Consider the following 949,141-nt stretch of genomic DNA (forward strand, 5'->3'; position numbering starts at 1 on the left):
CCCAGATAAAGTTCTGACTCGGGACAATGCAACATACGCCATTCACTCTTTAAAGACGGTATTTCCAATGTTTACCAAAGCACTGTCTACACTTAAACCTTGAGATTTATGAATGGTCACCGCATATGCTAAAAAAAGAGAAAACTGTTTTCTACAAATATACAAAACTTCAACAAGCAAAAAAAACAGACAACATGTCCAATCTGTTTTACTTCTTCAATCTGATCAAATGTAATCTTTAAAAATTCAATTCCATCTCTATTTTGATAATTAACAAAATCAACAACTTTTCTCATTGCTCTATTTTCTAAATCTTTTTCCAAATCCAAATTACACCGTAAAATTACCTGACATTTTCACATGCATATAAATTCTTTTCTAAACCAGCAGTCTTAGATATAGATTTTTCCAATTAATTCATTTTTGTTTTTAATTTTTCTGTCAAAATAATAGTAATATCGTCATGCTCTATTTTATAAATGGCTTCCATTTTTATTATTTGTTGTTTTCCCAGCTTTAAAAGTTCTTCATTGAATGTTGAACACTCTTGAGGCAGATTATAGATTTATTTTCTCTGATTTGTTTGAATATTAATTCCGGAGCAACATCTTCATTTGGAAACAAGTTTGTAAGTAGCTGACTTTGCAAAGCTTCTTTACCATGTTCTGTCAATTCATCAATTCTTACATCTTGAAGAATACTTCCATAGTCTTCATCGCTTGCATGTTGCATATTTTTAATGCGTACTTTGTATTAAAAATATGACCGAATGTTCACATTTCCAATACTTCCCAAACACTTTCTGGTGTCTTCATGCACAAGTGTTTTAAATACTGGTGGCCCTTTTACGGGAGTAAGTTGCAGTAGATCGCCAAAAACTATCACATGTTTTCCTCCAAATAAGACATTGTATTCTGTTTTTAAAATTGGCTGCATTCTTAAATGCACAAAGGCAAGCATTAAGTTTGAGGCCATGATCACCTCATCAATAATCAGACGTTTCATTTTCTTTAGTACTCTTGAAACTTCATAACAAGCTTCTCTAGATAGCTTGTGATTTTCCAAATTGTTTTCATGTTCAACAGGTAGCATTAGTAATCAATGTAATGTAATTCCTTTAATGTTGTGTGCTTCTAACCCAGTTGGGGCGGTTACAACACAAGATAAATGTGATTCAGTGGTTTTCTGTAGATAACTGCTCATAACTTTAATTAGGAATTTTTTCTTGTACCAGCTAGATCACTGATATACATTTGGATAGGTTGAAATGATGTGCATGTGCATTCTTTTTTTCATGAAGAAAACTATGGTTAATCTGTGGTCTCACTTGCTGATTTATTTATTTCTGTTCAATACTTAGTCGTTCTTCCAAGTTTCCTAAGTCCATAATATCATGTTGAGCTTGATGCATTGCTGTTTCCACTTCACTCATGGCGATTGCTGCTTCATTTTCAAGAATTTTTTGTCCTAGTGGATCTTGACTCAGCGGAGCAAAACGTTGACTGTCTTGAGAACTGTCTCTAGCAATCTCAGCTGCAATAGTAGATTCTTGTTCAATTTCTTCATTCAACATTTAGAGATAATTTGGAAAAACTGCATTCAATGCTATCTTTACATGCATTAAAAGAATCTTCATAGCACTGAAAATATCCAAGTAATTTCAGTTCCGTACGCCAAGACTTGAAGAGTTGCAGAAGTGATAAATAGTAAAATTCTCTTTAACAGGAGTATTGCAACTCAGTTTCCTATGATTTTTCAGATTTCCTTTACTATGTTTCACCAAACATCCTTCTGAACCAATCGCCGCATATTGTTCTTCATTTATGTTCTCTGTAATATTTCTCTTAAAACTGTAATATTGCAGCACTTCATAGAGACATGAATTTCCAAGATGAGGACTTCTATGTGGATAGTACGCATCCAACATGTTTGTTTTAACAATATCTGTGCTTTCCGGTTTATTTAATGCTAAATATTCGATTTCTTATATAGATTTAAGCACTCAATTTCGTGTTGCAGCAAGACCTAGACTAACCCAAATGATTCCTCAGGACTTTGAATATAAACTGGCAGAGGACAACCAATCTGAACATTCGTAGGATCCAATCTCTTGATGGGACAGCATCTTCAAACTAAAGCTTTACAATTTCTTACTAAGACTCTTCTCGTGGGAAATTTCTTCCCACATTTCTTCCAACTCCATCTTTTCTGATTTTGTTATGTATGATGTTACATACTGAGCAACAGCAATGGAATGATCCGCAACCAACTGGATATCCATATTAGCATTCCACTTGGTTACTAGAAAGTGTAATGCTAATATGGATATCCAGTATGGACCAGGAACACCCAGCCAGGCGCTCAGCCCTTCTCAAACTGTGAGTTCCCACTCCCAACATTCCATCTTACATCACCCAGGCAGGGTTCCACAGGTACAGCATAAATTATAGCAATCCAGGATACTACACACTACAACAAAATAACTGGATTATAATCATTAATATACTTTGATTGTTTACTTATTTTTAAATTGTAAGTATTTTTAGGAGATTTTCCAGTGATAGGATGTCTCACTGCTGATATGAAACTGTTCACTCTTCCTTTGGAAATTACTGGACGTAGAAATCCAAAATGACATTTGGTATAAAACTTTTCCTTTGACTTGTATTTCTGTTGACAGTATTTGCCACATCAATGAGTTTGAAACCGTGAAACGTTTTGCCTTTAAGTGTTTTCTTCTCTTGTTTTTGATATAGCAAATGTAACATAGTCTTCAATAAAAGATAAAACAGTCTCATCCGAATCAGTTCCAAATTTGGGTGCATCCTTGATCCATAAAAGCATATGTATAAGAAGCGCACCTCTAGCTTGATACTCCTTTCTCCAAAATAAATCAATAACGTCTCCAAGAGGAGGATTATTTTCATTGCAGATAAAGCTATGATTAAAATGTCTGCACACATTTACAGGATCCAAGGAACACAGTTCTCCAGGTGTCTTTAATTCAATGTTTTTAATATTTTAATTTGCTACTTAAAGAAATTCAAGCAAATCGCCCATGCGTATTCAGCACAACTTAGCATAACAAAACACGTAGGAGTTCCTAAGTTCTCCATGATGACAATACCAATACTCATTAGTACCACGCTGACATGCCATTAAATTAATCAATTGAGATTCTAAATGATCATCTCTCTCATATACTTTCTCCATGAGTTCCTTTGCAGAAACATTTTGAAGATGAACTCCTGTTTTTAAAACGTGGTTGACTGCATCTGAAAGTCCAGACAAGTTACTTTCAAACAAAAGATGAAATATATATAGGATACATTGTCGAAATCTTGGATCTTCTGAGTACAATCTTGATGTCCGATATTCTGATGCGGGAATCTGTATTGGTCGTTCGTCATATCGTCCACCTTTTCCAGTGGGGTAGAGCTGTGGAAACCAACGAGCTTCAAAACTTTTTTCCCAAACACTCATGGGAGTCCCCTTCGCTTTCTTCATTTGGAATAATTCATCAGTATTTCCCATCTTTTCTTTGGAAAGTAAAGGATGTACACTATAATGTTCATACATTTCTTCACTTTTAGACATGTCCACTTTTTCAATTTGGTCCCTTGACATTTCGCTATCATCTCCTAAAACTATTTCTTCTTCCACATATACATTTTTGTAGTAATCATTGTTTTTTATGAGATATAATGTTGCCTTTTGCACTTTGCTGACATCTTCTAATTCATGCCATATATCTGTCTCTTCGTAGGAACACGATTAACTAGAATAACTACCGGTTCAGTTTCCTCTTCCTTTACACCAATAGTTTCAATATTTTTCTTTAAATCTAAAGGTAAATATACAACTCTTCCTATTAATCCTCTCTGTAAATCTGTGGGAGCCAACTTACCTATTTTAGGCTCCATACGAACAGTAGCTTGAAACGGGGGCACAGATTAAATCAGAATAGACTCATACGTGTTTAAATCTACCAGTTCTGGAGGAATGGCCACCAACTCAAAATTATTATGTACAGCTCGAGCTGGCATTTTGTTGTCCTCTAAGTTGTTATAACAATATTTACATATACGTTGATCAGAACCCAATTAAAAGCTATCTCCTATCAACCAATAAGTAGCAAATTCCTTCAACTTATCATTGTTTTCTTTTTCATTTTTTAAATATAGATCAACATTCCTAGTCTGATTTTTATAGTGAGTTCGTCAACAACAAATACAAACATAATTTGATCTTTCACAACAAATTACCTTAAACTTCGTAATTTCTTCTTCAAACTTCTCAGTACTAATATGTTCCACGTCTTCTTCAACACCTACGTCTATCAATGTCTCACTTTGTCTACACTCTTCTTCAGAACCAAGGTAAGAAAACTATATTTCATCACAAATTGTTGTTACATCTGATACTGACCGATGCAAAAGAACACTTTTTAAGTCACTTAAAATTATTGCTGGACTTTTTGCGTAATACAATCTTCTGACTAACTTCCGCATTTGAGAGTGATGTACTGCTAACATTCTGAAAAGATGAAAAACACTTTGACACACTTTTCTAGAAAGGCAAGCCAGAGAATGACCTTGAAAACCAGTATTTTTTCTCGCTTTGCGAGGATCTAGTCCTTGCAGCATCTTAATCTTTTGTTTAACACTTTTGTTACCGTATGCGCATAAGAAAGTTCATAAAATATCAATAGACTCCTGGTGTATACAAAAAATAATACTACAGTCCCAAGTATACACTGGGGCTTTACTACGTCTCCCTAGAACTTCTTCAACTATCACTTCTTAGACATTTCTAGGAACCATATTTACTTTTAGCAATATACTGCCTACATTTTTTATCTATTTTTTAAATTGTATGATGGTAGTAATTTAGGTAATTTGTATTTGAGTAGACGTACTATATCAAACAACACTGCTTTACCCCAGTTCATATAACAAACTCTTTTGCAACACTCTACTGTACCAGTAGGTCAAATGTTCAGAGCACTTGTTATCAGCATATTAGCTTCAAGTTGTAATATAGCAGGTTTGGCTGGCTATTTGAGAAGCAAGCATATCCACAATAGAATAACTACTTTAACATATATCAACAGCCAATCACAGATCTACTTCACCTATCTAAACACTAACTAAAATTTAAAACCATCCTAATAAAATATTTCAGTTTTTTTAAACCAGGTTCTCTCTTCCATTTTCACTACCTTTCATTTTATCAAAAGTTTCATTCAGTTCCAGAATTCTCTTGGGTGCCATTGCTCCTTGACTTGAAAATGGTTAGAGTGTGGATTCTGGGTCACTGCTATTTTGTTTGGGCCAGAGTGTGTGCTGTAAAGAGTAGCATTGCCAGAGTCTTGGATTTCTCTAACGTGGACATTGCTTGGATTGGCCAAAAAGGGTTAAAGAGGTAGCAATTGCTGCCTTTGGTTGAGAGCATTGCAAATTGCCAACTTCCAGACTTCTTAATTGTACAATGTGTTGACAGTGAGCAAGGCACTCTTATTGGGGTAGGCTTGGAAATCTCAATGAAGGCTAACTTTGGCCAATAATGGCACTTTTCTCTTGCACTGCCTTGGTCTACGCTAGCATTTTCCAAAGACAGAAAGGGAAATGGTCAGGCAAATTCTGTACACATATAGACAAAGCAAGGAAACATGTTAATGTAACTGTTTTTGCATTTCTTAGAGACCACAACATGGGCTCCACCTACAACAACAACTGCCACTTTGATATGGAGCATATATATAGCAGTGATGGAGTACATTTCTCTGAGAAAGGCAACAGGATATAGCTCAACAACATGAAAGACTGCATCACGTTTTATGTGTAGTTGTGTAGTTATCAACTACACACAATAAGCACAAAGGTTCTTCTAAGAGCTACAATTTTATCAAACACTAGCTAATTTTAAATTAAAATCTGTTTTTCTTTTGGGAGTCGTGGATCCGTCTCACATCCACAAACCAAAAGTACAATGCACAACACCAACTTTAGCATTTATAAGTCTTTATTGCACTCTATTAATTTAGCAATCACTCTGTAAACTCCTGTTTGAGGGTGGGTGACTTTGAGTGTGTGAATGGATCTGTGAGTGGGTGTGTAAGACTCTCAGTGGGTCTCTGAGTAGCTGAGTAGCTGAGTGAAAGAGCTGAGTGAATGTCTGAGTGCGTTAGTCAGTGGGTGTGTGAGTCTCAGAGGGTCAGAGAGTAGGTATATGAATGTCTCACTAGGTCTGTGAATTGTAATATGAGTTTCTGAGAAAATCTGTGAGTGGATGCATGAGTGTCTGGGTGGACCTATGACTGCATGCATAGGTGTCTAATTGGGTCTGTGAGTGGGTGCATGTGTTTCTCACTGGATCTGTGAGTGGGAAAATTTGTTTCTGAGTGAGTCTTTCAGTGGGTGCACGAGTGTCTGAGTGGATATGTTATTCGGTGCATGTTGATGCAGTTTTTGAGTGGGTCTGTGAGTGGGTACATGAGTCTCAGAGGGTCTGTGAGTGGGTGCATGAGCATCTCATGAGTCTGTGAGTGGGTCTTTAAGTGGATGCACAAGTGTCTGAGTAGATCTGTGGTTGGGTGCATCAGTGTCTGGGTGGGTCTTTGAGTGGGTGCATAAGTGTCTGAGTGAGTCTGTGAGTGCGTACATGAGTATGAGTAAGTCTGTGAGTGGGTATGTGAGTGTCTCAGTGGCTGTGTGAGCCTCTCAGTCAGTGAGCGCATGAGGGTCTGATTCAGACTCTGAGTGGGTGCAGCAGTCTCTTAGTGGGTCTGTCACTGTGTGTGTGAGTGTCTGTGTGGGTCTGTACGTGGGTGCCTGCGTAGCTGAGTAGTTCTGTGAGTTGGGGAAAGAGTGTCTGAGTATAGAAATGCGGTGTGGGCCTCCATGATAAGGGCCAATGTCAAAGAGCCTGGAGCGATAGTTCAAGCATCACGGCTCTTCTGGAAACGTGATGCTTGAACTATTGCTCCAGGCTCTTTCAAATTGGCCCATATCATGGAGGCCCATGCCACATTTCTGTGACCGTTTACGATCTGGGAGGATGTCGGACCCCATTACTACCACGAATGTTACATTTCACCAAATACTTTGCCCTGAAGAAGTTCATTCCCTGAACGAAACGCGTTGGCTGATGTTCTGTTTTTATTCCTTTGGATACATTTAAATAAAGAATGATACCAACGAAGGAACTGATTTTGCTTCATCATTGAATGTTACTATACTCTGGTTGTGCACCGCTCCATTGCTTTTCGAGTTTTGCTTCCCGAGCAGGCCGATTGCATCCCTCAACGGCGGATGCAGGAGTAGTCTGTGCACACCATTCATTCAATCATTACTTTGACTACAATTTGGGTTAATATATTGAGGCTTGCGCGGCACCTGGAGTCCACCATTGGATTTTGTACTTCTAGTGTCTGAGTATGTCTATGAGTGGCTGTGTAAGCCTCTCAGTGGGTGAGTGAATGGGTTAATGACTCTCTGAATGCTCTGTGACTAGATGTGAGTCTCTGAGTGGGTCTGTGAGTGTATGCATGAGTGTCTGAGTGGGTCTGTGAGCCTTCAATGGATGAGTGAGTGGGTGTGTGAGTATCTGAGTGGGTCTATAAGTGGGTGCAAAAGTATGAGTGGATGAGTCATCTGAGTAGATCTGGGAGTGGGTGTGTGAGTCTGAGTGACTCTGCAAGTGGGTGCATGAGAGTCTCTTAATGGGTGCATGAGTGTCTGAGTGGATCTGTGACAGGGTGCATGAGCCTCTCCCTCTCAGTGAGTGGGTGCATCAGTGTCTGATTAGGTCTGTAAGTATATGTGTAAGTCTCTGAGTGGATCTGTCAGTGGGTGCATGAGTGTCGTAGTGGGTCTTTGAGTGGGTACATGAGCTTGTCAATGGGTGAGTGGGAGCATGAATGTTTGAGTGTGTTTGTAAGTGGGTGTATGAGTACTTGAGTGGGTGAGTGAGTGGGTGCATGAGTCTCTGAGTGGGGCTGTGAGTACTTGAGCATCTCAATGAGTAATGGAGTGGGTGTTTGACTATTTGAATGGGTCTGTAAGTGAGTGTATACATCTCTGAGTGGATGAGTGGGTGCATGAGTGTCTGAGTGTGTCTGTGAGTGGGCGCTTGATTCTCTGACTTAGACTTTGAGTGGGTACAAGAGTCTCCTTTTTAAAAAAATAAATTTTTATTAGATTTATTTATCCCTATTTATGCAAGAAAGGAAGAGTAGAAAACAACAGATATTACATAAAGAAAAAACTAATTAGACTGCAAGGACAACAAAAAGAGATAAAGCAAATACACAGAAAAACATACAGTTTCCCTCATATCCAGTCCGTGACTGGGGCCCAAAAAACCAGTGGACCTCTTTTGTGACCCTTGGTCCTTTATAAAGCCAATTCAAGATTATACATTGCTAGAAGACGAGCACGCCATGAGGCAAAATAGGGGGAACAGGACTAATCCAATGTGTGTGATACATGCGCGCATTAGAGCCATACAGATGAATACAAAACTTTTTCTATACTCAGAAAATGTCTTAAGTCATACATCTGAAGTTACACCTAACAAAACCAATTCCCCAGTTATGATTACCGGTGTACCCAATAATAATATCAAAAATTGTTCAATCGAAAAAAATAAATCAGCTAGTTTTGGACTAGCAAAAAACACATAAGCACAGCATCAGCAGCAACTTCACCACCTCTGCTAAACGTAGTCCAAACCGTTGTTCCCCATTTAGATATCTTGCCAGGCATATAATGCAGATCATATAGTATGTAATGTTGAGTGTGCATCCTTCCTGATATCAGAACCCTGTTTGCTAGACTTCTTGATTCCTCCATATTGACTATGTTGATACCCAACTTTGTTGCCCATTTATTTTGATAGTGCCCTAGATCATCAGGAAGTGATCAAATAAGATATTCATAGAATTGGCCTATCAGTGTTTTTCTAGACATACTCTCAATAGGAGGGATTCTCCTCAGTTGGAATTCCCCTTGTGGGCCTAAAGTATTAAGAAAGCTACGGATCTGAAAAAACATTAAAAAAATCGCATTTTGGCAACCCAAATTTATTTTGCAGCTCAGCAAAAGAAGCAAAGTGCCCGTCTTCAAATAAATCACCCAGACACTGAATTCCATGAAAGTGCCACCTATTAGTAATGGAATCTCGAAATATTAAAGGGAGGATATCTGGTGCTTCAAAAAGTGTATAAGCAACGATCTTTGAGAGGCCAAGCTGGCGTTTAACATATCTCTATACCACATAGGCTGATTTCAGGATCTTAAATTTAGTTTTTTTTAAAATGACTGGGTTCTATCATTTAGACTAAACAACCCCTACACCCCTTCCCAAGTCCCAATTAATAAATTGAAGGAGAATGACACGGCAAGATTCGGGCCCTATCACCAATCACCAATGGATTGATAAACTACAAGACGCCCGCAGAAAGCGATCCGCCAAAGCTAGCCCATCACAAAATCAGGAGCATTCAGTATGCGGACGACATTGTACTGTGCAGTCAGACCCCGTTGGACTTACAAGGTTCCATCATGAAGCTCCATGAGTACATCAGTGCGCAGGGCCTGCAAATTAATTATAAAAAGACGAAGATCGTCTGTTTTGCTTCTCGCCCAGGGAGAAAATCTTTTAAATGGCACATCGCAGGCAACAAAATAGAGCAGACCTGCTCGTACAAATATCTGGGAGTAGTTGTCGATGCCAGGTGGACTCTGAAAGATCACCAACTGTATAGAAAGGCACAGGCAAATAAACTTCGTTTTGCCATAAACATATTAAAAACTAAATTGAACTGTCCATCCAACTCGCACCTGTTGAAGGTGATAGCCGCCAAGTTTTTACCCTCGCTCACTTATGGTTCGGAATTGTATAGGGGTAAAGATGCAAATTTTCTGAACACACAGCAATCAGAGCTGTTCAAATATATCTTTAAGATTCCGAGGTTTGTATCTTAATCATTGATTCGCCTGGAATTTGGTCTATCAAACCAGCATCAAGTCAGACAAGCGGCCATTCTAAAAACATGTTGGAAACTAAGAGCAGCCCAAGAGGACACACTAATGGGCCTCTGTTGGATTGAGACAAAGAACCTGACCAAGTGGAAACCAAGTGGAAACCAGTATGGGAGAACGCCCTTGCAAGTCTTAAGTTGGAGAAGGCATGGAATACAAATCTAACCTTTGCGGCTTTTAAAAAAGTAACCAATGGAGCAGCAAAGCAAAGATCTTGGCTAACAGACAAAGCCGCAACAGCACATAAAAAACACAGTTGGACGGTCCTGGCCACGAACGTGAAAATGGAACCTCCACCGTATTTAGTTAATCACATATCCAATGCCGCCCAAAAAACACTATTACAATTACGGCTGGGCACCACCATTTTAAAAGACCATACACCTCCATGGAAGCAAACACGGCTGACCCCTGTCTGCAGACTATGTGGGCAAATGGAAGAATCAATGTTGCACATATTGTGCATCTGCCCATCTTTGAAAATTTTGAGACGTTATTATCTACTGCATGTATTCCGTCTTTTTCAGATTAGGTCATGCCGCCCAGCTGTCATGCTAGCACTGAATAGTTACCATCTGCAGACAGCTTGTAGGGCCGCCAGATTCTGTCATAAGGCATTGCTGCTAGTAGTGAAGACTGAGAAAAAAGATTACTGAGCGCTCGAACATGGATGCCTGAGGTGTTATGAACAGACTCTGAATCCCCTCTCATAAATATATCAAATATATATAGTCATTTTAGAAAGTTATTCTTTTTGTGTTTTTTTAACGATCCTCTAAAGTCGTATATTTTATTCTTAAAACATGTGTTTTAATGTAATCATATTGTAAAGGTTTTGATTAACTATATACAATAAAAAAATTTACTTACTTTACTTACAAGACGCCAGCCAAATAATAGAATATAAAATGCAGTATACCCCATCCACTCCGATCTTTCGGTAGTATCATCTTTTTATATGCTTGTCTCTGACGCTTATAGCCCCACAAAAGTCTTGCTGACATCCTTTCTAACTGCTTAAAGCAGCTAGGTGGAAACTCAAGAGGTATAGATCAACATATAAAGAAGCTTAGGTAATACAGTCATTTTTAAAACATTGGCGCGCCCATAGAGAGATAAATGAAGATGGTCTATTCTCTCCAACATTGAGTTGACTTTTTTCAGAACCGTATTTTTATTTAGATTGGGATATTAGAAAGAGGCAGTGAGATTTTAATACCTAAGTAGGTGACTTCTGTAACAGTTCTAATATGCGCCGGCGGGTCCTGACCAACATGAAAGATTTGAGTCTCAGAGATTTTCAGTTTATACTCCGAAAAAGATCCGAACTGGGCTGCTAGATCCTCTATCGCTGGCACCGCCCTGTTGATATCCGTAGTTAGCACGACAATATCATCCGTGTAACCGAGAGCTCTATAATCCGTATGGGAAACTTGATCCGGTTTAATATTTTCGGCATGATTTAACTTATTCAAAAACAAATCAATATATAAAGCAAATAAAAGCGGGGAACATGGACACCCTTGCTGTGTTCCACGAAGAATAGAGAAGGGGGCAGATTCTTGGCCATTCAACCTACTAGAGGCTGTTGGAGAGAAGTAAAGAGCATTCAGAGCAGAAATAATTTTTGGACCAACACCCTTCTGATAAAGGAGATCCCACAAATATGGCCAGGCAACCCTGTCGAATGCCTTTTCGGCGTTCAACAGGGTAACTCCCATTGTAGTCTCAGTTGCCAGAGCCCAGTCAACAAGAGCAATAAGACGACGAACATGATCAGTGGTATCACGGTTCGGAATAAATCTGTGTTGGAATGGGGTCACAATAGATGGAATTATGCCAGATATCCATGAGGCTGGAATTTTTGAGTAAATCTTGCTATCGGCATTAACTAATGATATGGGCCAATAAGAGGCAGGCAGCAAGGGTGGTTTATCTTTTTTCAGAAAAGCTATAATCGTCGAGTGCCGCCAGGAAGCCGGGGCATTACCCTTCTGTGCTTCCAAAAGGACTAGCATCAGATCTTCCTTCAGAAGGTGCCGAAACATCCTGAAGGACTCCAAAGGAGTGCCATCTGGGCCCACCACCTTACCTAGAGCAAGTGAGAGAATAGCAGCCTCCGTTTCTTCCATTGTTAAATCTCTCTCTAGACCTGCGGGCTGATCTAACGTTAATATGGACATTCCAGTACTAGCACTAAAATCCAGAAAATAATCAGAGGTATAATCTATTATTTCATCCTTATATAGTTTGCTATAGAGTTTATGAAAGACTTCCAAGACTTCTTCTGCTTTTTCATGAGTTTGCCCTGCCTCGTGCTGAATACTATCAATACAATTAGCAGCCTCTTTTTGTCGTATCTTTTTGGCTAATATACGGCCAGTGTTTTCTCCCACTTCAAAGACTTGCGAGCGATGAACTGCTATTTGTGCCGCTAATTTCCTGGCAAAGTTCCCATAGAGTTTCGACTTTTGAATGGCCCACTCCATCAGTATTTGCTCTGTATTTTGGCCAGAATTAACGTCTGTCATAAGTTTGGATTCAAGTTCTTGCAATTTTTTGAGCTCAGCTGCCAAAAGCTCACGGGTTTTACGTTGATTAATAATTGAATAACTAATCAACGTATAGGGAGGAGGAATTGCTGTCCATTCAGTTCCCCGTATCAAATCAAAATTAATCAAGTGAGGGAATGGACACTTGTACCGTTCAGAACCTTTGGTTCAAGAATGGACACCCTCATAAACGCCGTGTTGTTGTAGTATGCGGTATATATTGATTATCTGCCTACACAAGCGTTATGGCATAGTCATTGGGCATCCATTTGTTTGTGATCTATGCCAGCCTCACCCAGAGGCAACCTCAGGGTCTGAATGCAGTGTCCAGGTAATGAGGGGCAACCCCTAGAGGTAAAGCAAGTGAAAAATAAAAAGTGAAGGAAATTTTATAAACCAAATCTTCTCCTGTGAACACCAATTTTAATATGAAGAGGGGATAGACTTGGTATTAAAAGTTTGTTGGTATCAACTTCGGATCGAGATACTGGGTCCAGTTGTACCTATATATAAGTTTGGTCTTTTAATTGAATAAGACAACGTCTCCCCCTTTACCCCTGACTTAAAAGCATCCCAAACCACGCATGGAGAGGCAGATCCACGGTTAAAGTCAAAGAATTCAGCGATCCATTTCCCAATATGTTCAATATACAGTGGGTCGGCTAGTAGTTTCCACGCAAATGTCCAAGTCCGACCAGGAGAACTAAAGTTTATATCTAATTCTAATAAGATAGGGTTATGGTCCGAAATTATTTTAGGGAGAATATCATACCTGGAATTCTTGACATATCCAGAGGTAATAAAAAAATAGTCTAATCGAACAAATTTCTGATGCGGGGCAGAGAAAGAAGTACAACTAGGAGCACCCAAACCTTTCGTGTAGCCTACATCCGCTAAACCAAGTTCTTTAATCAGCCCTCTTATAGCTTTGTAAACTTTCTTTTTTTTACCTAAATACATAAGATCACTAGTTATATCAAACTGGCCATCCAGGTGAAGATTAAAGTCTCCATATAACATTAGAGGGGAGGGCCATCCAGCAAGTTCAATGCTAAAGTGGTTTAACATCTCTGGGTCATTTAAATTAGGACCATAAACAGCACAAATAGTCCAGGAAAAGCCTTCAAAAGAAATTTCACAGATCACCAAGCGACCATAACAGTCAGATTTTAGCTGTTTACAGGTCCCTCTACCCCGTCTTTTCAAGATTGCAACACCTCTCGTGGTTATTCCTTGTCGTGTACATCTCACAATTTCCATACCTAAATCATTAAGCCAATGCCTATTATTCCAGGATAGGTGTGTTTCTTGTAAGCACAATAGATCCAACTTCATAGAATGAAGAATTTGGGCCGCTATCCCTCTTTTCTTTTTATCATTCAACCCACGGATATTCGATGAGCTAACCCTTAATTTAGCCATTATTGTCCACCAGGTAACTTCCTAAGACTAATATATGATACCTGAAAACTTCTCTTGACACAATTATTATTAAGACAAGTATATCAACATATGCAATAAGAAAACATTTAATAGACAAATTACAACCTTTCCTTGCATTTGGGAAAACTACTCTACTCTTTCTTGCCCGTATCCCACCACCCCGACCCCCTCCCAACCCACCCTCACCCACCCAGACACCCACCCAAAAGAGGCAGACGGACTGTATAGTCCCTTTAGGTGATGGATAGAGAGGCAGGATATGTCCCGCCGGTCGCACCTGGCCCTTTGGTTGCAAAAAAGCAGAGAGAACACAAAGTGAAAATGCACAAAACAAAAACATCCAAAAAAAGAGATCTATAACTATATTACCGCTACCCTACATAGAGGCCAAGAACTCCTTGGCACTAATCTCTGACATCAAAAAATGTGTTTTCTCTTTGTGTATAATCTTGAGTTTTGAGGGATTAAGAAGGTATGCCTGTGCGCCTTTGGCATGAAACAAAGGTATAAGTTGACGAAGTTGCCATCTCTGCTGCACTGTAGCCTAACAATATTCAGGGCGAACAAAAAATTCAACCCCCTTCCCCTTTCTCTTGCGATCAGGCCTAGCTAGGTCACACAAAGCTTCACGTGACAGAAAGTTATTTAGACAGATTAGTATTGCTCTAGGCTTGACAATTGTAGTCCCTCTGACATTCTTCTGACGAAAAGAGAATCGGTGATCCCTCTTCAGTTCTGTTTCCCACTGCCACTGGGTCAGCTCGGGGAAGGCTTCTGTAAACAGTCCAATGATGAATTGACGGATATTACTGCCTTCACTTCCTTCCGGAACGCCTAGGACGCGGAGGTTATTCCTCCTAGATCTATTCTCTAAATCGATCAGTTTCCAAATAAAATCTTCACGCAATGCAGCCAGGGAAGAGATGTCAGTTTTATGCTGCACCATTTCATCTTCAATCGCAGAGATTCTTCCTTCTGCCTCCCCTACTCTGGAAGCCACTTCATTACAAGCCTAAGCGACACGACAGACCGTATTTTGGTGCTTGCGAACGCCCCTTGTGTTCGCAAGTTCTCCGCCTTCGTCTCCTCCCGATGCTGTAACATTGCTCAATAAATAGTAATTAACGTGACTTCGGGCTCTTTGTATCCTTCCGCCAAATCCCTGGTCCTAATAGATTCTTCAAAAGGTACACCAGAGTGGCACAGTATAGGGGATCCTTCATTCTCTACTCCGTTACTGGAAGGTGAATTAGGCCGATCTCTAGACTCAGTCATTTTTCAAACAGTATTCTCCTCTTTTCCCCACTCTTCCCTCCTTAACGGGGTGATATCATCATCCTCTGGTAGAGCTTAACTCGTCAGACTGGTCAAGCTTCTATCATCCGGCCAATCCCCCTCCAGGCTCTAGGTCTCCAGAGTATTAGAGAGATCTGACATAGAATAAAAGTTGCAGGCAGAGTCAATGGAATCCACATCATCAACTAATTCAGTTAATTCATTTGGTCCTGCTATTACACCTCCCTTAGTTGCTATAGTTGGACCCCCAGCGCCTTCAGCCGGTTTGTCTGGTTTGCCCAATTTTGTCGACAAAGCAGTACTTGATTTTGAATTAGCAGACTGATAGGCTATAGTTCCCCCCGGTATGGCGCTTATGCTGGTATCTACTGCGATAGAATTTATATTGGTTACGGCAGGGGTGCGGCAGGGTCTCTGGTTCTTTTGTCGGGCCATGGCTATGGGTATCTCAGCTTCAGACCGTAAAGGGGGTGCAGAATAGTCTGTTTGCTTTGCAATTCCCAAACCAGCAATCAGGGCAACAGTAGAACACACACTAGCGCTCTGCAAAGTATTTGTATTTGTATCAGCCGGAGGTTGATTCCTACCTTTGAGTTGGGTCCTTTTTTTAAAGATTCCCGGAATTTTTACCATTCCTCCTGCTTCATCCAATTTTCCGGTGGAGGACACAGAAATGGATGGCGACCCTTGTAGATATGTTGTAGGCTGGCTAGTGCTACCAGATCCATTAGCGCTATCAGCAGCGCCAGCGCCAGCACCAGGACCCCTGCCAAGCATCTCCGGCACACCAGGCACACCTCCTGTGGCGGCAGCCACTGCCCGCGTCTTTGGTCCTACCGCCGAGCTATTGGCGTTCTTGGGTGCCATCCTATCAAAATGTGTTTGGTCCCCAGGCCAGTCCAGAGTTTTGGAATAGCCCGCTGGGGCTGCTGCCGCCGTATCTGTAAAGTTAAAGCCAGCAACAAGCCACCGCCTTTTGCCGCCCACAGCTGAGAAACGCTCAGGGACAAAGTGTAAAGAACACCAGCCACATCAATGCAACCGGCGATGTAACCAGACCCAGTCAAACAGCATCGCCAAGCATCGCTGTGAGTGAAAAGAGAATGCCGGTAATCCCTCAGTTCCTGAAGCAAGCCGCCAGGTAAGGCAGACGCGGTGGTCGGCGAGAGGCATTCAGTGCCTACTCACTCGGACACGCCAGCATCTGCCGTCTTGCCTCGGGTACAAGAGTCTCCAAGTAGGTCTGTGAGTGCGTGTATGAGAGTCTGAATGGGAGCATGCAAGTCTAAGTGGGTCTTTCAGAGGGTGTATGGCTGTCTGAGTGGGCCTGTGAATGGGTGGGTGAGTCTTTGAGTGGGTCTGTGAGTGGGTGCATGAGTATCTGAGTGGGTCTGTGACTGGGTGTGTGAGTCACTGAGTGGGAAAATAGATGTCTAAGTGGGTATGCGAGTAGGCGAGTGTGTCTCACACTGGATCTGTGAGTGGGTGCATAAGTGTCTCAGTGGGTTTGTGAGTGGGTGCATTGCTCTCTGAAGGGATCTGTGAGTGAGTGAGTGAGTGAATGAGTGTCTGAGTGGATCTGTCATTGGGTATGTCAGTGCGTGAGTGGGTCTGTGTGTGGGTGCATGAGTCTATCAATGGGTGAATGAGTGGATTCCTGACTATCTGAGTAGGTGTGAGTGGCTGTATGACTGTCTGAGTGGCTCCTTGACTAGTTATGTGAGTCCCTGAGTATGCCTGTGAGTGCATGCATGAGTGCCTGAGTAGGTTGGCGAATGGGTGCGTGATCCTCTCAATGGGTGAGTGAGTGGGTGCAAGTGTCTAAATGGGTCTGTGAGTGGCTGCATGAAACTCTTGGTCGGTGAGTGAGTTTTTCTGTCCCTCTTTAGGCTTATCCTTTTTCTGTTATTTTTATTTGCGCTCAAATCAAACTGAAAAGACAAAACACTTCTAAAAACAGACTTACCAAACAACAACCAACCATAGCACACTCTGTCAAAGGCCAAACCTATCACTGCATGGCAATACAGCCCAACAAACATCAGAGGACAGCTAGTGGTGACATCTCGCCTATCCCATTGTGGCACCCTGGCTGAACAGCTAATCACAATGTGGTTTCTCCTGAAGATGAAACAAAAATACAGAACCACAACAAACCTTTAGAAATGTATAAACTCCTTATCTGTTAACCCCAGAAAGGGAAATATAACAGTACTTTACAAGGTAGAATACACTCAACCCAAAAAACTACATTTCAAAGAAACAATAGAAAACAGTGCCAGAAAACAGGATTGAAATCTAAACACCCTACAGAGTTCTTGCTAGACAAACTTCTGTCCAACAGAGTTCTACATCCTGAGTTAATGTACTACACCCCATGCTCTCAGGGTAAGCAGTAAGCCACATTCATGTTGCAATAAAAAAAGGAAATTTGGTTGATACAGGTCCCTATCAATGCTTAGGTGGTTGGTTGATACAGGTCCCTACCAATGCTTAAGTGTTGCCTAGATCTCAACACCGCAATACAGACAAAGTAAAAATATCTCTAGATCTTAGATTTTTGACGAAATTCAATAACCAACTTAATTCTCCTATCAATAAACAATATCAAATGGTTTCACTAATATTAATAATATCAACACAGTAATCAACGCACCAGTTGAAGTCACAATCATCATCACATAACTAAACAATTCACTACAGAAACAGATATCTATCATTGTAAAACACACAAACTCATGCATTTAAGTTTTCCCTATTCATAATTACATAGGTTCATTCAGGACCGTACAGGACCGTACAGCAATACAGCTGTCACCCTGTAGGAAGATCCAGCACTGGGAATTTGGCAAATTTCCAATGAAAGGCCAAAAAGTCCTCCAAAACGTTTTGGTAACCCCTTAAAGAGGAGATGCTCTGATACTAACCATCCTCTTCTACCAGCTTCTACCAGCAGTTAGAGTCTAAGGGCCAGATGTAGGTGGCCATTTACCGACCGGTAACGGCCGATTTCGTCCGTTACCGACCGGTAAATGGTCATTTGTGATGTAGGAGCCCTATTTTACCGATTCGGTCAATTTACCGAATCAGTAAATTTACCGAATCGGTAAAATACCGAATCAGTATTTTTACCGATTTGGTAACTTGCAAATGTAGGTGGGACTCTTCTGAGTCCCAATGGCCTTACAGATTCGATATTTTACCACCCAATCCAATTGGGTGGTAAAATACCGAATCCAGGTGTGCATGCACATGTGTGCATACGCACCTATGTCATGTGACAGACAGATATGCCCTTAGGGCATGTCTGTGTGCCACATGGCACACATGGCAGTATTTGGGGTGCGAGAGGGTGCCAAAGTGACACCCCCTGCACTCTTGCTGGAATCGGTATTTACCGATTCGGTAATGCCCATTGATTCCTATGGGCTTCAATGCCCATAGGAATCAATGGGCATTACCGAATCGGTATTTACCGATTCGGTAAATACCGATTGTTACAGAATTGGTAATTCAATTACAGATTACACCTACATCTCCCCCCTTCTATTTTACCGATTCATAAATACGGAATCGGTAAAATTCGGTATTTATGAATCGGTAAAATAGAATTACCTACATCTGGCCCTAAATTCCTCATCACAAACAACAATGTAGCAGAGTTAAACAGAGTAACATATATTAGACATAGAGGACTGGGGTTCTAGATTAAAAATGGAGCAAAAAGAGTATTTATTACAAAATACTAAAAACGCAGGACAGAAAGAAATGCATGAATCACCATGAAGGAAAAATGTAAAATCATAAAACTTTAGTAAGGCATTTTCTAAGCAAAAATGTGTCAGACTCATGAAGAGCACCCAAGGCATAAAAATGCACCTACAAATAAAATGGCAAAAGAATGCCATTTAAATAAGAAACCCAGGAGTTTTATAGAGACGTCACACAAGCTACTAATAGATTCTGAAAATTCAGCATGGTATAATCATAGTTAGGGTTGAATTTAGCAAATCAGAAACAACAACGTAATAATTAAAAACCTTGCAATTAGTTAGCACTAACCCAATCAATCAATCAATCAAAATAAGCTTTATTCGATTTAAAAGATTAAATCTAAAAGCACATTACAGCATATAGTATAAAAACAATCATAAAATCATAGGAACACATTATAGCATCAGTTATGTAAACAATCATATGCTTAATAATAATAATAGTTAAAAAGTCACAAATACAGAACTTTAAAAAGCCCGGTCCCTAGTCAACAATGTTTTACGGCATCTAATTACAGCTTTCAGATTCATAGCTAATCGGCTAATAAACAGATCATGTTCTAAAAGTTGTAAAATAAGAATGGTTGGGTGACATTGTCTCAAACCTAAGACTCTTAATATAGGTACAATCCATCCTTTCCATAATACAGAGTCAAATTTACAAAGTAATAAAGTGTGTGTTGAAAAGCAATCACGGAGCAGTTGTAGTTCTAAAGTAAGGTTTATTATAACAGTCCCACACCGGTGGAGATGCGTGGGTCAGCAGAACATCAGTTATGACAGATGATGTCACAGAAGGTGAACTCGGGAGGAATGGAATGTTAGGGGAACCAATGGGGAAGGGAAGAACTCGGAGGGAGCTCATGCGTAGGGGAGGAGAAGGTACCACGCGCTGGGGCACTGGGGGTGACATAAGTGAGATACAAGAGTATGAGAAAAACAAGGCCCCCCTGGGTATCAATGCAGACTCCTAGGGCAGGGTAAGCACCTATGTAGAGAAACAAACCTAGGACGTCAACTGAGTAAATGACCAATTATACCTTAATCAGTAGTGTAAAGAAATGACAAAAAATAAACTGTATACATATATATATTTAATTAGTATAAATAAAAGTCATATAGTAACATAGACTATATGATGAGCTAAAAATATAGATCATAAAAATGCAAATACACAGACTTCAAATTCATGTGGTTCCTATAAATCATACAAATATATCACAAGGCACAACCTAATCACAATATTAGATTACACAAGGAATTTGAAATCAGTAATCATAAAACACTCGACGCGCGTTTTGGCAGAAAACCGCCTTCTTCAGGAGTCTCTGCTGATATTCTAAAAGAAAATATACAAAAAAGAGAATACATATAAAGATGGAGTTTTGTTAGTTTAGTTTAACATACATCATTTTCAAATAGCACCTATGAGTTCTCAAATGGCATATGTATCAATATAAACAAAAAATTCATCTTATATCTAAAAACAGTGTCATTCTCTACAGACTACCAACAAAGGACATTAAATTTGGTCATTTCTTGTCATATGATTGACAGATATTCATAAATCCATTGTACAGTACTTAATCATACAAACAACTTTTCTGTATAGAGGTAATACTCCCTTTGGATATGGGTTACAGAACCTATAGAACATTAAAAGTAGAGACACATGGTCTAATTTCTACGTGGACCATAAAAAACCCCTTTGATATCGATAGACACTTACATTGATACAATTCATGGAAGCTGAAACAACGTCTTCATACATGTGGGTAGTCAGAGCCACTTGATAGAGGCTAATGCCTGGTAAAAAATAATGATATAAAAATAACTTAAGGGGAGAGAGGAATAGATAGCTGAGGTAATTAAAAAGAACATAAATGGTTCATATTGAACACTCAGCGCCATATAGATGCAGCAGCTGACCCGTTATTTGCTATCCTTCTATCTAGGTGGTGATGTCTAACACGAGAGAGAAAACCATTTAATTATAGGGAACGTAGAGGAATGCTACCCTTCTTCGTGTCATCCCCTGTTGGGAGGATCCGTTCCTTCAGATAACACATTGTCAATACTATAGTCAGACAGGGAACAATTGGAATCAGTAAATGATCTTATAAGTTCCTAGATAGAAGGATAGCAAATAACGGGTCAGCTGCTGCATCTATATGGCGCTGAGTGTTCAATATGAACCATTTATGTTCTTTTTAATTACCTCAGCTATCTATTCCTCTCTCCCCTTAAGTTATTTTTATATCATTATTTTTTACCAGGCATTAGCCTCTATCAGGTGGCTCTGACTACCCACATGTATGAAGACGTTGTTTCAGCTTCCATGAATTGTATCAATGTAAGTGTCTATCGATATCAAAGGGGTTTTTTATGGTCCACGTAGAAATTAGACCATGTGTCTCTACTTTTAATGTTCTATAGGTTCTGTAACCCATATCCAAAGGGAGTATTACCTCTATACAGAAAAGTTGTTTGTATGATTAAGTACTGTACAATGGATTTATGAATATCTGTCAATCATATGACAAGAAATGACCAAATTTAATGTCCTTTGTTGGTAGTCTGTAAAGAATGACACTGTTTTTAGATATAAGATGAATTTTTTGTTTATATTGATACATATGCCATTTGAGAACTCATAGGTGCTATTTGAAAATGATGTATGTTAAACTAAACTAACAAAACTCCATCTTTATATGTATTCTCTTTTTTGTATATTTTCTTTTAGAATATCAGCAGAGACTCCTGAAGAAGGCGGTTTTCTGCCGAAACGCGCGTCGAGTGTTTTATGATTACTGATTTCAAATTCCTTGTGTAATCTAATATTGTGATTAGGTTGTGCCTTGTGATATATTTGTATGATTTATAGGAACCACATGAATTTGAAGTCTGTGTATTTGCATTTTTATGATCTATATTTTTAGCTCATCATATAGTCTATGTTACTATATGATTTTTATTTATACTAATTAAATATATATATGTATACAGTTTATTTTTTGTCATTTCTTTACACTACTGATTAAGGTATAATTGGTCATTTACTCAGTTGACGTCCTAGGTTTGTTTCTCTACATAAGTGAGATACAACACTGTGCATAGTAGATTGAGTAGATGAGTCATCTCAGGGACATGGGCATAGGGTTCTTGACCAGTTGTTCTTAACTGGGAAAGTTGTTAGTCTATGAAAATTCCCTACACGATAACGAGTCAATAACATTCTATCATACCCCCCTGCAACAGTAACAAGGTATGTTTGCATGCCCAGGTGCAGCAATAGAGTTTGATTATCCATGACTATAGGTTTTAGATTTTTGGATGAAAATCTGATTGTCTCCAGGAGCTCTAGACATTCAGTTGTTAGTGTTTTTCTTGAAACTGTGGTAATGTTTCCTGGGTCATCAAAGTATTCGGGATGTCTGAGGTCGGACATAAAGATCTTGATGTATTTTATCTAGGGAATATTGTCGCATTTGCCCTTTGCAATAAGACGCGGGAGTCTGAGCTCATGTGCATGCACCTTTATTCAATGGCTAACAGCCTTCGACTAACTAACTGATTTCCCTTGTTCCGGTTCCCCGTTTCCTGCCCCTCCCCTTCCTGCTCGCCTGCCCTGTCCCTGGACAGAGGTCAGGCATGACGATATGACATCTCTCCCTTTTGTACAAAAGTCTCACCGTCTCTCACATTTCTTCAACCAGTCGCCTTGGCTTTCTTATCTGGCGTTTCGGGCGGCTCTCTTGTTCTGGTGTTCGGACGTGATGGCTCGCGTCGTTGTTGAGTCTCAGAGGGCTGCGATGATTTTGGTCACTGCTGTCGCTGTGGCTTGTTGAGTCACTTGAAGTTTGACTCGATGAGGCTCCACGGCGATTACTGGGATTGCATTTCTTGAAGTGTGATATGTTTCTTGTTATTTGCTTGTGGTCGGCCTTCGCCGTGATCATGGTTCATTTTCGTTTGCTTACTCGGAGAGGGTGGTCAAGATATCGGCTGTCCGATTTGGCTCGCTGGTCACCCCGGACTATCACCCAGTCTCCTTCCTGAATGTCAATGTCCCTGGCGCGCCTGCGCCGATCAGCGTATGTTTTCATCTTGAGTTTTTTTTCGTGATCAATCTCAACTAGGGTGTCATGATCAATGTTTACGGTCCGTGGTTGAGGCGTGTTGCTCATCATGGGTAGTCGAGTGTGGGGCACTCTCCCTAGCATCACAGTGGCCGGGCACTGATTGGTGGTGTTATGCGGTGTGGTACGGTACGCCCTCAATACTTGGTTTAGGGTTTGCTGAATGTCTCGGTGTGTTAGCTCAGCTTGCTGAATTGCCTATTTTAGTGTCCCCATAAAACGTTTCACCATGCCGTTGGCCTGTGCCCATAGTGGTGTGATTTTCTGGTGTTTGAAATTGAGGTGTTCCGCAAAGTCTGTGAATTCACGGCCGTTGAATGGGGGTCCATTGTCAGATTTGACTCGTAGGGGGATGCCCCAGGCTGCGACGATCTCGTCCAGTATTGGAATGACCGCCGTTGCTCTAGTGGATGACACCATGTGTGCAAACAGGAACCGCGAATACTCGTCCATGACGACTATGATATATTGTCCTGATTTCAGTGGTCCGAAGAAGTCAACTGCGACCTGCTGCCACACCCCGTCTGGCAGTTCTGACATTTGAAGCGGGGCAGGTGGTTCCTCACGACTTACCAGCTGGCATGTCATGCAGTCCTTTAAGGTTGATTCCACCATCTGGTCTAGCGTGGGGAACCAGACGCGTTCTCGTAGGGTCTTCTTCGTGGCGCTTATGCCTCTATGGCCTTCATGGGCCAGGTTGATTACCCCTTGGCGTAGCTTGTGCGGAATTACAATCCTCCCCCTCTCAGAAGTAGTCCATTGTTACTGATGGAGAGTTCATCTTGTACATGTTGGAAGGCTATAAGTTCGCTGAGGGATTGTTCGGAGTCCTGAGGTGTGTCTTTCACATGGCGCCAGGAGTTGGTGCGGATGCGGGCCATGACATTTTGCACGAGTGGGTCATGTGCTGACGCCTCCTGGATGGCTTCCAGTGGGACTGTAGGAGGGCAGGCCACGTCAATGACAAAGTGGATGTAGTCGTCGGCCAGGAAGTGGGCGACATTAGTGATGAGCTGAGGGTGTTGAGACATATAGTCGGCTGGATTCTCAGCTTTCCCAGGCTTGTGGACGATGGTGTAGATGTAGTCCTGGAGACGCAATCCCCACCGTTCAATGCACGGCGGCATCTTGGCATTGGGATTGCCGAAGATAGTGATGAGTGCCTGGTGGTCCGTGACAATTGTAAAATGTTTACCATATACGAACAGGTGGAAATGCTCGCACGCCCACACCACAGCCAGGCTTTCCTTCTCCGGCTGGGAGTATGCTTATTCGGTGTCTGTGAGGCTGCGGCTCGCATACGCAATGACATGGCGCTGGTCAGAGTCCTCGCGATATTGGGCCAGGATAGCGCCCAGGCCCACCGGGCTGGCGTCAACTGTGATTTCTGTTCTTTTTTTCGTGTCGAAGTAAGCGAGATTGATGGCCGAGCCAACAGCCTGTTTGATCTCAGCGAATGCCTGTTCACACGCGTTGGACCATTCAAAGGGTTGGCCCTGACGTGTGAGTTCTCGTAGCGGGTAGCTGATTGTAGCGTAGTCGTGGATGTAGCGCGCACAGTAGCTCGCCATTCCAAGGAACGAGCGGAGATCACTCACATCCCGGGGTGTCGGCAAGTGCTGATACCTTTTCCGGGTCAGGCTTCATTCCCTCCCTGGAGAAAATGTGTCCATAGAATTTCAGGGTGTCGTTGTGAAACTCGCATTTGTTGGCATTAAGTGTCAAGTTGGCATTCAGTAAGGCGTGACATACTCTGTCCAGAGCAGTGTTGTGTTCCGTCTGGTCTTTCCCGAAGACTAGTAGATCGTCACTGTAATTGAAGGGGTTGGGAATTTCTTGTATGACTCGCCGGATGGCCTCTTGGATAATTTCGGCAGCTGATGAAATGCCGAAGTTCAAGCGCTTGTAGCGGAAGAGGCCTTGATGCGTGGTGAATGTCGTGATATATCTTGACTTGTCATGAAGCTCTAGCTGGTGATAACCTTTGTTAAGGTCGAGCTTGGAGAATACAGTAGCACCATTGAGTCGCGTGATCATGTCACTTATATGGGGGCCCGGATGGCATTCTCGCTCGATGGCAGTGTTGGGTGCGGGCATGTCCACGCACAGCCTGACCTTGTTGTCTTGCCCCTTTTTGGGGACTACCATGACTGGTGATACCCACGGTGTGGGTCCTGACGTGCGCTCAATGATGTCCGTTTGTAAAAGATCTTGGAGCTCATCGTTGACGGCTTGCTGCAGGTGGAAGGGCACCTTCCTGTGGTGTTGAGCGATGGGTGTCACACATTCGTCAATGTGCAGTTTCACCTTGACGTGGTTCAGTTTCCCCAAGCCCTTGAAGAGGTTTGGAAATTTTGCCACGATGTCAGGGGCGTCTTCGGTCATGTAAAGGAGTTCCACTAGTTTTAGTCTCTCAGCTGTCGGCAGGCTGAGCAGACAATCAGCCACATCCGGTCCTTCTACCATGTGGATGTAGGCCGGGATCTTTCTGTCTTTAAATTATAGTGTTGTGTGGAAACGACCCAGGCATGGCAAAGGCTTTTGTGACATCCACGTAAATATGCGAACCGCTGCTGGCTCTAGTTTGGGTCGCTGTTTCATGTTGTAATATTCAAGTGCGCAGATATAGTTCAGTGACGCTCCTGAGTCAAGGACACACTTTGGTGGGTGGTCTCCAATCTTGATGTCTAGTTTAGGGTATCGTTTCAAACGGTCAGGGTCCGACACCATGCAGATGTACTCATCACTGTCTTGTGACACAGGCGTGTGTGATGATGATTTGCTGGATGTTGGTCTGCGTGACCGATAAGAGTCCGTCATTTGGTGTCGAGAGCGGTGGGCACTCGTAGATCGACCTTGTGATTGATGTGGGCTTGTTGATTGAGTGCTGGATATCGACGAACTGGATGAGCGTCCTTCTCTCCCCTTTATAGCACATGCATGGTGTTGTGTGCCGTGCCGAGAGTTTGATGGCCTGTGCTTTGACTGTTTAGCCTGACACGCTATCTCGAAATGATTGTCCCTCCCACAGCGGTGACATCACTGACCAATCGCTGGACATGAGTGGGGGTAGTCTTGTCCACACCTGCAGCATGCAGGTGCTGATCTGCCGGACCTGTTGCGTCGCGATTCTTGCCTGGAGGATGTTCTTCGGGAGGTGTGAGGTGGCTTGCTCGATCTGCGGGAGCTTGTCTCGTGTCTGGTGACTTTGTGTGCTTGCATCCGGAGGGCTTGTTCTTTCCGATCGGCCTTGTGAGTCTCCATCCGTTTCGCGTGTTCCTCTGCCTGGTCATTGATTCTTGTGAGTTCCTCGATCTCTTCAAGGGTGTATTGTTTCTTCAGGAGTCGCCGGCGTTGGGACTCGGATTGGCATCCATCAATGATGCGGAGTCGCAGCACGCCCTCCGTCTTGAAGTTGTCAAATTCGCAGTGACGTGCCATCCTTTTGATGCGCATGATGAAATCACTCATGCACTCTACCTTTTCTTGGGTGGCTAGATTGAACGTGTACCGTTCATAGTCCACGTTGCGCTTGTGGAGGAATCGTCTATTGAGGGCTTCCTTTATCTCCTCATATTGAGCAGTCGCGGCATTTGGCAGTTCTTTGATGATTTGTGCTATTTCTTTGCCTATTAGGTTTCTTAGGGCTATGAGTTTTTGCTTGGGGTCTTGTACCAGGGACCCAGCCATGTAGTCCTCGAAGTCTTCACTCCAGATTTTCCACGCGGGCCCCATGCTGTTGCCTGGCGCCAGTGTCAGAGGTTCTGGCGGTCGCAAGTAAGGCACCCCCATGTGCGCGTGAGGCATCCTGACTGTATTGGCTTGTGCGGCCGGGCCTGCCATAGTAGTTCCTCCAGAAGTGCTGGTGGGTTCAGTATCAGACATTCGTGGCTTGTGCATGCCCTTCGTGGGTTTCAGTGGCTTGGCTTTGGCAGTTAGGAGCTTCCCGCTCTTTTTAATGCTGCAGTTCGTGGGTTGTAGTGAATGGCGCCTGACTTCAAAATGGCCGCCGTGTTCAGGTCGTGGGTTATCCTATGGCCATCGCCTGACCTCAAAATGGCCGCCTTGTGGGACGCTGTACTGTCGGGTCTTGGTTGCTCCAGAATCTTGTTTGCTTATTTGTCTCTCTCTGCCCGACTGCCACAAACACGCTCTCTCTCTGTTGCAAAATGGGACTCACCCCTGCGTTTATCGGCTCCTTCGCGCCTTCGCGGACTGATGTGTCTCTCACGTCCGCTGCGCACTGCTCGGAGTCTGGGGCTCCCTCGTGGTCACGTTCGAGGCGGGGCACGAACTTCTTGTCTGCGCGGCTGTTCCTGGGTAAGCGGCGCTGTCTCTCCTGGTGTGCTCGCTCTTGGCAGCTCCCGACGCCGGTCTCTGTTTCCCGCGTTCTTTGCGCTGCCGGGGGGGATGGACTGCAGACTCGCTGGTCGGGCCGTGTGCAGACGGCTGGGCTGTGTTCCTTTGTCAGTGGGTGTGTGTACATCCCGCCCTCGTCGCCATTGTCGCATTTGCCCATTGCAATAAGACGGGGGAGTCGGAGCTCATCTGCATGCACCTTTATTCAATGGCTAACAGCCTTCGACTAACTAACTGATTTCCCTTGTTCCGGTTCCCCGTTTCCTGTCCCTTCCCTTCCTGTTCGCCTGCCCTGTTCCTGGACAGAGGTCAGGCATGACGATATGACAAATATGAAGCACCTTTTGTAAATTAAAACAATCACTTAACACATCCTGATAAAAACTAGTAAAAGTTGTAGAGCATATCATGTGCCATAACAGGATAGGTTGAATATTAATTAGGTCTGTTATGTGTGGCATCCCAAGATCTGTGTGACAAATGTAAGTAGCATTGCTATTCCGGACCGAAGTACTTCAGGAATGCATGCTCTATTAGTTGAAGGGGCTGTGAATCAACGTAGCCCCAAATACCAGCACCGTTCATAGCTATTGAAATACACTTCTCTTCATAGATCTCCAGTAATTCCAATACCGGCCTTCGTCCAAATTTTCTAGCAAAGTTGGCTAGTGCTGCCGTAGCTCTTGATAACAGCATTTGTCTGCCGATATGGCATGTGACCATGATCCCTCATGATCAAAGAGGATCCCCAGGTACAAAAACCTGTTGGTACACTCAACTTTATTGTTGTTAATAAAAATATCTCAGCATTTCGTACTATTGGATCCACATTTCATTATGTAAGTTTTAGTTGTGTTTACTTGAAGGCCCAGATTAGACATGTAGGTGGAGAAGCTAGAGTCGACTCTTTGCAGCCCACGTAGTGTAAATGACATTAAAACTGCGTCATCTGCATACAATAATTTTTTAATTGGACGCATGTCAATATAAGGCAAGTGCTGGCACTCACTAGTTAAAACGGAACCTAAGTCGTTAATATACAAAGTAAAAAGGATGGGGTGAGAACACACCCTTGCCTCACCCCCTTGCTCACTGGAAAGTTGACAGTGCACTCTCCTAAACTTCCATTTCGAACCCTTGCTTGGGTGTCATGATACAGCTGGTAGACAGTCAAAATATCGAGTTGGAAATATCGACCTACCATAATATCGAGTCTGAAATATCGAAGGAGCATAATATCGAAGGCAAGAATATCGTAGGACAGAATATCGACCCAAGGTAAGTAATATCGAAATACTTAATATCGATGTAAGTAATATCGAAGTTAGTAATATCGCATATATATTATATAGCATATATATCGATGTTAATAATTTCGATGACACTAATATCGATATTTGTATTATTTTATAGTTTTTTATTATGTATGTGTTATATGTTTAATTTAAGTATTTAAAATAATTACTATTATATGTGTATACATTTTCTATAATAATATAGAAATTTATAAGGAAATTTGATGTTTTAGTACCGGAGCGGGTTGTGGGTTTATAGGGGAATAGGGTGGGAAGTAATTTAATTATGGTAAGTTGATTAATAATTAGTAGGATTAATTAATTAATTATAATTATTTGCTCATTAATATTGATTAATTGGGAAATAATTAATTGATTAATTGATATATATTTTCTGTAGCGGGATGTGGGTTTATAGGGGAATAGGGTGGGGAGTAATTTAATAATAATTAATTAATTAATATATGTTTTTAAATATTTATAACTAATTAATTGGCAAATAATTAACATTAATTAGTTAATTAATTAATATAATTTTGTACATATTTTAAATTAGTAATTAATTGGTAATTAAATAATATTAGTTAGTTAATTACATTATTAGAGTAATTTATTTATATATATAATTTTTAGTTAATGTTAATTAATTAATTGGGGAAAAATGATATTAATTATTAAATTATATTAATTACAGCTTATGTGCTAATATATTTACTTTATTGTTAATTAATTATTAATTGCTAATTAAATAATATTATTTAACTTTGGGTTAAGGAGTATTTTTAGGGTTCAGGGTCATTTTTGGGTTTTTGGGTAAAGTGGTATTTTGAGTGTTTAGGGTCAGTTTTCAGTTTTTGGGTAAAGGGGTATTTTTAGGGTTCAGGGTCAGTTTTCAGTTTTTGGGTAAAGGGGTATTTTTAGGGTTCAGGGTCAGTTTTCAGTTCATGGGTAAAGGGGTATTTTTAGGGTTCAGGGTCAGTTTTCAGTTCATGGGTAAAGGGGTATTTTTAGGGTTCAGGGTCAGTTTTCAGTTTTTGGGTAAAGGGGTATTTTTAGGGTTCAGGGTCAGTTTTCAGTTCTTGGGTAAAGGGGTATTTTTAGGGTTCAGGTTCAGTTTTCAGTTTTTGGGTAAAGGGGTATTTTTAGGGTTCAGGGTCAGTTTTCAGTTTTTGGGTAAAGGGGTATTTTTAGGGTTCAGGGTCAGTTTTCAGTTCTTGGGTAAAGGGGTATTTTTAGGGTTCAGGGTCAGTTTTCAGTTTTTGGGTAAAGGGGTATTTTTAGGGTTCAGGGTCAGTTTTCAGTTCTTGGGTAAAGGGGTATTTTTAGGGTTCAGGGTCAGTTTTCAGTTTTTGGGTAAAGGGGTATTTTTAGGGTTCAGGGTCAGTTTTCAGTTTTTGGGTAAAGGGGTATTTTTAGGGTTCAGGGTCAGTTTTCAGTTTTTGGGTAAAGGGGTATTTTTAGGGTTCAGGGTCAGTTTTCAGTTTTTGGGTAAAGGGGTATTTTTAGGGTTCAGGGTCAGTTTTCAGTTTTTAGGTAAAGGGGTATTTTTAGGGTTCAGGGTCAGTTTTCAGTTCGTGGGTAAAGGGGTGGTTTTTGGGTTCAGGGTCAGTTTTCTTGACTGTTGCACTCTCTGGAGTGGGAATAGTAATTTTATCCCTACGCTATCAAACGCTTTCCCTACTGTTCCACTCTCTGGAGTAGGAATAGTAATTTTTACCCTTACGCTATCCAACGTTTTATATAATTAATTGTTAAAATATCACATGTTTATTTTATTTTTTATATTACTTACATTTTATGTATGTTATTGTTTTATGTTTGTACATGTATTAGTAAATTAGAATATATTTCATTAATTTATAAATTAGTAAATTAATTATTAATACTTATTGTTCAGTACATATATATTATATCTTTACTGTATATATTTAATTAATGTATTATTAATATATATGTTTTATTTATTAATTTTAAACATTATTAGATACTTTTAAATATGTATATTTTATTTATTAGTGTTATATACTTACTTTTACATTTATATATATTAAAAAAAAATCGATATTTTGAACATCGATATTTTTTACAACGATATTATTTTTTCGATATTTTTGTACTTACCATGTTGTAGATAGGATGTCGATATTTTTGCCCTCGATATTGTTGACTCGATATTCTTGTAGGTCGATATTTTTGTAGTCGAAATTCTGTCATAGATCCGATACAGCTGCCTCAGGAAGTTAATAAGTTGCATTTCCATTAACTAATTTCTTAACGAAATATTCCACTTCCTCAGCAACTGTCCCACGAGGATGTCCTTGAAAATGATACTTTGGGTACATCATTGAATCCTCATTCGCAATACACACTTTTTAACAAATGATGTACTTTCCTATTCGATTTACTTCATTCATTTGATTCTCTGCAGAAACAAGGGAAGAGATGGCTTTGCCACAGGACACTGTTCGGGATGGGGAATGAGCAGGAGAAGTTGACTGTATACTAGAAACTGCATCTATTTTCATTTTATACTAATGGTGTTCCACACGAAAATTAGGTATAACTATTCATAACATTATTAGTACTTTTAAATTACCTAGGTAATCCATTTCAGGTGCAATCTCATCAGTTTATTGGTTGTGACTATATGCTTCATTAAAGCTCTTAATACTGCCCCACAATGTTTTCACACAATATTTGCACATTTTGCATATTTAAAAAAATGCTTTTTCAAGACTGTCCTGTTGAAGGATGGAAAGTGACTACAGCCAAACAATGGGGCTTGGAAGCTAAGATGGCCAGGCCACTCCAGTCAGGAACTAGGCAGTGCTTAATTTGTAACAGAATGATTGTGGGTGCGCAAAGCTCTGCCCAGAAACCAGTTGCCACCAGTTTAAATGTCAGTAGACCCAATAACAAGGTTGCATGGCCTGGAATCCACCTTAATCATCTACCAGGTATCCCCTTCTATTTTATCTTACACTTGCTGATTCCTGCGTTCTCCCTTTGTGACAGTTTGTCCTTCTTTCTCTTCCTCCACCTTTACCTTTTGTGCCTCTTGGTTTTGAGAAATGTCTGATGAGTAAAGTGTTGGTTCCCAAAAATGAGGGACCGTAGCTCCCGCCACCAACCAGAGTCTGAAATTAAATAGTTAAAATAGGGAAGATGTGACAGGTTTAGCACTTTGTCTAGAAATATCAGGATTCCATATTTACAACAAACCCTTAACCCATGTCCAGGGACATTCCCAGACTCCGACTCTCAAATGTTATGTTATGTTAGCTGTTTTTGTACCGCGCACAGCTGCCCCAGCAAAGGGGCGTCCTGCCGCCAAGAAAGGTATACACAACATCGCAAAAAGCCGCAGAATCAGAGACTTTTATTAAAAAGAAAGGTTTTAATGGCACGTCTGAACTGGAGTAAGTCTTCCAGAGCTCGAATTTCAGTAGGAAGAGAGTTCCACAATTTTGCGGCTACTACTCGGAAGGAGCGGCCGCCAATCCTACTCAGCAAGAAACGTGGAACAACAGACAGGTTCTGACCCATCGATCTCAGGGATCGAGAAGGGACATAAGGGGTCAGTAGATTCATCAGTATAGGAGGGGCCGTGCCTTTTAAAATTTTAAAAGCCAGGCAAAGCACCTTGAACTCGATCCTCCGAGCAACAGGCAACCAATGGAGCGCCTGCAGTGCTCTTGAGACTGAACATCGCCTAGGCAGTCCTAATACCGCTCTTGCTGCGGCGTTCTGCACTCGCTGCAGCCGCATGAGTTCCGCCTGGTTCGTACCTGCTAGCAGAACACTGGCATAGTCTATCCTAGATAGTACTGAGGCCTGGACCACAAGCTGTCTAGTGGGGGTATCGAAGAATTTAAGCACATGTCTGATGCCCCTAATAATGCCAAAACAGGAGGCAGCCACCCTCTTAGTATGGCAGGTGAAATGGAGGGTGGGGTCCAGCCAGACCCCGAGATTTTTTATCTCCATTACAGGAGAAGGGATCATTCCTAACTCGGGAGGCCACCAGTTGTCATTCCACCATCCAGGTTGCTTTCCGACCACCATGACCTCTGTCTTCTTAGTGTTCAATTGGAGACAGTTCTGATTCATCCAATTGGCCACCGCACGGAGCCCCTCGCAAAACTTGAGGGCCTCCACAGCTGAGTCCCCACTTAATGTGACCGCCAGCTGCGTGTCATCCGCATAGGAAATCTTTGCTGTGGAACATATATAAGCTCTCTTAGACAGCATTATTAATAAAGCGCTTTAAAAACAGGAAAAGAATCTCTGCTCCCTGGTACAATGATGAATTAAAACAGATACGGGTAGCATGCAAAAAGGCCGAGAGAAAATGGAGGAGGGGCTATCTGGATCTAGACAGGAAAGCTTTGAAAATGGTACAGACCCACTACAAGGAATTTATTGTCAGCGCTGGAGCAGATTTTCATGCTAAATCCATTCTGCAAGCCCCAATAGTACAAAAGCGCTTTTTAATATTGTTAGGGATCTATCTAGTCCTGCTTGTATGAGTAACAAGGTAGGAGCATCACAGAAACTCTGTGATGAGATCGCCTTCTTCTTTGAGGACAAAATAACTAAAATTGTCGGGAAATTTCAATCTGATGACCCGGCTGGTTCAGCCAGGAAGTCTGTTGTTGGACCCCAGTTAGCTACTTTGCTGGACATCTTCCATGCCCCTTCAGAGGACTATTTCAACCAGCTGGCTCAAAGTGTGTCCTCAGGCTCCCCATTGGACCCTTTTCCTCATAAAATCTGGAAAATCCTGGGTGAAGAACCTTTTCCATGGCTATGGAAGATCTGTTGACAGTCATTGGAGGGAGGTGTGGTACCAGAGGCTTGGAAGCAAGCTATTGTAACTCCACTACTTAAAAATCCACCCCTGGACCCTACATACACAGCAAGTTTCAGACCAATATCCTTACTGCCTTTCCCCAGGTAAAATCCTTGAGAGGGTAGCAAAAGTCCATTGTGCTATCTTGAGAATAATCGATTGCTGGATAGGGATCAGTAGGGTTTTCACCCGGGACATGGAACTGAGACCGCACTGGTAACGGTAATGGATAATCTGCGAATGCATGCTGACAATGGGAATTCATCTGTCCTGGTACTATTGGACATGTAAGCTGCATTTGACACGGTAAGCCATGCTGTGCTGGTCGAGAGATTGGAAGGTATTGGGGTCAAAGGATGGGCCCTAAGGTGGTTACGATCTTACCTGTCAGGAAGACAAAAGGCTGTGTCTCTATCGCCGTTCACCTCTGAAATGTCCCCAGTATTTCACCGTGGTACCACAGGGCTCGGCAATAGTCCGATCCTCTTCTATATCTATCTACGTCCTCTATTCCCCATTATTAAATCCTATGGGGTAGACCTAGTGAACTATGCAGACGACACTCAACTGGTGTTCTCCTTGGAGGGGAAAAGAGTGGTATCAATGGATACCTTCCAGGAGTGCATGTGTCAAACTGCAGGCTGGCTTAGGAAAAACGCCCTATACTGCCAATAGAGTTCAAGCTCACTCCTGAGGAGGACTCTTTGGCTCTGGCTAAAGTGGTGCGCAATCTGGGAGTTATGGTAGATGAAAATCTTCAAATGGACATGCAAGCTAATATAACTTTCAGTGTCTGCCTCTCTTTGTTACGAATACTACGAAAGATTCTTTCCCTTTTCCCTGAAGACACTCAGCCTTTTGTAGTGAGGAGTGTAATATTGAGTAGGCTGGACTATTGCAACTCCCTGTACCTGGGAGCACCACAATATATTGTGCAGGGGTTGCAGAGAGTACAGTCGATGGCAGCAAAGCTGGTGTTAAACAGACAACGTAGGTCCTCTACGACACTGGCTTTAAGAGACCTTCATTTGCTGCCCATTGGGGAGAGAATTTGTTTCAAATCTCTCTGCATAGTATATAGGGCAGTACATTGCCAGGGCCCAATTCCATTACAAGAAACATTTACTTGGTATAATCCAAGGAGGCAGCTCCACTCTTCAAATACTAGTCTGATTACTACCACCATATTTAAGAGATCCCGGAGGGTGGTAGAGTATTTGGAGTGATAGCCTTCCACATCTGGAATGAACTGCCCCTGACTTTAAGACAGGCCAGTTCGCTGATTGGTTTTAGGAAGAGTTTGAAAACTTGGCTCTTCCCAAGGAATGCGTCTTAGTCCGTCTTCATGGATAATTGATCACGCTTTCTAGGGTCTTTTCTCTGATCCAAGCGCCAGGATACCATAGGGTGGCAGTTTTGCGCTATATAAATATCTATTCCATTCCATTCCATTATGTAATAATCCTCTCTTGTACATGGATCCTGAAAATGAATCCTGCACATTGCACATTTATGCATTTCTAAATCCTTAAAATGCACTTTGATTAACTGAAATCGACAGCTGCATAAGCACTTAATTTATAAGCAATCATCGTGAAGTTTAACTTCTCAACCACAAAGTAGACTGCCAATAGCACATATCGAAATCAGAAAAGTGCAACATTTCTTGTAAGTTACACAGAAAAAGCTACCACAGGGAAATCAGAGGAGTCAAGGCCTACGGTCAGGAAGTGCAGGACATGATCCTTTCTCAAGGTGATTTTGGTTCTATTGTTTTTGATGATTATTTATCCAAAAATGTGATAGTTACCTATTTGTAGACTTGATAAATCTGGGCCCTCGTGCCTGATGAACTGCTCAGTCTGTCTTCCAAAATAAAAATGCCCAGCTCACAGAATATGCTCACCTGCATGATTTACGCAACACTCCCTGCTCTTTCAATATAATAAAAGCCTTCATCTGAGCAGGACTCAGGCATGAGCCTCTAAAAATTTCATTATCATGCCTTCCTGAAAAAACAAAGATGCAAGTAAATTCTAGTACCATTTTCAACCTTCCATCTTTTGGCATGTTTCCCCAGTCTTTTTGCTATCTCATCTCCCGGTTTTCACTCTTTTTTTTGCGGGTTTGGTGTCTCTGCGCACTTTCTCACAGCTGTTCAGTGTTAAAGTGCAAGTGCTTCTGTTGTAAAGTTTGTTATGGATTGGTATTTCCATGATTGGCATATTTGATTTACTGGTAAGCCCATAGTAAAGTACACTGAGAGTGCCAGGGCCTGTAAATCAAATGCTACCAATGGGCTTGCAGCACTGATTGTGCCACCCACAGAAGTAGCCCTGTAAAGGTAACTCAGACCTACCACTGCAGAGTCTGCCCACAGTTTGTCACTGCCATGTCGACCTGGTAAGTGCACCCACTTGCCAGGCCCTAACCGTCCCTTTTCTTACATGTTAGTCACCCCTAATGTAGGCCCAAGGTACCCCTGCGGGCAGGGTGCAATGTATGTGAAAGGTAGGACATGCCCTGGTGTGTGTGGCATGTCCTGATAGTGAAATTCTGCCAAGTGTGTTTTTCACTATTGCAAGGCTACCTGTTCACATAGGATACAATGGGGAGTTTGCTTATAACATATTATAAACATAACTACCCTTGTGAACTAGGTAGTGAAATACATTTTAGTATGCTTGAATCAAAATGTTAAAATGCATCTTTTAGTGAAGGTAGTTATTACATTCTATGTTTGAAAATCCCACTTTTAGAAAGTAGGAATTTTCTTGCCATCCAGTATGCTCTGTTAGGATGTGGATTGCCTGTCTGGTTTTCGGGGTGACAGGGGCTGGGGATGTGCAGTGGCTCTAGAGAGTCTGATGAGTCAGGGGTGGGCTGAATATACCTGGGCTGCATTTAGAGTAGTGGGAGGAGATTTCCTTGCATTGGAATGGGCCTGATCTGCCTTGTACAATGCTCTCTCCACCTCCTGCCAGGAAGTGGGGCTGAGGCATTCCACCAAGTAGTTGTTGTGGACAAATCAGAGCCCCCGTGTATGGTGGTGCAGGTTCCCTTTGAGTGGGGGGTGGTTATGAGCCCTACCATACCTGTAGATTGTCTGCTGGGTAACAACCAGGAGCAGTCCTTGAGGAAGAATGTTGAGCTCAGGTCTCACTTGGAGATGCTTGGGTTGCCAGAGTGGACATGCATGACCACTCGGTCAATGGCAGCCAGAAAGGGTGATCAGAAGGACCTGGAGCCTGAAACAGTGGCCCAGGTTCCAGCCCAGAGAAAGGACAAGGGGCAAGGGAAACCATCCAAGAGGTTCCAACAGTACGGGAGGACGCTGACCTTGAGGGGGACGCCCCGGTACCTACACGGGAACAGGTAGCTGAGCTGCGGGACTTATCTGAGCTGACTCATTGGTAGCAAGAAGGTGGTCCCACCAAGGAGGAATTCTGCTAGGAGCATACAGAGAGCCCTTCTCTGGAGCGTTTGCAGCAGCAGGCTGCAAACCAGCCAGCTGGTGATCAGTCTGGATCACATTGGATCTACTGGGAGAATGGTCTCCTGTACAGCGAGCCTAAGGTCGCTGAACCTGGGTCAGCCCATGTGCTTGTGGTACCCCAGCGCTTCAGTACCTTCCTATTTGGTCTGGCTCATGACGTGCCTTTGGCAGGACATTTGGGGTGGCACAAGAACTTTGACAGGCTTGTCACCCACTTCTTTTGGCCCCAAATGCATAGGCTGTCAGATGGACATTGCAGGTCTTGCCAAACTTGCCAGGCAAGTGGTAAGAGTAGGAGGAAGCGTAAGGCTCTTCTCCAACTTTTTCCAGTTGTTGGAACCCCTTTTGAAAGGGTTGAGATGGACATTGTGGGGCCACTGGATCCTAAGACAGCCACGTGCAACAGGTATATCCTGGTCTTGGTGGACCATGCCACCCAGTACCCGGAGGCAATCCCCCTTAGGACAACGATGGCACCATTGGTGGGCCAGGCCTTAATGGGGATCTTTTCCCACATGGGTTTCCCCAGAGGTTGGCTTATGACCATGGGACCGATTTCATATTGAAGTATATGACATCCCTGTGGAAGGAGTGTGGTGTAACCTACAAGTTCACAACTTCTGATCACCCACAAGGTAAGGGTTTGGTGTAGAGATTCAACCAGACCTTGAAGGGCATGATCAAGGGACTAACAGAACCCATTAAGCGTAAGCGGGACGTCCTCTTGCCAGGCCTTCTCTTTGCATACTTGGAGGTACCGCAGAAGTCACAAGGGTACCGCCCTTTGAGCTTTTGTATGGACACCCTGTGAGAGGACGTCTTAGTTTGGTCAAGGAAGGCTGGGCAGCAGCTCTGAGGAAAACTCCACAGGATGTATTTAGCTACATGCTGGCTTTTAGGAACCAAACTGCCCACTTCGGGAAACTCCCTCAGGCGAACCTGGAAGCAAGCCAGGAGGAGATGAAACACTGGTACGACCAGAATGCTACTCTGGTAGAGTTTAAGCCTGGCCAGAAAGTGCGGGTCATGGCCCCAGTGAAACCTTGTGCCTTGCAGGACAAGTGGACTACGCCTTTTGAGGTGGTGGAGCGCAAAAGTGATGTCACCTACCTGGTGAAATTGCAGACACCCAGGAACCTTTGAGGGTCCTCCATATGAACCCCCTCAAGCCTCACTTTGAGAGGTCTGAAGTGAGCATGCACTTGGCAACAGATGATGGGGTGGAAGAGGAAAGTGAACCTCTCCCTGACCTCCTGTCAACCGAGGAGCACATTGGGTCAGTGGAAGATGAGATCCTCGCCCCTACACTGACCCCAGAGCAGCAGAATTACTGTCGCCAGTTGTTAGGGAAGTTCATCACACTGTTGTCTCTGACCCCCGGTGTTACTCACTGGTGTATCCATGACGTGGACACTGGTGTAAGCTCTCCTGTAAAGAACAAGATTTACAGGTTGACTGATCGGGTCAGGGCCAACATCAAAGAGGAGATCTCTAAGATGTTGGCATTAGGGGTGATATAGTCCACAAGCAGTCCTTGGGCCAGCCCAGTGGTTTTGGTCCCAAAGGCTGCTGCACCCGGTGTCACTTCATAACTGCAGTTTTGTGTGGCATACCGTGGGCTCAATGCCATCACCAGGACTGACGCACACCCCATCCCTAGTGCTGATGAGCTCATTAATCCGTGGTGAGCTGCCAAGATCCTCAGCACACTTGATTTGGCATCTGGGTACTGGCAGATTGCCTTAACCGATGGGGCCAAGGAGACGTCAGCATTCTCAACCCCAGAGGTACATTATCAACTCCGGGTGATGCCCTTTGGATTGAAGAATGCCCCTGTCACCTTTCAGAGGTTGGGCAATCAGGTGTTGGCTGGACTGGAAGATTTCAGTGCCGCCTACTTGGATGACATTTCAGTGTTCAGTAGCAGCTGGGAAGAATACTTGCAGCATCTCTGGGAAATGTTGAAGGCTCTGCAGAGGGCAGACCTCTCAATCAAGGCCAGTAAGTGCCAAATCGGTGTACTTAGGACACCAGGTAGGAAGCGACCAGGTGGCGCCCCTACAGGCCAAGCTTGACACCATTCTGGCTTGGGAGCCCCGCACGACCCAGACAGAGGTGGGAGTCTTTATAGGTCTCACTGATTACTAAAGGAGATTTGATAAGGGCTATGACACCATTGTTGCCCCCTCTACAGAGCTGACTTCCAGGAAGCAGCCCAAGAAGGTGATCTGGAGTGAGTCCTACCAGAAAGCTTTTGATGCCCTGAAAGCTGCCATGTGCACAGAGCCCATGCTCAAGGCACCCAACTTCTCCAAGGAATTTTTTGTGCAGACTGACGCTTCAGAGCATGGTGTGGGAGCGGTGCTCTCACAACTGAACGAAGAGGGCCTAGACCAGCCTGTACTCTTCCTTAGCAGGAGACTACTCCCCAGGGAACAGAGGTAGAGTGCAATTGAAAGAGAAGCTTTTGCTGTGGTCAGTGTGCTGAAGAAGCTATGACCCTACCTGTTTGTTACTCACTTCAGAGTTCAGACAGACCACAGGCCCCTCAGATGGTTGATGCAAATGAGGGGTGAGAACCCAAAACTGTTGAGGTGGCCCATCTCCCTACACGGAATGGACTTTACAGTGGAACACCGCACTGGCACTGAACACTGAACACGCCAATGCAGATGGTCTGTCCAGTTTCGTCTGCCTTTGTAAAGAGAACTGGGTAGTTCTCCCTACTTTCAGCAGGAGGGGACATGTGTTAGACTTGTTATCTTTTGACGTGTTTCCCCTGTCTTTTTGCTTTCTAACCTCTGGGTTTTGACTCTGTTTTTGCTGGTTTAGTGTCTCTGCGCACTTTCTAACTGCTGTTCAGTGTTAAAGTGCAAGTCCTCCTGTTGTAAAGTGTGTTATGGATTGGCATTCCCATGATTGGCATATTTGATTTACTCGTAACCCCCTAGTAAAGTGCACGGAGAGTGCCAGAGCCTATACATCAAATGCTACAAATGGCTTGCAGCACTGATTGTGCCACCCACAGAAGTAGCCCTGTAAAGGTAACTCAGACCTGTCACTGCGGAGTCTGCGCACAGTTTGTCACTGCCATGTCGATCTGGCAAGTGCACCCACTTGCCAGGCCTAACCCTTCCCTTTTGTTTCATGTTAGTCACCCCTAAAGTAGGCCCAAGGTACCTCTGTGGGCAGGGTGCAGTGTACGTGAAAGGTAGGCTATGGGCCGGTGTGTATGGCATGTCCTGATAGTGAAATACTGCCAAGTTCGTTTTTCACTATTGCAAGACTACCTGTTCCCATAGGATAGAATGGAGAGTTTGCTTATAACATCTTCTAAACATAACTATCCCTGGGAACCAGGTAGGAAAACACAGTGTAGTATGCCTGAACTCAGAATGTTAAAATTCATATTTTAGTGAAGGTGGTTATTACATTCTGTGATTGAAAATACCACTTTTAAAAAAGTAGATATTTTCTTGCGTAGCCATCTGGTGTGCCTCTGCCAGGATGTGGATTGCCTGTCTGACTTTGGGGGTGACAGGGGCTGGGGAAGTGCAGTAGCTCCAGATAGGCTGATGAGTCAGGGCTGGGCTGAATAGACATGGGCTGCATTTAAAGTAGTGGGAGGAGATTTCCTTGCACCTGAATGGGCCTGGTCTGCCTTCCACAATGCTCTCTCCACCTCCTCCCAGGAAGCTGAGCCAGAGAGGACAGAACTGGTTTGGACTACGCACAGACACTCTCTGCCTGAGAGAACAAAGGATTTAGTGGTATAAGTACTGGGGCCCAGACACCAGATATTTAGAACTTACTGGAATCAAGGAACCTGTCAAGAGGAAGAGGTGGAGGAGCTGCTAGGAGGAGTACTGTCCCTTTGCTGTGCTGAGTATCTCCAAGGGCTTGAATCAGAGCTTGCCTCCTGTTCTGAAGTCTCAGGGACTGGAAAGACTTCTCCAACCTCTGGGTTCCGCTTTTGGGACTGCTTTTTGAGTTGCCACAGAAAAGGGAAACGCAACTGATTTGCAGGCTCTGTGTCGTGACGGCACCGCAGAAGGCACCATCCACATCTTGCACCGCAACTCTTGGCTCACCGATGATGACCAACGCTGCCACCACTGAGCTGCTGTGACTTGTGAGCACTGCACTCCGCACCGCCTCGCTTCACCTTGCCATCCTGGTCTCACTGACACCATCGCTGCTGCTGACTTCAACACCTGTGACCATATCGTGGCTGGGGGCACCACTTGTATGTTTTACGATGCACCGCCTTGTCCTACACAGCCGTCTGGGCCGACCGATACGAGCTCCCTCTAACCAACTCTCTCGCTTGCACCACAACTTGCCAGGACCGCATCGAGCATCGCCTCGCCCAGCACCGTAAGCCTTTGTCTACCCAATGCCATCTGGACGATCATCATGGAGCTGCTCTCTACACCGCATAGAGAGGGCACCACACCCTGCACCACTTCCATTTTGCTATGCAATCGCGACAGCTGCCACCAATGTGCCTGCCGCAATGAGAAAGGTGCTATTACTGAGTCTATCCCAGCTTTCGCTGACCAGTGCCGACGCGATCGGCTGGAACTGTTAGACTCTGTTGTTTTCAGCATCGCGGTAGCCCTGGATAGAGCTACAGACTCATACAAAATGTGGTTTTCAAGTATTCTTGCAAAGTATGCATTTTTAAGTACTTTAATGTGGATTTTTATCATTTTGTTCTTGGTCTAATTATATAAATATTGGATATATTTCACAACAATTGTGGTGTCCTTTTGCAGTACTTTCACTGTATTACTGTTGATTATGTACAAATGCTTTACACACTGCCTCTGATATACGCCTGACTGCTCATGCCAAGCTACCAAGGAGGTGAGCAGGGGTTATTTCAGTAGTGTATCCCCCTTAACCCGACTAGAAGGAAGGGTTACTACTTGGACAAAGGTGCAATTCACTGCCACCTAGAGACCCCCATTTCTAACACTTCCTTTCTTCCGCAAGATGCTGTAAAGGGACAGATTGAAAAGTATGCTGAATTAAATTGACTCCACAGTGACTGTGAGTCCGGGCTCAGAAAACTGAGAGGCACAGAACAATACACTTTGAAGATAGCGGGGAGCGCTTCCTGTTAATGGAGGAGGGGAGGAAAACAGTTCTCCTACGCCTCGATCTGTTAGTGACATACCATACTATTGACCATGAAATCTTGCTGACAGCCCCGAAAAATAGGCAGAGATAATGAACATGGTGCTTGCCTTAGTATAATTGCTTCTCTGGATTTGAACAGCTCAATAATCCACCTGCTTAGTGCCCTGCAGTTTTCGCAATCTACCTCTTCCCTTGCACTGCTTCTCAACTTGTCCTATAAAGATGACACATAGATGACTACCAAACCATTTTTTTGCTAAACATTAACCCAAACAATAGAACCAAATCACCTTGAGAATGGAACATATTCTCCACTTCATGACACAGAGATTCCACTGCATGAATAGAAACAAGATTGAGGTTATCATAAATGAAGACAGTGAGCCTATCTTGCTAACCTTGTTGTGGCCTCAGGTATCAGGACAACCCCTTCCACCACACCTCATTTCAGGAACCCATGAATACTCTTTGACTCAGAAATGTCATTCATCCAATGCCAATTCAGTGGTCAAAGGGGTCAATAACCAACTCTCCATGCTCTGATAAATAGTCCCACTCTTCAAAGAAATCACTAGTTGGAGCAGATCAGCCCTCGCCATGTCCAAACTGGACTTTCTAATCATAATTGTGATGGGCCTTCCCAAAATGGTCGTCAGTCTACAGAGCTTTCAATAATTTGCTTAGCCCACGAAAGCGAGACAACATCAAGTCTGCCCGTAAACATCTCCAATGGCTACAAGTCGAGACCAGGATAAAACTAGAGGTACTCTGCACAGAACTTATTGAAAAAAGGCCCAAAGTATATCCACAATACAACCCAGTGACCAAACTGATCCAGCAGCATCCATTCAAGTGGTCGTAAAATAGATACAAATCGCTGAGAGTTCCAGGTCCAACAGTGTAGAAGTCTGTTGCCCATTGCTGAGATGCAAACCACATGAGATTTAGAAAACTCCTGAAAACTGAACTATGGAGGCTCACCTTTAAATAAAACTTCAAGGCTATCAGGGGCCACAATCACAGAAAGTCATCCAGGACCGCCCACTCTATCTGAGTGAAACCGTTCATTCCTTAAATCTCTTTTTGAGATTGAACAGTGCTGATTTTACTAGTAATTTAAGAACTACCTTGGCTAGATACGATGATGAGTAGAATGCTCTACATGTACACATGCATAAACCAGCATTCATTATTTTGGCATTTAAGTAAATAAAGTAAGAAAATCTATTATCAAGTACATTCTCAAAGTGTGAAATATTCAAGTTTTAGACGGTATCATTTGACACCAATTGTTTCTGTCCTGCAGGAAAAGTACATATATATCCCTTTAATCAATAAAGTAAATAATGCTAACATATTACATTTTAATGATAGGAATTTTATGTCCTTACATTTCTATGGGTACATATATACATATATGGTTACATATATACATACGGAATCATACAGTAACACCTCAGCATTAACTCTACTTTTCCAATTCTCTTTTTTCGACCTACTTCTACTCACTCCTCTCCTGTCCGACTCTTATAATTTCATTTTGTATCCCACCATTTTCCTCTTTCTAGCCTCACACTGAAACATTTAACTGCTCTAGGCGGACAACATGTTATTCTTGCAATGCTTGCAGTATACTTTCTTCTTTACTAAGTTGAAGCTCAATACGTGAACATTCACATCTCTTGATTAGCGGATCAATATATAAATACATTTTTCTCTCTGTATTTCTTCCACTTTGTACTTATCCATGTTATACTGAAGATCCATTGAATCCACACATATTTAAGAGCACTCTAAACACAATACATATGATTTTGTACGAAGAATATTTAGATTTATTTAAAATTGTAAAACATAATACAGTACAATACGGATGCTGTACATAACTCCATATAATTAACAGAGCAATTATTATTTTATTGACACTGCAATAACAAGTTCATTCATAAACTTTGAAAATGTCAGTATGAAAGAAACATATATTCAGACATATTGTTTTCAAAGCTTGCTTCTGATATTGAGCCAAAACGTTGCTTTTCAAAAGGAAACTGCTGTTTTCTTCACTCAGATTTCTTTTTATCTGAGGCAAATCCTTTAATGCTTTGTATGCCCCAGAATATAGTGCAGGCTGTAAACCAAATCTGAAAAAACAAGGATGAGGAGATATATTACAATTTGTAACATATACACAAATATATTTATTTGACTCTAAAAAAGCTTTATTCAATTACACTTTGTAAATCAAAAAAGCATACAAAAGATAAGATTAGTTCATAGTTTGTGTTTAAAAGTTCTCTATAAAAAGTATGATAAAACATATACAATACAGTTAAAAAAACGGATACAAGCATGATTACTTTATAAAGGCAATGAAGTTACCTTTAAAAACTTTCTGCGAGTAATAACAGCCAACATGACATAACAACACAGATATAGACTGGGAAGGGATTTTAAAAACATGAAAGCTTATTGAAAATGCAGAGTGCTTAACAATGGCTATATTATTCATTTTCTCTAGTCTGAATAATATTTACAAAATATAACAATGGGCATGATGCTCTGGGCCGATACATTGTCACAAGTTATGTTATGTTATGTTATGTTAAGGGGTGCTTATAAAGCGCACTGTCACCATGAGTTTCCTGGCGCTGGCAAGTGCATTTTACTAACTCTTGTGACCAGTTGTTTACAGTAGGACAACTAGTTAGGTGGTGAAAAATATCCATTCTGAGCCATATTAATACAAATCTATGATGAGTGATATGTACATTTATTAAATAAGGTTGCATATCATGTGTAGTCAGAATCAGTTGGTACCTGAGAAGGTTAGATTTCAGTAGTTCTGTAGATAACCTTAAATCCTCAAGCAGAGAAAAACATTCAGATTTTAGCTCTTTCCTAGAAATACTAGTCAAAGACTCTGGATGATCGAAATAGTCAGAAATTTGCAGATCTGCTAATTTTATTTACCATACTTGAGCCATGAGACTTTAAGGGGCGTAGAAGATTTGAAACAGTGCTTTATAATGTCATGGTTTAATCCCATAGACTCAGATGTACAGGTCAAGTGCCAGAGCAAGACTGTCAGAATCTTAATCAGATCTGTTATAAAGGGCACCACCAATTCTGAGTGAGATGCAAAAGTGGAGCAACTTTTGGGAAGAGCAAGGATATTCCTTAAAAAAGCATTTAAAACCAGTTACAGTAATCGACCAATGACATATCGCTACAACTGCGCCCTAAACATAGCGGTAGTCAAACATTAAGCCTTATATATGATCATCATCTTTCTTGTGGACTTTTTACTCAATTTCCTAGGGAAATTAAGCAGGGCAAAGATGCTTTTAACAAATTAGAACCTCCTGGAGTTGATAGCACATGTCCAGGTCCCCTCTAAATCAAATAAAATGCTTAGGTATCTAAAGTTTGATGTGAAACTGATCTTAGTGCTCTCAATCAGTATATCACAGCATTCCAAGGATTTTTTCCCAAGTTTCATAATACAATTTTTACTTATATTGACTTGCAACCCCAAGTCCTGCATAAACATAACTATTAATATTGCCTATATTAACTTTACACATATTATCAAAAAGTCAATTTTTAAGACAAAAACACTGTGTTATATAACAGAGGGTATCCACTTGGCCTCCTGGATATTACAATAGAATCAAATTCTGACCAGCAGTATTTATTTTCTATCTATAAAGTGTTTTTATACATAGACCTTGAACATAATGTAAACAGTTTATTTAGTACCCATACAATAAAACTAAGCTAAGGCAGTAAGTACAATTGAATTGGAAATAAAAGGGGAAGTGAAAATTCTTTCAAATATTCTTTAAAGAAGCTCAAAGATGGAGACAGAATTATTGCAACAGGAAGAGAGTTCCATAATTAAAGGGTCATGAGTGCGCATCATTAAACCTCGAAGTAGTACAATTTGGCAATGGCCATAAAGGTAGAAGAAAGATTGCGGCTGGTCAGAAGTCAAGGTCAATAAAAAAGTGCAAAAAGTATAGACAAAATATGGAAAATGAAATTGGAACTGCAAAACAAATGCAGGCAATGCTGTTAATAAGAAATATGGGGAAAGTGGTCATGACCATTGAATGTATGGAGAGAAAAATTATGAATATATTGAAGTGAAAATTGCAAATACTGAGTCAAGATCAATAATACAATTGAGATACAAATAATGTTTTAGAAAGAATGCAACGGCGGGGGGTAGAAAACTCCTTCTCAGTTTAATATTAAAGAACAGAAATGACCAATACATGAAACTGAAGCAATAGGATCATGAAAAAAGAATCAACAACAAACCATGATAATGGGCAGATAAGATAGACATGTCGTTAGAAAGGACTGATAAACAGAATGGAAAGTAAGGAAGAAAAGTGTCTCTTTTTCATGGACTAAAATAAAGGAAATATGTAGCTCCCAGTACACATGGTGAAAAAATAAAGGACCAAGAAAAAAGAGCTAAGGAACACCATATGGTAATCAAGCTACAGAAAGATGTAAAAGTGCCATAATAGAAAAGAGCTTAAGTGAAGATCTTCATTGATGAGCATGATGGATAAAGATTCAATACAGATAACAGGCTGCTTTATTTCAGTGCTTTGGCCAGAATCCAGATTAATTTGGAGAAAGCAAATTGTGAGAGTGAATGTAATAACTTTATTGCATGATTTAATAAAACCTTTGCAAGTTACAAAAGATAAAAGTTCACGCATAAAAAGAAAAATAGAACCCCAGTTCTTTATAATAAAAGACCCCTTGGCCCCCCTATTGACAGAGGTCTCTTGTGGATACACTAACACCGTTACGTTGGTAATGGTCCTTTAGGGGCATTTATGATCGTGTCTAAGATTAAAAAGTGTGTCCCAGAGTGAGCCAGCCTGTGCGCTAAGCCCCTTTAGACAGTTAATTTGGTGGCTCTGACAATTTTTCCTTTGTATGGATGCCTGCGAGGAGGATCTACCAGTGATTTTTTAGATCCAGGAAGCTGCACCTCTGTAGGGGTTACTGTTGATAGATCCCTCCCCTAATTGTTTTTTGCAGCGCAATCCATAAACCTTACTAATGCACAGTTTAAATTGGTGTACCATGGGTCAAAACATGCCATTACTGAGGCTCTGCACGATCTGACCTTGTTGGTGTTCCAGCCTCTCCGTAAAAGGCACCTTCTTTCCTTCAGCAGGCTTGGATACAGGCATAGGATGTGTAAAATGTCTTCCGTATGGTTGCCACAAAGCCGACAATGTTCCTGGGCATGGTCTCTTTTCCATTTCCGAAGATGGCACGACAAGTTGATCACTCCCATTCTTAATTTTACTAAACGAAGTTTAGTGCATGCAGTAAATGGCAGGTTAGGTTCCTGTGAGGCGTTAGCTGGTCGTAAGATATGAGGGTCATCCAGCCGTGACTTCTTCTTGCGAGACATGCCTTATCTTCTATTGAGGAGAGTTTTTTGTATTTACTTTTTGCTAGCCTTTTGAATTCGAGAATTGAGAGTGAATGTGTGATGAAAGTTGCCATTAATCAATAACATTTCTTTAAACAAATAGATGCAATATATGGTGCAAATTAGACAGGAAGTGGCTCAATCAAATATAAATGATTTGGTAAAGGTATCCTATTAAATCAGAGGGTAAAGTGAGCTATTGTACGGTATGATACATGTAAAAGAATAAAGAGATTTAATATTTAATGCATGATAAAAGTATCAGATCAGACCGGGTAGCTCTTGGGTTGACTCAGTTTTAGAAAATGCCCTTTTTGGTGTGGCCCTCTCATGTTTTGCTGACTGGTATGGATAGTGTTTTAACTCTGCACACTGGGATACTGCTGTCGAGTCCCCAGTGTATGTGGCCTGATCAATAAAACGTGGTATCATTGGTTAATCCCCAAATGGCATAATTTAACTTTTTAGCAAATCCATAGTATATGGTGTAGGAAATGCACCAATGGCATGAAAAGTTAATATCATCTGCGGACTGTAGCACCAGACTGGCAAAGAAAACATGGCTTCAGGTCTACATGTGAGGCCAATAACTTTAAACCCTTTTTGACAGGTAAGACATCTCTTATTAGGCCTTGCAGCCCAGAAGTTAAGGTGTCTAGTATTTGAAAGTGGAACAACTAAAACGTTAAGGTTGGCGTGTTGGTGCAGTGCTAGCCCCAAAAGTTCTTTCCACTACATAGGTTCTGTGGTTTTGCTGTAAGAAAAACTAAATTTAAATGATAATCCTAAGTGTTCTGTTTAGAATAAGTCACAAAATCCATTTAAACCACTATATTTAATATTTATTAATATCCAGTTCTATGGTGATGTGGAACTTGTGATGGACATTCAGACAACTGAACTTTTAACAACTTACATTTTTCTTGCCTGAAGCTGTAGTGTCTAACTAGCACTAACCTCCCTGAAGCTGTCCTGTCAGTGCTTCCTTTTAAGAGCCATCAAATACTGTTCTCAGAGCAGAGACAATGGCTTGCGCCTGGCAGGATGTATTGGGTGAGGAGTGTGTCAACGTTTAATCCATGAATGACAGTTAAGGTCAGTCCAGGTTTTTAGTACCTTGAACAGGACCAGAGGTATATATGTACTTTTAGAGGAGCTTAGTGATCAGGGCTACCTGGAGAAAAGGGATATTTTGGTCACCGAATAAACTATTAACCCTTCTGGCTTCAGTGTCAGTGTAGGAGGGAGCTGGCCCCAGAACCAGTTAGGAGTGTTTGAGATGGAAAGGGTTACTCACTACATTAGATACACCCCTTTGTGTACAACAAGAACCCTTCAAGGCAGAATGGTTCTGTCATCTTCGATTTTAATGAGAATTGTGCACTGTGGGTTAATTTTCAGCGAGGTATAGAGGATAGTCTGTAAAAATGGGAAGGTTTTGCCTTGGAAACCTTTTACCCATTGGTCAAGGAGTGACCAGTAGTCACCCACCTCCACCCACTGGCTAGTAAACTGAACAAGAGTAACACTTCAGCCTTGGCTCCTTAGAGCACTTTCTGAACCTGCAGCAAAATATTAGAGGACTGAACCTGTTGTCTGTGACCTTTGTGGAGACCCGAAGAACTTTACATGATCCAACATTGGCCCAGGACTAAGAAGTAGACTCCAAGGATCTATTGGTTTACCTTCTCCGTGGCTACAGGGAAATCAAAAGCTGAAAAAGATGTATTTCCTATAGGGGTCATTTACATCTGGACCTACAATAGACCTTGCTGGTCAGCTGTACTGGGGTCTGCCCTGGCTCCTAAGTGTGTCCATTAAGCCATGGGAGCCTTAGAGTTGGCTAAGAGGAACTGCTCCAGGGACACTGAAAGGTTAGGACTGAAGTTTTGACTAACAGAGTACTTCATTATGTTTTTGTGATGGAGTATCATGTCTGCCACACTCTGGGGCCGATTCACAGAACTAACTTAATACAAAATCCTAAACTTACTACTTTTGGTATTCACAGAAGGCATTTAGTAGTAGTAAAGTTAGGATTTTGTCTTAAGTTGGACTTAAGACAAATTTAAGACAAACTTAAGACAGACTTAAGACAGACTTAAGACAAACTTAAGACAACATCCTAACTTAAGTCTGTCTTACGTCTTTCCTAAATTTGTCTTAAGTCTGTCTTAAGTCTGTCTTAAGTCTGTCTTAAGTTTGTCTTAAGTCGGTCTTAAGTTTGTCTTAGGTCAAACTTAAGACAAAATCCTAACTTTACTACTACTAAATGCCTTCGGTGAATACCAAAAGTAGTAAGTTTAGGATTTTGTCTTAAGTTAGTTCTGTGAATCGGGCCCTCTAAATCTTGCCCTAAGCCCAAAGGTAGAAATCTTGACAAGGCAAAGGCTTACAAACTGACAAGAGGACTTAAGCAGCCACAAATATGTATTTTCTTGCTTGATGTTTTTTTCACCAAAACCACTGGTTTCAACCGGACCTTGCCAATGACTATTTGACATGGAAAGGACTTCATTGGAAATAGCCTTTAACTTTGCCCCAGTGCACAATATTGACTTCCATAAAACAGACTAATGACGAAAGAGTCTTGTAGATGTGCTACTTCATCACAAATGTATGTATATACTGTCCACCATATTACAAGTGCCATAGAATACGATGCACTTGTAACACCTCAGACAGGACATCCAGCAGAAAATCAGGCCTAGCTCAGAAGGTAATGACTTTGACAGGGACAACCCCCTTGGTATACAATCTGTTGCATCGCAGGCTCCGTGAATTCATGCTTGGATCCCATTCAAATGCAAACAATGATTTATGATTGGAACTCTACTTTTTCTTGGTAGTTTTTGCCTTGAAACCTTCAAACATCATATCGCTGGTCCTACTTTTTGGATATTAGTTGTTTCAGTGAAATCTTTCTTATTACGTTTTCCCTAATTTTTAGAAATTGGTTGTGGAATTTTATTGAGTTATGCTTTTTAACTTTTTGACTGTATTTTTGTTGCTAAATACTCTACACACTTTTCCCTATGTTAAACCTGTCTCCCCTGTGCCAAAGCTACCAAGATTTGAGCTCAGGATTAAATTATCCAATCAGAATATTGGCCGGACAGGTTTGTGGCGATTTATTACTTGGGCGGAACTCACTATTACCCCAACTATTATGCCATTTTCTTACACTCAGGCAATAGTATTATTTTGTGAATTCCTCCTATGCACCATGAGCTGAAATTTTGAAAAGGATGAAAAATTCATAAAATTTTACATATTTTCCACCACTTCATTTATTATTAGGAAGGAATATTAGTTTTAATCAAATTGATCAGATCAGCTTAAATGCATTTCCTTTCTTTAGAATTTCTTCTACATAACAACACTCTGTAGATTTTTATATCCACCGGTCATATAAGCAATCAATGACAAAGCAGACACTAAATCAACAATAGGCTCAAATGACTTGCAGACAAAAAAGAAACATAGAAGAAGAGAGAAAGAGACAGCAAATAGGAGAGTCTCAAATGAGAGAAAGAAAAAGGTAGGAAGAAAGAAGGAAAGAAGGAAAGAAAAAATGAAAGAATGTAGGAAAGGATACAGGAAAAGTGAAGATAAAGGAAATAATAGAGAAATTAAAAACAAAGGCAAAAAGAAAGAACGGAAGTTAAAATGAGGAAAGAAAGAGAAAGAAACAAACAAAGCTCCTATAGCCCCATGCCCACACCACATCTTCAACCTCGGAAACCAAAGGATCGGCCAGGAACTTGCCACCCTATTCGACAACACTATTGCCACCCACCATTTTCTGACACATAAAAATACACCAAAGTCAGACAACTACTAAAAAAAACTCTGCCGATCCCAGAAAAGTCAAAAACTATTGGCCAATTTCCCTGCTCCCATTCCCAGTGAAGGTATTGGAAAAGATCATCAACAATCAACTCATGACACACCTGGAACATAACCAGCTACTCGAAGCTTCTCAATCCAGCTTCTACAGCAATCACAGCACCATAACAGCCCTGATCACAGCCACTGACGACATCTGAACCCTCCTCGAAGAGGAGAAACAGCTGATTTGATACTCCTATACCTCTCTACAGCCTTCGACACCGTATCCCACCATGCACTGAACGAAAGACTCTATCACATCAGCATCCAAGGAGATGCGCTCAGATGGATCACCTGCTTCCTCACCACAAGAACCCAGAAGATCCAGCTCCCACCTTTCACCTCTTAACCCAAGGAGATCACCTGCTGTGTGACCCAGGGCTCATCCCTCAGCCAGATGCTCTCCAACACATTTATGACCCAGCTAGCCAACATCGTCAGATCCCAATGTCGCAACATAATTTCCTACGCACATGACACCCAACTCATCGTCTCCCTCTCCCACGACCCCACCAGATCCAACTTCCAAAGATGCCTGACAAATGTCACAGACTGCCTGCAGCTGCAGACTAGACAGAAGTACTGCTCTTTGGCAAAAGTAGCAATACATGGAATGACTCCTGGTGACCATCAGACCTAGGACCCGCACCCACTTCCTCTGACCACACCAGAAAGATCGGAACCATGATTGACAACAAGCTCACTGTAATAAAGATGAGTATTTCAAAAATGAAGGTAGAATAAAGGTAGTTTATTTGTAGGTTTATCCACTCAGCACCAACAGTCCTGTCCTCTCCAGCCCCAAGCTTGCAATGCCTCTTCTAGCCTAACATTCTATAAGACATAGTAAGAATTCTTATCTATGTAAATTACAACACATCTCCCTTACATACATAAGAAAACATAATAACAAAAACATTAACAATTACAATAAAACAATAAATGAACAGATGCCAAAATATCTACAGAAAAGTTACCTCATAAAGATATAAGGATTAACATGGAAATTACTTCATGAGATATTAAAAATAACGTGAAACATAATCTTTAAACTTCAAAGAAACATCACGTTTCCTCTGAGGAAGAATTATTTGCTTCTCCATAACAAGATTTCTCCCAGAACAACTCTGAGGATCCTGTGTATCCACAGATTTCCTCAAACGCTTAACCAATCTTGACAAACTCCACACACATCCTGTGTTCATCTTCACTACGTTTTTCTTAATGGAGACAATTGTGAAAGGTCCCATGAAAGTGCTTTTCCCTTTCAAAGTATGTCTGGGATTCTTGACCAAAACTCTGCCCCCAACATTCCATTTTTATACTTCACACACTTCTTTTCATCGTAATCTGATTTATACTTCTGTTGATAATAAAATATTCTTGAGCGTCTGTCTATATTAGAAAACTTTGAACCAGTACACACTGGTAACCATACAGGATTCAATTTGGATACCGCCTTTCTCCCTCTCAAAGCCTCAAAAGAAGAAATCTTGGTGACAGCATTCGGTGTGGTGTGATGTGCCCACCACGTATCCCTCAAAACACTAGCAAAAGGAAGTCTACTCTCAAGAGCATGTTGGACACAATCTTTGACAATACGATTCATTCTCTCAGTCAATCCATTTGCCTGAGGTGTATACCACGCAGTTTTCTGATGAACTACATTGTGTTCACAGAGAAATTCCCTCATCTCTTGAGATGCAAATTGCACCACATTATCAGTAATCAAAAACGTAGATACGCCTTCAGAAGAAAATACATCTCTAAGAAACTCAATGACAATCCGGGTATTCACTGAAGAAGTACATTTCGTTACTACCCACTTTGATGTATAATCAACTAACAAAATGACATAGCGTTCACTGTATGGTAAAAGTTCAAAAGGTCCCATTATGTCCAGGCCTAAGTTAGTCCAAACTTGCTCAGGAACCTCAACAGGAGAAAGTGGTACACAACTAACAACATGTGATTTATCACTGGACGCACACAGCACACACTCTTTAACTACGCCTTCAACCATGTGATCCATACCCGGCCACCAGTACCTCTCTCTTACTCTAGCTTTTGTAAGACTTCGGCCAAGATGTCCCTCATGAGCTGTATTTACAATCCTCTCTCTAAACTCAACAGGTAGAACCATCCTGTCTCCTCTCATGAGGTTCCCACCAATGAATGACAATTCATCCTTCACAGTCCAGTACACTTTGAACTCATGACTTAAAGAACTATAGTCGGGCCAACCTTGAGAAGTCCATGATCTGTGTGACGATAAAACACTATCCTTATTCACACCTTCAGTCCACTCCTTATCAGACAACGTGGATTCAGCCACCCAACACACATTCTCAACACACTCAACTTCATTCCATTCTTTCACCTCTCCCAAGGGCAATCTTGAGAGACAATCAGCTGACTTATTAACAGAACCAGAAATAAATTGCACACAGAAATTAAACTCCTGTAAACCCTCACTCCAATGTTTAATCTTCGGTGTAACATGTGCGCTCTGTCGACAAGAGAAATTTTTTACCAAAAGGCGATGATCCGTCCTCACAATAAAGGGAATACCCCAAAGATAGAATTTAAAATGTTGTGCAGCCCAATAAACGCCTAAAGCCTCCCTTTCAATGCAAGAATAATTAGACTCAGCCACCATGAGAGCCCTAGACGCAAAGGTAACAGTCCTTTGTTCACCATTCACTTCCTGGGAAAGCACAGCTCCCAAACCCTTGAGACTGGCGTCAGTAGTTAGTACAGTCTTTTTGTTGACATCAAAATGTCCTAACATAGGCATACTTCCAATCTCAATCTTAACGACATCAAAAGCCTTTTGACCACACAAAATGAGAACCCTTTTTTAAACAACTCTCCCATAGGCTCCACCCAAGAAAATCCCTTAACAAATTTAGAATAAAACTCATCGAGTCCCAAAAATGACCTCACTTCTTCCTTAACCTTAGGTATAGGAGCATTCCTCACACTCTGCGCCAACTCCAACTTTGGCTGAATCCCTGCCCCAGAAATTACATGGCCAAGGTACGACACAGTCTCAACACCAATCTTACATTTTTCTTTCTTGACAGTTAGTCCCTTCTCAGCTAATCTCTCCAAAACTTTAATCAAAGTTTTACTATGTTCAATCCCATTTTCACCATAAATCAAAATATTATCTTGAAAAAACATGATGTTAATTATATCACCCAATACCTTCTTCATGACTCTCTGAAAACACGCTGCCGCCGAGGCCAATTCAAAAGGCATCCTCAAAAATCAATATGCTCCCAATGGTGTTACAAACGAGGTCAGATGTCTTGAGTCCTTATGCAAAGGAATCTGATGATAGGCTGATGACAAATCCAACACACTAAAAATTCTAGCACCTTTCAAAACACTCAAAGACTCTGAAATATTCGGCAGGGGCTGTCTGTCGACCCAAATCCATTCATTCAGGCCTCTCAAATCCACACACATCCTAACAGCCGTACTCCCATCCTTCGGAGCCAAAACAATGGGGGCCAACCATTCAGACATTCTTCATTCACTTCAAGCTTCAACAACCTTTCAAGTTCACTTCTGAGTGGTTCCATCATCATATGAGGTACTTTCCTTACCTTATACACACAAGTTACCGCTCTTTCTTTGAGAGTAATACAGTGTTCAAATCCCTTTAGACAACCAAGTGTGTCAGAAAAGACTTGAGGAAATCTTTCAAAATATTCACTACTTCTATCCCTGTACACCTTTTCCTCATCTTTGCATTCTACTAACATCACCTGATCTTTGGGATCTTTGGCATTAGGGTTGAGCATTATACCAAGATCTCACTGATGCATCCAGCCTAATAATTTGTCTCCCCTTACAGCCACATACACTTTTCCCATAGGGTTTCTGTCCTTAAATTGAATACAAGCTTCAAGATAACCAAGAACATCGATCTTTGCTCCTCCATAATTGACAGGATTTATATCTGGAGGAGAAAGCATTACATTGTTCAGATCCACAACTTCATCCCATTGTTTGTTCCCAATCATTGTATACGGGGAACCAGAATCAACAAATTCAAAATCATTTACAAGTATATTAAATTCAGGCATAGATAATTTGTCCCCATCCACTTTCCCATCACACTCATTGAAATTTAAAATAATAGTGCGGACCACTTCCGTCTTCTTTTCAGAAACTTTTGTTCATTTACACACTTGAGCATAGTGTCCTTTAATTCCACACTTCATACAAATTGATTCCCTGGCATGGCACTGTGGATAATTAGGGTAATGTGAAAAACTCCCACATCTGAAACACTTAGGTTTTAAGGAATCTTTAAAAGACTTATCATTGGAACTTGTGTTTGACGAAGAAGAAGTGGAGTTATCAGTTCTAACTGGTAATCCCTTCACAGGATTACGTGTCCGCGAATTGTTGTCAGTAGTTTTACATTTTTGTACAGGTGAAACTTTGCCTCCACTTTCAATATTCCCAGAACTGACATCCTCACTCAACATGTGAATTTCATTAGGTCTGTCCTTTTTATCATCGTGATTTTTCCTCATCTCCTTCAACCATTGAAGATGTGTTCTCCATCCCTTCCACAATTGCAACAGCTTCAACTAGCGTGGGATTTTTAGACAAAAGCTTTTCTTGCACACGAGTACTATTAGTGCACTTTACTAATTGATCTCTCACCAAAGAATCAGGGAGAACGCCAAAATCACACATGCGTGCTAGGGTTTTGAGAGAAGCCACATAACTCTTCACACGTTCATTTGAACCTTGAATTCTTGTGAAAAATGTATGTCTCTCCAAAACCACATTGATGCGGGGTCCAAAATATTTTTCTAACATAACCAAAGACATTTCATACACATCATTGGGTTCCCCACCACCAGCAACCACGGAAATGAGATTCATGCTATCATAAATATTGCGGCTTTCTACACCCAAATTATGCAACAAAATAGCTTGCTTTCTGAATGTCGAAAATGTCTCCCCACCTATGACCACAATATATGAATCAAATAAATGTTTACACCTTTTCCATGGCAGGATAGGTTCTCCCTTTTCTGAGAGGAAAGCTGGGGGTTGGGACATACTAGTGGAAGATGCCATTGTATATTGTACGGAAAGTGTAAAATAAGATAAACTGGACAACAAGAAAACTCCTAATGATAACCCAAAAGTGATTAATAACACTAGAAAAAGTCTTGTGAAGTTAACATGAGTACTGGAGTTAAAGCATCAATTTAAAATAAATAAAGTAATCACCCCAGTCCTTAGTCACTTAATAACTGTAAATTAAAAACTGCATGTAAATTCTTTAGTTGGTAAATCACTGTAAATTCAAAGCTGCCAAGCTACAATAACATTTTAAAATAAATAAGGTAGTCACTGCAGTCTTTAGTCAGTAAATCTATGTAAGTTGAAAGCTGCCTAGCTAAAATAACAATTTAAAATAAATAAAGTAGTCACCGCAGTCCTCAGTCGATCACCGCAGTCCTCAGTCGATAAATAACTGGCTGACAGTTTCATCAAGTTTGGTAATAAAAGCAAACCTCACCATAACGCTGTTCACCTCATAAAGAAAAAAAAAAAGAAAAAAATGCAGGCAGTGTAAGATCAGTAAGCAGCAGTGTTGTGCCGAGCTTCAATGCTGAGATGCCAAATTCCAATGCCGAGATTACCAAGATGATACAAAAGGGGATGATGGACGGAGCATTTAAGCAAATCAAAAACTCACCCCCAGTCAACTGATCTGGGTTTAATCCATCACCATTCTTTAGCTCACTCAGCCACCCCAGTTCAGACATGGCCATATGCAAATCAGCCTGACCCTGTGCCTCATGGGAACAGTCCAGCCCGAACGGCCAATCCATGCCTTCCCTGGACTGGAAACAAGCTTCCAAACCCCGGTTTCTGGCATTTCAGCCGTCTTCAGCCCAGCTTGCTTGAATCCAATGGCAAAGTGAGCAAGGGACTCACGTCTGAGCCTACCCTGCCAATTTATGGCGAACAAAGAGGTACAAAAGGGGGTGGTGATGGACGGAGAATCTGAACCAATCAAACACTCACACCCAGTCAAGAGATCTGGGTTTGATCCATCACCGTTCTTTAGCCCACTCTGCCACCCCAGTTCAGACATGGCCATATGCAAATCAGCCTGACCCTGTGCCTCATGGGAACAGTCCAGCCCGAACTGCCAAGCCATGCCTTCCAGGGACTGGAAACAAGCTTCCGAGGACCGGTTTCTGGCATTTCACCCGTCTTCAGCCCGGCTTGCTTGAATCCAGTGGCAAAGTGAGCAAGGGACTCACGTCTGAGCATACCCTGCCAACTTGTGGCGAACAAAGCGGTACAAAAGGGGGTGGTGATGGATGGAGCATCTGAACCAATCAAACACTCACACCCAGTCAAGAGATCTGGGTTTGAGACTTCAGACCATACAGAATGCAGCAGCCAGAATCACCCTTGACCTTCCATGACAAACCCACATCACTCCCCACCTCAGGCAACTCTGCTGTCTCCCCGTACAGAAGAGATGCCAGTTCAAGCTGCTGACCCAAGCAAACAAGGGTCTACACATCCAAGAACTCATCTACATTAACCACCGCCTGAACTTACAACATCCATCGAGAAGACTTCGCTCTGCCTCCCTTTCACTTGCCCATACTGCCCACATCCCCCGAAGCCGAAGTGAAAACACTCCTTCTCCCACAGCAAAGACCTGGAACAGCCTCCCCACTCACTTCTGGATCATCCCCCCACTTCTGGAATTTCGAATAGCCTTCAAGACCTGGCTGTTCAAATAAGTCTCTGAGACCTGCAAGCGCCTGGTCCCCCTATTGGGTGATTAGCTGTGCCTTATGAATCCTGATTGATTGAGAAGGAAGAAGGAGAGGAGAGAAAGAGAAAGATGAGAGAAGGAAAGATGAAAGAAGAAAAAGGATAAAAGAAAGAAAGACAGAAAGGAACAAAAATTTGTTTTTGGATGTAATCTAATAACCTACAACATGTTTTACATTGTGCTTAATAAAACAGTAGTTCATGGTGGTAATATATTTTTAAACATGTCCTGTTATCTGAGACATTTATTTATAGTAAGTCTTCTTCCCAGGCAGCAGCATTTCATTGTTTATTTAAGAAGAGGGGGGATGTGTGCAGCTCCTGTCACCTCTCTCTTGTTCACAAGGCGGGTGTGCAGAATTTTAAAATGCAGCATCAGCAGGAAGGCATCTGAATACTCCCACACTCAGTTGAGAGACTAGCGAGCTACTCCAAAACAGGCAGTGAGCTACTGGTAGCTCATGATCAACCTGTTGGAAATGACCGCCCTAGACAGTTTAGAGAAGGAAAAGAACTGACCCCAACTATTTTTTGGGGTAGGTCAGGGGATTCCCCACACAAGAACTAGCCCCTCTCATTAGAACATTTCTGGACCTGCAGATGATTCAGAAGAAGGACAACCCAGCACTCTGAAGAAGGAAGATTATACCAGCTTGTCTTGAACCTATGCTCTCCAGAAGGACTCCTATGATCAGTTAGCCAACTTCCTGTTTGAGCTATGGGGTTACAAAAACCTTCCAGCAGCCTGCCCTGCAACTGCACAGCTGACCAGCACCAACTGACTGGCTCAAGCCCTGCTGTTGGCCTCTGCTGGTGTGAGTCCTGATCTGCAAAAGATGCCACCAAAGTCCCCGACCCTGAGCTGGCATCTGCGAGAACTCCTTCCTGCATAAGTGAAAGCTTTTTCCGAATTAATGGCAATCAAAAAATAGCCCCATAAAGCTTTGCTGCACATCTGAAAACTTTATCTGAACTGGCTGTGAGTGATGCGCAGTCCAGCAAAATCTCGCTTCACAACTGAACCCATCATCAGAACCAATGCTGAGCAATGGGAAACCTCACAGCACAGCTGAAATCTTCATCGCAACGGATGCTGAGCGACTTGAAGCCCCAAAAAACCTCGCCTCCCTATTGAAAGCTTCATTGGAACCAATGCACAATGCCATGAATGTACCATGAAGCCTTACAAAGCCATGCCACGCAGACCTCACAAAAAAGACATAAGGTACAACTTCCATTGGGCGAAACTCGGCCCTAGGCCCGGCCTGTGCTACATTGCGTTGAGTCTGAACTAGTGACTTAGTTCCGGTCTAGCGCAACCAGATACCCCCAGTCGGGCGCTTTCTGATTCTTTGTGCTATTTTTACTGAACACTTTAAAATTCTATATCTCAGATTCCACTAATTGGATTCTTGTTATTCTGGTATCATTGTATTTATTACAATTTACTCCATTGTACTATATTGCTTTTTCTTGTGCTGTGTTCTCCCTTAATTGTCTGTTTGTGTGCTGCATAAATACTTTACACATTGCCTATCATGACTAACGGATTTTGTGCCACGCAACCGGATACTTACGCAGAGTTTAATTTAGTGACTTTTTCGGTTCACCCTGAGTAGGATTGAGGTTATTGCCTGAGTGGGACTTCCACCCCTCTCAGCTAAGAATCTAGGGGCAGATGTAGGTAATTTCTACTTACCGATTCCTAAATATCGAATTTTACTGATTCAGTATTTAAGAATCAGTAAATAGTATGTAGGTAAAAAATCGGTAATTTTTACAGATTCAGTAATATTCGTTATAACCGATTCGGTATTTACCGAATTGGTAATAAGGAATACCTTCCCATTCATTCCTAAGGGCCTGGAGGTCCATTGGAATGAATGGGAAGCCATTCACTATTACTGATTCGGTAAATACTGAATCGGTAATAGGGAGAGCATATTCAAGGGTGGCAGGGTGTCACATTGACACCCTGTTGCACCCCTGAATCGTGCATGTGTGCACATTTGGCGCACATAGTATGTCTGCCACATGGCACTTTTAAAAAAGCGCAAAATTGCTATTTTAAAGGTATTCGATATTTACCACCAACTTGTATTACTTAAATTAAACTTAAATTAAAAATGCAATCACTTGCGTGCTCCCTACATGGGATTTAAGGATTCGGTAATTTACCGATTCTGTATTTTAAGGATTCGGTAATTTACCGATTCCTTAAACTACCGAATCAGTAAATTACCGAATCCTTAAATCCAGCCACCTACATTAGAAAATGCTAAATAACGGTCGATAACGGGAAATTTACTGATTTTCGTCCGTTTCCGACCGGTATTAAGCTATCTACATATTTCCCCTAATTTCCTACACTGACCTGCTCTAATCGGGAGGAAAGATGATGGTCAATTAATGTTTCATGGGATGCAATATATGTTCCAGGCTTCTTGTAGTATGTTGATTCATCTCAGAGTTTTGTTAATAAAGAAGAAATATAATAAATTTAGTCTTTCTAAAAAATGTTGAGCTAACCAATGCATAATCCTTGGTTCCATAGTTATATGAACCACTTGCCTTGTTGGTAGTCAGATATGCAGTTATATAAAAATCCAGCCGATCACAGAAAAGGGTGACAGGAAAGAACACTAGTGAGAAATACATGCGCGGATGGATGAAAGGATATGTAGATGGATGGAATGTCAGAAAAAGAGCACCTCAAATAGACCAAGGAGTAGCTAAACGGCTGCATAGTGGAATGATTTGGTGGGTGGGTGGTGGATGCAAACTCAGAGAAAGAAAACTATAAAGGGAGAGAGGAGATGGAAGGGAGGACAGATGGACAGAATGGCAGATGGGCAGACATAGGTCAGGTGGGCAGACCCACGGATAGACAATGATGGCATACATATCAAGCAATACATTGAAAGGTTAAATGTCGTTGTTAGGGCACCTTGCTGTTTTCTAAAGCATTAAATTGCTGATATGCATTGTTTTTTGATCACACAGATGACTTATCTGAAATAGTGAACATCTCTCGCAGTGCATGACTTATAGGTCAGCTACACACATGTGGTATGCAACTTGGGATTTGCTCTCAAAAGTTCGGCCAAGGATGAGACCGCCCAAATGTTTGTCTCATTGGTTCAAAGCCATAAACTGCATCCTACTTGGCGAGCGCTGCCAACAAGGGTACCCAAGAGAATGCAGAATCTTGGCTAATTGGAAAAATGAGTGTTTTCCGTGGAAGCTCCAGCTGTGTTCCTGTGAGAGAATACAGATGCTTGAATTGTTTTCCTACCCTTCATTTTTGACTACCTGTTCTGGCAGAAGTTCCAACAGAAGAAAAGGAAGAGAGCAGATGTTTGAAACAGGTACAAAAATGCATTTATAGATTATATAAACCCTGTAATAACTAATAAAACATCTATCCTAAAAGGAAGGTGTAAGTCCACGATACTACCTTGCAACCCACGAACTTTAGCAAAAAAGGGAAGGCCAGCAAGAAAACCATAAATATCAAGTCAAACATTTTACCTTGACAATTTGTACTATAAACTAGGTTTGGAAACTTTCCACACCTGGGAACATCAAACTTACAAAAGGTAATATGAGGAAAGCTTGAAATTAGTCAAAACCTCTGGCGATTGCACTGTGTAACGTTTCACCCGTCGTTCCCAACTAATGAGCAACTTTAAACAGAGGTCCGCCTTATGCAAATCAATTTTTGCCCCATCCTTATGGTAACACTGCATCCCAACCTGATGCCTACTCCAGAAGGGAGCACAAGCAACCTCAGGACATGTTCAGCCTAATTAGGCATCATCAGTAAGGTACAGCTGGGATTCTCTTGATCGACGACCCCACTCATGGAAACAGCATTTTCCCTCTATTTTGTAAGAGGATTTTTTGTCTCTATTCATGATGAGAAGGGCCACTAGGGTGTAGCAGACACTATAATTCTGATAGTTGGGGACTATGGAAGAGGCAGCCATGGGGAGAGCCAAATCAGGGTCCACATTGCCTCTAAGTGACAAAGCAGGCAACATATTTCATGAAATAATCCATAAAGATGTGGATGTATTTTTCAACATATCTCAGTGTCTTAAATAAGTACATACAATTGTATCACTTAAGTGAATGACATTTATTGAAAGTAATACTTTTTTAAAACATGAAAGATTCAAGAACACCCTCATGCCCTGACGACATTGAAGCATGTTACCTAAAATGTGTCAGGTTGTCATGTTCACTATTTAAATAGGCTATATTGTTATTAAATGTGAAGTACGACTATTTTATATTAATCTTACGTAAGTGAGATTTTTGTAGAGTGCTGAATTACTTAATCGTGCATTCAAATTGCGTAGTTAATGACTATGAAATATACAGCCAGATTCATCAAAGTAAATTCGGCTCGCAAAGGGTCAGATTCTGAGAATCTGGCCCTTTGCGAGCGCTATTTTTGCATTTGAGATTCATCATCCCAAATGCAAAAATCGCAATTATAGAAATCTATAAATTGCGATGAATTGCATTTAAGGAATCTCAATTTGAGATTCCTTAAATGCAATTCATGAACCATTTAAAAATTGCGAATTCACGATCTGGGGCCGCTATTTACAGCGAAGTTAAACTACGTGGTAAATAGCAAAAACTTTGAAAAATGCACTAAAGTGCATTTTTCAAAGTTTCATGTTGTGCACACACATGCCCTAAGGGCATGTGTGTGCGCAAAATATGTGCACACATCAATTTCAGGGCTGCATGTGTCCTTTGGACACCCCTGCACCCTTGAAATCGCAATCTCAATTTGCGAATCGCTAATTGCGATTAGCAAATTGAGATGGTCTTCCCATTCATTCCTATGGGCCTTTAGGCCCATAGGAATGAATGGGGAGATATTCCTTAATTGCGACTCGCAATTTGCGAGTCGTAATTAAGGAATTATTACAAATCGCTATTTTTGAACGGATTTCTTGATGAATAGCATTTTGCTATTCCTTAATAGCGAAACGGTATTTTTCGCTATTAAGGAATCGCAAAATGTGTTTTTCCTGAATCTGGGGGTAAGTGAAGTAAAGGGATGAGCCATGGATCACACAGTTTGTGGGGAAGCCAGGATTTGAGTCCAGGATTGAATACTGTGCAGTTCTATGTTCAATAAATACATCATCAAAAACGTCATTTCGGTCATCGACCATAACATTGAAAAGTGCAATACAGCTCATATAAATACAATAAAGAAGGTAAAAATAAACACGAACTGCATAATAAGAACAAAATCAGGTATTAATCTGCGTTGCAATGGATGTATAAAATAACCACTTATTACACAATGGAGACCAAGACAACAAAAACCTCTGCCTACTCTTTAGTGAACAACATGGCCCACTATGCTGCAGAGTTCTCAGGGTGTGCTACAAATAAAAGCTTTTATATGCTTTCGCCAAAATATGAGCACGCTATTGGATTAAAACAATTTAAAACAATTAAGAGGAGGACAACCTTCTTCACAGCTTCAGCAGTTTCCTCCTGATTGCCTACATATATCCGAAGAATGTTGATACTGAACAAGCAACCACTGGCCTTGTGTCCGATCTGAGGATACGAAGAGCTTCGCCATGGATACGTGTACCCAGCTGCTTGCATATTGGTTTGAGCCATTAGGTTCTCGGGAGTGAGAATGGGGGATAAGAAAAGCATTTATGGCCAGATGTCTCCATCATTGAGATGCAGCTGGAACAGAACTGGGAAATGGTAGAATGATGCCAGGTGCCTGTAAATGAGTTCAAGGGGAGAGTACCAAACCTGAACTGCATGTGCAGTTTCAATCAATCAATCAATCAATCAATCAAAGACATTTATAGAGCGCACTACTTACCCGTAGGGTCTCAAGGCGCTTGGGGGGGGGGTGCCGTTACTGCTCGAACAGCCAGGTCTTGAGCTTCTTCCTGAAGGAGAGGTGGTCTTGGGTCAGGCGCAGGTCGGTCGGGAGGGAGTTCCAGGTCTTGGCGGCCAGGTAGGAGAAGGACCTTCCTCCTGTTGTCGCTCTTCGGATGCGGGGGACGGCGGCGAGGGCGTTGCTGGCTGATCGGAGGTGGCATTTGGGAGCGTAGAAGTTGATTCGGTTGTTGAGGTAGCTCGGGCCTTGATTGTGTAGGGCTTTGTGTGCGTGGGTGAGGAGACGGAAGGTGATTCTTTTGTTGACGGGGAGCCAATGCAGGTCTCTCAGATGTCCGGAGATGTGGCTGTTTCGTGGGATGTCAAGGATGAGTCTGGCTGAGGCGTTCTGGATCCGCTGGAGTCTCTTCTGGAGCTTGGCGGTGGTTCCGGCGTAGAGGGCGTTGCCGTAGTCCAGTCGGCTGGTGACAAGGGCCTGGGTGACAGTCTTCCTGGTCTCTGTGGGGATCCACCAGAAGATCTTCCGTAGCATGCGCAGCATGTTGAAGCACGACGAGGAGACGGCGTTGACTTGTCTGGTCATGGAGAGGGAGGAGTCCAGGATGAAGCCCAGGTTGCGTGCGTGGTCCGTCGGTTTGGGTGCGGTGCCCATGGCGGGGGGCCACCAGGAGTCGTCCCAGGCGGAGGGCGAGGAGCCCAGGATGAGGACCTCCGTCTTGTCTGAGTTCAGTTTCAGGCGGCTGGTCGTCATCCACTCGGCTACATCTTTCATCCCTTCGTGCAGGTTGGCTCTGGCGGCGGCGGGGTCGTTGGTCAGGGAGAGGATCAGCTGGGTGTCGTCGGCGTAGGAGATTATGTTGAGGTTGTGTTGGCGTGCAATGGCCGCGAGGGGGCTCATGTAGACGTTGAAGAAGGTGGGGCTCAGCGAGGATCCTTGAGGGACGCCGCAGATGACTTCGGTGGCCTCTGACTTGTACGGTGGTAGGCGGACTCTCTGTGTTCTTCCGTCGAGGAAGGAGATGATCCATTCCAGTGCCTTCTCCTGGATTCCGACGTTGCTGAGGCGCTGCACTAGGGTGCGGTGGCAGACAGTGTCGAATGCCGCGGAGAGGTCTAGGAGGATGAGGGCCGCTGTTTCTCCGTTGTCCATCAGGGCTCGGATGTCGTCGGTGGCAGCGATGAGGGCGGTCTCGGTGCTGTGGTTGGCTCGGAAGCCAGACTGTGAGGGGTCGAGGGATCCATTCGTCTCGAGAAAGGCGGCCAGCTGTTTGTTGACGGTCTTCTCGATGACTTTGGCTGGAAACGGGAGGAGCGAGATGGGGCGGTAATTCTTGAGTTCGGTGGGGTCCGCTGTAGGTTTCTTGAGTAGAGCGCTGAGTTCGGCGTGCTTCCAGCTCTCCGGGAAGGTGGCGGTGTCGAAGGAGGTGTTGATAATGTCCCGCAAGTGGGGTGCGATGACAGCGTCGGCCTTCCTATCTAAGGGTGACTGGATAATATCTAAATAGCATTCTAGAGAGGTAGTGGGTTTAAAGTCCATGAACTCTGCTGTAAGATGTGCCACAATGAATTGATAACTGTAGCCGGTGCTACCCAGTCCTGCAGTTTAACATAATCTTCTAGGAATCAGTGCTGGGTCCCTGACATCCCAGTAGCCTCTAGCCCAATAGCAGCCAGTAGGCGTGTCAAGTTTTGTCATTTAGCCTAAGTAGGCTTACCACATCTTAAATCAAATTGAATGTACATGCGCATGCACGCACACACCCACACACACGCACCCACACCTACCCACACACTCACACACACACACAGGCATTGCTTAGTCAGAATATTTAAATGTGTGCTTTACTGTTACGTATGAATTCACAGACGGTTAAGATCAAACTCAATGATGGGACATACCTTTCTGAAACCATGCAGCAAATCACATATCCTTGGAGAGCTGGATTGACAAACAAGAATTGTAGGAGAGACTCAATACCTCAATCATCACAAATCAATAATTAATCAAACAAAGTGGTCATAGAACACCCACCGAGTTTGCTCCTCTGGCTTCAATGAGTCTGAGGCAAAGCACAGCATGATTTCAGAGAAACAGATTCTGTCTGCCACTGTTCAATCCTCAGTTTCACTTCAAAACTTGTGGGGGAATTGTCCATTGCGTTACCCCCACTCCAAAATCTGAGAGAGGGGAAGCATCCCCCCTGTCTGCCACAGTTCCTACCTTGATGAATGTGTCAGTGCCCACAAATCCTGATGTCTCTAAACATCAGTTTACACCTATGCTTGTAAAAACTATTACGCGTCGAGACCTGTTTGATTAATACTGCGCATGATCTAATTGTGCTCTTATCTCAGTTCCCTATCACAGTATGAGCAGCAATCCATATGATTTCGTTTAGTTCTTTCGTATGCTTGATCATTGCTTTCATAATTTTTACATTCGCATCCAGCACTTTTTTGAGTACCTAGTTTAATAAATTGACACAATTCTGATTTATGTGTATTAATGAATTAATTCTCCATTCAAATCCAATTCATCATTCACGCTGTTACAACACCTATTAAATTGAAAATGTCAATTTCTATTGCAGGCAATAATGTAGACCCAAGGCAGCATTTTTAAATAGTAGATATATGTATCATTTTTATCTGTAGCATTTGTTTTTTGCAAACAAGCCACCAAGAGATAGCTTAAGGTTACTCGGATAAGACAAGATGGAAGAAAACAAGAATTAATATAATTGAGAACAGGTAGGTTTTCAAAACTTTGGGGAGCCTTCGACCATGAGCCAATTCAGCTGAACTGAAATCCAGCATCCACACCATAAACTTGTTCTGAGCTCGTGCACTGGTTTAGATTGGAACTATGCACCAATTTCTGAAGACATTTAGGTGTCTACAGTGCACTAATTAACTCATAAACGTCGCGAGTTAGCACACCAACTGCACAAAGCACAGTGCAGAACAGAGAGCAATAGTTGCCATTCTAAGTTGAGTGCAATGTGCGGCGCTCATGCACTAATGTCAGTCAATATAATGAAGTCTATTACTATTTTTGGTCAATTCTGGTGTTTTTGTTTCAGTTTTTTCAATACCTTAAAAAAACAGTGGTTATCAGTGGTTACACATTTTCGCGCCATTTAAAGCAACAGAAACAGTGTTTTCTGATGTTTATGGTATTTTAATTTAATTTTAATTATTGCTTGCCTTCTGCACTGATAATGCATGTGTATAGGCAGCATGTGCATGGGGTATATGAGGACCAAATACATTTTGATTGCACCATAATGAACTACAAAATCAATAGCATTCTTCATTAGCTCTGAAGATTGTAAAGATGCTTTCAGCATACCATCTAGCGAGTGACAAGCATCTCTTACAGGGAAGCACTTCAGCTAAGGTATCGATTTTGAGAGGCCAACATACAACTTTTTCATATACGTAGCTGAATAGCATTCCAAGTGACACTGTGTTCCATATTTACCAAACGCCTGGTGTCGAGCTTTCACCACTAGCTCGGATGCTTGGTGACAACATTCTTTACACATATACCTGTAACTACATCTTCCATTGAATGTTTAATGACTGGGGTGTTTGGCAATTAACTTACAATCAATACTGACTCACTAGAAAAGAGGGCTGATGTATAAAAGGATTTCACCCATTCTCTGTCTGTGGGTAAATGTGATGCTACATATTAGGAAAGATTCTTATGAAACCAGTGTTGCATCCAAGAAAGACAGTAGAGAGGAGTAAACTTATAAATAAGTTTAATCTTGAAGATAAGTACAGCACCAGATCTGACAGGGTGTTCCTTCATCAAGTTACAGTCTTCAACTGAAGATTACAGGCTTAACATTCTATGATTACCTAGCAACCTAAGCACTAGGACTAAACAGTCTAATGAAGAACACATAGGAAAGCTAATAAAACATGTGATAAAGAAACACAAGAAACACAGGATATAACACACCTCCCTTCCTACCAAAGAAAAGAAAAGAAAAGAAACTTTCTAAGCAACAAAAAAATATTAAACAATATGTAAAACATACTTTGAAAAAGTAGAGAAAAGTCAAGTGGCATAATCTTCTAAATATTTAGGTTTAGACTTAATTCTAGAACTGGATCTAGAACAAGAAACAGATGCATCAGGAGATGGGAAAGCAATCACGTCACACCCCATGCTCTTCCCAGGAGACTCAACAGAAACCCCAAAAAAGTCATCTTCTTGTAAACTCTGGAAATCAGACATGTATGGAGACAAAACATCCAATTCTGCCTCCAGATCAACAAGATCCAAACTAGAATGTTTAACCTTAGCAACCCTTCTTTTGCTCCACCACTTTCCTCCAAGTACCTTAGCAGCATGTTTGCTGACTTGAACAACAGTTGTTTCAGGATAAAACTTAGAACCCTTCACTTTACATGGTCTTCTAATTTTAACCTTGTCAACAATATTTAAACAGATTACTTTCACATGTTTCTCTTGATCATATCTGATTTTAGACTTCATTTGAGAAGATTCAGCATTTTTTTAAATTTGATCTAAACCAGATGCACCTCCATCATGGTAAGTTTTACTGACCACCCAACCAGGTGATAACTCATTAAAAGATTCTCTCCCTCTTAACAAAAAGAACGGAGTAACTCCAGTGGTCGAATGCGGGGTGTTGTTGTAAGACCAAATACGGTCACTCACCACTTCTTGAACATTAAGCCCAGAAGAAATAGCTAACTGAACAGCATCCTTCAAGACACGGTTCACACGTTCTACTAAACCATTACCTTGAGGGCTATACAAAGCAGTGGTAAGGTGCTTAACAGCTAAATTCTTCAAAACATTTTTCATGTCATGCGACACGAACTGTACACCGCTATCTGACACCAGATAAGCAGGTATACCCTCAGATTGAAAAAGTTGTTTCAGACATTTAATTACATTCGCTGTGAAGTAAACCCATTTAGAGTGATAATCAACAATAGTGAGAATAAATCTAAAACCTAGATTTAAGCCTCCAATCGGTCCTAAAAAATCCATGCCTAATTTCTCCCATGGACTGTCAGGAAAAACAACAGGACACAAAGGTTTATTCACAGTGCGTAAAGATTTTTCAGCATGTGAGCATTCAACACAATCATTCAAAAAGGAATCCACACAAAGATCCATCCCTGGCCACCAATAATGAAGTCTTAATCTCTTCTTGGTACTAGAAATCCCACTGTGGCCTTTGTGAGCAATATTGATGATCTTGCTTCTGATGGACACAGGAGGAATAAGAGAATAACCTCTCAAAAGAAAACCACCCTCCAAACTCAATTCCTCTCTAACTTTGGAAAATGGAAGAATATTCTTGTCAACTTGATTTTCTCTTGGCCAACCTTCAGCAATATATCTTTTCAAAATGCACAGAGTATTGTCCTGTAAAGAAACCTTAATCCAATCAGACTCAGACACAACATCCTTAGCTAACTCCAGACCACCCAACAAATTAACTGCCACCTCCTTGTCATCAAGAATAGGTACAAAGTCTGAACAGCTTGAAGGGCATCTGGACAAAAAATCAGCGGTACAAATTTTTCCACCAGGAATGTGTCTCATCACAAAATTTAAATCATAAAGTTTCGAGAAAAGTCGAACCAATCTTGGACTTGCATTCCTTAGACCTTTGTCATTACAAATATAGATCAATGGTTTATGGTCTGAAATCAAGACAAATTCACGACCCCAGACATAAGTAGAGAAATGCTTAACTCCCCACACACAAGCTAGAGCTTCCTTTTCAATTGTACTATAGTGTCTTTCAGAAACTGTAAGTTGACGGGAAGCAAAAGCTACTATGTTTTCATCATCAGCATTAACTTGGCTCAGGACAGCTCCTAAGCCAGCATTACTGGCATCTACAGTAATGTATGATACAGAATTCTCATCAAAAGGTTTGAGAGCAGGAGCTCCTATAATCAAATCTTTTAAAGATTGAAATGCCAATTTGTGTTCCTCACCCCACATACATTTTACGTTGTTTCTGGTGAGTATCCTTAATGGCTCACTTAAATGTGCAAAGTTCTGGACAAATCTTGAGTAAAACTCGCTTAACTCTAAAAATGACCTTAACTGGTCCTTATTGCTGGGTTGAGCACAATCTCTAATTCCTTGCAATAGGTCACGTTAGGGAGCAATGCCTTTATGAGAAATAGTATGACCAAGATACTCAACCTCATCTAGCAGAAACTTACATTTTTGTTTTTTAACAGTCATACCATGACCATTCAATATACCTAACACCTGGTCCAACTTGATAAGATGTTCCTCAACAGTATTTGTAGATATCAATATATCATCTTGATAAGCTAGAACATCACGAACCTCACCAAAAAGTTGAAACATCAGTTTCTGAAAAACAGAGGCCGCCGAAGCTAGGCCAAAAGGTAACCTCAAGTATTGGTAAGGACCAAAAGGAGTATTGAAGGCCGTAAGGTCCCTAGATTCTTCACATAACTCGATCTGATTATATGCTGCCCTCAAATCTATGGTAGAAAAAACTTTAGTATCTCTTAATTGAGCTAACATGTCTTGGATGTGTGGCAGGGGAAAACAATCCACTTGTATGTTCTTATTCAAAGCTCTAAGGTCTACACATAGCCTAAGCTCATCACAGTTCTTTTTAAGTGCGACCACAATTGGCGAAACCCATAATGAAGAGTTCATGTGCTCAATAACACCATCCTTACACAGTTGATGTACTTGAATTTTGAGCTTCTCCCTAATACTAAGAGGTACATGTCTGACCTTGTGGATCACTGGCCCAGCATCAGGTTTCAAAATGATTCTGTGTTCAAAACCCTTAACTGAACCAAGAGTGTCAGAAAACACAGCTTTGTGCTTTTCCATAATTATCTCTAGTGACAATTCTTCAGTAACCAGAGCGCTAACTGCACTAGAGCGATCTAAAGAAATAGGATTGTTGGTACCTGGTCTCAAAACTAAAGGAAATTTCCCTTGGTCTCTCCATCCAAGAACAGTATAGCCATTCTTAGCTACATACATTTTAGCTTGCACAGTGCGATCTTTAAAAGTGAGATTATCAACAAAATAACCCATTAAATTAATAACCTTCCCATTAAACGCAACAGTGCGTATATCAGGAGGTAAAAGATGAATTTCTTTCCACTTTTCTAAGAAAAGCAAATCAGTAATAATGGTAATGGGAGACCCTGAATCCACTGTAACTTTTACAACAACCTCACCAATTTTTAGATCACAGACAGGATCAGAAGAATCATCTTGGTCATCTACCAAATCTACAGACAATAGAATCTTCCTAAAAATCTGTTCTTCATTTACATTAGGCACCACCTCAGAATTCGTGACTTCTAAAAACATTGTTTTAGATTTAAATTTGGATACAGCAGCAAAGTGTCCAATTTTTTTACAATTAGTACATTGTTTTTTTAAAGCAGGACATGATGTGGGATTAGCCAGATGTGACTTTGAACCACATCTAAAGCAAGCAGGAGATTTATCCTTTTTTTTACATTCAATTTTAGAAGGTTTATCACGTTGGTTTGTACTTTGAGATGAAACCTTATTTACTAAATCAATATGAGTAGATTTATTATTACTCAATTCTTTAGAAGCAGTAACTGACCTTTCAATGCCTCTTCAAAGTTCTAAAGTTTCTAACAGAGAGGGATTCCGACAACATAAAATTCTCTCTTGAGCTTTGTTATTAAAACAATTTACCACAATTTGATCCCTAAGATATTGGTCAATGGGACCCTCAAATTCACAAGTTGCGGCTAAAACTCTCAATTCAGCTAAAAATGTATCAATTTTTTCATATTCTCTCTGCTACGAGTATAAAAATTGTGTCTCTCAACAATTATACTCGGTTTATCTTTAAAGTACTTTTCCAAACGTGCAATAGCTTCAGTATAATCATTCCAGTCATCTGAAGGTGGTCTAACTACAGGAGGTTGATGATCAAAAATTCTCTGACCTTCAGCACCCAAAGCACTATATAACATTCCATTTTTTCTAACAGGAGAACATTTTACAGCATCAATGGCAATAATGTAACTATTAAATGATTTAAACCACTGAGTCCACTTAATTTTTGGAGCGCCTGGTTCTGGAAGAAACGGAGATGGAAGAACTGCAGTTTGTTGAGCCATAGTAAATTCTAACAGAAACTTGAATATGGAAATGAAAGGTTATCTTTTACAAATTAAATGAAATTGTAATTTCAGGACAAAAGTAGTTGAGTATATCAGGGTAGTTGAAGCAGAAAATAGCTGTGTGTATCAGCGTAGGCAACACACCAATTAATATAATGTCAAAAAGACTGTAAAGCTGTGTGTGTCAGCGTGAATGATGCACACAAGTCTGAAAGTTTTGTAGAAAGCTGTGTGTATCAGCGTGAATGACATACAAAACTTTGAAATTCTGTAGAATGCTGTGTGTATCATCGTGAGAAATACAGATAAAGAACACAATTCAATAGTTAAAATAAATACTTTCCTTAAAGCAGCGAAATCCAAGGTGTGATTGTGCGTGGAATTCGTGTTTATGAAAAAAAGACACAATGTTAAACACACTAGCTGTAGAAAGATATTCAAATGCGTGTTGAAAATGAAAATCGGAGATCGTTTCCAAGGTGTGCTGACGATGTTAAACACACACGCTGTAGAAAGGTATTCAAATGCGTGTTGAAAATGAAAATCGGAGATCGTTTCAAAGGCGCTCTGCCAGTGTTGCTGCGCGCTGCTTGTGTTGCTAGGATACAAAGAGCAATGATATTGCGTGATGACTTGTACGACTTGTGACGTATTGAAGATTTCCTGCACTTGAAGATCGAGTGAAGATGGCCGGAGATTCCAGGAAGCGTTACTGGAGCGCACAGAAGAATTCTTGAGGTTCAGGCCCAGGAGGTAACTGTCATTTCTTGGATTTGAAAAGCGCAAAACGTGAATTTTAAAACTTCGACGATTAAAAGTATAAGAGGTGAAAATTGAAGAAAGTTCACATTTCAATGAGACTAGAGGTAGTCAAAATGCTATGAAGAAGTAAAATACACAACAAATGATGCCGTGACAGTTACATTGTTTTAAAAGGAAGTAGTTTCAAAGTCAAATTTTAGTTTCAAATGTAGGTCTATGAGCCTGCATCGAGGTATATCAGCACAATAAGGTACATGCAGCGAAAAGCTCCCAATAGAATTAGTAAGTCATAAGAAATAAAAAATGGAAATTATCTTGAAGGTAGATGTGGTAGTTGATATTCAAAGTTGACAGTAGATCAGTAGAAATTGTAGAGTTGAAGGTTGATGTTCAAAGTTCAAGGTAGATCAGTAGAAATTGTAGAGTTGAAGGTCTAAAAGATCATTCAGGATCATGAACACTGGAGTCTGATAAGATCTTTTTTTTTTTTTAAAGAGATTTCAACGTAGGTTCAGGGAAGTGCTGACTTGACCACCTCGTCGCCAAATTATGTTGCGTCCAAGAAAGACAGTAGAGAGGAGTAAACTTATAAATAAGTTTAATCTTGAAGATAAGTACAGCACCAGATCTGACAGAGTGTTCCTTCATGAAGTTACAGTCTTCAACTGAAGATTACAGGCTTAACATTCTATGATTACCTAGCAACCTAAGCACTAGGACTAAACAGTCTAATGAAGAACACATAGGAAAGCTAATAAAACATGTGATAAAGAAACACAAGAAACACAGGATATAACAACCAGCCATTTTACCTATCAGTGAAATCAAAAGAAGCCAAAATTCCAAATATGATTTTAATATTTCTCGATTCCCTACAGTTTATAAAATAAGTAAATAGGACCTAAAACATGCTTCTAAACACTGAATCTTTAGACCAAAGACCACAAAACTAAAACAAATCATAACGAAGAGACAATGTTTTTGTGACATCCCTAAACAACAAAACTCAAGCAGAATAATGTTAGCACAGTATTTCTTGATACTACCTTGTATAACAAAGCTACATTGAATTGGCCCCTTCAGGAAGAAATGAGAATGACTTTTTCACTCATCTTTTCCTTTCTTTGAATTGGCACTTAGTTTGTGGTTGCAAAGGTGTTTTTTCAGTGTTTATATGTTTACACCGGTGTTTACTATTTACCTTTCGGTGGGGTTTCATCAGTTATTATAGGTTTAAACCTAAAACCAGATAGCCTAAGTGTAATGTACCTCTATGTAATTTACCTAAAATCTGATTCTCAGTAAAAAAAAAAAATGTTCCCCCTTCAAGGGGACTATAACATTTGAGTTATTGTGAACTAGGTTTGAAAGGGAAGGGAATCATTTATTTATTTATTTATTTATTTGCTGGTTTTTATAGCGCTCGAATCAACTCCAGATGGAGTATCTCTGCGCTTTTGGTGCCGACTAAACAGAAGATGTAGATTGGAGCAGATGCTAGATCTCATTTTTAAATAGGACAGTTTTCAATTGCCTTCTGAATTTTAAGTGCTCAGTACACTGTCTTAGGGACAGAGGGAGTTTGTTCCATAATGTAGGTCCTGCAATTGACAACGCTTTATTCCCATGCCTCGCTTTCTTAGCGCGGGGCACCACTAGGAGCAGATTGTTGCTTGATCTTAGTGTTCGAGATGGAATGTAGGGAATAAATTTGTTTTCCAGATATGCAGGCCCTTGTCCATGGAGACATTTGTGTATCAGGCAGGCTATTTTAAATTTTGTTCTTTGCCGGATCGAGAGCCAATGTAATTGCTCAAGAAGGGGTTTAGATGGAGTTCTTGGCGGAGCATTCAGAACCAAGCGGGCCGCTGTGTTTTGAATGACCTGGAGCTTAGCCAACACGCCTTCATTGGCAGAAAGCAGCAGGCCATTACAGTAATCGATCCGACTTAGCACGAGTGCCTGTACTAGCGTCCTCCTAAAGGAATCTGGCAGTAAAGGAAAGACTTTACGCAGCAGGCTGATGGTATGGAAACAAGAACCCGAGATGAAATTGGCATGCTGTTTTAGTGATAATTCTTGGTCCAGACGGACCCCCAGGTTTTTCACTATCTGCTTGGGTTCTGGGGCTGCTCCCAAGTCCTGTGGCCACCAATCCGGGGCCCATAGCATCCTGGCTTCTCCAAATAGCATGACTTCCGTCTTGCTGACGTTGCACTGAAGGCAGTTTGAGGACATCCAGTGCGCCACTGCTTTCATGCCTAATGAGAAGGAGTTTCTTACTTCAGCGGAGAGGGTTTTGAAGGGGAAGAGGAGCTGGGTGTCATCAGCGTAGGATACTGGAATAAACCCGTACCTACGCATCACTCTTGCCAGGGGTGCCACATAAATGTTGAAGAGGGTCGGGCTTAGACACGAACCCTGGGGCACCCCTTTTGATATCTCCATCTCCGCTGAACGATATGCACCCATGGTGACAGTCTGGGTGCGATCGGATAGAAAACTCCTTAGCCAGGCAAGGGCTTTGTTCTTAATGCCAGCGTTCGACAACCGCTCAGTCAAGATGGAATGTGACACGGTGTCGAACGCTGCAGACAGATCTAAAAGAACCAAGATTACTGAGATGCCCTTGTCCTGGTACATGTGCAAGTCATCAGTGACTGACAGAAGGGTGGATTCAGTGCTATGTTTCGGTCTGAAACCTGACTGAGAGTAGTCCAGAGCTCCAGCAAGTTCGATGTAGCTGGAGAGATGGTGGTTGACATGCTTCTCAGTCAGTTTCCCTAGGAAAGGTAGTAAGGAGATGGGCCTCAGATTGGCCAATTCAGTCCACGGAGTCGCAGTGTTTTTCCTGATTGGTCTAACAATGGCTCGTTTCCATTCTCTAGGGACATTGCCTGTGCTTAGCGAGAGGTTTACCAAATCTCCAATCATGGGGCGGAGTTGGTCAGCTAGAGCAGGCATTATCCTCGCTGGAATAGTATCGTCTGGGCTACCACTTTTGATCTGTGAGATCAAAGAGAGGATGTTATCAGACGAAATGGGAGGAAAGGTATCTAGAGAATGAGTATTCTGCTTCAGGTCGGCATCTATTTGGAGAGGCGCTGTATCAGTAGTGATAGTCTTGTTGGTGCAAAGTATTTTTTCATAGATTTTATCTATTTTTTCTGTAAAAAATTGAGATATTTCATTGCACAACTGCTGTGACGCTACCTCAGATGTTTCACATGCTGTAGGTTTAACAAATGTTTGAAGAATTTGATAGAGGACCCTAGGTGAGTTCCCTGCAGCTGTAATTTGTGCCGTAATATGGGTTTTTCGTGCTACCCGGATAGCTTTATGGTAGGTGGATAGTGAATCCCAATATTTGTTCTTATCCTCTACCAAATGAGAAGTTCTCCACTTCTTCTCAAGCTTCCTCAAGAATCATTGCTAGTTTGATGACCATTGCACCTCAGCCGTCTAAGATAGTAACAGATCTTACCCAGTCTTGAGGAACAACATAGACACATAGGGCTCTCCCAGTAATTTCCTGATCCACATTGAGCAATTTTATTAAATCTTTTTTATGTATTGTCCATATTTGAGCAACCCTAATGTTGTCCTGTTGCTGGGCTTGACAGTTCTGTATTGGTATTAGGAGCCATCATGATTTTCCTAGGCACAGTTCCTGTTTTCCCTCCCAGTAAAACATTTATCTAGTTTATTTTGTAATGATGTACTTTTAGGAGTTAGGATGGTTCCTGGACTAGCTCGAAAAAGGTAAAGCAATTGAGGTGGTGCACTTATTTTCAATGTAATAAGCCATCCTAGTCATGATACGAACAAGGGAATAAATGATTTGTTCTAGACAAGTTTTGTGCTATATCCTATGTGAGTTCATGCAAAATAATTCTTAGTACCATTGACAGAGAATTAGACAGTTTCATGTACACCTTTTTAATACAGCCATTGTCCATACAAATTGTAAGGTACCTTATATGTATTGTACTCTATCAAAAGGAGCTTCAAATTAAGAATCTCTAATTTATTGTTATTTATGCTGAAGATAAACACCTCTTCAAAATGTTCCAATTGCAGAATGAGGCCTGATATTTGGTTTTGCATAGAAGTGCGTCATTTGCAAAGGGAGTGATCTTGTGTTGGGTACCTCGAAGCGAAATGTATCTAAGGTCTTCACTTCCTCTAAGTATGGCTTCCACAGCCTCTAATATTAGAGGAAAAAAGGAGCAAGGACAGGTGGCATCCCTGTCAAATCCCCTACTCAAATGTATTTTTTCCAAGCACATTTTTTCAAGAACCGCTCGAAGGAAGCACCAGATCACTCAGTCAAGTGCTTTTTCAACATCAAGTATCACTATGAACACTGGTAAGTAAATGTTTCCTCATCACTGTTTCAGCAGATTGGCCTTGTTATGATGATGATAGAAAGAACAAATACAACCTAGATGCCAACACTTTCATAAACATTTCGACAGTCACAATTTAAAAGCCTGTATGACTGCAGTCCCCAGGGCCTTTCCCTGGTTTCCATATCAGTGACACATCCAACTCCACCATAGTGTGTATTAACCCCGTACTTCAATACATGAATTACATAACGCTGCTAAAGGGCATGCCCGTTCTTTAGCAAAGAGCTTATAAAACTTTAAAAAACACATCAGTTTCCCGGTCCTTAGTAGTCCTAAGTTCATATGTGGCTGCTTATACTTCTGTTTCTAATTCGATCAGTCAAGGAGACCTCTTTCTTTCTCTCAAGCAAGGTAGTAACCAGGAGATCAGATCACATATGACCTCCTTTCACTGGGTTTCATCTATCCTGGCATGTGGACACTGAATGCTTTTAGATTGTGATGCAAGTCAATCTTCAAATCTCCATTCCCTGAATAGAACTTTGCTATATCTCATATATGTGCTCAATGTGTAATTGCAGAGTTAGCTGCCTATGAGATGCATTCCCCTTCTCCTAACATTTCTGTTGGATCCTCATTAATGTGCATTCCACCTTGTTGGTATGGAAGAGGTTTAATTTACCGTTAAGCTAATTGGTTTATCTAAACAGCCCCTGTGGCATATGCCTTATTTCCTTCCTCTAACTTCTCCAATTGCATGAATATTTTATGTTGAACTAGCCTGCATGTGCAACCAGTGTGCTGCTAGTACGCGATCGACCGGGGCGCGGGGCAGGACTCCATGGCCTCGCCCTTCCAATAGATGCCCTAAGCAGCAGCAGCCCCCGAATATATTATTCCAAAGCTGATCTCCTCACAATCGGTAAGAAGCCGACTCAAAGCTGCTTACATACCCTAGAACCTGAGTATATGCCCCCCCATTGTAAAATATGCAACCAAGTACTTCCCACGATAAATAAAATACCAAGAAAGGTAGCTAACCTTAAGATGATATTGTTAAACTGTAGGTCTTTGACTAAACATAAAATGGAGATCCACGACCTATTGATAAATAAAGATCTGGATGCCATGTTTCTCACCGAGACATGGCTAGAAGAGTCGTCCTCCCCTGACATTCTGGACGCAATACCCCCCAGTTATAGCCTACTGAGAATTGACCGACAAAAACAACGTGGAGGAGGGCTAGCATTAATCTATAAATCAGAGCTAGAATGCACTCTAATGAAATATTCCATAACTAACAGTTAATGTGGCATATTTACAATAAAAATAGAACCGACAAATGCGATTACTGGTTTACTGATATATCGACCCCCGGGAGCCGCGGCACCTTTCTGCAGCCAACTCATTGAGTCCGCAACCCAGCTAGCAGTTAGATATAAAAAACTAATTATTTTAGGTGACCTTAATCTTCATTTTGAAGATATTAACTCAAGCGAGGCACAACTTGTAGCTGCCGCATTAAACTCTGTAGATAAAAAGCTTCTCTCTACAACCCCCACACACCAGCAGGGCCATCTTCTAGACCCCATTTTTGCGAATTGGGAAGGTATTAAGATCTTACCCCCGATCCCATTGATCTGGTCTGACCACAGCATTGTGCCATTTGAGATACTAATAGAACCTATAGGAACTATATCCATAAAGCATCCCCCTCAGAAACGCCGTCATTGGAAGAAATTCACTCCTGAACTTTTTAATAGCATTTTATCAGAACATCCCCCAACAATAGGTAACACCTTACAGGAGGTTTGGAACAACTATGAATTATGGATGTCGAAAGCATTAGATAAAATTGCTCCTTGGACAGCCAAACCTCCAGCAAGACAATCCAGAACTGCTTCATGGTTTTCGGAGAAACTTAGAACAGCAAAGGCTCAATGTAAATCCACGGAGCGAAGATGGAGAAAAAGCTATGCACCTGAACTTAAAGCGAGTTACAAAATTGAACTAAAAAAGTATCAGAAACTGGTCAGAGAGGAGAAAAGTATCCATTATAAAAATAGAATTGAGCAAGCAAACAATCCCACGAGAGAATTGTTTAGTATCTATAAAGAACTCACAATTCCCTCACGACTAGATGCTCAAGACACATACTCTGCTGAGATATGTGAGCAAATTACTGACTTCTTTGTAGAGAAGGTGGATAGAATTCATGCCACCTTTGTAAGCAATATAACTCCCATAAACACCAACGCGGACACCAGATACACTCTAACATACAAATCCCCACTTACCAGTTTTAAAACCCCTGACAAACAGGATTTGTTGGAAATCATTAACGGCATACAGTTCGGCTCCCCCACCGACGCCTGTCCACCGGATCAGTGTAAGGGAGTTATGGAAAGCACATTAATTGATCATATTAGTCACATGATCACTTTATCATTCCAGGATTGCAATGTTCCAGAAGTATGGAAAACTGCCCAAGTCATGCCATTAAAGAAAAAGCCCAATTTTCATATTTCACAGTTCCAAAATCTCCGCCCAATCTCCCTTCTCCCTTTCTGTGCTAAAATTATAGAAAAAGTAGCTAATAAACAACTCATGGAGTTTTTGGAGAAAGAAGCTCGCCTTCATCCCTCCCAGTCAGGATTTAGATCTGGCTACTCAACTAAATCGGCAGTTCTATATTCGACTGAATGCATTCGGCAGATGGTGGACGAGGGCGAGACAGCGGCGTTGGTCCTATTGGACCTCAGTGCAGCATTTGACACCGTGCTGCACTCAACACTGCTGTCTCGTCTCTCGGACATGGGAGTAATGGGCCCAGCACTTGCTTGGCTATGCTCCTTTCTGACCAACAGAAGTTTCCAGCTACACTGCCCACCCTTCAGATCATCTACTCGGAAGGTGAGCCACGGGGTTCCACAGGGCTCTAGCCTTAGCCCTACGTTATTTAACATCTACAGGGAACCCCTGGCACACATTGTAGAGGACTTTGGGGTGGGCATTGTTAGCTACGCTGACGACACCCAGTTGGTGTTTAAGCTAACCCCTGACCGAAGAGAATATGCCACCAATTTCTCGTACTGTATGTCGGCAGTAGCGGCCTGGATGAACAACAACTGTCTCCGTCTCAATGGCGATAAGACCGAACTACTGGTGGTCGGGAGAGCCACTTCTGTGTGGTCTCATGCATGGTGGCCTAGCGAACTGGGTAATTTGCCTACCCCTGTAGAGGCGGTTAGAAACTTAGGCGTTATGCTGGACTCCGACCTCTCTGGCAAGACCCAAGTCAACAAGGTAACGGGAAGGTGCTTTGGCATATTAAAAGTTCTTCGAAAGGTGTCCCCACTGAAGCCAGAAAAACCATAGTCCATGCACTGGTAACACCCCATTTGGACTATGGGCATGCCCTCCTGATTGGGCTCAGCCAGAAGGGCCTACACCAATTACAATGCGTGCAGAACCCTGCCGCACGACTGGTGCTCGGACTCCCAAGAAGAACCTCTGCTAAAGCTGCCCTGTCCAGACTCCATTGGCTCCCAGTTAAGGAGAGGATTAAGTTTAAGACCCTTTGCTATGCCCACCGCATCGCTCAGGACAAAGGTCCCGAATACTTAAAAAATCTCCTTACTATACATCGCCCGACCCGGAATTTAAGATCATCTGGCATGATGCTATTCAAACTTCCCCGAATCACCAGAGCCAAAATGGGAGGGAAATCTTTTAGATATTTAGCCTCCAAACACTGGAATGCGCTCCCGCTCCACTTGCGGATGGAGCCATCCGAACTGAGATTTAGGACAAAACTAAAAACGTATCTGTTCCCTAACCTCTAATCCCATTTTGAGCTCCATTACCACAGCTCCTCTGGATTTCTGTATTATATTAACAGTCAGCGTGGGGACACACAGTTTGTGCAGCCAGGCGCTTTATAAATGTTTTATTTATTTATTTATTTATTTTAGCATTTGAAACAGTGTCAGGCGGTGCTATGGAAATGGTGCTAAAAAAGTGGAGGAGTTTGGGTAGAATGACCATTTCTACCAGCGCTATCCGGTCTGCTAATGATAATGGCAGGCGTATCCATCTGTCCACCTGCTGTTCGAGCTTTGTGCAAGCGGTTCCATAATTTTCGCAGATTAAAACTTCTGGGTCTCGGTGCACCCACATCCCCAGGTATTTTACTGATTCTGTCGACCACAGCAGAGGAAACTCCAACATGTGGGGAGAGGTGCTCGCAGTGAGCGAGACAACCACTGATTTAGACCAGTTAATGGTAAGTCCAGAGAATCGTCCAAAGTGAATGTATTCCCTAAGAACTGGAGATAAAAAGGTCTGTGGCTCTCTTACAAATAGCAACATGTCGTCTGCATATAGGGAAATGCTCATGGGGCGATGGACAAACTGCAGCGCCGACGCCCTGTGACGTTGCCTGACAAAACAAGTGAGAGGCTCCAGTGCGAACCCACGCTGAGGGGGCAACATAGAGTAACCCAGTTGGTAAATAGTGGTTGAAAGCCCATGCAATTGAGGATGCGAAACAGATAACTCCATTCAACAGTGCCAAATGCTTTGGCCACATCGAGCATTACAGCCACCGCCTGCAACTCCGGTTCAAGAATATTGTACATCGCAAACAGTGTACGGAGGTTATGAGATGTAAATCTCTCAGGTACAAATCCGGACTGATCCGGCAATACCAGAAGAGGCATCAACAGTGTGAGTCTGGCCGCCAATATTTTAGCCAGCAACTTCATATCTGTATTTGTAAGTGAGAGTGGGCGATAGGAATCACATCGGTTGGGTGGTTTATCTTTTTTGAGCAAAGCGATGAGGGCCTCCCAAAGGGTAGCAGGGAGGGAGCCGACCTCGTAAGCCTCCGCGTACATTTCAAGGAGATAGGGTGTCAACTCCTCTGCGAACTCCTTGTAGAATTCGCAGGTAAAGCCATCTGGGCCAGGAGATTTTTTATTTGGCAGGGATTTTATCGCCATTTTGATATCTTCCTCTGAAATAGGTTGGCATAGGTATTCCCTGTGGGCATCCGAGAGCCATGTCAGGGCAATGTTCAATAAATAATCGTCAAGTTCTGCGGTCGGTGGGTTAGTCTTTGATGCATACATATCTGCGTATGCTGCCTGGAACTGACCCACTATATCTCTGGTTGAGTAGTGATTCACCCCGTTGTCATCTGTTATGTTAACAATGGTGTGTACGTCCTCTCTAGCCTTGATCTTCATAGCTAAAGTATGGCCCTGGCCTGCCCCCCTCACCATATGCGCAGGCAACATGACGTTTGGAGAGATAGCGGACTTCATCTTCTGCAAATGAATTGTAGTTGGTGATGTGTTCCTTTATTTGGGCGAGGAGTGTTAGATCAGGGGAATGGTCCTATTCCCTCTCAAGTTCCTGCAGGGTGCGTTCAGTTTGGGACAGCTGTCCATGAATATCTTTTAGTATGCCTGCAGTCGTGCCAATGCACACCCCTCGAATTGTTGCTCAAATTGTTACAGGTTTTAAAAAGGGTAGCCACACTATTCACTGTGCCCTTGTTTAACTCAAAATATTGCGTTATCGCCTCTCGTATGGTTTGTGTAAAGAGAGGGTCAAGTAATGCCTCGCTGAGAAAATGCCATGTGAATTGCCAGGAAAGGATTTGTGGGATGTGGAGTTCAAGCCTAACAGGGTTATGCAATACCATACCACGCTATTTATAGAGCGCTCGACTACCACCAACGGCAGTGTCCCGGCGCTGAGTGGTCAGAAAGGGAGGGAAAGGACACACTAGGGCAATTCAAATGTTCTGGGGAGCACCTCTATGTTCGATACCCAGGTGGTACTGGTGTCGCTCATTAACCAGTAGTCCAGACGGGACCAACTAGCATGAGCAGTGGAGACATGTGTGAGCAGGATACGCAGGCGCCATACATCTGATAGTGTGAGCTCCAACATTTCTGCATTTATTACTCCCGGAGATTTTGGAGAGTGGCCCGCTACTCCGCTCGACTTGTCCTACCGTGGCTCTAGATGGGTATTCAGGTCTCCCCCCCACAGTATAGTAGCGTCTGGCCATTCCCGCTGTATAGAGAATATGTGCTCATAAAACTCATCTACATTGGGACCATAAACATTTACCAGCGTGATGAGAGACCCCGCAAGTTTGCCATGTGTGATGGCGTATCTTCCAACATCGTCTGTGCAACTTTTGATCATAGTGAAGAGTAGGTTCCTCTTGATGAGGGTGAGAACTCTAGCATATGATGAATATGAAGAGGCCTGCCTGTAGCCCACCCATCTAGCTCCAAAGTTTTCTGCTGTGTAGCGCCTTAGGTGTGTTTCCTGAATAAATGCAATGTTAACATTATGGCGATCCAGGTAAGCCAGCGTCTGACTTATCTTTTTTGGGGTATTGAGGCTCACACATTCCACGTAAAACAAACAATGTTTTCATGAGCCATCTAGCCCCTGTGAATGCAACATATGACAGGCACTACAAACCAGTCCCTTTTTATCTCCATATGCCTAGTACAAATTTGCCACAACACCCCAGTCCTGTTATCCCCCCTCCCACTCAAACCTCCCACCCACTTCAGCAACCCCAACCTGCCAAAGCCATCCAAACCACCCCAAACAGTATTTAAGAAAAACAGGCAGTAGTGAAAATCTGTGTGGAGAAGTTTTTAAAGTAACTTGAGTAAATATCCTATCTTGTACTGAGGCTCAAGGGTCACCATACAACGTGGGCGTGCTCTGCACGCCATAGTTCTACACAAGGATTTGTCGCCGTACCGGCAGGATGCTATTTACAGGATTTGTGGCTGATTGTGACCACTTTTAAAAATTGTAATATTGGTTTTCGAAATACGCGCATCTCACAGATGAGTGGAAACGCTTAGGATTTTAGGAACTTAAGAAGGTAATGTTTTAATATTACTGGGATATATGTGATGCTCTTTAATTGTTTTCATCTGCCCTGCTAAAATCCGTGGCTTATAGCCGGATGGACGAAACATGTGTTGCCATGGTCTGTGGCTTAAACTAACTCTGTTAAAGAAGATGGAAATCATGGAAAGATACCTTGTACACTAGAATAAAAACAAGAAGAATATTTTTAGTACTGAACTTTGGACTTTGTTTTATTGCTTCGATTTGTGTGCTGCTTGCTTGGGTAGCCAACTGTATAACTGTATAACTTGCATCCCAAACAGTAACCTCCCAAAACAGAGAGATCTCATAACTCCAGTGGAGAACACCCTGGGGGGGTGCAGAAGCACAACGTCCTTCCCAGATAAAAAGGGAGGTGATTGGAGTAAAGTATTGTTAGTTCTCACCCTATCCAATGCATGCAGCATTATATATCATGGCCAACAGTATGAACGACTAAAAACAATTGTAAAAACACTGGGGTCTTATCTGCTAACTCCAAGTAGGGATCTCCCCGCTGATGTATGTTGTGCACCAAACACCTGCTATCATGTCCAACGCTAGTCTCCATGGGCGAAACTGCTCTCAGCAGAAAGAGTTCTTGTTTTCATTCGTAGTCGTTAACGTCACTCCGCCGTACTCCTTGAGCCTGTATGACTGTCCCTGTCTTCCAGTGTGGGAGAAGTCTTGGCCTTGCATTTTAATGATTTTTCGCACAGTCCATTGCATCTTTAGCCATGGTTAAGATTCTTGATCTGCCATTCAGTTCCACGCGCATTTGGGCAGGATACAACATTGAATAAGGAACCTTCTCGGACATCAATATTTTCTTTTCCTGGGTGAAACTCTTTTCACGCCGCCTGTACTGCTGCAGTGAAATCTGGATAGAAGGCCAGATTGTTGCCCTCGTGGACAATCGTTCCTCTGTCTCTGGCCATGCTGAGTACAGCATCCGAGTCTCTATAATTGAGAAGACATGTAGGCATGGAGGCGACCCAGGTGGCGATCTAGCCGAAAGGGAGCGATGGGCACGTTCCACGATCACTACGGCTGACAAATTTTCTACCCCAGGGATAGTTTTTAAGAGAGATTCTATAGACATTTCGAGGTGGCCCGTGTTCGTAGATACTGAGATTCAGGCAGTCCCGTAAGGCTCAAATGATTGCGTCTCGAGCGTGCCTCGAGGTCTTCATTCCTGGCCTATATCACCTCAAGCACTCTCTCCATGGTCGACGCCTTTGCGGTCACCTGTTGTAGTCCATCCTCGACGTCCGAAATACGCGTTTCTGCCTCTCCAAGTTGTAGAGCATGTTTGTCCAATTTAGTTGACATATGGTCCATTCTCAAGTTAAGGTTATGTATCTTGCCATCAATGCTCTGGAGGCTTCTTTGAACCGCAGCAAGTGTTTTTTCAATCTCAGCAAAACTATCTGTGAGCCCGAAGTGGCATGTTGCTGTCTCTTGCTTGATTTTCTAGGCTCAAACGTGAGCCCGGGTTGCCCTCGATCGGTTTTGCTCATCATGTGACCTGGGCCTGTATGATATAGTTGTTTTTTTCCCAAATTGCCGGGATCAGGGGACACGGTGCACGACAAGGAAACCTGCAGCATTATGGAGTAGGCAATACTAGTCTCAGCAATGCCCAGCTTGGTTTCCAGCCACAGAAGTGGAGCAGGCAGCTCTGCGAAGAGCGTCACCCTGGGTACTCAGATAGGGCGGTCACATGCTTTCTCAGTTGATCACACCCTCTGATTTCCCAGTGTTGCAATTTTGAGTGGGTACCGGCACATCCTGCACCAGTGTATTTAGTTTTAGTTGATTATGGCCCCCTGACACAACAGAACAACCTCCGGATGTTGCTCTTAATATGGTTCAGCCAATTATCAGCTTAATTTGAGCTGCACCTCCACGCACCGTGTGGGATTTGGCACGCAGTGGTGTGGGAGCGGGGCAGCACAGGATACAGGTGTTGTTGGCCGTGTCTACAGTCCGCTGCCCAGTGCGAGTGCAAGCTTCTCCGCAGTGCCGGGAGTCAAAGAAGTGAGTTACAGCGCTGTGTCCTTCACTCCAGGTGCAGGAGGTCTGGGGAGCAGCCGGCCTCGGCACGGGCCTCTTCGACACACCACCAGTTGTGCAGACTCCTTCAGACGCGACCATGTGTGCCGCTGCGAACGTCGCAGCAGAGATGCTGAGCTCACTCACACAGGGCCTGGGTGCCGCAGGAGCGCCGGGCTAGGCCACACACCTCACGGTCAGCGGGTGCTTGGTGCCAGTGAGAGCCGGGCACACGTATCTGATGGGCGGCTCAGCAGCGTATTCGACGCTCGCCTCCACAGCACACACTCATCAGCAGTCCACAGATCCCAAAGTTCGCCAGTCGGCGGCCCAAGCCTCAGCGGCGCCACGGGCCTGGAGACTCTCCCCAGGGATCAAAGCTTTACTTAGGCCACCATTTTGTGAGTCCAGGTCAGCAGGGAGAGTAACCTCATAAAGCCTCCACGCCGCCTTTGATGTCAGTTTTTGCTCGTTGGTTAGTCGGCGAAGGTGAAACACCGTCAGAAGCCTGCTAGCGGTGTGTGATTTACGGGCTGGAACTGCAGGATAGTTACAGGATAATCACTCCGGTTGGCAGAGCTACACTAAAGCACTGCCATCTTGCCTGGCACCCTGTAGCTCCCCCCGATTTAGCAACATATGTTCAGAAAGCCTTTTACCCAGGACATCTGTCATAAGTTCTGGCCTTCGGCACGTCATGATCTTTGTGTGTTTTCTAACATTTAAATTGCCTTTAAAGACCTCCCCCTCGCACTTACGTCACTTTGACACTACCTCTCATATAATTTTTGATTGCATGTCTGTGTGGCTATAAGGCTTATAAGGTCCCAAAGGCGAGACCTATTGGCTATGCCAATGCTTGTTTATTTAGCAATCGAAACAATTGTACTTTGTGTGGCTGCATAACTGGAATGGATGTGAACAATATATTAAAAAATGTAAAGTAATGCAGATTATTTTGCTCCAGTAATGGGAAAAGATGTTTACTAACTAATTGAAATTAATGTGCACTGTTTGGATAAATAATAAAAAAGAATATGCACTCATTTATTAAGAGATGAAAGGCGTCATGCACTGCTTTATTAAGAAATGCAGATGAATGTACAATGGTTTGCTCCAGTAATGAGAAGGGATGTGAAAAGCACCTAGTAACTGAAGTGAATCTGCATTCTTTTAGTTCTGCAAAAGAAAGGCATGCGCAATTAATTATTGAGTAATGGAAATGAACAGGTAAAGAAGCGCTAGTGAGTGGCACTCTCTCACAGATGGGATAGACTAAAAAAGGATAATATTACATTTATCATTTAAAATGTGTATGGATGGGGTCATACCCCACTTTTAAACTCAGGTCTTGCAACAATATGCTGAGCATTCCTGTCCTTTCCTTGCGCTGGCGCACAATGCGCTGCCTAGCACCAATGCAGGCAGCTTTGCACTGTAGAACAAGGCATTCCTGCACAAAACCAATGCGCTGAGGCATTTTGCTCTTTTTATGAGTGCTGCATAATGCAGCACACATAGAAAGAGGGAAACAAGAGCAGAAATAGATTTTTCTCCTCGCTGCATACCACCTGGCGAGGCGTAGCACTTTGATGCATTCCCAGGTCTACCACTTATGGTAAATCTGGGATTACTTCAAAATCCATGGGTGGATGTGTGGGAGCACCCACGCTCCACCGAGGTAACGCCCCCCTGGGGCAGAGTAACGCGATGCAGCGGTTTGCACTGTGTACCACTACTCTAGATGTATCAAGCCCGCAGGGCCACGCAATGTGGCCTTCCGGGGCTTGATATAGCTGACTTGATAGTTGCTGCGCCCTTGCGCCTCCTTGCGGGGTGGAAGGCCGACGCAAATCAATGTAAAATTTGCCCCAAGGTCCTTAAGACTTCAGAAAACTCCTTTAAAAATGAAAAAAACGGGTTAGTCTCCGTGACTCCATCGTAAATAAACAAGGTTTTAATTCCCTGATAAGCCAGATCATCAAAGCAACTTTGTGACAGTGGAAAGAGGCAACATATTTTAGGGGTGTTTGTTGGAATACAGTTGCGCACGTGAAAACCACTACTATAGAGCTCTCTTCCTGACTCACTTGGCTCTCCGAGTGAGGTGGGCTCCCCAACCGAGCGGCTGCATTCACGATTTAAATGCAACAAGCTGGGCTCTTTGCTGTCAAGCTGGTGATGTATGACCTGCAGAGGAGGATTCCATCCCTTCCTTTCTGCATGCCAGGTAATGACCACTGCCCACGGACCGACAGGCTCTCCAGAACACATCTGGGCCCCACTCCACTGTGAGCTCAGAACAGCCTCCCACAGACAGCCCTGATTCCCCCACCGCAGCCCTCCGCTTCAGCATCACACGAGGAAGTTCCAGGCATAATTTCATCGCGTGCCGGGGAAGAAGTTATGGAAAGTGGAACAATCGAAAAACAAATCACACAACCACTTTGTGGTTGTCCATCTGCGGCTGATAAAGCCGGGGTTTTACAGATGACTTTGGATTAAAAGATAAACCCGTTTTTTTTTTTTAAATGTATTTATACATTTTTATATAGCGCGGACTTCACCCGAAGGTGTCAGGGCATTTCACAATAGGAACAGAACTGATACAAGAGAACATTACAAGTGAACAAAATACAAAAGCAAGCGTTACATTACATGAGGCAAAAGTGACAATCGTGAGCCAACAAAATACAAGAGGTAGCAAACGGTGCATTACAGTGTACGGTGTATTTCTTTCCCATCTGTATGGATCTGTCTAATGCCTCTATCAACGCAGCATAAAACAAACTGGAAAATGGTCTTAAAAGTGTCAGCTCCCATGGGGTGCTCCGATGGGAGAATATCTCGATACTTCCATATTTCTTCTTAGTGCTTTTGCAATGCGCTACCTTCATTACACCAGGCACTTTATGTGAGACAAACCTTTCCCCCACTCCCTAGTCGTTCTAACATTGTTGTACGACTTAGGCGGCAGAGAGCTAGTTTGATACCGTCTGATGATGTAATATAGCTCCATTTCAATTCACTTTATGTACATTTTTCTTATAATGCTATCCTCAAAATCTGGCATGTGTTTACGCCTCCTGGACCAAAACTGGACACACTCATGTACAGTGATGTTCCAGTGTACTTTTTAAAACATCATGAGGAAGAGGTTTCAAACTCGCAACACTTGTAATCAAGTATGAAGACGCCAATTTTCCCTGGCCTACCGCTTCGTGTGGGCATCTAGCCCCACCAAGTACTTTGGTGTTTGGCTGAGCAGGTACCTGGACGATCTCTGGAGATCTAACTTCGGCCGTGCGCTGGACTGGCTGGAGACCAAGATTCATGCGTGGCAAACGCTCCCACTCTCACTGACAGGGCACATCACCAATGGAAAGATGGTGGCGCTTCCAAAATTCCTTTACATCTCTTTGAACATTCCCGTCCCTTTCACATCTCATTTTTTTCGTAACTTGTGCTTGCATATTATCATATTGATAGCCAAGAATACCGTACAATATTCTCACTCTCCCCCTGTCCCAGGCGGTATGGGCACCCCGGATTTAAAGTTATATGCACTTTGTGCCCAGGCCAACTTCCTCCACTTCTGACTCCACCCCACACCCTTTCAACCTCATGTCGCGGTTGAGGCTGATCTCATCAACCCGTGTGGCGAGATCGACACAGTTGAGTGCTTGCGGTGTGCTTGGGACTTGCTTCGAAGGTATGTTGGAGCTGACACACTGTATGCTCCCTCCATAACCCTAGCCAACAATCCTGGGTTGGGTTCCCCCGACTGCAGACGGCGGGCATTGCATGTCACGCAGCTCTCCTTGGACTCACCGCCATGGCCGACATCTAGCCAGACAACATGTTCCTTGCCCTTCTTGAAAATGCTGACCCTTTCAGAACGGCTGTTATATTATCAAATTAGAGCGACTTGTAGGGAGACATATCCCTCTTTCCCTCAGGCCCCTCAGTACACCCTGCACTCAAACTGATCCACGCCTCCGGCTCCCCAGGTAAGCTGGTCACCAAACTCTATGCCCTAACACTGACTGCCTCCCCCATTGACACAGACCGAGCCCACACTGGCTGGGCAGGGGAGTTGGGTAGGGACCCTCCCATGGCTGTGTGGTTATACTGCTGCAACCAAACCACACGTTTATTTCCTAATTATTCTTTGCGGCTCATACACTTCAAGTACTTGCATAGGTTTTATCTCTCTCCTGCTACACTACAGAAGATGAGGCTTATGGCAAGCGACAGGTGTGTGCAGTGTTCAGTCGATTGCGCAGACTTTATCCATTTAGCCTGGTTGTGTCCCAAAGTTTCAGCTTTCTGGATGGAGGTGTGTGCCGTTATCAGTGACATCAGGCTTGACCACATCACGCCTGACCCCCTGGTATACCTCTTACGGTATGTAAAGAACACACCGGATGGGAGCTGCAAACTCACTGCCATGCTTCTGGCTATCGCTAAGCGCAGGGTGTCCATACACTGGGGTCGAAAACAGGCGCCTACTGTTAAGGACTGGCTGGCTGATTTGGCTCACTGTCACAGACACTCCTAGGTGAGTTTTGGGTAAGCATGGGCGAATTTTGCGAATCTCGCGTTCGCGAATTTTGCGGATTTGCGAACTCGCAATCCGCAAAATCCGCGAATTCCCGCGAATTTGCAGATTTTTTTTTTTTGTGTTCGCCCGTGTTTCTGCCAGTTCGCGGGAGTTTTTACAATTTCGCAATTTGCGAACTTACCTGTCGGGTCGCAAGTTTTGCGAACTTGTTGTTTCTACGTGTCCAGCCTGTTTGGGACACTCTTCTTCATCACTGCCACTCTCTGTCACCACTGCCACTCTCTGACTACTCATGCCACCCTCTGGCCCACCCATGCCACCCTCTGTTTCATCACCACACCCTCTGGTTGTCCAGTGTACATTATTTTCGGCAAAGCAAAGCACACCTTCCCTGCCTCAAGTGACCTGAATTAATTTGGGGCTGATTAATGTGTCACAGAATATTTTTTTAGCTGGCACCTGCTTCCTTAGTGCGCCCTGATTAGTGATCTTTTGCACTTGCTAAGTGCTTTCATTGTTGCAAAATTAGTTACAACACCTGCCCTGCCCCAACTGACAATAATGAATTAGGGGCTGATTAATGGATTTTAACTTCCAGCCTGGCTCCTGCTTGTCTCCCTTAGCTGTAATTCATGACCTTTGTGGCATATGTGTAACTATTCTGAGGTTCAGAGCAGGGTCACATAATAGTTGCAACTGGCAACTGAACTCTGGAGGGGCCCCTCAGGAAGCACTACAGGAAATGGCTACTAATGATGAGCCTGAACTTTTGAACCTGGTAAGTAGTTTCAGTTTTGCTAAGATCGTATTTCTGCAATTTAGCACTTATTCGCGGGGCGCGAAGTTGTACTGGGAAGCCGCGAACTCACGCGAACAGTGCGAGCAGTGCGAGCAAAATCCGCTGCTCGCGGATTTGCGGATTTTGCGGGAGATTCGCGAATCTCGCGGATTGCGAATTTCCCGAAAATCCGCAAAATCCGCGAGCGAAACGGATTTTCCGCCCATGCTTATTTTGGGATTTAATGCCTGCTGCCAGTAGGCCTCCCAATATCTGGGCCCCTCTCATTTCCTACTTACAGCGTCTAGCCACCCCAGACAGCTCACCACAGCGGTCTCCAGCCCTGGACATGCTGCGGGTTGGGGGTAATGCCTCTGTCAAACTCCTGACGCCGCCCCCGTCCTCACATACACCCCACATTCCGTCCCCAAGTCCTCCCATATGATCTAAAATACCTTCATACCTCCCTGGCCCAGCATTTCTCTGATATTTCGCAATAACTTGTGGTGTGTTTCTGTAAAACTTACTGTATTTGTATTGCACTAATGTTCTGTACTTTGTCGTGACTTCTATCTTGATCAATAAAGGTTTTTGATAAACCTAAAAAAAAAGCATGAAGATACCTCATCATATAAATTTCCAGCATTCAGAAAAGCTGAATCTTCATCTAAAGAAAATAATGTGTTACATTTTTGCTTGAATGGATTCAGATTCAATTTTTCGGTGTTAGGTACGTTCTAACTGTCTAGACTGACTTTGGAAGAAGGCACTTAGGTGACCAATAGGCAGATAAAAATATTTGCCTACTTCAAAATTCAAACCATCTGCAAGGAAGAAACCAATTCTCACAGATGCTCAAGTACATATAAAATGTTAACAGATCATATGTATGACCTGCATGCAAAAGGAGGGCTGAGTTGGTAGATGCTTATAGCCCAGATGTCATAAATGTAGTTATTAATTTGGGAAATTGGCACTGCTACTAACATAGTAAACACATTCTGGTCAGTTCCCCAGAGATATTTTAGTACAAGCAGATCCAGGCAGCCTTAAAGATGAGAACAAAACAAATAAAATTCACCAATCAATTGAAAAAACAATACAAATGTAATCAGGGAAATTGATTGAGGAAAACCAGAGCTAAGGATTTTCAACGTTTTATGGCAGCAAGTGGCAAGAAACCATAAAGTAGCAATTAAAAGCCAATGTTAAACATATATGGGCATCTAGGTACAATTTCAGGCCTATCAGCAAGGAGCTGGCATGGGAGGGAGTGCAAACCTACTGTTAACTACAGTCAAAATTTACCCAAGTCATAAAATGGCTGCTACAACATTTTTGATGATGCTGTGGCATCCAATCAGATCTAATCTTTGGATCTGTCAGGTCCGAGGACCCTCTGCCACCGGACATATACAAATATTTTTTAATTTATTTCTGATTAACTATTGAAGGAATTTACACAAAATCACAAAATAAGGCTTTCTGGGTAAAGATCTAGCTTTCTGCCAAATTTGGTATAATTCCATTAAACCAGAGTCCACTCTTCCTATGAAAAGCTGTATGGGGGAAAAGCATTTTGGGGACCCACTTTTTCTTGCCCCTCGCCTGAAGTATCCTGTAGAAACTTTCCAAAAAGGATCTGAGATGGATGAGACTTTTGTTTGAAAGTTTTGTGAAGATTTGTCAAAAGGCACAAAAGTTATTAGCATGACAAAATATCCATTGTCTGTGGAAAGATGGTCCTAGCTGTAACTACCCGGAGTCAAACACCACTATATAAGGCAAGCATGTAGGCATTTCCTGGGTGTCACCACATTAACAGCAGCAACCACATGTTATTCCTGAGGAAAATACCATCATTGTATTACCATGAAAACGAATTAAAGCTATAACCACATTCAAATGCATTTGTTCTAAGCATAGGCAATATGTTGTTCATCACAAACATTGTCAATAGAGTGTTTACATTCAACATCAGGATCAAAGTCTTCCTGTACTTGCTACAGGCTACGTAATGTAGCCATAGGATCAACGACTCGGATCCCAGCACTCCAGAGCTTTTGGCAAAAGCAGTCAATGGAAACCTCACCTGGGGTCATTGATATAATGCCTCAAGTGACTTAGGTGTAATGTTTTAAATTACTTCAGGGGTTGCTGCCCCCCACAACACTCATAAACTACATTAATGGTGCCGCTGCCAAATTGGGGCATGACAGCGCAAGACAAATATAAAAATAAGCCATACAGGGCATTATTGAGCGCTCCTCTCATGAGCTGTGCACACTAGATGTGCATCTCAACCACTCTTTATTTTTCAAGTGGCCTTGCACTATGGCAGGGGGTTTCCTTCTTTATTATTTGGGTGCCCTGGTCCCATCTCAGGCCCCCTGAACCTTATCCATCCATTGTGGGCAGCAGGGAAGCCCCAAGGTCCCTCGCCACCCCAGCCGGCTCACTGAATGCCTTCCAAAACAGGCATGGGATACTCCAGCAGTCTCCTTTGCTCCTACAGGGCTGAAGCAGCTCTTTTCTCGGCTCCCACCCATGGTGGGAGCAGTCTTACTTCCCCATGTCCGTGAGGAGTGCAGGCAGGGCAGCAGAAGGCTAGAGCAACACAACCACTCCAGACACAGGCACCTGGGACAGGCAACGTGCCCGGCTCCAGGTTCTTCTATGCCCTAGGAGATGGGGTCCTTGGGGCCAAAAGTTGCCTTGGGAGGATGCCCCACACATGTCCCCACCCCACCCCAAAGTGAAATATAAACTAGAGAAACATGAAATAAAAACCAACAGACCCATGGGCCCTGGACCACGTTGGAAGTATTCTTTGGAAATGCTGCATAGCACCACACATTTGGTTATCTTGATTTCCTTTAAAATTAGCAAATCTTCAAAGAAGCATAACTCTGGCCTCATTGGGCCGATTTCCACCATGCTTGGCTCAGTTTGCTACTGGAGAGCTGTTTTTTCTGGCTCCCTGCACCAGCCTTTTCCTCAGACTGGCTCCTAGTATTCTTTGCCTTCTGGTGAAGGCACCTTGCACAACCCCTCCTCTAACAGCCTGCAGACCAATCTCCTGCCATTATTCCCAAGAGAATCCTGGATATCTTGCAGAACACCTGTGCAGTTGGCAGTGGAGGCCAGGTTTCTCCCCAACTTGTCCTCAGGGGGCTCCAGGGTCCAGCTCCACTGGCCCTGGAGGGACCCCTTCTAGTTATAGGGGTCAAGTGATGACAAAGTCCTCAGTCCATCTTTGCAAGGCATCAAGTGGCTTCTCTTTCCAACCCAGGTGGGCATCTTATCTGCCATCAAAGCCTCCCAGGGTCTTCTCAAATGTGTCTTCCTTATGCAGGAGCTTTAAAGCGTGGGTGGAAAGGTCAAGATGCCAGGAACCTCTGGCCACATCATCTTTCCATTACATCTCAACCCTACTGCACTGCACTGGGACAATCCAACATGGTGACTTCAAGTTTTCTTTGAGAAGAGCTCCTCTGAGGACATCCGTTCCGTCCCTATCTCATATCACTGCTAAAACCCTTCCAACAAAAACTTCAAGTTGAAGCCCCTATTGCAGTGGCTGCAGAGGTCCGTCTCTCTCCCTTTGTTCTAGTAGTCCTGGGCAGTGCTGTCCAAGATGCGGTGTGACATGTTAATTATCAGATGCAGATGTTTTTGTACCCCTTGCTTCTCTCAGGAACCGAGTCAATCACATATAGTGTTAATTTTGGGTGGGGAGGCCTTTATTCCTTTAACTGGGTAGCAGAGTAATTAAGTTAGCCTAGGGCAGGGGACAAAGGCCTGGCTTCAAATTATGAGCTGAATTTCTGAAGCCTCATAAGATGTGGAATTTGTATGAAGGGACTGCACATTCAAACTCGCACCGCATGTTTTACTTTAGTTTAATACCTTGTGCACTAGGTTCCAACATTGGACTCATAAATGTGGGTGGGGTAAATATTCATTGTAACTCATAAATAGAATTTAAATTTCACATATTGATGTATTTTATGCACCAATTTACCATGGCCTTACTAGAAAGCTAAAAAGCCAATTGTGTTTTAGTGAAAAAACAGAAGAACAGTTTAGCAGCAAAACGAAATGGGGAAAAAAACGGAATAAGTGTGGGGCACCACTATTACATCAGCCCTAGTGAATTCTAACAAAGGGACTACCCTTTTCTTTTACTGCATTATTATTTAGCTTATATGAACAATTTTGTGGGAAGGACAAAAGTGGGACTTGATCATTTCGAGGATCAGTCTTTAAGGACGTGTTCAAGGAAAAAGTAAAGCGTTTCACACTGAATCATAAATAATATAGAGTTAGGAATCCGATTCTTCATCCAATTATGAGGCTTTGTCCCTCAGAACGTCATAATGAAATACATGGTTTATCTTGTTTTTTGTTGTCCACTTCTTCTTTTCCAATGGGTGAGCTGGGTCCTTATTGTAGCTTCTCCTCAAACTTGAATAAAGCACACTACCTAATAAAATGGTCTCCCGAAGAGTCTGGAGTATCTACCTCAAATACACAATGCCAATGTTTATCTAATATTCACAACAAGACATGTCTTGGTGTTACCACTGCAAAATGTGACAGGTTTCACAAAGAAATTTACAGAATGTATTGTGTGGGTATATCTATGCAAATATTTGTTGGTTTCAAGACAAATACAGAGTCCCCAGAATGGCCTCTTGCTCTCAGGCCATAAGAATAGAAATAAAAGAACCATAGACCGATGCTTCTATACTATGTACACTTCTTTTTTCTGCATTTACACCGGCTATGAAATACTGACACAGGTTCAATCAGTCATATTGCTTTGAATAGAGGCATTACTGTTGTATCAGAACTCTATCACTCCCATGAACTGCAGGCATAAAGCAGAGGGAAAATGTATCTGTTAGTGTGTGTGTTAGGTGGGACTTTGCATGCTGATCCTAGAATCCTTATTGCCCATTGGGCCATTAAAGGTTATTGATTCCGGTCCTATCAGTATGGCGTTACATTGAAACTGGACTCATATTTTGCAATAAATTAGGGGCATATATACTATGTGAGTGGCCTGTGAATGTGTTAATGTGCCTTTTAAAAGATTGATTTAGGTCAGAAAAATGCCTCTTCTTCGGATGGGACTTAGGGGCATATTATCAAGGGGTTTATCTCCGCTTTTTTGGCTTTAAAAGCCAAGAAAGCGGAGATAAAATTATCTCCCTATTACCTAGCTGTTGCTAACACCAGTTAGCGACAGCTAGAAGGAGATAGCGACCATCTTGGGCCCCGCTTTGCATGTCAGTGAAATGTATCACTAATGACATGCAAAGTGGGCGTGCCAAGATGTTAGCGACTTGAAACAGTCGCTAACATAGCTATCTCCTATTACCAACTTTTGGAGATATTCGCTCTAAGCGCGAATATCTCCAAAAGCTAACACCTACCCCTGAGCAGTTCTTAGCCATGTTATCCAATGGTAGGTGGATAACATGGCTAAGAGCATTAGCTCGGTAATGCATGAATATCGCTGACTTTTCAGCGATATTCATGCATTTCGGCCGAATTTTATCGCTTAGGAGATAAACCTTGATAATAGCAAGGTTCCTAAGCGATAAAAATCGCCGCAGCTCGGCGATAAAAATATTGCCGCTAAGCCAACATAGCGATAATTATCGCTAGTTGTTGGTAATATGCCCCTAAGAGTCTACGATGATCAAAAAGCCTTCCTCATACAATCATGCTAAGGATCTGCGGCATCTAAATAGTGATTGCATTCTCAAAATATAACAAAATGGCTCCTTCTTTTAAATCACAAATCTGAAATGTTAGTTAGCATGCAGTCAAATTTAATTTTTAAACATTTGAATTCAGTGTCCAGATTTTAAAAGCGTGTTTCTTCAGATCAATAATTTCACAGTGGGTCCTTCGAAAACCTAATGAGCTTTCTATGTTATGGCATTTGATTATCTTGCCTCATGTAAGCTATTGATGATCAGAGAAAACAGGATAAAGGTACAAGAGGACTAAGGATATTACAAAACAAGCGTATTTTAGGTACTTGTTATAAGAGTGAGGAAGGAGAAATGATAATCTTTAACACACCTTCCAAATACACAGATCACCTGAAATTATTCATTGTTTCCTTTAAGAGGGTGGCTTTGAATGGCTTCACAAATATGGAGCGATATGAAGCAGTGCAATGCTGCATTGACAATCTGTGCAAGGGAGGCATTCCGTGGGAGTTGCAGTGGGTGTTCCCACGCAAATCCCATGGTTTTTGATGCATTTTCAGATTTACAAGGACTTGTACACCCAAGAATGCGCCAAAATCCTATGCCACCCCAGGGAAGGCGCAACATGTAGAGATATCTTTATTTCTGCTTATTTATTTGTCTTTTAATGTGTGCTGCATTCTGCAGCATACATAGGAAGAGGAATCGCTTCTATGAATTGTTTTTTCCTGCACAAAAACAATCGAGTCGACAACACAGGCACCCTTGCACCATGGTTTAAGGTTGCCTGTGTTGGTGCTAGGCTGCCAAAATGGCACCAGAGCAGGGGGAAAGGACAGGAATGCATCATAGTTAATAAATACAGTGCATTCCTGCTCTTCACTGTGGCGCAGGGCAGCACAGCAAGGTAACTTGGTTTGCTGTTTGCACCACTATTTCCATAAATATGACCCTGATTTTCTTGTTCAGTTTATTGTAATACTGAAAAAGTTGTAAGAATGCATGGAACTGCATTTAACCCCTTCACTGCGGTGGCTATTCCGCCGCAGTGCTAAGGGGGAGGGTGGCCGAGCGGCGGGCGCATGCTGGTGACGGAACCGCTCTGTCACCAGCGTTGGTTGCGCTGTGCTCATGACGGAGCGGGTCCGTCACGGCACCGCACGCTCAATAGAACGCTCCTCCTCGGAACAGCTCCGCCATCAGCACAGCGCGACCGCGGCCGATGACAGAGCGGTTCCGTCATCAGCATGGGAGGAGTTAAAATTTGATGTCAAGCCACCATCAACAAATGGAGTTACCTCATCATATGCCAGGATTGGATTGTCCAAATTAAAAAGGTTCATTATGTTTCGATAGAGGCTCCCTCGTATATAGAAAATAAGTTATATTGTACTGAACAAGAAAATTATGTATTTTGGGGTTTTTATTATTAACAAGGACAACATTTATCATGAACATATCAAAATAATGAATACGATTTGTCTAATTCAATTGCAAACATAAAAATAAAAAAAGTAATATTTGTCATTACTGAGTAGGCAACGTAGTTACAGCAATCTGGGTCTTCCCATATTGTAAGTATCTTCACACATATATTATGACTGGAGAGAATAAATGACATATTGTCATAAGTTGCTGCATTTTTCCCACAGACATGTCTGCTGTTGTCACAAAGGAAGTCTTACCCCCACCCCCAGGCTTCGTGTTTTTTACTTTAACGGGAGTAATAACTCACCCCGATATGACAATGACAACTGCAATCTGTTCCTCTCGCATTTCACGAATTTCTCAAACCTCAAATGTTTTCATGTGGGCTGGAGGAGTCCATGCCAGCGTCAGACTACAAGAACATGTTTCCCCGATGAATTCTAGGGACTTTTTTTTCTAAAAGAAGCACAACGGAAACAGGATCTGGGAAAAACGTGAAGCCAAAAAGTTGTTTGTCCTCTTACAGTTCCTAGTATAGTCAGTTGTGAGGAAAGAGGGATTTTCCCAATAAGCTGTGACAGTAAGGTATGGTTGCACTATTGCCATGGTCTCTGAATACCTTGAAGTATGTCCATGGTGCTGTTTTTCAGCACACTAAACAATACATTGAAATAGTTTCGAATGATTCGAGCAGCATCTCAATAATGCATAACAAGCCTGATAATATTCGATCACATCAGGGGCCGTATTATACAATGCGATCCACCTTTCAAAAGGAGGACTTGGGCGCTAACAAGGTGAGTGCACCGTATTAGATTGAATGAGCGGGCCCAAGGGCAGCTGCAAACGCATGCTGCTCTGGGGGCAGCACCTTCAAGTGAAATACGGAGCAGCTGTGAAGCAGCGGCTTCGTGCTTCACTATGCAGGCGGCAACCCGCCTGCACTTTTATCAGGGGTGAGAGATCCCCTTCCAGTGGAACCCAACTGCAAGGGGATGTCTAGGTAGTGGCGTAACGAAACTTGAGGGGGCCCCCCTGCAAAACACATGGAGGGGGCCCCCGCCCCACGGCGCGGCCCACCATGCCTCCCCGGCGGCGCGGCCCACCATGTACCACTTTGCCCTACCACCCAGAAATCTAGCATATTTTGCTCTGAAACCTCCAACATTTAAATGAAATGCCTCTGTATTGTCTTTCTGTAAGTTCTAGTGAGAAAGTGAGAAACACTCTCAACATACACGCTATGGCATTTGCAACAATCCTGTCAAAAGCAGATTATGTAACTGAGGCAGCAATCAGAACAATGCCAAGGAGTGATCCTATTTTCCCATGAACTGCCTATGGCTGAAGAACAAAGAACAACTATGAAGGGTCTGATATAGAATTGACAATACCTTGAAACTTTGAAAGAGAAACCCAAACCTGCAATTCCATAAAAACTCGTCTGACAATATACATGAGAAGTACACAAGCTATAACTCAGTATCCTGCGAAAGTCAAGAGAAATTGACATGTTGAATTATATGCATGCTACACAGTAGCACACCGTATGCACCACTGCCTCCTACTGTGTGTCCTCACTGCCAAGAAAAACCAAAGGTGATGATGGACGGCGCGTTGACAATACAAACACTCACCCCCAGTCAACTGATCTGGGTTTAATCCATCACCGTTCTTTAGCTCACTCCGCCACCCCAGGTGAGACATGGCCATATGCAAATCAGTCTGACCCTGTGCCTCATGGGAACAGTCCAGCCCGAACTGCCAAGCCATGTCTTCCCTGCACCGGAATCAAGCTTCCCAGGACCCGTTTCTGGCATTACAGCCGTCTCCATCCGGGATTGCTTGACTCCAGTGGCAAAGTGAGCAAGGGACTCACTGCCAGCCAGCATCACTGCTTATCACATGGTGTCCTCACTGCATGCTCCACCGGCTGGGATACTGTATGCACCACTAACTACTGTCTAAGAAGCCCCAGAAAAGAGAAGCACCACCCTGTGAAGAACAATTTAAGAAGACAGAAGTGAAGATGCCTTTTACAGGTGCCATGAACAAGGCCATGTCAGTAACTCCCACAACAGACTGCTCCATATCCAATCAATGCACAACACTGATGTTTTTTAGGGGTTTCTGAGCTTTGAGCTCGACTTTTGGAAATAGTTAGAAATTACATTTTCAATGAATACATGCAGAAGAGGGGAAGGGACGGAGAGTCTAGAATCCCCCTGTCAGTGATTCTACCATTACTTTATTCTCTCCTTCCTCACTGTCCTGCTGCTCCTAGCTCTACTTCACCCGCACACCGCCCTAGCAGGCCTCCTTGCCTAGACTCACGGAGGTGCACTGCATTCATGAGGCCATGAACATGAGGGACAAGAACTTGCTTAAGATGTAACCAGAGAATGCAAAATTACCACCTTTGAGAAAGTGTTTGAGCTGGCAGTAAGTGACAACGGTGAGGAAACAGGCTCTGACTGTGTAAAAATAACAGGCAATTATCGAACGAAAATAGAAAGAAAACAGAAACCTCACTATTCAGTCTGTAGATTATATGGCGTTTACTTGACTGTAACGCTCTTCTTAGAATTGCAATTAAAAGGTGATGTGGGGGATATGAAATGTAAGACCGTTTTAGAATATATACAGGTAATGCCCATTTACTTTCTTCCCTCCATGAAGCATGCACGGTCCCGGACAGACAGTCAACAGACTACAATCCTGGCACTGGTGGGAGAGAGGAGCAGGAGAAGTCAGGACTCCCTTACACAATTGATCTGCATGGAGTGCACACAGAGTCCACCTATTGAAAGAAGCATGGTCCAATTGAGTTAATTGCTCATTAAGTGATGCACATTGCTTTAAATATAACCAGTCTGGCAATCAGTAGCCAGTGCAGGCACATAGAGCCAGGTGTTCTTCGAGTTTGCATTTGTAGGTTGTGAATCAGACTGGCAGTTGCCTTCTGGGAGCTCCTCCATTTCAGTAGTACTACTACTAATATAGGTATTTGACGAGATAGTTCATTGGCATAAACAACACAGGAAACAACGAAGGCAGCAGGAAGTGGAAACCTTTTGATTGAAGCACCAGCCGAGGTATGGACCTAGTTGCTAAAGGCATCTCATCAGTGTGCACAACCTACTAAATGTTTAGTGATGTATGTTATAATTCAGTCAAATCAGTGAAAATAAAGGTCAAAGTCCTCTCAGTGGCAGCGTTTTCTCGAGCTGCAGTACAGACTCCAGGAGATTACCCAAGTGACTACTACAGCAAGGGCGATTGGTCGAAATGTGTCATTTCTATATCATTGTTGACTTGTGGGCAAAAATCAGAGCAACAACAAACGATCGTGACGTCACGTGTCCTAGTTCCGAACCTCCCGCTCCCCCACTTCCCGCCTGGCGGCCTTCCTACTACTGTAAAGGTTGTTGTTGACTGCACTCTCACACTGTGGGCCAAGGGCAAAATAAATATGGAAATAGTACATGATCATGATGTTTGGAATTGGTGGAAGAAGAGAGAGCGAGTGGTCCCCTGCAGGCCCCACCGGTGACCGTCCGTATTCCGTAACCGTGACAGACTTACTTCGGAGTTCTGTTCTGTCAGTCACAAGGCTTTTTGTCTTCGTCCACTTCAATTCGAATTGATCAACGACGAAGACGTGTTGTTGTTGTTCCTCCTTCTTCTTCACTGCTCACTATGGCCCATGTGAGCGCGCTCCCTGCCCACACGCACACGTGACGTGACGCCAGTCACACCTCACACCTGACCTTTCCTGACCCTGCGTCCTACTGCTTATTGGGCCGCCGACTGTGTTATACCCCTGGGCCCGGGGACGCATTGGTCACCACTGAATAGCAGCCCGCCCCCCCACGGTGACACGACACGCGCATACGCGGCGGCGGAACGAAAGACTAAAAGTGAAAGAATTTCTTTCAAAGAAAGTCTACTCTGTCCTGCGGCCACAATTTCATGAGATTCGAGTGGCTCTGTGGCTGGCGGCTCAGAGAGTGTAATAAATATTATGTTAATGCACCAGCACCATTTCGGACTACCCGGACTTGCTCTCGGGGGCCCCCGCACCATTTCGAAGACTGTCTCGGGCGGGCTCTGGGCTGCCCGCCCCATTTTGAAGACTGCCCTTCTCTCTCTCCTGGTCCCAGGGGGGCCCCGCCGGTGGCGGCCGGGGCCCCGCACCGCCACCACCATTTTCAAACAGACAAATGCCCGGGCTGCCCACACCATTTTGAAGACTGCCCCTCTCTCTCTCCTGGTCCCAGGGGGGCCCCGCTGGTGGCGGCCGGGGTCCCGGCGCACCACCATTTTCAAACAGACAAATGTTATGTCACCACTAGTAGTCTCGCCCCACGGCCCGCACCATTTCAGTCGCAGGGGCCCCGGCCCGGGGCCTGCGCTGCGCAACATTTTAGACCCACTACCACAATTGTTTTGTTTATGACGTGAGGACTGAGGAGGGGGCCGGGGGACCCCCAGGCAGCCCGAGCCCCCCCCGCAATGCGGGGCCTGCAGGGGCTTGTGTTACGCCCCTGTGTCTAGGGGGTCTATTGGCACTTTGTATAATGCAGCCCCAGGTATCCCGAATTTGAAATACACTGCTCTACTTAAGTTTTTGTCAGCACAAACTAAAATGAAAAATGTTACGAGAGGTTCTTTAATGTTGTTGTTAATTTCATATAGAATATAACCTGAAGCATTGCTTTTTTTCTATTATATTGTCTATTTCACCATGTTTCGAACAAGAAGAAAACAATGAAGCTGCATCACAAAACATTTTTAACTGGTGCTTATTCATGTCCCTGGTGGTGAGCAAGGTGTGCTTGCTCCATACACCTCATACGAACACATTATGAAAACAGGACTTTGGCAGTGGTAAAGTGTGATTAGAATGTCTTTGCTTATATGTTTGTTGTGGCGTTGATATGTACTGTTGTTTTTATGCTGCAGTGTTTTTGTGGTGCGTTATTACAATGTGGTGGTGTTGTATTCTACTGCAGTAGCTGTGTTGCATTTAGGGGCATATTTATGGGGATTTGACATAGGGCAGGGTAGCAAGTAACTTTGCTGCGGTGCACTACATCAAAGTGAAAGGGCAGGAATGCACTGTATTTATCCAACACAGTGCAATACTGTCCTTTCAACCTGTGCTGGCGCCATTTTAGCAGCCTAGCGCCAACACAGGCATCCTTTCAACCATGGTGCAAGGGTAAATGTAAAATGTAAATTGATACTTGTATAGCGCACTACTCACCCGCAAAGGTCTCAAAGCGCTTGTACGAATACCGCTGTGGAACCCATCCTAGCTTTCCCTGTGAGGCGTCCACTCCTGGGCACCCACAAGGTGGAGGCCAGGAATCCTTAGCGTTGTGGGGGCCGTTGTGGAGATTAAGCAAGCTATTGCCCAGAGTTGCAGAGTGGGACTCCATGATTGGAAAAGGCACAGAGGCGAGAATAATCAGGTCCTTGGAATTTTCTGAGCCCAAGACCCGCCGAGGCAGGGAATTGAACCCTGGTCCCAGGCTAAACCTCTGCATCAGGGTCTGCCGCTCTAACCATTGAGCCACACTTCTCCGCCTGTGTTGTTAGCACGGTTGTTTAAGTACAGGAAGGGGCACTTTCCTGCACAGAAATAATCCATTGAGTCAGGTTCCTTTTTCTATGTGTGCAGCAGAACGTAGCACAAGTAGAAAGAGGAATAAACGAGGAGAAATAAAGTAATTTCTCCTTGTTATGCCTCATTTCAGGAGGTGAAAGGTTTTGGAGCATCCCTGGAGCATCCCCAGGTTTACATGGTCTTGTAAATCAGGGGAAATGTCACATCCATGGGAGTTCTGTGGGAACCCATGAATCGCCTCCCTAGCACACAGTAAGGCAACGCAGCGATTTGCACTGCCTCCCCTTATTCCTTATCTATGAGGATATTCAAAGCCACGCTAAGTGGCTTTGCATATCCTCATAAATATGGTTTGGTGTTTTGCCCCGCCACAGTGTCAGGAATAAATGATTCTAGGGCGGCGCAAGGTGCTCATAAATATGACCCTTAGTTTTTAGGTCTGGCAATAGCCAAGAGCCTTTGATTGTATTAAAATGATATCTATAACATACTCACTTCAAGGAGCTCTAAGCCACCACTCTTCATCCATTGGGATGTTGTTGTGCCATTCACATTTTGCTTCTGCCCTGTACAGCATGAAGCATGTGGCCGTGGGACAGCCTGCATCAGCGACTAGTTTGCTGCACTTTGAGTGACTCCATTTTGCTCTTTCACAATCAGCTCCTCCGAACATAAGATAGTTCCCTTCAGTGTCACAGTTTTTTTGTTTCTACTTTGTAATTACGTTAGTGTTGCCCTTGGATTTAGAGCTGAGGCGATACAGAATGCTTTCTACAAGATGAGAGCACAGGCTCCGTTCCAACTTTATCAGTTCATGTCTCCTGCCAATGCTGTTGTAAATTGCTTTTTTTCTTTGCAGTTTTACATAGCGTGAACTCGACCTAATGGTACTGGAGCCAGTGGTGTAACACAGCTCCCCAAAGACCCAGCAGTGTGGGGGGCCCCCAAGCACCAGGGGCCTCCTCAGCACAAAGCTCTGGCTGGTGAGCTCCTGATTAGTCCAGAGGGGGCCCATCCAAATACCTTGCAATGGTGCCCCCTCAAGTTTCATTGCACAGTGACTTTTTTTTACAGATTTTTATATAGAGCAAACTTGACCCGGTATCGGGTATCAGAGCTCTTTACATAGCCCCAGTTGCATTACATGAGGACACACATTAATTTTTGTTAGGCACTAGGAGATTAAGTGATTTTCCCAGAATCACAGGGTGTTCAGCATCATTGTTGAGACACAAACCTGGTTCCCCAGATTCGAGATCGACGCCCTACTCGTTATGTCAGAACCAGTTACATTACAGAAGGACACACTCCTTTTTGTTTGCATGGGGAAATTAAGTAATTTGACCAGAATAAGAGGAGACTTGAACCTAGTTCACAAATAACAAAGTCGAAAGCACTGTCCATATTGGTACATCACTTTGTTTAATTGAGTGCTGATATTTCACAGCATAACAGATTGTATCCATTTGAAACTGTTCAGTAGTTATTCTCTTTTTACTATGCATGCAGTAAACAAGCAAAAGCTTCAATATTATACATGTGCAGTCTTAAGCGGACAATTTGTCGGAACATATTCATTCTGGACTCAATTTCACCAATGGTTCTTTAATAAACTTTGCTCAGGAAGAAAATCCGCTTTTATTGAGTTTAATTTGCAGCACTAGGAACACTATTTTTTAATGTAGTTCCTTCTTACTTGTTTGTTTCCTTCTTTCTTGCGTTCTCTTTTGCCTTATTTCCTTACTTCTATTCACGTTCTTTCTATCTTTCCTTCTCTTTCCAACTTTTCTTTCTTTCTTTCTTTCTTTCTTTCTTTCTTTCTTTCTTTCTTTCTTTCTTTCTTTCTTTCTTTCTTACCTTCTTATTTTCCTTCCTTTTCTCTTTCCTTCCTCATTGTTTCTTTCCATCTTTCCTTCTTTATTTTCTTTCTATCTTAATTAACTTCTTTCCTTTCCTTCCTTCCTTCCTTCCTGCCTACCTTCCTTATTTTCCTCTTTCTATCCATTCTTTCATTCATTCCTACTCTCCTTATTTTATTCTTTCTTGCTTTCTTTTCTTCTTGCTAGTGTTCTTTCCTCTTTCATTCCTTCATTCATTCATCCATTCTTTCTTTACTTTTTCCATCCTTTCATTATTTTCTTACTTTACATGTTTCTTGCATTCTTTCTTGCTTACTATTCTGTTTTCACCCCTTCTTGCCTTCTTTCTTTCATTCTTACATTCTTACCTTCTTCTCTTCTTTCTTCGTTCCCTTCTTTCTCAAAGACCGGAGGATTCTGCCAACGGCAGAAAAATTAGCTTTTTAGGTCTGTGTTAGCCAAGATGTATAGAATTTTACCAAAGATATGTGTTTCTCATGGAAACTTATAGGGGTGGGGGACGGCAATATTATGTATGGATTAGTTAATATTATTTTGTCATCCGCAATGGGGTTCTTGCTCTTCCCACGGTATGTATCTTAATATGAACCTTTTTAGAAATATGTGTGTACAGGCCTGCAAACCTCAATAAAATGTGTTTAATTATTTTTTTTTTAATGGATACTTATAGGGTTTTCAGCTAAATTTTATCAATTTTTCTGTGGTTGTGTCATTCACATTTTTCCACAACTTGCTCAAGTATGCATCAAGTAGCAATGGGTCAGCCCACTTCAGCCACTGGCTGACTTCGGTATTAGTTATGGCACACTGCCCATCACAATGAGACAAACACACACAAAGTAGTCACCCCCCCAAACAAAATTCCTTACTAATTTTTTTTTCTCAGATTGACAAACACCCAGCAGCTTACCAAACAAAGTTTTGTAAAAAAGCATACAAGAACAGGAATTGCTAATAGGCTACCGGACAATGCCAGACCTATATATAGGCTTTGCCACTGATTGATATTATTGTCCCCTGTTAAGCTATATTTGTGTTGTTATGTTGCTTTTTGTAAGTCATTGTGTTATGTTCTGTTGCTTACTTTAGTCATGTAAGGATTCTTTATTGTATATGGTTAATAAAACCTTTACAAAATGCGCAAGACCGTCCACATTAAAAAACAAACATTTGGGATAAAAGCAAGTTTTAAATAAATACATAACATTCAGGTGATTTTCTAGTGTCTTCAAGTGCTAGCAGCATTGTTATTGCAGTAAATAAATGTTAAAAGGTAAATGATTATCACAAGTGGTCTGCCAAGAAGAATGTCTGTGTTATAACTTGACTAGATATCATAAAAAAACAGATTATAAGTGCTCTGATGGATGACACCAATGGGTTAAATGTTTAAAGGAATGCCACTCACTCAGTCTGAGCACCATAAATCTTTGTTTTAAATACAAAGAAAATGTACAAGCAATATATGATGGTGGGGACGCCGGCTGATATGAGTTAATTACTACTGACTGCCCATGCATGCTTACGTTTGGCTGGGATTGCTATGTCTGCGGAATGAAAATAAAGATGGATATGTTTATTTATACTTAATTTAAAAGCCTTTTTTCTTTAATTTAAGTCCCGCAATTCATTAGAAGATAATTGTACCATTCAGGTGTTTAAAAACTGACAATGTGATCCGTCTGGTATGCTGGAGCTAATGTCGGTCCATAGCGGGGACTCCAAATAGCCTACACTAGCCCATTTTAGCGTCTAGCATAGGCTAAGAAAGGCGCCAGCACCCATCGCTTGGTGGTTGAGAAGGCCAAGCTCCAAGCGGATCTGGGCTGCAGATGAAGTTTTTGGCAGCCGCAGCACAGATATGTAAATGTTTGTTACTTGTTGGTTCAGCATGGTGCTAGGCTTACCCAAGAATTTTTCAGAAAGGACCTGACAGCTTTCTGGAGAGTTTGGATACCTGCCTTGAAGGGTCCTAACTTTTGTGGTGATTTCTCTCCCATGCTTGACAAAGGCACACTTCATATCAATATGGATCCCTAAGTACTTATATGTTTATTCTACTTTGACCTTAAGATCACTGAATGACCAGCCACCTCCTCTGATCCCTTTTTTTGCCAAATGTGGCCACTTGAGTCTTCTTTAAATTAACCTCTAAGTTATTTTTGTTTGTATATCTGTGCACTTTAGCCATGTCAACAACTGCTGCTACATTTCCAGCCACATGCGTCACATTACTTTGCATTTCCCATTACAAGCAACTATTTCCCACAGTCTAACGTGGTACAACTGTGCTGCTTAAGCTCTTTAACTATTTAAGACAACGGTATATCCAAAATGGTGGCAGAGACGGAGTCTAAACTTGCTCACAGTGCTCGCTTTAACTGATATGGCCCTGTAACTGTAAATAAAAAAATGGATAAGTTTGGCACGCAATATATAACTTAGAGAGCTGAGATTTAAGAAATGGATCATACACAGTAAAGCATTTGAATGGATACTTGAAAAAATTGGGTGAGATTTGTAATTTTTTATGCAGTCATATTTTGTATATAATTTTTCACATTACAGTTGCAAGTGGATAACTGGCAAAGTAACTTACCACAGGAAAGAAAACATATACAGTTAATCTAGTGTACATTGACTAAACTGGAGAAAGCACCTATAAAAGCATGATGTGTACCATCTCCCAATAATTAGTTATGATCAATTTAAGGTTATTTGGTAAGCAGTGAGATTACGTTGTTAGACCAAATCTAAGTTGACCAGTTTATGCGTAGATGACCAAGGAGAATATGTATCAACCGAATTTTGATTCGCAATCACTGCAAATCGCAAAAAAGCAGCGTTTGCGACTCAAAATTCGGAAAACGGTTTGTATGTGGATAATCGCATTGCAAATTTAAGGAATTGCTAAATTTGCGATTCCTTAACTTTGCAAATTGCGATTCCTTAAATGCTATGTATGAAGCACCCAAGTTGTGCAAATTTCTCATTTAGAAATCCCAAATTACCACCAACTTCAAGTTGGTGGTAATTTGCGATTTCTTTCCCAAATGGACTTTTGCAAAGGTGATATGTGGTGCACATACATGCCCTTAGGGCATGTATGTGCGCCATATGCGCACACATGTTAATTTCAAGGGTGCATCAGGGTGTTCTTATGACACCTTTGCACCCTTCAAATTATTCTCAATTTGCGATTCTCAAATTGCGAATTGAAAATTGAGAATGATTTCCCCTCCTGGCCCACAGATATGATTTGGAAGGTATTCCCTAATTGCGATTTCGCAATTTGCTAATCGCAATTAAGGAATATTAAGAATTCGCAAAAAAATAGCGAATTTTTAAATACATCCCATTTTGCAATTCTCAAATAGCGATTTCAAAAAAATTGCTATTTGAGAATCGCAAACACGGAGGTTGATACATATGCGCCCAAAACCTGAAAGTCCTTGAACACTCTTAGCATGCAATGCTCGTTCACCACATAGGGCATAATATAGAATATAACTGTAGGAAGGGGGAGGCTCTAGTTAGCGCAGTGCAACACTAGCGACAAGCAGGGACTCTCTCTTCCTCGTCAGGGCTGAGGGTTACCTTCTAGACAACCTCTGCTTACCCTCTAGGTAGTGTGGCTTAAGCAGTCGTAGGCTAATCTTTGGGTCACATAGGGTTAAACACTTGCAATAGTACACCTTTACAACCAACCCACCACACAACGAGACCAGACTGTATTCTGTAAAAATATATATCTTTATATAGATTTTAAGCAGGCTTGTGAATACAGTCAATGTACTTTATGAAAACGGTTGCAGATTACTTAATTCGGGTTACCACAGTTCTTATGCAGTTCTCTTGAGGCCCGTAGGCCGGTGTTAACCAAAGTTCTTTGTGGAGCCGGCGGCTTCCAGGGGATCTGTCCCACGTCGCGTTGCCTTCCCGGGGTCGCTGATCGTTGCGGCTCTTCAGCCGAGCAGCGTTACAAAAAGAGGGGTTAACCCATGCAGTCTAGGGGACCTGGGCGCTATAAGATACATGTAGGAAGGGGGTCCCCATAGGAAGGAGGTGTGTATTGTATATAACAAACACAGCAAATTACACAAAATATCACACAAAAATTGTATAGACACAATTCAAAATGGCAAAGTGTGCCGGAAAGACAAATTATAGAAGGAACTGTCGACGTTTCGACCCCTATAAAAAAAAAAAAAAAAAATAAGTGAGTAAGGCAGTCACAAATTGCCTAAAGAGAGCACTTACTTGCTAAACTACGGCGAAGTATCTGCCTGCTGCTGAACACGAGCGCCGGCTCCGCAGTCTGAGCTACGCGGAGTTTGGGGCGGAGCTAGGGTTCGTGCCTGACTCGGGAAATGGAAGAGTTACTTCACTTAGTGTTTATTGTGAAGTTGGATACGATAATCGTATAAAACTCCGGATTTTTAGAGGAAGAATGAACACTTAAATGGACACATAACAATACATTTGAAAAATGCAGTGAAATAGTGCAGCTCTCATGCAAGAGGCTGAAGACTATTTCCTTGAATGCTGCAGCAAAGTAGGGGTCGAAACGTCGACAGTTCCTTCTATAATTTGTCTTTCCGGCACACTTTTGAATCCACTAATAATTAGTTGTGACCGCGAAAAGCTATGTTCATATTTGTTCTTGAATTTGTAGTCCTGATTTGGGACGTGTGTATTCAGATTATCTTTGGATAACCTTTGCTAATTTGTATTGTTACTTTCTTATACTATGCTATGACCTCTCGACACTTCCTTGAGCACTACCCCTCCCTTTCTCCCCTCTCCCCTCTTTGGGGCCGTTAATCCAACTTGATATTTTGATTGTAGATACTAATCATAAAACAGTGGTCATTAAATAATATATGCCATTTTGAATTGTGTCTATACAATTTTTGTGTGATATTTTGTGTAATTTGCTGTGTTTGTTATATACAATACACACCTCCTTCCTATGGGGACCCCCTTCCTACATGTATCTTCAGCCGAGCAGGTCACGGGTCATCCGGGGCAGCGGTGTTCTGTGGCGGCAGGGTCCTCTCCTTGTCGTCCGCTCCGACCTTGGAGGCGGCGATTGTGCGGCGGTGACAAGTGGCAGTACGGTCCCCAAGTGCAGGATGTACCCAGCCAAATGTCGGTGCAGCTGTGGGCTCACAGCTGGGCTGTCGGGCAGGCTACCGACCTTGCGGATTCTCGTAGGGCAACTGCCCGTCTTTGCAGGTGAGTGACTGCTCGCTATGCAGTCACCTCGAGAGCTCGGACCGGACGGGTCCTCCTTCACTTTGCTCTCGGGCTCCCGGTGCAGTTGCGGTCACGGTGTTCGGGCCAGCGGCGGCTGGTCCTTACTTTGCTCTCGCTGTTGCTTTGGGCCCCGGTCACGGTGGTCGGGAGGACGTTGATGCCTTAGAGGAGATTCCTCTGTCGATACTGCGGCGATGGTCAGCACCCGCAGTCGCTTTCTTCCAAGGGGGGTTAGCGTCCACTGGTCCTGGGACGCTGGTCAGGGGGCAAGTTCAGTTGCAAGCCCTTGGAGATCTCTTCAGCAGAGTTTGGCACAAAGTAAAGCAAAAGTCTTCTCGTAGTCTTTTCTCCTGTCTCTCCTTCAGCAGCAAGGCACCAGACACAGGCAAGAGTCAGCACCCTTCCTTGTCTCTCACGGTCCTTCTCGTCGGGCAGAGTCCTTCTGTGGCCCAAACCGGATCTAATTCTCAAGGAGCCGGGCTCCTTCTTTTATAGGCCAATTCTTTTGTTCTCGCAGGCCAGGGGGGCCTTCGCATAGCCACTCTCAGTTCTGGAGTACCCCGGCGGGTGTACTCCGGCTTCTGCTTTCAGTGTGAGGGGCAGGTGCATCAGACGCCCCACAGGGGGTGGAGCCAGCATTGTCCGGACAGGGGTGGCCAGAGTACCTTGTTGATGGGGGCTTCGCCCTTCCTGGGCCAGGCGTCGGCAGAGTCATCCGCCGCTCCCCAGGAGGGTGGAGCCAGCATTGTGGGGGTCGAGCACAGCTACAGTTCGAGTCAAGAGGCACTCCTACCTCCCACTAAGGTGTAATCTGCGCATTCACCACCTGTCATCCCTCCAGCCCTGTCACTCACACATCCCAGACAGTCAGATACACATACCAGCAGAGGCGGACTGAAATGGTTAGGCAAGCAAATGCTAACTTTCTAAAAGTAGCATTTGCAAACCCAGGATACTAAAATAAACTTGACTACAAGAAATATCTCATCATCCTGAGTTCAGGCATACTAAACATGACTCGCTACCATGCTCCTTGAGCCTGCGGGGATTATAGGGTGTAATAATCCTCGCAGCTCAGTCTGGCCTAATGGAGCAGGTAGCCTTCAATAGTGAAATACGGTCTTGGTTGTAAGTCACTACTAGGACAGGCCACGCATCTCAGGGCTTGTCCTACCTTGCACCTACAACGCACCCTGCCCGCAGGCCTACCATAGGGGTGACTAATATGTAGTCAAGGGAAGGGTCGGTGCTGGCAAGTGGGGACACTTGCCCAGCTAGCGTGACAGTACGAGACCGCACGCGGGTTCTGCGGTCGCAGTTCCCAGACACATCTTTACGGCTGCTTCGGTGGGTGGCGCAACCAGCGCTGCAGGCCCACCAGCAGTATTGGCATCTACAAGCCCCGGCACTCTCTCGTGCACTTTACTAGGGACTAACAGTAAATCCAAAGAACCAATCATGGATACCAATCGCATGTACAATTTTACAGTAGGGAGCACTTGCACTGCGGCACGGATCAGCCGTGGCGCAGTGCCCTGAGTATCAGAAAACCAGCAAAACATCAGAGGCACATCAGCAAAAAGTGGAAGGGAGACTCACGCCAAGGTGCCAGGTCTAACATGTGTCCCCTCCAGCTGAAATGTGGGGGGAACTACCCTTCCCCAGGGAGTTCCACATCACTAAGGCGGAAAAATCTGGACAGACCGTCAGCGTTGGCGTGATCGGTGCCAGGGCGGTGTTCCACCGTAAAGTCCATACTCTGTAGAGAAATGGACCACCTCAACAGTTTCGGGTTCTCACCCCTCATTTGCATCAACCATCTGAGGGGCCTGTGGTCCGTCTGAACTCGGAAGTGAGACCCAAACAGGTAGGGTCTTAGCTTCTTCAGTGCCCAGACCACAGCAAATGCTTCACGCTCTATTGCACTCCACCTACTTTCCCGTGGAAGTAACCTCCGACTTATGAAGGCTACGGGTTGGTCAAAGCCCTCCTCAGTCATCTGTGAAAGAACAGCCCCTACACCATGCTCTGAAGCGTCTGTTTGCACTATGAATTCCTTGGAGAAATCAGGAGCCAGGAGCACGGGCGCCGTGCACATGGCCGTCTTCAGGGTGTCAAAAGCCTTCTGACAGGTGTCAGTCCAAATCACATTCCTGGGCTGCTTCTTCGAAGTCAGCTCTGTCAAGGGGGTCACGATCGTGCCATAGCCCTTGACAAACCTCCTGTAATACCCAGTGAGCCCCAGGAAGGCTCTCACTGCAGTCTGGGTCTTGGGGGGTTCCCAAGCCAGGATGGTCTCGATTTTGGGCTGCAAGGGGGCTACCTTGCCACTCCCAACCTGGTGTCCCAAGTACACCACGGAACCCTGCCCAATCTGGCACTTGCTTGCCTTGATTGTGAGGCCTGCTCTGCGCAGGGCCATCAACACTTCCCAGAGGTGTCGCAGGTGTTCGGGCCAGGTACCGCTGAACACTGCGATGTCATCCAGGTAGGCGGCACTGAACTCGTCCAGTCCAGCCAACACCTGGTTGACCAATCTCTGAAAGGTGGCAGGGGCATTCTTCATCCCAAATGGCATAACCCGGAACTGGAAATGCCCATCTGGTGTTGAGAATGCCGACCTCTCTTTTGCCCCATCGGTCAAGGCGATCTGCCAGTACCCAGACGTCAAATCAAACGTGCTGAGAGGCAGCCCCTAGCCGATCAATGAGCTCGTCAGCTCTGGGGATGGGGTGCGCGTCAGTCTTCGTGACTGAATTGAGTCCTCTGTAGTCCACACAGAACCGGAGTTCGGGTGTGGCTCCCGGCGCAGCAGCCTTCGGCACCAAGACCACGGGGCTGGACCAAGGACTGCTGGAAGACTCAACCACCCCGAGGGCAAGCATCTTGGAGACCTCCTCCTTAATGCAGGCCCGTACCCTGTCAGTTACCCTGTAAGCCTTATGCTTCACAGGTAAGCTGTCTCCAGTGTCCACATCATGGACGCACCAATCTGTGACACTCGGAACCAGGGAGAACAGGTCTGGAAACTGCCCCAGCAACTGGCGGCAGTCCTCCTGTTGTTCGGCGGTCAGGGTGGGTGAGAGGTTAACTCCATCCACTGACCCATCCTTCTCACAGGCCACCAAGAGGTCAGGAAGAGGCTCCGACTCCTCCTCCATTCCGTCATCGGTTGCCAACAGCATGCCCACTTCGGACCTTCGCAAGTGGGGCTTGAGGCGGTTGACATGTAGGACCCGCAAAGGGTTCCTGGGCGTCTTCATGTCCACCAAGTATGTCACAGGGCTCTTGCGCTCCACAACCTCAAATGGTCCTGTCCACTTATCCTGAAGGGCACAGGGCTCCACTGGGGCCAAGACATACACCTCCTGTCCAGGCTGAAGCTCGACCAGAGTGGCATTCTGATCGTACCACCGCTTCATTTCCTCCTGGCTCGCTTCCAGATTTGCCTCGGCAAGTTGTCTGAAGCGTCTGGTTTGGTTTCTGAAGGCCAGCATGTAGCTATATACATTCTGGGGGGGTTTCCTGGGAGATTGCTCCCAGCCTTCCTTTACCAAACTCAGTGGTCCTCTCACGGGGTGGCCGTACAGCAGTTCAAAGGGGCTGAACCCTAGGGACTTCTGTGGTACCTCGCGATATGCAAAAAGCAGGCATGGTAAGAGGACGTCCCACTTACGCCTCATCGGACCTTCCAGGCCCATGATCATGCCTTTGAGGGTTCGGTTGAATCTTTCAACCAACCCGTTACCTTGGGGATGGTAGGGTGTGGTGAACTTGTACGTTACGCCACACTCCTGCCAAAGGGACTTCATATATTTCGATATGAAATTGGTCCCCCTGTCGCTCACCACCTCTAGAGGGAATCCCACTCGTGAGAAAATTCCCATCAGTGCACGCCCCACCACGGGAGCCGTCACTGTCCTCAGAGGGATGGCTTCAGGGTACCGGGTGGCATGGTCCACCAAGACCAGGATGAACCTGTTGCCATGGCTGTCTTGGGGTCCAGAGGCCCAACAATGTCAATACCCACTCGCTGGAATGGCGTACCGACCACAGGGAAGGGTTGGAGGGGAGCCTTGTTCTTCCCTCCCGTCTTCCCACTTGCCTGGCAAGTTGGACAGGTTCTGCAATAAGCATCTGAACTCTTATGCATTTGGGGCCAGTAAAAGTGGGTGACAAGCCTGTCATAGGTCTTGTCCATCCCCAAATGTCCTGCTAAAGGCACATCATGAGCCAGACCCAGTAGGAAGGCTCTGAACTTCTGGGGTACCACCAGCACACGGGCTGACCCAGGTTCAGCAGCCTTAGGCTCCGAATACAGGAGGTCGTTCTCCCAGTACACGTAATGTGTTTTGGCCTGAACACCATTGGCCTGGTCTGCAGCCTGCTGCCGCATACCCACGAGAGAAGGGCATTCTTTCTGCTCCCTGCAGAATTCCTCCCTGGAGGGTCCTCCTTCTTGCTGCCAATGGGTCAGCTCAGGCAGGTCCCCCAGTTCGGCGATCTGTTCCCCTGTAGGCTCCAGGGCATCCCCCTCAAGGTCTGCCTCCTCCTGGACCGTAGGAACTTCAGGGGCCGGTTTCCCGCGCCCCCTGCGCCTTCTCCCTAAGGCCGGTTCCTGGGCCTCTCCATCAGGCCCCAGGACCTCTCGATCACCCCTACTGGCTGCCATCGACCGGGTGGTCACGCACGCCCAGTCAGGCAGACCCACCATCCGCAGGTGAGTCGTCTTCTCCACCTTTTCCCAAGGGGAGTGCTCCAAGTCGTTCCCTAGCAAACAGTCAACAGGCATGGTTTTTCTCACACAGACCTGCAGAGTACCAGAGACCCCCCCCACTCGAAGGGAACTTGAGCCATCGGACACTGACTCTCAGAATTATCAGCGTTGATAACCCTACAGTAGGCATGGGGTACAACCTGCTCCTGAGACACCAGGTGCTGCCTCACTGCAGTCACACTGGCTCCTGTGTCTCTAAGAGCCTCGGCTTCCTTACCATTGATGATCACCACCTGCCCATATTTTTTAGTGTTAGAGGGCAGGTAGTTCGTAGGGATCATCTCGCTGTCTCCTAACGAGACCAGGGTCATGTGAACGGGATCTCCACCCCCCGGGATCATCATTTCTTCTCCCAGGTGAACGCTAGTCACCTGTCGGGGCGGAGCACCAGTGGGTGCGGGTTTTCCAAATAGGCGACACTTGGGGTCACTGGATATGTGCCCAGGCTCGCCACATTTGAAACAATTGAAGGGCCCCTTTGGAACAGGTTTACCTGTCGGGGCCCCATTCTGCTTCGGGGGAGGGGGAGGCTGAGAACCCTGCTGCGGATTCCCTTGGGAACTACTTTGGGGGCCTTTTTGGAACCCTTTCTGTTTTCCCCCCTTCTCCCCCCCACTCTTCTGCTGGGGACCCTTCCCACTCTTGGCGGAATCTCCCCCGGGACCCTTGTGGACCCTGGTGCTGAGCCAGCGGTCCGCCTCCTCAGCAAGCTTCCTCGGGTTGGACAGCTTGCTATCGATCAGGTGTTGGCGTAACTCAGGAAAACAGTGATCAGACAAGTGCTCCCATGCAATTAAATCAAAGAGACCTTGAAAATCATTAACTTTGTTACCTTTCACCCAACCATCCAGCGCTCTGCAAAAGTAAGTCACATACTCCACATACGTATTCCCAGGCCGCTTAGTACATCCCCTAAACCTTTGTCTATACATTTCAGGGGTAAGCCCGTACCTGTTCATTAAAGCTTCTTTCATGTGGGCATAGGATCTCTGATTCTCAACGGGCAAATCTAGCAAGGTATCTCTCCCTTCGCTAAGGAACCTTCCCCACAACCCCGCTCCCCAATCAGGGACCCGGTGGGAGGACATGGCTACCTCGTATGCCCTAAACCACTGTCCTATGTCATCCCCCTTAAAGAACTCCTTAACTACGTCCTTCGGGATGTGCACTCTTGACTCTACCTGCACTGGCGATGTGCTGCCACCAGAGGGAGGACGATCCAAGTCTCTCTCCTTGAGACTTATCTCCCTCATTTTCACTTCATAATCCATCTGGTGCTTTCGCTCTTCCAGCGCCATTCTTTTGGTTTCAAGCTCCAGCTGGATTTTCAATTCTGCCAACTTTCTTTCGTGATTCCGGGTTTCCTTCCTGTCCGCCAGCTCCTCTGGCGACAGGCCTTTACCAAAGCTGTGCTCGCTGTCTTGCCTCTCGAGATCGATCAGATCCCCAAGTGCATTCTGCTCCGTCGTTGCATTCTGCTCGGCGAGGACGTCTTGCTCTTCCGGGGTCTTTCTGGACTCCACCCAGGCTTTCAGGGCCTTGTAGAGCTCCGGCTTGTTTTTGCAGCCAGCGTGCGGAACCTTGAGTTTCCTACAGAAAAACTTCAGCTCCGTCTTTGAGTATTTGTCCAGCTTTGCGGCGTCCCACTCTACCTCCAACACCTCGGAGGTCGTGGACTCCGCTCCATCCAGGCTCTTTGTGCCCGGCATGGCTTCTGCACTCGGAATCTTCTTTCGGCAAAATTCAAAAAGCAAAGTCTGTGGCTAAGTAACTGGACCGTAATCCTTGTGTAGTGGTCAGAAGCTCAGGTATAGATATCGCAAGTGTAAATTCGAAATCCTCACCGCTGCGTCCAATGTAGGAAGGGGGAGGCTCTAGTTGGCGCAGTGCAACACTAGCGACAAGCAGGGACTCTCTCTTCCTCGTCAGGGCTGAGGGTTACCTTCTAGACAACCTCTGCTTACCCTCTAGGTAGTGTGGCTTAAGCAGTCGTAGGCTAATCTTTGGGGCACATAGGGTTAAACACTTGCAATAGTACACCTTTACAACCAACCCACCACACAACGAGACCAGACTGTATTCTGTAAAAATATATATCTTTATATAGATTTTAAGCAGGCTTGTGAATACAGTCAATGTACTTTATGAAAACGGTTGCAGATTACTTAATTCGGGTTACCACAGTTCTTATGCAGTTCTCTTGAGGCCCGTAGGCCGGTGTTAACCAAAGTTCTTTGTGGAGCCGGCGGCTTCCAGGGGATCTGTCCCACGTTGCGTTGCCTTCCCGGGGTCGCTGATCGTTGCGGCTCTTCAGCCGAGCAGGTCACGGGTCATCCGGGGCAGCGGTGTTCTGTGGCGGCAGGGTCCTCTCCTTGTCGTCCGCTCCGACCCTGGAGGCGGCGATTGTGCGGCTGTGACAAGTGGCAGTACGGTCCCCAAGTGCAGGACGTACCCAGCCAAATGTCGGTGCAGCTGTGGGCTCACAGCTGGGCTGTCGGGCAGGCTACCGACCTTGCGGATTCTCGTAGGGCAACTGCCCGTCTTTGCAGGTGAGTGACTGCTCGCTATGCAGTCACCTCGAGAGCTAGGACCGGACGGGTCCTCCTTCACTTTGCTCTCGGGCTCCCGGTGCAGTTGCGGTCACGGTGTTCGGGCCAGCGGCGGCTGGTCCTTACTTTGCTCTCGCTGTTGCTTTGGGCCCCAGTCACGGTGGTCGGGAGGACGTTGATGCCTTAGAGGAGATTCCTCTGTCGATACTGCGGCGATGGTCAGCACCCGCAGTCACTTTCTTCCAAGGGGGGTTAGCATCCACTGGTCCTGGGACGCTGGTCAGGGGGCAAGTTCAGTTGCAAGCCCTTGGAGATCTCTTCAGCAGAGTTTGGCACAAAGTAAAGCAAAAGTCTTCTCGTAGTCTTTTCTCCTGTCTCTCCTTCAGCAGCAAGGCACCAGACACAGGCAAGAGTCAGCACCCTTCCTTGTCTCTCACGGTCCTTCTCGTCGGGCAGAGTCCTTCTGTGGCCCAAACCGGATCTAATTCTCAAGGAGCCGGGCTCCTTCTTTTATAGGCCAATTCTTTTGTTCTCGCAGGCCAGGGGGGCCTTCGCATAGCCACTCTCAGTTCTGGAGTACCCCGGCGGGTGTACTCCGGCTTCTGCTTTCAGTGTGAGGGGCAGGCGCATCAGACGCCCCACAGGGGGTGGAGCCAGCATTGTCCGGACAGGGGTGGCCAGAGTACCTTGTTGATGGGGGCTTCGCCCTTCCTGGGCCAGGCGTCGGCAGAGTCATCCGCCGCTCCCCAGGAGGGTGGAGCCAGCATTGTGGGGGTCGAGCACAGCTACAGTTCGAGTCAAGAGGCACTCCTACCTCCCTGTCACTCACACATCCCAGACAGTCAGATACACATACCAGCAGAGGCGGACTGAAATGGTTAGGCAAGCAAATGCTAACTTTCTAAAAGTAGCATTTGCAAACCCAGGATACTAAAATAAACTTGACTACAAGAAATATCTCATCATCCTGAGTTCAGGCATACTAAACATGACTCGCTACCATGCTCCTTGAGCCTGCGGGGATTATAGGGTGTAATAATCCTTGCAGCTCAGTCTGGCCTAATGGAGCAGGTAGCCTTCAATAGTGAAATACGGTCTTGGTTGTAAGTCACTACTAGGACAGGCCACGCATCTCAGGGCTTGTCCTACCTTGCACCTACAACGCACCCTGCCCGCAGGCCTACCATAGGGGTGACTAATATGTAGTCAAGGGAAGGGTCGGTGCTGGCAAGTGGGGACACTTGCCCAGCTAGCGTGACAGTACGAGACCGCACGCGGGTTCTGCGGTCGCAGTTCCCAGACACATCTTTACGGCTGCTTCGGTGGGTGGCGCAACCAGCGCTGCAGGCCCACCAGCAGTATTGGCATCTACAAGCCCCGGCACTCTCTCGTGCACTTTACTAGGGACTAACAGTAAATCCAAAGAACCAATCATGGATACCAATCGCATGTACAATTTTACAGTAGGGAGCACTTGCACTGCGGCACGGATCAGCCGTGGCGCAGTGCCCTGAGTATCGGAAAACCAGCAAAACATCGGAGGCACATCAGCAAAAAGTGGAAGGGAGACTCACGCCAAGGTGCCAGGTCTAACAATAACCAATGTGACATGTTATGTGATAGGACAAGCATTCACACTGTGCTCATAATGTTTACTATTTGCCTTTGAGTGCATATGACATATCCCACACATGTACCTAATTGGCATAGCATGTTTGGAATCACGAAAAAATATTTCCAAAATAGTTTTCTTAGTCATATTCATAATATTTTCCCTAACTTTTTATTCCCTCCATAACCAGTATCTTCAATGTGTAATGTTTCCAATTACTAAGATGAACCTCAGTGAAAGATCAAACTTTAGAAGGAGCATGCAATGGCATTGTCCATAAGATCTGAATGTCACAGTCAACATCTGTAGATTCTAGTGTGGGCACATGTATCATGGCCAATTTATGTTCATTCCAATGGTACAAACCATATCAAAATTTTAGCCCAAAAACATTGTTCCTCTTCTTCTCACCACATACTTCACAAGTGTCTGTGCAAACATGGTTGGATTCAATGAATATGCTAGGAATAGGTTGCTACATCCTTCTTACTGACAATGTTTTACTTTGGACAGCAGGCTGAATTGCCACAATGATATCCATATGATGGTAAGAAACTCAAATTTCTAACTTAAACTCACCCAGAGGATAAAACCCCTCTCCCGTTAACATTACTTGGAAGTAGCGTCCCCAGTCAGTGATGGACCACTCTAGGATTGACTAAAGGAACACTATCCTTCCTGGTATTCCCAATGACATTTAGGTCAGATTCAATCTTTCTTGCAGGCTAGAGTACTTCTGGTGTTAACAACGCTCTTTCCACATGACCCCTATCCGGACTTCCTTAAGATGGCTATCGACTGAAGGGAGATCCATGTTCAAAGTTGCTTGCCTGGTTCATATACACTCTTATCAATCACACTAACTGGCCAATCTCTGGGGATCTCATCAGCGTTAAAGTACAGACTCTCCTCTATTTAAAGTCGCAGACCTCAAGAAACAAAGTAGGTTAAAACTGTACTTTTTTGGCTGCACTCCCAGAATATGAGACTGTATCCCAACAAATTCAGAAAGCAGCTCAGAGAGGTTCTCTTCAACAAATTCTTCCCCAATTCCATACCCGCTTAGTGTTGTGAACCCTAGGTGCCTGTAGAACACTTATGTTGACAAACTTATATCCTCCTTTTCCTTTCGGATTAGAATAAGAGTCTAAGTCAGATTTCCTATGGACTAGAACCTTTGTAATGCCTTATGATAGTTAGTTTCCTGGGAAAATGTGACCATTCTCCTTAGTCTTGCTCTCATTACTAGTTCTGATGTCATATTAAATAAGTCTCAGAGGTGAACACCGCTCCACTAGCGTTAAACAAAGCTTGTTGAGTTCCCAAAAACTCTGCTTCGCGTAGCGGAGCAGAGTTTTTTCCCCGCTCTCGTTCGTCAATGTCAAGTTGGCGAGCGCGGGCGAGGAAAATCCACCTCCCGGTGAGATTTTTACTCGTTTCCGATCGCCCACATCAAGTTGGCGTGCGCGTATGCATGCAACCACTCACATTGAGAAACTGTCCGTACGCGTTGATAAAGCTGCCTCTTGAGTAAAAATCGACGTGACCGGCAAAAAGTAAGCAGCATCTGCATGCACTGTGCATGTTGCCATTCATGATGTTTGCACAGTACAGACAAGCACCTGGCACTGAAAATCACAGCAAACAGCATTTATCTAATGCACGCCGCTGCTCAAGGAGTTCCGCGTAGCGCAGCTACGTTTTTTGTGCACTTCACAGAGTTCCGCATAGCAGAATTCCGCAAACTCCACCCAGGCTTAACATTAAACACCATATATTTAACTGTTCTCCAATGACTTCCATAGTTTACTGCCACTGGACGTTATGTTTCTCTTTGTCAACAAAAGCAGGCCTCTCCTATGGACATTTAGTACTTATACCTGCTTGTTACTTTCAGCCCTTGAACCTTTGATTGTTCCATCACCGTCCTATCCACAGGAGTACTCTCTCCTCCAACTTTTTACTGAAGGTTGTATATTGTGTACAGATATATATTTAAACCACTAGGATGCTCTATGCTCTATGGTCTAGTTTGTAATAAGGCAAAATCTAAAAATAATAATATTGAACACCAAGCCATGCCTTGTACTCTAGACCCGCTTAAGTGATGATTTCGATGATGTTAATGGTTATATCTAATTTCAAGAATGAAGTCATTAATGATATGATTTGCTACATTATCTATGATGTCATGAGCAGTCTTTGCATAAGAGTGGGAGTTAAGGTTGAATAAGCAGAAAAAACAGAAGTTCAACTTTTTTGTATCTTAGTGTTATGCTGTCCAGCTGCTCACTGTGTAGCCTTAACTAATCACTAATTGATGTCTTTACAGTGATTTTCGATTATTTTACATGATATACCCATCTCTGTGCCCTCAAAACCAACTACTCATACCATTCATCCATAAGCAGTGGGACCAGGATGCAAGATGTAAGCTTGGACAGCATACTGTGAACATTCCTGGGCTTAAAAACATATTGTACATATCCAGTGTATTGCAGCTGGTAATAAAAGGGGGACATTTGTTCTTCTAACATCCTGCTCCCACCATTCTCATTCCTATTGCACACTGTATGTCTTCAAAACCTTAGAGTGGGCATTGCATGCTCCTCCGTTCATCAGCTACATCATGTGACACTTCAAGGTGGCCCGACTCTATTGCACACTGTCTTCGGGTGTGTGCGGCGGCTGATGGGCACAGGATGTGGTTCTCTGCCATGGCCTGTATGTTTTAACCACATACTCATTCCACATGTGCTCAAACACAATTTGCACATTGTTGAACAGGTACAGTGACTACTTACAAATGCTTGATCCCCATATTTCAAATTTGGCAGAAATGTAAATTGTTTCGAAGTTTACAACATACCCAGATTTATATATTTAAAAAATAAAATTGAATGTTTATTATAAATATTATAAAATATTCAAAAACACAAAATATCAAAATATTAACATAATTTAGCTTTATTAAACCCACTATATCTCTACCTTTCATCCACACAAATGCTCTAACATTCGTAAAACAGGTGTATAGCATAAAATAAATCCATTACAGTTAGCATTCAGTGAATTGAAGACTCAGGTACACTGTGGTTCCATACACAAACTCCACGCTAAAAACGTTGACATATTTTGGTGGATAATAGTCAATTTAAACTACCTTCTTTAGAACATAAACTTACATGCAACATTTTGGTACACGACAGTCACCTCAATTTTTGCAGGGGCTTTGCTTCAATCTCAGGGAGCTTCGCATTTGCCTTCTATTTTCAACGCACTACCATGGAATCGTGGTACTATGTCACGATGTATAAATGGTACTTGCCTTTATAGAAAATTATCGGCTGTTGCCAAAATTCGGAGCAAAGGACATGTAAACTCAAATAACTACTTTAAATGAGAAAATGAAGGTTGTAATAGCATCCATAGTATTCAGTATTGCAATACCTAAAAAAAACAACAACATTTTTTTATCAGGAAAGAGGAACCACTTGTAGAGATGCCTACACAATGCACAACTGGGAACTCAACCAGCACGCACGTGTCATATCCCTGACACCAAACTGTACACTTTGGAGATATGCACTTACCATGAAAGCAGCGTGTGGCCTTTGGGAATGCCCTATCGCCAGTTTTCATGCACCTAAACACACTACAAGTAGTTTTACGCCCTTGAAATGGAGTCCCAATACATAACAAGAACTTCAAGTATAAACCTCTCCCTTGTGCCCCTGAACGCTCTTTGAATAGCCTTTGAAAAGATCTTTGCACTTTTAGCCTCTTGTTGAGTGTAGTGTTTCATAATATCTCTTACAGCGCGGGCTTGTTATTTTTCCCAGTGGGCCATGCATCCAGGGCCTGCTGGTATGTACCCCTCCATTGGGTCAATCTAATCACAGGCACATATTTTCTACTTATTGTCAATGAGAAACACTAAGCCAGTCTTTACATAGTGCAGCATAACAAATGATCGGTTCCAACAAGACGAAAAAGGTGCAATCAGTCCTGCTCATCCAGGTCAAATCACAAGTCATCTGTCACACATACACAGACAAAAGAGAGTATTGACACTACTGAGAAGTGGCACATAAAGAAAAATGGGAGACACATAAATAACTCAGGATTTGTAGATAACTCATGCTGTAAGACAACTTCCTATGACAGTAAAAGCTCTAACATTAAGGAACAGCTCCTAGCCCTGATAATGACCTCAAAGAATGAAGACAAAGGGGTCAAAAGACAATGACCTCCCTGGGTTGGAGCTGAATCACCAAGAAATACGACTTGAGTTTGAGAACACTAAAGGTTAATATTGAAAAGACTTGTATTTTGTATTTAATCACACCTTTCCTTCTCATCTCTAAGAATCAGAGGCCAGTTCAAGGTTTAATTCAGGAACCAAAAGAAATCACTGATAAGAGGTATTTTCGACCTTTCTGTGCCAGGTTTAGGGACCACTGTCCTTTTTCTTTGCTATCCAATTTTAACGGTGTGTGTATATACATTTAGTGAACACATTTTGCACAAACTGATGGTGGGCATATGTTAAATATTTATTGCTCTCATGTTCAAAGATTAGTACAAATAATGCGTATGTATGAGACATTGCTCCTAGAAAAAACCTATTTCAGGTATGTCACTTCTCTCCATTTAATGTAAAGCGCCCTGCGGCACTGCCATAAAAAAGTTGGAACCACATTCACTGTGCAACAATAAATAAGGTTTTAAGCTACATTCTGGTATACTCTAGTAAATGTTCAATTTTAGACTTGTGTTCTCGGTCATTTGCCTGAATTTCATCAGCCCTAAAACGAGTCAGTTAGTCTATCTTTTAAATTTGATATATTTTGTGTTAATACATTTGCCTCTATTTTTCTTCTCATTCCACGTCTTTAATTTATTGTAACCACACATCCTCAAATTTTGAAAAGGTATTAGCGTATAAGGCAGAACCACAGCTGTTACTTGATAGCTAAGAGGAAGTGAAGCTGAACATCAGAAAACCATATGGTATAATTGGGGGATCTTTATTCTTTTCTCTAGTGAGTGGGAGTTCAGTTTTACTAAGTTGTAATTTATGGAAAAACTCTGATCACTGTTTATTTGGTCCGTAATCCATACCAGAGTTCATATTCTTCTCTTTCAGTCTCTGTAGAAACAAGATTGTGTGTGGGGTTCTACTTTACACATTTATTTTTCATTTACAGCGAATCTTATGTCTGATTCAGTGTCTAGGGCTGTTTTACCCTTTACATGCTAACTACGATAACTACTATTTTAATGAATACGTTTCCTTTCTTTCTTTCACTAGTTCTCTCTTTCCAAATCTTTCATGTGCATCCAGCTTAATTGATGTGTGCAAGCTTTGAATGTGAGGAAAAATAAATGTATTCCCACGAAATATATTTGACCCATATAACTTCTTAGAACAGCTACAGCATCCAGTGGGCAAAAGAAAAATATTCTTTTTGCTCAGAGGCATGGACAAAGCTCACCCTAAACACCTGTATTGAGAAGAAAGGACACACCATTTTTGTTTGAATCACATTCTCTCCCTTCTCTGCTCAAAGGATCTACCTAAACCAGTTATGCTCATTAAATTAGCCAGGACACATTAAAGCTGCATACTAAAAAGTGCAAAAAAGGCAAAAAACACAAGACTAGTATATACTTTCGTATATACTTATATGTGTATGTACTTTGTGGGCTCTGGAGATCAGCCCTAGGACTTGTCTCCTTCCGCTTAGGGACTTTTTTCTGTTCAAGTGCCTCTATTTAACTGTCTTGATAGAAAACGACCAGTAGAGGTCAGTAAGATATCAGAATTGCTTGCTGCTTGTTCAACTGCCTCTATTTAACTGTCTTGATAGAAAATGACCAATAGAGGTCAGTTATATACCAGAATTGCTTTCTGCTGAGAGACTTTCTTTTTTTATCTTTCTGGCAACTGCCTCTATTTAACTGTCTTGATAGAAAATGGCCAACAGAGGTCAGTAAAATACCACAATCACTTTAGCATTCTCTAGATTCCAGCCCATAGAAAGTGTTTTCCACGATCACCCCTAGATATTAATACTTTTTAAAAATCTTGTATTTTCAGTGATATGACCATCGAAGGCCCTGATTTTATATTAAAAACAGAGCTTCGAACTATACCATTTCCTGCTGAAAGGCAATATTTCTCTCCATGTGTTCCCATTCCTAGTGTGTCACTCAGTTTGGTGCATACTTTCCCTCCATCTTAGAGAACAGTAGATGTTTCAGCACCGAGACTAATAAGCTGCATATAAGGTATAAGGTTCCAAAGGTGAGACCAATAGCATTGCAACTGCTTGTTCATCTATGCACCCAGGATCTGAACAAACATACCCATATCCATCAGGAAAACCCCAATACTTCTCCACTTTAGGAGAGAACTGAAGAATCACCACTATAAATAACACTTACACCATAATGCATTAACTGTCCACAACCTGGCCTTCCTCATTTCTCATGTACTTTAGGCTTGTCTTTAACCATGTACAGTGCTCCAGTGCCTTTTGGCTAGGCACAATAAAAATACAATATGCATGCATTCATACATAAGAGAATAGGAATGATATAACATTTTTACGTTGGGAGAATAAGAAGCATGCATTACGTGTGTTTAACATTAAGCTCTTTTGGATAGATAGTCAAAACATAGTACTGTTTGAAGATGCAGAACAAAAAGACACCAGACAATGTATTTAAACAGGAGTAAAATAACTGCTCCAATCCAGACTGGATTTCTTTCTGAAAGTATTAAATGGAGATAACCACACATGGTGGGGCAAAGCGTTTATACATAATAACACCCTTTTATATATCTTCTATTGCCATGATTTTGCAGAAAATATAAGAGAAGATTTTGTCACTGACCATGCTATAGGTGCTCATGGGCTCCCCGAGCCAAAAGTATGTCTTATGTCACCAGTATGAGTGTCGGCAGGATTGAGGAATGTGTGGCAATGATCTGAAACATTATGTTGGTTTCAGTTAACATAAAGTAGATCCACAAGTAAAGACAGGAAATTCAACCAAAAATGTACATTTTTATCCAATATAGAAGTACCCCCGAAATTGAATGTACATTGGAAAGATAGGTTGAGGGCAATAACATCTATCAGGATACCTCTATCAAATTGTTAATAAATTATGTCCTTGTAGCAAACACCAATATCCTTCTATGTCACCTCCAGACCCATTTCCTTTCTCTGGCCCTATTTTTGTTGATATTAGGACTGTGTGCACTGTGAAACTGTTACTGAGTGCCACACTGCATGTGCTGGGTAGACAGAATATTGTGTCAAAAATATTGAGGACCAAACTATTGAGAAGGTAAGTGCAAATAGGTAAGTATAGATTTACCATTCTTTACTACACATCTACGTACCTTGAAGATTTATATTGTCATGGTACATATATGTCGGGTTAAGTATAATAAAACTTTGCTTAACCACAGAAACTTACCTTAAGGATATGTTTGTCCTCAATATTCTTGATATAATATTTTTTCCACATATTTTTATTTTAATATTTTGTTCAAACGTCTTCTGGCCCTAAAAATGTATTGCTAAATTTGGCTTCTTAAAACTGGTATATCATAGTTTCCTGTAAGGTCATCGTAAATTGTGCTAAAAATGCACCAATGGAAGGGGAGGTAAATGTCATATGTGGGCTGTAGGCTGCTTTTACACCACACAAATATATAATAAGAAATATATGACTGTCAACATCACTATTGTGCTCTGACTAGGCTGCAGTTTAAAAGTACTGTAGTAACACATGCCAATGAAAGGTGCCTTTGCTGTTTATTAATATGCTACCCCTAAAGTGTAACTTACAAAACCACAATGATGTTTGCCTAATATATAAAACAGTGGTAGACACTATATTTAAAAAAGTGTTCCCTTACAAAGTGGAGGCCTAAAAGCTATTTCAGTGTATAGGTCTAGCTACAGTTTCCATCAGACAGGAGTAGGTATGATTAAAATATTTAATTGTATATCTCCACCTGGGAGATTGCTGGCAAAGTCCTTCAAAGTTATTTCCTACCAAATTTTCAAAATGTAATTTAATGTTGAAATCAGATGTTTGATAACTAGAGTAACAAAGTAACTTTCTGAAAATGTACTTTAGGCTTACTGCACCAGAAAGTACTTAAAAAGTGTCCTGCCTCTCAACCCACCTCCAGAGCTATAATACACACCATTGGCCAGGAGAGTTCATGACACTGGTTCAGAAGACAGAGGCATGCCTGTAAGCCCAGGGGGATGTCAAATGCTGACCACTCAGCTGGGATTAGCTAACAGACAGTGGGTAAGAATAGTAAACAGGATGAAGGACACCCTTAGCCCTACCTCTTTTGAGTTGTTGATGGCAGGGAGGGCTTATCCTGTTTATTCTCTAGGCCCATCTAAACAGCCAGTCTTCAGTGATAGTGGAAAAGAGAACTACTTTAGATCCTGTTGGGCTCATCTAAATATGGCTCTTACGAACGAGTAGCAGACAGGCCTGCCACAAGGCAGAAGGACATGGGTTCCTGAGTAATTGTACAATAAAGTACTGTAAAAGGGGGTGGAAGACTGTGAGAAATTAGTTAGTATTGAATGGTGGAATCTTTCAAATCACTGGGTCGTGTATGGAATCAATCTGTCACATTGATCACCACCTCTTATGACATTCCTGCACCATAGATGACTCCACCTGAAGACAAAGACTCTTCGGGAAGAAAATGACCCACTCAAGTACTGCAGTCCTGGCACTCAGTGACTGGAACTGCTCTCCAAGAGTCATGGCAAACTACAACGTCATTCAACGTAGCCCCTTTATAGGATTTTCACTTAAAAGAAATTGAAATTCTGACGGTAAAACCTTAAAAAGTGGGGTGAGACAGTAAATCCATCCAACTGACAAAGCACCCTTAGTAGATACTGTTAGACCGGACCTGACAACCTTTCAGTGGTAGTCCACCAAATGTTTTGTTTTCATTCTTACTGTTTTGTTGGTTTTTAGGACTCTGTGAACTTTGCCACTGCTAATATTTGCTAAAGTGGTAGTGCAATCTCTTTTAAACATGGCAAAATTGGTTTAAACCCAAATGGAACATTGAGTTTACTTATAAGTCCCTAGTAAAGTGGAACTGTCTCTACACAGGGCCTGTAAATTAAATGCTACCAGTGGCCCTATAGCACTGACTGTGCCACCAACTGAAGTAGCCCTTACAGCCTGTGTGCAGTTTTAAACTGCTATTTCAACCTGGCAAAACAAAGCTTTTGCAGTGCCTAAACATTCCACTTTAATGCAACAAGTCACCTCTATGGTAGGCTCTAAACAGCTGATAGGGTAGGGTGTAGTGTGTATAAAACGTTGGACATGTGCTTTTACGTTTTACATGTCCTGGTAGTGAAAAATTCTTACGTTTGTTTTTTCACTGTTGCAAGACTTACCTCTACCATTGTAATGAGCCCCAATGTACCCCAATATAGGCCTAGGTAGCTGCATGACCTTTTACCTACATTTGTCCTACCTTGCTCTACAAAATGGCTCTGGCACTAGCCTTTTACCTAGTTATGTGCCGAATAAATGTTGCGTGGTTTTCTTTGAAAACTACTCTCATTTATTATGCACGATCGTTCTTAGTATCACACAGCAGGATTGCCATCTTCTGTATAAGATCTCTGTACAAAAGTCACTTGTATCGTCATCCTTGGACGCCAGGCCATATTATAATTGCACATCTAAGGGTTCCTTTTGGGTATAAAAGCAACACTTTTTCACCGGGCAACTAAAGGAGAAGCTTCCATGCTGGCACGAGATGCTAAAGTCCCTGAACGCAGAAACTCCAGCACGCAGTGGTCTGAAATCCCCTTGGGGTGTCCAACTCGAGACCAAGACTGGGTCCTTCGTTCATTCTCATCAGGTAATGGGGTTGACTCTTTCCTAGGGGATTTGTGGCTTTACACCTACATACATGCTAGGTACACTTAGGTACACTTAGATAGGGTTTGCATATTAGGAGTAGGCTTGATTAGTGCCATGTATCTAAATGCCTCAATGTATTCACGATGTTAGCACCATGGTAGAATTCTACCTTTTATTTACTCTGTTGGTTCTTGTAATTGTATATATCTGTTTTTGTCTAATGGTTGTTGCAGCACACATATTTTATACTAGAATGACGCTGGTTTAATAAATGATGATTGGAAAAGTCCCCATTGTTTATTTTGTTTATCTCTCTGAGAAGATGTGAGCACGAGTGACTGAGCGAAAAGTACTTGACTGTTTCCATGATCCCTGAGGGATCGAGGGTTGTCATGTTCGATAGTTGTCATAATCTATTTGCTCATTGGTAAGGTTAGGGAGCTTATAGTGGCACTGTGAACTAGCTGGTCTAAAGGCTAACATATCCTTTGGGGGAGTCTGGAATCCGCCTGGACACCAATCCCTTAGTTTATGTTGTCTAAATGTCCAAATCCTATATAGATCAGGAACTACCCAACACCATAGGAAAACAAAGGGTTACCTTATTACATTTCATAAGTGTTCAAATTTGATTGGTAACAGGTAACAGGTAGGCAGGCATTTTCTTGTCCTAACCATTTGGTGACTGCAGCCTGTGCCCTGTATCATGCCTGGGTGTTGTTGGCAGCTGGCCTTTGTGTATTTCTCCCAGATAATGAGACAAAGCAAAGCTAGATTATAGTATACCAGTTACAATTATCTCAAGTAACTATAACTGGTGCCCTAAAGTAACTATAACTCAGCCCCTCACCATGCACTGCTAATTACCTCACATATTACATCAATCATTACATGTTCTATGACAACATTAATAACATGATTGCAACGTCTGAAATTGTCATTAATGACAGCACTGTTTGTGTGTGTGTGTCTTCATCAGTTATAGTTTACTGAGCTAACTATACCCTGTTTCCCAACCAAACACTGCATATGACCTCACAGATTACATCTCTGACTGATGACATCTTTGATAACTTCATGCAATGAATGGGACAATTAGCTATAAGCTTTTCAAACTGGACACAATCTCCTCTGTAGTGCTAAGTGGTGCAATCCTTCACAACATTTAGAACATGAAGGATATCTGTGAAATCACCCATGTTTAGTAAATATTATGATCTGTTTTAGTGGGGTTCATATACGTAGGAAACTTAAAGGCTCTATAGACATTAATGAGATCCTCAACGTATTAACTCTTGAATACTGTTCAGAAAACTGTTTGGACATTGCTTATCTCAATGAGATGTGCCTGCTAAATATCTCATCTGTAATAGAATGCCAATTCAAACTGACAAGTGCCTAGAAAGTCCTCCATGACAAAGGACCAGCATACATGAACCACCGCCTGAACATCCACCAACAATCCCAAAAACGTTGCTCCATCACCCTGGCACAGACACCGCAAATCTGCCAAATCCTCAGTGGAGGTCACTCCTCCTTTCTCCTCGCAACCAACTCCTGGAATGCCCTCCTCTTCCGAATATCACCCTTGCTGAAAAACTTCTGGAAGAGACTCAAGGCATGGATGTTTGACTAAGTCTAGCATCCCAGAGGTTGGATCCCCTCTCAGGTGATAAGCCAAGTACTGATTGATTGATAGAAGTTTAAGTCAATGGCTTCGCATCTGTACAATTATTAGGCATGCAGAAGCAGGCCTTATGGACAACGCTCAATAGTCCTACACATATTCCTGAAATGAGCAGAATGGCATACACCATTTTAACAATGTTCACAATAATAATGTGACTTGAGTGGTGTGTTAATACATTCTAAAACAATGAATAATGTTTCAAAATGTTCTTGAACTTATGATGATAAATATCTGCATTTTACAAATATCCAGTATATATATACAAATGGTCAATAGCTGTACATGAAAACTTCTTCATTTCAGTATGTGTGCAGAACTACACAAGTGAATAATGTATTGTAAGGAGAAGCTTTAGTGTTTCACACATGTTTTGCCAACAGTCTTTGATTTTGACCACAAACTATTTGATAATGAACTAATTCCCTTGAGAGAAATACAGAAAAAGCTAAAACATAGCCTTAAGGTAAACTATAGAGTCAAAACTAGTGCAATCTCAAAGATAAGATACAGCAAAATGTATTAAAGAAGTAAATAATAAAAACAATTCATATTATACCTATACATAACATAATTATCTAGACAAAATAGTTAAAAACTAGAACATACAATTAATAACACAATCTATTGTGGCCTGCACAATGAAAAAGACAGACAGAAGGTGTAAAACATAAAATTTGTTGAATACAAATGGTACATTCAAAGCTGTTTTATAGTCACACCCATGTATCATCACAAACAATTTCTATATAAACATGGGAGGGGGAGGCTTGAATTGTACAGAAGATTAGCGTCGACGCGTTTCGGTGGTTCTAGGCGAAAATGGAGTCCACCTTTGTCAAGACATATGTTGGTTGTCTGTCGTGTTTAGGGGTCTGAACAGATACCCTATGCCAGTTGTTCATGGAAAGTAATCGATAAACGAAGTAACAAGATCTCAGCCGCATCAGAAGAGTCTCTTAAAATGTTGTACTGGCGGTATGCCGTTTGTTTAAAAATATTATTCAATGCGTCTGATATTCAATGAATATATTGAATGTCACACTGGTGGATATTGTAGGCAAATGCGATGCCCTTTAAATCCTTGTACGTTCGAGTCTTGTTCAGTCTCCGGAAGCAGGAGCTCACTCTCACCGAATGTGGGTAGAGAGGAACTTGCAAACAGGTTTTCTTTCTTTAAAACCTGGGAGCTGTAGGGGCTTGCGCAACCTGTGAATACAATGATCCGTGGTACCCTCAGGCAGAGCACTAATGTTGTGGTGGATTCAGCCGCCACGATAAAGAGGGGAACGAAAGCCTCCTCGTATAGATCAATCACGCTGCTTCTGGGGGTTCTGAGATGAATGCATTCAGCTCCCAGGTTTTAAAGAAAGAAAACCTGTTTGCAACTATAATGTCTCTTCAATCTTTGTTTTAGAGTAACATTCATATTTGTAATCACACCCCTAATATGATCAGTGTTCTTATCAAAGAAGTTGTTTCAGATGCTACTGTGATGTTATCAGTGATGTCATGGAACATTTCATGAGTAAAGTAATATAGGAGGTACTATTTTCATCAAACTATATTGTCCCTTTAATGATTGTTTTTTTCAGTGAATTTCCAGTGCATTTCTATGGTTTTCTGTTGTTTTGTAATGTAAAGTAAAATTTCCATTGCCTTGTGTGACCAGGCCTTGCACCCAACCCCACAGGTACCCAACTTCCTGCAGCGCATGGCCTTTATCAGTGTGCAGTGTGGGGTTGGGTGCAGGGCTTACTATGTCATGTAACAATATACCAAATGTCAAATTAAATGAGCAGACCTACTGATTTCGTCGAAAGATCAGAACACCAAACTATAAAAAGTTGGCCTAATGGCTTCATGAAGGGGTAAGCATAATAACATAAATAGCACACCTTAACTTTGTCAAAAAGTTACCAATAGCAAAGCATATGTACATTATATAAATTCAAAAAGAACAATTGATGGCCAGAATGCAGAACAATGTCATCCATCGTTTTTTTGCTCACCATGCCATTCCAGTTTGGACCCAGCCATATGCAAATCAGTCTTGATCCTGTGCCCAATGGGAACAGTCCAGCCCAAACTGCCAGGCCAGATAGTTCCCTGGACTGGAAACAAGCATCCTAGGACCGGTTTTGGGCTTTCAACCCTTATCAGCCAGGATAGCTTGACTCCAGTGGCATGGAGAGCACAGGACTCATGTCTGAGCATACCAGTCCCACTCGGGGTGACAAATGCTAAAAGAACAATTGATGTACAGAATGCAGAACAATGCCATACATTCACCCCAGTGCAGAGATCTGGGCTTAAATCCATCATTTATTTGCTCACCATGCCATTTCAGTTTGGATCCAGCCATATGCAAATTAGTCTTGACATTGTGCCTAATGGGAACAGTCCAGCCCGAACTGCCAGGCCAGGTCCTCCCTGGACTGGAAACAAGCATGCTCGGACCAGTTTTGGACTTTCAGCCCTCATCAGCCAGGATAGCTTGACTCCAGTGGCATGGAGAGCACCGGACTCACGTCTTAGCATACCCCTCCCACTCGGAGTGACAAATGCAAAAAGAACAACTGATGGACAGAATGCAGAGCAATGTCATACATTCACCCCAGTACAGAGATCTGTGTCTGAATACATAGTTTTTTTGCTCACCATGCCATTCCAGGTTGGACCAAGCCATATGCAAATCAATCTTGACCCTGTGCCCAATGGGTACAGTCCAGTCCGAACTGCCAGGCCAGTTCCTCCCTGGACTGGAAACAAGCATCCTAGGACCAGTTTCGGGCTTTCAGCCCCTTATCAGCCAGGATAGCCTGACTCCAGTGGCATGGAGAGCAAACATTACAATGTTTAATAAAAGTGATAGTCACTATTTTTTTTAATCAACATGTTTTTGAGTCTGTCTTTTAACATTTTTTCAGGCCACCGAGTACAGCCACAGAACTCACCACAATACGGCACTGCACTCCAGCTGAGGAGCATACAGCTTCAACTAGGAGTGCTCTAGAAAATGTATGGTATGACCCAGGAGACTTGCTGTGCTTTTTTAATGTTGCTGGAGGGGGGATGTAGCACTCCTTCCAGGGCATTATGAGGTGTTCTTTGTATGGAGCAGTGAATAATTAATGAGTGGCTTATGTATTACTTATTATTGGGTGCCCTGGAGCCCGCCAAGGAAACTCACATCTTTTTAGAATGTTGGGGGCCACAGGGGATGTTGCATGGCCTCTTGTGGCCTCACCAGCCATCAATTTGGCAGGAGCCAGACAATTGTTTAGTTGATTTTTTAATATTAGGTCCCCAAATCTCCACCTGGGGAACCCACATGTACTGAAAATAATGGGGGTTGGGGGTCCAGAGTCCTCAAAACCCTGATTGCCTCCCCAGCCACTACTGTGTTGGGATACGGACACTTTCTTTATTAGTGGGTGCCCCAATGTTCACCCTGAGCACCCACGTTGCCTGCTTTATAGGGGTCACAGGGGAAGCCCTGCCCTCACCTGCTCTCCAGCCAGCTGATTTCACTGCTAAAGTCTGAGAGAGCTCTAAGATGTATGTTCTGCATGGGAGAGTGTGAGCAGCGAATGCCTGCACACTTCCAGGCAGAAAACAGGAGTGTCCCAGGGATAGGGTTCCCGAGATAGTGCGTGGATATATAACCAGGAGATGGGGTCCCAATGGCCGATCTAGGTGAACTTGGTAGGTGCAATTTCCTCAGCGCAAAAACCACTTACACTTTGCTATACTTTGCATCACTTTGTTTCAAAGGGGAGTTACTGGGAGGCTATCTGGGTTGATCAGTCCAAACACCCACAGGTTTTGATGCAAAGCCTTATCTACTAAGCCAGCCAAGTACAGCTTTGCGTCAAAAACGAATGCCTCCTTGAAGCAGGCATTAACAAATAGAAAAAAAATAATTTCTCAAAATGCCTAAGCATTCATGTGTTCTGAAGTGCACAGCACACATCCAGCGCTTCGGATCCTTTTATGTTTTTCTAGACTGAAAGAATGTGTACAGGAACCTGCTGCTTACACTACGTAGCCTATGCTATTCAGCACACAAACCCCTCTGTGAGGTTGTTCATCACTCAGGGCTGCCTTTTAGAGTGCCAGCACAGAGGGTGTTAAAAGATGTTGTTTTCTAGGAGTGGGTGAATATTTTGCCCCGCCGGAGGAATTGACAGTGTTTTGTCCATTCTGTGGTGAGCTTGGAACCAAGGGGCATATTATCAACGGCCAGCGAAAATTATCGCTGACCGTATTTAGCGTGCAGAAAATTAACGGTGCCTATCGCCGGATTCTATCGCTTGATGAGCGCACTATCAGCAACGTGCATCGCCGAGGCGATAGAAATCCAGCCAATATCAGCAATAAGGGGCAATTACCTGCGATACAAAAAAGAGTTAGAAGATGACATTGCTGATAGGGAGATGTGGACGCAGGATAATATTCCACCTCCCATTACAAACATAGCCAAGTCAGAAAATTAGGAGGCATAAGAAACCTGCGATATAGCCGGTTAGCGCTAATTTAAATGTCGCTAGGCCGGTTAGCGATTTGATTGATGATAGGGAGAATGCCTGTTAGCGATTAATATTGCTGTAGTTCACACGGAAACGCCTACCTCGCATCACATTAGCGAGGCGAGGCGATAAGATTATGGGCGCTAAGGCATGGATTCACGCGTTAGCGTGTCCATGCTGATAGGGCGTTAACATTATCGCCGCTTTTTCCCCGAAAAGGGACGCAAAAGCGGCGATAATGTTAACGCCAGGCCCTTGATGATATGCCCCAAGGAGTTCTGGCAAAAGTACACCAACCACCACGTGGCGGAGTTTTTCCCACACACTGCCAGGCAGCATTAAGTTGGTGAGCGCATGCAAGAACTTCCATACCCTAGCACAATTTTCTGGGTCTAGAACGTCTTTGGGCAAGATTTCTCAATGCAGATGGTCACGGCAGTTCGTGGCCGTTCAGGTTTAGAAAGCGGCTGCTAGAGTAAATCTACTCGAGAGGCAGAAAAAAGCAGCTCCCTCTGGCATGACTCGTGGTGCCGCCTGCTGTGATTTTGCAATGCGAAACAAGCTCCCAGCACTAAAGCTCAGCGCGAGCAGTATGACATGCCAAATTTTTACCACTCACGGAACTCCTCGGACCGCGAGTTCTACCCAGTCCTAATCTTCTCCCCATTTTGCAATGCAGCATAGTTGGTTCCAGAGCGGTTTTGTGTTAAACAAAATGTTGAATGTGGGCCTCTATCTCCAATATTTTCATATGAACTTTCACAAACTGTGACTGAAATAGTTTATGCTGATTTTGTCAAGTGCCGCATTCTCAACCACAGCCAAAGTATTGCTTCACTCACAATATATGGATGTTCCTATGAATTAACAGCCCGCACCAGTGGTGGAAGTGGGCCACTCTAGTAGTAGAAGTGGGAGGCAGTATTATAATTACATTTTTGGCATGGGCAGTTATTTTCTTTAGAAGTTAGGCACTTGGACCACATCCGAGGTCCATAAACCTCCTTGAATGGATCAAAAGCCCTGAAAGTCTGAGTGATAGCTACAACTTCTAAATATGTGCAGCAGTTATCATTACACAATGTGCAAAGTCTCTCCAACCACAAGATATTGACGTGTAACAGAAATAAATCAGTGTGGGGCAATAAAAGCATGCCACAGACCCAGAGTGACAATGCAGACTGAAAGTCATATTGTATGTTGTGGCCAAAGATTACACTCTGTGCCCAGAGCCCAAACACAAAAGCCACACACCCAGAATTCAGTGGGAAGGCAGTCTTAATGCGGCTGAAGGCTGCACCATACAACCTGCACCCCTGTGCATGTCACAAGGCTGCAAGCAGTAGATTTACTTTGGCAACGGGCACACAGAGATGGCAATGCCTAATGGATACTTTGGACAAAGGCTTTGGAAAGGGGAGCTATGAATCTTTACTCCGAAAACAAAATTGTATTAGTATTGTAGATATAATTTCAAACCTAGGATTGCCTGAAATTCACCAGTATCTGCACATCTGTAATTCTCCTCTTGCCTTGTTCATGAGCGGACTATGCTGATCATCAGCAAACGTCATACATAGTGGATCTTTGAGAACTGATGCTGATGCTAAAAGGGCATGCTTTGCACCAAGGGCTTTCTTAGCTTGGCCAAAAGTCTTGTAAAACACAATATTGTGTTTGTGTTGCTCAATACAATGCATGCGTTCTCAGTACTCACTAATTTAAATGCACTTGATTATTTAGTCCTTAAAGTTATATTTTAGTCTAGGAGTAAGACTTCATACTGTGGAAATTATAGAAAGATATTTCTTCTAGCTCTCATTTCCCTGTCACCAGCTATTTAGCTTCTGGGTATGACAGTGTCCTAAAAACATGGGATCATCGCCCTTTGTGGAATTAGCATTCTCATCATGCACACCACAAAAAACCATCCTGTTGTGCATTCAGCCCTTCATGTGAGCTGCACATTTCAAAGTAAGCTGCGGACTGCCTCAAATCTGCATACATTTTGATTTTAAAACTGAAAAAAAAATCGTTATTAAATAACACATGGTGGCAATCAATTCCTGATCTTTTGACTAGAGATTACAAAATACTTTCTCTCAGTGATCAAAGTTTTTCTAGTCGCAATACAAATTTAATGCCACCTAAACCGACCTAAAGATAAAACGGGTTTAATGTATGCTTGCCAAAGGGAGGGGTGGGGGGTGAAAATGAAGCTGGGCAATTTTTTTTACTGGAAACAATTGTACTAATGAACCCACGTTTAAACACTTATTACCGCTGTCAGAAGGTCAAATTTACCATATTACCGCCACAGATCTAATTCACTTTCAAACTTACTGACTGCACGTTTAATGTCGAGAACAAAAGGGCAGAATTAGGGGAGAGGATGTGGCCTAACGGCTAGAGCGGTCTACCTGGAAGCTAGGGAACCGGTTTCGAGTTTTGGCAGGGGTGCTCAACATCCTGTGATTCTGGGCAAATCAATTAATCGCCCCGTGCCTAATACAAATGAATATGTCAGTCTCTAAAGTCATTGGTGCTCAAATAAAGCGCTGTGATACCTTAAGGTAGAGTTCGCACATCACTTCCCTCCCCCCAAAAAAGACATATTTAAGTGAGATTTTACTTCATGACTTGAATATTTCACTGGTGTGAGTGCTTTATGGTAGTGAAATGAGAAACTGAGCACAGCTAAGAGAATCTGGGGGATTATTATAGTTTTTGATAAACTGAATAGTGATGCTGTGGAAGTGGCGTCCGGACATCATTTCCTGTGTTGATGTCATGCATTCAAGGCTGTCTAGTGGGTTATATACATGACATATTTTAAAATCGTTGTACACGTGGAATGGATCTTCTACCAAATGTAGGAATGTGTGAATTTTTTTATGATAATCTGAAATTACACAAGAATTATGAAAATTGTGTGAAATGTGGTTCGGCTGTGTCTTGAGTGAGTGGTACAGCAAAACACATAAGATGATGGACAGAATGTTGCACAAGGGCAAAACATTCACCCCCAGTCACAGATCTGGGTTAAATCCATCATTATTTTGCTCACCACGCCACCCCAGTTCAGACATGGCCATATGCAAATTAGTCTTGACCCTGTGCCTCATAGGAATCGTCCATCCCGAACTGCCAAGCCATGTCTTCCCTGGACCGGAATCAAGCATCCTAGGACCGGTTTCTGGCTATCAGCGGTCATCAGCCAGGATAGCTTGACTCCAGTGGCGTAGTGAGCACGGGACCCACGTCTGGGCATACCCTTCCCACATAGCGTGAACAGAAAAATACAAGATGATGGACGGAATGTTGCACAAGGTCAAAACATTCACCCCCAGTCACAGATCTGGATTAAATCCATTATTATTTTGCTCACCAAGCCACCCCAGTTCAGACATGGTCATATGCGAATCAGTCTTGACCCTGTGCCTCATGGGAACAGTCCAGCCCAAACTGCCAAGTCATGTCCTCCCTGGACCGGAATCACGGATCCTAGGACCGGTTTCTGGCTATCAGCCGCCATCAGCCAGGATAGCTTGACTCCAGTGGCGTAGTGACCACAGCACCCACGTCTGGGCATACCCTTCCCACATAGGGTGAACAGCAAACAAACATGATGATGGACGGAATGTTGCACAAGGGCAAAATATTCACCCCCAGTCACAGATATAGGTTAAATCCATCGTTATTTTGCTCTTCAAGCCACCCCAGTTCAGTTGCCAATTGTGCAACATTCCATCCATCATCTTGTTTGTTTGCTGTTCACCCTATGTGGGAAGGGTATGCCCAGACGTGGGTCCCGTGCTCACTGCGCCACTGGAGTTAAACTATCCTGGCTGAAGACGGCTGATAGCCAGAAAACGGTCCTAGGATGCTTGATTCCAGTCCAGGGAAGAGATGGCTTGGCAGTTCGGGCTGGACTGTTCCCATGAGGCACACGGTCAAGACTGATTTGCATATGGCCATGTCTGAACTGGGGTGGCTTGGTGAGCAAAATAACGATGGATTAAACCCAGATCAGTGACTGGGGGTGATTGTTTGCCATTTTGCAACATTCCGTCCATCATCTTGTTTGTTTTGAGTAAGTGGTACACCTCGTGTAAAAAGTCACAAGTAGGCTTTCCAGCAGATAATACCTCTGACCAGTCTCTAGCAGGCAAAAGATGAATCCAAATGCATATTCCTAAATTTTGATATTTTTAGGAAAAGCAAAGCGTGTGGATTTTCAGGAGAAACAACATTTGGGATTTTGTGAATTTCACATGCATAATTCAAAATTTTAACAGTCTTAAAAACGATGCCAACTGCATAAAAGACATACAATCAACAACTTAAAATGCGTTTTAAGTTAACTAATCATTGTGCAGATAAAAGATCACATTCTGCAGGGAATCGTTTAACATTTGGAATTGATCATCTGGAATTCTTTAGAAATGCCAACGAAAGCATCACATGCCTAGTGCAAGGCAGACAACGTCATTACTTTCCAATAGGTTTCAGAGGAGAAACGCTGAGATTGGGGACCGCGTGCAAAGCAGACCACCAAAAATAAAATAAAGGGCAACTCAACAGGCCTGGCTTTCAGCAAAGGTAGAATTTAAAGTGTGCCTCGAAATGTTCAAAGTGTGCCAAAAGCGGCAGGTAATGAAGCGCACATGTGCACTTGTCTGAAAATAGTTGGAGTGCGCCCGAGTGTAATTATGAAGTTGGACGAGGAGAAGGTGGCCTTGCCAGCACTGATGAAAGCTCGAACGTTCTTTCTTTCATGAGACTTCTCGAGGAATGGAATTCCGAGTATGCGCTAAATTGAAGTTTGAATCAGCACACAGCAATTTTTCTCTCAGTAAAGAGGTGATGACTGAATAGGTGTTTTTATTTTGCACAAGAAGTAATTTGAATGCCAATAAGAACAATTTAAATGCCAATAAGCCACTGGTATGTTGCTAGTGAAAACGAAAGAGATGAAGGCCAGTGTTCTTGTCAAGTACGACGATTTAATTGTTTCTGCTGTGGGAGGCAGTGATAACGCTTTGCAGGCCACTCTGCATTGATCCCAGCACTTGTGCTCTCACCTCATTTTAATGCCTGTGCGGGGCGATCGAATCTTCTATTGAAAACGAGAGAACCTAGAATGAGTTCTGTTAGATCTTGGGGTCTCTAGTTGGCAGAGGAGGGTACCACTGTCCAAGTAGGGAACCTTGCTTCTAGTCAGGGTAAGGAGGATACACTCTTTAGATAACCCCTGCTCACCCCCTGTTCCCATAGGGATGAAATGCGCAGCTTTAAAATGCACTGCATGCAACCCTTGATGAGGAAGGAGAAAGTAAGCAATGCTCTTATTCCTTATTTTTTAATTGAAGATATGAAAACATTTTGAATACATTTTGACAATACTAATGCTACATCAGCTCTGGTTGGGACCGTATGTTTATGTTATATAAAATAACATCTCAAACACTGTGAGCCATACTACAAGTGGACTCTTTATAATTTGCTCCCACATTAGCATTTTGCATTATCACATGCAGCATTATCCCAAGTAATTAAGCAGTCTGAATTACCCCTTGGAAATGTAATAAGGGCCTGTGTATGAGACTTTTTATACAATACCAGGTTGTTTTTCAGCAGTGTAAAGCAGCAGGGCTTGCATAGAAGTTCAAAGGTGCGGTTGCTTGTGCTCCCTAATGACAGGATCCTGAGGACTTGATTTGGGTCACAAAGGTGACCCACAGAGTCCCTGTGGCAGCTTGAGAGACCTGCTAAGACATTGCTTGCAGGGAGGTGTAGCAAAGTGGGCTCTATCCTGTGAAACATCTAATGATTTTTTCACTTTCAGACTTAGTTCTCGAATCTGATGTGGTGGGAGACTCCAAAATGGAGCCTCAAGAACTTCATTTTGAATGGAAAGAGACTAAGAGCTGCAACTTCTAGCGCTCACCTTTCTACATATGGTCAGCTGCTGTGTGCATCTGGAGTGAGGGGCTTGGCACTGACTGCTTGTAACAGTGCATAAGTAAAGGAATAAGGCACTTGATTCACTCATCCTATCATCTGTTTATAAGTAGTTCTGTGGTAGATGAGGTCCAGGGGTGGGACCTACACTATGGCAGAGGAGCTTTGCCCCACTGCTGAAATGCAGCAGACAAAACTATTTTATTGTCATTTTATTTTTCTCTTCCAGTGCGTGAGTCTAGGGCGGGGCCATGTTCATAGCGTCGCCCAAACCGGCATGCGCACTTGGATATGCCTGGAACGCCCTTCCGCTTGCGCTTCGCAACACTGAAGATCCTGTGTTTTTAAAAAAATTTTAAAAACTCATCTCTTTGTCTAGTATGGTGAGCTCCTCAGTCCCTCCGTGCTCGCACCGGGAAATTCCTTGGAGTATCTGTATGCGTTAGAAAAGTATATAACATATCTCCAGTCTGTTCCTTGGAGATAACTACAGTGCTCAGAGGCACGTAATCGGCACGCTCTGCCCAATCCCAGTGCTTCTCTCATGTTGGGAGTAATAGTATGAGAGAGCCTGGGCTCAGGGGAGTTCCAGTGCTGGGTCAGGAGCAGGGGAGCAGTGGAGCAGTGTGGTGCGGGAGAAGAAGATTGCGGCGACTGGCTGAAAAGGTAAGTCTACATTTTTATTTTTTTGTTTTTCCCACGTTGCCCCTCCGCATCGGACTGGCAGCAGCCGCCGCTGATGAGGTCAAGCCTAATAGTTACTGAAAGGGAGTGCACAATTCCTTTTTGGTAAAGTTTATGATCTGTGATGTTTTTCTCAATTGAGCACTTTATGTTTAACACTGTATTACTACACAATTTCAAATGGTATGTTTTACAAAGTCTAATGTAGAAGGTGTGTACATATTTTTTTGGGTTCAGAATCCAGACATATGGTTATTTTTAGCATAAATATATTTTTATATATAAATGTGTAAAACACATATTTCTCGGAGTTAGTCACTAATGAAATTCACCCTTTGTTACCTTGCTGAGTGGTATTAATGCAGTGGCCACTAGTTGGCATGTCAAAGACGCCATTGAAATATTGGCCACTTTTCAGGTAGATTAAGATTCTGCTCCTGGTGAAAGAGGTGAGGTTGTGAGTTTTATGTGCATGATATCCTGCTAACATAATACTCCGTCATGTGTGGCTTGCCACTTTGAACTCTAAAATTAAACTAATTTGAAAGAAAGTAAACTCTGCACAGCCACATTAAAGACAGAAGTTTATGAATGGAACAGCATAGATTATAAAAATTGTTCCTGTTCAATGTTTATGGAGTCACCTATAGTTTATGGAGTCACCTATAGAAGAGCCCTCCTGATAATATTTTCTATGTTTAGGTACGGCCAGTCTTTGATGTGCTTTTTACAAGAGCATTGTTAGACCTGACATATCTTGGCGTGATTGCCATTGACTTTTTGCCTCTACCACCTTTGCTTTTAGGTGCTTTGGGTACTTTTCCACTGCTGATCAGCGTCAAAGTACAGGAGTTCGCTATGTAAAATGTAATGGGGATAGGTTGGCCATAATTAGTATGTTGCCTTACTAGTAAAAGTCCCTAGTGATGTGCACTGTGTGTGCAAGGGCTAGTAATGCAAGGGCACACAGATAAGGGATAGCAGGCCTTCAGAGTAGGGCCTGCATGCAGAATGTTAAGTTAGCAAGTAGTCCTGACAAGTGCAATCACTTGTCAGGCCTGACTTTCCCTTTTACAAACACATGGGGCACCCCTGTGGTATGTACCAGGTAACCCCTGGGCAAGGTACCATGTAGGTAAAAGGCAGAACATAAACTGAGGTTTGTGTTATGTTCTGATAGTGAAAAACTCTCCATTTCGTTTTTCACTGCTCAAAGGCCATTCTGCCCATAGGACAGAATGGGGGAGGCTAGGTGGTGTGTTTGTTAGCCTAGTTTCCTGTCAGTTTATAATGGAGAGGGGAACATTAGTATGTATGGACTCACAGTGTCATAATACATCTTTCTCTGAAGGTGGTTTTGTCACTGTGTGTTTATAAACCACTCTTTTAGAAAGTGGCTGAGTTCTGTCGAGGATCAGGCATGCAGAGGCATTTCTGTGTGTCTCTGAAATGTGGATTGTCTGTCTGGAACTGAAAGGTGAGAGGAGCTGGGATGGTCTTAACCCAGGGAGGTGTTGAGATGGCACCGGGAGAAGCCCAGGGGGTGAAAAGGCCTGGGAATGTGCTATAAACCAATTGACCCATCTCCTGCTGAGTGATTAGGGATCCAGACCCCCGGTTTCAAAGGGAGAGAGGTGACACTGGGAGGGATACACCCAGAACTGATTTAGGGGGGGTCAGGGACCCCTGAGCACATACAAACTTCAAAGACATTAAGGGGTATAACTGTGAGAGCTGAAACCCCTAAACGCTGGAATGAAACAGACATGATTGAGACTGAAAAGGCTTGGACCCCTTCTCTGGTCAACAGGAACCTCTGCTAAAGAAGGATCAACTGAAGAGACTGCAGTGGGCTGGTCTGCAGTTTGCTGTTCTAACTAACAAAGAGGCTGTTGGGACTGTGCTTGGAGATGCTGGGTCCCCCGGCTTGAAGAAGACTGCTTTGTGCTGTGTCTTGTAACCCCTAGGGCTTGACGTGAGCTGGCTGCCTGTTTGGGATCCTGTTTACAGGATCATAAAAGTTTCCGGAGAAGTCCCAAGCAACGCGGTATGCGCATGCTTTTTGCCACTTGAGACCCTAAGAAGTTGTACCATGTAATCATGGGCACGCAAGAGTAAGCTAAGTCTCCGACTCGCAGACTGCATGTCATGGTGTAGGCCAAAGCATTGGTGAGGAGCGTCTGGTTGTGGTGTGTACAGGGAGACAAGGCGTGGCTCGGACGCGCAGGGGTGTATGTCGTGGTGCAGCCTGGGTGTTGGTGAAGAGCACCTGGGCCTTGTGAGCACCAAAGGAAGAAGCGAGACTCGGACGTGCAGTGTGCATGTCTTGCTGCAGCCAGGGTGTTAGTGAGGAGTGCCTGGACATTGTGTTCACCAACAGAGGAAGTGAGTCTAAAACGCCCTGGGTGCGTGTCGTGGTGCAGCCCGGGAGTTAGTGAAGAGCGCCGATGCCTCGTAGGCACCAAAAGAAGAAGTGAGTCTTTGACGTGCAAGAGTGCGTGTCATGGTACAGCCAGGGCGTTAGGGAAGATCGCCTGGACATTGTGTGTACCGTGAAAAGAGGTGAGACTCAGACGTGCAAGAGTGCATGTCGTGGTGCAGCCAAAGCATTGGTGAAGAGCGCCTGGACATCGTGTGCATCAGAGACGAGTCGAGTCTCGGACACGCTGTGTGCGTGTAGAAGTGCAACCTGATGTGCTGGTGAGGAGTGCTTAGTTAGGGTGTGCACCAAAGTGAAGTAAATTCTCCACAGTGCTGAGGGAAGGTCTTGGTATAGACTAAGACCGTCAGAGTGAGGGCCAAGTCATTGGGGCCCTCAGAGTCAATCAGCAGCGGCCGAGACCGGCAGCCACGGAAGAACTGAGCCGCTGGCCCAAGTCCAGCACAGCCTGTGACAGAGTTCTGGATCAAGGCCCAAGTCGCTGATGTCGGGGAGGAGAGTGGGATTGCGCCCCTACAGGTAACGTGGATCAACACCTGGGGTGGGGTGAGGGCCAGGAGGGACACTCTCTCAGCTTTCTGCTTCAGTCAGCAGCGCTTCCCGTTGCTTCGGCTCGGATCCCGGCCCGTGCTGACCCAAGATGAGGAACTGTTAACAGAGCACTTAAAACTCTTGTCTTACACTTTGCATTATTGCTGCTAACAAACTATCTAACTGTCGGATGACGCCTGACCTCATTTGTGCCTGCCGAACTTTATGCTTGATGCATTACACACTGCATTATTTCTCCCTTGCATATTACCTGATTGTAACATGGCGCAGTGTATTATTTCTACATTGCACCGTACAGGTTTGTAACGCATTGCTTTGTTTCTTCCTGGTACAGTGCATGCTGGTGGTGATATGCATTCCATTATTCCTTCAATTGCAAAGTACATGACTGTGGTGCTACGTATAGCATTGTTTGTCTGTTGCACAGTATAAAAGAATATAGTTACACATTGCAGATATGGATTGAGACTGCAATGTGTTTGATTCTAGTAATACAACTTGCCTAATCTTTTGGGAAATGGTTAGAAGTGAGCTTAACTGTTGGTTAGATGTGGTGGTTGGGATTAGAACCTACCAACTCACCAGAAAGAATACTACCCATTCTTACCATGTTGATTTTGTACCAATTGGTTGTATCGTATAATTGCTTATATAAAGATTATACTCATTTTGTCAATACACGTGTGGAGTCTATTTGTGATGACATCATGGGGTTACTGTGAGCATGGTTGCACATACTGAACACTCGTGCCTTGGAGATAAACCTGGCTGCTCGTGCCAAGCTACTAAGGGGCTATCTCAGAATGTGTCCTTACTTAGCTTAACATTGAAGCGAGGTGTCAGGGATGCATACCCCAGCATTTAGTGGTGGTGGTAAGCGACAGGGAACTCCACTTCCAACATTTGCTTTATGTAAACATTTTCTGTTTTAGAGCTACCTGGAATCTGTATGGTTTCTGCATGTAAAGATATACGGCACCAAGAAAGCATTTAAGACTCTCAAAACACCATCATATACATCTCTCCAGGAAAATGTGTCCATATGTTGGTGTTTTCCCTAAAATATATAAATTAATACATGTATAATTAGATATTTGGTACACAAATATGTTATTGTCATTCCCTTTGGTTAGAAATAGAAGTATGATGAACTAGAGCCAAAACAGAAATAAAACCAAGAGTACTTTCTACCAGGAAATACATTATATTGATATCTTCAACTTACTGCTCTGAAGCAACAGTGGATTGTAATTGTAACAGTGTATAACACTTTTGGAGACCTCAACTATAAAAATGGAGCGGAAATGATCTATGAATATTGAAATAGGCCAGATGCTATTCACATTCCATTGCCTAATTCTAGAGCCTTCTCCTTATTCTCAAATGTTAAATTTTGCAAGATAGTTGCAGAGCCAGTGCTCAATACAAAGAAGAGGTGACTCCCTCCTCATACAACTCGAGGTGTGCATAAATACAAGCTGATTGAGCCCTGCATACTGATATGTGCTCCTAGCACCATTCACTGATCACAGGAGCCAAAAGAGAAGGCAGGAGCAAGATGCAAGGAGACATTTTGTTTTTTTTTCAGTTAAGTCATACTGACAATAGTATGGATTAATCTGATAGCATTACAGCCTTCCACAGTTTGTTACAGTCAATCAATCAATCATAGCATTTGTAAAGCGCACTACTAACCCATGAGGGTCTCAAGGCGCAGGGGGGCAGGGCTACTACTGCTCAAAAAGTCAGGTCTTGAGGAATCTTCTGAAGGGCAGTCGGTCTTGGGTCTGCCGTAGGTGGACGGGGAGGGTGTTCCAGGTCTTGGCGGCGAGGTGGGAGAACGATCTGCCACCGGCGGTCGCTCTTCAGATGAGGGAGACTGTGGCGAGGGCGAGGTCAGCGGAGCCGAGTTGGCATGTGGGGGTGGAGAAGCTGTGTTGTCGGTTGAGGTTGCAGGTCCGGTGTTGTGGAGTGCCTTGTGAGCATGGGTGAGGAGCTTGAAGGTTTTCTCAGGTGGGGTGGGATGTGGCCGCGGTGAGGGATGTCGAGGATCAGGCATGCAGAGGCATTTTGAATGTATTGAAGTCGTTTGAGGAGCTTGGCCGAGGCTCCTGCAAAGAGAGCGTTTCCGTAGTCCAACCTGCTAAAGACGAGGGCCTGGGTGACCGTTCCTCTTGTTTCGGTGGGGATCCACTCGTAGATCCTGTGGAGCATGCGGAGTGTGTTTAAGCAGGAGGAGCAGACGGCTAGGACATGATTTGTCATGGAGAGAGTGGAGTTGAGGATGACCCCAAGGTTACGTGCGTGGTCGGTGGGTGTTGGAGCGGTGCCCAGTGAGGTCGGCAAGCAGGAGTCGTCCCAGGCCCAGACTGTGGAGCCGAGGATGAGGACCTCCTTCTTGTCTGAGTTCAGCTTCAGACGGCTGTTCTTCATCCACCGCTGACTGCTTTCGTTCCTTCACGGAGGTTGGTTTTGGAGGTGTGGGGGTCTTTGGTGAGGGAGAGGATCAGCTGGGTGTCATCGGCGTAGGAGATGTTGAGGTTGTGCAGTCGGGGGACATGGGCGAGCAGTGCCTTGCAGATGTTAAACAGCGTAGGGCTGAGGGATGAGCCCGGGGGTACACCTCAGATGATTTCGGTGGCTTTGGAGCGGAAGGGGGGAGGCGGACGCTCGGGGTTCTGCCGGAGAGGAAGGAGGCGGTCCAGTCCAGTGCTTTCTCTTGGATCCCAGCGTCGTGGAGGCGTTTGCGTAGTGTGCGTTGGCAGACTATATCGAAGGTGGCTGACAGGTCCAGGAGGATGAGGGCAGCGGTTTCTCTGTTGTCTAGCAGGGCCTGATGTCATCGGTGGCGGCAATGAGGGCAGTTTTGGTGCAGTGACCTTAAGAGTCCAACATTTTGTCATTAGCCAATAGGACTAGAGTGGCCCTTTAATGACTAGGATAGTCCACAGTGGTGGGCTACAAGGCTGTATTTTTCATCCCTTCGTGTGTCATGAATTCAAGTAGCATTAGATATTTTGGGTAGTTTTATGGAAGCAAATCTAGATTAGTAAGGTGTTTCGATCGATTTGTAAATCACTGCTCTGCAAAAAGAGACATAAAAGCATTAACCACCCTGCCATTATAAAATTGAGATACTTTATAGGAAAATAGCAGTGATTCTAACAGTTTTTAACACTGGGCCTGGGGCAACTAAATTGCACAGATGCTAAAACGAGTGGAATTTATACTTTAGAAAACTCTACAGGCGTGCAGTAAAAAACATGAGTCATTTAAATAACCTAAATTTTTTAAGCACAAACTCGCGAAAGCATTTTCCAATAACGAAGGAGAGAGTAGGAATTTTCACTGCAAGAATCAGACTGTAAGGGATTTCGTGGTGAGAAATCATCCAACACTGGCCTTTTGCAGGCGAAAAATGAAGGGAATAGTTTCTGCGTTTTTTAACACAGTGGGACCTACAACTGGGTGTGAGATATACTTAAAACACAAATCAGTTCCGTTGTATTTGTTTTGGGTATTGAAAAATGCTGGTATTTTTATCAGAATTTCCACTGGGTAGTCAGTAATGTAGGAAATGGCACTTTTCTTTTATTGAATAAAAAAATAACACCTCACATTTGTCACAGGTCTAGCCACGGCAAAGATGAAGGTACCAACTGAACTTTCACTATATAGGAACGACATGCTCCAGGCACTGGCTAGTGCTTGGGGTAGACACAGCAACAGAAGAACTTAAAAAAATTGCAGAAATTATCAAAGAAATTGAGAAACAGATTCATGATAACAATACTGTACCTGAGGCAAAAAAAACTATTAGAGAAGGTAGACAAAACTGTTGAGGAGTTTCACCGCATAGAACAGAATAAAAAAGTTAACAAAGTAAAAAAGACATTAAATCTTTCACTCAAGAACGTGCATACCCTTACTTGAATAAAGATTTCTATACGAATTGCAACTATAGTAACACCTCACAAAACCCAAGACCTTGGGGCCGATTCAATAGGCGTAATGCCCTTGTTGGCAAACTGGTGGTGTAATATATTTTTTTAATGTCTTATTTGTTTCGTGTATTGTCTATGTGATTTGTTCATTGTTGTAAATATTGTATTGTAAATGTGAAAAATCGGGAAATAGATTTTGATAAAATGCTTGTTCTAAATTGATGAACAATATATTTCTAGAGAAAAAAGTAAATATGAATGAATATTGATATGGTCATGACACTAGAGGTGTGTGATCATGAGGTTTGAATGAAATTAAGAAGTGATGTCAGTATTGGCATTTGAGGTGTTGTTTGATAGCTTTCTAAAAGTGGCATTTTCAAAATTGCAACTCAAAACTGGATTTCACCAGATATTAGGATTTTAAATTGTGATTCCAGAGACACCAAACATGAGATGGCTATCCCTTCTGATTTGGATATGACACCTATAACATGTAATAAGGCAACTCCAATCTTATCCTAAGGAAAAGATAGGCCTTGCAGTAGTGAAAAATGTGTTTATAGGTTTTTCACTACCAGGTCATTTAAAACTTAAAAGTACATGTCCTACTTTTTAAATACATTGTATCCTGCCCTCTAGGCTGTCCAGTGCCTACCCAGTGAAGACATCTGCATTAAACAGAAAGATTTGGGCCTGGCAAATGGTTTATTTTGAAAAGGTAATATGGCTCTTTAATCTTCACACACACAGGCTGCAACTGCAGATCCTGGCATGGGTGGCACAATAAGTGCTGCAGGCCCACTAGTTCATTAAAGTAACAGTGGTCCCTTACAAGCGTGGGGATATAGGCAATAAATATAGACGAAATCATATCTATGTTGAAGTGAAATGCCCAGCCGGGCAGAGGTCAAATATTTACTTTTCAAAAAATGTGAGGCAGCTTATACATACAATATACAAGGCGGGGCACAAGCCTGTACCCAGCTTAACACACAATAAGTAGAAAGGGAAAAACCAAGAAACAAACAAAGGGCTGATGTTCCGGTTCTTCATTAGAAATAAGTATGGAAGACGGTCATTTTGGAGTAATTAATATTTTTGCATAGGTGGCACTTTCAATTAAGGCTAAAATGTATTATATGTCTGCACAAAAATATATACTATTATATATCAATGCAAACAAATGTGTGCCCACAGGATTCTGGAAAATGTTGTCTCAGTTGTTTTTTGGTAGCAAAATGAGACTGCATATTTTTAATATTGACAACTTAGTGGGATTATGGTCTATTCCAATGTCCTCGCACAGGCTCTAACGGCCAAACCACAAGTATGAAGCCATGGAGAATGTAGGATTAGTCATGACCAAATCTTAATCAATAAAAAATGTGTTCAATAAAAAATGCCCCCACTATTTTGGTATAGTAACTGGACCAACTCCAAGATTTTTAGGGCGATTTCAGATACACATCAAGTAATGGCCTTAGGACTGTTATAAGTTGTGGAGTTCTGGTATTTCATTGAGACCATCGAAAGCTGTGTTAAATTACACTATTAAGAAAGCCCCTCTCTGAATTAGATGCCTTTCCAGGTTTCTGCCGTGATTCTCAAATTCCTCTAATAATAAAACAGTCCACCACAAATCACGTTCTACGTGTTGGTGGTTTCTTCAATGATTAAGCAATGGTGCAGTGAGTACATTTTTACGAATTCTGGAATTGTGCTGAGTTATCCGTTGGCGTACTTCCTGGTTTGTTTTAGCAATGCATAACATATTACATGGGCAGGGTACTCCCTGTACTACATTTTTTGTCTTACAGTTGGAAAATGCGCTGTGCTACCAAAAGATGTTTTTGTGTGCAAACACACTCCCTTCAATGGTTTGATTACAGCTAGTACATGTACCACACTTATGATGTCCCTAAATTTGCGGTAGATAAAAAAAAATTGCAGACTATTTTTGCAGATGATGTTGGGAGCGCTGCACGAACCACTTGGTTGGGAGAACTTCTTTCTTTATTGAGTGGGAACAGTAGTTTAGTAAAGGAGTGGTTCAGATTTGCAATGAAATGGCAATTTTGATCAATGATCTTTTTCAACTGATTAGTCTTTGTGCAATGTGTTTATATACAAACAAGAAGGCCCGACTCTGGACTGTCTCTTTTTTTTAAAAGTTCCTCCCTTGGTGTCCACCACGCTCTTTTCATGGAATGTTTTTATCAATCTTTTGGGATAACCTTGTTTTTTTAGTTTATTCATCAAATTTGGTGCATGAAAATGGTAATCACTTTTGTGGGAGCAATTTCTTTGTATCCTTGAAAACTGACTGAAAGGCAAATTGTCCCGAAGACTGAGAGGGTGGTGACTGAAATATTGTAAAGCTTTATTTCTATCACCTTAGTAAGTAACATTGTCATCAATAGACCTTCTGATGCATATACTTCAACATCAAAGAATGTAATTCTTGAGGAATGGACACAAATCTTAATGTCTGGGGTCCACTCATTTCACCAGCAATGCAATTGTTCCAGTGTGTCTTCTGATCCTGTCCATATGAAAAATATGTTGTCGATATATCTTACCCACTTGATAATTTGATGCTGAAATGGGTTGTTATTAAAAATATTTTTCTTCAAATTTTGCCATGTACAATACTGCTAACTCCGGTGCGAATGGGCAGTCCCCTTTACTTGAAAGTAAAAGTTGTCATCAAGTCTGAAGTAGTTTTTTTTTTAAGGGCAACCTTGCCAGGTCCATGATGAGCTTTGTGGGTACTTGTTCTGGCTTAGGTCTAGTCTTTTGGAACAAATCAATTGCTGCTAGTCCATCCACTATTGGCATTTGTGTATATAATGAATCCACATCAAAATATAATGGTCTTTGATTAGTCTCAGAGAACTCTATAGTTTCCATTATATTAATAAAGGCCACAGTATCTCTTAAATAAGAGGGGACATCTTCCAAAAATGATTTAAAAAACAATTCTACATATTTTGATATTGGTTGCAAGACAGACTTAAATCCAGAGACATTTGGCCAACCGGGGGATGCTGCCTCACTCATATGCACTTTGGGCAACATATATATCACTGGTGTTCTTGGATGTTTCTTTATAAAAAAAACATACTCCTTCGGTCCAATAAAGCATTGGTCAAAACCTTGTTTCAGTATTTCAGATAGTTCAACTTGGATTTCTCGTGTAGGATCAGTTTGAACTTTCTTATGGAATTCTTCATTACCTATCTGTCTCAGTGCTTCTTTTTGATAAGTTGTGGTGGACCAGACCACCATGACACCACCTTTATCACCTGGTTTGATAACATTTGAATAATCGTTCATAAGAAATGTTAAAGCCTCTCTTTGTATTTTTGAAATATTGTGATTGAAAAAGTTCTTTCTCTTCTCCATATCATTAATAGCTGATAGCACTGTATGTTTAAATGTCAAAATCTCATTAGGAATTGTATTTGATGGAGGGCAAAACATTTATTTATTCCTAAGTCCTGAAGTCTCAATGTTAGCTGTAAAATCATTGTTTAAGAAAAATGGCTTCAGTCGTATCTTGCGACAAAACTCTATTACCTCAGTTTTCGTTTTTCAAGGAGAAGGTCCAGCTTAAGACTTGGTCTTTAGAGCGGCACATGAACTAGGTCCCATTCCTCTTCAGAAAAGGTTCACACGGTATCACCCGACAAGACAGCTTCGCTCCTCTAGTGCATGCCTTCTGACGATTCCCCGGTTTAAACGCTCGAGGTTAGGAGGTAGGACATTCAGCGTGGCTGGCGCACGGCTATGGAATGAACTCCCTCTGAGCCGGGTGGATGTGACAATTGTATGCAATAGGGGTTTACATGATAGGACTAGCCTAAAGGACATGACACTTGATTCATACTCTGTTGGTTCCTACCTTGTTGGTTATAATTGAAACTGCCTTCTCCAGTATCAGACTCCCTGGCTGAGGAGGACGAAATGTCCAAAAAAGGAAATAAATGTATGTCTTGACCGAGCCTGATAGTCCGGTAGAAATGTAGAAATCTTTTTGAATGTGCTCGAGAATAAAATCCGTCTGAAGATAAGGATATGTCATCTCCAAATTGAAATTCTTTTTGTCCTTCTCGAATTTAGAACTTTTTTTTCTGGTTTAACTCCGCTATTTCTTTCTCAATCTTTGCCAAAAGAGATTTGGCATCCGTTATTGATCGGTTCTCTTTAATCTTGTGTTCTAAAGAAGCAATTTCTAATAGCTCCTGTTGTGATAATCATTGGGCTGGTTCAATAGTGAACACCATTAAATCTCAGCTGCATTTTGTGCATATACAGCTGTAACCTTTTTTATATACTGGATCCTCTGTAAACATCGCCAGAATATTCTGTATCGGTAATCCGAATGGTATAGTGCCTGCTCTTAAATGTTCCAGTAAGAAATGACCATGCAATTTAGTCCCGATTTGCTTCTTTTGTAATCTAAGTAGTTTCTCAGATTTATTTTATTGTTTAGCAGTGGAACTTAAAGAAATTGAAGAAAATAGTGATGGTGAATTTAATAATCTTTGAATATGGTCCTCTGTGTACGATAAACTGTATTGTTCCGTCATGTTTTAGAATCCACGTCAAAAAATGTAGGAACGATCTCAGCTGCCTTACATTGGGCGAAATGTTAAACAACTTACTTTTAGAAAGTTGCAATTTTCTTGCCTTAGCCATTTAGTGCCTGTAGTCTGTCTCTGGTCACATGACTGGGTGTATCTGACAGTGTACATTCCTCCAAGATAGCCACGGACAAAAGGAAGGATAGGTGTGCCTTGATGGGCCATCAGTGGCAGGATGGGAGGGAGGAGCTGGGTATAGCCCCACCAATGCCTGCCTCTACATAAAGGGAAACATATCCCCTGCAATTAGTCTGGAGTCAGGACAAGGAAGGAAGGATGCCTAGGGACTTTGAAGGGAAACCTCTAGAGCTTCTTCCCACTTCAAAGGTTGGTTGACCTCAGACAACAACTCTTCATTGCACTCTGGAACAGTGGATACTCTTCCAGGAAGAAAGCCTGCTGTGCTGCTACAAGGACTGCCACTCTGCTGGACTGCTGCTCTAAAGGAACTGCTTGCTGTGCTGGCCTGCTGCCCTTTTGTCAGGGGAAGAAGAGGTGAACCTGCAACTTCATGTTGAACCCAGAACCCCAGAGTAACTCAAACGACTAGTCTACTGGCCTCTGGCCAGTTGGTGTCCCACAGGTCCTGGGCCCCTGGTGTGGCTTAGTGCTCCTAAAATCAAGCTTTTGGGCTGTTTGCATCCGTAAAATGGCCTGTTGCTCTGAGACCTCACTGCTCACACAAAAATTCAGCACTAACCACAGCAAGCTCATCTGTTTGCACATCAAGCATTGATCGCCTCTGTAGACCTGCCAACATGAAGCTCCAGCCCACCAGTCTGCAATGCCTAGGATGCACCGAGAATCGCTGGCAACACTCTCACTTTTCCCTGAGACCCTCTACAATTTGAACAATACACAAAACATGACAAGGTAAAACTACAGAGGGGCTGTCCTAAGACCGTATCCGACCCTTGTGCCATTTCGGTCGGCCTTAACTTTTGACTTTGACCAGGTCCAGTGCAACCAGGTTGCCGCAGCTGTCAATTTATGCTTTTAGGTGCTATTTTTTCGTTTATTCTTTAAAAATTCTTAACTTTAGTTCTACTGATTGCATTTGTGTTGTTTAAGTCTTGTTTTATTTAATACATGTAGCTTTTTCTCTAACCTGTTTTGAGATTGCTTTTGTGTGGTGGTCTGATGTTTCTTGCAGCCCACCATCTTTGTGGTTGTAGACAAATATTCACAAATATTGCCCTGCTTAATTTCCATTAGGGAGGTCATTTCGTAACCCACTGACTGGAAAGTTTTGTGATGCGACCTATTAGTACATAGGTCACATCTGAAAATCAGAGTCAGATCACAAAAAGTTAGTGCTGTGGTTCAGTGCATCGACCCCTGCCTGCATGTAATGACAGTTTTCTTTGTTGTATGAATGTAACAGAAACTTTTAGAACTTTCTTTAAAAAGTTCTTTTTTCCAAACAGAACAGTCCTAAGCAGAAATATATATGTTTTTAGCAGCATGTTTCATTTCTCTGTTGCACTATAAAACTTTCACGCCCTTTCATTTCAATAAAAAATGCGGCAAGAGGACAATTTCCAAGTAGCAGAACTCTCAAATGCAATGCAATATTTACATACATTCCAATATGGACAGGTCATCACTACAAGATATTGCAACGCAGGCATTTCCCAGACTGTAATAGTCTCACTGGGGCTTTTTGTGGCTCTCTGCCTCTGCGCTTTATATTTCAGCGTCAACCTGCAGTAGTAGAATGAAGACCGTTCTCCCTTTTCCTGCTGGCAGCTATTATCCGTTTTCCAAGACAGACACATTTCTGCTTCTAATTCTAATAAATAATGCAGATTGCTGAATGTCATGGTTTGGATTGCCTAAACTCAATTCATTATATGAAACCTATTGAAATATGGGTTACTGGCTGAATCGAGATGGGGGCTTTTTGACTCCTACATTATTTACTCAACCTCTCCCCACATTTTCCAGAGTTAACATGATAAAACAGTGGCTCCCAGAAAAGAAAAGTTTTATTGCCCATTGGTGGTATTCACCTGGCAGATGACAACTTGGATTTGACCTCACAGTTGTAGCCAACATGGACTGAGAAGCCTCAAACACCCTGGGATGGATGGTCTTCAACATCCTAGTCCGGATGTCCCTCAAGCAGCTTCGGCTGGATGTCTCTCCAGAAGACTTGATGGGATGCCCCTTGAGCTGCAAAGAGGTGCCTGAAGCTGCAGCCCAAGCTCATGCACAGCTAAACACAGCTTTAGAAACACCTTCTCACCTTTGGAGTTACTCACAAGGAGGAATGTGAAGACCAAATCAAGCAGCCCTCACCACTGCAATCCCAGAGACTTTATTGGAGCCCAGCCTGTTGCATTGGCAGTCGCCCTTTGAATAAATAGCAAGACTGCCATTCGTTCTAGTAGGGAATGCTACTCCCTTGGCTGGACATGGGTTAAGACCTATACTTAATTTGAGCCATTGGTTGCAAGTGGGGGCCACTGGCACACATTTTTAGGGACTGGCACGCATTTCCGATCAGACATTTCCTGAGAACAGAAGGTAGAAAAACACACAGATTGGGTAAAAAAGGAGGAAGAGAAAGAGGGATAAACCATCACAAACGGAGAACGTAAAACCTGCAGGAGTGAAATAAAGGGTCAGGGATTGTCTGGCCGAGGATTAAGGGGGCCGATAATGGATTCGGACTAGGCAGCTTTGGTATTCGGTGCAATGACATTTCATAGCACCAGCCACGGCCTCTGAGCAGCACTTTGGGCACAGGCACTTACGATTTAGCAAATTAAGCACAGGCTAAGACACTGATACGAATGCGGCCCTTCTGACCTTCACATGCAGCCCCCTGTTCAACAGCAGCTCCGGACTGCTGTTTACTGGTCTCAGCTCTAACAATAAAAAGATGCTAAATAAACAGGGAGGGATTTATTTAAATGTTAATTTGTGTTAAAGAAAGGATGCAACTAGGGAGTCCTGCACTGCTCAACTTTAAGTACTTCTTCATTTTTAAAGATATCTTGCAGCAAAAGAGTATGAAAATAATAGTCTCTTCAAAATTCAAAAGTGTATTCAATTAAAATACAGAAAACATTTACACCTTAGTTATTCAGATCATATCAGTGCATTGAGAAGTATTCTTTTAAAAGTTATAGTTTTCACACACATGACTTTATAAACATTAGTTCTTCCCTCCACCCTGACAATAATGCCAATGGTGAAATAAAGAGGCAGATCAGGTGTTATGTGCACTCTTGGGTGACATGGGTTCATATTATAAACATACATTATAGTTTATTAAATCAAACACAGGAGTAGGTTTTGTACAGTGTACATCCTTAAGTCATTTACTTTGATGCCCTCCTATACGTGATAATGGATACGTAGGAGGAATAGTGAAATAAAAACAAATGCCTAGGATCACACAATTTGATAAAGTGGGAAGCCGGGATTAATCCCAGGTTTTCTGGTTTCACATTGCGCAATTATGCTTTGCTTCTCTTATTCCCACCTTACAGTCAAACCCCCCGCCCAACCGCCACCCGGATGACATCAATACGGCCCTCAACCACATTACAGACCAAACTTATTAGTCCTTTGGAAGTTGTTTGCGAGTACCCTTAGGTTACGAAATCTCCCACTCAGGAGCACATCCACAAAAGGAAAAGGAAACACCAAGAAACTCAGTGAGTTGTCCAGCATATAGTTTGTACTATTTGTTAGTGATTTATAAGGTGCTGAATGAAGCTAAACGGCTGCTAGAGGGTATCACAAGCAAATAGAAATGATACAGGATCTTTAGGGGGGGCGGAATGGCAGAGGCATTTGCTAAGTGAAAGTGTTTAAACATTTAGATAGAACATTCATACCCTCCCTTAGGCAATGGCTAGTGAACGAAGAGGCAAGTTCTTTGTCAAGTGGCCCCTTTGCGCAGCCTACATTCTTCTCATGCAAGGATGAACATTACGGTCTATTAAATCGAAAGCTAAGAGATATTGTTGAACAGCTCACATCCTGAACACATATATTTCATAGCTTTTTCTTTTTTTTATTAACAAAAAGAAGTACAAACAGTTAATGCTTTTTTGTTCCATCAGCATTGCTGGGGATCCATTTTCTTGTATTAGCTCGGGGTGACCTAATACATCAAAATCTACAGGTCAGAGAGACGGCATGATTTTTAAACAGAATACATTATAAATATATCCAGGAGATTTCACCATTTTACAACCTGGAAAACCAATGCTTTCATCGAAGCAGTGTTAAGCAAAAGGAGCCATCTACTGCAAGGTAAAACTCCAAGAACATTAATTTGAAATATTCACCCCGCCAATGATGCCAGCTGCCCCCACGGGAATGCTCTGACACTCATCAGCTTCCGGGGCAGGGCAGGCCGGGCTGTGCGCCTGGTATGGGGCTCCGCGCACTCCGGCCTCCACTCTGTTCGCTGCCCCGAGGCCTCCGCTGCCAATCCCTCTCCTCCCCTTTGAGCAGAGAATGATATGCAGCTCACCCACCTCCTCCTCCTCATGGACGGGCCTCAGAGCAGGGTTCTCTGTAACCCTTTACAGGGTCGGAGACACTGATAGAGGATTCGAGGGGGGCCAGAGGTCTCCACTGCCAACATAGACAAAAGGCACAGTGCACAGGGTTTGACCTGTATCTTCTGTGCACACGTGAGGCCTTGGTCGCTCTGAGATCTCACACTCCCTGCTTGTCTACACCCTAATCCTTAGGCTATCGAACAGCCCTGTTTTAAACCATTTCAGAGAGTGCTGATTTAATTTAATTCCACCAGCAGAATGAATGAGCATTTCCGCATTACATGAGTAACACAGAATTACTAAATTACTCCAATGGCGCCAAAGGAATTAAAAATTCCGTCCACCCCTACTTTTCACAGCATGCAACATCCAGGAGGAAGGGCCCAGCATCCTGGAGGAAGGGCCCAGCATCCTGGAGGAAGGGCCCAGCATCCTGGAGGAGGGGCCCAGCATCCTGGAGGAGGGGCCCAGCATCCTGGAGGAGGGGCCCAGCATCCTGGAGGAGGGGCCCAGCATCCAGGAGGAAGGGCCCAGCATCCTGGAGGAAGGGCCCAGCATCCTGGAGGAAGGGCCCAGCATCCTGGAGGAAGGGCCCAGCATCCTGGAGGAGGGGCCCAGCATCCTGGAGGAGGGGCCCAGCATCCAGGAGGAAGGGCCCAGCATCCTGGAGGAGGGGCCCAGCATCCTGGAGGAAGGGCCCAGCATCCTGGAGGAAGGGCCCAGCATCCTGGAGGAAGGGCCCAGCATCCTGGAGGAGGGGCCCAGCATCCTGGAGGAGGGGCCCAGCATCCAGGAGGAAGGGCCCAGCATCCTGGAGGAAGGGCCCAGCATCCAGGAGGAAGGGCCCAGCATCCTGGAGGAAGGGCCCAGCATCCTGGAGGAAGGGCCCAGCATCCTGGAGGAAGGGCCCAGCATCCAGAAGGAAGGGCCCAGCATCCTGGAGGAAGGGCCCAGCATCCAGAAGGAAGGGCCCAGCATCCTGGAGGAAGGGCCCAGCATCCTGGAGGAAGGGCCCAGCATCCTGGAGGAAGGGCCCAGCATCCTGGAGGAAGGGCCCAGCATCCTGGAGGAAGGGCCCAGCATCCTGGAGGAAGGGCCCAGCATCCTGGAGGAAGGGCCCAGCATCCTGGAGGAGGGGCCCAGCATCCTGGAGGAAGGGCCCAGCATCCTGGAGGAAGGGCCCAGCATCCTGGAGGAAGGGCCCAGCATCCTGGAGGAAGGGCCCAGCATCCTGGAGGAAGGGCCCAGCATCCTGGAGGAAGAGCCCAGCATCCAGGAGGAAGGGCCCAGCATCCAGGAGGAAGGGCCCAGCATCCAGGAGGAAGAGCCCAGCATCCAGGAAGAAGGGCCCAGCATCCTGGAGGAAGAGCCCAGCATCCAGGAGGAAGGGCCCAGCATCCTGGAGGAAGGGCCCAGCATCCAGGAAGAAGGGCCCAGCATCCTGGAGGAAGAGCCCAGCATCCAGGAGGAAGGGCCCAGCATCCAGGAGGAAGAGCTCTAAAGTGGGAAGTATCGTTTGAGAGTGAATATTCTCTAGGTCAGACTGACTAGACATCTGGACATAATATTTGGTGATGTAAAGCACCTGTCAAACACTAAATATCCCCCTAGTCCTGCCAGTAGCAGGAGACCTTGCCACTTCAGGATGAAGTCAACGAGACTAGAATGAAGAGTATAAGAATGACCTTTACAAACACCTCCCACAATAATGGGCTCCGATAATACCGATGTCAATAGAAGTGGAATAGTAGGGCCCTATATTAAGACCTGGCAGGAAGCCATTATCATCAGATTTTCAAAAAGGGGATAAGAGTCAGCCACACAATGCTTTCGTCCCATCTCCCTTCTTGACAGTACAGTGAAAATACTAGGCTGGGTGATTCAGCCAAAACTACAATTTTGAGTTACAGAGACCCAAGTACTGTCAGATTTCCAATGGGGGTTTCTCCCGTGGCGAGGTACAGTAGAACAGACCCTTATCTTCTCTTTAATAATTCATTAGTAAACAAAAGCACAAAACGACTTTGTCCATCTAGCCTTTATGGAATTAACATGTGCCTTTGATACAGTGGATCACTCTAAATTATGGGCACTCATGTCAAAGATGGGGGTTGAAGGAGCCATTGGGAGGGAAGAAGGGGGGCAAGCACACCGACTACCATTTTGTGTGTGTAAAAGGCCGCTTTATTGAAACAGGTGCACATCACATTTATTAAACTGGCAAACTGCCTTACAAAACTGAAACCTCTCTAAACATTGAGTTACCTGACCCCTTTTTGTTTTACTCCCCCCACCCCTACGATCCCCACATGATAAAATCCCCCACCCTGCAATATACAAACATATAACTCAATTACATCATAATACTATCCAGTTTTATCCCCTACCTCCTAACTCCAAAACCTCCCAAGACCTACAGTCCTATTTGCCTTCTTGCAACTGTAACTAACTACCCTCTAATGTCAACTCCCAAACTGGTTACGCTTTCCCCGCTCCCGTTTCCCAACTCCCCAAACTTCACGAGAAAGTACCGAAATCCAGCCCAACTTGGCCAACATCAAAAACAACTCCGCCAGCACCTGTTCCAAGCGACAGCTTATATATAACCACCCCCTGTGCACCTGTCCCAACCCAGTCACCTGACACAAAAACCCTTCCTGTCCTAAAACCTTCCCAGGACAACCAAAAGCCCAAGCCAAAACCTAGGGAGGGTGGGCGGGGACAAAATGCTCCTGACTAACACGTTCCCAGCCACCAGGTCTCAGTATCTAAAATGGTGGCTGGGACCCCTCGGGAACACTATTTATACTTTGTGCTGCAGGGCTCCTTTTGGGCTGGTTTTGGGCTATCCCCAGCCAGCCCAATGCGGCAAAATGGCCGCTCGCTTGTTCTCCCCCTTCCCCCTCCCAAATCTGCCCGGGGGGCAGACCTCGCGGCTCGGCTGCCCCCCAAACCCCCCTTATCACACTACTCACCAGGCTTCAGGACCAAACATCAGTAAGAGTCTGCTATGAAGGATCAGTGACCTAACTGAAGCATTTCACTCCACTGTTGGGGTCAGACAGGGGTATCTCTTGGCATTATTCCTCTTCTTACTTTTTATTAATGGGCTCGGTGAATATTTGCGTAAGAAGGGGTAGGATACCCTGAGGGTAAATGCAAGCCAAATACCGGTTCTCTTATATGCGGAAGATGCTGTTCTGATAGTGAGAACAGCAAATAGACTCCAATCCCTCCTAGATACTTTTAATGTAATTATGATTGACTTGAGGCAAAAAAAAATGATCGCACTAAATCATTTGTTATGAAGTGGGGCGTCAAAAAAGCTAAAACAAGGAAGTTTATGTTGGGAGAGACAGAAATCAGAAAAAAACACGTTTCTTACTTGGGAGTGCCTTTTGATACGGATCTTAATTGGAAGTTTTTAATGAGTTTTAGGGCAATGCAATTTCAATTGTCCATAGAAACATTTTTTAGATTCTTTAAAAGAATCGGGCACTAGCAAATTAAGGAATTGCTTTATGTGTTTAAAAGTAAATATTTGTCTGTTGTTTCTTTTGGTGCCGGCGTCTGGAGATGTAAATTTGCCCTTTCTGCAGGGTGACTCCAATATCTTTGCCTTTTGCTGGACCATATATTTGTGCTGGCTGTAGAACTCCCATAACCAGTGATAACGTGCCTGTGCTCCTCTTTTCAACATGGTGAGATTGGCTCACCCCTAATTTGCATATTTAACTTACCTATAAGTTTCTAGCATATGGTACAGAGTGTGCTCAGGGCGGCTTGTAAGTAAAATGTCACTAGTCAACTTTTACCCCATTAGTGAGCCAGAACTTTGGAGTCATTCCCATCCACTAGCTCATGCCAGCAATGAATCTGGTACTTCCAGGCACCCACGTCAGAACACTCCTGGATCTAACCTGCTGTGTGTGACTGGATAGGAGCCCTGGAGGACAGGACTATTGTCCCTCTTGTACCCAGGACAAAGAAATCGACTCTAACGCTCAAAAGACTGACCTGTGAAAACTACAGGGACAAACCAAGCTACAAGAGACCGTTTTGTGGAATTGCCCAACTGCCCAGCGGCAAATGGACCTGCACTTGGTCCTTCTGTTTGGCCTCTGTCTGACACCCTGTGAGATTCTGGGGGACTTTAGAATCCTATGGTTGATTGGGACTTGAAGGACTAAATTTAGAAAGTAAAATCTTTCACCAGGAGAAACATGGTTGGTGTATCCGAACCGCACCCCATTGCTGTCAGTATTAAATTGCCACTACATCCTGGTGTATCATTGGCACTTTATGCTTGTTGGTGCTATTCAAATTTTCAAACCCCATATCTTATTTTCCGCTTATTGCATTTTTGCTATTTATTAATTAACTTTATTAAATTGTACTTTATTTTTCTGATTCTGGATTTTTATTAGTTTGCATTTTGCCATTATTACTGTTTTGGTACTGCATAAATCCTTTACACATTGCCATAAGAACATTCTGTCTGTTCAATAATACAGGTTTCAGGGGTGAAGCTCAGGTTAATTTAGTGACTTTGAGGTTCAACCTGACAAGGGTTCTGCTTTTTCTTTTTAGGTGGATAGTCACCTTCCCCAAATAATAATCCAATTTCTTACACACTTCAGAGTGCCACTCTCTGCCTAAGTGCAAGCTATTAAAACTGATCTCCTATTGTGCAGAGCCTGAGTGCCCAAACCAGAGGTGTGGCCAGGTAAATGAGCAACCCCTCTCTTTGGACACTTCAAACTAGTTCTGGCGGCAGCTCAATCCCCACTGGGATAGGAGCCTGCCTGACTGGGGGAACGGAGAAAGGGACCTGTTCTGGTATCATCTGGCTGTGACATGAAAGACTCCTTTGAAGTTAATTAAGTTCTTCAGCAGCGACCTAATGGTCATCCTGCCACATGAACAGAAACACATTCCCAAACCCAGGTCTTTGTCTCTGCTCTGGGACCAGCTTTCATAACTAATTTCGGGCTTATCTGGAGACTAATGCAATTTAGACTCTAGATGTTTCAGGCAGGGAAAAATCTTACTTTCTACAAGTAACTTTTGTGCAGTATTTATTCAAAATCAAACTTTACCAGTGAATTAGGCGTTTAATAATTATTTCAAAGATTCCAAGAATAACATTTTGCAGGTGTTTCTTAGCCGAAGATAGCGTAATTCAATTTAATAGTGTGTTTCTCTGTGGAACAGCCAGGCTTGCTACAGAGAAAATCGTTTTCCCATTCAAATTCACTGAAGGACATATCTAATATTAACTATCTACAATTTCTGCTTTGAAATAGAATATACCTTGCATTATGGGCAGCAAGGACCTTTTAGGGGTGAACAACCAATGTCTAAAAGGATAGTGTACACCTGTCTTGCTACACTTTTAAACTGCAGCTGCCAGGCTGCAGTGGAAGGCCTGGACTCACACTTGCCTGGTCACAGCAGTGGATGGCACATTAGTGCTGTGTTTGATGGGTGACATTTATATTTCCATTACATTTGTAATCTTTCACCAATATATACTATAGACTTATGGGGAAGTTAAATATGCCAATTGGTTATTAGCCATTGCAACATGTTTTAGGGTTCCCAGCACATGCACTGGGACCAGTTTAGCAGTGTCCCAGTGCACAGGTGTGCTAAGAATGGTGTGCTCTTTACTGCCCACAGGATAAACAGCTCACAGGAAAAATTCATTTTACAGCATTGAGATGGGCTGATTGCACATAACCTCACTGGAAAACTTATCAGTTCATATGATTCACTTTGCTTGAGACTTCCCTGCTTTCTGTCCTTGCTATTTATACTTCAGCTGCCAACTCCTCAAACAACGGAACCATGATTCAGAACTTATCGAATTACTTCTTTCCATTTGAGGCTTTAGTTTCAACAACCAAGGCAAGGGCTTGGTCAGGACCCAATGTTCCAACTTCTCTGTATTCATGACCTACCACCAGAATGACTTACAATGGTGGAAGGCTAGGGAACTGTGAGCTCTCACCCTCTAGAGGCCCTCTAATCTGTGATTTGATTTGAAAAGCCCTCCAGAGCACACACTCCATTCAATCATTTTGAGAACACCTTTCCTCTGTATTTCGTCTTTCTCCTTATTACATTTTTCCATCGCCAATATTTCATACCTCCCTTCTCCAACCCCTGTTTGAGATGGGAATTAAGTTTCGATAGATGGCTTTAGACAAGATGAGGGAAGATCGATGTTGAGAAAAGGAGTATCCACAAAAGGCCCAAGAGCTATAAGTATTAATGTGAGAAGTTGGCCTGATATGTAGTGTTTCCAATTCTGGAACCACTTGGTATCAGTCCAAACAAACCCCAAAGATGTCTGGTTGTAAGTCAACCTTGTTAGACAAGCTATCCTAGTGGTAGCATGGACTAAGCAGCCTTAAAGCTTAACTTAAGAGGTCGTGTTAAGCGAGCTGTTTTACCACATACAATCCTGTAATCAAATGAAAGGACACCACACAAGTATATATTATAAAAATATATGTATTTATTTCTAAATTACTCCCCAGTACTCTTTATGAGGAAAGGGGCACAAGCGTTAAATCAAAAGCACAGTATAACATATAAAGTTGCACAGTTTTGGATAAGGGCCGGTGGCCACTTAAACCATATACTAAAAAAGTGGTATAAGAGATACCAATCGAACAGTGGTTAGGCCTAGGGCCTAGAGATTCTCTGGGAGCAGTCAGGACTAGCAATGCTGAAGTCGGGAGTAGCCCACGGAACTCGGGTGCAGCACGGAAAGTGCGGCTTGCACCAATGCAATGTCAATGGTGCGTAAAAGTTGCACAAAGTGAATTAAAAGATACTTCTGCTGAACCTAGAGGAACAAAACTTTAGACACAGACCCTAGAGGTGTGTGCCAGTGTGGGAACACCGGCGTTGCAATGTTACCTCACCCACAGGCCTTGGGTGCACAGGGTCGAAGTGGCGTCGGGTTTTGACACGCAAGCTCTTGGTGCTTGAAGCTGTTGCAGCTGCAGGCGATGTGAAGCAGAAGTGTCCGGTGCGATCCAAAGGTGGATCGAAGTAGAAAAGTACCTGAAAGCAGAGGGGACAGAGTCTGGGTCACTCAGCAGTGACCAGGGTGGAACCAGGACAGAACCAGGCAATGTAGGGCGCAATCAGGTGGTTGTCAATAGGCTTCTCTCCGCTGTCACGTGGGCTCTGGGGCATCTGCGACATCCAGGAGCAGATCACGATCTGTCCCACGTAGGCTCTCGTCGTCAGCACTGTCGGCTTCAAGATTGCAGCAAACAGCACTTGGCAAAAGCAATCCACGCGGAACCGGGAGATTGCTTATCACTCAAACCAGGAGGGTCAGAGTGGGGGCTCCTTTTCACAGGAGCTGGTGCAGATCTGGAGCAACCAGAAAAGCAAGTTGTATTCAAGTTTCTGTCGGCACAGGGGCCACAAGCCAGCTGGCAAGTGACCGGGCCAACGCGTCGAGCCGCCACAAGCAGAAGGGCCCCACGCAGCACTCGTCGAGTGTGGAGGGGGTAGCTTTGGTGCAAGTGTAGCTCGGGGTGGGGGCTTCTCAAACCCTGGTGCACAGCTTCGAGGATCACTCGTGGGCTGCACGGTCAGCGTCTCGTGGCCTTTTCAAGATGGCGTGCCCCACGCTTCCGGTCGCCTCCACTGGTCTCAGCTCTGCAGGGACTGTGGATCGGGCTGGGAGAAGGCAGGCAAGCTTGATCTCGTCGGTCTCTGTCGCTCGAGTTCCGGCGGGAACTGCAACAAAGCAAGGGTCGAGGGCTGGATGGTGCCTGTTTGCACAGGGTGGTCACTCCTTGACCACAAGGGAGATTCTTCAGGCTTCTATGTCGAATAGAATGTCGAAGGGTCCAGAATTCGTTTCTTATGTTTCTTCAGGATGATCTGAGTTGCATTGGCACTGCTCCCACTCTTATCCGAATCTGGTGGGCTGGACATCCTGCTAGGTCCCCTCCTATGGGTGGGACCCAGGAAGGGGGTGGTTACACCCCTTTCCTTTGATCCAGGCCGCGCTGGGACTGGGGCTGGAAGGCCCCAGAACCGGTTTGGCCGGATTATGCAAGGGGCAGCCTTGTGCTCCCCAGGCAGTGTCTGGTTTCTTTGAAACCTCCCTGCTGCAATCCACTATCTCCTGTCTGGGGTGGTTTAACACCGCCCTGCAACAGGAAACCCTTTGTCCAGGCCACCATTTGCTGAGTTTCGGTCAGCAGCAGGAGGCCAGACCCGTGTCTGTGGCAGGGCATCCATTTTGTGGATCTGAGGCTCATTTTAAATCAACCGCGTTTCAGTAAAGCAACATGTCTTATCCCTCTAGAAGGGTGAAATGCTACCCCCGTCGCCAGAACTGGCGAGGGGGTAGTATTCCAATTCGTATGACACCTTACACGACATGTTTTGATAAAGCCAAACCAAAGTTGCTATATAACCGCGAGGATTATAAGGCGCTTAAGAGTATATGGTATGGCATTATCCCGGATCAGCTTAGGGAGTTGTTCCCGACAGCTGCAGACAGGCTCAGCTCATGCCAGAGCTCCATCTCACATAAAACCACGCACTCTGCCTCCAGGATTGATGAGGCCTTCCATAGGAGTGGCTTACAGGCTATATATGTGTCCAGATATAGGTTTAGATATAGGTATACTATATCTAAGCAAGGGGTGATTACACCCACTTGCCCCAGCTGAGTGATCAGCCAGTTGTGTCAATTTAAGAACCAGCCAGGGGTGGCAAAAGCTATGCTTCAGCCCCTGGTAGGCCTTGGTGGCACCTATGCCCTGAGCACCTATAGTGCATGGTACAGGGGCTGACAAGGAGTCCATTTCCAATTGTGGTATGTGCCTATAGCACATGTATTATAAATTTAGAGAGAGAACAGCAGGCTGGGGGTCTGATTAGCAGGCCCACAGCCTCAGTAAGTCGAAAACCAGTGAAGCAAAAAGCAAAAATTGGGGTGACCATAGGATATCAGACCCTACTCTCCTACACCCCCCCCCCAAACGCAGGACAATTAAACTTAACCGTGACCAGATAAGTCTTCATGTTCTAAGTGGAAGTACCTGGAGAGACCATCTGCATTACCATGGTCAGTCCCTGGGCGGTGCTCCACTGTAAAGTCCATCCCCTGTAGAGAAATGGACCACCTGAGCAGTTTGGGATTTTCACCCTTCATCTGATTTAGCCACAAGAGGGGCTTATGGTCTGTCTGAATTAGGAAGTGAGTACCAAACAAGTATGGCCTCAACTTCTTCAGTGCCCAAACCACAGCAAAGGCCTCCCTCTCAATAGCTGACCAACGTTTCTCCCTGGGGGTCAGCCTTCTGCTAATAAAAGCAATGGGCTGGTCTTGACCATCTTGATTAAGTTGTGAAAGCACAGCTCCCACCCCCAACTCAGAAGCATCTGTCTGTACAATGAACTGTTTGGAGTAGTCAGGACTCTTCAGGATAGGTGCAGAGCACATGGCCTTCTTCAGGTCATCAAATGCCTTTTGACAGCTAACTGTCCACTGAACCTTTTTGGGCATCTTCTTGGATGTCAAGTCATTCAATGGTGTCACAATGGACCCATAGTTCTTTACACATTTTCTGTAATACCCAGTCAGGCCCAAGAAGGCTCTGACTTGTGTCTGGGTAGTTGGAGGAGCCCAGTCCTGTATGGTCTGGATCTTGCTCTCCAGTGGTTGAACTTGACCCCCACCTACTAGGTGGCCCAAGTACACAACCTTGCTCTGCCCTATCTGGCACTTAGTAGCCTTGATAGTCAGGCCTGCCTTTTGCAGGGCCTCCAGAACCTTCTTCAGGTGGATCAGGTGATCCTCCCAGGTGGAGCTAAATACAGCAATATCATCTAGATATGCTGCACAAAAGTCATCCAACCCAGCAAGGACTTGATTCACCAACCTTTGGAAGGTGGCAGGTGCATTCTTCAAACCAAAGGGCATTACCACAAACTGATAATGCCCACTAGGGGTAGAGAATGCTGTTTTGGCTTTTGACTCTTCAGCTAGTCTGATTTGCCAGTAGCCAGCTGTCAAATCAAATGTGCTCAGAAACTTGGCAGAAGCCAATTTATCAATGAGCTTATCTGCTCTTGAAATGGGATGTGCATCTGTCCTAGTGACAGCATTGAGACCTCTGTAGTCCACACAAAACCTCATTTCTCTCTTCCCATCTTTGGTATGAGGTTTTGGCACAAGGACCACTGGGCTAGCCCATGGGCTCTCTGATGGCTCAATCACTCCAAGCTCCAACATCTTTTGCACCTCAGCCTTTATACAATCCCTGACATGGTCAGGTTGCCTGTAGATCTTATTCTTCACAGGCAGACTGTCACCAGTGTCCACCTCATGGGTGCACCAGTTAGTCTGGCTGGGTGTGAGTGAAAACATATGTCTGTGGGCCTGCAACACCTGTCTGCAGTCCACCTGTTGCTGCTCAGTGAGGCTGCCTGCCAAGGCTACTCCCTCAACTGAACCATCATCAGGGTTCTGGGAAAGCAGGTCTGGGAGAGGGTCACTCTCTTCCTCCTGTTCCCCATCTGTGGCCATGAGGAGACTCATGTCCTCCCTGTCAACAAATGCTTTCAAACGGTTTACATGGAGCACCCTGTGGGGGCTCCTAGGGGTACCAAAGTCAACCACATAGGTGACTTCTCCCTTTCTCTCAATGATAGGGTAGGGTCCAGTCCATTGGTCCTGGAGAGCTGCTGGGCCCACTGGGTCCAACACCCACACCTTCTGCCCTGGCTGTAACTCAACCAGAACAGCCTTTTGGTCATGCCAAGCTTTCTGTAATTCTTGACTGGCCTCAAGGTTTTTGGATGCTCTCTCCATGTATTCAGCCATCCTGGAGCGGAGACCAAGTACATAGTCCACAATGTCTAGTTTAGGCTTTTTGAGAGGTAACTCCCATCCTTCCTTCACCAAACTCAATGGACCCCTTACAGGGTGGCCAAACAAAAGTTCAAAAGGGCTGTAGCCAACCCCCTTCTGTGGGACCTCTCTGTAAGCAAAGAGCAAGCAGGGTAAAAGGATGTCCCATTTCCGCCTAAGCTTCTCTGGTAAACCTTTTATCATTCCCTTTAGGGTCTTGTTGAACCTTTCAACAAGCCCATTGCACTGTGGATGGTAGGGTGTGGTAAACTTATAGTTTACTCCACACTCTTTCCACATTGCTTTCAAGTATCCAGACATAAAGTTGGTACCTCTGTCTGAAAGAACCTCCTTTGGAAAGCCCACTCTTGAGAAAACTGCAATGAGGGCTTTTACCACCACAGGAGCTGTGGTGGTCCTCAGGGGAATTGCCTCTGGGTACCTGGTGGCATGATCCACTACCACCAGTATAAATCTGTGCCCAGATGCTGTTGGAGGATCCATGGGACCCACAATGTCTATTCCAACTCTTTCAAAGGGTACCCCCACCACAGGTAGTGGTATCAGGGGGGCCTTTGTTGTGCCACCTGACTTACCACTGGCTTGGCAAGTGACACAGGAGCGACAAAACTCCTTGACATTTTCTGACATGTGAGGCCAGTGAAAGTGTGGAACAAGCCTGTCCCAAGTCTTATTCTGGCCTAGGTGTCTTTCAAGGGGAATATCATGGGCCAAGGTAAGAAGGAAACCCCTAAACTTCAAAGGTATAACCAACCTCCTGGTGGTGCCAGGCTTGGGGTCTCTAGCCTCTGAATAAAGGAGTCCTTCATCCCAATACACTCTATGGGTACCTTGAGCATTCCCTGCAGCCTCAGCAGCAGCTTGCTGTCTGAGGGGTTCAAGTGAAGGGCAATCTAATTGGGCCTGCCCCAGGTCTGCCCTTGAGGGTCCCCCTGTCCCCAGAAACTCAACCTGGTCAGGTTCAAGCTCCTCTGAGACAGTCTCCTCTTGGACTGCAGAACCAGTTTCCTGTGAAACTTGATCCTCAACCTGGGGCAAGTGGGAAGGCACAGCCTTAACCCTTTTGCTCCTTCTCTTGGGTTGTGGTTGGTCTATTGTTTCAAGATCCACCACTGGTTCAGGAAGGCACTTCTTAGCCTGAGACCTTGTCACTGCAAGGACATGAGCTGAAATCCCTAGCATTTCTGCATGAGTCCTGTACTCCACTTCTGACCAAACTGAGCTTTCAAGATCATTGCCTAACAGACAGTCTACTGGGAGGTCTGCACTCACAACAACGTTCTTTAGGCCATCTACCCCTCCCCAGGAGAAGTTCACAACAGCCACACTATGGGAAGTAGTGGAGTTGCTTGCATTGGTCACTAGGTAACTTTCACCTAGTACAATCTGACCAGGGTCCACAAAGTCAGGTGTCACCATAGTGACACTGGCACAAGTGTCCCTGTAGACCTGAGCCAGTTTCCTGCGGTGAGAACCGACGTGGGCGGGGTAGGTGTCTACATGCCTGAGACAACAGCAAGTCAGGTGCTAGGTTATCAGCACTGACCCCACCAGGTCTGCCGGGAGGATCACCGCCCAGGGACTGTGGTCCCAGGGAGGGCTTCATTGAAGGGGTGATCCTGCGACACAAGCCAGGTCGTATACCCAGTTCCTTAATTCTTAAGGAATACTATAGCAATTTATGAGCACTTAAGGTCCTGATGAATTGCCCTGTTGGGCATGAAACATGTCGACCGCACTTGGACTGAGGGTTGAATGAGGCTTGACTACCCTAACTATCACGCCTCAGTACCCCTCACCTCTTCACGTATTTTAATGAGGCAGTGAGCCATGCAATTAAAGGTTTCCCTATTGGACTCCACTGACCTGTTTTAACCTCACCCACGCTCACTTTTGCACTTTCTAGGCCCCTCACACACATGCACCCACTGGCATAAGGAATAAAAGATCTCCGTAAAAGAGCGGCACTTTTGTGCTGCCCGACGGGCATTGCACCGCCAGCCTGCTGTTGGAGCAGGGTGCCAATGATGATACTGAACATTCATCGGGTGGGATGACATTAGCCATTCAACCTTTGGTATGTGTGAGGCACCCTAGATTCCGAAAAGGGATTATTTTACTCCCTGCTATGTCACACCCTGGAAGAGAAAGACCATTGTGAGTTTCTCTAGTTAATCCCGTTGGGGAACTGTGTACTTACTTTGTTGATTCTCAAGTCATAGGACATGTACACTGGACCCCGATAAAAATTGTCCACCCCTTGTTCCCTCTCTTTGATACAACTTCTTAGCCTGAGACCTTGTCACTGCAAGGACATGAGCTGAAATCCCTAGCATTTCTGCATGAGTCCTTTACTCCACTTCTGACCAAACTGAGCTTTCAAGATCATTGCCTAACAGACAGTCTACTGGGAGGTCTGCACTCACAACAACGTTCTTTAGGCCATCTACCCCTCCCCAGGAGAAGTTCACAACAGCCACACTATGGGAAGTAGTGGAGTTGCTTGCATTGGTCACTAGGTAACTTTCACCTAGTACAATCTGACCAGGGTCCACAAAGTCAGGTGTCACCATAGTGACACTGGCACAAGTGTCCCTGTAGACCTGAGCCAGTTTCTCATTGATTAAGGGAGTCTGCCTATATTTGCCCAGGTTACTGGGGCTTACTGCAGTGGTCAAAGATAAGTCCACATCATATAGGAGAACTGCCTGTGTGGGGATTCTGACTAAGCCAGATTCCACCTCAGTACCCAAGGTTAACCCTACTAACCCCCTAGGTTGTGTACCACCACTGCTGACTGTACTAGGGGGTGCAGTTGCTTTAGGAGCTGCAGTGGTAGGAACTGGATTTTTCTTAGTGCATTCACTGCCCCAGTGTGAAACTGATTTGCAGGTATTACACCAAGGTTTCTTTGGGCCATCATTCTTCTTTTTCTTGTTTCCATTTTGGGAACCCTCCTCCTTATTGCTAGTTTGGGGGCCTGAAGACTTCTGGTCTTTTTCTTTATCTTTCTGATTCCCACCCTTCTGGTCTGTTTTCTTCTGGTCACCTTGGTTCTGGTTTTTCTGCTAAATCCTTGTTCTGACCGATTTGTCTGCCTTCTTTCCCAATTCTTGGGGAGAGGTCGAATCAGAGTCAACAAGGTATTGATGCAACAGCTGGTTCTGACAGTTATTAAGGATCTGTTCTCTCATGATAAGATTGTACAATCCTGTATTGTCTGAAACTTTACTTCCCTGCAGCCAACCCTCCAGAGCCTTAGTGGCACAATCAACGAAATCAGTCCAGTCCTGAGTCTGTGCTTTTTGGGTGTCTCTGAACAACAACCTGTATTGCTCAGTGGTTAGGCAAAACCCTTCAATAAGAGCACTCTTCAGGACAGAGTAGTTTTTGGCATCCTCAGGTCTAACAGTGAGGAGCCTATCTCTCCCTTTCTCAGAAAAGGAGTACCATAAAATTGCTGCCCACTGATCCTCAGGGACCTGCTGTACCATGCAGGCCCTCTCAAGAGCAGTCATCCATTTGTGGATGTCATCCCCTTCCTTGCAGGGGGGCACAATTTTTGTCAGGTTTCTATTGTCATAGGCCCTGTCTTTTTCTTTAGGAACTTTGCTGCCACCAGTGGCATCTAAGCCACACAATTTTCTTTCTCTTGCTAAAGCAAGTTTAGCTCGAGCCAAGGCTACCTCTTCCCTTTCTATTTGGAGTTGGACAGCCCTCATTCTGGCCCTATGCTCTTTTCTCTGGGAGGGAGTCATCCCTCTTTGAGATTCTCTTGAGGCACTAGAAAGATGAGAGTCCCCAGATTGAGATCTCACCCTCCTGTTACCTGGGAGAATTTGGTTATGAGATCTGGAGTGGTGCTGGCCCTCTCCATTCCCATGTAGGTCTAGGTTGGCCTGGTTAAGCCTGGGAACCTGTACCTGGGTCACCCTCTGATCCTGATCTTCAGGCTCATCTAAATATGAGCCTTCCTCTTCCTCTTCCTCCTCCTCCTCCTCTACTTCATCTTCAGGAAGATCCTCATTCTCAGAGGAGTTTACCCCTTCTCCTGCACCTAAGGGAGCCTGACTCACCTTATCTAAGTCATCCTTTTCCAGGATAGCTATCAGGGAAGGAATAGTAGGGCCTCTGCCCTTTTTAGCCCCCTGGCTGTGCACAAGGCACTCAGGTCTTTGTGGCTAAGGTTGTCATATCTGGGAGTTGCCCTTATAGGGTCAACTGTTACAGGAGCAGACCCTGAGGCTCCACCTGTATCAGACATGACTGCTAGTGAGGTGTAAGTGGTGCACTTACCTACACTAAGTGTTTTCCTACTGTACCTTGCTAGTGAGTTGTAGTCAGGGTGTGCTAATCCCTTTAATCTACAACTACTAAGTTCAGTAGAACTTAATATGCTAAGCTTTTGATTTATATGTACCTAAGGTACTTGATGTGATCTTTCAATTTGATGTAAAGATTGCAATGGTAAAACAAACAGCAAGCTCAAATCCGCACCGCTGCACACCAATGTGAGAAGTTGGCCTGATATGTACTGTTTCCAATTCTGGAACCACTTGGTATCAGTCCAAACAAACCCCAAAGATGTCTGGTTGTAAGTCAACCTTGTTAGACAAGCTATCCTAGTGGTAGCATGGACTAAGCAGCCTTAAAGGATTAACTTAAGAGGTCGTGTTAAGCGAGCTGTTTTACCACATACAATCCTGTAATCAAATGAAAGGACACCACACAAGTATATATTATAAAAATATATGTATTTATTTCTAAATTACTCCCCAGTACTCTTTATGAGGAAAGGGGCACAAGCGTTAAATCAAAAGCACAGTATAACATATAAAGTTGCACAATTTTGGATAAGGGCCGGTGGCCACTTAAACCATATACTAAAAAAGTGGTATAAGAGATACCAATCGAACAGTGGTTAGGCCTAGGGCCTAGTGATTCGCTGGGAGCAGTCAGGACTAGCAATGCCGAAGTCGGGAGTAGCCCACGGAACTCGGGTGAAGCACGGAAAGTGCGGCTTGCACCAATGCAATGTCAATGGTGCGTAAAAGTTGCACAAAGTGAATTAAAAGATACTTCCGCTGAACCTAGAGGAACAAAACTTTAGACACAGACCCTAGAGGTGTGTACCAGTGTGGGAACAGCGACGTTGCAATGTTACCTCACCCACAGGCCGTGGGTGCACAGGGTCGAAGTGGCGTCGGGTTTTGACACGCAGGCTCTTGGTGCTTGAAGCTGTTGCAGCTGCAGGCGATGTGAAGCAGAAGTGTCCGGTGCGATCCAAGGGTGGATCGAAGTAGAAAAGTACCTGAAAGCAGAGGCGACAGAGTCTGGGTCACTCAGCCGTGACCAGGGTGGAACCAGGACGGAACCAGGCAATGTCGGGCGCAATCAGGTGGTTGTTGATAGGCTTCTCTCCGCTGTCACGTGGGCTCTGGGGCATCTGCGACGTCCAGGAGCAGGTCACGATCTGTCCCACGTAGGCTCTCGCCGTCAGCACCGTCGGCTTCAAGATTGCAGCAAACAGCACTTGGCAAAAGCAATCCACGCGAAACCGGGAGATTGCTTATCACTCGAACCAGGAGGGTCAGAGTGGGAGCTCCTTTTCACAGGAGCTGGTGCAGATCTGGAGCAACCAGAAAAGCAAGTTGTATTCAAGTTTCCGTCGGCACAGGGGCCACAAGCCAGCTGGCAAGTGACCGGGCCAACGCGTCGAGCCGCCACAAGCAGAAGGGCCCCACGCAGCACTCGTCAAGTGTGGAGGGGGTAGCTTTGGTGCAAGTGTAGCTCGGGGTGGGGGCTTCTCAAACCCCGGTGCACAGCTTCGAGGATAACTCGTGGGCTGCACGGTCAGCGTCTCGTGGCCTTTTCAAGATGGCGTGCCCCACGCTTCCGGTCGCCTCCACTGGTCTCAGCTCTGCAGGGACTGTGGATCGGGCTGGGAGAAGGCAGGCAAGCTTGATCTCGTCGGTCTCTGTCGCTCGAGTTCCGGCGGGAACTGCAACAAAGCAAGGGTCGAGGGCTGGATGGTGCCTGTTTGCACAGGGTGGTCACTCCTTGACCACAAGGGAGATTCTTCAGGCTTCTATGTTGAATAGAATGTCGAAGGGTCCAGAATTTGTTTCTTATGTTTCTTCAGGATGATCTGAGTTGCATTGGCACTGCTCCCACTCTTATTCGAATCTGGTGGGCTGGACATCCTGCTAGGTCCCCTCCTATGGGTGGGACCCAGGAAGGGGGTGGTTACACCCCTTTCCTTTGATCCAGGCCGCGCTGGGACTGGGGCTGGAAGGCCCCAGAACCGGTTTGGCCGGATTATGCAAGGGGCAGCCTTGTGCTCCCCAGGCAGTGTCTGGTTTCTTTGAAACCTCCCTGCTGCAATCCACTATCTCCTGTCTGGGGTGGTTTAACACCGCCCTGCGACAGGAAACCCTTTGTCCAGGCCACCATTTGCTGAGTTTCCGTCAGCAGCAGGAGGCCAGACCCGTGTCTGTGGCAGGGGCATCCATTTTGTGGATCTGAGGCTCATTTTAAATCAACCGCGTTTCAGTAAAGCAACATGTCTTATCCCTCTAGAAGGGTGGAATGCTACCCCCGTCGCCAGAACTGGCGAGGGGGTAGTATTCCAATTCGTATGACACCTTACACGACATGTTTTGATAAAGCCAAACCAAAGTTGCTATATAACCGCGAGGATTATAAGGCGCTTAAGAGTATATGGTATGGCATTATCCCGGATCAGCTTAGGGAGTTGTTCCCGACAGCTGCAGACAGGCTCAGCTCATGCCAGAGCTCCATCTCACATAAAACCACGCACTCTGCCTCCAGGATTGATGAGGCCTTCCATAGGAGTGGCTTACAGGCTATATATGTGTCCAGATATAGGTTTAGATATAGGTATACTATATCTAAGCAAGGGGTGATTACACCCACTTGCCCCAGCTGAGTGATCAGCCAGTTGTGTCAATTTAAGAACCAGCCAGGGGTGGCAAAAGCTATGCTTCAGCCCCTGGTAGGCCTTGGTGGCACCTATGCCCTGAGCACCTATGGTGCATGGTACAGGGGCTGACAAGGAGTCCATTTCCAATTGTGGTATGTGCCTATAGCACATGTATTATAAATTTAGAGAGAGAACAGCAGGCTGGGGGTCTGATTAGCAGGCCCACAGCCTCAGTAAGTCGAAAACCAGTGAAGCAAAAAGCAAAAATTGGGGTGACCATAGGATAGCAGACCCTACTCTCCTACAATTACTAATAGTGCTTCTATTTTATCCAGCTGTGGCTCCAAAGGGAACTCACCATTTATTCAGTATCTTGCTTGAATATGGTATGGAAGTCATGAAACCAAGCATTTCACCTAACTGTGTCTGGTCCCCTTTTCTGAATTCCTTATTCCTGTAGAATATTTCAGTCTGTAATGTGATGAGGTGTGATCCTTTGTTGGGAACTCTTTTTGCTTTTAGCACCGTTCCTACTCAAGAAGCATTGCCACAGCATTGACATCAGGTGTTTTTGAATTTCATTTTAGCGCATCTCTTCGAACAGGGCGTCAGCATCACTATGGGCCATGTTAAACTGCTTTTTAGCCTTATCTGGGTGGACTGCTGGTTCTTTTGCCTTTGGATATAATGATTTTGACCGGTGTCTTAACTGTTTGTACTCTGACCAAAAGCATTATAGATGATTTACCTTTTGTAAGATGATTTATGCTGATGAGCGCATGATTTAAAAAATACACAAAAACTTCACAATTTATGAACTGGTGCAAACCCCGTATATACAACAATAATTTTGTTCGCTAACATTTACCTAAGCTTGATTTCTGTGTAAAATTACAATGGACTAAAAAAGAGAAAAAATTCTCAGTCAGAAAGGATCTCGTGGAAGGCTGGGTGGGCGTAATCCATACAAGCACAGATTGGAATGTGTTTCACGTTTGTAAGGGAGCTATGTATGTATGTATGTCTATGTATATAAACAAATGTCTGCGACCTTGCCGTGAAGCAGCCAGAACACAGCAGGTGCATGGTACATGGGTATGCCCCTTGTGTGTTTAAAAAGTTCCTTACATATGTACATTTCACATCGTGGAACAGAAGCCGACACTCCATGGATTAAAACATAGTTCTTTTATTTACTAATTTTTGAGTCAGTGCTTTCAACCAGAAGATGATGCATTTTGCCTGTGTTACTAGCTGTGTTCACGTGAACAAACAGGGTTGTTGTATCCACGCTGATTTCCATTGTTTCAATGTCAAACTGCTTCTAGATCCAGATCAATCTTTGGCACTTTATCCTTCTTGGAGCTAATCATACTTAAAAATAGAGGACTCCATATCTCCTTTTCCCCTTCTTGGATTTTTGTCATTTTGGTGTCATTTTCTTCCTTAGATGTTTCTCTATCTTTCTGACTTGGGATTGGGATTGGGGCTTTTATTGTTTTACAATTCCACTTTATTACTGTTTTGTAAATGCAAAAATACTTAGCAGATTAATTTAGTGACTTTAGTAATTGACCCTGACAAGGATTGCGTCTGTTATTCAATGTGGGTCCCCTCCCACTGGCCCTTTACAAGACAAAGGCGTACTGAGATACCGAAGCTCTGCATCGCTCTTAAGGGACCGCTGACGGTAGAGTAGACCTTGACATAAATATGATGTTTATTTTCAGCATTTAGTGGACCCTACAAGATGTTGGCGCCTCGAGAACACCCAATACTGTGACTGTATGGTTTGTTGGTTATTTTATATAGTGGAGTGACTTATATACTTGGTCCTGAGGAATGCCATGAACTTTAAGTCTTACGCAGAAACATGTTGACCACACAATAGGGAAATATCCATATCCGTATTCTATACAGCTCTCTTTTTTTTAGCTTATCCACAGGGTGCGCCAGAATAAAGATTTTTTGCCTACCAAGAGATAGTTTTATTCACTTCACCCTTTGGTAGTTCTGCACTCTGCCCCTCCCTCTCCACATAAGAAGTAGTACTTTGAGTGCTTGTGATACCTCCCGCTCCTCTCCTGCGGAAGAGACGTAGCCCACACTGGAAACCTTGGGGTCCCAGAGTGAAGAGGGATTGTAGAAAAAGGGTAGGGCTGTCGGCCTGTTTCACGATTGCCCGGCGTTAACCGCCTCTATACCATTCTGGTTACCAAACAAAGAGACAGGCGCTGATGACTGGAAGGCAGGAAACAGAGGTTTTTATTCCGACGGAGCAGAACACATCAGATCAGACAACAAGGTATCGTCTCGAGGTGCTCTAACAGCCTCTCTGAGGCCTGGCCTCTTATACAATGGTTTATGGCATGTGACCTTTCTCTGCTACAATCAAGACATTGTGAAACAAGGAAAAAGACATCCCCGTAATCCTCGTGTCAATCCCACCCCCACATGCATCCACAATGGAGGTCCTCAACCTGCTGATAAGAGGAGGGGGTTATCACGCAGCTGAGTGTTCCGCCGATTCTTAGGATGTGTGCGCCTGATCGTATCCCAGGGGGTGGGGAGGCCATGATCAATAGTGGGTCCTTTGAAGAGGAGTGACTTCATACAATAGAGGGCAATAAACTGCGTCTTCCGACTAGGTGAAGGCCCGTGACCTCGCGCGGCCGGTCGGATTCAGGGGAAAGGGTCATCAAAGGAGAAGTATTCATGAGGGGAATGGTCTGAGTGAACAAACAAACACGGGGCTTATCAACAGAGGGGTATTCATGAAAGGAGAGGAGGTGTTGGTCAGGCGCGGGTGCGACTCCCAAGGACAGGGTCATGCGGGCTTGTGCATGTGAGGGAGGGGGCAGCCAGGGTGCGCGGAGGATGCTCGCAGGGTCAGGGGAGCGCGCTGGCGATCAATCGTGAACAGGGAGACCATGGTTCCCAAAATGGCTGCCGTACAGGTTATACGTGGGTGACAAGCTGGCGCAGATGATGTTCAGTTCATAAACTTAAATTTCCACAGTCCTCCCTTTTAACATGTCTCGCCAACTTGTCAGTTCGGATTTATCCCCATAAGGCCACGTATTTCTACCTCATAGAGGGGACTCATGCGCTCATTTCTGAAGTCCAAAGTCTTTGGGCGCACACAGTTAGAAACAAGTGCGCACAAGGATGGCAGGCATTGAATACTTAAGCAACACACACATAGTATCACAATCGGTATCAATCAAAAGGTAAACAACCTCCAACCCCAGTCCTTCAAAGTGCCCCAGAACCAGCTCCCAAGCGACCATCCTTCTTGTTCTTGGTGAACCTCCGAGGAAAGTCTGTGGAGGTGTTCAATTGCTTTGTAGACTGAGGGTGAGTTATCTGGCACGTAGGTGCAACAGCTAGATCCGATGATGCGGCATGCTCCTGAGGAAAATTAAATTTTGGCCATGTTGTGTTCCCTAACGCGTACCCCACCGACTCCATGTACCAGCTTAAAGTGCATGTAACTTCCCTCCTGTGCCAGCTATGAAGACGCAAATACATTTGCGTCCAACGTTAACATGTCCTCTTTCAGATCCACCATGAATGGATTATATAGTCCGTTCCTAAGTATGCTATGCCACCGTCTTTTTGTAGTACACTTTTCGTATTTTTCCTGCTCTAGCAAGAGTAGGCCCTGAATTCCTGCCATCTGAACCTCTTTTGTGGCTCCTGACTCTGCCCAGGCTACCTCTGTACTCGTGAACTCTGTCCTACTTTCAGCGCGGCCCCTCGCGCTCAGCTCAAGCCTGCTTTCTGCCAAGACTGACTATAACCTTCGAGTTATCTGTTCCGCTCCTCGAGAATACATTCCTGCCTACTAGATCCTGTAAACATCCTCTCCAGCTGCAGAGCCAAAGGGCCGACCTGTCTTAATTCAAGTAATTCATAGTCTCTGTTGCCATGCTTCCATGGAAGGCCCCGTGCCCCACGCTTCACATGTAGACACTCAGGCGCTTATACACGCATCCACAGTTAGCGTAGAATAGCTTCTGCCCTAGAGACCTTTCCGCCCAGATAGTATAGTTTCTAAACACCAGATATCAGATATGATAGAAATACAAGTTGATCTGACATGCCAGACTTCTGTCTCTTTCCGTCAGTGTAAATGTCAAGTCCCCCGCACCCCGTCAATCACACGTCATGCAGCTGCGCGCGCATCCAAGCTTCCGATTTTCTGCTGACATTGCAACATTCTGTTAGCACCACCCCTTGGTGCCACCCACTTGCGTCACCTATCAGTGACGTTTCTAGCACACACCTCTAGTTCACGCCTAGTTTACGCCTCTTGATGATGTACTAGTACCACGTGTATACTGTTATCTTGTCTTCTCTCAGCTGTTACGCCTCTTACATTGATTCTTATGGTGTAAATCAAGTATATAAGCTATGTATTATCAATAAAATTCAGCGCTCTATCCCTTCTGACACCCCTGTGGTGGTCAGAACATGATATCCTGATTCCTTTATGAGGAATAAAACCCTTAGAAACTCTAGCACCACGGACTCTGTTTTCTTTCATTCTGATTGAGTTATCATTGATTAAGTACTTACCTGCATAGAAATTAAGAGAGTAAATTAATTATTTACGTCATTTTGGCGCCCGAATAGGGACCCCTCCCCCACCTCACGCGCCGGTTGGTGCGTTGCAAACTCTGTCCCCTGCCATCAGTTAGACGGAACACACGTGTACTGGCAGGATTTCCTGCATCTCCCTCTGACCCACGGAGGTGACGAAGACTGCGATCAGTGCCCAGACGAGGCGGTGAGGAGTGCGGAGGATCCCGACCAGAGTCCAGCCGAAAGAAGCAAGGTCCGAGGTGTGAAGAGGCCCACCAGTTTTCCGAAGTTTTCCGAAGTTTTCCGAAGTCTTCCGAAGTTCCGAGTCGAGTCCAGTCGAGTTTTCCGAGGCCTTCTGTTTTCCGTGCTTCCCGGTGAGTACCATTGCTGGGTCGTATCTAGACGGGTTTGGGTACGCAAGTCCGGTCTGCACTGTTTTTAGGCAGTGTATCTGTACTGTTTAGCAGTATATCAAGTATTCCGAATTTCTGCACTGTTACACCAGTGTATCCGTACTGTTGAGCAGTTCATCCAGTATAGGGGGGTAGTCATTTATGTCTTCAATGTTTTTATGTGATTAATGTTGTGGTATGAATGCGACTGTTTAATTGTGTATTATTGTGTTTCTTGTATCAACTAGCTGTAAACTCGTATTAAGGAATAAAGATCTAGCGTTCAGTAATAAGTAAGCAAGATGCCGTTCTTCAACAAGTTAAAACAGATAGGAACTAGGAAAGGGTTACTGGAGGAAGAAATTCCTATCCCCCCTAGGGACACTCCAGGCAATTTTATGTATCAGAAACATGGCATAGATGCCATATTATATCTAGATTTATGGGCCGATTATACCAAGCACCTAGACGAAAGACACAGATGGCCTGTTACCGGAACGTGGGATGCCGAGTGCATCATGAGGGTAGAAGAAGCATTATGGAAAAAGAAAGCTAGACAATCTCAGAAGGACCCCATAGAATTTTGGCGTAAGGAATCACGTAAGCGTGCTGATAAAGCACTCCGTAGAGAAGATAGACTTAAAGAATCAGATAAAGAACAAGAAAATGAATTAGTTACTGAAGGGATCCGAGTAAAAACAGAACAAATAGACCGTGCCCGAAATAATCTTGTAAACGGTATGTATCTTGCAGCAGATGGCACATCTGAAACTGAATCAGAGATACCGAAAAACTTACCGACACCATTAGTTCCAACTAAAGTAATGCATAAAACTACTAAAGACATATTCCTAAATTCATATCTAGAGGATGTAGCACCAGCTTATACCAATCTGCCTGTTCGTGCCCTGCCTACTGACAGGGATGGGGGTGGCACTGCGCCCCCAGATAATGTCCCGCCGGTACCACGACAGACCTCCTCTGTTCCGCCAGCTCCGCCACTTCCCGTACTTAAGACAGACCTACCGAAACCAGTCCTACCTGATCTCACTAAACGACAAATTTAGACTCAGATCCAGACTCCGCGGAGAGATAATGCTCAAGCATCCGCCTCAGGAGGTGCGACAGCGGGTCTACAGACCCCGCCACCGACACACAGATTGCATTTAAGGGACACGCAGAATCCTTTCCAGTCCCCCTACTCATCCCGGCTTGACGCATTCAAAGAGAAGATGTCAGTTTGCAGATATGATCCAGTACCCGGAAAAGACGATTTAATGATATTAGCATCACTTCGATTAAGATCGGCCACCGATAACTTGCTATGCTATGTAGGAATGCAGGAAATTCTCGACAGACTATATAAGTTCATACAGACAGGGAAAGACCCCGACAGTGTCAAAGCTGCCATGCATAAACAGAAAGTTGACATTCAAGCACAGATATTACGATTTTTCATAAATTGTGTAATAAGAGAACGAGACAGGCCCGGGACAGATCAAAGTGAATTAGACGCACTAAACAAGTGGGGTCAAAATATAGCCGACGGAAAGCATGATAAGGGGGCTTGCATAGCCAGTATGTCCCAGAAAATTAGAAAGGCAGTATTGACTGCACACCAGGAAGAGAATGATAAAACTTCCTCCGAGGAGGAAGATGAACATGAAGCACCAGGAAGGTCTACAGATATTATAGCATATGTAGGTAGGGGAGCCTACCTTAGGAAAGGTGTCCGTCCAGAAAGCAAGAGAGTCTTTCTCTCTGAGTTAACAAATCCGAATTCTTCTGAACATCAGTTCCAGGAAACTGATAAAAGGCTTCGAGACCGAATGGGGTACCATGTACTCAATTCTATGGATGAACAGGAATTAGCCCGGTCAGCTGTATTATGGGCCGAGAACCCAGACATGTATAATGATGACACGTTAGTGCAGACATTCTTGAACCTTTCCCCGGAAGAGCAGAAAATAGCAGGTGAATATATGATTCAGCACCTCCTCATCAAGTTCAGAAACCATCATTCTGATCCAGGTCCCTTACACGAAACATTAGAAGCACTACTCATGGATAGATGGAGAGGCTTCAGTACCAAATTAATACAAATAATTCTAGAACAACGACGTAAGTATCACAACTTCCTAAACTCTGAATATGCTCCCGCCCCGCCTCCAGAAAGAAAAACGTACCACATGCAATGCGGTGGTGGCATTGAAAGCCAGAATCCCTTACGAGAAGTACATCCCGTTATGGGTACGGACCAACGCTTGAAGCGTGTGTATGTTCACACACCACTGACTAAGTTAGAACTGTTGGAAATGAAGAAATTAGTTCCGTGCCATGATAAAGACCCTGCAGGTTTTCACAGAGAGCTTAAAGACATGTTACTGATGGGAGATTACACGTATGATGATATTATGAAAATGTTAAAAGTACTGTTGCCCACGGGCATTTACGAGAAATTAAAGGAGAAGGATTGGGAGGTGGGAGAGTCAAAGATAGCATGGGCAGAAATAGAAGACGAAGAAAGAAAACGAGTCCCAGGGGTAGGCCTTGGGGACCAGACTAAAGCATTACCAGGTTTAATAGTACAGGTTTTGCCAAGATTATTGACAACAAGAAAGGAAGATTGGGACGCAATCTCGTCCTGTAAACAGAAACAAGATGAAGATACTAGCGACTTTTATTCAAGATTCGAGAAATGTTTCATTATCAATAGTGGTCTAAAAACTAGTAGCGAGTCATATCCACACCTTTTTGTAACAAAATTAGTCGAGAACGCCCTACCATTAGTTAAAAATAGAGTGTACAAAGTTGAAAGTACTTGGCAGGCAAATACGCCATCACAGATGTTACAAATGTTACAATATCACCAGAATAGAATTAGGGAAGAACAAGATCAGGAACAGAAACGTATGAAAGACACGAAAATGAAAATGTTAGTAGCTCAGACAATTCCAGCCGACGGTCATAGAAAAGGTGGGGCCCAGACAAATCATTCTGCAGCTCCCGTTAAAGGGACATGTAATTATTGCAAGCAGCCAGGTCACTACGTACATGAATGTCCAGTCCTGAAACATAACATCGAGACAGGTAAAACTAAAGAAAGACCGCGTCCGCCTAGACATGAACAGGGTCATCAACAGACCTCACAGAACGAACAGCCAATGCAGAATACACAGCCTATGCATGATCAGTCCCATACAGTACAGACAGTAGCAGTACCGCAGCCACAGCATGCTCAGACACAGCCCGCTGCCGCAAATCGGCAAGTCTCACAACAGATGTACCAGTATGCCCAGTCGGCATATCCAGATTATCAGCGTTATACATGAAACAGCCTAGGGAGGGAAGGTGATTTGCCTCTTATTGAAATTCCTGTAGATCAAGAAGGTCCTTATGTACACAGTCACGTATTAGGAAAAGACAGAAAGTTTTTAATTGACACAGGGGCAAGTCGCACTACTATCAGTCACAATGAAGTCCCAGGGGCACCCCTCTCAGGCTCACAGAATGTTTCCCTTGGTTTTTCAGGACAGCCTATTGTAAATGAAGTATCGGAACCAGTACCACTAGCTGTGGGTCCATTATCTCGAGTTACAGATTTGTTACTTACGAAATCATGTCCCGAAAATCTGTTAGGAATTAAAACACTGAAGGCTTTAGGAGCTATATTATGCTGTTCCCCAGAGGGAGTCAGACTCTTTCTACGGGATTTCAAGGGTCATTATGTTCTACGTGACTTTGATGTAAGATTGAAAAATGTACCAGATCATTTATGGGCAAAAGGCCCAGCTGATGTAGGTTGTATGCATATCACTCCATACCGTGTTACACTCAAGACAGGAGTTGTTTTACCCAGAATCAGACAATACAAGTTACCACCCGATGCTGTAGTGGCTTTACTGAAAATCATTGAAGAGCTTATTGCCCAGGGAGTGGTCGTAGAGACCGACTCCAATATCTGTAATTCACCCATCATTCCAATTCTTAAACGTACAGACCGCAATGCACCGCCAGTATATCGGCTGGTGATTGACCTTCGAGAACTGAACAAATGTATTGTACCACAGTATCCTGTGGTCCCCGATATCTCCTCCCTGTTAACTGCTATTGATTCAGAAGCAACGTTCTTTACTGTAATCGATCTCAAGAACGCTTTCTTCAGTGTACCTATTGACCCGGAGAGCCAATATCTCTTCGGATTCAGTTTAAATGGACGAAGTTTCAAATTTTCCCGCGCACCTCAAGGATTTACAGAAAGCCCCAGCATCTATAGTCAAGCACTGAAAAGACAACTAGATTGTATTCAAATGCCAGTTAACACCGCTTTACTGCAATACGTCGATGATCTACTGATCACCGCACGAAGTGAGCCCGAATGTGAACAAGCATCTCTGACAGTTTTGCATTTCCTGGCCGACAAGGGACACAAGGTGTCTCCTTCGAAGCTACAATTCTGTGTTCAGCAAGTTGTGTACTTGGGTCACTTGCTGTCCAAAGTGGGGAGACAGCTCACTCCCGATCGCATTCAGTTAATTGTAAACATGCCACAACCCCAGACACAAAAGGAAGTGCGGGCCTTCATAGGCCTCACCTCGTACTGCAGACAATGGATTCCTCAATATGCATTTCTAGCTAAACCACTCATCCAGTTAACGACCCAGGAGGCAGCGACTTCGACTGTCCTCCCTTGGACTCAGGAACATACACAAGCCTTTGAGGAATTAAAGAAAGCTTTATGCCAAGCACCAGTTTTAGCAACACCATGTTACAGCAAACCGTTTACACTTTTTGTTACAGAACGTGACGGTACAGCGTTGTCTGTCCTCACTCAAGATCAAGCAGGTTCACATAAGCCTTGCGCTTATTTTTCAAGCACATTGGATTCAGTAGCACAGGCACTCCCTGCATGTTTAAAGTCCGTAGCAGCAACAGCGTTAGCAATCAGACAAAGCGACTCAATTGTTTTAGGTCATCAGTTAACAGTACAAGTCCCACATTCTGTAGAGGTTCTGTTAAACAGAACCCAGACTCAACACTTGACTATAGCACGACTGACAGGTTACGAATTGACATTATTCCAGCCACACATAGAAATCAGACGCTGCAGTATCTTGAACCCAGCGACATTGTTACCTACAGTTATGACAGATCCAGCTCCACATGATTGTATAGAGATCATTAATGCAGTAACAAAGCCCCGACGAGATTTAACAGATGTTCCATTGACAAATCCAGACCTGACACTTTATGTGGATGGTTCATGCATGAGAACAAGTACAGGAGAGTTAGTGGCCGCGTATGCAGTGACCACTGAAACTGAAGTTAAAGAGACACATCGTATTGATACACTGTCTGCTCAAGCGGCAGAGCTCATCGCTCTGACCCGAGCCTGTATTCTAGCCAAGAACAGAAATGTTAACATATACACTGATTCCCGTTATGCGTTCGGAGTCGTACACGACTTCGGCATGCTCTGGCAGGAACGAGGTTTCCTGACCTCTCATGGCACAAAGATACAACATGGTCCTCTCATTCAAGCACTGTTAGAAGCAATACATCTGCCTTCAGCCATATCCGCCATGAAGTGTAAAGCACATACTAAAGCCACAGATTCTGTTTCCCAGGGTAACGACCTGGCAGATGAGACAGCAAAACATACAGCACTAACTCACACTCAGACAACTGACACGACAAAGACAACAGATCCGACAAACTGTATGACAGTCAGAGATCCCACACTAGATGTTATTGACATTCAGACACATGCTACTGCAGACGAAATAAAGAAATGGATCGAACTAGGAGGGATCCAGACAGATCAAGGTTGGATGACGAAGGGAAAATCTACATGGTTTCTCCCTGACTCTATGGTTCAAGTCATGATAAATACAGCACATAGTCCTGCCCACCTAGGAGAGAAAGCAATGCTAGACAGTTTGCAAAATCTCTGGAACAATAAACACTTACGAGCAGCAGCAAAACAGAAAGTGCGTACTTGCATGATCTGTTGTCAGTTCAATCCAGGTAAAAGCGTCCCTGTAGAGCAAGGTGGATTTCATCCTCCCGATCACTCTTTTGAAGTCCTCCAGATGGATTATATCCAGATGGACCGTTGTCGAGGATTTAAATATGTTCTCGTAGTTGTCTGTGCTCTGTCCCGCTGGACCGAAGCAGACCCAGTCCCAGATTACACTGCTCCGACCACTGCCAAACAGTTGGTTTGTGAATTCTTCCCACGATACGGCCTGCCTCGTGTCGTGTACTCAGATAACGGTCAGCCATTCTCATCCGAATTAATGAAACAAGTTTCCTTGCTACTGGGATACCAGTGGAAGTTCCATTGTGTCCGACATCCAGAAGCAGCAGGCCTTGTAGAAAGGCATAATCAGACATTAAAGATCCGCCTTGCCAAAATATGTCAGGAAAAAGGGGTCGACTGGATAGTCGCCCTGCCAGTGGCACTATTCTATATGAGAATGGTCGCCCATTCGAGATCAGGGCTATCCCCGTACGAGGTGGTCTTTGGCAGACCACCGAATATGTGGGGGACGCCCATTTCTAAAAAGATTACTGATGTTGATTCTAATATGTTGACAGATTACCTTGCCTCCTTGATGTCTGCACTCCAATCATGTCGTTCACAGGTTGCCGCAGCCTTCCCTGACAACACTGATGTGAAGCCGCATGACGTCCGTCCCGGGGATGTTGTCCTAGTTCGCAACTTCGACAGGAAAAGTCCGTTGGAGCCCCGCTGGAAGTCTCCGAAGACCGTTCTTCTTACCACAAGGACCGCAGTCAAATTGGAAGGCAGAAAGGGGTGGGTCCACCTAAGCCATATCAAAACATTCCCAGGACTGAAACCGGAACAAGACACACCCACCCCCACCAAAGACTGTGTTACCAAAGACTTTACCGAAACCAAACGAGAAAAAACTCCTCAAGAACAATACCGCATGAAATTACGATCTAGCAAGTCAGACAGTTTAATTGTTTAAGTCCTCCCCTAGGTGAATCGGTTAAATAGTTTCTGACATGTACCCCCTAGATCGAGTTAGAGAGAGAGAAGCAAAGAAAAGTACATATTGCAAATCACTCCGTAGTCACTGCATAGTGACACTAATAATTATGTTTATTCTCAGTGTTTTAATTATTATTGCTAGCATCTTATTACCTATCTACTATCCTATTTTCAAGCGTGAACAATCTGCTTACAATGTCTCTGCTGAACACACTTTTAGTGAGTTACCTCCTCATGAGCTTTCCTACAGACTCGCGCTGCGCAACAATACATTCATTAGTATGTTACATCATTCTCATCAAACTAACAATGCTACAAATTGCTGGATATGTGGCCGACTCCCTCCCTACCAGAATTACACGGGAGCCCTGCCTCTCTTTCCTTATCCGTTCTCTCACAATGGCTCCTGTGGAGCATGGTTTAAGATAATTAATTCTTTAGATCCCGATATTGCTGTTTTCGATGGGGGTTGGGTTTGGGGAAACCTGAACTTGGTCCTACTAGACGTCTGTTACCCAGATAAGGAGGGACTCCCCACTAGAATAGGAACTGATCTAGAAAATGAAGTGTATGGATTAGGTAATTATACAATTAGCCTTATGATTCTTACTGTCGAATCCGAAGCCACACCCGTTCTACCTATTATGTCAGTACTGCCAGTCACTGGTGAATTATGTATCAAGAAGAAAGGTTCAATACACTTAGGTCATAGTAAATGCACTACTGTGGTCGAATTCAGTGATGATGGTAAATCATCTTTCAAAGCTATTAGTCATTCTTACTTTGTTTGTGGTCATACCGCATACATTCGTCTACCTCCAGATTGGGATGGTACCTGTTACATTGCATTCCTTCTGCCACCTGTTTTTCTAGCTCCTCCTGATTACCATAGAAATAGCAATCTAGTAAAGAATAGACCCAAAAGAGATGTCCCACTTGTCGACTACACAGAAACGGCATGGGAACAGTACACTGACTTTAATAAAGGATTCTTTTTCTTTTTAGGACCTGTTCAGAATAGTAAATTAATACGCAGATTAACTAGAACACTTGAAGCCGTAGTAAATGAAACTACCTCCGCCTTAGGTAACTTAACCGAAGAGCAGTCCGCTATGCGGGTTGTTGTCCTTCAGAATCGTCTTGTAATTGACGTCATCTTGGCAGATAGAGGTGGAGCCTGTAAGGTCATCGGGTCAAGCTGCTGTGTTTTCATTCCACAAAATGCACCATCTGTATATCAAGCTATCACCCGTCTTCATAAAATTGCAAATCAGATACATCAGACTCCAGGCACCTGGACTTGGTCCGGTTGGTTCTGGACAACGTTAACAGCTTGGGGATGGAAGATCCTATCCTTCCTAGGCATTGGCCTAGTCCTAGTATTCAGTTGCTGCCTGTGCCTGCAGTGTGGGCCAGCGATTTGTGGACTATGTGCCACCTCTTGTATTGAACATTCTAGTTTTCACTCAAAACGTAACCGAAAGAAAGAAGAACAAATGATGTTGCAAGAACAGACTGATCGATTCATGAGGATCGATATTTCATGAAGGGTCCGTAGGGAACAAGGAGGGAATGAGGAAAATTAAATTTTGGCCATGTTGTGTTCCCTAACGCGTACCCCACCGACTCCATGTACCAGCTTAAAGTGCATGTAACTTCCCTCCTGTGCCAGCTATGAAGACGCAAATACATTTGCGTCCAACGTTAACATGTCCTCTTTCAGATCCACCATGAATGGATTATATAGTCCGTTCCTAAGTATGCTATGCCACCGTCTTTTTGTAGTACACTTTTCGTATTTTTCCTGCTCTAGCAAGAGTAGGCCCTGAATTCCTGCCATCTGAACCTCTTTTGTGGCTCCTGACTCTGCCCAGGCTACCTCTGTACTCGTGAACTCTGTCCTACTTTCAGCGCGGCCCCTCGCGCTCAGCTCAAGCCTGCTTTCTGCCAAGACTGACTATAACCTTCGAGTTATCTGTTCCGCTCCTCGAGAATACATTCCTGCCTACTAGATCCTGTAAACATCCTCTCCAGCTGCAGAGCCAAAGGGCCGACCTGTCTTAATTCAAGTAATTCATAGTCTCTGTTGCCATGCTTCCATGGAAGGCCCCGTGCCCCACGCTTCACATGTAGACACTCAGGCGCTTATACACGCATCCACAGTTAGCGTAGAATAGCTTCTGCCCTAGAGACCTTTCCGCCCAGATAGTATAGTTCCTAAACACCAGATATCAGATATGATAGAAATACAAGTTGATCTGACATGCCAGACTTCTGTCTCTTTCCGTCAGTGTAAATGTCAAGTCCCCCGCACCCCGTCAATCACACGTCATGCAGCTGCGCGCGCATCCAAGCTTCCGATTTTCTGCTGACATTGCAACATTCTGTTAGCACCACCCCTTGGTGCCACCCACTTGCGTCACCTATCAGTGACGTTTCTAGCACACACCTCTAGTTCACGCCTAGTTTACGCCTCTTGATGATGTACTAGTACCACGTGTATACTGTTATCTTGTCTTCTCTCAGCTGTTACGCCTCTTACATTGATTCTTATGGTGTAAATCAAGTATATAAGCTATGTATTATCAATAAAATTCAGCGCTCTATCCCTTCTGACACCCCTGTGGTGGTCAGAACATGATATCCTGATTCCTTTATGAGGAATAAAACCCTTAGAAACTCTAGCACCACGGACTCAGTTTTCTTTCATTCTGATTGAGTTATCATTGATTAAGTACTTACCTGCATAGAAATTAAGAGAGTAAATTAATTATTTACGTCACTCCTCCTCGATCGGCTAGAACCACATCTAGAACAAGGCGGTTTTGAAGGGCCACAAGGCGGACCGCCTGAAGCTCCGCCGTGTTGTTAGCGAGGATGCCAGCCGTGATGTTGATCGTTGTTTCTACTGCCTGGGTCAGGTGTCGGATAGCGCAGCTGTTTGCCATTGGGCCCCACAGAGGAACAAGTCCCTTTGCTGCATCCAGGAGCTGTGCTCCAGTGGAATAGGCTTGTTCAATGTCATTTGCGCGCCTCTGCCGGTGATGGTTAGCAGGGGCGACATATGTGGGAGGGAGAACGAAGGCGATGTAGCAGGTGCCCTTCCAGCCTTTCGGGAGCCAGGTGTAAGCTTTGGTGCCACAAACAAAGTACATATTTGGAGAAGCAACAAAGGAAGGGGGATCAACTGAGTCCAATGTTCTGGTGATGCGGCAGGAACTGTGACCCACCAGCCGTGTTCCCTGGCCTTCGAGGCACACAAGACCTGTGACGTTGACAACAGTCAGAGCCACAGTTAGGGTGGCGGCAGTTTGTTTTTTCCAGATGAGAGAAGGTGGGTCTAGCCGGATTGTGGAGCACTTGCACTTCAACACGTTCTTTGGCTGGGATGTTCTTAAGGAAGGTGGCGCCCGAGGGCACAGGACACAGGGGAGCAGAGGTCCTTTCGGTTCTGTTCAGCCAAAACCCAGAGTAGAAGTGCGACACTGTCTGGCTGGAAGTGGCATTATCCTTGTGGCTCTCTTGCATGAGGATCAACCAGGCGAGGCAGGAGCCGTGAACTGAGAAAGGAGAAGGGATGAAAGGGATGGAGTGTCCCGTGGCGTGCGGGAGCAACCCGTAGATCCAACAGTTTGTGGCATTTGCAGCAAGGTTGTGTTGGTGCAACAGTTGCACGAAGGAATTGTTCCAGAATTCCCTACGCCTTTCTCGGAGCTGAGGCGACAGGGAGATCAGGTGATGCTCTTTCATGGGGGTCGGTTGCGCAGTGGGCAGCAATGCCTGATGAGCGGGTGTGCTTTCCTCCAGAATCCAGAAGGAGGCCATGAGGAGGAGGCAAAAGAGGAAGACAACGAAGAAGGCGATTGTCTTTGATTTGTGCAGATTGTCAGTCTTTGGGTTCCTGTAGCGGGTATTTCCTGTTGCTTCCATCATTTTCTTATCTGGCGCTTCCATCATCTTCTTATCTGGCGCTTCCATCATCTTCAAGGTGCTCGGTAGTGGGCAGAACCACAGACTTCGTTTAGCTTCTCTCCCGGTAACCCTTGGTTGTGTTTAGGTCACCGTTCTGAGATTTAACTTAGTCCGTGGCCTACTTAGCCGAAGCTCCCTCCTTTCGACGCAGGAAATACCCTTCTCTGGATGGCACAGTGGGATCAGAGAATTTTGCAAGTTCAAGTGCCTCAGTATCAGGATAGCAGTCCAGTGCTGGCCGGTCTTTGTTCAGGAGTTCTTCTTGGGTGGTGACGTTGCCTGTCGTGGCCAGGGTCGAGGGGACCTTCCTGCAGTGGTGTGCGTGCAGCCAGTGCCGCTTCCCCTCCACTCGAAGCGCTGTCCGGGTGGTGATCAGCACTTGCCAGGGGCCCGTCCACCGGGGTTCCAGACTCTTGGCCCGTTGAAAATTTCGGATCAGCACGTATTCCCCCGGTTGGATGTCGTGACCTGGGCCCCTGGAAGCATCGGGGATGGCCTGCCGCACCTGTTGATGAATTACAGACAACGTTTTAGTCAACTTGCACAAATAATGAGACAGTAGGACGTCCGGGACGTCATGAATGGAGGTCGGCTTGGGGGCAGTCCAGAGGTTCATCGGTCGCCCGAATACAACCACGTAGGGGGTCAAATGGTGTTTGGTGGGAGTGGAGCGCATCGACAGCAAAGCCAGTGGGAGGGCATCTGGCCACTTAAGTCCTGTGGTGGCCACTATTTTTGACAATTTCAGCTTCAATGTGGCATTATGTCGCTCCACCAGACCGGCGGATTGGGGGTGGAAGACAGCATGAAACCTTTGCTTCACCCCCAACCCTTTTAGGATTAGTTGGATAACCTCAGCTATGAAGTGGGGGCCATTGTCGCTCCATAAAATTCGACAAAGGCCATAGCGAGGAAAAAATTCTTTCAGTAGTACTTTGGCAGTAGTCATGGCAGTGTTGTCACGGGTTGGATAGGCCTCTACCCATTTGCTGAAGGCACATACAATGACTAGTACATACTTCAAGCCTTGACATCTCTCCAGCTGAATGTAATCCATCTGGAGGACCTCAAAGGGGTGATTGGGGGTCCCAAACCCTCCCCGGGGTACCACAGTTCCTTTCCCGGGGTTGTGTTGCAGACAGATAAGGCACTGCTGGACCAGGCGTTTGGCTGAGTCGGGGATTTTGTCATTGTACCAGACTTTGGAAATGAGTTCGATCATGGGTGCAGATCCTATGTGTGCGGGGGAATGTGCCATAGTCAGTATCGGGATCAGGTATGAGTCAGGCAGCAGCCATCTGCTTGCGTCTTTTGTCCGCCAGCAGCCCTCATCGTCCTTAAAACCCACCCGTGCCCACTCGGTCAGTTCGTGAGGGGTGCTGGCCGACTGGATGTCTCTAATCATTTCCCTAGCATCAGTCCATTTCTCTGCTTGTGACCTGGTCACATATATGCGTGTCACCGTCCTATTCTCAGCTGTGGTTCGTGCAGTGATGTCGGCCAGTGCGTTCCCTTGTCCGACTAAGTCTGTCACCTTCTTGTGTGCCTGGCATTTGATCACTGCTAGTCGTTTGGGGAGGAGAACTGCTTCAATCAGGGCCGAAACCAGATCTCCGTGAAGGATGGGGGTGCCGTGGGACGTCAAGAATCCCCTTTCCCTCCACAGGAGCCCAAAATGGTGAACCACCCCGAAGGCATACTGGCTGTCTGTATATACGTTCGCGGTGGTTCCTGTGGCTATGATGCATGCTCGTGTGAGGGCTATCAGCTCTGCTGCCTGGGCAGATCGTTGTGTGATGCAGGCTGTCTCAACTACTGTTCGGGCTGTCGTTACTGCATAGGCAGCTGAAGTGGTGCCATCTGGGAGTTTGATGCATGAGCCGTCTACCCATAGCTCTCCATCGGGGTCTGTGAAAGCAGTGTCTCGGAGGTCAACTCTACTCCTAGTTTGTTCGTCCGTGAGGGTCACACAGTCGTGTATGGGAGGCACGTCGGGGTCATTTTCAGGCAGGGGCAACAATGTGGCAGGATTCAAAGTCGTGCATCTCTTTAGTGTGATGTGGGGTGCAAGTAGCGTCAATTCGTACCCTGTCAGTCGTGCGCTAGTCAGGTGTTGAGTCTTGGTTTGGTTCAAAAGGGTGTCGACTGCATGGGGTACTAACACGGTGAGGGGGTTTGAAAGTACGATTCCCTCACTCTGACGGATAGAGACAGCAGCGGCAGCTACTGCTCGAAGGCAGGCAGGCAAAGTTCTGGCTACAGGATCAAGAGTGGCGGAGAAGTAGGCACAAGGGCGCTGCTTAGGACCAATAGATTGAGTTAGGACAGACAATGCACACCCCTCCCTTTCGTGGGTGAAGAGGGAGAAGGGTTTGGAGTAATCCGGGGTTCCCAGGACGGGTGCTGAACAGAGGGCATCCCGTAATTCCTTAAAGGATGCTTGATACTCAGGGGTCCAAAGAGCGGGAAGGGGGCATCTTTGGTCAACAAGGCAAGTAGGGGTTTTACAATGAGGCTGAAATTAGGTAACCACTGTCTGCAAAAAGAGGTAAGGCCAACCAAAGAGCGGACTTGCTTTTGTGTTTTTGGGATGGGGGTGTCTAGGATGGTTTGGATTCGGTCGGGCGTAAGTTTCCTCCCTTCTTTGGACAGGAGATGGCCTAGGTATGTCACTTGTGGCTGGCAGAACTGCAATTTCTTTTTAGAGACTTTATGGCCATTTTCTGCGAGAAAGTGTAGGAGTTGGACAGTGGCTGTGATTGCAAGTGGGGTGGTGTCAGCCGCCAAAAGGATATCATCGACATATTGGATCAACACCACTCCATCCGGTAGCTGGACGGCGTCCAGCTGTCTTTTGAGGGCCTGGCTTTAAATACTGGGACTTTCAGTGTACCCCTGGGGAGCTCTACAAAATCGGTACGAGCAGGATTTTAGGGTGAAGCCGAAGAGATAACGGCTGTCTGGATGGATGGGGATAGAGAAAAACGCATTCTTGAGGTCGATAACAGTGAAGGTGGTGGCAGTGGACGGGATGAGGGTCAGAATGGTGGTGATATCTGAGACTACGGGGTATTGGGGTACAACCACTTTGTTAATCTCTCGCAGGTCGATGATGAAGCGGTACGCTTTCTCATCTCCTTCGCCTTGCTTCTTAACAATAGGTAGGATTGGGCTGTTGCAGACATTGCTAACCACCTCTTCAACCACTCCTGCATCTACCAGAGACTGAATGATCGCTACCAGTGCCTTCTCGCCCTCGGGCGATATCCGATATTGTGGGAGTTTCGGGAGCATAGTGTCCTGTCTTACAGTTATATGAATAGGGTCAATCATCATTCATCCCACATCAGAGTCATTTTTGGCCCATAGGTACGGAGGCAGGGTGTCAAGCAAGGACAGGTCAGCGTCAGTTATGGAGCACATGTGTCGTGCAGGGCAGGATTTGGGCATGCCTGGGTTGTCATACAGGAGGACTCGGATTCCATCTGGGGAACACCTAATGGTAGCTCGAAAATGTTTCAGTAAGTCAATGCCCATAATGGCGTCAGGGGAGTTGGAGGAGAGCAGAAATGTTGTGTCAGTGGTGTTGCTTTCTAGGTCAAAGGTGATAGGCACAGACAGGGGGTTAGTGGAGGGCGTCCCATCGAAACCTATCAATGTAATGTGTGAGCCAGACAAGGGTGCCCTTGGAATCAGTCGTTTCGATAACACACTACGTGTCGCCCCAGTGTCTACAAAAAATGGAGACTCTGTACCCAGGACCTTAGCAGTGACATAAGGACCTTGCTGGTCAACACAGAGCTCGACTGGATCCCTCCCTTGCCCCTGGCAGTCCTATGCAAAGTCGGGGGCATTCTCACCGTCGGATAATTGATACTGGTTCTGTCGGGGGCGGTCAAATGTGTTCGATCTCCCTGATCTGTCATTGTTGGTGTCGTTTGTGTGCCCTCGTCCTTGTCCCATGTTTCTCGGCCCATCCGCTACGTCCTTGGGGTCCCTATTTCTGTTCATCTCTAACAGGACCGGACACTGGGATTTCCAATGGCCGAATCCTTTGCAGAAGGCACATTGGTCCTCGCTAATGTCTCTACGTCCAGTGTGGGGTGTTGGGGTGTGATCTTTGGGAGGTGGATTTCTAGGGGTGGTCGATTGATAGTTCCCCCTGTGGGGTTCCCGCCCGACCGTTATACCTTGTATCTGAGCTATCATCACCCTTTCTTTCAAATCTTTCTTCTTTTTCTCGGATGCCCTATCACTCTCATTCTTCTGGTGCTCGTAATACTGAGCCATCTGAAGGATAGCTGCAGGTTTGGAGGCCCCCCCAACTACTCTCACTCGTCTGCAGTTTTTGGGAGACCTCTTGTGATAGGCCCTTTACATAATTTTGTACAAACAGGTGTTGTCCGGTTGCGGAGGTCATGTCTTGGCCACTGTAGTCGGAGAACACTGTCTCGAATCGGGAGAAGTATTCTGATACATCTTCCTGGGGTTTCTGACGACAGGCAGTGACTATCGACCAATCTACCTTTTTCTCTGTGATGAGTGTCTTTAACTTCTGAACTAATTTGTCTGGGAGTTCTAATATGTCCTTTACTGGTTTCCTTCCAGGCTCTCGCTGTCTATCTAGTTCACTGAGTTGGTTCCAGGTATGTCCAAACAGATCCGTGTGGTCAGCCTTCTGGATTTGCTTAAACACGTCAGCTGGCAGGCATAACCCGAAAAACAAGTCAATGTCCGCTAAAGTCATTATCGTCGAACCCAAGGCTGTGCCCAATTCGGTATAGAATGCTGTCGGGTTCTTTCTTAAATCGGGCAGAGTTTGTCTAAAAGTTAGGATATCTTGTCGGTCCCATGGTTGGTAAACCCAATTGTACACAACCCTCCCCTTTGCATCTGCGTGATTAATATCATCGTTTGTTCCCAGACCACGTGGCGGGATCCAGTAAGGGGCCGCCTCTCTGATGGGCATCATAGTGTTGGCTACTTCTACTGAGGTTGTTTCAGGGACTGTAACCTTGGCTTCTGGTTTTTGTTCCGTAAGGTGGCGGAAGACCTCAAGCATCTGCATGAAGAGCTCCGTCGCCTCACGTTCAGTCCCATCTCCAACATCAATCTTCCTATACAGCGTTGCCAGTTTAGCGGGGCCCTTACTTTGATACCTATCCTCATATGCGTTCAGGGTGTGGTAGCTGAATCGCAAAATGAAATGCCGTTTGTGGCTGTCGGCATGCAAATTATACATGTTCATTGTGTATTCTTCGCTCTCCCTTCGTTCTACTAATGTCTTTGCTATTTTGTCAATCCCATCCCGCTCATCTTTGCTCAACCTATTTGGTCTGGCTGGTGGTTGCTTGCTAGCCTCGGGGTCATCTGGTGGTGCTGCTAAAGTGGCTGGTGCGGAGGCCGTGAAGGCTGGTGTACTAGCGCTAAGGTCGCTCTCGCTCGCACTCAGGGCTTGCAGGTGTTGTTGGCAGGGGGCATATGGAGGGGGCATGTAGATGATTGGGGGACCTAGCAGTAACTCATCGTTCGCCCGCTGTTTGGAGGGCAATTCAGGGTAAAGCGCAGAGGGGGTCCTAACGGGACATTGACCTGTCGACCCTGATTCTTGGTTTTGTGTAGCTTCCTTTCTTTCTTTTATTTCTTCTTCTAGTTGCTTAGCGGCTAGGTGGGCTGCCTTTCGTAATTCTTTCCCTATTTTTGCTTCCTCTCTTTTTCTTCGTTGTTCCGTTTCTTTGCGCCACATGCCGATACTATCGAGCATAGTGGGCGTAGTCTTATTTTTCTGGAGCGCTATTTCTAATGTTTTTATTTTATGATCATCAAAGGAACCTATCAGTGGCCACTGACTTTCGGGGTTCTTCTTTGTGTATTTATGCCATAACTTAGTATAAGCTATAGCGACTAGTCCATGCTTAGTGAACATGTCCTTATTAGGGGTGCCCTCCAGCGGAGCTGGATGGTTCATCTCTAATAAGCGGTCCGGGCTGAACAGGCTACCAATCAGTGGGGAGAAGATAGTCATGACGGGTTACAACGGGGACAAAGGTCTGCACTACCTATCTTATCACTGCGGGCAAAGACTAGACAGAATATTTCTATTCTCCGTTGTTTGCAGGCCGTGAATACCTCAAAAGAACCAATACCGAACACTTAATGTACGGTCAATCAAACAATCAGTGGGGAGAATAAGTGGGTACGACGTGTTAAAGGTTTGCGTTACCCACTCTTTCTCTACCTGCAAAGAGAGACCTTGTTCTTCCCTGTTTGCAGACAGAGAATCTCCAAACAACAATCCACGAACGAGAGTTCGGGAAAACAGTGGGGGAGGAAGATAGGCACGACGGATTACAACGGGGACAAAAGTCTGCGTTACCTATCCTTCACTGTTTGCAAAGAGAGAGCCTGTTGTTTCTCCGTTTGCAGACGGTGAATCTCCAGAAGACTCAACAAAGCGTAATACTAGTATTATTCAAATCAAACAATCATTTCGTAATTTTGTCGCGTTTACACGACCTTACCCGGACCGCATGGACAGTTTCCTGTCTTCCGAATCCAGCGCCCGATCGTCCTCTATTCTTCGTGATGTTCGCGGCACTCCTGATGGTTCCCAGTCAGGACCGTGGATCACTCGAGAGAGGTCTGTTCAGAACTAGTGAAGTTCGGATGATCGGCTGTCAGACGAGGGTCTATCGGACAGGAGCTCTCCCGATCGTTGCAGTCGTTCACTCTGTCGTCGGGACCTCTCCCACTGGATCCACGTGTCGCTGATGGGCCCCACGCTTTGGGACGCCAATTGTAGAAAAAGGGTAGGGCTGTCGGCCTGTTTCACGATTGCCCGGCGTTAACCGCCTCTATACCATTCTGGTTACCAAACAAAGAGACAGGCGCTGATGACTGGAAGGCAGGAAACAGAGGTTTTTATTCCGACGGAGCAGAACACATCAGATCAGACAACAAGGTATCGTCTCAAGGTGCTCTAACAGCCTCTCTGAGGCCTGGCCTCTTATACACTGGTTTATGGCATGTGACCTTTCTCTGCTACAATCAAGACATTGTGAAACAAGGAAAAAGACATCCCCGTAATCCTCGTGTCAATCCCACCCCCACATGCATCCACAATGGAGGTCCTCAACCTGCTGATAAGAGGAGGGGGTTATCACGCAGCTGAGTGTTCCGCCGATTCTTAGGATGTGTGCGCCTGATCGTATCCCAGGGGGTGGGGAGGCCATGATCAATAGTGGGTCCTTTGAAGAGGAGTGACTTCATACAATAGAGGGCAATAAACTGCGTCTTCTGACTAGGTGAAGGCCTGGGACCTCGTGCTGCCGGTCGGATTCAGAGGAAAGGGTCATCAAAGGAGAAGTATTCATGAGGGGAATGGTCTGAGTGGACAAACAAACACGGGGCTTATCAACAGAGGGGTATTCATGAAAGGAGAGGAGGTGTTGGTCAGGTGCGGGTGCGACTCCCAAGGACAGGGTCATGTGGGCTTGTGCATGTGAGGGAGGGGGCAGCCAGGGTGCGCGGAGGATGCTCGCAGGGTCAGGGGAGCGCGCTGGTGATCAATCGTGAACAGGGAGACCATGGTTCCCAAAATGGCTGCCATACAGGTTATACGTGGGTGACAAGCTGGCGCAGATGATGTTCAGTTCGTAAACTTAAATTTCCACAGGGACCCTATGATGAAGCATGTCACCCTTCAGGGAGTGAGGGTTCTCGTCTTAACATAGTACTGCTTTTACAGTTCCATATTCCCCACCCCGTACATAGTGTGAGTTTAATTTAAGGTGGGTAGCCACTTCCCCTTAACTGATAACCCAATTTCTCACAATAGATTTATGGTATTTTTAATTGTTTTGAATGGTTTTACCAAGATCAAATCAACCTTCTCTACATGGAAAGAGGTGGAAAAATGGAGAACAACTGTTGATTGTGGTATTCCCATTGTGCAAATGTCAGATCATTTTCTTAAGTCTTATGAAAATATAATTTGTTTACTTCATATTAACGTTATTTCAATGTTTTATTCCAAGTGTCAATTTCATTGAATCTGAAATTCGGATGAGAACTTTTCAAATATGTACACAACAGAACCAATGCCTCCGACAGGCTCAATTAGCCCGTCGGGACGTCGATCGGATCATAATCCCTACAATGGGAGTGGTGCTGTGGCAGGCCCTGCCATAGGGATTAGGAGGGCCCTTTCCAACAGTATTTTCATGGTGGTCTGACTGCCATGAAAAGGCGGAGGGAAAAGGACTTTGGAGGCCCCTAACAGGGACCCAGCCCCCGATTGACCTCCGTTATTGGGCTTGGGGTGCACATGTGGTGCACCCCAAACATCCGTGCATGTGTGCCCGGCATCACATGGTGCCTGGCACACAGTGCATGGATGTTTGAAAACATCCCTTTTTCTATTTCGGCTTGTGCTGCGGCCTTTCCGGGCCGCAGCACAAGCCCCAATAGAAACAGACACAGTTACAATCGCCGGCACAGCAGTCGTATCTGAATTGGGCTGTCGGACTGCCAACTTCTTTTAAGACATTCCCATCGCCGAAACGATGGCGGTCAGGCGCTCGTCTGGTCACCATCATAATGAGGCCCACTGTTAGGTCAATATCTTGCTGTGGTTTTCCTAATTTGAGAGGGGAAGTGTTAAAATAAGTGCCTGTTCATTATATCAGTAGGTTATTAGTAGGATGCACGGGTAGATCTTAAAATTCATAAAAGGTTTGTTTTGATGTATAACAGCCAGGAAACACGGTTAAACATTAAGCATGATAAAAATCTTCCTTCTGCTAAAAACGCATACGTCAAATCAAAGGCTTTTGTAACTACTACCATCAGTGTGTGTGGTTTGAAGTACTTTTAAATCGTAATGCGCTTGGGATTTGATGGGATAGTTGCTTCCAGAAATGTATATTTCTGACATCCATGTAGAGTTCAAATGTTAACAATTTTCATATTCACTCATTGCATTCAAGGTTCTGCTACAGTATCTTAAGAAAGAAAAAATAAGAATGCTCAGAAAAAAATGAGTGTATTTCTAAAATGAACCTTACTTGTTTTGCGCGTATATATATATATATGAAATATCAAATTTATTTTGATGCCTCTCACGCAGATTACAAAGTGCTTCTCAGAACTTTATGAAATAAATAAATACATGGAGGAAAGACAGAAAAAAGCAAAAGAAAAATATTTGCAAAAGAAAAACCTATTTAAAGAGCACACATGAAATTATGTAATTCTGCAGCTGCACCGTTTTTTGTACAATTATCGATTTGCCACAATTGTCTCATAATTCATAATCTTCAGCATAAACTGCAGATTTTAACAAAAATGGTATTTCTAGGTTAAACGTAACACAAATTTCAGAAATGTGCAACCACACGTGTTGCCTCACAATGGAAGTGCTTTTGTTGAACAGAAAGGTCACCTTTGCTATTGCCGGATTTAGGTGTTACATCGATATAAATGATGTGAAGCCTTTACTGGTGCAGTGTTAACATGTGTAACAAAGACAAAACAGTAAAGAAATAATGCTTCTAAATATGCCACATTGCGCCGCAAAATGTGCCTTTTCTTGCATTTATCCACGCCACATAGTGGGGTCCTTAACATCTGTGGCCTTCATAACAAATATTTTGGCGAGCAGAGGTCCGTTTTAAGAGTAAGGTAATACCAAGAAGCCATTAGAGCTCCAAAGGCAGGGGGCCTACATTTTTACTAGATGCAAAATATTACTTCACCTACGGAGGCAAAAAATGCTGGTTAGGGCCATAATGTGTCTCGAAACTCAACTACAAAATATTATAATATGCTAGTTTAAAGAAAGGTGGTGGCTGATAAAGCAGAGATGCCCAAAACATTTCTTATGCAAAATACTATCATTGTCTCATTAACGTATTAATTGAGCACATCATGGCCACGATTGGAAGTTGGGAAGAGTGCTAGCCCTTGTGGAATAGTATTCCACCCAACTGCGATAGTCCTGGTGATCCCATCCCACACCCAGATTTCCTGGGTGTGGGAATACTGACCCAACTTTACCAGCTGTAAAATGCAGCTGCTAAAATCGCTGTAAGCCGGGGCTGCAACAACAGCCTGGAATCATCCCCTGGTTCTTGCCCAACATCCCTCCAAAGGCATGGGGGCATGCATTGTTCTCCCCTAGCACCCAACTTCCTCCTGTGTCCCCTCGAACCTTTCCATAACCTTTCACCCACACCATTCCTTGCACCCCCACTCCCAAAACACTCATTTATGAACTCCCAGGGGTAGATAGTAAGTGGGAGCATTAATACCTAAGAAATTGTGAATTCAATGCAGACTTTGCCATTGAAAAAAAACAGGTGGACTAAGTTATTCCCCATTCCGTTGGAGTTACCCTGAAATAGTCGAATTTATATATGGAAAAAAGGGCCAGAAACATGTTTTCACCACACAGTATCCCCATGCAAAACTCTGCCCCACCTACAATTGGGCCGTATAACAATGTCCAAATAACTCGATCGGGGGTACCAGTGTTCTAGTGCTGCACATCATTTCTGAAGAGACCATTGAAGCCAAATTGGATTCGGTGTAGAAATCGTGCACAGTTTGGGAGTGGATGGCAGTGTTGGGTGTAAAATATGAACGGAATTAGAAGCCATAAAATGAGGCGGGTTAGTCCCCTGCAAGCATTAATAATAATCTGATCTTTTCGCACAGGGGCTTGTCTAACTGTTAACAACCTTCCTTGTGTTAAATGAGCATAGCACGGTTTACTAGATTACTGCTACAGTGCTACACGCTATTCGTGTGTTGGCATAGATGTGAACAAGCCTGACAGGAAACAAGCAAAGACAAATAAAATATCAGGGACGATAAATCATGACAAAGAAGACATCTGTTCTGCAAAATTAAGTTCTTTTCCGCTTTGAGGAAACTATGAGGATTGCAAGAGCCATGTGACCTTTGTCTTATTGGGCTCCCAAGTTCTTTGGGATTCCATGGAATATGAAGAGATTTATTAATCCTCGGAGGCTTGTAAATCGACTGTTTTGTCCTGTCCAACTTCTTGTTTTGGCCGGGATCTCCAGGTTCAAATATTCTCCAAAGAGCAGAGATTTCAGAATTCTTAGAGCACTTTAGTCAAACAAGTTTCCCTCAAACTTCCCACATCGATATAAAAACTCCAGTAATACAAATGAAACAATGAATATGAAACCTCCGCAGGAGACCCTCACAGTTGCATAGTTGTCCTTCACTAACCCTGAATGATTGAGTGTGCTTGGTTTCACAATTAAATCTATGTAGGCTTCAGCGGTCTTAGAAGATGTACCAAGTACTGTAGAGGTACTAGTGAGAAGTAGTCTGCAGGGTTTTGATCTTTCCCTGGAGCGTGCATGATTGTGTAGCTGTATTCTTGTAATCATAGACCCCAACGTTCAATGTGAGGAGGTCGCTTTGCCTTCGGATTGGCAAAGATAGTCAACAATGCTTAATGATCTGTCACAAGCGTGAAAGGCTTGCCAAATAAAAATACATAGAAATGTTCACAGGCCCACACCACAGCTAAACTTTCTTTCTCAGATTGTGAATAAGCATGTTCAGTTTGGGACAAACATCTGCTTGCATATGCCTTAATATGTCTATTAGCATTTGAGTGTCCTCCGAGCTGTGTAAGGATTGCACCTGAGGCGACGGGCCTAGCATCAACAACAACCACGATATGAGGCTTTGGATCAAAGTATGGCATTTCAGTAGCATTCTCAATAGCTTGTTTGATTTTCTAAAAACTTTGCTTGCATGGAATGCAGTAGACAATGAATAACAATACATGAATGATCCAGGGTCATCACCAGTACCATAATCCGGCAATAATCTGTAAAACCATTGGAGCCTGGCACACCAGGCTCCTGGGAGTTGGTTTGCTCCTAGCTGGCGGGAGCTTCCCCCCATCTGGGGCCAGTTCTCATCAAGTGGCTCAAATACAGCTGCTCTGAATGCGTGGTGCAGCTGCAAAACATCCAATGACTCTGGTCCACACTAGGTTGAGTCTGAAGCCCTCTGAGGCGACTCCAACCTAAGCCAGGTCAACCGCCGAGCCGCCTGTGGAGGAATGCGCAACGGCTTCGCTCTCGAAGGGTGGTCTCCTCTCCCGTCCATGAAGGGGGTCACTCTGGGGGGAGCTTCTAAGGTTTGGCAAAAGCCAATAAACATGTGGGAGTGCCGCGGGGTGGCAATTCTCTCCTCCACAACGGCACATCAACAGCCCTCTAGTCCTGGGAGGCACATACGAGTGTTCCTTGGCAATGTTGAAACACTGCTCCTGTTCGTCAGAGGCCTAGCAGGGCTGCGCTTGTGGGGGCATTGCGCTCAACACATGCTGTGCGGGACAAGTCAGCACACCACACATTGCCTGAGGATTTAAAAGGCCTTCTCTCCCTTGGGACCTCAGGAAACGGGATGGTGTGGAAGAGCCTCTTGTAGTTTATTTAAAAAACAAGTGCTCAGGGATGGATCCCCCATGTTAAACACACGGGATTCTAGGCAATAACGCGCTCACAATGTGTTTGCTGTAGTTGTTTTTTTCTTAGCACTTCCTCAGTATGAAATGGAAATCAAAGTGCTTCACACGCACTTTGAGAGGAAGGAAAAAATAGAGTGCTCTTGCAGGTTTTTGTTTTAAAACATTGTAGAATTGTTCAGTACTCCAGGCAGGAGTAGCCACTGCAGGCCATCCTACCTCACACACATCATGGGCAGCACTCCTGGCACTGCTACTTCAGCTCTCCTCCCAGGCAGGTTATCTTTAAATCCAGCAAGGATCTTAGATAAACTCTTTTATTTCCCTGGGACAGGAGGCAAACATACAAACGCCCATGGAGATTATTCACAAGAAGGCTACCACAGCAGGGCAAAAAGAGTCAGTCTTTTCCTCCACTCCAGACAGAAGCAGCAACTGCAGGCTAACTAACCCCTCACACAGAAAGGATAGCACTCCTCACACTGCTCTTCAGCTACTCTTCTTGGCAGGGTCCTCTTGTTTCCCGAATTAATCTAAATTCATGAGGTTTACGATCTCATTCTTATACCCAGTGTTCTCATTGTTCTCTTTAATGCATAGTCTCTGAGCTCTATCCAAACCAGTTCTGGCCTCCTTGGACCAGAATGACCTCAGGGAGAGGCAACAGCATTACACAAAGGAGACAGAGCCTAGTCATGTGCTAGCAAAACTCCTCCCACTATTCTAAATGCAGACCAGGTCTATTCAGCCTAGTGATGAGTCACCCAGGCAAGGTAGGACACACCTCAACCCCCCTTGTGACTGTCTAGAGTGAAGGCACATCCCCAGCTCCTGTCACTTCAAAACCAGAAGAGAAATACACAACCAGTCAGAGGTACACAGAATAGTAAAGCAAGAAAATGCTTACTTTCTAAAAGTGTTATTTTCAAACACACAATTTAAAAACCACCTTAACTAAAAGGTGTGTTATTAAATCCTGAGTTCAGAGAGCTTAAACTCAATTTTTAAATCTTGTCCCAATTGAAAGTTACACATGTAAAATGTTACAGCACTGCTCCAATGATAGCCTATGGGACAGATAGCCTTTCAATAGGGAAAAACAATGTCATTGTACTTGCATAGTCTTGAATTCTCCCACCCGATGAAACAACAAAGAGAACTGACTATTTTGGTATGAGCATTTATATTATAGTTCACTGATATCAGTCCCATATCAGCAGCGTTGCACAACCATTTTTTTCATTTTACTTGAAATTGATACTGAAGAACTGTTTGACTCTGACTTAGATGACAATCAACTTTTTGTTGGCTTTCAACATGCCTCAACTGGTGTGATCACTTGAGCCTTGTAGGCATACGTTGAATGTCACTTCTGGAACGACTTGACAGCCATTTTTTCTTCTCACTATGACACATTTGCTTTTTGTTTTGCTTTGAAAACCATTACAAAATGGTTCTCCTTCACACAGCCTTTGCAAACCTGTCAATGGCAGGACATTTACCTTCGCGTGGAAATGAAAATCCACACTTGAAACACAACTTCTTTTTCCGTGGAGACATCCTATGTGTCCCTCTGCCTTGTGCTTTGACTTAGTTTTCATGTTCATGACTGACCCACTCACTCTGGGCACCTCCGACCACCATATCAGTAGTTCATCGATCAGCACACTCTTCAGCTCTGGCAGCCAAGAGAACTCAGCATTCATCATCTGAATGAATCTGACAGGCATCTGTCAATAACTCTAAGACACCTAGCTTCCTCATCATTACATTCATTGAACTTACAGTGTTAGATGAATGTTTCCAGTCTCTTAACAAATATGTTGATGGATTGACCAACTTTCTGCTTGACAGAAAATGTATCTTTCGCAATCTAGATTTGGAATTGGATTGATCTTGAAATTCAAAGCTGCTTTTGATTTGACAGTATGTAATTTCATCAGCTTGACGCATTTTCTTTATGACTTCTTGTACACCTTCACCATCAAGATTCTTAAGATAGTTGATAATCTTCTTGTTATCTGCTTCTACTGTCACATCAATGAAATCATCAACTTTCTCTATCCAAGCAGTACATCTGTCACCAATATTTTGCTTTTTGAAGGTATTGAATGGAAGTTAAAAGAATGCAGCAGAATTGTAAACATTTATAAGACTGCCTGACACTGAGGGTGCAGTTCTGTCCACTAGGACCTACTTCAGCCATACCATCTCTAAGACCCTGTGCTGTGCTGGCCTTTGGGCATCTGGGATAATCTGTGGAATCTTAGTCTCCATTAGAGCCTTTCAATTTTAGGGAGACCTTTGTTTTGAGCCGCCACCAACAGCTTTGGTGGTGTACTGCTTCATATATGGACAGCCCCGTAAGCACACCCTGAGTGATTCTACTTGGGTCACTCCCCTCAGAATTGCGGTATGATGAATCTCTTTACTCAGGCCTGGCAAGTAGAGGATCGTTCTTGTATTTGACTTGCTGTGCTTTTAGGCGGCTCTTTGTACTGTCTGATACATGGTTGATCTCTGCCTTGCAGCGCTTCTTATTGCAGTGTTACCTTGCAATTTGCTGGCGCTATTTGCTTCTCTTTCAAAACCTCGTTGTATCTGCCTTTTTTGTTCTCACTCCATGTGTGTATAGCTTTAAGTGGCATAGTAGTGCAGATTTCTCAGTGAAGCTTTTATTATCGTCAATTGCTTCACACTGGCTGGAGTTGAGCTTTGACTCCATATACACCAAACGTCGATTTTGCACTTCGACTGAGGCACACGTGGCACGCACAAGCAGTTTGCTGGACCATCGCAAACTCTCTGGGATAGCACTGTCCATCTTCTGGCTACTTATCCCCTATTTCTTCACGAGTTGTAGCATCCTCCCCAGCATGAGTACTTGTCAATGACAATGCCACACACAGAGCTTAATATAACATGTCTTTATTTGTCTGTTTAGAACTGCGAACTCAACATTCTATACCAGCATTTACTTCACTACACTATAACACATCACAGTTCTACGGAGTCCATCAGGAGCCAAAAGGGTTCATTGCTATCTTGCACAATCCTACACAGAGTATAGTTTATTTCAAACATGAATACATCCTTATAGGTAATCAAAATCTGGTCATTCCACTTGCAGGTTCATACAAGATAATCTATACACAGCTTTTGATAGCTGTAAGAAATTTCCGTTTCTGCAGGGTCGCCCCCAAATCTTTTGCCTTACTCTTCCCTTTTTTGTTGCCTTTACTACTCTGGGAATTTTACCACTGCTAACCAGAGCTAAAGTGCATGTGCTCTCTACTTAAAATATGGTAACATTGGCTTGTCCAAAATTGGCATATTTGATTTACTTATAAGTTCCCAGTAAAGTGCACCAAATGTGTCCAGGGCCTGTAATCTAAATGCCATTAGTGGGCCTGCAGCACTGATTGAGTCACCTACTTCAGTAGCCTTTTAAACATGTCTCAGGCCTGCGATTGAAGAGCCTGTGTGTGCAGTTTTAAACTGCCATGCCAACCTGGCAAGTTAACCCTTTTCCAGGCCCAAACGAACAGGTTACTTACCTTTGGTAACAATGTATCTGTAGGAGACTTTAGTAGATAGAGATGAACAAGTTAATTACCTTCTGTAATGATGTATCTGTGAGAGACATTAGTAGCAATACATTTCTAACCTTAGAACTACCCCCAGGCGTCAGACTGGATCCGGAGAAATTGTTTCTTAGCAGAACCCCTGCGCATTGGTAGGTGGCATTACTTGACTCTGCGTTCGTCATCGGCATCGTGGTCACCGGGATGATGTTATGGTGTCTACTTAGATACAACTCCTGTGCGCTGACGTAAGTTATGACACAACATTCCACACCAGAAGCGCAGAGCCATGCAAGACACTGACCACTTGTGCACATAACTAGGACCCTGTATGGGAGTCCCTATCCCTAGAAGTCAGTTCGCAGAACGGGGAGAATGGGTGGGGTGGTAAGGGATCTATAACTACTAATGTCTCCTACAGATACATCGTTACCGTAGGTAAGTAACTTGCTCAACTGAAAGAGACTGTAGGTATAGGTTCCTTACCTTAGAATAGATACCCCTGCATTGCCAACCCTACAGGTGGGTCTGCAAACTAAGTTCACACAAAGAAGTCCTGGAGAATAGAACGGCCGAAAAAGTGATCTCTGTCCAGGCAGTAATGTTTCGTGAACATGTGCAGGGATGCCCATGTGGCTGCCTGCCAGATTTCAAGCATTGGAGAACCACCTCCCAAAGCAGTAGTGGCTGCAATCGCCCTGGTAGAGTGGGTGCGCAGTCCTACTGGAGGTTACTTTTTCACCCAAGAATAACAGATCTTAATGCATAAGACAATCCATTGAGAGATGGTACATTTGTGCACTGCCTAACCTTTCTTGGCGCCACAAAACCCTCAAATAGTTGATCGTCCACCCAGAAGTCTTTAGTGCGGTCAAGGTAGAAGGACAGCGCACGTTTTGGGTCCAGATGTTGGAATCTCTCCTCTACCTTGGAAGGGTGCGGAGGCAGGAAGAAGGTGGGCAATGTGATGGTCTGGCCTATGTGGAAAGAGGTAACCACTTTGGGCAGAAAAGAAGGCCTAGTATGAAGGATCACTCTTTCTGGATGGACAGCAAGACCACTTTGTCCGGATGGACAGGAAGAAAGGGAGGTTTGGAAGAAAGAGCCTGAAGCTCACTAACCCTGCGAGCAGAGTGATGGCGAGCAGGAAATCAGTTTTCAAAGTAAGAAGATGAAGAGGACAATTATGTTGTGGCTCAAAGGGAGCACACATAAGATAAGTAAGGACAAGATTAGTCCCACTGGAGCATTACGAAAGGGAAGGGAGGGAGGGAGGAAAGAGACGAGTAATACCCTTCAGAAATCTGTTGACAATAGGGGACTTGAAAACTGTAGGCTGATTAGGAAGGTGAAGAAAGGCAAAAATGGCTGAAAGATAGCCTCTAAGGGTGCCCAGAGCAGAGCTCTGCTGGGTCAAAGAAAGAATGAAGAGGGGAATAAAGCGGTTCCACAGCCTTTGCTGTGCACCATGCCACAAATTTGTTTCAGCTACAGGTGTATACCATTTTAGTGGAGGGATCAATGGCTGCCAAGATGACATTACAGACTTCAGGAGGAAGGTCAAAAGCTGTCAACTGTCACTGCTCAATCTCCGCGCAAGGAGGAGGAGGCTGGACAGGTTCGGGTGGAGAACCACCCCCTACTGCTGCAACAGAAGATCCTCCAGAAGAGGGAGTCTGATCGGAGTGTTGGTGGCATGGAAGAAGGAGTCGTCTCGAAGGGGAGGGAAAGGCCCCTTCAGACTATCTGTAAAACCCACCTGTCAGACATAATGTGGTGCAAGTGAGGGAGGTGATGGAGAATCTGGTGGCCCCAAAAAGTCACACTAGGAAGGTTTAGAAACTGCTGCAGGGGGGTCATTGGTGAACTGGCCCGCCTGCTGGCCTCCAGACCCGAGACGCTTGGTCCCATATCCCCGGCCACACATAGGCTGGTTAGTTTGAGCAGCCCTATGGGTCTGGATGGAACGTGGTGGGGCACCCCTTACATAGCCACGAAAGGCAGACTGCATGGGATGGGAAGTTGCTGCGATGCCCAAGGATCTGGCTATGGCCCTAGAGTACTTGACATGCTCAAACACGCTGTCCGCCTTATCACCAATTAGGTGACATCCATCAAAGGGCATGTCAAAAAGTGTGGATTGGACAACCCCAGAGAAGCCAGACGTCCTCAGCCAGCCTCAGGACTACTGACATGGAAATCGTCCTGCCCGGCAGTATCCAGCTCACACAGGATGGTGAACTTATCTGTGCCTCGACCCTCAGCAACAGTACAGGTGAGCATGGCCCGGGCCAACTACGGACACTGTGGCAGCGCTTCAGCGACCATATCCCACACAGTGTGTGTATGAAGGCCCATACAGCCACCTTTTCATCATTATTGGGTTATATGTCTGTTGTCATCTATTTATATCACATTAAAATAGTTGTTACATGTCAATTGGATCATTTTAGTGATGTTTTGTTATGTATAAGTTTTGTCTTTTTTGTCATTTATGTGTGTATGTATATAGAATGCTTCAATTTATATTTTCAAATAAATCATGTGTGGGCTTTTATCATATTTGAATTAAAGAAATTAACTTTTTAAAATATCTATTCTGTTTACACTGAGGTGATTGTTTCAATGTTGCATGTTACGTGCTAATATGGTCTGTATGGTCTAATATGGTCTGTTGATTTTCACAGACTACTCATTGCCTACGGGTTCTCTACTGCATATCTGCCCTGCCCTAGGAATCTTTTTGCAGGAGGTCCTTGTTATTTGTATTGTGTAACGGCCCAGGAGACATGGGGTTGTCTCTGAACACAGTCCTAATCGGGCAGAAGAAAACATCTTCTTCCCAAGATGGTCCAGCTTCGTGGATTCCCTATCTGGGGAGCAGTAGGGAATGTGCCTTTTGAGGATGAGGCTTGGACCACCAAGCTGTCAAGGGTAGGGTGTAGGGAGAAGAAAAGTGGGTCACCCGGTGGTGACGGACAATTATCCTATCCACAAGAGCCCCTGTGCTGGGCTTAGACCAAGTGCTCAGAAGGATGTCATTGAGAGCCTCATTAAAAGGCAGCAGGGGTTCTGAAGAGGCTGCTGCCAGCTGAAGCACCTCAGTCAGGAGGTTAGTCCTCCCAGCCACAGTAGGAAGTTCGAGGCCCAAGGCCTCAGCCAGCCTATGTAACACTACTTTGTAAGAAGCACCCTCCTCCGTTGCCACAGAAGGGGAAGAAAGCATACCAAGGTCTGGGGGAGTTATCCAGACCGCTGGCATCACGCAACTCTTCTCGCCAGTCCGGCTCCTCAAGTTGGTCTGCTAGAGGGTCAGCAGACCCATCCAAGTCCTCCTCACCCTCCTCTGGCTGCACCTCTGGGCGGTAGAAAATGCCAGGGATGAACATCGGTAGAAAAATACCCTTCGGCGCTGGTACCGATGTCGTTTGACATCAGTCCGTAGTGGTGTCTGAATTGGGGGTGAGGCTGGGGTCGATGCCGGTTGTGGGGTGCTACCGACATTGGGGGCAGCACGAAGGCCGGAGCCGCCGGCATCAAAGGCCCAGGGCCCGCAGCTGAGTCCAGGGGGCCCGAAGGTGTACCTGCGGGAGTATGACTGCCCAAAGATGCTGTGCAGCGCTTCGTAAAATGCACGAAGCTGGGCAGGTGCTGCTCTGGCCCCGGAAAAAGGAGGGAAGCGCAGAGCCGTACTAGCTGGGTCCGACGAAGGAGCTGGAGAGCAACGATGCTCCGGGTCCTGCGTTGCGTCGGGTGACTGATGGGGAGAAGGCGAAGAGCGATGATGCTTCTTTGCCTTCTACTTGTGCTTTGACTTACCTGAGGAGTGTGAAGACTCCAAGGACAAATGGTGATGGCTCCCCGACTGGTCCCCACAATCTTCCCCTCGAACGGGACCTCGAATGGCACAGAGTGGAGTGCCGGGCCTCCAAAAGCTTTTGGGATCACTCCCGCAAAGACTTCGGGTTCAGGGCCTGGCAGTCGAACCACAACTTCAGGTAATGGTCATTGTCACGCTCCAGGCACCAGAGACACACGAGGTGCTGATCGGTAACCAACATCAACTTTTGACAGTAGTCACAGGGCTTGAAACCGGGCCAACAGCTGGACATCCCTTGTGCACCAAGAGTTGAAGACTCAAAAAGATGTTGACAAAAGTCGAAAAAGAGTTAGTCATACGGTGACTAAGGGCACTCTCGCTCTGGAGCTCCGCTGGCTGGCGCAGAAAAAAAAGAACTAACGTCAGCACGCAGGGGCAGTGTCTAAGTAGATACTGCAACGTCAACCCAGCAACCACAACGACGAACGCGTAGTCATCCGACGCGCAGGGGTACTGCTCCCAAAAAAATTCTCCGGATCCAGTCTGACACCTGGGGGTAATTCTAAGGTAAGGAATCTATAGCTACGCTCTCTTTCAGATACTTCTTTTAATGCATATGTCACCACTAAGGTAGGCCGTAGGCAGCCCTAAGGGCAGGTTGCAGTGTATTTAAAAATGTGGACATGCACTTTTATGTTTTACATGTCCAGATAGTGAAAAACCCTAATTTTTCACTACTGCAAGACCTATCTCTACTGTAGTTTAACATCGGGATTACCTTATTACATTTTATTAGTTTAATTTCCAATTGAGAAAAGATAAATATTTTGAGTCCAGTGTCTCTGGACTCACAATATAAAATCACAACTTATGGTAAAGTTAGATTTCAAGTTGCACGTCTAAAAATGCAGCTTTAAGAAAGTTGACTTTTTCTTGCTGTGCCTTCTGCCTGTCTCTGAAAGATATCTGGGTGGGTGGCAGCTGGGCCTTGCGCATTTCCTCTAGACAGCCACACACAATACGCTTTGCCCTGTCTCCACACAATAAGCCGAACAACCCTGTATTGTCACTCCAACCAGCTTGGAGCCATGGCAGGGGAGGAAGGTTATTCCTTGTACTTCAAAGTCACTGTCAAGAAGATTCTCCTCTTGCTGTGCTGCTGAAAGGAGTGCCATTCTGCTGGATTGCTACTTTCCTGGGCTCCTTCTTTGCTGTGCTGACCTGTACTTGCTGCACTCTTGCCTGGGAGTAAGAAGGACTGGACCTGCATCTCTACAACCCAGAACCCATAGAGACTTCAAGGGCCAGTTGACTGGCCTTCTGTTTTCTGAAGGCTCTTGGACACAAAAGACTTGCAACCAACCTGCTCCTGCATCAGGGCTCTGCTATATGTGAGTCTGCCCTACCAAGTGGCACCTACCCAGTACTTGGCCTTTGGAAGTGGGCCTAAGGTGCTCTCCCCTCTGCTGTCCTCATAGGAATGCTGCAAAGTCTTGCAAAGCAATGCAGCGCAAACGCTCCTACTAGGATTTATTGTACTGTGTTCAGCAGGCCCAAGTGGTTCCCTGTATCTGGTCCGCGCTCCATCGCAGTTAGCATGAGCTCTTTACTTTGTCCTGGTCCAGCGCTTCTATGTGCTATTTTCACCTAAATCTTTAAAACTGTATATCTCAGGATCTACTTATTGGATTTTTGTTGGTTTGGTCTTTGTTTAATTCATAAAATTATTCTCTATATTTCAATTCTGCTGTAAAGTATTTTTATGGTGTTTTCACTGGTTACTGTTTGATGTGTTACACAAATATTTTACATGTTGCCTCTTGAATTAAGCCTGACTGCTCTGCGCCAGGCTACCAGAGGGTGAGCACAGGTTAATTTAGGGTGTGTATCCGACTTACTCTGACTAGGATTGCGGCCCCTTACTTGGCCAGGGTGCATTCCTCTGCCACCTAGAGACCTAATTTCTAACAATAGCATTTTCCTGTCAAACATATGTGAGAATAATGTTTTAAACAATGTTTTACATTTGAAACAAGTTTTGTAGGTACACTGCAGGCAACATGCAAGTATTTACATGTATTGATGCAAGTAGGCAAAGTTTTGCAAACACTACTTCATTGCGCTTTGTAGATCTTTTCAAACCTCTGGCAGAGATATGCAGTAAATGTAACAAAGTGAAAGGTACAGCAACTTTAGAAAGAAAACTATGTGCGCCTGTGAGACACATGAACACTGCTCTTCTGAGGATCATGACCCAGTGACTCATCAGACTCCTCTGATGTACTATTCTAGTGATCCCTGATAGAGCAGAGATGTTATCATTCATTTATTTACATTCAATTTTACACAAAAATGGATTAAGACGTTATTTTACATGATAATGACAAAGGGTGTGTTAGGTTTCCATCTATCAAGAAACACACCAATGAAGTTCTAATTTAGCTACTGCATCATTAAAGCATGTAGAATGTTAGAGGTAGATTTCTGACAACACCTAAAAGTCAATAAGCTGATGTGAAATTTAAAATGAGATAAAATTGGTAAATAAATGATGATACTGAAAATTTCTATGTAAGAATAAAATTGCTTCTTGTGTTAGAAAATGGTTAATAACCCTAGAAAGTGCAACGTTAACGCTGACATTGACAAGGAAATGAGGTGTTACACAAGGTTCGGTTATGACTTGCACTTCGTAAAAGTTCATTTCTGATGTGCCTTAGAATTCTGTATGATGTATTAACATATAACAGGCAAATGAGACTTACAAAAGTATACGTGAGATAATAGTGAATATTAAAAAGATATAGCCATCGGAGGACCTTATAAGTTTGGTATGGTAGCTGAGGCTTAAATAGAGATTGGAGAAAAATAAATCAGCAGATTAGTTCATGAGGCCCAAAACATTACCGCTAAAACACCCCCTTTTTCAAGTCCCCTTGTTTCCCCTTGAAGTGCAACACCCTTTAATTGTTGTTAATCACCCTGAGTCCCCGTATCACATCACACTGAGCCCGCTACGGCATGTGATCACTCTAGCCTTCTGATGTACAGGGTCATGTTTCACTATTAGTTGGCGCTTATAAATGCCAGAGTGTGCTTTGTGCATGAGTGGCTGTATAATGTTAGACTTAATTAAAATGTCCATCTGCAGGTGTGAGGGTTTGTGCGCATATGCTTTGTTATTTTTTATACCTCTGTCTGCTTGGTCTATTCAAATCCCCAAAACTATTGACTTTGATTGTACTTCTGGCTGGTGCCTATGCAGATATACACCAACTTTAAAAAGAAGGGCAGGCTAAGAATCAATTAATTGGTTAAATATGTAATGGATTGTAGATTAGGCCTGGGTGAAATCTCAATTATTGCACAAAATGAATCCTTGTGTCAAAAGTTCACATTAGGGGACATTTCAAGGTAGAATATATATCACTAATAGCAGATTTGCATTTAATCTATTTACATTTAATTACGCATAGTTTTTGCAATTTTATTTGAATTTCATGTGATTACACAAAAATAAATTACACGAATTTGGCACAGCTCTATTGTGTATGCCACCTCCACTTAGTGTCCAAAAAGCTAGTGACGTATATTCTGAGGCACCAAAGGAGAAACACTGCTTAAACCTCAGAAGAAACAACTACTATTGCCAATGTAATTACAAAAACAGCAACAGCTCTAAATTCAAACCAAAAACATTAGATCAATAATGCACAACACGTCAACATGAGTTCTATGCGACAAAGCACCACTGTTTCTTTGCACCTCGCATGCATTTCCTGTAAGTGATTCAGTGTGTTGTCCTTCATTCTATTTCTAGCTTGTAAGCTTTGTATTCATGATTTCTAGTCTCAAAGCTTCTACCAATTCTTCCTTTATTATTACTTCATCATGTGCATTTTCCCATATGGCTCTAAAGGTGGGTCTTAAAAATCTGTGACTCCAATGGCCTACACTAAGCCACGTCCTCCCATGGGAAAAGGGATTAGAACATCACACACAATGTGTTTGTTAATGCACAGGGCCCCACCTAACTTCAAAGCACATGTATTAGAGGTTTGTTTTCCAATACGTGGCAGGTGGATTTTTATGAGCTCTGGTTTCTAAAATTGCCATGACTTCATTCCTGACTATCCCGCCAACAGTCCTTATTGAAAGCCGGAATCTAATTGTTACAGAGCGTGCACAGTCGAAAGTGCTAAAGTAATGTGGCTGCAACTTTCCAAAAGCTGCCTGGAACCAAGTGTGAGATCATTAAAACCGAATTACGGCCCATCCTTGGTGTGCTTTCCATATGTGCTACTTTAAACAACAGGAATGACAGACTTGACTATAAAATGGCAGACTCCCCAATGTGTGCGAATGGTCAAGTGAAAGCTGACTCCCAGCTGAAGCAGGATATCTTGAAGCGGAAATGTCACACACCATAATGAAATGTCTGTTTATTTTATAATTGGTTCTGTTAAGGGAGCTTCAACTTATGTTTTCCAGGCATTGATCAGCTTCAATAACATTTCTTTGCTCTGGTGATGACTCATATTAAACCACCGCCCTGTGGCCCTCAGATATAGTCTGCCAACTTTGAGGGATATTTACAAGGAGATTGAGCCACTGGAACGTTACTTTTACCAATTTTCTGGTGGCGCAGTGCCCTACACCATTTTTATTACAAAATGCCATCCCTTGCACCTTCGCAATATGGCACAAGGGTGTCTGTGTTGGCTATGTTTCGCGCGAGTGCTAGGGAAAACACAAGGGTGCACCGTATTGTTGTAAATACGGCACATCCCTGCATTTTGGAAATGGTGGAGCGCGGCACTGCGAAATTTGCAGCAGTGCCTTGCTACGCCATTTCCTTGTAAATGTCCTTCGTGTCTGTTTATCATTTATTGTCTGCACATGTGGACTTAACAATTGTGTATGAGCAGATAATGGTTGGGAGAAAATTTGTAAGCAAACTGTATTTGTATCTAAAAATGAGTTTTTCTGACGGTGAAGTGGTCTCCAACTACATGCAGTGAGTTGGCAGATATTTAGCGCAACTGGTGCAGAAACATGATGCATGTGAGTATGCACAATTCCTGGTTCAGATTTTTTTGGGGGGTGGCATGTGGACGCACTATGGTAAACCCTGTTTACTGTTGCACGCACCTTCTGAAAAGTAAGCATTGGTTGAGGTGTGAGGTATTTGAGCACCCAAGGAAAGAACTCCCTCCACTGCTCAGCAGTCACAACTCCACAGTGGGAGCCAAGCTTAGCTCTCTGTCCTGCTGCCCTTGGGTACTAATTGGTATATAGAGAGGAAAGATGGGCCAGTGGAAGTTCCCTAAGCAGTATCCAGGCATGAGGGCCCGAGAAAAGAGCTGGGATATGCTTTTTCAGCGCCACTACCTGTTTATTTTCCGAAACTGCCACTGCAGTACAAGCGGGGCTATAACGATTTTCCCCTCCATCAATGTTAAACTTACATCAACCATAAATCAGTGGTTTGAGGAAAATGTGTATTAAAACAGTGTTTAAAACATCCGCCACCTTAACACATATTTTCTCAACTTCAACGCACAATGGTCACATTTTTTTCTGTCCTGCTTTGCTGCCCTTTCTCTGTCGGTGCAGTTAGGGTTAAAATACGAGGAAAAAGCACAAATACTAACTGCACTGTTTCCTTATGTTGTACCCTATAAAACAACATTTTAACCAACTATAAATGTAGTATTATGTGTTTGTGTCGAGTATTCTTTTGTTTCTTTTATATGCTCAGATAAGTCAGTACATATATGGCAGTGTCATACTACAACATTCACCCCCACCCCACTAAATAGCATTTGTATGTTTAAGAACGTGGGGTGATTTTAAGAAACTGCACAAATCAAAGTCTGATTCATTCACATTGACTGAATCCAGGAAATGTTGCAAAAACTCAAAGAAGAGTTACATGAGATATAAAGGTGGCCCAATGTTAAAAAGTTTAATACCTATCACTAATGTTTGTTTAGATATAAAGTTGCAGACATAACTGGTCATGAACAATACAATCACAGATGTTGAAACTCCACAAAACTCCTGTGCCCTAACTTGCCTATCCGTCAAAAATAGCAAATCCATACCATACCATACAGGCTACCAAACATGTTAGGCTAAGAATCAGACATCTTTCCAAATGTAGCTCAAAATACAAGACAGATTAGGCGTGGATAAAGCAACCACTATCTAGCAAGTTAAACTGTCAAAACTATCAAATAATTCTACAGGACACTGTTGGAAAGGGCCCTTTTTTCAGGGGTATCCCCAAAACTGTTGTTCTTCCTACTATTGTTCCTGACCTTTTTTTGTTGGCTAAAGGACTCTTGGCACTTTACATGTAAGTACATAGTAAAGTGCACTGAGTGTGCCAGGACCTGTTAATCAAATGCTATTCGTGGGCTTTCAGCACTGGTTATGCCACCCACATGAGTAGCCATGTAAATGGGTCTCAATCCTAACACTGTAGTGTCTGCGCACACAGTTTTAAACTGCTATGTCGACCTGGCAAGTGCAGCCACTTGCCAGGCCGTACACTTCCCTTTTCTTACATATAAGGCATCCCTCAGGTAGGCCCAAGGTACCCCCATGGGCAGGGTGAAGTGTATGTGAAAGGTAGGACATGTACTGGTGTGTGTGACATGTCCTGATAGTGAAATAATGCCAATTTCATTTTTCACCACTGAAAGACTATCTGTCTCATAGGATACCTTTTAACATCTTACAAGTATAACTTCCCAATGGGACAAGGTAGAAGAATACAATTTAGGCTCTCTGAACTTAGAAAAGATGGTTTATAGATTGTGTGTTGGAAAATTTGAACCATTCTGTGATTCTCTGCCTGTTTGTGGATTGATATCTGGTTTTGAAGTGATAAAGGTTGGGGATGTACATTCACTGTAGACAGCCACTAAGGAAGTTGAAGTGTGCCTGGCCCTTCCTGGTTGATTCAGATCTCAGCTGAATAGACCTTGACTGCATTTAGAGTAGTAGGAGGAGATTTCCTTGCACCTGAACAGGGCCTATCTCCCTTGCACAATGCTGTCTCCACCCCCTGTGATCATACTGCACCAGTGAGGACAGAACTGGTTTGGACTGGGCTCAGAGACCCTTGCACAAAGAAGAACGTAGACAAAATGGAGTATAAGTAGTAGACCTTAAACCTCAAAACTTTAGATCACTTCTGGACTCAAGAGAAACCTTTGCCAAAGAGAAAAGCTGGAGAGCTGTGAGGAGGAGTACTGCCCTTTTGCAGTGTGCTCTGTGGGGTTGACCTGTAGTTGTTGCTTCCGCAAAGGAAAGGACAACAACAGGAACTTTGCTGGCAAACCTGCTTGAATAATCTACAAGTGCTTGTGTGTGCTGGCCACCTGTTCTGAAGTCTCTGAGAAACAAAGACTTCACCCCAGCTCCCCTGAACTCTATTGCTGAGAGTTTTGACCTGACAGGAGGTGCCCCTTCCAGTTTCTGGCCTCTGGAGGTTGTTTCTGCTGTGAGGAGCTGGAAGAAACCTAAAAGAAGCAAGAAGAGCAATCTCCAACTCCGTCAGTGAAGCCACTGTGGCACCTCGGCCTGCACCGAAGCCAGAGGCACCGCTCGTGAAGTACACAATGCACAGTCTGGCCAGCACCACAGCTCCGATGCCCTTTGACATCTGCCCACGTCGGCAGTTATCAGCTTTCCCAACCCAGACGCTTGGACTGACTTCTTCATCGCCAGCGTCTGCATCCTGTTATAATGGCACCGACAACCACAGAGGGTGACTCCACGAACTTGACAACTTTGCATCGCCTCACGAGAACCGACGCCTCACCACCGACGCAACCGATTTCTATTGTCCTGGATTCAACACGCCGTCTTCTCATGGACACTAGACCTCAGCTCCCCCATGGCAGCCAGGGATCTGGCCTCAACTTAGGCACCGACACCTCACCTCCACGGCGCTGTGCACCGCTATAGACTTCATTTTCCAAGGTACTGTTTGTTTGGGGGTCTGTGTGATTCTGTGCCCGATGCCGCGCACCTTGGGGTCAGCGCCGTACTTTGGATTTATTGCTGTCACAACGTAGTAATAGCCTCAGGTGGAGCTATTTGTAATCTACAAACTTTAATTTCTAAATAACTGTTTTGAAGTGCTATTTTACTACATATATGCTGGATTTTTGTCATTTTGGTCTTTTTAAGTTTAGATGAAGATACGTTATTTTTCAAAACTGGTGTCATGTCCATTTGTGGTGCTATCAATGTGTTACTGTATGTTTTGAGTACAAATACTTTACACATTGCCTTTGGGATAAGCTTATCTGCTGGTGCCAAGCTACCAAGTGGGTGTGCAAGGGTTATCTAAAATGTGTATCTTCCTTACCCTGACTAGAAGTAAGGGTTCATACTTGGACAAAGGTACCTACCTCTGCCAATTAGAGACCCTCAAGTCTAACAGCCACATATCATGATGGGGTCTAAAACCACACACATACTATTGTTCGCTAACATCCAACAAAACACATCAGCAAGCTCTGCAAAGCCTTCACATTGGTGGCCCCATTTAACAACTCGAAATTATGCCCGTTTCAACATGAAACATAATATAATGTTTGCAAACAGCATACAAAACACATCAGCAAAGTAAATATGGGAATGTAAGGACACAGTTTAGATCTAGAATATCAAAGTCAGAAAATCCTCTTAGATAAATCAGTTTCAAATACAGTTTTTTTTAAAATATTGCCCCATTTTACTTACAAATAGAAATGCTATACAAAATGGAAGGACATTTTTGTAAATGGTATGTGCGGCACAATAGTTATGCTAGGCTGTGAGAAATTCGGTTGTTGTTTGACTGGGGTGTGAGCAAAAAGCAAAAAAGTCCTGCCTGGTCAATTTTATTTAGTGGAGTATCTCATCATACCTTGAAGAAGTTGAACAGTCATCTGGGAGTCACAATTTATATACTACTATTGGTAATTTAAAAACACATCAGGGACATTAATTTCAGTATCATAGTTTTGATCCACCAATATTATTTATTATAGTGACTGGGGTGTGAGCCCTGGACAAAGAGCGGCCACAATCCTAATCAGGGTAAGGCACAAGCAAACGACAAATTAACCTGTGCTCATCCTTCTGGTAGCTTGACACAGAACAGTCAGGCTTAGCTTAAATGGAACGTGTTAAGTATTTGTACAACTGAAAAGCATGTGTAGTAGATCCGCCTGAGGAGTTGAGTTCTCTTTCATAATATTCACAAAATTGCTATGTTGTTTACTATTATATTTCAAAGTAATGTATTACTCTTTATCTTCTAGCTGATATTTTCCTTTTTTTTTTCTTTTTGTATTTATCTGATATGAACTGTTTTTTCTTATCTATTTTAGATTTTTGATTCTCGTTCTCATGTGTTTCATTTATTCTTTCTGTATCAATTTCATGCATTCGTGTATTTAAATTGTTTATGACTTTTTCAAAATTTTCAATAAAGCTTATTTTGAACTTAAAAAAGTATTTGTACAACACTTCAAACAGTAAAACGGTGAAAACACAACACAAAAAGATCCCACATGAGGTTAGAAAAATAGAGCAAAATGTAAAACATACAACAACACCAAAACAACAAAAAACCAGTTAGATGAACTGGAGGTATGAATTTTTGAAGAATAAGCTGTATAATAGAGCATAAAAGTATAAAGCACCAACCACGGCTATCTGGTGGCGTGGGACAAGGTCAAAGTCAAATGTTCAGGCAGACTGATATGAAGGTTGGTCAGATACTGTCCCAGATTAGTCCTGCTGATATTTTACCTTCTCAAGATTTTTGTCAAGAGTCCAGTTCATGCTAGAGTGGGTTGTGAGGAGAGAGCTGCGTGTGGTAGTGGGGCAAAGAGCATGCCAGGCGTCGTGGACAGGCTGGCAGGAGTTTAGTGTTTGTGGTCCACAGTGGGCTGTTGATGTTGCTGTGTGATGAGACAGGCTTCCGGCGGCTCATGCTGAATTTCGGCGCAAGTGGCACAGTCTTCATGCAGGCAGGCCCGTTCGCAGCAGGGAGGTGCCCAAGAGTTTTTGTAAGAGCCCACTGATCCTCACCAAGGGTCCATGGCCAGAGGGGCACCACTTGGGGGTCAGGAATTTACTAAAGCAGTTCCAGGAGTAGACTAGCCATTTGAGTTCCTATGGGGTCCTGGGTTCAAGATGAGTTAAAGGACCACTTCTTTCTCCCCTTGCAGGAGGGCAGCAGGCAGCAAGTTAGTACAGCAAAGCAGCAGCTATCTTCGGAGTAGTAGTCCAGCAAAATGGCAGTCGTTTCAAGGTTGGAGTTATCATTACCAATCTTTTCAGTCCTTGAAATATTATTTTAGCTCACTCCTGTAAGTAGTAATACCTCATTATTCCCATGGGGAGATAAAATGTTACAATGGGGAAAAAGAAATTGGTAGTCTTTCCCTCCCTAGGGCATATAAAACATATTTTAAAATGTCCCTGCTTGTTTTTACATTTCACCCACCCTATGGGCAACTCGGGTATTAGACCTTAGTGATGACATATTTAAAAATAAGGTTGTTTAATTCTATGGAAATACCTTTAAATCCAAAGTTGTATTTGCCTATCATTTCAATTTAAAAGCAGCTTGCAAAGCAGGGCTGACATTTAAAATGACAACAGGCAACATAGCAGTGCACACTTAAGTGCCTTAAAGCTGTTGGGCCTCTAAAACTACATGCCCTACCATATTCCAGAGACTTACAGGTAGGTTTGTCAGTACTAATTGTAATTACACCTAATTACCATTTACCTTTTAATGAGAGCGCTGGTCCCGGGCCTGGTTAGCAGAGCCCAGGGTGAAGTCAGAGTCAGTTACCAGCAGTATCTGCCATAAAATGAGAGTGATCAGGGCATAAAGGATGACTTTCCCACACTATGTGAGTAGCGGTATTGGTGAGTGAGTGGGTTTGCCCGTGGCTGTATGGGTGAGTGAGTGAGTGAGTGAGTGGGTGAGTGAGTGAGTGAGTGAGTGAGTGAGTGAGTGAGTGAGTGAGTGAGTGAGTGAGTGAGTGAGTGAGTGAGTGGCTGTGTGAGTGGCGGTAAGAGTGTGTGATTGACTGTATGGGTGAATGAGGAGTCTGCATGACTAGATGAGTGGGTGTGTAACTGGCTGTATGGGTGAGTGAGGGGCGCTTTGAATGGGTGGTTGATTGGTGTGTGAGTGGCTGTAATGGAGAGTGAGTGTGTGAATGGCTGTATGGGTGAGCGAGAGGATGTGTGAGTGCTTGTATGGATGTGTGAATGGGTATGTATGTGGTTGTTTGAGTATGAGAGTGAACGTGTTAGTGTTTGTATGGGTGAGTGGCTGTGTTGATAGGCTGTATGTGTGAGTGATTGGGTCTGTGAGTGGATGTATAGGTAAATAGGTGGGTGTGTGAGTAGCTGAATGGGTGAATGTGTGGCTGTGTGAGGGGCTGTACGGGTGAGTGAATGGTTATACGAGAAGCTGTATGGGTAAGTGAGTGGTTGTGTGAGTCGCTGTATGAGTGCATGAGCGGATGTATGTGTAAGTGAGTAGGCATGTGAGTGGCTGCATAGATGATTGAGTGGCTGTGTGTGTACTTATATGGGTCTGTGAATGGGTATGTGAGTGGTTGAGTGGGTGTATGAGAGGTTGTATAGGGGTGTGAGTGGTTCGGTGGATGATGTCATCAATTATGTTATTTGAATCCTTCCTGAGTACGTGTTTCCGGAGGAGGAGCTAGTTCGAGCAGCAGCTGTGTGGTGCGCGGTGTGTGGCGTCCTCACCACGGGACCGTGTTTCGTATCCCGTGGCCCGTTGACCTGTATCCTGTATCCCGTCTATTCTGACTTGGCCCGGGGGGACGGAGGACGGAGGACGGAGGACGGAGGTCGGAGGTCAGAGGCCGGTGTCCAGCGCGTGTGTGATTGGCGCACCCACAACCCCGCGAACACACACGTTTGCGAGCCCGTCAGAGCCCACCAGTGAGGCCAGGAGGTGAGGAGGATAGGAGACAAGGAGGAGACAAGGAGCTGAGGGTCGGGGCCAAAGTCCGGTGCCCGTGTTTGAATTGGGGCACATGTCAAGTCAAGCAGCAGAAAAAAATAAGAGGCGGTGGAGGAGGAGGCAAGCAGGCAGCCACGGCAACGACAGTGGGGCGGCAGCGTCTGGAGAGCGAGGTGAGCAAGGCGAGCGAGCAAGGCGGTTGGGGAGCTGTTGGCGCGTACTCCTTGCCTGCCGCCGTTCATCTGTGCTGTGTGACTCGCTTGGACCTCAGGGACCCCAGAACATCTTTTGTAGCATCCCGTGGTCTTTAGAAGTCTGCAGTGGTGGGTCCCCTATCAGCTTGGAGTCCTGGCCTGGGCCGGGGGGTTTGTGTGAATTCATGCTGTGCCCTGCCGCTCTTCAAATAATCCTCGAATAAGTTAGATAAGTTGGATAAATCTGGATAAATCATGAATAAATCTTGACATAGATGCTGAACAGTCCCTTGGTCAGTGTGAGCGGCGTGTACAGTGCGAACAATATGAACTGGTAATAGTATCGAGGCAAGCACTCAATCATAGTACTTACCCGAGTATCCCATTCTGCCACAAACTTTGCCATAAACTTTTACCATCAATCCGCAGAGTCTACTACGGTTACTACGCCACCACATCCCGATTGCCAGACGGGGGTCGGCGTGTGGCTTTGATTGGACTCTGATTGGGCCACTGCTGAATTGCCCAGGCCTCGGGCAAGGTGGTACGTGAATAGTAGTGGGGTATCTGCGAGGCAACTGAGGAGTGTTTGAGGCAGTGTTAATTCTGCCAACTCCTTCAGGGTAGTTTTGAAATGTTATCAGTGATGTTACTGACCATATCATGAGAGATGCAATATGTGAGGTTATTAGAAGTGCATTGTGAGGCCATATGTTATAGTTAGCTCAAGTAACTATAACTGCTGAATTTTACTCATTTTGTGTGAAATCTGAAATATAACATCTCTGTAACCTTTGGTTTTGTCATGGAATTTCTAAGGTTTTTCTGATTTTATTTTCTAACTATAACGTACCTGTAACTTTTGATTTTTGTAGTTAATTTCCACGGTTCTTTAATGGTATTTCTTAACTGTAACCATTAACCTTTGAGAGTGAGCGTGTGACTGAGGGCATGAGTGTCTCAGTGGGTGTGTCTCATTGGGTGTGTGAGCATCTAAGTGGGTTTCGGGTGGCTGCATAAGTGTCTAACTGGGTGTGTGAGTGGGTGTGTGAGTGTCTCAGTGGGTCTGTTAGAAAGTGCGTGAGTGAGTGTCTCATTGGGTTTGTGAGTGCCTCTATGAATTTAGAGTCAGTCTGTGAGTGAGTGCATGAGTGCCTGAGTAGGTCTGAAAGTGGGTGCATGACCCTGTGAGTGGTTGCATGAGACTGTGAGTGGGTGTGGCAGAGTATGAGTGGTTCTACAAGTTGGTACAAGAGTGTCTGAGTAGATCTGTGAGTGGGTGGATGTTTCTGAATAGGTCTGTGAGCGCATGCATGAGTATCTGAATGGGTCAAAGTGGCTGTGAGAGTGTCAGGGTGGTTCTGTGAGTGGATGCAGGAGTTCCTGAGTGAGTTTGTGAGTGGGTGTCATAGTGTCTGAGTGCATCTGTGAAAGGGTGCATGAATATCTGAGTGGATGTTTGTGTGTGTGTGAGAGTATCTGAGTAGGTCTGAGAGTTGGTGCGTGAGTGGGTCTGTGAGTGAGAGTGTGTCTGAGTGGATCTGTGAGTAGGTGTATCAGTGTCTGAGTGGATCTGTGAGTGGGTGTGTGAGTGCCTGAGTGTGTGATTGGGTGGCTAAGAGTATGTTTGGGTGTGTTAGTAGCTGTGTCAGTGACTGAGCCACAACAGAACTACAACTGCCTCTTTATCCAAAAAGAGCCCACAGTTTTGCACAAAATATCTACCTAAGTGGAATACTTTCTACTGGTTAATTATTAAGTGGTACCTCCTTGGGTAAATGTTTAGTGTGTATTCTGCACTACAGATGTGCAATGGAGCATGAGGAAATGTCACCAGTGACTTTGTGTGATTTTTCCTCATGCGTATTTATCTAGAAATGTATGATAACATAAATCTTCTTATAGAGAAGAAGACAAGAGTACAAAGAGGTAAATCTCCACCAAACAAGGGTCCTACTTCTTGACTATATGAAGTATGAGCTTTTTTTTTGTTGGAGATGTCCTCATATTCCTCGCCATCATCAAGTCATCACTAAATCGGTGAGAGACAGACTAGGGGGCCACTTCATAAGCTGTCCATCAACCTGGCAAAAGGTGGGTAGATCTTTGCATACAACTAAGGTGGGTGGGGTTAAACCAGTGAAGCTTCCAAGTGATTTTTCATATTTGAATACTCAAAGTAATTTAAAGGGAGAAACATGGACTCTGCTCTCACAGTCACTATGGATTGTGCTCCAATAGCTCAATGATGCATTGACCTCCACAAAGCATTTCAGATCATCTTTCAATGTGGAATCACTAAGAAAAAAAACCTTGCTTTGCCATCATCAAGCCCAGGAGGTCAGGATCATTTGTCCTTTACAGAAGTGGATCTTTAATTGGGGCATCTGCTATGTTTATATTTGTAAGTGCTTCCCGTTGAGGTTTAATGTCTGTGAAATGAGCATCAGGGCCAGACCAGTCCGCCAAATGTTAATTGGGGATTTTCGGCCCCAACGACCCCAACCGCTGAGGCCCATCAAGAATAAATGGGAGAGGGGGACCGGGCAGCCCCCCTTCCCAGGCTGATTGCAGCCCTAGGGAACCAAAATTATTGGGGGAGGAGGGCGGTCTGGCCCGCCTTCTCTGGGCCGTTTTTGGACCAGGGACCCCATCCCCCGGAATCTGGCCCCTTGTTCCACGGTGCCCTGAAGCCCACACAGGGCACGCATCCTCAATGCCCATGCAGTCTCTGCTGGCTCCCTGCCTCCAGCGGGAGCCAGCATTGCTCCCACATGTAGGGAGAAGCCAAAATTCTGCTCCCTGTGAGTAGGAGCACTTCTTTTATCAGTTTCTCTGCCCGCATGGTAGCGGGCAGAGAAAAAGATGGAAGCTGCGCTCCCAAGTGGAGGTTCCTGAGGTTCAAGATTTGCCATGAGGGTGAGGTTCCTTGTGCGCCTCCTCCTTTTTAATATATAATTAAGACCCTAGGACCTGGCCCACCTGGGGGAAAATCTTTAAAAATGTGCAGGAGAATTCACAAAATTTGCCGTGTTGGAAAATAAAAAATGAATCAAGGCCTTCATCACCTAATCACATTTCATTATAATCCCCTCAAATTGATTATTGCAAGGAAACTTTGTCTTTTTGTTGCTCACCAAGCACATTTTGCACAGGCTAATGTTTCAAAAAGTACTGAAAGTATTTACACCACGGTAAGGAACAATATTCTCATGTTCTTCTTTTTATTTTAGGAATCAGGAGAGTGGGGGGAAATAGTAACTATTTACTGAAAATCGGGTACGGTTAAAAGAAGCTTAAGGAGAAAGTTGAGAGGAATATGGTAGTAGAAAACATACAACTGCAAAAGAGTACCAACATCACAATTCACAAAATAATTTTTCAAATTTACTATAGCCCTACTAGCATCAAACCAGGCTTAAATGTACTTCCACTCTGGGTGTATAGTATGGCAACACTCTTCTCCAGACATAAATCACGGCCAAGACTTAAACTAATACCCCATAGGAATAGATTTTAAATTAAATAAATCATTTATGCACTGGATTTATTGTTTTTTTTTATTATTATGTATATTTGTAAATTAAATTAATATAATAAATTATTTCACTGTTGATTTTCACATTTCCTTACAGGAGTTTATGTTCCATAACTTTTTACATTTAATTTGATCAAGTTTAATACACTTTTTAAAAAAAATTATTTTACATTTACATTTTACTTAAAAGAAAATGTGAATATTTTTTAAAACATAACTTTCTTATATTTTCTTATACTTTCCCATAGAGAGAGATCTCTACCCAAGAGAATGAACTTCACACAAACAGATGAAAAGTTAGTAACCATTGTAAATTGCAGTCTTAGGAGTCTTTAGCCCCTTCATTGGAGTGGCTGGGGGCACATAAGCTTACACTAAAGTGTAAATCTGTACTCAGGAAATGGTGAATAGCAAAAAAGCGGAGAGTTACATCTGGATGTAGAAGTAGTTTTACATGTGAGTAGATCTACACATGCAAAATTGTCTCAGTGAATTTGGCTAATGGTAATCCCACTGACAAACGATTTCAATGTATGCAATTCGATCCCCCCAGATTTATTGTTGCCTACAAACATTCACTACTTTATAAACATGAGTGATTTACCATTGAGGTACAGTATGTTATAGGATATTTAACATTAGTTTTAACCATATTCAGGTTCATTTTATGTAGCTGTATATTACAGTTTAAAAACATGAGAACATATAAAGTAATACACATTAATAAAATTATAAAATTGTTTTAATGTTACAGGAAAGTGGAAATATTAGGGCCAACTTACAAAGACATCTTGGAGATTGCAAAATATTTCATGCAGTAGTCTTTTATATACACATGCCTTTGTAAATTAGTCCCAAAACTAGTAAAATGCAATACACAGGAATATTCAGATACTATTTACTTACAACTAGTACAAACAGAAAGGACCTTCTTTATACTTTACGAATAAGGAGCTGGACATTTCACTTCTGATTCACAATTGCACCTAAATGTATGTAACAGAGTACTTCTGTACTATTTTCCATAATCATAAAAAACGTTTGCAAATTTTGATTTAGATATTCCTCAGATAAAAGTAAATCATAAACATCTAAGGCCATGCAGTATTACTTTGAAATGTGTGCAACATGTATGCATATTTCATTGGCAAACTTTGACCAAAACAGAGGAAACACTCAGTTATAAAAGATTAATGACTGAGTACAATATATAGATAGGTCCAGGAACTGTGCACCTCAACACTCAACTACACTCAACTAAATACCACTTCATTAAATAGCAACAACCCCCTTTCCAAACCTTACCCCTCACTTGCCTGCAGGCATACCCCCTACCCCCTACCGCTCTACTCTTCTCTTCTTTCCAGCTACTGACCCCTGCCCTCACCCGTCCTTGCTCATAGTTACCACCATGTTTATCCATTGGACTTCCTTATGTGAACTCTCCCTCGTCAGTTGAGACCTATCTATTTGACTGATGACCGATGGAGCTACCTTGTTTAGCTATAGGGGTGATGGGCTGGCGACTCAGATGTCACCTACCCAGTTGGTCTTTGGGCAAACTTCCCTTTGTCTCTCCAGCCGTCTTTTCCCTCCCGCCTCCTGTCACACTCCCCCTTCACCTCCTCCTTCCTATTCCTCTCACCTTTCCTTTCTCTTTCATTGTGTTCCTTTTTTTAACGTAATTTGTCATTATTATCATTGTCTGTAACATTGTTTAACCGAATGTAAAGCGCTCTGATACCTACGGGTCTACCTAGCGCTATATAAAACTCATTAAAATAAAATAAAAAATAAAAAATATATATAGTTAATTCATAAGTTGAAAACCAACCCTGCTATCCTTATGTCATACTCCCCAAACCGTTCATCTAAGAGACACTCCTTCACAAGGATTTAGATTAAAACCATGAGTCTAAAATTTGTAGAGGGATATGACACAGTACAACTACAGCTGATCAGAAACTCTTTGTGGAGTGCAGCCAAGTTGAAATCTTTCCAATATCTCGCATCACTCACATCCTACGGTACCATCTTATCCAGGAGGGCCGCTCTGTTTGTTTCTAGGCTGCTGCTATCAATTATTTCCCCCTCATTAACATTGATTCCACCAGAATTTCAAAAGCTCCATATATGGATGTAGTTCAAGGTTTTCTGAATTCAAATAGAATTGTGTTCAGGTATTTCCTTAAAGAATAATTTTGCCTAATCTTGCTCACATCTTCCTCACAACATCCCTCCACTCTTCGAGATAAGATATATATAATTGTACTGTGCCTCCTCAAACTGTCATCATCGAACTAACATTTGAGGGTATATATATATATATATATATCATGCAATTCTAGGGGGGGATTAATGGCACATCATCCTATAGAACTGTTCTTTATATTAAAGACTTTTATACACTTGTAATCTATCTGCCCATAGCTCTTCCAACCAGCCACCAAATCTCTCCCCAAAATCGTGTCTCTTAAAATTCCTTTAAACCAATCATTTGTCCAAGGTCCTGATTTATTATGCATCACATGCAATAAGAGGCACACATTAATAAGCAGACTATTTGTATGGTGTCTCTTTGGTGACTGGCTCTTTATGTATATCCTTTCCAAAGCAATCTCGGAGTTTACAAACACCAACCACAAATTTACGAGACCCACAATGAGACAGCCAACACAGAGACACAATTCAAATTGTATATGGTCATGTGTGCACAAACCTGGGTTTTTGTGAGTTAACATGTAGAAGCCTGGCCTTAGGACTTTGTCATCTAATTGCTATAATATTAACCTTTACCCTGTATCTCAGAAAGCAAGTTTTCTTTGTGAAGGCTACAGGCAAATACAAGCACATTGCCACACATAAACACAGAGTTTATTGTACTTGTTAAACTCATTCTAAAAAGGACATTGTTAGAATCAGCCTTGAGTTAGACGTGGCTTTATTGCCAGGCTCATGTAGTAAATGTAATTAATGAATCATAAAAAAGGACTTAGTACTCAGAAGGTAAGTGAAAAAGATAGAAAGGAAGGTAGTGGAAAGAGAAGGTGCTTCAGGCAAAGAAAATGAGCAAACAGGGCACTGTTTAGAATCAGTACAATGGTCAACGTATGTCTACTTAAAAGACTCTTTTGAGTAGACATTTGTTGACCATTGTACATTAATGTGTGTATGTGCTACTCCAGGAAACACTAATAACATTGATTCTAAACAGTGCCCTGTTTGCTCATTTTCGTTGCCTGAAGCACCTTTTCTTTCCACTACCTTCCTTTCTATCTTTTTCACTTACCTTCTGAGTACGGTACAGGATTGTGCCTTACTGCAATTAATTGTTTTGTTGCTAAATATATCTGAAACTTTCAATACTTGATCTGATTAATAAATTCCCTGTCCGGCTGGACAAGGAAAGAATATATAGCAGCCTATTGTGGTCTATATAATAGGTTTGTATGATTTTGCTTAAGCTTAGGACCTTTTGTTTTCCTAAAATTAACTGATACCCATGGTCCATAGCTACCTACTGGGTCCCCCCTTGCTTACTTAACCAGTAACAAAAGCAGCAGAGCTGGGGGCCGATTTTATTAAGAACCATTGCATCATGCTTGTCACACCGGTCCCTTATCCCCCCTCCACCCCTAGGTGTAGGGGCTGGTCTGACAAAATTGCTAGGGCTGATTTGGGTTCTCAGACCGGCTCTTGTGGCTAGACAAAACATTTTATTTCAAGAATATGGACACCAGATTTAGGCTGTGGCAGCTTTCTTTTTTTTTTCTTTCTATTTTTGTTTCATACACTTGCCATAAAAAATAACTACACCACCAGCTTATGAAAGGCAGAAATCAATCAAGTTGCTGAGCTGGCTCCTCCACAGAGATGCCTACTTTAAAACTTCTCAATGAAATCTATTGTATAAAAGGCAAAGAGAGGCTGTACCTACTATAATGAACAACTTACCCGCAGCAATTGACACTGCTAATCACAAATTGTTGAATCTGCTTATATACAGATTGGCTCCCACTGGTTCTCCAAATACCTCTTGCAATGCTATCAGTAGGAGAAATACTCCATCTGTCACCAAAGGCTTCCCCCTAGCATCAATATAATTAAATCTCTATCTATAACTATTTGTTGGTGACATGCGATTATTTGTAAAGAAATCCTGCATCAATAACGAGACACTCAAATAAAATGCAAACTCAGCAATGGATGTGTCAAACGTTTACCCCCATTTAATTCTCAAACACACAGACACATTTGAGGATTTCCAGCCGTCTCTCTCATTGTCTTTGATTTCGCTAGGGCTCACAGTCAACAATACTTTCCCTTTCTCTTGGCAAACCAGCAATTTTGCCAAATCACAAAGAGCTTAAAACTTCTTTCTGCATTTACTAAGACAATGAAGCACCATCTTAGACCAAATTAATTGAAAATTGACAACAATATGCCCTGTCTTATATCGTCTTGAAGTAAATGCAAACACATTACACCAGTGCTGCAGGAACTACACAAAGGCTTCCGGACCAAGTAAGATAAAATTCAAAAACTGCCATCAGAGGCCCTGAATCTGGACGCACAACTATAACTGGTGAGACAAACATACCTGGAGTATTAAAGGGACTACCTAGCAAGGAAACTCCTTGATTGGAAGCAAGGTGCTGCAGTGCTCCATCCATCTCACTTCCCCATCTGCGACTTAACCCAATCTCCTCTCCTTTCGGAAACTGTTGAAAACACCTGTATTCTGATCTTACCCAATAAAATGTGTATCTATTTTTATTTTATGTTACCATCTTCGGCCTCTCAATTATGCACCATCACCAAATGCTACAAACATTTCCAGTTCTTTGCTGTTATTTGAAAAGTACATACATTTTCTGAAATTATGAAATTAAATAAATGGTAAGGAGCATACCATAATAGTTTACACCTGGGCATGCACCACTGAACCAGGGCATATGATAGAAATGAATGGTCTTACTAGGGAATGTGAGGCAGTATCCATTGGGGGGGGGATTAATGAACTAGAGTGGCTAATGAACATGACAAGCTGAAAGGTTTACATTTCAATGTGGATTTCAGGGCAAAATATCTGCATTTTCAGAAACTGAAGAGGCAAGTTAGGTAAATAAATTGAGTGTTTGCTAGAATGAAAACCGGATATTTTGAAGCTATACTCAAGGAACAGATGCAAACAGATAAACTCTAAAATCACATAGGAATGGTAGTAAATGCAAAGGTATACTACATATACTAGTGGTTAGAGTTATATATATATATATATATATATATATATATATATATATATATATATATATATATATATATATATATATATATATATATATATATATATATATATATACATATATATATATATATACAAATTGCAAATTCACTCAGGATTACATTTCAACAGTGATTAGGCTTGGACAATTATATATTACATATTTACAGAGCAGGAAATTCTTTCCATCGTTCAGCCAGATGTTCAGATTGAGTTGCACTCATGGTTGGCGGTCTTGGGTCTGGAGGGATCCCTGACTTGAAGATGTCCATAGGGGTAGAAGGTCGGATGGTGGTGGTGGGGAAGCAGCATGCTGGATCCCCGGGCTGATCTTGAGGTCATGCTGGGCTCCATCTTGTGGATAGAGGAGGGCGCTCAAGGGCAGGCGGAGCTGTGCCACGAAGTCAGGTCTCCCACGTGGTTCAAGAACCTGCAGTGAAGCCCTGGCAGACCCAGCGCGCCAAAACCGCGCATAGGCATTGTAAGTGGCGGGCGTCATGTTTACGTCAGGCTGATTGTGTCTGGGCGCCTCCGCTGAACATTTGAGCCCCCCCAGGCTCCTAAACCTCAATTATGGGTGTTTTACCCTTAGGCTGTCCTCTTCACTAAAAAGGGGGGTCACTTGCGCTGGCAATCTGCAAGCTCCTACCAGCAGAGGTCATGAGGCATCAGGCGGCACGAGCACCAACACAGTCATTCTGCCGCCCGCACCTCCGGATTTCTTGATTCTTCGATTCATTGTATTAGAAGCTCAGTAAGCTCAGAAAAATTTGTCTCCAACCTATTCAGAAGGGTGATTGCTGGGTAAACGTAGCTCAGCAGGGTGTATTTCCAGGTTCAGGATTCCCAGAGTCCCCTGCTGAGGCCCCGGTCTCCCAGGAGTTCTCGGCAGAGGAGAGGCCGCAGACCCAGTATGCCAGGCCCCTCACCAACTGGCTGAGTCTGCCTCATCGCGATGTTGCAGGCAGGCTGGTCCTCTGCGAGGGCAGACTTCACCTGCAGGGCAAAAATCATCAGCGCTGTACCTTGGAATGGAGACAGGGGCCCCCACATGTGGTCAGACAGCACCACTGTCGAGGCTGAAACCAGCAATATCACGGCTTCGATTCTACGATCTCCGGGTGTAGGCTCAATATACTCCAGGTGCCATCTTAGCTCTTGGTTGCTCAGTAGTGTTTCGGTTTGTGTCTCGGCTTGCCAATGATTTGAAAAGTCGATGTTGAGTGCTGCAAGCACCTCAGACCTTCCGATTGCGGGATTTGTACTTTTGGTGGGTTTTTAGTGCGGCGACACGCTGCACCGGATTGTCGTGCGCAGGTCAACAATGGAGATTTGGCTTCAAAGTAGCCATCATAGCCACTGGCCACGACCCTGCTATAATAAGCAGCTGTACTTTGAAGGTTTTGTTTGAGGTAGCAGTTGTTTTATCTTGTATATGGGAAAAGATTGTATTTAAGGGAAAAGGGAATTACCTTCAGAAGGAGAAATGTTTTTGCTACAATTAGTGCAGTCCCGTAAATATATTTGGACTTGATATTGGATGCAAAATCTTGTTGATTTGGGGCTGTCACTGCTGATGTTATGCTAACATTTAAAAAGAGTAACATTTCAAACCTTAAGCAGGAGCATATTTTGGGTCATATTTATTGACTTATATGTGTAGATGTGTGTGACATTAGAAGCATTACATATAGCTTTTGTTGCTCATAAGGTAATGGATATGCCTGAACCTGCGAAGCCTCTGTTGGCAGCATAGTCTGTCTGCAGACGAGCCTATATAAAGTAAACTAAACATGTCTAGCATCTTTAGACAGATTGAAGGACATTACTGTAAATACTGTTAGATTTCTGTAAAGTTGTGCTGGTTAACCTTTTAATGTAAATGCAATGGGGCACTATCTAAAATAGATAAGGCACTATGAAGAAACACATTCCCATTTCACATTGTTCTTCACCTCCTGAGGACAGATAGACTCACTTCTCCAAATTGTGATTGCAGAAAATAGGGATTATTCTAAGTATGGCTGGGGTTTGTTCCTTTCTTAAGTTTCTCTTACCGTTGTAACACCACACTAAGTAAGGGGTAGTGATTTGTGCACTTCTGAGTGAGTGGGCAAACGAAGATGACCTTTTGGATTGCAATGTTTAAAACATATGCCTGCACTCAATGATTTATTAGTAACAATGATGGCAGTGTTTAGAACCCACTTCATGAGTTGATAGTTGGCCTTTTCTGCCCCAAAGCAACACACAGGACCAGCCCGGAAACATTAACTTAAAAAACATACACGAATAGCTCAGCAATCAATCTATAAATGTCGGATTTCAATCGGAAACACAGTTCTTCCATTTTCTGAAGTATATACAAGTGGGGAAGGATTTTAGTGTGTATTTTCCTAACCTTCTTAGTTACAAATGATGTATTTAGGTTTGTACTGTTCATCATTTCAACTTTCCCGGTTTGGCCATTCAGGCCCAGAATCAATGTCCCAATTCGGTTTTGCATGTTAAAATATTTGGTGACTATTATGGCAGCATATCGTTTTCCTTAATTCTTCTGAACACCAGTGTGCAAGGAACTATTATATTTTTAGTATAGCAACTAATTTAAGAAACGCATCTTGAACCATTACAGGGGATACCGAGCAAAATAAAAACACATATAAATATAAGTATAACAAGAATGCACATTAGTGAAAACAAAGCATATTCAGCCTCACCAAATCAACCTCGGCGACATAAAACAGACTGTCTAGAATTAAATAAGCAAGTAGGGTTTAGCGTTTCTCTTTTTACAATCTCTGCCGTTGTTGTTTAATTGTGCCCCCAGGACTTGTACTCTGAATTTTCATGAGACGATTAAAGAAAGAACTCGCAACTGTAAGGCTTGCTTTCGATAGAAATTCGATATTTGAGTATATTCTGCATATTTCACAAAATAAAACAGGCGTGCAATGGATGCAGCTAGGTGTAAGAATGTAAAGCCAATAAGTTTCTCAGGCCAAACCTGAGACAATCATGTGTTTTTATAAGTATTTTCCAAAAGAAAGATCCACATTAGTCATGCGCAAGAGGCATTTGTATACATGACACAATTGTGTGCATTACACTCGAATAATTCATTAAACAATGCAGGTTTGACAACAAAAACATTTAATTGTTCAAAGAGATACAGCTTCCAAGTATTTAGAGTATAGATAGCAAAAGGTAGCTATCCTTTATTGGGACACAGAAGCAACAATACCTTTCAGTTTCAACAAACGAGGCTAGCAGGTTTTCTAGTATGGTTTTATGGAAGACCGGCTACTCCGCCGCAAGTCTTTTTTCTACTTAGAGTCAGGAGGAATGTCATGTTTCCACTGAAGGTAGCCCCACTGGCTCTGCCGGAGAATACCATAGATCAATGAAGTTCATGCTTTCAGTCTAAAAACCTCGGTGCAACCACCCTATTTAGAGCAGATAGCCGAATATACTTTTTTTTTTCTTGTTCAGGACCACCAGGTAAAAAACTGGTGGGCCAGACCAGAAAAAAACCAAAATGACCCCCATACTAAGTGAGAACATTTCCAAAGTTTGAGAGCCAATAGTTATGTTTTCCATTTGCAAAAAGGAAAATTCCTGCTTTGGAAATTTGTTTTTGTAAAGCAAAAAAAGGCTTCTCTCAACAGCTGCATGAAACATGGCAGATGCGCAGCAAACTTACAGGGCCTTCAGAGGAACTCTCGTGGAGGCTCCCCGAAGATGGATCCTCTGATAGCAAAGACTTACCTATTCACTGAAAAACCCAAGGTTAGAATGATGTTATAGTTAGGTGATGATGTCAGTAAAAGAAGATACCGTTTTAAATGTACAAAACAACAAATATTAACCTGTTATAGTTGTCCCACCATGTGCCCTAAGGTAACTATAACATATGCCCTCATCATGCACAGCTTTCTCATCCCTAATTTCATTGCAAATGTTGCAGTGATATAATCAATGGTGACATAGAAGAAGTCATAAGTGATGTAGTTTGAGGTGTAATTAGCAGTGCATGGAAAGGGTGTGAGTTATAAGTACAGAGGAACTGGTAAAATTCAGTGATTTGTATGAGCATACTTTTATTGACATCTTCGCCTTACTATAACACCACTTTCATCTTTGCTTTTTTCAGTGAATTTCTAGGGGGTTTGTAATGGACAGTATTATTTCATACCCATACACAAGGCCAATCCACACCATGTATGGCCTTTGGCTGTGCAAGGCAAGGGGTTGGCCTCAGGGCCTAGCCTGCAGCCAGACTCTGCATCCAAACCCTAGGGGCAGCCTACCCCCACCACACACAGCGTTTGTCATGCTATGTGACCAAACGCTCCCACTCCCAACCCCCTAAATATAAAGCAGATCTCTCATCTTTCTCCAAAAAATACCAGTAATTTTAATCAAAAGTATATTTTTATAATGCATCCAATGCAGTGTTTAATAATTAATATTGGTTACTTAAAAACATATTAATTAAAAGTTTAATTAAAAGTTTTATTAAAAAACAAGCTTATGACTCTGAAAATAAATAGTTAGAGACATTGGTTTTTTGTCTCCAAGTCTTTCTTTTAACCTTTTTCAGGCCAGAAAACTGGAAGTCATAAAACATCCACAAGAGATGTATACATCATCAGGCCACATAAAATGCAGACATAGAACCAGCCCCTGGGAGGCGCTGCACTCTCAGCTGCAGAGCAAACGCTCCAGCCTGGGAAGTGGTTTAAAAAAATAGGTGAGTTCTCCAGGGGGCATGATTTTAATGACACAAGAGACTTTCTATTTTATTTTTCCTAATGTTGATGGGGGGCTTCGGAACTGAGATGAGGAACCAGGACAAAATACCTGAGCCAGCACTGAGGTATGGGGTAACCAGGGCCATCCAATGTCCCCCCTCCTCATCTAGTGATTTGCGGCCCCACGGCATTGGGTCCCCGGGGCTGCCATCTCCCCCACTTGAATAAAATATTTGCCCTAGGGAATGGGGCCCCTGGGTTCTTTAGGAGGCTCGAAGAGGGGGGTCACATGCCCCTAACCCTTAATTATCATGTACTACCTCCAGGTCCTGAGTCACATTGGGGGGGATGATTTTTGAAATCAAGTGGGAGACTGCATTTTTTTTATTTTAAATATTTTACTGCAGATTTACAGATCCTCCACGGATTTGTGGCAAAACATTTTTGGTCCCAGAAGGGATGCCTCTGAGAACCAACTAGCAGGCCTAGGGGTAAGGGTATTCTTACACTGCCCCATTATTTATTTTCTTTGCATTTTTTATAGGACTAGGGCCTGATTCCCATGTCCTAAGATGGCTGTCGCCACATCCTTGTTGATATAGGTGTAACCAATCAGAAATCTGCATGAGATCTTTTGGCTCTTTGTATTCTCTGTGGTGTGATATATACAAGGGGTTTTGACCATTAATTGCTCAAAAACTACTGAACAGATTTACACCAAATGACAAAAAGCACTCTTTCTGGTCCAAGAGTTAGCTTTCTGTCAAACTTGGTGTAAATCTGTTCAGCAGTTTGGGCTATAGCTGTGTCTAAAGTTCCTACGGAAAAATAAATTGGGAAAACATGTCTTGGAACCCCTCTTTTTTCACAGTTCCTGCTTGATGGATTCGCCCAAACTTTTCATTTAGAATCTGAGGTGAAAACATGTTTTTAGGGGACGTTTTTTGAAGGTTCGTCAAACTGTGTAATTGATATAAGAAACAAAAAAGATGCATTTCCATTGGAAACACAATCCTAAGTATAACAATCCAGTGGTGATAGCCACTGAAAAATATATATATATATATATTGCACTTGCTACAGTACGCGAAATATTGGCAGATATATAAAATGTTTGAATAGACAGTCAGTACTGTCATGCACTAGCAATTTATTGCAGAATTTTGCACTAATTTGACCAGGAAGTAATATGTATCAGAGTGTATATATAGGTCTAAGGCACCACTTGTTATCTAAATTGTTAAACATTTTTATACATTTTTATCAATTTTTATGGGTTTTTATAAAAAATAAAATACACATTTCTCTCTTTAGATCATGGCATATGACATCCAATAAGAAAATTGAAAAAATGTCCTCAAGAAAATGTTGAGAAACTGTATATATGGAGATAAGATTGAAATCCCAAACTTCCTGAAGTATGAGGCTTCGACAACTGGAGTCGTCACAAACATAACATTGTCCCTCCTCGCATTGCAGCATGAAGCAGTTATATGTTGAGTTTTAGATGCTTTTGTTTAATGAAACAAAAATTGTCAATATTATTGAATATTATATTACATGGCAATTCATGAATTCTAATGATAATGCAATGTTTTTTGCACAACTAATTGTAGAGAGAGTAATGCACACAATCTAACTTTACAAATGCCCCTAATGTGAGGTTTTAACATTGTTCTTCGGGCACTCGCCTGTTATTGAACTTTCTAATGTGTCCACGGAATTTTGAAAGAAACTCATGAAGTAATGAGGAAAATTTAATGAACTCTTGCACTTGTCCTTTTCCTGCAATCCAATGTTGTAAACAGCCAAGCAATGAATATTTTAATTTTTAACTGCTTTTATGAATTTGTATAGAATTTCAATGTATAGAATCAATCACTAATATCTTTGCCTAAAATTATCGAGTACACCACTGTAAATGATCGAACTAAAACGAAAAGAAAGTCTGTCTTCACGTTTCATTGAAAAGCTTCCGATCATGTGATCGGGTCGCTCTGCTACCTTTTAATTTAAATGCACGCTTAACAGGAAGTGATCACTGTGTGATCGAGGCAGTAAATGCCGAAACACGTCACAGCGTAATTTTGGAATAAATACTTTATTGCTAGAAACCCCCCTGTGTCAGTGTCCGGTTTGTTGTCTGAGGAATCAGATGTGGTGTTCTTATATATATTCTTCTTTTTTGCATATATATATATATATACATATATATATATATTCACTGGAAAAACCATAGGTTATAGACCATATATAGTTAGGAATTCGCATTTACAAAACCTTATTTTACTCACACAAAACCATTGAAATTCCATATATAGTTAGTTGCACTAACTATATATCGCGCACCCGCAATCCACTGCTGATGATGTCACATATTACATCATTCATGACATGGTCAGTGACATCACTGATGACATCACTGATGACATCTCAAATGACATCACTGATGACATCACTGATGACAACATCCAGTGACTGTATGTTTCTGTAAAGTTAAAATATGTCTTACATATTGAAGAATGAGTGGATGTATAAGTGTCTGGATGAAGGATTTAGTAGGTGCATGACTGACTGTATGAGTGAGTGATTAAATGTGTCTGGGTTAGTGACTAAACTGTCTTAATTTGTGCATCATTATGTCTGTTGTTCTGTAAACTGTTGCATGTGTTGATAAGTAGCTATATAAGTAACTATATGGGTTATTGATTGGTTGCCCAAGTATTTGTATGGGAGACTGAGTGTGTGTGTGGGTGGCTGGGAGGTGTATGACTCTGTGCATAGATGTGTGAGCAGTTGATTCACTAGTTGTATGGTTTCAAAAGTGCATGTGGAAACAGCTGTATGGGTGGTTGACTGTGTGCATGAGTGTATTGGTGAGTGAATGGATATCTCAGTGCTACATGTCAAAGTAAGTACATATGTAAAACACAGTACATGTGAGAGTTGACATATATAAATAACTGTGCATAAGAGCCAGTGAATGTGTGAGTGGCTGTATGGATCATTGTGAACTTGTATCAAGGATTGTATAAGAGAGTAAATATGTGTTAGTATATGTTTGAATAAGTAAAGTTTGTATAACTGTATAGTTGAGGAAATGGAGGTGTGATTGATTCTTTGCATGACTGACTAGGTGTGTGAGTAACTCCATGGATGAGTGACAGTCTGTGAGTATCTGTGTACACTGATTGTATCTAAGGTTATATTAGAGTCTGAAGAGGTTCATCGTATTATCACATGAATGATATCATCAGTGATGTGATCAGTAATGTCAAATGAGATGTCATCAGTGATGTCATTTGAGATGTCATCTGTGATGTCATTTGAGATGTCACCAGTGATGTCATCAGTGATGTCACTGACCATGTCATGAATGATGTAATATGTGACATCATCAGCAGTGGATTGCGGGTGCGCGATATATAGTTAGTGCAACTAACTATATATGGAATTTCAATGGTTTTGTGTGAGTAAAATAAGGTTTTGTAAATGCGAATTCCTAACTATATATGGTCTATAACCTATGGTTTTTCCAGTGAATTTTCAAGGTTTTGTAAATGCTAATTCCTAACTATATATGGTCTATAACCTATGGTTTTTTCAGTGAATTTTCAAGGTTTTGTAAATGCTAATTCCTAACTATATATGGTCTATAGCCTATGGTTTTTTCAGTGAATATATATATATACATACATACATATATAAACATATATCATCTGTATATCTATATAAATACAAACATAAATGCATGCATACATATACTTATATGCATACAGATGCATGTTATTTACATGAAAGTTGAAAAAACACTAATAAAAGCAAAGCTAAAAAGCCACCTCATTACAAACAGAATGGCTTTAACTTAAACGAGGGCGAGATCTATTGCATTTTCAATGCTTGTTTACTTTGGTTCCATCAAGAAGGCATTCAGATGTCTCACACATTTGCCATAAATTCTGAATGTTAGCACTCTAGTTGCACATTAGATCACTGTAGTAAAGCTACTGCTCAACAGGGACGTCTGCTGCTGGTATTCAAAGTGCATATTTCAGTCTGCATGTCAGAATTTTTTTAATGAAATAGAAGAGGATTTGAGAAGTCACTCAAAATGATCCCTAATTTTTCTTTCTGAAGCACTAATCATACTTTCTACGGCAAAATTAACCCCCTCATGTTGTTCCTTTTTAAATTGAGTGTTTTCAGACTTACCACTTCATTCCAATCAAGATGGCTTCTGGTGTGCCATACTTTTGTCATAAGTAAGACTGTTAGCGCTCTAGTTGTTCTTTAGAACACTCTGGGACATTCTGTCATTGGGCTATACTTGGGGTACATCTGGGTGATATTTGGGCTACATTTAGGCTCTTTTGTCTCTGGTGGCCATCTTGGGAGACTGTATGTCAGAATTTTTTAATGAAATTGAAGAGGGTTTGAGAAGTCACTCAAAATGTGCCCTAATTTTTCTTTCTGCAGCACTAATCATAATTCATATGGCAAAATATACCCCCTCATTTTGTTCCTTTTTAAATTAAATGTTTTAAGAGTTACGACTTTATTCCAATCAAGATGGCTTCAGGTGTGCCATACCTTTGTAATAAGTAGGACTGTTAGCACTCTAGTTGTTCTTTAGAACACTCTGGGACATTCTGTCATTGGGCTATACTTGGGCTACATCTGGGTGATATTTGGGCTACATTTGGGCTCTTTTGTCTCTGGTGGCCATTTTGGGAGACTGCATGTCAGAATTTTTTAATGAAATAGAAGAGGATTTGAAAAGTCACTCAAAATGTGCCCTAATTTTTCTTTCTGCAGCACTAATAATACCTTCTATTGCATAATATACCCCCTCATTTTGTTCCTTTTTAAATTAAATGTTTTAAGAGTTACCACTTTATTCCCATCACGATGGCTCCAGGTGTGCTATACCTTTGTAATAAGTAGGACTGTTAGCGCTCTAGTTGTTCTTTAGAACACTCTGGGACATTCTGTCATTGGGCTATACTTGGGCTACATCTGGGTGATATTTGGGCTACATTTGGGCTCTTTTGTCTCTGGTGGCCATTTTGGGAGACTGCATGTCAGAATGTTTTAATGAAATAGAAAATGATTTGAGAAGTCACTCAAAATGTGCCCTAATTTTTCATTCTGCAGCACTAATCATACTTTCTATGGCAAAATATACCCCCTCATGTTGTTTCTTTTTAAATTAAATGTTTTAAGAGTTACCACTTTATTCCAATCAAGATGGCTTCAGGTGTGCCATACCTTTGTAATAAGTAGGACTGTTAGCGCTCTAGTTGTTCTTTAGAACACTCTGGGACATTCTGTCATTGGGCTATACTTGGGCTACATCTGGGTGATATTTGGGCTACATTTGGGCTCTTTTGCCTCTGGTGGCCATTTTGGGAGACTGCATGTCAGAATGTTTTAATGAAATAGAGAAGGATTTGAGAAGTCACTCAAAATGTGCCCTAATTTTTCATTCTGCAGCACTAATCATACTTTCTATGGCAAAATATACCCCCTCATGTTGTTTCTTTTTAAATTAAATGTTTTAAGAGTTACCACTTTATTCCAATCAAGATGGCTTCAGGTGTGCCATACCTTTGTAATAAGTAGGACTGTTAGCGCTCTAGTTGTTCTTTAGAACACTCTAGGAGGCTGCAGTAGAACACAAAGGAATCAACTGACAGTCTCTGTCCTTGTTGGATGTACATGTTTTACTGAGAATGTCAGACTTCATTTTCACTTGACTGAGAAAGTTAATGTGAATTTACAGAAAATATGCTTTCAGTTTAGCTTATAGATCCCCTTCCAAACCACTGTGGGAAAATCATGAGATATTAGTTTTCTTTCAAACAATATTCATGATATCACAGCAGAAGGTTTTTTCACATGGTAAAATCACCTTAGAACCCACCACAATTCCTAAAACGAGTATGGTACCCTCAACAAATGATTTATTATGTAACTAAAGTCCTAAAACCCTCTATTAACTACAATGCTTTTTAATGAGGTGCTATCATGTATATTGGTCCCAAGATGGCTGCCAACACTTCTTGGATGAAGTGCTGACAGCCAATCAGATCAGATGTGTGGTTGGGCTCCGCCCAGATATATATCTTTTTTTGAACCTAAATTTCTCAAAATCCACTGGAGCACATATATTGAGACCTAGCAAAGGCACATCGGGCTAACAGTCCCTACAATTTTGCCAAGTTTCGTGCAAATCCATTCAGCCGTTCGAGCTAAAAGTGAGGCCAACCGCCCTATAAAAATTAACATGGGAAAAACGCGTTTTGGGACCCCCCTTTTTTCTCGGCCCCCCCTTGATGAAACCCCCCCAAATTGTCAGAGGCTGCTCAGAAACAAAATGTTCCATTTTCCTGAAAATTTCAGCCAATTCCGTCCACAAACGCCAAAGTTATTAGACATAGAATTTTCAAAAATCCCATAGAGAAAAAATCCTAACTATATATACCTACTGGCGACCGCCAGTAGGTAATACATATATATATATATATATAGATATATAGATAGATAGATAGATAGATAGATAGATAGATAGATAGATAGATAGATAGATAGATAGATAGATAGATAGATATAGTTATGTATATATATATATACACATGAGTAGCTCCTATATATAACAAAATAGTTGAAATTTGTCAAGTGAAGGATATTGCCATATACATAGATTGCTCTGTTTTCTGTTTAATATATGTCTTTCTTTTATTCAATGATGACACTTTGAGAATGGGAATTTGTATTGGGATCAAATGATACATGAAATTCCCTCTATTGTAAATGTGTCTTTTAAGATATGGTAGACTAATTGTGATTAATGTTACTTTAGTATATCTGTATTTTTTGGAGGAAGGTCATTGGGAAGTAGGAATATTCAACCTGATTAACAGAAACTGAAATGTTATGGCTTATAGAGGTGATTGTTGGATGACTACTCTACAGAGACTACTTGTTGTGTCTAGAATTGTAGATGATCTATTATATCTGAATGATATGTATGACCTGCCGTCATATAAGCAAGCATTTAGCCGTATGAACCCTACAGTTTTATTTATAAATAACTTCACAATGACTGTTATCGAATTTGAAGTATTATAATATGATGGACTGTATCGATTTACTGATAAGGGACATTAGCCGATTCACGGCTTTATTATTTTCCATTATATGGAATATAAATATCAAATGTACCACAATCTAGACGAGGCCACTGCCCATCTGTGTAAGAATGATTCGCATTAAGAACACAGTTATCACTGTAAGATGGCCGCCCTTATTTCACTTGTGGTGTAAGTCCCCTTATCTATGTTGATGTCCAAAATGATGTGGGTTTGGCGTTTAAAAAACATGTCGACACTAAACGCAGTGTAACACACACTGACGAAGGCAGCACGCCAAAACGAGTCTGTGTGTGCCCCTCCGCTTAATAAAATCTAGCGTGTTTGAAACAATTTGCACTCCGAGTGCTGTCTTATCCTCTGGTTAGAGTTTTTGGAGGATTTGGAGCATTATATATATATATATATATATATATATATATTCACTGAAAAAACCATAGGTTATAGACCATATATAGTTAGTAATTAGCATTTACAAAACCTTGAAAATTCACTGAAAAAAACATAGGTTATAGACCATATATAGTTAGGAATTAGCATTTACAAAACCTTATTTTACTCACACAAAACCATTGAAATTCGCATATATAGTTAGTTGCACTAACTATATATCGCGCACCCGCAATCCACTGCTGATCATGTCACATATTACATCATTCATGACATGGTCAGTGACATCACTGATGACATCACTGATGACATCTCAAATGACATAGCGAAAACTTAGAAAAATGCATATTAGTGCATTTTTCTACGTGGTATGTAACACACACACATGTCCTTTGGTCATGTGTGTGCGCAACATCAGTCTACATTGACATTTCAGGGGTGCTACAGGGTGTCCTTTGGACACCCCTGGCACCCTTGAAATCGCATCCTTATTTGCGATTAGCAAATTGCTAATCGCAAATAAGGATTGACTCCCCATTCATTCCTACGGGCCTTTGGCCCATAGGAATGAATGGGGAGTTAATCCTTATTTGCGATTAGCAATTTGCTAATCGCGAATAAGGAGGCTGTAGGAATCACAATTTATTTTGCGATTTCTACATGAATCCCGATTTGCAAGTCCTTAATAGCGATTCCTTAATACTCGCTATTAAGGACTCGCAAATCGGGACATTGATGAATCTGGGTGATTATTCTGTAACATTTTTTCATAAAATGCATTCTGATTGTCCACAGATCCACTGTTTTTAAGAAATGCTGGTAGCACTAAACATACCTAGATATTGATTCTCCTGGTCATCCTGATAGAGTGCAATAGTGCAAAAGTATAATAAAGATAAAGTTCATATCAATTATTGTAATAAAGTGCATTGTAGATAAAGTACATACCAGATATTATACAGTACGGCATCTCATAGCCTAGGTGAATCTAAGATTCATTTTGATTGACTTCCTAGCCATTACTGTAAAGTCCATCAATGACAATAAACATACATTCTAAAATCAAGTCTAAAGTTGATCCACCTTAATTTGCACTTGAGATACTGAGGGGGTCCAGCACATTTTTCCTTAACTCTGTAAAACAAAAATCCAGGGGCATATTATCAATGTCCGGTGTTAAAATTATTGCTGTTTTATCGGCAGGAAACTGCAGATAAAACGGCAATAATGGGCTTGATAATACACTCTTGTTAATTTCCATAGAAGCCCATGTTCTTGTGTTAACATGGGCTTCTATGGGAATTAACAAGGGCGTATTATCAAGCCCATTATCGCTGTTTTATCGACAGTTTCCTGCTGATAAAACGGCGATAATTTTAACACCGGTCCTTGAAAATATGCCCCCTAGTCCTTCAATGTCCTGCTCTTAATCCCACCATCGTTTTCACCAGTGATGACATATTGTTCTCTATGTGTAGAGATTTAGCTTGTAATTTTCTTAACATTATCATAAGCAGGGCCTGCCCGTTCGTAAGAGGCAGTCCCTGGTTTTGAGGAAATAAGTCTGCTTCTGGAACTTTCTCTGGCTCACAGATCTTTTGGAGAGAAAAAGATCTCTGACTTTCGATTAGAAGTTTATGTTCTTTTATAGAAGCGAGGAAACCCCTCTATAGATGCATATTTCACTTCTATCAGGAAGCCAAACTCCATGTTACAGAAGGCAAGGGTCCAACACTCCACTGGTCTAACATCTTTGGTTAGCCCCATCAGCAATTCCTCCATCATTTCCTGCACCCTACGAGCGGATGACCTCTTGTAAAACTTCCAGGCTCACTGTTTCTACTCCAGTCTCATAGCCCCCAGTGATCCATCCATTGTGCGAGCCAGGTTATTTGTCCGGGGAGTCACAGGGGTCATTTCTCACCCAGTATCTGGTTTGCTTGAAAGTCGGCTGACTTCCCCTGCTGGAGTGTTGTCACACCACTGAATTCTGTTTCCAGCCACACAGTCTGCTCCATGGAAGGAGTTCTACCAAAACCTCCTCAATAGATGATATAGTGGCATAGCCAGCTCCACCCTCCATTTAAACCGAGAAAAACTGATATTGAAGACCAACGTACCACAACATGGTTGCAGTGTCATTCTGCCACTTTCTCCACAGAGAGAATACGATTGGTGTTTGTTATGACATTTAAGTAACAACTCAGATCTCTGAGGTGAGGTGCCTTCCATTTTATGCAGCTACATCACATTATTCCTTGTTTGAGTTTTGCCTACAAAGAGCAATGACCACTATTGCATTAAGTGCTACCATAACTGTATTATTATTATTATTATTATTATTAGTATTATTATTATTATTATTATGGTACTGATATTATTATTATTATTGTTATTAAGTTATTATTATCATAGTTACTATTGTTAGCATTACTATTATTATTATTACTGTATTATTGTTTTTATTATTACTGTTATTATTATTATTGTTATAGTTATTATTACTACTAGTATTATTATTGTAGTTGTTGAAGTCATAATTATTATTGATATTATTGTAATGCATGCACTCGGTTCTTATCAATCTTTTCACCTGCATGGAGGTGGGCTTGTCAAATATTGGAATGGGTAAGACTACAGATTGTATAGTGTTTCAAATGTAGTAAACATTGAAGTGAATATAGACACATTTTAAATTCTGGGCTCCTATTCGGACATTAAGTGCTGCAATTTTGAATATTTAAGTGATGAGTAAAATAGGAATAATGTTGTGTATATCAACATATCATTTTTCTAAACTAGAAACAGAATTTTATAACTGTGTATTTTTCAGAATCAGCAGCTTAAGCACTGTTTTCAACATCAGGATACAACACTGCTCTCTGGACAGATGTGATTACTCACAAACTCCGCTGAGGCTAAATAGCCATTTTCTTTAAGACATATGTGATTAATTTTGCAAACAACTACTGCTTTGTGTATTATTTTTAAATCTAACACCTATTTTGAAATTTAAACATACAATGTGTTTACTGCATTCTGGGCACAGAGAACTGGCCCACAGAACAAACTTTGTTAATCTTTTCTTGTGAAGCAATTTCTTTTTGGCTAGCGAGAAAAAACACAGCATGCCAAGCACGCACACTCTAATTCAAACATCATACAGAAAAGAACAAGAGCAGAGATCTGCCAGCATTTGTGCGATTCTGCTAGACTAAAAACAAGTGCCATAATCATGACAGAGAAGTTATTGTATCCTTGTCCGGTTTCATTGTGAAAGTGGTTCCCTGGATCCAAAAGTAGGGCAAAACATTACATTGAAGGAATATCAAAATTCTCGGTAGTGCCCCAATAAAAATAGTCATGGAAATTAACCTAAATGTGCCCGAATAAACACCCTTCTACTGTAATCAAGGAGCATGTCATGGAATGTAATTCATACTGATTAGAAGTAAACAGGATCATTCCTGCATGGGTTCCCTTCAATTCAGTGAATCAGAAAAAGGTTGATGCAAAGGGTAATGCATTCAATTCAAAATGATTTAAATACCAGCACCTTTTGTTAAGCCACATGTAAATGTCCATTGTAGGAAATCCGACTTTTATGCGTGGTCACCCCGAATTGTCTGCCTTTTACGGAACATTATACTTTTGCTTACTTTAGAAGTATGTGTACTTTAACCCTGCTAGCCAGTGCTAAAGTTCATGTGCTTCTTCTTTAAACATGGGCGGGTTGGCACACCTCTAATTGCCTTACCTTAGTATAGTATATTAGTAAATGCTAAAAAGTGTACACATGATCTGTAATTCAAAGTCACTAGTAGACTGCAGCACCTATTGTGCCATCCACTACAGTGACAATGTAAAACATGGATTCAAGCTTACCAGTGGTGCCTGGTTGTAGCAGTGTAAATGCAATGTGATCTGTCAAAATAAACCCTTGTGACAGGTTAAGACCTCCCTTTTAAATATCAATAGTCAACAGCAGGGTGCCCATTCAGGTCAACCTATTGTTTGCTTTTTCACACTATTACTATGCTAATTAATTGGTTGGCAGAAATAGGAGAGCAAATGCAATTTTATCCTCTTGGAATAGCTAATTTTGAATTAAATATCTTAAATTAAATTAAAATACATTTTAGTACCTTTAAAGTAAATAATACATCCTCTCCTGAATAAAAAAAAATATGTTTTAATGGGCATTAATCTTTATTAAAAGTGATTTATAGAATTAATTAAAAATAATGTATTTCTTAATATAAATGAATGTTACATTTTTTTTAATTCAAAAAAGGTTAATAAAACATTTTAGAACTGCATAATAAATGTGTATAATTTGTATATACCTTTTTTACATTCATTTATATTTATACATGTTTTAAATATTTTAATTTAATACAACATTATTTCCTATGGTTGGCCATGTGTTGTGCTGGACCACTACTATTTTTTCTTTAGGTTTTTTTTTTTGTAACTTACACTCAGATTTTGTAAAGAACCAAATGTAGTAAGCATACTCAAAAGCGTAAATTTACTAAAAAATGTAAGGGCATCATTACAAGTTTGGCAGTGCGGGAGCGGGGTGGTTCACCACCACCCTGCTCGGGCACCGCCAAACCCAAATGCTGCCCGCTCACCACATTACAATACAAATCATTGTAGGGTCACCTTTGTGTCTCCACTGCTAGCTTTTACATGGCGGTGCTGACCACCATGTAAGACTGGTGGTCGGGAACCTCCAAATATGCACAGTGGTGCTGCAGCAACAACACCAGAATATTCTGAGCCCCTGACTACCTCGCCAGTGGATGTTGCAGTGGTCAAATGGTGGTCCGACTGCCAAAATTATAATACAGCAGTCAGGATGCTGGTGCAGAGGTGGCTGAGCCGCCACGACTGTGTCCCCGTGAGTCTGTCGGTCCATGGACCACCAGATTGATAATAAGGCCCTTAGTTAGCTTTGTGAATCAGGGCCCTCATTCTAAACGTTAAAAAATCCAACCGGTAAAAACCTGGGGGCATATTATCATGAAAGGCGATAAAATTATCGCCGCTTTAGCAGCAGGAAACTGCCGCTAAAGCGGCGATAATGGCTTTGATAATATGTCCTGGTGAATTCCCATAGCAGCCCAGGTTCTGGTGTTAACCTCGGCTGCTATGGGAATTCACAAGGGCATAGTATCAAGGCAATTATCGCCGCTTTAGCGGCAATTTCCTGCAGCTAAGGCGGCGAATTATCGCCTTTCTTGATAATATGCCCCTAGTTCTGTAACCGACCCGCGCTCCATAACAGTCAGTCTTAACTTCTGCCTAGTTGCCAGTCAAGTACAACAAAATGATTACAGTTGTCGCTCAACACTTTTTGGGATTATTTCTATATTTAAAGTTACATTAAATTCATAACTCCTATTCCGATTGGACTTTTGCTATTTTGGTATATTTTTATTTATTAAAATATTCTCTATTTTTTAAAAGTTCCTAATTGGATTGGGATTGTTATTGTATTGTGTTTTGACTTTACGCATTGCCTTTTAGTTAAGCCTCTCTGTGCCATAGTTACCAAGGAGTTTAGCTCAGGTTAATTTAGTGACTTAACAGGTTCACTTTGATAAGGGTTGAGCTACCTGAGGTGGGTGCTCACCCCATCAACTAATACCCCAGATTTCTATACCCAGATAATTCTGAGATTACAACAGTACACAGAAAAATCGTCTACCAGATTCAGAGAAAGTGAAATGAGCCACCCCCAAGTTCCCTTACTGATTAAAAAGAGGTGAACAAGTTTAAATACTTGGCGAGAGGAGTAAGAAAATGTTCACATCTACTTACGAAGTACATAGAGTAACAAATCTAACAAATGACATTGCTTGTTTCCAGTCCAGGGAGGACCTGGCCTGGCCGTTCGGGCTGGACTGTTCCCATTGGGCACAGGGTCAAGACTGATTTGCATATGGCTGGGTCCAAACTGGAATGGCAAGGTGAGCAAAAAACTGATGGATTTAGGCCCAGATCTCTGTACTGGGTTGAATGTACGACATTGTTCTGCATTCTGTCCATCAATTGTTCTATTTGCATTTGTCACCCCGAGTAGAACGGGTATGCCCAGACGTGGGTCCAGTGCTCTCCATGCCACTGGAGTCAAGGTATCCTTGCTGATGAGGGCTGAAAGCCCAAAACCGGTCCCAGGATGCTTGTTTCCAGTCCAGGGGGGACCTGGCCTGGCAGTTCGGGCTGGACTGTTTCCATTGGGTGCTGGGGCCAAACTGGAATGGCATAGTGAGCAAAAAAACAATGGATTTGTGCCCAGATCTCTGTAATGGGTTGAACGTATGAAATTGTTCTGCATTCTGTCTATCGATTATTATTTTTGTAAATGCGAATTGTGCCTGGGGGAGAAGGATAATCCTGTGTCACTGTAGTCCACTACCACTTTTCCCCACAAATCAAACAAATGGCCCACATATGTCAAATAGAAATTAGTTCCTTGAAGAGTTTTTCCATCTGGACTCTTCTACACTGGTGACAGAGGGCCTCATTACGATGGCCATCAGTCGGACCGCTGCTCGCCATTGTATTGGACAGGAGACGTCCTACAATGAGTCAGGGTTCCACCCACCCTATTTTAATATGACCACCATGGTGGGGGTTGGAGAGTCCTTTCTTCTAGTGAGGCTTGAGCTGCGGTCTAGGAAAAGAGACGCAGCACAGGCCGCACTAGCAAAAAGCACTTTGTGCACATCCATGCACCATGTTCCAGGCACCATAAGGTGCCTCGCACATGATGCACGGTTGTGTGGGGGCACTATATGTGCCCCACAGGCCACATAGCAGTGTCCCATGGGGACATTGTTTGGTGCCACCAAAGTCCATTTCCGTCTGTCTCTTTATGGCGGTCGGACCACCCTGAAATGCCGTCAGAAAGGGACTACTAATCCCTAAAGCCATGCCCGTGCAGACACTGACTCTATATGATTCCGACCGCCACCCTGACGGCATCTTGTCGGAGGTGGCGGTCTTCCCCAGAACAAATTGTCCGACCACCGGTATCATAACCAGTGGTCAGACTGAAGGGCTGTCAGCCAGTCAAACCACGACAAGATGTCACAGGCAGTCAGATCAGCATCCAAATGAGACCCAGTAATTGTTAAATACCCTAAAGGCGTACCCTTCTCAAAAGTAGTCTATGCCTTCCACTGTCTTTCCAGATGCACCTCTGTTACCATTGATTCTGTAAACTAGTAAATAGCCTGATTCGGTTTTGAATCTTTGCCAACTTCTTGGACTTTATGATCTCTTGAGGAGTATCTGTCCCCAGTATGGGTGGGCAAAATTGCAGAAGATCAAATCGGAAAACTGTGTCTAGTGATACTTTTATTCAGGGTTGGTCCTCAAGTGCCAATGGGACAGGAAGAGGTATTTAAAATAACAGTGATGCCATTGGTGGGTTAGCCTAACCAGATAACTAAAAGGTTGCCACACTGCTCACTCCCAACATTGTTACATCATGATGTGATTCCTACATGGGAAATATGACTACTCCTACTAACTTTTTCAAACATAGCTGAGGGAATATGCGTGGCTAGGAATCTAAATTACCCACTCTAGGTTCATAACGCCTCCTTTCCATCCTGAGTTTTGTCTGTGTTCCTTTTGAAGTTCTAGGCCTAATTCTTCAGTCACAATGGTGAGCCTTATCAATTCGCTCACACTGCTTCTGGGACATTATATTACATATGGCAAAACACAAACAATAAATTAGGTGCTGAAATTTGATTTCAGATTTAGGGCTTGATTACAAGTTTGAAAGTGTGGGAGTGGGCTGCCACAGCACTGCCCCGCTCCCACTCCGCCAAACAGGGCCGTGCCTGCCCGCCCACCAAATTACGAGTATTAATGTGGCCTGGCAGGGGAGTTGTGTGGCGGTCCGGCAGCAGTGGTGTAAAAAGACTCAAATGTGAGCCTTAATACTGCACCACTGTGGGACTGCCACAGCATGTTCCAGCATGGCATGGACTGTGAAGTCCATGCCATGCTGGAACTGGAGTTGCATGCACCCAGAGGGACACAGCATGTGGCCCCTGCATTCACCAACATGCATGGGGCAAGGGGGGCCCTGTAGGGCCCCCTTTGTTTCATCACCACCCTCAGTTTCATGGAGTAAGAACCTCCATGAGACATCTGACGGTCAGGAAACTCGTAATATGCATGGTGATGCCGCAGAGGAACTGCCAGCATATTGTGAGCTCCTGACCGGTGCGCCATCACAAGGGAACATGGTTCCCTGGTGATTGTGGTGGTCCAATGTTGGTTCAACCGTCATAGTTGTAAAATGGCGTTCGGACCACTGTTGCGGCAGTGGGTGGACCGCCACAGCTGAGACACCATGAGTTTGGCAGTCCAACTCATAATCCGACACATAATCTTTTTAGGCCAAATTGAATCTAGGATTTGATTCTCCACAAAACAACATAAATAATAAGAATGGTACAGAAAAAGGTTCCAATGTGTGTCATACAATGGAGATATTGACATGTTTCTACGTTTTTATCATTATGTAGCAGCCTTTCTCTGGGTCCATGGCAATTAATATATCAATCTATGGTCCAAAAATGGTACTAATCTGGGTGGTTTTAAAGAACCAGACTTCTTAAGTAGTTCTATGCTTAAGTAAGCTCGGAACCTATATGAGTTAATGAGCTGAAGAAATGTAATGGCAGACATATGTAACAGGTATGATATTTTTACATTATTCTTGTTCTGGTAGAGCATTGATTATAGTGCCACTCACTGACATTTAGCATTGCATCCATTGGCCGACTTGTCTGAGCAGGGAAAAGAGACTGGATTACTGACATCTATGGATAAGTATGTCCAGAGTTACAGATATGGGAGACAGCCATTATGGTCATCTGGTTGACTAGCACAAGGGTTTTCAAAGTGTATCTCTACTAATTGTTGCTGAAAGCAAGAATTAAAAAACATGAAAGGAAGAAAAGAGCATTGTGCACATTGAAGTAGCACCATTAGTTTAAGAATGGGTGCAATACATGTGTAAGAAACACAATTACAGAAAGAAAATTCCAGACTGAATGTCTCATGCCATCCTTTCATCTTAAGTTATCAAAGGTCAAATTGGCTTATTTTTTAGATTTCAAGCCATAATGAACGGTTACATCTTCGCAAGGACGCAATATGCGCTAAAATATAGTGCCACATACTAGTTTTGCTTTTCATGTAATTATGTGCAATTCTGAATAATTGATCCTGAATTTAGCATAATTACTCTAATGTAAATTATGGAATTTCCACACACCATAGTTATAAATACGTTTCTATTGTGTTATGATTAAGCAATAATAAGGTTTTTATATTTGATCACAAAAATGAAATAAGAACTATTTAGAATGCATCAATGTTGAGCTAAATGAAATTTTCATTCAACAAGAATGTTTTGTTAAATTTAGCCTTAATTTTAAAATTACAGTGCAGTGAAATAATGAACATTTATGTATACACATATGCTAGAGGGATGATATTTCCATGAAAGAACACAAACTTGTAAGCCAAAGTTATGTTCATTGTATTTCTCAGTGTTCTTACAATGAAGAATTCAAAAGTATTATTAGGTTCCACTATTCAGTTCAGCATTGACTGTAATTTCAGTTCTCAGATTCACTTCAAGCTCCAACATTGATCTGTTTCTCACTAAATAATGGGGCGGAGGAGAAAAGAGAATGCACAAGTTCCAAAGTTCCTTCCTGTCAGACGACATATTGTGCAAATGAAAAAAGGGACAGGGGAGGGATAGAGAGGGAAAGGAAATGACAGGAAAGGCACCCTGAAGGGAAGTGTAAGAGTGCTGATGGTACGCCACAAGCTCAAGTGCTGAGAGCGCAATTTGCTTACTGACTTCATCATTGAACCATTCCTCAGCAGCTGGGAAGCTTTCCTCTGAATGCCGGCTTCTTTCACAGACAGCGAATGTAGAACGTCACCCTGGGTTCCAACAAGGGACACAGCTCCACTTACAAGGAGTCAATGAAGATGGACCAAAAGGCAGGGATCTGAGGATGCACAGATCAGAAACATTGCATCCTCACAATGGCTAATGAATGGGAATGAAATGCTCATCCTCCCCCGAAACAGGAACTCTCAATGAAGAGAGAGGAAGAGCCGCTAGTCACTTCAGGAGACAAAACTGAGGGTGTGCCAAGCGGACTTCGCACAACGGGGAGCATGAGGAAATTCTCGTGAGCGTTCTATCAAAAGGTGCTTTGAACAGTCGATCTAAAACATCGTGGCCATCTTGGACTGCTCTATTCCATCACTGAACTCGATATAATTTCCCAGTGATTGATCACTGGACGTCTTAAAAACACCTTGCCTTTCTGGTCAGAACTAGTCCTTCTCATACCTTGGCTTATGGAAGCAATGTTAGACTGAGTATCAACAAGGAGCATATGAGAGAGATAAATTGGACAGCAGAGTGGCAAAACAGGAACAGAGACATCAAGCCCTAATAGTCAAAGTTGACAGTGAGGAAAACCGAACAACATAAGTAATTATGGAAGAACTCTCAGATGCAGAATGAGAATTCCACGGCTGCCTCTTATGATCTATTTTATAAAGCTTGAGAAAAATGGCCATCAAACCAGATCAAGCAAATAGAGTATGTAGCAGCCACCAATCTGGGAATAATTTGACTCTAGACTTTCTAACTCAAGTCTATTTCTTAACTCCTTGGACGCTCATGACGAGCTCAGCTCGTCATGGTGTACACCTCCATACACTCATGACGAGCTGAGCTCGTCATGAACAATGGGAAAACCAAGAGGTCAGCACAGGAGGAAAATAACACTAGCATTGATGTGATCATTTTCGAAGCAGATCAAAAAGGGAAGCTATGCATTCCATGAAGACATGAAAGCTTTGACATTGGCAAAAGGAAAATCACTTAAAATAGCAAGTGGCCATTTGAGAACCAAACCGAGCCCATCTATGTGGGGTTTCCACTTTAAACTTCTTTTCTGCGTCCATGGCAAGCTGATCTCAATTTCCTCAAGAGAAGAAGAAGTCACACTGTTAAACTTAGAACCTGAACAAGAAATAACAGAAGAAATGCTAAAGGATGACAGTGACATAGACCTAGAAAGAAGAAGGGGCAACTCAATAAACAGTAAGAGACCTGCTGGACAATAGAGAAGAATCCAATACATCGTAGGTACATATGTCATGTGAGATGAAACGCTAAGGCTTCATTGAAAATTCCAAGGACTTACTATCAGGGAAAAGCCTTCATTGAAAAATCCAAGGACTTGACAGCAGAGAAACAGTCTTTTGCAATGGAGCAGACACCCTGCACTATAAAAACCAGGAACCAAACACATAAATTCAGAGGGAGAGTTTAAGTCCTTACCTAAACGTCAGTTAGCCACAAGGGACCTCTTTTTGTGTGAGCCACTAGCTGTGCTGAGCTCAGAGACTTTCAATCAATCATTGCCCCTTCCTGCTTGGTCCTCTGGAGGTAATCTGCTCTTCCCCACTTCCTTGCCTCCTCAAAATGACTGCTGCTCCTCCTGGGCAGGCTGGGGTGTCTGCAGCAGCACTCAATCTCAGGGTACTAGGGGGAGGCATGCTATTTGTTCTGCTTCTGTTGTCCACGCCCCAGAGGAAACCATGAAAGGGCTGACCATCCCGGAATGGTGACTTCAGATGCAAGCCACACAGGAGAAGGCCAAGGCTGCAGGCCCGAATTTGTGCAGGTGCGCCAGTCTACACTACATTGGTCCTGACGTTGCAAGGGAAAAGAGGATGCACCAAAGATGTCACTGCCATAAATGTCATCTCAGCTTCCAAGAATTAAGACCCCCAATGATGCATACATTGCCCCCACTCCTTCATCATTCCATCCACCGGTCTCGCCTTGCGTTGTGCGAAGGGCAGATGGAGGATAGCGGAAACTCATCACTACCTCCATGTGTGGCTCTCTCCTGTCCCCTACTCTAGGCTAAAGAGTCCAGAGAGAAGGGGAGGTGTTGGGATCCAAAGGAAGCTTCATGTCTACCGTTATGGCCCTCCAAACGAGGGGCGGTGCTGTGTTCAGAAGGGAAATATGAAAAAGGACCATCTGCTAAGACGATGAGCATAAACAAATGCCAATTTTCTTGATATTTAATGCACAAGGCCTACATTTCTCTATAAAATGTGCTTACTAAGATAGAGAACGTGCGTGATGCTAGATGCCTTGACATTTATTATCTTGAGAAAAATATGAAAAACTTAAGCAGAGCCTTTTTTTCGTCTCCTTTCCTCTTTTATGTTTCTTCTTTGTTTCATCTTTTCTGAATAAGACTATAAGAAATATAAAATATATAACGCTTTCACCTACTGCGATTAGAAAATAATTACAGTGCTGATCTTGATACAAAAACAGCAAAACCTAAATAAGGTTTTTAAAATAATAATAATTGTTATAACTGCAAGTTAATGCTAGTAGGTAAGCCTAAAATGTATAAACTAAAGGTACTACAGAGCTCAACATCTAATTCAAATGTATCTAGAAGGGTGCAGACTATATCAGCCAAAAAAAAAAAGGAAGGCATTGGATCTTGCTTCAAGGAATAGTTGCTCAGACACGTAGGTTAGAGACAAACAGCAGACTACAGATCTACCACCCTCTCAGATACGCAAAGTGTAGCATAAACAGTTTTCAAGTCCTGTTTAAATTAAAAATAGTATGGGACGATAGTTGAGCCATTCCCACATAGCCCTGTGCCAGGGTGGAAAATGATTATGCCTATCTGGAACATATATACTCTGCTCTGGGTCACTTCTATCTTTAGGGAAACTCTTAAGGGTTTACATATACTGAAAGATGACAGTCTGTCTCATACTGCACACAAATGCCAGATTGGCTGATTCAAAGCTTTCTGTAGCAGACACTACTCTTTAATCTGTTGGACACTCTACAAATGCACTGTTGATGCTGATGATGGGCTAAACACATACCTAAAGACAAGTAAGGGTGGAATCACTGTTTTGTGTACAGGGCAATAGTTTGATTTTTGATCACATTTGGGTCATACAATTAATGAAGTCAAAAGGAAGGGTTGGATTATTTCAGGAGATATTAGATACACCCATTGAACCATTCTGGTTAGTATTTGATGACAGAGTGTGGGGCATTGCTACAAAGAAGGGTGCATTTACGCTAGGGCAAAGTCCAGAAAGGGTTTGGTCAGTAGATATGACGTATATCTCAGGGAGTGACCTGGCCACATGTATTGTGTAATGTGTAACTTTTGACTTTAATAGACAATGTCATCTCTTTCTACTGGTACTCTGTTCCTCTGTTCCTCATCGATCTCTACTAAGAAGGTCTAATTTCAAAAGTGTAGTCAGACACAGGCTGATGCAATGCCCTAGACTTACCTCATAGTCAGATGGAATTGCAAAACAAAGAGCCTCACATGTGGTCAGCAGCTTACAACTCTGTATCAAACTCCTTGAAGATTATTTAGGTAAAACATTTGTTAATGTTATATGACCTGGTCCTTAGATGAAGGTGTCATACAACATTATCCCAAGGAAAAGAAGTGGTTTTTTGCCATTTAGAAGGGAAGTATTAAGTCTACAGAAAGATATATTAGTGAGAATATTGGTGCTCTAATTTGCCACAATACTACATACAATAAAAGTGTTATCCATACAATGCAACTCTAAAACTAAAAGGGGAAACATACATTACAACTGACCTTATGTAACTGCATCAGGTGGCAGGTGACTTTATGTTCTTATATTTTTAGTTTGAACCTTCTAGTTGCAAAAGACCGAATGTCAGCTTACATAGAGTGTAGTGGGCTTTAAGCCCGCCAATTGCTTATCATTGGTTGGCTTTATTTTCACTATCATTTGCTTGCTTCTTATACGATGGTTTGCCTTGTCCATCTTGTATTTTCCCACTCCTGGAACCTAGCTTGTGTACTTTAGTCCTTCCACTATTCACGTTTAGGGAACTATTGTTTTCCCTTTTCCTTAAGCACTCCAAAAGAGTGCATGTGTTTTCCATCAGTCTCCCTCTTCATGTTGTCCTCTCTCGTTCATGTGCTTATCTCCTCCTGCTGTTCTCTCTTTTCTTCTTGATGAAGCACTCCACAAGTGCATGTTTTACAGCCGCCGTCTCCTTTGTGTGCTTCGCTCACCCCTCCCACTGTGTTGCGCTCTCTCTTCCGTGTGCTTCTCTCCGCCTGCGCTGCTCTGTCCTAGCAATGTGTCTCTTCACCCAGTGACGTGTAGCTCTCTCTCCTCCATATGCTTTTGTGGTATTCTCTTTCTCTTGTGCTACCCCTATCGTTCTCCGTTAGCTACTTTTCTCCTCCCCTTCCAGAGGTGCTAAATTCCTCATACTAGAACCACACAGATTAAAAAAAAGGAAAACTCACCGCCGCACTTTCGCCGGCTTTGCCCAAAAAATATGGAACTCTGCCACCCTCAACGAGATTAATTATGTCGCTCTGGCTTTTCAAGAAAAAAGTTAAAGCCTTACTACTAGAAAAACATGCATTATAACAGAACTATTTTGAAACGGTCATTCACCGTATTATACTGTACCCTATTGTTTTATACTTTGTACTGTGAACTTCAAGACGAAGAGGAAGATCCTTTATCTACCTCGCCGCAAAGACCTGGAACTCCCTGCCTCTGCATCTCAGCCAATCACTGTCACTGTCTCACTTCAGGAAGGACCTCAAGACCTGGCTCTTCGAATCTACTGCAGAACTCCCCCCCCCCCCCCCCCCACCCCCCTTCCCTCCCAGCACCTTGAGACCATAATGGGTGATTAGTCGCGTTTACAAAAACCCTCAACGATTGATTGGTTGAACTCCATAGACAGCGCTCCTCATTTTATAGAGTATCCTATTGTTTTATAACTTGCTCCTCGAATTCTTTGTACATAGTATCTTAAGTGCCAGGTGTTTTTAATGTACTGCAACGATCTACAGCTCCCTCTCTGTACAGCCCTCTGAACACCATGATGATCATGTTCGCACATTATCAAACACAATACATAAATAGAAACCCTCTCCTCCGTTCTTGCTCACTTTCCAACACCTATGGTCTTTTTTTTTCTTTTAATTAGTGCATTCACGAAAAAAAATTAAAATTTGTATTTACAGATCCAAGTGGCCTCTGTTCCCATCTGCAGCCTATCAGTTTATCTTCTTCATTCCTCCCAAGTTTTTGCCTCCTTCTGACTTCATTTGGGCAGAACTGTGAGCAGCAGAAAGCGTTTCCCCTTCCGCAGCTGAGGCTGTGCGGTGATGCAAGTGCCTCCGTGAATAAACCTGCTGGATCCTCCCTGGACTGCCTGTTCATCATTATTAGAGGCTGATCACTTCATGCATCTTTTACAACTTCTGTAATGTATTTTAGTACAAGTTTCCCATCTAACTTGTCGCATCACGAAGGTGATAAAAACAATAGCAGGTGCATCCTTCTGTCACAATACTGCTTCCTAATGTATCACAACTATAAAACATGACGGATACAGGGGTGTTGACATTGCATCTGTTATGCAGTGTTGCATTATCTTTCAGACACAACTTGCAACAAAAAAAGGCATTTTAAATTGAAAATTAATGAGAATTGTAAAGCAGAACAATGCCTGTGTCTTATTTTTATGTGCAATATATCTTATGTTTGGTAGGCCCTGTAAAACGCGCTCTGTCGCCTGCAGTTGCAGCTGTGGCCGCACCATCAAAGGCTCACAAACCACGGCTCACGTGCAAATCGCATCAAGGGGAAGCCTTCTTAATTGAACACAGAGATTTCCTTCCCTTTCTCCTTTTCTCTGAGATCAGGGGAGCAGGAAAAGAGTAATGAGCAGCTTCAACAGGAGAACAGCACATGCCTGGGAAGGAGGGAGAAGGCATGGAACAGCAGAGTGAACTGCTCGCCCTGCCAGAAATGGCCAGCAATTTTACGGTCAATTGGCTGCAGCATCTGGACACATACATCACACAGGTTGAACCGCATGGTGGCGAGGCCTGCTTACACGCTGGCGCTGCCCAGAGTCAGCTATGAATCATCTGTCACATCTAAAGGGCCGCTGATTTATACCAATCACAGGTTTTACTTCGACTTTTTTTTAATGAGACATTAGTCCCCACAGGGTAGCTGTCGAAAACATTAAATCCGGGGTTCACAAGATGGCCTGTGCTCAACAAGGCGGTCCCCAGCAGCAAAACTAACATGGAAAGTAAGGATTACAACTTTTATTTGTTTAATTCTAAATGTGCTGACACGGCCTCAAGCAGGGGGCTGTGCTTGTCTTCGGTGTAAAATGTGTCTGTTCAAAGCAACTGATGTAATGTTCTGCAAGGTATATAAATGCCCGGAGACTGCGCTTTTACAAGCCAGCGAGGCACACATCAGCAGGCTGTGTTTGTAATATGTACAAAGAGTGAAGGAATTATTAATTATTAAACAAGTACATACGGATAATGACACCTTTTTTTCTCGGATAGTGTTTGGAAAGAGCGTGAATCAAGAGTAGCATATATTAGAGATCATTAGGATCCATTGGCAAACTTATTCTTTTTAGCTATATTTTGCTTCCCGATTGAAACACAGATAGCTACTCTCTGCACATCAGTGCAGTGCCCACTGTGCCACTGAGGTGAAGCTGGGCCAATGAGGACCAAATAGGCCGAAATTGGTCTTTGGCTTTAGTTCACATCAAGCCGGGATGTGGCATGGGAGGTTGGGCCAGTTTGTTTCTATAGGAAGATGACCGACTTACCACCAAAAACACGATGCACTTGAATGCCATCTGATTCATTAGCTGTGCATGAGATTAATTAGCCCACTCGAGGTATCACTTTTTAATTCTTCTATGTAAGAATCCCTAATAGCTACACGTATGCCTAGACTTGGGACTTGTGCTCACTGTGCCATTGGACTCAACCTTGATGAGGTCCAAAGTGGATGAAACTATATTCAGGGTTGCTTGTGTTCCCCTCTGCAGAGGAACTAGTCTTGCCACTCAAGCTTGATTGCTCTCAAGCGAATGTAGGAAAAACCCCTTCACATCGCAAAGGCACAAACCATGCACTCACACAGTGGTATTACAGGTGGTATCTGCAAAAGGGTGTGCAAGCAATTCTATAATCCCTCGGTGCTGTGGGAGTGAAACAGTAGGATGCAAATGCTGACTGTGCTCCCAGTAGCCTTCTATCATCCAGATCAAGGTGAAATGCAAGAGCAGTGTAGCTCCTATATTCCCAATAGGCTCTGCGCATTGGAATAATATATCTTATAGATGTGACGTAGGACATGGGTCGACTAGGTCTCTATCGAACATATTAGACTTAATTGTGAGTGCCAGCTAGCTCAGAGGTCACTAGAAACTTTCTCAAATTCACAAGAAGGGATTAGTTTCTGACAACCGCATAAACATGAACATTCAATAGGAGTTACAGGGTAATTAGGTGAGGACGCCCCCCACTCAAGCAAATTACAGCAATATAAGGACTCACCTTAATTGCACCTATCTTAACCAACACAATCACAGGATTTTGTAATAATTCTTCTCTTAGTCCTCCTAGTGTGTTAACTAACACTACTATGATTGGTCACGGTGCACATTCCCTAATTATTAGCGTCATAACAGGTCTACTCTCACTAGTGAAAAATATAGTGAACAGAGAGAGAGTACCTCATGGTAGCTGCACCCGAGGGGGTTGCTGGCTGGTGATTGCCAGTTTACCCACTTCTCATCATTGGCCACTCTCTCTTTGTTGTGTGTAGAAAGGAAAAGAATGTGCTCCCTTTACAAACGGCAAAATTATTATGGTATATTTGTAACCATTTTTAATTGGGAATGCTTGAAGCCTGGAATAAAAATGGATGGCCAGCAAGCATCACCAGGTTTTAATGAGTGAGAACTATATAATTTTTGGTTTTCACTGGGGTTCTCTGAGCACACACATATTTTGAATAGTGGGCACATTGATTGTGTTTACTATTTCTTCACTACACAATTTTTGTTTGTTTTCCCTTTCCCTTCTCCCCTTCATTCTTCTTCGCCCCCTCTTTCTTCTTCTCTCCTTTATCTCCGTCGTCCTTTCCCAGTCCTTAGTCTAAGTTTCAAGTTAAACATATTTTGTGGGAAAGGGCCCCGTTTCTTAAAGAGCTGTCGGGAGACAAACCACCCCGCTGTTGGAGCCGTCGAGACGCAGGGCCCACGCCAGGGAGTGGTGGGGGCTGGATGGGTTCAAAGGTTCAAAGGTTCAAAATAAGCTTTATTCGATATTCAAAAGAAATATCATATAAGCATACATAGGAATAAATTAAAAAATATCAATAATTTTAAGGAACATACCAGTACAATCTAAAACCCTCAGTTTGTCAACTAAAAAATACAATAAGCAAAATAAGGAGCATTTAAAAATGTCATCAGTATATACAGCATTTCAAGCAACCAAATACAGTAAGGCAGGATCCCAAACAAGAATGGTTCTTTTCCGCCCCAGGGTTGAGATGGTAACATAGGGGTTAAAGTTAGTTATTACTAGTCCAAGTATTTTCCAGGAAGGTCCTGTAAGGTGTGATTTCTGAAACAGGGGAAAACAAGGGATTGAGGGATAAAAGTCATATAAGTCCCATATAGATATTGGGCCGTCTCTCTCTTGAGGCGGCCAGGTTTTCAGGTAAGGGACAATGTTTCTGGCTCTAAATCTCACGAGTACCAGGTCCCCTGGAATATCCTTAGGGAGGGAACCCAACCAGTCCACCCTCCTAACGCTCCTTATTGTTCCATATAAGTGACGAGGCAGTGGCCTATTTTTAGACAGCCAAAATTTGGTTTTATTAACTAAGTCATGTTGACTCTCAGTTTTTCCAGGTGGAAGAGTAGGGACCCCCGCAAGAATGCACACGTATGGGGCCGCTTCCGGTGGTAAATGGATAGAGTTAGCCTTGTTATGAACTACTCTAGGTGCGGTCAACTGGGGAGAGGAGACTTTGGGAGAGTGTTTAGTTACTTTTTGCCCTACTGTACTAGGGCCAGTTGCTTGTATTTGTCAGCTTCTATCCCGCAGAGATGGTTTAGAGCCTTGATGAGTGGGAGGTGACTTTGGGCGGTTGTGTGTGTCACTGCATTTGTCAGCCACCAGGTTTGACTTGATGGCTGACTCTATTCCAACTAGCCTCTCCCCTAACAAGTTAATTTTTTCCAACAACGGGGCTATCAGAGAACTAAGCAGTTGTTCAATGAGCGGAAGTATATGCAGGTGTGGAGGGGGGGTTAAGGCATATGGGAGCTCAACAGTCGGTGAAATCATTGGGGAGTTAACAGTGAGTGAGCTTGGGCACGGTGTATGAATCCCTGGATTGTTCAGACTGCCAGTTTTGTTGAATGAAGTGGGGTACTCTGTGAGTGTGGGCTTATCTGATTGTATATTATCGCTTTTAGGCGGAAGGGGAGTTTCTGATATAGCGTAGGTGGTTTGACATAAGGTGTTTAACTCGTCTAACCAAGAGAACTTTTGATCTGTACCTGTTACGCTGGCTAAGTAATCCACTTTAGAAGTCATGATGATAAAGGGATGTAGGGCAGCGATATGTCAGCAAGACCATTAATATAGACACAGATGGATGAGTAAAGGTATTTACTTTCTTCTTAATGGCCTACAATGTAGCAGCCAAGGGGGGTGGCCCGTCCCGTCCTTATCCGGCCGTAGAGGGCCCGCCCTTGTCCCGGGCTTCTCCCGGCGCGTCCCGCGCGCGATCCCGCGGGACAGGAGGCGTTTCGGTGTTTGTAGGCGCCTCCAGGCGCAGCCTGCAACGTCCCAGGTGCGCCTCTGCCACCGGGGCACCTGGGAAATGGAGTCCTGTGAGCTGGGAGCTGTGGTTGCCTGCCCGGCCGTTCCCCTCACGGCGCTCGGTGGGCTGAAGGATGGCGGTAAGGCTGGAAGTGTGGGGCTGTGCAGCTCTCCTCACGAGCTGCCAAGCAAAGTTTTGTCCCCCCAGGGGGCTGGATGGGGGTAGTGGAGAGAAAGATGTCATGTAAACACCGCCTGCCCCTCTGCTGTACCTCAGGGCGCGTCCCCCTCACAGTGGGCAGCAAGCTGTCGAGGGCCCAGTCTGCCAGGCTGTCGCAGTGGTTTAACGCAAGATGACGGCTCCCCCATGCAGACTGAAATGTTTGCCCCAGAGTCTCTCACACTGAATAGATATTAATTTGTCTTGGGCTCAATAGCCCCCACCCCCTCCGAAGGAGTGAGGTCCCCTCTAAAGGGTTGGAGGTCTCCATGCGCCCTGCCCGTGTTACCCCCCCTTCCAGGCACTTTCGCCGGGCCTCTGTCTGCCCGCAATATTTACTTACCAGATTTGTAATTCTGTTTGTTATTGCTCGGGAAAGCAGAGTGGCTTTCCTGACCTCTAAACTGTTTCATATTGCTTGCCATTGTACGCGTTCTGCTGGCATGCAATGGCAAGGAAGGGCTGCCCTCTCCAAAACAAGGTACACTAGGCCCCCTCCCCTCGCACCTCGGGGGCTGCAGAGGGGTCTCCTTTATGCCCCTGTGCTGTCGGTTCCGAAGCCCTGTCAGCGCTTGTGAAAACAATGTAGGCCACTTTCGTTTGACCACAGGCCTTTAATCCTGGTATTTTCTTCTTAGGGTGCACCTCGAAATGATTGCCCAAACTTTCTAGCTAGTAGCACGTTTTTTCGAAGTCTGGCTTTGAAACTGAGACAGATACAGACTTTTGATCACCCCCAACCCTCCAAAAAACATATAGAGGAGTTTTTGATCAGCAGACCTCATCCATTGGTCTGATTTTTTAATTTTTTTTTTATTGTTGTTATAATGTCATTAAGTGACATTAAAACATCGTAGACGCCCGTGATTTGAATCCTTGTCTTGGTGGGGGCGGTTTATTCTTGCCTTCTTCTCAAATAATGATAATAATACAATGCATGGCGCAACTGAAAGGCTTTGTATTAAAAACATCATCACCAGTTAAACAGCCACGCTACTGGTTTTTAAAAACAGTACTATTTTATTGCAATCCTATAGCTGCCACATTTACCAGCAGTATGTTTTTTTTATTTTTGAAGCCATTGCTTGTAATGAAAAATAAAAATATGTAAGCATTGCCTCAGTATGACAAGGCCACACCTATTGGCTTTGCCAGTGATTGTTTTCCTAAGTAGCTAGTGGGTTTTGGATTACACAAAGGGCTTGGGTTACACCAGTGTTGTGTAAATTCCGGAGAAGCCTGAGAAAATATTGACTGAAAAAAAAAAAAGATTGGCAAAATATAGACTCCAAAAGGCTGACTACCAAAGTCCTGAATTTACATAAATATGCTACAACATTTTTTACTTGCTCTCAAGCTCTTGACCGCAATATGCTGTGCTCGTGCCCCCCCAAACCTCCCCACCCCTCCCCGACCCTACAGGCTACCCAGGAAGGTAGCGTGGGGACACAAGATCACAACTCAACTGTTGACCAACATTAACTTTAAATCCCAGCCTACCTTTTTTGTTTTTGGAAAAAACTACTGTTGGTTGAAAGATTCGATATATCCTCAGTTGAATGTAGCATTTTATAAACACATAAATATATTAATTAATTTAAAAAAGGTATTATATTTTAAAGTTGATTTTAAATTTTGGTGCTAGAACTACAGACTTAGGTGACATTCACACAATAATGAATTAATGAAGCTACACACAAAGAAGTACATAGGACAAGGCAGCAGTGGGTAGAACCCCAGTGTTTAAAGTACTGAGAGCAAGAACTTAGTTAATGCAATTAGATATCAGCAGCCTCTTGCTAAATGCAGGTGGCTTTACTATTTGAAAAGCGGTAGAGCAGGGAGAAAGACAAAATTTAGGCGAAATGCCTGAGTTGGGTTTGGGGCGTTTATGTTTTTAAACAAAGACATTGACGATCCTAAAGTTTCTTCAACTGACACAATTAAAGGTAACAGTTCATAAAACAAAAAAAAATGAAAATGCAACATGCATGAATAGATCTGGAACAAGAGACCAGTCATGCGTGGAATTATTTGAACAATGTATATAGGGGAAAGAAAAGAGAAAGTGAAATTACCACCTACTGCTCATTCTGAGTTAATTTAGAAACAGTATTAATGAAGGACTGCAGACTGCAAGCCAGAAAGATGTTCCCTCTTCCAAACATAACCAAAACTTTTAGAGGACAAAGCACTGATGGCACATTGTGTGCAGTCTGTACACGTTCTGGGGCAGGGTTTTCAGGACATCAGAAATGTGCCGCAAATATTTTTTAGAGGCCAGTTAGGAGCCCGCTTGCCGATGACTATCACTGTAACTGAGACATCAAGCTTGTACAACAACATTGATGGGCCTCATGCAGCGAGTGCCAATGGTAAGTTTGAGAATAGTGACACCGTTCCAGAGAGAGAGACTCGGCAATTACAACTTGAACAGATGTAATATGCACAGTATTCTGTAAAAGTGTGCCATTACTTGATGTATGTGCTACGACTAAATATTAAACATACAAATATGGGCAAATTAATTGATTTAACCACGTGTACAAAAAGTAACAAAAAGTGGCGATAAACAGAAAATAGAACACAGTTAAAGAGGTTTTAAGACCAATGCATCGAACGGTGTTCAGTGTTTGTGCACAATCCTATAAATGTAATTATTTTACGTTTTAAACGTATAAGAGTATCTAATATATTCAGGAATCCTTATAGGGTTATCCAGCCAGTCCTAGGAAGAAACATTTTTGAATTACCCATTATATAAAGTAAACGATGGCAAAAGTAAAGGGTTTGATAAATTGACTGATAAAATAGTAATTGCATTTTTTAAAACAGCTACAACCTGCTTGAAAAGTGGGATTGCAATGACTGTAACACTTTATGTTGTATGCCTTCAATTCCGTTTCCATTGTACGTTTCTGGCCAGAAGAAATGCTACCTGCAAGACCTGATATCTTGTTTCTCAAACAGAAAAAACACAGCATTAGCTCAAACTTATCTTTCAATAGCAAGTTGTGCCTCCGGCGTTTAAGATCTTGGCTACTATCTTTAGTATATAAAACACCACTATTGAATCTTGTATCATTATCAACAATGTCAAAACTAAATTGGGCCCTCTGCACATCAAAAGAGAATTAGATCAACTACAGCACTCTCCAAAGTAATCAATGCTACCATGGGGAAAAAGCCATTTTTGTGAGCAAAAAGCACGCTTTAATCCTCCTCCATACATGGTGCATTCAATGCCCCATGTCTGTGACATCATTGTGTGATATTAGACAAAGATTAACCCCATCGATGCTGATGACGAGCTGAGCTCGTCATCAGCCACGGGGGGGCGTGTGCGGATGACGAGCTGAGCTCGTCATCTAACGCGGCTTTTTTTTAAAAAAAGCCGCAAAGCGCAAAAATTACCGCCGCAGCGATGCGGTTAAAAACATATGCAACGTGAACGCCCCCGTCTCAAGTTGTCGCCAAAATCTATCATTTTTTGATGTGTTATTTATTAAGCAAAAAAAACAGACCAGCTTAAACGGACGTGTCTTTATTTACTATCCTCCGTGTGATAAAGGGCATCATCTTAAGGTTTCTGATTACAAGTACTAGTGATGTATCGTTTTCCTTACTATATCCATGGGTTTAATAACACAGATACACCACGTGCCATGTATATAGCATATGCATAGCATGTGCAAAGTGTGTGCAAAGCGTGTGTGGGGCTCACAATCACTAGTTTAGCTGACATGCACACATCTTGTAGGGTAGACAAGTGTTATAAAATTATTGAATATATAATACACAACCAAGCTACAATGAGCAGGCATGAATTGTTTATCACTTGCAATATATGCCTACTGCTCAACATATGATTAGCACAAACAGCAAGGCCATGAAATTCAGTTTTGCAAAATTATTTTCCCGAGTATTGCTAGGGCACAGGTCATAGGTCACACGGTCAGGTCCATCGAGGCAAGAAGACAAGCATGGACCGTGGAAGGCTCTCACTCAAGTGCCCGATGGCTCAAGGCAAAGACCCAGGAAGGAGCATCTGACCCAGACTCAAGGGTCATTCCTAAACCACTTGCATCTTCAGTTTGTATAGCTCTAACCAATTACCTCTGGACACTCAAGCTACCCTCTTTTACCAAGAACCCATGGTACAAGCCAACTGTATCACTTCTTCATAGTCAAAACAGTCACAACCTTATCTATTTTCCTTTTCAGTCATAGCTGAGGTACAAAACAACAAATGATGTAAATAAATTCAATCACTCTACCCCATTACCTCTCATTGAAAAGCAAAGATTGTTTGTGGCAACACAAAACTCTAAATTAAAAAAATAATGCATGGATCTATAACCATTCAATAAAACCTGTCATGCAATAATATATACACACTGAGGACTGGAAAGTTGTCTTTAAGAATCTATGTACTGCTTTTATTCTTTATATTTGGCAACCAACAGATAAAATGAAGTATGCCAAATGTATTTTCTTTTTATACAGTTTAGAAAGTGAGTTTTGGATCATGTGTGAGTTTCATATGTGGGGAGATCACAGGATTGTTATATTTCATTTGTGTTCTAACTTTATGGGTGCGACAAAAAACATACTATTATCACAAATGGAAAAAAAAAATAACATTCAAGGTTTGTTTTACTTATAGTAAACCACATACATAATAGCAGTTAGAAGGCTTTATAAATTAATCAGAACTACGACACTATAAAACAAGGGCTAGGCAATCTTTTTTTTAACATTTAACAAGGACTGTCAAAATTAGTAGCTCTCCTACGTGAAACATGCTGGATTAGACAATAATATATTTTTTTACAAGAGATGGTTACGCAAATGTGCACCTATGAACTGAAGTAATTTCGATTGTGGTGTCTTCAAAAACTAGAAACTGTATTCGAAGGTGGCCATTGCGGATAAATATGCATTCATCGTGGACATCTTTCAATAGATTGGGAAGAGGGTGGACCCTGTATTGCAAAGGGGTGTACACTCCTGCCCTGTGTGCCTGACTGTGTTTAAAACTGGTATCCTGACTTTCATTGTGGACTTGACTGAGTTTATGCTCTTGAGGGTAGCGTTTTTCATTTAGTCCATAGACAAATGTAGCCACCGTTCAGAGATTTCCTTCCACATAATCTTATATTAAGTAGCCCTCACAGCCTCTACTTCATGTTATCCTCTAACCATTATCCTCTCAATCCCATTTTATTTTTAACTCCAACGTCGGGTTGGGCATTCTGCCTCCCTGGCATTTTCCCGTTAGACTGCCATCTAGAGGACTGTGTTCATGCTGCCATGACCTAGGCCCATTGACCACAGGTCCCTGCAGAATGGGCCTAGTTTGAACAATTTTGTCAGGGCGGATTCTGCGTTCCGGTAGAGCCTTGAGTAATGCCCCAAATTTCTAAGTGTGTAAACACTTTTAAAGGGAAAACTCACAAAAGTAGTATTGAGTTTATAAGATGTGGACTTAGCACATAATGTTGATAATGTCAATACTTTTCCCCAAAAAACACTCTGTGCATACACATCTAAACTGACAAAAAAAATCTTAGATGGTTGTGCTACGCCTGTCTCCAAAGTGATGGTTCATGCACTTGTAAATTGGACATTTTACTGAGCTAGATAAGGTGTAAATGCCCCAGACATTTATTTTGCTTTTTCCATCCACACTATTTTTGTTCCCAGAAATGAAACTCATACCCTTCAAGCATGGAAATATAGTGCTTGGGTTTTTTCCGTGCCTAACATTCATGCTTCCTTTTTCCTTTTTACAGACGCAAGTTAGGAGTACATAATGTATGTGGAAAGTGTTGGGAATTTCACAGATTTTTCTTGGTCACCCACAGATCATATGTTAGGCACCTATACGAAAAATAGGTAGAAAAGATATGTTGTGAATCCGCCTCTAAAGGACGATTTATGGGTCATTTGATGGTGGACACACATAGTCAGGCACTTCTACAAACATAGAAGCACTTACCTTAAGTGCAGACACAAACATATGCATGCTTGAAGACTTGCATACCCAAATAGACAAACAGGTAAACACAAGCACACAAATACTTCATTTGGCTGTCAAATTTGGATTATTATTATTTTTTAGTATTTCCTATTTCCTTATTAATCTCTGAAATCAGTTAGTTTAGTCTGCTAGATAATTAACATGCAAAACATATGTAAAACATAAGTAAAGCAGCTCAGTTCCAGAACCTAAAATGTGATTGTTAAAGGACCTTAGAGTGATTTTCAGGAAACATAAGGCTGGATTTAGAGTTTGCCAGACGGGTACTCCATCACAAATATGACAACTATTTTGCGTCTTATAACAGGTGCATGCTTGTAATAAGGTGGACAGGATATCCATCACAATTGTGACACTGTATTCATTCTTTAAGTCATGAACCGTTTGTGACAGAATACAAGTGCATACTAGTAATAAGGCGAACAGGATATCTGTTGCATTTGTGATCTGTCCTCCTAACTCTAAATTAAGAACCATTTGTGACGAAACACATATGCATACTTGTAATTAGGTGGACAGGATATTTGTCACCTTTGTGGTGGAGTACCCAGCCTGCAAACTCTACCTCATGAACCGTTTGTGAAGGAATATATGTGCCTACTTGTAATAAGGCAGACAGGATATCTGAGTGCCCATCGGCCAAACTCTAAACCTGGCCCTTAGCGACAGTCAATTCACCTGTCACATCCTACATCCTCACTAAATGTTCCCCAATGCTCCAATGTAGATTATGCACACACAAACAACACCACATAGGGAAACATCTGGAGGACTTGAAAGACAACTTATTGAAAAATTAAACCAATTTTTTTCAATAATGACACGTTCTACATTAAGCGGCAACTTAACATTTCAAAACAATTCTTCTGACACTTGCTAACAAGCCCAACATTAATTTCAAAGTATTGTTTCCTGCTTTATGGGAAAAGAGAAACAATAACAAGCTGTTTTTTCGTTAATTGGCGCTCCGGCATTCTGTTAGAAAAAGCAACATAATTTGCACTATTTACATAGGGGGCATTTTCAAAGTCTTTCTCGTACAGTTCACTTTTTAATGTTTTCCTGCTCGCAGCAAAAATGTGCTAGGGCTTCCTGTTTTTTCGAGGAAGTCCCTTTTTTCTTAAAAAAAATGCTTGAAAGCATTCTTCCCCGAAAGCAGCAGTATCTCATTCTTAGCACAGTTTATTCTTGCCAGGGCTGAAAACAATTGGTTTCCACTTTATGGCCTTCTCTGCAATCCCGTGGCACTTCATAAACTACTCATACCTCCATCTTGAAAAACACTATCCCCCATACCTGCTAAGGACTGAAAGAACACCTTGGAAAGCCCCTATGGAGCTTGCAATAGTTTATGATGTGCTGTGTGATTCTGCAGCGGAACTGAACAGAGTAAAGAAACTAAGTGCAGACTACAGCACAAGGTCTGTGAACATAAATATGCCAAAACCAGGGAGATGAAAATTGGTCATAGCTTGCCAAACATTGCACTAACAACCCAAAATGTACAGTGTCCAGGGACTAGTCACACGTTTTGAGTTATCTAAGTAAGGCAATCTATTTAGAAGTCAAGGAGATTACAATCTAAGTGCGGGCAGTCCTTTAGCTTTTTGAAACTTCAGGGGACATTCAGTGCCCTCAGGTCAAATATGCTGTTTATGGCCCTTGCTTCATTCTTTTTCACTCCCTGTCATTGCTGTGTACCTTCTTTTGCAGCAGAACCAGGGGCATTTATTACAGGGTCCTGCCTAGGACCAGAGGCATTTATTACACGGTTCTGCCAAGGACCAGGAGCATTTATTACAGGGTCCTGCCAAGGACCAGCGGCATTCATTACAGGGTCCAGCCAAGGACACATTTTTATCAGCTCAGTGATTTTCATTCTGAATCGAAACTGCACCTGCCTCTATCGGTGAGCATCACCTCCACTGCTGTGCATGTTGCTTCCTGTTGGCCTTGACACTGAGCGTGCTCAGAACTGGTGGTAGGCAATGGTCAGGCTACCCCCAATCTAGCACATTTTGGCATAATGGATTGGTCCAAACTAAAGTGATGAAGACATTTTTTTAATACACTATGACAAGTGACACCTGCTCAAGGGCCCAGTTAGCAATTGACAACAGAACACGTATTCAGCAGTCAGCTGTTCCATCTGTGACTGCACCACATGTGGAACATGGAGGCTCGGCACAGGTAATATCAGCCCTACTACTGTGGCCAGTGGTGAAGGAGGAGGTTCAGTGTCCCACTTACCCTTGGGCAAGGTGGGAGACTATAAATACCACCTTCCACTAGGGCACAGCAGACGAGAGCTACTTATAATTGCAGACCCTTGGGCAAGGCCTGAGGGGTACAACTATACTAGCAGGTAGATAGGCCTACTAGAAAATTTCCCACTGTTCCCCAGCAAAGCAGATCTGGGGACAAGAAAACGACACTACCGATGTATCACACACTATTGAGAAAAGCTGGAGAGAACACAACACAAATCCCTATTCAACAAGGCAGTGCAGTGTACAAAATGCACCCCTTTCCCATGATCAAGGTAAGACCTCTGAGCCTTGCGCAAGATGCAGGGAGAACAAAATCTGCCCACCCATGGTCAAGAAGACATGCATTACATTCCTCCATCGCCTTGGAAGAACGGATTACAAAGTTCACACCTGCTTTAGGGAAAAAAATGAGTGAAAAATAATCCATCAACATTAGGAAGTATGGGGTGGTGCCAACAAACCCACCACCTTGGGGCACTTAGAAAAGGCTAGCAAATAGACCCCACCATTGGACAAGGTATGGATGAAACAACATCATTCTCTAGCATTGGACAAGGTGTGGGCTACCAAATATCAGCCCGCTGCGGAGGAGCCATTCATTCTCACAGCAAGGGCCCATTATTGGCCCTTAGAGCCTGGGGGTGTCAACATTCAATGATACAAAAAATGGTGCAAATTTAACACTCGGTGCAGTGACAGAGTATCTGACAGTTTAAGGTAAGTCTCACTGCATATATTAGTCAAACATATATACATTTACAAATTTACCTTGCACTTTCTTTCTTGACGTTCCCTTTGACTACCATAATTGCTGGTTCGGTGGGTTTTGTGGGTGAGTGTACCACAATTGTTTGGTCTTTGAATGCAGTGGGTGAGTGTCGTGACGTTCAAATGATTGTTTTTGAAGTTTCCACCACTCTCAGAATCCGAAAAAACCTCAGAAGCAGTTAAAATGAATATCTTACCTCAAAAGCAAATTCCAGAGACCGGAAGTCGGTTGTTAGGTAGCCGAATGTGTGCAGCAGAAGAAAGGCACCACAGTGGAGGGTTTCCAAGATGGCTGCGCTTTGTCTGTGGCAGAGAGGGAATGGGATGACATGAATGCACGCGTATTTAACCCCTTGTCAGCTGATCACCTCGTATCAATAATACTTTGAAAGTTACTGTACACGGCAGACTGAGGATGCATTGAGAGCTGTCACATACAGTGCTGTGAAAACTACTGGCTTCAGCTCTATGTGTAATTATTAACGACATTCACCGAGAAAACGCCAATGACTGAATAACAACATATTTTTGCACCATAGAATGCGTGTGTTCTCTTCTCCAACAGACTATCTGTCTTTTAGCTTCCAATGATACCTCATCATATTTTTATTGTAATCTCTGCTCACCTGCCCATGCTCCAACTTCTGTGTCACGTGTCTGTACCACACGTGACCGTAGAAAGTAGAAGCAGACTGGTGGTTACATGGGTACGGGCATGCGAAAGACACAGGCAGGGGGAGCCCCGAGCACAACGAGGGACTGATGGTGGGATATGGAGCCTATTGCTTGCCACTGGGAAAATGAGGTATATAGGAGGCAAGTGTACGAAGTAAAGAAAAATAAGAGGAAACACGGGGAGAAAAGAGCCAAGAGCATAGAGAAACAGACTAACACAGTGGATACAAGTTGGAGAAACATGGACAAGGGGGAATACGGGGAGAAGGAGTGAGATATCCCACAGAGACAGTGGGAGGCATGGGAAAGGTGCATGGCCCTTTGACATTGGAATAACCCTTTGGAAAATAAACTCCAGTCTGTACCAAACGCCAAACTCAAGAAAAAAGAACATCCCACAAGAGACCAGACCACTACAAAGTCACAGCAATGGCATAAGTGTTTTAGAAATACAAAGTGGCACACATAGCTGCATGTTCCCATGCCTGCTTTCTCTCTTCTCCACAACTGTTGTCCTTCAAGCTTCATAGTCTATTTTCCATGCTTCACTCCTTCTCTTCCATTACCTGCTTTTCCCTACTTCATTATCCACTTTTGATTTTGAATCTCAAATGCTGCCTCCTACAACCTCCTTCCATTATGCTACATTAATCCTGCGAAGTCGTCTATATTCTCAGATTTCCTGTGCCATTTTACTTCCCTGCTTCTCAAAAGAACTCTCATTCCTCCAGCATGTATCATATCCTTTCCCACATGCTGTGCAAAATGCTGCTCTCCATTCTCTAATCACGTTCTTCTCTCTGCTTCACATTCTTCCGCTATTTTGCACATAGCTACCAATTCTCCATATACGCTCGTTCTTCCTCCTTGGATCATCCATAAATATCCATGTTGTGTCCATTCTCCACCAGGCACTATCCGACATTCTATATGCTCCATCATCTTGGACACATTTTTTTCCACCATTCTCTTTCCTTCCTCCGTCATAATCTAGCATCCAGTGTCAATTATTTAGCCCACTTCCTTTTTAAGGTCTTGCGCCTAGAGTTGCAGTGCGCAGCACTGCTTGCGCAGAGCGAGACCTCTTGAAGGGCCTTCAGAAAGCTAACCACACGCTTGTGCATGTGGTTTTGCTTTCTCCAGCTGTTATTGGCTTACGCATGCTTTAAAAAAAAAACGGCACACGATTGGGCAAAGTGAAACGGCCATTTCCGATGGTGGCAAGCACGCGCAGCAGCGCCAGTTTGCCTCGCTGCCGCACTCTCTCCCCCCGCGCCTCTGTGGTGCGCGCGCACCACTGGTTGCAAAGAGTCGATGGGGTGCAGGACAAGGAGGCTTGGACTCAGTGTGGCGCAGTGGACTGTTGATTCATTCTCACCAGCGGCCGTGTCCACTTGTTCCAAAATGCCTGTGGAGAGAACTTCAGCCAAGCCACGCCTTCCAAGAGTCTTTAAATGGTTGGACGCGCTGACTCGGTCCAATATGGAGCTGGTAAACACATTTTCAGTGCTGCGTTGGCTTGTACTGCGGTCCTTTCTGCGTGGCTCTGAGATGACAAAACTCATTCAGTGCACTTAATTCAAATGACAGGCTTACAATAATGTGGGATCAAAGAGACTATTTCGGAGGTGCACTGGTGTGTCTTCTCATATTACAATAATGTGGAACGGGTTCAAAAGCATCCGAGCAACATACGCAATCCAAACTGACAAATGTACAAAGTACAACTTACCCCATCACCCTATCTCATTAAGTGTATCCACACTTGACTCGCACTCGCATTTCATGCCACACTGTCCCCCCAAAACTTTACCCCACTCACATTCTCACCTGGCATACTCCTGGTGCACCCCCTTCCCTCCCTCCCCCGCCCAGCCTGGCTTTCTAGTACTACCCACCTCCCAACCCCGTTAGTCTGTTAATTCACCTTCTGTTGGTTATAGGGACACTGCCCAGGGTCACAGGTGACGCTGCGCCTTTTGACTGCAAGCCAGGACCGCGAAGCCTCTTTGACTCTCAGGTGGTAGCAGGGCCAAGCAGGCCTGTGTAGCTCATGGGTGGCAGGTGAAGGTTGGCATCTCCCAGATGTATCCCAGCTTATGAAAGGCCATGCCCGGCAGGTGGTAGCGGGGGCGCACAGGCCTGTGTAGCTCATGGGTGGTGGGTTAAGCGTGGCACCTCCCACTATCTAACACAGATGATCAAAGGCCATGCCTGTCAGGTGGAATTGTTTTTAAAACAATTGGGCCAGTGGCAGTGATGACCTGGGGTAAGAACCAGGGCTCGCTGCTCATGAGTTTTAAATGTCAGGAGCCCGAGCTGGTCTACTGAGCCGCGGTTCTTGAGAGTGAAGGAGGGGACCCCTGAAAATGGCATGGGGCCCCGTTGATGCCACAGCGTAGACCATGGCTCGGTCAGTACAGAACAACCATGGACCTGTCCTTACCAGACAAACCACAGGAATTCATGATTTGCAGGTGAAAGGCTCTGTAACGGAGTGTGTTTCGTGTTGGCGTGAACTACGGCGGTCTCTTTATGGGGCAGTTGGTGCCTGCAGCTTTCTTTTTATTGCGGGGGTGCTGTGGGGTCCAGAACCCCCCAGAGCAAGTCTCATGAAATGACTCGTGCAGGGAGAGGAAATCGTGGCATGCAGGGCCCCCCTCCTGCTGAGCACATGGCCCTTTCACTGCTGGTGCGCTCCCTCCGGCTCGGCCAGTCCGGCTCCCTGCACGGGGCCACTGTCGGTGGAAGACAGGGCGTAGGAGGTGTCTCCCCTTCTCACCCCATTTCTACCAGGGCCCCCCCCCTTTGTCCAACCTGTGGCTTTCATCCGGTGTATCCCTTCCACTTCCACCACCCCCTCGCCTCTCTCCTCTGCTCTCCCTCCCCCGCACCCATCCTTCCTTATGCTCCAATTTCACCCCCTCTCCTCTCGTGAGCTCCCCGCCCCTCCTCGTTTAACCTGTCTTGTTTCCACAGCCCCGCTGCCTCCTTAATGCGATTCCCCCCAAAACCCCACAAGCATCTATTTCCCCTTTGCTCTCTCGGCCTCCCCGCCCTTTTATCCGCCAGCTTCCCACGCACAGGAGCATATGTGGGAGGTGCGGGTGGAAAGTCATTGAAGCAACATCCTCTGCTCTCCACGCTCCGGGCTCTACCTGGACAGGTCACTGCATGCAGAGGCCCTGCCTGGTCCCTAAAATCACGATTCGAGGGGGATGGGGGGGGGGGGTGCGGTTACCATGACACCATTAAGAGGGAAGACTTGCACATGAATCTCTGAATGTCAGGCAGAGTCCATGACAGGGCAGAGTCCATGCTGGTGCCTTGGTGTGCCCGGGTGGCTCCTGGCTGGCTTTGCTGTGCGGCGAGGATCCCTGTAGCTCCTTTGCCATGTAACGCTGCGTTCCGGATGGCGAGAAGCATTTAATGAGGGCGGGCATGCGCCCTGTCACCAAACTACCCACGCCCTGCTGGGTGGCACCCATTGGCCATTTGTGGCTGGAAAGGGACTTCTTTCTGCTGGCCTCTTGTAGGGGCACCTTTCATTAGACGGTTCCTTCCTTGACCCCAAGTGTTCAGAGGTAGAGGGTAAGCCAGCGAGTTTGATGTGCCCCTTGGCGGCTGTGTGTGTTATTACCTGTGTAGATGTATGAACACAGCAAGGAGGCACTGAGGACAAGAGTGACTTCAGGCGGTCCCTTACCTTCCCAGGAGGTGTGTTACACATTGTGACACCACACAGCTCCCTTCAGATGCACAAGTTCACTCCTGGTGACCCTCATCTGTTGTGGGCGCCAGGCTAACTACTTCTTTAATCTTCTGTGGCACCTGTAATGTCGACACTGCCTAGACACGCCTTCCCTAATCCTACTGATTCGAGAACTAGCAAAATCTCTTCCTAGTTATGGCCATTTGTAGTGTCTAGAAACACCTAAAAAGCAACCACCAAATCATAAAGACCTGAGAACGAAGACAGCTCTGATGTCTAATACATAATGTAAAAAAAAATGCTGCAACTCTATATGCTTTAACTACCTATAGAGAAACATATTTCAAAATCCGTCGCCATGTTGGGAATTCTGAGCAAATTCAGTGTAGCACACAGCATTAAAGGCACCTGTTAATTCCGCAGTCTTTGTAGCCTATCTATCTCATTGTTTGGGCCTTTTCTCAGACTAATGAAGTAGATAGGCTTGAAGTCCATCTTCGGGTTTTTACCTCTTCTGCTATGTTAGGGAATTCTCAACCCCTGCTCTACTACGTTGAACATTACTATATATTTAAAAAGAAGGGCTTGATAAAATATGTATTTGCTGTGTTTTGTGAGGGCTGGTGGGAACGGGGCTTTGCTTTGGCCTTTCTTGCACAGGGGATGCAGTTTCTGCGAGAGTGAAAACTAGGCACACTTTGTATGTAATTCATGAAACAACCCTCAGAGACCCCACCAAAGCATGTCTAGTTAGGCACCTGAATGGAGCTTGGAGCGGGAGGCTCTGTGAATGCTGCCAAAGGGCCACTAAACAAACATGCGTTTGCAATTCAATAGGTCTCGCATAATTAAAGTTTGAGCTATTGGCATTGCTAAATAATGCAACACCAATAGCTCAAACTTTAATAATGCATTGCAAATGCTTGTTCTTTCTGTGCCCAATTTTGGAGTGTCCTGTTGGCAGTCCGGCACTGTCAGAAGAGCCAGCTTGAAAGGGTCAGTGTGTAGTCTGTTTTTTGGTCCTGTGAGCCTGTGTTAGCGAAGACCTTTTAGTTATCTAAAAAATATATGTGCAATATACTTATTTTATGGGCCTTACTTGTGCTTTCTTTATCCTTTGGATTATTCGAGTGTCATTCACATTTTGCTTCTGCCCATTACAGCATAGAGCATAGGACAGGGAATCAGTGCACTGACAGAAGATGCCAGATCTATTGGCTTTGCCAATGCTTGTTCCATTTAATTCTACTCTCACATGTGGTGCTTTCTCACTGATGGCTGGTCAATCAATCAATCAATTAGCATTTGTAGAGAGCAGCACTATCACCCCATGGCGTATCTGGGAACTGAGGTGCAAGGTCTCAGTTGAAAAGCCAGGTCTTGAGGAAACAATTGGAAGAGGTAAGAAATGAGCAGGAAAGGCAAAACAGAGGGCAGAAAACAGAGAGAGCAGAAAATACAAAACAGAGGGCAGAAAAACGAGCAGGAAAGGCAAAACAGAGGGCTGAAAAACAAGCGAAAATGCAAAACAGAGCTGAAGAGGGCAAACTAGAGGGCAGAAAAACGACCAGAAAAGGCCAAATGAAGGGCAGAAAAATGAGCTGAAAAGTCAAACTGTTGCAAGAAATATGTAGAGGAGGCACAAATAGACAAGGTAGACAGGCAGCAGAGGGCAGTGGACTGTGGGCAACCTGGACAGGAGAACTGTTGCAGGGGGAGCTGGCACGTGGATCTGCACGTCAATGCTCATACGTCAATCTTATTCTCCTTCTTCCCTCATCCTTTTACTCTTTGGCACACTCTTGTTCGAATTCCTGCAACTTGATTTCCTAGCGCATTTTACATGCAAAACTCTTCATATATACTTATTTCTCCCATGCAGCCTACATAACATAGGTACTCTACACTCCTACTAAACAACAATTTTGACTTTTTTCCACGTACTTCAAAAGGTCTCTCCTCAATGTATCTATAAGTGCTCAATAGGCTTATAATGGCACCATCTGCTGAGGTGAGTATTGGGGTCTAAACTGTACCCAAAGCATACGATACGAGCTACTTCCAATTTGGAGCTGGCCACATGATTACAAGATATTTACATTTTGGGAAACGCATGTCTGGCTATGTTAAACAAGACTGCAGGAGAGATCCAGAAAGCCATGGTAGATTAATGAGGGGTACATAACATATTCAAATTCAACCATCTGGAAAGTATTACAATGTAGGAATCATAATCGCGCCGAACTGGAAAAAATCGCACATATGTGCTTGTTAAATGGTAAAACACGTGAAAAGGAATGCCTTGGATGTTTAACATACTTTTAATCAAATGTTGGCACAACACTTGAATTTTAATCAGTCGGCTGCAAAGTAAATAATAGGAGAACATTGCATGTGTATAGTATAGCTGCAAGACGCTAAAAGTTGTACACCGGAAGAAATTGGTACTGCTGATTTTTTAAATTTTTTTTATTGAACCCATGTTCAAAGAATTTTCTTTAGGAATGGCTTTCATCAGGTTGACAAAATAAATCTGGTGAAAAACTTTCTTGCAGAAAAATGTATTTCTTCTTGAGTGTTTTGGGTTTATTAGTTTCAAAGGGGGCTTCCCCCACAAACCCCTGAACACTCTGCTTGGTTTTTTTTTGCCTAATATGTTTTTGTGGGAGAGGTTCACTAATATTCTGCCATTGTGGCAATTTTCCATTTCTCCAAAACGAAGTTTCATCTCCCTGATTTCATCAGGCTGGTCTTCTTCATTTTGGAAAATCGTCTTAATGACGGAATACAAATGGTAATATATCAGAATGCCATATTGATGAGCATCGCATTAAGCTCTCAGAAAGAAGAAATGCATGCAGTTTAGGCACACTTAACCCCAGTTTATAAATGAGGGCCGGACTGGCAGTAGTGGGGATCAGGCATTTCTCCTGGTGGCTGGAAGGGTGGGGGCCTGTTTTGTTAGTGGGTGCTGGTTTTGCAGCAGTGAAATATCGCCCCCCAGTAAGAAAAGCAACAGTGCTGTAAACTTGCTGGCCCCTCCCCGCCCCCTACCCTGAGGGCTGGTCCGGCACAATTTCCAGGGCTGCTTTAGCTTCCCAATCTGGCCATGGAATATGGATCACCCACACCCACTCTTTATTTATCGTTTTTGTAGCTAATGAATGAAGCATCAGAAAAGCGTAACAGGGCTCACTTTAAATAGGCGAATGCTGACCTACTGGCTTTGCCAATACTTTTTTGTGTTGGTGCTTGCATATTTGTATTTTAGTTCTTTTCTTGCACAAAAAGCAGTGGTATAAAAAACATATTTCACAAGGACCTGTGAAATATGGGAAACATGTCATGGGTACTGTGAAACATGGATTTCATTATCATAATGGCAGTCCTTAAACCACAGTGCAGGATTTTAACTTTGTCAGCGCTACTCCTTTCTGCTGATGTCAGTTTCTTATATCTTTCTCCTTTCACCACCTCAGAAGCAGTACATAGGTAGAATCATTTGCGGCAGTGTCCTCGTTCTTAACTTGAGAACCCTTTAGATGACAAAGAAGCCAGTATATAGATCTGGGCGGTAGGAGGGCTGTGATGAATCTACAACCAGATAGAGTATCAATGAGAAAGAGGGTAGTAGAAGGCAAGTAACTTGTTTTTTTGATGAATACTGCTACCTACAGATTCCTCACTTTTAGAATCAATATCATAGCAGTACCTCTCGAGGTGGAAGATCCGAGGAGTGAACTCAGATCAGGAAGCTTTGCAGGAGCAAGGGTGAAAAGCTCTCTACAGACCCGTTGTTAGTACCGGCTGTCTCTAGTTGGCAGAGGTATGCACTTCTGACAAATAGGGACACTCCTTTTCTAGTCAGGGCAAGGGGATCACACCCTTCGATAACCCCTGCTCACCCCCTTGGTAGCTTGGCAGAGCAGAACAGGCTTATCTCAGAGGCTGTGTGTTAAGCAATTATGACCACGTACAGTAATAAAGTGAATACACTACAAATGGACACGACACAGTAGTATTATAAAAATAAGTATTTTTATATAAGGCTTAGCACAAGACCAAATAACGAAAAACTGTACAAAATCGTAATAAATACGTGGGGAAGGAAAAAGGATAGTTCAAAGGTAGTTTCTTCTTTAGCACAAAAAGTCTTTAGTATCAAAGCAAATCTTCTTCTTGGCTATACAGTTCTTAGCAACAGGGCAACTCACACGGGAGCTACACGACGTCGAGGCAAAGTTAATCCAAAGGTTCGGCATCGACCGCGAGGAGCGCTACGCCGAGCCTGGAGTCACACGGACCCCCAACAACACAGTACCTTTAGAAAAATGAAGCACACGATGATCAGCGGCGTCGAGCAATCCGGCGTCGCGTCTTCGGTGTCGATCAGGCCTCAGCAGGCGTCGTCGATGATGCGGTTGCACAGAGTGAGCAGCGCTCACGGCGTCGAAGGGCCCACAGGTGATGCGATCAGCAGCGGTGCAGACACGAGGTCCTCTGGAGCTAGAGCCGTACTCCCACTCACTGGCGTTGATGCTGGCGTCGGTCGGGCCCGGCGGCCGGTCGTCGAGGAAGCGGGACACTGGGGCCGTTACCCACTGCGTCGAGCTGGATTCGGCGACGTCCGTCGGCGTCGAGATTGCTGGTTCTTTCAGAGGTGCCGGATTCACGATTCCAGCAAATAGCACTTTAGCAGATGAAGTCTTTTAGCCCTGTGACTTCAGCAGGAGACTGGCACTCTTCCAGTCCTTGGAGATTTTCTTAGCAAGAGTGAGAGTACACACACAGTTCCTCTCTCCTGGTTCCTTGGCAAAAATAAAGAAGCACTGCAGGATTCCTCCAACAACAGCACACTGGCAGAAGGGGTAGGCAAGTCCTCAGATCAGCAGGCCTCTTGTCCTTGGTTACAGGGTTCCTTGTCAGAAGTGATCTAAATTCTTGGTTCAGGGGTCCTTCTCTTATACCCCTTTTCGTCTTTGATCCCTTTGTCTATGCCGGGGTGTTCCCAACATCCTGGGTCTGTTGTGGGTGGAGCCAGGCAGTAGCACCTGGCCTATTCATTGAGCAGGGCTGGGTCCTCAGACGCCCAGCAGGAGGTGGAGCCAGCATTGACACTGGCAGGAGCAGAGCTATCGGCCTCCTGGCAGGAGGTGGGGCTAGGATCGTCCATGGCAGGCACAGAGCCATCAGCCGCTTGGCAGGAGGTGGAGCCAGCATTGTATCAGGCAAGGCAGGCTATCAACAACTACTCTCCCCCTATTCTCAACGTAAATGTCCCACTCATCCCACACTGACTCATCCAGATCTGCGGAGCCACCCAGCTCCTGTCACACACACGCAAGGCCAGCAGAAACCAGATATGGTTAGACAAGAAAATAGACACCTTCTAAAAGTGCTATTTTCGAACCCAGTGTCCAAAAACCATCCACACCAACGGATGCGTAATTAAACCCCGAGTTCAGGGATACCAAACTCGACATTGCACCATGCTCCCTGAGCCAGCTAGGATCATAGCATTAATAATCCCGGCGGCCCATTCTACCCAACGGAGAGCAGGCTACCTCGCAATAGTGAAGAACGAAGATGGCGGTAATTCACTATTAGGACATGCCAACTTGGTCAGGCGTGTCCTACCTTATACTTACAATGCACCCTGCCCGTGGGCCTACCATAGGGGTGACTAACATGAAGTCAAGGGAAGGTTTGAGGGGCTGGCAAGTAGGTATACTTGCGCAGCCGGCGTGACAGTACAAGACTGCACGTGGGTCTCGCAATGACCGACCCGTAGACATTCTTTTACGAGGCCGCTCCTGTGGGTGGCACAACACGTGCTGCAAGCCCACGAGCGGCATTTGTATTTACAAGCCCCGGCACTCCTGGTGCACTAGACTAGGGACTGACAGTAAACCAAATAAGCCAAACATGGATACAATAGATACATCAATTTAACATCGGGAGCACTTGCGCTGTGGCACTGATCAGCAGTGACACCGCGCCCAAAGCACATACCAGCAAAACATCGAAAAACAGTAGAGGCAAACAGAAAAAATGGAGGAGAGACTCAAGCCAATGATGTCAGGTCTAACACCCGTTGTCAAGGCAATAGTGTTTTGTGAACATACACACCAACAGCAACTTCCCAGCCTGGCAGATGTCTAGAACAGGAACCCCTCATGTCAAAGCCATGGTAGCGGTTTATGCCCTGGTGGAATGAGGCTGCATGCCCTCAGGGGGCCACTTCTTGGCCAGTGCGCAGCAGATTTTAATACAGAGGTCTCTCCACCCTTATCGGGTCCTCTTTTGCTCCACCTTCCCTCTCTTTGCCCCAGACAAACCCACAGAGATGATCTTCCGTGCAATGATCTTTTGTCTGGTATAAAAGCTCAGGGTCCTCTTGTGCCCAAACCATGGAGCCTCTCTTCCTCATTTGAGTGTTGAGGTAATGACTAAATTGGTCAATGGTAAGAAGGCTATCCTGGCCCTCAGTACCGGTTTGTCTGGAATGGAGGTGGTCTAGGGCAGTTGGATCGAAAGTGCTTGCAATTCACTCACGAGGCAGCTGTGTTATGGCAGTGAGGAAGTCAATGTTTAGAATAAAGAGATAAAAAAACAGCTGTCGATAGGCTCAAAAGGCGTGCACAAGAAAAATATCACGACCAAGTTAAGACACCATTGGAGCATCACAAGTCATTTGGGGAAATCAAACCTTTGATAAAATGCTTCACAACTAAGGATGTAAGCAAAGACGGTTGGTCATTAAATCACAGAAATGCAGAAGGGGCTGGTATATAACCTGGTATATAACCTTTCAATGCGCTCACTACAGGGCTTCGCTGAATTAATGAAAGAACAAAACAGCATCCAAAAATCTGGCTTATAAAAGGTTGCTCTTTTTGACAACAAATCAAGCAACACATTTGTCCCAGCATAGATCCGCTTCATGGAAAGGAATCTGGGAGAGAGTTTGATATTCACCACCTCTGGAGATGTAGGTTGAGGATCCTCAGATGCAGGATTCTTCCCTTTTGCTGGGACAGGAGGTCAGCCTGAAGCCGAGACCTGATCAGAAGACAAACCCTCAAGAGCTCTGAATACCACAGTTTTCTGAACAAGTTATGAAGGTAAGAATGACTTAGGCCTTTTCATCATTAAGTGCCGAGTCCCTTAAGAACAGGTTTTCAATGGTATACCCCCACGAGACAGCTTAGATTATCTTCTCTAAGGAAGGGGGCCATATCTAGTTTCTGCAAAGCCAGTTGAGGTGTTTGTTCTTCTTTGGTAGAAGCAGTCAAATTATGGAACACCTTGCCCACAGTCATATAAAGTTTAAATCCCTATGTAGTTTTCTGCAAGCAGCTGAAAATCTGGCTTGTCTCCCTTCCGTGATTGAGCGCTCCGGATTCTATTGTGGGTGTTTCTATAGAGATGTTAGTGCTTTGTTGCCTGTGGGCATAATTCTCTTTATACATTTATTTAATTTAATTTAATTTCATATCCTGGATATCACAGGCTTGCTACTGCAGAGGAAAGGCCTTAAAGGCCACTGTGACCATAACTGCTCTAATGAATGGATGTTTTTCCATTCGGTTTAGTTTGAATGTTTTTTGCATGCTCATTGATTATGAAATCCGATACTGTCAGGAGTGTGGCTGTTGTCCAGAAGTAGTATGAAACTGAGAGGTGTGGGAATACGTGTACACTCGACTACAGAAGATGGACTGTGACCACCACAATCACTTTTATGAACATCAGATGGCATGAGATAAAGCAGAAGGGGAGCCCAGTAAATTAAAAATGCCTCAGACCCATCTTGAACTGCAGGTAATGCCAGTGGGAATGCAGGATGGATATATTGAAATATGTGTGGTGCAAGTCCAAGGACGCCAGTCACTCTCCTTGGTCAACAGCTGACAGGTTTTGGGCCAGTGTGAGAGATTTGAACCTGCCCTTCGGCAGACAGCTGTTCGGCTGGCAGTGATCCAAAGTGGGTCTAAGGTGTCTGTGCTTCTTTGGAATGAAGAGTTCAAGTGAGTAGTATGCTCCTCCAAACTCTGAGTCCAGCAACCATTTGACGGTACCTTTTGAGAACAAAAGGTCAACTTAGTGCATTTGAATTTGGGGTGCTTATCCGAAAGTCACTCCCGTGTGGGAGGAATGGTGACCCAGACATGCCTCCTGTAGAAGTGGCAATTAATCTCACTTTGTTAATGTAATCTGTAGAGTGCACTGCAGCTCATATGATATAATTTGCTGCAAACTAAACATCCTGTATGGTTTGGGTAAGTGACATACTGAGGTCCTCCAGGATGGATAGCAAGATATCTCTGGGCATGTCCCACAGTGCGTGATTGCACCTCAGCAAAAAGCAGACTCCATAAATAGATTTGAGTGTCAGACTTGCCGAAGAAAACCTTATTTTTCCAAATGAATGAATCCTTTTTGATGCCCAATCTGGCTAGCTGTTCAGAAAGGACTTTGGTTTAACCTTACTTGTCAAGACGTGGACAATCAGGCTCTATGCTTTTTTAGAAAGTCTGAGTCACTGGTGGCTGGTCTAAGTTGTTTAGGCCCAGGCTGCACAAATGTCAGGCATGTCAGTATTTGCTTCATTAATGTCCTTAACAGTTCAGATGAAGCTGGCTCAAGTTAAAGAGTCTCAGTAAACACGTGTTATGGCTCTTTAGTGGGCATAAACAAATCTGGAACTTCAGTTGCCCTCTGAAACATCACTGCAAATGAGGAACTTTTTTTCCTGTGGTGGCCCAGGTTGCGAGCCTAGCTCAATTTTAAGAGATGTATCTAGCACACTAACGTATTGCAAGTCAGCATATAATGAATCCTTGGTATAATGAGGGGGTGAACAACCTGTCCTCTTCTTCATCATTGTCATTGTCTAGAGGGACAATTGCACGTCTTCTGGACAGGGTCTGAATCAAAAGCAAAAATGGAATGTATACGCTGCTGGTACTGGTGTTGGGGAAAAGGAACAGGATTAAAATCTGGCAGCATAACCATCAGTTGTGCTTTTGTGATTTCATAGCATGACATATGACTGGATCAGTCAGATATTTGCATTATTATTGGATCATCCAGAGGGTCCTAGTAGGGGGTCTATCAGCACTGGTACAGAAAGAACAAGTATGGAATTTGATGATGGAGTAGAAATCAGTGCCAAACCGAGTAGCAGACTGTGCGGTGGAAGATGGAATCGGGCGCAGACGCACCAGCAGAGGTCTAACTGGAGAACCTTGTGTCCCGTGAGGCAAGACAGTGCACCAGAGGGATCTATATTTACGAAACAGATTTGTGGTAAGGCCTCTTTGAACGCCCCTATTTACTGTCAGGTCGAGGATATCTTAGGGTGTTTGGGGTGAGCTGTGACCAATTCCAACTGCACAATCAGTGCAGACTCAGGAGATATCAAGGAATGTGATCCTTATTATGACACCCTTGTGCCTTCTCACTAGACACTGAGTGGCTCGATGAGGATGAGTTCTGCTTAGCCTTTTTGCGCTTGGATCTAGCCTTTAATTTAAACTTACTGGAAGACTTCAACATAGAAATGGATTTCTCATGGGAGCAGCATTGATTGGACCAGTGATTTCGAGAGATAATGGAACCAATGCTTCTAACACTACCTATTCTTGTGCTTGGGGACTTAGTTTCATTTTTTGCATGACTTGGAATCATGCCCAGAACAGAAGAACCAGCAATGCACCTCATGCAGGGCTGTGGCCAACATCTATTTCTGAAGTCTCAGTCCAATTTGAATCCTTTCCTTTTCAGTAGAGCCATTGTTCCTGGGCACAATATGAAACGCTCTGGAGGTGTTGGAAAAACCCATGAAGGTGAGAGTGGAGCTCTGGATATGTGTTGAATGGAACATAAAGAAAAGAACTATGTCCGTGCACAGGGGAGCTTATATGTGGCTCCACTCTGACACTTTTGGGGCAGTTCAGAGTCACTGCTGAACAACAAATCACCACCTACAAGCAGGCAGGAACATTGCTGAAGAATTCACCTGATCACATCTGGGGCTAGATTAAGTAGGAGAAACGTACGGATAGAAGAATCTATCAGAACAGCTTTTCATGCTAACGTCCCCAAAATGTATGTGACATAAAATATGCATAATTGATACTAGCATGGTCCTAAATTGCCATATTAGGGTTTTGGTGATATTTGCAAACCACTCTGCCTTCGCCCCTCATGGTCACCAACCCTTGATGGCAATTTAATTGCCGGTTTCTAACGCGCTAGAATGGACTCCCGAAGGAGTATCTCTGTGCAATAGACCGCTGGGGAACCCGTCCTGGCTTTCCCTGTGAGATGGTCCCTACTGGGTATCTCCAAGGTGAAACCAGGCATCCCCGACGTATGTGGGGGCCGTTGTGGAGATGAGGCAAGCTAATGCCCAGAGTTGCCGAGTGTGATCCCTGGTTAGAGTAGGCACCGAGGTGAGAATTATCGAGTCCGCTGACCCTGGTCCACGACCCTGTCGCTTCGGGAATTGAACCCTGGTCCCGGGCCGTCCTCTGCTCCTGGGTCTGCCGCCTCTAACCAGTGAGCCACACCACTCCACAATACTGGACCATACAGTATAATTACCCGCGCCCTCACCATACACTGCTAATTACCTCTTATAATACATCATGCATTACACGTTCTATGACATTAAAGATAACATCACTGCAACATCTGAAATTACATCACAGATGACAACACTAAATTACGATACCTATCACTGGTCAATTTCAGTGGTGCTGTTTGATTAAAACAGTATGTTTTAACTGAACTGCAATTTACTCCTAACTATAATGTTCTTTAACCTTTGTTAAAAAAAAAAAATATATATATATATATATATATATGTCCAGAAAATCGTTGTATTCACCATCTGCCTTCCACGCAGAACAACGAAAGGAGCGAGACCACAAAGTAGGTGCAGTTTCCTTCAGTGCATTTTATTTCGTGCAAAAAGTTACAGCCTGCAATCCACCATGACGCGTTTCACCTCGAGAGAGAGAGGCTTGATCACATAACGTGTCATGGACACAAACGAGGGATTTTAAAGTGCTAGTGCCTATTCCAAACAGCTGTGCAGTTCACATTTTTTTCACACATTTTTTTCATTTCATCAACAGTGAAAACATGCTTTGTTGAGTCAACATGGAATAAAGGGCTTAGTGCCCAACGGGTTCCGGTGTATATAAATATATTCATGAAGTATACAATTCTCCTTAAAAATTTATATAGATAAATAAATTTCATATATATACACACATGGTTAAAATTGGTCCATATCTAATACATATAATATACTTCATATATATACACAATTAGGTCAGTGTGCGCAACCATTATTCATATGTAAATGCCTACGATGTCACGAACCCTAATTTATCACTTCTAGTCACAAAGATAAAGTTTTCACATATGAAGGAGATGGAAAGATAGAATTCCGCCCTAGTGGGCTTTTCCAGAGGAACTGCACAGTTCGATAAACACAATAAGGGCATGCACTATTAAATCAACCTCTTATAGTCACTGCAGATCAAAATTTGTTATGAGTGAAAGGTGCTTATACTAAATATTAAAAAACATGCTACAGTTAACAGCAGGTAGCAGAGTCAGATAAAAACAGATCGAGAGCCAATGGAGGGGGAAATTATTCAGATACCCCTAAATAAATCCAAATATAAGATCGTAAATCATTCAGAAATGAGGGACAGCAGAATTAAATTAACTAGAGACAGGTGTAAAGATCCTCGCTATTGTTTAAACCTGCTGGGCTCTTTGTGTTGAACTCAAGGATGAATCTGGTTTTCAAGAGACGTAACTTTGCGTCTCGGTTACCTCCTCTCCTGAGAGGCAAAACTGAGTCAACTAAAAAATACTGAAGGCTGCTGGGGTCACTATTATGAACGGTTTCGAAGTGTCTGGCCACGGGGTATGTCTGATCCTTTCCGGATATTGCCCTGAGATGTTGTAAAATCCGCTTGTGGGCAGGTGGGCGTGTACTTCCCACATATTGTAGTCCACAAGGGCATTGCAGGACATAGACAACATATTCTGTCTTGCATGTCAACCTTTTATTGATAACAAAGGGTTTATCTGAAAAGGGGCGTGAAACCTGAGTTTTGTTGACCCCGTGGCGGCAGGCTTTACATGTAAGGCACTTCTTGAGACCGGTAATGTGATCCATCCAGGATTTTGTGGGTTCTAATGTATTGCTGACTAAGGAACTGGCAAGGCTGGGGGATTTGCGGAAAGTTAGGCTAGGCTTATCTGGTACCAGGTTACCTATAACTGGGTCACCCTTGACCAGGTTCCAGTTTTTGTTTAGAATTTTCCTGATCTGGGAATGTTGGTTACTATAGGTCACAATGGCTCTGGATTGAATTAGCTCATTGTTGCTACACTCTGCATCAGATCTGGTTCTAGGCACTAGGGCTTCCTCCCTCTTGATTTTCTTAGTACGTCTATTTGCTCCATCAATTAGAGTACTACTGTAACCCCTTTGTAGGAACCTAGCTTTGCTGGCTTGTTGTGCCAGGTCACACTCCAGATCAGAGCTACAGATTCTCCGCAATCTTAGCATCTCCCCATAGGGGATGCTGCGGATAAGGTGTTGAGGATGCTGGCTGCTGGCGTGTAAAACTGTGTTACCAGCAGTTGATTTCCTGTGCAGCTTAGTTTGCAGAGTGTCATCCCTAATATAAACCTCCACATCTAAGAAAGTAAGCTTTTCCTTATCGATGTGTGATGTAAACTGAAGGTTTAAGCTATTCATGTTGAGTTGTTTTACAAATTCCGTAGCCTCTTCCTGCGACCCCCTCCAAATCATAAAAAGATCATCAATATACCTTAGGTAAAGCATATATATTAACCAATAGAAAGGTCCTTTGCTTAAAGATGCAACTCGAAAACAAAGCAGGACCCCATCATTTATAACAGAGTCCTTTATTTCAGTAAAAGTGGCATTCCTTCCAGTATTCAAATTTAAAAGCCCTACGCGTTTCAGAGACACGTTCTCCTTGTTCATGGGCTGTCTCTCTTAGTTGCGGCAGATTACAGGAGGAAGTTAAAGTTCCGATCTTTAAATGTTTGTTCACGCCCCCTAGTGGGCTTTACATATATATATAAAGGTGCAGCAACAGCAGCAAAACGCGCAAGGAACAACAGAAGACAGGGCCAGCGCCGGAAAAAACACAAAAGCACCCAAAAAACCAAAGCGGCAATATTGGCGCAAAAACAAGTAAGTGATAACACGTTAGTCAATTTGTCTTCCATTGACCTAACCTTGGCTGAAAAACAACTTTTAAGTCTTGGACTTTCATATTGTCCAGCAACTGACTTTAACTATGCCAAGACTCGTATAGATGTATACATGTATATCAGAAAACTTAAGCTCAAAAAATTCTTTGATATTAAGGAGGGTCTTAGCAACAAGACACCACAAGGAATTGGAGCTACTATAAACATTCTTCCCAATGTGCCCACACTTCCGGCCAGTGACACCAGAACGGTATTAACAGTTCTGAATCTTTTGGCGAATGATGCACCAACTAATGACCTTGCATCCACACAGGATGAATTAAGAGCAGCAGCCATTCCCCAAATAGGAGCTAATATCAGTCCTTTTAAACAAGCGTCCAAATTCAATCCTACCATGCCTAGAGACTCTATAGATGTCTTCCAGGACGTGGTAGTGGAAGACCTAAAGCACTTGCATCATCGGATTAAACACAAAAAGCGATACAGGAGCAAACAGGAAATTGATTACCATTCATTGGTCAAAAAACTGGGTAATGACCACAATATTATTGTAACAACGGCTGACAAGGGGGGCAATGTGGTCATCTGGCCCCAGGATGACTACATTAAGGAAGCCAAGAGACAGTTAAGTGATAATACATGCTACTCCATTACCAACATGAGACATTTTGAAACCTCCAAGGATGTGCTTAAGAAATTACTATTCAAGTACAAAAGGGAGGGCATGATTTCCTTACAAGAATTTGAGTTCCTCCATGTTGAATTTCCTGTCTTGCCTAAACTTTATTTACTCCCTAAAATTCACAAGTTGACTAGACCGGTACCTGGCCGACCGATCATTTCGGCTATTGCAGGTGTGGCAGAGCATGTCACAGAGTACATAGATTATTTCCTGCAAGACCTTGTCCAGGACCTGCCAACATATGTGAGAGACACGGGCGATTTTCTTGCCAAAATACAGAACACCCAGTGGAATGATGGAATGATCATGATTACTTTAGACATTGAATCGCTCTACACGAGCATAGAGCATATGTCGGGCTTGAAAGCATTGGATTTCTTTCTTGGTAAAAGCCCTATGAACTGTTACCATCATAACAAAGTACTAATTGAGCAAACATCATGGTGTCTTAACAATAATTTCTTTATTTTTGGGAGTGATTTGTATCTGCAAAAGCGTGGGGTCGCAATGGGGTCCTCAGGCGGCAACACGCCCACGTTTTTTCTGTTCATGTTTTGCTTTGGCTTCGTTATATTGATGACGTTTTTTTGTTATGGCAGGGGGATAGGAACAGTGCACAAATGTTCATTGACTCTATCAATAACAACAATGAAAACCTTAAATTCACAAGTTCCATCAGTGATTGTGAGGCTGACTTTTTAGATGTAAAAATCTTTATCCGCAATGGCCAGCTAGCAACAAAGCTACATCGGAAAAGCACTGCTGGCATCAGCATTCTTCACGCCAGTAGTGCACATCCGCGTCATGTAGTTGATAATATCCCTCTGGGTGAACTCTTAAGAATTAAGAGAATTTGCAGTACTGATTCTGATCTCGAATCATGCACCAACGAAGCCTTGGTCAGGTTTCGGGCAAGAGGTTATCGGGAATCGGTGTTAAAAACAGCAGTGGAAAAAACCAAGAGTAGATCCCGTGCCTCTCTATTAGAGACCAAAAACACTGCTGAAACATCAACCACGACCGATGATAACACCACTAATCCTAGGTTCATAACCTCTTACAGTAGACAGGCCAGACAAATAAGATCGATTATGTCCAAAAGATGGCCGGTCCTTATAACGGATCCAGTACTGAAACCCCAACTCGCTGAAGCTCCCATTGTTACCTTTAGAAAAGGTCCCTCACTCAGGTCCCATATTTGCCATGACTTTCCTGAACTCAGAAAAAAGCAGGAATGGATGAAAACTAGGTCAGGTTTTATACGCTGCACCTCTTGCAGGGCCTGCAAATTTGGCAAAAGTACCCGGCAGTACCACACGCCTTTCAGTCCTGACCCAATTCAGATCAAGGGTCAATACAATTGTAAAACTGAATTTGCCATTTATGTTTTAACTTGCACATGTGCATTAAGGTATGTCGGCAGCACACGACAGCCTGTGCATGTTAGGATCCTCCAGCATTTACGAGCCATCGTCAACAATGACCCAGCCTATCCGGTGGCCAGGCACTTCAAGGCGGTACATAACAACAACTTGGAGTGCCTGTCCTATTTTGTTATCTCTGCAATTGACAAACCTAGAAGGGGCGGAGATAGGGTCAAGATGCTCAGAAGAATGGAATCCCATTTTATTCTTGAGCTGGACAGTAGATCCCCCAATGGCCTTAACAACACGGAGGACCTACATGTGTTTCTGTAATTTAGTTTTGCACAGGCCCCCCTTTCTGTATTGCTTTGGTTATGCGAGTCCTGGTAGGCTGCCACCCTCCCCCATGTTGATTAATCTTATATCTCCTTGTTGGGTTTATGCACGTAAATTTTTCATTTTAATTTATTCTTACAAATGTTTCACGGTGATTCACAATTTATGTTTAGGTATTATTCTTTGGTTAACACCAACCTTTCGAGGACATAGACAATAGGCATTCTCTGTTCTTTCCTGAAAAGTACGCTTTTTTACAATCGGATATGTGGCAATGATATTCCTGTGGTACCTATATCAAATAGTCTTTGCCCTACAAACATGCTGCTGCAGTCGTATGTTTACATATTGCGTTGATTTGCACAGAAATATGTATAGATGCAACATTACAATGTTTACAATATGGCTTACTTTGCACAAATAATTAGTATTACTAATTTTTATTGCATCTATTCTGACATTCATTTTTAATGATGCACTCTGCACTTTACTACGCATTTTTGCACTATTAATATGTTGTGTATGTGAGGGCTTTGATTACAAATATTTGGTATTACATTTATAGGCATTTTATGCATTTTATGTTTTTTGTACCATTTTTCTACATATCACATGTTTTAATATTGTCACAGCAATGTGTGGATTTTAACCAGAAATTCAATTCTATTTCCGATTGTTTTGAAATTGAAATGTTTGGAAAACAGACTACTCCATGCAGTACTAGTAGTTTGTCCTCTCTTTCTATTACCACGTGGTGTATAGCAAAAAAACGAAAAAAATGCACTTTTCACTGTCAAGCATTTGGTATTTAAACGTGATCATTTCCAACTCTGACTGTCTGTGAGCAAGGGCGGATGCCCGAAACGCGTCAGATTGCTTGGTTCAGCTCTTAATAAAATCTGTGCTTGAAGTAAGTTACTGGATCTGCGTGATTTCCTGGGTCGCTGCGGTCGGAGCCTGGGAGGTTACACTTGCGTGATATATATATATATATATATATATATATATATATATATATATATATATATATATATATATATATATATATATATATATATATATATATATATATATATCCTAAAGGTGATCCAATAAGACATGCATGCTATTTAGAGCAACTTCATTACTTCATAAATATCATTCAATTAAAATGTCCTACTTTGCCTATATCATAAAACGCTGTAAGGTGCCCTAATGTACAAACAGGCGGAATCCTCTCTAGAGAAAAACCCAATAAACAATTAAATAAATGTGTACATGGCACCCATTATCTTAGGCATCCTACCTCAAAATGCATTGTTTCTCCCTTTATGCTTTCCATTTAAATAAATTAATTGCAATCAGTCAAATAAGATGTTGTTTTTAAAGACGACAGGTAAAGTATATGTAACAAAATATGTTGTTTTAAGTCTTACCTTTTTTCCATGAGGAGTCCAATGGACGTCAATGTGAGGAGTATGTAGCATATCCTTAGAAGAATAGCTGTATTTGATAATGCCTATGAAGCAATCAAAAAAGACATTTCTAAAATTAGAAGAGTACAAGTCACCCAATTGCAGTGTCACACAGAAGCAAGCCGAACTGTCTTTAATAGAGTACTTTCGGCTGAAATAGGTCTCAATTGATTCATTGGTTAGACATTAACTACACGATTTCTTTCTTAAAAATATCTGCTATACGCTAAAGGTACGTATTTATAAAATGTAAAATGCACTGTAGTTCAATTTCCTTTTAGATTTTTCGGACACCAGCAAATGTCAAAAGCCACCTATCAACTTCACATTCCTGTGTCTTTACCTGCAAGTGTGCCTTGAACTTGGACCATGGATGGCTCCTCTTTTACGGCACCCTATACCGTGTCACCTTTCCGAATACCAACAGGTAAATTCAGAATCTACTACCCGTCTTTTAATCAATATGGGAAAATGTGCCTTAATATATGACCGAGCAGTTCTGTCATCTTATTTAGATCCTATAAAGATTTTTTCTTGCCCCTTCTAGGACTTCTACAGGTTTTAGATCCTTTACCTTCTGAATTTACACAGAATATGATCATGAATAGTAGAGATCTACTCACCCACATTCTGATCTAAGGGTAAGCCAAATAGTGCAGATATCAAAGGATCTTTGTGTAGTAGTAAGAAATGTAAGTGTAATTACAGAATCAATCCCGAATATGCCACAGACACCCTAGTCTTGTCCACGTAAACAGCTACTGGGGGTTTTAGAGATATAGGACCATACAGCGATAGGTTGTTCTCTCTGAGTGTTAGACTGTGGAGTTATGCCTTACGTGTGTATTAACAGATAACATTAAGAAACTGGTTAGATGTTGACAGCAGGGCACGCCCTAGGCCTAGTATTTAATATGATGTAGTAACATAAGGCGTTAGGTTGTTTTTGTAATTATGAAAACGATAGATCATATGCAATGTAGTAATGACATGTATGTTTATCGTAGGGTGTTGTATCAGACCCCCTGCCACGACAGACAACTAAGAAAAGTCTTGAAAAAAGTGGAATTAATCAGTTCGTACCACTGAAACGCGTCGACGCACTTCCAGTACAATTCAAGTCTCCATCACTTATGTTTATATACGAATGTTGTAACGATAAAACATAGGCGATAGTACCTGGGAGCCACGAATGTACAAATTGTATTTTACAATTTTTATGTTTTACAGTTGATGTCTGTCTTCTCAATTATGCAGGTCATAGTTGATTGTGTAAATTGCTTAGTCTTCTTTTAGGAACCAAAATATGTTCAACAGTATTATGAACTGTTTTTAACTATTTATGTTTAATAAATAATTTGTACTATATACATTTGTGTTTGTAATAGACTTAATGTTACTGTGATTTTCTAGGCTATGTGTTAGTTAATTCCTAGGATACTCTCAAGGGGATTCACTTTTTCTCAGGTTAGATAACCTCATTTCCCTTGAGTCTTTAAGGGGTACCTCTCACCTACATTTGCTATATTCACCAGGCCTGGTAAAGTGAAATCCAACCATAGGCTGGGTTGGTTTGATCATACCTGTACCACACTCTTGACTAAATTAAAACATGCACTGACGATAAGGCCTAGGCATCAGAAATTGATCATTCAGTTGAGATTAGATTACAAATTTGCCCTAAAGCGTAGAAAGGGAGAGCTGCAACAGCAGGCCTGGGAAACATTAACAGGGGCTGCGGAACTGTCCAATTGTGCCCTTTTTTGGGCTACGGTCAACTCTCCCTTCCTTAAGGATGATTCTATCCCTGAGTTTACTTCCAATGTCTCTAGTGAGGCGTGGGTATCCCATTTTTCAACTATATTTAAATCTGATTATTTTTACGAAACCAACCGTAGCACCTGGCCGATTGTGCCTTTGGATGTTACTGTAGCGGAGGTTGAACTAGGCATCTGTGCTAGTAAGGGGGGAAAGGCTCAGGGGCCGGACGGGGTCCCTATAGACATCTATAAAGCCGTTCCGGCGCTGTGGAGCCCTATATTAACAATTATATTCAACGCAGCGGTTTGTAGCGGGCCCCCACGACATGGGGAGAATCTATCATATTCCCAATTCATACGAAGGGTGATAGGTCGGATGTTAAAAACTACCGTCCTATCTCTCTGTTAGACTCCTCAGTTAAAATCATGAGTAGAGTTTTGCTGGTAAGGTTGGAATAATGGGCGGAGGCTAATTGGATCTTGGCCAGTACCCAATATGGCTTTCGGAAAGGCCGGGGCACACTCGATCAATGTATAAATTTAGATCTGTTGATCAGGAAATACACCCAGGTCAAACAGGGTTCTCTTTACCTCTGCTTTGCAGATTTAAGTAGTGCTTTCGACTTGGTGGACCATTCCATCTTATGGTCAACCCTGTTACAGCTTGGGGCCCGGAGGGTATAATTTTCTTTTTGGCCCTGCTCTACCAAAAACTACAAACTAGCAAGCGCTATGGCGTTAAAGGAGAGTGTACCCCCAAATTTAGTGTTAAAATGGGTATTAGACAAGGCTGTGTCCTTGCCCCCTGCTTTTTACTTTGTTTATTAATGAAATTGATGTAGTTTCAAAAACTATAAATGCTGATGCTCCTCAGGTTAATGGGGTTGAAGTGCCGGTATTGTTATATGTGGATGATGCAGTGCTACTATCTAGGACCCCTATTGGTCTACTGCGACTGACTGATAGATTTTCAGTTTTTATCAAAGACAGGAAATTGCTTATCAATAAAGGTAAAACTCATATTATGACCTGCGGGGCAAGTAGAAAGCGGTCAAATGCATTTTTTATAGACGGTCAGAGAGTGCTACATGTAGATAAATTCTTCTATTTGGGAATAACTTTCACTAAAGATAGATCATGGTCTAACGAATTTACTAACGTCGGTAATAAGATGGCTAAAAGTGCTCACGGGGTTTTTAGATTTGCGGCTAAGATCGGCGATAGACGTATCAGGGATATGTTGCAGATTTACCAATCCAGATGTGTGTCAATCGCATTATACGGGTCCGGAGTATGGGGATAACATCTTGACAGCTGTCTGCAAATGGAGGAAATGTGTTTCCTCAAAAAGCTATTATGTTTGCCTGCCTCTGCTCCAACTGAGTTAATCCATAGAGAACTGGGGATTAACTGCTTGTCTGATTTGATATCCCTAAGGCCCCTTATGATCTGGCGATCCATCTGGCTAAAGGAGTAGACAGCCTTTAATAGATCTGTTATAGAGGACTGTCTTGCACTAGATAACTATCTAAAAATTCCCTGGTTAAAATACATTGTTCATAGTTTCCTGGAAATTTTTGACATAAACATATCGGCTGATCTGCGTGCTGCTGCCGCAATTCCCAAAAGTGAGCTGAAGTCAATATTTCTATTGTACAGAACTAAGAGCAGGGCAATTAGCAATGGGTTATTGTCTTCCACTCTGTTTTATAACAATTATATTGGTAATGAAGGCTATCAATCATATCTATCCCAGGTGACTCGACCCTCACATAGATTTGTACTTATTAGGCTTAGGTTCGGGCTGGCACATCATCTGGTGGATTTTTCTCACCCTAAAAAACATCCGGCCGGACCCTGCCCATTTGATGGTCTATCTAAGCAGAGCACATTGCACTTTCTTATGATATGCAAGCTTTGCATGAATTTTCGTATTGCTTATTTAAAACCTTTGTTTATTAAATACGGACTCCGTTCTATAAATGACGCAATAAAGTTAAATTTTAATATGCAATTTTCTGATGTTTGCTTTTTTACTTCTACATTTTTATATAAATCTATTAATGCCAGGAAAAGCATGATGTTTTAACCCATATATATGTATATTTTGTATAATTCTGCAATTTTTGTTTCCTTGTGTCTATCTTATGTGCTTTTATGGCCATTTTTATGTGCATCGAATAAAGCTTTATGAATTGAATTGAATTGAATGAGAACAGAGTCCGGATTGTGTGGGGAGTCTGTGAGCCTGTGCAGTGTGCGCGATCCTGGAAGAAGCTGGACACCGACTCCGGCAGGTAAGTCGTTTTCTTCATATTTTATTCCACCCCCCCTGCTCTGCCCCACAACCTAGTTTTGGTAGCAGACACCTGGACTCTATGTTAGTTCTAAGAAGGTCGACCATTATATGAAGAAGGGAAAGGAATGTTCGGGATCCAGCCATAAAGTTATCAATGGCGACCCACCAGGCTGATGGCTCATTTGAAATTGGAGATGTAACTTAGTTATGAGGGTCTTCTAATACAGTGGCAAAATTAAACTAATCTACCAATCTTGCAGAGAGGTCGCATTTATCCACAGTGCGGTGCCTGCTTCCTTCACTTTGTTAATGAATAAATCGAGGAGTTGCGTTCAAATTCATTAAAGACTAACCTTTAGTACTTTAAACTTGCAGAGGATGCATTGGATAGAAATAACAAAAGAGAAATGTGACATTTGTGTATAAATATGTCCCGAAAAGCCTATTAGTGCAGGCCATTATAAGATGATATTTTTGAAAGTTCCAACATTGTAGGGAATCAGGGATTTGCCATTTCAAAACTCATACAGCAGGAGAAAATATGTATCATGGATAATCGTCTCAGGAACATAGCTACAATTAAGTGCATCTTCACTTCGGACAAAAACTGGAGGGAGGTAGAGAAGGTTGCGCTAAATCTGACCCTCTGCATCCTTCAAATGCATGGTCCTTAAACAGTTTATAAGCCTTTGCATATTTTATTCATTTCTGTTTTCTGGGAATCTAGACTAACATCAGCATAGAGCAATGCTGAATAAACACCAAGTGTGGCACTCACAGCCTCCAAATACGTTTAGAAAGTTACAAGCCCTGATGGGATTTCTTAACTTCGTGATGACTTACTTGTCACTTTATGCTGAGAGTGAAGCTCACTTTATATCCTGAAAGTGTACCAAAGTCACTGAAGACAGTCATCAGAAAGTGTAGCTTCTCAACTAATTCTGACGAGGTGGGCAGCAGGTCATCAGCAGAAAGTAATATCTTCATCTCTGCATTACCAATAACCATCCATATGGAAGAGCTTCATAGCCAAACTTATGAACTCTGGATATAGCATGCACCTTGGTTGGTGGTTCTACTGCCTACCCAAAAGCAATTTGATGCATTTAAGAGCTACCACAATTGGAGGAAGGTTATAAATTCACCACGTCATAAATAACATTTATTACAGGAGGAAGAAATTGATGTGCTGGTGCTGTTTGGCAATAGATCAGACACCATTAGGATTTGGCTTCCGGCTAAGGGCCTACCAAAAATAATGGTTTTGTAACACGTTCAAGATCAAAATAGGCAATCAAGTACTGTACATGGCAGCTGCCAAACAAAAAGCTGGATAGGGCTATCTTGTGCTCAATCGAAATATGGTTTTTGACATGTTGTGTGGAAAGGCAGTGTAAGGTATATGGTAACTTAAATAAATGATTCTAACACTTGGTGCAAAACATACGAACTGTGTTTTGTTAGTCCACTCTGTAAACAGTTATCAATATGTTAAATTAGAGTTATGCAGGTATATCTAGGCCACTTTGTTGGTGTATTCACACAGTTGTGGGTCGTGCATAATGCTAAAAAAGCAATGTGTGCCACTGGCTCTGTGTGGTTCAAGTATGTCCTAGTGGTCAGGACTCAGCAACACTATCTTGCAGTGCTTGAAAAGAAGGGCAAGGGCACTTGTCAGTGATGACTGATAAATAATTGTCAGGACTGTGCTTGGATCTCTGTACTGAAAGAGCAGGGGGTCAATGAACTGGCAGGTAAGGGTTACTGTAGGTGAGTTCTGTGGAGCACTGCTACAGCTGTGTGTTACAGTATTTGAATATCAGGAGTGCTCAATGATAACACTGATGTGCACTGGCATAGTAGTTCTGTCTACATCTCTGTGGGACAAAATAGAATGGTGCCCGTTTAGGCAGGGATGTATTTTAAGAGCTGTGTTTTGCTTCAAGTCATGGGCTACCAGGGATTTTTGAAGATTACATCTGACATTCTTTGACAGAGCAGTCTGTGGGTCCTAGGTTTGAGACAGAAAGGCTACTACTGAGGGGGATCCCCCTTTATTTGAAAAGTAGCAACAAAATGCATATCTATATTTATGTAGTTCTGTCTCATTACATTATCACTCTTAGATTAAGGTCTGATTAAGAGTTTGGGGGTCCTCCTGTCGGCTCGGCACCGCAGCACCGACTGGAGGACTGACAAGTCTGTAGTGTGCCCACCCGGTGGATTACAACTCAAATCCAGGGAGGGTAGGCGGTGCTGCAACGGTCTCACATGCAGACGTTCCTGCACGGTGTGGCAGGCATTCCATGCCATTCCGTGGAGGAACACGAGTGCAATTCTAGTGGGCCACAACATGTGTCCCCCCTGCATGATTCCCGAGCTGCAGAAGTGACAGGGGGTCCTGTTAGGACCCCCTTTGTTGCGCATAAGCAGTTTTCCCAAGATAATTGACCAAGTAGAAGAGAGAGGGCGAGGAAGAGGAGGAGGGCAGCCCGGGGACGCAAGCAGTACAGGTAACTGTTTATTTTTTTTGTTTTAATGAACTAATATTCATTTTTAATAGGCAGGGAGGAGGCGGGTGGCGGAGGGGAATTCCGCAGAGTTTGCTCCCAACTCCGTGGACCTCCGCATAGTCCCGTGTCGCCAGTTCCGCCCAGGGTTACTATTTTTACTATCTGTGCTTCTGTGGCTTTTTCTTTCGAGAAGGCCAACGTGTAAAATAAAGGCACTTTCCCAAAAGTAAGGATACGAAAATACTGCAAAGTAAATGTAATGTTTTCTAAAATATTTATCAAAGTTCTAGTTTGGGGTGAAGGGAGAATTTCATTAAATATAGAGTGAAGTTGAGATTATGAACGCCTACTTTGTGCTGACTGTAGGCTTAAGGAGTATTTAATTCAGTGCTACTGGGCAGTGGGTCTCCCTCAGATAAGGTGAGAGTACTAGAGGCAACATAGCTGGCTCAGAGAACAAGATGATTGGTGAGATTTATCGCTGGTTATTTTTCTGGAATGAAAAAGCTGGGTGTCAACAGGAACACAGATGGCATCACAATGGACAAAGCTGGACCACTCTCACGAATGTACATTAAACAGGGCAGGTCCACGGTGAGGAAGGCTTTAAAAAAACTGGGATCCATCCCAGGCATCCTATCTCTACTTTCAGCAGGGAGAAACCTGTTTTAAAACCAAAACCAATCATTGAAGATTTAGCATGGGCATTGTTGGACTTGGCCTTTTTTGCAGGATCATCCCTGAACTTTTTGCCTTCCTCCTAGCCTTTTTCTAACATGGTGTTCGTGGTTTTAGGACTCTGGGTGCTTTAGCATTGCTGTCCTGTGTAAAGTGTGCGTGCTCTCTGTGGTAAACATTGGTCTGCACCTACTTGGCATATTTAATTTACCTTTCAGTCCCTTGTAAAGTGGTATCTCAGATACCCGGGGCTGGTAAATTAAATGCTACTAGTGAGCTTGCAGCACTGATTGCGCCACCCACCAAAGTAGCCTTTCACACCTCTCTCAGGTCTCTGCCATTGCAGGGCCTGTGCGCGCAGAGTTACTGTCGCTGTGGCGGGGCACCTAAAGTTTGTGGCATGTCTGTGACCCCCCTTTTAGTGTATGTCAGTCACCCCTAAGGTAGGCCCTAGCTAGCCCTATGGGCATGGTGCATTGTAGGTAAAAGGTAGGACATGCACCTTAAGTGTGCGCCATGTCCTGGTAGTGACAAACATCCATATTGGGTTCTCACTGCTCTGAGGCTGTCCTCTCATAGGAATACATCGGGGATTCCCTGATAAGTGTGTTAGAGGTAATTCCTGATATGAGAGGAGCAGCGTGGTCAAGTTTAGTATGGTTGGAATAGTAATAATAACTGCTGCGCTACAGTTTGTGCAGATTTATTATTACTATTTTAGAAATGCCACTTTTAAAGTTGGCATTTCTTTGTGCTATGTGTCTGCCTGCCTGATGTGTATTGCATGTCTGGCTCTGGAGTGACAGGGGCTGGTGAGGTGTGAGTGGCTCCAGGGAGGGCAGGGTGAGTCAGCGCTAGGCTGAATAGGGGATCTGCATTTGGAGTAGTGGGAGGATTAGTCCCCTAGCCCTGAATAGGTCTGTGCCTGCCTAGGTGAATGCTGGCTCAGCCCCCCTGGGGAGTGTCTGATGACCGAGCCCCCACCTGACAAAGGGAAGAGGAGCCCAGTAAACAAAGTGCTCTACCACCCCCCAGAAACAGTTGGGAATGGTTCCCCCAGCCCTATGCCAGGGCAGAACAAATAGAAAGGTGGTATACAAATTGGGGCTGTGACCCCATGTGCTTCCTTGTGACATGGGGGTGACTTGATGCTGTTGGGCCCCAGGAAGAACCGCCACGAGGGACTGCATCCCTGCTGGAGGGCCCTGTGAGCTGGCCTGCCTGGGCCCAGCCTTGTGCCCCTAAAACCTTTGCCTGGGCACTTTGTGGGCACTTTATCCTTCTCCCCCAGGATGGGGAGAGTGCTGGGGCGTTACAGCGCTGAAGCTGCAACATATGCAGAGGGAATCCCGATGTGGGGATTCCCCCACTCCTGTTGGAAGCGGGAGCCCACCCCGCACTGTGGTGTCCTGAGAAGAAGAGCACGAGCCCACCCCGCGTTTGCGCATCTTTAATAGCGGGAGCCTACCCTGCACTTTAATGAGGGAAGCGAGGCTCCACAACGTGACCCGGGAGCCAGGAAAAGTGGCGCCTGGTTGTGAGCGGAGCCTCGCATGACCGCGAGGAAGCCCCGAGCGTCCAAGCGAGAGACGCTATTGCCAAGCCTGAAGTCCAGACGGGAGCCTACCCTGCGCTGGTGAATTCCTGGGGAAACCGGAGACTTCACTCCAGTTCCTGTGGGGAAAGTGGTGTGGCTGCCAGAGGAGACTGGAGATGTCTGCAGAGGCCCCGGTGAGTTGGGGCCGGTTGGGCCCATGGTTGGTGCCGAGTGAAGCACACCTTGAGGAGCCCAGTGAACAGAGTTCCCTGAGGCATTATTAGTGCCTGTGCTGGATTTTTTGGGGGAACTTTCGGTTCCTTAGGTCTCGGAGTGGGACCAGAGAGGCAGGGCGGTGCCAAGTCTACTTTCTACAGCTGCACCGCAGAAGCAGAAGCGCAGGCAGCTGCACCGATGGTGCATTTTTGCCCCGGAGGGGGGCTCCAGAGGCACGGTTAGTGCCAGTGCTCATTTTGCCTTCTACAGCTGCCTGCCCTGACCACGGGCAGTCGCAACGTGGGGCACATTGTTTTTATAGAGTCATAGTGGGGGCTCAGGAGGCACTGCAGTGCCAAGGCTATTTCCCAGCTGCACCTCAAGAGCGCAGGCAGCTACAACACGGGGGCATTTTCGCTTCAGGATAAGGAACCCCCAGCGCATTGTGCACAGTGGTTCTTTCTGCATTGGCAGCCAAGGGGCCAGTGGAAGGCCCCACTTACGCCCTGACTGTCAGGACAAAGGGCATTGGGCTCGAGAGAAAGGCCAGTTGACTTGGGGTCATTTTAGGGGAAATTGGTAGAGCGCTATACTCTACAAAGCTGCATAATGTGTTTAGGCTGAGATTTGTGCATAATGTGTTTATGCTTGTGATCTGCGCATAATGTGTTTAGGCTTGTGATTTATGCACAATGTGTTCTATGTCTAATGCTAATGTGATATAACTATGAGGTCATTATTGTGCCAGTAGCTACTGGTAGTGTTTTACATTCGCTACTTGTGCTGAGTGATGGTTCTGACAGTGACTCGATTGGCCCTGTCATGTATATAATCCCCTGTGAATATTGCCGAGTGCCAGTTGGCACAGTGTGTATATGTGATTATGATTCTAATGTGTTTTGGATAATAGAAAGGCTATTTTTATATAACCTTGTGTGGAGTTTCTTTTGTGGTGTGCCTAGTGGGTTGCTGCTGTGTTTGTGTTGCGCAAACGCTTTACACATTGCCTTTGGGATAAGCCTGACTGCTCGTGTCAAGCTACCAAGGGGGTGAGCAGGGGTTATCTTCAGCGTGTAACTCCCTTGCCCTCACTAGAGTGGTGGTTTCTGCCTGGCTTAGGCGCAAGCCCTAGCCAACCAGAAATCCCATTTGTAACAGGCATATACTCATTTCAATAAGTCTAACCCTAGGTGGAGTAGAGGACTCTGGATAATACAAGATGGGTTTTGCATCCTCGGAATATAGCAGATCAGGGCAATCTGATGAAACTTGCGGGAAATAAAATAGAAACTTCAAAAAATGAGTGAGTATGAGCAGCAAGAATTATTTTTTGCTTGGATTAGTGGAGGGCACTGATTACTAGCAAATGTGCATTATGAAACTGCCTTCACCCCACCGGTCCCTTAGAACATATTAAGACCTGCTAAAGAAACAGAAAAAGGAAGTTCAGTCTAGCTCTTCATCAAAGGAGGAATAACATATGACCTACTCTCTACTTGCCTCCAGTGACTTGAGGTTTTCCGCAGGGGCAGACAGCAGACCTCCTATAACTAGAGAGACAGAGTATGCTGAAGAAGGGTTTTATGTGTGTTGAAGATCATAATGACTCGTTGGAACTTTGAAACACATGGACTTACTGGAGCCTTTGATGAGGTGAGACCTGACCCTTAGGAGTCTTCTGTGGACGTTTGGTAGCTGTAGTAAAAAAAGTGATACATATAGAATAGACGAGGGAATGTTTCACATTTGGACCTCCGGAGAGAAGGCACAAGGTGCTGATGCATCCCAGGAAAGTTGCAATCTTGGAAGACCACAATTCCATCTTCAGGGTGCAGAAAGCTTTTTGGTCTCCTGCTTTAATACTTAACACTCATTCCTGTGGATTAAATCCTTATGCTGTAGGCCATAGTTACAATGAGTTAAAAAATGCTTTTCTCATTAGACCCTCTGTGGCTTCCCAAGATGTTACATTATTATGTTGGTGGAGCCTCACCTCCAAAATTATTAATCCAACAGCTAACAATCACTAATCATTCTGCGGAAATCACACACCTCTAAAATACAGATTCATGTGATATTGGCACTTCCTTGTGCAGGAATATCAATAGTGGATGTATTCATCTCTAGTAAATGAGGCACATAGGGTACTTATAATGACTACCTTCATGGGAACGTAATATTAAAGCATGTTCAGTTTTTACTACACACTAGAACATATTAATAATATTGATATTTTTAATTAAGGCCATTGGGCTGTATTAGTAGCTCTCAGTAACAATGAATACTGGGAGCAAATATTTTGATTATGTCCAAATAGAGTACATTTCATTTGACCGTATCTACTGGATATTCCTTGTAGCCAGAATCTAAATCTCCGCAAAAAAGCAAGCACATTGTTAGAAGCAGGTAAAGCCCAGGTTACCATGGAGAGGGCTGAAGGGAATATCATTTCTATTGGTGTGGTAGTGACACATTAAATTATAGTGTCCAACTATGAATTTATTGGGACTCCAATAAAACACGTTTTGTGAGATTTTGCTTGAACACTCACCCAAGCAAACACAGGAATGTAAGTAAAGGTTCATTAGTAAAGGCCCACTTGTTATCATTTGTGTTCCCTAAGTCATCTTATTTCATCTCAGAAGCATGATGCCAGAGGGAAATGTTGACTGGCAGGTGGGTATACAACTTGAATATTCAACTCAAGCATGTGACTACAAAGGTCTCTTTTCCATTGCACCAGTGTCCAAAATATAGTACAGGTGCAGGAGTAAAGTGTTTCTCTCATGTCCAGGGGGCCATGTCTCTTTGCAAAAGAGGGAAAAGCCATTAATATAGTAGTGAGGCTATGTGTCTCCTGGCGCTATCAGTATTAAGGGAGAGGCTGCACATGCGTCTGGGGCTATACTGCTATACAACTTTACCCCTGGATGCAGACAACATGAATACATCTCTGTTGCGGCCTCAGAAAGATAATGGGAGAAAATGTAGCACTACAGAGGTGTCCCACATTCCAAGTACAGTAAGGATTGGAGAGGTAAAAAGCACATACTAATTAGCTCAGAAATATTGGTATAAACTGAGTGAAGTATTAACTCCTGAAATAACAAACCCCTCACATTGATGACCATAGGTGATGGTTGTATGCATTGAAATAATTAAATCTTCACAATCAACTATATACTTAGAAATCACACCACAAACAAACCTGCAACACTGGATAAAATAATAAAATACATATGAAGCTTGGCAGCTATAAAAACACAATTTGCATTAATTGTAAAAGCTTTTAAAGACAAAAAGGAAATATCACATTTCCCCCATGTCAAATCGAATGTTTAAAAATGCACCTACAAGTAACAGTGTCTTTTAAATGTCCTTTTCAAACCACACAATCCTAAGTGAAAAGGCTTCAATTTCAGTGATGTGAGAGGTACTTACTATTTTGGCAGAAAACAAATGCTGGTATAGGCCCAACATAAGTATAAAGTGAACAACAGCATAGACTTGAAGAAGCACAGTAGGGTTGGTGTTGTAAGGAACCTCTTCTCCAGTCACCTGTAAAACAAAATACACTCCATAAGTGTCATACTGCCATCTCATGTGGAAATATTTCCATTCAGGTGTGATACATTAAAAAACAAATTGTCAAATGTATTCTTTTTATTTTTTATTTTAGGAGTTTTGTAAAGTGCTAGCCAGACCCGAGGGTATTGGAGCGCTTTACAGCAGTTATAATACAGGAATTGCAAATCGTCAAGTGCAGGAATCTCAAATAGTCATCAGTATACATATCAGTTCGGAAATACCGGCCTGTAGTGCAACATAGAGGCATTATCGTCCTGAGAGCCTCGCAGAGTGCACAATTGTCTTGCGCAGACCCATTTCAAGGGAGGGGTGAGCGAGGAGGGGCTAAAGGAAGCTGGGAGGAGGTAGATTATGATGAAAAGTGTCATGGTGCTGCGGAATGCAGGCATGAGCCCTTTAGCGCTGGTTATCTGTCCAGGAAGACACGGTTGTGGTAGAGGTCTTTTAGGAGTTTTTTAAATTTTACATAGGACGGGATAGTCCTAATGTCTGCTAGGATGGAGTTCCAGATTATGGGTTAGTTTCCGGAGAAGGATCATGCAGATGTTTTTTGTTTATGTGTTTTCATAGGAATGAGCAGGAAGGAGTTGGAACTCCTGAGGTTCCTAGTCTGGCCTTCCTTTTTGAGTTTGGAGGCCAGGTATTCAGGTTTCCCTGTGTGGAGGGCTTTATGCGTGACACATGCAGTTTTAAAGCTGTCACGCGTCTCTATTGGGAACCATTTTAGATCTTTTAGTGCGGGTGCAATGTGCTCAAATTTTCTGACTCCGGTGACCATTCTGGCTGCTGCGTTTAGGGTTGTTTTGAGGGGGGCTAGGTGGGATTTTGCTGTACCGGTGAGGGTAGCATTTCCGTAGTAGAGCCTGCATAACACTAGGGATTGGGTGGCTTGTTTGAGGTCATTGGGCGGGATGAAGGGTTTTATTTTGTTGAGAAACTTCAGATTGAGGAAGGGACCCTTCGCTGAGTTCTTTATGTGACTGACCATGTCAAGTTTGGGGTCTAGGGTAAATCCTTATGATTTGGTGGAGTTAGCCAGAGTGAGATTACAGTTGAGAGCATCGATTTCTTTAAGCCATTCCATGATTTGGGGGGTTTCTTCTTTGTTTGAGAAGAGAAGAATTTCAGTTTTCTCTTTGTTGAGTTTGAGGTGGTTCATGGATAGCAAATGCTGGACTTCTTTAGGAGTTTTGTTTAGTCTCTGAATATCTTCAAAGGAGGATGTTTCCAGATAGAACTGGGTGTCGTCTGCATAGAGGTGAAAGGTGATGTTGGCTTTTTTGAGTATGGAGGTGAGGGGTTCAATATAAATGTTGAATAGTTGAGGGGAAAGCACTGATCCTTGGGGGACCCCTCTATTGACAGGATGAGAGTCAGACATGAAGGTTTTGATTTTATCCTTTGGGAGCAGTTGTGTAAGAAGGAAGAGAACCACTCTATGACCACCTCGTCTGCTCCTACCCTGTCTTGGAGAGCCTTGATGAGAAGGCAGTGATCCACCGAGTCAAAAGCTGCCGACAAGTCCAGGAGGATGAGTAGGTATCATTTGTCGGTATCTAGAGATTTGTGAATGTCATCCATGATGTTAAGGATCGCAGTCTCAGTGCTACAGCCTTTTCTGAAACCCAATTGGTGGGGATCTAGAAGGTTGATGCTGTCCATATGCTGAGTTAATTGAGAAAGAACACACTTTTTAAGAATTTTGGCAAGGAGGGGTACATTAGAAACAGGTCTGAAGTTGTTGAGATGAGAAAAAGCAGTCCAGATTACAACCGATGCCCAGGCTGCTGGCGCAAGACGCCTCTTAGTTCCCATCTTGAACGATTACAAAATAAAGAGACGGGCGCTGAAAGCAGGAACACAAGAACAGAGTTTTATTTCTCATGAGGAGAACCTGTCATTTCGGACACGCACACAGTGTCGTCAGGAGGTGCTCTAACAAGTTTTACTGAGGCTTCGTCTTTTATACACAGGTTTATGATGCACAAACATTCCTTATTGCAATAAAAGACACTTTGAAGTACGAAAAGGCATGTTTGGAATCCCAGCTTCAGGCCTATTCCCATACCCTTCCTCGGATGTCGTTCCCCCTCCTAAATGTAACAAGTGATTGTAATCTTGCAGCCAGACATTCCAACAGGACACGAGGGCAGGAGGGGGCGGTCAGATCTAAGGTTGGGCAGGCGATAAGATCAGGCACTTCAGTTGGTGTATCACGCTTTGCTATGCGGGGCTAAAAAGGGGTGGGGGGTGGTACATCCACGAGGCTTGGTCTTATGACTTGGGACCGGGTCGAGGGGCCAGGCGTGACCGAGAGGGGGAATCATCAGAAGAGGGGAAGGGAGCTCCTGAGGGGAAATGCAGGGGGTGTGGGCCAGGCGGGGGTGTCATTTCCAGAGTAGGGTCGCGCAGAGGAAGAGGGTTTTATGGTCTATGCATGAGAGAGCGGGGGTGTTCAATGCGCGGGGGGGTGTTGGGGATTTAACAAACGGCCAGAGAGGCCATGGTGCCTAAAATGGCTGTCGCGTAGTGCGTGCATGGGCCTACACTGGCGGGATGATGCAGTCAATGCTTCGCAGTATTCGTTCTGCTTACAGAGAGGGGTATGGTGAACACAAATGAACGCCGCTTATGTACATATACATGAATACATGGTCATTTTCCACAGAGATTGTCGCAGTCAAGGCCAGATTTTTTCGGAAGTTGGGTAACTTGGCCGGCTTTGAGGCAGTCAAGAATGACGTCGGTTCTCAGGGAGCTGTTTATGATCTTGCACCAGTATGGAGCTAGGGAGAGTTTCAGTGTCAATTGAGTGGGTAGAGGATCTAATGCGAGAGCTGCGCGCTTGGAGTTGGAGATCAGATTGAGAATCACAGTTTCTGGTATGGGGTTGAAAGATTTCCAGACTTTCATAGGGTGTTTGAGTGCATTGGCTTCCGTTTCAGGGGGTCAGATTGTGCAAGAGGTGTTGGGGTTGATGTCTAGAGAGAGCTCAATCTTGAAGAAGTTGACAAAGTTGTCGCACAGGTCTTTGGAGGCCTGGCCTGTGGCAGCAAAGTGTTTAGATGTTTGTTCTCTGATGATATTAAAAAGTTCTTTGGGTCAAATTTAGAAATTGAAATGTCTAACACCGAATTGCAAAAATAAGATTTCTGTACTATATTTCTTTAAAATGTTCCTCATTCTTCTTTATTAAGACCTGATTGATAATTTGGCTCTATAAACACTTTAAAACTGAAATCACACAGTAAAAAAAGGTTCAATATAATATTTGGAAACACAGCAACAACCTTTAACTTCTTCTTACCTCTGGGAGTTCCTCGGGGAGGCCGAGCCGAGGTTTGCCGGGACCCCAGCCTGGTCCCTTGAATACAACTGAAACCTTATTCCAGAATCCGGGGGTGACCCACAACATGTTCCACATATAGGCCAAGTGTTGAAACTGTGAAGACAAAATAAACCTTATAAGACATGTATTCCCTGTATAAATAAAGTCACTAATTTCTTTATAATAAGAGACCTGTAATGCACCAAGTCACAGATTATAAAGGATAGATATCAGAGCTCTACTATTATAAGATTAATACAGTTGAGTTGTGGCATCACAATGCCTGCTGCCAGAGCCAGCAGCTGAAGTGAAAGGCAGGTCAGGCCATCAAGCATGATTAAAGCAGCTGTTTAACCCCTTAACTGCTGCCCCACCAGAGCTGAGACCTTTTATTGGCTGTTTGGGGCACTGGGCTCTGCTAACCAGACCCAAGGCCAGTGTTATGTGTAAAAGGTTTATTGTAGTTAGGTGTAACTACAATTGGTTTGACAACCTACCTGTATGCTCCTAGTATATGATAGGGCATGGTGGTTTAAATGCCCAGCAGATTTAATGCACTTAAATGTGCACTGCTGGATTTCCTGCTGTCATTTTAAAGGGAGCCCTGCTTTGCAGGCTACTTTTAAAAGTAAATGATATGCAAATTCGACTTTGAAATTAAATGCACTTCCAAAGTCTCAAACTACCTTATTTTTATATATGTCACCCTAAAGGTGTCCTCTAGGTGCCCCGGGGTAGTGGGTTTTGTAACTATAAACAGGAGCATTATAAAATATGTTTTATATGCCATGATGAGGGAAAAAGCTGTCAATGTAGTTTTGCCAATTGTCGCACAATTGGCTCAATAGGCTAACATGGGAATAATTTAATAAAGCATACCTATTGTTAGAAGTGAGGTAAAACGTACTTCAAAGTATCAAGGTAATAGTTAGGCGAAACCCAGCAACTTACCACTGTTGGGTTTATTAGAACTATCACAGAAGAGAAGGTATAGAACTTTCTATTTTGGATCAGCCAAAATCCAGTTTTCCAGCAGCCCTGCTATGATTGATGAGCCTCTTCCAGGCTAAGACAAGCTGCCTTAATGAGGTGTGAAGTGGCCTGAGGGGAGAAAAAGGAAGCCTCAGGTGGGAGGAGAACTGTAACTGTAGATCAAAAAGCAGGATGGGGATGGAGAAGCCAAATTGGTCTTCAAAGAGGGAAGGATAGTGAGAACAGGACACAGGCTCACCCCAACATCCTGCCACCCCATCCAGACAGGAACCCCATAATTTGATGAGCAGAGGGGCTGGAAGGGGTGTGTTAGGGAAACTTTGTCACACCAGTGGTATGGCTTAGCCAGGTCTTAAGCTCCATGACAGAGGGTCAATAATATGCCACACTTTGGAGGATGTTGTCATATTTCTGGGTCTCACCACATACCCAATTTGTCAGTGGGGCCCCCTGCACATCGGCCATGAACACTGGATAAAAATGGGAGAGATGCACAGCAACTCAGATCTCTGCCTGAAACAAGAAGAAGAAAAATGACTGCCCTGTTGGGGCCCTGGTCTGCACCCCAAAGGATTGCACTCTAGATGACTGCACATGCTACAGACTGTGGAATTATAACCCTAAGGACGTTGCCTTGCTTCTAAAAGTGAAGGAGTGGACTACCTGAAAGCAACAGGTTAAAAGAGCTCAACCTACATCAACTCCAAAAATACAAACTCATCTGGACAGTCTCCAGTGGACTTTTAAGGATTTGGCCAGGTGCTTAGTGGAAAACATAGTACCAACATCCCAAGGACCATCTCAGAGCTTCTAGACCCTTGGACTGGTGTTCTGGAAATTTGAAACCCAGAAAGGATGCTCTGGAAAAAGATCCAGAAGTTTGGAGAAGACTGGAGAATTCTTGGTAAACATCTCTATAAAGTGACTAAGAGTCATGTCACCGAACTGTGACCCGGATTTCAGGTTTGTCTCACTAAAAGCATTGGAGCACAAAACATCCAGGATTTCACCAAGTCCTCATGCTGAGCCAAGCAGCCTGATGAGGAGCTTTGCTGGACGTCAAGAGAAAAAGCTCCAAGTCAGAAGGTAAAAACTTGACCGTCCTCTACCGTTCAGTTTATCCAATCCACGCCCCATTGCGGTTCACCTGAAACTTTGACTTTGTCCCGGTCAAGCATGGCCAGATGTCCTAAAGAGGCACTTTTGGTTTATAGGCACTAGGAAGTATTTATTCTTGAAAAATTCATATCTCCGGTTCCCTAAATTGGATTTTAGTTATTTTGGTTGTGATTTTTATCATACCAATATTTCATATTTGTATAAATTGGTGTTGGATTTGATCTCTGTGTTGTTTCCTACTTATTTAATGTATTGGTGTTTTAAATGCTTTACACACCTGTTGCCTAAGTTAAGCCTGCCTGCTCATTGCCAGCTACCAAGGGTATGATTGATTGGGACCGTGACTAGACAATGTTTTCCAATACAATTGGTACAATGGGTTAGACCTAGTGCCCGGAAAAAGAAACGGGCCAAAACACAACATTGATGCATCACATTATTCCAGTGAAAACTAAAAAAAATTCCAATGTGGATAGCTGTGAATTTTGGGACCTGGCTCAGCGCCACCGAGGGAAAACTGGCAAGCCTGCACATTCTTGAAAACTAGATACCCGGGGAATCCAAGGTGCTGTGATGGAAAAGCATTGGTAGTGCTTTAGCCTGTATGTTGGACTTGGCCCTTTTTGCAGAGTCATCCCTGAACGTTTTGCCATCCTCCTGTATTTTGTCTGACCTGTTTTGTTGGTTTTATGACTCTGGGCACCTTACCACTGCTGATCAGTGCTAAAGTGCATATGCTCTCCCTATTGTAAATTGCTGTATGAATTAGTGATTCCATAATTGGCTGGTTTCGTTTATTTGTCAGACACTAGTACAGTGCACTGAGTGTGCCCAGGGCTTGTGAACCAAATGCTGCTAGTGGGCTTGCAGCACTGGTTATGCCACCCATAGAAGCGGCCTGTAAAAGTGTGTACAAGGCCTGCCATTGCAGAGCCTGTATGCAGTCTGGCACTGCCATGTGGACTGGGCAAGTACACCCACTTGCCAGTCCCTAAACCTTCCCTATTCTTCATATCAAACACCCCTATGGTAGGCGCTGATGTGTGTGGCATGTCTTAATAGTGAATTACAGCTGCACCAGGAGGAGGCAGGGCTGGGCCACCCCCCTTTTATCAGACTCCCCAGAAACCGGTCAGCATTTTCTGTTGTAATATTTTATCTATAGTACTCTTGAGTGTCACCACCTAGAAAACATGAGTAAGTTTGAACATAAGGGGGTAGGAGGGCCAGGAGTAGTAGGCACGTTGGATGCCTTGCTGACACAGGCGGAGTCTGTTTTAATCCACAAAATTGAGTTAACAGAAAGGTGACTCTCTTTATATCCACTTAGAGTCTCCTCTGAAGTCTTCTCACATCACCCCTTGCTCATCCCAGAGTTGGACCCAGCAATTGATTGCATGCCTCCAGTGAATTCTATCTCTCTAGAGCCCCAACCAAATGAGTCTTCTGTGGTAGCCAGTACTCCATCCCTACCACCCACACCCACTGTAAAGGCACTTACCCATCATCAAAGGTCTCTACAACCTATAGGTGGGTAAGGCTCAAATAAAAAAAGGAAGGTGCGTGGCTTGCCCAAAACCACGCAACAGGCATGCAAAATAGCAAAAATGGAAGTGAGGATCCCGGGCAGCGAGGGTGATTGCAACGCATTTTCGGCTTCGGGCATCCCGGGCACCAGTGACGTAAGAACCATGGCTATTGATACACAGGTGTCCAGTAACTTTGAGGATGTCCTGTAGCTAAATTTGAAGAGAAACATGCCACTATGCTTGACCCGTTATTTTTAAAGCTGTCTGGTATAGACTCGAGATTAGCTAAAATTGAGGAACACCTTTTTTCCTCAACCCCTTTGGTGAGTGAGGGTGTGCCAGGGGGATTGATTGGACCAAGATCAGCAAGTGTGTCCGAAACTAGAATACCCATTAATGTGGCTGGTTGCCCTCCCCATACTAAAGCGAAGGTTCCTATGGTAAATTCACAGGGCATACATACACCTTCTGTCAATGTTACTCATAGTAGGGAACAAGTTGAACGTCAAGACCCAGGGTTGCTACAAGGAGGGGAAGAGAGTCTTAGTTAGTTTCTCCACCTTCCACCTGAAGCCACACAATATACTAATATATTATCGAATGTGCCAGGGCTCCCTTCAGCTGGTGATGAACATTGGTCATCAATTAAGAATAAGGCCCTTCATTTGTTGAATTCAAGAACTGGGTTGGGTAATGCCCTATTTAGTGAATTCAAAATGATACGTAGAATTCCGTGGGTTGGTAAATCCCCGAAAGCCTTTAAAGGAGACTGCCTGGTCCGGAGCTTTGGGTCCCCGCGCCTAGTCCATACTAGCCTAGATCGGGCTGGGTCCGGGCATCCAAGCAGGGACTACATCAATATTTTGCCGTTAGGATTCTTCTACCGCAACTTTCCAGCTCACGTAAGAGGAAGGGATGGCCCAATGGACGTAGCCCTGCTTCCAGGCCCCTATAATTTGCGGCACATATAATATATTCGAGCTTTTTTCCAACTTGGAGGATATTGACTGACTAGGTCTCTGCACTGACAATAATAAGACTCTTTCTCCAAAGCGCGAGTTTAGTGAGGGTGGTTGGGCATCAGGTTCTAACGACTCAGGAGGTCTTTTACCACCTACATCGAACAGTCTGAAATGTGCCAATGCTATGCGGAGTATAGCCCATCACCTGTTGGTAACCATTCAAATGTTGGGGTAACTGGCCTAGTGGAGGCAAGTAGCTCCTGCCATCCGCCAGGCTGTAGCTACAACTCCGGTGCGGCTGTAGGACCTAAATTAGCCTCATGGAACATAGCTGGACTTCTACAAAAAACTGCTTCAGTAGATTGGTACGTCTTTATTGAGGGCCACGATATACTGATCTTCCAAGAAACCTGGGCCATGTATACCACCAGGGCTTTTTTGATTTTTCAAAGGTTGCGGAAGGCGAGAAGCGTGGTAGACCAAGGGGGGGCCTCATATCTTGGATTAGACAATCTAACCACTATAAGGTGGAGGAGCTTTACTCAATTGCAGGGACATCCTTATAATTAGAATACAGCAGGTTAATGTACCAGCCCTGCTGCTTATCAATGCCTATGCAAGGGGTATGCAAGGTGGGAAAGCCTCTCCCACTGTTGAGTTTTTAGACCCATTTTTAACTGAACATAGAGGTGATAAAAATTTGATAATATCCGGTGATTTTAACTGTACGTTTGAACCCCTGGACCTTTTTGATGTAAACCTTAGTGCAGAGGAGGATACTCAGTGGTCCATTCCATCATTGGATCTTCCTCCAATTAACCAATGGACAAGTGCAGCCCTGCATTTAAAAGTGTTCTATTTGGAACAGGAGTCAGGGCTGTTAATGGGAGATCAGCCTCAGACAAGCAGGGCTCGCATACTTTTTGCACTGGGCTACAAAGCAGTCGCATTGATTTCTTCCTGCTTAATAAGGAATGTTTGTCCAACCTAATAGATCTGGTGGTTTGTGAACGCACTGAGGGTGACCATGTTAATGTTAATGTTATTGGCACTTATAGAGCGCAACTGCTACCCGGAGGTGTCCTGGCGCTTTATATGATATCCTTCCTTGGCCTGAGTTGGAAAAGTACAACTGGTCTGAAAGCGTAAATAGCCATGTTTTCAAGGCCTTCCTAAAATCCAGATGTTTAGTTGTGCTTCTGAGATGTAATGGGAGAGTGTTCCAAGCTTTGTCCACTCCCACTAAAAAGGTTCGTCCCCCGAGTTAACTTTTTTCTGCAATGGGAACTAAGACTAGTTTTGCCTCTGATGACCGTAGCGTTCTTCTGGGTATATACCAGCGAACCCCAGTGCTCTCCCTATATCCCGCAAGTACTACTCATGGTGTTAGTCGGAGGCACAAATTGATTATGTGGAGGCTCTATTGTCAAATGATCACAGGCGATTTAAATGGTCAAACCTGATTAAAAAAGATGAGCACTTGATGCAAATGAGTAGTTTGCTAGTTAACCCTTTCCATGCTCATGACGAGCTCAGCTCATCATGAGGCACAGTGGAGCTGTGCTGATGACGAGCTGAGCTCGTCATGAAATGAGGTAAATCTGAATTCTTCAGCACCGGAGGGGAAAATGTGCAGCAGCGATGTGGTTAATGCACTAAGTACATTATAGACATGTGCTACACAGGAAGAGCTTAGCTCTATTGTTGTGCAGGTCCACAAGAAACTTTTAAACCAGGTTAAAGGCTTTTTTATTTCCAAAAACAAAAAACCACTGATACACTCTGGAGTTAAGGCGGCCGCCTGGTATGATACTTCATGTCGCACGGCCTATAGAACCCTGGCTAGGGCAGTTAGGTAAAAAAAAAGGGACGATATATGAAGGGCTAGGGCTGAATATAAGGCAGCCCAATACCGAGCTAAAAGGGACTGGGATGAACTACACTGGGCCGAACTGCTTAAGACATGTTCGGGGAGAAACATCACTACCTTCTAGCACTTGGTGAAATGGGGCAGTGGGGCACCTAGGAAGGTGTCTGTGAACTATGTAGTCCCAGACAAGAGGGTATCGCATTTTAAAGCCCAGTTTGCACATCGTGGGGAGGTGCAAGACTGTTCTTATATGCCACCTCTCATTTCCACTTTTCACTGTACCAAGAAAGACATGGAAAATGCCTTACTCTCAGTCCCAAGAGGCACGGCGTCCGGGCCTGACTGCATTCCCGCCGATCTGTTCCTTTATGATATACTTAACTGGGCATCCTACATCCAGCTCCTCGTGATCACCATTGCAAGTGCAGCATCTGTGCCAGGTACTTGGGGAGGAGCAGAAATCCTCGCTATTTATAAGAAAGGGGATTGCTCTCAACCAGGAAATTATAGGCCGATAAGCCTCATTGACTGCATACAAAACGTATCGGCTAGGTTGGTACTGAACAAAATCCAGGCCTGGTTTGAGGAATATGACATCCTGTCCCCACTCCAGGCGGGTTTTCGCTCTTGTAATACCACCATTGATCAGGTGTTCAGGTTTATCCGGTTATATTGGGGTACTGTAGTGTTAGGGGGAAGTACAATCTATGCTGCTTTTGTCGACCTCAAGTCGACTTTTGACCTTGTTCCCCGTACTAAGATGTAGCAAATCTTTTTGATATCAGGAATGCCATTAGAAATTCTGGCATTTCTGGTTAAGCTACATGATGCCAACTACGTGCAGGTAAGATGGGATGTGCAGAGGAGCGCCACTAAAAGGTTTCCTGTAGAGAAGGGGGTTAGGCAGGGATGCGTTCTAGCACCAACTCTCTTCTCATTATATATTATTGGGGTAGTGCAGTATTTTTATAATTATCCTACGGATGCACCCATTTTAGCAGGGATGAAGATCCTGTTGCTTATGTCTGCAGACGACACCCTTATACTCTCCAAGACACGAAAAGGCCTACAGTGTGCCCTTTCAAGATTTGAGGACATATTTTTATTAGGACCGTGACCTCATAGTCAACGTAGATAAAACTAAATATATGGTCCTACACAAACATAAGAATTTTAAGGGTAGAGTCAAAATGAAGGAAGGTACTCTGGAACAAACACATAATTTTATTTATCTAGGGGTAACCATTGGCAACAAACTAAGCTGGAAGCCTCAAATAGATTTGCTCTCTGGCAAGCACACCCAACTCTCAGGTGCCCTGTTGAAGGAGCAGCCATCATCATACACTAAACCAATCGCTCCTGCACTACAAATTTAATTCTCAAAAATTAGCGCTTCGATTTTGTATGGGCAGAACTGTGGGGGTACGCCAACATAGATCCTTTAGTGAAAGCTCTAAATACATTTTTGAGGACTTTATTTGGCGTCCCACAGTCCACCCCGTTATTACCCTTATTTTTAGATCTGTGTTGCTTTTCGATTGAGGATGGGCCACTCTTTAGGGCACTGGCATACTGGAGAAGGCTCTGGGTCTCCCCGGTGCTTTCACAATATGCCCAAGCTCTAATAGAAGTTAGTGAGGCAGACGGTAAGAGCAAAATGTCATGGCTAAGGTGAGTAAAAGCCACTCTCTGTGAGATGGGGATGAGTAGTTTATGGGCTTCCCCTGCTGACAGTGTATTTCCAGCTAAAAGTGAGTTCAAGGCAGCATACTGGAACCCGCTTGTTATCAAGCGATGTGCGGCTCTAACTGGCCCTCATTATCCAGTGACTTCCTTGAGATCAAGCATTAAGTGAATTATGAAGGGTACTGGGATTTAATTACCCCACCCAATGACAGGAAACTGTACCATCAGTTTAAGGTGGGTTTGCTTCCTACCAATGTATTTACCAACATATGGTGTAGCTCGATTAGTAGCAATTGTCCCTTTTGTCCAAATTCTATCGAATCACTGGCACACATTCTGTTTGCTTGCCCAGCCTGTAGAAACCCCAGGGCCAGATGGCTGAAACCTCTTTGTCTAAATCTGGGGACCAGGTCAAGTAGCGAGGAATTCAGGATTCTAAAAACATCTACTAAAGAGTCCATTGTGATCGCTGTCGATAAGTTCTTGGGCTGGGTGTGGGTGATTCGTTTCAAAGAGAGGAGTTTTAGGTGAATGTTTTATGCTCCCTAGTTTCAGGTGATTGTTCATGCACTATGTACTTTACTGTATTGACACCGAATGAACTAAAAATTGATTTGTCTGCTGAATCTAGGACAAATGGTCACCCTAGGCGGCAGTTTTGCTGGGGTGAATTTTAACAGTGTTTTAGCTATATATTGTATAAGCACGAAATTTATTAGGAAGGTTTGATTTAAATTTATATAATCTACTTTTATGTTGTCATATGTTTATATTTTATACATTCTCACCTCTATGTATTATGTATTATCTTTTGTGATTTTTTAAATCGAAATAAAGAATTTGACTGACTGACTGAATTACAGCCATTTTCGTTTTTCACTATTGCAAGGCTACCTGTTCTCCATAGGCCAGAATGGGCAGTTAGATTATTACATTTTATAATCCTAACTGACTCAGGGAACATGGTAGAAAGTGTCGCCGTCGCTGCTGCTGCCGTCGCATCGTGAATGTCGGCGCTGTAGCTGTCATATTGCACCGCATCAAGAAAAACACCTTGCATCCCCAGAGAAGTGCGCTGCCATCGGAGCTGCTGCCATCGCATCTTGGATGTCGCCGCTGTAATTGTCACATTGTGCGGAAGCCTCTCGCAACGCCGGAGAAGAGTGCCGCAGCCGAGTCTGTTGCCGTCGTATCGCTGAACAAGGGTGTCGCCGCAGCAGTTGACGCATCAAACCGAGACTTCTCACATCATTGGAGAAGCACGCCGCATCTGGAATCTGGATTCTTTGCACCAGAACTTTGCTGCATTCCCATCGCTGCAACATTACTTGTTGTGGAAGCTCAACGCATCGTAAGGTACATTGACGCAAAGTGTTGCATCTTAAGAACTGAACTGAACTAAGCTAAAACCACCATCTTAAAGTAACAGTATTGTGTATTTTTGTTGTTTATGGTCTTGTGGTAAATCTATATAAAGTATACTTATTTTTTATATAAAACCTTGTGTGGTGTTCATCTGTAGTTTTGTCACTGGGTTACTGTATGTGGTCACAAATGCTTTACACACTGCCTCTGAGATAAGCCTGTCTGCTCATGCCAAGCTACCAAGGGGGTAAGCAGGGTTTATTTTAGGAGTGTACCCCCTTACCCTGACTAGAGACAAGGCTGCTTATTTGTCACAAGTACCTACCTGTGGCAACTAGAGACCCCCAAATCTAACACTGTAGAAAATTATTCTACAATAAATGTTTGAGGATAGGTACTTCAATTATGCAGGTTTTGCTTGCAGTCAGAGTTGCAGAAAGTGTTTCTTCCTCATGGTGAAAATATTATTTAATAGACTGTGTATGATAAAATAAAGTAAAAACATGTTACTAGTAGTATAGACATGCATGCAACAGCAGATACTCCAGAAACTGAATATTCCACAATAAGGTTCGCCTAAAATACAGATACCTTTATGCCTAAAATGTGATTGAAGATCTGTACTTGAGTATGAAAGTGATAGATTAAGTCCATAAGTTTGAATTTTTTTACAGTAAAGGCACACAAAGTAGTACATATGGAGGTTTCATGCCAATAAAGCAATTCAACTATAGATGTTACTTTTACACAGAACAACACAGACGTTATGTAATAGGTATTGTTCAGCACAGAGAGTAGTCTGCTTTATTCAGCTAAGAAGCACCAGTTTATTTGCAGGTCATGGGCCTAGTGCATTCATTTTAGTAGCACTGAGCAGCTGGGTCCTAGATGACTGCACTACCAGGACTAGTCACGGTTATTGGTACAGTATATTGCCCACCTCAAATGGCCTGATGCTAGTAGACCACAAACAATTATCACAAGCTACTTTGGATGAGAGGCAACATATTGAGAAAAGAAACAAGTAAAAGCATTTAGTGACACGACATCTTCAAATGTTGTCTTTCATCTTTTATTTTCTGCTATGCACAGTATGCAGATGACAAAACCAGCCAACGCATTTCACCCAAAACTGGGCTTCTTCAGGGCAAAAGAATTATTAGAGATTAAAATATCGGTCATATGTAGATCAAGTGGCGTCGAAAACTGTTATTTCTGATTAGATAAAGGCTAGGGTCTCGAGTTGATGGGGGATTCTCATAGAGTAGACCCGAATCCCATAAGAATCATGATGTTTGTGGAGCCGTGTCCGGAGGCCATCTTGCAGGCAGTGGAGAGGGGAAACAACCTTAATAATGAATATCTAACGACGAGTGGGCTTAACAACGAATCCTAAACAACGACCTGTACCTGAATCACAACCTCATTAACCACTACTTGACCTGGCCCACGACCTCATTAACTAATACTTCATTTACAACGAATTTTCAGAGGTAAGTGTATTTATAAGTACACAAATATGGTAAACGGTTTCAACAGATCATATTAGTATAATTGGTTTAATTAAATAATTCAACAATATCATGTTTACTAAAATATGAACATCTTTTTAAAAGCAAGCACGACAATTAAGTGATCCATCTGTATTTATTTAAAGTATGTGACAAGGGTAGGAGGCTAAAAAGTATATCCATGTTCATGACCTTGAGTTTAAAACCCCGACCAAGGGCAAAAACTGAAACTAGACTAATTACAAGAGAAGCTTCTAGCTGCAAATGAACAGCAGTTGTACAGTAATTTTGGCAAAACTGACATATAGTGGCTGGATGTAACTTGGCACGGTTAAATTACACACTCGCTTATTTGGACAGCACGCAATTAACAAATATCAATTAGAGACCAGCGATGACCCAATTTCCAAGATAAGGATTTTCGGAAAGGGGTGACACAATTAGTAATAGTAGTGGCAAAAGCGTCAATGCGTTTTCTTTGAAAGGGGCTGATCTGAAGCAATACATTGCTTCAGTGCGAGTCCCTGGGCATGTCTGGAACAGTAGAGGCACAAGATTCTTTATTAAAAATAGTTTATAATGGAAGTGTTGTTTAATTTAAATAAATATAATTTTTTGGATCGTGTTTCAAACATGCATTGTTTTGAAGGTAGTGGTAGATTCAGAGTATATGCCAATAGATTAACTTTCGTGGTTCAGTAAGTCGTGGTTAGGTACATAGTTGTTTGGCTTTGGTCGTTGTTTAGCCTTCGTGCTTTAGGCATTCGTTATATAGGAGGTAGTTGTTTAATCATATATTCGAGCACAGAGCATTACACAGCAAAGCATGTAATTACATACTACAATGGTGCAGAGTGGGTCACAGGGCTCTGGGCAACACAGGGCACTGGATGAAAGTAAAATGCATTTGAGTGATTGATTTTGAGTGGCAAAAAGCTGACAATGAGAAAAAATAACACTTGCAAAATTTTTACATTTTTGATGTTTTATGAAAAGTAATACTGTCTGGGGAAAAACATAGCCCCGTGTGTTGATCACGCTCTACATAATTTCGCCTGATGGTCACACAGCTAAAATGTACTCAAATACCATGAATCATTGTCTGTCTTTAATCTGTTTTTACATTGGTATTTGTAGTTGAGGCCGCTGTCACAAATGCAATCTTATTGTTTGGATTTTAATGATACTAAAGTACTTTAGACAGAGGACTAGTGTGACCACCGTAACTGATGAAGTAAAGCATTCTTCCCTTGTGGGAATTTTAATGACACAAAAGAGGTTTATATGTCATTTTAATTGTTTTATTGGAATATAATTATGTTTTTTATTAACTTAAACAATAAAGTACTGATGATGACCTCATACTTGAAATAATTTAGATTGTGCCCATATGGTTGGTAAAAGAGAGGTTCAATTCATCTAGAGCAAAGGTATTTCATTTTTTATTAGTATTTCACATCCTTTTGCTGTGTTTCTTTCACTTTGATCTCCCATACATTTTACTGTGAGTAATTAAAAGTGTAGAAGGCAGTATTTGATGCATATAAGCAGCATAGTTATAATCAGTCCAATTGACATGTTTAATCAAGACAAACTATTTTACTTTGACCAGCTGTCAAGCTTTTGCATTTGCCTGTGTTCATGTTACCCTGCCAAAGCAAAGAGTCCTTTGGAATGAATTGTTGTAATCGTACATGACAAAAATAGACTCCCTAACTGGCTTTGTAATTGAATACTTATGCAGTTTCTATACAGTTTTCTTAGAGAAACGACCCAACAATGGCTACAAAACCCAGAACAGGTGAGAAACCTTGTGTAAAAAACTTGCACAATTCCTCAGCTTCTTCCTATAACAAATCCCACAAATCCTCTTCTCTGATCTTCACATTTTCCAACCATTTGGCATGAAAGAAGGCTGCAGAGATATACACTAGGCCAACCTTAATAGGAGAGATGAGGATTTACAATATATTATTCATGTGTACAAATCATTGTTTGAATAAAAGAGAAGAAAGATTTGATCTAGGGTCATTTTAAGCTGTAATGCCATATCACTTTACACAATTAAGATCTTAAAATACTGTTTGCCTTTTTAACAACTACCTTAAATACTCAACTTTGGCATTAAGTATTAAACTATTGATATTACCTGTACTTGGAAAGGTCCAAATGTATTTATTGGGTGTGTAAGGCCGTAAACAACCTTCTCTTTTTCTGGTACAAATGTTCCTAAAAAAATGACAACTGCATTAAAAAATAGAATGGAGAGAATATAGTATTTTAGTTAACAGTTTACAAAACTCCTACTTACCAAACATCCTGTCCCAGATAATAAGGGTACCTGCATAGTTTGCGTCAATGCAGTAAGGGTTTCGCCCTGTAAAAGGAAGGGTATCAGGTAGTTTCACGGAGTATGATGATTTTCACAAGCGTAAGAAAGTGTATTTGATATATCAAGTGTTTAAAACAGTTTTAAAGTATTCTAAAGGCTGGGAAAATTAGAATAAAATGTGGTATGCAACGGCAAACATGACCAAAATGTAGTAATGGAAAAGGTTCTAAAATAAAGGTATCATAGGATTCTGAAAGGTTTCTGAGTGTGCATAAGGGTTCACTGAGGGCTGTCAGGCTTAATTGCTAAACCGCACTATCAGTGAACCTGGTTCAGAGTGGCTCAATGAAATGCTAAAAATTAAGCAGTACAATACACCTTCATGCCTCATTAGGCAAATATGATTAAGTTCTACACTGTGCAAAATATCACTTTTCCCAGCAAAATAGGTAGGATTTAATTAATTAAAATCAGAAAGGAGAAAAAAGACATTGAGCCTTCTGCTGTCAGTCTGTATCTCCAGAACCTGCGCCACTCAGATGGAGAAAGCCCTTTTACTCCTACATGAGAGGAAGGAACTAAGGGGCATATTACCAACAACTAGTGATAATTATCGCTATGTTGGCTTAGCGGCGATATTTTTATCACCGAGCTGCGGTGATTTTTATTGCTTAGGAACCTTGCTATTATCAAGGTATATCTCCTAAGCGATAAAAATCGGCCGAAATGCATGAATATCGCTGAAACGTCAGCGATATTCATGCATTACCGAGCTAATGCTCTTAGCCATGTTATCCACCTACCATTGGATAACATGGCTAAGAACTGCTCAGGGGCAGGTGTTAGCTTTTGGAGATATTCGCGCTCAGCGCGAATATCTCCAAAAATAGGTAATAGGAGATAGCGATGTTAGCAACTGTTTCCAGTCGCTAACATCGCTATCTCCATCGCCCACTTTGCATGTCATTAGTGATAAATATCACTGACATGCAAAGCGGGGCCCAATATGGTCGCTATCTCCTACTAGCTGTCGCTAACTGGTGTAAGCGACAGCTAGGTAATAGGGAGATAATTTTATCTCCGCTTTCTTGGCTTTTAAAGCCAAAAAAGCGGAGATAAACCCCCTTGATAATATGCCCCTGAGTCTCACAACTTTATGAAACACGTAACCCACATATACAACCTCAAAGTGATAGAAACAGCTGAAAATGATTTCTTCTCATCCAAAAACCACTATGCATCCCTTTCCCTAAATACCCTCCTCACCTCTGTACTCTCTCTTTTACATCTACCTAGGAACAGCATTGTGAGGCTTTGTATCTAAGTTTGATCTCTACAAAATCCCCCTATTATTAATTAAACATTGTGTAAACACTGACTTCTGATTACTTCCAGCTTTCACTCAAGGGAATCCGATCAGAGAGAAGGCCCATGATGCTAGTTGTCATGCCACAAGCCAAGCACATGGAAACATTATCATTAAATGGCACGGCTTAGTGTCAATAGTGCACCAACCCTATTAGCTGGAAGGGAAGGAGGAGTCATCACATCAGGAAAAGGACCTCTACAAAGTAATTGGAGGAGCAAAAATCAGAAGTCGTAACTTGCCACCAATTCAAATTGCTCTACCACAAGCAGAATCACGCTGTCTAATGAGATGATAGTTCTTTGAAATGCTATTTACAAACTTGACGAAGAAGGAAAACTGTGATTCCGATCTTGAGCCCATCCAGGTACAGAACCTTTTGTCAGCTATGCTATCTGGTCACACTCCCCCAAATGTTTCAATAAAGACAAAAGAATAGAAAAAGAATCATGACTTCATACTATGCTTCAGACTCTTGCTGTGAGGTTCGGTGATTTCTGAACCCGTTTCATAAAGGTCATGGTTTCGTTACGAATTTGATAGTAGCGAACCGTAACTAGTGAGTGCGGCAAGTACGAGTGATTTCGCCATGTTAGACCAATGGATTCACTACGTATTTAGGGATTTCGTTCTGAACCCTTGGGTTCCATTTTGTGTAAGGCAGCCATTTTGTGGTTGCCCTCACATAGGCCGATGACTACGGCCGAACGAGTCTTTAGTACACGTACACGTTAACTGATTCCTAGATAGATGACCTGAGTGAACTGACCCCGTTGCCTGAAGCTGACCTTGTTAAGCCAGTTCCTTGTCCGGTAGCTGATCGAGATTAAGGATCAAAGCGCAGGAGATTGTAAAGTTTGGTATGTACATACACACCCCTTATCCTGTTTCTCATCTGTTTCTGTTCCTTCTTTTATGGCCTATTTATGGTATGGGTTGTGGTCTTTTATTATGGGTTTGTCCGGCCTGTTCAAGAAAGAATGTTGGGCTTTCCCGTGTAATTGATGGTGAGCTGGACAACTGAAAATGGGTTTGTCGTCATGCGATACCTTTTAGTAACGCTACCTTTGATTGGACAAACTGTAACTAGTGGGTGTTTGTCCGGAATGTGATTTTTAGCATAAAAGACGATGTCTCGCAATACGAAAATTGAGCAGTCTCTGACGAACCTACTTGTGTCGTACTTCGTAGACTTCTGTTCCTGGTTGCAGCCAATAAATTTGATCTTTGACGTCACCGAGAAGTATCCTGTGTCTCTGTATTCTAAGACAGGTGAACTCGAAGACTTTGGGCGTGCCCCTGGTGCCGCTGGGTTCTAAAACCCGGTTCTTCAGCTGTCAGCATAAGACACACAATTGATGGACGGAATGCAGAAAAAATCAAAACATTCCCCCCCAGTCAAAAGATCTGGGTTAAATCCATCATTCTTTTGCTAACCATGCCACCCCAGTTTAGACCTGGCCATATGCAAATCAGTCTTGACCCTGTGCAGACTCCTGCTGTGCCTGAATTCTTACATGAAATCCCACTTATAGTAGCCCACCTCGGAATTCCTCACATCAACTCCACAGAGACTTTGGAGCTGATTTCAGACACTATCTATGATCTACCTCTCCATAACAGAACAAAGCCACAGAAATGTGTATTTGAGAGATCCAACAAGAAGAAGCCAACAACTTTGATGTCAGGGCTCCATATCCTCTTTGCTGTGCTGTCTCTAACCATGATTAGTCGCTTCACTTCAACACTGTTTTATTAAGATCGCCTATTGAGATGCAACATTTTACCACTAAAAGCCAATAAATATGGTTAATTGAATGGCACATTGTTGCATGTAGTTTGTGTGTAACAAATTGAATAACTTGACAAATTATTGGTTGACTCCTGTATTTTGAGTTTAAGGAATCAGGCAATGTCAAAACGCAATATCAACATGTCTAAGCGGTACAAATGCCCAGTTAATCGCTAGATCTTTTAAATTCCTGAAGGACAATTAGGAATAAGAATGCCTTGTCGATGCTTAACATCATTTTCAGGGTTCTCCCGTACGGCACACTGCACCTTTTTTTATACTTTTAAACTTTTAACAGTATTTGGCTAGCTATCTGCATTACGGGACATGCAAAAAAGGGAAGGCCTAATGGGATAGCCATAGCCAGCAAAATGCACTTTACTCCATTACAATATGAAGAGTTACTGGTCTTTTGTTGCAAATTGAAGCAATTTTTAGATGCAGTGTTTATCATGTCTCTTCTCAAGGACGAAATTTGTGCTTCTCTGGCTCATTTTGCATTTTAAATAATTATTTAGAATAAATGTTTATCATGTCTCAATTTAAGAATTAACCCTACATTTTCCAGCTCCTGTTAGCCTTAAGCACTTTACGCTTTTAAATTACGAATATTATTTGATCAAATCTGTATAATGATTAACGCTAGATGAAGAGTTTATCAAGTCTCATTTAAACTATGAAGCTAGAGTTTAACTTGTTTCTTTTATGCCAAAATTTTTATCGTTTTAATTAACTAAACAATAAAATATACCTTACCTTACCTCCTATTACGATAATCCAATACTACTTTGGACTTTTTCAGTGACCTGCTCTGCTCTGCCTAAAGTAACAGAGCAATTGGTTGTTTACTATTTTCAATCATATATGTTTTGAGCAGGCCATTTGACAATATTTGCCCACTCCAATAAAATAATTTGGTGTGAAAAGTCCTATGTTTCTGAACTATTTCTAATCACTATCAGCTTAAATAAGATATTATATTGTCTTTTATTCAATTTGTTTCCAATTATTTTGATATTTGCTCCTGTCAATTTGTGGAATCTCATATCTAATAGCTTTCTTCTTTATGCAATTTTATTTTGACATAAACTTGCAACTTGGGCTAAGCTATGCGTTTGAGCAAAGTAACAAAAGCAGAGTTAGTGTCCATCTTAGATGGGCTATACCTTATTACTCTGTTAGGAACAGTTGGACCTGGATATTATGAAAGTGTGTTTAGGGCGCACTAAGCCTATAGTTCTCTTCCATCTTGGTCTTAGTGATTTTTTATCAATCAATCAGGAGAATTGTAAGCGCTCCACTCACCCATGAGGGTCTCAAGGTGCTGGGCGGGCAGCTCCGTTCAGTCGAAGAGCCAGGTATTGAGTGTCTTCCTGAAGATGTTCAGAGAGGGGGCATGTCTGATGTCGATCAGGAGCTCATTCCAGGTCTTAGCCACGATGTAGGAAAAGGCTCTTCGGCCTGTTCTGGCACTGCGGATGCACAGGTTTTTGGCGAGGATGAGGTTGGTGGATTGGAGGTTTCTTTTGAGTACGTGGAAGGAGATTCTCTTGTTGAGGTATTGAGTCCCGGTGCTGTGGAGGCATTTGTAGGCGTGGGTGAGTATCTTGAAAGTAACTCTCTACTCAATGGGGAGCCAGTGGAGGTTCCGTAGGTGTTGGGTGATATGTTTGTGTCGAGGGATGCAGAGGACGAGTCTGGCTGCGGTGTTCTGTATGGTCTGGGACTTGTGAGGCATGGACTTGTTGATCCCAGCGTAGAGGGCATTTCCGCAGTACAATCTGCTGGTTATGAGTGCGTGGGTGATGGTCTTTCTTGACTCGGGGGGATCCATTTGAAGGTCTTTTGGAGGATTTGTAGGGTGTTAAAGCAGCTGGAGGCGACGGTGTTGAGCTCTTGGTTCATGGAAAGGGAGGAGTCGAGTACAATGCCATGGTTTTGTGCGTGGTCTGTGGGGGTCAGAGGGCTGCCGAGGGTAGTGGGCTACCAGGTGTTGTCCCATGCAGAGGGGGAGGGTCCGAGGATGAGGACCTCTGTCTTCTCCTAGTTGAGCTTTGGGCAGCTGTTGCTCATCCAGGATCCAACGTCCTTCATTCCTTCCTGGAAGTTGAGTCTAGTGGTGGTGGACTCATTGGTGAGGGAGAGGATGAGGTGGGTGTCGTTGGCATTGAGTCTGTGCTGTCTGACTATGGCGGTGAGGGGAGCTATGTAGATGTTGAAGAGCGTGGGGCTCAGCGATGATCTTTGGGTACTCCACAGTTGATTTTTTTGGGTTCGGAGAGGAAGGTATAGCAGCCTGATTCTTTGGGTTCTGCTGTTGAGGTACAAGCGGATCCAGCTGAGGGCTGTTCCATGTATTCTGGTGTTGTGGAGTCTGGCGGTGAGAGTGCAGTGGGAGACGGTATCGAACACTGCTGAGAGGTCAAGTAGGATCAGGGCTGCAGTGTGTCCTTGGTCAAGGAGGGTGCGGATGTTGTCTATGGTGGCGAGTAGGGTAGTCTCTTTGCTGTGGTTGCGGCGGAATCTAGATTGGGAGGGGTCGAGGATGGAGCTTTCTTTGATGAATCTTGTTCGTTGTGCGTTGACGGTCTTCTTGGTGACTTTTGCCGCAAAGGGGAGAAGGGAGATTGGTCAGTAGTTCTTGAGTTCCTAGGGATCTGCTGAGGGCTTCTTGAGCAGGGGTCTGACTCCTGCGCATTTCCAGTCGTCGGGAAAAATGCTTGTCTTGAAGGTGGCTTTGATGGTGCGTTGTAGTTCTGGGACGATGGCAGTGGCCGCTCTGTGGTAGATGTGCAATGGGTCTGGGGTCCATGGGGGCCCCTGAGTGGATGCCTTTCATGGTCGAAGTTGTGTCTTCGGTGATGACTGAGGTCCAGGAGTATGCACCTCAGGGCATCAGAGGTGTTGGCGTTGGGTGCGGGGGCGGTGGTGGAGAGGGCAGTGAGGAAGGACTGGCGGCAGTGGCGGTAGGAGGAACTGTCCGTGGGTGCTGCTTGGTGTGGACAGCTGGCAGTTGTGGCTCCTTCCAGGGTTGAGTGCATGGAGGGTAGCTGAGTTGTAGAGGTGTATGGTTGGGGAGCCAGGGTCCCTGGTGCTGGTCCCGCTCAAGTCGCAGACGAGCTTGCATTTGGCGTTCCTTTGGTGGGCCGCACAGTGGCCCCATTAAATAGGGGAGGGAAGAGGCACAGCTGGGAGGCGAGAGTGGGAATCGGCAGGGGGGAGAGGGAGGCAGGAAAAAACAGGCAGAGAGTACGAAAAAAGAACAAAGGAGGTACAATAGGCAAAAAACCGAGAGGCACAATAACAACCAGAATGGCACAAAAAGGTAAAGAACAGAGAGGCAACAGTCGAAATTGAGGGCACAGTAAGGCAAGAAAATTAACTAAAAATGGGCACAATATACTCTAGACTGAGGCTCAAACCTCTACCTGCACTAAGGCCTGAACAGGGCAGCGGCACAGCAGAGCAGCGGAGTTGCAGCGGGAGAGAGCAGGTCCCAGGCTGTGAGGTCAGAGGTCTTGCTCATGCTCTCCCGCAGCGGCTGACATTAAATATGGGAGGGGGGAGGGAGGCACAGCTGGGAAGTGGGAGCGGGAATATGCAGGGGGAGGGGTTGTGGGGGCAGCAGCGGCGGTAGAGAGAGGTGGGAAAAAAGGAGCAGAGAGGGCGAAAAAACAACAAGAAGGCACAATATACAAAAAACAGAGAGACACAATAACAACCAGAATGGCAAAATACGGTAAAAAAAACAGAGGGGCAGCAGTCGAAATTGAGGGCACTGTAGGGCAAGAGAATTAATTAAAAACTGGCACAATACAATCTGGACTGAGGCTCGAACCCCTACCTGCACTAAGCCGTGCACAGGGCAGCAGCACAGCAAAGCAGCGGAGCTGCAGTGGGAGACAGCGGGTCCCAGGCCGTGAGGTCAGAGGTCTTGCTTGTGCTCCCGTGCAGCGGCCACCATTAAATAGGGGAGGACGGCACAGCTGGGAGACAGGAGCGGAAATTGGCAGCGGGGAGAGGCGTGAAAAAACAACAAGAAGGCACAATAGGCAAAAAACAGATAGGTGCAATAACAACCAGAATGTCACAATAAGGCACAATAAGGTAAAAAACAGAAGCAACAGTCGAAATTGAGGGCACAGTAAGTCAAGAGAATTAATTAAAAACGGGCACAATACACTCTGGACTGAGGCTCGAACCCCAACCTGCACAGGACAGCGGCACAGCAAAGCAGTGTAGCTGCAGCGAGAGAGAGCAGGTCCCTGGCCGTGAGATCAGAGCGGCATAATACCAAGCAATAGTGATAATTATCGCTATTGCTTGGTTAGCGGGAAAAAAATATCGCCGAGCACCGAGGATTTTTACAGCTGAGATACCTTGGGGCATATTACCAAGCAATAGCGATAATTATCGCTATTGCTTGATTAGCGGGAAAAAAATATCGCCGAGCACCGAGGATTTTTACCGCTGAGATACCTTGATATTATCAAGGTTTATCTCAAAAGCGGTAAAAATCCTGCAAAATGCATGAATATTGCTGAAAAATCAGCGATATTCATGCATTATCGTGACAATGCTCTTAGCCATGTTATCCACCTTCCATTGGATAACATGGCTAAGAACTGCTTTTAGCAGGTGTTAGCTTTTGGAGATATTCGCGCTTAGCGCGAATACTTCCAAAAGTTGTTAATAGGAGTTAGAGATGTTAGCGACTGTTTTCAGTCGCTAACATCTTGGCACGCCCACTTTGCATGTCATTAGCGATAATTATCGCTGACATGCAAAGTGGGCCCCTAAATGCCCGCTATCGCCTACAAGCTGTCGCTAACTGGTGTTAGCGACAGCTTGGTAAAAGGGCGATAAAATTATCGCTGCATTAACGGGAAAAAGTCCCGCTAATGCGGCGATAATGCCCTTGGTAATATGCCCCAGAGATCTTGCTCATGCCCTCGCGCAGTGGCCGCAACTAAATAGGGAAGGTGGTGGGAGGGAAGGGGGAGGGAGGCACAGCTGAGAGGCGGGAGCGGAAATCAACAGGGGCTCTGGGGAGAGCAGCGGCAGGAGAGGGAGGTGGGAAAAACTGGCAGAGAGCGCAAAATATCAACTAGAAGGCACAATAGGCAAAATAGAGAGAGGCACAATAACAACCAGAATAGCACAATAAGGTAAAAAAACATTGAGGCAACACACAAAAAACATAAGTAAAAAAAAACGAATAAAAAAGACCAACATTATATGCTGCACATTTCCCTTTTCTAAAGCAACGATCTACACTAATTTCTAATTAAAAGGTTCCCAAACAGACAGTCCATATTGATAACAACTTCAGACAAATAATCAAACAACAGCACAGTGATGGCCTCAGGGTATGAAAGGCAAGAGTCATTTGAAATCGCTGGGTTTACAATCTTGTCATCTAGATGGCTTTGTTGATTATAATAACAAGAAAGATGTAGCAGGACTAAATGGTTTTGAACATTGGCAGCAGGTAGAAAGTAAACAAGGGAAGGATACAGGACTGTAAAATGTGCCAATCAAGATATTTTTGAACATCTGGACAAGTGAACACCTATCATAATCAATTGTGGTTTCATCTGTCTACTCTAAAAGACTACCATCTGTCATAGAATATTCGGCTTCCAGAGGAAATGAGGTAAAGGATAAAAATGTAATATGTTAATAAATACTGGGTGCCAGATTTATGATCTTGCTGTGCTGCATCACATAGAGTGGGCAGGAATGCACCAAATCCACTAAGATTCCAGCATTGCCAAACACTGATGCACACAGTGCAGCATAGCACCAATGAAGGCACCCTTCTGCCATGATGCAACAGTGCTTGCTTTACAGACAGGATTGTTTTTGCGCAGGTAGGAACACCTTCTTTCACAAAAACAATACTCGCAGGCATTTTTGTCTTTCTGTGGGTGTTACAGAAAGCAACACTCCAAGGGAGATGAAAAAAATTTAAGAAATAAAGTTATTTCGCCTCATTGTGCCTCCTCTGAGAAGGCATAACTTTTTAACGCATTCCAAGGATTACTAGTGGTATTAAACCTGGGAATGTGCCAAAATCCATGGGTGGACGTGTCAGAACACCCATGCTCTCCCCATGAAAGGCCTTCCTAGGGCAGAGTAATACAAAGCAGCATTGTGATACTTCAGATTTACTGTGCCGTGCAGAGCCAAACAAAGTGGCTCTGCATGGCATGGTAAATCTCACGTATGGCTTGAGTTGCATTTGCGTCACCTTGTGTGATGCAAGGGCAATGCAATTATTTAGTAAATCTGGCCGCCGACCTGAACAAATGAGTAATAATTTGTATTATACTGCCTTTGAGCCAGAACACAATCCACCTTCCAAGATTGTTCCAAGCTGGTACTGTTCTATTGATGTAATGAAGAAAACCTTTCTCATATTTTTAACAATTGTTGGAGTTGGAGTGATAGACAATATTTTAATCATATATATCAGTAAAAAATACTTAGGACACTGACAAATGTACTTAAATGGCAAATAACTGGTTTTCAGATGTGGAAAAGTTACTCCTTGATGCAAGTCTAGAAATGTAATCTATATTTTCATTGATCGTTATGGTCATGCAGCCACTTAATAGGATATGAAAATAAAATGCAAATATATTAGAAACTTGTGGTTAGATTTGCTGCAATTTGTAACTGACAGCCGCTGAGGAATATATGTTGAGAGGAAATTGGCTGCATTATATGATGTGGTTGTGCAACCTCACCATGTAAAAATCCTATTCTCATAAGACTCCTTTAGGACCCTTAAGTTTCATTTGTCAAATCCTTAGCTCAGCTCTAGGTAGCTGTGGCACTGAGTAAAAAGGCTTAAACTGAGAAACCAAAACAATTGAAGAAGAAATAAAGCGACATTCAAGAAATCCTAAACCAATCGATAACAATAGACTGCATTTATATAAGAATTTAGACACTAGAAAGAAAATGATCCACCAGAGGGTTCTGGAGATATAGGTTTTACAAGCAATAATAAAGCAAAGCAATTTCCTTCAAATACAATCTGGTCTTAGCAAAGTCAACACATTTTACACTTAGAAACGTTTTCAAAGAAAACTAGGGCGCCTATTAAGATGGCGGACGGACCTGCGTCCGTCCGCCACCCCCGAGGTGGAGGGACCATCCGCAGGGGCAGCGGTGGTCCCCCGAGGCAAAGCTGCAGGTAAGTGTGTGTTTTTTTTTGTTCTTATTGTTTGGTGCATGCTTGAAATGTGTGAATGTTTGGTAATGAGTGTTGTGGGTGGATGTGTTTGTGGTGCTTGTGTGTGAATGCATGACTGTGAATGTGTATGTGTGCATGAATGTCCCGCCCACCCCCTTCCTCCTAAACTTATTGTCCACCACTGCTTTTAGGTCTAATGGTCCATATGCAGGAAGGCTAATTTAAATAAAAGGGCATTGAATTATATTAGTCCAACCCAGAGGAGCCCTCTCCAGCATTACTCCTTAATCAATGGCCATGAGTTTGTCTAAACTCCACAGAACTAGCAAAAACATACTGACCATGTCAGGTGTCAATAGGATCCAGTATACTCACATTAGGTATCATCTTTTAAGAGGCACTTCTGCCATCATAACATTTTGCCCTCAAGTATTTCTTCTTCAATGTGGGCTCATGCCAAGAGTTCGTGTAGATGCAGGCCATTGGTCAGCTATCACCTGAAGCTTTACCCCACTGGCTATAACCATCCAAAGTAGAACTTCTTCATTTGGTCAAAACTCTCATTCAGGCACAACTTAATGGGCTTAAATAGGCTAGGGCTTAAATGGGTCATTAGCCCCACAAGATGTGATGTAATTATTGTAGGATCACAACTTTTTTCACTGAATTAGCATTGGTCTAAACAAACCATGGTGATGTTTGGCCCCACTGTTGTTCATTTGGGATGCTAGGACCTACTCTTTATTTTCCAGCTGTTACATTTTACTTTCCTAGATTTCGTGACATCGAGTTAAGATATGGTCACGTTTCAAAATTGTGATTTCGAACTTTTAATTCTTTATTTCTTAATTGTATTTCTGTGTAAATCTTTATTTGGCTTTGTCAAGCTATTAAGAGGAGAGCCAACACATACATTTGGAAGAGTCTGTTTGTGAGGAATTGCCTAGTGAGTTTGTTATGGAAGGGTTCCATAACACATATTAAAGCGTTGCTCACACGCCCCCCTCACTGTCAACACTTGCACTTTAAAGGGTTGCTCCAATTCGTTGTTTGGATAATGTTTACCAAATGTATCTTAATAAAACTATATAAATACACCACGGGGGCTCCATTGTGAAAATTGTGCCAGAATTAAACACCCATGCAAACCAATATTTTGCAGTGAAATAAATGCTAAGTGCAATTATGGTGTTATGGAGTGTTTTCCTTCAAGCAAAACTAATCTAGCACAAAATTGTGATGGGATATTTTATAGCCAATAGTAATAATGGGGTGATCCTGTGTCCCTCAAAACCTGGGAATTGATAATGGAATCTACAGACCGTTCTGTTGGGTAAACCATTTGCTTTGCGGTCAATAATTGATTTATCATAGGACATACACCAGGAATATTCAATAATTCAAAAAAAATTAATGTTGCACTGTTTACTGTTGTTATAGTAAATGGATGTCACACAAACCGTTTTAACAACAAGACATTACAGTGACATTAGTGAGTCAAGTGCAATGAAGTGACACAGTGATATTGTGAGTGAAATATATATAAAAACATATCAATGACAAACATAAATCATATAAATCAATAAGCGTCTGTCCTTTCACTAGTTATATTCCACAGGCACCCTAGCCAAGTTTTTCTTTCTAGCTTTGGAGGTGGTGAACTGATGGACATGGACTAAAAAGAGCGTTGAAGTTTCAAATTAGAGGTATGAGCTGTTTGTCAAGCATCACGGCGGGTCTTCCTCAGGACTGAAAACAGGGTGTGGACTGTCAGTTTCCCACTATGGATTAAATTTACACAACAATTCTTGTAGATAGCGTCAAACAGCATTATTGCCACATGTATATGTCTAGAATCCACCAGCTGGTTGCAATCTTTATGTTGAGGTTGCAAACAATTGCAAAGACGTGACCAGCATTTAAGTAATTTAATAACCACCATCCAGTTGGAGTCTTCAATGCAGTATAATTTGACTTTGCATTTAATGCAATGGGGAGACAATAAGTTTAGTTAATTCTTTACTTACAATCCACCATCCAACAGTTTACTGTTGGTTATTAAATTACTTATATACTGATTAGGTCTTTGCAATTGTTCCTACTGGATAGAACAGAAATAGATCCACTAATAATGAACTGAGAAAAGCCAGGTCTTTAAAATTTCTCTGAACAAAGAAATACTATATTGCAATATCAGTAAGGAATTCATCAACCTGCAGGTCAAGATCGAAAATCTTCTTCCTCCCCATTTAGCCCTCTTGATTTTGGGAACCACTACTAATTTAGCAGTGCTGGCTCTTCAATTACGATTCTTTAAATGCCAGGACATGTACTGCTGAAAATATGCAGGACCCTCAGTATACACAGCTTTTTGAGCAATAGAAAGGGCTTTGAATTTAACCAATCGAGGTCGCGAATGCCCTTGGAGATTATGAGTCAAGAATGAGGGGCATTTAGACTTGTGGGTGGTCTTAAGTTTTGCTGGATGGTGTTGAGCCCTGGCAATTGCTCTTGGCAGACCATTCATCAAATCTACGACTCCCACCTCTCTGTTGGGCTTTTTATGCTCAATGTGTTCACTATAATATGATAGGTATCGTTGAGACCAAAAAAGTAGTTGTTGGACTGGCTTCCTTGCTAGGAAAACTGACTAAGTAGTGAAAATAAAAAACAATGGCCTTGAAGCACATGAATTTTTTTTAATGGTGTGGCCATTTGTCACCATTCCTGTCCAGTTCTACCACATTGTAGTCAAGGAGAGGAAAAATATGAGTTTGAAGACACACCTCAAATACTTTGCATTGAGCAAGAGGCATTGTAGGAGATGGGTCATAGATTTCCAGCTGATGTTGCACAAATGGATACCTAGAGGTTTTCTCCTCTGAATGACTTGTGGGGGATATGGGATTGCAGGATAAGAGCCGTACCAATTAACAGCAGTGATCTCACTCAACCAAACTTGAAATGAGATCCTACATCTTCCTCACGTGTTGATTGTGTCTGTATTACATAAAAGCTAATGTCTGTCCATTTATTTTCCGAGGAATATTAAAAAAAATTTTTAGAGGATAATTATTTCCGGTGGGCGACTATCTACTTGAAGAATGATTATTATTTCTTGTCAGGGTTGACCCTCAAGGTCACTAAATTATCGAGAGCTCAATTCCCTGGTAGATGACAGGCTTAACTTAGGGTAATGTGGAACCTAGGGCAATGCAGGACCAAAACAGTAGTGAAATCAAAACACCAAGCAATAAATCCCAAAAGTGAAGTAGGAAAATAGAGTAAAAGTTAGTAAACAAAAACACCAATATGTCAAAAATCTAATAGGGGAACAATATATATAGTTTTTGTTAACAATTTAAGTAGAAGTAGCATTAAAAAGAACTAGGCATCTATGATAGTCTATTGATGAGGTAGACCCGTACCTAAGTGTGATTTAAGGCTGACTGCAATGGAGCTCTGGTCGGATACACCGAGTGGATCAATCCCAGTGAAAAGACAGCAAGTCTTTAAAAAAAATTCTAAGTCCCTTTTCAGAAAGGGAATTTGTCACTTTTGGGAAGCAAAGCACAGAACTTTCTCCAAAGCCACAATACAGAAAGGGACTTTGCCACTTTGTGAGAATACAAATGCTCACCAAGCAGGCTGGATTGTAGCCATCATGTTGGAACCAGAGGCCAGATACTTGAGACAGGGTGGTCATTTCAGAACTCTGGAGCTTTGGAGATGTCTTACTGATAATTTTCGAAGTCGCAACACAGAAAGGGACTTAGTCTGTTTTTCAGAAGTGCTGGGACCTTTGAGAAGAATGAATCTGAAATCCATTGCAACGCTGTAGGCCTGCCAGTTGGATGCTTTTTTTCCGCGAGCCCTTCTGAATCTCTGGAGATCTGGAGGAAATGTTTAAAAAAATGTCCATACTTTCTTCTGGTGCCAAAAACAACCACAGGAGTATGCTTCTAAAGCTCACTGGCCCTCAGGAGAGGCAATTACAAAACATCAGGGTGTCAGAAAGAGGCCCCCAGCAAAGGGCAGTCCTGGTCCACTTGCCACTGGTCAGATGAATACTTCAGAGAAAATGCCTCTTGCAGCTTGTTGTGTCTCTGTAGGCGCAAGGGAGGTCAGCCAACAGACTTCCTAAGTCCACTCCTTTATTCTGTATACAAGGGGATCAGGTCCAGGCCTTCAGGGATACTATCAGGTCCAGTCCTCTTCTAACGTTCTTCAGATTCTGATGATAACCCTACTCATATTCAGCAGTTCATCTTTACCCTACTGTAGTGCTCCTCACCCATATAATTCAAGAAATTCTTCTCTTGTGCAGAGCCTGTGTGCCCACCCAGAGGTTTGGGCAAGGTAATGTGCAGTCCCCTCCTTTGTGGTCACTTAAAACAGTTCTGGGGAAAGCTTTCCTCCACTGGGTCTAGGGGGACAAAGGTAAGGGCCTTTCAAAGTATTATTTGTGACAGAGCAGGCCCTTTGAAGTTAATTAAGTTGCTGTACCAACTCAACTTGGTCTTCCTGCCAGAGGAAGAAAAACACCTCCCCGCTCCCAGGCAATTATCTCTGCTCTTGGACCAATTTTCACACCTCTCTCACACAAAATTGAGACTAAGGACAGACTGGGGATTGTCTGGAGAGCTAATGGGAATTAATCTCCAGCAGCTTTAGGTAGCGTAAAGGCAGTGCTTAATTTGAGTTGGTAATTTCCGGTGCTCAGAACCGACACTTAATCTTCAACACCGTGCTTGAGCACCAGTTAAGGACACATTAATTTTTGGTAGACACAGGGAGATTAAGTGATTTGCCCAGAATCACAGGATGATGAGCAGACGCCCAGACTCAAACCTGGTTCCCCAGCCCTGAAGTCGGCATCTCTGGTCATTATGCAAAATCCACACCTTACTTGCAGGATTTCATTGTTAGTAGTTGATTCTGTGTTAGGCAGAGCTAACAGGAGAAATGTGCTGATTAAAGCTGCCTCCTGACGAGAGCCCTGGCACTTATTTTTTTCACAAACTTACCACTGAGTAAAGGTAACAGTAACTTTCTAAAAGTTACATGTTCAATATATTTAATACAATTTCTGCTATCCCCATTGGATTAGATTTTTAATAAATATAAGTCTTTGAATGCACTCTACAGTTAGTACAGGTCAAAATTTATAGATTAAAGTGTATAATCTATGCTTTGAATTTTCCTATGTGCCAGCTACAGTCTGACCAGTGATGTCATTTTGGGCATAGCCTCTGGGGAAAACACCATTTGTAATGTCACACAACTTCCACTCTTAAATAATATGCAACACACCTTGTGGGCAGCAATTTGTGCTTAGGGACGACTTATTTACTAGTTTTTCCTACCTGTCCAAAGAGTGGTCTGAAAGGTCTGTGCAGCAGGGCTCAATCTTAGTCCACCTGGCTATATATGGTAGGACAGAAGTCAGGTTTTCACTCTCACCTTAGTGGACGGCACAGAATATGTTGCAGTCCACTGGTGGCAAATGAAGGTTCCATGCCAGGGGTGTTTTTCTCCACCATAGACTATTGGCTTATTGGAAAGTTAATCGGTCAAATCAGGTTTAAACTAATTTTGACATGTTCAAAGTGGGAGCACATGCACTTTAGTCCTGTTTAGCAGGGATAAGGGGCACAGAGTTCTAATGCCATCAAACAGATACGGTACAATTGAGAGATAACCAAGTGAAAAGATGGTAATTTCCTACTTGTTAGAAATTGGGTTACTGGTTGACTGGGGTGTGAGTCCTCATCAAGCAGCAACCACAATCCTGGTCAGGGGAAGGCACAAGCAAACCCCAAATTAAATTGTGCTCATCCCTCTGGGAGCTTGCTACAGAGCAGTCAGGCTTAACTTAGAGGCAATGTGTAAAGTATTTGGCCATCATTTTAAACAGTAACAATACCACATCCACATTAAAGGATTCCCATGCAAGGTTGGAATAATAAAGATTAATTTCATCAATAAAACAAGACTAGAACTACAAGAATCCAACTAGTAGGAAAAGTGATTGAATTGTAAAGAAAATAGCGCCAAAGGTGAAAAGTGCCAAATGAGCATATTTGACTGCACCAGATTTCCTTAAATCCTGGCTTGGGGAAAATTGTGGGAATCTGCAAAAATGCGTCGCACAGCCGAGCAGGGGATGCATTGGTTTTGAGATGCGGTGAGGCTGTAGAGCGAGATCTTGATGCATCAACATTGAGCATCCAGTCATCGGGGATGTGGCACACAATCGGGGCAAGGCGGCTGGTCCTAAAGCTGTGATGCGGAGTATGGTCTCATCGTAGAGGCTGCCGTCGATGAGAAATGTGAGGGCCTGCGCCAAGAATGCATCATGGGATGGCGGATCCAAAGGGAATGAAGGCTGCTGAAGAGATGCAGGTCTTTGTGACGGATTCAATTCCCACAGTAGCAGAGATGTGTTGGTTGTGCTTGGTTTTGAAAAGCAGAGGTAATGCGCCAGTTCAGCTGGATTCACAGAAGCTGGCAAAGAACCTTAAGCACACTTCCAAGGGCAAAGACTTGGGTGGCATTACTTGGGAGGGCATACTCAAAGATGGCAGAGTCCAGGTGCAGATGCAATGTTATTGGAAGCCTATTATGCCCCTGAGGCTTCAGATCAGGAAGCCAGCTAACTAGTCCATGAAGTCACTCTGGAATCTGGGTTCGTGTCATTCAGGTCCAGTCCTTCTCACGCAAGCAAGAGGGCAGCAGAACACAGGTCAGGACAGCAGGGAAGCAGTTCCTTCAGAGCAGCAGTCCAGCAGAGTGGCAGTCCTTGTATCAGCACAGCAGCCCATTTTCCTGGCGGAGTATCCACAGGTCCAAAAGTTAACTGAAGTGGTATTGTCTGAGGTCCTTTTTATGCACAGTTGTGCAGTTAAAGTGGGGAGAAGCTTCTAGAGTAATGCCTTTAAAGTGCACAGATACCTTGCCTTCCCTGCCTTGGCTTCAGACAAACTATAGGGGTATGCAACCATTGGTGTGGAGGCAGGACACTCCCAATTGAATTGTAAGTGAAGCTGGGTCCAGCTCCTCCCTCCCATCGTGCCAGTAATGGCCCATCCAGTCTCACCTACGTTTCCATTATGTGTGGCTGCCTAGGATGAAGACACAATGCCCAGCTGCAATGTGACCAGAGACAGACTCCAGGCACCAAATGGCTAAGGCAAGAAAATTCCAACTGTCTAAAAGTGGCATTTTCAGAATTGTAATTTAAAATTTAACTTCACGATAAGTTAGGATTTTAAATTTGGGATTCCAGAGACACCAAACTGGAACCAGTTATGTCTTCCCATTCGGAAAATACACTTATAAAATTGAATATGCAACTCTAACGTCATTCTATGGGAGAGATAGGCTTTGCAGTAGTGAAAAACAATGTAAGAGTTTTTTACAACCAGAACATGTAAAACTAAAAAGTACATGCCAACTTTTTAAATACACTGCACCCTGCCCCAGGGGCTGTCCAGGGCCCACCTTAAGGGAGACTTATATGTACAAAAACGTTTTTGTCAGGTTAGCATGGCAGGTTAAAACTAGGGGTGGGTGATGAATTCTGGTCTGTCGACAGAGTTTGCTGAGTTTTAGCCACTCTACATTACGCTTGTAAAGTGGAGTTCTGGCCAAACTCCGTCAACTGCCATGTGATGGAGTTTTCTCTTACATGTTGTTCACCAAAAGACCTGAGATGTTTAAAGGGCTTCTTAAGTAGGTGGCCCAATTAGTGTTGATGGCCAACTAGTAGTATTTTATATTTTATTTACAGGCCCTGGACACATATAGTGCACTTTACTCAGAACTGTTAAGTACATTAAATATGCCAATTGGGTATAGCCAATGTTAGCATGTTTTAGAAAAAGAGCACAATCACTTTAGTCAGTAAAAACAGGAGATCTGAAGGCCAAAACATTAGGGGGAAAACACAGCAAGGATACCAGGTCTAACATGTCCCCCCCCCCCAGGATGGAAAATGGGGGGACTTTCCTAATCCCTTGGGAGTTCTCTTCACTAACATGGAAGAACCTGGATAGACCGTCAGCAATGGAGAGGCTGTTCCAGGATGGGGTTCTACCGTAAAGTCTATTCCCTGTAGGGAGATGAACCACCTGAACAGATTGGGATTCTCACCCATCATCTCCATTAACCATCTGAGGAGTCTGGTTAGATCTAAGAAGGCCCTCACCTCTTTCTGGGTTTTGCAGGCAAGGGGAGATCCAAGCCTGAATGGTCTCAATCTTGGCCTGAGGGTGCTGCATGTTGCCTCTTTCCACTTGATGACCCAGGTAACCCACTGTCCCTTGCCATATATGACACATACTGACCTTTATAGTCAGGCCCACCCTCAGCAGACACTGAATCACCTCTTTGAGGTGGCACAGGTGGTGCTCCTAGCTAGAACTAAATACCGCAATGTCATCCAGATAGGCAGAACTGAAGTTCTTCAACACAGCCAGGACGTGCTTGACCAACCTCTGAATGGTGGCAGGGGCGTTCTTCAACCCAATGGGCATTACCAGGAAGAGAACACAGACCTCTCTTTGGCTCCCTCGGCGGAGGCAATCTACCCGTACCCAGATGTTAATGCAAACGTGCAGAGGAACTTGTCAGCTCCTTTCTGATCTTTGAGGTCATCATCTCTGGGGAAAGGGTGTTTGCCAGTCTTGGTGACTGCATGTAGGTATCCACACAGAACCTAAGTTCTGAATTGACACCTGCGGGGCAGCCTTAGGGACCAACACCACTGGGTTGGACCAAGGGCTGTTTGAGAGCTCAATAACCTCTAACCCCAGCATCTTGGAGACCTCCTCCTTAATGCTGGCTCTCACTTTATCAGACAGCCTTTAGATTTAACTTTTCACAGGCAGTATCAAGGGTAAACCATTTAGTGAGTCATAGGTAAGAGAAAAGAGTGAGACAATCTGCCCCAGCAACTGGTGGCATTCTCTCTGTTGTTAGAGGGTGAGTGTAGGGGGGAGTCTGACACCCTCGGCTGACCCGTCCTGCTCCTTGGAAGAAAGTAGGTTGGAGAATGGTTCACTCTCCTCTTCCACCTCATCATCCATGAATAGGAGCATGGTTAATTCAGAACTCTCAAAAAGGGGCTTGAGGCGATTGATATGGAGGACCCTTAAAGGGTTTAATGGGGGTCTTAAGTCCCACCAAGTAGATGGCATCACTCTTGCACCCCTTCACTTCATAAGATGGAGACCCGTGGTCTTGCAGGGCCCTGGCCTCCACAACCCAAAGTTTTTGGCAAAGCTGAAAATCCAACCAGAGAGGAATTCTGGTCATACTGCCATTTTATGTCCTGTTGGCTTCTAGGTTTTCCTGACTTCTTCCAGAAGTGTTTCATCTGGTTACAAAGTGCCGGCATGTAGCTGACCACATCCTGGGACCTTGCTTCTAGCCCTCCTTCACTAGACTGAGAGGTCCTCTCACAGCGTGCCCATACAGATGTTCAAAGGGGCAGAAGCCAACTCCCTTTTGCAGTATCTCCCTATAGACAAATAGGAGGCAGGGCAGGAGGATGCACCACTTCTGTCTCCTTTTATCTGACAGGCCCATTATCATGTCTTTTCGGCTCCTGTTGAACCTATGAATAAGTCCATTGGTTTAAGAGTGGTGGAGTGGAAAACTTAAAGGTTACCCCAAAGTCCTTCCAAATGGTCTTCACATACCCTGACATGAATTTGGAGCCCAGGGCTGACACCACCTCCTTGGGAAACCCCACACGGGTAATGATCCCCATTAGTACCCTGGCCAATCTGGGAGCAGTTACTATCTTCAGAAGCATTGCCTCAGGTTATCGTGTGGCATGGTCCGCAAGACCAGAAATGAACCTGTTGCCCATGGCTGTCTTGGGGTCCACTCTTGACTTGGCAGTCGACTGGCAGGTAGAAGAGGACATGCAGAATGAATCTGAGGTCCTTCTCATTTGGGGCAAGTAAAAGTGGGTGATATGCCTGTCAAAGGTCTTCTTCTGCCCCAAATGACCTGCCAGGGGTACATCATGAGCCAGCTCTAGTAGGAAGGTCCTGTAACAGTGGGGGACCACCAAAACGCAGGATGTGTCATGCTCCGAAACCTTAGGCTTACTATACAGGAGACAATTCTCTCAGTCAACAAGGTGATCACCAGAGATGTCGACAGCTGCCTCAGACTCGACCTGCTGCCATAGTCCCACAAAAGTATGGTATTCCTTCTGCACCTTGCAGAACTCCTCCTGGTTGGGCCCCTTCCAGTTCAGGCAGAATTCCCATGCTCTCCTGTAGGCTCTGGGGCGTCCCCCTCAGGGTCAGCCTCCTCCCATACTATAGGAGTATCAGGAGTGGGTTTCCTGTGCCCCTTGCCCTTCATTGTTTGTCAGGTACCTGGGCCATTCATCCAGGCTCTAGGTCCTACTGACTACCGACTCAGGCTGCCAGGGACCGTGTGATCAGGCACACCCACTCAGGCAACCCTAAAATCTTGAAGTGGGACATGAGATCCATTTCCTTCCACCTGGTGTGCTCCACGTCACTGTCAAGCAGACAATCCACATGCACAGATGAACTTACAGCCGCCTTCAAGGAACATGAGACCCACATTATAAGGTTCAACAGGGCCCATCCACAAATCTCCATTTTAGTTACACGTTTAAACTTGACATCTTTTTTTAAACTGGGACTTTTTACATGCCTGCACTTACATGATAGCATACTTACAAATTGTGCTGCTTGCAGCACATTTCGTAGGAAGCATTTTATCTGGTCATCCGTACCCTCTGTCCAAGGATTGGGAACACTGAAAGTGATGCCCTTGCAATTGGTTGTCTGATTGGAAACAATTCTGAGTCGCAAGACAAATGATCACATCAGCACTGAACCATTGACACAGTGCGATTCGAACACTGCTTTTATTATACAAACCACCTCTGAGCCAAATTCTACAGAGGAGCACTTCTGCAGGTTATCTTAGAATGCTGTGCCTGCGACTGAGATGCAGTCCTGCTGACTCTTATCTTCATCCTGCAGACGCTGGTAGTCTGTTCTACACCAGGTCAGCTACCTGATACATCATACACAGGTATTGGGGGTTGGGTTGGCCAAAAGATCTATCAGAGGGTTGTCCCACTATGCTCTCGATAGGGTAGCTAGTATAAGCAGGTGTAAACGTATAAATATAATTATAATCATACAGTAATGTTATAATGGTTGAACTATTTATCTTTTTCACCATTCTTGTAATGCTGGTTACAATGCTTTGTTTCATCCTACTGATAATAGCAGCTTGTGCTTTTTACACAGGAATACATGTGTTTAAATAAATACTTGAAATGCCAATTTGTAGCATTTTTGTGTCTCCCCAGGGCATGCCTGAATAACAATGAAAGTAGATCTGTTTCCACGATTACCACTGGGAATTAGAGTGGTGATGTTTTGAGGCTGCAGATATCATCTGGTAGCATGGTATGGTTAGGGGTTCAGATGGGGTACTGTGAGCTAACTAGGAATTGGGCCAACATACTCTGATATGTGTGGACTCAGACCCTATACTCTGATGTGTATGTTGTATGGATACGGTGTTCTTGATTAGTAGGAACCATATGACACCCCCACCTTAAACGGAACCGGATCCCCTGGATAGCGACTCTCGTGGCTGTTAGCTGCAACAACTTGGTGGAATGCAATATGGACTACTTGCTAAGAGGTTACCAGACACAATCTGACAATTGTTATGCTGGCTCCAGTGTCTCTGAGAACCCACACCCTCTGCCCATTGATGGTGACCCACTGCCTTTATTTCCTAGCATTGTTAGGCATGTGAGTTCTCTGAACCATCTCTTAATCACCCAAGGGTAACCTCAACACTGTCCCCTACACTATCTGGAACAATCTCCTCCTCAGGAGCTACACTAGCCAACCTTTGTGACAGCCTACTGGTGGGGGCCATGCCAGCTTGGGACTCTTGGCAGCCCCCTTGAAGTGCCCTACCTGTTGGGTCTCATAGCACTTGGGGGATGCCTTCCCTGAGGACTTACTGTCAGGGAACCATCTCTTCCTTTTCTCAGTTGGGGGTTGGTAGTCCAGACCTGTGGAACTAGTTTTGGGTCCTTTAAAGAACCCCTTGTTTTTATGTTTATCTCCTTCCTTCTTTCTTCTAATGGGAATTCTGCCCACCCTTGTGGTGATTCCCCAGGTACCTTCCTATGGACCTTGGTGCTGACCCGGTGGTCCGGCTCTTTAGCAAGCTCCCTGTTGTCATAGAGCTTACTGTCAATCAGGTGTGGGCACAGATCTGCAAAACAAAGACTAAACATTTGCTCATTTGCAATCAATTTGTACAGCCCCTGATAATCTTTATTTCCCTGCTCTTCACCCAACCAGCCAGTGCCTTGCAAAAGGAATCCACACAATCAACCTAGGTCAGTTGGGACAGCTTCTGACTATCCCTAAACTTCTGCCTGTACTTCTATGGGATAAGACCATACTTCCTGATAAGGGTTTCCATAATGGAGGGATACCTCTTCCTGTCTGCCTTCTCTAGGGCCAGTAGCATGTCCCTCCCTTCCCTAGAGATAGTTGTAGACAGATTAGTCTCCCAATTCTCTTCAGGGATCTTGTGCATCTGTAAAGCAATATCATAAGCCTCAAACCACTTGTAAAGTCATCTCTCACAAGAAATTCAGGCACCAGACAGTTAAAAATATGGACCCTTTTGTCTCCAAAGGGCACTATAGGTATGCTGCCACTTTACCTGCTTAGTTTTGAGGTCTAGCTTCTTAGACCTAGCTCATGGGCCATTCTCCTTTCCTCCATGGCTAGTCTACTTTCCTCCAAGGCTCTCTCAGCCTTCTCCTTTGTTGCCTCCATGGCCAGTTTCTATACCTCCATCCTGATTTTAGACGTCTCCAGATTGTATTCTCCCTTCCCTCCCCTCCCCTCGCCAGCTCCTCTGGGGTCAGGCTGTGGGAGGAGACACTGCTCTCTGCCCTCCCAGCGGCCTTCAACCCAGAGGCCTAGTCATCCCCCTCAACTGCAGGTTGGATCTCAGTGAGGCCCTCTTCTTGTCCATCCATCACATTATCACCTTCCATGGTTTCAACCACTGATTGATGGGCTTCTGATGAGGCCCTCAGCGCCTTTTCACAGCTGCCTCTTCTTGGTGTTGCTTTTTGTAGGAAGGCCCCTCTCCGTACACCTTGAGCTGGGCTCAGTGTAAACATCGATGTAGGCCAGCTCAAATTCCATTCTCGCAGATATGGTTTATTAGACTTGATATCCTGGGTGTGGTTTTCCCTAACTTTTTGCCTTTAGACCTCCTGTTTTGCTGACTTCATTTTTGCTGGCCTTAGGACTTTGGGCACTTTACCTCTGCTAACTATTTTACAGTGCATGTGTTTGCTGCTTAAAACATGGTAACATTGGTTTATCCACAACTGGCATATTTAATTTACTTATAAGTACCTAGTAAAGTGCAGTACAGTACCCATCATGTGTTAATTAAATGCTACTATTGGGCCTGTAGTACTGATTGTGCTATCGACTTAAGTAGCCCTTTATACATGGCTCAGGCGCAAAGCCTATTGTTATGTGCCCGGGTTAGGCCCATGTAGCAATGCTACACATTTCCTGACATTGTCCTCTTTCCAGCACAATAACATTATTGGTGTGACAATGTTAGATTAGTTTCTTTAAACAACTGTTTACACATCTGGCTTCATATAACATTATCACCATGCCTCGAACACCAAGTACAAGGCCTTTACAGACAAGGTACAAATGTTGTTCTATATTCATCAACAGGGCAGCAGGGCCATCTACATATCCATATCATTGCTAATCTATACGTACATCACAAGGATGTTTTTTATTATAAATAATAAGCATTCCAAAGTATTAGCAGAGGAGGCACTTCAGCTGACAGAGAGGATACCTGCATGCTGAGACTTCACCACGTAGTGGTCTGACATCTCCGTGAGTGGTTTCCAGTTCGTGACCAGAATGGGGTCCTTCATTCTCTCCCGCCAGGTAATGGAGTTGGATCATCCATTGGGGCAATTCTTGGCTCTACACCTACACACACTTTAGGCACACATAGAGTAGGGTTTGCATAGTAGGAGTTCACCCGATTACTACCTTGTTTTATGCCAGCATGCATACACTGTTTCAACACAGTGGTAGAATTATATATGCTATTTACTCTTTTGGTGCTTATAATCACTTTCATCTGCTTCTGTCTACTGATTATTGCATCACATGTATTTTTTACAAGAATAACGTTGGTTCAATAAATATACTGAAAATGTCCAACTGTGTATTCTCTATATATTTCCTTGAAAATAAGTAAGCATGAGTGACTGAGTGAAAGGTCCTGATCTGTTACCACGATCCCTGAGGGGGATGGGTTGTCATGTTCAGTAGTTGCCAGAAACCATTTTCTCCCTGCTTGGGTTAGGGTGGCTTGTGGTGGCACGGTGAGTTAGCTGGTCTCTAGGTCAACATATCCTGTGGGGGAGCCAGGTATCAGTCTAGGCACCTCGACCAAAGTTTTTGTTCACCAAGAAACATGCAGTTTCCAAGGATTAGTGGGAACTACACAACACTATGTGTGTAGTTTTAACCTGCCATGTCGAACTGGCAAAATAATCCTTTTTGCCAAGCATAAAACCGTACTTTTTAATACATATGTCATTCCTAAGGTAGGCCCTGAGAAGCCCAGGAGCAAAGCGCAGTGTATTCAAAACGTAAGACATGCAATTTGAAGTTTTACATTTCCTGGTAGTGAAGAACTCTTACATATTTTTTTCACTACTGCAAGGCATATCTCTCCATTAGGATAACATTGGGACTGCCACATTATTTTTCTAAGTGTAATTTCCAATTGGGAAGAGATTGGACCACCAAGTTTGGTGTCCCTGCAATCACAATTTAAAATCACAACGTATGGCAAAGTCAGATTTTAAACTGTCATTCTGAAAATGCTACTTTTTGAAAGTTAAGGTTTTCTTAAATTAGCCATTTGGAGCCTTCCACCTATCTCTGAATACACATCTGGGGTGGGTGAAAGCTGGGCTTTGTGCATTACCTCTAGACAGCCACACACAAAGGGAACTAGGGTGTGAATGATGGGCCATCCACATACTGATGGGGCATCCTGAGCAAGATGAGAGGGAGGAGCTGACACATGTAAATAGGCTGTTTTCTGTCCCCAAAAAAGGGCAGGAAAAGCAGGGAATCTGTGAACTTCAAAGGCATCTCTTTGAAGCCTTCCCCACTTCAAGGGCCCTGTTGCTCTTTTGCCTAGGAGTGGGAAGGACTGGACTCGCATCTCCAAATTGACTCAAAGGGCATGTCTGCTTGCCTTCTGTTCTGAAGTCTCAGGAACATCACATACTTCCAATCACCCTGCTATAGCATCTGGACTCTGTCATCTGTAAGTCTTGCCCTGCTAAAAGGTACCAATCCAATGCTGGGCCCTTGGAAGTAGGCATCAAGTGCTGCTCCAGCAGAAATCCATGGATCTACACCATTGCTTCTCTGAGAACCGCCACTTCTTCACTGCATCGCCGCTGTTGAGAGGATCCAGGACATCACATCGCCAATGATGCATCAAATCACGAACAATGCAGCGCATGGCTACATTCCCCACACATCTCCGACTTTGCGCAGTTCCGAGCTGAGGCATCACCTACAAAATAAGGATCAACAATAACACATGCTTTCCTTTGCTCCTTGCAGTTCGTACTCGACGCAACTGCAAACCAAGGTACTGTTTCAGCGGACCAGGGCTTATCTCTGTATCCAACATGAGCTCCAACACGGTCAGTCTGAACATTTGGATTTGGGCAGTCTAGCACGACCAGATAGCCCTGGTTAGTGCTTTTTGCTTTTAAGCACTACACTTCTGTTTATTCATTACAATTTAATAAATCCGGTTCTACCTATTGCATTTGTGTCATTTTGTTTTTCTTTTGTTCATTACATATTCTAATGAGTAGGGGCATCATTTTTAGCACTGTTTTCACAGTTTTACTGTTTGAAGTGTTGCACAAATACTTTAACTATGCATCTTATGCTAAGCCTGACCACTCTGTGCCAGGCTACTTGGGGGTGAGCACACATTAATTTAGGCTGTGTTTGTCCAGCTTGGACAGGATGCATACCTCTGCAAACCAGAAGCCCAATTGCTAACAGTTACACTCACAACATTCATGTGAAGAATTGGAACAAACAAAAAGAAGCTTATCAAAGAGAATTGAGCTTGGATATTGGATGGTAGTGCACACCAAATCACAGGATGGCACCGCGCAAAGACAACTTCTGATCCTCACAGCTAATCACCACTGGTTAACTGCGATGTGAGCCTTTGTCAAGCAGCACCCACAATCCCTAAAGAGTGACACCAGGTTAGAATAATAAGGTTCAATATACTAAATAAAATAAGACCAAACCGACAAAAAGTCTATTAGTAAAACTAGAGATATTGAATTTTAAAGGTAAAAACAGCCAGAAATCTGGGGGTAATCTTTAATGAGGGTCTGTCTGTTGATGCCCAGCTTAATCATACAATCAGCACTTGCTTTTATATTTTATAAACCCTCAGAAAGGCCCTTCCACTCATACCACCTGAACTGCACCTGCCCTCTATCATCGCTTTGATTGCCTCTCGGCTGGATTACTCCAATGCCCTCTACCTCAATATCAACGCTGCATCTCTGAACAGACTCCAGATGGTTCAGAAAGCAGCAGCAAGATTGATTTTAAATATATCTAAACATCAATCTGCCTGAGAAGGAATCCAGTCGGTACACTGGCTCCCTATTAACACCTTGGCTGCTATGGCTTTTCCCCTCCTGTGCTGATTGATGGATGAATCCCATTATACATGACGAGCTCAGCTCGTCATAAGCACAGCTCCAGTGTGCCTCATGACGAGCTGAGCTCGACATGAGCAGCGAAGGGGTTAAGGAACCCAGTAGCAAGATTGATTTTAAATATTCCTAAACATCAATCTGCCTGAGAAGGAATCCGGTTGTTACACTGGCTCCTTATTAAGGAACATATACCATTCAAGGCCCTATCTACAGTGTATAAGGCCGTGCATTGCAAGGGTCCGTCCCAACTCAAATCTCTGTTCCATCCATATACCCCAGGGAAAACCTTGAGATCATCCCCACAATTGAAACTTGTTGTGCCCAGACTTTGTAAATCAAGATGGGCAGGCTGCGCCTTCTCGGTGGCCGCTGCCAAGCTCTGGAAAGAGGCTGGCAAACAACCTTAAGCCCACTTCCAAGGGTCCAGAACTGGGATGGGGTAGACTCACAGATGGCAGAGTCCAGGTGAAGTTGCAAGGTTGTTTGACGCCTGTTATGTCACAGAGGCATCAGCTCAGGAGGACAGACAACAAGCCCTTGGAGTCACTCTGGGTTCTGGGTTCAAGTGATGCATGTCCAGTCTTCCCATCCAGCACAGCAGGGCAGCAGTACCTTCAGAGCAGTAGTCCAGCAGACTTGCAATCCTTGTCATAGCACAGCAGTCCATCTTCCTGGCAGAGTATCCACAGGTCTAGATGTGTACAGAAGTGGTGGTGTCTGAGATCCTTCTTTTATAAACAGTTGTGCCTTTGAAGTTGGAAGAAATGTCTAGAGGCATGCCTTTGAAGTGCAAAGATGACCTGACTTCCCTGTCCTGGCTCCATACTAACTACAAAGTGACTAACACACAAAGGGAGTGTCCTCCTTCCCTTAGTGTGGAGGGAGGACACAGCCTATTCAGATGTAAGTGAGGCTGGGCCCAGCTCCTCTGTCCCACCCTGCCAGTGAAGGTTCATCCAGTCATACCTAAGCTCTCATTATGTGTAACTAGACCCATTCACAGGACCAGGGACAGGCTGCTGAGACAAAGGCAAGAAAATTGCAACTTTCAAAGTGTGGCATTTTCAGAACTGTGAATTTGTCTTCACCATAAGTTACGATTTTAAATCCGAATTCCAGAGACACCAAACACAAACCAGTCATCTCTTCCCATTTGGAAATTAAACTTATAAAAAGGCAATAAAGGAACTCCAAGGTTATCGTATGGGAGAGATAGACTTTGCAGTACTGAAAAAAGAATTTAAGGGGTTTTCACTACCATGACATGTAAAACTTAAACTTACATGTCAAACCTCGTAAATTCACTGTACCCTGCCCTTGGCCATGTCTAGGGCCTACCTTAGGGGTGACCTATATGTATTAAAAAGGAAGCTTTGGGTCTGGCAAAAAGGCTTATTTTGCCAGTTCGACATAGGTTAAAATTGTGCACACAGGCTCTGCAAAGACAGACATGAGACATGCTTTAAGGGGTACTTAAGTGGTTGGGACAATCAGATATGCTGGCCCACTAGTAGCATTTAATTTACGGTCACTGGGCACACGTAGTGCACTTTACTAGGGACTCATAAGTAAATTAAATATGCCAACTGGGTATAGCCAATGTTACCATTTTTAGGGACAGGGCACGGGAACTTTAGCAGTGATTAGCAGTGGAAACGTGTGTAGATCATGCCAAGGATTCCAGGTCTAGCACTACTCAATGTATTATGAAAATTAATGCTGTTTGATTAAAAGAGGCTGGATTAACCGACTAAAAATTTATCAACACGTTCATATCTTGTGAAAGCAATTGATAGAAAACATTTCATGACTTACCATGATGAACTCTGTGATGACTAGGCGTATTAAGAATCAGCTCTAAAGGTCCAAGGTTACTTATTATCTAAAACATAAAGCATCTTCTTTAATAACTTTATTCAGAATTATAGAAGACATCCATAAAAGCATTTATACAGAACATACATCAATATTCATTTCATGCCATAAAATGAAATGATGTGCATAAAAAAGTACAGTATGGACATAGGCTAAAATTGTTAAAACGTAAAGCTACCAAATTTCGAAGAACATTTCTTTAAATCCCTTTCCTACCCATATGTGTTCGTACATCCCGCCGTATAAGACACCATCTTTATTAGACAACGTTTAAAAATGTATAGAAAATATGTTACAGTTATTAAAGTGCAATAGTGAAATATATTACGCAATCTTTGCCAATGTCTCTTAATCCCGTAAATCATGCTGCCTATACCCCTCGGATATATGCACCTTATGCCCTTTTCTAAACAGTGACTAGTGGCACATTCTTACTGGCATAAAAAACTGCCTATAAAAAAAGAGGACATTCCACAACAGATCTCTAGAGTAGGCAGTGATTGCAACAATAAGTATGCAGGTCGGCATTGTGTAAAGCGTAAAGGTCTAAAGTCAACAAGGGTCCCCTTAAAGCAATGTTATCTTTGTATTAATCTACTTGGATTGCATCTGCTCCTGGGGCGTTACTACTTTTGCTTGCTTGAATTGCGTTGTTAACCTCCTCAGGGGTAAAAGGAGCAATGGAGGCAGGTTGAAAAGGAATTATGTTATCATGTTGGCTGTGCCCCTGCTCCCATGCTAATACTGTGACAGGCAAGGAATAAATACTAGCAAAGTGCTTTATTAATTCTTCCTCCAGTATTGCGAGCTCAATCCTAGGAACCACATCTGTACTCAATGGTGAGGAGTCAATTACCCACCAGAAGGCCCTCTCATCATTACTAGTACTTATCTCTTGTAGGGACTCCCATGCCATCTACCTTAAATATAATGTCCTCCTCTTCACAGCCTGCTTGTATTCGGCTCTACATCTTCCATTTGCATCAAACTCTGGATTAATACTCAGAGGTCAGATTTCTCCACACAGGCATAGGATACTGACTCACACCTAAAATATGACTGTTATTATAGACGAAATTGTGAGGTAGTAATGTGAGGCATATGTGTCATCATGCTTCGTTTAAATGCTTTAAGATGATGTGGGGGAAATATATGGTGCCACAACCACATGCACATGAGGGAATGCCTCCTTGAAATTATGCTGGTGCCCTATACTGCCGGAATGAATGTATTACAAATAAGGCCACACACGTGTCTATGGTATATGCTATCAAATTGCTTCTAGAGTGAAGAAAGCGGGAGCATGCACCTACTTATCTCAATTGTGCGTAAGTGTATTTCATGCCAGGTGTTCATCCCAAAAGCTAAACATACAGCAGAGGAGGGAGCACCTTTTTTGTACAAGGGAACTCTGCTTCCAAATGACCTACTACAAATGACGTCTCTGAGCTTGTTAAAAGAAGTTGTTGAACTGCACTTATTCTAGGTGACAAAGATGATACATGCAAGAGTCTTAGTGGTTATTGTGCCTAATAAATGTCACAGTTCATTCAATCATTGCTACATTCATTCATTTATCTACTAATGTGTCACCATATATGAAATGTTCCCCCAAATGTATGGCATGTACTTACAACTCATGTGGCCAGGCATTGGGATGACCATGTCTGCATGCAGGGTCAATTTGACACGATGTCAGCATATGCATTGGGGCCACAAGCAGGTGTTATTGACACTAGGCCGATTGGGAAGAATATAGTGCTACTACCAGTGCACTTAAGGCTGCAGCTTTCTTACAACATGCTTCGGTAGTGTAACAGGGCCCTCTGATGTGTGGCCATTCAGATGTAGCTGGCCCCAGTGAATACCATACTCAATCAGGGAAATGCTGGGTATTGGCACCAGTTAGCAGCATGGACAGCTGTGCTTGAAAGCAAAACTCCCAGGAACAATTTGAAGATACAGACGTCGCAACTCACTAGGACTACAAATGCAAGCATTCACTGTGAGCGAACAATTTGATGTACACCACTCGGTACTGTTTCTCCAACACAAATGTACGAGGCAGAGAAACCAACCTCCTGGCAACAAGATTCAGTTTGTTTCTTTCACATTTGTGAGCTGCAGTCTCTCTGAAAGAGACTCGTGGGACTCTCAGCCATCAAGCCAACACTGTGGTTCACCAGATTCTGCAATTTATCTTGTTCTTAAAGTAGGAAACTGACAATCATGCTCAGTAGTACATTAGGTCAACTCAGTATTTTTGCAGTGGGTCTCCCAAATGACCACACCTACCAAGTAGCTAACCACATGATCATACCTTCTGGAAAGTAGTAATTATTCATTGCGCATATACATACCACTTATGAATGCCTTGGTATGACTAAGAACACTAAATACTTTTGGTTGATACCCCGTATCCCACACTGAAGAGTGACGTAACATGTATGGTTCTAACAATGAGTGCTATTTACATATCCTGTAAATGTGGTGTTCAAGACATCTATTGAACATTTTCTCTTTCCATCATGCCACTTCATATTTGTCCACTTGAAACTATTATGCAGCTTTTAACAAAGAGTGTGTGCTGTCAAAATCTGGACTTTCAGTAATGTTCTGCTCCTAGTGAATCAGGTGCTGTCAAATACCACACCCCAGGTTGATGTAGGGTCCACAGATGGAAGGGGTAGGATAACATCAATGCATATTGATGAGTACCATGCTAAATGTGCCTTTAGGGGAGATAACAAACCATTTGAAGTGAGTATCATTAAGTTGAAGGTTTGCATGAGGAAAATATTGGCAATGGGTAGGGTGTTTATAACAGTGCTTTGCCTGTCACAATGAGGGTATGGACATCATCAATAATCTTTTAATAATATATTCATAATACTAGCAGGTGAAACAAAGTAGTGGTATCTCATTCTTCATTTCCTAGCAATCACTGTATTTGAAGCAAGGCCCCGCTTAATGCATTTGGCAAATGACATAAGCAGAATGTATCTGAAATACACATTTAGAAGTTGTGTTTTGGAAGAGATGTTCAATCCATTTTCATTACCAAAAAAAGGCATATAAATAACAATTTCAAGGATGGATCACAGCAAGGCCTAACCAAGTAAGAGTTGAAGATTGCTAACCAGCAGGACAATACTGAACCACTGATTTAGCTCCCCATTTCTTTGCCATGGACCCCCCACCAGAGGAATCAGTTTGGGATCCTAAAAGGCGCAATAGAGAAAAACACTTTGATGAGAATGACTATTAAAAAAGAGATACTAGCCAAACAGAAGAGGTTAGTTTAAAAATAAATATTTCATGTTGGTGAACGGAGTGAACACAATTCCCTATATTGAAGAATCTGTAATAGTGAGTCAAGGTCAGAGAGAATGTACCTGGTAAGTTGATGTAATCAATAAGAAGCTGGGTCTTCCTTGTTGATTAAGCAAGTTACTTTATTGAATTAAGATGATAGATTATAAGATATAATGTTAACCCCATCAGCAGCTGTCCTGCTGCTCAGCCCTCACCCAACTGACATTCATAACACACTAACATTCCATACATCCAACATTCCACATCTCATGCATTCAAGCTGAGCAGCAGGACGATACAAGATACAACATATCTCCCTTCGTTGGGAAATTTAAAAGAATCAAATAAAACATTGACAACATGTCAAGTACAATTGGTCAGTAGATTCCATAAATTTAAAGACAGCACAAGTAAGATAAAATGAGCAATATAATCAATAAATGATAGGCACCCACATACCACACATCACAACCAATGACGCAATCATCAAACTGACACAAAATGACACATCCTGACTCTTTCTATACTAACACACACACACGACAGTCTGAACAAGCATCACATGCATCACATTACTTCCTGAAATAAACAAGAAACCAACATCCAACATCCATATGCCACAAGTCATACTAGTTGGCCAGACCAGTACAACAAGAAAGACACACAGAAACAAACCATAACACCAATATAAGCATCAGGAAGAACAAGCACACCCATAACACATTCATAACAGACAACCCAATCGCAACCCTGACGTGCGAGACAACAAACATCCCCATCGCAACCCTGACGTGAAAGGTAACAGACATCCCAACCGCAACCCTGATGTGCAAGACAACAAACATCCCCATCGCAACCCTGACATGCGAGACGACAGACATTCCCCATCGCAACCCTGACATGCGAGGCAACAGACAACGACATCGCAACCCTGACGTGCGAGGCAACAGACATCCCAATCGCAACCCTGACGTGCGAGACAACAAACAACCCCATTGCAACCCTGACGTGCGAGGCAACAGATATCCACATGGCAACTCTGACGTGTGAGACAACACACATCCCCTCCGCAACCAGACGTGCAAGGCAACAAACATCCACATCGCAACCCTGACGTGCGAGGCAACAAACATCCCCATCGCAATCCTGACGTGCGACGGACAATCCCAACACAAACACACCACTCATGCACAACACACACAGTGGGACAGCTCTTGGAGAAAACATCACCAACAACCAAACAACAACAATGAAGAGAGTTGTCCCCAACGCTGGCTCTTAGACCCGGCACACCCTAAAGTGGTCAAGTTCTTGTAACATTGTTTCCAATGTAAGCTCAACTACCACGACTTCATGCTTGATAGACTTTCTTGACCATGCTCTAAACATGGTCTCTCAGATCAACCACAATTACAGGAAGCATAGTCCGGTTACATCGATCAAAAATGTTCCACAGTTCCCTTTGTGTACGCCGACTCGCTTCAATTCTCGAGGCCTTTGAGCAATTCCTGTAACAGCCAGGCTCTGAATTTCGCCAAACTTCGCATAAATAAGTTAACACCATATGTAAAAACGAACTGAAACAGTACCTGGTTCACGCAAACAAGCTCCTGGTAATAACCAAGGCAATACCTTTCCGTCACAATGAATGCCAAGAAATGCCACATTCAAAATGGAAGCACGTATTACAACGTTGAGGCGGTTGGTTCACGGCACGCACATGCGCCAAAACATTTTCCCAGAAGAAAAGACGTCACAGAAGATGACACCGATGCTTGCTGCGACGTTAAACCAGTCTCGAGGAGATTTCAAAACAAAAACGGTAACCGTTATTTCCCCACGTTCATGAAAACGGTCATAAAAATAAAGTGTAACTTTCCAAAAATGACAATGTCTCATATATCTTCGCACCTCAAGTACACAATAATCTGTCACAGAAGAGGCTCGATTTCCGCCTCCGATCCCAACCAGACCAGGCGACCGTCGCTCTGTAAGGCTCAATTTTACCACAGTACTCAGCTGCTGTTGTTTATGTACCAGCCACACTGAGGCTCGAAATTCAGCCCCCGAACCACAATCCGATTACAGATCAGCTGTAAATAAACCCTAGGAAACACTGGAAAGTCTTTCGCCCCTGGGTTATCTGATAATGGCTAAATCTTTGCTCCTAAACATCCGTGCACAGACTTCTCACTGAGGCCCGATTTTTGCCCCCGTGTACAAATAAACGTCAGAGCGGCAGTCATTAATCCTTCTCACACCAAATGCTCACACTTCTCTCTGAGGCCCGATTTTCGCCCCCGATTACAAATAAACAACAGAGCTGCAATTATTGTCACTCTCCACCGAGGCTTGATTTATCAGCCCCCGATCCACATACAAATGACACAGCAGCTGTTAAAGTGTAAGTGCTTTACACAGAGGCTCAATTTACTGCCCCCGAACACAAATAACAACACAATGATAGATCTGGCAAACCTGGGTTTCAGGGCGACCGATGTAGGGGTCACTGATGGGGTTAGTTTGCCAGACAGCGTTACACACACACTTAAAATCCTTAAAGAATCATTTACCTCGAGATATCCTGGTTTTGATTTTCTTTACTTTTCATGTACCTTTTCTCTTCAAGCTTGAATTTCTCTGCCTGTTTCTTATCAGTACTCCATAGGTTTTCGTTTTCTTTTATGTTGCATGCGTAGATTCTCCAAAGATGTCGCCAAATGATGTAATCAATAAGAAGTTGGGTCTTCCTTGTTGATTAAGCAAGTTACTTTATTGAATTAAGATGATAGATTATAAGATATAATGTTAACCCGATCAGGAGCTGCTGTCCTGCTGCTCAGCCCTCACCCAACTGACATTCATAACACACTAACATTCCATACATCCAACATTCCACATCTAATGCATTCAAGCTGAGCAGCAGGAAGATACAAGATACAACATAAGTCCACTAGCAGGAGGGGTTGGGCAATACCAGGTACCATAAGGAGCTAGGTGGTGTCTAGTAGCAAAATGCCTGGGTGAATGTGTTGTCTATCCATGTTGTTAGAATATTGGTTACTGGTTAAGTGAGGTTTGAGCCGTGGTCAAGCAGCAACCACTATCCTAGTCAGGGTACGGCATAATCAAATCTCAAATTAACCTGTGCTCAACCACCTGGTAGCTTGGCACGGAGCAGTCAGGTTTAACTTAGATGCAATGTGCAAAGTATTTGTGCAATGCTTCAAACAGTTAAACAGTGAAAACTGCACACAAAAAGATCCCATGCCAGGTTAGAACAATAGAGCTTAATTTAATAAATAGCACAAGACCAAAACAATAAAAATCTAATCAGTACAACCGGAGTTATACATTTTTGAGAATAAACTGAAAAATAGCACCTAAAAGCATAAAGCGACAACTGGGGCTTCATGGTCGTATTGGAAAAGGTAAAATCAGAAGCTCAAACCGACCGCACAGGAGCGCAGGTCAGATACAGTCCCACATTAGTCCAGCTGAAGGTTTGAGGTTTACCTTCTTAAGTTTTGTGGAAAGTGTCCTGTTTCTATCCAGGAGGAAGGAGAGCATCGCTGGTGGTAGTTGGCATGGTGTGAGTAACAGTCCAGGCATCATGGACGGGCGGGCTTGTGCTTCATGTTGGTGATAAACGTGGGCAATCAATGCTTGCTGAGCCAAGAGATGAACTTGCTGCGGCCAGTGCTCATTTTCCGTGTAAGCGGCATGGTTCCGTGTGAACGGGCCTGTTTGAGGTAGCAAAGAGCCCAAAAGCTTGAATGTAAGAGCTTGCGAGCCACACCAAGGGCCCAGGGCTTGAGAGGCACTTCTTGGGGGTCATGAACTCACTGAAAATACACCCAGGAGCTGTAGGGAGCCTGTTATGTCCCTGTGGCTCAGATCAGGTGGCCAGCCATTTGAGCCCCTCTGGGGTCCTGGGTTCAAGATGGAGATTAAGGTCCAGTTCTTCTACACAAGGTAATTGGACAGCAGGTCAGCACAGCAAGGCAGAAGCTCATTCAGAGTAGATGTCCAGCAGAGTGGCAGTCCTTGTAACAGCACAACACTCCTTCTTATTGGCACAGCACAGGTCCAGACATGTACTGAAGTGATGATGTCAGAGGTCCTTCTTTTATACACTGGTCTTTGAAGTGAAAGGAAGTCCCTGCCTCTCCTGCCCTGGCCCCAAGCCAGCTACATTTTCAATGCAGGACCATTAAGCCCATTGTGTGGAGACAGGATACAGCCTATTCAAGTATATGTGAGGCTGAGTCCAGCCCCTCACTCCCATCTTGCCAGTGGTGGCCCATTCAGTCAAACCTAAGCTCCCACTGTGTGTAGCTGTCTAGGAGGAATACACAAAGCGCAACTGCCAACTACACACAGACATTTTATCAGAGACAGGTTGCAAGCACCAAATAGCTAAGGCAAGAAAATGCCAACTTTTTAAAAGGTACTTTTTCAGAATATTCAGTTTGAAATCACACTCCACCATAAGTTAGGATTTAAAATTGTGATTCCAGAGAAACTCAACCTGAAGAGGTTATTTCTTACTATTTGGAAATTACAATTATAAAATGTTAATAAGGTAACTCCAATGTGGAGAGATAGGCCTTGCAGAAGTGAAAAAAATAACTTAAGGGTTTTTCACTACCAGGACATGTAAAACTTAAAAGTACATGTCCAACTTGTTAAATACATTGCTCCCTGCTCTCTGGGATGTCCAGAGCCAGCCTTAGGAGTGACTTATATGTATTAAAAAGAAAGGTTTGGGCCTGGCAAAAACTTTATTTTACTAGGTTGAAATGTCAGTTTAGATCTGCCCGAATAGGCTCCGCAATGGCAGGCCTAAGACTTATTTAAAGGGCTCCATAAGTGGGTGGCATAATCAGTGCTGCAGGGCCATTAGTAGCATTTATGTTACAGGCCCCGGGTACAGGTAGAACCACTTTACTAGGGACTTATAAGTAAATGAAATATGCCAGCTGGGGATCAGCTGATATTGAATACACAAATGAAGCTGATCCAAGTTACAATGACCAAAACTTAGTAGATACTAAGTGAAAGTGCTGGCATCTCACAAAATGTGAAGGACTGTCCTCACACACCACCTGGTGTCATGCTTCATCATCGGCAGTTAACATGGATAAAGACATGGACCATGAAGAATGTATCAGATTGTTATCAGATGGAAACAACTATGAAGTTCACAAGACCAACCCAACTCCAAGGCTTGTAAACAGAATTAATATAATGGTGGATATGAGGGTTCGATGAACGATTGGATACCCAAATACAAAGCTGAGTTTCTGGTGTGTGATAACCCCTGCACCCCTAGATTTTACACTCTCCCCAAGATTCATAAAAAAAGGATGCCCCTAACAGGAAGACCTACAGTGCCGGGTGTAGGCTCAGTCCTTGAGCCTCTATCACAATTCTGTGATTGGTTCCTTAGACCTATTGTACAAATGTCTGCTTCCTACCTGAGAGTCACAAAGGTTGTCCTTTGCCTCCTTAGAGACCTTGAGATCAATCCAGCTGAAGATCTTTCAATCACAATGGAAATTGAGGCGCTGTACACTAGCATACCCCAGAGAGGCCCCTTAAGCGTAGTGGAACACATTCTACTGGAGAAAGATTGGGAGTATATGACACCAAGACACTTCGTTATGGAGTGCGCGGAATTGGCACATAGTGAAAACTTCTTAGAATATGAGGATACAATATATCACCAGATCAGAGGTAATTCCATGGGGAGCACATTTCCTCCCAGCATAGCGTGCCTTCACATACACCAATCCACAGTGGATCACATCTTTCATCAGGATAACCCCTATGCGGCGCAATTGAATATCTGGCGATGATACATAGACAATGTCATTATTATTTGGCATGTCCCTCTAGAAGAAGCAGAGGACTTTGTACATGGGTTAACATGAGAGATGAACATCTGAGATTTACACACTCAATCAGTAAAGAAGAGGTGGTCTTTCTGGATCTAGTAATAAGCATGACCACAGACGGGTTCAAAACTAAAGTTCACAACAAAAGCTCAGATAAAACCCATCTACTGCTTTTTGAGAGCTTTCATCCAAGATCACCCCAATAAAATCTTGAGGCCAATTCCTCAGGATTTGGAGGAACTGCTCAACTATCAAAACTTATGATGAACAGGCTGACATACTGAAGAACAAGCTGTCAACACGCCATTATCCCAGAAAAATGATCAGAAAAGCAAGAAAAAGACAGGAATATTAATCGGGAAGCGAAGGAGTGGTGTATGTCACCACATACACTCCGATATCGAACAAAGTACAAAACACTGTACGAAAACATTGGCACATCCTCAATGGGGCGAAAAATCACAGGGCACCGCCACCTTTTGCTTTTAAGTGGAACACAAGCATACGGCATGAGCTGGTCCACGGCAAGATACCACTACCAGATTCAAAACCAAACCACACTGTGGGGTAATCAAAGACCAGTTGGACACTACCCTGCGGTGGTTGTGTGGCATGCTCCTTCACCAGCACAATTAAAGGGGTAGATATAAAAACCAACAAACCATGGATATTAAAAAACCTCAGCAACTGCAACAGCGAGAATCTTAACTATTTGCTTACGTGCCCCTGCAATTTGATGTACGTGGGTATGACAACGAGAAAGATCAAGATTCGCATTAACAGACTCAGGAGCACCATGAGTGTAAAAACTAGAGGGTAACACAACTAAACTGACATGAATTTTTTGCCCAGCACCCTCTAATATATTTATGCGTCATATACTTTCCCTTTTTTCCCCTGTTTAAATTCACTCAGGTCCCAGCATTTATTCTCAAAGTTAGAATTGAACAACTATTTCACTATGGCAATAATTACTATTGTCTTTTCCTGAAACGTAATTGTAAATCTCGTTGTTTTGACAACGTGTATGATGGTCAATCAATCAATCAATCAATCAATCAATCAATCAATCAATCAATCAATCAATCAATCAATCAGAGCACGTGTCAAGCACACTACTTACCCATGAGGGTCTCAAGGTGCTGGGGGGGGGGTCCTGCTACTGCAGCACCCCCCCCAGGTTAGTAGGCCCTGGGTCTGCTGTAGGAGGATAGGGAGACTGTTCCAGGTCTTGGCAGCGAGGTGGGAGAACGATCTGCTGCCAGAGGTTGCTTTTCGGATGCGTGGGAAGGTGGCAAGAGCAAGGTCAGCGGATCGGAGTTGGTGGTTGTGGGTATAGAAGGTGAGTCGTCTGTTGAGGTATGCTGGCCCGGTGTTGTGGAGTGCCTTGTGTGCATGAGTGAGGAGCTTGAAGGTGATCCTTTTGTTGACGGGCAGCCAGTGCAGGTCTCTTAGATGGGGTATGATGTGGCTGTGGCGGGGGATGTCTAGGATCAGGCATGCGGAGGCGTTCTGAATGTGTTGTTTCAGGAGTTTGGCGGGGCTCCTGCGCAGAGGGCGTTTCCGTAGTCCAGCATGCTGCTGACAAGGGTCTAGGTGACCGTTCTTCTTGTTTCGGTGGGGATTCACCTGTAGATCCTGCAGAGCATGCTGAGGGTGTTGAAGCATGAGGACGAGATGGCGTTGACCTGCTTTGTCATGGAGAGGGTGGAGTCGAGGATTAACCCCAGGTTGCGTGCATGGTCGGTGGGTGTTGGAGCTGCTCCCAATGCAGTCAGCGACCAGGAGTCCTCCTAGGCAGAGGGGGTGGAATTGAGGATGAGGACTTCTATCTTGTCCGAGTTTAGCTTCCGTCGGCTGTTCTTCATCCACTCGGCGAATATTCCTTCGTGGAGGTTGGTCTTAGTGGTGAGGCGGTCCTTGGTGAGGGAGAAGATCAGCTGGGCATAGGAGATGATGTTGAGGTCATGCAGTCGGGCATGTGGGCAAGCGGTGCCATGTAGATATTGAACAGTGTCGAGCTGAGGCCTTGGGGTACGCCGCAGAGGATCTCTGTGGCTTCAGAGCAGAAAAGGGGGAGGTGGACGCTCTGTGTTCTGCCGGAGAGGAAGGAGGTGTTCCAGTCCACAGCCATGTCTCGGATCGTAGAGGTGTGTGCGTAGGGTGTGGTGGCAGACCATGTAGAAGGCGGCTGACAGGTCAAAGGAGACTGAGGGCCACAGTCTCGCCGATTTCCAGCAGGGCCCTGATGTCGTCGGTGGCGGCGATGAGAGCAGTTTCGGTGCAGTGGTTGCTGCGGTACCCGGACTGGGACGGGTCCAAGATCCTGTTCTCCACAAGGTCTCAATCATACTCAAAGTTACCAACTACACATTTCTTTTACTATCTCAAATTTGAGAGACACAAACTAGTATCAATTTAATTTGTTAGATACCCTTTATTCATACCTCGTTATTTTATTATTTTTAGTTATTTTGATTTTCATCAATGTATAAGAAAAACACTGTACACTTTTACACACAAATACAATACAATTCCACAATCCATATAAATACAAATTCGATTTATATCTAATTTTCATCAACAAACATCAATTCATCAATTATGTGAGGTGTTATTTAATGACACCAGCAACATGGCTACTTCGCGTTAAGCTGAATATTCCATCAACAACAAAATAAATGTGAAGAAAGAAATTCAAACAAGAGATTTCAAAAAGACAATAAATCAATTAATTGGTCTATAGACATTCAAAGTCAGTCTCTTTAAATATGCCGACGCGTTTCAAACCCTATGACATCAGTTTTTGGGTTCTCTTTAGGGCTCTGTCTTTTGTGTTTGTCTGTGAAATATACATAAAAAACAGCTTCGTTTTAGTTCACTATTCTACCTAATAGTTCACCCTTGATTCATTTATTGTCGCTTAGATTTACCTGTTCTCCAGCTTGTTGCCGGTCCACAGGATAACTCAGTATTTAGTCATTCTTCTAACATGCTACCTACAATACAAGTGGGAAATATCATCACTATTTGTAGGGGCGATTGGCTAAGTAGTCGTAATGTTCAAGACCCTCTTAGACATACCTGCTCGTGTCATCAGTTTAATGTCGACACTTCTTTCTATTTTATTCTTTCAGGTTCACACTTTAATCGTTATCGTTTTGTGGCATATCGCACCTGCAAGCCACAAAAAATGTTTTAAGTCTCTTATCTACATTTTGTCTCTCTCGCGTTCGCGCAGAAAAAGGCATACCTGTTTAATCTGTGTGCGTATTTGGCGCTGTATGCTTCGTGCTCTTCGTCTAGTTTTAAAACCAGTTTCTACAGCTTCCTCCACGAGGGGCCATTGTATTTTCAATCCCTATGCGCAAAGAATGATTTTTTAGTTGCGGGTATAGTATTTAAGTTTATAAGTTCTCCAAGCTAATTATTCTTCTTACCTGTGCACTCGGCAAACCGGGGACTAATGATTCAGTCTCGGGGTGGAGCGGCCATATTTTAGTGTGTATTTATGTGGTTCAACGTTGTCTTAAAATTAGTATGGAACGTGGCGGCCATCTTAGAATGTGTTCCGCCGTATATACTTCATTGTTTTTTAGCAGGTGAATGCACTCATTGCACCAAAGGGGACAGTTTGAGCTCATTTGTTTTCATAGTCTTGATATTTCAGACAATGCATTAAGCCCAGTCAATGCGCTGTCGAACTTCAAGATTAGGTACTCTTCTTTTTTTAGTAGTATTTTTTCTACATCAGCAGGGCTTTGTTGTTGGTTGATAGTAAACAATACTGACCATCCAAAGTCATTTTCTCCATGTTGTTTCTCAATTAAATGATCGACCATCGGCGCAGTTCTTAATGCGTGATTGATGCTGGGTTATTCGTGTATTTACTTGTTGGTTGGTTTTACCAATATAGATTTTTGGGCACGGGCACCTGACTATATACACGACATTGCGTGTTCGACAATTTGAAAAACCAACATGTTTCCATTTTACATTGTTATGTTGGAACTCTTTGCCCTCAATCGTGTTTGCACAGGACACTCAATTTCCACACTTGTGGTGCCCTTCAATGGGTTTCAAACCCCACAGTGACAAAAAGTCACTTTTTGATTTGGGCAAGGCTATATCGGCACGCACAACTTGTTGGCCGATGTTCCTATTTTTCTTGTATGCGAAAAGTGGGTGAGGAACGGGAGCAGGGAGATGGGTCTGAAGTTCTTGAGGTAGGCCTTGGGTTTCTTGAGTAAGCTGTTGATCTTGGCGGGCTTCCAGCTCTCCGGGAATGTCGCTGTCTCGAAGGAGATGTTGATGACTTTCCGAAGATGGGGTGCGATGGTGGTAAAGGCTTTGTTGAAGATGTGATGTGGGCATGGGTCTGATGGAGAGCTGGAGTGAATGATGTTCATGATTTTGATGGCGTTGTCGTCATTTATGTTAGTCCGGGAGAAACGCTCCAAATTCAGGGCCATACTCGCAGACTACTCAGTACCTCTGACCTGCATTTTCTCTGAAGAGAAGTCCTTAATCTCTTCTTTTCTATCATTTTTTACAAAAACAGCGATATTTGCAGAAACACACACAGCATTTCCACACCCGCACATTCCCTGAATAACACAAGAACACGCTGGTGGAGAGCAATGAGCATAGGTATTATCACAAGGACAGGCGGTGTTCGCACGTGTACACACGAGTGGCACCGCCCCGCACTGCTGGCTGAGGCGCGATCCAGGTGAGGCCAGGCTGCATTCTGTACAACACCAGAAAACCACAGGTGTTCGGCTGGAAAACAGGTTTTCCTTTTCTTCTTCATGCTGACGGGAAGATCAGGATAACAGGGGCTCTTTTCATACACCGGAAACCTTTTTAAACAGTAATTATGAGCACGTCTGCATCCAATTTACTAGGTTTACTCGTTAAGGGCACTATTATTGAAAGCCTGATTTTTATATTGCTCATTCTAATTCAGGATGATGAGCAGACATATCTAGGATCACTGCGATAGACGCACCTTGATGTAGTAAGAGCGTGAATGACAGTATGAATATGCACGTGTGGAATACCTTTCCATTTCCCCACCAAGAAAAGGTTGGATGATAGAAGCTGACTAGTTGTGTGTTTCTATTTCTTCCGGGGGCTGACTACAGGGGTCTCTCCTTCACTCTCCTCCCATGAGGCATGTGGGAAGCTTGACCAGGGTAAAGTTGTGAGCTGGTCTCACATTCATTTAAAAAAAACTGTGTGTGTTTCATGTTTGCAGTGACACGTGTTACACACAAATAGACACTATATGTATTAGTGATGCATGTGGGGCATTTAATCTCTTTGGTGAGAATGTTTTGATGGCAATCTCTCTTCTCCATTACATTTACAGGTATCAGGAAATCATCTTAGGTAGAGGTCAACCTGCCCAGGGGTAACTTCATACTAATATTTGGTAAGATAGGAGCCCATTATTTTATTTTCCTGTCCTGATGAATGCAGAATCATGGTGACAAACTTAACCACTACGGTAACAAGGCAATAACTCCCTTTTTCACCGTTCATGTATTTTTATTATCATATAATTGCCTATTTGAATAAATGTATTTTGACAATTATACTGATGTTTAGAATTTCACTCACTTTCCCGGGGCCACAAGTTTTAGAGGTGCCTACCTATCTCCAGATGTAGGCCTGCTCTCTATAAAACCAAGTTTTTAGGGAGCGAGGACTGCCGATGATGAAGCATGACACCAGGTGGTGTGTGAGGACAGTCCTTCACTTTTTGTGGGAGGCCAGCACTTTCACTTAGTATCTACTAAGTTTCAGTCATTGTAACTTGGAGCAGCTTCCTTTGTGTATTCATGCTAGGTTGGAGGCTAGCTTGCTCTGAGTGTCCTGTGCCTCTAGTTTCCTCCCCTGGGACTTCCTAGGGTTAGTGTGTTGCATGATCAGCTGATATTACCATGTGTTGGAAAGTGGATTATTAGTAGTGATAAATATGCATCTACCATTGGCAATAAGGCCTCTAACATGGTATAGGGCGCAAGACACCAATTCAGTAAATAATTAAGACACCACACATGATAAAACTCTAACACCAATTCACAAACATAGGCTATATTTTTATCTTTAAATGACACCAAAAATCCAATGTAGGGAACCGGAGATATGCATTTTTAAAGAATGATCACTTTATATTGCTTAAAAGCCTATAGCACCAGTCTGAGACATCTGGTTGCGCTTGACAGGGACAAAGTTAAGGTTTCAGGCCAACTGCCATAGAGCACTGCTCTGTACCCCTTGTGGTAGGCCACGGAATTTTTTTTAACTTCAGACTTAGAAACTTTTCTGGAGCTTTTTCTGCCAGGGTCCCTTGATGCGCTTCAACAAGCAGGATTTAGTGAGGGTTCGCCAGCTTACTTTTCAGGGAGCTACTGGTCAAACTCTGGAAGTCAGGCAACCAGAGCTTTTCTGTGGGATGAGCCAAGAGTCCTGGCAGGGTCGTGGCTGAAGGTGGCTGGCTTGGCCATCGCGGTTGAGTCAGTCCCCTTATGGAGCTAACAGAATTCTGGAACTTCTGCCTGAAGTTCCTCTGGAGGGTCCTCTTGAGGGCCCAAAGTATTCAAAACACAATACAAGGGTCTGGGAGCTCCAAGATGGTCCTTGAAAGGTTGGAACCACAATTTCCACAATGTACCTGGAAAAAACTCTTACAAATCCACTGGACACGTTGCAGTCACAGGACTCTTGGTGGTGATGGTCCAGGTGAGCTCTGTTAACCTGTAGCTTGCAGGGAGTCCACTCTTTAATCCTTTTGAAGCAAGGGACTTCCACAGGGCTGTAGTTCCAGATAATGCAGCGGGTGCATTCAGTCAGAACACAGGGCATGATGGTGCAAATCAAGTTTTCAGCTTGGCAAACCTCCTTCTTCCATTAGTTACAAGCAGAATATCTGAGAGGCTCAGCTCCTCTCTTATAAGTATTCATTGTTCTCTGGGGTCAAGCAGGAGAATACTCCTGTCCAATGAGGAGCAAGGCAACACCCCAGAGCATGACCACTTCCTCCAAAGTGTGTCATAGTGTTTTCCCAGATTGCACTACTCCAAAATTCAGAACGACTGAATCTCAGCAGAGGAGCATGAAATAGCTAAACCAACCTCCAGTATGGCTCACTTCCATAGCTCTCCTCCCTCTAACATCTGCAGATTCCTTCCTTAAGCCTGCCATCTGGCTGGGTTAGAGGGGATGGGGGTAGAAGGACCTGTATTCCCTGCCTGTCCTATTCCTCCTTTAAAGCTTCATGGTTTATGACCCGTCTCCCCTGCTCTGACAATATTGTAGATTACTACTTTTTAAGTGCTCCTACCACGAAAGTCGAGTTTGCAGGGATTTTAATTTTAAAAACAGTGCTGCAACAAAGGGCTACTTTTAAAATGATTTCAGGCACCCAGCAGTGCACACATGCAAGTGCAGAAAAAGCTTTTGGCCTCTAAACTGCCATGCCCTTTTATATACTAGGGACTTTTCAGTAGTTTTTATCCCCCTGCCCTATTATCTACTAGGGACTTATAGGGCAGGCCATGCCAATTGTAAGTGTATTCTAATATATAGTTGTACTCTAATGCATGTGTGTATTTTCACTTGTGTAGTCAACATAGCATTTGCCCTGTGCCTGATTAGACAGAGCCCAGAGACAGGCAGAGAATGTTACCACCAGTACCAATCAGCAAAAAATGGGGGTGCACATGGCACACAGGAGACTTTGCAATTGATGTTTTGAGGAGTGAGTACATGAACTTTAGCACTGGTCAACAGTGGTAAAATGTGCAGAGTTCAAATGCCAAAAGAAGAGATGCTGAACAATGCAAACATTAACTTCCAATCCCAGATCTCTGTCTAATCATGATGGAGGGTGATACCCAGAAACCGGTCCCAGGATGCTTGTTTCCAGTACAGGGAGGACTAAGCCTGGTAGTTCAGACTGGACTGTTCCCATGAGGAGTTGAGTCAAGACTGATTTGCATATGGCTGGATCCAAAGATTGGGTGGCGCTGTGAGCAAAATTATGGATTAAACCCGTCTGTGACTGGGTGAATGGTTTGTTCAGCATTCCATCCATCATTTGTTCTTTTTCCTTTGGTCACCCCACGAGGGAAATGTATGCCCATAAGTGGGTCTCGTGCTCACTGTGCCACTGGATTCAAGCAAGCCAGGCTTATGGGCTGATGGGGGGTAATGCCAAGAAACTGGTCCCAGGATGCTTGTTTCCAGTGTAGGGAGCACCTGGCCTGGTAGTTTGAGCTGGAATGTTCCCATGTGGAGCAGGCTCAAGACTGATCTCCATATGGATGGGTCCAAACTGTAGTGGTGTTGTGAGTAAGAAAACGATGGATTAAACCCAGATCTGTTACTGGGGATAAATGTTTGGTTTGTTCAGTAGTCCGTCCATCATTTTCCTTTTTGCTTTTGTAGGCCTAAGTGTGAAGGGTATGCCCATGCTCACTGTGCCATTGAATTCAAGTTAGCTTAGCTGATGAGGGGTGATACCCCGAAACTGGTCCCAGTATGCTTGTTTCCAGTCTGGGAGGACCTGGCCTGGCAGTTCGGGCTGGACTGTCCCCATGGGTAGCAAGGTCAAGGCGTTGTGCAAATGGCTGGGTCAAACTGTGGTGGCATTGTGAGCAAGAAAATGATGGCATAAACTTAGATCTGTGACTGGGGCTGAATGTTTGATTTATTCAGCATTCCCTCCAGCATTTGTATTTTTTGCTTTTGTCACTCTAAGAGGGAAGGGTATGTCCAGACTCTCCTTGATGGTGGTCTCCATTTTTCACAGTTTCAGTGTTTTTCTTCAGAGGACTTTTCAGCCTTTCACCATATTCCGTCGCTCCTTCTTTACCTCAAGCTGTTCCTCTCTCAGGCCTTTACATCATGGAGCAACGATATGCCTCTAAGGCCTCTAATGTGGCTACCGCTACACGCAAAGACTCTGTTCCTGCGGGCAAACACCTCAAGAAGGACCCACCATCTCCCTCCAAATCTCCTCTTCCCGTTACCCTTGAAGATTTAATGGAGGAACTCAAATTAATCCGCCCTTTTATAGCGGACACCACTGCTACATTGCAAAGGCTGGACGATAAGTGGTCCAACCTTGATAAACGTGTCACCGAAGTTGAACAGAAAATCAGTGACGCACAAGATGCTGTTGCCAAGGTGGATACCCTCACCAAAGTGATTCAAGTCCTCAAGAAGACGTCTGAGGATTTGGAAAATCGAATTAGACGCAACAACCTTCGTATTTATTGTGTTCCGGAAAATTCTGAAGGGTCGGACATCATTTTATTCCTGAAGACACAAGTTTTACCGATACTTGGCCTGCCGAAACATGTGGATGCCAATATTCAACGAGCGCACCGTCTGGGTCCCAAAACATCTTCCACTTCATCGAAACCTCGTGGTATCATCGCCTATTTTCTCCTCTACTCTGACCTTATGACTATACTTCACTCAGCTAAACAAAACAAGCAACTGATATGGTCCGGCCATAAACTTTTTTTCTCTCAGGATGTCTCCAAACAGACAGCGGCGCGTCGTAAGGAATTCCTGGATCTGCGGCCTACACTTCGAACCATGAACGCCAGATACGGCTTGATTCATCCTTGTTTTTTCAAGGTTACATACAAGGAACGGTCCTACAGTTTCGAAGACCCGGCCGACCTCCGCAGATTCATCCACTCCCACAGAGAGGACTTCATGGAACAAAGCAGCTCCTATTTTTTTTTTCTTTTATTGTTTCCTTTCTGTGTTTCTTTTATTGTCTGTTATGGCTTGTTGTTTCCCCTCACATCACCTCACTTTTTTTGTTCTCCTTTATTTCTTAGGTGCGTTTCCTGATGTTTCGAAAGTCCTCCTCTGCATTGTTTTGTTTTATCGTACGTCTCCGTCATCCCAGTATGCTGTTTTTTCCTGCATATCTGTTTGGTAAGTCTCCTTCATTTGTTCTTATGTCGTTCTCAGTCCCATGTTCTCCGTGCATTTTTTCCTCTCTGCATTGGTTCTTTCTCTTTTGTTCCTTGGACTGTGTTTTCGACTTATTCCCTTCTATTTGGTCGTCTTTTATTGCTGCTCCTGCTCTCACCTCATTGTTTTTCTCTGTTACATGTTCTGTATGGCTAGAACCACCTTGGTTCTTTTTGCCGTCCTTCTTTTTGCTGTCTTCTTTTGGGTTGCTTTAGGCTCCCTCTTTCTTCCTTCTTGCTTCACTTTCTTCTCCTTCCCTTTCCTTTTTTACCCTATTCGGCTTTTTCGACTTTATTCACCTTACTTTGCTCCTCTCCTCCTATCTTTTGGTACTCTGATGTTAGTCATTCCTTCCCTTTCTCTTCCATTTTTATCTCTTCACTTCTTCTCATCTCACCTTCCTATGATGGCCTTGCTCCTTTTTCCTTTTGCTCTCTCTACTTGGGCTCCTCTACTACTTCCATCGTTCTTCTTTTTGCTTCATCTAGCTAGTTTCCATCTCTCCTTGCCATTTTCTCTATATATTCTCTCTTTTTACATGTATTACTCTCTCTTTTTACTTTCCTTTAATCTACTCATATGAAAAGTTTTCGACTCATTTCCTGGACTGTTAAGGGTCTTCGTAACCCTATCAAGAAACAACGTGTTTTATCTCATCTTGCTCGTTTAAAATGTCAAATTGCCTTTTTACAAGAAACACATTTTTCTACTCAAGAGTTATCGATGTTACGTAGACAATGGGTTGGGGATGTTTTTTGCTCTCCTGCTATTAATCACAAAAATGGTGTTATTTTATTTCATAAAGCGTTGTCTGTTCAAATTCTAAATGAAACTATTGACACGAATGGCAGGTGGCTGCTCCTTGATTGCATTGTTAATGATGTTCATCTCTCTCTCTGTAATGTCTATGGTCCGAATGGCATTGATTCTTCCTTTTGGAATGATTTCTCCTCCCTTCTCTCTTCTAATGCTAATGAAGATTTGATTGTTGGGGGAGATTGTAATCAATTGATGGACCCTTTTTTGGACCGCAAATCACAAGCTCGCTACATTCCCAACAAAATGCAAAAGTCCTTCCTCACAGCCATCTCCTAGATTCATGGAGGTTGTCCCACCCTGACTCTCTGGATTTTTCCTTTTTTGTCTCCTGTGCATAATTCCCTCTCCCGTATTGATTATATTTTTCTCTCCCACCATGCTTTCCAATTTATGACCAACTCAGAAATAGGCTCTATCCTCATCTCAGATCATGCCCCAGTTATTTTAGATATGGATTACCCCTCCCCCACGCCTCAGGCCCGCAGATGACGCTTTAACGACTCCCTTTTACTTGATCCCACTTTCATTAAACACTTCACTCATTTCATGGATGACTTTTTCACTACTAACTTACACTCCACCTCTGACTTTCACTTTCTTTGGGATGCTTTCAAGGCCACTGCTCGGGGTTGTATTATTGACTTTGTTTCACGTAAAAAAAAGAAAGCACTATCCCAGGCTTCCTCCTATCTTAAACGCATTAAAGAACTAGAGCATCTTTATTACACTTCCAACTCTCCTGATTCTCTGTCCTCTCTCATTTCCGCTAAACTACAATTTAATAAACATTCCTGGGAATCGGCCTCCAATCAGCTTCTTCAATTTAATGCGAAGATATATGGTGGTCGCAATAAAGCTGGTAGGGCTCTGGCAAATTATCTCAAAAGTAAACAACAGAAATCAAAAATAGTCTTGATTAAAGATTCACAAGGCTCGCTCCAGTCTTCTGATGCCAACATTTTGGATTGCTTTGTTCAATTTTATTCTTCTCTTTATACTCCTGAGTCTTCCCCCTCTGCAGAGCAACTAGACTCTTTCATTAATTCTGTCCCTAAATCTCCCAATCCTTCATTGGATTTCTCTTCTCTTGATGCCCCGATTTCAGAAAAGGAAATTCTTGCTGCTCTCTCTCTTCTCCCCAAAGATAAGACACCTGGCCCTGATGGCTTTACTGTTCGTTTCTTTCTCCAATTTAAATCTATCTCGATTCCTGATTTTCTTCAGTTAATTAACCATATTCTCTCCTCTGGTGAATCTAAAGGTTCTTTTTCGCAGGCTATGCTTGTTCTTCTCCCCAAGAAAGATAAGGACCCTTCCCTATGTAAAAATTACAGACCCATCTCGCTCATTAATACTGATTGTAAATTGTAGGCGAAAATTCTGGCTTTACGGATTAATTCCATTGTCCCTGATTTGGTTAACATTCATCAATCCGGCTTTGTTAAGGGAAGATCCATTACAGACAATTCTAGGACCCTTCTCAATATCATACATCTCTCTGCCAAAATGGACAGTCCCTTGGCTGCCATTACTCTAGACGCCGAGAAGGCATTTGACCGTGTCAACTGGGATTTTATGTTTGGCGCCCTTCGCTGGCATGGTTTCAGTCCCACTTTTCTTAAATTTGTTCATTTGCTTTATTCTGCTCCTTCCACTTCTATATGGATTAATGGTATGCAATCTGATTATTTTCCCCTTCATAGAGGAACCAGGCAAGGCTGTCCACTTTCCCCCCTTCTCTTTATTCTGGCACTCGAAACTTTCCTTGAGAAAATTCGACAATCCCCTTCCTATTCAGGCTTTCTTTATAAAGATGTTGAGATTAAGTTTACTGCTTATGCAGACGATATTTTGCTTTACATTTCTAACCCTGTTGTTGCCCTTCCCGCTTTCTTTTCTTTATTACATGATTATTCCTCTGTTTCTGGATATAAATTAAATATTGATAAAACTGAAGTCCTTCCCCTCAATACATTTTGTCTTCCTCACATGTTTCAGGGTTCTGGTTTCCAATGGAACTCTGGCTCTATCAAATGTCTTGGTGTTTTATATGCTAATACTATTAGAGAAACTATCAAAATTAATCACTCTGATATCCTTAAAAAGCTCTCCTCTCTTATAGAACGTTGGTTCCCTCTTTTTCTTTCCTGGTGGGGTCGTCTCTCCACTATTAAAATGATGCTCCTTCCCATTGTGAACTTCTGTCTCTCCATGCTTCCTAGCTCTCTCCCCCATTTCTTTTTTAAGTCTATCAATAGTCTTTTTTCCAAATTCCTGTGGAATAAGCGTAAGGCTAGAGTCTCTCTCCTCCGTCTTCAACAACCTAAACATCTTGGTGGTGTTAACTTCCCCAATATCTCACGCTTTCATTCTGCTTTTACTCTCAAGCAAATTTGGCCTTTTCTTCTTGAAACCTCGTCTCCTCCTACTACGGCTTGGAGCTCTCTGGAATTGGCTCAACTTCACCCCTTCTCCTTCCTTATTGCCTCCAATCTCACTCAACCACCTCCTAAGCTACTTTCTCCTATTTTTAAACACTCCAAAGCTTTAACACTTGCCCTTTTTCGTTCATTCTCTGTACCATTTACTCTTCATATGAATACCCCACTTTGGTATAATAAATCTCTTAAATTACACAATAGTGCGCTCTTTTGGAAGGAATGGATTGACAAAGGAATTCTCACTTACCAACATCTTATTTCTGACAATTCCTTATTAACCGTTCCAGCACTTTGTGACTCTTTCGGTATCTCTAACAAATACTGCACACACTTTCATGAACTTCTGCCCAAACTATCCACTATTATCCTACACAATACTCCTTCATCCTCTTCACCTCCCCTCCTTGCCTCTCCACCTAACTTTCAGGTTCCCCTTAAGGCCTCTGCTATTTATAAATTACTTTCTCCCTCACTTATTGACCGGCCTAAAACTAATCTTGAACTTATCTGGGAATCGGACCTCAATGAAACTTTCCCCTCACTTACCTGGGACTCTATTTGGTCCAAACTTCATTCCACCTCTCGTTCCGCTAGTACCACACAAACCCTTTATTTTTTTATAATAGATTATTTTATACTCCCTGTGATTTGTTTAAATTTAAATTGTTAGACACTAAGAAGTGTTGGTCCTGTTCATGCACTCCTGGTGACTTTGTTCACATGTTTTTTCTTTGTCCTAAGGTACAACTTATGTGGTCCCACATTTGGTCTACACTTAATAAGATTTTATCTACTAATGTTCCCTTTGTTATTTCTTCTGTATTCCTGGATGGTTTGGCCCCAGTTTGGGATGTCCCACTCCATACTCGTAAATTTATTGATCTTTGCATAGCTATCGCTTTTCAAATTATAACAACTAATTGGAAAGACACTACAAACGTGGTTTATAATGCTTGGTGAAATTTGCTCTGCCATCATCATAGACTAGATCGTGCATGTGCTTATTATATTCCATTTTTGATAAAATGTGATTTACTTTGGTCCCCTTTAACCGACTTTTTATCTAAAAGTGCCTCTTGATCACATGTTATTGTTTTATTTAGTATTACTGTTATTATTATTACTGTGAACTTCTCTGTATTTCATACCTCTTTATTTCTCTTACCATAAATTTTTCTATTGCTGTTCCCCTTCCATCCCCCCTTTTTCCCTTTCTTTCCTCTTTCTTTCTCTCTTCCTTCCCCACAAAATGAAAAGTTATAAAAACATTTTTTCTTTGTATAGCGTTTTCCCCTTTTGGGGCCTTTCTTGTTTATTGGCACATTATTCTCCACAATTATTTTAATTCCTATTGCTCTTTATTTGTGCTATTGTACTGATGTTTTACATTGTTTTCTTTAACTCAATAAAGCTTTTCAAACTTAAAATTACAGACGCTGAAGAAAGATCACCAACACTCTCCTCAGCCTTTACCACAATAAAGATGGTAGCACGCAAGCATTACGTGTGCAGAGAGGCTCCAGGCGCGAATGTGTGCCAAACGTTGCAGCGCAGCTGTGCAGACACGTTGGAAAGGTGAAACGTCTACCCATAAAGATTCCTGGAACAATATTAAACTATTGTAAGGTATAAATTAATACCATACAGAAGTCAGGTACAAAGAAATGCAAAGTCGATCCAATGCGCAGCAAGACAGAATGGCCAAGCATACACAAGACGCAGCTCAGCAGGTTAATAACCCTTCAGGACAGGGACACCCCTGCAACAAGCAGCATTAGAAACTTTACTTCCCCCAAGGGCAGAGAGAAACTCCATCTTCTTCAAGGCTTTTAGAGACACATAGGGAAAACACATAGTGATTGAACCTCAGGGAAACTCCTCTTGATCACCGTTTCACTGCAGGATAAAGACTCCTTTTTGAGTGGCAGCATCCAAACACTCTTCTTGTTGCTCCACCGGAAACTCAAGTTGATGGAAACACTTTCCAAGGTAATTTAATATGAACTCCTCTTGAAAGGTTACAGCAGCCAGGAAGAGGGAAGGTCCAGCAGGAACTGGCACACCCAGGTTGGGGCTGACCGGTCTTGTGGTCACTGGTGGAGCTCAGGGCAGCCAGCTTTACATGTTCTTTCCCTTTAATTTCCACTTACTTCAAGCTTGATAGTTAACATCCAACCAGATGGCACACGCAGGTTCTTACCAGTAAAATAGTTGTCAAAATATGTTGTGGAAAGAATGAAGGTCCAGTTCCAAGTAGATTACTCATGTAGGGTTATTAGATAAGATGTTAACAAGAGCCCAGCCCCACCAGGAGCAGCCTTCCTGCTTCTCAGCCCATCCACCAACTCACTCCCTCACTCACCAACTTTCCACTGCCACCTCACGCACCAACACTCCATCAACACAGTCACATTGGCTGAGCAGCAGGTATAACAACCATCTTCTTGCGAGGATACTTTCATATAAGAGAAGTGTGAAAGGTTACTATTATAATAATTTAATGATACCATAATGTTCAAGATAAATCTTACCCTTCCCAGGGATGGTGGGAGTTCAACCTCAGAAAGTTTTAAAACATGGTGGAAAAATATTGCATTGATTTGCACATTACGCCCAGTTTATAATGATTTTGATTAAACTACTTTTATAGTACGCCTGACTAATTCCTAATTTCCAATAGTAAGACACGAATAAACTAGGAGTACTCCAGGTTTACTTTTGGGATTCAGTAGTATGTCAGGACGTCTACGAAAGTAAGCAGCACCTAGTCGTAGCAAACTATTTGTGAAATGGGCAATTTTCCTATAAAGGTAGACTACAGGGCTATGGGTACAAGAGACAGTTCAAATAATATGGAAATGCACTTGCACATAGCCTTTATTTTTTTTTAAGATGAATAGTATTTTGTCAATTCTTCATTCTACTTCTTTTCATAGTTCCAAGCCATTATGATCACGAAACGCATCTGCTTTTAACTTGCAGGATGAACATTGCTCATTGTGCACACATTTTACAATCACAAGTCAAAGAGAGTAAAGCTAACTAAATCTTACAGGCTTAACATCAATGTTGCCACTCAATCAACAGGGATGTTTCAAGATAGGACAGTAAAAACCTTGCATTTCACTTTCATATTCGGGCCTCAGAGAGAAAATTTGATATTATCATGAAATGCTCCATCAATATTGATCATAAACTACCTCTATATTGCCATAAAGAGTATAATAAGTGTCATGGTGCGATGGAAAGAAAATCAGTGATCACTATCCCAAACTCAGTATGACCTACCAATCAAAGTTCACAGACTCCAATATCGATTTCATTTGCAAAGACCAGTGCCCTGGCACACATTTTGCTATCAAATACACAAATAAACTCACCGCCAATAAAATAATGTACTTTTGTAAATAAAGTATCTTTTTGTACCATAAGACAAGCTTTGTACTTTTAGTGAATATATTTCTGCACACCCCAAACATAAGATTTTCATTTTTCATCAAGGGCACTCTAGCACAAAAGCCAAATTTGGAAATGTTGTGCTTTTCATGCCACTTGTTATTTTTATCATATGAAGCCAGGAAAGTATACCACGTGGGAGAAAATTTTCTACCCTTATAGCAGGGCTCAGTAACTAAAGTTGGGGTCATTCCATTCCTTAGATTTACAACTCATCTCTTTCATTACAAAGTTCAAGCACGTGCAGATCACCATGGCGCTGCACTTGCTATGAATGCAGCTTATTTTGTTCTTAAATTGGTCTTTATTGTAATTTTCCATAACAATCCGTACAGATATCCAAGGAAAGTGTCAAACTACTTTAGCGAATCACACTTATAGGGCTGCAATATGGATCGAATAAAACAAAAACAATTTCCATTGGTCTGCGCATTCAGGAAGGTGGGGTATTTCATGAACGCTGCACAAATTATGCAAATCACAGTTTCTTCATTGCCGTAAAAAGGTTTACACTGGAACAGTGTTGTTTCACTGGTAAATAGCTGTATTATAAGTACCATGAATCATAAACAGGGTAGGTATCTTATATTTTTGCAGTTATTTCCCAATCAACTTCTCCATTTTTGCTCTGGTACAAAAGTGAATTTATTTAGGGGTGGCCAGAATGTTCATTTCTGCCCCAGAAATTGCAGAATTTTGGTCTCTCAGTATTACTCTTCCAACGCCTAGTTCTGGACCAATTCCACCAATCTCTAAGAGGTGGAATTTTTCTTCAATTAGGCTCCAGAATATGCAAACTGACGTATGCGAGCATGATTTGGTGTCACCCTGATTGATTTTCTAATGTGGATGGTCCCCAGAGTTTGCGAGGGGTCAGGGTCAGAGTGCTGGCGTATGAGTAGCTTTCCTGTTACTCGCGTAGATTTTCTACTCAAGCAGCAGCAAAATCAACTCGAATGGCCACGCACTCTTGTGCAACTCATGGTGGCATTTGTGCTTATTTTCATCACTGCTCGCATTTCTGCCACTAAATTGCTGTGCGATTCCGTAAATGCTTAAGCAAAATAAGGAATCGCAAATTACTGCGATTCCTTATTTTGCGATTTTTTGATACATATGAAAAAATGCTAAAATGCCTTTTGCAAGTCGCAAAGGCCAAAATTCTACGAATTTCGGCCTTTGCGAGTCGCAAAAGGCTTGATACATCTGCCACTTAGAGTTTTTCTGTAACTGTGTGAGTTCCACCCACCCCGATTTTTATGTTAATGAAGTGGCCCATAATTCGTTTGCGCGGTCCCATATTAAGTAAACTGGTGGATTTATGTAATCTTGGCTTATGCATTTGAACCTGTGAGTGTAGGTAGATAGAGTAGGGACATCTGCACCGGGATAGCCTTAGTTATCGAGACACAACAGTCCATAGACTATAATAAAAAAAAAAACAGCAGCCGTTGTCTGCAGTATGACTTCATGCACTTATGAAGCCTTAGCAGTGGTCATGTGGGAACATTTTAATGATGGCTATAGGACTTGCTGTTTTTTAATGTTTTTTTTTTTTGATAGTCAAGGAAAACAGAGGCATACGAGGAAGACCTGTGGCATACATCTGGCCCAACACCTTTGTGTACATACCAAATTAATGTTTTTGTCTGCTATTCTTCAATATCACTGTTTTTTTAAAGAAAAGGAAACTGTAAATTTGTAACACATATGCATTAAGACAGCTGGTTATGGCTGCGATGTGTCGTCATGGAGTACCTGAATTCGCATCAATGAGACACATTAAGTAATGGCCTCAAATAGTTAAGAAACTTTAAATCCACCTGTTTTTCCTAGTAAGGCATCTTTCATTTTAAGCATCTACAAACGCCCTTTTTAATAAGCTCGCAGAAGCATGAGTTGTCCATGGATTAGCCAATACTCTGGACCAGCTGGAGAGGAAATATAAAAATAAAGAATGTAATTGCAGGCCCTAGTACGGGTGTCGTGCATAGCAAAGAAAAGGGACCCGAGTATTTATACAGATGGCTCTGGTGGCCACTGTTGCCATGTGAGTTCCCTGCAGGGGGTCAGGGGCAGGCAGACCTCCAGGGATCTGTCCTCAGCAGACCGGGTTCACAGTTTGAATCCCTCAGAAACCACTGATTTATATTCCTGCAAGTTGTTTTTCCTATCCGATGAAAGAGCTTTCTAGTCCGGCAAGCATATAACATGGGGATGGCCAAATTTCCATACTGGAGAGTGAAATAACAATATTTATCATTTAAAAATCAAACACTGCAAGGGCGTCAATGTGGCTGGAATCATAAAATTCTTCCTAGGGGGCTCGGCTCTGATAAGCTTGTAACGTAGGAACAAGGCTAGGACTATTAAACTGTAAAGCGCCTGACATGTTTATACAATAAACACCATATTTAAACAGAATGCATCCATGATTAATGATTTTAAGTGAGAATATTGGCACGGCGTTTCATTTCAGCTCCCAGCATGGAGGCCAACACATTCATCTGGACTAGTCCTGGCAAGTCAAAGGTTCAAAGCACGAATGTCGTCATAATATTGCCAAAAAAAAATACACGTAGCTTGTTTTTTAAAGAATGTTCCGCCTGTGCTATTTGCCTTTACACTTTATTCTATTATGCTCCACATTAACAATGAATCTGGTAAATTAATTCAGCATATGGGCAAATTGAGTATGGTGCTATGTAAGAGGACGGATATAAATATTTTACTGGTGTTAGGGAATACATTTCACAAGTCACTAGGCTTTGCCTGAAGGATGACAATGGATTCTGCATTAGCTGCCTTGATGGGGTGGGCTAAATGGGTGACCACTGAAAGAAGTGGTGGTCCTCTCCAATGCATCCAGATGTTTCTAAGTGTCAAGTCCCTCAAAAAGAGCCATCCATATCAATAGTCATGGTATTTATATATTTGCATGTTTATTTTTATATACAGCGGGTTTACACCCAAATCCATCATGCTGCAACAACAGGAGAGGGGGCAACACAAAATAACATTAAAGAGAGGGGAACAAAATATAGACACGAGAGGTGCTTTAACCACACAGGTGGAGTTTAACTGTTTCTCAAACAGTGTGTGTGCACGCATGCATGCGTGCGTGGGTGTGTGTGCACGCATGCATGTGTGCGTATGTGTGTGTGCGCACGCCTGCGTGTGTGTGTGTATTGAGGAATTTAACAGCGATCAAAGGGTACGCTTTTCCAAAGTGTAGGCCAAGTACACCGAAAGAGCACCCACCAATATAGGAGCAATGGAAAAGTGGGAACTGCAGAAGGAGCTTGGCTTCTGATCGCAGCGAACTGTTCAGAGTATACTGACACAGTGTGGATGAAAGAGGTTTAGAACCATGCTGAGCGCCTAATCGGCAACCAGTGAAGCTGAGGGATGTCATAGTCTGAGGCTACATCATGGAATCTGAGCAAGACTTGGGTTTCATCTGTATACAACAAAATCTGGACGCCAAAGCTCACAATCAGTTCTCCCAAACATTGAAAAGGACCAGTGAGTAGGCAGACCCTTGTGGCATTTCACTGGTCACCTTCCACTCTTTGGATCAAAACGGTGGGAGAGAAACCAACTGTGTTCAGGTTGAAATATGAAAACCAGTGCAGTGCTGAAAATACAAGGCATATCCCTTTTAATCGTTTAAAAAGAATGGAGTGGTCTACCGTATCAAATGCTGCAAAGACGTCAAGCATCAGACCTGCAGGGGCGTTCTGACCCCAGGTGGGCAGAGGGAATGAAGAGCTATCACTAATGCAGTCTGAATGCTTTGGCATTCTCTAAAACCAAACTTAGACAGAATGGGAAGTTCACAATATTTTAGTCTCTTACCTAGACATCGTGTTACAAGGTGTTCAATAATTTGCAGAGTGCTGGAAGAAGGGTGATAGGTCTGAAGTTCTTCAGTTTGTTTGGATCCAGACTGACTATTCACAAGATGGCAAATAAGGTCTCCCTTGAAAAACTAGGGAGCAATGCCCATCCTATATACTGTAGTAATAAAGCTGGTGCAAGGGCTGGCACCAGAATTTTAAAGCAGAAGAAGGGCAAGGTTTGTCAGGTAACCCCATTTTAGGTTGCAGCGTGCTGATAGTGCTTACAGTGAACCAGACAGTGTTCAGTATGCCCAGAGCCGTGTCTATGGACAAGAAGAAAGGGGACCAAGATTCTTAACCCCTTCGACGCGGATGACAAAGCCAGCTCGTCATGGGCGTTACCTGCGCTGCGCGGATGACGAGCTGGCTTTGTCACGTAACGCGCGATTTTTAAAAATGCCGCGCACAGCGGGAAAAGCCGCCGCGGCGAAGCGGTTAAAGAAAAAAATATGTGGCTGGAGATTGTGATAATTTTAAACAATGTCTAGTGTTAAATGGGAGTTCCTCGAGATGGAAGACAGGCGGAACAGGGACACCAGCTCAAGAAACTTAACTTCTTAATGAAAGCCTGCAGATGATTAACAGACATAACAGCATTGGTACATTGCTGTAGAGCTTAGTAGAAACTGGACAGTTGAAGACCAATTTGTTCCCTGATATGAGGCAACAGGAATAAGTAGGCAGCACAACTTCAGCTGATGAAATAAGAAACATTTTGTAGTGAAGGAAGTCCACTCAGGAAGGTTGTATTTCAAGATGTTTTATTCATTAAGATGACAAGTAGTAAAGTACAAGACATCATGTTGATAAGTGGTAGATCAGAGCCCCACCAGGAGCTGCCTGTCAGCTGCTCAGCCCATGACCAACTGTCGCTCTGCCTCTCTGTCCCAACATTCCGAGGCATCATCTGACTCCAACATTCCACTGAGACAGAGCACAGGCACTGGCAGAGCAGGGCTGGTAAAACACCTTACAGTATATTATGCAGGATACTACATATCCCCTTTCGTTCTAACAGAAGCATTAAACCACTACGTGAATAACAACTGGCGAGAGAGATCCAAGGAAGAGATAACAAGGAAGAATATGGCAGAGGAAACCGAAACAACGACAAAGAAAGATGTAAGCAAAGCAGCGTGAAGAGACAGGTGGAAGAAAATGAGGAGGAGGAAGATAAGAGTAAAAGATAAGAGTAAAGCGGACACCGATAGGGATAACACCGACTCACGGACATAGAAAAGATGAGGGAAAAACGAGTAATCAGAAAAAGGAAACAACATGTGGCAGAAGAACTCACACGCACCAAGGACTAATCCCCTAACGCACCAACTGGCCAGGCAGGCAGGAAGGGAAGAAAGTACAAGGCACAACGGAGAATGAACACCAGCCTACACACAGACACAGGAAAATGGGGTAACAGATTTCCTCCAGAACAGGAAAGAAAAGAATCAAAAGAGGAACAAAAGAAGGCTGGAGATAAAAGATGACAACAAGAAGTGTAGCTCCAGAAACCAGGGATGACAAAGAGAATGACACCACGAGGAAAGCTGGACAAATAGAAAAACAGAGAAAAGGCAAAGTAGATACATACAGTATGACTACAACTTCCCTCTGTTTCCAATAAACATAATAAATACGATGTAAATGTAGTATTGCGTTATTTAAAACAGCAAAATTACAAAATGTAAATAGACAATATCAGTCAGAGGGACTAAAACCATGACCGTCCTCTACTCCTGTGCAAGAGTGTGAGGAGCATTGTAAATGGGACTGAAACCCATGTGAAGCCCTATGTAGGGTGACCATGTAACTGTAAATTAGAATATAACCCATAACACACCCTGTGAGGGTGAAAATTTAAATGGGACTGTGACCCATCATACGCCCTGTGTAAGGGTAAAAATGTAAATGTAAGTGGGAATGTAACCCATAACACACCCTGTGTGAGGGTGAAAATGTAAATAGGACTGTGACCCATCATACGCCCTGTGTAAGGGTAAAAATGTAAATGGGACTGTAACCCATAATAAGCCCTGTGTGAGGGTACTCGTGTAAAAGTAGAAGGGGATATGACCCTAACTACAGTGCCCGTGTAAGGCTAAAATTTGTATGTAACCTATGTAGGCAAATGTATATGGGCAAATGGGGCTATAACCCATTCCCATCCCTTTATAGGGTAAAATTGTAACCTATGTAGGCAAATGTATATGGGCAAATGGGGCTATAACCCATTCCCATCCCTTTGTAGGGTAAAAATTGTAACCTATGTAGGCAAATGTATATGGGCAAATGGGGCTATAACCCATTCCCATCCCTTTGTAGGGTAAAAATTGTAACCTATGTAGGCAAATGTATATGGGCAAATGGGGCTAGTACCCATTCCCATCCCTGTGTAGGGTAAAATAATGTGAACGGGCACATATATGTGGGCTAATGGGGCTAATACCCATTCCCATCCCTGTGTGAGGGTAAAGACAGTATGTAACTGTGCCCTTTGTGAGGGTGAAAACCGTGAATGGCCCGTGTAGGCATGTATATGGGCAAATGGGGCTAGAACCCATTCCCATCCCTGTGTAGGGTAAAATAATGTGAACATGCACATATGTGTGGGCTAATGGGGCTAATACCCATTCCCATCCCTGTGTGAGGGTAAAGACAGTATGTAACTGTGCCCTTTGTGAGGGTGAAAACCGTGAATGGCCCGTGTAGGCATGTATATGGGCAAATGGGGCTAGAACCCATTCCCATCCCTGTGTAGGGTAAAATAATTTAAACAGGCACATATATGTGGGCTAATGGGGCTAGTACCCAATTCCATCCCTATGTAGGGTGTAAAATATAGTGTTTCAATACCTGAAAATAAGCAAAAAGTCCTCCCTATGTAGGGAAGTGAAAAGTGTGTGGTATACACAAGTTAAATGAAAATTGAACCCCTAAAAATGTGTGCTCAAAATTCCTAAACAAATTATGTCAGCGATGAAAGATAATGTGCCATCATGTTTCACTAAACAATCTTTAAACTTCTTCTCTTTTTTTTTTTATAAATAGGTGTGTCTGTGTTTCACCATCGTAGTACTGAAGTGACACCCACTTGAGTTTGTGAAAGAAACAAATGAGTCTGATGTGAGACAAGTAAGGGCAGTCACAAATTGTACTCACTGTGAGGACCATAATTTAGAATATGTGGCTTAAAAGTGCTTTTTAAAATATGCAGAGTTTGGCCGTAAAGATGGTCTGGAGTAGCCAATACACTGTGTAAAATAAAATCACCTTTTCTTAGAACACAACAACTAAGGTCCAGTGTGGCTCCATTGAAATCCTCATAAAAAGATCGCCTTGTGCATTAAGTTAGAGGGTGAGGCCAAGCTCTGCAAAATCAACAATCAGCGAGTCTAGTCATTGTTAAAGCATACTTTCCATTAAGAAGGCAGGGTAATTTCAAGCATTGTACGTGGCGAAATTTCAATATAAATGCCACCCGATACACTCACGTTCTTGGGAGTCCTTCGGAATGAAGAAGGGATGCAGCATGAGACAGCGCCGCACCGGAGGAAAAATAATACGTTTGAAATTCTTGAACTTGAAAAAGGATGCAAGAACCAACCTATAGATGGCGGTACGCACGGCACGCAGCGCCGGGTGGCACACTGCAATCTTGTGCTCCAAATTCTGACACTAAACGAGGTGAATGGCCGTTGGAAATCATGACGTATCCTAAGGAGATCCGCGAGGGACCATCAGTGAGGTAACAAACGCGCGCTTCCATAAACCTTTGAATGTGGTGCGTAACTGCCATTTCGTTAACCGGCACCAACCCCTAAGATTTTTACACTGACTCCTAGTAGGTAATGTAACCTGAGCAAATGTAAAGGAGAAAGGTTAATTCACCAGCAGAGTTCCGTACCAGTGAATGAGGCACATCGTAGGCAGAAACAACACACCACACATCCTTGTAGAAAGGAGGGCAATACGTAAAAACAACATTCTCCTCATTTACAAACACATTTCAACGAAGTTCTGTGGAGACATCACAATCAATTAAATCTTTAAGCTTGCTGACAGATATGTGGTGCCAAATACGAAGACGTTTTTGAATATCCACATTTTCACGCTGTAAGTGGCTAAAATAATTTTCTGGCAGAATGTAGATGTGCTGGAAAACTCGAGCAGTAGATGATTCTCCAAAGTCCAACTGTTAGGCATCAAGATTCAAGCTACCCAAGACGCTGAGTAGATGTGCACAGGGTCAAACAGCTTAAGCAGCAGGTGCTCAAGATCATACAGCGCAGGATGTGACAAGATTCCAAGTTGTGCCAAATTGAAGTAAAAAAAATACACAAAGTTGTAGAATATGCCAGTGAATGAAAAAGCATGACTAAAAAGAATTGACTTCCTGTAGTGTAGAAGTGGTAGAAAAGTCAAGCAAGAAAAATTACCAGTGTCCAAAAAACCGTAATGTAGATGAGCACAGCACGCCTGTCTTAGGGCTGGCCGATGGTGAGGCCACTGGTGGGGCTAAAAGGCGTAAAATGTTGTGCTTACTTGTTTCTTGTTGTCTTCTTTTTCTTTTCTTTGAAGTTTTAGTTTCTTCCTTACAGATGTCTTCATTGTACTGTGTAGAAAACGCTTTTTTCTTCTTCCTAGTTGATTCTTTCTTGTGGTTACCTCTTCTTCTGTAAATTGTGGTAGTTGCCACTGTAGTTTCTTTATTTTGCGCCATCTCCAGGTCCACTTTTAAATCAGGTACCTGAGATTTGCTTGTACCTGTAGCTGTAGCTGTAGGTTCTTCGTCACCATGTCGCCAAAATATGTAGTGAAGGAGGTCCACTCAGGAAGGTTGTATTTCAAGATGTTTTATTCATTAAGATGACAAGTAGTAAAGTACAAGACATCATGTTGATAAGTGGTAGATCAGAGCCCCACCAGGAGCTGCCTGTCAGCTGCTCAGCCCATGACCAACTGTCGCTCTGCCTCTCTGTCCCAACATTCCGAGGCATCATCTGACTCCAACATTCCACTGAGACAGAGCACAGGCACTGGCAGAGCAGGGCTGGTAAAACACCTTACAGTATATTATGCAGGATACTACACATTTCATTCTTACAATCTCAATATTATTATGCTTACAGACATGTATACTATATGAAACAGCACCGGCATTGCCATTCAGAAAAAAGTCTGCCTGGGACCAGGAAGTGACACATGAGTCTTCTGTAGTGGACTTGGGTTAAATGGAGGCAGTAAGACCCAATCTCACACTGCAAAACACCTCTGACATATATACATATACTTGCTATGGTGTAAATTAGTAGCCTAAACCACTCCTAGGGAGCGCCATCTTTGGGGTCACTCCACCTTTATGAACAACGTCATCTACACAATCTTTAGTTAAGGGAGAGGAGAAGGGGCCCAAATGTAAGATGAGGCTCTATGAACAGAACCTGTGAGCGCTTGGATGTTTCTGAGCAAGAAGATCAAATACTTTGGAAAATTCTTCATCATCTGAACTGTTTCAGAGTAAAGAAAGGTCCTAGTCCTGGCAGGCACAAACGATCATACGAGGAGAACAGTAGGCAGACCAGACATGCATGTTAGGACTCAATCCACCAAATGTTTGGGTGTGTCAGGCATTGGGTCAGAAAGTCCCAACCATCAGTCCTAGGTAGATGTTGCCCCCAATCCTCGCCATCTTCCAGGTCCAAACTAGATGGCTAATGAGCAGGCATCATTGGTAGTCCATTGACTGTGTCTGCTCTAATGAAGACAATAGGCATGCAATGCCTCTCCCACAAGAGTGTTCCCATTTATTTAGCTAAAGAATGTATCCCTGTGGCAGGAAAAACACAGGAACCTTGAAATGATTAGATCAGAAACCTGGAGAGAGAACAAACCAGGGCATCCTCATATCAGTTACAGACACTAAATCATGTGAATTATAAAGACTAGTGTTGTGTCAATGTATGCAAGTCTGTATGTGAGTGTTGTCCTGATTCATGAAAGCTATCACATAAGATCAAAGTGGATATAGTCCTAATAAGATTCTCTTTACTGTGCAATCTTGTAGGCCAGAACACATTTATTTATTTTATTTATTTAAGAAGCTTATAAAGTGCACAGCTGCCCCCGCAGTTTTTTCCGGTATAGAGCAACCGAGTGGCGGAAAGGAATATTGCCAATCAGTCTCGCAGCAGCATTCTGTACTAATCTGTCAATTCTGTACACATCACTCACCAGAAGCAGCTTTTAGCAAATTTGGTGACATCCAAAGCATCCAGTTCATGAACGGGTACAGCAACATTCCTAGATTATTTTTGTTTATGGAAGTTTTGGAACCAAACATGGCTGTAGTGAGAACACCTGCACTTTAAATTCCCATACGCATAAGCCCCTTCCCATTCAAGCACTGCAGATTGAGTCCATCTCCACAGGGGTGTAAATATGCCTTGCCTCATGCAGCTCTTACTCCACGTATGGTGGGAAAGAATGTAGCAGAGGCTACTTTTCATGGTCTCACAAGAGCTGACTAGATTGAAATAAGAATGTATTGAGACGCAAATCTGTGTATGTGATCTTGATATATGCCCTTTAATTTTATGTAGCTAAGAAGCTCCAACAGTATGTGGTACATTACACTATTACATTAGTCTGTAAACTTTCATTTTTTAGCACTATGTATACCATGCCACGTATGCAGGAAACTGACTATTTGTTTGGGAGCAAAATGCCAGTTATCATAGTGCAAACTGAGGAAAGCGCCAGCAAAAACTATGGAATACATGAGTTGCAATTGCCTTGAATGCCTTTTGAACACTGTGGTGACCTCCACCTATAATTAAAAGTCATGCTCTTGGAGCAGTTACATAGCCACTGGGTGTGGAACAGCAAATACTCTGTGGAGTGTCCTTGTAGTAACTTATCTGTGAGCACAATTGTTTTGGCACATTCAATATGTAAAAAAAGATGCAGCATCAACCTTTTAAAACAACAATTTCATCAAGATGGGATAGAAAAATTTCAATGAACTGAGACTTAAAGGCAAGCCGATAAAAGGTGTTGTAATGGCACAGGAACCCATCGTGGAAGACCATTGATCTTGGAGGCTGTGTGATTTTGAAATGGTATTTGATGCAGGTGTACCCCACCAATTAATAAGAGAATCTCTGGAAGTCAAACTCCTCCAAAGAGGCAAGATGCTGAATCTGGAGAGGGCCCCAAAGTTGAATATGTTGAGTGGCGACTCTCACAGGAGCCTTCAATTTGGTGCTTAAAGTTCCAAGGAGGCTCCTGCTACATTGTGTAGCCCCTGCATGTATTTTCTTGCTACAATGATGTTGTGTAAGTAGGGTGGAGGCTAGTTGCTCAGCGGGCATGGGGGTCACAGTAATTCAAACATATATGTACTGAGTCCATTTCTCTAAAGGAAAGACTCATTCTCTTCACAGAATATCAGCACTGTCTGCCCATGGGGACAGCCCAAGTACTTCCTGCTGTGAGAAGTGTCACTCTACAATAGGTAGAGTCTAAAGAACATCCTGGAGAGGACACCTGAAAAGAGAACCAACCAAAAACGGTTCTACAGTTTGAGACTGTATATCCACATTAACTGTCTAGAAGTGTTGTATAAAACTAAAACCCAAACCACCCACTTTGTTCCTATTCCAAGTTCTTTATAAACAAAGAAGGGGCGGCTTCACAGAATATTCAAAGGACTACTGTGCAGTCAGGGCAGAGTCTAACCGACAACCAGACTCTAAAAGGGACATTCCTGAAATCTTTTCTTTCTACTGGGGAAGCTGTGCACCTGCTCAGAAATACTTGGAATTCTTCCTGGAATAATGAAGAAATCTGCCTGGCTCTACCAGAGGAGAGACAGTTTAGTTGGAGCCCTTGCACATTCCCAATGGCTGAGGGACACACAGGTAGTAACAGCAGCCGCAGTCTGTGCAGGTTGCATCGGTGGGGTGGTGGGGCCAGGTGAGGGGGGATTTCGAGGGACGATGCATGGGGATAATTAAATAAATAACCAACACAGACCCCGGATGAGTAGCAGACTGCTTGAAAGTGATCCAGAGAGAACACCAGTTTATATGGAATCTATAGTCTCTGACTCTAGTTCCAGTCAGAAAAAATGACACTGTGCACCTCTTAGACCCAGTCCAGGCTATGACTGTATTATTAACCTAGGATTGGACGGCCACTACAGCTGCTTTCTTGCTGTCAGCAAGGGTGGGAGCTGCAACTGTGTAATTGCTGCAGGTGTGGCAGAGGGTTGAAACAGCATGACTACTTTCAGCCTAACTAGAGATTGTGTTGGACTGCAATTTTCTGAGACTGCCAACTGCCCAATTCATAGGCAGGAGCTGCTCACCAAAGGCTGCCCCGGCCACATCTGCTCCTACAAAGACAGACCATCTCCAGCTCTGACACCCACTGAAAGACATTTGGTTCTCTGTGATTCCTGCCTAATATGTAACAGAGCCACCATGGTAAAGGCAGGTCAAAAAGAAATCAAGCCAAATTGGTGTCCAGAGGAGGGGTAAGATAACTCAAAGACTGTTCACATTTGAACTGTGGGCATCTTATAACTGCACCCAAGCCTGATGCATGCTATGTCTGACTCACCGGAGAGACGGGGAACACAGAAAACCTCGGGGGGAACTGAGTGGGAGCATGGCGGGTGTAAAGCCTATAAGGGATTACACTAATAATCACTGACTTGTGTCCACATTGAAGTGTGTAGACGAAGCCAAGCAATTTCAATCATCCATCTGAATAGGGAGTGACATCACTGATTTCCCACAAAAACAATCTCTTAAATAAGACAGACACTAGAACTTTATTTCCCATCATTCATATTCACAGGAAGTGGCCGCATTGCATTTCCCATTATCAATCGGCGCACAAAGTGACATCACTGGTTTGAAAACAAAACCAATCTTTAAATTAAGAAACCAACCAAGACAACTTTATTTTTCATAAACCTTCTACATAGGAAGCAACATCATGGAATTTATCATCACCCATCTGAATAGGAAGTGATATCACTATTTCTCATCATCCCTTAGCACAGGAAGTGAAATCACTTCTTGCATTTACCTCACTTCAGTCAGCTCCTCAGGGCACACCACCCGGGCGTTACTGGTAAAAGCAGACATAGACAAGGGTATTGCGCATTGCGTGTTGGAGGCTGGTAAGGTCAGGGATGGGCTTGGGCTAGAACCTCTGTTCCACTAAAACCTACAACGTAAGATATAATCATGTGCCTCACCCAGCACCCCATACTGCCAATTTCCACAAAATCTCATGCATACTGAGACACCCAAATCACTTAGCAAACGCATATCTCATTCACCATGCTCATACATGTTGCACTAACTACCACACACCTTCAAACTATAAAATACACGTTCCAACTCATGCCCATGAATGCTTGCTCTCCAGTATTCCATGCACAAATCTCATAGACCTCATCCACTACACAAGATCAAAGCCTTCTTCATCATAAAAACTAAATCAACCCCCACATCCTCACAATCTAAATTCATGCTCACACATCCTAGGCATTCTTCTTCCCACAGGCTACAGCCTCCATTGTGTGGACCATGCACATATGTATATCCCCCAGGTTCGGGACTCTAGACAAGCTACAACAACTTTCATCATAAGAGTCCTCCTAAGCAAAACAAAGACTTAATTTATGAATTCTCTGATATCCTTGCTATCTCATCCATCCTACACACCCACACCACCACTTGTGTGGCATCAACTTCCTAGACAAAACAAGCAAGAAACCTCAACCTCATTGACACTCTATGTGGTACTGCAAGTCACCCAGCTATACACTCCGAAAGGCCACATCCTAAACCTCATCTGTTTAACTTCACCAGCAATCAAATGCAAATCACCCATACTCCTAGGCTGGACCTACCACATTGTCATTCCGGTCTCCTGATCAGCATCTGATGGACAGAACAAAGACAACCCAAAAGAGACAACTAATCCTTCAGATGCTTCGAAGACCTTTCCATTGACAACTTAATACAGGAATTTATGTCTCACCCTGCCAACTCCACGTGTGATAATAAACACCCTTTTAAATGGCATCAACATTTAACTAAAAAACTATGGGAACATTCATGCTCCAACATAAACATGAAAGTGCAAGTTAAAATATTGAGTACCGTGTTACTCTAAAGAACAGGACAATAAACACTCCATCTGCAGACAGGACAGATAATGAAAAATAGCACAAATCCTAATGACCACATAGCAATATAGGACCTCCTTGCAACATGCAGCAGCTTATCACATTAGCCAAAGAAAAGTACAATACCAACGGAAGCAGAAGGATGTTCAAGACAATCAAAGCCCTGCCTCAACCCTCTGCAGGGCCCACCTATCCCTCATTCCACAGACAAATGTAATGACATCAATCGCTTCTTTAGTTAAAAAATAAAGAAGCTCTAACACCACATCTACAACACCAACCCTTCTCCTCTTTCACCCACACCTTCTTGGGCAATCTGATAATGGTCCTTCTTCAAAGCCAGCCCTGTCTCTCACAAACCTCACTGACATACTCAACTCCTTCAAAGCCACTTCCTATCAAGATGACGCTTACTCTTGTCTCACATCAAAGCTTTCTCTGGGTATGGTCTACTATTCCTAATGTTAGACCTTTCAGCTTTAGGTTGGCCTTCTTCAAACATTTTGCCTTTACCCTCCTATTTTTCTAAATTCATTTTTGTTGGCCTTAGGACTTTTCCACTGCTAACCAGTGTCAAAGGGCTTGTGCTCACTCCCTAAAACATGGTAAAATTTGCTTACACCTGATTGGCATATTTAATTTACTTATAAGTCCCTATTAAAGTGGTTTACCATATAATTAGGGCCTCTAAATAAAATGCTACTGCTGGACCTGCAGCGCTTATTGTGCTACCCACTTAAGTAGCTCTTGAAAACATGCCTCAGGCCTGACATTGCAAGCTGCCAGCAGTTTTAAACCCGCCAAATCGACTTGGCAAAATAACCTCTTTGCCAAGCCTAAAACTCCCTTTTTAATACATATGTCTCCCCTAATCAATTAATCAACCAAAACTTGTAAAGCACGGCTAATCACCAGTGAGGGTATCCAGGAGCTGTGAACACTTCAGCAGAAGGAGGGATCAGTTGAACAACCAGGTCTTGAGTCATTTACTGAATTCCGGTATCTGAATGCCTATTAACCGGTTATAATTCTAAACCTGCTGGTCAAACGTCATTCAAGTATCGTACATCCAATAATTATTTTCGGTACGATACTTGAATGGTGATTGACCAGCCATGTCGGAATTATAACCGGTTAATAGGCATTGAATTCCTTTCCCTAACAAAACAGCCCTGAAAAAGTCGAGGGGGTAATACCCTAATGATGAAATACGTGTTGGTTGGATTTTTGTGGTGTGCTCTTGAATAAAGAATAAGAAAATACGCCATGAGACAATACAATTCTACAATTGATGAACTTTCAAACCACACGGTAGCGTGTGAACAGGAACAGACACCAGCATTTCTTTTCATATTTTATTAATTTTTCCAAAATAGTGCGGGGTTTTTCTTGTGTTGGGTTTTCACTTTAATACTGTTTGTGTGCACCATACATACTTTACAAATTGCCTCTAAGTTAAGCCTGACTGCTTTTGTGCCAAGTTACCAGAGGGGTGAGCACTGAGCACAAGTTAATTTAGTGACTTTTATGGTTCAGCCTGATGGGGATTGTGGCTACTGATCGAGACAGGCTCACACCCTCCCCAACCAATGACCCACTTTCTCACACCAACTCACCATTGTTAATGGCTCCCTCACACACGCATCTTCCCAGAAGCTTTAAAGATGGGCTTGATCCTCCAACTCTAAAAAACACTACATTCAACCCTAATGACTTCACCAACTTTCGACCCATTATTCACTTACCAGTTTTCCAGTAAGATTGACTGAAATGGCAGCCTACACTCAATTCTCATCAATGCTAACCATCTCCTCCATGACTACCAATCTTCCTTGACATCATGATGCAGCATAGAGACTACTACATTACACATGGTTGACCATACATGAAGTTGACCCATGCCACCAGATATTGCTGGACCGCTCAGCAGTCTTTGACACAGTATTATCCAACCATCAATCACACACTGGATCTTCTCCTATCTTTTGAATCAACATCAGTTTGTTCACATGGGCAGCTCCAGGTCCCAAAATATCCCTTTCGTCCACAGAGTCCCCTATAGTTCTATATTGTCTCCTGTCATCTTCAAGTTCTACATGGGGCTTCTGGATGCTCTACTTACTGATAACATCATGATAATTCACCAAAATACTGATGATACACACCTTTACCTTAAAGTCTCTTCTGCGCCAGATATCCAATGCCTCAAACACTGCTGCACCATATTCAGACCTGAATACCCAGCACCTACCTGAAGCCCAACACAACCCAGACAGAATTCCAAATGCAAGAAATAATATAAACTGCTTCAATGACATGAATCATGACAGCTTCCAACTCCAACTTTCACTGAATACCAAGTCACTTGGAGTCACCTTGGACACCAATCAATCAAAGAACACTTTACTGAAATACCAAAGATTCCTGGTACCAGCTCTCTCTTTTACAGAAAATGAAACTGTTTCGTTCAGAGAGTTACTTCAGAATTGCTATTGAACTCTCGATCTCTTGCATCTGGATAGTGGTAATGTCATACTCTATTGCACACACCATTCCTGGTGCATTTGTGTCATGTGTCCATATTTATTTTTCTCCTGCTCTGACCCTGCACCAATGCATACATCTCAATTCATTCCTTCATTAATCTTGAATCCAGTGAGATGCATGCCTGCCACTCATCGCTATATGAACCTTTTGTGCGGGGAAATTTATGCCAATCAAATGCCCTCATAATTTCCTAAACAATTCCTGCCATGCAGGTTATCTCTCTAAACCCTTTTCCCTGTTGTCCCTCTCTCTTCCCCCTTTCTCTCACTTCTCCTGCTTTCCTCTCTAAAATCTATTCTTTACCTTCTGCATCCAAATACATATGCAGGGGATATTCATTTACTATGAATAAAAATAGAAAGGACTGTGCCCTCTTTGCACTTTTACTAATAGGAAGATGGACATTTCAGAGCAGATTAACGAGGGCATGTAAGAGCATTAAAAAGTACCCTTGTATTACTACTTAACACACTCAAAATTTACTTTGAGAGTCAGCTGCTGTGTATTTTCAAGTTAAGTGTATGTGCTTTGGTGAACATCACAGGTGCACATCGGTGCTCTGCGCCAGCAAAGTTATTCATGTCATGGTCCCATAATACCATTCATGAAGTACAGTAGGTGTCCTGGGTCACTGAGGCCTAATGTTGAGTTCCACCACAGATTTGGTCAGACTATCACTGACAAAAATACAAAAAACATCATCTGACATAAATATTGTGTTCTAAATATCGCTTACAAAAATACCACTGTATTGTGTGCAGATTTATCTGATTATCATAATTACCTTAAATGGGTCTATATATTTTTTAATGACATTTAGAAGTAAATATTCTTGTCACACAAAATATAGTCCAAACTATGGCACCATAACTCCATCAGTAGGATAAGAATGAATTTGTCAGAGGTAAATTGACAAATAGGTTCAACTAAATTCCTAGTTTGGCCATATATAAATGCAGGGGATGTTATAGTGAAACTCGCATCCACAGCTGCAGTCTCAATCATCCTTCCACTCTGTCATATATCCTTTCATAAGTTTGGTGAAAGGAGGAGCACGTAGATACCATACCTTTCATTAGAAAACAAATATAATAACATGCAAGACGGAATGGAAGGCGGGCCAATCTGTCCTGAAGCAAGGGAGGTCGGGAAGTGGGGGAGAAGGAAAAGGAGAATCCAGACCCCTCTCGTACATGAGGCACAATTGTTAATTGTTACTTCTCTGGGATTGTTCTGTTTGGCAGTTCAGGAAGCATCTGATCTCGCTTTTAGAGTAATGTGAATATTAGCATCAAAATGATGCCCAACTTCACACGTTTTAAAATGAAAATTAACTGCCACTCTCCTCAGCTTTTCAATGTATGAAAATGTGTTTTAATATTAAATAAAATAAGGAACAAAGGTGTCAGGAGGAATGGTTGTGATCTCACCAGTGGCATAATGTAAAATGAAGACACCCCTTGCAGAATTTGAAGAGGGGCCCTGAGTCTTCCATATTTCACAAATAATCCTTGGTCTTCTGAGGAATGGGGCCCCTCTGAAGAATTTGGGGCTGCCTGTAGGATTGGGGGCTTCCCATGTGCTGCAGAGCCTGCAGGGGCCTTTGTTACACCCTTGGATCTCTATACCTTGCAGATCTAGGCACATTCCATTCTCAACTGCCAACGTTCAATGGCCAGAGGTCCCATAGAAAATTAATTGTGTGATGTGCCTTCTGTGAGCTGAATACACTGTATCCCCTCAACTAGTTAAGGGTAATAACACCCCTGAATACAACGGGAAAAATGTCTTGAGCTTAAAGTCCTTTCCATCTTGGGCAGTATAGCAGTGTAAAAGAAATACGATTGGGTTGAAGGTAAAACTCTCCTTGGATGAAGCCTGGAATCTTTGCAACTCTATTACCCACCCATTTGTTGTCCTGTGTCTTTAGGTCGAGGATTCGAGACCGCTTGTATATACTTAAGTATATACTTATTATAAACATATATGTGTATGTACTTTGTGGGCTCTATTTAACTTTCTTGATAGAAAACGACCAGCAGATGTCAGTAAAATACCAGAATTTCTTTCCGCTTCGAGACTTTCTTTTTAAAAAAATTCTGGCAACTGCCTCTATTTAAATTTCTTGATAGAAAACGACCAGTAAAATACCAGAATCACTTTAGCATTCCCTAGATTCTAGTCCATAGAAATTGTCTTCCACGAGCACCCGTAGACAATAATATTTTTTTCAAATATTGTATTTTCAGTGATATGATCACAGAAGGCCCTGATTTTATATTACATTTTATATTAAAAACAGAGCTTTGGACTATACCATTTCCCACTGAAAGGAAATATTTCCCACTGAAAGGAAATATTTCTCTCCATGTGTTCCCATACCTGGTGTGTCACGCAGTTTGGTGCTTACTTTCCCTCCATGTTAAAAAACAGTAGATATTTCAGCACCAAGGCTAAGTTGCTGCATAGTTAAATACATATGAGGTCCCAAAGGCGAGACAGATTGCATTACAAAACGCTTGTATGATTTTCTTTCCACTCCGTTTCTTGTTTATTACTGTTGGGCAGTTCATTTTATTAGTTCATGAATTGAGAGGGTGTTCCAGATGGACCCATCCTGTTTGGCTGACAGTGTTCTATGTTTTTGCTTAACCTGTTCCGTGCAAGCGACTGAACCACTCCGTCACGAGCCACGGGCGCGCTGTGCTCATGACGGAGTGGTTCCGTCACGCCGCGGCCGCTCCGACCATGCTGCATCAATTCCACGCCTTCGCGGCTGAATTAATGAGCGGGCAGGGCCATGACGGAACCACTCCGTCATGAGCACAGCGGGCCCGTGGCTCGTGACGGAGTGGTTTCGTCACAAGCATGGGGGGAGGGGGGATTTACATATTGCCAAAAATCCACAAGGATCTGTCCAACCCACCTGGCAGACTCATAGTATCAGGTTGGGGCTCTCTGCTAGAACCCCTCTGCAAATACATTGACTTCTTTCTAAAGTCCATAGCAGAGAACACGACTGCATACCTAAGGGACACAATGCAAACGATTACATTGATCGATCAACGCCCATACAATCCGACACCAGTATTCCGCAAGATCCAGCACTGGATGTCATGTTATGTTATGTTATGTTTAGAACATTTATATCGCGCACAGATACTGAAGAGTGTCTCGGCGCGGTGGTGAATCATAATAAAGGGTGGCGTATTTAAATTGGTTAATTAAAAAGGAAGGTCTTATACTGTTTCTTAAATAGCATGGTGTCCTGGATGCTACGCAGCTCCAGAGGGAGGGAATTCCAGGCCTTCGCAGCTTTAACAGAGAGGGAGCTACCCCCTAGCCGAACCCTGCGGAAGCGGGGACCTGCAATCAGACGCAAGGTGGTAGAGCGGAGATTTCTGCGAGGCGTGTAAAAGGAGAAACGCCTCTGGAGATAGACCGGGCCTAGACCATGCAAGGCTCTATGAGCCAGCGTAAGGGCATTAAACTGGATGCGGTGGACAACAGGCAGCCAGTGCATGTCTCGTAAGTGCTGTTTTATGCTGGCACGCCCAGGGATTTGTAACAGAACCCTAGCGGCCGCATTCTGAATTACTTGCAGTTTCTTAGACTGATACCCCGGGAGTCCAATATACAAACCATTGGCATAGTCAATGCGGGACACGTTAAGTGCCCGAGTGACCATTTCCCTGGCAGGTCTAGGTAGCAAAGGGAAGAACTTCCTGAGAGATTTTAGGATACCGAAGCACAACCCTGCCAGTCGCTTTATCTGAGCAGTGAATCTAAGATCTTCCCCGAACCAGATCCCCAGATTAAACAGTATCTTGATAGACGTCAGGCACCGATGGAATTACCAACTAGATTCATCAGCGATTTGCTCACAATAGCAATGAAGAGGATTTTTTTAATTTTTCAAGGTCACTACTATGTCCAGACGAAAGGAGTGGCGATGGGGGCAGCCTTCGCCCCAGATTTGGCGATCATTTACATGGACCATTTCGAACAATCGTTTATTTTTTCTAACAACCCCTACCACCAGATGATAGATCTATGGAGAAGATACATATACGATATCTTGATGATATGGACTGGAACTGAAACTGAACTCACACTCTTCTATGATTGGCTGAATCACTGTGACCCAGACATTAAATTTACTAAGCAGTCACATCCCACCGAAATCGCCTTCCTCAACATCAAGATCTGTCATGACAACAATGAACTGTACACCAATCTCGACCGTAAACCTACGGAACGGTACTCATTGCTTAGATATGACAGCCACCAACCGAGAGCGTTACGAGACAACTTCCCGGTGGGCCAGTTTTTGAGGATTAAGAGGAATCGTTCCAAAAAGACTGACTACATGGAGGAGTCGGATATCCTGGGCACCAGACTCATAGCCAGGGGATACCCTAGAAGAATGATCAGGAGAGCGCAGAAGAGGGTGTGGTTTAGCCCGCGAGATGACCTTCTAACACCAAGAGACCGACAGGACTCCTCTCTAAAAAGATTAATTTGCGTGACAACCTTCTCTACAAGGAGCAACGCTATAAAAAAGTAATCAACAGGCATTGGGGCCTAGTGGCGGATGACATTAAACAACTAGAACCACCTATGCATGCTTTCAGGAAAGCCAAGAGCATAAAAGACCATGCGGTTCATTCCTTCCTGCCAAGTGAGGATAGCCTACTATTCAGTCTATGTGGAGTATGTCACCTATAAAAGGCCATCACAAATGTAGTCAATGTAAAGGGTGTGCAACCACTATACAAACAAAAAAAGTTTCACACATAATCAACATACAATTTACTTACAAGGATTCACCAACTGCAACTCATCAAAAGTGATTTATGGCATCCTATGCCCATGTGGCTTACTGTACGTGGGCCAGACCCAACAAAAAGTTAAGATGAGGACCCTTCAGCATCAAAGCAGGATACAATGTCAGGTACAAGGAGCGCCCCTTGTTGAACATTTTGCTAACCAAGGCCACACACCAGACCAAATTAAATGGCTTGTATTGGAAAAAGCGGAACTGGGCCCAAAGGGAGGGAACATCAGCTCCGTCCTATATCTAAGAGAATCAAAATGGATGATGAAATTGGACTCAATCACAAATGGGCTGAAGGAACTTGATACAAGCAACGCGCAACTGGCATGCCTAAGTATAAGATAGAATCCCATGTGAATGATGCCTTCATTACCTTATTCTGTCTTCTTAATAACTACCCTTCTTCTCCTTAGGTTGTTAGGAATGTCTTTTTGCGAAACATCGTTTGAACTTTTTAACAATTCGTGCCACCGCACAGACTCTTGAACTTTGTTGACAATGACCAGCATACTCTTACTACCTTCTCCAGAATCTTTTTTGCATAACAATCTTGTGGTTCTATCATGCTGTGGGAGACATGATTATATGTTGGACTATTATACAGGAGGTTTATTGTCTAATACATTTTGGTTAATCCGACAGCGGTATATGTTGGTTCTATGTAGTGAAAATAATTCCTTAACTCAGTGACCAAAATTTGCGTTGTCATGTTGCTTAATCTTACAGCGGTATATTTTGGTTCTATGTACTGAAAATAATTCTTAACCAGAATGTGGGTTGTCATGTTTCCACGCACTATAATGTGGATCATACTGACACCATAGCAAACTCATAATTCCCCAATTTCACGGGCTTGCATGATACGCTACAATTCCCACTTACATTGTTGGCCATTCAGTGTACTTTTTCCATTTCCATGATCCCCCGGCACGTCACGCACAGCAACCAGCCTGTACGTCTGCAGCATGGCGATCTCCCTATATTAGCATACAGCACGCTGAGTGCAGGCTGTTCCTTCCAGACGCCATCACCAGACCGCATCGGTAAGACGCCTTAAGCATTTTGTCTCTTTAATACTTTCACGCCAGTCTGCGACGCAACGGCGATCCTTCGCTTTTTAAATAACATGGCATTCACAACGTATTTATTTAACTCACCATCAGTTATTCTCCATTAGGAACAAACGGTAGTAGCATGAAATATACTGATGACAGCACGTTGTAATGCACCAACTGTAAATATTAACGAGCACAATTCTTAATGAGTATGCCGATGCATGTGGGCTCTCACACCCGCTAGCTTAAACAGTATCACAGCACTAGTTAACGTTTTCTAACAGCACCGCGACAAGCACAAATTTGATAGTTTTTTCCACGCCATTCCGCGGCTCTGTAAAAATCCAATCATTGGAACATCAACTATTATCTGTCACTTAAGAAATTCGCTAGACACATCCGAACAAGTTTGACATTCCTTTATTCACGAGCACAGTCTGACCCAATGGGGCTCTATTAATTCCGCTGGCAATAACATTATTAGTGACACCAGACAGCCAGCTCCCCCGAGCATTCCCTAACACGATCGTCTTGGTCTAATTTTGGCACAAGTGTTATGCAAGGGCAGGTTATTGCGGCCGGCTATTCTAATCCCCAGCTAGTTTGGAGATCTTTCCCACTCACCTTCAGCTGTTGTTAACTCATTTCATTGTTAACTCGTACATGAAACCTTTACTCTCGGCATGCCCAGACCTTTTTGCCACCATAAACCCCTCTTTAATTGAAACTGCACCCGGTTGTCGAAACGCCTTTCCACCTAACCTAGTTCTACCATGACCTGGTTTCTTAGCTAGTTCTTGTCTCTCTATCCTCCTCAGATTGATTCACCGTCCATGCCTTTGATTGACTCGGGCTCGAATGGTTTTGAAATTTTGGGATAGGTTCCATTTTCAGAAGGAATCTCATTGAAAATTAGGAACTTTGGGCGCTGCACACACAAATGCAGTAAGTGTAAGCTTCCTTATTACTTCGGAATGACCATTAGACCTACTTCACTTAGGTTGATTGTTACCTTTATTACCTAGGTGACGCCTCACTCCTACCAACACATTACAATTTGGAGAGCCACAGAGCCCTTTTTCTCTACAACTGACCTGTGAGAATAACCTTCCCCCTCCGCTGCTACACTCATGGTAATAATACTTAATTTTGTCCAAAGTCCCGGAATTCTGTTCCCTTTTTAGCTACATGTCAGGTACTTATCTGCCGTCCCTCCCTCTCCTTTTTAGGTGTTCCGAGCCCCCTCCACCTCACACTTGTCCTGAGGCAGACCCCGGCAGTAAGGTTTAAGATACCTACAAGTATAGGGGTCGAAATGTCAACTTTACAGCATTTGCCGATCAAGAATCGACAGTGATAAATAAACTGTGATCTTATATGTTATATGGCGAATATGTATATACGTTGTGAACTTTGACTTTCTGGTATATGATTAATATATACCGAAATTGTATGTGATATTTTTTGTCACCATCACCAAACTTTCTCTCCCACCACTCACTATCTAACAACCTTCCTCCACTCCCCCCTTTTCCCTACCCGGAACACCACACATTTTAATGTGATACCTAGTTAAGGTTTTTTTTCGCAAAACTGTTCATAAAAATGCATTTCCCGGGGGGGGGTGGCTTGGCGCCCGGCGTGAATGGCGGTGTCCGGGTGAGGCTCCTCTGACTGCCCGGTGTACGGCATCTTTACTGACTCGCTCAGACCTTGCTCGAACCTTATACAGAGATGTGAGGACCACGGAACATCTACTCCTCCTACCCTGATATTTGTGGCTTCACCGGAGTGCGACATTTTGGATTTACGAACTATGTAAGTTCCGCAACTGCATTGTCGCGCTGCGACCGCCATTTTGTTTTATCTCTGGCTGAGCTCTGTCACCGTATCGATGATTTTCTTGGAACTCTGTGGTGATTTTTCCTTCATCCTCATTTTCCTTTATTCCTTGGAGGTATGATACATTCTGCGCACATTTTTCAGTAATTTTTCTCTACCTTTTCTGACTGACTTTCACTCGGCGGCCATTTTGCCTCTCCCGCGACCTCCGAAGGTTATCAGCTTCAGCCTCAGTTGTATCGCGGCTATTTATGGGTAGATCTAAAGGCAATATGTCTGCAACACCTACCAAGCATATTTTCATTAAAAACTCGAAGATTTTTACCGAGTTTTCTCGAACTCAATCTACTTTATCTTCTCTTTCTGAAGACAAGATGGCGGCGTCTGAGACTCCTACAGCACCTACTGGGAAATCTCTCACAAAACGCCTCAGGCAAAATCCCCCTTCACCTCCGAAACCATCATCTCCTGTTTCAATGGAGTTATTATTGGAGGAAATCCGGGCTCTGCGCCCTTTTATGGAAGACACTAATGCGAAACTCCAAGTTCTCACCGACTCCTGGTCGCAGCTCGACAGCAGGGTTACGACTGTGGAGCAATCGCTTTCATCTCTAACGAATGACTGTGCGAAGATATCTCCTCTCCATTCTCAAGTTTCTACCCTTCAGCGTCAAGTGGAGGAGCTTGAAAACCATAACAGGCGCAACAACCTCCGTATCTACGGCCTTGAGGAAGGACAAGAGGGGACAGACCCTATTGGTTTCTTCAAATCCTTCATCCCCAAAGTCCTTCGTATGCCAGAAGGTACCTTGTTGAACATTTAAATAGCACATAGATTAGGTCGCCCTCCGTCCATGACCTCCCCTTCTCCGAAGCCTAGAGGGGTGATCCTGTATTTCCTGGAATACACGGACCTTTTGAAGGTTCTATCAGCAGCAAAATCCTCTCAGCGCATTACCTGGTCCGGATCTACTTTTTTCTTTGCTCAGGATTACGCCAAGGCCACTGCTACTAGGAGGAAGGCCTTCTTGGACTTAAGACCTGCTCTTCGGGACATGGGTGCTCGCTATGGCCTTTTTCACCCGTGCCTATTTAAAGTTACTTATAATAATAAGACTACAACGTTTGAAGACCCTCTTCGCCTTCGAAGTTTCATAAACGCTCATCATGGTCATCCTATGGAATCCTCCTCCTCGACTGCTGGCTGAATTTATATTCCCTACCCCTCACTGCTTTACCTTCTCGTCCTGTCGCGTTTCCTAGTTTTATTGCTGACACATGTTTTTCCCCTGTTGTCGTATCTGTGACAATTGTTCTCTTATTTTTCTCCACAGTTTATCCCTCCCCTTGCTGCGATGCCTCCCGGCCCTCCGTCCTGTTTCTCCCCGGTACTACCGTCACTCCGTTTGGTTCCTCCTTCCCCCTTGTTTCTTTTGAATCCGTCATTTGTAGGTATGTCACGATTTCATGTTATTATCTGGTTGTTCTGTTCTCTTTTTCTCTCTTTTTCTCTCTGCTCTCTCTTCTGCTCCTCATTTTTTCCTGCTATCTCCTCAGCTGTTATTCCACCCATTTCCTCACTACTTCTTCTTCGTTTTCCTTTTCCCTCCTCTTCTTCCTTAGCTTCTTTCTCCACCTTTTTTACTCTCTTTTGTTCTCTAATTTATCATATCCTTCACTTTCTTTGCCTCATTTTTCCCTTTGACTACAGTTCTCCCTTTTGCACTTTTTATTGCATTGTTTGCATTATTTTCTTTGTTCATACTTTTACTTTATATCATTCAGAGTTACATCTTGGAATGTTAAAGGTTTAAATAGCCCAATTAAAAGACAGCGTGTTTTAGCTCACTTGGCTAAGTTAAAAACTGATGTCGCCATGTTACAAGAGACCCACCTTAGTGATACTGAATCGTCTAAACTAAAAAGATTTTGGGTTGGCCATGCTTTTTCTTCTCCCTCTTTGGGGAAAAAGAATGGCGTAGTTATACTTGTTCATAAAAAATTTGCTGTTACTGATTCTCATTTTGAAATTGATACTGATGGTCGTTTTGTCCTATTAAGAATGAAAATTGACAATGTGCCTATTGTTATTTTTAATGTTTATGCTCCAGTCAATGTTGACCATACCTTTTGGCCCCTCATCTCAGATAAATTAATTTCCCTACCTGATAATTATATTATTTTTGGTGGTGACTGCAACGAGATTCATGATCCCTTCCTTGACAGACATTCCCCAGTTACTTTCGTCCGATCCAAAATGCATAACCAATTTACCTCCACTATTCGTCGTAATTCCGTCACTGATATTTGGAGACTCTGTCATCCTGCTCTCCAAGAATACAGTTATTTTTCCCCTCCTCACAAAACTCAATCTCGTATCTGTCGGGATCTAGACAGACGCGCCTGCATGGAACTACAGTTACCGGCGGTCCTGGGCGCGGAACTACATTACCCAGAGTTCCCGGCGGCTTCCGGATATCTGCCGGCCGCCCAGGAACGCCGGTGCCAGTGATTCTTTGTTGGTCTCGAGGACGCGGCTGCTCCTCGACTACTGCTCCTGTTCGTGGCTGGAGGTTGTCGTCTGACCGGCTGGTCTTTGTTCAGGTCAGGCGGGTGCCGGTTTTAGCGCGCTGGCTAGCGTGCTGCGCTTGCTGTACTTTGAGGGTTTCTCGTTTTCACGGAAACCGAGTCTGTTGATTGTGGTATTGTTCCTCACGGCTGCAAGGGAAGACTTTGTTGTTACCCAGCGCTACGCTCTCCGGGAACAAGCTTCTTGGGAAGGAGAGCATAGGATTAAAGGACTCATTCCCTTCCAGTGGCGGAGTGCAGGGGGGTATTGAAGGACCTTCGCACTGCCGTCACGAACTTAAGACAGAGGGTAACAGTGCATTGTGTAGTCACCAGAAAAGGCAAATACCAAAGCGGAGTGTGGTAGTGATGGAACTACACACTGCCGTATTTGGGTAATTAAAGCTGTGCAGTTTTCAAGTAGCGGAGTGTAGGGGGGTATTGTTGGACCTCCGCACTGCCGTTACGAACTCTTGGCATATGGTTCAGTGGCATATATTACTGTTTGACAAAGCAATTACCAAAGCGGAGTGTAGTAGTGAGGAAACTACACACTACCGTGTTTGGGTATTCTGTGGGGGATTTGATATATATCGGAGGAACTTATATGTTGCTGTGTAATACAAACAATAGTATAAACTACAGCCTTCATCCAAGCACAGGAAGTGCCTTTTCATTTTACGTTATTTGGGTCCGTGTTCCAAGCTCATACGTTATCACAGTGGGTATGTGTATGTCTGTTATCTTTAGGCTTTAGGTTTCACCATATAGGTTTGATTGTAACTCTGTTCTTTTGTGTTGATCAGGGAGGAAGACGGGAGTTACAGCAAAAGGGAGGTTTAGTGCCAATTACATTCAGGTGAATACATGTTGGTGTGTGTTAGTAAGACTTTATGAGAATAGGGTTTAGCCGTGTACTAATCTGTGTATTTTTGTCTTCCAGTTTCTTTATCCCTGCTGCCCCTTCCTTCTCCTCTTTATTCTTTTGGGTTTTTTCCCCTTTTGGGGTTTTTCCCTCGCCGTATCGTCTGAACACCCTGTGTTTATACTTCAGGGTGTTCGGAGGGTCCGGAGGTGGAGCATTGTTGCTGCACGTGAATCCTGCGGAGTGCCAAGCCTTACAGTATCGACTACCTTTTCCTTAGTAAATCCTTTACCCAATGTGTCCTTAATTCTGAAATTGGCTCCATTCTCATATCTGATCATGCCCCTGTCCTTGTAGACTTTGACCTGATACCCTTCTCACCCTCACCTGGCAGATGGCGTTTCAATAATTCTCTCTTAGCTGACTCCAAGTTCACAGACCAGTTCGGTGCTTTTCTTACTGACTTTTTTCTTATTAATTCTACCCCTGACTCCTCCCCTGCCATGATTTGGGACTCCTTCAAGGCAACGGCTAGAGGTTTTATAATTAATTTTGTCTCTAAAAAACGGAAAGGCTTTGAACGTCAATCCTCCCTCCTTTTAACAAAAATCAAAAAATTGGAATATTCCTATTATCAATCCCCCTCTGATTCTTCTCTTAAGGACCTTATTTCTGCGAAAGTTGCTTTCAATAAGGCCTCCACTGATGCCGCTTCCTCCTATCTTTTAAAATGTAGTGCCCGCTATTATGGCGGTCAAAACAAGATGGGTAAACTTTTGGCCAATTATCTAAAAACACGTATGATAGAACCCGGATTACCTCCATCACTGATTCGGATGGTATCTCACACTTCAAAGATGAAGACATTCTAAACGATTTTGTTTCCTTTTATAAGCAACTTTATACCCCTGAATCCCTTCCTCTTCCTGATGATTTAACTTCTTATTTTCATTCTCTCACCCCCCTTCCTCTTCCCATGTTGACTTTTCCCCGCTTGAATCTAATGTCACTTTAGCAGAAATCTCTCATGCAGTCTCAATACTCCGTCGTGGCAAAGCCCCTGGCCCTGACGGGTTTACTATTGAATTTTATAATCATTTCTCCAAGCAACTCTTACCCCATTTGCTCTCTCTTTTCGATTCCTTTATCTCTGATGGCTTTTCTCAAGGTACTTTTCAGGAGGCAATGATCTGCCTTATTCCTAAAGACAACAAAGACCCTACCCTATGCAAGAATTATAGACCCATTTCCCTTGTAAATACGGATTACAAAATTTTTGCCAAACTACTTGCCCTCCGCAAAGATCCCGTTTTACCTGAACTCATTGGTCCAGAGCAATCTGGCTTTGTCAAAGGTCGCTTATCATCTGACAACTCGAGAGTTTTCTTTAACGTCCTTAGTAAAGCCTCCACCATTCAATACCCTTTAGCTGCCATTGCTCTTGACGCCGAGAAGGCATTTGATCGTATTAGCTGGGATTTTATGTTTCGTGCTCTTTCCTGGATTGGCTTTCCCCCAAAATTAATTTCCCTCATTGCTCTCCTATATTCTGGCCCCAAAGCTTCGATTTTCGCCAATGGTAAGATTTCTGATTATTTTTCCCTCTCCAGAGGAGTTCGCCAAGGCTGTCCCCTTTCCCCCTTATTGTTTATTGTTGCACTCGAGCCCTTTTTAACAAAGATTAGATAAGATAATCTTATTACTGGTTTCAACCCTGGCCCTGCCCAAGTCAAATTATCAGTCTACGCTGACGATATTCTTTTTTACTGCTCCAATCCTGAATCTACTATCCCCTCCTTCCTTCGTCAAGTTGAAGCTTTCTCCTTAGTTTCTGGTTACCGCCTTAATCGTGATAAATGCGAGATCCTTCCCCTTAATGTCTCTTGCTTGCGGCATTATTTTGATCAAACCGGATTTTCCTGGCAACCCTCAAAAATTAAATATCTAGGCCTTTGGTTTTCCTCTTCCATTTAAGACACTCTAAAATTCAACTTTGATTCTATCACCAAGAAGCTTTCAAATTCTATCTCTAAATGGAATCCACTATTTCTTTCTTGGTGGGAAAGACTAGACTCGATTAAGATGATGCTAGCCCCTATTATCTTATACTCCCTCTCTATGATTCCTGTTCACATTACTAAATACTATTTTAAGCGTTTGGACTCTCTTCTATCTACATTTCTCTGGCAGAGCAAACCCCCTCTCTTAAAAAAGAAAAGTCTCAGGGAGGTTTAAAATTCCCTAGTTTTAAAACTTATCATCACTCCTTCTCCCTGAGGCAAACTCTTCGTTGGATTTCTACAGATCTCCCTACCTACCCACCGACTTGGTTATCCTTGGAAAAGTCCTTCATTTCTCCCTTTGACTTTTCCGAACTCCTTGCTTTTTCAGCTCACACTTCTTCTTTACGTTCTCCTATTATTCCACACTCGTGTCATGTTCTTACCCCTCTCCTCCCCTCTACTTATCCATCCTCTGCTTCTTTATCTCATCAACCCATCTGGCACAATAAGCAGCTCCGCATTAAAAACCACTCCTTCTGCTGGAAATCCTGGCACTCTAAAGGCATAAAATGGGTTTCGCAGTTGCTTTGTGATGGAGTTCCCTTATCCTTCTCTGAATTGCAAACCCGTTATCTTCTTCCCAACTCCTTTCGCAAGCAGTATACTCTACTCCTCCCTGCGCTTCTTTCCTTCCTTCACTCTCTTCCAGCTTCTTCTGAATTTCCCCCTCTTTATCCTCTCTTATCTCCTCTCCTAACTTCTTTTCCCTCTGCTTCTCGTATCTACTCCTGCCTCCTAACACCTTCGGAACGCTCTAAATCACGCACTGAACTGGCCTGGGAACAAGATTTATCAGCCACGTGGTCCGTTTCTTTGTGGGATAAGCTTTGGATTAAGATTCACAAAACTTCCAGTGCCGCCAATACAACGCAAACCCTTTATTTTATTTACCAAAGGTTATTGTTTTCTCCATCTAAATTGGCTTCCTTCTCCCCTGACCTTTCTCCGGCGTGTTGGTCCTGCTCTTCCTCTTCGGCTGATTTATCCCATATGTTATTTCATTGTCCTAACGTTACCTCCTTTTGGCATGGAATTTGGTCACGTATTTCCGCTATTTTCCATTTCCAGATCCCCTTCACTCCATCCATCGCTTTCCTTGGCTCCCTCTCTCCAGAATTACCTCACTCCCCTTCTCATTACAAGTTGTTTGACCTTTTTCTTGCTGTAGCCTTTCACTTAATTACTTCCAATTGGAAAGATTCCTCAAACCTTACTTATTCTGCCTGGTGGAATGCTATTTGCTTTAATCATCGTTTAGATACCAACTATGTATCCCCTGTTTCCCTTGCCATCAAACGTGACCTTCTTTGGATCCCACTCACTGCTTACCTTTCCCCCACTTCTTCTACTTCTCCTCCTCCGATCATTGCTGCCCCTCTTCCCATACCAGATGCAGTTCGTAAACCCCCTTGAACATTATATTGTTGTCTTTTTACATACTCCTAGGCCGTTTCTCAGTATCTCAAATGTTATTTATATGAATATTATCTTGTTACTATTTTGCATTCAATGTAATCTGTGCATTTGATACTATAATTGAATTTGATTTTCTTATTTACTTTCATCCCCCCTTTTTATTTTTTCCCTCTCTCATTCCTTTTTTCATGAACGAGAGTGTATCGTTTATTGATTCCAATTTTCAATTATTTTTTGCATTAAGTATTCCAGCATTCCTTGTATTGTACTTTTTCATAATGCATTTCATTTTGTATTTTCTGTTTGGTTTCAATAAACTTGAACTTTAAAAAAAAAAATGCATTTCCCAATGTGATTAAACAACATTGGTGATACATTGTTTTTCTCCTCTCATATTGTTTCATGACCTGTGTTTCTGTTTTTTTAAAGAATTTATTTCCTCCCCTCCACGTGAAAGCCAGTAATACACAGGGATCATTATTATATATATCTGCTTTTTGCTAGCCTGTGTTGCTTACTATCTTTATGTGACTTGATGTCACTTGAGAAGCATGAATTTATATTCAATTGTAAGACTTTTCCCCCTCTGGTAAACACCAAGCGGGCATACACACACGAACGAGAGAGAGAGTGAGAGTGAGAGAAAGGGAGAGGGGGGGAGAGAGAGAGAGAGATGGAGAGATGGAGAGAGAGAGAGAGAGAGAGAGAGGGAGGGGGAGAGAGAGAGAGAGCGAGAGAGAGAGAGAGAGAGAGAGGGAGAGAGGAAGAGAGAGAGAGAGAGAGAGAGGAAGATATTAGTCTATTTTCTACACTGTGGTGTTTGAGTATTGTTCAAACAAAAGATCTACCAATTGTATGGAGTCCAGATCCAAGAGTATCCATGGGCAAATGTGCGTTACTAACATCTGAAAACCCTGACTGTGATAGTATGTCCACTGCATTTTACTCCGTAAATAAGGTCAATTCAATATGTGTTTGTCATTAAAGTCCACAAATTTGCGAGATACAGAAATAGCAGCAAGTTTGATATTTGAATTTTTAGATCGAATTGGGACCAACTGGCCTCATTGTGTCTCATAAACAAAGCAATATATATTCAGAGAAAAGCATAAACTTGAACAGATGGCCTGCCTTAAAAAGGTCAGAGAAGGAGTTTTTCTTACACAATAAATCTACAGTATGCATTTCCAGGCCAGTGCCCAGGGCTGCTTTCTTAAGATATGACATAAAACGGGATTTACCTCTGTGTGTATCCAGAACTGGTACAGAAGGTTGAACTGAATGTGAACAGCAAACACAGATGGAGGAATAAACAGAGCCAGCGGCCAATAGAAAACCTGTCAAAAGAAAACATTAACAATTTACATTTTCTTTATTTTTTCAGTAACTATTGTAAGCACTTAACAATGAAAGAAAGGAAGCAGTGACTAATGACAGAATAACAGATTTGCCATGGTAAAATCCCTCCAAAAAAGAACTCGACTCTGCACAGAGACAAGTAGGCTTGCAGTTCGAAAACTGAATTTGAACTGACTCTAAACATTGCTTTACAACAACACACATGCCTCGGTCGGTTTCCACAAATGCTTATTAAATGCTTAAAAACACTCTAGGACTGTTTCATATTGTATTAGACCACAGATAAAGTGACTTTTGGACGTCATCCATTCACTAAGAAAAAAGTCACAAGTTTCTTTTCAACAGATGCATTTGTAATTTTTGAAAAAATTATAGTTAACATATCAGTTTACAGATCGTATTGCCACATCTTCCATTCATGGCCTGATCGAGTTGCCTTTTTCTGACAATTAACCACAAATACTCTAACAGTAGACCCCCTGCGGCACATTGCTCTATCTTTGTATCACAAAATATTTCCTTTTCTCGTATTTAGTAATGGCCCCATATTTAAAAAAAGACCAGCAACAAAAAACAGAGCAATGTGAACCCTCTGTGGCTAATTCAAAAAGTCATCTAAGGGTAGAGTAGTCCTGTTTTAGGTACTCTTTTACTTACAATTACATGCCTTTGTGAATCAAGCCCAAAATATCTAAAATAGGAATAAATGTGAATATTCCGATAATTTTCACATATAATTACTACAAGTGAAAGGAATGTCCTTGTCTCAACGTCTACCAATAGAGGGTGGGGCATTTTGGGGCCAATGCCCAAAAGCATATAAGAATACGCAAAAGACTACTCCAGTAGTACTTCTTCGCGTACTCATAAATTACTTTGTGAATTATCTCCTAAGTGTTTCATTACTAAAGCTATTTACAAGTGTAAATTTAGCTTACATGAATATAATTAGACCTGTTGGCAAAGCCATTTAAAGCATGTAAAGTAGTTCTCCTGTAGTAGTCTATTACATACTTTTACATACCTTTGTGAATATGCCCCAAAACTACTAAAAAGGAAAAAAATCGGAACATTAAAAGAACAGTCATATACAATTAATATAAATAGCAACAACTGTGTCTTCTCTGCACTTTCACTAGTAGCATGTTAGACACGTTGTACCGAATAACAAAAGCTTGCAAGTGGATGGAGGAATAAGAGGTTTTGTGAATCGGTCACATATTGTTGTACGAGTGCTGATTCGATTCTGCCTTTCCCCAACCATGGCCTCACTCAATTCTTGTATATAAGGAAGTAAGAGGAGTGGTACTTAAGGACTAGGAATCACAGGTTACTGCCAAATAATGTGGAATTAATTTTTAGTCTGGTAGTGAACAGCCTCAAGATATAGAGGTTAGGCCTACTTTCATGTAGGGATACAGGGGCAGATTTATCAAAGCATTTTTTGTCGGAAATGCTGCGAATCGCTAAAAAGCAGCGTTTGCGACCAAAAAACCTCAAAATGGAATGTATCATGTAAAAACCATGGCAATATTAGGGAATCGCAAATTTTGCGATTCCTTAATATTGCGTAAGCATTTAAGGAATCGCAAATTGTGATTCCTTAAATGCTATGTAAGAAGCAATTCAGTATTGCGAATTTACACTAATAAATCGCAAATTACCACCTACTTGTAGTTGGTGGTAATTTGCGAATTCTTTTACACGTGCACTTTTTGGCATTTGTAAAGGTGCCATGTGGCGCTCATACATGCCCATATGCGCACACATGTAAATTTTACGGGTGCAGCAGGGTGTCCTTAAGACACTCTTGCACTCTTGAAATTATTCTCAATTTGTGATTAGCAAATTGTGAATCGCAAATTGAGAATATATTCCCATTCCTTCCTATGGGCCTCCTGGCACATAGATATGAATGGGAAATTATTCCTTAATTGCGATTAGCAATTTGCTAATCGCAATTAAGGAATTGTAAGAAATCACTAAAAAATAGCACATTTCTAGATACATACCATTTTGCAAGTCTCAAATAGCGATTTTCTAAAAAAACGCTATTTGAGAATCGCAAATGGGTATCTTGATACATCTGCCCCACAGTGTTTTAGGAGCCAGATGTGTGTCATACAACTACTCAATAAAATACTTAAAATAATTTCTAGAATATAAGGGATTGATAAAGCTGAGATCACAGCAACACAAAAAGATGAATGGAACGGAATGCTGAACATTGTCAAACATTCACCCCCAGCCACATATCTGGGTTAAATCCATTGTCTTTTTTGCTCACCATGGCACCCCAGTTTGGACCCAGCAATATGCAAATAAGTCTTGACCCTGCTCCCCATGGGAACATTCCAGCCCAAACTGCCAGGGCAAGTCCTCCACAGACCCGAAAACAAGCATCCTGGGACCAGTTTCGGAGTATCACCCTTCATCAGCCAGGCCAGGCTAACTGGAATCCAGTTGCATAGTGAGAACGAGAAAAAATATAGAGGGAACTTGAGAGATAAAAGGAAACACAGAGGGAAAAATTGCACATCTGCATGGTGTGCAGTTTTCTTCCTTTCTGTATCTTTGAAGCAGTTGTCCGACACGATGTGAGCACATTGATGTTAGTTACAGGTGTGTGAAAAGTTTGATCTTGCTAGTTTTTACAAAATAATTTAAAAATGTGTAGCTCTGGTTCTACTGATGGATTTGTTTTTGTTTGGGGTCAAATCATTTCTTAAATACACCCTATTTCTCTAAATTGGTTTAGGATTTTTATTATGATGTGTTTTCACTTTATTACTTTTTGTGTGCTGCATATATTCTTTCCACATTGCCTCTAAGTTAGACCTGAGTTCTTTTTGTGCCATGTTACCAAGAGTTAAGCACAGATTAATTTAGTGACTGATTGCGGTTAAACCTGCAAGGGATTGGGGCTCACACCCCGTCAACCAACAGTCCAAATTCTAACACCAGCTCAGTGTTTATAAATTCCCACCTATTTATATATGTTGTCCTTAAACAAAGTGGGTAAAAGCAGATTTCTAGATTAGCAGTAGATGGCAGCTCCCTCAGCTCACCCAAGACATACTTATTCCCAAGAGATATGGCAGCTCAAATACTATGTGACTTAAATGGATCTAGGCAAGGTACAAATGCCACAGACAAATTCAGCTACTTTCATATTTTCAAGGAACAAATGTTTAAGGCACTGATGGAATCAATATCAAACTTTTATCTTTTTTTAACCAGGATTATCATAATATTCTACATGTTGCAATAGTATCTTCTGGGCGAAGGAAAATTTATTAGAAGCCAATGTATTGTGTTGTGAAGTCAGCCTGCACTAAAATCCAGTAAATAGTTGAGGGCGGAATTTCTTTTGTTTTTTTTTTGTTTTGCAGTATTAAATAGCCCAAACTCAACCTGTATGTATTGGAGTGCTTTACATGAGCATCTCTTACATTATGCAAGGTCAAATTAATTTTGTAGGCATGGGAAGATTAACTGATCTGCCCCAAATCACAGGATGCTGAGCTGATGCCAAGAATCAAATCTGGTTCCCAAAGTTCCAACGTTGGCAGCTCTGGCTTTTTATGCAATATCTGCTATCCACCACATATGTCTTATTCTGGATAAAAATTGTGCTCGAGCCACCTTTGCAGGGGTGTTGTTTTGTATCATCAGCTCATATTTACAGAGCATTCACTGTGATGGTTTTTTTTTCATATCGATGGCCACCGTGCAAATCTCCAATAAAGACTACTCGAATGCAATAGCTATCACACATACTTCTGCCTCATCATAATCTCAGGTGTCCACCTCTCTCTCTGAGCCATACTCTTCTTGATCTCTGTGCTGACCTTGACACATTTTGGCATGGCATACTCACCATGACCTTAAATCAGGCACCTCAATTTGCTACGGTAAAATAGTACCCACTCACTACTTCGTAAACTTTAGCGTGTACCCATCTTATGTGCAAGCTCCAACATCCATCACACACACAGACTGCATTAGTTATTTATTGTAACTATATGTCAAGAAATGTAGCTGACATGGTAGGGAATTGTTGCAGATATTTGAGGTAAGTACATTTAGAGTGTCATTGGTGCTGCGAGTACTCTATACAAGAGTTGCTTTCCACCTAAACTTGAGAACTACCCAGACTTCTCTGTTTCTTTAATTGTTATTTATGTAAATGTAAATGTGTGTATACTTGTAAAGCGCACTGCCGCCCCATCTCGGGGCATCCTGGCACTGTATACCGCTGTGGAACCCTTCCTGGCTTTCCCCGTGAGATGCCCCCTCCAGGGCACCCCTAAGGTGAAGCCAGGCATCCCAGCAATGTTGGGGCCATTGTGGAGATTAAGAAAGCTATTGCCCAGAGTTGCAGAGTGGGACCCATGATTAGAGTAGGCATCGAGGCGAGAATTATCGAGTCCGCGGACATTGAGCCCAAGACCCTGACGCGTCGGGAATTGAATCCTGGTGCCAGGCCTGACCTCTGCTTCAGGGTCTGCCGCTTCTAACCAGTGAGCCACACTTCTCCACTCATGTCACTCCATGTCACTCAATGGCTGAAAGGGTTTTGTTTTGACGTATACTGGGTGCTCCCTTGTGTCTGGACAAAGCTATACCTCTCCGAAGAGCTCTAAAGAGAGCAAAACACATATCAGGGGTTGCTTTTCTTAATTTCTGATTGGCTTGGATGGTATTTTTACCACTCACTGTTCTCACGTCACTCACTTTTATTCTGAGAGGTCCTGCAGAAAGCTCCATATAATTTTTTTAGAGGGCTGAAACAGGTTGACCACCATAGGGTAATAACAAGTTACACATAATATCTGTAACCCATTACCCACGCTCCTGTTTTTGAATATACGCCAGATCACCAGGAATAAAGTAACAGGTAGATTCCTGGAGGTATTTTTATACTCACATTCACTTCATCACACTCAGACACACCTCAAACAGCTCCACTGTAACCAGGTATCGCAGCACAGCCGGGTAGCATTCGGCTACCTGGCTGGGACCCGATGATGAAGCATGACACCAACTAGGTTGGTGCGTGAGGGTTTTCTTATCAAACCTATGAGGTGCCAGACACTCTAGTATCAGACAGCCATTCAACTTGGCTGTCCTCTTTGGTTATAAAATACTTCCAGGACATGGACGGCCGTCCTACTATACTAGCTCTCTCAACTTTGGTTTTTGGGTGGTATGTTACCAATCCAAAGCTGTAATACTGTGCCTGGAGTGGTAAAAGGCTTTGGGCATTTTACAGCTCAGCATGGATAGCACTGTGCTAATCCTATGCTTAAAGATGTTGGGCCATATGTATCAAGCAATTTCGCATTCGCAAATGCCAAAATTCTCAGAATTTCGGCGTTTGCGAAAGCAAATTTGCTAAATGGTATGTATTAAGGAAAATCTGGTGCAAAATAAGAAATCGCAAAATTTGTGATTCCTTATTTTGCAATTGCATTTAAGGAATCGCAAATGTTGTGATTCCTTAAATGTAATGTATGAAGCAAAAAAATTAGCAAATTGTCCTTAAGGAATCGCAAATTACCACCAACTTCAAGTTGGTGTTAAGTTGCGAATTCCTTGAAAAATGCAAATTTTTGCATTTTTCAAAGTGCCATGTGATGCACATACATGCCCCTAGGGCATGTATGTGCGCCACATGTGCACCCATGCTTATTTCAGGGGTGCAACAGGGTGTCCTTTGGACACCCCTGCACCCTTGAAATTATTCTCAATTTGCAATTCTCAAAATTGCAAATCGCAAATTGAGAATTACTTCCCATTCATTCCTATGGGCCTCCTGTCCTATAGAAATGAATGGGAAAGTATTCCTTAATTGTGATTTGCAATTAGCTAATCGCAATCAAGGAATACTAAGAATTCGCAAAAAAATGGCAAATTTGTACATACATCGCAATTTGCGATTCTGAAATAGCGATTTTTAAAAAATCGCTATTTCAGAATCGCAAATCAGGTTGATAACACATATGGCCCTTTGTCCCTTTCTATCTCTGAGTGGATTGCACTGCGCTAATCCTAAGCTTAAATACTTTGATAGAAAAGCAGACATTTGAGGTGAGCAGATTTAGAGTGTTGCTGGCAGTAGCCGCACATGGAGGGAGTTCCGTAGGGTGGTGAGGCGGGATGGGGAGGGGCAGCGTGTGGGGTAGTAAACACCGGATGCTTATGGATGAACGGAGGTAAGTACACAATTAAATAAATAAAACTAATGTTGTTGCGCGTGCTGCAACGCAAAATGCGATGCAGCGCGTGCACCCTGCCCCTTCCCCGCCCCACCTCACAGCCACACGGAGCTCTCTTCATGGGCCGCTACTGGTCGCTGGTGTTGAGAGTACTCTATGCAGGAGCTGAATTCCACTTAAACTTGAGAACTACCCAGAGTTCTATTTTGCATATATATACACATATATATATATATATTCACATAAAAACCATAGGTTTCACACCAGTAATAGTTCGCTGGAAATTTTACTGACATAAAACCATTGAAATTCCCATGTTATAGTTAGTTGGACTCACTATAACTTGCGCGTGCAATGCACTGCTGATGTCGTCACATATTACATCACTCATGACATGGTCAGTGACATCACTCATGACATCACTGATGATACCATTCTTGTGACTTAGTGACAGATCTCCTTTCACTGTAATTTTACCCATTTCAGTTACAACAACCAATTCAGTAATTCCACCATCTATATACACATCCACTCATTCACCAACAGTTCTCTGTAGTCACTCTCATACATATACTCACCCATCATATGAAGTGATACACCTATACATCCTGTTACACACCGACAGTCATCCAAAAGTTACTCACACACATACTCACACATGCAAATAAACTATTGATCATCCATTTATTTGCATGTAGAGCAATACACACACTACCACCTTACTTCTAATGAAAATTACAAATATGTATTCTCTTAAACAATCACTTTCCGAAACACATACTTATTTAAACAGGAACTCTTACAATCTCTTACTCTCACATATACTCACTGATATGCATCAATATTCACATATTCTATATTAAAACATATGTAGTTACTGTTAAAAACACTAGTGAGACAGTCATTTACTCACTAACATACACTTATCCACACTATTCAACCATGCAGTCCTGCACATATGCAGTCTTTAAAATACATACAAAAAAAGAGTCAGTGTAGTTAGTAATTCCCACACTAAAAAAGCAGTCACTCATACTGATACTAAAAAAACATCTAATAACCAATACACACACACATGTAGTTACTCACCAACCCATGCAGCCACTTATACACAAAGTGAAACACTGATACATATTTTTAATTTTTAAACATTACTCCCTAATATATGTATTCACTAAAATACACTTTATAAGCCAGTTAACCAATCATTTTTTTTTTAAAAAAAACATCCTTTAAGACACTTTTTTAAAAATGTTTTGTTCCATCGACCTTTCCAAATACATATGTAAAACATATTTATTTTTCATAAAGTCACACATTCACTGGATGGTGTCATCAGTGATGTCATGAGTGATGTCACTGACCATGTCATGAGTGATGTAATATGTGACGTCATCGGCAGTGCATTGCACGCGCAAGTTATAGTGAGTCCAACTAACTATAACGTGGGAATTTCAATGGTTTTATGTCAGTAAAATTTCCAGCTAACTATAACTGGTGTGAAACCTATGGTTTTTTGTGTGAATTTAATAGGTTTTTTAATGCAAATTCCTAACTATAACTGGTGTGAAACCTATGGTTTTTTCAGTGAATTTCATAGGTTTTTTAAATGCTAATTCCTAACTATAACTGGTGTTAAACCTATGGTTTTTCCGTGAATTTCAAAGGTGTTTTAAATGCTAATTCCTAACTATAAATCTCAGTTTATAAGTAAGACTGTTAGCGCACTAGTTGTTCTCTGGGACATTCTGTTATTGAGCTATACTTTTTTTGGCTGTTTTTTTGGCTACATTTTTTTTTGTTTTTTGTCTCTGGTGGCCATCTTTGGGCTACATTGGGCTACATTGGGCTACATTGGACTACATTGGGCTACATTTTGGCTCTAATATATATATAGCCCAATGTAGCCCAATATATATTTTTCAAAGTTCATTTTCGTAAAAACGACGTGAGCATATATCTTGAGACATAGCAAAGACACATCGGGCTACCAGTCCCTACAATTTTGCCTTTTTTTAAAAAAAAATATATAAATATATTATTATTATTATTATTTTTTTTTGCCTTGGTGCACTCCCGGAGCGCGCCCCGGGGTGCGCCCCAGAAAGCGTAATTAATTGAAGCGCCCCGGGGAGCGCACCGGGGAGCGTCCCGTAAGCGCCGTTATCGTTTTCTTAAACATGATAGTGACGTATCGCGTAGCCGCGTCTGCGTGAAACGTACGGCGTAAGCGCACCCGGAAGTACTCGTGCGAATACGATCGGGCAATGTAAACTTCCGACGCGCTTACGCGACGTGACCCGGGGCGCTCCCCCGGGCACGCCCCGGGGCGCGTAGCGTAAGCGTGTCGGGTCATGTGACCTGAAAATAACACTTTACATTGGTTCATAACAGTTTTAGTTTCATAATGATGAAGCCCCTGGTCATGTGACCTGAAAATAACACTTTTCATTGGATCTAACTTTTTTTTTTTTCCTTCTGATGAAAGACCCCACCTTTTTCCTTTCTTCTGACTTTTTCCTTTGACTGAGGAAGACCTGCTTGTACCTCTCTGTACAATTTTCATCTTCATAATGGCTTCAGTAGCAGCAGCAGCTGGTGCATCTGCACCACCACCACCACCACAACAACCAAAAGGACCACCACAAGTGTTCATTGGTGGTCAGGAAGAGGAGGAAGAGGAGGAGGAGGAGGAGGAGGAAGAAAGGACGAGAACATTTCTCCAAGAACACAATACCCCATACCAGCCTAGACCACACATTATTTGGGAGTTGTTTTTCTCTTCCACAGGGGAAGAAAAAGGTAAATGCAGCCAAGGTGACTTGCCTAATCTGTGGCATGGAACTTTCCAGAGGGAACCCTCTTAAAAAATATTCCGTTGGAAATCACACAATGATCCGTCACATGCAGCGCAAGCATCCTATAAACTATTCTGCTGCAGAAATGAAGGAACTGGCCAGTAACCCTTCCCCATCAACAAGAACCAGCTCAAAAAGAAAGCAACCCACTCCCTCAACACCAGAAGAAAATGAAACGATGCGTTGCGTTCAGCCACGATTTGCAGATTTCAGAATCACATGCAAATATTGTGGGAAGACCATCTCCTACGGAGAACAGAGCTTAAAGCTCATCGTCCTTGCTGGGGACAACCACAAATGCCGCAATCGACCCTAATTATTTCTTTTCTTTTTTTTCGCTCCAGTTGAGCCATTTCCAATTCCCTATTTTTTCGTTTCTCCCCATGAAAAATACAAAAAAATATAAATGTTCATAAAACATAACAAAATATAAAACAACAAAAAGAAGAAAAAAACAGTTATTTTCAGAACTACCTCCAATTTCTAATAAGAGGCTACTTCTTTTTAAAAACTGTCATTCTTTTTTCCCCATAGTAAGCTTTCCGGTACGCTCCCCGGTGCGCGTACCAGGCGCTGCCCCCGCGCAAATCAAAAAAAAAATAATAATCTTTTGCCCCGCCGGGCCCTTTTTTGGCACAAACATCAAACCTAGGGGGTCAGGGGGGTCTATCCCTGCCCCCTTATTGTCATTTCCCCCTTTGTTTTAGCCACCTCTTGTGTCTCGATTTTACCGAGACACAAGATGGCGGCCGCTCCGGACTGTTTCGAATGTTTACAGACACCCGAGAGCCAATCAGCTTTCCATGCGCAAGTCGCTTAGCACGCCCGCTGCACTCCCCGGGGCGCGTACCGGGGCGCTGCCATAGATATATATATTTTTTTGAACCTAAATTACTCAAAATCCACTGGAGCACATATCTTGAGACATAGCAAAGGCACATCGGGCTACCAGTCCCTACAATTTTGCCAAATTTGGTCAAAATCCATTCAGCCGTTCGGGCTAAAAGTGACATCGACCGCCCTATGGAAATTAACATTGGGAAAACGTGTTTTGGGACCCCCCTTTTATCTCGGCCCCCGCTTGACGAATCCCCCCCAAACTTTCAGGGAAGGGCCGGAACGCCGCGAGGCCATTTTGAGGAAATTGTCAGTCAGATTCGACAACCGGCGCCAAAGTTATTCCAAATAGAATTTTGAGATTTAACATTGAAAAAAATCCTAACTATAACTACCTACTGGCGACCGCCAGTAGGTAATATACACATATATATATATATATATATATATATATATATATATATATATATATATATATATATATATATATGAGAACACTGGATCCCTTCACTCCAGCTCTGCGCATGCGGACACTGCCTCCACGCCAACCACAGGAAGGAAGAGACGAACCACCGATCTGGCAGGCAAATAGTATTTTATTTCTTGCAGTTCATTCAGCCATATATCAGCGACGCGTTTCGGGCACGGATGCCCTTGCTCACGCTGCTATGCAAAGAATAAAGCAATCACAAGCCGTTTTTAAATGCATGTCACCTGTGTAGGTTACCACCCCCTGGTGGTAACTTCCTATACCACGTGATAAACATAAGTGTAGAAAGACTATCGCTGCTTAGGGATTATTACTCTTTAAGCACACTTTAAACTTTAAACAAATATCAGGTTAAATCCATGATAAATATATAAACAGTGTTAGCGAATTGCACGAAATGACTGGTTAAATCCACAGATATACAGAATAATTCGTTATTGGATTAGCATACATAGCGTGTAATATGAAAAAGACTGTTATAAATATTGGGAATGGAAATCCAATAAGTGCAAACAGGCATCAGGACCATATTATAAGTGTGCAAAATATAGCAAAGTAGTTTTTAGCAGCAAATAGACCATAATAAAGTGCATATGTGACAATAAAGTGCAAAAATAGTGATTGCGACGGAAGATGGACAACGTCTTAAGGAAGTATATGTTAAGCCTCAAATACCACCAGGACAACGGAAGCCTAAGCAATAGATATAACTGTATTTAGAGCCCTGAATTAAAAAAAGGTCATAAATATATAAAGGCAATCGATGTCACAAAAGTTAAAAGAAGTATCAAAAGTGTAGAAAAAGTGTTAAAATGGTGTTAAAAAGCTGGTATCAAAATTTCTTATAAATATAACAATATCTACAATCAATTAGGACAGAGCAAATAACCAATGTGCAACAAGCAATTATATAAAGTGCTATACACAGTGCAAGACTCAACACACCAATATCAAGAAAAATAAGGAAAAATAGAATTGCATGAATGAGACATGGTGGGGAAATACACTCAAAATGCAGGGTACATAAATAGGAAACCTAACTTATGTATCAATAGTTAATATATATATATATATATATATATATATATATATATATATATATATATATATATATATATATATATATATATATATATATATATATATATATATATATATATATATATATATATATATATATATATATATATATATATATATATCTAGCCTCAAAAGCTGTCGGAGTACATACTGGCACCCAGCTGCTCGCAGCTACAAACTGCATCGAGGGATCGATAGCCTCCGGGAGCTGCCAGAGGACCTGGACGAGTGCTGGGGAGAAACGAGGTATTTCATCTCGAAGGGAATTTCAGCCCGCATTGACTGCCCTGACCCGGCATTCTACCCTTGGTACACTGGTGCAGGGCTCATGAGGGGACACAGGACAGCGGCCGTCGAACTTTTCTCCCGCCAAGGCCAATGCCGCTTATCATCCTACCTGCCATCAGCGGGACCTACAGTCAGCCCCACTCCCCCACACCATCGACCCAGTGGAGCAGGAACAGTGCCCTCTGGGAGTTGAAGTCCAGGACTTTAACGGACTCCAACGTGATGTGCAGATTGCATTAGGGGGAGGAGCGTAAGGCGCTGAACTTATACAGGTGCAGGAAGGAACATTTGGAAACGTCATTTGCTGCAATGCTGGGCGCTGAGGAAGGCTAAAACTAGCCGAAATGCATTCGCCGCCATTGTTGGGGAGGAAAATAAACGTGCTTGCTGACCTGTTAATCCCCTTGGCTCTCCGCGTTCTTCTTTGGAGGGATGTTTTGGGAAATATATATATATATATATATATATATATATATATATATATATATATATATATATATCGAACAAGTGCAACCTCCCAGGCTCCGACCACAGCGACCCAGGAAATCACGCGGATCCAATAATTCTTTAAAGCACAGATTATAAGCTGAACCAAGCAATCTGACGCGTTTCGGGCATCCGCCCTTGCTCACAGACAATCAGAGTTGGAAATGCTTACGTTTTAAATACTAACTGCTAAACAGTGAAAAAGTGCATTTTTTTCTTTTTTTCGTCATACACCTCGTGGTAATAGAAAGCGAGGACAAACTACTTGCAATGCATGGTGTAGTCTGTCTTCCAAACATTTTGAAATAACAACCGTCGGAAATAAAGTTCATTAACTGGTTTAAATCCACATTTTCAATTGACAATATTGAAAACCTATGATAAAAAAGTTAAAAATGTAAGAAAAACTTTTAAGCAGCTTAAAATGCATATACCAAAAAATTGTATATAAAATATACAAGGCCCTCGCCTGCATTAAATATTAATAGTGCAAAAATGCGCAATAATGTGCAAAGTGCATCGAATAAAAAGTTGTTAATGTTGTAATAGATGCAATAAGAAAATCAGCAGTAATACTATTGATTTTGTGCAAAATAAGCTTGAATGTAAACATTGTAATGTTGCATCTATATCTGTCAAAGTGCAAAACAGCGCAATATGTAAACATACGACTGTAGCAGCATAGTTATAAGGCCAGGGCTATTTGGTATAAAAATCAAGGGGATATCATTGTCATTAATCAGACTGTTGAGAAAGCATATTAATCAGGAAATACAGAAAAAGCATATTGTCTATGTCCTCAAATAATAAGTGTACCCAAAAATTGATACAAATACATCCATAGTGAATCACCGTGAAACCATATGTACAAATGATACGTGCAAAAACCCAACAAGGAGACATAATATTAATCACGTGGGGGAGGGCGTCAGCCAAACAAACCCTATTACCCAAAGTAATACAGAATGAAGTGGACAAAGCAAGGCTTGATTTACAAGAACACATGTAGATCCTCCTCCGTGTTATTCAGGCCATTGGGAGATCTACTGTCTAGCTCAAGAATGAAATGAGATTCCATTCTTCTCAGCATCCTGACCCTATCTCCGCCCCTTCTGGGCTTTTCAATTGCAGAGATAACAAAATAAGATAGGCAATCCAGATTATTATTGTGTATTGCCTTGAAGTGCCTAGCTACAGGATAGGCTGGGTCGTTGTTAACGATGGCACGTAGATGCTGGAGGATCCTAACGTGTACAGGTTGTCGTGTGCTGCCGACATACCTAAGCGCACATGTGCAAGTTAAAACATAAATGGCAAATTTAGTTTTACAGTTGTATTGACCCCTGATCTGAATTGGGTCTGGACTGAACGGCGTGTAGTATTGCCTAGTACTTTTGCCAAATTTACAAGCCCTGCATGAGGTGCAGCGTATAAAACCTGATCTTGTTTTCATCCATTCCTGCTTTTTTCTAAGTTCAGGAAATTCATGGCAAATGTGAGACCTGAGTGAGGGACCTTTCCTAAAGGTGACAATAGGAGCTTCTGCAAGTTGTGGTTTTAGTACAGGGTCTGTAGTAAGGACTGGCCATCTTTTAGACAAAATGGATTTTATTTGCCTGGCCTGTCTGCTATATGGCGTTAGGAACCTGGGGTTCGTGGTGCTGTCATCCGAAGTACAAGATGTATCGGCAGTGCTATTGGTCTCAAGCAAAGAAGCACGAGATCTACTCTTGGCATTTTCCATTGCTGTTCTAAGCACTGATTCACGGTAACCCCTAGCACGGAACCTGGCCAATGCTTCATTGGTGCAAGATTCCAAGTCAGAGTCTGTACTGCAGATTCTCTTAATTCACCCAGAGGAATATTATCTACCACATGGCGCGGATGTGCACTGCTAGCGTGCAAGATACTGTTGCCAGCAGTACTTTTCCGATGTAGCTTGGTTGTAAGATGGCCATTGCGGATAAGGATTTTAAAATCCAAAAATTCAGCCTCACAATCACTGATGGAACTAGTGAATTTCAGGTTTTCATTGTTAGTATTGATAGAATCAATGAACAGTTGTGCGCTGTTCCTGTCACCTTGCCATAACAAAAAAACGTCATCAATATAACGAAGCCAAAGCAAAACATGATCAGAAAAGACTTGGGCGTGTTGCCGCTTGAGGACCTGCTCCTCCCACCAACCCACGTGCAAGCACGCGTAGCTGGGAGAGAAACAAGCCCCCATCGCGACCCCACGCTTTTGCAGATACAAATCACTCCCAAAAAGAAAGAAATTATTATTAAGACACCATAATATAAGCTCAATCAATACTTTGTTATGTTGGTAACAATTCATGGGCCTTTTTCCGAGGAAAAAATCAAGTGCTTTTAGGCCCGACATGTGTTCTATGCTCGTGTAGAGCGATTCAATGTCCAAAGTAATCATGAGCATTCCATCATTCCACTGGGTATTCTGAATTTTAGCCAGAAAATCGCCTGTGTCTCTTACATATGTTGGTAAATCCTGGACCAGACCTTGCAGGAAATAATCAATGTATTCCGTGACGTGTTCAGCCACTCCTGCAATGGCCGAAATGATCGGTCGGCCAGGTACTGGTCTAGATAATTTGTGTATTTTAGGGAGTAAATAAAGTTTGGGCAAAACAGGAAACTCAACATGGAGGAACTCAAATTCTTGTGATGAAATCATGCCTTCCCTTTTATACTTAAAAAGTAGTTTTTTAAGTGATTCTCTGGAAGATTCAAAGTGTCTCATGTTGGTAATGGAATAGCAAGTACCATCACTAAGCTGTCGCTTTGCTTCCTTGATGTAGTCCTCCTGGGGCCAGATGACCACATTGCCCCCCTTGTCGGCCCCTTGTCGGGATCCCACCCACAACAATCACGTGATTGACCTTGTTCCTGTCACCATGATAGAAATTCTGGGACTTGTAGTTCATGTTTATACATTTCCCCACAATTTATTCACAATAAGTTCAAGGAAGACTTAGAGAAACAAATGGACAAACATGAAGAAACAGTGAGACAAAGAAAACACAATACATTTGTGAGGGATGCCAATGATTATTTAGAAGGAAGAAATTTCACGTTTGCCCGGAAATTTGATCCATTCAAAAAACATTTGGGAACAACAACAACCTCTTCAACCAGTGTATCATCACTTACGTCTGATGAACTAACAGAAGAAGATCCAACAATGGATGATTCCATGAGGATTTTTTTAGGGGATATGCGCCTCATTCTCCAACAACGCCAATGGGAACAGGATCAGGGGGCGCAAAGACAACAACGAGGACGCGGAAGAGGAAGAGCAAAACCGTGGCAACAAAGGCAAAAAAATCAACAACAAGAAGAGGTTGGAGACGGAAACATTTCACACGAAAAGATTGGTACCGAAACGAGAGGTATGAAACAGAGACGGGGCAAATGAATGAAGAATTACAAGTGATACATTTATCCAAACGAGATATAACACCATCGGAAATATCTTTACTAAAAAGAGGCATACATTTTTGTCCCACACAGAGAATGGATATGGCACAAACTAGAATTGATTTCTACTTGTACATACGTAAAATCAAACTGGCTAGACACTTCATGGAAAGAAAAAATAAACCTAAAATTGAAAAAACACCCTTGAATCTAACATCTGAACTATGTGCAAAAGATGCGGAAGGCTATCTAGCCATGATAAACATGGAAGTCGAGGAAGACCAAGAAATACTATTGGAAACAGTGATACCCCAGCTGGGGGCTGGTACAAGCCAGAAAAAATCTAAATCAAAGTTCTACCCGCAATTAACACCGGGCAACAAAATTGATATATTTCAAGAAGCGGTAATACAAGAGCTATACAAAATTACCAAAACTAACTGCAAAGAAAATTTATCCTCCCAAGAACGAGAAGCTTTATCCTCTTTGATCAATGACCAAGGGATGGAAATCAAAATAGCAGATAAAGGGGGAAACGTGGTGTTATGGGACAGAGAACTATACACCACAGAAGCAATGAATCAATTGATGAACCCCCTCTACTATGAAAATCTACAGAGTAACCCTTTGGACAGAATCAAAAATTAATGAATTGGGAAAGAAAAAATCTGATTGACTATGAGGAGAAGAAATATCTCAGTGTTGACTTCCCACGCAGAGCAACTATGTATTTTTTACCAAAATACACAAGGACCCCACGAAACCACCAGGGAGGCCAATTGTGTCGGCGAAGGGATCACTTTTGGAACCGATGGCCAATTCCATAGACTATTTTCTAAAATCATATGTGGAAAAATTGAGATCGTACATCAAAGACACTACGGATTTCCTGTGTATGTTAACAAATTTGAAGTGGCAGGATCAGTACCGTTTAATATCAATGGATGTGATTGCCTTATATACTAACATCGACAATGATCTAGGTATGCAGGCTTGTCAATACTACTTAAAGGAACGTAAAATACACTTTAAAGACCACAATGACTTGATAATGGAAATGATTTCTTTAGTATTGACTAACAATATTTTTCTTTTTGGTGAAAAACTATACCGCCAAAAAAATGGAGCTGCCATGGCCTTTGCCTTTAGCCTCAGTTACGCCTGCATTGCGATGGGCTGGTGGGAGGAGGAGGTGGCATGGAGCAAGGAAAATTCTAACTTCACTCAACACATTGTCACCTGGAAACGATTTATAGATGATTTATTTATTGTATGGAAAGGGAGCGAAGGAGAATTCCAGCAATACTTCAACATCTTAAACAACAGCACTCCAGGCTTAAAATTCACGTTTGTGAAAAGCAAAGACAGAATAACTTTTTTAGACACAGAAGTGTACGTGAAGGATAATCGGGTAGAAACAACCCTACACCGAAAGGTCACAGCAACAAATGCCACCTTGGAAGCTACCAGCTTCCACCAACCTGCCTTAATCGAAAGCATCCCATACGGGGAGTTTCTCCGTATAAAACGCATCTGCAGTGAAAAGGAAGAATGGGAGAAACAGAGTGCAGCACGTATCAAGCGTTTTCAGAAAAGAAAATATGGAAAAAAATTGATTGATAAATGCTGGGAGAGAGCTAACCAAAAACAAAGGCACGAATGTTTGAAACCCAAAGAGGAACAACAAAATTTAGATGAACCAATCAGATTAATCCTGGATTACAGTTAGGAATCGAAAAAGATAACACAAATACTGAGAAAAAATTGGAAGATTCTACAACAAGACCCAATAATAGGACAACAAATGGGGCAACATCCAGTGATAACATACAGGCGAGCAAAAAATCTAAAAGATCAACTTGTACATAGCCATTTTATTACTAACAAGAAAAAGACCGCGTGGTTACAAACAACAGGATTTACGAAATGTTATAACTGCAAAGTATGTGAAATTGCTAAACCAACCAAAGAGATAATAATGGCTAACAAAAAAGTGTGGAAAATAAAGGAACTAATAACATGCAAGAGTCAATATACCATCTATATGATAGAGTGCCCCTGCCAACTCCGATATATCGGAAACACAATATGCAAATTAAAAAAACGCATACTGGAGCATGTACGAGCCACAGTGAATAAAGACAGAGGAAACACAGTGGCCAAGCATATGGAGACACACCATAATGCCAACTGGAAATTACTCAAATTCATGGGATTAGAAACAATGTCTTTGTCAGAAAGAGGCGGCCACCGTGAAAAATTGTTGAGACAAAAAGAGTCGCGCCAAATTTTGAACTATCGGACCATGACTCCTTTTGGACTGAATCAGTCAGAAGAACTGTACATACACATATAAACATTGAAATACAAGATGAACTTCTCAGAACACTCCTTAAATACTTATCCCACAACCCACACAATCAAATTTAATGAAACATGGTACAAGACCCATGAATAGGAGGTGAAACATACATGTAGGCCCACTGGAGGGCGGTAAGGATATGAAATGTATGTGGACATTGTTACAAGCTACCACAATGACATTGATATTGAAGTTTTTTATTTGGGGAGGTGAAACACAAAGTAAAATGAACTGTAATCACTCCAAATATCATTATTGTGCATGAAATGAATGTCAATAACCTAAAAACTTATTGTGAATAAATTGTGGGGAAATGTATAAACATGAATTACAAGTCCCAGAATTCCTATCATGGTGACAGGAACAAGGTCAGTCACGTGATTGTTGTGGGTGGGATCCCCTTTTTTTAAAATATGATCAGCAAACAGTGGTTAGCAACCGTGAACAAGGTAGAAGGAGCTACCGAAACGCGTTGGTTTTTGCTGTGTAAAGATGCTGCAATGGATTTAAGAATAAATTAAATCAGTCTACCAAACTACGAGTGACTGGAGTGGCGGCTTTGTTGGTTTCCTTGGAAATCGTTGTTGGAATAGGAATCGGTTTGTGCTCTACCGCAGTAAGCCACGCACCCACTGAGTAGCGCCGAATACGGGAAACCCGGGAGCCAACTCGTTGCAAATATATATATATATATATGTATATATATATATATATATATATATATATATATATATGTATATATATATATATATATATATATATATATATATATATATATATATATATATATACATATACATATATATTATATATATATACAATTATATAGCAAAACATTTATACTTACCAGTAAAATACATATATTTTCGTGGTAAGGCCATTTATGTTAAAGGCATACTCGTAGTGAAAAAAGTTGTTAAAATACTTTTGTTGTAAAGACTGCATCATTCTTCTGGTGTCGCGGTAAAGGCATTTGTTGCAAATGCCATCATGTTTCTGTCATACATCAGTCTGTAAGTCTTACTCCCCGAAGTAGTGCATCATTGATTCTGGACCATTGTAGTGATCCTGGAGGTGCTCTGCTAGCCCAGGTGTGGTTCAAAGAGAACTGACCCAGCGCGATTTGCAGCACCGCATCGGAACCACTGCAGCCTTTTGGAACTGCTGTTGCACGATGCCTTCTCAATGTAGGATCTCACATCATAGCACAACAACTCCTCAGAACACCCGCTGCGTGATGCATCCTTGATGTAAGATCATGCATCAAAGCCCCACAGCTCCCTGGAACTGCCACTGCATGACGCATCCTCAATGCAGGACCTCGCTTCGCAGCCAAAGGCTCATCAGAACCACTGTTGCGTGAAGCATCCTTCACACATTAGCTGGCAACGCTGCGCAACCCAGATGTAATGTACCCTGTTCAACCAGCCAAACTTTGGCCTTGTATTCGGCCCGCACTCCAAAACAGACGGCCTGAACTTGTGACTTTGTCCCAGTCCAGCGCAACCATATAGCAACAGCTGGCGCTTTGTACTTCTAGGCATTATATTCACTTAAATATTTGAAATTGTACATCTTCAGTTCTACTGATTAGATTTACGTTGTTTTGGTAGCAAATAATTTATTAAATTTTACTCAATTTTTCTAAATTGGTGTGGAATTTTAATTGAGCTACGCTGTCACTTTTTTACTGTTTAAGTGTTGCATAAATACTTTACACATAGCCTCCAAATTAAGCCTAACAGCGTTTGTGCAAAGCGAACAGCGGGTTAAGCACAGGTTAATTTTGGGTTGCTTGTGACTTCACCCTGACAGGAATTGTGGTTGCTGCTCGAGTATGGTTTCACCCCCCTCAACCAAGTTATTTGGTGTAACCAGTAAGCCAATTTCCTAAAGCGTACTTTTGACATTTTTATACAGCAAGTAAATACAGTATTCCTTTTTTGAGATAACAAAGACACACCAAACAAATTAGATCTAGTGTTTGAATTGTGCAGTCGTGTTCATATTTCAGTAAATGAGCTTCAGTGATCCTGTACTTACAAAAGATGTGTATTTCTGCAGGAAGGACTGCCTCAGTGCGGTTGTTAAGTTGTAATCTTCAGCACTATGGTGGGCCTGGTGTCCAGCCCACATAAAATTAACTTCTGCAAAACAATTAAAAGAAAAGAAAGACAACAAATTAATATATATACCTTTACGTGTATAAAAACATGACCTGTAGTTAATATAGTTACTTTTGGACCATGAGAGAAAAGAAAGAAATACTTCACTTAAAGAAGTAATAATGCCGACAGTAAACAAAGTTTGCACAGTCTACTTAAATATAAGCTGAGAAGACCATGCATTGGCAAAGCCAATAGGATGTGGTTAATGCAGGAAGGCATGGAATCAAAGACACTAATCAATGCTGTTTAAGTACATTAAAGTCAGACTGACTGGATTTGAAATATTTGTGGGAATGGTGGTGGCAGCAGTGTTGGTGGAGTTTTACTGCTTAGAGACAGTAAAAGAAAACAAGTACCTAGGGGACTTACTAGATGAAAAGGGTCTGGCCAAACAACAGCTTAGAGCCAGCACAAACAAAAGTAATATCCTCATTGCTGCTTTCATCACCCTGTGCAAGAAACTGAAGGGCCCAACTCTCGATCCTCTCCTGAAAGCCGTGAAAGTAAAACTCTTGGCGAACATAATAATAATGATTCCACAATTGATAAGCCCAAACCTGTCACCCCTAAGGGTATCCAAGTGCTGGGGGGCAGTTAGTTAGAATAAGTGAGCTATTGCCCAGAGTCACATGATGTTTGTTTCTGTCTGATTTGCCAGTTTAAAGTGGTTTCAGTCTTTCATTATCATACAAAGGGTGATGATTTTAACACCCCTTTAGATCGCACTACCCTGCACTTCCTTCACCCTCTGACCACTGCTGGTACACATCAACAAAACCAACATCTGCATGAGGTAGCTAAGCTATGGGTGATTTAGGTGCACTGGGAGATATTTGTATTCAAGGGCCAGGCCCTGCTTATCCAGGTACTGACCAGTGAACTAAAAAGGGGACGCTTCTACCTCATTTAAATCATTACTATCAGCAAAGGTTCCAAATTTCTCTACAACCACTTCCAGGGCGCTTTTTTATCAAATGCTGGCTCTGCACATTACCATCGTAATCCCTGGCACTGAAGGGAACTACTTTGTGTGTGTGTGTGTGTGTGTGTGTGGGGGTGGGTGGGGGTGGTTGGGTGTGTGTCTGTGCTCCTTGTGAAATAGCGTTAATCAACAAAACAATTGCCAATACTGATAATCTTTCAATCAATCATTCATCTTAAGGATCACACACTCTAATTACTATGATCCTTTACATTTATACAGACCATATTTTTCAATTTTCAAATATTTTGTAAAACACTATTTTCAACAAAACTCATCAATAACACACTTCATCGAAATCAATGACCTTACAATACACAGAGACAAACTCACTTCCAAATCATGCAACACTGAACAAATCAGAATTACAATAAACAATACAATAACAACAAAAAAACAATCAATTCTTTGTTTTTCTCTTTGGTTCTGTACAGATAAAGATTAAGATTAAACAATACAGAAATTATAATTGTCAACCTTGTAGAGTACCATCCCCAAAAAATGTTTTGACGTTTTTCTGACATGGGCATGCCACCAAACCGTTACCCTACTGAGCTCCAAAGAGATTTTGTCATTTTCTAATTATGAGTCTATATGGTTTAATTAAACCTGAGCTACAGTGGTATACGTTGCACAGAACACTTGTTTGGCTCAGGAAAAAGTGTTGACTCATTTTGAACCGGTCCTTGTGAAATAGCAGCATGCCATAACTCATAGTGAATTCAGCTAATGGCTGAAGTGGGGTGGCTACTTGCCCCTTGATGAATGCCCCAGTCAGTTGGATAAAAATGTGAATGACACACCCACAGACAAATGGATGAAGTGTGGCAGAAAATCCGGGTAAGTCACTACACGACACACATCATTTTAGTAAAATAAAATGGTCTTGGAAAACACAGGCCTAAAAAAGCCAATCGTTATGCCATTGGCTGCCATCCTCTTGCCTTTGATAAAGAAAGAAAGAAACAAATAAGGAAGAAAGGGAGGCAAGAAAGCAGGAAAGAAAAAAGGAAGGAAGTAAAAAAGGTAAAAAAGAAGGAAAGAAAGAAGGCTAGATGGAAAGTAGGAAAACATGAATGAATGAAAGTAAAAAGTAAGGCAAGAGAGAGAGAAAGAAAGAAAGAAAGAAAGAAAGAAAGAAAGAAAGAAAGAAAGAAAGAAAGAAAGAAAGAAAGAAAGAAACGAAGGAAGGAAAGCAAAAAAGAAGTAAAGAGGTAAAGAGGTAAAGAGACAAGGGTAAGAAAGCAACATTGAAGTATACAAGGAAACAATAAATGAAAGAAAAAGAATGCAAGCAGGAAAGAAGTTATTAAAGAAGAAAAATGAAAGCAAGGGAGAAAAAAACAAGAAATGAAAAAATAAGGAAAGCAAGAAAAGGAAAGAAGAATGTAAGAAAAAAGGAAAGAACAAAAGAAATAATGAAAGAAAGAAAGAAAAAGGAAAGAAATACGTGATGAAAGACAAAATGATACAGTAACACAAAATCCTCCGTAAAATTTCAGAATAGCTTGGAAAGTGATTGTGGTCCTAAATATTTATGACCGAAGTATTAACGATATTCATGTCCAAAATGAGTGTCTTTGATAACAAGATAACCACGGTATTATGATTTACCAAGGCTTGAGCCACATGAGATATTGCACAGACTGCCAGGTTTTCATTTAATAATATATTATTACGTTTTCTGGGGCCAAGACTAAGCAGAAAGAGCTGTTAACAAAGAAATATATAAGAAAGCTGAAGAACAAGCATTTGAGTCGTTATTGTTATGTTACTTATTGTAACATAATGAATTACATGGCAAGGGAGGCCAGAATAAACCTCAGAAGTAGTAATTCACTTTCCATTTCAAAGAGGTGTCCAAGATGCATTGAAAATATATTACATGCAAAGAATCTTCTATGCTCAATTTTCCAACCAGTTACCTCACTCGCATGGGCTGTGGCTGAGTTTATGTTATGTCTTCTAACAACACATCAACAGATTAGAATTAGAGTTTCATTGCACACTCTTCCAAAGAACTCTGTAACCATATACAAACTACATTTGATTACACGTTAAAGTACACATCGAACACCCAATGTGCATACAGCTCAAAGATTTAGAAGCAACAATATTATCCTAGTGTTTCCCTACTGATAAATGTGCTGTACATGTTAGTTTGCAAGTCTCACATTGGGACTCCAAAATAAAAATTGAAAGCTGTGCACATTTGTTAAGCATGTGTTCAATTTACCTATAACACTTCCCTTTCCTTAAAGAGTTTTTGGAGGAATATGGGGGGTATTTTCAAAGTCCTTTGGTGTATACGTGGTTGTGAATGTTCTATTTGTCTAAACAAAATATTAAATCTAACATCTAGCATAACAATTTAACACAGGGACCACAGGATATTATCAGAGTCATAAGAATGCAAGGGATGTTTTTAGCTCCACTATTTCCTTTAGATTGGGGAACAGGCACACAGTTCTGTGCCCCTGCAAGGAGCCAGATGCAAATTGGAATTTGTCTTTATCTAAGAAAAAATATCAAACATTGTTTGAATCCTTTGCGGGATACAGAATCTCAATCTCAAAGTTCTGTGCTCCAGGAGCAGTTCCATTCTATTTGGAATTGTTCTTAGGCTAGAAAACATCCAAACAGTCTCTGGCTCCTTGTTGGGAAGCACAATTGTGTATCTGTGCCCCAGCAAAGACTCAGACACTGTTTGGATTTCTTCTGCATGTCTAAAGAAATCTAAACAGTTTCTGGTTCTTTTCTAGGGGACAGAGACATTGCAAAATGAAGGAGCAGTGTTAAACTGAATCAGGAAGTAGAGTTTGGAAGGAGTGGGTTTAGAACACTTCTAGACCAACTCCTTGCTAACCGCAACACCTGGTTAATTTCTTCTGTTGGTGGGGTGGGAGCAGTAGTGGGAAGGAATAGTGGTAGGATCTCAGCTGCCCCTCCTGCCCTCTCTCCTACCACCCACCCTCCATAAAAAAAACAAGAATTTGCAATGTAATAGGTCTCACATTTGTTGGAGTTGTAGCTATTGGCTTTGTAAACAGCAATGTTTTTTACTTATTTTTTTGTTTGCAGTATGGTGATTATTTAAAGAAAAAAAGTGCACAATATATTACGTTATAAGCTTTTATAGCAACTGTACAGTAAAGACATGGCTATGTTAACATAAAAGGGTTTGAATGGATGCATATAAATACAAAAGAGGATCTTAAAATGTAGGATGGAATGTATAGTAGGTGACAGGGACTACCTATTATACATAAAAAACATACAGGTGGCTGAAGGCTCTTCTTTAAGATTCCGGGGCAAAATATATTCATACAAATAATATTTACAGAGTTTTTATTTGCCTTAACTAATCCACTACCATTTCCGTAATTAATGGAACACTACAAAGAGTGATTTTGCAGTTTTAACACACCTGAGTCACAGGACCGTGAGTGATAATGGATGGTATTGGATATAGCCCCACCGTAAACTGAAGATCTGCTTTGAGCAGTTTTAAACATCACACACTTTGAACCTGATCCCAAAAGAGGTCTTCTCAAGGGTACTGGTATAAATATTAAAAAAACATAAAAACTTCAAGGATGCTTGAAGTGTCAGATACTGCTACACCTCCCTGTGATTTGACAGACCACTGAGACCCAATGGTCATAACAGTACGTATAGGCATTTATATAGCGCACTACTTACCCGGAGGGTCCCAAGGCGCTTCGACCGCTGCGAAACCCTTCCTGGCTTCCCTGAGAGATGGTCCCTTAATGGGTATCTCCAGGGTGAGACCAGGCATCCCCGGCGGTCTGGTGGGGCCGTTAATGAAGATGAGGCAAGCTAATGCCCAGAGTTGCCGAGTGTGATCGCTGATCAGAGAGGGCACCGAGGCGAGAGAATTATCGAGTCCGCTGACCCTGGTCCAGAAACCTGCCGCGCCGGGAATCGAACCCTGCTCCCGGGCCGTCCTCTGCTCTTGGGTCTGCCGCCTCTAACCAGTGAGCCACACTACTTCATATTTATATCTGGAGACAATGCTTGTATTGTAGACAAGAGCACAACAGCAACATAATGAATAATGAAAAAATAAAAGAAAGCGCTATGACGCAGCCAGCATTGAAAGGGAAGAGCGTTTTTGTGTAATTTTACAGACTGTGCTGCTATGCATCTTGAAGTGCATTGTTTTAAAACAGCAGGGGGGGCATGGGCCTGGCAAACAGCATGAATGAGGAGGGGGGGGACACAAAATGTGCAGCAGGAGGAGGACAGTGAGTTGGGTTTAGAGAAAGCCGGGAGTAGCATGATAAAAAGATCGGATGGCCGGAGTTGGAGGGCAATGGTGTTTTAAAAGGGATGGATTGAAAGTGCATGTCCTATAATAATGGCTTCAACAAGCTAGCTTACAACTACACCTATACATACTTACAAACAATGTAGATCATGAGAATTGTGTCCTGAAAAGCAGCCTTCTTACGGTCAGGGAAGGTGTTTTGAATTCTATTGCTGTATTTGCACAATGGTTAAATTATGGCTAATTACAAAAGGAATGTCGATTAGGTCAAATCTAGTCCCTGCCCATATGCGTACTGCATTGTAAAGTCACAGCATTCCACACCAGCAAGATCGTCTTGTTTGACCCAGACTAAAATTAGCTGTAGTGAAGGGTGTGCACTCACCAGGACTGCGTCTGTTTATACAACCCCGCATTGAGCGGAGGCTACTTGGGTGGGGGCTTTGAAGTTGAATGACACCAAAAATCACAGTTACGTGTGTGACGGAGGGGGCAGCGCTGAAGGGGGGTTTGCATGATGCAGCATCTGAGGGCATCACTGAAGGGGGAGTTTGCGAGATGAGGTCATATTATGCCCTCAGCTGTAATGGCAGAAGAAAGGGGGCCTCACTGCGGGAGGTATCGGAGGTCCGATGGTTATTTTGAGCTAGGCGCCCCTGCAGCCGCACTTAGGGTCTCCGCCCCCATGAGGGTGGGAGTATGCGGGTGGCCCTCATTTTGTAGGTGTCCATGTGCAAAGAGGCGGCAGCTCAGATAGGTAGACGAGATACGGTTGTGAGGTGCCCCCAGCCGCGATGGGCTTCCGTGAATGAGGGTGGGAGTATGCGGGTGGGTCTAATCATTGCAGGGGAGGCACCTCATTTATGTATGAGGGCGGCCCTAATATTTGCGGGGGAGGGTCCTTAATCATGGTGTGCTGAGCTTAGCAGACAAGCCTTCTGATGTGGGGAAACATGTGCTAAGAGGGTGGGGATAGGGCTCATGGTGAAGCAGAAGGGGGAAGCAAAACATGCAGGGAAATCAACAATAAAAACAAGCAGCAGTGACGGAAAACAATTGTTAAAGAATGCATGTGTAATAAAACTGTGCATAGGCAGTGCTCTGAGACTTAAATGGAAGTGACGTATGGGCTGCCTGAATGAGTTAGGAGGCAGGAAAGAAGACCGATGCGGGAGTGAACCTATGGTAAGTAGCAGGAATAAAGTCCTATTATCAATTACATCAGGTCTTTTTATACAGTGCCTGCGCACCGACTAGGCTCATCCTATAAAGTAGATTGGGCTTATGGGATTGATAGGTAGGAGCTGGAGGTAGTAAGAGCTGTCCTTACCCCTCCAATACCCACAGCTTGATCATTGAAAAGACCTAGGAGGAGCTAGAGAATATCTCTATGATCTATCCAATATGTGCGTGTGACATTATTAGTGATGTCACATGCATATTATTAAGGCAAATCAAAAGTGAACATGGGACTGCCTCACTAAGGCGTTTGCTGGTGCCCTGAAGTGATCGACACTGGCAAACTCCATATCCAAAGCACCAGGAGGACTTTGTCCTCTTTGGGAGACTAAAAATATTAACAGCACTTCATAAGGGTATTCGCTAACACCTTGTCAAGGCAAATACATATGTGGATAGGCAATTGTGATTTACTCCTGCCCTTCATGTTTGTACTTCCTTCATGTTTGCAACACCTATATATCCACGTCCTATTTATAATGTATTTTCTATGAATAACTGTCTTACTCCAGGCATTGGACTGATCATGTCCTTCTAGAAGTAAAACATTTTTGCTTGTGGGGCAAAGCTTTGCATAATAGTGCATTTTACAACTTTGCCTGCTTGAGACAAAACTCCGTACTCAATTACTTAAATGGCAGGAACTGCTGATTTTTTGATTTACAGAAAAACTCTCCTTGTTGGACAGTTGAAAATGTTTTCCCTCTTGTCGATTTTTGTGGCCAATCTGAATCTCAGCCATAATCGCCAAACAAGCAAATCCTAACCACAGCAAGCTGGAACATGTTTGCAGATATATTTTTCTGCAATTTTAAGTTTTGCTAAGCCTTTCTAGCCACAACTGCAAACATATACAGATATACTGATACTGTCCCTGTCATTTTACCTTTCACAGAGTTTTACTATGAGCAATGATTTAGGGCAGGGAAAGAGAACTAAAGGCACTACAATAAATAGGGATACAAAAGGTGAGGCATTTACTAGGTGTGGTTAGGTCCTCTAATTCCATGTTTTTCACTTGAAAATAAGCGTTCCATGTAGAATCTGCACTTATAGCATTGAATTATGCATGTTTTGGCTTATCGTCCATGCTTCCCTCCCCAATAAATGTCAGAAGGTCTGGCCTTTTACAATGTGTCATGAGAAAAGTGGAAGGGTGTGATGATTTTGCTGTTTGTACAGGTACTGGTATTTACCGCACAGCTTTGAATCATAGCATAAACCTTTCATGTATGCCATGGTGTATCAGCCTCTAGGTGGCTGAGCCCCAGTCACCACACCAAATGAAGCGCTTCTTGCTGTTAGGGTGGCGTTTTTCTTCTGAATTTGTGTTCTATGGCAAGAACAATGTTAGTAAAACAATGTGCACTGTCCCTCGTGCCATGGTGCAACTAAGAACTATTAATTATTTTTAGTTTCCACAGATAAACCCACTCAAAAAGGTCCTGAAAATTTCGTGCTCGGAACCGCCATGCCATGATTAATGGCCAGAGGCACCAAAATAAATATTTTGACATCAGTAGGCCTGACTTAAATAGGATGGCAATTACAAACCATGTCAGCTGACAGCCCCGTTGCAGTAGAGCATTGTTCCAATGGCATGGATGGTTGTTGATCTGGAATCAGAAGCACAGGGAACTGAATGAGACGGGGAAACAGATCTGGCACAATGGGACATCCACCAATGTTTGACAAATGTCCCATTATTCACCAGTTCTGCATGACATCATGGGTCCTTATTAAGAGTGCCTAGGTAATCCAAAAAAGGCTGGTGAGGGGGTTTACCAGTCATATCACAACTACAATTTTTCTGGGAAAATTATCGGTCTGGTGTTTCTCACCCAGATATTTCACAAGCTGGAGGAAGGCAATGTCTGGTAATGGTAATGACAGACAAAGGTAGATGAAGTACCGGGGCAAACCGGAAAGGATTTACATGGAAAGCAAAAATCCCGCCTGGCTGTGCCCAAAAAATTGAAAACTAGAAAATCTGTCACCCACCTCTTAAATTACATGTAACACCTGTACTACATCTGGAAATTTTGTAAAAGGTTGGGCCAATCAAGTTTTCTGAACTTTATCTATGTAAGACCAATGCCTGACCATTACATAATTATACTTGCAAACCACATTAAAGTAACATTTGTGATTATCATTTTGATGTGAAGCATGAAAGCCTAATGATATCTATTGTGTACTGAAAAGATTATAGCACTTGGGGGTTATTTCTTGTAATTAAACTAACGAATTTCTGATTCTTTATAGAGACTTTTAAAAATGCTGATGAAAGAGAATGCACTTTTTTCAAAAAGAACTAGAACAGAATATGTAAGGGGTCAGACCAAACATCAATAAAAGTATGTATATTTTTTAAGAAGCCTAAATGGACAACCTAAGTAAAAATGTGTTACCACTTGAGATGGGACATGTATATGGCTGTAGTCAAAACATTGATTGCAAAGAGCAGTATATTTTATCTTTATACAGAAGTCAAGTCTTCTTCAATACTGATATATATTTTACTCCCATTCTTTTTTTTATTCAGAAGGGAAAGTATATTTGTATTAACATTTTTACTGCTTCTTAAAGGTCTTTCCTTTCAACAGTAGTTAGAGGAGCGTAATAAGGAATCTCAAATTGTGATGATAAAAGCCATAACTCTTTGGTTGTTCTTAAAGCATTAATTTCCTTCATAAATAGTGTGTAACCTAATAACCCACTCAATGAGGTACAGCACTATACATATGTCCCGTAACTCCACCATTTCCATCCAAATGAAAGTTTAAATGCATGATCATCACATATTGCTTTCAGTTTAAGTTATTAAAGGAGAGGCCTGCATTCTTTTACAATACATTGACAGCCACGTATATACTAGCCAAACGGGGTTGGACAGGTGTCTTATGCCATTGGTTGTTCCCCTGGAGACCTGGGGGCACATTAGGTTGGCGGGGCTTTGTTCGCCCGCCATCCCAACGCAAAAAGGGACCGTCCACCATTAGGGCGGGGTCCCGTGGGGGACATTAGGATGTGCCCGCCGCATCCAGCATTCCTGTCATTGTGGCGGGTGGTGCAGTCGGCACCGCCCGCCACAATGCCAGGAAGGCATGCTGTTCACTTCAATGCACAACATGGCAGGCACCGCGCTGTGCCTGCCATGCTGCGCATGGAACTGCTGGAGGTACCCCCCATGTGCACCCCCTACCCCCAGAATCCCTGGGGGCCCGCTACGGGCCCCCAATGTTAAAACACGCCCGCCCTCATCGTAATATGGATGGCGGTGTCTACCAGACACTGCCGCCATATGAACTGTTTTTCCGCCCGGTAGGCAATCGGGCAGATTGCCTACCGGCGAAAAACCGGTGGGTGGTCTTCCGGTCCGGCGGGGTCCCCCCCGGCATGGTAATGTGGCAGGGGAAATTAAAGGCGGCCAGTGCTTTTTGGCAGGCAGATCGCCACCGCCATATTGGCGGTGGCGATCCGCCCGTTATAATAATGGGCGCCTAGGTGTCATATTTCAATGGCAGGGGCTCATTCCTGGTGCCTTTGTAACTTTCCCAAGGTCCCAGAGGGTAATTGCAGCAGGCATCATGAGGCTGCAAGAGAGATAGGGGAGGGAACGCAGGGAGAATTTGATCATAGAAAGCGGAGGGAGAGAGAGAGAGAGAGAGAGAGAGAGGAGAAGAGAGAGAGAGAGAGAGAGAATGGATTGATGTCAAGAGAGTGTGAAGGTGATTTTAGAATGTTATCAGGGCTACTTCGGTTCCTCAGTCCAACCAAGGAAGGAAATAACATTTTCTTTTATGGTGCCATGCTAGAAATATTATATGTAAATGAAAGCTATAAATGTCTCAGAAAATGTTAATTCCATTTGTAAACATCTTTATTAGTAGGTTGGGTAAGCTCTACTTTCCATCCCATTTCAAACTCGTGTGAACGCAAGCAACAGTATTTTAAATTATCAATTAAATTCCCTTACAGGTTTAAAATGTAAGACAAAAAACACAGGTCTGTGTATCCTACTTCTGAATGACTGCAGATAGAACTCCAGAAGCTCACATCTTCATGTCAGCACTCTCTTTGTAATATATTGGTGGTTGTGCTCTCCTAGCTACCCCTATGGTACCCCAACACATTCCTATACCACTAAACTTTAGACTGCAATTACACAACGTTCTTCTATAAAGTGAGTACTCAGAGGCTTCTCATTACCTGCAATGTCTTGCCACTGGCCTCTTTCTTTTTAGGTACCATACACTCCTACACATTTGTAGGCTCATCGGAAAACAATTAAGATCAGTGTCTGCCACACCAATCCTGACACTGTGGTCTAAGTAATGAGGAGAACATAAGAACATTAACGTTGAATGTTGTCTTGCCACAGAAGATTGTCAAAGTGCAATGCCATTGTAAGCGATCTGTTTCATCTACAAACACATTCTTGTTATCCTGAAGGTTTGTTAAAAAATGCTTTTGTTTCTATTTCTTTTTAAAATGCTACACGAATTTCTAGCATTGTGCATGATTTTTCTCTGTATGTTACCCTCACTCTGAAATATGATGGGCCCCAGTTTCAGTGTTAGAACCCCAACCAAATAAATCTATACTTCATAAATGAAGAAAATGCTATATTTTCTAGAAAATGCAATATTTTCTATCATGTAGCCAATGATGTTTGGATAGAATAACGGATAACAAATATTGTGATACAAAAATATTGTGTCAAGAATATTGGGACATCAAAAATTTAATTGACTGGAATATTAAAGGTAAAACCATTGTTTTTAGTGTTGTTTTGATATTGTTATGAAAATATCTATCTAGAAAACATTTTTCTTTGTATTATCATTAGTGTCAATTAGTATGTAATTTATTGTATTGCCTTTGGGTATATTATTTTAGATTAGTGTTTTAGGCCAGATGTAGGTAATCTCAATTTACCTATTCTTAAATACCGAATTTTACTGATTCGGTATTTAAGAATAGGTAAATGGGATGTAGATAATTTTTCGGTAAAAATTACAGAATCGGTAAGATTCGGTAATTAAGAATCGGTATTTACCGATTCAGTAATTCCCATTCATTCCTATGGGCCTGGAGGCCCATAGGAATGAATGGGAATTACCGATTTGGTAAATACCGAATCGGTAAATACTGAATCGGTAATAGAGGGAACCCTTTCAAGGGTTGCAGAGTGTCACATTGACATCCTGTTGCACCCCTGAATAGTGCATGGGTGCACATGTGGCACACATAAGCAACATGGCACTGAATAAAAATCAAAAAATTGCTTTTTAAAGGAATTAGTTATTTACCACCAACTAATAGTTGGTGGTAAATAACGAATCCTTATTTGTAAGAAACACTCATTTGAGTGCTCCCTACATTACAGATTCTTTAATTTACTGAACCGGTATTTTAAGAATTCGGTAATTTAAGAAATCGGTAAATTACCGAATTCTTAAAATACCGGTAAATTACTGAATCCTGAAATATGGCCTCCTACATCTGAGAAACCTTATACCAGTCGGTAACAGCCGAAATTCAGTAATTTCGGCCGTTACCGACCGGTATTAGGCTTCCTACATCTGGCCCTCGGTAATTTACCGATTTCTTAAATTACCGATTCGGTAAATTACCAAACCTGGAAATGTAGCCTCCTACATCTGAAAAGCCTAATTCCGGTCGGTAACAGCTGAAATTTGGTAATTTCGGTTGTTACTGACCGGTATTAGGCTTCCTACATCTGGCCCTTAGTAAGCTAAACTTTTAGTTATGAAATTGTAAAAATCTGTATATTTAATTGTAATAATATATATAGTAATTGCACTTTTTTTGTTGCAGCAAGCCATTGGCTTTTTAGAGGATTAGGGCAGAGAAATGTAAATGTTAAAACAAAAATAATGTTATTTTTAATATTTAGCAATAATGTTATTTTCATTTATATATATTAATGGTATATGTGAAAATGTAAACAAAGTACACATTTTTATAAAGATAATATTTCGATAATATCTTATGTCAAAATTCAAAACGGTAGCAATGTGGTAATGGGCTAATAGATTGCTCCATTCTTAATTGTTGGTAGCGTTGCTCTTTTCATAATGCTTCTATAAATGTGTACAGTGTAGATTGGGTTCTGCCTAATGTGTATTGGAAAGTATTGTGCCACCCTTCCACTATGTTGTTTCTTTTGCCTTCTTGTGTCAAGGTGCTGTTACAGACAAGAGGTATTTGGAATTTTGGGTGGTGTCTGGTGTCCTGAGTGATGCAGTCTACCAACCTAAGTGTTTTCTAAAATTTCACAACATTTTGAGGGCTATGTTTGTCTGTTGGTAGAAAGCAATTTCTACTAGTAAATTGTAGTGGTTGGCTACCTCTGTGACAAGGGCATAGGCTAGTGCTATAAACAATAAAATAATTCAAAAGCAAATGTGCTGTTTGTAGAATATTGTACATTTCAGATGTGTTTATACTTTGATTGAAATCATAATAACAACCTTGTGTGGCTGTGTGAGGGTACATTTTTAGAATGGCTTGAATCATAGTTTGCTTCAAGCCTATGATTATTTTTTTGGGGTTAGCAATTATTTGCTTTGTATTTGATATGGTTTAGGAGCTTGTTGTAAGTGCTGCTTTGTTTATTTGGTAGTAGAGCATATAAAAAATGGATTTTGTACCAATTTTAGTAAGTTCTCTGCTGTCGAGAATATTATGATTTGTTTTTCATTATATAGGATGTCATGTAAAAGGTTCCTCATCATGTATCATTGTTCAGTGTTCAGGTGTGTGTATGTCTTATTGCTAGAGGCTCTTTTAGTTCATGCAATTAACCATTTTAAAGTGGGGATAGGTGGTAGTTGGCGTCTTATGTGTTTGGGACCTTTAGGGAGTAAATCATTAAGGATTTTGCTTGTGTGTGCAATATCTCGCTTACTTCTATTTCTGTTAGATTTGGGTGGTGGATATGCTCTTTTACATGAATTACAACATATGCTTTGGTAGTTGCCCTCCCACAGCATGCTTTAGAATATTACTTAGTAGATTTGTGGCTTATAGTTTCTGTTGATGCAGTTTCTTGGCTGTAGGTGCAGCTCTTGTGATTTAGTAACTGATTTCCTTTCTGCAAAGTGAATATACTTTGCAGCTTCTGTCATTGTATCTGAAATCAGAGTAATAGTGTAAATATATAGAATATTTTAATGTTTGTATATTTATTATTTATATTTGAAATTATGCAATCACTTCTATTTTGTATATTTACATGGGTGTGGTGAATATATGTTTCTCATCCTTTTGCTGCTTTTCTATTGGCGATATTATGTGGAGCAGGTGCTTTCTTTCTGTTGGATGAAATAAATCACAAGTTTCACTTTAAATGTTCATTTGTTGCTAGTTCGGTTATTAGGTTTATTTTTGATCACTGTATGGGTGAGTTTATGCTTTTATATTAATTTATTTACACGTATTTTCTCATATATTTTTGATGATTTTTGATAGTTGTTATTTTCAGGCAGTTTTTTTATGTTTCCATGCGTAGGATTTTCTTTAAGGAAGTCTATACAAAAAGATAGAAATTGCATAGTATTTACTTAATTATTGCTTAACATTTCTAAGTTTAGCGGCAATCATGTTTTAGTGTAAATATAAGTTTTCCTTACTTGGTTAGGTAGTTATTGAAATATATATACTTTTCCTGTAACAGTATGGTGAGAAAACCTGGCAGAGTTTCCTCGTCTTGTAGTGCTTGCTGTTTTTGAAGTAGTTAGTTGTTTAAACTAGTGTGCCTTTTATATTGTTGATTTAATTGTCTGTTTGATTTTATTGGTTAAAGTTGTTTATAGTTTTATTTTATTAGTTGGTTTAGTTTGAATTTTTTGCAAATTCTAATTTAGGCATTATTTTTGAGGTATAATATACAGTTTGGTACTTTTTAATATAAATATATATATATATATATATATATATATATATAAATATATATATATATATAAATATATATATATATATATATATATATATATATATATATATATATATATATATATATATATATATATATATATATATATATATATATATATATATATATATATATATCCTACTATTATAAAGAGAGAACGGTGTCCTTTGAGGCGGGTAAACTCGAAAAGTATACCACCAATCACAACACCCAATACAGTGTTGGAAAGGGGAGGTCCAGGAGATGGACATAGGCTATATAAATGGACACCATATGCACTAAAAAGGGGGGGCGCCATCAGTGGTAAAGTAGTCCCTTCTGGGCGTTACAGGTGGGCGGTAACATTGTAGTTCACTGTGCAAAACCAAACAGTGAGGAGATGTGGCCGTGAGATGTGGGCGTTAGATGTGGGCGTTAACATTCAGAGAGGCAAGTTGTGAGCGTTAGATGTGCATGGAGAACATTGAGATGCAAGGAGATGTCACGGTGCAAAACCAAACACACCATTCGCGCTCACAGTGCAGCATATTGCAAACGCGAAATATTCACTCACACACACATCTTCGGGGAGGCAGATTCATTGACCTGGGAGTTACCGTTGTACGCTGACATCAGGGACAGGGCTCAGGGCCTCGCGTACACAAAGGGGCGCGGCTTTCACAGCCACCCAATCACGCCACATAACTCGCATAACACCTGCAAGCCTTGCGCGGAATATTTTATAAACGATTTCACCATTGGTCACGCTCCTGCTTTGTCACAGGGGGATGACCTCAAGCAAAAGAGGCGTGGCTTACAAGGTGTTTCACTGCTTAGGCGAGTAAGCATTCTGCCGTTCTGAAGCTGCTATATTTATCGCATAGAGATATCATACATAAAAAAAACAGACTCTCACATGGTTTTGGCCCTAAGCGTGTCAGCGTTCACCACAGTACTTGTGTTCTAAACCTAAGAACAAAGTTTCGGATTCACTCGCCGCTATCTGTGTTACCACTGTAACACTCCCACTTATTAAGGCGCTAAGGAGAAAACTTGACTACAGTGCTTAAACACTCGCCGCTATCTGGGTAACCACTGCAACACTTCCACTTATTGCGGCGCTAAGGAGAAAACTTGACTTCCGGGCTTAAACAAATATTTCACTCGCCAACATCAACAAGTGCTACATAATATATCTTCTTGGCAGAAGCAACAACATTCTCACGGGGGGGACAAGGACAAACAAGGAAACACGAGTAACATTAACTAGAGGGACCTTTCGCCGCTATCTGTATTACCACTGTAACACTCCCACTTACTGCGGCTTAAGAGAAGACTGCTGCACTCATGGGCAGTTATATGTTGCACTCTCTCGGACAGGAAATGTTCTAAATCAATTTATTCTACATCCAAATTCTAATGAAATGAAAATGTTGTTTACCACGAAATATTACTATCATTCTATATTTGTTCATTAACAAGATTACACATTTTACTTTTCGAACCCAGACAACGTCGGGACGGGCTGCTAATATATATATATATATTCACTGAAAAAACCATAGGTTTCACACCAGATATAGTTAGGAATTAGCAATTAAAAAACCTATTAAATTCACTGAAAAAACCATAGGTCTCACACCAGTTATAGTTAGCTGGACATTTTACTGACATAAAACCATTGAAATTCCCACGTTATAGTTAGTTGGACTCACTATAACTTGCGCGCCTGCAATGAACTGCTGATGATGTCACATATTACATCACTCATGACATGGTCAGTGACATCACTATGCGCGCTTACAGATATATATTTTTTTTTACCCTAAATTACTCAAAATCCATTGGAGCACATATCTTGAGACATAGCAAAGGCACATCGGGCTACCAGTCCCTACAATTTTGCCAAGTTTGGTGGAAATCCATTCAGCCGTTCAGGCTAAAAGTGAGGTTGACCGCCCTATGGAAATTAACATGGGGAAAACACGTTTTGGGACCCCCCTTTTTTCTCGGCCCCCACTTGACGAATCCCCCCAAACTTTCAGGGAAGGACCGGAGCGCCGGGAGGCAAATTTGAGGAACTTTTCAGGCAGATTCCTCAACCGGCGCCAAAGTTATTCCCAATAGAATGTTGCGATTTTCCTATTGAAAATACTATAACTAGGTAATATATATATATTAATATTTAGGTTGCACTTTAAATGTTTCAAGTTTATGGTTTTATTTATTTTGTTTTTTATTGTTATAATTTGTTGTTATTGTTATTGTTATAGTGGATTTATATAGCGCCGGGTCACCTACAGGTCTCAGGGCGCTTTGACCACCGAACATAACATCCGGGATGTGAAAAAGGGTGGAGTGCTTAAGCTAAGCTGAGTGCTGTTCTGAACAAGTTAGTTTTCAAGGTTTTCCTGAAACGGAGTAGATTCCCCTCCTTTCGGAGTGTCTCAGGCAGGGCGTTCCAAAGGTTCGGTAGTAAAACCGAAAAGGATCTCCCTCCCATTGTGGCCAGCTTAAAACGAGGACATACAAGGAGTTTGGCATCAGAGGACCTGAGATTTCTTTCCGGTCTATATATCTCAATCCGTTCCTTTATGTAGGTCAGGGCCTTCCCATAGATGGCTTTATGGGCTATACAGAGGCTTTTAAAAACGGACCTCTGTCCAATTGGCAACCAGTGTAGACTTTTTAATAGTGGAGAGGCATGCGTTCTCCGCGGAAGGTTGAAAATAAGTCTAGCGGCGTCGTTTAGGACTACCTGAAGTCTGTTTGTTAGCATTTTTGGCAAGCCTAAGTAGAGCGCATTGCCATAGTCGAGTCTTGACACTATGGTGGCCGAGACTACTGTGCGTAGCATCGACTGGGAGAGGAGAGGGACTAGTTTGCGCAACTGTCTTAGAAGACCTGTACAAGTGCCGACCACGGTGGAAACCTGGTTGGTCATTGAGAGGGCACTGTCCAATTTAATGCCCAGACTTTTAACCGTGGCTGCTGGCTGTGGGGTTGGGCCCAGCTCCTGGGGCCAGTACATGTCACTCCAGGAGGAGCACTTGGATGGTACTATCAGCACCTCTGTCTTTTCCGGGTTAATTTTAAGCTGGTTTGTGGACATCCAGTGGACCGTTATCTAAGTATGTCCTGCGCGTGTGACTGGGCTTGTGCTGTGTCATCTATGCCCAGCAGCAGCTGTGTGTCATCAGCATAGTTAAACACCCGACAGCCCATCCCCGCTAGTGTGTTAATCAGGGGGTGTAGATATATGTTAAACAGGAGTGGGGACAGTGCTGAGCCCTGGGGGACGCCACAAGTCAGCCTTCCCACTCCTGATACACTATCTCCCATCTGGATTCTCTGGGTTCTCCCAGATAGAAATGATTCCAGCCACCGAAGGGCTAAACCCTGAATCCCAAACCCTGCCAGCCTATTCAGCAGAATGGAATGGCTGACAGTATCGAACGCCGCTGACAGGTCTAACAAAATCAGGGCGCTCGGTCTTTTACTGTCAGCCATCCTTCTGAGCTCGTCCAGCACCGAGAGCATGACCAACTCGGTGCTGTGGTGTGCACGGAAACCTGCCTGCCTCTCATGGAGTAGATGGTTAGACTCCAGATAGCTTGACATAGATTTTAGTACATGTTGCTCGAGTACTTTGGACAGGAAGGGCAGCTGGGATATGGGTCGATAGTTTTTTAAGGCATTGGGATCTGCCCCCACTTTTTTTAGCAGCGGTCTTACACGAGCTTCTTTGAAGCTAGTGGGCAGCCTGCCAGTACTCAGGGATTTGTTCAGTGTAGCTAGGATATGGTCCTCTAGAATTGGACCTGCCAAGCAAAAAATACTTGGGGGGTATGGATCTGCTGGGGAGCCAGATTTTGTCTTTCTCATCAGTGATTCAAGGGTTAGTGAGTCCATAGGGGAAAATGATGATAAGCAGCTGGCAGTAGGGTTTAGAGCAATATGTTGCTCAATTAGGCTGCACCCCATGCTTTTTATTTCGCGCATGATAGTGTCAACTTTATCCAGAAAATATTTCTGGAAAGTGTCACAGTCTATGCTACTTTCTGCATCCTGGGCTCTTTTTGTTAGTTCCTTCAGGATTTTAAACGTTTCCTTTTGGACATTGTTCGCCCTATTTATACGGACCTCATAGTATGCGGCTTTAGTTGTCCGGATAGATTTTTTGTAGCTACGAAACGCCATCTTGTATTGTTCACAAGTGGCTATGTCCTTATTGCTCCTCCAGTTTCTCTCTATATTGCGCAGGGCCTTCCTTTGGTCCCTCAAGGCGGGTGTGAACCAAGGGGCTCCCTTTTTCCCACTGTTTTTTGTCTGAAGTTTCTCAGGGGCTATCTGATCAATGGCCTTTACCAAATAGCCCATCATATCTTTACAATCCTGATCTACATCTTTATTAAGCATTATCGGCTGGACAATTCCTCTGAGTGATGTAGTCAGTGTGTGTTGGTCTACGTTTTTCCACTGGCGGGTCAGTCTGGTTTTTGGTGCTGGGCGTGGGAGTATGATATCCAGGGGAATGTCACAGTAGATCAGGTGGTGGTCTGACCACATACAAGGGAGGATTTCAGCTAGTACCACCCTGAGATCTGTGGTCCATATCAGATCTAGGGTGTGGCCTTTTATATGGGTGGGAGCGTTTACAAGCTGCCTGAATCCCAGAGAGGACATGGTTGTCTCTAGGGTGCTGGCCGCTGGCTGTTTCTTATCTTTGTCCCAGTGAAAATTGAAGTCTCCTGTAACTATGACGTTTCTATATCTGGAGCACATGTCGGAGGCATAGGTCATAAAGGAGTCATTAAAACCTGGGGTTGCGTTTGGAGGGCGATAGACTGTGAGAACTGTAACACACATGTTATCAAACATAATTTTTATCGCCAGCAAGTCGGCCAAATCCGCCGACTCCGCCAGTATTTTAGTCACTGCTAGATGTTTCTTGAAAATTATTGCCACCCCTCCCCCTCGGGTCTTCCCTATGCGATTCTGCCAGTGGATGTAGTAATTTTCAGGGACAGCAGCTATGATGTCTGGTAGGGAGTTATCCCCATTCCAGGTCTCGGACAAGGTCAGGATGTCAATGTCTTCGCCCTGTAGAAGAGTGTAAATCTCGAGACTATGGCAGCATAGCGACCTTGTGTTTATGCTGACGAGCTTTAAAGTATGCGGGGGGGCTCGGGATCTACCTATCTGCGGTGCCTGGATGGACAGTTCCTCAATACGAGTGAGTGAAGCCAGGTCTAGAGATGTCATGGCCCCATTCAGATAACGGATTTCCTCACCAGAGAATGTAATCCGTTTGGTGGGGGGCCCTGCCCCTGCGCCCTTCCGTGCGCGGACGGGCGCAGACGGGCAGGACTCTGGCACGACTCCGGCACAGATCCGGCGCATCCGCTGACCGCGTCCGCTGCGCGGAGACATGGCCGACCGTTTTTATACTGGCAACTACAGCCCAACCAAAGATGGCCGCCACGTAATCCGGGACCCGGGGCTTCACCAGCCCTGCCGAGCACCTTGGGATCGTGGGAAGAGGGAAGTAGAAGTCCTCACGCTATAGTGCCAATTCCCCAGGTGAAATTAAGTCTTTCAAGAAAGCGAGTGGTCCAAAGTGCAATAGTGCAAAGCAGCGAGGGGTAATTTTAAAAAAGGGGTCGGACACAAGGGAGAATACAATTTTTAAAAGAGCACTGGTAAAATAAGCGATCCGCCCGATTCAATCTCGGGGGTGTAATGAAATGATGATCTCTCGCGTTTTGGCTCCCGCCTCCCCTTTTATACTGGCAACTACAGCCAACCAAAGATGACCGCCACGTAATCCGGGACCCAGGGCTTCACCAGCCCTGCCGAGCACCTTGGGATCGTGGGAAGAGGGAAGTAGAAGTCCTCACGCTATAGTGCCAATTCCCCAGGTGAAATTAAGTCTTTCAAGAAAGCGAGTGGTCCAAAGTGCAATAGTGCAAAGCAGCGAGGGGTAATTTTAAAAAAGGGGTCGGACACAATGGAGAATACAATTTTTAAAAGAGCACTGGTAAAATAAGTGATCCGCCCGATTCAATCTCGGGGGTGTAATGAAATGATGATCTCTCGCGTTTTGGCTCCCGCCTCCCCTTTTATACTGGCAACTACAGCCCAACCAAAGATGGCCGCCACGTAATCCGGGACCCGGGGCTTCACCAGCCCTGCCGAGCACCTTGGGATCGTGGGAAGAGGGAAGTAGAAGTCCTCACGCTATAGTGCCAATTCCCCAGGTGAAATTAAGTCTTTCAAGAAAGCGAGTGGTCCAAAGTGCAATAGTGCAAAGCAGCGAGGGGTAATTTTAAAAAGGGGGTCGGACACAAGGGAGAATACAATTTTTAAAAGAGCACTGGTAAAATAAGCGATCCGCCCGATTCAATCTCGGGGGTGTAATGAAATGATGTTAGATATTTTTGGGGTGTGAAAAGTAATTGCAATATATTTTTGTTTAATTTGAGTTTGTATATAAAACAATTGTGTTTTGTTTTGAGTAACTGTTTTAATATTAAAAGTGCTTTTTATATAGTTATTATTTATTATTGTATTATATTGGTAATATTACTATCAATATTGTGTTTATAGATATTGTTGGCATATTATATTTTATGTAACAGTAATGATATTTTTGTTTCTGAAATACTTAACAATCAATAATTTTAGCAATTATATTTTTGTTCCCAATATTTGTGGTATGACTAGTTAAGCATAGGAAGTCAATATTTTTGTGATCGATATTTAATTTTCGAACTTTTTGTGTTACTGGATCGATATTATGTCAATGATCCGTTTGAAATATTTTAAATTGTTACATTCACAATGCAGAAACTAAATACTATTTAGGGCCCTATTCACAAACAGTAGTAAATCTGCAATACATCTAAATACAAATTTACATTTACTGTTTTTTTTTTATTCACCAACATTCACATTAAAACACACAGAAGACTGTGTCAACATATGATTTTCAAGTCCACTCCTGGGGAAGGCATGTGGAACTTCTGGAGGGATCCTATTCCCACTGTGTGGAGGTCTTCATAGCAGAGATCTATGCAGACTCCAATAGGGTCCCCTATGCAAATACGCATTTGTTTTCTCTGCAGAGAACACATTTTTCCATGCTGAGAACACTCTTCCTCCTCAAAATAAAGGAGCAATCCATTCTTCCTGCCTTCTGCAGGGGGATTTATGTCAAGCCTGGGCAGAAGTAAAAATTTAACTCTTTAACAACCTTTTGCAGACTAATGCTTAAGGAAATTTTCTTTAGAGCAGTTTAATAGAAAATCTAATTTCGCCTATAACACTCTCAATTCAAGACCTCCTGCATAATTTAGAAACATGGAAGATTGCCCCACGAGGTTACTAAGTCCTTGCAAGGTCACCTGATGCCTATGGACAGCCTCCCAGCAATGGGCAAATCAAAATGGATTGTGGGGAAGGTTTACATACTCAAGACCAGTGGAAATACATTCCCTTTGACCATACACATACAACGTCTTCCTCATGTTAAGGAGGCGCCTTTAAATGTCTTTATTCCAGGTTACCTATAGCTTTTAGGCTAACTAATTTTAAAACACTTTTACACTTGTAGAGCTTTGCATTAAATGTCCGACTCTTGTCACATGAAGTGCTTAGAAGCACTTGTTTAACAAAGTGAATAATTGCAAATACTTGTTTTCTGTTAACTTAGTAAAGGTATCAATTTGTGGCTTTGTTGGGATGACACAGGAATATATATCTATATGTAGCTATAATTTTCTATAGTCATCAAGGTAGTTAAGAGCGTAACCTGGAACAAAAGGACTGGCTCACCAACACAGACTGAAATAATCTCATGGATCAAACCGGGAACCTTGCCAGTAGCCACCGCTCAATAAAGGCTCCCTTAGTCAACTAAACTTGTGATGCAGTCCTGCTACACCACAATGACAGCACATAAATATACTTTCCACAGATGATCCCAATGATACATAGGTAAGAGTCACATAAGATGGGTGAATATTCACCTCATATATACTTAAGCTGACTTGCTACTAACTAGAGCATACATTTCTGTCCACTCATCAAAATGAACCGATTGATATGAGATGATGGATGTCAAACTAAAGTTGTAAATTTGCATGAAATAAAACAATGCCTGATAAGCACCCTCTCTGTTTGTCTCCCCCAAAAATACTCTCCTAGCAGTGATATCTTCTTTCACCGCCCTATTATGCCTAACTTAAAACACAGACTCCTGAGAAGTCCAACACAGATACCAACCCTAAAAATGTCAAAGCAGTGTCCCACACACATTACCTCTAACACACGATACACCTGAACACCTCATAGTTTCAGAATCTATAACACATCCTACTACCACAATTGCTAGAGGCTAATGCCCTAAACACAAATATCAATTTGCTAAAGTAACCTCATCGAAATCGCCTGGTCTCAACCTACTGACCCATCACCACACAGCTCATCAAACGCTGCCCTCCTGAATTGTGATCTCAAACCACATTTATAGATCTACCCTTTTGGGTAGGTTCGCACCACAGAAATACCTAACACATATATACATTCCACTATTGATCTTTATCATACATTAGGGTACATCCTAAACCCTATAAAATGGTTTTGTTTGCCTGTATTCACAAAGAGCCCCGAAATTAAAACTGGTTAAGACAATAAACTCCTCATTTCAATTAGGCCTGGGCGGTGAACTCCACTCCATTTGTGGAGTTTTCTGCACTTCGCAAATCGCATAGTGCAGGGGAGTTTTTTCCCTGCTCGCGTTTGTGAACAGTATGGTCGTCAGCGTGAGCTGCTGCTTGGGTAGAATTTCTACCCAAGTGGCAGGAAGACCAGCACAAATAATAGTTCACACTGCACTCTGCAACTTACGGAACCCTGCAGAGTTTTTTTGTTAAACATTTATTTTTTATTATTTTTGGCATATGTAGCATACATTACATTGTCTTTACAGAAAAATGAAGAATAAACATTACAGGTTTCATCTTACATTGCGTTCTCTTCCAATGTTTTTCATCATCTGAATAAAATACAGCAAACAAGTAAATTGATGGTCCCGTGTCATAACAGCAAGTGTCCAGATGACACAGACAGTGTTAAGCAGGCATGCTCAAAAGCATCATAGTTACAATACAGCAGGAGCGTAGCGCATTCCCACATATAACGCATCCAGGCCGCACACCACAGGGTTTCTAGCACTGGCATCAAAGCGGTAGGGTCTATTTCGGGGGACCACAACATTAAATGATTACCATAAGACTGTGCCATAAGGAGTGACAGTATTGAGGAAAGGTGAATACTCAGCACATTTAGGCAACCGGTTCCAGAGGGGTAGTATCAGGCGCATCTGTATCTTGCAGGAGAAGATAGCCGTGAATTGGCCCCCATATATCCCTAGGTCTGGAGGCTTGCGGAAGTGTCTCAGCATAAATGGCCAGCTGTTCCTGACAATAGAGCAGATCCACTAGCCAGTCTTTTAACTTCGGAGCTCTCCCCCTGTCCCATCGACACGCCACTCTGCAGTTTGCCAGTAAAAAAGATACAGCTAGGAATTTGCAATGTGTTTTGGGTATCTGGGCAGCATAACATAAGAGCGCCACCAAGGGATCCCTGGCTAATGTGCTATAGGTCATTTTCTCAAGCGCCACATAGACCTGCTCCCAAAACTCCTGCACCCTTGGACATTCCCATACTAAGTGGAGAAATCCAGCTGTTGGCCTCCTACAACTCTCGCAAAAAACATTATCAGACATCTGATATCTGAACTTTTTAACCGGGTTGTAGTACAGGCAGTGTAAAAATGTATAGTCTATTACACGCAATCTACAACTAGCAGAGATCCCTGAGGTCTGGAGACAACAGTATGTCCATTGCTCATCAGTGACTTCCTCCCTCAGTTCTGCAGCTCAATGCGCTCGGGCTGGGCTAGGAACACCCACTTGCTGCATACATATGTTGTTATATAATCCAGACACTAGATGCTTGACCTCCACAGATCCCAACATGAGGTGCAGGGGTACTAGATTTGTGGGCTCCTGCCGGAAATCAGGGACGACTGAACGTATCCCCTGTCTTAATCTAACGTATAAGAAAAAATCTAGAGGTGAAGGCTGAACCCCATGGAAAAAGTTGTCCGATGAGCGGAATACACCGTCATGAAACAAATCACCCCATGTAGTGACATTAACTTTTTTTCGCACAACCTTTGAAAGCCTTTTTCCTGCAGCAGCGGTATGCTGGGATGATAAGACAGTGGCAAACTCGAGGAGTACAACAGGGGAGCATCAAGGAGGCCTGTAATTCGGTTTGATGCATCCACCGTACTTGTGACCGTGGTGGGTGGTGTCGCGCGCTTATGAGCTGGGTCGAGTATAGGACCGGTCAGTGGGAGAGGGTCCGCAAGCCAGTCCTCCGTAGCGACCTGCGGCATGTATCTAGTGAGATTAACCCGATAATATTCATAGTGTGCCTGTGCACTGAGAAAATAAACCTCAAAGACAGGTATGTCAAAACCTCCCTGAGCATAGGGGCTTGTGAGTATAGACCAGGAAGTGTGGGCCAGGATTATAAGGTATATGCATCAATAAATATAAAAACTGCAGGAGAAGAACCATTTCGTTGAGGGATGCGCAGCCTGAGAGCGAGAGGGGCTACAATATCCGGCGAATAACATTGTCTGCAAGTTTCGTGATGGCTGTACCATAGTTGAGACGTACGACAGTGTCCCTGTCCCCAGCCAGCTGTATACCTAGGCAGTGTAAGTCAGTGTCGCAGCAGTCCAGTGGGAAGTCTTGTGCAAATTTGGCGACCGCAGGTGTTAAAGGGAAAAACTGAGATTTCCCCTAATTAATACCAATCCCTGAAAGCCTGCCAAAGACGAGGAATTCCTGTAATATAGGGTTTACGCTTTATTGTGGGTCTCTAACATACAACGTAATGTCGTCAGCGTATAGGGATATCAGGATTTGACGCAAACAGCAATGGAACGCCCTCTCGCGTTCATGTTGATGCAGTATGGATGCCAGCGGTTCCACCACTATAGTGAAAGTAGTAGAGATAGTGGGCACCCCTGCTGCGTGCCCCATGTAATGGAAAGCGCCGGAGAGAGATGACCATTAATCAACACCTTGCCAGTAGGTTCCTGATATAACAACCTAATCCAGGAGATAAATAGAAGGGGAAAACCCATGCACTGTAAAACGCGGAATAAATAATCCCACTCCACAGAATCAAAAGCCTTAGTGGCATCCCAGAAAACTGCAGCTAGTGGGAATTCAGGCGCTACATTCTGAAGGAGAGAGAACAAGGTTCTAAGGCTGTGAGTTGTGGCTCTGCCTGGGACGAATCCAGATTGGTCGGGGAGAATAAGTTTGTCCATTAAAAGGGTCAACCTATTTTTGACAGTATTTTCGTGTCACAATTTAGGAGTGAATGCGGCCTGTAGGAGTTGCAAGACTCAGGGGGTTTGCCCTGCTTCAGAAGGGATGTGATTAGCGCTTCCCTCATCAAGGGGGGAGCACTTCCTTTTCTAAGGATTCCTCGTATATCTCCTTTAGAACTGAGGCTCTGTCAATGTAGTGCTCATAGAATACGGCAGGTATGCCATCCAACCCAGGCGCCTTCCCATTTTTCAACTGCATTAATGCTTCTCTAATTTCGTCCAGTTCGAACGGAAGGCACAAGAATTTTCTCTGCGTGTCGCTTAACCACCCAAGCGCAACATCTCCCAAGAAGTCATCCATATCAAGCAATCCGCTGCGCTGCGTGGTATACAACGTGTTATAGTGTGAGGTGAACGCTTCGAGTATATCACTTGTGTCTCGATGCTGGTCCTGTAATTTCTAAAATGTGAGTAGAAAAGCGTGGGCGTCTGATCACTTCGGCCAGCGCTTTTCCTGGCAGCTCGCCCTCCAGTATCTACGGGTCATCCAGTATCTTCCCCTGAATTTCACCTCTTGCGCTGCAGTTTCCTCATATTCCAACAATTTCTCTCGAATGTCAGTCTGCACTTGGCCCGTTTCCCCATCACCCATCCGCACCTCAAGCGCCCTCAAGTCCCGCTCCAGTTGCCTGAGTCTTGTTTGAATATCCCTGAGCACTTCAAAACTTTTAGATATACAAAACCCTCTTATTGTGACCTTGAAGGCTTCCCATATTGTCTCCACACTGACCACTGAACCTTTATTTCGCGCAAAAAAACCTTGGATCTCTTCCCCCAACTCAGTGTGAAAGACCATGTCTAATAGGGCAGTAGATTGCATCCTCCAGCTGGGTCTGGGTGTGTCATATACCAGAAGTGTGAGCACAAGCTTCACGGGGCAGTGGCAGAAAAGGTTCTGGGAGGGTGGAGCACCTTCTGTATAGCCTGTCCTAGTCCTCTGGAGATCAGGCAATAATCCAACCGTGCCCACATCCCAGCATGTGCCGTAAAGTGCGTGGCTTCATTTACCTGTGGGTGGGTATAGCGCTAGCTATCTATCAATCCCCCCTCCTCCAGTATACTCTGCAGTGTAGCTTGTGAGTTGGTATAGTGATGTGCTGCAGTATGAGACTTTACCAAGATCGGTTTAAGGGCTCCATTGAAGTCCCCACCCTATATTATATGTGTGGACCCTACACCCGCAATCTTGCCACAGATGTTATTAAAGAAGTCAGGTTTGTCGATATTAGGGCCATAGCAGTTAGCTATTGTAACAGAATCTCTGCCCAAGTGGCCCCATATTATTACATATCATCCCTGGGGGTCTGTCATTACACCCGCCAATCCAAAAGGCGTTAGTTTCTTTATCAGAATGGCTGTGCCGAGGGCATAGGAGGAGTATGACGAAAAACCTGTTGTCCGCACATTTGCCAGCGAACACACCAGAGGACCGTGGGTGTATATGGGTTTCTTGAAGCAATGCTATACTGCCTGCGCTTTCTCGGATCTCCCAATCCTCTAACGTTCCAGGACATGATATTCAGTTGCTTGTTATCCACCATGTCCACCATACTCTTGTGCATTGTAATAACTGAAACATGGTAGAGCTACATAGAACCATAACCCGCCATCAGAAGAATCCCCTCTCTGGCACGCTTCAAAAAGGAGGCAAAATCCTTCCTCATGGGTACATTCCTTGGCTAAACCCCGTCCTACAACCACCTCAGAGACTATTGCCTTCATCCTTCGACCTCACCCCACCAAGAAACTGGGGGCCTGTCCTTAGCAACTGTAATATTGACTATCCTTGTATACTCCCATCCCTCTTGTATTCAGCAACTCACCTCCCTAATTTACAGTATACTCTTGTGATATCATGCCTATTGTACGACTCTTTGACTCCGTAAAGCGCTCTGATACCCTAACGGGTCAAGTTTTCGCTCTATAAAACACTAAAATAAATGAATAATAAATAAGACATGCCTGTAAGCATATTTGTCAACCCACACCCCACCATCCCCCACCCACGGAAGCATCCCAATCATGCCAGTACCGTCCAACCCACCCCCCTCCCTAGTACCCATTAAATACACCATTCTTGTAACTTTTCCTGGTCAACTATCAGATCGTGTTTAAACAAGAGGGGGATCACGCATAGTGGGGGAATACTTCTAGGTGGTCCATGGGTACCCCTCGCAGCACGGGAATGCCTGTGCCTTCAAGCACGTCACTTAGTGGGCCTCGAAGGTGCCTGGTCATTTCCAATCTGCAAGTTCCCTATGAGTGAAAACTCTTATCCTTGCCATCATTCGTCCCAGCAGTATGAAGCCATTTATGGGAGGTAGTCCCCTCTTCTTCACAGTGCAGTGTCTATTCATATTGGCCGAGGACATGTGGGCTATTTATCTGCTAATGTAGTCGTCATTCTGAAGCCAGTGAGTGTGATCTCGGTGAGTCCATCTGTGAGGAGGATGATGCCCTGTGCGTCTTAAGTTGCTTTAGGAATTCCTCGACCTGGTGAGGCTTGGTATAGAACATGTGTTCACCCTGGTAGGTAACTCAAAGGCGTGCAGGGTACAAGAGAGCATAATCAATTTGGGCCTGTCGTAACTTTTGCTTCACAAATAGGAATTGATGTTGCTTTTCTTGCATATGGGTGGTAAAATCCGGATACATAGTGAAAGGTACTCCATCAAAGTGCAGCTGCTTCTTGTCTCTCGCCACCATTAGGGCCACATCCCTGTCCCTATAATTCAATAAATGTGCAATGATGACTCTAGGGGTACCTCCAAGAGGAGGTTTCGGTCCAAGAGAACGATGGGCCCTCTCAATGATGAAATGCAGGGATAGTAATTCCACACCTACCACCTCCAACAATAGCTTTTCAATATACTCCTCCATTTTGCCCGTGTTGGCACTTTCCGGTATTCCTAGCACGCGAATGTTGTTCCTCCGACTGCGCACTTCAATGTCCTCATTCTTTGCGGCCATTACTTTTAGCAGCTTTTCCATCTGTGTTACTGTGGTTTGGATACAAGTTGCACTGTCTTCAGTCTCTGATATGCGGTGTTCTGCATATTTTATGCGCTCCTCGTGTTTATCCATTTTATGGGCTATAGCATTTATTTTATTTATTTATTTATTTTATTTTTAGCTGTTTTATATCGCGCTCATATACTACCAGAGTGTCCTGGCGCGTAAAAAGAAACAGGTATGTGGCCGGAGGGAAAGAAGAGAACAGAAATTTTCTTTTACTATGAAGAAATTAATAAGCCATTCTGAAAAGATAAGTTTTAAGTGCCTTCTTAAATGTCACAAAATTTTCAGTTAATCTCAGGGAGAGGGGGAGGATATTCCAAGTCCTGTCCTGGCATTCATACGTGTGGATAGGGTATCCATCTTATCTGCCATATTTGCGAAACCCTGTCGCACTTCCTGCAGGATTGCCTGCATATCATTACCTTGTATGGACTGCGGATCCTGCGACGGGCCCTCTGCGCCAATATCAGTCTCTGTTGTCTGTAGACGCGTGCCTTTCTTCGCTTCAGGGACACCACCACATCACTCAGGAACACCACCACATCACTCACAACACCAGCACATCACTCAGGGACACCAGCACATCACTCAGGGACACCACCACATCACTCAGGGACACCACCCTATCACTCGGGGACACCACCACATCACTCAGGAACACCACCACATCACTCAGAGGCACCACCACATCATTCAGGGACACCACCACATCACTCAGGGACACCACCACATCACTCGGGGACACCACCAAATCACTTAGAGACACCACCACATCACTCGGGGACACCACCACATCACTCAGGGACACCACCACAACACTCAGGAGCACCACCACATCACTCGGGGGCACCACCACATCACTCGGGGGCACCACCACATCACTCAGGGACACCACCACATCACTCAGGGATACCACCACATCACTCACAACACCAGCACATCACTCAGGGACACCAGCACATCACTCAGGGACACCACCACATCACTCAGGGACACCACCCTATCACTTGGGGACACCACCACATCACTCAGGAACACCACCACATCACTCAGGGGCACCACTCAGGGGCAACACCACATCATTCAGGGACACCACCACATCACTCAGGGACACCACCACATCACTCAGGGACACCACCACATCACTCGGGGACACCACCACATCACTCACAACACCAGCACATCACTCAGGGACACCAGCACTTCACTCAGAGACACCAGCACATCACTCAGGGACACCACCCTATCACTCGGAGACACCACCACATCACTCAGGGACACCACCCTATCACTCGGAGACACCACCACATCACTCAGGAACACCACCACATCACTCAGGGGCACCACCACATCATTCAGGGACACCACCACATCACTCAGGGACACCACCACATCACTCGGGGCCACCACCACATCACTCAGGGACACCACCACATCACTCGGGGACACCACCACATCACTCAGGGACACCACCACATCACTCAGGAGCACCACCAGATCACTCGGGGGCACCACCACATCACTCAGGGACACCACCACATCACTCAGGGACACCACCACATCACTCGGGGACACCACCACATCACTCGGGGACACCACCACATCACTCAGGGACACCACCACATCACTCAGGAACACCAAAACATCACTCAGGGACACCACCACATTACTCAGGGACACCACCACATCACTCTGGGACACCACCACATCACTCAGGAACACCACCACATCTCTCAGGAAAGCCACCACATCACTCAGGGGCACCACCACATCACTCAGGGACACCACCACATCACTCAGGGACACCACCACATCACTCAGCAACACCACCACATCACTCAGCAACACCACCACGTCACTCAGGAACACCACCACATCACTCAGGGACACCACCACATTACTCAGGAACACCACCACATCACTCACAACACCAGCACATCACTCAGGGACACCAGCACATCACTCAGGAACACCACCACATCACTCACAACACCAGCACATCACTGAGGGACACCAGCACATCACTCAGGGACACCACCACATTACTCAGGGACACCACCCTATCACTCAGGGACACCACCACATCACTCAGGAACACCACCACATCACTCAGGGGCACCACCACATCATTCAGGGACACCACCACATCACTCAGGGACACCACCACATCACTCGGGGACACCACCAAATCACTTAGAGACACCACCACATCACTCGGGGACACCACCACATCACTCAGGGACACCACCACAACACTCAGGAGCACCACCACATCACTCGGGGGCACCACCACATCACTCGGGGGCACCACCACATCACTCAGGGACACCACCACATCACTCAGGGACACCACGACAACACTCAGGAGCACCACCACATCACTCGGGGGCACCACCACATCACTCGGGGGCACCACCACATCACTCAGGAACACCACCACATCACTCAGGGGCACCACTCAGGGGCAACACCACATCATTCAGGGACACCACCACATCACTCAGGGACACCACCACATCACTCAGGGACACCACCACATCACTCAGGGACACCACCACATCACTCGGGGACACCACCACATCACTCACAACACCAGCACATCACTCAGGGACACCAGCACATCACTCAGGGACACCAGCACATCACTCAGGGACACCACCCTATCACTTGGAGACACCACCACATCACTCAGGGACACCACCCTATCACTCGGAGACACCACCACATCACTCAGGAACACCACCACATCACTCAGGGGCACCACCACATCACTCGGGGACACCACCACATCACTCAGGGACACCACCACATCACTCAGGAACACCAAAACATCACTCAGGGACACCACCACATTACTCAGGGACACCACCACATCACTCTGGGACACCACCACATCACTCAGGAACACCACCACATCTCTCAGGAAAGCCACCACATCACTCAGGGGCACCACCACATCACTCAGGGACACCACCACATCACTCAGGGACACCACCACATCACTCAGGGACACCACCACATCACTCAGCAACACCACCACATCACTCAGCAACACCACCACATCACTCAGCAATACCACCACATCACTCAGGAACACCACCACATCACTCAGGGACACCACCACATTACTCAGGAACACCACCACAAAACTCTGGGACACCACCACATCACTCAGGAACACCACCACATCTCTCAGGAACACCACCACATCACTCAGGGGCACCACCACATCACTCAGGGACACCACCACATCACTCAGGGACACCACCACATCACTCAGGGGCACCACCACATCACTCAGGAACACCACCACATCACTCAGGGACACCACCACATCACTCAGGGGCACCACCACATCACTCTGGGACACCACCACATCACTCTGGGACACCACCACATCACTCTAATACACCACCACATCACTCAAATACACCACCACATCACTCAGCCCAACCACATCATCACTCAGCCCAACCACATCATCACTCAGCACCACAACAGCACTGTCCTTGCTTGCTACCAATAAGCATTGCCATAGCCAATAGGACTCACATTAGGAAAGTGTAAGCTATTGGCTTTGGAATAACAATGCTATTAATTTATATATTTTCAAAGCCAACACATATTAAAAAAATGCGTCATTTACCATACCAATAGCTCACACTTTCCTAATGCGAGACCTATTGCATTGCAAATGCTTGTTTTCTCTTTGTTACAACAGTCTGCAGACAATGGGACTGGCACATGTTCAGGGGGCATGACTGACAGTTAAGGTTTATTGTGAGGTCCAGGTAAGGACCTTGGTAGCTAATTTTATCAAACTCAGAGTCAGGGAATATTTGGATATTGTGTACATCAAAAGGTTATAATTCACAAGTCGGAGTACTCTGAAATTACTTTAGAAATGCAAGAACGTCTACTCATCCTTCCACTCTCAACAATGCAACAATCTCTCCAACCACAACAATTTCTCCCTCCACTCATGATCTGATCGAGTCACCACTCCATCTACATACATTACTTCTCTGATGTAATCACAAAGCCATCATGTAACCATTATTCATTCACCTGTGTCTCCATGTGCCTACATGTACATTGTCTCACTAATGTGTCTGTATGTGAGCTGTCAGAAAATATATATCTGCATATTGTTGTGGCATGTATGAATATTGGTCACTATTTGTGTGGATTCTATTTGAGCATCCAAGCATATCATGCAGGACACTACACATGTTACAACAACGAATACATGCCCCCAAATCAGGCCAGTCCTGTTGGCTTTGCTTATGCTTATTTAGTCATGTGAGCTAAAGATCACTGGCTCGGATTTCAGTCTCTATAGGCGGTGTCCTGGGTCACCAAAACAAAAGAAACGATATCATATGTACTACTAATTTCCAAGTGCATTGAAGTTCAGTGAATCCGACGCAGCAAAGGGACAACTGGAGAGGGAAGAATATGGAAGACAACAATACCTGCATTAAGGGGTCTTTAAAAGGGACTGTGAATCTGGGATTTGAGGCAAAAGTATTTATTTTGGGGAATTTGTAACTGCTATAGCGAGTTAGCAGTGTCAGTTTATTAGTATTACATTTACTGTGCAATTTCTCCCTTCCATGATGTCATATCCTGAGATGCCACGTTCCCTATTTTCACTTTGGGACACAAAGATGTCCTAACAACTCAGCACCTCACGTCATTTTAGAAATGATTACACTGAACACACTTTTGTATTCATCGAGTAAATCTTCAAATGAGGTTTCATCAACATTCTCTGCTTTCATGGCTGCTTGTTTGATAGGCAATAGTAATGCAATCAGTATATGCTATTGTTATGTTTTGTCCAAAATAGCAATAGTGTCTTACTGCAATCTCATGTCCTTTAATGACTTCCAAAAATGGCATGGACTGTTAAAGTAATATTGGAACAGGAAATCATGACTGAATTCCAAAAGTCAGTTTACAGTCCTGAAACAGGCTAAAACCTCATTTTAACAGGACGTCTTTCGGAAATTATAAGAAATAGCTAGGTCTAAAGAAATGTGGATTTTGAAAATATACTTGTCTTCTCCTATATTTTTTTAAAAAGCTGCAGCAATAGAGTTAAGCATTATAAAAAGTGAATTCTGCCATTATTTCTACTGGGAGAGCTGCTATGTTCGTGTGTACTGTGCTGCCTCGAACTGAAGATTGATGTCTGGTGTCACTGCAAGGAAGTGCAAACTGTTCGGCTCCATTGCAATACATGTCCTCATCTTCCTGCTCAGCGGGATACCACATACTTTGGCAGCTAATATTCAGATGGGAAACACTTAAATGGAAAGACTCAATGCCAGTACAACCTTTCCCACAATGCTGAAAACGCTGATTGTTCATACGTTACGCAACATAAAACTTTTTTAAGGGGAAATATTTTGGACCACAGGCACATTGGACAAATAGGGAACTGCAAGTTTTCTTGTTGTGAGATATAGAGCAGATGTAATAATTAAATGAAAATAACCCTCTTCTAACATATGCCTAAGTATAGCATAGGGGAAGCAAAGTAATTAGTAGGTTAAGAAACCGGCCAATGTGGATTTCAGGACTTCTGACCCCAAACACCCAAGTTTAGATGTAGAAAAACACAGAATTAAAAAATTAAACACTAAAACACCTTGGAAAGTTATTGTTAGCGACATTAACATCTTTATCAATGAAGGAAAGCTTACACTGTTAGCGATGCGCCCTGCTGTTAAAACAAGATAAATTCAATGTTTTAATTAGTGACTCAGCTTTAGGTACCACATGTGACACTGCAAATTATTTAATTTGTGAAAATACAAGAGTTCATGCATGAAGTTAGCAGTTGCAGAAACATGTAAATCAACAGTAGTAAAATACAGTTGTGTTTTATTCGTGAGGAAGTGGGGGCATCCCCCTCCTGCCTATTGCAGAGGTGCTAAATGTGAAAATTGCCATTCTATTTTTTTCATTTTTAGCACGCAGGAGCCTCCATCTTGGACAAATGGGGGCGTGTCCTCCTCTGCTACTGATTGGATGCATAGAGGACTGGAGGAGCAAGATAAATGCTCCAAAGTACACAAGTCACTTTGGACGCCCCCCTTGAGCAAGCCAAAGTGACATGCACACTTTGTAGCTCTCCACTCATCTGTCTTAGATAGCTGGATAAGGAACAAGCACAGACCTGAAGGAGCATCCAGCCAGGACGACCCCTCCAATCCTGGTGCGACTCTCATGCTGGTGAGGTGAGAGTAGCCCCACGATTAGTTAGTGAAACTTCCTGGAGGCTGGAGCCAGCGGTACCGACCGAGAATGGGATCGAGGAGGACGTTGGATATGCAGTAGGCAAGGTAGGTGACATTATTTGTTATTACTTACCAGTCTCATTGCCTGGATGCATGCATTCACCCACCACTTAGTCACCCTCCCCACTGGTGCATATACGTTCCAGTCGCCCCTGGTAAAATCACATATCGTGACTGATTCTTACCCTATGCAATGACACTACAATTTTTACATCAGTAGTTGTCAAAAAGGTCTCTTTAGTACTTTTGAACAAGCTACTACAATTGTTTTGTAAATGGCTGTGTAAAGCCCATGACATGTATTTTGCCTACTTTATATTGAACATATTGAGGGGCAGCTGTATTAATATTTTAGGGAACAGAAGGCTTCAAGGCAACTTGCTGTGTGCACTGAGCAAAAGGGAGAGAGCAGAAATGTGCCATATTTACTGAGATAATGCACAATTCTGCTCTCTTCTAGCGTTGGTGAACTGCCTTTGTTATGCATCTGAGTGGTAAGCACACCCTATTGCCGCAATCCCAGATTTACTGCCTTTAGTATCTCTGGTATTGCGTCCAAGTTCATGGGTGGATGCACGGGAATGCCCAAGCTCTACACCAATAACGAAATGTAATTGAACGCAGTGCAAGCTTATGCATTGCATTACATTTCTTTGCAAAGTCACACAGGACCCACAAATAGCCCCTAGTGTGGCTTACAGTTTAAGGTCTTCTGTTGCCTTGCAATACCTTGCTTCAAGCAACAACTATGCAATTCATTAGTTAATATACCCCTGAATATTTCACAAAGTGTTTCATACAGGCCCTTTCACAATGCATTAGGGGGGCAATGTGGGTTGATACCTCTGGTTTGCTGTATCCCGGATTGAATGTGGAGAAGCCACCTCATTGTGAATTAGAATAAAATGTCAACAAGAAAGGCTACACATACAAAGACCATATTACATGAGCGTTTAACAATAATGACAAATGTTGCCTGACTGAGGAAGGCAGTGCTCATGAGTAGCTGGGCAGTAGAAAACAATATTTTTAAGTTTGAAAGTGAGTAGGATGAATCTTTGCTATACCGACTAGCATTTGAAACTTCATTGACTGCTGAGTCTTAAGGTATCCACAAGTAGAAAATGTGCTTCCTTTGGCCATTTTGAAGGCCTTTAGGGAGGTGGCCTCTGGGACAGTTCAGAAACAGGATGGTATTTTGCTTTTATGGATTTGTCCTCTGCATTCGATTTTGTGAATAGATCGAAGCTCTGGACAGTCCTTTTAAATTATGGTTTGGATGAATCTCTTGTGCACTTTTTAGCTTTTTTGCACAAAGATCTTAATGTCTGTGTGAGGATTGGCCAGGGAGGTGAAGTGACGAAAGCTTTTAAGGTCCACAGGGGGGTAAGACAGGGCTGCGTGCTGGCTCCTCTACTTTTTATTATTTATATTATTGGGCTGCACAAATCACGCACGATGTCCCCAAAATTATTGGTAAACCCCTCCCTGTTTTATTATATGCGGATGACGCATTGATCATGGGCCGCACCCCGAATGCCTTACGTGTTATGGTCAAGGGGTTCATTGATTATATGGAGTCCCTCAATCTAAAAACTAATTTTAAATTGTTTTTTATTATGTCCTGCGGTCCCAAGAAACGTCAGCTAGGCTGTATTTCTGTGGGCACTGATAAGCTGTGGTCTACCAATAGTTTCCCATATTTAGGGATGGTCTTTGCTGCGAACAACTCCTGGACCGAACACATTGCGTATGCCAGGGGTAGGTTCTCAAAGGCCATTAATTCTATCCTCAGCTTACCCCGCCCAAAAAATACAGGTTCCCTTGTGGCTATTTTAAAGATTTATAAAGCCCAGTGCATTCCTGTTGCCACATATGGAACGCACTCCCAGATGACATCAGGCACGAGTCTAACCACCTCGCTTTCAGGAAGCGTTTAAAGACACACTTGTTCCAACAGTGTCTTCCTTGTCCCTTGGTCTTACAGCGCTGGGATGCTCAAGAGTAGCCATGCGCTATAGGAGAGGGTATTCATTCATTCATATGGAGCAGAGGTGTGGGGCCTCGCTAAGAGCTCCCCCATACAATATGAGGAGAACAGGTTCCTTAGGAAGATACTTTGCGTTCCCATTTCGTCCTCCCAATATGTCTGCCATGAAGAGATGGGCGTGAATTTTATTGAAGATTTTATTCGTGAACGACCAGCTCTTTTCTGGCTCGCTATTTGGAAGAACCCTGCTGCACTACCTTACAAAAGATATTATTTTAGATTGTATGAACTGTGATAAGTGCATGGACATTCCCTGGCTTTCGGGAGTGTATAAAAGTCTTAGCAGTATTACACTAGGGAGTATTTTTAATAACTATACTTCCAATGTTCTCCCATCTAAAATTGGCATGCGCAGTTCTTTGTACACACTTTATGCCAGGGAAAGAGTCAACAGGGGAATCTTTGAAGAAAACTGTCTCTTCATATTTGTCTCTCGCTTTTTTAATCCCACCACTGCCCCGCTATTTGACACTCCCGATGAGTCACTGGGAGCGTGGCTTACTATTTCGTTTAAGGGCTGGTACCATTAAACTTGCACTTTGTTTCCCCCTTGGCCATCATAATGATTCTGATGCCCTGCCTTGCCCATGTGATGGCACGAGTGTACAATCCACCTTGCACCTTTTAGAAACAGGATGTTATTTGAAGTGAGACATGGTGCATAGATAATTGGGGCTTTACAGATGTTGTATTAGAGACATCATAGAGTAGATTGGGTCAGGGTTCTACTAGAGGGATAGAATGAACGGAAACAGATGTGTACCACAGGCAAGCGCTGTGTAAATTGATCAGTTCTACACTGTGAGCCAACTGACTTGTTTCTTACAGGAAAAAGTAGCATTGAGGCAGGATGATGTTTGTGCAGTTGACAATATTTAGGACTTTTCCAATGTCAATGATAAGTATTTCTGGGGTCTGCTGAGTAGGGTATTTTGAATGCCGAGTCTGTTGAGTGTTGACTTGTTTTTTGATTCATTTACCAATAGATGAAACAGTTCTGATTAAAAATACTTATCTGTTTTATTGGTCTTGGAACTTATAAGGTGCTGGGTAGCATGTTTATGTTGTAGTAAACGTCAAGGAGATGGGGAGAAGCAATGAGGGGGTCATAAAGTGAAAAGGAGAATTGCTGTTTCAGTTTTGGCTGGACTTTAGAGTTTGTGTGGCCTAAGCTTTCAGGAGTCTAGGGCTCAGGGTCCTTTTTAGTTGTGTGCATAATTGTTTAGCAGAGAACATTGGCAGACAGCCTGTTGAACAGGCCCAAAGCCACAACAGAGTTTTGGTTTTTTACTTTGAAAAATGTAGAACTAAAAAGCTCTTCTTTGACTCTCGCTGCCTCTGCTTTAATTCTGCATTGACCCTTTCATACTTATGCTTTGTGGTGTATCAAGTTATCCAATATTATTACAAAAGAAAAGTTGTTTCTCACTGTTGCTACATCACCAGGGGAGGCGCTTGCTTTTCTTGTTCGCCCCCATTTCGACCAGGTGTGTGAAAACCCTAGCACAGTAGTGAATGGTGGTTGGCGGCCTCATCCACTATTTTCTGCCTATCTTGGGTCTCCACAGACCCGAGTAAGATGGGAGAATGTGGCCAGAACTATGTCTGTGTCAACCGCCACATTCCCTTGCCAACATTGGCCTCTGCAGAACCACACTGACAGAAAGGAAAAAAGCAGGACTGCCCGGTGGTTCTCACAGAACATTCGTCAGTAAAGGGCTGGCTCTTGACTCCCAATGTGACAGTGGCATGGTTTTCACCATTATTGATGATGAAGGTGTTATGGGTTTCAGGAGGTGAGAAGCAGGAGGCCCCACATTTTCTTTTTCCATTCAGGTGGAACAAGGGTGTATGCAGAAGGTGTTTTTTAAATTATTGATTTATTATTTTTTCTGTATGCTGTTTCTTTCACATTCAGTCGAATACATGAGGAAAGAAAAGATTGAATGCGATCACTTTAGGTTTATATTTCTTTTTACCCATTGTAAACAAGCTCACCTTGAACCTATATGTTTTACAAGAGCAGGTATGGACACTCTAAAATGGCCACCATGTTAATGGGATGTGGTCGATACAATTTGTGAGATAGTCCGTCGTCACTAGTCATTTAAATAAATAGGAAGGGAGATGTGAGGGCTGCTGCGAAGGCGAATATTGAAAAAAGGACTCTGCACGAACGCTGTAGCAACACGCCATGGCGGTAAGTTTAAAAATCAAAGTATGCCCCTTTCCGTGAGTTAGAGAGCGTTATAGAATGTCAGCATGTGCTTATGTGCAAGAATTAACTAACAGCCGTTCGAAATAGTATTGGGGAGCGGCATTCTCCATTTCGTACTGCCGAAACTGTTGGATGTGCCGCGTCTGGATTCAGTTAAACAGGGAGCTTAACTCCGCATGCCGCGTCTTGCGCTTTTAGTAACTGGGACTCATAACGATATACCAAAAGTGTTTCCGACAAGAGTGCAATATTACTAAAATTAATGCGGCTTAAACGCAGGAACGCCGCAATTATGTTGCCCTTATAAACGAAGCGGCAGGCGAGGCTAATAATGTTATAAAGAGTACAATGTTACTAATAATGAATGCGGCTTAAACGAAGGAACACCGTAATTATGTTGCTTTTTAAACAAAGCGGCAGACGAGGAGAATAATGTAACAAGGTGAAAACATATCGGAAAGGGCTGTGCTCACGTTTCTCTTTACCTGATGAATCGTATGCATTTACTTCCTCATTTTAATTGAAAACATTTTCAAATTCCTGGTTGCTCTTAACTGATCATAAAGGACTCTGATGGTCCATGTTTCGATTGTAATATATATAAAGATCACATTAAGCAGAAACTTGCAAAATGTGATACGATGACACACTGTAGTCATACTTAATACCAAATGTCTATATTTTTCTTTTGGGGTGACAATATTTATGCTCAGCCACAGGAATTAATGCTGTTGGTGTTTTTAATAACAATGGATGACTCTGAAGAATAAATAGTTATATAACTCTTAAATAGAGTTTTGAATTACTGACAAATAGCTTTTAAGCATATTTAATATTAAAAAAAAGTGCTGCTTGTATGTGACCAGAAAGTCTAAACAAAACGTATGATAAATACTTTATTACAGATGGAACGTAATAAGGCTCCATGTATTGTACAATAACCGGTTCATTAACTAAAGAAAGGATCTTCGACAAATGTCCAATACGCTCAACCTATGGTGCATAAAATAAAAGGCCTAAAGGTAAGCCCAGTATCCACATCCGCATTGGCAAACTAGCATGACTACAGTTTATTGAGGCTACGTACAGGGTATTAAAGATAATTGGATGTTTCCATACATTTTCAGGATAAATGCTCAACAGGCCATATAATAATTTGACCTCTGCAAATATATTTTGCTCACCAAACTACATACTTGGTAAGTGAGACCACAGGATGTTTGAGAGGTAACTATGTTAGTTAAAAATCTGTGTCCGGTCGTATACATCATTTTTAGTATTTTCAACATCGGCTGATCTTCTATATGTAGTAACTCTATTGAAAACTTTTTTGTACAAACATGTACTATGTTATGGTTCAAGACATAAGACTGGTCTATTGTACATATCTGTTCTATATGTTTTGGGTCTAACAACTTGCAGTAGAATGCAAGATAGGCTTGCTAATAAAGCTAATATGGACATGATGGGGGCATATTGGGAGTCTGCATAATGTTTCATGATGAAACAAACAAAAAATATTTGCCAATGTGACATTTATACATTGAATCAATTCTGTGATATCCACATTAGTAAGGGAATATGAACATGATTAGGTTACACTTGGAACATGTTTTACTAGTGTGTGGTTGAATAGATTACCCCTTATGTGTAAGGTGGCTTTGATATTTTATATTTTGTATCATGTTTGTGACATCCTCTTTTGTATGTAAATTACAGCCTTGAAAAAGCCCGCGGAGGGCGAAACGCGCGTCGGCTGTGACGGTGTGGCAAAAGAAAGAAATCACTAATAAATGGACATTGAATAATAACAAACATTGTACATGTCTTTTTGAGGACTATAAGGAGAGAAAAAAAGTGTTTTTTGGATTGTCGTGGCTAGATGCCATTTGGATTATAGCAACTAGAAGGGATGTGCACTGGTACTTTTATAATGTGTATGCAGAAGGTGTTTGCACAGTGATCACATTTTAACACGCTACTCAATAAGCACCAGATTAGAAGATACTGTTCCCTATGTTATAAGTGAAATGAGCGTTCAAGTTTAGTAGTTTGTGAATGTAATGTCATAAATCCACCTTACTGGGAATGTAGATTTGATTGATTATTCTAAACACACAAAGGGCATCTTACCTTGCTTTAATATGCGCTGCTGCAAATTGCCTTCAATTAGACACCTTGATTCCAATGAACCCAAACACTCAATTAGCAATCCCATTTATTTTATAATTCTACTGTTGTTCGTAAGATTCAAAGTAATGGAGAAAGAGAAAAGCTTCACATAAACTCTTATCATATAAATTTCAATACATTCCTCTTATTTCAGGATTCTACGCCAAGCTCATGTCTATTACAACAGTTCTACGTAATGCAGGCCATTTGTGATCAGATCAGAAGAGGCTATCTGCTTTGCAATTTGGACTGCCCACCACCTCAGGTATATAGATAGAAGAAAGACTTGCTGCACTGTGACATGAACCTGAGACAAAGAGCCTCTCCTGGGCCATGTTATACTTTGTTAGTAAGAAGAGTGCCTATTGAAGTACCACTGGCACACCCAATTCAACTGCACAAATTGATTAGTGGCATAGTGGCATACATGGAACACTGGATGCAACAGCCTTGTCCTTTTTGCCTAGCAAAGTTAAAGTTGGGGCTCTGGGTTTCACAACTTGACATGAAGTTCTTTATCAGTTTACCACCAAATTATCCATGTCATTGGATGGTTTTTTGAAAGATTTTGGTCCTTTCTCCAGACATGTGTCCCACAGTGCATATTTTTGGCCTATTCTGGAGGGTGGTGGTGGATGTCAAAGGGAGGATGTTGATGATGGGAAAGAAACCTGAGTAAATGAACAACCATAAAGGTTTCTTACTCTTGATTCATGCTGATGTGCTATTCTCACTAGTGGGTTGTGCAGGTGCACACCTTGATAAAAAAAGGGTTTTTATTCTAAATTCCTGAAAGTGTATAAGGTGTTTTTGGGTGTGTAAGGAAGTTGCGTGCTATTCCCTATGTTAGAAAATGACCCTAGTTTCCCATTTATGACTGCAAGAAGGACTGTGGGAAAACCCACAGGTAAGGGAATGCACAGCTTCAGGACTTAATGTCTCAAAACAGGTTAATCATGAATCAACTCAAACAGTAATAAGGAATGCTCAAGGCACCAGAGTTCATTTGAGATTATCAGATTTAGTTGATGTTACATAAAACGGTACACAGTCAAAATATCGAGTCTTAAATATCGACCTACCAAAATATCGTGTTTGATATTTCGAAGGTGTAGAATATCGATGTCAAGAATATCGTTGGACAGAATATCGACCCTAAGGTAAGTAATATTGAAATTCTATATATCGATGTAAGTAATATCGAAGTTAGTAATATCGATAGCATATATATCGATGTTACTAGTTTCGATGACACTAATATCGATATTTGTATATTTTTTTTTTTATTATGTATGTGTTATATGTTTTACTAAAGTATTTAAAATAATTAATATTATATGTGTATTAATTTTATATATTAATACATTTATTTATAAGCTAATTATATGTTTTAGTACTGGAGCGGGTTGTGGGTTTATAGGAGAATAGGGTGGGAAGTAATTTAATAATGTTCAATTGATTATTAATTAGTCGGATTTATTAATACATTGTAATAAATTGGTAATTATTTTTAATTAATTGGAAATTAATTTTAATTATTGATTAATTGATAAATACGTTCTGTAGCCGGTTAAGGGTTTATAGGGAAATAGGGTGGGAAGTAATATAATTAGGTTAAATTAATTAATAATTAGTATGTAGTATTAATTAATTTTAAATAATTGGTAATTACATTTAATTAATTGGTAATTTATTTTAATTAATTGATTAATTTATAAAAATGTTCAGTAGCGGGTTGTGGGTTTATAGGGGAATAGGGTGGGAAGTAATTTAATTATGTTAAATTACAAAATAATTAGTAAGTATTATTTAATAATTTAAAATAATTTGTAAATAAATTTAATTAATTGGTATTTCATATTTATAAATTGGTTAATTGATATATATATATATATGTTCTGTAGCGGGTTGTGGGTTTATAGGGGAATAGGATGGGAAGTTATTTAATTATGTTTAATTAATTAATAATTAGTAGGAATTATAAATTTATTTTAATTAATTGATAATTAATTTTAATTAATTGGTAATTAATTTTAATTGATTGGTAAATAATTTTAATTAATTCATAAATAGATAAATGTGTTCTGTTGTGGGTAGTGGGTTTATAGGAGAATATGGTGGGAAGTAATTTTAATTTAATTAAGTAATTTTTTTTAAAAATAATTGTTTAGTTAATAATATAATTGTCAATTAATTATTAATTGGTAATTAAATATTATAAAATGGTATTTTTTAAGATTTATTTATGGTTAAATATATTTAGCTAATCATGTATTTTATAATTATGTATAGGTATTGTATATGGTTTATATTTATTTAATAGTTTATATTTTTATAATTAAAAAAAGCTGTTATTTATAAGTATGTTATTTTAACCCTTACGCTATCCAACAATTTCCCAACTGTTGCACTCTCTGGAGTTGGAATAGTAATTTTTACCCCTACGCTATCCAACCCTTTCCCTGCTGTCGCACTCTCTGGAGTGGGAATAGTAATTTATACTCCTACGCTATCCAATGCTTTCCCTACTGTTGCACTCTCTGGAGTGCAACAGTAGGGAAAGTAATTAATACTACTACGCTATCCAACGCTTTCCCTACTGTTGCCCTCTTTGGAGTGGGAATAGTAATTTTTACCCCTACGCTATCCAACGCTTTCCCTACTGTTGCACTCTCTGGAGTGGGAATAGTAATTTTTACCCCTTCGCTATCCAACGTTTTCCCTACTGTTGCACTCTCTGGAGTTGGAATAGTAATTTTTACTCCTACGCTATCCAAAGCTTTCCCTACTGGTGCACTCTCTGGAGTGGGAATAGTAATTTTTACCCCTACGCTATCCAACGCTTTCCCTACTGTTGCACTCTCTGGAGTTGGAATAGTAATTTTTACTCCTACGCTATCCAACGCTTTCCCTACTGTTGCACTCTCTGGAGTGGGAATAGTAATTTTAACTCCTACGCTATCCAACGCTTTCCCTACTGTTGCACTCTCTGGAGTGGGAATAGTAATTTATACTACTACGCTCTCCAACGCTTTCCCTACTGTTGCACTCTCTGGAGTGGGAATAGTAATTTATACTCCTACGCTATCCAACGCTTTCCCCATTGTTGCACTCTCTGGAGTGGGAATAGTAATTTTTACCCCTAAGCTATCCAACGCTTTCCCTACTTTTGCACTCTCTGGAGTGGGAACAGTAATTTTTACTCATACGCTATCCAAAGCTTTCCCTACTGTTGCACTCTCCGGAGTGGGAATAGTAATTTTTACCCCTACGCTATCCAACACTTTCCCTACTGTTGCACTCTCTGGAGTGGGAATAGTAATTTTTACTCCTACGCTATCCAACCCATTCCCTACTGTTGCACTCTCTGGAGTGGGAATAGTAATTTTAACTCGTACGTTATCCAACGCTTTCCCTACTGTTGCACTCTCTGGAGTGGGAATAGTAACTTTTACTCGTACGCTATCCAACGCTTTCCCTACTGTTGCACTCTCTGGAGTGGGAATAGTAATTTATACTCCTACGCTATCCAACGCTTTCCCTACTGTTGCACTCTCTGGAGTGGGAATAGTAATTTTTACCCCTACGCTATCCAACGCTTTCCCTTATGTTGCACTCTCTGGAGTTGGAATACTATATTTTACTCCCACGCTATCCATTGCTTTCCCTACTGTTGCACTCTCTGGAGTGGGAATAGTAATTTTAACTCCTACGCTACCCAACGCTTTCCCTACTGTTGCACACTCTGGAGTGGGAATAGTAATTTATACTACTACGCTATCCAACGCTTTCCCTACTGTTGCACTCTCTGGAGTGGGAATAGTAATTTATACTCCTACGCTATCCAACGCTTTCCCTACTGTTGCACTCTCTGGAGTGGGAATAGTAGTTTTTACCCCTACGCTATCCAACGCTTTCCCTACTGTTGCACTCTCTGGAGTGGGAATAGTAATTTTTACTCCTACTCTATCCAAAGCTTTCCCTACTGTTGCACTCTCTGGAGTGGGAATAGTAATTTTTACCCCTACGCTATCCAACGCTTTCCCTACTGTTGCACTCTCTGGAGTGGGAATAGTAATTTTTACTCCTACGCTATCCAACGCTTTCCCTACTGTTGCACTCTCTGGAGTGGGAATAGTAATTTTAATTCCTACGCTTCCAACGCTTTCCCTACTGTTGCACTCTCTGGAGTGGGAATAGTAATTTTTACTTGTACGCTATCCAACGCTTTCCCTACTGTTGCACTCTCTGGAGTGGGAATAGTAATTTATACTCCTACGCTATCCAACGTTTTCCCTACTGTTGCACTCTCTGGAGTGGGAATAGTAATTTTTACCCCTACGCTATCCAACGCTTTCCCTACTGTTGCACTCTCTGGAGTGGGAATAGTAATTTTTATTCCTACGCTATCCAAAGCTTTCCCTACTGTTGCACTCTCTGGAGTGGGAATAGTAATTTTTACCCCTACGCTATCCAACGCTTTCCCTACTGTTGCACTCTCTGGAGTGGGAATATTAATTTTTACTCCTACGCTATCCAACGCTTTCCCTACTGTTACACTCTCTGGAGTGGGAATAGTAATTTTAACTCCTACGCTATCCAGCGCTTTCCCTACTGTTGCACTCTCTGGAGTGGGAATAGTAATTTTTACTTATACGCTATCCAACGCTTTCCCTACTGTTGCACTCTCTGGAGTGGGAATAGTAATTTTAACTCCTACGCTATCCAACGCTTTCCCTACTGTTGCACTCTCTGGAGTGGGAATAGTAATTTATACTACTACGCTATCCAACGCTTTCCCTACTGTTGCACTCTCTGGAGTGGGAATAGTAATTTATACTCCTACGCTATCCAACGCTTTCCCTACTGTTGCACTCTCTGGAGTGGGAATAGTAATTTTTACCCCTACGCTATCCAACGCTTTCCCTACTTTTGCACTCTCTGGAGTGGGAACAGTAATTTTTACTCCTACGCTATCCAAAGCTTTCCCTACTGTTGCACTCTCCGGAGTGGGAATTGTAATTTTTACCCCTACGCTATCCAACGCTTTCCCTACTGTTGCACTCTCTGGAGTGGGAATAGTAATTTTTACTCCTACGCTATCCAACCCATTCCCTACTGTTGCACTCTCTGGAGTGGGAATAGTAATTTTAACTCGTACGCTATCCAACGCTTTCCCTACTGTTGCACTCTCTGGAGTGGGAATTGTAATTTTTACTCGTATGCTATCCAACGCTTTCCCTAATGTTGCACTCTCTGGAGTGGGAATAGTAATTTATACTCCTACGCTATCCAACGCTTTCCCTACTGTTGCACTCTCTGGAGTGGGAATAGTAATTTTTACCCCTACGCTATCCAACGCTTTCTCTAATGTTGCACTCTCTGGAGTTGGAATAGTATATTTTACTCCTACGCTATCCATTGCTTTCCCTACTGTTGCACTCTCTGGAGTGGGAATAGTAATTTTAACTCCTACGCTACCCAACGTTTTCCCTACTGTTGCACTCTCTGGAGTGGGAATAGTAATTTGTACTACTACGCTATCCAACGCTTTCCCTACTGTTGCACTCTCTGGAGTGGGAATAGTAATTTATACTCCTACGCTATCCAACACTTTCCCTACTGTTGCACTCTCTGGAGTGGGAATAGTAATTTTTACCCCTACGCTATCCAACGCTTTCCCTACTGTTGCACTCTCTGGAGTGGGAATAGTAATTTTTACTCCTACGCTATCCAAAGCTTTCCCTACTGTTGCACTCTCTGGAGTGGGAATAGTAATTTTTACCCCTACGCTATCCAACGCTTTCCCTACTGTTGCACTCTCTGGAGTGGGAATAGTAATTTTTACTCCTACGCTATCCAACGCTTTCCCAACTGTTGCACTCTCTGGAGTGGGAATAGTAATTTTAACTCCTACGCTATCCAACGCTTTCCCTACTGTTGCACTCTCTGGAGTGGGAATAGTAATTTTTACTTGTACGCTATCCAACGCTTTCCCTACTGTTGCACTCTCTGGAGTGGGAATAGTAATTTATACTCCTACGCTATCCAACGCTTTCCCTACTGTTGCACTCTCTGGAGTGGGAATAGTAATTTTTACCCCTACGCTATCCAACGCTTTCCCTACTGTTGCACTCTCTGGAGTGGGAATAGTAATTTTTACTCCTACGCTATCCAAAGCGTTCCCTACTGTTGCACTCTCTGGAGTGGGAATAGTAATTTTTACCCCTACGCTATCCAACGCTTTCCCTACTGTTGCACTCTCTGGAGTGGGAATATTAATTTTTACTCCTACGCTATCCAACGCTTTCCCTACTGTTACACTCTCTGGAGTGGGAATAGTAATTTTAACTCCTACGCTATCCAGCGCTTTCCCTACTGTTGCACTCTCTGGAGTGGGAATAGTAATTTTTACTCGTACGCTATCCAACTCTTTCCCTACTGTTGCACTCTCTGGAGTGGGAATAGTAGTTTTTACCCTTACGCTATCCAACATTGTATATAATTAATTGTAAAAATATTAAACGTTTATTTAATTTTTTATATTTGTTACATTTTATTTATGTTATTGTTTTATGTTTGTAAATGTATTAGTAATTTAGAATATATTTTATTAATTTATAAATTAGTAAAATAATTATTAATACTTATTTTTCAGTACATATATAATATATATTTACTGTATATATTTAATTAATGTATTATTATTATATATGTATTATTTATTAATTTTAAACATTATTAGATACGTTTAACTATGTAGATTTTATTTATTAGTGTTATATACTTTATTTTACATTTATATTTTAAAAGAAAAAAAAACGATATTTTTAACATCGATATTTTTAACATCTATATTATTTTTTCGATATTTTTGTACTTACCATGTTGTAGATAGGATGTCAATATTCTTGCTCTCGATATTTTTGACTCGATATTCCTGTAGGTCGATATTTTGGAGGTCGATATTCTGTCAGTGATCCACATAAAACAAATTATATACAATGCGTCATTGGCATCATTTGCAAAGCATTTTTCATGAATGTAAACATAACAATCTGTTTAGAATGCTCCTAATTAAACACAAACATATAAGCAAAAACATGTAACTCCATGTAGATGTTATTCTTTTTCAAAAGTCCCAATGCATTTGGGGTTTATTAGAAAACTCTTTTTCAGGGGATCAGTTGCATGAATATGGTGATCTTCAAAAGTAGAAGTGTATCCACAGTAATCTAGAACACAACAATATGCAGTGAATATACTGCTATATATGTAGGATTTGCACCCAGAGATGTGCTGTTTATATTAAAAAAAGGTAGAAGAACTTAGAAAAGGGTATGCTCAACCTTATAGTGCCAACCAAGACCCTTAATTATAGTGAAAAGCACATTTAAGGTAATGTATAGAAATGAGTACTAAAAGTCCCGAAAAGTCAAGAAGAGCAAGGTAAATCACAAGAGGAGAAGCTTGCCTGAGCACTCCGTGACTCGCCGTATGTAGCAAGAAGTTCTCGCCCCGAGTATTGACGGACAAGAACTCCTTTAGGTTTAATGGTAAGCATGCCTCGGCATTCGTTCACTTTCATGTTTTCAAACGCACCTTTTACATACGCGTTTCTCACTAGAGTGAGTTTACTTTTGGCAGATCCTTTCATGACTTATCCCTGAGTTGGAAGTTTCTTCTTGCTACATACAGCGAGTCACAGAGTGTTCAGGCAAGCTTCTCCTCTTGTGATTTTGAAGATCACCATATTCATGCAACGGATCCCCTGACGAAGGGTTTTCTAATAAACCCAAAATGCATTGGTACTTTTGAAAAAGAATAACATGTACATGGAGTTACATGTTTTTGCTTATATGTTTGTGTTTAATTAGGAGCATTCTAAACAGATTGTTATGTTTACATTCATGAACTATGCTTTGCAAATGATGCCAATGACGCATTGTATATAATTTGTTTTATGTAATATCAACTAAATCTGATAATCTCAAATGAACTCTGGTGCCTTGAGCATTCCTTATTACTGTTTGAGTTGATTCATGATTAACCTGTTTTGAGACATTAAGTCCTGAAGCTGTGCATTCCCTTACCTGTGGGTTTTCCCACAGTCCTTCTTGATGTGCTATTCTCAACATGTGGTTACATTCAGGAGTAACTGAGAATGAAAGGGGGAGGATAAGAAAGCAGACACTGTAGGCCTAGGATGTGGAAAAGATTAATCTCAAATGTAATACTGCTTCCAGGGATGCTTTGTTTGCATAAATATGGGCAGTTAAATGTAAGTGGAGTAACCTACATAGCTGCCTGCAAGACTTAAAGGACAGTTACATACCTTGAGAAAACTACAAAAGCAACCTTAACCTTGAAGGTGTGTATGAACACTGGATAGAGGATCAGCTATATGAAAGCAGTGCAATTGGTGACACATGACATTATATATCTTGTAATGGTAGCATAATATGGCACTCAACCAGCCCCAGTAGCCTCCAAATGTCACAAAAAAAGGAATGCAGAACACCAACTCGGTCACTTTAAAAGATCAAGTACGAGCCTGGCATTCCAGTTGTACTGTGCATCTTGAAAGTGTCTTCCTCATTCAAGTGGACGTGTAACAGAACGGTGAAATACAGTGGAAGGTTCTGATCTGATAAGGAGCTGTAGTTCAGTTGTGTACCTGGATGGCAACCAATAAAGACGGATTTCATGACAGGAGCTCGATATCATTTAAGACCAATACCTCAAAATATTTCTCAATAGCGCCGAGACACCCGTATGGGTATTTGCGCGCTTTAAAAATAGCAAAAAAAAAAAAATAAATCAAGCCGGTTGTGTCGAAGGTGTCAAATGACTTGTGACTGTGTATAAGGACACCTTTAGTCTGGACTAATGGTTTATGGCTACTACGTGGCCTTTGCACACCTGACTCAGCCAGGTGGCACGAATCATCATGACTTCATCGAACAAGCATGTAAGCAGAATGATTTCTTTTGAAAGGGCCAAAAGACAGAACCTCAGCAATATGCTCCTGCATTGCATGTTTAGTGGAAGTATATCTGCCAGTGGTCAGAACATCTACAATCTGTGTGTAGAGGTACAAACAAGAACATTTTAGCTATTAAAGAACCATACACCCAATGTAGGTGTTGTTAAGGATGTGTTTAACACAACAACATGCCCCAACTCGTGGGTAGGTGGCATTTCACCTCTTAGGTGTGAATATGCTTATTCTGCAGCAGATGACCACCCGAGAAATAGATTTGATAAAGCCATGTTGACATCGAAAGGATGGCTGGGCATCCTGGACTGATCCTTTTCAGAACAATCATCTGAATCGGAAGTAAGAAATTCTCAAATTCTATGGTTGCAATGCTTACAAAGAAACACATCAATTTACTGGCAGCAGTACCTTTTCTGAGAAGGAAATACTGTATCCAGCTGAAGTTTTGTGATTGCCTTGAAACCAATTTCACGTAAAAGGCACTAGAAAAGATTAAGTACACTTCACTTTGAACCTCAGTGACCATGATGTTGCACCATAGTAATGTCAAGTATAATTATTGCACGATGAGCACTAGGTATATTGCACTGTTATTCTAACTGTTCAATTTATACATATCTAAGATACATTCTGCTTGTCAGCATCCCATCGGTCATTCCGTCCTTCCATCCATCCACCAGTTCATTGTTCATATTGATAAGACTAGGCTCACTGGGCAACTGAACATGCATATCAAGGCATTCCATATCAGGGCTGGACTTAGGACCCAGAGCAGCCCTGGCAAATCACTACAAGGGAGGTTTGAGGGGCTCTCTACCAAAGAAAATTTGGTGAAATGGCAAAAATGTGCATTCATTAAATATTCAATTGTACTAGCTTTTAAAGATAGTTACATGATGACCTTACAGAGTACCAATATATGACAATTTGTGTTTGAGCTCTTCAAGGATTCCATCACAGTCCCCTTCATTCCACCCACCAATCATCTCTACAGGTATTCCTTCAAAGTTTCCCAAACATCATTCCCAAACTACACTGCCCACACCTGTCCACAAATTCTGAGGGAGATCCTTTTCACTCTAATGCACTTTCCTTAATTCTTTCCATGCTTTCAACTATGACACTGACACTGACAACAAAAACGACTTCCTGTTCCTGATGGAAACTTGTGCCACACTGCATGAAAGTACTCTGTCAAACTCCTTAAAAGATCCACCTCCAAAGGAGATGTGCCATTGTCTTGGACAAGGTAGATGGCCATACCTATCCACTACATGCTACCTACTTATGCACATTCTCATCCTCAACCAGATCATCCCTGAAAACCTAACTAAGGCAATGACTACCAGGGACCAACCACACCTTTACTTGGTCAGTCACCTTGATAAACAATTTGCTGAATAAAAAATTAATCAAAAAGCACAATAATCACAACCAAAATAGGCTTACGACCAATAAATCATGTGACATTGCCTAGGTTACATTAGGCCCTGAACTAACCACCAGTACCAATAAATCATGCCCCCCCCTTCTGCATCACAGACACATAAATATTCTAAAAATCCTAATTCTGCCCCACCATTAGTAAGTTAAGCCAAACCTGCTTCTGATAGAGATGACCTTGTGATATTCTCACACTAAACATATTTTTTCCATTTAAATAAGATCAGATCTCTCACTACAAGGGCATATTAAAAAACAAAACACTTTTTTTCTAATACTATAATTATGCTCTCAACATAGTAAGATAACTTTTTCAGACCATGAAATACCTTTTAAAATATTATAGCCAACAAAGAAAAAATCCTAAATACTGTACAATCCAATAATACATATACTAAAGTAAGAGTGCACCCACTTAAAATTCTCTTCACACCTACACTAGTTACAAGCACTATTTCTAAATATTTATTATTTTCTTTCTTTTTGCATGCTATCCTCAGTGGTACACAAAAGCCCCTCTATGACTCTTACACTCAAATGAAAATGGTACACACATGTTGCATTCTGAACATACCCAAATATATATTTACAAAGATAAAATTCAAGTTTGATTTCAAGGTCAGGGACATTTTGAGAGGTGGTCATCTGTGAGTATACAAATCTAAGAACATTTGGTTTTGTTAAAATACGTTGATATGGTCTGGGTCTTTAACTCGTTCAGAGTTTTCGGTTTCTGATGAGCCCAGCTTTGAAAATGAGGTAAGTGGTCCAGGTCATTATGAAACAAACTATTTTAATTTGACACTCTTAAGAGAATCTGAGTTTCATCAGCATCTATGTTGTAGCTCTTTTTGAAACTTCTGAAGACATCTTCAAAATGTATCAGTTAGGTATTGAAGAGTCTTTACGGGAGGGCATATTCTTATGGAGCCCCTCAGGAGATGTTATTTGTTCTTCAAGTGTACGATGCCAAATTACCAAAGCAAGACGAATAAGAAGGGAATGAGAGGAAGAAAGTATTATTCTAACAAAACCACCATATATAGAAAGTTGTTCTAGGAGTTTCTTTTGGTCAATCTTGACAAAAACAGAGGAGAGGTCCAGCTAAATAAAAGCATAGCTTTTCACCCTGATTCACTAGAAAAAACAATTACTTCCTGATGTTACTCTGAATTGACAGGAAATCTCTTAGCACATACTTGCTTTGATTCTGTATATCTGTATTTTTAACTTTGCAGTAGCTGAAGTGTGGGTAAAGGGGCCACAGCCATATTAGAAATGGGCAAATGGTTCTATTCCAAATCTCCATACCTGTTTCTTTGAAAATTAATTTCGTGTTTGCAGCTTACTTGAATCATTGTGCCAAGTTCAGACATGAACTATTGGGAAGAGAAAACGTTTTCTATCTACACCTATAAGGTAACATATACATTTACAAGATCATTTGTTCTGCCAGAGATAGCGGCAACAAGTGATCTACATAAAAAATATGAATTTAGTAATCTTCAATCAAAACTACATTTGCACTATATGGAAGTTTTGTTTTGAAATGCGCAGTTGCAAGGATAGTGTTGTAGTCCCTGTAAGCCTTTGCATTTGTTATTAGAAAATAGATTTGGGCTGAGTTCAATTAATTTCTTAACAAGCAGCATATATAGTCTTTGCTAAAGTGTCTGCTTCTTCATGCCTGAGTAGCAGTTCAGCATTTCACAACTCAAAATTAAGCCTAAGCATTCATAGGTCATATCTGCCTCTGCAGAGCCCCTGCAGCATCCTTGTCCTTTAGGATTGTGCTCCAAGGACAGAAGACTGAAGGCAGACAAAAAGGAAGTCCAGAGCACAGTGTGATGATAGAAGGAAGAGAAAGCTCAGTCAGTTACAGCTTACAGTAAAATTATGTACCCTCTCCCCATAACTTGACAATCCAACTCCCTATTATTATCTAGAAATAGCTGGCAGAGAAGTATCAGTTAATATTATCTACACTTAAACTACAGGCTCAATTGAATCTGAGTACACCGAACAAAATAAACAACTGTAAATCACCCGCTTGAACAAAGACAGGATTTTATTCGGTGTACATAAAATAGAGGAATGTACATGCTTTACAGATAAGAACAGATCTTCTATTATGAGGGAAAGACCTGGTCAGCATAGGGCAACGCTCCGGATAAACTACACACAGTGATTTATAAGGTAGGTAGAACCCTCACCAGTGTAGACACTTCAATACTAGCACCAGAATCAGACTTTATAGGAATGCATAAAATGATGAAGCTCAGACGACATAATTCCCATTCTTGCAAACCAAAAGGTTATCACCAGATTGTGGACCTTCAGTTAGTGTACATTTGGGTTCTGTGCTTCTGGCAAACTGACGAATTTTAAAGGGATTCAAAGTTTCTGACTTTGTGCCAAAATTATGAACCAGCAGCCTAAGGGACATAGGATATAAAGTCAGTTCTCCAATTGGGACTCATCACAATCAGCTCATTGTTTTTAGAATTAGGATTGGACTTTTCCATTTCCCTAGCAGATTGTAATCTAGTTCAGTTTTAAAGAGACCTTATGAAAGATTTCATAAGACCAACAATGAAAGAATCATCAGCATGGGACAGGCACTCCATGGTAATACATATGCAGACTACTGAGAATTACCAATAAGGGCTCACAAAGCTATTGAAACATTGTGACAGGGTGGCCTGACAGCTCAGAACAGAGACGATGTAGACATTCCTAGTGCAATACATTGACTTTTTCTCCCAAAACACATCCAAATTGTTTCAGAGTGAGTTCTTCAGCTCCAGCCACCAAAACTAAGAACTAGACCAATATCGTATGATTGCCCATGTCTAATGCTGCAGAACGATCTAGCAGAGACTTTTGCAGTCCAAGCTCAATGGTGAAGACACATTTTGTACAGAAGGGAGTCTACTAAGTTTTGTTGATAAAGAAATGTCTGTGATTTGTAAAACTACACAAGAATATGTTCTAGGTAGGACAAGCAAGCAAAGGGACAAATATGTTTTTACAACTACAGCATAAAGGGATATGTCCTGTTAAGCAGATGGGTGATCATAGAAACATCAATTCAGGAGAACTCAGCACTGTCAGCAAGGAGTTGTCAACAAAATAATGTGAGAACATCAAAATGGTAATTGGCAGCAGCTGCTGGAAAAAACTCATCAAGGCAACATGTAAGATTAGGCATGGCACCGGTTGAAATTCTTATCACTGGATGGCACCAGTTTGTATTTTTCCAAAAACATTGTTTACTGGTGCACTCCATCTGATGTGTGATTAAGTTACTCTTTGTCACTGCTTGCGTTAATTGGAAATGTCTATTTCTGTTTCTTGTTGTTTGTGTCCTTTTCTTATTGAGTACTTCATTTAGCAGCTCACACGTCTTCTGCTAAGGTTAAGTTAATACTGCAGTATCAAATGTTTGGCCTCAGAGTATCAATAGGGCTGCAAACCACCGGCTTGTAACTACTGTCCCAAAATGAGCTACGGATTCCGAAGAATGCCTCCTACTCTGCTGAATACAGATGATGTGTCCTGCAGGAAGGTGGTAGCTTACTAGTATAACTAATGCATCAAAGAACAGTGGGTCACTTAGGTCCCCTCGACTAAACCACTGCTGTTTGATACATTACTATTACCTTGGTTCTTAGGCTTACACCGCATGCCCCGTTGGTTGTTACATAGTGATATAACTTTCAAAGTTTCTGATCAGGAGCCCCTTTCTAGGTATTCAAATCAAGCTTGTCAGCAGACTCCCATATGAAATGTTTCATATTGTCCAGGAGTTTCAACATCCTGCCTGTTTTAGGACTCTACGTCTTCAATCCAGGCTGGAACATTCAATGATTTTCGAATCCACAAAATAGCTGGCATTTGGGACGTTCTTTCTAATAGCTCTGTGAAATATCAGCCTGACACAGTCAATAGTCTGTAGCTGTCCAATCTCTCAAGATTAACACACAGATTCATCAGCAAATAATCAATGCATATCTGAGTTGCCAGAAATGTTCCTTTGTACAACATGCATTGATGACCTTTGTGATGAATGCCCATTGCGCCCGCTGGCAAAAAGTAATGATGTTAGTATTGCTGGGTTGGGGGCCAAGACTTTTACAGAACTGATAATCATAGACAACACAAGAGTAAATTCTAAGAAGAAAAGAGGACATCGAAGGTGCAGTCACACAGTGGCTGAGGCGCTGGCTCTAAGTGTCTACGAGTGTCAATTTTGGTATTAGAAGTGCGAAATAAGATCCTTACAGTTCTGCAAAGAACCTTTATTAATGCCATGGTCGTGTCTCTCCAACATGTCGTTTACTCAAAAGATGATTTTCATTTATTCCAGCATCTCTCTAGCATATGCCCTTGAACTTTCAAGAGACAGACTCCTCTGAAAATCGTTTGTGGTTCAGAATTTTTAATATTAATTACATTATTTGTATAGTGAAAACTGTTACCTAAAGAGGCATCCTGGTGCATACTAAAATAAACCAATCCATACATTTATAAACCCTGGAGCTTATAGAGCCAGATCTTTTAGGCTTTCCTGAAGGCATAATGGTTGCTAATAGAGTGAAGAAATAATGCCATGCTGTTCCATAAGCTGGCCACCTTTACAGAAAATGCTCTACCGCCAATGAGAGCTTTTTTGATTTGATAAATGTAATCAAATTGGCATTCTCAGAGCATAGTGATTTAGTGGAAGTGTGGCGTTGAAGCTTGTGTGAAAGAGGATAAGGGCCAATGTGATGGAAAGTTCTATGTGTTATTTACTGTCAGTGATTTGAACATAATATGTTGGGCTACAGGAAGCCAGTGAAAATAATCCATGGCCAGCTGGTCATTTGTGGTGGTCATGTTCTTATTAAGCACTGCAAAAATACCTGTGTGTCCAGGGTGTCTGAAGTTTGTTGAAGAATGTCTACTCCTGTTTTACAACTAGGAGAGGTCAGAATGGTCTTCTTGGAGGTGAACTCATCTGAAATGGATGGACTTATAAAAGCATGTTCAAACTAGACAAGCGCTAGTAGTCATATAGGGCAAAATCTGAAATCTGTCAGAAAACGAGGTAATGAAACTAAACAGATTCATGAATGGGGTAGTTAACCATTGGTAGGATGCCGAGGTTGTTCATGTCTTAGATCAGTAATTGATAATATGAATTGGATGGGACACCAGTTGAGATTTTCAAAAAACAAGAGGTATTCATTACTTTAAGGCACTCTGGGTATGTTCCATGATGAGCACAGTTTCGAAGTATAATAAGGAAAGTGTATCACAGTAATGTAATTTTTTTACATATAAAATAATTTTCATGCAAAGGTTTTTTAAAAACAAAACAAAACAAAATGTTACATTAGAAGAAATGTTTTCTCTCAAACATGAAACATGTTTTGGGGTATTGCTTAATTGGTCTACATCCTGATGAGTCATTTCCTGAATGAAGGCAAGAAAACTGCGCTAAATAGAAAATAAGGTAAAAATAAAAAATTATTGAATTAATTGAAAAAATTCTATATTTGTTGGACAGGAGAGACATCAATTGTGCTTAGATGGTTCTCAGAAGATACAGACCTAAAAGTACAAACTAAATTGGGTCACATTTTATAAAACAGTATTTGATATGACGAATTGGATAAAGGGAGGCAATTACAATGTATTTCAAAGACTCTAAAATCAAAGTGAATAGATGGTGTGCATGAAGTCTATCTTGAAAACCCTACATTCTCAACGTTTCAGTAATTGCAAAGGCAAATAAGATGCACTTCAATAGTTCAACTGAACGAATACTCCTTTTGCTCAATCAATAGTAGGAAGAACCATGAAAAATTTGATATATACTAAAAATGACCACCAATATACTCATTATGAATTAATCACACGTCTTAAAATAACATACTATTACATCATCCATCTTTGGCTTTTGCTCAATCATCAATGGCAAAAGTGCATCTGTCTTTTGTTTAACCCTAGTTGATAGTAGTGAGATCAACATTTATATTAAATTTAGGCCTGATTTAGAGTTTGGCGGACCGGTACCGTGTCACAAACGTGATGAATATCTCATCTACATTATTACAAGTGCCATAGGAAACAACGCGCTTGCAATAGGCTGGATAATACATCCCTAATGTTTGTGGCAAAGTAATCATTTGCCAAACTATAACTGGGGCCCTTTGTCTCATTAAGTAGCACAATATTCTTATCTGCAGTATTCAACCTTGGCATGAAGAAAGTATATATCTTCCTGCCATATTTGAAAACTTAGGGCCAGGTTTAGGTTTTGGCGGATGGGTTGCTCCATCTGAAATGTCCCGACCACATTATTACATTTGCACTGCATCCTATGGCACTTGTAATACGGTGGATGAGATACTCATCATATTTGTAAGGGAGTCACTCATCCATCAGACTATAAATTATGCTCTTACATATTGCCATCTAAGGCTCTCATCCTGGGGGTAAATACAAATGCAGTGTGGTTCACTTTTCTACCACTATCTCACCATTCTGACTACAGCAAGTCAAAAACATGTATTACACATTGATACTACATGTTCTCTGTTGGTCTGAGCAGCAAAGTTCAGTTTTTTCATGCACAGATTTTGCCAGGTTTTACCTTCCAAAAGAGAGAAATTCACCAAATGTGTGCCATATTAGCACCCCACACCGCTGCATGACGGGATTACTAGCCCTAATAAAACAATGGTTGCAATGTTAGTGATATTGTTTCCTGCTTCTCCTGAATCGTTTCGAAATAGGTCAATCAATATCTTTAATCTTAACAAGATTTTGCTAAAATAACAGAACTGGAAGTATCCTTATGTATTTGAAAACGTATCTAAAGCATTCTCACAAATATGGTGCCTGAGAATCTTGCAAACCAGACCTCTCTATTCATGAACCTGGTCACACAAACAAAACCTTTGTAGCGACACAATGTATTCAACAGACAATTTCACAACTCTAGATTACTTTCCAGTGGTTTTCACTTGTGAATTGAAGTGTTTTACTCCCTACACGATGTCTTGAAAAATCTCTAAGCAAAACTGCACATCTACTTAAAAAAAAAATATATATATACATATGAACCAATTATGAAGTATATCAAATACTACAATACCGTTTTTACTTATATAATGTGGTGCAATAAATCCAGACGCAAACTGTCTCATATCCTCCTCTTCATACTTTTCTGCAGACATTGCTAACACCAGATCACTTTACAATTTCAATATTAAAGTGCACCTCATGGTTACCTATCAATGTGTGGAAAACCAAGAATAAAACTGTCAGGTTGTTAGTTGAAAAGAACTGGGGATGAAAAAGACAGACAGCACGTCGTGAAAGACACACGAGGCCACTGCCATTCATAAAGAAACAAAGACTCCCTGTGTGCTCTGTTCAACACTCTGTCTTGTAGCAGCTTGTAACCCTGACTTCACACACAGTGTCAACCCCGAAAGCAATCAAGGAGCGCTCCTTGCATAGTGCGAGTCGTTGGCTCACTTTGACTCGGATGTTGGAAATGGCCGCGGCTGAAATTCCCAGCAGGCCTTTCATTGTGATGAAAGGCTGCGCGTCTCGAATGCCCAAGAGAAATATATGGTATACACAAAAACGAAAGTTCGAAGTAGACTGGATGATAAATAACATGCTCTCGTTTGCACATAAATGTGAACATATTTTGTTTATTTTGTGCATGTACTTATGCATCCTAAATCACTCTTCTTCACATCACTTCACAATAATACAGCAGCATAAAAATATAGATCAATTTAAAGGGACATCTACATAAAGCAAGTTGTCCAAAGGAAACTGTACATAATCAAAGGGTCACCCTAAAAATGTTGCCTTCCCCCTCCTTTTTCTCTAATTTTTGTTGGCTTTAGGACGCTGAGCACTTTACCACTGCTAAACAGTGCTAAAGTGCATTGATCTCTGCTCTAAACATTGTAACATTGGCCTATATCCAATTGCCATTTTTAACTTATTTATGAGTCCCTAGTAAAGTGTCAATACATGTGCCCAAGGACTGTAAATTAAGTGCTACTATTGAGCCTGCAGCACTGCTTGTGCCACCCACTTAAGTAGCCCTCTAACCATGTCTCAGGTCTGGCACATTAGATACTGTATGTGCAGTTTCACTGACATGTCGACCTGGCAAATTGAACCTCTTGACTAGACCTTCCTTTTTAATACATATAAGTCACCGCTAAGGCAGTCCCTGGATACATTAATTTTTCACTACTGCAAGGCCTATCTCTCCCATAGGATAACATTCAGATTACCTTATTACATGTTGTAAGTGTAATGTCCAGTAGGGAAGAAATAAGAATCCCAAGTCTGGTGTCTCATGAATCACAATTTAAAATTACAACTTATGAGGAAGTGGGATTTTAAATTGTAATTCTGAAAATGCCACTTTTATAAATCTGGCATTTTCTTCCTTTGGCTATTTGGTGCCTGTTTCTGCTCAGTCTGGGTTGGGTGACAGCTGCTCTTTGTGCATTCCCTCTAGACAGCCAAAACCTTGGGAGCTTAGGTGTGACTGAAGGGCCATCTACATCCTGATGGGCCATCCTGGGCAGGATGGGAGTTAGGAAACGGGGAACAGCCTCATACTTACACATGAATTGTCTGTGTTGTGTCCCTACACAAAGGGCTGCATACCCCGAGAGTGATTCTGGAGCCAGGGCAGGAAGTGAGGACCTCTGTGCACTTCAGAGCTTTCTTAGAAGAGTCTCCCACTTTAAAGGCACAGTTGGGTATATGTACTGGACCCCAATACCAGGAATTTAGTACACTTTCGGACCTGTGAAGACTCTGTCATGAAGAACTGCTGTGCTGCTGAAAGGACTGCTACTCTGCTGTACTGCTGCTTTGCTGGACTCTTGCTTGGTGAGCGCCCCTGCTGCTTGCTATTCTCCTGCCAGGGTGAGAAGGACTGGACACGCATCACTTGAACCCAGAGTGACTCCAAGGGCTTGATGGCTTGCCTCCTGCCTTAAGTCCCAGGGACATCAAAGAATTCAACCCATCCTGCTACAGCACCTGGACTTTGCTTCCTCCAAGGTTTGCTCTGCCAAGTGGTGCTAACCCAGTCCTTGGCCTTTGGAAGTTGGTATAAAGTGCTGCTTCAATCAGAACCCATGCATCTTCACTGGAACCGGCATATCTTAACCTGTGTGTGAGTCAAAACCAACACATTCTCGTCATTGTTTTGAGTGGGCCATGTGCATCACCTCCAGAACCAATGCGTCATCTTTGAAATCTACTGCCGGAGCAGCACCTATGCATTGCATTTGGAACCTATGTCTTGCACTCAGAACTGACGCATTGCCACAGTTGTATGGAGAAAATTATAGATGCATTGCTTTGGCTGCACCTAGAATATTTGTCGACAACGACACATCCCGGAACATAGTACTTTGGTTCAGCTGGACCAAGTGGGTCACTGTATTTGGCTCACGCTCCCTCTAAGTCCGCCTGACTTTTTGATTTTGTCCCGGTCTTATGGGACCCAATATCTCAATCAAGCCTTTATTGCTTCTAAGCGCTATTTTACATTTATTGTTTGAAAGTTCATATCTCGACTTCTACTTGTTAGATATTTTTCATTTTGGTCGTGTTTTATTTATAAAATTATTCTCTATTTGTCTAACCTGGTCTGGAGTTCTTTAAGTAATGTTATCACTGTGTTACTGTTTGAAGCATTACAAAAATACTCTATACAATCCCTCATAAGTTAAGCCTGACTGCTCTATGCCAAGCTACCAGAGGGTGAGCTCAGGATAATGTTGGGTGTATTGTGATTAACACTGACCAGAATTTTGGTTTCTGTTTGGACAGGGTGGATACCTCTGCCAACCAGAAACCGAATTCCAGAGGTGTAACAAAGGCCCCCGTAGCCCCTGCAGTGCGGGGGGCCACCAGGTTTACCCATACTGGAGGGTGCCCCCTCAGCCCCTACTAGTGTGAGTGCATGGGGCCCCTTCAGCATATCTTGAGGGGTGCCACCTCACAATTTATTTCACCACTCCCAATTTCTAATAGTGACACATTTATTCTCAACATTGTGCAACAATCTGCATTTAATTTGTTGTGTTTTTTTTTATTAGTACACTTCTAGGTCACATATCCATATGTTCATTTAAGTAACTGGTGCTTAGGAAAGGCATGAGAGTTTTAAGATCTTACGTGATTGCAGGAGAATGTTCATCTCTGGAAGAATGATCAGGTTTCTGAAGACATAGCAGACAGCAGAGCTGCATTGCTCCAAACGGGGCCACACCAAGGTCATCCGTGCCATTTTTTCTCAAAAGATTTTTTATGTACAAACACAATTTGGCCTTTTTTTGCCAAGGGGCACATGGACCCAGAAAATAAGCAAAGTTCAGTTACACAATTGTGTTGAGTAAATCAAAGCAGTGAATCTTTATTATGGCAAAATCTTTTATGCCTAAAGATTAGGCATTTCAAATACTTAAAAATGCACTTCAAAATATTTTTTTTACTTTTGCAATCTTTATTTTCTGTTCTTTGTTTTCTTACAATGTTCTTCATTTCTGAAATTATCCTCTTTGATTTATTCTGCAATAAAATGAGCTGAAAATAAGAAATGTTGAAAATAAAAGTGTGAAATTCCTATGTGTGTGCAGGTGTGGCAAAAACGTTTGAGAACTCACAATAATATATCAAATATGCCAGTCTCTGGCAAGTTGTTACATGCCCAATACACATTACCTCTGCTATTTTCAGGCAGCTTCTTACTTGCCCAATACGCAATATCTCCACAGCAGAGGTCTACTTTCAGAATCCTGGATGTTCTGCTAAGTTATGGAAATATGGGGCAAGCCTGGAGAAAGTTGTGATATTGAAGAAACATGCTGCTCAGATGATCCGTCACCAAATCATCTAGTCCAAAATAGTTGGAAGAGTGGCAAGGCTAGTAGATGTGTCTCTGCCCAAGTCCCAATCTTAAAAGACAAGCAGGCAAGCATAAAAGAGCTCACCCATGGCTCTTTTGGCATAAGAGTTTTGGACCATATTGTCTGTTTAAATCAAAATCACCTGATTCCATAAGAGAAGAGCATATCAAATGAGAGCTCAAAAAATGGATACTAGGGCCCTGAAGTTGGATGCATGAAGTTTCTTTGAAGGAGGCATCCTCTCTGAGAAGAGAGGGAGTGCCAGAGATGCACATATCACAGCTTGTTTGCATCTGTCGTAACTTTTACAGCAGGGGAAAAGGGGAACATCTCATTCTAGCAATAATTGTATTTCACTCCAAGCGCTGCTGGAGATTGCTATCAGCATTAAATGCCTGACAGGAAGGATGACAGTGTTGGTAAAGATGAAAAGTTAGGGTAGCCATGTGCTGGTGAGCACATGGTACTAGAATCAGTGAAGACGTCTGAAGGAACAAGAGAATGGAGAAGCCCCATCATGGTCATCCCTGATCATTTGGAGCCTTCTCACTGTGTCAACTTGAACCCAGAGTCAATCTCTTTTGGTTCAGCAGAATGGATAGGCTATTTCACAGTCTGGCTGCTCCTAGAACAGGAAGGAGCACCACTCCCTGCTGTATCTGGAATCTTGCACCTATAAATTACAGATCCTGTGCAGGGAAAAACTGTATTTGATCGGGAACTCATGTTGCTTTAAGAGATGTCAGATCTTGGCATTGTCCCTTTAATTTTCAGCTACAGAAGGTGAATAACCCAGCTATTTTTCCAGATCGGAATGTATAAGGTCATTTGCATTGTGAAGAAAAGCAAACCCTTTGTGAGTATTGTGAGAGCAATATAAGTACTTGAAATTGTCAATGATTCCTCAGAACACAAAAATATTTCTTGTGCTGGATCTGCAGAAGGCTTTTCAATTAATTGTATGTACCAAAATGATTAGAGGGCTTAATCTTATTTCATGGAATACCTCTGGGCACTGGCTGTGGTCAAAGCTTGGTACTAAGATTTTGCCGCATTTCATCACACAACATCAGATAATTGTTCTACAAGAAACCTGGCGGTACTACAATGTGTTTCTGGACGGGTATGTCTTGTGTGCAGTAACAGGAACACAATCATCCTCTGGAAGAGCCAAAGCGGATTTATTCATATGTGTTGCAGTAGCAATTAATTGTGCTGAAATGGATTGATCATTGGACGTAGGTGACATCCAGGTCTTGGAACTAATTTGCAAAAAGTAAGGGAACTATCTGTTTATTCCTAGAAGGACATTTTTAATCCAACTGACATAAAAAAATTCTGAAGTCATTGAATGTTTTGGAACATTTTATGTTGGTTGAATTGTCCCTTAGCTGGGAAGAATGATTCCATCATTCTGACGTATGATTTAATAGTTAATTTGGATGATTCCTCTGAAGAGATGCTTACTTTAGTTGTGAGCCGGGCACGTTACCTCGCGAAGTATGTTAAAACAATGGTCTGTGCTTTCGGAGGTGCTCTACACTTGGAGTTTATGTAATGCTCGAAGCATGTTTTAGCCAGCTGGGTTCTACCCTTCGATATTCACAGCAAGTGTTTCCTCTAGTATTATTGTTATGATACATTCTAAGTTACAACGCTTGGGAGAGCAAGCATAGTGATCATAACCCAACTGTGATTTTGGTGGATGTTCAGTGCATAGTAGAGTATGTCCATGATGTCAGGCTCATTTTGAGAATGCCACTGAGGCAGGTAGATGAGATCAGGGGGGACTGCTTGATCCCCCGCTGTCTTAAGAATACTAGTAACTCTTATATCTATATTATGTGCTATTTGCAGGATGTAATTATGCTGAATGGTGACTTAAATGCTTTAAATTAAATAAGTTAGGTTACTTAGCTCGAAGAGGAGGTGTGGTGCAACGGCCAGAGTGGATGAATCTGGAGCACGGGGACCGTGGTTCGATCAGCGGCTGCAGCTCAGCATCATGCGACTCTGGGCAATAGCTCACTTATTCTCCCCGACAGCACCCAGTGCCTTGAAACCCTTGAGGGGTGATATGTGTGTGCTTTACAAATAAGACTTACAAAAATAAGAATTATAATTTAGGGTTTACCCTTACAGCAGACCTCACAATGTCTCAGGTAAATGGTTTAGCAATGCTTGTGGTAAAGCCAAACGGAATTTGAGGATAGCTTTGAAGCACTCTGCTCAGAAGTATGATGAAAGGAAGAGTTGTACACAGGTTTGTAAAAGAGCGATTAAAGAACATAAACGTGTATGTAGAGCCTGTGCAGCTAAAGACATTGCTGTATTTTGGAAGGCGATTAATGGAAGATATGCTAGAGGTGACAGGTAGATTGTAGGCGGCACACAGATCACTGCTGAGATATGGGTTTGATTCATTCTACAGTATAATAGTGACAACATTTTTCTTTAGACCTCTTTAACACACATACTAACCTGAATTTTATTCTTGAAGAAGTTATTGATGCTTTAAATAACAGCCCTTGGAATAAAGCACAATGCCCTGGCAGGGTCCGATGAACCATACACCGGGCGGCCACTCTACGACATCAGCGTAATCGCTGGCATGTGGGTGCTCCAATGAGGGAACAGCAATAGTTGTTGCCAACGAGAACACCAGCATCTACCACCACCATCTAAATGAGCTTATGAAAGGTAGTTGAAGGTGGACCTTTTTACTCTTTTGCCGAACGTTCCATTTATAGCTAGCTCTAGTTCAGGCTGAAGATTTTGTATGCTGAAAGTTTTCTCTATTTAGAGTAGGGGAGCATTTGTAAATGGGATAGGAGATAGGGTTTAATGTATGTATAGAAATAAAGAAATATAACGGAGAGGGAAATACAAATTGGATGTTGTGTACAATAATACGAAAAAGACAATTTATGTATGTTTCACTGCATAAAGTAACAGTAATTAAAACGTTCTTGGATTTTAGTTATTTTGTCAGGAGATGTGTAATAATTAGATTAAGACAACACTATCTGTAGTACTCGACTAAAAAGCTGTTCAAGTAAAGCAGTATAAGTAATATTATGAATATGTTAGCTGTAATTTGTAACAGGAACAGAATATGCAAATCAGGAACTAAGATTCGCGGCCAAGGCATTTCCCAAATGAGCTGTAAAGCTGAATAGGGCTAAATGTTTACATTCACTGCTATCTCTTTAAAAGCCTAGATTCGGAAAATGGAAGTAGTTGATATTGGTTATTTTGTGCAATATTTACGCTAACCAGATACACCTATTGCAGTATACTAACGCATTGTTGAATGTTCAGGCGGCTGGCCGAGTTCTCTTCTTTTCAGTAGAGTCAATGGAGTGAAAAAAATCCTGCAGAATTTGTTACTCCGAGCTGGCCAACCAAAACAATCAGCAGCCCTTAAGACACAGGGCACAACATGGGCTGTCATCGCAGATCTTAATGCCGTTCTTTCTGCCCTGGCAGCAAGAGTAGCCTGCTTTAATATTGAATGCAGGCTTTCACAAAAACGTTTCCACATATGCGAATGTGGAAAAAAGCATTTGCATGCAGTTATTTAGGCAGTCAAACATATTTCCGAGAGTCCTTGAGGTCATTTTAATTAAATACACACAACAATGGCACATTCGTTGTGCTCATCCTTATTGTTGACTCAAGGAGTTGACTAATTAAATTCATGTCATTCCCAGTTAATAATGTAGAAAGGTGTGATTCAGAAGTATTTACTATGTAAGTAAGAACTTTTTTATAACTTTGTAGTTCACACAGCAACCTTTATTTATCATAAATAAGGGCTTAAGTCTTGAAGGAATGCTGGACGATGTGAAAGACAGAAGTGTGTGTCTTTAGGTTTACCGATGCCTTTGTGACAAATATTCTGACTTTCTTGGAATTCTAGCGGTGGTCCTGGAAGTGTGCAACTCAGGTTTCCTGGAGTAATCAAATGTGTAATCATTTTCACACTTGAAAGTGTAATGGGGAACATTTTACATTTTCAAAGAATTCAGCAAAACAATGGCAACACAAACAAATATATTTGTTACTTGGAATTTACAAACATTTCACCTTTTTTCCCACCCTGAAACAGTCGGAGATACAGGGTCTCAATAAAGCGTTGGCAGGCTTTGTACTCCGCCACAAACGTAGGAGAGTGCCCTGTTTACCAAACTGACATTATGTGGTCTATTAGGATGGCGGGAAGACTCCAGCCCGCCGACCACCCTAGCAGTGCTGGGACCAGCCGCCAGTGGTGCGGCGGTCCCGCACCGCCAATTAGGATGCCACTGTCACCATGGCGGTCGTATCCTGTATATTTTACATTGTGGCGGGCAGTACTGTATTCAGCACCCGCCACAATGTTAAAAGGGCATGTTGTGCATTTGCATGTACAACGTGACAGGCACCGTGTGGTGCCTGCCACCTTGTGCATGCAAATGTTGGGGGGTACCCCCCAAGTGCAGCCACCCATACCCCAAACCCCCTAGGGGCCTGCAACAGGCCCCAAAAGGCATTCTCTGCATTCTTTTCCATGGCAGAGTCTCCACCATGGAAAGGCTTGAGACCGCTTTCATCATAATATGGAGTGCAGTACCTAAAAGGCACCGCCACCATATTGCAGGTCTTTTCTGCCTGGTAGGCAATCGGGTGGATTGCCTACGGGACAAAACTGGCGGTTAGTCTTTCCATCCGCCTGGCTTCCCCCGCCATCGTAATATGGCTGGGGGACATGTTAGGCGGGTAGACAGAAAAGCCATCCTAATAGCTCTCTATGTTTCTGCCTGCAGTGCTCCCACTGACTCTGCTGTGCTTTTCACAGACGGCCCATCAGACATTGGGCTGTCCCTGTAAGTATATAAGACTGTACACCTTTATTTAGAGGGATGGTCTAAGGGACTTTGTTTCCTGTATGCGACTGCTGGGATACACCTATTAGTCCTGAACAGAAAAAACTGACTCCCACACCCTTTGAGAAAAACACACAAGGTACCAGGATCATTAGTTTCTTATTCAAAAGCTAACTCCAACATGTCGACATGTTTATGATAAACAAAAAAAGTTTGGCAAGAGGCTGCATAAAGCATTCTGGTCCCTTACCAACGATCAGTGCCTTCAAAGGAGTCGCCATGGGGGTGGCTCCTCTGCAGGAATAGAGACTTTCACTAGCAAGGTGGAGATATCTAACTATGGTAGGATGTAACAAAACAGAACAGATAGTGGCTGGGTAACTCTTGCGCAACTACAACTAAATCAGTATTCTCCTTATATGAAGGCTCAAGGGAACAGGGGAAAGCGGCCACTTGCGTCCCCAAAGGAGTCCTCTGCAGCCAGAGAATTCAGTAACAAAAGGTAAGTTGTCCCCGAGCACATATATGCCAATTCTTATGTTATTCCAAGAGAAAAGGTAACCACAATCAAATGAAAGTCCTTTCAAAGTTCATCAGATTAAATTCCTTTAATTTCCATTTCTTTTCTCTTCAAAACATCAAATCTCTTCATAGTCTTCATCTAGTTCAAACAGAGGTAGCCAACACGTGTTTCGTCAGAGGGTACAGTCACCCAAATGACTTCTTCAGGGCAAAAAGATCAATCCGAACAACAAGTAGTAAAGATCAATTCCAGAAGGCAATTGTTCCTCAATTATAAAGTGGAACAAAAGGATCAATCCAAACAACAAATAGTAAAGACCAATTCCAGAAGGCTATTGTTCCTCAATTATAAAGTGGAACTCATTCCATTATGTATATCTGAGTTCTTCACATATGGTAATGTATAGTTCAGATCCAGGAGAGTACTCCTCACGTCTTCAAAGGGGTTCCGTTGCAATCACAGACCCCCTTTGAAGACGTGAGGAGTACTCTCCTGGATCTGAACTATACATTACCATATGTGAAGAACTCAGATTTGGGTGACTGTACCCTCTGACGAAACACGTGTTGGCTACCTCTGTTTGAACTAGATGAAGACTATGAAGAGATTTGATGTTTTGAAGAGAAAAGAAATGGAAATTAAAGGAATTTAATCTGATGAACTTTGAAAGGACTTTCATTTGATTGTGGTTACCTTTTCTCTTGGAATAACATAAGAATTGGCATATATGTGCTCGGGACAACTTACCTTATGGTAGGATGTAGACCAGTGCTTCACACACATTTTTAGAACAACAAACCAATTTTAGAAGGATAAACTTTTGTAACCCAACTAGCTTTCATGGTCATTGGGTGGATACATTGATTAATAGTAACCAAAGCATCATGAGGTAGCACATTGGCACTTATGAATTGCACATTTTCCAATTAAAGTGTACCCTAAATTTGCACGGACATATAGGTTTACTGATAGAACTATATTCCATACAAATGATGATGGTTTCAGAGAATAGCTTTCATGTGTGCATCACCAAGTGTCTTGATTTGCTTTGAATCCTATTAAAATCTTTGTTTCCATCACACTTTAGAGTTGCACAGAAAATGTGCATCATTATTGCTTTTCTAACTGCTGAATGTGTGTACAGTTCATTAACAGGTATTTAGAGTTTGTTGTGTTTTGAAAAACAGTGACTTCCTACAGCCTATCCTTTCAAACTTCCTGTTCCCTATCAAGCTTGTTACATAATTCACTTTGCTTTTCCGACTGCCAAGTGAGAGGAGTCAGTAAACACCAATCCCCATGTTAAAAAAATAATTTAAAAAATAACAGGAATTTGTCAGATACATAATCTCACATTTGACCTCTGCCTTTGAAGTGCAGGAAATATGACAACATATCTAGATAATTCATTATTTATTGCTTGGACTCTCAGGGCCAAACAAAAATCAGCTTTCAACCCACCAGAGGGTCACGACCTACAATTTGGGAAAAAACTGCTGTATCCTACCAGGGCAGCAGAGAACATGCCTAGTTAGCCTGGCGGAACAGAGTACACCCTGCAAAAGTGTAAATAACCTAATGCCAATTGACAGAAGGCAAACCATTTCTAAGGTGGAAATGGGAACGGAGCATATCCAAAATTGGTGGTAGTCCTGGCAAGGAGTTTCTTAAATAGGAAAGCAGTTTTTACACAGAGACAAAAAAGTAAACACATGTTTAGATGGTTTAAATGCACTCGTGCAAGGCATGTGTAATTGTACACACAATACAATTACCAATGTAAAAAAATGCCACCACATTAGCAACAAATAAACACGTTTGCCGCTTCCATTAAGTACCTTAACAACTTTTGAGAATGTGTCAGCATCCACTCAGTAATTGGTGTAAGCTTACGAGTCAGGCTGCAATCTACATTTAAATTTCAGAACTACAATGGCACATGTACAAAAAGAATTATCCTAATCTGTGTAATAATTTAAAAAGTAGAGTTATTAGGACAGTATAAATTTATCATTCAAATTGGAACAATTTTTGAACAAGTTGGGAAGTGGAAATATAGTCGACGTCCTGCGACGATCTCACCGATGGACCCCATCTGCCCTTTCTGTGGGTCAAATATAATAATAATCTATCATGGGGGCTCCCTTTTCTTCTGATTTTATATTTACTACGTGACGTAATTTGATTTCAACAATACATTTTTTCTTTTCATTACAAACGTAAATTCTGTAATTTTGAATTAAGTCCCTTACTGGTGAACTTTGTGAACACAAAACTCTGTTTGACTGCACCTACAATTAATGGTGGAAAAGTAAAGTCATTGAACTTCACTTCGGATTTACTTGTCCTGATGATGGTCCCATAAGCGCTGGTGGGGATCTACACATCGTTGACAACTACGGGCCATATGTAGGTGGCCAAATACCGGTCGGTAACACCGAAAATGGCCCGTTTTCGGCGTTACCGACTGGTATTTAGCCATGTGAGATGTACGTAATACCAAATTGAATCGATATTAACGAATCGGTAAAAAATTACCGATTCCTTATTTACCGATTTGAAAATACCGAAACAATGAATACCGAATCGGAATAAACGATTCGGTAAAACCCCCAAAAATGCGATGTAGCAAACCTCGTTATTACCGAATATGACCACGTTTTAAGAGAAATGTAGTAATCAGGTGCAGTGCATAAAAACAGGCCCAAAATGCATCTGTGTGAACACAATGGCAGGCCTCTACCTCATAGCAAGGCCGCTACGCTTGAGAGCAGCAGGAGTGAGGATCTGGAGACGTGAAGAGTGGGTGTACAGACTACGCATCACATTGTTCCAATTGACAGAACCTGAAATACATGAAAGATACAGACTGCACCCAGACACCATCCTGGACCAAATATGGGACCTAAGACCCTATCTGGAGCATCAGACACCAAGGGCCCTTGCTATCCCCACCCATGTCCAGGTACTCTGCTGCCTGCACCTCCTTGCATCAGGAAGTTTCCAGGGTGTGATAGCTGCAGTGGGTGGAGTGTCACAGAGCTGTCTATCCCGTTTCTTCCACACCTTCCTGGATGCCATGATGGACAGAATGGAACATTACATTTCCTTCCCCAGTACACAGGCGGAGCTGCAGAGAACCAAGCTGGAGTTCTACCAACTTGCACAGTTCCCTCACGTAATTTGCTGCATCGATGGGACCCATATTCCCATCTGCCCACCTGCAGCAAGTGAATACATATACAGAAACCGCAAATCCACCCACTCCATCAATGTGCAGGTGATTTGTAATGCCAAATACATTATAATTGACATTGTGGCCAAATTCCCCGGGAGTAGCCACAACGCGTACATCTTCAGGAACAGTGGCATACATACACGTCTGCTTGCTGGTGAATTTGGAGACGGATACCTACTAGGTAAGTAAATGTGACACACCCTGATGTACACCCTGGCTCAAGCTGTTGGTCAGACAAATCAATGCCACTTACTTCTGTTCATAGGTGACAGCGCATATGCCCTCCGGCCGTATGTACTCACACCATATCTCAACCTAACCACCCGAAGGGAGAGGAGATACAATGTGGCACATAGGAGCACACGCAACGTGGTGGAGCGCACATTTGGATTGCTCAAAAGCAGATTCCGTTGCCTACACAAAACAGGAGGTGCACGTCTGTACAGCCCCATCAAATGTTGCAAGATAATTGCTACGTGTGCAATGCTACACAATCTGGCCACTAAAAAAGGAACAGCAGTGGAACTAACTGAGTCAGAGGACGAGGACGAGGACAATCCTCAGCCAGAGCCCTGCGCAGCTGGTGTTGCAATTGAACATGATGGGAGACAGAGACGTCAAACTTTTTCTGAGTGAGTAACGACACTGAGCCATTAACAGTTACATGTTAAGGTGTTTATTGGTATTGTGAGCATTGTCCAATTGGACATGGGTTACATCACCCATCTCATGCATGTACACAGCCATAGTTCTTTACTTCCTGCGTCCACGCGCAGCACGTGCACGTTCCCCATCAACACTGTCTGGTGTGTTGGACTGTTCCTGTGCTGGCACGTTGCGTCCACTACACCTCCTGCACTCGGTGGGTGAGGGCGTAATGCTACCACGGCTGGTAGCCTCCTCACTGTCCCCCCCCTTCCATTGTGGACGCCTTAGCATTCTGCATGAGCTCTAGCACTGAGGTCATGGACACCATCCCCCTGGCCACATCCCGGCTGCAATGCGCCATCTCCTCCTGCATGGCGATGGACCTGAGACACATCAGTGATGTTGTAGTGGCCAGCCAGTTCACTGACTTGGTATAGGCCTGGAGCCTCTGTCTCTCCCGGCACCTGCCAAGACGGTCCTGCTCAAGCTGGCTGCAGAGGTTGTCCACCGAGGTAGCTACCCTCTCCATTCCCGCACACAAGTTCTCCCCCATGGCACTGATGCCCTTCTCCATCCTGTGCATATGCTTGTTCATGTGTGCCACCTCCCTGTGCATTGACTTCATCTCCCTCCATTGCAGGCGGGGGACCTTCAGCATGTTGCCTTCCAGTACAGCAAACATACTGTCACCCTGCTCGGATGCTTCTGGACTGTCCGGCCTTGCCCTACGGCGTGTTGATGAGATGTGGGCGCCCTCGGATGCAGAACCAGCCTTCTCCCTGTTGTATCTATCTCCTATGGGACTTTGTTCGCCCAATCTGCCCTCCTCCTCCGACTCCTCCATCTGCTGGAGGGTGACCACGGCATGCCTCCTGCCTGACTGTTGTGGTGGTGGTGGTGGTGTTGGTGATCGTCGCAGTGGGGACTGAGTGAGAGGGGATTGCGGCCCTCCCTGGCGCTGTGGTGATGGCTGTGGTGGAGGATTGGGTGGCTGTGATGGCGCAGAGCTTGTGGTCCCTGCAGGCATGCTGTCATCATCATGTTGCCTCCCCTCTGGCCTGGCTGACCTGCCTCTGCTGCCCTCTGCTGCACTGCGAGATGACTCGCCTGTAATGACACAAATGTAAATATACTCAATGCTCTGTCTGCAATGGAATTACATTAAACTACATGCCTTCAGAGCACAGTGGTTGTCCTGACGTAGCCAATTACTTTACCATGCTATTGTGTATGCTGGCCTGACTGTCCTGATCAGGAGCTCCCTCTGACTACATCACCCATAATGCATTGCAGGTAACCAGTAAGACATGGTGTGGAGTGGGAGCCCTTTTACCACTATGGGGATTGGGGTTGGGGAGGGGGTAGCACAGCATGCTGGGCATGCTTCTTACCTTGTTTTCTTGCTGCTCTGGCGGAGCTATCTGCGTCTCCCACGCCACTCACACTCTCCGGCTGGATGGTGGACTCCACCATCTGTTCAAGTGGTGTTGGTGCTGGGGCTCGGTTTTTACCTATGCCTGTTTTGCCAGCCTGCCTCTGTCTCTCTGCCATCCTCAGTTTTGCAGTCTTCCTGAGGTCGTACCACCTCTTCCTGATGTCCTCTATGGTGCGCAGGGTCAAACCTATGGCATTGATTTTGTCCCGAATGCCACTCCAGATTTGCCTCTTCTGTGACTCTGGCACTTGGTGGGACTGGGCTCCAAAAAGCTTGTGGTGCTCTTGGCAGACATCCTGGATCAGGACCTCCAGCTCCTTGTCACTGAACTTCAGTTTTCTTTTTCTGTCACCTCCCTCCTTCTCCCTGTCCTGGCTTGCCATTTCAATGCTTGTAAAGTTGTTTTTCAGTCTTGCTTGTGGCTGTGTGGCTGTGTTGCTGCTGGCTCCTCAGCTCACCTGCCTTCCTGCCTCCCTCACAGTGAGCTCCTGGTCCTGTGCACCTGGCTGGGTGTGGCCACTTCCTGTTTGGGAGGTAATTGAATGAATCAGGATTGGCTGATTCACCAAATTACAAATTTTTGAATTACCGATTCAGTATTTACCGATTCGGTAATGGATTCTGTAACACCAAATCAGTATTTGGCTTTCGGTATTTTTTTTTTTATCGATTCGTTCAGATTCTGTATTTAATACCGAATTTTAACGAATCGGCAAACTTTAACGATTTTTTATCTACATCGCGTTTACCGAATTCTTAATACCAATTCGGTAAAATTCGGTATTAAGGATTCGGTATTCTCCATTTACCTACATATGGCCCTACATCTTAACTCCAACTTTTACTTATGACTGTTGTGGAGTATAAGATGTTCTTTTTATTGTGACTACTGTAATCTATATATCACTTAAAAGTCACTGTACAACTATATGCCTCAGGTCAGGAAATCTTTTGATTTCCAGAACCCCGTCACTTCTTGCTCACTTTATGTTACTATATGTTGTTTCATGTTTATTGAATATGTAAATAAAAACAAAATGTTCCATTTGGACAGTAAATCACCCAACGCTGATTGTAGTTTTGTGGTTATGGTTTTAGATTTCCCATGCTAGGGTCCGTTGTAAAATGATGGCCGGCCAAAGAGACATGCGCATTTTAAACATATAGTGCCCTGCCCATCACTGCTTTCTGCTGCTTCCTGAGTGGCAGCAGCTGAAATCAGAAAGCAGCCCCATCCCCGTCCTGACAATCGGCTCGGGATGGGGTTTTGAAAAATAAAATGGTAATAGATTAACTTTATTACCATTTTATTTTTCCATCTCTGAGGGCAATTTTGTTACTGGGGTGAAACTCCTCCACTTTAACAGAGGAGCCGCAAAGGGTATAAGTACTGGACCTCTAACACCACCACCACATCAGAACTCTTCTGGAACTGAGGACATTCTACAAGGAAGGTCTGTTTTGCTGCCAGTAGGAGCTGCCACTTTGCTGAACTGCTTTGCTGTGTTGGCCTACTACCTGCTGCTTCTTACCTGTAGTGAGAAGGACTTTCCCTGTATCTCTGCATCCCAGAAATAAAGTATCTCCAAGGGCTTATTGGCTTCCCTCATATTTCTGAAGTCTCAGGAATATGAAAGACTTCCCGCTTGCAACCTGCAACCAGACTCTGGACTCTACTTGAGTCCTGCTCTGCCAAGTGGTGCCAATCCAGTGCCCTTGGAATTGGGTTTTCTTTGCTGCAACCCAGAAAAAACTCCATGCATCAATGATGTAGCACAGATTGGAATGGAAGCATTTCCTTAGAAACCGATACATCACCGCTGCTGCATGAACCACAGACACTGCATTGCCAACAGCGCAACAGATTATTTCCTGTTTCCAACGTATCTTCAACTTTGTACAGCTTGGTGTCAACACATCACCTTGTGCTGCACGCATCACCTACAGCCCAGTGGTGTGACGATGACACATCATCCCAATGTTCAACGCATCTTAACTCTTAGCGCATTCTCGACTTTGCACAGCTTGGTACCGACGCATCGCTCCATCTGTAAGATCAAAATCAAAGCATTGCCTCCTTTGCTCCACGCATCGTCCTGGACGTCAGTGCATCCAAAGTACTGTTCAGCGGCCCAAGGCTGGCCATTGTATCCAACCTGTGCGCCATCGCAGTTGATCTGAAGTTTTGGATTTACCCTGGTCAAGCATGACCAGATAGTTTAGGTTGGGCCTATCTGTTTCTAAGCAAACCAAAAATACTTATTCTTTAAAGATTCATATCTTGACTTCTGGTTATTGGACTTTTGTCACTTTGGTCGTGTTTTACTCATAAACATATTGGTTAGTTATTTTACTAAATTGGTGTGGATTTCTTTTGTGGTGTTTTCAATGTGTTACTGTGTGTTGTTTGCACACATACCTTACACATTGCCTCTTAGTTAAGCCTGACTGCTGTGCGCCAAACTACCAGAGGGTTAGCACAGGTTAATTTAGAGTGCCTTATTGACTTATCCTGACTAGGATTGGTGTTCCTGCGTGGACAGGGTGCATACCTCTGCCAACTGGAACCCTCATTTCTAACATTATTAATGAACAGTTTAAAAAGGATTGTGAACTATAGGCATGAGCATGGTTCTTATTATGTTATCTGCTTTGTGAATTCTTTTACTTGAGTTTTTCACTTTTCTTTTGCAGTACAGCATATCATTTGTTAATAACAAATATGTCACAATAACCATAATTTAGCTGACTGTCTGCCAATTGCTACTGTTTGTATTCTTCTATTTTGCTGGATCCATTAGATTTTCTTAGATGTATTTCTTTCAAACACAATAACTACTGCATGAGAAGAACTCAAACTTTTCAACATCAAAAGCTATTTTGGCGATTTTTGCTGCACTTCAAATGGGATTTCCAGCTTCAGCTTGTCTGGATGGGGGAAGACTTTTTAGTGAGGTCCCTGCATGATCTTTTCCTTTAACTTCCTTATGAATCTTGCCAGTAAATTGCTTGTGCTATACACATTCGTTTCTTCCATTTGTGTGGTGTAATTTAGGAGATCCATTCATGCATCTGATAGCTTTGTAATTTCATCATAAATTATTCTAATTTAATTGTCATTGAACACTCTATTGTGAAGCACAGATGTTGGCCTAACTGCAATGGCCTTGCTCTTTATCCCTTGATATTACATTAGTTTGAATTATTACTGTTTACTTGTTTCTGGTATATTGAGAGGGTTCCTGTATCCACACACTATATTTAATTCCATCAACTTAATTTCAGGATGCGCTCGGTTTAGCTTTAGAGAGTGTCTTCACTCTAGATCAACTTTACTCTATTAGTCTAGCCACAAGACCAGGATAAGTGAGGTAAGAGTCAACATTGGGTAATGGCCATGTGTCTGCCCCTCTATGAGCCTATAGTTGCAGTTGAAGATACAAGCTGAAGATGGAATTCCTTTTCAGCTTTAGCAAAGCTGTCCTGGCTCTCACTTAATAGTATAAAGGGTTGTAATTTGGGTGTGCAGGAACAACAATGTCATATTTGGTGAGATCAGGAACTCAAGCTACTACACCTTGTTTCTTCAAGTGTCCCTTTTTGGAGACAGCTGTCTTTTAGGCTGTGAATATGAAGTTGGTGTCCCTGAATTTGTCCTTTTTGTAATTCACGACAAACTGAGGTGCCTTTTATGCTGTGATGGGATGTCCCATTAGATTACTGTGTGTCACACGAGAGTCTCTGCAAATCTTGCTGCTGTAATCTGAAAGAGTGATGGTCAATGTTGCTCATATACTTTTCCTGTTAGTCCTTTGAAGTCAGCATGCCAGACAAAGAAGTAGACAACATAGGGGTTTATTCAGCAGGATACATCCTTCTTCAAAGGGGGCACAGGAGTCTTGGAATCAGATAACACTCCAATCACCTTTTCCCATTCCATCCTCAACCTTCTAACCTACACATCACCATACATCTCCCTTTTTACAAAACCAAAAGTAAAAATAACATAAAACATAATAAAACATACATCTTTTCTTTTTTTCTCCAAATCACTAATATTTCCATCACCACACATCTCCCTTTTTATATTGGGATAGATACAACATAGATTTAGTCTATAATAACCAAAGCTTCAACTGCTAAAGAGGAAAACAACAATAAAACATCATGACTCATTTGTTTTGAATAACAGAGAAAATATAGAATTTTCAATATGCTATGAAAACCTGCCATTTCTTTGGCACAGCTTTAGTGCATATGCTTTTCCTTGTTGGAGGGATCGCATCACCATCCTTTGAATTCTTCTCCACTTTTTCACATGTAAGAAAATCAGCAGGAATAAATGTTACATGAGTAATAATCCAACAATTTCCATCAGATAACGTCACTGAATTATTCACCCAACTCATATACCTAAACAGGATCTTTACATTTGGATAATCCTTACCCAATTATAACAGAATTCTTGACATGCACCCAGTCTCCAACTTTCAATTTAGACTCTCTTCTCAATCCAGGTCCCTCTTTCCTTATTCTTCTTAAGTTGACCAAGTTAGACTTATGCTCAGCACATTTCCACCAATCTCCAACACACCCTTCCTTAGGTATCAACTGAATCATCCAATAGGGGCACAACTCTGTGGCAGCTTTCCTTCCCCTCATTAATTCAAACAGAGATTTCAATGTCAGAGAGTGAGATGTAGTGCGGTTAGAGCACACTAACTCTTTAATAGACTCAGCCACATTTATGTTGCTTCTAATGGTAGCTTTTATGTACTTCACTAGTACTTTGTTAATAGGTTCTACATTACCATTGCTCTTAGGATGGTACAAGGGAGTTCATAAATGTCTTATAGCACATTTATTAAAAAATTAAGTAATCTCTGTGGAAATAAATCAAACCCCGTTGTCAGTTAGAATTTCTTCAGGTGCACCTTCTCTAGAGAAGACTCTATGAAAACAATCAATAACTTTCTTAGTGGTGGGTTCAGAAACTGGTTCTACTTCAACCCACCTAGAAAGATGGTCCACCATTGCTATGAAATATCTCATACAATTGGGTAGAATTTGATAAGGTCCTAAGAAATCCACCACAACACGTTGCCAAGCTTTTCGTGGACATAAAGTCGCTGACTCAACATGACTTTCTGTTACCAAGACCTTGTCGCTTACTTTGCATTTGACACAATTTCTTACAAACCCTTCTAGTTCACTGCCCAATCGTGGCCGCCAGAACCTTTCTCTAATTTTTCTTTTGGTTGCAGTTGAACCTAGATGGCCGTAATGAGCCAATTCAACTATGCGTTGCCAAAAACAAAGAAGGTGCAATCAGCTTGTCTCCGTTTTCTATGGATAATACTTTGGAAAATTTCCAGAATATTTGTAAATCAAACAACAGATGTTTCTCTTTTGGCTTTCCAGATTTCACTAATGAAACAACTTTTCTCAAAATGCGATCTTCCTTAATAGCAACAACCCAATCCTCATTCTTACCACACACACTAACATCTCCTACATAAGCAATAAAACGTTCCTCAATTTACAATTTCCACTCCACATCTTCAGAATCCTCAATGGGAATCCTGTATTGACAGTCTGCTCTTGAATTTTTCCGTCCCATAATGTACTTAATGTAAATGTATATTCTAGTTATTTTGCTGACAATCAGGATTTCTAGCTGTTCTGTGTTTAATTTTTTTTTTCCCTGGAAGAATAATAACTAGTGGACAATGATCAGTCTCTAATACAAATGGTCTTCCCCATAAATATGGTTTAAACTTTTCCACACCAAAAGTTCTTTCTCAATTAGTGAGTATTTACGTTCTTCTGCTTGTCTCAATGTTCTAGATGCAAAACCTGCAGTAAATTCATGACCTCCTTCAGTTTGTGGTAAGATTGCAACAAGTCCATAATCACATGCATCAACTGTAACCACTGTAGTTCTGCCTTCTAAAAATGGTGTAGAGCAGGAGCATTTACAATCTCAACCTTGATCATTTTAAATGTTTGCTCAAACACAGTAGACCACACAAACTCAGCATAAGTGTACTAAAGAATTCTGTTAAATTTGCAAAATTCTTCAAAAATTTGACATAAAATTCAGATAAGCCTAAAAATGAAAGAAGTTATTCCTTGTTTTTAGGAGCAGGTGCATATGACTATATTTATCGTGCTCCACAATTGTGATCTGCGATCCCATATCCACTAAAACCTTTACTGGATTTCCTTCAATACACAACTCAATTTCTGGGTCAGGAATCTGAGCAATTTCGTCCTGCTTCTCACATCTACTCCCTAAAACTAACTTTTTGTGTTCTTCTTGTTTGTCATTTCCGTTAACTTTGCACTCTTCACTAACTACACAACGTACAGAATTATCTTATCTTCTCTGCACACTTTAGAAAAATGTCCTATTTTATCACAATTTTTACATTGCTGACCATGTGTGTGACAATATTTGAATGTAGAAACGTTGCTGGGTGACCCACATCTGTAGCAACTAACTCTGCATGATTGAAGAGGTTGGGCATTAAACCAAGTCATACCCCTATCTTTCTTAACTTCTATAGGTGTCACTGGCTTATTGCTGGCGTGAGTAGGTCTTCTAGTGTGCTGATATGCAGGAGCTCCACGCTAAATACTTGGGGAGTCCTCATTAAACCCTCAGTGGGTCTTCTCAAGAATTGATTTAATTCTATTGATACATAGAGAAGTGTAGGTGGCGGGGAGTAACACAAAATCACTCATATATTGAAATACCAGACACTGTGTAGATTAGGTTTTTAAGATCCTGAAGAAAAGCCGCTATATCATTCACATCAATATATTAGGCTTGAAACATGTCAGCCTTCAGCTACCTGAGATAATCACTTCTAGTTGGTGGCACCACATATTTTAACATAGGCAGTAGGACACAATAATTAAATATTTCTGTAGAGTACCCCTTGTCCTATTTGTATCCTACTCTTTCACATATTTAATTAAAATACACCCATCTACTATTTTACCCACATTTCACCATAGGGCTTATAAAAAGATCTCCAGTAAAGAGCCCACATTGAGGGTGCCCATCGGGCATTGCAGCGCCTGCCCGACGTGGAGTAAAATCCTAATGATGAAACATGACACCTATCTAGGTGTGTGGGGATATTTGTTTCTAAAGATTAATGCTCCCTGCAGACTCTGTGGAACTTAACTGACCTAAGCAGACACATTGTTACTTACTAGGAACTGCATACCCCTTTGATCTTTTTTATTTAATATTGCACCTAAAACAAAGTCTCTGATTTACTGAGAGATTCTTCTAAAAATGTCACATCTTCACAGGAACCCTATATGCTTTTAGCTATATCTATAGCTTTACTTAAAGATGGATTTTTGCTGGTAAGCAGTAATTCTTGGATCTTCTTTGAAATTACATCTTACCACCAATTGAACTTTAATTAGTTGTGATGTGAATTCCTCACATGTCGCGGCTTTCAAAGCAGTGACATAGGTAACTAAACTTTCAGATGGTTTTTGTAATCTAGTAAAAAAAACTTACATCTATGAGGTACTAAATTCTTAGGGGTTGATTACACTCTCATTAGGACGTGCTCCGAATTGTATTCAGGATTGCCGAATCCGATTGAGAACACTTATTACCAACTGAATCGTACCCTGTTCTGAACGACTGATTACGATGCCTGGAAACTGAAAGGGCTGTCTGAATCCGTTTCAAAAGGCATTCAGACAAGTCAAGCTCCATCCATGGACTCGGTTTCTGAGCAAGCGATCATGATGACAGAGTCGGACAGCAGTTCCAATTTGGTTTGCCTGGAAAAAAACGGCTATCAGAATCGGTATTTGGGGGCTCGTAGCAGGCCCCCGTTACCCGGGGCCATTCGAATTGGGGAGAGGGGACCTATGGGATAACTTTAAGATATACTATCATGCGCCGCTGGGTCTTTTTGTCATTCTGAACTTTAAATGTGGTTTTATTATAGCCTTCTCTTTCAGGTCGCACAATACTAGGTAAATCAGACGTGGTATTGACTTGAAAAGCTGGTAACTATTGCAATTCTTATACTCTAAGCACCAGCCTTGCAGGAGTGTAAGACTATGGAAAATTTCCTCAATTGCCCCGTCCTGATGAATTGCCACAAGACCCGCTAGGGGCTGACAGAGGCAAGAAACATGTCAACCTTTCACATTACACAGGCCTTTTAGGACAATTGTATCCGGTTAGGGCTTCACTGTCTTTATTTAGGTTAATGAGTCCGAGGAATAGCATTTAAGCAGTAGGGCCTCCCTAAACCTATTTTAAAGCACCATTCTGCACCAACTACACTACTTATTTCACACACCTCCATGCACCAATCGGCTTCACCAAAAAGATCTCAGCTAAAGAGCCCCTTCACGGGTGCCTGTCGGGCATTGAAGCGCCAGCCCAACGAAGAGCAGGCCCATATGATGAAGCATGACATCCTTCGGGGTGAGTGAGGGCTCATTTTCTCAGGCCTGAACACTTTCACTCGCACCTAGGAACTTTCCATCAACTTTTTATACTTATTTCTCTGTGGAGTACGTGTGCAGGAGCTCCTTAAAAAAGCTCCCGGTTCCTCTCGTTTGGAGAATCAGATAACACTCCAATGACCTAATACCATTCCATCTTCAACCTTCTAACCTACACATCACCACAACCTTTTTTTAGGAATGAGTCACTTGCTAGTTCACAGAACAGGTGTATTTTGATTCAGGGGTACATTTACTATGATCATGCAGTCCTTTTGTGGGCTGTACAGTGAGTCTTGTGTTCTAAAAGACTTAATGGAGACTAATTGGAAGCAAGTCATCGAAGTCTTCAGGACTTCTATAAAATAATGTATCGATGTCCTGTGTCAAGGAGGGCGTGAGGTACAGAAAATCTGCAAGTGTATATACCGTTACCTTTGGTCTCTAGTATGTTGGATGAATCATATTGGACTGTGCATATCCTCTACAAAGATGATGTAGTGAAAGTGCTGAAGGTTTGAGGATTCCATTAGTGAGACAGTTCTTCCTCATTTTTGTGTAGGGTTATTTGCTTTTACAGGAATCACTGCCAATAGAGACAGTGACTTTATTGTGATTGGCACACATGTGACATTAATTATCAGCACATTTTGTATCCTGATCCATGGAATTGGTTGTATTGATATCTGGTTGTATTTGCCTTTCATTGAGTACCTATCTACTATCGCTCTTAGAAAGCCACTATCCCTCCAATCATATGTTGACTGCGTCTTTAACTTGCACCCTGTACTGTGTTCTGCTGTCCAACACTCTCTTGCTGTACACAATACCACATAGTTACTTCGGAGTTTCCTTTAAAGCTATCAAAGTGTGTTGAGTAACTAGGACTTAGAGAAGTCTGGATGCTTCTTTTGCAGCTGGTAGGGTTGCAAATCATTTTCGTATTTTTACAATATTTCTGGCTTCTGTCTGTGTTCATCACCTCACCTGTCTTATCATAGTAGAGTCTCTGCATGCATTTCATTATTTTGACTTGTAACATATTTGGCATTTTGGCTGTGTGTGTTTGCAGATACATGTTTCTTGGCTGTAATTGCTAGAAACATGAATAACACTAATTCCACAGCTTCCCTCACACTTATTAGCAATGGTTGCCACATGATCATGCCCATTCCCTGTGGCTCTGGAGTGTGAAAGGATACTGCATTAAAGTTAAAATGTGTGCCTCTGTGAAGTGCCGCTTGGGTATGCATTTTGATCCAAGTGTTTTTGGTGTATTGTTCGGGTGTGGGTAGCTGATCACTACAGGTCAGATTCAGAGACATAGGTGTACAAACCGTGAATCTTATTACCACATATTCCTCCTCCTAATTCACTAGTGAAATTGTGTAATCCTAAGGTATACATCCATGCAACAGCTGAAATTCATATAGCATTGTCGATTTTTTTAATTTCATAAATTTTGACGTAGGTGCAGAGCTAACCATTTTAAGGTGAGACAACCTCTAGAAGTTGGTAAACACCCACAACTCACAAGCAGTTTCCCATCCTGCAACTGTATGCAAACTTACTCTGGAGAAGGGCTGAAGTAAGTGCAGTTCCAGGGTTGGACATGAAAGGGGTCTTGGATCTTTTACAGGTTTCCATGAGCATTTCTGCAACCCTGAATTACATAAAATCGGAAATCTAAGTTCTTATGTGAATGTTAAGTACATAACATGTACTTCAAACGTAGGAGTACACCTATGGCTGTAAACTTATTGCCCTTTTTTTATTAATGTGTGGAAAGACATTAGGTGTCTCTAATGTCTTTGTGGGGTGTCAGTGACTTCCCATGGACATTTTAAGCAATTTGAAGATAAATCCTCTTTGTAGGCAGTGGTCCATGAATTTAATGCACTTCAGTGTGTGTTTATATGTGTGACTGTGCAGGAGTGTAAAGTTAGATGTGGTGCTTGATAGGGATTTGTTCAGTTTGCATATGTTCCTTGCAAATTTGCTTGCTCTCTTTTGGGGGAATTGTGATTTGAGTATTTGCGCAAACCTGGAGAGCTCCTCCATCTCCCCGATGCCTGTTCCCCCATCTATTGCTGCTATCTCGTTGTCGACCCAAGCTATGGTGGGGGAAAGAGGTTCTGACCTGCCTTATGCTCAGGGAAATACTGCATCCATCATACCTGGTCCCCACCCAGTCTCTAACGTGCAGGTTTGCCTGGGCAGACAAGCTCTAGCGGAAAATTCAACTTCTTAAGCAATAGTGGGTGCAGTAGTTCCTAGTGCAGGGGGGAGGAGGGGAGGGGGGCGGTCATATGCCTCCTCCATCGAACTCTGTAATTCTACGGGGGAGTGTGCCAGAGAATGGGTTAAAATGGTATGCAGGGTAAACTGGTTAGGAAACAATAAGAAAACCGTTGAAGGGGATTGTGTAGTCATACATTTTAATAGGCCTATTGTGGCAGGAAGAATTCTTGCTTCTATCATGCGCCCTTGTGCAAGCAGTCCCTTACCTGCTATCTTGGCTCTCCTTTGGGTTTTTTTCTACAACTAGGCCAATGGTATGCACCCCACAGCTTAACCAGTGGCAGATCCCAGGGTACAAAGCTTGGGCACGGGGTGTCCAGAAAGGAGCCTTCTGGGAGTTGGGTTCTTCTAATAGATACGTCCCCTGACCTCCTTTGAGGCCTGTGATTGACTGCCTAGGAATGACCATCCGGGTGTGGTCACGATGGCTGCAAAGGCCCTGCGTAATGAGGTCTAATCTGAGTCCAACCCTTCCCCAGGTATTGACTGCGCTAGTTTCCCCACACTCCATCCTCAATTGGTGGCCAACACTAAGTATGCTTGGTGCTTCTGGATGATACTATCTCCCATGCAAAATTTCTTTTCTGGATAATTTCTGGCTTACACAACAAATTGGATGATGTAAACTGGGTTGCCCTTACCCCCAACACTGACTTTATTTACCTGCAAAAAACGCGATCCATGGACCTTGTCAGCATTGACGGGTTTGCTGCTTATAAATCAGTCGGGATTTATAAAGCACAGCAAATGTTGTGTGAGGATCTCAAGGCATTGGAGTTGCCAGCTGCTTCACGGTGAGAAAGGAAAAAGCACTCAGGGAAATTGGGGAAAAGGAAGGAGAAAGCAGTTACAAACAGGGCAAACAGGGGAGAAAGCACTGAGAAAAATGGGAGGAAAGAAGGAGAAAGCTGTAAAAATGAGGCAAAAGCAGGAGATAGCTCTCAGAAAAATGACAAGTCGGACCAATGGTGGATTAATGGCGTATGTGCGAGTTACCCTGGGCTGTAAGGTCTGTCCGATTCACTGTGAGACCCCTACTATTCAAGCACTTTTACTAACTTGATCTAATGGTATCCATCTGGTATTTATACATTTGTAAAATGGTCTCTTTGGATCTGAGGCATGTGATAACATTTTTAAGTTGTCAAGCTTTGTCTAGGATCTTGAATTGGAACTAGTTCAGCTGAATCCCAGGTTTCATATTGTGGTTGGGGAGGATTTCAGCATCAAATTATGTTATCTGTCCCTGGTCGATGAGTCTGCCATTTTTAATACAGCTTGTGCGAGGGGTGCTCCTAAGCTGGGAGACTTGAATGCCAGGGCACTTTAGAATTTTGTCAATAGGTTTGACCTTCTCAACGCATGTGATGCTGTTGATACAACCTATCGCCTGAAAGCTACCATCGTTAGGGGTGGCTATGGTTCAATTATTGATTACATCTTTGTTTCTAGGTCCCTTTAGATGTGGATTCCATGTGTGGGGAACTATTGTTACTTTGTTGAGTGACCACAATCATCTATGGTTAGATTTTGGTATCCCTAAGGGGAAGATTAGGGTGGGCGGTACCCCCTTTTCTTCCCTATCTGTTGAGTCTCAGGGACTTCACCTAATTTGGAGGAATGAAGATCAAGGGGGGATACTGAAAAATCTGTGTATTAATCATTGTGATACTATACATAATTGCTTAGCTTACTTCACTGACCTTTGTATATTGGTTAACAGCTTTGTCTGTCTGAGGGCTGTCATTGCTAGATTACTTACTAAACCTGTTATGCCGGTATTGCCTAGGGTGAACTGGTTTGATTCCTCCTTTAGAAAGGCTTCTTCAACATTGGACAGGGCCCTAAAGGAGTAATCATCACCATCGTCACAGATACTTTATTCGGTTTCTTGACCATCATAGTTACATAAAAAAAAAGTCACCTAGGGGAGGAGCCAAGATGGCGACCGCGACGGCTGCTTAGCCGCCCGGCTCCGGGGGCCTCCCCGCCCCGCTCCCGCATCCTGACGCCCATCCTGAGCCAGGACCGCATTTCTATTAATGCGATGTTTTCCTGTCGCTGGCGGTGGTATCCCGAGATTCCTGCGAGCTCGGAAACCAAAGAACTCTCCTCCCGCGCTACGCGGCCCTTTTAATGCCAAGACAGGGGCGTTGCGTGCGGAGCACAGCCGGACAACACAGCGTCAACATCGGTCACTGGAGTGTGGAAGGTGATGGCTGGCCGGGAAATGTGATTCGATCGACCCGAGCTTAGCAACGCCCTTTTGGATTGACCTGCGGTACGCTCCGGGACTGGACTGAGCGCCGTAAGTCTGTGGTTTTTTTTACAGTTTATTGACCCTTGACGTATAGTTCTGCCCGGCCATTGCCCCAGTTTCTCCAGGAGGAGTGGCCCTCCTAGGACCTTAGAGAACCCCCGACATACTTGGGGGCCTCGGACAGTGGCATTTTGTCTGACAATTCGGCCTGAGAGAGGTATCCAGGCGTTTGGTGCGAAACTGAGTGAGGAGCTACATCACGGGAGACGGAGATTGGCCCAGACACGCACAATGGAGCCCACGGTTCGAGACCTCCTTGCTGCTCTCGGCTCCCTCCATGCCGCCCTGGTGGGAGGAGCCAGAGAGCTTGGACAGAAGCTGGACGCCATTGTTGTCCCATCGGGGAATGGGAGCCCCGATGATCCTCAAACAAGTGATGCCACTCACGATTTTGCACCGGCACCGAGGGTTATTGCTGCACAACTACAGTTGGCTACGTGGGGGGCCCTGGCAGGTGTGAGGGACGGGTTCCACTCTGCCGATCACACGAGTGCTGCGTGGGGGCTTGGAACTACACCGCAGGCGGAACATTTCCACAGAACAGTGCTTTTGCCCACCCGAGTTGCACCTCCTTTGCACCCTGTTGATGTGGCTCTCTATCCTCTGCGGCCGTGGCTGTGTCGTGATTTGAGAGGGTGGCTTGGAACCTTGTTATCGGACCTGGACATTCGTATGTTGTGTTTTGTCGATTCTTTGCTGCTGGAGTCTCACGAGGAGTTGGTTTTGCTTTGCTTTCCTGGCGCTTCGGATTGTGTGGGATTGTACTGTATGGCGAATGCTCAGTTGACGTGTACTAATGGACGGGTTAGAGCGGGTCAGGGGTGAATTTTTTCCAGATGCCAAGGGACGGATGCCTAGCCAGTGACTGAGAGGGGTGTGCCTTATTGTTTTGTTCTTAATAATGCTATAGTCCAGGGGTCTCCAACCTTTTGTGTAGTGAGAGCTACTTCTGGTCAGTAAAAATTGTCGTGAGCTACTAAACCCCAAGCAACTCGCGCATTTTTCTGAGAGACCTCCCGCGCCCCATTTCATTGATGTTAAGCCTAATTTCTTCAGAGTCCATATTGTGGCTTGAACACAATACTAAAGAGTTCCAAAATATTATGTTTTTATAGTTCTTACTGGTATTGTACAGTGGCTTCGTAGTGCTAATATGTCAGAACTCTGTGTTACCCTTTTATCAACTTCAGAAAGGGTGAAGGATAAGTTTGCCTTACCAGACTGAGGCCTCGCCCAGCTGGTGTGACACAGTCTTGCAGCAAGTGCCAGTACCTCCTGAGTCCCTCAGGTCTGTGCTGATAAACTCCATAGTCCATGCATAACCACTGAGTATGCTTGCATAGGCACACTTTTTGTAGACACCAAAGGACAGGTTTTGGTGAGGAGGAATGACCCCTGAATGGCTCTGGACCTGCCTCGAGGTCATCAGAGGAAGATGTAGGTTGGCTGTGTGGCTGAATAAAGCTGGAAAGCTCTCTGCTTGCCCGATGCTCGTTGCTCCTAGTCCAGAGACAGTTCGGACACAAATGGCCAGCCCTTTCCAGAACTTTCACAATGGCACAGATGTGTACAGATCCGAATGGAACTTCAGAAATGGAGCGCTACATGGAATACCCGATCACCACTTTTCAGCCCTATGCTGGCAAGGAAGGGGACCGCAGCAAAATGTCATTCGAAGACTTTGAACATTTCATTACTGGAGCGTAAAAATCCGGAATGTGGAGCACAGACAACAGTAATGCCTCCTTTAGTAGCTTCTTTTACCTGAACCCAAGGCAAACCCAACAACTGCCCAGTCACGCAGGAGCGAGTACATTCCTCCAATTAAACTACTGACCCAATTATATGGAAGTAGTGCCCCATCCATGCCGCAATCCCCAAATAGCTCAACCTTTCCTCAGATAGTGCCCTGTCCACGCCGGGCCTGCAACCAGGGGCATGAGTCAATGCTAGCAATGTTCCAAGCAGCCCTGAGGTCACTACCCAGGCATGGCAGCGACTGGCACTCTCTGCTCCAAGTGTTGTATAACATTTTTTAATATCTACAGATAAAATATGTATAAGAAGGCAGCCTCCCTACCATGGTCTGATTCCAGTCAAGCCTACCGAAGGATGCAAGCACAGAGATTTCATACATTTATGGGCCAGGTTCTATTCTTGTTCGTTGTTCTTTCAAGAGAATACTCCTGGTATAAACTCATGAAGCCAAGATGACAGCAGTTGCTTTATTTGGAAACAAATAAGAGATAAAATACATTTTAAATTAAAGATTGTCAGGGCAAGCTGGTGATTTGTGGGCACCACCTCAGCACTCATAACGCGCTGGCTGGAAGCATTTCTGACACAGATTCAGCCAGCGAAGGGTTCATTGGTACACCCTGTGTGCCCTCTTAGATTGTGATCACTACTACCAAAAGCTCCCTGGGGGCTCTAGTCGAGGGGGGCTGACAGAGGTAGCAGCAAGATGAATGATACCGCAAAGGCAGGCCATCTTTTACCTGACCCATACCTCAGAGATGCCTACCCACAAGGGCGCTGTTCAGCAACTTGAGATTGAGAGGGAGCGAGGGCAGCACTGGACATTGTCTGACTCTGAAACATAAACCAGGTCTTACATAAATGTTGTAAAATTGTTTTTTTTTTCATTCCCAGATCCTAACGCTACGAGTTATCTACTTAAATTGGTATCCTTGCCCCAAAATTAAATACTAAAACTAATAACTGCGTGTTAACACCTCCGAGAGGCCTCTTGACACGGCTCTATTACCTGCTGCTCTGTGGCAATTAATATAAGGTGGCTCGAGTCATTGATTTACTTCGAGTTAAGTTACAACAGCACAAAGTCTGATACAAAACCTTCAAACTCCACTTTACTGTTCGCTAACACGGATGCATACGGGGCGAGCACCCAGCACTGTTCAGATTTCCTAACGTTAGTAACAGCTACTGCAGATGAGAAGCGTTAACCTCCAAGATGCAAAAATATTCCTGTCAAATTCCAAAATTAGGTCGCGTGATTCTGAATGATATGCCACGCTTTGGCTATCAATAACGTGAATGCCACAAACAGTCTATAAATCACCGGATAAATATTCTTTCCTCGGAAATCGACATTACACAAAGCTGAACAAGGAATCGGATTGCGCACTTTGAAATACCAGTGGGGTGGGGGGCCAGCACTGGGCAGTGTCTGACTCGGAAACATAAACAAGGCCTGACAAACATTCTGAAATGTTTTTTTTTCACTTGAGAATCCTAACGCTACTACGGGGTTTCAAAATTGGTATCCCTGCATAAAAAAGTAACAAATCCGTGTTAAAACCTCGAGAGGCCTCTCAACACGGCTTACCTGTTGCTCTGTGGAAATTAATTTGATATGGCAGGCTGTACTGAGAAGGGCCGATGGCGCAGGTCTCGTCAGTTCTACTGCTTGCGGGACCTGCAAACAAGCTGCTCTGCACTGCCACCGTTAGGCAGCGTGAGCTACTCGCAGGGTCTCGGCGAGCTACCGGTAGCTCGCGATCGACCGGTTGGAGACCCCTGCTATAGTCGATTGACACTCCACGGGTTTATTCAAGACCGATCGTGGACTATTTAGTGCGAGCGGGACGGGGGAAGGCCGGGGCCCGGTCTAAATGGCTCTCCTCAGCTTTTTCCCTTCTTTGGGGTTTTCACCTAGGGCACGCTGGTAGGGGGGGTAGGCCGTAGCCTCTTCAGATGTGCAGGGTGGGGGGTTGGGAGAGGTGGGGTTTTTAGTTTCATGTATTCCTTATTTCTATGGCCCTCTTTCTTTTGCTGTGCTCTTTCTCTGTTATTGTCTTCTTTCACGGGTTTTCCCTTCTACCTAGTTTAAAAGTCTTTTCTTCTCCTGCTGTATCTATATTTCGGGCACTCGTTTTATGGGCGACAGGCACGCTGCTGGAGGGGTGGGGGTGGTGGGGGGGTAGGCCGTAGCCTCTGCAGGGGCGCAGGGTGGGGGGTTGGGGAATGGGCTTTTTGTTTCGTCCTCTCTTAGTTACTATGGGCCTCCTTTTTCTCCTTCTCTTTCTCTCTTGTTTCCCTTATCTGTTCTTTCTTTTTTGGGTCAGTATGGTGGGTCAGCGTGGTGCCTCTTGCTGTTTTCACTCACTGCTGTGATGCAAGAGGTATTAGGGTTGTTCCATGTTCATGGGGTGGGCGATGACTGGTGCGACAAGTAAATATGTACCCACTTATCCTGTTAAGTGTATTTTAGCACCGATATTCTGATTATCCGTTTTGTTGCCATCCTGATGTGTGCACTGCCCACTCATTGTCTTTGTTCGATTGTTTAGCATCTGATCCTTCATATTTTTAAATTTTAAAATGAACCTTATCTACTCCTGCATCTCAGTGGTCACGTTCACCTTAAATGCTACACGGAATATTTGCTGTCTTTAGATCGGTGGACTGCTGAGTTGTCGTATAATTTGTGTATGTGATGCACATTGATGTCGAGGCCGGCCAGGATGGTTGTAGGCCCGTAACTGTAAGCTAATACTGCACAATAAAGGTTTAAAAAAAAAAAATAATAATAATCACCTAGAGCCTGTCAAAACTTTAAGTTATAAAAAGCGGTGTATAAAAGGGCTCTGAGTAAGAGGCGCAAAGAAATTAAAACAGAGAATTGGGGGGAGGTTTGTGTTGTCCTAGAGGAAGTCTAGAATATTAGCTCTTTGGGATCCAGGGACAATTCAGTTATCACCACCATAAGCCCAGAAGTTTGGAAGAGCCACTTCTGTGCTCTCTATCACTCGGATATGCCTCAAGAGGCTTAGGTGACCTATCCAATTCCTATCAGATTCAACCTGGAAGTGGTCTGTGAGGCCATTGCCAAATCTCCATCTAATAAGGTTCCAGGTCCGGATGGGGTCCCTATGGGCTTGTATAAATCCGCTCACCCCCAACAGTTATTGCTCAATATCCTTGTTGAAATCTGCTTTGAAGAATGTTGGGAGGGTTGTATTGGATCGCTTGTTGTCCTGGATCGCTGAGTCTAACACACTATCGGAGGCTCAATACAGTTTCTGTGAGGGGTTGTGCATGGTGGAGCAATGTCTCAATCTTCACCACACCAGGGCTCCATCTACCTGGCCTTCAAGGACCTGTCTTGTGCCTTCGACAGTGTGGTTAGGTCTAAGCTGTGGGACATGCTGAGTAATCTGGGGGTGGACCATGGGTTAGTGCGATTTCTGCATGCATTTCTTAGGTATGCCCTGCCGGCAAGCACACCTACAACTTCCCTCTGGAGAAGAGCATTTGCCAGGAATATGTACTGGCTTCTATAGAGATTCATGCGGTCTTGAAAAAACTATATCTACCTGTGTGGTGGACGTTCTAGTGATGGGTGGGAAATAAGTCACTGCGTAACTTAATGCACCCACATGAGTCTAAACACTCTCTTCCAGAAATGTATGGGCCTCATGGAGTCTTAGGCCTATCCACCAATCACTTCAAAGCTTACACTATGGTTTGCAGGCTCAAATCCATGAAACAAAGAAATGTCTACATCAAATGTCATAAGGTTGATTCCACCCAAGAGTTTTCATATCTGGGAGTGGTTGTTGATGGCTAGGTCAACTGGGGCCCCTGTAAGAACAAAACAGCTCAGAAGTTTTCCAGTGCCACTGGTTTTATTGCAAATTTAGCTTTGCGAATTAATTAAACTCCTTTGGCCCCTTGCTGGAAGTTTTAAGGAGCAAATGTCTCACTATCCTTAATTATGGAGGTTGCAAAGGAGCTACTCTAACATATCTGCTCTTCAAATAGAAGTGAATAGGGCCCTGCACCCCCACATGTGCGTACCTCCATCATGCGCCTCTTATATTATCCACCAGAAGCTTGGCATTGGGTTTGTTGAAAAATTTATTAAACTGGCTTCTCTGTCACTTGGTGGTGCCATCTCGGTGAACCAACATGCAGGCTTGAACAGGAAGGTGATCTTAGATTGCTGTGCTTGTGACAGAGGCTTAGCTGTTCCTTGGTTGTCCTATATCAAATAGGAATTGACTGATCTGGGGAGACTCTGTCTATTTTCCGCCCCTACTCGTATTTCCAACGCTGATATATCTTGGGTTAAGAATGCGTTCACAAACAGGAATAGACTGCGTAGAGGGGAACTTGAAGCAGCCAGGATTTCCGTTAGGGAGCAAGACAGTTTGCAATCTACCCACCCATGTGGAACCTTGTTTGTCTGTCCTGGATGGACACCACTTGGTACAGAGACCTCGACTTAGTAAGGTATCATTTAGGTTTCCAACTGGGTCAATTTAATTATATTAATGTGATAATTTCTCCCTGTGATGAGTCTTGCCCCTTGAGTTTGCTCCACTTCACTTTTGTTAGTAAATATTATAGGGCCCTTTCCAAAAAGTATCTAGTTCCATTAACCAGAGCTTGTGGCATTAAAAAATGTCTGGAGGCCTTGTTGTTACCTGCAATCTTTGAATTCCCCTGCCCACTTCTGTTCCGTTTGTTCCTTTTTAAAATGTGAGCTTATTAGGAGAAAACAAATGGCTTTTTGATAGCTTACCGTTGTGTTGTGCTGGTATTTTGCACATGTTTTTAGTCTAAGTGTTTTACTGTGTGCTTTTGTTTGTTTGTTTTGAAATCAATGATAAATAGTGTTTTTTATTCTGTTTTAAGGATGTCTTGTCTAACTGTATTGTGCTTTTATGGCTGTGTCTTACAGACGAAATAAATAAAGATCTTGAAAGAAAGAGTGTTTGCGAACATTTTGATATTTCAAACATAATTAGGTTTTTGCGTGAAGACCAGAGGGATTAATATAGCTCTTACAATTTTCTTGTGCACGCTTGTGTTTCCCTATAACCGACATAGCCAAATTAAATATTGCCTTTCTGAAATACACTTGGAATCTCCGCCACAAAGAAAACATTTAAGAACACTGTGCAAAAATAGTGTTTGATGTTACATGAATGTACCTTTTCAATGGAATAAAAAACAAATCGAATAATTTGTCATAGTTATATGTTTGCCTACGCCACGGATGGATGATTGAAGCAGCTGGTCTTGTTATGCTAGAAAATTACATTTACAATGCAATCGTTTATGTGGACCTTTGTGATTTATATATACTTTTAAATGTGTATGTGTTTCAGAGACAGCAATATCACCATGGCAGTTATGGCTAGATATTGCTTTCAGTAGGAAAATAGTTATTGCTATTATGTTTTATGCTGTTCAAAGACTCACACTAAACATTGCAACATAAAAAAAGTTTAATTTCTCTTTAATTCCTTGAGATTCTACAGGAGATTAGTGAAAGAGAGAAAATGATATAAGAAGGCTTCTAAAATTCTATTTGTTTATTTGAAATCGTTAACCTTGCCTTTGCACCAAAAATGTTTTTATTTAGCCATAGGAACCTCTTCAAAGGTCCATTATTTTGTCAAATCAATTGTAGGCAATGGTGCCATTAAAGCATCTCTGTCTAATGATCTGAATTCTAATCCTTTTCCTACATTTGTCCCCTAACTTACCATCTGAGACTGTCACTTGTTAGTATAACGCGAATCAGTAGGGAAAAATGCACCATTTATCATTTTAGCATTGTATAATGAAGCCGCACAAATCATGCCAAAAAAGCAAATAACCACTAAATGTTGATACTGCAAACTTGTGTGCAGATTAGTAAAGGAGTCAAGGTTTTACATAGGTCCCAACATGGGCCATACTATCAACTGAAATTCACCTACAGAAATACATGTGATGAGTGATGTAATTTGGGAGTGCATGAGTCATAGTTTCTTCAGTTACTTTTAACTAGTGAATTTCGGTTTTTGAATTTAAAATGTTATGTTTTTACTGACATTTTCAGCTAACTATAGCTACTGCTGAAGAGCGTACAGCTACATCTTGTAGTGCTTTAAAAAATATGGTGAGCTTGCCCGAGGTCATGTGTTCTAAGACCAAGCAGAACCTACAGAGCTCATTTCATATTCAATGCTTTTCTTTTTCAGTGCCCCAGTCCTTCCTGGGGCATCCAAGATCTGTGGCTAAAGTCTTGGGGGTAACCAGGGGAGGACCAGGGTGCCCACGGACCCACGGCTCTCCAGCCAAAATTCCCCTTGAAAGCCAACAGGAGCTGACAATCCCTTTTTTTTCAGTGGGTGCCTTGGTCCCACTGGGGTGCCCAACAACTATTAATAGCTGGTGGCCGAGGCTAGAAGTTTATGACTCCAACATCCCTACCAGCAACCAAGTGGAGCTGCCAATTTCTTTCTATTTTAGTGTTTGCCCTTGTCCAACCCGGGGAACCCTCAACATTGAGACCCCACGGGGGAATTGGGGCAGAGGCATCACCCCCGCAGCACTGCCAGCTCCCCTGTCAGAACCCATCCCGGGTGGCCACAGGAGCCGGCCTCATTGGTTTGCTCCTGCCCAGTGGGAGCAGCTTTTGTTTCTGCTACCAGAATGCATCGGCAAACCTATGTTCCCTGCCTGGCAGGGAATGACATTTCTGTTCCCTGCCTGCACTCTCCAATGCAGGTATAAAGAGTTGATCACGATTCAATGCAATTATAGTCAGGATGTAACATTTCCACCAAGAATGAGCTCTTATTAAATTCAGAGATAGAGTTTACCCAGAGCATGTTTAAAGAGAGGCAAACAGAAAGTTAGTCAGAACAGAACGGAGGAATTACAACTTCTAAAATTAGAAGGAGAGAAGTTGGAATAACAATGTTATTTACTGAAAAGGGTTCACAGGCACCTAACATCAAAACCATCTTGAGAAGGCATTGAAAATTACTCAGTTCAGATACTATTGGTGCTTCACCGACTATAACCTATTACACTGAAGGAAACTCTGGCTGGAGCTACCTTCAACCATATTATATAAGTTCTGAGAGCAACACAGGGAAGGACCGAAGCGGTTCTGGGTCAGAGGTCGGCAGCAGCTGGTCGAGGACAAGAACTACAGCGGGAAACCTGAGACGCCGTTGGAGCCCCGCAGAAAGTCCTGTGTGGAGTGTGCAAGGTACCTACTCCCCTGCATTGTTCTGTAAGGAGTACTGGTTCTTCCTGCAACGTATTTGCCCAAATAACATACACCATGTCCGCAGACACGCAGACACGGTAAGGGGGCGTGTGGAGGCGTTGAGGGGTATGTTCTCGGATTCCCCGGCTGGGGAGTCCCCACTGAATATAGCTTCAAGTGCACTGCCGGAACCGAATAATAGTGCTAAGGATTTGTTTAAGGCTTTGGAAAAATGCTGTAAAAGCGAGCAGGCGAAATGGTGGGAGCACAGCTCCCTGTCGGGGTATTAAGAGGTGGGCAGGGTGCCTCGAGGCCTAAGGATAATGCTGGCCCCCTCTTATGAAAACCCTGACCTGCTAATGCTCGCTGCCTGGGCCCAATGCAACCGTGACTCATCGCGACGCCTAATTGAAATTCTTGTTCAGTACGCGGAGAGTGACAGAAATAAACTCCTGGCTGAAATAGACAGAATTAATGGTGAGATTGACAAATTACCAACCTCCCCCGCAATAATTAAATATAGGGAGGACATGGTCGCGAGACTCAAACGAGAAGAAGACATCATTAAAAAACGCAAAGCGTTTAAATTTCAATGTGATCGACTTGATTACGAGCATGGCCAGATATTCACGTTTTCAAAAAAGTACGATAACATCAAGGCACGTCAACAACAAACAAATACTGTCAGGACAAATACCTTAGTACCATCTACAAGCAATGAACAGGTGGAAGCCTCCTCAATTTCAGAGGAAAGCTCACAGGTGGATAGTGAATCCGATACTGAGTTAAAGCGATGTCAGTTGGAGGTAGTTCGACAGGATCGAAAGTTAACCCTTCACTCAGGTACCCAGGAAGCCGCCGCAAACAAATCCTCAACAGGAAACGCACTGAAAGGAGAAAGTGAAACAAGAGGAGGAAATGCGGGTGGGAGACAAAAGAAACAACGAGCGAAGTGGCAACAAAAACAGGTGCAAAAACAATAGATGCAAAAACAGTGGTCAACCTGTCGGATGTAGTGCTTACTCCAGGCAAAACAGCTATTCTATCGCTGGGTCTAACTTACAGCGCCCGTGGGGATTTTGACTATGCAAACACAAAAACTGACTTATTCAAGTATGTCCGCAAACTGAAACTGAAAAAGTACCACTGCACGCACAGGACTAATGAAATAGGTCCATCAACTCAATCAACCAATGCGCCTCACAGTCCCCCAATTATGGGACAAGCACTCACTCAAGAACTCATGGAACTCCAAAATGAAGAAGGGTCTACCCAACCGGTCCCCGGCAGGGGTCTGATTTAGTAATAGAAAAACTCCTTTTAGACCCAAATCCAAATTCTGTCCCCTGATGTTAAAGGACAATTTGGACATGTTCTATGACAGAGTATCCTCGGAATTAAAGAACTTGCAAATCAAGATTTCCAATGCAACTAGAAGCCGCAATTATCATGATATGGAATACCACAAACTGATTTAAAAACTACGAACTAATAAAAACCTGGTAATTCGCCAATCTGACAAGAGAGGAAATGTGGTTTTATGGGCACGCAAAATGTATATGGAGGTGGCACTAAGCGAGCTAAATAATCGTGAGTGTTATAAAAGAACCAACACCAAGGAAGTACAACTGGCCAGTAATATAATCAATTCTAAATTGTTGGCATGAAGGAGTAAAGGTTTATTGACAATGGACGAATATAAGTACTTGAAAATTGACTGTTCAACGATCCCTGTCATATACTTTATCCCCCAAATTCACAAAAAACTGCCAACAACCTCCTGGCCGACCAATCATTTCCACCCGAAACAGCATCTTGGAAAATGTAAGCAGGTACATTGACTATTTCCTGCAGGAACATGTTAGATCGCTGCCCTCGTTCATTTTGGACACAGGTGACCTGCTTAAGAAACAAATAGTTTCTTACCTGTCGGTGTAGTTTTGCAGCTTGAAGATCTTTCTGGATTCACTATGCTGTGCATTATTCCGCGATCTGGTGGTTGGGTCCGGATTCGTAGTCTTTTTTCTCTTTTTTTTTTTTTTTTTTTTTTTTTTAGCCCAGGTGGGCGTCGACGTCCCACCATTTGGTGCACCTTCGTGACGTCGGCACGCTTCCTGCGGAAGCTCCCACCCTTGGGCGCCATCTTCGGATTCTTTTTTTTTTTTTCTTTTTTTTCTTTCCTCCTTTGTGGTGAATCCATGGCTATGTGTATTAAAACTTTCCTTCAACGTAAACTTCTTCACGTATATTTGTCTTGTTAAAGCGTTCCCATCTTACTCTATGTCCTTCCACCTTCTCCAGCCTCATCTTTCTGGCGGAGGTGGGTGGGTTCGCTAGTGAATCCAGAAAGATCTTCAAGCTGCAAAACTACACCGACAGGTAAGAAACTATTCGTTTTGCAGCGTGAATCTTTCTGGATTCACTATGCTGTGCATTGATTTCCTAGCGGTTTTGTCACTCATGTGGCGGCTGGGTGGAAGATGAGCGTTGGTTGTTAAAGATATGTTGAACCACTCTTTGTCCCACTTGTGTTTCCTTGTTCATCTGCACATCTACGCAATAGTGTTTAGTGAAAGTGTGCACTGAAGCCCATGTTGCCGCCAGGCATATGTCTTGGATGGGCGTGTTTGCCAGGAAGGCGATTGTTGCCCCTTTCTTCCTGGTTGAGTGGGCTCGTGGCCCCTCCGTGAGCTCCTCGCCCGCTTGCATGTGGCAGAGCTGTATTGTTTTTGCAATCCATCTTGCTATGGTGTTCTTAGTCACTGGTCTACCTAGGAGACTCCTTGCGAAGGACACAAAGAATTGTTTTGTCTTCCTGTGTTCTTTCGTCCTTTCTATATAGTGCATTACTGCCCGCCTTGCATCCAGAGTGTGGAGCGCCCTCTCCGCATTTGATGTGGGCTTCTGGAAGAAGCTAGGGATCTGGATACTTTGGTTCATGTGGAATTTAGATACTACCTTGGGCATGAAATGCGGGTCTGTCCTCATCACGACCCTGTCACTGTGTATTTGTATGTACGGTTCTTGCAGCGTTAAAGCTTGTAGTTCGCTCACTCTGCGTAGCGATGTTATTGCTACTAGAAAGGCTGTCTTCATTGTCAGTATTTGTAGTGACGCTTTATGGATGGGTTCAAACGGCGGCTTCATGAGTTCCGTCAGTACCACGTTCAAGTTCCATGCCGGCGGCGGCATCCTCTTGGGTGGCGCTATTCTCTTTGCTCCTTCCAAGAACCTTTTCACTACTCTGGAAGTGAAGAAACTTCTCCCCGTTTCTCCCCTTGTGTATGCCACAATCGCTGCCAGGTGAACCCTCAGCGAGGACGAGCTTAGTTTGGCTTTGATCAGGTGCGTGAGGTATCTGAGTACTGTAGACTCTCTAGTCAGTTTTTTCTCCAGGTTTTTCTTATGGCACCACTGCGTGAACCTCTTCCATTTCTCCCCATAGCACTTCCGTGTACTGGGTCTCCTTGCTTCTCTCAGCACCCGAAGTGTGCTCTCTGGTAGTTTTAGATGAGCAAACTCTAAGTCCTCAGGAGCCACGCTGACAGGCAGAGGCTTTCTGGTTCTGGGTGTAGAACTTGTCCCCCTTCCATGGAGAGAAGGTCTCTTCTTTTTGGGAACTTGTGTGCTCTGCCCTGCGCCATCTCCATAATCTGGGAGTACCAAGTCTGCCTCGCCCATTGGGGAGCCACCAGGATGAGAGTCATGTTGCTCGACCTGCACTTGCTCAGGACTCTGGGGATCAGTGGCATCGGTGGAAAAGCGTAGGCAAATTTCTTTGACCAGCTTATCCATAGGGCATTCCCATGGGACATTGGTTCTTGTTCCCTCGATGCAAAGTGTTGGCATTTTGCATTCCGGCGTGTTGCAAACAGGTCTATTGTTGGTGTGCCCCACCTCCTGAACAGGTTCTCTGTCTCTTGGTTGTTCAGTTCCCATTCGTGGGACACTGATGCTTGCCTGCTGAGCCAATCCGCTTCCACATTGTCCTTCCCTGGCAGGTGTATGGCCAGCAGGTCTATCCTGAGTGGGATCGCCCATCTCCATATTTCTTGAGCCAAGCTCGACAGAGGGAATGACTGAGTCCCCCTTGCTTGTTGATGTAAAACATCGTCGTGGTGTTGTCTGTCTGTATCAACACCTTTTTGTTGCAAAGGTGCTTTTGGAAGGCCTTGAGGGCCAGCAACACTGTTTTCAGTTCCAGGTAGTTGATGTGCTTGACCGCATCTCCTGGGTTCCACAGACCCCTCACTCTGAGCCTGTTCATGTGTGCGCCCCATCCTTTCTGGGATGCGTCTGTGGTGATGGTCACAGTTGGGTCCGGTGGCGTTAGAGGCTTCCCCATCGTTATATTCTCCTTCGTCCACCATGTCATCTCCTCCTGCACATTGTGCGTAACAACCACTAGATCTTCCCAACTTCCCTCTGCTTGTGACCATTGTTGTTGCAGCCACTCCTGTAGTGGTCTCATCTTTAGGCGAACATTGGGGACCAGGTGGATGCATGACGCCATCATCCCCAAGATCTTGCTCACCGTCCTCACTGTCAGAACTTGCCCCTTCTGGTAGTGACGTTTCTCCCTCAGCAGGCTGAGTGTTCTCTTCTCGCTGGGTGTCACTCTGCATTCGACAGTGTTGATCAGGGCTCCCAGGAAGATTTTTACTTGTTCTGGGTCCATGGAGCACTTCCTCCAGTGGATGGAGAAGCCCAGGTTCGTGAGCGTTCTTGTGACCTGTTCTGCGTGGGCATTGCACCTCGTGTAAGAGCTTGCTTTCACGAGCCAGTCGTCCAGGTAGGGGTACACGTGTATACCCTCCCTTCGCAGGTGTGCGGCCACCGCCGCGAGGCATTTGGTAAAGACCCTTGGTGCTGACTTGAGCCCGAAAGCCAGGGTCGTGAACTGATAGTGGTCTTTGTTCACCTTGAATCTTAACAAGTGTTTGTGTTTCCTGTTCATGGGGATGTGCAGGTATGCGTCTTTTAGGTCTATTGTGGACAAGTAGTCCCCGGGCCTTATTTGTGGGATGACCTCTTGCAGGGAAGTCATCTTGAACTTTTGAGTTTTTACGTAGGTGTTCAGGAAGCGTAGGTCCAGGATGGGTCTTAGGCTTTCGTCCGCCTTTGGTACTAGGAAGTAGTTTGAGTACACTCCCTTGTTCCGTTCTCTTTGCGGGACTGGCTCTATGGCCTCTTTGAGGAGCAGTTCTTGAGCTTCCTCCTGGAGCAGGCGCAGTTCTCTGCCCTTGTGACCCCTTCTCTTTGGCCTCCTGCTTGGTGGGTATCTTTCCAACTCTATGCAGTATCCGTGTTGTATAATGTTTAGTATCCACTTGTCTGTGGTTATTTTTCTCCGCTCGTGTAGGAAAAATCTCAACCTTCCCCCTACTGGTGTTGTGTGTTCTCTTGAGCCGTGTCCGTGTGAGCCTCTCCTTAGCTGTAGGTGCTCTCCCCCCGGAGGCTTTGGGTGGGTGAGCGCCTCCCTCTTCGTGGAGTCATTTTTGGGGGGGTTGATCACCACCTCTCCGTCTTTGGCCCCGTCTGTTTCCTCTCCCTCGAAAGGACTGGCCCCTATTCTGGGAGCTCCAATTCTGTCTCTGTTGACCCTGTTGCCATTGGTTGTCCCCTTGTTGACCATGGTGGTGCGACTGATGCGAATGTGATTGCTGGTTTCCACCTCTACCATTTGGTCTCCTCGTGGGGGTGCCTCTCCGCATCCCCCTGAATTGTAGGGCTCCCATTGATTTGGCTGTCTCATTGTCTTTCTTCAGCTGGGCCAGTTTGTCATCCACCGCTGTTCCGAACAGCGTCTCCCCATTGAAGGGGGTGTTCAGGATGTTGTTCTGTACTTCAGCCTTGAAACCTGATATTCTGAGCCAGGCCTGCCTTCTCTCAGTGATACCTATGGCCATCAGTCTGCTTGATGTTTCTGCCCCGTCTAGGGCTGTCTTCAGGCATGCGTTTGCTATGTCCTTTCCCCCCTCGACGAGGTGGGCTGCCCTCTGCCTGTACTCCTCAGGCATGTGTTTCAGCAACTGGCTCATCTCATCCCAGTGCTGGTATTGGTGTCTATTCAGGAGTGCGTTGGAGTTTGCCATCCTCCAATGCATGGCCGCATTCCTTTCTATTTTCCTTCCAGTGAGGTCCATCCTCCTGCTTTCCTTATCAGGTGGTGGACCAGATGTGGTTGGCACGTTGGCCCTTCTCCTGGAAGTTGCCGCGATAATAGAGTCCGCTGCCACGGTGCCCTGGATATAAGGGGGGTCCCCGGAGGAGAATTTGTATTTCTTCTCCGTCCTCGGGGTCACCGACCTGCATGTAGCCGGTTCCTTGAAGGCTTCAGCTCCTTGTGCAGTGACGCTCTTCAGCATGGGCAGGAAACTGCTTTTTGTCTGTGAGGGGAGCAATGTTTCCAGCAGGAAGTCTGCCTTTGTCTGTTCCTCCTCCAATTTTACATTTTAGACGGTTGCAGCCTTTTTGACGACTTCATAGTAAGCCCCGATGTCATCTGGCGGCGAAGGCCTCGACGGATACGTCTCCACAGGTTCCTCGGGGTTATCGGCCTCGAGATCCTGCCATTCTTCGTCTAAGGACGCCGAGCATTCTGAGTAGTAGCTCTCGCGGAGGTAATCTCCCTCCGAGCGGTAGAAGTCCTCCTCTTCCCCTTCATCTGTGGGGTCTGGAGTTTTCGGCGGCTCTTCGGCCTCGAAGTCCTCCTGCAACTCTACCTCTTCGGCTGGCGCTGCGGTGCTCGAGGCGGCAGTCGCGGTCTTCGAGGGAATCGAGTAGTTCTTCATTTTCTCGTCGAAGTCTCTCTTCCTCTGGAGCATACTCTCCATTTCGGCCTTGAGCCTTTTTCTCTTTTTCTCCATCTGTGCCGCCTGCTCGGCGTCGAGCTTCTCGGCCGGTCTCTTCGACGGCGCCTTCGACGTGGAGGCCATTTTGAGCGTCTTCTCGCTCGCGGGTCCCTTCTCGAGGGCCTGCTTCGACGACCTATGCTTTTCGCTGGTCTTTGCCATCTGGGAGTCCTTTTTGAAGGATCCGCTGGGCTTTCCGGAGGATGCAACTTCGGACGTCGAAAATTTTGTCGCCGGTGCTCCTTTCGAGGACTTAGCCTCTGTTTTTCGGGATTCTCCCTCAGGCTTTCTAGGCCCTGTCTGGGTTTTCGGGGTCGTAGACTCTCCTACCTTTTTTGAAGGTCTCACATCGGTCTCTACGACCGTGAAGTCATCTGGTCCCTCGGCGATGTTCTCCTCTTCCTCGGAGGAGGCGCCCAGGTCGTAAAGCCTCGGCGTGGTCCCTTTCCCTTGCATCGTCTGGTGGGCCACCCTCTGTCTCTCTCGAACTTTCAAAGTCTTCGGCGTGAAGACTGAACAGGCGTTGCAATCCTCGCTGGAGTGGTCAACCGGCAGGCAGAGGTTGCAGACTGGATGCTGGTCCTTCTGCGCGTACTTGTGGTGGCAATTACGGCAGAACTTGAATGGAGTGTTGTCCATGTGCTCGGTCAGGGGGTCCCCTGCCCGCTCCTTCTCCTTGGCTGTCGAAAACCTCGATGTTTTCTTCCTCCTTCTCCGTTCTGGTTCTAGGAGGTCTTCTTCTCCGACCTTCCTCGGTCCTTTTTCTTCCAAAAACTCGTGTATTTCCTTCTTTTCTCCTGAAACTTCTCCGGAGCTTCATGCGACGATCCAGACCCAACGGCGAAAAAAAGAATCCGAAGATGGCGCCCAAGGGTGGGAGCTTCCGCAGGAAGCGTGCCGACGTCACGAAGGTGCACCAAATGGTGGGACGTCGATGCCCACCTGGGCTACAAAAAAAAAAAAAAACAGAAAAAAGACTACGAATCCGGACCCAACCACCAGATCGCGGAATAATGCACAGCATAGTGAATCCAGAAAGATTCACGCTGCAAAACTTTCCAAATTCAAATGGGAACCAGGTTATTTACTGGTGTCACTCGACGTTACGTCCTTGTATACCAGCATCTTCCACATGGATGGAACTAGAGCAGTCCAGCATTTTTTGAACAGGAGACCCATGTGGTTACATGAACACTCCAAGATGATTATTGCAATGATTACCATGTGTTTAGAGAATAATGTGTTCTTATTTTCTAATCAGTTGTTCCTGCAGACCAGGGGAGTGGCTATGAGGGCCTGCTTCTCCCCCAGTTATGCCTGCCTTCACATGGGCTACTTGGAGGAGCAGGCCCTCTCACCCAACTTCCATACAATCATGAATACCAAGGTAAAAACCTGGTTGAGGTATATTGATGACCTCTTTTTTATCTGGGATGGGTCTGCAAATGAAGCTGCCGAATTTATTAACCAGTTGAATATAAACAATCTTAATTTAAAATGTACTAGCAGCATCAGTTTGAATTCCATTGTCTTCTTGGATGTTGAAATTTATGTTGAAAATAGTCGGTTGGAAACAAAGCTCTATCGGAAACCTACGGCAGGCAATACAGTGTTGCATGCTGCCAGCCACCATCCGGCGCACCTGATAAGAAGCATCCCCTATGGAATCTGCAGCAATAACACTCAATGCCTAGAGGCGCAAATAGAATGCAAAACTAGATTTTTGAATAGAGGCTACTCAACTGAGTCCATTAACATTGCGATCAATAAAGCTAACAAGTTCGAAAGATCGCAACTATTGGCCCCTCCTAATGACAGTCTAAGTGTTTCTAAAAAAACAGTGGTTAGTGAAACATGTCTGATAATCGGTTTTAGTAACCAACATCAGGCCATACATAAAATTGTAAAAAATAACTTGTCTTTGATCACTAGTGATCCAGTTGTAGGCAATATGTTCAACAAATCACCATGCATAACCTATAGAAAAGCAAGATCTATGCAGGATAGTCTGGTCTCGAGTAGTCCTGAAGTAGTCACAGGCTCGTGGCTTGATGGAAGTAAGGGCTTCTTGAGATGTGCCACCTGCAAAGCATGCAAGAATGGTGTGAGTAGATCAGAGTATATGACTCCGCTGTCTCCCAATCCTATCAAGATTAGAAAAAAACTAAATTGAGGGTCGGAATATGCTGTATATGTTTTAGAATGTTCCTGTGGTCTCAGATATGTAGGGAGCACCAGACCACATTTGTACAAACGTATCTTGCAACACCTAAGGGCCATCACAAATGCAGATTCATCCTATCCCGTAGCTAGGCACTTTGAGCAAGTACATGGGAAAAATGCCTCCGGGTTACTATATTTTGTGATTGATACCGTACCTCCACAGAGAAGGGGTGGAGACAGAGAATCCCTTTTGAGGAAACTAGAAACTAGACATATCATTATGCTCAATAACAAAATGCCCAATGGACTCAACACTAGTGAAGACTGTCACACTCACCTGTAAGAGGCAGCGCTGTCTTTGTATTGTACTGATATTATGAACTTGAAGCTATGCACTCTAACATCAATGAACTATAACCCCAGTCCTCCACACGAATACATAAACATGATAAATTGTCATCTGTTTTCTATTTTAACTTCACTGGTAGCACTATCTTTTTGAACCGTTACTAAGTATGCACTTTATTGTATTTTGCACAATGATGAACTTTGCACATTAAAACATCTTTAGCCCACTTGGGCTTCATTAATAGCTTCCTCCAATACCAATTAAAGTAATGCTTCCAGGTATTGGCATACAAGATAAGTACTTATTGCCCCTGTTGCTACAGGCATACGGTCAGGTACATAGTATACTAATTACAAGTCATAGGATGTTTTTAGGTTGATCTTTGGCAATGAAACGGGAATATTTATATTTTAAAACAAATCATGTATTTATATGTTTCGTTATTATTCTTAAATTGCCAATGTATTTTAACCTGATTTTGTGCATCAGTATTTGGGGGTTGTTATATTTATATATTTATATACATTCAGTTATCAATTATACTCTACCTCTATTGGAAGTCTTTTCACACATTATGTGTCAATTGTGTTAAGTAACTTTACTATGTCAATGATGTAACGGCTCACTTGCACTTTAAAAAGGGTATACCAGCCCCCATGACTGTGTCATGTGATCAAGGCTTCGTTAAGCCGAAACGCGTCATGACAGATTGGTGTTGGGCTAAAGAATAAATAATTTGCATCAATTTCTGGGTCTCATTTCGTCTATTTTGGCTACTTTGCTGAATCTTGGGCGTCAACATACCGCATATATATATATATATGTGTGGTTTCCGCTTCTTGCTGCTTTTGGGGAAGACTGTTGTTCATAATTCAGCGCGTTTGCCAGTTACGCGCTTTGGAAACCCCTGCACCCTCGAGGGTCTCGGTCTAAGCTGGCTTCTGCCTCGCAGTTTGTTACGTTTCCCAGGATTCTGGGTTGACCGAATCCCACCCACGGGCGCTTCAAGATAACCGGCAGTGTTGGAGACATTGTGCCCCACATCGGGAGGAACCGGAGTTCCAGTTCTACCCCTGCTAAATGGACTGCTGTGCTTATGGGTTGGTGCAGTATGGGGAGCTGAGGAGGGAGTCGCCACACAGAAGCTAGGTGGAAGTGGCCCGCATAATGTCATCACCCCCATGGTCTTGCCGAATCAACGCAAAGGACTCTGGAACCTGTAGTACAGTCGCACTGGGCGACCTACAGAGAATACAGGCAGCGAATCACTTCCTATGCTGTCGATCTGGGGGGCGGAGCTAACTCTCACCTGACTTTAAAGGAACAGGTATTCCAACCACTTTGTTTGCCTGCTCCATTCCAACACCTCATGGCGCTGAAGAAGGCTGGATAATGCCGAAATGCATTCGCCCTATTGTTGGTGTCGGTGGCATTAAAGACCCCTTCCATGAATCCTCTGTGTGGTTTCCGCTTCTTGCTGCTTTTGGGGAAGACTGTTGTTCATATATATTAGACACTTTGATGCCTGGTCAAAGAATATAGTCATGTATATGAGGTATATAGACGATGTATTCTTGATTTGGAGGGGAGACAAAGAAGAAGCTCAGAATTTTGTACATGCAATTAATGACAATGATTGTAACCTTGTGTTCACATCAGATATCAATGCCACGAGTATTAGCTTCCTCGATGTGATGGTGGAAATTATAGACAATAAAGTAACAACCAGCCTTTTTAGAAAAGCCACAGCAGGTAATTCCATCTTACATGCTGCAAGTTTCCACCCCAGCCATACCATTAGGGCTATTCCCTATGGAGAGTTCCTCAGGATACACCGCGCCTGCAGTACGGCAGAGCTTAGGGACAAAAATCAATCTGAGGCAAAATTAAGACTAGAAGCTAGAGGTTACAGCAAAAGCATGTTAGACTCAGCTATGACTAGAGCCAATAAACATAATCGAACAGATCTTCTTAATGTTTCTCCCCAAGTTACTTCACATACAGACACCGCTAAGACAGAAGAAACCAACTCCGGTGTCAGGCTAATCACAGGATACAGCCGTCAGGCCCGCCAAATCTCTAACCTTGTGAGGAAACAATGGCCAGTTGTCCTCACAGACCCAATACTGAAAGAAATCCTACCCCCCAAACCAACTGTTACCTATAGGCGTGCTTTTAGCATGCGGAATGAGTTGGTTTCAAGCAGTCCAGAGATGCCAAAAAACGATGATTGGCTTTCGCCACGTAAGGGCTTTTACAAGTGCATATCTTGTCGCGCTTGTAATTTTGGCATCAACACAAGATCATATGTCTCCCCCTTTGATTCCAAACCCATTAACATCAGGGCACATTTCACCTGCAGAACCGAGCTGGCAGTGTATGTTCTCACTTGTACGTGTGATTTACGGTACGTTGGGAGCACAAAATTACCTGTGCACCAACGTATTCTACAACACCTGAGAGCTATAACTAATAATGATCAAAGCTACCCTGTTGCTCGGCACTTCCACTCACACCACAATAGAAATTTATCACATCTTAAATACTATGTGATAGATGCGGTGAGAACCTCTAAAAGAGGTGGAGACTATGAGAAACAACTCAGACGCTTAGAATCTAAATATATTGTTCGGCTGAACAGTAAGAGCCCGGGGGGGCTCAACATGGGCGAAGAACTTCGTAACTTCCTGTAAATACCCTCACTGACTGTTCACTTTCATTAAGTTGTCTCTTTCTGTCCAAACAGTAGACCTCTTTTGAGGTAGTAGTCTAGTACCATTTAGCTGCCTATTATGTAGAGCAAGGCCAGATTTTTTCTTATTATTCTTATTTCGAATATAGGCACACACTGACTCATATTTAATTAAGTTTCATTTGGCACCATTTTGGTTTACACTCACTCACACTCCTTCCCCACCGTTATTTTATGTTTACAATTTGTCTAATAGATGGACACTTATCATTTATGATGAGATGTGCACTAGTTGCTTGATCACAAAAATATATTTGTAAACCATAGAACATACAGAGGCGGATATTAAATATCATAGACCACATGTGATTAACTATACATATTTAATAGTTTAATAACACTTCTATAGCATTTACGACCAACTTAATGAAACTTCAACGTGCCAAAGAATGATGTGCAATGACATATGGTTGAAGTTTGATCTACCATTAATGTGACAGCATTTAAAATTGCGTATTTGCACAATTACTAAGTTTACAAGGCACTTTGCACTTTTAACATAATGCATTTAAACAGTTAAGTACTGTATGCTTAGGCATTATGCAATTGCACGTGACACTTTATATATTTGCCTATTTGCACATCAATTTGCGTATTTGCACATATGTTATTTGTTTACATTAAAATTGATTAATTATAATGCTATTTGCAATATTGTGGTCACCATTGGTAATGTTATTGTATTTGTACGTTTATGTAGGATCATGGTTTGATTAACCATTTACCAATGGCCGCTATGACAGTTACCTATTCACAGGTTTCTCACTATTAGTCCTCTGTCTATGTTAACTTTTGTGATCACTCTGGCGCGCTGTTTGAACACCAATGTTTGCTATTTAATGATTGACGTGTCCATCTCTCGCTGACAGTGAGCAAGGGCGTCCGCGCCCGAAACGCGTCTGTTTGATGTCTTCTGCACCCTGCACTTTGATGACATAATAAAAGAAGGTATATTGCAAGCCTGACTCGGGACGTTTATTGCTGTTTGCGCGCTGGGGAGACGGGCAGAGGCGCTGCCGTTTTTCTAGTTGGAGAACAATATATATATATATATATATATATATATATATATATATATATATATATATATATATATATATATATAATTATATATATATATATATATATATATATATATATATATATATATATATATATATATATATATATATATATATACTCAAAGTTCAGGTTGCCCTGCTAAAGAGACGCCATCCAGGTAAGGATTCCTTTCTTTATTGCGGGTAGCAGACACAGCAATATGCACCCTCCATCGGTAACGCTGCCAAACATGTTTCAAGCTCCTCCGCCCTTGATCACTGGTCCTATGCAAAGAGTCACTACAGCTGTGAGGACTATTTAAACTCTCGACCCCACCCACTTGGGTTTTTCATTGCAGCTATGCTTTCTGGGTCTTGAAGTCCTTTACCTTCTCCACATTGGATGCTGTATGAAAAACGGGCTCCATGCACAAATTTTCATTCCCCACAGTGGGTCCTCAGGAGGGGAACATTGCCGTCACTGCCCATATGTTTGTCCCGCAATCGTGGCTCCTCACCTCCACAGTTGCACTTTTAGTTCTGTGCGTGGCCCACTTGTGTGGCGGCGGGGGCGTCTCAGCGACGAGGCGCGCAGCTAATTAATACACAAAGTTCAGGTTGCCCTGCTAAAGAGACGCCATCCAGGTAAGGATTCCTTTCTTTATTGCGGGTAGCAGACACAGCAATATGCACCCTCCATCGGTAAGGCTGCCAAACATGTTTCGGGCTCCTCCGCCCTTGATCACTATAAATCGCAATAAAGAAAGGAATCCTTACCTGGATGGCGTCTCTTTAGCAGGGCAACCTGAACTTTGTGTATTAATTAGCGGCGCGCCTCGTCGCTGAGATGCCCCCGCCGCCAATTTTGATTGAGAACGTTGTCATGTAAGCAAGGCTCCTCGGAGCCGAAACGTCATGCGGCTGAATTTGCACTAATAAATTTCCCGCACTTACTTGGTCCGTGTCCGTGCTATCCTTTCCTCTGCAAAGCTTTGCGCGCTGGGTGGAGATGCGGCATTCTGGATATCTATACTACTATTATAAAGAGAGAACTGTGTCCTTTGAGCCAGGTAAACTCGAAAAGTACACCACCAATCACAACACCCAGTACAGCGTTGGAAAGGGGAGGTCCAGGAGATGGATATAGGCTATACATTTGGACAACATATACATTACAAAGTGAAAACAATATTCGGGGTAAAGTAGTTCCTTGTGGGCGTTCTTCTGCTGTTAGGGAGTAGCATGGGCGTGTCAAACTAAACCTGTGGGCGGCAACATTGGCAGAGGGGGATGGCCCATACAACGTCACTCGCTTCCAGGGGCTGCAAGCTTCAGCCACACAGAGCGCAGCAGGCACACACAAAACACTGCGAGTTCAGTAACACAGAAACTCGCTGCATGAAGACAGAAACTCACTGCAACATTGAAGCATCTATAGAAGTAAGCGATAGTGACGGTGGGCACATAAAGAGAGTGGGCGTGGGTGGGTGTAACTTACTGAGGGAGGTGACATAAACAGCGTGGGCGGGGTTTGAGGGACGTTGCCATGTGTAAGTAAACGGAAAAAACATTCACATATGTCATGAATGTAGAAGTTGATGTGTATTCACTTCAGGCAGACACACTCGGCGCATCAGTTCTGTAACTATGCCTTATAAGGGGCGTGGCTTCCATCAACGGCGCAGCTTCCATCAACAAGACGCATTACGTAGGAACGCTACATTCATGGCCCGCCTATTGCTATTACATACGTCACAGCCTTCACGACGCCACGCAAAGGGTTCCCTAAGGAAAACAGACACAGACTCAACGCTCCTGCTGCTCCCGCTGCTGGCCACTCTGCTGAGCGTCTCCTGCAACGTTGGGACGGGCTGCTAGTATATATATATATATATATATATATATATATATATATATATATATATATATATATATATATATATATATATATATATATATATATATATATATATACTGAGACACTCCTTAAGCCACCTCCAAATCCGTTTAGACCGGCGAAGCTAGTAACAGGAGACGTACCAGGCATGTGAACAAGGGCTCTTGAAGCCCGAAATGCGTATTGCCCTCCTGTTTTACCAGCTGCAATAAAATCAGAACCTGTGAATTTGGTGGTCCGTCTCCTACTTTGCCTGCCTTGCCGGTCCTGGGTGGATCAGGAAGTGGCGTTTGTGGAAGTTCGAAAATATATATATATATATATATATATATATATATATATATATATATATATATATATATATATATATATATATATATATATATTCACTGAAAAAACCATAGGTTTCAGTCACTCATGCATCTATGTGCTAAGTAATACCCCCACCAAACCATATAGACACTCATACTGATACTAAGAGAAACATCTAATAACCCATATACATACGCATGTAGCTACTTACCAACACATGTAGCCACTTATACACAAAGTGAAACACTAATATATATATTTAAATATTTAAACATTACTCACTAATATTTATTTTTCAGAAAGACACATATTCACTGGATGGTGTCATCAGTGATGTCATGAGTGATGTCACTGACCATGTCATGAGTGATGTAATATGTGACGTCATCAGCAGTGCATTGCACGCGCAAGTTATAGTGAGTCCAACTAACTATAACGTGGAATTTCATTGGTTTTATATCAGTAAAATTTCCAGCTAACTATAACTGGTTTTGTCAGTGAATTTAATAGGTTTTTTAAATGCTAATTCCTAACTATAACTGGTGTGAAACCTATGGTTTTTTCAGTGAATTTCAAAGGTTTTTTAAATGCTAATTCCTAACTATAACTGGTGTGAAACCTGTGGTTTTTTCAGTGAATTTCAAAGGTTTTTTTAATGCTAATTCCTAACTATATAAGACCTGAAAGCCCACCAGGAATCTCCAGTATGCGCCAGGGGACTGCATTGCAGAGAGGTGTAATGAAGCCACAACCCTTTTTACACCTCTCTGCAACGCAGCCCCCGTGCATGTTTGAAGAGGGGAAACTAATTCCCCTTGCATACTGGGGGCCAATTAGCCCACCTGGAACCTCCAGTATGCGCCTGGGGCTGCATTGCAGAGGTGTAATGAGACTATGCCCCTTGTTACACCTCTCTGCAACGCAGCCCACTGCCGCGTTTGCAGAGGGGGAACTAATTCCCCTTGCATACTGGGGGTCCCTGGGGTCAACTAGTCCACCAGGAGCCTCCAGTATGCGCGAGGGAGCTGCATTGCAGAGAAGTGTAATGAGGCCACACCCTTGTTACACCTCTCTGCAATGCAGGCCACTGGCGCCTTTGCAGAGGGGGGACTAATTCCCCTTGCATACTGGGGGTCCCTGGATCATATCTGCCCAAACACCGATATTCCGAACGATTGTAAATGACTTTTCTTGAGAAACATTTGGATTTGGATTATCATGTCCTATACTTTGGAATTTTTGAAAGACTGACTTTGAGGATGCTATAAATGACTCAAGTCTGCCCGAATTGTGTGGGTAAAATTGATACCTAGTCACTTTTAATAAGAATATACTTATGTCTCGTCTAACATTTGGAAGAAATATCTAGTTATATGACAACGGGATACCGACATAACTTGAAGGAAATAGGAACGCCCTGAAGAAGTTCTGTTGTACAGAACGAAACGTTTCGGCTGGCTGTGGTACATAAACTTAAGGAAAATAAAAGCATTTGAATATACACCAAGATTCAGCGCTTCAATAAGTACTCTAAGTGATATGATTTGATTGGACTCATTGTGAAAGTGGTGCTGTGCCAAACTTTGGAATATTCTCCACTACTCTCTACTACTTACTCTCTCCCACTCTCTACTACTCACTCTCTACTGCTCTCTACTACTCACTCTACTACTTACTCTCTACTACTCTCTACTACTCAGTCTCTACTACTCACTCTCTACTACTCTCTACTACTCACTCTACTATTCACTCTACTACTCTCTACTACTCACTCTGCTACTCTCTCTACTGCTCTCTACTACTCTCTACTACTCACTCTCTACTCTCTATTACTCACTCTCTACTCTCTACCTCTCTACCTCTACACCTCTACCTCTCTACCTCTCTCTACACGCACACATATAGACATATATGCATATATATATGTGCATATGCATTTATATATATGTATGTGTATGTATAAAAAAAACAACTAAACATTTTTTTTCTAATCAGCTACTTTTAAAACTGTCATTCTTTTTCCCCATGGTACACTCCCCGGTACGCTCCCCGGTGCGCGTACCGGGCGCTCCCCCCGCGAAAATAAAAAAAAAAAAAATTTTTTTTTGCCCCGTGGGGCCCTTTTATGGCCCCCACATCAAACCTAGGGGGTCAAGGGGGGTCTACTCTGCCCCATTATGGTCATTTCCCCCTTTGTTTTGGCCACCTCTTGTGTCTCGATCCTACCGAGACACAAGATGGCGGCCGCTCCGGACTGTTTAGAATGTTTACAGACACCCCAGAGCCAATCAGCTTTCTGCGCGCAAGTCGCGTGGCGCGCCCGGTGCGCGTACCGGTGCGCTTACCGGAGCGCTGCTATAGATATATATATTTTTTTGAACCTTAATTACTCAAAATCCACTGGAGCACATATCTTGAGACATAGCAAAGGCACATCGGGCTACCAGTCCCTACAATTTTGCCAAGTTTGGTGGAAATCCATTCAGCCGTTCGGGCTAAAAGTGAAATCGACCGCCCTATGGAAATTAACATGGGGAAAAAGCGTTTTGGGACCCCCCTTTTATCTCGGCCCCCGCTTGACGAATCCCCCCCAAACTTTCAGGGAAGGACCGGAACGCCGCGAGGCCATTTTGAGGAAATTTTCAGGCAGATTCGTCAACCGGCGCCAAAGTTATTCCAAATAGAATTTTCAGATTTAACATTGAAAAAAATCCTAACTATAACTACCTACTGGCGACCGCCAGTAGGTAATATATATATATAATATATATATATATATATATATATATATACATATACAGAGACACTCCTTAAGCCACCTCCAAATCCGTTTAGACCGGCGAAGCTAGTAACAGGAGACGTACCACAGGATCTGGCCATAAGATGATTTATTGGCACAGGAAAACAGTCATGACGCGTTTCGGGTTACGTGAGCCCTTGATCACATGTACATATCTATGTATATAAATACATAAACATATTTATATATTTATATATATACTATCCAGGGGAAAGACATTTTTAGTAAAAGCACATCAGAATTTAAATAACCGACATATTTTGTAATTGATATGGTAAAAAATTACTCTAGAGAGTGGAATCGCGAACAAAATTTAAGAAACTATGGTCAGGGATATATTATCAATCTTAGTACTACCAAAGGCATGAATACTGATGAAGAAGTAGCTGCTCATTTAAAAAGATTACCATGATAATTAAGATTTGGTATATAAATTGATTTGACAATGAAGCAATATTTTAGCAGTATTATAAATCTTAGAATCACTTTCTAGGAGGACAGGAACTCCATATTAACAATATATTTTTATTTTGTTTGCAGATACAGCACAGTTGATTGTTACAGATGAGGAGGCAATATGTTTTGATTGCTTTTTTTGCATATATTAAGCAAGACTATGCCCACTTGGGCACTTTACTGAGTTAATCAATGAAAAATGATATTGTGAAGATTTCCCACTTGGGTTTGACGGAATTGATATTCGGATGATCAATAGAATATAAATATTAAGAAGGACTGTAATATTGGAAAGATACAATAGGCTCAGTCAGACTGCAGACAGATGCATGTTAAGTTCATGTAACCTCAGTAATGGCTTCTGAGAAGTTTGAATACAACACAACTTGTGTCTTCACCAATCAGGGCACCTTGGAGTGTTGGTTGCCACTCAGCAGGCTCTGCTGCTGCTGTGTCAGTGCCCTCAACAGTCATAGTATGCTAATGTACCAATGCAAACGTGCGGCAAGGCAGCTGCAGCTTGACCCAAGGTGATTCTCACAACAAGGCAGTTGCACCCTACCCAAGCCAGTACACACTAACAGGTAGTTGTTGCCTGACTTAGGCCAGACACACAGCATTGCCCCATTGTGTTCCAATTTCCACAAGGAAATTCCAGCCACTCTGTGTTGACGCAAATGGCAAGCAATTGCACATAAACCTAGATTGATAACCACAGTAATGCAGATGCACCCCAGGATGCAGAAAATGGCATGCAGCTGCAGCCCTAAATCAGGCTGTCTCACACAGCAAGGCAAATGAGGTGCCTTAGGCTGATGTCTGAATGTAAGCAGGCTTTCACATTTTTCAATGGGAAGAATGGCGAGAGACGGGGAGATTGATTGCATAACGGACCTCTCCTAGATTCACTATCTTGGGCCGTCTGTTTTTCCTGGGTGTTCCTCAGGCAAGGATCAGGCTGGGCCTCTTCCTTGAAAGTCTCTCCTGCATGGTCAGACAGTCACCTTTCCTCTCTCAGCAGGCGTGCATTTATGTAGTGGGAAACCTCTAAGCTCTTCCGGAGGAAACTGCAAAATTCAGGTACTGTCCCCTCACCTCTTGGAGACTGACTGTCAGGTAGACAAAGACCATGGTCACTTAGAAGCCCATCAAGTATTCTGTGGAGCACTCCCATCTTCGGATAAGATGAATTTTTAACTGGAACAAAGCAGGATGCTCCAGGCCCATTTTTATACACATTTTCAAGACAGGGGATGTGGATCCACTATCTCACACTTCAGAAGTGGCTTGGAGTTGTTCTCTTTCAAGTGCCATTCTAAGGCTTCTCTCCGGACAAAGCCTTTGTGAGAAGTGATGCTTGTAACAGCAGGTATTACTGGGTCTACCTCCAAACTAAAATACCCATAAAGTGTGCAAAATGAAGTAAGACACTTCTGTACTTGGCTGTCTGTGAAGCAGCACTCGGGGATAACCTGACCTATAAACGTCTTCACCTTGAGCAACAAAACTACGGATAGCAATCCTCAGGAAGATCTAATGATCAGCCCCTTGCTTACAAAGTCTTCAAGGAAATTCTAAATGTGGCCCTCTCTGCATACTGCTCACATCAGTATCTGAATCACCACCCTCCAGCAACAGGAATACAGGCAATACGTTTCTCTGCCTGGAGAAGCTGTGGTCATCATCCATCTTCTTCCATGCTAAACTAAGTGCATCTGAAATGCTCAGACAGATACACACAGACACCTACTAACACACATGCACTACACACTTTGCCATACATGCACATGCACTTGGCAAACACATAGGATGTGAATGAAAGTTTCTGGGTTTCACATAATAGAAGAACTTTACACAAGAGGAGTAAGTTGGCCACACTGTCGCCTACATGACATAACAAAACACTCTAGCTGCTACCATATCCTTATGTGCTCAACCCAGGACAGGCACAGTAATCCTCTGTCCACTATAAGACCTAGGGGGGCATGCGTGGTGCTCCACTCCAAGTAACAGATGTGTTTTGGACCTCTGATAGTAGTCGTGTACAAGTCTAGGTCTCTACAAACAGGCTATATTACCATGAGGCCAGGGCCAAAATGAAAGTCAGTGTTCCATATACACTTGCAGTATTGCAATCAGGGCAGTGATAGCGGCCTTATTCCATGCAGGGCCCATTTCTGTCCTAAAAAAACAAAACTACAAGCTCTGTCTCTGAAGTTCCTCTTCCTATTGATTCGAGTTGGTGTCATTAAGGTAGCTGTAGATGGTTAGTGGGTCTTACTAAATCAAAGTCACGTAGATCAAGGGGAAGAAGCCAGAGTCCAGAGTGTGGGTTGAATATATGTGCTTGAAGGATTATGTGTACAGAGCCAGTACTTAAACCTAGCCAGTGGTTGCCTCTGGGGCCCACTAGCTCTCATTTATGTGGACAGGCACTTATATTTCCTCATCAGACATTGATCGAGAGCAACAGAGATTAAATCAAACATGGGGTAAAGAAGAAGGAAGAAAACGACAGACAAACCATCATCCAAGGAGAAAGCAGGAACGAACACAAGAGAGAAAAGAGGACAGGGTGTTTCTGGTGTTGGTTTAAAGAGGCATGAGGTGGAACACTAACCTTTACTCGCACTGGTGACTGGCTACCGAGAAGAGCTTTGGGCACCAGCACTCATTCTTTTTCAAATTAGGCACTGACAGAGACTGCCACACATAGGATTTCCTTTGTGAATTGTGCATTAAGTTTCCAGATTATTGCTTACTACACTGTAGTATTGAGAGGTTTTAGATCAAGCAGAAATCCTAATAATGATAGTGTATTTACTCATTAGATGTGTAAATAAAAATGCAATGTTAACCCCTTCGAGGCTGATGACGAGCTGGGCTCGTCATGGTGTAGCCTCCTCAAACACTGATGACGAGCCCAGCTCGTCATGAACAATGGGAAATGGCAATATCCAGCACAGGAGAAAAATAACCACAGCAGCAATGTGGTTAAGTCAATTTGCAAACGTTTTTTCCACACATGTAACTTTGACTGAATATGCAAAAGAAACAATTGATGGACGGAATGCTGGACAGTACAAACATTACCCCTAGTCACAAGGATATGGGTGTAATCCATCATTCTTTTGATCACCACACCACCCCAGTTTGGACCCAGTCATATGCAAATCAGTTTTGACCCTGTTCTTTGTGGGAACAGTCCTGCCCGAACTGCCCAGCCATGTCCTCCCTGGACCCGAAACAAGCATCCTGGGACCGGTTTCGGGGCATCACCCTTCATCAGCCAGGCTATCTTGAATCCAGTGGTGTGGTGAGCATGGGGCCCATGTCTGGGCATACCTTTCCCACTTAGGGCGACATATGCAAAAGAAACAATTGGTGGACGGAATGCTGGACTTTGACCAAATGCACCTTCTCTATTCTACATGACATACTTCTGTGTTAACCAATTTTTTTACAATACTCTTAAGTCTATGATCCCTGTGATTTCATCATTGGTCATGTTTACGCAGACAGCATTAGTTTTACACTGCTTTAAGCTAACTACACTGCCCCTTTGACACAGTTAGGCTTCTCATGAAAATAATCAAACCAACCCTTGACTCTCTTCGTGGCCTCTTCATTCAAGCTGACCTCCTCAGTTTTTGTACTGTACTTCTGACATGCCAGAAACATCAGCAACATTACAAATATCTCCAACCCGTAAATCGAACCCATCATCAATCTCTCCTACTGAAAAGAAGTCTGTACTGTCTTGAAGCAAGCACACATCACCTCCTAAAGACTCATCAGAATGAAATCTTTTAACGCAACTAAAATCTCTACATTCTGCAGAAGTCCAAAACCACACTGTTGATACTCAGCTATCAAGAAACTTTTTTGGAATGCACAACTTAGATGGCTATTTACACCAAAATTTTGCCCAGCAGAAACAACTGAATTGTTAAGAGCATCCCTAATTGTGTTGCATCTGAATCCCCAAGGGCACAGGTGGAATCAGCTAAGTAACCCATCTTGACTTTTCAACAAACTTTGCACATCTCTTCCTTCTCTCCGACCTCACATGCTAAATTGCTGCCTGTGACATTGAGTTAAATGAAAAGGTGTTTTGCACATAGATTATGGCACTCTTTACTCCTATTAATTTAGGTGCCTTCATCAACACTAAATCTGATAAAATATTATAGTGCTAAAACATGCGCTCTGGTCAAGGACCTGCTCACTCTGAACAACAGTTAATATGAACTCCCTATTTTGAACTCTCCACAGACTCAGACAAACTTGCCCATCAACTGCACACCTATGGCCATGGTTAGCCTTTACCTGCATTATCTACATTTCTTCATCCCCCTCAATAAACACCTCCTTCCATTCTGTTTACCTAAGAGCACTCTTTCTACATTACTAAAAGTTCTACCAATTTAGAAATGTCCTTTTGACTAGTATTTGTTATCACTACCAAGTTCTAGACTACCAACCTCTAGAAATATTTATCTTTTTAATTAAATGAATTACTATACCTGACATTCTGTAAGATGCTTAAAAACAGACTGTTATCAATGCATTAACTCAACTTACTCACAACTTTCAGCTTGCCCATGGACATCCACAGCACTCTGCTGCCTTTTGGCTAGGGTCACAGTTCAGAGCCAGGAGTCTATAACCAACTCACCCCTTTGTTTTGCCTTTACATTTACACGTTGTCAGCTCAAAAACTCTTTAACAACTGCCATTGACAAAACCTTTGTTTTCCCCACTGTCCACACATCAATAAAAGATGGCAGATTATTCTGCTACCTAAGATACATTTTATAGAACTCTGTGGAATTTGCCACTACACTCATTGATGAGGACTACAGATGTGTCTGCCAGTCCTCATAGCCAGGTACATTGCCCAAAAAACCTTCCACTCTATGTCTTCCCATGGCCATCATTGAACAAGTGTGTAGATGCCATATTTGTTTACCTGTTTGTCTACATACACATGTTAAACTATTTGTTCAGTTAACAGCTACTGCACGGTGTTGTGATACACTTGGGACGGATAATGATTATGTCTTTTCCTCTCCTTTATGAACCATGCTATGCTATTTTGGCAGATTCTCTACCGAGAGAAGATGGAATAGCAATTATCACAAGGAATAACTATAAAAATGCTAACACTCTGAGATATTACAAACAATGAAGTATTATAAGTGATGTACTGCATATTGTCCAAGCCAACAAAAAAAGATATTGCAATGTATGTGTCCCTATTCTTGAATACTATTTACAAATGGAAGATTTACCTGTGGGCTTCTGCAGATAGTACCCTTGACTGTTTTATTATAGCTTCTTTACTCAAATTTCATCTTTTATGAATCCAAATAGCATTTTTGAAGGCACCCCCATGCTTTTCAAGCAAATGAATTCTGCTGCAAAGTTGTAAGTGATCTTGCAGACCCATGATGTCATCTCAAGGAGTAATTCAAGGATTCTAGCCGTGTGTTAAAGTGATCACTGCTTTGGCTTCCTCGTCTATTTTTATGCTCAAAATGTGAATGTGGAAATAACTATGAAAAGGCAAAGCCTATTTGTTTACATTTTCCAAGCTGGTCTCTGAACTGTAATTTTTAATCATCTTTATGTTATTCAGTTTCCTAATTAAATAATTAGCCTCATCCCTGGATTTGCACAAACCCTCAGCATTCAAAGGAAGATGATGGTACATATTTAATTTCTGGCACAGGCAGAGTTCACAAAGGACGTCCTATGTTTATGTATCACTGACTCCATGATGCAAATACAAAGTCATTTAACACTTCATCTTCACTTCAGTATTAAATTACTTTATCTTTCTAAACATTTATGTTTTATTTTACGGCGTGATGTTTCCATAAAATATCCACACTGTTTTTTAAAAAGAGACATTCTCTGGTAAAACTGGTAATCATAAAAAGCTGAAGTGAACTTAAATAAGTGTCAGAGAGATGTTTCATTTCACATTGAACTCCTAAATAAAGAAAAAATGTAGAGCCAAGGGAGCGAATTTGGAGAAGGAGATACTTGGAAAATGACAAAAAACAGTATAACCAGGCACAATCAAAATAGAAAGAGTCAAAAAACTTAGCAAAAAATACTTTCTTTTACAGAAAAAATCATGGCCTCCAAAAATAGTGCCAGGGAAGTTTCAAAACTGTCTCCAACTTAGCAAAATTTGGTAAAAGCAAACGAAGTAGTCCTACTAGGCAGTTCTGCGACAAACCCGCAGATTTCTTTTACGATAAAGAAGCTAAAATTTAGGATGAGTTTTCTAACAGCAAAACCGAAACAAAGTTGAATGAACCTAATGACAACAGCACAAACAATCAGGTATATTTACATGAGTTCAACACTCTAACACCAGATAGAGTAGAGGAGCTAATACTATCAACTAAGTTGGGATCCCCCCAAGATCCCTGTCCTGCCATGGTCTTTCACCTAGCCCCTAATACAATTGCAAACAAACTAACACCTCTCCTTAACAACACTCTAGATACAGGACTTTTTCCAGTTACCTGGAAAATATCTCTGGTTAGACCTATCCTGAAAAAGCCAAATCCAGACCCAGTGGAAGTTAGTAACTACTGGCCCATTTCCTGCCTACCATTTCCCTCAAAAGTTCTGGAAAAAGCCCTAAACCAAGAACTACTGTCCTTCATAGAGGCAAATGAAAAACGCAATACGGCGCAACATGGGTTCCGTCCCTGTTATAGTACTGAGTCCACTCTGATTGCTGCTACAGAAGACATACGCGCTCAACTTGATGGGGGGGAAATGCCATGCTGATCCTACTAGACCTATCGGATGCATTTGATACTGATGATCACCATACACTTACCCAGCATCTGGCCGATATAGGTATCATAATCAAAGCCTCTGCAATTCTTCGATCCTACCTAACAGTCAGAGAACAATCCATAATCATGGACAAACACACATTGCACCCCTATGTTTTGCCATGTGGGGTGCCCCAGGGATCGTCATATTGAACGTGTATGTCACCCCACTGGCAAAACTTATAAGATCATATGGTTTTTTAGTTATATGCTACGCGGATGACACGCAAATAATTGTTTCTCTGTCTTCCAAACCTGAGAACGTGGCAATTAGCTTTGACAACTGCATGAGCCATATTATTACCTGGATGCTAGACAACTGTTTGAACTTGAATACTGGTAAACCTGAAGTGGCCATGTTCAGAAGAGACACCTCCACCTGGAACCACACGTGCAGGGCCTTGCCCCCAGCCGGTCAAACAAGTTAGAAATCTTGGGATCAAGATAGACGACCAGTTCACACTATCTAACCAGGTCAACAGCATTACCTCCTCATCATGCTTTTTTACCCTGAAAATCCTTCGTAAGATTCTACCATTTATTCCCATGGCTGTAAAAAAAAAACACTATCACCGCCTTGATAATATCCAAAATTGATTATTGCAATGCACTTTACCTGGGTGTAAAAAGAAGTACTATGCAAGCTGCACACCTTACAAAATGCCCGCTGCTGATTACTTCTTAAGATTCCAAAACTTAGCCCCATAAGTCAAGCCATTCAGGATCTTCAGTGGCTGCCCATTTACGCTAGCATACAATTTAAATCTATGTGCATACTCCACAAGAATCTGCACTCGTCTGGATCAGCTTACTTTAAACATAATATCAGACATCACATTCCACTGCGTAATCTTAGATCTGCATTAGCCGCCCTTCTGGTGGTGCCAAGTGTTGTACTTGGCCCTTTTTGCAGGGTCATCTCTGAACTTTTTGCCATCCTCCTGTATTTTGTCTGACCTGTTTTTGTTGGTTTTATGGCTCTGGGCATTTTACCAATGCTGATCAGTGCTAAAGTACATATGCTCTACCTATGGTAAATTGATGTATGGATTAGTGACTCCATGATTGGCTGGTTTGGTTTACTTGTCAGACCCTAGTACAGTGCACTGAGTGTGCTCAGGGCTTGTAAACCAAATGCTTCTAGTGGGCTTGCACCACTGGTTGTGCAACCCACAGAAGCAGCCGGTAAAAGTGTGTCTCAGGTCTGCCATTGCAGAGCCTGTTTGCAGTCTGGTACTGTTATGCTGACTGGGCATGTGCACCCACTTGCCAGTCCCCAAACCTTCCCTTTTCTTCATATCAGACACCCCTATGGTAGGCCCAAGGGCAGGGTGCATTGTAAGTATAAGGTAGGACATGCCCTGGTGTGTGTGGCATGTCCTAATAGTGAATTACAGCCATTTACGTTTTTCACAATTGAAAGGCTACCTGTTCTCCATGGGCGAGAACTGGCAGTTCGATTATTACATTTTATAATCCTAACTGACTCAGGGAACATGGTAGAAATTTGAGTTTAGTATGCCTGGACTCAGAATGATAAAATACATCTTTTCATGAAGTTAGTTTTAACATTCTGTGTTTAAAAATACCACTTTTAGAAAGTAGGTATTTTCTTGTCTAATTATCCAAGCCTGCCTCTGCTAGGTTGTGTATTCCTTGTCTGGAGTTTATGTGACAGGGCTGGGGGATTCTAGGAGATAGGGTGAGTCCACCCAGTGGTGAATAGAGAGATCTGCATCTAGATGGGAGGGAGGAGTTGCACCTGGGACCTGAATAGGACAGTGCCTGCCCCCCACAGTGCTGGCTCCATCCCCTGTGGTGCGTCTGATGTCTCTGCCCTACACTGTGAAAGGAGGGAAGGAATCATGTCAACAAAGTGCTCCAGGGCTGTGCTTTCCCTCCACAATGCTGGCTCCACCTCCTGTGGGGCATCTGATGTTTCTGCCCTACACTGTGAAAGGAAAGAAGGAGTCATGTAAACAGAGTGCTCCAGAACTGGTTTAGACTGGGCAAAGGCCCTTCTGCCTCCAGAGGACAAAGGATTTTGGGGTGTAAATATTGGGACCCTGATCCCATGAAATTAGATCACTTTTGGACTACAAGAAGAAACCTTTACTGAGGAGAAGAACCTGAAGAAACTGAGGAGAGACAATTTCCAAGCTGAAGTGCTGTTTGGGGGATTGGCCTGCTGTGGTTGCCTTACTGCCAAAGGAAGGAGAAAGTAACTTTGTGTACTTTGCTTTCCACTTGTGAAGGATCTCCAAGGGCTTGGAAAAGAGCTTGCCTCCTGCTGAAGTCTCACTGACAACAGACTTCAACCCCCAGCTCCTCAGAGGTCTTTGGAAGTGCCTGCTGCTATTCTGGGCCTTCTGAGGGACTGTGTGTCGCAAGGAGCTGGCAGCGCGACTCAACGAGGAGAAGCGTGTCGCCGTCTTATGCCTGCCATTGCAACTCCGAAGAAGGGTGTGCCACTGGAACTGTCGCACTGCACCGCATCGGAGAGAAGCGTGCCGCAACGAAGAGGAAACATGTTGCGGTCGCTGCTGCTGCCATCGCAATCCGAAGGAGGGTGTCGCCACTGTAGCTGTTGCATTGCACCGCATCAAGAGAAGAATCTCGCAACGAGGTTGGAGTGTGTCGCCATCTCTGAACCTGCCGTGCAACTCCGAAGTAGGGTGTCGCCGCTGGAACTGTCGAAGAAGAGCACCTCGCATCCCTGAGTAGCGCACCACCGTCGGAGCAGCTGCCGTCGCATTGTGGATGTCGCCGCTGTAGTTGTCGCATCATGCGGAAGCTTCACGCATTGTGGGAGAAGAGTGTCGCCGCTAGAGCTGCTGCCGTCGCATCGTCAGGGTGTCGCCGCTGCAGTCCATGCATCGAACCGAGAACTTCTTGCATCCCTGAGAAGCGTGTCGCTTATGGAAGATCTTCACGTCTTTATTTCTTTGTATCTTAACTTTGCCGCATTTCCTTCGCTGCGACATTGCTTGTCGTGGAAATGCAACGCAACTTAAGGTACATTGTCGCAAAGTGTTGCATCTAAGAACTGAACTGAACTAAGCTAAAATCTACCATCTTAAAGTAACAGTATTGTGTATTTTTGTTGTTTATGGTCTTGTGGTAACTCTATATAAAGTATACTTATTTTTTATATAAAACCGGTGTGGTGTCCATTTGTAGTGCTGTCACTGGGTTACTGTATGTGGTCACAAATGCTTAACACACCTCCTCTGAGATAAAGCCTGTCTGCTCGTGCCAAGCTACCAAGGGGGGTAAGCAGGGGTTATTTTAGGACTGTTATCCACTTATCCTGACTAGAGGCGAGGGTCCCAACTTGTCAGAAGTACCTACCTGTGCCAACCAGAGACCCCCAAATCTAACACCAAGGATAAAGACTTTAAAGAGGGGCGGTAGAAGCTTTCTCTACCTAGCTCCAAAGCTATTGAACACCCAGCCTATCAACCTTAGAAAACAAACAAATCTGCTGATATTCCAAAAAGCTTTGAAAACATGGCTATTTGCCCCTAAGCCATAGCCTCTCCCACTGTTCCCTGCATAGGTTGAAGACAGCCAGTGCTAAGACGCCACGACGTACATGCGCTCTATAAAACCTTTCATTTCAGTTCATAAATGGATATTGTTTACCTTATCGCATGCTGTCTGCAGCTAGTTGAGAGTTGCAGGTAGATGGATCTTAGACCCTATTCTGCACCACGTTAAAATGTGGTGTAAAATGTGCCTGTGCTAAGATGCAAGGGCATCTGTTGCACACCAAAATCTGTTTAAAAATTCCTATTTTTAGGTGAAGTGCTTAAGATTAGTGTGCTATTCTTAAAACAGTCATGTGTCGGCATTTACATCATAAGTTTCATACCAAGGGGCACATGAACGTGGCTACTTTTCTATCATCACGAATGAAGCCTTTCATAAAAGACTTTGGGCCACATGCATGGTCGCTACATTTTGCGAATTCCTAACTGTGACTTTTTGTAGGAAGTTGCAAAATGCGAAGTACAACAGTGTGTGTTGACATGGTTTGTAATTCCAAGTGAGTCACAAATGGACCTGCTTCATCTATAGTAATAAGGTAGGTCGAAATATGCGATCCATTGGAAATTACCAAAATCATAGCAATGGTGGCCTGCTGGGGTCAGCAGACTGCCATGTCTGTGATTGCCTTATCAATAGAGCTATTTTTGGGGGAGGAAATGCAGCCTGTTTTGCTTAAAGGAAAATGGGATGCATTTCAAAAACAAAAATGAAATGTTTTCTTTTCATTTGTTAAGAGTAGACAGTGGTTGGAGAGATCACTGCCTGCTTTAAAAAATTGTTTGCAAATGGGCCACCATCAACTTGAAGTTGGTGGTAAACTGCGAACACTCATACTTCCTCCTGCAACTCGCTATTAGGAAGGGAATCCTTAATAATCCTCTTCCTAATACCCACTTGCAAACCTTATTTTCTGATCCGGTAATAGGTAACTGACCGGAAAAATGGGGTTACTACATTTCAAAAACCTACTTAGCTGTTGCAAATGGCCTGATTCTCCGTTTGCAACCACTAAAAGCTATTGTACATGTGGCCCTATGCATCTTGAAGACCTTAACAAAATAGCAGGTAAATTTAAGATAATTCTTTCTAATCCGGTTATCCCGCTCCCAGTAATATTGTGCCCAATTCACAAACAAAGGACTTGATTACGACTTTGGGGGTGTGGGAGCAGTCCACCATGCCACCGCCCCGCTCCCACACTGCCAAAGCCACCTGCCCGCCAGATTACGAGTTTTCTCCAGGTCTCGTGGCAGGCAGGTAGGCGGTCCAACGGTGGTGCTTATATGTACGGCCCTGCAATGGGAGCGTCAAAGGCAGATCCTGCACGTCATCGACTGTGCAATCCATGCAATTCAGGAAAGGGGATGAATGCACACAAGGGGGCACATCATGTGCCCTCCTGCATGCATCCCCATGCACAGGGGCAATAGGGAGCTCTGTAACCCCCCCCCCCCTTGTTTCCCCACCTCTAGCATTTTCATGGTTGGCTCAATGCCATTAAAAGGTTTGTGGTGGGGAAACTTGTAATTTGCTTGCACTACCAAGCATACTGCTTCCCTAGACTGCTGCACCACGACCAGGTATCGCGGATCCCTTGTGGTTGCAGCTTTTATATGGAGGTCTGATCGCTGTACTCATAAACCGGCAGTCAGACAGCTGGTGCCACGGTCCCTGACCACCACCGTGAGCTTGGTGGTCAAATGAACTGCTAAACTCGTAATCAGCACCCCTAGAAGTACGCTTACAAGCAGGTGCAAGTTTACTACTTTTTGTTGTTTCTCCATATTTCCTGTATTACACCTGGAAAGCTGAACCAAGCACTGTTTTCTATACGTACTCCTGGGGATGTCATGTGGCATCACCCATGAGGTCTTACTGCCCTGTACGGAAATAATCATTCAAGAAAAGAGCAATGGAGCTTCTAGTGCAAATGCCCTTTTTTTTTTCTTTGGAGAAGCTCCTTTCATTACAGGCGCAGATAACCGAGGGAGGGATCCCTAGCCCGTCCCATGCTGGAAGATAAGTTACTCCAGCTCTTGGTTCGAGTAATTCACTGGACATTTCAAGGCAGGGAAGGGAATCGAAGCTAAAGTTGGGAATTCCCACAAATGTATACTCAAGGCAAACTACTACTTGGAATGGCTACATTGCACGCCTCGAGTGGGATATACTTCTGCAGATTTCTCCATATTTATGCCAGAGAAGTCCACAATAGTAAATCAACTTCTTTCTGCCTGAAAATCACTTGTCAAACGTAAATGGAGATATCTTTGGCTGTTAACTTACCTTTACGTGCAAATATGCCTCATCAAATAAAGGTGTTGATATCACCATTGGCGCTGGTTTGTAAGGTGTGGCGTTTACGTCTCATTTGCACCATACTATAGATAATAGAGAGGTGACATTTAGTGCAGTTTATTTTGAGTATATGAAAATCCCCCTTCACAAAATATCTTTGGGGACTTGACATTAATTTATTAAGTACTTCAGGGTGGAAGCATATCGAAAACACCAGGGGTTAGATGTAGGTAATTTGGATTTACCGATTCATAAATACCGAATTTTACCGATTCAGTATTTATGAATCGGTAAATCCAATGTAGGTAATAATTCGGTAAAAAATACCGAATCGGTAGGATTCGGTATTTACCGAATCGGTATTTACCGATTCGGTATTTGCCATTGATTCCTATGGGCCTGGAGGCCCATAGGAATAAATGCCAATTACCGAATTGGTAATTACCGATTCGGTAAAAATGGGAAAAAGTTAAGGGTGGCAGGGTGTCACTTTGACACCCTGTTGCACCCCTGATTAGTGTTGGTGTGCACATGTGGCATACATACATGCCCTAAGGGCATGTATGTCAGTCACATGGCACAGGTGTAAATGCACATTTATGCATTTAGATAGGAATTCCTTCTTTACCACTAACTAATAGTTGGTGGTAAATAACGAATTCTTAAAGCCATGAAACACTCTCTTAAGTGCTTTCTACATCACATTTACCGATTCGGTAAATACCGAATCAACATTTACCGATTCGGAATTTAACGAATCGGTAAAAAAGCCCCCTACATAGGAAAAGGCTTTTACCAGTCGGTAACCGCCGATTTCGGGCGTTACCGACCGGTAAAAGCCTACCTACATCTGGCCCCAGATGAAGGTGTGGTGACAGTCCAGGGAACACATTTCTCTAGAGAAGGTTAGGGTCAGTGTCGCTTTAGGGAATCTAGGTGCACAGGACAAGAAATATTTTGGGGGCTCTTGTTTGGAACAACTTTGAATTTTATTACCCATTTCCGCTAATTATTTCTCATGATAACGAACAATATTCAATTATATGCAAAGGATGAGATGGAGGAATCGAAGTATGAAAGAGTGAACGTTTACTTTTCCAGGGCCCCATGGAAGGTGGGTGCCTAGGCAATGGTCCACTTTGACCATGTCTTAAAACGTCTCTGGTTTGGGTACCAACTTACTCTGCTGAAAAAGTCATATGTTTCATCTATTTTTATTTGCTGTACGTCTGATTGTGAACTAACATGTTTCTTCGTCCAAGTGATTCACATTTGATATTTTTGTTAATATGTCTGGAAACTTTAAAATATACACAATTGTTTTTCTATTAAAAATGCAGTTTTGACGCTCATAGCAGTTACAGCATTATTCATGCAGATACTTTTATCTATCTGTGAGTACAGCTTCTTATGCCATTATGACCACGATGTTTAATTTGTAAAATTATAAGTGTCGGTGCCCGCGGCCAGCTCTGACAAATGTTGTCGTGCCAAATACCAAGTTGGTGTAGTCTGGATTCTACCTCATGCCACTTTCTTCCCCCAACATACTCTCCTTGTCTCGTTACTTCACTCTAGCAGGTTCTTTTTCACCCTTGCTTTCTCGCCATTTTTCTGTCTTTCAAACCCTTTCCTTCCCCCCGTGTTTTTCTATCTCTTGTCCTCGGTCAATGTCTGATGAGGAACAGTAAGTGCTAATCCACAAAAATGAGTGCCGCTGGACTCCACCTGCAACCTCCAGCTCAAATTAAGAACCAACTATAGGTAACTGTGATCAGGGCCCTAAGCATATGATATTGCGCTAACCCAGGGGATAAAGCTACTGTCTCGGTCTTTATGGCCTGCACAAATTGAGTGGTAGTTCTGCGGTGATAGCGCATAATTTTTTCTTGCCTTTAGGACAGATTTGAAGTTTGGAGCTGTATAACGAGAGAGAGTGAGTTTGTGTGAGTATATATATATATATATATATATATATATATATATATATATATATATATATATATATATATATATATATATATATATCACAATCTACTAGGAAGGGACAAGAGGGGAATATGAAGTGAAGGTAAACAATTTGTGCATTTTGAAAAATGACGGATGATGCGTTCCGTGGCTCGCACAAGCTATGTGAACTCCTGTCAAGCTTAGAGCTTTTATTTTCGAGAAAATGCGCTCTGAAGTGCACCATTAAACCCAACAGGTTTTATGCTTTTTATGGCTGACTCCTACAAAGCAACCACATGGAGGACCAGCTTCCCTCAGCAAATAATGAATTATTAGAAAACTGCATGCGAGCCCGCCAGATGCACTTGTGAAACCCTTGTTTATTTAGTAGGTGTCATCATTCACCTGGTGAACTTGTATACAAAGATTACACTCCACGTTAAAACAAACTAAGCATAGTTTTGATCAACTCTGTGGTTGAGTTAACGTCATTGCTTGTCTACCCACCTTGAAACTCTTGACAGAAAACCTTTTTTTAGGTTTCGCCTGTCGTTCACTGCGCAGCAGTGTCGCGCAGGCGAAATTGAATGTTAGCTCAGTATTGGGGACTTGAACCCGCCCCTTCTTCCATTGGCTAGCTCCATAAATGGAGGCTAGCCATTGGAAGACATCGTTGTCAATTACTCTTTCCCCCGTCACAACGCGATTCGTGGGCGTTTCTGGGTCTTTTTTTAAGTCCGCCCCTTTTGTCATCATGCCTTGGGGCGTTTTTTGTTGCCGGGACTTCATACGACCGGTAAGCATTTCTCCTTTCCCCACCATTAACCTCGGCGATTCAGAGTACACCTTTCATGTTCCCCACGTTTCTTTTAGTGTTACGAGCACTTTTCACTGCTTGTTTTAATATAAATTGATGTTGTTTATTACGTACATTGATAGACGCCCACACGATACACAGATAGTTCTTTGGTGTATTTACCTAGTGAGCAGCGTGGTTCACTTCCGGTCCCGCCCACCGCTAGTTAACAAAACGAGAGTCTGGCTTTATCAGAGCTGCTCGGCCCTAAATTATATCTTATTTCCTCGTTTTTTTTTGTTCTGTCCGTAATTTTTGCCAACATTGGTAGTGTATTTCTCCCTAATCTTTCTCTTATTGGATTCTGGAGCAGGGTGGCGTGATTTAGTGCTGGGGGCCTCACGCCCGTGGGCAGCTGCGCTTGGCGCTAGGGAGCGCTTTGTAATGTTCCTGGAGCAGAGAGTTATCGAGCCGGTTTAATGGCTTCTGCTATCACCCGTGTGTGTGCATCCCACGTGGGGCTAGCAGGGGGTGAACCTGGCAGAATGTGAAGGGGGCGGTGCCCTGCCTAGCAGGTGATTTACTCCACAGCTGGACTGGCCACCCCCCCGCCTGTATTTACAACACCGCTATTGTACTCAATGGACATATACACGCGCTGTGATGGGGGAGGGGGCTGACATGCGCTATCTGAAGGATTCTCACAAGGGTGCCAGCTCACCTGTTAGCTCTGCTCCCTATTAGGCGCTAGATCAGCCTGACCTGGGCCAGGTGCTGTTGACCAGGAGTGTCCCGGTTCCTTGTCCAAGAAGTGGGGATTTCCTTAACAGGCGCTATCTGACTGACCCGTAAATGTTTAAAAGTTTGATCTAATGCTGCTGCTGTGGTGTCATTCGCACCCATCCAGATCTTTTCACGGAAATCACCGAACAATCCTTGGCAGGACACTATCGATGGCTTGGGAAGAAGGATGCGCCAAAAGGCAGCTCGCAGCGCTGTGCTGCAGTGCAAGTGGAAAGAAGGTGATTTGCAGCGCAAAGGCACTGCCAGGGCCAAACTGGAAAACAAAATGTCCCCTGGCAAAAATATTCAAGCTAACCTCCATTGCAAGAGGCTGAGACTAGAAGGGGGTGGTTGGGGCCGTGGTAGGGTCTCAGCTTCAACCTAGTAAAGCCTGCAACAGCCACCGCGGCCCTGGGACAGCTTCCAGTGAATCACCAAACACCTGCTTTATTAATATTAATGGCGGCATTACAGTACCGAATCTTGGGACAGTAAACCTCCGTCGCATTATTTGCATTATTCTAACCAGTCAACCAGTAGATTTGTAGAGCACTTCTTGTCATCTGTGAGGGTATCCACGGGTGAGAACCTTGTGCTTAAGGGGCAGAGCAAGGTTGATGCCCAGGACCCTAGGCGTTCAGAGGGGTCCCTCAAACCCTTCAGAGGGGCCCCATTCAGCCCTAGGCTAATGAATGTCTGAGATATGGGAGACTATGGAGCCTCTCTTCACATTCTGCGGGGTGGAGCCATCATTTTGCGTTTCTCTACTGCAGGACGGATGAATACTTCAAAAAGTGATGCTTTATGACAGTGCTTAATTTGTAAAAAATTAAGTGCCAGGGTTCTCGTCAGGAGTCTACTGCAGTTTGCACCACAGATTGCCCCTGCCAGCACTGCCAGTGATGGTAACAACTCAACTATTAACCATCACACTTCGACAAGTGTGACAATTTGGACTAATTCCGGCCCGCAACGCTATAAGAATGATTTGGGCGGCAGGTAATAGTCATTTTTAAAATATATTTAATTAATACTTAAACTTTGTGAGCATCTCTAATATGGCCAGACAGCGCCACCTTGTGGCAATCTGTCACAAGCACCGGTGCTGACAATTAAGTGCCGGTGCTGAGCACCTGAAAGCACCGGTTCAAATTAAGCACTGCTTTATGAATGCGATAGCAGGAGGCGCATGTAGGCATCAGTGGAAATGTTGTCTGCTCTGTCCGATGCCCGCACCCTGCATAAGCCCATTGTAACCTGTCGGCAAGTGGCAGCTCACATACTGTGCATCCTTGCTGTCTGCTTTAAGAATTCCCTGACCATTCCATGCTTTGAGACCATATAAGTCAGAAGACGTCAGCCTTTCTGTTCTGAGCCCTCTTAAGCAAAATGTTTAGAAGTCAGGCCCCCCTCCAAAACTTTATGGCAAGGATTGTGGGAGCAAGTGCATGGTCTCTATCTGTTGCACATAATCCACACTAATTCTGAGACTTATAAAAGAGCAAATGCATCACATAAAAACAGGAATTGACACCAAAATACCTCCCCCGCGAATGGGTGCTGCAAGTGCCTATCACTATTCTGCCACTGCACTAATCATAACTGCAGCAGGATGTCTCCTCTGCCTCTTTCTACCTTTTCCCATCATTCCTGATGTGAGGAAAAGGGGCATATTATAAGGTTGGGTTGTGCGACTCCACCGTGTTATACACTTACCAACCCTTTTAGGTCCAGTGGGTTTCATCTTTAAAACCCTCAGCTCAGCCCTGGGTAGCTAGCTGTGGCACTGAGCAGCAAGGCTTACACTGAGGAACACGTGTTAAGAGTTTAAACAGCACCAAAACAATTGAAGAAGAAATTAACACTCAAGAAATCCGACAGCAATTTATTTGAATAGACAATATTTTTTATAAAATTTTAGACGCTAGAACAAAAAAGATCCTCTAGAGGTTTATGGAGATATAGATTTTGCAAGCATTAATAAATCAATGAACTTTCACTCAACCACAAACAAGCCATGGCAAAGTTAACAAAATGGACACATTGAAACTTTTTCAAAGAAAACTTAGCTAAGTGTCAATACCGTTGGTTAGAAGTACTTGGGGCAACCTACTCTGGGAGCTAGTCAGGAGGGCCCAGTAGGTCCTACAAAGATGCTGTGGATGCGGTCGACAGAAGTCTTCCTTCAGGGAGTCCTCGGTCCATGAAGATGGTGAGGGGGTCCTGGTTGCAGGGTCCACATCCCAAAAAGTCCTTTCCAGTCTGGCTGAATTCCAGTCACCACTGGACTACCAGTTGCTTGTCGTCTTGGTCTCAGGCCAATCTTTTCTGGGTCATTAACATTCCATTTGAGGGGCCTGGCAAGTCTCCGATAGCAGTCTCTGGCCCCTCAAACTCAGGTGCAACTTGTTCGAGTGGTTTTTGTCCTAGTACTGCACGGCAGCGGGGGTAGCGGCTTGAAGAATTTGGGTATCAACTTGTCCCAGCATGCTCCTTCAGCTGTTGTGTCCCTGCGCTGCGAATGGGAGGCCAATCAGCTGGTCCTTGGAGTTCTCTTGGTTTGACTGGGCTCAGGAGACAGCTTCTCTTTGAGTAGGATATGGCAGGCACAGTCCCTCTCTCCGCTAGTGAGCAGGTCCGGGACATGTCGGTGCATATCTGGAGGCAGCGTTTGCAGAAGTTGAAAGGGTTTGCAAGTTTTTTCCCAGCTCTCTGAGCCTCAGCGCATTGTTGCATATCCTGGGGCGGACGGGGGGAGCTGTGAGGATGTCGGTGCACAGGGCCCCCCTGGCTCGTGTTGGGGCAGAACTCGCCTGCATCGAAGCCGGACCAATGGGAAGGCATCAACTATTAGCCAGAAGCGGCTTTGATCTGAGATCAAACTGCAGATACCTGATAGTAGCAGCAACAGCGAGCGAGGGGGCGGACGGGGAACGGGGGACGGGGGCCTGGAGACCCCTGCCAGGCAGGCATGGCAAATATTTAACTTGCTTATTACCCGCCTGCGAAACGGTGCTGGAGCAGGGGAGGCGCGGCGGCAAGAGAGTAAACACGGCGAGTGCCACACGCTCTTCAAAGGCTCTGACGTTATGGTATATCCCCTTCCATGCTCATGACGAGCTGAGCTCGTCATGAGGCACAGTGGAGCTGTGCTGATGACGAGCTGAGCTCATCATGAACAATGATAGTCATAAAATGACAGCACAGGATGGGAAAAGCCACAGCAGCCAAGGTGATATAAACACACGCATGTACTTGTATATAGACATAGACAGATAGATACACATAGACAGATAGATAGACATACACTAATAGATATATAGATAGAAAGACGCACACGCAGATATCAATCATCTTTTTTATTTATTAAAGTAAATACGAATCGTCGGAAATTAAAATAGCAGTTGTGACCAACATTTTTAATTCTTTGCATGATGCTATTTTTTTTTAAAGATTCCCGCGGAGCTCGTTGTAAATTTATTCATCAAAAGCTATTAAGTATTCAATTAAATTTGCGAAAAGAATAAAACAAATGCCTTCCACCGATGTTATGGCCGTTTCTTAGAAGGTAAAGTTTGCATTTGAATATATTGATGAATTGCGTACATTTATTTGCCATTCGAGCAGAAGTTTTAGGCACACTGTTTTGTTTGATAATTCTATATGCAATAATATGTATGAGGGTGAGTTATTAACATTGTTGCTGTTTTCAGTGTTATATCGTTTACATTACTGATGTGTACCTTGTGTCTTTTATTTGTGTTGTGAGCTCTCTGTTCGGGCGAGCTGATGAGTCATATTTACAACGCTTCCACAATCTTGTCTTAAGATTTAGAGGACATATTTTTGTATTTTCTTTTTGAACTTTTATAGCGTTCCCAGCAGAAACGGCGATTTTGGGTAAGAACTCCGACGCTAGAAGAATGCAAGCAGGGCTGGGGCGGGCAGGGTGGGGGTCTGAGTGACATGTACACCCCTAAGCCAGACAGCACTGCAGGGTGGCCCGGACTCTTCTAAGCTGTCCCCTGAATATCAAAAGATTAGGCGCCCATAAATGTCTGTTTTGTTTAATATATACACCTAATGCCTCGGCTTCACTTCTTAGCGCTTTGGAAACATCGTAGCAGACAACGGTGACACGAACATGTAATGTGCGACGTTTAACTCTGGCTCGCATTATGTGTGCATCCAACAACGTGCAAGGTGAGGGGGGGCCGAGGGGGATAGGTGGGGGGCATTAGTCGGTGCAGGTCCCGGGGGCTGGGGAGAAAAACTGCAGCCTGCAGGGGTCACTGCGAACGCACGCATCTCTCTCACGCACACACACGCTCCTCTCATGCACACGCACTCGTGCAATTCCCCAGGGTACAGGCTAACAAGCCCGTGAGCCACTGTGACCCTGAGCAGGCTGTGCAGAGCCTAGCAGCAGGACTGCCGAGCAGTGGCACCGCGTGCAATATTACAAGTCTACTGATAGACACCGTGTTCATGAACTAAAGCATCACAACCACCGAGTCACCACAATTCCCCGACACAACACCGCCACATTGGTGTATTGAGGGTTGTGCACACATGTCCTTGTCAGAAGATTCTGAGGGGGGCACCAGGCACCGCGTTTGCACCGTTGGATGTGTCTGAGAGTAGATTGTGTCTAGTAGGCGCCGATTGTGTCAGTATAAGGTAGGGTAGTCTGTGTGTCAGTGCTTGCTAGTTATGTCTCAACAGGTACTGTGTGGTTTGTATCACTCACTTGATGTGTTTATATCACTTGGTGTGTCTATGAGTAGATGTCTGGAGAGCACACGTTCCCTCTTCATGACTACGCGGGGTCCCTGCTCCCGCCTGTGTGCCAGTGCACAAGATCCACCCAGGAATGTGCAATACCCATCTGTAGATCGATCGCACATTTCATGTTCACGTCTGTCTGCGCTAACTTTGATAGATAGTGGCTGTAGGCTATGACTGTTTGGAATAGACTGTTATAGAAAGTGGCTGTGGGCCATGACTGTTCGGAGTAGACTGTTATAGAAAGTGGCTGTGGGCCATGACTGGTTGGACCAGGAGGCTGAGCGTAATAAATCATTGGGGGAGGGGGCGCGTAAGCAAATGAGCTGTCAGCGTCTCTACAGTGCCTCGGATGCTTCTTCACAAGTAATTTTTTAACTACATTGGCTCTTGGAATTATGCTCTGTGTGTGCGTGCGTGGCTGTGGCTCTGTGTGAGTGTGGCTCTGTGTGTGGCTGTGTGTGTGTGGCTCTGTGTGTGTGTGGCTCTGTGTGTGCTGGTGGCTCTGTGTGTGGCTCTGTGTGTGTGTGTGTGGCTCTCTGTGTGTGTGTGTGGTTCTGTGTCTGTGTGTGGCTCTGTGTGTGTGTGTGTGGCTCTGTGTGTGTGTGTGGCTCTGTGTGTGTGTGTGGCTCTGTGTGTGTGTGGCTCTGTGTGTGTGTGTGTGTGGTTCTGTGTGTGTGGCTCTGTGTGTGTGGCTCTTTGTGTGTGGCTCTGTGTGTGTGGCTCGGTGTGTGGCTCTGTGTGTGGCTCTGTGTGTGGCTCTGTGTGTGGCTTTGTGTGTGACTCTGTGTGTGGCTCTGTGTGTGGCTCTGTGTGTGGCTCTGTGTGTGTGTGTGTGGCTCTGTGTGTGTGTGTGGCTCTGTGTGTGTGGCTCTGTGTGTGTGTGTGGCTCGGTGTGTGTGTGGCTCTGTGTGTGTGGCTCTGTGTGTGTGTATGGCTCCGTGTGTGGCTCTGTGTGTGTGTGTGGCTCTGTGTGTGTGTGGCTCTGTGTGTGTTTGGCTCTGTGTGTGTGTGGCTCTGTGTGTGTGGCTCTGTGTGTGTGTGGCTCTGTGTGTGTGGCTCTGTGTGTGTGGGGGGCTCTGTGTGTGTGTGTGTGGGGGGGCTCTGTGTGTGTGTGTGTGGGGCTCAGTGTGTGTGTGTGGGGCACTGTGTGTGTGTGGGGGGGCTCTATGTGTGTGTGTGGGGGGCTCTGTGTGTGTGTGTGGGGGGCTATGTGTGTGTGTGGGGGGGCTCTGTGTATGTGTGGGGGGGGCTCTGTGTGTGGGGGGGGGGGCTCTGTGTGTGTGTGTGTGGGGCTCTGTGTGTGTGGGGGGGGCTGTGTGTGTGTATATGTGGGGCTGTGTGTGTGTGTGGGGGGGCTCTGTGTGTGTTGGGATCTGTGTGTGTGGGGGGGGGCTCTGTGTGTGTGTGTGTGTGTTTGGGTCTCTGTGTGTGTGTGGTGCTCTGTGTGTTTGTGTGTGGGGCTCTGTGTGTGTGTGTGGGGGGGGGGGCTCTGTGTGTGTGTGGGGGGGCTCTTTGTGTGTGTGTGTGTGGTGCTCTTTGTGTGTGTGTGGGGGGCTCTTTGTGTGTATGGGGGGCTCTTTGTGTGTGTGTGTGTGTGGGGGGGGCTCTTTGTGTGTGTGTGTGGGGCTCTTTGTGTGTGTGTGGCTCATTGTGTGTGTGGGGTTGACATTTGCGAGAGATTAAGCTATTGGCATTGTAAAGGGCAATGCCATTTATTTATCTTCTTTAAAAACCAATACAAATATTGTCATTTACAATGCCAATAGATCTAACTTTTGCAAAGGCGAGACCGTTGCATTGTAAATGCTTGTTTTTCTCTGCATGCAATTTTAAATAGGAATATTTACTCATAATATGCACACACAAAAATCTACAATTATTTATATTTGTAATCGGTAGGACTACTCAATTGTAGCATAAATTTGAAAAGCATCTTTCATAACAAAGGATATTATTTTCTAAGAAGGAAGACCTGTTAAATGTTCACAATGTACAATATTATAAAAGCAGTGGGAAGCAGACAGTGTCCTGAAGCTGTGCAATACCGTCTTGGAACTGGCTGTATTATTCTAGTGTCCCACTGGAAATTCTCACATGTACAGTACAGAGACTTCACATCCTGACTCTTGATTTTTTTGTCCATCCTCCAACCTACACTGCCAGGAACTTTCAGTCAGGAAAGATTTATGAAGCAACCACCAGCAGGGGTCATCTTTGTTTTATCACCAAAAGGACCTCGTCTTAAAAATAATAACATCCATTCACAGCTCTGTAGGGCGGATCTTTCTTGGCAGTATCATTGTGTGTTTTCTTTACAAACAGAATTCAGAAGAGCTCTCAGTTCCAGCAGGGGTGTGCTTCATTTTTAGTAAGGTACAGTAGTGTAGATGTCTGTAATTTGTTTACTCTGTGACAACCGGATGAGCTGAGTATCAGTGTGACACACACTTCAAAATTGCAACATACACCTATTAATATATCCAAACAAATGTGGCAAAAATGAGGGAACACAAGTTAATATTTTCCCCACCTAATGATTATGGGGGTATTTATGGAATTACTAACTTTACCCCCCTTTTTTACAAACCCCTTATTCCCTGTCCCACTTTACCCCCATTTTTTTTCTTCACCCCCCGCTTGCTATATCTCTTTCTCTATCAACGCCTCTCCCTTTTTCCTTTATACCTCTTTTTCTGACTGCCCTTTACAATGAAGATTTTCCCTTTACACATAACATTATAATTTTGTGACGCCTGTATTTCGTCATTTTAACTTTTCCCTAAAATGAAGTTTTGTCAGCCTATAAATCGCTCGGCTGACATTCTTCATTTTAGAAACTCGCCAAAAGGAGGCACTGCCACAACCACCACCGCTGCATTCCCAACCCCAAGTGGGGAACATTTCTTTTAAAGCAGTGCATGTTCCTTGAAGGAGACTGCACATTCTCCAAATACACTTACTTTTCAAACCACTGATTTCTAGAATGTATCCCGCAAATGTTTAAAGCGGTGACTCTTCATATATCTAGGACACCGCGCTCATTGGAGGCCTAAAGACAATCACAGAAAGACAAGGACAGAAACCATAAGTCATTGCTCGGGGATGGAAGATTCCAATTGGCACCATAGACCCCACCTGACCCGGCCTCATCTAAACAGCACTCGTAGCTGCCTGACACACCTGAAAGAGAGCAAAAGACAAACAATTGATGGACGGAATGCAGAACAAATCAAAACATTCACCCCAGTCAAGAGATCTGAGTTAAATCCATCATTCTTTTGCTCACAATGCCACCCTAGTTTAGACCTGAAGGAGAAGCAGCACTGCTGTTTTTGTTCTCATGAGTTGACTCTATCTGGCACTGACTGGAAAGGCTTCTCCGTGCACATGAGATTGTAAATGAGCTGCAGCAGGTTTTTTTTGCCCTCAGATGGACGAGTTAAGAATAAATCAGGGACATACTTTTCCGATAGAAAGGCCATTGAAGTGGAGGATGTTTTGCAGTCAAGCTATTTTTGCTCAGTGGTTAGCAATCTCCCACCTCAATAGGGAGCGTTGCCATGTATGTAAGTGCACTAAAATATTCTTAGTCTTTGGGATTTTCTACTTGTCTCGGTGTAGTACGTCGGATGTCACTAGCTTATTCTTTGCCCTCTTCATAGGCACTTATTTACATTTTATAACCATAGTTTATTTCTATGTCATATATCTTTTACTGATTTCCTTAGGGACGTACAACTTTGACCCTGCTTAATACTCTAGGTGCAATGTGAATCGAAATGTACTTTGTCAGGAACTTTAAGTTCTATGCTTGTTTTATTCAACCTCATACATATCTGTGGTTGGCCTCTATCTTATAGTTTAATTGGAACAATTTCCCTTTATTGGTACTCTGTTTGCTCTTTTTTCTTGATTGAGCATGGCACTTTCTTTATTTAACTCTCTATCCAAGTGTTTCCCATAGAGTCTGCTAGAATCCTCTGCCCATTTAACCTTTTAAAAGCTGTACTGAAAATCTTCAATCAAAGTTAATAGGGGATATTCCGAAACACTTAATATCACTGCATGTGCAAGGGAAATGCAAAACAGATCTTTTCTTTTGCTACCACACCTCACTCTATTAGGAAGCCTTTTAAAGGAACTCCCTCATCATTTTTCAATGGTACTCTTTCTGTCTTTAGCTACAACTGACAAATCATGATTAAATCCTGGATGATGTGTTATTAAATCCTGAGTTCAGGGATACCAGACTTTTATGTCCTACCTTGCTCCTATGGGAAGATATGTAGGTAGCCACTGTAGCAAGCATTCCCCATGATAGCCTATGGGCAAGATAGCCTTACAATAGTGAAAAACGAAAATGGCTGCCTTTCACCTGCACTAGTACATGCTCTACCTTTCACATACACTGCACCCTGCCCGAGGGGGTATCTTGGGCCTTCCATAGGGGTGATGAATGTGTACAGAAGGGGAAGGTTTAAGCCTGGCCAGTGGGGCACTGACCAGGAGGACATGGCAGTTCACAGACTGCACACAGGCACTGCGGTGGCAGGCCTGAGACACCATTTTTGGGCTACTCATGTGGGTGGCACAATGAGTGCTGCAGGCCCACTAGTAGCATTCGTATCACCAGCACTGGTACACTCAGTGCACTTTACTAGGGACTTCTTGGTGAGACAAATATGCCAATCATGGATAACCAATAACAATAACAATTTACACAGGGAGCACTTGCACTTTGACACTGATCAGCAGTGGCAAAGTGCCCAAAGCATTTTAAACAGCAAAAACGAAATCCAGCACAGCATCAAAAATACAGGAGGTAGAGGCAAAAAGATAGGGGGAAACCACGCCAAACATTCCAGGTCTAACACTATAAGACCATGACACTGCTATCAATCCATTTCTTCAGCACCGTTTTCCCCTTGGCTCTCCAACACTGCTGAGGTTCCGTGAGAATCGGAACAACGTTTTGGACTTGTTCGAATGTGGACGAGTTTGGTATCTATGAACCGCAAATGACGAGTTTAGTGGGTGTACGCGTTTTCGCTACGCTGCCCTGAACCGTTCGTCTTTTTCGTGGGTTTCTTCATCTGAACCCACGGGTTCCATTTTAGATACGGCATCCATTTTGTTTCTTGCCCTCACGTAGTCAGCGAACGGACAGTGTTCGCTTTGTGACAATGGGATTCCTTAGCTCTTGCGGAAGACACATGTTCCTTTGAGGGTGACTTTATGACGAGGGGGATGACACGGCAAAGGCAGATGGCTCCGCTCGAAGCGCATCTTGCCGGTCGGTCTATTGTTCCAGTAGTGCATGCATTAGGCACGAATCCTTTGATCCTGCAATCATGCTTCAGATATTGCCCCCACACCCTTTTCAATCTGTTTTCTGTCTTCCTTGCACCTGTTTCTGTCTCTTCTCTTAGCTCGTTTACAGCCTAAATGGAATGTGCCTAATGATGGGATGATGTGCTTTTACAGTTGGGAACCGGTGATGTTATTGTAATTATGTTCCGGGCTTCTGAAACATGAATGCGACCCTTTTGAAGTTTACTGTGAGAACTGAGTTGTAACCTTTTGTTCGTATGTTGTGCAATGGCAAAAAGGTGTATAGAAGGAGCGACCCACTTAGTGCAAATTGAAGCAGTCTCTCAGAACCTACACGCGGTGTACTTCTTGCGATTTCTGTATCCCTGCAGTAAATAAATGCTGATCTTTGACGCCGAAGGAAATGTCCTGTGTCTCTGTGTTTTGGTACGCCAGAACAGGTAACCCACGAAGGTTTCAGGTGTTGTCCCCTGGCACCGCTGGGCCTTAGAATAGCCCAGTCCTTCAGTTGGCGCCCAACGTCGGGCGACATCAGCGGTACCGGTTCGAAGCCCGACGATCGTGAGGAACTTCGTGTGAAATCTCCGAGGGAAGGTGCACCCCGCTTCATCGATCCTGTTGTCGAAATAAGTGGCCCGAAGACTTTTCCCGCAAAGATTTCCGCCTCCTGACGGCTGCGACGGACTGATGCCCTGACTGTCGACCTGTTTTGGCGCCTGGCGTAGACCTTTGTACAGCGAGACGATAGACGGGCCTTCCTGGTGACGCCATTGTTCTCTCAGTTAAGTATTTGTGGGTCGCTCCCAGTCCTTAGTTGTTGGTTCCTTCTTGGGACATTTGCTTTGTTGTTGAAACTTGGTTGTTTGCATGGTTCCATTGCATTTGTGGTTCTTAGTTGTTGGTTCTTAGTTGTTGAGTTTTATTTGACGATTGCAATTGCCAAAAACCGAGGGTCTCGCATTTTTGCGAGGACAACGTAATTCGATAAACCCTTGAAGTTTGTAAGACGGTTAGTGTGCACGATGCCTGGCGGTAGTACTTTGTTTGGTTTTCTTAAAGGTTGCGGTACGGATTCCCGATTAGAGGACTCATGTCCGATACCTCCAGTTGGGACTCCAATTTATGAGCTCTATAGTCGCCACGGAGTAGGTCCTATCGTATATAATGATTATTGCATCCGTTACACTAAAAATGATGGTGTCCTTAGCTGGCCACTTCATGGTAGTTTCGAAACTGCAATTTTAGATAATCTTGAATCCAAATTGTTTAAAAAGAAAGCTAGGCCGGCCATGTTTGATTCCTTTCGGTTGTGGCGTAAAGAGGCCAAACAGAAAGAAATCAAACAACTAAAGAAAAATAAGAGAGAAGGTATTATTACAATGATGCATAATTCAGAACAATATCGGTGAGATAAAGACGAGAAGGAAAAGAAGTTTTTACTAGATTGCATCATATGGCGGTGGATAAATGTTATCCGGTTCTACCGTCGAGTTCTGATAAAAAGGGAGAAGAAGCGGTAGAGGACCCTTTGCTGTCCGATCTACTGAAATCACCACCTCCATATGCACAGGATACTATAGCCCCTGTGGTTCCTCCTGTTCCTCAACCTGTTGTTCCGGCAGCTGCTGGTCAGCCTGCCGTTGGTCCTGTTCTTCCGAATCCCCTTGTTCCCCAAGTCGTTCCAGCTCCCTTATCTGTCCTTCTTCCTACTGCCCCTTTTCCTGTGTTTTCTCAGTCTATTGCTCCCACTACTTCTGTTCCCTTGGCTACTCCTGCTGCTCCTACGTTTAGTCCTCATGTTGTTGCTCCTGTACTTCTCTCCTCTTCTCCTTCTGTTCGTAGTCGCATACCTAATGCTGTTGCTAATCCCTATTCTCCACTTTCCGGACCAATACTTGGGTCCGGTGTCTCTGATGTCTCTCAGAGACTGAGTCAAATTCCTGGTGGTAGGGAGAGTGAGACATTAGTAACTATGGCGCGCAAATGGATTAGACATCCTGCTCAGTACGCTCCGCGTGTAGTTTACGAGACGTTCTCCCAGTTTAATGAGCCCACGCTAAGATTTGTGTTCGAGGAAATGTGCAAATCCTTGAAGGAGGAGTGGGACGATGATGAATTAGATAACATACCGTCAGAAATGACTGAACTTCGGAATCAGTTCTCAAGCGGTATGATTATAGGTGGTAATGTACGACGTGCGTTAGAGCGTTTATTAGCTTTTCGATCCATAGTGCCTCCTCGAGTGTCGTTTGATGACGACTCTAATGATTGGAAAGCACAACCTGGTCAGTATCCTATGCAAGAAGTTCCCCCAGTGTGGATGCCGGGTGACGCTGTTGTAGTTCCTCCCATATTGCCACACTTCCAGAGGGTTTGGATACATCTCCCATGGAAGCGATCTGAAGTTTTGCAGGTGAAGCAATCTTTGCCTGATCCACGAAAGAATCCGGCAGGTTATTATAAGGAGTTATCCCAACTTGTGGATGCTACTATTATGAACCTTGCCGATATTGATATGTTGTTCTGTAATGTAGTACCTCAACCAATTTGGGCGAAAATTCGACAAGAAAATCACGCAGCCGAGTTAGGTGGCGATTGGGCTGCTCTTGTAGCGGCTGACGGACGACAAGTTGGTGGGGCTAAGCCTGAACAGTTGATTACGGATCTGCCTCAAAGAATCATTACATTTATGAAGACGCTTATGCCAGCAATGAGAGTTAACTGGGATAAATTGTCTGCGTGCAAGCAAAAGAAAGACGAGAGTGACTCCGATTTCTTTACTAGGTTCGAGGAAGCGTTTATCGATCACAGTGGTCAGGATATGAGTACTGAGGGAGGTCAGCGACTGTTTGTTGATAAATTTGTGTCGAATTTGTTGCCTGACCTAAGCAACAAACTGAAAAATTCCGAAAGTTCGTGGGCTGTTTCTACCACTGCTCAAATATTAGCCACGGCTCAATATTATGAAAACAGAGAAAAAGAGGAAAGTGATCGTGCAGATAAGAAAACGAAGGAGCTTAAAACTAAGGTTTTGTTGCAGCAAGCGTATCCTCCGCGCTCGAATCAAAATGACTCGCAACAACAAAATCGATCGCAGTCACAGTCCTCTAGGACGCAGTCACGTTCTGATTCTTCTACTCCCAGATCTGTGCTAGGGTATAATCAATGTGCATATTGTAGGGTAGAGGGCCATTTAAAGTTTCATTGTCCTGTTATACGTGACCGAAATAATGGCGTTTCGGCTCGAGGCGGTCGTAGTGGTCCTCAGCAGGCACCTCGAGGTAGAGGTCGTGGTACTTTTCAAAATCAGAACGAGCGTTCTACGTCCTTGTCGGACTCGAACAATTGTTTTGACCAGCGCAGTTCATCGTCCGGTAGATCTGCACAGTATCATGTAGACGACTATTACGTTGAGCATGACATCGATGCGGACGGTAATTACTAGGACAGCCATAGACAAAGAGAGGTAGTAGTATCAGTTCCGGTTGATCAGAGAGGGCCTTACGTCGCAGTTGCCACTTTGGACGTAGTTGAGCCTTTTCTGTTGGACACTGGTGCAGCGAAAAGTTCCATCATGCATTCGAAACTCCCTGGCGCACCTTTGTCTGGCTTAACGAATGTTTCCGTTGGATTCTCTGGCGCCCCCGTTAGCAATCCAGTTTCTAGCCCTTTGCCCCTTACAATTGGGCCGCGTGAGCTAGAAGCTCCTCTGATTTTAACTACTGGTTGTGGTGAGAATCTTTTGGGCCTGGATTTGCTGAAGCGGTTATATGCGACTCAGTATTGTTCTCCTGCGGGAGTGGAGCTTACATTGAGTCAGAGAGTGATCTCTCCTATGTACTTGTCAATGGATAAGCTCCCACCGGAATTGAGTTCTCTTCCTGAGTCTTTGTGGGCAACAGGTCCCAATGATGTGGGCCTGTTGGACATATCCCCTTATGTTGTTCAATTGAAATCGAATGTGCGATTACCGCGTATTCCCCAATATCGTATATCTCTTGATGGTGAACGAGCGCTATTAGCGATCATTTACGACTTAATCAAAAAGGATGTTATCGAGGAAACGCGGGGAAATGTGTGTAATAGTCCTGTGTTACCTATTTTAAAACGAACTGATCCATCCAAACCCCCTGTGTACCGTTTTGTCATTGATTTGAGAGAGGTAAATAAAATTGTGATTCCACAATTTCCTGTGGTGCCTGACATTACAGCTTTGCTGACTCTGATTCCAGCCTCTGCCTGTTGGTTCTCAGTAATCGACCTGAAGAATGCCTTCTTTAGCATTCCGATTGCTGAGGAAAGCAGAGACCTATTCGGCTTCTCATTAGGTGGTCGCAGCTTTAGGTTTAAACGCGCTCCTCAGGGCTACTGTGAGAGTCCATCGATTTACAGTCAAGCCCTTAAGAGTCAACTTGATGCGTTTACGTTACCGGCTGGTGCGGCCTTAATTCAGTATGTCAATGATTTGTTAGTGGCTACCGACACTGAGCAAATTTGCAAAACTGCTACAGTATCGTTGTTACAGCATCGGTGTGACTTGCATCACAAGGTGTCACCTTCTAAGCTACAGTATTGTTGTCAAGAAGTAACCTATTTAAGTCACTTATTGTCAAAGGAGGGAAGAAGGTTGACCCCAGAAAGAATTGCAGCGATTGCCCGAATGACTGTGCCAACAACTCAGAGAGATGTACGTGCCTTTCTAGGTATCACATCATACTGCAGGCAATGGATTCCCAATTTTTCATTGCTAGCGAAACCATTGGTAGCCCTCACGAGCAAGGATGTTCCGACTCCTTTGCCATGGACTGAAGAGTGTCAGAACAGTTTTTCGGAATTACGTGATGCATTGTGTTCGGCTCCTGTGTTAGGTACTCCTGATTACAGTAAGCCGTTTACACTATATGTTCACGAGAGGGAAGGTTGTGCGTTGAGTGTTTTGACGCAACAATTTGGCGGTAAGCAGCGTCCATGTGCATATTTTTCCTCGACCTTGGACCCAGTAGCTAGAGCATTGCCAAGTTGTCTTAGAGCGACAGCGGCAGCTGCGGTGTCCATCCGGCAATCTGCAGGCCTGGTCATGGATAATATGCTTACGGTGATGGTTCCGCATGCAGTTGACACTCTCTTGAATCGGACAAAGACTCAACATCTGACGAGTGCGAGGTTGTCTGGTTATGAGTTGACGCTTTTGGCAAGTCATATACAAATCAAGCGTTGTAATGTTCTGAACCCTGCGACACTGTTGCCAACTAATATGGAATCAGATGATGCACCACCACATGATTGTTATTTAAGAACTGAAGAAGAAACGAAAGGTCGTATTGACCTGAAAAACACTCCATTGGTAGATCCCGATGGTACTTTGTATGTTGATGGTTCGTGTTTTAAGTTGCCGAATGGTGATGTGACAACTGCATATGCTGTAGTGACGTTGAGTACGGTTGTGGAAACTGCGAGATTGAGTCAGAAGTCTGCGCAAACGGCAGAGTTGGTTGCGTTGACGAGAGCGTGTGTTCTGTCTAAGGGAAAGCGAGTGAATGTGTTTACTGATAGTCAATATGCTTTTGGCGTTGCACATAGTTTTGGTCGATTGTGGAGAGAAAGAGGATTTATGACATCGCATGGTACACAGATCCAACACGGACAGCTCGTGAACGATCTTTTAGATGCACTTACATTGCCTAAGCAGGTGGCAACCATTAAATGCAGCGCGCACCGAAAGGTTACGGATGATGTTGGTCGTGGTAATGCGTTTACGGATGAGATTGCTAAAGAAACAGCTAAGAATCTTGCAACCCGAATGTACGTTACGAGTTCAGTGAGATGGCTGGTGGAGACTGGTATGTGTGAGGATACTGTTGAGAGTGTTAAAGCGATTCAGAATGAGGCTACTGAGGCTGAAAAGACTAAGTGGAAAGAAAGCACGGGAAAGTTAGACGCACATGGATGTTGGGTTGATTTGCCAGCATGTCAGAGGTGGATATTACCGGATGCATATGTGCTAGCCGTTGTGACTATGGCTCACGGCTTGTCGCATATTAGCGCGAAAGGTATATGTAAGTTGTTATCTCCTGTATGGAAGAATGATGGTATTGCTAAGTGTGCTGAGAGAGTGGTTAAGAATTGTATGATATGTTTGATGTATAACCCTGGTAAGGGCACCCCCACTCCACCTGGCCATTTTGCTCCTCCTACATGTCCTTTTGAGGTTATCCAATTGGATTTCATCCATATGGAGAGATGCAATTACCTGAAATACGTTTTAGTTGTGGTTTGCGCGTTCTCCAGATGGATTGAGGCCTATCCTCTTAAAGATAATACTGCCCTGTCAACAGCGAAAGTCCTACTGAAGGAATACTTTCCACGGTATGGAATGCCACGGATTGTATGGTCGGATAACGGAAGTGAGTTTGTGGGGAGTGTGATGAAGGGTGTGTGTAAGGGCCTTGGAATTTGACAGAAATTCCATAGCGCCAATCATCCCCAGTCAGCTGGTTTAGTGGAAGGGTACAATGGCACCCTGAAACTGAAACTTGCTAAGATTCAAGCGACAACTGGTCTGTCATGGCCTGATGCCTTGCCTCTAGCTCTCTTGTCGACCAGGGCGACTGTGCACTCTCGAGTAGGGCTTAGCCCATATGAGATTGTGTTCGGTCGTCCTGCAAACATTTGGGGAGTCCCGAGGCCTAGGGCCTTTGATAGTCTTGAATATCCAATGTTAATTGATTATCTTCATGATCTGACTGCTAAACTGAGGTTAAATCATCAACAGGTCTTTGAAGCTCTACCGGCACAAACAGAGGGTCCTGGACACCGGCTCCAAACGGGTGACTGGGTTGTCACCCGCAACTTTGGAAGAAAGCGTAACTTGGAGCCGAGATTTGTGGGTCCCTTCCAAGTCCTGCTGGCCACAAGGACTGCAGTTCGGTTGGAAGGCAGAAAGAATTGGGTGCACGCCACCCACACCAAGAAAGTTCCGATCCCTTTGCCAGCAGATTCTTGGGTGAGGACTGGGATTGCCGCAACAGAAGCTGAGACCCCAACACGTTTTGTGCCGTTTAGTGATGCTCAACCTGTAGGAGACACTTCATTGCAGCCAGATACATCTGTTGAACCATCAGCATTGGAGAATTCAAGGCCTGAACTGTTATCAGAACGATCGAACACTGTTTTACCATCTGAACAATTATTTGAAGAACATACTCGGCCTGGGAGAAGTCGATATTTTCTTCGTTCTCATAACAAAGACTAATAAAAGAAATCCCTTTTTGTTATTACCCCCCTACTGTTGCTATGAACATTATGAACAATTGCATCTTCTATTAATTCTTGAGTTCTTTTTCATGTGTGTTTTTTTTCCACAGCTAGGAGATTTGCATTAAAATTGAATGTTGGTTTAAAAACCTTTCATCCAGGTTGACCGTAGGGCCGTGCGGGTACTTCCTTCTGTTTAGCAGGTTTCTGACACTAGGTCGGTTACTTTCGTCGATTCCTGGGAACTTCTGGGAATTGATAATCGCTACTCAGAACGAAGTGCGTCAAGAACGTTACGGACGGTTTTTAGAGGATGGAGTTCTCTAAGCTGTCGGAAGTAGAGAGGATGTCGGCGTCAAGAACTAAGCTTCATAAGGTTATCCGAACCAAATGTTTCCTGTTTCAGTTATTCTTGCTATTCCTGACTGTTTCTATGTTGCTAGTGGGTGGAGTGTATTTTGGAATACAGTCGTTATTGCCTTCCGCTTCACCTATTTCTCCTTCTCCTGCATTGAATTCTGTTTCCACTGTTTCTCCACATTCCTTTCATCTTCTGCCCCAACATGAACAGGTTAGACGTGCGGAATTTATGAACAACTCCTTTGTTCAGCTCCTACATCAGCATCAGTTGGTGATGAATACTACTAACTGTTGGGTGTGTGGGTTACCATGGATAGGGGTATTCCGTATTTGGTTCTTCCTTACAGTTCCCAGGGGTCAGCTCGAGCATTCCAAACTATGTTTCGTAGCGCACTAGATTCCTACCCCCATCGAGAGCCACGCTCTGCAGACCTTGGTCCCGGCCCGTACCACAAGACTTTGGCAATAGCGATTGCTGACTTAGATAGAGATATTTTTGATGCATCGCTTATTCCGGAGGAAGAGGTGCGAGCATACAAGGATCTGAGTGAGGCTGAGTATAGTATATCAGTGGGTGATAGACAGCTTAAGAGCTTGTCTCCAATCTGGATCGTACCCCACCTTGGTAATTTCTGCTTGCAAGGACTTGGTCGAAATCCGCGAGCTCAGCTTGGGAAGAGTGCTTGCATTGAAACGTATGTTTTACCAATGCTCTCTTCCCCTGTTTTCCTGACTGCCAAGGGTACATACTTTGTATGTTATGATCGCGCTTATACGTGGTTGCCTCGTGATTTCTCAGGCACCTGTTATATTGCGAATCTTTTGCCACCGACTTTCACAGTTGCCTCGGACTATCACAAGACTAGAGTTGTGAGAGGTGTTATTAGCAAAGAGGACACTGCCGGTCAAGAAGCAGGAGACTTCTTTAAGGGTTTTCTGCCGTTTTGGGGACCTATGATTAATAGTAGGAACCTGAGACAGTTGACTCGTGTGGTAGAATCGACTGCTAATATAACTGCAAGTGCTCTTGGTAATTTGACAGCAGAGCTTCAGGCGGATAGACTTATGACGTTGCAGAACCGTATGGTTTTAGACGTTGTACTCGCAGATAGAGGTGGTGTGTGCAAGGTGATCCATTCGAGTTGCTGTATTTTCATTCCTGATAACGCTCCAACTGTATATCAAGCCATCTCGAAGTTGCATAAGATCTCCGAGTCCATACACGTGGACGTATGTGATTGGACGCTACTAGGTTTTTTTTGGGGCCTAATGTCGACTTGGGGTTGGAAGATTCTGATGATCAACGGGGTTGTTGTGACATTCCTATTCACGTGTTGTCTTTGTGTACAGTGTGGTCCTGCCTTATGTGGCCTCTGTGCTACAACGTGTATAAGACGGCCATCTGTTACCAAGGAAGCATTGATGGATAGAATAATGTTGCAGCAACATCTGAACGATCTGATGAATATCGAGATCGATTCTGATATCGACTAGTGCTTGCCTACATGAGGGCAAAAGGAGCGTCTGAGGTTCCGTGAGAATCGGAACGACGTTTTGGACTTGTTCGAATGTGGACGAGTTTGGTATCTATGAACCGCAAATGACGAGTTTAGTGGGTGTACGCGTTTTCGCTACGCTGCCCTGAACCGTTCGTCTTTTTCGTGGGTTTCTTCATCTGAACCCACGGGTTCCATTTTAGATACGGCATCCATTTTGTTTCTTGCCCTCACGTAGTCAGCGAACGGACAGTGTTCGCTTCGTGACCCTGGGATTCCCTAGCTCTTGCGGAAGACACATGTTCCTTTGAGGTGACTTTATGACGAGGGGGATGACACGGCAAAGGCAGATGGCTCCGCTCGAAGTGCATCTTGCCGGTCGGTCTATTGTTCCAGTCGAGCATGCATTAGGCACGAATCCTTTGATCCTGCAATCATGCTTCCGATATTGCCCCCACACCCTTTTCAATCTGTTTTCTGTCTTCCTTGCACCTGTTTCTGTCTCTTCTCTTAGCTTGTTTACAGCCTAAATGGAATGTGCTTAATGATGGGATGATGTGCTTTTACAGTTGGGAACCGGTGATGTTATTGTAATTATGTTCCGGGCTTCTGAAACATGAATGCGACCCTTTTGAAGTTTACTGTGAGAACTGAGTTGTAACCTTTTGTTCGTATGTTGTGCAATGGCAAAAAGGTGTATAAAAGGAGCGACCCACTTAGTGCAAATTGAAGCAGTCTCTCAGAACCTACACGCTGTGTACTTCTTGCGATTTCTGTATCCCTGCAGTAAATAAACGCTGATCTTTGATGCCGAAGGAAGTGTCCCGTGTCTCTGTGTTTTGGTACGCCAGAACAGATAACCCACGAAGGTTTCAGGTGTTGTCCCCTGGCACCGCTGGGCCTTAGAATAGCCCAGTCCTTCACTGCTTAAGCCATAAATCTCAGCATGTGTATCATCTGTGAACTCTACAATATCCTTGGCTTCCTTTTCTCCTCCTTTCCCATTTTCTACAATATCTTCTCCTACTCTTTCTACCATTCTTGAAGTCTCCATGCCACACAAAACCTTCCCTCCTGCACCCCAAAACCTCCCCTCCTATCCTCTTTTGCCACCCTGTCATTAATTTAAACTCTGTTTCTTCACCTTTTTTCCCATCTTGTACCCTCCTTAATCCTGCTACGGCACTTATGCCACACAATTCCAGACTTCTCTATATTCTCCTTCCAGTCCATACCAATGTGGTCAAAACAAAATGTCTGCCATCTTACAGGAATCCTACAATTGTTCTTGGGGCACCTGAAAGGTAAAACAGATGTCCAGGTCCCATCTCATGGACTGCTTCTCACACTCCTAGTGTTCCCCACATCTAATTTAAATCGACTGTAAGGTAAAGCAGTCTTTTCTTGTGGGCTGCCTCTCACCAACAGCCCAGAGAATAACTTAATTTTGTAGGATGTCACCTTTATGCCACTACCCATCCCACTTCCTTCTCACTTTCCCTTGCAAACACCCTCTCCTGTTCCATATTTTTGTGTGCATTACTTTCTCTATTGATGTTGTCAGAAGATTTTGCAATGTTTTGCGGATATACATTTTGCAATGCGAAAGATTAGTACAATAGCTGCACCACATTATGTAAGACAACAAGTTTCCCACTCAGGAACTCAAAGAGCAAAACAATTAATACATTTCCTTTCATGGTATTTAATAAAGATGTCTCAATGCAATATGAAAATGCTCACTTTTAATTAGACGGTATAGCGCAACTTTAATACCACCAACATTGAGCACAATTTGGACATAGAAGAAAGTTGTCATGTGTTGAAGAGCAAATCTTGCAATTGTAATCTTTAAAATACCAATAGGGTGGAGAATGAAGTTACTAAAGAAGGACTGGAAGTGAGGATATACAGTTGAAATGTTGAAAGGGGCAGTTGTAACAACCAGCAGCATTGTCATTTGATGAGCAAAAACTATGAGTAGGGCATTGGTAATAGCTTGGGGTGGAACTCCAACCCACTGTTCTTTTGCTCACCATGCCACCTTAGTTTGCATCCAGCATATGCAAATTAGTTTTGAGCCTGTTCCTCATGGGAACAGTCAAGCCCAAACTGTCAAGCCAGGCCATCACTGAACCAGAACTCAAGCAACCCAGGATCGGTTTCACACTAGATATGGGCTAATCAGCTGAGTACAGCATAGTCCCAATGACACAGTGAGAGGGTGCCCAAATCTATACATACCCATGCCACTAAGGATGGTAAATGAAACATACAAAAGAGGAGGGGAAGCTGCTTGCAATGAGTCTAAGCACTAGCAAAAGAACAATGGGTAGCACTCCAACCCATTGTTCTTTTGCTCACCAGGCCACCTCAGTTTGGACGCAGCTATATGCTAATCAGTCTTGAGCCTGTTCCTCATGGGAACAGTCCAGCCTGAACTGCCAAGCCAGGTCTTCCCTTAACCAGAACACATGGAACCCAGGACAGGTTTCGTCCTAGATATGGGCTCAACCGCTGGGTACAGCTTAGTTCCAGTGATACATTGAGCATGGGACCCACATTTGGGCATACCCATGTCAGGGTGGTACATGAAACACACAAAAGGTGATGCGAGGCTGCTTACAACAAGTCTAACCACTGACAACAGCTCGGGTAGCACTTCAACCCATCTTTCTGTTGCTCACCATGCCACCTCAGTTTGACCCCAGCCATATGCAAACCAGCCTTGCCCCTGTGCCTTATGAGAACAGTCTAACCTGACCTGCCAAGCCAAGTCCTCCCTAAACCAGAACACAAGCAACCCCGGTCCGGTTTGGCTTTAGCTATGGGCTCATCAGACAGGTACAGCTTAGTAAACATGGTAATAGTAGCGTATCCCTAACTGGCATATAGAATTTACTTGTAAGTCCCAAGTAAACTGGTACTACATGTTTCTAGGGCCTGTAAATTAAATGCTAGTGGTGGGCCTGCAGCAATGATTGTGCCACCCACCTAAGCAGCCCTTTAAACAGGTCTCATGCCTGCCATTGCAAAGCCTTTGTGTGCAGATTTTAACTCCATTTTGACCTGGAAAAGTAAACCTTTGCCTGGCCCAAACCTTCTTATTTGATACATATAGGTCATATCTAGGGTAGACCCTGGACAGCCCAGAGGGCAGGATAACATTTATTTAAAAAGTAGGACATGTACTTTTAAGTTTTACATGTCCTGAGGGTGAAACACTCTTAAATGTGTTTTTCACTACTGCATGCCCTACCTCTCCCATAGGATAACTTTAGGGTTGCCTTACTACATTATATAAGTGTTATTTCCAAATGAAATAGGCATAACCAGTGTGTGTATGGTTTCTCTGGAATCACAATTTAAAATTCTAACTTACAGAGAAGTTGGATTTTATAATTCAATTCTGAAAATGCTACTCTTAGATAGTTGGCATTTTCTTTTGTCTTTGCCATTTGCTGCCTGGACGTAGCTGACCTTTGAGCTTGGTGTATTCCTCCTAAAGAGTTACATACAAAAGGGAGGTTAAGTGTGCCTGGATAGGCCATCACTGCCAGGATGGAAGGGAGGAGCTGGGCACTACCCCACTTACACCTGCCTCCACACAAAGGGCTGCATACAAATATGGCTGAAAACAAATGTGCTGCTTCCAGATGATGGTAGTCTAGTGGCTACATTTTGGACCTCGTATTTAATCTATCTAGGTTCTAGTCTTCAGTTTTTGACTAAATATCATGTGATCAGCAGGAAACACATCTCCATATCTCTCTGCGCCTTGTTGTTGTAGAAGTGTCCAATATCTAACTCAACCACAGAAAGTTGTGACAAGTACGTTCGCAACTGCACGTGACACAATTGCTGATCAGATTTAGGGAGTCAGCAAAGGTAGCAACTGTGACCCTGGCTTATGCCTGACTACACCTAAAAACAAAGAGAAAATCGGGTTCTGAGAGTTAAATGTACCATTTCCACAGCCCATATAATATTTCCCTTATTGAATCTCATGGAGCTGATCGATGCTTCACCGCATGGAGGCAGCTGTGACCTGCTGACCTTAGGATGCCAGGAGGAAGCTGTGTGTTTCAGTCGAGGTGATTTTGCAGGTAAAAACTGCTCCCCTGTCCAAGCATGTGCTTTCCAGGTCCTTCTAGCTCAGAACAAGGCAGCAGTAATGTAAATGATGAATGCATTATTGTAAACAAAGTATACAAAAGTAAAAAAGTAATGGATGGAAAGTTTGACTGAATCTCAGTCACTGGTAATTACTTGAGCCGCATCGTAGTCCATCATTATTCTGCAAACCATGCCACCTTAGTTTGGATCCAGCTGTTGGAAAGTTAATTATTAGTAGTGGTAAATATGCATCTACCCCTAGCAATAAGGCCACTAATACAGTTTAGGGACCTTTGAAGTAAACACTATGCATGGCCTTTTGTAACAATTTGTATTAATTGAAACAATAAAATCAATTTACCTTACTTGACAATCTAGGGTCAGTACAGGTCTCAGTAAATTATTCCTGTGCTCAACCCTGGGTAGCTTGGTTGTGAGCAGGAAGGCTTAACTTAGGAGACAGGTATGTAAAGCATTTAAAAACACCAATTTCAATAAATAATTAAGAGACAACACACAATAAAAATGTCACACCAATTTAGAAAAATAGGACATATTATTGTCTTTAGAATGACACCAGAATGACAACAGTTCAACGTAGGGAACAGGAGGTATGCATTTTTAAACATTCAGCTCTATATAGCACTTAGAAACCTATAGCATCACTCTGGGACATCTGGTCGCACATGACCAGGACAAAGTCAAAGTTTCAGGCTGACCATGATGGAGCTCTACTCAGCTACCTCTCACAGTATGCCTCGGTCGAGATTTTACCTGCAAACTTTGAAAGTTTTCTGGACCTTTTTCTGCTGGCGGTCCCTCGATGCTCTTCATCAGTCTGGATAATGTGAGGGTTTTCCTGGCTTGCTTTCCAGGGAGCTCTGGTCAAACTCTGGAACTCTGGAGCATCTCAGCGGGACTAACCAGCAGGTCAAGCCGGATTGTGGCTGAAGGTGGCCGGCTTGGCTCTCGCAGTTGAGTCGGTCCCCTTATGGAGCTTTTTTCCAAAGTTGCTTCAAACTTCTCCAAATGTCTCAAACTTCTTCCTGAAGTTCCTCTTGAGGGATAAAGGGTCCAAAACACAATGCAAAGTTCAGGAAGCTCCAGGATGGTCCTTGAATGTTTGGGACCACAATTCACACAATGCACCTGGACAAAACCCTCACAAATCCACTGGACGTACTCCAGGCATTGCTGATGATGGACCAGGTGAGCTCTGTTAACCTGTAGATTGCATGGAGTCCACTCTTTATTCCTCTTGATGCAAGGTACATCCAAAGGGCTGTAGTTCCAGATTATGCAGCAGGAGGAGGAGTCAGTCAGAATGCAGGGCCTGTTGGTGCAAATCTAGTTTCCAGCTTGGCAAGCCTTCTTCTTAGTTTCAAGCAGCAGATCTGAGAGGCTCTGCTCCTCTCACATATGTATGTAGTGTTATTTGTGGTCCAGCAGAAGAGCACTCTTGTTCAATGAGGTGCAGGACAACACGCCAGAGCATGACCACTCCCTCAAAACTGTGGCATAATCTTCTCTCAGAAAGCACTATTTCTCCAAAATTCAGTATGGCTGAAATCTCAGCAGAGGAGCCAGAACTAGTAAAACTAACCTCAAATATGGCTGATTTCCATAGCTCTCCTCCCCATACCATCTTCAAATTCCTGCCTTAAGCTTGCCATATGGCTAGGTCAGAGAGGCTGGTGGGTAGATGGACTAGGCATTACCTGTCTGTCCTATCCCCATTTGATGCTTCATGCTTTACAGCCCCTCCCCCCTGCTCTGGCATTCTTGTGTATCATAGCTCTCCTCACCAGACACCCTCTACCTGGGCGAGCCACTTATCACTTCATCAAAGCAGCCTGGTTAAACCTGTTACCATCTGACCAACCAGGGAAGAGGGCAGGAAGGCTGAATGTTGGCTTACAGACAAGAAAGACTTATAACTTCTTTTCTGCATACTTTAGGATAAATTAAACAATGGCATATTTTTAGATTTGTCAATACAATTCTTCTAAGTCCTTGAAAGGTATTTTAGTTTAATTCCTAGCAATATATATGCATTCACAAACTATTGTCCTGTTATCCTATATGGCTAGGCATCTACAATGGAGAAACTGCAATGTGCAATTTCGCCATCATCAGGGCATATACATTTTTTTTATAAGGGCCCTGCTTATAGTCGCTTGACCCCTCCTTAAAAGTACATGACGCCCCTCCCTGGGACACCTAGGGGAGACCTTTGGGGTACCTAATATTCCACAATATTGTAGTTTATCACTTTTTAAGTTCCCCTACCATCAAAGTCGAGTTTGGGCACAATTGACATTTAAAAAAAGCAGTGCTGCAACACAGGGCTGAATTGAAAATGATAGGATCTCAGCAGGGCACAGCTGCAAGTGCAACAAAGGCTGCTGGACCCTAAAATGCCATGCCCTATTATGTATTAGGGACTTAAAGGTAGTTGTAATCCTCTGGCCCTATTATCTAGAGGGTAGGCCATGCCCATTATAGGTGTACCCTACACTTTGTAAACCCTAATGCATGTGTGTGTTTTCACTGTGTTTTCAATATAGCACTGGCCCTGGGCCTAATTAGACAAAGCTGATAGACAGTCAGCATCAGTTACCACCAGCACCGGTCAGCAAGAAAAATGGGGGTGGTTTCAATTCAAGCAATCCATCAACCACGTCTTCGTAAGCTTTAGTGTGTCATCCTAAGTGGCACAGATATGCCCAGACAGGGTTTACACTGAAGTACAGTCAAGACTGACAAGTTTACCATCCATCACATCTTTGTATGCTTTATTTAAGAAAAAAGAAAAGGTCCACCCTATCCCTGACCTTTTTGTTTCAACTTTCAGTTTGACGAGGACAGAAGAGATGCATCATTGGCTCAAGTCAGACCAGCTACGTTGCCCTGTGTGGTACATTGCTAAATGTCTAGCTTAAAAAGCACAACTCCCAAGGCTTCATGCAATTACAACGCATGCAGCAGCAGGAGACAAGAGCATTCTTATTTTTCTGAGCCAGTGGGAAAGGTAAGTGGGAGACAGCCTGGGTACAGCGGGTACCTGCGAGGTATAACATATGGCAAAGTATGTTCCATTAAAGCACATTTATGAACTGCTATGAAAAGAAACATATATTTTAATACAAGTAAAAATGGTAAAACTGAGCCAGACTAAGAAACACAGGCAGGGCTACATGTGCATCTCTGGTTGAGGGGTGAAACGGTTCATGTCTGTGGTTTCCCAGCAAAACTCTGTCAGATATCACTTATATGATGTTATGGAGTGCTGTAGGTCAGGAATAAGCTATATGGGGTTATCATTTGACCGTACGTCAAAAAGACATAACTTCTCCAGTCCTAGATTTACCTATCTCAAATTTCTCTTTCCAGGCATGAGAGTACAATGGGCTCAGTTGTAGTAAATGAATACCACAAGCCCCTGAATACTCAACAGAGATAAACAAAAGCCTAGGACTAGAAGCAAGGTTTTCTCATGAGACCGAGTCATACTCTTAACCTACAGGTGCATTCGACTCTCTGTGCTTAAAAAGTAGCAGTATTGCAGCTGAGGACTGAAGTGCACTGTGATGACAGTGTGGATCGATTGTCTTACATGGTGATTCAACGAAAATACATACACTCCACATCACTTAAACACTGTTGTTGGAGTACCTGTTGTCCTGCCCCAATGAGCATACTGTATATACTGAACAATATCCCAACTGGTATTATTTGTAGACAGTTAGTAAGGATATGAATACAACATTATCAAAGGAGGAACAAGGAGACTCTATTTTATTGTCACATGTGCTCAAGGCATCATTTTTATCAACATTTTTGAAAATTGGGCAAGTACAATTACAGTTTATATCAGCACTGCAATTTACAAATAAAAAATAGCAACCCAAAGTTGTACAAGGTGCACGAGTGCAAAAGTGAGTGACACTACGGCGACACAAGTGACAGTGTGATCAGCGCGGGCGGCGCAAGGTGTTTTGTGCATAGATATATACAGTGAGTAAACACAGAGTGGTTTCTAAATGATTCAGAATGGTTATTTTTCGTTTTTCATTCTTTGCGAAAACCACTGTGTGAGGGGCGCCTAAAGTCTTGCTGAATAGTCGACGGCGTTTTGATCTTGGAATGACTTACCAGTAAGCCCGCATTCAATTCTTCAAACTATGGTGAACAGAGCAATTTGAAAAACTCTCTACTATTCGAAATAGTTTGTAGACATTAACTATTGCAAATCATGTCACTTAATATGTTTCATGTAGAGAAATAAGTGGGCCTATGCTGGTCAAATAATATGTAACATTTTCTAGGGAATACCAAGAGACAGCAATTAATGAACTCATTTTATTTTTCATTTTTCACAGACGGTAGGGACGGTAGGGAATGATCATTTTTCAGTGCATCGTGCTCTCACGAAACTGTCAAGACAAAGCACGACTTTGCAAAAAATATTTCTATAAAGCCCTGGAAAGATGTCTCAAATACCATTAAATTGTGCTCATGATGCCAAACAAATCATGGTGCGCAGAGAGGATTTACAGTATTGTTAACACAAAACACGTGGTTGACAATTGACAGTAATGTTAGCTTTCTGTAACACACACAAATGAGCAAAGCTCAGGTAAATGCACAGTTTTGTTTTAGGTTTGCAGTAGGGCCTTATTACGAGTGTACTGCCGAACCAGTGGTGGCGGTCTACCACACTGGCAGTCTGCCCGCTGCATTGCCGTGGTGCAGCGTTCTGAGGCCCCTAATATGCGAAGCATATAAGGAGATTCCTTAACGCTGTACCTTTCATGGCAGTGCGACCACCACGAAAAGTGTGGTGGTGAGGGAACAAAAGAGGGGCCTTACAGGGCTACCTTGTGCCTCTACGCCAAGGGATGCATACAGGGAGGCACATGGTTTGCCCCGTCTACATGCACCCTCATGTTCCTGCATGGAACAAAATGCACAACATTGTGCATATCGGTCCATGAAGGAACATGCTTTGAAGTTCGCCCTGTGAACGCCAAAGTCACAATAAGGCCCATAATTCTTATGTGTGACTTTAACTAAAATCCAAAATCCAAAACATTTCCTGGCCACCCTCTTCCACATGGGTATTAGCCAGTTACATGGCGTCAAAATGTATATCTGCAAATCCAAGGTGATACTGGTAGGCCCTCAAACCACTAGAAAGAAACAATTTAGTATAATCCAGAGGGTGTGTAGAAAGTAGAAACCGTCAGAAACTAAATGCCTGATAACAAAGTCATTTTTAGGTTGCTACCCCTGCGCTCCGCAAAATCACAGGGTAATGTGAATGTAAATGGGCATTTGTTCTGTACTATTTTGCTATTCAATAACAGGTTACTGAATTGCAAAATGGGCATAAAAACTCAAAACAAATTGCTGAATGGAAGCGCAGTGTTTAGGGTGTCCCTTCCAAAATGGCGATTTGTTAATGGACACAGGAGTAATCCTTTTGCAACACATTGAAAAGTTACTGACTCCTGAGTTGGGGTGGTAACATATTCATAATATGAATTGGGCCCCTTTGGAGTGGGAATAGTAAATGTCATCCCTTCGGTGTCCAACACCTTCTTAAAATTGGAGTGGGAATATTAAATGTCAGCTTTTTATTGCACATCTCCATCCCCACATTGGTAAAGATTGGAATAGGAATAGTACTTGTCACCCTTTTAGTGTCCAACACCTTCCCCCAATATGGCTAGATTGGAGTGGGAATAGTTAATGTCACCCCTTTAGTATCCAAAACCTTCCCCAAACTGGTTAAGATTTAAGTGGGATAGTAAATGTTACCCCTTTAGTGTTCAACACATTTTCCAAATTGGTTTAGATTGAAAAGAGAATAGTTTATGTCATGTCTCAAGCGTCCAACACCTTCCCCAGTATGGTTAGATTGGACTGGGAATAGTTAATATCTTCCTTTATCTCCACACCATCCCCCAAATTGGTTTGGATTGGAGTGGAAATAGTAAATTGCACCCCTTAAGTGACTAACACCTTCCTCAAATTGGTTTAGATTGGAGTGGGAATAGCAAATGTCACCCCTTTAGTGACCAACACCTTCCCCCACCATGGATAGATTAGAGTGGGAAAAGTAAATGCCACCCTTTTAGTGTCCAAGACCTTCCCAAAAATTGGTTTAGACTGGAGTGGGAATAGTAAATGCCACCCATTAAGAGTCCAACACCTTCCCCGGGATGGTATAAATTGAAGTGGAAATAGTAAATGTCACCCCTTTGGTGTGCAACATCATTCTCAAATTGATACATATTGGAGTGAAAATAGTAAATGTCACCTCTTCAGTGTCCAATAAATAATAATAATGTTTTATGTTGCAGTGTGATTATTTAATTGTATATTGTTATTCTAAAGTCTTTTACCTATTTGTACTTGTATGTAGTAGAAATACCTTATATTATTTTATTAGTATTGCTGGTAATTAGAAATATAATTTAAATTATTATATTATCAATTACATTGTTTTGTATAATAAAAATGTCACATGTTTCTCATTTTATTTACATTATGTTTTTGTTGTAAATTTTGACATTTATGATTATATACATTCAATCTCAAAAAAACATTTCTATGAAGATAAGCAAAAATAACTTTTTTTTAGCTGATAAATAAAAATGGAAATTATACTTGCACAACACTGCATTCACTGCTTTCAAATGTTTTTTAACATTTAATATATATATATATATATATATATATATATATATATATATATATATATATATATATATATATATATATATAATACTTTCTACATTATTTTAACATGTTTTATAAGTATTTATTGATAATTGTATGTATTGTATACTATTATTTTATTTATATCTTATACATTTTTACATTTCATCAGAATTGTAATATTGGTTAACATATACTATACATATATTCAACATTTTTACAATATTTCCCACGCAATTCCATGGGGAGGTAGTCTTTTTTTGTTTTATTTAGTGGCCATTTTTGATTGCCGCTACCTTCTATTTGGCAACCTATCTGTGTTATTTTTAGTCTATTTTCACAGAAACAGGTTATGGTAAAATGTTGCTGTTCATCAGAACAGGCAAGTCCTTTTTTAAGGATGTTTTAAGGAGTTTGAAGGCAGAGGGGGTTTAAGAGGGAGGTCCAGAAGGTAGCTATAGTATATATTTGTGTTGTTTTTTGTATAATTCCGTGTTACTGTTACGGTGTTGTTTTTCGATAGTTTGCAGTTTTGAATTTATATACATTATTTTAGTAATGTATTGCTATTTGATGTTAAATTAAGTTATCTTAGTTATTTTATGATGGTTACCTATTATGTATATGTATTTTTGAAAGTGTCATGTGTTTATTGGGTGGGTTTTTTAAAATTTCATTTAGAGGTTTTTGTCTACAAACATGTCCTATGGGCATTGGTAGTTTTCTTTTCTTTTTTTTTCTTTAAGGAAATCCGTTTTGGTTTATAATAAACCAATGCTTTTTAACTTTAATTTCTTTTTTTTTATTTTCCTGCAGCATTTATTTTTTTAAACACTTTTTCTGTTTTTTATGGTTCCTAGATACTTTGGGTTGCTTTGACGGATTTGCTTCATTTTTGAATTTTTTGGGCTATTTGGGTAATATTTTTCCCATTTTTGGTGGATTACTATTTTCCACTATGTGGATACTAAAAATGATATTCAGCTACAGAACAGTAAAATCTATTTAATTTCCTTTTGGTTGGGAATTGTCATTTTATAATGTTTGTATTAATATTGTTTGATTTTTAATTGTTTGGTTTGTATGTTGTAATTAATTTATGTGATTGATTGAGTTTGTTTTTTTACTTTCTTGGTTGGTGAATGTTACATTTTATTTTAAATAGTTTATATATAATTTTATTACATCAATCTTTATGATTACATTTATCATTTAATATTAAAAAGATTTGGCATGCTGATTTTGATATTGCCATAGTTTTTGAGTAATTTGTTAGGTTACTATTTATTTTAGAATATCCTTTTGGATGTTATTTAAGTAATGTACGCTTTTGGTATTTATGAACAGTCTGATTTTAAATTGTATCATATCATCCATTTTTTCCATTTGTTTACTAATTTTAGGAACAATTTGGATAACAGATTATAGCATTTTTAGTTGTTAGTAGCTTTTCTCTTTTTGCAATGCTTCTATAAATGTGTATAGTGTAGGTTGGGTTTTGCCTGGATTGTAAAGCATTGTGCCATACTTCCACTGCATTGTATGTTTTGGCATTCTGTGCCAAGGGGGTGTTACAGACATTCCATCATAGTATTTGGAATTTTGGCTGGTGCCTGTGCCGTGAATGATGCAGTCTGCCAAACCAAGGGCCCCATTAAGACGTAAGTTTCTTATGGTTGTGATTTTCTTTATTCCAATAAACAGGACAGGTGTACAATCAAAACACGATTGCTTGCAGCCGACGCGTTTCGTGCCCCGGGTCCAGGAAGGAAGTCGAACCTCTACATGATGCGGTGCCAGGGAGGAGGATGCTAGACCTGATAGACTTTACTAAGAGTCTACCCTGATGGGATATTCTCGCCTTCAGCTTACCCTCCTCCGACACTTCCAGAACCACACCTGACTTAGTAAGGAATACCTGCAGAATTCGAAATACATTGAATACAGATAGTGATTCCAATATTGTAGACATAGATGACCCATTGGCTTATTAATATATCCCATCTAAAAGACCGTCTGGATACGCATCGGCTTTAAGAAAATCCTTCGCTGTACACGCATATTCTCTACGAACTTTGCCCTGAAGAAGTCCTGTAAGGACGAAATGCGTCGGCTGCAAGCAATCGTGTTTTGATTTTACACCTGTCCTGTTTATTGGAATAAAGAAAATCACAACCATAAGAAACTTACGTCTGAGACTGTTGATATTAGATCTTTAGATTTATGTGGTGCACCTTTGCTCTTTTGTATTAATTCATCAAGTTCTTAACTGAACCTACATTGTGACAGTGGGTGTTAACCAGTGTGCACACATCTGGCCCACACAAAACTCTATAGGGCCTGTTATTCTCATAAAAATACTTTGAAGAAATTTGAGTTAGGTGCTGTAATCAGGAAGTTTCCACTGTCTCTCCACTTGTTTAAAAATTATTATAAAATAATACTGTGATAGCATTGTATGGTTTCTAAGCCATATAAAAATACATACATAAATAACATAGATTAAAATACTCAACGGGTGCTTCTAAAGTTACAGTTAGTACAACTAACTATAACAGAGGAATTACAATGGTTTCGTATGAGTGAAATGTCCAGCTAACTATAACACCCCTGAAACCTATGGTTTTTTCAGTGAATTTCTAACGTTTTTTAAATGATAATTCCTAACTTTAACCTGCCTGAAACCTATGTTTTTTTTCAGTGAATTTCAAAGGTTTTTAATTCCTAATTATAATGTTCATTAAGCATATCTGTTTTTTTCTATCTTTTTTAATTAATATCTCGTTCTCAACGTAGTAAAAACTGCAAATATTATCATTCTTCAATGTATTCCTTCCTCCAAGAAAATCGCCTCAAACCAGAACCACAACTAACATTAATGATACACAAACTAGGCTTTCGCTTTGTAATAAAACCAAAAAAAACACTTCCCCATATTTTCAACAACAAGCCAAATCTGCAATGCTACCTAAAAAAACAGGCGATAGTTTCACTTACCACTAACAAATTAATATCTGTGTGAATTACATCTAACTCACACCCATATCTAAAGACAAATATGTAATAGAGGTACTAATTATGCACTTCCAACAGCCAACAAAATCACAACACCTAGCGCCACCATCACTACAACCACCCGTCCTGACCCCTACTACCTCAGAGGCAGCGCAAAACAGGACAACGTACCTTCCCAAAATAATATATCCCCTCAACAGCACACTAGCACAATGTTCAGAGATGTGGCAATCAACTATGTATAAGGGAAGGAACTTGCACATCAACAATAATGTACACAATGCTAACACTACAGGTGATATGCTATATACAACTCACAATACAAACCATAAACGTTTCCGTGTGTAGATATACTATTCATATGAGTAGTGTCCTGCACAGTGGACACAACCATATTATCTCAGACACTGGGGAATATCTTGGTCATGTAGCTGTGTTGCCTCCCCCCCTTGAAGCAGAAGCAGAGTAGGCTGGTCCAACGTACGCAACTCCAGCGTAAGAGTATAAATAATTAGCCTCCGTCGTTCACTTCTGCAAAGAGAAAAGACTCTGCCACAGCAAAGGTCCTCACCCTGCCACGTGGCTGCCGCCATGAGTATGTACCTCCCCGATACAGGACGATTGTGAACTCAGCGCCAAAGCACCGCAGACTTATGTTTGTATCGACTACTGCCTTCGATCCACACTGCTGACAACAGGGTTCACAACTTGAATTCAGCTTTGGATCTACATTACGGACAGCATTGAAGTTAGCCTTGATTTATTTAGGGCAGAGACAATTTTGTTAAAGGATGCGACAAAAACATTCCGCAATGTTTGTACTGAGTACTGCCTTCAAATGTACACTGCGATCAACAGAGCTTACCACTTGATACCAGGAGCGCATCAGCACTACAGGCAACATTGAATTCAGTCTTGATTCATTTAAGGCAGAGACAATTGTACTGTGTCCCCAGATTTTGTTAAAGTATGTGACAAAAAGCATTCCACAATGTTTGTGTCGACTACTGCCTTCGATCTACACTGCGGACAGCAGGGTTCACAACTTGAATTCAGCTTTGCATCTACACTACGGACAGTAGGAAATCCAGCCTTGATTTATTTAATGCAGTGACAATTGTACTGAATGTGTTCAGATTTTGTTAAAATAAGTGACAAAAATCATTCGTCCATATCTGTGCTGACTACTGCTTTCAATCTACAGTGCGGACAGCAGGGTTCACAACTTCAATTCAGCTTTGGATCTACAGTACGGACAGCTTTAAATTCAGCCTTGATTTATTTGAGGCACAGATAATTGTAATCTATGTCCTCAGATTTTGTAAAAGTATACAACAAAAATAATTTATTGATGTCTGTGATAACTACTGCCTTCGATCAACAGTGAGGCAGCAGGTTTCACAACTTGAATTCAACTTTGGATCTACACTATGTGACAGCATTGAATTTAGCCTTAATTTATTTAAGGCAGAGACAATTGTACTCTATGTCCTCAGATTTTGTTAAAGGATGTGACAAAAAACATTCCTCAATGCCTGTGATGACTACTGCCTTCGATCTACATTGTGAGGGCTCATGATTCAGGCGGAATGGCGATTGCACATGACGCATTCCAGTAGGCAAGATACATTGTACCAGTGCGACCCGCCCAAACCAAGAATCATCGCAGGGTGCGCACACGCAATGGCCTTATTAAGACCAAATTCACTAGGCAAAAAACATTGCTCCCAGTGTGGCTGGCCCACACCACACATAATCACTGGCTGCGTAGACGCTGAGAGCCACACCTACCAATAACTCTATACAGCTCAAGTCAATGCCACATGGCTGTGGGCCTTTCCTGACCACTGCCTCCGGTCTATACTGCGGACAGTAGGGATCACAATTCAAGATTAGTACCGATGCAAATTGTGTAAGAGACTATAATCGGTTAAGAAAACCAAATGCTCCCTATCTGCAACATCGCCACCAGACATACGTACCCATTTTGAGAAAGTTAGAATGCATTGCGTGAAGTGAAATCAGTTAATTTGTTATGGGGTGCAATCAGTAGACCTAGTTTGCAGGAGAATTGATAACCATTGATGGTAGGTTTTTTTCCCCCTCTAAGTACATGCAATCCAGTATGGAACAGTCAATGCTTGAGTGCAGCCCGTTCAGACCACGCATCATCGCAGGGTGAGCACACGCTAAACACCGGACGCACCATTAACTCAGTACACCATAAATAATCGCCACATGGCTTTTTTAAGGCACAATTCAGTAGTCAAAATACATTACCCCCAGTGGGGCCTGTCTGGGCCACGCATCATCGCAGGTTACGTACACGCTGAGTCCCAAAGGTACTACTAACTCAGTGCACCATAATTCATTGTCACGTTGGCGTACTCAGGCAGAATTCAACTGACTCTTCATTCATTATTTGCAGAGTGCAGTACCAAAAAAAGTATACCGTCACCTACACAATATCCCTTTAGTAGCCTGCCTTCAAAAACTTCTTTTATATCAGTTCTAGGTTTAGTTGAAAAACAACATTTATGCTGCAAGTGCAAAGGCACATTCAATGGCAGTCTACACTGCGGACAACACAGGTCACAACCTCAACTATAATGTCCCTGAAACATACACATTTCGACATTGTATTCCATACATGTTTCATCTTTTATTTCAATCGTGATTACAGATAATGCAATCCAGCCTAAGATATACACTGCGGACAGCAGGGTTTACAACTCGAATTCTGCTTTGGATCTACAATACAGACAGAAGGGAATTCAGCCTTGATTTATTTAAGGCAGAGACAAAAAATACTCCTGTGGCACTGCTAGTATGCGCAAGCACCTTCAATCACTGCATCCTGTGAACTATGCTCACAAAGAATGTAGAACACTGCGCCAAAATGTACCCCCACCACCGGCAATACCAAGTACCTCTGGGGCATCACCTTCAACATCGCCACCAGACATACATCCCCATTTTGAGATAGTTAGAATCCACTGCGTGAAATGCAATTGTTTAATTTGTTATGGTGAGCAATCAGTAGACCTAGTTTGCAGAGCAATTGATAACCATCAATGGTAGGTTTTTTTTCCCCCCTCAAAGTTCATGCAGTCCAGTATGCAACAGTCAATGTATGGAGTACAGACTGCTCGAACCACGCATCATCGCAGAGTGAGCACACGCTGAGCACCAGACGTACCACTAACTCAGTTCACCATAAATAATCGCAACGTGGCCTTATTAAGGCAAAATTCAGTAGCCAATAGACATTCTTACCAGTGCGCTCTGCCTGAACCACGCATCATCGCAGGCTCCACACAAACAGGTCCACCTTAGTGCACCACAACTCATGAATCTTCTGTGTATTATTTCACATATGGTGCACCTACCTTTGTACAGCAGAAGTCATAAACCGTTTATGATTGAATATCTGTGTATGATATCATGATTACTATTCTACTTGTTACCAACAGCAACGTAATAAAATGGAGTCGAGCACACGCGCCCGTACCCACTTTAACTATCTATCTGTGTCTGTGTACTTATTATGTTTGTAAAATGCTGCTCCTGCTCCCTACCACCTGCGTATGCAACCATCTTACCTCTGCCAGTAACAAAAACTTTGATTATATAACTTTCTCTTGCTCATTCTACAAATACGAACGTACAAACTGGATCATTACAATACTGCAAAGAAAATGCATAGTGTGTGCTATTTCTCGTTTTTGTTTTTAGCATATTTATATAGCGCGAAGTCGACCCAAAACTATATCAGCAAGTTACACGAGCACCGTATTTACAGTACATTTTCAGACACGCGTAGATTATGCCATTTCTCTACATTAACAGGAAGTGGACACGCCTCGAACACTGATTTCCAGCACCAAGTTTAACAGTATACCTGAATGACCACATACATATATATATTAACTGCCCTTAATGTGCCAAAAACTGCAACCTAAAGCTTTCACAGCACTGTATTACTACAGCTACAACACTCCACTGAATGTACAACAAACATTCATATTCGCAGAAATGCGTCATGTTCACCATCTTTTATGTGTGCAACTATGGATGAATATAGGGTCAGTGATACCCCATACCTTCCATGTTGCCATGTAGTGGGACTTTAAAGACATAATGTCACATTTGCGTTTAAGACCCGGGTGATGGCAGCACTACAACATGGACACCCGAATCAGTTGATTTCTCATATAGCTCACGACGGAACCATGCTCATAGCTCCGGAGTCATCGTTCACAGCCTCGCGCAGGACTGGCATACGTCAGACCAGCCCACTCTGCTACAAGGAAAACACAACAACGCTACATGGCCCAGATTTCCATTGTAGTGATTTCTTACTTCCAGGTCTAGTTGTCAGAACGGCACACACACACCCTCATGGCTGGTATACACCCACACCACACCCATCAACCACATGCCTCACTGCACATGTGACCCTACAATAAAAAAGACGGGGTGCGTGTGCTCCACGCCATTTTAGAGTTGCTCCCATCGCAAACGCTGTGATAGCTCGTCCTAGTGGTTCGGACACCTCATGTAGGCCTGAACTACCGAACAGGGGGGCCCACTACCACGGGTGTGACCTCTTTGGTCACTGAGCTAGTGGTACCGCAAGGACTGAGCGGGTAAGGAAGATAGGTGCACAAGTATGTCCTTTGCCATAATGATATCAAGACTCAGCACCAAATGTGAGACTTCTTGGTGGCAGAGCAGGACTGCATGATGTAGAACGTACCCTGTTCGCGAAAAGGTGAGTAGTGAGGCCTGGGTGCGCAGCGGAGGGAGTAGATGGCGTGCAGCAGCCTGGATACAAAAAAACGACGCAGCGATTTAGGCGTACTCAGTCCTATATACCGTATCTTATTGCATTTGTATTTTTTTTCCTATAGCAGGAAAGTTTTTATAGTCAGTTAAAAGTCCGTTGCTCGTGCTAATTGAAACCAGGTGTATCACTGCGCACCACTTGTTTTCACAACCGGATGGAAAACATTACTACTCTACTAAATCTTCATAAATCGAAGCCCATTAAACAAGTTGGAAATGCACAAATAGTTGTATTTTTAATGCGCAAGGGAAGGTGTGTGAAAGGGCGATGTTATTCTATTGCACATTAAGATAGTGACAATTACCAATCGTAACATCTTTCTTTTACTATCTTTTAGATATAGAGCTTCGGGGTGCTCTATGTCCCGGCACGTGGTGGAAGACACACCGGTGACAGAAAGGTGAGCTGCAAATATTCTTTTGAGTCGCTCTCTCCCTTCCTCTCTCCTTAGATAAACATATGACGCACAATCTTATCTTCCTTTTTATCTAACAGGTAGTGTTTCACAAATTGGCATTCCCCCCAACACCTCCAAAGCTCAACGTTTGAGGATTCTGCGATGATGTGTGGCCATCGTAACATCGCATAAGAAGGCTGCTTCGACACATGGTGGACCCTCTTTGAATCACGCCGATGGCACAAGATGAGCAAAGAAGCTTGTTTCCGAAGGAACGAGAAGTCACCTGTGGGCGGAGAGAGTGGATAGTATGCAGCAGCTTGACTGCGTAGGAATGTATAATTACCTCCGGGCAGTGAGAATGGATAGGTTGGAACAGTCTGGGTGCGCAAGAAAAGGCACTCACCTCCGGATTCTGGGAGTCAATGGGGTGCAACAGGCAGGGTAGGCAGTAATACGAACTCACCGCTATGCAGTGGGAGTGAATGGGGTATAGTACTCTGGGAGAAAAAGAGCGCACAGACATCACCTTGCAGAGGAAGTTGATGTAATACAGTATCCTGAGTGTCCAAAGCCATAAAGCCGAAATATACTTGTACAGTTGTATGTACTCTGCGATTACTAACTCTATACTATCTTTCAGATCACTAAACTTGATGGTGCACTATGAACCGGCACGTGCTTGGACACACAACGTAGGCAAAAAGGTGAGCTACGAAGATTTTCTCCAGTATTAATACGACCTCTCCTGCTCCATCTATTACTTTCTCTCTCTCACACTTTCAATGTGGTTTTTTCTCTCTTTCTCTCTCTCACTCTCTCTCACATTGTTTCTCTTTCTCTTTTCAAGTTATGGACGCTTCTGTCCACTCTGCAAATAAATAAATCAGGGCTGAATTTAATACAGTCTGCAGTGTAGAAACAAAGCAGAAATCAAGTTGTGAGCTCTGTTGAACACGGTGTTTACAAAAGGTAAGCAGAGCGGCCTAGATACACAATGCCTCCAATCAAATGCGTTGCAAATAAACAATATTGTCCTGCATAATGACGTGATCTCTCACATAATTCTGTCTCATCTCAGAATCATTTTAAAGACCTGCTGGACCATACTGTACATCTGACCAAGTAGGAACTTCCCTACAGACATCACTTCAACGCGGGCCTATGAGAGGGGTGGGATGTATCAGGCACACTGTACACGTGCAAATAACCATTATTATCAAGTGTTATGTTAATTTGTGATCTTTGACCTCATTCAGTCACATCGATCTAATTTTAAACACATATTTTTATTTTTGTTTTGCAGGTTACCTGCCCTCCTACCATTGGAGTCCACCTCACATTTTGTTTATTATATTGGTATGTTAAAGTTATGTTTCTAGTTATTTATTTTTGTTGGAATAAAAGTTAATTAAAAAAATGAGTGTATACGTCTTCTTTTTCTGACAACATTTCACTATTATTTAGTGTGATAATCATATGCTTAGAAAACATTTAACAATAAAAAGAACACATGGGGCCCAATGTAGGTGGCTATTTACCGGCCGGTAACGGCCGATTCGGCCGTTACCGACCGGTAAATGGGTTTTTGGGATGTAGGGGGACAATATTACCGAATCTGTATATTTACCGAATCGGTAAATTTACAGATTTGGTAAAATACCGAATCGGTATTTTTACCGATTCGGTAACTTCTAGATGTAGGTGGGACTCTTCTGAGTCCCAAAGGCCTTTCAGATTCGGTATTTTACCACCCAATCCAATTGGATGGTATAATACCGAATCCAGGTGTGCATGTACATGTGTGCATGCACACCTATGCCATGTGACAGACAGACATGCCCTTAGGGCATGTCTGTGTGCCACATGGCACACATGCCTGTATTTGGGGTGCTAGAGGGTGTCAAAGTGACACCCCCTGCACCCTTGCTGGAATCGGTATTTACCGAATCGGTAAATACGATTCGGTAATGCCGATTGATTCCTACGGGCTTCAATGCCCATAGGAATCAATGGGCATTACCGAATCGGTATTTACAAAATCGGTAAATACCGAATCTCAACGATTCGGTATTTACCGATTCTGTAATACCTACACCCCCCCCCTCCATTTTACCACTTCTTAAATACAGATTCGGTATCATTCGGTATTTAAGAAGTGGTAAAATAAAATTACCTACATCTAGGCCATGATGTTTATAACTAGAAGTATAATACTGAGGCTAACCCTTTACCAGCTCTTTACCAACATGTTTTGGGACCCCCCCTTTTTTCTCAACCCCCGCTTCATGAATCACCCCAAAACTTTCAGGACAAGAGTGGTCCAGAGCGCCCCACTAGGTTTGAAAATTTCACAATAATGTGTCAATCGGCGCCAAAGTTAATCCAAATAGAATGTTTCAGATTTCCTATGTAAAATAGGTCCTAACTATAACTACCTACTGGCGACCACCAGTAAGTAATATATATATATAGATATATATATGAAGGTTTGTAATTCAATTTAATTTTAGTTTTATAATTTTTTTAAGTTGAATAGTTAAGATTTAGTTGAAGCAATACATTTTTATTTAATTTGAAGTATGTGTATAAAACATTTTTGTTATATTTGAAGTAAAAGTTTTTATGTATTTATCACTGAATATTTAATTATGTTGTTGATAATATTATATTATAATATAATATAATATTATAATATTATAATCAATATTGTGTGAAACGATATTTTTGATATACTACATTTATATTTAAAGGTAATGATATGTTTTTATCTGATATTTTTGTTTTCAATATAGTTTGCTCACCATGTCATTCCAGTTTGGACCCAGCCTCATGCAAATCAGTCTTGACCCTGCGTCCAATGGGAACAGTCCAGCCCGAACTCCCAGGCCAGGTCCTCCCTGAACTGGAAACAAGCATCCTAGGAAAGGTTTCAGGGTTTCAGCCCTCATCAGCCAGGATAGCTTGACTCCAGTGGCATGGAGAGCATGGGACTCACGTCTGAGCATACCCGTCCCACTCAGGGTGACAAATGCAAAAAGAACAATTGATGAACAGAATGCAAAACAATGTCATACATTCACCCCAGTACAGAGATCTGGGCCTAAATCCATTGTTTTCTTGCTCACCATGCTATTCCAGTTTGGACCCAGCAATATGCAAATCAGTCTTCACCCTGCGCCCAATGGGAACAGTCCAGCCCGAACTGCCAGGCCAAGTCCTCCCTGGACTGAAAACAAGCATCCTAGGACCGGTTTTGTTATTGTTATTGTTATTGTTATTTTTGATTTGTAACGCGCCCAATCACCTGCAGGTCTCTAGGCGCTCGGGAATCGATGGTACAAACAACAACTTTAGCAACACAGAGAAAGGCATCCACTAGCCTAGATAGCACTCATGGCCCTCCTAAACAGCAGCGTTTTTAACCCCTTTCTAAAGTGTAGGAGGTTCTCTTCCCTGTGCAGCGACTCAGGTAGTGTGTTCCATAACTGAGGGACTAACACCGAGAAGGCTCTTCCTCCCTTGGTAACAAGTTTGTACCGGGGGCAGACCAATAGTTGAGAGTCTGAGGATCTAAGAGTTCTCATTGGACTGTACACCGCCACGCGGTCTTTGATGTATGCGGGCGCCAAACCATAGATTGCTTTATGGGCTATACACAAATTTTTAAATTCCACTCGCTCCTTAATCAGCCAGGATAGCTTGACTCCAGAGGCATGAAGAGCACTGGATTCACGTCTGAGCATACCCGTCCCACTCGTGGTGACAAATGCAAAAAGAACAATTGATGGACAGAATGCAGAACAATGACATACATTCACCCCAGTACAGAGATCTGGGCCTAAATTCATCGTTTTTCTGCTCACCATGCCATTCCAGTTTGGACCTAGCCATATGCAAATCAGTCTTGACCCTGCGCCCAATGGGAACAGTCCAGCCCAAACTGCGAGGCCAGGTTCTCCCTGGACTGGAAACAAGCATCCTAGGACCAGTTTCGGGGTAGCAGCACCTTTCATCTTCCTGGTTGGGGACTCAATGGACCTGAGGCAAGGTAACTTATTGCAGCACCACAGAATTAATTAAAACTGCCACAATTAGCAACTTTTCATATCATTAATCATCAGGAGACACTTATATTGACAATACTGTTAATGACGCATGAATACTATTATCGGACTGGATTTGGGTCAATGAGAATTTTCAATTTTGAACAAACCAAAGATTAAGGATATTGTCTATTTGGACACAATTATGGTTGTAGATCTGTATGCATTTGGCTATCTTTATGTAAGTATATATGACACTACTTTTAGTACAAGTCCAATGGCTGATACCTAAGTACAACATAAAATGTATCTAGTCATCAAGTTATTGTTTGTTATTGATTCTAAGTTTATAGTCCTAAAAATGCACTAGGCAAAATGGGTAGCAAATGCTTTGTTATTTATGTTAGTTATTATTACTGATGTCAAGTACACATTTGATGAGAGGACAAGAAATCTATGGTTCTTCATTTCATGAATGAACATGGAAATATGTTAACAATCTCTAAAGGAATTCAATCTGTGTCTGTGTATACAGTTTAATATTTCCTCTCTTCTTCTACTAAGACACAGGTATTTCATGCCTTCAGAGATTTAAACTCATACATCTGGTAAGCACACATCTGGATATGTCTATAAACTCATCATTTCCTAGACCTTGTCCAAAACCAGTCAGCAACTTCAGCTCAATATTATCCCAAGAGAAGGGAAAAAGCATTCTGCTATTCTTTTGTCAAAATTTTGGAAATGTCTCATTATATCTGAAACCTTGAAATAAGCAGATTTTATGAACAGCGGATGTGGGTTTGGCCATGATATGCATACAGCCACATACTCCTGAATGTACACCAGTTTTCAGTTGCAGACAATGTATTTATTTAACAGTGATAGTAGGGCAGAGTGCAAATTAAACGTTTAATCTCTTATATTTTACATATATATTTATATTTCATATTGCAACATGCAGAGCAGCATTGACACAGAATGATAAAGCTATTTCTCCTGTACTTACAAAGTTTCCTTATATTGTGAACGCATTGATGCAGAGTAGCTATACTCATGGTCTGAATATGAGTGTTGGCGGTGAGGGAGCAAGTGGCACGTCACCGCCACACTCCTGCACCGTTAAAATTCACCACCACCTGCCCGCCAGATTACAATTATATTGTGGTCTGGCAGACAGGCGGCATGACGGTCCTGCCGAGGTGCATTTTAAAGGGTTATAGTGAGCCTTAAACTGCACTGCAGCGTGCACATTCCTGTATGGGAAGAAATGCACTAAGTCAAGAATTCCTTCCTGTGCAGGAACTGGGGGTGCAAAAATAGCGGGGGACAGCATGTGTCCCTGGCATACACACCCATGCACAGGGGCAAGAGGGGGCCCTGCAGGACCCCATTTCTTTCTGCCAGCGGTTTCACAGAGGAAGAACCTCCATGAGACTGCTGGTGGTGAGGAAAGTCGTAATATTCTTGGCAGTGCGTCAGGGAACCACCAACCTTATAACTGCCCTCAGATCGCTGGACAATCACCACCAGGGATCTCTGATCCCTGGCTGTTGCAGTGGTGCAATGGCAGTCCAAGCACCCTAGTTGTACTAGCACGATCAGAAGACTAGCATCACCACGTTACCTTGAGTCGGGCTGTCAGTGGAAGGCCAGACTCATAATGAAGCCCTCAGTGCCATCTCACGATTAAAGGTACGCACTATTGTATATAACTGATTTATTTATTTTGCAGATGATTATTAGATTATGGTGTAAAAATACATATTTAAATTATATACTTAAATTCACCAGTCATAGCTAAAGCAAGAATGCTTGGGCTCTGCTCTCCAGGCATGCAGCTCCGCCTCAGCACCGAGTGCTAGTGCCCCTACCTCCCACACAGCAGAGCAAGGTAGGAGTCCCCAGGACTCCTTCTGCCTTTTGCCTTCGCTCTTCGCCTCGCTTTTGCCCACTTCCTCTTTTGCCCTATTCCTTCTCTTTTGCATTTAACTGTGTTTCTTGCCTCTGCCAGCTTCCTTCTTTTTTGCCTGTAACTGTGTCTTTATTATTATTATTATTATTATTATTATTAGTAAGCTTGTAAAGCGCAATGGTTACTCCAACCGGAGTGTCCCAGCGCTAGGACAAACAGAACCCTAACAGCCCTCCCCCATTGCCCCACACGCGGGCATCCAACTAAGTGGAGCCCAACCACTACATTCCTCCATGGGAAGAATGGAAGAGCAATGTCTTCAATTTTTTGCGAAACGAAGACTCTGTCTCAGTTGTCCTAAGATCCACTGGAAGCTCATTCCAGGCCTTGGCTGCCAGAAAGCCAAATTATCTTCCGCCCAGTCGCGCCTTACGCACCCTGGGCCCAATCACTCTTGCACTACCAAATGATCTTAGATAACGAGCAGGCTGGTGAGCTTTCAGGAGAGGCCATAAGAAGCGTGGTCCCCTCTCCCCAAGAATCATGTGACTAAGGCATAGAGCCTTGAAGGTAACTCTCGCCCGTGCAGTAGCTTTAGGGCTTCTCCCACCAATGCCCTCCTTGGTATATTCAGATTCAGAATGAGCCGGGCTGCAGCATTTTGGACTTTCGGCAGGATGTTCACATTTTTTGTCGTTACTCCCATATACAGGACATTGCAATAGTCAAGGCGAGATGTAACCAACGCCTGAACGATCAACCTTTTAGCATTTAGGGGGAGAAAGTCCAAGATCTTACGTACCACCCTCAAAATGCCAAAACACGCCCCAGCCACAGCTGATATTTGCGAGGAGAAGGAAAGACCATCTTCAAACCATAATCCCAAATTTATTACCTTGGCTTTCGGCACTGGACAAGATCCCAGTGCTTCGGGCCACCAGAGCTGTGTCCAGAGAGAAGGCAGTTTTCCAACCACCATCACCTCTGTCTTCCCAGCGTTTAGCTGAAGACAGCTCAATCTCATCCAATCCACAAGTTCCCCCAAACAGGCTCTAACATCGGCAGCTCTTTCGAGTTCCTTGTGTTCCAGAGTCACAACTAGCTGAGTGTCATCAGCATATGACACAAGCTGAATTCCATATTTCAGGATGATGTCTGCAAGAGGGCGCATACAGAGATTAAAAGGGTTGGGCTAAGAGCCGAACCCTGCGGCACCCCCTGGTTTAGAGGACACATTCTGGAACTGAAAGGATGTTGCAAAACCTGGAAGGATCTATTTGCCAAAAAATTCTTCACCCAGGTCCACGTGATACCTCCGACCCTGGCCTCCCTTAGCCTTTCTAATAGAAGGCCGTGGGAGACCGTGATGAACGCGGCACTCAGGTCCAGCAAAATCAAGACCACAGTCCTACCCTCATCAGCCGAAGCCCGCAATACTTCAGTCACCAGCAGGAGAGCGGACTAGGTACCTTGCAAAGTCCTGAACCCAGACTGTGTATCGTGCATGACCTGCCTCTCTTCCAAAAACTTAGAAAGATGGCCATTCAGATGTTTCTCAGCAATTTTTGCTACATAAGGAAGGAGAGATATTGGTCTTACATTTTCTGGAAGAGCAGGGTCTAATGAAAGTTGTTTCAACAGAGGAACCACCATTGCATGTTTCCAATTACTAGGGACCTGACCGGTTTGGAATGACAAGTTCAATAGCGAGGACAGGGGCAATCATTTTTTTTCCCAGTAGCAGAAATTTTGGAGGGATCGGGTCCAAAAGAGACCCAGATTTAACCACCTCTATTAGCCTGGTGACCTCAGCCTCCACCAAAGGATAAAGGACAAACATGTCCTCAGGCCCTGGAGTATCCAAGCCAGTTGCAGGAACATAACTCCTACTGCTTTCTGGAAAGGTGGCATAAATCTTAGCAATCTTATCAGTAAAAAAGTCAGCGACCTTATTACAGTAGTCCATAGAGGCAGGAAGTGAAGGTGTCACTCGTTCCAGAGAGGACAGTTGTTTCACTACCTGAAAGATGGCCTTCGTTGAATTTTTAGCTAGATCAATTTGCCCAGAATAGTATTCCCTACGCACTCTCCTAATCTGACAATGGTAAACCTTTAAGGCCTCCAGATATTTCAGTCTGTTCTCGTCCCTTTAGTTCTTCCTCCATTGGCGCTCAAGATGCTTACAACTACTTTTCATTAGCGTCAAATCTGGCAAGAAACACTTTGCAGAGGCAGAAGTGCGCCCACTTTTACATTGTTTTAACGGAATCAGGGAGTTCACTGCCTCCAACATCCAACTTGATATTACATTATCGGCATCCAGGATGTTATTCCTCACCTCGGGGAGGCAGTCCATCAATGCTCCTTCAAAGTCATCTTGAGTTAATAACGCCCACTTCTGAACCAATGTCGGTTTTGAGCAACTACCAGGGAAGGCCTGACCAGGCATCAGTAAACTAAAAGATAGTAAATAGTGGTCTGACCAAGCTACAGGAGTTGGAAATGAGGCAACTGTCCCTGCACAGTTAGTAAAAATATTATCCAATGTGTGACCTTTGTTATGCGTGGCAGAATAAACCAATTGACTCAGGCCCAAAGCCTGAAGACCAACATAAAACTTTGCAAGCTTCCTTTTTTTGCCTGTAACTGTGTCTTTGTCTCTTTGCCAGCTTTTTCTTTTACCTTATTTTTCACTTTTGCACTGTTTTTCCCTGCTTCCCACCACTGTGGCCCCTCCTGCTATAACCTCTCGGCTGTTCCTGCCCTCCCCCTAACCCTACTTGTTGTGTATCGATTTAGATTACGTACGAAGTTTCCGATTCATGCCCTTCTATAGGCACAATTTACATTGGCCTTATATAATCATAGAATTCCAGTCCTTATTTAGTCATAATCCATTGCTGCCCAAATACAGGCATGGCTACTTACATCTGTTCATCTACATCACTACAAGTTCTTGGATAACTAGACTCTTAAGCCTTTAGGACTTCCCCTCGCCTGTAGATTGATTTCTTCAAGAACTCACTTTTTATGCATGAACATCTATTTCATTCATGACCTTTTTATGCCCGACTCTTACGTCAATACTGGCATTCCTAAACACCTTCAAGGTATAAATATGCCTTCATTTGCTATGGCAAGGCACAGTAAAGTTCAACTACCTACTTGCACGAAGCGGCTTGCCACAGCAAGTCCCTAAGGATGTCAAGTCTGACGCACTGAATAGACGCTGCCATCCTCCTTGCCGAGAATCCAGCTCCGGTGTTTCTGATTCCCCTTGCGGGGCGTTAGAGATCGAGTCCCGGGAAAGAGATACCAACCTCTCTCATTCTAAGGTATGGACCTGATTTGAACCTAGAGAAATCTTTGGCAATTCTTGACACAACTAAATTAAACTATAGCTAAAACAACACCTATTTTTCCCTCGTACTAGACTTAGGTTAGGTACACTGGGGTAGGATTATTTTAGAAGCACCAGTTGAGTATTTTAGCTATTCATGTATGTATTTTTATATATATCATAGCTGCAGACCATGCTATTACAGTATTATTTTATATTACTGTTTACGCTGTACGCATTATACGTCGCATTCTATCTTACGATTGTAGCAGTTCATATCTGTTGCATGAGAAAGAAGACTGTTCAGTAAACCCTTTTTATTGAAACGCCCCGTCTATCTATTTGTATGCAACTCTGTAGAAAAAAAGCATGCACAATTGACTCAGTGAAATAGTTATCTATTGTTTCCACGACTCTGAAGATATTGTTCCGACTCTAAGGGAAACAAAGTTGTCATGTTTATGAGGTAGTAAGAAGCTAATCCCTTCTTGTTCATTCAAGAAAGTTCCTAGCAACCTCCGAGTTAGCTGGCACACACAAGTAATTTAATGTACTCGATAGAGACATACTGACCTCAGTCTTATGTCAAAACAAGAGTGTATATTATTCCAATGCGCTGAGCCTATTAGGGCTATAGGATCTACACTACAAGTACTACCTGTGCGCTGAGGTTGGGCAAGACCCCTTGAGCTCTGCTCTCCCTGCACGCAGCTCCTCCTCAGCCCTGAGTGCTAGTGCCCCTGCCTCCCGTGCAGCAGAGCACGGATTGAGTCCCCAGGACTCCTTCTGCCTTTTGCCTTGGCTCTTCGCCTCGCTTTTGCCCACTTCCTCTTTTGCCCAATTCCTTCTCTTTAGCATTTAACTGTGTCTTTCCTCTGCCTGCTTCTTTCTTTTTTGTCTGTGACTATGGTTTTTTTGCCTCTTTGCCAGCTTACTTCTACTTTTGCCTGTAACTGTGTCTCTGTCTCTTTGCCAGCTTTTTCTTTTACTTAATTTTTCAATTTTGTGCCGTTTGTCCCCACTTCCCGTCGCTGCAGCCCCTCCCACACCCACGTCCCTGCTGATCCCGGCCCTACCCCTACCTAATGGCAGCCGCTACATGGCCATGCCGCTGGCATGCCAAAGGCGCGCCCATCCGCGAACAGCACCAGGAGCCCTGGTCCTCTGACACACCATTACTACGACTCAGCAACACTCTACACACTCAACTCCAGGAGAAACAACAACTGCCACCTGTCAACACCAAACACCACCCAAGGCCGTTCTCCTGTCAACGCTGCTGCTGCACCTTCACCCACCTCCAGACACCCACTCTCACCACCATCCCACTGGATACCAACTCACCCAAACCCCTCAACTGCTTCCTTCTCAATGTTCGCTCCCTGCACAGGCACGCAGTAGAAATCTAATATTGATGTCAGTGAACAATTTGCAAGGTCCTCTGTAAGGTCAAAAATCTGTACTCTAAGAGCCTAGTAGCTAGCTCAGCTATTTGTGTCCTACCCGTTCCTATTAGCATATATTGAGAAAGCTGCATTCCTTCTTCCCTTCCCAGGACCCATGATAATGCTTAGGTACTAGATCCATGCACGGGTACAGTTATCCTGCCCATCAAAATAATTCTAAAATGCACAATGTCCAAGTTATTGCACATAAACATACACAAGTGTAACATGCAACCACTGGAATCTTTGGAATGGCACTGACCTGGTAGGTAATAGCGCATCAAGAACTGCCTGAGTTTCATCCTCCCTCAGTAACATGCTGACTAGCCATAACCACGGAGACCAGCAAACACACAATGACAAACTGCGCAGACTGTAAGTAATGCTTAGCCCCGCCCAGTTCCATTATTTTCATACCGAAAACAGAAAAGGGACAGTCCGCCTCATCAGACGTATTTTAAATGTTCACGTACTGAAACATTCCTCAATAGGCTATTTTCATGTGAGTTGGGTGTTAATTAGCAAGACTACATCTTCTTACGTAGTGTTTTGTAAATCATATTCAGTACACTTCCTAGAATGTCTTTAATGTTATATATTTTTTAATAATGTTATTTTGATGAAAGTAATAGTACACACACTGTAAATGATCTTGTGTGTTTTCAAAAATGGTTCCTACAAATGTTTTTATATCGAATTTTCCCCGTAAATACCTCTACGACGTTCCATTTGGTAAAGCACACTACAAGATGTCCACTTTGTTTGAAAAGCGGACTTCATAATCAATACGTCTTCAGTAAAGGGGAAAAATAGGAAGACTGCAACTATTATTAATAATTAGACATACAGGGTAGCCCTATTGTATAGCGTTCCCTTATTGACTGCACACTCTCCATGCCAGATTATAAAGCATGGCGTGTGCCGCCTTTATAAAAGCTATATCGTGGCATGTCGTGCTGGGAACAATGTAATCAAATATTATGGGGTGAGCTTGGAAAAGCGATGGGGGGGTTGTACAAGAAAGCGTTCCCAGCAGAGATGCTGTGAAGCAGCGCAGAGAACGGAATCATAGACCGCCTAAATCTTCTGGCTGCGCTATGTTTGGAAGCTTCTGCTTGACTGAAGTAGTCCATAATGGAACAATTAAGCAGCTACAGCAAAAGGAAACTGTAGTTGGCCGGTGCTCTTGAATACAAAACGGAAGTGATGAATCGGCAGTGACAACCAATGACGAGGCACCAAACATGACTGATGCAGGAATCAACCAAAGGTAAGCAGCAGGCTGAATTTTCCCTTGGTATAGTGTTTACACCCATTCTTGCATACAGCGCATGCGCGCTGCCCAGGCTCTACCTAAAAATGCATAAAGATTTAACAAAAAACAAGAAAATGGGCACAAAATGTGACCAACACCAGACCTCAAGAAAACTACTTGCATTTGCTATAGAAAGTCATATTTTATCAGGGGGAGCTATTTTTAGTGCCTACTGATCTGTTCAGAGAAGCTGAGAAGGAACAGGGTTTGTTAATTTCATTCAGAAAGTGATTGAGAAATAAGGATGCACTTAAATCTTTTTGTCTTCTCACATTTGCTCTGTGTTCAATGACAGAGGTTAAATGTCAGCTTATGTATTTCTACAGTTTGCTGCTCATTTAATACAGGAGGTTGGTATTTACTTTTCTGAACCTGACTGCAAAGTTAGAGGATTTTATAAAGTGAACTGTCTGACAATCATGCCGTAAAAGGAGCATCAAATGAAAGGCTGTTGGAAGACAGGTTTTCTTTCTAACACACAACTTTTAAATAACTTGTAAATGAACTTACAAGTATTTTTAAATATTTTTCAGAGGTTAGTGCAACACATTTTATGTACCTTGTAATGGAAACAAAGATTTTAACAGGATCAAACAAATCAGAGCACTTTAGTGTTATCCAAAGGCTAGATATTTTTGCTGAAACCCAATTTTCACACCGTATTGTTTGTACTCTATATAGTTTTATCAGTAAAACTGCATGTTAGTGGGAGAGTTTGTGGCCATTTCAATGAAATATGTCCTGTCTGTAAGTTAAAGTACCCTAACACATTATGCTTTAGTGATATTTGTTTCAAAAGTGATAGTTTTTTATGATGAATTGAGAAACGTTCCTGCCCGATGACAATGCTATTAGTGAACTAGCAGGCAAGTCAGGGGTTATGTATACCCTATATGTGGGCTAAATTCTTATCATACATGGAGCAAAAGTTTAGTCTTTTAAATCAGACAAAAGAGTTTTTTGTACAGCAGACTTGCTGAAATCACATATTTGAAGGTGCTCTCATATGTAATATTGAACAAAAAGATGAGTCTATAAAATAAAACATTTGCCTAGAATCACACAATTGGAGACCATTTACAGGTCAAGCGCAATATTGTTATGTTGCGTACATTATTCGAGTCACTAGACCTGCCGATCTAACGTTTTCATGAGGTTTGTACACTGAACCAAGGACAGGAACAGTTATGATTAGCAAGAAGGGTGAGTAGTGGACCACAGACCGGGCTGGTTGGCACAGGAGTAGAAGCTTTTCATTGTAGGGCTCCATGAGGAACAGAGAGAAGTTTGCAAACTACCATAAGATTACCACAAACTGAAAAAACATGTTGAAAAACACATACAACTTCACACCTTTTGTACATAGCAGCTAAACCCTCTGAATTTATATACATAGATTGGCCTAACTCTGATAATAACAGCAGAACTGATTTTCTGGGCTTAACTGCTCCTATTCCCTATCAGACACTGCCCCCGGCCAGTGACGACCAATCTCTAGAACTTGGCCTAATTCTGCCAAAATGTGGAGTGAGCCCTGGCTTTAAGGGTTTCTAGAAATGCACCATCCCTTGACTTCTGCTTGCTAACACTCACTTTTAATGCATCACTTATGGATAGAATGTAGTCAATTTTTAATTAGTGGCCTGCTGGCTGGTTCACACACAGATTACCTACCACCACAGTGCCCCTGCTTTAAAGGTACCAGTTTACAGGTGCGAGCGAGACCAGAAGATGATGAGTAGTTATAAAAGTGGGGTCAGGTTAAATGCACCTATAGACTGCAGCACTTATGGTACCATGCACTCATGTAACAAAACATGGCTTCAGCCCTACCTGTGTAGACTGACTACTGCAGCTTTTTAAACATGAAGCCAATCCTGTTGAAGTAACCCTTGTTGACAGGAAGGAATCCTACATAATAAATACATCACCCCCTACCTAGGCCTTTTAACCCACAGTGTATGGTGCCTAGAATTTATAAGTAGTATATGTAGGAATGTATTGCTGGCATGCACCTACAGGGATTAGACCCCAAAAACTGTGTTCATTCTTATGGCTGCAGCTGGCCTATCAGACATTCAGATAAGTCTGTTAACTTTCGTTTGGGATGAGCTACAAGGATTGTAAACAACTATTTTTTATATTTATTACTAATCTAATTCATTGGTGCAATCTAAATATTGGACAGATTATTAGATAATATTTAAGAATAGTGACTTTTAAAAAGTTGCACTTTACCTGCCTGATCCTCAAGTAGGCTTATTAGCATTAGGCAACAGCTGGACCTTGTCACAGCTTCCACTTAATGAGGTGTGAAAACGGCTCCCACAGCAGTAAAAAGAGCATAGGCCTTTTGACAGGAAGACCTGGGGATGAGGACTGTGACTCCCTTCAGCCCAGAAACAACAGCTAGGGAGGGTCCATGATGTCATTAACTGCAAAGGAACAAGATGAGGCCTTCCAATTGATAATTAATTGAAAAGGTAGACCTGAGGAAGGGAATCGTTTTGATCCCCAGGCCATGTGTCACCAGTTTAACATACAGCTGGTGGTGTGTGTGGAGAGGGGGCTGGTCCCAAAACCAGTTTGGTGTAGCCGAAGAGGTGGGGACTGCTCATTTCCCTAAACACACCATTGGCTGACATACAGGTTCCCTTAAAGAACAGAAAGATTCTGGCATATGAATTTCCCTTAGAATACTACACTGTAGAATAGTTTGCAGTAATGCAAACAGGTCAAGAGTGGGAAGAGTTGCCCCTGGGAAATGTTCTTCTCATTGGTTAGGGAGTGTCCTGTAGTTAAACCCAGCCACTTCAAAGTTAATTCCTCACAGACAACTCAGCAGGACACCATCTTGGCATGTGGAAAAACAGAACAGGACTGGGCCTTCTGTTTGAGACCTGTGTGGAGACCTGAAGGGCTAGACCCCTTGTACCCAAGACTACAAAATGGACTCCATGGGGCAGTTGGTTGAGCTTTTATGTGGTAATATAGGCAAAACACACTGCAAGAGCATTTCCTCTGAAGGGTCTAGTTTACCAGTACCAATTTGGGCGAAACTGGACCTTGCACGGGGACTCTGTTTGGAAACACACATTTTTGGACTTCCAAGACCTCTGGAGCGTTGTTGCAAAAGACTTCAATTCGAAGGGACTTCATCGGATAAATCTTCAGGCTTGCCTCACTGTAGTATTTTGAACTAAATAATTACCACTAAGAGCCTAATTACAAGTTTGGAGGACAGGGTTTCTCTGTCACAAAAATGACGGATATCCCGTCCTCTAAATTACAATTCCATTTAATCCTATGGAACTTTTGATATGGCATGTTTGTGACGGAGTATACCATTCGCCAAACCCGTAAACAGGCCCTTCTCCCTAAATTCTTTTATCTACAGAAGGCAGAAACCTTAACTATGCAAGGACACAAAAAGAATCCATCTGACACTTGGACTTAATAGGAAGCAGAACTTGGATTTTCCTCTTTTGGATCTATTTACCGCCAAAACCAAACCGCTTCAGCAGGATCTCATCCAGCTACGATTTGGATTAAGGATGATTTTGTTGGATACAGCCTGCAACCTTTTAAAATGGGAGGCATTTTGAGTTCTACTTCACAGGCTTAGTAAGAAATGTAATCTTTGACAGGGACGAGCCACCTATTTCTTGGCACTTTTTGCCTTAAATCTTTAAAAACTCATATCTCCAGTGCCCCTTATAGGATCTGTATTGTTTGGTGTCCTTTTACTCATTAAATGTTTCCCGATGAGTCTAAATTGGTTGCAGGGTTTTTATTGTGTTGTGTTTTGTCTGTCTGCTCTGTGTCACAGCTACCAGGGGAAAACCCCAAGTTCAAATTATTGAAACTGTGTTTTACCATAACAGGTTGCTTGACTTATACTGTGGTAAATTCACAATCACTCGAATTTTTCATTACCCACTTTCTGACACTTGCCTTAAATTTGTTGTGTTTAGTCATATTAAACTGCTATGCTCCCTTTGTGTTTAGGTGTGCAGGATACAATACCCCAAATACATGAAAATGTACAAAGATTTCAGGCAGTTAATATGAATATTTTTGGCCTTTTGCTTTTTCTGTATCCACTAACTCACACAAGATCATAATGGCAGAACAAGATATGAGACAGATGGATTTTTAAAATCAATTTAGTTCTTACCATGGGCCATGCGATGAAACCAATAGTATCCAAAGTCGACCCCAATAAAAGTCAACCACCATGTCCACGGCGAGTCCCACGGCAACTCAAAGAGTCTGTAGTTATTCCAGAAATAGATATAAGTAGTCAGCTCAATACCCCTGAAGAGCACACTGAAAAAAAGAACAAATTGTATAAACTTTAAATGTATATGCATCTTTGCCTTTGTCAATTAAATTGGAAGCTGGACATAGGCTTGATCACAAAAAAGTGTGTCAGGACAATTTCATACAATGTCTAATTTGCCCACAAACCTTTTTAGCTACTTTTGCTCCCTTTATTCCAAATTACAACTTGCTTGCAAATGTAGAATAATCACATAGCACAAGGGTAAGCATATTACAACATTGATTATATTCCCATTAAAAGTTGGATGCTTGTTTCTAGATACATGTACAGTAGCCAGCAGTTATCACTCTAAAGCTGCTTCTGATGTTTTTCATGAACTAACAAGGGGAGTCAAAATGGTGTTTCAGAAGAAGGGATTAAGTTTTGTAGTGTTCAAGGAAATCTGCTCCTGAAGAACTGCAAGGCAACTGCTCAAGCCATATAGATCATCCTCTAAAGGCACTGAAAGGTAAAAATGTGCTCCATCAGTATGTTTGTGAATGGAAACACCAGCAACATCCAAGTGGCTTCTCATCAGTTGTGCATAGAGAATTAAAACTCAGAGGGGCAGAAGTGAACTTTGAGACACACCGATATACATGAGTAAGGGGCTTTGTCATGAAGGCGCCATGTTTACAAACTATGTGTGACCTCAAATGAATTGTCAAGAACAACTGATAACCTTGATGGTAAAACTAATATGAGACGATGTAGTAAAACGTACTGGCTTGTGATCATTAGTGTAACAAGACTCTAAAGTATCGAAGAGGAGAAAAGACAGACTTTGTTTTTTCTCTATATTAAATAAATTTACATCAAACTTCAAGAAACAATGTTGACAATGATATGCATATTATTAAGAAAAAAAGAAGATCATTTAGTTTTTTTAGATTTAAAAGCAAGTTCATATTTGATAGACTGAAAAGGAGTAGCATTATGACAACTAAGAAAGTATGCCCCCTGGGTTCATCAATGCTGTTACAACAGAGGTTTAAAAAAAATCTCCAATTTCCTTGTAACTCAGCAGTAGAAAATGGAAATCTGTATGGTATCCAAGGAACCAAGAATAGAAGTGTTGGTCTTGGCCCTTTTTGTTATGTTATGTTATGTTACCCCTTTGTTGAAGCGCAAACAGCTGCCCCTCATCCCTAAACTTTTTGCCTTCCTCCTATATTTTTTCTGACCTGTTGTTGGCTATGTTATGACTCTGGGCACTTTACCACTGCTGATTAGTGCTAAAGTGCATATGCTCTCCCTATTGTAAATTAATGTATAGATTAGTGATTCCATGATTGTCTTGTTTGGTTTACTTGTCAGAACCTTGTATAGTGCACTGCGTGTGCCCAGGGCATGTAAATCCAAATGCTGCTAGTGGGCTTGCAGCACTGGTTGTGCAACCCCCAGAAGCAGCCTTGTAAAATGTGTCTAAGGCCTGTGTGCAGTCTGGTACTGTCATGCTCACTGGGCAAGGGCACCAACTTGCCAATCCCAAAACCTTCCCTTTTCTTCATATCAGACACCCCTATGGTAGGCCCAAGGGCAGGGTGCATTATAAGAATAAGGTAGGACAAGCCCTGATGTCTGTGGCATGTCATAATAGTGAATTACAGCCATTTTCGTTTTTCACTATTGCAAGGGTACCTATTCTCCATAGGCCAGAATGGGCAGTTAGATTATTATATTTTATAATCCTAACTGACTCAGGGAACACAGTAGAAATTCGAGTTTAGTATGCCTGAACTCAGAATGATAAAATACATCTTTTAGTAAAGCTGGTTTTACCATCTGTGTTTGAAAATACCACTTTTAGAAAGTAGGTATTTTCTTGTCTAACCTTCCAATCCTGCATCTGCTAGGTTGTGTATTCCTTGTCTGGAGTTTGAGTGACAGGGCTGGGGGAATCCAAGAGACAGAATGAGTCAGCCCAGTGGTGAATAGAGGGATCTGCATCTAGATTGGAGGGAGGAGTTGCACCTGGGACCTGAATAGGACTGTGCCTGCCCCCCACAGTGCTGGCTCCACCCCCGGTGGTGCGTCAGATGTCTCTGCCCTGCACTGTGAAAGGAGATAAGGAATCATGGCAACAAAGTGCTCCACGGCTGTGCTTTCCCTCCACAATGCTGGCTCCACCTCCTGTGGGGCGTCTGATATTTCTGCCCTGCAGTGTGAAAGGAAAGAAGGAGTCATGTATTTTGGGGTATAAATATTGGGACCCTGATCCCAAGAAATGAGATCACTTTTGGACTACAAGAACAAACCTTTGCTGAGGAGAGGAACCTGAAGAAACTGAGGAGAGACTATCCCTAAGCTGAAGTGCTGCTTGGGGAATTGGCCTGCAGTTGTTGCCTGACTGCCAAAGGAAGGAGAAAGGAACTTTGAGTACTTTACTTTGAACTTGTGAAGGATCTCCAAGGGCTTGGAAAAGAGCTTGCCTCCTGCTGAAGTCTCAGGGACAACAGACTTCAAACCCCAGCTCCTCAGAGTTCTTTGGAAGTGCTTGCTGCTGTTTTGGGCCTTCTGAGGGACTGCGTGTCTCCAGGAGCTGGAAGCGTGACTCAAGCAGAAGAAGTGTGTCGCCGTCGCTGTTGCAGCCGTCGCATCATGAATGTTGGCGCTGTAGCTGTCGTATCGCAAAGCATCAGGAGAAGAGTCTCGCAACAAAGGAGAAGTGTGTCGGCATCGCTGTTGCTGCCGTTGCATCGTGGATGTTGGCGCTGTAGCTGTCCTATTGCACCGCATCGAGAATAGCGCCTCGCATCCCCGGAGAAGCGCGCCACCGTCAGAGCTGACGCCGTCGGAAGCCTCTCGCAACGTCGGAGAAGAGTGCCGCAGCTGAGACTGTTGTCGTCGCATCTCTGAACAATGGTGTTGCCGCTGCAGTGGACGCATCAAACCGAGACTTCTCGCATCCTCGGAGAAGCGTACCGCATCTGGAAGATCTTCCCGTCTTTATTTCTCTGCACTGGAACTTTGCTGCATTTCCATCACTGCAACATTACTTGTTGTGGAAGAGCAACGCATCGTAAGGTACATTGATGCAAAGTGTCCCATCTTAAGAACTGAACTGAACTAAGCTAAAACTACAATTTTTAAGTATAGTATAATGGATTTTTGTTGTTTGTGGTCTTGAGTTAAGTCTATATAAAAAATACTTATTTTTGATATAAACCTTGTGTGGTGTCCATTTGTAGTGCTGTCACTGGGTTACTGTATATGTGGTCACAAATGCTTTACACACTGCCTCAGAGATAAGCCTGTCTGCTCATGCCAAGCTACCAAGGGGGTGACCAGGGGTTATTTTAGGAGTGTACCCCCTCACCCTGACTAGAGGCAAGGGTCCCTATTTGTCACAAGTGCCTACCTGTGTCAACTAGAGTCCCCTAAATGTAACAAGAAGGAAGGGAAGGCAGAGTAACCTCAGTCCCTCTGAGTCTCCAGGGCAGTCTTTGCCCACCACCCCTCACGCTGCACCCACCAGCATTGTTATTTCTAAAATGATTGTTCTCCCAAAATTCTTATATCTATCAGTCAATAGTCCGATTCTGCTTACTACCCACATTTTTGGGCACCTTAAATTCCACATGGTCTCCTTACTATGGGCAGGCAAACATCCCAGGGTATCTAGGGACCTAATTACACTTCCACTCCTTCAGGGAGACATGGGTACACCAAATATTATGCTACAGGCTTACTGTGCACAAGCACAAGGTTTACACTTCTGACTATACACAAACCCCTTTCAGCCACATGTAGCTGCAGAAATAGACTGCACTGCTCCAGATGTATTAGTGATGACCCTCTATTGTCCCTATGTGTATAGTAATCTGTTTCCTATACAGTACACTAATGCCCTTGGATCGATAATGCTTTACAGGAATTTCTCAAAATATCCCCCCCAGCGAAATAAGAAATTGGATTGGTTTGGGTGCCCAGGACAAACTAGTGCACTGATCAATCATGCATAGAGGTTTTTGGAGCGACCTCCAATGGTGCAACTTCATTAGAGCCTAAAATAGAAGACATTTTTATTACTCTAGGGCCTCATTACGACTTTGGCGGTCCTCCAACGGTGCCGCCTCTGTGCCTTCTGCTGGAGGAAAGCCATGGCCGTGGAATGGAATGGAATGAGAATTTGTAAAGCGCAATGGCTACCCAAGGGCGACCCAGCGCTGTAGAAAAAAACTGATGAGTTGAGCTGAAGGGGTGGGAGTGTGGGGAGTAGAGGAAAGGATTAGGTGTGGGATTTATCAAAAAGCCAAGTTTTTAAAAGTTTTCGAAAGGTAAGCAGGTTAGGTTCTGATCTGATTAATAGGGGAAGACAGTTCCAGATCTTAGCCAGATTGTGGGAGAGCAAACGGCCTCCGCATATGGCTCTTCTTATGCGTGGTACGGAGGTAAGGTAGGAGGTCGCGGATCTGAGGGGCCGAGAGGGATGGTACGCTTCCACCAAGAGATGGTTTATGGTGGGGCCTGTTCCCCAGTAAGAGCGATGCGCAACGCACATGCTCTTGAATTCTATTCTAGCTCTCACAGGGAGCCAGTGAAGGTCCTTCAATCTGGCTTTGACTGAGGATCGACGAGGGAGGTTCAACAGGATTCTTGCCGCGCAGTTTTGAATAACTTGTAGTTTGGAGAGTGTGGACTGTGGGGCGCCAAGATATAGGGCGTTACCGCAGTCGAGACGCGACAGGATTAGTCCTTGGACCATGATCCGTCTTGAGTGAATTAGGAGGAGGGGGAGAATCTTGCGGAGCAATCTCATCAACCCAAAGCAAATGGCGGCAAGTTTGGTGGCTTGGTAATTGAAGGTGAGATTGTGATCGAGCCAGATCCCTAGGCTCTTAATTTGGTCCTGGGTTGAGGGGGGCTGCCTAAACAGAGGGGCCAGATGGTATCAATGGATTTCGTGATGTTATTTCCAAGGAGAATTACCTCTGTTTTGTCCCCGTTAAGTTTTAGATAGGAGTCCGACATCCAGGGCTCAACAGCTTTCAGGCATTTATGTAGGCTGTGGTGAGAGTTGAAAGGAGGGTCCAGCGCTACCACCAGTTGAGTGTTGTCCGCGTAGGTGACAATTTTTACCCCGACGGGGCGGACGACATCAGCTAGGGGGCTAAGGTAAACATTAAAAAGGGTCAGACTCAGAGAGGAGCCCTGAGGCACTCCACAGTTAAGAGGTTTACTAGAGGAGGTGAACTCCTTTTCGAATACCTGGAAGGATCTGCCTGTAAGGAATGATTCCATCCAGGTAAGTGCTGTTCCTGACACTCCGATCATACCAAGGCGATGGAGTAAAATGCTGTGATTTACAGTGTCGAAGGCGGCACTCAGGTCAAGTAGGACGATGGCCGTGGAGCCGCCACCGTCCAGGATCCTTCTTGCCTCCTCCGTCACTGCAATCAGGGCAGTCTCAGTTCCATGGCGAGGCCTAAAGCCAGTCTGGGTGGGGTCCAGTATATTGTTGGAATCTAGGAAGTCTGTCAGAACAGAGTTAACATGCTTCTCCAGAAGTTTACTGAGCCAGGGTAGAAGGGAGATGGGTCGTTAATTGGAAGGGTTGGACTGGTCGAGGCTGGGTTTTTTTAATAGGGCTTTGACCATAGCTCTCTTCCATAGGGGCGGGACAATGCCAGTGTCGAGGGAGGAATTGAGCAGGTCTTGGATGGTGGGTGATATCCGGCTAATTATTTGAGTGAGAACCCTAGGAGGAGCTGGGTCAATTGGTGATCCAGATTTGACCATTCCCATGAACTTTTCTAAATTGGTTTTGTCAAGAGCTGGGAAGTTATTAAGAACACTGAGTGGGACTGCCGTAGGGTCAGTGTTGATGGGGTCTCTGGGCGGGGTGGCAGAATGGGGGAAGGAGGAATTGATCATTTCTATTTTATGATGGAAAAACTCTGCTATTTCCTTGCAATGGATCTGGGTGTTGTGGGCTTTAGGGGTCTCAGGAAGTCGCAGGAGAGATTTAGCTATACGGTAAATCTCCTTGGGTTTGGACGCAGCATTATCTATCTTTTGTTCATAATATGTGGCCTGAGCTCGTTGGATGTCTGCTTTATAATTTTTAATAGCTGCTCTGTAACTGACTTTGTCTGCTGGGCAGTAGTCAAGGCACCATTTTCTCTCCACTCGCTTGCAGGCACGTATGGCCTTCCGTAGATCGTTTGTGTACCATGAGGCTGTTGGATTGCCCCGCTTGGGATGGAAGCTTTCACTGGGAGTACGAGGTCTAAAGAATTGGTGATCCATCTATTGTAATTATCGTTACCCTGGATAGGGTTAGATGAGTTAGAGGATTTTGTACATTGTAAGGAGGTTTGCCATTCGGGTAGGGGGATTTTTTGCCAGTTCCGTGACTGCAGAGTCGTCGGGGTTTCGGGAGGGGGTGATGGGGGAGGGTCCAAGTGAATGGGATAAGAAAATGGTCCGACCAGGGCAGTGGGGAGGGGTTTTTGGCAAGAAGGTTGGGGCAGTCACTGAAAATGGGGTCTAGGAGATGCCCTTTTTGATGTGTGGGCCCGAGGACATGTTGGTGTAGATCCAGGGCTTGTAGGCTTGATGTAAGTTCTCTGGCGGAGGGGTCGGTCACCTACCCACCCAAATACGAATGGAATCCATGGCGGAAGGTACAGCAGTGATCTGTTAGGCTCATGGTAGAGCTTAATATGCAGAATGTTGCTGTGAGAGCGCTGATTACATGTTTCTGTACGGTGTGGCATTCAGCACACACCCTGTGGGTGCAAATCCAGGGCGGCACAAAATGTGCCCCTTGCATATACCCCCAGGCCTAGGAGCGGCAGGGGGCCCTATTAGTTGCCTCTCCACCACCCTTTTCAAGGCAGGCTCACCGCCATGAAAGAGGCGGCGGAAAGCCAACTCATAATATGCTTGGCGGTGCTGCAGCGACACCCCCAGCATATTGCAGCTTATGCCTGCTGCGTGACCTCCACGGGATCCTGGATCCCCAGCAGATGTAGCAGTTTGTAGCGTTCCAACTGCCATACTTGTAATACTGTGGGTGGCCCTGCAGTGTGGCAATGGTCAGATCGCCACCGCAGGTTTTTTGATGGGGAATTACTCCAAAAGAGCCAGCCCCTTTCTAAAAAGTAAAACCTGTTTTTGTTAAAGCAATGCATAGTTTTGTTAGGTAAGGTAAAGTTTATTGCACAGTTAATAAAAACTCACAATGTAGAACATACAATATATATAAAAATGCAATCATAGTTACAGTTAAGATATAAAAAGAGCAAATGGTCTTCCTCGTTAAGATCATAAAAGTCACATATGTTTAAAAACCATAGGGGTTAAAAGTGCAAGGTTCTCAAAGGGACTTGGGACAGCTTTTAATTGGCTGGTGCTTTGTGTGAGCCAGATGGCTGGTTCGTGAGTCTTCTGGCCGCTATTTAGAATTTAGTTAATCTGCAGTTTAACTGAGTCTCCTCAGGGTTAAATCACAACATCACAGCCTGACTGCAACTTGTTATGCCCTTCTGATTCCATAGGGCCCGGAGTAGGGATCGCCTTATGTCCATAAGGTTTGTGCAAATGCAGATGATATGGATCAGATCCTCTTTTCCTGATAAATAAAGTCAGCAGCAACTTGCTGAGCCTCCCCTTTTCCAAGGTGCCAAGTGCGGTAGTATGGGAATGATGCCAAGGCGATGTTTAAAAATGTGTTTTTAGTTGTCTGCGTGAGGCCCGTTTTTAGTTATTCTTGTGGTTTCAGCATAGTTTTGTTAGGGTTAGTGACTGTTGTACAACTTGTCATCTTGTTGATAGTGGCAGCAGCAAAGAGTTGGGAGGTTGGTTACACACTTTGCTATTTTTTTAAGTTACATGATTTGCTCCTTTATTATCTGTGAGGCCTATTTAGTAGGGTTCTAATGTGTACCTCCAGCTGCAATCTTTGAACTATTTGTAATTCTCAGCATAGTATTTACTTGTTAGCTAATTTAGTGTTACTGTGTAAGTTGCTAAGCTCGGGCACACTAGACCCCAGCCAATCTAATGCTTGCATTGGTTTGCCTAACTACCTTCAAAGGTTATTTCTAAAAGGGGTCCCCAGTATGCGGCTCCAAAGTATGGAGACCCCAAGACAGCCGAGCTGAAGGCACAAACCAAGAGACAGCAGGAGAAAAGTCGAAGCACAGAAGGGAGGAAGAGATGACACCAGTCCTAAGGAGCCTAGAAGTCCTGTTCGAAGGACCAAGATAGGGGTTTTCAGTGCGCTGGGTCACCATCCAAAGCGATACAAAAGGGCATGATGGACGGAGCGTTTGAGCAAATCAAACACTCACCCCCAGTCAACTGATCTGGGTTTAATCCATCACCATTCTTTAGCTCACTCAGCCACTCCAGTTCAGACATGGCCATATGCAAATCAGTCTGACCCTGTGCCTCATGGGAACAGTCCAGCCCGAACTGCCAAGCCATGCCTTCCCTGGACCGGAAACAAGCTTCCGAGAACCGGTTTCGGATTCATAATCCTCATCAGCCAGGCTATTTTGAATCCAGTGGCCAAGTGAGCAAGGGACTCACGTCTGAGCATACCCTGACAACTTAGGGCGAACAAAGCGATACAAAAGGGGATGATGGACGGAGCGTTTGGGCAAATCAAACACTCAACCCCAGTCAACTGATCTGGGTTTTAGCTCACTCAGCCACCTTGAGATTTGCTCAAACGGTCTGTCCATCATCCCCTTTTGTATCACTTTGTTCGCCCTAAGTTGGCATGGTATGCTCAGACGTAAGTCCCTTGCTCACTTGGCCGCTGGATTCAGGATAGCCTGGCTGATGAGGATTATGAATCCGAAACCGGGCCCAGGATGCTTGTTTCCTGTCCAGGGAAGACATGGCTTGGCAGTTCGGGCTGGACTGTTCAGATGAGGCACAGGGTCAGACTGATTTGCATATGGCCATGTCTGAACTGGGGTGGCTGAGTGAGCTAAAGAATGGTGATGGATTAAACCCAGATTAGTTGACTGGGGGTGAGTGTTTGATTTGCTCAAACGCTCCGTCCATCATCCCCTTTTGTATCACTTGGGTCCACATCCATGCAGGAGAAACAGGCAGCCTCATATACAAAGAACTGACACTGACAAAACCGGGGAACAGTAACTTTTGACTGAATTGGGACCTCTCCATCCAGATTCATCACGATAGCAGGTAAAATCAATAAATGAAAGGCCCAAATGCAGCTAGGATCCCAAAAGAAATGTTATTCAATATAGTGTGTAACTCATCACTCATCCCACTCTCATTAAAGACCTATCATTCTTAACAGCCTATAATTAAATAACTCATCTCACTTTTCCCACATCCGCACCACAAAAGTCATATGAATACGATGGAATATATTCATATTCACAGCCATTTCCTTTATATCTGAAAGTGATTTACCTCAACTGGTCTATGAGAAACTGGATTGTTAACTGGGAATTCAACAAAGTTAAATAATCTATGGCATTTAGAGCAAAACCACATTTCATAGAGGAATACTGGTTCTGACATAATTGCTGAGAGTCAAATTGACTTTTTCCTCCACGTGGAAAATGTGTATTAATGGTAAAATATACAAACAGGCACACTTCTAAAATAAAGTAAAGGAAGACCATTTTATGATTAAAACAAAACCAAATCAGTGAAATTTGGTTACGCGAAAATAAAGGTAATTCCCTTAAAAAAGTTAAAAAGGAGCTATTGAATACAATTACGAATGGTAAAAGTGATGTTAATCAGTAGGACATGGGAGACTGGGGCCTGGGTGCATTTTGAGGCAAACTGTGATGGAGTGAGGATTGGGCAAATTGTTATAGTTAACCTCAGTCAACAGTTTTACTTTCATACTTAATCTCTAAAACCGAAGTCAAAATAATTAAAAGGGTTCCCTTAGGACACCATGGACAAATCAGGGCCCACAGGACTGGTATATAACATTCGGGAGCTCAATAAAGCTACAACGAATTTTAGCACTAAAAGCTCAGAGCTGGAAAAACGTATACCCTGTTGCAAATTCTCCACAGAGTGCACTTTGGCGATTTGTTGTTCTCTTGTGGTGTGTGGTGGGACGTAGATTTAGTTGTGCCATGTAACGTCAGATACATGCTTCCCACTATCCTTCAAGAGCTTAGACCTTCACAGGAAAAAAAGTCTGCTGAGGTGAACAAACTCGAACACTCTCACCTCTTGGGACTCCTACATATTTCCAGAAAGGAGAATATATTCCAATTGGTCTCTGCTAAGTATTACAAACATGCTAGGGCACCTGCCAAAGTCCCTTGCCTGCTTGTTTTTCTGGTTCTTCTTCTAAGTTGCCACCTTGTATTTCATCTCCATGTTGACAACAGCCCAGGTTCTCTGTCCCTTGAGAATGCCTTCAGAACTTTGGTCTCACCAGGAAAAAAGTATACAAGTCCTCATTCTTCCCAAAGGCAGACTGGTCTATTCTGACAACAGTACTTTGTAGGGCCTCTCCTAGTTTCAGGAGTCGTCTTATTTACAAGCAGTTAGAATCCCAAATATAGGAGTAATGCAGAACTTGGTGGTAGAAATCCATTAGCTTACCCTGCAATGGTCCCCACATGGTACCCTTTCTAACTTTTGAGGAACTTCATCTGCCTGATTTCCAAAACTATTATACAAAGAACTACCCCTAATATTTTGTGAAATGCTAACTCAGCTTTGTGATCTCCTCAATCTCACCTATGGGCTTGTTAAAAAGGGGTTCCAAAGACAACCAGTAACCAAAGACCCTTTTTTGTTGCCCGGCGGTATCGCCTCTATGACCCACCAATGTTAATCAATGAAGAAGCAGGCGCTGGAGACTGGAAGGCAGGAAACGAGGATTTTATTCTCTCCGGAGGAGAACACATCAATTCAGACAGCAAGTATCGTCACGAGGTGCTCTACCCACATCTCTGAGGCCTGGCCTCTTATACTAGGGTTTATGATCTTTATTGCACATAACACATTCTCGTAACTCTTTGGTACTTGAAAGAACATCCTCGGAATCTCCCCTTCGGACTCGTTCCCACATACATTTACAGTTGGATTCCCCACCCCGGTCACAACAGGTGATGGTTGTCGCACAGCAGGGCATTCCGCCGATTCACGGAATGCATGAGTTTGATCGGATCTCATAGGGTGGGGGCTTTGATCGGCTCGAGGGTCTCTTGATGGGGAGGGGAAGCTTCCTACTGTATGGGGTAATAAACAGCATCCGCAGGGTCAGGTGGCGGCCTGGGAACAAGGAGGACAAACGGGGACACAGGAAAAGGGGGTTTGCATCAAAAGGATTTTGAGGCCATGAAAGGAATGAGGGGAGGTGTCGCGCTGGGAACAGGATGGGATTCCGTGGTGAAGCTGCGCTGAAGAGGGGTTTATGACCCAAGGCATGAGAGAGCGGGGGTTGCCAGTGTGCGGGGGGGATGCTTGCGAGGTTAAGAGAGAGAGAGACGCGCTGGCTATCAGCGAGGGACAGGGAGGCCATGGTGCTCAAAATGGCTGCCGCTTACGCGCACGAATGGGCTTGAAAAGGGGGCAAGATGGCGCCGATAATGTTGACGTTTGCAGTCTAATCTTTAACAGTCCTCCCTTTTCAACATATCTTAGCCAGCTTGCTTACTCAATGTCAATCTTCATCAAATTCCTAACCTCGGCATCATATATTGCTCTCATATGCTCGTTTCCAAAGTCCACGGTCTTAGGGCAAATACAATTTACGCATAAAGAACACAGAGGTGGTAGACATTGAATTCCTAAGCATAAACCGCATATTACAACCACAGGAATCAGGATAATGGTGAATAGTCTCCAGCCCCAGTTCTTAACGGTGCTCCAGAACCACCCACCCAGCGACCATTCTTCTTGTTCTTGGTGGACTTCTGAAGAGAGTCTATGAAGATGTTCGATGGCCTTGTACACTGAGGGTGAGTTGTCCGGTATGTACGTACAGCAGCTGGACCCAATAATGCGGCATGCCCCACCACGATCCGCAAGAACCACATCTAGGACAAGGCGGTTCTGGAGGGCCACCAAGCGGACCGCTTGAAGTTCAGCGGTGTTGTTAGCAAGGATACCAGCCGTGATGTTCATTGTTGTCTCAACTGCTTGAGTCAGATGTCGGATGGCACGGCTGTTTGCCATCGGGCCCCAGAGGGGGACAAGTCCTTTCATGGCATCGATGAACTGTGCTCCTGTTGAGTCGGCTTGTTCAATGTCCTTGGCTCGTTTTTGTCTGTGGTGATTTGCTGGTGCCACATAAGTCGGAGGAAGGATGAAGGAAATGAAACAAGTGCCTCCCCAGCCTTTGGGGAGCCAGGTGTAAGCCTTCGTGCCACAGACGAAATACGTGTTTGGAGATGCCACAAAGGAAGGAGGGTCGGTGGAGTCCAGAGTTCTGGAAAATCGGCAAGCACTGTGGCCTACCAGTTGAGTCCCAAGCCCTTCCAAGCACATGTGGCCGGTGACGTTGATGACTGACAGGGCCACAGTCAGAGTGGCAGCCGTTCGTTTTCGCAGATAGGAGAAGGTGGTTCTGGTTGGATTATTGAACACTTGCATTTCAATTTGTTCTTTAGCAGGAATGTCCAAGTGGATTGTGTTGTTGGTGGTCTGCGGGCAGAAGTGTGTCTTTGTTCTGTTCCGCCAGACCCCGTGGTAGAATTGCGTTACGATTTTGCTGGAGGTGGCATTGTCCTTAAAGCTTTCTTGCAGAAGCATCAGCCAAGCAAGACAGGAGCCGTGAACTGAGAAAGGTGAAGGGATGAATGGTATCGAGTGTCCAGTGGCGTGGGGTAGCAACCCACAGATCCAACAGTTGGTGGCATTTGTGGCAAGGTTGTGCTGGTGAAGTAGTTGTACGAAGGAGTTATTCCAAAATTCCTTTCGCCTCTCTCTGAGTTGGGGAGAGAGCGAAATCAGATAATGTTCCTTCATGGTGGTAGGCTGGACAGTGGTCAGGAATGTTTCGTGAGCAGGTGCATCTTCTTCCACAATCCAGAGTGTGGTCATGAGGAGAAAGCAGAAAAGGATTGTGATGAAGAGTGCAATAGTCTTTGGGCTATGGAGTCTGTCTGCTTTTGGGTTTCTGCGGTGGGTATTTCCTGTTGCCTTCATCATCTTCTTATTTGGCGCTTCCATCATCTTCTTATCTGGCGCTTCCATCATCTTCAAGGTGCTCGGTAGCGGGCAGAACCACAGACTTTGTTTCGCTTCTCTCCGGGTAACCCTTGGTAGTGTTTAGGTCGCCGTTCTGAGATTTAACTCAGTCCGTGGTCTACTTAGCCGAGGCTCCCTCCTTTCGACGCAGGAAATACCCTTCTTTCGATGGCACTGTGGGATCAGAGAATTTTGAAAGTTCAAGTGTTTCGGTATCAGGATAGCAGGATAGTGACGGTCGGTCCTTGTTCAGGAGCTCTTCTTGATTGTCGATGTTTTCGGTCGAGGTCAAGGTCGAGGAGATCTTCTTGCAGTGGTGTGCATGCAGCCAGTTGCGTTTTCCCTCCACCCGAAGTGCTGTTCGGGTGGTGATGAGGACTTGCCAGGGGCCCGTCCACCGGGGTTCCAGACTCTTGGCACGCTGGAAGTTCCGGATCAGGACGAAATCCCCAGGCTGGATGGTGTGTCCGGGACCCCGGGAAGTGTCAGGGATGGCATGCAGCACCTGTTGATGGATAACAGACAGTGTTTTAGTCAACTGACATAAGTAATCAGACATTAGGACGTCCGGAACGTCATGAATGGAAGTTGGTTTCGGTGCCGACCAGACATTCATAGGCCGGCCGAATACAACCTCGTATGGTGTCAAGTGGTGTTTGGTGGGGGTGGAACGCATTGAAAGCAATGCCAGGGGGAGTGCGTCTGGCCATTTCAGTCCTGTGGTAGCTACTATTTTGGCCAATTTTAGTTTCAGTGTGGCGTTATGTCGTTCAACTAGTCCAGCAGATTGGGGGTGGAAGACTGCGTGGAACTTTTGTTTTACACCCAACCCCTTCAAAATGAGTTGGATAACTTCGGCTACGAAGTGGGGGCCATTGTCGCTCCACAAAATTCGACAAAGGCCGTAACGGGGGAAAAACTCCTTTAACAGTACTTTTGCTGTGGCCATAGCAGTGTTGTCACGGGTTGGGTATGCTTCCACCCATTTGCTAAATGCGCATACCACCACAAGTACATATTTCAGGCCTTGACATCTGTCTAGTTGGATGTAGTCCATCTGCAGGACTTCAAACGGGTGATTCGGGACCCCAAACCCTCCCCGGGGTACTACAGTTCCTTACCCGGGATTGTGTTGTAGGCATATCAAACATTGTTGGACCAGGCGTTTGGCGGACTCTGTGATCTTATCATTGTGCCAAACTCTGGAGACAAGTTCAATCATGGGGGCTGATCCTATGTGGGCAGGGGAATGTGCCATAGTCAGTATGGGAATCAGATATGAGTCAGGTAACAACCATTTGTTTGTGTCTTTTGTCCGCCAGCAGCCTTCGTCATCTTTCAATCCCACCCGTGTCCATTCAGTCAGTTTGTGTTGTGTGCTAGCCATTTGAATGTCTCTAATAGTGTCCCTAGCGTCAGACCATTTTTCTGCTTGTGACCTGGTCACGTACATGCGTGTTGTCGTCCTATTTTCAGCTGTCGTTCGGGCAGTGATGTCGGCTAGTGCATTCCCCTGTCCAATAATGTCTGTCACCTTTTTGTGTGCCTGACATTTGATGACTGCAAGCTTTTTGGGGAGAAGGACGGCTTCGATCAAGGCGGAGACTAGATCCCCGTGCAAAATGGGGGTGCCGTGTGAGGTCAAGAATCCCCTCTCCCTCCAAAGGAGCCCAAAATGGTGAACCACCCCAAAGGCATACTGGCTGTCGGTGTAAATGTTTGCTGTGGTTCCTGCTGCTAGAATACAGGCTCGTGTCAGGGCAATCAGTTCCGCTGCCTGGGCAGATCGTTGCGTTATGCGGGCTGTCTCGACTACAGTTCGAGCCGTGGTGACTGCATAGGCAGCTGAAGTGGTGCCATCGGGGAGTTTGATGCAAGAACCGTCCACCCACAGCTCTCCGTCGGGGTTGGGAAAGGCCGTGTCTCTGAGGTCAACCCTACTTCTGGTCTGTTCGTCTGTGAGGGTCACACAGTTGTGTACAGGGTGCGCATTGGGATCGTTTTCTGGTAAGGGCAGCAGGGTTGCTGGGTTCAGTGCGGTGCATCTCTTCAGAGTGATGTGGGGTGCGAGCAGAGTCAGTTCGTATCCTGTCAGTCGTGCACTCGTCAGGTGTTGCGTTTTGGTTTGGTTTAGGAGGGTGTCAACTGCATGGGGTACCAGTACTGTGAGGGAATTCGAGAGCACGATCCCCTCACTCTGTTGGATAGAGATCGCAGCAGCAGCTACGGCTCGAAGGCAAGCAGGCAGGGCTCTGGCTACAGGGTCAAGAGTGGCTGAGAAGTAAGCGCATTGTCGTTGCTTTGAGCCGATGGACTGGGTCAGGACAGATAAAGCACACCCCTCCCTTTCATGGGTGTAAAGGGAGAAGGGCTTTGTGTAATCGGGGGTACCCAACACAGGGGCCGAGCAGAGGGCATCTCGTAGTTGCATGAAAGAAGCCTGACACTCAGGGGTCCAAGGGAGTGGGAGAGGGATGTCCTTTGCTAACAATGAAAGCAGTGGTTTTACTACAAGGCTAAAGTTGGGTAACCACTGTCGGCAGAAGGAGGTGAGGCCTAGTAGAGAGCGGACCTGTTTCTGGGTCTTAGGGACGGGGGTGTCGAGAATGGTTTGGATCCGGTCAGGAGTCAATTTCCTTCCGTCTTTGGACAAAAGGTGGCCTAGGTAAGTGACCTGGGGTTGGCAGAATTGCAACTTCTTCTTAGAGACCTTGTGGCCATTTTCTGCAAGGAAATGCAGGAGTTGAATGGTGGCTGTGACAGCTAGTGGAGTGGTGTCGGCTGCCAAGAGGATGTCATCGACATATTGTACTAACACCACTCCATCGGGTAACTGGACTTGATCCAGTTGTCTCTTGAGGGCCTGGCTGTAGATGCTAGGGCTTTCTGTGTAGCCCTGGGGTGCTCGGCAGAACCTATATGAGCGGGCTTTTAGGGTGAAACCGAAGAGATATCGGCTGTCTGGGTGGATGGGGATGGAAAAGAATGCGTTTTTGAGGTCAATGACAGTGAAGGTGGTGGCAGTGGAGGGAATCAAAGTCAGGATGGTGGTAATGTCCGAGACCACAGGGTACTGGGGTACCACCACTTTGTTGATCTCTCGAAGGTCAATGATGAAGCGGTATGCTTTCTCGTCTCCTTCTCCCTGTTTCTTAATGATGGGCAAGATTGGGCTGTTGCAAACGTTGCTAACTACTTCCTCTACCACTCCTGCGTCTATCAGTGATTGGATGATTTCTACCAATGCCTTCTCGCCCTCGGGCGATATCCGATATTGTGGAAGTTTTGGGAGTGTTGCATCTGGTCGAACAGTGATGTGCACTGGGTCAATCATCATGCGCCCTACATCCGAATCCGTTTTGGCCCACAGATACGGAGGCAGAGTGTCAAGCAGGGAAGTGTCAGCGTCGGTGATGGAAAACATGTGTCTGGGGGGGCAATGTCTAAGCAGAACAGGATTGTCGTAAAGGAAAACTCGGACTCCATCTTGGGAACATCTAATCGTTGCTCGGAAGTGTTTCAATAAGTCGAGTCCCATAATTGCGTCAGGGCTATTGGAGGAAAGCAAAAACGTAGTGTCAGTGGTGTTGTTTTCTAAGTCAAAGAGGATTGGGGCGGACAAAGGGTTAGTGGAGGGCGTCCCATCGAAACCTGTCGATGTTATTAGTGAGCCAGACAAGGGTGCCCTTGGAATCAGTCGTTTAGATAATGCACTACGTGTTGCGCCAGTGTCTACCAGGAATGGTGACTTTGTACCCAAGACCTTAGCAGTGACATAAGGGCCTTGCTGGTCAACATGGAGCTCGACTGGATCCCTCCCTTGCCCTAGGCAGTCCTATGCAAAGTCATGAACATCATCGTAGTCAGATTGCTGGCATTGGTTCTGTCGGGGTCGATCAAATGTGTTTGGCCTACTTGATCTATCATTAGTCGCGTTGTTTGGGGGCCCTCGCTGTGGTCCCCTATTTCTTGGTTCGTTTGCTGAATCTCTAGGATCTCTATTTCTGGTGAGTTCCAAAAGAACTGGGCACTGAGATTTCCAGTGGCCCGATCCTTTACAGAAGGCACACTGGTCCTCTCTAATGTCTGTACGTCCAATGTGGGGAGTTGAAGTACGGTCTTTGGGAGGTGCCGTTTTAGGGACGTTCATCTGATGGTTTCCCCGGTATTGGTCTCGTCCCAGAGTCACCCCTTGCAGTTGAGCCATCATCACCCTCTCCTTTAATTCTTTCTTCTTTCTCTCTGTTGTTCTATCGTTTTCGTTTTTCTGATGTTCATAATATTGGGCCATCTGGAGGATAGCCGTGGGTTTGGAGGCTGCCCAACTACTTTCGCTGGCCTGTAGTTTCTGCGAGACCTCCGGTGATAAGCCCTTAACGTAATTCTGGACGAACAGATGGTGTCCGGTTGCAGTGGTCAGGTCCTGGCCACTGTAATCGGAGAACACCGTTTCAAACCGGGAGAAGTATTCCGATACATCCTCCTGAGGTTTCTGGCGACAAGCCGTTACTATCGACCAGTCCACTTTCTTTTCTGGGATCAGGGTTTTTAATTTCTGCACGATTTTATCCGGGAGGTCTAAAATGGCTTTCAAAGGCTTTTGTCCGGGTTCTCGTTGTCTGTCTATGCCATCAAGTTGTGACCAGTTATGTCCAAACAGCTCAGAGTGGTCGACTTTCCGGATTTGCTTCCACACATCAGCTGGTAGACATAACCCGAAAAACAAGTCGATGTCAGCTAGAGTCATAATCGTCGATCCTAGGGCCGTACCCAACTCAGTATAGAAGGCAGTGGGGTTTTTACGTAGGTCAGGCAGAGATTTCCGGAAGGTCAGAATCTCTTGCCGGTCCCATGGTTGGTAGACCCAATTGTACACTATCCTTCCCTTTGCATCTTTGTTGTTTGCGTCATCGTGAGTCCCTTCACCTCGTGGAGGAACCCAGTAAGGGGCAGCCTCTCGTATCGGCATCATGGTGTTAGGTCGTTCAGTTTGTGGGTCGGTTGCTACGGATGTAGTGGATTCGATTTTCGGCTTTTGTTCAGTGAGGTGGCGGAAAACCTCAAGCGTACGCGCAAGGAGGTCCGTCACGTCACTCTCACTCTCATCCCCGATATCGACCTTCCGGTACAGAGTCGTTAGGCTCTGGGGACCTTTTTCTTGATATCGGTCCTCGTATGCGTTTAAGACGTGGTAACACAGTTGTACAGTAAAGTGTCGTCTGTGACTCCCTGTATAAGAATTAAACACATCCGTGATGGACTCTTCATCTTCCCTCTTCTCTACCAGTATCTTTGCTATCTTGTCGACCCCTGCTCGTTCATGTTTGCTTAGTCTATATGTTCTAGCAGGACCAACCCTTCGGCTTCTGGGTCGCCCAGCGTTGTCGTTTGTGTAGCATCCGATACAAGGAGTTCAGCCGGCACGGAGGCCATGGGGGCTGAAGCCGTGGTGCTACTCTCGCTTGTACCTGGGGATAGTGGGTGCTGTGCTAAGGGTTGGGAAGGGGCATATGGAGGGGGCATGTGGATGATCGGAGGACCTAGCAGCAGATCATCGTTGGTTCGCTGTTTCGAGTGTAATTCAGGGTAGAGCGTGGAGGGTGTTCTAACCAGGCACTGGCTTGATGTTTCTATTTCTAGCTTCTGTTTGGTATCCTCTCTTTCTTTTATCTCTTTCTCTAGTTTCTGGGCCGCTAGGTGGGCTGCTTTCCGCAGCTCTTTTCCCAACCTACTCTCAGTTCTCTTTTTGCGTTGTTCGGCTTCTTTTCGCCACATGCCGAAGCTGTCAAGCATAGTGGGCGTCGTCTTGTTTTTACCAAGGGCTGTTTCTAGTGCGATTATTCTATCGTTTTCGAAGGATCCTATCAGTGGCCACTGACTTTCTCGATCCTTTTTCGTATATTTATGCCACAGCTGGCTATAGGCTATAGCGACTAATCCATGCTTCGTGAACATGTCCTTATTAGGGGTGCCCTCCAGCGGAGCCGGATGGTTCATCTCTAATAAGCGGTCCGGGCTAAACAGGCTACTAACCAGTGGGGAGAAGACAGGCATGACGGATCACAATGGGGATAATAGTCAGCACTACCTATCTTATCACTGCGCGCAAAGACTAGACAGAATATTTCTATTCTACGTTGTTTGCACGTAGTGAATACCTCATGAACCAATCTTGAGCAATCAATGTTAGGTCAAAAATAAAAAATCAATATGGTCAATGGGGAGAATAAGTAGGCTCGCAAAGGTTCGCGTCACCTACCCTTTCACTATCTGTAAAGAGGGGACCTATTCTTCCCTGTTTGCAGACAGAGAATCTCCAGAAAACAATCTATAACAGTTAATCAATGGGGGGGGGGGGGGCAATTGTTCAATGGGGGAGAAAGATAGGTCCGACGGGTGCGTACCTATCCTTCGCTGTTTATAAAGGGAGAGCCTGTTGTTTCTCCGTTTGCAGACAGTGAATCTCCAAATAAATTAACAAAAAGTAATACTAGTATTTTCTCATCAATTATCAATCACTTTCAATTATCAATCACTTTCGCAATTTGTCGTGTTTACACGACCTTACCCGGACCGCATGGACAGTTTCTTGTCTTCCGAATCCAGCGCCCGATCGTCCTCTTCTCTTCGTACTTCTCGTGGCACTCCTGATGGTTCCCAGTCAGGACCGCAGATCACTCGAGAGAGGTCTGTTCAGAACCAGTGAAGTTCGGATGATCGGCTGTCAGACGAGGGTCTATCGGACAGGGTACCTTCCGATCGTTGCAGTCGTTCACTCTGTCGTCAGGACCTCTCCCACTGGATCCACGAGTCGCTGATGGGCCCCACGTTTGGGACGCCAATTGTTAAAAAGGGGTTCCAAAGACAACCAGTAACCAAAGACCCTTTTTTGTTGCCCGGCGGTATCGCCTCTATGACCCACCAATGTTAATCAATGAAGAAGCAGGCGCTGGAGACTGGAAGGCAGGAAACGAGGATTTTATTCTCTCCGGAGGAGAACACATCAATTCAGACAGCAAGTATTGTCACGAGGTGCTCTACCCACATCTTTGAGGCCTGGCCACTTATACTAGGGTTTATGATCTTTATTGCACATAACACATTCTCGTAACTCTTTGGTACTTGAAAGAACATCCTCGGAATCTCCCCTTCGGACTCGTTCCCACATACATTTACAGTTGGATTCCCCACCCCGGTCACAACAGGTGATGGTTGTCGCACAGCAGGGCATTCCGCCGATTCACGGAATGCATGAGTTTGATCGGATCTCATAGGGTGGGGGCTTTGATCGGCTCGAGGGTCTCTTGATGGGGAGGGGAAGCTTCCTACTGTATGGGGTAATAAACAGCATCCGCAGGGTCAGGTGGCGGCCTGGGAACAAGGAGGACAAACGGGGACACAGGAAAAGGGGGTTTGCATCAAAAGGATTTTGAGGCCATGAAAGGAATGAGGGGAGGTGTCGCGCTGGGAACAGGATGGGATTCCGTGGTGAAGCTGCGCTGAAGAGGGGTTTATGACCCAAGGCATGAGAGAGCGGGGGTTGCCAGTGTGCGGGGGGGATGCTTGCGAGGTTAAGAGAGAGAGAGACGCGCTGGCTATCAGCGAGGGACAGGGAGGCCATGGTCCTCAAAATGGCTGCCGCTTACGCGCACGAATGGGCTTGAAAAGGGGGCAAGATGGCGCCGATAATGTTGACGTTTGCAGTCTAATCTTTAACAGGCTTCTCTATGAAAAAGAGATATCACAGTCTCCCCACAAGAGGAAAACATATTTAAATTGCTACTGTACTCTCCTACTTGACAGGTGGCAATGTGTGTGTGGGAAGGCCAATTTCAAAGACCCAGCCACACTATGCGCGGTCACTGAAATGTGACTGAAACATTACAAAGGATAGTTGCCCAAAATGTACTCCGAATGTGAACCGACCACCATATTTAGAGATCCTTGCCTACCTGGCTAAGATCTTTGTGCCTGCAGTGCATTCATCAATGCAGCAGAGGCATTGTAACCACATCTGAATGCGGAGGCGATGCCATGCTTTATCATGCGCCTCTGCATTTCATTTTAGTTTTCAGACACAAGTCCATAAAATGGGGATTTGTTTAATTTGAGGAGGTTTTGCTCCATGTGCTTCAGGCCATTTTTATTTTTCCTGCCAAGGTCTGCCATGTGTTGCATGGCGGCCTCAGAAAGGAAAATGTATTGATGTTGCTGCAACCTTTGTCACTACTGTAATCTGGTGATCATGGTCTGGACAATTAACTGATCTAGAAACAGAGAAAACAAAGTCTTAGCAGAGACTTTCCCAGAAGTATGCTTCAAAATCTGTGACTGGAGTACCTTCAGAGGCACAGTAAAAGATACGTTTTTGAATTCCACAAAGCATTAAATCTGCTCCCGTTAAGGAGTAACTTTAAGGCTTCTGATTTACTACTTTGCCTGTAAATTACCCTTTTATGAACCATGTCTTGAAATTAAGGAGTAATTCAACTGACCAAACAAGTAAGGTGTGACGAGACTAATTAAAAAACAGCTCTGTGTAATAGCTCTAAATGACTAGAGTTTTCAATGCGAAAGCTTCTCTTCCACTGCATCTAAAAACGTCTTTCCTCCCCACAACTAGACAGGGTAGCCCAGGCAGGATATCTGCTGTAATACTACGAAAATACAAATTGCATGCAGGTATTAGAACTAAGGTGGGCGAGATGTGCGTAGTGGGGCTACACGAAGCTTTGGGAAGTGGGCAGGAAGCTACGCCCACCCACACACTTCGCGTAGCCCCACTACGAGCTGCCCGCCTCCCTCCCGCTCCCTCCCACATGCCTATTTTAATTTAAAATAGTATAAAAGTTAGTAAATCACTTACCTGATATGCGGCGTACTGACTTCTTCCAACCAAATGCGCATGCACGGGCGCCCTTGCATGCACATTTGGCTTGAAGAAGTCGGCGCGAAACAGAAGAGGGAGCCCAGGGACGCCGCATATCAGGTAAGTGATTTTAATTTACTTTTACACTATTTTAAATCAAATTAGGCATGTAGAAGAGGGCGGGAGGGAGGCGGGTAACGGGCAACTTCGCTCCGCCCACGGAGTGTGCGTAGTGTTGCCTACTACGCCTACTTTGCGAATCGTGAAGTAGGCAACACTATGTGCACTCCGTGGACGGAGCGAAGCACTGCGCCCAGGGTTAATTAGAACACATCTTCATCAAGAACAAAGAGGCTAAAGAAGCCTGCATAGGGAGAGGCACTCTTTTACTTTAATGAGGTTCTATTGAGTGAACTGCAGAACAACAAAGATGCGAGGGGCACAAAATCACAGCCTATAACTGAGTTCCGAAGCCTCAACTGTAGCTGTAGAGTTAGCTTTGATGAACTGGTAGTGGTAGGTACTTGATGGCTAAGAAGCTGGGTGAGACAACACCATCTGATGCACAGAGTGTTGGTCATGCGAGAGCTAAACGGCTTGCCAAGATGGTTCAATCCTTATAAACACCCACTTGCCATAGAGAATCCTTGCGCCTCCTGAAGTGATGATGGACCTTTTGAAAAACATGTAATATATCATAGACATTTTGTTTAGGCGATTAGTCAATATTGAGAGGTTGATGAAAGATTCAAAATGTTATTTATTATAAGGTTAGCGAGTCTAATTATCTTTATTCAACTTAGTAAGTATACAGAAATATAATATTAGATTGGTAAAAGTCAGCATTAAAATACACAGTATTCCATAAAGAAATCTAGTAAGCTAACTAAGGGACCTATACTAAATAGGACACATAAAGAGTTCCTTTGGAAAAGGGAGAGTAAGAGATAAATTTCTCATAAAGATTAGTTCTGGAAACTCAGCGAAGTTCCCTACAGCTGCAGTAACAACTGTAAATAAGAATGCGGTCCTTGCAGTAGCCTTGATCAAAAATATTCCAAGTAACTCAGAGATAAAGCAGAATCAGATACTTCAGGAAATTTTTATGGAAATAAAATCTTTATAAGAAAGGTCTTAGGATAGGAAAAAATCCAGCAGCAGGACCACTGGAAAAACTAACAAATTAAAATGAGAGAGTGTGCTAGCTAGATAGGAACACCCATTAATATGGGTTCATTCTATCATAACGATTGTGAAGGCGTCTTCTGTCGATATCTAATGAGAGTAGATCACGGGGTGGTGTTGTCGATCATGCAATGCCCATAGCTGCCAAGGTTTCAGGTTGCGATGTGTGACATTTAAGTAATTTCAGTGCAATTAGGAGTGACATTTCAACTACTATGAGTGACACTTTCGTTCGAGCAAAATCAAGCAATGTAGACGAGGGAAACATATAAATATCAGAATTTACACCCATTTGAGCAACAAGAAACTTCAATTAGATTTATTTTAAAACTGCTGAAAAGCACCAGAAATGGTCTCTCTGTCCACCTGGGACCCGGCCTAACAGGAAGGATATGCGAGGGCCCAACATGAACATGTTATACACGGAGGCATCTGAGCTGTCTAAATTTTCACAGTCTAAGCTGACTAGCAGAAGACAGGCTGTCAAACACCATTTTGCATTATCCTCACAGGCTGAAGCCTGCACAGTAATTTCTCCTACAACATAGCAAACAATTTAGGACTGTCAGAAACATGTTTTAAATTACCCCCGGCCGTTTTGAGAAATAAACTGCAAACGTAAAGGAGGGGACAGTAACACACACTTGGTCTCTATGCAGCAAAACCATTCCTCATTCATGCAAGCCTCTTAAATCACGTCGAGCCGGGGTCAATGTGAGTAGTGAATTGCTTAAAAGCACAGCCTCTAGAAGTGTTGCCTACTGCCACCACTCGCACACCTGACCCTTACCTAACCATCACACCTGGCCGCTATATTCCCACTCCATACTCTCCCTGTCACCACTGTCTACCTATACCGGAGCTCAGCCTTTCCAAGATAATGGGAGTTAGTCCCCAGATGTCTTGTTTCAGGGTGGGGCTCCCCTGGGCTGGTCGCAGTCGGTCCTGCCATTAGTCAGCGCAAATGCGTCGAAGAGCCGAGCCAACGTGTGGGGTAGTGAACTGGGGTAGTGAACTGGGAGCTAGGCCACCAGCGGTGACCAAAAGCTGGTGTACAAGCGATAGCACAAGACTCAAAGCGCAAGGTGGGTGGACCGGGGGATCGACAAGGGTGAAGGAGGAAGACAGGGATCCTCATCAGCAAAAACCGCTGCGGCCCAGATCTGTTGAAGGAGGAAGACAGGGTGCGGCAAGCGCTATATAGTAAAAGCATACTATAATGAGAGTGCACTCACTTTGCCTTTGCTGTGGCTTCAACGACTCCGCCTTCTGATGTTCAGCAGCTGCATGGAGAGACCGGTGCGTCAGCCGCCTTATGTGCTGAACAACTGAGTCCAGCGCAAGGCCTGCCCCGGGCTGTTCACGCAACTGTCAGCACCCCAGTGCGTTGAGTCAGCTCCCTCTGGTTAAAGAACACACATTTGTATTAATTTAAATTAACTGCAGTGCGAGCCTGCCGAATTAACCGTGGTGCGCGCCTGCCTAAACTTTAAATCCGGCCACTGGTGGCAGCAGGACGTAAGTGCTACAAAACTCGTCTTGACCTCCTGACTCTGAGTCAGGGAAGTTAGGAATGTAGCAAATATGCCTTTCTGCTGCCGGAGGGGAATCCTACTCTAAATGTTACATTTTAGCACTTTGCAGCCATAGCTGCAGACTCTGAGATGGCCCCGGGAGCAGAGTGCAGGTCGCACTGCAACTCCTCCCTCCAGCGTTAGTTTCCGTACAGCTCAGTGGTGCATGGTTACTAGTAGCGCTCCTGCTTAACATTTCAGTAGGCGCTATATTTGCGTGACAATGCATTTAAGTGCGGTGATGCGGATCACCACACTGGAATGCGATAGTGTCACACGTGAGGCGTGACACTTGGCAGTACTGAATGCCTCTTCTTCCAACTGCCACAGTCTGCACTCATGTCACCATGTTCAATACAGTTACTAAAATACTTATTACAGGAGGGAAGGTTCTGAACCTTCTTCCCTAAGCTAAAAGATGTACTATGAGCTAGATGTGTGGACAACTACTAGCCAGTAATATAAAAGCAACTAGCAATGTTATTCGGAAGCAGCATTCACAAAAGTCTAAGTCATCTTTTAATATAAGCTGTTTTAATAAGCTTGCAGTATTCTAAATACATTATCTAACATGGGCTGTGGAGCTGGATGAACATGATGTTTTAATCAGCACATCTCTAAAGGATGTCCCTAATTTTAAGCATTTGCACAAAAAATGTTTGCTCATGTACCTGTGAGCAAGAGTGACAAGAACGACGTTTGGGCCTTGTTATATGTACACATTAGGAATGGTTGCCTGGTGCAAAAAGTTTGAACACACGCAAAAATTAGCAACACATTCTCAATCCTACACTTGATTGACTAATATTTTTGCAGTTTATTAACTAGACTTCTAAACATTCTGAGTTCACTCTTGCATATATGACTCATAGTCTAACAAACATGTCTGCATCATTCTAAACATTCTATAGCGCATTCGAACACAAGTCGGTTTTCTAAATTCGTGCTCATTTCTCCCAGTCACGTTCCCACCGCTGCATGGTTCATGCTTCCACACCTCTGAAGAAACAAAACCACAATTCACAAAGCCCCAGGAGAAGGTTAATAGCAGCGGCATCCTCCCCTCTGCCCTTATCCAAATCAAACCCAGCAATGTCTGCTGCTTGCATGCACCTCCTCTGTCCCTGCAAACCTTGGTCGCACAACTACAGAAGTGATAATCAGTCATCAAGTGTGTGCTGTGGTAGAGGCAGCAGCAGGCAGCATGAATGAATGCGATTCCCAGGTGTGCTGCTCCAGAAGTACTCACAATATAACTTACAGAAAGTCAAAAAACATGTCAGTTTCCCACGAGCGGAAAGCTGAAAACGAGGATCTCGTGATTATATAAACATAGCAAAAAGCCTCAGTTTCACGTGTGCTCCTTCCCTGGCGTGAAACGTGCAACCCCTTGTATTCTCACTCACTCACTGTAACTGTGTTTATTACATCTACAGATTAAATTACAAAATTACACCCGCCGAAGGATACAGTATGAAAAAAAATCGATCCTCCCTTTAGCAGGTCTGCACTAAACAACTTGAGAATTTCAAATCTGAAATTAGAGTTTTGCAAATTTTTCCTGATGATTGAATTTCGTAAAGGTAGCTAAACTGATCCATAAGTGGGCCAAGGGAAAATCCATATCGCGGCCGGAGAGCAGAACATACAACATACGAATTGCATCGAACCCTAATTTTTGTTTTAAAGGTATTTCGAGTTTAAAAAAATGAATAGTTTAATAAAAATCTGCAATGTAAGTTGGTTTCAACAATCTATATTTGACCGGTAATAAGATAAAACAATTCTTAAGAACGAGAACGAGAAGATGAATCGTTTTGACCTTCACTAATGGCCACAAACACTATTATTACTTCCAGGTGGAATTCCAGTGCACTTCCTGTGCAGGTGCCAAGTCCAGTTATTACCTTGTCAATGGCATATTATAGACACCAGAAAATGAACTCAAACATGCATTGCTTACTGTAGCATGAGTCATTTTCACTTTTTTATCAAAAAGGATTTCCACATCTTCCACACAGCTGAAGCAGAGAATGCGATGGGAGTCCTGTTATCTGCTTTCTCTCAGTAACAATTGTGTTGATGCATTCTGATTATTAAAGTGGAGGAACCGCAATGAAACATCCAAAATAAAAATAAAATCTAGCAAAAGAAGTCAGGGGGGAAATGACGAGCAAGTTCTGGAAAGCTCTAATTGCAGGAAATAACACCTATATGTTCAGAAATTCTAGCCACCAATATACGACTGTTCATCTGTGAAACATCAACATAATCGATTCTAAGTAATGCGTTTACACTCGACAGCACAAACTACCCGCCCCCTCCAGAAGTATTCAGATCCAAAACACAATATGAAACTTACTTAAAACTGCATGTTGACTGTAATTTTAAGGGCATGTGAATTTATGTCGAATCACAACTATTTATAGGATATTTCTTGAAAATTGATGAGTAGGAATAGTTATTTTCATAAATCTTAGAAAATATGGCATTTGTTAATTGTTTGGCCTATTACTACTTACTGTAGCTGTGTGGAAAATGTATCTTGTTCACCCATAACCACAATATGTTCTGGCATCAAATGTACCACTGAATACTACTCGCTGTCCTTTGTCCCATTTTTAAGAATTCCAGGATTATCAATTGTAGGGTTACAGTGGCCAAAGAAGCACAACAGCTAAATTACTCTTGTAACATATCAGATTACACCCAGCCGTGGCCCCGTGCAGGTAAAAGCGGTGGGGCTGGGGGGGGGGGGGGGGGGGGGGGGGGGGGGAGGTTATTATGGACGATGACAAGGCAGAATTAAATAAATAATTAATCTGCCCTCATCGTCGTCTGTCGAAATCCCCTTCTTACCCGGCCCCACCGCTGCACCGCTCTTACCTGGATGGGCCACGGCTGATTACACCTACAAAGAAATATGCACAGGACAATTCAACTCTCCATGGGTTGGATCAACTCACTTATCTGAATGGAGCTGGATGGTGCTTGCCTTTACAGGGGGTTACAGGAGACGACTGGGCCAGAAAGTGGCACCTTTAACAGGAGTATTTAACTACTATAGTATTTGTTGGTAACAGGAGGGCCGTCAACGGCCTTTTCAGTTTGGTGAAACCACAGAATGAATATTAAAGAGGTGAATCCTAAGATCTGCCCCTGTCATTCACACTAGGAAATCCTCCTGTGGGTACAGTAATGTAGGTGTCTTTTAGGTCCAAGTGCACTATTCATTTGCTTGACCTTACGAGGTCTATGAGTGCTTGGATGCCCTCCATCTTGAAGTGGTGATACACCCAGCAGGCGATGAACTCTTGCAAAATGATGTCTATGTCTTTTTTCTCCACCAGAAATATATTGCTCTGGAATCCCAGAGAGTGAGACTTAGTCCGGCAAATAGTAAAAAGTACTTCATTTTCTCTACTTCTGTCAAAATTTGTGCTAGCTTCTTCTTGGCAAACCAAATTGGTCTCTCTATTTGGGTTGCTCTTGGGTTCCAGGAAATTCAAACTGGGGGATACTTGACCCTCTGCAGGATCTACTCATCCACTTTCATTTCTATCTTATTGTATTGAAAAGAATACTTCCTCCCAAAAAAAGTGAGTAAAAATGGAGAATGTTCACCTACACTTATATTGGCATAGCCTCCTTGGCCAAGGGAACAGCTGAAGTTACCTCTGTCTCTATAGGGAAAGAATCCACAAAATATCTCTCCTGAGAGAAGCTACTTCTGCAGTCTCCTTCACCTTTCTATGAGCCACCCAACACACTAGGGCCGAAGATCCACATCATGAAACTTTGGGGCAGATGTACAAAGCATTATTCTGGTTGCAAACAGCACAATTCACAGATTCGGGCTGTTTGTGACCAGAAAATTGCTTTTTTAAATTTTCCCCTTTGGGAATGTAAATAAAAAAAAAAATTCTAAGACCAGGCAGTGTTCCCATGGACCACTGCCTACTCTTAAGAAAGATGAAACTACAAAGTTTATTTTTTCTTTTGAAATGCATTCTGTTTTCCATTAAGGAAAATGAGCTGCATTTAAAAAAAAATGCTCTATCAAAAAGCAATCACAGACATGGTGATCTGCTGACCTCAACAGGCCACCATCCCTGTGATGGCTGCGATTCCTAATGGGTCGCAAACTGCAACCTACTTCATTAATATGCACCCTCTAGGAATTGCTAATGAAACTAAAAAGAGCTTCATACATTAGAAATACCGATTTCATAAGTGTGATTCGGATAGAATCCAAATTAGGAAAACAGTACTCACAATGCTAGTACAGCTGGCTCTTTTGAGTTTTATTCCGTGCATTGAAAGTAGTAACGAACATTGATAACTCCTTTACAAAAGGATCAATACAAAGGAATCCTTTGGTTTATTCTTCCCAGCTCTGATTAGGCCAACTCTGAAAACCTGGAATTGAGCATGTGAAGCAGCACCTCTCTCTTTTCAGGCTGTATAACTGGATTCAATCAGTCATGGTCTCTGGTTCCATCTCTATCCTCCATGAGTTTCATCAGTTACCCTCCCATATCAAAAAGTTTGTCAGTCCCACTAGAATCTAACTTTCCTGTCTTGAGATCGGTCAAGAATTTTCCTGTAACGGTTGACATTCTTGTGTCCAGTTCAGTTGTCTGGCCAAATTTCTTCCCAGCAAGGAGCATGGGTGTTTTCCTTTAAGACTATTAAGCACCTCCTTATCCAGTGGCTTCCTGTGCTGGGACTGGATTTATTGTGTCACTCTCTCCAAATGTCCGATTCCTCTGAATGTTTGGGGACAGAAACCCTCCAAATCATTTTGGCAGTCCTCTGTGCCCTGATCCAACTGTGCTTCATACCCTCACTCAGAAAGCACGTTTTGAACTTGCTGCCTGAACCCCAGTTCCCAGCTAGCCTCACCTTCCATTTTCAACTCTTAGAAAAAGGCTTCATGACAGTCAGTCTTTGGTTCAAGATGTCATCCAAATTTACTGAATGCATCCTTAGATGGACCTAGCCTGACCGTTCGGTAATAAATGCCCAGCCGAGGTGTTAAAAAGCATCCAGTGCTACCACACAGTTTCCCCCCAATCATCATGGGACAGGTTAATATTGTACTTGCATAAAAGAGATCGAGTTATTGATCCACTACGCTTGCCCTCCATCTCTTTGTAGGTGAAGGGATTAGGGGTAAGGTGATTCCACTAATAATCTCCACATAGTCTTCAAGGCGGAAGCCAACACCATATAGACAGCCTAATATCTTGCCAAGGAGAGGCCCTCAACAAGTCTCAAATGACAGTTCCCCTTTCTAGAATTTCCACCAAAGGTTTTCTACCTAACCCACCGAGGGTTCTGCCTGTCCATAGCTCTACCTTGACACTCTGTCCTGATAGGATACCATCTAGCCACCCTAGGACACCAAATAATCTCTTGATATGCTTTTTATGCATGAGTAAGAGAAAACAGCCACACCATGGCCCCTGCTTGTAGACTAAAGCTCAGTTTCCATCTTTAGATCTGGGGCAAATTTGAGAGTCACCTTGTAATAAAGATGACATGCTGGTATGTTGTAATCCAAGTAGATCTATTCAGGTAAGTACACAGGTAATATAAATCCTCAGTAAGTCCTTAACAACAGGTCATCATTGACAGCTTCACCAGGAGCAGCCAGCTAGCTGCTCATCCCCATCCGCCAACTGTCATCACTCATCCAGTCACACAGGTATTCCACTCATAGCCCATTCACCAAACATTCCACTCAGAACACGCACACAGCCTGAGCAGTTAGGAACAGGATAACATAGGAGAGAAACCATAACATCAGAATACTACATTACCTCTTCCCTTTTGAACAAGAGAATGAACAAAGCCAATGCATTAAACTATACACATAAAAATACAGCACTATTAAATAGTCCACAAGACGCAGGATATGGGAAACACCACCGGCATCACAAAAAGGATAGGAACTAAAACAATAGAGGCAAAAGCCCAGACCCGGGGATGACAGGAACACCACATCATGAGAGGGTAAGGAACTTAAGACAAAACAATGAGAGTCGAAAGCCCAGACCCAGGGATGACAGGAACACCACATCACGAGAGGGCAGGGAACTGACAAAAAGGTAAGATGGATATAGAATACCCATCCCGCTCTTCAAATAAGGAAAAAATTGTACATCAAAATGTATTCTCTCCTTGTAAGGAGAAAAGTCATGTAGACTAAAGGGACTTAAACCCAATATCCTGCCCCCAAATTAACAAAGAGACAACACAGTATGTAATTTGTAATTTGCATTTATATAGCGCATTATCACCAATGGTCTCTAAGCGCTGAGAGAGAAGAACCTGCTCTGGATTACTGGTAGGGAGGCAGTACTTTACTGTGTGACCCAGAGGTTTTGAGTGATTTCCTAAAGGGAAGCAGGGAGTGTTCTTTTCGGAGGTTGTCAGGGAGTTTATTCCAGATCTGTGGGATGATGGTAGAGAAAGCTCTGCCTCCAAGGGATACCAGGCGAGAGCGGGGGCAGACTAACATCCTAGCTTCCGAAGATCGAAGTGCTCTCATAGGGGCATAGTTGGTTAAGCCCTTTTTAATGTATTCCAGAGCCTTGCCGTACACGGCTTTATGAGCAATGCAGAGGCCCTTGAATTTGATCCTTTGACTGATGGGAAGCCAGTGAAGTTGGCGCAGGAGTGGGGAGGCATGAGTGCGGCGCGGAACCTTTAACACTAAACGGGCCGCGTCATTCATGATGATCTGTAGTCTAGACAATTGATAGTCTGGGAGTCCGAGGTAGAGCGAGTTTCCTTAGTCCAATCTGGATAAAATCAGTGCAACTACCACTCGTTTAAGGGTCTCGAAAGAGAGGAGAGGGGCCAGTTTCCGCAACTGCCTTAGAATGCTTGAGCAGACCCCTACTGTTGTAGAAACCTGTAGGGCCATAGTTAGTTTGTTATCGATCTTGATGCCCAGGCCTTTAACTGCCGGGGCAGGCTCGGGTATTTGCCCAACTCTGGTGGCCAAAAGAGGCTATTGCAAGGGTTGGTATCAGTGGTGATGGCCAGTATCTCAGTCTTATCTGGATTGATTTTGAGGCTGTTGGCCGACATCCAGTTAATTGTGAGTTTAAGGATATTCTGCACTCTATAGTGGGCGGATGCGGAGTTGTCGATTTGTATGATGATCTGAGTGTCATCTGCATAGTTGTATATTTGGCACTCTAGCTGGTTGAGTGCGGCTATCAGGGGTTGAAGATATGCATTGAACATGAAGGGGGACAATGCCTATCCCTGTGTGACTCCACATGGAAGAGTGCTCGGCCTAGACACCGCATCACCGAGCTGCACTCTCGGAGAGCGATCTTTCAGAAATGATGTAAGCCATGTCAAGGCTGTGCCCTGCACCCCGAAATTAGACAGCCGCAACAGGAGCCGTTTGTGGTTTTCGGTGTCAAACGCCGCGGACTAGTCTAAAAGGATCAGGGCGCAGGTATCCTTAGCATCGGCCCGTAATCTCAGTCCATCTAGTACTGCCAGCATCACTAGTTCTGTACTGTGGTGCGCCCGATAACCTGCCTGCTTGAATTGTAGGAGGTGGTTGGCCTCTAGATGGTGTGCAAGTGAGGCTAGTTCGTGCTGTTCAAGTACCTTGGAAAGGAAGGGGAGCTGGGATATTGGCCTAAAGTTCTTCAGGTTTTTAATATCGGCCCCGGGTTTTTTCAAGAGGGGGATGACACGCGCCTCCTTGAAGTCTCTTGGGACCACTCCCGCTTTGAGGGAAGAATTCAAGAGTGATAAAATCTCGTCTTCAATCCCAGGGAGGGCCATCCTAAAGGTCCCAGGTGGACAGGGGTCTGCTGGAGAGCCAGACTTCACGCGCCCTAGAAGTGGGGTCAGGGCTTCGTGCGAGAGCGGGGGGAATGAGGTTAAGGCTTGTTCCACAGGCAGATAGATTGGTAGTGGATTTAATGGACATGGAAGCCTGGGGGTGTTCTCAATTGTGGACAGGAGGTCCTCCACTTTAGTGGTGAAGAAAGTTTGGAACTTATAGCAGTCATCTATGCCAAAGGAAGGCTTCTGCTCTTTGACCTGTCTGAGTTCTTTCAGGACTTTGAATGTTTCTTTTTGCGTATTATGAGCAGATGAAATTTTATTTTTGTGGAAAACTGCTTTCTCAGTTTGAATGGCGTTTTTATAAATGGCAAAGGCTTCCAGATAATTTGAGAGGGCAGTTGGATCATATGTTTTTCGCCAGGCTCTTTCACCTTGGCGAAGATGTTGTTTTAGACACCGCAGGTTTTCAGTGAACCAAGGGGCCCCCTTCCCCTTGTCTCTGATCTTTTCCCTGCGAGCGGGTGCAAGCGTGTCGATAGCACTGTGTAATCTATTCGTTAGGGCACTATATTGTGTATCAATGTCCTCAGTTGGGTGGTCAGGCGGACGGGATTTTATGAGGGTAGACACGAGGTCGTCCGCCCTAATTTTGTTCCAGCTTCTGATTGTTCTCCAGCTGGGAGGTAGTGGGGGTCCCTGCTTGGGGGGGTTGGATGGTGCCATAGATGATTAGGTGATCGGACCAGGAGCATGGTCTGATAGCTGGGAGGGCCGGTGAGGGGCAGTGAGGACCACAATAGGTCCAGTGTATGACCTTTGGCATGAGTTGGGCAAGTGACGTGTTGACACAGTCCCAAGGCGGTCAAAGCCTCCTCTAACTGGTTGGCTTGGCTCTCCTTGGGGGATTCTTCCCAATGGAAGTTAATGTATATGCTCTCGATCTAGAGAGGCAAGTCGTGTGGACTAAAGGGACTAAAACCCAATGTCCTGCCCCCACCATTAACAAGGGACAACATGTAAAAATGTATATGCTCTCTGTGAAGGGAGCTCTCCGTGTGAGGAGGCACACAAGGACAAAACCCTGCAACAAAATTGGTCATGGGGCAGAAGGTGTCTTACGCGGATGTACGACATTACAAAGCATGCTTTTACATCGCATGCTTTTACAATGCGGGTTTTACAACGCATACCATTACAACGCATAGTGCTTTGGGGCGCTGGATAGTGAATAGTTTAATTTACTATTCCAACTCCAGTCCCCGTGGATAGTAGGGAAGGTGTTGGACAGTAAATTAAACCTATTCCCTATCCTAGAGCGCCCCCCAGCGCAATGCATTGTAATGGTTTGCGTTGTGAAAGTTGTGTCGTAAAGGCACTGAGTGGTAAAAGTTGCGTTGTAAGTGATGTTTCCCCTCCGTGTGAGGAGGCACACAAGGACAAAACCCTGCAATAAAATTGATCATGGGGCAGAAGGTGTCTTACGCACACAGGGAACACAGCCCTGCAACAAACAAATAAAGTGCAGCACAGGGTGTCTTACACACGCAAGGAAAGTGACTCCTTGTAATAGGACAAAAACGGGACCACAACCCATAACCTAATAAAATAGGAATAAACCCCTTAAGCCAACCCTCATGTAAGGATAAATGGCTTACAGTGAGAAAGGGAAACAAACCCTAAACCCAACATTCCTGTAAAGGAACGCAGACTAAACGTGAGGACATGGAACTAACTAAAAACCCACTCCCTTCCTAAAGTAAAGGAATCAGGATACATAAATTGTAACAGTGAAGATATGGGACAAAGACCCATTACCTAAATAAACAACCCTCAAGTAAGGCTTGTAAAACCCACCAATATATAAATATGGTCATAATTAACATACATTTCCGTAAATCAAACTAGATCATACATTGAATCATGAACATTTTCCAAACAAGCATGTAATGAAAAAGTGCTTCCCATAGATACCAGATGAACACAAAATACATGGCATGTTAACTTCAAACCTCGTAGGATATAATTTTTTCAAATGCTATTATTTAGTCCCCCACAGAGCAGACAGGCGTGTCCTTGTGGGCAGACTTCACGCAAAAAACAACTCATCACATGTAACAACCAAAACTGCCATCTTATACAATTTGCGAACATCTCTTAATAAATTGTCTGAACATGTTGGAGGCAGTACATTTTAAAATCTTTTTTCCAACGTGTGTCCATTCAAAGTGGGCATACTTCGTAGCCCAACTCCAGCAAATGCCTAACCTTACCGCACAGCCCTTGCATTGCTGCTCTTCACTGCATCTTTCTTTCACATATCACCATCATTAGGCAGACACGACAAATGGTGCTCCTTCATACCTCCACCATGAAGAAAAACTGTGTCTCATATTGACTAAATCCATGCAGCCGAAGAAATGAAGTGCAACCAATTTGAACACTGGGCTGTTCCTACTAAACTTCAAACAACAGATAACTTTATTAGTGAGACAACGTGGTTGGCATAAGACGTTTACTCCCATTATATTAGGTTATGGGTTGTGGTCCCATTTTTGTCCTATTGCAAGGAGTCACTTTCCTTGCATGCGTAAGACACCTTGTACCACACGTTATTTGTTTGTTCCAGGGGTGTGTTCCCTGTGTGCGTAAGACACCTTGTGCCGCACAATCAATTTTGTTGCAGGGTTTTGTCATTGTGTGCCTCCTCAAATGGGGAGCTCCCTACACGGAGAGCATATACATTTTTACATGTTGTCCCTTGTTATTGATGGGGGCAGGACATTGGGTTTTAGTCCCTTTAGTCCACACAACTTTTCTCTCTACATCGAGAGCATATACCTACTTTGTTGTCTCTTGGTTGATTTGGGGGCACGATATTGGGTTTCAGTCCTTTTAGTCCAGATGACTTTTCTCCTTACATGGAGAGAATACATTTTGACATACATTTATTTTCCTTATTTGAGGAGGGGGATGGGTATTCTGCATCCATATTTTGATGTTATGATTTCTCTCCTATGTTATCCTGTTCATAGGTGCTCAGCCTGTGTGAGTGTTCTGAGTAGAATGTTTGGTGAGTGGGCTATGAGTCAAATGCCTGTGTGGATAGATGCGTGATGACAGTTGGTGGAAGGGGCTGAGAAGCTAGCAGGTTGCTCCTGGTGTGGATATCAATGATTGTGGAAAATTAGGAAAAGTGATGTACATAAGCAGTGTTCATTTGCCCTTTTTCACTCCTCTCCCTGTAAGCACCATGAATACCATAAGATATTGACCGCATCACTCCGCCAGTAAAAGCCCGTGCCCACGTGTACATGACAGCCATTTTAGGCACCCTGGCCTTTTGCCCGCTCATTAGAATCACCGGCTTCCCTTCTGCGCGTATTTGAACCCCCCCCCTCTCTCACATGCATAGACCATGAAACCCTCTCCCTCTGCGCGACCCTGCCCTGAAAGGCAACCCTTCTGCTTGACCCACGCAAACCCCCCATTTCCTCTTGAAGAGGCATCCTTCGCCTCAGCTGACATAGCCCTCCCCAGCTGCACCTGACTGCCCCCGCTCTCTCATGTACGGGTCATAAGACCTCTCTCTGTATGACTCTGTCCCTGTGCACACCCTGGCTTCCCCCCTCCCCTTCTCCCTCACACGGGCAAGTCATAAACCTTCTTCTTCTGCAAGACCCTGTCCTTGGGAGTCACGGCCGCGCCTGACCAGCACCTCCTTTCCTTTCATGAATAACCCCTCTGTTAGTAAACCCTCCCTCCGCGACTGACTGTCCACACATGTCTGAGGTCATCGCCTAAGCCAGGAGATACTGTTTACTGCTTATTGTATGGAGTCACTCCTCTTCAAAGGACCCACTATTGATCCTGGCCACCCCACCCCCTGGGCTACGATCAGGCGCACACATCCTAAAAATTGGCGGAACACTCAGCTGCGTGATTACCCTCCCCTCTTATCAGCAGGTCAAGGGTCCCTATTGTGAACATATGTGGGGTAGGATTGACACGAGGATTATGGGGATGTCTTTTCCTTGTTTCACAATATCGTGATTGTAATGCCAAGTGTTTTGTAAGGTATAAAAGAAGATGTCTCAGCTCACTTGTTAGAGCACCTCCCGATGGCACCTTGTTTCGTGTCTGAAATGACAGGCTCTCCTCATGAGTAATAAATCCTGTTCTTGTGCTTCCTGCCTCCAGCGCTCGTCTCTTTGTTTGGTAACTATTCAAAATGGGAACTAAGAGGCGCCTTGCGCCAGCAGCCTGGGCATCGATGGTAATATGGGCTCCTGTTCCACAATTGGCGTCCCAACGCGGGGTCCATCAGTGACATAAGGTCCAGTAAGAGAGATCCAGACGATGAGCTGAACATCTAAATGATCGGAGTATACCTGCCTTGAGAGGGCCCTCGTCCGGCTGCCGATTGAATGAACTTCACCGATTCTGAACGGACCTCTCTCGAGTGACCTACTGTCCTGACTGGAATCCCACAGGACTGCTGCGGTAAAATCATGGAGTAAGAGAACGATCGGGCGCTGGAAGGAGGAAGGCGAAGAACTGCCCACACGGTCCGGTCCGGGTAAGGTCGCGTAAATGCGACGAATTGTGAAATGATTGTTTGTTTTGGATAATACTAGTATTACTCTTTTGTTGGTACCTCTGGAGATTCACCGTCTGCAAACGGAGAAACAACAGGCTCTCCCTTTGCAAGCAGTGAAGGATAGGTAACGCAGACTTTTGTCCCCGTTGTAATCCGTCGTGCCTATCTTCCTCCCCCACTGTTTCCCGAACTGTTGTTCGTGGATTATTGTCTGGAGATTCTTTGTCTGCAAACAGGGAAGAACAAGGTCTCTCTTTGCAGGTAGAGAAAGAGTGGGTAACGCAAACCTTTTCGCACCCACTTATTCTCCCCACTGATTGTTTGATTGACCGAACATTGATTGTTCGGTATTGGTTCTTTTGAGGTATTCACCGCCTGCAAACAACGGAGAATAGAAATATTCTGTCTAGTCTTTGCCCGCCGTGATAAGATAGGTAGTGCAGACTTTTGTCCCTGTTGTAATCCGTCATGCCTATCTTCTCCCCACTGATTGGTAGCCTGTTTAGCCCGGACCGCTTATTAGAGATGAACCATCCAGCTCCACTGGAGGGCACACCTAATAAGGACATGTTCATTAAGTGTGGACTAGTCGCTATAGCTTATAATAGGTTATGGCATAAAAATACAAGAAAAAGAGTTGAGCGAAATCAGTAGGCCACTGATGAGTTATCAACTCCGCTAAAAATAAAATAAGAAACGTTAGAAATAACCCGCAATAAAAAACATAAAAATGGCGAGGGAAGACAAGCTTGACACCAAGGCAGCCACGAGGTAGCTAGGTTCCGTTGCCTATTCCTGCTCCAAACATGTCTGCCTCATTGCCCGCCACGCCCAAATAACGGTCACATGAATTAGGAACAAACCAATAGGTACCTACCCCCATTCCGGAAGCTCCCGAAGTGCAACAGGTCCGCGGTTACGCCCATCCGGAAGGCGAGGCCTCGATGCGTGCAGGGCTCGGCTGGCCGCAGTCGGAAGGGGAGGCTGTAGGGTGGACGGCCCGAGGAATCGTGGAGGTCTCTCCCTTTCCCCTCTTCTGCTGCCCTGCAGGCCACAGGGGGGGGGGGGGGGAGCTGTCTTGCCTCAGCCACCGACCACCCCCCACCCCCTCTCTTGCCTGATCTGGCCATCGACGAGGACCGGAGCCAAGGCGAGGTCGGACAACCCTGAGAGTTGCAGGTAGTCCCGCCACATGACCACGCCTGAAAATTACAGGTAGTCCCGCCACATGTCAAGGGGGGGATGTCTTGCCTCAGCCACCGACCCCCCCCCCCCCATCTTCAATAGCTGGCACGGCCAATACCGAAGCGCTGGAGCCGAAGAACGGCGCGGGGTCGCTGGAAGGGGGAGGCAGCGCGAACGACCCTCCCCCACCTCCCTCCAGGTGGAGGCTTCCAGCGACACCCCAACGCTCTTGCTTAAAGAGGGTCCACATCGAAAAGCGGTCTTTCGCCCGGGACGGGCACACGCCCCATGCCTTCTCTCCTCAACTTTGAAGATTCTATGAGAGCCGGGTGGCCCCCCGACCCCTCCGCATGGGCGCCCCCGTCCCCCTCACTGGGAGTCGCGACATCGGCGCACTCCTGCCGGCGCCAGCCTCAGTTTGGAAATGATTAAAATCCCGCAAGGATACAGATTTGTTCAGTTCCGGTGGAACATCAGAATGACCCGGTAGGAAAAGATTGTTGCCTCCCTCCCCACTTTTTGACTGATGATTCATATTGTTAGTCTGCCACCCCATTACGAAAACTTTTTGAACTGCCAAAAGAGGTTCTGGTCCAACCACGAGTCATTGGAGACATTCTGACTATACTGGAACCTGCCTGACCTCGCCCAAAATGGCGCCGATACACGAAACGAAACTTTCAAACTCCCTGTTCACCCGGATTGCTCAAATCTTGATGCCCCGAGATATGTATGCACTTTTTGGACAATGAAAGTCGATAAGATGGATAGTGATTATGTGCTCAGAGAAGAAAGCAATGTAAGACAGATATTGATCATGTGTTGGGACAATGAACTGATTTAGGGTGGGTACTAATTATGATTGGGAGCAATGAATTGGTGTAATGTAGGCACTGAGTGAGCATTTGAATAATGAATTAATGAATTAATTGAAAAACTGAATTCTTGACATGCATCATGCTTGCCCTGTAGGAAAGTTTGATACGATTTTATTGCACTGCTGCACTTTATGCAATGAACAGCCACCAACTTCGTTCCTCTTATGTACAGTTCCAGTCTGCTCCGTGGCCGGTCCACTGGGTTGTAGGCCCGTATTTGTACATCAACACTTCTTAATAAAGGTATTTTGAAAAAGAAAGTATAATTGTAGCGGTTGCATTAATGAGTTTTGAATGTATTACTACTGTGAGCGAAGAATAAGTATGATTAAGGCTGAAGGTTAAAAAGGGCCCGATATTTAGCAGCTACATTATGTGTCACAGGCAGCCGGAAAAGTGTTTTAGACGCCCTTAAACGACACCACAGAAATGCCACCTGACCGCCACCCTTGCACGCAACCTAAAGGGGTCGCGACCAAGTGACTCATGTAGATACGCAGACCGTCAATGATTATCTATCTGACACTACTGGTCCCACTGGGCTTAAACGCCGAGATGGTAGAGAAAATGCGCTACATTGAGATAGGTCGAGTATGTGGTAAGTAAAAACATTTTCGGACTACTGCATGCTGATGTGGTTTGAATGCTGCCCCCACCCCCTTCTTTCTCCTCCCTTCTGCAGGTCGCGTCGGAACGACGACTGAAGTGTGGAAGAGCGATGATCAAACAACCGACGAAAAGGGAAGGAGGGAATGAGCATAGCCCTTATGTTGATGAGTTTAAAAAAAAAAAAAAAAAGACATAGACTTAGACATGACTGTTCCTCCTTAGAATGTAGCGACTGGGAGGATGGACTGACATAGAAACTTGACGGGTACTGTATGACGAAAATTGACTCGAAATAGCATGTTAAATAATGTAACTAGACGTTTGACTAGATAGGGAAAGGACAAAGAAGAGTGCCGGGGTAAGGATTACCAAGGCACCACCCGTCTGGGAAGTTAGGAATGTTGCTGATGTTCAAAATGTACCGCCTCCTTCTCACACTCTTATAGATATAACCAAGCTGTCCGACTGTTCTCCCGATCCATACCCGCCGTTTCCTCAGCCTGGAGAACTTCCCACCAAAGGAAGAAACTGAAAAAATGGTTTAAGATCCAACCGTGGGTAAATAGCCCGACCAGGTTAATTTCTGACCGGCTGACCGAGGCGTAAGTATTGGCAATTGAGAACGTTCGCAAAGATAGCAAGCGAGAGGGAAAAGGAGGGAAAGGTAAAAAGAGCTTAGCACGTAGGTAAATAGGATATTAAAAATACGCAGGATGTAAAGATAGATCTTTCTGGCCAATATTTGTTTTATGTTTTGTCGTGAATGTCTTATATATGTAATACATGTACTGTCTTCCTTCGTCTGAGTTTGTGTGTGTGTGTACTGTAGGGATTTATGTCCTCCCTCTGTTTGCGTCTCTCCGTTACCTGACCCCCTGCTGTTTTGTGTTGTGAGCGCACTAAATGACCTATTTTCGTACACGTCTCTCTCTCTCTCTCTCCCCCCCTTATCTATCTCTCTCTCTCTCTCTCTCTCTCTCCCTCTCTCTCTTTCTCTCTCTACATGTCATACGTGTACCGAATGGCTCGTTTAGATTGCGGACGACTCTCACTCTCTCTGAGAGTCTCCCTATTTCCTCTTCCTTTTTGTGGTAAAATTGTGACCCACCGGCACCAGTCTGATTGGATACTTATTGAACGCGAAGGTGTTCAGCGAAATTGACCGAAACTAAAATGATCGTATCTCGCCATATTACTACCTCTCCTTTCTGCAAAATGAATGAACTCGAATTGGCTGAGAAGGAAAGGACAGGTAAGACGACTAAAAGTCCCCCAATCTGGCCTTTTATAGGGGAACTGTATGTCAATGGCACCTTATTTTTTAGTTCATCAGAGACGAACGCCAACGTCTAGATTGACCTCCAATGCCCAGATTGCCCCACCCCTTTGCACCCAAGCGCTAATGCCCGAAGCATCCCCGCCCCACTTGATTGACCCCAGCTGCTGTCCCGGATATAAACATGATGACCATGAGTAACTGTCGTCCCTCGAGAAAAACATGTTTTACCCTGACTCTCGATGATAGCGCCCCCGCCCTGTTTGAAAAGGTTAGCCAGCCTTGAAGGGAAATGTTAGACTGTTAAGGCTCAGGTTAGAAAGACAAGTCTCCCTGGAGGTTCCGAAATGTTGAGTTTGATGAAATGCACAGTTGATAAGAGTCTGACTTTTCTCCATATGTGACATGTATAGACGATGAATAAAACTTGGCATGAACTCAGTAGGAATGCTGACATATGCACTGCTTGGTAATGAACCTCTGACTGTGACCGATGAGCGTATCTCCCAAGTGCGTAGGATTGAGGGAGGAATTCACATGCATAAATGTCTTCCCCTGACCAGTTCTCTAAAGCTTGTTTTGTACCTATTTCAAAGATATACGATCACCGGAGGAGAAGGGTCGGACGTGACACACAGCCTGGCCGCAGATCATGGGACACATGCGACCTCGACCAAAGGTGGAGCCCCAACACGACAGGAATACGGGACGAGGCAGCACTCTCCAATGTGGTAAACGAAAGGATGAAAGGCTGCCCTGAAGCCCTCTGTCCGCCTACCCACACGTGCCTGAAGCTTCCGTCCCCCTCTTCAAGCCCGGTTGATGGGCTTGCTTGCTTGTTATCATTTGCTCCCTTGGTCCCTTTGGTGTGTCCCAGGAAAATCTGCCCCCACTCCGCCCTCTCACTCCCATCGACTATCGAAACCACACACCCTCTTTTCCACATGACTTCTTGTCGAAAGGAAGAACAGCATCCAGGTGGAAATGGGGTACGCCGCAGGAATATGGGTGCCGAGCATAAGGCGCCACTAAAAGGATTGTTTAGGGAACAGGACTGTGGTCTAACAGCAGAGGACTGACCGCACCCTGCAACGCGTAAGGATAGATCCGAGCTGGACCTATAGCTCCACCGCCGGTGCTCAACAGCGCCAACGAACAGATACGGACGAGAGCCTACCAGTGATGGCTCACTGCTAAAAAGACACTGGGACGAAGAGATCTTGCGTATTGAACTGAATTCCGCCCTCAACTACTTGGTCAAAATGTTCATTGGTCACATTTTTAAGTCAGAAACATTTATGCTGTGTAGTGCGTTTGAATGTTAGGAACTCGACAAATACAATTTCCTATGTGCTGCATTCTGGCCATCACATCAACTGTCCATGATTATATACCAAATGTTAGTATTGACAAATGCTAATTCTTCAACCGCGCCTGTTTATATGTACCCCCATCAATTACAAAAATGAACTCTGTTATGTAAAAAGCGGCGACTGTGGAAAATTAGGAAAAGTGATGTACATAAGCAGTGTTCATTTGCCCTTTTTCACTCCTCTCCCTGTAAGCACCATGAATACCATAAGATATTGACCGCATCACTCCGCCAGTAAAAGCCCGTGCCCACGTGTACATGACAGCCATTTTAGGCACCCTGGCCTTTTGCCCGCTCATTAGAATCACCGGCTTCCCTTCTGCGCGTATTTGAACCCCCCCCCTCTCTCACATGCATAGACCATGAAACCCTCTCCCTCTGCGCGACCCTGCCCTGAAAGGCAACCCTTCTGCTTGACCCACGCAAACCCCCCATTTCCTCTTGAAGAGGCATCCTTCGCCTCAGCTGACATAGCCCTCCCCAGCTGCACCTGACTGCCCCCGCTCTCTCATGTACGGGTCATAAGACCTCTCTCTGTATGACTCTGTCCCTGTGCACACCCTGGCTTCCCCCCTCCCCTTCTCCCTCACACGGGCAAGTCATAAACCTTCTTCTTCTGCAAGACCCTGTCCTTGGGAGTCACGGCCGCGTCTGACCAGCACCTCCTTTCCTTTCATGAATAACCCCTCTGTTAGTAAACCCTCCCTCCGCGACTGACTGTCCACACATGTCTGAGGTCATCGCCTAAGCCAGGAGATACTGTTTACTGCTTATTGTATGGAGTCACTCCTCTTCAAAGGACCCACTATTGATCCTGGCCACCCCACCCCCTGGGCTACGATCAGGCGCACACATCCTAAAAATTGGCGGAACACTCAGCTGCGTGATTACCCTCCCCTCTTATCAGCAGGTCAAGGGTCCCTATTGTGAACATATGTGGGGTAGGATTGACACGAGGATTATGGGGATGTCTTTTCCTTGTTTCACAATATCGTGATTGTAATGCCAAGTGTTTTGTAAGGTATAAAAGAAGATGTCTCAGCTCACTTGTTAGAGCACCTCCCGATGGCACCTTGTTTCGTGTCTGAAATGACAGGCTCTCCTCATGAGTAATAAATCCTGTTCTTGTGCTTCCTGCCTCCAGCGCTCGTCTCTTTGTTTGGTAACTATTCAAAATGGGAACTAAGAGGCGCCTTGCGCCAGCAGCCTGGGCATCGATGGTAATATGGGCTCCTGTTCCACATGATGACCTGCTGTTAAGGACTTACTGAGGATTTATACCACCTATCTACTTACCTGAATAAACCTACTTGGATTACAAAATACCAGCGTGTCATCTTTATTACATTAATTTTGGCAACAGGGATGGGATTCGAACCCACGCGTGCAAAGCACAATGGATTAGATACACACCTCCACAAGCATTTCCGTGTGCTCCCAATGCTCTTTCAAAATGAAAGATCTAGGTTATTGAGCAAGAAAGGGGACTGCCAGCAGCCTCTCATTTGCTGCACATGAGATCCTGTGTCCTAAAGGGAGATGACATTGCGGATACCTCCCTCCTTGTGAGGCACCCGTACCCAACTTGATGAAAATGCATAAGCTCACTCCTGAGCATTCTGCAGCCATGTAATTTATCGGGCATGCAATATGAAGTTAATCCGTTTCTACGTTCCAGTAATCTGTCAGGCAAGATTGTGAAAAATTATAAAGCAATGCTCATCTTATCAGTTACAGTGGAAGGAGTTATTTCATAATGTTTGCATTTTCAAACAGAACTGCCCACATTTTTACCATAACATTTCTGCATTTGTAGAAAAGTGCCTTCGGGTACGCAGTGCTCCTGTGTAAGTAGGGTGAAAAGGTTCCCAAAATTACAAATTAGTCAACATTTGCCAAATTATTTTTTTTTGTTTTTCCTCCTGAGTGAAATTGGGATAAAACAATCAAATGTTCTCTGAATGGCAGCTTCCAAAAACAGGCTATTTATATCTCTAATGGTGTGTTAAGGATGGGTCATTGAAACATTGCCAAAGGCATTCTGAACGATTGCCATCAGAATGTTCCTGACACAGAGACCCATTCAAACAATCAAAATAGGGCAATGTGTCAGGCCCATTCTGATTGGCTCCAAGTAAAGAGGTGGAACAGGCCATGTGATGAAGGTGGATGTGAGTACTGTGAGAAATGGCAATTCATATATATATATATATATATATATATCTGACAAACAAATTTGGCACTACTCATTGTAATGATCCTCTATCTGTTTCCCTCTTGCTGCTTATCAGGTCTCCCGGACTCTGCCTGCCGGCTCTTTGCTCCTGCTCAGTGGTGCTTGTCTCCTCTGTTGTGCACTCATTGCTGCCTGCATTTGGCTCACTGTGCTGTATATTTACACGTAATGTGCCGCCTGTAAGTGTGCTACCTTTAGCCTTGTTGTTTAGTCAGTCTCATTACTCATTTAGCCTAATTTCTTCACTTAGCCTATTGCATATTATGGGGCCGATTACAATTTCGGTCATAAGGGTATCTGAGGGCCTGTCAGAGGCAGACCGTCCGACCAATTCCGACTGGCGCATTATGATGCCCAAAACCCATTGATTACCGACTGACTTGGTTTCTCTGAATCTTGCTGGATATTCTGACAGGGAAGCCATCAGAAACGCCAAATGGAACAGTTCGGAGCCACTTCCAAGTCCGAAACTGCCCACCCTATTACGATGCGAATTCCCTACGCACCTAATCTGTCAGACCAACCACCTCATCAGAGCAGGTGGATGGGAAGTATTTTAACTTCGAATCTCATCACAACATGCTTCAACACACATGTCATCCCTCTACTATACATCTACGATAAATTATACAACCCCAACCAACGTGGTCATCGCCACCAGTAACTAAGAGAATTATCCCTACAGATTAACGTAACTACCTAGGGAAAGTCAATACTGTAGAAAGTGTTCCGTAGAATGTTGTGTATGGTAAATGAGGGAATGTCATCATCAGGTATGTACAGTGAGACCACCAAATCATGGGGGAAAGACATATTTTATGTTTGAATTAGAAATGCCCATAGCTACATTTATGTATGTATAACAAATTGAATGCATGAGTATACCATAGCACACAATGAAACATCACAGGGCACAGAACTTCAATGCACTCACAAAAGTATGTCCACAGAGACATATGCACGGGCATGATACCCGCATCTACATGCATAATTTCTCCAGGCAAAACACAGATAACTGAAACGCATACAAAGACCACACCATCTCTGGTCAAAAGAAGTCACCCTGCAGGAAGTGATATCATTTATCCTAATTACCTTGCCATTTTCCAAACACCATAGCAAGAAGCACATTATCTACTCTGTATAGCTTGAAATTAACCAACATGTATTAACCACACAGGAAAATGAAGTCAAAATATATGGCTGATCTACCAAGTAGCAATACAATACATCCACTCAATCAGATAGAAAACCTAGGCCAGGCTTGTTTACTATCTCATACCTCACTTTACCTGATGCACCAATTGTTGACAGATCAATACATAACTCTAAACATCAAATTGACTACTACAGTTCAACCTGTCCTGCCACTCCCTCATCAGCCCAATTGTGCAGTTCCACATCCTGTGTCCTGATGAGTACAGCAGTGTCTGAGCAGGTATCCGCCAAAGCCTACAATACAATACAATACATTTGCATTTGTAAAGCGCAACAGCTACCTCAAACAGAGGTGTCCCTGCGCTATATCCACCATTATCTCAGACACACAGCAGGGCATGTAGCTAGGTCATCATAGGGGGTCACAACCAGAATGGGATGTTGGATGTGTCAGGAATATGTGAAGGATCCAGGACAGATCCAGAGCAGGACTCAGATAGATGAATCCCTTACATTCAATCCCTAGCATGCACCTAGGTCTGCTAGCACGAACACCGCACTAAATTAAAATTGGGAATCAACTATCTTGGGGTCCCATATGTTTTGCCTGGCCAGGTTTACACACCCCTGGTAGACCCATGCCTTCCCCCAACCCTGTTCACTGGGGCAAGTCAGAAGGGCGTGAGATAGGATACCTACCTGTACAGTCAGGACATAGTATCAAAATGTCCCACTTGGAGTCACAGCACTAAAAAAAAGTACAGAGTGATACCATTTCACATGGAGCAGGCATCAACTCTACAGTACAATCAGTTTCTGAGCAAACCACAGCACCGAGACTGGCCTGATCACTGCCACCGACATCAGGGCCCTCCTTGGACAGTGAGAAACAGCACCCCTGACCCTCCTGGACCTCTGTGCAGTGTTAGGCACAGTATCCACCATACCCTCATCAAGAGACTCCATCACACAGGATCCAGGGAGACACCCTCAAATGGACTGCATCATTCCTCAAAGGATAACCCCAGACAATCCACCTACCACCCTTCACTTTGGAACCCAAGAGCATCATCCACAGCATCCCTCAAGGTTCATCCCTCAGCCCCACCCTGTTCAACTCTTACATATGGCCCATGGCCAGCATCATCAGAACCCACGGCATCAACATCATATCCTACACAGACGACACCTAGCTCATACTCTTACTCTCAGAAGACCCCTCTACCACCAGTACAAACTTCCACAACTGCATGACGGGTGTCGCCGACTGGATGAAGATCAACTGCCCAAAACTCAACCTGTGCAAGACAGTAGTACTGATTTTTGGGACCAACTCATCCCCGTAGAACACACCATCAAAATGCTCAGAAAGATCTTTAGATGACTCCTCGTCAACACCTGGAAAACCGCCATTCAAACCCTACTCACCAGCCAGCTGGACTACGGCAATGCGCTCTATGCAGGAATCACACCGAGCTTCTGAAGAGACTCAAGATGATAAAGAATTCAGCTGCCAGATTTATCTTCGACCTACTCAAATCACCCCTCACCTCAGCAACCTCCACTGATTCCCCATTCATAAAAGAGGCTAATTCAAGATGCTGATGCATGCCCACCAGTGTTCCCACGAAAGTGCGCGCCTGAGCGCGCGCGCACATCAATGCCCCCGAGCGCGCAGTGCTGTGTGAGTGGCGCTCACACACATCTCGAGAGCATTGGCGCTGCCACTGCAGTGCAAAAAACGGGCATTTCAAACTTTCAGAGGAAGGAGGGAGCACTTGCTAAATTTCTTTTGTTTACTAGAGTGCGACTGTGGGGCTCATTGTTTGCTTTTGTTTAGGTATTCGTGTTAATGGCAGGCCCGTCAGGAGCTGCGATTAACATGAATGCTTTAAACAAAAGCAAACAATGAGCCCCACAGTCGCACTCTAGAAAAGGAAAGAAATGCAGCACCAAACACAGCGTGTGCTTTTAGAATCACCTAAACACACGCTGTGTTTCTAGAATTGCTGCATTTCTTCTCTTAACAGAGCTGAGTTTCCAGGTGATTGTGTGCCTTTTTTAAAGTGTTCATGTTAATTGAGGCTCATGAAGGGTGCAGCCATTAACATGAAAACTTTAAGAAAGGTGCACTATCATCCCGCAGCTGCACTCTAATAAGAGAAGAAATGCAGCAAGCCTACAAAAGCGGCATTTGTAGTTGCCTTGTCATATGGATACTTCGTTACATATATTGCGTTAAGTTAGCATGAGTGCATTACATGTTTAAACAGCCTTTTTTCCTTCGGCTTCAGTTTTGCACACGACACATACTTGTTGTTGTCGCTTTCACCCTAGAAGCGGTGAGGTGGTTTATTTGAGAATAATATGTTATTTCTATGCTATCAGCTTTGCCTGGTACACTTGGTACAACTGTCTGCACACTGAGAGCTGCACACTCTAAAATTAACCTAACACAAGGTTGCTGGGAGGCCTGATCCTCGCACCACATTAGACATAACACAAATAATGTTGATGCCAACATTTTGGGCTCTACGCGGGTTTAAGATAGAGTTACACGGAATGAACGTAGACACTTGGTGCTGCGCATGAAGAGAGCTGGTAGCTGTTGATGTGATCTACTCCTACTGACATTTAGAGGTATGGGGCCGCCCTGCTAAAGCCCGAATGAGACCTTCTTATATATATAAAATAATATACTAAATAGGGTGCGCGAAATATAGGTGATATAGATTTCTATAGATTTTGCATTATAACATGCTATCACCATTTGCTTACTATGGATTAGTGACTATGCTGCTGACTCTGATTTTTATAATCTGTATTTTGGTATTATACAAGATACTGCGTTTGAGAACTTTGCATTGAATAATAAATATTTCAAACTTGCACTTGTGTTCTTTGACTCTCAGTTTTGGTTTGAAATGATTATATAACGAAAGAGTGTTCATGTGTTCCACGATTCCTGAGGTATTCTAAAGTTCATGTTCTGGTTTGTCTAAGACATGGATCATTCCATAATGAGCCATGAGACACTGTAGCTAGCTAGGTAAGGGGATTTCTGATACTGAGATGAGTTTTGGATCATCCTAACTCACTGAGGTTCTAGATCTCTATGCACAGTTCTGTGAGAGAACGGAAACCCTGCTACATGGCGCCCGTACGTTGTTGGCCTTAATCATGACACTCGAGTAGTATATCATTCAAACCTTGACACCTTCATTCCCGTTTCCGGTAAACGGTGGTGTCGGAAAAACCTACCTATTTTTTAAATAGGTCTTTTCAAGCTTGAATTCTTCTAAAAACGGTTTCTTTGAATTACTACCCAGTTGTGCTACGAACTGCTCTTTGTCTATTTTCACTTCCTGTGCTAACATGGCCGTGGACATAGCGCAGCATAGCCGAGTCGCGGTTCGCGACCACTTGCGGGCATATAATGTCCCGGCGGAAGGCTTGGCTGTGGTTCTAGTGGTGAGTGCGGAACATGCGTACCCGTACGAATTGTTTTATTCCTGGGTGACATTTCCGGCAGTGGACGCTAATTCGGGTGTCTTCCATTCATACACTGCCTCGGCTGTACCGGCGGCTTATGCTCCGTACAGGGCACTGGAAGTACCTATCGACGCTTGGCAGCACGGAGTTTGGTTTGGTGGCGCCCTACCCCATTCTTTAACGGCTCCGAGGTTAGGTCCTTTGTCCATTCCGGGCACAAATTGGCCCGCTTTGGGTGGATTTACTCCTCATCCTAATCGCGCCACTTGTAATGTGGGTGACCTGCGGCGTCTTCATGATGTCGCGGTTGGAGTGATTAGAGCGCTTGTTCATTACATTGGTCGTAATATTCATGGCGCAGCCCCCGCAGGTGCGCAGCTTCGGGCAGAACAGGCTGGTTTGAAAATCAGTCCTGTCTTGGTGAATTCTGTTATGGGCAGAAAGCCAGAGAATAAGGATGATTTTCCTTACTGGCTTGCCGAGAAATTCGACCAGCTGGAAGCTGTGTTTCCTAATACGACTCCGGGTGAAAAACACCGGATTCTTATGCTTAGTTTGCCGAAAGATTTAGCCCCCGAACTTGCTGACTGTGAAACATGGGGTAAGACTTTTGCAGCGGTTTACTCGAGGTGCTATGGCACCCCGTCTGTGTCAAACCTTTCTGCGGTCCTTAAACGTGTTCAGGATGATCACGGACCAGAGTCGGCGGTTGAATTGGGTATGCGCCTGAGCGGCTCGTTTGAGACGGTTTGCGGTCTTATCCTTGCAAATGTCAAGGGGGATGCAGTGAACTTTCAGGTGGCCAATGCTCTGGTGTTGATTCCCGATGCCGAGAAACCCCGTCAGCTGGCAAGAATAATTGTGGCGGCTTATAAAATGGTTGGCCGCACCTCTAAGGGTGTAAAGGCTTTTTCTGAAAAAGAAAAGAAGCAGCCCCAGGGACAGTCTTCGGAAACAGGTGGACAACCCAAGTCCAAAAAACAAAATTGGCCTAAAAAGCAGAATCAGGGTAAGCAACAACAACAGCAGACACAGGTTTCTAGTCCTACGCCTTCGCAGCCTGCGCAGTCAGATCGAGTTTATGATTTGCGCGATCGCGCGACGATTAAATCGCCTGAGAGATTTCAGGCTTCTGACCAACGCTCTCCTCGTTCCTTTCAGGACTCGTCGGCTCCGTCAACCGGTGGTGGAGGGGGCGGCAGGGGCAGGGGTGGCCAGCAAGGACGTGGCCAGCCCCGCACGCGAAGTGAAGGGGATCAGCGGGACGACTCTACGCCAAAGAGACCGCAGTTTGCCAAGAAGAAAGTCGCAGCCTTAACGGCGCATCGATATGCCCCAGATAGTGAGAACGCGGCTTCGGAATCTGACGTGGGCTCTGACCTTGCTGGACAGCGCGGCGGAGATTACCATAGTGAGAGAGGCCCTCCTTCCACTGTTGAAGGTGACAGCGACTGAGACTTTTATTGTGATTGAAACAGCTGATACACATGTTGCTCCCCCTGAAAGACTTTTTGAAATTGTCCTGTTAATTGAAGGTGACATGCAGCGAACTGTAAAAGGGGTATTTTGGGAAAATCTTTCGGATACGTATGACATTTTGCTTTCGGAGGCTGACTGGCCCCCACCTTTTGTTCTCGCAGCTCCGCGAGGGGAGGAGGTGATCCTCCCCAGTTTCGCGCACACTGTATCGAGAGTGGAAGCGCTGCATTTTGCAGAAGAATGGGCTCTGGCGCTTGCGCCGGCTGTGTACCGAAATCAGTGTGGCTGGGATAAATTGTCCCCTAGCCATGAGATTCCTTTACGGTCACAGCCGCAGCCACAACCCCAATATCCCATACGGCGTGAAGCTAAAGCTTCGGTCGCGGCTATCCTTGAACAATTAGAATATCAAGGTGTTATTGAAACGTGTGTGTCACCAATGAATAATCCCCTTTTTACTGTTAACAAGCCGGACGGCTCATATCGTCTGGTTTTGGATTACCGGCATTTGAACTCGCATTGCCGTAACTGTGCAGTACAGAATACTCACGGCTCTGCCCTAGTAAATAGTCTTGAGCGTAAACGGTTCAAAACCACGCTTGACATTTCCAATGGTTTTTATGCACATAGATTAGATGGTCTAAGTTCCCAATGGACCAGTTTTACATGCGGCGGCGTACAAAAAATGTTTAAACGTCTCCCAATGGGATATAAAAATAGTCCTGGAGTGTTTTCCGCCCGCATAGTCTCTCTTTTGGAGAGCTTCGATCCAGTTGCTTGTTCGTATGTGGATGACATTTATCTCACAGACGACGAACTTTGGGTGCATCTGTGTCGAGTGAACAGCATAATTTGTAACTTTGCAGACATGGGTTACAAGTTTAACTTTGCAAAATCACACATTGCGGAGTACACAGTGTTGTTTCTGGGTTATGAACTTAACCACGAAGGAAAGGGGTTGGCTCCTCAATTCCTGGAGAAATGCGCGCAGTTGCGCTCTCCGACAACGCTGAAAAAATTACAGTCTTTACTGGGTGTTTTAAATTTCGGGAGGACATACATTCCGGAATATGCCCAGCGTATCAAGCCTTTATATGCCTTGGTACAACCATCTTTTTCCAAATCATGCTGGCTGCCTGAGCATTCAGCCATTCTGCAGTCCTTGCAGGCTGATATGCTCGCTTCTGACTACTTACAGACTCGTGATAACCAGACCAACCTGGTGATAAGAATTATCCCTGGGACGGTGGGTTTCACATACCTGACTTTTAATGAAGGGGATACTGTACCTATTGCTTACAAGTCACACTTGTACACTTCGGCTGAACTGCGTTTTTCCACTGTGGAGAAAGTTTTAACGGCTGTGCAGATGGCAATTCTTAAGGAACGTGCCCTGTCGCAGGGAAAGCGCATGTTGGTGGTTACCCCGTGTCCTGCCTTGGAGGCGGTCACGAAAGCCAGTGTACCGAATTCTAAAGCTTTGCACCCTCGGTGGATTCAGTGGGCTACATCCTTGGCATCTCAGGATGTCACGTTTATTTTTGACGCCGCTTTACGGTCGCAGGAGTATTTACAGTATGAATTTGTTCATCCTGCTCCTTTAGCAATGCGGCCGTTGGAGGATTTCCATTGTATCATTTACACGGATGGTTCGGCGCAGGTTGCGCATGGCTCTAAACATGCCTACGTTTCCGCTTGCGCCATTGTAGTCGGTGCCATGGTGAACGATGAGTTCAAGTCCAGTGTTGTGCACACGCAAACACTTGGGGACTGCACCGCACAATTAGCTGAGCTTCGTGCTCTTATGCTCGCATTGGAGTACGCTGATCCTTGTGTGACGACTTTGATCGTAAGTGATTCTTACTACTGTGTCCAGTCTTACAATGAGAACTTGTTCTTTTGGATTCAGAATGATCTTCGTGATTCCAAGGGTAGCACAATAAAACATAAAATGATCTGGGTCCGAGTGGCGGAACTTAAAGAGAAACTGCCGCTCGTGTTTGTGATTCATACTCTTGGCCACCAGCGCGTGGGGGTCCACGCTGTTGGCAACTCGCTTGCTGATGAAGCAGCGAAGTCAGCGGTATCAAAATACTTAGTTGCAGCAGTCACGAGGTCCAAAAGCAAAATAGATGATGACATCTTGGCGGCTGTTGCTGCCACGGAGAAGGGAGGTAAATATCCTGTGGGGTTCCCTTCGAAGTACACATACCACTTAAGTCCCGATAAGGTTCCTTATGTGAAAATTCCTGAAGTTGGAGAGCGTCTAGTTCCCAACTCGGATCGCAGAGCTTCTCTGATTACAGCGGCTCATGAAGGTGTGGCGTCTGCGCATGCGGGCGTCTCAGCCACTGTATCTCAGCTACAACAGAGGTTCTGGTGGCGGGGACTGTACAAACAGACGCGCGATTATGTCCTTATGTGTGACATTTGTCAGCAGATCAAGCCTTCTACTGCTGCGCGTCCGCCTCAGACACAGTTGTACATCTCTAATAAACCACTTGGTTGTGTTTATTTGGATCACTGCGGTCCTTTTTCTTCTGATACTGCGTATAAATACATCTTAGTAGCAGTTGACTCATGCACACGCTTTGTATGGGTATGGCCGCATCGAAGCGCTGATTCGCGAACTGTCATTAAGGATTTGCGGGAATCTTTGCTTGTGGTGCTTTCCATTCGGACCAGGGTCCGGCTTTCGCCTCTAAGGCGTATAAGGATGCTATGGTTTCGTTGGGAGTACAGGTGAAGTTTTCAAGTCCCTACAGGCCTGAGGGCAATTCTGTAGTAGAAAGAATGAACCGCGACTTAAAGCAATCTTTGACAGCCCGTGTTATAGGCACTGGTAGAAACTGGCTGACCCACCTCTATGGCGTGCAGCGTGCGCTTAATAATCTCCCTAGAAGGTCTCTGGGTGGGCGGACCCCATACGAAATGCTCTTTGGTATCAAGATGTACGTCCCTGACCTCGATGGTGCAGACTGCCAGGCCCAGGCCGCGGCCTTTGACGTAGATGAACATTGCAATGTTTTACAGGATCTACAAAAGACCAGAGACAGTCTTGCAAAGGAACACTTGCCCTCCACGTCGGAGGATGCGTTGCAGATCCCGGTAGTTGGCTGGCTACCCCAAGTTGGAGAACTGGTTCGAGAGAAGATCGATAACAAGAAAGAGTTTGGTCCCTCATATCGAGCGCCGGTTCGAGTCCTTGGAGTGAAGGGCACAAGAACAGTCATTTTACCACCACTTCCAGGTCGTAAAGAAAACAGATTTATTTCTATTGACAATGTCAAGACACACAGGGTGGCCGATTCTTCATAGCATGACACCGGCTGTATCCTGTCCTTCCATGGTGAGGCACTCTGTGCTGGCAATTACATCTGGTGCAGATCAGGAGGTGTCGCTCGAGATGCCTGCTATATCCAGTCCTTTATTAAATACTATTCCTGTTACTAACATTGATGAGGTGACCTATGCAGATCCTGCAGATTTATCTATGTCCGATTTACAAGCTCGTTTGGCTAACCAGTCCAGATTCTCTTTTGACTCCGATTCGGAACTTTCAAAGAAACCATCGACTATTGCAAAATATGCCACGTTGTTTAAAAAACATTTTCTAATTCCACCTTGGACATACATTTGGCTGATACTATTTTCGTTTTATCTTTTTATGTCAATTGGTTTTGTGTTTTATTTTTTCCGCCTGATCGATGGCCATTATGTGAAAGAAAGAACAGGAATTCGGTACCTTAATGGAACATTGGCCCCTCTTTCCTCCTCACATTCAGCACACAGACTAAAGAGAGACTTACATTCAGTAGAGATTACTGCTTGGCCTGTCCTTGATGGGATTGTGTGGGATGCGGTTAGGTTTCAGATACATGGCCCCACAGAAGTTATTAATGTTCCTAATGTGCTTAGAGTAAACATGGGAGATGTGATTAAGCAAAATATTCGTTCTGATGATTGGGATCTTCAGGCCGTAGAAGCATTGTTCTCTGATTTGAAATATTATGCGGCCTTTGATGCTGAGGATTTGTACTTGGATTCTGTTAATTATGGTGATTTGTTTTGCTATCAACATTATGGGAATCATTTCTTACACAAAACGAGTTCCATGAGGGTTCCGGTAAACTACACACAGTGGGAACATTGTCCTGCGCCTTTGCAAGGGAGCTCGAGTACATTTCTAGGAAAATACTTATATTTTACAGATTTTAATCAATCAAATCCTGAGTCGTTTTATTTTAAAGTGAAACAGAAATTCATGTCCAAGGTCAGACTTACCGATACAAAATTGCTGTATTCAAAGTCCTTTCTTGACAGGTTAGCTGTAGAGGGCTATGAGTTATGGAAGGAAGCTATTGACCTTAAAACGGTTTGGGGTACCAAAGATTGGCAGGTACAAGGCACTGAGGCTTTGCATCGTGCATGTCTCATCCCGAATCACATGTTGTTTTTAAATTCTACTATTTCCCAGACAACATGTTTTGGATTGGCTACTTCTAAAAAATTAAATGCACCAACCATCCCTGATTTGGAAGAATATTCAGGTTGGAATAATTTCACTACATTGTCCATAAGTGAGATGCGAGACCTATTGCACAATTCCTCCTTTAATATTTCCAGTTTTGATCCAGAGGGGTGGCTTTTGTGGCAAAGAAGCTCTGATTCTTGCCAACGTCGTTTTTTGGGTTTGTCTGAAGGTTTTAAACACATCAGGCCGGATCCCCGTTTTGAAACAGATCACACAGTTACTACTTATTCAGTAGGCAAATTGTGTCAGACCTGGTTGCAACATTCCACTTTGGCTGCAGTAAAACTGCATCTGTCACGTTTGAATGAGAATATAGACCTGAATGATTTTATAAAAGGCCCGGCTAGGGGTAGATCTAAACGCTTTATTTATGCTGTTTACAATGAAATTTGGAAATTTTCACAAGTTGAGGCAGCTAAACGCCTGAGGGCTATTGATCAAGCAAATTTGGAAAAAGTGCTTGCAGTGGTCGATAACAGTATTAACATGCTTTCTTCCAGAATTTACACATTGGATAATATTGTTTCTTCTGTTGTTGATATTGTACATGATGAAGTGTCCACGTTATACCATGGTCAGAATCAATTGCGTTCTGTAATGCAGTTTGCCTGGACCCTACAGACACTTAAGGCTGGTCGAGTTCCCTGGACCTCATTGAACGTTTCATCCCTTTTCGCCCCTTTTAATCTGACTGAAAAACAGCGCATGCTTTCAATGCGTGATGCTTCATTTTCTATGTTACATATTGAGAAGCTAGAATCCTTACCTTTCTCTGTTGCTGAAACCACTACTGCCACGTGGCTTATTCATGGATTGATTACATTACCATTTCCCTTATATAAATTTACTAACTGTATGCGGTATATTGCTATAGGACGGTATGAACCACTAGGCAACGCATTACTACATGAGGCATGGTCCTTACCATACACATACAGATGTCTGAAGGATGGAAAGGAAGTGAATCTTAATGGTGAGGAATGCACACAGTCACCTGACCATTCATTAATATGCAGACACATTCAGTTACACGGTTCTTGTAATCAGGACCGCCCAAATTTAGCATGTGTTTTAAAAGGCACGCCAGTTCCAGCAGTGGTTCCCACATTTACATTATTGGCTAATGGTAGTTATTTGCTTTTAAACAACGAGTTATGTTGTGGGTTATTAATTGGTGTGGCTTATGTGGTAACTGTATCAGAGCGTGTGGTGTGTTGCAAGAATGTTCTATACCCACCCACGCATGGGTCTTCAGATGTCTCCATCTGGCCACCGATTCCAACCTTGGAAGCGAAGTTCAATGGTTTAAGCAGAATAAAGGCCCTTTTGTCTCAAAAACAAGTGACCCTGAGTTCGGCCCGGGAAACTTATGTCCTTCACATAGCTAACACCCGCGCAGAGGTGCAGGCGCTTTTAAATACTGATTTGCCGTTTCATTTCTGTGAGCTAGTGCACCAGATTTTTAATGCTTCTTCCACGACTGGGCTCGCACATTTTTTTAAATTGGGAAGCAGTGGCCTCGTGACTACGTTTGAAAAAGTTTTTGGTATCATTCCCACGTTTTTCCACTCTATTTTTTCGAGTTTGTTTGGTGGACTACCTGTGTTGCTGGCTGTAGCCGCTGGCATTTTGTTGGTGTTTTTCTTCATAAAACATGGATGCCCATCCTGCGCAAGAAGCCGTTCAACGCCTCCTGACACTGTGCCATAATCGGATGCTCAATTACTATGGAACTTTGCCGCTTGCAGCATTAAGCACGGCCTATAGATTGTCATTTCGGTTCACCGACTTCACGTGTGTCCAACCTGTGTTTCACTGCCTGAGCTGCGAGTTCGATTGGGCCATTGATTTGTGCCTATGCTTGAGGACTGCTCCTGACGTCGATTTTGATCAGCTAATGCGTCCCGTGGTGGCTCACGAGCTGATCTGTTCTGGCGAAAGAGTTATGGCCTTGGCAGCGATAAATGGAGTTCTGGGCCAATGGGAGATCTCTGCAGCGGCGGATGCCTTTCTGACACACAGCGATCTGGTGAACCCACCGAGTTGTCCTCTGACGTTACAGGAGGATCCGATGCTGGAGGAGCACGTATGTTCTTTCCCATTGCTAAATTGGATTGCAGAACTATTTTCGGATGATGGCAGTGATTTCATACTGGAGGCTGTTGCAACTTTCTTTGCATATACTTTCCAATCATGACATGCCTGGGAGGAGTGCTTTGTTGTGAAATATGACTTTCCCCTCGCTGAATTGGAGGGATGGACTGTGTTCAGCTGATGGAGAGTTCAATCACGTGATGTCGCTGAGGATAACGTCAATGTGGCACATGACTTTGGATATCGGATAAGTGCCTTGTTTTTTCTCTTACAGACATTTGAATTGATGCGGCCTGGTCCTACATTTCATATTTTTGAGACCTGGCGGATAACTTTTGGTTCGAAAGTTTTGTTTTTATTTTTAGACTTGAGGCCACTGTAGGCATTCATACATATTCATTCATACATATTTTTAGCTTATTTTAGCTCAAGATTATTGAACTTTGCTTTCAAATTTTGTATCTGATTTAGTATTGCCTTTTCCCTTATGTTTGACGGTGCTCGGACCAATGGGGGGGTGTCATATGGATACTTCGTTACATATATTGCGTTAAGTTAGCATGAGTGCATTACATGTTTAAACAGCCTTTTTTCCTTCGGCTTCAGTTTTGCACACGACACATACTTGTTGTTGTCGCTTTCACCCTAGAAGCGGTGAGGTGGTTTATTTGAGAATAATATGTTATTTCTATGCTATCAGCTTTGCCTGGTACACTTGGTACAACTATCTGCACACTGAGAGCTGCACACTCTAAAATTAACTAACACAAGGTTGCTGGGAGGCCTGATCCTCGCACCACATTAGACATAACACAAATAATGTTGATGCCAACATTTTGGGCTCTACGCAGGTTTAAGATAGAGTTACACGGAATGAACGTAGACACTTGGTGCTGCGCATGAAGAGAGCTGGTAGCTGTTGATGTGATCTACTCCTACTGACATTTAGAGGTATGGGGCCGCCCTGCTAAAGCCCGAATGAGACCTTCTTATATATATAAAATAATATACTAAATAGGGTGCGCGAAATATAGGTGATATAGATTTCTATAGATTTTGCATTATAACATGCTATCACCATTTGCTTACTATGGATTAGTGACTATGCTGCTGACTCTGATTTTTATAATCTGTATTTTGGTATTATACAAGATACTGCGTTTGAGAACTTTGCATTGAATAATAAATATTTCAAACTTGCACTTGTGTTCTTTGACTCTCAGTTTTGGTTTGAAATGATTATATAACGAAAGAGTGTTCATGTGTTCCACGATTCCTGAGGTATTCTAAAGTTCATGTTCTGGTTTGTCTAAGACATGGATCATTCCATAATGAGCCATGAGACACTGTAGCTAGCTAGGTAAGGGGATTTCTGATACTGAGATGAGTTTTGGATCATCCTAACTCACTGCGGTTCTAGATCTCTATGCACAGTTCTGTGAGAGAACGGAAACCCTGCTACAGCCTTTAGCATGTGCATTTATCTTGTTGTTGCAGCCTCAGCTGCTTGCACAGATTTATTCTTGTGTTTTTGTGCTGTCGTGTTCAGACAGAGTTAGCTCTGTCAGTGCAAAGTGGTATATATTTAGCAGCCCGGGAGCAGTAATTTAATTTATTTTTTGGGTTCATCTCACACATGTAGATTGATAATTGTAATGGTAATGTTCAACAACTTGTTGGGAAGGGGATGTTTGGTTATTTTAAAAGAGAATGCATTTGTCTGATTCATACGCATGCAAATGATTCAGAAGTTGAGGAGAGAGGGGGCTTATGGGAGTGTGAGTCTTTCAGTAGAGATACGGAAGGTATGGATAAGAGCAGTGGGGGAATTATGTCACGTGATGTCAGTCTGTAAAAAGGGTGAGTGAACATAGTTGACTATTTGGATTAATGATCGCAGGAAGGAAGAAGCAGTTTGTTAACGGAGGATATGATGAGGGGTTAGAGTCTTGAAGGGTGATCGTTGTGTGAAAGGTAAATATCTGAGACATGGAGAAGGAGGGGAGTTTAGGCAAAAAGTGTAATGGGAATAGAACAGGCGAGGACTCTTGAGGAGGATAATGAGCATGTATTTGTTAAGACAAGTGGTATTCGTTGGGTTCATGTTACACATTCAGATTAAAAATCGCAATGGTTTTTGTCATACAACTTGTTGGGAAGGGGATGTCTGGTTATTTTTAAAAGAATATTTATTAGTTGATCAACACGTATGAAAATGATTCAGAGGTTAAGAGAGGGCGATTATGGGAGTGTGAGTCTTTCAGTAGATTTCGGATGTAATTGAAAGAAGTAGTAGGGGAAGCAAGTCATGTGATGTCAGTCTTTTAAAAGGGTGAATGCACACAGCTGAAAATGTGGATTAACGATTGGTGAAAGGAAGAAACAGTGTGCTAATGGAGGATAGGATGAGGGGCCAGAGTCCTGATCGTGACCGTTCTTTCGAAAGGTAAAGATATGGAGAAGCAGGGGAGTTTAGGCACAGAGTGAATGGGGATTAGAACAGGGGAGGACTCATGAGGCGGATAATGGGTTTCTTGATGTAATGGGTGGAGCGATGTTTTTCATGTTTATAGCGCATTAAGGCTCACTACAGTTGTAGGTGCTATTGGGAGAAACACAGGGTAATAACTAGGGGTATTTGAATTACGTTTCATTAGTACATAAATCTGTCAATGAGCTTGCCGTATATATTCGGTGTTTTATAATTAACCATTTTTTACAAATGTACCCAAATTGTTTATCGTATTTGTTTAAGTGACCCCAGTAGAAGAGCCAAGAAGGCTCGAAATGCATTGGGTATTCATAAAGCATCGCCGACTTCAAAATGTGATTAATGTGGACGTACCTATGCATAAAGCTTGGATTAGCGTACTATTGGTACTTGAAGATGTTAATAAAAACCACAGATATGATCACACTGTCTCTGTAGTGATGAACGGATAAGAGTATATGGATTTAACACTGGAAAACGAAATAGTCATGTTTACAATGAGTTTACAATTGGAGTACTGGGATAAATGGAATACACAGGTGCAACAGTGGGAGCGTAAAATGAGTGCCCTTTCCTTAATACACGTGTATTGACTGTGTTTGGGCGATCCACTGACACTGGACGCATGCATTTATAATTAAGTTTTGAAGATTGGAGTAATTCTAAGGGAAGGAGTGCAAGCTCGCATCCACACGTTTTTGCTAAAGTAGCACACTCAGCATCTTCAAGCAGCTGTTATGCATCTGTACTGTAACACTAACATGATCAATTTTTATATAGCGACACATTTTCCAGAAGAAGTATTTGCAAAAATTTTAAAGTGAACTCCAGCATCCACCAAGGCCTAGTATGTGGGAAGGCAATGACAATAACAAGGGCCTTGTCACACATTATCAATGGATGCTGTTGACAACATGAGCTATAGGAATGAAATGACTGATGGACGTATTCCGATTGCCTCCTGTGTGGGCAACATACTAAGAGGCAGAGAGCATTTGATTGATTGAAGACAAAACTATAGATCTCCCTGCGCCAACTCTATCCTGCATTTTATGTTCATTAACGTTGGTTATTGGCACACAAACTGTCAGTAACTTACATGGAACAACTGCTCACCAAACTACAATTTACAACCAAAAAAAGTATTAATCACTGGCAAAACAATACATTTAACCATGGACAAAAACACCAAATCACAGAATTTAACTCAACAACACAATTACACAACACAGCACATACATCAAATCCCCAACCCAGAATTCCACATCATGCCACAAAATTCTGCAGCACACCACATAATTAAAGTCCACTACTGCTGCTCCACAACACAAGAAAAAATCCATATATATACACACTACGTAACACACAGTCCCTCTCCTTATAATTTCAGTACACTTAATGCCACATAATTATTAGCCTCATAATTCCTCTACAGCTCAATATTGCACACCACACAATTCCACAACTATCAATTCCAATCCAACCCACATAATCCTACTACACACTACATACATACATATACTCCATAACACAGGGGTAAAACACATTGTCATTTACAGCCCCAATAGCTTTAACTCAGCCAATTGCGAGACCGATTGCATGTGCAAAGCTTGTTACAGACTTTTAAACCAGTCAAGTACAAACATTAAAAAAAAACCATAGAGGGCATTACATTCTGATTATATGACCATGCAACCATAGACGTCCCTTAAAGTGCATTTTAAGGCCTAATTTACCTTCTTAGGTCGAGCCTAGCGGTAGCGCGCATGCACTGCTCGCTCTGCGAGACTACTGTAGTAAAGTAAGGTAGAGAAGCAGCGCCCACTCCCCGCCCATATTTTTTATTGGCTTCTGTCATTGTCTTTCCTAAATGCTGCCTTCAGATTCATTAATAGGCTTGTTAGTCCCTCCTTACTACAGCTTTGTCTTAATTTGTAACTTCTCATGGATACTGGCCCCTTTACTTCGGTTGTTACATAGAACCTGTTATTTAGTCTGTAAGCACAATATATACTTAATTGAGTTTCTCTTACTGTAGGCTGGAAATGCGCTGCTTCAGCTGAAACCGCTTGTGTTTTTTAAATTTACATTATGTGCACTTTGTGATCTGGTTGGTACATGTTCTTTGCAGTAGGCAAATTAGCCCTCTGCGCTACCTTTCCATGAGTCAAAACTTCCACTTGACAAAACTCCATCTCTTCCTAAGACATTAATCACCGGAGTTATCATGTCGTTTTTATTGTTGCCTAAAATTGCTGGAGGCCAGGAAGGAGGCAGCAAGTGCTTTTAGAAACATAATATACTTGCAAGCATGTCACCCCACCCGAAGTCAGCACCCAGTGCGATCACACTGCCCTAGAGCCACCTTGCTCAAGGGTGCTATGAACTCGGTGACTGCTGCCCTGGTGTGTGCTGCTTCATAGGCCTGCCCGCAAGACTGGCAGTGAACTTCAGTATGGATTGTGGTTGACAGGCCTTTAAGGTTAACCCACATTTGCCACCGTTAGGGTCCACATGCTGGTGCTAAGACACCAGGGCTTCTAAGTTCTAGCAAGGGAATGTGCTCCCTCAGGAGAGTGGTCTAGTGGACTGGTCATGAAGGCTGAACCTGGTTCCCCAGTTTTAAATTTGGCAGCTCTGACCATAGTGCCACATCATCTCCTCCACTGAACACCATACTGCCCCATTGAGAGAAATGTGTGCTGCCTTCAGCTACAACCCAATTGTGCCCCTCTATAAACTTCTGGATGTGACACAAATAAATTACGCATTAGACAAGAGTAATATGCTGCGTAAGAAAAAGTAAAGCATGTAAAATGTAAGTAGAAAGAACATGGTTACCTTAACGCTTTTACATACATTTTTCAGAAATCAGTGAGTGCTTTTCCCAGTGGCACAGCAGAAGTGGACACTGTCCTGGTCTTCTCTGGGCAAGAAGGAAGAGACAGAGTCCTTTTCTTTCCCTACCGGCCTCGCCCCAAACTGCCATGAACGCCGAGCCGGATCTGTGGGCCTTGGCTATTTCTGCCATCCTGTGACGCATGTTTAAAATAAAAAAGCAGGGGAACGGAACCTATTAAATTAAAGAAGTAGAGGCAGCCGTGCCCTGCCGATCCCTCCCACTTCGACCACTGCATGTGTGGTGCTTATAGGAAGTAAGTAGACTACTTCAAGGGTTAATAATCATCCTGCTACTAGAATGGCTGAGCTAGATTGCATAAGGTGAATCAACATGAACGGACAGAGTCACTAAAAAAAACAAAAGGAATAGGATGGACATAGTTTGGCAGCGAGGGGAGAAAACCCAGGGAGAGCTGTATTTTCATTCTATTGCTGAAAGATGTTTAATTCCCTTCTCTGTGCAGCATGAAGAGTATTTTAATGAAAGCTCTACTTTTTACTCTTGGGGTCCTGAATAACGAACACTTGGAATTACCAATAACATTCCGTTTCCCTGAAAACCTAATTCTTGACCCCTGAAATGATGTGCTCTCAACAGCAGCTACGGTGTGACAAAGCAGTAAGACTGCAGCGCGCCCATCCTTGTGGAGAAGGTGGTAGCTGAGGTAAGGGTTGGGTAATGACCTGAATTTCCCAAAGTCCATTTTCCCCAAAAACTATTTGTCTTTTTGAAAGGTAAAACAAGGTTTATTGACGGTGAGACTAGTTAAACGACGACGATTTGAAAAATGTGGCAAAGCAGATTATTTCCAAAACAAAGTGTTTTGAAGTATATAAGCGATTATTGCTTCAAACCCAGATCATACAAACAGAATGTCTGAAAATATAGATTGCAAGCTGTTTTTTAAAAACGCCTCCTACCTCTGCATTGTCGCACTTAAACACTTGGTTTTTTTTTATATATATTTTGGTAATCCTCATATATCACGAATGGAACTCTTGATGGAAAGCTGGCACCTCCATGCACCATTGGTCGTTCTGTACCGGCCCTCGTTGTTTACGGCCAAAAGCAAAGTGGTACGCCTGCATCCTCAAGTAGCCACTACCTTCCCCTCCATACTCTTCTCTTGAGCGACATCTATCGCGGCAACTACTTGAAAGGTCAATTCGTTCAGTTGTCTATCCAGAATTAATCCCCTTTGGTCGCAATGTACCAACGATTTTACTACCTTTGCTAGTCTAGTTGCCAACACCACTGCGAATACCTTATAATCTACGTTTAATAAGGAGATAGACCTATAAGACTCTATCCTACTCGGATCCTTGTTTGGCTTCAATAGTAGTGTAACTATAGCCTCAGCCCATGATCTTGGAGCTTCCCCCCCTTGAAGTAAAATTTCGTTAAACAATAAAGTCAAAACACCTATTACCTGCTCTTGTACGATCTTTTACAATTCCACTGGAAGCCCATCTGGACCTGCGGCCTTGCCCTTGACTATCTTTAACAACTGAGTCCTCACTTCTCCTTCTCTTATTTCTGAACTGAGAAAAGACCTGTCTGAATCTGCCAACTCGGGGATCTGTGCATTAACCAGCCATATTTTTGTCTGCTGCCTACTCAGAGAAGGGTTGGTTCCGTATAGAGACTGCATGTACCTCATTGCCTCTTCCCTAATGAGGTCGTCATCATTAGTTTTTTCCCCCGTGCTTGTTAGTAGTAAACTGTCTATTTTATTCCTTGTTCTGTCTGCTCGGGCTTTCCACGCTAAGAGTCGCCCACACTTCTCGCCATAGGCGAAATGTTGCAAATTGCTTGTGTCCCACTTTTCCTTCAAAGCTTTATTTATCACCGCTTGGTATTCAGCCCGCAGACAATCCAATTCCGTCTGAAGAGATAGTCTATTATCGGACTCATTCACTGATGCCCTATGCAACTCTGATTCTTTGAATTTGATTCTCAAAATCCTTGCTTCCCTTCTCTCTCTCTCCAATCTGTACCTCCTTATCATCAGGGTTGTTAAAAGGCCTCGGGAGAAGGCTTTATATGTATCCCAGACAGTTTGTTTACTTTCTGTCCCAATGTTGACCCTAAAGTACTCCTCTGACTGGGTCACTAAGTCCTGTCTGACCCCCTCTTCCAATAGCAGCGTCCGATCCAATGTCCATCTCCTTTGCTGCATTTTTTGCTTCAGACTGATCACCATCTCCACTATTGAGTGGTCTGACAGAATTGCTGGAATATATGATATAGAGTCAACTGCTGATGTAAGAGTGTTATCCAATAGAAAAAAGTCTATCCTAGAGTGATTCGATATACCTTCTGCTGTAGAAGGAATAATCTCTTTTTCCCGGATTTCTGAACCTCCAAATATCTATCAAGTTAAAGTCCCGGGATCAAGTGACAAGACCAATACTGTGCCTTCGGTTCATTAAAGAACACATGTTCAAAAGGCACAGCTGGGGCTGAGAAGTTGACTGTTTTGTCAACAATCTCTGTCCAGGCTGATGCGGGGTCTTAGGAGGGAATGGGCCCAGCAGGCTGTAAACTATAACATCCTGCGCAAGAGGCTCAGGTAATGTGACGTCTCTGCTGGAGAGTGCGGGAACGCAAAACGAAGCTACCACCAGCAGGTCTGTCCAATCTTCAAAGCATGTGTGTGCTTCTGGTCACCAAAAGGGTAGTGTGATTGTGGGAAAACAGCAGGTAAGACCCGCTCCATGGATCACCCACATTATGGCTGGTACCCCCAGAGTAGAATCACAGGAATGCTGATTGGGGTGCTGTTCATGAATATTCTACCTCTGATGCATAGCATTTTAAATTTGAAGGCGCAGTTGCATGCTCATATATGTTAGACAATTTTAGTGTGCTGGTGCTGCCTTCTTAGCGGTGTGCCTCAATTGCAGTATTGTCGGGGCGATAGAATACGTGACTAATGCATTTTAATACAATGATGCGGACACTAGCATTAAAATGCGTTAATCGAAAGCTTGATGCAGCCCTACCCTAACCCAGCCCTGAAACTGCGAAAAGTGAAATTATAAGAACAACTTTATTATAATTTTATTTTTTCTGCATTTGTTAAACTTTTCATGTTAATTGCAGCACCCATCATGAGCTGAAATTAACATGAAAACTTGAACAAATGCACACAATCACCCCGCAGCCCAGCTCTATCAAGAAAAGAAATGCAGCAACATAGCTGCTAAGTTTTCAAATTGCTATGTGGGACTGTTTTAAACATGACTTAACACCGTTCACGTGGATTTGTATGTGAGGAAATGCACCATCTTTTTGCTTCTTTAAGCAAAGGTTTGGAGTGATATTTGGCGCTGTACCAACACATGCTGTCTGGTTACTGGCGCACATTGTCTTGGTTGCAGCGCACACAGAACTTACGCTACCGCACACAGAGGAAAAAAATTAGAGGGAACATTGATGCCCACAAGGCCCATCATGGCCGAGGACCAGCATACACAACCACCACCTGAACTTCGACCAACCCTCCAGAAACCTGCGCTCCACCTCCCTCACCCATGTGCACACTCCCCGCAACCACCAAAGCTACAGTGGAGGATGCTCCTTCTCCTACCTCACTGCCAAGTCCTTGACCTTTCCCTCCACCTCTGAACATCGTTCTCTCTCCCGAAATTTAGAAAGGGATTCAAAACATGGCTTTTCGGCTGAACCAAGCAAGAACCTAGCACCAAAATACCCTTACGGATGATTAGCCATGCTTAACAAATCCTGAATGATTGATTGACTGATTGATAATGAATTGGATTTCATATTTGACACTGAAATTCTTTTGAGCGTTTGGGGCTCTGGCCAGAAGGGGGTTTGCTGTTGGGTATATGGTGTGACTTGGCACTGAACAGTAAACTCATCATGCAAACACCCACTGAATGCAACATCATCCCACTTAACACTATCTTACCTATGTGCATTGGTGAATCGTATGAGATCCAGGGCTGACAGTGGCAGTTTGGGATGCACCTTCAGATGAGGAAGAACAGATGAAGCACATGGACTACAGAAGGTCCTTTTCACCTATTGCTCAGGGCTAGGACAGGAAGGCTTGGCCATTCCTTTCTAAAAGATTTTCATGGCTTTTTTTTTTTAGAAACTTAACCTTGCATTAGTGATACCGTTTCTGACATTTGGACACATTTATGGCCTTGGTGGGGTATTTCATGGAGTTTTCAGAGATAATTAGCAAAAGCAGTATGAAGTACAAAGCATGATGGCATTAAGGAAGAGCAGCAAGCATAAATCTCTTGAGGATGCTGTGATATGTAGGCTAAGTACAAAGTTAGTAATACGGTGTTGATTAATTATGATTAGGGAGAAAGACCTGGGAAGCACAGGCTTTTTTAATTAGAAAGGAGTCTCCACTCAGTACAGTTTTAGAGAGAATAGTTCTGGAGGCATGTACTGGGATAATTAGTCCATTTATTGTGTGTTTTCTTTTTTTGTGTGTTGTAATTGTTTATTGAACTTTTGCATATAATTTCATCATGAATACAATGGCTCATACAATTTCATCTTGAATACAATGACTTAAAATATATTTTACAATAAATAGATAAATTGGTTGATAAAAATAGATAGAATTTAAGTCTCTTAATAGTTAAAACATCTCTTTTTCCATTGCGGCTTGTGCTACATGGTGGTCGCATCATACTTAGTTTGGAGGGTAAGATTGCCGACTACTTGTCAGTCGGTCCCAATCCTGCGGCGATGGCAGTTAGATGCTTATCTGACTGCCATCGTATTCGGGCCCACAGTCTTTATTCACAGGTTATTTTGCTATCTACGGTCATCACATTGACTATAATGTAACCCATGTGTCCTCACTAAAGGTGATCATTTTATTGAGTCCATATATAGTTGTAGAAAACAAAAACTTCATGAACATTCCTCTGACGATCTGAAATGGCCTTGCTCTACGGCATAATTGTATAGGAGAACTTTGTGGAATACGAAAAATCCAGATGTGCAGCTTCATACCTTTTTAATCCACATGTGTGCAGAAATTTCCCTTTTTGTGTAGTAACACCCATCTTTTGTGGAATTTTATTGCTGGATTTTAAACTCTGCCCACTGGGACACTGCTCTCCAGTGCCCTGTGTATGTGGTGTGCCCCTAAAACATGTAGAATTTTGCTAAGTTCCTGATTGACGTATTTCATTTAAGGGCATTGTCAGGAATACAGTATCTAACATTAAGACTCACCCATTAATCAGTAAAGATTTGAGGTTCCTTCCTCGTTCTCAATTGAGATTGCGAAGAGATCTTTTGCAGTCAGTGATGGGAACTTTTCTTCAAATGCTTTCAGACTCGTGTAATTCACAGCCAAAATGGCAACTTCCATGTTTGGCAGTTAGCACCCTAGTCTTGCAGATGTTTCCTTGCACTGATCTTTCCCTTGTTTCAATGCTCCCTGGTGAATGTGCACTTCAACCATTGCATCACTTCAAGTGTAGTGTCTCTCCAAGTGTCCTGACTATTGACTATTTTCCTTTTGAATAATCCTCGTTTTTGTACCGCCCATAATCGTTAAGTGTGCACACAGCGGGGTATTCCCCAAACCAAGAGATAAGTGTTGTCTCTTCGCTGTAGGTTTTCTGAAGAATTCTAGGGTTCCCTGAGAGAATTTCTTCTGTACTGAAGAGAAGGAAGTATGAAGTAAGAGGAAGGAGTTGAGGTAGAAGGATGACGTCGAACAAAGAAAAGGAAGTAGAAACTCCAGCAATTTCAAATAAGGTGACATATTAGTTAGTACTCTATGAATTCACATCGATCTTTTCGTGGACTCCATGCACATCTGTGTAAAGACAATTTAACCTGAACTAGAGACATTGTTTCTTGGATATATAATCTACTCTTTTGAGACTCAGAGACTTTTAATTAAGCAGAATATACAGAGACATTTTAAAGGAAGCAAAAGAAGAGCAAGAAGATTGTACAGGTTGTAGTAGCGCGCTCTAGTGTATGCACGTCACGTAAGCCACGTGACGTGCCACGCCCGCGTAAGGCTGCGCGCACTGCGTAAACCATTGGCGCGAAGAGCCGGTATGGGCAGTAGAGGCTCGGCGCTCTTTAGGGATAGACGTATCTAATAAAGCATGGTTAAACCACAACCGAGGTTGTAGCGTCATCTTTGGGGGAAACCAGAACATTACAATGGCGACGAGGGTGGGATAGCTGATCCCCAACCCCCCACAGCAACTACCAACAGGTACCCTAAAGAGCGCGGCAGAGCCAAGCGACCCTGAGATTCCAAGGGGTCGAACGACGGCCTGGAAAAAAAAAAAAGGAATAGAACCGAGGAAGACTCCGCAAGAAGAGTGCCATATAGGGTCAGCGTCCACCGAGTCAAAGGAACGAGCTGGATACCCTAGTAAAGACCGAGGGGGCTGACGCAGGTAGTCCCCAGGACCACGCTGACAAGGAAGAACAAGACAGCGCGCCGGGAAGCCCCAGGGGCCAAACGAGCCACCAGCCCACGGTCAAGAGCGAAAGGATGAGTGCGCAAACAGGATATGCGATGGCGCCAGTGCAGTTTCTACCCAGACCGGGAGAACCGCTGATGAAGTGGGAGGACTGGAGAGAATATATTGACAACTTCATCGGGGTCCTGGAAGATGAGAATGAAGAGACATTTAAACCATCGAGGAAGAAACGCATCTTGCTGTTGAACTTAGGCCCCGAGGGGTTGAGGGTTTACAAAAGCTTGGTGCCGAAGCAAAGAACCAGCACAGACGACGACGTGTACGCCCATGCGATCGATGACCTTAACGAACATTTCGGACCGGCCGTGTGTGTGTCGGTGGACAGATTTAACTTCCAATAAAGAAAGCAACGCCCGGGAGAGACAGTAGAAGAGTATGTGGCAGCGTTAAAACGTCTGGCAGCCAAGTGCAAGTATGACAATTGGGAGGAAGAGTTCATAAAAGACCAGGTGGTGATGCACACCACATGCACATCCGTGCAAGACAAGCTGTGGGCTAGCGGAGACACCACCCTGAAAGATGTAATGGTCATCGTAAAAAGGGCAGAGCTGGCAAGGAGGTGTGCGGACGCAACGAAGAAAGAAACAGCGTCCAGCGCCATGGTAAACAAAGTGGACGAGGAGGAGCCCCGTAAGGACCACCAGGCCAAGAAGGCAGTAGACAGAGGTAACACCAGGTGGAGTAGCAATGGGGGTCCACCAGGAAAACAAGCGGGAACCAACCGGAAGCCATGCTACAGGTGCGGAAACTGGGCACACAAGGCGCACGATAGAAAATGTCCGGCGTTTCGCGCCAAATGCATGTACTGTGGAATAATCGGACACTATGAGAAGGTGTGCAGGAAAAAGGCCTCCAAAAGCATGGTGAAACTAGTTGGCCACGACAGCGACACCCAGGAGGAGGCAACGGAGGAAGATGTTGTCACGGTGTTATGCATATATGATCAGGTACTGGGAGTGGATGGACAAATCATGAACATCGACGGCAAAAGAACTATGAAACCTGTCTTGGAGATGGCCATAGGAGGAATCACGATCAGTGTGGTAGCCGATACCGGCTCACCGTACACCATCGTCCAGAGGGCAGTGTGGGAAGAGAAGTTTGCACCACGGTTAGGCCCGGAACTGGAAAGACTGGACATCCGCCCGGTCACTTACAACGGGGACGCATTCCAATGGCGGGCTTTCGACCGTTGAAATTCGAATTCCGGGGCCGATCGGCACACTGCAAACTCTATGTGTCAGAGAAAGGTCCCTCCGTGCTGGGGTGGCTGGACCAGTGCGACCTAGGTATCAAGCTAGATCCTGGAGGCAAGGAACAGATCATGTTAACGGAACCAGGAACGTGGCCAGACCTGGACAAATGGAGAAAAGCATTCCCCAGGGTGTTTAGAGACACAGTGGGGAAGCTAGAGAAATTCTCGCACAAAATAATCTTGAAAGACAAGGCGGTACCAGTGGACCACATGGCCAGGAATATCCCCATTGCGGTACGGGAGGCAGTCCAAGAAGAACTCCAGGACCTGGAAAGGAAAGGGATCATCGAGCCCATCACGTGCGCGGAATGGCTGGCGCCCTTGGTGGTAGTTAAAAAACCTAGCGGCAAGGTCAGGCTGTGCGTTGACCTCAGAGAACTCAACAAGAACATTGTGGTGGAAAAGTTCCCTCTACTGAGAATTGAGGAGATGCTGGCTAGCACCCGGGGCATCAAATGGTACTCCACCATCGATTTGACTTCCGCCTACCACCAGATTGCCCTACATCTGGAGAGCCGCCATCTCACATCGTTTATCACCCAGTTTGGTTGCTATCAATTCCGCCGCATGCCGTTCGGGTTGGCCTCAGCGGCAGCGGTCTTCCAGAAGTTAATGCACCAGCTCTTTCAGAAAACCACCGGCGTCCAGTACTTCCAGGACGACATCCTGGTAATGGGCCGAGAAAAGCCAGACCACGACGCAAAGCTTGAGAAGGTGCTACAGATCTTGGAAGGGAAAGGCCTCACGGCGGAATGGTCCAAGTGCTGCATAGGAACGGAATCAGTGACGTACCTGGGCCATGAAATAGGGGTGGAGGGAGTGACCCCAAAGGCTGAAAATGTCAAGGCGATCTGACTCTGTCCCTCACCACCCCTTGTTGTAAATATTTTTGTCCACCCTAAGCGTGGAAGGGTATTCTCAGATGTGAGACCCTTGCTCATTGCACCATCAGGATTCAAGCAAACCGGGCCGAAGACGGCTGTAATGCCAGAAACCGGTCCCCGGGAGCTTGTTTCCTTCCCAGTGTAAGAATTGGCTTTTGTAGTTTGGTTTGCCCTGTTCCCATCATGCACTGGGACAGGAACAGACTAATTTGCATACAGCCAGGTTCTGAAACTGGGATGGTGCAGTGAGCTAAAAAACGGTGTTGGATCTAGCCCTGATCTCTTGACTGGGTGAGAGCTTTCTGCTTAATTCAGAGACTCTGTCCCTCACCACCCCTTGTTGTAAATATTTTTGTCCACCCTAAGCGTGGAAGGGTATTCTCAGATGTGAGACCCTTGCTCATTGCACCATCAGGATTCAAGCAAACCGGGCCGAAGACGGCTGTAATGCCAGAAACCGGTCCCCGGGAGCTTGTTTCCTTCCCAGTGTAAGAATTGGCTTTTGTAGTTTGGTTTGCCCTGTTCCCATCATGCACTGGGACAGGAACAGACTAATTTGCATACAGCCAGGTTCTGAAACTGGGATGGTGCAGTGAGCTAAAAAACGGTGTTGGATCTAGCCCTGATCTCTTGACTGGGTGAGAGCTTTCTGCTTAATTCAGAGACTCTGTCCCTCACCACCCCTTGTTGTAAATATTTTTGTCCACCCTAAGCGTGGAAGGGTATTCTCAGATGTGAGACCCTTGCTCATTGCACCATCAGGATTCAAGCAAACCGGGCCGAAGACGGCTGTAATGCCAGAAACCGGTCCCCGGGAGCTTGTTTCCTTCCCAGTGTAAGAATTGGCTTTTGTAGTTTGGTTTGCCCTGTTCCCATCATGCACTGGGACAGGAACAGACTAATTTGCATACAGCCAGGTTCTGAAACTGGGATGGTGCAGTGAGCTAAAAAACGGTGTTGGATCTAGCCCTGATCTCTTGACTGGGTGAGAGCTTTCTGCTTAATTCAGAGACTCTGTCCCTCACCACCCCTTGTTGTAAATATTTTTGTCCACCCTAAGCGTGGAAGGGTATTCTCAGATGTGAGACCCTTGCTCATTGCACCATCAGGATTCAAGCAAACTGGGCCGAAGACGGCTGTAATGCCAGAAACCGGTCCCCGGGAGCTTGTTTCCTTCCCAGTGTAAGAATTGGCTTTTGTAGTTTGGTTTGCCCTGTTCCCATCATGCACTGGGACAGGAACAGACTAATTTGCATACAGCCAGGTTCTGAAACTGGGATGGTGCAGTGAGCTAAAAAACGGTGTTGGATCTAGCCCTGATCTCTTGACTGGGTGAGAGCTTTCTGCTTAATTCAGAGACTCTGTCCCTCACCACCCCTTGTTGTAAATATAAGGCGATCTGCGAGGCACCCCCACCTACCAACAAAGACGAAGTCAGGTCATTCATCGGCATGGCAGAATATTACGGAAAGTTTGTGCAACATTTCGCCTCGAAGACTCACCACATGAGACAACTAACTCGAGATAACACAGAGTTCCAATGGTCAGAAGAGGCACAAGATGAATTTGAGGCAGTCAAGAAAGCAATCACTGAGGCCCATCCACTCCAAGGGAACGACCCCCAAAGAAAAACAATCCTGACCACGGACGCCAGCGATAAAGGACTGGGGGCGGTCCTCATGCAGGACAGGGGACAAGGACAAATAGACACCATGAGCTTCGCATCACACATGCTGTCGGACACTGAGAAGAGGTACAGCGTAATAGAGAAGAAGATGTTGGCAGTGGTGTGGGCTACATCGAGGTTCAGACAATTTCTGTGGGGCACACGGTTTCTACTGAGAACGGATCATAAACCCCTGCTGAAGGTGCTAACGTCGAGTGGGCACGCCGAGGCAACACCCAGGATCTCCAAAATGTCACTGAAATTACTAGACTTCAGGTACGACATAGAGCACATACCAGGAAACAAGAACAGAGTAGCGGACTATCTAAGCAGGGCAGCCGCCATGGAACCAAGTGAAGAGAACAATTCAGGAACGGAGGAATGGGTGGCACGCACCGAAGATCAGGAATCCTCCATCAGCCTCCAAGAATGGAGACAGGCATATGAGGAGGATTTGGCGTTGAAGGAGGTAAAGAAATTTGTCACCCAAGGATGGCCTGAGAAGAGGCTACTTAGGGTGGAACTTAAACCCTACTATGAAATCAGAGAACAACTGTCGATGGACGACAAGGGAGTGTTTGTGCATAGGGGTGAGAAAGTAATACCACCCGCTAACATCATCAACAAGCTGTTAGACGCACTCCACGAAGGGCATCTTGGAATCTGCAAACTAAGATTGAGGGCCAGACAAGACAACTGGTGGCCGTGGATGGACTTGAGAGCGGAAAGGCACGTAAGAAACTGCAATAGATGCCAAGGGGCCGATAAAGCCCTTAAGCCACTCCGCCCCGAATTGGGGAAGTTTGAAGTGCCAAGGAACCCTTGGGAAGAATTGAGTGTGGACATCCTGGACCCGATCCTGGACATACGAGGAATCCAAAAGTACGTGTGTGTCATGGTGGATCGGTACTCGAAATGGCCTGAAATAATGATAGGAGAGACCATGCACGCGGAAACCATCATCAAGTTCCTGGCAGATACGTTTGTGAGGGAAGGCATCCCTAAGGCGGTGCTTAGTGACAACGGACCCCAGTTCAAATCAGAGAGGTGGAATAACTTCATGAGCAGGAATGGCATTGTAGCCAAACACACAGCTATATACCACCCCGCCGGGAACGGCTTAGTGGAGCGGTTCAACAGAGTGGTGATGGGGTCGATCCAAGCTGCCATATCCGACGACAAGGACTGGGAAGTGGAAATCTGGCACATGGTCTGGGCCTATAGGATCACTCCCACAAGCACGGGCTACAGCCCGTTTCAGATATTGAGAGGACGTGAACCATTTACACAAGACAACAGAGTGTGGAAAGAAAAGACAGTCAAGAGCGAATGATCCCCCGCCGTGGTGCGAGCCAACCTTGAGAAGGCTCAGGCAGTTTACACCAAACATTACGACAACAGAAGAAATGTACGGAGTACTGGCCTAGAGAAAGGAGAATGGGTAGGAGTAAGGTTGGCCACTGCACAGAGGAAGGGGGAGAGCAAATATAGCAATCCCATGCAAGTGAAAGAAGTCCTGGGCAGGGCAGCCTTGCTGAGCGACGGTAACGTGTGGTCGCAGGACCGCATGGCAAGATGTAACAAAATCTTGAACTGGGACCAAAGCGCCACAGACTTTGGAGAGGAAGTGACTGAATCTGCCGAGCAGGAGCCCCCAGAGACCACGGCTGGGGAGGGTGGAGAAGGCCCACAAGAACTAGAGACAGTGGTACATGATCAGGAGCAGAGGGCAGGAGGATGTCGTAATGAGAGAGAAGGAGGCGCGGCCGCGCAGGCGAGTGAAGAAAGCAACAAATGTGAGACCACCAACACCCTGGTAAGACTGACCCTTAGGGGTAGGGTGGTGGTCAAACCAGCCAAATTCAGAGACTATGAAATGAACAGTGGACTGTGAGTTATAGTTTGTGATTTGGAAAAAAGGGGAGATATGTAGTAGCGCGCTCTAGTGTATGCACGTCACGTAAGCCACGTGACGTGCCACGCCCGCGTAAGGCTGCGCGTGCTGCGTAAACCATTGGCGCGAAGAGCCGGTACAGGCAGTAGAGGCTCGGCGCTCTTTAGGGATAGACGTATCTAATAAAGCACGGTTAAACCACAACCGAGGTTGTAGCGTCATCTTTGGGGGAAACCAGAACATTACACAGGTGTTATTTATTTAAATATAAATATATAGATGGGAAATAGAGAGAAGCTAGTCTATACAGCATGCAGATATTTGATGAGTGAGAAGTGCGAATGACTAGTAGATTTTCAGTTGTTCAATTATTATTCCTGCAGGTGCCTCAGAATGTAAAACCCCCTTGGCATGAAAATGTTAAATGTCACCTGTGAACTGTAGCACTTATTCTGCCACTCACTAGTGTGAAAAATGAAAACATGGCTTTAAGTTCTACCACTGTAGCCTGAATGGTGCAATGTAAAATCTACAGTGCGACCTAACATAACAGGAAAAAACGGACTTTTAAATATTAGTAAGTCAACCCAATGTAAGCCTTGTAGTCAACTAGGTAGGGAACATGGTATTCAAAAGTGGACCATGTAGAATATTAATGTTGCCATGTCCATACAATGACAAGGCCCTCAACGCTATTTCACAGTAGAATGCCAAGCTTTGCTTTGTTGGAAATAAGAGTATGGATTAAAATACATATACTGTAGCTTGGGAATGAGACCAGCTAGAAAAATATTAAGCTACTATTTTTAAAAGATATAATTATGAAGTTGGATTTTTAATAAATATTAAAAAGTTACTTTTTAAAAGTTATATTTTTCGAGCCTGAAGTAGCTGGAGGCTAATTTGCATTAATGTGTCAGCTTCTCCTAGGCTGCGCTCAATCCAGGAAAGTGTGTGATTGAGGTGTGAAATGCCTCTAAGAGTAAACAATAGACTGACCTGAATGGGCAGAGTAAACTTTTCTGAAGTCTACAAAATATGCAAGGTAGGGGATGCGGGCCTGCTCTGACAACACAGTGCCCAAATCTTGTTTGACAGGCCCGTTAAGCTACCATCTAACAATTAAGGCGCACTTTAGAGTTAGAGGAGAGAATGGCAAGTCAAGTTTTTGTTTATCCCCTGTCTTGTCACTGAAGGACCCTGCTTTTGTCCAACCAGAATTAAGTTTCTTGGTTTACTGTGGGCACAGTGCCCGCTTTTACCTGGATTTTAATGTTAGATGTGGGATTACACTAGTGCTTTCCCTTTGACACTCCCACACACCCCTCAGCCCCAAGATCCAAAGTGACGCTCACTATCTTAAAAATTCCCTGGCACAGGGCACTTTCAGGCTGTTTGCAGTAAGGTAAACAGGAACTACTGACAAAGTGGGTAGAGTTGCCCCGTGATTTCTGTGATGATCCATGCTGACAAGTGGAAACTTGACCTGGACATAACATTGCTGCTGGCTTCTATCTGGCAACCTGAGAGCCTCTAAATGCTCCCCCTGAGGTCCGTCACAGTTCCTTTTCAGATTGGGACTTAGAACTTTTTTTATAGCGTCCCTACTTCCAGGCCCTAGCGGGGCCAATTCACTGAGTGTATCTGACTCACACTCTATCGTGGTTGGATTCAAATCATATTTAGGTTCTGGTCTATTGTGACCATTGACTACCATTGGCACGTAGTGCTTTTTGGTGCTATTTTCGCTTAAAGTTATTAAAAAATAATATGCCCAATTCTCCGCATTTCGATTTTTTCATGGTTTGTCTAATTTTTCTTATTACATTTTTCTCTATTTTTATACAGTGGAGTGTTAGTTTCATGGTGTTTTTCACTTTTTTCAACTGTTCTTGCACTTTTTAATGCATTAATCCTGTTCTCAAAGTTAAACCTGTCTGACCTTTGCCACAGTTACCAGGGGTTGAAGTCAGGTTTGAAATACTGGAACATTTGACTGGCCTAACAAGATTTTGATTTAGGGCCTGATTTAGATTTCAGTGACATACGACATACGACATAGAGCACATACCAGGAAACAAGAACAGAGTAGCGGACTATCTAAGCAGGGCAGCCGCCATGGAACCAAGTGAAGAGAACAATTCAGGAACGGAGGAATGGGTGGCACGCACCGAAGATCAGGAATCCTCCATCAGCCTCCAAGAATGGAGACAGGCATATGAGGAGGATTTGGCGTTGAAGGAGGTAAAGAAATTTGTCACCCAAGGATGGCCTGAGAAGAGGCTACTTAGGGTGGAACTTAAACCCTACTATGAAATCAGAGAACAACTGTCGATGGACGACAAGGGAGTGTTTGTGCATAGGGGTGAGAAAGTAATACCACCCGCTAACATCATCAACAAGCTGTTAGACGCACTCCACGAAGGGCATCTTGGAATCTGCAAACTAAGATTGAGGGCCAGACAAGACAACTGGTGGCCGTGGATGGACTTGAGAGCGGAAAGGCACGTAAGAAACTGCAATAGATGCCAAGGGGCCGATAAAGCCCTTAAGCCACTCCGCCCCGAATTGGGGAAGTTTGAAGTGCCAAGGAACCCTTGGGAAGAATTGAGTGTGGACATCCTGGACCCGATCCTGGACATACGAGGAATCCAAAAGTACGTGTGTGTCATGGTGGATCGGTACTCGAAATGGCCTGAAATAATGATAGGAGAGACCATGCACGCGGAAACCATCATCAAGTTCCTGGCAGATACGTTTGTGAGGGAAGGCATCCCTAAGGCGGTGCTTAGTGACAACGGACCCCAGTTCAAATCAGAGAGGTGGAATAACTTCATGAGCAGGAATGGCATTGTAGCCAAACACACAGCTATATACCACCCCGCCGGGAACGGCTTAGTGGAGCGGTTCAACAGAGTGGTGATGGGGTCGATCCAAGCTGCCATATCCGACGACAAGGACTGGGAAGTGGAAATCTGGCACATGGTCTGGGCCTATAGGATCACTCCCACAAGCACGGGCTACAGCCCGTTTCAGATATTGAGAGGACGTGAACCATTTACACAAGACAACAGAGTGTGGAAAGAAAAGACAGTCAAGAGCGAATGATCCCCCGCCGTGGTGCGAGCCAACCTTGAGAAGGCTCAGGCAGTTTACACCAAACATTACGACAACAGAAGAAATGTACGGAGTACTGGCCTAGAGAAAGGAGAATGGGTAGGAGTAAGGTTGGCCACTGCACAGAGGAAGGGGGAGAGCAAATATAGCAATCCCATGCAAGTGAAAGATGTCCTGGGCAGGGCAGCCTTGCTGAGCGACGGTAACGTGTGGTCGCAGGACCGCATGGCAAGATGTAACAAAATCTTGAACTGGGACCAAAGCGCCACAGACTTTGGAGAGGAAGTGACTGAATCTGCCGAGCAGGAGCCCCCAGAGACCACGGCTGGGGAGGGTGGAGAAGGCCCACAAGAACTAGAGACAGTGGTACATGATCAGGAGCAGAGGGCAGGAGGATGTCGTAATGAGAGAGAAGGAGGCGCGGCCGCGCAGGCGAGTGAAGAAAGCAACAAATGTGAGACCACCAACACCCTGGTAAGACTGACCCTTAGGGGTAGGGTGGTGGTCAAACCAGCCAAATTCAGAGACTATGAAATGAACAGTGGACTGTGAGTTATAGTTTGTGATTTGGAAAAAAGGGGAGATATGTAGTAGCGCGCTCTAGTGTATGCACGTCACGTAAGCCACGTGACGTGCCACGCCCGCGTAAGGCTGCGCGTGCTGCGTAAACCATTGGCGCGAAGAGCCGGTACAGGCAGTAGAGGCTCGGCGCTCTTTAGGGATAGACGTATCTAATAAAGCACGGTTAAACCACAACCGAGGTTGTAGCGTCATCTTTGGGGGAAACCAGAACATTACACAGGTGTTATTTATTTAAATATAAATATATAGATGGGAAATAGAGAGAAGCTAGTCTATACAGCATGCAGATATTTGATGAGTGAGAAGTGCGAATGACTAGTAGATTTTCAGTTGTTCAATTATTATTCCTGCAGGTGCCTCAGAATGTAAAACCCCCTTGGCATGAAAATGTTAAATGTCACCTGTGAACTGTAGCACTTATTCTGCCACTCACTAGTGTGAAAAATGAAAACATGGCTTTAAGTTCTACCACTGTAGCCTGAATGGTGCAATGTAAAATCTACAGTGCGACCTAACATAACAGGAAAAAACGGACTTTTAAATATTAGTAAGTCAACCCAATGTAAGCCTTGTAGTCAACTAGGTAGGGAACATGGTATTCAAAAGTGGACCATGTAGAATATTAATGTTGCCATGTCCATACAATGACAAGGCCCTCAACGCTATTTCACAGTAGAATGCCAAGCTTTGCTTTGTTGGAAATAAGAGTATGGATTAAAATACATATACTGTAGCTTGGGAATGAGACCAGCTAGAAAAATATTAAGCTACTATTTTTAAAAGATATAATTATGAAGTTGGATTTTTAATAAATATTAAAAAGTTACTTTTTAAAAGTTATATTTTTCGAGCCTGAAGTAGCTGGAGGCTAATTTGCATTAATGTGTCAGCTTCTCCTAGGCTGCGCTCAATCCAGGAAAGTGTGTGATTGAGGTGTGAAATGCCTCTAAGAGTAAACAATAGACTGACCTGAATGGGCAGAGTAAACTTTTCTGAAGTCTACAAAATATGCAAGGTAGGGGATGCGGGCCTGCTCTGACAACACAGTGCCCAAATCTTGTTTGACAGGCCCGTTAAGCTACCATCTAACAATTAAGGCGCACTTTAGAGTTAGAGGAGAGAATGGCAAGTCAAGTTTTTGTTTATCCCCTGTCTTGTCACTGAAGGACCCTGCTTTTGTCCAACCAGAATTAAGTTTCTTGGTTTACTGTGGGCACAGTGCCCGCTTTTACCTGGATTTTAATGTTAGATGTGGGATTACACTAGTGCTTTCCCTTTGACACTCCCACACACCCCTCAGCCCCAAGATCCAAAGTGACGCTCACTATCTTAAAAATTCCCTGGCACAGGGCACTTTCAGGCTGTTTGCAGTAAGGTAAACAGGAACTACTGACAAAGTGGGTAGAGTTGCCCCGTGATTTCTGTGATGATCCATGCTGACAAGTGGAAACTTGACCTGGACATAACATTGCTGCTGGCTTCTATCTGGCAACCTGAGAGCCTCTAAATGCTCCCCCTGAGGTCCGTCACAGTTCCTTTTCAGATTGGGACTTAGAACTTTTTTTATAGCGTCCCTACTTCCAGGCCCTAGCGGGGCCAATTCACTGAGTGTATCTGACTCACACTCTATCGTGGTTGGATTCAAATCATATTTAGGTTCTGGTCTATTGTGACCATTGACTACCATTGGCACGTAGTGCTTTTTGGTGCTATTTTCGCTTAAAGTTATTAAAAAATAATATGCCCAATTCTCCGCATTTCGATTTTTTCATGGTTTGTCTAATTTTTCTTATTACATTTTTCTCTATTTTTATACAGTGGAGTGTTAGTTTCATGGTGTTTTTCACTTTTTTCAACTGTTCTTGCACTTTTTAATGCATTAATCCTGTTCTCAAAGTTAAACCTGTCTGACCTTTGCCACAGTTACCAGGGGTTGAAGTCAGGTTTGAAATACTGGAACATTTGACTGGCCTAACAAGATTTTGATTTAGGGCCTGATTTAGATTTCAGTGAACAGGTTATTCTGTCACAACGGGGATGAATATCCCATCTACCGAAATATATATCCCATTACATCCTTTGGGATTTAAATTTTGGTAACGGGATAACGGGTTAAGAAGGTAGACATTGCTCGCCTTGCTGCGCTAGGCCCAAACGTGATTTCAAAACTGTGATAGCCTAATGTTTATTTTATGCACTGTATGCAACTGGTTTTAAAATTGGGAATACCTGACATATACTTGCTCGCTGACTCCCCGGTCCACCACAGCTGCTGTGCTGCTTGAGTGGATGGAGATTGCAGCGCTAGGCACTTCCTGGTTGGGCTATTTTCGGGCGGCCATTTTGGGAGGTTGACGCTCCAGCTTTCCAGGCATCCTAACCTACTTCTGGGAAATGATGCTAACGCACAGCGGACGCGTGCAGCGGGCGCGCCGATGGCGCGCCAAAGGTTCGCCAAAGGCAAGCCTGTCTGTGCCCGTCCGAGCCCGGCTGGGTCCAGGGGCCATAAACCCTGGTCCCTGCTCTGGAATCCCTACAACGTACAGCTCACTAAGTCTACATGAGCTGAGACCAGAAAGTAAAGTGGAGTGTCGTCACACTTTAAACCCCGCTAAGCTCCCTTTTTCACCAGCACTATAAGCCAGCAGACCATCTAGACCGAGATTCTTCGGCCACCATATTACGAATTATGGTTCTCCTGAATTGTAGTTCTCTGCCAAAACATTGCACCGAAATACCATTACTAATTGAGGAACACAAATTGGATGCCCTGTTTTTAACTGAGACATGCTTACAGACGGGGAATGACCCCGACATTATTCAAGCCCTTCCTCTGGGATATGGAATACGTAGAACTGATCGCGCTTCGGGTAGAGGTGGTGTACTAGCAATTATTTATAAGGACATATACAAGTGTCGACCCTCACCATCCTCACTCAATGACTGTGAAAGTATGGCTTTCTCGATAGAATTCTCTCCCACCAACACCTTTTCCGGCCTATTGATTTACCGTCCTCCAGAAGCTTTGAAACAATTAATTCCTAAACTTACCGACCTGGCCGCAGAATCTGCTCTGGCCGTGGCGAACTTTACAGCACTAGGGGACTTCAATATACATTTAGAGGATCAATCAAACCCCATAGCCAATAGTCTTTTATCGAGGCTTGAGGCGATTGATCTTCATCAAAAATGTTTTCTCCCAACACATGATAAAGGACATCTTTTGGACCCAGTTTTTAGCAATCTAGACAACCTTAGTTTTGGGACCCCTATCCCACTCCCTTGGTCGGATCATTTTTTAATTCCTCTATTGTGGGTCACGAAGACCGCCGCATCCGTTCAGAATCCAACTGCATCTTGGGGTAGGAAATGGTCCAGACTCCCTTTGGCGGAATGGAAGCTGGCTCTAGAGGCCTCAAAACCTCTAAAGGGAAATAATGTTGATGAGGCAAATAATAACTTCAATAACTGGATCCAGGACTCTCTTGATGGAATCCTTCCCAAAACCTTAATTCTAAAAAAAAATTAAGAAAAATACCGCCCCATGGTTTTGCCCCAAATTAAGGGTACTAAAACAATCCTGCCGGAAACTAGAAAGGGTCTGGAGACAGGATTCCTCACAACATAGGAAGGAAGCTTATAGGAAGGCAATCAGGCTGTATAAAACTGAAATCAAAATTGCACAAGCCCATTTTTATGAAATTAAAATCAGCACTGCCGCTAACTCTCCTAAAGAGATTTTTCGGATAGCAAAATCACTAATTACCCCTCCTCAAATACCTCTATCGAGGGAAGGGGCTTTGACACGCTGTAACAATCTAGCGGTATTCTTTCAACAAAAGATGCAATCTATCTATACAGCCTTCCCCCTCAATCCACCTGAGCCAGTGGGAACAGAGATAAGTGGCCCGGTCCCTGTGCTGGAACAATTTCATATTCTGGACACAGTTATACTAGATCAGGTAATTGATAAGGTGTCCTTGGGTTCCCCGTTGGACCCTGCTCCGCCTCACCAGCTTGTGGTGACCCTTGAATCCGTCCATGCAACGATCCTTGAGGTGTTGAATTGCTCAATTACAACTAGCACAGTTCCCTCCCATTGGAAGTGCGCGATGGTCAGGGCCCTTTTGAAGAAGCCTAGCCTGGATCAATTAAACCTATCCAACTACCGCCCAATCTCGCTCCTGCCATGGCTGAGCAAATTGTTGGAAAAACACATCAATAATATCATGGTCAATCATCTAGAATCCAACAACTTGCTGGATGCCACACAAACCGGCTTCCGTCCTCAACATGGGACGGAGAGCGCTCTGTTGATGGTAACCGAGAAGGCAAGGAGGCTGGTGGACGAGGGGGGAGTGGCTGCCATCATTCTTTTAGACCTCAGTGCAGCATTCAACACGGTCAACCATACCATCTTGCCCGACCGACTCAAGAGTGTCGGAGTGTCAGGCGCTGCACTGGCATGGTTTTCATCCTTCCTCAGCGACCGCTACTTCCAGGTTTTCGAGGGAGATGTGGTCTCCTCCAGACTACCTCTGGGTTGTGGGGTCCCACAGGTCTCAGCCTTAAGTCTGACGCTCTTTAAAATTTATATGAGGCCTTTGGCAGGGATTATCCACCCATTTGGCATCAAGATCGTCAGCTATGCAGACGATACCCAGTTAGTGGTATCACTACACCACGATAAGGGTTCACCTAGCGCCCTTGCTCCCTGCCTTGAAGCAGTGGCCAGATGGATGGAGCTCTCCAACCTCCGCCTTAACGGGGACAAAACAGAGATTATGCTGCTGGGGAATTCATCACCCACTATCTCTGTCCCCATGTGGCCGTTCTGCCTGGGTCCTGCACCATCCCCGAAGCCACAAATAAAGAGCCTTGGCATGTGGCTCGATAGTTCCCTCAACTTTGTGTATCAGGCTGCCGCGCTCTCATCAATCTGTTATGGATTGATGAGGATGCTTCGCAAAATTATTCCCCTTCTTCCTTTTGAGGCAAGAAGGATAATGGTCCAAGCTCTTAGGAGCCCCCCAGGCCATAAATAAATAAACTGCAAGTAGTTCAGAATTGTGCTGCACGGATGCTCCTGCAGGTTCCACGTCGGCAATCAGCAAGGCCAGCACTGCGACAGCTACACTGGCTACCAATTGCTGCCGGGATACAATTTAAAGATATATGTCTGGCACACAAAGCCACATATTAACACCATATCTTCTGCACAGGACTCTACGCTCCAGTTCCTTATATTTGGCCACCATTAAGAAAACAAGGAAGGTGAGATGGGGAGGACGCTCTTTCTCATCCACTGCTGCTAAGTTGTGGAACTCCCTTCCCCAAGTTATGCGGGGGAACAACAACCTGCTGACCTTTCGCAAGCTCTTAAAAACACACCTGTTTGGAATGCTTCCTTAGCTCTGCGGACTGATGCAGTTCTGCTTTTCTTTTCCACAAGCGCTATGAGGCCTCCGGTAGTTAGGCGCTATAGAAATACTCTTCTATTCTATTCTATTCTATATCTGCCACCATTGTGACAGAGTAACCCATCTGTCGAGTTTTAAATCAGGGCCTTTATCACTTGTGGCAGACACCACTACACCCCAACTAATACTCCACTTTCTCACAACATACTCTTATACAGGGCACTATTTGTTCATAATCAGCATTCACTTGAATTACATTAAACTTATTAAATATTTTAGACGACTCAAATGGCAAAACACATACTTTTAGTAATAAAATGGGGGTAAAAGTAATTAGTCAGTATATGCCCCACAGACTCATTAATTTATTTAAAACTATTCATAATATTTTTTATTTGGCTTTAAGGCCAAATACCAAGAGGGGGGGATGTAAATTTAGGGGAAAATTATAAAAAGGGAAAGGAATCTCCAGCTAGTTATAATTTCGAATTTGAAAAAAATTAGATAAACCAGATGCAGCACAAATAACTACAGGTGATAGTTTGCTGCCAGAAATAAATTAGTAACTATTAAAGATAATTCCAGTTAAGAGGGGTTAACAGTCATCGTGTTGTGGGTCAAGATCTACAGATTTAAACAATTCAGGTCATACGATATTTTCTAATGTTTTGGTCAACCTTCTATCACCTATTATGAACAACTAGTCATTCAACCACAGATAACATACAATCAATCTGGATGTTCAGTGTGTCACAGAAACATGGCTCAAAGCAGGTCTTGAGCAAAGTTAATTTGAAGCCTGTCTGCCTGATTATTTACTTAATAGAGTTAACCTTCCTGGCACTAATGGGTGGGAGCATAGTTGTCTTTCTAATTAAAAAGTCTATTCCTTAAATGCTGGCAACCACCATATTCTAACTCTGATGCACCTTCAATTATTTTATTGCCTTCTCCACAACAATTATGGTCTATTACTTTTGTTTATAGCACAACAGGTGCAGCCTTGGACATCATCAATGACTTCCATAATATGCTTATTGGTTTATGAGCATCAAATTATTTAACAATAATTCTTGGAGATTAAAACCTGCATGTAGATGATCTCACTAACTCCCTTGCCAAACAACTGATAGACTTTACCCATGCTTGTCCATAAAACCCGATTAATTAACTGCATTTTGTAATGCATAAATAACTACTAGAGGAGAACTACTAATTTACTACATAATGCCATTCAACTTATCGGTGGAGATCTTTGACTCTCCTATCATTTATGAGCTGATATTTCTGCTGCGGTGGTGGAGATCTCGACCAACAGGTGAAAAGTTACTTGTGACAACTTGAAATTCATTCATTGTTGGCTCCATTCCCTCATTGATTGGGGTTGAGGCATGCAATTCTACCCCTAGGTGTGAATTTCCACTCAGAAATGGTAACAAGCAAAAAACGTGGAGTATTACATCTAAGTGAAGGAGTATATCTACACATGAGTAGATCTACATGTCTAAATGTACTTTTGTGGATCAGGTTCCATTGCCGTTGGGATTAGGATCACTAGCAGACTTTTAGAACGACAACTGACTACCAATATACTTCATTTCAGTGATGTTTTGCCACAAAAAAATAAATTTTATTTCTGTACCAAAAATTTATCATCAGCATAGTAAAACTTAAAGACCTAGATTACTGGTGACATTACAGATATTCTCCTTATGTGGACAGCACAGCTCAGAAATATATAGATGAGCAAATTTTGATCACTAATAAAAAGAATTGCTTCTTCTTGAAATTGCAGTTACTTGTTGGTTACATCAATAAAAAGTAATCAGCCAGAAGAGCAAACTATAGTATGTATTTAGTTCTAGGGCGTGTTTGGTGTTTTTGTGTGCATAGTTTCTGAATATCTACTTTGGAATGTTGTCAGTCCTTATTATCAAGGTCCATATAATGTGAGCAGCAAAATATCAAGGAACTGAATATTTAGGGTATTTTTACTTTTTCACAATAAAACTAAAGTAAAAAAAACATTGAAATCTATAGTATTGGGGATTATGATATATTGTATATTTAGGGTTCTATTCCGATATCGGACGGGCCAGAGTCCGACGGACATCGGTTGGGAACTGGAACCAAACAATCTCCTGTCGTCGGTTCCAGCCCAGGAATTAGGAAGCAACCAAACCCTATTCAGTTGCAAACCTAAACTTCACTATGGGAGCATGCATTCTGAATGGAAAACATGCTCTCATTGCAAATAGCAGAAGTGCAGTTCATCCCTGCAACTCGTGGCAAGCACCTGAAGGTGCCGGCCACAAGGTGCAGGGATCAATGGGGGGCAATTGGTGGCCTTGCACCTAAGGGGCCCTGCTGGGAGCCCCCAAAGACAGATTCCCAAAGCCTTTCTGTGCCGGAAAGGCAGGCACAGAAAGGCAGTGGGAATCTGATATCGTAATCCCTTGGCTGGAAAGAGCTGGCCAAGGGATTACTGCGCTGCCAGGCCTCAGGGTAGTTTATGCGCTATATAAATGTCATTTTCATTTCATTTCATTCATTTCATTTCACTGCAGGCTTTCCGAATGGCGGACGGTCTCTCTGAGTCAGTGGAGGCCATTCAGAAAACTGATTCAGATTCCCTTCTGACCAACCCCATCAAAATGGTTCGGTCAGAAAGTAATCCGACCAGCCTATTACGATGTGGGTAGACGCCATCCATAAATCTGATCTCCCCCAAATGTACGCACTTTTTTCTATCGTACTTTTAAAGGTGATCATCCTTGTCAAAGTGTACAGAATAATTTTCATCCTGCCAAACTACACCTCACCAGCACAGATCGGGCTTGAGTTTGGACTGAGGAAACAGTCCCTGGCTAGGCAAGGGGCTTTTATATTATAATCTGCTGGGGCAAAATCAAGAAGGCAGTCCCCCGCTCTCGAAACCCCTATCTGCCGCAGGAGCTGCAATAGAGAGACATATCTCCTGCCAGATCGTACCTTCAAGAATCCCTGAACAAGACAGGGCTGACCCAGCTTTAGGAAGCTTCCATCAGCCACTGAGATTTAAAAATCTCATTATGGAAATCAATAAAGCTTCTCTCGCAATTGGAAGACAAGGCATCTTTCTCAAGCAGTGCTCATGCATAGCATTGTCAACAGTTACAGCGTACTAGCTCCCCAAAAATACTTTGGTCTAGGATACTCCAGAACCATAAAGGAGCAATTCCTGAAATACCATTTAGGGCTATTGCCATCTGCTCTGCCACCTCCCCCTCGGCAGAGGGAGATTTCAATGATTGGCTGACACTTGTGTGGCAAAGACATAGAAGACTTGCAGCACTTGCTAGGCAACTGCAAAGACCTGTTGGAGAAAAGGAGGCAGTTGTTAATGATCCTCTTCAACAAACGAGGGATCTGCACGTTGAGGCAGGCCATGCTGGCCTGCTTCACTTCTGAGGATCCACAGCTGAACTGAAGAATTCCTTGCACATGTGGCCAATAAAATGTCAAACAACAACAAGAAGCCCAGAATATGAGTCAACTCACACCGTAGGAGGTGACAGGCCAAAACTACGTCCGCTCCTATCATCCCTTCGTTGGTCAAAGATATTACGAGGCTGAAACCTGCCGTCTTTGGACTTTACGTTCTGCCCCACCTTGAACTCTGCGCTCTTACACTTGGAACTAGAGTTTGGCCATCTCTGACATCGTTCCAGCTTCTGATCACTGACAATCATCCCTGTACCTGGCACTTTAAGCTCTTATGCACATTGCACTTTGTGTTTTGTGCACTTGGTCCTAAAATCTGTCTAGCCCTAATATCACTCTTTCCTTCGAGCTTAGTCAGCAGCCTGAGGGAGGAGTGGGCTGATCAAAGGTATCCACTCACCTGGACAGCTTGTACTTTAGTGGGTGGCAGGCTAAAATATTACACCTTGCCCTGATTGCCTTGAATTTGCTGAGTGTCTCATGTTGAGAAGAAATCTGTGACTTAGCACTTTAAAAACATCTGAGGAGATTCTTTGCACATGGTGCACTCGACTCGGCCCAGTGAGACAAGATTGGCTGTCATCTGACAACGCCACCCCTTTTTAATCTCACCCAGGCAATTACAAAAGTGTGCACGATGACCACATTTTTAGCTGGGACTTGCTCGCCGGGAGCCATTATTAGCTATTTGTGTGTATTTTAAATACTGTGCGTTTCATGGTTTTATTGGCTAGTTTACGGTATCCAGTGGTTTTCAGTAACTATGTGAATAAAATAAACTTGAACTTGAACTATCATACTTATATAGGAGATAGATTGGAAGATTTAATTACCACCAATGCATGTGTTTTTGTAAGGCTATGGATAGAATAGTAAATCTTAGCACAAAAAAATGTATGCTCATGAGAAACTGGATTACTGTTTGAGGGGGAGGAAACCATACTCAAGCAGCAACTACAATCCTTGTCAGGGTGCGGCACAAACAAACACCAAATTAATCTGTACTCAACCTTCCAGTAGCTTGGCACAGAGCATTTAGGCGTAACTTAGAGGCACTTTGTAAAGTATTTTTGACAGTGGTATTGTGGTACTAAGTGCTGACATTCAGTGATGTACAGTGGCAATATGGTGGGGTAGTGCGGTAGTTTAGATAGAGCAGTGCTTGAAATGTTAGTTCTGTGCTGGTTTTCTATTTCTACTTGAGCATGGTAGTGTGAGGTGATACTGAACTAAACTGGGAGTAGAAGTGGAAAACTGTAGATAGGATTGCAGTGCAGCATGACAGCATGGATCTCAGGCGGTTGTGTGCTGATTCAATTAGTGGCATGGTTCTACATGGTATTTGAGAGTTGGTGCAGTAGAATGTAGTGGCAGAGATTATCTGTGTGGCACTGCTGACATAGGTGATAATCAAGTACTGATGTTTGGTAGAGTGATGTGGAGATGTAGCAATTTTGTGATCTAGGGTGCTACAGTCAGGGGTGGTAGTCCAGTACTGTGAGGTGGTTCTACCATGCAGAGAAATTGTAAGGTGGTTTTGAAGGGTATTGCTGTTGACTTGACTTTGATAATAGCAAAGTGCTGGTTGGTACATCAGCAGAGGCTTGCTGGGCTTTGAGATTACATTGTAGAGATGGATAGATCTCAGGTTATCCTGTTGTGCTGGAGATGGTATTGTGATGACTGGGGAGTTATGATGTGGCTGTAGGAGGTGCTTGTACAATACTTGGTTTTCATATTTCCCATTTAAGGGCGGCAAGGAAGTACTGTGAAGAGGTAGAGTAGTAATGAGAACAGTAGTACAATTCTGGTGGGTGGGATGTAGAGGAGGTGTATAACATGGTATTGTACTGTGTTAGTACTGCAATGTAGGAATTATGGAGTAGGACGGTAGTCTTCTGTTTAGATTTAAAAGTATACAGCTTGGAGGAGGAGCCACGCTAGCAACCAAGATGGCCGCTTAGGCTCCCGGCTCCGCCGACCTCGGCCTCCCGCCGGAATATCCTGCCAATTATCCTGTCTTTGCGCCGCGCCACAATGTGTATGAACCTGCCCGGAGATTAATGGCGCTATCCCGAGATCTCTACTTGCTCGGCTGACGAAGATATGTCCAGTGGAAGTTTGCGGCCTAGATCTGCCCAGAAGCCGGGGTCTTGAGTACTGGCCCATCCGGGTTTCAGTTCAACAACATCGGCTGTGGTGGAGTGATCGGGTCCGGTCTACCGGTGTGGACAAAGAACATTTTTCTTTCGGTTTTTGGAATTGATGTGACGATGGCGGGCTACCTCGGTGAAGGTTGGAGGAGGGGTGACAACCTAATGCTAGCAGTTGTGGACGGGGGCCCTGCCCGGTGACCCGGTAACCGGCCCGCTGGTGTTCGCTGGGTTTGGTTCTCTGCCTGCGGTGGCAGCCCCAGGATACCATCGAAACAATACATAAATCTCCCTCTGCAGTCGACCGTTTCCTATCCGCCCGTTCCCCTCTGAGAGATCGAGCCGCGGGGGGAAGCGATCATGATCGACACCGATCGAAGAGTGGCTGAACAGACCGCGAGTGGCCCGTCGCTGCGAACGGTGTTGGCGACCATTGAGTCACTTCAGGTGTACGTTGAAGACCGCATTCAGGCGACGATGGATTGTCTGGTTGAGATGCTACGAATTGGACCGGACCCTACTCCACTACAAGACACAGCGACAACCGAGACACCCAATATGGCCACTCTGATGAAGGAAGTAGCCCCCCCATTGTGTGAGGTATCGGAGCCTTTGACCAGTGTTTTGGAAGACGAACACAAGTTCAATGCCACCAATGGATTGTTACACCTACGATCGTTGCCGACCATGAAAGGACTAATTGATATTCCCACTCCAGAAACTTCTGATGAGAACTGTTATCGAATGACACTGCATCACTTCTCCATGTATCGGTGCCGCTAAGATGGCGGACAAATCAACGCTGGGAGTTCGTAATGGGAAATGGAGTCTCTGGACCTGACTATGTTCACAGCACTTTCGTTCTACTACTTTGTTTTGCATTAAGTTCTATTATAGTTTCTTCGCACTCGGACTGTCTTGTGGAAGAGGTGGTTTATCAGGTGGGGACTCATGTGTCTGATCGGAAGGGGCAAGGATGAGATCGAGAGACTGGGTTTGACTTAAGTATCGATCGGCATGGGATTTGCTAAACTAATGCTATAGTACGGCTAGGCAGTGTTTGAAGACTCCCTTGTTAAGACACATATTTGTTGTCCGATTGATTTCTTGACTTCAACTTGGGGGTCCTTGGTTCTGGCGGGGGGGGGCGACCGAGAGCCTGTACGACTATGCCCTCCTCCACTTCTCTTCTCTACTTTGGTAGATTTCTTACTTTAGTACCTAGTTAGTTGGGGCGACAGGCACACTGCTACTGGGGGTTAGGCGATAGCCGTTTGCAGGGGTGCAGGGTGGGGGGATGGGTTTATTGTTTTCCTTCTGTTATCGCCCATATGGTTTTCTCCTTCTTTTTTAATTTTTTCTCAGTCTTTCCATTACTCATAATATTGCCAATATATCCTGACGTTGATCCTTAACTTCTAGTACCTGGTTGCCATGATTCTTCTGCTGTTTTGAGTTTATGGGTAGGAAGGTTTTGAGGATTCGCAACTGAACTGTTAACCAGTTATACTGATGCAATTTTATTTTGTGCTTAATCGTGCGAGCCTCTCAAATATTTTTGCTGTTCCACGACTATCCTGTTATTGTACCAATTCACCCTGTCATTATTGGATGTATGTATGGCACCAGATATTATTTTTTAATTTTTTTTTTACTTTAAACAAAAAGATTTATTAAAAAAAAAAAAAGTATACAGCTTGATGTGCTAGCCAAGTGCTGAAATGGTAGTGTGGATGAAATAAGGCAGGGTCAGCAGTCAGTTGATCGTATTACCCCAACAGGAGGACATATTGGTACGGGAAGGTGCAATTATGATGTTAATGATTGTAGTGGAGTTGTGGTATACTGAGTTTTAACATATCTGTGACACAGTGAAAAGAGCAGTTCACACTTTCAGAACACACACAAGTGGGTGGCTAGGACGAGGCTGTGCAGTGACCCTGTGCATTTTCTTCACAGTCGATGTGTTGGGGCTGAATTCGTGGGTTCATTTCACATTTCTCCACAATAAATGCTTCTTACAAACCCAGGTCTTGCAGGATGTGCCCACTGGTATTTGAGATCGAGTTTTTTTAGTGTGTTTTTTCTTTCCAGCAGGAGAACGTGTTTTCGCTGCTCACATAACATGTGACAGCAGGCCGGGGCACAAGAAGGAATAGCTGCAAGCTATGTCAGGCAGTGTGTTTTAGACTCCCCGGAGGGGAGTTCCTGTTTGAACCAGACTACAAATAATATAAGGCTCCGGCTGTGTACATGGCCTCCTGCAACAGCTCTTAGGTGAAATTGCAAATACCTCTGAAGTTATTACGTTTGTGTGTGAGGAGCAGTGGTTAATTTGTATTAAAAAAAAGAAGTGCCGGGACTCTCATCTGGAGGCAGCTTCGACTCGCCCATTTATCCTGTTAGCTCTACCTAACACAGCACCAACAAACTTTGCAAGTGTGGAGTGGATGTGGCCTAATGGCCAGAGCTGCAAATTTTGGAGCTGGGGAACCAGTTCAAGTCTTGGCATTGGCGCAACATCCTGTGATTCTGGGCGAATCTCTTCACTCTAAATCTCCATGTGCCTACCAAAAATGAATGTGTCCTTAACTGGTGCTCAGGCGCCAGTGTTGATGATTAAGTGCCAGTGCTGAGCACCGGAAATCACAGGCTCAAATTAAGCACTGGTGAGGAGTTCACCCAGTGCTTCTGGTAGAAAGGAGAAAAACAAACTATAAGTATACGTATGCCAAGGAAAAGCTGGGTCTGCAGGGCCTCTACAAACCTGTCACAAGACACATGATAGGTGTGGCACATATTTCTGAAGGGTACTGATTTATTATGTATGCACAATTCATGCATCCAACCAAACATCAGAGACTTTAAAAAGAGTGCTACAATCTGCTACGTCTGCGCCCGTCCGCGCCTGGACCGCGCCCAGCGCCAGGACCCCTGGCCCCCGCAGACCCCAGCACATCCGCCGGACGTACGACGCCGCCACCCTCAACGCACTCAACGCCGGCCGAATCCCAGGATGCTTCCGAGCCACCCCGAGACGCACCCACGGACCCTTCTGCTGCAACGCCTGCAAGTTCACCTGCATCCGGACCAGCACTACTCCTGCACCAACCAAGACCAAGACGAGCAACAGCAGCAGCCACCTGAAATGCATCCTGCTCAACACCCGCTCCGTCCACAGACACGCCATCGAGCACTGGAACCTGCTCGACACAACCTCACCAGACGTCGCCTTCCTCACGGAAATCTGGATGAACGCCTCTTCAGCGCCCGACATCGCCATCGCTATCCCAGACGGCTACAAGATCATCCGAAGGGACCGCATCAACCAGACCGGAGGAGGCATCGCCATCATCCACAGGAACACCATCCGCATCACGACCAACACCGACGACACCCTCGCACCCGCCGAGCACCTGCACTTCCAGGTCCACATCAATCCCACGACCACCCTCAGAGGCACCCTCATCTACAGACCCCCGGGCCCACGCACACAATTCAGCGAAGACATCGCCGACTTCATCAGCCCGCACGCCCTCCTCTCCGCTGACTACATCCTCCTCGGGGACCTCAACTTCCACCTGGAGAACAACAACGACCGCAACACCACCACCCTGCTGGACAACCTCGCAAACCTGGGACTCAAGCAGCTGGTCACCACCCCCACCCACTACGCCAGACACACACTCGACCCCGTCTTCTCATCCAGCAAGGACATCGCCTTCAGCCACGCCACCGGACTCCACTGGACGGACCACAGCTGCGTCCACTTCAGCTTCAGAAGGACCACGATCCACCACCACCAGCAACAGGTTGCACGCAGAAGCTGGAACAAGATCACAGCCGACCAGCTCGCGACCTCCCTGAGCATGAACCCTCCCACTAGCGCAACGAACCCAAGCCAGGCGGCCACCAACCTCGCAAAGTGGATCAGCAACTGCGCAGACGACCTCGCCCCTCTGAAGACCCCGCCTAGCAGACCCGGTAGCAAGAAAGCCCCATGGTTCACTGACGAACTCAAGAGCTCCAAGAAGAACTGCCGAGCCCTCGAGAGAACATGGCGCAGAGACCCAACACCGGACAACATGACTGCCCTCAAGCTCGCCACCCGAAAACACCACCAACTCATCCACGCCACCAAGAAAACCGCATTCAAGGAACGACTGGACAACAACGCACACAACAGCAAGGAACTCTTCAACATTGTTAAAGAGCTCTCCAACCCCAACGCCGGAAACAACGACATCACCCCTTCGCAAGACCTCTGCAACTCCCTCGCCTCCTACTTCCACAACAAGATCGCGGACATACACAACAGCTTCAGCACTCAACCAACGCACGCCACGACCGAACCACCGCCCCCCACCACCACCCTCCGCGCCTGGACCCCGATCAGCACCGAAGACACCGTCCGCACGATGAACTCCATCCACTCCGGATCTACTACCGACCCCTGCCCTCACCACATCTTCAACAAGGCCGACGCTGTCATCGCACCCCACCTGCGGGACATCATCAACACCTCCTTCGACACCGCTACCTTCCCGGAGAGCTGGAAGCACGCCGAACTCAGCGCTCTACTAAAGAAGCCATCAGCCGACCCCACCGACCTCAAGAACTACCGCCCCATCTCGCTGCTCCCGTTTCCTGCTAAAGTAATCGAGAAGACCGTCAACAAGCAGCTGGCCGCCTTCCTCGAGACGAACGGATCCCTCGACCTCTAGCAGTCCGGCTTCCGGGCCAACCACAGCACCGAGACCGCCCTGATCGCAGCCACCGATGACATCCGAGCACTGCTTGACAACGGAGAAACAGCAGCCCTCATCCTCCTAGACCTCTCCGCGGCCTTCGACACTGTCTGCCACCGTACACTAGTGCAGCGACTCAGCAACGTCGGAATCCAGGAGAAGGCACTGGAGTGGATCATCTCCTTCCTCGCCGGAAGGACACAGAGAGTCCGTGTGAGAAGTTGGCCTGGTATATAATGCTCACTAATTCTTAGTGATCACTTTGTACCATGCCAAGCAACCCTTATGATGATGGTTGTAATTCAACCTTGTAGACCAGTTATCCTAGTGGTAACGTGGACAAAGCAGTCTTAGGCTAAACTCTGAAAGGCATGTGAAGCCAGCTGTTATACCATACACAACCCCCTTGAATACCAAATGAAAGGGACACCACACAGATATATATTGAAAATATATATTGATTTATTAACTATAAAATCCCCTGGACTCTTTATGAGCACAGAAGCACAAGCGTTAAATCACAAGACAGTTTAAAATACACAAAAGTTGCACAATATGGATGAGCCCTAGGGGCCACCTAAACCATATACTAGGGCCTTGGGAATCGCTGGAGCTATTCGAGACTAGCAGTGACTAAGTCGGGAGAGGCCCACGGGACTCGGGTGCAGTGTTCAAAGTGCACACACTTTCCAATGCAAAGTCTATGGTGCGTAAAAAGTACAAAGTTAGAAAGTTAGGAACCTTCCGAGTGACCTACGGAGCTGAAACTTAAAACACAGGCCCTTGAGATGTGTACCAGTGCAGGAGCACCGGCGGAGCTGAGTTACCTCACCCACAGGAAGCGGGTGCACAGGGTCGAAGTAGTGTCGGGTTTCGTCACGCTGGTCGATGGTGCTTGGAGCTGAAGATGCTGCAGGCGGCTCGATGAGAAGAGTTTCGGTGGATCCAAGGGTGGATCTGAAGAGGTGAAGACCTAAAAGCAGAGGGGACAGTGTTCAAAGTCACTAGCCAGTGACTACCGTGGAACCAGATTGGAACCAGGCGATGTCGGGTGCAAACAGGCGTTGTCGGGTAGCTTCTTTCTGCAGCCACGTGGATACCCGGGGTCGAGGACGTCCAGGAGTCGGTCACGAGCTGTCCCACGCAGGCTTCTCGCTGTTGGCGGTGTCGGCACCTTGATCGGGGCAAACAGGCCTTGGCAAAGGCAAGCCAGGCAGAAGTTGAAAGATGCTTAACACTCGGACCAGCAAGGTCAGAGCGGGTGCTCCTTTTCACAGGAGCTTGGGTAGGTCTGGAGCAACCAGACCTGCTGTGTAAATCGTCGGGTTCGTCGCCAAGATGGCCGCTGACCACGTGGCTAGTGGCCGGGATGGCGCGTCGAGTGGCACAATGCAAAAGGGCCCCACGCAGATCGTGGAGATGCTGGAGGGCTGATCTTCGGTGCAAGGGCTGCTCGGTGGTGGGGGTTCTCAGTCCCCAAAGCACAACGTCGAGGATGCCTCAGAAGCTGCGCAGTCAGCTTTTTGAGTGTCTTCCAAGAGGTCCGGTCCCACGTCACTCGGTGCCTCCACGGGTCCCTTCTTTGCAGGGACTGTGGATCGGGCTCTGAGAGGTCTGGGAGTCTGGTTCTTGTCAGGCTCTGGGCTCGGGCTCCGGCGGGAGGCGGCGGCAAAGCAGATGTCGAGTTGCTGGTTGGTACCTGTGTTCACAGGGTGGCCACTCCTAGGCCACAAGGGAGATTCTCTTCAGTCTTCTGTGCAGCAGAATGTCGAAGTCCAGTCTTCTTCTTCGTGTAAAGTTGATTCAGGATGATCTGCTGTGCAATGGCACTGCTCCCACTCTTATTCCCAATCTGAGGGGTGGATCACCTACTAGGTCCCTCCTCTGGGAGGAACCAGGAAGGGGGGCGGTTACACCCCCTTTCCTTTGTCCAGTTCCGCGCCAAGCCTGGGTCTGGAAAGTCCCAGGACCGGTTTGGACTGGCCTATGCACGGGGACACCTTGTGTGCCCCGGGCATGTCTGATTCTATTCAGCCCTGTCCTACCCAATACACAAAATCCTGTCTGGGGTGGTGCTCGCACCTCCCAAGGCAGGAAACCCTTTGTCCAGGCCACCATCTGCCGAGTTTCGGTCAGCAGCAGGAGGCCAGACTCGTGTCTGTGGTGGCAGCATCCATTTTGTGATGCTGAGGCTCTGTTTAACTTTAACCGGGGTTAAGGCTACACACATGTCGTGTCCCTCTAGAAGGGTGGAATGCTATCCCCGTCGCCAGAATTGGCGAGGGGATAGTATTCCAATTCGTATGACACCTTACTCGACATGTTTTGATAAAGCCAAACCAAAGATAGCATTTAACCGCGAGGATTATAATGCACTTAAGAGTATATGGTATGGCAATGTCCCGGAACAGCTTAGGGAGTGGTTCCCGACAGCTGCAGACAGGCTCAGCTCATGCTAGAGCACCATCTCACATATTTCCAAGCACTCTGCCTCCAGGATTGATGAGGCCTTCCATAGGAGTGGCTGATAGGAACATATGTGTCCAGTTTAGGGTTAGGCACAGACATACTGTACCTAAGTAAGAGGTGGTTACACCGACTTACCCCAGCTGAGTGATCAGCCAGTTGTGTCAAATATGGAGGCCAGGCCAGGGGTGGCACAATACATGCTGCAGCCCCTGGTAGGCCTTGGATACACCTATGCCCTGGGCACCTAGGGTGCACTAATACAGGGGCTCAAAAGGTGAACCAGTTCCAATTCGTAATGCACCTAGAGTGCATTGGCAGTAATTTAGAGAGAGAACAGCAGGCTGTGGGTCTGATTAGCATGCCCACAGCCACGTTAAGTCAGAAACCAGTGAAGCAAAAAGCAAAAATTTGGGGTGACTATAGGATAGCAGACCCTACTCTCCTACATAACCCCCCCCCCCAACCACAGGGACATTAGACTAACCTTGACCAGTTGTGTCTTCATGTTCTAAGTGGAAGTACCTGGAGAGACCATCTGCGTTGCCATGGTCAGTCCCTGGGCGGTGCTCCACTGTAAAGTCCATCCCCTGTAGGGAAATGGACCACCTGAGTAGTTTGGGGTTTTCACCCTTCATCTGATTAAGCCATAGGAGGGGCTTATGGTCGGTCTGAATCTTGAAGTGAGTACCAAACAAGTATGGCCTCAACTTCTTCAGGGCCCACACCACAGCAAAGGCCTCCCTCTCTATAGCTGACCAACGTTTCTCTCTGGGGGTCAGCCTTCTGCTAATGAAAGCAATGGGCTGGTCCTGGCCATCTACATTAAGCTGTGAAAGCACTGCTCCCACTCCCAACTCAGAAGCATCTGTTTGGACAATGAACTCTCTTGAGTAGTCAGGACTCTTCAGGATAGGTGCAGAGCACATGGCCTTCTTCAGGTCATCAAATGCCTTTTGACAGATTTCTGTCCACTGAACCTTTTTGGGCATCTTCTTAGATGTCAGATCATTAAGGGGAGTCACAATGGACCCATAGTTCTTAACAAACTTCCTGTAGTACCCAGTCAGGCCCAAGAAAGCTCTGACCTGAGTCTGGGTAGTTGGAGGGGACCAGTCCTTGATGGTCTGGATCTTACTCTCCAGTGGTTGAACTTGGCCTCCACCTACAAGGTGGCCCAGGTATACAACCTTGCTCTGCCCTATCTGGCACTTTGTTGCCTTGATAGTGAGGCCTGCCTTCTGCAGAGCCTCAAGCACTTCCTTCAGGTGGACCGGGTGATCCTCCCAGGTGGAGCTAAAGACAGCAATATCATCCAGATAAGCTGCACAAAAGTCATCCAACCCAGTGAGGACTTGATTCACCAACCTTTGGAAGGTGGTAGGTGCATTTTTCAAACCAAAGGGCATCACCACAAACTGATAATGCCCACTAGGGGTAGAAAATGCTGTCTTGGCTTTAGACTCCTCAGCTAACCTGATTTGCCAGTAGCCAGCTGTCAAGTCAAATGTGCTCAAATATTTGGCAGAAGCCAACTTGTCAATGAGCTCATCTGCCCTTGGAATAGGGTGTGCATCTGTCCTGGTGACAGCATTGAGTCCTCTGTAATCCACACAGAACCTCATCTCTCTCTTGCCATCTTTGGTGTGAGGTTTGGGGACCAGAACCACTGGGCTAGCCCAGGGGCTCTCTGAAGGCTCAATGACACCTAATTCCAGCATCTTTTGTACCTTAGTCTTTATACAGTCCCTGACGTGGTCAGGTTGCCTGTAAATCTTGCTCTTTACAGGAAGACTGTCACCAGTGTCCACCACATGGGTACACCAGTTAGTCTGACTGGGTGTCAATGAGAACATATGCCTGTATGCCTGTAGAACTTGTCTGCAGTCATGTTGCTGATGTTCAGTGAGGCTGCCACCTAAGGCCACACCATCAACTGAGCCATCCTCAGGGTTCTGAGTGAGCAGGTCTGGGAGAGGGTCACTCTCTTCCTCCTGTCCCTCATCTGTAGCCATGAGCAAGCCCATGTCTGCCCTGCTGACATATGCCTTCAATCTGTTTACATGGAGCACCCTGTGGGGGCTCCTGGGAGTTCCTAGGCCCACCAAGTAGGTAACCTCTCCCTTCTTCTCCAGAATTGTATGGGGTCCAGACCATTTGTCTTGGAGTGCTGCTGGGGCCACTGGCTCCAACACCCATACCTTCTGTCCAGGCTGAAATTCAACAAGGACAGCCTTTTGGTCATGCCAAGCTTTCTGTAATACTTGGCTAGCCTCAAGGTTTTTGGATGCCTTTTCCATGTACTCTGCCATCCTGGAGCGGAGACCAAGTACATAGTCCACTATGTCTTGCTTAGGCTTTTTGAGAGGTAACTCCCATCCTTCCTTCACTAGACACAGGGGTCCTCTTACAGGGTGCCCAAACAACAATTCAAAGGGGCTGAAGCCAACCCCCTTTTGAGGGACCTCTCTGTAAGCGAACAAAAGGCAGGGCAGTAGGATGTCCCATCTTCGCCTGAGCTTTTCAGGTAATCCTTTAATCATGCCCTTTAGGGTCTTGTTAAATCTCTCAACAAGCCCATTGCATTGTGGGTGATAAGGAGTGGTGAACTTGTAGTTGACACCACATTCCTTCCACATAGCTGTCAAATATCCAGACATGAAGTTGGCACCTCTATCTGATATTACCTCCTTAGGAAACCCCACTCTGGAGAAAACTCCAAGTAAGGCCCTGGCCACAACAGGAGCTGTTGTGGTCCTAAGTGGAATTGCTTCTGGGTACCTGGTGGCATGATCCACTACCACCAGTATGAATCTGTGCCCAGATGCTGTAGGGGGATCCATTGGACCAACAATATCAATCCCCACTCTTTCAAAGGGAACCCCCACCACAGGTAGTGGTATCAGGGGGGCCTTTGTTGTTCCACCTGCTTTACCACTGGCTTGGCAGGTTTCACAGGAGCGACAAAACTCCTTGGTGTCTTCAGACATGTGAGGCCAGTGAAAGTGAGGGACAAGCCTGTCCCAGGTCTTGTTCTGGCCTAAGTGTCCTGCTAAAGGAATATCATGGGCCAAGGTGAGTAGGAAGCCCCTAAATTGCAGAGGTATAACCAACCTCCTGGTAGCACCAGGCTTGGGGTCTCTAGCCTCTGAATAAAGGAGTCCATCGTCCCAATATACTTTATGGGCACCTTGAGCATTCCCAGCAGCCTCAGCAGCAGCCTGCTGTCTGAGGGGTTCAAGAGAAGGACAGGTTAACTGAGCCTGCCCCAGGTCTGCCCTAGAAGGTCCCCCTGTCCCCAGAAACTCAACCTGATCAGGTTCAAGTTCTTCAGGGACAGTTCCTTCAGGGGTCTCAAGATCAGTTTCCTGTGAAACCTGATCCTCACTTGCAGGCAGTTGGGAAGGCGCAGCCTTAACCCTCCTGTTCTTCTTCTTGGAAGGTACTTGGTCCATTGTTCCAGGATCCAAGACCTGAGGTTCAGAGAGGCACTTTTTGGCCTGTGACCTGGTCACAGCAAGGACATGTGATGATATCCCTAACATCTCTGCATGAGTCCTGTACTCAACTTCTGACCATAGAGAGTTCTCCAGGTCATTGCCCAACAAACATTCTACTGGGAGATCAGCACTAACCACAACTTTCTTTAGGCCAGTTACCCCTCCCCAGGAAAAGTTAACAAGTGCCACACTATGTGTAGTAGTGACATTGCTGGCATTGGTCACCAGGTAATCATCGCCTGGCATGTATTGTCCAGGGTCCACGAAGTTAGGTGTCACCATAGTGACACTGGCACATGTGTCCCTGTAAGCTTGAGCCACTTTATTGTTGATCAAAGGTGTCTGTCTGTATTTGCCCAGGTTACTGGGACTTATGTCAGGGGTCAAATCTATGTCCCCTTCACAAATCAGGACAGCCTGTGTAAGGGTTCTGACTAAGTCTGAATCTCCTTCAGTTCCCAAAGTGATACCCACTAATCCCTTGGTCTGAGGACCAGCACTGCTAACTGTACTAGTGGGTGCAGGTGCCTTAGGGGCTGCAGTGCTGGGGGCTCCACCCTTTTTACACTCACTTGTCCAGTGAGAGGTGTTCTTACAAGTTTTACACCAGGGTTTCTTCTGATCTTCTTTCTTCTTCTTCTTGGAAGTTTGGGACCCACCCTCTGTCTCAGTTTGGGGCCCTGTTGAAGACTTCTGGTCTTTAGCTTTCTGCTCCCCACCCTTCTGGTCTGTTTTCTTCTGGTCACCACCCTGGTTCTGGTTCTGGTTCTTTTGCTTAACTCTGGTTCTTACCCATTTATCTGCCTTCTTTCCCAATTATTGGGGAGAGGTCAAATCTGAGTCAACCAAATGTTGATGCAACTGCTGGTTCTGACACTTATTTAAAATTTGTTCTCTCATCAGCAAATTATACAATCCTTCATAGTCTGTAACCTTGCTTCCCAGCAACCATCCCTCCAGAGCCTTAGTGGCACACTCAACAAATTCAGACCAGTCCTGAGTCTGTGTCTTCTGGGTGTCTCTGAACATTAACCTGTACTGTTCAGTGGTTAAGCCTAACCCATCAATCAGAGCACTCTTCAGGACCAGGTAGTTTCTAGAATCCCCATCACTAACTGTGAGGAGTCTGTCTCGGCCTCTACCTTCAAAGGAGAGCCACAAGATTGCTGCCCACTGCTCCTGAGGGATCTGCTGTACTCTGCAGGCTCTCTCCATTGCAGTAATCCATTTATGGATATCATCCCCAGCTTTGTAGGGGGGCACAATCTTACTCAGGTTTCTGTTATCAAAAGACCTGTCTTTATCCTTGTGGATATTGCTGCCACCAGTGGGTTCTATTACCCCACTCTCTCTAGGCTGTCTTGCTCTAGCAAGTTTCTCTTGGGCCAGGGCAATTTCTAACTCTTGTCTCTGGACTCTCAATTCAGCCTCTCTAATTTGAGATTCTCTCAATTTGGCCTCATGTTCCCTTCTCTGAGGGCTAGTCATCTCCCTTCTGGAGTGACCATGAGAGCCTCTAGAGACATGGGAGGTATTGGATTCACCTGAGTGATTCCTCCTCCTCCTATGCCCCTGGTTAAGTCCAGTTGGGTGGCTGGGCAAGGTCAGCCTTGCTTCAGTCCCAAACACACTTAAGTTAGCCTGGTTCAGTCTACTGACCAGCACCTGACTATTTCTGTCATCATCTGACTCACTGCTTTCCACCTCCTCCTCTTCCTCTTCCTCCTCATCTACCTGAGGAGCTCCAGTGGTGGAGGCTTCCTCATCTACCAGGATGATAGGGGCAGGGGTGTCTACAGTGTCATCCTCTGAAGGATGGCCTCCTTCAGCATTCCCTGTGTGGTTTGCCTTAGAGGGCTTTAGAGTCTCAGACTGGTCTAAGAGCTCTCTTAGGTGGTCTGTAGTAGGGGAAGGCCCTGTCTTCAGACCCCTTAAGACACAAAGCTGTCTTAATTCCTTAAAGGAAAAAATAGCAAATTTGGATGGTGCCCTTGGAGGGTCACTCTCAACAGGAGTAAGTCCACTGGACCCCTCTGCTCCAGACATTGCTCTAGTGTGGGTGGATGTGTTGCAATCTACCTACACTGGTGTTTACCTACTAAACCTATCTAGTAGTTGTAGCTAGGGTGTGCTACTCCCTTTGCTCTACAACAACTAAGTTCAGTAGAACTTATGTATACTAGTCTTGTTTTATATGTACCTAGCAGGTACCTGTATGATCTTTCAAATGATAATCTCAAAGATTGTAATGGTAAAACAACAGCAAGCTCAGATCCCAATCCGCTGCTCACCAATGTGAGAAGTTGGCCTGGTATATAATGCTCACTAATTCTTAGTGATCACTTTGTACCATGCCAAGCAACCCTTATGATGATGGTTGTAATTCAACCTTGTAGACCAGTTATCCTAGTGGTAACGTGGACAAAGCAGTCTTAGGCTAAACTCTGAAAGGCATGTGAAGCCAGCTGTTATACCATACACAACCCCCTTGAATACCAAATGAAAGGGACACCACACAGATATATATTGAAAATATATATTGATTTATTAACTATAAAATCCCCTGGACTCTTTATGAGCACAGAAGCACAAGCGTTAAATCACAAGACAGTTTAAAATACACAAAAGTTGCACAATATGGATGAGCCCTAGGGGCCACCTAAACCATATACTAAGAAAGTGGTATAAGAGATACCAATAGGAAAGTGAAGAGGCCTAGGGCCTTGGGAATCGCTGGAGCTATTCGAGACTAGCAGTGACTAAGTCGGGAGAGGCCCACGGGACTCGGGTGCAGTGTTCAAAGTGCACGCACTTTCCAATGCAAAGTCTATGGTGCGTAAAAAGTACAAAGTTAGAAAGTTAGGAACCTTCCGAGTGACCTACGGAGCTGAAACCTAAAACACAGGCCCTTGAGATGTGTACCAGTGCAGGAGCACCGGTGGAGCTGAGTTACCTCACCCACAGGAAGCGGGTGCACAGGGTCGAAGTAGTGTCGGGTTTCGTCACGCTGGTCGATGGTGCTTGGAGCTGAAGATGCTGCAGGCGGCTCGATGAGAAGAGTTCCGGTGGATTCAAGGGTGGATCTGAAGAGGTGAAGACCTGAAAGCAGAGGGGACAGTGTTCAAAGTCACTAGCCAGTGTCTACCGTGGAACCAGATTGGAACCAGGCGATGTCAGGTGCAAACAGGCGTTGTTGGGTAGCTTCTTTCTGCAGCCACGTGGATACCCGGGGTCGAGGACGTCCAGGAGTCGGTCACGAGCTGTCCCACGCAGGCTTCTCGCTGTTGGCGGTGTCGGCACCTTGATCGGGGCAAACAGGCCTTGGCAAAGGCAAGCCAGGCAGAAGTTGAAAGATGCTTAACACTCGGACCAGCAAGGTCAGAGCGGGTGCTCCTTTTCACAGGAGCTTGGGTAGGTCTGGAGCAACCAGACCTGCTGTGTAAATCGTCGGGTTCGTCGCCAAGATGGCCGCTGACCACGTGGCTAGTGGCCGGGATGGCGCGTCGAGTGGCACAATGCAAAAGGGCCCCACGCAGATCGTGGAGATGCTGGAGGGCTGATCTTCGGTGCAAGGGCTGCTCGGTGGTGGGGGTTCTCAGTCCCCAAAGCACAACTTCGAGGATGCCTCAGAAGCTGCGCAGTCAGCTTTTCGAGTGTCTTCCAAGAGGTCCGGTCCCACGTCACTCGGTGCCTCCACGGGTCCCTTCTTTGCAGGGACTGTGGATTGGGCTCTGAGAGGTCTGGGAGTCTGGTTCTTGTCAGGCTCTGGGCTCGGGCTCCGGCGGGAGGCGGCGGCAAAGCAGACGTCGAGTTGCTGGTTGGTACCTGTGTTCACAGGGTGGCCACTCCTAGGCCACAAGGGAGATTCTCTTCAGTCTTCTGTGCAGCAGAATGTCGAAGTCCAGTCTTCTTCTTCGTGTAAAGTTGATTCAGGATGATCTGCTGTGCAATGGCACTGCTCCCACTCTTATTCCCAATCTGAGGGGTGGATCACCTACTAGGTCCCTCCTCTGGGAGGAACCAGGAAGGGGGGCGGTTACACCCCCTTTCCTTTGTCCAGTTCCGCGCCAAGCCTGGGTCTGGAAAGTCCCAGGACCGGTTTGGACTGGCCTATGCACGGGGACACCTTGTGTGCCCCGGGCATGTCTGATTCTATTCAGCCCTGTCCTACCCAATACACAAAATCCTGTCTGGGGTGGTGCTCGCACCTCCCAAGGCAGGAAACCCTTTGTCCAGGCCACCAACTGCCGAGTTTCGGTCAGCAGCAGGAGGCCAGACTCGTGTCTGTAGTGGCAGGATCCATTTTGTGATGCTGAGGCTCTGTTTAACTTTAACCGGGGTTAAGGCTACACACATGTCGTGTCCCTCTAGAAGGGTGGAATGCTATCCCCGTCGCCAGAATTGGCGAGGGGATAGTATTCCAATTCGTATGACACCTTACTCGACATGTTTTGATAAAGCCAAACCAAAGATAGCATTTAACCGCGAGGATTATAATGCACTTAAGAGTATATGGTATGGCAATATCCCGAACAGCTTAGGGAGTGGTTCCCGACAGCTGCAGACAGGCTCAGCTCATGCTAGAGCACCATCTCACATATTTCCAAGCACTCTGCCTCCAGGATTGATGAGGCCTTCCATAGGAGTGGCTGATAGGAACATATGTGTCCAGTTTAGGGTTAGGCACAGACATACTGTACCTAAGTAAGAGGTGGTTACACCGACTTACCCCAGCTGAGTGATCAGCCAGTTGTGTCAAATATGGAGGCCAGGCCAGGGGTGGCACAATACATGCTGCAGCCCCTGGTAGGCCTTGGATACACCTATGCCCTGGGCACCTAGGGTGCACTAATACAGGGGCTCATAAGGTGAACCAGTTCCAATTCGTAATGCACCTAGAGTGCATTGGCAGTAATTTAGAGAGAGAACAGCAGGCTGTGGGTCTGATTAGCAGGCCCACAGCCACATTAAGTCAGAAACCAGTGAAGCAAAAAGCAAAAATTTGGGGTGACCATAGGATAGCAGACCCTGCTCTCCTACAGTCCGTCTCCCCCGTTCAGATCTGAAGCCACCGAAGTAATCTGCGGCGTTCCTCAAGGCTCCTCGCTCAGCCCAACCCTCTTCAACGTCTACATGAGCCCCCTCGCAGACATCGCACGCCAGCACAACCTCAACATCATCTCCTACGCTGACGACACCCAGCTGATTCTCTTCCTCACCAACGACCCCGCCACCACCAGAGCCAACCTTCACGAAGGGATGAAAGAGGTATCCGAATGGATGAAGTACAGCCGCCTGAAACTGAACTCGGACAAGACAGAAGTCCTCATCCTGGGATCCTCACCCTCCGCCTGGGACGACTCCTGGTGGCCCCCCGCCCTAGGCAGCGCACCCAAACCAACAGACCACGCACGCAACCTGGGCTTCATCCTGGACTCCTCCCTCTCCATGACCAGACAAGTAAACGCCGTCTCCTCGTTGTGCTTCAACATCCTGCGCATGCTACGTAAGATCTTCCGGTGGATCCCCACAGAGACCAGGAAGACGGTCACCCAGGCCCTCGTCACCAGCCGTCTGGACTACGGCAACTCCCTCTACGCCGGAACCACCGCCAAACTCCAGAAGAGACTCCAGCGGATCCAGAACGCCTCAGCACGTCTCATCCTGGACATCCCCCGTCGCAGCCACATCTCCGGACACCTGAGAGACCTGCACTGGCTCCCGGTCAACAAGAGAATCACCTTCCGACTCCTCACCCACGCACACAAAGCCCTAGACAACCAAGGCCCAGGATACCTCAACAGCGGCCTCAACTTCTACGCTCCCAAACGCCAGCTTCGATCGACCGGCCACGCCCTCGCCGCCGTCCCCCACATCCGAAGAGCCACCACAGGGGGACGGTCCTTCTCCTACCTCGCCGCCAAGACATGGAACTCCCTCCCGACCCACCTCCGTCTGACCCAGGACCACCTCGCCTTCAGGAAGCAACTCAAGACCTGGCTGTTCGAGCAGTAGCGGACCCCCCTCCCCCAGCGCCTTGAGACCCTCTGGGTGAGTAGTGCGCTATATAAATGCTTTGATTGATTGATTGATTGTCAATATATATAATTAAAGTGCACTCTGGGAAAATGGCCCCTTCCACTCTTCATGGCAGGACGTCATCAACAGCTGGTTAGCGCTTTATGCCACCTTCATAGCATCTTGGATCTCTCCAAAAGAGGTTGATGTTGTGCCATCCTCAAACTCATTTTTTATGTTTCATAACACATGCTGTTGCTTTCTTATTAATGAATAGTTACTTTTGTGTTTATTTCACCATTCTTGCACACATATACAGTTTTAAATCAGGCTGTGCATGGAAAACATGTACCAAGCTGTACTACATGTTGCAAACCCAAAGGTGACATTCTGCTCCTCTTGCCCACAGTTAAACTAATAATTCGCAAAACAGAGTGTTGCTAACACACATTCCTAATTAAACTGAGCTTACGTGCATGCGTTTCTGGGGAGAGGCTGTTAACGCAGAGTTGTTTGAAATGTTTTGTAACCAGACACATTCTGATTTGATTGAGGTTCCTGTTTCTGGTGCCAGTGCAATTATTAGACAGGCCACAAGATCTAGGCTTCTTTTAAGTGCAGACAGAAGAGGGCTTGCAGCTGATGGGGTACTCATCTTGTACCAGCATCTGAAATCCATTTTAGAATAGTGTTTTGTCTAGACTTCTTTTTTCCAGACAGTTATCTGCATTTGCTAATGTTCCGGGATCTTCTTTAATGTATCACAACCTTTTGGCTTTGCCTAGCATTATAATGTCCTGCCACAGCAGTGTTGGCAAAATATCACTGTGGCTATATCTCCATGCAAATTCTAACGGTGCCCATCAAATTCAAAGCCTGTTCTTTTTTTTGCGGGTGGTGGGGGCATCACTGTATTAACCAGAACCTTGCATAGATTCTACAAGCATATCCTACACCGAGGGTTCTACATTTTTAATATTACATGTTTGACCTTCATTGAAGGAGGGGACCTTCTTCAATTTGTTTCACGTCTTGCTGTATGCAGTGTGTTTGTTGTGTTGCATAACAACAACCTGCTCATAGGACCTGTTAGCTTAAGATCGGGCGGTGCTAAATATTGCATTCATTTTCATGGGCACGACCCTTTCACTTTCCCAACTACTGTTTGTATGTAATTGGTGCAACAAGTGGTGACTGGTTTGAAGCAAATTGGTAGCTCTGCATTTTGATAAATGTTCTGTTGAGTTTAGGATTCTCAGGTGTGTTGAGGCGACAATGATGTGGTGACATTTAAACAATGTAATCCAATTTTCGTCACTTGGTAATATTTTGAATTATAGATACATCCGGTCCATAATTTCTTATTAAAAAGTTGCAAGGGTAAACGTTCTTTTCCAGGTGCACTAATTTCTATGCGTAGCAGGCTTTGGAGCGCATATATCCCATAGAGATTATACGGAATATTGGATATTTAGCTCAGATTTTTGTGTGCAATATTATCATTAATTTTGTGTAGAAACAGCCACCCATGCACACGATGTATGCAAAGCCACTTCGCTCTATGCAATGCAATTCCACCTTACACAACATAATGTCACTCCACAAAAGTTCACTCTACTCCACTCTACACAACGTCACTCTGCTCCACGCAATCCCACTCCACTCCACACAATGCCACTCCGCTCCACCCAATCCCACTCCGCTCCACCCAATCCCACTCTGCTCCATGCAATTCCACTCTGCTCTACGCAATGCTACTCCATGCAACTGCACTCCACTCTACGCCACGCAACTCAATACAACTGCACTCCACACACCACTCCATTCTACAAAACGCCACTCCACTCTACACAACACCACTCAACGCAACTGCACTTCACTCTATGCCATGCCGCTCTACTCAACACCACTGTATGCAACGCCACTCTATGCAATGCCACTTTACGCAGCACCACTCTATGCAACACCACTCTAAACCACTCTACACAACACCAATCTACGCAAAACCACTCTACACAGCACCAAATGTACGCAACGCCACTCTACACCACTCCAGAACACTACACTCGACTCAACTTTAGAACACTTCACTCCATGCCCCTTAACACAAATACCTTTTAGCCATACTGAATAGCAGCCACATTAGTTTTTTACAACCACCAGCCTGTGTAATCTGTGGAGTCCAGAGTATAAATGTAACTCGAGCAAGATTATGGATGCCTAGTGCTGCATTTGTTGAGCTGGATAGAATGGCCCTCGGTTAACCAGCTAATATTGTAGGCTGTGCATTTGCATTCTTTGCATATACTGTGTACGTTGACATCATTGCTCAAGTCTGGCACCAACGGCAGTGCTTGGCAAAGGTAAGGCATAGGAAAGTCTGTGCTGGTGTGGTCATCTGAGCTTAGGTGCCTCACACAGACGCAGAGGCACATTGTCATCAAAAGGGGCAAGTTTATGAGCTCTTCACAAAGTAAATTCATCAATACCTGTACGCATGTTCAGGGGTTGGGAGCAGCACCTCAACATCACTCAGCACCAGTGCAGCTCCATCCAAGTACCACCTCAACATCACTCAGCACAAGCACAGCACCATTCTAGCACCCCCTAAGCACCACTGCAGCACCACCTCAACACCAGTGCATCAGTGCATCAGTGCAACATCACCTCAGCACAACACAGCACTACCACAGCACCACCTCATCATCAGTGCAACACAATTTAAGCAACACTCAAGACCACTGAGCCATTACTCAGCAACAGCACAGCACCACCTTAGCACCACCTGAGCACCACTGCAGCATCAGTGTGGCACCATCTCAGCACCAGTGCAACACTACCTCAGCACCAACTCAGCATCAGCACAGTACCACTTTAGCACCAATCAGCGTAACTCAACGCCACCACAGCACTGCCCGAGGATCACTTAGCAGCACCTGAGCACCACTATAACACCAGCACAGAACCACCTCAGCATCAATCAGCCCCTGAGCAGCACCAACTCAGCACTAGAACAGCACCACCTCTATCTCTCTTGAAATACATACACACACACAATTTCTTGCTCTCTCTCTGGTTTCTCTTTCTCTGTCACCCTTTGTCCTTCCTGTCAGTATTTTTCTATTCTATTGCTCTCCTCTCATACTAACTCAGTCTGTCTTGCTCAATGGTTTATTCTTTACCCCTTATAAACCCCTCTTACCTCGTGTTTCATTCTCTGTCTCTGGCCTCAACGCTTCTATTTATTCTATTTTATTCAGATTTCAGACTCTATCCACACACTTTCTAATGTTGCCCATTGCCATAAGTGCCGTCTGCATTTGTTAATTCTCTCCTAGTATCTGTCTGCTGCTGGTGTTGTAATTCAGGAACTATTTCCAAACCTCCACCCTACCATTGTTTACATCCCACCCCGCCTAGAAGCAGCAAAAAAGCTATAACAAACAAGCATTAAAACAGGCAGGAAGAAGTTGCCAGCATTTTAAGGACAAAAGGAATCCTCTATGTTAAGTAGTGCACCTCCAGATATGTGGGTGTGTGCAGAAGTCATGGATAATGTGCTGCATGGCTAAACACATGTAAGGTCCCAAAGGCAAACACATAGACAAAATACATTATCATTTACAATGCCAATAGCTCCATCTCTCCCAAATGCAATATCTATTGCATCACAAATGCTTGTTGTATTTACCTTTACAGCCCTACCCTGTGTCCAATCCTACATGTAAACTTTGGGGCTCATTTGGAGATTGGATACTGTAGTATAGCCACCAAAACTTGGGAAATGTCCCGTCCATCAATTTAGTGTGTATAGTTGTCTATAAACGCTAATTAGGGTAAACATGACATCCATCAATTTTTGGAAGATGTTCAGCATTCAATAATCTCTAATTAATTCCAGTCTTTTTTTTGTTCTGAGAAATCGCCAGCTGAGCACAGTAGGAGGCTGTAGTCGACAAGGTCTCCAATGGGTCAGATACTTATATTCATCTGGTCCCACAGCAACTTCAAACTTTGTTAGAAAAGCGAAGTAGACCAAATCAGCCATCATTAGCTGGCAAGGATTGAACTTTCTTGGAGATTGTTTGAGCCTTCTACCAGTCCTTAATAGCAGGGACGCTTTAAGGATTTTGGGGGCCCTGTGCCAAATGTATTTTGGGGGCCCCTGTTCGAACAGCTTTGATATTATGATTCTCTTTCAGCTCTTTCGTGCCCTCTTTCGTCAAATTCTTGATGTTCGTACATGTGATATTCAGGGATAGTGATGTGTGTTTTCAGTATTGTAACACAGCAATAGCTAACTAAGATCACTGCAAATAATCTCTGACACACTCTCCCATTTCTCATATGTGAGGTCCAGTATTCATCTTAAAAAACTTTTTATATGGATGTTGCATGAAACAAACTTATTTTGTCAGCAAAATGTCTGTAAGAGACTTGCATACATTAAAAATAAATGATACAAAAACGCTATTTACAACAGTCTGTTTGAAAATCATTCAAAGCCATCCGGGCATGACTCTCTGCAGAACATAGCTGGCTCTATCAGGGGGCCCCTTGCAAGGCTGGAGCCCTGGGCCAGAGTCTACTTTGCCGTAGCTGTCATGACCTTCAGAAAATAATTTTAGGGTAGTAAACTTACTCAAATATTTAAACTATTCAAAAGTGTAAGTTATCTTTGTGATTTACAGTTTTGACTAAATGTAATGTTATATTAATTTTTAAATTCAAAATAGGATATTAAATTATTGTATAATTAAATAATAAATGTGTACTATATTTATATATTTTTTAAATTAAATTATATTCATGTATATGTTTAACTATTCTAAATAATTTTTTGTAAAATAACATTATTCCCTATTGTGTGTTATTTTAATTCCTTACCTCCATTGTTTCAATGGAATGGTGCTGCAGTACCAGTCACTGGTCTTCTGTGGTGCTGGACTTTTTTAGTAGCAACTTACACTCCGATTTTTTGAATAGGCAAAACATAGTAAACTTACAAAAAGACTGTACATTGCTCAAAGTGTAAGTCACCTTTGTGAATCAGGCCAGAGTATGTAAAGAAAACAGCTAGTTTAAGGGAAGCCTGTTATAATATATCGTGAATATTTAAAAACTCTAAAAATGGATTGGAGCATTTGATGTTCCACTTTCACATCTCTATTTGTCTATTTTGCAACATGTGATCTTTGTGATTTCCTTTGTGTATTATTTTCTTTTTTGTGTTTCTATTCAATTGTAGAGGAAGGTAAGGGAATTGATTTATGGGCAACATTTAATTTTGGAGAGATCTGGTTCAATTAGGAGCTAATGTTTTAAAAGTTAGCTAATTATCTTGATGAGGTAATTGAAAGATAATTGCCAATGTTTCTCCATTAAAATCCTTTGTCTTCATTTTAATGCTGTTACTTCAGTTTCACCATAATGCTGCTAAATCCCTAACAAGGAAGGAGATGCTTCTGAAACATTCTGTTTGGGCAGAGCACTTTAAATGTAATGTTGCATTATAATGTGCCACAACAGCTTGTGGATGATTCTGTGTTAATAAAGGACAACAGACTCAACTCTGCAAGTTATTTAAACGGCCAAGTGTTTTCAATTAAGCAAACATACTTAATTGATATTTATAATTCAGCTACAGATACTGACTGATACTTGTTATACTACAAAAATCTGTAATATAACTATATATGCTGGAACATTTGAACAGTGATGTAGATGCTGTGCTCAAGATGCAAATGAACATCATATCTGTAAGTCAAATTGTTTACTCCAGATCTTAAGAAAGGATGTCTTGTTGGATAATAGATCCTAAGAACATGCTATTGTCCCAACATAAATCATGAACTAAACTGACACAACCACGCATATGGCAGCTACCACCAAGTCATGATTCTTTCAGTCCTCATGAATATATTATAAAATTATTATCAATCATCTTCAAACATTCTTCAACAGTCCTGCCAGTCCAGCTACAGACAGTGATGCAGCATCAAGGCAGGCTCTGTGATGGCTGGCACCCGGAAAATCAAAGAAAAAGGTGATCCCTACCTTCTCTTTCTTCTCAGACTTACTTTGACATTCAAAACTATTTGTCACAGAGCTGTGATAAAGACTTATGACATCAAATTGCACTTTAAAGACACACTCCTATTGCAGTTGAGATCATACTTGATGAACAGATCCCAAATAGTCTGACCAGTTCTGCCAGAACCTAATAATATTCATATTACACATGAAACCTCACAATGACATCTTTCACCATTATACAAATAATACACAGCTTTCATTAAGGGTCACATTAAATCTCTGAATCATCAAACTTTAAACCCACCTCACAACAAAGGCAGACTGGATGTCCACTGCTTATCCCAGGAAGAATCTACCAAAGATCAAATGTGTTCTCTTCACTAATGGCTATAAGAAGCATAGGTTCAGGTGGCTGGACTTAATTAACCAAATTCTGTCTACAACTTGTCAACAGCACCAAATGCCTTGAGATATATATCAGGACCAAATTCACCTTCAGAAGATATGCACTCACAAAATCAAGACCTAAATTACCCTTACTGCATAATGCAAACCCATTCCATTAAAAAGAAAGGCTTCAGAATGCCAGCACAAGACATAGTCTTCTCTAACCTCCATAGAGGTAATATCCGATTTGACAGAATCCCAGGCACCTACCTGTTGCCTCTGAAAAGTGTCCCCATACTACAGGAACCCTCATCAAGGTCACAGAAATGCCAGAGAAATAACACCTACATGTATACATCTATATTGGCTCCTATTGATAACCAACCTCCTCTGCAAGACCCGATGCATCATTTAAAAGGTCGTAAATTATGACCCTCCATCATAACTGCCATTCAAACACAAAACATACGCCCAATTTCATCAAAAAGGTAGTACATTTGTCCTATTCGAATTAAGCCCATGTCCATGTGCAGATCTACTACTTTTCATTATTCACCAAAATTCCTGGTAGTAAGACTGGAAAAGCTCCACTAGGCACACGTTTCTAGACAAATGCAAAAACCACAGTTGATGAACAGAATGCAGAACAATGTCATACATTCACCCCAGTACAGAGATCTGGGCCTAAATCTATCGTTTTTCTGCACTCCACACCACCCCAGTTCAGACATGGCCATATGCAAATCAGTCTGACCCTGTGCCTCATGGGAACAGTCCAGCCCGAACTGCCAAGCCATGCCTTTCCTGGACCGGAAACAAGCTTCAGAGGACCGGTTTCTGGCATTCCAGCCGTCTTCAGCCCGGCTTGCTTGAATCCAGTGGTGTGGAGAGCATGGGACTCACGTCTGAGCATACCCATCCCACTAGGGGTGACAAATCCAAAAACCACAGTTGATGGACAGAATGCAGAACAATGTCTTGCATTCACCCCAGTACAGAGATCTGGGCCTAAATCCATCGTTTTTTTGCACTCCACACCACCCCAGTTCAGACATGGCCATATGCAAATCAGTCTGACCCTGTGCCTCATGGGAACAGTTCAGCCCGAACTGCCAAGCCATGCCTTCCCTGGACCGGAAACAAGCTTCAGAGGACCGGTTTCTGGCATTCCAGCAGTCTTCAGCCCGGCTTGCTTGAATACAATGGTGTGGAGAGCATGGGACTCACGTCTGAGTATACCCATCCCACTCGGGGTGACAAATGCAAAAACCACGGTTGATGGACAGAATGCAGAACAATGTCATACATTCACCCCAGTACAGAGATCTGGGCCTAAATCCATCGTTTTTTTGCACTCCACACCACTCCAGTTCAGACATGGCCATATGCAAATCAGTCTGACCCTGTGCCTCATGGGAACAGTCCAGCCCGAACTGCCAAGCCATGCCTTCCCTGGACCGGAAACAAGCTTGCGAGGACTGGTCTCTGGCATTCCAGCCGTCTTCAGCCCGGCTTGCTTGAATCCAGTGGTGTGGAGAGCATGGGACTCACGTCTGAGCATACCCATCCCACTCGGGGTGACAAATGCAAAAACCACAGTTGATGGACAGAATGCAGAACAATGTCATACATTCACCCCAGTACAGAGATCTAGGCCTAAATCCATCGTTTATTTGCACTCCACACCACCCCAGTTCAGACATGGCCATATGCAAATCAGTCTGACCCTGTGCCTCATGGGAACAGTCCAGCCCGAACTGCCACGCCATGCCTTCCCTGGACCGGAAACAAACTTCCGAGGACCGGTTTCTGGCATTCCAGCTGTCCTCAGCCCGGCTTGCTTGAATACAGTGGTGTGGAGAGCATGGGACTCACGTCTGAGCATACCCATCCCACTCGGGGTGACAAATGCAAAAACCACAGTTGATGGACAGAATGCAGAACAATGTCATACTTTCACCCCAGTACAGAGATCTGGGCCTAAATCCATCGTTTTTTTGCACTCCACACCACCCCAGTTCAGACATGGCCATATGCAAATCAGCCTGACCCTGTGCCTCATGGGAACAGTCCAGCCCGAACTGCCAAGCCATGCCTTCCCTGGACCGGAAACAAGCTTCCGAGGACTGGTCTCTGGCATTCCAGCCGTCTTCAGCCCGGCTTGCTTGAATCCAGTGGTGTGGAGAGCATGGGACTCACGTCTGAGCATACCCATCCCACTCGGGGTGACAAATGCAAAAACCACAGTTGATGAACAGAATGCAGAACAATGTCATACATTCACCCCAGTACAGAGATCTAGGCCTAAATCCATCGTTTATTTGCACTCCACACCACCCCAGTTCAGATATGGCCATATGCAAATCAGTCTGACCCTGTGCCTCATGGGAACAGTCCAGCCCGAACTGCCACGCCATGCCTTCCCTGGACCGGAAACAAACTTCCGAGGACCGGTTTCTGGCATTCCAGCTGTCCTCAGCCCGGCTTGCTTGAATACAGTGGTGTGGAGAGCATGGGACTCACGTCTGAGCATACCCATCCCACTCGGGGTGACAAATGCAAAAACCACAGTTGATGGACAGAATGCAGAACAATGTCATACTTTCACCCCAGTACAGAGATCTGGGCCTAAATCCATCGTTTTTTTGCACTCCACACCACCCCAGTTCAGACATGGCCATATGCAAATCAGTCTGACCCTGTGCCTCATGGGAACAGTCCAGCCCGAACTGCCAAGCCATGCCTTCCCTGGACCGGAAACAGGCTTCCGAGGACCGGTTTCTGGCATTCCAGCCGTCTTCAGCCCGGCTTGCTTGAATCCAGTGGTGTGGAGAGCATGGGACTCACGTCTGAGCATAACCATCCCACTCGGGGTGGCAAATGCAAAAACCACAGTTTCTAGGCATACAATGGAGAATGTCATGTGACATGTCCCAAAAAGTCATATTTATCTCTGTGTGGAATTAAACATAACACATAATTCTCTACAGGGAAAAAAGTAGCCTTCTCTTCAAATACAAATATTTCTCTTCTTGGGAGCACCGTTTTCCCCTTTTGAAAAAGCCTTCAGTCTATGCTCCCACAGAATCTAGGGGTGATCTGTTACTGTTCTCATAAAAGAAGAGGAGTCACTTCAGCCCTTGGCAGGAGTAAATTTCTGAACATTTCCAGCATGGGAAGTGGTTGGTTCGGTGGTTGGGTTCACCTAGAACTGTACGTTTCTAGACATTCCTACATTTTCAAAGGAAACCATTGCCTGCAATGGCCACTTACAACCTGTTGAGGGGGATTTACAATTGTGGATTGTTCTACACTGGTTGCTGAAATAATTGCAGTAGTAAATTCATTTACATCAGCTAGGAATGCCCTTTGTAACCTCTTGGTAGACATAAATGGAGGTACGGTATTTTTGACCATGAATGGATTTTGATGGCTAAACATACCTTTGTGAATAGGCTCTGCAAGGAGGATTTTGCCTAACCTGCAGCAATATCCCTACCAGTCAGATATCATGACTTCTTCTGCTATGTCAAAAGGATATGAAATGCCATCCCAGTAAGCCCCTTGCACCATTAAAGATGTCAATGCTCAGATCTTCAAGCAACATCTCATTAATGTGTGACTTCTTAAACACCTCACGTTTAAAGAATGGGTCACAGTATCTCTCCTCCCTACCCTTTTGCCAATCTCCTCTCCGGGCTTTCCCCCTGGCCACTGGTTCTCTACTCACCATTGATCCTCTTCCTTCATCCCATTCCTGGTCCTACACTACATTGTTTTATAGCTAAGTTCACAGTAAATAAAAGCATGCAATGTGGTGTCCATCATGGTTCCCACTAGCCTACCACTCAGTCAAAATTATATGAAACCAAATATGGGTTTATTTACCACGCTACTAGGCTTGTCTTGCAACCCTTGGGCGCAAGACACACAGATGTGTCTAGATGTCCGCCGTCAGCTTGTGCAGTACTTCTGTACTAGGGCCATGCATTCTGTGTAGGATTGAATGTCTGTTAGTAACCATAAATTAAATGGTGTTCAGCCACAAATGCAACCTCTGGAGCGTAACATATTTTCAGTAAACGTTGCATGATTTTTTGCATTCTCTGATTTTTGGTCAAAATCTTCTCTGGTATGATTACAATCATTATGAATGTCCAAATTGCATGGCATTTATCATTTATTAAAGTGCTTGTTGTGAAAGTTGCTGTTCAACGTTGGCTCTTGCTAACCTTCACCCATCTATACTAGAATCACTATTAAACGCCACACTTGAATATAGAAATGCGCTGTCTCATATCCTACTTACAAGGCACTTTCGGGGAACCAAAATGTTGCAAGGAAATGAGGGTCGGGCGAGACTTTTGTTAAGTAGGTTGTATGGTCATTTCATTGGTTTACAGTGAAGGCTAGGGTCACACTGAAGATGGATAATCATTGCTTTCCGGCTTGCCTTCAGTTGATTTGAAAAGAAAATTGATCCAAAAATGTCCAGCTCAATACAGCCCCTTTACAACCTTATTCTACTTAATGTATTTCTGTCAAGGTTTGTGGGTTGGTCTTACCACGCTGACAATTTTAGTTCAATTAAATCACATCAAATATAACTTTATTCGATTGTTTAAAAAGCAATCATAAAAGTGTACATAAAAAACATTCCATTTAAAAAAGGATCATTAATTCATTATATAATCACAATGGCGTACAGGAACAGTTATGTGCAAAGATAAGGTGCTTCAACGTCCATGATATCATATTTCACACAGTGCATCATAAAAGAATACTCTTTCTAGTACGCATCACATTTCTCAGATACAAAGTAATTGTCGCAACACATAGATGGTTGTCCAAATATTGGAGGCTAAGCATAGCCGCACGGCATTGCCGATGGCCCATCTCTCTCCGTAAAGGCAATAAAATATTATGTCTGATTAAACCATAAAATTTACAGAAAAGGATTACATGTAATGTACTCTGGGGGGATACATTATCACATGGACAGGGAGGTAATTCATGCAACCAGTTATTTACTGTCGGATAGCTAACAAGTCTGTGGAAAATTCCAAATCTAAAGCGGGACAAAAGAATTCTATCATAGTTATTTGGCACATACATCAAATAGGGTTGAATATTAAAAGTTGATCAAATCGTTTGGTGATGCAGGACAGTGGATTTTAAAACCTCAGATGTAACTCTTAAAGAATCCAAAAAAGCCAAACCCTCCCTCTTAAGTTCTTTGCATGAGATGGCTGAAAAGGTAAGCGGATTTTGGAAATACGCCGACTTTCCCATATCTGTTAAGAATTTTCGTACATAGCTCAGCCATGGTATCCTCATAGCTCCCTCTAGTTTTAAGATATCTGTCAAAATATCCCTATTAAGCTTAGTTTCGTCCTCTGTCCATAGCCTGTGCCATAAGAGCACAGGCTCCAGCTTAATTAAGTCAGATATAAAAGCAAGAGCCAATTCTGTATGGCAGTTATAATTCGGGTTTCTCTTGGGAACTGCAAGAATCAACTTTAGGAAGGAGTTTTCCACCACCTGGATAGGTGTAGGGTCAGCAAAGCCCCATACTCCACTACCATAGATTGCACCAGACAGACATTTAGCTTGGTAGATCTTAATTAGCTCCACTGGGGGTCTGGTGCCCAGTTTCTTTGAGAAACTCTTAAGGGCTGCAGTCGAGCTAACCAACGCACGTTTTTTCGCCATCACTGCCTGCGACCAAGAGTTACTCTGAGTGAACAGTATACCCAGGTATGAGAATTGCTTGGTTGATTCAAGCTTCTGGCCTGCAATAAAAATGGCTTTCTTAGGTTTATAGCACTTGCTGCAGTGCATGGTAAAAGTTTTAGATGTATTAACCCTCAAACCCAACTCCTTCATGAAGAGGAAAAATCAATCCACCACACGTTGGAGTCCCACATGAGTACGTGACATTAGCACAGCATCGTCAGCGTACAAAAGTGCAGGGATTGGGCTGCCGGTAACATATGGGGGATCTAAACTATTATCACAAAGATCTCTTTCCAATCCATTAATGTATACATTAAAAAGGAAGGGGGCCAGGACACAGCCCTGCCTGACTCCGCTCCTGATTGGAATTTTGTCAGTAATTTCCCCCTTCAAGCCATAGCGAATGTGGGCTGATGCGTCGCTGTAAAAACGTTTAAGATAATAAATAATATTGTCGTCAACCCCAAGTTGTCCCAATATTATCCACAGTTTGGAATGAATCACACAATCAAATGCGGCCGAGAGGTCAACAAAGGCCAGGAAGAAATTCCCTTTTTTGGCCCTTGTATACTTCCCGACCAGCATTAAAAGGTTTATACCCTGTTCAACTGTACCCAGCCCAGAGCGAAAACCATACTGTAAGTCAGATAGGATAGAGTTTTCACTGGCCCAAACAAGGAGCCAATCCAAAACTATCCGACCCGCTATTTTTGTAAAAGAATCTAAAAGAGAGATGGGTCTATAACAACCCGGATCGTGCCTATCCCCTTTTTAATAAATGGGCACTATCACAGACTCTACCCAGGTAGGCAAAAATTCTGAAATACAGCTAGCATTAAGCACCTGAACAAGGAGGGGGCCCCACAGGCCGGGGGTAGCCTTAAAGATGTCTATGGGTATACCGTCCGGACCAGGGGCCATTCCACCCTGGCTTACATGCAGTGCTTTTTCTACTTCCTCCAGAGTGAACGACAAATTCCTTGATGCGGAATGTGCAGTAACAATGGTTTGGGAACTTGGCCCTCCCTCGCCCTCGTATACTTTAGAGAAGTGCCTACACCAGTCTGATTCGGGAATGGCCATTTCCAACCTCGGGCCATCCTCTTCCCTAAGAAAGGAAGTTCTAATAACCTTCCAGAAACCTGCACTATCCTTCCTGGAAGAGGCTAGGTGCAGGGCTTCCCAAGCTTCTTTTTTCAGGGAATTCTTTCTATCTCTTAAGGCTATTTTGTACTCTTTCCTGAGTCTGCTGACTTCCTCGACACATCTAGCTTTGTTATGTAATTCCTTTTTTAGAAGTGCATAAGCTCTAGTATAACTTGAGTCAAACCAACCTCCTTTTTGTTTACTGTTTTTAATCTGTCTTCTAAGGGAAGTCCTAATTTCATTAGACATAGTCAGGAAGGAAGCCAGAAGCATCTCAGGAGTAGAATCTTCCCCTAAGCAAGTTGCTAACTCAGATCTACATTTGCCAACCACTAGTTCGAGTATTACCGGCTGGTCCACCATAGCCCATTTCAATGAGTAACCATTTGCACTACCAATAGAAAGTTCTTTGTCTATACTATCCATTATTTTAGTGTTCTTTAAAATGGACAATTTTGGGAACAAGATGGTCACACAAAGCGGGAAATGGTCACTTAGTGCAACATCGGAAACCTTGTAGGAATAAATTATTTTATCATACTTGTTTGATAGTATAGCGTAATCGATAGTAGATGCACAACCCCTTCAATGAAAGGTAGGATGTGGGGAAGATGGGATAGTGCAGACTTCATTAGCAAATCCCAAGTCAAACTTAGCAAGTAAGTTGTTAAACTGATCCCCCTGAGAAGAGTGATTGAAGTGCATATGGGACAAGGCATCATCCCGGAACATTCCACACCTATCGTCCTCTGACATGCTACACGGAGTACAATTAAAATCCCCAAAGAAAAGGATCATCAAATCATGTCTAAACATTTTATCATGCAAAGACAGTGTTTGGCCAATTTACTTAAAACGCTAGATACTTCACCAATGGGTATATTATTATAAAAGTTCAGCCATCAGGGTATCGCGAGCAAGAACCAATATCAGAAGTTGGAAATAAATATCTGCAACAGGCTCTATTACTCTTGTTATTTTCAATTTATTTGACAGATGTATACTCAGTCCCCCCTTAGCTCTTCCATGGAGAGCATTGACAGCTGGAGTATGGAAGGTCCGAAAATCGTTTAAATGGACCGAATCCCGACTCCATGTTTCTTGGAGACAGAGCACATCTTGGGTCTCGATAAAGTCCCCCCACACTGGGTTCAAAAGTTTAGATCTAATGCCAGCAACATTCCACGAAGAAAATGTACATATCATCGGGACCAGCGAAGAGGTAACTGGGGCAGCTATTGAAGGAGTACCCCTGAACTCCCCTTCAGCCTCTAATCCTTCGTCTATGACCTCTTGACTTCCTATATGATCCACACACTCTACCATATTGATGTTTTTATTGGGGTCTTTCCCCCCATCTATCATTGCCCTTTCCTCATTGCTAACAGCATAGATAGTGTCAGTTTTAGCAACTAAAAGACTTGGTATTGGGGTATCTGGCTGTAGTCAATCATTACTTTCTAGTCCGCTTGAGATGTCAAAAGGATTAGAAGTTGGGATGCTATATCTTCCAGCCCATAATCCATCCTGTATTAGAGATGGGCAGGGGGAAGTAGGCACCCAGTTGATCGGGGTGGACAGTAGAAGAAACCGAGAGGGAGAATGTTAACAAAGTTGGGGTCAATTGACCCAGTCCAACCCCTCTCAATTATTTTACGAACCATTAGTGGCGACCAAAATGTAAGGATTACACAGTCCCCACTTAAGGATTTATTTGATGTACCCAGCCAGCTCACCCTTCTAACCATTTTAAATTCCGAGAAAAGGGAGTTGTTGAACCCAATTTTAGCTGATAGATAGTGGAGGGATTTGTTCCTTAAAGTAGACCAATGTTCAAAGACATTAGAAGGTAGAGAAGGGACATTAGCTAAGACCACCATATAAGGCGTTGCTTCAGGAGGCAAGTTTAAAATAGGGAGGTTTGAGGTTATATTGGCCTCCCTTAGGTCCTCAGCTCCTCTATTTTAGATTGGAGTTTCCTTGACAGCCGGTAGGGTTGAGCGAGACAAGCCAGGTACATTTATTTCGGATTCCCCCCTATGTTTATTGGATTCCAATCGTCCCTTAACCACTGAGTTTTTAGTTTGACTCTGATTTACTAAGACCCTTGAGGTATTATTAGGATTTCCATTAGGGACAGTGAGATTAGATTGGGGTACTATAGGGATTATTTTGTCCTGATTAGGCTGCTGATTCCTAATGATTTTTTCCTCCAGATTGGTCATCCTTATTTACAATTTTAGTTAAAATAGCAGATAAGGAAGGACTGGAAAATTATCCTCACTCTACCATTTAAAAACATTTGCAAAAAAGTTTTGCCATAACCATTGGCCAAATTTTAGGTCATTCTTGCAAGAGGTACCAACATCAATGAGTTGTGTGTACGCTTAGAGAAATTTAAATGTGGAAGTGCTTTCTAACAGTAAGGAACATGGGTTTAATTAATTGCATGTAACCCTTACAAGGACGCCTCATTTTCAGACTGAATGCTATTACAAAATACCATGAAAAAATTAATTGATTTTTTTTATATATTAATTTATTATTCGCACTTACTCTGGAAGACGTGAAACAACACCTGCAGAGAGAGATGTTAGCCCGTCGTTTATCCGAAGAGGTTTCCCTTTCCAAAGCCAGCTTAGAACAAATTCCAGTGCCAGCATTGTGACGAAATATGGAGTTGCCTTTAAAGGAAATTAAGAGAACATATTCACAGTACCATGTACAACAGAAAGTGTTTAGGTGCTAGTCAATATTTTACATTGATTAAAAAAGTAAAAGTTAAAAAAGTACTTACATTTACCCAGATATATTTACAGTAAATTCAGTACCAAAAAAAGATTTAGAGCACCGTCGTTTATGCCTATGTAACTAGGAGACAGCATTTGTGTTTGATTTAATGAGATTCATTAAAAAACCTTCTGGTGATAATGGGAAGAAGGCCAAAAATATTCTTAATTTACGCTTTTGCCAGCTCTTTAAATACATTATTCAAATAATAGAGGGATATGACAGACATACTTGCAATGTCTTGTGTAGCTAAAGCATTGAACCAAACAACTACCAATGTTCTCACTACTAGTTTCTTGAACATTTCAGACTCGAGATAACAGCTAAAAAAAACTTAGCTCACCCAGTCCTCAAAATGGTTTCTCCCATAGACATGCTCCAAACTTTGCAAAGTCAATATCCGTCTTATTATCTATGTCAATCAGTTACCACCATGTTCTTTGCTCTGGTGAAGCTCAGATGCAGGTGAAACATTCAACTGATCTTTAGGGGTTCTGCCAATGTGATGTTGCAGGGAATGCCAACCAGGCTTCCTGATCAGGCTTGCGAGTACAATAAAAATGTGATATGAAAAGCTTCTTCACCACAATACTACTGAGCTGTCCTGGCAACAAATAGACAATCTGAATCCCCCTCCTGTAATGCACATGCCTATCCCATTTTGAGAGGGCTTTGGCTGTCATCAAACAAGCAAAAAATTCAAAGTAAGCTCACCTACATGTAAATGGCTAACCATTGACATTTGGTGCGGGCATCTTTCACACATGCTCCAAAACTGACCAAACCAACCTTAAAACTGGCAAGGAAAGTGAACTGAAACTACACATTTGGAACTTCTTGGGCACAGTATTATTTACCTGCAATTTAGTCTCTAACAGATATCACTTGCAAAATGGTCCCTTATAGATAGCCATTCTTTATCTAATAATATCCACACTCCTGGGCCTCCTTGGAGGCGGCTATACCAGGGCTGATTTAGCACCTTAAATCCCAGACCCCTGTCACCATTTTGACTGATGTATCCAAAAGACTAAAGGGCCCATGTGAAAGTTACAAGCAACAGAGGCACCAGACTGTGGGGCACGGGGGAAGAGCAAGAATACCTTGATCAAATGTATCTTACAAATTATGGTTAAATTATTGGCAACCATGTTTGACCAAGTATAAACCATCAGTAATAATGGTTTGACGATGACTGTAATAAAATGATGGATGCCCACGCATCAGGTATGACATACCAAAATGCTGGCATGATAAAAGAACAGCAATAAACAGCATATTCAGAACATGTATATTTGCCTGAGGCAAAGGGAAAGCAGAAATTTCTGTTTCTGAACCCATCATTTCTGGCTGCTCTACGCCCGGTGCCAACCACCCATCAGCTCAACAGATTTTAGACACTTTAGGACCCCCATCACCTTCACAGAATAGCCTGTGCCCTTTTAGTTTGAGGCATAATTGGAGACAAATAGGGGTGTCAATGCAAGGAGGGTCACTGTACGTCCTATGACACAGCCTGCGAAAGACTTCTGCAGATACAGTCTGGGCAAGAGCAGTGAGTGGAAGGCTAGAAGGTTGTTGGGTGTTTGGAGCAAAGGGGCATTAAGCACAAGAACCCACACTTTTTGAGGCCCCAGATGTTCTTAACAGATTTCTAAAGCAATGCCTACAGTGGGAAGTTGTTCTTGCACTGCAAATTAACAATGTCCTAGACAGGCATTAAGACTTTTCATTCTGCATGGCGAGCACTGCAGAATTTCCCTGCCTAGAACCATCATGTCTTAGGTGCAGCTAAGACATGACCCTGTGGAAGATGGTCCTAGGTACAGTTTTCTATGGCAAATCAATCTTGCCCCATGTAAAGTATTTTTCCTATTCAGTGGAAAAGCAAACCCAGGCTATTTCCACTGATCCTCAGTCGAAGAGAACTATGCAGTATTATTGGACAAAGTTTAGTTACGGGCAAGGTTTTTGTCCAGTGTACCCTTGCTAAGGCTAGGAGATTCTGCAAGGGCCACTAATTGCACTGTCATAGTCACTGTGTTTAAAAGTGCAGCCATTTATATGCCTAAATTGTTATACCTTCACTTTGATAAGATAGCTGTGTCTGCAGAAACCCTGCACATTTGCACAGAGAATAGATAACGGGGAGGATAAGGAACAATATTTTCCCACCACTCAAAAGCATCATGATAGACTGGTGCATGTGAGTAGAAAAAGCTGTATCAAAATGTTGTGGCTAACTCAAAAAATGGGAACAAATATGGGCCTCATGATGGGATGGTTGAGTGTCTTTTGAGGTGCAGGGTGTACCTGGCATGTACAATACTAGAAATGGACACTGCATTAACGATATGAGACTTGAAGGATAGCATACTGTGTGGTGTGTTACACTACTGTTTGAATTCTTTTCATTATTTTCAATTGGGATGAATTGATTTTACAGTACAACTTCTTCATTTGCTGTTGTTTAACTATCACTAAATATCCAATTTGCTATCTTTCTTCTTGTATATTTGTTTCTTACTTGCATAATGTTTCCTCTTCTCCTTAGCCTGTGTACCATGAAATAAAAAATACTCACTGTACTATAATGGAGCATGTAGAGAAGCGCTTCATGAAAAATAAAGCAGTCAGGATATTCAATCCTTGTAAATTATTCTTGACAAATAGTATGTAGTAATAGTATGTATGTATGGCAGCTCCATTCCCTGTCCTTGCATACATAGACCTGCACTGTTTTTTAAACAAGAAATTGTACTATTCTTACATTCTACTGCCATCACACTATGCCACAACTTATGTCAAGAAACACCATAGGGCCTTGACTCTACTCAGTAAGGCTGAGTCACTATACCAACAAAACGAAACAAATGCCAATACTGAGCACAACTCCTTGAATTATTTAATATCTAGACCCAAGAAACTAAACATATAGGTCCACAATCCTAAATTGCCATCAATTCTTTTATTTGGCATAAAGCTTTTGAATTACTTATAAACCACGCTCCATATATATACATCATAGATATATACAAAAAAGAGATATATACAAGAAAACAGACTTCATAATAATCAACAAGTCACAGAAACACCAACACTCACTCAATGCAAACCTTCACTCATACCTACAAACAAACTTAACAAACACTTGCACTCAACACTCATAACATCCATCCGCCACACCAGGTCGGGCCTAGTCTAGCCTAGTCTAGCCGCACATTCTTTGATTTGCAGTTTGTAAACGTTTCATGTCTCCAATTAATTCCTTCGTGTGAAAATACAACTCCTTCCAGTGTCTGATTCCAACATGAACAAGATCCACATTTATGGTGGCCCATCACAGGTGCCAACCCCATGCTTCTAAGAGTAGCTCTTTCAGATTTTGGTAACTCAGCACGTACAATATGGTTGGCAATGCTTTTCTCTTTCTTGAATGCAAAAAGTGGGGCCTGCATCAATGCTTTGTCAAGATTTTTTACCAGGTGCCAATTTTGATGATTCATTTTCTTTAGCTGGTTGGCATTTGGGCAGAATGTTGTGACACACACCATTCTCTCCATTTGCGGTTTGACTCTTTTCTCCAATACTGTCTCTCTCGGCACCCACAACGCACGACGAAGCGCATTCTTCAACAATTGTATAGGGTAGCCTCTGTCTACCAAACGGTTCATTAAGTTATTTGCATGTGTGGGGTGTATTCTTCTGAAAAGTGGTTGTGGAAATCTTCTAAATAAGAGTTTTTGTTTCTTTCATTTTAGAACTACATGGTCCTGATGAGAACCCTGTTATCTGTTGGGTTCGAAATGTGTCGACCTTTTTGTTTCTGTTTTGTCAAACAAACCAATTCTTTCTAAGGTCATCCACTGATGCACTGTAAATATTTGCTCTACTTTGTAGAGTGTTGTAGTCTAGATTTAGTTGTGCACCTCAGTGAGATTGTAGAGGATTTATTTGGCTATTTGACCTTGGTTGTAAGAGTTTGCCCTCCTGGTTGTTGGCCACTAAAAGATTTTTTCAGTGCGGCTAGACAACCCCCGACCTGGTGTGGCGGATGGATGTTGTGAGTGTTCAGTGTAAGTGTTTGTAGGTATGAGTGAAGGTTTGCATTTAGTGAGTGTTGGTGTCTCTGTGACTTGTTGATTATTATGAAGTCTGTTTTCTTGTATATATCTCTTTTTTGTATATATCTATGATGTACATATATGGAGCGTTGTTTATAAGTAATTCAAAAGCTTTATGCCAAATAAAGGGATTGATGGCACTTTAAAGAGTGTGGACCTATATGTTTAGTTTCTTGGGTCTAGATATTAAATAATTCAAGGAGTTGTGCTCAGTATTGGCATTTGTTTTGTTTTGTTACTACCTATGTCAAGACATTTTACAGATAACATATTTACAGCCAACAAATATAGTATGTGATTTTGTGTTCGGGTTACTACCATCAGCCAGCTGTATGGCACATTCATAATGTATAAAAATTACCTAAATATTAAATCAGTTACATTTGATAGGGAAGCGCTGTCATAACTGCAGTCATAGCATGTACATGATCTGGGTAAAAAGAGCTTGCATTAGTTTTGTCAATTATTTTATTGGCATAAATTAAGTACCAAAACAGAAATATGAGAAAATTCAATGACATACAAGTCTAGCATAAATCAATAGTAAGATACAAATGCTGCTTGCAATACCTGTACCAATAACAACAGTTGCTAAAATATAAGAAAGGAAGAAAAAAGATGGAAAAGAGTGAGTAAATAAGTTATAGGTAGAGAGAAGAAAAGAAAAGAAAGGAAAAGGGACTTGAGGGAAGATTAGACTAAACTACAAAGCAGGGTAGAGAGGGGAGGGAAATGATCATTCATAGACTAAGTCCAAGTATAGTAATGCTGGGGAGATGCAGTGACAATGACAAGACAGAATCAAGAGTTTTGGGGGCATCCTACAGGAAGGGAGACCATGTGAGAAGAAAAATATCTGCTTTGTCCATTAAGTTGTAAATTACCTTTTTATAGGAATCGGTCTTGTTGCATTGCATGAGCCATTCCTCATGCAATGTGTTACAGCAAACAAATGATGGACGTAATGCTGACAATGCAAACATTCTCCCCCAGTAAAAAGATCTGGGTTAAATCCATCATTCTTTTGCCCACTACGCCACCCCAGCTTGGACCCAGCCATATGCAAATCAGTCTTGACTATGTGCCTCATGGGAACAGTCCAGACCGAACTGCAAGGCCAGGTCCTCCCTGGACTCGAAACAAGCATCCTGGGACTGGTTTCAGGCTATGTCACCCTTCTTCAGCCAGGCTAGCTTGAATCCAGTGGTACAGTGAGCAAGGGACCCAAGTCTGGGCATACCCATCCCACTTAGGGTGAAATGTGTTACAGCAAACAAATGATTGACGGAATGTTGATAATGCAAACATTCTCCCACAGGCAAAAGATCTGGGTTAAATCCCTAATTCTTTTTTCCAATACGCCACCCCAGTTTAGACCAAGTCTTATGAAAATCAGTCTTGATCCTGTGCCTCATGGGAACAGTCCTGTCAGGGGCTGTCCGGGACTATGTGGGGAACACAGTCAAGGACTTGGGCAAGGACTGGGAACTGGGTAAAAAAACGTACACAGAAAGAGGAGTACAGCGCTGCCCAGGATGACAAGATGACATGAAGTCAGAGGAGAAAAGAGATCCAAAGGGGAAGCCTGCATGAAGGAACAAGATGGCTAAGACTCAGAAAGGAAGGGCACTCATGAGGTAATTTAGCATTCAGAAAAACTACACCCAGGACGAATGTGCAAGACATATATGAAACAACATTAACAATAAATGGGAGTGTGGGGTAAAGCACTCAGGAGCTCCACATGGTAAGACTGAAGCTCAGTAAGTTTCTCACCCACAATTGCTGTTACAGATACTGACTGCAAATACCCACATGTAGGATATGCATGCAAAGGCAGGGTCTGTGGAGCTTATACCTATGCTGATGTTATAAATGTAACTCAAAGACAATACTCACAGTGAACAAGAAACACCACTTAGGTAGTCAGCTGAGCCCACGGATCCTGGCGATCAAACAGGAACATGCAAGGCAGTAACAGCAAGGGGGTAGAATTAAACACAAGCACAAAAGACAAGGAGCTAGCAAGGAGGAGTGCTTAACAGGAAAGGAAGGAAATCACAGGGCACACTTGGCAGAAAGCAGGTAACAAACATACAAGGCAACAGAAGCAAGACAGCAGAATAGAAAGACAGCAAACTAGGAACTGGAACCAAAGAATTGAGAAGAAAGGCAGGGACTGGAAAGGGATATACAGAAGGGGAGGCCACAAGGGTTTACTAGAATAGTGCAGGTTAAGGAATCAAGAAAACAAAATAGCATAGAAGGTAGTCCTGCGGCAGGAACAAGAATTAGGCTAAGGCTCGAGTCAAGGTAGCACTGCAGACAGTGCAGGTTCAGGAACAGGGAATGACTAAAGCTTCAGGAGTCAAGGTAGCACTGCAGGCAGGGCTAGTTCAGGAAACAGGGAAATTACTTTACCTCAGGAGACAAAGTAGCACTACAGGCAGTGCTGGTTCAGGAACAGGGAATTACTAAAGCTTGAGGGGTCAAGGTAGCACTACAAGAAGTGCTAGTTCAAGAAACAGGACATAGCTACAGCTCAGGAAACCAGGAGTCAAGAGAGCACTGCAAGCAATGCAAATCAGGAACAAGAAATAGCTGAAGCCCAGGAACAGAAACAAAGAATAACTATAGCTCAGGAACTCAGGAAACAAGAGCACTGCAGGTAGCGCTAATTCAGGTACAAGGAATAGCTATAGCTCAGGAACTAAGGAAACAAGGTAGCACTCCAAGCAATGCTAACTCAGGAGAAGGGAAACTGCTGAAGTTCAGGAACAAGGAAAACAGCAGCAGGTTAGTAACAAGGCATAACTAAAGCTTAGGAAACACTGAAAACAAGAATAGCAAAAGCTCAGGAACACTGGAACAAGGATGGGTCTCAACGATATACGGCTACAATGACCAATCTTGGCCTGAAGGGAGCTGGGGCTTAAAAGAGCTCACAGTAATCATATGCATCAGGTGTGAGCAGGCTAGCAGCAGTCAGCCACAGGTGAGCTGAATTCCTCCGCCCATCCTTGGCCTGCAGGGGTGGAGACAAAGCAGTGAGCAGAGAATTCTGGGTATTGGAGTTTCAGGCAAGAGTATGCTGGCTTCAAGTATAAGCAGGCCGACTTTCACAAAACCCGGCATGGATTGGGAATGGATGTCAATTCCCAATAAGTGTCCAAATGGCTGGAAGTCAGAATAAGCATGCAGGGAGAGTCTGGAAGCTTATTAGAAGACTGGAAAGTCCCACTATGTGGCCCCCTGGTGGTGGGTACGAGAGCACAGGGAGTGAATCGTGACAAGTCCAGACCGAACTGCCAAGCCAGGTCCTCCCTGGACCGGAAACAAGCATCCTGGGACTGGATTCAGGGTATGTCACCCTTCTTCAGCCTGGCTAGCTTGAATCCAGTGGCACAGTGAGCAAGGGACCCACGTCTGGGCATGGCAAAAAGTGTTACAGCAAACAAATGATGAACCGAATGCTGACAATGCAAACATTCTCCCCCAGTGAAAAAATCTGGGTTAAATCCATTGTTCCTCATGCAATGGCAGTTGTGGAGAACACCAATGTCATAGAAGACGTATCTTGGAAAAAGTAAGGGCAGTGACGAACAGACAACAGGCATGGCGGGTCAGCTTGAAAAGGTTTGGTAAGGCATGGAGGATAATTTAGGGTGTCCGGAAGGGGGGAGGGCAAATCCATGGATTCCCAGAGCATAGACCCTACTGCTGCCCAGAAGGGATGAATGGCAGGAAAATCCAGTAATATATCAACTATATCACAGGGAGAGTGATCGCATCCCCAGCAGGCAGAGTGAGGGAGCAACCCTCCGACCTAAACCTCTGCCACGATCCAGTCCTGAAGATTCTTAAATAGACTGAAGTTCATCCGTACTTCCCAGACTCCCCATTCTAGGGCTTCCAAGAGTTCTAACCCATTCTACTTGTCATATTCCACCTACAGGCGAACCTGCCAGGTTATCCTGAGGCTAGCCAATTGTGGCTAGGAGTAGAGGTGGCAAATCAGAAGATCGTAGAACCTGGACATCACATGTTTAAACTGATCCCAAGTGTTAAGGTAAGAGAGCACCAGGTAACACGATATGGTCCAGTGTTCAGGACCCGGTTTGTTCAGCAGACAGTGACAGTGACAGTGTGTATCACCATTGTTGAGTATGCTGCAGGACAAATTTGTCCTGTAGCATCTCAAAGGACTGGAGTTTGTTGCCAGAAACCAGGTGCTTGAGGGTTAGAATACCAGCTCTATGTCAGGGGACCCAATGTAGCATGCCCACCATGCAAATACCTGTATTGTTCCAGAGGTAAGCCTTGTCATGGAGATGTGCACCAACTGAAAATAGCTTGTAAGCCCGTATCCAAGTAGCGTACATAGCATTCAGCATAGAGTTCGGAGATCTGGCGGCTGGGCCAGGATGATAGAGGACCTGTAGTCTCAAACGAGGCTTCTTGGAGTATGAGTTTTATTGCAACCCATAACGGGGGTTCCTGGACCCCAGAGTACATGTACGTCAATTCAATCAATAAATCAATCAGTATTTGTACAGAGCTCATCACCCTGGGGAGTATCAGGCACTGCATGGGGCTTATTTGAACAGCCTGGTCTTGAGGTGGCTCCTGAATTCGGCAAGTGGGGTAGAGGTTCGGAGGTGGATGGAAAGGTCCTTCCAGGCCTTGGCGGTGAGGTGGGAGAAGGCACGTCCTCAGGCTTGGGAGTGATGGAAGCGAGGATGGTGGCAAGGGCCAGGGAAAAGAAGCAGACTAAAAGTGTCTGGTGGGCTGGTGGAAGGCCAGGCAGTTGTTCAAGTATTCTGGTACTGTGCTGCAGTGGGCTTTCTATGTGTGTTTGAGCAGTTTGAAGTGGCATCTCTTCTTGATGGGGAGCCAGTGAAGGCTAAGGAAGTAGGACTGATGTGGGATCATCTGGGCAGGTCTAGGATAACTCTTGCTGCTGCGTTCTGGATAGTTTGGAGGCACTTAAAGAGGTGGGTGGTGGTTCCTCCATAGAGGCAATCCAGTAGCCAAGTGGACTGATGATGAGGGCTTGTGTAACAGTTCTTCTAGTGTCTGATGGGATCCATTTGAAGACGTTACGGAGCATTCTGAGGGTATTGAAGCAGGTGGAGGCGACAGAGTTGACTTGTTGTCTCATGGAGAGCTTGCGGTCGAGGATGATACTGAGGTTGCAGGCATGGATGGAGGGGGTGGAGATGGTCCGAGGACAGAGGGGCACCAGGAGTTGTCCCACAGTGAGGGGGATCTTCTGAAGAGGAGAACTTCAGGTTGTCGGAGTTGAGTTTGAGGCAGTTTGCTCTAGTGGGGTCTGTGTATCTGGTGAGTAAGAGGCAAGAGTATCCGCTGCGTGTCATCTGTGTAGGAGATGATGTTGAGAGCATGGCTGGGGCAATGGGTGCTAGCGGTGTCATGTAGATGTTGAACACTGTGGGGCTGAGTGAGGAGTCCTGGGGTACGCTGCAGATGATGCTAATGGGGATAGAGCTGTACGGCGAGAGGCAGATTCTCTGAGTGCATCTGGTGAGAACAGAGGATAGCTTTAAGGCATTGCCATGGATGCCGATGCAATGAACTCTTTGGATGAGAAGGTGAAGGGAGTCTGTGTCGATTGCCGCTGACAGGTCGAGGAGAATCAGGGCTGCTGACTCACCATAGTGAGGGATGGCTCTGACGTTGTCCGTGGTGGCTATAAGCAAAGTTTCAGTGTAGTGGTTTGAGTAGAACCCGGATTGGGAGGGGTCGAGCAGGTGGTTGGATTCCAGGTAGTCTGTGAGTGGACGGTAGGCAGCTTTCTCCAGAACCCTGTCTGGGAAGGGGAGAAGCAAGATAGGGCAGTAATTCACGAGGTCTGATGGGTCCACTGTGAGTTTCCTCAGATGTCATTTGACTTCTGCGTGCTTCCAGGATTCTGGGAAGGTGGCGGATTTGAGCACTAAGTTGATGATGCTGGTGAGCAGGGTACAATTTCTTTGTTTGTGAGGTTGAAGGCATGAAGTGGGCAGGGGTCAGTTTGTGGTATGGAATGAATGGAGGACATGACAGAAGTTGTGGTTTTGGTGCCGAGAGGTGTCCACTCAGTCAGGTGGTAGAGCAGGAGGATGGTGGGAAGAGAGGGGAGGTCAGACTGTGGTGGTGTGCGTTGAAAGTTCTTGTAGATGTTGGCAATCTTGGTGTGGAAGAAGTTGGTGAGTGAGTTGCAGAGAAACTGGAAGGGCTGGGTGTTGTTTTTGACGGTGTCCTGGGAGAGTTCTCTGATGATGTGGAATAGTTCTGTGGTGGGGTTGGTGGACTGGAGGTGGGTGGAGAGTGCTGCTTTCTTTGCTTCTCTGATGGCGTAGTGGTTTGATTTGATGGCCGTCTTGAATGCTTTGGTGTCTTTGCTGGTTCACCAACGTGTCCCCAGAGGTTTGCAATCAGGTTTTTCTGCTTTGAGTTTGGGGGTGAAACAGTTAGAGTGCTTGTTGGTTCTTTTGTTGCTGAGGGTTTTAATGCATTTGGGCATTTGTGCCAATTGTAAGGCTAGACAATAATGATCCACAGAGTGCAGGCTCAGTCCTTCTTCTGAACTATGGGTGATAAGCTTCCGGATTGCAGAGTGTGGTCTTGCTGAACACCAGATGATGTTTTAATGGACTTGTCTATCTGATGGAGGGTTGAGATAGACAAGTTAGGGAGGCATGCCCAACACATACATAATTAGGGAAAAGTTAACCCTTTCACTGTTTGAGTCCGTCCCTACAGAGAGAGATTCAGGTGAGACCACTTCCTGAAGTCCATTCGCATGCGCTCCATAAGTGGGTCCAGGTCATCCAATACAATGCGCTCCAGGCCTCTGTTAATTAGGATACCCAAGTACCTAACGCAGGAATTCTTCCACTGGAATGATCCACCGGCGATGGTGGCACATGTGGAGATTCACGATAAAGATGTGACCTCATTCTTTCACCAGTTCACCTTGTAGGTGAATATTACCACAAAACCCTCAATGATCTCTAGCACCTTGGGAATGGAGGAAAGTAAGGCTGATAGGTTGAGTAAAATGTCATATGCATATAAATACATTTTTGAGGGACCTCCGGTCATCGGGATACCGATGATCTGGTATAATTGACATAGGGATACTGCTAAAGGCTCCACAACAAGAAGAAATAGCAGGGGGAGAGTGGGCAATACTGATGGGTACCCCTGTGGACTGGGAAGAAATTAGAAAGAAATCCCCTACAATTGACCTGTGGTGAAGAGGAATTGCAGAGCCACCTCACTCTGGAGATGAAGTTATCATCAAGGCCAAATTTCTAGAGTAGGCCAACAGTCAAAGGCCTTCTCGGCGCCCAACGATAGTATCAAGGCATCCTCCAGAAGACCATTTGCTAGCCACACCGCATGAGCTAATTTGCAAAGATAATTACAGGATTAGCGACCTGAGACAAAACTTACAAGTTTTCAGTATTTTGACATCTTCTTTGAGCAAGCATATGGGGCAATAACTGCCTGGGAGAAGGGGGGTCTTTTCCTGATTTGAGAAGGACTGAAATCAGCACCCAGTTGGAAACTAAACCCAAGGAGCCCATGTGTTCAGCCTCAGAGAAGGCCTCATGAGACGATCCACCACCTCAGATTTGGTCCATTTGTAAAACTCTGCCAGGAAACCGTCTCTGCCCGGGGTTTTTTGATAGGGTAGTTCAGAGATGGCCTGCTCAATCTCCTCTTTAGTGATCGTGCCCTGAAGCAGTTGCCTGCATTACTCTGAGGGGCACGGTAAGTTAATACCATCCAAAAAGGCATTAGTCTCCACTGATCCTGGACAATTTCCAGTGAGTAGAAGGCCCTATAGTAGGATCCGAACGTGTCTGCAATTTCCTGTGGCTTGGTGACTAACACCCCTGAGTCAGTGATGATGGCAGAAATGATGCCCACCTCCCTCTGCCTGAGCTGCGCCACCGGTAGCCACCCCGTCTTATCTCCCTGTTCAGAGTGCCAGTATTTCAACGTCTGTAGCGCATACTCAACTTTGGAGGTAAAAAAGAGCATTGAGGTCCATACGTACCTTTTAAAGGCTGTTCCAGGCAATAGCAGATGGGAAGCTGTGTAAGCATGTGTGAGGCAGCCTATATCCACCTCCAGAGCCTTCTGATGCCCCTACCTCTGCCTTTTGGACAGGGTTGTGTTCCTCATCAGCTGCCCCCGATGGTCACCTTCACCCCAGCCATAATTGCAAAGCAGAGTCAACCAAGCCATCATTGTTCTCCCAGTAGGTATACATGTGGGTTTTAAGCTGCTTCTTACCTACTGGGTGGTTGTAGTGGGACAGATTAAAACACCAGGGCTTACGAATGGGCCATGACAGGCCTATATCAACCTGCAGGGCAATAGAGGAATGGCCCCAGAGTGCTCTTTCTAGTACTGAAGGCTCACAATGAAGGGGAAGCAAGGGATATGAAATCAAAAAAACATCCAGCTGTGATTGTGTACCTCGAACCGGGGACTAGTATGTGTATTACCAGAATGTTGGATGTAAGAGATGCCATGTGTCAGGAAGGCCATGATCAGCCCCAAGATCTCCTAAGAGGGCTCTGTCTGCAATACTGGATACATCCATCTAAGACCGCATACCAGGCCAGATTCCAATCTATGCCTATCAGGATGTTTGCTATATCTATTTCCGTCAACACATGGGTAAGTTGAAGAATGAAGGAGCACTTCGGACTCGCGGGCGAATACACTCAACCTATGCATATTACCTTTCCATTGATCTTTAGTTGGCGAGTAGATAGCTGATAGTCAAGGCTGATTTGCATATGGCAATGTCTGAACTGGGGTGGTGTGGAGTGCAAAAAAACGATGGATTTAGGCCCAGATCTCTGTACTGGGGTGAATGTATGACATTGTTCTGCATTCTGTCCATCAATTGTTGTTTTTGCATTTGTCACCCCGAGTGGGATGGGTATGCTCAGACGTGAGTCCCATGCTCTCCACACCATTGGAGTCAAGCTATCCTGGCTGAAGACGGCTGATAGCCAGAAACCGGTCCTAGGATGCTTGATTCCGGTCCAGGAAAGACATGGCTTGGCAGTTCCGGCTGGACTGTTCCATGAGGCACAGGATCAAGGCTGATTTGCATATGGCAATGTCTGAACTGGGGTGGTGTGGAGTGCAAAAAAACAATGGATTTAGGCCCAGATCTCTGTACTGGGGTGAATGTATGACATTGTTCTGCATTCTGTCCATCAACTGTTGTTTTTGCATTTGGTACTTTAACAATTGCCATATTTCCCTGGCTCGGCTCAAAATCAGATTCCAGGTCGTCCTCCTTGCTACTGGGCCAAGTTAATTACTCTGCTGGCTAGCAGGATGATCAAAGGCCTACACACATAAGAGAGCCATAAACGGTGCTTGACCCAGTTCCACTGAATGGAAGAGGTGAGGAGGAAATCTGCATTTGCTAATCAGCTTGTCACACTGCACCTGAGTTGTCCCAGAAACAAAGGAAGAGGGCCAGAGCTCTGCAGCCAAAGACACAAGGGGCTCCTCTTTGAAGATTTGGTGCTAAGGGATCAAGCAGCTATGTCAGTTGGGGCACGGCGGTGTCCGTTAAGGAAGCTCTTTCCGTAGATAACTTGAACTTGCCATAGTGTAGGTCTTTAGTGCTTAAGTGAATTACAGGCAAAAATCTGTCTCAATGTACAGCTTTGAGCACCTTAGGCCTAAAGGGTCCACTGGGATATCCAACTTAGCATAAACATTCACCCCTTTTCATCATATCTTAACTCCTTATGGTAGTTTAACAATTGCCATATTTCCCTGGCTCAGCTCAAAATCAGATTCCAGGTCGTCCTCTTTGCTACTGGACCAAGTTAATTATTCTGCTGGCTAGCAGGATGATCAAAGGCCTACACACATAAGAGAGCCATAAACAGTGCTTGAATGGATTGTATTTGTAAGGAAGCTCTTTCCGTAGACAACTTGAAATTGCCATGTTAGAATGTTCCATAATGCTGTGCAGAAGGGTTGAGAGGATGATTTGGCACCATAGGATTGTGCAGGGGTACCTGGCTTATGGAACTTTCCACCGCCACTTCAAAACTCCTGCACAAGGGAGAGACTGATGAGAAGACACTGTACCTTGGTGCGACAATGATGAAAGAATGCCCAGCTGGAAGAAGCGACCTGATCCCACTGCAAGGATAAACTGAAGGACTTTAAATGCAGCTGACCCCAAGGACTAGGATCTGTCTCCCCAGGGCCAGATTATTTGGGGAAATGGGCCTGCCGAGGACTTTCCTGGAGAGGTCCTTGACTTCACTGACACACAAGTGCCCTTCAAGAAGCCAGGAGGTTGTGGGACCTTCAGAGTGTGTCTGGGAGGGTGTTCTTCTGGCTTGCACTCAAGGGGCTGTGAAAGACATCCCCCCCTCCAAGCAGGAGAGAGCACCAGGAGCCCAGACAAAGAACAGGTCTGGCAAGGGAGCAGTAAACCCAGGATCCCTAACAAAAAAGCACCAACAGCAGGGATACGGTTAATCTATTATTCATACCACTGGGTGAAGGAGTGCCCATAAGCCCCAGCAAGGGCCAACTAAATTTCAATACTGGCCCTGTGGTCCCCCAAAATTGGCAGGGGTACCAGAAACATTGCGTTTGGATTGTCTGGGAGGATAAGGAAGCGCATGAGCCTCCCCACAATGTTTCATAATAAATGATCTTACATCTCACAGGGGACTGACTCCCTGACCCTGGAAGAGACCGTGATTGATTTCAAAGCACTCCTAGAGCCTGTTCTCTTGTTCCAAGATGCATGGGAACTATTGAGCTGAGAATGGAATGACTTGTTTAGGTTGCTCCCCTATTGGGAGGAACTTGCTAGGCTGATCAAGGTGTCCTCAGTCCTAAATGTGCATGCGAGCAGAGATATCAGATTGGAGTTCGCAGGAACTCGCCCTGACCAAACTAATACCTATACTGGTAATTTCAGCAATCTACCAATACTCTCCATGTTTCAGCTGGAATCTTACCCTCATTGATCTCATGTTCATTCCTTACAAAAGATCGGAAAAGGGAAACTGCTTGATTTTCACAGATGCTAAAGTAACTCACAATATATAATATGAAAGTATTTTTTTTCAGAAATAACTAAAGGCAGATATTTGAATTAATATCAGGCAAAATGTAGAACTTTTTTCCCCAGCTTTGGAAAAGAGTTGCATACATGTATGGAGGCAGGAGAATACATCTAAGAGACACATTTGTAATTCGTGGACCTATGCAGAACTTTATATAGGGCACGTTGGAATCATGAAATCAATTAATTAATGTCCAGTTAGTACCTCCCAAAAAAACATTTGCTTACAAGGACTTTTCCCTAATGCAGACTAAAAACATGCTTCGGCTTATAACTAAAAGTGTCACTTCAGAAATCGATGGGTTTAAGCACAGGGGGCATATTTACAAAAAATTGGCACAGGGAAGCGTCACAAATCTTTTTGCTGCGCTGCCCAATGCAAATTTGAAAGGGCAGGAATGCCCCATATTTATGAGACACATGCATTTCTGTCCTTTCAGCCGGCACCTGTGCACAATTTGGTGCAAGGATGTCTGCATTGTTGGCAGGATTGTTTTTGTACAGGAAAGGGCACCTTCCTGCACAAAAACAATCCCAAGAAGCGTTTTCCTCATTGTAATGCAGCACACATGGAAAAAGGAAATAACGAGCAGAAATGATAACATATCTCCTTGTAACGGCTGCTCTGGGGAGGCGTAAGGTTTCGGCGCTGCCCCAGGTCGACATAATTTTATAAATCTGGAGCAGTATCAAAATCCATTTGTGATGCGTGGCAACACCCACCGCAAAGCCCATGGAACGCCTCTGTGGTGCAGAGTAAGGCAACCCAGCACTTTGCGTTGCCTTGCCTTACTCCGTATCTACGAGCCCATGCAAAGCCACGTACTTTGGATTTGCTCCACCTCATAGATATGATTGAGAGGCCTGCACTACTGGTGCGTCAAAAAAAGTGACATTGTGTGGCGCAGGCTTCTTGTAAATAAGCCCCTCAGCATGTCATTTTACATGTACTTTGTCACTAATCCAAGCACTCTTCATCGATTCAATCTGAGATGCCGCATAGCAAAAGGACTCTCTGTGGGCATTTATACAAAGTGTAGTGCTGTTTACGCTCTAGCTGTTGCACGCACACGCACCCATACATCCGCAGGCCAGGCGTGGCCTGCGGGGCTGAATAAATGGGGGGCGTTCGCTCGTGCACGTCACTTCCGACTACCACGGTGTGTGAGCCTGAGTCGCTGCCTGTTGCGCGTCCTGCCCATGCGCACGCGACTGGGCGGTAGCCTGGCCTGCCTACGGCTGAGTACACACCAACACCACATTGGCGACGAGCGGAGGGGGCCCAACCCTCGCCCGCACACCAGTGACTCGAGGGAGCTGCCTGCTCTTCTCCGCGGTGCCTACCGCGTGTGTCCTGGTTGCTGCTCCTGCGCTGTCGGAGCCGGCGCGTTCCGCTTCACTGTCCTCCCTGCTGGGGCCTGGATCTCCTCCCCCCCCTGCTGGTCCGTGGGGATAGTCTACACCGCCGCACCACCCTCACCGTTGGCGGCATCGAGGTGCCGTTGTCCCGCTTCCCGCGTGGCCCACGCTGCTGCGACGCCTGGCCATTCTGCACGCATCTCGCGTACGCGGAAGGAAGGAAGGCCCTGCCGAGTCTCACGCATCTCGCGTGCAACGCGTTTCTCGGCCTGCTGAGACCTGGAGGTCCTCTCCCGCTGCTGGAGGGGTATCTGCTGGAGCACGAGTGAGCTGCCAAGTGCTCAACGGAGGGCCACAATCATCCCCCATCACTGACTAGCCGCAAGTCACGAGGTGCAGGTGGACGACATCGCGCCACGGCCAAGAGGGTGCCGCAAAAGGAAGAAAGAAGGGCGAAACCCAAGAGACTAAGGTACACGCGCCACTGCAGCCTGAGAGGGGACTATTCCAACTGAGGGCTCTCCACTTTTAGAGGATTCACGCCATGGGGGACGCCGTTGCACCAGCGCCCGTCATCAACATCCCGTTCCAACATGCTGCAGCCGGAGTACTGCCGCCCTTCAGCGAAGCCATAGATCCGTCCACGGCCTCACCGCGTTGTAAGATTTGGCTTGAAAGACTGGAGAACTACTTTGTGGTTACGCGGGAAATGGACGAAGTGGTGAAAAGGTCATTACTTCTCCACTACGCAGGGGATGAGATCTTTAGACTTTTCAAACACCTTCCTAACACGGGAGCGGCAGACAGCTACACGGCGGCTGTTGCCGCCCTCAACGGACATTTAGATCACCAGTTGGATGTAGACTTTGAGGTATTCAAGTTGGGGCAAGCACGTCAACGCGACGGAGAGTCAATGGACCAGTTCCACACCCGAGTCAGGGAGCTAGCCAGCTCCACCGACGAGGACCAACCGAGGGCCATAAGGAGACAACTTATACAGGGATGTCGGGATAAGACGCTAAGAGGACAAATCCTACGCAAACCAGGGATTTCTCTAGAAGATATCCTCATCCTGGCCATATCCCACGAGCTCACGGACGTCAGAGCGACGGCCGTGGAACAGGCCCTACACAAAGCCCCCGTTAAAACGGAAACCATCAAAGTGGAACGCGCAGACGTCGTGCGACCTCGACCACGTGGTCAGACACAGAAAGGATACCGGAGGAACTCACCTCAAGCCTGCTGTGGGTACTGCGGCCATGAACCCCATGCGGCAAAGGACTGCCCGGCCCAAGGACAGACATGTGCAAATTGTGGGATCCCAAACCACTTCGCGTCAGTTTGCCGCAGGAAAAATCAGCCCAAGCACACCAAGAAGGCGTAGACACCCACCAAAGCTGTCCGCCAGTTATCACTAACTGATTCACTCCCGGAAAAGACGGAAAGACACCTACCCACAATCTACGATGACTCGGACTCGGAAGACGAGGAAGCATACGTCATCTCGTTCGCCCGAGAACTTAAACAAAGACGACGGCCACAACCAACATGTGTGTTACAAATGGGGCAGAATGAAGTGAAGGCTATCATTGACACAGGTGCCACCGTCAATGTCATGGGACTGCAACAGTTCAACAAATTACGCCCACGGCCTGAGGTTCTACGTTCCAAAACAAGAATTTTTGCCTATGGGGCAGACACGCCGCTACCCCTCAAAGGAAAAATCATAATACCTATCAGGGCGGATGAGTTGGAAATCATGGCAACAGTCCACATAATCGACCGGAAAGCCGACATCCTGCTAAGCAGCCACACGGCAGAAGACCTAAAACTGATAGCATTTGCTAATCGTATCCGTACCCACCAAGTGGATGAACTGCTGGAGCGTTTTCCTGAACTATTCAAAGGATTATGGTGTATAAAATGCGAACCCATCAAACTCCACATTGATAAGTCTGTCTCCCCCAAAGCACTGCGCCACCGCAGGGTACCGTTCCACCTCCGCCCGCTGGTGGAGAAGGAACTTGAGAAACTAGAGAACGTTGGGGTTATCGAAAAGGTGACAGGACCCACCCCGTGGGTCTCGCCCATGGTCATCGTAGAAAAGCCCAAGCAACCGGGCGAAATTCGCCTTTGTATCGACATGCGACTGCCGAACACGGCCATCAGGAGGGAAAGACATCTAACGCCCACAATGGACGACATAGTGGCTGACGTAAACGGATCGAAATGGTTCTCAAAAATCATTCTCAACGCTGGATACCATCAGCTACCACTTGCCGAGGAAAGCCGCTTCATCACTACATTCAGCACTCATGTGGGCCTCCGGCTCTACAAACGCCTAAACTTTGGTATTTCCTCAGCGGCGGAGGTGCTCCAAAATACAATCAGAGAACTCCTGTCTGGATTGCCGGAGGTAATAAATGTCAGCAACGACATTCTAATTCACTCTGCCACCACGTCCGAGCACTACAAGCATCTCCGAGATGTCCTGAAAAGACTAAGGACGTATGGAGCGACACTCCACAAGGACAAATGTCAATTCTTTCAATCCTCTATTGAATTCTTTGGCTACGTGTTTAACCAGGAAGGGATCCAGATTGACCCGAGGAAGTCCAGATCCATAAAGGACGTCCCAGCGCCAAGATCACCAACGGAGGTGAGAAGCTTCCTTGGGATGGCGACCTACTGTGGCCGGTTCATACCAGGCCTGGCCACCCGAAGTGAACCCCTACGGGCACTAACCAAAACGGACGCCACGTGGCAGTGGGGCCCGAAAGAAAACGAAGCATTCCAGGGAATCAAGGATGCTCTACTGGAGAATGCAACACTATCCTACTTTGACCCTGCCAAACGCACCGAGGTGATCATGGACGCCAGCACGGTGGGGCTGGGAGCGGTCTTGACCCAGGAGCACGAGCCTGGCAAATGGACAGCACTAGCTTTTGCCAGCAAGGCCTTGACCCCAACCGAGACCAGGTACGCCCAAATTGAGCGGGAATCCCTGGCAATCAAATGGGCCTGCAGCCACCTCCACCTATACCTACAAGGACATTCATTCGTCATGGTCACAGACCACCAGCCTTTGGTACCTCTCTTCAAAGGAACTGCCCCGCATCCACCACCACGCATTGAGAGATGGGTGATTCAACTCCAGTCGTATGGAATGGAGGTGGTATATCGACAAGGGGCCAAAAACCCTGCCGACTACTTGTCGCGACACCCGTTACCACCAGAACCGGTGTCCACAGATGACGAATGCGAGGAGTACGTCTGATGGGTAGCCTTGACCTCCTGTCCGCAATGCATGACGATTGACGAGATCAAGGAAGCAGCCGCCGAGGACAACACCTACATGAGTTCACTGCAGGCTGTCCAGGAAGGGTCCTGGGCTAACTACTTACACCCCCCAAGCACCTGGAACGCAGCAGATAAAGAGGCTCTCACGAGGATCTGGCATGTCCGGCATGAACTCAGTGCCACAGAAGATGGTGTGCTGTTAAGAGGGTCACGCCTGGTGATACCGCAGAGCCTCAAACACCGCGCCACACAACTTGCTCATGGTGGCCACCAAGGCGCCACGAAGATGAAAGCACGCATGCGGGGGAAGGTGTGGTTCCCTGAACTAGAAACAATGGTGGAAGATTACGTGAAGAACTGCATGTCCTGCCAGTTAACGAGTGATCCCGAGCGACCGGCCCCGATAATCACAGAAGAAGCATGCATGACCCCATGGACCAAAGTCAGCATAGACTTCGGGAGCTTCCCAGGGGAAGGGCATACTCTGGTGGCCATCGATTCATACTCCAAGTACCCGCTAGTCGAGAGAGTCACCTCCACAGCCTTCACCCATGTGGGGCCGGCGCTAGAAAAGATGTTTTCCATGTTCGGATACCTTGAAGAACTACGGAGCGACAACGGACCACCGTTCCAGGGCGCGGAGTTCGCCACATTCCTGAAGACCCGGGGCATCGCACACCGTCGCATCACACCCCAATGGCCACAGGCCAACGGGGAGGCAGAAAGGTTTATGCGAACCCTCAATAAGATGTTCCGGATAGCGGTGGTCAAGCAAGCCGACCCTGAACAGAGACTACATGAATTCCTACGGGAGTATCGAGGAACCCCTCACTGCACCACCCAGCGGAGCCCGTGGGCCCTCATGTTCCAAGGCCAACGCAGAGACCTCATTCCTGCTGCACCAGGAGTGGTACCAGATGGGAACAACATGGACGACGCCCAGGAACGGAGGCGACAAAACAACCAGCGAGCGAGCCGGCGCCGGAGGGCCACACCAAGGAGTCTGTGCCCGGGAGCCCAAGTGGTCATACGAAACCGACGCCCTGGGGGAAAAATCCAGACCTACTACGAACCGTGCCCATGGACCGTAACTGCCACAAAAGGCACCATGGTGACTGCAAGAAAAGAGGGAGAGGAAGTATCGAGGAACACGTCCTGGTTCAAGGTGATTTCCCCGGGACTGAGACAAAATCGAGAAGCCACCGAGGGCGACAGTGAGTTGCCTAGAGTCACAACACACGAGAATGAGAACGACTCATCAGTAGGAACATGAGAGGCGGAGCCTGAGCCAGGGTGCGGATCCCCAGCCACGTCAACCCCCAACAGAGACCTGTCCCACGCCATGGAACGTGGCCGAGGTAACGGCCCGAGGTTCAACCTGCGACCAAATCCACCTCCAAGTCAGAAATTAAAAGACTATGCCTGTCAGCTGAGACCCTGAAGCGACCACCAAGGGACACGCAAGTACAGAGCAACATATTTTGAACTGTAAACCATGTTGTGCTGCAAATATGGACTTTGTGCAAAGTTTATATAGTTGGATAGGGATGTAGTGCTGTTTACGCTCTAGCTGTTGCACGCACACGCACCCATACATCGGCAGGTCAGGCGTGGCCTGCGGGGCTGAATAAATGGGGGGCGTGCGCTCGTGCACGTCACTTCCGACTACCACGGTGTGTGAGCCTGAGTCGCTGCCTGTTGCGCGTCCTGCCCCTGCGCACGCGACTGGGCGGTAGCCTGGCCTGCCTACGGCTGAGTACACACCAACACCACACAAAGTAAAGCAATGCACCCTTAAATGACTAACATGTTTTTCACGATTATCCCACAGGTGAGGGGTACTGCCTCGGTTGTAATATTTTCAGTTGAACCCGCTCACCTTCTACCCAATCTAATGCTGTTCATAAGAGCCTCTCTCAGTAGTTCTTACATTCTTTTCCTGTTGATCACATAATGTGCGCTGTCCAGCCAGAGAATAAAGAAAAGCAAATACAGAGAAGAATTGGAAACAGAAACTGACTTAAATTTTGCATAGGTTGTGACGTACCTTATCTACATAATCAGGAACTTCGTCAATTGTTTTGAATGAAGTCTCATTGGGCCGCAGCACGTAGAACATCATGCGGACGCCCTGGGAGAGGGACTGCTCGCTTCCGCCCGCGTAGCCGCCCATGATTGTCCAGAGGAGGAAGGGGCAGTCTGTGGCTGCAGGCAGAGCGCACAGGGAGGGCACACTCCGTGTTCCTCGGTGACCAGGTTAATGCCAGTCTCAGGGCCGGCACATCTGCTGCTTCCACTCCAGCTGTCATCCAAACGGGATCTGGCGCTGGAAGGGAGACGTACAGTTGAGTCACCGGGGCAAAGTTCAATTTGAGAATGAGGCAGAAGCAAAAAAGTGCAGAGCAAACCCATCGTTATGAAGATAAGATAGTAACGCTTGCAAATCAGCCTTAGGTAACTTGCGAGCTACAGATGTCAGTGGCGCTGTTTCAGATTGAATTTACTGGTTCTAGTGTAGTGTTTACAAATTGCGAAAAATTACAATAACATTTATGTTAGTTGATTTTAAATGATTTGAAGTGAACACTCCCAGGCATTGCATCTGAGGGAGTAAACTAAACCTCTGGGCTTGGTGAACTGGCTCGACTTCCGGCTCATTGACACCTTTGACCTATTGCTGTCATCTTTCAGGTTCATGGGATCCGAACAGGTAACAAATGCAAGATTATACATGATTAACTCAGATGTTTTCTGTATTTACTGGAGAAATTTCGTCAGCTTCTACTGCGGGGTTAAGCCTATAAATCGATTTTCGCGTATCTGTTGCTGTTCAGTTCTTGCTCAGGCAGTGGATGCAATGCTCTGCCAGATTAGCCCCCGGCCTAGTTGGACCCCTTGATTTAGGTGCAGATCCTTCCAGCTCCTAAAGAAGATGTCCAGGGGAGCTCGAGGTCCTGGTGCTGCCAATGTGCCTCCTCTTGCAGAGTAGGGAATCTACAGTAGTGTGTATAATGCAGCGCCTATGGCTCGCATTTTGCTTACTTTGTACTTATTATTTTATAGAAAACGTAAGATCCGTGAGCAGACTGGATGCACTTTCAGAAGTACATTGACAAAAGGATGCCTTCAAAAATAACCCGCACAAGGACAAATATTAAGCCTTGTTTAAAGGCAGAACACTGCACAAACTTGAAACAAGTCTTACCTTTGCTGCTCGACGAATCATCAACAGATACAGTCGCAGTGGCTGGGACTTGGCTGGCCCTGGAGGCGTCCCCTTCACAGATTAGAATTATGGGTCCTCTTCACAAAAAAGGTTATACATGTTCAGGTGTATATTTGGAATCTCCGCATGAGCGTGCTTTTAAGGGATTTTCCTCTTCACACAAATCCCAGCACTGGCCACAGTTTTCCAAGCATACTAATGGGACTGCCTTGTTACTTTGCCTGAATGCTCCTATCGCTCCTATGCAGAGTTCTCTATGGAGAGGAATGGAGCCTCCTGCACAATTGCACATTTTTCTCTGCGGAGAAAACCCCTCCCCTAAACACCCAGCAAGTCTTGGGGAGATCAGCTCATCTTTCCGTCCTGGAAAAGGAGTTAGTCCAGCCACTCCAACCAGTTCCAGGGAGGGACTTGTCAGAGTGGAACTTGGAAATACCAACAAATGTACATGTTTGTTGGCATTCTCTTTTTATTGAACAGGCTCATAAGACAGTAGATTAAGAAACTTTTTTATTTTTTTGCAGAGTTTTATATGGCACAAACTTGACCAAAATCCGAATCGGGTATCTGAGCGCTTTACATAGCACCAGTTACGTAACATGAGAACACACATTCATTGTTGTTAGGCACAGGGAGACTAAGTGATTTGTCCAGAATCACAGGATGTTTCAGCATCATTGCCGAGACTCTGTGTTCCTCAGGTCCGAGGTTGAGCGTCCTAGCCATTAGGCCAACTCCTCTTCTATACATGTACATGGTTCGATTGGTTGATAATGAAAGTAGGACATAGTTGGGAGATTGGGACAAACTCTATCTTCGCAAGAATAAGCATGTTGTTAAATTAGCTACAATATGGATTCAGCCAATTTATTACTCCCAGACCTTTTGCTTTCTTGATCTCCTGAGTTTTGAAGTTGATGACTTTGTGGCTCTGCAAAATATTGCCCCCATGGTGGGCCAGGATCCAGCACCAGCTCTTTAATTGATTCATTTGGGGGTGAGGGCATGTGTTGCTCCTCCTTCCCTATAGATGAATTGCCCCCAGGGACCTCATCCCCCCAGGGGCCCAGCAAGCAGGCCCAACTCCAGGCCCCAGCAATCAAGGAGGATGTGGAAGTGCTATTGCCCCCCCTCCCTCAAAAGTGCTAGTTTCTCCCCTGTACCCAGTGCCTGTGAGGATCTCGACTGCCGGACTCTGCACCTTGACCGCATGGAGAAGGCACAGCGCCCCGTGTCAAGGGTTGAGCGGGGCGGCCACTGCTGGATGCTGCACCCTGCCTGCATGGAGCAAGTAGGGAAAGGAAGGTTGCCAGCTCCCGCACTAGCAAAGATATAGCTAGATGCTCTAGTGAGCCGGAGGGGGTATACACCCGTTACAACGCAACTTTTACTCCGCACTACCATTACAACGCGGGCATTACAACGCATGACATTACAACGCATTGCGCTGGGGGGCGCTCTAGGATAAGAGGTAAGTTTAATTTACTATCCAACACCTTCCCTAGGGTCCACGGGGACTGGAGTTAGAATAGTAAATTATACTTACCACTATCCAGCACCTCAAAGCGCTATGCGTTGTAATGGTATGCGTTGTAAAAACCGCGTTGTAATGGTATGCGGAGTAAAAGTATGCGTTGTAACGACATACATCCGCCGGAGGGCTGTGCAGGAGTGGGCTCCCCATGTGGCTGCAACAACGAGAAGCGGGAGAAGCGGTGGGTCTTATGAGAATAGTACCTTGGGGTGTCATATTTACGCCTGACACCAGATCCTGGGTGTGGGTGACTCCTGAACACTCCTTAAGCAATGGAGTAAACGTTCCTAGGGGCAAACCTATCCACTTTTTCAGTAGTTTCTGTTTGCCTTACTGCAAAAAGGCAGAAAAAATGCCATACACCAACACATTTTCAAGAAGACAAAAGTCTTCAACCACACTGAACTTAGCTCTGATGTTGCAAGGTTCAACAGGGCACGAACACAACATCTCCTTTTTAAAACACACTAAATTTGACATCTTTGTAGAAAAGTACTTTTTACATGCTTTGCACTTATATAACATACTTAGAATGTATTCAGCTTGCAGCATATTTCTTGGGAAGCATTCATCATGTCATTCGTACACACTGTCCAAGACTAAGGAACACTGTAAGCAATGTCGTTTGTTGTCCAGTTGAAGATCGTCTGAGTCGAAAGAAAAAAACACATGAGCATTGCACCTGTGACACAGTGCGAGTGGAACAGTGCTTTTAATCTATAAACCACCTCTGATCAAAATTCGGCAAAGGACCACTTTACCTGAGGTTATACTGGAGTGATGTGTCTGAGATGCAGCCCAACTGACTTTAATCTCTAGCCTGCAATAGACGGTAACCTGTTCTACACCATATCGGCCTCCTGATACATCACACACTTGTATAAGGGCTGGTTGGCGCGAGGGGTCTGGCAGTGGGTACTCCTACTATGCTTGAAATAGTGTAGGTAGTATTAGGTAAGAGACTAAACATGATATATCATCATATATTTATATAATCACACTATAACATTATGATGGTTGAACTTTTCTTCTTCTTCATCATTTTTGTAATGCTGGTTACAATGTTATGTTTCGTCCGAACTAATAATTGCAGCTCACTCTGTTTACACAAGAATACAATTGCTTCAATAAATGTTTGAAAAGCCAATTTGTATATTTCTTGTGTCTCCCTTTAGGCATACCTGAATAACAATGAGAGGGCAGATCTGTATCCATTATTTCTTTGTGGAATTACAGTGCTCATGACTGAGGTGGCAGACACCATCTGGTATCCTGTAAGATCAGGGGTCCAGGTGGGCCACTGTGAGCTAGCTAGGAATTAGGCCAACATACTCTGATGATATGTGTGGACTAAGTCCCCATATTTTGACAGTTATGTAGTCCGGATACACAGTCCTATTTGATTCATTGGAACCGTATGGCACTGATATCTGGGTGCGTGTGTGTTAGTGTCATAAGAAAATCACTAGTGTCCTCCCATACCTAACACTAAAATCTGAGTTGAAGCAGGCCCTGTCTCCCAACAAACCAGGAGACAGATGTCTGGTAGGACAATAGCAGGGTCTTGTAGCACTGAGACGGGGTACACAAGAACTGTCCAGGAATCCTTTTTGCTTCCTGTCAAGTGTGGCAATGTTTTACATGAGAGACTTATCAGGCAGGGTTAGGTTCTGTTGTGAACACAGGATGGCAGCCTCCACCCGTCTGCTGAGGTCAAGTGGGCCATTTCTGCTCGTTCAACTTTACCTATCAATCACACCTGTCCATTGTGTGGTTCTTGTGAGGAATTTCCCACCTCATTAAAGCCTGAGTTCAGGCTGGAAGTTGGCAGAGGCTATTTCTAATTGCCTTCTGAAAGTTCAGGCAGGTAGCAAAAATATGATCTAGAAAAAGTTGAACATTTGGGATGATCATGGAGAAAATTGGGATTTCCTACAGAAGAATGCTATGGTTATACCTAGACTCAGAGTACATTTTTGTCACTTCAGCCCTGTCACCTTTCGGTTACAAGAATGGAAGGAGCCAAGACTAGAGGGCGACTGTTTATCTAATTTATTGGGGTTACAGTTTGTAAGACACCAACTCAAAATCCTTATTATAAGATGCAAGGTCAGTCGCAAGGTCGTTGTCCTCGGGACACTTCCTGGGGTACTTCCTGGGGCACGTCTTGGTTCAAGGTCCGGGAGTCTCCAGCACATGAAAAGGAAAGAATAATAGGTGGCTTTTAGTGTCGTGCTCCGACTTACTAGAATACTCGGAAACAGGGAGGGGGTGAGGGATAAAGGAATAACCACCACCACATTCAGTGCTCTGTGTTTGACTCGGCTAAACAAAGTGCCCCGGTGATAACCCGGTTTCCTATCCCGACCCCCCTTTCTTGAAGTTTAATAAAGAACCCAAACGAGCACGCACCTGGGAGAGCCACGCGTCCTCCTTCGCGTGGCTGGGCGAAACATGGTGTCGTTGGCCTCCTGGCTTAACAGCTACCTCCGTCCACTCCTCCTCGGGTTTCGGTCCGGCACCTTCTCCGCTCCTGGTGTCGTCCACATCCAAGGATTCCGCCTTCCCGGTACTCCCCGTTCTCCTGGTCGCGTGGTCCTCCTGGCGTCTCAGTTCTTCCTCCCACGACGGACAACCGGCGTCTTCCTGGTCTCCTCTCATATGGTGAGAGGACGGTCCTGATAGGCCCGCAAAGTCAGGTGGTCCAGATGCGAAGCCGTCCTCTCGAGCACACAGGCTGTCCTTAAAGGGCCCGTAGTAATCCGCCTGTTGAGGAGACGGACAATCAGTTAGCCCTGCCGGGGCTGAGCACGGGACCCCCTGACAAACCCCTCCCCCAGACTTTTCCCGTTCGGGGGAAAGTGGATAGCGAGACAAATAGTCAGCATTCGTTTGAGCCGTACCCTGTCGGTGACAAACTTCAAAGTCATACGGTTGCAGAGACAAAAACCAACGTAGAATGCGCTCATTTCGTCCCTTGTTCCGCTGGAGCCACTGCAAAGGGGCATGGTCAGAGTACAGCGTAAAGCGCCTACCGTCCAGATAATAATGAAGCTTTTCAATGCTCCACTTGACAGCAAGGCACTCCTTTTCAATGGTGGGATACACTGATTCTCTGGGGAAAAGTTTCCTGCTCAAATATAGGATTGGGCGCTCTCTACCATCCTGATCTAATTGAGACAATACAGCCCCCAGACCCACCCCAGAAGCATCCGTTTGCAAATAGAAGGGCTTGTCGAAGTCAGGAGTGATTAAGACTGGAGCCGAGGAAAGAACATCCTTCAATGCCTGAAAAGCTGCCTGAGCCTGAGAGGAAGGTTGCTTGAAGGAAACAGAAGAGGCAGTTTTTTTCAACATATCGGTCAAAGGAGCAGACATTGTGGCAAAATGAGGTATAAATCGTCTGTAGTAACCTACCAACCCAAGAAAAGCTCGGAGGTCACGTCTATTACGAGGAAATTCCTGTTGTTGGATGGCTTTAACCTTTTCCTGTTGAGGAAACAACTGGCCGTTACCTAGCATGTACCCAAGGTATTTCACTTGGGAAAAAGCAAAGCGTGACTTTTTGGCATTGATATGGAGCCCTGCCTTTTCTAAAGCCATTAGGATTTGACTCAAGTGTTGCAAATGAGTCTGCCAATCAGGACTATGGATAACGATGTCATCAATGTATGCAGCCGCAAAATGTCCATAGGGGGCCAATACTGTGTCCATAAGACGTTGGAACGTAGCAGGGGCCCCATGAAGTCCAAAGGGTAAGACAGTGAAATGAAAGAGACCATCAGGGGTGGTAAACGCTGTCTTTTCCTGATCTTTCGGAGAAAGAGGCACCTGCCAATAACCTTTGGTGAGGTCAATAGTTGTTATGTATTGAGCCTCCCCAAGGCGCTCTATCAACTCATCTACCCTAGGCAATGGATACCCGTCTTGTTTGGACACCTTGTTCACTGCCCTAAAGTCAATGCAAAACCTCTTGCTTCCGTCAGGCTTTGGCACCAAAACCACTGGGGAAGACCAGTTACTTTTGGAGGGTACAATGATCCCGGCTTCCAACATTTTCTGTACCTCCTCTTTTATCACTGATCTCCGTGCTTCGGGGACCCGATAGGGTTTCTGCTTTACTACCACCCCCGGGGCTGTTGGAATATGGTGTTCAGCCAAAGTGGTTCTACCTGGCTGATCCGAGAATATAGCCTGGTGTTTTAACATTAACTCCTGCAATCCTTTTTTCTTAGAATCAGTAAGGTCAGGATTTATCACTGCATGTTCGATGGTATTAACAGGTGGGGTTGCCAGAGACACAGTCACATGAGATTTTGGCGGGGTACCTAACCACTTTTTCAACAGATTTATATGGTAAATCTGTGTTCGGGAAGGAGATATCTGCAACGTATACGTTGTTCTGCCTATTTTCTTGATTATCTGAAAAGGACCTTGCCACTCCTTCCTAAGTTTGTGTGTGGATGTAGGAAGTAGGACCAAAGCCCAGTCTCCAACGTCCAACTCTCTCCACTTTTTGCCTTTATCATAAAAGGTCTTTTGTTTGTCTTGCGCTTTTTCTAGAGTTTCATAAGACAGGGTCCTCAACTTGTGCAACCGGGACTTCAACTGCTGGGAGTAATCCAACAACTCTTCAGCGTCTTTTGAGCTAGTTTTCTCCCAACTATCCCTGGTTATTTCAAGCAACGTACGGGGTTTCCTGCCAAACAGTAACTCGAAGGGGGTGGTCCCTAAACTACTTTGGTACTGGCTTCTTAACACATACAAAGCCAATGGTAGTAGTTGGTCCCACTGTTTACCATCTCCGGTCAAAAGCTTCTTCAGAGTGGTTTTGATTAACCCATTGTAGCGTTCTACCAGACCATCGGTTTGTGGATGGTATACCGATGTACGAAGATGTTTGATATTGAGGATAGTACAGACCTGTTTCATAAGGCGAGACACGAATGGTGTCCCTTGGTCTGTTAGAAGCTCTTTAGGAAACCCCATCCGTGTGAACAACTCTACCAATTTTTGTGAAATGGCACTAGTGGTGGCTGCTCGTAATGGGAATGCCTCAGGATAACGAGTAGCGTAATCAACTATTACCATAACATATTGGTAACCTCGGTGTGATTTCGGTAAGGGTCCTATGATGTCTAATCCTATCCTTTCAAAGGGCTTACCAATGATTGGAAGTGGAACAAGGGGTACCTTAGGGGGAATGTACGGGTTCTTTTTCTGACAGATCTGGCACTCTTGACAGTATTTCTTCACTTGTGCATACACCCCGGGCCAATAGAAATGCTCAACTATTGAATTAGTGGTCTTTTCGGCACCCGAATGACCTGCTAACAGATGTGCATGAGCATAAAACATTACTTGCTCACGGAACATGGTAGGGACGATTAGTTGGGGGGTAGCCTGACTCTGCCCTATCCTGTATAGAAGACCATTTTGTTCTACAAAACAAGGATAAGTAAGGGTGTTCTGACTCTTATTATCCTGCGCGTTTTTCCAAGCGGTTGCCAAGGAGGCATCATTCAACTGTGCAGCCCGAAAGTTGGTATCGGTGGACCAAGGTTCTTCTGCTAACAGACCTTCACTAACCCCGCTTCTACCTTGCTTCTCTAAAACTTCTGCCATCAAAGTAGAAAACCACTTATTATCTGTGCCTATAATAAGCGGTTCAGGGAGATCAGGAAGGACTCCTACTTCACACTGTACCTGGGTTCCCTTTTCTGTTGTAATCATGACTCTAGCTAGGGAATAAGTACGGATATCTCCATGCACACACTTTATCCGTACACTACGGTTCAATAGCAAAGAGGAACTGTTCAGAGTGTCTTTCCGTATTACCGAATGGCGACACCCTGAGTCTAGCAGGGCACGGGTTTTCTTACCGTCTACCAAGACACTTACATAAAATGCGGGACCAGTCTCTTGTGCATATAAGAGAGCACGCGGAGCATACCCCACTTCCATGGGCTCTTCCTCCTTCTCTCTTTTTTTCCGACAGTATTTGGCAATATGTCCCCACTCGCCGCATTCATAACACTGAGGGCTCGTAAAGACCGGTGGTTCAGGCTTCAACGGTTTAGGCTTTATGGGCGGAGGCTCATTTGTCGGTTTGTACGTTTTTTTCTCTGGTTTTACAAAGTTTTTATTCACAACAGGTTTTTCGGTTTCGCGAAAAACTGGCCTAGTTTGAGCTCTCGCATAGGAATTCGCCATTTCAATAGCGTGTTCCAGGGTCAAACCTGCATGCTGCCGCAGCCATCTTTGTGTTCCATAGGGCAATGCTTCAAGAAATTGTTCCAAATAAATTTTATTCATGACATTTTCGATATTTCCTTCCTGTGGCTTTAACCACCTATCGGCAGCGTCTTTCAGTTTATAAAAAAGAGTTTTGGGAGCATCAGTGGGAGTTCCTCTTTCTTGTCGAAACTTTAACCGATGAGTCTCATCATCGACTCCCAATCTATCAAGGATGATTTGTTTCACATGTCCGTAAGCTGCAGTTCCATCCTTGTTTGCTAATTGATAAGCTGCCTGGGCTTCTCCCGTAAGAAGAGGTGCTAAATAAAAGGGCCATCTCTCACCCGGCCATGCACTAGCTCGGGCTGCCCTTTCGAAATTCAAAAAAAATGAAACGGGATCGTCTCCTGGAGTGTATTTTTGGAGCGGCACTACTGCCCCTGGTGGGTGTGCAGCTCTGCTTTGACCCAACACTGCCAGCAATTGAGTTTGACCCTCCGATAATTTTGTAAGGTGATCTGCCTGTGTCTGTATAGACGCGGTGAACGTGGCTCTATCACTGTCCGCTTGCTCGTTAGACCGGTTAATTGCCCACTCTAGCTTGGACTGGCCTTCACTTAACTGGGTTAGTAAGGTCTCCATCTTGTTTATTTCAGACGGAATGTCTCCTGGCTGGCTCGCCACTTGTCACCTTTCGGTTACAAGAATGGAAGGAGCCAAGACTAGAGGGCGACTGTTTATCTAATTTATTGGGGTTACAGTTTGTAAGACACCAACTCAAAATCCTTATTATAAGATGCAAGGTCAGTCGCAAGGTCGTTGTCCTCGGGACACTTCCTGGGGTACTTCCTGGGGCACGTCTTGGTTCAAGGTCCGGGAGTCTCCAGCACATGAAAAGGAAAGAATAATAGGTGGCTTTTAGTGTCGTGCTCCGACTTACTAGAATACTCGGAAACAGGGAGGGGGTGAGGGATAAAGGAATAACCACCACCACATTCAGTGCTCTGTGTTTGACTCGGCTAAACAAAGTGCCCCAGTGATAACCCGGTTTCCTATCCCGACCCCCCTTTCTTGAAGTTTAATAAAGAACCCAAACGAGCACGCACCTGGGAGAGCCACGCGTCCTCCTTCGCGTGGCTGGGCGAAACACGGTGTCGTTGGCCTCCTGGCTTAACAGCTACCTCCGTCCACTCCTCCTCGGGTTTCGGTCCGGCACCTTCTCCGCTCCTGGTGTCGTCCACATCCAAGGATTCCGCCTTCCCGGTACTCCCCGTTCTCCTGGTCGCGTGGTCCTCCTGGCGTCTCAGTTCTTCCTCCCACGACGGACAACCGGCGTCTTCCTGGTCTCCTCTCATATGGTGAGAGGACGGTCCTGATAGGCCCGCAAAGTCAGGTGGTCCAGATGCGAAGCCGTCCTCTCGAGCACACAGGCTGTCCTTAAAGGGCCCGTAGTAATCCGCCTGTTGAGGAGACGGACAATCAGTTAGCCCTGCCGGGGCTGAGCACGGGACCCCCTGACAAGCCCTCTATCTGATTTGCTCTTTCCTAGCATCCCTTCCCCCTTTTGTAGCCACATTAGTACTCTGTACTCCTATTTTGCTGAATTAGTTTTTGTTTGTCTTAGGACGCTGTGCACTTTACCACTGCTAACCAGTACTAATGTGTTTGAGCTCATTCCCTAAAACAGTAAAATTGGCATATGTAATTTCCTATTATGTCCCTAGTTAAGTGACAGGCCATAAAAAGAAATACTACTAGTGTAACAGCAGCACTTATTGTGCTAACCTCTAAGCAGCCCCTTAAAACAGGTCTCAGGCCTCTCAATGCATCCTGGTAGTAGTGTAAACCTTTGGAAGTTTTGCTAATGATGCCCATATACCCCAGATCCAAAATGTATGACTTACAGCATTTTTGGTAAAAGTGCTCGAAGAAAAGAGAGGATACTGGGACATATCTGCTCTTCGATCCTCACAGGGTTCATCGCTGGTTGGCCTGACTTTGCGGCAGCTCCCGCTATGTTCTTCTCCGCAACAGCAAATCCTGTTCAACAGCACCTCACAGAAGAGGTATCTGACCTTGTGAAGCCCTCATTGGCTACCGTGTGTGACTTTGTCCCCCTGGAGATTTTTGACTTCCCCAAAAATACTGAGGGCCTGATTACACTTTCGGTCACCATTTTTGTGGAGGAACCGCCCAACCTTTGGTCGGTGGTTCCGCACATCAAATTACGATCTAACCACACTATGCGGTGGCAGAAATCATCCGCAGCACAAGCTCCTATTGAGAAATGGGTGTTTGTGAACATGTGAGAAGTCTGCCACATGGTGCAGGGATGTTCAGGGCTACACAATTGGTTCCCCCATGCCCAGGTCAGGGAGCAAAGGGGTAAGGGCATTCTGCTAAGCTGCTAGGAGCCCCTAATGTCGCTTTCCGACAGCCTTTCCATATCGGAAAAGGCAACATGGAAAGGCTGTCGGAAACCGACATCATAATCCTGACAGTAGAAACACCATACTTAAAGGATTATGGTGAGTTTCTGACCGACTGATGGGCTCCATGAGCCTGTCGGAAATCGTCGGTCAGCCCCTCCGACTGCTGCCTCCGACTGTGCACATCGTAATGGTTCGGTAGAACTGCACCAGTGGATGTGGTTCGGACCACACCCGACAAGCCTTCGGTTGCGGTCCAAACTGCATCGTAATTAGGTCCCTTGTCTAAATTAAAGATTCTTCACTGCGACTTTGCCCCGTGGCTCCCTGACGATGACGCCTCCTCCTTGGACACTGTCAGCTGCCTTACCCAATTGAACTTTACCTTCTCAGGCAATTTTTCTTGAAATTTCTTCTAAGTCCAAAGGCAAGCGGGGACAAGACTCATTCCACTTGTATCAGCCCCCCGTTCCATTCCAGTCAGCCATAACGTTCAGCTTTGTTCTGATCTTGTTTGATTAGATGTCTGTGGTTGGCGATGTAATCATTAAGGGCCAGATGTAGGTGGGAGATTTTGGCCATTTACCGGCCGGTAACGGCCGAATTCGGCCGTTACCGACCGGTAAATGGCCAAGGAGATGTAGGGGGATAAAAAACATGCATTTTCGGTAATTTTACCGAATAGGTAATTTTACCGAATCGGTAAAATTACAGAATCGGTAAAATTACTGATTCTGTATATTTTACCGAATCAGTAAATATACCGGTTGGTAAAATTACCGAAAATGCATGTTTGGTATGTAGGTGCCAATTTTAACATTGACACAGGGCTTTGAGATTCGGTATTTTACCATGCAATACAATTGCATGGTAAAATACTGATTCAGGTGTACATACAAATCTGTGCATGTACAACTGTGCCATGTGGCACACATACATGCCACATGGCACACAAGCCTAAAACAGGGGTGCCAGAGGGTGTCAAAGTGACACCCCCTGCACCTTTGCAAAATTCGGTATTTACCGATTCGGTAAATACCGAATCGGTATTTGATATTGAATCCTATGGGCTTCAAGGACCATAGGATTCAATAGCAAATACTGATTCGGTATTTACCGAATCGGTAAATACCGAATTTTACCGATTCGGTAACATTTACCGAATTGGTACCTACATTAGAAATACCTACTCTTAATTACCGAATCGGTAAAATTCGGTAATTAAGAGTCGGTATTTCTGATTTTGCTACATCTGGCCCTAAGGCACTTGTTTTCACCTTAAACTTTAAAAAAATTCATATCTCCGGTTGTACTGATTGGATTTGTGTTGTTTTGGTGTCAAATAATTTATTCGATTTTACTATATGTTTATAAATCAGTGTGGGATGTTGCCTGTGTTGTGCTGTCACTTTATTAATATTTGTGTGCTGCATAAATATTTTACACTTTGTATATATGGCATCATTGCTTTTGTGCCTAGCTACCAGAGGGTTGAGCACAGGTTAATTTAGTGTCTTTAGTGGTTCGCCCTGATGGGGATTGTGGCTGTTTCATGAGTAGAGTTAACACTGCCCTCAAACCAACAACCACATTTCTCACATAGTCAAATTCAGGTATTTTGAATTATCAGGATGTAAAGTTCAGCAACAGCCACATGCACAACACCTGCTATTCACAAACTATTCTTTAATGTATTATTATCCTCAGATACTTAAATCATAACATGTATACAATATTAACCTGTGACAAAAATGTACAAGGAGCAATTATACAGACCTAAATGGATCTATTTTCCTGTTAATAGATTTCACCAAGAAATAAGTAGAAGATAAGCACCTGGCACAGCCAGCCATTGAGAGAAAACTCTGCAGGCCATATGCAACAGTAGAACATTCATTTTATGTGGTCACTGAATACACATATCAAGTGATAATTTAGGAAGGGGTAAAGCCATGTAACGGTTGGTGAAACTAAGCTACTCTACTTGATTAGGAATGTGGCTAGTTTTGACCACAAAAGCAAGAATCATGATTTGAGATCGTCTGTATGAAGCTCAATTATGAGATGGTTTCTGGGTATGCTGGGATTTCCCATGGTGGGCTATCTTCACTTCAGTAGTCAGTGCTTGTACCTAAGAAGTGAACTAAGAAAATAGTGATTTTCCTTGTGGTAAAACTCATACCATAATTGGCTGTCAAACCTATGGTCAACAACATTGGGACCATTATTTTAGCTGAGTTTAATTTTGCAACTATTCTAGAAAAAGGTTTTATCCAGATATTAAATATTTACCTATAGAAAGTATAATGGGCTGACGATCAGAAGTTGATAACAAACTCCATTCAATATTGTAAGAACCTATTAATATTCAAGTTTTTCTTGGAAGGAACTGGAATGTAATGTTAATTGAAAGCCTCCTGAGGCTCATTAGCAACAGCAATGCCAATATCAGTGTCATACAACAAAATTACTTCAAAACATATATTTTTATTATTGATTTTTTCATATAAAAATAGTTTACACTTTTTTAATGTGTTTTATCATTTTATTAATGTCTGTTATATCTCAAAGACATTCATCATTGTCTACACATACATATAACAAACTAGACAAACAGTTACCAAGATGCCAGCAAGGCTTAGCCAGCAAAAACGAAATCCAGCACAGCATCAAAAATTCAGGAGGTAGAGCCGCCAAAAAAAAGTCAGTGGAAACCACGACAAAGATGCAAAGTCTAACAGACTATCATTGGTGCTTATTGCTTTTTAGTGCTATTTTGACTTACATTCTTCTTTTACAAAATCATATCTCTGGTTCCTCTTGTATTTTTGTCATTTTGGCATCATTCTTTTATTAAAATGTATTCTATTGTTCAATTTATTTTCAATTTCTATTGTTTAGTGTTTCGGCTTTATTATTGTTTTGGTACTGCATAACTACTTTACACATTGATCTAATTTAAGCCTGTCTGCTCTGTGACATAGCTACCAGAGTTTTGACCTGAGGTTAATTTACTGTTGTTTCACCCTTCAAAGTTAGTGTTATTTTCCATTGATGTGGATGACTGGTCATGGCAAATATTAATCCACTTTGCTACAAAGGATTAAAGGTTTAAAGGTGGAAAACAATTCTGGGTAGAAAACAGTTATTAGAGAAAGCCAGAAAAGGCCCTCCTGTGGGTACCTCAGACTCATTACTGCAGATCCAGAATGGCATTTAGCTAGCTTGGAGAAGAGGTTAGATCTAAGTCTGGATTTTATCTTCTGCGTCTGCTTCCTGAGTATTGAATAAAATAGTCATTTCTGGCAAGTTAATTTTGAAATCAGAGTAGGGTGATTTGAATCCTAAGTGATGCAAAAGCACTGGACAGTAACAGTTCCAGCCAAAATAAGGTGTGTTTCAAATGCCAAAGCTTAATATTAGCATTGTGGTCTTGGGTCTAGCATGTCCCCATTGCTTCTTCTTTTTTGAAGAGTCTAGAGCTGGAACATTATCAGAGAATCTTAAACCCACCATAAACTTATTGATATTCTCTCTATATTGCCAGGTGCTTAAATATATATGTTATTACATTAGTTGTCTCTATAGGATAAATGAAATTTCTGGCCTTCATTTGCATTCCTGCTCTATGTATTTAATTGGTTTACCTTTTTTACGCTCTTCACAATCAATCCTTGGTTTCTAACCCCCCTCTTCTCTCTTACCCCTTAGAAAAATGGAAGATAAAAAAATACTTGATTTGTAAATTATTTTGAATTCCACCGATTATTGAGGATATACTGTACTCTTGTTATCTATAAGGAAATTTATGTTTTTTACAACTTTTTCTATTGCTCAATTAAACTTTTAAACATTAAATATGAATTCATCAGCTACTAGTCTGAAATGCAGGTGCACAGTGCCAAACAACTCTGATTGGCAGGATGTACGTTTCTTGAAACCCTAGCTTAAAGTGGGGTCAATGCACTCGCCTTACATAGGGGCCGACTAGGATTGCGGTGAATCCGCATCCTCCGGGCCGGCGGAAGCCACCACCGGCCCGGAGGATGCGGATTCACTGCTGCGGTGATTCTAAAGACCCCCCGCCAGATTAGGATGGCTGGGGGGTCATCGGCAGACGGGAAGACCGTCCGCCGCTTTTCCGCAGCAATCGCCTTCCGACCGCGGCGGAAAAGCTCTAATATGGGGGCGGTGTCTATCAGACACCGCCAGCCATATTAGGATTTGCATTGGGACATGCCTTTCCACGGCGGCAATGCCGCTACGAAAAGGCATACAGTCTTTTCTTTGGGGGCCCGTTGCGGGCCCCCAGAGTGAAGAGGGGTGGGTGGTGCACATAGGGGGTACCTATGGTACCCCCCTGCATTTACATGCACAAAGCGGCAGGCACCGCGCGGTGCCTGCCGCTTTGTGCATGTAAATGTACAACATGCTTTTTTAACCTTGCGGCGGGTGCTGCTTCAAGCAGCGCACCCACCGCAAAGTTAATTGCACCAGAGGGACCACCGCTGCTCCTGCGGACGGTACCTCCACCTAAGGGGTGGCGGCCGGACGCAGGTCCGTCCGCCATCCTAATGAGGCCCTTAGTTTGGTTCAACACTGGTAATCTTTTGTGCTTGATGGTTCAACGGGGCAGAGGCCTACTACCAGAACCCTAACTCTATGGGGAGCTTCGGGACTGGCTCCAGTTAGCCGCTTAACTGGGAAACAGTTGCAGTTCTACCAAATGTCTCCAATTTAAGATGGGGTTCAGGCAAAATGTAAGTTTCTTAAATGCCGTAAAACAATATCAGACGGCCCTTCTGCTTAAATTACAGACTTCCTATCAATGTAGGCAATATATTATTGTAAGAATCGTAATAAAAGCCAGTTTAAGGCAAACCAAGAACTGTTTAAGGAAGAGTAAGTGTAATTGAAACATTTGACAACTTCTGATATCAGTGCAAGGAGATTCTTGGCAGGCAAACCACAAAGAAAATGCCAGGTCGGAGATTGCAAGATACCTCAGAGGAACTCTATGCTTCAGATTACTGCAGAGCAGTCTCTTAACACTGTGGCTAAAACACACATGAGATACACCACTTGGGTTCTCCATAACGAAGGCACTGAGCAAAGACAATAATATTCAAGCTGTTCATTAAACAGCATAGGATCCATGTTGCTAAAACTTGCTGAAACTTAAAAAACGTCAACATTTTGATTTTGTTTCCATTTTGAGAGCCTCTTGAGTTTCTCAAGTCATTGGCAAAGTACACTATTTGAAGCACTTATTACAGAATAACAAATGCAGATCATACCATATTTTACAAATGTTAGGCACTGCAAAATGAATGCTTAACATACCATTGAAACATGATGTAAAAGGAGTATAGTTTTTCTGAGCCAAAGAACAAAAGTTATCGGAGTTTATGCGTCTTAAATCTAAACTACGATTTACAGATCAAGTTACCAAGAAGAAATATTTTTAATTAGCATAGTTCTCTGGATTTTAAATACACCATTACTAGAGATATGTGATTACATTTGACGACACTGAACGTGCAATCGCTATTTGTTATCGAGAGCAGTCTGTAACGCTGGCTGCGTAAATACGTGTGAGGCGAAAGCTGCTGCACGTAATCCGTGTAAGAAAGCTGCTGTGCTGACCTTTAGGTGGGGATCAGAAGAATGCAGCGACTCCTTAGAGCTCCTCTCTAAAGGCGAAGGCAGACGAAGCGTACAGTGGCTTTTGAAGTAGTTGAAGAAGGAAACCAGGAAGTATGATTCCATAGGCTGGAGAAGCTGCCTGTAATGCATCTCTTAGGGGCGGGCCTGCAGTCTGCTGAGAAAAAGAGAGCGGCAAAGCAAACATCACGAAGAAACAGCAGCAGGATGAAGCAGCGTCGCGTTGTTTTTAGTGAAGCGTTTGAGAGTCATCTAAAGTCTCAGCTACTTGGGGGTTATTGTTAGAAACGGGATTATATTTTCATGTGCAAGGAAGGAAATACCCAGCCCCCAGATGCTGTTTCATAGATAAAATACATCAATAATAAGATTTTAGTGGGCTCCACTGGCCTCTGGGCCTCGGTGTCACTGCACCTGCTGCACCAACGGAAGCAACTCCCCTTCACACCGCTAAGTAAGTGGGAAGACAAACGGATAATTTGTTCCAGGGTTAGTGAGCTGAGTTTTAAAGCATTCTGTTTGTGAAATTCGTGAAGTGAAGGCGCAACTGTATCTACGTTGTAATAACAATAACCTTTCTTTTGCATAGCAACTCCTCCTCGAGGTACGAAGCGCTATGTAAACAAAACAGCATTTAGAATACAATGTCATCATTTTCGTTGTGGGCACACTTTAACAGTTGCTCTAAGTCCCCAAATGAAAGGTATTCATTTAAATGATATAAGAGTGAACGCCTGTGCGGACATTCCTTTACTTCTAACTTGTGGATACCAAGTCACAGCAGGTGTCAAAAAAGAACCCCTACATACCTCGCTGAGCTATCTTGCCGGTTGCTATAGAGCATTTTAATCAGATTGCTTGAGAGACAGTCTTCATAGAAACCGTGGTGCGCCTCAGCTGGTGCTAAATGGAAGCAGTGCAAGCAACAAAAGCATAGGCAGGTTGGTTAACAAGCTTCTGCTTTTTAATGACTGAAAAGTGAGTGATAGAGGCGCTTAAATGAATTAGAGCCAGACCTAATTTTACTGGGTGCATTCCATTCCATCCTATTTATCTCATCTGTGCTATTCACGTTAAACAAACCTATGTTAACAAAACATAATTTAGCACCCAAAGAAAGACAGACTAGAATGAACGGCTAGGCGTATTCGGAAGGGGAACCCCAGCTACCCCAGAAAAGATCTGTCCCAATGGGCCGCAATCGGACCTGTTTGGGAGTTTCTCCTCCAAGTGCTTTTACTGTTGCCTTTTGATCACTTTTTGGATTTCATGAACATTTTTGTCCAACTTTCAAACATGTGGCACTGAAAGCCCGATGCACAAAGGGACGTACGACTCGTAAGGATAAGTTACGTAACTTACGAGTGCGGCTTCTCGGCACTAGTGGCAAAATCTCCGTACCATGGGCGGAATCTCTCCACTGCAGTGTTCAGTATAGATAATCTGCATTCGTAACCTAACAAGACGTAAGTCCCTTTGTGAATTGGGCCCAGAATGGGTAAAACCCTTTGATACATCAGAACAATAGTGAACAATTTGATCTATATTCCTTTCACCACGTCGTGTGCTGGATCTGCAGAGAAACACATAATAGAGTAGTTCTAAGATCAACATCCCCCATCAGAACCTACAACACAGGCCACATTAGGCAAAGTTCTTACCACACTTTATTGTTTAACCACTACCTTTTCACAATAGTCTTCTGATTAACTCTTCTCTCCTTTTCCTAAATGAAACTCCTCTCTTATCCTCATAAATATGTGAACATTCAGGGGATGTGAACTATTCTCTTTTGGACTGGAATATTTCTGCAAGGTCACTTTCGATTATTCCTTTCCTTTTTTGAACCCATTTTTGTTAGCTTTTATGTCTCTGCGCACTTTAGTCCTGCTAACCAGTGGTAAAGGGCTTCTGCTGTCCCTTCTAACCATGGTAACATTGGCCTACACCTTATTGGTACATTTAATTTACATATATGTCCATAGTAAATGATACTACATACACCCAGGGCCTGTAATTCAAATGCAACTAATGGGCTTCAACACTCATTGTGCCACCCACTAAAGCAGCACTGAAAAACATGTTGCAGGCCTGCCACTGCAGCCTGTAATGCAATTTAAACTGCTATTTGACATGGCACAATAAAACTCTTGCCAGGCTAAACATTCCAATTATATGTCATCCCTCAGGTGTGCCCTAAAGGCTTACAAGGCAGGGTGCAGGGTGCATGGTGTTTAAAACGTGGGGCATGTGTGTCTAAGTTTCACATATCCTGACAGTGAAAAAAAACCTAAAGTTGTTTTTTATTGTAGCAAGGCTATTTCTCCTATAGACTAACACCGAGTTACCTTATTAAACATAGTAAGTGATAACTTCAGTTTGGGAAAGATAGATAAATGCCTTTTCCCCTCATTTGTATTGTAATTTATAATCCTCTCTAATGGTAACGTCAGATTTCTAGTTACTATCCTAAAAACTGCGACTTCTAGAAAGTTGGCATGTTACTGCCTGTAATAGTGAGAACCTTATATGCTTGATCACATATCCAAGTGGTTTCAAATACGTGGGCATGACGACCAGAAAGGTCAAACTTCGGATGCAGGAGAATAAAAGCACTTTTAGATGCAAAAAAACACAACGAAACTAAGTAGACATTTTTTCGAAAGAGGTCACAAAGCAGAAGACTTTACATGGAAAGTACTGGAGAAACCCTACATCCCTCCACACATTAGTGATGTTTCAAATTTTCTTTTCTTACGTGAACAAAAATGGGTCTTCAAATTGTTGTGTGATACTGAAGGATTACATGACGCAATACCATGGGTGTCGCTGTCACGAAATTGATGTTAATTATATCAGTATAATCTTGAGTATGAGCCCAGCCAATATCATCATTTTATTGCGGCCCTGCAGGCATGTTGAACTAAGACCAATAACTGTACATCATATTATGCATATCTTGTTTGCCTTTCCCCTATATACTATATTGATATAAATTAGATTACCTAAATGATATTACCAGAATTCTTATGACACCAGATTAGCATAGCTCATAACATTCTGTCTATGCATATATAATCATTAGTTTCTACAGGTGTAGTGTTAGATATATATAGAAATGTTTACAGTATCTATTAAGGCACCATATATGTACTACGTAGGCACAGAAACAAAATGCCTAGTCAATGTAAAGTATATATATTATATAGTGAATGTAAAACATGACTATAAATATTAATTGTACTTAAAAAAACGACATAAAAAAATACAGTCGATTAAAAACCGTGTCAGTTACGCCTCCTTGCTGTACTTAGGATTGAATTCCAATACAAATAAATATGCAAACAAAGCAGACTAGAAAGGTTTGATCTCGCTCACGGATTGCAATTTTTAGCATGCATGATGTAATGTGATAACTTTCAGAGGGATAAGACCTCGTAGCTCAGGGGTGTTACATTTCATATTGCGTGAATAACCATCTTACCCAGGCAACTATCTCCCCCTCTTTTAATTGTACAGAGTGGTGTCTAAGAATTATGAACATCTGCATTCCTGACGCGATGTTCTCAGAGTGCAACATAATATGGTTTCGCGAGTGACTCTGGAATCAGAAGTGACACTCAACTTGGTAGCTCACTGAAGTGGACGAGACGTCTGAGGGGAGAGCTATTGAAAACTACAAGGACCGGCTGGTTTGTAGTCCTGACGTTAAACCTATGTAAGATGCACAGATTTACTTCATTTCTTGAATTAGTTATTTCTTGAAACAAGGTATATAAAAAGATCTCGTTCCGGCATTCATTGGGAAGCTTGTCACCATAATCAGCAGGAGATTGCGGTTATCAAATCTAATGAAAGAAATAACATCTCCCAATGTTTGAGACGTAGTTTTGTAGTTCGGGATGATGCAATCACTATACGCCGGTATCGCACCAATTAACAACACCGGCCATCACTTTACTTAAAAATAAAAAGACGGTCCGTGTCTCGTTAGCTCCATCCCAGCGATGTCGAAGCTGGAGGCAACAACCGATAGGTATGGGGCAAGAGACTTTACTGGGTGTAATTTAGCTTCTGTCGAATGTTAATATGTTAATATTTTACCGTTCGCTACCTTGAAATCTGCTTCAGAACGTGAGGATGTTTTGTACACAGCGCGTTATGTTCTTTAGAAAGCACAGGGTATTTCTAAACAATCGGCCCATTTGCCTGCTAAATGCAAAACGGCTGTCCGTGCCAAAGAGCATTCTTTTTAAGATCTGCTTTACAACGCGAAGGGGTATGCAGAAAGTGTGATAGATTCCTATATAAACAGCCAGTTGCACAAATGAAATAGCTATTTTTCTCTAAGCGCACTGAGTTACTTGAAAAGAACACTTACATCTGGCTTCATTATTTGCTGTGAAGTTTGCCATGAATGTAAAATTAACACATGAAGATTACTAAACATTAGAAAACTAAAACATTTGAAAGAAATGAAGGTTTTAGAAATCTAGTTATATACTCTGGCCTAGATAAGCCAAGATATGGGGTTTGAATAAGCACATATTATAAAGGAATGCACTGTAGAGTAAACTATGTTAATAAATACACATAGGTTTAAGTTATTACATACAGTCTAGATACTGGTTTGTAATCCGATCTTCATTATTGGATTATGATTTTCCCATAGAGCAGGACCTCTTTGACTAGAGCTGGTTGCCAGGTGAGGAGAGGTCTAGTCCTCGTGTTGCATTGGTAAGCAATTTTTCCTTTCCTACCACTGTACTTTTCTTGAGCAAATGTACATTGTAAAAAGATTGAAAAACAAGATGTACTTTTATTAGTGGTATCCTCACTTTTTTCCAGATGTCGTATACAACAAATACACAAGGAGGATCAGAATACGGATCACACATGGTAAAACAGTGTCCAACTAATATGTATAAAACTTTATAAATTGCAGTGACAAAGTCTTTGTACATAACGGTCCTGAAGAAAGCTAGGGAGAGTTATCCCATAAAGCTGAAACATGTCGAACAGATAAGCAGTGAATAATTATAACTGCCTTTTTTATCTTCCTCTCACTATTTTTAAGTAGGAATCCAACTTAGAGATGAGAATTAACAGGAACACTATTACTCCATGTCTCCGTTGTATATCCTATTTTAATACACTCACTTTTTTGTTTTTGCACTGCACTGATTAGAAAAAGAAATCCTTTCATCTACACTATTTTTCCTCCTGTAAGAAATCCAACAAGAAGATACAACTCATTCAAACTGTTCCTCTCCTGGATGGAGAAAAGGCGAGTAAGAGTTGTTTGGAATCCCAGATGATGACTCTGGGCTCTTTATGTGCAATGAGGGGATACCAATTATCCTGAAGTGGATCTCTTTTTCTTTAAGTCACTTTTTAATATGACTTTCTATTACATCCTAATCTAGTCTATTTACGCCTTTTTTTTATGCACTCAAGAATTCATTAGTCCACAGATTATTTATTTGTTGATGTTACTGCTTAAACCAAATTTACCTTTCTGCCAATGTCCAGGATCACAAGACTGAATGGTTTTACTGCTATGTGTTATATATTCTTTCCAGTCATGGGGATGATGGCCCTGGGTGTGGAGGGAGTTGATTTTTCTCACAGAAAGGAGTTGGGCTCCGGCCTGATTACAATTCAAAAGATTCTACATGAAACACAGACAAAAAAACCTGACACCTGGGCTGCCTTTGTCACCCTATACCATTTGGAGACAGACCCAAAGGAAGAGGAAGAACTGACTAAAACCAATTTAGGACTAGACAATGAGGGACCCTCACAAACCGGTTGGCATTGGGTATAAAGGTGGCTCTTTCAGAACCTCTCATCAGAACACTCCTGGCCCTTTTGGAAGATTCAGAAGAAGGACTACATTGCTGTCTGAAGAAGGAAGACTGGACCTGCTTGTCTCAACATAACATAACTTGTGTATTTGTAAAGGACATGTTCAGCTGTAGGCATCTTGGCACTGAATAACAGATGTTTAGTTTTACCCAACTCAATGGTATCATTTTATCGACCTCAGAAGCATGAAAGGCTGAGTGGACCCCCCAGATTTGAACCTGTGACCATGAGGTCGAACACAAACCCTTGTGGAGAAATTAGTCTACTGAGCCACCAGACACAGCTTCCTTGACCCCTGGATCCCCAGAAGTGATTTCAACGGTCAGCGACTGACCACCTGTTTGAATTTCAGGGACACAACAAGCTCTCAGAGGCCTCCTTGAAACTTCCCAGTTGACCCACACTACCTAGACCTGCTGTTGGACTCTGCTGGAGTACGTCTTGATTCCCAAGAGGTCCCCTAGGTCCTGCACACTTGGCTGGCATCTGAGTGTACTCCTGCTGCCACAAAACCGAGCTGCAGTTGAAAATGCAAAGGTTTGGGGCTATTCACGGCCTCTAGTAGACTCCTCATGTCAGCAACGGTCACTGTGTCTCAAGCCAACTCCAAGTTCTGATGGCAACATGCTCTTCGTGCCAAACAGTGATGACCTCCGTCTCCTGCTTATATGAAGCTCAAGCGCCAACCTGCGTCCATTATGACCAGAGACACGTGAGTGGCGCGTAAATACTTTACACATTGTCTCTAAGTTAATCCAGACTGGTTTTGTGCCAAGCTACCAGAAGTTTAAGCACATGTTTATTTAGTGACTTTTGTAGTTCATCGTTACAAGGATCGTATTTATTTTTTGAGTTTGGCCTCCACCCCTCTCAACTAATAACCCACGTTCATCTACGCTCTGATTGAAGTGAGTGTGAAATTATCTTTGCTTATTCTCATGTCTGTCAAGAGATATTGCCTTTTGGAATTCTTAGCAAGCATGTCCAAGTATTTTTAAAATTCTCAGACACTGCCTCTGAACACTGTACTGTTAGTCATTTTCTATAGAACACTGTCCACAAAAGAAAGTCCCTGGTGATAGTGTGACCACTTTCTTGAAATTACCCCCATGGGATTTAAATTTCAAATGTAGGGGATTATTGATAATATCGTATCGTATCGTATCGTAAGGGGTGCTTGTATAGCGCACTGACACCATGGGTTTCCTGGCGCTGGTTGGAAGTAGAGGAGACAGAGAGACTAACCAGATTGGGGGAAAAGCCAATCTCTATGTTCCTATTAAATTCTTAAACTGTCCCAAATTAATGTTGCTGCATTATAATGAAATAGCATTGTTTGGTAGCCAACGATCAAATCAAGATGTGAGGACAGTACTGGTAATGTAATATATTTATGGGGTGTTATGGCATTTACTATTAGTTTGGCGACACAGAGAAGGGCCTTCTGTGTTCCAACTGAACACTGCATTTCAGGCTTTGCCTGTTTCAGGTTCACTTGCAGTCGCGCATCTGCAAATAGGAAACGACCATGCATGATATTAAGGATGCACTTTCAAGCCAAGTTTCAAGTCATAGTTCAAAGAGATTGCTGAGCCCAGGCACTAATTGCATCTCATTCTGCACCATATTGAAGGAGCTTAATGTTATGAAACGCAAGATGGAATTGCAAAGTCAGTTTGTGCTACTACAGAAGACGTAGTGGCTGTTGCTGAGAATTCTCTTATTGCTTACATTTTTTCTTTGCCTCATTAGTTTTTGCTCAAAAAGCTGCTGTTTATTAACCAGTTCACAAATCCGTAAAATCGTAATAAAAAAACTTGTGGAAAATTCTCATAACGTGAGGAAAGTAAGACGTAGTTTAGCATTAAAATCATATGCATTGCAGTATCTTAATGTGTCGCACTTGTACACAAACCAGTTAGGATAAGCTAAAGTTTTGCTTCAGGCATAAGAGGGTCTATTCACAAAGGCATTTTGGAGAGCATGTGAAGTAGCACTTCTGCAGTTATTGTATGTGTACTTTTCCATGCCTTTGTGAATTCACTTCAAAACACTTAAAATTAGAATAACGTGGGAATATTCAAAAAATATTCAGAGACAATTAGAATAAATAGAAAAACATGCTCTCTTTGCAAGTATAAGAAAAGGGGCAGATTCACATAATGTCATCACAAACCTGGGTGGATTTCCTTATTTATGCCAGTAAGTCAGCGAAGGGCTGGCTGAAGGGAAGCAAAGTTGATGATTATTGGGGATGACGAAGTGAGCTCCGATGAGGACGAGGAGGATGTCTAGAGGGTGCGGGTGGGTGACTCAGCTCGTAGAGGAGCTAAGAGAGAAACCGTGAATGAGGCACGACTGGTGGTTAAATCGAGGTATATGGAGGTACTAATCAGTGGATGGAGGTAGTGATAGAGATAGCCGTTGAGTGTGAATAATGATGCGAGCCGCAGTTTTGAGTTATGGTAACTGACATGGACAAAATGAACATTAAAAATGATAAGGCCTAACAACTGTTAAACACGTATTAGAGGACGTTATTTAGGAGAGGATTATATGACGCGCCGCCGGAACCCTGGGTTGTCGGTCATATGGCTGTGTACTAATGTACAGTTTGGATGTTGAATACGTCTGAGGCGGCCGGCCCGATGGGTTGTAGGCCATGATATGTATCTATTTCCTCTGTAAATAAATTCAATAAAGGTCTTTGAAAAAAAAAAAAAAGTTGATGATTATTCTGGACGTGGCAACTTAATTTTGAAGGAGCATATGCTTGATATTTGTTTTCCAGATTTGCACCAACATCTATTTGTTAGCAACCTCACTGAGGAAGCATGCTGAAGAGGCGGCAGACATCTTGGTATGCACCAGAGTGTCCAAGAAGTTATCTAGGGGGACTCCCAAAAGGGTGGTCAGTGTTCCCAACAGAAGAAAGAGGAGGGAGATAGAAAGAAGTTCTCTCAAGGTCCCCAAAATAATTCACAGGGTAAAGGGAATTATTCCCAATCTGGCCACTAGAAAAAGAGCTTCCCTGACAAGAGTCAGACAAAATCCCCCAAATGCTCTGATTGTTTTGAGTATGGGCACTGCAAGGGGTCCCCAAGTGGCCAAAATGATCACAACCTCCAACTGGAAGTAAGAAACCAGGGATTGTAAGTATCCCCAGTGCCGTCGGCCACCAGGAGTCATCCCAGGCTGATGGGTTAGAGCCGAGGATGAGGACCTCCGTTTTGTCTGAGTTCAGCCTAAGTCGGCTGATCTTCATCCAGTCGGTGATGGCCTTCATTCCTTCTTGGAGGTTGGCTTTGGCGGTAATGGGGTCCTTTGTGAGGGAGAGGATCAGTTGAGTGTCGTCGGCGTAGGAGGTTATGTGGAGTTCGTGCTGTCGGGCGACGTGTGCGAGCGGGGCCATGTAAATGTTGAACAGTGTCGGGCTGAGGGGGGATCCCTGGGGTACGCTGCAGATGATCTCGGAGGCTTCGGATCGGAAAGGGGGAGGCGGACGCTCTGGGTTCCCGCCGGAGAGGAAGGAGGTGGTCCATTCCAGGGCTTTGTCATGGATCCATACGGCGTGGAGGCGTGCGCGTAATGTGCGGTGGCAGACGGTGTCGAAGGCGGCGGAGAGGTCCAGGAGGATGAGGGCTGCAGTCTCACCATTGTCCAGCATGGTTCTGATGTCGTCAGTGGTGGCGATGAGGGCGGTTTCGGTGCTGTGGTTGCTGCGGAACACTGACTGGGAAGGGTCCAGGATTCTGTTTTCTTCGAGGTATCGGGTTAGCTGTCTGTTGACGATATTCTCCATGACCTTGGCTGGGAACGGGAGCAGAGAGATGGGCTGGAAGTTCTTGAGGTCTCTAGGGTCTGCCTTGGGTTTCTTGAGTAGGGCATTGATCTTGGTGTGTTTCCAGCTCTCTGGGAAGGTCGCTGTCTTGAGGGAGAGATTGATGACGTTGCGCAGGTGGGGTGCGATGGAGTTGCTGGCTTTGTTGAAGATGTGGTGCAGGAATGGGTCTGACGGGGAACCGGAGTGGACTGTGCTCAGGAACCTCCAGTATGCGCCAGGGGGCTGTGTTGTAGAGAGGTGTTCAGAGGCCACGCCCCTTTTTACACCTCCCTGCAACGCAGCATTGTGCCGCTTACTGGAGCTACCTGGTGGGCTAGTTGGACCCCAGGGACCCTCAGGATTCAAGGGGACGTAATCCCCCAACTTAAAAAACACCACGGGGCACGTTTGCACAGTGGTGAAGGTAGGGGACGGTCCTGAAGTGATATGTGTGCAAACACGCCCTATGGCACATTTTAAGTTGGGGAATTAATTCCTCTTTAATCCTGAGGTCCCCTGGGGGCCAACTAGCCCACCAGGTACCTCCAGTAAGCTCCACGGAGCTGCGTTGCAGAGTGTTGTAAAAAGGGGTGTGGTTACTGAACACCTCTCTGCAACGCAGCTCCCAGGCGCATACTGGAGGTACCTGGTGTGCTAGTTGGCCACCAGGGGCCATCAGGATTGAAGAGGAATTAATTCCCCAACTTAAAACGGGCCACAGGGCGTGTTTGCAGACATGTCACCTCAGGCCCGCCGCCTTCCTTCACCATTGTGCAAACGCGCCCTGTGGTGCGTTTTAAGTTGTGGAATTAATTACTCTTCAATCTTGAGGGTCCCTGGGGGCCAACTATCCCACCAGGTACCTCCAGTATGCGCCAGGGAGCTGCGTTGCAGTGAGGTGTTCAGAGGCCATCCCCCTTTTACACCGCTCTACAACACAGCTCTCTGGCGCTTGCCAGAGGTACCTGGTGGGCTAATTGGCCCCCAGGGACCTTCAAGATTGAAGAGGAATTAATTCCTCAACTTAAAATGCACCGCAGGGCGCGTTTGCACAATGGTGAAAGAAGGGGGCGGGGCCTGAAGTGACATGTCTGCAAACACGCCCTGTGGCACGTTTTAAGTTGGGGAAAAAAATCCACTTCAAACCTGAGGGACCATGGGGGCCAAGTAGCCCACCAGGTGCTTCCAGGAAGGGCCACTGCGCTGCGTTGCAGAGAGGTGGTGCAGGCCATGCCCTTTTTTACATCTTTTTGCTACGCAGCTCTGTGGCACTTACTGAATGTACAACGAATTCCGATTTACTCACCTGTTATCAGGAGAGACCTCAGTGCAGCATCTTTGAGCTCAGTACTGATCCTGAAAAGTAATTCTAACCATACTTACCAGTAACTGTAATTTCCTTCCATAGTCTAACATTGACTGGTTTCACTTGGAAATTCTTCTAAGTGTTGAGTTTTGGAACTTGCTGCATCTTTTAGCCCAGCACTGACCCTGAAAAGTAATTCTAACCATACATACCAGTAACTTGTATTTCCTTCCATAGGAATCCATTGTCTGGTTTTCACTTGAAAAGTTTTTGTCTATTTTCACAAACTACAAATATTCCTAAAAAATGGCCTGTATGACTTAAACGCATTCTTTAAACTGTTTACTGGACAAGCACCAGTGCTGGATCCAGGATCCACCACTTAGTAAGAAAAAGTAACGATAACACTACTTACCTACTAAGTGAATTTCCTTCCATAGGGTAACATTGACTGGTTTCACTTGGAAATTTCATTACAAGACCGGAGGCTACCATTATGCATACAACTTTTAATGCAGTTCCAAACAGCCGCATATGTCATAAAGCAAAGTTCCAACTTAGAACCAACAATAGCAAGTATCACTAGGCAATCACCTCTTTTAAATGCGGCTCCAAACAGATAAGTCATGTTTTTCTTATCCTCCTTATCATTACTAACCTTATTGATTGTTATCTGATTATGTACCTATTATAACCTATGTATCATTATTCCTTACATATTGCTTACACTTGCCTTGCCTTTATCTGACAAGCGTTTTAATTTCTAAACGACTTTTGTCTATTTCACCCGTTTAACTTGTTCCTTATCTTTCCCTACCCTACCCCTGATTCGGGCACCCGTTCTCCAATTTATGGAGATCGGCTTCCTCATTGTGTACCCCCCCTCTCCTTTCGCCGCTTTACTTAAAATTGCCAATGTGCTTTATATTTACCGATTTCGGCTCCGCTTTACGCGCCTTTGCCGATTCCGCTTAGGTTTATGCGCCTTCACGTGAGGCAACTCACATTTACTTGTTTATATTCTCGGCACTTTCCCCTCGCTACCGCCATGTCCCTGAGCCCGCCAGCACCCGGGCGTTAAAGAAATGACCCTTGAAAACACACGCGCTGCGTGCGCTGGTTGCCAAGGTACTTTCCTCCACTGCCACCAATGTAAACACCTCAAGAGCCGAGCAACGGATGTTATCTCCGCTCGTGCTGATCATAACAGTCCTCCTCTAACGCGCTGCCGTTTTATGAGTGTTTTCTCGCATTATTACTGATTTTAACAGTTCCCATATCCCAACACCCACCCCAGTATTATTATTTAAGGTTTATTCAGAGATCCCTTCGTTAATATTAAAAAAAAAAAAAGGGGCAGATTAATTATAATTTAATAGAAAGCATTTTATAATATATATTAAAAAAAACGAGTTAAGACCTTTAATATTATTTTACAATCATGTCTGACTCAGATTCTGATTCACTACATAATAATACTATTGAATCAAATTTTAATGATGATGCCATCAAAAAACTCATACATAAGGAGATGAGATCTTGCATGTTCTCTACCTTATCTCAAGTTATATCATCAAAAAGACCCTTTATCAACGATGATAATGATCTTTCAGATCCAGAAGAGGTTGATGATATAACGCAAGAAAGGGGTCAGAGGCTTAAAAAAAAGTAAAAATATAGATTATACCCCAGAGAGCACGGGAGGTCCTAGCACCTCAAATTTAACAGGAGGTCATCGCACCTCATTTGCCTCAGGTGTCCCTCGCGGCACAAATTGGAAAGGTGTCCTCAGCGGCACAAATTTAATGGGTGACCCTCGCGGCACAATAAATCAAAGTGCTCTAGACAATGTCGATGATGGCTCAGTATTCCCTGATTAATATATTCTTGATCTTGACGAAGACGATCAAGATATTGAATCTTTTCTCTCAAATGAAATTGATGCTCCTTCATCTTTTAGAGATAATATTTTGGATCCTTTGGGAGAGGAAATGTTCTCCCCCTTTAATATTAAACATCCTAGGCGCTCCGAGTGGACCCCACATGAGCACGTATCCAAATTCATAACCAAATGGATTAGGAACCCATTAGAGAGAGAGACTCGCAATCTCCTAAGGGCGGAGTGTAACAGACCTTCTATTGAAGGTAAAGTTTGTCAAACTCCGAACCTTGATCCAGAATTAATTACCTATCTTTTTAAACTAGGAAGAGACTCACGCAAAGGTCTAGAAAGATCACTCAAGATTTGCCAGGATAACGTCCTTGACATATTAAGTCCTCTGACAAAAATAATTGACGCAGCCGAGGAAAGTTACCTTAACGGTTGCCCTCTTGATACACACTCCATTCGCGGATGGAGTCAAAGGGCTCTAGTCCTCTTAGGAAATGCAAATGCAGGACTTAATTGCGAAAGAAGAAGAGTGGTTCTTACCAAAATCAGCCCCAAACTAACGGACATGGCTGAAAAAGAAACTTCTATCAATCCAAAAGGTCTACTTTTTGGAGAAGATTTAATAAGAAGCCTGGGTAAATATGTATCGACCTTTACAGCTTTGGATAAAGCGCACCAAAATATGAAAAAAGTTTTCAATTACAACAGTAACCTTTTTGGAAGGGTCGGAAGAAGAGGGCAATCTTCCGGCCGCTTTAATCGACGCCCCTTCCCAAGAAACAGAGGAAATTTTGGTAGAGGTTACCAACCATCCAACCAACCACAGTTCTATCCACCCAGAGGAAGAGGTTTCCGCTCGAGAGGATTCCGAGCCAGAGGAGCGTCTACCGAATCTACCCCTCAAAGTGAGTACTCCTCCCCCTCCCCTTTCTTCCAACCTAAAAGTGGGTGGGAGACTGAAGTTCTTTTACAACAATTGGAAAAATATTACTCAAGATCCTTGGGTTCTAAACACCGTTCTTGGTTTCTCAATAGATTTCCTCCAGATTCCCTTCCAGAACTCTCATCCAACACCGATTCCCCTCACACTAGATCAAGAAAAAATTATAGAAGAGGAAATATCCTCAATGCTACAAAAAGGAGCAATTTCAGAAGTTCCTATGGAACTGATGAAATTCATAAGTACTTTATTCTTTGTGGAAAAGAAAGACAAGGGTTGGAGACTGGTAATAAATCTCAGGGAACTCAACAAATTCCTGGTCTATCGACATTTTAATGTTAGCCTCCGTGTCTTTAATGAAATCCAGATTCTCTGGTCATGGTAATAGGAGAATCGCAATTCTTCTAAGCATAGCGTTTTGGAACTTTAAAATATTCACCTAAAATCAGCCAAACAACGAACTCCGATCTACTCCCCTGTTATCAGGAGAGACCTCAGTGCTGCGTCTTTGAGCCCAGTACTGATCCTGAAAAGTAATTCTAACCATACTTACCAGTAACTTGAATTTCCTTCCATAGGCTAACATTGACTGGTTTCACTTGGAAATTCTTCTAAGTGTGGAGTTGTGGACATTTTAAATATTCACCTAAATTCATCTGAACAACGAATTCTGATTTACTCACCTGTTATCAGGAGAGAACTCAGTGCTGCATCTTTTATTAAAGCAAACAATGGTCCTTAGAGCGAGAATAGAGGAAACAAAATGAAATGTAGGCCTAAATAGGTGCTCTATATATTTTCAATGTCCAGCCGGACAAAGAATTTTAATATGCAGTATATTTGAAATAGCAAGTAATACAAAAGAAAGAAAATATATACAACGGGATGCAATCATGCACCCGATAAAGAGGACAGGGGGCAAACAAACAATACATAAAACAGTTTTCAGGCAAAATTATGGCTAAGGCAGCTTGCACTGGTCAAAGGATAAAGCAAGCTAGCAAAAATAGTAACCACATTATATATACACAATGGACCATAGTGGTACTATTTTCAATTGTCAATGACGTTTCGATCCCAAGCTCTAGTATCTTGCGGGATCATCATCAGGACTGAAAATTTTAATTTACCTGGTATAGAACACAATGCCTGTAAAGTTGAGGGGGGGGAAACAAAACAGGGACCTGTCAGGTTTTTAGGTAGGTAACAACATTTAAAAGTGAATAACAACATTTAGTCCATGTCAGCACCTTTGAAAATTTTCATGACAGAGCCACATTATTCAGAAGGGACCAGTGAGAACACACAGTAAGAGATGAAAGGGCATATGCGTTCTAAGTGAAGTCCAGTTTCACAGTGTATTATGTACAAGGAGCGTAGTGAACACAACTCCTCCCATAGGATAACATTGGTGAATCTATGTGAAAAAGTTTCTGTGTCAACTTTTAAAATACAATAATATTCCATAAAAATCACTACTGTAACCAAAATGCTTTTACTCAACTGTTTACAGGAGATGTCCCAGGACTGAATCTAGGATCCAGTCCTGTGGTTAGAAACCTAATCCATGAAGTAACTAATTGCATTTAACTAGAAATTCCCATTCAGCTCAATGTTGCATTGTGTTTGAAATTGTGTTGCCCATTGCAACAACTGTAACTAATGTACGTAAAAGTCTATTGCCTATTTGCAAAGTATTTAAAATATAGTAATTCATTCTGAGAAAGTATATTTTGTAATGTAATGTATAATGTTACTATAATGTAATTTAAAAAATAAAATATCTAAAAATAAATAGTTTAAACAAATGTAGTAAATCAGTATCAAAATAATAAATATAAGAATTAATACATTTAAAAATTGTCATTTACAAAACCTTTGAAATTCACTGAAAAAACCAAAGGTTTCAGACATGTTATAGTTAGGAATTAGCATTTAAAAAACCTTTGAAATTCACTGAAAAAAACATAGGTTTCAGACATGTTAGAGTTAGGAATTAGCATTTAAAAAACCTTAGAAATTCAGTGAAAAAAACATAGGTTTCAGCGGTGTTATAGTTAGTTGGACATTTCACTCGTACAAAACCATTGAAATTCCTCCGTTATAGTTAGTTGTACTAACTATAACTCTTGCTCCCGCAATCCACTGTTGATGATGTCACATATAACATCATTTATGACATGGTCAGTGACATCACTGATGACTTCTCAAATGACATCATTGATGACTTCACTGACACGTGACAATCTGATACATCTTATCATACACTAGTATAACCTTTCAACACTCATTATAAAATATGGAGTACCATATTTCAAACGATTGACACACCAATACAAGTTTCTAAAAACCCACTCAGTGATTCCTACATCTTCACACACATCTAAACACTTAGCTATAGATTCACTCATACATGCTAACAGAGATCAGTAGAACACTATTAAATATACTTATACACCTACATCGACATTACACACCAGCACACATCCTATTCACTTATGCAGTCATCCTACTCACTTAGGCAAACAATTGATCATACTTATATTTACTAAGCTACACCCTTATACAAACACCACTTTATTCATTCATATAGATAGTAACTCATAGTGTGTTATAAATCACTATTACAAGTATACAGTTATCCATACAGTCACTCATACAATCACTGAGTCTTATGTATACTTATTTATATACAACAACTGTCACATAAGCAGCCTTTTATATTTCTAGTGTGTTGGACATGTATCATTGAGAAATATATTTACTCATCACCACACCCATAAAGAGATTCACTCACCCAAACAACTGTTTCCACATACAGTCTTAACCTCATATACCTACTAAATCAACTATTTACACATCTTTGGACAGTCACACACCTCCCACCCAACCACACACATATTCATTCACTATCCCATACAAATACTCATAACTAATTAATAACTAATATCGACTTTCACATAGTTAGTAAATAACTTATGTAGTAGTTTACACAACAAGATATAGAGTGATACAGGTATTCAAACAGTTTAATCACTATCCCATATATTTAGTGAGACACTTTAAATTTGTCACTTAGACAGTCAATTGCGATTCTCCTATTACCATGCCTATAGAATCTGGATTTCATTAAAGATACGAAAGCTGACATTATGCAAAGTCTTTTATTTGCAGTCTCCAAGCAGCTGCATGTGTGTTAATACAAAGGTTCCATAAAGAACATTGAAACAAGGTAAATGGTATGACATGACAATAACCTGCCTCTTTTAAATCAAGCGAAGAGAAATAAGAAAGTTCAGAAGCATTGGAGAGGATAAAAAACTTGAAGGCTTCCAAAGGATCCAAATGGAGATAAGGAGAGGAAGGTAACCAAACAAGGAATCATCCAGAAGATCGTAGGTTATGAAGAAGGGTTATCTGAAAAGAAAGAAAGTAATGAAAATCTTCAACCAAAAAATCTTCAAAGACAAGATAAGAAGAAATAAGAATTATTTCAGAGCATCACATATGAATGTAAACAAATAATGAAGCATTATAAAGCTATAAATGTAAATAAATAAGAAATCACCAAACACTAGGGAATGGGATGGGTGGGATAATGTCAGCCTCCGTGTTGTTAATGAAATCCAGATTCTCTAGGCATGGTAATAGGAGAATCACAATTTCATTACAAGAACAGAGGCTACATTATGCATGTTGGTAGCTTTGTAAAAAAACATTAGACCTATGTTCAATTGGTTTACAATAATGTCTAGCAAAGGTACTAGCGTTAGACCAGTCTTCAGCTTTAAGAATATCATCTAACTTACCTCCAGACCATAATGATTTACTGGCCGTAGCACCTCTACGCAAATGAGCTTGAAAGTTTGCCACATTAATACCTGCTAAGTTCATGGCGGTCTTAACCGATCGAGCAATGGAAGTAGAGGTTGCAGCTTTATGAGGTTTAACCCCTTCCATGCTCATGACAAGGTCAGCTCGTCATGGGTGTTACCTGCACTGTGCGTTTGACGAGCTGACCTAGTCATGATCCATGGACTTTAGGAACTTCCAGCACAGGAGGGGAAAACCCCCTAGCAGCCAAGGTGTTAATAAAGGAAATAAGGAGCTGTTTCTCATTAATAGGGTGTAGGCTAGATATTCTCTGATCATATACCTTCATGCATTTAACCACACAAAGTTTCGGGCAAGGGTCAAAACGAGGATAGAAGATTGAGTCATAAATGGTTTTGGTTCTTCTGTAAACCTCGAATTTGACTCCAAATAAGTTGTAAGACCTGTTAGAGATCTCCAGAACTTTAATGTCAAAGACTCTTCAACAAGAGATAAGACAAAGAAGAGTTGCAAGCTTGATGGAGACAAGTTTTCTATTCAGAAGAGAATTGTCGGGCCAGGAGATGAAAAGATCTAGAATTAAGTTCACATCCCAGAGGGTATCGTATTTGGGTCTCGGGGGTCATCACTCTACAAACCGTGACATTTTTACCAACTGTTTTCCCGTGTACAAGTACATGACCTGCGGCGATGGCAGATCTATAGCAATTGATAGATCTATAACTTAAACCTTTATCAAATAGTTTGACCAGAAATTTCACCACATCAACGATAGGTGCCTGTAGGGAATCCAAATTCCTTTCCAGGCACCAATGAACCCACAATTTCCAAATGTTATTGTATCTGTAGTGAGTTCCTGGTGCCCAGGACTCTCTGAGGAGAGTCGCAGCTGATGACGAAAGTCCTGAGATTTCGTTGGATCTCCTGACACTCTCCAAGCAAGAAGGTTCAAACTCCCTGTCTGGGTCAGGAGGTGGGAATCTCCGTTTACATCTGTAAGGAGATTCTCTAGAGAAGGGATCAGGAAGGGAAGATCGTATGCCAGTTCCAGAGTGGTGGGGAACCATGCCTGGGACGGCCAGAAGGGAGTTATCAGGACGAGTGAGCATTGGTCTTGTCTCACTTTCTGTAAAACTCTTTGGATCATGGCAAAGGGAGGAAAGGCAGATGAGTTGATCCCTGACCAGGGTTGTAGAAATGCATTCATTGCTAGAGCACCGGGGTCCGGCATACAGCTGAAGTAATGCTCCTGTTGAGATGTGAGACGGCTCGCAAAAAGGTCTATCTCAAAAGGACCCCAAATCAAATTCAACGAGTCGAAAACAGAGACGTTGAGCTTCCAGTCGCTGTGATCCAATGGGAATCTGGAATTCCAATCGGCAGAGATGTCCGGTTTCCCCGGGAAGTATTCCACTCTGAGGTCAATTTTGTGTTCTAGACAGAAAATCCAGAGTCTCCTGGCTAGATTCGAAAGGTCGGCAGACTTGTTGCCTCCCAAACGATTGATGTAAGCCACCGCGGAAATATTGTCCATCTTTAAAATGACTGACCTCCCCTGGAGGGAATGTTTGAAGCTCATAAGAGCATAAAGGCCAGCGGTAAGTTCCAGAAAATGTATGTGGTGAGATGATACCTCCTGAGACCAGATCCCTCCTATGTTCTGGTCCAAAAGGCATGCACCCCAACTGTAAAGGGAAGCATCTGATTCCAAAACAAAATCTGGTTCTAAACCAAAGATTGCTTTCCCATTCCACGCTTCTAGGTTGTCTAGGCATCAGATTAGTTCTGATTTGGCATCCAAATCTAGGGTAATTCGATCCTCATATCAGAGACCGGATCTAAGAGCTCTTCCTTTTATCCTTTGTAAGGCCCGGTAATTCAGAGGGCCTGGAAAAATCGCCTGACTAGAGGAAGAGAGAAGACCTACGAGTCTGGCTAGTTCCCTCAATGAAAGATCCTTTTGTTTTAAGACATGTCTTATCTCTTTTTTTTATCTTTGATTTTTGGTGTGAGGTAGAAGAAGGAGACACATGGAGGTGTCCAGGGTGAAACCCAGAAACTCCAGAGATTTTGAGGGGGTCAGGATAGACTTTTCTTTGTTGATAATGAATCCTAGACTTTCTAGAAGATTCATGACGGTTTCCAGATTCAGGCGAATTTGTTGGAGGTCTTGAGACATTATCAGAATGTCGTCGAAATAAATGATAAGACGAATACCTCGTTCCCTCAGGAAGGACGCTACCGCCCTCATGACCTTGGTAAAGCACCATGGGGTAGAAGAAAGTCCGAAAGGAAAGGCCTGGATCTGGTAAAGATGAGGTTTCCACATAAATTGGAGGAAAGGATGGTGGATCAAGGCCATAGGAAAGGTGAAATGTGCGTCCTTTAAATCCAATTTTACCAACCAGTCTTCTTTCAAGAGAAGGTCTCTCAGGACGTGGATACCCTCCATCTTGAAATGCCTGTAGAAAAGAAATTTGTTGAGGTTTTTCAAATTTATTACAGGTCTTCACCTTTCCCTTTTTTCTCTACGAGGAATAATGTACTTATGAATGTTAAAGAATCCAAGGGAACCTCTATTATTGCGCCTTTTTGGAGCATAGAGGAAATTTCCTCCTCTGCTATTTTTTCTTTCTCCATGGAGATAGGTATGTCTCTTGGGAAGGAGGTTTGAAAGGGAACTTGAACAAAATCTATCATAAATTCATCGACGGTGGAAAGGACCCAAGGATCTTGAGTTATTAGCTTCCAATTTTGGGAAAAGAGTTTGAGTCTGCCTCCCACCTTTAAGGGGATAGAAGGGAGAGGGGGTGGGGGAGAACTTACTTGGTGGATTGGAGTTGAATGAACCACGAGATCTTGATCCTCTCGAGCGGTTTCCTCTTCCACGCTGGGGGTAGAAGGTAGGAGTGTTGAATTGTTGATATTCCCGTCCGAAGCCATGGTGTCTCTGATGGGGCCTCTGGTTAAATCGTCCAGAAGAAAGGCCCCTTCTTCTGGCCCTTCTAAAAAGGTTACTGTTAAATACCCTTTTCATATTTTGTTGGGCCTTATCAAGGGCTGTAAAAGTTGAAAGGTATTTCCAAAGGGACTTGATGAGCTCTTCTCCGAAAAGGAGGCCTTTAGGGTTTGAAGATGGCTCTTTGTCGGCCATATCAGAAAGCTTGGGGTCGAGCTTGTACAGAATTAGTCTACACCTTTCGGCATTAATGTGCACGTTAGTGTTGCCCAAGAGTATTAGGGCCCTTTGGCTCCACCCTCTGATAAGATCGGTATTAAGAGGCGGTCCATGGAGATGGCTTTCCTCTGCAGAATCGAGGATTCTCGTAAGGGGGCCAAGGACATCTAAAAGACGGTCCTGGCAGCCCTTGAATGATTTTTCTAACCCTATTCTAGGATCACGCCCGAGCTTAAAGAGAAATTGTATAACCTCAGGGTCCAGATTGGGAGTTTGACAGGTCTTTTCTTCAATGGAAGGTCTTGAGCATTCTGCTCTAAGGATATTTCTAGTCTCCCTTTCTAGGGGGTAACAAATCCACTTTTTAATAAATCTTGAAACATGATCCTGCGGGGACCATTGAGAAGATCTAGGATGCTTTAAGTTTAGGGGATAAAACATCTCTTCCCCTAAGGGGTGTAGAATATTGTCTTTTGAAGGTGTAGGGAGCTCCTCCTCTGTGTCAAAGAGGCGAACATCTTCATCGTCTATATCCAGGAAGTACTTGTCAGGTACATCTGAATTTTTATCATATAAAAAATGAGATAATGTGCCGCTATGGGCATCCAAATTACTTGGGCCGCGATGGATGCCCATAAATGACGTGCCGCTAAGGACACCCTTCGGGATCGAGGTGCGAGGACCTCCAGTTAGGTTTGAGGTGCTATGACCTCCCATATCTGAAGAGGTGCTAGGACCTCCAGTGCTCACAGGGGTAGTAAATTCAATATTATTGCATTTCTTACTTCTTTTACCCCTTAAATGTAGATCATCATAAGCAGGGAGCTCATTAAATTCATCTTCTTGAGCAGGGAGAGATCTTTTGTGGGGTATGACCTGATCAAGGGTCGCTAACATACATGACCTCCTTTCTCTTTGGAGTAGTAACCTAAAACTCTCCTTATCCAAATTGGGAAGAGTGGTGCTAGCCTGCTCTGAATCAGAGTCAGACATCTGCTCCATCTCTTTTTTTATTTTATTTTTTGTTTATTCTAGAATAATATATAGGGTTTAAAATTGAAGATGATCTTATCCTTTTTATTTTAATTTTTTTAACGTGAATTCAGATATATAATGGCCAGGCTTCATGTTAAAGGGTGTCTCTTCCCGAGGCTCGGAAAAAAGAAACTGCTGATCATCAACTGACGACCTCAAGGAAGACGAGGAAAAACCCTAAGCAAGCTAAGCACGAAGCGTGCTTACTACCAAGGTGAATTCCTCTATTCCTTGCAGCTACGCGCGTTAGGAGAAAACTTAAAGGACACGTCGCAGTAGAGACGCCAAACGGAAGATGTGCCGGGAACAGAAAGGAACTGCCGCAGGATGCACATCGCGGCAGACCCGATGTGCCCAAAAAGAGCCGGCAATCCTGGGGAACTGTCAGCTCAGGAGGGAATCGGCGCTCGCACACGCAAGGAGCAAGGAGAAGACTCGCGCCTCACTCACGCCCAGAAAGTAAGAGGACAGCGGCAGCGCGATGGTGGAAGTTAAGTCTTAGGCTCGCTAGCGCGTGGAGAGGTACGGTGTAGCAGCGCTAATTTTAAAGTACATTCTAATTTCAAGCAAGGAGAAACTTACCTCTCAGCTGTAAGGGAAGAGTATTAGCCTCAATATAAGGACACATAAAGTGAACATGATTAATACAATACCCACAACTACAAGAGGGATGGGAGGGAGATTTCCATAAATTGCATATCGATGAGGAGGGGGTGAGGGTGGGCATTAGGCCACCAACAAACCATCAACAATCAAAATAGCCATAATTCATTAAGAGAGAGAGAGATGTTACTTATCTGCTCGGAGCCGCATTTAAAAGAGGCAGATTATTGTCATGTCATACCATTTACCTTGTTTCAATGTTTTTTATGGAACCTTTGTATTATGTCACATGCAGCTGCTTGGAGACTGCAAATAAAAGACTTTGCATAATGTAGCCTCTGTTCTTGTAATGAAATCACATTGCTACTAAATCCTCCATTCCGACACTTATACATCCACTCAGTCTTCAAGGCAGATTGCTATAAATATATAATACTTATTTAAATATCAAACCAAACCACATTCACTGGATGATGTCATCAGTGATATCACTGACCATGCCATGAATGATGTAATATGTGACATCATCAACAGTGGATTGTGGGTGTGCGAGTTCTAGTTAGTACAACTAACTATAACAGAGGAATTTCAATGGTTTTGTAGGAGTGAAATGTCCAACTAACTATAACACCTCTAAAACCTATGGTTTTTCAGTGAATCAGGTTGCTTACTTGCACATGTTCACATTAGCACAGATAAAATAATGTTGACCGCATCCTAGTTTGTTACACCGTTAAGCAAATATTAAGCAGTATAATATAGTCCACCTAATATTCTCTCAGCCGCGCAGCGTAGAATTGTATATAAGTATAATTATAATCAAACTTTTTTCATTTAATTAAATACATCACGAGACCTATCAGTATGCACCAGAAGGTACATGCCCAGACACAATGACAATACAGCCTCAGTGGGCAAATAAACAAGACAAATACATATGTAGATGTTGTCATCCTAGGGCGTCCAGCACCTCAATGGCATACATAAATTAACAGTAACAAACAGTGTGCACTGCTTCCTAGGTAAAACAGCCCAATGAAATTAATTTAAGTTTTCAGATCATGCATAGTACCATAACACATGTGCACACACTGCATTAAGAAGTGGGCAAAGCAGACAAATGAATTGGAAAAATTGTAAATAAATTAAAAATAAACAATAAAAATATGCAGCATGCTGCAGATTACTAGTACTAGGTGTATGTCAGGAAGTCCTTCTCTATTCTGCCTCAGTGGGCAGGTACTACAACTATGTCAACATATAAAGCTCAGCCAGTATGGCCCAGGTAAGGTAATATCTAAATAATACCCACTTGACATGCCATTGCATGATGTTCCCCGTTGTACTAGCAAATTATCACAGTCTCACAGTAACGAGATAACAATAGCATACTGTCCTTAATTGCTACTATTACTAGTACCTCAGCATCCAGAAGAAGAAAAAGTGATATCCACATCAACCGTGGCTTCTACCCTCACTAAATGAACAGCTTCTCAAATATCACTACCCAGCTGGTCATATGCCGATGTATAGAGAGAAGAAAACACAGATAAAACGAAAAGAAAGAACAACCTTATTAAACCAGGTCCCTCATTAGTCTGTGAAAACTATATCATATGAGGCAACGTAATGTATAATATGTAACATATGGCTAACTTTTACATCAAAGAAACGGAAAAGGGACAAGAAAGTGAGAGTGGAAAGTGAAAAATAAAAAACAGACAGGTAAACATGGAAGATATAATACTAGAGATAATAGAAAAAGGGAGAGATAGAGAAAGAACCAAGGAAGAAACAGCTAGAAAAGAAAGTAAGGAAAAAGCGTGTCAAGAAGAACAAATCAAGAAAGGAAAGAGAAAGAAAAAAGGGGGAAAGGAGAAAAAAACAAAGAAGAAGAAGAAAATGAAAATGAAAAATAAAGGTGGAAAACTCAGAGAATAAACAACCATTGTATTGATACCTATGGTCAGGGAAAAGTATCAGTGGTACAAAGGGCACAACCAGAAGCATGAACGCTAAACTGTATAAATGTCACATCATAAAGCCATACATCTCATTCCCCTAAATGTGTAGACAGTTCTTCATCTGAGTTCAAGCCTGATGGTAAGTTAGTGTCTAGCTCTAGAAGGTATCAAGATTCCATTGGGATAGTTTAATTATCAATCAATCAGTCAGAGTTGGTAGAGCACAACTACTCACCTGTGAGGATCTCAAGGCACTGGGGGGGGGGCTAAGTTGATTCCTAGGATCACCCGAAAAGCCAGGTCTTAAGGTCCTTCCTGAACTGGGCCAATGTGGGAGATTGCTGGAGGTGGAGGGTATTCCAAGCTTCGGCTGTGAGGTAGGAGAAGGACTTTCCCCCCGTTCAGGTCTTACTGACACATGGGACAGTGGCCAGTGAGAGCTGGGCTGATCAGATGTGTCTTCTGGGTGCTTGGAAGGAGTGACGGCTGTTCATGTATGCCGGTCAGGTGTTGTGAAGGCCCTTTTATGTGCGGGTAAGGAGTTTGAAGATTATAATTCTTTTGACTGGAAGCCAGTGGAGATCGCAGAGGTGTTGGGTGATATGACTTTGGCTGGGATGTCGAGGATCAGTCTGACTGCAGCGTTCTGGACAGTCTGTAGTTTGCAAAGAAGTTTCTTGTTGATTCCGGTGTAGAGCTTTGCCGAAGTCCAGTCTGCTGCTGATGAGTGCATGCGTGACAGCTTTTCTTGATTCATTTGATTCATCTGAAAAACTTTCGTGGCATCCGGTGGGTGTAGAAGCATGTCGAGGATACAGCGTTGAGCTAGCGGTTCGATGTGAGTGATGCGTCTAGTATGACACTGATGTTTTGTGCGTGGTCTACCTGGGTAGGGGGATTTCTGAGGATAGAGGGCCACCAAGACTCGTTCCAAATGGACCATGTGGAGCCTAAGGATGAGGACTTTTGTCTTTTCTGAGTTGTTTTGGGCAGCTGTTCTTAATCCAGGCGGTGATGGCTTTCATCCCTTTTTGGAAGTTGCGTCTGGTGACGTTGGGTTCATTGGTGAGTGAGAGGATCAGCTGGGTGTCATCGGCGTAAGGGATGATGTTGAGCCCCTGGTTCCTGACGATGGATGTGAGGGGGGGGGGCTATGTAGACATTGAAGAGGATGGGGCCGAGGGTCCCTGTCAGTTCCGAGAGGTAGGGAGGGAGTCCATCCTGCTGAGTTCTGCTGGTGAGGAAGGACCATATCCGGTCTAGGGCCATGCCGCGGATGCCAGCATCGTGGAGTCTGGTGGCTAGGGTGCAGTGGGAGACGGTGTCATATGCAGCCGAGAGGTCCAGGAGGAGGAGCTCTGCCATTTCGCTCTGGTGATTCTGTTTTAAGGATGCCCCAGTGGTTCTTAAGGCCTTTTCTGACATCTCGTGCTCTATTATTGAATGTAGTAATGAATCTTAGGGTCAGTGTGACTTCAGTATCTGTGAGCAGGAGGCTGTAAGCGTAGTGCAGTGGGCGACCAAAAACCTTTGCATATGGCATTGACTCATTGAGTCGAAAGACCTGAGGTAAAGGCCACTACACAGTGGGTAAGTATGTGTCTCCACAACACACTAATCAAAGCTTCCCTTACACAGAATTTTATATTCATGACCAGCCTGCAAAACATACATGTGTCCTTCCTTTGTGCATAGTTAATATCCATTCCACCTGATGGTCATAAAGAAACTCTGTGCAGGAATCCCTAAGAAGCCTCAGCTTGACATGGCATAGGGCATATCAGGGCCTCTGTCCAGAATATCATTAGTGTATTGTCTACCATATAACTATTTGAAGACCATCAAGCCGTTATGGAGAATAATTTTGGAGCACGGAGGAGGCAAAAAGCGAATGACATGCTTACAAATGTTAACAATCAGGTCCCCTCTAGTAGCAGAGCTGAGGATATAGGCTCTCTTAGCCAAAAATAGTACAAGTTGGAGAAACTAATTAAAAAGGAAATTTCTAAATGGTGGGAAGCAATCAAATTAGAAAAATATTTGGAACAAGTCAGGGTGTCCAGAGGCCTAAGGATTCTCATTGCTCCATCATATGAGTAGCGAGACCCAGATTTGATCAAAGAATCGGCCACTAATCTTAAGGACTGTTCTAGCCGAATGATGTCCATACTTGCCAAATTTGAATGGAAAGAACAGGAGATACTGTTAAAATCAATTGAACAATTGAAACAAGAAATTTCAAATGAAGGCAATAAAGAATCCTTTGATACCAAATTAGGGGAAATAACCGAGTGAGTAATCAAACATGACGATGAATTTGTTTTGAAAAAAACAAAGAAAATTTCCTTGTGATCAACGGGATTATCAAGATGGCAGGATCTTTACGTTTAGCCGTAGATTTGATGTCATAAAAAGGAATGTAAAGACCTCGCAGACTTTGCGAACCTTACAATCAGGCGAAATGGGAGACTCCAGAAGTGATGTGAGGGAAAGCGACGTCTCGTAAGATGGCACAGGAGCAGCAGTCTTTGATTTGGTGAACCCGACAAATTTTAGGGAGGAATTTTGCCTAATGAATCAAGGCAAGAACCAGCAACAATGGCAGAAGGATCGTGGTCAGGGCAGAAGAACAAGAGGGAGAGGCAAAGCAGCCGAAGAAGAAAAATACTATTGTCAACAGGAAAACAAGGAGAGGAGGCTGGAGCAAAAGCACAAGGAACCCCGATGGGAATGGAAACAAGGGTACAGAAGAAAAGACTCGGAATAATGTGGTAAATTTATCTAATCATTGTTTTATGGACCTAGAGATCAAAGTATTGCAGAAAATGTTTTGATCCGCACACACTACAAACAAGAAGTCAGTTCCACCAGGTAAGATAGTTCACACAAAATATTCTTTGAGTCTTTCTTTTCTTTTCTTTTCTTCACAGTAGCCAATGCATTTCTTCCTATTAAAGGACTTCTTCTGGGTTCATCAATCATCAGTCATGTTCCAATGAGAGTTCCCAATTCTCAAGATGAGCATACCTTACGGTCCTTCTTCTGTATCCCTACAATATTGGGATCTTCCGGTTAATGACGCACTTGTCTTTTAGCGCCCCTATGACATTCCGTTCCTAATACGGCAGCTTAAGTCGCTTGACTTCCTTGGTGTTGAAAATAAAGAGAAGTACGCTGTGCTGGTGTCATACTTTCAAGAGGTATGGGTCAACATTGACCCTATACTGCTCAAGGAACCTCTCCTATAGTACCATCTTGTTCAAAGACTCCAGACTGAGGAAGTCAAGCGACTGAAGCTACCTTATTACCCCCAGTCAAGAGATCTGGGTTAAATCCATTGTTCTTTTGGTCACCAGCCTTATGCAAATCAGTCTTGACCCTATCCATCATGGGAACAGTCCAGCCCGAACTGCCAAGCCAGGTCCTCCCAGGACCGGAAACAAGCATCCTGAGACTGGTTTTGGGGTATCACCCCTCATCAGGGGTCCTTGTTTCCAGTCCAGGGAGGACCTGCCCTGGCAGTTCGGACTGGACTGTTCCCATGGGGAACAGGTTCTAGACTGATTTGTATATGGGTGGGTCTGAACTGGAATGGCATGGGGAGCGAAATAAAATATATGTTTAGGCCCAGATCTCTGTACTGGGGTGAATGTTTGACATTGTGCAGCATTCTTTCCATCAGTTGTTATTTGTATTTCATGTTTCAGTATTGCACCCGCTTCTATGCTTCTTGTTTTTTAATTGCTAGCTAACTTTACACCCCCTTTTATTTTTGCAGTTGTAGCGTGAACCTGACCAGAAGGAAATGCAGCACTTTACGTAAGCATCAGTTTTCCAGTTCTAAAGTGGCAGCACACCACACTAACATTTTCCAACAAGAACATTTGCATTATAATCAGTGCAACTTCCATGTGTACTAATATGAAGTGGTTTCTAATTTCACTTTACAATAGACGTGCAAAGGTGGGAGTGCTTCATTGTCCACTTTCCTATTATTTTTTTTGCAGTTGTAACACAAACCTCACCAAAAGGTATTGGAGTGCTTTACATAACCACCAGTTCTCCAGTTTCAACGTAAGTGGCAACTCAACATGCTAACACTTTCCAACGAGGGCATTTGTATTAATACAGTGCAACTGCTCTGTGCACTAATATGAAGTAGTGTTTAATTTCACTTGCAATTAGTCATGCACAGTTGGGTGCGTTTCAGTGTCTGCGCTCACTAACGAAGACGCCACTTTCTTGTTATTTGTTTTGCAGTTGTTGCGTAAACCCGACCGGAAGGTATTGGAGCATTTTACATGAGCACCAGTTCTCCAGTTCCAAAGTGGCAGCTCGCCGTGCTGATCTTTTCCAACTAGGACATCTGACGGCATCCGGTTTGCTCCTCGGTTCACTTGCTGAAAACCATGACTTCAACAATCGGCTCTTACCCTCTCTTTACATAACACTTTCCTTCATTTGTGCCTCTGTAAAATTGATCCAAAAAGGGAAGAAACACTTTGGCTGCAAATGTTGTCTTTATCTAACATTTTGCTATTCCGAAATGCAGCCTTGGACCAGAGATAAAAAGAAATGGTTCACAATGCAAAAAGTTGCTAGATTGGTTTTATTCCCAGTCACACATATTAGTGCTACTTTACAGAGTTTGCCAGTGAAGCGCTACTTTCGTTTTCACCATTCCTGGAGGTACTGCACAACCTCAATGTCAATCTCAATACATATCAACAGTACATACAAAATCTTTTAGCACATATGGCAGATCCTGCATGGATCAATATATGTGTAGAAAATGTCACTGGTACCTCTTCACAATGATGAAGCTTCTCAACCAGTTTTCAACAACCACCTGCAAATGCCTTACAACTAGGGTTGGGAAGAATATTCTGTGTCATCAGTGGAATTGGCCATGGGGTGAGCACACGTTATTGGACAAGTGTATCATCTTTATCCTGTTTGGAATGGTGGATTCCGACGTTCTTCTATGAAACTGCTAGCTCTAACAGTATCCAACCCATGCTCCACTGTCCATAGGGCCTGCTCTATCGAATCCATAGGCTATCATTGCCACTTTGCACTGTTTAGCACTTTTATCAACTACAACTTTAAAAATTCGAATCTTTGGTTTCCCCCATTGGATTTTTTTTTCATTTGGCATAATTTTGTTCATTCAAATTTACACTATTTTTCTAATTCAGTTTCAGATCTTTATTGTTTAGTGTGTCAACTCTATTTCTGTGTTCATAATGCACACATAATTTACATACTACCCTAAAAGCAGCCTATCTTCTCTGTAACTGCTTCCAAGTGGTTTAGCTTAGGTTAGTTTAGGGACTTTAGGGTTCACCCTTACAAGTTAGTGTTATTATTCCTTGAGGTTGGCAGTTACCCAACTCAAGTAATAATGCATTTTTTTACAGTAATTATTATATTTAACCCCTTCGGTGCTGATGACGGCCCACAGTCGTCATGCATTACGGTGCTCATGTGCTGATGACGGCTAGGGGCCGTCATGAACCCGCCCACTCTTGATTCTGCCGCACAGGCGCAGAATCGCGGCCGCACCCAAGGGGTTAAAGAGCCCCTCAATCTGTCTCTGTGCTAGCCCACACATCTACACACCTTTTGCCCCAACTGTCCTGCGCGGGTGCCTCACCTGCTGTGCATTTTCCTTTTTCTTTGCATTATTTTGTCTTCCGGGACCCTGCAGCTGTAAAGTGCTAGTGGGCGACTCGCTTTACTTTACAGTGCTGCTGCATTTTTTATAGCTAACATTTTTATTACTAACGTTACTTTTCTTCCTGACTTTTGTGCACACATCCTGTTCTCTAATGGGTGTATCTAAGGGAAACTTGGCAATTTCAATTACACGTCTCTGCAATATCCAAGGGTTTGCTACAGTCTCCTTTGGAGGAGGCTGCGGTTCAGACACTGAAAACTGCACAAGTTGGAATCTGGTGCTCAGAACCGACAGTTATGGTTGGAAAAGGTGCCCATTTCAGACACTTCTGTGATGAAATGCTGGCCTAATCGGCACCTGGAACTTCAGTTGAACACTGTTGGTCATGCTTGGTGGCAGAACCCACTACCTCCACCTTCCCTGTGACAAATGAGGACCAGGCAGGGCAGGAGTCTGAAGCAGTCCCGAGTTCATCATTTTTTCACGCAGTGCAATGCAACAAGCTGTCTTGCTGTGTGGTGTGAAATGGGAGGAATGTTCTGTATTTAACATTTTTGGGTGCTTTCCTGTCCTTTCCTACTGCTGGCACACTTGTGACTGCCTAGCACAGTGCAGAGACCTGCACGTCATAGTGCAAGGGGGCCTGTGTTGTAGAGCAGGATTGTCTTTGTGCAGGAAGAAGCCCTTCCTTAACTAATCAATCAAATAGGAGTGTCAGTTCAGCAACAACAAAAAAGGAGCCTTACCTAATCTAACACCTATGCACCCCGAAAGTAGCAGTCAGTTGCAGGCAAGGTATACATCATGAAGTATGTCTCACATACGGCATGTTTTTATATGTTTTCGGCATACAGGGGGCTTGAGACTGACCGATCCACTGGTTGACACATGATCATGAGACACGGGGTCCGTTTTTAACGTATGGTTGCTGGTATGCACAAACTTAGCTACCATTAGGTAAACAAATCTTGGTTGGCCGTAGTGTTGGTTTCATGTGCTCTCGATGAATACTCTGGGATGAAGGGGCGCTATGAATTTACTGCTGTGTTCTGTTTTATGTTATCACAGGTCCTTTGAGTGTGAAGAGCGACATTAGAGAACCCCCTTATTGCCCTGATGAAGTTGCTGGAATGTTGAGCAACAAAACATGTTGGCATTTAAGCAAATTAATGTGGTATAGAATCAACCATTTTTAAATGGGAAGGTTTGCAACAGTGGAATAAAGTTGGAAAGCCTGCAAACCTTACCGGACTTTTTACTTACTTTCACAAACTTGATACACCGGTTCTTATTTTTGGGGTTCTAGGTGTATGTTTCTTTGAAAAGTGCACATATTGGTTGTTGTTCACTATCAATGCACTGCACACAAGTTTGTATTATTTATGAAAACAAAAATTATTATTTTTTTGGGTTCCTTTTCCTTCACACACTACACAGAGAGAGAGAGAGAGTGACCAACGATGAGAAGTGGGTAAACTGGCAATTGCCAGCCAGGAACCCCCTCGGGTGTGGCTACCGTGAGGCACTCTCTCTCAACTCACAAAACAATGTTATAGTGAGGATTGCCCTGTTGATATATGTTTTATAGAAATATACACCTTGACCTAATTAAGTAGTGTTAATTTACACACTCACGGGGCTCGAAAAATGTGAGTATATATAAAAAAAATCCCCATATAGGTCTTGTATATAGGTGTTAGATTAGGTAAGGCTCCTTTTTTGTTGTTACCTTCCTTAACTAAAACAATCCTGAGAGGCATTTTCCTCTTTATACGTGTGCGGTAGAATGCAGCACACATAGAAAGTCGAATAAACAAGGAGAAATGAAGATATTTCTCCTTGCTACGCCTCACCTGGGGATACAGAGCATTTTGAAACATTACCAGGTCAACCACTATTGGTAAATCTGGGAATATACGCCAGAATCCATGGGTGGATGCGTGGGTACACCCTTGCTCTACGCATGAACACCTCCCTGGAGCAGAGTAATGAAAGGCAGTGATTTGACCTGCCTTGCATTACTCTAGATGTATTAAGCCATGCAGGGCCATGCAAGGTGGCCTTGAGTTGCTTGAAAAATTTCACTTGCGTGGCACAAGGGCGACGCAAAACCTTGATAAATCTGGCCCGAAATCTCTGTCTTTCCTTCCGTCCATTCACTCTATCCTTCTACCCACTCTACCTTTTCCATCTCTGATTTCTTGCTCTGTACCTTACCCTTCTCTCCCTTTCTATCTCCAGGGCTAGACTGGCGATTCCAGGCACCGGGCAATCCCCCAGTAGGCTGGCTCATATGGGGGCCGGTTTTGTGACGGAGGCCGGTTTTGTGACAGGGGGCCGGTTTGGACCCTGACCCTGCATAATGCTGGTACTGCATCATACGCACCGTCCATGATTGTCCGTGACTCACTTTGTGACCCGATTTCAATTCCATTTACGCAGGCAGGCTAGTGAGGCTCAGGGTACTATGATTATAATATTTACTTTTTTAATCCACCTGCACCAGCACCTCCGCTCCATGCCGCTCGCAGCACTCACGCAGATATCTCCCACGTGGCGCCACCGAGTCTGCACGCGGTTTTACAGTTAATCCTTGGGGTGGGGTCTGCCCAGGCCTGGGTCTGCCTGGTGATGTCATGCGCATTGCTGTTTGCTGGGGCCAGGGAGGCTCGCAGCCGTGCAATAAAATGTGCGCGTGACTGAGGGTGAGAGCGAGGCGATGGTCAAGGAGGCAGGCATCTCTGAGGCCAGAGAGGTGACTGAGAAAGAGAGGCACTCCGACCCCATATGGAATTATTTCTAGCCCCCGTGTGTGCCGCCCGTAGGTGAGTCTTATTGCCCGTCCAGTCGTTTAATTTGAATGCAGTCCTGATTCTATGACCTGGCCTGATCTGTCTTGGTGCGTCGCGACCGGGCCGGAATAGGCCTCGTGGTTTTGTGTGCCTGGCACGGCCCGCACCCTACTGCCCACTGGCAAGGTAAGTGGTCTCACCATTCCTGGGAGGCCCCCTGGGGTTGCCACAATGCTTCTTCGCGTCTATTGCTGCGTACTGGCCCTTCATTGGAATCTGCAACCTTTAGCCTGTTGTGTCTGTCGTCCCCCAGCACTGGTGACTCCCCCCACCCTCCCCACCCCTGCTTGCCTTATTTGCACTCTCCGTCATCGGCCAGTTCTGCTTGTGCACTGTGCTCTTAGTCGAGGAAGAAATGAGCTCCACAGGTTGGTTGCAGTGCCAGGGAAGGATCATTTCAGTGTTCGAGACATTTTGAATGTTGCATTTCTCAGATCATGATAACATATTTTCTCTTGTTATTGTGAATCCCTTGAATGCATGCCCTCCCAGGGTGCCCCCACTTCACATATGTCACATTCACCCTGATTAAAATTATTATTCTAATTGCATTTATATAGCGCTTACTACCCCTGACAATCAGCGAAGCGCTTTTCGGTGATAGATCACCTTCCTACCAGCCTGTCAGCAAGGTGTCCTTGGCGCTTTCCTTCCGGAAAATAGTGATATTTAAAAAGAACCTGGCTCGTGCGGTGACTAAAAATTATTTAATAAGCCCCCGGGCTGATGCTGTTAAAAAAGAGGGTGGAAGGTCACTACGCTGACAATGTGCGTTACCTCCTTTCGGTGTGCGTCGACATGTTTCGGTGCCAGAAGCACCTTCTTCAGGACGAGGTGTACAAATCCCTACCTTACTCACGTTTCTCTAACTAATACTAGAATTTTCTAATAAAAGTGACGAAAAATTACAGTGCAGGTAAAAGCAATGTACCTAGCAAAAAAGAGACGTCTCCCACGTATCCGTAGGTCGCAGCACGCCGTACCTCGTAGAGGGGTACGATGACCCCGATGATGAAGCATGACACCAAGGGGCCTGTTGGTGTGTGAGGGGACCTAAAACAATAAGGGTGTTCCTCACTGTGGAGGATACACCCTCAATCTCAAGGAGTGGATTCTAATTGTTTATTTATTCACACGGTGTTCACCAGGCTTTTCTCTGAGGTACAGTTCAGGTGACTTCCGACATCCTCTGCCACTGTCTGACATAAAATTGCGGTGGTGTAAGGGAACAACACAAGCTGCATTTGCCCTGCATGCTCTTCGCTTTTTAAAACCTGATTTACAACTAGCAGCTAAAAATGGGCAATCATGAGCACCGAAAGGTATTTACGCCTGTTTACCACTGTTCATTTCCTCGGGTAAGAATGTATTGGTACTTGAACCCCCAATCCGAGGAGCTGGGGCGCAATTTGTATTGAAAATCTATTAAATGCTAAAACGGATGTAGACATCATTAATACCGGTTTCTTCTTTAACAAATGAATCTAAACGACTTATTGGAAGTATGCTTACTCTTGTTTCACCTGACCTCATGCAGAAAATATCTGTATTGTTTACAAAAATCAAATGCCTTCTACAAAGCGTCATCTGTATTCTGTTTCCAGTTTTGCGTAACGTTTTTATTTAACTACCTCTTTGTCTCTTTTAGGTCTGTATCGTATTATTCAGACCTTTCTTCTTTTGTTTTTGTTTAGTTTTGCATTTTGTTTTACAGGCGAGGGGCCAGATGTACGACCAGTTTTTGCAGTCATAAAGGGGTTTTAGGTCATTTTGCGACCACAAAAAACGTGTGGCCCATGTACCAACCCTATTTTGCGACTTGCAAAATAGGGTTTACCGACTCCCTATGAGGAAGGGCGTTCCCATCCTAATAGTGACCCCAAAAGCTATGTAAGAATGTTTTGCAATCGCAATTACGGTTGCAAAACATTTGCAGTTTACCGCCCTTCTCAGAAGGTTGGTAGAGCACTCACAAACGGGAAGAGGTCCCAAGGGGACGCTTACCCTTTGGGAAAGCATGCACAAATATTTTTTAAGGGCAGGCAGTGGTCCCAGGGACCACTGCCTGCTCTTGAAAAATTAAAATGAAAAGTTACATTTTTCTTTTTTAAATGCACCCTGTTTTCCTTTAAGGAAAACGGGCTGCATTTCAAAAGAAAAACTGCTTTATTTAAAAGACTTGGAGGTCTGCTGACCCCACCAGGCCACGATCCCTGGGAGTGCTAGCCATTCCCAATGGGATTGCAAATTGCAACAGCCTCATTATTATGCATGAGGCATGCAATTTGCGACGCCATTGGGAATCGCAAACAGTGTCTAAGACACTGTTGTACATTGATGTTTGTGACTCGCAATTTAATGAAATTTGTGAATCGTAAACATCAATGGTGGTACATCTGGCCCGAGATTCTGTGACCATTTGCACCCCCTGCTGTTGGACATTACCTGCTTGTCACGCAGTAGTGGTCGGGCTCAAATGGGGGCTGGTCTTGCAAAATTTGCCAGGGCTGCTTTCAGTTCCCAGTCCGGCCCTGTCTATCTCTCTGTCTGTTTCTCTTAAAGTCTCCGTATACCTTCTGTAATTAACTTTGGATAAGTTATGGAAAGTGACAGAATTACCAGGGCTTTCAAAATCAGCATCCAATGACTCCAGCCCACAGGGGAAATGCCCAGTGGAATAAAAGCCTGTGCAGCTCCTCTGTTTGGCTCTTCTTGCAGCGCAAGGCCACACTAGCCGCACCAGGCATCAGGTGATTCCCTGAGATGCTGTAAGGGTGAGAGGCTGGTTTTGTTACTGGGGGGGTATTTTTGTAGCATTGTACCAGTTTTGAAAGCACCATCTGCAGAGTTCCTTGTATTTCCAGAAGTTTTAAAGGCTACAAAAAAAGTGTCAAGATAACTCTGATGATTAATGTACCAGCTGTAGAGAGATTGGAGTTTTGTCTTGTGGCAGTTTTAACTCATCCAAGGTAGGGCAGGGTATTAATATATTAATTTACCTGCTACACAGATTATCTCCCATGCATGTCACAGAACAGTATTTTATGAGCATAGCTCAATGGGTTACTACTTATGCCACGGAGACCCTTTTGTTATTTTGCAGTTTATAAATTACAATTATAATGTTGTACAGGGGGCTACGGAGGTTCATCAAAGAGCTGCATGCAAGCTGAATGAGTCTTTCACTATCCTTATGTTGCTAAAAACGGTTTGTTTGGGTAGACATACATTCTTATAAGTAAAGCCAAACCTAACTACTGTAGAGCAAGCATTCTTAAAAAATGTCCACCAGTAGGGATGATGAATCCGACACCTTGTAGTCCCCTGTCTCATGTAACATTTTCTATACTCTGATTTGCACATGTATCATTTGTTGTCTCTGAATCTGTGTGTGATGTAAAGTGCTCCGACATCATAAACTTGTGTGAAATTGGCTATGCAAAATTGTGAGCATTTCTTGAAACGAGGGCTTGATATAACATCTGTTATAGAATATGAGGAACATCATACTATGGGCTCTACAACTCACTGTTTGAAAGTCCCTAGGACTGTCAATTGAGTGGCGCTAGATGCGTTGGGCCCTTATACTGAGTGTTCAGTGGGTTAACCTAAAGACATTGCGGTGTCTGTGGACAAGAAGGGACCCTCAATAAATCTCGTGTCTGATGCCGCAGCTGCTCCTCACGCCCCGGACACGCCCTGGCCCAGTGGAGTTGGGTTGCAAGAGCTTTGAACAAACACCCATCTGGAAGCTGAAAGGAGCACTTGGTTGAGGTAGCCTGGGGGGGCTACTTTTGTCTTGGAATATGGCTTGTTTGGGACCCAGCAAAATGAAATTGAATTCTTTGAAAACCATGAACCCTTTCATTATATGTTTAAAAGAAACATGGTCTTGCAATGAGTTCAATTGCAATGGCTTTTTTGTATATTCCTGCTATGCTAAGCGTTCTGAAAGGTGACACACCAGTGGGGGGGGGGTTCTATTTTGCTTAAGAACTCCATTAATTGGAATCAGAAGGATTTTTGCCACCCCTCAAATCTTTGTATATGCATGAAGCTAGCATGTTTGGGAGATTCAGCCAGGTCTGTTTTCTTCTTTGTGGCAAACCTATATTTCCCTCCTCTGAGAAACTTTGATCATTTTTTGAGTGTATTTTTTTTCTTATATTCAGGATATAGCTATTAGGGAAGAATGCCCCCTGGTTATAATTGTGGGTGCCTAAATGCCAAAATTTCGTACTAAGCTTCGGGGATTTATACCAATACTGATAGAGAAGAAATTTGGCATACACCCGAGATTTCATTACCAGAAAAAATAAAAACAGTTAAATGGGGGTTATTTTTGCTTGACAGCATTAGAAGTTTAGATCCTGTTATCCTAAATGGGAAAGTGCCTGTTGACAAAAAAGCACAATTTACTTTTCCCTCTCAGCACACTCAGAGCCTTTTAGATTATGTGATTGTCTCCTATCAAGTGTTCAGGGCTGTGAAAATGTCTTTGTTCTCCCGTCGATACGGAACGAACATAGCATAGTGGGTATGACAGTGGCCTTCGATCTTCCTGTATGGGATCCGAGGAATCTTGGCCAGGGCATGGCTACTTTAAATAAAGCAAATGGTTGATCCTTTTGGACGCAAAAAAAATCTCTGAAGTAGGCTTGTTAGTGAAGAGGGCCTATATAGAACAGCAGGGTCATGCGTATGCCAATTTCACACAACTCTTTGAGGCCCAAATGGAGAAGATACTTAATTTAAGTTCTAAATCTCCCGGACCTCGTTTGTTTAAACAGGGTTCTTCCTCGCTGAAACTTTTAAATCAAGAAATTAACCAACTTGTTCGAAAACAGTATATACAATTTCTCACAGGTCGACAGCAGGAAATGAATCACCTTAAGCGAGTAAGAAGTTGCTGTAAACTTAGTGAAAAGAGAAGGGAGTTCGATGCCAAGTGGATTGGGCTGAGGAATGCCGCAAGGGCCAAAGATCTAAGAAAGTATTGGCACTTGATTGCGGAATATTGTTATTCAAGGCGGAGGGCTCTGCCTATATCGATACCAGAAAAGGACTGGGTGGATTACATTTCGCTATTATACAAAAATTACCGCCCAGTTGTTCCTGTGATGATTGATGTGGATAAATCTTCTCTTACTGATTTTGGTCCCCATCTGGGAAGGGAGTGGTAAGTTTCATAAAGAACCCCAGAACCTCCGGCACACAATGGAATAGCGATTGTGCTGATTAAAAAGGAGTCAGCTGCATGGGGAGATTTTTCAGCACCATTATTTAATTACTGTTTTCTAAGAAATAAAATCCCCCCCTCTTGGAAGGGGAGTATTATAGCTCTGTATATAAAAAGGATCTGAAAACTTTGCTGGCTAGTTTTAGACAGATTGATCTGCTGTATGGTTCAGGCAAATTAATCGCAAAAAGAATATTATGTCATCTGCAACAATGGGACCATGACCAGAATATCCTACCACCTGAACAAGCTGGTTTCATAAAGAACCATGGTACCTTGGACAATATTGTGGTCCTTCAGACCATTGTAGAGCAATATGTTTTCTCACAAGGCATGTCAGTGTATGCAGCTTTTATCGACTTCTCCATGGCGTTTTATAAAGTGGATCGCCAAACACTGTGGAGAAAGCTTTTCCATCTTGGTATACCTTCAGGATCTTATTATGGAACTGCATACGGATATCTGGTGCCAAGTTCTGATGGGAGGTTTACTGGAGTTATCATGCAAGATCAGAACATATAATGGGTTTAAGCAGTGTTGCCTACTGGCCCCTTCTTTTGTTTTCCTTGTAAATTTCTGATCTCCCCGGTGTCCTGAACTCAGTGAAGGGGAATGCACCCAGAATTGGTACAATGTTTTTTGGTTCCTTATTATACACGGATGATGTGGTAATGTTCGATCTAACGCCCATTGGAATACAATGTCCTAACCAAATATGCAGAAGCCCACTTCTTGAAAATGTATATTGCTAAAAGCAAGAGTTTGGTTTTCCGCAAGAAAGGGCTCAGAATAAAGAGATGTCTAAAATGGATGCTTGGTTCTGAAAAATTGAAATTGGTTGATTTGTACCTATACTTGGGGAAGGTTTTTTCAAAAACAGGGTGAGACCTTGAGCACATCAAACTTTGTGTTAGCAAGGTTGTCTCCCAGGCGAGTGCATTAATAGATTTTATATAACCTTTGGGAGATGCCATTTTGGCCACGTTTTGTCAGTTTTCAAGGTTAAAATCCCCCCTTCATTAATATATGCTGCTGAGGTATTAGACATGAATCACTGGCTGTCTTTTGATAAGGCGGAAGGACGAATCCTGCGTCAAATTTTTAACCTAAACTCTCTGGCTGCCCCACATGTATTACGTCTTGAATTTGGTTTAGACACTTCTTTTACTCTATCTCTGGCAGCTGTTCCGTGGTGGGGTTACTCCCTTTTTTGGAGGAGGAGGGCACTCTTAGGGCTACCTGGAGAATAGAAATCTTTGAAATATATTAAAAGATCAATCAACATTCTTTAGGTCCTTTGTATATGCAAATGATACGTTTGGTCTTAGCTTGAACTCAGCTTCCCCTAAGCCACAGTTGTACTGAAGCAGCTTTAACAGAAGTCTGTATCCTCTATCAGTTTGGTGAGAGATACTGCTTTAAGTCAGTCCAGGTCCAGTAATGAGGTGGTCTGTGGGAGTGCACTGGGGAATAAACCACAGCCTTATTTAACTTGGAATATTCCTCACAGGATTAGAAGGCTGATACTCCTACTGAGAATTCAATTGCTGCCCCTAAGAGAAGTTACTGCTATCTGGGATAAAATACCAATAGAGAAGAGAATATGTGAAATGTGTTATTTATGACTCCAAGATCTTAACTCAAGAAGAAGCAACTCAAAACGATTCATGTCAAACAATCCAAACCCTGGTTTAATGGTGCCCTTAACCCCTTCGATGCGTTTGTCGGCCAACGGCCGTCGCAAGCATTACCTCTGTTGTACTGCGCACGTCCGTTGGCTGACGCAGCCCCGCCCACTCCGCTAAACTGCTGCGGTTAAGCGTTTAATGAAGGGCGGCGCAAACGTAGACTTTCAGAGAGACTCTGGAGAAACATGCCTTCAACCTCCAGTCTCACTCAACTGAGGAAAGTGAGAAGTACATACAACAAACACATCAGCATGGCTAAAATTGACCACTTCAGAACGCAGCTGGATGGAGCTAAAAATAGATCCAAGAAACTCTTTGAAATGATCAAGGAAAAAGCCAACCACTCTTCCAACCCTATCACTTTTCCGGTATTCTTGCTTCCTAGCAGTGATGATTTCACTGTTCGTTTTTCTGAAAAACAAGAAAAATCGAGCTGGAGCTACATCCTGGCACTCTAACTCTGAGGCCTCTGAACCCATCCGCTTTTCCAGTTAAGATGGTAGAATCCTCGACAATATCATCCCCCTTAGGATGCTCTCTCAAGAATAATGCCTCTTGGAATGCCTTTCGCCTCCCTGATGTCAAGGAGCTTCTACACAACATTTCGTCCAGCCAACCTTTTTAAAGAGATTAACTCAGCCATTCTCCCTCTTTGGTCCAGGATCATTCATGAATCCTCTTACAGGGAAAGATACCCGACTGCCTCAAGGTTGGGCAAGTTACTCCCATCCCTAAGAAACCCAACGCGGACCTGTTGGATCCTAACAACTGAGAGAGCGCAATTTGAATAAAAAATATGTATGTACCATATTCACAAGCATATCGCATAAACGTAGGAGTTATAACGTGAAGTTAGCACTTGTAGCGTAAAGTTAGCCGATGTAACCAATGTAATAGGAAATGTATCTGTATCTATTCTATAAAGAGTATTAGAATTAGGAAGGCCCGTATACATAGTGGGCTAATATAGAAATGTATAGAAATGCTTAAGAACAGTAGAACGTGCAAAACTGAATATACGTGTGTAATCATGAAACGGAGAAAACGGCGAAACATAAAGCGACGAAATGTGCAGAGTATGTATAGCACTATGTAAGCACGAGAATAAATGTTGTGCTATATGTAGAATGCATTTGCGTATAATCATTGCTTTGCAAAATTCGATTATATATATAAATGTGTGTTAAAGGTTATACTGTGTAGAAGGCTTTTTGTAGGAATGTTAGAGAAGGTTTGGTCATGTGTGATTTTAACCTAACTGACCAAGAGTTCGCAGGAGTGTAGTCCACTGCATGTAATTTAGTGGGCTCACAGGAGTCGTGAATAGCCTTAATCTGAATGTGCGAGACAAGAGTCAAAGGTCTTGCTAGATTTAAGGTGACAATGTTGGACGAAGTTTATGGCCTAAGTGAGATAAGAGACGCTTGGAATTTGGGTCTTGTTTAGAAATGACCGTTCACAGGACCAAATGAGGTTAAGAATATAGTCGTAAAGAATAAAGGTCTGTTGAGGTGATAGACTTTGCTCTGAAAGTGTCAATTGGAATGTCAATGAAGTCACCAGCAAGAAGACGAAGATGGTGCCTACGAAGCAAGGTCAACTTAACGGACGACGCGAAGAGATGAAGTTATGGAAAGAGCTAGAAATGACCTCATGTGAAGGAGTACGTGGTGGGCGTCAAGGGGCGTTCCACCCATACTGTGATTGTGTATTTAGGGACAGCACCCTGGGGAGGAGAAGGAAGGAGCGAGCGCTGAGAGAGATCAGAGCGCAAGAGAGCAGTAGGCCGAGGACCCTTAGAGAGCGGATGGGTAGGCAGAGAGGGTACTGCTTCTCGACATAAGTTACCATTAGAGGCTAAGAGAGTTTGAACTTCTTTGGAAGTCAAACTGCTGACACCTTTTTTAGGTAAGGAACTTGCGAGGTAGGGATGTCACCTAGTACAGAGTAGGGACAGAATTAACTTGTTTATTCTTTTTGTAGATGACGCAACGGAACCACTTTGTGTCTATGCTTTTTAATCTGCTGATTCTGGAATTGACTTTAATTGTATTCTTTTGTAGACTGAGGTTCTTTAGGGAATTTATGTTCCTTTTAGTTCCTGTATACTTGTTGAATCTTATCCTGAGAGGATTGTATATGCACTTAATTCTGATTTTATATTAAACTCTTAAAACTTCATCAGTCGTAAGTGGTTCTTCAGAGTTGCGTCAGTTTATGGGGTTAATTTAACCTATGCGGGGTTTGTCTTTTACTCAATGACAGAAAATAATCGATCCAAATTGATGAATGAGATAAGTATCTAAGTGATCAAAAAGGGTATCAAAATCTCATTCCCCGCAGTTGGTAGCAGAGAAAGATGGGTTTCTTCTTGAGGAAGACAACCTAGGTCAGGTCTAGATTACCCCAAGGTCCCTAGTCATCGACGACCAGAAGAAGAATCCCTGCCGAAGAAGGTGCTGACGGTGCGTCGAGAGAAAAGCAGCAGAATCGGTCGAGAGTGAGTATAAGGGTCATGCGTTGCCAGATTGCGGTGTTTTGTGTTGTACTTGTGTTGTAATGTCAAGCGGAGTTGAATGCCTGTAGTGTGATTGAGGGAAGGTTGTGAGCGCGCGCAACCGGATAAAATCTTAAGTTCAAGGAGAGCTTAAGTGGTTCGGGTGTATCGAACACCCAGAGTAATTGTCTACCATTGAAAGGGGGTCATGAGGTACCATTGATCGCCCGAAGGACCGATGATAGGGGGAGCGTAAGAGTGAGTGTATGAGTAACGGACGCTGGTCGTACGTTTACTGTGTGTAAGTAACCTATCAGTTAAGGTGAGCGTCTGAACGTGAGAGGGAAGACGTCTCGTCAGTTGAGGTGACAATTACAGTTAGACTGTGGCCGTACAGTCAGAGAAAAGTGATCGCTTGGACGGAAGTAGTCATTTTTCGGCGTATGAATGAAAACGCATGCAAGACCGTGAGACGAGTTGAGAAAGGAGGGGAACTGCTGCAGAGGGGACGAGTGACGTCAGCGTAGAGCCGCGCTGAGATTGGTCGGTCAGCGTAGAGCCGCGCTGAGATTGGTCGGTCAGTGTAGAGTCGCGCTGGGATAGGCTGGTCAGCGGGAGCCGCGTAGGGATTGGTTGTTTGTCATCAGGACGTAAACAAGGAAGAGAATTAAGGAAAATTGTAGATTATCGAAAATGAAGTGTTTTAAGCGTTTAAGGGCGATCTTTAAGAGAGATCGAGGAAATTTGTATGCAGGAGAAGAAGCTCCACCAGAAGGCACACCAGCTTACCATATGGCAGTGAATGTAGGCTTACACTCAATACTATGGATCTCTGAGTGGAATAAGCTAACAGAAGGGAATAAGGAACTGACGTTTCCGAGATACGGGACGTTTAAGCTAGAAGTATTGAACCAACTGAAAGCAGTAATGCTTGCAACGAGACCTCTACCGAGGCCAACACAGTTCGAAGCCCTTAGTGCATGGTTTAGAACGGCACACGAAAAGAGCTTGAATAGACGCCAAGAAAGAGTGAGACGATCGGTAAAGGCAGTGCAGGATGCTAAATGGGACGATGAAGCTAAAAAGTGGAGGGTGCAAAAGATAGAAGCAGACAAATTGTTCACAATGCTAGAGACTACGGGAGAAAAGAAACCTCTAGAAGAAGATGAGGATAGCGAGCCAGATGAGGATCTGATAGAGAGACTATTAACAGATAGACCACCTCCGTACAACAGAGAAGCCGAAAGTCCCGAACTACAGCAAGGGGACGGAGCTAGATGGGGGGAATATAAACCGCTCCCAGTATCAGAGTGGGATTCCAAGAAAGGTGAGGAAGTACCTCAATCTAGTCCCGTACAGAGAGTAGTAGGAAGATTCGTGGTCCAGAAGGTGCCAGAAACGCAGCATGCAAGGTCGTATCAAATGCCAGATGCTCTACAAGTACCTGTTACCATAGGTCCTATAGTGTCCATCTACAACCCAGAGGGAGTCCAGCAGGAGGAACAGGCACGATGGGACAGAGAAAGGGCAGAGATGGAGAGTAGGAATAATACGATCAATTCCCAAAGGCAGTTGCTAGGACCAAGGAGTCGGAGTACCCCATTAGATTCAGCAACGGGTACCTGGATAGAACAGAGGGAGAGAGGACAGATGGATTTGAGGGGACCGAAACCGAAATCCTATAAGGAATTAAGAGAATATTTGAGAGAATGGGACGCGGCCGAAGAGGCTCAGAATAAAAGATTAGAAACAGGAGCAGAATGGAGAGACCAGGATAACAGGATCCTCTCTCATTGCGGAGCTGGCAAAAGCAGCCCGGAGTGGGAGAGAGGGAGTCAAGGAAGCAAAGGAGATACTTGCCATATTACCAGTGGCAATAGGCAAATGTGCGACGACAGGAGTGCAGGGTGTGGGGGAGTGCCTCGCGTCATCCTTAGTGAGGGAGAACGAAGGACGCAGGAGTACCGAGATAGTTTCAGGTGCACTCACCATGCCCCGGACGAAAATGTGCGACATTGGAATCACGGGAACATGGAGAGTCGTGAAGGGTCTCGCCATGCATCCGGTGATCATGGACGAAGTCACGAGAATATAGAGAGTCGTGAAAGGTCTCGCCATACATCCAGTGATCACGGACGGGATCGCGGGAACATGGAGGACCGTGAAGGACCTTTACATTTATTAAGTGACACCAGACAGCAAGGAAGTTGCAGTGATGTAGAACAGAACGGAAGATCCTATCTCGCATCTAGAGAAACCGAGCCGAAAAGACAGAATGAAGTAATGGGGAATAGATCAATGTTTCACCATACCCCAAGGGAGGATGGAAAAGCTTGGGATCTAGAGAGGTGGGAACAAAGAGAAACAAGAAGGACGCCTCATAACTCACCTGCACCGAGACGTAGGGCTCGTAGTGGGGGAGAGAGGGATGTAAGCGAACCACCTAGGACTAAGGTACTGAGAGCCGAGATAAAAGCAAAACGGCTCGATGTAATGAGTTTAAAGTCAGATTTGGATGAAATAATAGACGGCACAGTGGCAATGGAAAGGATAGAGCTGTATGAACCGGATGAAATACTGTTTTTGTCTAAGGATGTTACCCGGAGAGCGAGGTCAGCTCATGAAAATTTATCTAATTTGGCAAATAGGTATATGATAGACCTATCACGAACTAAAGCTTTACAGGGTAACCATAGGCTAACTTGCACGGATCAGGATCTGGATGAGCGTAGAACGATCGCGCTGAAGGTACACATAAGGAAACTGATTCAGAGTATTAGATTGTGGAGGAATTTGGATAAATGGGAGGAAAGATGGTCTAAGAGGGGATCCGTCAGAAGGAGTTCACTTACAAGGTCCCCGGATGGAGAGCTAATGCGAATGGAAGCTTTCCCTTTGCGAGAAATCGCGAACGGAAGCTACGTGCATGTACCCTGGAGTAGGGGGGATTTAGCGGCATTTACCAATTCCTTTCCAAAACTCAGAGAGAACCCCGTCGAGTGGTATAAGCAGGTAGAGAGGTTTGTGAAGATCTCTAAGGTACTGTGGATCGATTTGAACACTCTGTTCGATATCGTAGTACCCGGAGATTTGTGGACAGCATGCAAACTTAGTGTCGAATGGCCCACTTGTGAACCAGCGAGGGATGCTCAGACAAACGGTCCATCAGAGAGAGTAATGGAAAAGTACGAGAGGGTAATTGCATGGTTAAAAGAGAAGGTACCGGTGCAAGACATAGACTGGGTTAAGATAGACCGAACAACTCAGGAGCCTAAAGAGACCGTTCACGAGTTCTATGAGAGATTGTTGAAAGCATTCAAACAGTATAGTGGCTTAGATGTAATGGACCCCAAAGACATAGGACAGTTTGTGTCGAAGTTTATCCTAGGATTGAGGCCAGACATAAGCTTAATGATTCAACAGCATTTGATTTGTTGGCAGAACAAACCTTTAGATGAGATTCTGAGGTATGCGAGGTACTGTAGCGATGAAATAGACTCAAAGGCAAAGAAACTTAAGGAAAAGCTGATGTTGATGCAGATGCAATCAGCTGGAAAGGGTGGACAGCGGCAACAGGGAGCAGGAACACCAGTAAAGAAACAGAATAATCAGAGCAGAGATGAGGAAGAAAGACCGAGACCGAGGGTAGATATCGCAACACTGAAAAAGACAACGAGGTGCCATCAGTGTAACGAGGTGGGACATTGGAGACGCGAGTGTCCCTATAATGTCGAGACGGGGGAATTAGAACAGGAGGAGGATGAGGTTCAAACCAGCATGGTTAAGGGAGCAGCAGTCCCGAAGGGAAAGTTTATCAAAGGGGGGACTCAGACTCCTCGAGCCCCGTTCCCTCAACCGCCTCGCATTGCAAATGGAGGGAAAACCTATAGGCAAATGCCATTGTTCATAGGAGGAGAAGAATGCTACTACGTTGATCCTCTTACGGGGCAACGAGTGAATAGGGAAGAAGACTGTACTCTAGGAGCAGCCCTGGAAGTAGACCAGAGAGGACCATACGTAGAGGCTGAGGTGGCTGGATGTCCTACGACCTTTTTGGTAGACACGGGGGCCACTCGATCCACTTTGAGATCGGCGGTAGTCCCAGGGTTGCCAATGTCGGGAGAAACGATCCAGGTGGTAGGAGTCGCAAACAGGAGAATGACGAATCCTCTAACTGAACCTGTATCAGTGAAGATAGGGAATTACAGTGACGAACATCAGTTTGTGATTTGTGATTCTAGCCCTGTGTGTCTACTAGGAAGAGATCTGTTGTGTAAACTAAATTGCACAATATATTGCACACCTGAAGGAGTAAAAGTGCAGACTAATGATGATGATGCTGATTTTAAGGTTGTAAACTCGCAGGAATGTGTGGAACTATATCCTACCCTAACAGTGGAGGAGCTTCCACAGGACTTGAAGGAGACAGTGTCAGCTGAGGTGTGGGATTTTACTGGAGAAGAAATAGGACTGATTAAAGGGGTAGAACCGGTAAAGATCATGGTAAAACCCAATGCTGAGTATCCAAGAACACCACAATATAAGTTGACACCGGAGACAATTGCAGGAATAAAGCCTGTGATCGAATCCATGATTAAACAGGGAATACTGAAGGAGATCGTGGGAAGTCCATGTAACTCCCCGATTATGGGTTTGCAGAAGCCTAGTGGGAAATACAGAATAGTGCAGGACCTTCGAAAGATTAATAATATCGTTGTTTCATGTTGTCCAGTGGTACCGAATCCATCAGTGATATTGTTTCAGATACCGTTCCAAGCTGAATGGTTCACAGTGATAGACTTGTGCCAGGCTTTCTTTTCGATTCCTTTAGATGAGGAGAGCCAGTATCTTTTCGCTTTTAAGCTGGAAAATCGCGTTTTAACATGGTGTCGTATCCCCCAGGGGTATACAGAAAGCCCATCGATTTTTAACCAGCTGCTGAAGAAAAATCTTGAAAGTCTAGTACTGCCCAAGAACTCGGTTCTAGTCCAGTACATAGACGACCTCCTAGTTGCGTCAGAAACTGAGGAAGCTTGCAAGGTAGACACCATTACCTTATTAAATCACTTGGCCGAGAACGGACACAAGGTGTCTCCAAGTAAATTGCAGTATTGTCTGACTGAAGTGCAATACTTGGGCCACAGGATTGAAAAGGGAAAACGGAAGGTGTCTCCAGACAGAATAGAGGCGATCATGAAAATGAACGCGCCTAAAACACAAAGAGAAGTCAGGATGTTTCTAGGCATGGTCGGTTATTGTCGGCAGTGGATAGCCAACTTTTCACTGAAGGCAAAACCTTTACTACAACTGACGCACAAAGGAGTAAGTGATCCGGTACCATGGGACAAAGATTGTTTGATGGCATTTTTGCAGCTGAGGGAGGACTTGTGTCGTGCCCCGGCTTTAGGAATGCCTGATTACGAAAAGCCATTCTTGCTTTACTGCTGCGAAAGAGAAGGTTGCGCTTTAGCAGTTTTGGCCCAGATACACGGCAATGCGCGTAGGCCAGTTGCTTACTTTTCGGCTACATTAGATCCAGTAGCCGCAGCGTTGCCCGGATGTCTCAAATCCGTTACTGCAACGGGTGTCAGCATTGAAAGATGTGAAAGTGTGGTAATGGGACATCAGTTAGTGGTGTACGTACCGCATTCTGTGGAATTGTTAATGACCAGGACTAAGACTCAGCATCTGACGAATAGCAGGCTCACACGCTACGAGCAAGTCATATTGGCTGCCGAGAATGTGACCCTAAAAAGATGTTCCGTCTTGAATCCTGCTACTTTGATGCCACTTCCAAATGAGATTGATGATGAAGTTTGTACAGATCATGACTGCCTTGATGTGACTGAACTATGCACCAAACCGAGACCGGATATCGTAGATGAACCATTGACTGACCCCGATGAAATATTCTTTGTTGATGGTTCATGCGTAAGAGACGATATCGGTCAGCTGAGAGCAGCATATGCAGTTTGTACAATTACCAGAGTCGTGGAAGCCGCTTGCCTGGAAGGAGTACACTCCGCTCAGGTAGCTTAAATCATTGCTTTGACCCGTGCCTGTTTAGCAGGTAACAAAATTTGAGTCACCATATACACCGATAGCCAGTATGGTTTCGGGGTAGTTCACGATTACGGGCAGTTATGGTCTCAAAGAGGTTACATGACCTCCTCGGGTTCTCCTATTAGGAATGGAGAATTCGTGAGATTATTGTTAGAGGCATTACAAGGTCCGACAGCCATAGCGGTCGTCAAATGTGCCGCGCACACGAAGAATGTAGACTTTGTGTCGCAAGGCAACCGTTATGCCGATGAAGTAGCACGTTACTGTGCAGAACAAGGTTATTCTCACACCAATGTAGAAGTGGGGGGAATACAGGAAAGAACTGAATTGACTATGTTGTTAGACACTGTAGATACATGGGATGAGTTAAAATGTGTTCAGCAAAATGCTCCAGAGGATGAGAAAAAGAGCTGGGAAACAGCTGGATGTACTAAAAGTGAAATGAATTTTTGGATTTCTGCAGATGGGAGAGCAGTTTTACCAAACGAACTTGTTAGTCCAATGGCAAGGAAATTGCATGGATCAGCACACATAGGTAGAGATGCTATGGTGAGAGTATTCAGACAAACGTGGTTTAATCCGAAATTTAGAGTAGCGGCAGAAGCAGTATGTCAGCGTTGTGCGATCTGTCAGCAACTAAACGTAGGAAAGAGAACACCAGTTACGTTGAGTCACATAGGGAGGTCTAGGGGGCCTTTCAATAGAATGCAGCTGGATTTTATTGAAATGCCCAAGTGCAATCGACTCAGATATGTCTTAGTGATTGTCTGTATATTTTCTAGATGGGTTGAAGCTTACCCTACACGTAGGTGCGATACACTTACAGTAGCAAAATTGTTGCTTAGAGAGTTGATACCGAGGTTCGGGGTGCCATCCTCTTTGGGATCGGACAGAGGAACTCATTTCAATAGCGAAATAGTGAAGATGCTATGTTCAGCTTTGAGTATTGACCAGAAGCTCCATTGCAGTTATCGACCAGAAGCTTCAGGGATCGTAGAGCAAATTAACAGTACGATAAAATCCATACTTGCCAAAGTTTGTTCATCGACATCCCTGAGTTGGCCAGATGCACTTCCATTGGTTCTTATGAGCATACGTAGCACACCAGATAGAAGAACAGGTCTCTCTCCACACGAGGTGCTAATGGGAAGAGCTATGAGATTGCCATCGGTTCCGACTGCAGCGTTGTTGAACATCACAGACGATTTGATCTTGGACTACTGCAAGGGACTATCTGATGCCAATAATTCTGTGTCCCTCCAGGTCCAGGCTGCAGAGGTTCCATCAGCACAAGACTTGTGCCATGACCTGTGTCCGGGGGACTGGGTCCTGGTGAAGAAGCACGTCAGGAAGAACTGTCTAGACGTGCGCTGGAGAGGACCGTTCCAAGTCATACTAGTTACGAACACTGCAGTAAAGTGTGGAGGCTTGCCCAACTGGATATACGCCTCACACACCCGAAGAGTGCCAACACCTCTGGAAGAAACAGCTCCTCTCTCGGATGAGAATCCAGCGGAAAGCGGAGAAGCCACAGAGGGGGAAAGCCAAGCTGTAGAGGTGATCGAAGAGGCTGAGCCTGTGTCGGAGCAGGCCGACGACGGTCAGGACACCAGTGGGACCGAAGTCGTCTCAGAAGAAGAGAGTACCTGGGAGTTCAAATCAGATACCGAACAAGCTGTGAGTGATCAAGAAACAAGTCCAAGGACAAGGAGCAGGAGGACAAGGAGTGACGAAGCTAGTTGGCCAGAGCGAAGGAGAAGGCCAAGCTTAAAAGCAAATCAAGAGAGAACCCTTGTCCCGATCTCTGAAGAGTCGGATCAAGAAGAAGAAACTACAGATTCAGGATCTGAGAGTCCAAGAAGATCAAGAAGGGTACGTGTGCCCTGCAGAAGGTACGCCACCCCAGAGTGGACTTATCTAGCAGATGTCTTGGGGACAGAAATCTGGGAGAGTGAAAGAAGTGAAAGTGATCAATCTCGATCCATTTGTGGCAGTGGAGATATGGATGTTGACGCCTGGACTCGAGACTGAGGGGTTACTGACTTTCACACTTCCCATACCCCCTTACCTGAGTCGGATCAAAGATCTAGTGTTAAATAGATTAGAGTTTCCGACTTTTGGTCATCAAATACCAGAACAAGAAGAAAAAGTCATTCGTTTAGAACTACTGGAACATGTTATTAAAGCTGCAGGTACGAGATTAATTGTAGATGCATAAAGACTTTTGTGTTTAAGCTATGAAGAAGAAGATAACCTAGCGCCGAGTGGAAAGAAGAATAAAATTAGGGAGTACATGTAGAGGACGGAGAAGGGTTAGGGTTGTCTATTGTTGAAGAGAAAAAGACATTGTTGTGAAAAGAGACTTTTTGTTGATAAAGAGCACTTTACAGACTGAGAAAGCAAACGAAGCAAAACAAAGACTTGAAAAGAAACTTTTCTTCGAAAAAGAAGGAGCTACGCTGTTTTGATAACATGGAGAATGGCAACCCAAACCGAAAAGCCAAATGCATAATAGGTACACTAATAGCGGTAGTAATTTTTCTTATAATTACAGTAGTTGCCACATCGTACATGGTAGGACATGCAAGTGAAAAAGAGACAACAGATGTAAAGCCTGTAACGACTTTGAAACCTGCTCTTGTTGGGAAGATGGAGGAGAGCAATGTCATTCGTGAAAAGACGTTACTGGCAAATGAAGCTCGTAGGTTACACGTAGACGAGTCACAGGGAAATTTTAGGTCCAATGCATATGCCAAGCTATTGTACGAGTATATCGATGCCATGGAGGCCAAAGAATGTTATGTATGTATGCAATTGCCGGCTTCCGTAGACGAAGGCATCAGATATCATCATCTCCCACTGACTTATGGGATAACATGTAGTTTATTGCTCAGTATATTTTATGGTAGAGAAGGGTTTGAGTACTACTTTTCAAATTATGATTCGGTACTGCCTGAAGTCCCGAATTATAAACAAATGAATAAGTGGGACTATTATAAAAAGGAGGATAGATTGACAAAGTTCTTTCTTCCTTGGGATACACTAGATACTTCATATGCACGCAGAAATAATCTGACTTGCAAAGTGTCAGAAGTTGAGAAAAAGTTCATAGGACAGGTAGATGACAGGTACAGAAGGCAGAAGATTCTAAAAATGTCAGGACAATGGAAAACAGATTGGACCGAAGAAGAAAAAGCACACAAGAAGAAGGGTAGCAATGGTCCAATAGCTTTGGATAGAACAGAGAAAGGAAAGTTATGTTTAACTTGAAGCAAGACGTATTATGAGAGTGTATTTGTAGGTGAAGTAAATTGCAAACATGCTTTTAGGTTAGAGTACTATACGAAAGATTTCATGAAGGGGATGCAAGCGATTCCTAATGTATATTTTGTATGTGGAAGAAATGCCTATGTAAAACTGCCTGACAATTGGTATGGTTCGTGTTACTTGGCCATTGTCTTCCCCAAAATATATCATGCAAAGGATTTAGCGATCATAGAAGGAAAGGCTTCGACAAGAATGAAAAGGGAAATAGGAGATGCCGAAGTAGTTGGAGACATTTTTGGAGCAATGTTTCCTATGTTAGGTTTAATACTTAACGATGTTAAGATCAGGAGACTAGCTACAGTTGTAGATAGATTATCTGCAAGTACTGCAAGGTCATTAATGCTAGTAGAAGGAGAGATGCAGTCGATTAGAGCAATGGTTCTTCAGAACCGTCTTGCTTTAGATGTACTGCTAGCAAAAGAGGGCGGAGTCTGCAAGGCTTTGAAGGTCCAAGAATGTTGTACTTACATTCCAGACAATTCAAAACCACTTGAGAAAGTCATACAAAACATTACACAGATACATAAAGAAATCGAAGATTTAACAAAAACAAATGTTTGGGAGAAAGTAGGTCATGGAGTAGGAAAGGTTGGAAGTTGGTTTGCCAACCTTGGTAAAAGTGTTGTGTGGTATATATTAAAACCTGTATTGATAGTATTGATTTGCATAATCACATTGTTAGGGTTAGTTAAATTGTACAAATGGTATAGGTCGAACCGGTTACAAAGATCCATGAGAGAGCAAGAAAGGAGATTAGCTGCTTTACAAGATCAACAGTACAAAAGTTTAAGAGCTCTCGAAACGATAAAAAGAGGGAATCTTGTAACTAGTTCTGTGTAAGGTGTTATTCAAATTGCATTTAGTGATGACTCCTAGAGGTCATCAAAGGGGGGAACTGAGAGAGCGCAATTTGAATAAAAAATATGTATGTACCATATTCACAAGCAAATCGCATAAACGTAGGAGTTATAACGTGAAGTTAGCACTTGTAGCGTAAAGTTAGCCGATGTAACCAATGTAATAGGAAATGTATCTGTATCTATTCTATAAAGAGTATTAGAATTAGGAAGGCCCGTGTACATAGTGGGCTAATATAGAAATGTATAGAAATGCTTAAGAACAGTAGAACGTGCAAAACTGAATATACGTGTGTAATCATGAAACGGAGAAAACGGCGAAACATAAAGCGACGAAATGTGCAGAGTATGTATAGCACTATGTAAGCACGAGAATAAATGTTGTGCTATATGTAGAATGCATTTGCGTATAATCATTGCTTTGCAAAATTCGATTATATATATAAATGTGTGTTAAAGGTTATACTGTGTAGAAGGCTTTTTGTAGGAATGTTAGAGAAGGTTTGGTCATGTGTGATTTTAACCTAACTGACCAAGAGTTTGCAGGAGTGTAGTCCACTGCATGTAATTTAGTGGGCTCACAGGAGTCGTGAATAGCCTTGATCTGAATGTGCGAGACAAGAGTCAAAGGTCTTGCTAGATTTAAGGTGACAATGTTGGACGAAGTTTATGGCCTAAGTGAGATAAGAGACGCTTGGAATTTGGGTCTTGTTTAGAAATGACCGTTCACAGGACCAAATGAGGTTAAGAATATAGTCGTAAAGAATAAAGGTCTGTTGAGGTGATAGACTTTGCTCTGAAAGTGTCAATTGGAATGTCAATGAAGTCACCAGCAAGAAGACGAAGATGGTGCCTACGAAGCAAGGTCAACTTAACGGACGACGCGAAGAGATGAAGTTATGGAAAGAGCTAGAAATGACCTCATGTGAAGGAGTACGTGGTGGGCGTCAAGGAGTGTTCCACCCATACTGTGATTGTGTATTTAGGGACAGCACCCTGGGGAGGAGAAGGAAGGAGCGAGCGCTGAGAGAGATCAGAGCGCAAGAGAGCAGTAGGCCGAGGACCCTTAGAGAGCGGATGGGTAGGCAGAGAGGGTACTGCTTCTCGACATAAGTTACCATTAGAGGCTAAGAGAGTTTGAACTTCTTTGGAAGTCAAACTGCTGACACCTTTTTTAGGTAAGGAACTTGCGAGGTAGGGATGTCACCTAGTACAGAGTAGGGACAGAATTAACTTGTTTATTCTTTTTGTAGATGACGCAACGGAACCACTTTGTGTCTATGCTTTTTAATCTGCTGATTCTGGAATTGACTTTAATTGTATTCTTTTGTAGACTGAGGTTCTTTAGGGAATTTATGTTCCTTTTAGTTCCTGTATACTTGTTGAATCTTATCCTGAGAGGATTGTATATGCACTTAATTCTGATTTTATATTAAACTCTTAAAACTTCATCAGTCGTAAGTGGTTCTTCAGAGTTGCGTCAGTTTATGGGGTTAATTTAACCTATGCGGGGTTTGTCTTTTACTCAATGACAGAAAATAATCGATCCAAATTGATGAATGAGATAAGTATCTAAGTGATCAAAAAGGGTATCAAAATCTCATTCCCCGCACAACTTCAGACCTATCACCTGCATTATGACTCTAGCTAAGCTGCTCGAAAAATGCGTCCACTCGCAGCAATGCACACACATTGAGAAATATCAACTCCTTTACCCCCATCAATCAGGCTTTAGATCAGGCCACAGTACTGAAACTGTTCTAACCCACATTGTAGATGCCGCCTTGAGATCTCTTGACCAAACTGTCCCTTGTCTCCTGATCCTTCTGGACCTGTCTTCAATCTTTGATACCGTCAAATATGAGAACCTTATTGATCTTCTTCATCTTAGGTTGGGTCTCTCGGGCCTGGTTCTAAATTGGTTCACCTCTTACCTGCATAACCGTACACAAAGGATCAAATTCAACAAGGCCTTTGCTTCCAGTACCCCTGTCACGATAGAAGTGCCTCAAGGATCCGCTCTCTCTCCCACTCTCTTCAACCTTTTTATGGAACCTCTTACTGTCATTCTGAACCTTGCTAACATTCAGCACCACATGCATGCAGATGACACGCAATTGTACCTGAAGATCTCTCCTCAAGAGAACATAAAAACACTAACTTCTGCACTTGCACAAAACAAACAATGGTTAGATCAGAACCGTCTGCTGTTAAATACTCTCAAAACTGAATTCCTTTTGATTCCCCCCCAATCACTCGACTCCAATCCTGGATTGGCTTAAACAGCTCACCGCTCTGAACTGCACCCCTCATGTTGTAGACTCTGCCAAATCTCTAGGCATCACCTTGGATAAACACTTAAACATGCAAGTGCACATGAGTGCAGCTAATAGGGAAGCCAATTTTGAACTTAACACCCTTAAGAAAATCAGGTTGGAATATGGTCTGGTGACCCTCTCTGCACTTCCCAAAGCTAGCTTGGCCCCACTCCGAGCTACCATGAACGCATCAACAAGACTCATCACGGGCTCTAGAAAGCATTACCACATCTCCCCTGACCTTTTGCAACTAAATTGGCTATCTATTGAAGACAGAATCCGATTCAAGATAGCTTGCCTGACACATAAAGCCATATATTATAACACTCTGATCTACTTGGCAAACAAGCTTGAACTCTCGGGCGCTGGCCGAAACCTTAGAAGTATGTCCACCCTACTCTTGAAAAAAACCAAGATTCAAAATTAATAAATCTTACAATCGTACTTTCTCCGGTCTGGCTCCAAGAATCCGGAACTCCCTGCCTACGGTGATCTGATCCAATCCCTCCACACTATCTTTCAAGAAACTAGTCAAATGGCTGCTCATGAACAAACTTTAACAGCATCCACTGACTCTCACACTCTTGTTTGTTAATATTCTGACTCTTATTGTAATGCACACGTACGCTTTATTGTATGCTGTTTTGGTCACCTGTTTTCATGCTGTAGGACACCACCAACTCTTAACATACTCTGTTTCACCACTTTGTTGTAACCTTCACTTACTGTCCCTTTGAATTTGTTACCCTCGTTTTCCCATTTCTCAGGCAATCCCTGACGAGACTGCCTGAGGCTGACCACAATTTCGGTGGCAGAGCTAGGGATCGCACTGAGACACCGCGAAGATCGTTAATTGCACCTTGACTACGTGCACTATCGGTTTTAAAATACTTTTATGCTGACTTTTAAAAAATTGGTATTAACCTGCTGACTTAAAAAAATTGTTATTAACTTGCCTATTTTGAACAAACTTCCAGTTGCACTCACCCGCATCACCGGTGGTGGCACACAGGAACTGACCCCCGGCACGAGCTGTGTTCAATATTCGGCGGGCAGGAAGACCTCATGCTCCACTTCCGGTTAGCGCTTCAGACGCCCGGGGCAGCGCTCTAGTTACTGCACCCGGCGTCGGAGGAGGTGAATAAAAATGCAATCCCTGACGCGACTGCCTGATGCTGACCACAATTTCGGTGGCAGAGCTAGGGATCGCACTGAGACACCGCGAAGATCGTTAATTGCACCTTGACTACGTGTACTATCAGTTTTAAAATACTTTTATGCTGACTTTTAAAAAATTGTTATTAACCTGCTGACTTTAAAAAGTTGTTATTAACCTGCTGATTTTGCACAAACTGCCAGTTGCACTCACCCGCATCACTGGTGGTGGCACGCAGGAACCGACCCCCGGCACGAGCTGTATTCAATGCTCGGCTGGCAGGAAGGCCTCGTGCACCACTTCCGGTTAGCGTTTCAGACGCCCGGAGCAGAGCTCTAGTCGCTCCACCCGGTATCAGAGGAGGCGAATAAATCATGCCCATGACGCGCCGAAGGCAAGCCTGTCTGCGCCCGTCCACACCCGGAGAGGGCCCGGGGCCGGAACCCCTGCTCCTCCCACGCCAGAGCTCCTTAGCTACTCCAGTGCATGTCTGAGACAGCTCAACAAGCCCCCCAAAACTAACTGTCTCCACTCCCTGATAGCGGATAACCCCCATCTAAAATGCCCCCACTGTCCCTTCACACCACCCTTTCTCACGCTCCCTGCCTCCTCACCAAACCCAGGCCTTAATATCTACCTATTAAATTGCAGATCCCTCCTTAAACATTCAACGGAAATCTTGCTCTTCCAGGAAGACCGCTCCCCTGAGCTGCTTTTTTTAACTGAAACTTGGCTTAATAACAGCAGTGATCCAGATATAGTACATGCTGTGCCACAGGGATACGTGATTCAGAGATTAGACAGATCCTCAGGTAGAGGCGGAGGAATTGCGATTATCTATAAGGACCATTTCACATGTCGCCTCCTCGGCAGTCCTCTCCTGAATTGCGAAAATGTCAATTTCTCTATACAATTTACCTCCACTCTCTCTCTATCAGGAATCCTGATATACCGCACCCCAGGGACAGTAGACGCCTTTTGTAGCTCCCTGATAGATAATGCCATCCATCTAGCCAGCTTGTCTGCAAACGTTATGCTTCTGGGGGATTTTAACCTACACTTCGATGATCCTAGGGCCTCAGTTGCAGCCGAATTAGCTAAAGACCTCGCATCCATTCAGCTGGCGCAGAAAGTCCCTTTTACCACTCACTCTCAGGGTCACTGCCTTGACCCTGTGTTCTCAAATGTGGAAACTCTCCATGGATACAACCCTATCCCGATCCCCTGGTCTGATCATCACCTGGTCCCTCTCTCCTGGTTTCCTCATTCCCCTCCCCCCCCCCGGCGCCTCCGCCCCGCACTATCGTCCGCCCCTGGTCCAAGCTCTCCCAGGAGCAATGGATCCATGAATTAGGTAAGAACACACCATTGCCCATCCCCTGTCCGATAACAATGTACAATAACTTCTGCAGCTGGATAGGTGACTCCCTGAACATTGTCCTCCCTAAAGTCAAGATCTCCAAAAAACGCTGCTCTACCAGCTCACCTTGGTACACAGCCAAACTGCGCATCCTGAAACAGATGTGTAACATTTTAGAGGGAAGATGAAGGAAAGACTTTGCAGCTGAAAGCAAGCGCTCCTACAGGGATGCTATACGCGGTTATAGAGAAGTGATGAGGATAACCCAGGCAACCTTCTACAAGATCAAAATTGAACAGGCTGCTAACTCCCCTTGAGAGACTTTTGCCATTATAAAAAAACTTCTTAAACCTTCAGCCCCCCCGTATCCCGGCTGACCCCCTTGGAACTCGTTGTGAAAATCAAGCTGAGTTCTTCGACACCAAAATCCAGAACATCCTGAATACCCTTCCTCAACCGGACCCGTCAGAAGATAGGCTGACAGTCGCCCCATGTCCCGCCGCATGTCACCTTGACTTTTTCCCCCCTCCCCCTGGAGACCCTCCTTTTACTTCTGCCCACTGTGAAAAGCGGATCACCTAGAGACCCGGCGCCCATGAACGTTTTAGCCAAAATCACCTACACCGTTAGTCCGACATTACTTATATGATCAATACCTCGCTCGGCTCAGGCATCATCCCCCACTTTGGAAGGAAGCAATGGTTAAAACCCTTCTCAAAAAGCCGCATCTCGACCCTGCAGATCTGAGCAACTACCGCCTTATTTCTCTCTTACCAGGAATCTCTAAAATCACTGAGAAACATGTAAACCACACCCTTTCGGAGTACCTTGAGACCTCCAACCTGCTTCACCCCTCGCAAACTGGTTTACGCCCCAGAGAGAGCACAGAAACTGCTCTCCTAGCGGTCGTCGAGGAAAGAAGGAAACTGCTTGATGCCGGAGGTGCAGCAGCAATAATCCTACTGGACTTGAGCGCAGCCTTCGACACAATGAATCACCAGGTCCTAATTCATCGCCTGGGCAAGATGGGAGTGTCCGACTCCGCCCTGAGCTGGCTGCGCTCCATCTTGAAAGACTACACGTTCCAGATCTTCGAAGAAGTCAGGGTTCGTCGCTAAGCCTGACACTTTTTAACGTTTCTATGGTCCCCCTGGCATCCATTGTAGCACCTTTTGGGATCCATATGGTTACCTATGCAGACGACACCCAACTGGTCGTAGCCCTAAATCAAACCTCCCCCCAGTCCGTGACCTTGAATGCCTGTCTTACGGAGGTAGTGAACTGGATGGGTTGCTCCCAATTGAAATTGAACAGAAGTAAGACGGAAATCATGACCCTGGGTAACTTTGACAATGCCGCCCTCAGAACCATCTGGCCCGCTTGCATGGGTACAGTCCCATCTCCTAAACCCGAAATAAAGAGCCTGGGTGTCTGGCTGGATTACAATCTGACGTTCCAAACGCAAGCTAGCAAAACAGGGCAACCTGCTTTGGCCTCATGAGAATGGCGAGGAAAGTGCTCACCCTCCAAGCCAAGAAAACCATGATCCGGTCCATACTGCTTTCTAGGCTGTCCTCTGCCAAACCTTCCCTGCTCCTCTTACACTGGCTTCCAGTGAGAGAGCAAATCAGCTTAAAATCCCTCTGCATTGTCCACGAATCACTCATGGGGTTAGGCCCTCCCCTGGTCTTACCCATGGTGCAGCCTTGCAGAGCTAGGAGACATCTGCGCTCGGATGACCTCCACCTCATCGCAATCCGGAGAAATAAACGTGCCAGATGTGGTGGCAGGCTTTTTTCTCTGAACGCAGGCAGACTTTGGAATTCTCTGCCTCTCCACCTCCGGACCGAACCCAGCTACCGCTTTTTTAGGAAACAGCTAAAAACCTTCCTATTTCCGTAAAGCACCTCTCGCTCTGTTATCTGGACCAGTAGGTCAGTCTCAGCACTGGGAGGCCTCAGGGTAGCCATGCGCTTTATAAATTCCCTTTCATTTCATTTCATTCATCCTCACGAAATAAATGGCGGTGTTGGAGATTTCCAGTTCATTGTATAGGACTTTTAGCTAGCAGGAAGGACAAGCCTATAAATCGTCTTGTTGGTTGCTTTTGTTTACGTCTTCCGAACAGTCCCAACAGTGGTTAATTTGTCAAAAAATTAGTGCAGGGGCTCTTCTCAGGAGGCAGCTTGCATCAGTCAAATTTCTCATGTTAGTGCTGCCCAAAACAGTACCAACTACTAACCATGAAAGTGGGGAGAGGATGTGGCGTAATGGCCAAAGCTGCCGACTTAGGAGCTGTGGAACCAGGTTCTTGTCTGGCCGTGGGCTTAACATCCTGTGATTCTGGGCAAATCACTTAAACTCCCATAAATGAATGTGTCAACTGGTGCTCATGAAAGCGCTGTGTTGGTGTTTAAGTGCTTGGGACTCAGTGCTTAAATTAAGCACTGAGTCCCAAAATACAGTGTTGGTCATTCGTAAGTTCAAATCATCCTGCAGTGGTTTGACTTATCTAGAAGTGCACTCTATCCCAGGAATCAATGGGCTGGATGATGGAAAAGAACATTTTTTGAGGCATTCATTTGTTCCTCAACACCATGGCTCTTCTCGTTGACCAGGCTAGACTGTGCTGAGGGCATTAAAAGTCCCCCATTGACCCACGCACTTTTTCGTAAAGACTGGGGCCAGAAAACGGTCTGTAGGGAAAAGGAGTCTGTGTGGCTAATCGGTGAAAGGCAGATTGGGCTGGGGAGTTGTCAGTCATGAAAGGCATGTCTCTGAAGGCTGAAAGGATCTGGACAGCTGAGTGGGTTGCAGGATAAGTCACATACCAAATGCACGTTACCTGCCTGTGGCTCCTCCACCTTTGTCTATCCTGAAAACGAATTTTCCTATAGATTGTCTCTTACAGCAAAGCTGGGGTCTATGGGACAAAATTGTGAATGAAGTTTGGAATCTTGTTTTATTCTCACCTCAAAAACCTTTTCACACAAGTAGATATATATCATGTTGCTCTGTGTAACGTAATGCACGTGCCTGCTCACATGATGTTGAGCGAATGCCTGAGCTGTTAAGTATAAGTTGTAGTTGCAAATGGTTACATTGTTGTCCTGAAATGGAGCTGGGGCTGTGGGTAATGTGGGCCATATATATATTTCTCACTGGTTTACTTGACTCTGCCCCATAATGCCTTGGAATCAAAGGTGATTCAATCAATCAATCAGTCATTTGTTAAGTGCCCTACATACCTGTGAGGGTCTCAAGGCGCTGAGAGGGAGGTGGGGGCCGCTACTGAGTGAACAGCCAGGTCTTTAGTGTCCTCCTGAAGGTCAGCAGGTCTTGGGTCTGTTGTAGTCTTAGTGGGAGGGTGTTCCATGTCTTGGCGGCGAGGTGGGAGAAGGATCTCCCGCCGGTGATTGTTCTTCGGATGCGCGGGACGGTGGCGAGTGAGAGGTCGGTGGAGCGTAGCTGGCGGTTGGGGGTGTGAAGTAGCTGGCAGTTGGGGGTGTAGAAGGAGAGCCGTCTGTTGAGGTAGGCTGGGCCGGTCTTGTGGAGTGCCTTGTGTGCGTGGATGAGGAGCTTGAAGGATATCCTCTTGTTGACGGGGAGCCAGTGCAAGTTTCTCAGGTGGGGGGTGATGTGACCGTGTCATAGTACATCTAGGATCAGTCGTGCTGGTCGAAGGCGGCGGAGAGGTCTAGGAGGATGAGTGCTGCTGTCTCCCCGTTGTCTAGCAGGGTCCTGATGTCGTCGGTGGCGGCAATGAGGGCGGTCTCTGTGCTGTAGTTTCTGCCGAACCCTGACTGGGAAGGGTCCAGGATTCTGTTCTCTTCGAGGTATTGGGTTAGATGTCTGTTAACCATTTTCTCGATGACCTTGGCCGGGAAAGGGAGCAGAGAGATGGATCAGACGTTCTTGAGGTCTCTTGGGTCTCCCTTGGGTTTTTTGAGTAGGGCGTTGATCTTGGCGTGTTTCCAGCTCTCTGGCAAGGTCGTGGTCTCAAGGGAGAGATTGATGATGTTGCGTAGGTGGGGTGCAATGGAGCTGCTTGCTTTGTTGAAGACGTGGTGCGGGAATAGGTCTGACAGAGGGCCGGAGTGGATTGTGCTCATGGTCTTGATGGTGTCATCAACGCTCACCCTAGTCCAGGTTAGTAAGCGAACGTGGTTGATGGTGTGCAGAGGGCCTGTTGTGTTGCTGTCTGGGTGTTGAAGCTGTCGTGGATGTCTGCTATCTTGCGGTGGAAGAAGGTGGCAAGGGAGTCGCACAGGGCTTGCGACATCGGGATGCCATTGGTGTTGGAGATGGTGTTGGAGAGTTCCTTCATGATGTTGAAGAGCTCCTTGCTGTCATGTGCGTTGTTGTTGAGGCGGTCTTTGAAGGAGGTCTTCTTGGTAGCCCTGATAAGGTGGTGGTGGTACTTGTGTGCTGCATGGCTGTCCGGAATTTGTTCACTGTGCCATTTCTTTTCTAGTTTCCGGCAGGCTTGCTTGGAATCTAGGAGTTCTGTGGTGAACCAGCTGGCCCTCTTGCCGGTGTCTCGATGGGGGGGTTTCTTCAGCAGGACAAGGGTGTTGGTGCAGTCCTCGATCCAGCGTCTGAGGTTGTGGGCAGCGACGTCGGTGTTGGAGGGTTCGGTGGGTGGGCTGAGGGCGAGGTTTGCAAGTAGTTGGTCTTCGGTGATTTTGCTCCAGCGGCGTCAGGGGATCTGTTGGGTGTGGTGGTGTGTGGTGGGTTTCTGGAAGGTGAAGTAGATGCAGCAGTGGTCGCTCCAGAGGATTTCAGTGGTGTGGCTGACAGAGACGTGCAGGCTTGAGGAGAAGACAGGGTCGAGCGTGTGGCCGGCGGAGTGGGTGGGCATTGTGACAAGTTGTCTCAGTCTGAGGTTTGTGATGTTATCGATCAGGGTTTTGGAGTTGTTGTTGTTGTTGTTCTCAAGGTGAAAGTTCAGGTCTCCAAGGAGGATGTAGTCGGTGGAGATCAGGGCGTGGGGCGTGCGTGCTGATGAAGTCGACGATGGAGTCGCTGAACTAGGGGCAGGGTCAGGGGGGTCAGTAGACGCGGTTGCCTCTGAGGGTGGAGTTGGGGTCTCTGTGGGTCTGGAAATGCATGTGTTTGGCGGTACTGAGCACGTCGTCGGTGCTAGTTGAGATCCTGATTTTGTTCTTGTGGACGATGGCGATTCCTCCTCCTACTCCATTGGTGCGGTCTGTGCGGGCAATCTTGTACCCGTCTGGGATGTCTATGGCAATGTCAAGTGCGGAGGAGTTGTTCAACCAGGTCTCTGTCAGGAAGGCGACGTCCGGGGAGAATGTGTTGAGCAGGTCCCAGAGCTCAACAGCGTGTTTGCTTGCGTAGCGGGTGTTCAGTAGTATGCATCGGAGGTGGTTGAGGTCTTTCGTGGCGGGTGGTTCGTCGGCTCAGTGGCTGGTGTAGCTGCAGTTCCGGCAGGTGAAGGGACCGTGTGTGCGTTTCGGGGCGGCCTTGAAGCAGTTGTTGGTCCGTCTGGGGTTGAGAGCATGCAGAGTGCTGGTGTCGTAGTGGCGGCGGTCGTCGTGGCGGGAGCTGGGGCCAGGGGTTCTGGCGTGGGCGCGGTCCAGGCGCAGACAGGCGCAGATGGGCTTGATGCGTGCCAGCCTCGTGACAGCACAGCGTCCGGCATGTATGGGGATGTGGGAGTGAGGAGCAGCTGGGAGGCGGGAGGCAGGGCGGCTAATGGGCAGTCAGGGGGGCAGAGCCGCAGGGGACGCAGCGCCGGGCGTGGTGAGGGGCGACGAAGGAAACAGAAGGCAAAAGGGCAAAACAATTGAGAGGGAAACGAGTGGCACAGAGGGCAAAAAGGTCACAAAAAGGGCAAAAAGGTCACAAGAATACAGGGGGAAATGAGTGGCACAGAAGGCAAAAGGTCACAAGAACGGGCAGAAAGGTCAGAAAAAACGGGGGGAACGAGTGGCACAGAAGGGAAAAGGTCCCAAGAAAGGGCAGAAAGGTCACAAAAAAACAGGGGGAAATGAGTGGCACAGAGGGCACAAAGGTCACAAGAAAAGGCAGAAAGGTCACAAAAATACAGGGGGAAACAAGAGGCACAAAGGTCACAAGAAAGGGCAAAAAGGTCACAAAAAAATGGGGGGAAATGAGTGGCACAGAGGCACAAAGGTTACAAGAAAGGGCAGAAAGGTCACAAAAAATGGGGGAAACAAGTGGCACAGAGGGCACAAAGGTCACAGAAATGTAGGGGCAGCTAAGCAACAGAAGGCAAAAACGGGCAGAGAGACATGGGGGCAGCGAGGGGAACATAGGGAGAGAATGGGCACAGACCACGTACAGGCAGCGGGGGAGACAGAAAACAGCAGTCATGGACACAACAATGAAAATGCAGTCACTACAACGGGAGCAATGAAAGAAAACACAGGCAATACAATGGAGGATGAGCAAACCTACGGCCTACCACTGGCCACCAGGGATGAGGTGCAGGTGGTAGTCGGCGCGGGGAAAGGAGGGCCTCGGACTTCATCAAGAAGCAGCAGCTGGGCATGGAGGCACAGGCGGTGCTGTGCGGAGGGGGAGCGACCTACCTGAAAGGGTCAAGGGATTCCTTACAAAGATCACACAGGGAGATAGCAGAAGTATCAGGAGTGGGGATTGTGCCCTCAGCTGATACAACTCTCTACCTCAGTTGAACTGGTACCATTTCCATTTGGATATTTGGGAGCGAGACTGCAGTGAGATTTACTCTACAGCACATCGGTCGACTGAGGGATAGATATAAATAAATAAATATTGTAACTTTAGTTGTGAAGGTTAATGGTGTGGGGGTTGTGTTCTACCTCTGGAAGAAAAGTTGATAATGTATACATTCTGGTGGGCCTATAAAGTGACTTGTCTTCATTTGTTCTGATGAGATACACCAGTGTGACTGGGAAAAGGGGCTTTGGCAAACATACCATTTTAGCCCATGACGTAGTTTGCCCATGCATGTGGTGCAACATGCGTGTGATGCATATACTCTTCCTCTGACTTGTCTTTACCCAGAGAAAACATTTACCTTCTACTTCTACAAGGCATGTGTACCATGCACATACAGGAGTTTCCATTCTGAGAGTGAGACCCATGCATAAACATTGGAAAGCTTGAAGAGACCACCTCACCCACTAACGTTCACATTCTGTGTACCCTTCACTCCTGTACAGTGGTCTCTTGCTTTGCAGGTGGGTTTGCATTCTGAAGGCACCCTTGCATAGGTAAGAACACCCCCTTCTAAATCAGATGGAATATTGGGAGTGATGCTGGATACGTCATGCTCTGGTATATACGATAATGACATGGACTTAGTTGGAGGTGGATGGACGTCCAGAAGATATCATTGGTTCGGCTGCCTCAAAAAGCCTCCATTTAAGACTGTCTTCAATTTGTTTTAACAAAGGGGCTGGATGGTGTTTAACAACCTCGCTGTCCCCCATTTATTTACCAGTTGGCCAGGTAAGATGACCACTCTGGTGATAAATGCTTGACTTGAACTTTCAAGGAAGGTAATCAGTAATAATTCTGCCAGTCTCAAATTGATTTGCAATTTGTATTTACTCTTCCATTGCAAATGTATCACTGCAATTAAAATGCTGTAATTATGGTCTGTAGAGTGCCCTCACAAACTGACTTGACCCATTAGCCTACTCTTTACTTGTTTACTACCCTCAAAAGAATGAAATACTGTGATGCCTGTGCCTGCACTCAAAGTTGTGAGTTTCATGTCGCTGGACTGGCATCTAGGTTACTGAGTTATCCTATCTGCTTATTTGTTTAAGAGTTTTATTAAACAGGAAAGGGAAACTGACTGGTGTAAATACGAAGTGTGGAGTGGGGGCGGGAGAAGCCGAGTACAACTCGCCTCCTGGAACTGATTCCTTTGCATAATGCCAAACTATGTCCTCTGTGTATTTTGGTAGACAGTCAAAATATCGAGTTGTTAATGTCGATGTACCATATTATCGAGTCCAAAATATCGATGGTAAGAAATTTCGAAAACAAAAATATCGTCGTAGAAAATATCGATTTATGTGTGTGTCAAAAATATCGAAGACATGAATTTCGAAATCAGTAATATCGATGCTGAAAATATCGATTGTCAAAAATATCGATATGTAAAAGTGATGTTTTAAAGTATGTTAAGTAATGATCTAGTTAAATGTTGTTTATATATAAGGTAATTTTTACATTTAATTTTATTATTTTTAGTTAGAAGTCTAGGAGCGGGATGTAGAGTTTATAGGGGATAAGGGTGGGTAGTGTATTAAAAAAGTATAGTGTAAATATGGAATAATAAATTTCGCATTTGAAGTAAAATTTTAAATTTGCGAAATTTTATTCAAATTATTTAAAAAAGCGAAATTTTATATAAATTTATTGAGTATTGTTAAATTATTTGTTCTTTGCTTTTGGATATATATTATTAAATTGTGTAAATATATCTAAATTTTTCATTTTTTACTAAATAATTGTATATTAATGTTAGGAGCGGGATGTAGAGTTTATAGGGGATAAGGGTGGGTAGTGTTTTAAAAAAGTATAGTGAAATTGTAAAATTTTAAATTTCGCATTTCCTTTAGATTTCAAAATTTCGAGATATTAATAAAAAATTTTGTAGTAGTCGAAATTTGATAGAAATTTAGGGAGTACATTAAACATTATGATTAATTTTTGTGTATGTACAAAAAAGAATTATAAATATTAAAATATTACATTATATTTTTATAATATTTGTACAATAAATTTAGGAGCGGGATGTAGAGTTTATAGGGGATAAGGGTGGGTAGTGTTTTAAAAATATATAGGGTAATTATATAAATTAAAATTTCGCAATTTCATATAAATTTGCGAAATTTCTAAAATTTTAATTAATATTTCGAATTATGCGAAATGATATCGATTTTATTCGAATATAGTACTTATTTTTTAAGTTTCCTGTTGTGTATGTACTAAAATAGATTTGTAATTATAATATTTTTATATATTTTCTAAAAATATTTGTCTAATTATTTTATGAGTGGGATGTATACTTTCAAGGGGATAAGGGTGGGTAGTGTATAAACAAAGTATACTCTAATCATAGAAGTAAAAATTTCGCCTTGTATTTAATTTTAGTTTCGATTCGAAATTTTATATAAATATTATTTAAATACGAAATTATGAACACTATTATGTTGTTGTTCTAAATTGAGGTATTTTGTGTATGTAGTAAAAAGAATCAAAAATATATAATGTAGTAGATATTAAATAAATAAATGTATCATATTTTTAGGAGTGGGATGTAGACTTTATAGTGGATCAGGGTGGGTAGTTTTATCAAAGGTACATTTTGTGCGTTTAGGGTCTGTTTTTTGTGTATGTGCGAAGGGGTATTTTAAGTGTTCAGGGTCAGTTTTTTGTTTGTGGGTGAAGGGGTTTTGTAAGGTTTAAGGTTCAGTTTTTAGTTTGTGGGTAAAGGAGTATTTTTAGGTTTCAGGGTCAGTTTTTAGTTTGTGGGTGAAGGTGTTTTGTAAGGTTTCAGGGTCAGTTTTTAGTTTGTGGGTAAAGGAGTTTTGTAAGGTTTCAGGGTCAGTTTTTAGTTTGTGGGTAAAGGGGTATTTTTAGGTTTCAGGGTCAGTTTTTAGTTTGTGGGTGAAGGAGTTTTGTAATGTTTCAGTGTTAGTTTTTAGTTTGTGGGTGAAGGAGTTTTGTAAGGTTTCTGGGTCAGTTTTTAGTTTGTGGGTAAAGGTGTTTTGTAAGGTTTCAAGGTCAGTTTTTAGTTTGTGGGTAAAGGGATTTTGTGAGGTTTCAGAGTCAGTTTTTAGTTTGTGGGTAAAGGGGTATTTTTAGGTTTCTGGGTCAGTTTTTAGTTTGTGGGTAAAGGGGTGTTTTTAGGTTTCAGGGTCAGTTTTTGATTTGTGTGTAAAGGGGTATTTTTAGGTTTCTGGGTCAGTTTTTAGTTTGTGGGTAAAGGGGTATTTTTAGGTTTCTGGGTCAGTTTTTTGTTTGTGTGTAAAGGGGTATTTTTAGGTTTCAGGGTCAGTTTTTAGTTTGTGGGTGAAGGGTTTTGTAAGGTTTCAGGGTCAGTTTTTAATTTGTGGGAAAGGGGTATTTTTAGGTTTCAGGGTCAGTTTTTAGTTTGTGGGTAAAGGTGTTTTGTAAGGATTCAGGGTCAGTTTTTAGTTTGTGGGTAAAGGGGTTTTGTGAGGTTTCAGAGTCAGTTTTCAGTTTGTGGGTAAAGGGGTATTTTTAGGTTTCTGGGTCAGTTTTTAGTTTGTGGGTAAAGGAGTTTTGTGAGGTTTCAGAGTCAGTTTTCAGTTTGTGGGTAAAGGGGTATTTTTAGGTTTCTGGGTCAGTTTTTAGTTTGTTGGTGAAGGGGTTTTGTCAGGTTTCAGGGTCAGTTTTTAGTTTGTGGGTGAAGGGGTATTTTTAGGTTTCAGGGTCAGTTTTTAGTTATAGGGGTACAGGGAAAACATAAATTAAGATTCTATTTAAATTAAATTTATTATATTAAATTAAATTTAATGATATTACATTATTCATTTTTTAACATTTGATTTTTTATAGTAATTCATTATTATTTAATGTCCTGCAGTTACTTAAATTAATTGTTAATTGGAGTTGGAAGAGTAAATTTAATATGTTCTGTGTCCTGCATTTACTCTAATTAAATGGTGATTGCATTTCGAATTGTAAATTAATCACGGTTTTTGAGAAGCAATTACCTAAAGTAAATGGTTATTGGAGTCGGAATATTTAAAAATTTAATTATGTGTCTTTCAAATATTTATATTATATGTATATGGGTGTATGAATAATAATTGTTATAACTTCAGTGTATAGTATGTTATTTATTTACATGTGGTATATAGAAATAGATAGAACATTACAGTTATAATACATTTGCAAAAATACATAAAAATGATTTTGTCATAGGTAATACAAAATAATGACACCAGTTTTCTTTCCTGTAAATTTTTTTATTCAACACTTGAAATATACGAACATATATACATTTTATTAAGCTATCTTTGGTATACATATAAACAAAAATGGAGGACAATGTTCTTTTAATAATCACATTTTACAGTAATTTTCTTGACAAGTACTTTTAATTTGTAGAGAAAAAATGGTTAGTTCACATAATGCAATGTATGATATTATACATACATAATACTATTATTGTTTCTTAATAAAACATCAAACATGTGTAATGAAAAACATAAGTCACAAATTTTTAATACATATAGTGATATACTGATGATGATATTAACATATGAACACTTTTAAATTTATAATATAATATAAATATCCTAATTAGAACATGTACATCATCATCAATGATTCTTTTAACATTACAATATTCTTATGTATGATTATTATTATTAATAAATACGTTTTAATAATAACAATTTTCACATATTAGTCATATTGTAAACAATTAAATCTGATAAACAAATACAATATTACACATTTAGTTATATAATAATTTTAATAAATATTACATTAAATATTTTTATATTTTCATACTTAATGTAATAAATATTAAAAGTATGTAATATATAATTAATATACAGGCAAAAACATTTTCTATTCACAATATACTATACAATTTTTTTAACATTACACATAATTTCGAGCCATATATATAACAATAATGGACATTTATAGTAGTACTTTTCACAGTTATATATAATTTGGATCGTTTATTTTGTAACCACTCTTTGTCTTTTGCGTTATTTTGGTAAAGGGAAAGTCGCGGTTGGAAGCAGGTTCACTTTTGAGTAGGTACGAATCTACTTTTATATTTTTAAAGTATTGTAAATTAAAATTAAAGGTTATATTTTGTTATTTTGGGGTTGGTAATTAAAGTATGACTATTTACATATAATGGAGTGGAATCAATACGTATTTTCGTTCACGACTTTTTGAGCCATTTAAAATAGTTGGAGTTAATGAGTATGTGGTATAATTTAATTAAATTAAAAATAAATAGGAATGTTATGTTTATATATTCTGGGATACTCGTTAGTGTTATGTCGGTGGGATTGTTTAGCTGTTTTTTTTCTCGTATTTTGAAACAGCTATTTCCGTTTCCGATAATTTTTTTTTTGGGAAAGGAAGTGTGTTTCAGTTGTTAGAACGGAGATTATTTACATTCTTCCTTTATATTTTGAGTTCTGTGAAATATTTTTCACACTTTAAGATAACAGTCGTTATTTTAAATGGCATTTAAATAGTTGTTTAATTTGGATGATGGATAGTTTTTGCAGAGTTAAAGAAAACATAATTAATGATTTGTTGGATTAAGTCTTTGATATTTACACATTGTAATAATAATAAATAATAATAAAGAGCTTATAAAGCGCACAGTAATGCCATCACGGCATGTCCCCGCGCTAAGCTAGCAGAGAAACCAGCAAGAGAGAGAATCTTTATGATGTTCTATTTAAAGGTAAGTTATAAATTTATGTTATTTTATTTGGATGGAAGCAGTTTTTAAAAACAAATATTGTGACATAATAATATATTTATTTAGTCTTTTTAGAATAGTGTTAAAAATAAATTAGACTAAATAAATATTTTTTTATTATATTAAAATATGTGTTTTTTTAGATTAAGGATATTGTTTGATCTCTATCAATTAATGTAGTTATAGCAATTAGTTCAATGTTTTGGCTATCATTTTTAAATATTCCAGTCCTCTTGTTGTAGGATATAGTTGGACTTGCTGTTGAAGATATAAATACATTTGAGCAGTTTGTCTAGAGAGTTTTGGTTTCAGTTGTATGACTGATTGCTGCATACGTAGTTCCTGAAAGCTTTGCTCTTTTTGTATAGCTGTGACTAGCTTGTGTAATGTGGGTGTTGTACGTCCAGTAGAAGAGAGGAAGGCATTGTGCCAACCTTCAACAGCATTGTTAGTTTTTGCCTCTTGGTTGAGTGTTGGTAGATAGACATTCCACCAGGGAATTGCAAATTTTGGCTGGCGTCTGTGGCCTGACCTATGTAGTCTTCCTACCCAGTTGTCCTCAAAGTAATCTAAAAGTGGGGCGAGTCTTTGCTCATTTTGGGTGTAGAAAGGACTTTCAATTAACAAATTGTAATGTTCGGCCACATCAGTTACTGGTACATATGCCAGAGCAATGAGATGTTTGATTTGGCATGCAAAAGTTATATTTGTTGCATACTCAACACTAAGGGCAGATTTTTGTAAATGTCTCCAGAGACATTGATTGAAATGAAAATAACATCCTTGAATGGATGTGTGTGGGTAAGTTTTCAAAATAGAATTAATCATAGCTTGCTCGAAGTCTATGATGATTTTCATTGGGAAGTAGTCAGAACTTTGTTCCTTTATTTTTTGTAAGACTTCTGAGTAAGTTGTGGCTTGTTTGTTTGGTAATAAACAATATATGAAGGGGATAGAGGTATTATGATATTGCCCATGAATTGTGTATAACTGGTAGAAAGGTTTTGGGCATATAGAAAAAGTACCATCCATCATCCAAGTAGTACTTTCAGTTAATTTTTTTATATTGTTATTAGTTGCAAACATGATTATTCTTTTGTCCTTGCTATGATTATCATAAAATATAAATGGCTCGTCATTATGAGTAATTACAAGCTCTGGCGGAATTATGACTTCTTCAAAAGTTTTAGGAGTTGGTATATTGGGTCTACTTGCTTTTTTTGTTCTTGCTATTGTTCTTTTAATGGTAGCAATAGATGGTAGCTGACCTCTTGCTTCTTTGGGAACTTTAGGTAGTAATTCTTTCAGAATTACGTTGGTAGGTAGTTCTGATCTGGTACTTAATTCCTTGATATTTTCAAGAGTGGATCTCACTTCTATTTCCGAGATGTTTGGTGGGTGATTATGTTCAGTGGTATTTATAACACTAGTTTCCCTTGTTGTAGCATGGCCATAGCATTTATTGGAGTAATATTTTGTACACTTCCAATTCACTTTAAGGTCTTTTTGTTTCTCCTGAGTATAAATGTAGCCCATATAGCATAACACAAATTTGCCTTTCTGAGATGTAATAAATGTTGCATCATCAGTCATTCTTGACTTCTGGTATCTAGAAAAGTTAATATACAAATTTTAATACAATCTGAAATGTATAAAAGATTCTAAATAAAGCTAGTATTCTTCTAGTAATTTACTTACCACCAGTAATGTTCTATTTATCGAAAGTAGATGCTTGTTCAGTTAGATGTTGTTCTTCTATTGCCACGGTCTGTTGAGAAATAATTAAGTATGTTATAGGAAAAGTTACAATTTGTTTTTTGGTAACTTTTGTTTTACGTTATAACGTCTCTAAAAATAGTTTTGTTTCTTTGAATTTAAAAAGAGAAATTTCCAAGATTATACTAACAGATGCATAAAAAGAGTCATTTTTATTTCTAGTACATTCTATAGAGTTTATAAAGACTAGTTATGTTTTATTTATGAACTTACCAAGAGAATTATAGTAGTAGCAGAATGTTTGTTCTTTGATGTGAATTATCTGTTTTCTGTACCTTTGAGTTCTGTTTAGAGAGAAAGTTGATGAAAATTACTAATGCGTTTATATGTGATATAAATAATACACATTTGTTATAAAGCATTGTTACTTAATTGCTCAAAAGAACCGGGGATGATACATGTATTATGAGTAAAAGCACAAAAAAACATATTTAAGAACAGGAAGATTATACTAACAGATGCATAAAAAGAGGCATTTTATTTCTAGTACATTCCATAGAGTTTATAAAGACTAGTTATGTTTTATTTATGATCTTACCAAGAGAATTATAGTAGTAGCAGAATGTTTGTTCTTTGATGTGAATTATCTCTTTTCTGTACCTTTGAGTTCTGTGTAGAGAGAAAGTTGATGAAAATTACTAATGCGTTTATATGTTATATAAATAATACACATTTGTTATAAAGCATTGTTACTTAATTGCTAAAAAGAACCGAGGATGACACATGTATTATGAGTAAAAGCACATAAAAACATATTTAAGAACAGGAAGAAAACATTTTTTACACAGCATTGTAACGTTTTTTCCTCAAAAAATTCTGGCTTCACGCTATGTATTAAGATTTACAGGCTAAGAAACAAAGTATAGAGTTTTAAATTTGGCCAATAATTGGCAAAGAACGTTAAGTAAATGTTAAACATATGTAGATACCTTTTTTAAATTTAAAGTGTCCTGTATCTTGAAGTTGAAGTATAACTTGATTTGTTTGTAGAGTCTGTTTAAAGGTAAAGTACATAAAGAAATAACAAATTAGGTTACAAATCTTGGTCTATAATTAATAGACAAAAAACATTAGAATTTATTAACAGAGCTATATGATTACTTACTTGTAGTTTCAGGACGAATTTTCTTGAAGAGAAGAATATAGATGGTGCTCCCAAAATTGGCAGTATGTGGTCACGAAGAATATTTCCTGCAACTTGTATGGCTGTTTGTGATTGGTTTATATAGTCTATGTGTAATTAAGTTTGCCATCTGATTGGTCAGATATGTAAAGACGAGTTACTATTGGTTAGTTTGAATTTTTTTTAAGTAAAACATTTAAGATATATCTTCTTATATAGTTTATGTTGAGGAATAGAAATGATATATTTATGTAAAAAAAAACTCTTGTAATAAATAAAGATTATGTAAAATGAGTACTAAGTATTAAATAAGTATGTTTACAAAGAGTTTATATACAAATTTCGTCAGTTTGCGAAAACACAATTTTTTACACTAAATGTTACTTAATAATTTGAAAATACATTAGTGAAGTCATTAGAAATGTGTGTATTACTTAGAGAATAGATTTATTGGTGTTATATATAAAAAATGGAGTATAATTTAGCTATCGATATTTTGATATAGACGAAAATAGTGCTATCGAAATTTTTGTATTCGATATTTTTGTAGAGTGTTATATGTAGTATTGAGTGTCGATATTATGGTATTCGAAAATAATGCTAACGATATTTCTGTAGACGATATTTTTGTGCATCGATATAGTTTGCTCGATATTATTGTAGTTTTCATGTTAAGTATAGGGTGTCGATATTAGTGCTATCGATATTAGAGACTCGATGTTATAGTAGGTCGATTTTTTAGAAATCGATAATCTGTCAGTGTTTGTGTATTTTTCACCATAAACGTCAGTCTATGCTTTTTCTGGCATAGTACATTGAGGCACGTCATAGTGTGAATGCTTGTTTCCCACAAAGGGATCTAAGTGAGTGCTCGGAAACCATAAGACACCCAAAACCCCGAGCTGCCCATAACTCAGGCCTTGGTCGGCCGCTCATATTTTATTTCTAGTATCAGCGGAATCATTCCTGGTCCTGCCTGCTGGGACTGAGAACTGCTCCATATGGTCTACTTTATATGTCCAAGGAGGAGAATCAGGAAGCAGCAAGGAGTGCACTTAAACAGCTGCCTCCATGATGTGCTTGAATGTATATGTGAGGAAAGCCTGCACTGATGCATCCCCCGCTCCACTTGTTCTTTGTGTGAAGCTTGCAGATCTGCTGGGCCTACTTTGTGCCTGCGCAAAGTGTGCACCAATTCTCAATTTATGTGTGGTGTGTGTGTGTTTGGGGGGAGGGCTTCCACAGCTGCTGACTGCAGTGTACCTTTTTCTGTGAGGGAAGCTAGCAGCAATGCTGTTCTTGCTGTAGGTGTTCTGTCCACCATGCTTGCACCCCTGCTACCTATGCCTCTGTTACCTATGTGGTACTTGTTCTTTCTTTCAGTGAAGTTTGCACAACTCCTGTATATGCTCTCTATGCTTTTTGCGTGAAGTCTGTACTGCTGCTACCTATAGGATTTTATTTTAAGTCAAAACTGTATTATTTGCTACGAGAGGGTGTTGCAGAACCAGTGGTTAGCCAGGTGCAGTGCTGGACTTACTACAAAAGTGTAAATTAGTTAATATGCAAGTGTGAGTTGCTACAAATGTGCAGTTTGTGAATACAGAAAAGCACTAAACGTAATCAAAAGTGGAAACATATTCAAAAGTACAATTTATGAATTAGGCCGATTGTGTGTTTCACACACTTAGTGAGCCTTGGGGAGCGCGCACCCACTGGATGCTTGATTATTGCCTTGGTAGCACAGACTGCAGAGCAAAAACCTGCTAGAGTGAGATCTAAAGCCCTGCTGAGGCGACAGGGGCAATAGAGCTGTTGAGAGAATGGGCCTGGAAGCATCAGTCGCCCTGTCGCTGAGAACGTGAGAAGTGGCTGAGAGAGTCCAGCGCTTGTTTGTATGGAGGTGACAAGAGGGAGAATCTGTCGTACATATGTGTTGTTAAGGCAGCTTTAGTAGATATTTCTACATTTAGACAAGCAAATAAGGGGTTGGGGAGCACTAGAATGGAACACCTCATTCTATCAGAAAAACCATAGACCTCATATGGGCACAATGGAGTTATGTAACATTCCTTCTGCAGGCAGCCCCCATTTCTGCCTCCTACAGACTGCTGTGTATATAGAAGCAGGTCTGGCACTACTACTGACATGCTCTGCGTCAAACTTTCCATGCAGACTGACAGTGAATATCTTGCTTCAGGATTTATTTGAGAGATTTTATTTAAGTCACACTGTGAATTTGAGAGATTTTATTTAAGTCACACTGTGAATTGTGTAGACTCCTGATGATTTACTACTTAATGACAACAATGTACCCCGAAACTATAGATTAGGTCTCCACTAGCTCTCTGCAGTCCTTCAAATTATCTGTGTTCTCTCTCTCTTCTCTAGCCTTGCTCTTTCTGGCTGTCTGTATCTCCACTAAAACTTTTACTGGGGCTGTATTACAATATGTACCCTGGGGCTGCAATGGACGCGGGCTCCTGCTTTTTGCACCCCTGGAGCACTATGGTTTTACAGGAAGGGCAGCAGGTGCTTGAGAGACCACTTCTGTATTACTGATAGCATCAGCATTATCCCAAGAGGGCATTTCTTAATTTGCTTGGGGACCCCATGCAAATGAGGGAATCACATTGCCTCAGTGTCCTCAGTATACTACTGAATGCAGAGGCAAACATGCCTTTAGGAGGTGCACTAGCAGTGCACCACACTGTTAATGCGCCCCCTCAAGGGGCATAAGGGAGTCTCATGGAACCCCCAGACATCCCCCTGCAGGTGGATGCAGTCAATCATTGCTCCCACCTGCAGGGGTAGATCTAATCCCTCTTTAAAGAGCAGGTAGGTAGTGGCTTTGAAGCAGTTGCTCTGTATTTCACTGAGTTCTCTGCTGCCCTGGGGGCATACACATTCATTGTAATATAGGGCGCACTGTCTCTGTTTTCGTTGGGTGCACCTGCTTGAAGATGAGCTGTGGCGTAAGTAAGGATAATGCTCCCTACATGCAATATGGGCCCTGGTTGTCTGGGACGATGCCACTGATAACATTTCTTGGTGCCTCTGTTTCTAAAGTAGGAAACATTGATCACCATTCGATCTTTTCCACTTCTGAAATACAGGCACAGTAAAAAGCTGTGAACTATTTTGTAAACACCATGGAGTTGAAGTTCATCCTTTATCCAGTGCATATTTTTGCTCTCTCATGCATGCTTGATCTGTCAGTGCTGTAAGGATTGCTTCATGTCAACATTCGATAAACAGACTGAAGCAACAATGGTGTCTGAGTTCCCATGAGTGACTTACAGCAACAGTCAGAATTAAAAGAAAAAATACAGATTGGCAAATAAAGAATACATTAGTGACAGTTAATACAAGAGAATGAGTGCTGCAGAGAAATAAGAGTATGAGTGACAATTACAGACCATGACTGAGAGGCAGTGAGGAAGCAAGCATGCATGTACATATATGTCAAATAGAGCCAGAATGAGATAACACGTTTTTCTAAGTGGGGGAGGGGGAAGGCAAAGCAGAGGGAAGGGAGACAAAAGTACAGAGGTGGTGTAAGTGACAGGCAGGAATCCTTTGGCCTGGTATATTGGCATTAAGTGGCCGCATAACTCATAAGCACAAATCCTATGGCTCAGAGATTGATAGCAGGAATAATCTGATCCACTAACCGATGGGCAGACACCATGTAATATAGTGATTAACTGGCAGCCATCACATGGTACAACAATGGACAGGCAGGCATGATGTGCTCTTTTACATCATGGGCAGGCATCAAGAGGTCCCATACATTTTATGCATACAGTATATGGCCCAGTTATTAATGGCACACATTATCTGTAAAATTAACTCAAGTTCAGACATTTTATGGCCCATTAACAGGTAGGGCTGTCCTTCCATGGCACCTATTATTTGGCTGCATAACTGATGCACAGCACATGCTCATCAGAGTAACCCATGGCTAGGTATTCCAGTGGACAAGTTCGGAAACAAGTCTGCTTCTTCATTTCCAGTCTGATGGTGTCCTCACGGTGGGGGTGCTGAATGCCAATAGAGGTGCTCATCTCATTAGCATGATGGGTAGGGTTGCTGGCTTTATATAGGAGATGCGAGAAGTAATGAAACACGTTGGTCTTTGGTATACCAAAGGATGTGTGATTCTATCTTTTAACCATGTAATCAGAATAGAAACGCTACAGTAAAGGCACGTTGAGCCTGATTCATACTTTTGAGTAAGTTTACACTTGTGAGTACATTTACTACTTTTCAATATTCACAAACTGCACTTTAGTAGTGACTTTCACTTTTGCAGTAATCTTCTACTTTTGGTGTAATTCCAGTACTACACACGACCAACCACTGGTACTGCAACACCGTTGAATAGAAATGAACAGAGTTAGGGACTTACCACAAAAGTGTAAGTTACTACAAAAGTGCAGTAAACGAATACCGAAAAGTAGTAAACTTACTCAAAGGTGTAAAGTACTATGAAAGTTCAGTTTGTGAATAGCACATGATGGTAAGTGTTGTAGTACTACAAAATGTACTACAAAGTGCAGTTTATGAATCAAGCACTTTATCTCTGGTGTGCATTGTTATTTCCCTCAGCACCTTGGACTAGCCTATTGGGCACTCAGGCAATGCCTGATGGGCTGGTCTGATGGGTCATTGTGTGCGATGTGTGGGCCATTTTGTGGCTGTTTGTGGGCCTATTTTATGGTCTGCTGGGCTTTGTTATTGTTGATTTCTCTGATATTAAAAGACACATTGCGATCAGCAACGCCATACAGTCTTCACTAACATGCATATTTAAAGTTCAAAACTGCACTTGTATAGATTTCTAATTCACTAGTGGGTGCAGCAGTGGTTCCTTTTCAAGGGCTTAGTGGCAGAGCCCCGCCTCCTTTGCGGCACCACTCTCTGCCCCCCCCTGCCTTTACTGCCTAGATATAACTGAGCAGTGTTCATGAAAGCTCGATTTTCATGTTAACATGAACACTGTCAGGGCACAGGTCAGCCCTCTCTGACTCCTCTCCAAGCTTCTGGTCAAAGGTGGAGGGTGCTGAGGGGGCTGAGGTGACAGGCACGATCCAGCTACATAGTGTTCTTTCAGAATACAATGCTCTGTAGCTGGATGTCTGGATTGCACATGTGAGGGGCGTAGTTCAGCTACAATCTCCTAACACAGGAATAATCCTTTTTATTTAGCAGATATACTGTGCATGCATCATGTATCCCACTATATCTGCCAAAATGGGGCTGTCAGGGCACACATCAGTGCATCCCTGAGGCCAATGAGGAGTCACACAGTGCAGCGGGGCAGGATCCAAGCACTGTCCCAGCTTTTGATAGGGCTGTGCTTTCAGTCCAATCCAGTAGCTGTGAGAGGAATTGAAGTGAGCCTCCCCCCCCCCTTTGAAAACTGGACCCGCTGCTCTGTCTGGCTCCTTGTTAGGGAATCATGACTGGCAGGTTCTAATGAACCAGCAACACATTTCTCCTCTGTTGCTGCCATGAAGCCTCTGAGTTGTCATCTAGGGAAGGAAGGTAAGTAAAAGAAAAGTGTTGTTTCTCTCTGCATCTATGTGTATGTGTGAGTGTGTTTGTGAGTGATTGACAGTGACTGAGATTGAGCTTGAGTGTGCATGAATGTGCTTGAGAGTGTCAATGAGAGTGGCAGTAACTGGGAATCTGAGTTAGAACGAGTGTGTAAATGAGTGTAAGTTAGAGCAAGGGAGTGGTTGAAGGAGTGTGAGTGCTTTAAAAGGAGCGAGGGATTGGGGAGTGTAAAAGGGTATGGAAGGGCGGGGTGTGCAGCTATCAATGGTGCCACAGGTTCAGTTGCACCAGGGCCCAGAGTCAGTGAGTGTGAAAGGGTGACTGTGTGTTTGTAAGTGCGAGTGAGAATCAGTGACTATGAGTACCTTTGTGTTTGAGTAACTATGAGTCATTTTTGTCATGCCCCCTGTGGACGAATGCTGGTGCCTGCATGCTGGAGGAAATTCTTGGCCGGGGGGCACTCGTGGCGAAATGTTTTCGCTGGGACATTGGCGGTAATTCTTGGCATAAGGGAGGGCACCCAAAGCAAAATGCAGACACTGAAACACTGGAGCGAATACTTGACATAAAAGGACACCTAAGGCAAAATGCTGGTGTTGACATAATGGATACAATTCTTTGCCTTGGAGAAGCAGCCATGTCATATTGGTACTGAGAAGGGGTGGTTAGGAGAAGCAAACCATGATTAAATGCTACCTCTGACATTCTTGAGGTAATGTTTGACATACAGGCCATCCACTGTATATGGGAATATGTCAATGGCAAAATTCTGGCACTGGAATATTGAATGCAATAATTGGCAAAGGGGTACCCATAACAAAATTCTTTCATTGACACAATGAAGGGAATTCTTAATATATGGGCAACTCTCAAGGGAAATTTAGACTAAAAAAAGAATGGGGTTACCTACTGGCAAGTATTATGCCCCACCACTTTTAAATATTACCAGCCACCACTGCTCTGTTTATTAAAAGCCCTGTTCTGCCTGAGGGATCACTGGTCACTGCTTGAAACAGCATTCCATGGCGGCCATCTTCGAACGTGGTTTCATAAAGCACTGGAGAAGCCATTCCAAGATGGTTAGGGCACATGTTTGCACATGGACATTGGCGATCTTTCAAAAGTTTTTGCATAAACGAAAGTAAAACCAAAACAAGCACTTGCAATGCCAACTTATCTCAACCCTGCTCATATTAGGAAGACATATCCGCATCTTATTTTCTTTACTTTTTGAACTAATTAAAGTACCCATCTGAGCTAATAATGACCGTCATTGTTGACTTTTGAGGCCCAGCAAGAGGATTTACAAAGCCGATGGAGAGATGGCATCGATAGTAAGTATATTTTGATAAAACAACACGGTGTACTTTCTGCATATAGGGGGCACTTACTCATTTCACCAACTTGCGAAGAACAAAACGCTTAATCAATCTGTCAGGCGTTAAACTTGAAAGTTATATCTACATGCCTGCAAAAGGTACTTCAGCTCATAGAAACATAGGTCTTATATAAATGGTACAAAACCCAGCGTGACTATAAGATATAAACGAGTATTGCACTTCTGTGTTGTATGAGAGAACGTTTTGATAAACCCAGTGACCTAATGAACTGCAATGCACTTCTTCTAACCGAGATAAAATGTGCAAAGCAAAAAGGAAAAGAAAAACTTTGAACATTAAGATAAACCCTAACTCCAGATAACAGTATCTATAAAATAATAAAGACCAATCAGAAAAGCAGAGCAAAGTGTAGGCTACTGTCCAAGACACCGTGCACGTGTGAACTTTAGCTGGTGAAAATCAAGTCAAAATAGTTTATTGCGGGACAAGACCATAAAACATAAGATTACGCAATTAAAAACAGATATGTAAAAGAACAGGGTACATGTGCATTGTGCAAAAGCAAGATAAATACCAGCCGTTAGAAACACATAACGGGTTTGTTCGTAGCACGCATGGAACATAGAGCAGCCGGGGATATTCTCCTATGAAAGACTTTTGAAATAATACAATTACGGATAAAAATCATTAGATGTACAGGGATGAAAAAGCATTCAGATGATATACATACAATGATTAAAAAAAACACACACAAACATTCAATACCAACAGACGGGATACTTCTTGGTAGGCTAAACAAGGATTTAATGAAGCAATTTTTGTTAGCAGGCAACCCGTGAATGTTCTCCACTCCCCATACTTTTGCCCCTTTATGATTATGGGTCAGCTGACTGCACCTCAGCCCTGTAAATTTCGTGACTTGGGACACAGATTGAGGTGTAGAAGCTTTAAACTGCGTGAGGGCTGAAGTTGCACCATGAAGCAAGGTGAGTTCAGATTTTAAGATATGGGTCTTCCATTTGGGGGATTTATCAACCCTCACCCCCAAATATCCAAATTAGTCCAGCTGCTGAAGTTCTGTACCACACATAAGGAACCACCAGTTAAGAGGTTTATGGGGATTTTAAATCATCATCTTGGTTTTGGAGGTGTTGACGTCTGAACCTCTAATGTCACAGTTTACCACAAAACTATTCAATAAGTTCCGCAATCCCCTTGGGTTGTGGGTGAGTAGCACAGTATTGTCTGCAAACAATAAAGCAGTTTTTGGAAACCGCTCCAGTTTTGTGGTGCCATGGACGCCTTTTAGTAAGTGATCAACCAACGCATTAATATAGAGGGAGAACTGGGTGGGGGCAAGAACACATCCCTGACATACACCACGCATTATGGGTATACAATAGGTTAGCTCCCCCAACTTACTTGGGCAAAGGTATTGTCATGCAATTTGATTAAGATATCTAGTAGGCATGGTTCAATACCCATACTGGACAGTGTCGACCACCGTAAGCATCTCGGGACCAAGTCAAAAGTGGCCCTCAAATCAACAAAAGCAAAATAAAGATTATCTTTTGAGAGTGCCACATAGTTCACCTTAGAAGATTTAATCGCAACACCTGGTCAGCAGTGCTCACTTTCAGGCGAAACCCTGCTTGGTAGGAGGAAAGAATCATCTTCTCATCCATCCACTCCTGGAGTCTGGATTGAATCTGGTGACAGAAAACATTTTACAAGTTGTCTATCAGGTTTATAGGCCTATAATTATCTGAGGGGGCCTAGCACCATTCTTAAAGATAGGGATTATTTATGCTGCCAGCTAAAACGGGGGTATGTCATCACCTTCCAGTATCTTGTTGGTAAGGACATTGATGTGGAGCTCCATACATTGGGTTCCAAACAGAAGAGGTCTCCAGGGACTTTGTCTGGTCCTGGTGCCTTACCAGGACATGAAGAATTAATTGCTGAAAGTGTCTCATTCAAAGAAAATCTATTAGATGTTTCTAATCTACTGTCAGCTGTGTTAGAGAGGACTGGTTTAAGTACAACATGTGGGGAGATTGTCAAGGAAGGTGCAGCATATAGGCTAGTAAAGTGTTCTACCCCTTGCTGGGGTTGTACCATAGATTCGATGGGGTTATTGGTAACAGCATCATCATGAGAGAAGATCTGCCAAAATAGGCAATCTTCTTTGCTATTATGGGCTTCAATCAGGGTCAGCCACCCTGAATCCACTCGTTCCTGCTTAGAAGTAGAGTCAGTGAATCCCTTCCCCTGAACATTTTTTTATCATGCTCAGCCAACTGTGTGCCTGGAAAGATACATCAGGTGCGGTTTTCCAGGGCACTAGTTGGAATGCCGTGTGGGGCTTTCAAGGGCTTATAATACCCTTGTGGAGTAGAAATGAAGCTTCTTGTGCAAATGCAGATTTTTGTTCTCCCCATTTTTCCCTGAGGCAAATGCTCACCTCCTACACTGCCTCTAAATCTGCTAGCGATCAGTTCCCCTTCTCAAGTAAGAAAAGTTAAGCCAGCCCTTTGCTGGAGTAAACCTCAGAGCAATTTCAGTGTAAAAATGCAACAGAGAGGAGTTTGGGAATGCCCACTGTAGGAAATTGGGTTACTGGTTGAGGGGGGTAAAACCCTAATCAAGCAGCAACCGCAAATATTGGCAGGGTGAAACATAAGCAATCCCTAAATTAACCTGTGCTTAACCCTCTGGTAGCTTGCCACAAAAGACGTCAGGCATACCTTAGAAGCAACGTGTAAAGTATTTAGGCAACACTAGAACCAGTAGTAAAATGAAAACACAACACAAGTTAAAATTAACCAATTTAGAAAAATGGAGTCAAATTTAGTAAATTATTTGAGACTCAGACGAAACATATACAATCAGGAGAACTCAAGATATGTAATTTCAAACCTTTTGTGAAAATAAAGCACTAAGAGGAAAAATTGCCAACCGCAGATATTTGGTCACAGTAGATCTGATCTCAGTCACAAGTCCAGGCTGATCACGCTCAATCGTGGGCCAGATATGGGACTGAGCTCACTCTGCTGAGAAAGCATGTAATGTAATGTAATGTAATGTATGCTGCCCTGAGGCGTCGTGGCGCTGTAGACCGCGGGGGAACCCGTCCTGGCTATCCCTGTGAGATGGTCCCTACTGGGTATCTCCAAGGTGAAACCAGGCATCCCCGGCGAATGTGGGGGGCCGTTGTAGAGATGAGGCACTGGTTAGAGTAGGCACTGAGGCGAGAATTATCGAGTCCGCTGACCCTGGTCCACGACCCTGCCGTGTCAGGAATTGAACCCTGGTCCCGGGTCGTTCTCTGCTTCCGGGTCTGCCGCCTCTAACCAGTGAGCCTCACCACTCATCTTGTGGGCATGGGCACCGAGATGGGAAGTCCTTGTACTGAGCCATCGACGAGAAGCTGCGGTGTGAGGTCTGAGATTGAGATTCGTTGCGCAGCAGCAAATCAATGAACCATTTTCAAGGAGATGCATTACATAGTGACTGGTTGATGAGCCATTGACAAAGAAGTACAAAGCAGTGTTCTATGTTTTGTAAACTAATTATATTTTTGGATTGAGAGACCAACAAATTGAAAAGTATAATTGTTTTAATTCCTCCAGTAACATTTTGTATTTGTATTTGAAAATTAGTAGAGCACATTATACCTGAGGGTGTCAAAGTGCTAGGAGAGCAAAGAACAACTTCAAGAGAGGAGACCTGACCTATCCATCATGGAAACGAGGAAAGCCAGATTTTTTAATGCCTAAAAATGCAGCCTCGGAGAAAAGACTTGCAATGTGAGTGGGTAGGGTGTTCCATAGTTTGAAGCGGTGACCCAAAAGGACCGCCATCCCCCACCTGACCTTTCAAAACCTAGGTACCTCCACCTTCTGAAAAGAGGCAGACCTCAGCAGTCTTTTGGGGTATACCAGTGGAAGGTCATTCTCAAGTGCAACAGCACGTGGCAATGAGGGCACTATGTACTAGACATAGAGGCTTTAGAATTCACTTGCTTCCTGACTGGCCAGTGCAGGGAGCGAATTCCCTCTTGGGCTGACAGGCATTTAGGAACATCCAAGACAAGACAGGCATCCACATTTTGGATAGTCTGGTGTCTATTTAGGGTGGTTTTATTAATATTTAAGTAAAGGACATTGCAGTAGTCAAGATGAGATGTAATGAGCGCGATGACCACTGCAACTCTGAGCTCAGCTGGAATGAGAGGGAAAATCTTTCTTAGAGCTTTGATAATGTAGAAGCAGAAGCTCACAGTCCTCTACACATGAGTATCAAAGGAGAGGGAGGTGTTGAATTGAACCCCCAGTGACTGGATTAGGTAGAGGGCCCAAAAAACTTTGGCTAGCACAATTCACTGCATACTGACTTTCACTCATCAAAAATCAGCATCTCCGTCTTGGCATTCAATTTCATCCAATTCTCTTTCATCCAGTTGTTTATGCCAGTTAAACAGCCTTTGAAAATTTCAGCCAACACCAGTATGTCGATATATCTACAGGGTTTTTAGTAACTCAGGGATATAGGCGCACTGCTCTGTAAACATGCTATTGGTAATGATAGTATGAGTGGGTAAATGTACGGTGCTTGTCAAGTACTACTCTTCACGGAGGCAGAACTGGCGACTGCTCCCAATGCCCACCTATCAGTACCCCCATTCTGTATAATACAAAAGCCGGTGCACCAACGGGGGGGGAAAGGGGAATTGGAATTAAGAAGAGACAACACTGTGTCTATGACTGCTTCCTTCACTGCTCTTCGGTATTCTTCTATTATTCCCGTGTAGTGGAGGACACCTAATGCACAGAGAATCAAAGATAAACAACACCTCCCAAATGTATTCAGTTATAACAATGAACCAGTGAAATCTTCCTACCAGTCGTAAAAGTAGTATTTGCCCCTCTTCGTGTGATGCTTAGAAGTAACAAGCTGTCTCCCTGCACATGTACCTGAAACTAAATAAACACTGTAGTGAGATTATGCTGCTACTCTACGACAGAATGTTTAACTTCACTTTAGGATATTGTACCTGTACATGAGTCAGAGAGTCTATCGAATTGTAATTCTAAAAATACGAACTTAAGTCTTCAAGTCTCCTGACTTGCCTTCGTCGCTTGCATTGCTGAGAATTTCCTTCAACTTGCTCTTGAGGGGATAAATGTTGAAAACGCGCAAAGAGGAACCAGGAAGGAACAAGAGGAAGGAAAGGAATAGGAAAGGCGCAAGAGGGAAATTCGTTTTCCAGGAGTTGAAGGAGTTAATTGCTATAGTTCACAACTGCTGCCAGAAGAATGCGGAAAATAATCTTACTTGAAATGTCTTTTTCACTCAGTCTCGAACTCTCGTACTATGGGAACTCCTACTTGGGTCTGAAGGACGAAACCGCTTTGTGAAGCAACTTCCCAAAACGCTCGAGAATTCTTCTTGAAACTGTACCTCTCAGCAATATTCACACTCAGTAAATATGCAGAAACTTACTCTGAAAACCTCTATGAACTAACTAAGATAATTCTGCACCTAACCTCGAAGAATTTCGAGGAGGTTTGGAATAACGAACTGACTCGGAAATCACTTCAGTTGAAGTGCGCCCCGATAAACGCACGCGCACGTTTTAACAATTAGCGGGTAAACAGGTGTTCAGAAGATTAGCTCCACTATACAGTAAGCCTGGCGGCCATCTTAGAATGTGCAACTTCCCTGCCGCAGATCTTCCCAAAGGTTTACCATGCAGGGTTTGACAAGGATTCTGGGCCTTTTCTTGCCACAACGTTTTCTTTGACCACATGTAATTACACTTACGACATTCCTGACAGTACCCCCTCTCAAAGAACGATTTATCGGTCCTGGTTTTCGAGGATGCTGTGAATGAAATTGTTTCTTTAAGTGAGAGGCATAAACATTTTCTGCAGGTTCCCATGACCTATCTTCAGGACCATAACCTTTCCAGTCAATTAAATAGTAAAGGTTTCCTTTAGCAATTATAGACTCCAGGATTCCCTTAACTACATACTCAGTGTGACCGGCTATCAAAAGAGGAGCTGGTGGCTTCAACAATTTAGTGTGTAATGCAGCTTTTTTCAAAAGTGAAACATGGAAGATTGGGTGGATACCTAAGTTAGAAGGTAATTTTAATCTCACCGTGACTGGCCCTAATATCTGTGCAATTGGATATGGACCTACAAATCGAGGTTGAAACTTCCTATTACCCTTTAGGTGAAGATTACGAGAGGACAACCACACCTGATCTCCCACCTTATACTCGGGGGCTGGTCTACGATGTTTAACTGCATATCTTTTGTATTTATCCTTGGCCTTAATCAAATTAGCTTCCGCTGACTTATGAATGGAATTTAATTTCAACATGACTCCCTCTACTGCTGGAACTTCTAGATCTTTTTGTGTAATAAAAGGATTTGGATGACGTCCATAGTTCAAGTAGAAGAGAGAATACCCAGTGGACATATTTTTAGCATTATTAAATGCGAATTCAGCCATCCATAACAGTTTAGACCATTCTCCCCCTTGATGCATAAGAAACAACCGAAGATACTGCTCTAACTCTTGGTTGACCCTTTCGGTTTGACCATCTGTTTCTGGATGATAACTGGTGGAATGTCTAATGTCCACTCCCAACCCACGTAAAAATGCCTTCCAGAAATGAGAAACAAACTGGGAACCTCTATCTGAGATAACTAGTTTGGGAACTCCATGTAACCTTACAATATGTTCACTGAACTGATCTGCAAGCTCAGAGGCTGAAAGTACCCCAGTTAACAGGACAAAATGGCTCATTTTGCTGAATGCATCCACAAAAACTAAGATGGTATTGAATCCTTTACTTAAGGGTAGGTCTACAATCAAATCCATGGTTACGGTGTGCCAAGGATGTGAAGGGGGAGGCAAAGGCTGGAGCAAACCCTGAGGCGCCTGTCTACTGCATTTACTCCTTGCACAGAGCTCACAAGTCTGGACATATTGTTTCACATGAGAAGACATCCCAGGCCACCAAAAATAGCGCTGTACAAAATCCAAGGTTTTTAGCTATACCTTTTTGCCCTGCCAGAGGTTGGTCATGGCACTCTTGAAGTTCTCTTTCTTGAAGGGTTTTAGTGGGTAAATACAGAGCTTCTTTAAAATAGGGCAATTGATCTTGTATCTTTCTTTCACTATGTTGTGAAGCCCAGAGTTCCATTTCAGCTGAAGTTAAATTTGTTCTAACTTCCTCTTGTATCTTTTCAATGGACACTGTACCAATGATCTTTGTCTCAGGAATGATTGGCTGAGGGTTTATCGAGTGTTCTTCTTCTTCAGTGTGGATTCGAGACAATGCGTCTGCTTTACCATTCTTGTTTCCTGGACGATACGTGATTACATAATCAAAATCAGCAAAATATAAGGACCAACGAAGTTGTCTTGGAGTAAGTGTCTTTGCTGTCTTTAGGAATTGAAGATTTTTATGGTCAGAGAACACTGTCACAGTATGTTTTGCTCCTAACAAATAGTGTCTCCAATCTTCAAATGCATCCTTTACTGCTAACAGTTCCTTTTCAGCTATCATGTAATTAACCTCTGCTGCACTCAACTTCCTAGATCGAAATGCCACTGGATGTAATTGACCCGTGTTCTTATGGCGTTGAGATAACACTCCGCCAATAGCTTGATCTGACGCATATGCTTCTATGAAGAAGGGCTCTAGAGGATCAGCATGTAGTAGAATCGGAGCTGAAGTAAAACTTTTCTTTAAAAGCATAAAAGCTTGTTCAGCCTCACAAGACCACTGAAACTTCTCTCCTTTCTTTAACAAACGGGTAATGAGAACAATTAGCTGAGAGAACCCTTGAATGAAGCGTCGGTAGAAATTGGCAAATCCAAGAAATCTTTGAATTTCTTTGACGTTTTTTGGAGATGGCCAATCTTCCACCGCCAACACCTTCTTGGAGTCCATAGTGATTCCTAGTGGAGATAGGACAAATCCCAAAAAATCAACTCTAGAAGAGCTGAAAACACATTTTTCGAGTTTGACATAAAGATGATGGGAATGAAGACAACTGAGTACCATTCTAACGTGCTCTGGATGCTTCTGCGGATCTTGAGAGAAGATTAGAATGTCATCCAAGTAGATCACGGCAATTTTGTCGATAAGATCGCCCATGACATCATTTATGAAGTGTTGGAACACAGCTGGGGCATTACAAAGCCCAAAAGGCATTACACAATACTCGAATAATCCAAATTTAGTCCGAAATGCTGTTTTCCATTCATTTCCTTCCTTCATTCAAACCAGATGATAGGCCCCTCTCAGATCTAATTTTGTAAAGATTTGAGCTTTTTATATCTGATCCAACAGGACCGAAATCAAAGGGAGAGAGTATTGATTCTTGACTGTCACTCTATTCAAGGCACAGTAGTCGATACACACGCGCAGAGTCCCCTCCTTTTTAGGAATAAAAAATAAAGGAGATGAGACTGGGGACTGCGCGGGCCTAATGAATCCATTGGCAAAGTATCGATCCAAATACTCCTTCAGATGGCAATTTTTCGCCTCTGTTAATGCATAAATCCAACTACAAGAAAGAACCGCCCCAGGTTCAAGATCAATAGCACAATCATAAGGACGATGTGGAGGCAATTGTTCAGCTTCGTATTTCGCTGAACACTTCTTGAAAGTCTCTGTAGTCTGCAGGGATTTCAACAGTATTAATTACTCCAATTGACTCTCAACCAAATGAGAGTAAGGTCGCTAAAGAGGGTTCTGGAGTCTTGTTGGAAACATGATAACAATGTTCCATGCAAAAGGTAGATTTCATCTCGACAGTCCGATTCTCGCAATCAATCGTTGGATTATGAATCGTTAACCAGGTCAACCCCAAGGTGAGTTGAAACTGTGGTGCATCAATGAGGTTGAATTGCAGAATTTCTCGATGACCATCAGCTTGGATAAGTTCTAAGGGCTCCGTATGACTAGTGATTGATCCGGAGGACAAATTAGTTCCGTCTAATGCACAAACAGGTTCACTCTTTTCTTTTGAAATAGCTCGAATTCCCAAACATTGAGCATATTTAAGATCACAGAAATTGCCTGTGGCTCCAGAATCAATCATAATGGCTCCTCCAATGATCTTTTGATCCCACAATGTAATTGTCATATGAAGAATCAAATGAGGAGCCAAAGTCTGCAATGTGTTGATTACTTGATGAGTGTCGGGGGTCGTCTTTTCTTCTTTTGCCATCAGGACGACCCCGTCTACTGATGGTTTTGCGCGTTTCCCTTCACCGAAAATTTAGATCTTTTTGGACATTCCTTTACAAAATGTCACCCAATTCCGCAGTACAAACACAATTTCTTAGCTCGGCTTTGTTCTTTCTCTTCCTGACTTAAGGGACCTCGGACTGTGCCAATCTGCATTGGTTCCCCTTCAGAGCTTGTTCCTGGAGATTTTCCAACTTCAATTCGAGTTCGATCAAAGCGAGGAATATTAATTCGAAAGTCTTTCTTCTTTTCGCCCTTCCTTTCTAACCAACAAAAGTCAATTTCCAATACTAAATCCACTGAGGCAGATAACTCTGTTGGGGGATTAGGGATTTGAGCCAGGGTATATTTGATTTCATCTCTTAAACCTCGATAAAAGAGAGCTGCTCTCTTTTCTTCTGGCCAATTAATTTCTACAATTAGGTTATTAAATTGCGTCAGGTATGTACCAAAACTTTTGATCCTTGACGCAACTCCAGCAACTCATTATCGGTAGCCTGAGAAATTCTTCTCAAATCAAATATCCTCAAAAACTCTGTTTTAAACAGTTCAAAATCATAAAGGAATGGATCATCCCTAGAGACTACGGGCATTGCCCAATTAGCTGCATCTCCACCCAAATAAGACAAGATAAAGGCCACTTTAGATTGAGTATCAGGAAATAAATTGGCTCTACACATAAAATGTAAAGAGCACTGAGTCAAAAAAAGTTGAGCCTTCTGAGGATCCCTGTGGAACCTTTCTGGGGCAGCTAATGGTATAATGGGAGAGACGGGGTGGATGACTTGTGCTACTGCCTGTGGAGTTGATTCATGTGTGCTCTTTGCACTCTGGGGCAAAAATAACTGCTGGATTACCCATAGCCAACCCATCAACCTTCTGTGATAACAACCGGGTTTCCTATCGTGAGGCAGTCACTTCATGTTTTACATTTTTATTTTGTTCCCTTACTGCACCTATCTCTCTCTGAATATCTTCTAGCATTTCTCCTAAAATCTCTAGGTTTAGCCCTTCCGCCATTCTGCCCGGGTGAAGAAAATTCTGTCAAGTACCACTCTTCACGGAAGCAGAACTGGAAACTGCTCCCATTGCCCAACTATCAGTACCCCGCTCTGTATAATACAAAAGCCGGTGCACCAAGGGGGGGAAGGGGAATTGGAATTAAGAAGAGGCAACACTGCTTCTATGACTGCTTCCTTCACTGCTCTTCGGTATTCTTCTATTATTCCCGTGTAGTGGAGGACACCTAATGCACAGAGAATCAAAGATAAACAACACCTCCCAAATGTATTCAGTTATAACAATGAACCAGTGAAATCTTCCTACCAGTCGTAAAAAAGTAGCATTTGCTCTCTTCGTGTGATGCTTAGAAGTAACAAGCTGTCTCCCTGCACATGTACTTGAAACTAAATAAACACTGTAGTAAGATTATGCTGCTATTCTACGACAGAATGTTTAACTTCACTTTAGGATATTGTACCTGTACATTAGTCAGAGAGTCTATCTAATTGTAATTCCAAAAATACGAACTTAAGTCTTCAAGTATCCTGACTTGCCTTCGTCGTTTGCAAACTGCTGAGAATTTCCTTCAACTTGCTCTTGAGGGAATTAATGTTGAAAACGCGGAAAGAGGAACCAGGAAGGAACAAGAGGAAGGAAAGGAATAGGAAAGGCGCAAGAGGGAAATTCGTTTTCCAGGAGTTGAAGGAGTTAATTGCTATAGTTCGCAACTGCTGCCAGAAGAATGCGGAAAATAATCTTACTTGAAATGTCTTTTCACTCAGTCTCGAACTCTCGTACTATGGGAACTCCTACTTGCGTCTGAAGGACGAAACCGCTTCGTGAAGCAACTTCCCAAAACGCTCGAGAATTCTTCTTGAAACTGTACCTCTCGGCAATATTCACACTCAGTAAATATGCAGAAACTTACTCTGAAAACCTTTATGAACTAACTAAGATAATTCCGCACCTAACCTCGAAGAATTACGAGGAGGATTGGAATAACGAACTGACTCGGAAATTACTTCAGTTGAAGTGCGCCGCAATAAACGCACGCGCACGTTTTAACAATTAGCGGGTAAACAGGTGTTCAGAAGATTAGCCCCACTATACAGTAAGCGTGGCGGCCATCTTAGAATGTGCAACTTCCCTGCCGCAGATCTTCCCAAAGGTTTACCATGCAGGGTTTGACAAGGATTCTGGGCCTTTTCTTGCCACAATGTTTTCTTTGACCACATGTAATTACACTTACGACATTCCTGACAGTACCCCCTCTCAAAGACTGATTTATCGGTCCTGGTTTTCTAGGATGCTGTGAATGAAATTGTTTCTTTAAGTGAGAGGCATGAACATTTTCTGCAGGTTCCCATGACCTATCTTCAGGACCATAACCTTTCCAGTCAATTAAATAGTAAAGGTTTCCTTTAGTAATTTTAGAATCCAGGATTCCCTTAACTACATACTCAGTGTGACCGTCTCTCAAAAGTGGAGCTGGTGGCTTCAACAATCTAGTGTGTGGTGCAGCTTTTTTCAAAAGTGAAACACGGAAGATTGGGTGGATACCTAAGTTAGAAGGTAATTTTAATCCCACCGTGACTGGCCCTAATATCTGTGCAATTGGATATGGACCTACAAATCAAGGTTGAAACTTCCTATTACCCTTTAGATGAAAATTACGGGAGGTCAACCACACCTGATCTCCCACCTTATACTCGGGGGCTGGTCTACGATGTTTATCTGCATATCTTTTGTAATATCCTTGGCCTTAATCAAATTAGCTTCCGCTGACTTATCAATGGAATTTAATTTCAACATGCCTCCCTCTACTGCTGGAACTTCTAGATCTTTTCATGTAATAAAAGGATTTGGATGACGCCCATAGTTCAAGTAGAAGTAGAAGATCTTCCCAAAGGTTTACCATGCAGGGTTTGACAAGGATTCTGGGCCTTTTCTTGCCACAACGTTTTCTTTGACCACATGTAATTACACTTACGACATTCCTGACAGTGCTCCAGGTAAGGGGATATTCCCTAAAATCCCTAAATGTGTGTTGGGTGAAACCCAAAAGGACATAAACCCTGTTACACAGTATTAAAAAAGATAGAATCAACCTATTAACCACAGCAATAATTTTGCTTACATCTAAGCATAAAAAAGAGAGTCTACTTTCACCAACTTAATCGTATTGCACAATATATTAAAACATTCTATCAATGTCATGGTATCACAGTACAGTACAAAGCACATTTAAAAAGTATTTAAAAACAATTTTTTAAATCATTGAAATCATAAAATTCTATATTGAACCTCCCTACAGGTTACAATCTAAAAGTATATGTATCTCTATACCTTGATGAGACAAATATAATTTGTTAAAAACAGTCGACGCTGCGTTTCGGTGTACAGTGGATTATTTTCACCTTCATCAGGATGAAACAATTCTTTTATTAAAATCTTATTATATAGATTGGATTATGGGTCATCAATTTCATAATCCATTGAGCGATCAAAATTTCCTCCCCTATTTCGGCTATTTACTTAGCGCCTTTTAGGGCATCTGCCAACTTCCTGTTGATCTACTATACTTGATCATTCTATGTAATTGTCCATTGGAGCCACCATCTTATTGGTAATAATTGCGGTTAAAAACTGGATAATGTCGATAACAGCCCTAGATATTGGCTTGACCATATCATTTATTTTCTTTGGTTCTTCATTAACAGGTCTCTTTATTTCATATTTGACCTTGGGCTCTATAAAGTGAATACGGCCTCCCTGCTCCAACGTTCAATTCCGGAAGTGTTTTTTGAAATCCTGGTGGAGCATGCGACATTTGAAACATACATAAAATAGTCATGGTGACTCTGTAATTCAAAACGAAAAGTAAAATTATTTAAATAAAAAAGACCTATCCACTGGTGACAACCTGGTGCTGAATACAGTGACAATGTGACCTTCTACAAGAAATTTGAAAACATTGTATGCAGGGACATAGTGAACAACCAAATGATGTGCTTTTAAGTGAAAACCTCACACACTAGTATTTTTCTGTGCGAGATAGTGAGCGTGGACAAGAAGGAAAAAATGTAAAGAGGTATGAGAAAAAAGTAAAGCATCATATAAAAAACAGAGAGAGACTCTCTAAGTCTAACAGCGAGCAAAATACCTGTAGGATAGCAGTATTGGTAATAGTACGAACTATATGAGAAAAAGGAAAGAAGAAAAAATGAGAACATTTATGAATGTCCTGTTATGTGCAACATGGGGACAGAATCACTACAAATATTAAAGAGTGCTTACTGCTCTGCCAGTGATAATTCCAACCCGGCTGGTGAGGGTATTTCAAGGATAAAATTTGACTGATGTCCAAGATCCAAACGTAGATAGCACTAAGCAAAATTCTGAACAGCAGAATAAAAGGATAACTTAATTAGCATCAAGGTGCTAGGTGCATCGGAACACAACATGACAGTTATGTCACCAGAAAGATATTAGTAGAGGGAGCACTCACCGAGCTATTGATGATGATAACAACCGACCCTTAGCCATAATGTTGTCCTTGAAGCAGATGAAGGCTATAACAGTAAGTTATATCTGGGCATAATACTTGCAGCATCTCTTGACTTCATTGTTCTGACTCATGAGCCTATGATTTTTGCCCCGGTATTGTTTCATCATTACCTGCCCCGCTCAACATGCATGTAGCATCTCATTGCGTGAGCTGTACATAATTTCTTTGCTTCATCGCTGACCCAACTTCCTACCATTACTAGCTCATCATCCACCTTTGCTCCATTACGGTGTCTTCTCAACGTCCTCTGTGTGCTGCACCTTATCTGTCTTGCCCAGCATCCTCTCAGTCCTCATGACATTCTCTCTTGAATGCCTGCTCAACATTTTCCCAAGGCCCAAAATCTGCCCATTGCCTCAAAATGCCTATTTTCTATCAGCACCTCAGTGTCGTCCTGCTCCTTCCTCACTCATCATCTGACCATGTGGCCATGGCTTCACCTGTTCATCCAAAAATATCTGCATAAACGTCTCTCTGCCACCAGCCCAAAATTTTTGTGTTGTTTCCTCTATCCATCCCAGCATTTTCCCACGGCCTATCTCAGCCTAACATAGATTTCCATTTTTTATTTTCAGACAAGTATACTACTCTTCTGTCTACAATATTATTTGGAAACTTCTCCTATCTTTAATTTTTACCTTGTTTTTTTACCACCATACATTTGTATGAATTGCATTTATGTGCTACTTTAAAACCTTATACAAGTCCATCAGTTGCACTCTTATTATCTTGATTTGTAACACTGTTTAGAACTTTTTTTTTTTAAAAGCTGTGCGACTCCCTCCTCAAGTGTTTTGTCTGGAAACACTGTCCGCATATATCCAAAAATAGGTGAGAGCAGAAATTCTACTTTCTGTTGGAGGTGTGCACATTTACACTTGGACCTAAATTGGTCCTGTTCACTAGTTCATCAAAGTTCAATAAAGTTTTCACCGAAAAAAAGTTTTTTCCAAAATCTTCCAATGAAATATTTATTCCATGTTTTTCTTCATTAAATGTATCATTCAAATAGTTGCGAGATTCATTGCTTAAAGCATTTCGACAAAACCCAATGCATTTCGGGTCCAACCGGACCCTTCCTCAGGGGTCTCTAGGGAAAGAACAAACAAATATTTTTGAGCCCAAAGTTATGTTCGAGAATATTCATGATGATTATTTCATGATTGACAACACAAAGTACTACAGCGAAAAACATTGACACTTATGTAACATTAGCATTTTGAAAGAAAACGTAATTGCCTGTCAATTTCTAATTTAACCATACTGTAATCTCAACCCTGTTAGATTGTACTGAATCCGACTGACGTGAACCAGTTCTGAAATGTTATACCTCCATTCCAATGTTAAATCTTATTAACTGTCCCATCGTAGTTAAACCGCTATGTCAAATGAAAAACACAACACTGTTTTAACTTCTATCCACTACGTGCGCTATGACAGAAACGGCTTGCGTTTCTTGTCGGTTACTCACTGAAATGCTTCTGCACACTCGGCTTCCGGTTTCCACCAATGTTGGTGTAGGTTGGATAACCTGAATTACTCCTTTCTATTATCTTTATACTCATTGGTTAAACACGCTATCACATGACCGCGATTTTACCGAAGTGTGAGAAATGTGTATTAACACATTAAATGGTGAGCTGAACTTTATAAGAACTCCTGCAAGGTTATACATTGCTCCTAATGGGTTTTCTGACCTAATTCAAAAAAACGAACAATAAAAAACGGAGTGTACTGAAATCTCGAACAAACCCAAAATATCAAAAAAACACAATAAATGTACATCACACTGTAAGTAAACCCATCAGGTGTGGATACCGTATTTCTAACCAATGTGGTTAATCAACAGGTAAACATTGCCACGATCATAGCGTGTCGGCCATGTAATGGGGTGCTCATGAACCCCTTCTTGGATGGAACATCACTTCAAAATAGTTTGCAGTGGTACAGATCCTACCCCACACTTGGTTCCCTAGGCTCAAAACAATGAGCTGTATTTGTTGTAGGATGTAGCAAAGTTTACTTCAAGAAAAGCAGAATAAAGCCATGTTAAATGTGTCATTGTGTGAAGTTTGCAGAGTAAGTGAACACCCATGAACAAGCTTATGCTTGTGTTGCTCCTAAGCTCTGGCACCCCTCTCATGCCTCACCACACATCACTTCGAAGCCCATTTTGTGTGACTAGGCCCTATGGTTGAAGTGGGCAGGATCTAGTTGGTACAACGTTCCTAATCTTTCTTACTTTCACTGAATCAGTTCCCGGTTCTTTTTGTTAAAGAAACAACTGTCAAAGGATGGTTAATTCTGACCTTCGGGGTGCCTCTGGATGAAAGGGATGAGGGTCTCCTGTACTGTGATGCCAGAGGAGAGGTAGACTGTGAAAACAAAAAAACAGCCTTGTCATGTTGCCTATTAACTCAAATAAAAGTAAATGTATTATTATTTGAAAGTTTTATATAGCGCGAACCAGACCCTTGCGGGTATCAGAGTGCTTTACAGGGTAAGTGTCTTAGTTGCATAGGTACAAAGTGAATAACATAAGGTCAATGCTGGTCAATGATAATATAAACATCCTAACATAGATACATGGGTATAAGATACATAACAAAACATTCAATGTATATCAAGCGAAATATAGATACAATATCAAGGAAACCTGGCTGGACAGTATACAATAAAAGTTTCTACGTAGAAGATACGTTGTGTAGCATAATAACAGTAGTCCATGCTCAAGTGAATTTATCCATGAGAAGCGATTTCACTTCTTTATTGAAAGACGCCGTAGAGGGATTAAGTCTAGTTTCTGGGGGTAGAGCATTCCATATTCTGGGCGCCATACCTGAAAAAGTTTGGGTGTATGTTTTCTTCTTGTTGAATCTTTACAGTTTCAGTAAAAGGTTTTTAGCACTTCTTGAAGATCTGACCCCACACGAGGGTGCCAGTTTCTGTGCCGAATAGCTAGGTGAATCCGGGTTTATGAATTGTTCTCATCAGCTCATCAGCAGACTTAAACTCCGCTTGGGAGCAGTATGTGGCTTTAAATGGTGGGAGGTATTTGAAGCTTTGTGGTGATAAATCTGTATTTCTAATGGAAACAAATAAAAAAGGTTTGCTATGGGTACAGTCTGATTGCATGTTCTTGAAAATATGAATGCATTGAAGGAACTTATTTGATCTTAAACGCTAAATCTCTTTACATATTTTTCAGCATCCCAACTTATATGGTAATAGAGTTTTAAAATAACGATTTGCATACCACAGTGCTTTTTATTTATCTACCTGAAGTCGAAAGGCTTACAAAATAGTTGCAGATCACTATGTTCTTTTTTAGCTACTTGCCTGGGACTGCCGCTCAGTCACTGAACCGACCACATTGCACTTAGGATCACAATACACCTACTTTTTTATGCACTTCATCCGCTGGCTAGTCCAAACATCCACTAATGTCAATCCACACATATCCTCGCTTCCGCTCTATGTGTAAACCATTTCCTCCTAAAATCTCAGACATCCATTGGCTGCAATACCTCCCAGTCACTTGTTCGATGCCCCTTCGCTCCTGCACCTCTTTCCTCCTGTATCTACCCCTTCTTTGGGACTAGGTCAGATATCCCCTCACTTCAGTCTGCACCACCTCGAACTCCTCCACGCGACCTCACCTTCACACACTGCACTCCCTCCCGTCTGACTGGCATTGCGTTCCCCTCGCTGCCTACCTTAGGGCCTCGCATGCCCAACCTCACGGCGCCCCTCGAGTGAGAGACAGGCTTCCTCCTTTAACGGCGCAGCCTTGGTTTCCGGCTCAGGGCTCAGGGGGTGCCTGCCCCTAGCTGCATCCTGGTCATTTCGGCACTGATTACTATTGAACGATGGATTCGCCTCGCACTGCACGTCCTGTGAATCTCGAGATCCAGTGTTCATTCTTTGATTACCCCCCCACCAACCCACAAACGTTTAAAATGAAGCGCCTATGACTGTGTGTAATTCGGTCTGAGCACGCACTTTGAAGTTGGGGGGCGGTGGCGTCTGAGTGAGCCGAGGCGCCCCGACTTTGTGGCTGCACCAGTGGCTGAAGCCTCCACCCTGCATCCCTCTCCTCCTGATGTCTGTACCGCTTCTACGTGACTAGGTCAGACTTCCCCTCACTTCAGTCCACACCACCTCGCCTGCACTTATACATGCAAAGCACTCCCACCTCGCAGTTGGGACACTCATTCACTCTCGTCTGGCCACATTACACCCCAGTGCCCTCTTCGTGATTCCCCTCAGTTCAGGTAACCCTCCCTATCTCACGTCTCGCCACACCAACTCACAGCACCTGCAGGCCATCTCCCTCACAGACATCAGTTCACAGTTATCAGTTCACACTATCTCGAAATCTGCAGTACTTGCCACCCCCTCCTCCCTGTCTATCGCAGACACCCCCTCACTCTTGTCTGGCCCCTCACCTCCCTTCTAGCTCAGACGTCTCCTCTCTGGCCTCCACGCGACCTCACCTTCACACACTGTACTCCCTCCCATTTGACTGGCATTCCGTTCCCCCTCTCTGTAGTTCTTGAATGAGTGGTGCCGCACGCTGCCTACCTTAGCGCCTCGCATGCCCACCCTCACGGAGCCCCGCGAGTGAGAGCCAGGCTGCCTCCTTTAATGGTGCAGCCTTTGTTTCCAGCTCAGGGTTGCCTGCCCCTCGTTGCATCCTGTTCTTTTCGGCACTGATTATTATTGAACAATGGATTCGCCTCGCGCTGCCCGTCCTGTGACTCTCGAGCTCCAGTGTTCGTTCTTTGATTAACCCCCCCACCAACCCCCGAACGTTTAAAATGAAGCGCCTACGCCTGTGTGTAATTCGGTGTGAGCACACACTTTGAAGTTGGGGGGCGGTGGTGTCTGAGTGAGCTGAGGCGCCCCGACTTAGTGACTGCACCAGCTTCTGAAGCCTTCGCCTCGCTGGCAGTGCCAGGATGACTCGGCTGTTTCGCGGGGTAGGCACTCTTTTAGCCCCATCCTTTTCAGATGGGCTTGGCTCGACTTACTGCTGCGGTAAAAGGTTAATTATCTTCTTTATGGGGTGAAACAGATGGCCCCATAAGGAAGATAAGAAACCTTTTACTTCAGCAGTAAGTCAAGGAGCCCAGTCTGAAATGGACGGGGCTAAAAGAGAAAGAAGAACGTCACTATGACCTCTTTTCCAATGGCTGGCCACCGTTTAGGAGGCCAGCCAATGGAGAAGAGGGGCAGGGCTTAACCCTCGATAGTGAAGTACGCTCTAAAACCTAAAATCTTGTGAGCTCGACTGTGCATGTGTGCTGTACCGCACGCAAGACCATTTTCCTACCTTACAGCTGGTGCGCTGTATATGGTGCACTACACTTCTCTTCCAAAGTTTCTCAGGTACCGACGAGCCGGTCAGACCCAGAAGTGCTTATAAGCGTTCTGCATGAAGAAAAAAACTAGAGCGTCTACCCAGCTATGCGCCTCAAAATTTTATTGACAAAAAGTAAACGTGATGCTCCCCCAGGCAAGGAACGGAAAGGGGTTATACGCTCATAAGGAGTATAAGTTGTACCTCTCTGCAATATTCACATTCAGTAAATATTCACAAACTTACTCTGAAAACCTTTATGAACTAACTAAGATAATTCCGCACCTAACCTCGAAGAATTACCAGGAGGTTTGGAATAACGAACTGACTCGGAAATTACTTCAGTTGAAGTGTGCCGCGATAAACGCACGCGCACGTTTTAACAATTAGCGGGTAAACAGGTGTTCAGAAGATTAGCCCCACTATACAGTAAGCGTGGCGGCCATCTTAGAATGTGCAACTTCTCTGCCGCAGATCTTCCCAAAGGTTTACCATGCAGGGTTTGACAAGGATTCTGGGCCTTTTCTTGCCACAACGTTTTCTTTGACCACATGTAATTACACTTACGACATTCCTGACAGTACCCCCTCTCAAAGACCGATTTATCGGTCCTGGTTTTCTAGGATGCTGTGAATGAAATTGTTTCTTTAAAAGAGAGGCATGAACATTTTCTGCAGGTTCCCATGACCTATCTTCAGGACCATAACCTTTCCAGTCAATTAAATAGTAAAGGTTTCCTTTAGTAATTTTAGAATCCAGGATTCCCTTAACTACATACTCAGTGTGACCGTCTCTCAAAAGGGGAGCTGGTGGCTTCAACAATCTAGTGTGTGGTGCAGCTTTTTTCAAAAGTGAAACATGGAAGATTGGGTGGATACCTAAGTTAGAAGGTAATTTTAATCCCACCGTGACTGGCCCTAATATCTGTGCAATTGGATATGGACCTACAAATCAAGGTTGAAACTTCCTATTACCCTTTAGATGAAGATTATGGGAGGTTAAACACACCTGATCTCCCACCTTATACTCGGGGGGCTGGTCTACGATGTTTATCTGCATATCTTTTGTAATTATCCTTGGCCTTAATCAAATTAGCTTCCGCTGACTTATGAATGGAATTTAATTTCAACATGACTCCCTCTACTGCTGGAACTTCTAGATCTTTTCGTGTAATAAAAGGATTTGGATGACGCCCATAGTTCAAGTAGAAGTAGAAGATCTTCCAAAAGGTTTACCATGCAGGGTTTGACAAGGATTCTGGGCCTTTTCTTGCCACAACGTTTTCTTAGACCACATGTAATTACACTTACGACATTCCTGACAGTGCTCCAGGTAAGGGGATATTCCCTAAAATCCCTAAATGTGTGTTGGGTGAAACCCAAAAGGACATAAACCCTGTTACACAGTATTAAAAAAGAGAGAAATCAATCTATTAACCACAGCAATAATGTTGCTTACATCTAAGCATAAAAAAGAGAGTCTACTTTCACCAACCTAATCGTATTGCACAATGTATTAAAACATTCTATTAATGTCATGGGTATCACAGTACAGTACAAAGCACATATAAAAAGTATTTAAAACAATTTTTTTAATCATTTCAATCATAAAATTCATTATTGAACCTCCCTACGGGATACAATCTAAAAGTATATATATCTCTATACCTTGATGAGACAAATATAATTTGTTAAAAACAGTTGACGCTGCGTTTCGGTGTACAGTGGATTATTTTCACCTTCATCAGGATGAAACAATTCTTTTATTAAAATCTTATTATATAGATTGGATTATGGGTCATCAATTTCATAATCCATTGAGCGATCAAAATTTCCTCCCCTATTTCGGCTATTTACTTAGCGCCTTTTAGGGCATCTGCCAACTTCCTGTTGATCTACTATACTTGATCATTCTATGTAATTGTCCGTTGGAGCCACCATCTTATTGGTAATAATTACGGGTAAAAACTGGATAATGTCGATAACAGCCCTAGATATTGGCTTGACCATATCATTTATTTTCTTTGGTTCTTTATTAACAGGTCTCTTTATTTCATATTTGACCTTGGGCTCTATAAAGTGAATACGGCCTCCCTGCTCCAACATTCAATTCCAGAAGTGTTTTTTGAAATCCTGGTGGAGCATGCGACATTTGAAACAAACATAAAATAGTCATGGTGACTCTGTAATTCAAAACGAAAAATAAAATTATTTAAATAAAAAAGACCTATCGACTGGTGACAACCTGGTGCTGAATACAGTGACAATGTGACCTTCTACAAGAAATTTGAAAACATTGTATGCAGGGACATCGTGAACAATCAAATTATGTGCTTTTAAGTGAAAACCTCACACACTAGTATTTTTCTGTGAGAGATAGTGAGGGTGGACAAGAAGGAAAAAATATAAAGAGGTATGAGAAAAAAGTAAAGCATCATATAAAAAACAGAGAGAGACTCGCTAAGTCTAACAGCGAGCAAAATACCTGTAGGATAGCAGTATTGGTAATAGTACGAACTATATAAGAAAAAGGAAAGAAGAAAAAATGAGAACATTTATGAATGTCCTGTTAGGTGCAACATGGGGACAGAATCAATACAAATATTAAAGAGTGCTTACTGCTCTGCCAGTGATAATTCCAACCCGGCTGGTGAGGGTATTTCAAGGATAAAATTTGACTGATGTCCAAGATCCAAACGTAGATAGCACTAAGCAAAATTCTGAACAGCAGAATAAAAGGATAACTTAATTAGCATCAAGGTGCTAGGTGCATCGGAACACAACATGACAGTTATGTCACCAGAAAGATATTAGTAGAGGGAGCACTCACCGAGGTATTGGTGATGATAACAACCGGCCCTTAGCCGTAATGTTGTCCTTGAAGCAGATGAAGGCTATAACAGTAAGTTATATCTGGGCATAAGAAGAAAAAGACAAAACAGGGTCTAAAGTAATTAATTAAACAGGGATTTATATCAATTATAATCCAATATATGGCACAGGTATTGTTTGAGGAAAATTAAATAAGGACTGGCAATTTAGGATGGGCCCTATCCAGTGGAAGATACGATTACATTAAACAAAAATAACCTGTATTATAAAGCTCATAACAGGACTCTAAGCTAGAGAATGCTTAATTCTATAGTGCAGGGCCAAACATTCAACTAAAACCGTACCTACAGCTTGTAAGCTGGGTGTTCTCTTAGAAGTATATTAGGACGTTATTGTTAAAAAACCGGTGTACTATGGAAAATTGCTACACAGTGAATAATCTGTGTTGTTAAGACAAAATATAAAAACAGCGAGTCAAAAACCAGTATTTCAAAAGAACTTACTTAAATAGTACGTAAATGTGTGCAAGACTCCCATTCTAATGTAATATGTCAAACAACGATAAGTCTGACACCATTCTTACCTTCAGCGGATAAGTTGAGGTGGTACGCGTCGGAAATGCTGAGCACACAGACACTTCAGAATATGTGCTATGTGCTTAAAGGGCACGGAGGATCGTCCATGAATCTATACAAAAATAAATATAAACATAGTTTGTTTTCGATTGCAAACAACAAAATTGACAAAAGACCAAGGGGGTGTCCTCAAGTCTAAGTAAAACAAGCATTTACATTGCAACGGTCTCGCCTTTGCAAAAGTTAGAGCTATTGGCATTGTAAATGACAAACTTTTTATTTATGTGTTGGTTTTGAAAACAGGTAAATAAATGGCATTGTCATTTACAATGCCAATAGCTTAATCTCTCGCAAATGCCACACACAAACACTCAGACCCCCCCACACACACACACAGAGCTGGACACACACAGAGAGCCCCACACACACACACACACACACACACACAGAGTCCCACACACACACACACACAGACCCCCCCCCCCACACACACACACAGTCACACACACAAACACAGCCACATACACACAAAGCCACACATACAGCCACACACACACACACACACGCACAACCACACAGCCACACACACAGCCACACACACAGCTACACACACAGCCAGCCACACACACACAGCCACAAACACACACACACAGCCCCACACACACACAGCCACACACACACACCGCCATCTTCATTACTGTCTTGTTTTATCACAACTGTGATCACACATCTCCCATACTGTAACTTCTCGTCGTTGAGTTTTTCCTGTATTTGTTTATCCATCTTGTTTCTCTCATGAACACACTTGCAGCATCCCTTGACTTCATTGTTCTGACTCATGAGCTTATGATTTTTGCCCTGGTATTGTTTCATCATTACGTGCCCCGCTCAACATGCATGTAGCATCTCATTGCGTGAGCTGTACATAATTTCTTTGTTTCATCGCTGACCCAACTTCCTACCATTACTAGCTCATCATCCACCCTTTGCTCCATTACGGTGTCTTCCCAACGTCCTCTGTGTGTTGCACCTTATATGTCTTGCCCGGCATCCTCTCAGTCCTCATGACATTCTCTCTTGAATGCCTGCTCAACATTTTCCCAAGGCCCAAAATCTGCCCATTGCCTCAAAATGCCTATTTTCTATCAGCACCTCAGTGTTGTCCTGCTCCTTCCTCATTTACCATCTGACCATGTGGCCATGGCTTCACCTGTTCATACAAAAATATCTGCATAAACGTCTCTCTGCCACCAGCCCAACATTTTTGTGTTGTTTCCTCTATCCATCCCAGCATTTTCCCACGTCCTATCTCAGCCTAACATAGATTTCCATTTTTTATTTTCAGACAAGTATACTACTCTTCTGTCTGCAATATTATTTGGAAACTTCTCCCATCTTTAATTTTTACCTTGTTTTTTTCCACCATACATTTGTATGAAATGCATTTATTTGCTACTTTTAAACTTCACACGTAATGGGGTGCTCATGAACCCCTTCTTGGATGGAACGTCACTTCAAAATAGTTTGCAGTGGTACAGATCCTACCCCACACTTGGTTCCCTAGGTTCAAAACAATGAGCTGTATTTGTTGTAGGATGTAGCAAAGTTTACTTCAACAAATGCAGAATAAAGCCATGTTAAATGTGTCAATGGGTGAAGTTTGCAGAGTAAGTGAACACCCATTAACAAGCTTATGCTTGTGTTGCTCCTCAGCTCTGGCACCCCTCTCATGCCTCACCACACCACCTCGAAGCCCATTTTGTGTGACTAGGCCCTGTGGTTGAAGTGGGCAGGATCTAGTTGGTACAACGTTCCTAATCTTTCTTACTTTCACTGAATCAGTTCCCTGTTCTTTTTGTTAAAGAAACAACTGTCAAAGGATGGTTAATTCTGACCTTCGGGGTGCCTCTGGATGAAAGGGATGAGGGTCTCCTGTACTGTGATGCCAGAGGAGAGGTAGACTGTGAAAACAAAAAAAAACAGCCTTGTCATGTTGCCTATTAACTCAAATAAAAGTAAATTTATTATTATTCGAAAGTTTTATATAGCGCGAACCAGACCCTTGCGGGTATCAGAGTGCTTTACAGGGTAAAGTGTCTTAGTTGCATAGGTCCAAAGTGAATAACATAAGGTCAATGCTGGTCAATGATAAAATAAACATCATAACATAAATACATGGGTATAAGATACATAACAAAACATTCAATGTATATCAAGCGAAATATAGATACAATATCCAGGAAACCTGGCTGGACAGTATACAATAAAAGGTTCTATGTAGAAGATACGTTGTGTAGCATAATAACAGTAGTCCATGCTCAAGTGAATTTATCCATGAGAAGCGATTTCACTTCTTTATTGAAAGACGCCGTAGAGGGATTAAGTCTAGTTTCTGGGGGTAGAGCATTCCATATTCTGGGCGCCATACCTGAAAAAGTTTGGGTGTATGTTTTCTTCTTGTTGAATCTTTACGGTTTTAGTAAAAGGTTTTTAGCACTTCTTGAAGATCTGACCCCACACGAGGGTGCCAGTTTCTGTGCCGAATAGCTAGGTGAATCCGGGTTTATGAATTGTTCTCATCAGCTCATCAGCAGACTTAAACTCCGCTTGGGAGCAGTATGTTGCTTTAATTGGTGGGAGGTATTTGAAGCTTTGTGGTGATAAAGCTGTATTTCTAATAGAAACAAATAAAAAAAGGTTTGCTATGGGTACAGTCTGATTGCATGTTCTTGAAAATATGAATGCATTGAAGGAACTTATTTGATCTTAAACGCTAAATCTCTTTACATATTTTTCAGCATCCCAACTTTTATGGTAATAGAGTTTTAAAATAACGATTTGCATACCACAGTGCTTTTTATTTATCTACCTGAAGTCGAAAGGCTTACAAAATAGTTGCAGATCACTATGTTCTTTTTTAGCTACTTGCCTGGGACTGCCGCTCAGTCACTGAACCGACCACATTGCACTTAGGATCACAATACACCTACTTTTTTATGCACTTCATCCGCTGGCTAGTCCAAACATCCACTAATGTCAATCCACACATCTCCTCCCTTCCGCTCTATGTGTAAACTATTTCCTCCTAAAATCTCAGACATCCATTGGCTGCAATACCTCCCAGTCACTTGTTCGATGCCCCTTCGCTCCTGCACCTCTTTCCTCCTGTATCTACCCCTTCTACGGGACTAGGTCAGACATCCCCTCACTTCAGTCTGCACCACCTTGAGCTCCTTCACGCGACCTCACCTTCACACACTACACTCCCTCCCGTCTGACTGGCATTGTGTTCCCGCTCTCTGTAGTGCTTGAATGAGTGGCGCCACTCGCTGCCTACCTTAGGGCCTCGCATGCCCACCCTCACGGCGCCCCTCGAGTGAGAGCCAGGCTTCCTCCTTTAACAGCGCAGCCTTTGTTTCCGTCTCAGGGGTGCCTGCCCCTAGCTGCATCCTGGTCATTTCGGCCCTGATTATTATTGAACGATAGATTCGCCTCGCACTGCCCGTCCTGTGACTCTCGAGATCCAGTGTTCATTCTTTGATTAACCCCCCCCACCAACCCACGAACGTTTAAAATGAAGCGCCTATGCCTGTGTGTAATTCAGTCTGAGCATGCACTTTGAAGTTGGGGGCGGTGGCGTCTGAGTGAGTCAAGGCGCCCCGACTTTGTGGCTGCACCAGTGGCTGAAGCCTCTACCTCGCATCCCCCTCCTCCTGATATCTGTACCGCTTCTACGTGACTAGGTCAGACTTCCCCTCACTTCAGTCCACACCACCTAGCCTGCACTTATACATGCAAAGCACTCCCACCTCGCAGTTGGGACACTCATTCACTCTCGTCTGGCCACATTACACCCCAGTGCCCTCGTCGTGATTCCCCTCAGTTCAGGTAACCCTCCCTACCTCACGTCTCGCCACACCAACTCACAGCACCTGCAGGCCATCTCCCTCACAGACATCAGTTCACAGTTATCAGTTCACACTATCTTGAAATCTCCAGTACTTGCCACCCCGTCCTCCCCGTCTATCGCAGACACCCCCTCACTCCTGTCTGGCCCCCCACCTCCCTTCTAGCTCATACGTCTCCTCTCTGGCCTCCACGCGACCTCACCTTCACACACTGTACTCCCTCACATTTGACTGGCATTCCATTCCCCCTCTCTGTAGTGCTTGAATGAGTGGTGCCGCACGCTGCCTACCTTAGCGCCTCGCATGCCCACCCTCACAGAGCCCCGCACGTGAGAGCCAGGCTGCCTCCTTTAATGGTGCAGCCTTTGTTTCCGGCTCAGGGGTGCCTGCCCCTCGTTGCATCCTGTTCTTTTCAGCACTGATTATTATTGAACAATGGATTTGCCTCGCGCTGCCCGTCCTGTGACTCTCGAGCTCCAGTGTTAATTCTTTGATTAACCCCCCCACCAACTCCCGAACATTTAAAATGAAGCGCCTATGCCTGTGTGTAATTCGGTGTGAGCACGCACTTTGAAGTTGGGGGGCGGTGGTGTCTGAGTGAGTTGAGGCGCCCCAACTTTGTGACTGCACCAGCGGCTGAAGCCTTCGCCTCGCTGGCAGTGCCAGGATGACTCGGCTGTTTTCCGGGGTAGGCACTCTTTTAGCCCCATCCTTTTCAGATGGGCGTGGCATGACTTACTGCTGCAGTAAAAGGTTAATTATCTTCTTTATGGGGCGAAACAGATGGCCCCATAAGGAAGATAAGAAACCTTTTACTTCAGCAGTAAGTCAAGGAGCCCAGTCTGAAATGGACGGGGCTAAAAGAGAAAGAAGAACGTCACTAGGACCTCTTTTCCAATGGCTGGCCACCGTTTAGGAGGCCAGCCAATGGAGAAGAGGGGCAGGGCTTAACCCTCGATAGTGAAGTACACTCTAAAACGTAAAATCTCGTGATCTCGACTGCGCATGTGCGTTGTACCCCACGCGAGACCTAAAAAGTCCTAGAGCCCATTTTCTTACCTTACAGCTGGTACGCTGTATATGGTGCACTACACGTCTCTTCCAAAGTTTCTCAGGTACCGACGAGCCGGTCAGACCCAGAAGTGCTTATAAGCGTTCTGCATGAAGAAAAAATCTAAAGCTTATACCCAGCTATGCGCCTCAAAATTTTATTGACAAAAAGTAAACGTGATGCTCCCCCAGGCCAGGAATGGAAAGGGGTTATACGCACAAATGAAGAAGAAAAATTAAGAACTATATATAACCGGGGATAAATCAAAAGATGCTAGTTGCGTACCTAAAGTCTGCAGGACAAAGCCTCATGATCGATTAAAGAAATCACAAATAAATATGCCAATGCTTAAGAGTTGCACGACAGTCTCTAATGAGAAATTGTTCATGTAGATACATTCGAGGGGAAACTATATGTCAAACCTACATGTACCAACATACTAACTATGAAAATCTTATAATTTAGAAGGTATTTTCATCAAGTTTAATCCAGTGCGCCAGTATCCAAAAATAATGTCATATTAATCTATCACGTGTAACAAAAATAAATTAGGTATATACCTCCAAGAAGTCACATAATACAAATCATTAGAACTAGTTAGGGCTAGTTGTTCCAAAGAATATGTACCAAAAATCTGAATCAATCGCTTGGGACACTCGTGGATTACACACAAATAAGAATTTTAATAAAAGGTACTGGTTCTCTTTTAGTCAACTGTCATCTAATATATTGAATTGTAAATATACATAGATAACCATTAAAGAAAATCACATAGAAAGATGTCATCTATTTGCTAAGGATAGTCGTTGGCTATTGATATAATGATTTGCATATCAACCATGTAAGATAATACTTGGAAGCCAAAGGACATAATCAGCTTGACCAATGGGGCAACATATAGGTTAAACAGAGGTGGATGAGAGAGGAGCCCTGTGGCAGCCCACAAGGTAACTGGAAGGAACCTGCCCTAAGGGACCACAGCTCGCAGTGTGAGAACTGTTGGTAAGAAAGGACTGTATCAGGGCCAGGGTGGTGTCCCTAAGCCCCACCTGGCACAGTTTATGAACCAGGAAGGAGGGGGACACCATATCAAGCACCACTGAAAGATGCAGCAGCACCAAGATGGTAGACCCTCCCAGATCAACCTGGTAACTAATATCAACAGTAGCAGCTACCAGAGCGGATTCCATGTGGTTACCACCCTGAAACCCATTCTGCGAAGGATCCAAAAGATCCTAAGAGGCCATTAATGCTACTAGTTCCTGATTCAGCTATTTTCCCAATATCTTATCTGGCACAGGTAAGAGAGGTATAGGGCAATGATTACTTAAATCTTGAGGGTCACTATTAGACTTCTTTTTAAGGGGAACCACTATAGCCTTCTTCCAGTATTGAGGATTGATACTTGTTTAAAGCATTTGATTGTAGACTTTTTTGAGAGAAAGGGCAATCTGATCCGGTACTAACTGCAAGTTTCTGGGAGGACACAGATCAGCCAGATATCCGGATCTCAAGTTTAGAAGACGCTGCTTTACTTTCGTTGGCAAAGTAGTGGGAAAGGTGGATAGTGTAGCACAGGAGATGAGATTAATTGTCTCTTTATCTTTATCTGAGGGGAGCAATCCTCATTCAAATGATAACAGGCAACATCTTTCTGAATCTTGTCTTTAATGTAAGCAACAGCACTATTGAAGAAGACTTGTAAATGTTCTATGGCTTGCTAAGTTGGCAGAGTAGAAAGATTTTAATCACCTTAAAAAGTTCATAAGGAGTATAAGTTGTTGACCTTATGTTCGTAGTGAAGTAGGAGAATGTAACTAGCATGATAGCATATTTGTAACTATGCATCAGTTCTTTGTGTTTATCTTTTTCTTCAATAGTGAAAGTATGCCTCCACCTCTGTTCTTGCCTCCTCAAAAGATGTCTGAGCTCCTTAAGGGCCTCTGAGAACTCAGGAGCAGATGTTCTGGTTCTAGACACTTAGACATAGCAGGAGCAATTTGATGTATGGAGGTCTCAACCCAAGAAAATCATCTGCAGTATTCCAGATGACTATCGTTCTTTATGAAGGATTCACACATTGCCACCACCAAGTTTTCAGCAGCAATCTTTTACCACCTCCTAAACATGGTGATTTTGCTTTACAGCTAACCTCTCGCCTTCTGTATTGCAATTTTAAAAAGTACCGCACAATGGTCAGTCTAGCAGATAAGGAGAGGATCTCCCATTCCAAAAGCTACATGATTGTCAAACATACCATCTAATGTATGTCTTTCCATGTGAGGGTTTGAGTCCACGAATTGCCCGAAACCAACGCCCTTGATAAGTTCTAAAAGCCTAGTCGACTCTTTGAAATTGGTGTCCTCCAAGTAGAAATTGAAGTCCCCCAAAATGGAAAAATTGGGGGCAGGCAGTATAGGGTTCCAGTGGTAGCTCCCAGCCTTGAGAAACTTACTGTGAGAGCCCGGGGGATGATAGATGAAAAGCACAAAGAACATGGAATTATTATTAACTTTGATTCTAAAGCATGCCAACTCATAAATATCAGATGGAGCCGTGCATGCAGGCTCTAGAGTACATTTTGAAGAGACTTTAAAACTCATTGTCAGCCCCCTCCTCCATGCAGGGGTCGTACAAGCCTAGCAATAGTATCACCTGAGTGTACAGCTGCTACAAGATCAGGACCAGAATCATCTCACACCCAGATCTCTGTAATAAACAGACAGTCCAAGCCCTGGGACAGAATCAACTCATGGATTTCGATGATGTGCTTAACCATGGACGGAGCATTAATCAAGGCACAGGGAATCACCTGTAAGCCGGTGATTTCCTGGGCCTTGCCACATTCTTTAAAGTTAGGTATGGGGGATCCAACGTTAATACAGATTGCCAGTTGCAATGTGATTTTGTGTGTAGATTGATTTCCAAGTTCCCTGGAGGAATATTGGGTTACCCTAAAGTGTTTAAATACTTTTAAAAAGTTGGCATTTTCTTGTCACAACTATTTGTGATTTCTGCCAGCCAGTGCCCTCAACCACATGATTGTGAATGGCTCTGCTGTTGGGGTTTGGAACGCAAGGAGGCTTAGGTGTGGACAGGGTGGGCCATCCAGGCAAGATGGCTGGAGGATAAGTTGTTTCCAGCCCCACTTGCACTTAAAGGACTTTGCCTCTAGCACACACAAAGGAACCTGACACCCGGCCTGCCCATGCTATTGTCCCCCGAGACAGTTTGGAGCCATAATCAAAGGAAGAGGTAGAACTTTACAGTATTGGGGGTGAGAGAGGGTGTTCTTCCACACAAAGGCTGTCACCAGGTATAAACAATGGCCCTCCAGAGCCACTCATCCGAACACTCCTGGAACTGCAGAAAATTCAGAAGAAAGACTGCCCTCCTGATGGAGTACTGACCTGCTGCTTGAAGGACTGCCTTGCTCTCTGAGAAGGAAGAGTGGACTTGCTTGCCTTCATCCTTGGCTACCAAGAGTGACTCCAAGGGTCAGTTGGCGGAGCTCCTTTGTGATCTACAGGGACACAGCAAGATTCAGAGGCCTCCATGAAACTGTCTAGCTGCCCTTCGGCAGTTGCACCTGCCTGGACCTGCTACTGGACTTGCCTAAGCCCTGCTGCCAGCCTTTGCTGGAGTCCCTGCCTGATCCCTAAAAGGTTTAAATTCCTGATTGTTGAAACCAGCACTTTCTGGTTGGCAGAAGGGATGCACCCAGCCAGGCAGAACCTACCACTCTCATCAAAGGCAGGTGATTACACTTGCTGTATAACCTGTGCTCACCCTTGGGTAGCTTAGCATGGAGCAGTCAAGCGTTCCTCAGAGGCAATATGTAAAGCAAAGGCACAGCAGTCACTCATGATTAATACAATGAGTGTCACAAAAGAGACTTCACATCGGATGTATATACATAACATTTATATTCAACACACTTAGGGCTAGATGTAGGTAATTCTATTTTACCACTTCTAAAATACCGAATTTTACCGATTCGGTATTTAAGAAGTGGTAAAATAGAAGGGGGCACATGTAGGTATTTCACAATCGGTAAATACCGAATCTGTAAGATTCGGTATTTACCGATTCGGTAAACACAGAATCGGTATCCCCCATTGATTCCTATGGGCCTTGAAGGCCATAGGAATCAATGGTGAATACCGAATCGGTATTTACCGATTCGGTAAATTCCGATTTTTGCAAGGGTGCAGGGGGTGTCACTTTGACACCCTCTGGCACCCCAATTCCGGACTTGTGTGCCATGTGGCACACAGACATGCCCTAAGGGCATGTCTGTGTGTCACATTGCACAGGTGTGCATGCACAGATGTGCATGCACACCTGGATTCGGTATTTTACCACCCAATTGGATTGGGTGGTAAAATACCGAATCTGAAAGGCCTGCGGCACTCAAAGATGTGCTACCTACATGTGCTTTTACAGAATCGGTATTTATACCGAGTCTGTATTTACCGATTCGGTAATTTTACCGAATCTGTAAATACAGATTCGGTAAAATACCGATTCTGTAAAGCATGCTCCTACATTAGAAAACCCTAATACCGGTCGGAAACGGCCGAAATCGGCCGTTTCCGACCGGTATTAGGGCTCCTACATCGGGCCCATAGTCAGTAATTTTAACATGTACTTAATTTTAACATGTACTTGAGCCTTTTTGAAGGCGCTTGACGACGTCATTATCCCTCGTGCCTTCCGCTATTTTAAGTTTTTACTTCTGGGGGATTTTAATATCCACCTAGATGCTCCCGATGCACTTGACTCTGGGGCTCTTTTGGATTCACTGAATTTGGCTCATTTGATTCAATGGGTGAAGTTGCCATCCCATTCGGGTGGTCATCTTATTGATTTGGTGTGCACTACTTTTGATATAGAGGTAGGGGATCCAGAACCTGTTACTTGGTCTGAACATTATTTGATCAGGTTCTCCTGCCCCATGGGAAGGTTTTCTCGAAGTCCTGTTCTGCCATCCGATCTGCACCCTGGGAAGATCAATCTACTGGCCCTCTGGGATGCTTTGCTTCAGGCACGCCCGGTTCCCGCTCCAGATCTTGAAGGAGCGGTTGACAGCTTTGATTGCTGGATTGGCCGGGGGGTTAGCTCCTATTCCAAACCAGCCCGCTGTAGTAAACAGCGCTCTCCACCCTTGAAGCCTTGGTTTTCGAATGCTCTCAAGGATATGAAACTGGGGTGTAACACACTGGAGCCCTGTTGGCACCATAACTATTGTACCTCCGCCAAGTGACCTTCTGTTTAGCGCCGAGGGAGTACTACTTGGCCATTAGGAAAGCCAATAGTGATTATTATGGTGGGAGGATTGCGATGGCTAGTAATAACAGCAAGGAGATCTTTGCCATTGTCAAGAGCTTTTTATCGCCTTATGTGGACTAAAGGTCTCTTCCTGTCTCCCAACAATGGTGCGAGGAGCTCTCTATCTTTTTTGTCGACAAGATATCAAGGATTCAGGACAGCATGGGTTCACATTCCAGGGAACTAGGGATTCCTCCAGTGGTGTCTTCCCCCATTTCCAGCATCCCTAGTCCGACATTCTGGCCATCCTGAGATCTCTCAAGTCGGGCTCTCCTAGTGATGCCTGGCCGGCTTGAGAATTATGGGGTGGCCGAGGAGGTTTGCCCTGAATTAGTGGCAATCGTCAATCTCTCCCTTCGGACCACCACAGTTCCTGTGCGATGGAAACAGGCTAAACTGTTACCCCTTCTCAAGAAACTTTCGCTGGACCCTTTGGTTCCAGCTAATTATCGGCCTATTTCTCTCCTACCAGCCCTGGCCGAGGATTGTGAGAAGGTGGTTTTTCGACAGCTCAAGACCTTTGTTGAATCATCGGGTGCTTTACACCCGGCCCAGTCTGGGTTTAGAACTGCCTATAGCACGGAGAGCGCTCTGGTGGAGATGTCGGAAGCGATCAGGGAGTGACTGGATGGGGGTGGCAGGGCGGCCTTGATTTAGTTGACCTCTCTGCCACCTTTAATAGGGTGCCACACCAGCTGCTCCTTGCCAGGCTATCTTCGATCAGCATTGCTGGTCCGGTATGGGAGTGGGTCAAATCTTTCCTGGATGCTCGTATGCAGCAGGTCTGCATGGCTCCTTTTTCGTCCTCTGTCAGGAAACTCTCTACGGAGATTCCCCAGGGCTCTACATTGAGCCCTCTGCTTTTTAACATATATCTGACCCCTTTGATTTATCTGGCAGAGGAGCTAGGAGCAAAAATTATAGCGTATGCGGACGACACCCAGTTGCTATTTACCTGGAAGGGCTCGGTTCTGGACACTAACATCGCCCAGACCTACCTAGTGTCCGTATTTCACTGGCTTGCGCAGGCCCATTTGAAATCCAATGAGGACAAGTCGGAGGTCCTCTTATATGGCCAGTTCTCTCCGGCCTTCAGACAATCCCTGTGGCCCCCAGATTTCCCATGTCGTAACTCTGAGGGAGACCCGGCAATAAACTTAGGGGAGTGGTTCAGTGAGGATCTCCGGTTCACTGATCATGTCAAAAAACTTACCGGTGTCTGTTTTGGCACCCTCATGGCCTTAAGAAGGTTCTTTCCTTTGCACCCTTTCTTTAGGGTACTTAAGGGTTTACCTTTGGGTAGTTCTTTGGATTCATCGTGGGGCACAATTCCGATCTGAAATGACTTCATTTCCAACAGTTTGGGCACTTTGAACTTCGTTGTACTTCACTTTGGGAACCGAGACTGCAACTGGAAGAGTCCTGATGCTCCTGGTCTTGTCGTCCTGCCAGTCTTCTGCGTTGTCTGTGCCTGTGCTCCATACAGGTTCTTCTCCAGGCCATCTAAGACACCCAAAGGAATCTCCCTTGGAGTGAAGGAGTCACTCTCCTACATCTGCATGCACCGCAATGAAGCTGACCAGTCTGCTGATCCTGAGCTCCCACAGACTCCAAAAGGTTCAGCAACACAGGTGGTGGTTCTACAACTCTTGAGCTCTGCCCTGTCTTAACAGCAAGTTTGAGGCCAGTATCCGTTGTCGAAACCGCTGGAGTAGTACCACTATGCCCTGTATTGACTTGTTGTTGCCAATGCTTGGTTACTCTCTTCTCCAGAGATGTTTGAGCTCCAAGAAGTTCCAGCTTCCAATATTTCTTGCTACTAAGATCTTTGCCCTCGCCACATCCTCTGCATGCTGGTACCCCTGCATCATATGTGAGCTGCTCAAGGTCCTCCTGCGACTTGTGTGCCTTTGGACCATGGGTCCTCTTGAGGGTCTTCTTTGGCGCCAGTGGGCTCCCCTGTTTTCTCTGGGCCTATTCTGACTCACCTGCACTTGGTGATTCCCTTGGACCTTGCTGGTCCCAACACTGCACCTTTTTTGTCTGCCACATTTGTTGCTGCTGCCACGGCTTGTGGGTGCTCCTCACAGACACCGACACCCTGGCTCTTTACATCCAATGTGGGCCAGCTTGTGAATGGCTCTTGGTCTTCCCCGGCTTTGCTTGGGCAGCACAGGTACATAGCTAAGGTCACTGTCAACTCTCCTGCCTCTTCTGACATCAGTGGGCATTCGTCTTCCGTGCCTCTTGGTTACTCCTGAGTGGCATAGACTCTGTACTCTCTCATCCTGAATCCACCCTTAGATTCCACAAAAATCTGACTGGCGGAATGACTCTCCAACCTTGCATCTTCCATGGGGTTTCTTCACGGTCCTTCTTCTTGAAAACTGCAACTGCGACTTCCCCATTGACTTGTATTGAGCACGCAGTCGTGTTTCCACTCTGTACACAGCCTCCGTGGGGCTCCTGGTTACTTACCTTGGGTAGTTCCTTGAGTCTCTGGCTCTTCTCAGTCTTCTGGGTCCAGTCTCGACTTTCTTAGTATATGGTTTGGTCTCCCCCTGGAGACCACTGTATATTTGTGCAACTTTTTCTATATTACTGAAGTATGGAGTGTATTGTGATAATATCACCAGGGAGGAGATATTGCAATGTGTTAGTGAGAGTTTACAATAAATACATATTTTTATACCTACACTGTATGATTCTTGTTCACTTAACTTAACTGGTAAAACAAGATGCTTCACACTCTTTCTGGACTAAGCCTGCAGGCTGTTCTGCACAGCTACCACTTAGAGAGCTTTCAAAGGTTGTCTAAGACCACTAAAATCACCATAAGGGTTGTCTGGATTAGTATAAGTTGCTCCACTTAAATAAGTGTGAACCATATACTAAGCCAGCCTCCTACAGTTGTATCCTGGGGTGTACCCTATAACCATATGGGACAATAGTATCATGATAGCTAGGGTGGGCTGGGGTGGACAGTCTGTCGTACCACTTAAGTATGCTCTCTCTATTTGGGTGGTTGGATTAGGAATTGTCCATGGTGTGCATACCATTGAAATCATAATGATGCGAGTGGGCCTAGTACTGCTAGGAATATATCCAAATGTATTTTATGCCCAAAAAGATATGTTATGTTATAAAGAGCTTGTAGCGCGTACAAATACTCTGGAGTGTCCTTGCGCGGGAGTGAGCTGGGGTGGAGCAAGCAGGAGTCATTTAAAAGAGCTGACTGAACAGATGTGTCTTTAAACATTTTTTGAAAAGATCCGAGGGGAGCGCATTCCAGGCCGCTGCTGTTTTAACAGAGAGAGATTGGCCTCCCAAACGTGATCTGTGGAAACGTGGAATAACCATCTGACGTAGAGAAGCAGACCGCAGAGATCGATAGGGCACATATAAAGTGAAACGCCTCCTGAGGTACACGGGACCCTGGCCATGAAGGGCCCTGTGCGAAAGGATACGGGCTTTAAATTGTACCCGCTGTGCCACAGGCAGCCAGTGCAGATCCCGCAAATGCTGCCGAACACTAGATATCCTAGAGATGTTAAACAGGAGTCTGGCTACGGCATTCTGTATAATTTGCAGTTTTTTGAGCAAATACCCAGGAATTCCAATGAACAAAGCATTGGCATAGTCAAGGCTCGAGAGAATCAAAGCACAGGCTACCGCCTCTTTGGCAGGGGTTGGACAGTGGGGGTGATACTCCCATGTCCTTTGTTCAGTTACGCACCAGAGTGGGAGCCAACAACTCTCAGAAGTGGTTCCAATTGGAGTATGCAAGGAGGGCACCAAATGTGCCCTTCAAAGCAGTCTAGTGGCACTGGCAAGTGCACCACCCTGGCCTAATACACTGAATCCTGTTTGGGAGGTGGCCACACCTCCCTGTGACAGGAAACCTATTGTCCTACTATCCCCTGGTTGAGCTTGGCTCAGCAGCAGGAGAGTAGAATCATGTCTGTGGTCCGGAGCAGCCCTAGATTGTTGTCAGACTCTGGAAGACTTGTACCAGGAGCATGTAGGTGTTTTCACTGTATTCTAATTGTGTCTCCTTCAGCATAGCACCGGTCCTTGGCCTGGTTAGGCAGAGCCCAGTGTCAGTCAGAGTCAGTTATCACCAGTACCATCATCAAAATAGTTGGCGTGGTCCCAGGGTACAGGATGACAAATGATAAAAAGCTGTACCTGTTTTAAAGTTGTGGACAGTACAATTGAGCAAGGTTTTGGAGTCTGACATGTTAACCATGTTACTTTTACCATAAGGATGGACGTTCTTCAATACACTACTGGAATACACTAACTCCAAGCATTTTGTAAGTAGCTCTGTATAGCATTTGCAGCACTCAATGTAGGGACGGAGTTGGTTAGTCAGAGCTCTGTAGATTTCACATTAGTGCAACACTGATTTGATGAGTTCTACTGGTTTGATGAGTTCTATTCTATTAACTTGATGTATTAACTCTGCAATCAGTCATTCTGAAATGTATCTAAAGTATACTTTTGCACATATTGAGATCCATGCTACTTAAAATAGATGCTACGAAGAACTCTGTTTAGACTTCAGAATATTATCAACCTTGTTCCTACTGGAATTCCCTCCAAACAAAGCACCATCCTTCCAAAATCCACATTCACTACTCACTGCTGCATATTTAATTTGGTGCACCCAATATTGGTTGTGAAAGAAAAGAAGGAGATGATGCTCCTATGGTCATCAACCCTATAAAGCCACTTGCTCCATCTACCACCACATAACCAGTCCCTCTGGTTCCCACAGTTCCAAGGAGGCCACCAGGTTTAAGGTTGTCGGCAGGGAGCCCTTCACTTCAGGCACCTTTGAAGTTGCTCCGACCTCACCTTGTATCCCAGGATACCCTCACCTTGTATCCCAGGATACCCTCAATAAGCTGGATGCCGTCTATGTAGAAAAGGATACATTTATGATTGCCGATCAGGAGAGTAACAATAGGATGATTAATAGATTGGACAGGCTTGTTGCTCTACAGCACAGCTTTCCAAACTTTCCAAGTTGGTGACACACTTTTTGGAGATCCATTATTTTGGGACAGTAAGGCAGTGTAGTGACCGAGCGCAGCGAGCGATCCTGAACCACTTAGGAAGGGTTCGGGGGGGAGTTCTCCCCCGGAAGAAAAATTTGAAATAAAAGTGGGTAAATGGTGCATTTTCAAGCAACTTTGAGACTATGAGGTTGAACACAGGCCCCTGCAGCGGATGTCTTTGTCCACTGAGCCACCAGACATGGCAAACACACATCTTTTTCTCTCTCTCTCTCTCTGTCTCTATCCCTCTCTCTCCCTCCCTCTCTCTGTCTCCCTCTCCCTCCCTCTCTCTGCCTCACTCTCTCTCTCTCTCTCTCTCTCTCTCCCTCCCTCTCTCTCTTTCTCTCTCCCTGCCTCTCTCTCTCTCTCCCACTCCCTCTCTCTCTTTCCCCCTCTCGCTCTCTCTCTCCCCCCTCTCTCTCTCCCCCTCTGTCTTTTTCTCTCTCTCTCTCCCCCTCTCTCTCACTCCCCCTCTCTCCCTCCCTCTCTCCTTCTCTCTGTCTCACTCACTCTCTCTGTATCCCTCTCTCTCTTTAACTGTCTCCCTCTGTCTATCTCCCTCCCTCCCGCTCCCTCTCTATGTCTCCCTACCTCTGTCTCCCTCTCTCTCGCTCTGTCTATCTCCCTCCCTCTCTCTCCCTCTGTCTGTCTCCCTCCCTCTGTCTGTCTACCTCCCTTTGTCTCCCTCTGTCTCGCTCCCTCTGTTGCCCTCCTGCCTCTCTCTGTCTAACTCTCTCTGTCTCCCTCTGTCTGTCTCCCTCCCTCTGTGTCTCCCTCTGTCTCCCGCTCTCTGTCTCCCTCTGTCTCCCTCTCTGTGTCTCCCTCTGTTTCCCTATATAACAAAAAACGTGAAGGTCTCAAAAGGGCTGAGTGACGCCTACCATAAGTGAACTACAAAAGATCAACTACCACATTGTGGTGAGACACAGTCGGGTACTGTGTCTCACCACAATGTGGTAGTTGATCTTTTGTAGTTCACTTATGGTAGGCGTCACTCAGCCCTTTTGAGACCTTCAAGTTTTTTTGTTATATAAGTAAAGTTCAGTAGGGGTATGAACTTGAATGGTCGATAAATATAGTCCCTTAGACTCTCGTTTCACAGTTAGTTTTTCCTCCCTCTGTTTCCCTCCATCTGTCTCCCTCACTCTGTCTCCCTCCCTATGTCTCCCTATGTCTCCCTCTGTCTCCCTCCCTCTGTCCCTCTGTCTCTGCCTCTGGCTCTCCCTCTGTCTCCCTGTCCCTCTGTCTCCCTCTCGCTCTCCATCTGTCTCCCTCTCTCTCTCCCCCTCTCTCTCCCTCCCTCTCTCTCCCTCTGTCTGTCTCCCTCCCTCTGTCTGTCTACCTCCCTCTGTCTCCCTCTATCTGTCTCGTTCCGTCTGTCGCCCTCCTGCCTCTCTCTCTCGCCCTCTGTCTGTCTCCCTCTGTCTGTCTCCCTCCCTCTGTCTGTCTCCCTCTCTGTATCCCTCTCTCTGTCTCCCTCTGTTTCCATCCCTCTGTTTCCCTCCCTCTGTCTCCCTCACTCTGTTTCCCTCCCTCTGTCTCCCTCACTCTGTCTCCCTCCCTCTGTTTCCATCCCTCTGTTTCCGCCCCTCTGTCTCCCTCCCTCTGTCTCCCTCCCGCTCTCCCTCTGTCTCCCTCTCACTCTACCTCTATCTCGCTCTCACTCTCTGTCTGTCTCCCTCTGTCTGTCTCCCTGCCTCTGTCTGTCTCCCCCCTCTGTCTGTCTCACTCCCTCTGTCTGTCTAACTCTCTCTCTGTCTCCCTCCCTCTCTTTATCTCTCTCTCTGTCTCTCTCCCCCTCTCTCTCTCTCTCCCTCTCATTCTCTCCCTCTCTCTCTCTCGCTCCCTCCCTCTCTCTGTCTCCCACTCTCTGTCTCCCTAACTCTGTCTCTCTCTGTCTCCCTCCCTTTCTGTCTCCCTCCCTTTCTGTCTCCTTCTGTCTCCCTCCCTTTCTGTCTCTCTCCCTTTCTGTCTCCCTCTGTCTCCCTCTATCTGTCTCCCTCTCTCTGTCTCCCTATCTCTGCCTCCCTCTCTCTGTCTGTTGCCCTCTGTCTCCCTCCCTCTGTCTCCCTCCCTCCTTCTCCCTCCCTCTCCCTCCCTCTGTCTCCCTCCCTCTGTCTCCCTCTCTCTGTCTCCCTCTCTCTGTCTCCCTCCCTATGTCTCCCTCCCTCCTTCTCCCTCCCTCTCCCTCCCTCTGCCTCCCTCCCTCTGTCTCCCTCTCTCTGCCTCCCTCTCTCTGTCTCCCTCTCTCCGTCTGTTGCCCTCTGTCTCCCTCCCTCCCTCTCCCTCCCTCTGTCTCCCTCCCTCTGTCTCCCTCCCGTTGTCTCTCTCTCTCTGTCTCTCTCTCCCTCTCTCTGTCTCCCTCTCTCTCCCTCCCTCCCTCTCTCTTCCTCCCTTTCCATCTCCCTCCCTTTCTGTCTCCCTCTATCTCTCTCCCTGTCTCTGTCTCCCTCTCTCATTCTCCCTCTCTCTGTCTGTCGCCCTCTGTCTCCCTCCCTCCCTCTCCCTTCCTCCCTCTGTCTCCCTTCCTCTCCCTCTGTCTTGCCCCCTCTGTCGACCTCCTGCCTCTGTCTGTCTCCCTCTGTCTGTCTCCCTCTGTCTGTCTCCCTCCCTCTGTGTCTCCCTCTGTCTCCCGCTCTCTGTCTCCCTCTGTCTCCCTCTCTGTGTCTCCCTCTGTTTCCCTCCCTCTGTCTCCCTCACTCTGTCTCCCTCCCTCTGTCTCCCTCCCTCTGTCCCTCTGTCTCCCTCTGTCTCTCCCTCTGGCTCTCCCTCTGTCTCACTGTCCCTTTGTCTCCCTCTCGCTCTCCCTCTCTCTCTCCCTCCCTCTCTCTCCCTCTGTCTATCTCCCTCCCTCTGTCTCCCTCTATCTGTCTCGCTCCCTCTGTCGCCCTCCTGCCTCTCTCTCTCTCCCTCTGTCTGTCTCCCTCTGTCTGTCTCCCTCCCTCTGTCTGTCTCCCTCTCTGTCTCCCTCTCTCTGTCTCCCTCTGTTTCCATCCCTCTGTTTCCCTCCCTCTGTCTCTCTCACTATGTTTCCCTCCTCCCTCTGTCTCTCTCACTCTCTCTCCCTCCCTCTGTCTCCCTCTGTTTCCATCCCTCTGTTTCCGTCCCTCTGTCTCTGTCCCTCTGTCTCCCTCCCTCTGCCTCCCTCCCTCTGTCTCCCTCCCGCTCTCCCTCTGTCTCCCTCTCACTCTACCTCTATCTCGCTCTCACTCTCTGTCTGTCTCCCTCTGTCTGTCTCCCTGCCTCTGTCTGTCTCCCTCTCTGTCTCCCTCCCTCTGTCTCCCTCCCTCCTTCTCCCTCCCTCTCCCTCCCCCTGTCTCCCTCCCTCTGTCTCCCTCTCTCTGCCTCCCTCTCTCTGTCTCCCTCTCTCCGTCTGTCGCCCTATGTCTCCCTCCCTCCCTCTCGCTCCCTCTGTCTCCCTCCCTCCCTCTGTCTCCCTCCCTTTGTCTCCCTCTCTCTGTCTCCCTCCCTCTGTCTCCCTCCCTCTGTCTCCCTCTCTCTGTCTCCCTCCCTCTGTCTCCCCCTCTGTCTGTCTCCTTCCCTCTGTCTGTCTCACTCCCTCTGTCTGTCTCCCTCTCTCTCTGTCTCCCTCTCTCTCTCTGTCTCCCTCCCTCTCTTTATCTCTCTCTCTGTCTCTCCCCCCCCTCTCTCTCTCTCTCTCTCTCTCTCATTCTCTCCCTCTCTCTCTCTCTCGCTCCCTCCCTCTCTCTCCCTCTCTCTGTCTCCCTCTCTCTGTCTCCCTCACTCTGTCTCTCTCTCTCTCTCTGTCTCCCTCCCTTTCTGTCGCCCTCTGTCTCCCTCCCTTTCTGTCTCCCTCCCTTTCTGTCTCCTTCTGTCTCCCTCCCTTTCTGTCTCCCTCCCTTTCTGTCTCCCTCCCTTTCTGTCTCCCTCTATCTGTCTCCCTCTATCTGTCTCCCTCTCTCTGTCTTCCTCTCTATGTCTCCCTATCTCTGCCTCCCTCTCTCTGTCTCCCTCTCTCTGTCTCCCTCTCTGTCTGTCGCCCTCTGTCTCCCTCCCTCCTTCTCCCTCCCTCTGTCTCCCTCCCTCTGACTCCCTCTCTCTGTCTCCCTCTCTCTGTCTCCCTCCCTCTGTCTCCCTCCCTCCTTCTCCCTCCCTCTCCCTCCCCCTGTCTCCCTCCCTCTGTCTCCCTCTCTCTGCCTCCCTCTCTCTGTCTCCCTCTCTCCGTCTGTCACCCTATGTCTCCCTCCCTCCCTCTCGCTCCCTCTGTCTCCCTCCCTCCCTCTGTCTCCCTCCCTTTGTCTCCCTCTCTCTGTCTCCCTCCCTCTGTCTCCCTCCCTCTGTCTCCCTCTCTCTGTCTCCCTCCCTCTGTCTCCCTCCCTCTGTCTCCCTCCCTCCTTCTCCCTCCCTCTTCCTCCCTCTGTCTCCCGCTCTCTGTCTCCCTCTGTCTCCCTCTCTGGTTCTCACTCTGTCTCCCTCCCTCTGTCTCCCTCCCTCTGTCCTTCTGTCTCCCTCTGTCTCTCCGTCTGGCTCTCCCTCTGTCTCCCTGTCCCTCTGTCTCCTTCTCGCTCTCCCTCTCTCTCCTGTTGTGTCTTATCTAGGACCCCGATCAATATTGTGACCTTATGCCCCTATACGGCTATAATCGATACATACCCCTATAATGGCATAAACGATCAGAGCCATATTTCAGAAACTCGTCTCTGGCATAAACGATCAGAGCCATATTTCAGAAGCTCGACTCTGCAGCTCATTACAGTACATGACACAGCAGAAGCCACTATCTTAGATTCCTAGATTACACTCCAAGTTCTTCAACAAGATAAAACCTCCAGCAACCTGGGAAAGCCCCGCTTGCTTTGTTTTTATTAGTAATAGAACTCTAATGAGCACTGTAAGAACGATCACTTCCTAGTGACATCTTTATTGACGTCTTATGTCCAAAAACTTACGTCAAACAAGGCACCTCTCAGGTATAAATATTACCAACGTTGCCTTAAGCAACAGCGATGGTGTGGTGAATACAGGAGCAGAACAGCTGTCCCGCGCAGAGCCCAGCAGATGCTAGAAGCCCACGGACGCTGCCCCTCCTCCTCCTTGACACGCTGAGAGAGACGCTGTCTTTTCTCCTGCCGAGAAAATCCAGCTCCGGCGTTTCCAGCCTACTCTTGCGAGTGACTGGGATATCGAGTCCTGGAAGGAGATACCAGCCCTCCAACATTCTATTCCCGAGGTATGGTGTTGACTAAACCCTTAGAGAGAATTCTTGAAGCAAACCTTGGCAAAACCAAACTTAACTTAACTTGCTACTTACTCCCTTCCAAGTGTTAGGCTTAGTTCAGGTACACTGGGGTAGGCGTAGTTAGAAGCACCAGTTGAGTACGTTAGCCAAATGTATATATGAATGTATATATTTTATCCATTTTAACCATCATATGGCTAAGAAACCATATCAATGCTTTTACAGTATTACTTTGTGATACTTTTACTACTGTACGCACTTTTTATAATAACAAGTCTTGCAATTGTGGCAATTCATTTCTCTTGCATGAGAAGAAAGACTGTTCAATAAATAATACCTTATTGAAACGCCCGTCTCTCTATTCTCTGCATCTTGGTGAAAGTAATTCTTGCACAACTGACTGAATGAAATAGCTGTCTATTGTTTCACACGACTCTAGAGATTGACTCTTATCTGAGGAGCAAAGTTGTCATGTTTTTGCGGTTATTGGAAAACTGAATCCCTTCTTGTCTGTGCCAAGGAAGCTGATCACTTCCTATTCAGTCAAGAAAGTTTCCAGTGATCTCTGAGCTAGCTGGTACAAACCCAATTAAGTTTAGCATAGTCAGTAGAGACCTGGAAGACCGCACTTCTACGTCTACACTGCTGTTTATGTTATTCCAATGCGCAGGGCCTATAGGGAAAATAGGAACTACACTACATGGCGCCCAGCGTTTGGTAAGGCGATAAAACTAACGCAAGACGTTAGAGTAACTCAGTCGTGCTTTTTCACACAGACCCCTTTCTCCCGTAAATACTCCAATAGACGTCTGGAGTGGGTGAAAGGTTAAAATCCGCCCGAACTTAGTAGGAAGAGATTCCTATGTAGAGTTTCTGGTTTATTCAAAGTTGAAGGATACAGTATTCCAAAATATTGCGCACCTAATCTTTGTCTCCTTGGAGACCTGCCCTGAAACAAAAAACACTTCTGACAGACAATGCCAGGTAGTGATGACGATGCAGTTGTCGAAACCGGTGGAGCCGCAGTAGATGCGAACCAACGGGGTTTCGATGCAACTGGGATTTATCCACCGGGTGCAATAATCATCCCGGACAACATAAGAAAAACTATAACGTTAAAACTTATAGAAAATGGACTGACCACACAAGGTGGCACAGTCGTCTTTGTGATAGAGGCACACGAATATCGGCAGACAGAGGTATTCTATTCATGGATAAACTTTCCAGCAGCAAACGCTGCAACACAAGAGTTTCACTATTACAAAATAGAGAAACCACCGGATGAGTACGCTCCTTTCGAGGAGATTGAAATTCCATTAAAATACCAAGAGCACCTGCTCTGGTTTAAAGGCGCCCTAAAACACAATGATCATACTACCAGGCTCGGTCCACTAGGTAGACCAGGAGCAACGTGGCCGGTTCTAGCCAGCTACACACCACATCCGGACATTGATAAAATGTCTCGCGAAGAACTTTTAGCCCAGCTAAAATTACTGATTAAAATACATAGACAATTAGTCCAATATGTAATGCGGACTGCAACGGTCCAAACAGCTGTTAATGTTCCACAGCTGACCCCTCATCAGGGGAACACTAATAAGATTACACCACAGAACATACAATCATGTCTTGGTAAAACACCCATAAAATGGGAACAAATTCCCTTCTGGTTAGCAAAGAAAATAACTCAAATAGAGGCAGTATTTCCGAATACTACCCCTATTGAGAAACACAGGATTCTGACTATCTGCCTTCCAATGGGAGTCGCACCACACGTGGAGGACTGTGACACTTGGGGTACAGTTTTTGCTTCCATTTACACAAAAACACATGGTGTTCCGTCCATAGCGGTAATACCGGAGGTGCTAAAACAGATTCAGAATGAATACGGTCCAGAACCTGCTTTAACTCTTGGTATGAAATTACTGAAAGACTTCAAGCAGGTCTCGGCTATATTATTAGCCAATATAAAAGGAGAAGCAGCATCTGTGGCGATCCGCCAGAAATTGAAGGAAACAGATATAACAGATCAACCAATTGAGCTTGCCAGAATTATAGAAAAATGTTATGAAGAATTAGGTAGAGACAGCTTGGGTGGGAAACCAGTAAAACCCCAACTACTCGAAAATCTTGAAAAATTATTTATTAAAAATAATTCAAACACTCCTAAAAAGAGCTGGGATGGAAATAAACAATCCACTCCCAAGGAAAAAGTTTTCCAGCCCAGAGGAAGGTCTCCTCGACGGAAGGAAAGAACTCCGACTCGAGAAAACCAGTCTCCCCAAAGGGAGCCCTCTGAAAAAAGATACAATCTTAGAAATAGGGATAACTTGAAAAAGCCTGATAGATATCAAAGTATTGATATACGTCCCTCTCGATCTTTTTCGCAGAAATCGGAAAGAAGAGGACGATCAGACCCAGGAGAGCACACCAAGTCCAAAGACAAGGAACCTGCTCAAAAAAAAAAATCAAGATTTCCAAGAAAGAAGATAGCCAGTATTAGAGTAATCGAACATGCCGAGAATACTGAGGACACAGTTGAAAAACGGGGAGTGGGCTCAGACAATGCTAGACAGTGCAGCAGAAATCAGCATAGCTCGCAAGATCCTGATGAGTCATCTGGAGACAGTGGACACGAATGAATACATTCAAGTAGAAACTGCTGACACCAATGTTAGTGAACCTCATAAGATATACGAAATAACACTGCGTATAGAGGGAGATAAGACTAGAAAAATAAGGGGTCTATTTTGGGATAACCTCTCAAAAGGCTATGACATACTGTTAGCTGAGAAAGATTGGCCCCCAGAGTTTGTCAGGGAGTGCCCTCGTGGCGAAGAAATGATTATGCCTGCCTTCTCGAATCACATTCCTATTCACAAAAAATATACTTATGCAAGGAAATGGGCAGTAGCTCAAGCACCTGCATTATATAAGAATCATGTAGGATGGGATGAGGACTCTCCTCCTCACAAAATCCAGTTGAAAAATCAACCTACTGCACAGAGGCAGTCCCCAATTAAGCAAGAAGCTAAAAAACAGGTCAGGGAGATCTTAGATCAACTTGAATATCAGGGGGTGATTGAAACATGCACCTCTCAAATGAACAATCCTTTTTTTCCTGTCTCCAAACCAGACAATTCATATCGTCTAGTCTTGGACTACAGACACCTTAACTCGTGTTGCAAAACATTTGCGGTACAAAACTCGCATAGTGTAGCACTGATGAATAACATAGTTCGGAAAAAATACAAAACAACATTAGACATTTCTAATGGATTCTTTTGTCAGAATATTGCACCAGAAAGCAGGTACTTGACCGCTTTCTCAATATTTGGGTCGCAGAAAAATTTCTGCCGACTCCCACAGGGGTTCAAGAACAGCCCAGGATTATTCTCAGCCAGAGTAACAGAGTTACTACAAATATATGATGATGAGGCATTATCTTATGTGGATGATATATATCTAACTGACGACGACTTGGAGACTCACTTGAAAAGAGTAAACACCATAATACTTGGGTTCGCGGCAGAGGGTTACAAATTCAACTTTAAAAAGTCTCGAATTGCCCATCTAACAGTACTATTTTTAGGTTACGAATTATCAAGTGAAGGCAAAAGCCTAGCGGACAACTTCTTAGAGAAGTGCGCTGTGCTCCAAGCACCAAAAACGCTGAAGAACTTACAATCGATTCTAGGCTTCCTGAATTTCGGAAGAACTTACATTCTAAATTATGCGGAGAGGGTTAAACCTCTCTACGATCTAATTAAACCTGATTTTAAACAAATCAACTGGACTCAAAAACACACAGAAATTTTGAGATCACTGCAAACAGACATGTTAGCTAAAACAAAATTAGAAACGCGTGACAACACATGCAATCTCGTAATCCGAGTCATCCCAGGAAGATGCGGATTCACGTACCTAACCTCGAATGAGGGAGAAGCAGTACCAATAGCTTACAAATCACATTTGTACACACAAGCAGAAAAAACATTCAGTCTCACGGAAAATATCGTGAAAGCAGTACAGACTGCTATAGCTACAGAACGAGAACTAGCACATGGCAAAAGGATCAATGTCCTTACAGCGGAATCCGCCTTCGAGGCGCTATTCAGCCCAGTAAACCTGCCTACAGTGTCACTGGATCAGAAATGGATACAGTGGGAAAGCTCACTTGCGGCGGAAGACGTGAAATACTATTTTGCTCCGCAATTTAAAAAAAACTGAATGAATTACAATATGAACAAGAATATCCTCTGCCATTCGAAATTCTGCCTCTCCAACAATACTCTTGTATAATCTATACAGACAGATTTGTACAGCATTACAATGTAGAGGATAAAACCTACGATGCAGCCTGTGCGATTATTAAAGGTCACTGGCTCTGCGGTAAATTCAGACCGAAAATAACAAAAACTGAATCACTGAGAAAAAGTTCAGCTCAGCGAGCTGAAATCAGATCTTTAAAGATGGCGCTTGAAAATGCAGAACGCGAATTCCCGACACTAATAGTGTGCGATTCGCATTTTTGCGTCAACTCTTACAATAATGATTTACAGAAATGGGTTCAAAATAATTACAAAGATGACACAGGTGCCACAATCAATCATAAAATGCTTTGGAAACAAGTAGTTCTTTCACAGAAGGAACTACAAAAGACTCATGTGATACACACTCTGAGTCATCAACGTGATGGCGTTCACGTTGCAGGGAATTCATTGGCTAACACAGCCACAGCGGAAGCAACTAAACCGGCATCCGTAGCCACAAAAAAGCGTTCAGAAAAATACATAGACGGGGAAACCGTGCTGGCGGTAAAAACGTCTTCAAAAGGCAGCTGTGCAGCACTACCTGTGAACTATCCACTCAATTATGCATATGTAATTGATGCAAACTCTGTTCCCTTTGCTCGAATCCCTGGAGTGGGGGATAGGGTAATTCCAAACACGAACCGGAGAAAGTTATTAATAGCAGACGCACACATGGGTGAAGGTCCAAGGCACAAGCAGATGAAGGAATCTCTGACTGAATTACAATCAGTATACTGGTGGCCGGGGATGAGCCTGCACCACTCCAAATATGTAAAGAACTGTCCCGACTGCGACAGAGATCGCCGCACCGAATCAAGCGGAGTAATGCCATGGCCGGGTATGTAGGTAGCGTAATGCTGTCTATATGCAATCCAGCGTCCTATTAATTGTTTAAGACTATATTCACTTAAAAAATGTGACCCCAGCGCTCGGCTGACGCCAAAACGGTTATAAAAGATCTGCGAGTCTTTATCGGCACATACGCAATTGCCATGTTCCATTCTGACCAGGGTCCTGCTTTCAGCTCTCGAGCTTATAAGGAGGCCATGGCCAGTATGGGCGTTGAGTTGCGGTACTCTTGTCCATCACACCCTGAGGGGAACAGTGTGGTTGAAAGAAAAAACCGAGACATAAAGCAATCTATAACTGCGAAGGTATTAGGTTCGGGTGATGGGTGGGTCAAACATTTAATAAGTGTCCAACTTAGTCTAAATAATTTGCCAAGAAATTCTCTAAAAGGTTTCAGCCCGTACGAACTATTGTTCGGAACTAGAATGCATGTTCAGGACCTCGATAGTCAGGCATCAGTGGTAAAAGATAGCAATAAAGACTTTGATATCAAAGATCGTTTGGCTGTTTTACAGGACTTGAATGAAACAAGAAAATCCTTAAGCAACATAAAGTTAAAACAGTCAACTACCACTGAAGAGGCACCACCAGCCCCAGCAAGACCTGTCTGGATTCCAAAGATTGGGGATCTGGTCAGAGAAAAAATAGCGGTGAAGAAGGAATTTGGGCCTTCTTACAGAAAAGCAGTACCTGTCTTAAGCATCAACGGAACAAGATCAGTAGTACTACCGCCTCTTGCTGGTAAAAAGGAGAACCGAGTTGTATCCATTGACCTGGTAAAACCACAAACATGTGGCCTATAATCAACAGTAGGCCAAGAGAACTCCCAAGAAGTAACAGAATACCCAAATTTGCAACAATCCAAGAGGTTCAAACTGAAGGACTAATCACATTTGATAAACCTGCAGTGCACAGAGAGGGACTATGCAATATTGCCATGGAACTCGTGCCTCTTGAAACACAGATTGAAACAGTTCGTCATGAAACACCAATCTACGATGACGTGGCATCAGAACGTGCTAATGAAAATGAAAGGGAAATTGCTATTCCTACAATCGATAGAACTGCCTCTGGCTACTTCATCAATTTCGACAACTTTTCTGAAGATCCAAGCAACCCTGAAGTGACGCCAGAAAAAAAGTCCTTTAAAGAAAAGGCAACAGAACTCTTTCATCAACTCAAGGAAATCTACCTTATTTCTCCATGGTTAGAGTTTTGGTTTGATTTTGGAAAAGGGGGTGGTGATGGACAGAGTTTCTGAATGATGCAGAATACTCTTACCAAGTCAAGAGATCATGGTTTTAATCCATCACCGTTTTTTAGCTCACTGCACCATCCCAGCTCAGAACCTGGCTCTATGCAAATTAGTCTGTTCCTGTCCCAGTGCATGATGGGAACAGGGCAAACCAAACTACCAAGCCAATTCTTATACTGGGAAGGAAACAAGCTTCCGGGGACCGGTTTCTGGCATCACAGCCTTCGTCGGCCCAGCTTGCTTGAATCCTGATGGTTCAATGAGCCACCCCCTTTTCCAAAATCGATTTTATCCACACTAAGTGTGGGAGGGTATACTCAGACGTGAGTCTCCTGTTCCCATCATGCACTGGGACAGGAACAGACTAATTTGCATATAGCCGGGTTCTGAGCTGGGATGGTGCAGTGAGCTAAAAAACGGTGATGGATTAAAACCATGATCTCTTGACTTGGTAAGAGTATTCTGCATCATTCAGAAACTCTGTCCATCACCACCCCCTTTTCCAAAATCGATTTTATCCACACTAAGTGTGGGAGGGTATACTCAGACGTGAGTCCGTTGCTCATTGCACCATCAGGATTCAAGCAAGCCGGGTCGACGAAGGCTGTGATGCCAGAAACCGGTCCCCGGAAGCTTGTTTCCTTCCCAGTATAAGAATTGGCTTGGTAGTTTGGTTTACCCTGTTCCCATCATGCACTGGGACAGGAACAGACTAATTTGCATATAGCCGGGTTCTGAGCTGGGATGGTGCAGTGAGCTAAAAAACGGTGATGGATTAAAACCATGATCTCTTGACTTGGTAAGCGTATTCTGCATCATTCAGAAACTCTGTCCATCACCACCCCCTTTTCCAACATCGATTTTATCCACACTAAGTGTGGGAGGGTATACTCAGACGTGAGTCCCTTGCTCATTGCACCATCAGGATTCAAGCAAGCCGGGCCGACGAAGGCTGTGATGCCAGAAACCGGTCCCCGGAAGCTTGTTTCCTTCCCAGTATAAGAATTGGCTTGGTAGTTTGGTTTGCCCTGTTCCCATCATGCACTGGGACTGGAACAGACTAATTTGCATATAGCCGGGTTCTGAGCTGGGATGGTGCAGTGAGCTAAAAAACGGTGATGGATTAAAACCATGATCTCTTGACTTGGTAAGAGTATTCTGCATCATTCAGAAACTCTGTCCATCACCACCCCCTTTTCCAAAATAGAGTTTTGGTTTGGTCTAGGTATATTTTTCCTCCTGCTTTGGCTCATCATGGTACTTTGTTTGGGAAAATTCATTGAGGGAAAATACAGTTCAATGGACACAGCAAGTCAGAACTTCAACTTAGTCCTGAAACCACACAGATCATCTCACGTGAAGAAAAGAGAATTGTCATCAGTGAATGTCACAGACATTCGAAAACTCGGCGGGGTAGTATGGGACAAGACTGACTATGAAATATATGGCCCGGTCGAGATCCTGAAGTATCCTCACCAGTTCAAGGTTTCATTAAGTGACTTTGTAAAACCAAGTACATTTTCTGATGATTGGGATTTTGAAAGTATAAATAATATGATGTCTGATTTAGTGTTGTCAGCAAAATTTACAGAACATGATTATTTACAAGGTTCGTCTAATTATGAACAAATGTACTGCTTCTCACATTACGGGGACCATTACTTGCATAAATCTGCACAACCTAGAAATGTTTATAAATGTAATCAATGGGAGCATTGTGCAACACCGCCCAAAAGCAGTTCAAAAACGTTTTATGAGAAATTCCAATACTTCTCAGGGTTTAACACAAGTAATGCTGAAACATTTTATTATAAATTGTTGGATAAAACAGGGACGAAAACCATGCTGACAAATACTAAATTGATATACTCAGAAGCATTTTATGAAAAAATGATGACATTTGGTTTTAATTTTTGGAAGAATAACATTGAAACAAAAACCATTTGGGGTACAAAAGATTGGCAGGTACAAGGCCTAGAAGCATTATTTCGAGCCTGCATGATCCCAGAACAAGTAATGTTCTTAAATGACACAATTTACCAAACAACCTGTCTTGGCCTAGCTAAGATTAAAGACCTTAACAAACCGTCTATTCCAAAGCCAATACCTAAAAATGCAACAACAGATATTGAATTAGACATATCCAAAATTTTACATCTAAACAGAACACATCCTGATTGGAAAAAGTGGTTAATCTGGCCTATTGACACGAATAACTGTCAAGATAGATTCCTGAACAAATCACAGGGGTTAACAATGACCAGACCAGACCCTAGATACTCCCAGAGACAACATCCAGGGATAGTAACAACATACAGTGTAGGGAAACTCTGCCTCGAATGGCTAGAAACATCAACACTGGCAGAAATTAAGCAACACTTATCTTTACTTAAAGATGGTGCGGATTTGCGCGATTTCATTATGGGACCACGCAAACGGCGTCAAAAACGTTTCATAGCGGCAAGTGTATATGCGGCTTACAACGAGGCTTGGAAAGTAACGCAAATTGAAACAGCAGAAAGAATACGAGAAATTGATCGTATTAATTTGGAAAAATCACTTTCTGTTGTGGACAATGGGTTAATGACTCTGTCCTCCAGAATATATTCACTGGACAGTATTGTATCATCTGCCATAGATATAAGAGACAAGGACCTGCTAATGTTACAACATGGCCAGTCCCAATTACGTTCTATTGTACAGCTAGGCTGGACGCTGCAAAATCTTCGTTCAGGCTATGTGCCTTGGCGTTTAATCAACACAACGTCATTGTTTTCTATCTTTAACCTCACTGATAAACAAATCAGTTTGGCACAGAAAGGAGCAGACTATACAATCCTGAGCATCGAAAAACTTGATAGATTACCATTGACAATGTCAGAAAGTCCTGTCATTGAATGGATAATACACGGGATTATGACAATTCCGATAACAACTTTTCGATTTAGAAAGTGCCTTGAATATATACCGACTGGCCAGTATGAACGTTTGGGTAAAGGGTACATTAAGTCAACATGGAAATTACCATATATACACACATGCTATAGTGACAGCAACAAAAATGTATTTCTTAGTGGTGAAAATTGCAAACATTCACTGAGCAGTATACTTTTGTGCCAGGGTATTAATTTACACAGGGCCTGTGAAGGAAATTCAAACAACCTTTCATGCCACCAACATGTCACACCTGCAACGCAGATAGAGCCTTTCTTTAAGCAGCTCTCTAACAGGAGTTACATTCTAATAACGGATCACAGCTGTTGTGGCCTCTTGCCAGGGAAAGCATATCTCGTTCACGTAACTTCCATGGTCACTTGTTGTATGCAAGCATTGTTTCCAAACGGCCATGAAGACTCCGAGACTCCCTTATGGCCTCGTCTGAATGTCTCTTCTATACGAATTGGTACTTTAAGCATAATGAAGTCTGTGCTTTTACAGACAACATTGCCCATCACGTCATCAAAAGAGACGTATGATCTCCAAGTTGCAAGGACGGCTTCGGAGATACATGACCTTTTATCAACAAATTGCCCCATGCTTTTCACAGAAATGCTTAGCCAAATTCTAAACATGTCAGATGCCATAGGCATCCCAGGCGTATTTAAGACGATTTTTACGGGACTACTAACACCATTCAAAGCAATTCTGGGCATCATTCCCAATTTTGTCCATTCTGTCTTTGGCGGCATACCCCTTATTTTGGGACTTGTAGCAGGCATTTTATTTGTGACCCTCCTGCTCCGATATGGCAAGCCAAGACACAGACATGACTCCAGCAGGGATGGAAGAAACGATCCTAGCAGTACGCTACCGGGACCGGATAACTAGAGTCCTTGGATTAGCCAGACTAAGAGATCTGAATATGACCTGGTTTCTTTCATTCAGACCTATATGGCAGACCTGCATCTTACCTGTGCTTCGATGTATGCTATGCAGAGATGAATGCGTTTTGGACACCTGTCTTGCACTTCCATCAGCAGTACCAATGGATATCGATACCTTGCTAAGTCCTGTAACGGCTCATGCATTGTATTGTACCCAGCGGCTACCAATCCTGATGACGGCATTCGTTGAGACTCCTGTGCTACGACTAGGTGGTGACAGTGGAGCGAAAAATAAAAGCAACATCAACCAGGTACGACCTTCTGAGAGCATTGCTGATCCAGACTTTGATGATAGCAATCATTCTCACACCTGCCAAGTTACAGCGTTATCAAACTTGGTCGAACTGTCACCTGATTTTGTAGACCAATTTTTTGAGAGCTTGTCTGATATGATGTTCTCCCCTGAACAATAACAATGAAAATTTGCATTCCGACACACAGCGTTCGCATGAACTCTGAATTCGGCCTTCAGTTTTTTGATCAACAAAAACTACTGAAAAGCGTTGGAACTCTATTCCCCCGTTCACCATGAAAAGTTTTTTTTCCCAAATTGAACTTTATTCCAAATATTTTTTTCTGGCACAAATTCTTTGCTTAAAGTAGACCTATTCATAGAGAACAGAACTTCTATTTTTAGTGAATCTAGAGACAAAATAAAATAACTTTACCTCAGCCTCTAGCACGTTTTACAGCAAATGCATTTATATGTGATGAAATTATCTCGCCCTTCTTTTCTGTATGAAGAGATATTTCATGTGTAATTTTTTCGCAAAATCGTTCAACTGATTACATATGCTATAAATTTTGAATGATTTCTATGCTTAATAACGTACAGTACCTATATTATCATGTATTTAGAATACGCCATTTCAAATGCCATATGTATTTTGGGGTGGGTAATGTTACACGCGCATCTTATTGCTTTAGTTTTTAGTAATTTGATGGACATAAATTCGTGGAGTGGGTGTTGTGTCTTATCTAGGACCCCGATCAATATTGTGACCTTATGCGCCTATACGGCTATAATCGATACATACCCCTATAATGGCATAAACGATCAGAGCCATATTTCGGAAACTCGTCTCTGGCATAAACGATCAGAGCCATATTTCAGAAACTCGTCTCTGGCATAAACGATCAGAGCCATATTTCAGAAGCTCACCTCTGCAGCTCATTACAGTACATGACACAGCAGAAGCCACTATCTTAGATTCCTAGATTACACTCCGAGTTCTTCAACAAGATAAAACCTCCAGCAACCTGGGAAAGCCCGCTTGCTTTGTTTTTATTAGTAATAGAACTCTAATGAGCACTGTAAGAACGATCACTTCCTGGTGACATCTTTATTGACGTCTTATGTCCAAAAACTTACGTCAAACAAGGCACCTCTCAGGTATAAATATTACCAACGTTGCCTTAAGCAACAGCGATGGTGTGGTGAATACAGGAGCAGAACAGCTGTCCCGCGCAGAGCCCAGCAGATGCTAGAAGACCACGGACGCTGCCCCTCCTCCTCCTTGACGCGCTGAGAGAGACGCTGTCTTTTCTCCTGCCGAGAAAATCCAGCTCCGGCGTTTCCAGCCTACTCTTGCGAGTGACTGGGATATCGAGTCCTGGAAGGAGATACCAGCCCTTCAACATTCTATTCCCGAGGTATGGTGTTGACTAAACCCTTAGAGAGAATTCTTGAAGCAAACCTTGGCAAAACCAAACTTAACTTAACTTGCTACTTACTCCCTTCCAAGTGTTAGGCTTAGGTCAGGTACACTGGGGTAGGCGTAGTTAGAAGCACCAGTTGAGTACGTTAGCCAAATGTATATATGAATGTATATATTTTATCCATTTTAACCATCTTATGGCTAAGAAACCATATCAATGCTTTTACAGTATTACTTCGTGATACTTTTACTACTGTGCGCACTTTTTATAATAACAAGTCTTGCAATTGTGGCAATTCATTTCTCTTGCATGAGAAGAAAGACTGTTCAATAAATAATACCTTATTGAAACGCCCGTCTCTCTATTCTCTGCATCTTGGTGAAAGTAATTCTTGCACAACTGACTGAGTGAAATAGCTGTCTATTGTTTCACACGACTCTAGAGATTGACTCTTACCTGAAGACAAAGTTGTCATGTTTATGCGGTTATTGGAAAACTGAATCCCTTCTTGTCTGTGCCAAGGAGGCTGATCACTTCCAATTCAGTCAAGAAAGTTTCCAGTGATCTCTGAGCTAGCTGGTACAAATTCAATTAAGTTTAGCATAGTTAGTAGAGACCTGGAAGACCGCACTTCTACGTCTACACTGCTGTTTATGTTATTCCAATGTGCAGGGCCTATAGGGAAAATAGGAACTACACTACACTCCCTCTCTCTCTCCCTCCCTCTCTCTCCCTCTGTCTGTCTCCCTCCCTCTGTCTGTCTACCTCCCTCTGTCTCCCTCTATCTGTCTCGCTCCCTCTGTCGCCCTTCTGCCTCTCTCTCTCTCACTCTGACTGTCTCCCTCTGTCTGTCTCCCTCCCTCTGTCTGTCTCCCCCTCTGTCTCCCTCTCTCTGTCTCCCTCTGTTTCCATCCCTCTGTTTCCCTCCCTCTGTCTCCCTCCCTCTGTTTCCCTCCCTCTGTCTCCCTCACTCTGTCTCCCTCCCTCTGTCTCCCTCTGTTTCCATCCCTCTGTTTCCGTCCCTCTGTCTCTGTCCCTCTGTCTCCCTCCTTCTGCCTCCCTCCCTCTGTCTCCCTCCCGCTCTCCCTCTGTCTCCCTCTCACTCTACCTCTATCTCTCTCTCACTCTCTGTCTGTCTCCCTCTGTCTGTCTCCCTGCCTCTGTCTGTCTCCCCCTCTGTCTGTCTCCCTCCCTCTGTCTGTCTCACTCCCTCTGTCTGTCTCCCTCTCTCTCTGTCTCCCTCTCTCTCTCTGTCTCCCTCCCTCTCTTTATCTCTCTCTCTGTCTCTCTCCCCCCTCTCTCTCTCTCTCCCTCTCATTCTTACCCTCTCTCTCTCTCTCTCTCTCTCGCTCCCTCCCTCTCACTCCCTCTCTCTGTCTCCCTCTCTCTGTCTCCCTCACTCTGTCTCTCTCTCTCTCTCTGTCCCCCTCCCTTTCTGTCGCCCTCTGTCTCCCTCCCTTTCTGTCTCCCTCCCTTTCTGTCTCCTTCTGTCTCCCTCCCTTTCTGTCTCCCTCCCTTTCTGTCTCCCTCTATCTGTCTCCCTCTATCCGTCTCCCTATCTCTGTCTTCCTCTCTCTGTCTCCCTTTCTCTGCCTCCCTCTCTCTATCTTCCTCTCTCTGCCTGTCACCCTCTGTCTCCCTCCCTCCTTATCCCTCCCTCTCCCTCCCTCTGTCTCCCTCTCTGTGTCTCCCTCTCTCAGTCTCCCTCTCTCTGTCTCCCTCCCTCTGTCTCCCTCCCTCCTTCTCCCTCCCTATCCCACCCTCTGTCTCCCTCCCTCTGTCTCCCTCTCTCTGCCTCCCTCTCTCTGTCTCCCTCTCTCCGTCTGTCGCCCTCTGTCTCCCTCCCTCCCTCTCCCTCCCTCTGTCTCCCTCCCTCCCTCTGTCTCCCTCCCTCTGTCTCCCTCCCTCTGTCTCTCTCTCTCTGTCTCTCTCTCCCTCTCGCTGTCTCCCTCTCTCTCCATCCCTCCCTCTCTCTCCCTCCCTTTCCGTCTCCCTCCCTTTCTGTCTCCCTCTATCTGTCTCCCTCTCTCTGTCTCCCTCTCTCATTCTCCTCTCTCTGTCTGTCGCCCTCTGTCTCCCTCCCTCCCTCTCCCTCCCTCTGTCTCCCTTCCTCTTCCTGTCTCTCTCCCTCTGTCTGTCTCCCTCTGTCTGTCTCCCTCCCTCTGCCTCCCTCTCTTTGTCTTACTCCCTCTATCTCCCTCTGTCTGTCTCCCTCTGTCTGTCACCCACTGTTACCTCACCCCATTCAGCAGTGTGTCTCAGAGTTCACGTTGCTGAGGCAGTGATGCTGACACTCTTTAAAAAAAAGCCTCTTAATTAGCCGCAGTTATGTGCTAAGTGCCCAATAATACTGGTGTCATCCTGCGACACACCCACCATTTGCAGGCGACACAGTACTGTGTCGGGACACATAGTTCGGAAAGCTCTGCTCTACAGGATGGCATACATTCGTTTTCGGCTGCCCAGCACAGAGGATGTGGTGTTGAAATGTCCCATGATGAAGGGACCGCCCCTTCCGCTTGTGATCCTATGCAGGTCCTGATGGTTGTCATCAAAGATGGTCATCACGACAGCCCTCGTTGAAAAATGGCTGTTAAAAATACTGTACAGAGGGGACGTGGCCAGGCGCCAGCGAAGATGGCCACTTGACTTGGGAGCTCCGCCGGGGCCGAACCCTTACCCCTGTAAATCCAGCCATAATTCGTTCCAAATTACACTCCATTTGTAGCCCTAACCCGGCGCTTGGTATTGGTGCCGGCGGCGCTGGCTCCGGAGGCGCGGCTCGCATGCTACACCGAGTGGAGATCCTGAGCTGCTGGGCCCGGACGGCTGACGGAAGTGCTGGAGCCGCACACCCAGGCTGACAGATCACGCGAGACCCCGGCTTGACGGCCTGTGCGCAGAGTGACGGTGCGCGCCGGGGCCTGCATCGGGGCTTGCGCTTGCCAGCTGCGAACGACGGAGGTGCTGGCGGCAGCGTGCAGACTTCCGGGGCCCCCTGAGTGAGACGGAGGAGCAAAACTGACCCCAACTGTCATCGCCCGGAGCTGGTGAGAGGAGCGGCCTGCTGCACGGTTGGGCCTGTGGTGATTGACGGTTCCTTGGCTGCTGGCCCGAGAGAGTGGTGGCTCAGTGAAACACGAGGGACTGCCGGGCGGTGAGTGCAGTGGCACAAGCTAAAAGCGGCTTCCGCGGGCCTGGAGGGGGCCCATTGCGGCACAGGTGGAGTTGGGGTGCCTCAGGTCCCCCCTGATGGTGAAGTGTTGTGTGCAGGTACGAACGCACAGTGACGATCCCGCCACAAACTATGCCAACATTTCCAGGCTCACTTGAGCAGTTCTGCTGACTGGCCAGGGGGACTGCCACACTAGAGTGAGACGGAGGTAGGAGCGCTGCGGAAGCCAGGCACAGGTGTAAAGTCGGACCGAGGGACTTGAGGCCTACGGGCTACATGCACATTAGGGGAACATCAATCGAGGGGGCGTGCCGCACTCACGGACTGCAAGGGCTGACCTCTGCGATATCTTGGAGAGTGTACTGTGTGGGAGGCAGCCGGGTAGGCCCTGGAAATGGTGGTGAAGATCTGCATCTATTGACCCAGGCTGAATAGGTGACAGGAAGGAGCACTATGAGCCAAAGTCACCGGCGGGAGTGAAGGTTCTCTGGAGCGTGCCTGGGGCCCGGCCTCTGTTGTCGGGGTGGTTCTCCGGCAGGCTGGTAAGCGCCTCTGGAACGCCGCTGCCTGAGTGGGTGAGTCGACATCATGAGGCCCAAGAATAATGTGGCCGCTCAGACCAATAAACTGGACAAGTATGCAGTCCAGCTGGGGACACCTCAGGCTGATGGTGCATCCGGAGATCAGGCAGCCCCGAAAGAGCCGTCTCTGGCTTCCATCATGATGGCGATACAGACACTGGGCACTAACCTGGAGACAAAAATTGATAAAATCTCCATCGAAGTTAACCTTCTCCGCACTGACCTCTGTAAAACAGATGGGGGTACACCTTGACGGCACATGCTGGTTTCACATCCAGGTCTAGGGGCGTTGGGATTCTTCTGCGACGCAACTTCCCAATGGTCATTGATCACACGGAGGTGGATCCTCTGGGGTGCTTTGTTGCTATCTCAGGGAAATGGGAGGGTCATAGGCTCAACTTGGTGACGGTTTATATTCCACCAGGTCTTCAAAGGCAATCGTGCCACGATTTGGGGAAGCTATTGCTTTCCCTCCCAGAGGGGCAGCTCCTCATGGGTGGAGACTTTAATGCTGTGGTATAGGGGGACTTGGACAGACTCAAGGCCAGAGACATTGGTGCAGGACAAAGATGGCTCCCCAACCTTATGGAGGAATTTGGACTCATTGACCTCTGGCACCTCAAACATCCGACACACAAACAATACACCTTTTTCTCTGGTCCGCACCACACTTTCTCATGCCTGGACTACCTCCTGGCACCAATGCACCAAGACGCAACGATCCATGAGGTCACCCATCTGGCACAGGGTATATCGGATCACTCCCCACTATGGGCTCACGTAACAATTGGAGACCGAAGGGTAGGGTGTGTGGCACCGATCAATGCCTGGTATATCCGGGGTGAGGAAACCAAAAAGAAATTGTCTCAGTCTATCGACAGATACTTTGGGGAGAACAAGGGTATGGTAGACTCATCGGTGGTCTTGTGGGAGGCCTTTAAGATGGTGCTGAGGGGCGAGACTCTTTCGGCGATCGCGGGCCACCGCAAAGAACGAGAGGCACAGATTGTTACCATAGAAAATGACCTGGTGACACTTGAGGGTACTGCACAGAGTGACGGGGACCCAGACATGCTCCACCAACTCCAACTTAAAGCTGCAGAATACAAGGCCCTGGCCACTGACGCAGCCAAGACCTTGGCGAGAGACAGGGAGGGTAGACTATACTACCAGGGAGATAAGGCGGGCAAATTAATAGCATGGCTGGATAAGAAACAGCAGGCACAGACGGTGGTGGCCGAGCTTAAGGTTGACTCAGGGGCCGTTATTACAAGATTGTCAGGGAGTTTGCAACACACTTTCGAAGGTGGGGAAACCTAAAGAGTCATGTGCCTCCTATAGACCGATATCACTGCTCAATACTGAGCCAAAAATCCTGGCTAAAGTGCTTGCCAACAGGCTAAAACCGGTCCTGAATACCCTGGTACATTCGGACCAATCGGGATTTATGCCCCACCGTATTACGGCACTTAACCTGCACCGTCTCCACGGAATGTTGGGTTGTTGCCACCAGCTGCACGAGGATGCTGTGGTTGTGTCGTTGGACGCAGCAATGGCCTTCAACACTCTGGAGTGGCCCTACATGACGGCCGTTTTCCGTAAGTTGGGATTCGGTCCGGACTTCATAAGCTGGGTGCGTCTCCTGTATACCGAACCACTAGCTCAGGTAGTGGTCAATAGTAAAATTTAAAAAGTTTTCACACTAGAGAGAGGGACACGACAGGGGTGCCCTCTCTCACCTCTTCTTTTTGCTCTCTCCCTGGAACCACTTGCAGCTTGGGTTAGGCAGACCTCCTCCCTAAAGGAGATACGGTGGGCAGACGGTTGGGAGGACAGGATCTCGCTCTACGCGGACGATATTCTCCTCTACCTTACTAGATATAATTAATAGGCTTGGCGAACACTCCGGCTATAGCATTAACTGGGGGAAATCCCTCCTCTATGTTCTGCATGGCGCCCCCCCTCAGATCCCGCGCGACTGCCTGATCCAAATAGCTATAGAAGGCTTCATTTACCTTGGGCGTCTTCATCTCCAAGGACCGGATCACCTGGTACGAACAAAACCTCTTGCTGCCCCAAAGAGATTTTGCCACTATTGAAACCATCCAGAGAGAACTTCTTTGAACCGGAATGCCCTGTATCTCCTTGCAAAAGCTCACGCTGGGATGGTTGATGGGGGGATGTCCGGGATAGCGCTCCCGGACATCCGGAAATACTATTGGGCGGCGCACCTGTCGGCCATAAACCAGGGAACATACTGTGCAGGGAATGACCCAGGGTACGAGATGGATAAATGGCTTCTTCCGGGGGGAAATTTTGAGGCGGCCCTCTACTCTAGACTGGGTAGGTACCGCCTCACGGGACCTACCAAGCACTCAGTCCAGCTGTGGCACATAGTCCACAAGAAATTGGGATGGGCTGGCAAACTTACCCTGGCAACCCCGCTTTGGGCCTCGGAAAAACTGGGTACTCTTAGCCGTACAAAAGGATTTAGAAATTGGGACCTGATAGGGATATCTCAGATCAAGGACATGTGGGGCCCGGATGGGGTAATATAATTCGACAACCTCCAACGCACCTATGACTTGGCCCGGACGGAACACTTCCGCTACATGCAGGTCCGGCATGCACTCCAGACCAACATCCCTCCAGGGACGCAGCCCCCGGAGTCCTCACCACTCGAAGACAGACTCCTGGATGGCCACCTCCCTGAGAGGGCCATCTCTATTACATATAAAAAACTCATTAACCATACCCCGGACCCACTACTAGCTCTAAGGGGGAAGTGGAAGGCAGACGGACTCGAAATTGATGACGAAGAATGGCGAGAGGCGCTGGCATCCCCAGGGAGAAAGCAATCTCGGCAAAACTACAACTGATCCAGTTGAAGATCCTGCATCAAGTATATGTCTCTGGCACTAGGCTAGTTCTGATGGGTCGTAGCGAGGATGGACTTTGTCGCAGGGGGTGTGGGGAGGTCGGTACCTTCTTACACATACTATGGGAATGTCAAGTGATACAGACCTACTGGATGCGGGTGCTCAATTGTATGTATGAGGTGTGGGGGTGGAGCTGCGCCCTGAGGCTAAGAGGTGCCTAATTAACATCAGAGAGCCCTCCGACCTCTCATCAAAAGGCAAACTATGGGTGACGTTAGGCCTAGCGATCGCAAAGAGAAACATCGTGAGGTTGTGGGGGGCTGCTACACCACCAACACTCAGCTCCTGGAAAAAGGATATGGATTGGAGTATGGTGCAAGAGAAGACAGTATATGTGGCCCGGGGATGTCCACGGAAGTGGGTGACGGTGTGGTCCAATTGGAATGACTACCGGGGACATATATGTGAACCCCCCCCTTCTGCTCCTATTGACGAGCTAAGTGACTTATGATCTCTGTAGCAATAGACTTATTCCTGTGATTCAATGTGTGCTGACAGAATTGTAATTCCAGTGAATTTCATGTGGATATCATGTACCAAATGAATGCCTTGTGTGTGACGAACACCTTACATTGTTCTTTTTGCAAATAAAAAAATATTTAAAAAAAATAAAAATACTGTACATTGTTGACATTTTGAAGCATTTTCTTGATTCATGTTTGCTTTTTTTAACCGTTGTTATTCAATTGGAAATAGTCTTCTTTTTGGAAAGACTGAGCATTTTTGGATAACAGGTTTTATTTAGATTTGTGTGATTCCCCTTTTATCAATGCCTCGCCTAGACGTGTTGTCTAGTTTTTTTGTTTAGGATTCGTTTCCCATTGTTTTCCCACTGTTGTTTTGCATAAAAAGATTTTTGTTAGCATTAGGGTTCTAGTGTTTTTATGCCCTTATTGTGAATGATGCATTTGTGGTTCTGTTTGGTATCTCTTAGTTGTTGTGAACCTCCCACCTACTTTTGTTCTTAGTTCCAGCAGGATAAAGCTTAACACACCCTCCTCAGAGAATAGAAGAATGGACAGGTGTGTCTCACTCTTCGCTAATACCAGTGAGGCTCATCCAGTTTCAGAGTGTTATGAGTTAGACAAGCCCGCTAGAAAAATCCTTACCTGCAGAGGAATGTCCTATTACTTACCGGTAATCTTCATTACTCCGGGTCCCGTAGTCCTCGACACCTTCATAATTACAAGTGGAGATGACCAGAAAAAAACAAGAGGAATGCTGGGACACTAATACTGCCCCTCCCCCCGGGAGTACATAAGCAGTACTTACCCAGCAGCCCTCCTGTACTAACAAGCCCAGACAGAAAGGCCGGCCGCCCGGGAGGGAGGGAGGGGCGTATGAAGGTGTCGAGGACTACGGGACCCGGAGTAATGACGATTACCGGTAAGTAATAGGACATTACCCCAGGGTCCCTTCGTCCTCGACACCTTCATAATTACAAGTGGAGAATACCAAAGCAGAAAACCCGGCCTTCCGAACGCACAAGCACACCCAGGAAACCACAACAAAAGCAGCCACCCAAGGGAGCACCGAGAAGGAGGAAAGGAAGACCGCAGGAAACAGCCGGCCCGCAACCCAGAACAGGACAGCAGGGACAAGGACCGGAGACAAACAAAAAGGCCACGGCTCCAAAGAAAGGAGGCCGCCAACCCGAGAAACCGGCAACCGGTACCCGGACCAGGACACCAAGACCAGCCAAAACAACCCACCGGAGAAGACCGCCAAGGACAGAACCAGAAGGAAGGCACACAGGGTCAGGCAGACCCACCAGGAAGACGAGACAACCCGGAAGAAAGCCAAAGAAAGAAACGGCCAACAGAGCGCAGGCACAAGCACCCAGCCCAAAAAGGAAGGAGAAGCACAGGCCAGAAACGCGGCCAAACTCCCAAAAAGAAAGGACCCGAGCCCAAGAGACCCGAGGAGGAAACCTGGCCGAGGAGGCCCAGGAAGCAACAAGCACCCAGGAGCCAAACAGGAACGAGAACCCGACCCAAAAGACAGGGACAGGGAAGAACCCCAGAACCCAGCCGAAAGCCCACCAAACAAGGAGAGGCCAACAAGACCGGAAACCAGCAACAAAGAAAACACAACCAGGTCGGGAACAGAGAAAACGACCACAAGCCCAGAAAACCCCAACCCCAAAGGGATGGAACACAAGGCAGGAGGGTAGCACAGAGCAACTGGGAAACCCCAGCAGAAGCCCAACGAGGCACAGAGGGCAGCACAAAGAAGGCGCCCAGAAGACACAGGACCGCCCAGGAACCCCACACCCAGGCCATGCAAACAGCAAGAGCAGGAGCAGCGGAAAAGAAAGACCCAGGGAGCCAGCACCCAGACCACAACCACAAGGCCCGAACCCAGCAACGCCGGAGAGGAGCCAAGCAGCAGCAAAAAAAACAGGGCAACCAAGGCCAACAGAACCAGGAAGCCAGGACCAGAGCCAAGCGACCCGACCATGCAGGAGGAACAGCAAGCCCAAGCAAACCCCAGAAAGGGCCCACACAGCGCCCAGACTAAAACAAAAGGGCAGGAGGAAAGGGAACTACCAGCACCAAACCACCGGACCAAACAGAAGGCCAAAGCGGATGCAGGAGGAAGCAGAAAAGCAGAGGACCAAGCAGCAGGGAAACCACAGACAACCCGCAGCCCGGAGGGAGGAACCAGCAGAGGCAAGAGCACCACAGAACCGCACCCCAACCAAGAGGGAGGGGGCGGGGCACCCCAACAGACCCATACCGGGAACAAAAACCCGGGGAAGCAAGGGAGGGATAAGGGAGCCGGAACCCCAGAACCAGGAAGGAGCAGGAGACTGCCGGCAACCACACTCAGAGCAGGCTGAAAGGACAGCACAGCACAAAACCCAAGAGACAGATCCCGAGGCCACACAGAACCAGCAAGAAGGCCCCAGAGCCAGAGAACACAATACAGGCCCACAACATCGGGGAAACAAGCCCGGGAAGAGACCCAACCTCAGGAGAAGGCCCAGAAGGAACCATCAGGAAGCGCCCCCAACTGCCGAACACCCCGCCAGGAGCAAGAGACACCAGCAAGGAAGCAGAGCACAAAAGGCAGCCCAACAAGCAGGAGCGGCAAGCCACAGCCGAAACCTCAGACCGGCACCCACCCAGGGAACCAGACAAAACCAGAACAACCCAGGGAGCAAACACCCCAGACAGCAGAAGGACCAGGCAGCCAACAGCACCCAGCAGCCCCAGGAAGCCAGGCAGGTACCAACCCTGCCCGACCAAGCACAACCACTGAGCAGACAGCGGAGCACACGGGCAGCACACCAACCCGGAGAATAGGAGGCAGGACAGGAACCGGCAGCAGCCAGGAGGCCCCAGCCAGGACCAAACCAGGCAGGCACCACAGCAGAAACAGGAGGGGTGGACAGGAAACAACAGAAGCAAGCCAAAGGCAAGCACGCAGAGTGCCAGAGCAGGGGCATCCAGACCAAGCACACAGAAAGGTCCCCCGGACAACACCAGAAGCCCCAGGCCGGAGAAAAGGGAAGGCCACACCACAGGAAGACCCAGGTAGGCACCCAACCAGGCACCACGCAGGGAACAGCCGAGAACAGGCGCAGGCAGAGCGGAACAGAACAGCCGCACCCAAGGCAGCAAAAGCCACCCAAGCGCAGGCAGAGGGGACAGAGCACCCCAAAGAGCCCCTGGCAAGACACCGGCAAACACCCCAGAGAGGAACCAGGTGCAGCCCAAGGGACGGAAGGAACAGGGCCAAGAACCAGGAGCCCCAAATGGCGACCAACCCCACAGAAGCAGGAAGGGAAGAACCAGGACACCCAAGCGGAGCAGAAGCCACAAAGCCAGCCCGCAGCGGAGGCAAGGACACCAAGGGAGAACAGCACGGCAGGCCAACTGGAACCAGGGAGGCCCACAGGACCCTCCCCCCTAACCCCCGAAGCGGCCTGAGGAGCAGTAACCCCGACCCAGCACCAGCCGGGGCAAGGAGCCCGAAGAAGAGGGGGAACAGAGCGCACCCCGAACAGGCCGTCGCTGAAGAGAGAAGCAACTCCGAAACAAGAGCAGCAGAGGGCAAGGAACAAGCAAGCAGGCAGGAAAACCCCAACAACACAGGGAACCCCAGGAGCGAGCAAAGGCAGAGCCAGCGAAAAAAAGGAACCAGCCCCCACCAAGGCAACCGGAACCCAGGCCAACCCGAGGCAGTCCACAAACAGAAAGAGCGAACGCCCACAGAGCCGCCAAGAGCAGGGCCACCCCCTGAAGAAGAGAACCAAAGGGAGCAGACCCCCGGAACGCCCACCACTCGAGAAAAGCAAGACCCGGATTGGGCCCGCGGCAAAGCCCGAGACCAGGAACCAACCACACAGGAGGAGGAACGCAGGACAGCACCTAGGACCAGCAACAGCAGGCCAACAGAGGACCCACCAACGCCGGACATCAGGACAGCAGCGGCCGGACTCGAACCCACGGACCAGGTGCGTCAGAGATGCCAGAGGCACAAGGAAACCATGGAGCCCAGCGACCGCAGCACCCAGAAGAAAAAAGGGGGGAAACTTCAGGAGCGGGGGCCAACAACACAACAAGGCCCCCACCGCAAATGTGAGAAAAACAGAAACACCTGCAGTACAGGAAGTAGACACCCCAGCACCCCATGCCATAGAAGCACGCCACAAAAGCAGCAAAGAGGACATGCCAGGGAAAGGCGGAGGCACCTCGCCCAGGACACCCAATAGGAAAGGAGCGGCACAGGGGCAGCCCCAGCAGACGACACAGGTGGCCAAACGAAACGTACAGTGAAAGGATCAAAACCCTGCCTACATAACATATACACACACATAGCCACAAGAGACACGAGGCTGGCGTATCAGTACCCACGTCACCAGCCTCGACCCTCAAAAAGCATGCAGAACAACCTCATGGTCACAAGGTGCTGGGGGCCCTCGGGGAGATTAGGCGAGCAAATGCCCAGTGTTACACGGGGAAGAGCTGCCACTGGGGATCGAACTCCGAGCCCTGTGCAGAGGAGCCAGCCGCTCTGTCCGCCACGCCACATCTCTTCTTGCAGCGCGACCCCGACCCGAATAGAAAGCAGGTGTCATGAATCGAAAACATGCCACAGAAGGACACAGAGACAGAAACTCGCAGAAACGAACCCCTGCCCCGTGAGATCCTCAGCCCCCACAGGATACATATCAGTGAGCCAAAGATCCCGGAGAGCAGAACCAGCCCCGAAACCCAGGCAGCCCGAGAGCAGGGCGGGGGCCTCAGAGGCACAGAGCCGGGCCGATGACAGAATGCAAAACTGAGACGTGGCAACTCGGGGATCGGAAAGCGGCAGTCCTGGAGCCTGTAATGAATCACATGGACATCACAAATGAAGAAATCTGTAGAAGTAAATCAAAAGAAGGAAATCACCCACAAGCAGGAGCGTCCTGCCAGTCCGGACCTCAGCAAGCCGCGCTCCACCCTCGCAGGTAACCAGCAAATGTCAGCATCAACAGCGGCACCAGCGTGACCAAAACCCAGAAAGTACAGACATCACATTGCCAAGTACAGGGGAGAAAGATCGGCACAGAAACACAGCGCGTCCAGCCACACAGTGCAAAGCAGCTGACGCATGCCAGAAGCAAAGAAAAACCCCGCAAGCGGGACTCACCCAGAGTGGGGGCCAACCCCAGGAACAAGGCCCCCACTCCACCAACACCACAGCCAGGAACAGCAGGAGTCCATCCAGCGAGGCACGTCTCCCCGGCCAAGCTCGGGAAGACGAGCCTGTGACCCGGAAGCAACGTCCCGGGAACTCCAGCCCCAGCCGCAAAGGCCCGGCAGGTGCACGAAGTGCTCAGCAGAACACCGGCTCCAAGTAGAGACTGACTCCCAGCAAGCCCGGCAGGCCAGGAGGCAGTCCAGGAGAACCCCACGCCCACACAGCCAGGCAGCCGGGCAGGGGGGAAGAAGAGAAGCACCGCCACTCCAGCCCAGCAGGAGCAGCACCAGCACACCATCCATTCTGTCGACAGACAGAAAAAAAGAACAGGAGGGCTACTGGGTAAGTACTGCTTATGTACTCCCGGGGGGAATGGCAGTATTAGTGTCCCAGCATTCCTCTTGTTTTTTTTCTGTCGGGAGATGGTCATCTCCACTTGTAATTATGAAGGTGTCGAGGACGAAGGGACCTGGGGGTAATATTTGTATATGTGTGATCCTTCACTCAGGTCTCTAGAACCAGTTGATACATACAGCTCTTGGTATGTTAAAATCAGAAGTTATTATGATTTACTATTAGCACATGCATCTTAAGTAACATTTGCAATGCAACAGGTCTCGCATTTGCGAGAGTTAAAGCTATTGGCATTGTAAATGACAGTGCCTTTTAATTATGTGTTAATTTGCGAAACAGATAAATAAAAGGCATTGTCATTTACATTGCCAATAGCTTTAACTCTCGCAAAGTCTTCAAAAAGGGCACAATAGTCCTGATTTTTGCATGAGAGCTAGGCCTGGGAGAAATATAAGTTACACTGCCAAAATTCACATCATTTCAGCGAATATCGCATCATGCTTGTTGTTATGTGACATTTCTGAAATTACCCTATTACACCACTTCACATAATTAAGCACCATTCGCTGTAAAAATATACCAAAATCCCACAGGAATAACAGAACACGAGTGGCTGTTCAATGTGCTTTTTTAGCACTTTTTTAGCACAAACGTGCTCTTGTGTCAAAAACTGATATAAGGACGCATTTTGCACTAAAATATAGTGTGAAATTACAGATTTGCATTTCAAGCAATTTTATCGAATCTCGAGTAACTATGCCAAAATGGTACATCAATTTCGTGAATTTCGCACACCCCTTATACAAACCCATATTCCGAAAACGTTGTGATCTATGAAAAAGAATGATAGCAGTCGCAAGAATTACAGAGGGATTCCAGGAAAAAACTTTGCAGACCCCCAAGTCCTGAGGGACAGGAGGCCTACGGGCACGGCCAAGGTTCAAAGTTCAAGGTCAAGTCAAAGTGAAGAGACCAAGGACTGAGCTCGAATCTACACCACTGCCTCCACAACACTACCTACTCTATTAAATCATGAACAAAGGCTCTTCCCAATCTGCTTTTCAACTCCTCTTTACCAGAAAGTTGTTTGTGAGCCAGGCTCACAGGAAGCTGGACTCCATGGGTTGGAGCAGGCAAGGAGACTAAGAGAAAAGGCTGCACTTTTTAGGGATTCATTCCTCTGTGCGTGCCTCAGGGATGCACCACATCAGTTGCACCACTTCCTTTACCCCTTTACCCTAGCACTGTACCTCCTTCCTCCAGCGAATGTACTACTGAATAGCGAATCCAACAATATGGTGGCATACTAATATCGACAACAGAATATCGAGGGACGAAATATTGAAAGGTAAGTGCATATAGAGAAATATTGATTTATTACTTCTACCGCCACATCTACATAACTTGAAGATATATGTACTGTGTAGGTACATATATGGGGAGTTGGATATAGACCATCTAGACTTACTTAGCTGTAGATATTTTGTATTCGACATTCTATCCTCAATATTCTATTGATTCGATTTCATCAATACAGTTGATTCGTTATTCAATGAGCATCACGCCCAATACTATCCATGCCCCTAGCCCTTTTGATACTCCTTAGCCTCGCCCTAGCCCAGTGCTTAGTTTAAAAAATAAAGAGTACCAGTGCCCAAAACATTGCTCTGAAGCCCATGATCGGCACTATTAAACAAGTCTGCGTAGTCCAGAAGCCACCTCAGGCCTCTTAACTCCACTGTCAGGCACTCCCTTGCACTTTATCTAACTCTTGCAAATTACTGCTTTCTCATTTTTATTCTCTTCTTCCATCCTTCTAGTGTGCCTGTTTTTCCCTCTCTTGCTTTCTGGAAATGCCTGATGAGTAAATATAAGTGCTGGTCCCCAAAAATGAATGCCGGTGTCCCCCACCGGCAATCAATGGCTCAAATTAAGCACTGTGCCTTAGCCGTAATCCTAACTCTAAACTAAACTTTAATATTTACAGTGCTACAAAAACTATGCTGTGACAAATGGTACCTAAAACACGAGTTATATAGTAGTTTCAAGATAAAACAAAGATTTCGATTGTTGTAGTTCACATAACTATGACCAAGTTAAATTAAGAAGTCCTTGATCAATATTCGCCCAACTTCTTACTTGTAACTCCATATGAATCCTCTAAGACCATTTTAAAATTAGTGGAAACTTAGTCAAAGTTTTCAACAATTCAGTCAAAAAAGAATTTTGAATACCCCACAAAAGTTTAACCATTCTCAGTTACAGTGGTGCTGTGGTAGTTATGCAATATTTTATTATCTCCGTTGGTTTGTGTGCTAGGAAGGACAAATTATGGACAATTGTTAATGACACCTGTAATGGTAGACAATGTAAAGATGGCCGAGGTGCATGGCTGCGGTAGCCTAAGGAGATGAAGTCAGAGTATACCAAGGTAATAGAGATGCGATAAGGGGAGGGGGCACTCGAGCCAAGTTCCCTAGACCAGGGGTGGACCTGGGGTACAGAAATCACGGTCTATTTGTTCTGTGTGGTTGGGGATGATCAGGTGGGGGGCAGTTTGAGTCTTGCAGTCAGATGCTGTTTGGTGGGAGATTTTGCCAAAATAAGTGAGTTTTTAGTTTTTTCCTGAAGTGTAGGTTGAAGGGGGGGAAGGGGGGAGAGTCTGACATACCGAAGGAGGCTGACCTACATTCTTTTAATAGAATAAAGCCTCTTCTCTGAATGGCATTTTTTATGTTCAGTCCCACGAGCCCTGGGCTGCCGGTAGGCTAGGAATCACTAGAGTTTGCTGTTTTTGTGCGAATATTTCTGGCTTCACGTTGATGGCAGCTCTGCAGATGACGCCCTGCGCTTTAACTTTGACCCTTACTGGGAAGGTCATCCAGGTCAATTCCTTCAGAGTGGGTGTGTTACTAGTGACTTTCCTAGTTCTTTCTGTAGTTAACTGGCAGCGGACAATATGGCTCGGTGAGTTAAAGGCTCACTGCTGACATCTGCCTTGACCTGCAGATCATGAGTTTGAGTCTCAGCAAGTCCACCTCAGCTGTCATCCTTCTGAGGTAGGTGTACTCAACTCCATTGTATAGCATCACAGTGATACGTTACTTACAGCCAGAGGCGCAACCAAAGCCAAATTTCGGGGGGGGGGGGGGGCTAAGAAAAAATTTCGGGGGGGGGGCTGAATCTTTAAGCAACATGCAGAGTGGAGCTGCAGGGGCTCTAAGAAGGGGTGAAACAATAGCAAGGCCTCATTAACATGCAAGTGGTCTTTTAAAGACCTGTGAAGTGCTCGGATGCAGCTGTGTTTGTGCCCAGGAAGCTGTCTCAGCCGGGGTGCTACACACGACCGGGGCCAATGTGTTTGCCTGCATTGACATTTAGGAAGTGGCAGAAGGCGTTCATTTTCTTCCCAAGACTTATATGATGTAACACAGGTTGTGCTTTATGTTGACTTGGTGTTGAAGGAGATGGCTGAATCGTCATGGAAGCCCTCCCACTGCCTTGGCAGTGAGCCACTGCCAACTATTTTTGTTGGTGAGTGAGTTCAGGGTACTATGCAGGAGTGTGAACATGCACGCAGAGAATGAGGAGGCGTGATATAGGCTCACAGAATGGAGCATAATGTCACACGAAGCGGGCGCGTGTTACATCACAAAGATTTGGTATGACATTGCGCAAAAAGTGCTTGTAGTGCAGACAAAGTGCTGGTGGTACGGGTTCAAGCACTGGTTGCGGTGTGAGTACAGAGAAAGAGCACAACGGAGGCAGCTTAATTGGGCCAGAGATGAAAGGGGCTGCCATGACAAAACCATGCATCCAAAGCCTCATGTTAGTCATGGACTTGCAGTGTGGAGCTGGTTTTCACATTTATCCAAGGACTGATTTTGCTTTACAATCCAGTCTTGCCCACACTTCTCTAGAGGTGGGCGAGCCACTGAACGCTCGAGCCAACTTCGAGGTTAAGTCGTGCTCTGGCTCCCCTCAAGGTCCTGTTGGAACCCCGAGCCCATAACAAGCCAAGATTTCATGTAGCTTCTGCCTGCCACACATGCTCTAACCTGGTGCACAAGGAGGTAAAAACAAAGCTTTAACATTTGAGGAAAAAGGAGAGACTAATAGATACCTATTAAGTGGCCGATTTGCACAAAGTGAAACAAGAAAACCTGAATTAATCGCTGCTTCTATCTTAACCAAACTGATCTAAGGCAAAGGGTTTATTTTACCAAGCTACCTTTTATCATCACATATGAAAGCACTTTGAAATACACGAGTTCAGAACACCAGCTGTACAACAACCTGACTCTCCTGTGCCGGGCATGAGGCTTCCTTGACCCTGACTCTTCCCAGCTCTGCTTACTCTTCATTCCACTCACCATATGAGGGGCGTCAGGAAATCCTCCCCACACTTTATCAGCATAAGCATGGGTGAGGGAGGTGCCACTAGTGAGGGTGTGTAGCATAAGAACTTCAAATATGGGTGGGTGGATGGATGGATTTCAAAATGGGGGGCTATTTTATTTTTCCACCATGTCTCACAGGCTTCTCCTCTTCCCCAATACGCTGCAGACCACACCCGTCTGCCTTACACCTGACACCCACAGTTTCCCACTCCAACCCATTTTACACAGTGCTTCCCCTTTTCCTCTATACCAAGATACGCCCTATTCCTCTCCTCCCTCTGTACTGTGCTCCAATCCTCCCCCGCACGTACACCACACACCCAGTACACCCGAGCCCTGCGCACCACCCCACAGCTGCTAATAAATGGTGGGTGGCAGGGACGACTCCCCCACACTCAGCCCCCACATTTCCTTTTGGTTCCACCCACAAGTTTAGCCTCTGTTTCGCTGCCCCCTAATCGCTGCCCCGCCTTTCCCCTTCCTGGGTAGCAGTATGGTTCTCGATGAGATGCGCGCCTCATCACAACTCGCACACCATGCAGTTCCCGCCACCCCCATTTCCCGGAAGCCGCAGTTGAGGAATTCTCTGAGAAGGGAGGCTGGAGCTGGGATGGCACAGGGTCTGCTTGGGCAGGGGTGGGCGGCTCGGGCCCGCAGCGCTGGGTGCCTCGGCACGTGGCGTGTGAGCGTGGGAAGTGTGAGAACAGCGAGTCCAAGGGGGTGGGGGCCACGGAGGAAGCGGTGGGGGAGGCGGGCCTGCGCAGGCAGGAGGAAGCATTCTAATGAGTGCTTTCATTATTTATTTGGTGTGCCTCTCAAACAGAGATGCTTTGCACATGCCTTATCGCAGAGGCGCACAAGTGCTCAGCAGCGCATTGGAAGAAAAGCCGGGACTTTGAAAAGAGGGCGCGAGTGATTCATTATAAGGCACTTGCGTTGAGCACTGTACGTTACATCACGGGAGTGTTCATGATACTTTCTGCAACAGAGCTCTAAATGGAAAGGTACTCGCTTTTACTGAGTGCCTGCAGTTCTTTAATTAGTAAGGAAGAGTGCCTGCACTTCTCAGGGAGTTCAAAACTTTTAATGAGAGAGTGCCAGCACTTTTCCGTATCACACAGTAACTCTGGTAAAGTGACTACATAAGCTATTCAGTTTCAACCACAGGTCTGCAACCTTCAGCGTGGTGGGCATGAAGGGGCGCTCAAAGTTCGAGCTGAAAGTGTCTGTGAGGGTGATTGTGAAGGTGCTGTACCCAGTGGCTGCCCTTAGACAAGCCACAGAGAGAAAACACGACATGCACAGGATCAAACAACCAGAGGGTTGAGGGTGGAGCTGAGACTCGAAGAAGCTCGTAGCTCAGAATTCTCTGCTGTCTGCCCCCTGTCCGAGCCCGAGAGGCAGCAGAGCTCGGGTGGGCGGGGAAGGAGGAGGGGCAGGCGGTGACCTCACCGCAGCAGCTCAGAGGGAATTTCTAATAAACAGAGGCGCGTGATCTGAGCTTCAGCTTGCTGAACTCTCCCTGAACCTTCCCTGGACAGCCTCATCAGAGAAGCTGATAAGAAAAGTATTGACACCGGCCGGCTGCAAAGCAGGACACGGTGTCCGGAGGGGCTGCCCAAAAAACGGACAGGGTGGCACCCAAAAACACTCCTTTCCATTAGGAAGTCAGCGTTTATAATAAATGCTGACGCTACCCAATGGAAAGGAGGGGTGGGGCTTACAGTCCCTTTTAGAAATCTTGGGCCTCATTTATGAGAAATGGCGCATCGCTGCGTGAAAGCAGCGATGCTTCACTTCTCAGTGCGCACTCCTTGCGACATTCCTGATGCATCATATTTAATGTATGACGCATCATGTCGCAAGGAGTTACAGATACGTCAGTATTTCTGACATATCTGTAAGCGCAAAAGTGACGCATTGCTGGAGTGTGTCACAAAAGTGACGCAACTCCAGCAATGCATCCTTTCACATGGGGCAAGCCCCATGTGAAAGGGCCTGCGTCAGTCTTACGCCTGCTGTGAGGCAGGCGCAAGATTTTGACGCAACGGCGTCCTAAAAGTGACGCAGTGAAATCTCATAGATTTCACTGCGTCACTTCGATGCCCCTTCCTTGCGTCAATACGCCCCCCTTGCATACATTATACCTGGCGCAGGTATAATGCGGCGCAGGGGTTTACAAAGTGACGCATCTACCTAGATGCGCCACTTTATAAATATAGCGCAACAAGGCGCATTTTTTACGCCACTGGTGCGTCACAAAAAGTGACGCACCAGTGGCGTAAAAGTGACGCACAGCCTCATAAATGAGGCGGCTTGTATTTACAAGATCTCTCGGAAGGCGTGGCAGCTTCGCTGCCACGCCCAGCCGAGACCTAAAAAACTCCAACCTTTCTAAAAAGCACATTTTGGCCAGTTAACACGCTTCAGAGAAAATATCGATATACATATGTGTCTGCGCCCAGACAGTGAAAATATATGTATGTGCTGCATTTTTGGTTTCTGCTGATGATATGGAGCACTTCTGATGGAGGGTTGGGCCCCAGGCAGAACCCAGCCTTTAACATCTTAATCCCCTACAAAAATGCACAATAATCTACATATTTCACAAGTGAGTATTTTGCCCTCTACTTGGCATACATCACAGAAAATCTTGATGTGATTAACCTTGCCCAAGGACGAGACGGAGCATTTGTTTCCCACCAATGCCTTGCAAAAGGATGGGGTGGATTCAGTTGACCATTGCCATCCGCATGTTGCAAAGGGGTTTTGTTTTAAAATCCTGTGTTCCCCACTTGGCAAAGTTATCAAGGCTCACTTTTATGTTTGTCGCTCTTAAAGTTTACAAGGATTGAGAGGGATTACAAAAAAGTTTGCAGTTGAAAGCAAGTATATCGGAGAAACTTGCATTTTCTTTAAAAACAGGATATTTTTAATGATCCTTCAGTCTTGTGCTGAAACTCAATCTTCCCCTGACACCTATCATGCCCAACAGTTAGGCATAGGGGAACGTTTGCTCTCCTTCTGCCTTTCTATGGGCTACAGAAGGCTGATTTATACAAAAAAAACTTTCTCAATGGTTAAGAATGTAGCAAGTGATTAAAACAAAAAAAGAGTTGTGTCGATATATTTGTTTACATTTCCATACTCCTTGGCCAATGGTAGAGTGCATTTGCAGTCTTTATCTACTCTAAAGGGTGGCAGTAGTAAATGTACTTGTATAAGTGTGGTGGTGATGTCTGGCGCCTTACCTTGCTTTCCTAAAGGTGCAGAGAGTGTAATATGTGTTCCTCACTGCCTTGCCTAAAGACAGAATACTGCTGAGTATCCTTCCACTGCCCTGTCTGAAGGTGAGGAAGGGGTTTCACTGTCTGTGCACTTAGCAGTGGAACAGTGTTGTTCTTCGAATTGTGAAGATAGTATCTGGTCCGCTGTGATCTAATTCAGTCCTCTATTGTCCGCGGATTGGTGTGGGCCATTGGGAACCTGGATTGGTAGTAGGTTCATCTGAGCCCTGTTTGCATTGAACGTAGAGAGGACACTGGGGCATTATGGGCTGTCCTGGTCCTCTATAGCCTGCAACATGGTGTTGGCTTCCAAAGCCATGGGAAGCTGCAGGGTGTTCCAGTTCTGCTTTCTGAAATGCCCAGGAGCAGTTGTTCGCTGCCCCTTTTTCAAAGTAAATTCCTCTTGCCCTTTGGCAAAGCATGGAGGTGGGAGTGGAAAATATGTATCCCTCTGCGCTTTGACATGGATGTAAGGTCTAGGGACCCCCAAACTAGAGCAAACTAGGGGGGGGGATTCTGTCACTCCCTCCTAAGGTAAAGGTTTAGGAATAATTACCCCAACATTTCTTCACCTTAGAGTAATATTTTTCAAAGTAACTTCCTGGATCTTGGTGAAAGATAGGTTGTCTAGCTCACTCATATTTATGCCCTACATGACCGTATCATGATGTTGCTCACTGTGGAATGCAGATCACATGATGTCTGTGTTTTTTATTTTGATAAAAATGTCACTGTCTCCAGGACATATATAGGTTTATAAGATTTCTGAGATAATGCATGACCGGAAGATAGCACAGCTCTGAGACAAGTACTATTTCATGTTTGTGAGCTGTGCTCTCTGCAGACCTTGGACTAAACCAGGAGATTTTCATAGTTAATATATGTTCTGTTTCAAGAATAATTTAGAGTAAAGCAATGGGAGACCCCATCAGAATCTTTGCTCCACACTGAGTGGCATGATGATATGGTCCTCGTCATACGGGGCAGTAACTTGTCTATCTAATAGACTGCTTGCGACCTCACAATGTTTATGCAAATAAATAATTGATTTCAAAACAAATAAATTATATTGCATCTAAAGTGATGCCATCAATAATGTAAATCTCCCAAGATAGTGTTGCCTGGTTTAGAAAATTCTGTCAAAAATTGTGGCAAAAAACAAAATTTTGCTGAATTTTTTACAGTGGCGCAAAATGAGCCTGTCACAAAATTGCAACCGTGGCCAGGTCTGAAGTTGCTGTTCTGCAGTACCTGACATGATTTCCAGCAGCTTCTGATTCAGCTGGCTGGGCTAATTATATTACTTATTCCTATCATTTATGGATCCACCGGTGTATTCCCAGATCTGTGGAGACAAATTTGGATTCACATATTTGTTGAAAGATTTGTATCTTTTCTTACTTTAATGGCAGGAACTTCCCTCCCCGCGTTCCATGTGCCCTCTGTGAGTCTGGAGATTTCCCACTCACCACTGTTATAGAGGCACAAATAAAAAAGAATCTGTGGGTTCCAGCCAATAAAATTTCTTGGGTTCTGAAATGCTCTAAAGATCCTCAAATCCCACTTTGGACAGTGGGTGATATACTTATATTAACCTTTAAAAACTTGCCGGACACCATTTCCAACTCAAATATCTCAAGCCTACTGAAGAGATTTACACCAAACCAAAAATGTACTAGTCTGAAAAAAGTTTTGGTTTCCTGCTTAGAATTATGTAATTCTGTCCAGTGGTTTTTGCTATAGTAGAATTTGTCTATGGGAGTTACAATAAAAGGTTCTACTTTTTTGACCTATGCTTTAACTCCACTCTTGACAGATCTACATAAAATGTAATATGCTGAAACGTAGTCACATATGAAATTTCTTTGGAAAAATGTTTGTGCTGAAAATTAGTCACATATGCTATTCCAGTGGAACGTTTTGAGGCAGAAGTTATTAGCAAAACAAAAAACGTTTTAATTGAATCTGTAAGGAATGGCACCATTTTGTGATGGCCCTCCATATTTTCTATTGGTTTTACTATTATTAAAACTCTGTTTTGATGACACTGTTATTTACTGTCACAATGCTTATGCTTTTTCACATTAAACAAGTACTGTTATACCCACTTGAGTGGCCTCATTTATGAGGCTGTGCGTCACTTTTACGCCGCCGGTGCGTCACTTTTTGTGACGCACCAGTGGCGTAACAAATGCGTCTTGTTGCGCCATATTTACAAAGTGACCCATCCAGGTAGATGCATCACTTTGTAAACCCCTGCGCCACATTATACCTGCGCCAGGTATAATGTATGCAAGGGGGGGCGTATTGACGCAAGAAAGGGTCGTAGAAGTGACGCAGTGAAATCTATGAGATTTCACTGCGTCACTTTTAGGATGCCGTTGTGTCAAAATCTTACGCCTGCTTTATGGCAGGCGTAAGACTGATGCAGGCCCTTTCACATGGGGCTTGCCCCATGTGAAAGGACACATTGCTGGAGTTGCGTCACTTTTGCGCTTACAGATACGTCAGAAATACTGACGTATCTGTAACTCCTTGCGACATGATGCGTCATACTATAAATATGACACATCAGGAATGTCGCAAGGAGTGCGCACTGAGACGTGGCGCAGCGTTGCGTCATTTCTCATAAATGAGGCCCGAGTCGTTTAACTTTTTAGTAACACCTTCCTAAATTGTTGTAGAAAATGCACCAATGATAAGATCCTTAAATTATATATGCATGTGACTAAAGTGTCTGACTCCAAAGCACACCACTGTGTCCTGACTAGGCTGTAGCACACAACAGGCAAAGTGCTTAAGGTAAGTCACCCCAAGTGTACCTTAGAGGACTGGGTGTTTAATGTACAAAATGTAAGACATGCTAAGTATTAAGGAAATCTATATCCACATAAGCAATAATTACCAAAATATGTTTGTCAATATGTAAGCCATGTTACATTTTCACCTCATCAGGCCAAATTGTGAATTAAAAGGGAATGTTTACAATTCAGCTTAGGAAAATAGTAAAAACATGCCAGAAATCTATTTTCCACTTTATTTTAAAAGTCAAATTCAATGTTTAAAGTGGAATTTTGATATCTGTAGTGAAAAATTGCCTATTGAAAAGTGTACTTTGTGCTGCCTGGACGCCAACAGGACCCAAACCAGTTCTGCTTGCTGTCTTTCCTCCAGTGATAAAAATGTATTTCCCAATCAGGATTCATGAGCTGGCCTTCTAGAGAACATTACAGCCACTTCTAATAAAACTGTTGCATTGCATCACTGACAATATTGCTGGAAGGGATCATAACGAAGCCACGGGAACTGATGGTATCACAGAGGTCTTCATTAATAGCGTTGTCATTCCAAATAGAGAGTAGTGAAAGAAATCTTTTAAAAAATAGCCGTCTCTCAGATTTTCATCTCTGTCCACATCAGGAAGGAACTCTTCCCAGATCAAGGAGAGGAGTGGTTCTTTCATTCCCAAAGAGGTATACATGGGGTAAGGACTCAACGCTCTTGAGGGGTTAGTCAGGCTTATGTTATCTTGAGTGAGGGATTGTGGTGGGGTTTACAGTAAGGTGAAAGAGAAAGTACTGAAAAAAATACTGTGTTTTGGTAGAAATTCTACTAAGATTGACCATAGGAAAAATGCTCATCACTAGCTAGTGTAAAGAATAAAAATGGAAACTTGTTACCAACTCACTAGACTATCACTAGATCGGGATGAACAGATACAGAAAGACACATTCTGCTTGATAGTTGAGGAAATAAGCCACAAGGAATCCTGATTGTGAGTGGTTCCAGGGACTAAAATGCTATCTAATGTTCATGTGGCAAGCCTCCTGTTCATGGCTAGGGTGAAACAAAAGGCAGAGAAGGGCTCCAGCTGCCCAGTTGTGAGTTTCTAAATGTTGATATTGAGTTAAAATATGTGCACCACAATAGTGATGTATTGAAAAAGTCAAAGCATAAAATGAACTGACGATGCACACATTATGCAATTTTTTTCTTTGTGATTTTGACTCATGTTATTTTCTCACAGTGTTGTTAGGGGCCTTTCCTTGAAACTGTAAGTTAATTTCTATTGTGAGTAATTATATGTGTATCCTGTTGGCCCTGATGATGACTGACTAATCAGTAGCACAGATGAAATACAGGTCTGATATTTCAGTTTGGTGACCCCATGTCCAATAGGAGACTCATATCATGTATGTGGGCATACATTTTAGAAGGGACATAGGGCATTTGGTATGGACTTTCACAAAAATAACTTAATTTAGAGAGGTTCATAAAAGTATGGAGATAATGCATGTTTTGATTCTTTATAATCCTTGCAATATTTGAGTGATTTGATGTATTTGATAATGTAATGTTTATTTTTAAGTAAAAAATACTTTTGATATACAATTTCTGTCCTGAATCTGGTATGAAAAATCTAATAACCTTAGCTCTTGTGAAGAGGAAGACACAGAAAAAGGAAAAAAACGAAAACAAATCATGGTTCAATAAAATCTTCAGGCTGATTGTTCAACTCTTTTTGGTCTGAGGATATATGTTTATTGTATGCTTATTATTCCATCAAATCAATAAGGTTATGGACTAATTAAAGAGGTGTCAAAGATTTAAGAGTCAGAACTGAAGGCATGATTGTATAGAGCTTTTATTTGTCAGAATCACAAACAATGTATTTGCCTGAGGGAAGGGAGAACAGAATAAGATGTAGTATGTGGGTGCAAACTGCAATTTTAATTGTAATGTTTTTACACATGGAACGGATGTTGAATGATATGTATTATATACCCATTTTATTTGTACTTTTTACTAGTGTTGAATATCACTACAGTGAATTGTACATTTCAAATGATAATGTGATGCACATTTGTACATACTAATATGAATATCTTAATTAACATGACCTTTAGGGGCCGATTCCGATCTGGGTCGGAAATCACTCCGACCGAGCCGGACTCCTGCAGTCCAACCGAGTGAGTACGATGCGGCCGTATGCTGTCGGACTCGTTTCGGTCGGACTCCCATTGAAGTCAATGGGAGCCGGTCGTACATCGCGTACATGGGCTCCCATTGACTGAATGGATACGTTCCGGACAAGTGCGCCCCCTACAGTGTGTACGCGTCGGTGCCATCCGCTCCGTACATGCCTGTGTTGGGGAGACCCATGGGTCTCCCCCTGTGTCCGAGCTGTAAGGCTGCGGGTAACAGGGGGACCGATGCTGACCCCCAAAGTTCAGCTCCGGGAGCTATTGTCAGCCGGAAGCTCCGACTCGATCCGGCTGTCCGAATCGCGCACCGTACTGGTTCGGTCGGAATTTGCCTCCATTGCACGCCACGGTTAGCTTACGGCCGAGATGTACGGAGCGGTTCAAACCTGGAAACGATTCAGCTGGAGATTTCGCGCTTGTTCGCATTGTACTTCATCATCTGGACCCATGTACGAACCTGACGGAAATTCAGCCTACGAATCCAACCTGTTAATCCCAAATCCGATTCGGAGCCCTTCCGACCAAGATCGGAATCGGCCCCTTGGTTTTTGAGGTCTTCTACATATGCCCCCAAATTCTTATTGCAGAACATATTTTTGTGGGACATATAAACATAATCCCTGAATCTCTCCCCCACCCCCCTTTGGATATATCTGTCAAAAGTGACATTTTTGTATCACGGCAGGTCAATCAACATGAACGTAGTACATCTTGGTGCAAACCAGTGGGCATTCAGACATAACAGGCTCACTAAGTTAGGCAAAGTCATTAAGTTTTTCACTTTCAAAGAGTATACTGATTTGTGCTTGATAAATCATAGGAAAAATCAAGATTATTGTTGAAATCGGCAATAAATTGTAGTCTTTAGTATATTTAGCTGCAAACTATTAGTAGTGTTTATGACAATGCGCAATTGAAGATACACCTTTGACTATAAGGAACTTTGGTGTTATGACAAGCACTCAGCACATCAGTGAGTGAGGTAGTGAAACACATGGGAACTCTGTTAAAACATAATTGTTGAGTGAGTTCTCCACACGAAAATCCCTAGATTTTGTTTTGCAATTCAATCCCCCATTTTTCACCTTACATTATGATGTGGGACCCTCTAAAGAATTTTTACCCATTCCATTGTTCTATGTAAAATGGTTTTAAGTTGTAACCTTCAGTGCCCACCTTTTTAAAGTATGTGCAGCTGCTGCGCACAGAACGAGAAAGATACTGTCTCCTGGTTGCATGAAACACGCATACACAGATGAGGGAACCTGTCCAAGCAGAGCAAAGCAGATTGCTGTCTGACTCAGCCTGGCATCTGTACACAGGTAGAACTCTGATTGATGGCGATCTGACTGCTGTTATGATCCATTTTGAGATCAAACTGGACTGCAACAACCTCTTTGTAAGGTGTATCATGTGTAATGTTTCACTGAGCACTTTCTGTCAAAAGTGTGTTATAATTGTGTGTTCACACTGAAATATGATACAAGTGGCAGAGTTGCCAATTTGTGTATAAATGTAATAGGCAAGTAATCCACATATATGTGGTAGTTTCTGACATATCCAGTTTCTTTTAAATACATTTTTTCAATTGTTTAGTTTTCTGAGCTAGCCCTTAATTAGATTTGCCCTTAGAGCTATGAGGCTGAATGGGCTAATTGCTCTGCTCCACCAGCTGCCAGTTCAAAGGACCAAGTAGATTCCAGGGAAGGAAATAATCTCCTGCTGGACGAAGGAAAGGGGCAGCATTTGAATCTCCATGGCTCTTGCCCTATAATCAAGGCCAGCAGTGCTCCCAGCAGCTTTACAAATACACATACCATAAAATAACACATTTTAACATAGCATAGCATAGTATAAAATAACACAGCATTTTATTAAATCTGGTCCCTTGCTGTGGGACGGCTAGACAACGTATTAAACAGAAAAGAGGTTTTAGATCTGCCTGAGGTTTTCTTTAATGTTTTATATATGGATCTAAGGCCATGTGCTCAAATGTGAAGGCTTTGTTTGAGGCTGTAGGCCTTTGCTTCTTATTCTGTGAACAGCATTGTCAAATGCTGATTGTCTTGATTTTTAATTGTGAACACCTTTAAAAAGCCAATAGGTCTGGCCCTCTCCAATACTGAAAAGCCAAATGTTTCACAATAGGCCTAGGGGTATTTCTGACTTAAGGGTTAGGGTTTGCTGGTTCACACGTTGTTACATAGTATCGCACAATTAACAGAAGTAGGCTAGATTCACAGGGTAAATATCCCAGAAACATTTCTTTAGTGTATGTGACTTACATTATGGTTACTCTGCTTTAGGAGTGATTCAAATTTGTAATGTCATCTGAAATTCAACATATATAAACTCGTATTTTTGCGAGCAGTATTACGTTTTTTGTGAATCAATGTAGTTTTCCTTCTTTTTTTCGTCTTATATTTCTTTATTCAAGTTTAACAGGGTAAAAATACCGAATCAACAGGGTACACCATTCAGTACAGTACAGAAGCAGCCTGCAGAAACCAGTAAACACATGGGCACACATGGTATACATGCAGGACACAGCACAGCAGCGACATCGTGGCCGGGACCAGGGGCGGCTCTACGCTCATGGTGGCCCTGGGCAGGGAGCGTAGGTAGGGGGCCCCGGAAGAGGGGGTCAGGGGCGGGGCGGAGCCCCGCGGAGCTCAGGAGGAGTCAGGGTGTTAGGAAGTGGAACAGAGCCGGAGGCCGCCAAATCCCTGCCAGGGGCCGCCACGCAAATGTGTATCCATCCTCAGAGGAATATTATATTAAGGATCTATATTGCCGTGGTGGCCCCTGGGGTTTGGTGGCCCTGTGCAGGTGCACAGCTTGCACATGCCTAAGGCCGGCCCTGCCTGGACGATCCGATGACAAGCAAGCAAACTGGGATTCAGGGGGAAGAGGTGTAGCTCGAGTGGGCAAGAGAGAAAAGAGAGGGGCATGAGCGAAAGTAGCAGAGAGAGGGAAAGGAGTGGAGGAAGGAAGGGAACCAGAAGAGGAGGGGGCGGTTAGTGGGGGCACAGGGGGAAAAGGGGGTCCAAATGACAGGTCCGTGGATTTAGGCCCTGATCTCTGTACTGGGGTGAATGTATGACATCGTTCTGCATTCTGTCCATCAATTAATTTTTTTGCATTTGTCACCCCGAGTGGGACGGGTATGCCCAAACGTGGGTCCCGTGCTCTCCATGCCACTGGAGTCAAGCTATCCTGGCTGATGAGGGCTGAAAGCCCCAAACCGGTCCTAGGATACTTGTATCCAGGCCAGGGAGGACCTTGCCTGGCAGTTCGGGCTGGACTGTTCCCATTGGGCGCAGGGATAAGACTGATTTGCATATGGCTGGGTCCAAACTGGAATGGCATGGTGAGCAAATAAATTATGGATTTAGGCCCAGATCTCTGTACTGGGGTAAATATAGGGCATTGTTCTGCATTCTGTCCATAAATTGTTCTTTTTGTATAGGTCCGTGGTGATGGCATAACCCAAGAAATGACCTGTGGCAACGGGACTAAAGCCCATGGGACTAGAAAAGCTCTGAAGACTCACCCACCAGTCAACCCACAGTTGGGACTTATCGTCTGCCGTCCTGCAAGAAGGCCGCCCAAGTACGAAGGAAGGTCTCTGCCTTGTCTTGTAGGTTATAGATAATGCGCTCATACAAGGCCATCTGGTACTAGACCAAGAGCCACTCTTCGTGTGGGACGGGAGAACACAAATGCCAGAGAATGCAGTTCTTCGCTGTTGCAAGCGCCATGTTGAGAAACCAGCAGTTATGGTGCGACAGTGTGGTAGGATCCGTGAAGTTGTGGAGAAGGATTAAGGGTCTTGCTAGCGGCACAGGGATCAACAGGACCTCACTCAGCCTAGTGCCAATGGTCCCCCAGAAGTAATGGACAGTGGGGGAGTCACATAGTATGTGAACTAGGTCACAACGTGCATCATAACAATGTCGACAGCTGGAGAGGGGCAGTCGTCCTGCTGCCCTTAGCTTTACCAGGATCCAGTGCCAATCATGGAGCGATTTAAAGAGGCAACATTTCAGCCTGGCTTCCCTGGCACTGCCAAGTCCTCTGACTTAGATGTGGCCTTACCAATTTGTCTGTAGGCTGTCCAGCAAGAGCAAAGAATACAAATGATGGGTCAGGAGTTTGTAAAAGCCTGACATCACATTTTGGAAGTTACCCCACACTCTGAGGTCGGAGATCAGAGATCACCTTGGTGGATGGGAGGGCCCAGGGGCGCAGGTCCAGGCAGTGAGCTAGAGGTACCGCCAGTGTTGGCGAGGTGGCAGACCGAACTGCTTGCGAAGCAGCTCAAAGGACTTGAGAGACCCTTGGGCGAGCACATGATGGACGGTAAGGATCCCCGCAGTGCGCCAAGTGACCCTGTCAACCACCTCACCACCAACACAGAGGCCGGCACTGCCCCACAAGGGCACCTTTTCAGGCAGGTGAGCATCCACCAAGAAGAGTCGACAGACTGGTGACCAGAATTTGGCCATACCCTGGAGCATCAAATTCACCAAGCCTGGGGTGGAGACATCATACTGGTAGAGGGGGTATGGTATTGAGGGCACCCCAAAATGGTACATTCAATCATGACCCACAGCAGGGGGTTCATGGCCTGGGGTAACATGTGAGCAAGCTGCACTAAGTGCAAGGCCCTGGGCACAGTGCTCAATAAGGGAAGGTCCAGACCAATACATGAACAGTTAGCTATGAGCTTTCTGTTAGCCAACTTGAGTCATGACGACACCCATATGAAGGACATGATGCCCCTATCAAGCAATCACAGGACTTTGAGGGGTACAAGCAAGGGTAGCATGCCTAGAACATAGAACCTCAACTAAGGTCACCATCTTGACCCCCTCCGTCCTACCCTACAGCTAGTGACTTAGATGGAATCAATTATCATGGTCCAATCTTATGCATGCCAGTAGTGGGTCAAGGTGGTCTGCCATCATGCGTTTCAGACCCTGGTGGATGTAAAACCCCAGGTATTGGAGATGTGAGGGCTTCCACTGAAAGGGAAAGGGGGACACGACTTGCTGAGTGGTCACTCATGAAATTGGCAGGGCCTCACTTTTTCCTTTGTTGATTTTGTATTCCAAGAGCACCACAAAGATTATGTCTGGTAGGGCTGACAGCGAATGGAGGAGATCCAGGAGTGCAGGCAAGATGTCATCCACGTAGAGATAAAGGGTCAATGCACACCCAGGGGTAGGAATATCCGCCATCCTAGGATACTGACTGAGGGACAGAGCCAAAGGCTCAATCGACAGAATAATGAGAAGAAACGATAATGGTCAGCCCTGCCAGGTCCCCTCTGTGGACCTGGAAAAGGTCAGAGAGGTAACCCACAATTGAGCTTTGCAGGTGGGTAGTCGTGGAGCCACAGGACCATGGCGCATGAAGTCCTCCCAAGTCTGACCGCCGCAGTGTTACAAAGAGGTAGACCCTCTCAATCCTATCAAACTCTTTCTCAGTGTCTAGGGAGAGGGCCAGGGCATCCTTGGGCAGGTCTTTATTGAATCACAATGCGTGGGCTAGGGTATGGAGATGGTTTGAGGATGAGTGCCCGGGGACAAACTTCACCTGGGTGTGATAGATCAGTGTTGGGATCACCGCCCGGAGTTGAGCGGACAGTACTTCAGTAAAGATCTTGATGTTCCCACTGAGCAGAGAAATGGACTGGTAGCTGCTGCAGAGGACGAGATCCTTCCTAGATTTGGAGAGGACCGCGATCAGGGCCTTGTTCCAGATAGAGCCAAGGGACCCAGTGTGCTTGCCCGCCCAGAAGGACTCATAAAGAGAATCCCCCTCCTCCTCCCTTGTCCACTTGCAGAACTCCTCTGGGAAGCCATCCTCCCAAGGGGCTTTGTGGATTGAGAGGTTAGAGATAGCCTGCGCTATCTCCACCTTGGTAATCTTCCAGCTGAGCAGATCCCTGCCCCACTAGGCTGGAGAGGTTCACACTGTTGAAAAAGTCATCCAATCAGGTAGGTTCTATTGCCACCTCTGGATATATAAGTCCTGGTAGAAAGCCACAAACATAGTCACGATGTCCTGTGACCTGCTGAGGATGGCGCCCGTAGCAGACTTGATGGCTGGAATAGCCTACACAGCCTCCTACTGGTCCAGCTGCACCGCCAGTAGCCTCCCTGCCTTCTCACCCTGTCCTTTAGCTGTTGCAGTGCATACTCCGCTTTGAAAGTATAAAGCACATTAACGTCTATACAGGCCTTCTCCAGGCAGCACCGGAGGGGGCCCAAGGAGTTTGCAGGATAAAGGCAGGTGATTAATGCAGTAGCAACCTCCAAGGCCCTCTGTTGCTCTGCCTTCTGTTTGTTGGTGAGGGCAGGGTCTTTCATCAATTGGCCCTGAATGATCGCCTTGGCAGCCACACACAAAATGTGCAATGGAGTGACGGACACCGATTATGAATCAAGTAAGTGGTAACATGGGAATAGAGCTGAGTTTTACCTATGGGAGACAGGTAGCGGGAAATATTAAGACACCACGGGTTGCAGCCCGGCTGGACATCCCCAGGTCAAAATGGGTAGTGGTCTCCTTCGGCCCTGCTCCCCTTTGTGAATGTTGAGAAAAACGTTGTTGTGGAGTAGGCTGTGGTCCACAGAACCACTGCCAACTCTCAAACAAACTTTAAAAAAAGAAACACTTCCCCATTTTCAAAAAGGAAAACGAACTGTTGACTGTATTAAAGGCAATGA

The 949,141-nt window shown here is 43.8% G+C and overlaps 1 protein-coding gene across 2 annotated transcripts; it reads right to left on the reverse strand.

The window, feature by feature from the left end:
- Positions 1-44,205: 44,205 nt before the first annotated feature.
- AGMO (alkylglycerol monooxygenase) lies at positions 44,206-782,151 on the reverse strand. Of its 2 annotated transcripts, XM_086941966.1 has the most exons (15): positions 782,089-782,151; positions 765,064-765,342; positions 742,857-742,984; positions 620,232-620,383; positions 434,729-434,832; positions 414,509-414,604; positions 355,970-356,036; positions 326,890-326,955; positions 326,728-326,807; positions 313,523-313,657; positions 310,069-310,185; positions 297,586-297,668; positions 276,318-276,423; positions 44,449-44,537; positions 44,206-44,363 (listed from the first exon to the last, which is right to left on the reverse strand). In XM_086941966.1, the coding sequence occupies exons 2-14, from the start codon at positions 765,187-765,189 to the stop codon at positions 44,457-44,459; spliced, it is 1,341 nt and encodes a 446-aa protein (XP_086798092.1). In that variant the 5' UTR covers positions 765,190-765,342; positions 782,089-782,151; the 3' UTR covers positions 44,206-44,363; positions 44,449-44,456. The 2 variants fall into 2 exon arrangements, with proteins under 2 accessions (XP_086798092.1, XP_086798091.1); XM_086941965.1 differs by having other exon boundaries at positions 44,206-44,537.
- Positions 782,152-949,141: the final 166,990 nt, after the last annotated feature.

Source organism: Lissotriton vulgaris, chromosome 10 (assembly GCF_964263255.1).
Source record: "Lissotriton vulgaris chromosome 10, aLisVul1.2, whole genome shotgun sequence".
Classification (NCBI taxonomy): domain Eukaryota; kingdom Metazoa; phylum Chordata; class Amphibia; order Caudata; family Salamandridae; genus Lissotriton; species Lissotriton vulgaris.

Excerpts from the sequence above, each read along its gene's own strand:
- AGMO (XM_086941966.1), bottom strand. The coding sequence starts at position 765,189 with ATGGGCGGCTACGCGGGCGGAAGCGAGCAGTCCCTCTCCCAGGGCGTC. Across the intron at positions 297,669-310,068 it reads ATTTGTTTTCTGCCAAAATA|GCATTATCAAATACAGCTAT; the intron begins GTAAGTACCTCT and ends ATTGCTTCATAG. Across the intron at positions 276,424-297,585 it reads GGACTCCTCATGGAAAAAAG|ACAAAGCGCAGCCATCTTGG; the intron begins GTAAGACTTAAA and ends TCTCTGCCACAG.